General features: G+C 37.8%; 2 protein-coding genes and 2 pseudogenes across 11 annotated transcripts; 2 read left to right on the top strand and 2 right to left on the bottom strand.

Annotated features, from left to right (window-relative positions):
* Positions 1–182,751: 182,751 nt before the first annotated feature.
* On the bottom strand, positions 182,752–185,694 carry LOC138078573 (tigger transposable element-derived protein 1-like; annotated as a pseudogene).
* Positions 185,695–333,532: 147,838 nt separating this feature from the next.
* PPFIA2 (PTPRF interacting protein alpha 2) lies at positions 333,533–840,301 on the top strand. Of its 8 annotated transcripts, XM_068972181.1 has the most exons (31): positions 333,533–333,557; positions 337,679–337,929; positions 441,853–441,906; positions 636,566–636,667; positions 648,869–649,033; positions 653,603–653,677; positions 692,430–692,546; positions 715,442–715,663; positions 727,725–727,871; positions 728,967–729,101; positions 735,290–735,373; positions 735,633–735,764; positions 737,277–737,339; positions 740,298–740,389; positions 745,139–745,274; positions 746,888–747,108; positions 749,768–750,005; positions 753,767–753,796; positions 758,932–759,062; positions 761,267–761,421; positions 777,185–777,278; positions 803,911–803,992; positions 808,356–808,556; positions 817,994–818,056; positions 819,291–819,320; positions 821,309–821,502; positions 826,136–826,233; positions 833,362–833,537; positions 834,639–834,707; positions 836,626–836,785; positions 840,273–840,301. In XM_068972181.1, exons 2-31 carry the CDS (start codon positions 337,681–337,683, stop codon positions 840,299–840,301), a joined length of 3,744 nt encoding a protein of 1,247 aa, XP_068828282.1. In that variant the 5' UTR covers positions 333,533–333,557; positions 337,679–337,680. The 8 variants fall into 8 exon arrangements, with proteins under 8 accessions (XP_068828282.1, XP_068828278.1, XP_068828276.1 ...); XM_068972177.1 differs by lacking the exons at positions 333,533–333,557; positions 441,853–441,906 and adding an exon at positions 792,202–792,210 and having other exon boundaries at positions 337,681–337,929; XM_068972175.1 differs by lacking the exons at positions 333,533–333,557; positions 840,273–840,301 and adding an exon at positions 837,978–838,036 and having other exon boundaries at positions 337,681–337,929; positions 821,327–821,502.
* LOC138077961 (intraflagellar transport protein 22 homolog pseudogene) lies at positions 754,289–756,776 on the top strand (annotated as a pseudogene).
* Positions 840,024–1,008,297, bottom strand: ACSS3 (acyl-CoA synthetase short chain family member 3). 3 transcript variants are annotated; one of them, XM_068972185.1, is made up of 17 exons: positions 1,007,990–1,008,297; positions 979,984–980,128; positions 954,844–955,032; positions 951,779–951,913; positions 944,761–944,901; positions 935,541–935,621; positions 935,365–935,460; positions 909,211–909,362; positions 896,963–897,066; positions 879,124–879,219; positions 876,110–876,173; positions 864,637–864,718; positions 862,134–862,256; positions 846,036–846,135; positions 845,775–845,950; positions 844,503–844,609; positions 842,417–842,718 (listed from the first exon to the last, which is right to left on the bottom strand). In XM_068972185.1, the coding sequence occupies exons 1-16, from the start codon at positions 1,008,295–1,008,297 to the stop codon at positions 844,541–844,543; spliced, it is 2,061 nt and encodes a 686-aa protein (XP_068828286.1). In that variant the 3' UTR covers positions 842,417–842,718; positions 844,503–844,540. The 3 variants fall into 3 exon arrangements, with proteins under 3 accessions (XP_068828287.1, XP_068828286.1, XP_068828285.1); XM_068972186.1 differs by lacking the exons at positions 842,417–842,718; positions 844,503–844,609 and adding an exon at positions 840,024–840,096 and having other exon boundaries at positions 1,007,990–1,008,061; XM_068972184.1 differs by having other exon boundaries at positions 842,417–844,609.
* Positions 1,008,298–1,153,433: the final 145,136 nt, after the last annotated feature.

Below are 1,153,433 nucleotides of genomic sequence, written 5' to 3'. Positions count from 1 at the left end.
TGGTTCCTGAGGTTTCTGGAACACTTCTATTGACGCTTTCAGTTTATTGGATCTTATTTCATCCCTGGGCTTCCCTGGTGGCTCAGATGGAGAAGAATTCTCCTGCAATGCAGGAGACCAGAGTTCGATCCCTGGGTAGGGAAGATCCCCTGGAGGAGGGAATGGCTACCGACTCCAGTATTCTCCTCTGTAAAATCCCATGGACAGAGGTGGACTAGAATCCATGGAGTTGCAAAGACTCAGACACAACTGAGTGACTAAACATGCATTTCTTCCCTATAAGGTGAGGACAAAAATGCTTGTTGTCCTGTATTTGGTTTAACAAAATAATTTATACATTAGAATCAAACAGAATTTGGTTGCAATCATAATCTCTCTACTTATTCAGTATGTGTTCTTGGGCAAGTTATTTAACCTTTATTAATTTCAGTTTTTTCATCTGAAAATTGAGATTAGCTGAGAATATCATGATATACGATAGATGCCATAAACATGTTGGCAAGTGTAAGCAATCATTCAATTTAAGAACATCTTTTGATCACAAATGCTAGCAAATGTTTTGATGCCTGTTGTCATGTCTTCCTATAGGACTAAGTAATTTAAGGTAACAATTATTTCTAGTTCAAAGTAGGGATCACGATTTGATAAATTGTATGTTTTTATATATGGTGAATTTATATGTAAAATATTTTTAAAGTGTCAAAACATTTGGTAGTTAAATATCCCTTATTTGAAAGAAACACAATTTATTGGAATTAGGACTGTTGTGAACATCCTAGGACATAATATATCCATTCCCAAATAGAGGTGGTTATTTAGTATCAAAAATTGATTAAAGAATGCAGCTAGTATGTGATTATTAACTTTTGCTTGGTGTACTTATTATTCTTAATTGAACTTAAAAAAAAACCCTCCTATTTTTGAACTTCAAAAAATATCCCAAACTTTAACTTGACATTTCATATTATGTTCTTTTAAAAACAAAGAACTAAATGGTTTGTTTCTATCTTTGAAACATATAAACATAAAAGATGAAAATAACACACATGCAGACACAATCTTGTTTTTTATGATACAAAAATAAGATTATGTTATGTGCATTTTACTTCATCTTTTCTCAGGTCGTGTCTCATGTTTACATTGTGATAGTACATCTGAGCCAGCTGAAAATTATCAGGCAAGCTAATGCTTTCTTTGGGGGATTAGCTAACATCCTGTGACATGCATTTATCATAGTGATGCACATTTGGCAATGATTGGAGATATTTTCAATTGTTATGACCTACAGGAAGTGTGGGAAGTGCTATTGGCATCCTCTGGGTAGAGGCCAGTGATGCTGCTAAAAATACTACACTGGAAAAGATAGAGCCCCATAACAAAGATGAATCCAGTCCGCAATGTCAATAGTGTCAATTTTGAAAAACCCTGCTTAACTGTATAATTTCTCACCTCTTTCTTTTCTGTTTTTTTAATACTAAGTTGTAAAAAATCCATTTCCTGTCTTGGTTATAAGCCTTTTCAGACACAAAGTTTCAAATAAAGTCTCAAGTTTTCTTCTAAGATTTTTATTCTTTTTACATTTAAGTCTTTAATCAATCTGATTTTTGTTTGTTTGTTTCATGCTGTGATTTGGGGTTCCAAGGAAAAAGGCCAATTTGCCAGCACCACTGATTAAATAACCTCTCTTCTTTCTAACTGTATCAAGATACTATCGCTTGGTACTGGGTGATCTCTATTTTGTTTCACTGATATAGTCACATAGCCTCATACCAACAGCTCATAGTTTTAATTATATTGATTTTAACATCTGGTAAGCTGGGCAGGCTAACCTCCCCTTACTTTTACTATATCATAGTTTTTGTTTATTTTTTTAACAGTTGTGATGTTTAAGATGATTTTTTCCAATGTTGAAAAAATCTTTGAAAGGTATAGAGTCTTTATATCATTAACATAATTTATTTATAGTAATAAAAAGTATTTTAATAAGTTTATTTTATATAAAATAATAAATCAAATATATTGTTTTTTACTTCTATCATAGTTTTGCTAGTATATTTCTCTATTTTTATTGCTCTCTAGCATTTCATTGGCTAAATCTACTTAAATTTATTTATCTAATCCACTGTTGATGGATATTTGACTTGTTTCCAGTTTTTGGCTCTTACAAATAATATTGCTATAAATGTACTGACATATGTCTCTGGATGTATTTACCTGTGAATTTCTTCTGGGTTTATATATAGTAATAGAATATCACGGTCACAGGGCACGGCCCATGTTCAGCTTTAGTACATATCACCAAAGAGTTTTCCAACATGGTTGTTCCAATTTGTATTTCCACCAGCAGAGTCTGAAAACTCCTACTGCTTTGCAACTTTGCTAATACTTGATACTGTCAATGTTTTCAATTTTATACATATTGGCATTTGTACAGTTGTATTTCATTTAGGTTTTAATTGTCCTGATGTCTAATCTTCTCCATAATGATACATTTTTTTTTATAATTGATGAATCTATATGGACACATCTTTAACATCTAAAGTTTAGGGTTCATATTAGGATTTACTCTTAGTGCTGTATATTCTATGGATGCATTTGATTTTTTATGCTGACCTAAATGGTCTAACTTACACATTTTATTTTGTTGTGTTTGATGATGACACATAGAAATGCAACACTTTTAAAAATGACCTTCTGTCCAGCAAATTTGCTAAGCTTACTTATGGATTAAAATTTTTTTCTATATATTTTTTGGAATTTATAAAATACTTTCAAATTATCTGAAAATAATATTACATTTCTTTTCTGATTTTTCAGGTTTATTTTTTCAATCTTGTTATACCTTGCATTTGCTTTTCTTGTCTTAGTGTTCTGGCTACGCCTCTATCTAGTACAATAGAAACTGTGATATGCTTTATGTTTCCAAATGTTTTTTAAGCTGAACTTGAATATCCTGAAACTTTTGTGGGGAGGTGAGGATAGAGGGTATTAAGATAATGCATTCATACTCTAGCAATCTAAGTTATTTAAGGGTGAGTTTATTTTGTTTCTCTTTGGATGCAGGATCACTTTCCAGTCTCTGGGTCTAACGGCCAGAGTGCCTTAACTTCACTGACAGTTACAGTGAAAGACACAAGGGTTGCTATTTTCATGGGTTAGTGGTTCACTTGCAAGCAGTTTGGGGCTTTCCTGGTGTCTCAGACAGTAGAGTCCACCTGCAATCCAGGAGACCCGGGTTTGATCCCTGGATTGGGAAGATTCCTGCAGCTCACTCCAGTATTCTTTCCTGGAGAATCCCATGGACAGAGGAGACTGGTGGGCTGCAGTCCATGGGGTCACAAAGAGTCAGACATGACTGAGCAACTAACACTTTGCAAGTAGTTTGTGCACTGTGTGTTCCCTTTGTTTCTGAAAAGCTGTTACTCTTTAGTGACTGTAACAAAGAGAACTCAACTTGTCTATCTCACTTCTCAGTTCTTTGGGAAAAATTAGCTTATTTTCTAAGTAAGAAACATTGCCATGAATAAACATAAGCCAGGCTCTCTTTGGAACTAAGAGTTGGCTTTAAATTTCAGTTCATTTCTCTGCTGCTCTTATCTTGACTCTTGTCGGTGGTACAGCTCTGTTCTTTAGGATCCCGTCAGCACGCACGGCCTTGCTCACCTCCTCCAGGTACTGGAACCTGTTTGGTTTGAGAGAAACAGCGTTAGAGGGATTATATTTGGTTGACAAGGGCTGAGACAGCCATCTTCCTTATCTCTCATGTAGAAAAAATAGCAGCTGTTTCCAGCATTTTTGTTTATAAAAGGATAGTGAATATTCTCTATTAAGTTACCTATAAGTTTTATCCTATTTTTAGATATTCTGAAAGGAAAAAAAAATTTGCACATTTTAATAGGGGAGAAAAATCCCCCTATTTTCAAGGAATGTCCTTTTCAGTAAGTTAAGTGCTGCAATTATTTGAAAGAAAATATTACAAATAACTCATCTGAATGCTGAAATGTGAGCATTAAAGACTATTTATAGTGAAGGCCATGTCTAGTAAATTCTTTGAATTCTTTTGGAAGAAATGTTTGTAGAATTCTTATTAGGAATATGCTTTCTATGACACTTTAATAGTAGTTCTATTTTTGTCTGGAAAGAAATGAACTTAACAATACTAATTTTCTCATTTAATGGATTTTCTTCCCTTAAATAGGCCCAATTCTCTAATCGGGGGTGTGAAGTAGCTTGCTTTAGCCTGTGCAGGAAAGTGTGCTTACATTATATATAGGAAGTACATACAAGTAAAATATGATCTTAACCTCTCTTTGGGAACTGAAGAAGTCTGTTCCTAATTTATTTTCATGTGTCAATTTAGAGGCCAGTGTTGCAACATCAAGTCTTTTAAATTACACATGAACAATTTTCTGTGATGTGTCAATTGGTAGGAAAGAACATTTTTTTAAATGCATGAAAAAATATAAAGAATATGTTTTTATTGATTTAGGAAGTATTTCATTGTGTGCCCACTCTGTGTGTGCTCAAATCACTGGAAAAACTGGTGAGCAAGACAAATGAAATACCTGTCTAAAGTCTTATTCTACAAATGTAAGAATATAAAAATTTCTCACTTGAAAAAATCAAGCATTACTTGTAGTCTGATAGTAAAACAAGAAAAAGGAAAAATCTGAAGGCTTGCCCCTCATTAGATATTGTTTCATTATTGCCAAAGACATCTTTTAAAATAACAAATTTGATCCATTATTCCTCTCTTTAAAAATCTTTGATAGTTACCCAAGGAAAAAGACTTTTTAATGCTTTCACCATATACCTAACTGGCCAGGTTTTCTGACGTTTCCACAGACTATAACATGGGCACATGGAAGTACTAAACAATAAATGACAATGATTATTGAGTGTCATCTGCCATCAGTTCAGTTCAGTTCAGTTAAGTTCAGTCGCTCAGTCGTGTCTGACTCTTTGCGACCCCATGAATCGCAGCACGCCAGGCCTCCCAGTCCATCATCAACACCCGGAGTTCACTCAGACTCATCCGTGATGCCATCCAGCCATCTCATCCTCTGTCGTCCGTTCTCCTCCTGCCCCCAATCCCTCCCAGCATCAGAGTCTTTTCCAATGAGTCAACGCTTCACATGAGGTGGCCAAAGTACTGGAGTTTCAGCGTCAGCATCAGTCCTTCCAAAGAGCACCCAGGGCTGATCTCCTTTAGAATGGACTGGTTGGATCTCCTTGCAGTCCAAGGGACTCTCAAGAGTCTTCTCCAACACCACAGTTCAAAAGCATCAATTCTTTGGCGCTCAGCTTTCTTCACAGTCCAACTCTCACATTCATACATGACCCCAGGAAAAACCATAGCCTTGACTAGACGGACTTTAGTCGGTAAAGTAATGTCTCTGCTTTTGAATATGCTATCTAGGTTGGTCATAACTTTTCTGCCAAGGAGTAAGTGTCTTTTAATTTCATGGCTGCAGTCACCATCTGCAGTGATTTTGGAGCCCCCAAAAATAAAGTCTGACACTGTTTCCACTGTTTCCCCTTCTATTTCCCATGAAGTGATGGGACCAGATGCCATGATCTTCCTTTTCTGAATGATGAGCTTTAAGCCAAATTTTTCACTGTCCACTTTCACTTTCATCAAGAGGCTTTTAGATTCTCTGCACTTTCTGCCATAAGGGTGGTGTCATCTGCATATCTGAGGTTATTGATATTTCTCCCAGCAATCTTGATTCCAGCTTGTGTTTCTTCCAGTCCAGCGTTTCTCATGATGTACTCTGCATAGAAGTTAAATAAGGAGGATGACAATATACAGCCTTAAAGTACTCCTTTTCCTATTTGGAGCCAGTCTGTTGTTCCATGTACAGTTCTAACTGTTGCTTCCTGACCAGCATACAGATTTCTCAAGAGGCAAGTCAGGTGATCTGGTATTCCCTTCTCTTTCAGAATTTTCCACAGTTGATTGTGATCCACACAGTCAAAGGCTTTGGCATAGTCAATCAAACAGAAATAGATGTTTTTCTGGAACTCTCTTGCTTTTTCCATGATCCAGCGGATGTTGGAAATTTGGTCTCTGATTCCTCTGCCTTTTCTAAAACCAGCTTGAACATCAGGAAGTTCATGGTTCACATATTGCTGAAATTTGGCTTGGAGAATTTTGAGCATTACTTTACTAGCATGTGAGATGAGTGCAATTGTGTGGTAGTTTGAGCATTCTTTGGCATTGCCTTTCTTTGGGATTGGAATGAAAACTGACCTTTTCCAGTCCTGTGGCCACTGCTGAGTCTTCCAAATTAGCTGGCATATTGAGTGCAGCACTTTCACAGCATCATCTTTCAGGATTTGAAATAGCTCAACTGGAATGCCATCACCTCCACTAGCTTTGTTCGTAGTGATGCTTTCTAAGGCCCACTTGACTTTACATTCCAGAATGTCTGGCTCTAGGTGAGTGGTCACACCATCTTGATAATCTGGGTCATGAAGATCTTTCTTGTATAGTCCTTCTGTGTATTCTTGCCACCTCTTCTCAATATCTTCTGCTTCTGTTAGGTTCATATCATTTCTGTCCTTTATCGAGCCCATCTTTGCATGAAATGTTCCCTTGGTATCTCTAATTTTCTTGAAGAGATCTCTAGTCTTTCCCATTCTGTTGTTTTCCTCTATTTCTTTGCATTGATCACTGAAGAAGGGTTTCTTACCTCTTCTTGATATTCTTTGGAACTCTGCATTCAGATGCTTATCTCTTTCCTTTTCTCCTTTGCATTTTGCTTCTCTTCTTTTCACAGCTATTTGTAAGGCCTCCCTAGACAGCCATTTTGCTTTTTTGCATTTCTTTTCCATGGGGATGATCTTGCTCCCTGTCTCTTGTACAATGTCAGGAACCTCATTCCATAGTTCATCAGGCACTCTATCTATCAGATCTAGTCCTTTTAATCTATTTCTCACTTCCACTGTATAATTATAAGGGATTTGATTTAGGTCATACCTGAATGGTCTAGCAGTTTTCCCTACTTTCTTCAATTTAAGTCTGAATTTGGTAATAAGGTGTTCATGATCTGAGCCACAGTCAGCTCCTGGTCTTGTTTTTGCTGACTGTATAGAGCTTCTCCATCTTTGGCTGCAGAGAAGATAATCAATCTGATTTCAGTGTTTACCATCTGTTGATGTCCATGTGTAGAGTCTTCTCTTGTGTTGTTGGAAGAGGGTGTTGCTATGACCAGTGCATTTTCTTGGCAAAACTCTATTAGTCTTTGCCCTGCTTCATTCTGCATTCCAAGGCCAAATTTGCCTGTTACTCCAGGTGTTTCTTGACTTCCTACTTTTGCATTCCAGTCCCCTATAATGAAAAGGACATCTTTTTTGGGTGTTAGTTCTACAAGGTCTTGTAGATCTTCATAGAACCATTCAACGTCAGCTTCTTCAGCATTACTGGTTGGGGCATAGCCTTGGATTACTGTGATATTGAATGATTTGCCTTGGAGATGAAAAGAGATCATTCAATCGTTTTTGAGATTGCATCCAAGTACTGCATTTCAGACTCCTTTGTTGACCATGATGGCTACTCCATTTCTTCTGAGGGATTTCTGCCCACAGTAGTAGATATAATGGTCATCTGAGTTAAATTCACCCATTCCAGTCCATTTTAATTCGCTGATTCCTAGAATGTCGACGTTCACTCTTGCCATCTCTTGTTTGACCACTTCCAATTTGCCTTGATTCATGGACCTGACATTCCAGGTTCTTATGCAATATTGCTCTTGACAGCATCAGACCTTGCTTCTATCACCAGTCACATCCACAGCTGGGTATTGTTTTTGCTTTGGCTCCAGTCCTTCATTCTTTCTGGAGTTATTTCTCCACTGATCTCCAGTAGCATATTGGAGACCTAATGGGGAGTTCCTCTTTCAATATCCTATCATTTTGCCTTTTCATACTGTTCATGGGGTTCTCAAGGCAAGAATACTGAATTGATTTGCCATTCCCTTCTCCAGTGGACCACATTCTGTCAGACCTCTCCACCATGACCTGCCCGTCGTGGGTTGCCCTGCAGGCATGGCTTAGTTTCATTGAGTTAGACAAAGCTGTGGTCCTAGTGTGATTAGATTGACTAGTTTTCTGTGTGTATGGTTTCAGTGTGTCTGCCCTCTGATGCCCTCTTGCAACACCTACCATCTTACTTGGGGTTCTCTTACCTTGGGCGTGTGGTATCTCTTCATGGCTGCTCAGCAAAGTGCAGCCGCTGCTCCTTACCTTGGAGGAAGGGTATCTTTTCACTGCTGCCCTTCCTGACCTTCAACGTGGCATAGCTCCTATCTCTCTAGGCCCTCCTGCACCTGCACAGCCACCACTCCTTGGATCTTACCAGGAAGCAAAAGTGCTCTGGAGCAGAGGCCAGGGACTGGCATAAATTAGCTTCCCAAATATACCTGTGAAAAACAAAGACAGTATCTGCCTTCACGGAGCTTACAGTTTAAAAGGAAAGAGAATTAAAAGGGGATCGTATAGGGATGGTTTTATTTTCTAAGCCTGGGAATGGAAGCTATCACTTCTATCCATGTTCCTTCACCAGAACCTAGTCATACTGCCAGGGAGTCTGGAGATGTGACATAGCCCTTTACCCAGGAGGAGAATGAAATGAGTGAGCATTTGGCAATTTTTGCCACAGTTTTTGATAAACTTTGTGCATAAATGAATAAGTGAATGAATAGTGCTTTTAAATTTCATAGGAAAAAGAAGACAGATCTCAGAACATAATCTCTTCCCTCTTGTGAAGGTATTTTCTTAGTGTTTTGTTTGGTGTCATTCTGAGTGTTTAGTTTGTTGAGATACTTAAGTTAGATAAAGAATGAAGAATGTTTAAGATCAATTACTTATTGACAGGAGACACAAGTAATGTAGGCACTTTTATTTTGCTTCTTTTTTCCTGCCTACAATGTAGTCAATGCAAAATTAAAGTGTTGGGGTGGTTTTTATTCCTTTATACACAGATTTTGACTTGGGTTCAATTATTGTACAGAATTCCTTGCAACAAGAATAAAAACCTGAATTATAGTCATAAACTGAATGAGTAATGTGGCATATCACAGTCTATGTGAATATAATCATCATTTAAGTGCTCACAAATGATTAAAGTTAATCTTCCATTACAGCATTGCATGATTTCCTTATTCATTTTCTGAATATAATACAAGAATACCTTAATCTTTTTATATTTAAAAGTTCATGTTAAATTAATCCCTGTTAAATCAAAGAAATTATATTTTAAAATGCATTTTCTTTTATACATTTCTAACAAATGTCACGGAGAAGGCAATGGCACCTCACTCCAGTACTCTTGCCTGGAAAATCCCATGGATGGAGGAGCCTGGTAGGCTGCAGTCCATGGGGTCGCTAAGAGTTGGACACGACTGAGCGACTTCACTTTCATTTTTCACTTTCATGCATTGGAGAAGGACATGGCAACCCACTCCAGTATTCTTGCCTGGAGAATCCCAGGGATAGGGTAGCCTGGTGGGCTGCCGACTATGGGGTCACACAGAGTCGGAAACGACTGAAATGACTTAGTAGCAACAAATGTCATCGCCCATTATAAATATGAGTGTTAGTAGTTACTCATACTTGGTTAATTTTCTATTGTTAAAGTGAGAAATTTCCAGGATTCAAGTATATTATTTGGTAAAAATCAAACCATCTGAGAACTAGAAGATATAGAAAAGTCAACTAGTCAAACACTCTCATTTTACAGATTAGGAAATTTAAGTCTAGAAGACAAAGTAACTGAACCGAGGTCCTAGAACTTTTTAGCAACAAAGTGGAGTTTGATACCCAAGATCATAGTCCAAAGATTTCTATTCTCATGAATTTTAAACTTAGTATATGTAAAATCTTTCTATTAAGCATATATTAATAGTTTCTTTCCCAAATAGATATACATTTGTGTTTATTGTGAATATATACAATGAATAAAATCAATATTGATAGATAATTTTACAAATATTCCAGTGAGTTTTTATTATTTTACTACTAAGATCTCTTAGTGAAATATGTGTGCTGTTTAATGGTGGGAGAGGATTGCATATTAGGGCATAGTAAGGGTTAAGTAGGAATTATTTAGAAAATGAATATCCCCAGAAAAACTGTCATAGTACTGCAATCCAGTCACATACATACATGCAACACACACATACACACACTTTAAACTGTCGTCTTTTTGATCAGTGATGGTCATCGGTTACAATTATCACTATTGATATTTAAGTATCCATCATTCAGTCATTCATAGATTCACTCATTTAACAAATACATAGAGTGTATATGTGTGTCAGGCACCAGAGATGCTTAGTGGATATTTTAAAAGCCATACAGAAATATGGAGAAAGATATTAGAGTCCTGAACCCACTTATATACACATCATAACTTCTAAGGACTGCTTTATACATGTAGGATAAAATCGAAAGGAAGAGGTCCTTGGAGGGAATTGCAGCTTAACTTGAGTGATCTTAATCTCTGAAATTAGGCTAAGGCAATCTCAGTATGCCCGTGCCCCTAGGAGACTAGAAGCAGTATACCTTAATCCTCTCTGGAAGGAGATAATATAATTTTAGTATCCAAACTGTTTCTATCAACAATTTGTCAGTTGCAATGCCTGATACTAAAAACCTAAATAAGAGAAACCAACAAGAAAAAAATAAAGCAGTAAAAACACTTGAAACAGTCAGGCCCTATGATCTTAAGGAAATTGTATTGGGAAAGATGTTTTGTTGTCTATGAGAAGCCCCAGTAGGGAAATCACACACACGCACACACAAAATTCCTGGAATTCTGAAATAAGGTCATGCCATATGCATTAGATAATAACATGCCTCTTGAAAGGTCATTTCTGGAAATGCATTTAATCCCTGATAGAGTGTTTGACCATAAGACATCAAGTGACTATTCATCTAGAACTGTCCACTGTAAGACACATGAAATCAACCAATTCATAAATAAGATCAGGTAAGCCCAGTACTAATCTTAGAAGATGCATGTACTAAATCCAGACTGAACATGAGCAATTTGCATGAGCAGGTAGCTCAGACCCCCACATCATCTCCCATTCTTGTCTGCTCCCTTTCCTCAGTTGACACCTATTTAGGGTATCTCTTATATGCAGCTGACAGAGAAGAAAAACGCCTGAGCTGTGTTGGCCACAGTGCATGCGTGTCAAGATAAGGATACATGTAGACTTGCAGGCAGTGTCAAGTAGCCTGGCCTTTTCATTAGGGACCTGAAGGAGACAGATAAGAAGATCAGAAACAAAAAATGGATTGGGGTAGAGGCCACTCATGGATATATAGGAGTGAAAAAAGTATGAAATTTTTATATCATGTGTTATCTCCATAGGAGAGGGGCAGGGTGAGGGGAAGCGGGTAGAAGAGAGACTCAAGAGGAAGGGGATAAAGGTATACTTATGGCTGATTTATGTTGTTGTACAGTAGAAACCAACACAACACTGTAAAGCAATTATACCCCAATTAAAAGTTAAAATAAAATACTCTCTCTACATACATATATGCACCTTAAATGTGAATTTTTAAATTTTTTCTTAAGATTTTTAGGTCTCAGTTGATAACTGATAGATGTGAATTCATATTTAAGCATATTTCACCCATCAGAAAACATTATTTAAACTTCATAAAATTTGTGCAGCATATTTAATTAACCAAATAACATGTTCTTCAATTAATGTAATTTTTAAACCTCTAGAGGACTGACTATATAGTCGATGTTTTGAAAATGTTGATGTTTGACATGCTCTGTATATTATATTCTATTGATATACTATTATATTATTAGTCTTTCCTTAAATTATAAATGCTAAATACATTTTCAACATTATAAATTTTCTGACAATGGTGTGTGTGTATGGTTGAAGTATGTGTATTTGAAATAGAAAAATCCATCAAAGATTTTCAAATAATGAGTATGATATTTTTATACAATTAAAGAAAACTCAGTCTAAGGGTATGTTGATTAGATAAGAAAAACAAATGATAAGAAAGTTGTGCTCTGTTTAGCATTATGCAGAAGAAATCTGTTTACATGCTAAATATAGAAGGCATGATATTCACCATGATAATATCCTCATTGATTTAATATTCAACATGCATTTGTGCTGAAACGGAAGGTACTTACTAATAAAAGCACGAAGATGCCTTTAAGTAAACCACTGAAGGGGGTTGGTCATAAGTTAATAAAATAGATTTTAAAAGAGACATTTAAATTCTATCCTTAACTGTGGTGTTGGAAAAGACTCTTGAGAGTCCCTTGGACTGCAAGGAGATCCAACTAGTCCATCCTAAAGGAGATCAGCCCTGGGATTTCTTTGGAAGGACTGATGCTGAAGCTGAAACTCCAGTACTTTGGCCACCTCATGCAAAGAGTTGAATCGTTGGAAAAGACTCTGATGCTGGGAGGGATTGGGGGCAGGAGGAGAAGGGGACAGAGGATGAGATGGCTGGATGGCATCACCGACTCGATGGACGTGAGTCTGAGTGAACTCCGGGAGTTGAAAATGGTCAGGGAGGCCTGGCGTGTTGCGATTCATGGGGTCGCAAAGAGTTGGACACGACTGAGTGAATGAACTGAACTGAACTGAACTGAACCACTAGTTTATAACTTATAGGATTACTTGGCTGATTTGAAAAATATACCAAATATTTTTTCTCTATGTGTCAATTTCTACAATGAATTTCTTTCAGTGATTTTGAAAAATATGTTTTATGGTGAACAGGTTATTTACAACTATTTTTCTGCTTTCTTATTTTTTTTATTTTTTTTGTTCAGTTTTGCTATTGCTGTTTATCTTTAACTTATTTGTCTTGTGCAAATTCAAATTCTGGCCCTACTGGGTGTCAGCTGTATGACTGTGAACAATTGATTAATACATGACACTGATATAATAATGCATAACACAAAATTGTGATGGAAACTAAATGAAATTATGCATGTAACTAGCCTAAAATAGCACTTGGGGCATTTGGTAAGCACTAAATAAATGTTGACCATTGTTACTAGCATTATATATGTATATGCATGCTATGTCCCTTCAGTTGTGTCTGACTCTTTGGGACCCCATGGACTGTAGCCCGCCAGGCTCCTCTGTCCATGGGATTCTCCAGGCAAGAACGCTGGAGTGGGTTGCCATGTCCTCTTCCAATTGTATATGCATATATATATATATATATATTTCAGTCTGTTGAGCCTCCATAACAAAATAGTACAGATTGTGTGGTTTGAAGAAGAGAAATTTATTTCTCACAGTTCTAGAAGCTAAAGAAGTCCGATATCAAGGTGAAACTGATTTGGGGTTTAGTGAGAACATTTTTTTGGTTTACACATAGCTATCTCCTCACTGTGTCCTCATACGCTAGAGACAAAAAGAACTTTTTCTCTTCTTTTAATACTACTGTCCTGTCTGATGCAGGACCCAACATTGAAACTTCATTTAACCTTAATTACCTCTTAACTACTCTGCTTCCAGATTCAGTCATATTGGGGGTTAGGGCTACAACATGTGATTTGGGGGGAGATATATTTTAGGCTTTCCTGGTAGTTCAGACAGTAAAGAATCTACCTGCAATAAAGGAGACCTGGGTTTGATCCCTGGGTTGGGAAGATCTCCTGGAGAAGAGAATGGCACAGTTCAGTTCAGTTCAGTTAAGTCACTCAGTCGTGTCCAACTCTTTGCAATGCCATGAATCACAGCATGCCAGGCCTACCTGTCCATCACCAATTCCCGGAGTTCACTCAGACTCATGTCCATCAGGTCAGTGATGCCATCCAGCCATCTCATCCTCTGTTGTCCCCTTCTCCTCCGGCCCCCAATCCCTCCCAGCATCAGAGTCTTTTCCAATGAGTCAACTCTTCACATGAGGTGGCCAAAGTACTGGAGTTTCAGCTTTAGCATCATTCCTTCCAAAGAAATCCCAGGGCTGATCTCCTTTAGGATGGACTGGTTGGATCTCCTTGCAGTCCAAGGGACTCTCAAGAGTCTTCTCCAACACCACAGTTCAAAAGCATCAATTCTTTGATGCTCAGCTTTCTTCACAGTCCAACTCTCACATCCATACATGACCACAGGAAAAACCATAGCCTTGACTAGAGGGACTTTGGTGGGCAAAGTAATGTCTCTACTTTTGAATATGATATCTAGGTTGGTCATAACTTTTCTTCCAAGGAGTAAGTGTCTTTTAATTTCATGGCTGCAGTCACCATCGGCAGTGATTTTGGAGCCCCAAAAAATAAAGTCTGAAACTGTTTCCACTGTTTCCCCATCTATTCCCCATGAAGTGATGGGACCAGATGCCATGATCTTAATTTTCTGAATGTTGAGCTTTAAGCCAACTTTTTCACTCTTCTCTTTTACTTTCATCAAGAGGCTTTTTAGATCCTCTTCACTTTCTGCCATAAGAGTGGTGTCATATGCATCTGAGGTGATTGATATTTCTCCCTGCAATCTTGATTCCAACTTGTGCTTATTCCAGCCCAGCGCTTCTCATGATGTAATCTGCATATAAGTTAAATAAACAAGGTGACAATATACAGCCTTTACGTACTCCTTTCTCGAATTGAAACCAGTCTGTTGTTCCATGTCCAGTTCTAACTGTTGCTTCCTGACCTGCATATGGGTTTATCAAGAAGCTGGTCAGGTGATCTGGTATTCCCATCTCTTTCAGAATTTTCCACAGTTTATTGTGATCCACACAGTCAAAGGCTTTGGCATAGTCAATAAAGCAGAAATAGATGTTTTTCTGGAACTCTCCTGTTTTTTCCATGATCCAGCAGATGTTGACAATTTGATCTCTAGTTCTTCTGCCTTTTCTAAAACCAGCTTGAACATCTGGAAGTTCACAGTTCATGTACTACTGAAGCCTGGCTTGGAGAATTCTGAGCATTACTTTACTAGCATGTGAGATGAGTGCAATTGTGTGGTAGTTTGAGCCTTCTTTGGCATTGCCTTTCTTTGGAATTGGAATGAAAACTGACCTTTTCCAGTCCTGTGGCCACGGCTGAGTTTTCAAAATTTGCTGGCATATTGAGTGTAGCACTTTCACAGCATCACCTTCCAGGATTTGAAAGAGCTCAACCGGAATTCCATCACCTCCACTAGCTTTGTTCATAGTGATGCCTTCTAAGGCCCACTTGAGTTCACATTCCAGGATGTCTGGCTTTAGATGAGTGATCACACCATCATGATTATCTTGGTCATGAAGATCTTTTTTGTACAGTTCTTCTGTGTACTCTTTCCACCTCTTCTTAATATCTTCTGCTTCTGCTAGGTCCAGACCATTTCTGTCCTTTATCGAGCCCATCTTTGCATGAATTTTCCCTTGGTATCTCTAATTTTCTTGAAGAGATCTCTAGTCTTTTCCATTCTGTTCTTTCCCTCTATTTCTTTGCATTGATCGCTGAGGAAGGCTTTCTTTTCTCTTCTTGATATTCTTTGGAACTCTGCATTCAGATGCTTATATCTTTCCTTTTCTCCTTTGCTTTTCGCTTCTCTTCTTTTCACAGCTATTTGTAAGGCCTCCCGAGACAGCCATTTTGCTTTTTGCATTTCTTTTCCATGGGGATGGTCTTGAGCCCTGTCTCCTTACAATGTCAGGAACCTCATTCCATAGTTCATCAGGCACTCTATCTATCAGATCTAGTCCATTAAATCTATTTCTCACTTCCACTGTATAATCATAAGGGATTTGATTTAGGTCATATCTGAATGGTCTAGCAGTTTTCCCTACTTTCTTCAAATTAAGTCTGAATTTGGCAATAAGGAGTTCATGATCTGAGCCACAGTCAGCTCCTGGTCTTGTTTCTGTTGACTGTATAGAGCTTCTCCATCTTTGGCTGCCAAGAATATAATCAATCTGATTTTGGTGTTGACCATCTGGTGATGTCCATGTGTGGAGTCTTTTCTTGTGTTGTTGGAAGACGGTGTTTGCTATGACCAATGCATTTTCTTGGCAAAACTCTATTAGTCTTTGCCCTGCTTCATTCTGCATTCCAAGGCCAAATTTGCCTGTTACTCCAAGTGTTTCTTGACTTGCTAATTTTGCATTCTAGTCCCCTATAATGAAAAGGACATCTTTTTTGGGTGTTAGTTCCACAAGGTTTTGTAGATCTTCATAGAACCATTCAATGTCAGCTTCTTCAGTGTTACTGGTTGGGGCATAGACTTGGATTACCGTGATATTGAATGATTTGCCTTAGAAATGAACAGAGATCATTCTGTCATTTTTGAGATTGCATCCTAGTATTGCATTTTGGACTCTTTTGTTAACCATGATGGCTACTCCATTTCTTCTGAGGGATTCCTGCCTGCAGTAGTAGATATAATGGTCATCTGAGTTAAATTCACCCATTCCAGTCCATTTTAGTTCTCTGATTCCTAGAATGTCGACGTTCACTCTTGCCATCTCTTGTTTGACCACTTCCAATTTGCCTTGATTCATGGACCTGACATTCCAGGTTCCTATGCAATATTGCTCTTTACAGCATCGGACCTTGCTTCTATCATCAATCACATCCACAACTGGGTATTGTTTTTGCTTTGGCTCCAGCCCTTCATTCTTTCTGGAGTTATTTCTCCACTGATCTCCAGTAGCATATTGGGCACCTACTGACCTGGGGAGTTCCTCTTTCACTATCCTATCATTTTGCCTTTTCATACTGTTCATGGGGTTCTCAAGGCAAGGATACTGAAGTGCTTTGCCATTCCCTTCTCCAGTGGACCACATTCTGTCAGACCTCTCCACCATGACCTGCCCATGTTGGGTGGCCCCACAGGGTTGGCTTAGTTTCATTGAGTTAGACCAGGCTGTGGTCCCTGTGATCAGATTGACTAGTTTTCTGTGATTATGGTTTCAGTGTGTCTGCCCTCCAATGCCCTCTTGCAACACGTGCCGTCTTACTTGGGTTTCTTTTACCTTGGCCAGGGGTGGTGGCCAGGAGGAGCTACTCCACGCCTGAGGCCTGGGGTAGCAGCCAGGAGGAGCTACCCCATGTCCAAGGAACCTTGGCTGCGTGGGCGCAGGAGGGCTGAGAGCAGCCACTCCATGTTCAAGGTCAGTAGGGGCGAGGGTGAGGAGATACCCCTCATCCAAGGTAAGGAGTAGCGGCTGTGCTTTACTGGAGCAGCTGTGAAGATATACCCCACGTCCACGGTAAGAGAAATCCAAGTAGGACGGTAAGCGTTGCTTGAGAATGGCTATCCACTCCAATATTTTTTCCTGGAGAATTCCATGGACAGAGGAACCTGATGGACTATAGTTCATGAGGCTACAAACAGGCATAACTGAGTGAATAACACGCTCACAGTTCAGTCCATAGCAATATATTTATAAAATATCTATCAATATTTATTTTATTGAAGGAGTCACATGCATAAAACATGAATATATCTGTATAAAACATATAACTATGCCTTATAGAAATACATACATAATATACATTTGCACATAACATTGTCTATATTTGTGTTTAATGTATAAAATAATGGATTTCCTTGGTGGCTTAGGCAGTAAAGAATCTGACTGCAATGCAGGAGACCTGGGTTTACTCCCCAGGTCAGGAAAAAATAATACACTTAAGTTTTTCTTGTAGGAATATAATTCTTTCTCAATGAAAACGAGATTTTTGCATCCATTTACCTACAGTGATTGTAATTTTTAAAGAAAGCCACAAAAGATGCTATTGGAATGCATATAATGTTTATACAAGAATAGATGACTGACTCATTATTTAAAGATTTCCTCGTCTTATTTGTTTTCTTTAACCCCCACTTTTTCCACCAAGAGAGCAGATTACTATAAATAACAATACATTGGTGAATAACTGCTGTTTTGTATGTTGTTAATTTTTCCATTAAAAAACCACATGGTCATATATTCCAGTTTCAAATATAATCTCAAAGATAGATGGTCATTCTCTTCCAGGTGAATATCAAGGAAGAAGAAAATAAAAGAGATTATGATGGAGGATAAAATGTAACACATGAAATTACCCAGCAAGTGTTTCTGAGATCATATGAAACAGTCTTTTTGTTTTTCTTCAAAATGATTTCAAAACTGTCCTAACACCCTCTGTTTCACATATGATATAGGAATCCAAAGGGTGCCAGAGGACAGAGGAGCCTGGTGGTCTACAGTCCACCGGGGTTGCAAAGAGTCAGACACAACTGAGTGATTTCACTTTCACTAATGATGCTGTTAATCCCGCAGTGAATGAATCATAAAATCAATTTCTCTTCTGAAAAAAATTTTATAAATTTTTTACTCTTTGGGGCCTGGATTTTTTTCTCCATGTGGTTTTTTATGTTGAAAATCAGGACATTAACATAAAATATCTCTTCCCATTAGGAAAGTACAAAGTAAATTATGCCATACATCAGAGAAAAGAAATATAGGTGACAACAGTTGAAGGTCTAAGGTCTAAAGGGTTTTATTTTTATTTTTTAATTTTCATTGAAATACAGTTGATTCACAATGTGTTAGTTTCATATATATATATATATATATATATATATATATATAGAGAGAGAGAGAGAGAGAGAGAGAGAGAGAGAGAGTATAATTCCCCACACTATATAGTAGATCCTTGTTGATTATCTAGTTTATATATAGTATTTTGTATATTTAAACCATAAATTCCTAATTTATCCTTCTCCCCCACTTCCCCTTTGATAATCGTAAGTTTGTTTTCTGTGTCTGTGAGTCTATTTCTGCTTTGTAAATAAATTCATTTCTATCATTTTTTTTAGATTCCACATATATCATATGATATTCGTCTTCCTTCTGTTTGACTTACTTCATTTAGTTTGATAATCTCTAGGTCCATCCATATTGCTGCAAATGGCATTATTTCATTTTTTTATGCCTGAGTAATATTTCATTGTATATACTTAGTGTATCTTCTTTATTCATTCATCTATCAATGGACCCTTAATTAGGTTGCTTCCAAGACTTGATTATTATAACTAGTGTTGCTATGAATGTAGGGGTGCATGTATATTTTCAGACGATAATGTTCTCTGGATATAGGCCCAGGAGTGGATGGCTGGGTCATATGATAGTCCTGTTTTTAGCTTTTAAAAGAGCTTCCATCCTGTTCTCCAGAATGGCTGCACCAATTTGCATTCCCACAAACAGCTTTGGAGGGTACTTTTTTCTCCACACTCTCTCCAGCATTTTTCATTTGTAGACTTTTTGATGATGGCCAGTCTGACTGGCATGAGGTGATTTAGACAAAATGAAGGAGAAATATGTTTCAGATGAGGAAACAAGAGAAAACCACAGGGGAACTAAGTGATATGGAGATAGGTAGTTTACCAGAGAAAGAGTTGGGAGAAATGTGCCTGACACGAAATAAATCCATAGTGTTATAAATTATTTCTAGCTTATTGACCATATTTCTTTACTCAGTTCTCTTAAATCTGTTAACAGAGGTGTGTCTGTGATGCTGACCCTGGACATTCAGAGTATTCCATCTTTCTTATTGCACTAATGAGCTTGTTTGAATGTATGACCTAAAATGGACCAATCAGTGTCTCCTGTGGACTTTTTTTTTTTTTCTGGACTTTATTTGTCTTAAACCAAGACTCAAGCTTATGCATTGTACCACTAGTATCTATCTTCTAAAGAGAGAAGGGAGAGAGAGTCTGGCAGGAGGAGGAGAGAGAAAGAGAGGGAGAGATCTGACATTCTGAACATCTAAGTCTGTTTATGCCAGAAGGGAATTTAATTGACTCCTAGACCATTCAGTCAGTGAGCCATTATTTTCCTCTTGTAACCCCTCCTTTCTTTCCTCCCAGTCTCCTGACTTCCTTTTTCTTTTCTTTTTTCTTCTTCTTTTATTTATGCTAGTTTAAATTGGCTTTCTGTCACTTGTGATTTGACCAATACATACTGAAGAAATGAATATAATAATAATTTTAATATAGATTCATAAAAGATTGGAGTGGGGAGTAATGCAGGGTAGACACAGCATTGAGACCTGAGGTAACTGGTTTTTCTTATGTAATATTGAACCAGTCCTGTGAAATAGTAGCACATATTGTATATATTTAACCTTAATACAAATTACTTATAGGACAAAAATCACTCTAAACATTGCCTGCTTATACAACAACATTTATTTTGCTTCTTGAACTTGTTTCTTTTTATTATGAAGAAAATCATTATGTGTAAACATTTATTCAAGGAATTTTCTCTCATATAATACACATTGAAATTTAATGTCATTAATGGAATTTCAATAAATTACAGCTTCTTGTTTAGATGAGAATCTATCATTGAAGAAAAAGTCATTGATTTCCCTCTGGTAAGCATCAGTTTAATGTTTACAAGGGTAAAGAATACCAAATTTGGAATCTTGTAGGCTTGGACTTATGATTAAACTTGACATACTTATAGACTCACAACAGCCAAATAGAGTGAGGTGATTACCTGATAATAGTTTTCAAAGAAGGTACCTTGGCATTTACAAAGATTTGTAGAAAATCTACTGGAATGAGTGCTATGACAGTGAATGCAGAACATAACATTCAAAGAAACTGACAAAGCTCAGTTTTATTTGTGCTTTTACAAGAAAAAGGACTCAGAAGAAGAAGGCTTACAATGGATCAGATTTGAGTATCTTAAAATGTTGCTAGCAAATAATGGCATATAGGATCTTATTCAAGGCTTCTTCACTGCCACATTATTTAATGGAATATGTCTGTATTTGCATGGATATGGCATATATTCAACACATCCTTGTTAAGCCATCAAGAAAAATAATGGTTTTGTATTACAGGGAAGCAAGGAAATTTACATTTCAGGACTTAACATTTCAAGACTGTCAGAATCTCTGTACTAACTCATTGACTTTTCCCTATCTCTCTTGTTTTTATTTCATTATGAAGATAGTTTCAGAATTTTTTGTTGTTGCTGATTTTACTTAGGGGAAGAGAGATAATAAAAATGTTTAAAGCTCTAAGACTTTAAGTCTCATTAATTTTTCAAATCTGAGGTTAAGTTCTACCTACTTTCTAAATATTTGTCTGATTTACAGTCATTATTCTTTGTTCTGAGATCTTGTATTATCTTTACTAATTGTTCAGTACTCAATATTGAGGCCACTGGAGGTGGCAATAAAAATCATATCTCTATACTACTCAAATTCTGAGGCCATTAAACAAGACAAATGTGGCAAACAGGATAAGAAATATCACTTTCAATACTGATAAACTTGATATAGCTAAATGTGTAATATCTTATGGACAAACAGTGTTCAGTAGAATATTATAAATCTACTGCAGCAGAAATATCAGCCACTTAACCAAATCTCCATATGCTTTCAATATTCCCTGGCTCTCTGTGTAAAACTGAATAATGTGACGAGTTCTAGAGAATGGGCTATGATGTATATGGTATGTCACTTACAGGTTAAAGCATCTAAAATGTTCCATGCAAGGTTTTGTCTTCACGTTAACATTACCGGAAACTCATGTGCTCAAATGGTACAATGGTAAGATGCAAGCCAACTCGATCTCTGAGTCATGGATTGGAAGTGAGGAGCTCTGCAGAGCTCCTGACCCAAGCCAACTTTGTACATGAAGCCACTGAGATTTTCTTATCTCAGCACTGCCTATTTCACTAGAACTAGAACTCATTCCCGCCTAGTTACAACTTGTAGGATGGGGCAGCTGAGTGGAACACATTCTTTCTGTAGAGAAAAAGAAGAGCAAATGACTGGGTTGAACATGCCCACTTTGTTTTCATTAACTCATGGATCATCATGGAGGTGGAATGAGGGATGATATGCAACAATAGTGGAGCTCCTGCCAGATATAAATAAATATCAAGAGTGTAAAGAAGAACTCCCCTAACATCTAGCAGCTCTTTTTCTATTAGTGTTCTGGGTTTATCTAATGAGCCCGTGGATTACCAGCGCTGTGGCTCTTCTCTTCAGGGGAAGAAGTCACTGGCCTACCAGACAGTCCTGCCTTTACCTTCATGAGACCGCTTCTTTCGTATAAATCATTGTTCCTCGGATATTTTTCTCAGACCACTGATGGGCAGTACAATTTTGTTGCCACAAGGCTTTGAAATAGATGAAAAATTCAATTTTAAATTAACATTTGGGTAATACTTATAAAATACTGACAATTTATTTCCACGTCTATTTCTTTCCCCAGATTGTTCCAATGTCACCTATCAGGAGCTTATGATATCAAATGACAACATTAAGGTATTCAAATAATGAAGTCAACATGGAGATACCCCAAATTTCAACCTGAACCCCTTCATTTTATCACTCATCAGGGAGAAGTTGACATTCAAAGAAATTCAATTGCATGTAAAAACTAAAAATATTCACAATATAAAGGGATTGAAATTTACTATCAAATACTCATGCTCCTGTTTTTTAAATTTCAAAGAAATTAAAGGTGAGGATTTCTTCTTTCTCTTTTGCATCTCAGCTTGGAAGAATTTCCTGGGTTCAGGGTAATTTAGGACTTTGTCAAGAGCTGCACCCTGGGAGAACTCAGGAGTTAATTAATTAAATTCCAAGTCTCTATGTGGCTCACTTCTTTTAAATCCAAATACTTTTTAGAACACACATAAATATAGCTCTGCTCCCAGGCCTATTGAATTTCGAAAAGTAACCATTCCCCATTTAACAGAAGTTATTCCCAGAAAATGATATTGCCAAGAGCCATTAGGAAAGCTTCAGTTATTTGAGAGGAAGGGATTAGAATAGGGAAAGCGTCTCTCCCACAGTTTAGTCTCACTAAGATCCTTGTTGCTGCTGCTGCTGCTAAGTTGCTTCAGTTGTGTCCAATTCTGTGCGACCCCATAGACAGCAGCCCACCAGGCTCCCCCGTTCCTGGGATCCTCCAGGCAAGAATACTGGAGTGGGTTGCCATTTCCTTTTCCAATACATGAAAGTGAAAAGTGAAAGTGAAGTCACTTAGTCGTGTCTGACTCCTAGTGACCCCATGGACTGCAGCCCACCAGGCTCCTCTGTCCATGATCCTTGTTAACCTACACTAGAAACCTGGGATTCATGATCATGAGTCTAAGTACAAGAAGGGAAATTTTCACATTAGACTCTGAACTTTTGCATCATAACATATCATACCTAGTAACATAATGCTCATGGTTCCTGTTTATGCATGATGAGTGAGGTGTCAGGCACAGTGTCTGGCTTAGCCTGCTGCTATAGCAAACTATCCCATAAACTTAAAAGCAAAATCTTTTTAAAAAACATGTTAGCTGATAGTCACTTTAGAGCACCTGTGGGTCTGTTGCACATTTCTCTTTTATTCCAGAATTCAGGCTGAAGAATTTTTGCTTATTTGGGACATGCCATTCTCAGAACAGAGGGAAAAGAGTAGGCAAAATGGCAACAAATAGCAGTGGCTGTTAAAGCAGTTGTGTGGACGTAATGGATATCCCATTTGCTCACATGCTGTTGGACAAAGGATGTGACGTGGCCAAATGCCTCAAAGTGACATATGTGTACTCTTTCACTGGGGGCACTGCAAGTCTCATGGCAATGATGAGATTCATAATTCACCTACAGGAAGTAGGTTAAGTATTTGGGAACAATACGAGTGATTACTACCTCTTCTTTGCAAAATTTAAGAGTTGTAATGGAGGTCATCTAATTTAATTGCTGGGTCTTTCTCATCCATTACCTTCTCCTCATCCATTACACTAAATGTATTTTAAGTTCCATGTCTTTCTTGAGCCCCATACTTCAAGAGCCTTAGTATTTATTCAAATGTAGGTTTTGCCTAGTGTAATAACATCTAAAATCTCTTGTGAGAAGACATTAATTTTCACACGTTTTCAATCTCTCTTGTATGGATTTGTTTAGGCACCAAATAAACGATCCTCCTAGGAAGTTTTATTATAAATTATTTGACATGTAGTTTTGAATGGTGTATTTTTGGTGTTTCAAATATATCTTTTGGATACTAACTTCCAATTTAATAGCACTGTAGTCACAAAATGTACAATCAAGATAGTGATTTTTGAAATTTGTTGAGTTTTTATAGTTTAGTGTGTGATGGATTGTGTAAATAAACCATATATGTGTGAAAAGAAAGTGTGCTTCTAAATTGTAGGTGCAGAGCTCTGCATGTATTCATTTAATACAGACTGTTAGTTGTGCTTTTCAAACTTACTCTATTATTAACTTTTTTCTGCATGACTCATCAATCACTGAGAAAGGAGTATTGAAATATTTCATTATAATAGTTCATCAGATTTGTCCTTTATATTTGCCTTACATATGTTGAAGGTATTTTAACAAGGGCTTTCAGTTTTATAATCATATGTCTTCCTGTTCTATTGAATTAGATGCCACATAGCCTCCTGGCAAGAGTTCCTTTTCTGGCCTCCTTTGCAACCCGCTGTATTCATGTACCTAATTTGTAACTAATTATTGGGAGCAAAAGTGTAACAACTTATCACCTACACTGGAAAGAAAATGACTGCAGTCTCTGTTGGCTGAGACATGGACATGTTGGTGACCAAGCTTTATGCACAAAAAAACAAAAAATGGATTAACAACACTCCCAGTGGTGGTGGACCAAGGAAGGACTGGGTCTTTTAATGGCCTTGCTGTCATTGCTGCTCCCTTCCCTGCACTGACTGATCTCTTGCTCCTGGACTGTCTGTCACATGATAGAGCAGCTGTATTTGAAGTATCACTTGTTTCTGCAGTTTAGGCTGTACCCTACCCAAGTTAACTGGCTTGAAGTCAAATCGATCTGATAGGAAGAGCATCACCCCAGCTCTCTTTTCATTAATGTTTTCCTGGTATAATTTTTTCTAGCATCTTAGATGAAACTTTGCAGTCTATTATGTTTTAGCTGCATCTTATAAAGCATGTATAGGTAAAATGTTTTCTTTTCAAATATGAGAATCTCTGGCAAATTCAATATATTTAATTTTATTGTTATTGCTGATAATGTGGGGCTTGTTTTAACTTTGTTTTTTCTCTTTTGCACACATTTTTGTATCTACAGTGTTATTTAGAAGCTCTATTTTTTTCTAATTCTTTCTCCATTTAATTTTGTCAGTGATATTGTAACATAGTTTTCACAATAACGTTTTGATCCAGTTTTGAGTTTTGTGTAAATTAAACAGCACACTCCTAAACACCTAACAGGTTAAAGAAAAAAATCAAGATATCTTGAAACAAAGATGAAAACAGAACATACCAAAACTTATGCAACAAAAATAGTTCTAAATGGAAGTTTATTATAATAAAGTAACAAAAGATAAAAATCTCAAGTAAACTAATACTTCAAGAGATTAGAAAAAGAACAAACTAAGCCTATGGTCAGCAGAAAGAAAAAGTACCAAAGGTCAGAGCAGAAATAAATAAAATTGAGAATAGAAAAAAATAAACAAATGAAATCAAGTTACTTTTCAGAAAAGATAAACAAAATTGACAAACCCTCAGCTACAGTAAGAAAAAGGAGAAGACAACCATGAATCAGAAATGAAAAATGACACATTACAACTGATACTACAGAAATACAAAGAATCATAATAGTCTACTATGAACAATTATACACCAACAAAGTGAATAACTCAGAAGAAATTAATAAATTCCTAGATACATACAATCCACCAAGACTGAATCATAAAGTAAAAAATCTGAACAGACTGGTGAGTAAGGAGTTTGAATTAATAATCAAAAACTTACCCCAAAACAAAAGTCTAGGATCAGATGGCTTCATTGGTGAACTAGACTTTCAAAGAATTAATATGATTCTCAAACTCTTCCAAAATATTGAAGAAGAGGGACCATATCCAAACTCATTTTACAGGGCCAGCATTAGAACATTGTATATTTAAAACCTTCTCCCATATTAATGCTTATTTTCTTCACAAACTATATTTTCCAAAGATGGCCATAATATAGTCCATCCCACAGTCCCTCCTGCAATGTGATCTTGCCACTGCCTCAACAGGAAGCGAAATCAAATCTGGATGAACACTGTGACGGCTTTGACCAGTATTCCATGGTGGAGAGGACGCTGTTTCAATTCTGAGCAAGGCCCTTAAGTGGCTCAAAAGTCTTTCACTTAACTACTTCTTGGGATTAACATTATTAATAATTTTTAATTTAAGTGTGTCCCAGGCAATATCTAGGATACTTTATACTAAAGCAAACTTGTTTGTTTACCTGAAATTCAAATTTAAGTGGGCATCCTATATTTGTTTTTGCTGAAAACGTCAACCTTACTTGGAAGCCAACAGATATAACAGAAACGTGATTAATATGGAATTACCATCCTTAAGGTCAAACTGAGTGGCTAGAGCCTGGAAGATGAGACACCATTTGGAGAGAGAGAAAACCAAGGAGCAATAGCAGTAGACATATCAACAAAGAAGACATCTAGGAAGTAGCTCCTCCAGCCCCCAGTGATTTCAGCTGATCCCAATAGATCAGAGATGAACCCCCTAGCTAAGACTTTCTCAAATTTCTGACATGTAAAAGTTTTAAAAAGAGGAAGAGGGAGAGAGAGAGAGAGAGATCTTTTTTAAGCCCCAAACTTTTGGAATGGTTGGTTATACTTATTTTAAAAAAATCTGGGGGGGGAGGGCGGGAAACTCGCCTTTGTAGGCCTAAATTTGTTGCTAGTCCTGCTAAATCCTTCTGAATTTGGTCATCTTTGGTGATGTGCTTGTATCCGATTGCTTTTGATTGGTGAGAATCCTAAGCACTAGAATTAAAGATATTTCCCTGGAGGGAAAGGGAAATTTTGCTGGAACCAGAGCTCAGATTTAATGCAGGTGTCTCAATTACAGCTCCTTCATCTTACCAGAGACCTAAAGTTTAGTATTCTGATCTAAACAATTATATGGGCAACTCTATCTATTCAGGTTTCAGCTCATGGGTTGTTGCCTTTTATTTTGAATAGAGGGTGGTGACACAGAAATTTCTCTTAGTTCCTGTAAGTTTATGTTTTATGTGGAAGTGTTTTTTAGGAGACAGCCTCTCAGATATCTGGCATATTGCAGAATTTCCTTTGGCTGTTTCTTTAGGTTTTTCAAAGACAGATTCGTATTCTGAGGTCCAAAAGGAATTACATCACCTCCTTGGTGGTTGTGAGTGAGCCCCAATTCTATAGGAACATCAATGACCCTCTCTAAGACCCAGCGTGATAAGAAGTTTGGGAAGAATTTTATTTTTTAGGCCTTCCACTTAAAAAAGAACAAGATGGCTCAATTTGAGGCTTTAATTCATTGGCTTTTGAGGTCTTTAAATTTTGTCCCTTTATTTCTTCCTTGGAATATAAAAACAAGAGAAAAATTATCTCACATTTGGGAATCTTGCTTGTTATTATTACTAGCATATTCTAATTTGACATTTGATTCTATTTGTAGAATTTAGTTTATGTTGGACAATGCTAGTGAGTTTAATTTGAGATGGGAAACAGAAGTGAGGGTGTCCTTTTGCTTTTAAGTACAAAACAGCCTTGTAGTTAATTCCTAGTGGAACAGTCCTCCACTGTAATCAGTTGTACCCAAGAAAAAAATCATCAAGTTCAACTTATGATCGTCCTATGCCTTCAGTTTAGTCATTGTGCAGTTTTATACAGTTATATAACTTTACTTATCACATGCGTGATTGGACTGCTAAAATATTTTGCACCATAGATCATTTCTCTGATTAAATAGAAAAGAGTAGCTTCTTGGCTAAGTAGGTCGTTAGCTGAAATTTTCCAAGTAGATTCTTCAAGTTTGATTTGCAAGCTTGGCTATGGGACTTTTAGATAAGTCTTCTGAGTTAAATTTTTAAAAATTTCTGGAGCTAAGAATAAAGATTTTTCTTCCTTGTCATCAAAAGCAGTCTGTAAATGTCCCTATTTCATAATAGTTAGATTAGCCCTAAACTTTTCATTATGAAGGGATTAGTCATAATTCTAATTTTTGTCTCAACCAACTTAATCGGTATTCTAAATCATTTCAGAAACTGAGAAATGAAGTGTACACTGTCCACCAATGATTCCAGAAAGGTACTAAAAGAAGTTACTTTGCCGACTAAGGTCCGTCTAGTCAAGGCTATGGTTTTTCCTGTGGTCATGTATGGATGTGAGAGTTGGACTGTGAAGAACGCTGAGTGCCAAAGAATTGATGCATTGAACTGTGGTGTTGGAGAAGACTTTTGAGGGTCCCTTGGACTGCAAGGAGATCCAACCAGTCCATTCTGAAGGAGATCAGCCCTGGGATTTCTTTGGAAGGAATGATGCTGAAGCTGAAGCTCCAGTACTTTGGCCACCTCATGCGAAGAGTTGACTCATTGGCAAAGACTCTGATGCTGGGAGGGATTGGGGGCAGGAGGAGAAGGAGACGACCGAGGATGAGATGGCTGGATGGCATCACGGACTCGATGGACGTGGGTCTGGGTGAACTCCGGGAGATGGTGATGGACAGGGAGGCCCGGTGTGCTGCGATTCACGGGGTCGCCAAGAGTCAGACACGACTGAGCGACTGGAATGAACTGAACTGAACTGAACTGAAAGCAGTAAAAGTTTGGTAAAGAGAGAAGTAGGCCTGTGAAAGAGGAAGCAAACTGTCATGATGCTCCTGTGATCGCCATCAAAAGGACAGATAAACTCCCACTTGACCATAAACTGAATGTTTAAATTCAGTGGGTTAAGGGGATTAATAGCTAAATAAGGTTTGTAGGTGGATGCTTCTTCCCTACTCTGGATATTCCCTTCTATCTGGAGGGAGTTACTAAAGTGTAACCTTCCTGGCCTCTCTCCTACTTTCCCTTACTTCCTTCTTGCCACAGATGTAGGAAGAGTTATTTTATTGGAGAGCTCAGAAAGAGATAGCGTGCGTGTCTATTTTAATTTCCTTCTCTCTTTCAATCTTTCTTTATCTCTTTAATACAGGTGATTTTAGGATTCCTCAGAGATGCTCTTTAAAAAATTTCTGGGCCCCCTTTCCAGAGATTTGATTCAGTAGGTCTGAGGTTGTTCTGTGACTTTGCATTTTTGACATTTTCTCTGGTGATGCTGCTGCTACTGGTCCAGGAACAATGCTCTGAGAAACACTGTTGTAGTACAGTTTTGCCCAGAGAGAGCACACATTTTGCTCTGCTCCTCACCACCAACAGTTATGCAGAGTCAGCTTCTTCCCCCATGAGAGGGTTAGCACTAGGGTTACCTCTAACAAGGTTGGTGTCTGTCCACTTCTGGGTCAAAATAAGAATGCCTTCTTTGTCACAAATTGAAGTGCTCTCCCCAGTTTCGATCTTCTAGCTGCCTTAACATTTTGTCTATATTTTACCTTGATTAGGATTTGAATAGGAAAGAAGAGCGCTATTGCTCCCTCTCCTCAAAATCTGAAAATGAGTATATATGCTCTTGTAATTCAAAAAATTAAGATAATGGCATCCAGTCCCATCACTTCACGGCAAATAGATGAGGAAAAATTGGAAACCGTGGCAGACTGTATTTTCTTGGGTTCCAAAATCACTGCAGATGTTTGACTGAAGCCACAAAATTAAAAGACACTTGCTCCTTGGAAGAAAAGCTAGACAAACCTAGACAACAAATGAAAAAGCAGAGACGTAATTTTGCTGACAAAGGTCAGTATAGTCAAAGCTATGGTTTTCCAGCAGTCACGTATGGATGTGAGAGCTGGACAATTAAGAAGGCTGAGTGCCAGAGAATTAATGCTTTCAAACTGTGGTGCTGCAGAAGACTCTTAAAAGCCCTTGACAGCAAGGAGATCAAAACAGTAAATCCTAATGGAAAACAATCCTAAATATTCATTGGAAGGGCCGAGGCTAAAGTTAAATCTCCAATACTTTGGCCACCTGATATGAAGGGCCAGCTCATTGGAAAATACCTTGATCCTGGGAAAGATTGAGGGCAGGAAGAGAAGGAGGTGGCCAAAGATGAGACGGTCAGATAGTATCACCAACTCAATGGACATGAGTATGAGCAAACTCCAGGAGATAGTGAAGGACAGGGAAGCCTGGCATGCTGCAGTCCATTGGATTGTAAAGAGTTTGACACAACTTAGCGACTGAACAACAATAAACAACAACAATAAATGCTCTCATGTAGTTTACCTACATGGATTTTAGGAAATTTAGAGAGAAGGACAATAGTTCTCCATCTTTGTAAAGTCAGCATGCAATCCAGTAATGCTCTTTGTGCACTTGAACCCAATGTTGATTAAATAAAGAAAATCATATATATAAATATTATTGTCACATCCAAGACAATGAAATGTTTCACTGTTAACTAGAATTTTAGAAGCTATCTCAAACATATGAAATTCCTCTTCTGCCAAGTGGACTATTAGCAACCTGCTTTGAAGGGCTGATGCTGTTGAAATTATTAAAACTCGACTTTCAGAATAATGTCCGGTGGTCAGTAAGATCTTGATATATGCTCTCCTGGGAAGTTAATTTTTCAAGTTTGATTAATCATTCACTTTATTCCTTCAAGGTTTTCTGTCTCATGCTGGGTGGATTACAGTCCAGTGACTACTCTGAGCAGCTAGGCAGCTGGTGATAATTGCTGTTAATTTCCTAGTGTTTGGCAACCGATTGTTTCTTGACAACTGGAGGGAGATAAGGTAAGAAAGTGTCAGAAGGGAACTGCAAAAATAACACTTTTTTTGCCTGATTATAAAAAGTGATACATGCTTATGGCTGAAAGTTTAAAAATATGGAAAATATAAATAAAAAAGTAAAAATTTAAACACAACCTTTGTAGTTATAGAAAAGCATAATTTTTGCATAATTTTAGTGAGCTTCTCATCTCTCATTCGGAGAAGACAATGGCAACCCACTCCAGTACTCTTGCCTGAAAACTCCTATGGATGGAGGAGCCTGGTAGGCTGCAGTCCATGGGGTCGCAAAGAGTCGGACACAACTGAATGACTTCACTTTCATTTTTCACATTGATGCACTGGAGAAGGAAATGACAGTCCACTCCAGTGTTCTTGCCTGGAGAATCCCAGGGATGGTGGAGCCTGGTGGGCTCCCGTCTGTGGGGTCTCACAGAGTCGGACACGACTGAAGCGACTTAGCAGCAGCAGCAGCAGCATCTCTCATTATCTTTCCTTACACATCCTGATATTTACATACACACCACCACCATCACTTCTGCTAAAAATCTAGCATCATTCTCTTTTATCCAGCTCTCAATTCTATTTTTCTCTATTTAAAAATCAATCATCAGCATTTTCCATCTTTAATTTTCAGAAGGATTTTTTTCACGGCACTATAGTATTCTATTTTATGGTTGTGGAGTACATTGGTTTAAGAAAACTAGGAGCAAACTGTTAATCAAACTGGCAATTGATAGTGAAATTCATCGTAGAATCCAGTGGGACTGATTCTCAAAGCAGTCAGACAATGTCATTTCGCTTGTTAACTCTAGCCTACAGAGGGTCTATGCAGCCAGAGAAAAAGGTCTAGTGCTGTAGGACACATGCTCTGTTTTTACTGTAAATATTAATCACTCAAAAATTCATATATGAGAAAATGAACATTTCTGTGTTTTGTAATAACTAAATCTGAGTCTAGCCTAGATCTATCTTCCTGATAAATTCACTCATTGTCAGGACTTTGCTTTCTCCCAGGTGTGCCATGTTGCCATAGCCCAATGCAGGGTCAGGATATTTTCTACACGCAAGTATTGTTTATGCTCACTGGTCCAGCCTACAGGGTCTCCTCTGAATGCTTAAAAATTACCCTGAAAAATCACTATTAGCCAGGATTCTTCAGAGAAGCAGAACTAATAGGGTCCTTAGAGATAAATGTGAGGAGATCTTATTATAAGAATTGGCTCATCTGGTTACCAATGCTGAGAATTCCTACAATATGTCATCTGCAAGCTGGAGAACCAAAAATGCTAGTGAAATAATTCAATCCTAGCTAAGGCCCGAGAGCCAGGAACTTGGATATCTGAGGGCAGGAGAAGATGAATGTTCTAGCTCAGGAAGAGTAAATTTGCCCTTCCTTTGCCCTTTTTTCCATTAGGGTTCCCAATGAATTGAACAATGCTGTACACATTGGTGAGGGTGGGTCTTCCTTAACCAGTTTACTGAATCGAATGCTAATCTCTCCTGGAAACACTCTCACAGAAACACCTGGAAATGTTTTACCAGCTCTCTGGGCATCCCTTAGGCCTGTCAAGTTGGCACATAAAATTAACCATTATAGCACTCCTTGGTGAGTACTCACTGGGTACCTGTTTTTTAGGTGTAGAGTACAGGTATTTCTTCAGAGTCTTACCAACCTCTTCAAATTCTACCCTAAAGTACCTAGGGATGGAATGCACTTTCTGACCTCCAAATTTATTTTAGTGTGTGGAATATATCTCCTTTTATTTTCATGCTCTATGGAAATATATTTTTATTGAAATAGTTGTTAAATAAAATAAGAAAAAACACTATCTTCCAACTGTTTCTGTTTTGGTGAGCAAAAATCTCTAAGAAATCAAAGTATCAAGGACTTGGATCTTAGTGAAAAGGACATTATACAAAGTTTAATATATATATTTTGAATACAAAAATAGATGAATGAATGGTTGAATTGTTACCAAACTATGAATACCAAGGCTTTCTCTAAAGTGTTATAGTTCAAAAATCACATGTGTTATTTTACTTCACAATTCTGAAGTATAGAAATTATTATTCCCATTTTTAAGATAAATTGGTGCTCAAAATAGTTTTTATCTGCTCAGGGTCACATTTGTAAAAAAAAAAAGAATCAGGTCTGTGGAGTTTTCATTCTAGGATAATTGTTTATTTTGCCAAACATGATTCATACAATGGAGTAATGACTAGAGAAAGAAGAAATAGTACAAAAGTCAAAGCACATTGAGTATATAAAAATTCATAGCGAGCATTCAGAGAATGGAGACTGATGACTCAGGAATGAAGGAGAAAACTCTGTACTTTCTAACAAATACATATGAGACATTGCATCAAAGGGGTCACTCAAGAGAAAATATGCTTTGTGAAATAGGATGAGAAATATTTGGAAATCACAACAAAGCCACACAGATAAAGAGTTTAGAGAAGTGAAGTAAGCAGGAGCGTGGAAAAACAAGCTGCTCTACTGGAGCTGTAAAATCAATAAGCATCTTCTATTATAGGAAATGTAGATTTCTGGGAAAAACAATGTAACAGTGTAATAAATTCCTAGTGGCATTGATTCCAAGAATATAGTATAGTTCCTGGAAAGCACAAATGGATGAATTAACTCCCAACTGAGGGTTGTAGGCCAAACATGATCCACGGGGAGATGCGCTCATTGAGAATGGGATGTAACAGACAACCTACCCTTCTTAATCTAATCTTCTGAATGTCAGTTGTCCCTGCTAATGTATAAGGAGATGAATGATATTATCAGAGAAGGGCTATCCAAAATCTTAAAGCAACTGTGCAAAGTGATTTTGAACATAAAACTTTAAAGTCCTTCAAAGAACAGTGACGTTTTTAAGTGAATTCAGATATTACAAGTGGTACTGAAAAACGTCATTTGGAGTCTGAATCATAACGTCAGAATCCTTGGCAAAGAAATTAGCCCGCCTCACAGGAATCACCAGAGTTTGCTTTTTGCCTGAAGACTACATGACTTGTCCAAAAAATGCACTGAACTGAAAAGGGAGGAGAGATTCAAATTCTAAGATGAACAAAATTGAATACAAGTATTTTGTAGAAATTAGAAATACTGGCTATAAATAAACATAAAAAATTCTTTAGAAAAGGCTACTAAGAAATGTATGGTCTCAGATGTCTATTATATACCAATGTTTAGTATATGGTTAATAAAAAAACTAACCATGAGATTATTGCATAACATGGTAAGGTTTAACCTCAGTGATATCATGAAAATTGTTGGAATGGATTCACAAAGGAAATAAGTAATTGGAGATAGTAAAAAAAAAAAAAAATTACAAGTTAGGAGAGGAGAGCCAGTAGTAACCAACATCAGGAAGACATATGCTATCATGTGTTGGATTATAGAGTGAATCAGAGCTGTTACTGATAGATAGATGAGAGTACATTCTCCTCCTAACAGCAGTACATATATTTTTACATCCATTCATCATCATGGGGTTAGGAGCCTCTAATAGAAAACAGCATCAAATATATAAAAAGGAGAAAAATTAAAACCAAACAAGTCTTGACGTATTCAGTACTGAGCGTGTCAGCTATATACGCATTACCGGTGAACAGGAAGGCATTGGAAGGCAAACTGTAACAGAGCAGCAGGGGGGGTGGGGGGTAGGAGAGGAATGTCTGGCACCTGAGAAAGAATTCTTCTGAAGGAAAGAAAATTTCTGATCATCAAAGGAGAGCAATGGCTTTGACTATAATTGGAAACTGGAAGAAAAGTGAGTCTGTCATTTACTTCCTACCATTTTCCTCAACACAGGCAATTTTGACCAGATCTCCTTGTCAATGTTCTGGTGAAATTTACCAGCTGGAGATGAATAAAGATTTTTCCAGGAGTCATGGTATACTGATCTTTTTAGTGGATAATCTCTGTTTTTTTAGGCTGCTTATTATAAAGAAAGCTACAGTGGAATTACGAGACATGATTATACTGGAGAAGAGAATTTAGCTACATAATCTTTGTAGTTACATGATTCAGTTCAGTTCAGTCGCTCAGTTGTATCCGACTCTGCGACCCCACGAATCGCAGCACGATTAATAGGCTATAAAGCCTGAGAGAAGCCCATACTAGGTAGCTTCCTCGTAAAATCTGTAACAACCTTTGCTAGTGCTGGTCACTCTAACCTAAACCACACTTCAAAGGAGAAGTGATTTTAGGAAGATGGCTCTGATGGGGTGAGGGCAGCCCAGATTTTGATTTGGCGTTGATTATGGCTCCTTTCTTGGAACCTCTGTGAGGCAGGAGTAAAGCTCGGTGCTAGATAAAACTTATTCTTTGTGGGTCTGACTGAGAATTGTGCTCTGTGGAGGAGGGTGATGCTATTGATCTAAAGATGAACTGAGGCCCGGTAGCCAGGCAGGTGAGATTAATGAGCTAGCAAAATCTGTCTCTGTGATTTCATGTCCAAGTGGTTTCGAATTAGGGAGTATTTGTGAGAAGGTAAAAGGAGAGACGAGCTGAAGTAATATCACTATCATTTCAGCGCCAAAGACGTAAAGGCTGCTTCTCTATAATCCTTACATTTGAAGGTGACAGACTAAAAGATGGAGGGAAGGGATGACTCATTCCGGACACAGAATACAGAACGGGCGCCAAGGCAAACTGAGGGACTCTCTGGACATCTGCTGTAAGTTTCAGTTGGCTAAAATCAGTATCTGACAAGTTATTGACTTGCTTTGCTGGTGACTTCATCTCTCAGAAGGCAAAGAGAGCAAGAACAGAAATTGCTATTCCAGTTTTGACCATCTCTTCAAAAGAACTGGTGGAATAGAAGAGATGGAAAGTCTTGAGGAAAAGAAACAATATTATTTTGTAAGCTACTGTTCCGTGAAGGGAAGACTGGGCCTAACCTGACCTATAATATAGATATTGTGGAGGCTAACTCCATAAAAATCAGGAGATAATAGGCTTTCTTCCATGAGCTAGAGCTCTATAAAGGAAGACACCTGTGAGTGTATTGGTTTTCTATTGCTATCATAAAATTACTACATAACTGATGGCATAAAGCAATTATTACCTTACAGGTTTGTGGGTTAGAAGTCTGGGCACAGTGTGATTAAACTGGATTCTCTGCTCAAGGCATTGAGAGGCCAAACTTAGCATCCTGGTTTAGGCTAGAGTCTTATCTGGAGGCTCTAGGGAAGATTTCAAATCCAAGCTATTCAAGTTGTCAACCAAATTTCATAGCCTCGAGGTTGTAGGACTAAGGATTCTGTTTTCTTGCAAGCTGTTATCCAGCGGCTAATCTTTGTTTAGAGGTTGCCTGTGGTCCTTCTGCTTTTCATGTGGCTTCTTTCAGTAACAGCAGATTGAGTCCTCTGACTTCTGCTGAATCTTTCAGATTCCATCTGGAGAAAATCTCTGCTTCTAAGGGCTCATGTGATCACACTGAGTGCACATGGATCACCCAAGGTCATCACCCTTTCTTCAGGTCTATAACTTTAATTATGTCTTCAAAGTTATTTTTCATGTAAAAGTGGGGAGATTAATGCATGGCCATCTTTAGGGGCCAGCCATTCTGCACAATAAATGAAGAATTTCTTGATACTGTTTAAACACAGGATCAAAGTAAGGGATGGAAAGTGCAGATAAAATTTTCCTTAATGTCAACATTTTAAAGAATTATGGGTACCAAGTTTTTAGAAATTTAAATTTTAAGAAGTGTCAGGAAGACTAATACCCTGAATGAGCTGATGTATCTGAAAATGTTTTAAAAACCCCAAAAGAATGATTACATTTATATTTTCATTAAGATGATAGAGAATTTTAGGCTTGGAGCCAGCTGAAAGAAGGATACTAATGAATATCCAGGAGTTGAGGGAACTTTTCCTTTAAGATAAATTATCTTCACACTGGAAAAAGATTTACTCAGAAAATATAAGAACTAATTGTTTCAGCTGCTCAAATGAGCTGCACCTTGGTATACTCTAGCTGAGTTATGTGCTAGGGCAGTGAGAGGATGTAAGGAAAAAAAGCACCAAACACAATCTCTGATATTGAATGGGGGAGATTCAGGAAACGCAAAGCATGAAAGCATTGGCTTAGTCTTGTTCCATTTGGTGTTTTAGAAAATGACATACACAGGATACAGAAAGATTTGCTTACAATTATCTTGTTTTGGGGGGCTTCCCTTGTGGCTCAGATGTTAAAGCGTCTGCCTACAATGCGGGATACCAGGGTTCGAGCCCTGGGTCGGGAAGGTCCCCTGGAGAAGGAAATGGCAACCCACTCCACTACTCTTGCCTGGAAAAATCCCATGGATGGAGGAGCCAGGTAGGCTATAGTCCATGGGGTCGCAAACAGTCGGACAAGAATAAGTGACTTCACTTCACTTCATCTTGTTTTTTAATGAGGAAGATAAGGGTTAACACACATTAAACCTTCCCAGAATTCTGATTTGAATGTTTATTGCTGGAAGCTAACAATGAATACTCATTCAGATATTATGAATTGATGTTTACACAAATGGTGGCCAAATGATATTCTTAAAAGGATAAGGGAGGATTGACGGTGCCTGAAGACTGTGTGTGCATGTGAAACAGAAATAACAAGATGATACATAACAAGTTCTCATATCAATCACTCGTCTTTCCACATTAAGGAAATGAAAATTGTTAACGAGAAAAAATAAATTGCCTCTAGCCTGATCTGTCGTCTTTTTATTTCAGAATTTGGCAATTACAAAAAGATTGTGCCATGTTCCTCTTGTCCTGAACAATTTATACTTGGTAACCACTTTTTATTTCAAATTGTAAATTAAAATGATACATTCATTTTTAAACAACTGATTTTTGAATACCCGTTATAGGTCAGAGCTGGCTTCAGGCAGAGTTGTATTCTTTCTCAAATCTCTGCTTGCTTGTGGGAGCAATTTTATTTCTGAAATGTGTTACTAGAGACGATTTCCTCCAGTGCGGATCTGTTGAAGGTAAACTCCCTCAATTTTTGTGTGTCTGAAAATGCCTATATCTCAAAAGCATACTTAATTTAGCTAAGTATAAAACAATGTAATTGTATTACAAAATACAATTCTCTTATTTCAGATATTTAAAGGTATAATTCCTTATTCTTACAATATTTTTGATGCTATTCAGAGATCTATCATCTACTAATTCTAATTACTCTATTGATCATCTGTTTTGTCTCTTTGGCGCTTCTTCTTGTCTTCAGCATTCTACAGTTTCATTCTGATGTGTCAAACCATGGATTGGCTTTGTTTCATTTCCTTGGAATTGTTTTTATACTGCTCGATTGTTGATTTCTTATATCATTTATCAGTTTTATCTTGCCTGGGAAATCCCATGTACAGTGGAGCCTACTGGGCTACAGTCCATGGGATCGCAAGAGTTGGATCTGACTTAGTTACTAAATCACCATCAATTCTATATATTTGTTAGCCATTTTTGTTCCTTGAAAATTTGATTTTACTTCACTCTCTATATTTTTTTACATTGTATACCTTTACAATTTGTCTTTTAGAGTCTTTAATGTCTTTTTTTTAGAAAACATTTCTAATTCTGCCTGCCTGTTTCAGATAATTTCTTCAGTTCTAACTTCCATTTTGCTAATTATCTCTTTTTCTTTTCCTTCTGGTTTTATTGAGATATTATTGACATACAGTACTATATAAGTTTAAGGCACACAGCATCATGATTTGCTTTATATACATTATGAAGTGATTATCACAATAAGTTTAGTGACCATTCATTCTATCATATAGATAAAAAATTAAAGAAATGGAAGAAATGTTTTTTCCCCTGTGGTGAGAACTTTTAGGGTTCATTCTGTAAATAGCTATCATATATAACATAGAGCAATGTTAATTATATTTATCATGATGTACACTACATTCCTAGTACTTATTTATCTTATGAAAGTGAAACTGTTAATGTCACTCAATCGTGTCCAACTCTTGGTGACCTTGTGGACTGTAGCTACCAGGCTCCTCTGTCCATGGAATTCTCCAGGCAAGGATACTGGAGTGGGTTGTCATTTCCTTCTCTATAGGATCTTCCTGACCCAGGGACTGAACCCAGGTCTCCCACATTGCAGGCAGACTCTTTACAGGCTGAGCCCCCAGGGAAGCCCATTAGCTGGAAGTTTATTCATTTTGACTACTTGACCCAGTTCCCCTTCCTTCTCATCCCGTGTCTCTGGCAATGACTAATCTCTTTTTCTATGAGTTTGTTTTTGAATTATAATTGAGCTGAAACACTATGTTACCTCCTGTTATACAACAGAGTTATTTCTATATGACCATCTCTTATGCAATTGGTCTACTATTTGATGAAGCCATTGAAGCTCATTTTTATATCATGGACTATATTTTCAATTTCTGTAAGTTCTTTGGCTTCTTTTCCAAAGTTGTCTGGTTTTATTTTCTATAGATTTCTTTCTCATATTTTCAACTCTGTGCATGCTTCTCTGCTAAGTAACTTCAGTCATGTCCAACTCTTTGTGACCTCATGGTCTGTAGTCTGCCAGGCTCCTCTGTCCTTGGGATTCTCCATGCAAGAATACTGGAGTGGGTTGTCGTGCCCTCTTTCAGGGGATCTTCCTGACCCAGGGATTGAACCCATGTCTCTTAGGTATCCTGCATTGGCAGGTGGGTTCTTTACCACTAGTGCCACCTGGGAAGCCCTTTTATTAACTTTGTCTGTATAATTATTTAAAAGGTACATTTGATAGAGCTACCATATGACCCTGCAATCCCACTCCTGGGCATATATCTGGAGAAAAACATTACACAAAAGGATACATGTACCCCCAATGTTCATTGCAGCACTATCTAGAATAGCCAAGACATGGAAGCAGCCTAAATGCCCATCAGTAGAGAAATGGATAAACATGTGGCACATACACACAATGGAATATTGTGGGCTTCCCCGGTGGCTCGATTACTCAGCCACTAAAATGAATGGAATAGTGCCATTTGCAGCAACATGGATGGACCTAGAGATTGTCATACTGAGTGAAGTAAGGCATCAGAGAAGGAGAAATATTGAATGACATCCCTTATGTGTAGAATCTAAACAGAAATTATACAAACGAACTTACAAACAGAAAGAGACTCACAGACTTAATGAACGAACTTATGGTTATCTGTACACACTGTTATAGTTAAAATGAATGACTGACAAAGACTACTGTATAGCACATGGAACTCTGCTCAGTGTTACGCAGCAGCTTGGACGGGAGGGGAATTTGAGAGAAAATGGGTACATGTGTATGTATGGCTGGGTCCCTCTGCTGTTTACCTGAAACTCACAACATTGTTTGTTAATCAGCTATACCCCAATGCAAAGTTAAAAGTAAAAAAAGAAAGAAGTGTCCATTTGATGATTTTTTAACTAATAATTACATTATCTGAAATTTATGAGTAATTACCATATATGTTGTTTTCACTGACTCTCACTGACAATGTCTGTTTCTTCCTATATTATGGAAATTTACATATTATGCTTATTTTCATGACAGATTTATCCATAGGCACCCTGTGGGATATAAGATATATATATATATATATATATATATATATATATATATATATACATATACACATATACATATAGAATACACACACACACATATATATTCAAACCCTGAAATTATATAATGGCAGAACTTAGAGAATTTTTAGGGGGACTCATTTATTCTATATTGGACAATGTTTTATTTGTTAGGAATTTAGTGATCTTCTGGATATGAACGTAAGAATCCAAGCTAGCTTATGCAGGAAAGGGGTTTAGTGAGGACAGATGACTTACAGAAGATCATAGAGTCAGTTACTGGTAGAGAAATAATACCTAATTCACCTGTCTGGTTGTATGTCTCTCTCTTTCTCTCCTTATGAATTATTGGAAAAAAGGTATATTGGGTCAGTTCATAAGATCTGAAATCATGTTCATATCATAGAAAATGGATTCTAGAGGACCTGCTCTTCAGACAGCTAGGAAAAGAATAATTATAGTTTTGAGAGACTGGAAACTATTTTTGATGTTGTATAGGCTGACTATTAGCTCTCAGTTCTCCAATACTAGGCTTATTTAAGCCATTCATATTTGATCCTTGATGCTATCAGCATGTGAACACACGCACCCAGTGAACCCCACAATCGGAGAGCAGAAATATTATGAAAAACCTGTTATGATCCTTAGAAAAGAAGGAAGTTGCATGAGGTGCAATTACCCCCAAGGATTCCCTCATACATCACATAGAGCTTATGGGGAGGGCAGTAATTCTCTGGGTGCCATAGTGAGCAGCACACCAAGGAGTGTGCTTGTCATTGCCCTCTGATGCTGCAGACCAGAGGCAGCACAGTGGCCAGAACACAGACGTATGAGCTATGATACATGATTCCAAGGTAAGATCCAACCCAGGAACTCAAGCCAAAGGTTGGTCAGCAGCATACTCTTGGCAGCCCAGAGCCCTGATTTCACCACATGCCCCATGTCAAATAGCATCACACAGAGTCAGCTTGTCCGGGCCATTCTGGAAGCTCACTCTTACATAAATAATCATGTGAAAGAAATAATAATACACTGGCTTGCAGTGAGCAGTTCTCTCTCTAGGTTACCTTCTTGGAAATAAGGCCTAGCCCAGGGGGCCCTGAAGTGACCTCCTAGGCATGAGTCCTGGAGCTCTTTGGGGCCTCTGGTTGAACCCATGCATAAGACTGAAATTGGGAAAGTGCCTGGAGGGGAGGCACAAGGAATAGGGGCTGTAGGACACCTAGCCGGAGCCTGAGAGTTGCTGCCTGGATATCACTGCAGGCTTCAGGCAACGGAGGAAGACTGCCAATTTTGAGAAAGACCTTCCAACATCTCAGTTCAGCTCAGTCACTCAGTCGTGTCCGACTCTTTGCGACCCCATGAATCGCAGCACGCCAGGCTTCCCTGTCCATCACCAACTGCTGGAGTTCACCCAAACTCATGTCCATCGAGTTGGTGATGGCATCCAGCCATCTCATCCTCTGTCGTCCCCTTCTCCTCCTGCCCCCTATCCCTCCCAGCATCAGGGTTTTTTCATCTAGGGCTCCCTAAAGAGCAGAGCCTGGGGCAGGGGCTCCACTTGCCTGGATCTGAAGGAGGTACTGGTCTCCACTGTGAGCTCTAAGCAGCCAGGGGAGAAATGCTTTCTTAACTGTTTCCTCAATACCAAACATTTGTTAAATAATTTGAAGAACAAATGGATTGGAACTTAATTACCACACACATGAAAGATTAATTAACTGTGACAAAATTTTGACTTAGGGTTCTAGCCCTTTAAATGTAAAGTATATATCATAATACCTTTCTCATAAGCTTTTTTTTAAAAAAAAATTACTGTGATAATTCATGAAAGTACTTAGAAGAGTGATTGGCAGAAATATATAATTAATGCATATTAGTTGAACATATAAGTGAATAAATTAATCCATGAATGAAAAAGGATTTTTTTTAAAGTTTTTTCTGCTTCTGGAGCTCTAATTAGTCATTATATTCATACTTTCTGACTCTACCATGATTTTAAACGTTGTTTAGACATGGTAGGTCCTGGCCCTGATTTGACCTGGTTGGTGCTGGAGAATATATAGACTTCCACTCCCCTATTCTTTCTTTTATTTTTTCTTTTTCAAAGAAAAGAACTTCTGAGGTTTCTGGCACCAGTATCTAGCTTAGTGTCTACACACAGTGGAGGCTTAATAAATTTTGTAGAGCTTGGTTGCTTTCACTGAAATAAAACTGATTGGTTACATTACTGTTACTCAGGCCTTGAGGGAGCCAAGTCTGTATATAAGTTCCTAGGATTTTCTTATCTGCCCTATGTGTGTAGAGGCCTTGAAGATTCTGAGAAAAATCTGTGTTGAGGTTTAGAGACTTCCCACTAGAAGAGCTGGAAGTGAATTTAGAAAGGTTAATTTCCCTGTAATATTTCCATTTTTTTATCTTAAAAATAGCACACTCAATGTCTCAAAGATTACAGAAAACATAACTTAAATAATCTTGAGTTGGTACAAAATGCTAATTTTTCTTTTATTCTCCAGTTATGTACACTGTATAACGAGCAGAAAAATGTTGGATATTTAATTTATCTGTAGGACTCTAACTCATATTAAGAAAAGAGTAAGCTGAGAATTGTTCATCTCATACCTTTCCTTGGAATGTTTTTGAGGGCTAAGATTATTCTTTTGTACATACACAAAACCCTCACTCTCTGGTGCATTTTATCTTAAAATAACAACCACTGTCTGAGAAAAATGTATAATTCCTTTGTAGCTAAAAAGCTAGCAATATCTCTGCAGAGGTATGGCTTATTCTGGAGGAGAATAAAAGGAAATCTATGTGATTATATTTGAACTTAAGGTTAAAATAATCAAAATATGTATGCCTTTAAATTAAAAAATCTTGTTAATGATTTTGTATTTAAAACATCATTAGTTTTGAGATACCACAACTGGTATCTCAAAACATTTTTCACCTTACATCGGGCTGCATTAGGAGAGCAGCTGTTAGGATGATCTGATAGAAACTGAGGAAGCTGCTCTTTTCCTCTGTTGCCCCACATACCCATGAATTCCCAGATACCCATGAATATGGGGTCAACTTCAATAATGGTGCAACTGTCCTCCCCAGAGCATGTCATGATTTTCTTTATCACAGAGATTCAACCTGAATATTAGCACCATGCTAATTGATAATGTATAGTTGATATTAGAGAGTTTATTTACTTTCCTAAGGAAATATGGAAAATAAATAGATGATTTGCACCATGAAGAATGCATAGCTGGACAACAGCTATTGCTCCTTGATTGTGGATGACTATAGGCATAGCAATTGTCCATCTACTAATTTAAAATCACTGTTTGAATAGAGCTTAAAATAACTCCCTAAATATTTTCTTACTTAGAAATCTTAAAACAGAGGCAACAACCTGTATGCTTTTGATTGACACTACGATCATTACTTAGGTTTCATTTATCTGGGATGGAGAGCACTTTCTGGGAAATGGCATTTGTTTCTATTGAGTCTCCTCATCAGACCTGTGAAATATATCAGTATACCACACACAGAATCATCTGTAAAGGTGGAATATGTTCCAAAAGTGAGGAGGGGGGTGACATTTAGCCCGGTTTTCTTGTTGCAATTGAATTTTGGTAATGAAAAGCCACAACATTCAAAATATTTTCAAATGCCAATTGCTCCCCACAGTATGCTTTTTATTCTTTCTTGCAATTGTAACTGGTTATAACATCACTAATTTACTTTTAGTTCACTTATACTCATTTAAACTATTTTGGTATTGTGTGCAAGCAATATGAATTATTAATGAAGAATGCAAAGCAACGATCTTGCTTTTTAAATGCTATTGCTATTAAATGCAGTATGTGTGTGAACCTGTGGGATCTAACAGGAAAAGAAAACTACTATTGTTGATACCATTCTTCTGGAATAATTTCATCAATTCAGCCCAATTCATGTTACCCACATCTAGATATGGCTAACATTAAAGATATACTGTAGATAGTTACAAAAAAGTAATAACATCTAAGTGAATAGAAGAAATTAGTGTCTATTTAAAGCAGATTAGTAGATAAAAAGGAAGTTCTAAGCAGGTATATATTCCCTATATATCTGACAGATTTCCAGCTCTTATTTTTAGAAAAATATGTCGTTACTTTAGGCTATTCACCACTGAAATAAGCAAGATTACAGACAAAATACAGCTGTAGTAACCTAGTTTAGGCTTAGCACACATTAGAAACATAGGTTTAATGTTAATGTGGAAAAAAATTAGCATTAAGATTGCCCCATCCCCAAGCTCCTTCAAAATTCTTAGCAAGAGATATTCAAGAAACTTTAAAACAACAGCTTGGCAATTAACTACTTTTGCTATTAGTCATGCTACAAGCTTTCCCTCAGAGCCTTCAATCTGAGCTCTTGTCTGAAGTCTATCTCTCTTATGTGGGTCCCTCCCACAGTTTTGTACCAATTTCTTTCATAACATTAGATAGCATCCCTAACTCAATGGACATGAATTTGAGCAAACTCTGGGAGATGGTGAAGGACAGGGGAGCCTGTTGTGCTACAGGCTATGTCGTCAAAAAGAGTTGGGTACACTTAGTGACTGAACACACTAGATTTCATATTGAATTTAACACAGCTCTTTAATATATTTTCTGGTTATGTTGCATTTCCCACTTTGGGATACCTGTATTAATTTGCTGGGGTCACCATAACAAAGCACCACAGACTGGGTGGCCAAAACAACAGACAGTTGTTTTCTCAAAGATCTGGGGCTGCAATTTTCTTCTCTTATAATGATACGAGTCATATTGGATTAGAGATCAACCTAATGACTTCAAACCAGTCAATCCTAAAGGAAATAAGTCCTGAATATTCATTGGAAGGACTGATGCTAAAGCTGAAGCTCCAATACTTTGGCCATCTGATGTGAAGAGCCATAATTAAATGATATCTTTACTTTATAATAAAGAAAGCTGAAAGAAGAAAAACTGATGCTTTTTAACTGCAAGAGCCTCTTGATGAAAGTGAAAGAGGAGATTGAAAAAGTTGGTTTAAAGCTCAACATTCAGAAAACTAAGATCATGGCATCCAGTCCCATCACTTCATGGCAGATAGACGGAGAAACAGTGGAAACAGTGGCTGACTTTATTTATTTATTTATTTATTTTTGGCTCCAACATCACTGCAGATGATGATTGCAGTCATGAAATGAAAAGACGCTTTCTCCTTGAAAGGAAATTTATGACCAACCTAGACAGAGTATTAAAAAGCATAGACATTACTTTGCCAACAAAGGTCCATCTAGACAAGGCTACAGTTTTTCTAGTAGTCATGCATGGATGTGAGAGTTGAATTATAAAGAAAGCTGAGCACAGAAGAACTGATGCTTTTGAATTGTGGTGTTGGAGAAGACTCTTGAGAGTCCCTTGGACTGCATGGAGATCCAACCAGTCCATCACCCAGGAGATCAGTCCTGAGTGTTCATTGGAAGGACTGATGTTGAAGGTGAAACTCCAATACTTTGGCCACCTGATGCAAAGATCTGACTCATTGGAAAATACCCTGATGCTGGGAAAGATTGAAGGCAGAAGGAGAAGGGGACGAAAGAGAATGAGATGGTTGGATGGCATCGTTGACTCAATGGACATGGGTTTGGGTGGACTCTGGGAGTTGGTGATGGACAAGGAGGCCTGGCATGCTGAGATTCATGGGGTTGCAAAGAGTCAGACACGACTGAGCGACTGAACTGAACTGAACTGAACTGCGGTGTTGGAGAAGACTCTTGTGAGACCCTTGGACTGCAAGAAGATAAAATTAGTCATCCTAAAGGAAATTATCCCTGAACATTCATTGGAAGGACTGATGCTAAAGCTGAAACTCCAGTACTTCTCAATGATGCGAAGAATCGACTCATTGGAAAAGACTCTGATGCTGGGAAAGATTGAAGGCGGGAGGAGAAGGGGACAACTGAGGATGAGATGGTTGGATGGCATCACAGACGTAATGGACATGAGTTTGAGCAAGCTCTGAGAGTTGGTGATGGACAGGGAGTCTGGCGTGCTGCAGTCCATGAGGTGTTAAAGAGTTGGACACGACTGAGCGACTAAACTGGACTGAACTGAACATCCTCCTGCCCATCGTTGTTCAGCAGCTAGTTGCAATTTGGTGTTCTCATAGTAGGAGATAAACGTATTTTAATGAAGCAAACTTGAAACTCTATCAGTTCAGTTCAGTCGCTTAGTCATGCCAATCCTTTGCAACTGAACTGAGTTGAATCACTTCATTTTAACTCAGTTACCTCTTTAAAGACCTTATCTCCAAATGAAGTCACACTTTGAGGCACTGGGGGTTAGGATTTCAACACATAAACTTGGAGGTGGGTGTAATTCAGCCTATGACAATTCCCATCTTTTCTTCTCCTTTTTACAACAGCAACAGTGATTCTTGTTATGTTCATAGCTAACACTCATTGAGTAAGTCTTACATGCCAGATACTATTCTCAATGTTGCACTTCTAATGTGTCAAAATGACTGGAGCTCTGATCCCACCCTTCAAATTGCAACCCTGTGACATGAAACTTATTACCCTTTGCCAGAGTCTCTTTGGTTAACTGGTTGATACTTGACTTTGCAGAGGCAGGCTTGTCTGGTAGTTTTAAGTGTGGGCTCTTGGGCTGGGCAGCACAAATTTTAATTATAGCCCTGCCCTTTACTGGTTGATTGATCTTGGGAAAGTTACTGACCATTTCAGTTTTCTCATCTGTGTGAAGGAGTAGGTAATACTAGCTACAGAGTTGTTGTTGATTAAATGAAGTACTACAAGTAACGTATTTAGTTTTTCTGGTGTGTGGTAGGCACAGTGAAACAGATGAGTGCATCCTGCAACAATGCAATTTTGGATAAAAATGTGATTAGCAATCACCTCCCATCCTCTGCAGCAGCCTTAAGCCAGTCATTTCATGAACTCCAAATAGTGTAGCTTCACATCATAAACGTTATGTGTTTTGGATCTCTACTATAGAGGAGAAGGCAATGGCACCCCACTCCCTGGAAAACCCCATGGGTGGAGGAGCCTGGTAGGCTGCAGTCCATGGGGTCATGAAGAGTTGGACACGACTAAGTGACTTCACTTTCACTTTTCACTTTCCTGCATTGGAGAAGGAAATGGTAACCCACTCCAGTGTTCTTGCCTGGAGAATCCCAGGGATGGGGGAGCCTGGTGGGCTGCCGTCTATGGGGTCGCACGGAGTCGGACACGACTGAAGCGACTTAGCAGCAGCAGCAGCAGCATTCTACTATAGGGGCTTCCCTGGTGGCTCAAACAGTAAAGAATCTGCCTGCAATGCAAGACACACAAGTTTGATCTCTGGGTCAGGAAGATTCCCCTGGAGAATGGAGTCACTACCTACTCCAGTATTCTTAAGAGTCCCTTGGAAAGCAAGGAGATCAAACTAGTCAATTCTAAAGGAAATCAACACTGAATATTCACCGGAAGGACTGATGCTGAAACTGAAGCTCCAATTCTTAGGCCACCTGATGCAAAGAGCTGACTCATTGGAAAAGACTCCAAAGCTAGGAAAGATTGAGGGCGGGAGGAGAAGGCAGTGACAGAGGATGAGATGGTTGGATGGCATTATTGACTCAGTGGAGATGAGTTTGAGCAAACTCTGGCAGATAATGAAGGACAGGGAAGCCCGGTGTGCTGCCATCCATGGGGTTGCAAAGAGTTAGACACAGTTTTGAGCGACTGAACAACAACAGAATTCTACTATAACAACCATGTTAGACTTACCTCCTTTAGGTTCACGTGCCACTACATAATTAATTCACCTACTAATTTGTATATTTGTACCAAAGTCACTCTTAACTCTACACTGTACCTTCTTTGTCAAAACACTCATTTATGCTACCTACAATCATTCAGTTTGCTCTTGGCTGTATTTTTGAATACATGAATGAATAATGTTATGTGAATATAATTCATTTTTAATTCATTTAGAATAAAAACCTATGTCTAACCTCAAGGGAAGCTGCCATGATATATGGAACCCAAAACACCTATCTATCCTTCCTCTTGAGAAGACAGAGATCATCTATCCAAGAACTGGTAGAAGGGGTCGTTGTGAGGATGACCACATTTCCGGTTATTGTTCCTGTTCTTATTCTTCTCAATGTTACCGCATGGTGACATTTCAGTGTAGCAGACTTTGCTGAAAATATGAAATTTAATACTACTCAATGGAAACTGCTTATAATTTCTAAAACATCCCCTTTACCCATAATGAAGTTCTCCTCTGGTTACTTCGTTGCATTTTAATTCTCTCTCTCTCTCTCTTTCCTCTGCCCTCCCCTCTCTGCATCATTCCCCTCACCAATGCCCTGTCTCACTCTCTTCCTTCCTCATCTTCTTTTCTTTATCCTATTTCTCACCCTGATCTTCCTTCTTTCTTCTTTCTTTTCTGTTCTTTCTCCCTGAAATTCTCATCGGTTTATTATGAAGTTCTGTTTAGCTATGCCTTTTGTCTACTTCATTATTGAATAACCTAGATTCAGCTTCCTCCCTAATGAGGTTACATCCCTCTAGCAGATTTTGGAGCGAGGAGTTTTGCTTCACATCTGCTGCTGAATCAGTTCCATGCTGCAGCTGCTAATCTTACTGCCTCGTTCTCTTCCTCCAAGTGATGTTTCAGGTAGACATTATCCCCATACAAAGAAGCCCATCCCCCCACGTTTACAAGCATCTAGGGCATCTGTGTTGTGATAATAATGTTTTTTTTTTAATCTTAACTTAAAAAAATCTTGCTTTACTTTTGTATATGTCTTCACCCTTCGTGTATGTCACTACTTGACCCTGTGTGTGTGTGTGTGTGTGTGTGTGTGTGTGCATGTGTGCTAAGTCGCTTCAGTCATGTCCAACTCTTTGCCACCCCATGGACTGTAGCCTGTCAGGCTCCCCAGTCCATGAGACTCTCCAGGCAAGAATACTGAAGTGGGTTGCCTTTCCCTTCTCTAGGGGATCTTCCAGACCCAGAGATTGAACCCATGTCTCTTACATCTCCTGCCTTGGCAGGTGGGTTCTTTACCACTAGTGTCACTTGGGAAGCCCATTTGACCTTGATGTTACCTAATTCAGTGCTTGCTCCTCTGTGTACAGAATTAGGATATTTCTAATTCATATTCTACTTTATTTCCACACCATTGTAGCAGGTGGTATTTGATAGGCATTCATGTTTCTTGTTAGAGGAAACACAAATGACTTATTGTATGATTCTAGTCTCTTAATTTTATTTCCTAACCATTGGCTTTGGCAAATAGTATAAAAAATTAAGCAATTATGTAGCTAGAACTTTAACACAAAAAGAAAATGGGTTCTGTGCTAATAATTAATAAATGTTATATTTAATTTTATAGCTTTACTTATATTATAGAATTATATAACATACTTAACATCCCCTGATCATGGCATCTGGTCTCATCAATTCATGGGAAATAGATGAGGAAACAGTGTCAGAGTTTATTTTGGGGGGCTCCAAAATCACTGCAGATGGTGACAGCAGCCATGAAATTAAAAGACACTTACTCCTTGGAAGAAAAGTTATGACCAACCTAGATAGTATATTCAAAAGCAGAGACATTACTTTGCAGACTAAGGTCCATCTTGTCAAGGCTATGGTTTTTCCAGTGGTCATGTATAGATGTGAGAGTTGGACTGTGAAGAAAGCTCAGTGCTGAAGAATTGATGCTTTTGAACTGTGGTTTTGGAGAAGACTGTTGTGAGTACCTTGGACTGCAAGGAGATCCAACCAGTCCATTCTAAAGGAGATCAGTCCTGGGTGTTCTCTGGAAGGACTGATGTTGAAGCTGAAACTCCAGTACTTTGGCCACCTCATGTGAAGAGTTGACTCATTGGCAGACTCTGATGCTGGGAGGGATTGGGGGCAGGAGGAGAAGGGGACGACAGAGGATGAGATGGCTGGATGGCATCACTGACTCGATGGACATGAGTTTGAGTGAACTCCAGGAGATGGTGATGGACAGGGAGGACTGGCGTGCTGTGGTTCATGGGGTCGCAAAGTGTCAGACACGACTGAGCGACTGAACTGAACTGAACTGAAATGGCAAGGCCCTGGGAACTCAAACAACTTCAAAGTTGTAGACCTGTCAAATTCATATCCAAAAATCAACTGATCATTTCCTACCACAAGTTGTTTTCCATCCTTGGTTCCCACGGTACCATCATACATGTTCCCTTGACATGGCTCATCCTTGACTGTTCTATTTCCTTCATTTCTTAAATCTAGATCTTCTTCAATGTCTGCTTATTCTAACTGTTGACTATATCCTGAATATTTTATTGTCAGCCTATCCTCTTGATAGAGACTGAGAGTCCTTTGGACACCAAGGAGATCAAACTCGTCAATCTTAAAGGAAATCAACCCTGAATACTCATTGGAAGGACTGATGCTGAAGCTGAAGCTCCAGTATTTTGGTCATCTGATGCAAATAGATGGCTCATTGGAAAAGTCCCTGATATGAGAATGATTGAGGGCAGAAGGAGAAGAGGGTGTCAGAAAATGAGACGGCTGGAAGGCATCACTAATGCAAAGGACAAGAACTTGGGCAAACTTCAGGAGATGGTGAGGGACAGGGAGGCCTGGTGTGCTGCAGTCCATGGAGTTGCAAAGAATTAGACACGACTGGGCAACTGAACGGCAACAGCAATCCCTACAAATAACACTTTACAACAACCTGCTAACTGGCCTCCTTGTTTCTAGTCCTGATTTTGTTCACTCTGTTCTTCACACTGAGTGGTATTTTTAACATGAAAATGAGTGACTTCTTCCTTGGCTCAATTCAATGTCTCTTAGTTGCTTTTGTGATACAATCTAATGTTACATGCTAAATACAACAAACCGATGCATTCAATTTTCCTTTCACTATTTCCAAGAATCCTTGGTTTCTATTGGCTCCCTACGATTTTAGGGATATTGATTCCATCCACGGTCCAGTCATTGAGCAGGAGACCTGGTAAGACAAAACAGTCCATGCCAATACCTAGCTTCCATGTGATCTAAATTGACCCAACAAAAGTGAATCTCAGGATTTTTCTGTAAACAGTAGTCATTTTCCCCTCCTTCCCCCACCTTTTCTCAATGCTGAGTGTAAAGAGGAAGCAAAAGTAGATTTGGAGAGCTGCCGCAAGTCACTTTAGGACTATCACTGCAGGGATTAGCTTGCCAAGAATGAATCAGTGGTATCAGATTTAAGAAAAGGATAGATTAAAGTGAACCCTAGTTTAATTGATTGCCACTGAACTGAGGATTTAGAGGTGATTTTTCTGTTGCTCGATGCTGAAAGCATCTGAATTGATACCTGTTTCCTTTAATTTAAACTCTACAATAGAATTGTACAGAATTTCATTCAGGTCACTCCTTCTCTCCTTTCTGGGTCATTGTGCACACAGTTCGCCCATGTTGCAGAGTTTTCTCTCTTTTATGGCCTTTAAAACACTTGGATAATCTCCAAACATTTTCCCATCTGAGTTTTGGTTTCAGAAAGCCTTCTCCCAATTTCAGAGTTCATTCTGCTGTTTTCTTCTTCTCTCCCGCTGTATTTGTGATATTGGTTCCTATAATTGTATACTTGTCTCTGCCATCAGTAAAATTAAGTGCTTTCATGATAGGGATCAAACCTATATCATTTATTACTACATCTTTGGCACCTGGTTCAGTGCATGGCACAATCATCATTTATTTATGCACTCAGTAAATATTTATGAAGTACCTAATATAAACCTGGGACTCTTCTATGATCTGGGTTCAGAATTGTTTATATTACAGAAATAGTCCTCTTCTCATAGAGTTCATATTCTAGTGGGTGGATATACACAGTACACCAATAAAACAATAAATATACAACAGGTTGCTGCCACTGCTGTGTAGTTGCAAAGTTGTGTCTGACTCTTTGCAACCCCACGGACTGCAGCTTGCCAGGCTCCTCTGTCCATAGGATTTCCTGGGCAAGAATACTGTAGTGGATTGCCAGTTCCTTTTCCAGGGGAATTTCCTGACCCAAGGATCAAATTCACATCTCTTTGGAAGGCAGATTTCTGATCGCTGAGTCACCTGGGAAGCCATATAATAGGTTAGGTGGTGGTAATGGCTATGAAAATGAATAAATTGAGGGAAAGCAGAGTAAATGAATAAATAAATTTTAAGAAATTGGGCTTTTTGTTTGCTTGTTTGTTATGTTAATTTGAGAAACTTAATTACTCTGGGTATAGTTGACCTAAAATAGATTGCCAGATATTTCCCCAAAGATGGGTTTATTTGGGATCAGCAGAAAATTGCAATTTAGGGTACACAACCATGGCCAGCTGTGTGCAGTAACCCTATGGCAAGGGGAGGAGAACACTTCATAGAGGGGAAAGGAAGTTGGGATGGTTGTAAAAGAGCCCATGGCTTTTCATTGGCTGAGACCTTGCCAAGAAAGAAGAGTGTCATTTTTCCTTCCTGGTGGGCTTGGCTATTGTCAAAGGTTGTGAGAGCTCCCCCTTCTGGTCTCCTGACTCTAGTGATGTTTCTGATTAATTTTTTACAACTTAAGCTGTCCCTAATATTATTTTCTAAAGAAAATGCCTTACTTTTTAAAATAAATATTCAGTAGTTAGAAGAGCCTTATTTAATCATCATCTACCAACATTTCTCTTAAACCTCCATCCAGCTCTACATTTTTAATGCAATAAGATTATGAACCAATAGTCCTAAGAATCTGTTTCACCTTCTTAGCCTTTTATTCATTGTGTTTGAATAGCTCAGATTATCATTAAAGTATAGGTTACTATAACTTAAAATAATAAATTCTAAAGATTATTTATGAATATTTAAATTCCTCAATCATATCTTTGAACAAGTTGTCACTTTAAAATTACCTTTAAAATGATAGCTCAGTCACTTTCTCATTTTCTTTCCAGAATCATGAATTATAAATTATACTATAGAAATATCTATGAAACAGGCCTGAAAAAGAGGTAGTTCATAACATCTTTGAAGTGGTTTTAAATTACTGTAATTTCAGCTTTTGAGTCCTGATATAAAATTCATTGAAACTAGATATGTATGCTATGTAATAAAGGAAAGAGGTTTGTGGTACTATTTTTATAAATGCTGACCTTTTTAAAATATACAAAAAACTTCTACTTTTTCAAATTATGGGTATTTGGAAATATAAGTTTTTAAGTTGATAGCAATATTTGTGTCCTGTGTATGTGCTTTTTAACATTTACATATTGAGATTTATTGATTTATAGTTCTTTTAAGAAGGTCCACTTTCCTTTGCAATATTAACAAAAAATCTAACATATCACCATATTTCCTTTTGTTACTTTATATAAAAAGGCAGTAGAAAGGTATCTTTAATTAATAATTTATAATGCTTACTACCCATTCCAGTACTCTTGCCTAGAAAATCCCATGGACAGAGGAGCCTGGAAGGCTGCAGTCCATGGGATCACTGAGGGTCGGGATCACTGAGGGTCGGACACGACTGAGCAACTTCACTTTCAATTTTCACTTTCATGCACTGGAGAAGGAAATGGCAACCCACTCCAGTGTTCTTGCCTGGAGAATCCCAGGGACAGGGGAGCCTGGTGGGCTGCTGTCTATGGGGTCACACAGAGTCGGACACGACTGAAGTGACTTAGCATAGCATAGCATGTGAAAATTACTCTGTGCTCATTACTTTTAATTATTTGAGTTGGAATATAAATATAACATTATTAAAAATATCTAGAGTCTAAGTTATATCACTGAAGTAAAAATTATGTGGTTGTTTGGAAATCTTTCTGTACAATGGAGATGGATTCTGTAGCTCAGAGATTTAAAGAGCCGAGGGAGAAAGGATGTTTCTTCCAGAGGATAAATATGACAAAACTGGAGAACCTTCAAGAGTATCTAGACTTAAATGGATGAGACAGGATAAAAAGTTTGCTTAAATATTTACTTACTTGGTAACAGTGTGAGCGGCATAGTGCGAAAGTGACATTTTGTGCTATTTCACTCACTCAACTTTGCAACAGCGAGGCCTTCAGACATCTCTGCTGGTTTTGCATTATACTCAGGTTAGAATAAAACCTATGCCTCTAAAATTTCCTGCTTGCTCAGTAAACATTGTCTGGGCTACTGGGACAAGTAGGGCTCAGCTTACATGGTGGATCATGGAAGTTTGGTAGCCAGCCTCCTAGATGGTTCCTAATGAGTCCTGCCTTTTTGTATTCATACCTTTATGAATTGTACCAGGGTTGAGATGGCTGGATGGCATCACCAACTCGATGAACATGAGTTTGAGTGAACTCCGGGAGTTGGTGATGGACAGGGAGGCCTGGTGTGCTGCAACTCATGGGGTCGCAAAGAGTCAGACATGACTGAGCGACTGAACTGAACTGAACTGAACTGTCTCTGTGATCAATAGTAATTAGCAGAGGTGATGGTATGTCACACAGTTAGGTGTAAAAGACAGGAGCATCCATTCTAGGATCTTTCTCTCAATCTCTCTCTCAAATGCCACTTTGGGGAAAGTCATAATGCTGTGTAAGCAAGAGAGGCCTCTATGGAGAGCCCCACGTGGTAAAGAATTAAAACTTCCATCAGAAATTACATGAATGAATTTGGAAATGGATTTTCATCCCCTTAAGAGGACAGCAGCTTTGGTTTATTTGACTGGAATGCCCTAAGAGATTTCAAGCCAAAATCACACAGCCAAGCCCTGCTTGAAGTCCTGACCCTCTTAAATTATGCTGAGATAATACATGTTTGTCAAAGTAAGCTGATGATTTGGAGGGTATTTTGTTACATAGCAGACTTCCCTGGTGGCTCACATGGTCAAGAATCTGCCTGCAATGCAGGAGACTGGGATTTGATCCCTGAGCCAGGAAGATCCCCTGCAGAAGGGAATGGCTACCCACTCCAGTATTCTTGCCTGGAGAATTCCATAGACAGAGGACCCTGGTGGGCTACAGTCCATGGCACTGCAAAGAGCTGGACACGACTGAGTGACTAACAATTCCACTTTCGCTTTTGTTACACAGTAATAGATAACTAAACCACCTGTAAATTATTTTTGTCTTGTGGTTTTATTTTCCTACAAATATGATACTTGACCAAGATAATCACAATTATTTCCCTCAGTTTGATGAAACTTGAAAGTGCGTTCAGTCATGTCTGACTCTTTGTGATCCCATGGACTGTAGCCCACCAGGGATTCTCCAGGCAAGAACACTGGAGTGGGTAGCCAATCCCTTCTCCAGGGGATCTTCCCAATCCAGGGACTGAACCCAGGTCTTCAGCATTGCAGACAGTTCCTTTAACATCTAAGCCACCAGGGAAGCCCAACTAGGCCAGAGGTTCAGCATAATGAATTTTCAACAATTCAAATCTATTCTTAGGGTAAACTCAGGAAAACTTAGACACTTGCTATGTTTTCCATGAAATAGGAAATGCTTATTTTTTCAGCTTTCTTTTTCTTAAACCCATGGACATGTCTTTAAGGAAGGAAAAGAAGAAGAGAGAACTTGAAACAGAGATTGTGGAGGGGGGCTATCTTGAGGGCTTTCTATATTTCAAACCTCATGCTAGACAACCTATATAATCTTGACAACAATGTCAATTCCTTTTTACATAGAAAAGTTAGATAATGTCATGCAGCTAAAATATTTCACAACCAGAATTCAAGCATAGGTATGCTTGAGTCCAATGACAGATTTTTTTTTTTTTTTTTTTTTTACTCCTGGAGTTGGTGATGGACAGGGAGGCTGGTAGTGCTGCAATTCATGGGGTCACAAAGAATCAGACACGACTGAGAGACTGAGCTGAACTGAACTGAATGACTGATTTTAATTATACAAGGCTGTTAAGTGAAAACATTAAGGACTGAAGTCCACAGTAGATGAATGCCATTTTGTCCAGTTCATTTTAAATATTTGGGAAATCCACTATAAAAGGGGAAAAATATCTGTATTGACAGATTTAAGGATAAAATGAGAAAGCAAATGCAAATAAAGCTTTTACCACTGCAAAGCACAGGGCAATGTAAGACTTACCATTTTTGTAGGTTTTGTGGTGGATTATCTATTCATGAAAAAAAACTGCTGAGTAGAAGTAATTTTAACAGTTTCTATGAAAAAATGAGTTGCCTCCTTAGCACAGTAGGCAGCACGTCAGTCTCACAATCTGAAGGTCTTGAGTTCATAGTTCTTAATACATATAGCTTGATAATCTACATGTTTCTGCAAGGCAGCGTAGATTTTAATTTTTTACATACATGTACTCAATTTATACTTATTTCTTACATTTGGGAATCTATTTTTAAAATATTTCTATACATATAAAATTTGTGAGAGAAAAAATAATCTTCAAGTATAAAAATAATCTTCATTCTACACTGTTTGAAGTATATGAGTGTTGATGAAAGAGTTTTATATTGCGGAAAACCTATGTGTTAATGTCAGTTTTGGTTACTTTAGTTTGCCTTATTTTTGCCACTTGGTTTTGTATGTGTATATAATTTTCTGGCTGCTTAATTTTAGCTGAGACATTACCAATGTGCATTTCTGGGAATGATTTGTTTTGACTAATATCAAAATAGATTTGAAATTGTTCCTTTCAACTGAATTTTTGGTGGTATATTTGTTCTTTTACTGAAAAACAATGTCAATTCTGAAGCACCCACATTTACTGACAAAGATTACTAACTTATGGTTATAGCTAGTTAAATAAGGGAGCAACTGAATAATGCTGCATGTAAGCTATTGATTTATTATAGGGAAATGAAGAATCGAGTGAAAAAACCTGGAACTGAAAGTTTGGCTGGTTCTCAACAATTGCTTTGTAATTTTCATGAGCCACAAATTAGATCTCAGTATTCCTATACAGAAATGTTTGTTAAATTCTTTTTGAAAGTATTTTGAGCTCTGTGACACAAAAGACAAGTAATTTATTTTGTATCTACACATAATGTGTTAGGACTTGAGGTCACACAGCTGGCTGGTTAAGGCCTCTAACATGGGATGTGGGGCAGGGTACATACTTATAGCCAAAGAATGGGAAACTGTGATTAAAAAAAAAAAAACTACATAGCAGGAGGCTTGTGTTGGCTCCATATTTATTAGATCCTTAATAAACATATAAATTTAAAATAGGAAAAATTTTTAGACTTTTTTAATTACTTAAAAATAAAATAACTAAAAATTAATAAATGGATTAATGAAGCTGGAGAAGCAACTACAAACCAATTATTCAGGTTATGACAAGGCTTTTAAATATTATCCTAACAGACCTGGGGAATCACTGAAGAGTCTTAAAGAGGAAATGAACAGATCAGTTTTAGATTATAGAAAGATCATCTGATAGTAAATGGATTAAACTAGAGGCAATAAGACTGAATCTATAGCTGATCCAAGCAAGAGATGCTGGTTTGTTAGTAAGAATCACTAGAGTTAGGATGCAAATCTGAATGGTTGGCATGTTAGAAAGTAATATAAATAAAGTAATATGCTGATGTTTGGCTGTAAGTAGTAGCAAACCTATCTTGCAGTGGTAAATGTCTAGTTTATTATTTTAACAAACTCCTAACAATAGATGGTGGCTGAAGTTAGTTCAGAACTTGGTGATATGAGGACCAGAATCTTTGTAGTTCTTAGGAAAATCTCATGCTTGTTTTCTTTTGAATACCAATGTGATGTGGGATAATAGCTGAAGAGAAAAGGGTTCTGATAGGTCCATATATTCCTTTTTTGCCATGAAAGGAAACACTTTCCCAGAAATTCCTTCAGCAGACTTCTTTTTAAGTCTTCTTGACCAGAGCTAGATCCCAAAGTCATCCTACCTTGAGGGGAGGCTGGGAACTCAGGGGAAAATATGGTCATGATTTAGTATCATGATTCATAACTAGGGAACCACATTGCTTCCCTAAATAAAATCATGATGCTACCACAGAAGAAGGGAGAATGAACAGTGTCTTCCAAAGTTAGTAATTTTGATCCAAGTGGCACAGTGAAATAGGCTTCTGTGACTCTCTGTATTTAGGTGTAAATGGGCGGCTTCACTGTGATAGCCTTAATTAATGAATAAGCAACCTGAAAGGATATTAAAATTCAATTAAAAAATAAAGTTTCTCAAGCAATTTAATTTTCCTTATCTCTTATTTTCATTTATATCATCCACCCACACAAACTGTACCCACTAAAGCATCTCTCTCTTCAGCCATGATGCTATAAATCTTTTTGTTTCATGGTGATAAAATATACGATTTTCATGTCAATGAGAAGAAACGGAAATACAGGCTTCAGAATTAGAATGTCAAAGAATACCATACTACTGATCTGCATTTAAAATTTTTCATTATTCAGAATTTTATTATTTTAAACTTTTTTCATGAAGACAGTGGTTTTTCTTGCATTACTAGTGCCTCAATAGGAAGAAAATCATATGATTATGCAGCCTTGCACAATCTGCTTCAGTTCTTTGACAACAACTGCTGAAAGGACAATAACTCCGGGAGCCTTCATCAGCTTGAAGAGCTGTAGCATCTGGCATGTTAATCAAGGATTTTTGTAAAGTCAGTAAAAACAAAATATCTCCTATGTATTTTTAATTCATTTAAAAAAAACTGAATGTCATGGACCCTTAAATGTTATCAATTTAGTAATGAATTACAGTAATCAAGCTCTTTGTCTGTTGAAGTGCAAGTCTTATATGATTCCCTAAGATACAGTAAAAAGAGCTTGCTTCCTGATACTATGCAATAAATATTACTTAATTTATCTTTAAGGGGAAATTGAATGTCTTAAACAGGTTTGTTATAGAATAATATTTTTGAATAGGAACTAAAAAATATGTGTCTAAATATATATAATCAGAAAAAAGAAAAGCTAATCATCTTAGTCAATGAAATTAAATGCATGTCATGTTTTCTATTTTCAAATTTTATATTTAAATTATGATATACTTTTACTTTTATATACTACAAATAAAAACTAAGATACAAATAGATATGCCCTATTCCATAATATGCTAACATGTTAGATTATAGGCTGAATAAAAATATCCCACTCCTATGAAAAACAAAATAACTGACAATGTAATTTTTAGAGTCATTGAATTTTAGATTATAGAGATAGTTTGAGATCAATTGCTTAAATCCACTTATTTCAAAGATAAAGAAATACATAGCTCAGGTCATTGAGTTACCTGTTTAAGATCTCATGGTTTATTAGAGATAGTCAGTACCAGAATCACAGACTCCTAATATTGAGTGTTCTCTCATGATACCAAATGCAATTTCCTAATTATATGGATATAGTTATTTCTCAAAACAAGAAGTCCTTCAACTGTACTCTAATGTCATATTAGTCTATTATGCACCAAAGATCTCCCTAGGTAGTTACTCTTTGAACCTCAATTTGTAGAAGGGTGGAATCTGTGGGAGAGTGGGAGACAGTTGACTGGAAATCATCAAGTTTTGTCTCATTCAATCATTCATTCACATAATAGGTATATATGGACTATCTGTCAAGTGCCGCAGACTGAGGAGGTGGGACTATAATAATATATGAGACATGAATTTATTCTCATGGCATTTTCATTTACAGAAGATAAATAGGGATTAAGCAGGCAAAGAAATAAACAAGAATTGTATTTACCTGAATACATTTATTCGAAAAGCAGAGAAAAGGAACGATACACCCATTTGAATGCAGAGTTCCAAAGAATAGAAAGGAGAGATAAGAAAGCCTTCCTCAGGGATCAGTGCAAAGAAATAGAGGAAAATAATAGAATGGGAAAGACTAGAGACCTCTTCAAGAAAATTAGAGATACCAACGGACCATTTCATGCAAAGATGGACTCAATAAAAGACAGAAATGGTATGGACCTAACCAGAAGCAGAAGATATTAAGAAGAGGTGGCAAGAATACACAAAAGAACTATACAAAAAAGATCTTTACAACCAAGATAATCACGACGGTGTGATCATTCACCTAGAGCCAGACATCCTGGAATGTGAAGTCAAGTGGGCCTTAGAAGGATCACTACAAACAAAGCTAGTGGAGGTGATGGAATTCCAGTTGAGCTCTTTCAAATCCTGAAAGATGATGCTATGAAAGTGCTGCACTCAATATGCCCGCAAATTTGGAAAACTCAGCAGTGCCCACAGGACTGCAAAAGGTCAGCTTTTATTCCAATCCCTAAGAAAGGCAATGCCAAAAGAATGCTCAAACTACCACACAATTGCACTCATCTCACATGCTAGTAAAGTAATCCTCAAAATTCTCCAAGCCAGGCTTCAGCAATACATGAACTGTGAACTTCCAGATGTTCAAGCTGGTTTTAGAAAAGGCAGAGGGACAATAGATCAAATTGCCAACATCCGCTGCATCATCAAAAAAGCAAGAGAGTTCCAGAAAAACATCTGTTTCTGCTTTATTGACTATGCCAAAGCCTTTGACTGTGTGGATCACCATAAACTGTGGAAAATTCTGAAAGAGATGGGACTACCAGACCACCTGACCTGCCTCTTGAGAAATCTGTATGCAGGTCAGTTCAGTTCAGTTCAGTTCAGTCACTTGGTCGTGTCCGACTATTTGTGACCCCATGAATCGCAGCACACCAGGCCTCCCTGTCCATCAGCAACTCCCGGAGTTCACTCAAACTCATGTCCATGGAGTCAGTGATGCCATCCAGCCATCTCATCCTGTGTCGTCCCCTTCTCCTCCTGCCCCCAATCTCTCCCAGCATCAGAGTCTTTTCCAATGAGTCAACTCTTCGCATGAGGTGGCCAAAGTACTGGAGTTTCAGCTTTAGCATCATTCCTTCCAAAAAAATCCCAGGGCTGATCTCCTTTGGAATGGACTGGTTGGATCTCCTTGCAGTCCAAGGGACTCTCCAGAGTCCTCTCCAACACCACAGTTCAAAAGCATCAATTTTTCGGTGCTCAGCCTTCTTCACAGTCCAACTCTCACATCCATACATGACCACAGGAAAAAGCATAGCCTTGACTAGACGGACCTTATTTGGCAAAGTAATGTCTCTGCTTTTGAGTATGCAGGTCAGGAAGCAACAGTTAGAGCTGGACATGGAACACCCGATTGCTTCCAAATAGGAAAAGGAGTATGTCAAGGCTGTATATTGTCACCCTATTTATATAACTTATATGCAGAGTACATCATAAGAGATGCTGGGTTGAATGAAGCACAAGCTCGAATCAAGATTGCCGGGAGAAATATCAATAACCTCATATATGCAGATGACACCACCCTTATGGCTGAAAGTGAAGAACTAAATAGCCTCTTGATGAAAGAAAAGAGGAGAGTGAAAAAGTTGGCTTAAAGCTCAATATTCAGATACCTAAGATCATGGCACCCGCTTCCATCACTTCATGGCAAATAGTTGGGGAAACAGTGGAAACAATGGCTGACTTTATTTTTTGGGACTCCAAAATCACTGCAGATGGTGACTGTAGCCATGATATTAAAAGATGCTTGCTCCTTGGAAGGAAAGTTATGACCAACCTAGGCATCATATTAAAAACCAGAGACATTACTTAGTCAAAAAAGGTCCATCTAGTCAATGCTATGGTTTTTCCAGTAGTCATGAATGAATGTGAGAGTTAGACTTTAAAGAAAGCTGAGCACCAAAGAATTGATGCTTTTGAACTGTGGTTTTGGAGAAGACTCTTGAGTCCCTTGGACTGTAAGCAGATCCAACCAGTCCATCCTAAAGGAGATCAGTTCTGAGTGTTCACTGGAAGGACTGATGCTGAAGCTGAAACTCCAATACTTTGGCTACCTGATGCAAAGAGGTAACTCATTTGAAACGACCATGATGGTGGGAAAGAATGAAGGCAGGAGGAGAAGGGGACAGCAGAGGATGAGATGGCTGGATGGCATCACCGACAATGGACGTGAGTTTGGGTAAACTGTGGGAGGTGATGATGGACAGGGAGGTCTGGGGTTTTGCGGTTCATGGGGTCACAAAGAGTCTGACACGACTGAGCAACTGAACTGAACTGAATACATTCATTGAAGGTGTTTATTAACACCTTTAATTTCTCAGCTCTGAGAGATCCTACACATTCTTTGAAGTAGATGAAAAATATACTGTTCTTCAGTATTTTTCAAATTTATATAAATTTCTTTAGTAAGGAGATTATTTAGCCTTCTCCCAACATTGCATACTAGAAAACTGTGAATAAAACAAACCCGTGTTCTTATCTATACTGAAGTATACATCATATTTGTGACTTAAACTTTCATACGCCTATCTCCTCACCTTCAAAATAGACTTAGCACTATGCCTAGTGCTTACTAGGTACTCAGTAGATGCTATTTCATTTATTCCCACCAATCTTGGGATTTGCTCCACATTGAGAAGTATAGTTTCAGTGTCTGAGTTAGGCCTGAAGAACTCTTCTATCTAAGGGACCTCTAACAAGAATATAATTCTGTTAGAAGTATAGAGTGAGTAATTACTAAGAGTTAGTGGGTAGTAATATCTTGATATCATGTTCTCTAGCTGAAGACATAATCCTATCTTCACTAGGCCTTTCTACCATTTTACAGATGATAAGACCAACAAATCCCATGGACACTAGCCCTTTGCCTATGTCTTTGCCATTTGTCTGATGATTAGAAGTAGTGTTGTGTGGGACAAAATGTCAGTGTATTAGTAAGTCCACAGATGGTGATTCTGAGAGAAGTATGATAAGGAAGAAAAGGATATTCAAAAACATAATAAGTGCCTTGTCAGCAAGGCTTTTTTACTCCCTCCTTCATGATGGAAGAGATCCATTGTAGTCAATCTGTCACCTTCTAGCTAGCTGATTTTATTAGGGCATGATAGCATGCTGAGGTCCCAGAGTCAGTTATCATTTCTATGAAACTGGGTGACAGCGGTGGCATATAGATCAGTCTTCAGGAAGACACCCCCATGGTGCTATGCCCATGTGTGTTCTTGTTCATGTCACGATGGCTGCCCACCTTATGTGCCCACTCAGCAAGCTCCAGTTTGCTCAGAAGGAGGCTAACCTACCTTCAGAGTAGGGGAATATGTATGTCAGATTATTAATGGTTGGCTTCACTGTGGAAATGTTTTTCTTGAGTATTTCTTCTTTAATGTTCTTGGCCACAAGTCTTTAATCTTGTTTCTTACAAGTCTCTAATCATTAGCCATAGCCCAGTAACAATTGGTACCGCTCCTTCCCTCAGGCCATCTATCTTTGCTAGCAAAGTAGACAATGAGGTATATATCAGCCAATATTCCACCACCTGAAAAGATTCTCTTTAGTTTCTGACCTTCAGAGTCTTTCAAAATGTGGCTAAAGCAACCCCCTTTTGGATCTGTGCCTGGGCTTTAGCCATCTTCCACCTATTGGTCTGTGTCATGTGGTTTTAATTATATTTCAGTTCAGTTCAGTTCAGTCGCTCAGTTGTGTCCGACTCTATGTGACCCCATGAATAGCAGCATGCCAGGCCTCCCTGTCCATCACCAACTCCCGGAGTTCACTCAGACTCACGTTCATCGAGTCAGTGATGCCATCCAGCCATCTCATCCTCTGTCGTCCCCTTCTCCTCCTGCCCCCAATCCCTCCTAGCACCAAAGTTAGGGCAAATTTTAATAAACAATATATATTAATACTTCCTTTCATGATTTTTCATTAGAAACATTATTGCCAATACATGCATACTTCTATATGATTTTTTACATTGATTTAGGAAACCTGGATAGCTCTATTGTCTAACTCCTCAGTTACTCAGGACTTTTAATAAAACGGAGTATATATTTTTTCCTGGTTTTGAAAATTGTCCATAATAGAACTTCATTCAAACTGTTTAACCCTGCCTCAGTGATCAATCAAACTCTATTCCTAAGAGTCACCCACACAGCTATTTAAATTGATAACAGCAGTAAATTACTTTGAATGTATTCTAAGTTAGTTGCCAAGAACTTAGCAGAGTTGGTCAAAATATGCTCTCTTTCTTTGAGAAATTTGGAATGTAGTAACCTAGATAGTATATTCAAAAGCAGAGACATTACTTTGCCAACTAACGTCAGTCTAGTCAAGGCCATGGTTTTTCCTGTGGTCATGTATGGATGTGAGAGTTGGAGTGTGAAGAACGCTGAGCGCCAAAGAATTGATGTTTTTGAACTGTGGTGTGGAGAAGACTCTTGAGAGTCCCTTGGACTGCAAGGAGATCCAATCAGTCCATTCTGAAGGAGATCAGCCCTGGGATTTCTTCGGAAGGAATGATGCTAAAGCTGAAATTCCAGTACTTTGGCCACCTCATGCGAAGAGCTGACTCATTGGAAAAGACTCTGATGCTGGGAGGGACTGGGGGCAGGAGAAGAAGGGGACAACCGAGGATGAGATGGCTGGATGGCATCACGGACTCGATGGACGTGAGTCTGAGTGAACTCCGGGAGTTGGTGATGGACAGGGAGGCCTGGCGTGCTGCGATTCATGGGGTCACATAGAGTCGGACACTACTGAGCGACTGAACTGAACTGAACTGAAAGAAAAAAATTTAGCACAGGTAACAATGACACAAGTTAATTTGTAATAAAAGTTGCATAGTAAAGCTGTGACTGAATTATAAACGCAACCTGCCCCAATCCTGTCTCCATCCCTTCCTCAGTGTTTTGTTTTTGTTGTCCAGTCACCCAGTCGTGTCCCATTTTTTGCAAGCCCATGGACTGCAGTTCACCAGGCCTCCCTGTCCCTTACCATCTCCCGAAGTTTGCTCAAGTTCATGTGCATTGCGTCCGTGATGCCATCCAGCCATTTCATCCTCTGATCCCCTCTTCTCTTTCTGCCTTCAATCTTTCCTAGCATCAGAGACTTTTCCAGTGAGTCAGCTGTTCACATCAGATAACCAAAATACTGGAGTTTCAGCATCAGTCCTTCCAGTGAGTACTCAGGATTGATTTCCTTTAAGATTGACTGGTTTGATCTCCTTGCTATCTAAGAGACTTTCAGGAGTCTTCTCCAGCACCACAGCTCAAAGGCATCGATTCTTTGGTGCCCCACCTTCTTTACGGGTCAGCTCTCACAACCCTACATGGCCACTGGGAAGACCATAGCATTGACTATATGGAACTTCGTTGGCAGAGTAATGTCTCTACTTTTCAACACACTGTCTAGATTTGTCATAGTTCTTCTACTAAGAAACAAATGTCTTCTGATTTCATGGCTGCAGTCACCATCCACAGTGTTTTTTGATCTCAGTGTTCACCCATCTTCAAAGACCAGATCAAAATAATTTCTTACATGAGGTCTTATTTATTGACTATACTTCACAGTGATCTCATTAATTCCATTATATTTCATAATATTAACTATGTAACTAACACTACATGTCTACTTTGTGCTAGATAATGTAGTAAGTGCTTTAGATTTGGAAGATATATTTTTCAAATTTTTCATGGAAGGATATATTACTGTCATCCTCATTTTACTGATGAGAGAACAGAGACTCAAGGAATTTTTGTCCTCTGAAGTCATTCAGTTAATAATTGGTAGAATTAGATTTTGATCCTTTATTTTTTTGGCTTCTATGGTTCAGACTTTTTCCAACTTATTTCCTCTTCATTCAGATTAACACTAACTTATATGCCACATTTTTTAGCTTCCCATTGAGCCATGTGTATTATTTTATTTCCTCAATGCTCATTTGTTAACAAAATTCTGTTAACATGTTAGCTGTACTTATTTAATGTTATAAACAATTCATTTATATATTTAACAAATTTTGTGGTCTAATACTCCCTTAAAAAATCTTCTCTTTTACCTTGAAATTTTTTCAGTACATACTTTACTATTTTATCACTAGTTAATCCCCAAAAATAGTGAGTTTAGCGAATAGTTCATAAATGTTCTAGTTTAAAAGGTCATGAGAGCCACAGTTTGATTGGCTCTACATGATACTTAATTTTGTCTAAAATATTCATTTCATTCATTGTTCATTTACTCAGTGTCTATGCAGGCATGGTTATAAATAAGTGAGGGTGAGATGAGGGCAAACAGGCAGGAAACAGATTCTAGTTTGCAGTGTTCCTGGAGCATGTGACACCTAACCTGAGATTAGATGGCGAGATGAAACAGAGGAAGAGATTTTTAAACAATGGAAAAAGTATGTGTAGAAGTTCAGTGATTTAGGAAAGCATAAAGAATTACTAAAGTAGACTACATGTGTTGGTATGGAGTGGGACTTGGGCTTATGTGACACTAAATTGGGAGACACAAGACCTGAGTTGTGTGGAGGGAGATGGTTACACAGCTTCTGAGAAGTCTGGAATAAGTCGTGAAGTCTGAACTGCCAGGAGACTTCAAAGAGGTGTATGATACTCAGAATTGGGTGGTAGAAAGATTATTTTACTCTGGCTTCACTTTGGAGGATGCATTGAACTGCAGAAGGTGATAAGATCAAAAGAAAAGAGCCTAGTTAAATGGACAAATTAAAGACAGTTGAGGTGGAACCAGCAGGACTTTGTGATTGAATGCAGAGATTCAGAAGTACTGCAGACTAACAACAGTAGACCAGCCACATGCAACCTGAAGCTACAATTTTTTGAAGAAAATATTAAGGCATAATAAATGAAAAGATGATTATAAATTATAGGTGTTACTTCTTGATAAGTTTTATAGTGGGAATGAAATATTCTATAAACAGTATTTAAAAATAATTTCTAGACAATGTGTCAAATGCTAAAATGGCCTTCAGATGTGATCAACATGTAAAGGCTGTTTGGGATTTCTGAAGTGCCATGATTTGCTCTATTTCTGGTTTAATTCACAAACAATATTTACTTAGTCAAAGAGACTCAGGAAGACAGTGATTCTTCATTATATGCAGTGGCTTTGGCTAGTTCAAACCTAATTAACTGCTACAGTAACATTATTTCTGACAATGTATTTCATTGCTATTATATGAAATATGTATTTCATTGCTATTATATGTCCTTGCAGCTACGAGATACTAGTACTACACAGAAATCCCTTTTTTATCTGGTATTCATTTCCTCAATGCTATTAAACCTTGAATCTTTCTAAATTATTGCATTAACATTTTCTATTTTCCCTCAGATTATTCTGTTGTCCCTATAGGTGAAATGTGTAAGATGAAAATTAAACTAAGATTAAACATAATCAAACATGATTTCATCAAACCTCAGTACATATTCTCTAATGAATGGAAATCTTTTTTCTCATTATACACTAATGTCCTAAGAATGAAAGGAAATTACACAGAAAAATCGCCAATAAAGAAAAGGCAAAGTGAATACACTAATTGCAATGAGAGGACAAATGATTAATCTGTGAATATTTTTATGTTATTTAATTACAGTGCACTCTTGTGGTGCCAATATTACTCAGTTATTTAATTCAAGTTACTGTCTGTCACTTGAAGTAATGTTTATTCTGTGGTACAATAGAAGGCAAAAACCACTGGTATAGTAACACTAATTAGAATTTTTTCATCATATTGGTGGGTTAAAATTGTTTTAATGTTTTATTTATTTCTCCCTACCTTTGAAAATATTTGGATATCGCGTTTGAGAAAACTTTCATATACCTTACCTTTTTTTTTTTTTTGATTCTACCAATAATTCTGTTAGAAAATTGTTTTTAACCAAGAAAAATTGAGATTTGGTGATGTTAAATAATTTTTCTGACAATACAAGCTGATAAATATCAGAGATGTTCTGACTGCAAATCCTATTTTCTTTCTTATATCATTATGCTTAAAAAATGAATGATTGTAATGGCTCATTTTCTATTCCACTGACACTCGCTGAATGCTAATTAAGTGCGTTCAGTTAGTGCTGTGCCACTCCAGGTGCGGAGGCGAACAGATCTTGTCTCAAATATAGGTAACTTCAATACATCTGGGATATGCCTTTTCATTTACATTTTTGTTGCATTAGTATAATCTCCAGTAAAGAATTTATGAATGTAAGCTTAATAAAATGAGAAAATGCAAAGAAGTGCAAAAGAAATGCCATGCACTATGAAAAAATGTGAAGAATCAAATTACAATTCAGTTGGTTTTCATTAGATTCCAGTGGTAGGAAAGGAGGTGATAGTCTATATTAGTAACTCATCTTTGAATACAGTTTCCTCCCCACTGTGGTACTAAAGAAAAGAGTTAAATCCGATACGTGTAAGAACCCAAGTATGGCCCTCTTCCCTTTGTAAGATTTTGCACAGCTTTGTTCAGTCAAACCAACAATGCAGCACACCTCATTGCCCTATATCACAGGAACTAATGGAATATTCCAAATGCCACATTTAAAGTATCTTCTCTTCAAAGAGAACCTATCTTTCACAAAGGTTTGAGAGATGAACTCTAAGTAGCTTTTCACACACACATACACAAAACAAATACATATTTCTAACAGGCTTCCATGTAGTCTGGGGAGCAACTTATTTTTGAAATAGGAATAGGACTTACTGGTTTTGTCTTTCAAAAGTAGTCTTAAAAGAAAAAAAAAATGATGTCAGAACTATCTTTTACTTATTGGAGGTAAACATTAAATCTAAATTTATCACATTGAAAAACTTCCTCCATTATATAAACTTGAGTCTTGAGTGAGATAAGATAGTGTTTTCAATTACAAATAGTGATTTTATTAGGGATTTACTAGCAATGAAATGATTGCTGATAGAGAAAGCAATATTGTCAACAGCAAGTTAATAGACTATAAGTAGAAATCCTCATAGATAAATGATCAATACTCTGAAATTATATTACTCTAAATGCAATTATCTTGGGGAAGGTGAACATTTTAATATGCTTGCAATTTTTATTTGTAGTGTTTTTTTTTCCCCAGTTTACTTCTTTTCATAGCCAGAGAGAGAAAGAGAAAGGAAAAAACTGCTTATTTATTTCTGGAAACAGTTATTAGTGCTACTTGCTGCTGAGATTCCATTGGAACCAATTTAAAGCTTAAAGGATACTGAAAACTTTTCTTTCTGAGCATGAGATTAATGAAACTAAACAAGCCTCAAGAAACAACCATACAAATCGCAAATTTTTGAACTTATGTAAGGAGCTTCAATTTTACATCCTGAATAGATTCTTGGTAATTATTAAGGAATTTTTAAAGAATATAGCTTGAAAAGTACCAGTGAATTTACTCTGTTTTTAGAAATCTGTATGCAGGTCAGGAAGCAACAGTTAAAGCTGGACATGGAACAACAGACTGGTTCCAAATAGGAAAAGGAGTACGTCAAGGCTGTATACTGTTACCCTGCTTATTTAACTTCTATGCAGAGTATATCATGAGAAATGCTGGGCTGGATGAAGCACAAGCTGGAATCAAGATTGCTGGGAGAAATATCAATAACCTCAGATATGCAGATGACACTACCTTTAGGGCAGAAAGTGAAGAAGAACTAAAAAGCCTCTTGATGAAAGTGAAAGAGGAGAGTGAAAAAGTTGGCTTAAAGCTCAACATTCAGAAAATGAAGATCGTGGCATCCAGTCCCATTGCTTCATGGGAAATAGATAGGGAAACAGTGGCTGACTTTATCTGGGGGGGCTCTAAAATCACTGCAGATGGTGATTGCAGCCATGAAATTAAAAGACGTGTACTCCATGGAAGAAAAATTATGACCAACCTAGACAGCATATTAAAAAGCAGAGACATTACTTTGCCAGCAAATGTCCGTCTAGTCAAGGCTTTTTTTTTTTTTTTCTAGTAGTCATGTATGGATGTGAGAGTTGGACTATAAAGAAAGCTGAGAACTGAAGAATTGATGCTTTTGAACTGTGGTGTTGGAGAAGACTCTTGAGAGTCCCTTGGACTGCACAGAGATTCAACTAGTCCATCCTAAAGGAAATCAGCCCTGAATGTTCATTGGAAGGACTGATGTTGAAGCTGAAACTCCAATACTTTGGCCATCTAATGTGAAGAGCTGACTCATTTGAGAAGACCATGATGCTGGGAACAATTGAGAGCAAGAGGAGAAGGGGATAACAAAGAATGAGATGGTTGTATGGAATGGACATGAGTTTGAGTAAACTCCGGGAGTTGGTGATGGACAGGGAGGCCTGGCGTGCTGCGGTCCACGGGGTTGCAAAGAGTTGGACACGACCGAGAAATTGAACTGAACTTAAATAATTAGAAATGCCCTGTATTAGGCTGATGGAAGATTCGAAAGCATTAGCAAGTAGGGAAAAAGTGACCTTGTGGCAGGTGAGGGAACTGTCTGTGTCTGGCCACTAAGAGGCTATGTTTCTCTCTGTTACGACTGTGAGAAAGTGGTGACACTTTCACTGTTGTTTGCCAGATACTCAGTAAGTCAAACAGTGAGATGCTGAGGTTTGCAGCAGAGAAAGGGTTTTTCAAGAGGCAGCTAAGTGAGTGAATGAAGAACAAGTCTCAAATCGGCCTCTCCAAAAGAGAGGGGCTCAGGATATACATAAACTTAGGAAGCAGGGTGGTTTGAATTATAGGCAACATGGGGAAACATTATTGGAGATAAGAAAAAGATGAGGTCATCATCATCTATACAGACGTAAGTAAGCTACAGGCTTCTTCATGAAATGCACATTTATAACAATTCTTAGATCATTTGACTTATCCAGTTTTTCCTTTGAAACCCAACTCCTTCACTAAGTCGAATCCCTCCTCCATTTCCTCCTTCCTCAGATTTTTTAGTCTGTTCAACATATTCTGTTATCTGTACATGATGCTCAAAGCTATTCTATGCTAATTGTAGTCATTAATACACAGCACACAATGTTCCCTAGATATTGCAAAAGGATTATATTGTACTCTGGGAAAACTTTCTAGAATTGAATATATTTCCACCATTTTTGTTAATTGTCTTATTCATATGTAGATCGAAGTTCCAAATTTCATGTATTTTCTCTAGAGTTTACAACTTTTAATTTTAACTTAAGTTTTAAGTGTAACTTTTTATTCTAGCACATGAGCTTTTCTAGGGCTCTTAATTCAATTATTTCCATTAAAACCTTTTACTCCTTTTTGAAGACATCTTTTAACCTAATAATGTGGGGGAGATAATAGCCAAAATATATTTAAATGACTGAAATGCAAAACATGGTCCTGTTGGAAGAAAAGCTGAGATAGGATAAGTTAATTTTTAATCCTCTTTTCAGATTCAAAGCAATTTATTTTTTTGTTAACACATGAATACATATTCACTGTAAGGATTTTTTATTTAGATATAGAAAACTGATTCTACATGACAGCACTCCATGGAAGCACATATTCAGATAGAGAAATTTGAGCTGGAGAGAATGTGGCCAAATGGATTTCTGTTCCAGCTCCTCACTCTCTCTCTAGTAATAGGATAAGACATCCACATCCTGTACCAGGCAACTTTACAGTCCCTCCCACTCTGGGAAGACTCCCTTCTCCTCTCCCTTATCTGGGTTTAGTGAGTGACTTGCTTTGACCAGATATTAGCAGATATAATGCAAACAGAGGTATGGAAAACCTGTGTAATTGTGTCTCCTTTTCACCGTCATAGGAAGAACATGCCATGTCAGTACTCTGGTCCTGGGAGGAGGATAACAGACATATGGAGCAGAACTAGCTAAGCCAGGTTGACCACAGATCATTCACCTCTCACCTTTTCCAGTGAATGAGCCAGTTGACACCAGCAGAGGCACTCAGTGAAGCCTAGACTAGAGCAGACTCTAGCCAACTCACAACTTGTGAACAATAAGAACAACCACCAACAACTAGTGAACTAAAAAATGTTATTGTGTGCTGATGAGATTTATTTTTTAATGTGTAATTATTGTAGCCATAATGATATAGAGGAATATTTATATAAATAACTGAAACATAAGTTTCACATAACAACTCTTTTTGTATGCTAGCTTAACTTTATTAAATACTATGTACTCTGATTGTTCTATAACTATTTTTATTTTTCCCTCTTTTTTTTGTTTCTATTTCATCATTTAAAAGTGATGAGAGCTAATCAATGAATAAAGTAAAGTTTCAGGATATAAAATTAATACACATAAATCCCTTGTATTTCTATACACTAAAAATGAAAAAGCAGAAAGAAAAATTAAGGAAACAATCCCATTCACCACTGCAATGAAAAGAATAAAATACCTAGGAATAAATTTACCTAAAGAAACAAAAAAATTATATATAGAAAACTATAAAACACTGATGAAAGAAATCAAAGATGATGCAAACAGATGAAGAAATATACTATATTCATGGATCAGAAGAATCAATATAGGAAAAATGAGTATCTACCTAAAGCAATGTATAGATTCAATGCAATCCCTATCCAGCTACCAATGGTATTTTTCACAGAACTAGAACAAATAACTTCACAATTTGTATGAAAACACATAGCCAAAGCAATCTTGAGAAAGAAGAATGGAACTGGAGGAATCAACCTGCCTGACTTCAGACTATACTACAAAGCTACAGTCATCAAGACAGTATGATACTGGCACAAAGACAGAAATATAGATCAATGGAGCAACACAGAAAGCCCAGAGATGAATGCACGTACCCATGGACACCTTATCTTTGACAAAGAAAGCAAAAATATACAATGGGGAAAAGACAATCTCTTTAACAAGCGGTGCTGGAAAACTGGTCAACCACCTGTAAAAGAATGAAATCAGAACACTTTCTAACACCATACACAAAAATAAACTCAAATGGATTAAAAATCTAAATGTAAGACCAGACAGTACAAAAATCCTAGAGGAAAACATAGGCAGAACACTCTCTGACATAAATCATATCAAGATCCTCTATGACTCACCTCCCAGAGTAATGGAAATAAAAGCAAAAGTAAACAAATGTGACCTAATTAAACTTAAAAGCTTTTGCACAATGAAGGAAACTATAAGCAAGGTAAAAAGACAGCCATCAGAATGGGAGAAAATAATAGCAAAAGAAACAACTGACAAAGAATTAATCTCAAAAATATACAAGCAGTTCATGCAGCTCAATACCAGAAAAATTAATGATCCAATCAAAAAATGGGCCAAAGAACTAAACAAACATTTCTCCAAAGAAGACATATAGATGGCTAACAAATAAACAAAAGAGTCTCTTAATGAAAGTGAAAGAAGAGAGCGAAAAATTTGGCTTAAAACTCAACATTCAGAAAACTAACATCATGGCATCTGGCCTCATCACTTCATGGCAAATAGATGGGGGGACAATGGATACAGGGAGGGTTTATTGTTTTGGGCTCCAAAATCAGTGCATTTGGTGACTGCAGCCATGAAATTAAAAAACGCTTGCACCTTGGAAGAAAAGTTATGACCAAACTAGACAGCATATTAAAAAGCAGCAACATTACTTTGCCAACAAAGTCTGTCTAGTCAAAGCTATGGTTTTTCCAGTAGTCATGCATGGATGTGAGAGTTGAATCATAAAGAAAGCTGAGTGTCGAAAGGTTGATGCTTTTGAACTGTGGTGTTGGAGAAGATTCTTGAGAGTCGTTTGGACTGCAAGGAGATCCAACCAGTCAGTCCTAAAGGAAATCAGTACTGAATGTTCACTGGAAGCACAGATGCTGAAGCTGAAACTCCAATACTCTGGCCACCTCAGGCAAAGAACTGACTCATTGGAAAAGATCCTGATGCTGGGAAAGATTGAAAGCAGGAGGAGAAGGGGATGACAGAGGATGAGATGGTTGGATGGTATCACCGACTCGATGGACATGAGTTTGAGCAAGCTCCAGGAATTGGTGATGGACAGGGAAACCTGGCATTCTGCAGTCCATGGGGTTGCAAAGAGTAAAGCATGAGTGAGTAACTGAACTGAACTGAACAAACACATAAAAAGATGTTCAACATCACTCATTATCAGAGAATTGCAAATCAAAACCACAATGAGGTACCATGTCACGCCAGTCAAAATGGCTGCAATCAAAAAGTCTACAAACAATAAGTGCTGGAGAGGATGTGGAGAAAAGGGAACCTCTAACACTGTTGGTGGGGATGCAAACTAGTTCAGCCATTATGGAGAACAGTGTGGAGAGTCCTTAAAAAATTAGAAATATAACTGCCATATGACCCAGCAATTCCACTGCTGAGCATACACATTAGATTGAAAGAGACATGAGTACCCCATTGTTCATTGCAGCACAGTTTACAATAGCTAGGACAAGGAAGTAACTTAGATGTCCATCGGCAGATGAATGGATAAGAAAGTTGTGGTACATATATACAATAGAATATTACTCAGCTATTTAAAAGAACACATTTGAGTCAGTTCTAATGAGGTGGATGAAACTGGAGCCTATTATACAGATAAAGTAAGTCAGAAAGAAAAATACCAATGTAGTGTATTAACACATATATATGGAATTTAGAAAGATGGTAATGATGACAGTATATGCAAGACAGCAAAAGAGACACAGACATAAAGAACAGACTTTTAGACTCTGTGGGAGAAGGTGAGGGTGGGATCATTTGAGAGAATCGCATTGAAACATGTATACTACCATATGTGAAATAGATGACCAGTCCAAGTTTGATGCATGAAATAGGGCACTCAAAGCTGGTGCACTGGGACAACCCAGAGGGATGGAATGGCGAGGGAAGTGGGAGGTGGCAGGGGGGTTTGGGATGGGGGACACATGTATATCCGTGGCTAATTCATGTGGCAAAAACCACCACAATGTTGCAAAGTAATTAGCCTCCAGTTAAAATAAATAAATAATTCTTAAGTGATGGTTATAATCAGCTAGAAAATATTACATGACCACTACAGGGTCTCCATCCCAAATATCTTTTCATTGTGTCAGTTCTCTTGGACTTTCCATATGCCTAGTGACGTCTCAAGTTCTATCTTTAAATGTGACATACTCAATTTTGTGATGCTGTTACTGTTTTTTAGCTAACAGATAAGATCAAGCCCAAGGCTTGACTGATCCAATTCATAAAGATACAATGAGTCACTGTAGATTTAGACTATTTATTACTAACATAGGCAATGAAAAGAAGATTAGGCCAAAGGTGCCAGTTCCTAGTGATTCATGTTCCAAACACTAAGAAGGACAATAATGAAACAAAAGGAGCTGGAGATAGCAATAAGATCTGTGGGACCACCATTGCTGAGGAAGCAAAGACAGGCTATCTATGCGGGTTTATATTCTGACAGTATACTGAGGGGGATGGGGTAGAAAGCCTCAAACTTCATCAAAACCCAGAGACCATGACAAACTGTTTTATAAACTGTTTTGTAGACTGACTCCCAGGGGGACAATGATGAGTAGGAAATGGCCTCATAGCAGACCCTTAGAGTCATCACATCCTCTTGTATTCTAAGAGAATCATAAAGCATCCTGCCAAGACTCAGATCTAAGGTGTGATTCAAGTGAAAGTGAAGCCATTCAGTCATGCCCAACCTTTGCAACCCTATGGACAGTAGCCTGCACTGAGCTCCTCCATCCATGGGATTTTCTAGGCAAGAGTACTGGAGTGGGTTGCCATTTCCTTCTCCTGGGAATCTTCCTGACCCAGGGATCGAACCCAGGTCCCCTGCATTGTAGACAGATGCTTTACTGTCTGAGCCACCAGGGAAGTCATATGTGCAAGGTAACAAGGACATCATGGTAGAGTTATTCCTCTACAGTTAACACATTTGATTTTTGTTACAGCAAATGCTCAAAGTTCACAGATGTTACAGAAGTATGACATGCCTCCAGGACTCTATGTAAAAGCAGTAATGGCCTGTTTTTCTTGTTATCATAAATGGCTACACAATAAACATATTAGCACCTTTCTTTTAAATACACTTGGGAACTGATTTTTATGCCTGACCTAAAAATTGTTTTTTCCTCAGTGATTAGTATTATGCCGTCCAAGGTATTTGAAAGGGTACTTAAACCTCCACTGGAAGGAAGAGTAAATTTCTGTTTCAACTGTGAACTAAATATGGACTTAATTTACACAGTGCTGTGAGGCTTCTCATGCAACACAAATGATTTTCATTCAGATGCAATGTGTTCATCCAAAGATTTTAACATTTCATCATTTCATTTGATTTTATCATATTATTACTATGCTCCAGTAGTTTTTTGATGACATTTAGGATTTTCTATATATAGTTTTATGTTATCTGCAAACAATGACAGTTTTATAAATGAATCCTATAAAGTTATAGGACACAAAACTAATATACAGAAATTTGTTGCATTTCTATATATGAATGATGAAATATTAACAAAGAACTTAAGGAAACAGTACATTTACCTACCATTAAAAGTAACCAAATACCTAGAAATAAACCTATTTAGGGAGGCAACAGGGATCAAGACCATCCCCAAGAAAAAGAATGCAAAAAAAGCAAAATGGCTGTCTGAGAAGGCCTTACAAATAGATGTGGAAAGAAGAGAAGTGAAGAGCAAACGAAAAAAGGAATAATATACACATTTGAAAGCAGAGTTCCAAAGAATAGCAAGGAGAGACAAGAACGCCTTCCTCAGCGATCAGTGCAAAGCAATAGAGGAAAACAAGAGAATGGGAAAGACTAGAGATCTCTTCAAGAAAATTAGAGATACCAATGGACCATTTCATGCAAAGATGGGATCAATAAAGGACAGAAATGGTATGGACCTAACCAGAAGCAGAAGATGTTAAGAAAAGGTGGCAAGAATATACAGAAGAACTATACAAAAAAGATCTTCATGACCAAGATAATCATGATGGTGTGATCACTCACCTAGAGCCAGACATCCTGGAATGTGAAGCCAAGTGGGCCTTAGGAAGCATCACTACAAACAAAGCTGGTGGAGGTGATGGAATTCCAGTTGAACTATTTCAAATCCTAAAAGATAATGCTGTGAAAGTGCTGCACTCATAATCCCAGCAAATTTGGAAAAGTCAGCAGTGGCCACAGGACTGGAAAAGATCAGTTTTCACTGCAATGCCAAAGAATGCTCAAATTACTACACAATTGCACTCATCTCACACACTAGTAAAATAATGCTCAAAATTCTCCAAGACAGGCTTCAGTAAAATGTGACCTGTGAACTTCCAGATGTTCAAGCTGGTTTTAGAAAAGGCAGAGGAACCAGAGATCAAATAGCCAACATCTGCTGGATCATGGAAAAAGCAAGAGAGTTCCAGAAAAACATCTATTTCTGCTTGATTGACTATGCCAAAGCCTTTGACTGTGTGGATCACAATAAACTGTGGAAAATTCTGAAAGAGATGGGAATACCAGACCACCTGACGTGCCTCTTGAGAAACCTATATGCAGATCAGGAAGCAACAGTTAGAGCTGGACATAGAACAACAGACTGGTTCCAAATAGGAAAAGGAGTACATCAAGGCTAAATATTGTCACCCTGCTTATTTAATTTATATGCAGAGTACATCATGAGAAACACTGGGATGGATTAAGCACAAGCTGAAGTCAAGATTGCTGGGAGAAATATCAATAACCTCAGATATGCAGATGACACCACCCTTATGGCAGATAGTGAAGAAGAACTAAAAAGCCTCTTGATGAAAGTGAAAGAGGAGAGTGAAAAAGTTGGCTTAAAGCTCAACATTCACGAAACTAAGATCATGGCATCTGGCCCCATCACTTCATGGCAAATAGTTGAGGAAACAATATAAAAAGTGTCAGACTTTATTTTGGGGGGCTCCAAAATCACTGCAGATGGTGACTGCAGCCATGAAATTAAACGATATTTACTGCTTGGAAGGCAAATTATGACCAACCTAGATAGCATATTAAAGAGCAGAGACATTACTTTGTCAACAAAGTTCTGTCTAGTCAAGGATATGGTTTTTTCCAGTAGTCATGTATAGATGTGAAAGTTTGACTGTAAAGAAAGCTGAGCACCAAAGAGTTGATGCCTTTGAACTGTGGTGTTGGAGAAGACTCTTGAGCATCCCTTGGACTACAAGAAGATCCAACCAGTCCATCCTAAAAGAGATCAGTCCTGGGTGTTCATTGGAGGGACTGATATTGAAGCTGAAACTCCAATACTTTGGCCACCTGATATGAAGAGCTGACTCTTTTGAAAAGACCCTGATGCTGGGAAGGATTGAGGGCAGGAGGAGAAGGAGACAACAGAGGATGAGATGGCTGGATGGCATCACCGACTCGATGGACATGAGTTTGGGTAAACTCCGGGAGTTGATGATGGACAGGGAGGCCTGGCCTGCTGCACTTCATGGGGTCGCAAAGAGTTGGACACAACTGAGTGACTGAAGTGAGGGAGGCAAAACCTGAAAACTATGACACTGATAAAATAAGTTAAACATGATACAAAAAGATGAAAAAATATACATTGTTCTTGGATTAGAACAGTCCATATTGTTAAAAAAGACCATACCACCTAAGGTACTCTACAGGTTCAATGCAATTCTTATCAAATTACCAAAAGCATTTTTCACATGAGTAGAAGGGAAAAAAATTAAAAATTTGTATGGAAACACAAAAGGTCTCAAATAGTCAAAAGAATCTCAAGATAAACAGGTGAATGGAGATGGAGGAATCATGCTCCCTGAATTCAGACTGTACTACAAAGCTACACAATCAAAACACTATGATAGTGTCACGAAAACAGACATAGAATCATATCCCTTCTATCTAATGGGATAGAATGCCCAGAAATAAACCCACACACCTACAGTCAGGTAACATACCACAAAGGAGGCAAGAATATACAACGGAGAAAGGATATTCTCTTCAATAAGTTGTACTCAGAAAACTAGGCAGCTACATGTGAAAGAATGAAATTTAAGCATTCTCTAACATCATATATAAAAACAAACTCAAAATGAATTGAATACCTAAAAGTAGGACTTGATACTATAAAACTGCTAAAGGAAAACATAGGCAGAACACTCTCTGACATAAATCTCGGCAATGTCTTTCTTGATTAATCTCCCATAATAATAGAAATAAAAACAAAAAATAAACAAGGGAGGCCTAATTAAACTCAAAAGGTTTTATACAGCAAAAGAAACCATAAACAAACTGAAAAGTCCACAGAATGGGAGAAAATATTTGCAAATGCTGTGACCCGAAAGGGATTAGTCTGTGAAATTTACAAACAGTTCATGTGGCTTAATATAAAAACAAACAACCCAGTCAAAAAATGAGCAGAAGACTTAAGTAGACATTTCTCCAAAGAATGATCAAAAGATACTTGAAAAGATTCTCAACATCATTAATTATTAGAAAAATGTAAGTCAAAATCACAATGAGGTATCACCTCATACCAGTCAGAATAGCCATAATCAACTAATAAATAACAAATGCTGAGGAGGGTGAGGAGAAAAGGAAACCCTTCTAAACTGTTGAAGAGACTATAATTTGGTGCAACCACTGTGGAGAATAGTATGGAGGTTCCTTTAAAAATTAGATTTTCCATATGATGCAGCAATCATTCCAATCCCAAAGAAAGGCAATGTCAAAGAGCGCTCGAACTATTGCACAATTGCACTCCTCTCACATGCTAGCAATGTAATGCTCAAAATTCTCCAAACCAGGCTTCAACCATGAACTTTCAGATGTTTAAGCTGGATTTGGGAAAGGTAGAGGAGCCAGAGATCAAATTGCCAATAACCGTTGGATCATCAAAAAAGCAAGAGAGTTCCAGAAAAACATCTGTTTCTGGTTTATTGACTATGCCAAAGACTTTGACTGTGTGGATCATAACACACTGTGGAAAACTCTTAAAGAGATGGGAATACCAGACCACCTTATCTGCCTCCTGAGAAATCTGTATGCAGGTCAGGAAGCAAAAATTAGAATTGGACATGGAACAACAGACTGGTTCCAAATAGGGAAAGGATTACGTCAAGGCTGTATATTGTCACCCTGCTTATTTAACTTATATGCAGAGTACATCATGAGAAACTCTGGGCTGGAGGAAGCACAAGCTGGAATCAAGATTGCTGGGAGAAATATCAATAACCTCAGATATGCAAGTGACACCACCCTTATGCCAGAAGGCAAAGAAGACCTAAAGAGCCTCTTGAGGAAAGTGAAAGAGGAGCATGATAAATTTGGCTTAAAACTCAACATTCAGAGAGCTAAGATCATGGCATCCAGTCCCATCACTTCATGGCAAATAGATGGGGAAACAGTGGTTGACTTTATTTTTGGAGGCTCCAAAATCACTGCATTTGGTGACTGCAGCCATGAAATTAAAAGATGCTTGATCCTTGAAAGAAAAGTTATGCCCATCTTAGACAGCTTATTAAAAAGCAGAGACATTACTTTACCAACAAAGGTCCATCCAGTCAAAGCTATGGTTTTTCCAGTAGTCATGTATGGATGAGGGCTGAAGAACTGATGCTTTTGATCCGTGATGTTGAAGAAGACTCTTGAGTGACCCTTGGACTGCAAGGAGATACAACCAGTCCATCCTATAGGAAATCAGTCCTGAATATTCACTGGAAGGACTGAAGTTGAAACTGAAACTCCAATACTTTGGCCACCTTATGTGAAGAGCTGACTTATTTTAAAAGACCTTGATGCTGGGAAAGATTGAAGGCAGGAGGAGAAGGGGACGACAGAGAATGAGATGGTTGGATGGCATCACTGACTCGACTGACATGAGTTTGAGTCAACTTCAGCAGTTGATGATGGACAGGGAGGCCTGGTGTGCTGCAGTCCATGGAGTTAGAAATAGTCAGACACAACTGAGGGACTGAAATGAACTGAACTGCAGCAATCTCATTCTTGTGCATGTATCTGGAAAAGACAAAAACTCTAATTTGAAAAGATACATGCACCCTAGTGTTCATGGAAGCATTATTTATAATAGATAAGATATGGAAGCAACTTAAGTGTCCATCAACAGACAAATGGATAAAGATGTGGTGTCCATATATATATACAATGGGATGCTGCTGCACCTGCTGCCTCTAATCACTTCAGTCATGTTGGACTGTTTGCAACCTCATGGACTGTAGCCCACAGGCTCCTGTGTCCATGGGATTCTCCAGGCAAGAATACTGGAGTGGGTTGCCATGCCCTCCTCCAGGATAGAATGGACTACTAAGATTTTTTGTCTTAGACTGAAATAATGCCATTTGTAACAACATAGATGAAACTAGAGATTATCATACTAAGTGAAATAAGTCAGAGAAAGATAAATATCTTATGATATCACTTATATGTGGAATCTAAAAAATGATACAAATGAACTCATTTACAAAACAGAAATAGAGTCACAAACATAGAAAACAACTTTATGTTTACCAAAGGAAAGGGGGAGGGAGGAAGAATTAACTAGCAGTTTGGGATTAATAGATATACACTGCAAGGAGATCCAACCAGTCCATCCTAAAGGAAATCAGTCCTGAATATTCATTGGAAGGACTGATGCTGAAGCTGAAGTTCCAATACCTTGGCCACCTGATGAGAAGAACTGACTCATTGGAAAAGACCCTGATGCTGGGAAAGACTGAAGGCAGGAGGAGAAGAGGATGACAGAGGATGAAGTGGTTGGATGGCATCGCTGACTTAATGGACATGAGTTTGAGTAAACTCCAGTAGTTGGTGATGGACAGGGAGGCCTGTCATGCTGCAGTCCATGGGGTCACAAAGAGTCGGACATGACTGAGCAACTGAACTGAACTGAACTGAGATACACACTACTATATATAAACAGATAAGCAAGAAGGAGCTATTGTATAGTATAGGGAATTATATATATATTACTAGGCCTTCCCTGGTGGCTCAGACGGTAAAGAATCCACCTGCAATGTGGGAGACCTGGGTTTGATCCCTGGGTTGGGAAGATCCTCTGGAAAAGGGAATAGCTACCTACTCCAGTATTTTTGCCTAGAGAATTCCATGGACAGAGGAGCCTGGTGGGCTATACAGTCCATTGGGTCACAAAGAATCAGACACGACTGAGCGACTTTCACTTTCACTTTATATATTAGTATGCTGCTGCCGCTGCTGCTAAGTCGCTTCAGTGGTGTCTGACTCTGTGCGACCCCATAGACGGCAGCCCACCAGGCTCCCCTGTCCCTGGGATTCTCCAGGCAAGAACACTGGAGTGGGTTGCCATTTCCTTCTCCAATGCATGGAAGTGAAAAGTGAAAGTGAAGTTGCTCAGTCATGTCCAACTCTCAGCAACCCCATGGACTGCAGCCCACCAGGCTCCTCAGTCCATGGGATTTTCCAGGCAAGAGTACTGGAGTGGGGTGCCATTGCCTTCTCCGATTAGTATGCTAGATAAAGATATTCATTAAATAAAAAAAAAAGTTTGGAATTTGTTTTTCAAATATTATTGGCAGATGTAAGTTTTCTGTGATCAAATTTTCGGAGGATGCAAAATATTACATTAGGGCAGTAAAGATACTTTGCATGATGGACACATGTCATTATATATTTATCCACACTCAGAATAAACCTTAAAGCAAACTGTGAACTTTGAGTGACTATGATGTGTCCAGTGTGGGTTCATCAGTTGTAACTAGTGCAGTACCCTGGTGGGGGATGTTAATAATGGGAGATGCTACATCTGTGTGGAGGAAGGGGTATACAGGAAATCTTTGTACCCTTTTGATTTTGCTATAAATCTAAAACTGTTCTTAAAAACACAGTCTTTCAAAAAGAAGACAAAAATCTACTATAGTTCAACCATGATGTTGTACTTATTAAAATGTAGTCTATTTCGAAGTAAATTTGCTTTCCTTATAAATATAGAAAAATTTGAATTAGACCGTTAGTTTTCTATACAGTCAGAAAAATGTCATTTTTTCAGAATTGGTATGATTAGAAAATTACAGAAATAATTACATTCATTATTTCACGAACATACATGGCTTGATTGTTCTGAAGGAAGTAAAACAATTAATTTTGCACATGGTTTCCACAAATGTTTCGACTAATAAATTCTTCAAGATTGCAATTTATGTCCCTTAAGATATGTTTTATAGAACATAGGTAAAAGTAAAAACATCCCACAATATTAGAGCTAACTCTAATGATTTAAAATAGCTATTCTCAATGAAACTTTGCATGACAAGTTTAAAATTAGATAATAGTTGATGCAAAGTTGGTAAAAATAAAAGGTGGGGAAAAACGTTTTCCTTTAATATATATAGTCAACAGTTTCAACACTTTATAAAAAGAAGGTTGTTTCACAACTTTCCTAGAAACTGCATTGAAAAAAGTGCTATTTTTTGTTTTCTTTCTTCTCAGGATAAAATTGTACTCTTAATTTAGGGATCCCCCACGTTTCTGAACCACAGTCTTCCATTTTAACCTTGTGATATGTCACTTGCAATTTTACCAAACATTCTTTGACTCACTGATATCAGAGGTAAAAATGGTAATGGGATTCCAATATAGCTTTCTAGTTGGGATTCCTATATATATTTAAAGTAATCTAGAACTGAGAGTACTCCTTTTGGCAAGGTGCACTGAGGCAGTCTTGCTCTGGCAGGTCATCAGTGAGCCGGTTATTTTCCTGTCCTATCCCAGTAGGACATGCTGTTAATGTAAGAGTTAAAAGATCCCTTAACATTCATGCATAATTCAACTCCTGTCTTCTGATTTCCCTAGACTGTGCCTATTGTAGCAAAAGGAAAAAAAAAATCACTGAAACAGAAAAAAAAAAAAAAAAACATATGTAATGAGGCAAATAAACTGCTCTGTACGAGGAAAGGAAATATTTCAATATATTTTTTATTGCTATGCTGCTGCTGCTGCTAAGTCGCTTCAGTCGTGTCCAACTCTGTCCGAACCCATAGACGGCAGCCTCCAAGGCTCCCCCATCCCTGGGATTCTCCAGGCAAGAACATTGGAGTGGGTTGCCATTTCCTTCTCCAATGCATGAAAGTGAAAAGTGAAAGTGAAGTCGCTCAGTCGTGTCTGACTCTTCGCGACCCCATGGACTGCAGCCCACCAGGCTCCTTTGTCCATGGGATTCTCCAGGCAAGAGTACTGGAGTGGGGTGCCATCGCCTTTTCTGATTGATATGCTAGCACATACTAAAAAATACCCTGGCACAAAGGCTAATATAATGAAAATTAAGGCTCTTTCCATTACATGACTACAATACCACTATCCTCAGAAGAAATCACCATGAACAGACTTTTGTTTTTTTTCTGGAAGTAGGGAAATATGTGTTTGCAAATACATAAACATATATTTTTAAAAGTAAGATAAGGGTATACCTTGAGAAATCATTTTATTTATTTTATTTATTAATTTTTAATTTTTATTTTTACTTTATTTTACTTTACAATACTGTATTGGTTTTCCCTTACATTGACATGAATCCACCACGGGTGTACATGCATTCCCAAACTTGAACCCCCCTCCCACCTCCCTCCCCATAACATCTCTCTGGGTCATCACCGTGCACCAGCCCCAGGCATGCTGTATCCTGCGTCGGACATAGACTGGCGATTCGATTCTTACATGATAGTATATCTGTTACAATGCCATTCTCCCAAATCATCCCACCCTCTCCCTCTCCCTCTGAGTCCAAAAGTCCGTTATACACATCTGTGTCTCCTTTGCTGTCCTACATACAGGGTCGTCATTGCCATCTTTCTAAATTCCATATATATGTGTTAGTATACTGTATTGGTGTTTTTCTTTCTGGCTTACTTCACTCTGTATAATCGGCTCCAGTTTCATCCATCTCATCAGAACTGATTCAAATGAATTCTTTTTAATGGCTGAGTAATACAATCCCACTGCTGGGCATACACACCAAGGAAACCAGAATTGAAAGAGACATGTACCCCAACGTTCATCGCAGCACTGTTTATAATAGCCAGGACATGGAAACAACCTAGATGTCCATCAGCAGATGAATGGATAAGAAAGCTGTGGTACATATACACAATAGAGAAATCATTTTAAATTAATATGCCATACATAAGTATTTATATGAGTAGAACCATTGAACATATTTCCAATGGATATATTTAAAATATTTTACTGTCAGTAGCTGGTTCTCCCTAGATTCAATTTACTGAGAATAATTCAACATTATCTATAAATTATTTTAATAATCTACAAGATTCCTATAAGGAATATATTATACAAATAAGATATTATTAACTTGAGTAATAACAATAATGAATAAATTACTGTGAGTGCTTATAATAAATCATTGAGTGCTCACTATGTAGCAAACCCTCTTCTAAGTGATTTACACATGTTAGTTTATTTAATCATTATGACAAAAGCCTACAGTTTTTTCCATTTTATAGATGAGGAAACTACATGACAGAAAGATAAGTAACTTGTGAAAAATCACGGCATATAGATAGCAAAAGCTGAGTTTTAACCCAGATAGTCTGATTTATGTTCTTATGTACCCTGTTATATTAGTTATCAATATTTAATTAAAACTACTTTACTGTTCTTAATTGAAATATTCTAAACATCATAAAGCTTCTAAAGAAAATTTCTATTACATCATAATACTCCCTTTATTTTTCCTTCTTTGTCTTTCAAACACAAAAGAAATTACTGTATTTTTTCTGTCATACTATATACTTCATGAGTTACTCTCTACAGTTGATAATCCTGTTAGTCCTTACTCTTTCCAGTAGAATGCTCAGAAAAAAAAGTTTCTATGGGGCTGTCTTGGCAGCTACATAGAAAATGCTGGATTTATCTTGTATATCTAAGTTACAATACCAAGCTTTTGGCCTCATGCAGATCCATCTAAAAACTGACTTCCTGTCTGTTTCAGCATTGTGAGCCTCAGCTATGTGACATTTAGATAGCTATTGAGCTCTTCTTCCTGGCTTCTCTTCTACCTTCCCTGTCACTCCCATCAAAACCAAGAATCTTTTAGTGATATGTTACCTCTTCTGGGACCAAACCCTTCTTTAAAAGAGTAATTGTGATTTTACAAAAAGAAAAAGTCTTCAGCAGTGTTCTGGAAGTGTTGACCCACATTATCTTCCTCAATAGCAACATTTTGCTAACTGTGTCTGAATGCAGCTGTGCTTGACCAAAATACTTCTGTACACAGTTTCCAGTTGTCCTTACATAGCAGAAGCTAAACAATATTGCTGGAAAGAAAAATAACTAAGATTTTGAAAGTTTGTTGGAAGATCTCAGCTTCCTTTGGAAATTACATCCAGTTCCTATCATTGTAATTAGGTATTTATTTTAAGCCCTATATCTTGTTATCAAATCCTTGGATTATGTCTAATCAGGAGTTGAGTCACCTGAAAGAAAAAGGAAAGAAAAAGGAGGGTGCCACAGGAAGATGTTCTTAAAATTATTCTAAGAAGAATAAAGGTCTAGAAGCATGATTTAGTCCTTCTCACCTGACAGGGAAGATCCTATAGATGGTATTTTACATTCAATTTTATGCAAGGGGCAATTTTAATAACTTAATGATGAGCTAGATGGGAGGGACTGGAGAAAGAAATGGCAACCCACTCCACGGTTTTTGCCTGGAGAATCCCATGGACAGAGGGGCCTGGAGGGCTGCTGTCCATAGCGTTGCACAGAGTCGGACGCAACTGAAGCGACTAAGCATGCATGCATACATTGGAGAAGGAAATGGCAACCCACTCCAGTGTTCTTGCCGAGAGAATCCCGTGGACAGAGGAGCCTGGTGGGCTGCTGTCTATGGGGTCGCACAGGGTTGTACACGACTGAAGTGACTTAGCAGCAGCGGCAGATGGGAAGGACTGCTTGGTGTCAGTTTCCACGTTTTTCATAGGGTGCAAGTTGTGAAATAGTTTTATAGGTTTGTCAGGAACTAGAGATTTTAATTGCTTAGTTTAAGTGCTTATAAATATGTATGTATGTGTGTGTGTGTGTATATATATATATATATATATATATATGTGCCTATTTTTGAGAAAATGTGCTATTGAAACCATGTACAAGCCCCTGTGTCCTTGTCTTTTGATGTAAAATGTTAACTCAAGAGTTCATGATTGGGAAATATGAAGATTAAACAAAAAATAGCTGTTGGGTTAGAGAACTGATAACATTTAGACTATAATTCTGCTGTATAGCAGAATCACCGAGCTCCTAGTTTTCTGAAAGATATAGATGAGGCCCTGACACACATTCCTAAGTTGTTTTCACAGGAAGCAGACTCCCTGCAGATGAAAACTGCTGACCACAAGAATATAGACCTTAGACTGATTGACACCAGAAGGTTGATGATGCTTGAAACTTCACCTTGATGCTAACCAACCCAAGAACGGACCATGAGCTGATCATGCCCTGCTCCTTGAACACTATATAACGCCTCACCACCCACTCCAAGGTGGGTTACATGGTCCTCAGGGCATTAGCCCCCTGTGGCCCCTTTTCCCTGGCAAAACAATAAAAGCCAAACCTTTCTATTCACCCAAAACTCTGTCTCTGTGTTTCTATTTGGTACCAGTGAACAGAGGCCAAGTTTTGGCAACATTATTTGGCTGGATTATTTTCATTATAATTTTGTTGTGGTCATTAGGGCTATTCACAGATCTTTCATTTCTTTGCCTTTGTTACTTCGGGAAATTGTGACCAGACATAGTATGCATAACTACTACGTGTTAACATACCAGTGTGGAATGGAGACTGTCAACCTGGGTCTTTTGAGTGACCTCTGTGGACAGCCATTCTGCTGACCTACATTGGACATATAGCATGAGAGAGAAACATTTACTGTCTCAAACCATTATGACTTGTGTACTATCTGATACTGCAGCATAACTTAGTTATCCCTGGCTTATCCTAACATTCACCATTTCTGTCTTTCAAATATATCTCCATGTATGCTGAAAAATTTGCTGATAAAGGTCCATATAGTCAAAGCTATGGTTTTTCCAATAGTCATGCAAGGATGTGAGAGTTAGACCATTAAGAAAGCTGAACACTGAAGAATTGATACTTTTGAACTGTGATGTTGCAGAAGACTCTTGAGAGTCCCCTGGACTTCAAGGAGATCAAACCAGTCAGTCCTAAAGGAAATCAACCCTGAATATTCATTGGAAGGACTGATGCTGAAGCTGAAACTCTAATGCTTTGGCCACTTTATACAAATAACTGACTCATTGGAAAAGACTCTGATGCTGGGAAAGATTGAAGGCAGGAGGAGAAGGGGATGACAGAGGATGAGATGGTTGGATGGCATCACCGACTCCAGGGACATGAGTTTGAGCAAGCTCCGGAGGCGGGGGGAGGGGGTGGTGATGGACAGGAAAGCCTGGCATGCTGCAGTCCATGGGGTCACAAAGAGTTGTACATGACTGAGCGACTGAACTGAACTGATGCTGAATGATTTATAATTTGTTAAAATTTCTAACAAATATCTTGTTAGAACACACTGGTTTTGTTATTCCAATCATCATATGGTATTGTGTCATTAAATTACATTCCTCATAATTCTCATTCTTGTTTCAACATCTAAGAGAATTCATAATTGATTCTCCATGTTACCACTTGTTCAGATCATACTCATATATTCTCTGACTTTATTGTCTTAGCCATCATGCTTTCATATAACCTTGGCAGTTAATATTAAGGAGTGCCTCCACTGACCACATGTTTGATTCTTAAAATTAATAAACATCTTGTATAAATTGGTGCACCTGATGCATACTCATCCACTGCTTATAATAGAGGACTATATCAGTCTTCTGAGACGCTGCTCTGATCTCACATACTGGGAAAAGAAGTTTTCCCTCCCTTTGTTTATAACATGGGGAAGACTTTCTGTTTCATTTCAATTGGAAACACTGACTATAAATTCTTTTGGGGGTTGATTCACAAAGTCATGTAGTTTAACACCATTTAGCAATAAGGTTCAGAAATAATGCAATTAAATATATTAACTTTTAGTCCAACAATAAAGCTTTAGATTAAGATGGGTATTGAAGAACACATATTTTACACCAATCATCAGAACCAATACTGTTACATATGACATTCATTTCTCGAGAATTTTTTCTTCTTTTGCAGTAACTCTCTTGTGACTTAATTTGGAGCATTTAAAAATATTTGCGTAATCTCTCCACCAATTGACGCTCCCTGGATTTGACCTCTTGTCTGTCTATCTTGTTTTCTATCCTACCTCAGGCATGAGTTTCCATGGAAATACCTCTAAGGCCCTGTCCTTTCCACAATTACAACCATTCCAAATTTCAATTTCATGTATTCTACACCCTAACCACATCCTTCTATTTTTATTATTTACCTTGAATACCCAGACCTCAAGCCTCCTTCAATTTAACCAGTACCCTCACTGCATTCATATAACCTTTATTTCACTGTTCTTCACTCTCTACATATCTTTTTTTCCACTAAGGTTAAAATTGTGATCTCTGATTTTAATTCCTTGTGTATATTCTCTATTCCCTTTATTTTATGTTATTTTTGCTTTATTTTACTTCCTTAGGAAAACACAAGTTTTGTCTAATTAAACGATTCTCCTATACCAGGCTTCCACCTGTGCAACATAAGGCTGGGGAAAAAAAAAGCACAGCTATGCTAACTTGTCTCACTTTGTAGTCATGACTTTGAGTCACAGATGAATCCTTCATTCTGCCCAGCTCTCCTACTCTGCATTCCTATTCATTTCATATTTCCTCTCTTTTAGGTAACTATTTTCTCTCTTCCTTAAAATGTCAATACCTCTTCATCCTCACCTCAATTCCTAGTTCACAGAGAGAACTGTAGCAAGTATCAGGGAATTTTCACATGAAAACCACTACTAACCATTTACCAGAATTAGCACATTCATACTCCAGTCTTCCTGCTTGCTGCTGTTTGAGTATTCAACGTGTTTCTATTGAAAGACTACTCCTCTGTTTACACACTAGATGCCATCTTCTGTCACCTACACAATACCATGAAGAAGGGAATGGCAACCCACTCCAGTATTCTTGCCTGGAGAATCCCATGGATGGAGGAGCCTGGTGGGCTACAGTCCCACTAGATGCCATCTTCTGTCACCTACTCAATTCCATTGTTCTAGAAATCCTCTCCTCTGCAATATGATAATTTTTTACTTGCTGGTGGATTAATATACAAATATATTGTTATTTTTTCTGTCTGGACTTATTTCTTTCCCCATTAATTTCAGTGTTGTTTTTCCAAAGAAGATATACAAATAACCAATAGGTATATGCAAAGGTGCCTAACATTATTGATCATCAGGAAAATGTAAGTAAAACCCACAGTTGGAAATCACCTCACAAGCGTCATGATAATTATTATCAAAAAATAAAAATAAAAAACAGAGATACCAAATGTTGGTGAGGATGTGGAGCAAAGGAGCACTTGCACATTGTTGGTGGGAACAGAAATTGGTATAACCATTATGGAAAAAAAATTAAAATTGAACTGCTGTATGATCCAGCAATCCCACTGCTAGTAATGAAGTGAAACAAAGTCACTGTCCCCAAAAGACATGCACTCCCATGTTTACTGCAGTGTTATTCACAATAGCCAAGACATAGACATAATCTGAGTGTCTGTTTTCAGATGAACAGATAAAGAAAACATGACATATATATCCAATGGAATATTATTCAATTTTAAAAGAGAAGGAAATACTGCCATCTTTGACAACATGAATGAACCTTGAGGGGATTATACTAAGTGAAATAAGCCAGATACAGAAAGACAAATACTGTATGTTATCACCTATATGTGGGCTTTCCTCAAAGCTTAGTCAGTAAAGAATCTGCCTGCAATGGAGGAAACCCAGGTTTGATTCTTGGGTCAAGAAGATCTTCTGGAAAAGGCAATAGCAACCCACTCCAGTATTCTCGCCTGGAGAATCACATGGACAGAGGACTTTGGCAGGCTATAGTCCATGGGATTACAAGACTTGGACACAACTTAGTAACTAAACCGCCATCACCTATATGTGAAATGTAGGCTAAGAAAAGTCAAACTCATAGAAGCAGAGAATGGCAATGCTGGTTACCAGTGGCTGAGGAATGAGAACATGGGAATATGTTAGTCAAAGGGTAAAAATCACAGTTATAAGATAAATAAGTTCTGAGGAACTCACAGTACAGCATGGTGACTATACTTAATAATTCTGTATTATATGCTTGAGATTTGCTCAGAGTAGATCTTAAGTGTTCTCATCATACACAAAAGTATCCACGTGAAGTGATGGATGTGTTAATGAACTTGATTGTGGTAATCATTTCACCGTGTAGATGTGTATCAAAACATCAAGATGTACGCTTTAAGTATATACAATTTTACCTATCAATCACATCTCAATAAAGCTGGGAGAAAATTCACTATTTTAAATGAATTCTTTTTAGAGTAGAATATGATCTATCCCAGACTTAGCCACACATTTACATATTTTAGCTTCTAATTATTTTTCATGTTGTCCACAGTTTTCTTATGAAAAATCTATTTTTATACTTTGATTTCATAATTAAAAAGGAAATACTAATCCATTAAATAATTGGTATCCCTGATGTTGCAAGCTAACCCAATAGAAAATATACTCTCCAAAGAATTTGTCAAAATTCTATAAACATATATTATTCTAATTGTATTTTTCTGTCCTCACAAGTCCTTTATAGAAAAAAAAGGACATAATGCTATAAGTATTTCAGATTCATCTGTGTATTTGTTTAAGAATTCTGCTAAATACGCAAAGGAAGTTGAACTTAAAGAGTATTATAAATGGTACACATTATTCTATAGAGAGGAAATATCTCATTTAAGTCATATGCCTGCTTAGTCTATAAATAATTCACAGATATCTTTGGCTAGCTCAAAATAGAGTCCTGCTAACTCATAAACTAAAAGCGGAAGATGTAAGAAAATAACAAAATGGGCAATTATAGTTGCATAATTTTAATGGCAGATTATTGCAAAGTTTATTTGAATTTTTAACTGGTTTTCTATATGAATTATATTTGACATATTTTAGATGAGCTCTTTACAGTATTTCATTTACAAAAATAATACCACACTTATAATAATCCTTGCTTCTGGTTAACAGAGGTATATTTGTTTACTCAGAAAATGCTCTAAGATTCTAAGGTTTTATTAGGTTATAATTTATGATATTATAAATTTTTCCCTATATATTTAGGTAAAAGTTGCTACTTGTAAAATATTTTGAGCACCTTTATGATATTGTTTTAGAGTCAAGTTTTTGAGCAATAAAAGAACTAGCCTGATGAAATTGGATTGTGAATCACTCCCTTTCACTGGTTTCTACATTTTTATATGCATGAGGACAATGGTGCCTGGAGTCCCTCTCTATATATATAAACATCTACATACATATGTATATATATAGCAAATTTTTATGACTCATTCAACTAATTGAAAACACTATCAGACTTCTTCAACAGTCACATACAGTTTTACTTGTGATCTTGATTTTTTTTTTCTGAAGAAGCAGACAAGGTGAGAAGGTGAGGTCATGAGACTTAAAAATGGAGTTATAGTTATATTAAGTGAGCTTTCCCTTAGAAAATAATCACCATTGGGGACTATATGTAATGTTTAAAATATTTTAGAGCACCTTTTCAAAATTATTTTGGAGCTAAATTTATGGATAAAATAATTAGCTCAGTGTTAGGCTTCATATATAATGAAGTAATTGTAATATTGTTAGTCACTCAGTAGACTGTAGCTAGCCAGGCTCCTCTATCCATGGAATTCTCCAGGAAAGAATACTGGACTGGATAGCCATTCTCTTCTCCAGAGCATCTTTCCAACTGAGGAATCAAACCTGTGTCTCCCACACTGCAGGCAGATTCTTATACCTTCTGGGCCACCAGGGAAGCCCCAATAAATAATGGAAATATAGTTGAAATTATACCCATATTTTTAGAGTCAAAACAGCATTCTGAAATTTTAGTACAGTAACTATGGGCTGCATATAAGTATGAACAAAGAAAACTTGAAATCCTAAAAAAATTTTTAAAAAGTGTTTCATTTCATATATTGAATTTAAATTCTACTAGTATGTGTTAAACCTTGCCTTAAGGAAATAATGGGAAAAAATGATTATGGAACACAATCACACATGCAAGAGTTACCTGACAGTATAATATAAATGTAACCCAGATCAGAATCCATTCATCAGTTGTACTATTTCATCAGTTCTTTTCAACCTACCATTTGTTTAAGACATGAATTAGCTACAGGCGTGATCTATTGACTTCCATTGTCTAGAAAGAAAGTTAAATATTTCTATTGAGCCAATGCACCAATACTGAAGTTTTTTTGACAATGTTTTTCTGACAACTGCACAATATGCATCTGGCTTTGTTTAGAAAACCTATTAAAGTAAGATATCAGATCAGTTGTGGATCCTTTTTGTAGTAAAGTCAATACCATGACATTCTTCCATGACTTTTTTCTCTTTCTCTCTTTTTTTTTGTCTCCATAAGAGTAGTCTTAGAGAGTGTGCTAGATTTTCTCTTTTCTCTCCACCCCCAGATTCAGTAGATCTAGTAACAAGGGAGCAGGAAGGACCTAAATGATTAAAAAATCATGGGTGCAAGAGAATGAAAGATGAACTCCATAAACCCTGGAAACTTGCCACGTCTGTGTTGATCCCAGGGGCTCTTGTCTGCAGCATGTCAGGTTACTCTCTTTAAAGAAAAACACAAATTTCTATACTTTTTACAAATCACCCATGAAGAAAGAGATATAATATATGCTGAGATTATCTGGATGCTGGTGATAGTAGAGGCCATACTTCACTCACTGAGTAACCCATAAATGTTGGGTGGGATGGTTACTGGCGGGAGTGAGGGGATGTGGAGAGATAGTTAGGGAGTTTGGGACTGACCTGTACGCACTGCTATATTTTAAACGGATAGCCAACGAGGACCTACTGAATAGCACATGGAACTCTGCTCAATATTATGTACCAACCTAAATGGGAAAAAGAATCCGAAAAAGAATACATACATGTATATATGTGTAACTGAATCACTTTGCTGTACACCTGAGACTGTCACAGTTTTAATCAATTATACTCCAATATAAAATAAAAAAGGTAAAGAAGAGAATGCTGTGACAAATGTATGTCATTGTGCCCGCTATCCAGCCTCTTAAATGAGTCCTCTATTGGACTCAGAAAATCCAACAATAATTGAAGAGCTGTAGCAGACATCACCTCATTTCTAAAATTTTTGTATCTTGTATTTATATAACTATGTAAGTTAGCATAAAGTTTTTAAAAAGGCATAAGTAAACAATAAAAATGTTGGTGAGTGTAGAATACAAAGAATAAAACTAGAAATGCATTTGCTTTGTTTTTTATATAGTGAAATTGGCATGAATAAAACTAAATTCCAATTATTTACGTAGCTTATAGGATAAATAAATGAATTAACTAATTTTAAGTAAAAATTCTGGCATTCATTCACAAGTCTTTTCAATAGTACATTATAAAGGATTGAAAAATTCTTTGTGACTGAAATTTCAAATATCAACTATTTAAACTACATTTCTCATTATACTGAATTCTGTTTCTTGTAATTTTCACTGTGAGCTGGGAGGTAGTATGATATAATGGTTAAGAATTTGGTGGTGTTGGTCTAGTTGCTAAGTCGTATCTAACTCTTGAGACCCTGTACTGTAGCCCACCAGGCTCCTCTGTCCATACGATTCTCCAGGCAAAAATACTGGGGTGGGTTGCCATTTCCTTTTCCAGGGGATCTTTCGCACCCAGGGATTGAACCCGGGTCTCCTGCATTACAGGGAGATTCCTTACTGACTGAGCTATGATGGAATTCCATTTATTTTAGGCTTTATAAAATAAATGAACAAACCAAACCAAATAAAACCAAACAGGTAGATACAGAGAACAAATTAGTTGTCACCACAGGGGAAGGGTAGGGGAAGGATAAAATGGGTAAAGAGGGTTAGTTATATGATGATGAATGGAAGGAAACTAAACTTTTGGTTGTAAGTACCCTGTAATGTACACAGAAGTCAAATATCATGCTGCACACATGAAATTTATACAGTGTTATATACCAGCGTTCGGGGAAGGCAATGGCACCCCACTCCAGTACTCTTGCCTGGAAAATCCAATGGACAGAGGAGCCTGGTGGGCTGCAGTCCATGGGGTCGCTAAGAGTCGGACATGACTGAATGACTTCACTTTCACTTTTCACTTTCATGCATTGGAGAAGGAAATGGCAACCCACTCCAGTGTTCTTGCCTAGAGAATCCCAGGGATGGGGGAGCCTGGTGGGCTGCCATCTATGGGGTCGCACAGAGTCGGACACGACTGAAGCGACTTAGCAGCAGCAGTAGCATATACCAACGTTATTATCTCAATAAATAAAAATAAACGAACACATTAAAAAATAATATCCGTTAGTAGCACTTGAAAAAAGAATTTGGGCTTTTTATTTAAACTATCTATATCAAATGTTAAATGTGCCACTTTTAAATTTTGTGACTTTTAGTAAATTAAATTCTCTGACCTTCAATTACCCGCCATGTAAAGTGGGGAGAATAAGGGTACTTGATCAGAGGTTGATTGAGGTTTAAATGAGATAGAATATGTAAAATGCTGCTGACAGAGAAAGCTTTCAGTAAAGGTGAAGTATTCAGGAGCACATTCAATACACGTTGGCCTTTTCAACTTGTAAAATTTAAGTCCTTTCTAGCCTTAAAATGGAAATTAAAAGACGCTTACTCCTTGGAAGAAAAGTTATGACCAACCTATATAGTATATTCAAAAGCAGAGACATTACTTTGCCGACTAAGGTCCGTCTAGTCAAGGCTATGGTTTTTCCTGTGGTCATGTATGGATGTGAGAGTTGGACTGTGAAGAAAGCTGAGCACCGAAGAATTGATGCTTTTGAAGTGTGGTGTTGGAGAAGACTCTTGAGAATCCCTTGGACTGCAAGGAGATCCAGCCAGTCCATTCTGAAGGAGATCAACCCTGGGATTTCTTTGGAAGGAATGATGTTAAAGCTGAAGCTCCAGTACTTTGGCCACCTCATGTGAAGAGTTGACTCATTGGAAAAGACTCTGATGCTGGGAGGGATTGGGGGCAGGAGGAGAAGAAGACGACAGAGGATGAGATGGCTGGATGGCATCACCAACTCAATGGATGTGAGTCTGAGTAAACTCCGGCAGTTAGTGATGGACAGGGAGGCCTGGTGTGCTGCGATTCATGGGGTCACAGAGTTGGACTCGACTGAGCGACTGAACTGAACTGAACTAATGTCTATGTAAAACAAAGTAGATATTTAGTCAGTTATTCAGTGAACAGAGAAAAAATCCATTCTATAAACAAGGTTTATGAACAAATTGTAAGGATTAGTTTTAAATTAATGACCTATTGAATAAGTTCTCATTTTTTAACTGTAAGAGTCAATCTCATTAAATCTTCCTTTTAAAGTAGTTCTATATGTCACAGATATAGTTGTATTGTATGCTAAATTGTCTTAGTTTCCAATTACCTCATCCTTTTCTTCCAAATTATATTTTTCATGTCTCCTTTATATTAAGGATTTTATATTTAGAACAAAGCATGTATATAATTCAGTCGGTTCAGTTCAGTCGCTCAGTCATGTCTGACTCTTTGCAACACCATGGACTGCAGCACACCAGGCCTCCCTGTCCATCACCAACTCAAGGAGTTTATTCAAACTCATGTCATTGATCAGTGATGCCATCCAATCATCTTGTCATCTGTCGTCCCCTTCTTCTCCTGCCTTCAATCTTTCCCAGCATCAGGGTCTTTTCAAATGAGTCAGCTTGTCGCATCAGGTGGCCAAAGTATTGGAGTTTCAGCTTCAATATCAGTATCTCCAATGAATATTCAGAACTGAATTCCTTTAGGATGGACTGGCTGGATCTCCTTGCAGTCCAAGAGACTCTCAACAGTCTTCTCCAACACCACAGTCCAAGAGCATCAATTCTTCAGCGCTCAGCTTTCTTCACAGTCCAACTCTCACATCCATGCATGACTACTGGAAAAACCATAGCCTTGACTAGACAGACCTTTGCTGACAAAGTAATGTCTCTGCTTTTTAATATGTTATTTAGGTTGGTCATAACTTTCCTTCCAAGCAGTAAACGTCTTTTAATTTCATGGCTGCAGTCACCATCTGCAGTGATTTTGGAGCTCAAAAAAATAAAATCTGACTCTGTTTCCACTGTTTCCCCATCTATTTCCCATGAAGAGATGGGACCAGATGCCATGATCTTAGTTTTCTGAATGTTGAGTTTTAAGCCAGCTTTTTCACTCTCCTCTTTCACTTTCATCAAGAGGCTCTTTAGTTCTTCACTTTCTACCATAAGGGTGATGTCATCTGCACAACTGAGGTTATTGATATTTCTCCTGGCAATCTTGATTCCAGCTTGTGCTTCTTCTAGCCCAGCGCTTCTCATGATGTACTCTGCATATAAGTTAAACCAGCAGGGTGACAATATAAAGCCTTTCCCTATTTGGAACCAGTGTGTTGTTCCATGCCCAGCTCTAACTGTTTCTTCTTGACCTGCATACAGATTTCTCAAGAGGCAGGTCAGGTGGTCTGGTATTCCCATCTCTTTCAGAATTTTCCACAGTGTCTTGTGATCCACACAGTCAAAGGCTTTGGCATAGTCAATAAAGCAGAAGTAGATGATTTTTTGGGAACTCTCTAGCTTTTTTAATCATCCAACAGATATTGGCAATTTGATCTCTGGCTCCACTACCTTCTCTAAATTCAGTTTGAACATCTGGAAGTTCACAGTTCACGTACTGTTGAAGCCTGGCTTGGAGAATTTTGAGCATTCCTTTACCAGCATGTGAGATGAGTGCAATTGTGTGGTAGTTGGAGCATTCTTTGGCATTGCCTTTCTTTGGGATTGAAATGAAAATTGACCTTTTCCAGTCCTGTGGCCACTGCTGAGTTTTCCAAATTTGCTGGTATATTGACTGCAGCACTTTCACAGCATCATCTTTCAGGATTTGAAATAGCTTAACTGGAATTCCATCAGCTCCTCTAGGTTTGTTCGTAGTGATGTTTCCTAAGGCCCACTTGACTTCACATTCCAGGATGTCTGGCTCTAGGTGAGTGATCACACCATCGTGATTATCTGGGTAGTGAAGATCTTTTTTGTATAGTTCTTCTGAGTATTCTTGCCACCTCTTCTGCTTCTGTTAAGTCCATACAATTTCTGTCCTTTATTGAGCCCATCTTTGCATGAAATATTCCCTTGGTATCTCTAATTTTCTTGAAGAGATCTCTAGTCTTTCCCATTCTATTGTTTTCCTCTATTGCTTTGCACTGATCCCTGAGGAAGGCTTTCTTAGCTCTCCTTGCTATTCTTTGGAACTCTCAACTAATTTAGTTGGGAATAATGTTTTTATCTTGTGTTTGGTGAAGACACATTTTTTTTTCCTCTTCTAAAATATATTTATTCTCTCTCTCCTTAGTACTGTCAAAGTAAATATTTGCTAAAGGTGATAACATTAATGGAAAGATGAGTCCACTTTCTCTTCCAATAGAAGAGCAAAATAGACTTGAAGTTAACAACAGGAAAATATTATTGGCATTTGCAATTACAGAGGGTCTCACAGCAGAAAATAACTGGGCAATTGTTTTATCAATTTACTTCATTTCACTCCATGTCTTGAATTGATAGAGTAAGCTATCTTGCTGCTGCTAAGTCACTTCAGTCATGTCTGACTCTGTGTGACCCCAAAGACAGCAGCCCATCAGGCTCTGCCATCCCTGGGATTCTCCAGGCAAGAACACTGGAGTGGGTTGCCATTTCCTTCTCCAAAATAGGAAAGTGAAAAGTGAAAGTGAAGTCGCTCAGTCGTGCTCGACCCTCAGCAACCCCATGGACTGCAGCCTACCAGGCTCCTCCATACATGGTATTTTCCAGGCAAGAGTACTGGAGTGGGGTGCCATTGCCTTCTCCGTAAGCTATCTTACTTATAAACAAAACAATCTTTATTCAAAATATGCTGTGGAATTTTTCCATCAAAATTAATATCTCTAAAAATATGTGCATGATGAATGAAATTTTATACCTTTAGTGATGATCTTCACAATTCTCAACTATTTCTTAACGTGAAGTACAAAGTAGCTATAGTAAAGTAAACTTGCATCAGACTGTCCATTGTTTTCTTTAAACTGTTCACTGATTTCTCAGTTTTGGATTTAAGTGCCTGACCTGAAATTGCCTCATTGATTGTGATTCACCTCTGTGTGCTTCTTCTAGTAATTGGTTGTCAGAGAATGTGGCTTATACATTAAACGTTAATGGTTTGTATAGGATTGGGAGATATTCGTGATGACCCAAGAATAAAATGCCTGGTATATAACGAAATACTGATAAACCTTAAAGACAAATAAAATTGCAACTAGCAAATTCCATTAAACCTTTATAATTAAAAATGGCCTTATAGTCACAGACATTCATAATTCTAATATTGCTCAAATATCATCTAAAATATGGAAGAAATTAACATATATATTAATGATGAATGAGGAAATCACAAATATGCTGTTGGAAAATCAGCTTAACCTGAGATAAAGAAAAGACTTCTGCCCTCTTCTCTCTAATTCTCTGTTAATACTAAATTTAGACCATGTCTCACAGCATAAACACCTGAGGGAACTGTACTGACATACTAACTCTACTAACATTAACTGCTAACATAAATGGGTAAAGAGAGTAGAGTAACAGACAATAAATGTGTTTATGAATCCCACGCATGGCATCTACCTATTTTCACTGCTGCTATTAACAAACAGCCCAAACAGATCACACCTTGGTTGAGACTAGTTTTAACAGTTTGGTTTAGACTGTATCTTCATTTTTGTCTAACTTGTAGCATCTATTGCCTCTGCCTTCCATCTCCAATAACTCAAGTATGCTCTGCATGCCACTACACTGTTCTACTGGATAACCTAGCTGATATTATCATTTCCTGTTGAAAATGTCCTCAGTTTCCTTCTTGTGTTGTGCTTAGTTGCTCAGTTGTGTCTGACTTGTGATCCCATGGACTGTAGCCTGCCAGGCTCCTCTGTCCATGGAGATTCTCCAGGCAAGAACACTGGAGTGGGTTGCCATGCCCTCCTCCAGGGGATCTTCCCAACTCAGTGATTGAACCCAGGTCTCCCACATTGCGGGAGGATTCTTTACCATCTGAGCCACCAGGGAAGCCCAAGAATACTGGAGTCGGTAACCTATCACTTCTCCAGGGGATCTTCCCAACCCAGGAATCAAACCAGCATCTCCTGCATTGCAGGCAGATTCTTTACCAGCTGGGCTACCTGGGATTCCCCAGTTGTATTTCTTTTTTGATGCAAACTCTTCACTTTCCGGTACTATCTTCCACCTTTGGCTTCACTGCAGCAGCTCATGCTCCAGACATACGAACGTCTCACTGAGCCCTTCAAGTCCCTCAAGATTTTTCAATACTAACATCCACCTTCTAACATCCCTTACTCCCTAAAATTTATGTGGGATATAATCCGTTCCTTTAAAACCAACTGTTTTTCACCCAGGACCCTGAGTCTACCTAGATCAGTGTCACTTCTCACACTGCGTTGCAAATTTTAGTGTCTATGTAGGCTTCCAGGACAAAGAAAATTCTCATTCATGTTTAAGCAAGCCTAACAATATCTAGCACTCAAGGGACTTTCGATTAATGTGTATGTGTGTAGAAACAAATGAATGAGTAAGCTAGCCATGTGGTAAAATTAAAATTTGAATATGTGTACATCAAAGCGTGGCAAATGTGTCCTATAATTTTTTACATAGTGAAGATTGCTTCCAACAAATGTGAAAGCATAGATGGAAACAAAAATGAAGCAAGAGTTCTCAAAGGAAACGTTTCCTTTATTTCCGTATTAGATGAGGTTAGTCTGTACATGTTATCTACCATTGTTTCTTAGCCTTCACATAAGTGACTTTCATATCTGCAATTCTTTTATGATTTGCCACTTTTCTGTAGAATTTTCACCTGCTTTTCATTTAAGCAACAGAACTGTCCTTGAAATCTCAAAGTTTTTAAAATAGCTGAGTTATTTAGCTGTATGTTTTTGAGATAACAGACTTTTCTATGATATTCTGCACCTGGGTCTCAAATACACCTCAAAAGACACCCCCAAAAAAGCATAATAAACTTTCATTTGGTTCACGAATGTGTGTGTTTGTGTGTGTGTGTTTAATAGTGGGCTCAAAGGAGTGAATTGAAAATTCACTGCTGTATTCTAGAACACATATTATTACCTAGGAATTTATAAAAATCTTTATTTTTCTTTGCTGGACTTAAAATATTGCTACTGCCTATCTCTGTAATTATTCTGCTCTATTATAGGAACAACTTTTAATTGAACTTCCATTAAAATTGATTATAAGGACTGATAGAGGAACAAAGTCATTGTTTACTTTTTTAAATAAAGGCAATGGTGTATGTCTAAGATATGCCATAAAACTTTCTTTTTTATAATTTTTTGTATTTTTTCTGATATCTTTAAAACATTATCTACATTTTTATTAAATTACACTTCAACAATGAGAAACATTTACATTTCATATTGTTGAGTCACTTTAATGCTTCTTTGTCCTTCTCCAGTCCTCTGGTGTACTACAAAGTTCTGAAACTGTTCTCTGTGATTTCTGTGTTCACCAGAGAGCTAAAATGATGAATCAAAACTTTAGTGTCAGATCCAGTTAGAATAATATCTCTGCCAATAGTTCTATCTTGATTAAGATATTTAATGTTTTTAAGCTGTAGAGGAAATAAGAATACTATTAGAACCCATGTCATGAAGTTGGGAAGATTAAACAATAAAATGCATGTAAAACAGATTGCAAAGTGTATAACACATAATAAACATTCCTAAATGTTGGTTGCTGGAATAATAGTGAAGTCAGTGATGATGATGCTATTTTCCCAATGCCCATTTATTTACATGGCAACACCCTTGCAATCTAGCTTCTGCCTACATTGTTTTACACATATAACAATTGCTGCCTATAGTGATAACCATTCATCATATCAGTCAACAAGACATTCCAATATGCACCAGGCACTATTTAAGTGGATGGCTCAGCTGGTAAAGAATCTGCCCATAATGTGGGAGACCTGGGTTCAATCCCTGGGTTGGGAAGATCCCTAGGAGAAGAGAAAGGCTACCCACTCCAGCATTCTGCCCTGGAAAATTCCATAAACTGTATCAGACACAACTGAGTGACTAAATGTAAATGTAAAAAGTGAACAAAAATCCCAGTTTTTTGAAGCTCACATTTGGCCTGAAAGGCAATAAAGAATACGAAAATAAAAGTGCGCTGTGTTGTATTTTAGGTGTTAGTAAGTGGCATGGGAAAAACAAAGCAGGAATGGAGTAAAGATAAATAGAAACAACTAAGAAGTTTTAAATAGGGCAGTCACAGAACTCCTACTAAGAAGGTGATATTTAAAAAAAAACACAAAAAGCGGTGAGGGAACAATGTCAATTTCCTAGCAAAGTGCATTTCAGGTATACAGCAAAAGCTTGCTAAGTGTGATGATCAGTACAAAACCAGAGGGTTATAGAGGTCAGGATGTGGCTACAGATCAGTTCCACTGTGATAGAGGGGATTACCATTTTTTTTCTTTTCTTCACGGGAGTGGAGGTTTTGAGCTCTTGATCATCAAGTCTTTTCAGTTTAGGATTGCTGTATGTGCCTGCTTACAGAAGCAATGGGACAAGAGAGCACCAGAAGACATTCGGGTATATCATTTGATTTCTACACAGATCCTTCACTGTCCTTGTTGTGTGAAAGCATCTCTACTTCCTGTTGAATGGAGTCAGCATCCCGTGCAGGATGGTGAACATCTCTTATTGCCAGTTGCTCCTTTGATATTGGAAATCTAAAGCTCTGATAGCAGCCATATCTTAAAATTCAGTGGACCCTTGTGGCATCTCCTGACAAGAGTGTGCCTCCTTTGGTCACTGAAGCCTCCAGCACCGATGAACCCAGAGTGATGAGGCCAGGAAACACAAATCCTCCAGTGAGTCTTTGGAAGGGATGGTATGTAGGGGAACTCCTGCTTTCTAGAAGGACACATGTTTCTTTCCTATTTGAGAATATAACGCTGTAACATGGTCTCTGATTTAACAAATGCACTCTGTCCCGAGGGGATAACACATCGTCTTTTCAGAGTACTTTCTTCAGTTACACCTTTAGAAGACCATTGCAGCATTGTATGAGACTAGCTGGTTCTGGATGGCATGGTGCAAGACTTGATCAATAGATTCTATGATCATGAATTCTATGATTCTCAGAATCATCTCATATCTCCTTCACCGTGAAGAGGGTCCTCTGGTCAGTTGCTATGCTGTGTGGGATTCCATGTCTATAAACTGGACATTTCATAAGCCCCTCACAGTATGTCTGCCTGAGGATCTGCAGGGAGGAAAAGCAAACCCAACCCACAAAAATTTTTCATGCTACGAGGCAAAGGAACTGGCCTTTTCATGATGGAAGGGTGGTGATGTGGCCAAATTTTCTCCCTGACCTTACTGAGAGTTACAGTAATTGCTGCCTCTTGGTTTCTGGCAATTAAGTGCTAGTGTGTGCTTCCCAGATAGCTCCAGAAGTAAAGAACACACTTGCCAATGCAGGAGACATGAGAGACATGGGTTTGATCCCTGGGTGGGGAAGATCCCCTGGAGGAGGGCACAACAACCCACTCCAGTATTCTTGCCTGGATAATCCCATGGTCAGAGGAGCCCAGCAGGCTACAGTCCATAGGGTCACAAAGAGTCAGACACGACTGAAGCCAACTTAGCAAGCATGCACATGTGCATGTGTGCTCAAGTCATGTCTGACTTTTTGCAACCCTATAGACTATAGCCCCCCAGCTTCCTCTGTCCATAGGATTTCCCAGACAAGAATACTGGAGTGGGATTCTTTCTTACCCAGTGAATGAATGCATGTCTCCTGCATCACAGTCAGATTCTTTACCACTGACCCACCTGGGAAGCCCCATTAAGTACTACCTCTAGCATCTTTTATTTCCAGGTTCTCATCATTCCATGAACATTAACAACACCGGCTCTCTAATCTCCTCTCTTATCATCCTTCCTGGACTAGGGAGGATATCCATGAAGGGACTTCTTAGTGATGATACCCCTCTCACCAAACATCCCTGAAAGACTTGCTGAATGGTATGTTCTTTGGATCTTCTCATGGATTCTAATCTTCTGATGGATTTTTTGCCCTTACATAATATAGCCATTTCAGTATGCCCACTTCTTTTAGCTTCTTAATTCCTTCCTCAGTCATCTTCCAGGGTTCAGTTCAGTTCAGTTCAGTTCATTTACTCAGTCGTGTCTGACTCTTTGCAACCCCATGAACTGGAGCATGCCAGGCCTCCCTGTCCATCACCAACTGCCGGAGTTCACTCAGACTCACGTCCATCGAGTACGTGATGCCATCCAGCCATCTCATCCTCGGTCGTCCCCTTCTCCTCCTGCCCCCAATCCCTCCCAGCATCAGAGTCTTTTTCAATGAGTCAACTCTTCGCATGAGGTGGCCAAAGTACTGGAGTTTCAGCTTTAGCATCATTCCTTCCAAAGAAATCCCAGGGTTGATCTCCTTCAGAATGGACTGGTTGGATCTCCTTGCAGTCCAAGGGACTCTCAAGAGTCCTCTCCAACACCACAGTTCAAAAGCATCAATTCTTCGGTGCTCAGCCTTCTTCACAGTCCAACTCTTACATGCATACATGACTATTAGAAAAACCATAGCCTTAACTGGATGGACCTTAGTCGGCAAAGTAATGTCTCTGCCTTTGCGTCTTTTAATTTCATGGCTGCAGTCACCATCTGCAGTGATTTTGGAGCCCCCAAAAATAAAGTCTGACACTGTTTCCCCATCTGTAACTTAGGCATTTTTACTTCACTTAGACTCAACTATCATTCTTTCCTAGCATCTAAGAGCCAGTAAGGGAAGAACTTTGCTCCATCTGATGGCATTCTTAGTAGGGCATAAATCCACACCCTGAGAAAATGCCTTGCCTCCTCAGTCAATGAATTCTTCCTTATCCTGTCTTACATTCTGGCACTCTTGAAGAAGCCCTCTTCAGATGCAGTCCCAGGAGCATCCCCTGGCTCCTTCCGGTGAACGCCTGCTAAATCTTGCAATTCCTTATTACATATTGTTTCTATCCCCCCTTATCAGCCGGAGCGTATCCGCAGCTGGATTTTGTTGGGATTTAACATTCATTATCAGCTTGGTGTCCAGGAGAAGAGGTGGAAAAAATACTTGGTGCTTCATGAGAGGGAGAGGCTCTGGCAGCGTATTCCAGCAGAGTGACATGTTAGCTGTTACCAGTGAAGGGTGGATTACCTCTCTGCTAGACCGGAGAGTCTGAGTGGGCAAGGAGTCTCCATCTAGAGGTATCCAAGTCATAGTTTAACATGTCAGGTTTTCTCTACCAGGCCCTAAGCTTTGTAAAACAGACTTGCCTTGACTCAGCATTTAAGTATTTCTGGGGTTTTGTGCCTTCAATTCATCCAGGTGCTATGTCTGTTCATCTTGTTCAGGTAATAACCTCTATCGCAGAGGCTCTCTGTCCCACTTAGCCATTAACTGCATTTGAATAGCCCTCAGTCTCTCTGATAAGAATCTACTGTATAGCACAGAGAATTCTACTCAAAACTCTGTAATAACCTATGTAGGAATATAATCTAAAGAAGAGTGGATATATATATGTACATATGTATATATAACTGACTCACTTTTTTGTACAGCAGACACTAACACAACATTGTAAATTAGCTATATTCCAATAGAAATTAATTTAAAAGATAGCCTTCAGTCTCTCATTATCTTTCCATAAAGTATCAGTATAATTTAGCTGTATTCAGTTAAGTTCACTGCCTTTGTAGGTATCCTCCCACTCCCAAATTTTTCAACGGCCTACATTATTTCATCTGCCAGGTTAAAATCTCCATTGGGAGTGTTTTCTCACTTTTTTAAATCTTCAAGTCACTACAGGTGAAATTGTAGCAAGTACACTGCCCCTTTGTGCCAGTGACTATCCATGTCTCATTTATCAACCACAGTGACACTTTTTTCACCTTTTGGGCAGTGGGTGAGCCAATCCCAGATCCCCACCTTATTGCTCTCTTTCTCAAATCACCCTACTTCTGATATCACTTATAAAAGTCCAGGTTCATCAAGAAGCAGGTAGTGAGAAGCATTAAAAATAGGCAAGGGACTTAGTAGAGAAAATGCCGTTAAGACAGAAAATGAGAAGGAGCTGGAAAAAGCTGGTAGAAGCAAGTATGACCCAGAGTAAAGGAAGATTGAAGGAAAGCATGTTAGTCTGCCTAGGGAATTTTAGAAGCTTCAGCAAAGTCACTAGAGAGTCCTGGAACTATTTCAGGATGTGCTCATTGACCAGGGACAGCCAATAAGAAGTACGGCGTTGGTGAAGTTATAGGTTCAAAGTACAGCATTTGATACCTTTGGCCAGTTAAGCACCCTAGAATTGGAGGTTTGTAGGTGAAACCTCATGCCTGCCACATTAGATGAATAAAATACAACATATTAGTTCAGGAGGTGGAGAGGAGTGGATTATGAACTCAAAGCTATAGAGGTGAGGCAGATAATACAAATTAACAAAATAGGCAGCCTGGTTACTGGAAACACTTGTCAAGCTTGAAGATAACTTAGTCTTAGTGTTGGAAAAACAAAGTTCAGTGTTGTGAAGGAACGGTTGTTGCATGTAAAAACTGGAGTCCACCATTGTCAAATCATCTGATATTATTTTAAGAAGCCAGAAATGTAGATATTAATCTATCTATCTATATATATTTATATAGATATTAGTTCTACACACTGAAAACTAATTTTAAAAAATCCTATTAGCCTATCAGAATACATGACATCAATAAGCTGATGTTGGCTTAAAGACTTTAAAGTTTGTACTCCCCATTTAACTAATCCTAGTAGAGGATTCATTCCTCTCACCTTCTTCTCTATTTACAGACTGCAGGGAGCATGCTCTAGCTCATTCTGCATTCCCAAATGTGAGGTGGGATAACCCTAGCTTCGTCACCTACTCTTCCTTCTCCGTGCCTTAGTATTTGAATTCCTGGCAGTGCGGCACAAAAGAAACCAAGGGAAGCACATTCTGCTCACTGTGGCTTACTGCTGTCACGGTCACTACCAAGGATGCCTTCAACCCTTCCCTACAAGTTTCTGTTGATCCACTGCTTTGAGTTTTCTCTAGCCCCTGCCAGTATCCTTCCCAGACCTATGGTCACCATTGTATACTGCTCACCATTTCAACTCTAAAACTCGTTTGTCAGTTCTACACTATTACACTCTTTGCTTTAGACAAAATACTTTCCATGTGTACATACCCGTAGCTTGCCAGCTTTCTTCTTAATGCAGATGTACAAATGGAGATGATACAAATGACAATTTTTTTCCCCTTGCTTTAGATCCTCCTCATCAAATTTTTTCTAAAGCTAGAACGGGTTGAGAGATCATGTCTGCTACATTAAAATGTGTTTCCCCTCCCCCGCCCATGAGAAAATACATAGTTTTTATCTGAATCGTAAAGGAGTCCTTGACCCAGAAATAAATGTGAAAATTTGCTTTCTTAGGCGTTTTCTTTTTTCTGACTTAAACCCCCTCCCTCCCGCCCTTTTCTTTGGAAGGAAATGTAATTGGCCCCAAGCACTCTTGGGCACTTTTTTTTTGTGTGTTCTGTGTTTCAAAGCCTTGACTTCTTCATCCACCAATTACAGAAATTTAGAGAGGTAAATGTTCTCTCCTGCACACTCCTCCATATCTGAACCATTCCTCCTTTAGAATTAGTCCCACTCAATTAATACATGATTGCATTCTTCCACCTTTCTTTGCTTAAGTGTTCATACAAAGGAAAAGCATTTGAGAGATTGAGGTCTATTCGCAAGCATTATTTTCAACCCCTAGCAACCTCAATCTAAACTATTTACTTGCTAAACTGCTAAATGTTAAAATGCTAACAGCAGTTTAAACTGAGAAAGAGGAATTATTATCTTAGCTTGTGTAGATATAGAAGTCTCATTCATCAGTTTCCTTATAAAAACAATTCCACATACCTTAGATGTCCCATAAGAATGTTATTGAAGATGTTTTTCAGCGCATTAAAGAGGGTCCTCAGTCCACCTGAGAGGGTCTGTGGGATAAACTTCACTCTGATCTCAGAACCATGAAGAGTTATTATTGCTTTTCTTGAGAAATTAGTTGTTTTTATCTTAACATACTGAGAACATAGCTGAATAAATGCCATTCTTCTGGAAAGCTTGGAGCCCATCTGCAAACCCTTCAGAAAGGTTAATGGCGTTTATGTTCTGTTAAGCTCATGCTGGCTCCATTTTACTTCCCCATGCTTGTTTCTCTTTGCCTTGTTTCTTTTCTCTTTTAATTGTAGAATTTAATCTTACTTTGTTATATGGCATCATGTCTAAAATCACTGCATATCTTAAGTCTTTTCTGAACGAAAGCAACATACAAATACATTGAACATAAAGTCAACACTCCTCCAACTAACAAGTTCCTAATTATACTGAATGGCCACATCTGAGGCTTAAATACCATGTGAGATTTTATGAGAGCCTTTAGCCTGTCCGATTGCAAGACATATTACCACAGGTAGGATTAATTTTAGAGTTGTTTTCTGAGTACATGGCGACATTTATTGAAAACATATTGCAGAATGCATGCACTGAGTGAACTTCGGTTATGTTTACCAGCAGAAAACTTGTGAAGTGTGGCTGCAGAGGCTGACCTTCTTCAATCCCTGGTTCTCACCGGTGTCAGTTGTGTGAGATGTAACTTACTGAAGAACCAATCTGAACTTCTAACCCTGCTGCTGCTGCTGCTGCTGCTGCTGCTGCTGCTAAGTCGCTTCAGTTGTGTCTGACTCTGTGCGACCCCATAGACGGCAGCCCACCAGGCTCCCCCGTCCCTGGGATTCTCCAGGCAAGAACACTGGAGTGGGTTGCCATTTCCTTCTCCAATGCTTGAAAGTGAAGTTGCTCAGTCGTGTCCGACTCTTCGCGACCCCATGGACTGCAGCCTACCAGGCTCCTCTGTCCATGGGATTTTCCAGGCAAGAGTATTGGAGTGGGGTACTTCTAACCCTAGACATTTGTAAAGTAGAGAATAATTTGCTGCTCTTCCATCTAGATAGGGGTAAAGAGAAGAATATCACAAGCAGGCCAGGGTTTCACTAAATTTCTAATGCTTCAACTCTGTCTTAGATCATTAACTTCTTATAAGAAAACACAGACCTTAGTTGATTAGTTCAGTTCAGTCACTCAGTCATGTCCTACTCTTTAAGACCCCATGAATCGCAGCACGCCAGGCCTCCCCGTCCATCGCCAACTCCCAGAGTTCACTCAGACTCACGTCCATCGAGTACGTGATGCCATCCAGCCATCTCATCCTCGGTCGTCTCCTTCTCTTCCTGCCCCCAATCCCTCCCAGCATCAGGGTCTTTTCCAATGAGTCAACTCTTTGCATGAGGTGGCCAGAGTACTGGAGCTTCAGCTTTAGCATCATTCCTTCCAAAGAAATCCCAGGACTGATCTCCTTCAGAATGGACTGGTTGGATCTCCTTGCACTCCAAGGGATTCTCAAGAGTCTTCTCCAACACCACAGTTCAAAAGCATCAATTCTTCGGCGTTCAGCCTTCTTCACAGTCCAACTCTCACATCCATACATGACCACTGGAAAAACCATAGCCTTGACTAGACGGACCTTAGTCGGCAAAGTAATGTCTCTGCTTTTGAATATACTATCTAGATTGGTCATAACTTTTCTTCCAAGGAGTAAGGGTCTTTTAATTTCATGGCTGCAGTCACCATCTGCAGTGATTTTGGAGCCCCCAAAAATAAAGTCTGACACTGTTTCCACTGTTTTCCCATCTATTTCTCATGAAGTGATGGGACCAGATGCCATGATCTTCCTTTTCTGAATGTTGAGCTTTAAGCCAACTTTTTTACTCTCCTCTTTCACTTTCATTAAGAGGCTTTTTAGTTCCTCTTCACTTTCTGCCATAAGGGTGGTGTCATCTGCATATCTGAGGTTATTGATATTTCTCCCAGCAATCTTGATTCCAGCTTGTGTTTCTTCCAATCCAGCATTTCTCATGATGTACTCTCCATATAAATTAAATAAGCAGGGTGACAATATACAGCCTTGACGTACTCCTTTTCCTATTTGGAACCAGTCTGTTGTTCCATGTCCAGTTCTAACTGTTGCTTCCTGACCTGCATACAGATTTCTCAAGAGGCAGGTGAGGTGGTCTGCTATTCCCATCTCTTTCAGAATTTTCCACAGTTTATTGTGATCCACACAGTCAAAGGCTTTGGCATAGTCAATAAAGCAGAAATACATGTCTTTCTGGAACTCTCTTGCTTTTTCCATGATCCAGCGAATATTGGCAATTTGATCTAATCTTTATTTATTTATGTTTTGCTTGTAAAATAATGATTGTTGATTTCTCCAGTAATTTTTTCCCTGCAAATCTGTGCTGTTTTATTGCAATGTGGATAAAATTACTCCTGCTATTTCATGTGCTATAACAAAATTCCATTCATGTAGCTTACATCTAGTTAGACTCCTAACAGGTTAAATGGCCACATGAAAATTTTCTATTTCAAAATGGTGGACATCACATTTCCACTGCCTAGGACCCTTCTAAAGCTCCCCACTGAATTTGGAATGAACCTAAAATCTATTTCATGATATCTAATTCTCCCCTAATTTAAGGTCTTCCTAACTCCTGTGACCTCCCCCACCCACCATTCTCCCTTTCATTTCCTGGGCCCAATAATACAAACCTTTTATTCCTCTAATGACCAAAATGGGTTTCCTCTCAAGCTTTTGCACTCACTCCTCCCTCTTCATGGAAGTGTCCCTGAGAATCTTGAAATGGCTGGTTCTTCTTCTTTATAAATAAATCTAAAGAGAAGACTTTAATAAATAATAGTCTATAATAGACTAGTTCTTTTGTTTCCACCCAATCACTTCATCATATTATTCCTTTGTTTGCTTTACACAAATTACACTAGTTTGTTTTCTTTTTATTAGTTTACTTACTTCCTGCTTGTTTTCCTTTGGCTGACTGTAAGCTCCTTGAGGGTAAATTAGTTTGTCACATTGATTGTTTTTCTCCTTTCTATGACAAAATCTAGTTGGCTCTCAATTAACACTTTTCACTGTTATTTTACTGTTTATTTTACTGTTATTTTAAAAGTACAATGGCTTATACAAACCATTGTATGTATATTGTGCTGGATATTAACCTCAGCTGTACTTTCTGAGTTGGTGAATAGATATCCTAGGAATGTCTTCTCCCCCTGTTCACTAACAGCTGGACTGAGGAGGACTAGACATGCTGAAACTTTTTTCACTCAGTGACAGTTTTTTTTCTGAAAATATCTGGATCTGTGAAATGTCTTCATCAGTTTTAGAAGGCTCAAATACATGGCAGAAAGGGCAAACTGTAAGATTTACTTCTCAATTTGGCAAATCTCAATGGTTTCACTTGAATGCAGCTCAAGTATACTTTCTACTTGAGCCTCTTAATTGAAAATAATATATATTTTGCTTGTATGCATTATTTTTAAGTTAGTCTCAAAGCCCTGAAACCTAGAGTCACACAATGTGATTATATAAATCAGAAAAGCCTTAGAATAAAATTGCCTTCTAAATTCCATGTGACAGAGTCTTTATTCTTGCTTCACCATATATTTGATGGTAAGACTACTTCATGATGTAACCTCATATTTTGTTCAAAGTACATGAAAGACAGTTGTGGAAAGTCACGATGACAAAGTAATATTAATTAAGTTCATATCATGTGCCAGGACCTTCTTTTCTAAGTACATTGATGCATTATCTCATTTAATCCTTGAACAAACTTCTTAGTTCTATTTTACAAATGAGGTGATGAGGCAAAGAGTGAAGAAATAGTGTGGAATTAGACTTTCAATCAAGGTAATTTGTTCAATGGACTTTGTGTTTTTCAGAAGGAAAAAAGATGAGCATTTTCTTCCCTCTCCACAGAGGAATCTGTGGACCACCATCTACTTGCTATTTGCTGGGATCACAGTCGAGGCAGATGGTGAAGTCTTCGTTCTTCCCCAGGATCTTCCTTCACTTCTACCCAGAATTCTCTTGCCCATATTGTTGCTCATTCCTTCCTTATTTAAACATTTGTATTTTGTTTTCTTTTTCTTCCTTCCTTCCTTTCTTTCTTTCTTGAAAGACATTTACTCAGATTTGGATAAGGAGGTGGGGAAGGGAGTACCAGCCAGTCACCTGGGGATCAGTAATGCCATCAAGGCAGGAATGGACTGCCTCAGAATGTGTTGAGGTGGAAGCTTCCCATACCCTTCTGGGCAGTGTGTGGGGGCACAGGGCATGGCCTGTGACCTTCCACTCACAACTCAGATCACACAGAGTGGTAAGAGCTCACTATACCTTCTGGGCAAACTGTGGGCTGAGTGAAGGAGCTGCCTTTCAATCAGGCCGAGGCAGACTCCTCTGTCCTCCATTCTGGAGGCACTCAAAGGGCTCTGGCAGCTGGAGCATCGATTTCTGGACTCTTTTGACAGCTTTTTATAAAAACATTTTCATTGGAGTATAGTTGATTTATAAAGTTGTGTTAGTTTCAAGTGTACAACAAAGTGAATCTGTTATACACAGAAATATATCCACTCTTTTTAGATTCCTTTCCCATATAGGCCATGACAGAGTATTGAATAGGTTCCTGTGCAACACAGCAGATTCTTATTAGTTATCTGTTTTATATATAATAGTGTGTATATGTTAACCCCAATCTCCCAATCCCTCCTTTTCCCTCCTCAGCCCCTGGTAACTGAAGTTCATTTTCTATATACATAAGTCTATTTTTGTTTTGTAGATAAATTAATTTGTACCCTAATTTTTGATTTCATATATAAGCAATATCATATATTTGTCTTTCTTTGACTTACCTCACTCAGTATGACAATCTCTAGGTCCTATGTTGCTAAAAATGGTATTATTTAATTTTTTCTGCTTTCTCTGATTACAAAATTATTCTTCCATTCTGAACAATTTTTAAAGAGTAAAGATATATTTAAAAAATTATAAAAATTTCCTATAATCTCAAAATCACTAACAATTCTTTCTTTTTTTTCCAGTCTGTTACCGTGTCTCCCCTTTATAATTAGAAGCTTTGTGTCCACATATGCTTATGTGTTGTTTCAAGTCTTCCTAGAAGTAGATGATGCCAAGATGGGGCTAGACAGGCAAGAGATCTACTGGAAGAAATGCCTGTGCCAGGACAAATGGAAGAAGATGGGGAATCTTTAGATCATGATGCAGGCCTGATCCCAGGGAAGGACCATAGGAAGGAAAGAGGATGGAGTAGGAGGAGTTTTAATTTTAAGGCAGTTCTAAAAGTTTCAGTGCAATGGCAGATCAGAGACATAGCAACTGCAGCTGTTCATCGATTATGCTCTGCGTGGTTCATTGTCAAAGTCACCAAATGGCAACCCACCCAGTATTCTTGCCAGGAAAATTACATGGACAGAGGAGTTTGGTGGGCTATTTGCAACCCTCCATAGGGTTGCAAAGAGTCAGACACACTGAGTGAGCAACTAAGCAGGCACTCATGAGGTGATTAAGGGTGGGGTCCTAATCCAATAGGACGGCAATCCATTTAAGCAGATGGAAAAACCAGAACTCAGAAAAAGGCCATATGAGGACACAGTAAGAAGGTGTCAATTGCAAGCCCAGGAGAGAGATCTCACCAGCAATGAACCAAGCTGGTAGCTTCATCCTGGACTCTAGTCTCCAGAACTGTGAAAAAATAAATTTGTGTTTTTTAAGCCACCCAGTCTGTGGTGTTGTGTTATGGCAACCTTAGCAGACTAACACTGCTGCTCATAGGATGGAAATTCAGAGAGGTAGCATCTGGAAGTGTGAGTCCACTATGTTCTCTACAGCGGCTCTGAGAGAATGGGACAGTATCAAGTCTTCTACTCTGCATTTATTATCTTATTATTCATTAGACAGGCAACTCTAGAACAGCTGACATTGTTTTAATGTGAGTAAACTATAAAGGAGGTGGCAAGAAAACAAAGAATAACTACACAAAAAAGATCTTCATGACCCAGATAATCATGACAGTGTGATCACTCACCCAGAGCCAGACATCCTGGAATGCAAAGTCAAGTGGGCCTTAGGAAACATCACTATGAGCAAAGCTAGTGGAGGTGATGGAATTCCAGTTGAGCTATTTCAATCCTAAAAGAAGATGCTCTGAAACTTCTGCACTCAATATGCCAGTAAATTTGGAAAACTCAGCAGTGGCCACAGGACTGGAAAAGGTCAGTTTTCATTCCAATCCCTAAGAAAGGCAATGCCAAAGAAGGCTCAAACTACCACATAATTTCACTCATCTCACATGCTAGTAAAATAATGCTCAAAATTCCCCATGCCAGGCTTCAACAGTACATGAACCGTGAACTTCCAGATGTTCAAGCAGAGATCACACTGCCAATATCTGCTGGATCATCGAAAAGTCAAGAGAGTTCCAGAAAAACATATATTTCTGCTTTGTTACTATGCCAAAGCCTTTGACTGTGTGGACCACAACACACTGTGGAAAATTCTGAAAGGGATGGGAATAGCAGACCACCTCACCTGCCTCTTGAGAAACCTATATGCAGGTCAGGAAGCAACAGTTAGAACTGGACATGGAACAACAGACTGTTTTCAAATCAGGAAAGGAGTATGTCAAGGCTGTATATTGTCACCCTGCTTATTTAATGTATATGCAGAGTACATCATGAGAAAGGTTGGGCTGGAAGAAGCACAAGCCAGAATCAAGATTGCCGGGAGAAATGTCACTAACCTCAGATATGCAGATGACACCACCCTTATGGCAGAAAGGGAAGGAGAACTAAAGAGCCTCTTGATGAAAGTGAAAGGGGAGAGTGAAAATGTTGGCTTAAAACTCAAAATTCAGAAAACTAAGATCATGGCATCTGGCCCCATCACTTCATGGCAAGTAGATGGGGAAACAGTGGAAACAGTGACAGACTACTTTTGGGGGCTACAAAATCACTGCTGATGGTGACTGTAGCCAAGAAATTAAGACACTTGCTCATTGAAAAATAGGTATTGCCAAGCTAGACAGCATATTAAAAAGCCGAGACATTACTTTGCCAAGAAAGGTTTGTCTAGTCAAAGCTATGGTTCTTCCAGTAGTCATATATGGATGTGAGAGTTGGACTGTGAAGAAAGCTGAGAACCAAAGAATTGATGCTTTTGAACTGTGGTGATGGAGAAGACTCATGAGAGTCCCTTGGACTGCAAGGAGATCTAATCAGTCTATCGTAAAGGAAATCAGTCCTGAATATTTATTGGAAGGAATGATGCTGAAGCTGAAACTCCAATACTTGGCCACCTGATGCGAATAACTGACTCATTGGAAAAGACCCTGATGCTGGGAAAGATTGAAGGCAGGAGGAAAAGGGTATGACAGAGGATGAGATTGTTGGATAGCATCACCGACTCGATGGATATGAGTTTGAGTAAATTCCAGTTGGTGATGGGCAGAGAGGCCTGGCTTGCTGCAGTCTATGGGGTTGCAAACAGCTGCACACGACTGAGCAACTGAACTGAACTGAAGTGAAACTATAAATTTCCAATAACAATTATTTTCCATTCACATTCTCATTAATATTCTTGGATATTTAAATTAAAATTGCAAGAAAAGAAATAAAAAGGAAAAAATTAAAGCAAAACGATAAAAATAACTTAATGTTTAATATACTATCAGTTCAGTTCAGTCGCTTAGTCGTGTCCAACTCTTTGTGACCCCATGAATCTCAGCACGCCAGGCCTCCCTGTCTATCACCAAATCCCGGAGTTCACCCATACTCATGTCTATCGAGGCAGTGATGCCATCCAGCCTTCTCATCCTCTGTCGTCCCCTTCTCCTCCTGCCCCCAATCCCTCCCAGCATCAGGGTCTTTCCTAATAAGTCAACTCTTCGCATAAGGTGGCCAAAGTATTGGAGTTTCAGCATCAGCATCAGTCCTTCTAATGAACACCCAGGACTGATCTCCTTTAGGATGGACTGGTTGGATATCCTTGCAGTCCAAGGGACTCTCAAGAGTCTTCTCCAACATCACAGTTCAAAAGCATCAATTCTTTGGTGCTCAGCCTTCTTCACAGTTCAACTCTCACATCCATACTCTCACTGGAAAAACCATAGAATTGACTAGATGGACATTTTTTGACAAAGTAATGTCTCTGCTTTTTAATATGCTATCTAGGTTGGTCATAACTTTTCTTCCTAAGAGCAAGCGTCTTTTAATTCCATGGCTGCAGTCACCATCTGCAGTGATTTTGGAGCCCAAAAAATAAAGTCTAACACTGTTTCCACTGTTTCCCCATCTATTTGCCATGAAGTGATGGGACCGGATGCCATGATCTTCATTTTCTACTGTTGAGCTTTAAACCAACTTTTTCACCCTCCTCTTTCACTTTCATCAAGAGGCTTTTTAGCTCCTCTTCGCTTTCTGCCATAAGGGTGGTGTCACCTGCATATCGGAGGTTATTGATATTTCTCCCGGCGATCTTGATTCCAGCCTGTGCTTCTTCCAGCCCAGCATTTCTCATGATGTACTCTGCATAGTGCATTTATATCACAGAAAGAACATGTTAGAATTCTAAAAAGTCAGTTCTATAAATTGAAATATATACACAATGCCACCTTTTGTCTCTTTTCTTTGCCTCTATTTTAAACCTTTTTAAATGAATATCCTTCTCTGTGTTTATAGTATAGACTCCTTTATCCTACAGTTTGTGGACAATTATAGATCTGTCTACTGATAGATCCTATCAGTTTCGTTTGTTTTGAATTCTGTGATGACACAGAACTTGTGTCTCCAGAATTTGTGACTATAATCATGTGAAAATCCTGTTGAAATGAAAAATTATGTCTAATCTCCAATGAAATATTCTGCATATAAGTTAAATAAGCAGGGTGACAATATACAGCTTTGACGTACTCCTTTTCCTATTTGAAAGCAATCTGTTGTTCCATGTCCATCTCTAACTGTTGCTTCCTGACCTACATACAGATTTCTCAAGAGGCAGGTCAGGGGGTCTGGTATTCCCATCTCTTTTAGAATTTTCCACAGTTTATTGTGATCCACATAGTCAAAGGCTTTGGCATAGTCAATAAAGCAGAAATAGATGTTTTTCTGCAATTCTTGTTTTTTCCATGATCCAGTGGATGTTGGCAATTTGATCTCTGATCCCTCTGCCTTTTCTAAAACCAACTTGAACATCTGGAAGTTCACGGTTCACGTGTTGCTGATGCCTGGCTTGGAGAATTTGAGCATTACTTCACTAGCATGTGAGATGAGTGCAATTGTATGGTAGTTTGAGCCTTCTTTGGCATTGCCTTTCTTTGGGATTGGAATGAAAACTGACCTTTTCCAGTCCTGTGGCCACTGCTGAGTTTCCCAAATTTGCTATCATAATATACTATAACACATGATTAATATACTACCTGAGTCATTAGAGCTTCTAATAAATTGTGAAAAACAGAAATAATATGGTATTTCTGCAAGAAGATTTTTTGCCTTCAAAAAGACGTTTTGCTATGATTGCCTCAACTAGAAATTAGAAAGGTTTGAATATCTTTTCCTGTGATTCATTTATTAAAGATCATGTGTGAATAAACATAAATCTGATATATTTTAAAATCTTGAATACATAAGAAAACAATTTTCTACATATTTGGACATGACATCTCTGAGCCAGTGGATAAATTCTTAAATTTTATTTTGCACCTACTATGTGTTTAGTATATGGTGGGGATAAAACAATGAAAAAGATAGATGATATTCCCACCCTGAAGAAGGTTATAGACTCAAGGATCCTTACCAAAGGTTCACTGTGGGTGTCAAGGTTAAATATCTGTTACATGTTTTGATGTGTTTTTAAGCTTGTGTGTCTGCTCTAATTCCATTACCATCTGCATCTTCAAGAATAATAGCATAATGAGAGGAAAAACTGTCCAGAGTAGCTGTCATTTTATTCAGTTGAAACACACTGTGAAGATAAATCTTAATAATATGGTAAGCAAAAATGAGAATTGTCATACTGTTTATAACAAGTTGAAAATAAAGAAAAGTGAAAATGAAAGTCACTCAGTTGTGTCTGACTCTTTGGGGCCCCCAAGGACTATATAGTCCATGGAATTCTCCAGACCAGAATACTCAAGTGGGTATCACTTCTCCAGGGGGTCTTCCCAACCCAGGGGTTGAACCCATGCCTCTTGCATTGAGGGAGATTCTTTACCAACTGAGCAACAAAGAAAGCTGAAAAATACTGGAATGAGTTTCCTATCCCTTCTCGAGTGGATCTTCCCAACCCAGGAATCGACTGAGGTCTTCTGCATTGTAGGAAGATTCTTTACCAACTGAGCTATGAGGGAAGCCCAAAACATAACAACAAATAAAGGAAACAGTGTACATGAAACAAATCCATTTCAAACTGAATTAAAGGTCTACAGAAATGGAAACTTGATGAAAAAGTTAAAGTGTTTTATTTTATTATCCTCATAAGTTACATGCTATAGACTATTCCTATAATTTGTTCTAATGTGGAAAGATAGTTACAAGATAATAAATAACCTCCAGTGATGGTTCTATGAAGACCTACAAGACCTTCTAGAACTAACACCTAAAAAAGATGCCCTTTTCATTATAGGGGACTGGAATGCAAAAGTAGAAAGTCAAGAAATAACCGGAGTAAAAGGAAAATTTGACCTTGGAGAACAGAATGAAGCAGGACAAAGGCTAATAGAGTTTTGCCAAGAATGCACTGGTCATAACAAAGAGCCTCTTCCAACAATACAAGAGAAGACTCTACAGATAGATATCACCAGATGGTCAACACCAAAATCAGACTGATTATATACTTTGCAGCCAAAGATGAAGAAGCCCTATAGAGAGCAAAAACAAGACTGGAAGCTGACTGGGGCTCAGATCATGAACTCTTTATTGTCAAATTCAGACTTAAATTGAAGAAAGTAGGGAAAACCATTAGACCATTCAGGTATGACCTAAATCAAATCCTTTATGACTATACAGTAGAACTGAGAAATATATTCAAGGGATTAGATCTGATAGACACAGTGCCTGAAGAACTATGGACAGAGGTTCATGACAATGTACAGGGGCAATGATCAAGACCATCCCCAAGAAAAGGAAATGCAAAAAGGCAAAATGGCCTTACAAACAGCTATGAAAAGAAGAGAAGCAAAAGGCAAAGGAGAAAAGGAAAGATATATCCATTTGAATGCAGAGCTCCAAAAAATAGCAGGGAGACATAAGAAAGCCTTCCTTAGTGATCAGTGCAAAGAAATAGAGGAAAAGAATAGAATGGGAAAGACTAGAGATCTCTTCAAGAAAGTTAGAGATACAAAGGGAACATTTCATGCAAAGATGGGCTCAAAAAAGGAAAGAAATAGTAGGGACCTAACAGAAGCAGAAGATATTAAGAAGAGGTAGCAAGAATACACAGAACTGTACAAAAAAGATCTTCATGACCCAGATAATCACGATGGTGTGATCACTCACCTAGAGCCAGACATCCTGGAATGTGAAGTCAAGTAGGCCTTAGAAAGCATCACTATGAACAAAGCTAGTGGAGGTGATGGAATTCTAGTTGAGCTATTTCAAATCCTAAAAGATGATGCTGTGAAAGTGCTGCACTCAATATGTCTGCAAATTTGGAAAACTCAGCAGTGGCCACAGGACTGGAAAAGGTCAATTTTCATTTCAATTCCAAAGAAAGGCAATGCCAAGGAATGCTCAGACTATACACAATTACACTCTTCTCACATGCTAGCATGGAGAAGGCAATGGCATCCCACCCCAGTACTCTTGGCTGGAAAGTCCCATGGATGGAGGAACCTGGTTGCAGTCAATGGGGTTGCTGAGTCGGACATGACTGAAGTGACTTAGCAGCAGCGGTAGCACATGCTAGCAAAGTAATGCTCAAAATTCTCCAAGCCATCATCAAAAAAGCGAGAGAGTTCCAGAAAAACATCTATTTCTGCTTTATTGACTACGCCAAAGCCTTTGACTCTGTGGGTAACAATAAACTGTGGAAAATTCTTCAAGAGATGGGAATACCAGACCACCTGACCAGCCTCCTGAGAAATCTGCATGCAAGTCAAGAAGCAACAGGTAGAAGTGGACCTGGAACAACAGACTGATTCCAAATCAGGAAAGGAGTACAACAAGGCTGTATATTGTCACCCTACTTTTAAAACTGTATGCAGAGTACATCATGAGAAATGCTGGGCTTGATGAAGCACAAGCTGGAATCAAGATTTCTTGGAGAAATATCACTAACCTCAATATGCAGATGATACCACCCTTATGGCAGAAAGTGAGGAAAAACTAAAGAGCCTCTTGATGAAAGTGAAGAGGAGAGTGAAAACGTTGGCTTAAAACTCAACATTCAGAAAACTAAGATCATGGCATCAGGTTCCATCACTTCATGGCAAATAGATGGGGAAACAGTGGAAACAGTGACAGATTTTATTTTGGGGGACTACAAAATCACTGCTGATGGTGACTGTAGCTATGAAATTAAAAGACACTTGCTCATTGGAAGAAAAGTTATGACCAACCTAGACAGCATATATGAAAGCAGAGACATTACTTTGCCAACAAAGGTCCATCTAGTCAAGGCTATGGTTTTTCCAGTAGTCATGCATTGATGTTTGACTTTAAAGAAAGTTGAGCACTGAAGAATTGATGCCTTTGAACTGTGGTGTTGGAGAAGACTCTTGAGAGTCCCTTGGACTGCAAGGAGATCCAACAAGTGCATCCTAAAGGAAATCAGTCCTGAATGTTCATTGGAAGGACTGATGTTGAAGATGAAACTCCAGTACTTTGGCCACCTGATGCGAAGAAGTGACTCATTGGAAAAGACCCTGATTCTGGGAAAGATCGAGGGTAGGAGGAGAAGGGGGCAACAGAGGATGAGATGGTTGGATGGCATCACCGACTCCATGGACCTGAGTTTGAGTAAACTCCAGTAGTTGGTGATGGGCAGGGAGACCTGGCTTGCTGTAGTGCATGGGGTCACAAAGAGTTGTAATCAGTGAGCAACTGAAATGAACTGAAGTGAATATCCCCTAGGACTCAGACTTACAGAAAGTAGCTTAGCAGGGAAATTACTCAAAGACCTTTGCTTTCCAGGGTAAGCCTTGTTTTCGCTCTGTCCATATGACTTTTGTGAAAGGAATATTCTTATGTGAATGAAGCAGAAATGGTTCACTTGTATTAGCTAAGTGTCTGACAATCTCTAGTTAGGACCACAGGGGGCAGGCATATTGGGGTAAGTGGTTAATTTAGCTCCTCAGTGTTGGCTTCATCAGTTGCCAAGTTTACCTGATGATAGAGCTAATTCTATAAAAGCAAAGCAGTATTTTCATAGGAAAGTAATTCAAGGGCTTCTTTCTCTGGTTTCAAAGGATCAGGCTTACCGCTTGTCACAGCTTTATAGGAAAAGTGTATCTTGTCTTTCTGTTTAAGAAGTTAACAAGTATACTTCTGGCCTCTGTAGTGTTAGTAATGAAAATCTACATTTACTAAGTAATAAATTTCTGAACTTTTAGTAACTTTCTCACAATAAAATTACATTAATTATATAATAATTTCTAAATTGGAATATATGTTGTCAAGTCAGGTAATACTTTCTTGTTTTGGTATTTTTCCAGAAATAAGATCTGTAAAATGTAAAATTTATTTGCAGATCAGTTATTGATCCAGAACATCTGAATAATACTCTGTGTAGACGCTTCAAGAGTTTCTAAAAATATTTAGAAAAATTTTATGTCGTGACAGGCTAACAGGGCCAAACAGACCTGAAAAATTATTATTGTAAATTCACACAGTTGGGTTGAGATTTTGCTTTCAATTTCACATTCAATCTATTTAGTTTCTCTGAATACACACAGTCACACACATATATAATTGATTTATGAAAGAGAATATTGAAAATATTTATTTTGAAAATATTTTATTTATTGTACAAAAATGTCAGACATACTACTTAGACCTTACAGTGCTGTATTTTAGCTGTGTCTTTTGTACTTAAGAACTGTTTTACACAGTTGCTTAGCAACAGTCTGGTCATTTAGTTCAAAAGTGGTTTCTAAATCACAAAGCCTTCTGTCAAACAAATCAAATAATCTGATTTTCTTCATGTATAGGGAAAAAATGCAGAGGTCTTTTGTCAAGCATGAAGAGCTATAACATTAAATGCTGAAAAATATCATTCTGACTAGATTACTTGTTGTGATCTTTAAGTCTTTCTATCTAAGATATTAATAACAATAAAGTCAATTGTTCTTCACTCTATTCAGTTGCTGGTTAATGTAATATCCAATTTATATCTGAAAGGTTAAGTGTGTATAGAGAGACTAATCTTTTAAGAAAAAGCTGTTTGAAAATGCATTCCTTTATTTTCTGTTTTTGTATTGCCTGAAGAAGATTAAGTAGGGACTTATATAAAAACATAAATATATATTATATGCATAGCACTTATTCCTATTATGGAAACTTGTAACATCTTGCCTGGTAGAGTTTTGTGCATATTTTATCCTCCACACTAGTCTCTGTGTTTCTTAAAGTCAGAACAGTTTCTTATTCATCTTTGAGTCCTAAACCTAGTAGTATCTTGTGTATAACAAACACTACATAAATATGTGTCAAGTTGAGTATTTAATAACAGTAATAAGCATAATAGCAGCCATGACATTTTTGAGCAGTGACCTATGTGCCATGTATTATGTCAACTGTAGAAGTATGGTTATTTTTCCTGTTTATATTAAGGACAGAGGAGAAGGAAATCTTACACTACAGCAAATGTAAGTGTTGGAAAACACTGAAATCGATGACCAAGAATTTGCAGTCTTCCATATTGTGATAAACAAGATAAATTTAAGTGCTTATATTTTTAAGCACTTTTATATTGATGGGTTTAGACGCTGTCTTTCACAAACTTGGATCTCAAAACATATCAGGAAAAACTGGCTCTATCTTCATGCGGCAGGAATCCTGATGGTGCCTCTGCAGCGTCTACCATCTCTTCTGGTAACAATATACTGTTTTTCTCTTGGGGAACCTCCTCTCCTCTATTCTCAGTTCCTGTGGTTAGAGTGGGACAACCCAACCCATCCTCCAACTGCAGGTGTGGAAGCATGTCCCAGGCCTGGTCTGTGACAGAGGCCTTCCCTTGGCCATTCTGAGATATCGATTCAGCAATGAACGTATGATCTAAAAGAAGGAAACTACCGGCGGCACCCGGTGTTTTGTTGCAACTGGAGGAACTGCTTCTTTCATCGGGATTGCTGAGCTGGTTGGATGTCACCAAGAGCAACTGGTAGTCCCTATTTCTTTAGCACTGTCCCTTTGAGACTGGAGCTAATGAAGAAGCACAGCTGTGGCAGACATCACAGCATGATTTTTCCAGACAATACCTACCGAAAAGTGATAAAATCATTGGGGGAAAGTTTGAGGAGAAACAAGTTGTTTACATAGTCTCAAAACTGGCTCTTTGAAGTTATTTATCAATCACAAAGAGAGAAATATTAACTAATGGGAAAACCTGGCAGAGGAAACATTAATCAAGCGATCAAGGTGAACATCTTCAGAAATAAGATATATTGGCATTGTGTTCCTTCAATATGATGCACTTGGAGAAGAAAAAAGTCATTACTTCTATGATGTTATTGCCAAAATTGCATGACCTCAACCTAATCATTAGATAAGGAATACCGGAAAAACTCAGAGAAAAATTGAGACCTATCTATAAAATTGAGTGACCAGTATTCATCAAAAGTATCAAGGTAATGAAAACAGGGAAAGAATGGAATTTTTACAATAGGAAGAGACTGAAGTGACAAAACAACTAAATGCATGGTAGCTGTCTGGACTGGATCTTGGAAGAGAAAAAAAAAAAAAACTTTTGGGGAAATCCAACTCTTTGTGATCCCATGGACTGTAGCCCACCAGGTTCTTCTGTCCATGGAATTTTCCAAACAAGAATATTGAAATGGGCTAGAATTCCCTTCTCCAGGGAATCTTTCTGACCCAGGGATCGAATCTGGGTCTCCTGCATTGTAGGCAGATTCTTTCCTGTCTGAGCCACCAGAGAAGCCCCAAATAAAGCCCTAGTAAAATTCAAATATGGTCTATAGTTTACATAATAGTATTGTTTCAATGTTTATTTCCCAGTTAGACAATTGCATTATGGCTATGTAAATGGTTAATGTTAGGGAAAGCTAAATAAAGGATATATGTGAACTCTTTGTAACAGTCTTCTGAATTTTCTGTAAGTAAGTAAGATTTTCAAATTAAAATGGTTAAAAAAACGCAAAGAAATGGAATTAAGAGATAAAGAACAATAGAGTCCTGGCACTTTATGTACCTCTATCCAGCTATATTTGATTACACTAGGCTTTTCAGGTGCATAAAATAACTGAAAAATTCTTTAATCATTTTAGCTGGACTGCTCTCATTTCCAAGCAAAAGCCATATGCCAAATATATATCTCTTACCTTTACCAATGAGTTTACTGTGGCTTGTCTAGAAAATGCCTCATGACCAGTGAAATGTTTCACAGAAGGGAATTTTCCAGGTTGCTTCTATAGTCAAGGCAGTAGTTTGTTTTACATTTTCATACTTTTGCATGGAGGCATTGCCATACTGTGTTTCTCACTTTCATGTCTTTGTGGTAGAGTGTACTGAAGATGAGTTTCCATTCTTTCAGTGATTTTTGAGGCATCACTCTAAATGTATATTATCTTACATCATAGAATGCGTTTGTATCATGATCAATCGAGGTGCAGAAATGTATGTTTCTACATAGATTGACCTCTGATTAAGATTTATTTTGTCTCTGTTTTTTATGAAACCCCCTTATCTTTATGGCTTTACAAATATTTTTCATCTGATAACCTTTTTATAGCAGTTCCTTCCCTCTGAACTTTCTACTATATATTTACTGTTGGAGACCACAAACTTGTTTCAATAAAATCTGATGAGAGTGTCTCAGATGATCAGAATGGATGGGTTTTATGATATTCATTTAGGGCAAAGCAATTTTGTTGGTTTTGTTTTCTTTATATTTGTAACTTGGACTATAATTTATAATGGTGAATTTATTATGTATGTGACTTTGGGATATGACAGTGTGACTGAGTTGGAAACTATAGTTTGTTTTTATTAATATTTTTCAGCACTTGCTTCCTGAATAAGTCATCAGTACTCCTGTTTACCATAATGCATTTCTCAAAATGGTTTAAGGAAAATGAACATCACATGATGACAAGAACTAGAAGTCACTCCCTTGAGCAGATTCAATGTGTCTCCATGTGCCAAGGCCTGTGATTACCTCCTTCTGCTTACAGAGTCATTCATGATGTCCCTCCTGTGACAGGTCCTTTACCCTAACTGATGTGAATGTAGTCTTTTTTGTCTGAATATAAATTCCCTACAGCCATCCTACCTACTTACTCCCTATTATCTTGAATTTCTTCAAAATTTGTCTCTGCACACATATTGGGCTCATAATTAATCTGAACTGATTGCACTTCTCACTGCCCACATGCACCTGTTATTATCTATTCTTTTATTTTTCCTTCTTCAGTCCAGCAGCAGCTACACTGTACTGTCATTTCCTTGGCTTGGAATCAATACTCTTTTCCTGCCAAGTGCCATAGATCCTACAAAGTGCTTCTGTTGCAGTAGTAATTTTGTTACCTGATATAAATGAACAGCATAGCTTCAGAGCCTTTACTATAAATAGCATGGAGTCTCTCAAAGGTCTCCCACTGATGGTGAACCAGATTAATTTAACCTCTACTAAGAGTCTTAATTCATAAATTGACATTTTAGCAGTCATTTCTAAATTTTTTCCCATCAAAGTGTCAACTATTTTTTCTTATTGTTTGTAGGTACTGGCTCTTAATTGTTTATTGTTTGTTTACTTTACAGCACTTACGTGTAAATATATCTCCATTTAACGAGGAAAATAAGAAATAAACAGGAAGATTCGGAATTTCCCCCTGTTTCTTATTCTTGTGAACTATTTGTCACTTAAACCTCAGAAAAAAATGTAATTGTGAAGAGACTCTTCTGGGCTTTTTGTCAATTCCGATCAGCAGTTGTTAAGCAAATTTATTGATCACTGACTTTGCTCAGAGTCTAGTGTTCAGTAAGAGAAATGATGTAATGGAGAAAACTTTGGGCAGGGGGCCAGGAGAGGTAGGTTTAATACCAACTATGCCAATATATTTCTGTGTGCTATGTGCAAGTTCAATTCCATTTCTCAAAATAGTTAGGCTGGACTACATAAACCTAAATTGATCTTATTTCCAATATTTTATGAGTCTAGAATACTGTGTTCCTTGAGGAATTCACAATTTAGTTGAGACATACACTGAGAAGTGTAGCATTGCCTGCAATTTTTGTAAAAGTTCTGTAGCACAGGGACCACGTCTTGCTCTACAGTCCTTAGTCCAAGCACAAAACTCAAACAGAAGGTCCAGGTTTTTCCAACTGAGACACAAATGACAGATGACACTCACATTCATAATACCGACTCAAAGGAGTACACAGGATTGTGAACTATTCCATATCCAAATTGTAGCTTGCACCCTCCTCTGTCATGTCTAAACCCAATAATACTCTTGAATCTGTTCTTCATTTATTAAAATTTGTGAGCATAAATGATATACAACAAACTTTGCATACTTCAAGCATGCAATTTAATGTGTCATTATATGGATACACCTATAAAGTGAACACAATCAGTATAATAAACATATCTATCATATTCCAACAATTTCCCTGTGATTCCTTGTAATTCCCTTACTACTTCTCCATAGTATTTTTTCATCCTCAGACTGCAACTGATCTAGTTTCTATCACTAAAGATTAGTTTGAGTTTTCTAAAATTTTAAATAAATGAAATTATGGAATGAGGAGGTACTATTTTGCCAGAAGGTGAGGTCTGGCTTTTTGTACTGAATAATTATTTTGGTATCTATTCATCTTGTTATAAGTATAAATAGATCATCACTTTTTATTCTTGTATCATTCATATTTTATTATAAATGTACCTTAGTTTATTAATCTTTTTCACTGTTGATGAACTTTCACTTGTTTCAAGTATTTGATTAATACAAAATGAAGCTACTATGAACATCTGTGTATATGACTTGTATGGACATACATTTTCATTTATTTTTGGGTAAATATCGAGGAGCAGAATAATTGGATCATATGGTTGCTCTATGTTTACATTTTAAAAAAAATTTCTAATCATTTCAAAGTGACAGTTATACCATTTACATTCCTAGTAGCAGTGTATTGAGTGTTCCAGTTCCTCCACATCTTAATCAGCATTATAGTTAATCATTTCAATTTTAGCCATTTTAATAGGTGTGGTGGTATATCACTGTGGTAAATTTGCCTTTCTTTAATGAATAATGATGCTGAGAATTTTGTGTGTGTGTATGATAGAGATCTGTATACCCCTTGTAATATGTCTGCTAAAATTTTTGCTCATTTTTTACAAATTTGGGTTTTCTGATTTCTTATTATTGTCTTGAGAATTCTTTACCTATTATTGATGAAAATTATCAGATATATGACTTATACATATTTTCATTCAGTCTTTAGTTTGTATTTCCATTCTTTTTTATAGTTTCCTTTGAAGAGCAGAATTTTTAAACTTTGCACTCTAATTTATTTTTGAAATAATAAATGGCTTGTATATTCTTGAAAAGTAATTTTGGAATACAACCCCTGAAAATAGGAGATGGCAACACAATAAGTTACTCTATGTAGAAAGATTAGAAAAGAGCTAAAGACAAATATAAAAAGTCCAATATCCATCCATTATCTCATTCTTTAATTTTAGAGCTCCTAAGTTTTAGCAGAGCATATGGTTATCATGTACAGGATGTGTTCCCAGTTTTCTCCACAGTTGGTGTACCCGGGTGACTAAGTTCTGGCCAACAGGGCATAACTGGAAATAAAGAATGTCATTTATAGGCACATCCATAAAAGGGATTATATTTGTGGCCCCTTACCTTCTCCTTATTTCCTGATTGTGGCAGACAGGAAACAACATCTTTTGTGCCAAGGATGGAAGTCATGTATTTAGGACTACAGACTGCCTTCTAATCTCAGAGAGATGAGAGATCAATCTACTTTCTTTGTTTCTATATTTTTGGATTTCTTTGTTATAGTAGCTTAGTAATTAGTAATGTCAAGATTATTAAGGAAAAGAGGGTATCATAAATTTCTAAAGAAGTATAGAATTTTGTTTCATATACTTTAATTTTTCTAAAGCTTGATAATGTATGGACAGTTTTTAGATACTACCGTTGGACTATATTTTCCTAAATAGACTGTATATATTTTCACATTATAGGAAGGTTCAAAGGATTCATCTGCCAAATGATGTTTTTATATGTAATCTGAGTAAAATGGAATTCTTCAGAGATCATTTAAAAATCTAATGGATACTCTTCTGGAATGGTAAATAAAGTATCTAATCACAAGATTAGGAATTATTGCCTAATTACATATTCAGTGGTTACTTCTTTCCAAACAAATTTACTGATACACACATGTATGTGTGCATACATACATATACATATGATGATAACCATGCTTAAAACTGATAACTCAGTCTTTAAGAATAGTACAGATCTGTTGTTGTTTTTTTTTTAATTGTATTATTAGGTCTAAGATTTGTACATTTGCCAAGGTCTGAGCATCTTTTGGTTGAGGCTTGACTGAAGTTTTAAGCCTTAGATTAGAATGAGGGAGTTGTGGGAGTTTTGACCTTAATAGTGTTCAGAAGCCTATGTTGTTCTTGAGGTCACGTGTTTCCTGTTTTGCAGTTGACTTTTCATCATCCAGCCTGGGGAGCTTGCCTTGATCTTAGCCTTTTGTAAGGGTTGTCCACACGACTTTATGAATTTGCCAGGTTGCTACACTTTAGGAAGGCTTTATTCACAGGCTTGTGGCAATTTTTATTTAGGTGAGCACGTTCTATGCAGGCAAGGGGCTATTAAATCAGTAGGACTATAGCAGCAGCATTAGGAAATGCAGGAGGACAATACTGCCTTTAGCAATCTGGCACAGCAGAGGCAAGGATTCAGTTACAGACAAAAAGAGAGTAAATTAGGTTATGTGACTGTGTCAACACATTTCCACAATTTTAATAGTTTAAAACAATACAAACGTACTATTTCACTGTTTCCAGGGTCAGGAGTCCAGGCAAGTGCTGGCTGAATCTTTTGCTCAGGCCCTCAACTGTTCCAGTAAGGTATAAGCAGGGGATGCATTTCTTATCTGAGGCTTGAGGACCTCTTCCAAATCCACTGGCAGAATTCATGGCATATTCCAGTTTTTCTCTTAGACCAATCCAGGGGAATCTCTCTCTTATACCTCATTTTATTCTGTGTCTCTGCCTATCTATCTATGCACTTATCTGTTTACTCATCCAGCAGTCTGTCTAGTTATCTATGTATATATCCACATATTATTTATTATTGTGGTAAGAATATTTAACATAAGTTCTACTCTCTTGACAGATTTTTAGGTGCACAATACAGTATTATAAATGGAAGGCATAATGCTGTATAGCTGACATCTACAACTTATCCACCTTGAATAATTGAAACTTTACACCCGTTGACTGGCAAATCCCTATTTTCTCCTTCCCCCACACCCCCCAGCAAATACTATTCTACCTTTGTTTCTCTAAACTTGAGTTTTTTAGATACTCATGTAAGTGGCAGTGTTTATCCCTCTGTGACTGCCTTATTTCACTTAGCATAATGTCCTTTAGCTTCATCCATTTGTTGAATGGTGCCGGGAATGCTGAAAATTCACATGTGCAAGAATGAAATTGAACCCTTATTTGATACCACACACAATATCAGCTAAAATGTATTTAAAACTTAATCATAAAATCTAAAACTCTAAAATCTCTAGAGGAAAACAGGAGGAAAGCCTATGACAATGAGTTTTTGGATATAACACCAAAAGAAAATACAATAAAATAAAACATATACAAGTGGGACTACATCAAACTATAAAGCTTGAACAGCAAAGAAAACAATCAACAGGGTGAAAAGGCAACCTATAGAATGAGAGGAAAATATTCGCAAATCATATCCTTGATAAGGGGTTAATTTCAAAACGTATGAGGAACTCCTACAACTCAATAGTAAAAAAAAAAAAAAAAAAAGACTAAAAATTAGGTGAAGGCCTTGAATAGGTATCTCTCCAAGAAAGACATACGTATAACCAACAGGTATACAGAAAGATGCCCAACCTCACTAGTCTTCAGGGAAATGCAAACTAAAACCATGGTGTGAAAATATCTCAAACCAGTTAAACAGCTATTACATTAAAAAAAAAAAAAAACTGTTGGTAAGTTTATAAAGAAACTGGGGTTTTAAATGCTATTCATTAAAAAGAAAAATGGTGCAGAACTATGCGGAACTTCCTCAAAAAGTTAAAAAAGGCAGTACCATATGAGCCAGCAATCCCATTTCTGGATATACGTCCTAGAGTTGAAATCAGCATGTTGAAGAGATACGTGCACTTCTATGTCCACTGCAGCGTTATTCACAACAGCTATCTCCATAACGGCATTTATAGCGTAATGGCATTACCTGCTATCTCCAGTGGCAGGTAGCATTTAGACCACCTCAATGCCTGTCAACAGATGAATGGATAAAATGGATAAAGAAAATCTGGTATATGCATTAATAGAATATTATTTTAGCCTTTAAAATGAAAGGAAATCCTACCACTTCACTTTACTAAAGGACTTACTGATCAGATCAGACTCCCTAAGGATAATCTCCCCAATTTAAAGCCAGTTGATTAGGGAGTTTAATTACCTGCTACATCCCTTCACCTACACTAGTGCTTGAATAACTGAGAGAAAGTGTGCATCCTAAGGGCTGGAAATCACGGAGCCAGGCAGAGGCTTTATTACTCCTATCAATTCTGCCTACCTCAGGGAATCTTTCCTAAATAAGTCTTTAGATAATGAGGTGAGGAATAATTTTTCAGCTTCTTAATTTTTTTTTCTCAGCTGAATATACAAGGCCTAGGCTTTTATTCACAAAGAGAGTTGAGTTCCACATAGTGTTATAGAGTCCTGATAACATTTTAAATTAAGATTGTTTATGCCAAGTGTATCTTGCCTCAAAGTAAAGAGTAACGTCAACTAATCTGCTCTGGAATTGTTAATTACTGAATTCTGAATATAGCTTTAGCTATCTGAGCCTCCATGTGTTATTTCAATCACAATGGAGTGGTAGATATTATTAGTAAACAAATAAAAGGAAAAAAAATTCCAATCTAAAAAATCCATCTTTCAGGGCTGTAACAGTGGGAAAAAAACACACTGACTTTATTGCAAGCTTCAAGGATAAGACACCAGTAGCTCTCTTACTAACAAAATAACAAGACAGCCAGAAGCTTAGTAAAGAGAACCAGGGAAAGAGATGGCTAATAAAAGCCCTCCTGGAATCATAGACAACTCTAGGGTTTGGAAAGCATATATACTACTAGGCTGAGCCTGCCCAACAGTAATCAGAGCAAGACTTGAAAATATACCTCAAGGCTCACACAGATCAACAGTATCTGAAGTTTCACAGTAAAGGGGCTAAAACACAACCTCTGACTGAACACTGACAGAATAAGCTACTCTAACCAGGGGTGACTCCTCAGAAACCAAGTTTTTAAATAATATCACAGTCATCCTTGGAAATCTCAAAGACTATGTGTATGCCCAAGGCTGCATTCTCTTAGGAATGATCAGAGAAAGAAACTTCAAGCTATTATTCCTGGCTGAACATGGGAAGAAATATAAACATCCCTGAAATGTTAGTCTCCAAACCAGACAAGCACATTCAACAAAAAGTTAACTGGCTAAGAAGGCTTAAGTATGACCTCCGACCAGTAAGTGATTTATGCTGACCTAGAAGGGACCAGGCTTAAGAAAAAAAAAAAGGTGGGGTAACAATATGAGCAACATATAAGAGGCTACAGACTGCAGGGTAAACACACTTTATAGAATCATTTTTTTTCTCAAGTCATTAAATAAATAAACCATAATATATTATCAAAAATATCCAGTTTTCAACAAAATAATGGAACATGATAACAAACAAGAAAATGTGTGGCTTATAAACAAAGGAAAAAATGAGCAATAACATATGTCTTTGAAATTGTCCAGATAGTGGACTGAGCAGAAAAAAAAAATTCAAAGCAGACATTACAAATGCATTCAAAGAACTGAAAGAAACAAAGCTCAAAGAATTAAAATGATGTATCTCTTTTATATCTCATAAAATATTGAACATCAATAATGGAATAGAAATTATTAAAAGGAACCAAATTAAATTTCTATAGTTGAAAAATACAGTAAGTGAAATGAAAACCACTAGAATGGCTCAACAGCAGAGTTGAACTGGAAAAATTTAAAAATCCAATAACTTGAAGATGCATGCATTGAGATTATGTAATCTAAGACAGAGAAAAAGAAATTAAGGAAAAAAAGATAGCAGAGGCTCCCACATAAAACCTCTAGAACTGATAAACGATTCAGTAAGGTAGCAGGATATAAGATTAACATAGAGAAATCAGCTGCATTTTTTACACTAACAATGATATATCAAAAAAGGAATGTAAGCAAATAATCCCTTTTAAAGTTGCATCAAAAATATAATACTTAGGAATACACCCCATAAGGAAGTGAAAGACTCACACACTGAGAACTATGAAGCATTAATAAAAGAAACTAAAGATGATTCAAAGAAATGGAAAGATATCCTATGCAGTTGGATTGAAATAATTAATGTTGTTAAGATGGCCATACTACACAGTTTCTACTGACTTGATGCAAGCCCTATCAAATCGTCCATGACATTTTTCACAGAACTAGAACAAATATCTTAAAATTTATATAGAACCATATAAGATCAAGAATTGCCAAAGTAACCCTGAATAAAAAGAACAAAGCAGGATACATAACCCTCCCAGACTTCAGACAATACTACAAAGCTATAGTGATCAAAACAGCATGGTATTGGCACATAGACATATGGATCAATGGAACAGAATAGAGAGCCTATAAATACACCCGCACACCTATAGTAAATCAATCTTTGACAAAGGAGGTATGAATATTGTTGTTCAATCATCCAGTTGTGCCCAACTCTTTGTGACACCATGGACTGCAGCATATCAGGCCTCCCTGTCCTTTACCATTTCCTGAAGCTTGCCCAAGTTCATTTCCATTGCATCACTGATGCTATCCAGCCATCTCATCCTCTGACGCTCTCTTATCCTTCTACCCTCAGTCTTTGCATCAGGGACTTCTCAAATTAGTCAGCTGTTTGCATCAGATGTCCAAAATACTTGAGCTTCAGCTTCAGCATCAGTCCTTCCAACAGGTATTCAGGGTTGATTTCCCTTAAGATTGATTGCTTTGATCTCCTTGCTGTCCAAGGGCCTCTCAGGAGTCTTCTCCAGTACCACAGTTTGAAGGCATTAATTCTTTGGCACTCTGCCTTCTTTACAGTCCAGCTCTCACAACCGTATGTGACCACTGGGAAGACCATAGCCTTGACTATATGGGTCTTTGTCAGCAGAGTGATATTTCTGCTTTTCAATATACTGTCTAGGTTTGTTAGAGCTTTCCTGTCAAGAATCAACTATCTTCTGATTTCATGGCTACAGTCATCATCTGTAGTGATTTTAGAGTCAAAGAAGAGGAAATATATCTTTACTTCCACCTTTACCCTTCTGTTTCCCATGAAGTAATGGGACCAGATGCCATGATCTTAGCTTTTCTAATATTTAGTTTTAAGCCAGCTTTTTCACTCTCCTCCTTCACCCTTAGCAAGAGGTTCTTTAGTTCCTATTCACTTTCTGCCATTATAGTGGTATCATCTGCATCTCTGAAGTTGTTGACAGGCAGACCATCTTACTTATAAGTAAGGTGTCTCCTGAGAGACCGGTATGTGGGTCAAGAAGCAACAGTTAGAACCCTGTATGGAACAACTGTTTGGTTCAGTATTGAGAAAGGTGTATGGCAGGGCTGTCTATTGTCACACTGTTTACTTAGCCTATGTGCTGAGCACACCTTGAGAAATGCTGGGCTGGATGAGTTACAAGCTGGATTCAAGACTGGTGGGAGAAACACCAACAACTTCAGGCAAGAATATATAATGGGGCAAAGACAGTCTCTCCAGTAAGTGATATTGGGAAAGTTGGAGAGCCACAAATCAGTGAAGTTATAATGCACTCTCACATCATACACAAAAATAAACTCAAAATGGCTTGAAGATTAAATTTAAGATATGACACCATAAAAGTCCTAGAAGAAAACATATGAAAAACATTCTCTGACATAAATAGTACCAAAGTTTTCTTAGTTCAATCTCCCAAGGTAATAAAAATAAAAGCAAAAATAAACAAATGGAACCTAATCTAACTTATAAGCTTCTGCACAGCAAAGAAAGTCTTGAATAGGATGAAAAGACAATCTATGGACTGGGAGAAAACATTTGCAAACAATGTGACCTACAAGGATTTAATTGCCAAAATATACAAATAGCTTATACAAGTCAACAACAACAACAACAAAAGAAAAACCCAAACAACCCAATTGAAAAATAGGCAGAAGACCAAATAGACATTTCTCTAAGGAACACATACAGAGCCAATAGACACATGAAAAGTTGCTCATCATCATTAATTATTGAGAAGGGCAAATCAAAACTACAATGAGGTACCACTTCACACCAGTTAGAATGGCCATTATTAAAAAGTCTACAAATAGGGGGTTCCCTGGTGGCTCAGTGGTTAAAACAAAACAAAACAAAACCTTCCTTCCAGTGCAAGAAACATGGGTCTGATTCCTGGGCTGGAAAAATCCCACATGCCACAGAGCAACTAAACCTGTTCACTACAACTATTCAGCCTGTGCCCTAGAGACCAGGGGCCAAAACTACTGAGTTCATGTGCCACAAGGACCGAAGCCTGTGTGCCCTGGAGCCTGTGCTCAGCAGCAAGGTAAGCCCCCGCAGTGAGAAGTATGCTCACCACATTAAAAGAGTAGCCTCCTGCTCACCACAACTAGAGAGAAGCCCACGCAGCCATGAAAACCTGGCACAGCCAAAAATAAATAAATATATATATTATTTTTTAGAAGTCTACAAATAACAAATGCAGGAGAGGGTGTGGAGAAAAGGAAACCCTCCTACACGCTTGGTGGGAATGTAATTTGGTACAGCCATTATGGAAAACAGTATGTAGGCTCCTCAATAAACTAAAATTAGTGTTGCCATATCATCCAGCAATCCCACTCCTTGGCATATACCCAGATAAAACTATCATTCAAAAGGACACATGCTTCATATATTCACAGCAGCACTCTTTGCAACAGCCAAGACATGGAAACAGCTTAAATGTTCATCAAAAGATGAATGGATAAACAAAATGTGATTTATGTATATAAAAGGATATTACTCAGCCATACAAAAGAATAACATAATGGCATCTTGCAGCAACATAAATAGACCTAGAGATAATCATATTAAGTGAAGTAAATCAGGAAAAAGAAAACAAAGGCAAATATATGATATTACTTACATTTAGAATCTAAAATATGACACAAATGAACTCATCTATGAAATGGAAACAGACTCACAGATATAAAGAACAGACCTGTGGTTGCCCAGGGGGAGGAGTGAAGGAGAGTTTGATTGATAGTTTGGAACTGGGAGATGCAAACTGTTATATATAACAAGGATGAACAAGAAGATCCTACAGTATACACCAAGGATCTATATTCAGTGTCTTGTAATAAACCATAATGGAACAAAGTATGAAAGGGAATATATATATATATATATATACACACACTGGAGAAGGCAATGGCACTCCACTCCAGTACTCTTGCCTGGAAAATCCCATGGATGGAGGAGCCTGTTAGGCTACAGTCCATGGGGTCGCTGAGGGTTGGACACGGCTGAGGGACTTCACTTTCAGTTTTCACTTTCCTGCATTGGAGAAGGAAATGGCAACCCACGCCACTGTTCTTGCCTGGAGAAGAATCCCAGGTCTGGGGAGCCTGGTGGGCTCCATCTATGGGGTCACACAGAGTCAGACACGACTGAAGTGACTTAGCAGCATATATATACACAACATTGTAAATCAACTATACTTCAGTAATACTTTTTAAAAGGACATGAAAAGAAAAAAAAAAAAAAAGAAGAAGAAAAATTACCAGATCCTCAAGAGAAATGTGGAAGACCATTAAAAACACCAACGTACATGTATTTATTAGGACTACCACAAGGAGAGGAAAGCAAGAGAGACTAACAAGGAAATAAAGGCTAAAAACTCCCCAAAACTGATGAAAAATAAGCATGTACTACAGCCAAGAGCCTCACCAAACTATAGGGAAAATAAGTGCCAAAGGTGAAACACCCAGACCAATCACAGACAAAATGTTGAAAAACAAAGAGAAAATCTTGAAAGGAACAAGAGAAAAGGAATCATAACATCAAGCTGACTGCTCATAAGAAACAACAGAAGTCTGAAGGCAGTGGGATGACGTATTCAACACACTGAAAGCAAAAATTGTCACACATAGACTGTTATGTCTAGCAAAACTATTTTTCAAAACTGAGGGTGAGAAAAAGTCATTCCCAGATAAGGAAAAACAGAGAATCTATTGCAAGTAGATCTACCATAAAAGAAATATTAAAAGAAGTTCTGCAGACTGAAAACAAGTGAAAGATAGTAATTCAAAGCCACAAGAAAAAACAGAGTGCCATTAAAAGTAATTGTGTAGGTAGTTATTGAGAGAGTTAATTCCTAGGCAGGTTGATAAGAAGTCTGGGGGTCCCCAAGGAGAGAGGGGGCCAGAATTCTCAAGGAGGAGGAAAGGACAAACTTTTTTGTCTATATTCCTTAGTCTTAGTTAATTACACAACTCAGTTTAAGCTCTGTACTAGGGATTATACAACAACAATGTATCCTGCTTGAGGACAGTTTCTCCTTCCTGAAAACCTTCTGGCTAATCCTGTTATTTTAAAATGTAAATTATGGGTGTGGGTCTAGTAAGATCTTTACAACCTCCAGACATTCTTTTGACTCACTGTAATAACTAATTAAAAGGTATGTAACTCCATTGCTAACACTAGCAAGGGAGTATTTCTTTCTACCCACTTCTGATGTCTATGTCAGAAGATTTCTCTATCTCTTGTATACTTTAATAAAACTTTATTACACAAAACCTCTGAGTGATCAAGCCTCGTCTCTGGCCCGAGATTGAATTTTTGTCCTCTAGAGGCCAAGAATCCCGGCATCTTTCGTGATTCAGCGACAACCTTTCATTATAAAATAGGGTACAATTGCATAGGTTTTCTCCTTTATTTTCCTGATTGATTTTAAAAGCAACTGTGTAACACAACATATATATGAGTATATTATGAGTATATAACAGAGAAATGTAATATATTTGATAATAATTCTATGAAGAAGGGAGACAAGAACAAAGCTACGTTTAAGTAAACTGACACTAGATAGAATAAAAAAGGGAAACAGAAAGGGTAAATAAGAAAATCCCCATCAGTTCAGTTCAGTTCAGTTGCTCGGTCGTGTCTGACTCTTTGCGACTCCATGAACCGCAGCACATCAGGCCTCCCTGTCCAACACCAACTCCCGGGGTTTATCCAAATTCATGTCGCTTGAGTTGGTGATGCCATCCAACCATCTCATCCTCGGTTGTCCTATTCTCTTCATGCCCTCAAATCTTTCCCAGAATCAGAGTCTTCTCAAATGAGTCAGCTCTTCACATCAGGTGGCCAAAGTATTGGAGTTTCAGCTTTAGCATCAGTCCTTCCAATGAACACTCAGGGCTGATCTTCTTTAGGATGGACTGGATGGATCTCCTTGCAGTTCAAGGGACTCTCAAGAGTCTTCTCCAACACTGCTGTTCAAAAGCATCAACTCTTTGGTGCTCAGCTTTCTTTAGAGTCCAACTCTCACATCCATACATGACCACTGGAAAAACCATAGCCTTGACTAAACGGACCTTTGTTGGCAAAGTAACATCTCTGCTTTTTAATATGCTGTCTAGGTTGGCTATAACTTTGTTCCAAGGAGAAAGCATCTCTTAATTTCATGGATGAAATCACCATCTGCAGTGATTTTAAAAGCCAAAATATGAAGTCAGTCACTCTTTCCATTGTTTCCCTATCTATTTGCCATGAAGTGATGGGACTGGATGCCAAGATCTTCGTTTTCTGAATGTTGAGCTTCAAGCCAACTTTTTCACTCTCCACTTGCACTCTCATCAAGGGACTCTTTAGTTCCTCTTCACTTTCTGCCACAAAGGTGGTGTCATCTGCATATCTGAGGTTATTGATATTTCTCCCGGCAATCTTGATTCCAGCTTGTGCTTCATCCAGCCCAGTTTCTCATGATGGACTCTGTATATAAGTTAAATAAGCAGGGTGGCAATATACAGCCTTGATGTACTTCTTTTCCTATTTGGAACCAGTCTGTTGTTCCATGTCCAGTTCTGATTGTGGCTTCCTGACCTGCATACAGGTTTCTCAAAAGGTAGGTCAGGTGGTCTGGTAGTCCCATCTCTTTCAGAATTTTCCACAGTTTACTGTGATCCACACAGTCAAAGGCTTTGGCATAGTCAATAAAGCAGAAATAGATGTGTGTGTGTTTTTTTTTTTTTTTCCCTCTGGAACTCTTGCTTTTTCGATGATCCAGCAAATGCTGGCAATTGGATCTCTGGTTCCTCTGCCTTTTCTAAAACCAGCTTGAACATCTGGAAGTTCACAGTTCACGTATTGCTGAAGCCTGGCTTAGAGACTTTTGAGCATTACTTTACTAGCGTGTGAGATGAGTGCAATTGTGCGGTAGTTGGAGCATTCTTTGGCATTTCCTTTCTTAGATTTGGAATGAAAATTGACCTTTTCCAGTCCTGTGGCCACTGCTGAGTTTTCCAAATTTGCTGAGATATTGAGTGCAGGACTTTCAGAGTATCATATTTTAGGATTTGAAATAGCTCAACTGGAATTCCATCACCTCCACTAGCTTTGTTCATAGTGATGTTTCCTAAGGCCCACTTGGCTTCGCATTCCCTGATGTCTGGCTCTAGGTGAGTGGTCACACCATCGTGATAATCTGGGTCATGAAGATCTTTCTTGAATAGCCCTGTGTATTCTTGCCACCTCTTCTCAATATCTTCTGCTTTTGTTAGGTCCATACCATTTCTGTCCTTTATTGTGCCCATCATTGCATGAAATGTTCCCTTGGTATCTCTAATTTCCTTGAAGGGATCTCTAGTCTTTCCCATTCTATTATTTTCCTCTATTTCTTTTCATTGATCACTGAGGAAAGCTTTCTTATCTCTCCTTGCTATTGTTTGGAACTCTGCATTTAAATGGGTATATCTTTCTTTTTCTCCTTTGCTTTTTGCTTCTCTTCTTTTCACAGCTATTTGTAAAGCCTCATCAGATAGCCATTTTGCTTTTTTGCATTTCTTTCTCTTGGGTATGGCTTGATCCCTATCTCCTCTACATGGTCACAAACCTCCATCCATAGTTTAGCAGGCACTCTATCAGATCTAGTCCCTTAAATCTATTTCTCACTTCCACTGTATAATCATAAGGGCTTTGATTTAGGTCACCCCTGAATGGTCTAAGGGTTTTCCCTACTTTCTTCAATTTAAGTCTGAATTTGCAATAAGGAGTTCATGATCTGAGCCACAGTCAGCTCATAGTCTTCTTTTTGCTGACTGTATAGAGCTTCTCCATCTTTGGCTGCAAATAATATAATCAATCTGATTTCAGCATTGGCCACCTGGTGATGTCCATGTTTAGAGTCCTCTCCTGTGTTGTTGAAAGAGGATATTTGCTATAACCAGAGCGTTTTCTTGGCAAAACTCTATTAGCCTTTGCCCTGTTTCATTCTGTACTCCAAGGGCAAATTTGCCTGTTACTCCAGATGTTTCTTGACTTGCTAATTTTGCATTCCAGTCCCCTATAATGAAAAGGACATCTTTTTTGGGTGTTCATTCTTAAAGTCTTGTAGGTCTTCATAGAACCATTCAACTTCAGCTTCTTCAGCATTACTGATTGGGACATAGATTTGGATTACTGTGATACAGAATGGTTTGCCTTGGAAATGAACAGAGATCATTCTGTCGTTTTTGAGATTGCATCCAAGTACTGCATTTTGGACTCTTTTGTTGACTATGATGGCTACTCCATTTCTTCTAAGGGATTCCTGCCCACAGTAGTAGATATAATGGTCATCTGAGTTAAATTCACCCATTCCAGTCCATTTTAGTTAGCTGATTCCTATAATGTTGACATTCACTCTCGCCATCTCCTGTTTGACCACTTCTTATTTGCCTTGATTCATGGACCTGACATTCCAGGTTCCTATGCAATATTGCTCTTTACAGCATTGGACCTTGCTTCTATCACCAGAAACATCCACAACTGGGTATTATTTTTGCTTTGGCTCCATCCCTTCATTTTTTCTGGAGTTATTTCTCCACTGACCTTCAGTAGCATTTTGGGCATGTACCGACCTGGGAGTTCATCTTTCAGTATCCTACCATTTTGCCTTTTCATACTGTTCATAGGTTTCTCAAGGCAAGAACACTGAAGTGGTTTGCCACTCCCTTCTCCAGTGGGTCACATTCTGTCAGACCTCTCCACCCTGACCCGTCCATCTTGGGTGGCCCCAAATTGCATGTCTTAGTTTCACTGAGTTAGACAAGGCTGTGGACCATGTGATCAGATTGGCTAGTTTTCTGTGTTTGTGGTTTCAGTCTGTCTGCCCTCAGATGCCCTCTCTCAGTGCCTACTGTCTTACTTGGGAATTGCATTAAACCAGTATAAATGTGAAGTAGACTCTTATAAGTTAAGATGTGTATTATAAATCCTTGAGTAACTAATATCTAATTCAAATTTCTTAAAATATAGTTAAAATCTGTTTGTGGCTAAAATGTTACACTAAACAAAATCTGCTTAATATAAAGGAGGTCAATAGGGGAGAGACCAAGACGCAAGTTGGAAGACCCTCAGTACATGTCCTACCACGGACATGCCAAAATTACAACTATTTACAGAGCAATCATTGATGAGAAAGCCTGAATACTAGCAGAACATGTCCACAGTGAAAAATATAAAGAAGAAACCACAACAAGACAGACAGGTGAGGCAGAGATATAGCACAGTCAAGATCCACATTTCCTGGTAGATAACCCGCAAGCAGGAGGATAATCACAATTTCTAAGGTTCTCTCCAAAGGTTGAAGTGTTTAAGCTCCACATCAGGCTCCCTAGTCCAGGGGTTGTGCATTGGGAATATGAGCTCCCCCAATGTCTGGCTTCGAAAGCCAGTGGGATTTGTTTTTTGGAGAGCCAAAAGGATGTAGGAAAGGGAGACTCTGCTCTTACAGTGTACACACAAACCTCACATGCTCTGAGATCTATGGCAGAAGCAGTAATTCAAAGGAGCCTGGAGCAGACTCAGTTGCTGATTTTAGAAAGCCTCTTGGAGAGGGCAGGAGACAATTTGGACTCACGCTGGGGACACAGATGCTGGCAGTAGTCATTCTCAGAAGCTCATTGTACCATGAAGACACTGGTGCTAGCAGATGCCATTTTAGAGCTCTCCTTTTAGCTTCCTAGTGTCAGAACCCAGCGCCAACTCCAGCCTGTCTGCACAATTCTCAGGACTTTCCAGCTAGCCTCACAGCGACACAAATCCACCCACTGTCAGGCTGGCAGCTGCCACAGCTCCCCACCCCCACCCACCCTGGGACTTAGCACTGCCCACCATATGACCCAGAACCAAGAGACACAAACCAATGGGTCAATACTGTCTCTGGATCCTTCAGGACCATACATCCAATCAAGTTGGGACCTGATCCTATCTACCAGTGGGTTGGCTCTGGGAGGCCCTGAGCCCCACATCCAGCCACCGAGGAACCAGCTCCACTCACCAGTGGCTGGTAATCTATATGTTAGACAACAAACAGGACCAGGGACAAACAACACCAGTGTACCCAGAGAAGTTGGTCCCACCACAACAGAAGGGCCAACACAACCCACATAAAGAGTACCTCTAGAGCATAAAGCTCTGATGAACAGAGGGGAGTGTGCTGCTGGACCCCATAGGACATTTTCTACATCAGGACACTTCTTCAAGACTGAGAAAATAAATGACCTACCTGATACTTAGAAAGAAAAATAGAGAATCAGGCAAAATTATGCAACAAGGAAACATTTTCAAAAAGAAAGAACAAGATATTTCAGAAGAAGGGCCAAGCAAAATGAATAAACAATCTACCCAATAAAGAATTCAAGTTAATGATCTTCGAAAGTGAAAGTGAAAGTCACTCAATCATGTACAACTCTTTGTGACCCTATGGACTATACAGTCCATGGAATTCTCCAGGTCAGAATAATGGAATGGGTAGCCTTTCCCTTCTCCAGGGGATCTTGCCAACACAGGGATTGAACCCAGGTCTCCTGCATTGCAGGCAGATTCTTTACCAACTGAGATATCAGGGAAGCCCCCAGTGATCTTAAAGATGCTCAACTAACTCAAAAGAAGAATGGATAGTGACAAGTTTAACAAAATCCTGGAAAATATAAAGAGGAACCAAACAGAGATGAAGAAGGCAATAACTGAAATAAAAAATGCACTAAATGCAACAGCAGATTAAATGATACAGAGGAACAGGTCAACTCACCAGGAGACAGAGTAGTGGAAATCATCCAAGCGGAACAGAAGAACAAACAAAAACAGCATTAAAAAAAACTAGAAGAGTTTAACAGACTGCTGAGAAAACATCAAGTGTGTTACATTCATAGGACACAGGTCCCAGGAGAAGAGAGACAGAAAGGGGTGAAGAACATATTTGAAGACATAACAATCAAAACTTTCCTAATCTAGGAGAAAAAACAAGTATTTGAGTCCAGGAAGCACAGGGAGTCCAACGAGATTTTTAGAAAAGACATCCACATCAAGATTGTTGTTGTTCAGTTGCCCAGTCATGTCCGACTCTTTGTGACCCCATGGACTACAGCATGCCAGACCTTTCTGTCCCACACTGTCTCTCGAAGTTTGCCCACATTCATGTCCATTGCATTGGTGATGCCATCTAGCCATCTCATTCTCTGACTCACTCCTTTCCTTCTGCCCTCAATCTTTCTCAGCATCGGGGGCTTTTCTGAGTCAGCTGTTTGCATCAGATGACCAAAATACTGGAGTTTCGTTTCAGCTTCAGTCCTTCCAATGAGTATTCAGGGTTGATTTCCCTTAAGATTGACTAGTTTGATCCCCTTGCTGTCCAAGGGACTCTTCTCCTGTGGTGCAGGAGTCTTCTCCAGCACCACACTTGGAAGGCATCAATTCTTCAGTGCTCCACCTTCTCTACAGTCCAGCTCTCACAACCGTTTGTGACCACTGGGAAGACCATAGCTTTAACTATACAGACTTTTGTTGGCAGAGTAATGCCTCTGCTTTTCAACACACTAAGTTTGTCATAACTTTTCTGACAAGAAGCAATCGTCTTCAGATTTCATGGCTACAGTCACTGTCCACACTGATTTAAGAGCCCAAGAGGAGGAAATCTGTCACTACTTCCACATTTCCCCCTCTTTTGCCATGAAGTAATGGAGCCAGATGTCATGATCTTAGCTCTTTTTATATTTAGAATTAAGTCAGCTCTTTAACTCTGCTCCTTCACTCTCATCAAGAAGCTCTTTCATTCCTCTTCACTTTCTGCCATTAGAGTGCTATCATTCACATATCTGAGGTTGTTGGTGTATCTCTGGCCTATCTTGATTCCAGTTTGTAACTCATCCAGCCTGGCATTTCTCATGATATGTTCAGCATATAGATCAAACAAACAGAGTGACGGCAGACAGCTGTCATACTCCTTTCTCAATCTTGACCCTATCAGTTGTTCCATATAGGGTTCTAACTGTTGCTTTTTGACCTGCATACAGGTTTCTCAGGGGATATGTAAGATGGTCTGCTATTCCCATCTCTTTAAGAGCTTTCCACAGTTTATTATGATCCACACAGTCTGAGGCTTTGGTGTAGTCAACGAAACAAAGATGGATGTTTTTCTGGAATTTCCTAGCTTCCGCTATGATCCACCAAATGTCAGCAATTTGATCTCTGGTTCCTCTTCTTTTCTAAGCCCCGCTTGATTATCTCAAAGTTCCTGGTTCACATAATGCTGAAGCCTAGTATGCAAGATTTTAAGCATGACCTTACCACCATGGGAGATGAGTGCAACTGTCCAGTGGTTATCATATCCTTTAGTACTATCCTTCTTGGGAACTGGGATGAGGACTGACATTTTTTAGTCCTGTAGGCCACTGCTGGGTCTTCCATCTTTGCTGACATATTGAATCAAAACCTTGATGGCATTATCCTTTAGGGTTTTGAAATATTCTGCTGGAATTCCATCACATCTATCAGTTTTATTAACATCAGTGCTTCTTAAGGCCCACTTGACTTCGCTCTCCAGAATGGCTCATTCTGGTGGCTGACCACACCATCATAGTCATCCTGTTCATCTGGATCTTTTTCGTACCATTCTTCCATGTGTTCTTTCTGTCTCCTCTTGATCTCTTCAATGTCTACTAGATCTCTATCGTTTATGTCCTTTATTGTATCTATCTTTGGGAAAAACACTCCCTTGATATCTCCAGTGTTCCTAAAGAGATTGCTAGTCTTTCCCCTTCTGTTGCTTTCTTCTAGGTTTACGCACTATTCATTGAAGAAGGCCTTCCTGTTTCTCCATGCTGTTCTTTGGAATTCTGCATTTAGTTGGATAAATCTTTCTCTTTCTCCCTTACTTTTTGCTTCTCTTATTTCTTTATTGGAGAAGGAAATGGCAACCCACTCCAGTGTTCTTGCCTGGAGAATCCCAGGGATGGGGGAGCCTCATGGGCTGCCATCTATGGGGTCGCACAGAGTCGGACACGACTGAAGCAACTTAGCAGCAGCAAGGCCTCCTCAGATAATCACTTTGCCTTCTTGTTTTTTTTTTCCTTTGGGGTGATTTTGTTTGTGGCCTCTTGTACAATATCACAGACCTCCATCCATAGTTCTTCAAGCACACTATTTACAGGTTCTAATCCCTTGAATCTATTTGTTGCCTCCATTGTATATTCATGTGGGATTTGATTTAAGTCATAACTTGCTGGCCTTGTGGTTTTCCTTGCTTTCTTTAGTTTAAGCCTGATTTTTTCTATGAGAAGCTGATAATCTGAGCCACAGTCAGCTCCAAGATCTTGTATTTTTCTGACTGTATACAACTTCTTCATTTTTGGCTACAAAGAATGTAATCAATTTGATTTCTGTATTGGCTATTTGGTGATGTCCATATGTAAAATCATCTCTTGTGTTGCTGAAAAACAGTATTTGCTATGACTAATGCATTCTCTTGGAAGAATTCAGTTAGCCTTTGCCCTGCTTCATTTTGTACTCCTAGGCCAAACTTGCCTGTTACTCCAGATATCTCTTAACTTCCTACTTTTGCGTTCCAATTGTCAATGATGAACAGAACATCGTGTTTTTTTTTTTTTTTTTGGTGTTCTAGGAGGTCTCCTAAGTTTTGATAGAACTGATCAACTTCAGCTTCTTTGGCATTAGTGGTAGGGGCATAGATATGGATTATGTAATGTTGAATGAATGGTTTGCCTTGGAAATGAACCAAAATCATTCTGTCATTTTTGAGGATGCACCCAAGTACTGCATTTTGGACTCTTTTGCTGATTATGAAGGCTACTCCATTTATTCTTTGGGATTCTTGCCCACAGTAGTAGATATAATGGTCATTTGGATTAAATTAGTCCATTCCCATCCATTTTAGTTCACTGATTCCTAAGATGTTGATGTTTATTCTTACCATCTCCTGCCTGACCACATCCAATTTACCTTGATTCACGGACCTAACATTTCAGGTTGGTATGCAATACTGTTCTTTGCAGCATTGGATTTTACTTTCATCACCAGACATATCCACAACTTAGCGTCGTTTTCACTTTGGCCCAATTGTTTCCTTCTTTCTGGGGCTATTAGTAGTTCTCCCCCACTCTTCCCCAGTAACATACTGGATACCTTCAGACCTGGGGGATTCATATTTCAGGGTCATATCTTTTTGTCCTTTTATACAGTTCATGTGGTTCTCACAGCAAGTATATTGGGGTGGTTTGCCATTCCCTCCTCCAGTGGACCATGTTTTGTCAGAACTCTCCACTATGACCTGTCCGTCTTGGGTAGCCTTACACAGCAGGCTCATAGCTTCCTCAAGTGATGCAAGCCCCTTTACCATGATAAGGCAGTAATCCATGAAGGGGCCTCATCAAGATACTGTATAATTAAAATGGAAGAAATTAAAGGGAAAGAGAGAATCTTAAAAGCAGCAGGCAAAGCCGCTGGTTATATATAAGGAAACTCTCATAAGATTATCAGCTGACTTTGAGTGGAAACTCTACAGGCCAGAAGGAAGTGAAACAGTATGTTTAAAGTGATGAAAAGAAAAAAACCTACAACTAAGGATGGTTCAATATCTGCAAATTAATCAATGTGATACACCATATTCCAAATTGAAAAGTAAAAATCATATGATTATTTCAATAGGTGCAGAAAAGCTTTTAATAAAATTCAGCATCTATTTATGATAAAAAACCATTCAACAAAGCAGTGGGGATATAACTCAACATGCTGCTGCTGCTGCTGCTAAGTCGCTTCAGTCATGTCCGGCTCTATGCGACCCCATAGACGGCAGCACACCAGGCTCCCCTGTCCCTGAGATTCTCCAGGCAAGAACACTGGAGTAGGTTGCCATTTCCTTCTCCATAACTCAACATAAGAAAGGCCATGTATGACAAGCCCATAGCTAATATCATACTCAGTGGTAAAAAGCTGAAAGCATTTTCTTTCAGGAAGAAGACAAAGATCTAGAAGAAGACAAAGATGCCCAACCTCACCACTTTTATTCAACATCGTATTGGAAGTCCTAATCAAAGCAATCACGAAAAAATAAATAAAATAAAATTGGAAAGGAAGAAGTAAAACTGTCTCTATTTGTAGATAACATGATACTACATATAGAAAACCCTGAGGATGCCACAAAAAACTCTTAGAACTTACCAGTGAATTCAGTAAGTTGGCAGAATAAAAAATTAAGTGCAGCACTATTCATAATACCTATGATATGGAAGCAATGCAAATGCCCAGTGATAGATGAATGGGTAGATGGGTGTTTGTTTGTATTTTTGTGTGTGTGTGTGTGTGTGTGTGTGTGTGCCAAAAGAAATATTCAGAGAAGAACAAAGTTGGAGGGCTTAAACTTTCTGATTCCAACCCTACTGCAAACTATAGTAATCAAGACAGTTGTTATTCCAGCAGGACTGACATAATTATAAACATATTGTCAATTTATTTTTGAAAAGTAAGAAAAGAAAATTAAATGGTGAAAAAAATAGTCATCTTAACAAACGCTGTTGTGACAATTTGATGACTACATGCAAATGAATGTAGTGGGACCTTACCTCAAGTCATATACAAAAATTACAGTATAATACAACACAATATGATAAAATGAAAATAACTTAAAATTGATCATAGACTTAAATGTAAGGTCTACAAATATAAAGCTCCTGGAAGAAAACACAGAAGTAAATCTTAGCAACCATCAGTTAGGCAATGGTTTCTTTGGTACTACACAAAAAGCCCAAATGATGAAAGAAAGAAAAAAAAAAAGGACTACATTATTTCAAACTTTTGTGCTTCAAATGATACCATCAAGAAAATAAAATAAGCTTCACAAACTGGTAAAATACACCAACATGTCATATATTTGATAAAGGACTTTTATCTAGATATTTAAAAAGGACTTTCCAATAATAATAATAAAAAAAACAAATAATGAAATTTTTAAATGGGCAAACAATTTAAATAGACATTTTTTCCAAGGAAGGTATATTAGTGATCAACAAGCACATACAAAGATGTTCTACTTTATAAATGAAAATTGAAAACACTGTGACATACTACTTTACACCCACTAGAATGGCTATAATAAAAGAGACAGACAATAATAAGTTTGGCGAGGATGTGGAAAAACTGGAACTCATACCATCATTGGGAGTAGTATAGAGTGTAGCCATTTTGCAAAGCAGAACGGTGGCTTTTCAAAAGTTAAACACAGTATTACCAGATGACCTGAAATTCCATTCCTAGGTATACACTCAAATGAAATAAAAATATATGTCCACACAAAAACTTTTATATGAATGTTCATAACAGCAGTATATAGCGCAAGAGTGTAAACAACCCAAAAGTCCGTCAGCTGACAAATGGGTAAATGAAATGTGGTATATCCATATAGTAGAATGTTATTCAGCAGTAAAAGCTGAGGTACTGATATATGCTGTAACTTGATGACTATTGAAAATATTATGCTAAGTTAAAGTCAGTCACAAAAAACATATATTGGCTTATTTAATTCATATTAAGTAGCAAGAATAAGAAAATTTATAGAAATGGGATGTAAATTAGTGGTTGCTTAGTGCTAGAGTTTAATGGGGAGAATGGAGATTGATTGTTTATGGAAACAGGTTTTTTCCCAGGGAGACTGAAGATGTTCTCAACTAAGATTTTCACAATGGTTGCACAACTTAGTGAACATACTGAAAAATGTTGAATTGTATACTTTAAATGGATAACATATAAATATGTTAATTATATCTCAATAAAGCTGTTTGAAAACAAAAACAGCAAAAAGAGCTATGATATACAAGGCCTGAGACTTTGCAAAGCTGTGTAAGACAATGTGTTTAAGACTGCCTGACAGAAGCTGGTCCATTCTAAGCCTCTGGGGTTACAAGCCACAAGGGGGAAGAAAACACAGGTAAGTTTTAACCTTAGAAATATGCTGACAGTTGAAACACACTAGAGGACTAGTGAAAACATTTCTTACACCACAGATTTCAAAAGCATCTACCCTTATTAAGTGACCTAAAGTAGGAGGCTAAAATGCTTGCTTACATAATAGTGTGAAAACATGCAACACCAAAGAGAAATTGATTAGAAGGGACTGAATTAAACTTAAAGGCTAGACAAGGAAGGAGTAAGAAGCATATGGTGACTGGAACTGACAGCAAGTTTCTAGGCCTCATAAGAATGCAACAATAGCTCAAATGCTGCATGAAAAGACAGCATGAGTAGGAGGCTTTCCCAGCTCCAAATGAAAAACACTTAGTGAAAAACATTAATCCCTCAATGGGAGCTTTCTCCTGATTTTGGTTATTACAAGTGTGTTTAAATAGACACTGACAATGAGTAGTCTGACACCCAGCCATGGCTAAAATAATTGTTTCCCAATTTCTTCTCCTTCCTTCAAAATCAATTAAATTTCTGCTGTGGTCCATGGCAGTGATTTTTTTAAACTCTGACTGGACATTAAAATACCCTGGGTCTCAAGATGTCCTTCAATGGGTCAATAGATAAACAAACTGTGATATATCTTTGTGTTAGAATTTTATTCAACAATAAATAAATGAACTCTCAAATCATAAAAAGACATGGAAGAATCTCAAATGCTTAGTGGTAAGTGAACACACTATATGATTCCAACCAGGGTATTCATGTATGGAGACAGTGGAAGAATCAGTGGTTTCTAGAGGGTGGGTGGGGGGAAGAGATGACTAGGAGGAACCCAGGGGATTTTTAGGGCAGTGAAACCATTCTGTATAACGCTGTAATGGTGGATACACATAACATTTTTTTTAATAAAGCACACAAGAGACTTTGGCTGAGATAAGCTGAACTTTATTGGTGCTGTGGGATTTATACTTAGTAGACAAAAACTGAAACTGTAGCTGCAAGTGTTGAGATCTCTTCTTGCAGAGATTAAATGATTTATGAAAATGGGTAAAACTTTAAATTAATTAGGCTTTAAAGTCATCTGAAAAAATTATTTTAGTTTTAAATATAAAATTTCTTTGGACTGCTTTTTCACATTTTCCTATGAATTAATAGTGGAAGAGATTTATATTCAAATATGGCACACATCTTAGTTGTTATTTTATAACTAGTATACTTAAAGTCACTTAATCTTATTGCTGAAGCTGATGAGTTATGACATGAACTGACATAATGTGGGTTGGGAAATAGTAAAGGGTATTACTTTGGATTGAGAAACACTTGGAGTTAATTTGATTGATGTATTAGGATGGGTTTAGGATGGATTGTGCAGCTTTTTCTGGGATATATCTTACCAACCATAAGATCAAAGATAGTCTGAATAGGAGTTATTGGTATTTTGGTTGGATCCTCTTGGGTATGGTAGTGGGATAATCCTGAGGAAATTGCTGATGTGCTTACCTGAGAGGGAAAACCACACCTAGGTAGATCATAAGTCAGATGATCAAGTCCTACAGCTGAGAGAAAAAACATCCTGGGAGGTTGACAATGGCCACTTCTTTCTCTAGCAAGTCTTCCCTAGAAAGGAGGTTTCCAGGAGGGGCTGTATATTAGATTCACCTGGAGAACTTTAGATAGTATCAACGTCTTGCTAACACCCAGGCTCATTAAAGAAGACTATCTTTGATGAGAACTAGCATCACAGACACATAGACATGACATTATTTAGTGGACTTTGGAGAACTCATTGGATGCATATAGATTACCCATTCCTTTCTCTGAGTGCAGAGAAATGCATTACCTATGCCTCCTTCTTCGGGATCAGGACCTCATGAGTGAAACCTACAGTATTCCTTTTAGGTTTGTAACTGGATAAGTATATCTGACAAATTTAGGGTAAGTTATTAGATTGCCCTTAGATTTTATTACTAATTAAAGCTAACAATTTGGTCTCTGTTATGCTTCCAAAGTTGTCTCTCCATGGTTCTAAGCTAGGGACCTAATTGATGAGCTCCATGTTGTTCAACTGCTAAGTCCTGTCAGACTCTTTCCAACCCCATAGACTATAGCACGCCACACTCTGTCCTCCTCTGTCTCCTGAAGTGTGATCACATTCATGTCCATTGAGTCAGTGATGCTATCTAACCATTGCATGCTCTGCTGCCCACTTCTCCTTCTGCCTTCAATCTTTCCCCAAATCACAGTCTTTCCAGTGAGTCAACTCTTCACATCAGGTGGCCAAAGTATTGGAGCTTTAGTAACAATCTTTCCAATGAATATTCAGGGTTGATTTCTTTTGGATTAACTGGCTTGATCTCTTTGCTGTCCAAGGGACTCTCAAGAGTCTTCTCCAGCACAACAGTTCAAAAACACAAATTCTTCAGCACTCAGCCTTCTTTACATACCAACTGTCACATCTATACATGGCTACTGGAAAAACCATAGCTTTGATTGTATGGAACTTTGTTGGCAATTGATGTCTCTGCTTTTTAATACACTGTCTATGTTTGCCATGGCTTTCCTTCCAAGGACAGAGTGTCTTTTAATTTCATGGCTGTAGTCATCATCTGCAGTGATTTGGGAGCCCAAGAAAATAAAATCTGCCACTGTTTCCATTTTTTGTACATCTGGAATTTCTTGGTTCACATACTGCTGAAGCCTAGCTTGCAGGATTTTGAACATTACCCCACTAGCATGTGAAATGAGCACAGTTGTAGGATAGTCTGAATATTCTTTGGCATTGATCTTCTTTAGTCCTGTGGCGACTGCTGAGTTTCCCAAATTTGCTGGAATAATGAGTGCAGGACTTTCACTGCATCATCTTTTAGGATTTGAAATAGCTCAGCTGGAATTCCATTACCTCCACTAGCTTTGTTCATAGAGATGCTTCCTAAGGCCCACTTGACTTCATATTCCAGGCTGTCTGGCTCTGGGTGAGTGATCACACCATCGTGATTATCTTGGTCGTGAAGATCTTTTTATGTATAGATCTTCCGTATATTCTTGCCACCTCTTCTAAATCTCTTCTACTTCTGTTAGGTCCTGACTGTTTCTGTCCTTCATTGTGCCCATCCTTGCATGAAATATTCCCTTGATAGCTCCAATTTCCTTGATGAGATCTCTAGTCTTTCCCATTCTATTGTTTTCCTCTATTTGCATTTTTTATTTAAGAAGGCTTTCTAATCTCTCCTTGCTGTTCTCTGGAACTCTGATTCAGTTGTGTGTATCTTTCCCTTTCTCCCTTGCCTTTCACTTCTCTTTTTCCCTTGACTGTTTGTAAAATATCTTCAGACAAGGAAACAACTTATACAATTAGCTCTGTACCATCGTGATATGTCTGTGAAGCACTTAGGAACCAGAATACTCTCGAGGAATCAAGTTGTAAAGAATACAGATAGTTTCATGTGTATAAGGTTAATAAGTAGCCTCTGTTCTATTCTTTTGTCCTCTTTCTTACACTCAAATTCCCTCTTCTAATTATTTGCCTCAGACTGCGTACTGCACATTGCCTTCATTCTTTCCCTTCAGATAGGCAATCTTGTCAATGAGTCTCTTCACAGCTCATGGTGCCTCTAGGTTTCTGTGACACTGGTTCAAACACTAGTTGAACTGAACAATACCTTATAACTCCAAGAACCAATACCAACAAAGTAAGTCCCTGAGTCCGAAAACATAAACTTCTGAAAGAAACAATAAGGTTAGGTAATTTTGGAATTTATGTCCAGTTTTGTTCTCATTAGCAGTGCTTGCAGGGAAGTCACAGGTGCATAGGAGGGCCGTTTAACTCCTCATCAGAGCCTAGGTCTGGGGAGGCTTCTCAGATAAGTATTGGCTGGGAAGATATCCCATAGTTTACTTATAGAATCACTAATTTTTTTTTTCTATTTCCATATTTATTCCAAGTTTTTCTATGCAATTTCAAAAAGCCATGGAAACTTTTCACCCCATAATTGCAAAATTACAAACATTCTCATTGTAAAAATAAATGAGATAATTGTATGCATCATTTTGAGAATCTGAGGAAAAGCCCAGTTCATTGTAGTTTTAGGTGGTTCAGTTGTATATATTAAAATTCAGATGAAATAGGAGCAGTTGTTTAAACTTCAGATGTTGTTACTATTTTAAAAAACATAGAATGATTATTGCAGGTAATACTACCTTGGGAATGATAATAATTACAATCATTTCAACAATGATTCTTTTTTAGGTACTAGTTATTGTTCTATAATGCTTTTTTTTTCAGATTATTTAAAGTGTATATTAACTGCTGTCTTGGATATGTAATTTTGTTTTTAAAAATAGTTGCCACAGAGTCTTACCTCTCTAGTGAACTATGTACAAATTGAGTTTTGCTTTTCAAGAAGAGTGTTGAAAAGGCAGCTTGTTAAGGAAAGACTGTTTGATTTTGTTTCCTTCCCCATGGGTTTCAATTCTTTTTCATTTAGTTGCACTTTTATGAATGCTACCCACTCCAGTACTTGTGCCTGGAGATTTCCATGGCAGAGGAGCCTGGCAGACTACAGTCCACGGGGTCACATAGAGTTGGACATAACTGAGCGACTCACACTTGTACTCTGTGTTGTAGGACTTGAACATTTCCTAGGGAGATGAAAGTGCCTATTTTGGTTTCCTTTCTTATTAACCAGTCATCGATTCTAAGTAGTAGTTTTGATAGTTGAAAAAGCACTGGACAGAACCTCAGAAGACCTGCATTTGATTCTAACTCTCTAACTAATGAATGGTATTACTTTGGGCTGGCCACAGTATTTCTGAACCTCATCTGTTTTCTGAAACTCATCATAGTTTTCTCATCCGTGAAATATGTTAAAATACATTTTCTTTAGTTGCCCTTCTAGCTCTGACCTACTCTTCTAGGAATGACTCTGTGGCATCATTCTTGCTTTATGGTTATTACGATAAACAATCACACAACCAGATAATTATATTTAAAAATATCTATGAAACTGCATCAGAGGTTCACTGCCAATGAGAGAGGTTGTACCACAAGAACCTGACAGGATCCTAAAAACTGCTAGTAAATCTTGATTTATCCACATATGTGAGTTGATCTAAATGGTCTCTGGATTTGTCTGAAGAATAGAATGCTGCGACAGTAAAAGTGGGGAGTGACGTGTGTGCAGAAATAAAAGACATGTGCAGAGTAGGATCTTTTCTGAGAAATCTGAAAGTAAGTCTCCCAAACACAAATTTAGGAAAGCTTCATGGTTGGGGTCTACTTCCGGTTTTGTTCATTCATCCCATTATCTTTAACATGTGCTTTGGACCAGGGATAGATGGATGGTGGGGGCACACAAGACAGAGGTCCAGACTGAGAACTGGTATGACATCACTCCCATTGCCTTCCAGGGGTCAAAGCAAGCTACATGACCAAGCCCTGTGAGGAAAAAGGCTTCATCTCTTAATTGGGGAAGCTGCAAAGTATTGAAGCTATTTTTGAAATCTATACATCCTTAATTTTTGATAAGATTAACATATAATATACACCTGAGAGTTTTCATGAGCATTGAGTAAAATACAGTGCTTGCTTCAGTGCCTGACAAAGAGTAGCCACTCAACAGATGGACCTGTTTATCAGCAACATGCTGCTGCTGCTGCTGCTGCTAAATCACTTCAGTCGTGCCCGACTTTGTGCGACCCCATAGACGGCAGCCATCAGGCTCTTCTGTCCCTGGGATTCTCCAAGCAAGAATGCTGGAGTCATTCCTTCTCCTATCAGCTACATAGCTATTGTTTAAAAATATACGGAATCTAGAAAAATGGTCCTGAAGAACTTATTTACAGGGCAGCAATGGAGAAACAGACATACAGAATAGACTTATGGACATGGGGAGAGGGGAGGAGGGGGTGAGATGTATGGAGAGAGTAACATGGAAACTTACATTGCCATATGTAAAACAGATAGCCAACAGATATTAGCTGTATGGCTCAGGAAACTCAAACAGGGGCTCTGTATCAACCTAGAGGGGTGAGATGGGGAGGGAGATGGGAGGGAGGTTCAGAAGGGAGGGGATATATGTATACCTGTGGCTGATTCATGTTGAGGTTTGACAGAAAACAGCAAAATTCTGTAAAGCAATTATCCTTCAATTAAAAAAAACTTACCTGTGTTTGTTGTTCAGTTGCTCAGTCCTGTCTGACTCCTTGCGACCCCATGGACAGCAGCACACCAGATTTCCCTGTCTTTCATTATTTTGGGTTTGCTCAAACTCATGTCCATTGAGTCGGTGATGCCATCCAACCACCTCATCCTCTGTCGTCCCCTTCTCCTCCTGCCCTCAAGCTTTCCCAGCATCAGGGTCTTTTCCAGTGAGTCAGCTTTTTGCATCAGGTGACCAAAGTATTGAAGTTTCAGCTTCCAGCATCATTCTTTCCAATGAATATTCAGGGTTGATTTCCCTTTGGATTGATTGGTTTGACCTCCTTGCAGTCCAAGGTAATATCAAGAGTCTTCTCCAACAGCACAATTGAAAAGTATCAATTCTTCAGCACTCAGCCTTTCTTACAGTCCAATTCTCATATCCATACATGATTACTGGAAAAAATAGAATAACCAAATCTTGTTACTTCTACTCCTATTTTGCACTATTTCTTCTCTACGTTCTCAACAGTACCTATTGCTACCGACTGAATTGTGACCCCCATCTCACCACGTTTATTGAAATAGCTTATGAAATTATAAGCAGTTGGCTATCTATCTCTGTTGAGGAATTATGAACTCCATGAGGGCAGGGAGCCTTACTTTCTAATTTATAGTTGCACTTTTATTTCTTGAGGCACTACATTCTCACAGTAGGTGCTCAACAAATATTTGCTGAATATATGAACAGATTAAACTCTAGGTACAAAGAATGTTTTGAAAAAAAAAAATCAAAATCTTGTTACTCTGCTTTTGTGTATCCTTTCAATGGCTCCCCAAAGTGTTCAAAATTAAAGTTCCCTAGTTTAATCTTCATGGCTCCATGATCTCACCCCTGCCTCTGAAACTTCATCTATGACTCTTCCGGTACAAGTAACCTACTTGCTAGGAGTTCTCCGTATCATTTACTGAAAGATGTCTTCTTCCCCTGGAGTAGCCAGATATCCCTTCGTTACCTGGTCTGGTTCTGCCTGCCTTTAAGGCTTAGGTCAATAATTCCCTTCTCTAGGATATCCCCTCTGAAGTTCCATCATTAGTCAAACATCCCCCCTTTAATGGTATGCATAAGCCTGTCACAACGATTATCAATCTACAGATCCCATGCTACGTTTTCATCTCCATTAGACCAGCAGGCATCTAGCATATAGATGTTGCATAATTACTATGTGAATAGACAGAGGCAGGATAGCAGGTGTGGAGGCATTGAAGCTTTCAAATCCATAGCCAGGAGTTTGATGAAGTATCCCTTGTAAGCCTGGAGATGTATATTTCTTCTGTTATTAAAGTCTCATTAGAGTTTCCCCCACAAAATGGACTAAATTGCCTTCCTTTGTTCTTGAAATAACTTTGTTGTGACCTTGGTATTACTCTATCCTCAAAAGCCTATTGGCCTAACCACTTTTTTTTTTTTTGGACTAAAGCTTGATTTCATTTCTTTTTGACTGGTGCCTTATGTTTTATTCCTAAACAATTTCAAACGAGTCAAACTACTCCAAATAAAGCTATGTTTGTATGATGCCAAACAATTCATTTGGTAGTGACTAAATTATTTTGGCATTTTGAGCACAAAACCAGCCTCAGCTTCTTTAATAATAATAATGATACTTTGTTAGTATAAGTGCCTGCAGGAAAAAAGAGAAATCCAACATCGATTTGATAAGAGTAATGCTTAAGTGGATCCTGCTTCATTTGTTTTTCTGTAGAAAGAGAAAAGTGATAGTTGTACAAAGCACTGTGTGAATGCTGTGTGTGCCATTGGTGCATCCGTTAAAGTAGCCCTGGGCAACTTTTTACTTACTCTTCTTTGATTTACTGTATTTCTTAAAGTGGAATACAAATGCATTCTAAACAATTTTAGGTCACCAAGGGATTTCCCCTATTTCCCAGCTATAGGTCAATTTTTAAAATTCTTAACTAGAGGAAGAGCAACAAAAAGGCACACAATTTAGTAAAGAAAAATATAGCAGAATTATCACAAATAATGCACAATATATGAGTAACCACAGTTTCCCATTTCTTAAGAGTAAGCTGGAGATAATCCTTTCATAAATTTACTTGATAATTTCAGAAGATGAGGGGATTCTTTTTAGAAAAATTTTATCTCTTGCTTTTCTTTGTAATGTTACCTAAGATGGAGCATGTGCTTTCACTGTGTGTTAATTAATTCCTCTCCTTATTGCACTAAAATGCAACCTAGGATGAGCAGAGGTATCCTTGATGAAAATTGACATTCTTTTTATTCAGGAGAGAAAAATGAGGCCCAAGGAACCCATGTGACAAGGTCATACAACTGCAGACAAAGAATATCACCTGCCACTTCCATAAACAAGGCTGTCAAGGCCATAAAGCCATCACCCACTGCGACTGCCCTGAGGGTGCACCCTGAAGGGAAGGCAGTGGGGAGAAAAGCAGGATACTGGCCCAAGACCCATAAGGTAGTATCAGGAGAGGGATTTCCACGAGCTGGGCATCTTGAGTTCCCCCATAGATAGAAAATCACTAAAATCATTAACTTTGAGTGTTTTTGTGATTAACAGTAATCTTTTTATGTTTTACTACTTTTTCATTAAAAACTCCTATATATTCTGGCTTCTCTGCTATGTCTTTGGAACAGTCCATCACAGCTGTCAGAGATGCAGTATCCTGGGCTTAAGTTTTCAGTAAGTCCACAAAATAAAACATAATTCTCAACTTTTTGGTTGTATTTTTTTTTTTTCAGTTAACAAAGGTATCTAATTCAAGAACTAAACTAGATACTAAGACATCAGTTCAGTTGAGTTCAGTTCAATCGCTCAGTCATGTCCGACTCTTTGAGACCCCATGAATCGCAGCACACCAGGCCTCCCTGTCCTTCACCAACTCCCGGAGTTCACTCAGATTCACGTCCATTGAGTCCGTGATGCCATCCAGCCATCTCATCCTCTGTCGTCCCCTTCTCCTCTTGCTCCCAATCCCTCCCAGCATCAGAGTCTTTTCCAATGCGTCAACTCTGTGCATGAGGTGGCCAAGTACTGGAGTTTCAGCTTCAGCATCATTCCTTCCAAAGAAATCCCAATGCTGATCTCTTTCAGAATGGACTGATTGGATCTCCTTGCAGTCCAAGGGACTCTCAAGAGTCTTCTCCAACACCACAGTTCAAAAGCATCAATTCTTCGGTGCTCAGCCTTCTTCACAGTCCAACTCTCACATCTATACATGACCACAGGACAAACCATAGCCTTGACTAGACAGACCTTAATCGGCAAAGTAATGTCTCTGTTTTTGAATATACTATCTAGGTTGGTCATAACTTCTCTTCCAAGGAGTAAGCGTCTTTTAATCTCATGGCTGCAGTCACCATCTGCAGTGATTTTGGAGCCCCCCAAAATGAAGTCTGACACTGTTTCCACTGTTTCCCCATCTATTTGCCATGAAGTGATGGAACCAGATGCCATGATCTTCCTTTTCTGAATGTTGAGCTTTAAGCCAACTTTTTCACTCTCCACTTTCACTTTCTTCAAGAAGCTTTTTAGTTCCTCTTCACTTTCTGCCATCCGCATATCTGAGGTTATTGATATTTCTCCCGGCAATCTTGATTCCAGCTTGTGTTTCTTCCAGTCCAGCGTTTCTCATGATGTACTCTGCATATAAGTTAACTAAGCAGGATGACATCAGTCTCTTTCTATTCTTTCTACTACATCAATATATATTTTTATTCTTTATTTTTCTTTTGGTATCATCTTTCTGATTTCTTAGTAACTATAAATTGTTTTAAAGGTAGCTATACTGTGGTACATATACACAATGGAATATTACTCAGCCATTTAAAAGAACACATTTGAATCAGTTCTAATGAGCTGGATGAAACTGGAGCCTATTATACCGAATGAAGTAAGCCAGAAAGAAAAACACCAATACAGTATACAACATATATATATAGAATTTAGAAAGAAGGTAATGATAACCCTGTATGTGAGACAGCAAAAGAGTCACAAATGTATTGAAGAGTCTTTTGGACTCTGTGGGAGAGGGTGAGGGTGGGATGATATGGGAGAGTGGCATTGTAACATGTATATTATCATATGTGAAATGGATCACCAGTCCAGGTTGGATGCATGAGACAGGTGCTCAGGGCTGGTGCACTGGGATGACCCAGAGGGACAGTATGGGGAGGGGGTGGGAGGGGGGTTCAGATGGGGAACACATGTACACTCATGGCAGATTCAAGTCAATGTATGACAAAACCAATACAATATTGTAAAGTAAAATAAATAAATTAATTTTTTCTAAAAAAAGAAAAAAGAAAGGTAGCTATACATTTTTTTTTTATTTTTTAGTTTCCATCTTTATTTTTTTTTAATTTGTATTTTTACTTTATTTTATTTTACAATACTGTATTTGTTTTGCCATACATTAATATGAATCCACCACAGGTGTACATGAGTTTCCAATCCTGAACCCCCCTCCCACCTCCCATCCATTACCATCTCTCTGAGGAGTGAGCAATTTAGTTTAGTGAAATTATTTTTAAGAAGAATTTGTTTAAAAATACAAGACAATTACTATCTTGTCCTAATTTCAAAAAGCATTCTTTTTCATGATATTTTGCATAAACAAGAGAAATTACTATTTAATATATGTTACTATGAAGATTGTAAGTCTTATTGAGAGGGTATTTTGAGATATATACTATAGGCAAAATACATCTTGGAAGTAAAATATATTACCTATTTTTAAATTGTATTGAATTTTATTTTTACTTGATGCATTTTGTTCTGGATCTGCCTACGACATCTTACTTTGCACTCAGTATCTAAAATAAAATAAATCTATATATAGAAACTAAGTATATTTATGATCAGTCTATTTTGCAGTTCTGGCTAGATAACTATTAATGCAGACAAGATATAAATATGTCTGTACAGTATTATGTCTGTACAATAGCTGAGTTCCTTTCCCTTTAAATTAAATCCTTTGTATGCACATACAGGTGCTATAATGTATATGAATTCTGTACAGGTTACTATATTTGTAAATACATGAAAGAACTTGCAGTTTTATTTACAAAAGTATGGTTATTTGAACAAGAATACAAATGTTGTTGTATATTTCAAGATAAAAATGACATATACGTAAGTATTTATATAGGTATTTCTTTTAAGATTTTGTCCATTTAATGTCTCCTAATTTTCTTTTACTTTTAAATGTGTATCTAATTCTTTTGAGATGTCATTGTCAAACAACAATTTCTCATGATTCATTTATTTCAGAGCTCCTCCTAATTAGACTTTTGTAAGACTGAAGGCTCAGCAGGTAAAGAATCTGCCTGTAATGCAGGAGGCACTAGAGATGCGGGTTTGATTGCTGGGTCAAGAAGATCCCCTGGAGGAGGAAATGGCAACCCACTTCAGTATTCTTGCCTGGAAAATAACCATGCACAGAGGAGCCTGGCAGGCTACAGTCCAAAAATTCACAGAGTCCTACACCACTGAGTGGCTAAGCACACACACAACACTGTGAGGGGTAGGTATTATAATTTTTATTAGGGGAGAGATAAAAAGGTAGAAATAATTTTGTAAAATATGTGTTTTCTCAGCTAGTTTTTTTGTCAAAATAGATGGGATGAGTCCCAGTTTTCCTGAGTTTATATTTCACTACCGGTCATGCTTATGCCTTTTCTCTTTCTCTAGTGAAAATAGAGAACTGTGTTTAGGTTAACTTTGATAGCTACACAGTCAAAATAACGGTTTATTAATTAAGAGCAAAATGATAACTAGCATTTTGAGTGTGTTTCATCATGTCTGTGTATGCATGCATGTGTTGACTTAGGAAAAGTTCATGATAATAAGAAAGTGAGAATGGTTCTGGAACAGCATAAGACTATTTCCTGTGATTGCTATTTGTCTGACCTTGGAAGAAAAAGAAAGAAGTGACCAAGACAGGAACTCTGGGGCAAATGGCAGGAGGAAACAATGAGGAAGAAACCAGTCTAAAAAATATCCCTGAATCAGCCAAATAAGCATTTGTTTGTAAGTAAGAGAAACTCAGCTCAATATGGCTGACGCAAGAATTCTAATTACAAAACAACCCAGAGAGACCTAGTTTCCGGTCAGCTAAACCCAGGGTTTTGACATTTTTGATGCCATCAAAATTTTCTCTACCTCTCTTAGCTCTGTTCTTGGCCTGATACTTAGGAACAAGTTTCTGTAAAAGAGGAATAAATTTAGGCATTATCACTGGATCAGTGTTGATTGCATCCTTGAGAAAGGATGAAATCACACAGGAGAGGGTCCCAGAGAGAAAAGAGAAGAGGACCTTGAAGAGAATCCTGGAAATCACAGCAAAATTTCAGGATGAGGGAAAATAGTCCAGTAAAGAGCCTGAGGAAGATTCTCCTGAAAATAAAGAAAACTAGGAACACGGGGTCCATGGAAAAGATGAATGTGCCATACATTTTCTGACTAATTTACAGCAGTTTCTCTTTATCCAGAAGTAGTCTCTATACTCAGGTACGGCCGCCAGGATTATATGACTTGACTCCTGACCACAGCTGAATGCTTTAGTGGGTCCAGTTGAGCCAAGCCGGCTCTGTCAGGTGCTTTTTTCCAATAAATTTAAATTTAGAACTGAGAGACACAGATGCCACACACGGCAGGCTGGTTCAAAACAAACAAGTAAAATAAGTACAAATAAAGCCAGGAACAAGTCGGGAAGTAAAAGAGTTTAAAGGGTCTCAGCAGAGAAAGAAGCAACTGTTGGAGAATGTTGAGGAGCAAAAAGCATACAGACTGGGAAATGTTTTGTTTTGTTTTAAAGTTGTAATGTCTTAATGTATTTGCCTCACCATTCTCACATATGAACTTGATTCCTGAGCCACAATAAAAAAAAAATTGAACTCAAAAAGGAGATCAAACCAGTCAGTCTTAAAGGAAATCAACCCTGAATATTCACTGGAAGGACTGATACCGAAGCTGAAGCTCCAATACTTTGGCCACCAGATGCAAAGAAGCAAGTCACTGGGAAACACCTGATGCTGAGAAAGACTGAAAGGAGGAGAAGGGGCAGGTAGAGGATGAAATGGTTAGATGGCATCACTGACTCAATGGACACGAATTTGAGCAAACTCTGGGAGATAGCGAAGGACGGGGAAGCCAGGCATGCTACAGTCCATGGGGCTGCAAAGAGTCGGACATGACTTAATGACTAGACACCACCAACAACAAGGTAGAAAATTCCTCAACTCCTTGCTACCAACACTGGAACTATCAGCATCTTTGTTCCTTCCTTTGTTTTTCTTTGTACTGTGTCACAAAGGAAAAAGGTGTCTCTCAGGTAATTTACCCCACTCTAATGTAAGTAGATCCCCAAATTAAATAACGTAATATGTGGGGATCACTTTATAGCAAGATTAATGAAGTGGAGTCCAAGCCTGCACAACAACCATCCTGAATTCCAGGCATCTGTCCACTGGGTACAAGTCCAATTTGTTCTGGCTGCTGTTCAGTACCATTTAATACTGCTCCCCACTCTGGTTTAAATATATATGAAGATGATTCTAGGGCCTGAAGCTGGCTATGGCTTCCAGGAAAGCACGTGCAATCCCAATATTCCTAGTCATTTTGCCCCTGAGACAGGGAATGAAAAATACTGAAAGCATAAAAATCTGCAATGCTTGCAGTTTCCCTGCCTGACTCCAACCCCCTTTCGTATACTTCTCTTCGTCTCAGAAAACAAAAGTTCTGATCTGCTTTAGCTTGAGAAGGGGAGCTGGAGGGAGGACAGGAGCCTACTGCCAGGATCCACTGGGCTGCACGCTTCTCCTCTTTTCTCAAGCACTTTCTCCAAGGTTATTGTGTCCTCATTGCCAAGCATGGTGCTCAGCACATAGCTGGATTGCCACACAATTTTGCAGAATACATGGAAGGATGAATAAATGAGTGACCAGGTGGATGATTTGTGCAAGTTTGGCTGCAGCCAGGATCCAGAGTACAAGGAGAGGGACATATTTTAAGGAAGAGGACATTTTCTTTCCGTTAAGACCTTTCTATTCTGCAAGAAGGGGACAATATGGGATTCTGCCTCACACACTACAAAGAAAAAAGAAAATCAGATAATAGGTATTTGATGTTCTTTTAAATTCTCAGAATAGTTTTCTGTATGAATAAAGAATTATAATAATTGGGAATATCTTTCAATGTTTACTTCTAATTTTCATTTACAAGTGAATTAATTAAAGTAGTTTGATACAATTTTCTTATTTTGGAACAACCAGCATTATTAAAATAAGTTATCATGATTTTAACAGTTGCAAGATTTAAACTAAGCATGACTATTAAAGCAATGTATCTTGTATTTGAAAACACAGTGGCTTATTTACATTGCTACAATTAAAATGTGACTGTGTTTGAAAAAAACCTTTAGGTTTTTTTTATATATAAAAAATATGTATACATATCCTTTTAAAATACTAATGTTCACTTTCTGCACCTTCGTTCTTTAAAACAGGCAGAAACAAAATCATATTCCCTAATTCTCTTGGAATTGTAATCTAAGGCAGGCAGAAGCAACTATTTAGAATGGGCTTTATTTTTATTGTATGTCTAACAGTCCCTTGGACAGTAAGGAGATCAAATCAGTCAATCCTAAAAGAAATCAACCCTGAATATTCATTGGAAGGACTAATGCTGAAGCTGAAGCTCCAGTATTTTGGTCAGCTGATGTGAATTGCTGACATTGGAAAGACCCTGATGCTGGGAAAGATTGAAGGCAGGAGGAGAAGGGGACGACAGAGGATGAGATGGTTGGATGGCATCACTGACTCAATGGACATGAGTTTGAGCAAACTCAGGGAGATAGTGATGGACAGAGAAACCTGGCAGGCTGCAGTTAACGGGGTTGCAAAGAGTTGGACACGACTTAGAGACTGAAAAACAGGTTACATTGGTCCTGAACTTTTTCATATTGCGTGGTTTTATCTCATTATGAAACTATTCTTGGAACACTCTATCTGTTTGATAGACCCCTTCTGATGAATAAAAAAGTAAACTGCTCAGAAATCTATTTTCAAATTGCAAAAGGTTAGAGATTCTTTAGTATACAGGGGAGTAGATCAAAAGAAGTGTAATTTTGTTACTTTAATTGCACTTTGCCTCCCTGCATAGAGCAGAAACCAAAGTTAATGTGGTAATATAGTTTCTATGGGGCACCTATTAGGGACAGTTACCAGTGACAGTTAATTTTGTGTCAACTTGACTGAACTAAGCTATGTCCAGGTAGCTGGTAAAACAATAGGTCTGTGAGGGTGTTTCTGGAAGAGATTAGCATTCGAAACAACAGACTGAGTAAAGTGCTCCTCATCTCTATAAGGGAGAGAATCATCAATTCTCTGTCAGTTCAGTTCACTTCAATTCAGTCTCTCAGTCGTGTCCGACTATTTCTGATCCCATGAATCGCAGCACACCAGGCCTCCATGTCCATCACCAACTCCCGGAGTTCACCCAGACTCATGTCCATCGAGTCAGTGATGCCATCCAGCCATCTCATCTTCTGTCATCCCCTTCTCCTCCTGCCCCCAATCCCTCCCAGCATCAGAGTCTTTTCCAATGAGTCAACTCTTCGCATGAGGTGGCCAAAGTACTGGAGTTTCAGCTTCAGTATCATTCCCTCCAAAGAAATCCCAGGGCTGATCTTCAGAATGGACTGGTTGGATCTCTTTGCAGTCCAAGGGACTCTCAAGAGTCTTCTCCAACACCACAGTTCAAAAGCATCAATTCTTCGGTGCTCAGCCTTCTTCACAGTCCAACTCTCACATCCATACATGACCACTGGAAAAACCATAGCCTTGACTAGACGGACATTTGTTGGCAAAGTAATGTCTCTGCTTTTGAATATGCTGTCTAGGTTGGTTATAACTTTTCTTCTAAGGAGTAAGCATTTTTAAATTTCATGGCTGCAGTCACCATCTGCAGTGATTTTGGATCCCCAAAAAATAAAGTCTGACACTGTTTCCACTGTTTCCCCATCTATTTCCCATCAAGGGATGTGACTGGATGCCATGATATTCGTTTTCTGAGTGTTGAGCTTTAAGCCAACTTTTTCACTCTCCTCTTTCACTTTCATCAAGAGGCTTTTTAGTTCCTCTTCACTTTCTGCCATCAGGGTGGTGTCATCTGCATATCTGAAGTTATTGATATTTCTCCCAGCAATCTTGATTCCAGCTTGTGCTTCTTCCAGCCCAGCATTTCTCATGATGTACTCTCCATATAAATTAAATAAGCAGGGTGACAATATACAGCCTTGATGTATTCCTTTTCCTATTTGGAACCAGTCTGTTGTTCCATGTCCAGTTGTAACTGTTGCTTCCTGACCTGCATACAGATTTCTCAGGAAGCAGGTCGGTGGTCTGGTATTCCCATCTCTCTCAGAATTTTCCACAGTTTATTGTGATCCACACAGTCAAAGGCTTTGGCATAGTCAATAAAGCAGAAATAGATGTTTTTCTGGAACTCTCTTGCTTTTTCCATGATTCAGTGGATGTTGGCAATTTGATCTCTGGTTCCTCTGACTTTTCTAAAACCAGGTTGGACATCTGGGAGATCACAGTTCATGTATTGCTGAAGCCTGGCTTGGAGAATTTGAGCATTACTTCACTAGCTTGTGAGATGAGTGCAATTGTGTGGTAGTTTGAGTAGGTCTAAATAAAATGGAAAAGCAAGGTAGAGGAAAGATGAATTCTCTCTCCTCTCTTCTTGAGTTGCCCTCAGAGATTGGTGCTACCTGCACTCAAGCTATGGTCTCAGACTAAGAATGATACTATTTGCTTTGCTGGTTCCCAGTCCTTTACACTCAATTACACTACCAGCTCTCCTTGTTCTCCAGCTTATAGAGGCATATTGTGGGACTTTTTGGCCTCCATGGCAGTGTGAATTAGCCTTAAATAAATCTCTTATATATGTACAAGATATAATTATTATAATAAACAATTACTATATAGTCAATACATACATTTATATTAAGCCATATATATATACATATATATTAAGCCATATATATATCTCCTATTGGTTCTGTTTCTCTAAAGAATAATAATACATTTATTTTACAGAAAAAAGACTGAGATAAAATATCTTTATAATTTAAAAAATTAATAGATTTTTATTTTGAAATAGGGCTTTATGTTTCTCTAAATTCAGCCTCTGCTGCTGTGATTATAATTGGGGCTGTTTATCAATGTTTCTGGTTCTCCTTCCAAACATAGGGTAGGATTTGATCTCTTAGCCTTCTTGGCAACAGGCATGGACATGACTTCACTTGGGAACTGTAGTGTAAGCAGAAGCAGCATGTGTAACCTGAGATCAGAAGCCTTTGAGGACTGAGACCTTGTTGGTTGTGTTCTTCTCTTCCTTTTGTGGCAGGAGGTGGTCCCTCCATCAGCCTGCAACCCTAAAAGAGGATGTGCTGTCACTTCAGTCCTGTTCAACTCTTTATGACCCCATGGACTGCAGGCCACCAAGCTTCTCTGTCCATGGGATTCTCCAGGCAAGAATACTGGAGTGGGTTGCCATTTCCTCCTCCAGGGGATCCTCCCGACCTGGGCATTGAACCTGAGTCTCCTGTGTCTTTTTCACCAGCAGGAGGATTCTTTACCACTGAGTCATCTGGGAAGCCCTAAAGAGAGAATGAAGCAGAGCAGCCCACCCACGACGGACAAGCAGCATGAGTGAAATATAAACGTTTGCTTTAAATCACTCTGATTTGGAGATTCATTTAAAAAAACAAGAAACCCAAACTAGCTTATTTTTACTTATATAGGAATTTGTCACGAGTAGTAGGGGTCTTCCATGAAAACTTAAAAGCAATATATGATGTTGGCTCAGTAGCTGGTGGCTAAGAGGGCCAGCAAGTTATGTGGTAACAATTCACACTATTCTGTAGCAAAATATTTGGTGAGTCTGTTTCCAGTGGAAATTAGGAGGCAGATCATGTACACACAGAACTTAGCTTGAGGGGAAGAAGTCAGAAAACAGACTACCAATGTGTATGTTGGTTTTTGTTGATCACATTTGCCCAGGAATCACAGAAGGAAATGAGCTTAAAAAAGAATTTGCTAGCTCTGCAAGTAAGAAATAACAGGACTCTATATCCCAGAAACTCAAAGTCTTAAAAAGCTGGCAGAGACAGGTATTTTTGGAACCTAGACAATGGTGGTAACACTGAAAAACTCTTTAAGCAGCAAAGATACATGTGTGTGTACGTGTGTGAATGGGTGTGTGTGTGTGTGTACCTACAATCACATGTGATGCCATCTTACCACACTACATGTATCAGAATGGCTAAAATACAGGACACTGACAATATCAAATGCTGCAGAACATGTAGAGCAACAGAAACATTCATTCATTTCTAGTGGGAATGCAAGATGGCATAGCCTCTTTGGAAGACAGTTTGATAATTACTTAAATATAGTCTTACCATATGATTAATTAATTCTGCTCCTAAATATATACATACCAAAAGGAGATGAAACCTTATGTTCACACAAAAACCTGAACATGAACATTTATGGCAGTTTTCTCATAATCGCCAAAACTTGGAAACAACCAATATGTCCTTCAGCTATAAATCTTAAATTTATACAGGGATGTATGTCAATTCTTTCTTAATAAAAGTGGGAAAAAAGATGTCCATCAATAGATGAGTGGATGAGCAAACTGTGGTACATGCATGCAATGAGGTATTATTCAGTGATAAAAAGAAATGAACTATTAAGCCAGCAAAAGACATAAAGAGCCCTTAGATGTATTTTGCTAAGTGAAAGAAGCCAGTCTAAAAAGGCTACATACTGTGTGACTCCAACCACACAACATTCTAGAAAACTCAAAACTATGAAGACAGGAACAAAACCGTGATTGCCAGGGCTTCAGTGAGCCCTACTCCCTGAAAGTAGGTCAGATACGAAGATGTGGAACCAGCACAAACATTTCAGTGTTAACTGGAAATTTCTGTTGATATTTGAGTAGCCTTGAAGAAGGATGAGGTTCAGCAATCAGCTTATTTCTCATCCTCAGCAAGGCCAAAGAAAACCACTTGAAACGAGAGTGGGAATCTAAGTGTTTGGTACAGTTTGCATGCTTATGAGTTTATAATTCCATGTTAACTTTGGTAATATTCAGGTAAATATTTACCTTCTTATTATACTATCCTATTTGAGAACAAATAGTTACCTTTTAGAATGTATATTGTGTGTGTGTGTGTGTGTGAACTTAAGTATATTGGACTCAGAGCTGCACATCTGTAATATTAAGTCTGGGGAAATCGTACTTGTAAGAAATCTGAAGGAGAAGAGACTTGGATTGTCAGCATATAAGTAGACATTGCAATAGTACAGTGTAGTGGGAAGAACCTGGGCTTGGAGGTCAGGCTTTGCTGTTAGGGCCACTGAAGAATTTTTGTTAACCTCTATGAGCATGATTGGGCTTCCCAGGCACTAGAGGTAAAGAACTCGCCTGCAATGCCGGAAGTGTAAGAGATGCAGGCTTGACCCCTGGGTTGGGAAGATGCCCTGGAGGAGGGCATGGCAACCCACTCCAGTATTCTTGCCTGGAGAATCTCATGGACAGAGAAGTCTTGCAGGCTACAGTCTGTGGGGTTGCAAAAAGTTGGACATGACTGAGGCAACTTGATGTGAAGTCAAGTGGGCCTTAGGAAGCATCACTACGAACAAAGCTAATGGAGGTGATGGATTTCCAGTTGAGCTATTTCAAATCCTAAAAGATGATGCTGTGAAAGTGCTGCACTCAAATATGCCAGCAAATTTGAAAAACTCAGCAGTGGCCACAGGACTGGAAAAGGTCAGTTTTCATTCCATTCACAAAGAAAGGCAATGCCAAAGAATGCTCAAACTACCACATAATTGCACTCATCTCACACGCTAGTAAAGTAATGCTCAAAATTCTCTGAGCCAGGCTTCAACAGTATATAAGCCGTACACTTTCAGATGTTCAAGCTGGTTTTAGAAAAGGTAGAGGAACTGGAGATCAAATTGCCAACATCCATTGAATCATCGAAAAAGCAAAAGAGTTCCAGAAAAACATCTGTTTCTGCTTTATTGACTACCCCAAAGCCTTTGACTGTGTGGATCACAATAAACTGTGGAAAATTCTGAAAGAGACAGGAATACCAGACCGCCTGACCTGCCTCTTGAGAAACCTATATGCAGGTCAGGAAGCAACAGTTAGAACTGGACATGGAACAACAGATTGGTTACAAATTAGGAAAGGAGCATGTCAAGGCTGTATATTGTCACCTGGCTTATTTAACTTATATGCAGAGTACATCATGAGAGATGCTGGGCTGGATGAAGCACAAGCTGGAATCAAAATTGCTGGGAGAAATATCAATAATCTAAGATATGCAGATGACACCACCCTTATGGTGGATAGTGAAGAATAACTAAAGAGCCTCTTGATGAAAGTGAAAGAGGAGAGTGAAAATGTTGGGTTAAAACTCAACATTCAGAAAACTAAGATCATGGCATCTGGTCCCATCACTTCATAACAAATAGATGGGGAAACAGTGGAAATAGTGACAGACTTTATTTTAGGGGGCTCCAAAATCCCTGTAGATGGTGATTGCAATCATGAAATTAAAAGATGCTTTCTCCTTGGAAGAAAAGTTATGACCAACCTAGACAGCTTCTTAAAAAGTAGAGACATTACTTTGTCAAAAAAGGTCCATCTAGTCAAGGCTATGGTTTTTCCAGTAGTCATGTATGAATGTGAGAGTTGGACTATAAAGAAAGCTTAGTGCTGAAGAATTGATGCTTTTGAACTGTGATGTTGGAGAAGACTCTTGAGAGTCCCTTGGACTGCAAGGAGATTCAACCAGTTCATCCTAAAGGAAATCAGTCCTGAATGTTCATTGGAAGGACTGATGCTGAAACTCGAATACTCTGGCTCCCTGATGCAAAGAACTGACTCAATTAGAAAAGACCCTGATACTGGGAAAGATTGAAGGCAGGAAGAAAAGGGGATGACAGAGGATGAGATGGTTGGATGGCATCACTGACTCCATGGACCTGAGTTTGAGTAAACTGCTTAAGTTGGTGATGGACAAGGAGGACTGGCGTGCTGCAGTCCATGGAGTCGCAAAGAGTTGGACACGACTGAGCGACTGAACTGAACTGAGCTGAAGCAACTTAGCATGCACACACACCCCCAAGGGCAAGATTATATGTTAAGAAAGATAATTCAGAAGAAAAGGAGTGAAAGAGAGGAATACACTTGGAGCAAAATTACAGACTGTGAAAAATCAGTTAAAATGCAGTCCTAAGTGATAGATAAAACCTTTGATAAACATGCAAGAGTCCATTTCTTATGATGGAAGTCAGGTAGAGAATACAAGTATTAGTGCAGTAGACTGAAGGATATCATGGCGAGAGAATGAGAATGTTCTGACAGACTAGGATGTACCTCTTTACTTCCTACTCTGAAAAAGATCTGATTTTTGAGCTTTCTTATTTCATGAGAGAGAAATGGACAAAGAATAAGGATACCAACATTTATGGAATATTACTACATTCCACATACTCTAAGGAAATTCTACTCGCTGTCACATTTTAACCTCATAAAACTCCTGAAATAAAGGCATTAGTGTGACTATTCTGTTGACAAGAAACTGAGAGGCAGAGACATAAGCTCTTTGTCCAACATGACAAGTTGAAACGACAAAGTCAATATTTAGCACAAAAGTTTGTTTGACTTTAGACTTCCTCTTCTTTCCCTAACTCATCATTGCTTAAACAATTGAGAACCACATGCATGAAAACCTATTCAAATTCATTTTAATGAAAAATTGACACTAATATGTTTTTAAGTACTTATTTTATTATTTTTTTAATATTTATTTTAACTGGAGGATAATTACTTTACAATGTTGTGGTGGTTTTTGCCATACATCTTTTCTGGAGTGTAAATTTTATGATAATGGCTGGACATAATTATTGTAATCCTTCTTTATTTTCAGTTTTGAAGGACTTAAGACCACACTGGCACTCTTGTAAGTACTTAACAGGCAATTCCTAAGGGAGGGCACTTAGAAACTAGTATGTATTTTTTAGAGTTCAAAATATGTCTTAATTTGCTAATTCATCCATTTCAGTATATAATTTAATACCCAATAATTACTTATAATTTTTGAAATTGACAACACACCATATGTTCAATGTAAAAAATTCACTACTATTTTCACAAAGCTTTGAATTTCAGGTAAAATATCTTCATTTTGAAAATAGTGCAATGTCAGAAAATAACTGTACAAATGCTCCTGAATATAAGTAATTCTTTTCCATTTTTCTACACTAGGAAGATACACTGTGTATTCTGCCATTTTATTAGCATTTATGGTTATTTATAAATCAACAGCTTAACTTTAACAAACATTTTATAACATTAGCAGAAAAATATTTGATGCTATCCATAAATAGGAGATTCAATAATACTTGAGAAATATTTATAAATTAGAGAAAAGAAACCTCTATTCTGCTTTCTGTAGCTATTAATAATATTTTAAAAATCTCAGAAACATGTACGTCACCAAAAAAGATTCTGTTATATACAAAGTTAGTAGAATGCTAAATAATTTCATGGCAGTCAAAACAAAGACTGCACGAGAAGCAAACAAATAATATATGTAACTCCACTCCCCTCATCCTTTTCAATGATGGAGACAAGTCACCAAGAAAGAACAGGTCTTAGAAAATGTGAAAAAACATTAAGGCTGCTCAAAATGAAAATTTTCAGAAAAAGTATTAAAGGATATGTAGGGATGCATGAGACAAATCTGTTATGTTTAAAAACACAAATTATAACAATTAGAAATATTTAGACAAATTATTTTATGATGAACATTCTGGATGGTACATTATAGAAAGTCTGGATTATGCTAACTTTTTGTAAAGAGTATTGAGCTTCATTCTGGAAGGCGGTTAAGTAGAGCCTTTTGATCCCATAAAGTTTTATTCTTTAGGAAATTTATTTTAGTTTTATTTTTACTCCTAGGGTGTGTAGTCTTACTCTATGCATAGTTCCTACTGTTAAGATTTGGGCTTCTGAGAATTTTACCTGGGCGATGGCCTTGCAGGGAAGTTCCCTTCACTTTCTTCAAGCTGGAATATCATGGTATGACCATCACTCAATCATGAAACACTAGGTCCTGCCCTTTGCATTTGTAGCACAGCTATTGATCAAAGATTCATTAGGAACCCCCCACATAGATTTCTGGATCACGATCATTAGTGTTGAAATTGGTAGTGATTTCATCATCCCTAATTCCAATCTGTGATCTTTAGTTCAGGGAAGCCACAACTTATATTCTCTGTCTAGTTTTATAATTATTTACAGTAGAGGATAGGTCCAATACCAATTACTCCATTGTAGCTGGATATAGATAAATTGTTTCTTATTTGTTTTTTATTCTCCCAAGACCTCTTTTCTTTTCTGAAATGTATGTATTGAGTCAATTTTAAAGTCATAGGCATCCTTTGTATGTTGTAAACGTGTCAGCCGCTCAATCACCTCCCATTCTTTGCAACCCCATGGACTGTAGCCTGCCAAGCTCTTCTGTCCATGGAATTCTCCAGGCAAGAATACTGGAGTAGGTAGCCATTTCTTCCTCCAGGGGATCTTCTTGACCCAGGGATCGAGTGAATCAGTACTATGCTTTGTAACTTATGCTATTTGTTGTTAACTGAGCTTTCTAGCATAAAGCAACATAGTGCAGGTATTAAATCAAAGAAAGCAAGCAAATAAAACCCTATCATTGTGCAATTCATGGGAAACAGCCATATGACCACTTTCATTTTTCCCTTTTTAAAACTTTACACGTTCCTCAACTGAAAAGGCCTAGAGGCAATGAGTGGGCTTCCCTTGTGGCTCAACTGGAAAAGTATCCACCTTCAATGCAGGAGACACTAGTTCGATTCCTGGGTTGGGAAGATCCCCTGGAGAAGAGAAAAGCTAACCATTCCAATATTCTTGGGCTTCCCTGGTGGTTCAGATGCTGAGGAATCTACCCACAGTGCAGGAGACCTGGGTTCAATCTCTGGGTTGGAAAGATCCCCTGGAGGAGGGCATGGCAACCCACCCCAGTATTCTTGCCTGGAGAATTTCATGGACAGAGGAGCCTGATCGGCTGCAATCCATGGGGTCACAAAGAGCCCGACACAACTGAGTGACTAAGCACAGCACAGAGGCAAGGACCATGTACTAATATCGAGCTCTTCTAGCTCTCACATAAAATATTTTCACACTAAAAAGGAAGCCCTCATGAAAACATGATTGATTTCAAGTCTGTGTCATGCAGTGTACAAGAAGGGCCTGTGACATCCCCGTTGTTGCTAGAAATTAATTTATAATAGAAAACAAATGGGGAAATATCAAAGTTCACAGGAAGTATCACTGACCAAAGATGAGACAGCATAAATCTAAAAAAAGATAAATAAATAAATAAATTTTTTAAAACAGAGTGAGTACAAAGGTCATAATTTTATCACAGTATTTTTAAGAGAAAGTAACAAAATTCATGCCATACCACAGGAAATAGATAGCACAGAAATTATTCCAATTGGATTCAAAGTACAATACTTCTTCAAAAAGAATTAATTAATTATTTTACCTTTTCAACATAAACTGTAATTCAATGTAACAAAAAGACCCTAGTAGGTGAAGAAAACTATCCTTTATAAAAGAAGAATTCCAGTTAATAAATGTAGAAGAAATAATTAGAAAAAACACTATTTTGCTACTACTAACAAAAGAACTGATTTAGGCAATGGTCAATAACAGATGTTAAAAGTATTAAGTAAAGATGGAGAATTTTGCAATGAAGGAATCAGGCTGTAACCATCTGAAACTATATATCAATCAATATCATTGAATAGAGACAATTGGAGAATATGTGCCTCCAAAGTGATACAATATGATGTACAAAGCATCATAGCATCATCTATAAAACATTTTTGCAAGAAAGGAAAAAATTTACTTGAATGAAATCAAGTTTTTAAGGACTTATATAGAGTCTAACAGAATGCAGTGTGAAATGCTGTATTATTTGGGGAAATAATCACCCAAACAGACAGTGGGTCATCTATAAGATAACTAATCTAATTTCCTCAAAAAAGTAATGCCAAGAAAAATAGAGTGGAAGGAGGGGAGACTTATCTATATTAAAAGAACAAATAAATAAAATAAAAGGGAAAGACAGAAAGAGAATGAGTTAGGAAATACAATTCGAATAGATCATTTGGATTAGATTCTAATGTTCAAAACAGCAAATTTAAAAGATGTTTTTGAGACAATTACAGGCATTCTAGTTGATAAAAAATTTAATTTTGTTAGCTGTTCATAGTAATAATGACATGGATTTTTTTTGCTTTCGATGTATGCTAAAACAGAGTGAAATGATACGCTATCTGGGATTAGCTTTAAAACATTTCAGGCCTATCCCTTCTCTTACCACCCTTCTTTTCCTGAAAAAAGGACAAGGAAAGGAGATTGATACAGTAAAATATACAGGGTTTTTGAATGGGTGATGGAATCACAAGAGTTTATTTTACTGTACTATGGTGTATGTTTGGAATTTTATTAATGTAAATTTATAAAGATATAATGAAGATACCTGTGAAGTTATATTTTACTGCCTTTGAAAAGTTTAAAACAGGCCTTATTTTTTTATTTTAATTTTTACTTTATTTTACTTTACAATACTGTATTGGTTTTGCCATACATTGATATGAATCCGCCATGGGTGTACATGAGTTCCCAATCATGAACCCCCCTCCCACCTTCCATCCCATATCATCTCTCTGGATCATCCCTGTGCACCAGCCCCAAGCATCCTGTATCCTGTATCAAACATAGACTGGCAATTCGTTTCTTACATGATAGTATACATGTTTAAATGCCATTCTCCCAAATCATCCCACCCTCTCCCTTTCCCTCAGAGTCTTTTCTCAATTGTCTTAGACAGGATCTGAACTCAGTTCACATGTAGCATCAATATGATACATATTATATCCAGCAGGGAGCAGATGGCTCCCTTAAAGAAGTTAACTGACAAACTTTAACAGATGAATTATTCTTAGAGATGAGATCAAGGTGAAGGAAACCAAAGAATGGTGAAGTGTAAGGAGATCCAACCAGTCCATCCTAAAGGAAATCAGTCCTGAATATTCAGTGGAAGGACTGATGATGAAGCTGAAACTCCAGTACTTTGGCCACCTGATGCAAAGAACCAACTCATTTGAAAAGACCCTAATGCTGGGAAAGATTGAAGGCAGGAGGAGAAGGGGACAGCAGAGGATGAGATGGTTGGATGGCATCACCAACTCAATGGACATGGGTTTGAGTAAATTCCAGGAGCTGGCAATGGACAGGGAGGCCTAGCGTGCTTCAGTCCATGGGTTGCAAAGAGTCAGACACTACTGAGCGATAGAACTGAACTGAACTGAAAGGATTTATGGAAGCCAGTATTATTACAGGCCTGAAAAAAACAAGAACAGGGAATGGAACAGTGTCAACAGAATCTATGAGAGCTGAAGCCCTGGAAATGGGCCACAGGAAAGCAGCTAGCACTGTGGAAACAAGGTGTGTGCAGGAAAAGCATCATCTTTTAAGCCAGTGCTGGTGTTGTCCATCCCCACAGAAAGCAGAGGCAGCAGTCCACAGAAAGCAGGCTTCAGGGGCACAGAGCAAGGCAGAGGTGGGCAGAGAACGGATGGTGGATGAGGGAGGTGAGGAATGGGAAAAGCATTTTGTAAGTGTTCATTCCACTAAAAATCTGGCTTTTGTTTGCAATAATTTCAGGTAACTTGTGAAATTTTACAAGTTTTCAGAAGCTTCATAGTATGGGTAATACCTGTCAAATTTGTGCATTTGTAATCCATAAATTGTGCATTATTTCCATATCTTGGCTCTTCTGAGACAACATGGATGGACCTTAAGGGTGTTGTGCTAAGAGAAATAAGCCAGAAGGAGAAAGACAAATACTACACGGTATTGCTTATATGTGGAATCTAAATAAAAAGTCAAACTCACAGAAACATAATGCAGAAAAGTAGTTGCCAGGGACTGGGAGGTTGGATAAATAAGGAGAGATTGGTTCAAGCTTTGAGCTAAAAGATGAGCAAGGTCTGAGCTTCTACTGAATAACATTGTGACTACAATTGATAACATAGTACTTATAATCTAAATTGCTAAGAGAATAGAACTTAAAAGTTCTCATCAAAAAAGGTAAATGTATTAGATGATGCATCTGTTAATTAACTAGATGGGAGGAATTCTTTCACACGTATACATATATCTAATCATCACGATCTATAATTGTACATTTTTGTCAATCATATCTAAATAAATATGAAAAAATCATTCATTGCCTTAAGGTGAATTAGTAACATGTTACATTTTAATAATATTTGATCACTATATTTATATTTTAGAGTATACTAAAATGTCCTTTTTCCTAGTGTTATACTTTCTCCATCACTTGCCAAACTTCTTAATTATAATACATTTTAACCTTTGTTTAAATAATTATGGACACAAAAGAAACTGAAGCTAAAATTACTGTTAATCTTTAATTCAAATGATAATTTACAGAATTCTAAAATGAAGGTATCCCTGAAAAAATTGCATATAATAATTTTAAAAACTGTGACATGAATGTGACGAGAATTTAAATAAAAGACATGTGTTGGAAACTATATTGGCAAAAACTACATGGACCAAGACCGTGCTATTTCTTCTGATTTCAAAACTGTATTAAATTAGCAAGATAAGAATGACTTTGGTCAAGAGATTCTGAGTATCACAGTCCCATTCGATTTGGTGCATGGGATATATAACCAACTGAATAAAAGCTACATTACAAGTCAGCATTGAATCTTTGTCCATTTAACCCATATATTCGTATGCGCTCAGTCGTGTCCAACTCTTTGCAACCCCATGAACTGTAGCCTGCCAGGTTCCTCTGTCCATGGGATTTCCCAAGCATGAATACTGGAGTGGGTTGCCATGCCTTGTTCCAACATATTCACATACATTTTAGTAAAAGAGAAATTACACCAGATCAGTTAAACAGGCAATGAAGACTTTCTTCAACACAATCACAATGGAAAAGAGAGACTGTTGTAACAGGACAGAAATATTGAACTCGACTCCACTGAAAGGAAAAGTGGAAAGTTCTGAAGGACATAGGGGCGTGGGAGGGGAGACTCAGTCAATGTGAACGGGCCATCTGTGTTTACTAATTAACACTTAAGGAAGTTAGGTTACTACTCTCCCATAGACACGGGGAGACAGGAATGAAATCTTTTCTGATGATTACATTTCAAAAATAAAAATGAATCCCAGGTCCTTGAGAAAGACATTCCTGGCCTGTAGAAGATTTACAGAAACCTTTTCTGTCCTTTACAAAGGACAGAAAAATAATTTACAATTGCAAGTTTTCTAAATTAAATGTTCTACGTAGGGAGTTCAGGGGCATATACTCAGGAGGAAGCATTATTAGTGTTTGCACAAGCTGAGGGAAACATTCAGGTAAGTCTGTCTTGGTCAACTGTATCCATATTTTAAATACTGGATGGAGATGAGGGTGCCATAAAACAATGTATTTTGTATTCGATGTTTTTCAAGGCATTTAAGGATATATCACTATTCAAAGTTAATCTTATGTTTAACTTTGAAAGAATCTTGTTAGTTGGACATTTTGTTTTACTTCAAAGAGCAATACTTCCATAAAACTAAGGTTTCCATATAACAGGCAAAAGGATGTGAGGACTCTATTCTAGATGTAAAAAGCAGCCAAATTGTTGTCATAGATAATGAGGGGCCAGGAGCAGCCCAACTGTTGAAAAAGTAATAGGCCTGCCTGTTAACTAGAAAGGAACTCTGTACAGCAGGGCTCCTTTGTGGGAGGATTGGCATAACCATAAATTGTAAATCAAAGCATAAAAAATCATTGCATGACAAAAAAAATTATTTCAGGCAATTCAGTGAATAAAATCTATCAGATAGTTGTTTTCTTCTCTCTTTTCTGTTTGAGATGCAATTAGTATCTCAAAAGGCTCTCTTTTGGCTTAAAACTTTTTACCTTCTGCTTCTTGAGCTGTCTCTTTTTTTTAAGCTAGGTGAAAGTATATAAGGAAATATGTTGTTAGAATATTTAAGGGAGAATAATTCTATAAAATCTCTCAGAAAAGGGAAAAATAATTGGTATTTTTGAACAAAGAAAGGGCAAGTCTATGGTTATCATCTCTTAGAGATGACCAAAAATGCTGCAGTTAAAGGCATTTGGAATAAATATGCTTATATAAAACAAAAGAATGACTATTTAGGTATAGAAAATACATTTGCAAAAGGAAAAATCAAGAAAGGAAAAGTCAACAAAGGATTATGATGAAAAGTTGCAGAAGTGGGGAAAAGAAGCCATTTTCTGAAAATGCTGAAGTCCACTCTATATCTCAATGAGAAACTGAATATTGATATTAAAACAACCCTACATATTTAGCCTTTTATTATTTAGGGTTATGTAAGTACTCATGCTTAAGTTAGAACATAAAGTATAGCTCTTTTTAGTATAAGGTTACACATTAAAAAAAAAAATATATATATATATATAATGCTTGTTTTTTTTCTTTTCAAGCTCATTCTATCTGTTGCTAAATTTGAAGCTATCCAAAGCAAAGTGTACCACAACTCCCCCTATCAATTACATCTATGACTGTGGCTTTTTGTTTGTTTAATCACATGAAGGATGACTGGATGAGTCACAACTTGCATATCTGATCAAGGATTGTACTCTAAACTTCAAAGCTAATACCAACAGTCTGCCTGGCATCTTCTTCTGGGTGTCAGGATAGCACCTCAACATATCTGAAGTTGAATTAAAACCAAATGCAATCCTTTGCCATTGCTTTCTATCCTTTGAAAGGCAGCACCCTGCTCACTTCCCTTTCTCTCACTACCCTCTTTATCCAGTGCTTTTCCCATGACTTGTGATGATTACATTGTTTTAAATATCTGTTGAACCTTTATGCTTCTCTCCACTTGTACTGAAACTGAAAGTTGCTCAGTCATGTCCGACTCTTTGCGAACCCATGGAATTCTCCAGGCCGCAATACTGGAGTGGGTAGCCTTTCCCTTCTGCAGGGGATCTTCCCAACCCAGGGATCAAATCCAGCTCTCCCACACTGCAGGTGGATTCTTTAGCAGCTGAGCCAGCAGGGAAGTCCATCTGTACTGCCACCACCTTTATCCAAATTAGCATCGTTGACATCTACTTAACTGCAGCTGCCCAGACCTTCTCTCTCTTTCCTCCTTGTTCTTTCATCACCTTCTGCACCAAAGCATATTTATCACTTTTCACTACAGCTGGAGTAAGTTTTCTGTAATGTAGAGCTTATAGGGGACTGGAATGCAAAAGTAGGACGTCAGAAATACCTGGAGTAACAGGTAAATTTGGCCTTGGGATGCGGAATGAAGCAGGGCAAAGACTAATAGAGTTTTGCCAAGAAAATGCACTGGTCATAGCAAACACCCTCTTCCAACAACACAAGAGAAGACTCTACACATGGACATCACCAGATGGTCAACACCAAAATAAGATTGATTATATTCTTTGCAGCCAAAGATGGAGAAGCTCTATACAGTCAACAAAAACAAGACCAGGAGCTGACTGTGGCTCAGATCATGAACTCCTTATTACCAAATTCAGACTCAAATTGAAGAAAGTAGGGAAAACCACTAGACCGTTCAGGTATGACCTAAATCAAATCCCTATGATTATACAGTGGAAGTGAGAAATAGATTTAAGGGACTAGATCTGATAGATAGAGTGCCTGATGAACTATGGACTGAGGTTCATGACATTGTACAGGAGACAGGGATCAAGACCATCCCCATGGAGAAGAAATGCAAAAAAGCGAAATGGCTGTCTGGGGAGGCCTTGCAAATAGCTGTGAAAAGAAGGGAGGTGAAAAGCAAAGGAGAAAAGGAAAGATATAAGCATCTGAATGCAGAGTTCCAGAGAATAGCAAGAAGAGATAAGAAAGCCTTCTTCAGCTATCAATGGAAAGAAATAGAGGAAAACAGCAGAATGGGAAAGACTAGAGATCTCTTCAAGAAAATGAGAGATACCAGGGAACATTTCATGCAAAGATGGGCTCGACAAAGGACAGAAATGGTCTGGACCTAAGAGAAGCAGAAGATATTAAGAAGAGGTGGCAAGAATACACAGAAGAACTGTACAAAAAAGATCTTCACAAGCCAGATAATCATGATGGTGTGATCACTCATCTAGAGCCAAACATCCTGGAATGTGAAGTCAAGTGGGCCTTGGAAAGCATCGCTAAGAACAAAGCTAGTGGAGGTGATGGAATTCCAGTTGAGCTGTTTCAAATCCTGAAAGATGATGCTTTGAAGTGCTGCACTCAATATGCCAGCAACTTTGGAAAACTCAGCAGTGGCCACAGAACTGGGAAAGGTCAGTTTTCATTCCAATTCCAAAGAAAGGCAATGCCAAAGAACGCTCAAACTACCACACAACTGTACTCATCTCACATGTTAGTAAAATAATGCTCAAAATTCTCCAAGCAGGCTTCAGCAATATGTGAACCATGAACTTCCTGATGTTCAAGCTGGTTTTAGAAAAGGCAGAGGAACCAGAGATCAAATTGCCAACATCCGCTGGATCATGAAAAAGCAAGAGAGTTCCAGAAAAACATCTATTTCTGCTTGATTGACTATGCCAAAGCCTTTGACTGTGTGGATCACAGTAAACTGTGGAAAATTCTGAAAGAGATGGGAATACCAGACCACCTGACCTGCCTCTTGAGAAACTTATATGTAGGTCAGGAAGCAACAGTTAGAACTGGACATGGAACAACAGATTGCTTTCAAATAGGAAAAGGAATACATCAAGGCTGTATATTGTCACCCTGCTTGTTTAACTTCTATGCAGAGTACATCATGAGAAACACTGGGCTGAAAGAAGCACAAGCTGGAATCAAGATTGCTGGGAGAAATATCAATAACCTCAGATATGTAGATGACACCACCCTTATGGCAGAAAGTGAAGAGGAACTAAAAAGCCTCTTGATGAAAGTGAAAGTGGAGAGCGAAAAAGTTGACCTAAAGCTCAACATTCAGAAAACTAAGATCATGGCCTCTGGTCCCATCACTTCATGGGAAATAGATGGGGAAACAGTGGAAACAGTGTCAGACTTTATTTTTTGGGGCTCCAAAATCACTGCAGATGGTGACTGCAGCCATGAAATTAAAAGATGCTTATTCCTTGGAAGAAAAGTTATGACCAACCTAGATAACATATTCAAAAGCAGAGACATTACTTTGCCGACTAAGGTCCATCTAGTCAAGGCTATGGTTTTTCCTGGGGTCATGTACGGATGTGAGAGTTGGACTGTGAAGAAAGCTGAGCGCCGAAGAATTGATGCTTTTGAACTGTGGTGTTGGAGAAGACTCCTGAGAGTCCCTTGGTGTGCAAGGAGATCCAACCAGTCCATTCTGAAGGAGATCAACCCTGGGATTTCTTTGGAAGGAATGATGCTGAAGTTGAAACTCCAGTACTTTGGCCACCTCATGCCAAGAGTTGACTCATTGGAAAAGACTCTGATGCTGGGAGGGATTGGCGGCAGGAGGAGAAAGGGACAACCGAGGATGAGATGGCTGGATGGCATCACGGACTCGATGGACGCGAGTCTGAGTGAACTCCTGGAGTTGGTGATGGACAGGGAGGCCTGGGGTGCTGCAATTCATGGGGTCGCAAAGAGTCGGAGACGACTGAGCGACTGAATTGAACTCAATTGAGCTAACAACCACATCTACCTCTTCTTTCAAGTTTTCAGTGGTTTCCCTTTGCTTTTAAATAAAACGGAATTAATTTCTACGACTTTCAAGAGTCCTATCTTTCCAGCCTTTCTCTCCTTTGCTGTTTCTCAGCAACCACACTGGCTTTATGTTACTTTTTTTTTTTTTTTAACCATTTCACTAACAAACTACATACAGTCATACATACTGTAAACGTGGTTCCAGACTACTGCAATAAAGTGAATATTGCAATAAGATAGATTTTTTTTGCTTTCCCAATGCCTATAAAAGTCGGGTTTACACTACATTTTAGCATGCAATGACATCATATCTAAGCAAACAACATATATACCTTCATTAAAAAATTCTATTGCTAAAAAGTGATAAGCATCACCTGAACCTCTTTTGTTAGTGGGGGTCTCAGCTCGGTGTGGATGGTGCTGGCTGACCAGGGCAGTGGTTGCTGAGGATTGGGGTGGCGGTGGCAATCCCTTAAAATAAAACAACCATTAAGTTTGCTGTGAACATCTTTGCAGAAAAATATCTACTTCTGCTTTACTGATTACACCAAGCCTTTGACTATGGATCACAACAAACTGGAAAACTTTTGAAGAGATGGGGATACCAGACCACTTTACCTGCCTCCTGAGAAATCTGTATGAAGGCCAAGATGCAATACAGTTAGAACTGGACATGGAACAACGAACTGGTTCCAAATTGGGAAAGGAGTATATCAAGGCTATATACTGTCACCCTGTTTATTTAACTGATATGCAGAGGACATCATGTGAAATGCCAGACTGGATGAAGCACAAGCTGGAATCAAGATTGCCAGGAGAAATATCAATAACCTCAGATATGCAGATGACATCACCCTTATGGCAGAAAGTGAAAAAAAACTAAAAAGTCTCTTGATGAAGTGAAAGAGAAGACTGAAAAAGCTGTTGTAAATCTCAACATTTGAAAAACTAAGACCATGGCCTCTGGTCCCATCACTTCATGGCAAATAGCTGGGGAAACAGTGGAACCAGTGACAGACTTTATTTTCTTGGGCTCCCAAATCACTGCAGATGGTGACTGCAGCCATGAAATTAAAAGACACTGGTTCCTTGGAAGAAAAGCTATGACAAACCTGGTGGTGGGGGTGGTGATTTAGTCACTAAGTCATGTCCGACTCTTCCAACCCCATGGACTGTAGCTGCCAGGCTCCTCTGCCCATGGGATCTCCAGGCAAGAATCCTAGAGTGGGTTGCCATTTCCTTCTCCAAGGATGACCATACCTAGACAGCATATTAAAAAGCAGAGACATTATTTTGCCAACAAATGTCCAGTCTAGTCAAAGCTATGTTTTTTCCAGTAGGCATGTATGGATGTGCAAGTTGGACTATAAAGAAAGCTGAGTGCTGAAGAATTGATGCTTTTGAACTGTGCTGTTGAAGAAGACTCTTGAGAGTTCCTTGGACTGCAAGGAGATCAAACTGGTCAATCCTAAAGGAAATCAATCCTGAATATTCATTGGAAGGACTGATGCTGAAGCTGAAACTCCAATACTTTGGCCACCTGATGCAAAGAATTGACTCATTAGAAAAGACCCTGATGCTGGGAAAGATTGAAGTCAGGAGGAGAAGGGGATGACAGAGGATGGCATCACTGACTCAATGGACATGAGTCTGAGCAAGATCCATGGGTTGCAATAGACAGGGAAGCCTGGCATGCTGCAGTTCATGGGGTCGCAAAGAATCAGACATGACTGAGAGATTGAACTGGACTGAAAGTTTGCTGAATTAATTGACTCTTCCTTTCACGGATGATTTCACTGTAGCATCAATGCTCTTTGATAGCATTTCACCCACAGTAGAACTTCTTTCAAAACTGGAATAAATCCTCTCACATCTGCTACTGCTTTGAAAACTAAGTTTATGTAATATTTTAAATCTTCTCTTGTCATTTCAACAATATTCATAACGTCTTCACCGAGAGAAGTTTCCATCTCAAGAAACCACTTCCTTTGCTCATGTCTAAGAAGCAACTCCTCATCCATTCAATTTTTATTATGAACTATCACAGCAATTCAGTCTTATCTTCAGACTCCACTTTTAATTCTTGTTTTCTCACTATATCCACCACACTTGCAGTTACTTCCTCCATTGAAGTCTTGAACCCCTCAAAGTCATTCATCAGGCCTGGTATACACTTCTTCCAAACTTCTGTTAACATTGATATTTTGTTCTTTTCCCATGAATCACGAATGTTCTTAATGGCATCTAGAATGGTGTATCCTTTCCAGAGATTTTCAACTTTGCCCAAATCCATCACAGGAATCAATATCTACGGCAGCTATATAGCCTTAAGAAATGCATTTCTTAAATAATAAGGCTTGACAGTTGAAATTACTCCTTGATCCATGGGCTTCACGATGGATGCTGTATTTGCAGCACGAAAACATTAATGTCATTATCCGTCTCCATGAGAGCTATTGGGTAACCAGGTGCATTGTCAGCGAGCAGTCATATTTTGAAAGGAATACTTTTCTGAGCAGCAGATCCCAGCAGTGTGCTGAAAATAGCTGTCACTCAGGATTTGCTGTTCCATTTAGAGAGCACAGGCAAAGCAGATTTAGCAAAAAAGAGCCTTATGTGGGGATGGTAGATGAGCATTGGCTTCAATTTAAAGTTACCAGCTACATTAGCTCCTAACAAGAGAGTTAGTCAACCTGTCCTTTGGAGCTCTGAAACCAGGCATTGACTTCTCTTCTCTAGCTATGAAATTGCTAGAAGGCATCTTCTTTCAATATAAGACTATTTCATCTATATTGAAAATCTGTTTTTCAGTGTAGCCACTGTCATTAATTATCTTAGCTAGATCTTCTGGATAAAATGCTGCAGCTTCTACATCAGTTCTGTTTCACCTTGTACTTTGATATTAAGATGGCTTCTCTCCTTAAACCTCATGAGCACACCTCTGCTAGCTTCAGACTTTTCTTCTGCCAATTCCTTGCCTCTCTCAGCCTTCATAGAATTGAAGGGAATTCAAGACTTGCTATGGATTAGACTTCAGCTCAAAACAATCTTATGGCTGGTTTGATCTTCTATCCAGACCACAGAAACTGTCTCCATATCATCAAGAATGCAAGCTAGCTTTCTTATCATTTGTGTGTTCACTGAAGTAGCACTTTTAATTTCCTTCAGAAACTTTCCCTTTTCATTCACAACCTGGCTAACTGTTTAGTGCAATAGACCTAGCTTATGGCCTATCTCAGCTTTCAACATTAATGCCTTCCTCATTAAGCTTAATCATTTCTAACTTTTGATTTAAAGTGGAAGATATGCAATTTTTCCTTTCACTTAGAAACTTAAAAGCCATTGCAGGGTTACTAATTGTCTTAATTTCAAAATTGTTATCTCTCAGGGAACAGGGAGTCTGAGGAGAGGGAGAAAGATAAATGAACTGCTAGCTGGTAAATGGAGCAGTCAGAACACACACATTCATCAATTATGTTGGCCATCCTATATGGGTATTATTTATGGTGTACCCAAATAATTACAATAGTAACATCAAAAACCACTGCTCACAGATCACCATAACAAGTATACTATTAATGAAAAGTTCTGAAATATTGTGAAAATCACCAAAATGTGACACAGAGACATAAAGTGAGCCAATGCTGCTGAAAAAATGGTGCCAACAACTTGCTCAATTCAGGATTGCCATGAAACTTCAATTTGCAAAAAAATTGCAGTATCTATGAAGTACAGTAAAATGAGGCTTGCCTGTATCCTGTTCTCTCCTAGAGATATATGCTTGCTAGTCCTTCTGCTTGAAATGTTTTCTCCTTAAATGACCATGTAGATTCTTCTTTAAGGTCTTTGCTCAAATATCACTTCCTCAGTGAGACCTTCCTTGGCCACCTTATTTAAAATTAAAATTTTACCCCAACTTCTACACTTCCTATGTTCTCTCTATTCTTTCAATGTCCTAGTTTTTCTCCATAGCCATTATCTTGTATACTACATATTTTGCTTATTTTGTTTCCTTTATGCACTGTCCCAGTGGGATGTAATCTTCCTGCCTGAAGACACTTTCTCTGTGTCCTAGTAATAACAAAGAGCCTGAAAGAGTACCAAAAACATAGTGCTACATATTCTCCATTTGCTTTACCAGATCTGCTTCAAGTTCTTTTCTTAAATGCTCTGTGCTATGGGAGACTGGCCTCTGCAGATTGCCAATCTGGAATTCCTTGTCCTCTGGCTTTACCCGTGTGGAATTTTGCCAGTGGGAAATACTTTCAGAGACTCAGAGGAGACAGGAAAATTAGGATGGATATTTATTCTCTTTAAAGTACCCAAGTAGCTAGCAGCTGTACTCTCTACTTAAGACCACAGCTGTCCCATAACACCTTTCCAAAGGTAGCAGCATCCCCAGATTAGGCAACTACTAGCTGTCCTTGCCTCTCAGGGGACATGTCTCTGAATTCCTAGGTTTTCCTCCTGTTTCTCTGGTTTCTTCATCCTTGTCATTTGTCTTTCATCAAATCTCAGTTATTCACTAGAGTATGCCATCTATTTTCTGCAGGGATGCTGACTGATAAACTAAGCATCCAACAATAAGACCAAAAACCTGTTAATAAAGCTATTTCTAGGAAAATTAGATGTGTAAAGCATGCTATATGTTTAAGTACACTGTTAATGCTCAATAAATGGTACTAATTATTAAGCCAAATGTATTCTCAATATTGGCATCTTAATGAATTCTGTATAGCATATTGTACATAATATAACATTTTAGAATTTACTATAGCATGCAGTATAACATTTTACTAAATTCATCTGCCCTTTCCCAGATTAAAATATGCCATCAATAACTAGAACGTAATATAGCAACAACTTTATTAAGACATAGGTCTTAATGATTAATTTGCTGTCCTTTTATAAAATGCATTCTCTAAAACTGCTGGAGAGGCAAAAATATATTTACTTTGTTTTATGTCAACTGGATGACTCCTCTCTGTACAATAATATAGTTCATATACAGCTCAACTTATGATGCAAGAAGAAGAAGATAAATCATAGAACAATGATTCTAAAAATAGCCAGCAATTACATGTCAGCAATCTGAGTTTCAGACTGCTACAGCAAAGCAACTCATTTCTACTTAATTCAGACAGTAGCCACAAAATCCAAATGGCTTAATATAAAGCTATGGGGAATTCAGTGATTAAAGGTATGGTATATATATATGGTAAAATCTACATGATGGTATTTATGACTTTTACAAATTCTCCCTAGTGAAGAAATCAAAGTTGCAGACTTCTGTATGGAATTCCCCTTGAGTTCACACCTGAGCAAAATGTAATCTCTAAGACATTGCATGAAACCCCAGAAGATCTTTAATGAGCTTAGATAAGAATTATGCTGATGACTACAGGGAATCTTGCAAGCTCTTCACTGTCAAAAAGATAAAATCCATAAGAGGGAAGACAATGGTCTTTGGTAAAGATAAAAAAAATTCCATAGTTTTACTTCTATAGCTACATTATGTAATTTATTTCATGCTATAGTTATAATTTTTAAACTACATAATTAATAATTTTGGTCATTAATAATTTTAGTCATTTAGTCTAGACATTTACTTTTATCAGTAGCACAAAATACATGATTCCAAAAAATCTGATGTTGTTTAAGGCCAATGTGCCTTGAGACATTCCAAATAAACCCATGTGGAATCTATGTTTCTGTCATTCCTATTCACTATGATTACAAAAGGCAAAAAAACTCATATTCCCTTATTTTCCATAAATTCCTTTAATTCGAATTCTTCTGTGTTAACTACCTATGACATTTGTCTTCCAGATTTATAGTTAAGCAATTTGTCAGGCATCTCTTCACTCCTGGCACACAGAAACCAACCAGCTGTTTATAATTTTTATCCTTTCCAATTCTTTGGGCCCAGTGACAATATCTCACCTCAAAAAAAAATCATTCATACCTTGGAATATGATGATGAATAATAAACTTCTTTGGAAATTTCAATATTCACTATACACAAAAATTATTGAAAATTATATTCTATTCATCTAAACTCCAAATTGATTTGCACCTTCAACAAACAACGTATTTCTTTTTTTTTTTTTTTTCCACCCCGTCTGGAAATTTTTTTCTCTATATTCTTATATCTTGGAGCTAGCAATGTCATACTTTCTCACTGTCACTGACATTCAGCTCTGGAGTATACAATGTCCTTGACCAGTCTTCATCGGATGCCTCATTTCTGCTATTGCTAACTCTTTGAGAACGTGGGCAGACCCATAGCCACATTTCACAATTGTACGGTCTGCTTAGGATTCTCTGGGAGTTGGGCAGTGTGGAAAATAGGATTTCTCTGTTGATAGGCAAGATAAGCTTAAAATCCTACAAAAACATTTGGTAAGTACACATCCAATGTCATTATAGAATTAGTAAGGCTGACTACCACTACAAATGTGGGTACCCATGATATCACACCACAAAAAATTGCTTCTGGGAATGAAAGGCCATTCCAGTTCTCCAGTCTAATGATAAAAATGGCCACAAGTCCAATTGTTTCACAGATCATTAGGATAAGGAAACACCTTATATTTCTGGGAGCTTAATTCTGAACATTTCCCACTCCAGAGCAAAATAAAGACTACTATGCTAACTATTTAACTTTTATGCAGGATGAAAGTAAAAGTGAAAGTTGTTCAGTCATGTCTGACTCTTTGCGACCCCATGGACTATACAGTTCATGGAATTCTCCAGGCCAGAATACTGAAGTGGGTAGTGTTTCCCTTCTCCAGGGGACCTTCCCAACCCAGGGTACATCATGCTAAATGCCGAGCTGGATGAATCACAAGCTGGGATCAAGATTGACAGGAAAAATACCAACAACCTCAACTATGCAGATGACACCACTTTAACGGCAGAAAGTGAAGAGGAATCTCTTGATGTGGGTGAAAGAGGAGAGTAAAAAAGCTGGCTAGAAACTCTATATTCAAAAAACTAAGATCATGGCATAGGGTCCTATCATTTTATGGCAAACAGAAGGGGAAAAATTGGAGGCAGTAACAAATTTTATTTTGGGTGACTCCAAAATCACTTGGACAGTGGTTACGGTAGTCATGTATGAATGTGAAAGCTAGAGCATAAAGAAAGCTGAGTGATGAAGAAATGATGCTTTCAAATTGTGTGATGGAGAAGACTCCTGAGAATCCCTTGGACAGCAAGGAGATCAAACTAGTCAATCCTAAAGTAAATTAATCCTGAGTATTCATTGGAAGGACTGATGCTGAAGCTGAAACTCCAAAACTTTGTCCACCTAATGCAATGAGCTGACTCCCTGGAAAAGACCCTGATGCTGGGAAAGACTGAAGGCAGGAGGAGAAAGGTGTGACAGAGGGTGAGATGCTTGGATAGCATCACTGGCTTAAAGGACATGAGTTTGAACAAACCCTGGGAGATAGTGAAAGACAGGGAAGCCTGGCATACTGCAATCCATGGGGTTGCAAAGAGTCAGACACGACTTAGGGACTCAACAACAAAAACAATGCTAACTGTTGTGAGTGTTCATCTTAATTTGCCTAATCTACATGCATTTTAAAAGATCTAAAATGTCTAAGTTCAATGAAAGTCTACAGAAGATTCTTAAAGTTAATTTATTAATCAGAAGATATGATCTTTTCTCCTCATAGAATTCAGATTCCCTACTTTGGTGACTGGAAAAGGTCAGTTTTCATTCCAATACCAAAGAAAGGCAATGCCAAAGAATACTCAAACTACCACACAATTGCACTCATCTCACACGCTAGTAAAGTAATGCTCAAAATTCTCCAAGCCAGGCTTCAGCAATATGTGGACCGTGAACTTCCTGATGTTCAAGCTGATTTTAGAAAAGGCAGAATATCCAGAGATCAAATTCCCAACATCTGTTGGATCATCAAAAAAGCAAGACAGTTCCAGAAAGACATGTATTTCTGCTTTATTGACTATGCCAAAGCCTTTGACTGTGTGGATCACAATAAACTGTGGAAAATTCTGAAAGAGATGGGAATACCAGACCACCTGACCTGCCTCCTGAGAAATACGTATGCAGGTCAGGAACCAACAGTTAGAACTGGACATGGAACAACAGACTGGTTCCAAATAGAAAAAGGAGTACGTCAAGGCTGTATATTGTCACCCTGCTTATTTAACTTCTATGCAGAGTACATCATGAGAAACGCTGGGCTGGAAGAAGCACAAGCTGGAATCAAGATTGCCGGGAGAAATAGCAATAACCTCAGATATGCAAATGACATCACCCTTATGGCAGAAAGTGAAGAGGAACTAAAAAGCCTCTTGATGAAAGTGAAAGAGGAGAGTGAAAAAGTTGGCTTAAAGCTCAACATTCAGAAAATGAAGATCATGGCATCTGGTCCCATCACTTCATGGGAAATAGACGGGGAAACAGTGGAAACAGTGTCAGGCTTTATTTTTTGGGCTCCAAAATCACTGCAGATGGTGACTGCAGCCATGAAATTAAAAGACCCTCACTCCTTGGAAGAAAAGTTATGACCAACATGTTCAAAAGCAGAGGCATTACTTTGCCCACAAAGGTCTGTCTAGTCAAGGCTATGGTTTTTCCAGTGGTCATGTATGGATGTGAGAGTTGGACTGTGAAGAAAGCTGAGCACCAAAGAATTAATGCTTTTGAACTGTGGTGTTGGAGAAGACTCTTGAGAGTCCCTTGGACTGCAAAGACATCCAACCAGTCCATTCTGAAGGAGATCAGCTCTGGGATTTCTTTGGAAGGAATGATGCTGAAGCTGAAACTCCAGTACTTTGGCCACCTCATGGGAAGAGTTGACTCATTGGAAAAGACTCTGATGCTGGGAGGGATTGGGGGCAGGAGAAGCGGACGACCAAGGATGAGATGGCTGGATGGCATCACTGACTCAATGGACGTGGGTCTGAGAGAACTCCGGGAGTTGGTGATGGACAGGGAGTCCTGGCGTGCTGTGATTCATAGGGTCGCAAAGAGTCAGACACGACTGAGTGACTGAACTGAACTGAACTGAACTGAACTGAAATTTGGCGACTCCCATTTGACCAACTTGAAGCAAGTCAGAGAGGCAACAGCTGTGGCATGTCCCTTTGCTAAGGTGTAGTACCTCAATCTTATGCCTGTTTGTGAGATAAAGGGGAAAGCGGATGAACTGGAAAGAGCAATGAGAAATAGATAGATGATCTCTATGGTACTTTTGGCTTGAAGAGTCTGGGGCTTGAGATTATACTCTAAGTTACTCACTTAATTATGCTTCTGCCTAGATAGTGCCCTTTACATACACACTCAGCAATTACAATAAAATTAAATTTTGAGATAATTGCTGAATCAGGCATATTATAATATTTCTTTCCAAGGTTTCTTTTTTTTATGGAATTCATAGACTGTTACATTTTTCTCTTCATTGACTATTCACTACTCCAATTTTGCTTTTGTATAAAGATATTTATCAAAGAAATATGGAATGCAACTTAAAAATACATAATATTGCAAATCACAGTCTCCATTGCTAATCCACAGTAGTAATCATTTCTCATTCATTCAGCCGTCTCATGATATTTACCTATAAATTTCTTGGTAACATGTTAATATCATTACTTATTAATTTGTGTCTTTGTACAATAATATTGATTTACTTTTATTGCAGGTAAAGATTTTGTTTCCTTGTATTCTTGGTATTCCCTTTCTTTCACACAATAAAAAACTCATAATTTTTAGTTAAATCAGTATTCAGTGTTCAGAATACCATGACTATGTAAATGTTAAATTTTACTCACTGTTGAGTATATTGTGATTTATATTTTCTTTCTTGACTATATTTTCAAAAAGTTAGTGACTTTTTCTTTTTTCATAAATTTGTTATTGTTTTTGGATTCTCTGGTGAAAGTCTATAATCACAAAGATGATAAAATATGAAAAGATAATGTTGAAAAAGACACACTCATGGGAAATTCAAAACGCTAACTGCCGGGGTCCAGCCCTGGTGGATTCAGGGAATTCGAAGCGGGGACGGAATCGGTGAGGAAAAACTTATTTATTTAGAAATGCAAAGAGAGATTAGGAAAGAATAATGTAGTAGGAAAATTAGTGGAGAAAAGAGGTTTAATAACTTGGTTTACATGGAAAACCAATAAAGTTCCAAGACAAGGAACTTGCACTGTCTATGTAGGCCACCAGCGCCCACTTGAATAGTGGAGTGTGCCCTGCCTTGGGCTCCCTCTCACGTGGGTATTAGAAGCCAGGGCAAATAAGTATACATGGTGAGCCTCCATGCTCCAGATGGGAATTCAGCCCGAAAAGGGAGAAAAGAACAGCATGGGGGAGCCAAGCATCGGTGCCAGACCCACAACTTTATTTTCAAAAGCCGCTTATATACCCCAAGTTGTACATAAAGAAATAATGGAATATGCAGAGTTATGCAGGGGCAGCAGTCCTGACCCTCATTGAGACCAGGCTTTCTTTTTACATACCTTCCCGTTTACAAAAGTTCTCAGGTGGTTCACATTATCTTCTGGCCAAAGGACCTGTTAACATTTTTATGGCTCTTTTCCTAGATAAATGTCTATCAACCAGAAAACTCTTTTTCCCTTGAAGTGTTTTTTCTTTAATCTGCATCACCCTCAAAGTACTAAATAAAGTTACATTCCTGTAGAACAAAGGTGCAGGGGTTATAACAAAGAAAGTACTTAACTCAAAGATCTAATGTTGGTAATACCAGGGCTACTACCTGTTTTTTCTATATACCAAATATATCTACAAATAAAAAATATGAAAACTTGGCAGCAAGTATTGGCTCAACAAATGAAACCCTTAATCAGTCCTATTCTAATGATTTTGACTCCTCAGAAGCCCCTACATTCCTAGGATGTTTTAAGCTTCCTGTGCCTCTTGCGGTTGGGAGGATGCAAACAATCACATGCGCAGCTGTAAGAGTCCGGCAGGCAGGCTAGAAAGCCATCAGAGGGGTTTTTGGATTGAAGCACACGTATTATGCCCAGGAGATTTATTATCTAAAAGCTCTAACTTTTTCCAGAAAAAGGTGGTGGAGGGACAGCCCCCTATTAATGTCCGAAGACTAGGTGGAAAGCATAACACAGTAAAGCAGGCAGACTCTTGTTTTGGGGGGTAGATGCTCAGGAACAGGGGGTCTGCTGAGGCTCGATCTTGCCTTTGCGTATGCCGAGCCTCCTTTCTTATGACCTTTGCCACGGGCGGAGTTCCTCATGCTGGCTCCTGGCAGCTAACAGTCCATCATATGAGAGTTTTGTAGAGAAACAGAACCAATATGATGTGTGTATATATGTAAATATGTCTGTCTGTCTATCTATCTATCTATAGCGAGCGAATATGGAGCTGGCTTACACAGCTGGCTTACACAGAATGTGGAGACTGGCAGATGTCTAGTGTGGACCAGGAATGTCAAAAGCCAGGAGAGCTGGTGGTGCAGTTCTAGTCTGAAGGCCAAAAGATGAAGATTCAGGAAAGCCAATGGTACAAATAAACTCCAAAAGTAGCATGCTGGAGAATTTGCTCCTTCCTGGTCAGGGGAGGCCATTCTTTTTGTTTTAATTAGGCCTGTAACTAATTAGACAAGGCTCACTCACGCTATGGAGGGCAATCTGCTTACTTTCACTTTCCTGAATTAATTATCAATTTCAACCAAAACTACTCTCCAAGATGATACATAAAATTATAATCATTACATCCATGATTTTATAAAGTACAAGAAGTATATTTAAAATTGCATCCTAACATACCAAGTTTTCCCCTAATATGCATAGCTTAGGAAAATTTTGAGAAAAAAAATATAATCTCCTTCTTACGTGATTATTTATTTAAAATAATACTTGACTTTGTTGTATCCTCTGGGGATACAAAAGGTCAAATAAAGAGAGAATATGAGCTTTGAGTGACTAGAAATGAAGCAGATGGAAAGAAAGAAACTATAATTTAAAAAATACTTTTCCTGTACATGACACTTTAGAGGAAAATCAAAGTGCTTCGTATTTGGGAATATGGCACATGAAGGAAGAGTGCTAGCCTATGGCAGGGCAGGTGGAGGACTAGTTTCTGAAGGTATGTGAAACGTATTAACAAGTTTAGTTTTAGTCCCGTGGAGAGCATTAAGCACATTCAAAATTCTTGAACATCGAGGCAGCATAAGCAGACTACTTTCTTTAGAAGCAGCTCTCAGTTTTATGAAGAGAACAAGCTAGAAAGCAGGTAGGATTTAAGAGTCAGTCTTCTCAGGATTCGTATTATCTTTCCATCTGTCATAATCTGAATGATCTGGTACAAATTCTTTAAGCTCCATCTATCCTAGGTTCTCATTTGCAAAATGGAGCTAATAATATTTCATGAGCTGTTAAGATAAGCAAATGGAATACAGTAAGTAAAGAGTCTATTGAATACTTGACATTTAATAGGGGTTTTGTAATTTGCTAGTGCAAATTACCCTTCCCTTACTCACATATATTTATATTAAAGCTATAAAAAGATATGAAACAGAAACTATGTAGGTTTCTATATATTTGAGCCCATAGTTCAAGATGATTTATACGTGATTTAATTGTAGGGAAGTATAAAAAGTTTGAGAATAGTAACAGTTTGTCAATCAGCCTGTAACAGCTCTGAGTCCAGCAACATCAGAATATGAATGAATACCTTGTAATCAAGTGGAAGCAGACATCTTGCAGATGCACTGATCACCTAACTAACAAGACCATGGGTCTTAGAAGACCCATGGGTATAACATTCTAAGACTCATGGGTATAACATTAGGTAGGGTCATAATACACACAAGGGAGAAAATAGTTTTTATCATATAAAAATGTTTTTTTGGTTAGTGCCTGGTTCATTGGATACCACAAAACCACGGATGTGTTGTCAGTCTTTAAGAGATGTGTGTAATTTATATTTTCTACAACTGAGAATACAAAATATGAATATACTTATTTGAGCAACTCATATGGCTAGAAAGCTTCCTTCCAAGGGATTCATGTCATTAATTTTTTGCTTCATTCGGGCATCTGCTCAAGTGTCACTCTTCCAAAGGAACCTCTTTTACCATACCATCTAAAACAGCAGTTTTCCATACTAATTTGAAAAGGTATGTAGGCACCCCAATGTTCACGGAAGCACTATTTACAATAGCCAAGTCAAGGAAGCAATTTAAGTGTACGTAGACAGATGAATGGGTAAAGAAGATGTGGTACATATATACAATTTAGCTGTGAAAAATAATAAAATTTTGCCATATATAATAACATGGATGGACTTGGAGGTTACTATATAGAGAGGAATAAGTCAAATAGAGAAAGGCAAATACTATATTTTATCACTTATGTGTGGAATCTAAAATATAAAACAAACTAGTGAATAAAACAAAACAGAAACAAATAAATATAGAAAATACACTAGCGGTTACTAGTGGAGACTGGGAAGGAGAGAGAGGCAAGATCAGGGGAGGGGATTAAGAGGTATATATTTTATATCAACTATAAATGAAGTATAACTTTTAAAAATTGTAAGTCCCTGTCATATACCTGAAATTTATATCATAGTGTAACTCAATTATATTGAATTTTTAAAAATAAAATTTATAGAAAAAATAATTTAAAAAAGAAATGCTCAACTAGTGAGTGCACTAGTGGTGCTGATAAGATTTGGTCTTGTAGTCTTGTGTTAATCTTGGATTGTTCTCAAACTCTAAATTGCCACATTTGAAATCTTTCACATATCATAATAGGTGTTTATACATATAAGGACTTCCCTGGTGGCTGAGAGGTAAAAGCGTCTGCCTACAAAGTGGGAGACCCGGGGTTGATCCCTGGGTTGGGAAGATCCCCTGAGAAGGAAATGGCACCCCACTCCAGCGTTCTTGCCTGGAAAATCCCATGGACGGAGGAGCCTGGCAGGCTACAGTCCATGGGGTCGCAAAGAGTTGGACACGACTGAGCAACTTCACTTCACTTCTTCACTTTATACATATTGAGGTACTGTATATAATAGTAAGCAAGTCAGAAAATTTCTAAAAGTTTATGGATTAGTATATGGATACATTCTAAAAGTATATGGATTAAAAATAAGGGTTGTTGTTATTGTTGTTTAGTCACTACGTTGTGTCTGACTCTCCTGCAACCCCATGGATTGTAGCCCACCAGACTCCTCAGTCCATGGAAATTCCCAGGCAAGAATAATTGAGTGGATTGCTATTCGTGTCTCCAGGGGATCTTCCCGACCCAGGGATTGAACATGCATGTCCTGCATTGCAGGTGAATTCTTTAATGCTGAGCCCCCCAAATAAGGGTACATCTAGATATTTTACCTTCTCAAGAAATATATACAGTAGACCTCTGAACACAACTACACTCATCTCACACACTAGCAAAGTAATGCTCAAAATTCTCCAAGCTAGGCTTCAACAGTACATAAACAAGAACTTCCATATGTTCAAGCTGGACTTAGAAAAGGCAGAGGAACCAGAAGACAAATTGCCAGCATCCATTGGATCTCAGAAAAAGCAAGAGAGTTCCAGAAAAGCATCTACTTCTGCTTCATTGAATATGCTAAAGCCAATGATTGTGTGGATCACAACAAAATGTTGAAATTCTTGAAAAGATAGGAATACCAGACCACCTGACTTGCTTCCTGAGAAATCTGTATGCAGGTCGAGAAGTAAAAGGTAGAATGAGACATGGAACAACGGCCTGGTTCCAAATCTGAAAGAAGTATATCAAAGCTGCATATTGTCACCCTGTTTATTTAACTTATATGCATAGTACATCATGTGAAATGCCAGTTTGGAGGAAGCACAAGCTGGAATCAAGATTGCTGGGAGAAATACCAATAACCTCAGATATGCAGATGACACCACCCTTATAGCAGAAAGTGAAGAGGAATGAAAGAGTCTCTTTCTAAAAGTGAAAGAGGAGAGTGAAAAAGCTGATTTAAAACTCAACATTCAAAAAACTAAGACCATGACATCTGGTCCTATCACTTCATGGCAAATAGATGGGCAAGCAATGGAAACAGTGACAGACTTTATTTTCTTGAGCTCCAAAATCACTGCAGATGGTGACTTCAGTCATGAAATTAAAAGATGCTTGCTTCTTGGAAGAAAAGCTGTGATAAACGTAGACAGCATATTAAAAACCAGAGACATTACTTTGCCGACAAAGCTCCATATAGTCAAAACTATGGTTTTTCCAGTAGTCATGTATGGATGTGAGAGTTGGACTCTAAAGAAAGCTGAGTACCGAAGAACTGATGCTTTTGAACTGTGGTGTTGGAGAAGACTCTTGAGTCCCTTGGACTGCAAGGAGATCCAACCAGTCTATCCTAAAGGAGATCAGTCCTGGGTGTTCATTGGAAGGACTGATGCTGAAGCTGAAACTCCAATACTTTGGCCACCTGTTGTGAAGAGCTGACTCATTTGAAAAGACCCTGATACTGGGAGAGATTGAGGGCAGGATGAGAAGGGGACAACAGAGGATGAGATGGATGGATGGCATCAGTGACTTGATAGACATGAGTTTGAGCAAGCTCTGGGAGTTGGTGTTGGACAGGGAGGCCTCACGTGCTGCAGTCCATGGGGTCGCAAAGAGTAGGACACAACTGAACGACTGAACTGAGAGCTCTGAACAACATGGATTTGAACCGGAGGGGTCCACTTGTATGCAGATTATTTCAATACATATTTTTGGAAACAATTTTGGAGATTTGCAGCATTTTGAAAAAAATCATAGATGAACTGCATAGCCTAGAAATATTGAAGGAAAAGAAAAAAAGTAGATATGTCATGAATGCATAAAATATATGTATATACCAGTCAGTCTCCCTTAGATATAGGTATAAGGTGAGTGGTAATATAAACTTAATAATGTATTAGTGTTCCTACAGTTGTATAACTTTATTTTCAAAGGATTACATTACTATATAGTATAACTCCCTCTATCTCCTGCATTTCAGGCAAATTCTTTACCATCTGAGTCACCAGGGAAGTTCTGTGGAAACTAAAATATGACACAAATGAACTTATCTGTGAAACAGAAACAGACACACAGACACAGAGGACAGACCTGTGATTGCCAAGGGGGAGGGAGGTGAGGGCTGGAGAGAGTGGGAGGTCAGGCTTAGCAGATGAAAACTGTATACATATATACACACACATATATATGGATACACAACAAGGTTGTGCTGTATAGCACAGGGATCTGTATTCAATATCCTGTGATAAACTATAGTGAAAAGAATAGGAAGAAGAATGTGTGTGTGTGTGTGTATATAAAGCTGAATCACTTTGCAGAAACAAATACAGCATTGCAAATCAACTAATTACAAAAGGAAAAGAAATAATGTCACTGATGATTAAACTGGTAAGAACTTCTAAGAATATTACATAACACAATAAATTTCTTTTATTTCCAATTAAAATATAGCCATATGGGAAAAGTGAATATTGTATGTAATAATTTAAGCAGGGGCTGGGAGAATTCATAAGTTGATCATGCTAACTATGCCTCACTGATTTTTTTGAAAAATGTTTCTCACCTACTATTTAAAAATTTTTGAAACAAAAGCCCTTTTTTGTTGGATTTTTTTTTTCCATTTACAACAAACTTTGAACATTTCCAAAAGTTTCAAACTTCCTATTTCTGAATAGCTATGGATAATCTGGGGCTTCCCTCCTGGTGGCTCAGAGGCTAAAGCATCTGCCTGGAATGCGGGAGACCCGGGTTTGATCCCTGGGTTGGGAAGATCCCCTGGAGAAGGAAATGGCAACCCACTCCAGTACTCTTGCCTGGAAAATCCCATGGATGGAGGAGCCTGGTAGGTTACAGTCCATGGGGTCGCAAAGAGTTGGACACGACTGAACGACTTCACTCAGTCACTCACTCATGGATAATCTGATCTGGAGCTACAATGGGTCCTCAACTTGAATGCTTCACTTGGAACTTTTCTAAACTGAAAAAGGCACGTTGTACTAGGAGTTAGAGCCTCTAGTCCCAAAGGCACAATATTTTTATATAATTTATGTCACAGGGGTTGCAAATGGTAGGCTACCTTATCACATCCTTCTTGAAGTCGTTTTCTTTGGCTTATCTGGTATTTCAACGACAATTTAAAAACGTTTCATTTCTTAGCAACTTAAATTTGGGATTCTCGGCTCCATTCTTACTATCTTGCTGGACAGAAAATCTTTTGGAGTAAAGCAGCTGTAGCGCTACCAGGATGAGGGCTTCACATTTAAGTTTGCCACACAATATCTGCATTGCCTGTGTGTCTTACTTGTCAGACTACTTTACAGAATTTGAATTAATGACCACTTCTTTAAGCTATGTTCAAAGTCCTGCCTGACAGAAAGTGATTTCCCAAAGTGCCTGCTATGTCATCAAATTTCCATAAATAAAGACATTTTTTGGTTTATGAAACTACAAAATTTTCAGGAAGAGAGCAGATGTGTATCATGGAAAAGTTTAATAACTTCATCCTCAAGTTAACAAAGATTGGTGTGTTAATGCCCGAGTAGGGAGCAGAGTTCGGAGTGAGGGTGATATAAGAGAATTAGGAGAGTGTTCACAAGGGATGCACTTAGAAGCAATAGGTACCAAATGTCTATAAAAGTCTGAGTGGTCAGGCTGCAGAGAGTTAAAACAACAGTTCACAGAAAACAAGAGTTAATTTACTTTTGAAGTTAATGGGTAACAATGATGAACACAAATAGAAGCAGATTATACAGAGCTGCTTACATTGGCTTTTGAACTATTTTGAGTACATAGCAGATTTTTAAAAATACGTGCTTAAATATATGTCTTTTTTTAAAAGAATAAGCTGTGGTGGATTCCCAAATTGAATGCTTCAGTTGGAACTTTTCTGAACCCCAAAAGGCATGTTGGCTTAGGGGTTAGAGCCTCAGGCCCCAAAGGGGTTGTATTTTTGACACAACTTATGTATCACAGAGGTTGCAAACAGGATACTTTCTTGTCATACCCTGTTTGAAGTCACATTTTCTTTGGCTTACATGATATTTCAAAAGTGTTAAAGGATTTAAAAATATACAATAATATGTTTAATATTCTATGGTCCATTGATCTCAGAGGTGCTTTTTAATTCTCGTGTTTCCCTTGCTTTTCAATAGAAAATAAATTTGAAATCTGTTATTTTCTCTTTAAAATACAATAATTAGGGTTTTTTTTCATTGAGTAAACATGATTAAATGGTAATGAAACCATTCCTACAGCCATTAATAAAATGTGAATTAAATCTATTTTTAAAAATTCCCACGTAGTTCTTTCTATAAATCTAGTCAACTCTTTGAACTTTGTCTCAAGTAAGTTTGGAACTGAGATTTACCACAGTGAGCCATTATCAGAATCATTTGCTGCAGTAAAAGATGAGGAAAACTGACTCAGAGAATATAGGTCTAATTGAGGAAACAGAGTATATGCTGTCTTTACACATTCAAAAACATTTGTCAAAGCCTGATTACTTGATTATATATTACTTAAACTACTCCTTGCTGAGAAGATTAAATATATATATATAAGATAAATATATATATATATATATATATGTAATCATTGTTATACATATTGTTGTTCCCATCCATAAGGAGCTAACACCTTAACCAAGCAGATAGGCAGCTAACTAGAACAACCCGATAACTGTTGCAATATTCTTGAGGCAACTATAAAGGGAGCATAGTTCATTTCAGTTCATTCAATCTCTCAGCCGTGTCTGACTCTTTGCGACTCCATGGACTGCAGCACGCCAGGACTCCCTGTCCATCACCAGCTCCCAGAGTTTACTCAGACTCATGTCCATTGAATTGGTGATGCCATTCAACCATCTCATCCTCTGTCGTCCCCTTCTCCTCCTGCCTTCAATCTTTCCCAGCATTAGGGTCTTTTCTAAGGAGTCAGTTCTTGGCATCAGGTGGCCAAAGTATTGGAGTTTCAGCTTCCACGTCAGTCCTTCCAATGAATATTCAGGACTGATTTTCTTTAGGATGGACTGGTTGGATCTCCTTGCAGTCCAAGGGACTCTCAAGAGTCTCCTCCAACACCACAGTTCAAAAGCATGAATTCTTCAAAACTCAACTTTCTCTATAGTCCAACTCTCACATCCATACACAACTACTGGAAAAACCATAGCCTTGACTAGACAGAATTTTGTTGACAGGTAATGACTCTGCTTTTTAATAAGCTGTCTAGGTTGGTCATAACTTTTCTTCCAAAGAGCAAGCTTCTTTTAATTTCATTGCTACAGTTACCATTTGCAGTGATTTTGGAGCCCAGAAAAAATAAAGTCTGTCACTATTTCCATTGCTTGCCCATCTATTTGCCACGAAGTGATGGGACCAGATGCCATAATCTTAGGTTTCTGAATGTTGAACTTTAAACCAACTTTTTCACTCTCCTCTTTCACTTTCATCAAGGGGCTCTCTAGTTCTTCTTCACTTTCTGCCATAAGGATTGTGTCATCTGCATATCTGAGGTTATTGATATTTCTCCCAATAATCTTGATTCCAGCTTGTGCTTCATCAAGCCCAGCATCTCGCATGATGTACACTGCATATAAGTTAAATAGGCAAGGTGACAATATACAGCCTTGACATACTCCTTTCCCGATTTGGAACCAGTCTGTTGTTCCATGTCCTGTTCTAACTGTTGCTTCCTGACCTGCATACAGATTTCTCAGGAGGCAGGTAGGTGGTCTGGTATTCCCATCTCTTGAAGAATTTTCCACAGTTTGTTGTGATCCATACAGTCAAAGGCTTTGGCATAGTCAAAAAAGCAGAAATAGATGTTTTTCTGGAACTCTGTTGCTTTTTTGATGATCTGACAGATGTTGGATATCTGGTTATTCTGCCTTTTCTAAATCCAACTGGAATATGTGAAAGTTCATGATTCACATACTGTTGAAACCTGGCTTGGAGAATTTTGAGCATTACTTTGCTAGCATGTGAGATGAGTGCAATTGTGCAGTAGTTTGTCAACATGATTTGGCATTGCCTTTCTTTGGGATTAGAATGAAAACTGACCTTTTCCAGTCCTGTGGCCACTGCTGAATTTTCCAGATTTGTTGGCATTATGAGTGCAGCACTTTCACAGCATCATTTTAGGACTGAAATAACAACTGGAGTTCCATCACCTCTGGTAGTTTTGTTCAAAGTGATGCTTCCTGAGGCCCACTTGGCTTCACATTCCAGGATGTCTGGCTCTAGATGAGTGATCACACCATCATGATTATCTGGCTTGTGAAGATCTTTCTTGTATAGTCCTTCTGTGTATTCTTGCCACTTCTTAACATCTTCTGCTTCTGTTAGGTCTATACCATTTCTGTCCTTTATCGAGCCCATCTTTGCATGAAATGTTCCCTTGGTATCCCTAATTTTCTTGAAGAGATCTCTAGTCTTTCCCATTCTATTATTTTCCTCTATTTCTTTGTACTGATCACTGAGGAAGGCTTTCTTATTTCTTCTTGCTATTCTTTGGAACTCTGCATTCAGATGCTTATATCTTTCCTTTTCTCCTTTGCTTTTGCTTTTCTTCTTTTCATAGCTGTTTGTAAGGCCTCCTCAGACAGCCATTTTGCCTTTTTGCCTTTCTTTTTCTTGGGGATGGTCTTGATCCCTGCCTCCTGTATGATGTCACGAATCTCCATCCATAGTTCTTCAGGCACTTTGTCTATCAGATCTAGTCCCTTAAATCTATTTCTCACTTCCACTGTATAATCATAAGGGATTTGATTTAGATCATACCTGAATGGTCTAGGGGTTTTCCCTACTTTCTTCAATTTCAATCTGAATTTGGCAATAAGGAGTTCATAATCTGAGCCACAGTCTGCTCCCAGTCTTGTTTTTGCTGACTGTACAGAGCTTCTCCATCTTTGGCTGCAAAGAATATAATCAATCTGATTTCAGTGTTGACCATCTGGTGATCTCCTTGTGTAGCGTTTTCTCTTGTGTTGTTGGAAGAGCCTGTTTGCTGTGACCAAGTGCATTCTCTTGGCAAAACTCTATGAGCCTTTGCCCTGCTTCATTCCGTACTCCAGGGCCAGATTTGCCTGGTTACTCCAGGTATTTCTTGAATTCCTACTTCTGCATTCCAGTCTCCTATAATGAAAAGGACATCTTTTTTTGAGTGTTAGTTCTAGAAGTTCTTGTAAGTCTTCATAGAACCATTCAACTTCAGCCTCTTCAGCATTACCGGTTGGGGCATAGACTTGGATTATTGTGATATTGAATGGTTTGCCTTAGAAACTAACAGAGATCATTCTGTTGTTTTTGAGACTGCATCCAAGTGCTGCATTTTGGACTCTTTTGTTGACTATGATGGCTACTCCATTTCTTCTAAGGGATTCTTGCCCACAGTTGTGGATATAATGGTCATCTGAGTTAAATTCACCCATTCCAGTCCATTTTAGTTTGCTGATTCCTAAAATGTCAATGTTCACTCTTGTCCTCTCCTGTTTGACCACTTCCAATTTGCCTTGATTCATGGACCTAACATTCCATGTTCCTATGCAATATTGCTCTTTACAGCATCAAACTTTACTTTCATCACCAGTCACATCCACAGCTGGGTGTTGTTTTTGCTTTGGCTCCATCTGTTCATTCTTTCTGGAGTTATTTCTTGACTGATTTCAAGGTGCCCAGTAGCATATTGGGCACCTACTGACCTGGGGAGTTCATCTTTCAGTGTTCTATCTTTTTGGTTTTTCATACTGTTCGTCTGGTTCTCAAGGTAAGAATACTAAACTGCTTTGTCATTTCCTTCTCCAAGAGGGAGCACAGGGGATGGATAAATTAATATTGCTATGAGAATCAGAGAGTTTCCCCCTAAACATAATAACTGTGAATTGGAGTTAAAAGACTATGATATTATCAGATGTCACAGGGATACAGAAAAAGCACATTAAGTAGTTTCAGGGAGCCAATAAACAAACTCATGATTAAAAAATAACTTTGATGAGAGATAAGACTGTAAAAGGGTATTGAAACAAGATAGCACATTTCATACTGAAACCTTGTTGAAGGAAAATTGAGGACAATTGCAAAATAGTCCAAGAGTCTCCAAAGTTATATACGCCTTGTCAGTTTAATATACTGGAGTTTTTGTAAGAAAACAATGTGGATAGAGTCTGACACAGCAGCAATGATGTGAACCACAGGCTTATCTAGAAAAAAAATTTGGAAGAATCTTTAAGTGGGAAGCAACAGGGGCCTGAAATAGGGGTGGAAATTTAGAACAGACCTTTAGAATTACCTACATTTTGATATTCAAGGATAGGATTTTATAGTTAAAGGAAACTTGGTTATACAGAGACCAGCTTCCAATGTCTCTAATTCTTTCAAGACTTAACTATTTCTCACATCCCCATCTGCAACATTCCCGTTGACTTTAATCACTTGTGAAGAAGCCAGTAGACTCAGAAGAAGCCTGGGGGAAATTGTTGGTTGACAACAGAGTCTTCTGGAGAGAGAGCTAGGTTTCTGCCTTTGTATCCATTTCTTCATTCCTCACCCTTTGGTATCTATTGTTCATACATTTTATTTACACTTTTCAGGACAAATTTATAATGTTTATGTAAAATGTGAGTCTTAGTATATCTAGTATATACTAAGACAACCTCCTGTCAAAGGAAAGTCTTTTATTCATTCTAGCTTCTAAATTCAAAAATGGCGTGTGAAGGCAGACAGCTTGACTGAAAATTTTACCTCCAACATATTCCACCATATTCTATCTGGATGACCTTTGGCAATGAACTTAGCCCTTCTCTTTCTCAGTTTCAGTTCAGTTCAGTCACTCAGTTGTGTCCAACTCTTTGTGACCCCATGAACTGCAGCACACCAGGCCTCCCTGTCCATCACCAACTCCCAGAGTTCACTCAAACCCATGTCCATTGAGTCAGTGATGCCATCCAGCCATCTCATCCTCTGTCACCCCTGTCTCTTCCTGCCCTCAATCTTTCCCAGCATCAGGGTCTTTTCAAATGAGTCAGCTCTTTCTCAGTTTAGTCATCTGTAAAAATTTAAAACAAATTAATATTTACCTGTTATGGCTTGAATTGTGTCCATCAAATATTTAAATATTGATGTCACCACCCCTAGTATCTCAGAATAGCACCTTATTTGGAAATAGGATCATTGCACATATAATTGTCATTGAACATATAATTAAGTAATAATCATTTAATTATTATTTAAATGATGTCATTTGGGAGTAGAGTGGGTTCCCAATCCAATGTGACTAGTGTTCTTACCAAAGGGGAAATTTAGACACAGACGTGGACAAAGGAAGAATGATACGGTGAGATGGAGGCACAGATCTTCAAGCCAAGGAATGGTAGAGAGTGTCAATAAACCCCAGAAGCCAGGAGACAGACATGGGACAGATTCTCCCTATAGCCATCAGAGGAAACCAAACCTGGGATATTTTGACTCTGGACTTCTACCCTCTAGAACTGTGAGACAATGTATTTCTGTCGTTTAGACCACCCAGTTTGTGGTATTTTGTTAAGGCAGTCCTAACAAACTGATCAGAAAAGGTAATGGCACCCCACTCCAGTACTCTTGCCTGGAGAATCCCATGGATGGAGAAGCCTGGTGGGCTGCAGTCCATGGGGTTGCTACAAGTTGGACAGGACTGAGCAACTTCACTTTCACTTTTTACTTTCATGCATTGGAGAAGGAAATGGCAACCCACTCCAGTGTTCTTGCCTGGAGAATCCCAGGGACAGGGGAGCCTGGTGAGCTGCTGTCTATGGGTTCGGACAGAGTCGGACACGACTGAAGCGACTTAGCGGCAGTAGCAGCAGCAACAAACTGATATTACTACCTCATAGGACATTTGAGAAAATCAAATGTAAAGCTTATGGAAGGATTTTTCTGACTTAATTAGCTAACATTTTAAGCTATCTACTGAAATGAAAATAAAACTCTAGGTACAGTTTTTCTTTGTAATATACTCCCCAATTATGACAGCTACCCAGATCTAGTCTGTTTTCTATAAGCCAGGTAAACTAAAATTTAGCACTGAAATAACCAACTCATGATTAAAAAAAAAAAAAAAATTCAGCGTGAACCCTTCAGGAAGGCTGCTCCCTATCCAAAGAATGCTGTCATTTTATTTTTTAACCCTTTCAATTTGATACAAAAGCTTCAACTCATTTTTAGCTTTTCTATTTTCTTCATTTCTTTATCTTTTGGGTGTATGTTCAGATTTTCATAGCACAGAATTTAGACTATGTTAATGAACTCCATATTATTTTCCTGTTTATTATAAACTTAGCTGCTCCCTGAAATGCTTTTCTGGGCAAGTCATTACCTTGCTAGAAAATGTAGTGTTTTCAGAAATTGGTTTAAACTTGACATTCAAGACTCTTTATGATTAAACTAATATTTAGTTTCCCAAACTCATATTTCACAAGCAAAGTTGATTTCCATATTCTCAAGACAGAGAACATAGCAAAAAAGGAAAAAAGGCCATGTGTGTTTGCATTTCATCTTCTGCTAAACAAATATTGTGGTTCAGTTGTTTAATAAACTGTCTTCTTTGTTCCCATAATACTTCACTACTATTACTTTTATTTTTAATAAATATGTTAGATGTAGGAAAAAGCTTAAATGATAATATGATGAATACTTATATACTAATTACCCAGAATAAAATATGAAGCATTAAAAATATCTTCAGATGTTCATTTTGTGCTCCTCCATAACCTAACCTTCTTTCTTAAACCTCAGAGAAAGCCAGGTTCATAAATGTCTTTATATTTGTACAATGCTTCTATCTTTAAAAATACATAGTATCATTTTTACATTTGGTATTTTATATTTATGCTGTATGGATCCTTCTATAACTTATTTTTCTGCCATATTACACCTTTGGGACTCATTCTGTTGGTTCATGTAGCTCTAAATCATTTATTTGTCCTTTTGTATGGATTTTTATGTGTGTATCAGAAAGAATCCATTGTACTGTTGGTGGATATAGTTCATATCTGATTATATTTCATTCATTTATCCTTCATTAAAGAAATATTTATCGAGCATCAAAAATATGAGGAAAATGAATTTGCTGTCCTCATGAAGCTTATGTTCTAGTACAAATCCATCCTCTTATACAAACAAACATGAGTTTATCTAGAGCAAACTTCCACTGATGAAATTGCTGGGATATTGGTTATACATGTCTTTAACATCAGTAGAAAGTGTCCAATTTTTCTCCACAGTGATTGAACCAAAATATTAGAATGTTACTTGATCTGCATCCTCTTTAATACTTGACAGTGTCAAACATAAATTTTACCAACCTGAAATGGTTTCTCCTTATGGTTTTAATTTGTAAGTCCCTAATTACTATTGATACACAGTTTATAGGACACATGTTTTCTGTGGTTTTGTCTATTTTTTCTATTTTTCTATTTGATATTTAAAAACTGATCAGTAAAATTTATTTACATTTTTCGCATGCTAATCTTAATGCCTTTAAACACAGTTTTACAATTTTCTCTACAAATGTCTTAACATTATTTTCAATATATTAGTCATCCTATATATTAACTTTTGGAAATGACACTTATAAACTACATTTTCTAATTGTTTGTGTCTGTGATTAGATTTTGTTTAGAGATCTAAGTCAGGGATTAGCAAATTCTTTCTATAAAAGTTTGGTTTTAACCTTGCAAACCAAGGAGCAAAACCCAGCAATTATTCTCAACAAGCAGCTAGGAAGTTTTTTACATTTTAAATCATCTTTAGCTCACAGTTCTTAAAAAAAAAAAGAGGCAGCAAAATAGAATTTCTCTACAGGCTGTGTAGTTTGCCTATCGTTTGACTAAATTGTGCATGCGTGCCAAGTCATTTCAGCAGTGTCCGACTCTGTGACCCCACGAAGTGTGGCCCACCAGCCTCCTCTGTCCACGGGATTCTCCAGGCAGAAATACTGCAGTGGGTTGCCATTTCCTCCTCCAAGGGATATTCCCCCCGCTCAGGGATCAAACCTGTGTCTCTTAAGACATGCATTGGCAGCGGGTTCTTTACACTAAAGCCACCTGTGAAGCCCCAGTGTCAGTAAAGGGAAGCAATAATCACTGACCTCCAACGCCTGTGCAGTGCACTCTAAATTCTGTCGTTAAGCTTGTGCTGCAGTCCATGGGGTCACAAAGAGTCGGACACAACTGAGCGACTGACCTGAAGTGTGATAACTTGTAGATTTGTGTGAATGCTCTAGCTGGGCAATCATACTGTCTAGGATGTGGAGTACTTGTACTTATCCTGCTAGATATCACAAAATGACACCTTTTCTATGGTATTTGCTTAGGATTTCCAGAAAAATATTTAGTAAAAGTGTGTTATGTTGCACTTCTGTTTTTTAATTAATTGATTTTATTTTTTGGCTGCATTGGGTCTTGGTTGCTGCATGCAGGCTGCTCTCTAGTTGCCATGCACAGGCTTTTAATTGTGGTGACTTCTCTTGTTGCAGAGCACACGCTTTAGGGTGTGTGGGCTTCAGTAGTTGTGGCCCCCGGCTTAGTCGTCCCTCACCATGTGGACGTCCCTCACCTGGAGCAGGGACTGAACCCATGTCCCCTGAATTGGCAGGTGGATTCCCAACCACTGGACCACTAGGACCGTCCTATACTGTTGTTTTTTGTATAAAAGGGACCATCTTAATACTTCACCACTGGGTATGATTGTTTGTTATGGGCTTGCATTGAAACATTTGTCAGGTTAAGGGATTGTCTTCTATTCCTAGTTTCCTGAGGATTTATTATTATTATTATGACTATTCTTATTTTATTATAAAGGCATATTTCAGTTTAATTCAGTCCCTCAGTCGTGTCCGTCTCTTTGCAGCCCCATGAATTGCAGCATGCTAGGCCACCCAACACCCAGAGTTCAATCAAACTCATGTCAATCACCAACACCCGGAGTTCACTCAGACTCACGTCCATCGAGTCCGTGATGCCACCCAGCCATCTCAACCTCGGTCGTCCCCTTCTCCTCCTGCCTCCAATCCCTCCCAGCATCAGAGCCTTTTCCAATGAGTCAGCTCTTCGCATGAGGTGGCCAAAGTACTGGAGTTTCAGCTTTAGCATCAGTCCTTCCAAAGGACGCCCAGGACTGATCTCCTTTAGAATGGACTGGTTGGATCTCCTTGCAGTGCGTATTCAACCATGTTTAATTATTTTTCTTCATTTTAACATTAAAATTATTATATTTTCCTCATGACTAATGCAAAGCATATGGAGATATTTCTCATATTAACTTTTCAGTTACTTGTATTAAGGGTTTGTTGAATAAGATTTGCTGCTATTTTATTGAGATTTTTTCATCTATGATATATATGAGATTAATCTATAAATTTCTTTTCTCCTATTGCCCTTTTCTAATTTAGGGATCAATGATGTATCACCTTCATAAAGTGAATTCAAAAGTATACTCACTTTATGATGCTTTGAAAGAATTTACATGTAAATGAAATTATCTTGTTTCTTGAAAATAGGCTTCACCTGAAAAAATACTTGAGATCAGTAGGTTTAGGTACGTACGTGTGCAGTTTTTAAATGATTGATTCTATTTCTTTAATAGTCATAATATCAGTTGAGATTTTTATTTCTTAAAAGTAAGGTTTGATAAGATATGTTCTAGGAAAAATTGCCTGTATTACCTAAGTCTTCAAGTTCACTGACAAAGTAGATTTGTACTACTTTGAGTTTTAAGACATTTATTATGTAAAATTTCCAAACATTCATCTAATAGATTAATAAATTTCCCTATATCCATTTGCCAACATCACTTAAAGTATATAAATATTCTACTGTTTAATTTCATCTATTTTCCTGACATACACTTTTTTAGCATAAACATTTTAAAACAAATCCAATAAATCATATATTTGTCATAAATAATGTACTGTGTATTACTTTTAAAATTAATAATAATAAATATATTCTAATATCCATCTGCATTAAGCTTTCCTCTATATTTTTGGAATGCCTCCTTTGGGAGAAAGAACTAAGATTCTAAGCTTAGTCTGTTTTTTTTTTCCTGTAATTTCTCACTTAGAATTAATTAGTTTCAATGCTCATATGGCCCTGTTCGTCATTTTATCTTCATGGCTAAAAACTATTCTGTAATTACAAGATAATACTTCATACAGAAAAAAATAAGCAACTTGAAATTAAGAGAATCTGAATTTTAATTCCCACTTACTACCTACGTGCAATTTGCAAGTTATTTAGGTCTTCATATCCCTGTTTTCTTAATTGGTTCAACAGAGAAAAGTATTTTTATTTATCTCCTACTGAGAATTCAATGATTTAAATATATATTAATATACTTGTAAATTTTAAAATGCTATAAAGAATGTAATTTGCAAAAGCAATTATGAAATGCTCTGATTAAATCAGTGCAAATGTCTCTCAACTTCTGGACTCAGTGTGCTTGATCTTGATGGCATATAAGTAGCCCAATCTCTGTATATTAGTGATCAAGTTATAAGTTTGTTCTGTAGTATTTGATATGAGCAGAATTTTGAAGAGGACATGATTTAATAAAAGTCTTACTGCTATTGGTTTGGAATTGAATAACAGAGGTGATGATATTTTCCATTCCTCTTTTAAAGATTATGTTCTACCCAATGGCAAAAAGAAGAATATTCTACTGTCCTAATATTTATACTTTGAAAATTATGGCAGAGGTGCTAGGACTTTATGTATTCATACATTTTCCTGCTACCATTTGTAATCTCTTCCATTCATTCTCTTACTCATTTTCCTAACCCTTGTATTAAAATATTCCATTGGCTTCTAGGCTTAAGCCAATTTTTAGTTGCTGAGAAAAAAATGAGCAAGAAGTATAAATGGAAAAATGTGTTATGTCATCTTTTTTTACATGCTTGTCTAATTGTGGTACTGGATACATCTGGGTGATGATGGAGTTAATTTAACTTAGTAAAGAGGAAGAAAAATGAAGGCATCAAGGGTAAGTGGATATCCTAATTGAGCTTATATAAGGACATTTGAAATGCTGAAATATGAGAAACTTGTTTCTATTTCCTGCCTTCTTCCCAATCAGTTTGCATATATACAGAAATGTGTTTGCTCCCAAGGACTGTTTCAAACTCTTAGTGTATGCAAGTATGTTTATATACATGTACACCACCACCACCACCCCCACACACACACACAACCCTTTGGCATTTGCAATTTTGTCTTTGTAGCAAATGAAATGGTTTTAGTCCAAAAAAGATGTGATTAAGTTGTCTTTGAAATAAAGGACATGGATATATTGTCTCTCTACTCTTCTTCTCTGTTTAGGATATTTGAATCTTAAACATCTACTTTCCACAATTGCTTATAACATAAATTAATGTGACTATGGCAAGAGCCCATGTCAGACTGTTCATGCCAGCTAATGTTCAGTCATTAAAGAACTTTATCAGTCACCATGATGCCCAGAATTGAAAAGTAATTTTATCACACAATAGACTGGCCATGAATAAAAGGTTAGTGGCCATTTTGAGTGTTAGCCTTTTGTTTCTACAGAATATATAAAACTGTAAACTTGATCCAGCTAATAAAGACTCATACTTCTGCAGATACTATAAAGCTGTAACAGTTTTACTAGGACTATAACTCACTTACCATCAAAGTATCAAAAACCTCTGAGTTCTTATTTTTGACAGCACACTAGAGAATAGATATTGAATCAGCAACAATGACAACAAGAAAACCATGCAGGATATTGACAACCTGTTCAAGCCACCATAAGATGAAACCTAATTTTGCTAGAGCTTTATACTACAGCTATATGATTCAGCTGGTACTAATATATGCCAGTGTGACATACCAACTGGGTGTTCCAATTATTCAGGCACTTCTTTTGACAAACAAACTTCTAAAAACACTGAACTTTATCATTGTTTAAAGCTTAATAATAAAGTGTAATATGATCAGAAACAAGATACTAGTTAATTTAGGGGAGAGAAAGGAAGTTTTTTGAAACGTGTCTGGAGGCAGTGAAAAATTGGATGGGGAGAAGGACAGCACAAGATGGCTTATGCTCAAACGCTTCCATTTACTACTTTTGAAATCTCTAAAAAGAGTCCTATAATTTACAAGTGAGGGTAAATGTTGTCAAAGGGATTTTAGAACACAGGGAATATACAGTGCTGTCTCGGCTTAGGAGACAAAGTATGATGTTGAGTGATCAGAAGCTTTACTTCGATTTCTGTGAGGGTCATACTACAGCTTTGACACCATGAGAACTGAAACATTATTCATGTCCAAGAGAGCTTCACATACAGATGGAAATAGTAGAAGAACTTGAGAAAATGTCTTTGGAATCATATAAAATACACATTGGCTACCTTCAGAAACAATTGGAGATCGGGGAAAGAGTGGGATGAGTCTGTGGTGCTGAAGTCATTCTCTTAAAACTAGAAGGAGGAAAAATAGGGTAACAACATATAAGTTACATAGATGCCAAGGGATGGTACTTCATGATTTGATCTTAATAGCCACTGGTACAAAGGAGAATATGTTTTTATGTATCTCATAAGGTCAAGAAATTATATCATATTCAGGGCTTTCTGTGCAGACATTAACCATTTAAAAATAATTGATATGCAGATACTCTAATATCTGAAATTTAATATCTTTATGGTTGAACATCTAAACATATTTTTGTTCATTGTTTCATCTGACTTTGACTTTTAGCGACTTAAATTCTTTCACATTTGATGATCTTTAATAGACTTTTTAGCTTCATCTTAGCCATTGAGAATCAAGCATACCACAAATTGAGAAATCTTTTCTCTTAGACAATTTACTTCTACATTTACTAGTATCCACACTGAGATAATTTTAGCCTCCTGATGATCATAGTCAGTGTGGGAAATTACAGACTTTGTGTCTCAACTTCATTCCATGTAAGGATGAATATCTTCTCAGCAGTGTTATTGCTGGAAGATGTCCCCAGAACAATCATTTTTAGGGTCATATACTGTTCCAGCACCAGATCATATACATATGTAACTTTTACTATGAGGAGAGTAATTAAAGACATCCTTATCTCTTATGAAACCAGCTCTGCCTTTTGGGAAGTGTTCTATTTAGGACATAGTTGACTGTTGTAACTTTGGGCTCCAAAATCACTGCAGATGGTGACTGCAGCCATGAAATTAAAAGATGCTTACTCCTTGGAAGAAAAGTTATGACCAACCTAGACAGCATATTCAAAAGCAGAGACATTACTTTGCCAACTAAGGTCCATCTAGTCAAGGCTATGGTTTTTCCTGTGGTCATGTATGGATGTGAGAGTTGGACTGTGAAGAAAGCTGGGCACCAAAGAATTGATGCTTTTGAACTGTGGTGTTGGAGAAGCCTCTTGAGAGTCCCTTGGACTACAAGGAGATCCAACCAGTCCATTCTGAAGGAGATCAGCCCTGGGATTTCTTTGGAAGGACTGATGCTAAAGCTGAAACTCCAGTACTTTGGCCACCTCATGGGAAGAGTTGACTCATTGGAAAAGACTCTGATGCTGGGAGGGATTGAGGGCAGGAGGAGAAGGGGACAACAGAGGATGAGATGGCTGGATGGCATCACTGACTCGATGGACATGAGTCTGAGTGAACTCCAAGAGTTGGTGATGGACAGGGAGGACTGATGTGCTGCAATTCATAGGGTTGCAAAGAGTCAGATACGACTGAGCGACTGAACTGAACTGAACTGAACAATGGTTTATCAAGTGTACACTTAGTCACTTAAAAACATAATGTGTGAAGCAGAAGTAACATTAACTATATACAGGCCTTTGTCATCACTATCTCCTAGAGCTTTCATTGTTAGAATCTACAAAATAATCTGAAATACTAGTGTGCTATGCTTCCTTTTTTAACTGATAGTACTCTTTTCCCTTTTAAAAAACCTTGGAAGTCACCCATTAGAGAATTTTCAAACAGTGTAAAATATTTTATGTCTAGTTTTTGTTGTTGTTAATATTAAAGTTTATGATTTTCTCATTTTGAAAAAAAATGTATACTTGGGCAATTATATATTTTAAAAAGAGGAAAAATGACAACTGTGATTCCCTCATATAGAAAATTTGTTGTTGTTCAGTCAATAAGTCACGTCTGACTCTGCGACCCCATAGACTGTAGCATGCCAGGCTTCCCTATCTTTCACTATCTCCTAGAGTTTCTTCAGATTCACATCCATTGAGTCAATGATGCAATCCAAATATCTCATTTTCTGTTGCCCCCTTCACCTCTTGCCCTCAGTCTTTCCCAGCATTAGGGTCTCTTCCGATGAGTTGGCTCTTCACATCATGTGGCCAAAGTGTTGAAGCTTCAGCTTCAGCATCAATCCTTCCAGTGAATATTCAGGACTGATTTCCTTTAGGATTGATTGGCTTGATGTCCTTGCTGTCCAAGGGACTCTCAAGAATCTTGTCCAGCACCATAGATCAAAAGCATCAAATCTTCAGCACTCAGCCTTCTTTATGGTTCAACTCTCACATCCATATATGACTACTGGAAAAAATCATAGCTTTGACTGTATGGACCTTTGTCAGCCAAGCAATGTCTCTGCTTTTTAATATGCTGTCTAGGTTGATCATAGCTTTTCTTCCAAGGAGCAGGCATCTTTAAATTTTGTGGCTACAGTCACCATCTGCAATGATTTTGGAGCCCAAGAAAATAGTCTGTTACTGTTTCCATTGCTTCCCCATCTATTTCCCATGAAGTGATGGGACCAGATGCCATGATCTTAATTTTCTGAATGTTGATTTTTAAGCCAGCTTTTTTACTCTACTTTTTCACCCCCATCAAGAAGATTTTTAATTCCTCTTCACTTTCTGCCATTAGAGTGGAATATTTGCATATATGAGGTTGTTGATGTTTCTCCCGGCCATCTTGATTCCAGCTTGTACAGCCAGCCCAGCATTTTGCATGATGTACTCTGCATAGAAGTTATGTAAACAGGATGACAATATACAGCCTTGACACATTTCTTTCCCAATTTTGAACCAGTCATTGTTCCATGTCCAGTTTTAACTGTTGCGTCTTGATGGGCATACAGGTTTCTCAAGAGATAGGTAAGGCTCACTGGTATTCCCATCTCTTGAAGAATTTTCCAGTTTGTTGTGATTCACACAAAGGCTTTAATGTAGTCAATGAAGCAGAAGTAGATGATTTTCTGGAATACTCTTGCTTTTTTTATAATTCAATGGATATTGGCAAAGTACCATTATCACTTTGAATTATTCAGTTCCAGCATACATAGGCATTATTACTAATATTTTTTCATTTAATATGAATAACATATTTTCCTTTAGGACATATATTTCAAAATAAGTTCATGTGATCAACCTAGCAGTTCAAATAAACTTTAAAAGTTTAAACAGAAAATGACACAAAGTTTTAGCACCCTTACATAACCACTCTAATACTTTAATAAACACTTTCAAGATCTCTAAATAGAGACACACAAACACACACACCATTTCTATATATAGCATATTATATAATATTATGATATACATGCTGGTCTATAGTCTTTCTCTATGTTCTAAACTACACAGGAACAATATTTTTTAAAAAATTACAATGAGGAGACAACTCAAGAGGATAGTTTAGTTGAGACACAGTGAAAACTTTATATGTATTATATTTATTCTTATCTTTTCAAGAGATTTTTCAAATATGTGCCTTTATAAACTATGCCATCTGTAATTCGGTTGGTTTTCATTCATTCTTGCATGCACTTATACATTAGGCATTAATTCTATTATCAAGAGTCCATTATTTTGAGTGCTAGAACTAGATGCTGGGAAACAAATGTAGCTCTGCCCTTGAGACACACCAGCTCAGTGAAGAGGAAACAGAATTAAATATATATGTAAAACATATTCATGACCCAAATAGAAAACACTAGGGGTACTTAGAGGAATGGGCAATTCTTCCTAAAGGAGGAAAATGGTTTAAAAACTTTAAGGAAGGCTATTTGAGTTGAGTGCTGAGAATAAAAGATGCTTGTTTACATTATGGACTTGAAAGACTCAGAGTAAAGGAGAAGAAATATGAAATAGTATCTGGTATTCAAGTTACAGTCAGTTCAGTAGATTCAGTAAGTCAAATGCATAAGAGTATTAAACTATAGGTAGCAGTAGTAAAACTAAGCAAACCTAATTAACAAGAAAGTTAATCAGGTTGAAAAAGACATTTTTCCAAATTCAATTCATTTTCACTGATAGGTACTCCTTATATTATCAGTCATAGCAATATTATATGCTCTCCTGCTATGATGGTGAGATTAGATATTCATTTCAGTAAACACTTGAGTATGTTTTAATTAAAATGCCTTCTGAGAAAATGGAATGTCACAGTTTTAAATAGAATTTCAGGTTGCCATAGTAATGAATAAAACTGCCACTATTTATTCAAAATAACATAAAAACATCTTTAAAAATGGTAAGTCATTTTCAAAGCATCCTGATCATTAGTTACTGATATTAAATTGAATTGCATTAACAATTAATTGAATGTTTCATGTGTGAGAAACTGCAAAAAATGTATACAGAATAAGAGAAAATAGAGATACCTTTCAAAATCTTATTAAGATGTTAAGATGGAAACAAATGTTTAATACACCTTCTACAAAAGAGAAGACACTTTCTTGTTGCTGATCAGATCACTTGTTAAGTTCAAATCATCCAGTAAAATTATTTTTTGTTGTTGTTCCCATGAAAGTACGCAAGCCACGGAAACATAAGTGTTGTTAACTGAGGGGAACGGTGAGTAACATAAGAGAGTACTGTGTTCTAGAAATATGTAGCTCCTGTGGTAGAATTCTTGCAGGAATATTTTTTGCACACCTTCTGACACCAGAAACAAAAGGCCACTGCAAAACTGTTTAAATATTTAGTTTCTGCACAATATAATGAATGCAATTAAAATCTGTGTGTGTGCTCAGTCACTTCCATCATATCCGGCTCTTTGAAACCTCTTGTATATCCCCCCAGACTCCTCTGTCCACGGGATTTTCCTGGCAAGAAAACTGGAGCGGGTTGCCATGTCCTTCTCCAGTAGGTCTTCCTGACCCAGGGATTGAATCCGTGTCTCCTGAGTCACCTGCATTGCAGGCAGATTCTTTACCACTGAGCCACCAGGGAAGTCCAATACTTTCTAATATAGTTTGAAAATTAGTGTAGTAAAATTAATACATAATCATGTCTGTATTTATCCAATAATGACTGAGACTGGTATTTTTGTAAAAAAATTAAGTTAGGAGCTTGTGGTTAAGAATCCAAGTTTAAAAGTTAAGAAGAATGCCAGTCAATGGTTTCAAGGATATATTCAAGGCTTGAAAGCAATTTCCAGAAATTACAAGTGTGCCTGCTACTAGTGAACGCCATGCTGCTTTCTCTTCTTTTTAAGGAAGAAACATAGTTGCTGAATTGTTCTAGTTGATCTTTCTCTGGCCTTCATTTCCTTATCTTCAGAATGGTGAAAATAATGCCTAATGCAAATTGATCGATGATTTTAAGGATTTGAGCACAATGCCAATAAGCCTTGTTTCCCTTCTTTTGCCCACCATCTTCAAGTTTCATAAGATTTCATAAATCCTACTTTGCCATAGGAATTTACAGAACAGTGCTTTCTTTGAAGCTATAATTTTGAAACTAAGGAAGAGTTAAAAAATCATTCAGATTTTAAAAAATGAGCCGACCACACATGGCGAAGCAAAGTAATTGCTTTCATCGATAAAAAGATGCAAAAATATTGTGAGATCTTTTGTCTTATTAGTGCTGACATGATTCATTACTTTCATTTAAGAATCCCATCCATATTGTTTTGCTTTTATGTCTTTGCATTTTCTAGATTAGTAAAAGAAAAAAAAGTGTATTTTTGCTTTTATAATGTTTTATTTGTATGTTTAAAGAATTTGAAAACTTTAGCTGAAATCCTCCTTACATTTTCATGTGTTTCAAGATTAGTCATTTATCAGTGAGGTTTTCAGGCATTTTTTTATGGAGTAATGAAACAGACATAAGCATATCTTATCCATAAAAAAATGTATGATAATTTGGAAAAGGAACTTAATTTTTAAATATATTTTTTTTTGTTAACTATTTTCCTCATTTGTTTCAGCAATACTTCACAGATAACACATCTTTTCTTTAAGGTATGATCAAAAGAAAAAATTAATTTCTGTCAGAGGAAAAAACTGCTAGGCATTCATAAGAAACTAAATATTTTTAATATTTTAGAAAATATTATTATTTATAAAACAACATAAAATGATGTCTACTAGCTAAAAATTATCCAAGAAATAGATGGCAAGAAAAAATTATTTTGGGTATCATCAATTAGTTCACATTAGTTCTAGAATTTTAAGGAAAGAAAAATTCTTAATTTTTTTTTCTAGTGTTAAAGATAATTACCCTGATACTAAGGTGGTGAAATCAAAGCATAAAAATTAGAAAATTGTAAGTTTTCATCTCATATCCACTGCATATATTGGGTATGTTATTAACTTATGTAAAACCCAGTTTCCTTGACTATAAAATGAAGAAAATAGTTAACAACTGCAAGTAAAATATGAGATTGTATGTGTGACACCTTTAGCAAACACTTTGTGTTGTTGATGGTAAACAATCAATAAATGTTATCATTGCACTTGTATTTATTTTTCAGTGTATAGTGTTTCATTCAACCTAACCAACATAAATTTACTTCATATTTCTATTCCCTTTGCATGGTTGCACTGTTGATCAAGGTAAAGCTAGTGGTTAAGCTTCAGGAAAAATACAATTTTCAACTTCATTTCTGCATTTCCATCAAATTTTTATGACCATTAGAAAAACATTACAACATACATTCATACTTTTTTCCAAGGCATACTATAATATACCAAATAATCAGCATTTTGCGAGGTGAAAGTGAAAGTTACTCAGTCCTGTCTGACTCTTTACAACTGCATGGACTATAGAGCCCCTGGAATTTTGCAGGCCAGAATACTGGAGTGGGTAGCCATTCCCTTCTCCAGGGGGTCTTCCCAACCCAGGGATCGAACCCAGGTCTCCTGCATTGCAGGCGGATTCTTTACTAGCTGAGCCACTGTGGAAGCCCTTACAAGGTGAAGGAGGGAAAAAAAATGACTATAATTTCCTTGATTACTTTAGTATTTCAAATACTTGCACATTCTGAATGGATGTATGTTTAAGACACAGGAGTGTACCTTTAGGCCACAGAATGCCCTGAAAAGCACATTATAGGAATATTCCTAAATTCCATCTAATATTCAATTAAGTACAATAACTTTAACCAAGTAACAGGAATAATTATACACTAAATTTGTATAAACCCATTTCATGCATACACTTATAACTTTAACACATCAGAGGAAAGGCTGACAAATGTTTTAATCAATGTTTTATAAACTATTTGGGGAAAAACTTGGCAATAAGTTGGAGAAAACCAGTTTAGAAAGGGATTACGACACAGTGTTTATTGCATGCAATCCCTCACTGTACACAATAATCACAATGTTTTGTTGTTTCTATATATAGGGCTTTATATTTTAAAAAATTTATTAGTCTCAGAATGAGTTTCTGCTTTGTGTCATCAAATGTGTAGGTTTCTTTTCTCAAACCATGTTGTAAATTCCTAAAGGACAGAACTCCTTTCCATCTGACTTTGAATGCACATCAGTCAGTACCTGGTACTCACGGCTGGTTGACTGGATTAAACTGAACTGCGACTTCTAGAGTCTGATTTTAGGAGACTTAAATTCACATTCTAGCTCTTCTATAAGTAATCTGTGGGAAACTGAATTGGTTGCAAACACTGACTCTATGATTTCTCAGCTCTGAAACAGGGACCATAACATTCTCTGCCCTGCTGACCTCTAAGGTCTATTTAGTGCAATAATATGAATGAAAGCCTTTTGGTTTACCACAGAAGTATTGCTTCCTTTCTAATCAGTCAGGAGCTGTCCTTTACCAAGTGATACTAAATTATAGGGCCCAGACTTTACAAGGCCAACCCTGGTTGGCAAAATAAACAGTCTAATTTCTATTTCTTTTATCAAAAACAAAACAAGCTATGTCCACTAATATTAACCGATACACTTTTCTATGGAACCAATTATACAGTAAAATTAAGGAGGTTGCCAAGGACAGGAGTATGGCTATTAAAATGTTGAGACTAATTTATAGATCTGGATAATTTTATTAATTCTATTACTCATTTTTAATTTGCATTGTACATTGTCAACTCTGACTGTTTGCATTTGATTTGGTTATTTATAACTTGCCCTGAACTGGGTTTGGGTGGGTCTCAGTTGGGCAAAATTTTTTCAAACATAAAATCCTTCATAAACCAACTACAAACATCTATTAGTGTTTTTATTGTAATATTTCTGGTAATTATTTTATTGAATTGTTCTCACTATGATACCTAACATATATTCGACACTTTCATTAAACTCCATAATTATCTGTGTGAATGTACCGTTTCTTTATGGACACCAGTGACACAGAATACACAAGATAGTAACTGAAAAGAAAAGGAAGGTACTGTATGTGAAGGATTTTCATTTTGCTAAAGGAGTAATGACTTGACTTCATCCTATAATCAGGGTTTTAAGCAAAAGAGTGGTATTGTCAAATTGCCATGATTGCCCTAATAGTAATATCTCAAGGTCATGGCAACCCAATATATCAAGAGCTTCTGAAACTTCAGTATGGAGCACATTCAGATCTCATTGTTTAATAAAAAAAAATTAATTAACAAATAGCTAGCTACTTCAGTTTAGTGATTGCTGTTAAGGATATTTTACCCTCATGCGACATGATACTGGAAAGAAGGCTTATCAATATTAGTCTTTTCTCAACAGTACCTTCAGACTTCTCACACAAACATTCATCTGCTTCCATTCTTATCCCACTCTGTCATTATCATCATTTTTTCTTTGTTCTACTATATCAAAAGTACTAATTGGCATGCCCCTGACATCTTATCTTGATTTCATTTGTATGTTGTTCTCACTTCTGAGAAGTTTCAGGAACTTTACTATCCTGTATAACATATTATGCAATTTTTCTTACTCTTTTTTGTCAAAGTCAGAAATTCCGCAGGTTAATCCTAGAGATGTTCAATAAATGTTATTTATTCTTTTTAAGGCTGCTGGCAACTTTCAAAATAATCTAAAGTTGTTCAATCTTAAATAAGTTGATGAGGAAAACAAAAATTTCCATTTAAAATTGTGAGTGTGTGGTATGTAGGGGACCAAAGAATCTATAAAATATCAGATTTGGTTTCAGTTCAGTTCAGTCGCTCAGTCGTGTCCGACTCTGCGACCCCATGAATTGCAGCACACCAGGCCTCCCTGTCCATCACCAACTCCGGGAGTTTACCCAAATTCATGTCCATCGAGTCGGTGATGCCATCCAGCCATCTCATCCTCTGTCGTCCCCTTCTCCTCCTGCCCCCAGTCCCTCCCAGCATCAGGGTCTTTTCCAATAAGTCAACCCTTCCCATGAGGTGGCCAAAGTACTGGAGTTTCAGCTTCAACATCAGTCCCTCCGATGAACACCCAGGACGGATCTCCTTCAGAATGGACTGATTGGATCTCCTTGCAGTCCAAGGGACTCTCAAGAGTCTTCTCCAACACCACAGTTCAAAAGCATCAATTCTTTGGTGCCCAGCTTTCTTCACAGTCCAACTCTCACATCCATACATGACCACAGGAAAACCATAGCCTTGACTAGACGGACCTTTGTTGGCAAAGTAATGCCTCTGCTTTTGAATATGCTATCTAGGTTGGTCATAAATTTCCTTCCAAGGAGTAAGCATCTTTTAATTTCATGGCTGCAGTCACCATCTGCAGTGATTTTGGAGCCCCCAAAAATAAAGTCTGATACTGTTTCCACTGTTTCCCCATCTATTTCCCATGAAGTGATGAGACAAGATGCCATGATCTTCGTTTTCTGAATGTTGAGCTTTAAGCCAGCTTTGTCACTGATTTGTCAATCATCTGCTGAATTCATAGCATCCATATCTCATTAAATCCTTATTACTAGAAAGTGAAAGTGAAGTCACTCAGTCGTGTCTGACTCTTTGCCACCCCATGGACGGTAGCCTACCAGGCTCCACGGTCCATGGGATTTTCCAGGCAAGAATATTGGAGTCGGCTGCCATTTCCTTCTCCAGGGGATCTTCCCAACCCAGGGATCGTACCCGGGTCTCCTGCATCGCAGACAGGCGCTTTACCATCTGAGCCACTAAGGAAGCCATTTGCTTTAGAAAAGCTATAGTTATTGTGTCAGGGATTGGATGGGGTGAAGCAGGAAGCCCACAGGATGCATTTCAACAGTATCAATAAGAGAAGTGAGTGAGTATAGAGTGCAGGGAAGAGGTTTATAAATGAGTCACAAAACACAGCCAATGACATTAATAGAAGTGCTGCTGACTAAATGTGGAAGATAGTATAAATTTAGAATGGTTATCATCGAGTGAGACCTGGTGAATGATATGGCTATTTCTGTCGTTCTATGTAGGATCTCATATATCATTGCTGGGGTTATAAACTGGTACTTCTTTCTTCCTATTTTCTGTTATGCTAGTCCAGTGAAAGTGCTCTTGGGAAGGACACTGATGATTTGTATGTTGCTACATCCTTATGGTTAATTCTGTTCTCATTTTATGTGACTTCATAGCAGTGTAAACAATGTTGATCACTGTGTACTCCTTAATATACTTTTATTTCTGGCTTTCTGGACACCTCACTCTTGATTTCTTTCCTGTCTAACTGCTACTTTTTACCAGCCCTCCTCTTCTTTACCTTCTATTTTATTCTCTATATACAATCACATCCTTATAGTTTTGTCCAGGATATTCTAACTTTTTCCAAATTTATATTGCTTGCTAAGAATTTACTCTCTAAGTCCAAACTCCCCTTTCTCAAACAGAGAATAAAACTGTTTCTTTGATATCCAAGCGCTCATACAACTCAATAACAACAATGACCCAAAAAGCAACTCAGTCAAAAAATAGGCTGAAGACTTCAATAGACATTTCTTCAAAGAAGACATACACATGGCCAATAGGCACATTAAAAAAAAATGCTCATTGCTAATTGTTAGAGAAGTGCAAATCAAAATTACAAGGAGGCACCACCTCACATTGGTCATAATGACCATCATTTAAAAGTTTACAAATAACAAATTCCAGAGAAGGTGTGGAGAAAAGGGAACCCTCCTGTACTGGTGATGGAAACGTAGGTTGGTGCAGCCACTGTGGAAAACAGTATAAAATTTCCTCAAAAAACTTTAAATGCAGGTGCCACATGATTCAGCAATCCCACTCCTGGGCATGTATCTGGACAAAATTATAAAAGGACACATGCATCCCTATCTTCAAAACAGCCCAATTTGCAACAGTCAAAACATGGAAACAACCTGAATGTCCATTCATAGGTGAAAGGATAGGAAGATGAATATTACCTACCTACACAAAGGAATGAAATAGTGCCTTTTACAGCAACGTGGATGGACTTAAAGATTATCACATTCAGCTAAATAAGTCAAAAAGAGAAAGACAAATATTATATGATACCACTTAAATGTGAAGTCTAAAATAGACCCAAATGAACTATGAAACAGAAACAGACTCACAGATATAGAGAACAGACCTGTGAATGGCAAGGGGAAGGGGAGGTGGGGAAGGGTTGCATTGGGAGTTTGGAACCAGCAGATGCAAACTATTACATATAGAGAGGATAACAGCAAGATCCTATTATATAGCAGGTGGAACTGTATTCAAAATCCCATAATAAACCATAATGGAAAAGGATATGAAAAACTCTGTATATTTGACATCTTTACTTGGATGCCAAATGGATATTTTAAACTTGTATGAACATACCCAAAACTATGCTCCTTGGCTTTCTTCAACAAACGTTTTTTTTAGACATCATTTCAGGAGATGGCAACTCAAATTTCTGGTCACTCAGGATAGAAGTCCTGGGGTTATATTTGACTTCTATATATCATTAAACACCACATACATTTTCTTTTTTAGAAAACCTTTGTCTGCTTAACCTTCAAGTGCAGATATCCTCCACTTTCTGAAATTTTAAATTAGTCCATCTCACTTTTGTGAAAGATCTAAATACATTAGTACACACTGACTTTTCCATAAAATAAAAATACTCTTTGAATTTATTTTGGATAGTGAAAATGGGTATTCAATTCTTGCTCAAATGAATTTTCAATGGAATTAAATTCTTCCCTGTCCTTGCTCAACAGTCCTTTCAATACACTTAAACCTATTATACTTTAGCCTATAATGCTTATCGTCTTCTAGCATACTCTGTAATTTACTTGTCATATGAATCATTTGCATTCTACACCTACCTGTTAACTTGGATAAAGGAAATATCCTTTATTTTCATTCACTAATATATCATGGGTACAAAATGATGCTTCTCACAGTATTTTTTCAAAAAAATATTTTTTGAATAAATAAACCATTCCACAAATCACTTTGGCATTGTTTTACAATATAGAACAGTTACATACTGTCCAGTAGTTTCACTTCAAATTACATATATCCAAAAGAAATGTTGGCATACACTAGGTGATATATACAATCCAAAACATATTAGGGACTCCTGCAACTCAATAGTAAAAAAGAAAATAACTCAGTTTTAAAAATGGGCAAAGAACGTGAATAGTTGTTTCTCTAAAGCAGTCATCCAAATGACCAATATAAAAAGATGTTCAGCATCACTAATTATCAAGCATATGCAAATCAAACCACAATGAGTTATCACCTCACATCTTTTAAGAAGGTTATTATCAAAAAAAAAAAAACAAATATTACAAGTATTGGCTAGATTGTAGAGAAATGAAACTTTTGTACACTATTGGTGGGGCTGTTCAATACTACAGCCACTTTGGAAAACGAAATGGAGGCTCCTCAGAAAATTAAAAACAGAATGACCACACAACTCAGTAGGAGCACTTCTGGGTATATATCCAAAAGACTGGATTCAAGATCTCAAAGACGTATCTGCTCTCCCATGTTCACTGTAGCACTATTTACAGTAGCCAAGATATGGAAACAATTCAAATATCTATTAACAGATGACTGGATAAAGAAAATATGGTACATACATGAATGGAATATTATTCAGTCATAAAAAGAAGGAAATCAAGCAATCTGCAACAACATGGATTAACTTGGAGGACATTATGGTAAGTGAAATAAGTCAGTCACAGAAGGAAAAATATTGCATGTAAGGTATCTTAAAAAGTCAAGAAATAGTAATAGTAAGAAATAGTCAAGTATGGGAAAATATGCAATGCATCTTAGTAACCATATTGAGCAAAAAATGCAGGTTCAAACAGACTACATATGGTGATAATAAATATAAAGCTCGGAATACAGATTTGATTAGGAAAGGAATGAATAGTAAATATAAATTAGATTAATGTTATAGCTATTTCTGCTTTATTGACTATGCCAAAGCCTTTGACTGTGTGGATCACAATAAACTCTGGAAAATTCTGAAAGAGATGGAAATACCAGATCACCTGACCTGCCTCTTGAGAAACCTATATGCAGGTCAGGAAGCAGCAGTCAGAACCGGACATGGAACGACAGACTGGTTCCAAATAAGAAAAGGGATACGTCAAGGCTGTATATTGTCACCCTGCTTATTTAAGTTATATGCAGAGTACATCATGAGAAATGCTGGGCTGGAGGAAACACAAGTTGGAATCAAGATTGCCAGGAGAAATATCAATAACCTCAGATATACAGATGACACCACTCTTATGGCAGAAAGTGAAGAAGAACTAAAGAGCCTCTTGATGAAAGTGAAAGAGGAAAGTGAAAAAGTTGGCTTAAAACTCAACATTCAGAAAACTAAGATCATGGCATCTGGTCCCATGACTTCATGGGAAATAATAGATGGGGAAAGAGTAGAAACAGTGGCTTATTTTATTTTTCTGGGCTCCAAAATCACTGCAGACAGTGATTGCAACCATGAAATTAAAAGACGCTTACTCCTTGGAAGGAAAGTTATGACTTAGACAGCATATTAAAAAAACAGAGACATTATTTATCAACAAAGGTCTGTCTAGTCAAAGCTATGGTTTTTCCAGTGGTCAGGTATGGATATGAGAGTCGGAGTATAAAGAAAGCTGAGTGCTTAACAATTGATGCTTTTGAACTGTGGTGTTGGAGAAGACTTTTGAGAGTCCCTTGGACTGCAAGGAGATCCAACCAGTCCATCCTAAAGGAGATCAGTCCTGGGTGTTCATGGGAAGGACTGATGTTGAAGCTGAAACTCCAAATCTTTGGTCACCTGATGGGAAGAGCTGACTCATTTGAAAAGACCCTGATGCTAGGAAAGATCACAGGCAGGAGGAGAAGGGGATGACAGAGGATGAGATCATTGGATGGCATCACCGACTCAATGGACATGGGTTTGGGTGGACTCCGGGAGTTGGTGATGAACAAGGAGGCCTGGCGTGCTGCGGTTCATGGGGTTGCAGAGTCAGACACGACTGAGTGACTGAAATGAACTGAACTATAGCTTTTAATTGGTATTGCATTTATGGTGCTATTTGTTTTTATAAAGAAGGAAAACAACACAGAAAACCATATATTAACTAATGTTAAATGGTGTAACATGAGTTTCATGATATTTTATAATAAGCTATTTATCTAATTCTCTGTACTTAAGATCCAAACAGGAAAAAAAGAATAATATTATTTGGAATTTGGGGAGAAATTGTTTCTATTTCTCTTGGTTGTACTTCAACTGAACTTTCAATCTCTTTTCATTAGAAGGCCTCCAATTCTCCAGGGCAATTATTGCTTCCTTGTCCCGGATGTCTCAGATCTTCTTTTTTTTTTTTTTTTAATTTATTTTTATTTATTTATTTATTTTGTTGCACTGGGTCTTCATTGCTGCACGTGGGCTTTCTCTATCTGTGATGAGCAGAGGTTACTCTTTGTTGTGGTGCACGGGCTTCTCCTTGAGGGGGCTTCTCTTGTTGCGAAGTACAGGCTCTAGGCACTCGGGTTTCTGTAGGTGCAGCCTTTGGGGTCCATAGTTGTAGCTTGCAGGCTGAAGAGCACAGGGGCTCTGTAGTTTTGGTGCAGGGCTTAGTTGCTCCACTTGAGGCATGTGGAATCTTCCCAGACCAGGAAGCCAACCTGTGTCCCCTGCATTGGCAGGTAGATTCTTTCTTAACCACTGGACCACCAGGGAAGTCTGAATGTATCAGTTCTTATATAGGCATGCTCAGTAAGCTATTTGAATAAACCTCTATCTGTGACCCCATGAACTGTTGTCCACCAGTGTCCTCTGCCATGGGGATTCTCCAGGCAAGAATACTGGAGTGGGTTGCTATGCCCTCCTCCAGGGGATCTTCCCAACCCAGGGATCCAACCGAGGTCTCCCACATTGCAGGCATTTTCTTTACCATCTGAGCCTCCAGGGAAGCTCAAGAATACCAGAGTATTAGCTGGTAGCTTATCCGTTCTCCAGGGGATCTTCCTGACCCACGAAACAGACTGGGGTTTCCTGCATTGTAGGCGGATTCTTTACCAGCTGAGCTACCAAGGAAGTTCCCTGATTCAGAACATCAGAAGTTCAAAACATCTCCCTATTCATGTGGTTTCAAAAATAGAAATGTATTCCAGTACTTTGGCCACCTCATGTGAAGAGTTGACTCATTGGAAAAGACCCTGATGCTGGGAGGGATTGGGGGCAGGAGGAAAAGGGGATGACAGAGGATGAGATAGCTGGATGGCATCACAGACTCGATGGATGTGAGTCTGGGTGAACTCCAGGAGTTGGTGATGGACAGGGAGGCCTGGTGTGCTGCAGTTCAGGGGGTCACAAAGAGTTGGACATGACTGAGTGACTGAACTGAACTGAACTCAGTATGTGGATAAAATAATTTGGTTTGGCAATATATTCTCTTTAAAAGTGGTCAAAAGCAAAAGTAGCTTAATTTTAATGACACCAGATTATCTGTTTTTTTAACTAATTTATGAAAAAAAGTAGAAATGTGAGTAATTAACTACATGGATGAATTAAAATGAAAACAGCTACCAATACGATGAAATAATATTTAAAAATCAATTTCTTTGAAATACTGTCAAATTTAATTCAGGATGTTTTGGCCACTAAGAACTCTCATTTGGCTCTCCAAATGTGGATGATCATTTTATTGCTTTTAAAATATTTCTGTGTAATTTAAAATTCAGCAATATCTTAGGTTATGAATTTTATTTTATCAAATAGACAAAAAACAGTAAATATGATGATGATGGTGAAGATAATATACTATTTATCCATGATACTTTCTGAAAATAATAATTAAAAATATTTTCATGAGTGGATGCAATATAAATCAAATGAAAAATAAAATCTGGATCAAGTAATTAGCATAATTTAGGACAGAGCTAGAGTTTTAGCCATTATAATTAGTCATATTTTCCTTACTGGAACAGTCTTATGAAATATGTATCTAATATTTATAATAGTTCCAGGAGAATGATGGGAGTTTTGTATTTCCAAATATGCTTAGCAATACATGAATAATATGCTGCAAATTCTGTAGAAACAATTAAAATTATTTTGGAATCAAAGAGTAGAAGATAAATAGGAAGCCAAGTTTTTTGAGTAGGAAATATTTTCTTCTTTCTATAAGAAGTTATAAAGTTTATCACTTCTTGGTTCTTTACACTGCAAAAAGACTAGATAAAATTAACATGAAAAACTGTCGCTAGTGATAAAAGTATAAATGCCATCACTAAAGACTTAGTAAAAATTTTTAATGAAGAAATGGTTTGTGATTTTATTAAGTATGATCCTTTTATGTAAAAATTTCCATCTTGATTTTAAAACACTAGTTAAAGCCAGTTTATATTTTAAAATTTTAAAAAAATAATAATATTTCACATGAAGCCAATGCCCCAAAATAAATCAGGTTAACTTATTGTGTTTTCCTAGAGATGTTAGCCAAAATTAGCCTTGACCATTATTATAATATAACTAATTCAAGTGACAGTGATAAGCAAAGCAGCATTAAAATTATTTTCATGTTAAAGAAGTATTTTCTAATGATAAAATTAAGTACATTAGATTTCTTGTAATATGTGAGGAGTTCTTATTCTATCCATTCAAAACTATCTATATACTCACAGTGCATAATCTGTTTTATATTGATAAACAACCTGCTGATTATTTCCTTTGTATTAAACATAATTCCATTTTGCACCAGTAAGAAAGCTATAGCCCTCTTGAAAAGAGAGAATAAAACCAAATCAAAAGGGGTTAACTGATTTGCACAATCTGAGATGTTACCAGATGTTGCAGTTAATAATAAATGAAGTCATCACTTTTAACAATCTGGAAAATAAACTGAAATAATTATGTTTCAATTTTGATTTAACTGAAAAACAGTTAATGGGAGAGGAGCAAGCATTCTCCCAGTTGAAAAAAGCTGTATTTCACTGACAACCAGGTCAAGTGTGTATTTTTTACAATGGCCTAATTTATTGGTATGCATATCCACTGAAGTGAAGGAGACTTCAGTGGGCCTGAAAGCAGAGCCCTAAGAATAAAACTCACAAAGCTCTATATTGACAGTTGCTAGATACTATTTAATAGCACTCTTTTGAGATTAATACTTATTTTTTATCTTATTTTATATCAATAGCTAACATTATCACTTTAACTTGTTTTTCTGGTACATTAAATATCACATTTAATCACCAAAATATGCCTGACAGAGGTTGATGCTATTATGACGCCTATTTTAAATGTAAGGCAACTGAGGCTTATTCACTTGCCCAAGGTCCCACAGTAAATGACAGAACATGAATTTCTACAGTCTTTCTAATTCAGAGCCCAAGATTTTTCACCCCTGTGATGCTGACTTCCTATATGCTCATTGTTAAAGCATTATTTACAATGAGGAATTAATATGTACATCACTTATTTGGTTTATGGAATATTTTCAAGAGAAACATAACAACTGTTTATATGGGCATACAGCATCATACCCACAATCTAGTAGCATGAATATGTAAAAGGCCCAATATTCCAAAAGACAGAACTAAAAATATCTAAATAACTAAATATCTAAATAACTAAAAATATCTAGTAGATATGTTAATTTTTTTTTTTTTACCTGATCTTAAAAGCTCGTAGTTTTATACCTAACGATAGCAACTCAGGGTTAACAATGTACTATTGTGGTGCTGTACACACACAGTTCTAGTGGGCATTATTCATGTTGCATACTGTGTAACTGAGATGAAGCACTATTAAACAAATATCCAACCTCTGTATACGTACTTCCAACACATTTTAGACTTTTGATTCAAAGAGCTAGCACTACAATCCATACCTTTTCTATGTATCTCACTAAGCAGAAAATAACCAGGAATTAGTATTTACCCTCTCCTAATCAAGGAACTAAAATACAAATTAAGAAATAATATAATCTTACACGTGTGCTTTGTCATTAAGTGGTGTCCGACTCTTTGTGACCCCATGGACTGTAGCCCACCAGGCTCCTCTGTCCATGGGGATTCTCCAGGCAAGAATACTGGAATGCTTTGCTATGTCCTCCTCCAGGGGATCTTCCCAACCCAGGAATCAAATCCAGGTCTCCTGAACTGCAGGAAGATTCTTAACAGTCTGAGCCACCAGGGAAGCTTACCTAGTCAGGGCTTTAAATATGTTCAAAGACAGACCAAAAGCAATATGTCAACTGGAATAGGTTAGTTTTTTCTAGGGAAGTAGTAAGAGTTCTGGAGTCTGTTTTAATCTGATTTCTGGTTTTCCTTACTAGAATTTACTACTAAACTATTTTATACATAAGTTTCCTACCTCTAAAATAAGAGCTACAATAGCACCTTTCTCATAATTAACTTTGAGAATTTAATGAGGTAGCATATGTAAACCCCTAGGCATGGTGGTTATGACATAAACTAGTTCAATTAGTGCTCAATAAGTGTTAACTAGTTTTAAAACAAAGTTGCAAATATGGCAGAAATAATTGCTTGTTTTATAAATAATTCTTACAAATTAATGACAAAAGATAAAATAAATTATAAGTAGGCAAACAAAAAAGAGTAAATATAATTAGCACCTAAATGTTTATTTTTAAAAATTCAGCCTCAGTCATTATCAAACAAACGTAAAACGAAAAATCAATTCTTATGTACTCTTTAAATAAAATTAAGCTGCAATACTTTGGCTACCTGATGTGAAGAGCCTATATTGGAAAAATCCTGATGCTGGGAAAGATTGAAAGCAAAGGAGAAGGGGTCAGCGGAGGATGAAATTGTTAGATAGCATCACTGACACCATGGGCATGATTTGAGATAACGGAAGACAGCGTAGCCTGGTGTGGTGCCGTCCATGGGATCGCAGAGTCGGATACAGCTTAGTGACTGAATAACAACAACATTCAGGAGAATAGGATACAAAATAGTTTTATCCTTCGCTGACAGTGACAGTGTAATCATACAATTGTATTAGAAATATATTAGGCAATTATTTGAAAAAATCTTCATGTCTATAACCTTTGATCTAATAATATCTGTGCTATGGATCTTATCTAATGAAATAATCCTGATATTAAGAACAAATATATATGTTTGGGGCCCATACAGGAAAAAAGTTACTTGAGTTTAGGAGTTTAGAAAATATATTCTGGAGGAACTTATATCTCAGCCAAATCTTGATGGATGAGAAATGCGTAGAGTCAGAGAATACAGCATGAGAAGAGATATTACAGGAAAAAAAAAAAATGTCATGGAAGAGGCAGCTTGGTATTATTATAATGTAAACTACCAGGCAGCAGTAGTAAGAGATGAAGGCAGGGAGATAGATATTCAGATCATGGAAGAGCATGCATACAATACTTAGGGGAAATAAGCTCAATATTTCCTCTCTTGCTTCGGGTCATGGCCTCTTATCACCCAACAAAACAAATTAATTGACTTCCCTTCAAAATTGTATATATTAAGAAATGTACTTGATTATTTTGTACAGAATTTTAGACAGCTCTCTAAGAACCTGAAATCTATTAATTGACTCACTGAATCCTGTGACAAGTGAAAAGCAAAACAAAGCAGCAAAAACTAATCTCATTAATTAAGTAAAAATTATTGCAGAAAAAAAGAAGCTATAATTTCTTTACCAGAGGGTCTACCAGTAAATCTCACTTGTTCTAATTCTGAAATAAATTCCCAATCAATCCACTTTTTTCACTTCCAAAGCCTGCTCCCAGACCTAAACCACTGTTTGGCTACCTACAAGACTTCTTAGTTTGTATCATGGTCTCCATTCTGCCTTCCTATAATCTATTCTCTGCCTTGCAGCCAGAGTGATCTGTCTAAAAGGCATACCAATTCATGGTGCCATTGATTAAAACTCTAAAGGCATTTTCCTGCTCTCTGATTAAACCCACAGCCAGTACTAGGGTCCACAAGACTGGCACTCTGGCCAGGGTCGATGTCCCTAGATTCACCTGGTACTCTGCTTTCTGCTGTGCCTAAGCTCTAGCACTGGTTTCTTCATCGTCTCACCTGCCAACTTGTTTCCCAACTCAGGTCTGTGAATCTGCTCTTTCCTCTGTATTATAGACTTCTCCCAGCCTTCTCGTGATTAATTCCTCCCTACAATAAAAAAACTCAGCTCAAATGTTTATTCTTGAGAAAGGAATGCCTTAATAACCCAAACAAAAGTACCCTCCTGTCACTATATTAATAATGTATTTTATAGCAATTATTAGTACCTGGTATGCTGTGACTATTTATAATTATTAGTCTTTTTCTCTCTTTCCCCCTAAACACCTCTGAATAGAATTTGACTGTTTAGTTCCTACCATCCCTGTCTGCTTGGCGAACGGTAAGTAGTCCGTAAATATCAGTTAAATCAAATTCTCTAAATAACTGAGACTATGTATAACACAGTATTTCGACTAAGTCTCAAATATTAGCTTTCATGTGTGTCCTGAACAAATGTGGAAAGGAAAGGATAATATCTTTTAGTATTATTTCATGTTGACATTTCTGAGATGAACAATTAACCTCTGCAAATGGATTTAGGTTTACATACAGTGGTTTGTTTTTCAATCACCACTGTTAAAAAAATGACAAGCAATGTTGCTTAAAAGTTTGACATTTCTGTATATATAAAGGGAACATAAAACTCTCATATTTTTCCTCTCTCGCTCCTCTGCCAAGTTATTTTCCTGCTTATTTGGAGTATAAAACAGGCATTGCTGAAAACTGTTTCTCAATGCTGCTACTAAGTAGGTATGATGCAGTCAGTCCCAAGGATTTGGAATTAGTGAAATAAAAAAATTTAGAATTATAGATATTTAAATGCTGGAAAAACAATTACTAACATGTAGCAAAACTTCTACTTTTTAAAATTCATTATGAAATACAGGAGGGATGACTATATATGTTCATGTGTCTGGGCTTGTCCTAGTTTATGTCTGCTGCCTTATCTTTATTATTTATGTCTTAATTTTCAAAGTGTCTGAAAAAAGACAGCAAATTATATACTAACTATAACTACGGACAATATTTAACTTTGGCAGCATTATTTGTCAAATGGTAAGAAAGGATAGTGATAGTATCTACTTTTACAGGTTGCTGTAGGGATTAAAGAATTTGCTGTATGTAATGTGCTTAGAAGGGGACCCGGCCTGTGATGCACATGAATAAATGTAAGGCTTTATTATCTAGTTCTGAAGGAAAGGATGGATGAGCAAAAGCTGCTCAATTAGGCAAAATGACAGCATTTAGCGATCCAGAAGCACTGGCCTATCACAGATACCTTTTTCTATTTAGTTGTGTTCAAATTTTCACCTGATTTTTCTGTGTAAATGGGAAGCCAAATAATCACCCAGACCACCTGGAGTCCTTTGAAATGATGCTTACCATGTAGGTGGATTTTCCTGGCATTTGATTTCAGTAGGAATAGGTTATGCTGAAAAAAAGACTTTGAAAAAATATAACACTCAGACATTATTTAGTCAAGAATATAGTAATACAATTTTTTTTTCATGTCAGGAAGGAATTAGATTTTGAATCATGTGAGAACTACAGGACTGAGGTAATCTGTTTGATTAGAAGTATAGTGCTTTAGTTAATATAGGTGTTCTAGGCCTCTTGTTTTAGAATAGAGTTCACTCATTTATCTTAGGTAAATCACTGTCAGATTGAATAGACTCACAGTTGAAATGAAATTATATGTATTACATTCATGGTCAACACCAGAGGGCTGTACTATTTCATGTATTCATGAAATATATTTCATAATAAAATAGGATTTGGGGGTTCCTTTTTTTTAATCTTCAAGATATTAAGCAAAATTTGAGAAATAAAACACATGTTTTCTTTATGGGAAACACAAGTTTGTTGTTTAATTTATGCATGGAGAATTCAACCATAATAAATATGAAACAGTTTACTGTTTATTTCTCAGGAAATATCATCAGTAGTAGAAACATATTGGTCAGGAGATAATCACTCTTGAATATGTCTGTGTAAAAGTTCATTATTTATTTCAGGATGATAAGTTACCAAGGTATTTATAATTATATCTTCATTTATAAATCAATTATGGGAGGATTTTGGAGAAATTGCTGACTTATATTTGTCTTTTTATCATTGATATCCCATTCTAAACATTCATCTATAAGCAGATACTTCTGAGAAATCTATAGATGAAATCATCCTGATTATTGATAGAGAACAGTTCAACTCCCAAATTTTGACTCAGAACAAAGAATTATCAATGCTTATATTTTTAGTCCATACTTCTTCAGACTATTGTCTTCTAGGAGTATATCTGTGGGAAATTTTTTGATCTTTTTTAAGTTATAAAAAGTATCAAAGTGACAAATATGGTGCATTTAATTTGTTCATTACAGTGCAAAGGCAGATGCTTAATTTGAACTTAAAATCACTATCACTCGCTTGGATTCATAATCCTTCCTGTAGACTAAAACAAAAAAGCAACGATCATTTGACAATAAATTGGTTGTGAAATACTCTGAGACAGTGGAAAATATCTGGTTTGTGGGTGACAGGAATCCTATATGATTGTAAGGAGCTAGAGAATAATGGTTTGTCATAAAAGGGTACTACTGCAAAAACAAGAAACTGATGGCAGATACTCCAAAAGTGACAAAGAAAGTGACAGCCAAGGCAAAGAGAACTCTTAAGAAATAACATGTCTGATACAAGCTGTCAAGTAACAACTTCTATGTTAGGTAGGCACTTATACATCCAACAAAACTGATAGATTGTTGATTATGACACGAATTACTGAAGATGTGATTAGACTCCATTGACAGGGCAACCAGAAAAATTTAGTGTTACCACTTTGTCAAAGTAACCATTTGCTTATTTTAGATACTGACTGTCTTCTACAGACGTGAAGCTGGCAAAACAATTGCTGAACCCCCTCTCCAGTCATTTTTAGTGCATTATCTGAGACTGATCAGTAGAGTTGCTACATGCTAGCTTTGGAGCTGATTATCAGTCTGGATCACGCATTTGTTCCTTTCTAAAATAATGACAATAACCACATTATAAAGCATTGTGCAAAACCCTGGAGATTCCGCTTTGTCAGAATAGCTTGTTTTCTTTGACTAACACAATACTTTTTGGATCAAATGGCATACAGGCAACATGGACCTAAAAAATTGGATTTATTATTTAATTCTCTCAGTTTAGAGTTGATTGACATTTTTTTCAGCTATCTTATAGAAAGAACTGATTGATAAGGCAACTAAGCAAATTTCAGAAATATTTCACAGTAAAAGCACTATTTATAACATTTATCGTGCTTTTATTATGGATGAGGCTATATGTTAAATTGTTTCTCACAACAACCTTACGTCTTTTGTATTAGAGTAGGGTAATCTACTTTAGGGGCCTGCCAGGTGGCTCAGTGGTAAAGAATCTGCCTGCCAATACAGGAGATGCAGGAGACACCATTTCGGTCCCTGGGTTGGGAAGATCCCACTGAGTAGGAACACAGCAACTCACTCCACTATTCTTGCCTGGAGAACCCCATGGACAGAGGACCCTGGCAGGCTACAGTTCATGGGGACGCAAATCAAGCACACACACACAAAGTAGAGAAAATCTGCTTTAACAGATAGCTCATCCCAATGGCTTAGCTAAACAGTCAAAGGAGATTCTTATGGTAGGTGGAAAGCAGTACTCCACACACTGACCTGCCAATAGCCAGTGAAATCAGAGAGAAAGCATTCAGGAAAAAATACTCTCTTTTTAATAATCTTGTGTCAGAAGAGAAAAACATTACTTCTGTCCAGATTTCTTCAGGAAAAGCTACACTAATAACATGGCCACCGCTGGCTACAACAGTAACTGAGAAATGAAGTCTATAGTAGGGCAAATCTTGCCCAGCAAAACCTGATTGACATGGAACTGGAGAGAGTTGAATAACCAACCTGCTTGCCTAGCATGTGTTAATGTGATCCACATTTTACTGATGAGGAAACTGAGTTACAGAATTGTTAAGAAACTTGTTCAAGATTACATGGCTAATAAGTGATTTTGTTGAGAACGTATTGCCTTTTTGTTTCCTATATCTTTAATTCTCAATTACTATTTTAATTAATTTATAGTTAATAGCAAATTGCTTTTCAAATTTCTTTAGTTTTCTCATGCTTTCATTTTGCATTTCCCTAGCTAGCATTTATATTTAACAACAGAGACTCCGCTTCTTTCCATTTTTGTAACATTCTAATATCTTTGTGGTTCTGAGATCAACTCATAATTAATGTTCAATAAATTTTATCTGAAGATCTGACTACAGGTTAATGTTGAATCTAAGTTAGAAACATAGGGTATGATGTAGGAATTGACATAAGAAAGGAAGGGTAGTAATCACTGAGTTAAGTGTTTTGGCAAATTTTCAGAAATAAATTACAATGTACGAAGTTAAACTATTAGCACAATTTCTGATCTAACCAATGATATGATGCATATGACATAAAATACAACTGAACTTTTTCTTTAGGTATCATTTGAAAAGATCCTTTCTAAATAAGCTGTTCATGCTGTATGATAAATAAAGGAATGATTGCTATAGAATGCTTAAGCTTGTTTTTAAAATGCATCAAGGTCTGACTAAATGAATAATAACTATACACTTGTAATTTTTTTCAGAAACAACAGAAGCATTTTTCCAATAAAGGAACCAAATTTATTATGCAGGTAGTAATAAAAATATGCCACAGTAAGTACATTGTTAACTTACTAAATAGTCTCTAAAATATTTTATATTAATACAATGTTTCCCTTTCAATTTCTGTAGAATACTTTAAATCTAGACTTAAATGGGCAAATGTGTTGAATATGTTCTTTTGGAGGAGAGAGGTCAGATTAAAATATGATCATATTGTAATTGTAGAATTGATGGAAATATTTTAAAAAATTATATGAATCATTCTAAAACTTTATAGGTTGACTACAAGTTATAAAAGCAGAGATAAAGCTTGGAATTAAACGAATGCTAAATTTTACATAGGACATCTGGAAAAGTATTAAGTGGTCCATATTTTGACACATTGAAATGCCTGTTAACTGTGCTGGTTGAATGTAGAAGTTTCTTTATAGATAGCTTTCAAATCTTGAACATGCTATTTCCCCAAATTGAGCCACTTACATATGACCTTTGAAATTTTTACCATTTTGCAAACTCTATTAACTATTGTCTACTAAATACTATATTTAAATTGACTTTTTTTTCACTTAGACTTAAAGGAAAACTTTATATCATGCCTTTAAAGAAAAAAGCATTATTTTTTGCAAAAAAATGTAAATTAAAACTTTAATCAATAAAAATGAAATTTATTAAAAATTTAACAAATATTCAAATTTTTCTAGATAATTATTACTTTAAAAACATATATATCAAGTCTAAAGACAAGTCTTTACTGCTAAAGACAAGCAGTAAAGTGAGATTTTCCTTTTGAAATAGTATAAAGATTGAAGAGAATATTTGTCTTAGTATTTGATTTAATTTTTTAACATTGTGTTCACATAAATGAAATCATCTTTTACCACCAGTGGTGTGATCCACAATTGGGATGTATCAAGAAAATGTACTGGAAATTGTATTGGTATGGAAAGCATCAGTGTTTCTAAGGGAATTTGACTACATCTTGGGTTTTTGAGTTACGGCTACAGAGAATGAAAAAAATGGTTTACTTACTGACAGTAAAATAGGTCATGAATTTTTGCTACAGCCATTCTCTCAGCCTCAAGTATCTTCACTGCCGTTTCTGCTTGTTAAACACTTGTTCACCTTTTAAATCCCAAACTTAGTGCTACCTCTTCTAAGAATTCTTTCATGATCACAGTCAGTAAAACATTTCTTCTCAGTTTATGACTGTTGACCTGGAATCTCAACTGAGCTAATATACGTCCCAGAGTTTTCACTTTTTAGTTATTACCAATAGTACATTAAAATAAACTGACATGCAATTGGTTGACCCTACCTTGCCCATTTTTTGCCATCATATTTTCTAGCAGTGTCTGAAATATATGTGCAGTGCACAGAGCTTTCGCTTTAAAGTGCACACAAAATGGAGAAACAACTAGCATCAATTTACCTCTTTTCCACCGGCTTTTTCCAGGCACAAGAGAATAAGCACCTCTCTTCACGGGCAGTATGAAGAACAATACTTCCCAGGTGGTTCAGTGGCAAAAAATCCTTGTGCAGTGAAGGAGACATGGGTTCCACCCTTGGGTCAGGAATATCCCCAAGAGAAAGAATGCAACCCATGCCAGTATTCTTACTTGGGAAACCCTATGGACAGAGGATGCTGGCAGGCTATAGTCTATGGAGCCACAAAAAAGTCTGACATGACTTAGTGATTAAACAACAACACATGCAGATATTCTGGGCCTCTGCTGGGCACTGATGTGACCATCAGTTCCGTCATGGCACATTCACAGTCTGTCAGATGTGTGAAGCTTTATGAAAACAGCATTATCCATTGGAAATTATAGGTTAGCTATATGAAATATGAACAAGAAAGAGTCTCAGCCCTGTGGTTTAGAGAGCATAGAGATAATGAATATTCCTGCTTCTATAGTTTTGCCATTTATTATTGGATATAAATACATAGTATAAAATATGAATTTATTTCATGTTTGTTAACATTTTGAAATTTTGTTTGCTTACATTTAACATCTGCCATGGGCCTCGTGATGATATCAATGGCCCATGAAAATTAAAAGTCATAAAATCTGCTTAAGAGGCATCAGCATCTACTTCAAATATAAGTATTCATTTTAAGAAGATGGTGTTCCACAAGATGAGATTTCACTCTGAACCATGACTTTTTATTTAAAGCAAGTAAGTATTCTTCCAAATTAATTTCCTATTTTGCCCCAAATTTCTTTTACATGCAGAAGTGAAACACTAACCATTAATGAGTTGTTCATTAGCAGAACTTTGGAAAGAGGTCAAGGATGGATAATTGTCTCATACCCATGATTAATTTTTTGTCAGTGTTATCTGATGATTCAGAGAGAAAATCAACTGCTGAGTTAACCTACAGTTTTCATGAAATCAAAGTAAAATATTAGAAGTTCATTTTGTACAAAGTGAAATACCTGACATAGTTATTAATACTACTGTATTTCAGTTTAAAATTCAATGTTAAACATAAAATTAGTGGTTTTGTAGTGAAAACTTAAGTACAAATTGTGATGGAGCACAGTCATGGAAAACTTGTTTTCTTATCAAACTCAGAACCCTTCGAGGAGTAATGTGGTTTGATTACAGAACACCCCAATTTATGATTGCATAGAAATAAGCTGTGATATTCTATTAATCAAAATAAAATTCTCAACATTCACAAGTATTTTTTATACACTGTTTATACTACTTAAACTATTTTACAATGACAAGTGAAAGTGTTAGTTGCTCAGTCGTGTCCAACTCTTTGTGGCCCAATGTACTATAGCTCACCAGGCTCCTCTGTCCATGGAATTCTCCAGGCAAGAATATTGGAGTTGGTAGCCATTTCCTTCTCCAAGGGATCTTTGGGACCCAGGGATCAAATCCAGGTCTCCTGCATTGCAGACAGATTCTCTGACCTCTGAGCCAGAAGCTGATATTAAATACTGATACTTCAGCATGGCATTACATGCTTGCTTTCTTTGCTGCCCATCACCAACTGGATATTTAAAATGTTGAGCCTTTGATGAAACTGCCTTGTAGATTAAGTGCCTTAGAATAATAATGGCTTATTTTATGAATTTGTGTTTTAAATTGGTTGCATTTGGCCAAAATTATTTAGAAGCCTAAAACCAATAAATGATGCAATAACAATCTACAGCTTTTGGAGATTTTTAATAAGTTACAGTTACTGAATTTGACATCTGCAAACAGGAATGGATGTTTCCTATCAAAGCAAGGGAGGAAGTGAACAAATTAGACAATGGAAACATAAGGGGTAGGAGAAGGCAATGGCACCCCACTCCAGTGCTCTTGCCTGGACAATCCATGGACGGAGGAACCTGGTAGGCTGTGGTCCATGGGGTCGCAAGGAGTCGGATACGACTGAGCCACTTCACTTTCAATTTTCACTTTCCACTTTCATGCACTGGAGAAGGAAATGGCCACCCACTCCAGTGTTCTTGCCTGGAGAATCCTAGGGATGGACGAGCCTGGTGGGCTGCCGTCCATGGGGTTGCACAGAGTTGGACACGACTGAAGCGACTTAGCAGGAGCAGCAACATAAGGAGTATATGAGATGTAGTTTTGAAAAGGGCCATCATTATTATATATTGATTTGTCTTAGAGCTCTTTGAAGGAACTGGTGTACTTAACTGAATAAACTTATATTCTATGCCCAAACTGAATGAACTGGAGAAGCCTAATGATTGGGTAGCATCTAAATTTTGTGACATTTTTAAAGAAGTAAATAAAGAGTTTATGTCCAACTCTTTTGCAACCCCATGGGCTATAACCCGCCAGGCTCCTCTGTCCATAGGATTCTCCAGGCAAGAATGCTGCAGCGGGTTGCTGTTTCCTTCTGCAGGGGATCTTCCTGACTCAGGAGTTGAACCCAGGTCTCCTGTTTTGGTGGTGGTTTAGTCACTAAGTCGTGTCCAACTCTTGTGTCCGCTATAGCCTGCTAGGCTCCTCTGTCCATGGAATTCTCGAGGCAAGAATACTGGAGTGGGTTGCCATTTCCTTCCCCAGTGGACCTTCCCAACCCAGGGATCGAACGCAGGTCTCCTGCATTGCAGGCAAATTCTTTACCAACTGAGTTACAAGGCAGGTGGATTTGTTACCACTGAGCCACCAGGGAAGCCCGTTTCTTGTTTGCTGTAAACTGTAAGAAAAGATTTTTGTGAGTGGAGGCAATTGAAAATGTGTAGGTTGAAATGACTATCTATTTCGGTATATATTTTAAAATGTAGTGAGAGCCTCCATTCACTAGAATCTTCTCTGAGCTTCCTTTACCTCAGTGCCTATATGGAGATTATTTTCTCAAAGAAGATTATGGTCTCTAGAAGAGCTTCAGTTAAATATGTCAACCATAGCAAATGTACTAACCATAAATGCAATTTTGAAGATAATTCCAAAAGACAACTTTATGAAAAATTTTAAAAGAGACCCTTATTCTTCAGAAAAATAGCAGACATGACATCAGAATAAGACACATTTATGGATCACATTAAAGATTATGCACTCTCACCAAGAATAACTTTGCTTATGGAGTACACCAGTGATTTTAAAGAAACTATTATTTGAAGCATAGGTGTACAAGTTCACAAATATGTGTACATATCCAAAGAGTTTCACTAATTGAACCCAATAATGTAATCAAGAAACAAAACACATCAAAGACATGAGCACTATTTATGCCCTGCTCTACTTGTTATTAAGCTATTCATTTGTTTTGTCAGTTTTCAAATTTTACGTAAATGGAGTCACATACTATGTAGTCTTCATTTGGCTTCTTATCTAAAAATATTCATAATAACCTTTTCATATTCCCTAATAGTTATACTTGTGGGTATTTCATTATTATTGCTCTGTAGATTTCCATTATGTGAATACACTAAATTTACTTATACATTCTCATTTTGATGGACATCTTGGTAATTTTCATTTAGGCTAGTGGATAAAATTGTTTTATGAATATTTTAATGTATGTTTTTGAAAATATATTAATGGCTTAGTGTTGAGTATATAAGTAGAAGTCATAAGGTCATATGATTGTAGTTATGCTTTAATCATTTTACATATCCACCACAAATAATAAAAGAATTTTGCAAGTCAGTATATAAATACTGATTTAATTTTAGGTCTTCTTAGCCTCTCAAAACTGTCCCAGTTCAACAATAAAATAAATGACCACACTAATAACATTTTCTACTTTATCAGTCTGCAAACAAGAAATGATTATTTTGTCGGGTGTGCTTTTTGTTCCCCAAGTAAAAGGAAACAATTGTTTACAGTGAAAAAAATGTATCAGCAATTTAAAATTTTCTTTGAATGTAACTCAAGTTGAATACAGTTCAAAACGGAGCATTAAGAGAAAATAAAATGTTCCTTGCCATTACTAAAATTTTTTTTCAAATAGCTACTGAATCCAGTTTCATGTGAGTAATCAGAAGCACAAAAAATGATTTAAAAACTAAAATGATTCATTTTTAAAAATCTCTTTTATTTATAATATTGAAAAAGAAATAGTAACATAATTCAATATTTTGAATACTAAAATTTTCCTAAATTTGAAACTACAGATTAAAATATTACTGTGCAAGTATAATTTAACACAGGGCTATTGCTTTTGGATAGCATTCAAAAATGCTTTACATAGAAGTATTACAGAATGAAAGAGTCCTATTTGAGGTTTTTGGCTATCTATTCTTAAGAACCTTTGTAATTACTTTTTTTATATTTAAAAACTTTCTTTCCCATTAGTAAATAAATACATCTTTTGAGATAATATTATATAGCTAAATATATTATAAATATCCAAGTTTTAAGCTTCTTCCTATGAAGTGAAGTGCTTTGGGTTTATAAATTTTAAATGTGTGTTTTAAATTTTTATTTTCAACGGGTTCCAAAAATAGAAAATACAACATTCTCCAGTTACTTCATAGTTTTCCGTACTGACTGGCTTTAAAGGAAATGGTGAAATGTCAAAGGAGGATGAACTATCACATTGAAGGCATTAGGCTCCCATCCAACAACCTGCTATGGTTGCTATAGATTCTAGACTTTTTCCACAGAAACACATCTTTTGATATCGTGCCTACTGACTTGATGTTTTTCACTAAAATATTAGTAAAAGTGTAACTAAATCAAATGATACTATCTTTTAGTAGGAAGTGTGATCATTAATCCTGATTTAGACTGCTTTTATGTATTAAACTGGGCTTCCCTGGTGGCTTAGCAGTAAAGAACCTGCCTGCAAATGCAGGAGAGGTAAGGGACGTGGGTTCAATCCCTGATAGAGGGAGATTTCTGGGAGAAAGACATGGCAACCCACTTAAGGTTTCTTTGCCAGGCAAAACCCATGGAGAGAGGAGCCCTGTGGGCTACAGTTCATGGGTCACAAAAGATTCAGACATGACTGAGAGACTAAACACACAAAGTGTACAACTATTTGGTTTAAATTTCTACAAACCATAAAGCCCTAATGAATTCTTTTATTTATTTAATAAATATTAGTTGAGAACTTACTTTGTGTCCACCACTGACTAGGTATCTGGACTATAGTAATGAAGTTAGACGACAACTCTAATGAGAGGAAACAGATGGGAGGATATTTTAATATATGTTATGAGGAAATTAAAATGGTGCTGTGAGAGAAGACAGACTATGTACTTACTGTATGATGAGAGTAATATGTCTTACATAAGACATAACGTTTAAGATGAGAACTTCCAAGTGAAAGATGATTTCAATTTTCCAAGTTATTTCAATGAGAACAGATGTAACAAGATTATTCTATTCATATACTAAATAAATCATTGGTAAGAAGAAACAATATTTTAGTTATGAAAGTGTGCAATAAGCAAATTACATATCAATGTGCATTTCTGGCAGTCCTTTCAAAGTTTCATGAAGTAGTGCCCTTTTTTTCTCAGTAGATTTTTTTAGTAAATCACTGTGGAAATTGTAGAAAAGTTATGACCAACCTAGATAGTATATTCAAAAGCAGAGACATTACTTTGCTGACTAAGGTCCGTCTAGTCAAGGCTATGGTTTTTCCTGTGGTCATGTATGGATGTGAGAGTTGGACTATGAAGAAGCCTGAGCACCGAAGAATTGATGCTTTTGAACTGTGGTGTTGGAGAAGACTCTTGAGAGTCCCTTGGACTGCAAGGAGATCCAACCAGTCCATTCTGAAGGAGATCAACCCTGGGATTTCTTTGGAAGGAATGATGCTAAAGCTGAAACTCCAGTACTTTGGCCACCTCATGCGAAGAGTTGACTCATTGGAAAAGACTCTGATGCTGGGAGGGATTGGGGGCAGGAGGAGAAGGGGACGACAGAGGATGAGATGGCTGGATGGCATCACCGACTCGATGGACGTGAGTCTGAGTGAACTCCGGGAGTTGGTGATGGACAGGGAGGCCTAGCGTGCTGTGATTCCTGGGGTCGCAAGGAATCGGACACGACTGAGCGACTGAACTGTACTGAACATACTTTATTTTACTATTACTAAATCTCATTGTAGTAAAGAATCTGCTTGCCAATTCAGGAAACGCAGGTTTGATCTTTAGGTCAAGAAGATCCCCTGGAGTAGGAAATGGTAACCCATTCCAGTATTCTTGCCTAGAAAATTCCATGGACAGAGGAGTGAGTAGGACTCAGCTGAGCTATTGTGTAGGACACACATAAGCTATTACACTATTAAAGTGTCTAAGAAGTCCTGCAGTACAGAAACCTATTTAATATTATTTAACCCCAAACTTTCCTAGTATGCTGTTTGATATTTCACATATATATTTCATAAGCATTTATTAAAACCTTAGTGAATTTTTGATGCATGAAATGCATTTTGAGGCTTATTGGAAAATATGTCTATATCACTAAAACTAAAAAGATTTGAAAACTTTAGTCACAGGAGAATAGCTAAAGGTACACTTTAGACTATATCTGGAATGGAAAAAAAAAACAGATTGCTAAGTCTCTATTAAATTCTGAAGGACTTATGTCTTTGATATTTACTGATGGTTGACATGAATAAGTATTATTTAGTTCTATATTTAGCTGTCCTGAATACATCTATGAACACCTGCAAGGAAAGGACACCTGAGAAACAATTATTTAAACTATTTAAATTATTTAAATTATGTGTAGTAAATATTATATACTAAATAAATATATACATATATCAATATTTATTTACTTAGTGTTTCATTCAAATAAATTATTAGTTGAAATGGAATATCTTAGAATATTATGGAGCTATTAATTTATTTAAATATATATTGTTGTAAAACAGGTTTAAAAATTTTCCTTATTTGTTTAGCATCCATTTTTGAAGAGATTTCCATAGCCATAACACCCTTGCTATACTAAATGCATTTTAATTCCATAAGCCCAGCAGGATTAGGTATGAAATTTGCATAAAAAGGGAGGAGTTGGTCAGGATCATATCTCATTTTAAAGCACTTTATTTAGTATTTTTTGGAATATGGAAGGCATCTGGAATTTTACTCCAATTAGTTTGCTTCATTCAAGTGATTAGCTGAATATATGTTTCTGGAAAAAACTACTTAGCCTGTAGAACACTCACTTTGTTAGGCAGGTACCAAATGATGTAGGCCATGTTGAGGATTTTAATTCAATCCTTGGATCAAAAGAAAGACTGAAGACCTTTCAAGTACCACAATCATATTTCCATTTAAACATGATTTGGGGGGCATAGACTGAATTTAAAAAAAAAATAGTGAGCTAAATGTCAGTATAAAAGTTCAGTCTACTATTTTACTCACATTTTGATTTTAGATCTCCTTTGCCTGTTCTCCCAGTTTAAGCAAAAAATCCTGAATCTCCATTATGAAAGTTACACTCATCAAAACAAGATATAGAAGAACATCAAAGGAGAAAGAATCAAGAAATGGATTCTCAGTATAGGGGATGTGGAATTACTTATAGGCAGGGGCATAACCAAAAGGACCATGGAGTATGAATGCAATAGTGGTAGACAATGTTTCAAAATCCAGAGCCTTAAAAATCACTACTCAAATCAGGTTCACTTAATTTCTATTTCTTGGCAAGATCCTGAAAGAGAAAACAGTTTGTAGAGGTAAGGAGATAAGTAGGACAAATAGTAAGAAAAATTATTTTAAAATGATAATACTTAATCTTGAATGATATTTTGGATGTGTGAATTTTTATGTTGACTCACAAATCTGAAAATAAATCATATTCCAGTTGATTAATGATTTTTGCTAAACTCAGATCATATTTAGTTTTCAAGTAGAATTTATCACTTTTGAAGTAACTTGCAATTCAAAAATGTATTGCTTACTTTTCAACTCACCTCATGTATATTATGGCCAAATAAAAGTTATATCTTAAAAGAAGAGAATAATTATCTTTTAAATTATGTTTATAATTTTAATAATTTTCCTTAAATTGTTTTATTCTGCAAAGCCTTTTGCTTTGATTATATCATAGAAAAACTTTATTAAATCAAATATTTTGTGAGATAGAACATATAGCTTTACATGTCTAAGAAATTCAACATATTTTACTTGATAATTGACACTCATGGTTTTAAAAGGTTTTCTTGTGCAACTCAGAAAAATAAATATAAATGTAATCAGGTTAATAAACTATCTTTTATCTTTTATTTCCTTTTTGTACATCAATTCAAATTTTCAGTTCAGTTCAGTTCAATTCAATTCAGTTGCTCAGTTGTGTCCAACTCTTTGTGACGCCATGAACAGCAGCAGGCCAGGCCTCCCTGTCCATCACCAACTTCCGGAGTTCACCCAAACTCATGTGCATCGAGTTGGTGATGCCATCCAGCCATCTCATCCTCTGTCGTCCCCTTCTTCTCCTGCCCCCAATCCCTCCCAGCATCAGGGTCTTTTCCAATGAGTCACCTCTTCACATGAGGTTAACATCATGTATTATGTGAAATAATACACTTGTGGCTTGTGGCTTGTGGCTCAGATGGTAAAGAGTCCGCCTGCAATGCAGGAAACCCAGGTTTGATCCCAGGGTCAGGAAAATCCCCTGAAGGAGGGAATGGCAATCCACTCCAGTATTCTTACCTAGGGAATCCCAAGGACAGAAAAGCCTGGTGGGCTGCAGGCCATGGGGTCGCATAGAATTAGACATGACTGAGCGACTAACACACATTACTTGAAATATGTTCAATTCATTCACTTGTATCACATAAATAGGAGCCTATTAGTACTAAAAAGTTAAGTATGCAACAAAATAAGTTAATGTAAGCATTTTTAAAGAGATGTCAAAATATGAGAGTAGATGGGAGGCATCCTGAAAACTACAAATTACTAGAGGCAAGCTCTACACTACATTTCTATTTGAAAAGCAAACCCAGATTAACTATGGGTCTCATATTTTGAAGGAAAAAGGAAGTAACAGCTTAAGGATACTAATTATTATGGGATAAAATTGATAATCATTATGAAGAAAGAAATATATTTTAAAAATATAAAGAACACACTTCTGAATAACCAACAAATCACAGAAGAAATCAAAAAAGAAATCAAAATATGCATAGAAACTAATGAAAATGAAAACACAACAACCCAAAACCTGTGGGACACTATAAAAGCAGTGCTAAAAGGAAAGTTCATAGCAATACAGGCATACCTCAAGAAACAAGAAAAAAGTCAAATAAATAACCTAACTCTACAACTAAAGCAACTAGAAAAGGAAGAGTTGGAGAACCCCAGAGTTAGTAGAAGGAAAGAAATCTTAAAAATTAGGGCAGAAATAAATGCTAAAGAAACAAAAGAGACCATAGCAAAAATCAACAAAGCCAAAAGCTGGTTCTTTGAACGGATAAATAAAATTGACAAACCACTAGCCAGACTCATCAAGAAGCAAAGAGAGAAAAATCAGATCAATAAAATTAGAAATGAAAATGGAGAGATCACAACAGACAACACAGAAATACAAAGGATCATAAGAGACTACTATCAGCAGTCGTATGCCAATAAAATGGACAACGTGGAAGAAATGGACAAATTCTTAGAAAAGTACAATTTTCCAAAACTGAACCAGGAAGAAATAGAAAATCTTAACAGACCCATCACAAGCACGGAAATTGAAACTGTAATCAGAAATCTTCCAGCAAACAAAAGCCCAGGTCCAGACGGCTTCACAGCTGAATTCTACCAAAAATTTAGAGAAGAGCTAACACCTATCCTACTCAAACTCTTCCAGAAAATTGCAGAGGAAGGTAAACTTCCAAACTCATTCTATGAGGCCACCATCACCCTAATACCAAAACCTGACAAAGATGTCACAAAAAAAGAAAACTACAGGCCAATATCACTGATGAACATAGATGCAAAAATCCTCAACAAAATTCTAGCAATCAGAATCCAATAACACATTAAAAAGATCATACACTATGACAAAGTGGGCTTTGTCCCAGGGATGCAAGGATTCTTCAATATCCGCAAATCAATCAATGTAATTCACCACATTAACAAATTGAAAAATAAAAACCATATGATTATCTCAATAGATGCAGAGAAGGCCTTTGACAAAATTCAACATCCATTTATGATAAAAACTCTCCAGAAAGCAGGAATAGAAGGAACATACCTCAACATAATAAAAGCTATATATGACAAACCCACAGCAAACATTATCCTCAATGGTGAAAAATTGAAAGCATTTCCCCGTAAAGTCAGGAACAAGACAAGGGTGTCCACTTTCACCACTACTATTCAACATAGTTCTGGAAGTTCTGGCCACAGCAATCAGAGCAGAAAAAGAAATAAAAGGAATCCAAATTGGAAAAGAAGAAGTAAAACACTCACTGTTTGCAGATGACATGATCCTCTACATAGAAAACCCTGAAGACTCCACCAGAAAATTACTAGAGCTAATCAATGAATATAGTAAAGTTGCAGGGTATAAAATCAACACACAGAAATCCCTTGCATTCCTATACACTAATAATGAGAAAGTAGAAAAAGAAATTAAGGAAACAATTCCATTCACCATTGCAACGAAAAGAATAAAATACTTAGGAATATATCTACCCAAAGAAACTAAAGACCTATATATAGAAAACTATAAAACACTGGTGAAAGAAATCAAAGAGGACACTAATAGATGGAGAAATATACCATGTTCATGGATCGGAAGAATCAATATAGTGAAAATGAGTATACTACCCAAAGCAATTTACAAATTCAATGCAATCCCTATCAAGCTACCAGCCATATTTTTCACAGAACTAGAACAAATAATTTCAAGATTTGTATGGAAATACAAAAAACCTCGAAATGCCAAAGCAATCTTGAGAAAGAAGAATGGAACTGGAGGAATCAACCTGCCTGACTTCAGGCTCTACTACAAAGCCACAGTCATCAAAACAGTATGGTACTGGCACAAAGACAGACATATAGATCAATGGAACAAAATAGAAAGCCCAGAGATAAATCCACACACATATGGACACCTTATCTTTGACAAAGGAGGCAAGAATATACAATGGAGTAAAGACAATCTCTTTAACAAGTGGTGCTGGGAAAACTGGTCAACCACTTGTAAAAGAATGAAACTAGATCACTTTCTAACACCGCACACAAAAATAAACTCAAAATGGATTAAAGATTTAAATGTAAGACCAGAAACTATAAAACTCCTAGAAGAGAACATAGGCAGAACACTCTCAGACATAAATCACAGCAGGATCCTCTATGATCCACCTCCCAGAATTCTGGAAATAAAAGCAAAAATAAACAAATGGGATCTAATTAAAATTAAAAGCTTCTGCACAACAAAGCAAACTATAAGCAAGGTGAAAAGACAGCCTTCTGAATGGGAGAAAATAATAGCAAATGAAGCAACTGACAAACAACTAATCTCAAAAATATACAAGCAACTTATGCAGCTCAATTCCAGAAAAATAAATGACCCAATCAAAAAATGGGCCAAAGAACTGAATAGACATTTCTCCAAAGAAGACATACAGATGGCCAACAAACACATGAAAAGATGCTCAACATCACTCATTCTCAGAGAAATGCAAATCAAAACCACAATGTGGTACCACTTCACACAAGTCAGAATGGCTGCGATCCAAAAATCTGCAAGCAATAAATGCTGGAGAGGGTGTGGAGAAAAGGGAACCCTCCTACACTGTTGGTGGGAATGCAAACTAGTACAGCCACTATGGAGAACAGTGTGGAGATTCCTTAAAAAATTGCAAATAGAACTACCTTATGACCCAGCAATCCCACTGCTGGGCATACACACCGAGAAAACCAGAATTGAAAGAGACACATGTACCCCAATGTTCATCGCAGCACTGTTTATAATAGCCAGGACATGGAAACAACCTAGATGTCCATCAGCAGATGAATGGATAAGAAAGCTGTGGTACATATACACAATGGAGTATTACTCAGCCGTTAAAAAGAATTCATTTGAATCAGTTCTGATGAGATGGATGAAACTGGGGCCGATTATACAGAGTGAAGTAAGCCAGAAAGAAAAACACCAATACAGTATAGTAACACATATGTATGGAATTTAGAAAGATGGCAATGACGACCCTGTATGCAAGACAGGAAAAAAGACACACCTGTGTATAACGGACTTTTGGACTCAGAGGGAGAGGGAGAGGGTGGGATGATTTGGGAGAATGGCATTCTATCATGTATACTATCATGTAAGAGTTGAATCGCCAGTCTATGTCTGACGCAGGATACAGCATGCTTGGGGTTGGTGCATGGGGATGACCCACTGAGATGCTATGGGGAGGGAGGTGGGAGGGGGGTTCATGTTTGGGAACACATGTAAGAATTAAAGATTTTAAAATTTTAAAAAAAAATTAATATATATATATATATATACAAAAAGAAAAAAACAAGGAGATGCCAGGTGTAACCTAATGCCATGACTTGGATTCGAACCGAGGTTGCTGTGGCCACAACGCAGAGTACTGACCACTATACGATCACGGAGCACCACAACCCAAGCTTTGTCAGTTGTCCTTATTCTATGTCATTTGACATAAAATGATTCCAATCACCGTAAAAAATAAATAAATAAATAAATAAAAGTAATATCTATGTACCACATCTTCTTTATCCATTCCCCTGTTGATGGACATTTAGGTGTAGCAGGAACTAACACAACACTGTAGAGCAACTATACTCCAACAAACATTCAAAAACAAGAATATAAAGAAGATAGCAGGGAAGCTCATCTGAGTAGAGGGGAGCACCTATGTATATCTGCATCTATATCTACCTATGTAGATATATAATTCTAACTCTAATTTGGTGATAAAAAGCTGCAACGACTTTAAAATGACTTCTAAGTAGCTGTTAATCAGTCATACAAGTAATGGTTTACAGTTATTTTCCTTCTTTGCCACAGACAGGACAAGAGGTTTTATAATCTAGGAAAATTAAAATAAAGACTTTTCTTAAAACGTCCAAGTATAACAACATTCTGTATCAAAGAATATTTCCCTATAAAGTCAGAATATCTAGACTTGTATTGAAATAAACTTCTGTGAGATAACATTTTGAAAAGACTTTCAAAAACACAAGAACTTATGGTGACATAAGAGGATATAAAATTATTTTACTATAATATTACTTCATTGCTCTTTCATAAGCAAAAATTCTTCCATAGAAAAACTGGGAAAAGTGACATAAGAGGACACAAAATTATTTTACTATAATATTACTTTATTACTCTTTCATAAGCAAAAATTCTTCCATAGAAAAACTGGGAAAAGTAGCAGTGAGATGTATTTTTTATTACAGGAAATTATAAATTTTTTAGTATACCACTGAAAATTTCCAGAATATTTAGACTTATCAAAAGATATGAAAGAAGAAGAAATTCACTGTATATCTGACCTCATTTTGAAATAAAGGTCATTGAGTTAAAATTCCAAAGAATCATCTAGGAAATTTTTAGTTCAGCAGTTGAAGCTTTTAGAAAAATACTATGAGAGGGTTGTGATTTTTTTTAATGCAATTTGAAAAGATCCTTTATGCAGATTTAAGATTCAAAAACTTTTTTTAAATTTTTAAAGTTCCTCCATATATTCTTAGCAAAAGCAGAAAGGAAACAATTTGTTAGCTAGAAAAGTGTTTGATTTAGGAAGGTTTCACTCTTGTTTGCTGGATTATAGGCTTGATCATCCTTTAATGCAAACACTTAAAAGGGAAAACTTGAATGTAAAGGAAAGAAAAATGATAACCTGTGGTGTGAGTTGAGATTCCTGAGAAGGCAGGAAGGTGCAAGATAGAGCACAGATAGAAGAATTGGGTTGGGATGTGATGAGGGACACCTCTATTGAAATGGGAAGGATAAATAGGACAATGTGGACAGGTGGTTTACAAGATTGGTGGAAGAACCTTAAATGACTTTTCCTTTCTTTTCTTCTGTGAAATAGCAAGGGAGATCATTTGATGAAAGGGAAGGCCCAGAGGACAGGATGCAGAGAGTGGAGAAGTTTGCAGATAATCTATAGAGTAAGAAAGCAATTTAACCAGAGAAACTTTGTAGATCAGTTGTTGGGTGGGATTCAAGGTTACTGTTAGTTTTGTTATCACACATTTGCTTACTATAGAATTCCTTCCAGAAGTAAGTATAAAATTGTCCTCTTATGTCACCATAAGTTCTTGTGTTTTTGAAAGTCTTTTCAAAATGTTATCTCACAGAAGTTTATTTCAATACAAGTCTAGATATTCTGACTTTATAAGGAAACATTCTTTGATACAGAATGTTGTTATACTTGGACGTTTTAAGGAAAGTCTTTATTTTAATTTTCCTAGATTATAAAACCTCTTGTTCTGTCTGTGGCAAAGAAGGAAAATAACTGTAAACCATTACTTGTATGACTGATTATCAGCTACTTAGAAGTCAATTTAAAGTCATTGCAGCTTTTTATCACCAAATTAGAGTTAGAATTATATATCTACATAGGTAGATATAGATGCAGATATACATAGGTGCTCCCCTCTACTCAGATGAGCTTCCCTGCTATCTTCTTTATATTCTTGTGTTTTGAATGTTTGTTGGAGTATAGTTGCTCTTCAATGTTGTGTTAGGACCTGCTATGCCTAAATGTCCATCAACAGGGGAATGGATAAAGAAGATGTGGTACATAGATATTACTTTTAATTGTCAGATGTAGAACTATTAATACCTTATGTATGCATAAAACTTTAAGGTTTATGAAATATTTTCTCTTCTCTTGCCCAGGTTCCTGCAACCATTATGCTATAGATCTATGCCACAAATGCAATTCTTCTGAACCGAATTCCAGTGTTGTTTCCACTATACTATAGGAGGAATAGTAATATACTTTTAGCTAAGTTGATTTAATTATACTAGAAAAATTGACTTGTATATATTCCCCCATCTGCTGTTATTTGAACATGACTATTCATATACTTGCTTTTATCCTTTAATGTTTCATAAATATATTCTATAAACTCACTATAATTAGTCAGATGATGATTAACAGTGGATAAATGTTCTAAAAGAATTCATTAATCATTTCTTTCCTACTTGTCTTGGCAAAATAATATTTTATAATGTATATATAATTTTACCCTGATTTATTAGTTTTATAAATGTAGAATATTTTTTTATTCCAGTACTTTTTAGACGGGGCATACTTGGATTTATAAAAAGGAACATTAAATAACATTAAATAGCCAAGATTTTGAATATCTGCTTTTTAACTCTGTATATTTTAGGGAACAAGCACAAGCTTTGAAGACACACTTCACGGTTTAATGTCTATACTAGTTGAGATCCAAAAAGTAAACAGCATGACCAAAGAGAAAATTAAAAGCTTCTATTACCTCATGACCCACATGAAAATTCTTGTTGCTTTTTGGTAAATACTTGTTGCTGTTGTCCAGTTGCAACGTTGTGTTTGACTCTTTGTGACCCCATGGACTGCAGCATGCCAGGCTTCCCTGTTGCTCACCATCTCCCAGAGTTTATCCAAGTTCATGTCCATTGAATCAATGATGCCATCCAACCATCTCATCCTTTGTTGCCCTCTTCTGCTCCTGCCTTCAATCTTTCCCAGCATTAGGGTCTTTCCCAATGAGTTGGCTGTTTACATCACATATAACAGCAAAAAAAAAGGACAACTGAAATGTCCTTTTGAAAATCTTTTTACACTTGAAATATTAAGACAAGGCCATTTTAAATTTTGATCTATGTGAAGGATTTGAACAGATATTACTCCAAAGATGATAAGCACATTAAAAGATGCTCAATTTCATTAGTTATTAGGAAATACAAATAAAAACCAGAATGAAACACAATTTTATAATCACTAGACTTGCTGTGAAAAAAAAAAAAAGATAAAAAAGTGGTGGTAAGGTTAAGGTGAAATTTGAATCCTCATACATTCTTGGTCAGAAGACAGAATGGTGCAGCCACTTTGGGAAACAGTTTGTCAGTTACTCCAATTACACAGGAAGTTATACAGCAGCTTCACTCTTAGGTATACACCCCAGGTAAATGAAAATATATCCACATAAAACTTGAACATGAATGCTTATAGCAGGCATTCATAAAATACAGAAAATAGAACTCAAATGTCTATCACCTGATGCATGGATAAACAAAACATGTTTAGACATAAAAATGAAATACTATTTGGCAATAAAAAGGAATTAGGGCTTCCATAGTGGCTCAAAGAGTAAAGAATTCACCTGCAGTGTGGGACCTGGGTTCAATCCCTGGATTGGGAAGATCCCCTGAAGGAGGGCATGCAACCCATTCTAGTATTCTCGCCTGCAGAATCCCCATTGACAGAGGAGCCTGGCAGGCTACAGTCTATGTGGGAGCAAAATGTCACCCAAGGCTGAGTGGCAAAATACACACAAAAAGGAATCAAGTACTGATACATACTACAACATCATGAAACTTGAAAGCATTATTTCAAAGGAAAAAAGTGAGTCAGTGATTTTAGTATTGTATGATTCCACTAATATGAAATGTCCAGTATAGCCATAAATAGAGATAAAATGTAGATTAGTGGTTGCTTCCTATATGTAAAGAAAATTGCACAAGTTAAAGAAACAAGGAAGGCTTTATTCAAGGCTATTGTAATAGAGGAGAGAAACTGAATCTCTAAACAAAAGGTGTGAGGATTGTTAAGTAACTAAGTGTGTAGGAATGCCAAGGTCAGTTGCTTCTAGGAAATAAATACAGGACTCTATTGACCACTTTTGGTTCAAGTTCACAAATAGCCCTGTCTCCATCCAACCTTCTCCCTCTCTTCCACTCATTTTCAACCCAGTCTTACAGCTTTCCCATCCTTCCATAGTTCCCTCTATTTCTTTATACACAAATATTTCAAGGACTATGGCAAACAGAATATGAGTTGGCATCAATATCCAGAGACCCAAAGCATTGTCTTACTCTCCTTCTTTCTCTCTTGAGTAAATAGGAACCTATGGGAGCCAGGTAATAAGTGGAGTTTTGGTGAAAGTCTGCCTTGCAGTGAGTCCACTGGGTCTGCACACCCAGTCAGTACTCACTTTCTCAATTCCTAACCATGTAAGTGGAATTAGTGTACTTGGCTATAGGAGTGACTCCACATTGAGTCCCTGGTCTATGCATATGTGCGTGCTCAGTCGCTTCAGTCATCTGACTCTTTGCGACCCTACAGACTGTAGTCCACCAGGTTCCTCTGTCCATGGTATTTTCCCAGCAAGAATACTAGAGTGGGTGCTATGCTCTCCTCCAGGTGATCTTTCTGATCCAGGGATTGAACCTGTGTCTCCTGCATCTCCTGCATTGCAGGTGGATTCTTTACCACTGAACCACTGGGGAAGCACTACCCCCCCACTCCTGCCCCCGCCATGTCTACGGCATAAGAGCTAATGAAATCTGGAAAGTCAGATGGAATACTTTGAAGCTACCAAAATCACTGCAGATGGTGATTGCAGCCATGAAATTAAAAGACGCTTACTCCTTGGAAGAAAAGTTATGACCAACCTAGATAGTATATTTAAAAGCAGAGACTAAGGTCCTTCTAGTCAAGGTTATGGTTTTTCCAGTAGTCATGTATGGATGTGAGAGTTGGACTGTGAAGAAGGCTGAGCACTGAAGAATTGATGCTTTTGAACTGTGGTGTTGGAGAAGACTCTTGAGAGTCCCTTGGATGGCAAGGAGATCCAACCAGTCCATTCTGAAGGAGATCAGCCCTGGAATTTCTTTGGAAGGAATGATGCCAAAGCTGAAACTCCAGTACTTTGGCTAGCTCATGAGAAGAATTGACTCATTGGAAAAGACTCTGATTCCGGGAGGGATTGGAGACAGGAGGAAAAGGGGACGACTGAGGATGAGATGGCTGGATGGCATCACTGACTCGATGGACATGAGTCTGAGTGAACTCCGGGAGTTGGTGATGAACAGGGAGGCCTGGCGTGCTGCGATTCATGGGGTCTCAAAGAGTCAGACACGACTGAGCGACTGAACTGAATTGAACTGAATGTTGGAAAACTTGTTGACGTGAAGTCTTTCCTGAAGAGGTTGTTTAAACTGGCTGTTTTTCTCAACAAAAGTTGTATTTCCTCTCATCAGTTATTTAAATATGATCATGTGCTTACAAGTTCTTTTAACTCTTCCTCCTTTTTGTCTCCTTTGAAAAATAGGTGGCACCTACCCTCAGGTTACTACATTACCCTTCATGGTTTTCCAATATCCTTCTGCTTCTGTTGTAAATAATATTTTAAATAAAAGAATTGCAGTGGGTGGTAGCTACAGCCATGAAATTAAAGATGCTTCCTCCTTGGAAGAAAAGCTATGACAAACCTAGGCAATGTATTAAAAAGCAGAGGCATCACTTTGCTGACAAATGTCTATATAGTCAAAGCTATGGTTTTCCAGAAATCATGCATGAATGTGTATGAATGAAGGAAGGGTGAGTGCTGAAGAACTGATGCTTTCCAACTGTGGTATTGGAGAAGATTCTTGAGAGTCCCTTGGACAGCAAGGAGATCAAACCAGTCCATCCTTAAAGAAATCAACTCTGAAAATTCATTGGAAAGACTGCTGCTGAAGCTGATGCTCCAATACTTTGTCCACCTGAAAAGAACAGTTGACTCTGGAAAATACCCTGATGCTGGGAAAGATTGAGGGCAAGAGGAGAAAGGGGCAACAGAGGATGAGATGGTTGGATGGCATCACTGACTTAATGGACATAAACTCAAGCAGACTCAAGGAGATAGTGAAGGATAGGGAATCCTGGCATGCTGCAGTTCACAGGGTCACAAAGAGTCTGACATGACTTAGCAACTTAACAACAACAACATATAGTAATTCAATGTTTCTCAACGTTTCCTCATTATCTCTCTCCTACAGAATTTGTTTTAGACATTGCTTTTTCTAATTATGCCACCCCCACATCCTGCCCTTCTCCTTCCATCAAATACTATTTTGATATTCCAGATTTTTTTTTACACTCAAAACTCAACATCCCCCACTTAGGGATACCCCTGTTGAGAATGAATGAAAAAGTGATAAAATAATAAGCAGCCTAATGGGGTTTAAAAGTTTCATATTCATTTCATCAAGGACCTTTAGTTTGGGGAGGGAACAGGATATAGTAGGCTTACAGGATATGTGATATATGCCTTAAACCTCAGCTCATGTATACCCAGAATGCATAGATATGGGAACCAAGGGATGACAGTGAAGGTGGCCTCTCTCAATATTACATATAATAACATTTTGAGAATTTTTTTTCAAGGCACATTTAATTTAATATCAAGAGTTCAATACAAAAGGCCCAAATACAATGAAGGAACACATTCCCCCATTAACACCAATGACAATGCTCTTTCAACATGTGCCTGTTGAATGGAATGGGGATTTAATAAATTTCACTACTGAAAAAAATAACACAGTGAGTCTCATCACAGCCAATATCCTTATACAATCTAGTCATGAAATGAATATTTATAACACTTTAAACAGTTTAAAACCTGAAGTTTGACACCACACCTTCGTGTTTGTACAGTCCTCGGTAAGATTATCTACAGTATTAGCAACCATTCAAAGAACAAATCATTGAGTAAAACCACACTGATTTAAGGCTCAATCAAGTAATATAGAGCCCCAAATGAAATGGTTAAATAGATGAACTACTTGTACTGACATCTATTATTTGATTCACTCATGACTATTAAGTTGGTTCTTAGCAAATAAACCCTTTAAAGGCAAAATTCACCTCATTTGAGTGTGACTCAGAAATTCAACAACAATCACGAAGTCCACGGTCTTATTGGCAAAACTGATATACAGTGTCTCTAAGTCACTATGCTCAAGGTTAAAAGTGAAGCACATTCCATCTTTACATTTATTGGAATTTTACATGTTCAATTCATGGTTTTAAATCTCCAGGTTTTCATTCCTCCAAACTGTCTGAAGACACAGTGTGCCACAGACTTAAGACTTCTGTTTCTCCCTCTATTTTCTTCAAACAGAAACATTTCTCAAATGTCTACATGTTCTAGAAGGGGAATTTTTCGTAGGTGGCCACTTCTTCAGAATAGTCCGATGCCATCAGGCCTCTGAAGCAAGGGGAGGGGGAAGAAAAAAAAGCTGAAACACAAGGTTCATCTGGTAAGTTTTACATTAATCTTTACAAGCTGGATAGTATAAGAATGTGGTTTTTGGCTCAAAAATTCTGAGTCTTGGTGTGGAAACGAGTATGTGGCTGTCCCACCACAGCTTTCTTGCAGTGGGACTGTCAGGGAAGTCTTGACTGGGGAGTTTGATTTGTTTACCCATCAGGCGTAAACTTCCAGGCACTCAGTTCATTTGGGGCTTGTTCCAGTTTGTCTTTAGTCTGTTCCAGTTCACTTTTCATTTTTAGGAGTGACAAGTTGATCGCTGGCTCCACCGTTGATCTCAGTTGTGCAACGCTCGGCTGCTGGACTTGCTTGAGGTACTGGATCTGAGTGGTACACTCTTGCATTTCTTGCTCCTTGGTTGCTCGTAGCTTTACAAGAATGTTTTCCCTGCGTGCAGATTCTTGCTGCTGCTGCTTTAGCTTTTCTTCAGATTCCCTTAAGCCAGTTACATCATGAGAGTTGAGATCTGTGTACTTGCCCTTGAGAAACAAAAGAATGAATGGTGCCATATATCTTGTTTGTCTAATTATAGTCACTCTTCACTCTACTCTCCTTCCTGGAAAGTACATCTGTATTTTCGTCCTCTTCCAGTTGAGTTTTGCCAGTAAAGAATCCCAGGCAGATGATGAGAGGGAAGGAAAACAGACACACTGGCTATTTAGTGTACCAGTCCCTCCCCTGTGGAATTCTTCAAAGGTTTTCACACTGCTAACTCTTAAAACAATCTCTTTAATAAATCCTCCTCAATTTATCCTAAATGAATATATCATCTTTATCCTGCTGAGACCTTGACTTATACATTAACTCTGATATACTGATATTTCTGTTGATATGAGCCTAATTGCAAGATAATATACTTATATTAGTCATATTACCTATAACATGGTATTTAAAGCTAAACTGGAGGAGGCAAAGAAAGTAATCTTAATCTTGAAAGCTATACAATTAATTGCTAGTGTGCAAAAAACAGAACACAATCTGACATGATAAGTTGAATAATAACAGGATAAGACATCATTCTATTGAAAACCAAGTTTGTTTTCAGAAGACTGCATGGTAATTTACACACTATTCAACTGATGGACAATTATCTTAATTGAACTATTCTCTATATTTGCATTTTTTCCACTCATATGCAGGTACAAATCATCGTACACTTAATGTGTCTTAATGTACTTGACTTAGTATGTGATTATTTTTAAAAACTAACAATTCTATTTATAAATTTTATAACCCCAAATATAAAACTAGAGACCAATTCAAATATTTTAAAAATGTAATTAAGATCATTTTCTTAGGAAAAAGAAAGTGAAAGTCTCTCAATCATGTCTAACTCTTTGCGACCCCATGGATTGTAGCCCATGGAATCCTCCAGGTCAGAATACTGGAGTGGGTAGCCTAGCGCTTCTCCAGGGGATCTTCCTGGCCCAGGAATTGAACTGGTGTCTCCTGCATTGCAGGCGGATTCTTTACCAACTGAGCTATCAGGGAATTTTCTGATTAAATGTGTCATCTTCACTGTTTCTTCCCCCAGGGTATAGCACAGTGAATGACCCACTTTTCATGAATTTTAATAAACAATCAATATTTATTGAATGAACAAAATCTAGTTTAAAAAAAAAAAACTACAAAAGATAACACATAAAGAATCCAAAATTCTTATGTAAAATCTAAGCTAAATTCAAAATAATAGGAAAATTAATATAGTTTAAAATTGTTGACAATTTTCAAATTTTGTTTATATAACCTTTTAGAGATATAAAATGTTAAAAAGTAATCATTATTAATAACAAAAACATGAGATTATTCTAGTCAATTCTATCAATTAAAATGATGCATAATCCAGACATTTAAATTAACAATCACAATTTTCTAGAATGGGGAATGAACAACTTGGATTTTCCTCTTTGTAGTCTGATAAACTTTGTTGATTTCGTCCATTTTGGAAATCCACATCTTTCAAATTTGCATTGTGACCCATCAGATTAAAAGGCAGAAATATCTGTTCTATAATTCAGAGTGATCTCTGTATATAAAGATGTATGTCTACCCACTTCATATATGAGAATGTATATTTATTGAATCAGCTATTGAGTAATTTTTATTAACGTAAACTGCCTACGTAATTCTTGCTTATATGAACTGTGTCTATGTCACAACTTGATTGTCCATAAACCAGAAAGGCAAGTGTTTATAAGTCAATAAAGGGAAGTTTTTAAAATTATCAACTAAAGTAATCATCTAACAAATTATACTAAACTCCTCTCTAGTGATTTTAATGAAATTACTAAGAACCCTAAAGGAAAAAAATATCAAAACTCCAATCTATGTGTTCAGAAAATTTCATTCAAATAAGAGAGAGAAAGAATAATCATCCTTTCCTGTTTCCTCAAGGCAGCCTGAATTTCTACCTGTACTCGGCTTAATTAACAAGATGCTCCATTTATTTTCCAAGGTGGCATTGCCATGTCAATAAATCATATGGTCACCCTAGAGATAATGCATAACAAATAACTAAAATATAAAGTGGTTAAGTAATAACTATTAGGAAATAAGCACAAAACAAGTACCACTGCAATTCATATTTGGGTGAGTTCAATTCTCCCTGGAGACCAGGGAAGGCTTCAAAGCAGAGGTGGCAATTAAGTCAGATCTTAAAGAAAGAGGAAGATTTCAATAGAGATAAGATGTATGGAATGAAGCTTATTCAAAATATGTTTATACTGAATATGGGAAAATCACATTAAAGTTTGAATGTAGGTTAAATATGGATTTTTATAAATAACAAATCTGTTTCTCTTTATTACTGAATTTGCAGCCACTATTCAGTGGGAGAAATTTTAGATTTTCATTTTATTCAGTTTCAACCCTCTCCCATGAAGATAATTTAATCAAGAGACAGACACAATAAAACACAATGCTCAGTCTCTCACATTTTTTTACTTTTTCATTCAGAAGAATATTTACTGTGAATTATTTGCAATGTTTTAACATGGTTGATTTTTTGTTAGAATTTTAAAAGTAATACTATTGGTGTTGTTCAGTCAATTCTAATTAGTTAAGACTGCTATATTTTTCACTCCAACAATATTTCCATTGCACTTTCCTCATCTTGAGTGAAAAGAGAGTGGCTGCTCTCCTTTAGGGCTTCCGCTGAAATGCTGTTGTTATTGTTTGGTTGCTAAGTCATGTCAGCTCTTTGTGACCCCATGAACTACAGCATGCCAGGCTACTCTGTACTTCACCATCTTCCTGAGTTTGTTCGAACTCATGTCCATCGAGTCAGTGATGCCATCCAACCATATCATCCTCTGTTGCCCCCTTCTCTTGGCCTCAGTCTTTCCCAGCATCAGGGTCTTTTCCAATGAGTTGGATCTTTGCATCAGAGGGCCAAAGTATTGGAGCTTCAGCATCAGTCCTTCCAATGAATATTCAGGGTTTATTTTCTTTGGAATTGACTGATTTGATCTCCTTGCTGTCCAAGGGACTCTCACGATCTTCTCCAACACCACAGTTCAAAAGCATTAAATAAAAAAAAAAAAAACACTCAGCCTTCTTTATGGTCCAACTCTCACATTCGTATGTGACTAGTGGAAAAAACATAGCTTTCACTATGTTGACCTTGGTTGGCAAAGTGATGTCTCTGCTTTTTAATTTACTACCTAGATTTGTCATAGCTTTTCTTTCAAGGAACAATTTTTTTTTTTTTAATTTTGTGGCTACAGTCACCATTCACAGTGATTTTGGAACCCAGGAAAATAAAGTCTGTTACTGTTCCCATTGTTTCCCCTTCTATTTGCCATGAAGCAATGGGACCGGATGCCATGATCTTCATCTTTGGAATGTTGAGTTTTGAGTCAGCTTTTTCACTCTCCTCTTTCACCTTCATTAAGAGGCTCTTTAGTTTCTCTTCATTTTCTCTCTTTAATGTGGTATCATCTGCATATCTGAGGTTATTGATATTTCTCCTGGCAATCTTGATTCCAGCTTGTGAGTCATTCAGCCCAGCAATTCACATGATGTACTCTGCATATAAGTTAGATAAGCAGGATAACAATATGCAACCTTGACATACTCCTTGCTCAATTTTGAACCAGTTCATTGTTTCATGTCTGGTTCTAACTGTCATTTCTTGTTCTGCACACAGATTTCATAGAAGACAGGCAATTTCTAAGAAGACAGTCGGGTATTCCAATCTCTTTAAGAATTTTCCAGTTAGGTGTGGAAAGCCTTTCCACACAGTCTAAGTTTTATCATAGTCAATGAAGCAGAAGTAGACGTATCTTTGGAATTACCTTGCTTTAGGTTAAGGGTGATATGTTTTTGAAGATCATCCTTACTGTCATATAGAGTTCTGTTATGCTAGCTATATCAGTGCAGCAATGGTTTCCCAGAGTTACTCCTACTACTCTCTGCTGTGATAGCCCAACCTACTTTCATGACATGAGGATCTAGGGCAAGAGGATTTAATATCATATGAACATGTCTGATGGAAGCAGAGATCAGAAGCGTGTGTGTATGGATGGAAAAGCAAAAGTCTATAATGTATTAAATGTTCAGAGCCAGAAATTAACCTGTTAAAAAATTTCTTCCAATTATCAAATTATAAAATTGCCCAGGGGGTCTCTGTCTGTCTCTCTGTCTTTGTCCACCCTCTACTCTCTGTGTCTGCCTTTGTCTGTCTCTGTCTCTCTCTCAATATATATGAGATTCTATGTTGAGCAATTCTATGCTTGACATAGAATTGATAAGAGTCCAGTTTTGTAGGGCACAAACCTGCAGCAATACTACCAAGAGTTAGGTCTGAAATCAGAGACCAGTAATACTCAAAATCCATTTCCCTTCAGTTTGGTTAAAGCATGATAGTCCTTCCTTATAGACTTAGTCTCATCTCAGTACTTTCTATGACCTCCTATTGGGTGATTCACCTGCCTCAGTGACCTCAATACCATCCTCAAAATCTAGTGGTCAGCACTCTCACTACCTTCCAGGTCCCACCTCAACTCATGCAAGAATTTTGAAAAATCAGACCCTACCATTATTGCCTGACTATGTTATATGACCATCTAATCTAATATTGGGACCCAAGATTGATGTGGGAAAAAACACCTGGGAGATAGTTTTATACATTAATCCAAGAGGAAATGGATTAGGGCATGTTCTCTAATTCGTTATCTGACTCTACATTCCATGTCAAAGACTAGAAAGAAAACTCATAAGAAGGATTTTAGCAATTTTGTGTTCTTCTGTCTGCCTGCTCCCACAATTGCATGGGACAGAGAAGGACTGGCTTATTCCCATTCTCTATATCTTAACTCCTTTCTAGTAAGAACAAAGAACCTTCAAGCCTAGTTGTCACAGGAAGAAGAGGCATCTTCTATTTGCTATAGCTGTGTACTTTGTTGCATGTTCAGTTGTGTCTGACTCTGTGCGACCCCATGGACTGTGGCTTGCTAGGCTCCCCTGCCCATGGGATTATCCAGGCAAGAATACTGGAATGGGTTGCCATTTCCCACTCCAAGGGATCTTCCTGACCCAGGAATCGAAGCCACATGTCTTGCATCTCCTGCATTGGCAGGCGGATTCTTCAGCAACTACACCTGCTGCTGCTGCTGCTGCTGCTGCTAAGTCGCTTCAGTCGTCTCCAACTCTGTGCGACCCCATTAACGGCAGCCCATTAGGCTCCTCTGTCCCTGGGACTCTCCAGGCAAGAACACTGGAGCGGGTTGCCATTTCCTTCTCCAATGCATGAAAGTAAAAAGTGAAAGTGAAGTTGCTCAGTCGTGCCCGACTCTTAGCGACCCCATGGACTGCAGCCTACCAGGCTCCTCCATCCATGGGATTTTCCAGGCAAGAGTACTGGAGTGGGGTGCCATTGCCTTCTCCAACTACACCTGGGAAGCCCTCAAAATGTTAAGTGGGAGCTAAAACAGTCTGGTCTTTTTTTTTTTCCCCTCTTCATAGAACCCATTCTTCATGTTAAATGTCTTGCTAAAAACAGGAAGTTTCTACCTCTTCTTCCCAGGATCTATATACTTCCTGACTTAGTTCTGGAGGTGGGAGGTGGGAGGTGGAAAACTCAAACATGATTTAAGGGGGAAATTAAAATGCATGTGGGTCATCATTTGCAAAATATTAATCATGGTACACAAGCTTGTGTCTTTAAGCAGCTTTTCTTTTTCATTTATCTTGTTCATAACCCTCCTTTTCAGAATGGAAACAGAAAAATGATAAAATAAATCCTGAGACACTTTTTAAGAATATATAATATAAAACTGATAGTTTTAAATTTAAAGAAAATCTCTGCTCCAGCCATTGTTAGTACCCTTTGAAACTATGAATTTTATTTTCCTGGGATAAAAGAACTTTCATGAACAAAGTCCAAGAAACAATGCCTACATAACAGTTTTGAAACTTTTATGCATATGAATAAAAATAATATCAGTTATCTGTCATAACTTATAGCATAACTCTCAAATCACTTCTCTGATTTATTTTCTTTTAAATACATATTTAACAAAAATAAACTGTATATGTTAAAGTACCAAATGGTAACACAGAGTCCCAACTTATCCCACAGAAAATTCTGTTATTCTGATGTCTAAAAGTAATATAATAAAAACATCCCTTAGCTTTTGTCATATTTTCTGTGATAGGAAGAAAGGGAAGAATTCTGTCCTAAAAATCATTTTTTAAATTATTTTTTCTATCACTGCAACTATTTATATTAGATATTTGCTCTATTGGGATAATGAGGTTGTTAATTTTTATTTAAGATAAAAAATCTGGAGGTTACAGGGTCCAAGTCCAGCAGAGCTACTCAAGAATATCTTCAGGGAACCATGCTTCTATCTTTCTCTTCTGCCCCTAACACGTACCTATTCTTCCCTGACTTTAAGAAAGGTGCTGAGCTTCTGATCATCATTTGCAAGTTCTAGAGATAAGAAAGGTGATAATAGCGGGTCAAAAGCAAAAGCCTTATTTTCAAGAGATTCTGACATTTCATTCACGAGGTAAATCCTGGGGTATCCTTCTACATTTTACTGGTCAAAACTCTATATCCTGACCAACTCTGAAAGGAAGTTGTAAAGAGTCTGGAGTAATTCGTGCTTTGCTTCCTGCTGCTGCTGCTGCTGCTGCTGCTGCTAAGTCACTTCAGTCGTGTCTGACTCTGTGCAACCCCATAGACGGCAGCCCACCAGGCTCCACCGTCCCTGGGATTCTCCAGGCAAGAACACTGGAGTGGGTTGCCATTTCCTTCTCCAATATGTGAAAGTGAAAAGTGAAAGCGAAGTCGCTCAGTCGTGTCCGATTCTTTGCGACCCCATGGACCACAGCGTACCAGGCTCCTCCATCCATGGGATTCTCCAGGCAAGAGTACTGGAGGGGGTTGCCATTGCCTTCTCCATTTTGCTTCCTAGTCAATAGTAAAGGGATGAAGAAAGGTTTTCAGTGAGTTATGAGTGAGCCAATTGCCAGCAGCCCACATTGGAATAAGGCTGTCTTTTGGCATGAGTTCATTCTTAAAGGATCTTTGAAATTACAAATTACAGTTCTATGATAAAGATTTATTTATAGCAAATGTTTATGATTTGCAGTAAAGAGTATATTAACTAGTGACTGAATGTACCATTTTACATGCTATGTAGCATCTAGCATAATTAAAAACTAATTCTGATCTATCATGGCAAAGTTTCTGCATGACTGAGACAAAAATTCTTAGTCAAAAACATAGTAAGCTGACAATATTTTCAGTTATAATAAAAAGTTAAGGTGCTCAGTATTAATTTTTTTTCCCCAGGAGACAAAAGCAATTGATTTGCAACTGAAATGCTACCCGAGCCTCAGTGAAAAAATCTTTTGGTTAGCATATTCAAAGGAATACCAAAATTAAAAAAGGAAAAGGCAAAATTCTTGAATGAGGATGAACTTATTCACGAAAACGTCATATTTAGCTCCTTTATTTTCTATAGGTAAACGTTTTTATTACAGCTACAGTTGAAGGAATTATACTGGATTATGCACTGTAACTATGACAGGGTGAGAAGTTTGAGGATAAGAGTCAGATGGCATCTTAAATTTGTCTGAAATAACTGACTATACAGTGACAGACACCTAGTGATGAGAATACAGTAGCAAAGAAGAGCGATGTCAAGATCTTTGAGCCATACTTTGAACTCAGCCTACAGAACATGATATTACTAGGCATCCTGAGTTTAGGGGCCATTAGCTAGGGTAATCAAGAATCACAGTCTAGGGTGGTGGATCTCCATTGTGATAGAGGAACAGCACTTTAGCAGTGGCTACAATAAAAGGTCTAGATATCAGTGTGTTGAAAAACTAATGCTTTTCTAGTTGCCATACTGAACTTCAGAAGTGGATTTACTTCAGTGACAAGTGTGGCTCTTGGCTATTATGTGAATATTACATTTGGGGACTAGCAGAAAACCTAACAATATTCAAGAAATAGCCACAGGTTAAAATGTCTTAGAACTACTCCCCTCCTTTGCACAATAGAGAATTAAAGGCTAGCAAATCATGAATCTTGTGTCCTACAATCAACCTTAGGCAGGGTGCTGGCTTACTGCCTGAAGATGACCATAACTATGATAGAACACTGTTTTATCAGCCATTTATGAAATGTGTAGCTGCGGTCCCTAAAGGGACAGAGAGCTGAGAGAAGAAAAGGAAGACTGCAGAGGAAGGCTAGCCTACTTCAAAGACCTCTTTGCCAGGCACTGTATTCTACAAATGTAAAACTATAAGAAGAAAAACGTAAACATTGTGTGTGACTAAATCTACTTAGGTCAGATGACAGCGAAAAATGTCTTACCCTATGGACCTTATATTCTAAGAGAAATGAATGATATAGACAAAAATATAGTGAAATAGTGCAAGACTTATGGAAGCTTCCCAGGACAGACCCCTGCCCCACCTCATATCCTCAACCAGCATTTTGTCTGTAGGAAAACTTTAGCCAAAGAATAAATTTAGTCAGATAAGTGAGGAGATGAAGAATCAAAAGAAAAAGAGTCAAAACAGGTCAAAATAATAGTTTAGTCATTAAAGAAATTCAAGGACCTTAGTTCCTCTTCAAGGGCTATAGATAATATTCTGAGCCATATCCTTGGAGTTGTTTTGTAGAGACTGGAACCCCCACCATGTGGAAGAAATTAATCGCATAATGACTAGACTGTAGCCATGACACACACTGCCACAATTCTGAGAATTGGCCTCAAAGAAATGGGGCAAAAATCAATCCTTGGTGGTGAAGATTAACTGCCCTTAGAAAAATCAAGACAATGCTGATCAGACCACCACCTGGCTAATTTCAAGATAACTGTCAGAGCTGACTACACTGTTATGCATGTAGCTTCCCCTGTCTGCCAATATACATCCAAAACTCCCTTTTAAAAACACCTTCCCTTTGATTGACAGGGGACCTTGGCTTTCCCCCTAGGTTGCAGATTTCCTGAATAAAGCACCTTTTCCTTTCTACAGCATTTTTCTCTTGAGTTTTGGCTTCTGAGTGGCAAGCAGCTGGACCTGAGTTTTTAATAGTCTATATTAAACTACTTTATTGAGTATTCATAGAATGCCTTTGAGTGAATGATGGTTGAGCCAAGATCTGAAGGAAAGGAACTGAAGCATGTTTTTTATTAATTATATCAGATGGGTTTCTTTTTTTTTTTCCAGGTATCAACAGGATTTGGGAGCTCTTCTTCCTAAAATGTACATAAACCAAGGTTGCTGGAACTGACTGCTAACCATATAAAATAAATAGTAAGTGGGAGAAAATAATCCTCAGTTAAAAAAAAAAAAAACAGTTTGGACATCCAGCTTTGACATGTGGAGAGAGATAGTGACTATACTGTACTCTATGATACATAAACTGAGATTGGAATATAAAATATTTAATGTCTCTTTCTATTCTAAAATTTAAGTGATTCTTATTCTAAATTGTCAAGGACTAACTGCCGTTGTAGACTTGGATATAAGTGAAAATCTCGGCAAGTACATTTTTATAAGAGCTTCAATTTTCTATAATTCATATAATTTACAATTCATGCATTTATGGGCATACAATTTAATCATTTTCAGTAGATTTACAGGGTCATGCAACCAACACAACAATCAATTTTTATCCACCGCCTCCCAAAAGACCCTGAACCTATTAGCAGTCTTTCATCACTTTCCTCAAACCATTCTTTCTAGCCCTAGGCAATCAAGGTTCTATCTCTATGGATTTGCATACCCTTGAGTATCTACCATAAATGGCATCATTATACAATATGTGATCCTTTGTGACTGGCTTCTTTCACTTAGCATACTGCTTTCAAGGTTCATCCATGTAATAACATTTATCACTACCTCATCTCCTTCATTGTCATATAACAATATTCTACTGTATGGATATACCACATTTTATTTATCCATTCATCAGATGATTTACATTTTACTTGTTTTTACTCTTGCTTGCTATTAAGCATTTTTGTGTGGATTGTGTTTTAATTTCTCTTGGGCATATATCTAGGAGTGGAATCACTGGGTCATATGATACAATCAATCCCAATATCCTAATTCCTCTCATTCCCTCCCTTTCTTCCTTGGGATCTATGTATAAAACAGACAACTAAGGGGAACATACTGTGTAGCACAGGGAATTCTACTTAATGCACTGCGGGGATTTGAATACGAAGGAAGTCCAATGGGAGGGGGTCTACAAATATGTATGTCTGATTAACTTTGCTGTAAGTAGAAAGTAACACAACAGTGTCAAGTAACTATCAGTTCAGTTCCGTTCAGTCACTCAGTCATGTCATGAATCACAGCACCCCAGGCCTCCCTGTCCATCACCAACTCCCGGAGATCACTCAGACTCATGTCCATTGAGTCAGTGATGCCATCCAGCCATCTCATCCTCGGTCGTCCCCTTCTCCTCCTGCCCCCAGTCCCTCCCAGCATCAGAGTCTTTTCCAATGAGTCAACTCTTCGCATGAGGTGGCCAAAGTACTGGAGTTTCAGCTTTAGCATCATTCCTTCCAAACAACACCCTACAATAAAAATTAATTTAAAAATACAGGATACTGAAAAAAGAGTCATGTGAAGCACCTAGAGGTTTTGTAAATTTTAATACCCCATATTATCTATTGAAGAATTGCTTTAAATTCTCTACCTTACCATATCTGAGTGTCTCACCTTTTCTGTCTGTAGAGTTTTGTGTATATGTGGGTAATGTAAACAAAGCCACATGGCTGCCATTCTAGTTCTACATGGATCAAAAAGTATTAGCCATTTACATTTTGTTTGCTTACAGTTCAATCTTTTTCAGTAGATTTACAGTCATGTAACCATCACAACAATCAGTATTTATCCACCTCCCAAAAAAATTGTGAACCTATTAGGAGTGATAATATTATCCACTGACAGTGCTCCCAGTGAGGGGAGTTTCAGTTCAGTTCAGTCACTCAGTCGTGTCCAACTCTTTGCGACCCCATGAATCGCAGCACACCAGGCCTCCCTGTCCATCACAAACTCCCAGAGTTCACTCAAACTCATGTCCATTGAGTCAGTGATGCCATCCAGCCATCTCATCCTCGGTCGTCCCCTTCTCCTCCTGCCCCCAATCCCTCCCAGCATCAGTCTTTTCCAATGAGTCAACTCTTCACGTGAGGTGGCCAAAGTATTGGAGTTTAGGATGGAGGAAAAACAGGAAGTCTTCTATGCTATGGATACTGCTACTGCCCCTACATAATTAAGTGAAGTAAAAAAGTCCCAAATATTCATTGGAAGGACTGATGCTGAAGCTGAAACTCCAATACTTTGGCCAACTGGTGCAAAGAACTGACTCATTTGAAAAGACCCTGACGCTAGGAAAGATTGAAGGTGGGAGTAGAAGGGGACGACGGAGGATGAGATGGTTGGATGGCATCACCGACTTGATGTACATGAGTTTGAGTAAACTCCGGGAGCTGGTGATGGACAGGGAAGCATGGTGTGCAAAGAGTGGGGTCGCAAAGAGTTTGACACGACTGAGTGACTGAAGTGAACTGAAAAAGAGTAAAAGGGTTAGTTGCTCAATCGTTTGCAACTCTTTGAGACCCCATGGTGTCTGTGGCATTCTCCAGGCAAGAATACTGGAGTGGGTAGCCAATTCTTTCTCCAGGAGATCTTCCTGATCCAGAGATCAAATCTAGGTCTCCTGTATTACAGGCAGATTCTTTACTGTCTGAGCCACCAGGGAAGCCCAGATAGTTAAGATGCATATCTAAAAAAAACAATTTCAGTGAACCCAGATTCTTGCATCTTCCCACACACAATAAAGCACTAAAATCATTATCTTGAGTTTGTCTGCTCTTTGTGGTTAACAATAATCGTTTGATGTTGGACTACATTCTTTTCTTCAGCAAAAAAATTCATATACATTTTGGTTCCTCCTTTAGATCTTGGGAGTAGCCTTAGAGCTATCTGAGAGGCTGTTTTCTGGCTATACTTCTAAGTTAGGTCCCTGAATACAACTTAACTTGCAGCTATTAGGTTGCACATTTCCCTTTCAGTTCAGTCATTCAGTTGTGTCCGACTCATTGCGACCCCATGGGCTGCAGCACACCAGGCCTCCCTGTCCATCACCAACTCCTGGAGTTGACTCAGATTCATGTCCATTGAGTCGGTGATGCCGTCCCTTTCAGTTAGCAGTGGCTAAAACCTGAGTAATGTGATGTGACGTTACTGTGTCTTTCAGCCTGTCGTGCCACTTTTGTCACAACACTGTGTGTTCCAAACAGTGTTGCCTGGATCCCATAAACCACTGGGAAAAATCCCCTATTAGGTGGCCCCTTTAGTGTTGGAGAAGACTCTTGAGAGTCCCTTGAACTGCAAGGAGATCCAACCAGTCCATTCTAAAGGACAGCAGCCCTGGGATTTCTTTGGAAGGAATGATGCTAAAGCTGAAACTCCGGTACTTTGGCCACCGCATGCGAAGAGTTGACTCATTGGAAAAGACTCTGATGCTGGGAGGGACTAGGGGCAAGAGGAGAAGGGGACGACAGAGGATGAGATGGCGGGATCGCATCACCGACTCAATGGACATGAGTTTGAGTGATCTCCGGGAGTTGGTGATGGACAGGGAGGCCTGGTGTCCTGCGATTCATGGGATCACAGAGTCGGACATGACTGAGCGACTGAACTGAACTGAACTGAACTAAACTTACTCAACCCACCTACACAGTGCTTGGTGATAAAGAGGCTTTTGCAATTCTGAAAGCTTCCCTGGGGGCAACATCCTCAGGCCTGCCACTTGTGTGTAAATTTGTTTCTACTTTGGGGAAAGGAGCCTTGTTCGCCCTGGGCGTGTCCAACTCTTTGCAATCCCATGGACTATATAGCCTGCCAAGCTCCTCTGTCCATGGAATTCTCCAGGCAAGAATACTGGAGTGGGTGCCATTTCCTTTCCCAAGGAAGGAACTTCCAGCGCCAAGGAAGTTGCCATTTTCCTTCTCCAAGTTATCATGCCATCTGCCATGATAACTCTCACACAAATAGCTAATGGAGCTCAGCTCACATGGAATCCAGACTCCTAATTCAGTCAGGCATGGGGAGGGAAAAAAGCACCCTACACGAGCATACCAGAATCACGGCTGGAAAGAAACAAACAAAATATTCTGAATTTTATGGATTTTTTTTTTACAAAAATATTCACAGCAGTTCATATAATTTGATTTCATAAACACTATTTTGATAACTTTTCTTAAGTGTGACATTCCAGTGTCACATATGTGTAGAACACTCAGAATACATCATCATATTTACTCTAAAAAATATCCTGGAATAGATATTATTAACCCCATTTTGCATTTGAAGAAACAAAGATGAAGATAAGTTAGGTAACTCAGGAAGAGGCACAGATAAAGGAGAGAATTGGGATTTAAATCTATGCCTACCTAATCTCCCAACAGCAGAAGGATGTGCCAAAGTGCTTTGAATCATTTTCCAAACATTGAACATGTAGGTTGTTTCCAATATCTTGCTGTTAAAAGTAATGCCACAATGATACACATGTATATTCATCTTTGTCAGAATTTTTATTGCCTCTAGATAGACTAGTACAAAGTAACACATTAGGTCAAAGTGTATGTAGTATTTTTTAAGATTTTTTTTTAATATATGAAATGAGATTGTTTCTCAGAAAAGTTGTTCTGGGCCATACTCCCAGTAGGTGTAAGACTGTTCATTTTGTGCACTTTTACCCACACTGCGCCTCCCTGGTGGCTCAGAGGTTAAAGCATCTGCCTCTAATGCGGGAGACCTGGGTTTGATCCCTGGGTTGGGAAGATCCCCTGGAGAAGGAAATGGCAACCCACACCAGTATTCTTGCCTGGAGAATCCCATGGATGGAGGAGGCTGGTGGGCTACAGTCCACAGGGTCGCAAAGAGTCGGACACCACTGAGTGACTTAACTTTCACTAACTTAACTTTCACCCACACTACATTCTTTTCTCTTTGTGAATTTGACAGTAATAGAATATTAATTTAAGCAATTTAGAATATTAATTTAAGCAGTTCATAATGAGGATGAAAATTTTTGTATGCTTATTAGCCCTTCTGTGAATTGTCTCGGTTCAGTTCAGTTCACTTCAGTCACTCAGTCGTGTCCGACTCTTTGCGACCCCATGAATCGCAGCACGCCAGCCTCCCTGTCCATCACCACCTCCTGGAGTTCACTCAGACTCACATCCATCAGGTCAGTGATGCCATCCAGCCATCTCATCCTCGGTCATCCCCTTCTTCTCCTGCTCCCAAATCCCTCCCAGCATCAAAGTCTTTTCCAGTGAATTGTCTACTCATATCTTTTATACACACACACACATATATAAAAAAGCAATGCTTAATTTTTTTTATTGGTTTTTCCACACATTAACATAAATACGTGATGGGTGTACACGTGTTCCCAATCCTAAATCCCCATCCCACCCCTCACCCCCACATCATCCCATTGCTTTTGTGTGGCAAAACCAATAAAAAATTTTTTTTAAAGCAATGCTAAAGAATGTTCAAAAATTGCACAATTGCACTCATCTCACATGCTAGCAAAGAAATGCTCAAAATTCTCCAAACCAGGCTTCAACAGTATGTGAACTGTAGGCAGAGGAACCAGAGATCAAACTGCCAACACCCGATGGATCATCAAAAAAGCAAGAGAGTTCCAGAAAACCATCTACTTCTGCTTTATTGACTATGCCAAAGCCTTTGACTATGTGGATCACAACAAACTGTGGAAAATTCTGAAAGAAATGGGAATACCTATATCCTGAGAAATCTGTATGCAGGTCAGGAAGCAACAGTTAGAACAGGACATGGAACAACAAACTGGTTCCAAATCAGGAAAAGAGCACATCAAGGCTGTATATTGTCACCTTGTTTATTTAACTCATATGCAGAGTACATCATGAGAAACACTGTGCTGGATGAAGCACAAGCTGGAATCAAGATTTCCAGGAGAAATATCAATAACTCAGACTTTCCTTTGTTCTATTTTCATGGGTTTTTCTCTGCACTGTCTTTTAGCCACCATCATTCTGGACTCCATTTTCCTATTCCAGTTACATAACATATATATGTATATACATATATATCTATATGTATCTTCACTGTTGTTGTTTATTAACTAAGCCATGTCTGACTCTGTGACCCCATGGACTGTAAAGCATACCAGACTTCTCCATCCTCCACTATCTACCAGATTGCTCAAATTCTTCTTCACTGAGTCAGTGATGCTATCTAACCATCTTATCCTCTGCCACCCACTTCTCATTTTGCCCTCAATCTTTCCCAACATCAGGGTTTTTTTCCCAGTCAGCTCTTCATATCAGGTGGCCAAAAGTATTAGAGCTTCAGCAACAATCCTTCAAATGAATATTAAGGGTTGATTTCCTTTAGGATTCACTGGTTTGATCTCTTTGCTGTCCAAGGGACTGTCAAGAGCCTCCTCTAGCACCACAATTTAAAATTTCCTATGCTATACAGTAAATCTTTGTTGCTTATCTAGTTTATGTATGGTAGCTTGTATCTGCTTAAATTCTCATGCTTAAATTTTATGATTGTCTTCTTGTCTTAAAAGGTAATTATATTTAATAATATTTTCACATTAATTTTTTCCTTTATGATTTATTTCATGATTTTTTGCTTGGGAAACTTTATTATCTCTCTCCCCTAGATCACACACACACACATGTTCCTATATAGTTTCATCTTGTTCCTTTGTAGTTGTGACGTAGGAGATAGATGGGCTTCAGCTTAGATATTTATAACTGGCCTCTAGTTTACATTTCATGGGGCATGAAGAAGAGGGTTTCAGGCTGGATACTTACATCTGTTAGCATTTTCTGCGACAAGAGATAGTTGTGCTCTAGTTAAGACATTTACAATCAGCCTCCTGTCTGCCTTTCAAAATGGATGCAGAAACAGGGTAAATAGCAAGTGTTTGTCACTTGTAAACACTATGAAGTAATAGTCACGGTGATAGTCAAGGTAATAGTCATGCCAAAGACAAAGAGGGGTAAAATCCTGTTTGACTAAAGGGTTAAAAGATCTCTCCTCCCCCCACTTTCAGGACATGGGAGGCACTACACATGTGCAGAAAGGCTCCTGGTTGGTCAAAAGTCAAGGGATAACACCAGATCATAAAGAGTCTTGTTCCTCCCAAAAACCTTCACTTCCAGATCCATCTTGGCTAAGGGGTACATGCACACTCAGGAGATTCCCAGGGTAGGTCAGGTGTGGAAAAAGAAATTAGGTAGTTTGCCTGAAGGAAGATAAAGACCTGAAAGAACTGACCAAAATGATCTAATCACTCTTATTTTGTTCTTCTTCATGAGGCGAGGATGCCCACACCTTTTCTCTCCAGCTGTGCATCTCTAGAGCTATCCCACGTTGACGGTCAGGAATGGTGGCAGTAAGGAGATACCCCTCATCCAAGGTAAGGAGCAGTGGCTGTGCTTTGCTGGAGCAGCCCTGAAGAGATAGCCCCATGTCCAAATTAAGAGAAACCCAAGTAAGATAGTAGGTGTTGCAAGAGGGCATCAGAGGGCAGACACACTGAAACCATACTCACAGAAAACTAGTCAATCTAATCACACTCAGACCACAGCCTTGTCTAACTCAACGAAACCTAGCCATGCCTGCGGGGCAACCCAAGATGGGTGGGTCATGGTGGAGAGGTCTGACAGAACATGGTCCACTGGAGAAGGGAATGGCAAGCCACTTCAGTATTCTTGCCTTGCCATAAACAGTATGAAAAGGCAATATGATAGGATACCAAAAGAGGAACTCCCCAGGTCATTAGGTGCCCAATATGCTACTGGAGATCAGAGGAGAAATAAATACAGAAAGAAAGAAGGGATAGAGCCAAAGCAAAAACAATACCCAGTTGTGGATGTGACTGGTGATAGAAGCAAGATCCAATGATGTAAAGAGCAATATTGCATAGGAAACTGGACTGTCAGGTCCATGTACCAAGGCAAATTGGAAGTGGTCAAACAAGAGATGGCAAGGGTGAACGTTGACATTCTAGGAATCAGTGAACTAAAATGGACTGGAATGGGTGAATTTAACTCAGATGACCATTATATCTACTACTGTGGGCAGGAATCCCTCAGAGGAAATGGAGTAGCCATCATGGTCAACAAAAGAGTCTGAAATGCAGTACTTGGATGCAATCTCAAAAACGACAGAATGATCTCTGTTCATCTCCAAGGCAAACCATTCAATATTACAGTTATCCAAGTCTATGCCGTAACCAGTAATGCTGAAGAAGCTGAAGTTGAACGGTTTTATGAAGACCTACAAGACCTTTTAGAACTAACACCCAAAAAAGATGTCCTTTTCATTATAGGTGACTGGAATGCAAAAGTAGGAAGTCAAGAAACACCTGGAGTAACAGGCAAATTTGGCCTTGGAATGTGGAATGAAGCAGGGCAAAGACTAATAGAGTTTTGCCAAGAAAATGCACTGGTCATAGCAAACACCCGGTTCCAACAACACAAGAGAAGACTCTACACATGGACATCACCAGATGGTCAATACCAAAATCAGACTGATTATATTCTATGCAGCTAAAGATGGAGAAGCTCTATACAGTCAACAGAGACAAGACCAGGAGCTGACTGTGGCTCAGGTCATGAACTCCTTATTGCCAAATTCAGACTTAAATTGAAGAAAGTAGAGAAACCCGCTAGACCATTCAGGTATGACCTAAATCAAATCCCTTATGATTATACAGTGGAAGTGAGAAATAGATTTAAGGGCCTAGATCTGATAGATAGAGTTCCTGATGAACTATGGAATGAAGTTCATGACATTGTGCAGGAGACAGGGATCTAGACCATACTCATGGAAAAGAAATGCAAAAAAAGCAAAATGGCTGTCTGGGGAGGCCTTAAAAATAGCTGTGAAGAGAAGAGAGGTGAAAAGCAAAGGAGAAAAGGAAAGATATAAGCATCTGAATGCAGAGTTCCAAAGAATAGCAAGAAGAGATAAGAAAGCCTTCTTCAGTGATCAATGCAAAGAAATAGAGGAAAACAACAGATTGGGAAAGACTAGAGATCTCTTCAAGAAAATGAGAGATATCAAGGGAATTTTTCATGAAAAGATAGGCACAATAAAGGACAGAAATGGTATGGACCTAACAGAAGCAGAAGATATTACGAAGAGGTGGCAAGAATACAAAGAACTGTACAAAAAAGATCTTCACGACCCAGATAGTCATGATGATGTGATCACTAATCTAGAGCCAGACGTCTTGGAATGTGAAGTCAAGTGGGCCTTAGAAAGCATCACTATGAACAAAGCTAGTGAAGGTGATGGAATTCCAATTGAGCTGTTTCAAATCCTGAAAGATGATGCTGTGAAAGTGCTCCACTCAATATGCCAGCAAATTTGGAAAACTCAGCAGTGGCCACAGGACTGGAAAAGGTCAGTTTTCATTCCAATTCCAAAGAAAGGCAATGCCAAACAATGTTCAAACTACCACACAATTGCACTCATCTCACATGCTAGTAAAGTAATGCTCAAAATTCTCCAAGCCAGGCTTCAGCAATACATGAACTGTGAACTCCCTGATGTTCAAGCTGCTTTTAGAACAGGCAGAGGAACCAGAGATCAAATTGCCAACATCTGCTGGATCAAGGTAAAAGCAAGAGAGTTCCAGAAAAAACATCTATTTCTGCTTGATTGACTATGCCAAAGCCTTTGACTGTGTGGATCACAATCAACTGTGGAAAATTCTGAAAGAGATGGAATACCAGACCACCTAACCTGCCTCTTGAGAAATCTGTATGCAGGTCAGGGAGCAACAGTTCGAACTGGACATGGAACAACAGACTGGTTCCAAACAGGAAAAGGAGTCCATCAAGGCTGTATATTGTCACCCTGCTTATGTAACTTCTATGCAGAGTACATCATGAGAAATGCTGGCCTGGAAGAAGCACAAGCTGGAATCAAGATTGCCGGGAGAAATCTCAATAACCTCAGATATGCAGATGACACCACCCTTATGGCAGAAAGTGAAGAGGAGCTAAAAAACCTCATTGATGAAATTGAAAGAGGAGAGTGAGAAAGTTGGCCTAAAGCTCAACATTCAGAAAACGAAGATCATGGCATTGGGTCCCATCACTTCATGGGAAATAGATGGAGAAACAGTGGAAACAGTGTCAGACTTTATTTTCTTGGGCTCCAAAATCACTGCAGATGGTGACTGCAGCCATGAAATTAAAAGATGCTTACTCCTTGGAAGAAAAGTTATGACCAACCTAGATAGCATATTCAAAAGCAGAGACATAACTTTGCCGACTAGGTCCATCTAGTCAAGGCTATGGTTTTTCCTGTGGTCATGTATGGATGTGAGAGTCGGATTGTGAAGAAGTCTGAGCACTGAAGAATTGATGCTTTTGAACTGTGGTGTTAGAGAAAACTCTTGAGAGTCCCTTGGACTGCAAGGAGATCCAATCAGTCCATTCTGAAGGAGATCAACCCTGGGACTTCTTTGGAAGGAATGATGCTAAAGCTGAAACTCCAGTACTTTGGCTAGCTCATGAGAAAGTTGACTCATTGGAAAAGACTCTGATTCTGGGAGGGATTGAGGGCAGGAGGAGAAGGGGACGACCGAGGATGAGATGGCTGAATGGCATCACGGACTTGATGGACGTGAGTCTGAGTGAACTCCGGGAGATGGTGATGGACAGGGAGGCCTGGCGTGCTGTGATTCATGGGGTCACAAAGAGTTGGACACGACTGAGTGACTGAACTGTGCATCTCTGTCTTGCTTCTGTCTTAACTAAACGAACCATTTCTCTATGTGTACTTGTTGTTGTGGGACGCCTCTAATAACTGAACTCTGTACTTACATTTGCAGTTTCTGCCTCTGTGATAAATGTACTTCTCACTGGCAGCTAAGATCCAGGGAAAAAACAGCTTCTAGCCTGTAGCCCTTGCTGGTCTGGTGGCTGGGATTCCTGATTCTCATCTAGGCTACCCAGGTTCAGTTCTTGGGTAGAGAATTCAGATCTGGTTTCACAGTAGAAGCTGTAAAGTCCACTCACTGTTGCCTTGCCAAGAACAGTTGTATGTTTCACACATAATTCTTCAAACCGCTTGGCATTATTATATGCTATGAGGTTAGAATACAAGTTTTTTCTCACATTTTTGTAGCTATGTCATGTATTGGTTTCTTCTCATTAGTTCTTATTAAAGCTTTTAATCAAGCCTATATTACAGACATTATCCTCTACTTCTCTTTTATATTTTTGTACTATCTTTCTAAATTTTTGTATCATTTTAATTTTCCTTTATTATCTGCAAGGATGCTTATAATTCAATAAAGCTAAATAACCAACTAAAATCATAGAGTTGATCATTGATGTGGCCAAACCTGGATCTGAATGCAATTTTTCAAGCTATAATGCCATGTGGCTATCATCATGCCTGTCTGTCTCCATTTTATTTTCCTTCCTTTACTTTCCTTCTTATTTCAGATAGTGTGCATTGTTCATATATTTTAGTGATAGTAAGTGCAATCTAACATTTTCTCACATTTATTGAGGTACTACACTTTTAGAGTCAACTGTCTTCTACATTTTTAAGACAATGTCCCCAGAATGCCTTGCAATAGTCTTTTAATTACCCTAAGGCAATTTCCTTCCCTCAACACTTCCTATAGTTTCCTTTTTCATGAATAATGAAGCTATATCTTAGTAGTTTGCTGTTCAGCACAGACAAGATCTGCATTTTCCCCTTGGGCTCTTCAGGTCCACCTGGATGCTGCTAGAACACTCCTCTCAGATATTCAGCTTGAGGACAGTTCAATGTAGGCATTTCCCATATTTGGCAGCCTTTAGCCAGTGTGGGCCTATAAGATTAAGGAATGGGCTTGTTCTTCTCATTTTGCCTGTTCTTTGAACTCTGAATGATGGCATTCCCCCCCGTGGACATTTTGAGATAAATGATATTTGCTTTGCTAGCCCCAGCATGGCTGCCCCAACATACAATGCCATTCATGTCCCAGGACTGAATCCCTGTCCGGAAAATTTCTCAGTTGGCCAAGCTGCATCATGGATAATTAGTCTCCAGGGCAAATGCTTAGAGACAGGTCTAGTAATGACCTAACACTGAATAAAACAGATTCAGCATTGGTGCAGATCGTGTTGCTCCAAGGGCACCACCATTCATGTGATTGGACCTGAATTTCAAATTCATGACTTCCCTGTGTGGTGGTGTTTGTTCCATCCACCAAAATATAGAGCAGCTCTGAGTATTTGTAGAGTCTGGTATATCTGCTGTGTAGCAGAGGAAATGCTTCCCAGAATATGGCAAATCAGAATCAGTACTCTCCCTTCTAGAGGCATCGTGGGTAATTTAATGGGTAATTTGAAGAGAAATTAGAGGAGGCAGATGAGTCAATCATTGAGAAGTGTTAGTCACCAACGTAAGAGAAAAGACATATTTGTATAAGAGTTCTAGTATTACACAAACTACAAAGAGCTACAAACTTGTGACGCATCCGTTCAATCCATTTCCCTGAGAACTGTTGCTATAGTTCATGATTTCAGGCAAGCTAATGCAAAAGTTCTGCCTATTTCTTGCCCAGGCTTTGTACTTTTTCCTATCTATTTCTCTTCATGGAACCCAGCACTATAATGTCTTTGTGAGACATAATCAGTGGTTGTAGGTTGACTTGTTAGAGTCAAGTTTCCCTCTCTTACCATTTTGCTCTATAGTTTCCAATCACTCCTAATTAGTTACTATGCTTTTCTTCATGTTACACTGGCCCTAAAAAACATCTGAATCATTTTCCATTCCTTCTACTTCACTTATCTTTCAAGAGGCACACATGATGAAGTCCTGTTCCTATTCTCTTGGATCAACAATTTGTGATTTAAGAGTATCTTCTATTTTGTTTCCTCCTCCTCACTCAGTTATTGTTTTGAAACAATTTTCAAAATATAAGGCAAATTGTTAGCAGTGTTTTCAGTAGCTTGCCCATAGTCATATAACTGATATATTAGTGGTAGAGCTCAAAGTGGATGTAAGGATGTGAATCTTGTGAATCTGCAGTTTAAAATTCTTTCCAATATAGTCATTACCTCATTGGAGGTTATCATTCATATTAAAGATAATGATTACAAATTAATATGAAATATATTTTGATAAACTATGACATAATGTGAATCCTTCATAAAGCTAATAAAATAACTGCCTTGATTATATTACATTTTATAACAGCTGATTAAAGGGAGTAAATGAGACAATAAATATAAATGGCTAGCACAGGGTCTGGCACATAGTAAGCATTCAGTCAGTCTTTGCTATTATTATCTATTAAGTGGCTAACAGATGCCAAGTAAGCATTCACTCTATAGCTAAGGACGCCTTTAAAGCAAATTACTTAATTGTTCTGGATTTACTTTGGGGCTTTGATATTTTCCTTAGGTTTAGTATATTTACCCACTATCATTTCCAGTATAACTGAAATAACTATATATTACCAAATGCTTTAGAATTTATGTGTCAGAATGGTCTTTTTTTTTTTTTTTTTTAATTTAAGTTCCTTTAGTTATATGCTGCAATGAACCAGCCAGGAAAGGAACTGTATTTGATGGAAAGAAATACACTCTCACAAGTCCAGTTATACTATTTGTCATAGCTTCTGTTTGAAAAAAAAATGTTTAAAATGCTCTTATGCTCTACTATTTCTTATATACTTTGTATATCAAATGAAGCTCTGTGATTGAAAATAAGCAATTGCTGTGTAATAATATGGCTTCAGTTAGTACCAGACACACATTAAGGCCATAGTTGGGTAAGGGTAATTTCTAAATCTTCTAATGTTTAAAATGAAAGTATATAATAACTCATTTCCCAAAGACATTTTTTACAGAGGATGTCTAACAATTTTTGTGTATGAAACACTATCAGGCTGTATTTCCATTACGTAACCTAGGGTGGAAAGGACAATTATAGCAATGTTCTTAATACTTTCTTTTCACAAAAAGTCTTATTTATGGTTATGATTGGGATTCCAAGACTCAGATCTTTCTGTTTTTCACAGCCTTCAAAGACAAAACCTTTCATACACCATTTCCTGCCTACTGGCTAGCAGCAGTGCTAATCCTTTCCATTGTCCACAGCTGGCTTTCTGTCCCTTCTGGTGGGTGTCACGCTGACTTCTACTCACTCTCGAGTCTGTGTGAATGACTCAGACACAAGAAATGGAACATATGGGTACTGCTAGCCATCAGGCAGGGCATTCTGTCTATTCGTTTTCCTTTTCTGCCCTAATATAAAACAAGCCCACGTCAGAAGAGGAACCGTGTCTGAATATGAAATGAGACAAATTAGAGCAACATAACATGTGGGGTGTGACATACTCCTTGAGGAGAGGCAGAGCCCGTTTTCTTTGAGAAGAAAGGCTTAACCTGCAAGGAACGCATGTCCTTCTGTGCTATTTAGTTGTATTCATTGAGTAATACAGATGAAGAAGCTTGATTACATTCAGAATCAGGGACATTTCCTTCAGGGATTGGAGTTTGCTTGTGGTAAATTTACAGTATCCCTCATCTCCATTTTTTTCCTCCATCCTGTGTCCCACTATAAAGAAAATCTCAGTTATCTGTAGGTCAACCCCACCAAGGTGTTGATGCGAGAGTAATTTAAGGGAAAGATTTTCAGACTACATGTATGTGTGTGCACCAAGAGGTAAAAGAGAGAATTTGAAGCTCCAGAATAAACATAGTTAGGAGGGAAGTTAATTTTATGTTAAAGAACCTGCCTCTCTACTCAACTAAATAGAGGTATAGTCTAGTTGTGCTATCTAATATAGTGGCCACTAGATATACGTGGCCCTTATTTAAATTTTAAAAGGCATTAGATTAAAAATTGACTCTTCAGTTTTATTAGGTGCATTTCAAGTGCTCTGTAACTCCATGAGGACAATGGCTAATGTACTGGACAGCACCTAACAAAGCAGAAATTTCCAATGGGCAACAGTGGCAGTCACAGCACAGGCGTGTGACTCCTACTAGATTCTGACTAGGGTGTTCATTGTCACCTATATGACTCCACAGTGCAAAGTGGCCATCTCACCTTCAGGCCTCATGTCAACACTGCAGGCAGGGAAAAGGGAAAGAGGAAGAGCCAAAAAGCTGATTACAGCTGATTCTATCCTCATTTTTTTTCCAGAAAAATAATAGCCTTTCCAGAACCTCTTTATAACACATGAAACTGAAACAGGTCACACCACCTCCCCTGACTGGGAGAAGGTCTAGGGTGGTGAATGTTTCTACTGAAATATTGCTATTACAAACAACATCAGAGTTGTGATGTAAGACAGAAGGAAAGGATCAAGTGAGTAGGCAACATCCGAGTCCAAAACTCACGGATACCTCTTTTATGGCATCAATTTTACAAAATTTTAAATATTTGCTTTAAATTTTTGGTAAGCAAGTTTTAAACAAATTTAGAAAACTAAAGTACACATTAAAAGAAACATAAATATGATGTACTGAACAGTAGAAAGTAAAAATATCATGGTTTGTTAGAGCTCGATAATAAAAAGAAATGTCTTTGGCTTGACCACTTCAGTATATACCTCTACAAACTTTGGGATCCTTGTTCCTCTTCTGCTGTTAGGGAGATTTTAGTTAATTAAATATAGCATAATTATATTTAGTTAATTATATACACATACATACTAAATATACATACATATACATACTAAATGTATATATATATACATTTAGTTAATAATATATACGTATACACACACACACACACACACATATATATATACACAGATACTTCCTTTTGATTTTCATAGGGGAGTGTAAAAAGCTGGTAAGTCTTCAGGGTGTAAGGAAACAATGAACTCTCCACCATGATGAGAGTTGAAAGTATCTTGATTGTTTGGGGTTGTGTGGGGACCAAAGCTTTCTGGAGTCCTCCAGATAAGCCTCAACAACAATTTAGTACACTCATGATATTAATCATCTCCCTTAAGAGGCCCTTTAAAATTTATATACCATCTTCTTAAAATTAGAAATTAGACTTTAGATTTCGATAAACCATCAATCTAATTCTTCTACCATCAAATGATTACTCTCAGGGTGTGACTATGCATTTATTAGCACATTTGTTTTGAAAGTCCTATAATATATCTTTTCAAACAACATTTGTGCGTAGAGAGAGGTGGGTGGAGAATGAAACCTTTTCTAAGCAATATTAGGAATGACTTTCCTTTATTTATTCCAATCATGGTAACTATTTTAAAAACTACAATTTCTTTCATGCATGCATGCTAAGTTGCTTTAGTAGTGTTTAGTAGTCACAACGTTGTGTCCGACTTTCTACAGCCTGTGGCCTGCCAGGCTCCTCTGTCCGTGGAATTCTCCAGGCAAGAATACTGGAGTGGGTTGCCATTTTCTCCTCCAGGAGATCTTCCCAATACAGGGATCAAACCCATGTCTCTTATGTTTCCTGCACCAGCAGGTGGATTCTTTGCCACTAGCACCACTTGGGAAGCCCAATTTCTTTCATGACCATTATATTTAGATCTAGCAGGATCTGAGCCCAGTTGACTTCCTTGATCTTGAGCTTATGACTCTCAATGTCTTTTCTTAAGCCTCTACTTTGAATAAGCTTAATAACTCATACTTCCTTAACAATGCTATTTGTTCTCTCTCAGAATTATGATAATGTTGTTCCCTTCACCAGCATGGACACAGGCTTAGTACCACATGGGTGTGCCCAACAAAGGTAAGTCTTAGTAGGGAAGAGCTATGATTTTGTAGAATAAGTGACCAACAGGGGATCAATTGTCCATGATTTTCCTGACTGCCCCCCCCCCACATATTCTAATATTTACAGTTAAAAATTGGGTTTTGATACATCATCATTTCTTGATGACTTCATCATGAAAGTTTCATATTAGTCAAGTTATTAAAAAAAGAAATGACCCTTCATACTGTCTCTGTGGGTATATTGTTTAGGTCATGATTTAAAACATTTCACATTTGATATTCCACAAGATGCAGCATTTTATTCTGTCGCTTGGACAAACCTCTACAAATTACTCTGCTCCAGATACTTATAGGTAAAGAAAGCAACGATATAAGTAATCTATAAGTAATCTCTCCCTTACAAATACAATTTCACATGGATCCTAGGATATATACAACACAGGGAATAGCAAGAAGTGAATAAATTTAAGCGTTTATGTCTCAAGTACACAGAAACTGAAGCAGTAGACATTTTACATTTGCTTTTATTGGAATGACAAGATTGGAAAAAATTCAAAAGGTCACTGATTTCATTTTTTTTTTTTAACTTTTACAACCAAACTACATGGTACATACATCAGTTCAGTTCAGTTGCTCAGTCATGTCCAACTTTTTGTGACCCCATGAATCACAGCACGCCAGGCCTCCCTGTCTATCATCAACTCCCAGAGTTCACTCAAACTCATGTGCATCGAGTTGGTGATGCCATCCAGCCATCTCATCCTCTGTCATCCCCTTCTCCTCCTGTCCCCAATCCCTCCCAGCATCAGGGTCTTTTCCAATGAGTCAACTCTTCGCATGAGCTAGCCCAAGTACTGGAGTTTCAGTTTCAGCGTCAGTCCTTCCAATGAACACCCAGGACTGATCGCCTTTAGGATGGACTGGTTGGATCTCCTTGCAGTCCAAGGGACTCTGAAGAGTCTTCTCCAACACCACAGTTCCAAAGCATCAATTCTTTGGCACTCAGCTTGCTTCACAGTCCAACTCTCACATCCATATATGACCACTGGAAAAACCATAGCCTTAACTAGACGGACTGTTGTTGGCAAAGTAATATCTCTGCTTTTGAAGTGAATAAAATGGTACATACATAAAAATACACAAATCAACTGTATTGCCTAAGCAGTAAAATAAACACACCTAGGTAACCACCATATATACCAGCACACAATAGTGACCCTGCACTTTGAAAAGATTCTTCCACATTACCCTCCGATATTCACTCCACAGATCACCACTATTGTGACTTGAGTCACCAAAAACTATTACTGTTGCTTTTTGGCATTTTGCTATTTCTGTCCTTTATTAAGCCCATCTTTGCATGAAATATTCTCTTGGTATCTCTAATTTTCTTGAAGAGATCTTTAGTCTTTAAGAAGAGGAGGCAAGAATACACAGAAGAACTATACAAAAAAGATCTTCATGACCCAGATAATCACGATGGTGTGATCACTCACCAAGAGCCTGATATCCTGCGATGTGAAGTCAAGTGAGCCTTAGGAAGCAACACTATGAACAAAGCTAGTGGAGGTGATGGAATTCCAGTTGAGCTATTTCAAGTCCTGAAAGATGATGCTGTGAAAGTGCTCCACTCAATATGCCAGCAAATTTGGAAAACTCAGCAGTAGCCACAGGACTGGAAAAGGTCAGTTTTTGTTCCAATCTCAAAGAAAGGCAATGCCAAAGAATGCTCAAACTACCACACAAATGCACTTATCTCACACACTAGTAAAGCAATGCTCAAAATTCTCCAAGCCAGGCTTCAGCAATATGTGAACCATGGACTTCCAGATGTTCAGGCTGGATTTAGAAAAGGCAGAGGAACCAGAGATCAAATTGCCAACATCTGCTGGATCATCAAAAAAGCAAGAGAATTCCAGAAAAACATCTATTTCTGCTTAATTGACTATGCCAAACCCTTTGACTGTGTGGATCACAATAAACTCTGGGAAATTCTGAAAGAGATGGGAATACTAGGCCACCTGACCTGCCTCTTGAGAAACCTATATACAGGTCAGGAAGCAAGAGTTAGAACTGGACATGGAACAACAGACTGGTTCCAAATAGGAAAAGGAGTATGTCAAGGCTGTATATCGTCACCCTCCTTTTTAACTTATATGCAGAGTACATCATGAGAAACACTGGTCTGGAAGAAGCATAAGCTGGAATCAAGATTGCTGGGGGAAATATCAATAAACGCAGATATGCAGATGATACCACCCTTATGCAGAAAGCGAAGAACTATAGAGCCTCTTAATGAAAGTGAAAGAGGAGAGTGAAAAGGTTGGCTTAAAGCTCAGCATTCAGAAAACTAAGATCATGGCATCTGGTCCCATCGCTTAATGGGAAATAGATGGGGAAACAGTGGAAACAGTGGCTGACTTTATTTTGGGGGGCTCCAAAATCACTGTAGATGGTGACTGCAGCCATGAAATTAAACGACGCTTACTCCTTGGAAGGAAAGTTATGACCAACCTAGACAGCATATTAAAAAGCAGTGATTTTTTTTAATTGCTCTGTAATAATCCACTTTAAGAATGTAACACTATTTGCTTATTCTATCGCTGATGGTTATTTGTTGTTGTTGTTGTTGTTGTTGTTTTTTCCAGCTGCGTGTTATTATGAAGAGTGCTGTTGTGAATATACAGCAGTGTATTCATATTACGTAGTTCTCTTTATAATTCTACTGTGTATCTACTGTCTATTATATCTACCTGGGAATGGAATTGAAGAGACAATTAGAGTCTGTTTTTTTTTAGAAACCAGAAACCAGTTTTCCAAGGAGATTGTACCAATTTATGCCCCAGTAGCAGTATATGTCTCCTTAGATGTACTTGAAGTAGCGTCGGACACGACTGAGCGACTTCACTTTCACTTTTCACTTTCATGCATTGGAGAAGGAAATGGCAACCCACTCCAGTGCTCTTGTCTGGAGAATCCCAGGGACAGGGGAGCCTGTTGGGCTGCCTTCTCTGGGGTCTCACAGAGTTGGACACGACTGAAGCGACTTAGCAGCAGCAGCAGTATATGAGAGTTCAAATTTTTCCTTATCCTCAAGGACACAGCATTGACAGCTATACCTACTATTTTTTAAGGCCATCTTTTGGGTGTAGGGTCATATCTCATTATTGGTTTTCATTTTACTTTTCCCTGATGATTAAGGATGTGAAACACCCCTTTATACACTTAAAGACAATTTGGATTTCCCCTTTTGTGAAGAGCCTGATCAAATCATTTGTCTATCAATTTTTTGTTTTGTTTTAATTTTGAAAGGGTCATCTATTTCTTTATTGCTGGATTTATAAAATTTGAAATATTCTGAATGAAAGTTCTCTTTAGTTACAAGTATTACAAACATCATCTCTAGGAAGCTTGGCTTTACATAGTGCCTTTTGATAAATAAGTTTTTAAAAAAATGTACTGCAACTGGAGAGATATTGCTACCATGCATCAGAACTTAATAATAGTTTCTATAGGACTGTTCCTGTCTCACTCATCAGTATTTCCTCCTCCTCCTTCCTTTTCTTATAGCCTATTTAACCAATTTGTGCCCATAAGTTCCTGTAAATCTGTGCTGTAAATTCCTTCTATTCTCCTGTTCCAATCCCTAAATATATTTTATTTTCAGATATCTATTTTATTTGTGAATAAAAACACATTCATGGCAGGAAAATATTAAAATATTTCAAGACCCCAAAGCTTTATAAAGAATATGTGTTGTTTGCTGAGCTGGGTGATAAGAATGAGGAAATTGCAAGACTTGAGAAGCTGCGGGGTAACTACATTCTGTTGAAGAAGAGCTGTGAAATAAGGAAACCCTGAGGGCAGATTCCAGAGGTTGAAAAGCGCTAGTCCTGAGGCTGGAGAGGCCTGTGTGGAAAGAGAGAGCTCCAGTTCTAGCGGGACAAGAAATAGAAGGTGCTTAGAAAGATTTTTCTGAAGTTCTGCTATGTGGTTGTGATAAATTACCATTTTCAGTAAAATGTACTGCAATTATTGCTTTCTAGAATTGTATCTACTTTGGGGAAGGGTATGCAAAATGTTCTTACTCAGGATGAGAAAAACAAATGAGATGACGACCATGGGGACCACATTGCACTTGCAGTTCTCTCTTAATATCTGCGCAGTTAAATATGCTATTAATATTTTTCAGTTGCATTTTCAGTAAACAATAAAAAAATGATTTATAGCTCTACAGCAATGTATTTATTACAAAAATAAAATTATGTCATATTTCCAGTCTGCTATACTTCTCTAAAATGTAGACATGGGAGAATTATGCTAGATTATATTTGATTCGGGCTTACCTTTGATAATTAGTCTTTTCGCTACATCATATTCATATTGTTATTAAATCAGACTTAAATAGACGGTCACTTGCTATTTTGTATCAATATTTACAAAGTAGGATTTGTCTTATTTGACCTACTTGTTTGACCTACTTATTTGACCTTGTTTTTTCCTCTCAATTTACGTAATTTAACTTAAGAGACAGTGTGTTTTACTGTGTCCAGCAAAGAATACTGATAGGACTAAATAGTAATAGTAATAATTGCCTATCTTTTATATTGACATTTCTTTTTGAAAAAAGTCAATGCTGAACCTTCAAAAGGTACTATCAACACTTTTATGTTAAAAACTGTATTATGATGTATCACTAATCTTCCCTTGATTCTCTAATGTTTTCTTTTCTATAGGTCTAGAAACTAATAAAATTTACTGAACTACTGTCCATCATAGATAACTCCTGCCCTCCTTTGCACAAAAGAAAGAGTTTCACCTAAAATACTATCAAAAGAATTTCAAGATGTTTACCAGTTTCTATGCATGTAAATTCCGTGTAATGTACAATCACAGAGGAACATACACTGAAGAATCGAAGCTACCCCATTTTGTTAACAGAAAAACTCCATTTTGTAAGATTCTGGGGAAAGAGCCTTTGGAAATTCCCTGACCTCACCCCACCACCCACGAGCCAATCGGACCCCAGACCAAAATCTCCTGATTTAACGCTCAGAAACTTTTGGTCTACCTAGACAATAGGGACCAATCAAGAACCAACACACAGCCCTTTGAAAGAAAGTGACCAATCAGACGTTCCCCTACCTAGAAATCCTTTTTCTTCCATGTATACTCCCTATATAAGCAATGTAATCTAAAACCTGGGGCTCCTCCCTGCAGCTGCTGTGTCGGTATCGGTGGGAGCCCCAGCTCGAGCTTGGTAATAAAAACTCTCTTGCTTTTGCATCGGATATCAGCTCCCTGGTGGTCATTGGGAGATTTCGAGACTTGGGCATAATATTTGGGGGCTCGTCCGGGATCTTCCACCGGCTCCACGGGAAGACCGATCCGGAGAGTCATCTGCCACTGGTAAGCTTTTTTCTGTCTTTCTTTTCGTTTCTGACAGGGCCTATTTTCTGAGACCGGTATATGACTCAGGTGGACCTGCTGACGGGTCACCAGTGGGGGTTGTTGGGAGACATCCCTGACCCTCTCGGAAGGGACGGAGGGCCCCTGTTCTCTGTAGATGATAGCGGGTCGCTCCTGCTAAATGGCCAGTGGCTGTCGTCTTTCAGTTTTGCCTCTGGACTCCTGGAGGTGTATTTCTCCTGTCTCTCTGTCTGTCTGTGTGGCTGTTCATATTGTCTGTGTTAATTTACCAACATCTGACTGATCCAGGGATGATGGGGCAACACCATTCTAACCCCACACCTCTATCCTTGGTTACTGATAATTTTGAGGAGGTCAAGATGCACACTCATGACCTCAGTGTAGAAATTAAAAGGAATAAATTAATCACTTTTTGCAGCACAGAATGGCCGACCTTCCATGTAGGCTGGCCCTCAGAAGGCATCTTTGACTTGGGAACTGTACACCGAGTCTGAGATATCATCTTCCGACCACGGATCGGACACCCTAACCAAGTTCCCTTTGTCAGCACATGTGTCTCCTCGGACAATTCATTTCCTAGTGTTAGACAAGAGCCCAGTTTCAGGCCCTGGAAGGGGTCCCTCTTCCTGCAACAAATGGCGACTCTGGCGGGGACTCTTATTCGCCGAGACTGACATCCTGACCACTGGGGGTACTCAGGGACCAGCTTGCCTGCCAATGGACCAGACCCAGCGGCCACAACTGGGACCCTTTTGTCCCTGGTCTCCTCCTGACGCGGACAACTGGCCAGAGTGCCCCGACTGGTAAGGAACAAGAGACTTTATTGATCTCTCTCCCCTTCCCTCTCTTTCCTCTCCTTAACCTTTCCTATCCTTCCCTGTTTCTCTAGTCCTGGTCCTGGACGCAGGAATCTGGTCAAAGAGCCCTCAGCCTGAGCTGAGGATTAGAGACTGATCACCTCCTCTTGGCAGAGAACTCGAATTCTGGTTCTGATTTCTGGTAGGGCCGAGTTCCAGTCCTCCCTTCTCTGAAGGCCCAGGGAAAAGTCCTGTAACACCTGAATATCTGTAGGTGGCAGGAGACGTCTGTAAGGCCACCCCTTTTGCCTCCCTCTCCTGTCTCCTCCCCCTTCTTTTTCAACCTGGCTTCCTTTCCTCCCTTGAAATCTTTGATGTTAGTACTTAGATCTGAAGTTCTGTGTCTCTATAGGAGGTTTTCTGAGAGACTGTATTCTTGTATTTAAGGGCTTCCTTGGTGGAGCCGAGGTTAAAGCATCTGCCTGTAATATGGGAGACCTGGGTTCGATCCCTGGGTCGAGAAGATCCCCTGGAGAAGGAAATGGCAACCCACTCCAGTATTCTTGCCTAGAGAATCCCATGGATGGAAAGGGTTGGTGGGCTACAGTCCACAGGTCGCAAACAGTCGGATACGACTGAGCGACTTCACTTTCATTTTCACTTTGATGAGGACTGCCAGGTTTATATGTGTGTGTTTTAACTTTGTGTTCTGTGTTGTGATTTTTGATGGCCATTCTGCTTTGTCTGGCCACCAAGTGGTTTAGACCTGCCACCATTTTGTTAGAACTTGATTTTCTTTCCCTGTGCCTTGAGACCGGGGCTCTCAGGAACACTTATCTAGACCATCTCTAACTCCTGACACTGAGGAAAAAAAAAAAAAAAGACTTGAAGCTAGATCTTGCACTGTGTCTGTCTAAATGTGTCTTGGTATGTCTGTGTCTCTGGGTAATATTTCTGAGGTTAATTTGTATATGAGCTCTATTTATTTGGCTTAAAAAAAGGTAAGTGCTTACAAATCAAGTAATTCTAAATTAAACAATAAATTCCAGCTTCATGTGTACTGGGAAATATTCAATGTTAAATACCTGATATTAATGTTTATTTGTTGACCTATCTAATATAGACATGTCTTAGAGTAATTAACGTTGAGTAGAATATTTTCATTGTACCTACGTTTAATATAAGTTAAATATTATATCTGTTACAAGTTTGTCAACAAGGAAATTACTTCAAGTGAAAAAAAAACTTAGCAAGGGTATGATAAAATACTAAAAAGAGTTATGCATGATCAGGACTTTCTAAAATTGGATTACAATTAGTTAGATAAATGAATTTTGTTAAGAATGGCACAGCCATTAAAAAAAAAAAAAAACTGGTTAGAGTCAACTAGGTCCAAGATGGCGGAGCTGACTTTCACTAGACCTTGAACCTCGGTATTTACGCTCATTGTGACATATCAACAAGCTAAATGATACACGCATTAACACTGACTAAATCTGACCAAATGTCCTAAACCCTTTTAACTGATCTTTTTGATAAAACTTCCTAAATAGAACTCTTTTGAAGTTCTTTTGATCTCTAGCTAACTTTGGGATGCTTCAGAGGGCCCCTGGAACATCCCAAAGAGAGATATTAAACTGTGTTTATTTGGTTGGTTAAATTACATGGAAAAGATTATCAAATGAATAATAAATCCACTCATGTTATAATGTATGGTAAAATTACTAATACAGATATCCTAGAAATTATATGGAGTTTTTAACATTCTGATATGTCCTGATATTTTAATGGAAAACCTGATGATTTCACAAAAGTTAACAAAAGGACTGAATGAACCAGTGAATATGCTTATAACTTCTATGGTTTCTATCTGAAAAATTATGGGTTTGAATCTTATGTTTTCAGGGAGTAGGGAAAATCTTCCTCTCAAACTAATTATGACAATACTTCGGTAAAATTAAACATTATAAACAAAACAATTATATTTTCTATCTGACTCCTCCAAAAATTGGAAGTTCTTAGGTTTCCAGTAAGTTTATCAAATGAGTTAGGAAGGTTATCTCATGGGTACAAAAATCTCAAGAAATTTTTGAGACCTTAAAAAGGGAAGAATTCACCTAGATTTGTTAGGCAAAATCTGTGATAAGCCTTTGGTGTGAGTTTCCCAGCCCTGTTTTATTTTAAAAGTTCAGTCTGAGACTCTATAAATGTTTCAGCAAAATAAAAAGCCTATAATCAATTATGGTTATAAAAAATCATCAGACCAAAATTAGTGAGAACAGACCTATTTTGCAAACAAACTAGCCTTAATTTGGTTATATTTAATAAAAATAAGGGTAACTTTAAGGAGAAAAAGATATTTCAAAATGTTAAATCCCAGTTTGTTAATGGAGGTCTGCATCTAGTAAGACTCATCTCTTAGGTAGTTCTTTGCTGTTATGTGATATTAATGTAAAATTTAATTGAATTTTTGAAGAACACCCTAAGTTTGTTTCTGAAGCTTATCTTAGTAATCTGTCTTTGGATGAAGATCAGATGCCTCATGACCTGCAACCAGGACTGGAAAAAGACATAATTTAAGGGACTGTCTCCAACCTAGATGGAAGGACTTTTTTATCAGGAAAACTACACCACACCAGGATGAGAAGACAACGACATCAGAGGTAGACAGCTTCCCCGAGATGCTGAACCTGATTCGTATGATCATTTATGTTTTCTTGACTTCTTAGACCTTTGCATATAAGTCAAATGCTTTTCTATCATAGGCCTGATCCTATGCTAGTTTTAAAAATCAATCCAATTGTTGGGTTTGTGGCCAGTTACCTGTGTCTAGTTCTGGGTTACCTTGGTAAATTTCTCTACTATCAGACTCTAACTGGTTGGCCCTGAGAAAATTTACTTTAAAAATTATAGTCATATTCAGGTCACTGTGCAGATGACCTGAGATATACTGGGCTACATCTAATGGAAGTTCTTAACATAAGTCTTACTTGTGACTTTACTAATACTGCTGGCTATGTTATTTGTATTTCACCTGTTTTACAAAACTGCTGTTTCTTACACTGTCAAATATGTGTGTGAGGCCTCTAATAGAATAATATATAGTCCCATATGAGATCGATGAGGGTAACAGTGTAACTCTAGATATGGCAAGAAGCAACAAGAGGGAATATTTTTCTGGACCAAGAAGCTAGTAAGACAGCTGATCCAGAGAATTTTGGATACTGTTTTACGTTCTAGTCCAGTAACAGCACATTGAGTGGCCTGTCAACAGAATCTTTGCCAAACCTGATAATGGACATTCTCAGCACCATGGGATAAAATGATCATGAAATGCCCCCCTCATAATCATGGTCAAGTTTATGAGCAAAAAGGGGCTCTGCCAACTGAAGACTGACACTCGCCATCTGCATCTACAAAGATTAAATCCTGGCCGCTGCAAAACTGCTGATTTTCAACGCCCCTGAAAGGAGTTCAGGGTGAAAATCAGGAACAAGGCACTCTGTGCTCTGGGAAAAACTGGCAAAACAGGCCTTCAGATAGTTAGATCTTTTCAGGAGAAGATTTTATGAGTCCCAATTCTTGCATCTTCTCGTACCTAGAGAAACACTGACGTCATTAATGGTGAAATCTGCTTTGGCTATTAAGGAAAAGTTTACAATTAAAAGTCAAAATAGAGTAGCTATGGTTCAGATATCCTGGAAAATAACTAGATGATGCTATGGGTGTACTTTCAGATTACAGCTTGTATTGCTGAACACTTGAGTTTTCTGAGTCGTGTCAGGCTTGGATGCCACCATTTTCAAAACAATGTCTGCTGGAAGCTAGTAATCTACTTTTTATAAAACTAGGCAAAAGTCTCCCTGAAGTGCCAGGTCCAGACCGGGTTTCAGACCTTTCTTCTAAAAAGAAATGAGATTTATTTTGTCTACTAAATTCCAGTTATCACTCTTCCAACTACTTCTAATTGGGTCTGTTACACCAAAATGGCAGACCAAGGGATTAGGATTTTAATCATACAAGACTCAGATCTAGAACTTGGGACTCAGAAATACTTCTAATTAAGTGGCTATACTCCAAGCTGGGGCACTCCTATGCCTCATTTTGACAGGAAATTATGGTCCCATGACTTCATGGGAAATAGATGGGGAAACAATGGAAACAGTGTCAGACTTTATTTTGGGGGGCTCCAAAATCACTGCAGATGGTGACTGCAGCCATGAAATTAAAAGACACTTACACCTTGGAAGAAAAGTTATGACCAACCTAGATAGTATATCAAAAGCAGAGACATCACTTTGCCGACTAAGGTCCATCTAGTCAAGGCTATGGTTTTTCCTGCGGTCATGTATGGATGTGAGAGTTGGACTGTGAAGAAGGCTGAGCGCTGAAGAATTGATGCTTTTGAACTGTAGTGTTGGAGAAGACTCTTGAGAGTCCCTTGGAATGCAAGGAGATCCAACCAGTCCATTCTGAAGGAGATCAACCCTGGGATTTCTTTGGAATTAATGATGCTGAAGCTGAAACTCCAGTACTTTGGCCACCTCATGAGAAGAGTTGACTCATTGGAAAAGCCTCTGATGCTGGGAGGGATTGGGGGCAGGAGGAGAAGGGGACGACCGAGGATGAGATGGCTGGATGGCATCACGGACTCGATGGACGTGATTCTGAGTGAACTCCGGGAGATGGTGATGAACAGGGAGGCCTGGTGTGCTGCGATTCATAGGGTCACAAAGAGTCAGACACGACTGAGCAACTGAACTGAACTGAACTGAACTATCGCAGTCATAGTTGCCTAGTTCCCTAAAATTAAAACTGAGCGGGACTCTGTGGGGCTCTGGAGTATAGACCTGTTCTGTGTTCTCCATTTCTTATCTGTAGGATATAGACTTTGTTCAGCCTTCTTGCTGCTGCTGCTAAGCCGCTTCAGTCGTGTCTGACTCTGTGCGACCCCAGAGACAGCAGCCCACCAGATTCCCCCGCCCCTGGGATTCTCCAGGCAAGAACACTGGAGTAGGTTGCCATCTCCTTCTCCAATGCATGAAAGTGAAAAGTGAAAGTGAAGTCGCTCAGTCGTGTCCGACCCTCAGCGACCCCATGGACTGCAGCCTTCCAGACTCCTCTGCCCACGGGATTTTCAAGGCAAGAGTACTGGAGACCTTCCCTAAATTCCAAAGAGTGGATTCAAACAGTTGCTAATCAGGGAAGGGAGGGGATACAAAAACAGAAACAATCAAAGGTTGGTACAGCCTCCAGACAGAGTCCTGGTTCCTACTCAAAGAAATATGCATAACAATGTCTTTGAGCCCCCACCAGGTGGAAGATGGTAACTTCAGACTGAACACAAGATTCCTGGAGCACAGCTCTGTTGCCTCACCACCAACCAGTCAGAAAGGATCACAAACCCTGCAACCCTCACCCCAAATGTTGCCTTCTGTTTCCAGGGACCAGAGATGACCATCCTGTTAGGTCTCTTGTTTGGCCCTTGTCTATTTCATCTCTGAGAGGGGCCAACTTAATTGCTGCAACTACAAGGGTAGAAGCTGGTTTCAGATGTGGAAAACCCCAACTTAGATCAGGTAGAGAGAGACTTCTGCTCTTCTAGGAAGGCCTATGCCCATGCACAGCAGGAAGACGTTATAGAAGAAAGAGACCTCTGCCCCAATTCCCAAAAAGTATCTTGAGTATGAAGTCTCTCAGGGGGGCCTATGTGCTGCGTTAGGGGAAGAACATTGTTTTTATGTGAATCACTCGGGGGTAGTCAGGGAGTCCCTGGCCAAGATAAGAGAAGGGCTGAGTCAGAGAAAAAGAGAAAGAGAAATGTCTCAAAATTGGTTTGAATCCTGGTTCAACTCACCCCCCTGGTTCACAACTCTCATATCTTCCTTGGTAGGGCCTCTGATTATCTTGTTACTGCTACTCATCCTCGGGCCATGCTTACTAAACAAATTGGTGGCCTTCATTAAAAGCCGCATCAACTCGGTGCAGCTCATGGTGTGCAGATCCCAATATACGGCCTTGCCAATGGTCCCCTTAGCAGGAGACAATATAGAGCTGACCCCAGACCCATGATTGGGTCTGTCCTGGATCCTAGAGAAGGAAAGAATGAAGAATTTAAGCTACCCCATTTTGTTAACAGAAAAACTCCATTTTGTAAGATTCTGGGAAAAGAGCTTTTGGAAATCCAAGAGCCTTTGGAAATTGCCTGACCTCACCCCACCACCCACGAGCCAATCAGACCCCAGACCAAAATCTCCTGACTTAACGCTCAGGAACTTGTGGTCTACCTAGACAATAGGGACCAATCAAGAACCAACACACAGCCCTTTGAAAGAAAGTGACCAATTAGACGTTCCCCTACCTAGAAATCCTTTTTCTTCCATGTATACTCCCTATATAAGCAATGTAATCCAAAACCCGGGGCTCCTCCCTATAGCTGCTGTGTCGGTATCGGTGGGAGCCCCAGCTCGAGCTTGGTAATAAAAACTCTCTTGCTTTTGCATTGGATATCGGCTCCCTGGTGGTCATTGGGAGATTTCGTGACTTGGGCATAACAACACATATTGCTAAATTTATTGTTGCGGAAAACTGAGCTAATGGGAAGGATGTCAACGCTCTGCCAGGTGAAAAAGCAGAGGATGATTTTCATTGAGAACCTGGGTGTCAAAGCAAGAGTCTTGATGGAACACATTGTTTAGGTTTTCAGTGGAGATTTTCAAAGTCATGAACTTTAAATGCTGTTAATTTCAACATTTTAAAAAATGACCAATAATTCATTTTAAGTTATATCTTCTATCAAAAAATGTTAATGTTTGGTCTTTGTCTTGCTGTCAAGAGCTGATTAGATAGTACAGAAACTGAGTACTAAAAAAATTCTTTTTTTAAATTAAGGAATTCATCTACAACTTTCCAGAATGAAAACGATTTCTACTGTTTTGACACTGGGATTAAGAGATTTTTTTTTTTTTTTTCTAATGGAGTGCACATGAAATCAGGGAAAAAATTCAATAGACACAAATGGAATTTGCTGAAGTGCCTCCTCCTGTTTAGAGTATGGACATATGTCTCAGGAAATTACTGTTGCTGTATATACTGCCTTCTACATGTCTATAGACCATGATTACCAAAAATTCCCAGCAACCAGTGGCTGGGACAAGTTACTTTGCATGAGTTTCAACACTCAAGGAAGGTGGCCTAAAGATTCTTCTATTTTTTTCATTTGTCTAGAAAGAATGTTAATGAACAGGTGCCAATTCTCATCATATTTTTTTTCTCTTCAATTTGCCTTACAAACTGGTGTTTAAATAAGGCAGACATTACTATTTCTGTATAGTGTACTGAATCAGGGGAACTGTGTCATACAAGATCAATGTAGAGTGTCCCCAGTCCTGCTGAATGTTTGCCCTGACATCTGTTTCATGATTCTTCACTTTGCTTCTTTTATCTGACTCCAATAAGCAAACAGCAGAGAAGGCAATGGCACTCCACTCCAGTACTCTTGCCTGGAAAATCCCATGGATGGAGGAGCCTCATAGGCTGCGTTCCACGGGGTCGCTTAGAGTTGGACACGACTGAGCGACTTCACTTTCATTCATTGGAGAAGGCAATGGCAACCCACTCCAGTGTTCTTGCCTGGAGAATCCCAGGGACGGGGGAGCCTGGTGAGCTGCTGTCTCTGGGGTCGCACAGAGTCGGACATGACTGAAGCGACTTAGCAGCAGCAGCAATAAGCAAACAGAAAGGTATCGGCAGTCTCAGTGGTTTTTCTTTCATCCAGTATGTATTACCCGGTTGATAATTTTGTTCTCTTGAGGCCAAATATCATTAAAAACAAAAACAAATTACTAAATGCATTATGTTGTGGAATGAAGACGGAGGGTTTTGAAGCCAAGAGTCTTCAGTTTAAAAGTGGCTTTATCATTTACTTGGGAGTATGGACTTAGTCAAGTCACATATCTTCTGTGACTTAGTTTCCCTAATATAAAATGGTAATAACAACACCTAGCAGGAGGTGCTGTATAATTAGATATCTGAGATATACAATGTTCTTAGAATTCTACAGGCATGATTTAAATGATGCTAGAAGTTAAAAGTAAAATTTAATTTCTCTGTCCTTAAGCAGCTTAGAATATAACTGGAAATATGCCATGCATACACATGATCAGTTTTAAAATACAGTACATAATTTTCCCAAATGATCGATAGGGATGGTGACTAGGGAATTTTAGAAGCCCAAGAAAAAGATTCAATGACATTCTTAATCTAGTGACCTTTTCTGAGCCAAAAACACCACAGTGAAATTCTTGTCTTACGCAGGTTCTCTTGACAACAGTTGCCCCAAGACAGCAGCTAGGGCAATGGAAAGTCAGAAAGCTACTGCAAAAATCTAACAAGGTGTTAAAGGCCAGAATTGTACAGAAAGATAATTCTGTTTACGTTAAAATTAACATTTAAGTACTGAGGGGGGCAAGCAGCACAAATGTTGCACAGAGATAAGTGTAATTTTCTTCCACAGAGAGATGGGTCACATCATTGATTTAAAATGAATTAAATTGCATTGCGCTACTTATTAATCCATAGAAAACCAACTGGGGCTATGAATAAGTATCTTTCCAAAAATTTTCCCTAGCAACTTCACACCCTGGTGCTAGTGTTGAATTTAATAAAATGGGGCCAAAGAAACTGTGGCAACTGAAGCATGAAGCTTAGCTGCAGAGCTGAGGGAGGCCATGCAGGGCTCTATCCAGACCATTTCCCCGGGATATGTAATATCCACAGAATGTACCTCATCTTTCAGTTCAGTTCAGTTCAGTCGCTCAGTCGTGTCCGACTCTTTGCGACCCCATGAATCGCAACACGCCAGGCCTCCCTGTCCATCACCATCTCCCGGAGTTCACTCAGACTCACGTCCATCGAGTCAGTGATGCCATCCAGCCATCTCATCCTCAGTCGTCCCCTTCTCCTCCTGCCCCCAATCCCTCCCAGCATCACAGTCTTTTCCAATGAGTCAACTCTTCTCATGAGGTGGCCAAAGTACTGGAGTTTCAGCTTTGCTCTCCTCCAAATTCTTAGTCCTCCCTTTACTCTTGGGCTTCCACATACAAATGTTGAAAAGATAGACTAATTTCAGTGCCTGGTAGAGTAATACAATAACTATATTATTCTCCATTCGCTTCGTACTTTGCAGTTGTCAAAGTGCAGTCACATACATTTTCAGGAGCTGCTATCATCTCTTTCCTAAGTTCCTAAGGATATTTTTCAAAAATATTTTATTTTTTCAAAGGCTATATAAAAGTCACATATTATTGGAGGCTTTTTCTGAGAATTAAATTTAAAAGGCCATTTAAGATGTCCGTATTTTCAAATCACTTTAGTGATATTAGATGAAGTTAAGTCAGAATTAGAAGTTAAGTCAGAATACTTATGTTTCTTGGTAGGAAAGACAACAGACGTGTGAAGGATCTGGATTTTGTTTAAGAAATCAAAATGAAGTGTTTGAAATGGGGCCTTGAAGATTCTGGGCAATAGAGAAAACAGTAACATTTCCTCCTATATCTCAATTCAGCTTCTTTAGTGCATCAGTGTTACATTAATATGGTTTCATAAGTCTTTACAGAAAGAGATTGGAGTTCCTAGGACTGTAAACTCCAACACTGAGAAGAATAAGTATTCTCTGAATATTAAAAGTGATTCAAACGCAGCATCCTCAAGGACAAATGCCAAAGTTGGCAAGCGTGTCTTGTTTATCACCAACTCTAATAAAGTTGAGCTATGTAAGTCGCAATGTAGCTACCAGCATTTCTAACAAGAAATTGAGTATTTTTAAGAAGTATTGCCTTGAGTGGATGAGTGGAGATTCAGCTCTTCAACTATAGGATATCACTGTTAAAGCGTAAGAAGCCAAGAACAAGTGAAATAGAGTCTTTTACCCTCTCTTGCTCTCTCTCTCTCTCTCTCTGTATAAGGGGAGAAAAAAGAAAAAAACATTTAGTACAGATGAATCATTGAGGTTAAAAAAATTGGAAATGACTTTAATAAGTGCTGTAAAGCATTGTGAATTTCAAAGCAAATATTCCAAGATTTTTATTAATACTACATTTCCTAAGAGTTTAAACGTCCTATTTGGGGAAGGTATAGAAATAATTAAGATTTAATTATGTTATTTCTATCTTTTCAGTCAGTGAAGTTCAGTCACTCAATCAGGTCTGACCCTTTCTGAACCAATGGACCACAGCACGCTAGGCCTCCCTGTCCATCACCAAGTCCCGGAGTGTACTCAAAGTCATAACCATTGAGTCGGTGATGCCATCCAACCATCTCATCCTCTGTTGTCCCCTTCTCCTCCCGCCTTCAATATTTCCCAGCATCAGGGTCATTTCCAATGAGTCAGCTCTTCGCATCAGATGGCCAAAGTTTGGAGTTTCAGCTTCAACATCAGTCCTTCCAATGAATATTCACGACTGATTTTCTTTAGGATGGACTGGTTGGATCTCCTTGTAGTCCAAGGGACTCTCAAGAGTCTTCTCCAACACCACAGTTCAAAAGCATCAATTTTTCGGCACACAGCTTTCTTTATAGTCCAACATTCATATCCATACTACTGGAAAAACCATAGCCTTCACTAGACAAATGGTTTGTTGGCAAAGTAATGTCTCTGCTTTTTTTTAAAAATATAAAGTTATTTATTTTAATTGGAGGTTAATTACTTTACAGCTGTCTAGGTCGGTCACAGCTTTTCTTCCAAGGAGCAAGTGTCTTTTAATTTCATGGCTGCAGTCACCACCTGTGACTGCAGTGATTTTGGAGCCCCCAAAATAAAGCTTCTCACTGTTTCCACCATTTCCCTGTCTATTTGCCATGAAGTGATGGGACCAGATGCCATGATCTTCGTTTTCTGAATGTTGAGTTTTAAGCCAACTTTTTCACTCTCCTCTTTCACTTTCATCAAGAGGCTCTTTAGTTTTTCTTCAGTTTCTGCCATAAGGGTGGTGTCATCTGCATATCTGAGGTTATTGATATTTCTCCCAGCAATCTTGATTCCAGCTTGTGATTCTTCCAGCCCAGCATTTCTCATGATGTTCTCTAGATATAAGTTAAATAAGCAGGGTGACAATATACTGCTTTGACATACTCCTTTCCCAATTTGGAACCATGGAACTGTTGTTCCATGTCCAGTTCTAACTATTGTTTCCTGACCTGCATACAGGTTTCTCAAGAGGCGGGTCAGGTGGTCTGGTATTCCCAAATCTTGAAGAATTTTCCACGGTTTGTTGTCATCCACACAGTCAAAGGCTTTGGAATAGTCAATAAAGCAGAAACTGATGCTTTTCTGGAACTCTCTTGCTTTTTTGATGATCCAACAGGTATTGACAATTTTATCTCTGGTTCCTCTGGCTTTTCGTAAACACCTTCAATCTGGAAGTTCACAGTTCACATGCTGTTGAAGCCTGGCTTGGATAATTTTGAGCATTGCTTTACTAGTGTGTGAGATGAGGGCAACTGTGTGGAAGTTTGAACATTGTTTGGCATTGCCTTTCTTTGGGATTGGAATGAAAACTGACCTTTTCCAGTCCTGTGGCTATTGCTGAATTTTCCAAATTTGCTGGCATATTGACTAACATCCAAAAAAGATGTCATTTTCATTGTAGCAGGTTGGAAGGCAAAAGTAGCAAGTGAAGAAATACCTGGAATAATTGGCAAATTTGGCCTTGAAGTACAGAATGAAGCAGGGCAAAGGCTAATTGAGTTTTGCCAAGAGAACACCCTGGTCATATCAAACACCCTCTTCCAACAACACAAGAGAAGATTCTACACATGGACATCACCAGATGGTCAATACCAAAATCAGATTGATTATATTCTTTGCAGCCAAAGGTGGAGAAGCTCTATATAGTCAGCAAAAACAAGACCAGGAGCTGACTGTGGCTCAGATCACGAGCTCCTTATTCCCAATTTCAGACTTAAATTGAAGAAAGTAGGGAAAATCTCTAGACCATTCAGGTATGACCTAAATCAAATCCCTTAATATTATACATGGGAAGTGAGAAATAGATTCAAGGGATTAGATCTGATAGACAGGGTGCCTGATGAACTATGGGCAGAGGTTTGTGACATTGTACAGGAGACCACCATCACAACAGGAGACAGGGATCAAGACCATCCCCAAGAAAAAGAAATGCAAAAAAGCCAAATGGGTGTCTGAGAAGGCCTAACAAATAGGTGAGAAAAGAAGAGAAGTGAAAAGCATAGGAGAAAAGGAAAGATACACCTATGTGAATGTAGAGTTCCAAAAAAAATAGCAAGAAGATATAAGAAAGCCTTCCTTGGTGATCAGTGCAAAGAAATAGAGGAAAACAATAGAATGGGAATGACTAGAGATCAATTCAAGAAAATGAGAGATACTAAGGGAACATTTCATGCAAAGATGGACTCAATAAGGGACATAAATGGTAGGGACCTAACAGAAGCAGAAGATATTAAGAAGAGGTGTCAAGAATACACAGAAGAACTATACAAAAAAATCTTCATAACCCAGATAATCATGATGGTATGATCACTCACCTAGAGCCAAACATCCTGGAATGTGAAGTCACGTGGGCCTTAGGAAGCATCACTATGAACAAAGCTAGTGGAGGTGATGGAATTCCAGTTGAGCTATTTCAAATCCTAAAAGATCATGGTGTGAAAGTGCTGTACTCTCTTATCTTTTGGTCTGTTCAAATATGTTGTGAATATAAATTTAATCTACAGCCTATATAAGACCTTGTCCAGGGATATATTAATATGACAACACCGTAATAATAATGTTTAAGTATCATTAACATGAGAAGTCTGTGCATTGCCCATGTTTTTCACCTGCTATGTGAGATGATAGCAGAAGCTGGACGTTTCACAAGAGCAGTTTACCAAATACAACTTGCCATACTTAATGCAAGAGTTAATAGTTAGATGTTACCAAAAGATGAAAAGTCTTGGGCAAATATAGAACTGGATTTGAGGCAATTTGTTGCTTGGTCACAAGTCATGGAATATGACACCATAACAGCAAGCATAATTCAAGTCTCTCCAGAGCAAACCAAGCAATCTCATCATTCTCATAATATAAAGATTGCAAATGCCCATTTGGTTTAGCAATATGACGCTCAAAGTTAATCTTAGGTAGAGAATACCACTGTGGGTTATAGAATGAGTGGAAGTTAATAAAATGGAGAGATTATAGATGAATGTGTCAGGAGATTGGTTGTAAATAGGAAGAGACCTAGAGTAGTAATTGGGAGAGGAGATGGGTCCTTGAAGGGAATTTAAAAGATAGATGATATTTGAGCAGGTTTATTTGTTTCAAATAATAGGGAGTCAAAAGAAAGTAAGAGGTTGATAATGAAAGAGAGAAAGAAGATCAATAGAACAAAACAGAGAGAGCGCTCCAAAACACAGGAATATATTTTTCAACCTATTTAAATGAATTTTCAACATTCTATAAAAAGTTCGTTTGTATTTGTGTGAAACAAACCTAAAGTGAATTAGAACCAACAGAAATAACAGAAAAAATTACTCTTATTACTCTTATTAAGAAGGGATAAAATAATAAGTTATGAAGACAAGCCTTCAGCAGTTTGAAATGAATTTTCTTATAAAATACATTAAATAAATGAGAAAATATTAAGAAGATTGATCATGGCAGTAATGGGTTTTAAGTTTTATGAAATGCTGTGATAATTAGGATGGAATTTTCAAGTGGAAAATGAGTGATCATCCTTAGAGATGCAAAATATCCCTGGAACTTATAACAAGGATATCATTAAAGTACTCAAGTAAATATAATTCTGGCTCAAAATGATGAGCTTTCATTTATCATCCTAATAAATTTTAGGATCCTAATAAATCTCAATAAAATTTGCCTCTAAATGTTTTTCTAGAAACGAAAATTCTGTTTTATATTTTTTACAGTTTCTGGATGAGAACCTCTAAAACTCTTCTAGAACTGAAAAAAAAAAATACTTTTAAAGAGGTGAAAACCAGTGAAACTGCTGTCCAAATGAGATATAATTGAAGAATTCATTTGTTTAAAACTTTGAGTCAATTTAGTCATTATTTCAACTTCTCACATAACAGTGTAACTCAATAAAGGTTGAGTTTATTGCCTACATTTGGCTGTGACATTCCATCCTTTTATTATTTATGCCAGTACTAGAAAGAAATCAGTATCTGTTTATCTGCTATCACTGATAAAAAGAAGGTTTCTTCATTATTAAGGTGCATGTTAGGGTGACTCTAGCGAAAAATCTAAAAATGAGAAACCCTATATCATATTATAAGAATGGGACTTTCTCATTGAGTAACAATACAAACATCAGTCTACCTTTTTGATATTTCACTGCTGCAAGTGAAACTGAATGAATTTTCTTTTCTACAAAGATACAGCCATCCTATCCTCCTAGGCATTTTAACAATACTGTTACTATCAATGATATAGTGCATTACTAATGTTACTATTTATTTTACCCAATGTGTTCAAATTTCTAATGAAATAGTTTTCACTTGATGTCAGAGTGAGAGAACATAATTTAAATGATTTTTACTTACAGTGGTGAAAAAGTTACAATGTGGGTAAGAAACTAATTCTTATGCAGTGAAAGATTGCACATAAGAGATGCCACATCTGCAGACACTTTGAGAATAGACAGATTTCAAAATTAAATATGTCTTTTAATTGAAATAAAACATGTTTTAATGTGTGACTTCAGTTTGATTATTAAGATTATTCCAAGAAAAGGCAGAGCAACATAAATTAAAGAAACATACACTTTGACTAGTTTTATTCTTTTTATTTTAGTGATTATCCCTATGTGAAAACCCTTCATAAACTGTAACTCTGTATACAAATATTTTCTTATTAGTATATTTGCATTCTGGCAGTTATTAATAGATTAATTTTATCAAAACTTGTGATATCAGCAAAGTAAACATTTAGGACGGATTTTACGAAACTGTGAAATTATATTTTCATTTGCCATAAAGTTTGATAATTACATATCCATGCATCCTGACTCCAAACTCTTTTGAAGTAGCATATTCTATGTATTCATTATTTAATTAATCATTATTAATTAACTAATTTGATGTTTTTATTATTTTTGTGGTGGACTAGGTACTATAAAACCAGAGGGGTCACTGGTTTCTAAGATGGTAAAGAATTTCCCTGCAGTGTGGGAGACCCAGGTTTGATACCTGGGTTGGGAAGATCCCCTGGAGAAGGGAATGATAGCTCACTCCAGTATTCTTACCTGGAAAATTCCATGGACAGAGGAGCCCGGTGGGCTACAGTCCATGGATGTACAAAGAGTTAGACACAACTAAACAACTAACGGATGCCATAAAAGTATATATTAACTGTAGCTCATCATTTCTTAAGCTACATGAATTTAATTAGGTTTTGAAAAACCCTAATTACAAAATAATTCTTCAGTGGCTTCACAGAATTGAATAAAAATTTTCCCATATTACTGAAATAGCTTTCCTTAAAGCATCTTTTTGTTCTTCACTGTGAGCTTAATCATATAATGTAAAAGTATAGGGAAAAAATAACTTGAAAAGAATACAGAATGGCATGTAAAGTGGAATAATTCTTCAACACTATACCACATTAGGGGAAATTTCTATTTCGAATGAATTTGGAAGTGAGAAATGCAGGGAAATTAATTTGTGTAGAGGAGGGCATTTATCCTAAAGTGGGGATGAGGGATGAAGGGTGCTTGTGAGTAAGAAGTAATTGGAAATGGTGATGGTAGCCAAAGGCCAGAGCTTGTCAAGGGGAATCCCTAGCCCATAGCAATGCTTCATGCCAGGCAAGAGTCATTTTCCAGGTCCTAGCAGTCATCTAGCTTCCTGGAGCATATGAACAGAAGCTGGAGTCAGGCAGCAGAGCCACTTTCAGGAGGTGGAAATCAGGAGCACTAGGGCAGGGTATTGCCGAGAGCTATATGGATGGAGGTTCAGGGGAGAACTCCAACCCTGTGAGGGGACTGGAGCCGTCCGTGGAATTACAGTAGATCTTCAGACCTGTGGTTGCCAAAGGGGAGAAGGGTAGACGAGGAAAGGGCTGGGAGTATGGAATCGGCAGCTGCGAACTATGTACACTATTATGTATAGGATGGATGAGCAACAAGGTCCTACTGTATAGCACAGGGAACTATATTCAATATCCTGTGATAAACCATAATGGAAAAGGATATTTTTTAAAAAAGAATGTTTATATGTATATAACTCAGTCACTCTGCTGTACACCAGAGACTGGCATAACATTGCAAATCAATGATACTTCAATAAAAGATAAAATAAAATATTGCTGAGTCTCTAGGGTGTGCAGTCACTCACTCCTGTCTGACTCTTTGTGACCCCATGGACTGTAGCCTGCCAGGCTCCTCTGTCCATGGGATTCTCCAGGCAAGAATACTAGAGTGGGTGGCCATGCCCTCCTCCAAGGGATCTTCCCAACCCAGGGATCGAACACACATCTCTTACATCTCTTGCATTGGCAGGTGAGTTCTTTACTACTAACTCCACCTGGGAAGCTGAGTATGGGAGGCAGTAAATCATAATAGTTGAGCTTAGAGATTCTGGAGTCTGACTTGAGTTCCAGCTATACAATTGACAAAGAGGGGCTACAGGAAAATGGCTTAACTTCTTTCAGTCTTAATTCCACATCTCTAAATAAAGCAGGTGTTGTCTGCTCCACTGGGTTATCATGAGAATTAAATGAGAGGATGAATATAACATACCAGTCAAAAAGACCTGGGTTTTTAGTAATGAAAGGCAACCTGCAGTGATTGCTCACCATGTACCACATATTCTAGAAACTCTGTATCAACTGTTTAGTCTTCAACAGCTTTATGAATGGAGACCACTACATATGTTGATATGTATATATTTATATCTTATACAGTGCTCAGATTGTAGACAATATTATATAGACTATTAATATATAATATAGATTATTTATATTATTGCCACTGTCATCTTAATTTCCTAAACTTAAAGATGAGCGAACTGAGAGTTTAAATACTGAAGGTTAGTTTATCCAGCAAGAAATTTACCTTTAATGTGAATTTAGAAAGTGTGGCTTTAGAACACAATCTTTATTTCATGTGCACTTACTAAGTAAATAATACCTATGATTGTTACTGTTAAAGTATTTGATTTCTGTATAAGTGAATATGTGTATGGTCAGAAACTATGTCAAAGAAGACTATTCATCAAGCCATTATTTTAAAAATACAATTGTCTGAGTTCAAAGTAAATTAGGTAGGTATCTCTGTGTATATCTGTATACTCTTTACCTTTATACATGTGGATGTTAGTATCTATCTATAAATGTGTACATATATACATTAAAATGTGACAATTTCTTTACACATGTACAACAAAAATTAGCATGTGCATTTGGTTATTTTGCTTGCAGTTCCTAATGTAAAGAACATATATATATATTGTCTTGGGCCAATGAATAATAGTCAAAAGTTTAAAACTCGTTTCATTGAATAAAATAATTAAATATGTTATGTGTTAACAATATATAATTATAACAGAGAAAATAAAGTTGTTTTCTATGGATATGAAGAAGACTATTTCTAGCTACATGAGAGGCATGTTTGGTTTTGTGCTAGTACTAAACTTATGTGATGATAATTTTTATCTGCAGAATGCTATTTTACACATTAAATGAAAGAGTATACTTTGTTCATTTCTGTTTTATTTAGAAGCCTCTGATATTGTTTAATATAATTAGTTGATCTTTTAAAACCCTATCTCTTATTGTATCTCCCTCATGAATAGAAGTTGCTTTAAAAATACTGGAATATGTCTCACATGATAGACATAACACAAATTAAAAGAATCTCTGACGAATGCAGAATTTCTAATGTAACCATGGTTTCATCATTGAACATTCCTATTGTTAATTCTCTGTTTTAATGGAGAAAGGCAAAACTGCAGGACTTTTTGATACCAGGATAATCTGAATATAAAATGACAGAATAAAATACGAAAGGAAGGTAGCTGAGCTTTATGTGAGTATGGATTTAAGTATATATATCTTAATTTCCAAAAGGTCATATGGACTCCTATGCCAAAGCAGTGCCTCTAATTTGAACTACAATCTGTTGTGAAAAATGAAATTCATGATGAAACATTAAGGCAAACTGTCAGTACTAATGCTTAAATGTTGTGATTATAGTTTCTATTTAAGGGTAGAGACCATTTTGCTTGAATTACTTGCTGGCAAATTTATTGTTCAAATAATACGGTCCCTAAAATGTGGTATAACATGGATGGCAACAATCAATAGACTTGTGATTTATGTATCTGTTGCAGGTATTTTCATTGTTAGTTTATTTTAATAAAAAAAATAAAGAGGGGAAAACCTGTGGGAAAAATACTGAAGATGCAAATTACAGATTATGCTTTTAATTCACTCAGTGGCAGGGAAATTTTAGGCATACACCAGCTTCACATGTTAATTGGAAGAGAGTAAATCTAAAAATATGTAAAATAAAAAACACAAGCTTTTTTGATAAATAATATTGAACAATACTATGTGATGATGAAGTTAAATTACACATCATTTATATTGATGGACAGATTTGTGACATGCTGATTAAATTAATAGCTATAATGTGAAGTTTAAATTTAAAAGCTCCCAGAGCAAAACCTTCAAAGATAGTAGATTAACTTCCCTTTGAAATATCAGTCAAACATTGATGGACACAGAAAAGGGTACTTCTTTTTCGATAATGTTGCCCTTACCCTCATCAAATTGCTTTCAAATAAACAAAACCCTCCAACTTTATCCTTTAGAATGCTGTATCAGAGTTCCTAGTTAGGTTTTGGCAAGATTTTAAAAATTCATTAAACTGAGGTATAATAATGATGATCTAATGACTGACTCAGTTAAATAATATCCTGAAAAGTATCTCAGTGTGGCATTTTTAAATGCCCATGACATGTTGAGCTACTACAGACTTTACATATATATTTCTTAAATTGTTTAGTATTGGAAAACATTTCTTAACTAATCAGAGATGCAGACTACAGGAGTAAATGTATTTGAGTTCTAGCTTTAATCCTAAAGCACTGCACAAAATGAAAAGAGTAATTTAATACTTATGGCCTGACTACCTTAAACAGAAGGTTTTATTATTATTTGTGTCAGTATTACTAACTAATGACTAGTGGATTTTTTTTTTTTAGTTCACAATAAGATAATGAAATGGTGTCATGTGTCGTGGTAGGAAAGAATTGGTCTTACTATGAAAATCATATTTTTCTCAAGTTCCTTACATGTGAATAAATTATTTGCACATGAAGGAGTTAGAAATTTACAAATGTAGCCCTCCCATACTATATCTACTACTTAACATTTTTTCTGATCATACTTGAAATCTTTGAAGACATGCAGTATAATTAGCTTTATTATCTTCCACAAATATAAAATGTATATTTGTGTGTATATACATATATGTGTGTTGTTGGACTTCACACGCACGCAAGCATGTTTAATCACTAAGCTGTGTCCCACTTGTTGCAACCCCATGGACTATAGCCCACCACTCTCCTCTGTCCATGGGATTTCCCAGGCAAGAATACTAGAGTGGGTTGCCATTTCCTTCACCAGGGGATCTTTCACACCCAGGCATCGAACCCATGTCTCCTGCACTGCAGGAGAATTCTTTACTGCTTAGCCACCAGGGAAGCCCATATGTGTGTGTGCATACATATAAAATCTAAACGCATGTTTTTAATGTATGATACAAAGGTAAGCAAATGATTGGTTTTCTTCTGTGTGTTCTGTGCATTTTTAAGTTAAAGTTTTTTAAAGTACCTTTACTCATTTTCAAAGATCTAAATGATCTTTGAAGATCTTAAAAGATCTAAAGTGTAGTGTCAGCCCTCTGTTTAAAGGTGTCATATAATGACTACATTTAAATGCATTTTCCTTTTACAATAATTAAATTGTAAAGTGCATGGCCAGATTAGCTCCTGATGTGAAAAGTTTGCACTACAGTGATATCACTTAGGAATTGATTTATCTTAGAAAACTGACAGTGTAATGGATATAACATCATTAACCTTGAAACCAAGATCTATAATTAGCCGAAGTTGAAAGGAAAAAAGGTCACCATCTGAAGGTTATCCTCAATATCTTGATCTAATTTCTAAAGGACAAATTACTTCATCTAACACCCACTGTCTAACTGATCACAAAACAATTATTGTAAATTAGTCTAAACTAAATCACCTTGTCCATCTGTAGATTTCCTTTATCCCATAATAGGTAAATGACAAAGGGAGGGAATATTGGATTACTCTTGTTGATGTCCACCTGGTGCCTGCCCCATAAACATATGCAGCCTATTAAGCCCTTTGGTGTTTTATTAATCTTGGCCAGATTGGCCAGTGTGGGAGCTCCTTTCTAAAAGATGTTCTTCCTTCATCAAGTATAGATTTCTCTAAGGTTTTTCAAGAAAATGACATCATTGCAACCCTGGAGTCTTGAATAGTTTTCCCACTTGAATAAGTTTAAGCATATCTTGAAATGCAGCCTTCAATTTACATGGTAAATACATCATTCCAGTAAAAGACAAGAAAATAAATAAGTACAACTATTATTGCAGAAAATCTTCATGTAATGTATAAAATGGGTTTATAATGTAATATAAAGGAAGATATAAACTTAAATGGGCTGCCCAGGTGGTGCTAAAGAACCCGCCTGTCAATGCCAGAGACATAAGAGCCACAGGTTCGACCCCTGGGTCAGGAAGATGCCCTGGAGGAGGGCATGGAGACCTGCTCTAGTATTCTTGCCTGGAGAATCCCATGGACAGAAGAGCCTGGAGGGCTACAGTCTGCGGAGTCGCACAGGGTCAGACACGACTGAAGTGACTGACCATGAATGCGTGCAAACTTAAATACCTAAACTAAGTGTGCATGTAGGAAATAACTATGAGTAATATGAAGAGACTGGGTAAAATACTTCACAGAGATAGTTATTGATAAATGAAAGATATTCTTTTGTTGCAGGCTCATTTTACAATGTCATGATAAGTACTTATTTTATTAGTCATATCTTCAGCTATTTATCAAAGTTTAAATAGGTATAATGCCTTATGTATAGTTTTCATTTCTATTGAAATTATATTCATATGGAATATCATAATTTATTCATTAAAATTAGAGTTTTTGACATAAGGATAAAGTAATGTCTTTTCTAAAATGAACCAAACATAAACAACACATTTAAATTCTTTTAATAGAATGTTTATAGCAATAAACATAGCAGGATATAATGATATTCTTAAATACTGATAGGAATACTGAGTCTTTTCTTACAGTTAATTGAGAAGTTAAATTAAATTACATTTTCCCATATTAGAAAAACAAACTCCCAGTTTTAATGCCAATATAATTTTAATATTCAGTTTTTGATAATACAAACTGAAATATTCAAATCATCTTAGAGTCTTAAGAGATTTTCCTATAATTGTCTCCTGTTTGAAACAGTAGCTTCTGTGAAGTAATTACTTTTAATAGCTCATATTTTATTTAAACTTTTGAAAATGTTTCCTTCTAAGAAAATGCCAAATCCCAAGATTTGGAGATGAAAATATTTTCTAGTAAATGCTATCCTTGATGGTATCAGACATTAACCTGAGACTGTTATCATGCTCCATCAAATAAGTGACATTTTGGTGAAGAAGAAGGAGTAAACAAATAAATAAAACTGAGTTTTAAGAAATACAACAAAGTCTGACTGAGAGTAAAGCAGTTTTGAAGTTATTCAAATAAACTATCTTTGCATACTTCAATTTACAATTCTAAAATCTAATTATTTTTTCTTTTCATAAGTAAGTTCAGTTCATCAGCCACTTTATGCATTAGTAGAGTGATATTTAAGCACATACAGCTTTATACCTTTTTAAAGAAAAAATAATACCTTATAATACTTTGATTAGATATTGCTTGCTTTTTAAAAATTGAAGTATTAGTTTCAGGTATATAGCAATATGATTTAGTCACATATGTTATATGCATATATTTTTTCAGATTCTTTTCCATTATAGTTTATTACAAGATATTCAATATAGCTTCCTGTGCTATACACTAGGTCCTTGTTCCTCTATTTTATATACAGTAGTATGTATCTGCTAATTCCAAACTCCTAATTTATTCCTTCTCCACCCTTTCCCCTTTGGATACCATCAGTGTTTTCTATGTCTGTTGATCTATTTCTGTTTTGTAAGTAAGTTCCTTTGTATCAGTTTTTAGAACTCACTTATAAGAGATATCGTATGCTATTTGTCTTCCTCTAACTTATTTCATTTAGTACAACAATCTCTAGGTTCGTCTATGATGTGCATATAGCATTATCTCATTCTTTTGAATGGCTGAGTAGTATTCCACTGGGATTCCCTGGTAGCTCAGCTGGTAAAGAATCCACCTGCAATGCAGGAGACCCTGATTTGATTCCCTGGTCATGAAGATCCCCTAGAGAAGGGATAGGCCACCCACTCCAGTATTCTTGGGCTTCCCTCGTGGCTCAGATGGTAAAGAATCTGCCTGCAATATGGGAGACCTGGGCTTGATCCCAGGGTTGGGAAGCTCCCCTGGAGAAAGGAACAGCTACCCACTCCAGTATTCTTGCATGGATAATCCCCAGGCAAAAGAGAGGAGCCTGGTGGGCTACAGTCCATGGGGTCACAAAGAGATGGACCCAACTGAGCAACTAAATACAGTGCAGCATAGTATTCCACCAAATATACAGTAACTCCTCTACATATGAAAGAGTTCCATTCCAAGAGCACGTAAGTCCAATTTGTTCCTAAGCCCAACAAAGTTAGCTTAGGTACCCAACTAACACAATCAACTCTATGGTACTCTACCGCAACAGGTTTAGAATACTTTTCACAGAAATAATACATAAAAACAAACCAAAGATCAAATACTTTAAATCATACAATACAGTACCTTGAAAAGTACTGAAGTACAGTACAACAGAGGCTGGCATCGGGTCAGTAGGCAAGAAGAGCTACTGACTGGAGGAGGGAGAGGAGATGGGAGATGGTAGACGGAAGGATTATCAGCAAGAGGAGATGGAGCTGTTGTTCAGTCACTCAGTCATGTCTGACTCTTTGCAGCCCCATGGACTGCAGCATGCCAGGCTTCCCCATCCTGCATTATCTCCTGGAGTTTGTGCAAACTCATGTCCACTGAATCTGTGATGCCATCAAATCATCTCACCCTCTGTCACCCCATTCTTCTCCTGTCCTCAAACTTTCCCAGCGTCAAGATCTTTTCCAAAGAGTTGGCTCTTCATATCAGGTGGCCAAAGTATTGGAGCTTCATCCTCAGCCTCAGTCCTAAAATGAATATTCAGGATTGATTTCCTTTAGGATTGACTGGTTTCAAGAGTGGTATCATCTTGCATATCTGAGGTTGTTGATATTTCTTGATTCCAGATTGTGAGTCATCGAGCCCAGCATTTTGCATGATCCACTCTGCATATAAGTTAAATAAGCAAGGTGACAATACACAGCCTTGAGGTACTTCTTCTCCAATTTTAAACCAGTCAGTTGTTCCAAGTCCGGTTGTAACTATTCCTTTTCGACCTGCATATAGGTTTCTCAAAAGGCAGGTAATATGGTCTGTTATTCCCATCACTTTAAGGATTTTCCACAGTTTGTTGTAATCCACACAGTCAAAGGCTTTAGCATAGTCCATGAAAGCAAAAATAGATGTTTTTTCTGACATTCTCTTGCTTTCTCTATGATCCAATAAATGTTGGCAATGTGATCTCTGGTGCCTTTGCCTTTGCTAAATCCAGCTTGTACCTCTGAAAGTTCCCAGTTCACACACTGTGAAGCCTACATTTTGGAGGAGATGGAGGGCAATCTGCAGTTTTAACTCACTGACTCACAATGAATGATGGCACAGGTTCTGCCTCCTTGCTGGAACCAGATGCACGCTTGCATCTTGAAAGTTTGCGACTTGAATGTCTGTATGTAGGGGACTTAGTCTATATACCACATTTTCTTCATCCATTCATCTGTTGATAGATATTTAGTTTGCTTCCATGTCTTGGCTACGTATAGAGTGCTGCTGTGAACATTGGGGCACATGTATCTTTTCAAGTTAGATTTTTCATCCTTTCTGGATCTATGTCCAGGAGTGGCATTACTGGATCACATGGTACTCCTATTTTCAGTCTTTTAAAGAACCTTCATACTGCTCAAGTACTTACATTCTGATAAAATGGAAATGACAACAACTATATTAAAAAGCATTCATTAATAAACTAAATGGTAGGTTGGTGGCAAACATGCTAACCTAAATTCTACATAATTTAGCTAGGTATTTTTTAGATGAAATCTCAGAAGTGAGAGGGTAAAGCAAGGTATATTTATCTATCAAGACCATCCCTGACTTCTATCTGTTTACCCAAATTTGCTCTACTGTGTGTGACCTCTACTTTTTATCTCAGCTGCAAATACTAGGCTTTGCTTGATTTCTCAGGTCTGGAATTACTGGTGCTAGGAATAGTTGGCATTTATTTAGCTCTGTATATAAATGATCTCCTTTATCCTATGATGCAGATACTCTTTTATCCCAATTTTACACATAATATAATGGGAAATACAGAAAATCTAAAAATTTGCCTAAGGCAAGCTGGCCTATGAGAAGACATGAAAGCAGGCATTCTGTTTAGATGATGCTTTTAGTACTATATTTTATTTCCTTACTTAGGCAGATGCTCTCCCTTGCTCTTTCAACCTCTGAAGGACTGAAATTCTGCTTCTGTCTATTTTGGAGTAAAGCCCACATGCTGCCAGGCATTCTACTTGCCCATGCTTGATGCTGGATTGTGACCTATTATGGACGGACATGATGACTCAGATGCTCTGCTTCCTGAAATATTTGTGTATAGTTTATCACTGCACCTCAGCGGTATATCTCTCTGTCTGACTTTAGTCCCAAGACTCTCTTTATATCCTGACTTCCTCCTACACTTGCTGAACTCCTGCAAGATTATTAAAAACAACTCAGTTACATGGTGCTGCTGCTGCTAAGTCGCTTCAGTCGTGCCCAACTCTGTGCAACTCCACAGGCGGCAGCTATTGTGGAGTGAATATTGAGTCGCGATGGTAAAAACAGAAAGATAAATTGAGAAATATTTTGTAGTTAAAGCCCAACAAATCTAAGTATCACATTAATACTGGATCGAAATTTAGAAATAAATGGAGATTCCAAAATTAGGAATCTTACTTATTGGGAGGATGGGGGTGTCATACTCAGAAAATGGACACCATGAGGAGTTAGGAATAAATAAAGGAAAGAAAGAAATTTGGTTTTGGCTACGTTCAGTTTGAGGAAAAGGAGAAATTCATGCAGAGTATCTTGACACGACCATGTTCACAAGTTTATCAATCACTCTGCAAGATATCATGATTTTTTCTTTTACTTTTTAAATATTTCATAGATCAAGTAGGAGCTTCATAAGTTGCACTAAAATCTACACAATATTCAGAAATTTCGTTGTAAATTTAATTGTAATTATTAGACAAAGGCATAGATGATATCTACCCTTGTCATTTTGCTACACTCAATTGATAATGAATTTTTAAAAATACATCAGATATTCTCATTAAGGCAGAATCTATTCATCTCAGAAAGTTTCAGTGTCAAATTTAAGAATACTGTTAATAATTTTTATTTGTCACTTTAATAACTTTAAAGTGAAATAAAAAATCAGTCTAAAAGTTCCTGACTAATGATCTTAGGTCTTAACTGCAAATAATTTTTAGATGTCATAGTAAGGATCTTAGATGTTATAGCAAATATCTTAATATAGAATTCTATATTATAAAGAAAGAGAGGTTTGAAGGAAGGTATTTTAAGATTTATTCCTGGTACTTAATGCATTAATATTTATAGAGCAAAAAATTTTTGTTTTCTTTGACTTTTTCTCATTCTCTCTTTGAGTTATTTAATTCAAACACTGAAATCCAATTCAACAGAAGTTAATTAAAGGAGAATTATATTCTTTGCTATATCTTTAAAACTGAATGCCCTCAGATTCTGAAGGAGTCTAAACAACACTAGTATAATTTTGTGCTTTTTAAAATTTTCAAATATTATTCCAAATTTGTCAGTTTTACTATAACCTGGGAGTATCATAATAGTCCTAAAATAACATATGAAAATAAACAAACACAATGAAGAAATAACAGTTTTGAAAAGAAGTTCATTTAGCATTTAAGCTTTTCTTTAACTTCATAGGAATATAGAAGTAAAATGCTTTTTTTTAATGTAGTTGACTTACAATATTATAATAGTTACACTTGATTAACATAGTAGTTCAATATATATTCTACTCCATGTGAAGTTATAAAATATTGACTATATTCCTTGTGCTTCACATTACATTCTTGTTATTTATTTTATTCACAGTAGTTTACATCTCTTAATCCCCTACCCCTAACTTGCCCCTCACTACTTTGTTCCTCCAAAGCTAACCATTTTTTGTTCTCTGTATCTGAGTCTGTTTCTGTTTTGTTATATTCTATTTATTTTTATTTTCACATTCCACATATAAGTGAAAACATATATTATTTGTCTTTCTTTGTCTGACTTATTTCACTAATCATAATACTCTCCAGGCCCATCCATGTTGCTGCAAATGGCAAAACTTCATTCCTTTTTATGACTGAGTAGTGTTTCATTGTGTGTGTGTGTGTGTGTGTGTGTGTGTGTGTGTGCATATATCTTGCTTCTTCCTTATCCATTCATCTTTGAGGGATACTCTCAGTGTCAACTGAGGAACACTTCAGTTGCTTCTGTATCTTGGTTATTATAAATAATGCTGCAATAAGCGCTGGGATTCATATATCTTTTTGAATTAGTGTTTTGGTTTTCTTCAGATGTAAACCCAAGAGAAGAGTTGCTGGACACTCTGGTAGCTCTATTTTTAATTCTTTGAGGAAGTTCCATGATGCTTTTTGTTATGGCTGCAACAATTTACATTCCCATCAACAGTGCACTTTTCTCCATATTCTTTCCAACACTTATTTGTTGCATTTTTGATGATAGCCATTCAAACAGATGCGAAGGGATATCTTGTGGCTTTGATTTTCATTTCCCTGGTGATTAATGATGTTGAACATCATTCCATGTGCCTACTGGCCATCTGTCTTTTTTAGAAAAATGCCTATTCAGGCCTTCTGCATTTTAAAAGTAAGATACTTGTTACATGTTTCTAGGGTCAAAACAAATTTCTCTCTCTCTCTACACACACACACAGACTGTGGGTCTATGGTTTGAAAAGTACCATATAATAATTGATATTTATAGCTATAAACTGATATTTATAATGATATTTATAACTGAGTCCCATACTACTGATGAATCATCTGATGAAAAGATATGTAATAAATATTTTGGGATGAATGAATATTAGAACGTAAACTCCATGAGTACAAGTTTGTTTTGTCTTGTTTTGCTTATTCATTGCTACATTCTCAGCATCTACAACAATGTCTGGAATATCATAGATGCTTAATAAAGCATACACAGGATGAAAGAAATGAAATTTATAAATAAAAGGTAATAACAGGGAAAATCATCTGAGCACAAAAATGTATTTCAGGCTGCTTGGATTAACACTGCCCCCCAGTCCCTATCTTCTTAATTCTCAACCAAGTATCAAGTAACACCTTGGATTTCTAACTTAATTTCTTGTTCTTCCTCTCCTGTATTTATTTTCATATAAAATTAACATAATGTCAAAAGATCTTTATACCAAATGACTTTTGGTTTTTTCATCACTAAAGCTTTAGGGTCACCTATTTGAATAAGTTAATAGTCTCATGTCTGATAATTTAGATGTCTCACTCTTCTGTACACAGGTCATTCTCTCAATCAGATGATCTTTCTCATTATTTAACCCTTTCTCTGCTTCTCTCATACCCCAAATAAATTCTGTATATTTATTCAAGTTATGTGCTCATACTTTCCCTTAGAGTTTCCTACTGTAACTCATAAGGAACAGTTAAAACCAAATTCATATTTACTTGAGACATTACTAGTTTGATCTGCATAAATTTTTATTGGCTTATAATTTTGCTTTTTCATGCTTAAGTCCCTTGTGATTTTGTCTTATTTCTCCCTTGTCCTGGGGAGAAGGACTGAGGCACCCCAGTTTTCTCTTTGCATTGCTCATATTAAATAATATAATGTCATCATTCAATATATACTTGTTCTGTGAAAAATTTCTTGATGTAGTCCTTCTTTTTCATTACTTATATAGAATGGGAAAGGGGAAAACACCTGAAAATGGCAACAATATCCAAATAATGGTGATGTGAACACATTAGAAAAGGTATAGTTTTGAAGAGTATATTGATGTACTAGTTGGGCTGAAAGAATAGCAACTATTTCAGATGTATGACAGAGGGAAAAAAAGCATAGGAAATTGTGATGATTTTTCACATTTCTATTAGGTTTTGACATGGCCACTTCTGCTCATATTCCATGAACAGAAACAAGTAACATGACAAGGTCCGTGTCAGTATGGAAGGGATACACACTCCATCCACAAAGGGCAGTAAAATGAGCATTACAACAAGTAGTGATTTATAATCTTCTTCAGGGAATATTGTGAGTAATTGTGAACAGTAATAAAATATACCGTGATGTTTTACAGTAAAGTAATAAGATTTGTTTTCCTGTCCCAAACAAACAAACAAACAAACACAGTCTCCATAATATATTGTCATCATATATAAACTCGTCTCTGCAAGTTATAAAGATTATACAAATAGTGTATAAAACTAATGGGTATTTATTTAAATAATATACTATATACAACTCTGATTGGGTTTCTCAAGTGGTGCTAGTGATAAAGAACCCACCTGCCAATGCAGGAAACACAAGAGATGCGGGTTCCATTCTGGGTTGGAAAGAGTCCCTGGTGGAGGGCCTGGCAAGCCACTCCAGTATTCTTGCTTGGAGAAACCCATGGACAGTGGAGCCTGATGGGCTATGGTCCATAAGGTCACAAAGAGTCTCAGACATGACTGAAGTGACTTAGCATGCACAGACACAAATATAGCTCTGATTATAATATTTTAATATTAATATTAATGCTAATATTAAAATGAGAGTTGGACTATAAAGAAAGCTGAGCACCGAAGAACTGATGCTTTTGAACTGTGATGCTGGAGAAGAGACTCTTTTGAGAGTCCCTTGGACTGCAAGGAGATCCAACCAGTCCATCCTAGAGGAAATAAGTCCTGAATATTCATTGGAAGGACTGATGCTGAAGCTGAAATGCCAACACTTTGGTCACCTGATGCAAAGAACTGACTCACTGGAAAAGACCCTGATGCTTGGAAACATTGAAGGCGGGAGGAGAAGGGGATGACAGAGGATGAGATGATTGGATGGCGTGACCAACTCAATGGACATGAGTTTGAGCAAGCTCATAGAGTTGGTGATGGACAGGGAAGCCTCACTTACCATAGTACGTGGGCTTGCAAAGAGTCAGATATGACTGAACTGAAGTGAATTAATATTTTGACCTCTGATTGCCTCAAGAATTTCATATTATAAATATTCACCTCAAATAAATGCACTTATGTATTTACCCTGGTGGCTCAGAGGGTAAAGAATCTGCTGAATTGCAGGAGACCTGGGTTTGATCCCTAAGTTGGGAAGATTCCCTGGAGAAGGGAATGGCTACCCACTTCAGTATTCTTGCCTGGAGAATTCCATGGACAGAGGAGTCTGGTAGGCTGTCGTCCCTGGGGTCACAAAGAGTCAGACATGACTGAGCAACTTTCACTTTCATTCATATACATGCAAATTTTGGATACAATTTTGAGATTCTGGAATTTTCTAATGCCCAATTAATCACCACCTAGAGCTCTATTGACTCCAAAGAAAAGAACTTTTATAATATCTTTTCAGCTTCCTTCCATCTCTTTCATACCATTAGTAGCTACACTTCTTGGATAGCCACTATTTCAAGCTGTAATCTTCTTAAGCCATTGTTATTTTTTTCTGCAATTCCACTTCAGTAAAACTCCCCTTGTTAAATATTCTAGTAATGACTGTTGCTAAATCTACAGAACACTTTCCAGTTTTTAACCTTACTTGATTTCTCAGTCATATCTGACATTGGTCACTACTCAGCCTTTCCTTCAAATGTTTGTTCTCTTTCCCTGGTATCCATGATGTGTGTGTGTGTGTGTGTGTGTGTGTGTGTATACGCGTGCGCACATGCGCGCGCTTATATTCAGGCATGTTCAACCCTTTGCGACCCCAGGGACTGCGGCCAGGCTCCTTTGTTCATAGTATTCTCTAGGCAAGAATACTGATCCCTCCCTGGTGGCTCAGAGGATAAAGCGTCTGCCTGCAGTACGGGAGACCCGGGTTCAATCCCTACGTCGGGAAGATCCCCTAGAGAAGGAAATGGCAACCCACTCCAGTACTCTTGCCTGGAAAATTCCATGGACAGAGGAGCCTGGTAGGATATAGTCCATGGGGTTGCGAAGAGTCGGACACGGAGTGGGTTGCTATTCCCTTCTCCAGGGGGTGTTTATGACCCAAGGATTTAACCTGGGTCTCCTGAATTGCAGGCAGATTTTTTACCACTGAGCCACAAGGGAAGCACCATCTGTGACATATACTCACCTGATTTCCTCCCTTGTCTCTGCCTAACTTGTTAGGATTATTTCTTAAATATTTGTTTATTGAGGTTCTATGACTCAACCCTCATCTTATCTAATTCTATACACTCTTCATTGTCAATATTGTTTACTTTCTTTATTTCAAATGTCACCAATGATTCTCAAACATTTATCATTGGCCCAGGTTTCTCATTTGAGAGATTATCATTTTCAGCTCTTTTTTAGTATCTCTAATTGGACGGCCCACAGTCAGATAACAAAATTCAACATGATCAAAAGTGGATATACTCTGTTTTCACTGAAAATACTCCTGCCACTTTCATACCCCCTTGAAGGATGGTTCAAACTTCATATCTTAACCATAGCTTGTTTTGTTCCCAATTTTTACCCTTTTCTTTCCAAAATGTGCTCTAACTTTTCTTGATTTCAAACTTTACTAGACTTTGTATTCCCCTCAATACATTTTAAGCTCTTTAATAAGATTTACATGTTCTTTCACACGTGGTCCCTGCTTAGATTTCCATTCACTTCTGTCAGTCTAAGCCTGTCTTATCTCTATACAGCAGCCAAATTGGCACTTTCCCCTGTTTCCTGTGCAATCTATAGATTATCTGCCTCTGCTTACTTGCCCTTGCTGTTACATTTTCACACTATTCATTCACAGATTTATTTAGAAAACACTTCTCATCCTGGTCTTCCACAAGTAGGTTAGATGGTCACTTGCTATGCTCCTATATCACTTCCATTATATCTAGTCATATTGTGTGACTCCTGACTCCCTACACAGCCAGTTCCAAGATGATGCATGGGAAATTATGAAGGAAAAAATTATGAAGGAAACCTTTATTTACAAATGTATAATATTATAACATAAGTTTCAGTACCAAAGACCCATTTTACAACTTCAGAACTCTAAAATTCATTGGGAAAGTAAATGCAAATAAAACACTGATGTATGCAGCAACAGTTATTTACTAACCACGGTGAAATGATTACTAAAATAAATTTAGCTACACAATATGCCAGTCTGCATAATTTCAAGACTACTCAAAGGGATGTAAATGACACTTTAACACCAGCTTGCCGGAGTCCACTTTGTGGTTTCCCTATGTAAATCTAAGTTGGACCCAGTTACAGCTTGGCACTGTTTGATGATAGTTGTCTTCCACAATATATGTATCTGTGAAATGATTTTGCATTCTGTGACTGAAGGAGATTTCAGAGCGCATCCAGGATGGTGGCCCTTGGTTAGTATCAGGGATTTTTGTTGTTGCTGTTATTGTTTTTAGTTTGTTTGTTGTTGTTGTTGTGAACCTAATCCAGAGAGTTAACACTGGAAAAATATAAAGATCCCCAAATTTCCCTTCCCACTTCCCAAGACAAAGTGTCATATGAGACTTCACCCTGAGGGAATGGTAGCCTCCAAGTACATTACTGGCAAATGATATCAGAGGTCATGGAATAGAAAAGCTCACAAAACAAAAATACTCAAAATCATTCATTTTATCAAGCCTATTAAAAACACACCAAAGCAAGGAAAAAGAGATAAGATACGTTAACCCACATAGGATAAGATGTAGCGGGAAAGGACCACACTATTTGAATGCTGGGTTGCTGCTGCTGCTGCTGCTGCTGCTGCTGCGTTGCTGCTGCTGCTGCTGCGTTGCTTCAGTCGTGTCCAACTCTGTGCGACCCCATAGACAGCAGCCCACCAGGCTCCCCCATCCCTGGCATTCTCCAGGCAAGAACACTGGAGTGGGTTGCCATTTCCTTCTCCAATGCAGGAAAGTGAAAAGTGAAAGTGAAGTTGCTCAGTCGTGTCCGACTCTGTGTGACCCCATGGTCTGCAGCCCACCAGGCTCCTCCATCCATGGGATTTTCTAGGCAAGAGTACTGCAGTGGGGTGCCACTGCCTTCTCCGGAATGCTGGGTTATCTATGTTCAAATGTCCTCTTCCTTTTTCTGCTGTATCAACTGCACTGACTGACGGTGTGGTTATAAAGCCCAAAGATAAAGTCTGAGCTGGTGGCAAAATGCCAAAAGATGCTCTGGGTAAATGACACACACTTGTTGTACTAGAGAGATGCAGGGACGAATACACCTGGCCAATAGCTCTAGCTCTCCAATTAGCCCGATGAGTAGCTATGGATTTTATATGGTTACTTGAGCAGAAGACATATAGGGTCACAACTGAAGTCACCAGTGGTTGGCCAAATAAAGACTTCATGAAAGATAATTCTCATGTGTATCTTGTGTATTTATATCTTTCTACAGCCTACATTTGTATTCATTTTGTGAATCTTTAAACTACATCAAAAATGAGGATTATCCATTATCAGTTATTTTCATCATTTAAGCTTGCACGTGTCCTGAAGTAGTGAGCATTAAGGTAAAGCTCATTTTCACATTGGTGATTATTATTTTCCAATGATTTCTCATCCAAAGAATAGCAGTGATCACTGATCTCAACTTCATGCAGTTTATTTGTGCTGCCAATTGATTCAAAGAAATAACTGGATTAGTATCAGTGATACCAGTGATCAAAGTAGGTAGGTAATCATGAATAAGTCTGAGTCAAGTTCTGGAAGATTTATATTTAATAGGAGGTGTCAAAAAGTAGATATCAAAATTGAACCACTGCCTGCTTAGTTTCTTTAGGTACTTGAGCTAGAAAACCCAGGAATTAGTGTTACTATATGCATCCGTAAGAATGGAGTTATATCAGAACTCTCAGCATAAAATTCCATGATTCTACAATTCTAAAGCAAGGCTCTCTGAATTGGAATAAAAGCAAAAATTAAAATCTTTCCTCTCTAGATAATAAAACAACTACTGAATGTATTTAGAATGTTTATTTTAATATTTTCCCTCACAGTAGTCTAAAGAGTAACGTAAGATAATTTTTCCCATGAAATGTTATTTTTTCCTTTGTTATTTCATAAGGCATCATTATTCTAATTTATTGTTTTCAGTGCCCTTATATTGCTCTTCAATTTGATGTTACATAGTACTGAATGATGCAAAATAAAGTTATCTGAAACCTGTCTTCTCATCATATTTTGACTTCAAAAAATAACAGTTTTTGCTCTGCTACAACACTAAGATTCCTTAGTTATAAATGTAAATCCCTGCGACTGTCAAATTGCTATATATTGTAATAATCTCATATAAATGCATAGGTAAAGGCTGATTAATGTAGCCTCGCAAAAAATTTATCTTGTGAGAACTGATACTCATACATTTGTGTGGAAGCACACGAGTCAGCAACTATGTGTTTAAATAACTTTCATATTCTTCAGTTTGCTCTTTTAGACAGGTTAAAAGAAAAATGTGTAGGATAAACACAAGATACATGAAACCTCTATAGTAAACAATGCTAATTGTGAGAGAATTGGGTACGGACTGTTATGACATTTGATTCCAATTAATTGCATTTTTTAATGTACACATACCAGAAAGTTTAAACATAACAGATTGTTTACAAACTTTTTATTTCCACTGTCACTTTCACAAACAGTATGTGAGAGAAACTGGCTAAGTTTTTACCAAAAGCCTCTTTATTCTTTTTCCAGCCTTAAGGATAGACTGTCTTCCCAGGCTCTCTTGTAATTGAATGCAGCCATGTGAGTTATTCTTACCAGTGGCAGATGAAAAAAGTACGTGTCACTTCTGGACCAAGGGTTTTAGAAACGGTGTGCTTATTTCTCCCATTTTTTTGACCATGTAGGTTCAAAACCCAAAGGAACGGTAGATATCAGACGAGGACCCTAAATTATTGTATGGACGAGAGTAGCCCACTGACCAATTCTTACCTTGGAATATTGAAAGAGTAAAAAATAAAGTTCACTTGAGTTTGTCACCCATTATTTATTTGGGATTGTTTTATTTCTTGCTCTAAATTATACACCATAATAATATTATGTGGTCTTATTGTTTAATGGAAATAAAATAAATTCATGTTCCCACAAAACTATAAGTAGGTAAAGTGTATTGTGGAAGTTATTTATATTATCAATCTAAGCCATGTTAAATTTTAAATTCAACAGTAAGCATAATAAGAAAATGCAATTTAATTGTTTCAGTAATGTTAGCATTAATATATATAACAATATGAATAATATTCATCATAGTTAATAAAGTGTTGTGAATATATTTTCATAAATGATAAACTCTATAGCTGAAATGATGTGACATTGAAATTAAAATGTCTATTACAACTGTAAATATTTGCTTTACTTTGCATCAAAATTATATTTGCATTTAAAAGACAAATTACTGCAACTTCCTCGATCTTTGCTACTGTCATAGCCATACTTAATCACTCATTTTCTTTGGTGCCTGATCTTAGCACACTTTATCTTGACATACAAAACCATCATTGGTCTAAACAGAACAAGTGCTCATTATTATTATTATGCTATCATGTTACTAATATACCATGTGATATTTGGATCATTCAAAGAAACGGAAGGGCTGGCCACCACAGTAGAAATGAGAGCAGCTGTATGACATGCTCCCCTTGAAAGAACATATAGACAAAAAAATGGTATTTGAAATAAAATATGCAGAATGAGAATTAATAAGTGTGGTTAGTGACACTGTATGCCTCTATGAATTACTTTTTTCCATCGAAGGTAGGCACTAAAATTAATGAAAGAGGTGGGTTCCACTACTTCTGCCTAAATGTAATTAACTTCTTAGAAGATAAGCATATTTTATCTTAACCATTGTTCCTTGGCTTTTAAACAGTAGGAGTAGATGATAACCTGAGCATAATAATTAGTTTTATATTTGCGTGGGAGACTTTTTGCCTTAAATATGAAATATCAGTTGTTTTCTTGCTCTGTAATCATACTGTTCCCAAATTTCTTCAGATTTATTTATTTAGTGTTCTCAAAGTGGGATTCCTGACTGAGCAGTATTCTATTACCTGGGAACTGATTAGAAATGCAAATTCTCTGGCCATACCACAGATTTGTGGTTGTTGTTCAGTTGCTCAGTTGTGTCAGGTTCTTTGCAATGCAATGGACTACAGCAAGCCAGGATTCCATCTTTCCTCATCTCCTAGAGTTTGCTCAAACTCGTGTCCATGGAGTCACTGATACTATCCAGCTCTCGCATCCTCTGTCGTCCCCTTCTCCTCCTGCTCTCAATTTTTCCCAGCATCAGGGTCTTTTCCAGTGAGTTGGGTTTTCGTATCAAGTGGCCGAAGTTTTGGAGCTTCAGCTTTAGTATCAGTGCTTCCAATGAATATTCAGGGTTGATTTCCTTTAGGATTGACTGGTTTGATATGCCTGCTGTCCAAGGGACTCCAACACCACAGTTCAAAAGCATTAATTCTTTGATGCTCGGCCTTCTTTATGGTCCGACTCTTATATCTATACATGACTACTGGAAAAACCATAGCTTTGACTATAGGAACCTTTATTGGCAAAGTGATACCTCTGCTTTAAAATATGCTGTCTGGGTTTGTCAGAGCTTTTCTTCTAAGGATTAAGCAGCTTTTAATTTCATGAGTGAAGTCACCATCCCCAGTGATTTCAGATCCCAAGAAAATAAAGTCTGTCACTGTTTCCACTGTTTCCCCATCTATTTGCCATGAAGTAATGGGACTGGATGCCATGATCTTCATTTTTGAGTGTTGAATTTTAAACCAGCTTTTTCACTCTCCTCTTTCATCTTCATCAAAATGCTTTTTAGTTCCTCTTCACTATCTGCCATTAGGGTGGTATGATCTGCATTTCTAAGGTCATTGATATTTCTCCAAGCAATCTTGATTCCAGCTTGTGATTCATCTACTCTGGTATTTTCCATGATGTACCCTGCATACAAGTTAAGTAAGTACAGGTGACAATATACAGCCTTGACATATTCATTTCCCAATTTGGAAAAAGTCAGTTGTTCCATGTCGAGTTCTAACTGTTGCTTCTTGACCTGAATACAGATTTCTCAGGAGGCAGGTAAGGTGGTCTGGTATTCCCTTCTCTTGAAGAACTTTCCACAGTTTGTTGTGATCCACACAGTCAAAGGCTTTAGTGTAGTCAATGAGGCAGAAGTAGATGTTTTTCTGGAACTCTTGCTTTTTCTATGATCCAACAAATGTTGGCACTTTGATTTCTCATTCCTTTGTCTTTTCTAAATCTAGCATGTACATCTGGAAGTTCTTAGTTCACATACTGTTGAAGTCTAGCTTAAAAGATTTTGAGCATTAGCTTCCTAGCATGAGAAATGAGCTCAATTTTACAGTAGTTAAAATGTTCTTTGGCATTGCCCTTCTTTGGGACTAGATTGAAAACTAACCTTTTCCAGTCTTGTGGCTATTGCTGAATTTTCCAAGGTTGCTGGCATAATGAATGCAGCACTTTAACAGCATCATCTTTTAGGACCTGAAATAACAGCGGGAATTCCATCACCTCCACTAGCTTTGTTTGTAGTAATGCTTCCTAAGGCCCACTTGACTTCACACTCCAGGATGTCTGGCTCTAGGTGAATGATAACACCATCGCGGTTATCTGGGTCATTAAAACTTTTTTGGATAGTTCTTCTGTGTATTTTTTCTACTTTTTTAAAGTCTTTTTTGCTTCTGTTAAGTCCTTACTGTTTCTGTCTTTTATTATGCCCATCTTTGCATGAAATATTTCCTTGGTATTATTTTCTTGATGAGATCTCTAGTCTTTCCCATTCTATTGTTTTCTTCTGTTTCTTTGCTTTGTTCACTTAAGAAGGCTTTCTTATCTTGCCTTGCAATTCTCTGTAACTCTGCATTTTGTTGGCTATATCTTTCCCTTTCTTCTTTGCCTTTCATTTCTTTTCTCAGCTATTTTTAAGGCCTCCTCAGACAACCACTTTGCCTTCTTGCATTTTTTCCCCACTTGGGGATGGTTTTTGTTACTGCCTCCTATACAGTGGTATGAACCTCTGTCCATAGTTCTTCAGGCACTCTGTCTATCAGACCTAATCTCTTGAATCTATTTATCACTTCCACTGTACAATCATAAGGGATTTGATTTAGGTCATACCTGAATGGCCAAGTGGTTTTCCCTAGTTTCTTTATGTCTGGATTTCACAATACCCTCCCATAGTCAGTTCCAGGTCTTGTTTTTGCTGACTCTATGGAGCTTCTCCATTTTTGGCTACAAAGAATATAATCAATCTGATTTTGGTATAAACCGTCTGATGATGTCCATATGTAGAGCTCTCTCTTGAGTTGTTGAAAGAGGGTGTTTGCTATGACCAGTGCATTCTCTTGGCAAAACTCTGTTAGCCTTTGCCCTGCTTCATTTTGTACTTCAAGACCAACCTTGCCTGTTAATACAAGTATCTCTTCACTTTCTACTTTTGCACTCCAATTCTCTATGATAAAAAGGACATCTTTTTTGGTGTTAGTTCTAGAAGGTCTTATAAGTCTTCATAGAACCAGTCAAATTCAGTTTCATTTGCCTATTTATCCATAGACTTGGATTACTGTGATGCTGAATGGCTTGCCTTGAAAATGAACTGAGATTATTTTGTCGTTTTTGAGACTTCACCCAAGTACTGCATTTCAGACTCTTTTGTTGACTATGGGGGCTACTGCATTTCTTCTAAGGGATTCTTCCCCAGAGTAGTAGATACAATGGTCATCTGAATTAAATTTGCCCATTCCTGTCCATTTTGGTTCATTGATTCCTAAAGTGTTGATGCTTACTCTTGCCATCTCTTGTTGGACCACTTCCAGTGCACCTTGGTTCATCAACCTAATATAACAGGTTCTTATGCAATATTGTTCTTTACAGCATCAGACTTTCCTTACACCACCAGACACATCCACAACTGGGCCTATTTCCACTTTGGCTTAGCCTCTTTCTGGAACTACTTCTGTGTTCTTCCCCAGTAGCATTTTGGGCACATCTGAACCTTTAGGGATGGGGCCCCCAAATCAGTTCTGTGACCATTCCTCTAGAGATTCTCTTGCATGCTAAACTTGAGAGCCACTAGATTAGAACTAGTGTAGGGTTGACTCTATCACCTAAATGTTATTTATGCTCTTTGCAGTGGTTTTAAGGGTGAGAACGTGAGAACATACAGTTTCTAAGCTGAGAATGACCATAAAGACAATTTATTCTCTGTAAAATAGTCTTTACATTTCCTGCCATCCATTATCAAATTGTTCTCTTTTGTACTATCAATTCTGAGTTGGCCTTCAACTCTGTTGCGTCAACTATATGTGGGCATTATATTTAGAATTAATATTTGTACTTCTTATATGAATAGGAATCAGACAAATCAAGACTTTTCTTGGAAATACTATTAATAACAACTTTGTGGCTATACTTGGCAAATGTTGATTACCAAGGAAACTGGAAGGAAGGAAGGAAGAAATTCTTGTACAAAGAGACATGTCAACTGTCTCTAAAAATAAGAATGTTTCTGAGGTATAAAGAACATTTTATATCTTCCAGGGGAATTCCAGAGAATGAAAATTATGAGTACTGATATATGATCAGTATGAAAGATCTGTTATTAAATTAGATCTATTTGAAAATGGGCTGGAGTGCTTTGTGACTTAATGAGTTTTCCTGTGGTTAAGAATATTTCAGTCAAGATCAAATGGTAAGTTGATTGGGTGATCTAGATCCTTGCTACCCAAAGTGTAGTTTCATCTGGGAGTTGTTACAGGTCCAGGATCTCAGGGTCCACCCCAGTCCAAGTGAGTCAGAATTTACAATAGAACAAGATCTATGGGTGATCTATGGGGCTTCCCAGGTGGCTTAGTGGTAAAGAATCTGCATACCAATGCAGGAGAAATGGGTTCAATCCCTGGGCTGGAGAAGATCACCTAGAGGAGGAAATGAAAACCATTATACTTGCTTGGGAAATCCCATGCACAGAGGAGCATGGCATGGGGTCCCAAAAGAGCTTGACATGACTTGGTGGCCTAAACAACAGCAATAAGTATGCTATGCTTGGGAAACAGTGCTCTAGTTGACATCTAATGAATCTTTACATTACTCATACTTAATTCTAATAGGATTATGTTGTGATGTAGAATTTGAGTAACAGTCTAGAAGACAAGGGGGTAAGTATGTGAGCTTGAGCTCACCTTCTACTGTGAGGTCATCAACTTAATTAAATGTTACCCCTAACCTAAAATGGTATGTTTCTTGAATACTGTACTTAATGTAAGTGAGCAGTTATTTGAATAGTATTGTGAAACATATCCTTTGAATTTATTGCACTACATCATAAGAGTATTTGTACTAACTTCCATATTATACACAATGTTGAACCCTTCTCCCAATTCCCTCCTGCATGTCCTCTTCTTTATACTAAAACTAGGATATCTTAATTTCCCTTACTGAAACCTTTCCTTTTTGTTTAGAGCAGGTACCAGTTTTGTCTTCTGCTTCCTCTCCATTCCTGACGGGTCTGTATGAATGGACAGAAGAGGCAGAAAGAAAGGAAAATATGTTAAGGGGTGTTCAGGTATGAGAGAACTGGAAAATATCCAGGGAGCAGACCGCTCAAAGCTAAAATTTACTCTGGCAGGGAGTACTTAACACACAATTCTCATTTCCAAAGCTATGAATGGAAAAGAGCTGGAGAGGTAATGAGAAGTGACAGATGCCGCCACACCCTAGACTGACTCAGGTCTCTACAACCGCGACTACCATGCCCTTGGTCTTGAGATGAAGGAAGCCGGTTAAAGAAATGACAAGCACGGAAGGCCAGAGAGCCAGAAGATGCTCAAGCCTGTTCTGTCCCTAGCAGTACGGGCCAACACACGTCTTCCTGTAGAGACCATTGTGCATGAAGCCGGGGCAAGGAGGAACGCACCCGCCTTGTCACACCTGCCCAGCCCCAGTCCTTGCCTTTGCCGGGGGCACTGGGACCAGCGCAAGCCTCAGCAGCTTTGGGGGAGTCGTGTGTATCCGCGAACGCGTGTACGTGAGGAGGAGAGCAAAGACGTGATTACTTCAGAATTTATTTCAGGGCCGGTGGAAACCACTGCACCAGCTTCCAGGGGAAGCCCTTGTTTCAGAGGAAGAGGAGGTGGCGGCTGCCAAGGAGGAGGAAGGGGGTGGAGGTGGGGGAGACAGACGGAGGAGGAGGAGCGGCAGCAGCAACCGCACAGGCAAGTAAGAAGATGCTATAGCATCCGCACTGGCGCCCAGCAGGTTGGTTCTCCCGGCCAACCGATGCCAGCAAAGAGGCTGGGAGGCGAAGCTGGGTGTGGGGTTTCTGACTGCTTGCCCTTCTGGAGAAGCAGCAGCTCTTTTAAGTGAAACGAGACACCCTTAGCTTGGAAATAGGCAGGGGGCCAAGCGGGGATCTGCCCTGCTTCTCGCATCCCTGCGGACTCGCTTCTCTTTAGCTTTTCAACTCCTGGAGGTAGCCATAAACTCCAGAGGGGCTCCGGGTCGGGGGCTGGTTGGAGAAATTCCCTTCCAGATTCTCCTCACACCTCTTCCCAAAGCTCACGTTTTGGGTGACACCATCCAGGTGGCCCGGTCGCGGAGTAGCGCCGCTTGGTTAAGTTTCTGCAAGTCAAACCCAGTCCTCTCTTGCCGACTCCCCGCCCCGGGTCTCCAGCTGCACGCGAGGAGCTGTGGCTGCTCTGGCAAACGGGTCGCTGCTGCTTTAAGAGCCGCCTCCCCCTCTCCTCCTTTTGACAATGGTCTGAACCGAGCTCTGCTTCCCAAAGCAAAATTTGTAATATGCCATTTTTCCGATGGACGCTTCTCCTTTTGGCTGCTGACGGAGCCGCGGGAAGATGCCGAGCAGCTGCCACGCCAGCCTGCCGGGGCACGTTCCGGGAGAACGCCGGGGCACCCGAGTGTCTAAGCTGCTTTTCTCCTCCCGTTGCTAGGGAAATGGTCCAGGAGTGCCGGCTGTGAGCCTCCCCTCTCGTCAAGCCTGAGACTGCGGTTGTCATTGCTCAGTTGAAGAAGCGGGACCCGAAATTACAGACATTAGGTACAGAGACTGTGTTTGAGTTACCTGGTTTCCCATCTGCTTTATTTTTTTCCCCTTCCCCCTCCCCAGCCCTGGCCCCACCCCGCCCCCAGGGAAGATGAGATGCAAATTCCCTCCTTGTCAATTACTGTTCCTTACCTTCTGCTTTCCACCCCCACCCTCTCCCTTCTATTTCCTCTACCTTGGCTGTCTCTTGTTGGGCAGGATGGACAATTTTGGTGTGGAAATTATGAAGTCAACTTCTTCAGGGTGGTGGGGGGGTGTGGCTGAGAGAGAACTGTCCAGCCAGCCTTATGGGGGTGTGCTGGCTGTTTGGCCAGCTGTAAACGCACTAGGGTAAAGACAGTGAAAAATCCTGGCTTTAAAAATATAATAATATTTCCCGAGGACTGGGGACTTCAAAGAGTTAAATAGGAGGAGGAATATTCATGTAGTGTAATCAGACAATGGCTAAGATTTCTTTCAGCGAGTTATTCCTTGTGGATTAACTGAGGTGGATATAGATAGGTTCTAAAGACTAAATCTTTGCAGAAGAAACTGACTACAGAGAATAATTAGATTTTTGTCTCCAGTAGGATCTAAATCCTAATTATCTGTTTGAATAAAATGAGTCATTGACAGAAAAAAAAAAAACAAAACTGCTTTTGTAGCACTGTCATATCTGGATACATACTGTTTGAATAGCATATATTGCTAAGAAACACTCTGGATCTTGAAAGCCCTTGGGTAATGACTCCAGTGGACATTCAAAAGTTTTATTTTGAAATCAGAGATTTAGAAGACAGTCAAGGTTATGTGCTAAGAATAAGGGAGTTGGTTTTCCTGGTATAAAATTCTTCAAGCTAAATTTTAGCACTGAGATAATTAAAACAGCTATTTTTCTTTTTTAACAAAAAAATAAACAATGTCTCTAACTAGCCCTTGAAACCTTCAGTAATTAAATGACCAGAGCATCAACATCTAGAAGAGTGTAACATAATTCATGTATCAGTTGATTTTGGGAAGAGAGTGATGAAAAGGCAAATATCAAAGCAAATTGTTAGTATGCTCTCTCTAGTTTATTAGGAATTATGTCATACAATGAAGTTTTCAATATTGAAAATGATTCTAAAAGTTAAAAGTGGCAATATGGGGATGAAATAGAAGATAAGTTGAATGACTGTAGCCTTCTGTACTATGCAAGTTGCACTGAATACAGATTTTTAATAGCTTTTAACACCTAAGATGTACACTTAATAAGTTATACTATATTTCAAAAAATATACAACTATTTTGTAATTTATATTAGACGTAATATAAGTTTTATGGCAAGAAACTAAGCTAGCTCATGAAAGTTGCCTTGTTTTTTGTAGACAAATGTTTTCCTTCTAATTTTGATGAGAAGACTTTAGATTTACTCATGTGGGTTGACTGTGAGGGAAAAAAAGCATCTACCATGTGTTCATCTTATTTTCTAAGTAACTTTTGAATTGGATTTGAAAAGTCTAGAGCACCTACTGGAATTAAACCTTTAGGCATAGAAGCGGAATAAATCATAAAGGTAAAATGTTCTTTTTGCAAAGGTTAATTATGGCCATTTTATAATAGGAATAAATACTTGAATCTGCAATAGTTCTTTATAATTTTACTATGTGTTTTCAGTCAGGTATCCTATTGGAACTATGGGCTTGTTTTTTTTTAAATGCCTACATTATTCCTACTTTACAGAAAAGAAAACTGAAGTTTGGAAACATGAAGTGAACTGCTCTGGCTCACATGCCTTGGGAATTGAAGTGAATCAAGTTCTTTTGAATGTAAATTTAGTGGACTTTCTAAATCCCTTAGCTGCTTCTCATCATAGCATCTTCCAACTGTGTCAAAGACCAACTTTTATACTGATCAAAGAGCCTAAAGTTTCTGAATGTCTAATGTCTCCTGATGATGATGGTTATCAGAACTAGAGTAGCGTATTCAGAAGAAAGCTGTAGCTGAGGTAATTGCTGCAGTTAAGTTTTTCCTCATAATTTAAAGTTATTATGAGTGACTTAGAGTAGAGATTGGCTCAGAGCTTTCTTTCAGGAAGGACACATTTAGAACACAACTTTGAAAATGTCTAACCAATCTTAAACTGAAACCCTGTAAGTGTTTTGGCACTGATTGTCAGTGCTACCATTTCATTGCCCAGTATTTTGTTTTAACCTTAAATGTCAGAAAGAAACACATTGGCTCTTGATAATGATTTCTCAGAATGACACAGCTGTTCAGTGTTGTGGATTTTATGCATCACATGTGAACCAATTGCTTTAAATATTCAAATATATTAGGGCTTTTTTTTTGTTTTCCAGTTTCTTTTTAATTAAAGAAATTTATAACAGAAAAGAGTCTCATTTTTCCCACCTTTGTGCTATTGTTTGAATGAAATTCAGGTTGAGAAAAATAAAAAATAATTTTTTTGCAACCATTAAGTGGTCAACAGTGTTAGCAAATGCATGAGTGTGATTGCGTGTGTACATGTGTGTTTTTAAATATTCATACATCCTATTTGAATCACTTATTTTAGTTTAGCATAAAAAAGAAATTGAACAAGTCAAGTTCTTGCCTTCAGGGTGCCCAGTGTTTTGAATGATGAGCAGTAATTCAAAGCATTACTTAGAATTGTTATAAAATTTACCCCTGCCTTAATTCTTCTGTGTAGGCTGTCAGTCACAGAATACTTCCTTTTATCTTTTTAAAAGTTTCTCCTAGTTTTCAGTGGGACTTGACCAAATAATTCACAGATAATTGAATTTCTCTATTCAATAATTCAATTTATATGAAGAATTACATAAAAAGTAATTAACTATTGAACTGTTAAATCTTGACATTTTATTTGAAAATATCACCAGAAATATTTTCCCCAAGGACAGGATTATGTAGGCAGAAAAATAAATTGACCTTGTATTATAAAACCAAAGAATGCTGCAGGATCAACAGCCAAACCAGACTTTCTCCACATCAGACTTTTGCAAAACCAAGCCCTCTAATTAATAGCTTCTGGCTTCAGTACAACTGAAACTGAGATGGATTTGATGTTTTCTTAAACATAAGAAAGAAAAGGAAAGAGTAAATGAGATAATTTCTGATTTTTTAAATGCTACACGACAGGTCAATGTTACATCTTAATGTCTGTGTTTTCTATTTTAAATAAATTAATTTTAAAATATTCTGAAGAGTTCATTTATTTTATGACTAGCTGCTTCTGATTAGCAGTTAGGATGTAAAATTTCTACATTAGCTAATGTAATTTATGGCATCTGTTTTGTGGAATATTTGAATGAGTGTTAGTTTGTATTGTTTGGATGGAAAGCAGACAAAACAATTTGAAGGAAACAAAAGAATAAGTATAATTAGTAGTATAATAATCTAAACAAATTTATGCATTTCAGTCTATATCCTAAAGCGTGTGTCTAATTCAGTCAGCATCACTTATCTACTCTGTGTAGAATCTTGTAGGAATTCAGGAAGAGAGCTTGTAATAATAAAATGGAAGTTGTAAAGCCAAGAAGCTTTAAAATAGTTGTATGAAAAAAATTTGATAAAATTAAAAAGTGAAAGCTGATTTTTACATAAATTAATACTCAATTATTTTCAGATCTTCTAAATGAAAGAATGAACATTAATTCATTCATTTATGTAAGTAAGACAAACATCATTAGCTTCCTACCTGTTAAATGTCAGCCACTATGCTTGCTTTTAACAATGTAATGACAAATAAGGGTAAGATGGAGGTATTAGCTATAAGTGATTTATAAATTTGAATAGGAAGAAAGGTGATCAATTAATAAGTGTTTCGACATCTTACTATAAATTGAATGAGGTGGGGTAAATCATAAAAAAAACAAACTTTGAGAAGTAGATGAAATCAAGCTGTGTTTTTGGAGGTAGGAGATATGTAGATTGTTATGCAAAGAGAAAGCATGTTAGTTTGGAGACGTCAGTGAATCATATTTCACTGAGGTCAGATTTTTAGTATGGTAGGATTTGGAGCAGTGAGGAGAGGAGAAAGGCTGATGAGCTGCAAAAAGTTGGGTGAGCTGAGGGTCAAGTGGGTTTATTGGAAACCAGTTTTTACTAAGATTTCTCTCCCCTTTAATTTCTTTAAGCAATGATGTGTGAAGTGATGCCCACGATTAATGAGGACACCCCAATGAGCCAAAGGGGTTCCCAAAGCAGTGGCTCGGACTCAGATTCCCATTTTGAGCAGCTGATGGTGAATATGCTGGATGAAAGGGATCGTCTTCTAGACACCCTTCGGGAAACCCAAGAAAGCCTCTCACTTGCCCAGCAAAGACTGCAGGATGTCATCTATGACAGAGATTCGCTCCAGAGACAGCTCAATTCAGCCCTGCCACAGGTATGCCTCCTGGGAGCTTCTGTCCTTCCTACTGCAGCTGAAAATGTGATAAGATATGATAAGCTTTGCTTTATTTCCATTCTGATAATTATTTTTCCCCTTAGTAGAGATGATATGCAAATTTTGGTGAGAAAATGTAAGAATAGATAATTAGTTCACATGCAACTTTGCCTCAAAATAGTGGCACTTTGATGGTGGGAGATTTGAAGCATGAATCTCTATCTGCTGTTTCTCTTGAAAATTTTATCTGTTTTTTGGTGGAGGTAGAAGATTACCTGTTGATCAGCTTTTAATTCCCAGACTGTGAGAATAGATAGTTTTCTCTTTCTTGCTTTTTAAACACTATTATGATATTTGGGCTTCCCTAGTATCTCAGCTGGTAAAAAAAAAAAAAAATCCACCTGCAATTCAGGAGACCCTGGTTCGATTCCTGGGTTGGGAAGATCCCCAGAGAAGGGATAGGCTACCCACTCCAGTATTCCTGGGCTTCCCTGGTGGCTCTGATCATGGGAGATCTGGGTTTCATCCCTGGTTGGGAAGATTCCCCTGGAGGAGGGCATGGCAACCCACTCTAGTATTCTTTCCTGGAGAATCCCCATGGACAGAGGAGCCTGGTGGCTACAGTCCATGGGGTCACAAAGAGTTGGACACAACTGAGTGACTTAGCACTGATGACATTTGGAAAGATGTATTTTATATTTTCAGTTTTGTGGTCTGTCTTTGGAAATGATAGTGCTTGGAAGTGTGTTGTCCAATAGTTTTTGTTTTTCTTTAGAAAAGGTTAATACTGCTTAAAAGTATTGAATTTATTGATGTAGTACCCTCCCTTTGAAAAAACATTTCAACCAGTTTCTTTAAAAAAGAATATTTTGGAGATAGGAGAATAGGCAAAAGTTCAGTTTTATTCTCACAAACTTAAAATTGTTAGATTTTAACAATTTTATTTATAAGTAAATATTTAGAAAATAATTATTTTATGTAATAGCATGTTATGTGCATTATGTATTATAATAATATTCCTATTATATGTAGTAATATAAAATAACATCTTTACTATATTATTGTCATATACTTATTTTTATAGGAAAAACAGATTTTTAAAGGATTTTCAGCTAATTTATATACAAATTTAATAATTAGTTCTCATATTTAAGAATAGCATATTTTAGGTATGAGAAGCATCATAGAATATGAATTAAGTTTTTAATAATCACCTCTTAATAAATCATGTTTTTGTTTTAAAAACAAGTTTGATTTGCCCTTTACTTAAAACACAGTACAGCAAATGCGGAAGAGTTGATCTTTCTCCATAAAATTATGTCTTGTAGGTAATATCTTTTCATAAATACTGAAAATTACATAATCAATGTTGATAAAATTCTAAACCAGCCATACAATAAACGTGTAGTACGACGTTGAGATATTTATGACTTTCAGAATAAAAAGGATCACCTAGATTGCTCTGTCACATTCCCTTTAGGTAATTCCATAATTCCTGTCCCAATTCTTTTCAGTTTCAGTCTGTTTTGTGTTGAAATGCAATAACATTTCCAATAACTCTAACCTGTTGACATACACTAACTTGTTTACACAGAAAGTATTGTATTGGTTCATTTCAAAGGACAACTGTCATACCTTCACCAAGAATTATATTTTTCAAACTAGACATTTCAGTGTTTACAACTGTTCTTCATACAGTCATTTCTAGAATGATTATCATCATGCTTACTCACCTCTAAAATTATCTGAGTTGGTTAATGCTGTTGTTAAAATATGGTCTTATAACCAATCACACTATTCATTACCTTCTGTGATGAGCATAGAATAGGGCAATCATTTCTCTTTCTGTGTTTCATTAAGAATCCTAGAGTTGTATTATATTATTATTTGGGGGGCAAGTTCAACATACTTTTATTATGTATTAGAACGGTAAAAAACTGAAGTTTATAATTGAGTTGCAAAAATGCCATGTGTTTTTCCCACACTCTTCTTAGAAGTTTACTCTGGTCGTAAGTATAGGACTATACAGGTACCCTTCCTAAGGTTATCTTTTTATATTTTTTTAAGCTTGATGCTGTCAATTTGTGATCTTAACACTATTAAGATGATTCTAAGAATAATTTGGGTCTTACTTTTTTTTTCTCTTTCATGGTGACATGATAGAGACATGTGTGAATCTTTTATAAAGATGTTGTAAAAATAAAATATTAATACCAGAACAAGGTATTTGGGAGGGAAAGGAGAAAACTGAAAATTTTTCGTATATAACTATATTGTGTAGATAAACCTCTTTTGAATGGTATAGGAATGAAAATATTTTAATTATAGCATTCAGTCATGTTGAAAATCTGTATTATATCATCAAAAATTGAAAGTGAAAGTAGCTCAGTTGTGTCTGACTTTTTGCTACCCCATGGACTATACAGTCCATGGGATTCTCCAGGCCAGAATACTGGAGTGAGTGGCCATTCCCTTCTCCAGAGGATCTTCCCAATGCAGGGATCGAACCCAGGTCTCCCACATTGCAGGTTGATTCTTTACTGTCTGAGCCACACCTAAATTTAAATTTTTTGACTTTTAATTATACTGGTACACAATCTCTTATCCAAAGCCATTGTGTTTGAAAGTTCAGAATTTTCCTAATTTATATTATGCATGTATTGTACAACTTAAACTATGATCTCCTCTAGCCAGATTCTAGGAAACACTATATAATTATACACTGCATATTTCTGAAGAAATATGAGAAATTCCTACTGTATGAAAAATATTAAGTCTATAAATGGCCTCATACTTACAAATAAATGTCAGTTTTCAGAGTGTTTGAGGTTTGGAATTATAGATTAGGGATTAGGAGCCTGTACATTTAATGGGTATAGTTCTACTCTCTTTTATAAACACTTTGACACAGTTTTCAATATTTATTTGTATTTTACTATTAGAAATATTTAGTACCCTTAGCAATCCACAGGTCATTAAAGATAGTGATCGTCCTGTCATTTGTTAAAGCAAATATTTAATAACCTAATCTACAACTTCAAGGATTTAAGTTTTCTGCAAGTAACAGAGGAATTTAAAATTCTTCAATTGGCATCCTTGAACCTTTGAAAATATTTTGTAAGCAATGTACCTGAACTGTTTGGTGGCACTACATTCGACATTCACTTGGGAGAAGAAAAGACTCCCACAAATGTGAGTTTTTCAGTTTAGTTCAGTCACTCAGTCGTGTCTGACTCTGCGACCCCATGGACTGCAGCATGCCAGGCCTCCCTGTCCACCACCAACTCCCAGAGTTTACTCAAACTCCTGTCCATTGAGTCGGCGATGCCATCCAACCCTCTCATCTTCTGTCATCCCCTTCCCCTCCTGCCCTCAATATTTCCCAGCATCAGGGTCTTTTCAAATGAGTCAGCTCTTCGCATCAGGTGGCCAAAGTATTGGAGTTTCAGCTTCAACATCAGTCCTTCCAATGAACACCCAGGGCTGACTCCTTTAGGGTGGACTAGTTGGATCTCCTTGCAGGCCAAAGGACTCTCAAGAGTCTTCTCCAATACCACAATTCAAAAGAATCCATCTTTGGCACTCAGCTTTCTTTACAGTCCAACTCTCACATCCATATATGACTACTGGAAGAACCATAGCTTTGACTAGACGGACCTTTGTTGGCAAAGTAATGTCTCGGCTTTTTAATATGCTGTCTAGGATGGTCATAACTTTTCTTCCCATCTTTTAATTTCATGGTTGCAGTCACCATCTGCAGTGATTTTGGAGCCCCAAAAAATAAAAGTATGACACTGTTTCCACATCTATTTGCCACAAAGTGATGAGACCAGATATCATAATCTTAGTTTTCTGAATGTTGAGTTTTAAGCAAACTTTTTCACTCTCCTCTTTCACTTTCATTAAGAGGCTCTTCTTCTTCACTCTCTGCCATAAGGGTGGTGTCATCTGCATATCTGAGGTTATTGACATTTCTCCCAGCAATCTCAATTCCAGTTTGTGCTTCATCCAGTCAAGCATTTCTCATGATGTATTCTGTATATAAGTTAAATAATTAGGGTGACAATAAACAGCCTTGACGTACCTCTTTCCCAATCTGGAACCAGTCTGTTGTTCCATGTCCAGTTCTAACTGCTGCTTCCTGACCTGCATACAGATTTCTCAGGAGGCAGGTCAGGTGGTCTGGTCTTCCCATCTCTTTAAGAATTTTCCACAGTTTATAATGATATCACACAATCAAAGGCTTTGCCATAGTCAACAAAGCAGAAATAGATGTTTTTCTGGAACTCTCCCACTTTTTTGATGATCCGACGGATGTTGGCAATTTGATCTCTGGTTACCTCTGCCTTTTCTAACTCCAGCTTGAACATCTGGAAGTTCATGGTTCACGTACTATTGAAGCATGGCTTGGAGAATTTTGAGCATTACTTTACTAGTGTGTGCTGCTGCTGCTAAGTCGCTTCAGTTGTGTCTAACTCTATGCGACCCCATAGACAGCAGTCCACCAGGCTCTGCTGTCCCTGGGATTCTCCAGGCAAGAACACTGGAGTGGGTTGTCATTTCCTTCTCCAATGCCTGAGAGTGAAAAAGGAAAGTGAAGTCGCTCAGTCGTGTCCGACTCTTTGAGACCTCATGGACTATAGCCTACCAGACTCCTCCATCCATTGGATTTTCCAGGCAAGAGTATTGGAGTGGGTTGCCATTGCCTTCTCCATGCTAGTGTGTGAGATGAGTGCAATTGTGTGGTTGTTTGAGCATTCTTTGGCATTGCCTTTCTTTGGAATTGGAATGAAAGCTGACATTTTCCAGTCCTGTGGCCACTGCTGAGTTTTCCAAATTTGCTGACATATTGAGTGCAGCACTTTCACAGCTTCATCTTTTAGGATTTGAAATAGCTCAACTGGAATTCCATCACTTCCACTAGCTTTGTTCGCAGTGATGCTTCCTAAGGCCCACTTGACTTCACATGCCAGGAGGTCTGGCTCTAGGTGAGTGATCACACCACCATGATTATCTGGGTTGTGAATTTCTTTTTTGTATAGTTCTTCTGTGTATTCTTGCCAGCTCTTCCCAATCTCTTCAGCTTTTGTTAGACCCGTACCATTTCTGTCCTTTATCCAGCCCATCTTTGCATGAAATGTTCCCTTGATATTGTGAGTTTTTAGGCAGAAATAAAGTATGTAAAATAAAAACTACAATAACTTAAAAGTGAAATTCGTTTTAGGAAATGCGGATAGAATTCAAAGCTGAGTCAAATTTTATGACATATTATGTTTTCAGTCACCAATGCAATATTTTTTAGTTGATGATTTCGTGCTTTGCACTAGTCATTTTCTCTCCTATCATTTTTTAGGAACAAATGTAGCAGTGATTTTTACACTCCTCACCATGAAAATATTTGTAGTCATATTGTTTACTTTTTCATTCTGTGATTAAAGATAACCGTGTTTAATGACAATTGATCATTCTACATCATTCCACGTTAGGTCTGATGTTTCTAAGCAATATGCTGATGTCTAATGCACAGATCCATTTTAATGAGCCACAGAATCTGAGATTCAAGATGTCCAAACTCAGTTATCATCTGCCTCTCACTCAACCAAAGCTTCTCTAACTCTTCACCCAGACACTTGATAGTCCTCATAGCTGATTGCCCAAGAATAGCCCAAGAATACAGGAGTTGGTAGCCTATCCCTTCTCCAGTGGATCTTCCTGACCCAGGAATCAAACCAGGGTCTCCTGCATTGCAGGTGGATTCTTTACCAACTGAGGTATCAGGGAAGCCCTTTTGCAGCATCTTATTTAGCATATATTGAGGGTCTTCTGTGTATTACTGAATGATTACATATGTTTATAAAGGGGATAGAAAAAAAAAGAACATAGTTTTTTTTTCCCCTGAAAACTTAGCAAATAGGTATAACATTAATAGATTGAAATTAATATAGTACCAGAAGATTACAGAGGTACTAAAAGTATTTGTACCACAACACTGATATGTAATAAACTACATAAAGTTTCATGCGGAAGATGATATTAGAGGTATTTTTAAGAGAAGGTTAGAAGGGACTAGAGGATATCTTGTATCAGACAGTTCAGGTATGCAGGGATGATCCTGCTGAAGGATATGTGGGGACTGAAATTCAGCCTGTGCTCTGCTCCAGGCTAGGCGAGGTGTTCCTAATTCCCATAAAGGAACCAGCTGAGCTAGCAGCATCCCTGATTAAAAAGAGAAGAGTAAATAGGGATTAAATAAGGAGAGTAACTGAGAGGTTTGTTGTTGAAGGGCTGTAGGGTAGGAATGACTCTTTCGTATAGTGACAGAGGAGGATTCTAGCCTGTTCCTATGTGTGGTGAAAGGTAAGGACGGACATTTGTATACAGAGTAATCAGTAGAAGCTTGAGTGAACTAGTGACATGATAAGGCAATAATGAAGGGATATTGTTCTGCCATTTTGATTCAGGATAGGTTATATAATACTGTGTATCAGTTATCTATGGCTAAAATAATGCTGTGTAACAAACAACATAAAACCTAATTATCATGCAATATAACGGGTTTAAGGAATTCAGCTGACCTTTCCTGGGCTTCCCAGGTGGCGCTAATGGTAAAGAATCTGCCTGCCAATGCAGAAGATGTAAGAGACGCGGGTTTGACTTATAGGTTGGGAAGATCCCCTGGAGGAGGATGGCACCCTACTTCAATATTTTGGCCAGGAGCATCCCATCTACAGAGAAGCCTGGTGGGCTACAGTCCGTGGAGTTGCAAAGAGTTGGACAAGACTGAGTGCCTGAGCCTGACCTTGACTTGGAAGGTTAATCTTGGCTGGACTTACTAGGCCACTTGTTGTCTGAAAGTTGACTCGTTAACTGTATGTTAACTGGCTATTGTTTGATCTAGGATGGCCTTAGCTGGACCAACTTGGGCCCCTCAAATCTAAGTTTGTATCTGATCTTTCAATAAGATAGTCTTTGCATGTTTTCATGGTGATGGCAAAAGAGTAAGGGCAAAGCAAAAAAAAGCAAATACTTTTTAAGCTTCTGCTTGGGTCTCTTTTTTCTTTTTTCTTTTGTAATACTCCTTGGCCAAGCCAAGAGACAGAGTGGAAAGCAAGATTACATGGCAAAATTACAAGGATGGATGAAACACAGTTACCATCAGTGTAACTAATGTACCACAAATAGATGTTAAAAGTCATTAGGGTCATTATTATGTTCAATTCAGTTCAGTTCAGTCACTCATTCATGTCCAACTCTTTGCGACCCCATGAATCACAGCACGCCAAGCCTCCCTGTCCATCACCAACTCCCAGAGTTCACGCAGATTCACGTCCACCGAGTCAGTGATGCCATCCAGCCATCTTATCCTCGGTCGTCCCCTTCTCCTCCTGCCCCCAATCCCTCCCAGCATCAAAGTCTCTCCCAATGAGTCAACTATTCACATGAGGTGGCCAAAGTACTGGAATTTCAGCTTCAGCATCATTCCTTCCAAAGAAATCCCAGGGTTGATCTCCTTCAGAATGGACTGGTTGGATCTCCTTGCAGTCCAAGGGACTTTAAAAAGAGTTTTCTCGAACACCACAGTTCAAAAGCATCAATTCTTCAGTGATCAGCCTTCTTCATAGTCCAACTCTCACATCCACATATGACTACTGGAAAAACCATAGCCTTGACTAGACAGACCTTAGTCGGCAAAGTAATATCTCTGCTTTTGAATATGCTATCTAGGTGGCTCATAACTTTTCTTCCAAGGAGTAAGCGTCTTTTAATTTCATGGCTAAAGTCACCATCTGCAGTGATTTTGGAGCCCCAAAAAATAAAGTCTGACACTGTTTCCACTGTTTCCCCATCTATTCCCCATGAAGTGATGGGACCGGATGCGATGATCTTCATTTTCTGAATGTTGAGCTTTAAGTCAACTTTTTCACTCTCCTCTTTCACTTTCATCAAGAGGCTTTTTAGTTCCTCTTCACTTTCTGCCATAAGGGTGGTGTCATCTGCATATCTGAGTTTATTGATGTTTCTCCCAGCAATCTTGATTCCAGCTTGTGCTTCTTCCAGCCCAGCATTTCTCATGATGTACTCTGCATATAAATTAAATAAGCAGGGTGACAATTTACAGCCTTGATGTACTCCTTTTGCTATTTGGAACCAGTCTGTTGTTCCATGTCCAGTTCTAACTGTTGCTTCCTGACCTGCATATAGGTTTTTCAAGAGGCAGGTCAGGTGGTCTGGTATTCCCATCTCTCTCAGAATTTTCCACAGTTTATTGTGATCCACACAGTCAAAGGCTTTGGCATAGTCAATAAAGCAGAAGTAGATGTTTTTCTGGAACTCTCTTGCTTTTTTGATGATCCAGCGGATGTTGGCAATTTGATCTCTGGTTCCTCTGCCTTTTCTAAAACCAGCTTGAACTTCTGCAATTTCACAGTTCATGTATTGCTGAAGCCTGGCTTGGAGGATTTTGAGCATTACTTTACTAGCATGTGAGATGAGTGCAATTGTGCGGTAGTTTGAGCATTCTTTGGCATTACCTTTTTTTGAGATTGGAATGCAAACTGACCTTTTCCAGTCCTGTGGCCACTGCTGAGTTTTCCAAATTTGCTGGCATATTGAGTGCAGCACTTTCACAGCATCATCTTTCAGGATTTGAAACAGTTCAACTGGAATTCCATTACCTCCACTAGCTTTGTTCGTAGTGATGCTTTCTAAGGCCCACTTGACTTCACATTCCAGGGTGTCTGGCTCTAGGTGAGTGATCACACCGTCGTGATTATCTTGGTCGTGAAGATCTTTTTTGTAGAGTTCTTCTGTGTATTCTTGCCACCTCTTCTTAATATCTTCTGTTTCTGTTAGGTCCATACCATTTCTGTCCTTTATCGAGCCCATCTTTGCATGAAATGTTCCCTTGGTATCTCGCATTTTCTTAAAGAGATCTCTAGTCTTTCCCATTCTGTTCTCTTCCTCTATTTCTTTGCATTGATTGCTGAGGAAGGCTTTCTTATCTCTTCTTGGTATTCTTTGGAACTCTGCATTCAGATGCTTATATCTTTCCTTTTCTCCTTTGCTTTTCATTTCTCTTCCTTTCACAGCTATTTGTAAGGCCTCCTCAGACAGTCATTTTGTTTTTTTGCATTTCCTTTCCATGAGGATGGTCTTGATCCCTGTCTCCTGTACGATGTCATGGACCGCCATCCATAGTTCATCAGGCACTCTATCTATCAGATCTAGGCCCTTAAATCTATTTCTCACTTCCACTGTATAATCATAAGGGATTTGATTTAGGTGATACCTGAATGGTCTAGTGGTTTTCCCTACTTTCTTCTATAAGTCTGAATTTGGCAATAAGGAGTTCATGATCTGAGCCACAGTCAGCTCCTGGTCTTGTTTTTGTTGACTGTATACAGCTTCTCCATCTTTGGCTGCATAGAATATAATCAGTCTGATTTCAGTGTTGACCGTCTGGTGATGTCCATGTGTAGAGTCTTCTCTTATGTTGTTGGAAGAGGGTGTTTGCTATGACCAGTGCATTTTCTTGACAAAACTCTATTAGTCTTTGCCCTGCTTCATTCTGCATTCCAAGGCCAAATTTGCCTGTTACTCCAGGTGTTTCTTGACTTCCTACTTTTGCATTCCAGTCCCCTATAATGAAAAGGACATCTTTTTTGGGTGTTAGTTCTACAGGTTTTTGTAGGTCTTCATAGAACCGTTCAACTTCAGCTTCTTCAGCATTACTGGTTGGGGCATAGACTTGGATTACCATCATACTGAATGGTTTGCCTTGGAAACGAACAGAGATCATTCTGTCGTTTTTGAGATTGCATTCAACTACTGCATTTCAGACTCTTTTGTTGATCATGATGGCTACTCCATTTCTTCTGAGGGATTCCTGCCTGCAGTAGTAGATATAATGGTCATCTGAGTTAAATTCACCCATTCCAGTCCGTTTTAGTTCACTGATTCCTAGAATGTCAATGTTCACTCTTGCCATCTCTTGTTTGACCACTTCCAATTTACCTTGATTCATGGACCTGACATTCCAGGTTCCTATGCAATATTGCTCTTTACAGCATCGGACCTTGCTTCTATCACAAGTCACATCCACAGTTGGATATTGTTTTTGCTTTGGCTCTATCCCTTCATTCTTTCTGGAGCTATTTCTCCACTGATCTCCAGTAGCATATTGGGTACCTACTGACCTGGGTAATTCCTCTTTCAGTATCCTATCATTTTGCCTTTTCATACTGTTCATGTGGTTCTCAAGGCAAGAATACTGAAGTGGTTTGCCATTCCCTTCTCCAGTGGACCACATTCTGTCAGATCTCTCCACCATGTCCACCCTTCTTGGGTGGCCCCACAGGGCATGGCTTAGTTTCATTGAGTTAGACAAAGCCGTAGTTCTAGTGTGATTAGATTGACTAGTTTTCTGTGAGTATGGTTTCAGTGTGTCTGCCCTCTTGCAACACCTACCGTCTTACTTGGGTTTCTCTTACCTTGGACGTGGGGTATCTCTTCACGGCTGCTTCAGTAAAGCGTAGCCACTGCTCCTTACCTTTGACGAGGGGTATCTCCTCAGCACCGCCACTCCCAGCCTTGAACATGGACTAGCTCCTCTAGGCCCTCTGGCACCCACGCAGCCACCATTCCTTGGATGTGGGGGAGGAACTTATTATGTTAGAAGAACTTATTGTGATAATGTCATCATTCTGATGATGTATGGGAATTTGAAATAGGACTGTGAACCTTGAAACTAAGAAAGACATGTCAATGTAGAGAATATTGAGGAGAGAGAATGGACGTAGCCAGAAAATGAACTAAATGGCTGTGACTTTGGACTTAAGTTAGAAGATCTGAATTTAAATTGGAATTCTTCCACTTATTAGCTGAGCTGTCAAGGGTAAGTGACTGACTTCTCTATTTTTTTAATTGGAAGGAGAGGATGATATCTACCATATGAGTGGTTAAAAGGAGGTGTGTGGATGTGCTTCAGAAACCTTAAACACTATTAAATGTCATCTGGTGTTTTTCATAAATTGCGATGTGCCAGTATCTACTCTGATGAGGAATTAAGTTAAAAGAGGCTACTTGTGAAGAAGAGGGAAATATTTATACTTTAACATTTTAAAAAACAAAATATTTAAGTGAAACTTACAGGAAGTGACAGAAGTCACTCATTCCAGTGATGCTGTACCTAGGTATATTTTTGGCTTCTTACTTACTTACTTCTTACTAGCTTAATAACCTTGGTCAAAGTAATTAGTTCAAATAATGATAGAACCTGCCTCATAAGGTCATTATGAGACATAAATGAACTGGAACATGTCAAATGATCAGTTCTGTACCTCACAGATAGTACATGCTCAATAAATGTTAAATGCAGCTATTGGTGTTATTATTACCATAGATATTACCATCATTATCCTCAGCCAATCTTAATGGCACAATTTTCCTGGGTAATAATGAACACCAGAACAAATTGAACGCACTAAAAATCTTACTCTCCACAATCATTATCAAATTTTGTAAGTTTTCGATTGATCGTATTTTAAAAAATCTTAAGTGCATTTTCTTAAATTGTTTTCCCAATGTCTTCACTTCTTTGATGGCCAGTCTCACATCTCTTGATTAAGTCAAACAACAGCCTTCCTGTTGTGCTAAGAAGATCACATCTGGATTGAGAGCTCCCTCCTTTTCAGTGAGACCTAATGCCACCACACCACATGCAGAAGGGTTTTATCCCTCACTCCTGTCAAAAATAAAGATGCTATATCTTTTGCTATCTCTGATGATGGTTATTCTATCTTAAATGTATTTTTCTTTCTTCCAGTTATTTTTCCCCCAGACAAATGAAATGGTATTTACCCTCAGCCTTTATTTCCTGTTATTTATAGCCTTTTATTTGTCTTTATTTATAACTTTTTTCGTGTGACTGTGCTGTGAGGCATGCAGGATCTTAGTTCCCTGACCAGGGACTGAACCCATGCCCACTGCAGTTGAAAGGTGGAGTTCTAACCATCAGACTGCCAGGGAAGTCCCTCTCTTTTCTTTTTTTAACTCTTAATAATCAGGCTTCTATCATCACCATTCTCCTAAAAACACACTCCTGTATGCCACCGATGTGTGCATTTGCAAAATGTGCCACAGTTTGCAAATCTAGTGATCCTCTTTCATTCTTCATGTTCATGGCCTCTTTGTGCCAAAATATGCTGTAAATTATCCCATCCTGAAATTCTTATGTCCTTAATTCTTCATAACCATTCCCCTCATAGGCTACAAGGTGTGTTGTTCTTTAGCACTCACTCTTTCCCTGCATATTCTCATATACTTATTTATATCCATACTCATCTTTATTTACCTATGTTCTCCAACCTTAAGCACTACCCTTCTTATTTAATACTTCCCTTCAAATCCTTGATCCCCTCCTTTTTATCTCCTCCTTTGACTTTTTTTTTTGTCTCCTGTATCTTCAATTTCTCTCTCTGCTTCTCAACTGGCTTTTTGGTCACATATTCAAATCTATTCCATAAAAGTACAGTGATGGTAAGTACAGTAACAACAAAAGGGGTCCTTAACACCATTTCTCCATTTAGCTACCAATCTCTTTTTTCCTTTATTCCCCAACTTGTCGATTTTCACTGTCTCAGTGTCTTCATCTTCTATTCACTTTCTGAGCGTCGGCAGTTGGGCTTTTCTTCTAAAACCTTACTAAAAATGATGTTACCAGTTACCAACTGATGAATGTAGGAGGTTTGTTTTATTAAAATTCACTGCAAAATGTGACACTGTGCTTAACTCCCTTCTCAAAAAATACCTCCCAAAATAAATGAACAACAACAAAAAGGCATTTCACTCTTAACTTTCATGATACCACATTGTCTTCATTCCTAAATCTTTCAAACTTTTCTCTCCTAATACTTTTTTCTGTGAGCAATTCCTCACTTAGCCACTTTTAAAATACTAAATAATAAATAGACAGTAATATCTAACATTTCTGAACACTCCACCTATGCCAGGTAATGTTTCATTTAAGCATCCAGATATTAAAATGGGAGGCTGTCTTTCTGTTTGAGGGGAGACTAAATAAGTGAGGTGCAAGACTTTATTCGCAGGAGGTGCTAAGATATAATCCAACTAGTTAATCCAATATTAGCTTAAACTCCATTTTAAGACTCTACAAAAGTTGGTAAAGCTAGAAGAGAGGCAGAACTGTTTTGCATGGCAGTTGGTCTGCTGTGCATAATCTACCACACCATGTATGAAGCATGGGGTGATTTCTATTGAACTTAGTCAAGTGAGAAGGGCTTCATGAGCAATGTTCAGAGAGCTTGATGTGCTTCCTCCACAAGTTGAAGAATATAGAGGCTGAGGTCTAAAAGCCACTGGTGTGGCCGGAAATGCCCCCTTCTCTATAGCAGGTTGAAGAGTCACCTGTCAGATAAACTGCAATTCCTCCAATATCAACACAAAGGTTAGTTTTTTGAAGAGCAAGAAATTCCTTTGAAAGGGGATGATACTTAGGGTAATTTCTGTGTAAACTCACAAAGTAGAATGTTAAAACCCCGAGTTTCTAAATGGTAAGCAATGAGTGACAAATTGGGATATTGACTTCAGAGAAGATACTGAGAGCAAGTCACTGAAAACCAAAGAAGAATCTACAGAGGGGTTTTTTGAGGAAGCCACAAATGCACCTTGGAAGAAAGACCATTGATTATCTATTTGCCACTCAGAAAGCCCCAGTCATGGAGGACATGTAGGTCAGCCCACACCACTGTGATCTTTCTCCCCAGTTTATGGCCCTGATTCTTAGAAGGGTCAGAAACTACTGCTAGGAGTAGGGGATGTCAGAGTAAAGAGAGACCATGCCCTCATCCTCCAATGCAGACCTGCTTTAAGGCTTGAAACAAGCCTCAACTATGTGCGGTGGGTGAGGGGGAAGGAGGGCAGGAGCAGGGGCTGGGAAGGACAGAGCACATCTTTAGGTTGGGATAGGAGCTCAGAACTAGTATGTTATTGAACTAGCACTATGGAATTGTGAGACTGCACAATTTCAGTCTCACAATTGAGACTATGTGAGTCTCAACTGAACTAGCGCTATGGAATTGTGAGACGGTATAATTTCAGAACAAAAGAAAAGATAGTTTGTTTTCTAAGCATGAGCAAAAAGACTTAAGACATTTGGCTGAAATTTCATTTGGGGCTAATTTCTTTACCTGAGGGAATAAGAAGTGATATAATAATATTAATTTCTGAATCAATCCTTAAAACATTCCAATGAGGGTGTTATCATTCCCATTTTACAGATGATAAAACTGAAGCATAGACAGGTTAAGTAACCTGTTCAACCAGGGTTCTATTCATGGCTTACTTTTGTTTTACTCTAAGTCATCTTTATTTCATTATATTCATTATATTCATGCTGCTGCTGCTGCTAAGTCGCTTCAGTCGTGTCCGAGTCTGTGCGACACCATAGAAACCTTTAGGTTTGGCCCTTTAGCCCACCTAGAAACCTTTAGGGCTTCCCTTGTAGCTCAGTCAGTAAATAATCTGCCTGCAAGGCAGGAGACCTGGGTTTGATTCCTGGGTTGGGCAAATACTGGAGAAGGAAATGGCAACCCACTCTAGTATTCTTGCCTGGAGAATCCCATGGACAGAAACCTTTAAGAGACATGGGCCACAGAAAGCACTCATCAGAAATACTCCTAAGTTCTAACAAGGAAGTAAGTAAATAAGTTAAGTCGCTCAGTCATGCCCGACTCTCTGCGACCTCATGGACAATAGCCTACCAGGCTCCTCTGTCCATTCATTTTCCAGGCAAGAGAACTGGAGTGGGCTACCATTAAAGAAACATGAAATGATTAGAGCTGGTATAACTATACTGAATATAAGTATTCAAGGACCCCAAATCTTCATATTTATGTTACCATAAATTTGCCTTTTTATGTACTCAGCAAACTTTATAGCCCATTAGGTCCATCTAATGAGTAGGACAGTATAGGCTTTATGGAAAAGGATTTAATTAGGAATTACAATACCTGGATTCTAGTTTCTATTTTCCCAAACCCTGTGACAATAGAAAACCACTGAACTTCTGAGGCTTCTGTTTATTTACATATAAAAGAAGGAATTCTAGTACCATTTAATATGTTGTATACATTTGCCAATTTCAAATGATTATAAAGGGTATGCACCTCAGCTTTACTAGTTTATTCACAGCTACTTAATATACAATTATGGTTTATTCAACAATATTTTAGGGCCTACTCTGAGTCATGTTCTGTGTTTACAGTATAGTGTGGCTGATTTGTACTTTTTTTTTTTTTAAGACTTTACCCAATTATGGTTTCTAGGAATCTGTTATAGTAATAAGAATCTAATGTCTATAAACCAGTGAATATTATATTTATTTGTAAATTCTTTGAAACTATCATTTCTAGTTATTTTATTGCCTTTTATTCTCAACTGTGATGAACTGTCCACGTTTCTATAATAGGCTAGTTTCCTCTTTTGTGTTCTAAATCTCCTCCCCTCTTGCTATTCTAGGACAAAACATTTCCCTCTTTTTTTCTACATCAACAATAATGTGTCCATCTCTAATGAATTATAATCAACAGCATTAAATATTCCTATATTTTTCCCGTTTAAAAAATATATTAACAACCCTTCCCTACCAAGCTGTCACCGCATTTATCTTCCCCATTGCAGGAATAGTTAATTTTTTTTCCTATACTTGTTATAATTTGTCTCTCCTTATTTCTCTTTTTTTTTTTTTTTAAAAAAAAAACTTTAATTCTTACATTCTTATTTCTCTTGAATCTATACCACTCAGGTGTTTACCTCAACAACTTCATCTAAACTACTCTTGCAAATATTATCTATAACTTCCATATTGCTATATAAAGTGATAACTTTTCAGTTTCCATTTTTTTAAATCATTAGACACTTTTCTTGTACTTTCTTCATTTGGCTCTAGGTCAGCCCACTTGCCTGGTCTTCCTTCTACCCTCATTGGTTATTCCCCAGTCTTTGTTGTTAGTTGCTTCTCATCCCCCTGACTCATTAATACTTGATTACTCCCTGGGTTCAATACCTGTACCTTTTCTCTTTCTATCTCTATTGACACCATTGATTATTTCTTCCATCTCCTGGTTTTAAATAACATCTAAATATTGCTAACACTGGAATTTACATTTCTAATCCAGACGTTTCTTCTGACATTCAGATTCATATTGTCAAAATGTAGAAATTTAAAATGTCCAAAACTGAGTTTGTCATCTTCAATTAGTCTTACGCATCTCAATTAATAACAATAGTAATCTTGTGTGTGTGTGTGTGTGTGTGTGTGTGTGTGTGTGTGTGCTTAGTCACTCAGTTGTGTCCGATTCTTTGCAACCCTATGGACTATAGCCCACTAGGCTCCTCTGTTCTTTGAGATTTTCCAGGCAAGAATACTGGAGTGGGTTGTCATTTCCCTCCAAGGGATCTTCCTGACCCAGGGATCGAACCCGGGTCTCCTGCATTGCAGACAAGTTCCTTACCACTAAGCCACCTGGGAAGCCCAATCTTATGTGGGCTTAGGCCAAAATATTGGTGTCTTTCTTCTTTCACATTTGTATTCAGTTTAGCAGTTAAACATTTCAGTTTTAGCTTCAAAGTATATGTAGAACTGAACCACTATAATCACCTCTACAGCTGCATCTTAATCCAAGTATTCTAGGGTTTTCCTAACTGGTCTTCTTGCTGTATCCCTGTACTGTATCAGTTTATTGTAAAAAGAACAGCAAGAGAGATCCTGACTGTGATAAAAGGTAGGTCAGATTTTGTTTCACATCTGTTCAAGTCTCTGAAATGCTTTTGCATCTCAATGAAAAAGCCCAGGTCTTTAAACTGGTTCAAAGGTCTAACATCTGCCCCCTGCTCTTTATCTGTCTGATATCATCTCCTGCTATTATCTAACTCACTCAACTTTACTCCTACCATCCTGATGTTCTTTCTTTTCAATATGTCAGCCATTCAACTGCCTTAGGGACTTTGCCAGGACTCTTCCCAAAGCCTGGGAAAGTTGCCTCTCCATAAACACATGCTCTCTCAGCTCATTCTGGACTTTACTCAGGTATCACATTCTCAGTGAGACCCTGCCTGATCATTATAAAATTATAATCTCTCTTTCTGCTAAGTTGTGTCTGACTCTTTATGATCCTATGGACCACAGCTTGCCAGGCTCCCCTATCCATGGAATTCTCCAGGCCAGAATCCTGGAGCGGGTTGGAATGCTCTCCTGGAGGGCATTTCCCAACCAAGGGATGGAAGCTGTGGGTTTCCTACGTCTCCTGCCTTGGCAGTAAGTTCTTTCCCACCACCGCCACCTGGGACTAGCCCCTGCTTAATACTCCCAGTCCTTCTCTACTTTTACTCCGTAGCACTTATAAGCATCCATCATAGTGCATATTTTATTTCTCTGTCTTGTTTATTATCTCATTCTCCCTCACTATATTCTAGTCTCTGAAGCCAGGAGATTCTTTTTTAATGGTTCACAGCTGTGTTTTCTGCCTACAGCAGTATCTGGCATTTAGTTGTTCAAAAATACTAAATAATAAAATGAACACAAAAACCAATTCTTTGCTTTTTGAACACATTTTCTATATCCTGTGCTTATTTGGCAAGTCATATAGTCATAAACATGTTAGACAGCATATATTAAGGATCTTCATAAAACAGAACAAATATAATTTATAAAGCCTTATGGCTAGAGTGTTTATAACACTAAAGTCATTGTATATATGAGGCTGGTGTTAATACAGTACCTCAAACCCCCTTACACAATGAAATGAGTTTTATATCAAGAGGTGGTGGCATTTTGAATATTTTACAAATCAGAGCATGGAAGATCAGAATGTAAATAACTTTCTTTGAAGATATGAATAAATTCTTTGGACTTCAAATTTGTTTTTGCATTTTAATGCTCTTTTACTAAGGAGTTTAGCTCCTAAATCAAGTCAGCTTTCATAAAAGAAATAGTAAAAATAGCTTTCTGATGTTATAAAATTACTACCACTGTTTGGTATCTATATCTGACTTTTATTATGAGAAAACAATAATAAAAGTAGAATTTTGGGGTTAGTTTTTCTTTTTTTGAAGCAGTTTATTGTTCCACTCATTCTCATTCTCTCGAAAAAGAAAATATTAAGAGAAAAAGGCCATTAATATTCTCAAGATGAATTTCTAACCTGAATTTTCCAATAAATCTTATAGTCTACTTTGGTATACTTGATGTTAGTATCCATATGATTCATTTGTTTTTTGTTAATCTTTGAAGAGAAAATCTATATTCAATAACAAAAATATTGAAATTCACACTATTTACTTGTCCTGGATATTTCTTTTCAGAGCCTTATGCTCAAAGCTAGGTAGCAACAACAAAAATGCTGTAGTTTGGGAAAAGAGAGTTTAGATTATAGTGAAATGCTTCTAAAACATAACTATCACTCCCTCGGTAATTATATCATACATCTTTGTATTGATTTCTAAAATTTAATTTACAAAGCAGTAGCTCTGTTAGCTTATTCTGTATGGTCCAGAGTAAGACCTTACTATTTCTTGTCCGACAATTTAACAGTCATAAAAATTATCCAATTTAATCATATGAGGATTAGCAGGTCAAAGATACATAGGACTCAAATTTTAAATTACTCATTGTATTCTAATCCAAGTTTTATTTGTGATCCTAGTGATTTTTTTTTAACATAAAAGTCTACTAATTTTCCCCAAACATGAGAGAATTTATTAAATGAGATTCTGATCAGTTCAGTTGCTCAGTCATGCCCGACTCTTTGCGACCCCATGAACCGCAGCATGCCAGGCCTCCCTATCTGTTGATTCATTGGAAAAGACCCTGATGCTGGGAGGGATTGGCAGCAGGAGGAGAAGGGGACGACAGAGGATGAGATGGCTGGATGACATCACTGACTCCATGGACGTGAGTTGAGTAAACTCCGGGAGCTGGTGATGGACAGGGAGGCCTGGCATTCTGCGATTCATGGGGTCGCACAGTCTGACAGTACTGAGCAACTGAATGGAACTGAAGACCTTAGAAAACAGTTCAGTTCAGTTGCTCAGTCATGTCCAACTCTTTGTGACCCCATGAATTGCAGCATGTCAGGCCTCACTGTCCATCACCAACTCCTGGAGTTCACTATTTAAAAACAGGGTGACAATATACAGCCTTGACGCACCTCTTTTCCTATTTGGAACCAGTCTATTGTTCCATGTCCAGTTCTAACTGTTGCTTCCTGCCCTGCATACAGATTTCTCAAGAGGCAGGTCAGGTGGTCTGGTATTCCCATTTCTTTCAGAATTTTCTACAGGTTATTGTGATCCACACAGTCAAAGGCTTTGGCATAGTCAATAAAGCAGAAATACATGTCTTTCTGGAACTCTCTTGCTCTTTCCATGATCCAGCGGATGTTGGCAATTTGATCTCTGGTTCCTCTGCCTTTTCTAAAACCAGCTTGAACATCAGGGAGTTCATGGTTCGTGTATTGCTGAAGCCTGGCCTGGAGAATTTTGAGCATTACTTTACTAGCATGTGAGATGAGTGGTATTGTGCAGTAGTTTGAGCATTCTTTGGCATTGCCTTTCTTTGGGATTGGAATGAAAACTGACCTTATCCAGTCCTTGTGGCCACTGCTGAGTTTTCCAAATTTGCTGGCATATTGAGTGCTGCACTTTCACAGCATCATCTTTCAGGATTTGAAATAGCTCCACTGGAATTCCATCACCTCCACTAGCTTTGTTAATAGTGATGCTTTCTAAGGCCCATTTGACTTCACATTCTAGGATGTCTGGCTCTAGATGAGTGATCACACCATCATGATTATCCGGGTCATGAAGATCTTTTTTGTACAGTTCTTATGTGTATTCTTGCCACCTCTTTTTTTTTTTTAATTTTTAGTTTTACTTTATTTTACTTTACAGTACTGTATTGGTTTTGCCATACATTAACATGAATCCATCACGGGTGTACATGCGTTCCCAAACATGAACCCCCCTCCCACCTCCCTCCCCATAACATCTCTCTGGGTCATCCCCGTGCACCAGCCCCAAGCATCCTGTATTCTGCATCGGACATAGACTGGCGATTCATTTCTTACATGATAGTATACATGATTCAGTGCCATTCTCCCAAATCATCCCACCCTCTCCCTCTCCCTCAGAGTCCAAAAGTCTGTTCTATACATCTGTGTCTCTTTTGCTGTCTCACATACAGGGTTATCATTATCATCTTTCTAAATTCCATATGTATGTGTTAGTATACTGCATTGGTGTTTTTCTTTCTGGCTTACTTCACTCTGTAAAATCGGCTCCAGTTTCATCCATCTCATCAGAACTGATTCAAATGTATTCTTTTCAATGGCTGAGTAATACTCCATTGTGTATATGTACCACAGCTTTCTTATCCATTCATCTGCTGATGGACATCTAGGTTGTTTCCATGTTCTGGCTATTATAAACAGTGCTGCGATGAACATTGGGGTACACGTGTCTCTTTCAATTCTGGTTTCCTCAGTGTGTATGCCCAGAAGTGGGATTGCTGGGTCATAAGGCAGTTCTATTTGCAATTTTTTAAGGAATCTCCACACTGTTCTCCATAGTGGCTGTACTAGTTTGCATTCCCGCCAACACTGTAGGAGGGTTCCCTTTTCTCCACACCCTCTCCAGCATTTATTGCTTGCAGACTTTTGGATCACAGACATTCTGACTGGTGTGAAGTGGTACCTCATTGTGGTTTTGATTTGCACTTCTCTAATAATGAGTGATGTTGAGCATCTTTTCATGTGTTTGTTAGCCATCCATATGTCTTCTTTGGAGAAATGTCTGTTTAGTTCTTTGGCCCATTTTTTGATTGGGTCGTTTATTTTTCTAGAATTGAGCTGCATAAGTTGCTTGTATATTTTGGGGATTAGTTGTTTGTCAGTTGCTTCATTTGCTATTATTTTCTCCCATTCAGAAGGCTGTCTTTTCACCTTGCTTATATTTTCCTTTGTTGTACAGAAGATTTTAATTTTAATTAGATCCCATTTGTTTATTTTTGCTTTTATTTCCAGAATTCTGGGGGGTGGATCATAGAGGATCCTACTGTGATTTATGTTGGAGAGTGTTTTGCCTATGTTCTCCTCTAGGAGTTTTATAGCTTCTGGTCTTACATATAGATCTTTAATCCATTTTGAGTTTATTTTTGTGTGTGGTGTTAGAAAGTGATCTAGTTTCATTCTTTTACAAGTGGTTGACCAGTTTTCCCAGCACCACTTGTTAAAGAGATTGTCTTTACTCCATTGTATATTCTTGCCTCCTTTGTCAAAGATAAGGTGTCCATATGTGTGTGGATTTATCTCTGGGCTTTCTATTTTGTTCCATTGATCTATATTTCTGTCTTTGTGCCAGTACCATACTGTCTTGATGACTGTTGCCACCTCTTCTTAATATCTACTGCTTCTGTTAGGTCCATACCATTTCTGTCTTTTATCGAGCCCATCTTTGCATGAAATGTTCCCTGGTATCTCTCATTTTCTTGAAGAGATCTCTAGTCTTTCCCATTCTGTTCTCTTCCTCTATTTTTTTGCACTGATCGCTGAAGAAGGCCTTCTTATCTCTTCTTGCTATTCTTTGGAACTCTGCATTCAGATGCTTATATCTTTCCTTTTCTCCTTTGCTTTTCGCCTCTCTTCTTTTCACAGCTATTTGTAAGGCCTCCTCAGACAGCCATTTTGCTTTTTTGCATTTCTTTTCCATGGGGATGGTCTTGATCCCTGTCTCCTGTACAATGTCACAAAGCTCATTCCATAGTTCATCAGGCACTCTATCTATCAGATCTAGGCCCTTAAATCTATTTCTCACTTCCATTGTATAATCATAAGAGATTTGATTTAGGTCATACCTGAATGGTCTAGTGGTTTTCCCTACTTTATTCAATTTAAGTCTGAATTTGGCAATAAGGAGTTCATGATCTGAGCCACAGTCAGCTCCTGGTCTTGTTTTTGCTGACTGTATACAGCTTCTCCATCTTTGGCTGCATAGAATATAATCAATCTGATTTCAGTGTTGACCATCTGGTGATGTCCATGTGTAGAGTCTTCTCTTGTGTTGTTGGAAGAGGGTGTTTGCTATGACCAGTGCATTTTCTTGACAAAACTCTATTAGTCTTTGCCCTGCTTCATTCTGTATTCCAAGGCCCAATTTACCTGTTACTCCAGGTGTTTCTTGACTTCCTACTTTTGCATTCCAGTCCCCTATAATGAAAAGGACATCTTTTTTGGGTGTTAGTTCTAAAAGGTCTTGTAAGTCTTCATAGAACCGTTCAACTTCAGCTTCTTCAGCATTACTTGCTGGGGCATAGACTTGGATAACTGTGATATTGAATGGTTTGCCTTGGAAATGAACAGAGATCATTCTGTCGTTTTTGAGATTGCATCCAAGTACTGCATTTTGGACTCTTTAGCTGACCATGATGGCTACTCCATTTCTTCTGAGGTATTTCTGCCCATGGTAGTAGATATAATGGTCATCTGAGTTAAATTCACCTATTCCAGTCCTTTTTAGTTCGCTGATTCCTAGAAGGTCGATGTTCCCTCTTGCCATCTCTTGTTTGACCACTTCCAATTTGCCTTGATTCATGGACCTGACAGTCCAGGTTCCTATGCAATACTGCCCTTTACAGCATCGGACTTTGTTTCTATCACCAGTCACATCCACAACTGGGTTTTGTTTTTGCTTTGGCTCTATCCCTTCTTTCTTTCTGGAGTTATTTCTCCACTGATACCCAGTAGCATATTGGGCACCTACTGACCTGTGGAGTTCCTCATTCAGTATCCTATCATTTTGCTTTTTCATACTGTTCATGGGGTTCTAAGGTAAGAATACTGAAGTGGTTTGCCATTCCCTTCTCCTGTGAGCAAGATATTAATTAACCTATTAAGTGAAGCCAACAACACTACGAAGCCATGTTACCAAAAGGAGCAAAGAAAACACCAGAAAGGAAAAGCCTAAAAGAGGATGTGTGCCAACTACTCCCTGCATTTACTATTATCAGTTCAGTTCCACTGCTCAGTCGTCTCCAACTCTTTGTGACCCCATGAACTGCAGCATGCCAGGCCTCTCTGTCCATCACTTACTCCTGAAATTAGTGATTACCCAAACTCATGTCCATTGAGTCGGTGACACCATCCAACCATCTCATCCTCTAACATCCACTTCTCCCTCTGTCGTCAATCTTTCCCAGCATCAGGGTCTTTTCAATGAGTCAGCTGTTTGCATCAGGTGGCCAAAGTATTGGAGTTTCAGCTTCAACATCAGTCCCTTCAGTGAACACCCAGGACTGATTTCCCTTAGGATGTACTGGCTGGATCTCCTTGTAGTCCAAGGGACTCTCCAGAGTCTTCTCCAACACCACAGTTCAAAAGCATCAATTCTTCTGGGCTCAGCTTTCTTTATAGTCCAACTCTCACATCCATACATGACTACTGGAAAAACCATAGCCTTGACTAAAGACCTTGGCTGCAAAGACCTTTGTTGACAAAGTAATGTCTCTGCTTTTGAATATGCTGTCTAGGTTGGTGATACCTTTCTTTCCAAGAAGTAAGGGTCTTTTAATTTCATGGCTGCAGTCACCATCTGTAGTGATTTGGGGGCCGCCCTCCCCACCCCCCACCCCCGCCAAAATCAGCCACTGTTTCCACTGTTCCCCCATCTATTTGCCATCAAGTGACGGGACCAGATGCCATGATCTAAATTTTCTGAATGTTGAGCTTTAAGCCAACTATTTTACTCTCCACTTTCACTTTCATCAAGAGGTGTTTTTCTTCACTTTCTGCCATAAGAGTGGTATCATCTGCATATCTGAGGTTATTGATATTTCTCCCAGCAACCTTGATCCAGCCTGTGCTTCTGCAAGCCCAGTGTTTCTCATGATGTACTCTGCATATAAGTTAAAATGCAGGGTGAAAATATACAGCCTTGACGTACTCCTTTTCCTATTTGGAACCAGTCTGTTGTTCCATGTCCAGTTCTAACTGTTCCTTTCTGACCTGCATATAGTTTTCTCAAGAGGCAGGTCAGGTAGTCTGGTATTCCAATCTCTTTCAGAATTTTCCACAGTTCATTGTGATCCACACAGTCAAAGGCTTTGGCATAGTCAATCAAGCAGAAATAGATGTTTTTTCTGGAACTCTCTTGCTTTTTCGATGATCCAGCGGATGTTGGAAATTTGATCTCTGGTTCCTCTGCCTTTTCTAAGTCCAGCTTGAACATCTGGAAGTTCGCAGTTCACATATTGCTGAAGCCTGGCTTCGAGAATTTTGAGCATTACTTTACTAGCGTGTGAGATGAGTGCAATTGTGTGGTAGTTTGAACTTTCTTTGGCATTGCCTTTCTCAGGCACTGGAATGAAAACTGACTTTTTCCAGTCCTGTGGCCACTGCTGAGTTTTCCAAATTTTCTGGTATATTCAGTGGAGCACTTTCACAGCATCATCTTTTAGGATCTGAAATAGCTGAACTGGAATTCTATCACTTCCACTATCTTTGTATTGATGCTTCCTAAGGCCCACTTGACTTCACATTGCAGGATGTCTAGCTCCAGGTGAGTGATCACACTATCATGATTATCTGGGTCATGAAGATCTTTTTTGTACAGTTCTTCTGTGTGTTCTTTCCACCTCTTAATATCTTCTGCTTCTGTTAGGTCCATACCATTTCTGTCCTTTATTGAGCCCATTGTTGCATGAAATATTCCCTTGGCATCTATAATTTTCTTGAAGAGATTGCTAATCTTTCCCATTCTATTATTTTCCTCTATTTCTTTGCATTGATCACTGAGGAAGGCTTTCTAATCTTTCCTTGCTTTTCTTTGGAACTCTGCATTCAAATGGGTTTATGTTTCCTTTTCTCCTTTGCTTTTCACTTCTCTTCTTTTTACAGCTATTTTTAAGGCCTCCTCAGACAGCCATTTTGCTTTTTGCATTTTTTTTTCCTTGGGGATGGTCTTGATCCCTGTCTCCTGTACAATGTCACAAACCTCCATCCATAGTTCATCAGGCACTCTATCTATCAGATCTAGTTCCTTAAATCTATTTCCCACTTCCACTGTATAATCATAAGGGATTTGATTTTAGTCATACCTGAATTGTCTAGTGGTTTTCCCTACTTTCTTCAATTTAAGTCTGAATTTGGCAATAAGGAGTTCATGATCTGAGCCACAGTCAGCTCCTGAGCCACAGTCAGCTCCTTAGCCACAGTCAGCTCCCAGTCTTGTTTTTGCTGACTGTATAGAGCTTCTCCATCTTTGGCTGCATAGAATATAATCAATCTGATTTTGGTGTTGACCATCTGGTGATGTCCATGTGTAGAGTCTTCCCTTGTGTTGTTGGAAGAGGGTGTTTGCTATGACCAGTGCGTTCTCTTGGGAGAACTCTATTAGCCTTTGCCCTGCTTCATTCCATATTCCAAGGCCAAATTTACCTGTTACTCCAGGTGTCTCTTGAGATTCTGAATAATAGCTAATTTCTTTCTTGGTCCATGAATTAGGATAGATTTCTCCCAAAATTAAATTTTAAAATGTGCTTGCTTCCCGTACTGAGGCCCCTTATCCTGGAACTTGGAATGGGTACTGTGGGAGCAAAGTAAATCTCCTCTCTCTTGGCTCCTATACCCTCCTCCCTCTGCTTTCAAGAGGTGCTAAGCAGATTTCAGGTTGCTTTCAAAAGCAGGTATAAGAACTGACAGTTTATATTCCTAGAGTATTTGGCAGAAGACTTCTGCTTTGAAGTGTTCCTTTGCCTGTAAGCCCATGTTAATTTTGATGTTAGAGGAAACTGCTCAAGAATGGGTGTGATTAGAATTTTACACTACAGTGTTCTACAGTAAGGTAATTTTTCTGGATTATTTTTACCTATGGTTCTTTCTTTTTATGCCCACTTTTAGGGTAAGCTGCTTTTAGACCTACATTTGGCTCAATTTTTTTTCTATTTTTATTAGAGTTTAGAAAATTCACTCATGTTTTGATTACTTATATGTTTAATTGGATATGTTAAAAATACTGGTTATTAATTTGAAAGTTTTCATTATGGGGTTCTTATAATTCCAAATAAATAAAAGATGATGCTATGAAAGTGCTACACTCAATATGAGAGCAAATTTGGAAAACTCAGCAGTGGCCACAGGACTGAAAAGGTCAGTTTTCATTCCAATCCCAAAGAAAGGCAATGCCAAAGAATGTCCAAAATTGCACTCATCTCACAGGCTAGCAAAGTAATGCTCAAAATTTTCCAAGCTGGGCTTCAATAGTACATGAACTGAGAACTTCCAGATGTTCAAGCTGGGTTTCAAAGAGACAGAGGAACCAGATATCAAATTGCCAACATCCACTGGATCATAGAAAAAGCAAGAGAGTTCCAGACAAACACCTGCTTCATTGACTATATCAAAGCCTTTGAATGTGTGGGTCACAACAAACTGTGGAGAATTCTGAAAGAGATGGGAATACCAGATTACCTGACCTGCTTCCTGAGAAATCTGTATGCAGGTCAAGAAGCCACAATTAGAACATGGAACAACAGACTGGTTCCAAATTGGGAAAGGAGTATGTCAAGGCTGTGCATTGTCACCCTGCTTATTTAACTTATATGTAGAGTACATCATGAGAAATGCCAGGTGAATGAAGCACAAGCTGGAATCTAGATTGCTGGGAGAAATATCATAACCTCAGATATTAGATGACACTACCCTTATGGTAGAAAACAAAGATGATATAAAGAGCCTCTTGATGAAAGTGAAAGAGGAGAGTGAAAAAGCTGGGTTTAAATCTCAACACTGAAAAAACTAAGATCATGACATCTGGTCCCATCACTTCATGGCATATAGATGGGGAAGCAGTGGAAATAGTGAGAGATTTTATTTTCTTGGGTTCCAAAATCACTGTGGATGGTGACTGCAGCCATGAAATTACAAGATGCTTGCTCCTTGGATGAAAAGCTATGACCAACCTAGACAGCATATTAAGAAGCAGAGACATTATTTTGCTGACAAAGGTCCATATAGTCAAAGCTATGCTTTTCCAGTAGTCATGTATGGATGTTAGAGTTGGACCATAAAGAACACTGAGTACTGAAGAATTAATGCTTTTTACCTGTTAGTGTTGGAGAAGACTCTTGAGAATCCCTTGGACTGCTAGGAGATCAAACCAGTCAATCCTAAAGGAAATCAATTTGGAGTACTCATATGAAGGACTGGTCCTAAGGGGAAGTTCCAATACTTTGGCCACCTGATGAGAAAGGCTGACTCATTAGAAAAGACCCTGATGCTGGGAAAGATTGAAGGTGGGAGGAGAAGGGGACGACAGAGGATGAGACGGTTGGATGGCATCATCGACTCCATAGACATGAGTTTGAGCAAGCTCCAGAGTTGGTGATGGACAGGAAGGCCTGGCATGCTGCAGTCCATGAAGTGACAGAGTCAGACAAGACTGAGGGACTGAACTGAACTGAACAGCAATGCTATTGTTTTTCTTGTATATAGGAAACGTTATTTAACAATTCTATTAAAAATGCCTTTTAAACATTTTATTGCCTGATATATTCTGTCATCAGAATAGGGTCTTATGAACTATACAATATATTCTGTACAAATATTCCATCTCAGTTTATACTGCCAGAGGCAGAAACATTTTACCTACTAATATCTTTTTCTTAGAAAATATTTGATCTCTAAAATCCTATTCTTCAGAACATTGTTAAGGAAATTTAATTTTTCTTCTAAAAGTTCAACTTCACTTTACAATTCCAAGTTTAAAGTTCTATGTTGGTATAAATCCAAATTTTAATGCCCCCCACTATGATTATAGAGTTCCCATTTCTCTTCACGATTCTATAATTTTTTGCATACATTTTGAGGTTTTTATTAGTTGTATTCAGCTGTGTCATTGTTCTCTTCATGGTCAATTTCATCTTATATCATCATGAAGTTTCTTAGACAGGCATTTTCTCATAAATTCTGTTGTCTCTGAGTTTAATAGTATTGTAGCAGATTTCTTTTTGGTTAGCTTTTGCACTGCACATCTTTTTCTATCCTTTTACTTTCAACGTGTCTGCATTACCCATGTATCACACACAGCAGCATTTAATTTCTGGATTTTCTGTCAATTTTCCTTTTAAAATTATTTGGTCTTGTTATATTTACTGTGTTTACCTGGACATTTGTATTTAATCTATTGTCTTACTACAGGCTTTTCATTTTCTCTGTATGTTTTGCATTTCTGTTACTAACATTTCATATCTCCTTTTGAATTGATTAACAAGGCTTTTTTAATCATGCAGTTTTCACCTTGTATTACTCTGGCAGTTTTACACTCTTTTGCTATTCTTCTAACAGTTAATGTATATATTGCAACATCTATTTCAGTGTACCAAAATGTAATGTTAATGTGTACTTTTCCTGCTTTCTATTTCCGTGTGTATGATATGAAGATATTATTTTGTAGTTGTCTGTAGGCAATTTTTATTCCTTTTTTTTATACATTTGCCGTTTGTGTTACTAATCACTGTTTCTGAATCTTAGATCTTCCATTTGAAGTCATTTTTATTCTACTTGATGAGCAGTCCTTCCGTATTTCCTGTAGTGTTGATCTAAAGATAACTCATTTCTAAGCTTAGGACTTTCTGAAAATGCATCTATTTCACCTTTATTCTTGAAGGAAGAATGTTTTCATTGGATATAGAATTTTAGATTAGCAGTATTTTTTTTGATGACTCAACATATCATTTCATTCTGAACTTCATTGTTGCTATTGAGAAGGTAGTCACCAATTTAACTGTGGCCCCCTTAAGGAAAAATGGGCTTCCCTGGTAGCTCAACTGGTAAAGAATCCACTTGCCATACAGGAGACCCCAGTTTGATTCCTGAGTTGGGAAGATCCCTAGAGAACGGATAAGCTACTCATTCCAGTTTTCTTGGGCTTCCTGGTGGCTCAGATGGTAAAGAATCTGCCTGCAATGTGGGAGACCTGGGTTCAGTCCTTGTGTTGGGAAGATCCCCTGGAGACGGGAACTGCTACCCACTCCAGTATTCTGATTTGAATTCTATGGACAGAGGAGCCTAGCAGTCTACAGTCCAGGGATCACAAATAGTTGGACAAGACTGAGTGACTTTCACTAAAGATAAATAGTACTTTTTATTTTTCTTTTTGGCTGCTTTAAGGAATTTATTTTTTATTTATTTATTAAATTTTATTTTTTTACTTTACAATACTGTATTGGTTTTGCCATACATACTAACACATATATATGGAATTTAGAAAGATGGTAATGATAACCCTGTATGTGAGATAGCAAAAGAGACACAGATGTAAAGAACAGACTTTTGGAATCTGTGGGAGAGGGAGAGGGTGGGATGATTTGGGAGAATGGCATTGAAACATGTATACTATCATGTAAGAAATTTCTTAAATGAGTTTTAAAATGATGATCCTTACAATGAAATGTATTTTTTTTTCCTGTTTTGTGTTCATAGGGATTATTGACATTGTAACTTAGTGCCTTTTATTATTTGGGGAAAAGTTTTTTTTTTACTTTCCTTTCATTCTTGAGTTCTACTTCCCATATGCTTATTCTTCTCATTTTGTATTCTATCTCTCATATAGCCTGTCTGTATTATCTACGTCTTTGTCTATGATTTGTCAAAAGTCTTATTTGTACCTAACTTTTGATTCACTAATTTTCTCTGCTGTGTCTAATCTGTTGTTGAGTTCATTTATTTGGTTCTTTATTGTGTTTTCTTTCCTTTTAATTCTACAATTTCCATTTGTTTTGCTTTTTAAAATTTCAGTTTCGTATGAAAATTTACCATCTTGTCTTTTATCACTTTGAGTGCTGGAAGCACAGCTATTTTGTCTTCAATGTCTGTACCTCCTATGCCCATTTCTGTTATTTTCTATTTTTTATTATTGCTCATTCTTACTGTTTTGTCATTTCATGTGCATGGTTATTTTTGACTGTGGCAGTCATTTATTTTAAAATTGTTAGTGAAAGTCATTTTAGTTCTAGGATTATATTATCTTCCTCTATAGGAAATATCAATTTATTTTGCCAAGGTGCCTAGGAAACACAACAATCCTTAATTACCTCCATTCAAATAATTTCTAGGAAGATCCTTCTAGATTACAGCCCTTCAGAGTCTCAAATCCAAATAAGGAGGACTCACCAGGGCCTTTCTACCTAGTCAGGAATATCTGTCGCTCTAGCCTCATGAAGCTGCAAAATGTGCTCATCCAATCCCTCTAAAATTAGGGGGAAAAGAACTAAAAGACTGAAACCTAACCTTCTCCTGATCCCATACCCTCTATCCTTTACTATCTTTTGTGTCATATTAGATTATAGGTGAACTTTTTTTTTTAATGTGGAACATTGGTAGTTTTCCTTACCAACAAAGCTGATTTTACTTGCAGTCTGCCATTATTGGAAGCAGAAGTCTATGAGCTTTAATGAGCTCAAGATGTAATTAATTGAAAAGACAGCTTAAGACAATTTTCTTAAAATAAACATAACTGCTTCTGTGAAAAAAAAGTAAGCAATTATCTTTCTTAATTCATTTTCGGATGTATTTCTAGTCTTGTTACATATTCTTGCTGGATTCTGGTTGTCAGTAACTATTCCAACAGTGTTGAAAAAATAATCTCTTCTGCTCCAGCATTTTCTCTTGCAAATACATACTCCTCACAGCTGTAAACTTATCTACTTAAAATTCAAATATGACTATACTACTCCCTTTCTTAAAATACTTTCATGTGCAGAAGAAGACAATGAGAAACCTCCAAAACTATCAGACCCCATAAACTAGTTCAGCAAGGTTACAGAATAAAAGATGAAGATACAACCATTGATTATGTTCCTACCTAGTAGCAAAAAGTAACAAAAAGAAAACAATTCTACCCACAATAACAACAAAATAAAATAATTGAGAATAAATTTAGCAAAATACATAGCTTGTATGTACTGAAAGTGAATACTGAAGAAACACATTAAAAATTACAAAATATTGCTAATAAAAATTAAAGAAGATTTAAACAGAGACATTCCATGTCTGTATTTCAAAGACTCAGAATTAAGATAACACATATGCACACACTGATCTACATACTGAGCACATGTGTATGCTCAGTTGCTTCACTCATGTCCAACTCTGCAGCCCTATGGACAATAGCCCTCCAGGCTCCTCGGTCCATGTGATTCTCCAGGCAAGAATACTGGAGTGGGTTGCCTGCCAACCCATGTCTCCTGCATTGCAGGTGGATTCTTTACTGCTGAGCCACCAGGGAAGCTCCACATTGAGCACAATTCCTGTCAAAATGTCTGCAAACATTTTGCAGGAAAGTGATTCTAAAATTTATACGGAAAGGCAAAAAACCTCAAATAGCCAAACAATCCTGAAACATAATGACAAAGTGAAGGACTTACTAATTTCACAACTTATTCTAAAAGTGCTATAATCAAGCTAGCTTAAGAATAAAAATGTCCTTAAGATATAATAAGCACAGACATAAGGATACAACATGGAAGATAAGAGAATACAAAACAAATTCTTCAATTTACGGTCAATTGATTTTTAACAAATAATGAGACAGTTTAATGTGGAGAATACAGTCTTTTCAACAAATGATGCTGGGATAATGGATATTCACATAAAAGCATTATTTTAGACCTTTATCTCATACCATACACTAAAATTAACTCAGATGGCCCCAAAATGTAAACGTTGGCGCAAAACAGTGCACATTTTAGGAGAAAATCTTTGAGGCCTTGGATTAGGTGAAGATACATAGTACTAAAAACAATTCACAAAATACTGATATATTGGACTTCAGCAAAATTTTAAAATGCATACTTTAAAAGGACCATAAAGAAAAATGAAAAGACAGAGACAACTAGGAGAAAATATCCCCAAAATGTTTATCTGATAAAGGACTTGTATTCAGAATATAATAAAAACTCTCACAATTCAATAATGAGATATTTAAATGATTCCCAAATAGAAAGTGATATCAAAAACGTAGTCACTCATATTGCTCCCTCAACAACAACAGTTTGGCATCAATTCATGCATTAAAATGCCTTTGTGGAAGCTGTGGGATTCAGCATTATATGCCAAGGACCTGAAAGGGGTCTCACCCGTTGTATATTGCGTGATAGACATATAGACCCTGCCTTCAACTGCAGATCATGCAGTGGTCCGTGAACCATCTCCAGCCCCTCTTGGCTGTGGATTCGCTGATAGCTCAACAGGCGAAGAATCTGCCTGCAATGTAGGAGACACAGGAGACACTGTTTTGATCCCTGGGTTAGGAAGATCCCCTGGAGGAGGAAATGACAACCCACTCCAGTATTCTTTCTTGCCTGAAGAATCTCATGGACAGAAGAACCTACAGGCTATAAGTCCAAAGGATCACAGAGAGTCAGACATGACTGAGCGACTAAGCACAAGTGCCTCTTGACTGGTATGTAAGGCATTAGAGAACACTGTCTTAGACAATCACCAATAATCAAGAGAGGCTTTGTAGAAATCCAAAACTCCAGTAGACAGGTTGCAGCACCAACAAAGTTGGTACTTTCACTATGGAAAAGAGTATGGAGGTTCCTCAAAAAAGTAAAAATACACCTATCATATAATCCAGCAATTGACTCATGTTTATCATGAGATAGAAGGAAATCCAGTCATTTGTAAAAACACAGATAGACTTTGAGGGCATTATGCTAAATGAAATGAGTCACATAGAGACAGAAAAATACTAAATGATCTTTCTTACTTATATGAGGAATCTAAAAAGTTGCAATCACAGGAAATAGATGATCACACATTGTATTAATAGAATGATGATTGCCAGAGATTGAGGGCAGTATGTGAAGAGACAATAGGACGATGTTGGTCACAGGGTACAAACTTCAAGTTATAAGATGAATCATTTCTCAGGATCTAATGTACAGCATGGTGACTATAGTAAATAACATTGTATTACATTACTGAAAATTGCTCTCAGCACAAGGAAGAAATAGTAATTATTTGAGGTGATGGAGGTGTTAACTAATCCTGTGTGGTAATCATTTTATGATGTATAAGTGTATCAAATCATCATGTTGTACACTTTAAACTGACACAATGTTATATGCTAATTATATCTCAATAAATCTGGAAAAAAATTAAGATAGTGGAACATTAAAAAAGTGGGCAATTTGAATAGATGTTTCACTAATAATGATAAGCAGATATCAATGAACATATGTAAATATACTCAGTACCTTTAGTCATTAGGAATTCCAAATTTAAACCAAAATGAGATTACAGTTCACATCCAGAGAATCCTATAATCAAAAACAGAGCCAATACTAAGTGCTGATGATATTGTAGAAAACCTAAAACTTCCATAAATTGCTGATTGGCATCTAATATAATACAGCCACTATCAAAACATTTTGGCAGTTTCCTAAAAAAAAAAACATAAATTCAATTTAGAAATCTACCAAGAGAAATGAATTCATATGTCCACATATAACCTGTTTACATATGTTTGTAAAGGCATTATTCATAACAGCCAAAAATGGAAGTGGCATAAATATCCCTCAACTGGCAAATGTATGGACAAAACATTGTATATCCATGTAATGAAATGCTACTCAGAAATACCAATAGCGAACTACTGATACTACAGTATCAATGAAACTAAACAGCATCATGATAAGGGAAAGAAGCCAATCACAAAAGATTACAAACCATATGATTCCATGTATATGAAAATATAGAAAAGACAAAGCTATAGAGATGGAGAGTACACTAATAGCTTCCTAAAGAGAGAGGTTGGAAGAGGGTGATTGCTATGACCAGTGCATTCTCTTGGCAAAACTCTGTTAGCCTTACAGACTTTCATTCTGTACTCCGAAGTCAGGTGGGCCTTAGGAAGAATCACTATGAACAAAGCTAGTGGAAGTGATGGAATTCCAGTTGAGCTATTTCAAATCCTAAAAGATGATGCTGTGAAACTGCTGGGTTCAATATGACAGCAAATTTGGAAAACTCATCAGTGGCCATAGGACTGGAAAAGGTCAGTTTTCATTCCAATGCCTAAGAAAGGCAATGCTGAAGAATGCTCAACCTACCACACAGTTGCACTCATCTCACACTCTATTAAAGTAGTGCTCAAGATCATGCAAGCCAGGCTTCAACAGTAGGTGAACTATGAACTTTCAGATGTTCAAGCTGGATTTAGAAAAGACAGAGGAACGGAGAACAAATTGCCAACATCCACTGGATCTTAGAAAAAGCAAGAGTTCCAGAAAAACATCTACTTCTGCTTTATTGACTATGCCAAAACCTTTGATTGTGTGGATCACAACAAACTGTGGAAATTTCTTCAAGAGATGGGAAAAACACACCACCTGACCTGTCTCCTGAGAAATCTCTATGCAAGTCAAGAAGCAACAGTTATAGAACTTGACTAAGAACAACAGACCGGTTCCAAATCAGGAAAGGAGTACGTCAAGGCTGTATATTGTCACCCTGCTTATTTAACTTTTATGCAGAGCACATCATGAGAAACACTGGGCTGGAAGAAGCACAAGCTAGAATCAAGATTGCTGGGAGAAATATCAATAACCTAAGATACGCAGATGACACCACCCTTATGGGAGAAAGTGAGGAAGAACTAAAAAGCCTCTTGATGAAAGTGAAAGAGGAGAGTGAAAAAGTTGGCTTAAAGCTCAACATTTAGAAAACTAAGATCATGGCATCTGATTCCATCACATCATGGGAAATAGATGGGGAAACAGTGGAAACAGTGGCAGATTTTATTTTGGGGGCTCCAAAAACACTACAGATGGTGACTGTATCCATGAAATTAAAAGATGCTTGCTCCTTGGAAGAAAAGTTATGACCAACCTAGACAGCTTATTAAAAAGCAGAGATATTACTTTGACAACAAAGGTCCATCTAGTCAAAGCTATGATTTTTCCAGTAGTAATGTATGGATGTGAGAGTTGGACTATAAAGAAAGCTGAGCACTGAAGAATTGATGCTTTTGAACTATGGCATTGGAGAAGACTCTTGAGAATTCATTGGGCTGCAAGGAGATCAAACCAGTCCATCCTAAGGGAAATCAGTCCTAAATATTAATTGGAAGGACTGATGTTGAAGCTGAAACTCCAATACTTTGGCCACCTGATGTGAACAGCTGACTCATTTGAAATGACCCTGATGCTGGGAAAGATTGAAGGTGGGAGGAGAAGGGGACAACAGAGGATGAGATGGTTGGATGGCATCACCAACTCAATGGACATAAGTTTGAGTAAACTCTGGGAGTTGGTGATGGACAGAAAGGCCTGGCGTGCTGCAGGCCATGAGGTCACAAAGAGTTGGACATGACTGAGTGACTGAATTGAACAGAGGTAAGAAAATGAAGTGACTCCTAGTGAGCACTAGAGGTCTTCTTAGGATAATGGGAATATTCTAAAACTGTATTATGTTGACTTCTGGTCGCATCACTTCATGGGAAATAGATGGGGAAACAGTGGAAACAGTGCCAGACTTTATTTTTTTTTGGCTCCAAAATCACTGCAGATGGTGATTGCAGCCATGAAATTAAAAGACACTTACTCCTTGGAAGGAAAGTTATGACCAACCTAGATAGCATATTCAAAAGCAGAGACATGACTTTGCCAAAAAAGGTCTATCTAGTCAAGGTTATGGTTTTTCCAGTAGTCATGTATGGATGTGAGAGTTGGATTGTGAAGAAAGCTGAGTGCCAAAGAATTGATGCTTTTGAACTGAGGTGTTGGAGAGGACTCTTGAGAATCCCTTGGACTGCAAGGAGATCCCACCAGTCCATTCTAAAGGAGATCAGTCCTGGGTGTTCTTTGGAAGGAATGATGCTAAAGCTGAAGCTCCAGTACTTTGGCCACCTCATGCTCATTGGAAAAGACTCTGATGCTGGGAGGGGTTTGGGGCAGGAAGAGAAGGGGACGACAGAGGATGAGATGGCTGGATAGCATCACCAACTCGATGGATGTGTTTGAGTGAACTCAGAGTTGGTGATGGACAGGGAGGGCTGGCGTGCTGCAATTCATGGGGTCGCAAAGAATCAGACACGACTGAGCGACTGAACTGACTGAACTGACTGGTGACTATATAACTCTATCCATTAAAATCATGGCAGCGTATACTTAAATCAGATTAATTTTGTCATATTTAAATTATTCCTCAATGAAAGTTGCTAGAAATATCTTTGTATGGCTCTCGGTCCTTAGAAACTTCATTGAAAATAAGAATCACAATGCTTGTTGCCAATGTCATTTTCATCTCTGGATATTTCGATTTCACATTTTTAATAATCACCTTAGATAACTTATTTAATTTGATTTAAAACACTAATCTGGTAAAATAAATTATTAATCTTACTATATCTCAAAATCTGATCTCAAATCTGCCTCTCTTCCTCCTCATATTCTATTGACTGCCTCATAACTTAAAATGCAAGTGTAAATTTCTTATAAATGCTGTCTTGTTCCATGTCATTTCACGTATTTTCTTCTCCAATTGCAGTGTAATCTCTTGAGAATATAGAGATTTTATGTTATATCTCCATATCTCCCCAAATTCCTAACACAGTGCTAAGCGTTGCTTTATCTAGGGCTAACAATTGTCAGATATTTGAAGAGGTTCACCTGGGTTAGAGAGAAAATCAAACTGTGAACCCCACAAGCACAGTGAGAGCACCTGTCATTTTCTCAACATGGTTCTCAGATTTGAGTGCTATCAGTTCAGCTCAGTCACTCAGTCGTGTCCAACTCTTTGCTACGCATGGACTGCAGCATTCCAGGCCTCCCTGTCCATCACCAACTCCCGGAGCTTGCTCGAACTCATGTTCATCAAGTCAGTGATGCCATCCAAACCTGAGTGCTATATGTACCTTAAATCAAAAACAGTGGTAACATGAGACCATGGTTTTATCTAGGAGAAGTATTGATCGTTTTTAAGCTGGGAGACACTGTATTCCTACCCTTAATGATATTACATATTTTCAGAAGATACAGATTCCTAATCAAACCACATAATAAAAGGTACATGTTACAGAAAGGCATGTGACTAGTAGTAATGGAGCACGGAGGGTAGATGTTTAGTTTATACTGGGGAGTTATGGGTACTTTCCTTTACAGAAATGAAAAAGGTAAATGAAAAGTGTCTCTCCCTTCAAGGAAGGTTTAGTTTATTTAAGGTGACTGATGATCAAACCTATATTTATGATGATGTATGATAGATGTTTGACAATGATGGAAGTATGCAGATAATGAACAAGGGCAAAAACCTGAGTAGTGGAATAGTGGGAGGGAAGCATGTTGATCATGTGTTATGTTGACTCCTTGAAATGTTTTATTTTGTTTTCAAAGAGTTCAATGTAAAATAAAAATTTTTTAAATAAAAAAATAACATGACAGGAAGAAATATAAAAGAAACATCTGGATTAAAACAATCTCATAAAAAGAAGAGTTCTCAAAGTAATCACTTTATTTCTATTTTATATGTAGTAAGATAAAATCTCAGGAAAGTATGTTTTCTCTCTCACACTACAGGTAAATATTGGAAGCAGGGTTTAATTCAGGTTTCCCTCATTGTTTTATCATTTTATTTATTCATTACAAAGTTTTATTTATTATGTTAAGGACACAGTATAAGATGTTAATTTTTTTAAGTGCACAATAGAGGACTGTTAACTATAGGGACAATGTTGTAGAGCAAATCTCTAGAACTTATTCATTTTGCACAACTGAAACTTTCTACAATTGTATCTTTAAAATGCAATCTCTCTGAAAGCACTTTAGATTTAGAGTCAAAGATAGCAGAGTCTGTAATGCAGGAGACCTAAATTCAATCCCTGGGTTGGGAAGATACCTGGAGGAGGGCATAGCAACTGACTCCAGTATTTTTTGCCTGGAGAATCCCCATGGACAGAGGAATCTGGTGGGCTACAGTCCATGGGGTCACAAACAGTGGGACATGACTGAGTGACTAAGCACAGCAAATAGTCAAGAGCAATATTAAACACTTGGTACTTACTAGTAGTTTTCTGGAAAAATTATTTAACTGGAAACTTTAAGTAAAAAAATTCTTAAGAACACAGACATACTTTAGAGCCATAATTTTATTTGTATCATCATCATCATAAATTTAATATATTCTATATAATCCTAGTATATAGAGATCTCAAAGGGATTGCTATCTTAATTTATAACATCTCTTCAGTAAGAGATTTGTCAAAAATATAAGATCAGCTATAACTATGAGAAATTTTTTCAGATGCTCTGAGCTGATTATCAACAGTTTGTTGTTGTATCAACAAACATGTGTTTCAACAAAACATGTATCAACACATACATGTTTTGCTGATTTTTCCATTTTGAGTCACATACTAACCTTGTTCAATTTTGGTCTGTTCTTGGAAATTGCTCTCTTCTATATTGCTTTTTTATGCTTTGCTGAAAATGTTCACATATCTACACTCACAATTATTTAAAGTTCAATTTAAATAGATCTTTATCATCTCTCAAACTAGTTTAAAGGGCTTTCCTGGTGGGTCAGTGGTAAAGAATCTTCCTGCCAATGCAGAGAATCAAACCAGGGTTTGATCCCTGGGTTGGGAAGATGACCTGGAGAAGGAAATGGCAAACCACTCCAGTGTTATTGCCTGGAAAATCCAACAGACAGAGGAGTCTGGCAGGCTACAGTCCATGGTGTCACAGTCAGGCAAGACCTAGCAATGAAGCAAACATAAGCATGAGCACACAGTTGAGACGCTTTTCTCAAAGTCAGAATCTGCTTTTCTCATTGAACTATTATGAGCAATTTTTCTTGTCTTCAAAATTTCTTTCCTTTTTCTTTGATGCTTCCCTTTTTTCTTGCTTTGGCTGTTGAACTGGGTTTCTTTGGTGTATTCTCCTCAATACATGACAAATACAAATTATTTGTAATCAAACTAGTGGATCCCGTTTTTCCTGAAAAAATCACCTATATTTCTTTATTTAGCAAATTAGAGTAATTGTATCATTTTTGTACCACTTATAAAGTGGAAGAATTGAATATTTCTGTATTATTGCTCTTCTCCTGTACTGAACTTCTCCATCTATGTTAACATAAATTCATATTATTAGAAACTTTTATATAATACTTCAATGTATATTGTCTAATGGATCGCAGCCTTATTGTGGTGAAGGGGCTTCCATAACTCAATGAATCTATGAGCCATCCCATGCAGGGCCACCCAAAATGCACAGGTCATAGTGCGAAGTTCTGATAAATCTTGATCCACTGGAGAAGGAAATAACAACCTAATCCAGTATCCTTCCCTGGAGAACCCCATGGAGAATATGAAAAGGCACAAAGATAGGATGCCTGAATATGAGCCACCCAGATTGGAAGGTGTTCAGTATGCTACTGGGGAAGAGTAGAGGGCAATTACTAGTAGCTCCTGTAAGAATGAAGCAGGTGGGCAGAAATGATGCTCAGCTTCAGATTTTTCTGGTGACAAAAGTAAAATCCAATTCTATAAACAATATTGCATAGGAACTGGGAATGTTAGGTCCATGAATCAAGGTAAACTGGATGTAGTCAAGCAGGAGATGGCAAGATTGAACATCAACATTTTAGGAATCAGTGACCTAAAGTGGACAGAAATGAGCAAATTTAATTCAAGTGACCATTATATCAACTACTGTGGGCAAGAATTCCGTAGAGGAAATGAAATAACCCTCACAGTCAACAAGAGTCCAAAATGTAGTACTTGAGTGCAACCTCAAAAAAGACAAAATGGTCTCAGTTTGTTTCAAAGGCAAACCATTCAGTGTTACAGTAATCCAAGTCTCTGCCCCAACCACAAATGCCAAAGAAGCTGAAGTTGCCCCATTCTATGAATACCAATGACACGTTCTAGAATTAATACCTCAAACAAATGTCCTTTTCATAACAGGGGATTGGAATGTAAAAGCTGGAAGTGAAGAGATACCCAGAATAACAGGCAAGTTTGGCACTGGAGTACAAAATGAAGCAGAGAAAAGTCTGACAGAGTTTTGTCAAGAAAACATGCAATGAATGCCTTTTCCAACAATCCAAGAGACTCCACACATGGACATCACTGGATAGTCAATACCAAAATTAGACTGACTACATTCTTTGTAGTCAAAGATGGAGAAGTACTATACAATCAGTAAAAACAAGACCTGGAGCGGACTATGTGTCTTAGATCATGAGCCCCCTGTTGTGAAATTCAGACTTAAATTGAAGAAAGTATGGAAAACCAATAGGCCATTCAGGTATGACCTAAATAAAATCCCTTATGATTATATAGTGCAGGTGATGAATAGATTCAAGGGACTGGATCCAGTAGACAGAGTGCCTGAAGAGCTATGCATGGAGGTTTGTAAAAGTGTACAGGAAGCAGTGACTAAAACCATTCCAAAGAAAAAGAAACACAAGAAGGCAAAGTGGTTGTCTGAGGAGGTGTTAGAAATAGCTAAGGAAAGAAGAGTAGTGAAAGGCAAAGGAGAAAGGGAAAGATATACCCAACTGAATGAAGAGTTACAGAGAATAGCAAGGAGAGATAAGAAGGCCTTCTTAAATGGACAATGCAAAGAAATAGAAGAAAACAATAGAATGGGAATGACTCTTCAAGAGATCTCTGCAAGGAAACTGGAGATTCATCAAGGGAATATTTCATGCAAGGGTGGGCACGATAAAGTACAGAAATGGTAAAAACCTAACAGAAGCAGAAGAGATTAAGAAGAGGTGGCAAGAATACACAGGAGAACTATACAAAAAAGGTCTTAATGATGTGGATAACCACGATGCTGGAGTCACACATCTAGAGCCAGACATCCTGGAGTGTCAAGTAAAGCATGCCTTAGGAAGCATTATTATGAACAAAGCTAGTGCAGGCAGTGGAAGTGATGGGACTTCAGCTGAGCTATTTTAAATCCCAAAAGATGGTGTTGTGAACGTGCTGCACTGAACAAATCAACAAAGTTGGAAAACTCAGCAATGGCCACAGGACAGGAAAAGGTCTGTTTTCATTCCAACTCCAAAGAAAATCAATGCCAAAGAATGTTCCAACTATCATAAAATTTTGCTCATTTCACATGCTAGCAAATTTATGTTCAAAATCCTCAAAGGTAGGCTACAGTAGCATGTGAACCAAGATCTTCCAGATGTTCAAGCTGTGTTTCAAAGAGACAGAGGAACCAGTATTCATGGGAAATTGCCAACCCTCATGGGACCATGGAGAAAGCAGGAGAGTTTCAGAAAAACATCTTTTTCTGCTTCACTGACTATGCTAAAATCTTTGACTGTGTGGATCAGAAAAAACTGTGGAAACATCTTAAAGAGATGGGAGTACCAGACCACTTTACTTGTCTTCTGAAAAACCTGTATGCAGATCAAGAAGCAAGAGTTAGAATCAGGCATGGAACAATGGACTGATTAAAAATTGAGTAAGGAGTACATCAAGACTGTATATTGTCACCCTGCTTATTTAACTTATATGCAGAGTACATCATGCGAAATGCCAAGCTGGGTAAAGCACAAGCTGGAATCAAGATTCCCGGGAGCAACAACAATAACATCAGATATGCAGACAGGAAAGGAAAGTGAAGTTGATCAGGTGTGTCCGACTCTTTGTGATCCCATGGACTGTAGCCTACCAGGTTCCTCCACCCAAGGGATTTTCCAGGCAAGAATACTGCAGTGGGTTGCCATTTCCATCTCCAGGAGATCTTCCCTACCTAGGGATTGAACCTGGGTCTCCCACATTGTAGACAGATGCTTTAAGGTCTGAGCCACCAGGGAAGTCTCCAGATATGCAGATGATAACGCTTATGGAAGAAAGTGAAGAGGAACTAACCAGCCTCTTAATGAGGATGAAAGAAGAGAATGAAAAAGCTGGCTTGAAACTCAAAGATCAAAAAACTAAGATCATGGCATCTGGTCCTATTCTGTTCAGTTCAGTTACTCAATCATGTTGGACTCTATGCAACCCCGTGGACTAAAGCAAGGCAGGCTTCCCTGGCCATCACCAACTCCCAGAGTTTACTGAAACTCGTGTCCACTGAGTTGGTGATGCCATCCAACCATCTCATCTTCTCTCATCCCCTTCTCCTCCTGCCTTCAATCCTTCCCAGCATCAGGGTCTTTTCCAATGAATCAGCTCTTCACAGCAGGTGTCCAAAGTATTGGAGTTTCAGTTTCAGTCTTTCCAATGAATATTCAGGACTGATTTTCCCTTCGGAGAGACTGTTTGGATCTCCTTGCTGTCCAATGGACGCTCAAGAGTCTTCTCCAACAACACAGTTCAAAAGCGTCAATTCTTCGGCGCGCAGCTATGTTTATACTCCAACTCGCACATCTATGCATGACTACTAGAAAAACCATAGCTTTGACTAGATGGACCTTTATTGGCAAAGTAATGTCTCTGCTTTTTAATATACTATCTAGGTTTGTCATAACTTTTCTTCCAAGGACCAAACATCTTTTAATTTCATGGCTGCAGTCACCATCTGCAATGATTTTGGAACCCAAGAAAATAAAGTCTGCCACTGTTTTCACTGTTCTCCCATCTATTTCCCATGAAGTGATGGGACCAGATGCCATGATCTTAGTTTTCTGAAGATTGAGCTTTAAACTAACTGTTTTAACTCTCACTTTCATCAAGAGGCTCTTTAGTTCCTCTTCACTTTCTGAAATAAGGGTGGTGTCATCTGCATATCTGAGGTTATTGATATTTCTCACAGCAATCTTGATTCCAGCTTGTGCTTCATCCAACCCAGTTTCTCATGATGTACTCTGCATGTAAGTTAAATAGCAGGGTGACAGTATACAGCCTTGACGTATTCCTTTTCCTATTTGGAACCAGTCTGTTGTTCCAGGTCTAGCTCTTACTGTTGTTTCCTGACCTGCATACAGGTTTCTCAAGAGGCAGATCAGGTGGTCTCGTATGCCCATCTCTTTCAGAATTTTCCAGTTTATTGTGATCCACACAGTCAAAAGCTTTGTCATAGTCAATAAAGCAGAAATAGATGTTTTTCTGGAACTCTTGCTTTTTCAATGATCCAGTGGATGTTGGCAGTTTGATTTCTGGTTCCTCTGCCTTTTCTAAAACCAGCTTGAACATCTGGAAGTTCACTCTTCACGAATTGCTGAAGCCCGGCTTGGAGAATTTTGAGCATTATTTTACTAGCATGTGAAATGAGTACAATTGTGTGGTAGTTTGGGCATTCTTTGGCATTGCCTTTCTTTGAGATTGGAATGCAAACTGACCTTTTCCAGTCCTGTGGCCACTGCTGACTTTTCCAAATTTGCTGTCATATTGAGTGTAGCACTTTCACAGCATCATCTTTTAGGATTTGAAACAGCTCAACTGGAATTCCAACCTCCACTAGCTTTGTTCATAGTGATGCTTCCTAAGGCCCACTTGACTTCACATTCCAGGATGTCTGGCTCTAGGTGAGTGATCACACCATTGTGACTATCTGGGTCGTGACTATCTGCTATCCTTTGGAACTCTGTATTCAGATGATTGTATCTTTCCTTTTCTCCTTTGCCTTTCACTTCTCTACTTTTCACAGGCCTCCTCAGACAACCATTTTGCCTTTTTGCATTTCATTTTCTTGAGGATTGCCTTGATTCCTGTCTCCTGTACAATGTCACAAATGTCCATTCACAGATCTTCAGGAGCTCTGCCTCTCAGATCTAATTCCTTGAATCTATTTGTCACTTCCACTGCTTAATCGTAACAGACTTGATTTAGGTCATACCTGAATGGTCTAGTAGTGTTCCCCACTTTCTCAGATTTCAGTCTGAATTTGCCAATAAGGAGTTCATGATCTGAGCCACAGCCAGCTCCCGGTCTTGTGTTTTCTGACTGTATAGAGCTTCTCCACCTTTGGTTGCAAATAATATAATGAATCTGAATTTGGTATTGACCATATAGTGATGTCCACGTGTAGAGTCGTCTCTTGTGTTGTTGGAAGACGGTGTTTGCTATGACCAGTGCGTACTCTTGGCAAAACTGTTAGACTTTGCCGTGCTTCATTCTGTACTCCAAGGCCAAATTTGCCTGTTACTCCAGGTATCTCTTAACTTCCTACTTTTGCATTCCAATCCCCTATAATGAAAAGTACATCTTTTTTGGGGTGTTAGTTCTAGAAGGTTTTGTAGGTCTTCATAGAACCGTTCAACTTCAGCTTCTTCAGCATTACTGGTTGGGGCATAGACTTGGATTACTGTGATATTAAATGGTTTGCCTTGGAAATGAACAGAGATCATTCTGTCATTTTTGAGATTGCACCCAGTACTGCATTTCAGACTCTTGTTGACTATGGACATTTCTTCTAAGGGATTCTTGCCCACAGTAGTAAATATAATGGTCATCTGAGTTAAATTCACCAATTCCAGTCCATTTTATTTCGCTGATTCCTAAAATGTCAACATTCACTCTTGTCATCTCCTGTTTGACCACTACCAAGTTGCCCTGATTCATGGACCTAACATTCCAGGTTCCTATGCAATATTGCTCTTTACGGCATTGGACCTTGTTTCTATCACCAGTCACATCCACAACTGGGTGTTGTTTTTGCTTTGGTTCTGTCTCTTCATTCTTTTGGAGTTATTTCTCCACTGATCCTCAGTAGCATATTGGGCACCTACCAACCTGCAGAGTTCATCTTTCAGTATCCTATCTTTTTGCCTTTTCATACTGTTCATGGGATTCTCAAAACAAGAATACTGAAGTGGTTTGCCATTCCCTTCTTCAGTGGACCACATTTTGTCAGAACTCTCTACCATGACCCATCCATCTTGGGTAGCCCTAAATGACATGGCTCATAGTTTCATTGAGTTAGACAAGGCTGTTGGAAGAGGCTGTTTGCTATGACCAGGGTGTACTCTTGGCAAAACTGTTAGACTTTGCCGTGCTTCATTCTGTACTCCAAGGCCAAATTTGCCTGTTACTCCAGGTATCTCTTGACTTCCTACTTTTGCATTCCAATCCCCTGTGATCAGATTGGTTAGTTTTCTGTGATTGTGGTTTTCATTCTGTCTGCCCTCTGATGGAGAAGGATAAGAGGCTTATGGAAGCTTCCTAATGGGAGACACTGACCGAGGGGGAAACTGGGTCTTGTTCTTATGGGCAGGGCCATGCTCTGTAAATCTTAATTCAATTTTCTGTTGATGGGCGGGGCTGTGTTTCCTCCCTGTTATTTGACCTGAGGCCAAACTGTGGTGGAGGTAGTGAAGATAATGGTGACCTCCTTCAAACAGCCCCATACATGCACTGCTACATTCAGTGACCCCCAACCCTGCAGCACTTCGTGGTAAGTAGAAGGGGGAAAAAGAGGAAGCAGTGACAGATTTTCTTTTCTTGGGCTCCAAAATCACTCTAGATGGTGACTGCAGCCATGAAATTAAAAGATGCTTGCTCCCTGGAAGGAAAAATCTAGACAAGATATTAAAAAGCAGGGAATCACTTTGCTGAAAAGGTCTGTATTATCAAAGTTATGGATTTTCTGGTACTCATTTATCTATTTGAGAGTTCTACCATAAAAAAGGCTTAGCACCAAAGAATTGATGCCTTTCAGTTGTGGTGCTGGAGAAGACTCTTGAGAGTCCCTTGGAGATCAAAGTAGTCAATCCTAAAGGAAACCAACCCTGAATATTCATTGGTTGCTGATGCTAAATATCCAATATTCTGGCCACCTGATGGGAAGAACTGAGTTACTGGAAAAGACCCTGACGCTGTGAAAGACTGAAGGCACAAGCAGAAGGGGTCGGCAGAGGATGAGGTGGTTAGATAGCATCACTTACTCAATGGACATGAATCTGAGCAGACTCTGAGAGATGGTGGAGCACAGAGGCATCTAGTGTGCTATAGCCCAAAGGGTTTCAAAGTGTTGGATACAATTTAGGGACTGAAAAACAGCACATATTGTGTATAATTGTATTCAAGGCTGCAATTAAGTGTTTAGCAGCTAATTAAATGCCACTTATGTTTAATATGTTTGAATATTTGTATCATTCCTGAATACATCATTTATATATTTTTATAATTTTACCTTTGATTTCATTTCTTGGCCAGATGGAATGTAATCTTAAATAAATTTTCTATGAAAGATATTTGAGTGGTGGTGTATTTTCTCAGTCCTTACATATTCAACAGTTTCTTTTGACTTTTCATATCATAAAATTCCATATATATTCATCATATCATGTTATGACATAGGTTTTAATAATTGATTTTCATCTTTGATCATGTTTTCTTTAATCTTTTATAACTGCCCTTCATGCACCCTTGGACAACCAACTCTTCAGAGGGGTGACTAGCATCAGAAACAGAAATGATAGATATTGTTTAAGAACTTATGTTCCAGAGACAGTTCTAAAGACTTTGCATATATAACATTCAATAGGAACCTCTACCCTATGGACCAAAAGTACTATTATTATTCCTCTTTTACAGGTGAGGAAATTGGCATGGAGGTTTCATTCACCTTCTTCAGGTTAGAGTTTCATTTGTAACAAAGTCTAATTTCTGAACTCTCACACTGACCATCACTCTACATTGGTATAGTCATATATGATATACAAATTTTGGTAACTATTTCAAACTTACCCTCAAAGGAAAGTTTAAGGATTTTCCTGTTAAGATATTAGCAAAAAAAGGCCTTTAGCAAACCTGAGACATGAGGTCTGCAGACTCTAGACCGTGATATACAAAAAAAGCATTCCCTATGAAATTTGAAGTTTAGATTCCTAGTTACATCAATCTCGTCAAACTCTCTGTGCTGCAGATTTTTCACTTTTTAATAGTTACTAAGGTTCACATCCAAGCCAAGAAAAATCAGCAAAGAGGACTGAACCTCCAAATTCAAGTATTTCACTTTGTCATAGTTCTTAGTTCTCCCAGACAGACCAGAGATAGTTTTGTTTTAACTGCTGAATTCAAAGAAAAATAGAAAGGGGAATGGAAGAGAAGACAGCAGCCAGCACCAGTCCACCAGATTAGCATCCAAAGCAAGACTTCTGAAGACAAAAACTGAATTTAGCTGAGCTTTGTAGCAGTGGTGGCAGTGATGTTAGTCAATGGAAATGGTGGTTGTTTCAGTCAGAGTTAGCAGATCCAGGAAGTCTGGAGCTACAGAGATTGTTGACTCTTTTTTGCTACCATTAAAGAATACCATTTGTATGTATAACAATTTCACTGTGCTTTGTAAAAAATTTGCTTTAGTTAATGGTATCTTTTTTTTACCTTAATTATTTATAATCCCAGGGAAAGCAACAACTGTTTTACACTAGAAATTTCTCAGAGCAAAGCCTGTATCTAATTAAACTTTGGGTATGTCCAGCATTTTACATTATCTAGCATATCGTATTAATAATTTTCATGCAAATTTTTGGTGAAGCAGCATAGGCAAAGGGCAGTTTCTCCAAGTGTCAGAGAAAATGAATTGAACAGAATTAGAGATTTCAAGTACAAAGATATGTTTCAAGAAACTTTACTATAATAGGAAGATACAAACAGGTGGTAGTTGATAGGTAAAGTGGAATCAAAAGAAATAAATATTTTCTTTTCTTACAGATAGAATAACAGGATTTTTTTATACTGTTGGTACTGATGGAAATAACGTCCAAAAATTTGTGATGTATGAAGATGGGGGGCCTTCCTGGAGTTCCATCTTTCAGAAAGTTGTGGGAATGGGAGAATATATAGCATTTTACATAGATGAATACATGTGTTTTTTTGTGTTTTTTTTTTTTTTTCTGTGATAGTAAATGAAAAGGTAAAGTATGTCAGTAGAGATGCTAGAGAGCCTGTGAAAGTTCTCTGCTGGTGGCTTCAGTATTCTTAGTCCAGTAGAGAGCAACGCAATCAATTGAGACTGAATATGGGTGATAAGTTGAGGATAGAAGAATAGATGTGAAATACATTTCTAAGAGAATGAAAGAAAAATGAATTTGAACGTAGAGTATGGTTGCTAAAAAAGCATTTAAAGGTGCTCTTCAAGTGTATTATAGTACCTATTGTTATTTCGCTGTTGTTCTCTTGGTTTATGCATTCTCCTCCTTCCCTTTTTCCTGATTAGAGTACTCAGAAGTTCATCTTTTGTGTGTTGTTGTTGTTGTTGTTGTTTCTCTTCACCTTACTGACTTTTATCTGGCTTGTGCATTGTACTTAGTCGCTCAGTAATATCCCTGTCTTTGGACCGCATGGACTGAAGCTTGCCCGGCTCCTCAGTATGGGATTTCCCAGGCAAGAAGAATTGGAGTGGGTTTTGATTTTCTCCTCCATTTTTGGTTTATTAGCTCTATAATATTCATGTTTCCCTAGTCATCAATTTGTTTTTTATCACTTTCAAGTACTTTATTTTCTCACCTATAGCTTTATTATCTTGTTCTTTTTCTAACTTTATATGTTGGATGTTTAATTCAATTATTTTCAGTTTTTCTCATCATTATTTTGAGAACTAAGGATATTTTTCCCCGAGAATTGGATGGTGTCTCATCAATAGATTCTGATATGTAGTGTCCAAAATATTAGTATGCTGCAGTTTTTAAACATTAAATAATAGAGTAAGTAGTTTTGAACTTTTCAGATAAAATAGTTTTGGCTACTTTATCTACTTTTATTACTATTTTTATTTTTTATATATTCTGATCAGAAAATGTGGTCTCCACTAGTGCTAACTTTAAAATTATTGGGTGTTTAATATTCTTATATGGTAAAACTTGTGACCTTTCTAAAGCAGTTTGGGTGAAAAAAAACTTTATGCTATTGTTTTCAAGGTAAAATTAATGTATATATTATGTAGACCTATCTTTTTATGCAATTCTTCTAAACTGTTATTTAATTTTGATAGTTGACCTCATATGAATTTTAAAAAGGCTGAACTAATTATATAAGAAAATTAATAATATTTTGACATTTTTAATAACTACCGAGCTTTCAAGTTATCAGCCATGTATATCAGCCAACTGTCATTTTGAAACATAATAAGTACAACAATTGACAATCACTATTAATGATGTCAAACACAATCTTTTAAAAGAAGATACTGTATAAATCTTTAGTATTATTTTTAAGATTATTCAAATTTAGAGATAAACAGTTGTGGCCAAACCAAAATATAATTGGAAATACTCTCATACGAAGTAAGTTTTCTTTCTTTCTAATATTTGCAGATAACCCCATTATTTGAAATAAGCAAAGCAATAATAATATAAATTCCCTAAAATGTGCTTTGATCTTAGATATTTTAGTTGACAATTTAGATAAAATTAACATAAAATATCATTTATAATTCATCTCATTGAGAAATATCTTTAATTTTATCCTCTAATTTGTGCTTTCAGATATAAAGCACCTTAAGTGGCAGGAATTATACCATTGTATTATGAAAAAATTTCCCAATGAGCTGCTTTATAGACAGAAATTCTAGAGAGTGTTTATATTTCATAATTTGCATTATAATAGATTTTTTTTGCAAAACAATGCACTTAACTGGCAGCTCTTTAATGTGTACAGAGAACTGTATTCTATTAAGCTATGACATGATATTTTTTATGAAGAAGAGTAATTATTTTCTTGGACACCTGGAGACTGTGTTAGCATTGAAATACCAACAACACAATAGGTGATTGTATTGATAGATAAGACTGGGCCTCATTGATTCTTCTAAGCACATCAATATGGACAGCTTTCAACAGAGTGACAGTCTTTGGTCACTGTTTTCATGAAACTAAAAAGCAAAATTATTAACATTTTATTAACATCACTTTAACTTTATATATTGAAAAGCAGAGACATTACTTTGTCAACAAAGGTCCATCTAGTCAAGGCTATGGTTTTTCCGTGGTCATGTATGGATGTGAGAGCTGGACTATAAAAGAAAGCTGAGTACCAAAGAATTGATGCTTTTGAACTGTGGTGTTGGAAAAGACTCTTGAGAGTTCCTTGGACTGCAAGGAGATCCAACCAGTCCATCCTAAAGGACTTCAGTCCTGGGTGTTCATTGGAAGGACTGATGCTGAAGCTGAAACTCCAATACTTTGGCCACCTGATGTGAAGAGCTGATTCATTTGAAAAGACCCTGATGCTGGGAAAGATTGAGGGCAGGGAGAAGGGGACGACAGAGGATGAGATGGTTGGATGGCATCACTGACTTGATGGACATAAGTCTGAGTGAACTCCGGGAGTTGGTGATGGACAGGGTAGCCTGGCGTGCTGCAGTTTGGGGTCGCAGAGAGTCGGACACGACTGAGCAACTGAATTGAACTGAACTGAACTGTAGGTGTGCCATATATTATTTCAATTAATCATCACCATAAACTGAGGCAGCTTGCACAATCTTGCCTGTGTATTTTCTGTGGACTGACAATGCATGTCCTTGTGTTTTCAACTGTAGGCAGAAAGGGTACAGTGAATTAGTATTTCAAAGTGTTAATTATAGGTTTCAAAGAGGTTGTGTGGAGTTAGTGGTACAGTGAAATATGAGGCAGGCAAGGAAAGGCACAGCATATTTCTAACCTTTTGTGTTCCTGAACCTGTTTGCCTATATGCTTTAACCTGTACACATGTGCAACTAAATTTTTAATTGAGGCTAGGCACAGATGATAGAAGGTTATGTCCTCAGGCTAGATTCTGTTGTTTGGTGTTACATAATGCCAATAGACATGTGATTCATGTGTTTTGAAGACTGGACAAGTTGAAGAGGTATTAGTATCCTTTATGTTTGACACGAAGCACTCTGTGAACTATCAGAAGAGAAATTTGGAAATAAATCATGTCATGGCAAATCAGCAACAGTTTTGATAAGCATCAAGTAGGCAAGGTTTTTAGAAGAGAGATCTTCCTTATGTGAGTTGGAATGAAGCAATCTAGAAAATCTGTGTCAAGACCAACATTTTGAATAATAAAAAATTCCTCCATAGAACCAGAGCTTGCTGAGATGGTATCCTGATTTGTCTTTGGGAAGACAAGGAGAAGAAAATATAGTAACTATTTCTTAAGAGATTTTGCTATGGGAAGCTGAAGTTTCATAAAAAGTGAGATGAGTGCTCTTTCTCTCATGTGGTTTTGTGATGTTAGACAATCCTTTGTTGATAAATAAGGACTTAAAAGAAATGTTTTTTAAAGAAAACTACAAAAGCATTGTTACTTTTTATGTTAAAATATTCCAGAAAGTTTAGTCTCAGATCTAGCCAGTTTAGATTTGGGAATAAGATATATGTACACTGTGAGAATTCTCATATGACTTGATGGACAGTGAATCATGTTTAGAGAAAAGTCTATATTAGAAATGGGTTGATGTATATGACATCAAGTTCTTATTGTTCATTATTGTATAGTGAATTCTAATTCAATTCAAATGCAAGGTTCAAGATACTGCTTGATTTTTGGTTAAGATCAAAGTTTGCTGGGAAGTAGGAGCTGGGGAAGAGAGTGAGGGTGCGTCACATCACTGAACTCTGTCTGGGATATGCCTGCTCTATACATTCGGAGAAGGCAATGGCACCCCACTCCAGTACTCTTGCCTGGAAAACCCCATGGACAGAGGAGCCTGGTGGGCTGCAGTCCATGGGGTCGCAAAGAGTCAGACACGACTGAAGCAACTTAGCAGCAGCATACATTTCATTATGTCTATGAAGTTCTGCAGAAAAACATTGTTTTAGAGACAAATGTTGTAAGAAAGAGCTTTCTTTGAAAAATGGGTATTTCCCCTTCTGGGCAATAGGAACAATTATAAAGCACAGATCTAAACTAGTGACCTATATCTAACACTACAGATATATTCTGTTTTACTACACATTGTTTTAAATAGTAAAAATAACTAATATCTATTAAATTCTTATATCAGATACTCTATTATCTCACTGAAATCCTTAAGAAACCTCTATGAAGCTGATATTATCGTTCTTCCATATGAGGTGTAGAGAGAATGATTGTCCTGCCCACGGAAGAACAATAAGTAAATGATGAAGTCAAGGCATGGGCTCCAGCAGTCTGATCCCAGAACTAATTCTTTACTTTAAACTGCTAATTATAGGTTAATTTCCAAGATTCAAATTTGGGAGATTTCACATAAAGTCTGAAATTAAAAGTCTCTAAAAAATTGGGCAATCTGGTGACTAGAGTCTGCATTTCTTCATGGAACCAGTAAATGGGAGAGGAGTGCCAAGTGGCCCTTTAGACCCGTCTTGGCAGCACTCTCACAACTGCTTACACTCCCAGGGGTTGAGATTCTAAATAGTAAAAATGATCATGTTCTCCTCTTTGTTTTGGTCACCAGGATATTCAGAATGATGTTTGTGACTAGTAATTTTCCCCCCTCTGGTATTGAATTTTAATCTTCATAGTTCACTAAATTTTTGTGGGCATTTATTTTCAGACATGTCAAAGCTTCATAGGATGTTTTGACTACTGTGCTGAATCTATTCTGTAATTGTATAACAGCCTTGGGATTTAAACAGACATAAATTTTGTCATAAATAATTTAAATAGATTGGCATTGAAGAGTATTAGAGCTTCTATAGTTCCACCATGCTATCCTTAAGTATATGAAGTTTATGTAACTAAAAAATTATATGGATGGAAGCTCAACATTCAGAAAATGAAGATCATGGCATCCAGTCCCATCACTCCATGGGAAATAGATGGAGAAACAGTGGAAACAGTGTCAGACTTTATTTTTGGCGGCTCCAAAATCACTGAAGATGGTGGCTGCAGCCATGAAATTAAAAGATGCTTACTCTTTGGAAGAAAAGTTATGACCAACCTAGATAGCATATTCGAAAGCAGAGACATTACTTTGCCGACTAAGGTCCGTCTAGTCAAGGCTATGGTTTTTCCAGTGGTCATGTATGGATGTGAGAGTTGGACTGTGAAAAAGTCTGAGTGCCGAAGAATTGATGCTTCTGAACTGTGGTGTTGGAGAAGACTCTTGAGAGTCCCTTGGACTACAAGGAGATCCAAGTAGTCCATTCTGAAGGAGATCAACCCTGGGATTTCTTTGGAAGGAATGATGCTGAAGCTGAAACTCCAGTACTTTGGCCACCTCATGCAAAGAGTTGACTCATTGGAAAAGACTGTGATGCTGGGAGGGATTGGGGGCAGGAGGAGAGGGGGGCGACAGAGGTTGAGATGGCTGGATGGCATCACTGACTTGATGGACGTGAGTCTGCGTGAACTCCGGGAGTTGGTGATGGACAGGGAGGCCTGGCGTGCTGTGATTCATGGGGTTGCAAAGAGTCGGACACGACTGAGCAACTGAACTAGCTGACTGGTCGTACCAGTGATACAGTTGCTTTTAGAAAAGACTTGTAGTAAAATAATATTTTTCTAATGGTAAAATGGTGCAAAATATGCTTTGTGAGACCCCCAATTCCTCTGAAATTGTGTCTCAACAAGTTACCTAATCATTCAGGGCACTCTTAGCGATCAAATTGTCACTAAATGTGTATATGTTTGTGTGTACTTATTAACAGGAATGAAGTCAACAAGTGTTAAGAGAATAAAAATTCTGCAAGAGTCACTCTACTAGATATAGAAAACCTAGTAACCAAAAGCTGTGTCCAATTTCAGCTTAAAGATGCATTAAAGAATACAAAAGAGCTTAGAACACATGGAAAACATGTCCCCCCCTGCTGAGGGGACAGCAAAATGATCAGTGGAATTTTCTAGGAAAATCTCTGGGATCAATGTGAAAGAATATCCAAACTTGGCCTCATCTACACCTGTATCCCTATTTCAGTTTTTTCTTTATTGCTGAGCTAATGTAATTTCTAATAGTTGAGCAATAAATCTGTCTATTTGTTTTTCTTGATAGAGTGTCAACATTTATACATTAATCAACTTCCTGTTTTTCTTTCCAACTTAAGGTCTATGGCACATTTTATGTGGCAATTTTATTTCCATACAGAAACATTTTTTTTTCCTTAACATATAATATTTTATCATTTTTGTGAGCTTTCACTGGCCAGAGATTTTTGCTTATAATTAACAAAAGTTGATTCTGGCTAACTAGAGCCAAAAGAGAATTTATTGAAAGTATGCAAGGCAGGGTAGGGTCTCAGAAAGGAAACCCAATAGTTCTCAGAAAGAATAGGAACCAAGGAAAATACAGGGATGTGAGCAGGAACAAAAGAACAGTTAATGGGGTATTTACATATGAGTTCTATCACCTTCAATTCTTTTCATGCCAAAAGAATTTGGCAAATTCTGTTCAAAATTCACATGCCCAAGTGAAAGAACTGAAGCAGGCCAAGTTGAATCACAAGCTCACATCATGGCTACAAGGGATCAATAGTTTAATTCAAGGTCCAAGAGTCTGTATTGGAGGGGGTAGTGTTCCAAGGAGAAGGCAATGGCACCCCACTCCAGTACTCTTGCCCAGAAAATCCCATGGATGGAGGAGCCTGGTAGGCTGCAGTCCATGGGGTCGCTAAGAGTCGGGCACAACTGAGTGACTTCACTTTCACTTTTCACTTTCATGCACTGGAGAAGGAAATGGCAACCCACTCCACTATTGTTGCCTGGAGAATCCCAGGGACGGAGGAGCCTAGTGGACTGCTGTCTATGGGGTCGCACAGAGTCGGATATGACTGAAGCGACATAGCAGCAGCAGCAGCAGCAGCAGCAGCAGCAGTGTTCCAAAGAATTTGAAGTCTCATTAATAGACAAGGGGAATTAATACTGTGCTAGAAAATCCATAGATAACATTTCTGTTGTAGTCTTAAATTTATCCCTTTTAGTTCCATTTATACGTATATAGCTCTTAGCCAAAGAATTTATTGTGTATATGCATTTGACACGCAGACCCAAATGTATTTAGTGCCAGTAATTTCAACTCATTTTTCTTCCAAAAAACATTTTAAAATCAGTTAGAGCTTTTTCCAGAACCATTTCTCTTCCTAATTAAAGAATCCTGTTGAGAGCAACTGTCTTCACAGAAGAGAGTAACAATTAGGGATTTTATTCTACTTGAAATTTAAGTTGTGGGCATATGTAGGCTATGCTTTCTTACCAATTATATCACAGATTGGTTCACAGGAATCATATTTAACTTCTTAAAAAGAGAATGCCAGACTATGTTTAAATTGCATTAAGTTTTCTTGAGGTTTACTAACTTTAAATACATTAGAATGGTTGCAATTTGTTAATAAAACAAAAATAACTGTAAGGAAAGGAAATAATGCTCTTTCACACTTAAATACTCTTTATATTTAAAACAGGGTATTTAAATAAATTAAGCTAAGTATGCCATGATGTTATTTATCAGAAACACCCTATTTAAGTCAGTGGACACACACACTATTTTGAAATGACTTTGTCCCACCAAGATATTAAAATATATACAGTTGCAGGAGAGTAATGAATTTTTTATTCAATGACCCTTTTAAAATATATGGTTGAATGTTGATTTAATATTGATTTAATTAAACTAAGATAGACACAGGTGTTCAGGTAACAATTTTAACTCCTCCAAATGCATCAGTGTGCCAAGTTTCTCTCTGATATCATTGGTATCTCAACATGTTTATAAAAAAAGAAGCAGAAGACGTGTGACACAGAGATTAAAATTAGGCTTCTTTTCCAAGGACATCTCATAAGGCATAATCACCACTTTGAGAAGTTTTTAATGGCAAATAATCAGGACACACTATTAGGATCAGAAATTTTTCTTAGGGGAGAATTAACATCAGAGTAAGATGTGGGCTAAAGTAAATAGTAAATGTCTAGAAACTTAAGACACTGTATATCAAGAAAACAAAGTATGGTTTTGCACTGGAGCATATAAAGGTGTTTTGATTTATTAAAGGCACTGGATATAGTAACTCTTTATTAAGAAAAAACAACATCAGAAAGCTGAAGCCACTAAGACATATTTCTATGAAGGCTAATACTAATGAAATGGAATATTTCTCTCAAAGTAATAGAAGCGACAGGATATCATTAGTGTTATTGGGTATTCATATGCAGTGTTATTTTCAAATTACTTTATAACTAGTTACTGATTATCCTTCAAGGATAGTCTGCTGTTCTCCATTCATCAACTTGAACATAAAAGAATACTTTGGACTTGGTGGAACTGGCAATTTATGGAGCTATAATCATCCTGGCGGTAGCTGACCATTGCATGTAAGGAAAATATGGCCTGCTTGCTTGAAACCATTATCACTATTTTTCTTTCCCAAAGTGATGGAATTACAGCTAGAATAAATGCCAAGCTAATGTCAGACTGTGAGCATACATTCTCTGTATATCAGCCAGCTAGCTGTCATCAACAGTTTTGCCACTGATAGGATGACATTACATTTAAGACTTAAACAAAGGGAACCTATATATAGAAACTGTTCCAACATTTATAGCAGAATTTCCTTCAAATATATTAGACAGGAAGTTGCTTTTCATACGCTTCAGAATTCTACTTTTGCCTTTTAGCTTCAGTGAGATTTTTCCACTGTAGAAATTCTCTAAAATTTAGGAGTCAGACCAGATGGCTTTGAGAGCCCTTCTGTTTCTAAGCATGATGCAGGTATCTTATAGAGCTTGGTGCATTTGTTTCCTTAGTGTAGGAGATTAGTATCCTACCGTGAGCTTCAAGGCCCCGTACAATCTGCCGCCACCCCTTTCCTCTCTAGCCGCAGTGCCTATCTCTCTACCCATTCTTAACTACTTCAGCCACATCCACCTTCTCACTCTTCCTAGAACATTCCAAGATTAGTTCTATTTTCAATTAATGTCTGTCTTCTTTCAGATAGCTACATGTCCATGATTTCTAATGTCCTCATATTTCTTCTCAAATTTCACATTATTGTACAGGCCTTCCTTGACCACCCTAGCTGAAAGCAATCATTTCACCAACTTCAGTATCTGTCTTCCTCCACCCACACAACCATGTATGACCTGACATATTAAATGTTTATGTGTGTAGTGTTCCTCTCTCCCTTTTAGTGGATGGGAATAGTTCCCTGGCCGGATCCCTCTACTGACCTCTCCCTGACGTGCCTATCTCCTTATCTTAGGAGAATTGCCCCCAGGTTAAATAGGAGCTGTCCATCCAATGAGTGAGCATCCATGCTCACTCGAAGACAGGAATAATGAAGTCCAGTTCCCTTCTCTCAAGGTGCAGCCAACTGTGTGCATTCCTACTTCAAATCTTTTCCATGGGATTAATCTGAAACCAGTATCTAGCTAAAACTGTAATTGCTTAGTTTTGGGGAGAAAGCAAAGCCAGGCCTCCCTGTCCATCACCAACTCCCGGAGTTCACCCAGACTCACGGCCATCGAGTCAGTGATGCCATCCAGCCATCTGATCCTCGGTCATCCCCTTCTACTGCCCCCAATCCCTCCCAGCATCACAGTCTTTTCCAATGAGTCAACTCTTCTCATGAGGTGGCCAAAGTACTGGAGTTTCAGCTTTAGCATCATTCCTTCCAAAGAAATCCCAGGGCTGATCTCCTTCAGTATGGACTGGTTGGATCTCCTTGCAGTCCAAGGGACTCTCAAGAGTCTTCTCCAACACCACAGTTCAAAAGCATCAATTCTTTGGTGCTCAGCTTTCTTCACAGTCCAACTCTCACATCCATGCATGACCACTGGAAAAACCATAGCCTTGACTAGACTGACCTTTGTTGGCAAAGTAATGTCTCTGCTTTTCAATATGCTATCTAGGTTGGTCATAACTTTTCTTCCAAGGAGTAAGCGTCTTTTAATTTCATGGCTGCAGTCAGCATCTTCAGTGATTTTGAAGCCCCCCAAAATAAAGTCTGACCCTGTTTCCACTGTTTCCCCATCTATTTCCCATGAAGTGATGGGACCGGATGCCATGATCTTCGTTTTCTGAATGTTGAGCTTTAAGCCAACTTTTTCACTCTCTTCTTTCACTTTCATCAAGAGGCTTTTTAGTTCCTCTTCACTTTCTGCAATAAGGGTGGTGTCATCTGCATATCTGAGGTGATTTATATTTCTCCCAGCAATCTTGATTCCAGCTTGTGCTTCTTCCAGCCCAGGATTTCTCATGATGTACTCTGCATAAAAATTAAATAAGCAGGGTGACAATATACAGCCTTGACGTACTCCTTTTCCTATTTGGAACCAGTCTGCTGTTCCATGTCCAGTTCTAACTGTTGCGTCCTAACCTGCATATAGGTTTTTCAAGAGGCAGGTCAGGTGGTCTGGTATTCCCATCTCTTTCAGAATTTTCCACACTGTGTTGTGATCCACACAGTCAAAGGCTTTGGCATAGTCAATAAAGCAGAAATAGATGTTTTTCTGGAACTCTCTTGCTTTTTCGATGATCCAGCGGATGTTGGCAATTTGATCTCTGGTTCCTCTGCCTTTTCTAAAACAAGCTTGAACATCAGGAAGTTCACGATTCACATATTGCTGAAGCCTGGTTTGGAGAATTTAGAGCATTACTTTACTAGCGTGTGAGATGAATGCAGTTGTGCATTCTTTGGCATTGCCTTTCTTTGGGATAAGTGCTTAAGTGATTTTGAATAACTGTTTTGGATGCAGGCCCTCATTATTTTATGTAGAGCAACACCCTAGGTGGTTAGAACATTCATTCTGCATTGGGTGAAGACATTTAAGACAATGAAGACAATTAAATAACAAACAAACAAACAAAACGTCCACCTACCACCTTGTGTCTTAAAATTCAATTAGAAGCAGTTTATTAACATAAATCTTTACTAATATTTTCAACTAACATTGCATTTTCTGAAGTTCTATGATAATTTTAGTCAAACTTAAGCCTGTGAGTCAAATACAGTTCTGTTTTATCCACAAAATAAAAAAAATGCTTTCTACATTTTTAAATAATTCAGAAGGAGAATACTATTTTGTGACACATGGATACTGCATGACATTCAATTTTCAGTGCCTGTAGTTGCATCAAAACACAACCAGAGCCATTTATTTATGTATGGTCTATTGCTACTTTCATGATACAAAGGCGGAGTTTTTAGCAATTGTAGCAGAGGTTATATGGCCCACAAAGCCTAAAATTTTACTATCTGGCTCACTGTAGAAAACATTTGCAGATTATTTTCTTCTTCAGACCTAGACTCTCATGATGTCTCACTATCTGTTGGAGTCTTTTAAGCATTATTTCGAACTGTGAAATGTCTTTAGTTCAGTAAGACCTATGACATACTTTGTCATATCATCATTTTCTGACTTCTTTAAGCTGAACTGTTCTTTCCTTGAAGAAGCTTCATTCCATTCCTTGTTAGCAGCTGCTACTTGTTCAGCTAGTATTCCTTCCTAGCTATCCAAAGCATTCACAACTAAATATATTTACTGTCTTACCCAGGAAAACATCCCCAGCACAAGTCTTGCTAGCAGAAACAAGAAAAAAATAGAACACGAACGGAAGACAGAAGATTTCCATTTGTGGCGGTTTTCTTCTAAGAAGTCTTTATTCTTGTTATGCGTGTGTCCCACAATACTTCATTCCAAAATAAAACTAATTCTGTCTCCATCTCCTCTAACTTGCATTTCTTAGATCGCCTGCATTTTTCTTCCTACACAGTATATAGAGAAGAAAAAGTGCACATTCGTGTGCGTGTGTTGGCTTCCTAAGACGTAGTTCATTGTCTAGTTGAAGAACTGTGAGGTGAGAAGTAGAATCTCAAACAATAACCATGGATTACATTTTATGTTAAAAATAAATGTCTTGGCAACTTCAGGAACTGCTTTATGCTTCAACTATCTCAGTAGTTAGATCCTGATTCTAATGAGTTGAAAAGGATGAGCTAATTTTCTCTAAGCTAATTAGCTCTCTGTTCTTCCTTGGTCACATAACTTGAATTCAGTGAAATGTTTTGCTGGTCCATTTCTTTAATGAGATAGAAAATGTCGATTGAAGGAAAAAAGCACAATGTAAGATCAGTGAGTTTCAGTGTTATAGTGGGACCTTACTGAAAACTGTAACCGAGGAGACACTCTCTCAGATAGACAGGAGGAGCTGTTCTGAACAGGTGGGGGAGGAGCCAGCATATATATATGATATTTTGGGGGGTGGGGGGGATCTGGGAAGCACATGCAGTCAAGCATAAAGCGATTACTGTTAATCGAAAGAACAGATATCTCGAGTTAATGATTTTAGTGTTTTTCCATGTATGAGAAGATGCAAGAATCTGGGGTCACTGAAATTCACCCCTAGATATGCATCTTATCTATGGGTCCCTTTATCCAAAAACACAGAATGCATCCTATTTTTTTTCATTCTAAAGTCCCCTCAGGGAGTACTGGCACTGGGTGACCGAAGTGGGTTGTGACTTAACCCTGTATAGAGGGGAATGATCAGTGACACTCTTTGTTCTTTTTATTTATGAGGATAAGGCGACAGAGTGGATGAAATTGGTAAAGTTTCATTAGATATCTTGTAATCATATTCTAGAAGAAATCTTATTTTATATAAGAAATTTAGATTATATTTAAGATTAATTTAATATTTATGAAGTGTTATTCTAGATGACATGATGATAAATACAAAATGAAAGGTAAAAGTGAACAATTAGTCTTTATTATTAAGTCTATGACAAGCAATACTAAACCAAATATTTTTAGAACTATATCAGTGTTAAATGTTATTATTTTATTTACTCAATAATGCTTTATTAAAGAAATTTACTTTGGTTTTATCTAAAGTTTTTAACTGAACTATGAGTTGAAATTTAAAATTTACAATAATATAAAAATATAAAATAAAATAAATAAAACTTATGGTTCCATGCAAATTTTAGGATATATTTTCTATTTCTGTGAATAATATTGGAATTTTGATAGAGACTTCATTGCATCTGCAGGTCGATTTAGGTAACATGGACATTTTATCAATACTATTCTGATCCATGGACAAAGTCTATCTTTCCATTTCTTTCTGTTCTTTTCAGTTTATTTCACTAATGTCCTACAGTTTTTAGTGTAGAGATCTTTCCCTACCCTGGTTAAATGTATTCCTATGTATTTTATTGCTGTCAATGCTATTATAAGCAGGATTGTTTATTTTCAGATAGTTCACTATTAGTATTAGGAATGCAATTGATTAGTATATGTTGACTTCATATCCTTAGACTTTTGTTGTTCATTTGCTCAGTCGTGTCCAATTCTTTGCGACCCCATGGACTGCAGCACACCAGCCTTCCTTGTCCTTCACTGTCTCCCATAGTTTGCTCAAACTCATGTGAGTTGATGATGCTATCCTTAGACTTACCGAATTCATTTATTAGTTCTAATAGGTTTCTGATGGTCTTTAGTGTTTTATTATATCTCTATTCATATAACATGAATAAGTTCTGGGGATCTAATAGACAAAATAGTGACTATAGTTACTAAAACTGTATTATATTTTAAAATTTCTACAACAACAATAAAAAGTAACTATGTGGGGAGATGAATGTATTAACTAATCTAACCTTATTGAGGTAATCATTTTACAATATATATGATTATCAAATCATCACCTTGTATACTTTTAACTTATACAATGTCATGTGTCAATTATATCTCAGTAAGGCTGGAAAAATTAGCTATGTATAAGATTAATCCTAAATACTGAGATATAATTATGTTGATAATAGACATATATAACTTTGTATTCATTTTGGGTTTACAACATAGTGATTTGATATTCACATATTACATTGTGAAATGATCACCACAATAAATCTAGTTAATATCCATCACCATAGTTACAAATTTTTTTCTTTTGATGAACTTTTAAAATCTACTCTCTTAGCAACTTTCAAATATACAATACAATATTATAAATTATAGTCACCATGCTGTGTATTATATCCCCATGACTTGTTTATAATTGTAAATTATTACCCTTTATTTTTAAATGGTAAAATATACAAGGTAAAATGAGATTCAGGATGTATAAGTTATCAGCTTCTCTTAAATGCATGTGAATCATATTCTTTTGCCAGTAGTTGTTCATTTGATTTATATAATTTAGATGTCTTTGCCTAAGTTTTGTACATCCAGCTTGCAAAGCACTATTTAAATTACAAATGAGTCTTCATTATTCACCCTAGCAGTGAAGTTTATGTTCATAAAATCTGAGAGCAAATGCTGCATTCCTCTCATTAATGTTATAGCCTTAATGTTATGGGGGGGGGGAAACAAACAAACAGAAAAAAAGCACATAACATTTGATTATTATCTAATCTGCCTATCCCCAGTAGCTTTTTTTCACCTGAACATTCAACATAAAATCATCTGATAAAAATGTCCCCTTAATTATTATCCCCTATTTTGAAAATTTAAAATGTTTCTTATATAAAACTTAGAACACAGCATGAATTTAAGAACATGTACCAGATTCTGCTATTAATATGTAGCTATGAATGCAGCAAATTCTCTTAATATAAGTAAAAGAGAGAAATAGGTGAATAAAGATTAAAAATTCTGTCGTATCAATGTATAGAAAGTGTTCTTAGAACTATAACTCTATGTAAAAATTGTGTTATTTCTATGGACTGTTATGTATATTAGGAAATTTTCTGTACCAGGGTTCTAATGCCATTTTGCAAGATCAGGGCCAAGTCCTGGAGTGGATTGCCATTTCTCCACAACTTTACCTCCTACTGCCTGCCAGATTAATAATAAGAAAAATGACTCAGGGAAATTTCTAAACAGACTTTCCTTTTCATTAATATCAGTTGACCATTTAAAGATTTTTATAACAAATTCTCCATCTTTACCTCTTGGAAGTGTTGACATGTGCTCTTGGTCCAATACTATGCCAAGAATTAACATATGTATCCCTGTTTATTGCCTTTATTTTCATAAAATAATAGCAACTTCATATTCTTCTTAGTTCACTGGAAATGCCAAAGGCTTTTCCTTTATTCAAGTTCATTATCTCCATGAACTCTACCATGAATCTTTTATGAAAGTGTAGTTGCAAAACACGATACACATATTGTCATAGAATATCATCTGAAGGATATTCAGATCCTATTCATTCAGTTTATATTCTAATTCTTCTTCTTTATTCAAGCAACGTAATTTCTCTATCATATTCCTAGCCTCTAAATGTCAGCTGACATCAAAGTTGGCCTTTTGTCTTTTCCTTTTACATGGATTCTGAGGGTAAGCTCATTCAGTCTCTTGGCATTGAATACAGTTCATAATGTTACACCTCCCAGATTGCATCTCTAGCTGGTAGCACTTCTTCAAGAAGAATTTACAACTGCAACTGGTTATTCAATAGCTCTATTTTGACACTGAATAGGGATCTCAAAATTAACATGTCCATAACTTGAGTATCTAACTTCCACCCCAAACCCCGACCCTAAATTGCTCACCCATTTGCCCTCAACATCTTTGATTAAACGCTAACCAGCATTTAATATTTCTAGCTCCACTTTAAATCTTTAAATACATACAAATATGTGCATGCCTGCATATATGCATGTACACACACACACATTTCCCATTTCATATTCCCCTCTATCTCTTTGACCATACTATGTGCATGCTGAGTTGCTTCAAACGAGTCCAACTCTATGCAACCCTATGGACTGAGGCCTACCAGGCTCCTCTGTCCATGGGATTCTCCAGGCAAGAGTACTGGAGTGAGTTGTGAGGTCCTCCTCCAGGGGATCTTCCTGACCCAGGGATCGAATTGGAGTCTCTTTATGTCTCCTGCATTGGCAGGAAGGCTCTTTACCACTAGCGCCACCTGGGGAGCCCCTTTGATCATACCACTCTCTATCTTTTTCCCTCCAATCAGATTGGATATTCTTCAGAACTCTTCCTGAAGAGGTCTTCTCTCAGAAATCTACCTGGATCATGCCTTTATTTCATTTAGGTCTTTAATCAAATATCATCTTATTGTTAAGGCCTACCCTTACCATCTCATATAAAATGACTTCTCCCATCTTTGATTTTGTTCATCCACATATTGCTCACAAATTATTTATCACTTAGCACTGTTACCTAGAATATAAGCTTCACAGGAACAAGGATTTTATTTTATTCTTTTCTATTTTGCCAGTGGCTAGAACAGATACATAGTGTTTATTGAATAAATTTTGATGAATAGAACCAAGCTGACCTAGGAGTTAGCATACATAGCAGAAAACTTCATGGCAATGACATGAAAAATATGCCTTAGACTAAATACATTGGCAAGCCCATGATACAACATTAATGCATTAGGATATCCAGAGCTTCTTGGGAGTAACTGCAATTAGGTTGCTGTAGAACTGGAGAAGCTGGTCTTGCTCAATCAGTGAAATGTCTATCACTTTCATTATAACCCCATCATAACTTCAGATTATGGAAACTGGAGAAAAGTGTAAGTTGTATGAAGCAGTAGAGAGTGTACTCTTTGGAGGTGCTGTAGAAGCAGTCTGCCTGCCTTAGTGTCTTAGCTCTGGTACTCCTAGCTGTGTAACCTTTGGTAAGCATTTTACTTTTCTGGTGGGTCAGTTATCTTGCATGTCAAATAGAAATAAAAATAGTACTAACCTTATAAATTTGCTATGATGATTAAATGAATTAATAAACTTTAAACTGTTAGTATACAGTCAGTCCTCACAACAACTTTGTTATTATTATTTATGGTATTTTCTAGCAAATCTGTACTGAAATATTAAAGGGGACCATAGAAATACTAATCATGGCCATGAATCACACAGGTGAAAATTTGTCTTATGATTAATTTCTATTATGCCTAAAAAGAGCAAGAAAATTAAAAATGTTAATCATGAAAATGAAAAATGCAGTATTTTAAGCTTCCAAAGCTGGGCTCCAGCCTTTGTCTTGAATAATGAGTTTATGATAAAAGCAAACTTTACTTATACAGTGGGACTCTAGCCACATCATCACTTCTCTTGGAGATGTCGTTGAAAATAACACAACACTTAAGGAAGTCTTAGGCACTGACAGGATGGTAGCTTCATTATCCAAGTTAGACAGTCAGCATAATTAGAAGTATAGCTCAGTCATTTCTGTGTGTGGCTGGTGTCAAAAAAAAGAACAATCATGTTCTCTGAAAATCCCTTTATGTTATTGTTACAGCCAGAGTGAAGGGGCTGAGTCACTCACTAAGCCACCTGTTAAATCATGATGTTTCAAACTGTATCTACCTTCAGAATATATTTAAGAGTAGGCTGTTCCTTAGTCATAACTGAAAACATTAGGTGGTACAAAAGTGCAACCTTCACAACCGGTACTTATTACTAAACTCTTACTGTAAGTCTCTAAGTCTGTTTTGAAGTCTGCTGCTGCTAAGTCACTTCAGTCGTGTCCGACTCTGTGCGACCCCATAGACAGCAGCCCACCAGGCTCCCCCGTCCCTGGGATTCTCCAGGCAAGAACACTGGAGTGGGTTGCCATGTCCTTCTCCAATGCATGAAAGTGAAAAGTGAAAGTGAAGATGCTCAGTCGTGTCTGACTTCTAGCGACCCCATGGACTGCAGCCTACCAGGTTCCTCTGTCCATGGGATTTTCCAGGCAAGAGTACTGGAGTGGGCTGCCATTGCCTTCTCTGGTTTTGAAGTGTAGGCAGCCCCTTTTAAGGCATATCCTTATAAACCAAAATTAAAGTCAGTTGGGAAAGACACATTTGCAATTAAGAGATTTTAGCATTTTTGTCCTATAGAGAAACAGTATTATTTGTGAGGTTCTCTTTGAGAGCAATAGAAAATATTTACCATTTTGTATCAGACTATCAGAATGATAAATTGATATAAGCCTAATACTTCAAACTTGCAAAGTAATTTCTCTGATACTTATAGATTTTTTGAATAAAGATGGAAGTGAGAAAATATATAGTGTATATATGTGTGAGACATATTACAATATATACACATTTTATATATGTGTGTGATTTTCATCATCTTGGGATAAAGTGGCACTTTTTAAAACTTGAGTGTAAAAATAAAAAAACTTGAAGGAAACAGATTTTACTATAAAAACAGCTGGAAAAAACTATATGTAACTGAGAGTTACTTGACTATAATATTAAAGAGTCTTAATATATGAATGGGCTTCTTTGGTAGCTCAGCTGGTAAAGAATCTGCCTGCAATGCAGGAGACCCTGGTTTGGTTCCTGGGTCTGGAAGATCCCCTAGAGAATGGATAGGCCACCCACTCCAGCATTCTTGGGCTTCCCTGGTGTCTCACAGTAAAGAATCCTCCTGAAATGTGGGAGAACTGGGTTTGATCTGTAGGTTAGGATGGTGGAGTACAGTCCATGGAGTTGCTAAACACACATAAAAAAGATAAAATACATATTGAAAATTGGAAAAATTTATATGTAATTGACAGTTATTTGACTATATGTTAAATAATCTTAATATGTAAATAGATCTTAGAAACTATTGAAAAAGATAAACTTTCCAATGTTCCAAAGGCCATGAACAATTTATTCAAAGAGAAATGATATATCCTCCTCTTTTGAACTGACAAGTATTGATAACTTCCATATTGGCAAGACTATGGAGAAATAGTCATTTATATACAATGTTGATATAAGTAAAAATGGGTAAAATATTTTTAAATACCCATTGATATTTTAAAATACCCAAAATATTTTTGTAGAAAAGTATGGTAATATGAGTCAAAATTTTAAATTTTTTTTTTTTTTTTTTTTTACTTAGTTTATCTTAAGAGAACTTATCTGGATAAAATAATCAGTCAAGTGTTCAAATATCTACCTACAACACTGTGATTCAAAATATTGTTTATAACAGTGAAAAAATGATAGGAACCTAAATATCCAAAATAGAAGATGTGATAACAAACTCTAGTCTATTGAAATGGTGGAATATCCTGTAATCATTAAAACACATTCTGCAGAGATATGCTTATGAACTCTGAAAAGCTAATAGACTTTTAATAGAAAAAATATGCTACCAAATATCAGGAGCAATATGACAATAAATACATATTATATATTTATAAATATATATGTGTGTAGCCTGTATATATGTATATCATCATTTTATTAATCAGTTTGTTAGCAGAGGTGGACAACCCAAGTAGTGTTTCTGCTTTCATGGAGGGTATGTTCTGCAAAGGAAAGGCTAACAACAAACGTTGCATACAAATTAACAAAATAAATTCTAATTTGATGACTATTCTGAGGCAAAGAAAGGAATAATTCCTGCATTAGGGAATATGATGGCACTTTAATAAGGGAACTCTGGAAAGAGGCCTTCGAGGTAGTAATGTTTGAATGGAGATTTAAATGAAAAGAAAGAGCTAATTATGAGAGACCTGAGGAACACTGCCTTCTTGGGAGAAGGAACAGCAAGGAAGAGGATTCTCAGATGGGAATAAGCTTGCAGGGAGGGCTGCAGCAGAAAAAAGGCCTCTATGATGGGGGTCCCTGCACCCCAAGAGGTGTGTGAGAGAAAGTCTGAGATTCTGGCAGTATAATGGCCCTGCTGGGTCCCGAGTATTTAAAATAAAAAGTATACTTTAATCTTAGTGCAGTCTATGAATTTTTTATAGTTACAAAAACAATGAAACAATTTTATTTTTAAAATTACGTTGCCTTGGCAAGTAAAAATTCACAGAGAATCTTCAGCATTGCCCTCTTAAGACAACACTGTTTTGTGTTCCCCAACAGTTTAACAGGGGATCAGGTTCACTGAATCGCAGCTAATTGTAAAGCTTTCAAAATTAGCAGAAATCTTCCATTAAGGGCCCAGTGATTATGTGTACTGGTTTTTCTGGCCTGATTTGTTACTAGGTAAAAGATGCCATTACAGTGTAATCTCATGCATTTTAAAAGCTGTGTTATTCCTGATCATTTGAAGAAGCTGACTGAGTCTCTTATATTAGCAGAGATTTCCCTAAACACAGTAAATACTAACAATCCATTTTATTTTAAGGCACTTCACAGAAATTAGTGGATCTATGTAATTAGTTAAAAGTTACTGAATATCACTATTGCTTCATGCTAACTCTGCTAAATAAATATTAGTTGTAATTTTTGTATAAGTAATAATTTTGTCAAACCCAGAAAACTTTTTTAGTTTAGGTTTATGACAAATAATTTCTAGGTGTATTTTCTAGGGCCCCCAAATCTCTAGTTTTAACCAATAAATATTGACCATTTTAAGCCATTTTCAATTTGATTCCAAACTATGTTATCCGCTTTACTTTTATATTTCTCAAAATTAAAAAAAAAAAAAACTAGTCACACTAAAAATAATTGCTCTACATTTCTACCTTATTTTTATTTTAATTTTACCTTTCACATATATGAAGTGCTTTTAAAAATAAACAGAGTCAAAGGAAGGGTATCATACATGGATCAGAAAAGTATTTTTGTATGTTAATTTTCTATGATTGTGGAAATAACAAAAGTAACACAATAAATAGCCTCATTTAAAAACTAAAGGGGTCATGAAATTCTCTGCTTTCCAAGTTTAATTAAAATTACAAAATACAGCTTCTCTAGGTGAAACCACTTTTTAAAAAATGCTCAGTGCTTTCCCACGTGTGTAAGAGAATACTTCTGTGTCATACAATACTGAACATTTATGACTTTCATTCTAATCACATAGATTTTAGAAAGGATTTTTTGTGCTCAGTGTTGAATAATCCCTAATCTTCTAAATTGGTGTTGTCCATTCCTAGAAAATACTATTAATTTTGTTTTATAAACCTTTTTCAGAACAGTACTCTTTAATAGAAATAGCTGCACATGTAGTTTAAAATTTTCTAGAAGTCATTTAAAACAGGCAAAATAAATACAGGCATACCTCATTTTATTGCACTTTGCTTTTTGTGCTTTGCAGATGTTGTGGATCTTTAAAAAAAAAAAAATACAAATTGAAGGTTTGTGGAAACCCTATCTTGAGCAGGGCTTCCCTGGTGGATCAGGAGGTAAAGAATCTGCCTGCACTACAGGAGACCCGGGTTCAATCCCTGATTGAGAAGATCCCCTGGAGGAGGAAATGTCAGCCAACTCCAGTATTCTTGCCTGGAGAATTTAATGGACAGAGGAACTTGGCGGGCTACAGCCTAAAGAGTCAGACATGGCTGAGTAACTAACACTATCTCAAGCAAGCCTGTGGGTGCCATTTTCTATAGCCTCTGCTCACTCTGTGACTCTGTCACATTTTGATATTTCAGACTTTTTCATTATTATTATATTGTGATGATCCGTGAACAGTGATCTTTGATATTAATATAGCAAGAAGACTATGACTCCCTGAAGGCTCAGATGATGGTTAGCATTTTTTAACAACACAGTATTTTTAAATTAGGGTATGTATATTGTTTGTTTATTTGTTTTTTAGACATAATGCTATTGCACACTTAAAAGACTACAGTTCAGTGTAAACATAACTTTTATATGCATTGGGAAACCAAAATATTTGTGTGACTCACTTTATTGTGATATTTGCTTTATTGCTGTGGTCTGAAACAAAACTAGCAATATCTCTGAGGCATGCCTATAGGTGAAATCATATTAATAATGTTTTATTTAAACCAATATATCCAAAATATTCTCATTTCAGTATGTGGTAATAGCCACATTTCTAGTGGTCTATGGCTGGCCACCTGTGGCTTGCAGCTGCTAATCGGGCAGTGAAGCTTTAGAAGATGCACTGATCTACGATTTAAAAGTGTTCCTATATTTTCTCCAAAAGGTAAACTATTTTTCATTTAACGAAGATAGTTAACAAGGCAGCAAGAAATTAAACGACTGATTAGGCACTTTTACATTGTGGAAAAACAACCAGCTATCACAGTATTTGGTTTGAGTTTTTGCATTTTTCCTTTAACTAGGATGTTTTAGCCTGGGTAGGCAGAGTCTTGTATGCTCCAAGAACCTATTGTATTAATTCACCAAGACTTCTTTGCATTCCATTTTCCACAGATACCTCATTTCCTCTCCGGCCTATGATTTTAAACAAGCCATTCCTTCTACCTGGAATAAGCGAAGTGAAAGTTGCTCAGTTGTATCTGACTCTTTGCGACCCTGGACTGTAGCCTGCCAGGCTCCTCTGTCCATGGAATTCTCCAGGCCAGAATACTGGAATTCTCTCAGTTCTCTAGCCATTCTCTCCTCCAGGGGATCTTCCCAACCCAGGGATCAAACCCAGGTCTCCCACATTGCAGGAGGATTCTTTGCCGTCTGAATCACTGACTTTGAATGAGTCATTCCTTCTACCTGGAATAAGCTTCTATCATTTTTCCAGCAGTCAAAACACCAGGGCTTCGCTGGTGGCTCAGATGCTAAACAATCTGCCTGCAATGTGGGAGACCTGGGTTTGATCCCTGGGTTGGGAAGATCCCCTGGAGGATGGCATGGCAATCCACTCCAGTATTCTTGCCTGGAGAATCCCCATGGATGGAGGAGCCTGGTGGGCTACAGTCCACGGGGTTGCAAAGAGTTGGACATGACTGAGAGACTAAGATACACACACATTTTTCATGCAGTCAAAACTCTTATATTCAAGGCTTGGTTCAAATGACATACCCTCAAACAAGGCTATTGGTGCCATTTACTCTGAGTAAATTCACTGTAGACTCCCACAAGCAAATTAGTTGACTCTTCACTTGTGGCACTTGCATAGGATCTGTGTGTGTACTTCTTTCCACGCCACCCGTTGATTTGGTATTTAAATAATTATTTTACTTCCCTCTCCCTCCAACTGCACTATGGAGACACTGTGAGTAGATAGTATACGTTATTCATCTTTGCCAGTCTGACATCAGTCAGAGTATAATACAAGATAGGTTACTATTGGTTATATATTATATTTTGCCACCCTGAAGTATTATGTTATTTGACTTCTTTAGATAACTACAATTCTGAATTTTTTTCTGCAGGTATTAAAAATTCCCAAGGCACGTTAACTTTGCATGTGTACACACATATGTGATGTGATTCTGTAACTTCAGTGGGACCTCTCATAGGTGGTCACTTTTTGAAGGGCCCTGACTGTTCATCAAAAAGACCATTCATTATCACTGTTTCCTTAAATATCCTACAGCTATTTTTCACAGTAGGAAATCATTTTCTATAACTTTTCCATGTTGTGTATTTAAATATTAGCTCCTCTAGATTGGAACCCTTTTTAAGAGCAATGATTATCTTTATTTTTATTCAACTCTCCCTGTAACACCAAAAAACAAGCATAAGGTAGATACTGGTTTCAATAAAAACATATTGGTGAACTCAAAATATTTCTCCATAACAATTATGTATAATATTTAAACATTACTAAATTGGCATATAGTTAAGTATGTTTATATTGTCTAATTTAGAATAAACCCTACTTAGTTATTCAAGTGGATGTGGTATGCCTATGTTATACTTGAATTCATTCATTTAGCATATTGAGTGCTATAAAGTCTAGCAAATATGCTGGAGACTGAGGGTGCATTAATGAATACAAGGAACAAGATCCTGCCCTTTTATATTTTACAGTGTGATGGGAAATACAGATAGCAAATAAGTAACAAATGTATACAGATAATGTTCTCAATTCAATGAGGAACACGTGATTGAGAAAGAATACCAAGGGGAATCCACATAGATGAAGTGGGTAGGACCTCCGTGAGTAAGGGACATTTAAACTGGATTGGGGCAGGAGGAGAAGGGGAGGACAGACGATGAGATGCTGGATGGCAACACCGACTCGATAGACATGAGTTTGGGTAAATTCCGGGAGCTGGTGACGGACAGGGAGGCCTGGCGTGCTGTGATTCATGGGGTCGCAAAGGTTGGACATGACTGAGCGGCTGAACTGAACTGAACTGAACCTGGATCTGAAGGACCAACACAGAATTGCTATATGACGATCAGGAGAGAGAGCATTCCCAGGAGAGCCAACAGCATGAGTAAGACAGAGCATGGTGCCTGCTGGGATTTCAGAGATGGCCACTGCAGCTAAGACTCAGTGGCTTGAAATGAAGGTAGAAGGATGGGCAGTGCACAGGATTAAGCTGAGATCTGTAGGCAACAATAGGTTTTTACTTAAAAGATTTTGTGTAATGTGGGTGTCATTAATATTTAACAGAAGAATCTGCAGAAGCAAGTGGAGGAGGGCAAGAGAGCAAACAGAATAAGAATAAGGGGCACACTCTAGGAGTTCCCAGGCTAGAAGATGACGACTTGGGCAGAGTCATAGCAGAGGTGATAAAGAGAGGAGAAGACAGCATATTTGGATTGATTTGGAGAAGACTTAAGGGATAGTATGGGAGGATTAGAGGCAGGTAAAGAATCGAGACTGACTAACATGCTTCTGATTTGCAACTTGTGGGTGTGTTAAAACCTTTTTTTTTTTTTCTAATGGGCAAGACTAAGAGAGAAACAATTAGGAGGCTGTAAGGCAAACAAACTTGAAACTTAAGTTTGAGTTATCTGTTTGATACCCAATAAAATGCAGGATAAATACATTATTATAAAAATCTGGGACTCAGGGGAAATCTAGGAGGACAAAAGTACAATTCATTGAATTCATGGAATTCATTGACACAGGTAGATAGTCTTTAAAACTCATGGAACTGGATGAAAACCTCTGGAGAAAAAGGTTAGAGAGGGAAGGAGGGGTTCTCCAGACTGAACCCTGTAGAACATCTGTGTATGAGCTCAGGCTGCCATAATAAATACTATAGACTGGGTGACTTAACATCATTTATTTCTGGAAGTTGGCAAGTCCAAGATCAAGCTGCCAGCAGATTTGGTTTTTGGTGAGTGCCTTCTCTCTGGCTTGCAGACATCTGCCTTTTCTTTGTGTTCTCAAATGGAGGAGAGAGTGAGAGCTTTGGTGTTTCTCCTCTATTTATAAGGGCACTAATCCCATCATGAGACCCTCACTCTCCTGACCTCATCTAAAGCTAATCATATCCCCTAAGCTCTCTCTCCTAATACCATCACTCTGGGAATTAGGCTTCAACATGTAAATTTTGGGGAGATGAAAACATTTAGTTGATAACAACTGGCATTTAGAGTTTTGTTTGAGGAGGCAGCACTGTAGAAGCAGGCATAAAGCCCAGACAGTATAGTGTCATTAGAGTCTTCCCCCCAAAAAAATCTTTCTGTGGTTTTGTAGTGCACTTTGGATAAAACATCAAAAGGCTTATTGAGATGTATAAATCCCAGTGTTTTGAAAAAGGATGTGAACAACTCCAGGAAATGCTGCTGAAATGTAGCAAAATGGACTTAAATAATTTGGTGATATCAATAAGACTGGCTTCCCTGGAGTGGAGGTATTTGAAGCCAGACTGGCCTGAACTGGCTGATACTTACAGAGGAGGGAGCTAGTGGAGACAAACTGGCTGTCAGAGGCAAGAGAGCAACATAGTAACTGGGAAAGAACATGGACAGAGAAAAGATACATATAGACAGGGACTGCTCTTGCATATTTCCATATGGAAGTGGGATGTATGCAGAGCAACATCAGCTTGCAAAATCTAGGCTCAAGTGTGTCCCTAGATAAGAGTAGCTGCAGTGCCCTTTGTGGTGGGCGTGGGACTCAGAAAAGAGAAGCTACAGTCGGGTGTTTGCCACCCGCGCTGTTTTTCTTGTTTCTATCCAGCAGCCAGCTGCTAGGATCAAGTGATAGGAAATTCCTGCTGACATCCCATGTTTTCTCTCACTTTCTCTAGTTACCAGTCTGCTGTTTCTTTATTATTCCTTACTTATCCAACTCTGATAAGTCTCAGCTTTCAGCCACTTTCTATTTTATTCTTTTTACCGTCCCAGAATATATACAGCTTACTCTTACGAGGTTAATTGAAATCAGAAAAAGTTCAGTTCAGGGTTTGCCAGAACAGTTTTGTGATGTAACGATGCATAAGTAATAAGCCTCTATTTAGATAGTTTTAATGGATAACCTCATTGATATTTTTACAACACACTTGAAGGAGAAAATGGTAGATTAGGCAGTGATTGATATTTATTTATTGAGCACTATGTTTCATATTGCTCATATGTTTCATATGCTGGTATAAGTGCTTTATGCGAGAAGGCAATGGCACCCCACTCCAGTACTTTTGGCTGGAAAATCCCACGGACAGAGGAGCCTGGAAGGCTGCAGTCCATGGGGTCGCTGAGGGTCGGACACGACTTCACTTTCACTTTCACTTTTCACTTTCATGCATTGGAGAAGGAAATGGCAACCCACTCCAGTGTTCTCGCCTGGAGAATCCCAGGGACGAGGGAGCCTGGTGGGCTGCCATCTATGGGGTCGCACAGAGTCGGACACGACTGAAGAGACTTAGAAGTAGTAGTAGTATTTAAATTTCACAATAACTTGGTCAGCTATTATTTTCATCCTCATTGTATAGATAAATAAAGAGGTTAAGTGAATTAAGATCATGCATTTGCAAGTCTTGGAGCCAGGAGTTCATTCAAGTAGTCTGACACAAAGCCTAAGCTTTACCCCTTAAATTCTACCTACATGAGGAACCATTACATGGTATGGATGGTTCAGTTCAGTTCAGTCGCTCAGTCGTGTCCAACTCTCTGCAACCGGAGGTCCAAGCAAAGTTCAGAATCATGTGGTTCCTCAGAGATAGTGCTCTCTGAAAGGATCAGTTTGATCCAAGTGCCAAATGGAGAGAACCATGTCTCTGTCTAAAACTTATAAGCAGTAGTTATAGCAGCAGCTACAGCAGCTGCTCTTAATGAGTTATCCTCTGAATGGTGCCTAAATGTCAGGCGCTGTCCCAACCACTTTACTTGTGGCATTTTCATTTCATCTTCCCAACAATGCTGTGCAGAGGGCTCATGCTGATCTTCATCTCACAGACAAGGGAAATGGGATTCACCGTGGCTGAGGAATCCCTAAGTGTAGGAGGACTCAATATTACTCTGCAGTTTAAGTTGTCAATCTCAAAATCTTGAATACTTTTACTTGTTCAAAATTCTTACTGAGTATAGCCATTTCTCTATAGTCCATTTCTATTTTCTAAACCTTTTAATCTCAATTTGGGAGCTATTTGTAGGTGACATTTTGTTGATTTTTAATGAAAGCAAAATACAGAAAGTCCATACTTTGAGCATTCTCAGTGAAGCTTATTTCCATTCAAAATGTTTCCTTGTACTAAAATTTAATAGTCAACTATTTGGACTTTATGTTTGTTTGTTTGTTTCTTCCCTGCTGCCTTTACTGGTAATTGTCCTGTGAAATATTTCTGTAGTAATTTTTAGCCATCACTTTACTTTTTATATCATTCTCAACACTGTATACATTTGAAATGTAAATTCAAACATAATGCATAATGCCAGAAGTGGAACTAGTAATCTTTTGTATAGTGATATAAAACTGTTTTGAAACACATGTTCTAGAACCATATGTTTTGGAATGTGAATAAAACAAAACAAAACTCTGGACAGAGAAATTTTCAGGTTCCATGTTTTAGTCCTATAAAGAATAAGAATCTTTATTCCTTATAAGAATAGGCTCATCGTTTTTTTCACAAGCTATGACAAGTTTTATATTTGGCAGAAGAAAACAGCTTTAAAAGGCCTGAGAATAGGAATTATAACTTTTTTAAAAAATTTGAAAGCTATAGACATAGTAAAACTTTGCCTTTTATGAACAACTGTAATGTTTCAAAACATTTTTATTTACACATCAAGTACAATGATCTTTGTTATCACTCTTAGAGTTACATAGGTTTATCTTTGCTTTTCAAAACCTGTTTTGGTCTGCAGAGGGTAGCCTCAAAGAGCCAGATAATGTTATAAACAAGCAAGCCCAGAAATAGCTAGATGGCAAAGATAGAACATTCTACTTTTCTTTCTTTCTTTCTTTCTTTTTTTTTTTTTTTTTGTCATTTTGGCCCTTACTCAGGGACATCACTCAGGGAACAACCCTGTGGATGCAAGAGGTGTTCCCAAAGAGAATTAAAAAAATACTACCCTCCCAAATCCAGTGCCAATCCTAAAGACAACCAGAAAGGATTCAGACAATTTCCAACAGTTGGTAGGAACTTTTTAGCTGGAGAGTGCAACCCACATTTCTGTCCAGCCATGTTTTGGGTCTCCCCCCGCCCCACCCCCGGCGCCAACCTGACTGTTAGGAATCCAATAAGACAATCAAGAAGGCAATAGCTTTCCTGGGAAAGAATCAACAACCAATCGACCTCCAAAAGCAAATTCACAAGTCAGTTCAAAGATCTTACTAGGGCTTCCTGCCTGCCACTATGGATTTGGGAAGGAAAGGACCACCTGAAATTTTACTTTCCTCCCTCCACCAGGCACCGCTGATAGAAATCTAGTAGAGCTGACTTTGATAAGCATTCTTACCCTTGGCTGTCTTCTGCCAGTTCCCCCCAGGATTCTGCAGGCGCTGGAGCGAGTGGGATATCCCACTTGGTCTTATCCTGGCCGCCAGGAGCTCATGAGGAGGCGGGAAAATAGTTTTGAGTCTACTCTTGTTACTGAGTGTCCCCCACCCACTTTTTTTTTTTTTAATGAAGCACCTCGTAAATGGAACAGTTTATCCAGGTTAAAAGTCCTCACTTTGGCTGCTGTAACTCAGGATTATCCTGGAAAAGGTTAACCTGCCTTTTCGGCCTCCACACACAATAGGATTCATCTGATGCTTCACGCCGGGCCCAGTACAGCTTCAGGTGGACCCACACTAACCCGGAACCAGTCCTGTCTCTAACTTGTCCGAGGTCCAGCCCCAAACCCGGTTGTATCTGAGTCAGACCACAGTCAGACCCCTAGATTGGTCCTGTTTCTATGTTGGACCCAGTCCGACCTCAGAAGATTTCCTCACGGAGTCTGAAGCCCGGGAGACCTTGAGAGGAAAGGACCCAGCACCTCTGGGGGAAGCATGCGTGCTCAGCATTTCGCAGGTTCCGCGGCTGCTTGCTAGTGGCTCCTGGGGCCCTGGGCATCTGCTTGGGTTCTCACTCTAAGAGCTTTCAAAAGATAAACGGAGGAGTGTTAAAAATTTAAAAGTTTAAAGGAGCAAAAGTAGATTCAGTCGAGCAGCATCCACTGTAACAAATAGAAAGGGGCTCCAAGTTGAAAATGCAAAAAGGAGCAGGAACAAGGAAAATAGGCCCAAAAGCGTGTTGATTATAGCAGTTACTTTCTTTTTAGCGATGGCAGGGGTCTGTCAGTCAGATTAGCTAACTAGCTGTGATCTGGCGACTGATTCCTGACTGGTGTTTCTGATGCTGTTTCTGGGAGAGCCAGCGCTGTTTGGTGATGTGCTTAGCATAAACCACTCCATTTTGGGCTTCTTGTTTTGAGGAGCTGTGGCTGCGCGGGCATAGGAGGGCCTAAAGGAGCTATCCCACGTTGAAGGTCAGGAAGGGTGGCGGTAAGGAGATAACCCTCATCCAAGATAAGGAGCAGCAGCTGTGCTTTGCTGGAGCAGCCGTGAAGAGATACCCCACGCCCAAGGTAAGAGAAACCCAAGTAACATGGTAGGTGTTGCAAAAGGGCATCAGAGGGCAGACACACTGAAACCGTACTCACAGAAAACTAGTCAATCTAATCACACTAGGTCCACAGCTTTGTCTAACTCAATGAAACCAAGCCATGCCCACGGGGCAACTCAAGACAGGTGGGTAATGGTGGAGAGGTCTGACAGAATGTGGTCCACTGGAGAAGGGAATGGCAAACCACTTCAGTATTCTTGCCTTGAGAACCCCATAAATAGTATGAAAAGGCAAAATAATAGGATACTGAAAGAGGAACTCCCCAGGTCATTAGGTGCCCAATATGCTACTGGAGATCGGTGGAGAAGTAACTCCAGAAAGAATGAAGGGATGAAGCCAAAGCAAAAACAATACCCAGCTGTGGATGTCACTGGTGATAGAAGCAAGATCCAATGCTGTAAAGAGCAATATTGCATAGGAACCTGGACTGTCAGGTCCATGAATCAAGGCAAATTGGAAGTGGTCAAAAGAGATGGCAAGGGTGAACGTCGACATTCTAGGAATCAGCAAACTAAAATGGACAGGAATAGGTGAATTTAACTCAGATGACCAGGCAGGAATCCCTCAGAAGAAATGGAGTAGCCATCATGGTCAACAAAATAGTCCAAAATGCAGTACTTGTATGCAATCTCAAAAATGACAGAATGATCTCTGTTCATCTCCAAGGCAAACCATTCAATATCAAGTTATCTAAGTCTATGCCCCAATCAGTAACGCTGAAGAAGCTGAAGTTGAATGGTTTTATGAAGACCTACAAGACCTTTTAGAACTAATATCCAAAAAAGATGTCCTTTTCATTACAGGGGACTGGAATGCAAGAGTAGGAAGTCAAGAAACACCTGGAGTAACAGGCAAATTTGGCCTTGGAATACGGAATGAAGCAGGGCAAATAGAGTTTTGCCAATAAAACACACTGGTCATAGCAAACACCCTCTTCCAACAACACAAGAGAAGACTCTACACATGGACATCACCAGATGGTCAACACCGAAATCAGATTGATTATATTCTTTGCAGCCAAAGATGGAGAATCTCTATACAGTCAACAAAAACAAGACCAGGAGATGACTGTGGCTCAGATCATGAGCTCCTTATGCCAAATTCAGACTTAAATTGAAGAAAGTAGGGAAAACCACTAGACCATTCAGGTATGACCTAAATCAAATCCCTTATGATTATACAGTGGAAATGAGAAATAGATTTAAGGGCCTAGATCTGATAGATAGAGTGCCTGATGAACTATGGAATGAGGTTCGTGACATTGTACAGGAACAGGGATCAAGACCATCCCCATGGAAAAGAAATGCAAAAAAGTAAAATGGCTGTCTGAGGAGGCCTTACAAATAGCTGTGAAAAGAAGAGAGGTGAAAAGCAAAGGAGAAAAGGAAAGATATAAGCATCTGAATGCAGAGTTCCAAAGAATAGCAAGAAGAGATAAGAAAGCCTTCTTCAGCAGTCAATGCAAAGAAATAGAGGAAAAGAACAGAGTGGAAAAGACTAGAGATCTCTTCAAGAAAATTAGAGATACCAAGGGAACATTTCATGCAAAGATGGGCTCGATAAAAGACAGAAATGGTATGGACCTAACAGAAGCAGAAGATATTGAGAAGAGGTGGCAAGAATACTCAGAAGAACTGTACAAAAAAGATCTTCATGACCTAGATAATCATGATGATGTGATCACTAATCTAGAGCCAGACATCCTGGAATGTGAAGTCAAGTGGGCCTTGGAAAGCATCGCTACGAACAAAGCTAGTGGAGGTGATGGAATTCCAGTTGAGCTCTTTCAAATCCTGAAAGATGATGCTGTGAAAGTGCTGTACTCAATATGCCTGCAAATTTGGAAAACTCAGCAGTGGCCACAGGACTAGAAAAGGTCAGTTTTCATTCCAATCCCAAAGAAAGGCAATGCCAAAGAATGCTCCAACTACCACACAATTGCACTCATCTCACATGCTAGTAAAGTAATGCTCAAAATTCTCCAAGCCAGGCTTTAGCAATATGTGAACCATGAACTTCCTGATGTTCAAGCTGGTTTTAGAAAAGGCAGAGGAACCAGAGATCAAATTGCCAATATCCTCTGGATCAGGGAAAAAGCAAGAGAGTTGCAGAAAAACATCTATTTCTGTTTGATTGACTATGCCAAAGCCTTTGACTGTGTGGATCACAATAAACTGTGGAAAATTCTGAAAGAGATGGGAATACCAGACCACCTGACCTGCCTCTTGAGAAATCTGTATGCAGGTCAGGAAGCAATAGTTAAAACTTGACATGGAACAACAGACCGGTTCCAAATAGGAAGAGAAGTACGTCAAGGCTATATATTGTCACCCTGCTTATTTAACTTCTATGCAGAGTACATCATGAGAAACGCTGGGCTAGAAGAAGCACAGGCTGGAATCAAGATTGCTGGGAGAAATATCACTAACCTCAGATATGCTGATGACACCACCCTTATGGCAGAAGGTGAAGAGGAACTAAAAAGCCTCTTGATGAAAGTGAAAGTGGAGAGTGAAAAAGTTGGCTTAAAGCTCAACATGCAGAAAACGAAGATCATGGCATCGGGTCCCATCACTTCATGGGAAATAGATGGGGAAACAGTGGAAACAGTGTCAGACTTTATTTTTTAGGGCTCCAAAATCACTGCAGATGGTGATTGCAACCATGAAATTAAAAGATACTCCTTGGAAGAAAAGTTATGAGCAACCTAGATAGGATATTCAAAAGCAGAGACATCACTTTGCCGACTAAAGTCCATCTAGTCAAGGCTATGGTTTTTCCAGTGGTCATGTATGGATGTGAGAGTTGAACTGTGAAGAAGGCTGAGCACCGAAGAATTGATGCTTCTGAACTGTGGTGTTGGAGAAGACTCTTGAGAGTCCCTTGGACTGCAAGGAGATCCAACCACTCCATTCTGAAGGAAATCAGCCCTGGGATTTCCTTGGAAGGAATGATGCTAAAGCTGAAACTCCAGTACTTTGGCCACCTCATGTGAAGAGTTGACTCATTGGAAAAGACTGTGATGCTGGGAGGGATTGGGGACAGGAGGAGAAGAGAACAGAGGATGAGATGGCTGGATGGCATCACTGACTCAATGGATGTGTGTCTGAGTGAACTCCGGGAGTTGGTGATGGACAGGGAGGCCTGGTGTGCTGTAATTCATGGGGTAGCAAAGAGTCGGACACGACTGAGCGACTGAACTGACTGAACTAACTGACTGTTTTAAATGAAGAATAGTCTTTTCTAATACAGTACAAAAGAGAAGAAGAAAGCTTGAAAAAGAAGCAGAAAAAGGTATCTTTCTGGCTTATACAGCTAAGAAAAGACCAGGTACCTTAATATATCCCCCACGCCTCCACTACTTTCCAAGTGTTGTGCATTACCAAATGTTACAGGACTGATTTCACAGCAAAGGGGTGCCTACATGCCTAAGAACATTATTAGTTCCCTCTGTTCTTCTTTGATGTCTCCTTATCCACAGCCAATCTTCAGCCTGTAAGCGTACTCAGATCTTGCTCATCCTAAAAAACAAACTTCCTATACTAGAAATGTATATTTTCATCCCCAGAACCTCTGGATCAAAAACTTTTGGGTGAGAGTGTCAGATATGTCTTTTTATCAGGTTACTCTCTATGCACTGAAATTTGACACTGACTTACAAGATAAAGAGGGCTTCCCTGGTGGCTCAGACAGTAAAGAGTCTTCCTGTGGTGCATGAGACCAGGGTTCGATCCCTGAGTCAGCACGATCCCCTGGAGAAGGAAATGGAGACCCACTCCAGTATTCTTGCCTGGAAAATCCCATGGGTGGAGGAGTTTGGCAGGCTACAGTCCATGGGGTCCCAAAGAGTTGGACACAACTGAGTGGCTTCACTTTCCCTTTCCCTTTACAAGATAAAAGCAGCAAGACTGTAATTAAATATGATAGAGCTGATTAAATCCAGGAGTTCTTCAAACTTTGCTGTAGGTAATGAATGGTGATATTGATTGAGGTATGAAGGACATTTGAAAGGATGAAGACTTCAATTTGGATACAGTGTATTTGAGATTTCTTGATGACATTAAGCACCAGGACAGGTAACGATTTATAAACCATCAGTATATATTACTACCATCGGTTATGACTCTATGAATGAATGAGATCATCCCAGGGAGTCAGCACAAGAAAGACCGGTCAAGGATAGAATTCTGTGGGATACCAGTTTCAGGGGCACTCAGGTGAAGAAGTAATCATGGGGTTAAGAGTAGAAATCCAATATTTTATGGAAGAAAAGTTTCATGGATTAAAATTTTAAGGAGCAAAGATTCACCCATGTTATAGTAGTACTGACATCCAGTAAGACTTTTATCCAGCAGCATATTGAGATCATTGTGCCTTTGACAAGATAAGATTCTGTACAATTGTGGAGACAGAAACAGGTCTGGGACTGAATGATTAGTAAAGATTTAGAGAGATAAAAATTTATTCTACATCCAGAGGATGAACTGGAAAGAGAGAGAGGGAGATACCTGGGGACGATTCATATGTTCAGAGACAATAATTAATATTATTCCAATATATAAGATGGAGAATCATCATGGTGATGAAATCCACTGAAAGCAAACTTTTGTATTTATAGAACTATCCAGAATCCAATCATTTGCTTTCCTTTCATTATGTCTGTACTTAATTAACCTCTTATAATCTGTAAGAGTTATGCCTAACTCTTAATAATCAAGGAAGAAACTCACTTTAGTTTTAGAGTATGTTTCATAATTTTTAATTTCTATATTCTCAACAAAAGCTTATATTGCTAATATGAATAAAGTAATTTTACCACTACACAATTCTTTACAGCAAATATTCACAATAAACATTGAAAAAAATTAAATCAAGAAGAAAATATCTCTGCAAAAAGTTGTATTTACTCAATTATAACATCATAAAAATTTTTCAATAATTTTATGTATTGAGTTGACCAAAAGATTCATTTGTGTTTTTCCATAACATCATACAGCAAAACCCAAATGAATTTTTTGGCCAACACAATATTATTAAATTTATTCTTTAAAAAGCTTGCAATATATAGCAGAGTAGGGTCTGTACAACCTTATCATATTTTTAAACTGCTCAAATCAAATTCAGATCAGTAGTCAATTGATCTGGTTTTATCTTTGAGGATAAATCTTCCCATTAAAAAAGGTTTATACACTATGTACCACCTTTAGTAACTTTATAATTTCTTGAATCCTATAATGTTTTATTTCTGAGGTTTTGATTTTACATATCCTTTGATGGTAGAATATCTGATCTAAAGGCTTTTCTGAGTTAGAAAAAAAAATAACTCTGCTTTCCACAGTTTGGAGAAGGAAATGGCAACCCACTCCAGTATTCTTGCCTGGAAAATCCCATGGAGAGTGGAACCTGGTAGGCTTCAGTCTATGGGGTCGCAAAGAGTTGGACATGACTGAGCGACTTCAGTTTCTTTCCACAGTTACTAAAAGCTAGCAAATATCTTAGCTCTGACAATGTTTGTTATAAAATCTCCTGTGCTCCAATGTATTTTATTACATGGAACATGAAACAGATAATTTGCATTCAGGTTACTCAAAACCACTGCTTTAAAGAAGAAAAGGAATCAATCTGTTTCCATAACGGTGTTTGTGTGTCTGTTTGTGTGTAAGTGTGTGCATATATATGAAAAGGATAAGGTAGGTTAAATTAAGCCACACTTTCTGAGCATCACTCCTCCACAGGCGCAGGAAATGGTCAAAAGTTACACAAATTAAAGGATTTGCCTCAAATTAGATAAAAAGTATGTTTTATCCTCAGGGGCCTATATCTTCACGCTCCTTCTTCTGACTCTTTACCCACAGCAGTTCTACATAAACAAATCTGTTTTCTCAGAAACAAATATTTTCAACTCTTGCTCTACAAAATCAGAAAGTCTCTGAGTAAGACATGTCATCAGTATTTTTGTCATCTAATGGTTCTCTTCTGGAATAGTAATATACATGATGAAATTTATATATATTTTATGTGACTTATTTTAGAATGTTCCTTAGTAAACTTATCTGAATAGAGCTATTCTTATCACACTGGTTATAGTTGCTTGTACTGAAGACTTTGAAACACTATATATAGATTTGTTTCAAAAATTAATGTCAGTTATTTCCTTGATTGATCTTTCTAGCCTGACTTGAATTGAAATGGTATATTCATCCAGTCACTTAGTCATATTTATTGAGGGCCTGTCTTATGTACACATTGATCCGATTCTGGAAATTGAGCAGTGAACAAAACAAAGTCTTTGCCTTGAGGAAACATGCTGAAGAGTGAAGGAGAGAGACAACTTGAGAGCATTTGTAACATTTTAGAAGTTTTATTGATCGATTTTAATTTTACTAAAGAAAACCCATCTTCTCCTGCAGTTTCTAGGTCAATGTTATTGCTAGAAAGTATCAAGTCCCCTCTTCTGAATAATGTAAATCTAAATCCAATAGTGTGATATAATTATGTATAGATTTTTCAGCTGAAGTAGCCTATACAACTCTTCATAATTACAAATATATTTAATTTCTCTGATTTTCTTTACCTTTTCTTCCCCAGACTCATTGGGTATATCTCCCTAAGTCTGAGCTGAGAGTTGTTTTAAGGGAATAAAATTGTAACTCAGCTCAGTTCAGTTCAGTCGCTCAATCATGTCTGACTTTTTGCGACCCCTTGAATCATAGCACGCCAGGCCTCCCTGTCCATCACCAACTCCCAGAGTTCACTCAGACTCGCGTAAATAATAATATTTTGAAAGTTGGTTTTAAATAGTTTATTACATACTATAGCATTTAGTGAATGAACACAGCCTTAAGGTCTTAAAAATTGTTTACTGATAAATTATCTCATTTGGAATATATACTTTCAAGTAAGACCTCCAAATTGAGAGGGAGGAGGAAAGGTATCTTCCTTTTTATGTTTAATTCATAATACAATTAGAAACATGTTCTTTAAATACAATTTAGAAATCAGAGGAAAATCTACATTTCATACGGACGCCTGACACTTCTCCCATTAGGTAATGTCTATGATTTATTTCAATAATAAAAATGATTCTATATTCATAATAAACCGAGATTTGAGATTAAAATCATTTACTTTCACATGCAAAAATGTCTTTGATTCTTAAGCGAAAAAATGAAGGTCAAAAGTCAGAACTCTATATCCTTTTAAGTGTATGAGGTTTAAGGATGAAAGACTGTCTTTTCATCTAGTGGAGAAAAACAGCAGGGGATCAAATAGGTCAGGACTAATCGGATCCCATTTTAATGGGTTAACTTTTTTATTGTGTATTTTCAAAAAACTGTCCAAAAATATCTTTAATTCCTTTCCTGAGAGAAGAATTCATGATATGGCTTTAAAATTTTCTTGATCAATAATGAATTCCAAAGAAAAGAAAATACAGTAACATGTATTGTAGATAAAAAGTTTTGCTGAAGCCATTACCTATCAAGAAGACTTTAAGAGACCATACTTAATTATAAGTCCAAATTAAATCTGCAAAAATATCGTGAGATCTGCTCACCTTGGTTTGTGTTTGTGCTTCTTTAGATAAACCTGGTTTCTTTATAGTTTTGTAAGTCAAATATAAAAGGTTTAAATGTAAAAACATGCATTTTGTGTCTTTTTCCTTAAACTTGACTCAGTCACAATGTATCCTGATGAAATTATGATGCCACATTCTTTATGACTGGATTATGAGAATGGGGAACCTATAGGCTATATACCTGGTAGAAGAATGGAAAAACAGCTTTTTCTCTCCCCCTACCAGTATGTGGAGGCTTCCCTGGTAGCTCAGCTGGTAAAGAACCCTTCCTGGATTGGGAAGATCTCCTGGATAAGAGATAGGCTACCCAGTCCAGTATTCATGGGCTTCCCTGGTGGCTCAGATGATAAAGAATCTGCCTGCAATGGGGGAGACCTGTATTTGATCCCTGGATTGGGAAGATCCCCTGGAGGAGGGCATGGAAACCCCCTCCAGTATTCCTGCCTGGAGAATCCCTATGGACAGAGGAGCCTGGCAGGCTACAGTCTATGGGTTCGCAGAGTCCTGCGCAACTGAGCAACTAAGCACAGCACAGCATATGTGATTCAAAAAACCACATCAATGACCACTGTTGTTTCTACTATGGCTACTTATGCTATTACCAGCTAAACCTTATTTGTGCTTGCTATGTGCAATCATTTACTCCCCTTATCAATCATGTGAGACAGTTACTCTTATTAGGTAAATTTCATATATGAGACACTAAAGCACAGAAATGTGAAGTAGCTAATCAAGATTATATATCTAATCAGTGTCAAAGTCAAGATTTGAACCTAGGTATCCTGGCTTCCCTGGTGGCTCAGAGGTTAAAGCATGTGCCTCCAGTGCGGGAGACCCAGGTTTGATCCCTGGGTCGGGAAGATTCCCTGGAGAAGGAAATGGCAACCCACTTCAGTATTCTTGCCTGGAGAATCCCATGGATGGAGGAGCCTGGTAGGCTACAGTCCAGGGGGTCGCAAATAGTCGGACACGACTGAGCGACTTCACTCACTCACTCACTCATCCTGGCTCTAAAGCTCATGTTTCTAAGTAAGCTATACAGACACATGTATTAATAAAACACTAGGCGACCCACTCCAGTACTCTTGCCTGGAAAATCCCATGGACGGAGGGGCCTGGTGGGCTGCAGTCCATGGGGTCGCACAGAGTCGGATATGACTGAGTGACTTGACTTTCACTTTTCACTTTCATGCATTGGAGAAGGAAATGGCAACCCACTCCAGTGTTCTTGTCTGGAGAATCCCAGAGACAGAGGAGCCTGGTAGGAGGCCGTCTATGGGGTCGCACAGAGTCGGACACGACTGAAGCGACTTAGCAGCAGCAGCAGCAACATTAACTACATGACAAAACCATAATATATTGAAATTAAATTATCACCTTTGTTGAATTTCCGCTTGCAAAATTCTGGATGAATTTTGTCATTTTGGGGGATCCTGCTTGTTCAGACAATTCCGTTACAACACTGGGAATTAGGAATGAGGTCAGAGAGCTGCCTAAGGAAATTAGAGTTGAGGAATATAAAATGTAAAACCATTTAAAAGAAGCAGAAATCAGTCGACGTGTAGAGGTGGTCATTGGAGCAGAATATATTTTTCTAAGGGAAACATATTTTTTTTGACTAGCATGTGTATGTTCAGAGTGAAGCTAGACCATTTGTAAAAGCTCCTATGGAGGAAGGGGGAATTCTATACATGGTGTTTTAAGATTGTCATATACTTCCTTGTGCCTTCTTGAATGGATGCTTTTTAATTACCTTATTTTTTACTCAAGCACTAGATAGATGTTCATATTTTTAATTCATGATCAGATACTGAATGATGAATATTTTTAATCTATGTTATAAAATATCTCTGGTTAAAAATAACATATGAGTCATCAGCCGTGATGGTATATTCAGCATTTAAAAATCATGGTGCTTTTTAAATATTCTTTTGTGTCAGTTGGACTGAGTCATTCATACATAAATGAAAAGAAATTGCTTTTTTTAAATAGAAATCCATGTCATAGCTGATAGTTACAAGTGGCTTTGAGGTATCAAAATTCAACCTAGTAGTAATCACAGAAAAATTGTTTTTCTTAGAAATTTAAGAATTCTTAAATATTCAGAAATGCCTAAGACATCAGAAATGTGTATGGAAGAAGATGTATTGTGAGTTTTGCATACTTTTATGATTCATACTGAGAGTTGTTAATAACAATGTAAGCAATTGGTTGATCACTTAGGGTTTATACCCCAACATTCCTTTTAGAATGTTTCTAGAAAGACTGTTTTTAGATAGAGTTGTATAAATGCATAAAAACCATAACAAGAAAAATGTTATTTCTTTTATTGACTCATTGGTATAAAAATTTTAATTCTGTGAAATACTTCTATGTTATATTGAGCCCTTATGTGGCAGAAAGTATTAGAAATGTATATTGAGTTTAGTTGCTGTATTATTTATCCATTACTATTTAGCTGCTATCCATCCCTGCATAAACAATTGCACAGTTTTATAAAACTCAAAACCAGCTGACTTAAAACAACATTTGTTATCTTATGGCCTCTGTGGGTAAGGACTTGGGGTGGTTTAGCAGGTTCCCCAGACTCAAGGTCTCTCTTAAGTCTGCAATCAAAGCATCCGCCAGGGCTGCAGCCATCTCAGCCTCACACAGGGAAGCAGTGCCTTCTGAGTTCACTTACATGAGCTCACAAGCTTTATGTCCTGGCTGCTTGTTGACATGAGACATTAGTTTCTTGCCACGTGGACGTCCCCATAATGCTACTTGTAAGGGGCAGCGTTCCCTAAGGGTTGAGAGAGAAAGACAGAGACACAGAGAGAGATCACAATTTTTGCAGCCTATTCTTAGAATCTTACATCTCGTCACTTTTACTATGTTTTCAACAGATCCAACTTATATTCACGGGGAGACTAGTACACAAAGCTATGGAATTTAGGAGATGAGATCATTGAGATTCATTTTAGAGTCTCTCTACCCCAATTTCCAAAGATATATTAAACAATATTGCAAAATAAGTGAGATATATCCTTTCTCCCCTTTCCCTTTTTGATAATTTTCTCCTTTATGGAATTCTTTCCCTGAGTGTTACCTCTGGTCTGAAATGATGCACCTCCTTTACATGACTGATGAAAATTTGCTTTGATCTATTATCCATCGGTAGATACGTGAAGTAATGTTTCATATGCAAGACATTTGGCAAATGCATTATGGACAGTGAAAAAGGATCAACTTCTTCCCACTGAGTTTGCACTTGAGATGTTTGAGATTGGATAGAATCTGTGAAAATGATTCACTTAGTGACTAATTCCAATACTGTGTCGTCTTTCAATGCCCTAAAATAGAAAAATAATTTATAATAGGAGAATATAAGTTGCTGGGGCCTGAAGGGGATTACTTTTTGGCAGAGGCCTCAAGAAAGCTTTGCTACAACCATAGAGTCAGCTGTTAACTCCAAGCCTCCTTCCATGACTTTGAGGTTTTTTGAATCAATATATTTTTGAGAATCCATGCAACACAGAGAGGTGGATAAATCTCTGCTAAGAGAGTTAGAATTTATATGGAAAGAAAACACATAGAATGATAATATAGGGCATATATACATAAATAAATATAATAGAAATTCAGTGGATGCAATTTTTAAAAATTATATTTGGCATTTTTATTTTAGGGAACAAAAACAACCTAACAAATTCCTGGCTGGGCTGGTCAAGAAAGTGTTGTTTGTTCTGAATCTGTAGTGTCCTCATACATCCTGTGATTCAGGCCAAGCCTATTCTGGCTTGCATTTTTAATATCCCCTTTGGTAGGTTGAATAATGGTCCCCCAAGATGTTCACATCTTAATTCCCAGAACTTGAAAATATGTTACCTAACATGGTAAATGGGACTTTGTAGATTATGTCTAAGGATCTTGAGATGGGGTGATTGTTCTAAGTTACTTGGGTGGTTCAGTGTTATCTTAAGAGTCCTTCTCAGAGGGAGGTCAGAGGATTAGAGTCAGAAAAAAAGGGGATGTGAAGGTGCAACTGGAAATCAAACTGATATTCTTTGAAGCTGGAGAAAGGGACTATGAATCAAGGAATGTAAGTGTCCTTTAGAAGCTGGAAAAAACAAGAAAGTAGGTTCTCTACTGAAGTCTCCAGAAGGAACACAGCCCTTCCACCACCTTGATGTTCAGGTTTCTGGTCTCCAAAACTGTAAGAAAATAAACTTGTTTGGTTTTAAGTCACCAAATTTGTAGTAATCTGTTAAAGCAGCAATAGAAAATTAATAAACATCTTCCCTCTGGGCATTCTTTTTATCCACCTCCAGGCTAGTTTGCTCTATCAGGATGCACTTTTCCTATGCAGCCAACAGCTATCTTAGGAATGAGTGTGTGCGTGCACATGTGTGCATGTGTGTGTATGCATGCTTAGAGGTTAGGGAGTGAGAAAGAAAGACAGGCTTTGGTGCCCATGTCTGAAGATGTCAAACATCCTGAAAAACAAAGATGCCATACTGTGCACACAAAAAGACAACAAATTTTGGTGAAGATATAGAGAAATTGGAACCCTTGTACACTGTTGGTGGTAATGCAAAATAGTGTAGCCACTATGAAAAACAGTAAAGATTTCTCAAAAAATTAAAAATGAGGTACCATGTGATCCAGAAATCTTATTTCTGGATCTTTATGCACAAGTATTTAAATCATAATCCCAAAAATATTTTTCACTGTGACATTATTCAGAGCAGCTGAGATGTGCAAAAGATCCACATGAATGAATGGATAAAGAAAATGTGATGTTTACACACAGAGACTTACACGTATACACGCACATGGAATATTATACAGAATTACAAGTAAATCCTGCTAAATGCAAGAACATGAATAAACCTTGAGGATATGCTCAGTAAAATAAGCCAGTCCTAGAAGAACAAACTCTGCATAATCCCACGTATATGAAATACCTAAAATAGTTCAAGTCATAGAAGGAGAGATTAGTGGTTTCCAGGGGCTATGGAGATGAAGAAATGAGGAGTTGCCAAACAACAAGTATAAAATGTCCATTATACAAAATGGGTAAGTTCTAGAGATCTGTGCAACATTGTGCCCACAGTTACTAGCGCTGCATTGCGCACTTGAGTTAAGAGGATAGAACCCATTTTAAATGTGCTTAAGGTAAGTAAAGAAAAAAATATATATATATATATTTATATATATATATATTTTTTTCCTTTCAATAATGCTAATAATGCCCCCATTAAGAGAAGATGCTTTTCAATTCTGGCAGAATTTGTCTTTTCAGTATTTTAGCAAGACCTGGTGCAGCTCCTTGCTTGAGGATGTGGGGATGCCTGTTATCGTAGCACTGTTCTTGGCCTTTGGGCCAACCTAAAATGGACGGAGGTTCATAACATTGTACAGGAGACAAATATCAAGACCATCCGCATGGAAAAGAAATGCAAAAAAGCAAAATGGCTGTCTGAGGAGGCCTTACAAATAGCTGTGAAAAGAAGAGAAGCAAAAAGCAAAGGAGAAAACAAAAGATATTCCCATTTGAATGCAGAATTCTAAAAAATAGTAAGGAGAGATAAGAAAGCCTTCCTCAGCGATGAATGAAAAGAAATAGAGGAAGAGAACAGAATGGGAATGACTAGAGATCTCTTCAAGGAAATTAGAGATACCAAGGGAACATTTCATGCAAAGATGGGCTCGATAAAGGACAGAAATGGTATGGACCTAACAGAAGCAGAAGATATTGAAAAGAGGTGGCAAGAATACACGGAAGAACTGTACAAAAAAGATCTTCATGACTCATATAATCACGATGGTGTGATCACTCACCTAGAGCCAGACATCCTGGAGTGTGAAGTCAAGTGGGTCTTAGAAAGCATCACTATGAGCAAAGCTAGTGGAGGTTATGGAATTCCAGTTGAGCTGTTTCAAATCCTGAAAGATGATGCTGTGAAAGTGCTGTACTCAATATGGAGATTGAGTGCAACTCAGCAAATTTGGAAAACTCAGCAGTGGCCACAGGACTGGAAAAGGTCAGTCTTCATTCAAATCCCGAAGAAAGGCAATGCCAAAGAGTGCTCAAACTACCATACAATTGCACTCATCTCACATGCTAGTAAAGTAATGCTCAAAATCCTCCAAGCCAGGCTTCAGCAATATGTGAACTGTGAACTTCCAGATGTTCAAGCTGGTTTTAGAAAAGGCAGAGGAACCCGAAATCAAATTGCTAACATCTGCTGGATCATCGAAAAAGCAAGAGAGTTCCAGAAAAACATCGATTTCTGCTATATTGACTATGCCAAAGCCTTTGACTGTGTGGATCACAATAAACTGTGGAAAATTCTGAAAGAGATGGGAATACCAGGCCTGCCTCTTGAGAAACCTATATGCAGGTCAGGAAGGAACAATTAGAACTGGACATGGAACAACAGACTGGTTCCAAATAGGAAAAGGAGTAATGTCAAGGCTGTATATTGTCACCCTGCTTATTTAACTTCTATGCAGAGTACATCATGAGAAATGCTGGGCTGGAGGAAGCACAAGCTGGAATCAAGATTGCTGGGAGAAATATCACTAACATCAGATATGCAGATGATACCACCCTTATGGCAGGAAGTGAAGAAGAACTAAAAAGCCACTTTGATGAAAGTGAAAGTGGAGAGTGAAAAAGTTGGCTTAAAGCTCAACATTCAGAAAACGAAGATCATGGCATCAGGTCCCATCACTTCATGGGAAATAGATAAGGAAACAGTGGAAACAGTGTCAGACGTCATTTTTTTGGGCTCCAATATCACTGAAGATGTTGATTGCAGCCATTAAATTAAAAATACTTACTCCTTGGAAAGAAAGTTATGACCAACCTAGATAACTTATTAAAAAACAGAGATATTACTTTGTCATCAAAGGTCCATCTAGTCAAGGCTATAGGTTTTCCACTGGTCATGTATGGAAGTGAGAGTTGGACTGTGAAGAAAGCTAAGCGCCGAAGAATTGATGCTTTTGGACTGTGGTGTTTGAGAAGACTCTTGAGAGTCCCTTGGACTGCAAGGAGATCCAACCAGTCCATCCTAAAGGAGACTAGTCCTGGGTGTTCATTGGAAGGACTGATGGTGAGGCTGAAACTCCAATACTTTGGCCACCTCATGAGAAGAGTTGACTCACTGAAAAAGACCCTGATGCTGGGAGGGATTGGGGGCAGGAGGAGAAGGGGAGGACAGAGGATGAGATGGCTGGATGGCATTACCAACTCGATGCCCATGAGTGTGGGTGAACTCCGGGAGTTGGTGATGGACAGTGAGGCCTGGCATGCTGTGATTCATGGGGTCGCAGAGTCGGACACGACTGAGCGACTAAACTGAACTGAACTGAAAATTGAGATCGATTCCAGTTCTACTGTTGGTTCTATATAGCTATTGCACAGTGTGTTCAGGATTCACATTCCAGTTTTGGGGATGCTGGAGGCAAAGGAATAAAGACTAATCTACCGTTAAAAAGTAACTGCAGGCAGTTCTTACTTTGCATGTCGCTGTGTTAACTGAAACCAATGCACGTTGAAAACAAGAGCTGTACTCCCGCTTTACACAGCAGCTGAATCGCCACAGACCGAGCCTTGGAAAACCAGGGTGTGGTTCTTATATTTACCAGGTTTGATTAGCACTGAATCGAGCAAAGTGTCGGCTGTCTGCATTTTCTGTCTGGATGGCTTCATTTAAGAGAAATAGTCAAATTTCTTTGCCACTGAGCTAACCTCAAGAGACTTAGAATTCTTTCACTTTGGAGTTCTTGGCTGTGTGGCTTACTTGAATTGCTCTCATTTACATCTAAGAGGAATGATAAATAAGGAAAAGTAAGTTCCAGAGATATTACAGAAAGGGGAGAAAAAAGATTCCAATTTTATGTGATTTATTGTGTCTTACAAATCAAAGCATATTTATTATAAACTTTGAAACTTGGTTTTGATTTGGGGGGGGGTTGGGGGAACTTGTTTGATTGAATAGAAGAAAAGAAGACCATCTATAGAACGTATACTGACTATAAAATTTTGTCATTGCCTCTGAATCTCCAGGTTGAAAGACTCTTACACTATGCTATAATATCAATTCATTTAGTAGCATAATATCAGTGCATTCATGCTGATTTCAGTCAGTCTTATTCCTTTATTTCCTTTTATTTAATCATATTTTTTAAATGTGATATTGATATTGTGAACATTGATTAGTATCAGAATCTTGTTAGCATCAATTGAAATAGAGCTGCCCATAAGAAAAACAGAAAAATGATATATCCTCTTGCTATTTCTAATTACCATTATAGTCATCATTCTTTATTTCAAAAGCAGAAGAAACAGGAAATGAATGTAAAATTTACCTCTTGTGATTTAGAACTTAAGTTTTTCTCTTAAAAATAGCATTATGAAGATAACTCGTCTACATACCCATTAGATTCAAATTAGACTTCTTTCTGAAAATTTTGCCTGTATTATTTTAGGTAATGCTACTTATTATTGCTTTATCTATTTTTCATCTCTCTGATTCATTCATGATTATTATTTCCAAAATTAAGGTATTATCTATACATACTTAATATTTAGCTGAAAATCCTGTGTCAGACTTTTCTGGAAGCATGAACTTAATGAATTTGAAAATGTTTCATCTGCATTCTCACCAGTTTCTCATGATTACCTTAAAAACTCTATGTGTTAATTGGCCTAATACATAAAATTCAGAGAAATATTGTTAGATATTTGTTAGAAATATCTGATGTAAATCAAAAGGATGCATGTTTTTGAGATACTAAGTCAGATAATAGTTGGATAAGAGTTATATTTTACTCTTTGATCTAAAAAAGTCACCTCAGGATAATATTCAGGTTTTTTTTTAACCCAGTAAAAGTTTTAAGCAGTTATTTACTGAGTCAAAAATAAAACCTGATTTGTAAAAAGGATAGGTAGAGTATTGTATTTTTTTCTAGTTATTTACTTGTGTTTGTATCAGATAGGAAAACATGAAACATCATATAATTGGAGGTTTAATTGTAAGTTATGATCACAGAAATTGAGTCTCAACCAATGAAGGATAATAAGATAAATTTTCACAAATTTTGTGTACCTAGGATCATAACATTGATATCCTCTTTTAAATGTTGGATTCTTTCTCTCACTTGCTATAGTGCATTTCAAACAGACTTAAAGCTGTCCACTATCGTATATAAATATGTGATGATATCATATAACACAACACTGAAAGAGGAATAAATTGTGTATACATTCATGAATTTTATTTAAAAAAATCATTCTTACTCTGCTGCAAAAAGATTGCTCAAACTAGAATAAAAATTATGCATTTAAAAAAAAGATACTGGTGAAAAATTTATAAGAACCGAAGCCATAGAAATGCATAAAATTATAGGGATAGTTGAGGAGGTAGAACATGACACTTAGGGTTTCTTGCCTTTCAGGGAAAATATAGTCTAGAAATTTAATGGGGGTTCATACCTAGAATTAATCTGTATCCAGATATCATCTACATGCCTGCTAATGCTTATGTTTCAATGTATATCAATAAGTAATGTGCCCATAGCCCATCTTTATTTTATACATGTATAATCTAATATATACCTGTGCATGCATAATAAAGCTTCTTTTAATTGATAATTTACTATATAGCTTATCAATATAACTTTCTATGAACTATTATAATAACCCAAGGTCCTTCTAGGATAAAGTTGTAAGACACAAGTTGACTTATATGAGACATGTAAAGCAATTTGCCCATGGTAACATAGCTAGTAAGTAGTAAAGCTAGACTTGAACCTGTTCTCTTGATCACTAAGATATTTCTACTTGCATGTCTATTACATTTTGTAGGCATGTTAGAAATAAAGGGCTGCTGGCTACTCAGCCAGGTTCTCTTGGGATGGTCCTCTGTTGTGTTAACAAAGTTATCTGATCATCAGTTTTGTCATCTAGAAGTTTAAGTTTTGCAGTGAACTCAAAGATAACCAGATTCTCAATGGCTGGTATACACTAACAAAACCAATAGATATATATGCAAAATGAAAATGAACTAATATAGGATAACGCACATTTCAGTAGTGGTCCTAAATACTACTGTCAACCATTCAGCTTGCCCTCTCCTTATAGGAGCTCATGGGAGGCTAAATTCAACATAGATTTATTCCTTTAACAGTTATCGGTCATGCTTCATAATAACTATTGAAGATACACAGATGGAAAGGGCCTCACTGAGCTAATTTATCCCTCGGATGGCAAAGACAGATGAGGAGAACGACAGTTATACAATGATTTGGTAGAGTTGTGATGCTGTGGAAGTAGCAGCAGAACCATTACCCCAGCTCTCGGGACTCAGGAAAGTCTCCTGAGAAGAGGTGGTGCCTGGGTGGAGTTTCAAAGGGTAAGATTTATCCAGAGGAGGGAAGGATGGCTTTCTAGGCAGAAGGATCTGTGGTACAGAAGCACAGAAGTAAGAAAACACTTGTCACAAAAGGAAGTACAGGATTCATTATGATAGGAGTATATGGTTTCTTTTGAGGAGGTGGTAAAAAGTGAAATAAGAAAAGTAGTCTAGAACCATATAATGAAAAAACATGCATAAAGATACTTGATATGTTTCTAGGAAGAATAATATCTTATTATTAAAGATAGAGTATGCTGCTGCTGCTGCTGCTGCTGTTGCTTCAGTCGTGTCTGACCCTGTGCAACCCCATAGACGGCAGCCCACCAGGCTCCCCCGTCCCTGGGCTTCTCCAGGCAAGAACACTGGAGTGGGTTGCCATTTCCTTCTCCAATGCCTGAGAGTGAAAAGTGAAAGTGAAGTCACTCAGTTGTGTCTGACTCTTCGCCACCCCACGGACTGTAGCCTACCAGGCTCCTCCGTTCATGGGATTTTCCAGGCAAGCATACTGGAGTGGGGTGCCATTGTCTTCTCCAAGGATAGAGTGTAGGAGTTAACATATACATGTTTGCATTTGAAACACATCATTCGGAAGTAGTGATTCTTAAACTTTACCCTGCATCAAAAGTCACTGGAGGGCTAAACAAGCATTAAACACAGAGTTTCTGATTCAGCAGGACTAGAACAGAGCCCAAGAAAATGCATTTCTAAAGTTTCCAGGTGATACTGATGCTCCTAGTTTCCAGGTCACATTGCAAGAAGCACTTCTCTGGAGAAAAGACCATATTAATATAAGGATTAGAGAAAGAACTCCAGAAAGACACTATGTTAGAGAAAGCTAGGAATAGGGGGAAAGTTAGATGAGGCTTTGAACTAAGGTAGGGAATGGAGTGGAAATGAAAGGAGGCAGTAGGATGAACTAAGCGGAATCCCAGAAGGAAAAAAGACTGGCATTGTTATTTGAATACCAGAGTGAGGGAACACTCTATTGATCTCCAGAAATCGTGACCGACTGTTTTTTGGGAAAGGCCAACAGAGATAAATGCTGAGGGAAGAGACTGGATGGAGGCAGTTGGCCGGAGTAATGACAGAGGAGGAGAGGAGAGGATGTCTGATTGGGTTCGACTGAATGTGAGACAACAAGGGCCCATCAATGTGTAAACACTGGCAAAACCAGAGCTGAGTCTGAGTCAAGATTTAGCACAAGTTTCCCTTTATCACCTCAGCCATATGCAAGGGAACAGACAGGGAAAAAAGTCACACACACACACACACACACACACACACACACATACACAAATGATAGTGGAAAGTGCTTCCAAGAGGGCCCTCCATAGAAAAAGCAGAACCTTAAATCTCGTCAGCACTTTCTTCAGAAAACCCTATTCCATGCAACACTGACACACTTAGGTTTTTAATTTATGTAGAGTTCCTGTCCTGGTTTAAATTATTTGAGGAGGATCCTTTGAATTTAGAAATACAGAGCAAAAATCTTTGGAATTTTACTGTTTTGTTAAATCCAGTGTTGTTAACGCTCGTATCTGTAGGTCAAACAAGGATGTTTTTGTCCCATCAGAAAATATCCACCTCACTTCAGGAGAATTCTTCTTGCTTATTCATTCCTTATACAAATATTAAATAAATATGTTTTATCCTAAGTCTCCGCGTGGTGTGCCAAGATGGCCTTCATAGTTTTTCTATACCTCCAGTTAGTCAAGAGAGCCTTATTGTCAAAAATCCTTGCCTCTGAAGTTAGCCTGTCTAGATTTGAACACTTATTAGTTATGTAACCATTGTCAAATCATTTGAAGTCTTGAAGATTATTTCATCACCTGAAAAATGATGAAAATATTAACAGTTAAATGAGCTGGGATGCTTTAAATGAGACAGTAGAGCTCTCAGCATGGCATCTGGTACAATAGGTGCCTAATAAATGTTGTTTATTATGTTACCCAACCAAGATCGTAGGGCAGACTTACCTGGTATGCATTCAAAAATAAATACAATTCCAGCAACATGAAATACTCAGACTTACTGTCTCTCTATGAAATTTACCCCTATCACCCCTGTGTTGTGAATTTAGCACCTTATTTCTCTGAATCCTTCCTCATGTTGTTCTTCAGATTGATATACTGAAAGATCCTTGAAGTCAGAGAGGATGCTGTAGTCTCTGGATTCCATCCATCAGATTCAGTGTGGTACCTTGTGCTTATTTTGTGTGCGATATGTTGTGGACTGACTTGTCGTTGTCCTTCTGATGGCCAGCTAGACTCTGGACCCTTTGAGAGCTGTGACTTTGACTTATTCAACATCATGCTGTCTGTGTCCAGCCCGGTACCTCAGTCATAACAGGTGTTCAGTCATTCTCATTTTAAGGAATTAATTCTGTGGCTCAGGGAAAATTCATATTTGGGTCAGACTATGTTCAAAGTAAAAATGTAGCTATTTTCCTCTATTAAAAATCTTAAAGAAGTACTAAATAGAATTCTCTCTGACCTTCTTAAGAAAGACGATTTATGAAATTGGTTGTATGTTTCTTGCTTCTTCTCTGCCTCCCAGGAAATTTACCCTGTAAAGTTGCCAAGGAAAGACTAACAGCTTAAGTCTGGTAAAAAGGAAAGATGCCTCATTAATAAACTCAGATTCATTATTTGGATGCTTGCCTCAAGGAGCTGGTGTTCTGTGATGAAAGATTGTTTCCATTAAGCCTTATGTAAAAAACTGAATGATTTTTTTAAGGAAATTTTGTTTTCTGACTTTTGCTCATACCCAGTACCTATGTACCTACACTCTGAAATGTTACATAAAAATGAGCATTTTTGATTTTTACTTTAATATATTCGAACTGTTTTTAACATTCAGTGCATATGTTATATAAAGTTTTCAACCATTGATTTATTTATTGTACAATGATTAGGGTATCAGGTCTTTAATTTGAAGTATTGGCAGTATTTCATCAGAAGATGAATTTAATGTTTCAGTTCAGTTGAGTCGCATAGTCGTGTCCGACTCTTATTTTCTATTAAATCATTTTGTATGTTTTCCTTCTTTGAACTAGAAACCATGGGTATAGAGAAATGTATTGCCTCAAGATAAGATAATATAGAGTTGAGTGTCTTTTTTGAAGGAGGATATCTCTTTAGTGATGTATAATGGAAAAAAAAAATGTATACTGTGCTTGAAGTTATAACACCCAGGATTTCAAAGGTTCTTTGGAACATTTACCAGATGTGTGCTCTTGCACAAGTCATTCATTAATTTGTTCATTCAGGCATACTAAAAATACTTGGTATGCAGACACTATTGCCTTGAGCCATGCTTTCAAAGTGATACATTTATACAATGAGAAATACTTCAATTACATCCTCTGAGACTTGCCTTTTTTAAGTATAAATTATATTACCTGATTTATTCATTCAGTCATTCATCTACAAAGTACTTCTTGAGCTCCCACTGTATGTCAATCTGCTCTAGAGGCTGGTGAGTGGTGATCCTCCCTTGCTGAACTCCAGGCAACTCTGCTCTTTCACCAAATTCCTTTGGGCTTGGAGTGGTTACGACTTCCTTCCAGTCTCCATGCTACACCATTGCACTGGATCCATTAAACTATCCATATCTCTGTAAAATACCCTCGGATTAAGCATCTTGCTTTTGAGTTTGCCTGTTGCTTTTCAGTGGCACCTTCACTGATTCAGACAGTCGATTGTATTTGGCTTGTTTTTCAAACAGCAGTGGAGCCAGTGTGGCTGGGTGGCATGAGAGATAGGGATGATGGCAAAAGGCAAGATCAGTGGGACAGCCAAAGCCAGACCATCAGAGGGCCGTCATGCCATGGTAGTAAGTTTGAAATTTATTCCAAGACTAATGGGAAACCATGGAGGGGTTTGGATCATGGGAATAATCTGACCTAACCTTCATTTTAAATGGATAGTTCTGACTGCGTGTGGAGAATATATGGGGAAAGAAGGACCCACGAATGGACAACAGTTAGGAAAATAATTCGTTAGCCCAAGGGAGGATATTGTTGACATGGTCCAAGGGATTAGGATGGCAGCAACATAGATGGTGGGGCTTCCTCGGTGGCTCAGTGATTCCTTAGACTCTGCCTGCAGTGCAGAAGATGCAGGTTCAATACCTTGTCTGGAGAGATTCCCCCAGAGAAGGAAATGGCAACCCATTCCAGCACTCTTGCCTGGAGAATTCCATGGAGAGAGGAGCCTGGCAGGCTACAGTCCATGGGGTTGCAAAGAGTCAGACATGACTTAGAGATTTAACAACAACAGCAATGAAGGTAATAAGAAATAGTCTACTCCTAGCCATATTTTAAACAGGGCAGGATTTGCTGATGGATTTGGACCTGAGAAATTTGGTGAACGGTGATGTTAAGATGGACAGTACTGGGACAGAAACCTACTTTGAGGGAGGCATTGAGGTGAAAACCAAGTTTGATTTTTCAGTGTTAAGTGTTAGAGGACTGTAATATACCCAAGTGGAAATTGGAGTAGGCAGTGTAAATCTATGAGAATAAAAGCCATGGTACTAAATAAACTAAGGGGAAAAAAAAGTATTTCAAGAAGGATGGAGTGGTTAACTGTGTCAAATGTGGCTTAGAGATCAAGAAAAATGATGGAACACTGACCACTGATTCAGCCAATTAGATGTCATCAGTACCCTTGCCTGGAAAATCCCATGGACAGAGGAGCCTGGTAGGCTGCAGTCCATGGGGTCGCAAAGAGTCGGACACGACTGAGTGACTTCACTTTCACTTTTCACTTTCATGCACTGGAGAAGGAAATGGCACCCCGCTCCAGTGTTCTTGCCTGGGGAATCCCAGGGATGGGGGAGCCTGGTGGGCTGCCATCTGTGGGGTCGCACGAGTCGGACACGACTGAAGCGACTTAGCAGCAGCAGCAGCAGCAGCAGTAACCTTGATAAGAGGGGCAGTAATGATGTAGTGGGGACAGAAGTCTGCACTGGGAGAAAATGGAACATGAGGGACATTTGGGGGGGGGTTCCATAAAAGAAATGAGAAAAATGCTAAATTTTGATATTTTGAATATATGAATTGTGTAAACTTCTCTACAAACATAAGATACCTCATCATATGTTTGAAGACCTTGAAACAAATTTTATATATAATCATTCAATAAATATGGTTTATGTTACTATTTTATATTGATTTCACTGTACTAATACATTTTTCATAGATTGTTTTGTGCATAAAAATGTACTCTATGTTGAAATATGGTCACTTTCTTCTAAAGAATTTCTAAAATAATTACAAGTGAAAATATGCATAAATCAAATTTTAACATACTCATAGCTGGTAACAATATTGTATTGCTTTAAGTATTTTCACATTTTATTAAGTAACTAGAAGAATAATACTTGAATACTTGATATTAACTTTAAATGTAGCTATTAGGTTCTAAGATGTTCTGAATCTGATGACATGTGCAATGTTAGATTCAGCTGACTGTTTAAAACTTTATTTTCTTCATTTTAGCATATTTAATACCAGATTACCTTATCATCTTCTCCTTAACCATAATTGGCTGATCCTACTCTTCAGGGATAAAAATAAGGATCCATCAGTTGCCCTGAGGAAAATCTCAAGTCCCAAAGTACTCCTTTTTCCCATCTCCACACAGAAGAAGCAGGATTTTCAACATCTGAACTTAATGATTTGCATGGAAAACTAAATTATGTGTCAAAGGGAAAAAAAAATATATCAATTTTTTGATCATGGGAAGGGGATGCAGATAGGCAAGCAAGAGCATCAGTGTAGCACAAAGTGGAATTTATTTTAAAGCTGCCCTCAAAGGGCTGCCCTCAAATCTCACTGTGCTCAGAGTGATGCTGATTGCTGATTGCTGATGCTGATTGCTCTATCCCACTTGCAGTTCAGCCTTCCCAAGATTTCTGATTCATGGATCAGCCTTGAATTACCAACCTTCTGTCTCAGGAGCAGGGTTTTCCCATATAAAAGAGACTGACTCTACATAGCATGTGTCAAATACTGGCTAATAACCTCACTCAGGCATTTGACACCTTGGAGAAGGAAGTGAAACTTTCATCACCTGGATTTCCTTTTAAATTGATTACATAATTCATGCAGTTCATTAATCCTAGTTTATTTGATTCTGTGTTGATGATAACCGGAGAAGGCGATGGCACCCCACTCCGGTACTCTTGCCTGGAAAATCCCGTGGATGGAGGAGCCTGGTGGGCTGCAGTCCATGGGTTCACTAAGAGTCGGACACGACTGAAGTGACTTAGCAGTAGCAGCAGCAGATAACAGTCCATATAAAAGAGGCTACGAAATGCTGACGTTAAGCAGCAAGCCATCCCCGAGCAGCACATGGCAGGTGCCAGGTTAGCTTTCCACATTTGTAGAGAAGTGACTGAGGAGACAATGAGTGCAAAGAGACCGAACAAGTGCATCACATATACAGCATGAAGAGAGGCACCATTGTGTCAGCTTTCCACATCCCTACAAAGGCCAGGACAAGGGTGAGAGGTGTTTTATAAAACTGTTTATAATGTATACAAAGCATTTAAAGAGTATCTGCATGTAGTAACTGTTCAGTAAGTAGTAATTATTTTATTAGCTATTAAATCTAAATTCCATAACCCCCCAAAATATCAAAGTTTGATTTGAATGTTTTAATCAGATAGCATTATTGCAATAGCAAATTTTAAAACTATCTATAAAATTGATCTTTTTACTTTCTAGTGTCTCCCTTTTTGCTATGCATTTATGAAGACATGTAAAAACAAAATAGACACATTTATTAAAGATTTAATTTATATTTGGTAGCTGAAATATTCAACAACTATATAAAAGACTGACTCACTTTCAACTATTTTCAGAGTTTCTCAAGGGACTTGCTTATTTCACCTATTAATTTTACGAAAATGCATTCACACATACTTCTCTTGCGTTCACAACTGAAATTTTTTTTTGCATCAAGTGATGGGTAAGCTGTGTTTAACTTGGGTTTCTGTGCAAGTAGGACACTGTCTCAACTTACACTCAAAGTAGAATATAAGCTCAAAAATTGTTTTTTAATTAGAAGAGTAAAATAATACATCTGTATTCTCTTTAGAGCCATGAATTCATAATTTGCTTTCATTCAGCATGTTAAAAATCTTGACTAACAATGCCTTTTCCATTCATCTTCAGAATTCTCTTGTTGATTAATTTTTTCAAGACTGTGAGAATCAGAAGCATTCTTAATAATATCCAGGTGTTTGACTGATTCTCTGATCATAGATATTTAAATTTCTTTGCCTTCTGTCTTTACTCAGTTGCCTTTCTTTCATTTCCGATTTCTAGCTGCAACTACACTTCCCCAGATTCCTCAAACCTATGCATTCAACTAGATGCAAACAGATAAAGAAGTGACCAGGGTCTCAAGAAAGAAACATTTTAGCAAAAAGTGTGATTTGTTTATGTAACTCTAAACTTCTTTCTGCTACCTCTGAGAAGACTGTTTTCTTTTTTTATTTGGGAGGAGAGGGGGGCTGATTTAAAAATTAAAAGCTGCAAACATTAACATCCGGAGAGATTTTACTTAAAAATCTACAATTCTAGCTTCTTTTGAAAAGATCACGATTAGTAACCCTGGAACCAAAGCCATACAACTGATAACAAAGAGGTGCAGTCGTCCCTAAAACAGGGCACTTGCTTTCCAGTCTGTCGCAGCATCACCGATTTCTGCATTTGTGGAATCTTTGCCAACTGTAATTTTGACTCAGGCGTGATCTGCTGTGTCTACCAATTTAAGATTAGAAATCAATCCTTGTGAAAGAATAGCTAATCTATCCAGATCTGTTTAAATTTTCATCCTCTATATGTAGTAACTGGAGAAGGAAATGGCCACCCACTCCAGTATTCTTGCCTGGAAAAATCACGTGGACAGAGGAGCCTGGTGAGCTGTAGGCCTTGGGGTGGCCAAGAGTCAGCCACGACTTAGCAACTGAACAGGTATAGTAATTGAGTGAACTGTAGATAACTAGATTTTTTTTGTAGTTTGAGCATTTTTCCATAGGTTCAATATTCTTGCAAATAATGTGTTAAATTGCGATTTCATTCAATTCTCTTTATTCAGTTCCACCCTCACTTCAGCTTCTTAGAGAATGAAACATCTGCTTTCTAACCTAGGGCCATTTTCTTGGCATATTTCAAGAATAATTAATGTTTGTATTTTTTTTTAATTTACAGATTGTACAGAAAATATCTAGATCTTTAGATAACAACAATTGGCATAGCTTTACCATAAGCAAAATTATCTCAAGACAAAACAAAAATGTAGTTGAATGCCCTCATTTTGTAGCTAAAAAATATATTACACTGTGGGACTGGGAAATTCTCCATGCTGTTCAGTAGCATTTTACAATCAACACCTCTCCCCTTTTCAGGATATCGAATCCCTAACAGGAGGGCTGACTGGTTCTAAGGGGGCTGATCCACCGGTAAGTTAGATTCTTCATTAAATTTAACTATTGACAAATTGAATTATGTACATACCAGATAATCAGGATTACTTGTATATAAGTAGTTATACAGGTAACTTTTTGGAATAAGTTCTTTACAAAGTTTATAGCTATTGCAATAACTAATATAAAAATGTGAACTTGCTTCAAGGTGTCATTTGGTCTTTTAAAAAGTTTTAATAATTCATAAAATTCATCCCTATATTGACTCTAAAAATAAGAATGAAAGCTTCATCAGAATGTATAAACACCTTACATCCTACTAATGCGCTACAACAAAAGTTAAAACATTTTGGAACTTGAGAGTGTATTGTTTCAAATAAGTGTATAATTTTGGCTGCAATATACTTTCTTGTTACTGAGGGGAAAAAAATTTTTTTTCAGGCCATTTTTTTCACAGTGTTGATTCTTGATATCAGTTTCTTTCCTACTTTATGTAGGAAACACATGAAAATTTTAGAAGATTATTTTTAGACAATAACAAGAGATTGATAGTCTGGTATTGGAACACTGTAGTCTTTTCTGTGATGTCTGATCTCAGAAAACATTCAGTAAAGTAACATTCCTGTGATTTCACGCTTCAGGCACAAACATAAGTTCATGGCACTATCTCAAGTGATAAAATTCAGTGTATTTCAACAGATAGCCAATGTATAAATTTTTTTTTTTATCACTGCTTCCTTTTCTCTTAGCTCTGTGAGGTTTAATGTGAAACAGAATACTGTTATCAATTTTTAGCTATACTTCATCTAGGCATCTACCTGAAGTCCATAATTAAATTTAGAAATCACTGAAGTATTAAAGAAAACTAATTGTAGCTTTTTCTCTCCTGCCTTACTGTCATGTATCTCATGATGCTGTCTAATCTGTATCAAATTCCTCCTAAAGTAGGCTACACAACATATTTAGTCCATTCCTGTCCTTTTAGGTTCATTGTCTGAATTTATGCAGAAAGAACAATGTATTTTCTTCAGATAGCTGCTTATATTTAGTCCCTGAACCTATTATACTGAAGCATAAGAAAAGATGAAATGCAAGTCAGCCCAGCAAGTATATTTTGACAGGAGTTTTGGCCAGTCCTATATGCAAGTAGTATAGGTCACTGCTCATGTGATGTAATTTCACCCTGCTGTTTTGCATTGTGTTTGTGCATAGCATGCCCCTTTTATTAGAAGAATAAGTCCATTCCCTTTAAAATACCTCCCCTCACTGTTCACTGATTCCTGAAAGAATTCTGCAATTAGAGATAAGTTGGTTTTAAGAGGATTTGTCTCTTGCTCAAAGATAAACAAAATACCTCTCTTCTTCATGTGGCCATAAAACTCTTACCTGCTATTTTCATGTTAAAATAAGTTAATCATATCCTTTCAAGAAGGCAGATTTCAAAACATGGAAGATTGAGTCAGCATTAAAGCCTTATTATTAAAAGAAGCCACTGTAGGCAAAAGGTCTCAGAAAGGAAAGTTGATGTCCTGAAGGCGAACTTGACCAACTTCATTTCCAAGAGCTAAAGTGAAGTGAATATGTATCCGTGTTTTACACTACACGTTTGTCTTTTCTTTGGACATAATTTATACTATCATAAGGACAGAGGTTCTCTCTTGGCATCTCCTACCATGAAGATGTGTTTATTTTATAACATTTTGTAGAGTAGAAATTCATCACACAAATGTCAGAGTATTTAAGCGCTTAGACAATCTAACAGTGTACATATATTTACTGTTTCCCATTGTTAAAGAGATATCCAAAGCATATTACCAAGAGCTATGTAATAAAATCACTTTTTAATATTCTATATAGCTTATAAAAGTAGTCCAGGTATGAAGGTGAAATGGTAATAATGTCTACAGTTGCTTCGGTCATTTAAGACTTTGAATTAAGATACTATTTTTGCACCCAGATTAGAAAACTGAAAGTCAGATTAAATCATACATAACCTAAGTGCATTTGAAGTTTCATATTACTTTTTTCTTTCTTTAAAAAGGGTCTTTATAATACATTATCTAAATATTATTATTCATTATCCATTTCTAAAGTTATGTATTTTTAATAAATGTTTACAGTGTATTACTAAAGCCATTCTGTGTTGAAATTTTCATTGGTAAGAAATTCAAGGTCTTATAACTTTTGTTCATTGAACAGAGTAATATAAAATGTTGAATGAATGGTCTCTCACAGGAATGCATAGCTGTGGAGTAATAGCTTTACCAATGTAATAGAAATACCAGATACATCTTTAAGTATGAGCGTATTTAAAGCTTGAAAAATTTTCTGTGAATAGATATAAATGTTATTTCTGAAGCATTAAAAAAGAGAATGTTACATTTTTTCAGATAGCAAGCATATATAAAAATTTTTGTCAAATTTGCAAATGTGTTTATACATTTGCATATCTGGTAAGAATAAATTTGTGTAAATCTAGGAATTTAGTTTGCATTGATATTTTTAACTCTAAATGTTAAGGAGGTATTTTGAAAATTCCAGTAGCCTCAGTCATAATTCTAATAATGAAAGGGAGACTGGCTCATTCATTATTTTCAGGGGACAAGTCAAGATGTTTTATAATGGTTTTCTTCTGAAAAGAATCTCAGAAAGTATGGTTTTAAATTCATAAACTAGACAACCATTGTTGCTTCATATAGAACTTACAGATTTTTCTAAATCACATAATTCTTAGACAAAATGTCTTCTATCATTGAGAAAAAACATTGCCTATCATGTTAACTTAAAATTACCTGAAAAATTGTGTCAACAATATTTTATATTCTGCATATATTTTTCATTCACAAAAATTAGACCACAGATTAACCTCTAGTGTTAGCACATTGCATATATTCACATATAGACATAAGTAAACTTTTTAACAGTATAAAATCTGCCTGCAACATGGGAGAGCCAGGTTTGATCCCTGGGTCGGGAAGATCTCATGAAGAAGGGAATGACTACCCAGTCCTGGATTCTTGGGGCTTCCGTTATAGCTCAGATGGTAAAGAATCTGCCTGCAATGTAGGAGACCCAAGTTCAATCCCTCGGTCAGGAAGATCCCCTGGAGAAGGGAATGGCAACCCACTCCAGTATTCTTGCCTGGAGATTTCCATGGATAGAGGAGCCTGGCAGGCTACAGTCCATGGGGTTACAAAGAGTCAGACGTGCTGCTGCTGCTGCTGCTAAGTTGCTTCAGTTGTGTCCGACTCTGTGCGACGCCATGGACAGCAGCTCACCAGGCTCCTCTGTCCACGGGATTCTCCAGGCAAGAAAACTGGAGTGGGTTGCCATTTCCTCCTCCCAGTCAGACCGCTATAAAATAAAGGGAAGAAAAATAGATCACTAAAATGTCATTATTAAATTAGTGCTTTTTAAATACACCATTTCACCATAGTGTTTTCAATTTTAAATACTAGCATTATTAAAAGTGAAAACCTTGTGAAATGTTAGATGTCAGGGATGTCTCACATTATCAAGTTGTCAGGCCGTCAAGCCAGCCGATAGGAAGGCCAGGGTAAGGTCTAAACAACTCGGTTTCTGGTGGCCGGGGGGATTTTGATGCTGAAAAGCAGGTACAAAGCATAAACAGTTCAACTGCTACACCAGCTGAACCTTGTATCTGGAGAGCTGTGGCTATGCAGGACCATGCGGAATCAGCAGCGTGACAGATGTCTGTCTTGTTTTGAGCCCACGAGCCAGCGATGCAGAGGTTTTGGCCAACCGTTGGCCCGAAAGCCAGATTTGCCCCACACTGCTCACTATGTCTATGTCTGCAGGGGGGATTTAGTAGCTAAGCTTTGGCCACAAAAGTTAAGTTCAGTGATACAGAGCTAAGCAGACTAATGTACACAGTGAGTGGAGTTTCTTTTTGTCATTTGGTTTAAGAAATGTTCTTACTATTTATATGCTGATATAAACCAGCTATTCCGTTTCTCTTTGTTTCTGATTATTTTTAAGAGTTAATATGGACAAAATCTAATAAGAAATAATGTGAGAGAAACCCTAGATAGACTATATGAAACAAATTTCTGAGCACACTGGTCAAATGTCAAAGTGTCCTGATAGTTCAGAGTGCTGTGATCAGTGTTTGAATTAAGTCCACATCATTGCCTCACCCAGGACTTTCAACAAGAGTACTACTGGGGCTATCCAGCTTATCCCTCAGTTTCTTTCTTTGTTACCTTGCCATAATAAGATCTATAAATTTGCTTCCTACACAACTTAGTGTTTAATTTTTCTAAGCTTCCTTTATTCAAAGGCTACTGCTTCTTTATTTCTAGAGTATGGTGAATAAGTGACCATCCATCTAATCTGTATCCTTCGCTTGATATGCACACTGTCCTGAACATTCTCCAGCTGTATTAATTTGTTTCCCACTGTGGAACCAGAATTGTACATTCCATATTTTTGTACTTTCTGTCCTCTTTTTAATGATCTTCCTGATGGTTCTAAGCAATTTGAGTAAATATGCCACAGAACTTAAAACCAATTCATTTTGCTGAGGGTGCTGTTTAGATCAGGTTATATATTTTTCAAATTGTAAATAGCATTAAGATTTTAAAGTCTCCAAACTGACTTTAATTTGATTATTCAAAAAATACCAATGTTCTAATCACTTGCTTCAAAAGATAAGGCAATGCAAAATGTGAGTTCGAATTGTGATCTAATTTAATTTCTTTTACCTTGAGCATTCTATTGCTTTATTACTTACTTTCACTGTCCTATTTGTTTAGTCAGAATTCAGTGTATATTTGAGTGTATGCTGTGTGCTAGATGTTTACTTAGATTTTGGAAATACTGTGGGAAGCAATTCACAGTTTCTTTTTTCAGCATCTTATAGTTAAAGAGACAAGTTGGTAAAATAATTACAATGTAATGTAAGTACAGGTTGAAATGAAAGTAAGTAAGACGATCATGTAATCCAAGTTGTGAGTAAGAGGTGGCTGGAGGATCAAAGAAGGCAAATAAAAGAAAACAAAGTCTAGTTGTAGAATGAGTTGAAGCTTGCCAACTGAAAAAAGTCGAGAGTGGGATTTTAAATAAGGAAATATTATATGTGTAAGTGAAAAATTAGAGAATAAAGTGGCTAGCGTATGAAATAAGCTGGAGGATGGTAGGTGGTGATAAAATAGAAGGTAAAAGATAACACAGGGCAAGAGGAAGCAATTCCATGGAAAACGCTGAGCTCTGTACTAAAGAACATGAGGACCCGTTAAAGTCTTTAAATAGGAGAGCCACTTAATCAGCTCTGTCCTTTAGAAACATTTTTCTGGCTCTACTGAAGAGAGATTTAGAGAAAAGCTGAAGCAAGAAAACCATTTAAAGAGGCTCTTACAGTCATCCCAAGGACCGATGATAAAAATCATCATGGTGACTTTTTTTTGGTCTTGTCCTAGTACATTATAAAACTAATTGAGGCAATATCTCAGGGGAAAGTCAACATTTTATTTTGTTAAAACATTAAATTTTTAGTTTGAGCCTATCAATTGACAGTGAGAATGGAGGGGAATAAACTGATTCATGAGCTATTAAGGACTTGATGAACACACAGGAACAGGTGGTTGTTTGGAGGGAGGAGAATAAAACTTACTGAAAAGTTCAGGCTGATTTTGAACTTTCTAATTTGGCAATTTAGTGAATAAAGGTACCATACGTAGAGACAAGAATCCTACCAGGTGGAGCATTTCTGGAAAGGGGATACTGAGTTCAGTTTTTGATACATCAAATTGAGGTGTCAGAGTTGGGAATAGATGAATGATTTTGGAATTTAAAGGTCAGATATTATTTATAGTCATTGATTTGAACATGTAGAATAGTTAGAATAGTTGAATAGAATAGAATGTGAGATAGTTGACATATTTGGAGCTGATGAAATCTCTCCAAAAAATGTATTCTTTTTTTTTTTGAGTTAATAACCAAAATTCAACTTTTTTAAAATATATTTTTAATTGGAGGAAAATTGCTTTACAATGATGTGTTAGTTTCTAGCATACAGCAATTCAAATCAGTCATAATAATATATTTGTCCCCTGCATCTTGAGCCTCCCTCCCCTCCCCCACCCCACCCCTCTAGGTCATCACAGAGTGTCAGGCTGGGCTCCCTGTGTTATAGCCCCTTGTCAGGAGTTGTCTGTTTTCCACATGGTGGTGTATATATGTCAATGCTTCTTTCTCAAGTCCAACCCTCTCCTTCCCTCACTGTGTCCACAAGTACGTTCTCTACATCTGTATCATCATTCCTTCCTTGCAGATCGGTTCATTAGTACTTCAAAATGTATTCTTAATGAGAAGATAAGAGAATTCAGAAAAAGCCCCGAGTAAGAAAAGTATTTAAAGGTCAGAGGAAAGGTAAAGGTAAGAGGAAGAGTATGCTTCAAAAAAAAAAAAAAAAAACAAAGCAAGGATGATTATAAGGAAAGAATACCAGAAAAAATGAGCAGTTATACATGCCAAGGTCACAAGAGGATGGTGAAAAGGATTTTTAGCAGATTCATGATGTTGAGAGTTCAAGAACACAGTACCCCCATTGAAATTTAGCAATAAGAGGACAAAGGGTGGTCTGCTATGTGGTTGCTAAATCTTCTCCAACTCTTCTTCTCTTCTTGTCCAACCCCATAGACTGTAGCCACCAGGCCCCCCTGTCCAAAGGATTTCCCAAGCAAGAATACTAAAGTGGGTTGCCATATCCTTTTCTAGGGGATCTTTGTGACCCAGGAATCAAATCTCTTAATCCTGCATTGGCAGGAGGATTCTTTACTCCTGAGACACCAGGGGAGCCCAAAAGGTGTTCTAGGTGAGAGTAAGTGTAGTGGAGTAATTCAAGTAGAATCTAATTCATTTCCAAGGCAGACCATTCAATATCACGGTAATCCAAGTCTATGCCCCGACCAGTAATGCTGAAGAAGCTGAGGTTGAATGGTTCTATGAAGACTTAAAAGACCTTTTAGAACTAACACCCAAAAAAGATGTCCTTTTCATTATAGGAGACTGGAATGCAAAAGTAGGAAGTCAAGAAACACCTGGAGGAACAGGCAAATTTGGCTTTGGAATACGGAATGAAGCAGGGCAAAGACTAATAGAGTTTTGCCAAGAAAATGTACTGGTCAGAGCAAACACCCTCTTCCAACAACACAAGAGAATACTTTACATAAGGACATTACCAGATGGTCAACACCGAAATCAGATTGATTATATTCTTTGCAGCCAAAGATGGAGAAGCTCTACATAGTCAGCAAAAACAAGACCAGGAGCTGACTGTGGCTCAGATCATGAACTCTTTATTGCCAAATTCAGAATTAAATTGAAGAAAGTACGGAAAACCACTGGACCATTCAGGTATGACCTAAATCAAATCCCTTATGATTATACAGTGGAAGTGAGTAATAGATTTAAGGGACTAGATCTGATAGAGTGCCTGATGAACTATGGATGGAAGTTCACGACATTGTACAGGAGACAGAGATCAAGACCATCCCCAAGAAAAAGAAATGCAAAAAGGTAATATGAGTGTCTGAGGAGGCCTTACAAATACCTGTGAAAAGAAGAGAAGCAAAAAGCAAACGAGAAAAGGAAAGATAAAGCATCTCAATGCAGAGTTCCAAAGAATAACAAGGAGAAATAAGAAAGCCTTCCTCAGTGATCAGTGCAAAGAAATAGAGGAAAACAAGAGAATGGGAAAGACTAGAGATCTCTTCAAGAAAATTAGAGATACTGAAGGAACATTTCATGCAAAAATGGGCTCAATAAAGGGCAGAAATGGTATGGACCTAACAGAAGCAGAAGATATTAAGAAGAGGTGGCAAGAATACACAGAAGAACTCTACAAAAAAATCTTCATGACCCAGATAATCACAATGGTGTGATCACTCACCTAGAGCTAGACCTCCTGGAATGTGAAGTCAAGTGGGCCTTAGAAAGCATCACTATGAACGAAGCTAGTGGAGGTAATGGAATTCCAGTTGAGCTATTTCAAATCCTAAAAGATGATGCTATGAAAGTGCTGTACTCAATATTTCAGCACATTTGGGAAAGTCAGCAGTGGCCACAGGACTGGAAAAGGTCCGTTTTCATTCCAATCACAAAGAAAGGCAATGCCAAAGAATGCTCAAATGACTGCACAGTTGCCCTCATCTCACACGCTAGTGAAGTCATGCTCAAAATTCTCCCAGCCAGGCTTCAACAGTATGTGAACCATGAACTTTCAGATGTTCAAGCTGGATTTAGAAAAGGCAGAGGAACCCAAGATCAAATTGCCAACATCTGCTGGATCATTGAAAAAGCAAGAGAGTTCCAGGAAAACATCTATTTCTGCTTTATCAACTATGCCAAAGCCTTTGACTGTGTGGATCACAATAAACTGGAAAATTCTGAAAGAGATGGGAATACCAGCCACCTGACCTGCCTCTTAAGAAGCTTGTATGCAAGTCAGGAAGCAACATTTAGAACTGGACATGGCCAGGTGTGATACATGACGCAGGATGCTTGGGGCTGGTGCACTGTGATGACCCTGAGGGATGATTTGGGGAGGGAAATGGGAGGGGGCATTAGGATGGGAACACATGTACACCTGTGGCAGATTCATGTCAATGTATGGCAAAACCAATACAATATTGTAAAGTAAAAAAAAAAAGTACTGGACATGGAACAACAGACTGGTTCCAAATAGGAAAAGGAGTATGTCAAGGCTGTATATTGTCACCCTGCTTATTTAAGTTCTATGCAGAGTACATCATGAGAAACGCTGGGCTGGAAGAAGCACAAGGTGGAATCAAGATAGCCGGGAGAAATATTGATAACCTCAGATATGCAGATGACACCACCCTTATGGAGGAAAGTGAAGAACTAAAGATCCTCTTGATGAAAGTGAAAGAGGAGAGTGAAAAAAGTTAGCTTAAAGCTCAACATTCAGGAAATCAAGATCATGGCATACAGTCCCATCACTTCATGAGAAGTAGATGGGGAACCAGTGGCTGACCTTATTTTGGGGGCTCCAAAATCACTGCAGATGGTAACTGCAGCCATGAAATTAAAAGATGCTTACTCCTTAGAAGGAAAGTTATGACCAAACTAGACAGCATATTCAAAAGCAGAGATATTACTTTGTTAACAAAAGTCCATCTAGTCAAGACTGTGGTTTTTCCAGCAGTCATGTGTGAATGTGAGAGTTGGACTATAAAGAAAGCTCAGTACCAAATTATCGATGGTTTTGAACTGTGGTCCTGGACAAGACTCTTGAGAGTCCCTTGGACTGCAAGGGGATCCAACCAGTCCATCCTAAAGGAGATCAGTCCTGGGTGTTCTTTGGAAGGACTGTTGTTGAAACTTAAACTCCAATACTTTGGCCTTCTGATGCAAATTTCTGACTCATTTGAAAAGACCCTGATGCTGGGAAAGATTGAGGACAGGAGGAGAAGGGGACGACCAAGGATGAGATGGCTGGATGGCATCACTGATTCATGCACATGAGTTTGAGTGAACTCTGGGAGTTGGTGATGGACAGGGAGGCCTGGCGTGCTGCGGTTCATGAGGTCGAAAAGAGTTGGACACAACTGAGCAAGTGAACTGAACTGAACAATAGGAAGATAAGAATTAGATTCTGCTGTTAAGGAAATAATTGCAAAGAGTTTAATTATGAAGGAAGTGAAAGAAATAATAGCCAACATTAGAGGTGAGCTTGAGAAATTGTTTTAAACAGAGAAAATTTGAGTGTGTTGATACCTATGGAAAGCTCCTAGAAAGCTAAAAGAATTTACTGAGGCAAGAGAAATTAATAGGTCACTGGATGAAGCAGAATAAGATGGACTTCAGGGCATGTTATATAGAAAGAGCATTATCAGTTCAAATGTGAAATAAGGGATAAAAAAATTATGGAAACTGATGCAAACATTTTTGGGGGGAGGGGGCACTCTTATAAAGCTGAGATAGTTTCCATTGAATGGCTTCTATTTTCCCCACAAAATAAAAAAGAGCTAATTAGCTGACAGTGGTGGGGAGATGATGAGTTAAGATAGCTCAAGAACATATAGAAGATATATTTAGCCTTTATGGATTGCAAAGGAACTGTGCAAACCATAGATGGATTAGTGCAAAGTGTTAGGGTCTACTTGTTGTAGGTAGTGAATCTGTACTGGTTATAAATGTGTAAATAAAGCTGTGTTTGCTTTTGCTTCAACAGTGCTCTGTAGCTCAAGTATGGGACAGGGGAATGCCTGCAGTCATTTTGATTTCAGGTTGTTGTTCTGACAGGCAATTACTGTGGAAGACCAATGAAGCAAGGTAATTGAAAACATTAGCAAGAATATCATAAAGTCTAAGCTGAGTAAGAATTGCAGTGAATATAGGAAAGGATCTCAATAAGTTGAAAAACCAGTACAGTGAGGGTAAGATGTTACAAGAGAGTAGGATGCTTGATTTAAGCAGTATAAGACCAAACATTCCCAGGTGCTGGTAAGACCCAGGTTGTGGTCATGGAAACAAATGAAGTATAGAGGGCATGAAGTTCATTGGAACTGATGACATCAAGGAACTGAGAAGCCAGTTTGATGGATTATTTATGTGGCCCCTGCAATCTTTTTTACCCATGTTTACTCCCTTGATAATCTTAACCTATTTTACAGTTTAAGTGCCATCTAGATACTGATAATTGAGTAATTTACATCTCTAGACTGATCACTTCCCTGAACTTCAGACTTGTATAATCCAATTAAATATTCGACATACCTATTTTTACATCCAATAGAAACTTAAAGCATAATGGATTAAAAACTGAGCTGCTAGTCTTCTCTGCCAGTTTCCACAAATCTGCATTTTACCCCTAAAAATTAATGTCTATTAATTAGAGTCATCCTGTAGGTTTGTCTTCATAATTTATTCATAATTTAACCAATTTTCACCACCCCTATGAAATTATTGCCCTGGTCTGAATGACCATACTTTCTCATATATCCTTTCTCAACGAACCAAGCAGGATGAATTTCTTAGAATATGTCAACTAGTGTCACATTAGGGCTTAAATCGTTGTTGGCTTCCCATCAAAATAAAATCCCCAAAGCCCATGGAGTGGTTTCTAAGACCCTTCATGACTTCTTTCCTTACGATGTCTCTAGGAACTGAAGTCGTAGCTTCCTTTCCATAGTTTATTCCACTTTGATGGCACTAACAATTTTCTAGCCCTTTACAAGGGCATGCTGTTGCCATTATTCCTTCTGCTTACCGTGATGTTTCCACAGATACCTGCTGGGCCTACTCCCTCACTTTCTGATTCTTTTCTCTGCTTTTATGTGCTTATTGTTTGTTTTCTTACTGGGAGAAATATCAATAACCTCAGATATGCAGATAACACCACCCTTATGGCAGAAAGTGAAGAGGAACTAAAAAGCCTCTTGATGAAAGTGAAAGAGGAGAGTAAAAAAATTGGCTTAAAACTCAACATTCAGAAAACAAAGATCATGGCATCTGGTCCCATCACTTCATGGGAAATAGATGGGGAAACAGTGGAAACAGTGTCAGACTTTATTTTTGGGGGCTCCATAATCACTGCAGATGCTGACTGCAGCCATGAAATTAAAAGACGCTTACTCCTTGGAAGAAAAGTTATGATCAACCTAGATAGCATATTCAAAAGCAGAGACGTTACTATGCCAACAAAGGTCCGTCTAGCCAAGGCTATGGTTTTTCCGTGGTCATGTATGGATGTGAGAGCTGAACTGTGAAGAAAGCTGAGCGCCGAAGAATTGATGCTTTTGAACTGTGGTGTTGGAGAAGACTCTGGAGAGTCCCTTGGACTTCAAGGAGATCCAACCAGTCCATCTAAAGGAGATCAGTCCTGGGTGTTCATTGGAGGGACTGATGTTGAAGCTGAAACCCCAGTACTTTGGCCACCTCGTGCGAAGAGTTGACTCATTGGAAAAGACCCTGATGCTGGGATGGATTGGGGGCAGGAGGAGAAGGGGACTAGGACTCACGGGTAACTTCCAATATTGACCACTGGGAAACAATAGCAATGCCAAAGCATAAGGATACATTTGGATACTGAATATCTTATTTGTCTCATTTAATATCACTAAATATAATCCCTTTGAAAGCAGAAATTTCTGTCTGGTTTGTAACTATACACTCCAATGAAGAAATGAATGAAGAAGAATCTAGTAGGTCTTCAGACAGAATTAATGTGAACCAGTTATTGAAAATTTTCAATAAATAAAAGAGTAAAAGAAAAGAAATGGAACTTTCATTGTTGGTTTAAAGTTATACTTAGGGCCTTGGAACATAGTATCCTTGGTGGTAAGTATCTCCACATTGTATGGAGTGGTGCTAGACATACTCACCACACATGCCTGCTCAGTCACTAAGTCATGTCCGACTCCTCGTGACCCCATAGACTGTAGCCCATCAGGCTCCTCTGTCCATAGGATTTCCCAGGCAAGAATGCTGGAGTGTAGGTTGCCATTACTTTCCCCAGATTTTCCTGACCCAAGGATGTAACCCAGGTCTTCTTCTTTGTAGGCAGTTTCTTTACCACTGAGCCACCAGGAAGACCATATTCACCATAGACTTGTTAATTAATAATTGCAGTAATGTCAGTACTATTACTGTGAATCACCAACTTTAGCCTCTCTAAGTGGTGACCAGACGGGACTTATTAGCAGAATTTCACCTGGTAAGAACTGGTGCAGAGTTTTAACTCTCATGATAAAGAGAAGAGTGTGCTTCTCCTAAGCCAAATAAGAATGGACCCAGAGCAATGACTCGTGGAAGAAAGCAGTGCTATCTCTGTTAGGATATTTATTCAGCAGCTACATCAGCAGGCAATTCCATGGGATAAGGCAAGGGGAAAAAAAATTAATGTGTATCCCTTAGAGTTCGGAGATACACAAAACAACTGAATCAGATGTTTGCTTCCTCTCTGCAAATATGGATAAGGGATAGGAAAGAAAGGAATCAATAACTTTATTTTAATTATTTAATTTATTAATATTTTAGCTAGTCAAAATAGGTACTTAAGCTCTTAGTGTCATAAATATGTAGCAACAATAATGAAAGTTCATATGCAGGGATTTTATCATGAGAGAAATGTAGTGCTTAGTGTAAATGATACCAGAAGATTTACATGTTAGGTATTTTCCTGTTTATTAATGCTTTATTGATTAGACCAATTTAAATATATGTATTTCAACACTAATGAATTAGAGGGTACCTTTGAACATGGTTTCCTGTATTCAAAAATTTGAATCATCTTAAATATGAAAAGGATCAAAAAAGATATGAATTATAGACTAACATCCAAAGGTTGCATTAGAATAACACTGAATGTGGAGGCATTTTTTTGAGATCTCTCAGAACAGTGCTTCAGTGGTGTTTTAATAGGATAAGAGACATTTTAGAAATGGTTTTTCTATTACAGGTGAAGTTATATGAGAAGCTGAGAGTAATAAAACAACTTGTTAGAAATAAGGGTCATGTAACTTGCTATTACTTTCTAATCGATCTATAAAAATAAAGATATAGTACTTGAAATTTAGGGAAAAGGGGGCAATATGATATATTAAGCAAAAGCAATATGTTAATGAAAAAGGACATAGTAAAATAAATTAGGAAATTGCATTATTGCAAAGATATATTATCTTTGTTAATAATAAAACATTAAACTATATATTAATATATACTCAGTTTTCTGATCATATAAAGCTTAATATGAATCATTTTCATTTACTTATCTTCATTCCTTAAAAGCTACATAATAATTCTGTCAAAAATAGTAATATAATTTCAATTATAGATATTGTACATATATTATGTTATTTTCCTAGTTGCTTTTCTCTTTCTCTTTATTTTTATTATACATGGATTTATTTATATATGTGTATATTTATATATGCATGTGTATATATACATACATATCAATATATATATTTATATATGCATGTGTATATATACATACATATCAATATATATATTTATATATATACATTTTAATATATATTTCACCCTACAAAAAATGGGATCTTTTTTTTAGTTTCTTGACTAAACAAAGGGCTGGTTTCTAATTAGACTGTTCTTATCCAACATAATAAAATGGAACTATTTTTATTCTTGATCAAAGATGCTTATAATTTAGGATGTTTATCTGAAAAGACAGATGGATGAATACAGCTTTATACATGTAACTGCTCATTAAAATGTGAAAAATATAAAATAAAAATAAAGTTTTATTTAGGAAACATATTTGTAATGCCTATTATGTGTGTAATACTATTCTGGGCACTTGAGAAGAAATGAAAGATACCAATTAAGCTCTATAGATTTTTGTACTTTAACTGGTTAGCAGTTGTTTCTTTTTAAAACATGATTGATAAGTATAAAAATGGTACATAGATAAATAATTGCTTTTCTTTTAAATGGAAAGAACCATGGTAAGTGTGTTTGGGGGGATTTTATTTTTATTTTTTGTAAGACTTATTTTGAGAGGTAAATGTTGAACCAAATCTTGAAGATCTAATTTGCATTTAATTAAAACCTTTATTTTGGATGGAAGGAATTAAGAGTCTGTCTTTCTCTTGTATCCAAAAATAGTTCAATTCTAAAGACTTCAGCAACTCATAAAACTTACTACTGCAACTTATATGCAGTATATCAGTTTAAATGTAATTACTGAAGCTTAGAATATAAGATTTAAGGGGTCTGGGGTATATTTAAAGTATATATGTTTTTATTTTTTAGGAAACCTCAGACACTGTCCATGTGCCTGTGCAGCTTAATGGCTAAACACCTGTTCAGCCTCAACGAGACTAGGCTTTGGGCCAAGGGTTGTTTGGCTATTCTCTAATAGAAGAGTCATGAATGCAAACAGTGAAAGTGAAAGTCACTAGGTCGCGTCTTTGTGACCTCATGGACTGTAGTCCATGGAATTCTCTAGGCCAGAATACTGGAGTGGGTAGCCTTTCCCTTCTCCAGGGGATCTTCCCAAGCCAGGAATCAAATTGGGGTTTCCTGCATTACAGGTGGATTCTTTACCAACTGAGCTATCAGGGAAGCCCATGACTGCACACAGGTGGCTTTCTTAAAAGGAGGTATTGTGGGCCATTCCGGATAACCTGAGACAATAGGATTTGCACAGATTTAGGGCTGCTGCTGCTGCTTTCCCAGGGATCCCAGTGAGGTGATACTCCACCTCCTCTGGCAAATGAGAAATGAGCTCGTTTTCTGAGGATTTGCCCTTTTCTACCATTCAGTGCATTTCAGTTCAGTCACTCAGTCATGTCCGACTTTGCAACCCCATGAATCGCAGCACCCCAGGCCTCCCTGTCCATCACCAACTCCCAGAGTTCACTCAGACTCACATCCATTGAGTCGGTGATGCGATCCACCCATCTCATCCTCTGTGGTCCCCTTCTCCTCCTGCCCCCAATCCCTCCCAGCATCAGGGTCTTTTCCAATAAGTCAACCCTTTGCATGAGGTGGCCAAATTATTGGAGTTTCAGCTTCAAAATCAGTCCTTCCAATGAATACCCAGGACTGATCTCCTTTAGAATGGACTGGTGGGATCTCCTTGTAGTCCAAGGGACTCTCAAGAGTCTTCTCCAATACCACAGTTCAAAAGCATCAATTCTTTGGTGCTCAGCTTTCTTCACAGTCCAACTCTCACATCCATACATGACCATGGGAAAACCAAGATGGACTTTTGTTGGCAAAGTAATGTCTCTGCTTTTGAATATACTATCTAGGTTGGTCATAACTTTCTTTCCAAGGAGTAAGCATCTTTTAATTTCATGGCTTCAGTTACCATCTGCAGTGATTTTGGAGCCCCCCAAAATAAAATCTGACACTGTTTCCACTGTTTCCCCATCTATTTCCCATGAAATGATAGGACCAGATGCCATAATCTTAGTTTTCTGAATGTTGAGCTTTAAGCCAACGTTCTCACTCTCCTCTTTCACTTTCATCAAGAGGCTCTTTAGTTCCTCTTCAGTGTCTGCCATAAGGGTGGTGTCATCTGCATATCTGAAATTATTGATATTTCTCCTGGCAATCTTGATTCCAGCTGTGCTTCTTCCAGCCCAGCGTTTCTCATGATGTATTCTGCGTATAAGTTAAATAAGCAGGTTGACAATATTTCCACCATTAGTATTCATCAAAACTTAGCAGGGTTAGAAACTGAAAACTCTGTGGCTCCCCTTTTTCCTCATTGGGCTTCCAGAGGAGGTAGCATAAGGCTTCCTTGTCCTCTGGTCCTGTCTAGGAACTTGTGCCTCTACGTGAAAGAATACTCATCTGGAAGGAAAGCAACTTACTCTAGCTACTTCCCAGTAAAGACTGTCTTTTTCAAATGAACACACAGGGAAACATGAATAAGCAAAATGTAAATGCTGAAATTGCATGCATATGCTTATTTTTCACTTAACAGTTGTAACCACCAAAGGCACTTTAAAAAGGAATCTGATTTTATGTTTATAATAAAGTTAATATTATACAGAATTCTTACTTTTCAAATAAAATATGTGTTGTGTTAAGAATATCACATAGTAGGAATCTGCCTCAGAGATGTTATGATAGGCTATCAAATTGTTTTTGTAAAGATATTTGAAGGTATTGATATATAATTATAAAGTTATAAGTATTATGGGGGGCGGGGGAATAGACTTCCCTGATAGCTCAGCTGGTAAAGAATCTGCCTGCAATGCAGGAGACCCCAGTTCGATTCCTGGGTCAGGAAGGTCTGCTAGAGAAGGGATAGGTTACCCACTCCACTATTTCTGGGCTTCCCTTGTGGCTCACCTGGTAAAGAATCTGCCCACAATTTGGGAGACCTGGGTTCCATCCCTGGGTTGGGAAGATCCCCTGAGGAAGGGAAAGGCTACCCGCTCCAGTATTCTGGCCTGAAGAATTTCATGGACTTTACAGTCCTTGGGTTCACAAAGAGTCGGACACAACTGAGCAACTTTCACTTTCACTTCATAGGAAAAATAGAAGAGTTATAATATTAAAAATTTAATATTTGGTCAAAAACATTCATCAAGCTTCCCTGAAATTTGCAAAATTATCTTTTGGCTACATAATACATTCTCCAGATATTCTTTTGTTTTACTCATAGGAACATTTTATATTCTTATAGGAGTATGGTGGAAACTTTTGTGGTAATGCTAATTTTTCTCCTATTTATCCTTTTCTTCATCGTAGATTAAAATGAGTAATCCACAACTGACTATTTTTTCTTCTATGAACAACATTTTTTGCAAAAAAAAAGAATTAAAAATTTGAGTATTCATATCTAGAAACACTAAGTTTCTTTAAATTCATATGACCATTCTCTAAAAGGCTAGATAATTCATTAAACTTTGACATTACAAACAAGATCATTATTCTAACTTTTAAGTAAATGTATGTAAGTAATAACATTAAATATAAGTGAAAAATAGTCAATGTGAAATAAAGATTGTCAGAAAAAAAATTTTCAACTATATGTAGTTTGTAAAAGAATTCTAAAATATGGAAATGAAAGTTGAAACCAAAATAATAGAAAAGGCATACCGTAAAAACTAGATAACAAAATAAAGCAGGTATAACTACATTAATACCAGAAAATGTAGTCTTTTATAAAGAAATACTAACTATAAAAAGAGAAACTTAGCTATAAAAAAAATGGAATACCAGATAGATAGAAATTTTAAATGTTTATGTACATGGTAACAAACACATAAAATATATGGAAAAAAAAGTTAGCAGAAATAAAAGGAGAATAAAAATGTCCTCTGTCATGGTGGAACATTTCAATAATTCTTTCAATACCTGCTGAACAAGAAGATAAAAACTGTAAAGATAATGACAATTTGAGCAATGTGATAAACTCTTCCTCAGTAATGTAAAAAGAATCTTGCATTTTATTTCTCCAAACTGAACAAATCTGCTGCTGCTGCTAAGTCACTTCTGAATGAAGTCTGACACTGTTTCCACTGTTTCCCCATCTATTTGCTCATAAAAGCTATCAAAAGCAATGTGAATTAGATTTGTGGATTTACAAAAATGTCATTAGCAATTTGTTTCAGAATTCTTTATCCCATCTTAAATAGTAAAAAGTAGCATAAGGACTGAAAACACAGAAGTGGCAGAGACTAGTCTGACTGTATTACTGAGGAAAATTCTCGAGATGATAGACTGCTGCTGCTGCTAAGTCGCTTCAGTTGTGTCCGACTCTGTGCGACCCCATAGATGGCAGCCCACCAGGCTCCGCCGACCGTGGGATTCTCCAGGCAAGAACACTGGAGTAGGTGGCCATTGCCTTCTCCAATGCATGAAAATGAAAAGTGAAAGTGAAGTCGCTCAGTCATGTCTGAATCCTAGCGACCCCATGGACTGCAGCCTACCAGACTCCTCCATCCATGGGATTTTTCAGGCAAGAGTACTGGAGTGGGGTGCCATTGCCTTCTCTGAAAAAATATGGGTCTTACAGAAAGTTCAAAAGATTTTGAAGACATGAAATCATACAAAGTATGTTATTTTATAATATCAGAATTCAACTAGAATTAACATAAAAATGAAATTAAAAGTGATAAATAGAAAGTACATAAGTTTTTGGAAAGTATGCTGTATATTTCTAATTAACTCATGATCAGAAAATTCAAAGTAAAAATAAGAAAAACAATGTTGAATTCGGTGATATTGGACTACTACATACTGAAAAATCTTAGTATGAAGTTAGTGCCACTTAAAGACATATTTATATCATTAATATAAATTAGAAAAGATTAAGGCCCCAAATCAATGATCCAAGTATTATCTCAAGAAACTAGAAATAAAACAGCAAATAAAACCTAAGGTATAGAGAAAGAAGGCAAAAATGAAGCTAGCAACAAAAATTAATAAAGTAGAAATATTTAATATAGAGTATAAGCAAAACAAAACATTTTTTTTAAAGAATTAACTGATTATTGCCTGGTGGGTTGGTAAAATTTAAAAGAATGTAAGTTTGAACCCAGTTTATGTGGGTGCATTTAAAACTGTAGATGAAATGAGAAAATTCCTAAGCAAGCACATCTTAACAATGTTAACCCAAGAAATAAAAAAAATACAAATACTTTGTATGAAAGTAATGGAATCTTCAATTAAAAAAAAGACTCACAAAGAGAAATCCAGGACAAGATGGCTTCACCTGCAAATTATGTAATCACTTAAGAAAGGAATTATACTATTAAAGTTCTAAAAGAAGAGCAATTCTCAAGTTTTATGAGGTATATTAGTTTCCTATTGCTATATAATGAATTAATACAATCTAATAGAATTAAAGGGGCTTCCCTGGTGGCTCAGTGGTAAAGAATCCACCTGGCAATGCAGGATGTGTGGGTTTGATCCCTGTTGTCAGGAAGATCCCCTGGAGAAGAAATGGCAGCCCACTCCAGAGTTCTGGCCTGTAGAATTCTGTGGACAGAGGAGCCTGGCAGGCTACAGTCCATGGGTTAGCAAAAGAGTTGGACACAACTTAGCAACTAAACACACACAATAGGCTCAAAAAAACACACATCTTATCTCAGTCTGTGGGTCAGGAGTCTGAGAATAGCTTAGGTGACTCCTCTGTTGAAGGTTTTAACTGATTGCAATCAAGCTGTGGGTTAAGTGATATTATTACATGTACATGTATGTATATGTGCATATACATATATAGACATGCATATATATCCATATTTTACTTAATTAGAAGCAAATCGCAGGCCCCGTAATGCTCAATGGTGACCCCCCATATTCATCCCTTTTGTCAACCCCCTGCAGTTGCTCAAAAAGAGGGTTTTATGGAAGGAATGAAGATGGAGGCCAGCTTTAGATCTGTCTGTGATATAAGGCCAAAAAAGCTTGAAGCAAAACATGATATATTAACTTAAAACATTGGCTAATTAAATGAAGCCGTGCATAAGGTATGATATCATGGTATATCAGGGAGACAGAAATTTTAAATATTTATGTACACATTTATGTACACATGTTACTGTATGTCTTCTCTTATATTTATACATTTAGTGTGTGTGTGTATATATATGTATGTCCATATATATGTATGTATTTTATATGCTATATTTAAATATAGTATTGAAATTATAGATGTTTGGCTGGTGTTGTGAAGGAAACACCAGAATGGAAGACAAGTCAAGGACGTTTTCTCTGAGGAAGTGACTTCAATAAAGAAGAGTAGTTGATGAGTATTTGGGCAGATGTAATAACCCGAGGAGTGTAGTGGGTTAAATAATGTCCCCTTCTAATTCATGTCTACACAACATCTTGGAATGTGACCTTATTTGGAAGTATAGTCTTTATAGATATAGCTTAGAATTTTGAGATGAAAACATCCTGGATATAAAGTGGGCTCTAAATCCAGTCGTTAGTTTCCATATGAGAAGAGGAGAGCACATAGAAAGACACAGAGGAAAATGCCTTATAAAAATGGAGACAGGGTTTGGAATTCAGCACCTATAAATCAAAGACTGATAAGGATTGCTAATCACCAGCAACTAGGAGAGAGTCATGGAATAGATTCTCCTTCAGAATTTCCAGAAAGAACCAAAGCTGCCCAATAATTTGATTTCAGCCTTCCGGCACCCAGAACTATACATTTCTGTCATTTGAAGCTACCAAGCTTTTGGTAATTTATTATAGCACCCTTGGGAAACTAAGACAGGGATTAACGGTGACAAAAGCTTAGTAAGTTAACAACAAAGTACATTTTCTTGGAGTTATTGCATTTGATTGGGATAAGAGGCAATAGCATGGTCTCGTTGGGTCTTACAAGAGTTTATTTCAAGTGCTCTATGAAGTTGCTGTTGGTCAGTCATTCAGTCATATCCTACTCTTTGTGACCCAGTGGACTGCAGCATGCCAGGCTTCCCTGTCCTTTATCTTCTCCTGGAAGCTGGTCAAACTCAGGTCCATTGAGTCGGTGATGCCATCCAACCACCTGATCCTCTGTCATCCCCTTCTCCTCTTACCTTCAGTCTTTCCCAGCGTCAGGCTTCTTTTCCAATGAATTAGCACTTCACATCGGGTGACCAAAGTATTGGAGCTTCAACTTCAGCATCAGTCCTTCCAATGAATATTCAGGACTGGTTTCCTTTAGGATGGACTGGTTTGATCACCTTGCAGCCCAAGGGACTCTCAAGAGTCTTCTCCAACACCACAGTTCAAAAGCATTAGTTCTTTGGCACTCATTTTTCTTTATGGTCCAACTCTCAGAGAGAAAATTACTTAAAACTTATATGCCAAAATAATATGCTGGATGTTCTTAAAAACTGAGTAGAATAGGATAAGAATTAAAGCGAGAAGAACCTGGTAAGGGGATAGGATACCATGGAAGTCCAGGTTAGAGATGGGGGGAGTTTGGTGCAGACTCATGGCAACAGAGAAATAAAGCAGGCTGAGATAGATTTTGAAGTTAGAACTGATGACTTACTGATGGATTGTAAGTACATGTTGAGTAAAAATTTAAAATGCCTTCCTAGGATTTGAGCTGAGTTAATGGATAAATGTTCATGAAATTTACCAAAACAGAGAACACAAGGGAGATAAAAATTGGGGAGGAGTGAGAAAGAAGGATGTTTTTTAGCTTGACACAGGTGAGTTTTTTTTGGTACGGATTGAGATTTAAATTTCAGGGACTCCAGTATGTAAATAATACTGAAAGGCATGTGAATAGCTAAGGTCATTTAGGGAGAAAGTGTAGAAAGAGAGAAGTCCAAGCCAAAACTGAAGAAAATAAGAGGAAAATATGCAAATTTGTGTGCGTGTGTTAGTTGCTCAGTCATGTCCAACTCTTTGGGACCCAATGGACTGTAACTCACCAGGCTCTTCTCTCCGTGGAACTCTCCAGGCAAGAATACTGGAGTGGGTAGCCATTCCCTTCTCCAGGGGATCTTCCTGACCCAGGGATGGAATCCAGGCCTCCTGCACTGCAAGCCAGTTCTTTACCCTCTAAGTTACCATGAAAACCCCAAAATATGCAATACAGGACCTTAAATAAGCTTCCTGCTGGAAAATTGATGAATGTTTGTGAATGTTATAGAAATAGAGGTAAGTAGGGAACTAAGTTCTATCCCCTGCTATAGTGACTATAACAGATTTATTTGTGTATAAACAAGGGATTCATAAGTCAAATGATTCAACGTTTAGGACTGTCAGAAGGCAATGGCAACCCACTCCAGTACTCATGGCCTGGAAAATCCCATGGACGGAGGAGCCTGGTGGGCTGCAGTCCATGGGGTTGCTAAGAGTCAGACAGGACTGAGCGACTTCACTTTCACTTTTCACTTTCACGCACTGGAGAAGGAAATGGCAACCCACTCCAGTGTTCTTGCTTGGAGAATCCCAGGGATGGCGGAGCCTGGTAGGCTGCCATCTATGGGGTCACACAGAGTCGGACACAACTGAAGCGACTTAGCAGCAGCAGCAGCCTATCATCTCGAGAATTTTCCTTAGTAATACAGTCAGAGTAGTCTCTGCCACTTCTGTGTTTTTAGTCCTTATGCTACTTTTTACTATTTAAGATGGGATAAGGAATTCGGAAACAAATTGCTAATGACATTTTTGTAAATCCACAAATTTAATTCACATTGCTTTTGATAGCTTCTATGAGCAATAAATTTCAGTAGTATCCTATTTTTAATTTCATAGCCAGTTCAAATAGTAAACTTTAAAATGTTTATTTATAAAATCCAAAGGAGAAAAAGGTGGGTTCAAACCTATACCCAATCCAAACTTTGGATCATCTATATGATAGAACTGGTCTTTTACAGTCAGTTTTTATGTTTATATACCGTAGAACTAGAATTGACCTCACAGACTGTTTGACTGTATACCTTTACTTTACAGTTAAGGGTGTCAGGATTCAGAAAGACAGCCTTTCCATGGTGGTCATGTCTTGTTCGTGGCGGAAGTGGAACTAGGATCACTGGTTCTCTTTTGTCTGGTCAAAACTAACTGGAAACTCCTCTTTGAAATTAATCTCAAGAGGATGCTTTCTTTAAAATGCAATATTATATTTTAGGTTTATTGAGGGAAACTAAATAGTTTCTCTTTTTGAGAGAGAATATTTATTAAATACCGTGATTATAGAAGATAGAAATAAAGTCTTAAGAAATGACCCTCGGGTTTAATCCCAAATTTTATCACTTTAATGAGTGTTTGGATTTTAGACCAGCTACTTATTCTCACACAGTATCGGTTTTCTCATCTGTAAAATTAAACCCACATTTCACTGTTATGTGAGGATTTTTCATATTCCTTTAATAACTAATTAAGATTCTGAGCCTCTTGTAGCCTTCAATAGCACTAGCAATGTAACACAATTTTGAATAATCACCTCGGGAGCTGGCCTTGAGAGGAAGAATCAAGTAGAAGTTACTGAATAATCTCTGGCTTGTACTGATGAGTGATGTGAACAAACAATATGAAATTTTGAATATTATTTTGAGCCTCAGAAAGGTGAAATGTAACAATATTCTGAGAGGCTTGAGGGAACTAAGGGCGCTGAAGAAATAGCAAATCAATCTTCTTAGCTCATATTCAAGATGGATGGATAAAAATAATCACTGTCATTATTCAATTTCTTCTTTATTTCTTTCCTTCTTTCTCACTTTTTTTATTTTTTTCTCCCCATCTCTTTGCTTTCCTCCCTCCTTCCCCGATAGCTGAAGTCTAGTTAATAAAATGTGCTTAATGTATGACTTCTTTGTACTTAATAATGGAGATTTTCTAGACAGTTTCCATGTTGTACTCTAGCTTCCTGCTATTTCCAGAGAAGAACTTCTGTTGCATACAAACTTATATTCTTACTATGTTTTCCTGCCATGTTTTTGCTTATGAATAGAATGCATTTTGCCATTCAGATCTTAACTCTTAAAACCTCTAAATTTTTAATAACTGAATTGCTACCACAACTTAATTGCTCATTTGATCATTTACAATATGCTGTGAAGCCTGTATTATGTCTTTGAGCACTATGCAAATACAGAAAAACTGCATCCCATTGGAATTTTTAAATAAAGAGCACCACCTTGTGGGAATATATGCTTATATGTACTGGAAGACAGGAATATTAATAATAATTCATTTAAAAAACAGTGCTTATAATTTGTACTATACTAAGTTATTAGCATAGAAATAAGAAGACAGGAATATTAATAATAGTTCATTTAAAAAACAGTGCTTATAATTTGTACTATACTAAGTTATTAGCATAGAAATAAAACCTCATGCTTTTTCCTAAGGAAAATTTTAAAATGGAAAGATGAAATTAGAAAAATTTTATTTTAACCATATAAAATAATTTTATTGTACATCAACTTTTTTCATTTAGTGAAGCAATGAAAATCATCTGTAAAATTATAATACTAATGATTCCTTTTATGTAAACATTATTTTAGAACTAATATTTAGCATAAGAAAATAAATTATAAAAAAACTGTTAAGACCTGATCAAAAAAAAAAGCCTTACTTTAAAAATAAGGAAACCAGAATTGAGGGAGTGAATTTATTGTGTTCACCAAGTTACATATAACCAATGGAGGGCTAAATATAGCCATGAAAACATCAGTCCTGTCTGCCTGACTCATTTTTGATCAATTGTCAGATATTAGAATATACTAATAGTTCATTGACCTTTACTGGGGACTAGGTAGGCTGCCGTCTATGGGGTTGCACAGAGTCGGACACGACTTTAGCGACTTAGCAGCAGCAACAGATTATTTAACAAAAATAAACTTTGTTATCTTAATAATAAAGCAATGTTCACATATACTACTGTGTAGTTGAAGATAATACTTTTCTAGCATCTTTCTATATTCTGGTGCATTATCCCAGTTTTTCCAAGAACAAGTAGTTTAATATTTAATGGAATTTAACTTTTAAAAGTTTAACTATTTTTATGTATTATATTGATGCTGATTCTTTTAAAGTTTCCATGTGTGACATTATTTCATCTCAATTTACTTTGAAATGTTGAACTAAAGTTTACACCTACTCCTCTGGTAATGGAGAGCCCATAGCTGAAAAGTATTTCCTACTCATGAATATAAAAAGACCATAGGTTTCATCATCTTGCAAACTCAAACATTGTACTCATGCTTTGGGATTCCAAATTACCTTACAACTTTTTATAAGTTGTATTACTCTTCTGTTGAAACTATAGAAGAATAAAATCCATTCTGGTTTTTGTTTGTTAATGGTTTATTGTTTAGTGGTTTAGTCACTAAGTCGTGTCCGACTCTTGCAATCCTATGGACTGTAGCCTGCCAGGTTCCACTGTTCATGGGATTCTCCAGACAAGAATGCTGGAGTGGGTTGCCATTTCCTTCTCCAGGCGATCTTCCTTACCCAGGAATCAAACCCGGATCTCCTGCATTGCAGGCAGATTCTCTACCGACTGAGCTATGAGGAAAGCCCCTAAACATAGAATTTTCTTAAGCCAGGTTTTCCTCACCACTATTCTAACATATTTGACTTGGGCGACTTTTCTGGTGAGTCTAAGCAATGCGACTTTCATCCTTCTAGTTTGTTAGAATCTTTATATGTCTTGCTTCTGTTCTTTGTTCCCTATTTCTATAACTTTGAGTGATAAACATAAATTGTAAAGGCACCTCTCTGTCTTTATATACACCAATGGCAAACTATTAACGGTTCAGTTAAAAAAACTTGAGTCTTATTCTGGGGACCAACATTCAGGTGACTTGTAGTCCAATTATTCATGCCTTATCTTTTCTCCAAAAGCCTCAATTCGGATAGTCATACCCACCAGGATTATTGCACTATAGCAATATTTGTCTTTCTTTTCTTACAACAAATTGTAATTCAAATAAACATTTTTCTTGCATCAATAATTCATTATGTTAATTAAAGTATGATTCTGAAGAAGTAGTCACAGATTTATTGGCTTTTGCATGATTTCAGACATCATTATATAGGGTAATTCATGGTAGCTTTAGGACAGGAGTCTGTGAAGGTGTTTTTTACTAGCTGAGTGGTCTTTGATGTTTTTCTTTTAGTTTTTAGATAGGGCAGGTGTGTTCAGTAGCCAGCAGTGGCAGAGGTTTGAAGATGGAAAGCAGAGCTTGAGAAGTCTCTTGAAACTTTGATTCAGAACTCATACAACCTCATTTCTGGACCATTCTATGGTCCTGAGTAAATCAAATGCCAGCCCAGATTCAAGGTGTAGATAACTGTACTCTGGCTTCCCAGGTGGCTCAGTGGGTGAAAAATCTACCTGCCAATGCAGGAGCTGTGCGTTTGGTCCCAGGGTTGGCAGGATCCCCTGGAGAAGAAAATGGCAACCCACTCCAGTGTTCTTGCCTGGCAATCCCGTGGAGAAAGGAACATGGTAGGCTACAGTCCATGGGGTGCAAAAGAGTTGGAGACAACTTAGCAACTAAAACAACAGCAGCAAACTGTACTTCACTTGTTAGTGGGTGTCTCTGCAAAAAATTGTGACCACTTTTGTAACCTACTACAACCAGGTTTGAAGCAGGGGCAATGGAACCGGTACTCTTTCTGTATTCCTGAACCAGATTCCAGTGTGTGCGTGGGAAGAGGGATTGGGGGCAGCCTGATAATTTAGCTCAGACCTGACTCTGTCTATCCAGAGATAGATCAGACTCCATACGTTGAGGGTTCGTTCTCTTAAGATTCCCCCAACCTCCACCCCATATGCACACACTCAGATACCAGCCAGTTAGAGGCTACAAATTGGAGGTTCCAATGGCCCGCTCCTTGATTTTGGTAAATTTGCCAGTGTGGCTCAGCAAACTTGTTTACTCACTGGATTACCATTTCTTATAACCAGTCTAGACAGTATATTAAAAAGCAGAGACATTATTTTGCCAAAAAAGGTCTGTCTAGTCAAAGCTATGGTTGTTCCAGTATTCACGTGTGGATGTGAGAGTTGGACCTTAAAGAAAGCTGAGGACCGAAGAATTGATGCTTTTGAACCATGATATTGGAGAAGACTCTTGGGAGTCCCTTGGACTGCAGCTCCTTGCAAACCAGTCAATCCTCAAGGAAATCAGTCCAGAATATTCATTGGAAGGACTGATACTGAAGCTGAAACTCCAATACTTTGGCAATCTGGTGCGAAGAACTGACTCATTAGAAAGGACCCTGATGCTGAGAAAGACTGAAGGAGGAGAAGGGGACGACAGAGGATGAGATGGTTGGATGCCATCACCAATTCGATGGACATGAATTTGAGCAAGCTCCGGGAGTTGATGGACAGGGAGGCCTGGCTACATGGTGTCACAAAGAGTTGGACACGACTGAGTGACTGAACTGAACCATTTCTTATAAAAGGCTTTAACTCAAGAACAGCCACACAGAAGAGATGCATATGGCAAAACATAAAGAAAAGGTGTGGAGTTTTACAGGGGCACCACTTTCCCTGAATCTCCACTTGTTCACCAATCTGAAAACTCTTGAAACTGTGTCTTTTTGGATTTTCATGGAGGCTTTATTACACAGTCATGATTGATTAGCTTTTTGGCCATTGGTGACTGAACTCAATGTCCAGCCCATCACCCTTCTCAGAGGTCAGTGAGTGGGACTGAAAATTCAAATCCTCTAATTGCTTGGTTGGCTCCACTTTCTTAGGAGCTAACCAAAAGCCAACTGTATCACTCTCCACACTTAGGAAATTACACTTTCGAAGATGTGAGCCAAGAGCCACACCAAGACCAAATGTATGTGAGTAATATATTTTGGTCATCTGAATGACTATGTGTGTGTCTGTGTATGTATGTATGTATATGTGTGTATATATATATATATATTTCACAATATTATGATATACCCTGTGAGATAATAATCAATGGTACCTGATATCAGGGAAAATATTGAAGAAGTGAGAAAAGTCAGGTTAAATCGTTTGACCTAAGTGACTTTGTTAATGAGAAGCAAAATAATGTATGTGTTTAAAGATTTACAGTAAGATAGCCCTGGATTAAAAGTCTGTTCATTTTAGCACTGACTTCCCTTTGCTGAAAACTGACCTTAGACATGTCATTTATTTTCTGTAAGTTCAAATTTGTTTATTTGCAAAAAACTGGAAATAATAATAGCTACCTTATCAGGTAATTGGTTGGATTAAAAGAAATCATGCAAGTGCATGACTGGATGCTTAATATAGTAAGTGCTCAGAACATACCATTAGTAATAATTTCCTTAGTATTATGAATAGTGTTCTGATTACAACAGAAACACATGTCAGAAAGAAAACTCTCTTGAAAGTAATCTGTGTTGGACAAGATTTGATTGGATTGTCAATGGAAATAATTGCTGGGGCACTGAAAGTTTAAAACTGGGATTTTAGATGGAAATCACAGATAAAAGTGTCCATGTGGAGATGACAGTAAAATCCTTGGCAGTGAGGTAAATTTAAAGCAAATATCTGTACAAGAAAAAGAGCAGGCAGTCAAAACTAAATATTTAGGATTTTAGAAGCTAGATGATGATTAATTTGGCAAGCTTGATCAAATTCATAGAATAAGATGGTATTGTGTTGTTTGCTTTTCTGGCACTATGTTTTTGCTCATCACGTTTCTAGTTATTGGAATTGTCAACTGCTCAAATCCTTTCCCTCTGTAGTGACATCTCATACATCCCCAACTTTCCATGCTTAATGATCTCTGCCTGAAGTGTAGTGTAGGTGAGTAACAATAGCTCAAGAAATATTTTAATTAATTTTAAAAGAGAAGATGCAAGGTTCATAATATAAAGTTCCAAAAATGTTATGATTGTCCTTCATATTGCATAAACATTCAGTCTAAACATATCTAACCATATGTTTTGATTATGTTTTACATAATCATGTTCACATTTGAGGGACATCAATCATAAATAGCTAAGCTTCCCCTAAACTCAAAACTCAAATATATATTTAAAAAAAAATAGTGATTCCCATAATTGAGTATAAAATTAACAGTACCTGATACAAATGATAGTAACTAATTGCAGCTGATATAGAAAACCATGGAATCATCTGGTTCTTTCAAAAACAACCTTACATTAATTTTATTAATGAATACAATGAATTGATTAATTCATTTTGAATGAAATAGACAGTGTCTAGTTTGTCTAGTTTGTTAACAATTTTGGACTCCTATATAATTATTATAATCTTAGTGTGAGCTCTTTTTTTAATTGAAGTCTAGTTGATTTATAATCTTGTGCTAATTCAGGTTTACATCAAAGTGATTCAGTTATTTTTAACTGAATCATATATGCATTACATGTATATATTATTTTCTGATTCTTTTCTATTATATGTATATATTATTTTTATAATTTTTCATATTCTTTTCCATTACAGGTTATTACAAATGTGAACTCTTTAGTGAAATATGACAGTTTTGGTTCTATTTGTAGACATTTACTGAGCTTATATTCTGTGAAGGATGTTCTTGTTTATCAATTAAGAAAACATTTATAACCTTTGTGTGAAATGCGTGTACTTTAACTTTCTTAGTTTAAATCCAAAAATATCTTTCAGCATTGGTAAAACCTATTGTGGCTGAATAATGTATTATATTTTATTGCTGACTTTAGGAAGATTTAATTATTCAACTGAGTAGACATTCTCTGTAAGTGAGGTTAAAAGGAAAGTATGTGTTTGAGTCATGTTGACTGTGGGAGGGTGTTGTAGGTGGTTGTGTTTTATTTTTCTAGGCTGTAGGTGGTGTGTTGATATATTGGGAGATATTTCAAGACTTGGGAGTGAATGTTCTATTGTAGTTTCTGTTTTCTTTTGTCAGAGAGCTGCTGAATGTTGTTTTTGTTGCAAGTGGTATTTGGAAATGTGATCCAGAAGAACATGTTTTAAGAGGAAAAGAGGGGGAAAATTGATACCAGTCAAACGTCCTCCCACGCTACTCATCTGGCAGTTGTGACTGCTTCTGTGGTCTTGTTCCCTTGGAGATGGATAGTGATGAACAAGATTGTTGGCTTTCCTATTTGACATAAGAAGGGCTTTGACAGTCCCCTTGCTAACAATCACTTCCTTCAAAGGACAGAAGGGAAAAGCCATAGGAAACTAGAGAAAAAATGTGGGAAGGAGACTCAAAATATATTGGAGTGAGAAAGAAAATTTAAGGCAATAAAGAAAAAAATTGAAATTGCAGTTTTCATCTTACCATGCCATATTTGGAGCTCTAAGAAATCTTTGAATAGAGATTCCACACATTCATAAATGGTGATCATCCTAGATAGATCATATGTGGATGAAATCAATTAGACAAATGTTGCTCAAAGGTCCCTCCTCAGATCTCTGCTTATCATCTCTCCATAAATCATCTAAACCTGTGACTGCAAATATAGCTTTAAAAATGATGTATCATTATAAAGATAAATTTATCTCAGCATATGCTAGTTTTTACTTAATATTTATTACTTAGGCCTCTCTGGTAGCTCAGACAGTAAAGAATCTGCCTGCAGTGCAGGAGACTGGGCTTCTATTAATGAATCAGGAAGATCCCCCAGAGAAGGGAATGGCTACTCACTCCAATATTCTTGCCTGAGAATTGCATAGACAAAGGATGTTTTCCTGAGTTCTAGATCTGCTTTATAGCCTTCAGGTCACAAACACCTCAAGTACAAGTCTGGTACTGCCCTTTTTTTTTTCCTCCTAGATTTTATATTTCAGTAAATGGTTTTACCGCCAAGTTGGGTGGTTTCAGTGAAGCACGTGAATATTCTTGAATCTTTTTTTTCCTGAACTACTCTTTCATCACAACTTGCATCAATGTATTCTCCAAGCTTCATCAATTAAGTCTTTAAATCTCAAACCCAAACATCCCTTCCGCTGTTACAAACCTAGTCTCAATCATTGCTGTCTCATAACTGGACCTTACAAACCTAGTCTCAATCATTGCTGTCTCATAACTGGACCTCTGCAAGAGCCTCTGCATTAGGCTCCCTACACACAGCTTCATTCCCTGGAATTTTCTCAAACTTCTATACTAAGTTGCCATTTGAAATGTAAATCTGATCACAGCACAGTTGCAATGGAATATTGGAAGCAGTGAGTTGGAGCACAGGAGATGGTAGTCGAATAGATTCCTCAAGCTGGGCTTTAGGAGATCAGGCAGTCGCTGGCGATGAAAGATCATGTATTGCAGTATGAGTATGGGTGTCTGACAAACTAATGGAGGCGAAGAGACTGAGAAACTAAACTAAAACAGGAGGCTTTTGAATGAATTTCCTTTCACTTTTTAAGCTATTAAAGATGGCAGTAGGAATAGATGGAGAACCTGGACTTCTACCTGGAAGTAATGAGGCAGCAACCTTTTCACCACTGGAGAGTAGACCATGGAGGTTTGCTAAATATAAACTTTTTAAATAAGGTTCGGAATTCATACCATGATACCCAAAATGTCCAAGTTTCAATAGGGAATTATGAGCATAGAAAGAACCAAGTAGAGTTCAAACTAGATGAAAATTACATTCAACAGACATCAATCTTGAGATGCCACAATTGTTAGAATTACTTGTAAAGTTTTTTAAAGGAGCCATCATTAAAATGCTTCAGTGAGCAACTATAAACATGTTTGAAACAAGAAGTAAAGTGTCTCAAAGAAATGATGAAGTTTCAGCAAAGTAATAGAGAATATATTGTCGTTTAGTCGCTAAGTCGTGTCCGACTCTCCTGCAGCACCTTGGACTATAGCCTGCCATGCTCCTCTGTCCATGGGATTTCCCGTGTAGAAATACTGGAGTGGGTTGCTGTTTCCTTCTGCAGGGTTTCTGCCCCCACCCAGGGTCTAACCCACATCTCCTGCTTGACAGATTCTTTACCACTGAGCCACCTGAGAAACCCTAATAAAGAATATGCTGCTGCTGCTGCTGCTGCTAAGTTGCTTCAGTTGTGTCTGACTCTGTGCCACCCATAGACAGCAGCTCACCAGGCTCCTCCATCCCTGGGATTCTCCAGGCAAGAACACTGGAGTGGGTTGCCATTTCCTTCTCCAGTGCATGAAAGTGAAGAGTGAAAGTGAAGTTGCTCAGTCACGTCTGACTCAGCGACCCTGAGGACTGTAGCCTACCTGGCTCCTCCGTCCATGGGATTTTCCAGGCAAGAGTACTGGAGTGGGTTGCTACTTTCTTCTCCAACAGAGAATATAAATGGAACCAAATGAAAATTTTAGAAATGAGTAGTACAATAACAAAAATAAAAACTCACGTGGCTGGATTCAACAGCAGAATGGAAAAGACAGAGGAAAGCATCACTGAATCTGGAGATTAAAAAAGAAATAGATATTACCTAATCTGAAAAGAAAAGTGTAAATTAACTGAAAAGCAACATAAATAGTCTCATACACATATGCAACTGAAACAAAATCTCTATCATTCATGTCAATGCGATCCAAAAAAGAAAGGAAGAAGAGGGTGGGCTGGAAAAGTCTTCTAAGAAATAATAGCTGACATTTTCCCATTTTCCCTTTCTACCTAAATTTCTGAAAACAAGACAAAGAAGATATCTTGAAAGCAACCAGAGAAAAATTACATGTTATCAGTAGGGGAAAGCCAATTCAAATCACAGTGAAATTTCATCAAAAACCTTAGCTGTCTAAGAATGTAGTGTAGTATGTTTTTAAATGCTGAAAATAAAAGATTTGTCAACAGAAAATCTTATATCCAATAAAAATGCCCTTTAAAAACATGGGATAATCAAGAAATTCTCAGATGAGAGCAAAGTAAGAAAACCTGGCATCAACAGGCTTCCTCTAAGAAACAATGTCTGAAGAAAATTCTCTAAACAGAAAGGAAATAATAAAAGAAGGAAACTTGGAACATAAGGAAAAAAAATTAAAAAAAAATTAAACCATGGAATGAGCATAAATATAGACTTTCCTCTTCCTCTTGAGTATTCAAAATTATGTTTAATGTTTGGAATAAAAATTATTACTCTGATGTGGTTCTCAAAACTAATTATGATGACAGGTAATATCTATGAAAATTGTATCATATTGTGCACCATGTTCCTTAAAGGAAAAATATTTCACTTTTCTCCACAAGAGGGCAATGCAAGAGCCTTGGTGGGGAAGGAACTTGTTTTAACTGTGAAGAATTAATGTGTAAGACAAGAAAATGACTCAATTTCAGAAAGTTGTTAACAGCCATTCCTACTTTGAGGAACAGCAAAGTTACAGTTGAATTCGACCACTTCATCAAGTCACCTAAGAAGCAGAAATATCCCCTTTGCTATGAGGAATACAAAATGAAAGCTTAAATGTTTTCCATAAAATAAGCTTACAGAAATCCATTCTGGCTATGAAAATTAAGGGTGTTAGTTGCAGCAAGAACATTCAAAGAAAGAATGGAGACTTCTTGCCTTATCCATAATTTTAACCCTTAGCTATAGAGTTCATATTTCAAGCCACAGAAAGATGCCAACCTTCAAACTAACAATTTATATACAGCAGTTCATGAGATCCAAATCTATTAAAAAGATTACAGACATTTCTAGAAGTGAAAGAAGCTCCAGCTTCTACTTGCATTCATTCTTGGTGTGGAAGGGCACAAAAACTGCTTTACTGGGAAAAAAAGTGGTAATATTTTATGTATATTCCAAGTCATTCCAAAGTGAATACCAGCTTACCACAGTGAGTGCCTGTAAGTAGACTTCCAAACTTTGCCAAAGAGTCCAGCACAGCTTTGAGTACTTGATTCTCTCATTTTGGAGCTTCCCTTGTGGCTTAGCTGTCAAAACATCTGCCTGCAATGCGGGAGAGCTGGGTTCAATCCCTGGGTTGGGAAGATCCCCTGGAGAAGGGAAAGGCAACCTACTCCAGTATTCTGGCCTGGAGAATTCCTGGTCTCTTGGAGAATTCCATGGACTGTATAGTCCATGGGGTCTCAGAGTCGGACATGACTGAGCGACTTTTGCTTTCTCTCATTTTTGGCATGAATTTTCCTGAGATCCTAATAAAAGTAGAAACAGTCTCTCTATAACCACCCCCCAACCCCCACAAAGACTCACGCACAAAATAAAAGTAAAATTACCTTAGATATCATCATAATAAGGGATTATGGTTCATTTTATACTCTCCTATCTTGTTTAATGGACTTCCCTGGTGGCTCAGATGGTAAAGCGTCTGCCTACAATGCGGGAGACCCTGGTTCAATCCCTGGGTCGGGAAGATCCCCTGGAGAAGGAAATGGCAACCCACTCCGGTATTCTTGCCTGGAAAATCCCATGGAGAGAGGAGCCTGGGGGACTGCAGTCCATGGGGTCGTAAAGAGTCAGACACTACTGAATGACTTTCTTTCACTTTTTTATCATCTTGTTTAATAGTTTTCATTTAGTCTTATTATCTTCTTATATTTAATTATACAGTTTTTATTTGTATAAATGTGTGATCTTAAGTTTATTTAGACTTCTTTCCTTTGATCATAAAATTCCTCCTGCCTGGAATATTTTATTGCTGTATCTACCATGTTGCACTTAGTCGCTCAGTGCTCAGTTATGTCCGACTTTTTGTCACCCGGTGGACTGTAACCCACCAGGCTCCTCCTCCATGGGGATTCTCCAGGCAAGAATACTGGAATGGGTTGTCATGCCCTCCTCCAGCGTATCTTCCCAACCCAGGGACTGAACCCAGGTCTCCCACATTGCAGGTGGATTCTTTACTGTCTGAATCACCAGGGAAGCCTATTCTCTATTTGCCAGCTCTGTTTTAGCTTTCAAGGACAAATTTAAAAGTCACCTCCTCTGGGAAATCTTTGCAAGTATTTTCTTGCCGTCCTATAAGAAAAAGAAAAAAATGAAGAAGAAGAAAAAAAGCCATCCTAACCTAACCATGACTACAACCATGTCTTAGCTGAGTTCCTAGGTGAGCATGCATCACATTGTATTAGGATTGTTTTCCTATCTGCTTATTTCACTGAAGAAAAATGTGCTCACCAGATTGTGGAGCATGCAGTATATTATGTAAAGGAACATATATAAAGGTATTTCTAAGAGAAAAATGCAATGCATTATAAAACACCTATTACTTGTTTATTTTAATGGTTTACTACAGTAGAAACATATGGACTAAATAAACATAGTATATGTCCCTAATAATGGACACAACTGCTATCACTCAATATAGATTTGGCTCATCCCTGACTTAACATTACTGTATTTATAACTAACACGTACTGAGTAGTTATCCTCTGCTAGATAATGCACCATATCACTAAGGCGTTATGTCACTCAGCCATGTTTCTAACTTCTGAGGTAAGTCCTGCGATTACTACCATTCTACATGTGAAGAGGGTTGTTGGGCCATTGGAACTAGGTGAGAGCCAAAACTGGGTATCAGGTCTGTCAGGAATGAAGTCTCTGCTGTAGAACACAGTTCTATACTTCCTAAATGTTTAGAAGCCACTGTAATGCAGTATTGGAATGGCAGTGTTCAGTTCAGTTCAGTCCAGTCGCTCAGTTGTGTTTGACTCTTTGTGACCCCCTGAACTGCAGCACGCCAGGCCTCACTTTCCATCACCAACTCCTGGAGTCCACCCAGACCCACGTCCATTGAGTTGGTGATGCCATCCAACCATCTCATCCTCCATGACAGTGTTATGGAAACATAAATACTGAATAGTAGGCATTGTGGTAATTATGTTGTAACCTGACTGAGATGATTATCTTCCAAATTAAAATTCTGCAATTCATGAGTTAGATGTTACATACTTATCACCAGAAAATATTAAAAAAGAATGAAAGACCGTTTTGAGTTTTGCCTTTTAAAAAAAAATTTTATTTTTACTTTATTTTGCTTTGTAATACTGTATTGGTTTTGCCATACATTGACATGAATCAGCCACGGGTGTACATGAGTTCCCAATCCTGAACCCCCCTCCCACCCCCCACCCCATATCATCTCTCTGGATCATCCCCGTGCACCAGCCCCAAGCATCCCATATCCTGTATCGAACATAGACTGGCGATTCGTTTCTTACCTGATAGTATACATGTTTCAATGCCATTCTCCCAAGTCATCCCACCTTCTCCCTGTCCCACAGAGTCTAAAAGTCCGTTCTATGCATCTGTGTCTCTTTTGCTGCCTCGCATAGAAAGATGGTAATGAGTTTTGCCTTTTGTGTTTGTATTTTTATACGACAGTTTTGTAATTTCATACAGCATTATCATTATCATTTTGTTTTCCCTTCATTTTAACACACTATCAGACCTTTGGGTTAGGTGAGATAGAGGATTATTCCACACGCACCGCATCTTCTTCATCCAACCCATTCAACTATTGGTGGACACCTCGGTTGCTTCCATATCAGTTGAACTGTATGAGCTGTTTATATATTTTGGATGTTAACCCCTAATGTGTCATAATATTTGCAAAGTTTTCTCCCATTCAGTAGGTTGTCTTTTTGTATTGTCCATGGTTTCCTTTTCTGTGCAAAACCTTTTATTTAATTAGGACCCATTTGTTTATTTTGACTGTTTCTTTTGTCTTAGGAGATAGATACAAAAAATTATTGCTATGATTTACATCAAAGAGTGTTCTACCTATGTTCTCTTCCAGGAATTTTACACATGTTAGAGATTAATTAGATATTTTTAAGTCTTTACATCTAAAATTTTTTTTTAATAATGCATAAGTTTTGTGTTCCTGTCTGGTTAAATCATATTATCAAAGCTCATTCAATGAAATATAAATTTTATTGGTATAATCAATGCATTGTAAAATCAACATATATATTATACATAGATACATGTTCTCAGATCTTGTTATATAAATATTTGCAAAGCTTAGGTGATCTAATCTATGTCCATTTTTTATTCCAGAGTTAGCACAGAGCTTATTTTAACTTTCTTCTTGGCATATATCCCTTCTGGAAGAGGCAGAAAGGTCAACTAATTTCATTTACCCTCGGGGGCCTGCTCAGCCTCCCTCTGCCTGTGGTCCTTTTCCTTCATTCTTTTGGCTCTGGGCCACACCTTGCTAACTAACCAGCGGTGAAAACAACAGGAGACTGTAAACGCTGTGTGTCACTGAATTCCTTTGTCTGAAAAGAACCATCTCTGAAGCCTGCAACCGTGAACCGGTGGCAGCAACCTCAAAAAAAAAAAAAGAGAACTCAGTAGATGTTTTGACTTGCCTTCTAGAAATCAGGTGGAGAGAGGAAAAACGAGAACAGAGCTGTTGATTGCTAGTTAGTTCTTGTGAATGGGATATATTAATAGACAGGTGTAAAATAGGTGTTAGTCAAGATCACCTGGCTCAAATTTCTTACTTTACCAATGAGGAAACCGAGGCCTAGAAAGCTTAAATAGTAGCCCAGGATCAATACATTTCCACAGCTTATGTGCCTGGTGTACCTGATTGTATATTGTTATTATTTTTACGGTGTCTTTGAGAATAAGCATGCTTTAGTAAATATGTTAGAGAACCAAGAAGAAATTCTAAGACCAATACCAGTACTTAATACTAATCTTAGATATTACTATTCTACTCTAAATTTTCCTTTTCCTGAAAATTATATCAAATATAGCACTAAAGCCTTATTTTATGATATTAAATCATTATATTAGTTTTATGGATCAATGCATGTTCATGGTTCGAAACAAACAACCAGAGCAAACCTTTTACTGATTATATTTCTTGAAAAATTTTATTGCTGCCAATATTGAATTTTTAGAAATCAAGATTTTGCTTATAATTTAAATAGAATATGCATGGTTATTTATCATTAACTATAAAATGAATTTTCAGATGCTAATAAAACCTCAAGGCTTTTAGATAGAACAAAACAAAATATATATAGCATTTTCATTTTGTTGTTAGTAACAGCACATATATGGCCACAAGAGGGCGATCGAAGAAAATAATTGAAATTCCAAGGATTATTTCAGCTGCATATAATGTGAGGATGTAAGTTATCTTTGATCATGAATTTAACATTATTGTCAATTCTGACAATATAAAGCTCCATAGTATTTAACTTGGAAATGAAGACAAATTAAGCTCAATCTTTTCCTTTAGGTGGTGATATTCACAGTTATGCAATTGATACCTCATCTCACATATGAAACGAGAATAAGAGTCCATCCTTCTGGTAAGGATGTTGTGGAAAAACAGTTGTAATGAACAGCCAGTACTCTCCCAGGAGACTGGCAGTCTTTCAGTGATCAAAATCACTGTCATGGATTTTTAAAGACTGTCATGGATATTGATGACCCTTGCCTGATCGCTGCTGATGTATGTAGTTACCTGCTTCCGAGCACACCATCTAAGATCAAGACAAAAAAAAAAAAAAAAGATCCTTTATGAATTAAGATCTATGTTGAGAGTTAAAAGGAGATTGATTAGTAATATAGTCTGTATCCCCATGACTCAAGGTAACGTAGCATAAATAATTACTTTTTCTAGGGCAAAGAAGAAAAAGTCTTTAGAGGATAAAGAAAGATTTAATATACTGAGTACTTCAGAAATCTCTGTCCATGCTAACCTCAAATCCCCCAAATAATGCACATCATTCAAAATGCATGTTTGCTTTGTTCCCAGGGAAATAATGCAATCGTTTCCCAATTGAATTTCTGGAAGCAGGTGTCCTTCATGATAGCATCACCTTAATTCCTGCCAAGAACATAATGTTCAGAACACAATTCCTGTTGTATTAATTTTATTATTGTTTGTAGTACTCTGCCCATTCTACCAGACGTACTGCAGGGTGACTCAAATAGCTCGAGAGAATTTCTATTTATATCCAACATTGTGTCTATTTGATCACATGCCTTAGTTTTGAAGATTATATGATTTTTTAATTTAGTGAGGAGGTAACAGTATACTAGATTAAATAGTTTATGGATTTATATTTTTGATGGTCCCTCACACCATATAATATAGACTTAGATTTGAGATTTTGTAAGTTGAAATAGGCTGTATTAGTAGAAAAACATCCCTTTGATGTGCAATGGAGAAAGCTTGAAAATAGCTTCTTTTTCAGTTTACAGAGAAGAATTCTTTCAACTTTAGAGTCCTTTTTGACTGAGAATAAGTCCTCTCCACTGGCTTTAATGTTCCTAAAATAGTTAGGATATATAAATTACATTTATAAACTTTCTATAAATGCTATCTGCATGAGTTGATAATCTAATTTAGAAAAGGAGTAACAAAAACTAACTTTAAATATTCTGCCATGGGAACTAGACATTTCTGTCAATTAAGGCTCTATTTATTTAAATGAACATAGTTTTGAGCCAAGTTTCTCTGAGGTGCAGGACAACTGTTTGTAAGACAGTTGTGAGCGTGGAGTGACGGTACCAGTTCAGAGAGTGATTTTAGTGAAATCTGAGAGTGATTGCTGTTGAGAATTGATCTCTCCTCTTTCTATGGCTTATGAACCATATTTCTCTCTATCACGAACAGCTAAGTTATAGCACACAAAATAATTATGGGACGTAAAAACAAAAGAGAGAAAAAGTCAGGAAATGGCAATAGTACTTAGAAAATGCAGGAGAATAATAGAAATAGGAGAAATGAGTTTACTACCTATCATGATAATTATTTCCAAATAAGATGTTCAAATACGATCTTCTCAATAACTCTGTCAGATATGTGTTATTGTAGCCAGTTTACAGCCTTAGAAACCATGACTTTCAAAGTCAAGAATCAAAACAAAGCAAGTCACGAATCTCACCCAGGGACACAAAACAGCCACTGTACAAAGAAGCAGAGCCAAGATTCATGCCGTCTGGGTGATCCTGGTCCAAGCTGCGTGATCTTTTTTTTTATTTTTTCATCTTGGGAAAATTTCTAATGACAGTCATTAGATTACCTGAACACTAGAGATCAGCAAGTTTTCTGGCCTGATAGAAAAGGTTGAGAAAGAACGGAAAAGGAGGAAAGCCAGAGGAAGAGCAAAGGAGAGGAAAAGTCTGCCAGAACTGGAGATGGAGAATCTGGGGCTCTGTATCTGAGAGGCCCCAGGGCCTAACGGATAGAAGCCCCTCCTCCACACCGACGCTCTTACTCACCTGTGTTCCGTCCATCCTGACCCCTGCTCTATGCTCCTGCCATCATCCCTTCTGGTCTGTGCCTATGCCTCTCCCAAACGAGATAAGCCTTCTTCTCAGATATTACAGCTATGTCAGTCAACTTTGGCTGAATTTTGAAAGCTCTCTGGGCCTTTGGCTCAGGCTCTTTGTTACGTTTTTAAAGCTGAGAGATTTTTGTTAAGTCTGATCAAGGACCCAAAGAAGATCATGCCGTGACATTACCATGTCAATGGTACCAGCTGCGGATTTTAACACACAGCCTTTAGCTCTTTCCTTTCACACTGAGCTTTCCTGCCTTGCTGGTGAGCCCTCCAAAGGGAGTTCACATTTCAGTCATGAATCTGGGTGCATGCATAATTTTTCTTGTTAAATTTCTTGTTTCAGGAGGTAAACATAGGCTTTGAATCCTCAGCCACATCTCTAACAACTACTTAGGGCATGTCCATGCCAATTGGATATATTACAGGGAACCTTGACATATCATTTACAGAGATTGATAACCTTAGACCCCAACCGCTACCCTAAAGTGTGTAAGCACATGATAGTAACATGTTCCATTCTGTCATGAATTTTCGTTTAAATGAACGTAGTTTTGAGCCAAGTTTCTCTAGGGTGCAGGTCAACTGTTTGTAAGACAGTGGTTAGCGTGGAGTGACAGTACCAGTTCAGAGAGTGATTAGTTTATGTGAGCAGCCTCATACCATCATTAACCTCTATGCTTTAACAAACTGAGTTGATGTCATTCTACATGAAATTTGCTGCTATTCACATTTAACTGACTAATTAATTGTTACTTTGAAGTGTTTTGCTAATAATGCAATTCATTGCAAGATAGCCTAACCTCCTTGACTTTTGCAAGTTGATATCATATTTAACATATGGAAAGATTTAAAAATGTATACAACCTGTAACTTGGAAGTAATTACTTCTATCAAAATTTTGTGAAAGGCCAAAACCAGTAAAGTGTATGTCATCTTAATTCTTGTTGTCTATGGTAGATTTTGAGGGGTAAACCTTTAAGATATCTCATCATTATCCTTGTCATGATTAGATATTATGTATAAAAGTGTGGCATGAGGTAAGTGCCAAGCAATGTACGAATTATAGGATTGGCCTCGTTCTGAACCTAAGGAATTAATAATTAAAAATTGGGGTATACAGAGAGTAGTAACAGCCACATATCTATTGTGTATTTTTTGGATTTGCAAGTTGACATATAATTATCAACTACTCTAAGAAGAATGTATTTTGACCTTTAGTGCTTGTAGAAATGCAGATACATTTTTCAGCCTATCTGTCTTGCATTGAACCTGTTCCTTCCCATGTACCGTTTCACATGGAATCTTTTCCTTTGGCAAAAGGAAGACGTTGATCACAATAACCAATTAGTACAAAATAATATGACATGTGATTATATAAAGGATTATTGGTATAATGTTCTGATCAAGGAAATAGGGAATATTGTTTTTAGTTGTGTGTCTGTTCTTTTTCTTTTTATGTAGTTATTTAAGTAGTGTTCAAAATTTAGCTGACTTGTTTACAGGAGATAAAAGAGTACTAAGTAAAATTTACCTTTTTTAACCCCAATATCACAGTCTTTCTTTCATCACATCTTAGGTGGAAAATGATGTGGATAACACTTCTCTATTCAAAATAGACTCCAAACTCAAAACATGATATCTTTAGCTAACACATAATAATTTCCATTTTCACAAACAAATTTCTTGGCATCCTGATTCATCTAACTTGAATTCTACTTGTTTAAGATTTCTTGTATAAGCTTTCTAAACTTACATGTATCACAATAACACAGGCTAGTTATTCTGATATCTTGTATTGTTAATGTAAGTTGACATCTTCAGGGCTTCCCTGGTGATTCAGATGGTAAAGAACCTCTCTGCAAGGCCAGTTTCAAGCCCTGGGTCAGGAAGATCCCCTAGAGAAGGGAAGACTACCCACTCCAGTATTCTTGCCCAGAGAATGCCATGGACAGAGGCGCCTGGTAGACTCAAGTCAATGACATCTTTGGCAGATCATTTCACTGCTCATATTAGTAAACTAGTGATACGTCTTTCAGCTTTAGAAGAAATAATGTCCCAATTCGATGTGGTAGATGAACGAAGTTAATGTTGTATCATTTCGGCTATTAAAGTTGCCAAAGTTCCTCATCACTTAAGTGAGGGTTTATAAATACTAGATTGTATTTCTCATAACTCTTTTTCTATCTTATCTGCTCTTTTAAAATAGTCCATGCCTTTTGAGTGTCTCTATTTTCCCTATTTTGAATACCTCCTAACAGTCTCACATCTCTAAATAAGTTGGAATATTCCTCTTGAGGGACTCTGCAAGATTGCATTCTTATTCTCACTTCCACTTGGTGCTGGCAGGAAGGCTAATTTCTCATTTGATTAAAATAGATTAATATTGGATGCGATTGTAGGTTCATTATCGAGTGTGCTCCATCACAACTTCTATCTTTCCCAAGATGGTTGTGGAAGAACATTTTCACTGTCTTGTTTTCCTTTTGCTTTTAAAAACTTTTAAATGCATTTTTTTTAACCCCTTAGAGTTACCTTAGCGTCAATGTATGAAACTCACTGAATATGTATATTCTTATTCGCCTCAGGTTTAGTTTTATTCTGGACTATATATTTTATCTCTTCCTTTAAATTATAGTTTTATTTAACACTATTGCTAGATGATTCTGGTTATCTCCAAGATGTTTTCTTTAGTTTGGAAGTTTTACAACTGAGATGTCACAATTCTGGAGGCAGGGAAATTCAAAACATTGACAACCTGGGCTCAATCTGTCTATCTGGTCCTGTTTTTCCAGACCTTTCCTGAGAGCTTCAAATGCCAATTTTTTTTCATGTCTAACCTACTTTATATTTAAGTCTCTGCGCGTGTTCCTAAGTCATGTTTACCAGGGCTCTAGGACTATGTCAAGATGCCCAAGAACAGTCCAGTAGGAGCTCTGAACAATCATGTCTCTGATTCTGCTACCTCTGCTTCAAACAAAGAAATCTCGCTTTTATATGTCTATGTCATGGGTTTCCACATTTAATTTTATTTAACATACATTTTTCTGTTTAGGAAACAGTCTAAATTACTAGTTACTGGACTAGATCAACATTTTATTCAAAGAATTTATAATGTACCCCATAGCACTGACATCTGGCCCTCCAGATTATTTTGGTGTTGGTGTTTAGCTCTATGGGCTCCCCAGGTGGTGCAAGTGATAAAGAACCTATCTCGCAATGCAGGAAATATAAGAGATGCAGGTTTGATCCCTGGGGTTGGAAGATCTCCTGGAGGAGGACAGGGCAACCCACTCCAGTATTCTTGCCTGGGGAATCCCTTGGACAGACGAACCTGCTGGGCTACGGTTCATAGGGTCACAAGGAGTTGAACACAACTGAAGCTACTTAGCACTCACACTCTGTATATCAGATTGCAAGCACATGTTGTTTACTGGTGCATTTCCATCCTGCCTGCCATTAAAGTCAGAATAGGATAATAATCGTGATAATTTGTCACTCCATTGGTCACTGCTGTGGATTTGGCTGACCTGGTTGGTTGGAAAGAGGCAACCTCCTTTTTCAGTCCACCTAGCTATTTGTCCAAATTATCAGCCTGGACAAAAAGGCTGTCTGCTCTACACAGGAGGCTCTTTCTTCAGGAGCAGACTGCTCCACCCATGGAACCCCAGTCCCAGCACTCTGCTGACACCCCCTTTTAGCCCCCTTTAGCTACTTTTTCAGCCCTCCCTCATTTCACTGGATTCTGTGATGGTGGGGTGGAAGATTCTGTGTTGAACTCTCCTCTTCTCACCTTAAATTTACTCCTATACACTGAAGCCTTCCAAATGTATAGTCCTTGCCAGAAGTCTCCACTGAAATCCAAGTTCATACGTCTAACTGCCTGTTTGACATCTCCCAGTGAATGTCTCATAGATATCTAAAACACAGCTTGTTGAACACTGCACTCTGGATCATCCTTCCAAACCTGATCCAACCATAGTCTTCCCATCTCCATTTATGGTAATTCTATCCTTCTATGTAGGTAAAATTCTTGGATTTTTTTTTCCCTCCTATTTTCTTCATATCCAAACCTACCTGCAGAATATTTTAGAGGTAAGTCTCACCAGCTTCCCTCTACCACCGTGGTCTGAGCCACCATCAGTGTTCACCTGAACAGCCTCCTAGCCTGTTTTCCTGGTTCCACTCTGATTACCCTTCTCCATGCTTTTGTTCTCAACCCATCATTTTTGAATGGGGACTTAACTCCAAAGAAGTAGTGTGATGATGTTCACAATCTTTGTCTTTTGATTTTTATAATTATATATATATATATAAATTAAAGATGCCACTTAAAAAATAATTATATCCATCTTCTGAATGTGTGTATATTCTGTGCTTAGTACAAAGTTTAGAATGTTATGAGCACTCAACAACTATTGAATTAATGAAGAGGGATCTCATTTAAATAAGTTTGGCAGGCCCTTGTTTTCTATAAAAAGTGCCATGGGCATAAAAAAAGCAGAATTTTAAAATATAAATTGTTTTCCCAATTATCAAGGAATAATATATTATTGAATACATTTCAGTATTCTTGGCTCTACCTTTTACATTTAATAACCATGAGCTGAAGCTAATTACTTGCATTTATTTATTTAATAGATATCTATTATAATTGTGGCAAATACTGTCCTAGGCACTAGAAATAAAACAGTTAATAAATATATATATATTCATTGTAAAATGAATAAATATATAATGTAGTGAAGAAAATAAAGCTAATTAGGGGAGTAGAGAGCTGCAGTGTGGGAATGAGAGCATACATTTTACCCTCTTTAGATAACGATTTTCAGAAATGTTGACATTTAGGGAGACCCTTAAACAATTAATATAAGGAACTATGTCGATATTGGGTGGGCTGGCAGGGGGAGAGCCAGGCAAAAGAATTAGCAGTTACAAGTGCTGCGGGAGAACATGCTTATATGGATTTGAAGTCACAACTAATCCTTCTTCCCTGGCTCTCCTCCCTGTCCCCCTACCCTGCTCCACCTCTTTCTATTGAACTATCCCCTTTTGAAATACAATATAATTTACTTACATTGCTGATTTCCATGCTTCTTCCCACTGGAGTGAAAGCTCTACAGAGATGGGTATTTGTTTATTGTATTCACTGATGTTCCCCAGATGCCTAGAATGGCATCTGACTCATAGCTTCTGATCAGTAGATCTTCACTGTGTCAGTTGATATTATATTCTGGGGCAGAGAAGGAGACTGTGTGGCCTCTGGATAGCGTGAAAGGGCATGGTGGAGTGCAGAGGACAGGCAGGGCCAGGATCAAATATTGCATGGCTTTGTGGGCTTGGAAAGGACATTGGATTTCCTCTGAAGGGTGATAGAAATGTACTAAGGAGATGGGAGTAAGAGAACAGCGTGGTCTGATTCGCATATTTACAGATATTATAAACTTCTGTATGAAGAAAGCAATTTGTATTTTCTAGGAGCTAGTTGAGTGGACAGGTGCACCTACGTGTTAATTGCTCACCCATTGCAGGCCTTGATAAGGGCTACAGCTGAAGTACCAACTAGTGGTGTGAAAATAAAGATTCTGGACTGGTGAGACATCATAGGAAATGGGCACGGGAGTTGGCCCCTGTATTTCAGTGAAAAGAGAATTCTGGGTAACAGGCGATTAAGAAAGGCGTGAGTACAATACAATCTATTGGTTAAAAAAAGAAATTTAGAATGTAGATTTGATTCTGATTGAGAGAGGTGATGTCACTTAGAGCTTTATCTACGTAATCTTACTTGACTTTTACACCACCACCGATTGTTCAAACCTATTTTAGTCCTCACTTTGGAGAAAAAGAAAACTGTGGCTCAGAGAGGCTAACTCAAAGTTTTATTGGTCAAGAAAGTAGAAGCATGGGGATTTGAAACTGGGTCTGTTTGACACTGGTCTTCCGAGGTGGCGCTAGTGGTAAAAACCCGCCTACCAATGCAGGAGATATAAGAGATGCGGGTTTCATCCCTGGGTCGGGGAGATCCCCTGGAGGAGGGAATGGCAACCCACTCCAGTATTCTTGTCTACAGAGTCCCCGTGGACAGAGCAGCCTGGCGGGCTACAGTCCATAGGGTCTGAAAGAGTCAGAGATGTCTGAAGCCACTTAGCTTGCTCTCACTCTGTTTGACCGAGAGCCCTTGTACTGAGTCAATCATTTAATGATGATATCATAATTCCAAGAAATATCCAATTCCTTGAATTTAATCAGTTCAGTCAAATTAACATTTTTTTGTATGACTGGAGTTGCCAGTGTATATAATGCTGCCCAAGACACTAAAATTATGTTGCTGATTATGTGCCCTTTTGATAATTAAAGCAAAACATTTATAATAAAAATTTCTGCCTCTGTTATGAAGTGTTAATATTTATGTTCCCTTCATTTATTTATGTGTGGTGGATGTCAAGTATAAGGCAGATAAATTGAATGAATTAATAAATGCCCACAATTTATCATAGAATAATAAACTCTTAATTCTGTGTTTATACAGCTTCCTAATCAACAAGCTACCAAATTGTGACTTGATCACAGTCCTTCAGTTATCTGTCCACATTTCCAGCTAAGAATTTGGATTCTGGAATAATAATTCAGTCAGTATGTTCAAAATAAAGTTTTACTGAGGTCATTCCCTGTCTTAGTGGTGGTCAACCATTCATTCTGTATTTAGTTATTGGACTGAAGAATATACTAATAACACAAAACTGGTCACATGACCTGGATTTAAAAAAGAAGATCAACATAAAAACATGGGATTTAATAGAGAACAAGATAAAAGATAATCTTCTCAGAGAAGAAGAAATATTAGTCAGCAAATTTTGAGGATAAGGGTATACTAGATGAGTGTTTCTCATAATGACACATAATGCTCACATAATGACGCAAAGAGAAAATCATGGTATTTCTCTGTCACGCTAATGCAGGCAGGGAAGGATGCTCAAGCCTAGAACTGAGCAACCTCAGGAGCCTGGGAAGTCGAGACTTTGAGGAGTCACCCTGAAGCTGAGAGACTGGTGTTGCAGCGTACTTGTAACCTATTGGTAGCACACTAGTTGAGATGCTCTGTCCTCGTTAGCTCAGAATGATTCATGGTACGACCAAGAAGAACAGGACATTTTTATCTCTCTTATGTTCAGCTTGATTGCAAAATAAAAGAATTGCACTATGTCAATGATCCCTTAATGTTGACTGCACTTTGAAAACACCAGGGGAGCTTTAGAAAAATACTAATTTGGCATCCTTAAACTAATTCAACCAAGAGGGCTAGAAGTAAGGCCTAAATATTAGTATTTTTAAAAGCACCCTAGAGAATTCTAATATTGGAAGATTCTACTGTTCCTGATGATTGCTAGGGCCTTTTGTGTCTCTAATCATCTGAAACTTTAAATAATGTTTGGAGATAGTCTATAGCAAGCTAAGTTTGGAGGCCAGTGAATAATTGGATGCTTTAAAGGGACAATCAAGGAAAATCCATGAAAGAGATATGGATAAAAGATACCATAAAACAATGATGCTTAGAAAGATCCCCTTGTAGACTTGAAATTGTCAGGAACCTTCTCTTTCTCCTTGTGACAAAATCGAGTGGAAGGATCAGTCTCAGACTTTGAGATGAGGTGAGACACAAAGATAAGCGTGGGTGTAAATGTAGGTAAGAGTACAAAGAAAGGGATTTCAGGATAAAGCTACTGTAAGTTTGTGACGAGTGAGTGAGCAAGCAGTGGAGAAAGGCCTTAAGCAGACTAGAGGAAAGTCTGTGGAAGTGCTGTGAAAGGAGACAAGTGGGAGATAAGGAAGGGCAAGCAGCATGGGGACCACTGCTGAGCTGGAGGATGGCAGCTTGAAAATGCATCAGTTGTGTGATGTATTCCAACAGCGCATATCCACTCAGGCTGTAGCAGACAGAATGGACAATGGGATTAAAAAATACTTACAAATGAATCAAATAAAAATGTATTAGGAAAATAGGATGAGACTAGCAAGAGAATGGAAGACGTGATAGATCATGGATTCCTGGTTAGGTATGGAGAGAATGGAAATAAAAGTTTACTTATAAATTACGAGAAAACTGGGTCAGATGTTTCCCATTTTTAAGATGTCCAGGAAAAAATACAGTGATTCATAACAAACTGTGGAATGTTGTTAAAGAGTTGGGAATACCAGATCACCTTACCTGCCTCCTTAGAAACCTGTATGCAGGTCAAGAAGCAACAGTTAGAACCAGACATGGAACAACAGACTGGTTCAAAATGGGGAAAGGAGTACGCCAAGGCTGTATGTCACCCTGCTTATTTAACCTATATGCAGAGTGCATCATGTGAATTATCTGGGCTGGATGAAACACAAGCTGGAATCAAGATTGCTGGGAGAAATATCAATAACTTCAGATATGCTGATGATACCACTTTAATGGCAAAAGAGGAGCTAAAGAGCCTCATGATGAAGGTGAAAGAGGAGAGTGAAAAAGCTGGCTTAAAACTCAACATTCCAAAACCAAAGATCATGACATCTGGTTCCATCACTTCTTGAAAAATAGATGGGGAAACAATGGAAACAGTGACAGATTCCATTTTCTTGTTCTCTGAAATCACTGAAGATGGCGACTCCAGCCATGAAATTAAAAGTTGCCTGCTCCTTGGAAGAAAAGCTGACAAACCTAGACAGTGGATTAATAATGTAGAGACTTTACTTTTCCAACAAAAGTCCATATAGTCAAAGCTATGGCTTTTCCAATAATCATCTAGGGATTTAAGAGTTGGACCATAAAGAAGGCTGAGAGCCAAAGAATTGATGCTTTTGAACTGTGGTGTTGGAGCAGTCCATCCTAAAGAAAATGAACCCTGAATATTCGTTGAAAGGACTGGTGCTGAAGCTGAAGCTCCACTGCTCTGGCCACCTGATGTGAAGAGCCATCTCATTGGAAAAGACCCTGAAGCTGGGAAAGATTGAGGGAAAGAGGAGAAAGTGGCAACAGAGGACAAGATGGTTGGATGGCTTTGCTGTCAATGGACATGACTTTGAGCAAACTCAGGGAGATAGTGAAGGACAGGGAAGCCTGGCGTGCTGCAGTACATGAGGGTCACAAAGAGTTGGACACGACTTGGTGACTGAACACCAAGTTAGAATATGAGAATGAAAGAATGAGGAATCTTTGTTCTGGGAAATCCCTTCTAGTTTATGAGGCATTGTGCATCCCTGTGTACATGTGTGCTCCACCGCGAATTTGTGTCTGACTCTTTTTGACCCAGAGAGTCACAAAGCCTGGACTCCAGCCAGGCTCCTCTGTCCATGGGACTCTCCAGGCAAGAATACTAGTATGAGTTGTCATTTCCTTCTCCAGCGGATCTTCCCAACCCAGGGATTAACCCACACCGCCTGCATTGCACACAGATTCTTTCCTGCTGAGCCACCAGGGAAGCCCCCTGTGCAGCAGGGACACCATTATAATAATGAAATGAAAATGAAAATTGCTCAGTCGTGTCTGACTCTTTGCAACCCCATGGACTATACCGTCCATGGAATTCTCTAGGCCAGAATACTGGAGTAGATAGCACTGGAGTAGATAGCCTTTCCCTTCTCACTTCTGGCCTAACTTGTACTCTTTGAAGCAGAACTGATTTCCTGGGTAAGCCAGTCTGAGAGAATTAACAGGAATCATATCTTGTTTTATTGTTGCCTCCCTTCATTAGTCTCTCGAACTGCCTGCCTCCAGTGAGCCTCCATTCTAAACTGCCTTTTGCCCAGCTGAAAACTTTGTAGCTTCTCTCAGCCCGCTCATCTATTGCCAAAGCCTTTAATTTAAAGAAGTAAAGTCAACTAATTTGCTCACATATCTAATCTGTGTTCTTTACTATGGATGTATTTTAATATTCTCTCTCTCCTACATGATTAATTTATACCATTCTGTCACATCTCCAACATTCAAAGCACCCTTTCCCAACCTACTCTAGCTGATGACCTTTCTTCTTAAGTCCCCGGAGACTTGCACCACCTCCTACCACCACAATTACCAGGATAGGGATTCAGCACTCTGCCTTCCATGCCTGATCAAAGACGGGGTCCTCTTCCTCTCCAAAGCTAGTCTCTTTTCTAATAGAGTCTATCTCCTCTCATCTGCTGCAGAAATTTGCCTCTTTTCATTCTATCATCAGTTTTTCATCATCTGCCTAGAGCCTTTCCCTCAGCAAAACGTGCTCATCTTTCTCTCCTTTCTCTGTTTTTGCCAGCCAATGTGCCATTTCTTTAATTCCCTTTGAAGCAATGTTTTAAATTGCTGTACAGTTTCCAATTTCTCTCCTCCCATTTTATCTTAAGTTTACTTTAATCAGCTTTTCTTCCAACTGTCCACTGAAGCCAACCTCTGCTTTCTTATTAAGAAATCCAAGAGCCAATCTTCGTCTTATTTGGTCTCAGCATCTGATACAGATGATCACTGTCACTGCTTGGATTCATGTTGATCAGCGGTCTCTCAGACACATCATTTTGGTCTTCCCTCTGCGTTGCTGATTCATTCTGCTCATACTCCTTTGCGGGTCTCCCAAAATGCTTATAGATAGAATGCACTAGGGCTTTGGCTTTGACCTCTTTTCTTTTCTATTTGCATTCATTCCGATCTTTTGGTTTTAGTCTGTATGCTTATTTGGTACCCAGATTTGCGTATTCAACTGCCTTTGTAAATCCCTATTTAGATAAGTAGTAGAAACCTCAAACTCACCATGTGCAAAACTAAACAACTGAATTGTTCCCAAACCTGCTTCTCTGGCAGTCTTCTTCATCTCAGTTGGTAGCTATTTCATTCTTCCATGGATAAGACCAAAAAAAAAAAAAAAAAAAAAGCCACAGTGAAAGTGTTCGTTTCTCAGTTGTCCAGCTCTTTACAACCACATGGACTGTAGCCTGCCAGGCTTCTCTGTCCATGGAATTCTCCAGGCAAGAATACTGAAATGGGGAGCCATTCCTTTCTCCAAGTGTCTTCCCAACCAAGGAATCGAACTCGTGTCTCGCGTGTGGCAGGCAGATTCTTTACCATCTGAACCATCAGGGAAGGCCCTTCCATGGATCAGACCAAGCACTTGAAAAATTGCTCAGGTCAAAAGACTTGAAATTGTGGATTCTTTTCTTTTACAACCCACAACTGATCCATTAGGAAAATCTGAGCACTTTAATAACATTAGAATAAATAGTTCATCAGATAGCCCATCACTTAGAGATTCTTAGATGTATGAAATCAATCATTCAATCAATCAGGGTTTGTTTTTTTTTCCTTTTTTAATATTTCTGTACTGAATTAAAATCAGTGGTGGATAAGCAATGCCAACGTATAATTTTCAGTTATAGTGTGGTTTTGCCATCAGATAGAAGGCAATGGCACCGCACTCCAGTACTCTTGCCTGGAAAATCCCCTGGATGGAGGAATCTGGTGGGCTGCAGTCCATTGGGTCGCTAAGAGTCGGACACAACTGAGCAACTTCACTTTCACTTTTCACTTTCATGCATTGGAGAAGGAAATGGCAACCCACTTCAGTGCTCTTGCCTGGACAATCCCAGGGACAGGGGAGCCTGGTGGGCTGCCATCTCTGGGGTCTCACAGAGTCGGGCATGACTGAAGTGACTTAGAGGCATCAGCCATCAGATAAACCTGAAAGTAAGTGAATTTCTCACTTACCTGCTGTGTGACCTTAGACAAGTTATAATTTTTCTTATATATTCCTTATATATAACTGAGAAATACCTCCTTTAACAGGTTTTGAACAAGGCAACACTAGGACTGACATATAATATCATTCAATAAATGGTAACTATTGAGCCATTGTTCTCGCTCTTAAAAGAAAATAAAATAGGACAGTGATTGGCTTTAGCTTTCAAGGAAAATTCTTGGAAAAAGTAAAAGTAAGAATAAAATAATGTACTTGCTACCATGGCAACTGTGGCAGTAGAGAATTTAAAGAGTTTGAAATAAGATATTCTAAAGTTTGGGTAGCCTACACCACAGCTTTGCATAATAATGCCCTGGTTCCTGTAATCTTGCAGTCTTTCTAATTTAACATGGGATTATGAATGGCATGTGCATCCATATAAGTTAATGTTTTTTTAATCATCTTATTATCCCAAGCTAACCATGGTAATGCTATCCTGAAGGTCTTTACATAGAATTGGTTACCACTGTGATTTCTCTAATCCTATCAGTTAAATCTGTTTCTTCTGGGATGATATAATCAAGATGTTTAGTGTAAAGTGAACTGCATAAAAAAGCATTAGAATATCTGTCTTGTTTGCTTGGAGTATATGTTTATTTTCTTTATTATGACATTTCTTTTAAAGCTCTGTGAGTGTGCGCATGGAGATGAATTTATCTATGTGTACATTTGGGTGAGTGCGTTCATATAAGTGAGGTGTCTCAAGATATATTTTTAAATGTATTTCCTAAACCACTTATACAGCATTATTTAATAAAAACAATGTAAGTTGATAGAATATCTATATTTGTTCATTTTTATTTCTGTTCATTCATTCAGCAAAGACTTGCCAATTATGTACCAAACAGTGCACTCAGCCCAAAGTTGGAACATGAAACATACCACATACTAGCTGTAAGAATCTGAGAATGAGGAAACAGGTTTTTTAATTGTCCAGACTAGTCAACAAGTCAAAATGAGATAGTATTAAAATGTAATCTTTGAAAAAAGAGAAGCAAAGCAGTCAAGGGAGAATGTTTCAGTCATTACCCAAGTATTTATTGCATACCTATTCTGCGGCGTGGGCTTCCCAGGTGGCTCAGTAGTGGTAAGGAATCCACCTGCCAATGCAGGAGACCTGGGTTTGATCTCTGGGTTGGGAAGGTCCCCTGGAGAAGGAAATGACAACCCACTCCAGTATTCTTGCCAGGGAAATCCTATGAACAGAGGAGCCTGGCGGGCTATAGTTCGTGGGGTCACAGAGTCGGACACGACTTGGTGACTAAACAACTCTATGGCCTTCATGCCGCTGGCTCTTGTTAGGGACAGACTAGAAGATAAGTTCCATACAGGTCACAACTTTTTCACACTAAGGAAGATTCTTTTACCTTAAACTTTAACAAGGCATTATACTTCCTGATTAAAAAAGACTAAAATTCAGATCCTTTATGAGCAGCTGAGAATTCTCTGAATCTTGATGCAATAACTTCACTGCATAGTATCTGAGAACATACATGGAAACTGGGCAGTGAAGAAGAGAACACAAATTTGTCCAGAGTGAAAGTATTTGTTTGGTCATGAATGGATAAGAATTTTACCAATTTTTAAGGAAAAGTGAAATTCAGTGCAAAAACTGTACTATATAGTAGAGCATGTGGGGCATATCCAATTTCAGGTTCAACATATAATACTATATATGGAGTTACCATGCCATAGAATGGACCCACAGCTTCTCAGCTAACTCTTTTTATGTGTATAAAGTCAGAGCTCTGAAATCTTTTCAAGTATTATTATAAAACCTTGAGCTATGTGAGCATCTGATATCCAGAGTGGTAGATTAGGAAATAACATCCTGTTATAAAACTTTAATGTGATTTTTATGAAATCAAATTGATGATATATATTTCAGAACATAAACAACATAATATAATGAAATTGCTGACTTGTAAAATTTACAGTTCTAACAAGCTAATATTTTTCTCTGTTAAAAGACACTACAAAATTGAATCCTGAATTTCAGACAATTAATATTTGTAATTTAAGAATTAAGGTATTCATAGGCTCTCATCATAATACAGGTAAACATTTGTGGAAAATGTGGTTCAGGTAAAGAGAAACCAAAGTGAAAAAGAATAAAAAATATAAAAAGATACTATTTTAAAATTTTCTAATTTGAATTTTGAAGACATATACTTGCATATATGTATGTCTATATGCATATATGCACGTCTGTGCATAAACATGTGTATATGTATATAATTCACATATATGCATATACATGCATATATATACAGACATATATAAAACTTTTTGAGATAATGTAAGAAAATGTAACATACTTTTATCAAGATATGAATTAAAGCCAAATTTAATAAATTAGTTTTGTTATAAATGAAGGTTGTAAAATTTTATTTCAATATGCCCATTTTTTTTTCTTGGTCTACATGGTCACAAATCTCGAAGTATACCAGGGATTGTCTTGATTTATTTGGGACAACCTCAATGAAAGAATGATTAATTAGCTAAAAAACAGTCTTGAACTAGGCAAAATGTCTCTGAGACATTAAAAACTTTTTTTTTAATTGAAATACTTTAATCAAGTTCTCATTGCTAGACTTGATGACACCTGTTGGATTGATCGTCTCATTGACATGCTACTAAATGAGTATTTCCCCTCAGTTCACCTTTCATTTCTGTCATAACTACAATGGGTATCTGGCACATCATCTCTCTTCAATAAAGATTTGTCGAATCAATGAATGAGTGAATGAATGAACAACGTGCTGTGAGTGTCAGAAAATAGAAAACTCAGAAGCAGGATGCGAAGTAACCTTAGAGTTTTGGCTGTATGTATAGGGTCATCTTTGCTGCATCCCGAAAAGCTCATGATATAAAGACAATACAGATATGGATAATGATGCATAATTATGAATGTATATTTAGATAAATAAATAGATGTTTGATAGATAGATGGCAATATATACTTAACTCTCTTCCATATGCCATCCATATGGATTCACTAGGATGTATGTCCCATCTGGGCTGTAAAAATCACTCCATCTGGCAGGACTTCTAACTGAATGCTTGGCTACAAAATTCTTTGTTACCTTAAAATGCTATGATGAAAACTGTATTGATATCTCTCCTCTCTCCTTTCCTCCTCCACCTCCTCCTCATCTTACCCCTCTTCCTTCTTCTGCTCTCTCTCTCCTATTCTTCATCCAGTATGACATTTCCCTCTGAACATTTATTGGAAACTAACAGCAAATGTACAGCCCTTTTCATTGTACTCCTTTAACTCTGCAAATTCTTACTCTAGCAAATGTTTGAGCATGTTATCCAATGCCTATAAGTGAATGAAAGACAAGTTATATTGAATTGCTTGTCTTGAAGCAGGATATGTTATTTGTTGAAAAAAAATGTGTTGAGAGATATAAAAATGTTTGTGCTTAATCTTCCTGACAGGATATGAAATGGTAGCTTTAAACTATTCTTGAAATTTTTATAAAACCAAACTGATAACCTATATTTCAGAAGACTTAAGGGTAATTATTCCCAGAGGCAGAAGGGTGTATTATATGATTTCTGGGAATCATCTCTGTAAGTCTATTAAAAACAAGTGTCTGGCTTGAAGACTTTTATTTTACTCATTAAAAAAAAGTGTAATTTATTTATCCTTTTTTATTTTCAGGTTTTTTTTTTCTGTAAAAATTCAAGCGCTTGAGATTGCTGGCATTAAGCTGTCTAGAGTTAATATCGTTAATTTACTTCTCTTTGTGAAAGATAGATCTCGAGAGATTTAAGGGAGTGATCTGTGTATAGTAATTGAAACAGACATATTTACCCATCCTGTGGTTAATATTGCCTGGAAACTGATGATTGCTACCATCAGTGTATTAAATTTTATATTACAGAACAATAATGTACTTTTTAAACTTTTAAGTTAATACTTAAAATAGCCTTATTTTAATTCAAAAAACAGTCAAGCTAAGTATGAAATTTCTTGACAAGCCACAATCATCCTGGAAAGCTATTTGGAAAACTAATTAACTATAAGTAAGAGAATATGGCTCTACATTTCTTATATTTTTAAGAGACAAGTATGTTCTAATTTCACTGGATTTCATAGGAAAAGGATGTTGACTAAGTCTCTTTACTAATTTCACTTGAACAAATGTTTCTATATGAAAAAAAACCAAAAAACAAAAAACACCTAGCTGGGTTACTTCTTATGCCCTGCAATATTTTCAGGCATACTTTCCCAATCACTCTACTTCTATGCCATCTCATGCCTTTTCACACATGCATGCTTCTCTTTATCTCTTTTGAGACATTTTTCCACTCAGAACTCTTGGGGAGCATGAGTTACATGACCCCATGCTTAAGAGTAAGTATCATCCCAACATTTAAAAGGGAAGAACCAAAAAAAAAATATATATATATATATATATATATATATATATATATATATATATATACACATCACTGATTACCACAACTAGTATGTGTGTATGTGTGTGTGTGTGGTTGTGTGGTAGTCAGTGATGTGTGTGTATGTGTGTGTGTGTGTGTGTATATATATATATATATTTTTTTTTTTTTTTTTTTTTTACTAGTATGTGTGTATCGGAGAAGGCAGTGGCACCCCACTCCAGCACTCTTGCCTGGAAAATCCCATGGATGGAGGAGCCTGGTAGGCTGCAGCCCATGGGGTCGCTAAGAGTCGGACACGACCGAGCGACTTCACTCTCACTTTTCACTTTCATGCATTGGAGAAGGAAATGGCAACCCACTCCAGTGTTGTTGCCTGGAGAATCCCAGGGACGGGGGAGCCTGGTGGGCTGCCGTCTACGGGGTCGCACAGAGTTGGACATGACTAAAGCGACTTAGCAGTATGTGTGTATAGTTATTTGAGCATCAGTGGAACAAATCCCAAGTGGGCTAAGAAATCAGAAGGGGAAAAGCAGTTAATTTGAGAAATGAAATAATATGGCTACTTAACATAGAAATGTAAGAGGAAAACATGACTTTTCAAGTAAACTTGCAGTAGTAATTAGAGTTATAGTTAAGACTAAAAGTAATCTTAGCAAATAATATTTACACCCAGAAAAAAAAAACATTAAAAAAAAATCATTTGTGCTAAAAAAAAAAAAGATCGGAACATATCAAAGGGAAACAGGATCTAATCTGAAGAGTTTCCCAGTGACCAATGCTAGGACAATTTACGCATCAAATAGATTGTATTATAATCCAAAGTATGAAATAAATATACCTGAGTTCATGCCTACATACATAAATGAATGAAAAAATAATCGAAGGAGAGATGCAAGGCTTCTGTACAGAAGAATTTCGTAAAATATACGTACATACTCTCCCCTCAGGGAGGTAAAGCTTAATTTTACCTCTCCATATTTCTTCTTTGAGAGTGCGCAACTTCCAAAGAATAGAGTGAACAACTTCCAAAGAATAGGGTATGGAAACAGAAAGACAGTAATTTTATAGTTGAAAAACCTGACAAATACTCCTTTAACCAAATGACTGAAGTTAACATTGCTAGTAAAATGTGGATTTCATTCATGCCTAATATGATGTGATGAGGTCACTTCACTAATATTAATATGATGTGATAAGACGGACCCTTCACCCCTCTAGTATTCTCCAAAACCCATAAATCTAGTCTAATCTTGAGGAAAACATCAGGCCAAGCATTGGGAGATACCCTACATGATACTTGACCAGAAATTCTTTATAGTCTTCAAGATCATGAAAAATATGGAAAAGCTTAGAAGCTCTCACAGACCAGAGGAAACTATAGAAAAAAACCAAAGAAACCAAATAACTGTGGTACCCGCCATTGGAACCTAGATCAGAAAAGGGACACTAATGGAAAGACCAGTGAAATCCAAGCAAAGTCTAAAGTTTCATTACTAGTAATGTACTGTATTGGTTTCTTAGTTTTAAAAAATATACCATAGTAATGTAAGATGTTGACAGAGAAATTGGGTGAGGGATACATGAAAACTCTTTGTCTTACCTTTGCAAGTTTTCTACAAATCTAAATTATCCCCCAATTAAGCATTAATTTAACACATTATCTTCTGCTTTGTTTAGTAGCTTGATAAGTAGACAGTTACCTACTTATATAACTTGCCAGAATATAGGAATTCCAGGAATTAATCATTTCTTTCCACTTTCTACTCTTTGATATTATGAGTTTGAATCATAACTAGAAATTCAAAAGTAAAAAGGAACAGTAATTTAAGTTTTAAGAGCTCATCACCAACATATTACTTTTATAGTCTTCAAGTTCAGCACGGTTAGTTCCTGGTTGCTGGTTGTGAATAACTATGTCATCTTAGATACATTCCCAAAGACACCTTTTTTGGTTCCTTTTAATCTCTGTCCTCCTGAAGTCTCCACCTTTGAACCATGTGTAAATGGAGCATTTATTTTTACCTCTGAAAAGTGTAAAGTCATCTGAATATGATCCTTTAGACAGACTGAACAATTTGTGTAAAAAGACATAGAAATATGGACATGCATCACAACACAGTCTAAATATTTATATAATTAATATTTTGAGAGTTTGGGTCAAAATTTTCATGTATCTAAAGTGTGTTTTATTAATTATTTTCTACATGTATGAGATAAAGTTGTAATTATTTAGAATAAATGTATGGTACTTTGTAAAGCATTTATTGTGAAATCATTCTTTGAATTAAGGTGAGGGAAATAAGAAAGCAATAATACATTCATATTCATGATGTTATTTAAAAGCAGAAAATTAAAAATACTTGATACATTTTGTTTGATAATATGCCTAAATTATATAGTGTTACTGAATTTTATGCCTTGCCCCAGAAAGTCTTAGCCAGCTACAATATGATTTGATCTATACAATTTATACAATTTAAAAAGAACTTTTTTTTTTTTTTAAGGCTTTAAAATTTACAATCATGTTGAAAATACTGGTGTAACAAAGAGGTTTAGAAATAATCATGATGAAACTATGTTCTGTTACTAGATATATCTTTAAATGGTGTAGGAAACAGACTTCAGGTTAGTCAGGAGAGGTCCTCAGAATTACACCGTGCATGTTTCCCTGAATTGAAACTGTATGTTATTGGTTAACCAGGATATTTAGCATAATCACTCTGCTAGACTGTGGTGGAGGGAGGTGATTATCACTGAGAACAGATGGGCAGGTCCACAGCACTGCCAGATTCTGCACAAGCTCCATTTATTGTGGTTCTTGCTTTTTTCCTTCGGTGTTTTAATTTTTTTTAAAAAAAACACTGTATGTTCTAAAGAACTAGCTGCACAAAAGGTCAGTAGCTGATGACCTTTCAGCTTAGATTTCAAACGTAGAAGAAAGATTCAAAATGCTATCACTGTGTATCTAAAAAGGATGGGGCAGGTTTCATTTTACACTCTAGCCTCCCTCAATGCATGCACGGATTTATCTGTACGCTAAGCTCTCTGCTCTGCATCTGTAGCTCCTTGTGGATTATATTGTCTCTCTGATCAGAAATGATCTTCTCGGATATGAACACCGTTTCTGGCTCCCCTAAAGTGCATCCTCCTAATGGGACCCGGTTTTATACTTTTCAAGTAAGTGCGCTTTAAATGGCTTCACTACCTAGGGAGTTAATCCATAGTCCAACTTTTAATAAAGAGAAAAATAAGGGAAGGAAAACTGCAAAGTGTGAAAGTATTAAAGAGGATGTAAGATGTAGAAAATGTGCATGTCCTTTTAATCCAGGTTTTTTGATATGGAAATGAGATAGCATTACGATTCTCTGTGAATTAAAGCCAAATAATAGTGAACTAATTTTCACAAGGATTTTAAAATCTGCTATATTATCATATTTACAGGGTTTATGAGATAGTCTCCTGAAATTGTTCTTTATGGATATAATATGGTGAAAATTATTAAGTTCCTTCCCTGTTGTATTACAGAGAAGATAGAATTAAAAGACATTTTTTGGAACTTTGCAAACTATGTTCTGTAGGCTTAGAAAAATTTTGTATTTCTTATACATAGCTTAACATGACTCTTGTTATTTACTTTTATGAGTGCAATATACAATTAATCAATAATACAGTAGCTTAAGTGTCATGTTTAGTATGCTTTTTCTATTTGAGGTAAAGTAGAAACTCATTAAGATGGAAGATTTTCTGTGTTATCAAAAAAGTCAAAATGATTTACAATATAAATGTAAATGTGTGTTACAAAGCCATTACCGACTTTCAGTTGCCTTTGAATAAATCAGTCATCAGTCTAGAAAATGGTTAAGTCTAAAGTAAATCAGAATCTACCTCATTTTCATCCTCAAATTGCATTTTTCAGTGCTAAGGTTTACTTTGTAGTTCAATCATATCATCATTAGATTAAAAGGGGGAATGAAACTCTTCTCTGTATATTTTATACTATGGGAATATGAACAGCCTAACATGTAATTATTTTATCTATAGAGTTATAATAATAAATGCAAAGACCTAGAGAATTAATATAGTAGAGGTAATATGTCTTCTAAAAAGAAGCTCTGAATAAATGCACATATGATTTATTAAAATCTCTTGCCTTTGCACACTATAGCAGCAGATATAATTACTTTCTCTCTCTCTCCTCCTTCTTATACTTCTATTTTTAATCCTGTTGCCTCTCCTGCTTTACACTGATGTCTACTGATAGTGCAAGTCTGTGCTGTTATAGAATATTTTTGCTTCCCAGTGGCGATCAGCTTATTGTGGCAGTGATTCAAAATGCAGTTGCCCTGGGGCTCTTGTGCAGAATTATTACTTTTTTCTCCGTACACTGAGATATAAACACTCCTTACAATATCCTGTAGCTGCCTCTAAGGGGCAGTTTTTGACATTGGGTATTCTGCTTCAGTCTCTTAAAGTTTAAGGGTCAGTAAATTCCATATGCTCAGTCATGACAGGCGTTTTACAATTCTTTCAGCAGGTCTTGCTGACATATTTCCTGGCAGGTGACTTTCTTTGAAAACACACTGGAATGATTTTTAACCACTCTTTTTTTTTTTTTTTCTGAGGTTATAACAATTCATGTAAAAAGCACTAAGATTTCAGATAAAATAGAAATGTTGACAAGTATGAGATCTATTTTGCTACATTTTTAAAATCACAAAAAGCTATTTGATCCTGACATTTGTGGTAACAGACATTGTGTGTTTAACTTTTTGTTGCTATTGTTTGTTTTTGCTTTTGGTGGAAGAGAAGGATGGTTTTTAAAGCATGAAAACCAGCTTATAAAAGTTAACTCTTTGCTTTTATCGTCAAGGGACTGAATTATGCATGATTATCTTTCTTATTTATATATACATTAGCCTATTTTAAAGTGATGTACTTTTGATTGTAGTACTGTCATGAGAAATGAGATGCTGTAAAATAACAGACCATTTGTCAAAAGTGTATCTTGTGGAAATGACTAGTTAAATTTTTGAAAGTGGTTCTCATTATGGATTGGCATAAATGCATTTCTGAAATGATTCTCCATCAAGGAATTGAGATTTTAATGCTTACCTTCTTAAAATTATTCTAGCACAAGAGTTAACATATGCAAAAACATTTAAGATAGCTTAGCATGAATAATATTGAGTTTCAGTTCCATCTTCTCATCAAATGTTTAAACTATCCTGTCATTTTTTGCTGAAACTGTGTAATATCAAATGTCAAAAGTAAGATTTAGGACATATTTGACCTGAACTGTTTAAAGGTAAAAAGACGACAAATAAGAAGCTGAAGAATATTCTAATTACAAGCCTATATTTTTCATTGCATTTTAATTTAGTCAGATACATTTATACTTCTATTCACATGTGCAAATACTATCTTGTATAAACTAACACTTAATTTAAATTAATTTCCTTATAAGTGAGATCTCACTTCTATATACTATGAAAATACTTGAATCTACATTTTTCATTCAGAGGTCCCTGCACCCTGAATGATGCCAACACCCAATTTGCACTATATATTTAGTGAGTAACTTGCCTCCAGAAATTCAAGTTCTAGAGTATAGTTGTCTAGAATGATTTTTGATTGACAAAAATTAAAAATAATTATAATATTTGAATGGATTAAAACTGTTAGTTTATGGTACTCAAATATGTATAAATGGGAAACCTACTTTAAAACAAAATTAAATTATATATATGAATGCAATAAATTCTTTTTAATTTTATGTCCATAAAAGATGATGTCCTAACATCATTTCATATTTAGCTCTATTTCTGCAGGTAAAACTATTTACAATATTTTACTAAATCTCTAGATAAGCTAACCATGATGTAATATGTAAATTCTCCCAGAAGTATTGATGACCACCAAGCTACCCCGTCATTTCCTAGAAATTAAGTATCTTCATCTAGAGGTTTTCACACTGTCTGCAGAATCCTAAGATTTGAGGGGTGCTTGTCAGTAGTTGCTAGAGACAGTAGGGAAGAGGAATACATTCTTTTGAGCTTATTAATGCTTCCTTATTCCACATTTAGCTGTTTTATTCATTGGAACTCTATGCAAGCTTTCAGACACAGCAAGTAACAAATGGCATACTCCTTTCAAAAACAAAGCAAAAGTGGTGTGCAAACCACTTCCTCAAACAAAGGAGCTAATTTCTGATGGGACCAGTTTTGATCTGTTGAACCCACAGAGCAATTATTTCTGCTTAGGATATATTTCTTTGCCAATTAATCCTAGCATTAATAGCACTTTACTGCCAAGAATGTGTGAAAGTATTTGACTCTGTTGCCCACTGGCACCCACTAAAAACAAGAGAAAGAAACTTTGCCACAAAGCATGAAAACATATTAATGTGCCATTTCCATGTTTAGAATAGTTTGTGTCCCCTGTCCTTAAAGAGTTTGTTATAAAGACGCTCTTCCTGATCTGGAGCTCATGCAACATACTGCTTTCTTGACTTGCTTTCCCAGAAAATTGTCTGTATGCTTCTGTTCTTTCCCTCTTCACTGAACCTGTGTATTGAAAAGTTGTTTTTATTTAGACTCATTTTAAATGCTACCTCCCCATGAAGCCTTCACTCATTCGCCTGATTTATTCATGATGTATTAAGTACATTTTCTTGATCATTTGCCTGTTTATATCACTACAGGAGTACTTAATATGCATTGTTTTAATCACTGAGAACATTTTATTAATCTCCATCTCTAGCAAATGGATATAGTTATTATCCCTGTATAATAAATGGGGCTTATTGGAAAGTAAATGATTAAAATTTGAAAATTCAACACAAAAACTATAATTTTTTGTTTAAACTATATAAGCATTTGTTGAGACATATATATTATTAGAGAAGTAGCTAAAGATATTTAAAGGTAAATGTATTTAAAACTAAGCCTTTGAGTACCACCATTGGGTTCTTCAAAATAAGTAACAGTTACATTATGGTTCTCAGAAAAGTTTTTATTTCATTGTTTTTGTAATAGATTTCTTTTACGGCTATACAAAACATTTTTGAGACTTTTTTCTTTATACCTATGTATAATTCCTTAGTAATTGAGGCTTTTTATACTTTATCAAAAGAACTTTAAAATTGTTTAATGTATAATTTTTCATTTAGCAGATACTATTACTTGAAATATGTAGAAGATTAATAGGCAAATTGGAAATCTCAATTGCATGAAGAATTTCACTCAAAAGATATTACTGATAATTAGCATGGGGCACCATATCTTTTTGATCATATGAGGTTGAGGTAATTCTGGCTTTTCAGGGAAAAAAACAGATTTTTTCATATTCTATCATTTTTTTTATACCTGGGAATCCACTGTTACTCATAATATTTGAAGCACATTATATTAACTTCTTACTGTTGATATTTTTTAAAAATGCACTGAATGTATCTGTCAGTATGCTTGGAACATATTATGTATTTAATTAAAAAATGAAAGCAAAGTAGCCCAGTAGAAATAAGACAGACCCTTTGGCTCTAGGGTTATAGAGTAACATAGGCAGACTTCCCCAGCTCATTGAGAGAACCGAGCTTTTTTTCTGTCACCCAATTATATGCAGTCATGACTATGATTATAAATGGTAGAGACAATGCAAGAAGTCTTTCAAGCAAGTAGACTGACAAATTTAAACGTACTTCTTGGTGTGTGGGAAAGGCAGTCTTTAATATAACTAAAACATAAGCTGGAGGCAGGAAATGGCTAAAAGTCAATGTCCAAACTCAAGAACAGAAAAATAGGTTTGAATGTCAAGTCCAGATCCTCAAAAACTTGAATTTAGGATTCAAGGATTTTCAATGAGAAATGATAGACTTCAAATTACCGTTTAGTTGGAATACTGGATTATGCCTTGGCTGGTTGATGGGACAGCAAAAACTATTCAGTGGCTTTCCAAAGTTAAAAAAAAAAAAAAAACTAGAGGAATTATGATTTCCCTGCTTTAAAGATAGAAAAAACTGATGCTTAAAAATGTACTTAAAGTAGTTGTTAATAATATAAAATATATGTCTGAATCCAGAGTTATTGAACCCAGAATTCCATAGTCTTTTCCCTATGTTCTTCTGCTGAAATTGTTGATGATTAAATGCATCAGCAAAATTATTCCAAGGTATGTAATTTCTAATCCTCTGTTGATCTATTAATTCAAAAACTTATAGAAATTTAGCTCTACTTCTTCAAAACATTGTATTGCAGACTCACTGAGATTTTAAACTTGAGATTCTTGTTTAGTTACATCTCCTCATTTAACCCTTATTGACAATTTTCTTCTAGTTAGAAATATGTTTTTATAGTAATCAAATTGTGCTGAAAGGTAAAAAGCGAAACCAAGGTGGTGGGGGGGAGAGGGGCGGGTAGTATTCGCTTAATACGCACCTTTGTTTACATAAGAATGCTCTTTACATTAGTGAGACCAACCATAGGAAACAATGAATAGCTCCTGGGCTCCCCATAGGAGATCATATCTATTCCATCTGTAGAGATTTCTGCTTAATAGATGTTGGCTAGGCTATCTGTTCTGTGAGGACAGCCCCTTATGTCCTCTTTTTTTTTTCTTTCATTGTTAAATCACTAACACCAAGAGATTGTGCAGCACAAAACTGTAATTAGTAAATAGGTGTTGAATTGAATTACAAACTGAAAAGAATGTATCCTCATCTAGAATGACTTCCCCATAGGAATATATAAATGGTGGTAAAATTCCCAGCCTGAGATCCACAAATGTATTTCACTTATATACTTAGCTACAATAACTTAAATTTTCAAGTATTGCCTGAAGGGGGAGGAAATTGGCAGTAGGGACATTAATTAGGGTGCTCTTAAGTTATGACCAACCTAGATAGCATATTGAAAAGCAGAGACATTACTTTGTCTAGTCAAGGCTATGGTTTTTCCAGTGGTCATGTATGGATGTGAGAGTTGGACTGTGAAGAAGGCTGAAAGCCGAAGAATTGATGCTTTTGAACTGTGGTGTTGGAGAAGACTCTTGAGAATCCCTTGGACTGCAAGGAGATCCAACCAGTCCATTCTGAAGGAGATCAGCCCTGGGATTTCTTTGGAAGGAATGATGGTAAAGCTGAAACTCCAGTATTTTGGCCACCTGATGCGAAGAGTTGACTCATTGGAAAACTCTGATTCTGGGAGGGATTGGGGGCAGGAGAAGGGGACGACAGAGGACAAGATGGCTGGATGGCATCACCGACTTGATGGACATGAGTTTGGGTGATCTCCGGCAGTTGGTGATAGACAGGGAGGCCTGGTGTGCTGCAATTCTTGGGGTCGCAAAGAGTCGGACACGACTGAGCGACTGAACTGATGCCAAGGTACCATGTTTCCTATCCCTGACTTACAGGAGGATGGAATTGCCCAAATCAAGGTGAACAGTGGGTCATGAAAGGTACAGAATTAGCTGGGAGCACATTTTCCACCCCCTGACTTCTTTGTTTGGTAGACATCTCTTTAGGTTCATTTTCTCTGTTTCTATTTGTGTGTATGTAGTCTACTGAGGAAGAAGACAATGGCAACCCACTCCAGTATTCTTGCCTGGAAAATCCCATGGACGGCGGAGCCTGGTAGGCTGCAGTCCATGGGGTCGCGAAGAGTTGGACATGATTGAGCGACTTCACTTTCACTAAGATAAAGTATTTAATTCATGGAGCATAGTGCCTGCTAGTTAGTAAGAGGTCAATAAGCTGCAGTCACACAGCAGCAGGAGCCAAAGGTGGGGTCTGCAAAATACACTAGAGCTGGCAAGGGTATGAACCAAGAGATGTTAAGGAAGAGGGAAAAGTCATTAAGAAATAGATTTTAAAAATCCATTAACATACTGCATATAGGAGACAAGACAGTAAAAGGCAAGATTACCTCCGAAGTTTCTACTGAGGGAGAGAGAAATATAGAGGAAGAGCAGCTTTGAAAAACAATGCATTGAGTTTGGTTGTGGGCAGATTGAGTAGACAGTTGGAAATATGGGTTTGGCTCTCAGGACAGAGGTCTGGCTGAAGAGTTGACGTAAATGTGGGAGTCATCTGTTTACAGGGTAGGGGAAACTGGAAGTGGATGAAAAGATCTTGGCAGAGAATGAGGAGAATGGGGTAGAAGGGTGGGGCTGGGCATGAAATCCTTGAACCTACTGACTTCCCAGAATTACTGTCATTTGGAGTGTGCGTGCTTGGTTTATTTTGCAAATACAGTTTGAAAGCTTTTTCCTAATTACCTCTCCTTGAATATCACCTCTGAATCTAATTTAGATGTTCCTGCCTCTTTGTGTGTGTCTTTGCTTTATTTTGTAAATACATTTTGGAAACTAACACTTCCTTTTAGCCCCCTCCAGCATCTGCTCCCCAACCCCACCATTGAATATTATCCCCTGAACTCCAGAAAAGCATAAAATTTATTTTACTTAACTACTCGTATTTGTTTATTGACACCTAGCCTGATGCTTGTCGTATAGATGGTATGTGTTTTCTGAATGAATGAATTTCTGTGTAAATTGAAGAGTACCTAAAATTAATTCTCGTATATTTGTAAAATCATTTGGCACACCTTGTTCTACATCCCCATTATGCTAGACTTTAGTGATAATGAGCAAAATACCAGATTTCTTTGCTCAAAACTCTTAAAGAGTTGCCTTGTGGAAAATTATCCAAAAATAATAGCACATTGTTTGTTTCTCTGAAAAAACTTTGATGTTAAGGGTTTGTATGTTTTTGTTGTTCAGTCACTAAGTCGTGACCAACTCTGCAACCCCATGAACTGTAGCACGCCAGGCTTCTCTGACCTTCAGTGGTTCCCAGAGTTTACTCAAACTCATGTCCATTGAGTTGGAGATGCCATCCAACCACTCATCCTCTGTTGCCCACTTCTCCTCTTGCCTTCAATCTTACCCAGCTTCAGGGTCTTTTCCAATGAATCAGCTCTTCACATCAGGTGGCCAAAGTATTGGAGCTTCAGCTTTAGCACCAGTCCTACCAATAACATCCAGGGTTCATGTCCTTTAGGGTTGACTGGTTTGATTTCCTTGAAGTCCAAGGAACTCTCAAGAGTCTTCTCGAGCACCACAGTTCAAAAGCATCAATTCTTCAGCACTCAGACTTCTTTACGGTCCAACTCTCACTGGTGTCACAAAGAGTCAGACACACTCAGACACTGAGTGACTTTCACTTTCAAGAATATCCATACATGACTACTGGAAAAACCATAGCTTTGACTATATGGATCTTTGTCAGCACAGTGATGTCTCTGCTTTTTAATAGACTGTCTAGGTTTGTCATAGCCTTTCTTCCAAGGAGCAAGCATCTTTTCACTTAGTGGTTGAAGTCAGCATCTGCAGTGATTTTGGAGCCCAAGAAAATGAAATCTATTACTGTTTCCACTTTTCCCCCATCTATTAGCCAGATGTGATAGGACTGGATGCCATGATCTTCATTTTCTGAATGTTAAGTTTTAAGTCAGCTTTTTTACTCTCTGCTTTCACCTTCCTCAAGAGACTCTTTAGTTCCTCTTCACTTTCTGCCATTATAGTGATATCACCTACATATCTGAGGTTGTTTATATAGATATTACTATTATAATTCATGTAATTTCACGTACTTATTCAGTACAACCTTATGATGATGGTGATCTTGAAAAAAAAATTTTTTCTAAGAGACATTCATAAATAGTCTCATTCCTGAGCTAGCATGGTATTCTGAAAAGAGCAATGATTATTGTTTTACTATTTTCTAAACATTCAACTTTTGTTCTTTTTTAAAGCAAAAACTATTTTGCAAAACAAGAAAGAAACTATGCATTTCCTTTGACCATGTACATATGTATTGACAGAGGATAGAGACAACTAGAGAAATCAAGAAGGGTGAGGGTAAAGGAAAAACTACAACATTGGTCTTGGAAGAAAGAATGCTTCATGTTCTAAGAAATAAGGTGAACAAAGTGAAAATGGATCAAGAGAGAAGAAAATGGCTGAGCCTGAGATAATAGACATCAAGTAGAACTGAGAATTGAGCCAGGATTGGAAGCATAGTTTCAGATCAGTCTTAATAAATGAGTTTCTTGTTAATCTCCCTAAATGGAATTGGCAAATGTGGGGGAAAAAATCAAGTAATCAAAGTGCTAATGAGATTAAGGTTGAACTGTCTGAGTGTGGGTCAGTCTTCAGTCTTAATGAACATAGGAAGTAATTGATTGAAATTTCATTTTTTAGGGAAAAAAACAAACTCACTGAAAAATTACACTTTACTCAATGTTTCTATAATATACTGTTCAGCTCAGTTCAGTTCAGTTCAGTCGCTCAGTCGTGTCCAACTCTTTGCAACCCCATGAATCACAGCACACCAGGCCTCCCTGTCCATCACCAACTCCTGGAGTTCACCCAAACTCATGTCCATCGAGTTGGTGATGCCATCCAGCCATCTCATCCTCTGTCATCCCCTTCTCCTCCTGCCCCTAATTCCTCCCAGCATCAGAGTCTTTTCCAATGAGTCAACTCTTTGCATCAGGTAGCCAAAGTATTGGAGCTTTAGCTTCAACATCAGTCCTTCCAGTGAACACCCAGGACTGTTCTCCTTTAGGATGGACTGGTGGGATTTCCTTGCAGTCCATGGGAATCTCAAGAGTCTTCTCCAACACCACAGTTCAAACACATCAATTTTTTGGCTCTCAGCTTTCTTCACAGTCCAACTCTCACATCCATACATGACCACTGGAAAAACCATAGCCTTGACTAATGGACCATTGTTGGCAAAGTAATATCTCTGCTTTTTAATATGCTATCTAGGTTGGTCATAACTTTTCTTCCAAGGAGTAAGCGTCTTTTAATTTCATAGCTGCAATCACCATCTGCAGTGATTTTGGAGCATACTATTAGAAACATAAATTCTGATAAATTATATATTTTTTAACACTGATTCCCAGATCACTCTATCATGCCTCTCACTTAGTAAGCTCTCCAAAAATATAAGTAGAATGAATAGATATTCTTTAATAACATAAATTTAAAGTCTCTGATGCTGGGAGTGATTGGGGCAGGAGGAGAAGGGGACGATGGAGGATGAGATGGCTGGATGGCATCAACAACACTATGGACATGAGTTTGAGTGAACTCCGGGAGTTGGTGATGGACAGGGAGGCCTGGCGTGCTGCGATCCATGGGGTCATAAAGAGTCGGACACGACTGAGCCACGGAACTGAACTGAACTGAAAGGATTTTTTACCTCATGAGATATTACAACTGAAATAAAGTTAGTATCAGTTCAGTTCCGTTGCTCAGTCGTGACCGACCCTTTGTGACCCCATGAATCTCAGCACACCAGGCCTCCCTGGCCATCACCAACTCCCGGAGTTCACTCAGACTCACGTCCATTGAGTCAGTGATGCCATCCAGCCATATAATCCTCTGTCGTCCACTTCTCCTCCTGCTCCCAATCCCTCCCAGCATCAGAGTCTTTTCCAATGAGTCAACTCTTCGCATGATGTGGCCAAAGTACTGGAGTTTCAGCTTTAGCATCATTCCTTCCAAAGAAATCCCAGGGCTGATCTCCTTCAGAATGGACTGGTTGGATCTCCTTGCAGTCCAACGGACTCTCAAGAGTCTTCTCCAACACCACAGTTCAAAAGCATCAATTTCTTTGGCTCTCAGCCTTCTTCACAGTCCAACTCTCACATCCATACATGACCACTGGAAAAACCATAGCTTGACTAGACAGACCTTAGTCGGCAAAGTAATGTCTCTGCTTTTCAATATGCTATCTAGGTTGGTCATAACTTTTCTTCCAAGGAGTAAGCGTCTTTTAATTTCATGGCTGCAGTCACCATCTGCAGTGATTTTGGAGCCCAAAAAAATAAAGTCAGCCACTGTTTCTACTGTTTCCCTATCTATTTCCATGAAGTGATGGGACCAGATGCCATGATCTTCGTTTTCTGAATGTTGAGCTTTAAGCCAACTTTTTCACTCTCCTCTTTCACTTTCATCAAGAGGCTTTTTAGTTCCTCTTCACTTTCTGCCATAAGGGTGGTGTCATCTGCATATCTGAGGTGATTGATATTTCTCCCTGCAATCTTGATTCCAGCTTGTGTTTCTTCCAGTCCAACTTTTCTCATGATGTACTCTGCATAGAAGTTAAATAAGCAGGGTGACAATATACAGCCTTGATGTACTTCTTTTCCTATTTGGAACCAGTCTGTTGTTCCATGTCCAGTTCTAACTGTTGCTTCCTGACCTGCATACCGATTTCTCAAGAGGCAGGTCAGGTGGTCTGGTATTCCCATCTCTTTCAGAATTTTCCACAGTTTATTGTGATCCACACAGTCAAAGCCTTTGGCATAGTCAATAAAGCAGAAATAGATATTTAGTTAGCACTGTTAGGTAATTCTCAAATTTATTTAAATATTTTGCATGTATGTGATATTAAAGATTAAATGGAGCAAATAAAACATTGTAAGTAATAAGGGTATAATAGTAACTTATTATAAGCTAAAGAAAATGTAGGAGAATTTGTGCCTCTGTGGGGAAAGGTCAACATTACAATCATATACATGGAATGCCACAAACTATATTATCCAGAAAATTACTCTTACTTTTCACACTACATTAATGTAATTTCATTATATGTAGCCTGTTAGGGTACAACATTTTAAATTAAATACAGAGATAACTCTTTAATACAGAATGCTGCCAACATAATTTATTATTAAAAAATAGATCTTTGAAGAAAAGGTGGAAAAAATTGTGGATGTTATGTAGTCAGGGAAAGAAATGTGGAAAAAAGACATCATCTCTGCCACAAAGATTCCCGGTGGCTCAGACGGTAAAGAGTCTGCCTGCAATGTGGGAGACCTGAGTTCAATCCCTGGTCAAGAAGATCCCCTGGAGAAGGAACTGGTCCCCACTCTAGCATTCTTGCTTGGGAAATCCCATGAATGAGGGAGCCAGGTGAGCTAAGTCCATAGGGTCACAAAGAGTTGGACACCACTGAGCAACTTCACTTTCACTTTCATTGCCACTCAAAAGAAATGTTCTTTTGGTTTGAATACAATGAAGTTGTACGGCATATGTGGTAAGAAAACTTCAGGAATACGTTAGTCTGAATAAAAACAGAAAAGGTTTCAATTGAATATAGAAAATGAGTCTGTTTGAGTCATAAAACACAGAAGTGGGTAGTTGTCAGTGACATCTCAATGGAACATTTGTATTGGGGATTTTCAAGATGAGGCAGAGTACAAAAAGCAGGGTGCAAGTGAGACTTTTGGCATCTCATATCTGCAACTTGAAATGTATACATATACAAAAATTATTAAACTTCACTGAGATTCAATTTCTTCACTTTTAAGTAAAGAGAATAATAAGTACATTTTTCAGGGTTGATATGAGAAAATGTACTTGAAAGCATTTTGTACATTTAAAAACACAGTTCAGTTAAGGCTCTTTTATAAGCAACAGAAACTGACTGTGGTATGTTATTCAGAAGAGAAATATTTGAATGATATGGGAAGCACTTTTATTGACTCATCCAGTCAACTAAGTGCTTGGTTCTATTCTATGCATTGGATAAATTAGTGAGCACGTGAAAAATCACCTTATATTTAGTGGGGGGGGGAATGGATTATAAATAGGGTAATGTGTAGCAGTGAGTAAGTGAAACATGAAGCTTATATTCTAGTTGGATGAAGCAGATAGTAAAATAAATAGGATAATGTATAGTATGTTGCTGCTGCTGCTAAGTCACTTCAGTCGTGTCCAACTCTGTGTGACCCCACAGACGGCAGCCCACCGGGCTCCCCCGTCCCTGGGATTCTCCAGGCAAAAACACTGGAGTGGGTTGCCATTTCCTTCTCCAGTGCATGAAATTGAAAAGTGAAAGTGAAGTCTCTCAGTCGTGTCCGACTCCTAGCAACCCCATGGACTGCAGCCGACCAGGCTCCTCCATCCATGGGATTTTCCAGGCAAGAGTACTGGAGTGGGGTGCCATTGCCTTCTCTGAAGCTTTCTGTTGACACTATGTCAATTAAACTTGACATCGTCACTATAAAATATGGATTATTCAAGAGAAGACAGGTGATAACCCCATTATGTTGCCTAAGTGTGTGTGTATGCGCGTGTGCATATGAGCACATGTGTATGTTATTTTGATGTTGGGTTTTTTGTGTTTTTTTTGGGGGGGAGAGAAGATATAATTAACAAAATAATTTTTGTAAAAATTTTGGAAAAAACTTTAAACATTCCAAAATTTTACATAAATATATTCTTTCTTGTTTAATGTCTACTAAATGATGTCAGGATCAATGCACTTCATGTGAACTGCATATAACACTTTCATGTTCCATTTCAATCTGTTTGATATTCTATACCACCATGCTGTACATCAGCTTCAATTTTCTTTGAATATGTAATATTTTCCTAAAGTTATCAGGTTTGAGTAGTAGTGGTAGTGGTTTAGTTGCTAAGTCGTGTCTGACTTTTGCAACCCCGTGGGCTGTAGCCCACCAGGCTCTCCTGTCCATGGGATTCTCCAGGCAGGAACACTGGAGTGGGTTGCCATTTCCTTCTCCAGGGGATCTTCCCAACCCAGGAATCAACCTGGGTCTCCTGCACTGCAGGCAGATTCTTTGCTGACTGTTGGAAATGGCAACCCACTCCAGTTCCAGGGCTACAGTATAGCAGTTTGAAGTCAGATAGACCGAAGTATTAATCATTCTCTGCCACCTACTAAACAGGTGAGATAGTCTAACTTCAGTTGTTTCATCTGTAAATGAAGTTGGAATATTGTCCTCAAAGGGTTGACATTAAGGTCAGGTGAATTGTTTACCATCGGGCTCAACATGTACAAAGGCAACACAGTAGTACTTAGAGCATAGTTTTTAGTATTATTCTTATTAAAGTATCAAATAGTTGAATGAAATACTTTGTTTTCCAAGGCTATAATACTTCATACTGTCAATGCAAATTCTCTCTGGGAATGGAAATTGGGCTTTCAGATTTTATGTTATTGACTACAGCTTATTTTATTCTTCTTCTGTTGTGGATCATAATGAAAATACTGAGAGCTGTTATATGGGCTGTCAAACTTTAGAATACATAAGTATCCAGAAATTCAAACTACCATATTACCACCCCCAGAGATGATTCAGAAAATCTGGTAAGGGCCAAGGAATCTTCATTTTTAAACAGAATTCCAGCTGATGTCAGTGCAGAAATGTCACACATTGAGAAACAGTGGACGGGAGGAGACAGAGTTCTTTCAGCGCTATAAATGGTACTTTCTATTTGAAAGACAACTGCTGGGTAGAAGGTTGAATATCCACAAGGCCTTCTTCTAGTTATAAATAATTATTCTGTTTTAGAAAGGCATGATTTTGATTTGTTGTGATAAAGTCATTTAGTTATTTCTTCTTGGACCAACTTATAACTTTAATTGAGGTACTAATTGTGAAGATTCCAAACCATTTTATTGCATTAAAGCAAGCTAATTATATCAAGGACGGGCCTTCAGTAATGATGACCTTTACCTTACTTCTCCTTTAGGGCATAGGTTTGTCAAGGAATTTTCCAAATTCAGACTTAATATATTGATGTGTCAAGAATGATGCTCATCTGTTAGTAGTTAATGATTTATCTGTAACCCAGAAGCTGTGTAAAATGAAATAAAACCTTTAAATTATCTACCATAGTAAATGTGATCACTTCTATTAAAAAATGTTTAAATCAAATTAGAACTTGATTAAGTAATAAATGTTCATTAGAAAGGTAGTGCTATATGATTGCTATTCATTGATTAACTAATTTTTGAATACCAAGAACAGAGCCCTTGTGTGCTTCATAATTATCTTTATGCCTTCAGCTGAATTTCAGTAATAAGGCCTATGAAGTATCACTTTGCTTTCATAAAATATCTGCCCTTATGTCAAGATATATTTGCAAGTTCAAAGTTACAAGTTCATAGGAAAACTATGTTAAAACTGTTATGAAGAAAGTACTATTTAGTCTTTGGTTTCAGTTCAGCTCAGTTGCTCAGTCATGCCTGACTCTTTGTGACCCCATGAATCCCAGCACGCCAGGCCTCCCTGTCCAACACCAACTCCTGGAGTCCACCCAAACCCGTGTCCATTGAGTCAGTGATGCCATCCAACCATCTCATCCTCTGTTGTCCACTTCTCCTCCTGCCCTCAATCTTTCCCAGCATCAGAGTCTTTTCCAATGAGTCAGCTCTTTGCATCAGGTGGCCAAAGTATTGGAGTTTCAGCTGCAACATCACTCCTTCCAATGAATACCCAGGACTGATCTGCTTTAGGATGGACTGGTTGGATCCTTGCAGTCCAAGGGACTCTCAAGAGTCTTCTCCAACACCACAGTTCAAAATCATCAATTCTTTGGCACTCAGCTTTCTTCACAGTCCAACTCTCACATCCATACATGACCACAGGAAAAACCATAGCCTTGACTAGACAGACCTTTGTTGGCAAAGTAATGCCTGTGCTTTTGAATATGCTATTTAGGTTGGTCATAACTTTTCTTCCAAGGAGTAAGTGTCTTTTAATTTCATGGCTGCAATCACCATCTGCAGTGATTTTGCAGCCCAGAAAAATAAAGTCAGCCACTATTTCCACTGTTTCCCCATCTATTTGCCATGAATTGATGGGACCGGATGCCATGATCTTAGTTTTCTGAATGTTGAGCTTTAAGCCAACTTTTTCACTCTCCTCTTTCACTTTCGAGGCTCTTCAGCCATGAGTGGTGTCATCTGCATATCTGAGGTTATTGATATTTCTTCCTGCAATCTTGATTCCAGCTTGTGCTTCTTCCAGCCCAGTGTTTCTCATGATGTACTCTGCATATAAGTTAAATAAGTAGGGTGACAATATACAGCCTTAACGTACTCCTTTTGGTATTTGGAACCAGTCTGTTGTTCCATGTCCAGTTCTAACTGTTGCTTCCTGACCTGCATACCGATTTCTCAAGAGGCAGGTCAGGTGGTATTCCCATCTCTTTCAGAATTTCCCACAGTTTATTGTGATCCACACAGTCAAAGCCTTTGGCATAGTCAATAAAGCAGAAATAGATGTTTTTCTGGAACTCTCTTGCTTTTTTGATGATCCAGTGGATGTTGGCAATTTGATCTCTGGTTCTTAAAGTTTATTAATAGCTGTCTCAAGATTATATTGAATTTAGCTTCAATGCTGCTGCTAAGTCACTTCAGTTGTGTCCGACTCTCTGCGACCCTATAAACAGCAGCCCACCAGGCTCCCTCGTCCCTGGGATTCTCCAGGCAAGAACCCTGGAGTGGGTTGCCATTTCCTTCTCCAATGCATGAAAGTGAAAAGTGAAAGTAAAGTCGCTTAGTCATGTCTGACTCTTAGCAACCCCATGGACTGCAGCCTACCAGGCCCCTCCGTCCATGGGATTTTCCAGGCAAGAGTACTGGAGTGGCTTGCCCTTGCCTTCTCTGTAGCTTCAATGAGAAGATAGCAATCTTATTCTAATATTATAAAATAAGTATCATCATCAAGTATATTTTAAAAACAAATGCCTTAAAAATACCTGAATTATTTGTGGTGGTTAATGTCTCTGTCTCATGCCCTTTACGCTGTATTTAAGAGGTGCAGCAGTCATCATGCAGACATTTTTTCATCCAGCAGAATCATTCTAGAATGGACAGTATATTCTGAGACTTCATGGCATGGATGAAGGAGTATAATATTAGAAATCAGATCAACATATATCCTGCCGCTAACTTCTGTGTGTCTTTGGGCAAGTTATTCAACTACTCAATTTTAGTGCTCTCACTATAAAATGAACACAGTAAAAGCTATCTCTCAGGGATTTTATGCAGATTAAAAATGGGTAAACCACCAAGCATGAAGTTCAGTTCAGTTCAGTCGCTCAGTCGTGTCCAGCTCTTTGTGAACCCATGGACTACAGCACGCCAGGCCTCCCTGTCCATCACCAACTCCAAAAGCTTTCTCAAACTCATATCCATTGAGTTGGTGATGCCATCCGGCCATCTCATCCTCCGTCGTCCACTTCTCCTGCCCTCAGTCTTTCCCAGTCTTTTCCAATGAGTCAACTCTTCGCATCAGGTGGCCAAAGTATTGGATTTTCAGCTTCAACATCAGTCCTTCCAATGAACACCCAGAACTGATCTCCTTTAGGATGGACTGGTTGGATCTCCTTGTAGTCCAAGGGACTCTCAAGAGTCTTCTCTAACACCACAGTTCAAAAGCATCAAGTCACCTGGTGGAGAAAAAGGAGAGTCCTTATGACCCAGCAATCCCACTGCTGGGCATACACACCGAGGAAACCAGAGTTGAAAGAGACACATGTACCCCAGTGTTCATCACAGCACTGTTTATAATAGCCAGGACATGGAAACAACCTAGATGTCCATCAGCAGATGAATGGATAAGAAAGCCGTGGTACATATACACAATGGAGTATTACTCAGCCGTTAAAAAGAATTCATTTGAATCAGTTCTGATGAGATGGATGAAACTGGAGCCGATTATACAGAGTGAAGTAAGCCAGAAAGAAAAACACCAATACAGTATTCTAACACATATATATGGAATTTAGAAAGATGGCAATGACGACCCTGTATGCAAGACAGGAAAAAAGACACAGCTGTGTATAATGGACTTTTGGACTCAGAGGGAGAGGGAGAGGGTGGGATGATTTTGGAGAATGGCATTCTATCATGTATACTATCATGTAAGAATTGAATCGCCAGTCCATGTCTGACGCAGGATACAGCTTGCTTGGGGTTGGTGCATGGGGATGACCCACTGAGATGTTATGGGGAGGGAGGGGTAGGGGTTCATGTTTGGGAACACATGTAAGAATTAAAGATTTTAAAATTAAAAAAAAATAAAAAAATTAAAAAAAAAAAAGCATCAAGTCTTCTGCACTTAGTTTCTTTATAGTCCAACTCTTACAACCATACATAACTACTGGGAAAACCATAGCTTTGACTATATGGACTATATGGACCTTTTTTGGCAAAATAATGTCTCTGCTTTTTAATATGCTGTCTAGGTTGGTCATAGCTTTTCTTCCAAGGAGCAAGCGTTTTTTAATCACCTGGCTGCAGCCAACATCTGCAGTGATTTTGGATTCCAACAAAATAAAGTCTCTTACTATTTCCATTGTTTCCCCATCTATTTCCCATGAAGTGATGGGACCAGATGCCATGATCTTTGTTTTTTGAATGTTGAGTTTAAAACCAGCTTTTTCATTCTCCTCTTTCACTTTCATCAAGAGGCTCTTTAGTTCCTCTTCACTTTCTGTCATAAGGTTGGTATCATCTGCATATCTGAGGTTATTGATATTACTCCCAGAACTCTTAATTCCAGCTTGTGCTTCATCCAGTCAAGGCATTTCTCATCATGTACTCAGCATATAAGTTAAATAAGCAGGGTGAGAGTATGCAGCCTTAATGTACTCCTTTCCCAATTTGGAACCAGTCTGCTGTTCCATGTCATGTCTAAGTGTTGCTTCTTGACCTGCATACAGATTTCTCAGGAGGCAGGTAAGGTGGTCTGGTATTCCCATCTCTCAAAGAATTTTTCACAGTTTGTTGTGATTACACAGTGAAGGGCTTTGGCATAGTCAATAAAGCAGAGGTCGATGTTTTGATCCCTGATTTGGTTTCTGACTGTGAGGGTAACCACCAGTGATTCTCACCTCCTAAAATGCATGCCTTTTGTGTACACCTCTCCTTCATTAAATTAAAACTGCCCTTACGTGAATAAAATGTGGTGTAAGTAGAAGTATATGCCTTCTGGAATGAGATTATAAAGTCATTGCAGCTTCTACCTGTTCTCTTGGAATTGTTCACAAGCCAACTGCCATGCTGTGAAGGTGTTCCAGAAGCCCTGTAGAGATACCCACAGAACTGAGGCCCCTAGCCAAGAGCCAGCACTAACTTGCCAGCTATGCAATTGAAATACTTTGGCAGTGGACGCTCTGGTAGTTCAGTCAAGCCTTTAAATGGCTGCGGCCCAAATCAGTCTCTGACTGCAACCTTCTGAGATGCCCTACAGTAGAACTTCCCAATTGAGCCATCCCCAAATTCCTGACTCACAAAATAAGGAGATAATAAATAATCACTATTGTTTTAAGACACTAAATTTTAGGATTCGATTTAGTACTAGATGATTAACACAACCGCTGAGGCAACCTTATCATCTCTAAGTTCATAGTAAGCCATTCTGTCTATATATGTCTCATCACCTCTCACAGAGCTTTCTTACCCAAACCAACTTGCTCTTTCTCTGCTTAATTTATCTTTGCTTTTCACTTACCTCCCTGTTTTACTTCATAAATATTTCAGTCTTACAGCATCAATATCTTTCACATGAGAACTATTTCATTGGCCTTCCTATCAGAAAGTCCTTTCTAAGATGTTTACAAAATACGTGTATACACTGCTTATCAGCAAGTACCTTAATTTCTCTTTGTTGTACTCTTCTGGCAGCTCGTCTGGTGTAATCTCATTTTATGGAAGTTAAATAAATATATATGTGCTCTCTGGTACTTACCAATGACTTTTCTTAGTGAAAAAAGTCACGCAGTTGAAGATCATGTTTGCTTGCTAAGATTATGCATAGGACAGAAGCTTTTCAGACAGTGGATAACCAGTCCAAAGGGGAAATTTGGAAGAAAAAAGATTCTTTTTACAGTGGAATATTTTGATTAATTTATAGTTTTTTTTTTTTTCCTAAACGGAGGCATGTTTATTTTTGTAATCTGGATAGTTAGTTATTTTATGAAAGATAAGATATACTAATGTTTATCTTCCTTGAATAAAATAGCATTTTGCATGGAAAAAAAATTGAATCTCTATTAAGTAAATATACAGATTAAAATAGCCTGGTTAGTAATGCATTTTATTTTCCTAGCAACATTTGGAATAGCATGAATTCTTATATTTTAGGTTTGATAGTGTTTATGTGAAATTTTACTATCAGCAGCTGTACTTTAAAACAATACCTGTCGACTCTGGGTTTGTCAACAAACAAATGATTAGCCTAAAAGTATTTGAAATTGTTTTCGATAAATTTCTAATCCTCTCTCCTCAAAAAAATATATTGGCGGGGATATTTTTGGAGAATGTATATATCAGAAGAAAACATATGCACTTAAACTGACTTATTTTAGCATATGTTTTGGGATAAATATTTCCTAAAATATGAAATTTTATTATATAAACATTTTCAAAATCTTTGCTGTAGCTCAACAAAAAGTATTTCAAGCAGATCCCCTTATAGAATGTTTATGTATTTGTGTATATGTATATATATGTGTGTGTGTGTGTGTGTATATATATATATGTACTCATTCTGATGACATTTATGTGATCTTGACTAGATTTATTTCCTTATGTATCTGTAATAATGTTAGAAGCTTATATAAACTCATAAGAATAAACCTAATGTAATTAGTAAAAAAGCAAAAAGCACTAATGATGTGCCAGGCTCCAAACAGTAAAATAGAGAACCTGGAACTTGTCTAGGGGTTAGCAAAGGCTGTTATTTTAGATAAAGTTAGGATTCAGCTGAATTGTATATCTCTAAATTCTCAAAATAGCATTGCCTACAAGAGAGAAGTTCTTTCTTCTCCTACTTAAAAGGATGCTGAATACAAGTAGTCTATGTCCAGCTGCGTTGGAGGCTGATGTAGTCATGTGGATGGTGCGTCAGCCGGGACTTCTCTTCACTTTCCCCTTCCTCCTACCATTTGTTTAACATTTATGCATTCGGCAAACCTCATTTTCCAAGTCATTTTTCCAGGCAAGTTATGGTAAATACTGCTACTTACCTCCAAATATGTGTTATTTTTATCTTCTCCATTTAAGTAGCTCACATTCTTAATTAGTGATATCTTATATGGCTATATCATCCTTCCTCAAAGATAGGTATGACTATGTGACTAAGTTCTTACCCACTAATGTAACAGGGCTAGTTGTGCAATACTTCTAGGAAGCTCTTTTAAAGAGTTGAAAGGCACCATTCCCAACTTTACTCCTTATTGATAGTTGAAATGCAGAGCTGACTATTGGAACTCACACAGCCATATCTGATGCGGAGGTAAAAGCCCATGCTCAAACTGAGAGAAAAAAAAAAGAGAAGGAATATGGGCCTCTGTCTTATTGGAACTTCCACAATTAGCCTTGGACCGCATACATCTATCAGTCTTTTATATGAGACAGCAGTGAACTTCTTGCTTGCTTCTGTCACTTTTTTGTAATTTTTATGTCAACTGGACCTTATCCTAACTAGTAAGACAGCTATTGCTAACTCATTAGATAATGTCAAGTTCCTCCGTTTTACAACTTTATAAGTGCCACACTCTTTTCTTTAATGCTAATTATCTCAATGCATAATTATACACATACGTATATTAGGTTTTTTAAATTGAAAACTCCAGAGAACAGAGCTGGTGTGTGTTTTTGCTCACTTTTATTAACTGAAGCCTATCTTGATACTGACCACAAAGTCAATATTTCATAAATATCTATTCTATAAGGAAGGTATGATCTGAGATTGACAAGCTTAAGTGGAAATTTAAATTTCTCATAGATTCTCATGTTTGTACTGGTTGCCTGTCCAGCAGTAGTGGTGGATTTATAACTATCTGCTTTGTCATAAGACCTAGTTAATGAGAAAAGTAGTGTGAAATATCCTTTGTTTGGTGTCCTCATCACTTTGATGAAGTTCTCAGTTTTCCAGTTTTCTTAATTACATTTATCTGTACTTTCAGTACTCTCACCTGGAAAATCCCATGGATGGAAGAGCCTGGTAGGCTGCAGTCCATGGGGTTGCTAGGAGTCAGACATGACTGAGCGACTTCCCTTTCACTTTTCACTTTCATGCTTTGGAGAAGGAAATGGCAACCCACTCCAGTGTTCTTGCCTGGAGAATCCCAGGGATGGGGGAGCCTGGTGGGCTGCCGTCTATGGGGTCACACAGAGTCGGACACGACTGAAGCGACTTAGCAGCAGCAGCAGTACTTTCATGAACTATTTCCATTTGGAGATGGGAATATTGAAAAGTAATTATTTATAAAGTGGAAGTTCACAAATCTAGTGTAAGAGAGAAATTTAACAATCTTGAGGAGATTTTAAAATCAGTGATCTCACAAACATTGCATACTTAAATCTAGAGGATATTCTTCAACCTCCTACATATTTTGAAGATAATTTAAATATATATATATATATGTGTGTGTGTGTATATATATATACACACACACATACTGTTCATGGGGTTCTCAAGGGAATATTAAAGTGGTTTGCCATTCCCTTCTCCAGTGGGCCACATTCTATCAGATATGCAGATGACACTACCCTTATGGCAGAAAGTGAAGAGGAACTAAAAAGCCTCTTGATGAAAGTGAAACAGGAGAGTGAAAAAGTTGGCTTAAAGCTCAACATTCAGAAAACGAAGATCATGGCATCCGGTCCCATCACTTCATGGGAAATAGATGGGGAAACAGTGGAAACAGTGTCAGACTTTATTTTTGGGGGGCTCCAAAATCACTGCAGATGGTGATTGCAGCCATGACATTAAAAGACGCTTACTCTTTGGAAGAAAAGTTATGACCAACCTAGATAGCATATTCAAAAGCAGAGACATTACTTTGATGACTAAGGTCCGTCTAGTCAGGGCTATGGTTTTTCCAGTGGTCATGTATGGATGTGAGAGTTGGACTGTGAAGAAGGCTGAGCGCCGAAGAATTTGATGCTTTTAAACTGTAGTGTTAGAAAAGACTCCTGAGAGTCCGTTGGACTGCAAGGAGATCCAACCAGTCCATTCTGAAGGAGATCAGCCCTGGGATTTCTTTGGAAGAAATGATGCTAAAGCTGAAACTCCAGTACTTTGGCCACCTCATGCAAAGAGTTGACTCATTGGAAAAGACTCTGATGCTGGGAGGGATTGGGGGCAGGAGGAGAAGGGGACGACCGAGGATGAGATGGCTGGATGGCATCACGGACTCGATGGACACGAGTCTGAGTGAACTCCGGGAGCTGGTGATGGACAGGGAGGCCTGGCGTGCTGCGATTCATGGGGTCGCAAAGAGTCAGACACGACTGAGGACTGAACTTAACTTAACTGATATATACACATTGCTTCAAGAGAATTCTGTCAGTTTTCAGAACCAAGACCCCACAGTTTAGTTTTAGTTTGTTTAGCATTCAAATTAGTTTCGATACAGTTCCATGAAAACAGGAGAAAATATCAAAAGAAACTGGGTTTCCTGTCATCTAACCTGAGGAACACAAAGCCTTACCCAAGCAGTTTAAGCTTTGCAAATGTAAGAGCAGTGTGATGCACAAAAGAATAAATGAAATTAGGAGTTTGTTTCTGTAATTGGACATGAATGTAAGTATTCTGAGGGGAATAGAGGTTTCCCCCCCCCCAAAAAAAAGTCTATGGAGGTATCATGGTAACTACAGGTAGAAATGAATCTGTATTTTGTTCATGGGGACTGGAAATTTAAAGGCTATTCTAAGGCTCATATTACTAAAGAGGTAATTGGTAGGTTGATAAATGCAAATTATTATCATTGCATTCAATAGAAGGATGTAAACATTTATATCTGGGAAGCTGAACACAGTGGCATTAAAATAAGAATCATCCTCCTCTAATTCTTACCATTTTCTATTTAGTGGGATTTCTCTAAGATTTTTTAATACAAGGAAGCTTAAAATTCTGATGGTCCTTCTGAAACATCAAAAAAAAGTCAATAATAATTCATGAAGTTTTAGTCTTAGATATATTTTAATTTGTTAAAAAAGATAATAAATTGCTATTAAATAGAATCTTTTATTATCTAGAATTTTCCAGTAATTCCCTGATTTAAAACAAAAGTATATTAATAAGCAATACATCAACAGATGGTAAGGCATGACATGCAACCTTCTGGCTGCACAGAAGTAGATGATAAAAGAGGAAATGTGAAAGTTATTTTTCCTGAGTGTCTACAGAAAATGAATATGCTGCCCATGATAACTATTTTTGTATTGCAGTATTAGAAGATGTAACATTAAATGTGCAATTGAATACCATCTGTCTAATTGCAAGCCAAAATCATGATCACAGATCAGGCAAATTAAGTAAAGCTCTAATGATAGGGTGAAAGTCAGAGGTACAATTCTTGCTGAGAATGCTTCCAGCCTAGAACAGTATACAGATTGGATTTATTTTTTCTTTCAGTTAAGATATTAGAGTACTTTTAAGTTAGGAAGAAATATTGATCATTCTAGGATCTTGGGTCAACTAAAACTTCTTTAACAGCAGTACATTTTAAAAATAATTTAATACATTTAAGGACTATAATGAATTGCTATTCCACAGGAGCATTGTAATTAACAGTTCTGAACCTTCTAGCATCCGTGATTGAAACCATGCTGTTCTTTCTCTGTCTTCCATAAGGGGCTTATAAATTCTTGGGAAAGTGAAGAAAGTGTTTGTGATTGTCAGACCAAACCCAGGATCAAAATCACCAGGTTAAGGCTCTGATGTTAGAGACAGAATGGAATGTGGAGATTCAAGTTTACCAGAAAGAGCCTAGAAGTAGAGACAGCTTGTGAAATCTAAGTATTAACTGTGTTATTTCCCCTTTGAGGATATAATCTCGCTAAAGCCAAGTATGGGTAAAAAATCAGAAGAATCGGAGTCTGTAAACATCTTTTAAATGGACACACATAGATTGTTGTCATCATTCCAGAATGATGACATAAGGTCTAAGTATAGAACACTATTATATTGTTATTAGAAAGAAATTGGCCATTTCCTCACAACTACAGAGAATGTGATAGCAGTTGTGTATCCATCCCTTAGGGAGTCAATTGGTAAGGAAAAGACAAACCAAGATAATGCTACTGCTTTAACTGGTACCCCTTCATTTCATAAGGTCTGTGACTGTCACCATGTATTATAACTGGGAACTTACAGACCAGGCATGGGCTTCCCAGATGGCACTAGTGGTAAAGAACCTGCCTGCAAAGGCGGGAGACGCGAGATACGGGTTTGATCCCTGAGTCAGGAAGATCCCCTGGAGAAGGCAATGGCAACCCACTCCAATATTCTTGCCTGGAGAACTCCATGGACAGAGGGGCCTGGCGGCCTACATGACATCACAGAGAGTCGGATATGACTGAAAGCAACTTAGCAGTACCCCTAGAACACTAGAACATCTGTGTTATTTCTTCTCATCAATATGCAACCCGATCTGATAATCTAAAGATACTCGTATTTGACATTTGGAGTATGATATTTAATTAGACTTTTCATTAATTTAATTAATACATTAGTCAATCAGGCTTATTGATGGCTTCTTATGATGTCAACCAGGTTATATTAGTTTCTATTATATATTTTATAAGTGTTTTTGAATTTAGGTTATGAATTCTTGTTAATTTTCCCTAAGTATTTTCTTTACATATAATGTGTTAATAACTCACCCTTATTATTAAGCAACTAAAAGGCTTTTCTAGAAAAAGAAAATGCTTTATTAAGCACTGAATTTTTTATGTGATTTTAATTAAGATTATAAGAAAATTCTTATTATGTTTTATAAATTAACAACAGTAAAACTGACTTTTTGTGTACAGTTCTGTGAATTTTAACATGTATATAGATTCATGTAACCACCACTGCAGTTCAGGTACAGAACTGTTCCATCTCCTGGAAAATACCCCTCTTGCTATCACTAAGTCATCCTACCCTCCCTCTGTCTCTGTCCCCTGGCAATTTGATCTATTCTCTATCATTATAGTTTTACTTTTATCCTTCAGGAATATCATATAAATGGAGTCATTCATAATTTAACCTTGTGAGAATACCTGCTTTCATTCAACCTAATACCTATAGAGATTCATCCGAGTAGTTGTATGTATTAATAATATGCAATCTTTTTAAAGCTTCTTATACACAGTTCTGGTGGTAATTTTTGTTCCAAATGCCTGTATCTTTTTCCTAGTAAATATGCCATGGACCAAATTATAATTGTAATATCTCTTACTAGAAGCGGCAAGCTTTAAGCTACCAGGCCAAAAAATTTTTGTTTTATCTCAATTCAGAATAATGTTGTGGGAAAAGGCAAGATTTTACTTTAAAAAATTTGCCAGAGGCTTTATCATAAAAGCATTTTAAAATTGGATGTTTAAAAATAGTCTTTTTTAGCAATCCATTCAACCATTTTTATCCACAAATATCAAAGTAGAGACATATACTTTGAGTGTGTTTAATGGGAAGAGTTAGATTTTAACGAAGTTTATACTAAAAATGAATTAATTTTTATTTTCTCAATATCTGAAAAATAGCAATTTGGAGTAATGGCCCAAAAAATTTTCTTAAAAAGTTAACATGTAAAGCATTGCTTCCCAACCAGAGAAAATTTTGCTCCCCCAGGGAACATATGACAATTTTTATAGACATTTTGAGGGATTTTTTGGGGGGGTGAAGGGTAAAAGGACAATATCCAAGCATGTAGTGGACACAAGCTGAAATATTTTTATTTTTATTTTTTATTATATTTTTTGTTTGCTGGAAATATTTTTAAACATTCTATAATGCACAGAACTGTTGCTCACAACAAAGCTATCTAAAATGTCACTAGTGCCAAGATAGAGAAATCTCAAATAGGGTGTTGTATTCTGCAAAGGTTAGCAATTAATTTTCATTAACATTTTAAAATTGAATATAAATATTATATTATGTATTGTCATTATGCCCATTTTAGGCCATTCAAGTTTTGGCACTTATATTTCAACTTTTTGTTATGAAAAATTGCAAAATACAGTGAAATTGAAAGAATAGTATAATGAAGATTTGAATTACCATATCTTGATTCGATATTGTTTCTTTGTGCAATATTTGGTCATATTATGTCTATTTTTCCTTTTTCTGAACAATCTCAAAGTAAGTTGTATACATTCATTGCAATTCAGCATGAGCTCCTAAGAGTAAATATTCTCTTCCATAACCACCATCATATCACGTATAAGAATATTAACACTATCACCGGATACACAGTTCATATTCACATTTTTCCAGCTGTTCCAGAAATATCCTTTATGACTTTTTCTTTTGAAGAAGAATCAAGTATGACACATTGTATTTTTGTCTTTTAGTCTCTTTGATTCTAGAATAGTTACCCAGCTTCTTTAGCATTCACGGATCCATGGTCCTTGAGTGTCATGATTTTCTTTGACAGTTATGAAACAGTGACTTTATATTTCCTCTTCTATTTATTAGCTGGGAAACCACTGTAAAGAAGGGCTTTCTCTTATGAACTGTGGATGAATTACAGCTCCACCTAATAACAAAGTTCGTCTGAATTACCAATAGACTAAAGAACTGATGCTATAGAAATTTGTTTATGAACGAAAATTTTTCTTTCAATTTCACTGTATTTTGAAATTTTTTATATGTACATGGATAGAGATTTTATGGTTGAAATTTCTCACATGTAAAATAGCACAGGAATCATTTTAGACATAGTACAGGCAATATAGCTGGAGTTAAACCTGTGCTGGGTCACTCAATCCTATATAACTCTTTGCAGCCCCATGAACTGTGGCCTACCAGGCTTCTCTGTCCATGGGCATTCTCCAGACAAGGATACTGGAGAGGGTTGCCATGCCCTCCTTCAAGGGATCTTCCCAACCCAGGGATCAAACCCAGATATCCCACATTGCAGGTTGACAACTCAGTTGCCTCACAAAATTTGGATATATGATTTTAAAATATCTTTTCCATTCAGTAAGTTGCCTCTTCATTTTGATTATGGTTTTCTAGATATGCAAAAGCTTTTAAGTCTGATGTAGTCCCCTTTGTTTGTTTTTTCATCTGTTTTCATTTGGAATCAGATCCACAAAACATCACTAAATCCAATGTCAATGTGAGCACTATCTACATTTTATTCTAAGAAATTTATGGCTTAGGTCTTATATTCAGGTCTTCAATTAATTTTGAGTTAATCTTTGTGTATTGTGTAACATAGTGGTCTAGTTCCGTTCTTTTGCATGTGGTTGTCCAGTTTTCCCAACGCCATTTATTGAAGAGACTGTCTTTTCTCCATTGTATGTTCTTTGGTCCTTTGTCATAAATTGTTGTTCATATATGTATGCATTTATTTGGGGACCTTCAGTTCTGTTCTGTTGACCTGTGTGTCTGTTTTTGTGCCAGTACCATATTGTTTTGACTACTGTAGCTCTGTAATTGTTGTTGTTGTTCAGTTGCTCAGTGGTGTCTGACCCTTTGAGACCCCATGGATTGCAGCAAGCTAGGCTTCCCTGTCCTTTGACATCTCCCAGAGCTTGCTTAAACTCATGTCCATTGAGTCAGTGATGTCAGCCAACCATCTCATACTCTATCATCCCCTTCTCCTCCTGCCTTCAATCTTTCTCAGCATCAGGGCCTTTTCTAATGAATCGGTTTTGTGCATCAAGTGGCCAAAGTATTGGAGCTTCTCCTTCAGCATCAGTCCTTCTAATGAATATTCAGGACTGATTTTCTTTAGGATGGACTGGGTTTGAACTTCTTGCAGTCCAAGGGACTCTCTCCAACACCACAGTTCAAAACCATTAATTCTTTGGAGTTCAGCCTTTTTTATAGTCCAATTCTCACATCCATACATGGCTGCTGGAAAAAACCATAGCTTTGACTGTGTGGACCTTTGTCAGCAAAGAAATGTTTCTGCTTTTTAATGTGCTGTCTAGGTTTGTCATAGCTTTTCTTCCAAGGAGTAAATGTCTTTTACTTTCATGACTTCCGTCACCATCAGCAGTGATTTTGGAGCCCAAGAAAATTAAAGTCTGTCACTGTTTCCATTATTTCCCACCTATTTGACATGAAGTGATAGGATTGGATGCCATAATTGCCATTTTTTAAATGTTGAGTTTTAAGTCAACTTCTTCACTCTCCTCTTTTAAGACGTTCTTTAGTTCCTCTTCACTTTCTGCCATAAAGGTGGCATCATTTGTATATCTGAGGTTATTGATATTTCTCCCAGCAATCTTAATTCCAGCTTGTGCTTCATCCAGACCGGTGTTTTGCATGATGTACTTTGGATATTAGTTAAATAAGCAGGGTGACAATATACAGCCTTGATATACTGCTTTCCCAATTTGGAACCAGTCCATTGTTCCATGTCTGGTTCTAACTGTTGCTTGTTGACCTGCATACAAGTTTCTCAGGAGGCAGGTAAGTCTGATATTCCCATTTCTTTAATAATTTTCCAGAGTTTGTTGTGATCCACACAGTCAAAGGCTTTAGCATAGTCAATGAAGCAGAAGTAGATGTTCTTCTGAAATTGTCTTGCTTTTTCTATGATCCAGTGGATGTTGGCATTTTGATCTCTGGTTCCTCTACCTTTTCTAAATCCAGCTTGAACATTTTTGGTTCATGTACTGTTAAAGCCTAGCTTGGAGAATTTTGTGCATAACTTTCCTAACATGTGAGATGAATGCAATTGTGCAGTATTTCGAACATTCTTTGGCATTGTCTTTCTTTGGGATTGGAGTGAAAACTAACGTTTTCCAGTCCAGTGGCCATTGCTGGGTTTTCCATATTTGCTGGCATATTGAATACAGCACTTTCACAGCATCATCTTTTAGGATTTAAAATAGCTCAACTGGAATTCCATCACCTCAACTAGCTTTGTTCATAGTGATCCTTCCTAAGGCCCACTTAACTTCACACTCCAAGATGTCTGGCTCTAGGTGAGTGATCACACCATTATGGTTATCTGGGTCATAAAGATTTTTCTTTTTATAGTTCCTCTGTGTATTTTAGCCACCTCTGCTTAATATCTTCTGCTTCTGTTTGCTTCATACCACTTCTGCCCTTTATTGTGCCCATCTTTACATAAATGTTCTCTTGGTATCTCTAATTTTCTTGAATAGGTCTTTAGTGTTTTCCATTCTATTGTTTTCCTCTATTTCTTTGCAGTTTTCTCTTAGCAAGGCTTTCTTCTCTCTCCTTGCTATTCTTTGGAACTCTACATTCAGATGGATGTATCTTTTTTTTTTTTCCTCCCTTGTCTTTCACTTTTCTTTTCTCAGCTACTTGTAAGGGCTCTTCACACAGCCATGTTGCCTTTTTGCAGTTCTTTTTCTTGGGAGTGGTTTGGATGAATGCCTCCTTTGCAGTGTCATGAGCCTCCGTCTCTTGTTCTTCAGACACTGTCTATCAGATCTAATCCCTTGAATCTATTTGTCACTTATGAAGCTAATCAAAGAGTGTGATACCTCTAGCTATGTCCTTCTTTCACAGAATTGTTTTGGCAATTCAGATCTCTTGTGGTCTCAAATTAAAATTTTAGAAATTTGTTCTGTGAAGTATGCTATTGGAATTTTTATTGCATTGAATCTGTAGATTGCTTGGGTTTTAGCAATATTGTACATGTGTGCTCAGACCCTCATTGTGTTGGACTCTTTGAAACACTATGGACTGTGGCCTGCCAGGCTCCTTTGTCCAGGGTATTCTCCCAGCAAGAAGGCTGGAGTAGGTTGCCATTTCCTCCTCTAGGGAATCTCCCCAACCCTGAGATGGAACTCGCATCTCTTATGTCTCCTGGATTGGCTGATGGACTCTTTACCACTAGTGCCACCTGGGAAGCCTTTTAGTAATATTAATTCTCCTAATTAATGAACAAGGAATCTATTTCCTTTATTTTTGTCTTCCTTAAATTCTTTTATCAATGTCTTATAGTTTTTAGTGTACAAGACTTTCAGATCCTTCATTAATTTTATTAGTAGATGTTTCATTATTTTTTGAGGCAATTGTAAATGGGATTATTTTCTTAATCTGTCTTTCTGATAGTTTGTCATTAAAATATATAAATGCAATAGAGTTTTAAAAATATGTATTTATTTGGTTGCATTGGGTCTTAGCAAAGTAATGCTGAAAATTCTCCAAGCCAGGTTTCAACAGTACATGAACCGTGAATTTCCAGATTTTCAAGCTGGATTTAGAAAAGGCAGAGGAACCAGAGATCAAATTGCCAACATCTGTTGTATCATCAAAAAAAGCAAGAGAGTTCCAGAAAAACATCTGCTTCTGCTTTATTGGCTACAGCAAAACCTTTGACTGTGTGGATCACAACAAACTGTAGAAAATTCTTCAAGAGATGGGAATACCAGACCACCTGACCTGCCTCCTGAGAAATCTGTATGAAGGTCAAGAAGCAACGGTTAGAACTCGACATGGAACAACAGACTGGTTCCAAATTGGGAAAGAAGTACATCAAGGCTGTATACTGTCACCCTGCTTATTTAGCTTATGTGCAGAGTACATCATGTAAAATGCCAGGCTGGATGAAGCACAAGCTGGAATCAAGATTGCCAGCAGAAATATTAATAAACCTCAGATATGCAGATGACACCACCCTTATGATAGAAAGTGAAGAAGAACTAAAGAGCTTCTTGATGAAAGTGAAAGTGGAGAGTGAAAAAATTGGCTTCAAACTCAACATTCAGAAAACTAAGATTATGGCATCTGGTCCCATCACTTCATGGCAAATCATTGGGGAAATAATGGCAATAGTGAGAGACTCTATTTTCTTGGGCTTTAAAATCACTGCAGATGGTGACTGCAGGCAAGAAATTAAAAGATGCTTGCTCCTTGGAAGAAAAGTTATAACCAACCTAGATAGCATATTAAAAAGCAGAGACATTACTTTGCCAACAAAGGTCTCTCTAGTCAAGGCTGTGGTTTATCCAGTAGTCATGTATGGATGTGAGAATTAGACTATATAGAAAGCTGAGTGCAGAAGAATTGATGCTTTTGAACTGTGGTGTTGGAGAAGACCCTTAAGAGTCCCTTGGACTGCAAGGAGATCCAACCAGTCCATCCTAAAGGAAATCAGTCCTGAATATTCTTTGGAAGGACTGATGCTGAAGCTGAAACTCCAATACTTTGGCCACCTGATGCAAAGAACTGACTTATTAGAAAAGACCCTGATGCTGGGAAAGATTGAAGGTGGAAAGAGAAGGGGATGACAGAGAATTAAATGGTTGGATGGCATCACTGACTCAGTGGACATGAGTTGAGTGAACTCAAGGAGTTGGTGATGGACAGGGAGGCCTGGCATGCTGCAGTCCATGGGGTTGCAAAGAGTCAGACACGACTTAGAGACTGAACTGAACTGTACTTAAACTTGCAGTTAGATTGCAGGTAGGCTTGACTTCAAACACCTATACAAACTATTATCAGTTCTGTAACCTTGAGTAATTGACTTACCACACCTGACCTATTAAAAAAAATCAATAAAAGAAATAATGACAGTGCTCATATAGTGTTTGCATATTAAGTAAAATAGAATATAGAGTTTTTGTGCAATTCTCATTTTTATTAAGGGCTAGTGAAAGCTACTGATTGGTGTTATTTCATTGCTCGTTAATTCTATAATGAAAGTGTTCTGAACTTTTTTAATATTGTAATTTTATGTTTATTATTTGATATTAAATTAAACGTGTAGGGTACAGTGTTCCATGTACAATGCAATCCTATTGTTATAATTTTTTTGAGTGAATGTATTTAAAAAATTCTGCAAGTATGCCCCGAAAGATATTGTAACCAGTTTTCTTTCTTTCCAAACCACTAAGGTTTTAAGTGATTTTACATGTCACAAAATACTAAAGAATTTTTGGGTAAGATTTGCAAAATTTTTAGACAATTTTTATTTTGTTTTTGCTTATTTATACTTTTAATTTGTTTTAGAGTAGATGTAGTTTACTTTTTTGCTAGGAGAGATAAAATTTGCCTACAATGCTAATCTTAAAACATCTTTGTAATTTTTCACTTGTACAACATAGTTAACAAATAAGGTCCAAAGTTCTTTCAAATCTAGGAAAGCCTTCTAGGTATTTATCATATAGTTTGCTTATTAAAGATAAAAGAACATAACAACTCTATAGTCACCAGTGCATACTTTTAGTGTATATAATATTATTGTGAGCTTGTATATTGTTTCGCTCTGACCTGAATAAACCTGAAGAACTGAAGCAAAGAAAGATGACATCATTTATGCAAATTGTGATACCATGTAAGTAAATTTCCAGTAGTATTAATGAAAAAGCATGATTCAAGATAAATACATATTGGTGACTGAAGTAAATACTTCAAATATTGCTTTGTTTTAAACAATTCTATTTGAATATCCTTATTAAGAAAAGTATAAAAATATCTAATTCAGTTTTACTTTAAACAGTGGTTCTATATTTCTGGCTACACATATTTTATTATTTTAAATAATTTAAAATCTATATCCTTATTTAATAGAAATAATGTTTTGAAATAAGTTATTTTCCCATCAAGCCATAGTTTTGTTGGTACCTTCTGACCTCTGACACTGAGTAATGATGTAGAGAATGAGATAAAGCCTGACCCTGTCTAACAAGAGGGAAAATGAAAGAAAGGATAGACAAGAATTGAGCAGCCCACATATGGAAGGTAAAAGAGTGGCATAGAAGGCAGAGGGATGTTTTGACCTTAATGGACTTATTAGTTACTCTGAGATGAGATTCCCTCAACTAGGGACAGTTTAAACTATCAGATGGGATTAAGTTCACTTCTTATCTATCACCCAATGTGTGTAGCTTCTTGAGGAAAATTAGATGAGTTACATAATAAACAGACAACTCACTCTACCTTCAGACATGGTGCTGGTTATATTTAAGGCAAAGTTACTGTAGCACAATTCTGACACCAACTAGCTAGCATTAGTGCAGACCTCATAGTTGAGGGCATAAACCTCCACAAGACTCTCATACTGCAGACACCCTCGACGAGCTCTGGGGTTCCCAATCCTCCCACACATCAGACCAACTGTCTCTAAATTTGAGGGTCCCCTCTACCTTCTCAGTTTCAATAATTCACTAGAACACATCAAAGAACTCAGGAAGCTACTATACTTGTATTTAACTTAAGTTTCACTGCAAAGGATACAAATTGGGACTAGCCAAAAGTAGAGACACTAGAATGAGACCTGGGAGGTTCCCAGCTGTAAATCTGTGTTCTGAGGATAATCATCCTTTCAACACAATGTGTATCACCAATCAGGAAGTTCTTAAGGCTTCAGACGTCCAGAATTTTTATTGGGGTTTTATAATACAGGTATGATTAATTGAATCATTGGCAGAGTGATTGAACTTGATCTACAGTCTTGTCTGCTCATTGGAGGTCAGGCTAACAGCACCTGGTTCAAAGCCCCAACCTTCTAATCAATCACATGATTGATCTTTCTGGATTGCTCTGACCCTGAAACTACCAGAAGGCCTCTCTTGAGTCACCTCATTAGCATAAACTCAGGGGTGCTCCCTGGGACCCACCATGAATAATAAAGAGACTCATCACTGGGCACATTCCAAAATTTTAGAAGCTTCCTCTTAGGAGAGTTGGACAAAAGACCAGACAAATTTGTTATTATGTAATAGTTATATATTTTAGAAATTTTATTAGAATTTTAACAAAATTCAGCATCTTTCTGAAACAAATCATTAAAACATTTTTTTGTACTACATACATGTGTATAGTTGAGTAATGGTATGCATATACATAGTATGAAAGAAAAGTGAAGTCGCTCAGTTGTGTCTGACTCTTTGCAACCCCATGGACTGTAGCCCTGTCCTCCGTCCATGGGCTTTTCCAGGCAAGAGTGCTGGAGTGGATTGCCATTTCCTGCTCCAGGGGATCTTCCCGACCCAGGAATCGAACCCGGGTCTCTCGCATTGCAGGCAGACACTCTACCATCTGAGCCACCAGGGAAGTATACATATACATAATATACATATATACATAGTATACATATACATAATACATGCATGGTATACATAGTATAATATATCTATCAGAGTATGTACACACACATATATATATGAGCAAAGTGTATATTAAGCGAGATGGCACCATTTGCACATGTATCAGGTAAATTCAACTATGCATGTACTGCAACAGCAGAAAGGGAGACAAATAAAGATGTAAATGTTCCAGAAGATGCTATGCAATGAGCATATCCCCCAAGTGACTGTCATATGGGAAACCTAAACAAGTTCAATAGTACCTCCTGTGCTTCTTATAGTGTGAGCACCTTCTGAGGCTGAATGCAATCCCTCTTTTAAAAGATACTTCTCATCCATCAAAAAGTACACATTGTACTTTTCATTCCACAAAACCCCATAGCAGGGCAGCTCACGCATGCGGTGCTCTTCCCCAGTGGGAGTCATATGTTCTAAGTTGGGAGGAGAACTGCCTGGAGTGCACTTAGTGGATTGTAGGATGTTGATCTCCAGTGTGATGCTTCCCTGAGGTACTGTCTACAGTGGTTTTGAATAAATCAGTTTTTGCCTTATGCTGCTGCTGCTGCTAAGTCACTTCAGTTTTGCCTTATGAGCTGACTTTAAATCCTCTCTCCACAGAGAAGATGTGATTTCCCTGAAACATATATATATGACAGGATTGAGGACACCATATGCAAGTCAGCCTCAGGCAACTAATTTTAAAAAAAAGAGGGAATAGTTTCAGATTTGTCCTAAAATAAACTGACCAGATGACAGGTAAAATAAATGTTTGTTGCATTGCCTGTGTAAGTTTCTGAGACACAGCTCATAATCTTTTATATGAAAGACATTTTTAGGAATCTAATTTTCTCATTCTTGTTTCTTAGGGCAACCCAGTTTCAGTTATGTTAAGTCAGATCAATTTGATCATTCCTGGAAGTTTAACACTGTGTTTAGGAGTTGGTCTATCATTTTATAATTGTGGGGGAAGGGCTTCAAAAACACAAGTGATACTCTTTAAAATATTTTACTTTCAGATCATTTCAGTTCAGTCGCTCAGTCGTGCCCGAATCTTTGTGACCCCAAAAATCACAGCACGCCTGGCCTCCATGTCCATCAACAACTCCCGGAGTTCACTCAGACTCACGTCCAGAGTAGGTGATGCCATCCAGCCATCTCATCCTCTGTCATCCCCTTTTCCTCCTGCCCCTAATCCCTCCCAGCATCAGAGTCTTTTCCAATGAGTCAACTCTTCGCATGAGGTCGCCAGAGTATTGGACTTTCAGCTTCAGCATCATTCCTTCCAAAGATATCCCAGGGCTGATCTCCTTCAGAATGGACTGGTTGGATTTCCTTGCAGTCCAAGGGACTCTCAAGAGTCTTCTCCAACACCACAGTTCAGAAGCATCAATTCTTCAGTGCTCAGCTTTCTTCACAGTCCAACTATCACATCCATACTTGACCACAGGAAAATCCATAGCCTTAACTAGACGGACCTTTGTTAGCAAAGTAATGTCTCTGCTTTTCAACATGCTATCTAGGTTGGTCATAATTTTCCTTCCAAGGAGTAAGTGGTCTTTTAATTTCATGGCTGCAATCACCATCTGCAGTGATTTTGGAGTCCTCCAAAATAAAGTCTGACACTGTTTCCACTGTTTCCCCATCTGTTTCCCACGAAGTGATGGGACCAGATGCCATGATCTTCATTTTCTGAATGTTGAGTTTTAAGCTGACCTTTTCACTCTCCTCTTTTACTTTCATCAAGAGGTTTTTTAGTTCCTCTTCACTTTCTGCCATAAGGGTGGTGTCATCTGCATATCTGAGGTTATTGATATTTCTCCTGGAAATCTTGATTCCAGCTTGTGCTTCTTCCAGCCCAGCGTTTCTCGTGATGTGCTCTGCATATAAGTTAAATAAGCAGGGTGACAATATACAGCCTTGACATACTCCTTTTCCTATTTGGAACCAGTCTGTTGTTCCATGTCCACGTCTAACTTTTGCTTCCGACCTGCATATAGGTTTCTCAAGAGGCAGGTCAGGTGGTCTGGTATTCCCATCTCTTGAAGAATGTTCCACAGTTTATTGTGATCCACACAGTCAAAGGCTTTGGCATAATCAATAAAGCAGAAATAGATGTTTTTCTGGAACTCTCTTGCTTTTTCATTGATCCAGCGGACGTGTGAGATGATTGCAATTGTGTGGTAGTTTAAGCATTCTTTGGCATTGCCTTTCTTTGGGATAGGAATGAAAACTGACCTTTTTCAGTTCTGTGGCCACTGCTGAGTTTTTCAAATTTGCTGGCATATTGAGTGCAGCACTTTCACAGCACATCTTTACTTTATTGTAAATACTTTCAAAGAGAGATGTGTGCATTTCATGATGTAGAGTTACTATTGTGCTCAATTTTCCTGTTTTAGAAAGATCATTTAGAAAAGAGCATCCTGAGTTCTAATTCAATTATGTCCCTAAAATCTGTGTAATGTGGAGCAAGTACCTTCCAGAGATCAGTTCTTTCTTTATAAAATAATGGTGGTGGTTTCCTCACTAAGCTGTGACTAACTCTTATGTGACTCCATGGACTGTAGCCCACTAGGCTCCTCTGTCCATGGGATTTCCCAGGCAAGATTACTGAAGTGGGTTGTCATTTCTCTTTCCTAGGATATTCTCTGACCCGGATCAAACCTGCAACACATTGCACGTGGATTAATGCTGAGTCACCAAGGAAATCCTATAAAATAATAGACTGGGGCTAAATGGTCTCTAAGATCCCTTCAGCTTTAAAAGACTATATGTTTGTGGGTTTTTTTTTTTCAGTTCACATATACCACCTCTGAAGTGCCATTTGAATAATGATTACTTTCATAAGTTTTAAATGAAGATGAACCTTTTCTGTTTACAATGTTAATCAAACTAATATCATTCAAAATAATCATTTTTCATACTTGTCTATTTTGCAAAATGAATGAGTAATTTTTATGTCATTGACACAAAACTCTTTAGAAGCCATTATTTCTATTTAAAGGATGAGCTTTATATTGAGTAACTTTTGTTGATTTTATATAGTAGAATTGAAGCAGTGATTTATATTAAAAATTTAAAAAATGATTCCTCTTCCCTGATACAGTATTATAATGTAAATATTTCTACTACAGTATTTATCACATTTTATGACAATTATTTGTGTGCTTTTTTTTTTTTCCCCTCAAAGTTACAAGGACCACACCTTACTGCAGTTCATACTTTGGCATCTACAATAATGTCTGCCGAATGATAATGGTTTAATATCTGTTAAGTAGAAAAAATTAATGAATAGTGACTGAAGAATGTGTTATTATAGAAGGCAAGAGTGGACAGTTTAAAGAAAGGAGCAATCAATTGTATCAACAACAGATTATTAGAAGTAGACTAAAAGGATCATCGGATTGAGTTCGTTAGAAATGCAGCCAGATTGCAATGAACAAATCAAACCACGTGGAAGCAGTGAGGTTAGACTACTTAAGAAGCAAAAATCTAAGGCAGTAGAGGTTGTAAATATATTAAAGGCATTTTTAATGATATATAATATTTGAAAGTCATCATGCAGAAGGATCCAGCTGAGACCCTGGGAGAAGAAGGTACCCAAGGTATGACACCTCAGAGGAGGTAGAGGATAAAAAGATGTAAGTAACTCATAAGCAAATTGGTATGTGTGGAAAGGAATAGATGACCGGGTTCTTTGTTAAACTTTAAAATTAAAATGAGTACGTGTATAGAAAAGAGGATAAGATAAAGATATTCACACCTAAAAAAGACTAAAAACGGAAACCTTCACTTCTCTGTGTAGACAATATTCATTGTCCACTGTGATGAACAGTGACTTCTAAGAATTTCTCTCCTTGGCTGATACCCTGAATTATTAGCATATTGGAAGTCTCCAGAGTCAGTGGCTATTGTTCACTCAACACTAACTCTCTTATGAAATGGTTATAAAGGATGAAGTGAAGTGTTCCTTGCTCAGTCATGTCCGACTCTTTGCAGACACGGGGTCACAGACTGTAGCCCAGCAGGCTCCTCTGTCCATGGAATTCTCCAGGCAAGAATGCTGGAGTGGGCAGCCATTTCTTTCTCCAGGGAATCTTCCCTGACCCAGGGATCAAACCCAGGTCTCCTGCATTGCAGGCAGATTCTTTACCATCTGAGCCCACCAGGGAAGCCCCTAAAAGGGCTATTCACTTTGAAATATTCCTCAATGGATTATTTTCAGCTATCACTTTTAGTTCTAACTACAGAAGAGTTTTAAATTTTTTCTCTAATAGTATTGTTTCTACAATTATCTGTAGAATAAAATTATCCATGGACAGTAAAAAGAGTGCACTAACATTCTTGAATTATTTTCATTTTATATGCTGACAATCATCTCTTACTTAAGTTATAATTTTATGATCAGAAAATATCTGAAATTAACCACTGGTTTATATATCTGTGTGGTATATTAAACTTTTCAGTTAATCTTCACACTATAAGACTCTCTGGATTTTAAGGGCCTCTTCTTGTAAAGCTTTTCAAAACATTTATCTGAACTTTTAACTATGTATTTTAGAGTAACACTGAGAGCAGAGTTTTAAATGGGATAATTGTTGATTTTAAAATGCATTCATGCTTTTCATATCTTGATTGTAGATATATAACAGCTAGTTTATTATAGAAGATGTTAAACTGTACTCACAATTCCTGAATTATTATCACTAGTTATATAACAGCTTTTTTTAAAATAAAAGATGCTGAGCTATACTCACAATTCCTCAATTATTATTGCAATTATTTTTATCAAAGTTATTGCTTTTTAACTTATAAACATGCCATTGGAAGAAGAGTAGATATTTTAAAAAATTGTTTTTTTTAAACTTTAATGTATGACCGTATTTATTATTTTTAGTTATTTTAAAGTACCCACCTGGAACTTTTCCAGACCGATGACATCATGCTATTCAACACAATAAGTGCCTATTCCAAACTCTGTGGGTTGCTTCTCTATATCAGCAAGCCCCTGGTTCCCTCTTACATCTGTAAGATGAACTCTACATCTGTTTTGTCTTACTTCTCCCATGAATCATCCTTGATTTTCTCCCCACACTGTATTCTCTTTTCCTTGAACTCCATGTATTATCTCCTAATAACTATCTCAAAAATTAATGCAAATATGAAATTAAATGTTATCTGTACAATGACAAAGAACCTAAAATATATCAATCATTGTACAGATGTCATCTAATTTCATGTTTGTGTTAACTTTTGAGTTATTCAATGAAGAATAACTATCAGTATATACAAACTCTACCTTTGATGAAGTAAATAAGTATCTAAAGACAGACACTTTGACTTTAACCAAACCATGCAGCAAAAATAGGTGCTGTTTCATATATATATGTATGTATGTATATATATGTGTGTGTATATATACACACAGCCTAGGACACACACACACACATATATATATATACACACAGCCTAGAAAACAAAAGTTAATGGCTTGCATCTGATACTAGTTCCATCAGAACTCTGTTGTAATTAGCACAAAGTGGTTTTTGAAACTGTGTCAGTAAATTCTCCAGAGAATGCAAAAATTAATCACCAATAGAAGCCAAACCTTTTATCTACATAGGTTTAGGAACCCCTGAAGTGCCTGCAGCAATGTCTCTACACACTGATTTTCCCCTGACTCACACTTTATAAAGCCATGTCTTTCCTATACACAGTCTCATCCCTGAGGTAAGCCTCATATGAAAGTTTTAATAAATTATGAGTTTAGTTGTATATTTGTAAAATGTGAATAGAAATCAGCAATTAGCTTTTCAGTTTTAGAATCAAAACTCATTTTTTATAATTTGTGCAGGATGTCTTTGGCATAAAAGATGGTTTGTGAATGTATATTCTTCATGATCAGAAATCTCAATTAATTAAATATATCGGCTGTTTTTAGACAGAAATATTGTGTTAAATTTTATAAACTTTAATCTCTATAGTCACCACGAAATCATTTTTGTAATGATAGAATTGAGGCACCAGTACTAGAGATGAAAGTTAACTTAGGTCTCTGCGATTCCAAATAAGGCTGTCTTCTCCCATCCTATCCTTTCTGTTGCTTACGAATATAAGGTTGTATGATGTTTAAAAGTAGTAAAGGCAAATTGTTGACATTTTTAAGTCAAGCTAAAATATTTGGAGCTATACATTTAAGATCTGAAAAAGTCTTCTGTGAGAGAGAGCCCAGTTTTCTGCCTGACAAAAATAAGTCAGCTCAGTTTTTATTTAAGGCATAAATAAGTGTTCGGATAACTCTAGTTCTTTTCAAAATACATAAGATTCTCTGCTCATATTTTATAAGAACAATCAAATTGTGAGGTCATGGCAATACTTGTAACTAATATATGAGTACACATTGCTTTTCACGTATAATTATTAATGCAATGCTAAAGAATTCTCTCTCCTCTCTCTGTCTCTCACACATGCACAGTTATGTTTCTTTAAAAAAAGGGAGAGATGCCGGTACTTTTCCAGTCTCTGGTACCTGTACTTCTCATGATTACAAGTATAGCCCGATAAGTGAAAGTGACAGTCACTTCAGTCGTGTCTGACTCTTTGCAGCCCATGGACTGTAGCCTGCCAAGCTCTTCTGTCCGTGGAGTTTTCCAGGCAAGAATACTGGAGTGGGTAGCCATTCCCTTCTCCAGAGGATCTTCCTGAGCCAGGGATTGAGCCTAGTGAAGTGAAGTTGCTCAGTCATGTCCTACTCTTAGCGACCCCATGGACTGCAGCCTACCAGGTTCCTCCGTCCATGGGATTTTCCAGGCAAGAGTACTGGAGTGGGGTGCCATTGCCTTCTCCAGAGCACCACTGAAGACCATGTTAATTGCCCTTCCTGTGACAGTTTCCAGAAGTCATCAGTGGATGTTAATGGTAGAAAACTGATAGTGATATTCAGAGATATGTTTAACAACACAGGGATTGAGCCTGGGTCTCCTGTATTGCAGGCAGATTCTTTACGGTCCAAACCAAAGTGTCATTTAAAAAGACAAAAACAAGAAAGAAGGTGTACAACTCTTCTGCCTCTGTTGGTGTGAAGCATATAAGGTGTTATACTTTGGTTGAAGGAAGCTACACTGGCCCACAAATTAGCATTTGAACTTTTTATTCAGGCTAAATGAGTCTACTGAGATACACTGTTAATTAATTTGAGCAGATGCATGTCAACATCACTCTGGAGAAATAAATGAGCCAAAAGACTACAAAAGAACTTAGCATTATGGAAAAAGTATTAGATAAGAGAAAAATGTAAAATCATTTAATAAATATTTTTACTTTGCAATTTTAAAGAGAACATCCTATTTAAATAAGAAAATCTTTTCTTTTGATGTTCTTGTGAACTCTTTGATGTAGTAACACATGAATTTATTCTTAAGTCTAGAATTACTGAGCCCCAAACAAAGAGTCTTTTAATGGCATCTTGGGTATGATTTTCCATATATTTATAAAATTTCTTTAGCTTGAAATCATATGTTTGGCTATGCAACAGGAAAACCATAGTTTAACTTTGGGATAAATACTATTTTCCTTTCAAATGAGTAAAACTGTGGAATCCCATACCACTCAACTCTGTGAAATTCCAATCTTGGATCATCTTTTCTCGGCCTTTAATTGTCCTACTACCTAAAATATGTGCACACTCACATGTACATGCACACACACACACATATATATACACACACTGCTGTCATCTCACCCACCTTCCATTTTTTAAAAAAGAAAAATAAGGCTCTTTAACACTTATTTTTGAAATAGAGCAATGAGTTTTGTACCAGTTAGACTATCATAAAGCAATTCTTGATTCCTTTAGTGAAATGGAAATGACCTTTTCTTCTTGTGTTTTAAAAGTTTTTCAACTGTTTCATGAAATGTAGCATTTTTTAAAGATTCACAATTTCTTAATTTTCAGGAGTGTTAATTCTGAGATAAGTTTTAAAAAAGAGATTAAGTTAGCCAAATAGCCCTTTGTTGAAATTCAAGAACTTATAAAGCAAGTTTTATGCTTTTTTTAATGCAAAAAAGGACAAAATTTCAGCTTTTTTAATACATAGCTTCTCATCTAGAAATGGCACTAAATCCATTGTGAGAGATAGACTGGAAGATGGAATGTGAGATAGAATGGAAAACATGCGTGAGATAGATGTGAGATCGAATGGAAACATGCGTATGGTTCATAACAGGCAGTGCAGTGCATGCTTCCCCAGGCAACTCCAGCCAGAGTTTAAACTGACAAGTGTGTGCGTGACGCTAGCCTACCAGGCTTCTCTGTCCATGGGATTCTCCAGGCAAGAATACTGCAGTACGTTGCCATGCCCTCTTCCAGGGGATCTTCCTGACCTAGGGATCAGACTTGCATCTCTCACATCTCCTGCATTGACAGGTGGGTTCTTTCCCACCAGTGCCATATGGGAACCCCAACTGGCAAGTAGTAAGCCATATTTCCCTAGTGGCTCAAACAGTAAAGAATCTACCTGCAATGCAGGAGACCTGGGTTTTATCTCTGGGTCAGGGAAGATCCCCTGGAGAAGGAAATGGCAACACACTCCATATTCTTGCCTGGGAAATCCCATGGACAGAGGAGCCTGGAGGGATACAGTCCATGGGGTCACAATCAGTCAGACACAACTGAGGGACGAACACATGTATTTCACTAGCTATGCTCTCATTTGCCATTGCAGGACTTTAAATATTTAGCACAGGGCCAACCACATCTTTAAGTATTTTAAAGGTCTCCTGAGACATCACAGGAGTTCTCAATAAATTCTTTGAGCTACTGTTGCCTTCATTGGCTGTCCTGGCTTCTATAATGTGCATTGCTCTATGGCTCTGTGATCAAACTCAGATGGTCTTGTCTCCACTATCACCAATATTCCAGGACTATGCCATGTTCTATGCAGAAACATGGAAATGCTTTCTCTGGGTGGTCCAGAGAGAGCATTACCGTGTATTTTACTTGCCTAGTTTTCCTGACTTTTTTCAGTGAGCTTATCTCATGTTATAAATGATAAGAAAATATACTCACATTTGGATAAAGAAATATAGATCATATTAACTATGTATCAGCCCTCCATTGGTTCTAAATACCGGTTGAAATCCAAACTCCAGAAATTGAGAATTATAGAGAACATTTGAAAAACCATGAACTTAATTTTCCATATATTTCAATTTAGTTGTGTGAATAATCGGGCATGATATAATAGTATTTCTTATTTATTATCGAGTGAATCATCTATATCTTCTTTGAGAAATGAGCCAACATCTGGGATCTCAAGAATCTATTGATAAACACAGTAGAATATTATCTTTTAGGGTGATTGTGTTTAAAAGGATATCTTTAAATAACAATCAGTTCAGTTTAGTCACTCAGTCATATCCGACTCTTTGCAACCCCATGGACTGCAGCACACCAGACTTCCCTGTCCATAACCAACTCCCAGAGCTTGCTCTAACTCATGTCAATTGAGTTTGTGATGCCATCCAACCATCTCATCCTCTGGTATCTCCTTCTCCTCCCACCTTCAATCTTTCCCAGCATCAGGGTCTTTACCAATGAGTCAGTTCTTCACATCAGGTGGCCAGAGTATTGAAACTTCAGCATCAGTCCTTCCAATGAATATGTAGGGTTGATTTCCTTTAGGATTGGCTGGTTTGATCTCCTTGCAGTCCAAGGGATTCAAGAGTCTTCTCCAACACCACAGTTCAAAAGCATCAATTCTTCGGCACTCAGCTTTCTTTATGGTCCAACTCACATCCTTAGGTGACTACTGGAAAAACCATAGATTTGATTGTGTGGACCTTTGTTGGCAAAGTAAGGTTTCTGCTTTTTAATATGCTGTCTAGGTTGATCATAGCTTTTCTTCCAAGGAGCAAGCATCTTTTAATTTCACAGCTGCAGTCACCATCCACAGTGATTTTGGAGACCAACAAAATAAAATCTGTCACTGTTTGCATTGCTTCCCCAGCTATTTGTCATGAAGTGATGGGACTGTATGCCATGCTCTTTGTTTTTTGAATGTTGAGTTTTAAGCCAGCTTTTTCACTCTCCTCTTTCACCTTCATCAAGAGGCTCTTTAGTTCCCTTTCACTTTCTGCCATAAGGGTGATGTCATCTGCGTTTCTGACATTATTGATATTTCTCCCAGCAATCTTGATTCCACCTTGTACTTCATCCAGCCCGGCATTTCACATGATGTACTCTTCATATAAGTTGAATAAGTAGAGTGACAGTGTACAGCCTTCATGTACTCCTTTCCCAATTTGGAACCAGTCCATTGTTCCATGTCCAGTTCTAACTGTTGCTTCTTGACCTGCATACAGTTTTCTCAGGAGACAGATAAAGTGGTCTGGTATTCCCATCTCTTTAAGAACTTTCCAGTTTGTGGTGATCCACACAATCAAAAGCTTTGGCATAGTCAGTAAAGCAAAAGTAGATGTTTTTCTTGAACTCTCTTGCTTTTCTGATGATCCAATGGATGTTTGCAATTTGATCTCTGGTTCCTCTGCCTTTTCTAAATCCATCTTGAGCATCTGGAATTTCACTGTTCATGTACTGTTGAAGCCTGGCTTGGAGAATTTTGAGTATTACATTGCTAGCTTGTGAGATAAGTGCAACTTTGTGGGTGTTTGAGCATTCATTGGCATTTCCTTTCTTTGGGATTGGAATAAAAACTGACCTTTTCCAGTCCTGTGGCCACTGCTGAGTTTTCCAAATTTGCTACCATATTGAGTGTAGCACTTTCATAGCATCATCTTTTAAGATTTGAAATAGCTCAACTGGAATTCCATCTCCTGAACCCCATGAACAGTATGAAAAGAATAACAATATAATGACTCAAAAATATTTTAAACATTATTATTATTCCTCCTATACTGGCAGATTTCAGCCAGACCACTTGGTTCCAGGGGAAACCCTATAGTTGTGCCATCCTATGACTTTTATCTAAGAAATTCTTTAGTTTAATAAAATATATACGTTTCTTGTCAGTGAGAGTGAGTTAGCTTTTACAACTATTTTTTTCCAATTATAGCTTTTTCTCTGCATTCTGCAATATATATCTTTGAAAATGTATATCTTATTCTATACTAATTTCAAGATGCATTATAGATTCACATTAAAATATTGCTTATTTGCATTCTGTATTGGATAGTGTCAATAAAATATGCAATATAATTTTATTATAATACCAATATTTGCAAATCTAGATAAATTTGGTATATCCCAGTAAAAATCATTTATTGTTACTCAAAATAAATGAAATGTGTGGTACTATACTTCTGCATGCTAACACTGTAACAAAATTGCATTATTCAATATAAACATATTAATCTAACAAATTATTTGAGAGTTATGTTAACAGCTATCATAAAATTTGACCCAGTACAATTCCATATTTCTACCTTTCAGATTTTAGAAAGTCAAGGCAGAAAATTTCTTTGCCACTTTTTACTTAATAAGATAGAAAAGCACAATGAACATTATATTTTGTTTGTATTAGTTATGCAAAATTCTTAAAAAATACACAAATCATTTGAACATATTTTTAAACAGTGTCACTAACATGTTTCTTATCTGATGAAGTAAAAGAAAACATCATATTTTATGCCCACCCACATTATATGAAGCAAACAAATGCAATTAGAAAAGGATTGTTATGTAATTGTAAAATTATGATCCAGGGCCACTGACTCCCAGTACATGCTTATAGCTGGAAACCCACCATACCTGAAGGAGTTTGTGGATCCCTTTTTCTATGATAATTCATTTGGCTCTTGAGAAATGTAATATGTTAGTCACATATGAGTGTGTGAGGCTTTGTACATTTATTAATTATTCATATAGACATTCATACATATTAGACCATGGCCTTTCTAGAACTCCTTTCCTGAGCTTCTGATGATATTTGAATCATAATTAATGGCCAGAAATTTTATAAGTGCATTTTACCGTAAGTATTAATTTTCTCAAACCATTAATACTTTTAAGTAAATTACCCATTTAGTGAACTGAATACTGTTTAATTTGAGAAGGCTCAGTTATGATCTGAAGTTATTTAACTGAGTAATAGCCTAGACTCTCTGTATTTTCAGGAATTAGCTCTAATAATAGAGAAAAGAAATTATTGTAGCCATTCACCTATTCAAACCTAACTTTAATGATAGCTGGTAGAAATTGCTGAAATAATGCTGCTTCCCAGAATAATTGATAGCCTTTGTGATGAGAACTTTGAATAAGAAAGCATAATTCTAATATATAACTTTTAAAAGTTGATAAGTTTTAAAGATCCTTCTCTGCTCAGGTAAGCAGAAAAAAAAAATGCAAAAATTCTAACCAAAGGGATTTTATATATCTGTAGCAGAAAATATTTTAAGTATTCCTTTAAGGTTTTGGTATTTAGGTGTTTTGAGAGTCTCTCCTGTGCAAGAAGCTGTCTTGATCTAGGAATATCCTGATGAATGAAGGTAGTAGGCCTGATCTCTTCATTCATGCAGCTTTCTTTCAGTCCTGCTGGCAGACAGTAATCAGTCTAAATACAATAATATATATCTCTCTGGGTCATCCCCGTGCACCAGCCCCAAGCATGCTGTATCCTGCCTTGGACATAGACTGGTGATTCGATTCTTACCTGATAGTATACATGTTTCAATGCAATTCTCCCAAATCATCCCACCCTCTCCCTCTCCCTCTGAGTCCAAAAGTCCGCTCTACACATCTGTGTCTCTTTTGCTGTCTTGCCAGTCTAAGTCCGAGGCAGGATACAGCATGCTTGGGGCTGGTGTACGGGGATGACCCAGAGAGATGTTATGGGGAGGGAGGTGGGAGGCGAGTTCATGTTTGGGAACACATGTACACCCGTGGTGGATTCATGTCAATGTATGGCAAAACCAATACAGTATTGTAAAGTAAAATAAAAATAAAATTTTTTTAAAAAATTAAAAAAAAAAAAAAAATATATATATATATATATATATATATAACTGTAGATCACAGAATAAAGTTCAGTTCTATAAACATATGCCAGAATGTCCTTCCTGTCATTTGTAGAGGGAACACGATAAGGTTCTATAGGTGAACATAATGATATGCCTTTTGACTCAAAAGTTAGTGGAGGGGGTAGATAAACTGAATCAAAACAGCCTGCTGCTGCTGCTACTAAGTCATATCAGTCATGTCCGACTCTGTGCTACCCCATAGACAGCAGCCCACCAGGCTCCCGTCCCTGGAATTCTCCAGGCAAGAATACTGGAGTGGGTTGCCATTTCCTTCTCCAGTGCATGAAAGTGAAAAGTGAAAATGAAGTCGCTCAGTCGTGTCCAACTCTTTGCGACACCATGGACTGCAGCCTTCCAGGCTCCTCCATCCATGGGATTTCCCAGGCAAGAATACTGGAGTGGGTTGCCATTGCCTTCTCCCAAAACAGCCTAACATTCATGAAAAGCTTGCTCAAATTTCCCCATTTCCATTTCACTGCCTACCTAATCTCACCTTAAGCAAAAAGCTTTCACTCATAGAATGACCTGTTACACCCTATCAACATATTTTACATTTAGTTGGTTAAAACAGTACAGAATTTGGCATCTTTTACAAAGTATGAAAATTGTAAAAACAAATATATCCTATTTCTTTATTTTGAAAATATTCTATAATCACAAAACCAAAGTGAATGAGCTTCAACAAGAAGCCTGTTTAAAATGTTAGAATGTCAATAAACCCACTTTGTTATTCATAGTAAGATATATTATTCATCTGATAGCTGTAGATTTTTGTTTATTCCTTTGGTTAATTTAGGTAAAATAACCATGTCACATTTATAAATGAATAATTGTTGGACTATGGTGGTGGTTTAGTCACAAAGTCATGTCCAACTCTTGTTGCCCCATGGACTGTAGCCCACCAGGCTCCACTGTCCATGGGATTTTCCAAGCAAGAAACCTGGAGTGGGTTATTTCCTTCTCCAGGTGATCTTCCCCACCCAGAGATTGAACCTGGGTCTCCTACACTGCAGGCAGATTCTTTACTGACTGCTCTCTATTGGACAATCTTCACCTCAAAGTATATTGGCCTAATCAGTAAGTTTTCATTATGATGAATAAGTCGTGATAACTAGAAAGTATACCACTATAATGTATGTTATTTAAAGTATTTGGAAACCATTGGAAAGTGAACTAGGTACATCCAACCTAGTGATTCCTCATGACATGGCTAGTCATAGACGAGTGGTTTAAGGATCATTGAGGGTGCTTCTGAATATGAGTTTATTAGTTCCATGCCAACAACTTGTTATTCAGTTTATTTAATTTAGGGTTAAACCCTGGAAGTCTCTCTTTCTAAAGACTATCTGAAGTATCCCGACAGGCAGCAATGTATAGGAGCCACTGAATTTGACTGTGTTCTGTTACAATAGTTATCAGTGTCATATTTAAACACCCAGGAGTGTAACTGGAGTATACACATCCATGCACCTTACGTTTTGTGTTCTTCAGACATGGGTTGAGATTCTGGATATACTGTTGTTTCTCATTTGCGATTAAAGTTCTGTTTTTTATTTGAAAACTATCTGAACTCTATCAAGTTGCTGATTTGCTGATTTGTGCTCAAATATTATTTTTGCCCTTTAATGGAATTAATTATAATGATTTGTGTTTTGCTAAAGTATCAGCAAAAGATTAAATAACAGAAACCCATGGCTAAAGACTATTTTCTCTTTTCATTAATTCTGTAACTGTTTGAAAATTATGCCTATTAAGATTTATATTATCAATTCAAAGAATCTCAGATTGGTGAGGCATAATCCCTTTGGGGCTTCCCAGGTGATAAAGATCCCTCCTGCCAGTGTGGGAGACTTGAGAGGCTGGTTGGATTCCTGAGTCAAGAAGATCCCCTGGAGAAGGGCATGGCAACTGACTCCAGCATTCTTGCCTGGGAAATCCTCATGGACAGAGGAGCCTGGCAGGCTACAGTCCATGGGGTTGGCCAAGAGTCTGACACAATGGAAGTGACTTAGCACACGTGCAATGCCTTTTGGGAAAGATAGGAAAAGAATTAGTGTCAATGTCCTTTAGTTATAGTTATCATACTTAAAGAGATTTCCTTCTCAAATTTCTTCCTATCTCAGAGTCTTCATCTCTTTAGCCAGTAAATATCAATTTCCACTAGAGTTCACTTCTTAGTCTACTAGTCTTTTCACTTAAATTTTCTTTCTTCACAATTTACTCACATATTTACCTTCACTCCTTCTTATGTTCTGATGGCATAGCAAAGGGATCTTGAGTTTATTTTTAACTTTTATTTCTACTAAAGAATTATCCTGTGTGCATATTCAGTTCAGTTCAGTCGCTCAGTCGTGTCCGACTCTTTGCGACCCCATGAATCGCAGCACGCCAGGCCTCCCTGTCCATCACCATCTCCCAGAGTTCACTCAGACTTACATCCATCGAGTCTGTGATGCCATCCAGCCATCTCATCCTCTGTCGTCCCCTTCTCCTCCTGCCCCCAATCCCTCCCAGCATCAGAGTCTTTTCCAATGAGTCAGCTCCTCGCATGAGCTGGCCAAACTACTGGAGCTTCAGCTTTAGCATCATTCCTTCCAAAGAAATCCCAGGGTTGATCTGTTCAACTTAAATGGCAAATACAAAACTCCATTAAACATTACTCTTACACTGCTCTGTGGAGAGACATCAACCAGAATCCTCATAGTCCACCAAACCCAGATTCTGAATAGGAAGTTTGTTTATGTCCAAATCCTCTAAGTGCTAGTTATTTCCACTTTCTGCCTTACCGAGATCATCTAAATATATCACTTTAACTTATTCAGTTCAGTTCAGTCGCTCAGTTGTGTCCGACTCTTTGCGACCCCATGAATCGCAGCACGCCAGGCCTCCCTGGCCATCACCAACTCCCAGAGTTCACTCAAACTCACATCCATCGAGTCAGTGATGCCATCCAGCCATCTCATCCTCCATCATCCCCTTCTCCTCCTGCCCTCAATCCCTCCCAGCATCAGAGTCTTTTCCAATGAGTCAACTCTTCGCATGAGGTGGCCAAAGTACTGGAGTTTCAGCTTTAGCATCAGTCCTTCCAAAGAAATCCCAGGGCTGATCTCCTTCAGAATGGACTGGTTGGATCTCCTTGCAGTCCTAGGGACTCTCAAGAGTCTTCTCCAACACCACAATTCAAAAGCATCAATTCTTTGGCACTCAGCTTTCTTCACAGTCCAACTCTCACATCCATACATGACCACTGGAAAAACCATAGCCTTGACTAGACAGACCTTAGTCAGCAAAGTAATGTCTCTGCTTTTGAATATGCTATCTAGGTTGGTCATAACTTTTCACCCAAGGAGTAAGCATCTTTTAATTTCATGGCTGCAGTCACCATCTGCAGTGCTTTTGGAGCCCAGAAAAATAAAGTCTGATACTGTTTCCACTGTTTCCCCATCTATTTCCCATGAAGTGATGGGACTGGATGCCATGATCTTCGTTTTCTAAATGTTGAGCTTTAAACCAACTTTTTCACTCTCCACTTTCACTTTCATCAAGAAGCTTTTAAATTCCTCTTCACTTTCTGCCATAATGGTGGTGTCATCTGCATGTCTGAGGTTATTGATATTTCTCCCAGCAATCTTGATTCCAGCTTGTGTTTCTTCCAGTCCAACGTTTCTCATGATGTACTCTGCATATAAGTTAAATAAGCAGGGTGACAACATACAGCCTTGACGTACTCCTTTTCCTATTTGGAACCAGTCTGTTGTTCCATATCCAGTTCTAACTGTTGCTTCCTAACCTGCATACAGATTTCTCAAGAAGCAGGTCAGGTGGTCTGGTATTTCCATCTCTTGAAGAATGTTCCACAGTTTATTGTGATCCACACAGTCAAAGGCTTTGGCATGGTCAATAAAGCAGAAATAAATGTTTTTCTGGAACTCTCTTCCTTTTTCCATGATCCAGCGGATGCTGGCAATTTGATCTCTGGTTCCTCTGCCTTTTCTAAAACCAGCATGAACATCAAGAAGTTCACGGTTTACGTACTGCTGAAGCCTGGCTTGGAGAATTTTGAGCATTCCTTTACAGCATGTGAGATGAGGGCAATTGTGCGGTAGTTTGAGCATTCTTTGGCATTGCCTTTCTTTGGGATTAGAAAGAAAATTGACCTTTTCCAGTCCTGTGGCCACTGCTGAGTTTTCCAAGTTTGCTGGCATATTGAGTGCAGCACTTTCACAGCATCATCTTTCAGGATTTGAAATAGCTCTACTGGAATTCCATCACCTCCACTAGTTTTGTTTGTAGTGATGCTTCCTAAGGCCCACTTGACTTCACATTCCAGGATATCTGGCTCTAGATGAGTGATCACACCATAGTGATTATCTGGGTCGTGAAGATCTTTTTTGTACAGTTTTTCTATATATTCTTGCCACCTCTTCTTAATATCTTCTGCTTCTGTTAGGGCCATACCATTTCTGCCTTCTGGCTAATTGCATCATATCATTTTGTATATATGCTGTCAAAGATATTCCATTACTATTTTTCCAGATAAATTACTTTCATGATTTTACAGTTGCTTTTCCCTAGATCTGGAATACCTTAACTTTCCAAATGCCTAGCACATTCTTATCTATCTCTGAAGACTTAGCTGAAATCAGATGTTTTCTGTACATGAATCCTCCCCTTTGGCCATGAGCTTGATAATCTCTGGATTTTCCCAGCTTCTTAAAAACCTGGTACAACCCTCTTACAGCATTTAATTAATTACATATAACCTTTCTCACTTTCCCCTCTTCCTGGCTAAACTGTGAATCTTTTTTTAAACTTTATTTATTTTTGGCTGCACTGGGTCTTTGTTGCTGCCCACAGTCTTCCTCTAGTTGCAGCAAGAGGGGGCTACTCTGCAGCTGTGGTCCATGAACTTCTGTTTCTGCAGAGCGCTGACTCTAGGTGTGTGGGCTTCAGTTATTGTAGCCTCAAGGCATGTGGGGATTTTTCCTCCTGAACTAGGGATCAAACTGGTGTCCCCTCCATTGTAAGGCTTTTTCTTGACCACTGGACCACCAGGAAAACCTCTAGACTGTGAATTGTGAAAGAGCAAAATTTATATCTCCTGTGTCTAGTGCTAATTGTATAATTGGTCCATTTATTTGGGATTAAAAAGTTTAAATGTTTTTATACTAAATTATCTGTTTTACCAAGAAGGTCACAAACTCGTCTCAGAAAGAAAGCTACTGTCTTTGCTTCAGAATGTATCTTAATGACTCATTTTCTTAAATTAAGATAAAATGATCTGAAGCTGATTTGGGATAGGCAGAGACAAGTTAATTGCTTTGCATAATAAGTTAATTGGGATCTGTGGATATGGAGAGAAAGTCATAGACCTCCCAACAGAAAACCGGTCAGCTTGGCAGCAACAAATTCATAGTGATGTGGGAAGAAGTGGCTAAAATAGCATTTCAGAATAAGACTGCCTCATACTCGGATTACTACCATTTATTCTGTTGTTATTATCCATAACTACTATTTATCCTATTACTATTATTTATTGAACATGCAAATGAGTCATATAAATAATGCTTTGAGACCCTTTGAGGGAAAGGGCCATATTCAAGAATTCGGTGAGACAAGAATATTGAAGTGCAGAGGCTGTTATGAGAATCAACATGCCCATATTTTTAAAAACATCAAGGAATGCATTACACTTTCCACTGGACATCATATGGAAGTAACCATCAATATTTCTTAAATCTCAAAATGTAAAAGGCCTCAGTTGACATCTAGGTCATATTTTGTAGAAGCTAAAATCTCTCTGTTTCTCTAGTATCTACATATATCATCAGATATCTTAAAAGTTGATTTTTTTCTTAGAATACATTAATATTTTACTTGTCACTTCAAATATTATCTCCATTTATGAATGGTAGTGACTGGCATCTTTCCAACAAAGCTTACTCAACATCCTTAAAGGACAGAAGGCTCTCGGAATATAGTGGCAAAGCTAGAACTATATATAAATGAAAGGAATAATAAATATATGTGACAGTGCTCTTTCCAAAGAGGCATGTGTTTCTAAAGGATGTAATCGTGTTGGGACAGATGGGAGAGCATGATTCACTACTTGTGTGGAGGCAAGCTATGGCTCAAAGACATTGAATTTTGCTATTTATTTCTCTTGTGAGAAACTAAGCTTCCTTATATTTTTTGCTAATTAAAAGCTTACCAACTAAGTCTTTGGAATGGCAGAAATATCTTTTTTGCAAATGTAATGTTATGATTGTATGAAAAGCACCTGCAGTCTCTCTGTGTATAAATCATAGTACCTATTGTAATATTAGTTTAATGACCGACCTCATAATTCCTAACTAAGGCTATAGGAGTCATGAATTAATATTGTTATTATTTAAAGGAAAGCAAATATTCTAATTCTCTCTCACTTTTTAAAAAGTAATAATAGTCCTTAGCTGGTAAAACACAACAGAGTTCCACTTCATTTCCTTATTATATTTTCCTAGATACTTTTATTGTTCCTAGATACTTTTAATTAAAAATCACTTATTATTCCTGTTTTCCTTAATAAAAAATTAGTCACATGGAATTTACATCATTTGTCAAAGAATTTTAAATTTGTTCCAGCACAAATTATAGTGAAATATAGCTCAAATATGCTATTCTCTTCATTCTTTCTCTAATTTTGTTGCCTCTTTCATTAAATACATCACATCCATTTATTAGTCAGCAAGTTAACAGTTACCATAAGGTGAAGAGTGTGTAACTTTGTTTTGGACTGATACTCAGAAGGAGACTTTTGATACCTGGATTTGAAATCATTCAAAATATATTATTGATCAATACTTTTTTTTTGGTAATAAAATGAAATGCCAGTGAAACTTATACAATATAACTTAGGTTTGTAGTTAAAGTGAGCATAGTTCCATAAATTGAGCACAGTTTCCACAGAAGATAAATGCAGATTGTCATGGACAAATAATTTTACTGCCAACACCAAAATCTAGATACTGGAAAATATTATTTTCTTTTCCCTTCCAGCACACCCACCCCCAGCATCTGCCACACTTATCACTGCCAGGCTTAGGGCATGACTAGAAACTGAGGAATCACAGCCTGCTGTCTCCATACTGCAGGGAAAAAAAAGTCCAGAAGCTCCTGGACCAGTGGTGTTCAGATTTCCTAGACCCTACAGCCCTGACTTGTAATAAATCCAGTGCTTTCCATTGTGATGCTCTTTTTTACCTCCTTAAGTGGAATTCTTACAAAATATAATTCATCTAAATTTTAAAAAAGTCAATATAACACTCTAACTGAAATATAAAAGAAATACTGTGGTGGTTTATTCGCTAAGTCATGTCTGACTCTTGCGATCCCATGGACTGTAGCCCACCAGGTTCCCCTGTCCATGCGATTTTCCAGGCAAGAATATTGGAGTGGGTTGCCACTTCTTTCTCTAGAAATGTAAAAGAAAGTTAATGCAGTAATATATAGCACATATTTTAATATGTAAATGTTTGGGCATGTCCAGATATAATGAATATTTAAGGTGCATTTACTTATATATAGAATCTCTGTGCATATGACTGATGAGATATGTTATACTGGTGACTTATATTTGTTATATTGGTGTTATATTGGTGAGTCATTAGTAGTTAGGCTTTCCAAAATGTTTTCATATAAAATAGGGTCTGGTCAGTATTCCCTTTGCTATCAGGGTATCATTACTTCTAGGCCCTTTCACCTGAAAGAGTAATTAAATATATGCATGCTAATCTATCTATCTATTCATGTCTATCTATCCACAAAGAAATGTATCTAAATATCTGTCTAGATAAATTAGATAGATAGATAATATAGATATAGAGATCTATATTCATTTCTGGAGACTGCTATAATAAATTGTCATAAACTGAATAGCAAAAAAAAAAAAGAAAAAACCAGAACAGAAATATATTCTCTCACAGTCTGGAAGCTAGAAGCCCAAAACTGAGGCAGAGCCATGCTCTATTCCAGGACTCTAGAGGAGAATTCATTCCTTGCCTCTTCCGGTTTTTGTGGGTCCAGGTATTCCTTGACTTTTGACCACATCACTCCAGTCTTTGCTTCTGTCATGTCATTGCCTCCTTGTCTTTTGTCTCAAAACTTCCTCTGCTTTCTCTTGCAAAGATACATGTGACTGCATTTAGGGTCCCCAGGATACACTAGAATAAGCTAGGGGCTTGCCAGGTGGCTCGGTGGTAAAGAATCCACCTACTATTGCAGGAGACGTGGCAGGAGCCTCGAGTTGGATTCCTGGGTCATGAAGATCCCCTTGAGAAGGAAATGGCTGCCCACTCTGGTATTCTTGCCTGGAAAATCCCATGAATGAGGAGCCTGGCGGGCTATGTCCATGGATTGTAAGAGTCGGACACAACTTAGTGACTAAACAACCACAACTAGATTCTTAATGACATCTTTTGCCAACTAAGATAATATCAATAGGTTCCAAGGATTTGGACAGATGTATCCTTTCAGGGTTCATTAAGTACCCCACTCAGGGCTTCCCCTGTGGCTCAGCAGTAAAGAATCTGCCTGCCAATGCAGAGACATGGCAGGAGCCTCGGGTTCAATCCCTGGGTCTCCTGGAGAAGGAAATGGCAGCCCACTCCAGTATTCTTGCCTAGAGAATCCCATGGACAGAGGAGCCTTGTGGGCTGCAGTCCTTGGGTCGCAAAGGGTCAGATAACTACTGAAGTGACTTAGGACACACACAAGTATTCCACTGCAATGTTCCCCTTTATCTCTATTAAACTAAGCATGAATTCACACTAATGTCTCTAACCCTACTTCAGTTTCATATTGATCATTCTAGTCTTCTTCCCTTGCTTCTCTATAACCTATCAATCAATCCAAGAGAGAAAACTAGCTGCCCCCGTTGGCCAAACATTACTTCATTGTTCACTTCCGTTATGTGTCTACAGTGATTTCAAAACTGTTAAGTTAGAGCCTGGAGCAGGTCAATTCCAGAGCAAGTCAACTCAAGAAAAAGTGCTTTTTTTTGTCAGAAGCCTGATCATAGTTATCCTAAATACTCAAGAAAATATCAGCCTTCTGTTTACTGATCACTTTAAAGACATAATCAATCTGATTAATATTTTTTAAAAAAATGAGCTATTTCCTTGAGCAATAACATTTTTTTTCACAAGTCTGTTTCATTTTCCACAAAAGAAAATAAAGCCTTTTTTCAAATTGTCATTGATACTGTAAACATCACGTGGAGAACCACCAAAACAAATTTACTGTGTTGTATATTTTTTCTTGAAGATTATGGTTTTCCTTTGGCCCTTGATTTCCCACCACAGAAGACAACTTTTTTCATGGAAACTTGTTACAGAAACATTAATTTATACATAAAATTATCTTGCATTCGTATGGACAGCTGTTGAGGTGAGGCTTATGGTCAGGTTTGTCAGAACTGACTGTGCCATCGAAAGTTTCCTACAGCTGAGCTCATTTGAATTGCACTCACTAAAAAGAGAAAACACTTGCCCATGAGCTGTTTGCAATGCGAGACGGAAAAGCAGTGGGAAATGACTTGATTTCCTTATGAAAGAATAAACTGTTTTGTTCCTGTAGTAGAAGACTGTTTCGCAATGAAAACAAATGGATGACAGCTACATGTATCCATAGTGATAAAATTCAAAAATGTTAAACAAAAAAACTAAGTTATTTATGCAGACTTTGGACACAATACTACATGGTGCTTATAAATACATGTATATTTGTATAATATGCAAGAATCATTGTGGGAATAATATGCTCCATCTTCAGTATAGTGGATATCCCTGGAAAAAGCAATAAAGGAGGTTGAGCTGAGGGGGTACAGGCTTTAATTGTATGTCTGACATGTACTCTTTTTTCCTAAGGAGAGATCTACAGTTAATATGGAAATATGAAGCATTTCTAAAGTCTTGGGATGTAAGGGTTATCTGCTATATCATTTCTGTGCTTTTCTGTCTGTTAGTTTCATTGAAATGGAACAAAATGTCTTAGAATTCTAAAGTGTAATATTTTTAAAATATGGATATTTATTTGAGTGTAAATTTTCGTTTTGAACACTGCCTGGTTTTGTCAATAATAGCACAAATAAATACATAGACATATGCTTTATACCCTTAAAAATATTTTTAAAGCCATAAAGAGCTATATTTATTTAATATTAAATGATTGATAAATTCCCCATGTCAAAGTTTCCTTTTTAAATGAGAGATAATTTCTTCCATCTATTTGAATAGCAACTTAACCTTTACTGAGTTCCTAGCTTGAAAAATGTTTTGTCACATGAGAGATTTGTCTCAGCCTTCATGGCAGGTTTGCAGGAAAAGCTTTCTAGTTGTGTACATGTTTGTTGTTGAACGTGAGGAGATTCTGAGACGACAGATCACTTTCCACAGATTAGTCGTTGAGTTAGAATCCAACACAGTTCTTTTCATTCTCACTTGCTCTTACAATAAATCATCCTACCTTCCTTAAACATTAGAGAGAACTTCAAAAGGCCTGTCAGGTATTTATTCCCTGATTTGTGTGCTTATTCTCTTGCTATTTGCCATTTTATTTGGTTTGTGTGCTTTGGTAAGGCAGGAGTGGTAGCTGATGAGAAGTGTAAAATCTGTGTAAAATCGGCCATTTACCCAAACCTCTACTGGTTCATTTATCCCCTCTCTGGCCCTCTGCCCTCCCTCCCACTATGGAAATTCATTTGGGTAAATGAGGTCCTGTTTTGGAATGTCGCTTATCCCTGGTTAAATAAAGCTTTAGTTAACTTTAGTTGCTTTAATCAGATTTAATCAGATTAAATAGAAAGACATTGAAATTAATACAACTTCGGGAAGATAAAACTAGCTCCAAGCAATTGTGCCTAATAGAAATGGAAAATGAGAGTATAAGGAATATGAAAGTAAGTAAAAGCATTAATACATGCAGTATGTCAGACCTTGGAAAACATTAGTGAAACAAAGAGTTTACTCACTAAGAAGATGGGATTCTTAAAATACTTGTGATCTGCACTTTAGTAGAGGTATGTTGACAATAAAATAAATTATCTACCAAGGGCATCTACATTTACCAGGAGGTATAGGAGGCCACCTCAGGGATCTGGGTTAGGTGAGTAAATTATCCAGAAAATGTTGGTTGAAAGCAGGAGAGGGAATCTGACTACAAGGCTCTGCATGGTCAAAGAGACAGACTGAGAAAAGCTGATATATTCTTAGATGTCCTTTGTTCTAGTTGGGGCCACTCTGTGCTGTTCTCTCTCTCCCCCCCTCTCCTCCTTTACTTCTTTATCTTTTTTCTTGCAAGTTAGAGAGTAAAGGATTTAGAGATAGTGGCTAGATGGCCAGTGGGAAGGATTTGTGAAAAAATGATAAAAGTCAGTCAAATGTCTAGATGCTGAATGTCATCTACAACTTAGTTGTCCCAGCAGAGATTTTTTTAAACCTTATATCACATCAAATAATTATTCTCTGTTGCTGATTTCTCTATGACTGTTTCAGATTAAACTTTGTATTTTCCTCTATAAAGTACATATGTACATATTTAAGTGCTTTACTGGAAGATCCTTATTTTAAATTCTTTCTCCTTCTACTTTCCATCTAGGGTTTAGGGTCTGTGTTTTACAAATACTGCATGATTGATAAATTAGTATTTACTGATATTAAAAAAAATAAAATTGTCAGGCATTGGTAGGGAACCATACGTGACTTTTAATAATATTTATTTTTAATTTTCTCTAATGAAGTCACTCAGGGGAATATAAGAAGTCTTTAGCTGATATCTCAAAGTAATTTTTAATATGGTACTTGAGTAGTTTGGAATATACAATTAAACTCTATCTGTAAAGTACAATAAGAATCTGAGATTTAAAATTATAGTTTATGTATAATATTAAATATCTGACTATGGTAGATTAAAATTTAGAAGTTATGCTAACTCAGTGAGGATTGCTGGATAGATAATTCAGAATGAATGATACATTTATCTTGTTTCATGTTCCTCTTCAGCTAATCTGATGTGGAAATAAGTAATAGCTGTTAGCTTTGTCATGATAATTGATGAATTTTAAGTGCTTTGACATTTGAGTCTTATAGTGTATTCTACACATGCTAAGATGCCTACTATTATAAAATACTTATATTTTCACTGAAGAGTTCGCTTTAATGATGTATGAAAATGAACTTGAGGAACAGATCTGAAAATCTGACTTTGCTTGTCTTTTATGACTCGCCTAATTTAGTGATGTGACTAAACAGCAGTTTGCTAACGCTTTTTTTCCTAGTTGTTACCTTACATTATTTGTATTGAGCTACAACAAAGAACACATGAGAGTTTTTCAAGTTATGAGTCTTATAATAGAACTTCAGATCAGTTCAGTTCAGTCGCTCAGTAATGTCTGACTCTATGCGACCCCATGAATCGCAGCACGCCAGGCCTCCCTGTCCATTGCCAACTCCAGGAGTTTACCCAAACTCATGTCCATCGAGTTGGTGATGCCATCCAGCCATTTCATCGTCTGCCGTCCCCTTCAGGGTCTTTTCCAATGAGTCAACTCTTCACATGAGGTGGTCAAAGTATTGGCATTTCAGCTTCAGCATCAGTCCTTCCAATGAACACCCAGGACTGATCTCCTTTAGGATGGACTGGTTGGATCTCCTTGCAGTCCTAGGGACTCTCAAGAGTCTTCTCCAACACCACAGTTCAAAAGCATCAATTCTTCAGTGCTCAGCTTTCTTCACAGTCCAACTCTCACATCCATACATGACCACTGGAAAAACCATAGCCTTGACTAGACAGACATTTGTTGGCAAAGTAATGTCTCTGCTTTTCAATATGCTATCTAGGTTGGTCATAACTTTCCTTCCAAGGAGTAAGTGGTCTTTTAATTTCATGGCTGCAGTCACCATCTGCAGTGATTTTGGAGCCCTCCAAAATGAAGTCTGACACTGTTTCTGCTGTTTCCCTATCTATTTCCCATGAAGTGATGGGACCAGATGCCATGATGTTAGTTTTTTGAATGTTGAACTTTAAGCCAACTTTTTAACTCTCCTCTTTCACTTTCATCAAGAGGCTTTTTAGCTTCTCTTCACTTTCTGCCATAAGGGTGGTGTCATCTGCATATCTGAGGTTATTGATATTTCTCCCCTCAATCTTGATTCCAGCTTGTGTTTCTTCCAGCCCAGCATTTCTCATGATGTACTCTGCATATAAGTTAAATAATCAGGGTGATACTCCTTTTCCTATTTGGAACCAGTCTGTTATTCCATGTCAAATAATGTGTGTGTATGTATATGTAGCCATTGGTGTCCATTGTCCTGGACACCAGTTTTGAGTACATATGTTGTATTTCAGACTGGACTGTGCCATATCTGCTGAGGATGTTCTCATGTTTATTCGTCTAAACAGCCTCTCCAGTCATTAATTATGGTGTTATGTTGCGGGGACCATAGCACCTGGTAACACTGGGGTTTCTCTGAGGGCGTTGTGGCTTGCCAAGACTACACACGAAAAAGCAGGGAATTTCTCCAAGATGATCAGTTTCTCTAATCAACCTGAGTTGATTCAATATACCTAAATCTATTTGTATGTCAGTTACTTTATCTGCTCTTTGTTCTGACATCATGGTCTATCATATAAACTTTGTTTCTTGATAGATATAAATTCTCCTTTTATTGCTTCAAGAGAAAACTTTTAATCTTTTGAAAGTCTGCTTAGCTATGATTTTTGTAGTTTCAGTTTGAAGTTCAAAGTTCAGCAATGAACTTTTAGTCCTAGAGGTTCCCTTATGGTCTTCCCTAAAATAATTCTTAAAGAATGAAAAGCAACAAGAAAGTAATTTAATTTCCAAGACAGAAAAATGCATTGAAAATGTTTTAAAACTTTGGGCCTTCTTAGTTGCACTCTTATTTGGTGAAATATCCAGCTAGGAAGTGATGATTGAAAGATAAATATGATGTTTTTCAAGGTAATTGAGAACCAGAATAAGACATTAGGATAGAACAATGATTTGAAGCAAGGAAATGTGAGTTTAGCTACCACTGTAATTGAAGAGGGTCTTTGTCATAATGTTGATAAGTTGTAGTTTATATTTCATACATTTGTCATTATAGTACTATTCTAAGTCAAAATTTTCACACCCAATTTCATTCCCACTCAAAATTTTTACAAATTTTAAAATTAAGAAGTAGTGAAAGTAGTAAAAATTTTAAAGTAGTGAAAATCACTGTGGAAAGTCTATAACTGAGTATAATCTATAAGCCCTTATTGCTATGGATTTTGAGGTCTGCTCAGTTGTATTTTTTGTTTGTTTTTAAATAAACTGTACCTAAAGAATAGGATAAAAAGGGACACGCACCATTTAAAGAATATATGTATATATCTGATAGATCCTAGATTTATATATGAAATTTGGAGGAGATTAGTACCTTTATAGAATACCCTTTTACATCAAATGTCGCATTATGTATAACAGTACCAAATTGAATACATATAAACATTTTGAACATTTTGACCAGTGACCCTTCCATCCAGTTACCCACTGCATTTCATTCATTCCTTTCTTCAGCAAAGGCATTGGTGACATTGAATATGAAACTAAACCCTACTTTGCTCAGAAAGCTAAGTGCCCCTTCACAGCATTTCATACCAATGTTATGATACAAAGTCGAAATGTCAGCTACATTTTGGCCAAAACCAGATACATGAGACATACACTATTAATAGAAAATTCTTAAGTGATATTTGATAAATGGAGACAACTTAATTGAGATAAAAGGGCTTTTGCTTCTCTTAGTGAGAAGCTACTTCTATTAATATGTTGAAAGAGAGGAAGGTTCAGATAACAAACTTTAAAACTTTCTAAGGCATACTGCTAAAGATAGGAGGTTTGAGGATGAGGAAAAAAAGGAAGTAATAGGCATAGTTCATGCTTTGATAATTTCATCATAATATTAAGAAACTGCTAATAGTTGATACCTTAAATTCTAAAAATAAAATAGTGTATCCAAAAACAGATATATTTTATTAACTAGATATTCAAAAAGGAAATCCTAACTGCATAGCATCTTGTGTGTGTGATTATTGATTTCTTGCCTTTTTCATCCAGTGTTCTTTTAGTTGCAAGCAACAAATGCATGTGAACTAGATCAAATAACAGAGAATATTAATTATAAAGTGTTAAAGGACCTCACAAAATCCAAGGATAGGAGTGAAAGGATTAGCTGACTCAGAACCAGCAGAATGAGCCAGTTCAGGCTGGGAGCTGAGCTGCATGAACAGTCTCTCTGGGATTGCATGAATATTATCTCACTTTCTTTTTTATCTCTGCTCTATCCTCCTTTCTCTAAAAGTTGGCCTAGTCATCAGTTGCACAAGTCTGAAAATATCCATCCCAGAACCTAAGGATACAAACTCTTCCAGCTATAAAGTCTACAGCTCACTAGTAACAATCTCTCAATCTCTAATGTGATTGGATTAACTCATCTGTTAAAGCCAGACCACCCAAGTCATATAGTCTGTCCAGCCAATGTCCTAGCTGCATTTATTTCAGAAGACTCTTTTTATCCAATTAACTTGACCAAAGGTTGTGGCTGGGGAGACATTAAAGATAATGCTGACTATTTCAAAAACTGAGCAACACGGTTCCCAGGAAATGTTTCTATTATGTTTATTTTTTAAATTAACATTCATAAATCTGTTATTCCCAGAAGTGATATTGTAAACCTGGGAGTTGATCTCTGAGTTTCTTTCTAATTTTCAATTTTTGTTGTTCTCATTATTTCTTGCCAAATTAGTTATTATCATAGCCCTTACAACACCTCCTTGCCTCCAGTCTTGGTCCATTTCAGTCTTACTCTTCCTGTGTCATTCTCTTTAAAAAAAAAAAAAAACCAAAACCAAAAAAAAGCCCTTCCAAACTCCCCAGCACCCTTTGGAAGAAATCTTCCCTTTCATATCCTAAAAGATATGTGGGAATGAAGACCTTCTTCCTTCCTGTCTCGTATCTTCCCATATCCTTATATTCCAGTATGTCAATCATCTGATCACTTGCTGGTTGCCAAGTATTATCTTCTTCATCATTTCTATGGTCTTTGTTTTTCTGCAGTTTGACTGATCGAGTTATAACCTATGTAACTCATTATTCAGAATTCCATCCAAACATTGATTCATTGTGAAAGTCTCTGATTCTTTGATGTTGCATTTTTTCCCCCTTCTCTGTGATGTCATGGTATACTCTGCTTACTCTCTCATCATATTTTTTCTCTCGTTTTATTATCTTCTGTCTTTGTGAGAGTTGAACTATAAAGAATGCTGAGCACTGAAGAATTGATGCTTTGGAACTGTGGCATTGGAGAAGACTCTTGAGAGTCTCTTGGACTGCAGAGACATCCAACCAGTCCATCCTAAAGGAAATCAGTCCCGGTATTCATTGGAAGGACTGATGCTGAAGCTGAAACTCCAATACTTTGGCCACCTGATGCAAAGAACTAACTCATTGGAAAAGGCCCTGATGCTGGGAAAGATTGAAGACAGGAAGAGAAGGGGATGACAGAGGATGAGATGGTTGGATTGAGTTTGAGTAGGTTCTGGGAGTTGGTGATGACAGGGAAGTCTGGCGTGCTGCAGTCCATGGGGGTCACAAAGAGTTGGACTTAACTGAGCAACTGAACTGAACTGAGAGCCTTGTTGAATCCCAGGCACATAGTAACTAATTACTCAACAGGCATTTTTTAATGAATAAATGCTATAATATTATTTATGCCAGTGTGATTTGCTGGCATGGTTTCCATTTCCTAGATATTAGAAAAATGAAAATTTTCTCTTGAGAAAGGTGAATGATAGAGTACAATAATAATATTTTATTTTATATTTTTATTTCCAAAGAATTATAACTAAATGATCTCTAGTAAGTTTTTAACACTAAAACATTGGCATAATAGAAAAATACTACCTTTTTAGGATTTAGTACTAACATCAGTGTTTTGTTTTTTTTGTTTAATCACAATTATGGCTATGGTAAATCAAAGTTCCCTTGGTATCTCTAATTTTCTTGAAGAGATCCCTAGTCTTTCCCATTCTGTTGTTTTCCTCTATTTTTTTGCATTGATCACTGAGGAAGGCTTTCTTGTCTCTCCTTGCTTTTCTTTGGAACTCTGCATTCAAATGGGTATATCTTTCCTTTTCTCCTTTGCCTTTTGCTTCTCTTCTTTTCACAACTATTTGATAAGACCTCCTCAGACAATCATTTTGCCTTTTTACATTTCTTTTTCTTGGGGATGGTCTTGATCCCTGCCTCCTGTCCAATGTCATGAACCTCTGTCCATAGTTCTTCAGGCACTCTGCCTATCAGATCTGAACCCCTCAATCTATTTCTCATTTCCACTGTATAATCATAAGGGATTTGATTTAGATCATACCTGAATGGTCTAGTGGTTTTCCCAACTTTCTTCAATTTAAGTCTGAATTTGGCAGTAAGGGGTTCATGATCTGAGCCACAGTCAGCTCGTGGTCTTGTTTTTTTCTAAATGTATAGAACTTCTCCATCTTTGGCTGCAAAGAATATAATCAATCTGATTTCAGTATTGACCATCTGGTGATGTTCATATGTAGAGTCTTTTCTTGTGTTGTTGGAAGAGAGTGTTTGCTATGACCAGTGCATTCTCTTGGCAAAATCTATTAGCCTTTGCCCTGCTTCATTCCTGTACTCCAAGGCCAAATTTTCATTTTACTCCAGGTATTTCTTGACTTCCTACTTTTGCATTCCAGTCCCCTATAATGCAAAGGACATCTTTTGGGGGTGTTAGTTCTAGGGGGTCTTGTAGGTTTTCATAGAACCATTCAGCTTCCTCAGTGTTACTGGTTGGGGCATAGACTTGGATTACCATAATATTGAATGGTTTGTCTTGGAAACGAACAGAGATCATTACGTCATTTTTGAGACTGCATCCAAGTACTGCGTTTTGAAATCTTTTGTTGACTATGAGGGCTACTCCATTTCTTCTAACTTATTTAACTTATATATAACTTATTTAAGCTTATTTAACTTATATGCAGAGTACATGATTGGAAACGTTGGGCTGGATGAAGCACAAGTTGGAATCAAGATTGCTGGGAGAAATATCGATAACCTCAGTTATGCAGATGACACCACCCTTATGGCAGAAGGTGAAGGAGAACTATAAAGCCTCTTGATTGTGAAAGAGGAGAGTGAAAAAGTTGGCTTAAAACTCAACATTCAGGAAAAATAAGATCATGGCATCTGGTCCCGTCACTTATGGAAAATCGATGGGGAAACAGTGAAAACAGTGATAGACTTTATTTGGGGGGGCTCCAAAATTACTGAGGATGGTGACTGCAGCCATGAAATTAAAGGACACTTTCTCCTTGGAAGAAAAGTTATGACCAACCTAGACAGCATATTAAAAAGCAGAGACAGTACTTTGTCAACAAAGGTACATCTAGTCAAGCCATGGTTTTTCCAGTGGTTATGTATGGATGTGAGAGTTGGACTGTAAAGAAAGCTGAGTGCTGAAGAAATGATGCTTTTGAGCTATGGTGCTGGAAAAGACTCTTGAGAGTCCCTTGGACTGCAAGGAGATCCAACCAGTCTATCCTAACAGAAATCAGTCCTGAATATTCATTGGAAGGACTGATGCTGAGTCTGAAACTCCGATGCTTTGGCCACCTGATGCCAAGAACTGACTCATTTGAAGAGACTCTGATGCTGGGAGGGATTGGGAGCAGGAGGAAAAGGGGATGACAGAGGATGAGATGGTTGGATGGCATCACTGACTCAATGGACATGAGTTTGAGTGAACTCCGGGAGTTGGTGATGGACAGGGAGGCCTGGCATCCTGCAGTCCATGGGGTCACAAAGGGTCAGACACGACTGAGTGACTGAACTACACCGAACCGAAATCAAAATTACATTTGACAATTACACTCTAGGCTTATGAAAAAACTGATGCAAATGAATTTGAAGTGTATTAAAACAAAGAACCAAATAAACAGTTATGTCTCATGTATATTTCCGCTGCCCTGACTTCCATACATAACGTATATATCCAGCTGCATACCTCACATCTCTGGATTTAGACTGAGATGTCTAAATATATACCTCAGTTCAGTTCAGTTACTCAGTCATGTCCGACTCTTTGCAACCCCATGAATCGCAGCATGCCAGGCCTCACTGTCCATCACCAATTCCCAGAGTTCATTCAGACTCACGTCCATTGAGTCAATGATGCCATCCAGCCATCTCATCCTCTGTCGTCCCCTTCTCCTCCTGCCCCCAATTCCTCCCAGCATCAGAGTCTTTTCCAGTGAGTTAACTCTTCGCATGAGTTGGCCAAAGTACTGGAGTTTCAGCTTCAGCATCATTCCCTCCAAAGAATTCCCAAGGCTGATCTCCTTCAGGATGGACTGGTTGGATCTCCTTGCAGTCCTAGGGACTCTCAAGAGTTTTCTCCAACACCACAGTTCAAAAGCATCAATTCTTTGGCACTCAGCTTTCTTCACAGTCCAACTCTCACACGCATATATGACCACTGGAAAAACCATAGCTTGACTAGACGGACCTTGGTCGGCAAAATAATGTCTCTGCTTTTGAATATGCTATCTAGGTTGGTCATAACTTTTCACCCAAGGAGTAAGCGTCTTTTAATTTCATGGCTGCAGTCACCATCTGCAGTGCTTTTGGAGCCCAAGAAATAAAGTCTGACACTGTTTCTACTGTTTCCCCATCTATTTCCCATGAAGTGATGGGACCAGATGCCATGATCTTCGTTTTCTGAATACTGAGCTTTAAGCCAACTTTTTCACTCTCCTCTTTCACTTTCATCAAGAGGCTTTTTAGCTCCTCTTCACTTTCTGCCATAAGGGTGGTGTCATCTGCATATCTGAGGTTATTGATATTTCTCCCAGCAATCTTGATTCCAGCTTGTGTTTCTTCCAGTCCAGCATTTCTCATGATGTACTCTGCATAGAAGTTAAATAAGCAGGGTGACAATATACAGCCTTGACGTACTCCTTTTCCTATTTGGAACCAGTCTGTTGTTCCAGTTCCAGTTCTAACTGTTGCTTCTTGACCTGCATATAGGTTTCTCAAGAGGCAGGTCAGTGGGTCTGGTAGTCCCATCTCTTTTAGAATTTTCCAAAGTTTTTTGTGATCCTCACAGTCAAAGGCTTTGGCATAGTCAATCAGGCAGAAATAGATGTTTTTCTGGAATTCTCTTGCTTTTTCCATGATCCAGCGAATGTTGGCAATCTGATCTCTGGTTCCTCTGCCTGTTCTAAAACCAGCTTGAACATCTGGAATTTCACAGTTCATGTATTGCTGAAGCCTGACTTGGAGAATTTAGAGCATTGCTTTACTAGCGTGTAAGATGAGTGCAATTGTGTGGTAGTTTGAGCATTCTTTGGCATTGCCTTTCTTTGGGATTCGAATAAAAACTGACCTTTTTCAGTCCTGTGGCCACTGCTGAGTTTCCCAAATGTGGTGGCATATTGAGTACAGCACTTTCACAGCATCATCTTTCAGAATTTGAAATAGCTCAAATGGAATTCCATCACCTCCACTAGCTTTGTTCATAGTGATGCTTTCTAAGGCCCACTTGACTTCACATTCCAGGATGTCTGGCCCTAGATGAGTGATCACACCATCGTGATTATCTGGGTCATGAAGATCTTTTTCGTACAGTTCTTCTGTGTATTCTTGCCACCTCTTCTTAATATCTTCTGCTTCTGTTAGGTCCATACCATTTCTGTCCTTTATCAAGCCCATCTTTGCATGTAATGTTCCCTTGGTATCTCTAATTTTCTTGAGGAGATCTCTAGTCTTTCCCATTCTGTTCTTGTCCTCTATTTCTTTGCATTGATTGCTGAAGAAGGCTTTCTTATCTCTTCTTGCTATTCTCTGGAACTCTGCATTCAGATGCTTATATCTTTCCTTTTCTCCTTTGCTTTTCACTTCTCTTCTTTTCACAGCTATTTGTAAGGCCTCCTCAGACAGCCATTTTCCTTTTTTGCATTTCTTTTCCATGGGGATAGTCTTGATCCCTGCCTCCTGTACAATGTCATGAACCTCCGTCCATAGTTCATCAGGCACTCTATCTATCAGATCTAGGCCCTTAAATCTATTTCTCAATTCCACTGTATAATCATAAGGGATTTGGTTTAGGTCATACCTGAATGTTCTAGTGGTTTTCCCTACTTTCTTCAATTTGAGTCTGAATTTGGCAATAAGGAGTTCATGATCTGAGCCACAGTCAGCTCCTGGTCTTGTTTTTGTTGACTCTATAGAGTTTCTCCATTTTTGGCTGCAAAGAATATAATCAATCTGATTTCAGTGTTGACCATCTGGTGATGTCCATGTATAGAGTCTTCTCTTGTGTTGTTGGAAAAGGGTGTTTGCTATGACCAGTGCATTTTCTTGGCAAAACTCTTTTAGTCTTTGCCCTGCTTCATTCCGTATTCCAAGGCCAAATTTTCCTGTTACTTCTGGTGTTTCTTGATTTCCTACTTTTGCATTCCAGTCCCCTATAATGAAAAGGGCATCTTTTTTGGGCCTCAGACATCCTCAAAGGAGGATTTTCCACCCTCAAGCCTGTGTACTTCTAGCCATCTCCATTTCAGTAAATAACATTGTCTCTTTCAGATCCTCCCAAAACTCTAGGATTCAGTTTTTCCTTTTTAGGATTCATTCTTGATCTTACCCTTTTGCTTGTGTATACCTCATCACCCAATTCTCAGCGAAAATCAGCTCATTCTGTCAACGTTGATGTCATACATCCAAATACTCTAATTCTCTTCCAGCATAAGACAATGTCACCTCTTCAGCGAAATAGAATAGCCTTTCAGCAGGCCTTCCATGCTTCCATTTTGTCTCTCCACCATAGCAACCAAGGTGGTCTCTTAAAATATGTATTAAGTCTCCTGTCTTCCATACTTAAACCCTCCAAGGTTTTCCAGTGTACCTGGTAAAAAGAATTCTTCACATCCTGACTCTGGCCTACATAGTCCTCCCCTCCTATGCTCACGCATGGTAGGAGTGCTCTGCCCCCAGATTTCTGACTCCCTCTTAAATGATACCTCCTTACCACTGGGTTCCCTGGTCAAGAGTTCAATTCGTGTTTCTCTCATCATACTATGATCCACTTTCTTTTAATATACATTACTATGTAAAATAATATGCATTGATTATTGAGTTTTTTTGTTTCATTCCCACCCTTCAAAAATATCTAGAGAGACATGTAGAAAATATTTATTAGATGATTATTTTAATTTTAAGAATTAGTATTCATTGGTTTAAAGTTATATCTCTCATTTATAAACCTTAAATTTTAATTGGCAATCATATTTTTCTGCTCGTAATTCTAGCAAATTTTAACATTCACCTTTGCAGAGCTTTGTTAAATTTATATGTTGTCATTTACAAACTTAGTACCTTTTTATATTTTGGTTTGCATTTGTACAGTGAATACCTTAATTTCCCTTTAATGGTTTAAATTGCTTGAAAGATAACATTATAAATTGCTTAAATTACACTTTAATAAGTATAATATATGCAAGTCTAAATTTCCTGAAATATTTTAATATTGCAAACTTAGTAAATATTTTACTTAAAATAACAATTCTAACTGACATCGAATTGGAAATAACCTTGGTCACCATTGTAACTAGAACAATCTTGTTACATAGATAATTTTTCTCGGTTTCTCTTTCTATCTCCCTCTTCCTCTCTCATCTCCATCTATACACCTATAACTGGAATAAATATACAGATTCCATTCTTCCTAGAGGTTAGTCCTTCTTGGTGGACTATTGGATTGGGGTTTAAGACTCTCATTGGACCTCCCATTTTTTTTCTATCCTTCCCCCCACTTTTTTTTTGTTTTTTAATGCCTTACTCATTATTTTAGAATTGTAAAATAAAACACTAAGAATATTATATTGAAAATAAGAAAATATAATTTTGAAGAAATTAAGATGTTAGCTCATCACCTGATCCTGGAAAGGAAAATAAGATATTAGCATTAGGCTCAGAAGTCTTCTTTGACTGTCTGGAGAAATCTATAACAACCTCATTTTTATATTTTGTTCCTTAAATCTTTATTCATTTATTTTTTATTATAAATTTATTTATTTTAATTGGAGGCTAATTACAATATTGTATTGGTGTTGCCATACATCAACATGAATCCACCACGGGTATACATGTGTTATTATACAGAAATGTTTTCTTTGTTAGTGATGTTCTTTAAAATGAAAATAATTCTCATTTTGGTGGTCAGTTTTTGTTTTTGTTTTTTTATTTCTCTGGCACATTGACTCTATTAGTCTGTGCCTTTGTTGTTTTCAGATGAGTTGTTCTTTGTGCTAGAAGAAAATAGTTTCCCGAATGAGTTATAAATGAAAATGATTTCTTGCATGTCTTCTTTTAAAACTGGAACTCTTGATGCAATGCTTAAATTTTAGAAATAATGCAAAATTGGAATATGATCCATTTTACTGATGTTGAAAAATACCACTATTGTTTCTTTTCATAGCTATTGTTATAAAGTATGTTTTTTACATTCATTTGTTTCTGTATAATTTCAGAGTGCACAATGACTGATTTATGTGTAAAATATAATTTCATGCTACTGATTCTGTTGTGTGGGTAAGTTCCACAGTCCCATGAATCTGAGAAAAATAAAACTTGGCTTTAGTGCATTTCCTCTGCTGCTGATTATGATTATATAATTATGCTGATGTTGCTCTGGAAGTACTTTTAATCATGCTTTTGGTAGCTGCGTTGCTGTATAACATTTCTGGTTACTTATTTGCAAATTTGTGAACTTAAATTGTATTTTGTGGGCATAGACAGTTATAAGTCACTGCTGCTTAGGGCTGAACACATAAGTACCCAGTAATTTGAAAGGAATGTAGATTCCCTCTCATTGTCAGGAACTCATTTTTATTTCACCCCACAGAAGTTATATTTGCCTGCTTCCACTTATAAAAAAAGCTCTGTTTAAAATAAGCTCTGGCTCTAGAATATATGAAGTATGTATCAGAATTATTTTCAGTAGAAAGCTGATGTTTTATCTAGTTCTGCTCTTTCATTTTACCTAGTCTTTTGTAGAATCTGAGTTCCTGTTACCTATACCATTTTTTGACTTCTTAATCCTTTTCGATCAGCCTGTGTGTTTTAGACTGTACCTTGACATCCTCTGTCTATCGATAGCGGCTTTCCTAATTCTTGCTTACTTGATCAATGGTTCTCTCTCATTTATTCAACAAAAATTATTGTGTGTCTACAAATGGCCAGGCATTGTTCTAGGACCTGTGATACTGAAATGAAGAAACAATAGAAGCCTCCTTTGTGGAACCTACATTCTAGTGAGAGTGACTGGTGATGACGACAAATATATAAATAAAATATAGAGAGTCTCAGTTGATCATTAAGCACTAAAGAGAATGGTGAAGCAGGAGTGCTGGAGGTTTAGGTAAGGCTAAGCTAAGAATGTTACATTTGGACATGAACTCAAATGAGGTGAGGAAGGTACTGTGCAGATATTTGAGAGTGAGTGTGTGTGTGGTGTCACTGTGTACCTTGTCAAAAATAAGTTTTGGTCACGAGGATTTAAGAGGGAATAGCCCAAGTGTAGGTAAATACCATGAGTAGAGACACTTTTCTAAAAGAATTTTATTCTAAAGGAAAGTAGAAAAATGGTAGGAGTAGGTAGAAGGAGACAGAAGGATAAATAAAGCGTCTTTTAGGATGGAAATTATCCAGCGAAAAGAGGAAAGTAATGATGCATTAGATGCCTAATTCTGGGTAATTAGTCTGTTTTCATGTAGTAGTGACACCTATTAAGTTTAAATATTGATTATCCCAGTTCCTATATTATGGTTAAAAAATAGGTCAAGACTCAAACACTTTGACCGTATAATCTGCATGCATTTTCTTACAAAACTAGCAGAATTTCCCATCAGTTTTGCTATTAAATCAATGCCTTGGTTTTAATCAAAGGCTAATCTAAATTCTCGTGGAAATTCTTTAGTTTAACTGTTAAGTCATACTCCCTTCTAGAAGCATAAGTATAATTTTATTATTGGAATTCAAAAATATGAATAACTATTTCATTTAAAACAGATATAAATCATATGTAGCCTAAACTTATGCAGAACCACTTGAGTATGAGGAGCTAGAGGTAAACACTGTTAAGAAATTGAGCACATTAAATATTTTAAAGTATCTGACATTGATTATTTCTAGTTATATAGCAACATGAATATAAGAAATGCATATTTTCTGTTTACATTATCATATGAGGACTGTATTAACATGTCAAAATTATCAGTTCGTTTATTTGATATTCCATAAACAACTAGTCAAATGATTAAATGTTTATATCAAGTCATAAGAATACCATTTAAGAAACTGTGAATATGTTAAAGGAATGAAATCTCATCTAAGACTAGTTTTAAACCATGAAGAGATTTACCAGTAACTCATCCAAAAATATGGAGAAGGAAATGGCAACCCACTTCAGTGTTCTTGCCTGGAGAATCCCAGGGATGGGGGAGCCTGGTGGGCTGCCGGCTCCGGGGTCGCACAGAGCCGGACACGACTGAAGCGACTTGGCAGCATCCAAAGATAAGGTAGGATTCATCACTAAGTGGTACAGTGCTTCAACTATGTCATCAGGAACACAGTTTCATGTTTCTCTGCTCAGCCTTCCAGAAATGTCATCACCATCCCCAAACAGGCAAATCTCAGAGCCAAAAGTTATCTTCCATTAGCAAGCAGGACCACATGAATATTTATTCACATCTAGTAGAAGACAAAACACTGTCTGTTTCCAGGATTCCAAGTAAGAGATTCACTAAGGGTACATCCCTAGGATAGTGTCCAAGAACAGAGAAAAGAAAATTCTCAAGTTATCTCAAGTCAAAAACATACTCTGAAATTAAGAGATTAATTAGCTTTTCCCAGGCTACCTGGGATGCATGTAGGAGGGAGAAATAACTGTTCTAAAATCTAGATATTTAGAAAGAAGAAAAGGACACAGCAATGTCCGCTACTGAGACCTAGATTTTATTAGAATGTATTGATTTTTAAATTTTAATCTCTTTTACTAATGACTAGATTTATTAGACATTTAAGTATGTTATTTAATTCAGCAAGAAAATATTTACTGATTTATTCAGGTTTATAGATGAAATGTGCTTCTCACCTTCAAGGAATTTAGAGTCTCACCATGAAGAAAGGCATAAATGTGCCATACTTACAGTATGTTAAGTCTTCCTTGGTGTTGAATAATACATTACAAACATAGCAGCTTAAAACTGGATATAGAGAGAACATCACTGGGGCTGTGGTTTAACAGCTATTGATGGGTCAATATGGGTTTAGCAAAACAAGAAATGTAGGTGGGAAAATTCAGACTAATTTGCTGAAGTTAGTAGAAATTTTTCATTTTTCAAAATCCTTCACATTATAGAGTTAAGTTCTAGTTTCTTAGATAACACAGAGTGCAGATCCATCTTCAGACAGTACAAGGAAAGGCCAGGAAAGAATCCCTTGTAAATAGAGCTTAATAACAGTTGCAAGAGGAATCCTGGTGAGAAAAAAAATGTAGAATTCAAGAACTGCAATAATTCAAATGTCCAAATGACAAGAATGCATAAAGCAGTTCACAAAAGTGTCCGTGAATATGGGTGACAGAAGAGATGAAAGGTAAAGAACAATTAACTTATGTTGAAATAAATTTAAAAAAAAATCTGGAAGCTAGGTTTTGGAATGGGTTGACCACATAAAGACTACAACTTCTCACATTGATGAAAATATAGAAGGTAGTCAATTCTAAGATGTGATTCCTATGCAAGTCTCAATGAATAAAGAACTGTTTTATAAATAGAAAATGCCAGCAACATGTGCCTGTTGTATGTGAAGCATAGGATACTGAGAGACTGCTTAGCTATTTAGCAAAACTGGTTTCCTTTCCTTCCAGGCACTTGGTTATAGTATATGTCCCTTCTCCCCTTGTTCTTAAGAGCAGCCAACTGACAGATTTATGGTCAATGAATTAGTGGCCACAAAAGCAGACACTAGTTTCTGGCCTATAAAATCCCATGTAATCTTCTGACAGGTGGGTGTTGATTCCCCAAGTAAACTAGAAGCAACATGTTAAAAGCTGCAGAACCTCCATCACTCTGGGTCCTTGAGAGAGGACGTGGAGCAAAGTTCCCAGCCCACTAATTAGAAAATACTTCTATTGAGATGTAAGACTTTCTCTGCTCCAGAAATTGATGATGGACAGGGAAGCCTGGTATGCTGCCATCCATGGGGTCACAGAGTCGGACATGACTGAGTGACTGAACTGACTGACTGTTATAGAAGTTACCATCCCCTTAACTGATATGGAATACTATCCCCACAGATAAGGGGACAGGAGAGTGATGCCTTCTAAAGAAAGCTTGATTTCAGTAAGGGCAGGCAATTGGAAAAGTATTTCGTAAGGAAAGCAAAAAAAGAGAGTTATTATTGCAGAAAAGGGCTCCCAAGGAAAAATTTGGATGGGGGGAAATAAAGTGGGGTGAAATAAAGAGCTGATGTAGCTTTTACAGTAATATGTAGTGAACTAGCAGGAGCTTGGAGACAGAAAGCTTGTGTAATTTCTGAGTCAGAAATACTTCTGTGTGTACTGAGACAGATGTAGAATGATTGACTCAAGTTTTTATATCTAAAGTTTTCTGTATAAGAATTGTTAAAACATTTTTTTAGAGAGCTAATGTTCAGATGGCTTCTCAGGTGGCTCAGTGGTAAAGACGTGGGTTCAGTCCCTGGGTCGGGAAGCTTCCCTGAAGGAGGCAATAGCAACTCACTGGGCTATTCTTGCCTGGAGAATCCCATGGGCAGAGGAACCTGGCAGCTACAGTCCGCAGGATCGCAAAGAGTCAGACACAAATGAGCGACTTAACAGACATGCAATCTTCAGATAGGAATGATAGTCAATTTTAATGTATCACACCTTCTGAGCATAAAGACACGTAGAGTTACATCAAATTTTGCCTATATTGTGTTTTACGTATAGAATCCACAGTAGAGAGTCAATGCATATTTCTTGGATGAAGTTAAATGTATACCTATGAGAATACATGTCCATTTCAGAGGGAGGTGTAGGCAGTGGAAAAATCAAAGGAAAAATGTAACCTGCAATAGATTATTTTGAATCAGTGAAATAGCTAGCTTTAAATATCTTGAATAATGGATGCTTGGAGCCCAGTTCACATTTCTTATATATTCAAATCTACAGATTTAATATTTTCAAAAAGTCATGATGGGTCAAATATCTGTAAGAAGCTATATTTTTGGTGTTTTCCTTAATGCATGACAATTATTCCCTTAGAGAAATGTATTCTCTGATTATGTTTGGTTGGAATAAGAACTACTGCAAAAATCAATTCTTGCTGTTTTCTTTACATATTAATAACAACCTATAGTATAAATTTTATGTTATAAAATCAAACAGTCCTGGATATAATTTATCTTCTTCATAAGATAAAAAATTGATAAATATATAAAATGTGAAAGTTTTAACAACATCTATTAACATTACATTTTTTTTCATTTGGATGCCTCGTCACTACTTAAAATACTTCTGTTAAGAAAATAGCCATATTGAGTGCTTACTGATACATACATTGCTCTTGCAGAAGCTTGCAAAATATTGTTTTTTTCCCAAGAATTAATGATTAGTAAAGATTAAAATAAACCTCCATTTACTCAATTAGATGATTAATATCTCAAATTACCACTCACCAGAGTTACTGCATTAAGCAGTATTTATATAAGGACTGTTATCTAGGGTATGCAGAAGTCTCAAAACTCACTTTGATCTTTGGTTAATGATCATTAGGCCACATTTTCCTTCATGTGACTCCTTAAATTTGTAAGGGTCAACAATACATTGTTTTCTATTAACTAATCATTTAGTTATACTCTAGTAATCCATCTATGAATATTTAGCAACGTCCTTATTTAAAATATATATATACTATAGTTTTTGGATTTATGTCATTCTCTAACATTAAACACAAAGTAGGGCAGCATATAATAAAAAGAAGTTTCTGCTATTATCTTTCATGACACTTAGGTAATTTGACACTAACTCATCTGGGCTCCCTCCTGGAAAGCACTGTGTGCCGTGCTCGGGTGCCTTAGTCCTGCCTGACTCTCTGTGGCCCCGTGAACTGTAGCCTGCCAGGTTTTTCTGTTCATGGAATTTTCCAGGCAAGAATACTGGAGTGGGTTTCCATGTCCTCCTCCAGGGGATCATCCTGACCCAGGGATTGAACTTGCAGCTCCAGCATCTGTCTCCTACCCTGCAGGGGACTCTTACCACTCAGCCGCTGCTACAGCGGGAAGACCCAAAAGCGCTATACTGGCTTCTCATTGTGTGTACAATAGAATGCAGATTCCCGCTCTGGGCCACCAGACACTGCATGGTGTGAATGCTGACCACTTACTACCCCCGTCCTTTCATACACTTACTGTCATCCCTTCTGTCCCAAGACACTAACTCTTAGAATATGCTATGCTTTTCCCACCAGAAAAACAGGAAAGCATCCTGACCCCCTTTCTCACAGCTATTCTCTTAATTGACTGCTTCTTATCTTTCAGATCTCAGATGCTTTTTTTCTGTCTTGCTATGTGTTATCCTGCCAAACTTGTCAAAGTACCTGGCACATAGCAGGTAACCAAAAAATATTCGTGGAAGGAAGGAAAGAAAAAATCAGAAAGGAAAAGGGGAAGAAAGCAGCAGTTGCCTTTTGTATTGTGAGAGGTTACAAAATACACAAAATCAGATAATTCTATTCTTTAAATAACCCATCATAAATGTTATATGATAATCTCTAAATAGCATTTTGTTGTGATATGCTTCTACAGCTTAAGATAGTGTAGGTTTTAGAAACACGTTAATTACAAAAGGACTTGAAACATGTTTTTTTTTAATAGACTACTTCATGCAATTTGACATACTATAGATCTCTGGAAGGTTCCCCAGAGTCATGAAAGCAACACTACGGTCAGCAGTCAAAGTTAGGTGCATGTAAGTGTACAAATATAGGCTCTCCTTTTGCATGCTTATGTGATGTGAGCCTCTATAATTAGGTAATCAGTTTAAGTAGTTTCCTCTAATTTAATTTTCTTCTTCATTTCCTATTAACAGATTGTCATGGTTGACTTACCTGATGTAATTAATAGCTTGGAACTACATTATGACTGCTGAAAGGCATCATTAAAATGAATCTTTAAATATTTTCAAGCTATTTAATTTCCTTTCTTAAAGACAAATTGAAGAGAGTAGGATCAATTTGAAAAGAATAAGAGTTTCAGTACAACATTAATATAACTATAGTTATTTCAACTGACCAATCTGAGAATTCATTCATTTAGTTATCACACATATTTTTAATCTTTACAGATTATATTGTTACTTTGTGTGCTTAGTCACTCAGTTGTGTCCAACTCTTTGTGACCCCATGGACTGTAGCCCACCAGGCTCCTCAGTCCATAGGAATTCTCCTGGCAAGAATACTGGAGTGGGATGCTACGCCCTCCTCCCAGGGATCTTCCCAACCCAGGGATTGAACCCAGGTCTCCTGCATTACAGGCAGATTCTTTACCATCTGAGCCACCAGGGAAGCCCATGAATACTGGAATGGGTAGCCTATCCCTTTTCCAGAGGACCTTCCCAAGCCAGGAATCGAACCAGGGTCTTCCGTATTACAGGCGTGTTCTTTACCAGCTGAGCTACCAGGCAAGCCCATTGTTACTTTAGTTGAAGTAATTATCATTAAAAAGGTGGGAAATTTTATAAGGGAAAATAAAAGAGGAAAAAATTTTAATTTTATATTTTGAAAATTTTAATTTTATATGAAATTTTAAATTTCATAAAATATAAATAAAAATCAAGATAACTTTGTATTTCTTCAGTATTATTGACTTTACAAAGTGGTCTTTTCCAGTTACCTTTAAAGGATATACCAAATAGAATTATAAGGGCTTACTTCATCTTAGAACTGTAATTCTTTGTGACTTATTTATTCAAAAAAGTATTTGAGCACCTACAATCTGACAGCCACTATCTAGTTAAATTAAAAAATTATTATAAGATAACTAAGTCATTTATTTACCCAGAAAATATTATTTGAGTTCTTATTACATTCCAGACACTACTGTACAATCTGAAGCAGCAGCAGTGAATAAAACAGCCTTTGGCCTCATGGCAATTGTAGTCAAGTGAAAAAAGAAGCAGATAGATAGATAGATGGCTACACAGGTGTTAGGGAAAATTATACATCAGGAAAAGTGATTTAGAAAGTGCTGGAGAAGACAAGGAGATGCTTGGAAAGGTGTAGATGTCTGCACAATTTTAATTATGAATTACAGTATCTCAGATGGATGTCTAGGGACGTAAGCACTTGAGATAGAATGAAGAGATGATATGCAGTGGATTCAGGTCCTTCTAACTTTGGAGAATTACCAAGTCTTGGGTATTTAAGGGAATAGTTAGAAATCCAGAAGACGGTATATAGAAATGAGGTATTTAGAATTTAGATTATGATATAAGGGTATAGCTATTGATGTTGGCAGTGGGCTTCCCTGATAGCTCAGTTGGTAAAGAATATGCCTGCCTTGTGGGAGACCTAGTTCCAATCCCTGGGTTGGGAAGATCCCCTGGAGAAGGGAAAGGCTTCCCACTCTAGTATTCTGGCTTGGAGAATTCCAAGGACAGTACACGGGGTCACAAAGAGCTGGACATGACTGAGTGACTTTCACTCACTTATTGATGTTAGCAAGACAAAGCATGACCTTGAAAGTGGGTGGTAGTGTTGTTTAGTTGCTAAGTCCTGTCCGACTCTGCGACCCCACGAACTGCAGCACATCAGGCTTCCATGTCCTTCACTATCTCCCTGAGTTTGTTCAAACTCATGTCCATTGAGTCAGTGATGCCGTTCAACCATCTCATCCTCTGTTGCCCCCTTCTCCTCTTGCCCTAAGTCTTTCCTAGCATTAGGGTTTTTTTTCCCAATGATTCAGTTCTTCGCATCATCAATACTTCAAAGTATCATTCAATACTTCGCATCAAAGTATTGAAGCTTCAGTTTCATCACCAGACCTTACAATGAATATTCAGGGTTGATTTCCTTTATGACTGACTGGTTTGATCTCCTTGCAGTCCAAGGGACTTCTCCAGCACCACAGTTTGAAAGCATCAGTTCTTTGGTGCTCAGCCTTCTTTATGGTCCAACACTCACATCCATGCATGATTACTGGAAAAAACATAGCTTTGACTACATGGACCTTCATTGGCAAAGTAATATCTCTGCTTTTTAATATACTGTCTAGGTTTGTCATAGATTTTCTTTCAGGGAGCAAATGTCTTTCAATTTCATGGCTGTAGTCACTGTCTACAATGATTTGGAGATCAAGAAAATGAAATCTGTCACTATTTCTATTTTTTCCTCATCTATTTGACATGAAGTGATGGGACCTGATGCCATGATCTTAGTTTTCTGAATGTTGAGCTTTAAGCCAACTTTTTCACTCTCCTCTTTCACCTTCATTAGGAGGCTCTTTAGTTCCTCTTCACTTTCTGCCATTAAAGTTGTTCTTCTACATATCTGAGTTTATTGATATTTCGCCTGGCAATTTTGATTCCAGCTTGTGTTTCATGCAGCCCAGCATTTTGCATGATGCACTCTGCATATAAGTTAAATAAGCAGGGTGACAATATACAGCCTAGACGTATTACTCTCCCAATTTGGAACCAGTCATTTGTTCTGTGTCCAGCTCTAAATGTTGCTTCTTGTCCTGCATACAAGTTTCTTAGGAGGCAGGTAAGGTGGTCTGGTGTTCCCATCTCTTTAAGTATATTCCACAATTTGTTGTGATCTATATAGTCAAAGGCCTTGGTGTAGTCAATGAAGCAGAAGTCGATGTTTTTTTGGAATTCCGTTACTTTTTCTATGATCAAAACTGGGTGACTAAGGTACAATTGAGGATAAAATCATTAAAAAACAGGTCAAGATTATTTTGTATGCATCAAAAATTCTGATTTGGAAAAAAAAATGATTTTGAGCCAGATGCTAAAATAGTTAATGCATGAAAGAAAGTAATTAAATCACAACTTTACTACAGAAAGAAGTGTGGCTGGCAGTGTAGCCTAAGAGTTGAATTTCAAACCTGGAGGCTTTTAGGAAGGAAACACTCTTGAAGCAGCAATGAAGAGTAAGAACTGCTATACCAGAAATTTCACTGTGCACCTCAGTCGCCTCCATATCAAACTGGCATTGCTAGTTCATCTGGTGGCATGGTAGGTTGGTGCTTAGCACCATCCTGCTTCTAATGGGTCTTGATGACTAGCAGAAGGCAGACAGCTACAACCTACATTTTCAAGATTCTCTTGCGATCAGAGCTCCTAACGTGATTTGATTCAGGTTCTGTCAATGTCATCTCTCTCTCTGTGGCTTCTGTCCCATCCGCTGAAATGCACAGCAGAGAGGAGTGTAGGACTTCTGTGGCGGAGTTAGCCAAGGTCTCAGCATCCTTTCGGCACTTCGTGGATGCTGAGAGGCAGGGCGTGTGGCGCAGATCTCGCTGGTGCCAGCTCTAGCAGGTAGGCTGGGCTTCTGAGCTGCTGCCGCTGCTGTTTTCCTGATCACTGTGTGTTGTCTGAAAGCTGGAGACTTCCTGACTGGAAAAGACAGCAGGTCCCCTGGATCCATGTTCTTTGGGTTTGCTTTAGGTTAGTTACTAAATGTTTAATCTAAAGTTTGTTTATTGAGCCCTCTCAGTGATTCACTTAAAATATGGTCTTTCTAATAGAAGCCTCTTTAATAGCACAATAATCCAGCAGTTAGAAAAATTACACAGAATTTCAACAGTAGTCATACAGAGAGGAGTTAAGGAAAATGTTACACGAATGACTTTGTTCAGCTTCTCTTTTGATCTTGAAGGCTTCCCTTTGGCTTGGTAGTATGTAAGTGTAATTATTTTGACATGTTTCCCTCTGAGTTTTATAGAATTTCATGTGTGGCATTATAAATATGTTGAATTATCTAGTTACCTGTGTACTAAGTGACACAAGACACATGATCTACATATTCAGGTGTGTCTTTTTCTTACTTCACCTTCTAAAATGGGTAACACAAGAATGGACACGTTTATATGAAACAAAATTGCTGCTTTACTTTGCTGGATTTTCTTTTACAAGGTATTACAAACTGGGTGGCCTAGACAATAGAAATTTATTGTCTAACAGTTTTTGATGCTCAAAGTCTGAAATCAAGCTATTGGCAGAGTTAATTTCTTCTGAGAGTTATATGGGAGAATCTGATCCATGCTTCTTATCGCCTCAGGGATTCCATGGCTTTAGATAATGTTTTCCCTGTGTCTTCATGTTGTCATTCCCCTGTAAGTGTCTGTCTACCCAGATTCCCCCTCCACTTAGAAGGACACAAGCATAGGGGATTAGGATCCAACCAAACGACCTTATCTTAGTGTGATCATCTGCAAAGGTCTTATTTCCAGATCAGGCCACATCTATAGGTACTAGGTATTAGTACTTTAGCATCTTTGGGGGGAACACAATTCATCCCATAACAAAAACCTAGTAAAAATGTAAATGTCTGGCAAATGAAAAGGAAATGCATAGTAGAGGTGATAAAGAGACAAGATTGTATGTTATATCTAATTCACTAATCTGTATAAGAACTCTGTCAGAAAATCTCATCCTTATTTTATTAATGACTAGACTGTCAGGATATTATTTCTTAATTTGATCAATGTACCAAGATTATATAGGATGTTGACATTCTGGGTATTTGCACTATTTAGCCAAATTTAAACAAGAAAAAAAAAAAACTATTTGAACTCTAAAGTTCTAAAATTAGTCTATTTGAAACAAATCCAGTTCACTTTTCTGCTCTTCTACACTGTTCTCCCCAAATTTAAATCTACACAAGAATTATAAATCTACTGTAGAAAGCATATTTCCTTTATTTTCACAGTATTCATAGAAAAAATAATGTTGTTAGAACTATTTCAAGCATGAGTGTAAGTTTAGTCACTCCATCATGTCCGACTCTTTGTGATCCCATGGATTGTAGACTACCAGGCTCCTCCATCCATGGGATTTTCCAGGCAAGAGTACTGGAGTGGGGTGCCATTGCCTTCTCCAGAGGATCTTCCCAGCCCAGGGATTGAACCCGGGGCTCACACACTGTAGGCAGACACTTTACTGTCTGAGCCACCAGGGAAGTCCATGCAGGGAAGTTTCAAGCATGAGGAACAGAAAATTTGATATGCTGAGAATTTAAGGTCCTTCCAGATATGTGATGCTGCTGTGTGGAAACTCTGGTAGGAGTTTTGGTAAGAGGCGATGGTTGTAGGGAGGGAGAGATGAATAAGACCCCGTGAATGTATCTGGTGTGAAGTTTATAAGTCTTGATGAGTTTTTAGATGTGTAACAATGAGAAAGAAAAGGTTTTGAATGACTCCCAAGTTCCTGATTTGAAAAAAGTTCAGTCACAAACTTCTCTGGTGGCTCAGATGGTAAAGCGTCTGCCTGCAATGCGGGAGACCCAAGTTTGATCCATGGGTCAGGGAGATCCCCTGGAGAAAGAAATGACAACCCACTCCAGTACTCTTGCCTGGAAAATTCCATGGATGGAGGAGCTTGATGGGCTACAGTCCAGGGGGTCACAAAGAGTTAGACATGACTGAATGACTTCACTTTCTGTCTTTTCTCTCTCAGTCATAAAAGCATTCGTGTATATATAAAACTGTATTCAAAAAGAGAAGATACAGAGAAAGTAAGTTTTGAAGACATTGAGTTTGAGGGGACTGAAAAATTCAGGCAATGTGCACTAAGTTCAGATATGAGAATCTGAGCCAATGGAAGAAGCTGGGGATAGTCTTTGGAGGCCTGGACTGAACATCAGAGTAAATGTTGAAAAGCAGCCAATTCCATATATGAGTCAGAAATCAGAAAAATAGATGATGAAGCTGACATAATTGTGGCAGAGTGTTGAGAATGTTTTGCCATTTCCTTTTTTATTAAGTAAGCAAAGTATATTGATCAACATAAATAATATCCCTTTGGATTTGTGTATGATTTATAGTCATTAAAGCGTATTTATGCACGTTAGTTGATACTCCAGATTTCTAAGAAACAATAGGTTTTGTCCTCCATGTAAGTTTCCTTTTGATTTACCCTTTGCCGATGATCCAGCACATCAAGGGGGTAGGAAAGAGGCAAGTAGCCTTGTTGTAGATTACATTACGGTTGAGTTAGCATTATGTTATTTTTCAAGTGTCAGATACTGCTCATTACACATAAAGTATAACTTTAATTGTCAGTCCACGTTTATAGTGATTTAAAAATACTTAAAAGCAAATGAGTGTTATAAAATTCATGGAAATGTCAGTATTAGGAACATATTATACTTTTTCTATCATTAAATCCCTTTTAGTTTCCATGTATATCATCTCACAGATTAAAGCTAATAGCAGGAAAGAACACTGAAGGAATGCCAAAAAAATAAGTAAGAAGGAAAACACAGAATCCACAAGTGATTCTTCTTTATAATAAAAGCATTGGTGACAGCTTAAATACTAGAATGACATAGAATAACAAATGAGTTAATTTATTTCCACAATCTGTTATCAAGGAAAGGAAAAGGATTGCAGAAAGGAAAAAACTAAACCATGCAGCATAGTTTAGTATGTTTACTATAAGCAATAGAAATCAAATTTATTTATTGTATAAAAGTGATTATTTTGAATTTCCAACTTTGTCAATAATGTATTGTTTATTTGCTTCAGAGTACTATAATACCTCCTTAAAGATGTTTTTCACCCTAATTTCCTGGCCTCAATAACGCGTTTATTGATATGTGAATAAGATATGACAAAGTGCCTGCGTGCATCCTGTCACTTCAGTCGTGTCCAACTTTTTGCAACCCCATGGACTGCAGCCCACCAGGCTCTTCTGTCCATGAGGATTCTCCAGGCAAGAAGACTGCAGTGGGTTGCCATTTCCAGGGGATCTTCCAAACCTAGGGATTGAACCCAGAGTTCTCTTAACTCTCCTGCATTGGCAGGTGAGTTCTTTACCACTAGCGCCACCTGAGAAGCCCTATGAGAGAGTGCGTGTCTCCATAAAGATCCTAACTTTGTGTGGGTGAAAATGCTCATCTAAAAAGATACTTCTAAAAGGATTAAAATAAAGTATCCTCAATTACAATTAATTCATTTTCTCAGATGATTGCAAAAGATAAGTTACAGGCCTTTATTATTTAGCAATTCAGTATGTGAATTACTGTAATAGGATGTAAAAGTCAAGGCCTTCATTTTGCTTGTAAATTAGTCTGCCCCCAGGGTAAAAAGAAATGATATATGCTGAATGATAGCATCAATAGGATTGTACATGTGGGTAGGGCTTAAAGAAAAGAAGAAATTTTCTGAGCACATCAGCTTATTAGACTGACTCTGTGTATTTAATTTGTGTCGAAGGGTTCAGGGGAGGAATCTGGGCTGGGACAGAAAAGGGCAAATTCAGTTCAGTTCAGTCGCTCATTCGTGTCCGACTCTTTGCAGCCCCATGAACTGCAGCACACCAGGCCTCCCTGTCCATCACCAACTCCTGGAGTTCACTCAGACTCATGTCCATCGAGTCGGTGATGCCATCCAGCCATCTCATCCTCTGTCGTCCCCTTCTCCTCCTGCCCCCAATCCCTCCCAGCATCAGAGTCTTTTCCAATGAGTCAACTCTTCACATGAGGTGGCCAAAGTACTGGAATTTCAGCTTTAGCATCATTCTTTCCAAAGAAAACCCAGGGCTGATCTCCTTCAGAAGGGAGTGGTTGGATCTCCTTGCAGTCCTAGGAACTCTCAAGAGTCTTCTCCAACACCACAGTTCAAAAACATCAATTCTTCTGTGCTCAGCTTTCTTCACAGTCCAACTCTCACATCCATACATGACCACTGGAGAAACCATAGCCTTGACTAGACGGACCTTTGTTGACAAAGTAATGTCTCTGCTTTTCAATATGCTATCTAGGTTGGTCATAACTTTTCTTCAAAGGAGTAGGCGTCTTTTAATTTCATGTCTGCAATCACCATCTGCAGTGATTTTGGAGCCCCCAAAAATAAAGTCTGACACTGTTTCCACTGTTTCCCCATCTATTTTCCATGAAGTGATGGGACCAGATGCCATGATCTTCGTTTTCTGAATGTTGAGCTTTAAGCCAACTTTTTCACTCTCCTCTTTCACTTTCATCAAAAGGCTTTTTAGCTCCTCTTCACTTTCTGCCATAAGGGTGGTGTCATCTGCATATCTGAGGTTATAGATATTTCTCCCAGCAATCTTGATTCCAGGTTGTGTTTCTTCCAGCCCAGCATTTCTCATGATGTACTCTGCAAAGTGACATTGTACAGGAGACAGGGATCAAGACCATCCCCATGGAAAAGAAATGCAAAAAAAAAAAAAGAGCAAGACCGATTAACAAATATAGTTTTTACTTAGATCCTTCTAAGAATTCTATTGAAACAGAACTTAAAACGATTTTCAGTGTATCCTCACAATTCCAGCTCAGTCTGCTCATGTAGTACTGGTTCAGGATGTCTTCAAGAAATAATCATATAAATAAATGAGAAGATGAAACACAATTTCTTGCATATCACACTTATTTTGTTTTATTGTTTCATTTGTTTATTTTTATAGAGCAGTGTGGTTTAATTGTGGCCCAGAAGGGAAAATCATATGTAAGATGGGCTGGTAATTTATTGCTATTTAAATGTCACAAATGAGAAGTAAATCTGGATTTGTCTGATCAATTGCTATTAGAAAACTAATCTCAAGATCAATCTACCTATCTATGCTCGGTTAGTCTACATTTACTATGTGTTATTGATCTATTTCAAATGATATAGCTTTTTAAAAATACATAAATAATTTTTTAAAAAGTGAGTATTAATTTCTTAGTTTGATAAATATATCAGCATGATGGAAGCTGTTGATATTGACAACATTAGGATGAAGAGTATATGGGAACTATCAATTTAGAGATCTTTGAAAAGAATATAAACTGTCTTTGTTCAAAGATTATATAATAGTCTCTGGATAAAATCAAAAAGAATCCTGACAAAAACTTCTGGGCCTAATAAACAAGGTGATAGGCTAACACACTAAGTCAATTGCTTTCCTGTATACCAACAGTGAACAAGTGAAATTTGAGATTAAAAATACAACTTTCACATTGGCTCCCAGCAAATGAAATGCTTAGGTATTAATGAAAGAAAATTTATACAAGATCAATGTAATAAAAAAATACAAAACGGATGAATGAAATCAAATAACTAAATCAATGGAGAAATGTTTCATGTTGATGGAAAGAGGTCTCCTATAAATCTGAAAGTATTTTGTAATAAACAGTTAAGAAAGTAAACATTGTTTTTAAAAAACTAAAGTTGTAAAGGAAAACTCAGTAAAAACTAAAACACACAATCTGCTTCCTTTAATGATTGTATAGTATTCCACTGTGTGGATATATACTACTGCATGTAATCATATGTGAATAATGGCTGTTGAGTGGTTTCCAGTTTTTTGCTGACAGAAAAAGTAGTGGAGTAAGCTTCTATTTACATATGGCAACCCACTCCAGTATTCTTGTCTGGAGAATCCCATGGACGGAGGAGCTTGGTGGGCTATAGTCCACGGGTTGCGAAGAGTCGGAGACGACTGAGCAACTTCACTTTCACTAAATACTTTTAATTGTATATGCACGCATGCTCAGTCGCTTCAGTCATGTCTGACTCTCTAAGACCATGGACAATAGCCTGCCAGTCCCCTCTGTCCATTTTTCAGGCAAGAACAATGGATTGGGTTGTCATGCCCTCTTTAGAATCATATGGTAGGATAAATTTTTAGAAGCAGAATTAAAGAGTACCTGCATTTTCAACTTTGATAAATATTACTAAGTTGTTTTCCAAAGAGATGTGTGGACTTATGCTTCACTAGTTAAATGTGCCTACTCTGCCTAAATCACCTTATAAATGATATTTGTGACTTTTGTGATCTTATATGTGACAACTATACTATGAGGAAACACTAGCTTCCTTTTATAAATGAGGAAAACATATATATAGTCATATGGATATTTATTTTTTCTGTTTAGTGACCTGTTGTATTACTTAATAAAGCCTCTTTTTCTGCCTTTTACCCAATTTTACAAGACAAGTTTGGTTTAGTTTTTTAAAAATGCAAGGTATTCATGTTTTTAAATTTATCTCTAAATTTTGATTGTTTTGAGTTAATCTTACCAAGCCCTTGTTTTTCATTGATAGCCACTGACACTGTTTGCCAATAAATCTATGATGGGTTTTATGTATCTATTTAAATATTAACACTCTTCACACATCCCAATAAAAAAAAAATGAACGAGAGTATTAACTTTTTGGTTTCCTTATTTTATATTTTTCCAGGTCTCCTCTTTGAAGACATTAGGGAGTAAGTTACATGTACTCTTAAATATTTTTTTTAGTTTTATTAGAAAGTATTAAGGCCTTCTTATTAGCTGTTAGACTATATTAGGAAAGAAGTCTTAATGGTATTTGAAATATGATAAATGACTTTATCACACACAAGGTTATACATATACTTATGATGGAGAAAAGGCAGATGATCAAAGCCTGTAACAATAAAGTACTATGTTAGGGAAAGAGGCATGCCAATGAGATGCTCATGAACATAAAGTATTTCATTTCTAATTTTCAAAGTACCTTGGAAAACTAGATCCATGTTGAGAGTGCTGTTAGTGTCTCTTTGGTAAACCTGCCTTGAAGAATTAAAATTTCTCCAAAAATTTGAGCCTTTTTTGGTTGTGAAACTGAATACTGTAACTTTAAAACTAATTTAGTATAGTAGCACATCAATGAAATGATTTCATAATCTGAAGCTAAGCTTTGTTTTGGGCACTAGAAAAGAGAGTATAACACAGTACTTGACTTTGAATGTGTGCCAGTTTAGGGGGAGGACAGTCAAGGAAAGCTGCAGTGATATTGGAGGCACGTATGGGCTTCCCAGGTGTTGCTAGTGGTAAAGAACCCACCTGCCAGTGCAGGAAATTAAAGAGACACTGGTTTGATCCCTGGGTTGGGAAGATCCCCTGGAGAACGGCATGACAAGCCACTCCAGTATTCTTGCTTGGACAGTCCCATGGACAGAGGAGCCTAGCGGTCTATGGTCCACAGGGTCACAAAGAGTCGGACAGGACTGAAGTGACTTAGCATGCAAACATGCAAATATGGAAGAAAGACCACAAGTCCAGCTGAAAGAAAAGGTGGCAGTTTTAAATTTTAAAGAAAGATTGGAAATCAGGTCAAGGGAAAAGTGTGTTCTAAGCTGGGGTACAGCATGGCAAAGTCCACAGAGGAGAGAAGTCAGGGACTATAAGTAATGTGGTTTGGCCGAGGGCACCTACTTATGGCAGATGAGATAGGACAGGTCGGGGGGTGCCAGGCTGTCCAGGGTGGCTTGTGTCAGCATGAGGAGTTGAGACTTTGTCACGCAAACATTGGGGAGATATTATGGGGTATTAAAGAAAGGATGATAAGGCAACATCTACTAAGTACTGAATATACTGTTAGCGAACATGCTGACATTGATGGACACTACAGAAACTAGAACTGAAAGCAGGCAGAACTGAAAGTGGGCAGAAAACACTGCATCTCAGTAGGCCCTAAGGGCTCCAATTTATAGTCAGCACTTTGTATCCCCAGGTTCTGCTTCCCAGGATTCAACTTAGGGCAGGTCAAAAATACTAAAACAAAAAACAGAAAAAACAATCAGGAAAGTTCTGTAAAGTAAAACTTGAATTTGCCACAGGCTGTAAATGATTTACACTGTTCAGTTCAGTTCATTCGCTCAGTCGTGTCCAACTCTTTGCGACCCCATGAATTGCAGCATGTTTACATAATATTTATTTGTTATTAGGTATTATAAATCATCTAGAAATACTTTAAGGACATGGGAGGATGTGCCTAGGTTATATTCAAATACTATGCCATTTTATATGAGGGACTTGAGTATCCTCAGATTTTGATATCTGTGGGGTGCTGGAATGGATTCCCCTCAGATACCAAGAGACAACTGTACTACAGTAACTGCAGCACTTATTTCTTTCATGCTCTATCTTTATGTGTAAAATGCTTTCTGTGCCTTGTGTCATCTAAACTGCACAAAAATTCTATAGATTGTAACTAGGCTATTATCTTTTCTTTTTCATGAGCAAATAAAAACACTTTACTACTTGACTTTGCAAAAGAGTGAGACAGGATTTAGCAGCTAAACAACAGAACTTAATTTTGCAATGCTGAAAGAGAATGCAAGAATATCCGCTTGTGTAGATGTGCTTGGTCTTTTGAGATAAACAATCAGTTCAGGAGTTGGAAATGGTAAGATCTTTAAAGGACTTCTTACCAGATGAAGTGAAGTGAAAGTTGCTCAGTCATATCTGACTCTTTGTGACCCCATGAACTGTACAGTCCATGGAATTTTTCAGGCCAGAATATTGGAGTGGGTGGCCTTTCCCTTCTCCAGGGGATCTTCTCAACCCAGGGATTGAACCCAGGTCTCCCTGGGCTCCCACACTGCAGGCAGATTCTGTACCAGCTGAGCCACAAGGGAAGCCCAAGAGTCCTGGAGTGGGCAGCCTATCCCTTCTGCAGTGGATCTTCCCAACTCAGGAACTGAACCCAACCTGGGTCTCCTGAATTGCAGGCCGATCCTTGCCAACTGAGCTATGAGGGAAGCCCCCTTGCCAGATATCCAACTGTAAACATTCATTCGTCTGTTAATTTTAATTTTTTGCATTGAGCATTCAGTTCAGTCACTCAGTTGTGTCTGACTCTTTGCAAGCCCATGAACCTCAGCATGCCAGGCCTCCCTGTTCATCACCAACTGCCAGAGTTTACCCAAACCCATGTCCATTGAGTCGGTGATGCCATCCAACCATCTTATCCTCTGTCATCCCCTTCTCCTCCTGCCCTCAATCTTTCCCAGCATCAGGGTCTTTTCCAATGAGTCAGATCTTCACATGAGGTGGCCAAAGGATTGGAACTTCAGCTTCAACATCTGTCCTTCCAATGAACACCCAAGACCTCCTTTAGGATGGACTGGTTGGATCTCCTTGCAGTCCAAGGGACTCTCAAGAGTCTTCTCCAACACCACAGTTCAAAAGCATCAATTATTTGGCACTCAGCTTTCTTTATAGTCCAACTCTCACATCCATATATGACTAATGAAAAAACCATAGCCTTGACTAGACAGATCTTTGTTGGCAAAATAATGTCTCTGCTTTTTAATATGCTGTCTAGGTTGGTCATAACTTTCCTTCCAAGGAGTAAGCACCTTTTAATTTCATAGTTGCAGTCACCTTCTGCAGTGATTTTGGAGCCCCCCAAAATAAAGTCAGCCACTGTTTCCCCATCTATTTGCCATGAAGTGATGGGACCTGATGCCATGATCTTAGTTTTCTGAATGTTGAGCTTTAAGGTAACTTTTTCACTCTCCTTTTTCACTTTCATCAAGAGGCTCTTTAGTTCTTCTTCACTTTCTGCCATAAGGATTGTGTCATCTGCATATCTAAGGTTATTGATATTTCTCCCAGCAATCTTGATTCCGGCTTGTACATCTTCCAGCCCAGCATTTCTCATGATGCACTCTGCCTTGAGCATTAATTATGTAAATTACATGCCTGAGACATGAAAGTGAACAGCACAATTTTCCCCCCAAAGACTCTCCAGTATAGAAGGGAGCTTTATGCAGCTTTCAGTGTATTTTTATGTATTTGAAATAAAATTTTATATATACATATACATATTATTGTCCAGTGATTTATAAAACAGTACTATTTAGGAATATTTTTCTAAACCATTTGAATGATTATAAGTTGTATTTTAGTCAATTTTAATTACTGATATCTTTATATATAAATTTTGATTTGCATTTCTGATTATTCTTATGGTGATTCCCTTTAGGATATATTATTTGTTTAAAAAATTAACTTTGCAGAAGTTTATACCAGTTAACCAGAGAAGGCAATGGCCCCCCACTCCAGTACTCTTGCCTGGAAAATCCCATGGGCGGAGGAGCCTTGAAGGCTTCAGTCCATGAGGTCACACAGAGTCAGACACAAATGAGCAACTTCACTTTCACTTTTCACTTTCATGCATTGGAGAAGGAAATGGCAACGTACTCCAGTGTTCTTGCCTGGAGAATCCCAGGGATAGGGGAGCCTGGTAGGAGGCCATCTATTGGGTCGCACAGAATCGGACACGACTGAACAGACTTAGCAGCAGCAGCAGCATACCAGTTAACACCTCCCACAAAGTGTTCAGAAGCAATGATGAGACAGTTTTTTGTAAAATGGTTTTTCAAATGTAAATATTTTCTCTTGACATATTGTTGGGAAATATTCAAAGGTGGGTTAGAATTGGTCACATGACTGAACTAGAATTTTACGGAAACTTCTTTGTATGCCAGAGAGTTTTCCGCTTTCATTGTTTTATTTGAATTTTTTTCAGAATTTTCTATTGCTGTTACTTTCAGAAAATCTGCCATACATTCTGCAATGAAAATCTTATAGTATGTGGCTTTTCCTTTTACTAGTAAATTATTATTGTGAATTTAACCACTATACATCCATCCCACTTCCTTCTGAAGACTATGGAAGAAATAAAGATGGAAAACAAAGGAAAAACAGAAGAGATCTAATTAGAGTACTTTAAAAAGTACATAAACTTCACTAGCTGAAGCTCAGTTAGTTTTGCATGGGTGGATATATGTTCAGACTTGGCTCTTTTTATTTTTCCTTGTCATGCATATTTCGTTTGCAATAGCAATTTCTCTGAAGACTCTTCTTTTATGATAACTGTACAAAATTAGTGTACCATGACATTGATTTGGATAAAAAGAAAAGCTGAAGTAGTTTTGAATGAAAACTCTGGGTCATAGCCTGGGTATAAATCCCTGCCTTGCCATACGTATTTGTAACTTTCTATACCTCTTTTGTTTTCACTAAAATTGGTATAAAATTGGTATAATGAAACTTATCTGATAGCATTGTTTTCAGAATTAAACACATTAACATTTGTAAAGAGCTTTGAATACTACCTTGTATCTAACAGGTGGTAAATCATGTTACATATAGGATTCTGTATTTTTCTTTTAAAATTCTGTTTAGTAGTCAATGATTTTATTATGGCTATACTGATAAAGTTACATAAGGATCAAATTCAAACTTAAAAACAAATGTGAATTTATATGTAAAAATTGGAAAAACTAACATATAGACATTTGAGGTTCAAATTGCCTGAGAATGATATATTTCTGAGGAAAGCTATTATGCATATAATATGTACATATGCACACAAATGCATCTCTTATGTGTCTATGTGTTATTATGGAAATATATATGGAAATATATATAAAATAGCTGTGTGAAAAATATTCAGCTTTGGGGGGTTTAGGTGAGATTTGGAATATGTATTAAGATAATTTGCAATCTGGCAAGTGAAGAAACCAAATTATAAGGCATAGGCAATCAGATAGTTAGAATAGTTAGGTTGCTCTCTATTTGTGGAATATGCACCTTTCTTTTTTCCTCTTCTAGTCTTCCTTAACATCTAATAGATAGAATATAATGGTTCTGAACTTTTTAAAATGTTCACATTACTTCTGATGAAGAAACACAAAGTTGAGTTCTCACAGAAAGGATCTTGAGTTCTTTGTTGTCAGGGAAAAAGGGAGGATATTTTCTTTAAAGGTGGTGTCTGGCTTTCTCTTTTGTTCAAGCTCCGTTTTCAGAACCTGACCTGTCCTGGATTGAAAGGAGCCACATTTGATAGGGGAATGAGCAGAGGTGACCTAGAGCTTTGAATTTAGGGCAGAGAGAAACCAAAGACTGAATTTCACACAAGAAGGCATTATACAATTTCATGTTTAAAGAGAAAATGGATCCATGTATACGTATGGCTGAGTCCTTTTGCTGTGCACCTGAAATCTTCACAATATTGTTAATTGTCTTTACCCCAATACAAAATTAAAAGTTCAATATTATGTTTAAATTGTTTAAAAAGTCAAGAACTAAACTTGAAGTGAAGGGTCCTTATATGGGGTTAGGAAGAGTAAGCAGGTTCAGACAACAAGGCCTGGAAGTGTTCCCTGAAGCAAGAGGACACGGTTCAGAGATATATCAAGAGTCCTAAGATCCCTAGGACAGAGAGGACTTTATATAAATCACTGTAAATAAAAGCTGGTTCACCTTGGCATTATATTTTGGATTTGGCCTTGATGTATGACCTCAGACCAAAGGTGGGAGAAGAGGATGATGGAACAGGTGTACTAGTAATATAACTTGAAGGTCTTCTCTCATCAGCAGGAGGGTTAATGTTAAAAATCCTTTTTTCCCTTACTATTTTCCAATTTCTGTGTAATATCTGAAGTCTGAGAACCACTGTGGAAGGGCACCACCCAGATTTCCACCATCTACACATCCATACTTCACTGGGAATTAACAGACACATAGCTCTGCTTTCGTTCAGACCACAGTGAGGTGGTCTTATTTCTGTTCTTTAAAATGCCTTATTTTGTGTGTAATCATGATTGAGGAAGACTGCTCTAGAGGAGAGCCACATGTGTCTGGTTCCCTGTTTTTGTAAATAAACGTTTATTGGAACACAGCCACACCCATTCATTTACATCATATCCATGCTGCTTTTGTGTTGCAATAGTAGAGTTGAGTGGTGGGAAAGAGAGCGTATGGTCTGCAAATCTGAAAATATTTTCTATCTCGTCCTTTACTATCCAACTGATAGTCTGGATCAATGAAAATAATAGGCCGACTGTAGACTTTTCTGATTATATAATATCTAAACATTATGTCACATTTATCACAAAAGACATTAGTAAACATTAGTTTTGAGATAAAGATGAACAGAACACTATAGGAATAAACCTAATATCTATTTATCAACAAATAGTATCTTTAGCATATAACAGTATTGTATTTTGTTTGGAGTAAAGAATGAGCCACAATCCATGTTGTCAATGTCAATCAACTAATATCTAAATAGAGAAAATGTACATAAAAATATAATGCTATGTGGTAACATTAAGGTCAAGTTATAAGCTAAGTGGGATCCGAATGTAAGTTAGTTCTGGTGGTGAAATGGGAAAAGTTCTATACAGAGTAGGCATTTGGCCTGAGCTGTTAAAAAAAAACAACAACAGCAAAACAAAACACCTTGGGATTTGCTAGGAAGACAAGAAAGAAAAATGATTCTAGGAGAAGGCCACCCAGGAGCAAAGTATATAAAAGTTATAAAAATATATGGGATCTTCTCAGTTCTTTGGGGCTGCTATAACAAAAAAAAAAGGAGTTTTTATTTCTTTTTAATGAGTTTTATACCAAATATTACTTAGAAGTCTGACCCAGTTTTCTATACATTGTAGATTCATATTAAAATAACTTTTTTTGTATGTTTATTTATGAGGTTTGGCATGACTACTTGGCCTTTGAGGTCAATTTTTTAAATGTAAGATACATAGGAAAAAATGAACAATCTTCTCAACTTACCAGAGACCAAGGAAAATAAATTTCTATACAAAGATTGCGATTTCAGCTCATATTTTACCAAAAGGCTATCAAAAATGTATTGACAAAGTGCTGTTTGCATCTTTTTGTTTTTTTTCAGTTAGTAAAGGTTATTCTTTTTACAAAACAACAAAGGAGTGAATAATTCTGTATATCTAGAGTTGCACCAAAAAATTTGATCAGAGTCAAGTTATGGAAAACTTTGTATGTCATGCCAAACCTCTTAATCTTTGAACTTTATCATGTGAACAATTGGGAATTTGTTGGACTTCTTTTTTTTTTTTTTTTTTTAACAGTGTGATGAGCAGATCTGAGTTTCAGGGATATCTTTTGGAGATCTGAAGGGTTATCTGGAATGCAAAGATTCTAGAAACAAAACTAATTAGAAGGCTGTCACCATAACCTTTGCCAGAACCAATCTGGACCAGGGCTGTGGCAGTGAGGAGAGAATCAGAGAAAAGTCTGCCCTAAGAGAAGTGAAGTGGTTATGGGAGATGGAGGCGTTCAGTCCGAGAATAAAAGTCACACACAGGGTTTCAAAATGATTGAAGTGTTCTTGTTTGTTCTTAAAGTAAGTGTTCTCTGTCTGTCTGTCTGTCTCTCTCTTTATCTTCCTGTCTCTGTCTCTACTCTTTTGAAGTTTCTAAAGGCAGGTAGCTTCTGATGGAGGCTGGGCTTTTTCCTAGAGGACTTACCAAGTAAAGGAAAAGTATAAGTGTTATTAGATAAGAGACAGTGGCCTACGTTTACTAATCTTAGATCTTATTTAGATTAATGATGAAAAATAACTGTAGATTAGCTTGAGTTCCGATTATCTAAGGCTGAAACTAAGGAAGACTGAAAGATTTGCTTATAATAAGAAAAGGTAATTTTATCTATTTTTTCTTAAAATTATAAATCAGGTCAAAGCATGGATTCCACAAAAATACGGTATTCCACTGGGAAACAAAGAAGTGCCTGCCAAATGCACATCCCTTTTTCTGAGAGAAAAATGTTCCTTATTATGTAACTTCCTCTCTGTGCCAGTGCTCAGATCTCTCTCTCTTCAAAGCCGCACTAATGTCTCTAGCTCTGGGCACCCTTGACTTTCACTTTCTCCTTCTTTGATCTACCTTAACAGCAGATTGGCAATAGGAGCATTAGAAGCACTAAATATACTGAAGAGACCATCTTCATCTTGGAAATAATACTGCCTTTAGCATATTATTTTAAAATTTTCATTAAAAAATAAAAATACTAATTTTTAAGTATAAAGATTCAGTACAGTAAGACTACATACCAACTTCTAAGAACTGGCTCATATTATTTAGTAAAAATAATCCCTGCCACAAACATTTGCAAAAGTTGATAATGACATGTCCATTTATTTATTCAGTCACTTGATAAATATGTTTCAAGCATCTGTTAGGTGCCAGGTATTTCTCTAGGCTCCCTAAGATAACAGTGGTCAAAATACAGAAATGTGCCTTTATCATGGAGTTTACAGTGTTCAGGGGGACTAGACAATAAACACAACAATCTAAGCAAATATATAGTATGTTGGATAGTGATAAATATCCTTATTGAAAATAAAGCAGAGGTATTACAAATTTAAGTAAGGTGACACAATGCCTTGATGACATGAGGGAGAAACCCTCTGGTTAAGGCAAGGGGAATAGCAAGTGGAAATTTTTGTGGTGAAAGCATTCCTGGAATGTTTGAGCAAAAAAGGACAATTCTGCTATAAAAGTATAGGTTAGGGGAAAAGTAATCAGTGATACAATCAGAGGAGAGGTGTGCGGATCACGTAGGACACTGCAGGCAATAGCAGTGACTTTGTCTTTCTTCTACTGTGAGTGAAGAAAGAGGCCCCCCAAAGATTGTGAGCAGTGGGTGGAGGTGCTGAGCTCACTTTGGTGTGAACAGAATCTCCCAGCTAGTGTTGAAAATAGACTGAAGTAGGGCAACTACTATTATTGGCAATGGTTTTGACCTCTTCCCTGATGCAGCTTTATCTGAATTAATCTGATTATGAGTAGCAGAAATCAGGAGTACAAGAGTTAAGTCCATGGACAAACGGAAACGGCAGTTGAGAAATCAGGCTCAGATTAACAGATAAAATTCAGAAAAGCCCACAGTTCAAAGATATGGGTCGTATAGCAGGTCAGGATTTGAACATTATTAGCACAAATGAATGAGTGACCATGGGACACCCTAAATGCTACTTTCAGTAAATAGCGTCTTTAATGCTATTTAATGTAACATGATATCCAAGCAAGACAAATATGTGAATTATGTTGTTAGATTTTTAAAACAAATAATTTACTGTGTTTTTTGAACACAGAAAGTGAGCAGCTTCTACTGTGTATCAGTGGCAGCAGGTTTTTATCATGACAAGATGTTGGATGCTTTTTGCCAAAAGTAGTGTTGTACGAGGAGTATGTTCTTTGATCTGGCAGCTCTCCAACCTGAAGTGGCTAAAATTTGGGGTAAAATGATAAATGAACTCAAAATGAAAAATGAACTAAAAAAATGAACTCAAAATGAAAGCTTATGGAAATTATCAAAGTGGTGGAATGCTCATTGTGTTCCAAGGATCTTACAAGAAGAGGCTGGGCAGGGCTGGATGTTGCAAGCATGCATAGGATAGAGTGTGTTTACTGCAGTGGTTCAGAAGTCAGGTTTTCAGCCCAAGAGACTAGAACTTCAGCACACCTACTGGGTAGTTTTATGACACTGAGTAAATAATTTCATCTTTCTAAACCTCAGTTTCCTCAAGTGTAAATGCAGCTTTGTCTTATAGGGCTGATGGAAGATTACATAATTATATACAGTACTTAAAGAGTCCAGCACATCACAGCGACTCAGTTAATGGTGCTAATTGCTCTATTGCTGCTTTTTGTCTGAGTTTAAGAGTTTACAAGTTATGATAGCAAACTCTGCATTTCACAATGTTATGTGTTATAAAATAGATTGGGTAGTATATAGAGATAGATGGCTCAATGTAACTGCAAGTAAGTTATCTGAAGGTGTCTGGCAGAATCAAGAAAGATGTCAGGAGGGAGCCAATAAGCCGAATTTTGAAGAATGCATTTGAGTTTCCAGGTGGAGGTCATCATTCATTCATTGTCAGTCATTTATTTAACATGCACTTATCATGTCATATGCTATATCCTAAAACTGTACTGGAACTGAAAATGCAAACCTTTATAAGAAATCATCTTTGCCCACCCTTTTCCACTATGATGAGAAAAAGAACTTGTAAAATATCGACTGTTAAACTATGTGAATGTGTGTTTCCTAAATCTGCCTGTAAGTTATATGCCCTGAGAGTGCAGTGGCAACAAGGTAATGTTTGAATCTGTTTGCAATAATGAGGAAAAGAAAATGAAAAGAAAATCCTGCAATATGCATTCTTGATGCTTTACATACTCTCTTAACCCTTAAAACAAACCTATGAATCAAGTATGTGTTCCTCATGTCACAGATGAAATAAGGTTTGGGGATGTTAACTATCTTGTCCAGGTTACTAGCAAAGGGAAGAATTAGGATTTGAAGGCAAGCATAGCTAACGTCAAAGAGGGAAGGAAAGTGCATATTGCTATGTACCCAGAAGAAAAGAAGACCTGGGACATTTGTCAGCATCCCTAATGACATCCACAGATGGCTTCGTTGAGGGGCTGATCAGAGTTGCACTGGCTGAAGGAAGTCAGATCAGGAGGATCATGTCCTTAGATGTAAGGTTTCCTGGGGTTGGTGGTTTAGTCGCTAAGTTGTGTCCATCTCTTGTGACTCATGGACTACAGCCCTCCAGGCTCCTCTGTCCATGGGATTTCCCAGGCAAGAATGCTGGATTGGGTTGCTGTCTCATTTATTTTCCAGGGGACTTTCCTGGCCCAGTGATCAGCCTGCATCTCCTTCACTGATTGCAGGCAGGTTCTTTATGCTGAACCACCCACTAGTGAAGCCCAGTAAGTGAAGTTTCCTGGAAGGGCTGAAAATCGCAGTGCATAATATTGCAAGGGAGTGTTCTGGAGAGATTGTAACGTAGGCACTTAGACGTAAGAATAGTCAGAGACCCAGGCGTGGAATCTCTTAAGAAATTAAGTTTTCCAGCAGTGCTGGACTTCCTATGATGCCGGGAGAAATAGGGAGCCCTAAGACCTTGAGTAGTAAAGAATCTGTCTGCTATGCAGGAGATCCCTGGATAGGGAAGATCCCCTGGAGAAGGAAATGGCAAACCACTCCAGTATTCTTGCCTGGAGAATTCCTTGCACAGAAGAGCCTGGCAGGCTACAGTCCTTGGGGTCGCAAAGAGTTGGACACGACTGAGCGACTAACACTTTCACTTTAGCACTTTACGGCCTTGAGCATGAAGAAATTTGTTCTTTAAATTTAAGATCTTTACAGATAAATAAAGCCAAGAGTTAAGGTCAGAATCTTTTTCTTTAGTTTCTTATTTTGCTACGTTCCTACAAGGAATTGTTAGAGTTGTATATGACAGAGGGAGCCATCAGAAACAGGGAAAAAACATTTTTGTTTGTACTTTTTTGTATTAGAGTAGGACTAGCCATGTGAAAGGAGGGGCACTGAGCTCTTGGGAGGTGAACGAAATCCTTCTCAGACCTCTAACAGGGTCCAATCCATAGACAATCAAATAGTGTTGAATAAGAACTTTGTGGAACCCTTTGTGCTATGGATATTATTGTTTACATCCGTCTCTTCCTTTTAAAAGGGATCAGAGTCATAGAAATAGCCTTTACCAGTTATCTCAGGGTGATTATCTGGGTACTCACCCTCTGGAGGAATGGTATCAGGATTGGATTTGATTGGTGATAGCATGAAAATGTATGTCTTTTAACCTTGAACTCAGAGAGTGTATGTGATCTATATCTCTGGGTAGAAAGGGAGGGACCTTTGTCTTTACCCCTTACTACCTGACTGTCTTTGAAGAATTTTTTTAATCCTGCTGAACTCTTCTCTCCTCATCTGTAAAACAGGGAAAATAATATTCACCTCATAGGTTCTCAGATTTAAATGGAATCTGATGGAAAGTGCTGAGCATGGTACATCCATCATAACTCATCTTCCCTTCCTCCCCTTTCGTTGTTCTTCAGCAATATAATTATTATTAGCTGAGCCACTATCCCCAAGGTGAGAATTAACTTAGGGAAGAGTGTGGACTCCTCTGGGGCACAGCGTTTGACTGTGCCTCTCTGCTCTGATGTAGATTAAAAGAGACGATTGAGAAAATGAAAGAGAGAATAAAAGTTAATAGCCATTTTTTGGAAGTTATCAGCAATTTTCTTAGCTTGAACAACAGCAACAACAAATAACAGCCAGGGACTCCCTTTATTCTTGTAATTGTTGGCAATAGAAGACGGAGAGCAGCTGTGTAATGGTGCACCCTTCAAAGAGGCATTGCAGAGTCGTGGTGCCAACTCAGGATGTGTGTCCTGGCAGTGAGAACGTCCCATGCATTCACTGCAGGGGCAGCAGGGCCTGCAAAGATGAATGTGGTAGAGGTACCGGAGTCCTTTCAGCACCCTACCTGCTGAATTCTAGTGTTGGCTTATGGGAACAGGCCAAAAATGCCAGCAGGGAAAGAGGATCGTAATAACTTTTTCCCCCCATTGGTTCATGCATTATGCTATTCTTTCCCAAGGGGAAACATGCATTTCTAAATCTCTATAACTGCATGCCCTGAGGATGCAATAAGAGGGGCATAAAAATTCATCATCTCCATGTAATCATGAGGAAATATCAGATAAAGCCAAATCGAAGGTCATTCTACAAAATATGTGGCCAGTCCTTTTCAGAAATGTCAAGATCAGGGAAGACACAGAAAGACTAAGAAATTGTCACAGATTAGAGGAGGCTAAGAAGACCTGATGACTAAATACAGCATGGTGTCTCGGGATTGGATCTGGGACAGACTAAGATTATTAGTGGAGAAACGTGGGAAACCTGAAGAGTTTAGCTGATAATTTTGTACCAGCATTAATTTCTTAGCTTTGGTAAATATTCCAAGCTTATATAAGATGTTAACAGTAGGTGAACTTGGGTACAGAATATATGGGAATTCTCTGTACTATATTTGTAACTCTTCTATAAATTTAGAATTAGTTCACACTACATTTGTGGTGTTGGAGAAAACTCTTGAGAGTCCCTTGGACTGCAAGGAGATCCAACCAGTCCATTCTGAAGGAGATCAGCCCTGGGATTTCTTTGGAAGGAATGATGCTAAAGCTGAAAGTCCAGTACTTTGGCCACCTCATGAGAAGAGTTGACTCATTGGAAAAGACTCTGATGCTGGGAGGGATTGGGGGCAGGAGGAGAAGGGGGCGACAGAGGATGAGATGGCTGGATGGCATCACTGATTTGATGGACATGAGTCTGAATGAACTCCAGGAGATGGTGATGGACAGGGAGGCCTGGGGTGCTGCGATTCATGGGGTCACAGAGTCGGACATGACTGAGTGACTGAACTGAACTGAACTGAACATTTGAAGAAAAAAAAAGTCCTCTATGGCATACTCCACAGTATGCACTTGCCAGCCAAGCCAACTTTATGTAAATTTGTGAGAGAAACACCTATTAGAGCTTTTTGTTTATATTACAAGTATTTGGAATACTGTGTCCCCTTCCTCTAAATCAATATTATTGAAGAGCCTGGGAAAAGCAAAATTATAAAAAAAAAAGAAATTGAGCATGGCCCATGAAATGTGAAAGAAACACTTTAAATCTAGAACTTAAGCTTGTGCTTAAGAGGATCAAAAAGGACCCTAACTGTGAGTTATGGGGCCTTATTTAGACACAAAATCATTATGACTGCTATGAGGGCAGAGAGGAGGCCTTTTATAATTCATCCCTATTACGTTTTCTTATGTAACCCATATGCCAGAAACACAGGGAAACCTGTGTTCTAGTAAAAAGATTAATTTACAAATAATCTCGGTAAGAAAAGATCTCAAGTCACCAGTCTCATCTTAGGAAGTCAAAGACATCTCATTTTTTTAATCCTTAATTTTCAATATTGTTGAACCAAGTATAATCATGAAATGACCTAAAAATGTGGCCTCAGCACAATGGTTTCTGTTTTCATTACTAGTAATCACAAAGAACAATCTGTAAGAGGATTATTTCTGTAGTCACAACTGTCATTGGTGAATAAAGCATTTGGTTGTCTCTAGGGAAGTGGGGCTGCTGCCAAACAGCTCATATGCATGAGAAACTAAGCGTGGGTTAGAACATATATTTTGACCTTTATGATTTTGGAGTATTCATTATGGCAAACTTTCACCACTGATTGTTGCATTTTAGAAAACAATCTGTACCCTCACTCTCCAGGGAGACAGTGGGCCAGTAGGACTAAAGCCATTTTAATATTAAGTCAGCTCTATTTGCTCTGAGGCATGCTATAGTCAAGAAGAGCAAGTTGTGGTACCTTGCATAATATACCAGCTTCTCAAGTTTATTTTTATGCCTCAAATCTATCTCCTTTTGTATTATACTAAACCATCCACCTAGTCTTACTCATATAAACATAACATCATCAACATCCTATGACACACATATATTAATACTTGGCATATCCCTTCTGTTTCATTGCTAGGTGTTGAATTATCCCATACTATATAGCAGGTTGGGTACTGTTAATAGAAACACTGAGCTCTGACCATGTGTACCAAAGCTGACAAAACATATAGAGTCAAAATTTTATTCTTATCAAGTTTTCCCTTCACCTGCATTTATGATATTTTGCACATTTGCTTCACTTGTTTCTTTCTCTGACTTTTTATCTGAAACATTATAAATTAAGTGGCAAATTACATTGTGCCTCAACCCAACCCTAAAAAGCTTAGCACCAGTTCAGTTCAGTTCAGTTCCTCAGTTGTGTCCAACTCTTTGCAACCCCATGAACCACAGCACGTCAGGCCTCCCTGTCCATCACCAACTCCCAAAGTTTACCCAGACTAGTGTCCATCGAATCGGTGATGCCATCCAGCCATCTCATCCTCTGTCCATCCCCTTCTCCTCCTGACCCCAATCCATCCCAGCATCAGGGTCTTTTCCAATGAATCAACTTTTTGCATGAGGTGGCCAAAGTACTGCAGTTTCAGCTTCAGCATCAGTCCTTCCAATGAACACCCAGGACTGATATCCTTTAGGATGGACTGGTTGGATCTCCTTGCAGTCCAAGGGACTCTCAAGAGTCTTCTCCAACACCACAGTTTAAAAGCATCACTTCTTTGGCACTCAGCTTTCTTCACAGTCCAACTTTCACATCCATGCATGACCATTGGAAAAACCATAGCCTTGACTAGACAGACCTTTGTTGGCAAAGTAATGTCTCTGCTTTTGAATATGCTATCTAGGTTGGTCATAACTTTCCTTCCAAGGATAAGCCTCTTTTAGTTTCATGGCTGCAATCACCATCCCCTCTTGCCTGCTGCTGCTGGTGCTGCTAAGTTGCTTCAGTCATGTCCGGCTCTGTGCAACCCCATAGACGGCAGCCCACCAGGCTCCCCTATCCCTGGGATTCTCCAGGCAACAACCCTGGAGTGGGCTGCCATTTCCTTCTCCAATGCATGAAAGTGAAAGGTGAAAGTGACTTTGCTTAGTCATGTCCGACTCTTCTCGACCCCATGGACTGTAGCCTACCAGGCGCCTCCATCCATGGGATTTTCCAGGCAAGAGTACTGGAGTGGGTTGCCATTTCCTTCTCCAATCCCCTCTTGCCTACTCAGAGACAATTTCTGTACTCTTCCTCTCTCTCTCTCTCCTTTGCTTTTCCATCAGTGTTCAAAACTCTATTACTTTCCAGTATTAATAATAATATTTGTACAAGTTCTCTTGACTCCACTTGTGGCTTTAATTTCTCCCCACTCTCTCTCATTTCCTGTGCAGCAAAGTGACTCAGAAAATTGTGAATGTTCATTGTCTCCAATGTCTTCTAATTCTCTCAGTCTCTTGCCACCAGCTCTCCAGTGAAACTGATAATATTAAGAACATTAGTGATATCATTGCTGCCAAATCCAGTGATTAGAATTTCTAGTCTTCAGGGGTATTTGGCAGACTTGATTACTCTCACCTTGCAACATCTTCCAGCCTTCTAGTAATAACATTTCTATGTTTTTCTCTTCTGCTGCCTCTTAGACTCTATTAGTTTCTTTTATCGACTCCTTCCTCATCTCCCCCATCCAAACACTGAGACGTGCCCCACACTCAGTCTGTGAACCTTTTCACATTTTATTCATTTTATCTCATCCCTGTGATAATCTTGGCTAAATTACAGAGTTAAGTACCATTTTATATGTAATGATTCTCACATTGGTGTCACCAACGTGTATTCCTCTGCTAAACTTCAGACTTCAAAAAAATCCATCTTAGTTTTCTAAATGACATCTGCATTTAAGACATCAAAAACTTACTTCCTAACTCCCTGACCTTGCTCCAAACCTGCACTTCTCATAATTTTGCAGATCTCTATTCTGTTTTTCAGATGCTTTGGCCCAAATTCTCCAAATCATCACCCATCATCCTTATACTTTCCTCTTTATCTCACATCCAAATATAATTTTACCACATATCCTATTAGCTTTCTCTTTAAAGTATATTCATATTATACACTGGTTCCTGAAACTGGCTGCTTCAGTCTAGTCCAAGTCACCATTACCTTTCTCTGGATTTTTGCAAGAGCCCTTTCACTGGTCTCCCTACTTCTTTTCTTGCTGCTCTTAAATTGCTCTCTCTCTCTCAAGCAGCTACTCAAAGGGTTCCATTAACACAGAAATCCCATCATGTCACTTCCAAATGCTTCCCTAAAGCCAAGTCCTCACAGTGGCCTACAAAATTCTACATGCTTGAGGCCCAAGTTACCTCTGGGACATGGTCGCTTTCTCTTCCTTGCTCCCTTTGCTCAGAATATGCATGCATGCTAAGTTGCTTCAGTTGTGTCCAACTCTTGGCAACCCTATGGACTGTGGCCTGCCAGGCTCCTCTGTACCTGGGACCAGGCGACACTACTGGAGTGGGTTGTCATGCCCTCCTCCAAGGGATCTCCCAAACCAGGGATCGAACCCACATCTCCTCCGCCTCCTGCTTTGCAGGTGCATTCTTTACCGCTGAGCCAGGTGTATTGCTCAGAATACTCCATATTTTATATTTGCCCTTCCATCATACCAGAAGCCCTTCACCCACCCCTTAGATATTCATGTCTAGCTCCCTCATCATCTCTGGCCTTTCCTCAAATGTCACACTCTGCCTGAGTGCTTTCTGCGCTTCTTATCTATGTTGCAACCCCATCCCTCCCTGTTTTGTTATACTCCTTAGCACTCACCAGGGCTTCCCTGGTGACTCAGAGGGTAAAGAATCTGCCTGCAATGTGGGAGACCTGGGTTCAATCACTGGGTGGCAAAGATCCCCTGGAGAAGGGCATGGCAACCCACTGCACTATTCTGGCTTGGAGAATTCCGTGACCTGTATAGTCCATGGGGTCGCAAAGAGTCAGAGACGACTGAGTGACTTTCACTTAGCACTCACCACCATCTACCGTTCTCTGTATTTGTCTACTTGTCTTCTTTACTCTCTGTCTTCTTAGCCCCCACCACCATCTCTTCAAGAATGAAGCTCCCTAAGGGCAACGATTTTTGTCTGTTTTGACTGAATATGGTGTCCTGCTCTATTTCCATTTTCTGACAGAGTGCTGGATCCTCAACTAGGAAGCCTGTCAGTGTGTTTGGGTGAATGTGATGAATTTTTTTTTACAATAAATAATAATTGAGAGGACTTTTTTTTTTGCAACTTTATCAAATACAAACAGCATAATGATTCTTTCATACAACAATTTATGACTATTTTAAATTGTCTTAATATTTAGGAACACAAAAATCTTTCTGCTTAGATCTGAGTAGGTATGAAGAAAAAGGGAGTGATCGTTAAATTCTGGAACAGTTGGAGAAGTGTTCATTGAAGTGTTAGTAAAATAAAGAACGAAGATTTAGAAATGTAAATGAGTGAATAAGGCAATAGAAATGATGTGAAACTGAACTGAACAGGCAAGAATGTATGTTAACAAGATCTTTTATTCCCTGAGGCAGAGCATTCCTTTTAGAGGACTAATAAAAGTTGTAGTTTGAGGTTTTCCTGGTGGCTCAGTGGTAAAGAATCTGCCTGCCAATGCAGGAGACTCGGGTTCAATCCCTGGGTTGGGAAGATTCTCTAGAGAAGGAAATGGCAACTCACTCCAGTATTCTTGCCTGGGAAATCTCATGGGAAGGGAAGCCTGGAGAAGGATACAGTTCATGGGATTGCAAAAGAGTTGGACATAACTTAGCAACTAAACAACAAGTTATGCTTTAGGGCTGTAGATAGAGGCTTTACATGGTGACTTTGAACAAAGGGCTAAGGACTTTTACTTTTATCCTCTGGGCATGGGATATTTATCAAATATTTATTATATTTTAGTAGGAGAGTGGAGGAATGAGATGGTTATACAAGTGTTGGGATCAGTGTATTCTAACCGTAAGATGAATTAAACATAAGAAAGATTGAAGGCAGAAAATCCAGATTGGCAATTATTTTAGTAGAGTGGGAATAAAGGGGAAAAAAAGCTAAATTCAAAGAAAATATCAGAAGGTAATTTTCCAAAAGCATGACAGAATAGAGAGAAACTGTTATGGAGAGGTTGCAGAAACCTAGCTTACAGTGGGTGAAAAAGAAGCCCTCTCTCAGAAGATGGCACTGAAGACAGAAGACCATTCCAGGCTTAAAGAAAAGCAAATGGGAAGCCCATCTCTAGGCAAGAGTCTGGTGTAACAGAGGAATGGGTAAAAGTAGCGTTATGCTCAAGTGAGAAATGGCAGCAGATGAGGCCAGAAATTGTCAGAGGCCTTGAAAAGCTGAAGTCAAATAATCACTTACAGTTGACAAGTTAGGCTGTCGTTTCCTTGCACTGAAAGCTTCTTAGCAGAGGACTTACATGTCAAAGAAAGAATGAATTGAGGGTGAACATGAGTGAAGTCAGTGGAACATGTTTTAAGCAAATGCCTAAGTTTCAAAAGAAGAAAGCAGGAAACATCTAGTGAGACTGAAGGAAAATGCATATAGGAAAAGTAAGGGAGAGTTCTGTGATAAAGAATCCGAGGATTTGGAAGTCTAAGAAGTCTGAAGAAATTTTTGTTGGTTTTTCCCTTGCATAGAGCTATGTAACAAAAATTACTTTTATCTGATATGAATATGACACACAGAATTCCTATAGTATCTAAATATACAAATTTAATGTAACCTCCAGTTGTATTTAGTTCTCTTATTTTTGCATTTTCTTAAATATAAGCATCCAATTTAGAAGAAATAGTATGTTGCTTATTTAGAAACATTACTGGTTGCAAAATGGTGATAGAACAATGGAAAAGAAAGATGTTGATACCCAGATACACTTTTCTCTCTTTGACAGTTATGAGCTTCCATTGAGGCAGGTGTTTATGTTTATGCCGAGTTTCTAATATTTTCATTTGCAATTTTCAGTGGGTTGCCTTTCTATGATAGAAATATCCTACAAAGCTATATACCCAGGGTAAAATTAGCAACATAGACAAAAAAATCAGAATTTTCTGAAATGTGACCTTACAGCTCCTAAAATTCCCTGGGTAGACCCAACTATAAATCAGCAGATGTCATAAGTTTGAGATTTGTATTTCCAAACTAATTAATCAGTTTAATTACCATATGAATTTATTAGTCATCTACCATATGCTCAACACTGCTAATGTTTGTTTATCATAATACCAAAATGAATGTTAAGTCTTATAACAGGAAAGATCTTGTACTGGGGAAACTGGACATATATACAAAAGAAAGACTGCAATAACAGGAACAAGTGATATAGATAGATCGGTAGATGAAAGAGAAATATAAGGACTACTTATTTCTAACTAGGAGGAGATTTGAGTAGGCCTCTCTATAGTGGTAGAGTACAAAATGAACCTTGAAAGATGAGTACTGTATCAATAGGAACTTATGCATAAATAAACCCATGTACTTATTTATGATTGATTAACCTTCCACAAAGCAGGAAATAGTATATATTTTTGAGGAAAGACAGCCTCTTCAGTAAGTGGTGCTAGGAAGTTCCCTGGTGGTCCAGTGGTTCAGACTCAGCACCTTTGTTGCCTTGAGCCTGGGTTCAGTCCCTCACTGGGGAACTAATATCCCACAAACCCAATGGTGCAGCCAAAAAAAAAAAAAAGTGGTGCTAGGAAAACTGAACATCTAAATATAAAACAATGATGTTAGAAGGTTTCCTCACACTGTAAACTAAAACAAACTCAATATGGATTAAAGACCTAAGCGTAACATCTCAAATCATGAAACTCCTAGAGGAGGACATAGGCAGAACACTCTGACATAAAATGGACTAGCTTATGTGAAAGGTTTTGTGCAGCAGAGGAAACTACAAACGAAACAAAAAGATAACCTACTAATGGGAGAGAAGGTTTGCAACTGATATGATCAGTCAGGGGTTAATAGTCAAAATTTATAAGTTGCTCAAACAACTCAATATTTAAAAAATAAGGAACTCAATTAAAAATGGACAGAAGACTAAAGAGACATTTTTCCAGAGAAGATGTGCAAATTGCCATCAGATGCATGGAAATAAAAACCTCAGCATCTCTCATCATCAGAGCAATGCAAAACCCACAATGAGATACCACATATCAAAATGGTTATGAAAACGTTTAAAAGTAACAAAAGTTAGTGAGGATATGGAGAAAAGGGAACTATTGTACATTGCTGGTGGGATTGTAAATTAGTGCAGTTACTATGTATGGAAAGGATTATGGAGGGGCCTCCAAAAGCTAAAAATTGAACTAGCATATGATTCAGATGCTAAAGAAACTGCCTGCAATGCAGCAGACCCGGACTCGAACCCTGGGTCAGGAAGATCCCCTAGAGAAGGGAATGACTACCCATTCCAGCGTTCCTGCCTGGAGAATTCCATGGACAGAGGAGCCTGGAGGGCTACAGTCCATGCGGTTGCAAAGAGTCAGGCATGACTGAGCGACTAACACTTTTCACTTTCATATATATATATATATATATACACACACACACACACACATATACATATACACACAATGGACTATTATTCAGCCAAAAGGAAGAAGGAAATCTTGCCATTTGTAACAACATAGATGGAACTTGAAACTGTTTTTCACTGTGCTAAGTGAAACAAATCAGCCAGAGAAAGACAAATAGTGTATGATCTCAATTATAGAGGGACTCTGACAAAAAAAGAAAGGCGCTTATAGATACAGAGAACAGATCGGTGGTTGCCGCAGTTAGGGTGAGGGATAGGCGAACTGGAGGCAGGTGATGAAAAGGTACAAACTTACATTTATAAAAGAAATGCATGGGGGTGTCATGTACAGCATGGTAACAGTAGTTTGCAATCCTCTGTTGCGTATATTTGAGAGTTGCTGAGACATTAAACCAGACTAGACTTCTTGTGGTGATTATTTCACAATATATACAAATATTGAATCATGTTGTATACCTGAAATTAATATAATGTTATATGTGAATTATGCCTTAATTTAAAAAGCCTGAAATATCATAATGGCAGGTGATGCAAATTATCAGTAGTGCTGGTGGGAGGAAACAGATGACAAAGTAGTGCCTTTTACTAATTCGCTCATGAAAATTGGAGTGGATTCTGATTCAATATGGCCATACCCTCTGTATGTGACAAATGTTTCACATTTGTCCCATCCTATTCTCCAAATGCAAATATTTAAAAAACCTGGAATAATAAAATAACAGGAAAAGACAGTGAAAGAGAAACTTGAAAGAGAAACTGTCAGCTCTGCAATTTATTTTGTGTAGTATTGTTACATAAAAGAACTTTTCTTTGGATTAGTGCTAGAATTCTCAGCAATAATTAATGTATTTACAAAGCATTCAACAATGTTAATGTATTTTAAATCACTAATTTAAATATGAAAATAAATAAAAATATAAATGGAAATGCTAATGGTAGTCAAAATATCAGATTATGAGGCTCATTATCCTCACACACATTCTAACTTGTTTGTTAGTATGATATATTTTTTACCTTTTATATCTGTGGCCATTTATATTATTTTTTTTTGTCCAGTTCTGTTCAGATACTTTATTTTTTTTTTAATTTTAAAATCTTTAATTCTTACATGTGTTCCCAAACATGAAACCCCCTCCCACCTCCCTCCCCATAACATCTCTGTGGGTGATCCCCATGCACCAGCCCCAAGCATGCTGTATCCTGCGTCAGACATAGACTGGCGATTCAATTCTTACATGATAGTATACATGATAGAATGCCATTCTCCCAAATCATCCCACCCTCTCCCTCTCTCTCTGAGTCCAAAAGTCCATTATACACCGCTGTGTCTTTTTTCCTGTCTTGCATACAGGGTCGTCATTGCCATCTTTCTAAATTCCATATATATGTGTTAGTATACTGTATTGCTGTTTTTCTTTCTGGCTTACTTCACTCTGTATAATCGGCTCCAGTTTCATCCATCTCATCAGAACTGATTCAAATGAATTCTTTTTAATGGCTGAGTAATACTCCATTGTGTACATGTACCACAGCTTTCTTATCCATTCATCTGCTGATGGACATCTAGGTTGTTTCCATGTCCTGGCTATTATAAACAGTGCTGCGATGAACATTGGGGTACGTGTGTCTCTTTCAATTCTGGTTTCCTTGGTGTGTATGCCCAGCAGTGGGATTGCTGGGTCATAAGGTAGTTCTATTTGCAATTTTTTAAGGAATCTCCACACTGTTCTCCATAGTGGCTGTACTAGTTTGCATTCCCACCAACAGTGTAGGAGGGTTCCCTTTTCTCCACACCCTCTCCAGCATTTATTGCTTGCAGATTTTTGGATCGCAGCCATTCTGACTGGTGTGAAGTGGTACCTCATTGTGGTTTTGATTGTTCAGATACTTTAAACATCAAGTTGACCATCAAACATCATATTTTTATGATATTCGGCCCAAATGCCACTGTTTTTTTTCTCTCTATAACAGAATTAACTGAAATTGACTATCATAGAATTCTGAGGAGGGACTTGAGAGCATAGATGTGAAATATCGTCCATGCAAGCTGGTGATTAATGTGACAATACCAATCCCTATTGATAGGTGGGGCTTAGGAATATAAAGTTTACTCCTATAATCAGCTGTGACATGAGCTTTTCTCCTAAAAGATAAAGGCTCTGAGTTTGTTCTAATAATCATAAAAACAATTAATAACAATAATAGTGTTAATCAGCAAGTACTTATACTTCTAAGCACTTTATATGAATAAAGTAGTAATTTCTCACAGCAACCCAATGAGATGTGAGATTAGTTCTGAGATTCAACTCTATTTTACAGATGATACAGTATGAAATACAAAAGGTAAATTTCCAAGCAGCTGCTAAAGGGATGGGGCTGGGATTCTAAGAAAAATGATTGCCTCCAGAGTTGGAGATTTTAATCAGTTTCCTAATTTACCTTCCCAGAAGTCACCTTTCTCTCTCATGTAAATAAACTAATGACAGACTCAATGACAGACTTAACCATAAGGCCCTATCCCAAGTAAATAGCTGTCTGCTTTGTTTTTCCCAGTAGATAATCAGAATCAATGTGGTTGAAACAACATCTTATTCAAAAAATGCCTAGCAGAGAGTCAGGCATAAAGCAATGTGGACTACTTTTTTTTAATGTGTGCCTTATACCTACCTCAAGAGTATTTGATTCTTACCCTGGTGGCATTTTCAGCCATTTATTTGGTTTTAATAGGGCAGTAAAATGAAACTAAAATTATTAGAAGATAATGGAGGTTTTAATAAGGAAATGACCTTTGCCCAGGCAATCCAACATTTAATTTTTTCAGTCTCTTTTAAGAATATATGACTGCAGATGAAGGAGTACGGTGTTTTAAAAGTGATCCCTACCCCGAAGGCCCTTCAAAGGCCCCATGGCTACAGTCCATGGGGTTGCAGAGTGTGACATGACTGAGTGCCTAACACTACTTTCACTATATCCTGTAGAACTGAAAATAGTAGATTTCAAAAACTGGGGTAACTGTCTTCTATGAAAACCATTTTCCATTTTGATTTTTTTCAAATAATTGAAGGTAGCTCCCATCCCCTCCTCTCAGTCCTGAGGTTTTGTTTTTCTTCTTCAGAACAAATATCTTAACAGAAAGCTCTTTCACTGCAAAATATGAATATTTTAATTGACTGAATTATTTTAAATACAGATCATATTTTATGTTATATAAGCCTAGATTCCTTGTGTTTTCTGTTATGAATTCATTAATTTTTTATGTCACATTTGATCATATGTCTCACAAACTAGGTAACCAGCAGAGAAAAAAAAAATCCCAATGATAATTCCCTGATGGCTTGAATTATGTTTAATGTTAATTCAGTATGGGAAATAAGCATCTGTGAATATTTTATCATGTTCAACTTCCACTTTCTGCTAATGTAGCCAATAGGAAAGCCTTAAGGACCTTTATAGTACAAAAGCCTGGATAAAAAATAACAGATAGGCTGTTGAAAAACTAATGCAGTGTTTTCTGAAGACTTGAGCATCCTGATGACCTTTGCTGATCCCAGGAGCTAAAAACTCAGGGCTTATTGTCAGTGGGGTACGCTGGGAGCAGGGCCTTGAATCTAGGAAGAAAAAAAATTAAAACCCCTGTATAAGTCCAGAACCACAGAAGGACTATACCCTCAAAGTAAGGATAGCCTAGAAGAAGACTATCACCAGCAAAAAGATGTTCAGACTGTCACTATGAACCTGAGCTAAGGCCTAGGAGAAAACAGTGATTACCACCATGCTCTCTTTGAACTCAGAATTTTAAATTACTAGCCCCTGCTTCACAGTACCTACCAGAAGGAAAAATATATTCTCTCTGAAAGTTCTTTCAGCCAGAACTGACAGAATTCACACACATTAAAATAACCAAACATGAGCTTGCAAGCACTATTTTAAATCCCGAGAACTAAGTTGCCCTATGCAAAAATCAGAAAAAATGTCTCTATTCTCAAGAATATCAAATATTAGCATTATAAAGAATGCAATATATGTTCAAAATGTTTAAAGAATAGCATTTTTAAAAGAATGAACCTGGTATGGCATGTTTTAAAATTCATACCTCAGTAGCTTTATCAGAATAATATTTTAGTTGTGTTTTTTTTCTGGAGCTAATTCATCCACATTAAAGTTTTCATTACTAAATGTGAACAGTTTAACACTGTCTTTAACAAGTATAATCTCTTTGACAGACCCAGAGTGAGGAATTGGCACTATAACAGACAGAAGAAAGCCTTAGATCTGGCCCTCACAGAATTTACCACCTAGATGCAGAGTTATTTATTATATTAGATTAAAATGAAAACTTCTAGTCTGCCTTCTTACTGGGATCTGAAGAGTTACTACCCTTGAATAACAAAAATTCAAGGAGGAGTGGCATGACTAATGTAAATGAGATACGCCACCTAAAGAAAATCTCATTAAACTTAAAAGAACATTTTATTTTAATGTCATGTGTATCATTGTACTCTAAACAATTTATATTTAACATCTCTGATGATTCTTTAACCAATGTGGGTCCTTCTTTTGCCTGTACCATTGACTTCACCACTTAAATAATTCTAAGAGAAATTTTTTGAAAATTAGCAAACTCATGGCCGAATAAGACTAAATTTTCTTTAATACATTAAAAGCAGATAAATAGAACAGCTAATGTGATTTTTGCTTACTTCAGTTCAGTTCAGTTCAGTTCAGTCTCTCAGTCGTGTCCAACTCTTTGCGACCCCATGAATCGCAGCACGCCAGGCCTCCGTGTCCATCACCAACTCCCGGAATTCACTCAGACTCACGTCCATCGAGTCAGTGATGCCATCCAGCCATCTCATCCTCTGTCGTCCCCTGCTCCTCTTGCCCCCAATCTCTCCCAACATCAGAGTCTTTTCCAATGAGTCAACTCTTCTCATGAGGTGGCCAAAGTACTGGAGTTTCAGCTTTAGCATCAGTCCTTCCAAAGAACACCCAGGACTGATCTTTAGAATGGACTGGTTGGATCTCCTTGCAGTCCAAGGGACCCTCAAGAGTCTTCTCCAACACCACAGTCAAAAGCATCAATTCTTCGGTGCTCAGCTTTCTTCACAGTCCAACTCTCACATCCATACGTGACCACAGGAAAAATCATAGCCTTGACTAGACGGACCTTTGTTGACAAAGTCATGTCTCTGCTTTTGAATATGCTATCTAGGTTGGTCATAACTTTTCTTCCAAGGAGTAAGTGTCTTTTAATTTCATGGCTGCAGTCACCATCTGCAGTGATTTTGGAGCCCAGAAAAATAAAGTCTGACACTGTTTCCACTGTTTCCCCATCTATTTCCCGTGAAGTGATGGGACCAGATGCCATGATCTTCGTTTTCTGAATGTTGAGCTTTAAGCCAACTTTTTCACTCTCCTCTTTCACTTTCATCAAGAGGCTCTTTAGTTCCTCTTCACTTTCTGACATAAGGGTGGTGTCATCTGCATATCTGAGGTTATTGATATTTCTCTCAGCAATCTTGATTCCAGCTTGTGCTTCTTCCAGCCCAGCATTTCTCATGATGTACTCTGCATATAAGTTAAATGAGCAGGGTGACAGTATACAGCCTTACGTACTCCTTTTCTTATTTGGAACCAGTCTGTTGTTCCATGTCCAGTTCTAACTGTTGCTTCCTGACCTGCATATATGAAGTATAAATACAAGATTTTTTTTTAAATACATGGTAAAACCAAAAGCAGTAATATATTTCAGAGTAATTAATGCTATTACAGTGAGTCTGGGTGCTAGTATGTATTCACAAGTGTGGGGTTGTTAAATGAAAATGTAAAAACTCTGCATGAAGAAAGTGTGGAAAATGTTTTCTTCCCTGAAAAAAAATAATTTCCTTTTACTTTTCGCTGTATAAATATCTTACTCATAAAATATAATCTCCTTTTGAGGAATATTAAACAAACTATTTCCACACTGAAAGCTAATATTAAACAAATTAAGCAAACTAATATTAAACCATTTCCACCTTGAAAAATAAAACTGGGAAAAAGGAACATCTGAATATTTACTTTGACTCATAGCTATTTTCCATTCTCCCAAGAAACATTAGCTTAAGTAAATTAAAAACAAGGAGTGCTATGGACTTTCAGTCAAATAAAGAGACCAGCATTGCTTTATCTGCATAATGTGGACAAAAGTCAATCATTTTAATTCAACTTATGTGTGTAGACAAAAGATAGTTTAAGATATGGTTCCGCAGTTGAAAAAATTTTCTATAGAAGTTAACGGTTTTGACTATTTGCAATACTTTATTTTTTTTTTGAGACGACATGAAAAAAAAAGTACAATTTTTGGGTCCACTTCTCAAAAATGAAAAGTAAAATCAAAGTCATTGAGTTGTGTCCAACTATTTGCAACCCCATGGACTGCAGCCTGCCAGGCTTGTTCTGTCCATAGAATTCTCCAAGCAAGAAAACAGGATGGCAAATAGGGTTCATGATACTTAAAGTTTAGTATCAAGGAATATTACAAGACTGCTTCAGTAAATAAGTGATTATTTCATGTTGTCTCAGGCAAGGGAAGATAAATCACACATGTGATTTATTTCATGAAGTTGTAGAAAAGCCTTCAGTTCAGTTCAGTTCAGTTCAGTTCAGTCGCTCAGTTGTGTCCAACTCTTTGCGACCCCATGAATTGCAGCACACCAGGCCTCCCTGTCCATCGTCAACTCCTGGAGTTCACTCAGACTCATGTTCATCGAGTCAGTGATACCATCCAGCTATCTCATCCTCGGTCGTCCCCTTCTCCTCCTGCCCCCAAACCCTCCTAGTATCAGGGTCTTTTCCAGTGAGCCAACTCTTCGCATGAGGTGGCCAAAGTACTGGAGTTTCAGCTTCGGCATCATTCCCTCCAAAGAAATCCCAGGGCTGATCTCCTTCAGAATGGACTGGTTGGATCTCCTTGCAGTCCAAAGGACTCTCAAGAGTCTTCTCCAACACCACAGTTCAAAAGCGTCAATTCTTCGGTGCTCAGCCTTCTTCACAGTCCAACTCTCACATCCATACATGACCACAGGAAGAACCATAGCCTTGACTAGACGGACCTTAGTCGGCAAAGTAATGTCTCTGCTTTTGAATATGCTATCTAGGTTGGTCATAACTTTTCTTCCAAGGAGTAAGCGTCTTTTAATTTCATGGATGCAGCCTTATAAGATAGTAAAAAAAATCTATGTATTATATACGGCATTATACATTATACTCTATATGTAATTTTATGCATATGTATGTTTGTGCAGCAATTCAGTATTGATAAGATTTGTTTTATAAATAAATATCTATAGGGTAGAGGGAACTCAAAAGTTTTTCCTAGCTTTGGCTAAGTCTTTGTAGATTTCTTATGAGCAATTGAAGAGGTTAAGAATATGTGTGAGATAGTTGAAGAGGTTAAGAATATATGTGAGATATTCTCCATATATTTTCTTCTTGAAAAATTTATCTTGAAGAGTGCTTCCTGAGAAAGTAGCCTCCTGAATTTCTTCCTGCATCTACTGACTAGAAAGGTACTCAGATGTTAGGGGATATTTCCTCCAAGGAGAAGTGGAAGTGGCATATTTCTTATGTAAAGTGTTGTTCTAACATCTTTTGTTACTGGAGAAAGGATATCAAGACGGTCCAAAAAACAGGAATGGAAAAACTTCTAATGTTTACAATCAATGAATGTTATTGAAATTATTAATTGTTACTTTGATATTGTTTAATAACACGGTATTGTTACCTTGATACGTTTAATAAGACCCAGAATCCTTCCTTTAGCTTGGCAAGTCCAGAATTTCATTGTTTTACTATCTCTGAGTAGTTGTTGAACTCATAAGAAGGAAGATAAAATTAATAATGTCATTCTCCTGCTTAAGTCTCTCCCATAGCTGCCATTGCCCTTTACCAAAGGTCGAAATATTTAGCATATCATACACTACACTGAAGGGCTTCCCAGGTGGCTCAGTGGTAAACAATCCTCCTGCCAGTTCAGGAGATGCAGGAGACACAAGTTTGAACCCTGGGATGGGAAGATCCCCTGGAGTAGGAAATGGCAACCTCCAGTATTCTTGCCTGGAAAAGTCCAAAGACAGAGGAGCCTGTGGGCCACAGTCCATGGACTCGCAAACAGTCAGACACAACTGAGCACACACATACACACTCCACTGAATCCATACTGAACTGTCTTTTTCAAACAGTTTTATTGAAACATCATTCACATGCCATCTAATTTACCCACTTAAAGTGCAGTCCATTGGCTTTCAGTAGAATCATGGAACTGTGCATCCATCACCACAATCAATTTTAGAACAGTTTATTACCCCCAAATATCACCTCTTCCAAATTTCCCTTCTCCCCTAGTATTAGCAAGCACCAATTTCCCATTTCTATATATTTGTCTATTCTGGACATTTGATATGAATCGAATGATAAAATATACCATCCTTTGTGACTGGCTTCATTAGCTTAGCACAAGATTTTTAAGGTTTATGAATGATATGTAAGTATTAGGACTTTTGTTTCTTTTATTTCTGCATAATTTCCATTTTGTGTCTATACTACCCTTTTCATCAGTTCTTCAATTGTTGAACATTTAGTTTGTTTCCATTTTTAGCTGTAATGAATAATAATTCTACTGTGAACATTCATGTTCAAGTTTCTGCGAGGATGTATGTTTGCCATTTTCTTGGGTATATTCCTGGTAGTGGAATTGTTGGATCATATGATATCTCTTTTACCATTTGAGATATGACCAGACTGGTTTTCAAAGCAGCTGTGCCATTTTACACTTCCATCGGCAGTGTATGAAGTTTCTCTACATCTTTGCTAACACTTATTATCTATCTTTGTGATTATATCCATTCTAGTACATGTGAAGTGGTATCTCATTATGGTTTTGATTTGCATTTCTCTGATGGTTAATGATGGTGAACATCTTTTCTTTTGCTTATTGGCCATTTGCACATCTTTGGAGAACGGTCTATTCAGATTCTTTGCTCATTTTTAAATTGGGCTATTTGTGTTTTTATTCTTGAATTGTAACGGTTATTCATACATTCTAGAAACAAGTACTTATAATAAAGAACATGATTTTCAAAAATGTTCTTTCATTGTATGGGTTGCCTTTTCTGGGTGATTTCATTTGAAGTGCAAAATTTATTAGTTTTGATAGTGTATTAGTCAGCTTGGACTGCTATAACCAAATGCCATAGATGTGGTGGCTTAAACATTTATTTCCGCACAGTTCTGAGGACTGGAAATCTGAGTTCATGATACCAGCATGGCCACGTCCTCTTCCTGGCTTACATATGGCTGTTCTCTGGCTTTTCCTCAAATGGCAGAGAGACAAATCTCGATTTACTGCCTCTTTGTTTTCTTACAAAGGCCAATAATCCCACTGCCATGACCTCATCTAAATTGAATCATCTCCCAAAGGCCCCATCTCCAAATACCATCACATCAGGGGTCAGGGCTTAAACATGTGAATTGGGTGAACACATTTCAGGCCATAGCAGATGGTGTACAATTTATCTATTTTTTCATATGTTGCTTGAGCTTTCAGTGTCATCTCAAAGAAGCCATCGCCTAATCCAAGATTCTAATTTACCCTTGTGGCTTTTTCTAGAAGTATTATAATTTTAATGTTTTAAGGGATTTTTTGGCAGGGGGTGTTATTTGTGCTGCTCATTTGATCTGGAAAAATTTTTACTCAACAGATACTTTACCTGGCTAACTCTTACTTATTTTTCACATGTTGTATTACATGCTCCCTCCATACCCATACTCACTCCAGGGGTTAGTTGAAACATGCCTGTGCATGCTGAATACTCTGTTTATACCTCCATCATAGTATTTCTCATATTATGTTGTAATCACTTCACTTACCTTGGTTTATTATGTCTTTTTCACCATTGTTCACATTGCAACATCTGAAAAAAATTGCAAAATCGCCTACATATTGGGCAGTCAATTATATTTTGTGGAGTTAATAAAGGAATTTTCAAAATATCAGTTTATTCATTTACAGTGAGAAAGAATTGTCAAATAACCTGGTATCCAAACTGGGATGACAGATCTCTTCACTATAGGAAACTACACAGAAAATTCGATTATTCTAAGAATATTTCTTGGTATCCATAGACTCAGAACATGTTCAGTTCAGTTCAGTCACTCAGTTGTGTCCAGTTCTTTGCAACCGCATGAACTGCAGCATGCCAGGCATCCCTTTCCATCATTAACTCCCAGAGTTTACTCAAATTCATGTCCATAGAGTCAGTGATGCCCTCCAACTATCTCATATTCTGCCGTCCCCTTCTCCTCCTGCCCTCAATCTTTCTCAACATCAGGGTCTTTTCAAAGGAGTCTGTTCTTTGCATCAGGTGGCCAAAGTATTGGAGTTTCAGCTTCAGCATCAGTCCTTCCAATGAATATTCAGGACTGATTTCCTTTAGGATGGACTGGTTGGTTCTCATTGCAGTCCAAGGGACTCTCAAGAGTCTTCTCCAACACCACAGTTCAAAAGCATCAATTCTTTGGCACTCAGCTTTCTTTATAGTCCAACTCTCACATCCATACATGAATACTTGAAAAACCATAGCTTTGATTAGATGGACCTTTGTTGGCAAAGTAATGTCTCTGCTTTTTAATGTGCTGTCTAGGTTGGTCATAAGTTTGCTTCCAAGGAGCAAGTGTCTTTTAAGTTCATGGCTGCAGTCACCATCTGCAGTGATTTTGGAGCCCCCCAAAATAAAGTATCTCACTGTTTTCATTGTTTTCCCATCTATTTGCCATGAAGTGATGGGACTGGATGCGATGATCTTGGTTTTCTGAATGTCGAACTTTAAGCCAACTTTTTCACTCTCCACTTTCACTTTCATCAAGAGGCTTTTTAGTTCTTCTTCACTTTCTGCCATAAGGGTGCTGTCATCTGCATACCTGAGGTTATTTTTATTTCTCCCGACAATCTCGATTCCACTTTGTGCTTCATCCAGCTCAGCGTTTCTCATGATGTACTCTGCATATGCATGTTACTGAAATTTTAATGGTACTAATTTCTGTAGTGTGTCCTGACAGTTCTAGACTTCTGGAACTCCACTTCTCTCTCCGCTTTCCCTGATAACTCTAATCCTTGAGCTTTGATTCCCTTTCACAGACAGAGTACCTAGAAGAGCCCTGCCAGCTCTTCCTGGCCTATAGCCTGTGTTTCTTTGCTATTTGGTGCCATCATCTCCCTCTTTTCAGTGACAATTTCTGCTTTAGTTATTTATCAATACAACATAATAGAACACAAAGTGTTTTTCTCTGGGCCTTGATCCTTTTCTAAATACTGCATACAGTAGAATTCTCCAACACAGAACAGCACATTTTAATATATTTTATAACTCCTATAACACCTCCTGCAGCATTTGAATTTGTGTGTGTACGTGCTCAATCTTTCGCTTGTGTCCTTCTTATGACCCTGTGGACCGCGGCCTGCCAGGCTTCTCTGTCCATGGAATTTTCCAGGCAAGAATATTGGAGTAGGTTGCCATTCCTACTCCAAGGGATCTTCCCGACCCAGGGATCAAACCCACCCTCTTGCATCTCCTGCAGTGGCAGGCAGATTCTTTACCACTATGCAAACAATATCATAGAGCAAATCTTTTAGGCTATATAATTATAACTCTTGTTGATATCTAGAGAGACATGATTTAGTTTTGTTTTATTTAGAGTTAGAGCTTTGTTGGGCTATGTTGGGAGATTTAAATATTCAGCTTGAATGCTATTTTATGTGCCTGGGGGTGCTCGCCACAGCAGGTGTTTCCTAACCAGATGCTAAAGCCTTTTAAATTAATACGCAGCATCTTGTCAAACATGCCTCCTGCTTTACACTGTCAGAGCTGTTGAAAATTGGCTTTTCCTGCCAACAGGGTTTTTGGCTGGCAGTGACTAAGCCTGACATGCTTTAGCTACAGTGCTTGCTGGGCCAGGTGATTTTACTAATATATCCAGAATGCTGAGTTTTAATAAGTGTCCAAATTTTTCAAGTACCAAATAAGCAGATATATTTTGGACATTGGTGGAGATAAAATATTATTTCCCCCTTTCCATAAAGATGAGTCTAAATCAAGGACAAGATCATTAACTGGGTTATAGAACTAGAAGCCTTGGTTCCTCTGTGAGGATTGCTCTCTGGTGATCTCTCTCTCTCTACTTCCATACATCTGATACAATAAGATCAGGCCCAAGGGCTTTTTCTGTTCAACTAAAAGTACACTGGGAGCGGGAGGAGGTTAAAGGGAAAGGATGTGTGAAACGGGTAACTTTAATCTTGATTCTAGGCCTTTGAGTTTGTCTTTCTCATTCTGATTTGTAATACTAGGCAGAGGGCAGGATGGAGGAGTCAGAGAAGCTGCTCAAGCTTAGAGACCAAGCCCAAGGAGGTGAGCTCTTCATTAAACGTCGTTCATCCTCATCTCTTGGGTCAGGAAATCTATAAAAGGTTTTACATTATAACCCTGGATTCTGGCCAGACTTATAGGCAGCCACACTCCTCTGAAATAGGATCTTATCAAAGCCAACAGAAGGATTCATTGAAAGCTCCTTAAATATGTTTTACTCTGTCATTTCACATCTGACATCAGACATTATCTTGAGAATTGTGTAAGCACCAGGGTAACGGTAATAGATACAATCAAACAAAATGTGGAGAGAATAATCGCAGATAAGGTCAGAGACATGTTTTCTAAGAAACTTTAAAGAACAATTTTGTGATGTTCAGTGATTTTTCTCGTAGTTTCTATCTTTACAGCTGTTAATATTATGGCTTAGTTTAATAAGAGGATATACTGTGTTGTTCAGTGTGTTGCATAATAGTAACCTGATTAATTGATCAGCAATAGTTTACTAAGTGCAAAGGAACAGAGGGGTAAAATAAGCACTTTCTCCTAAAAAAATGTGCTGAGTTTACTGTGTCACATTATTTTTGATATTTTTTTTATCATTCTAGTTCTCTAATGATAGCATGGACCCCTCTCTTCTTTATAGTTACTCTTGAGAACAATCTTTCTCTCCCTGATTTATTATTAAGAGTGATGTCAGGATCTTCCTCAAAAAGAGGGGATAGATAATTAACAATGAGATTCATGCAATTTCAGTTACCATAAAGGGGAAAAAAACACATATTTTCTTTAATTTCCTGAAGCACCTAATGAAATGTCTCATCCTAACATGGAAAATTTTGTCTTGGAAGAAAAATATTAACTGTCAAATAACTACATTTAGCTCAAAAACTACTAGTATATATCACTTATGAATATCTATTATAACAAGGACCTATGCTATTCACATTTCTACTAATGTCTCATTTTTTTTATTCTTAAGACTTTATTTTTTAGAACAGTATTAAATTCATAACAAAATTGAGAGGAAAGTACATAGACTTGCCATATACTCCTGTCCCCTCACGGATAGCCTCCCTGTTATCCATATAGCCACCACCACGTGATACTTTGACGCATTATCATTTAGAAGTCTATAGTTTACATTATAGTTTACTTTTGATATTGTACATTCTGGGGTTTCGAAAATGTATAAAGACACGTGTTAGTCCTCACAGTATTGTAACAGAGCATTTTCACTGCCTAAAAAATCCTCTGTGCTTTGTCTGTTCATCACAGCCCACTCCAATTCAAACCCTGGTAACCACTGGTGAGAAAAGTGACTGTCTCCACAGTTTTAACTTTTTCAGAATGTCACATAGTTGAACTAATACAATATGTAGTCTTTTTAGATGGCTTCTTTCACTTAGTAAAGTGCATTTCAGGTTTCTCTATGTCCTTTTATAGGTTGGTAGTTCATTTCTCTTTAGTACTGAATAATATTCAATTGTATAGATGTACCATTTCTCTTTTAAAAAGTTTATTTATCTTTGTACCTATTGAAGGACATCTTTGTTTGTTTCCAATATATACATTGCTTCCTCTCGAGAATTCAACAACAAAGCTGAATCATGTCAAATGATGCTGTTAAAGAGCACCCAATACCTGGGGCAGCTCTATGCACATACTGACAAGTTAAAGTCTGCAAAACCAGCAGGGGTAATATATAAGATAGGCACATTTCAGTGGGGGTGAGTAAGTGAGGCATGATAGGAACATGACTTGATGCTCAGAGAGCCTGAAGCAGCCTGGCAGCACTGTATCTGAGTCAACAAACATCCACTTTTGGATAATGACAATTACCTTGATTAGAAGATTTTTTAAAACAAAATCACCCAGTACCCATGTCCACATCTACCATGAAGTCTCATTTGTAAGCATGTTTGATGTTAAACACACCTGCATCTCTCAGGTCATTATTAACAGATTCTTCTTACATTAACATAATCTTCTGTTATGTAGTTTTAGCAAAAAGACAAAACAGTGTCTTATTGAAACAGGCATACATAAAACTCAAAGGGATACAAAATAGTATTTGCATAAAGCTTGACTCTAATTTTCCTTTTAAATTGAGCAGGCTTAGTCAACAGTTTCTGTGAAGACTCTAGAAGTCCAGTTGTGCCTGTCAAATTGTATTAGTTATGCAGGCAACTCTACCTTCGAGCTGTCTAGCCCCGGGCTGCCTGTGAGATGCGGCTGTTCCACACAGTAATTTTGGATGACAGCTTTCCCTGGGCTTGTGCAAGTCTAGGAGGCAATTATAAGACCAGAGGTCATTAACACCACATTTGATTACATAACATAATAAAAGAGGAAACAATATATGTAGAGAAGAAGAGATAAGGATTCCTAGGAAATAAATGTGGTTTTTTTTTGTTTGTTTCCAAACTAAATTTATAAAGACTCTTATGAACTTACAGAAACTAATATTCTGAGATTTGTACAGATATAAAATTTAGGGACTATATCAATTATTTTAGCTGATTTGTTTTCACCTCTCTAGTGTAATACTTCCGTTATTAATTCCAGGATGTATGGTGTGGAGAAGATGTATATCTTTATACCTGTAAACTTATGACAAGTTATATCGAGATAAATGTAGGGTTAAAATCTGGAGCTCTCCGCCAAGTATTACAAATAGAATTGCTTGAAGAATTTTCAATTTTCAAAAGAGGAAAAACCAAAATATACTAAGTTGGGGGCACAGCCTAAGGAAGTCATTATAAAAACATGTTGAAGTAGTTAATTTGTCTAATTTAAATGCTAGATGGTCAAGTCAGCATGCTTTCATGCCATATGCTTTCCTCAGAGCTATTTTTGAATTGCACAAATGTTAGATGCTTGGAGAATAAATTTTAAAAATGCTTTCTGTGGTTAGGGAGGGTGTTGGTGGTATGTAGGAAAGCTGCATTTTAGCTCATCCTTTATGCTTTCTCTTCTCTGACTTATTTGCACTCATGATTTTTCAGCCAGTGCTTACTCATATATGGTTGCAGAAATAAGGCCATTGTCAGTTCATTAAGTGGCCCACAGGTTTAATTGAAAGATAAAGAGTGTTAAAATTGTAATTATGATGAACGGATTGTCATAGATTACTCTGGAGACTGCTGTCTGGTGTCAATGACATGAAATTAAAAGGCCGAATTCCCCTCCTGTCACAAAGCTTCTCCTGACCTGCTTTTAGAAGGTGAGGACTCATCTTTTAAGTCAAGACCTTTTGGACAGTTAGTGAGAAAATATATCATTTTTTCTGCAAATAAATCTCCTCAAGTAAGCACAGCATCCTGAAGTGAGGCAAGGAAGTCAGGAGTCTCTTTCCATCCTTCCATCTTTAATATTAGCTATGAAAAAACGCATTTGCAGATGAACATGCATACTGTTCCATATCTGTGTGAGGCTGGCAGCTGTGGTAACTGACAAGGTGGCAAGAGCCATAGGGAGAAGAGAAGAGGAAGGATGGCCTGAGGAGGCTCTGAATCCATACACTTTTCACCTGACCAGATTCTATAGAATGCAATTAGGCACAGGAACTGAGTCAATCTGTACTTGGCTGAAGTATCTTTTCCTTTGAAAATAAACATGGAGGGACCAAAACAGGAGAAGTTTCTTTGCACTAAACTGAGAACATCCCACTAACCTAAGGGATATTTATTGAAGCATTAGCAGCTCAGGCATAATATCCCGATGACCCTCCTTAGCTCACTTGCCAGCATGCACCAGCAAAACCACTGTTAAGATACAAAGGCAGGTGTCTCTCTCTGGGGAGCTGACAAGCTTGAGGGATGTTGATACCAGCACGGATAGTGTTGTGTATCAGCATGAGCCTTGCTAGAGTTATTAAGTCTCTTTCATTCAGGTGTTCTCATCCAGAAAGAATAAAGCTGTCATGATGAATAAATGATATAACAAATGAAAAGATCCTAACACTATCTCTAACCTATAATAAGTGCTCAAGAAACAATAGCTTAAAAAAAGGATGAGGTGGGCAGGAGAGAAAAGAGGTAATACCAAGAAGTTAGTGTTCAGTTCAGTTCAGTTCACTCAGTCGTGTCTGACTCTTGGCAACCCCATGACTCGCAGCACGCCAGGCCTCCCTGTCCATCACCATCTCCCGGAGTTCACTCAGACTCACGTCCATCGAGTCAGTGATGCCATCCAGCCAGCTCATCCTCTGTCATCCCCTTTTGCTCCAGCCCACAATCCCTCCCAACATCAGAGTCTTTTCCAATGAGTCAACTCTTTGCACGAGGTGGCCAAAGTACTGGAGTTTCAGCTTTAGCATCAGTCCTTCCAAAGAACACCCAGGCTTGATTTCCTTTAGAATGGACTGGTTGGATGTCCGTGCAGTCCAAGGGACTCTCAAGAGTCTTCTCCAACACCACAGTTCAAAAGCATCAATTCTTCGGTGCTCAGCCTTCTTCACAGTCCAACTCTCACATCCATACATGACTACTGGAAAAACCATGGCCTTGACTAGACAGACGTTTGTCGGCAAAGTAATGTCTCTGCTTTTGAATATGCTATCTAGGTTGGTCATAACTTTCTTTCCAAGGAGTAAGTGTCTTTTAATTTCATGGCTGCAGTCAGCATCTGCAGATATTTTGCAGCCCAGAAAAATAAAGTCTGACACTGTTTCCACTGTTTCCCCATCTATTTGCCATGAAGTGATGGGACCAGATGCCTTGATCTTGGTTTTCTGAATGTTGAGCTTTAAGCCAACTTTTTCACTCTCCTCTTTCACTTTCATCAAGAGGATCTTTAGTTTCTCCTCACTTTCTGCCATAAGGGTGGTGTCATCTGCATATCTGAGGTTATTGATATTTCTCCCAGCAATCTTGATTCCAGCTTGTGCTTCTTCCAGCCCAGCATTTCTCGTGATGTACTCTGCATATAAGTTAAATGAGCAGGGTGACAATATACAGCCTTGACATACTCCCTTTCCTATTTGGAACCAGTCTGTTGTTCCATATCCAGTTCTAACTGTTGCTTCCTGACCTGCATATAGGTTTCTCAAGAGGCAGGTCAGGTGGTCTGGTATTCTCATCTCTTTCAGAATTTTCCACAGTGTGTTGTGATCCACACAGTCAAAGGCTTTGGCATAGTCAATAAAGCAGAAATAGATGTTTTTCTGGAACTTTCTTGCTTTTTTGGTGATCCAGCAGATGTTGGCAATTTGATCTCTGGTTCCTCTGCCTTTTCTAAAACCAGCTTGAACATCTGGAACTTCACGGTTCACATATTGCTGAAGCCTGGCTAGGAGAATTTTGAGCATTAAAAATTGATAATAGAGAAACTAAATTTCATGCAATTTCTGAAACTTGTAACTTAGAATTAGGAGGGTGCAAAAATTAAATATCTTGTGTTGATTTCTAACAAGCGATACCTTCTTCTGTTGTACAACTGAAACTAACCCAGCATTGAAAATCAATTATAATCTGATAAGAAAAAAAAGAAAGTAGCAAAAATGCAAAAAAAGAAATTATATCTTCAATTCTTTTTAAGAAATGTGTTTTATTTTGCTCTGTTTTTAAAGGAACTAATGCTCTATATAATGAGTTGAATTGATATTAAGAGGGAATTGACATAACTAGAAATGATTTGCTCTGAATAAAATATTTTGAGTGCTAAGTGCATGAGAGTGTATAAACATTTGAGAGTAGGGACTTTAACTTGCTTCTTTCACTGTCATCTCCCTAGCATAGAGGGAGTGGTCATGTGAATGTGTGTGTGTGTGTGTGTGTGTGTGTGTGTGTGTGTGTGTGTGGTGTGTGGTATGCATGAATACATGCTAAAAAAGAAACATGACTCTCCCTTCTGTCTGGGGGGATTTCTATGGCAATCTGTGTCCTGACCGCTCTTAAAATTCCAAGAAAAAAGTGCAGACTGGGGAAAGTCATTTTGGTTCTTGGGAAAAGTAAGAATTTTCGCAGGCTATGTTTGGGGAACAAAATGACTAGTTTGAAAAGTTGTTGAATATGGTTTGTGATTGGCAACTGACCTACTAATTCTGTCTCAGTGATTCAAAGCAATCTTCTTTGACTTTAGATGGGGAGGCAGAAATGAAGTTTTCATCTAAAATTTATCCTTCACTGCCTTTAGCTTCTGACAGTGCTCTGTGTCATACATTATGTTCCGTAACTTACCTCTTTTCATGGAAGATTGTATTTTTGAAACCTTCACATGTTATTATATAAAGAGCTAGCCAACTTGTTCTGCCTTTTACACATGTACATTTACTATATTTGATTCATCCATTTTCCTATAGATAGAATCTAGATTGTTTCCATTTCTTGGCCACAAAACCAGCTTTCGTCATAATCTCTTATGTGCTGATGTCTATAGTACATTTTCAAGAGCAAAATATATGCCATAAGTCATTTCTCAAATCTGTTTGGCCTTTTCTTTTGGCTGGGAAACTTGTGGAAATACTGTTCTATGGAATATAGTTTAAGAAACTCTAGATTAGAGAAGTAACATATGGGTTAAATATGCATTTTTATTTTAAGAATGAATAAGACTGAAATAGCATGTCCAGTGAACAAAAGATAAATAGGAATGTGTGATTTGGCAGGAACAATAGTATTCCTTCATATACATGCAATAAAATATAGCAGACAGTAAAACCGTTGCTATGTAGAATATAGAACAGCAGAATAGTATAATTTCAGATATTGGAGAGAACAACAGAAATGAATCAAAAAGAATATTGGGCATGTTCAGTTCAGTTCAGTCGCTCAGCCATGTCCGATTGTCTACAGCACACCAGGCCTCCCTGTCCATCACCAACTCCCAGAGTTCACTCAAACTCATGTCCATTGAGTCGGTAATGCCATCCAACCATCTCGTCCTCTGTCATCTCCTTCTCCTCCTGCCTTCCATCTTTCCCAGCATCAAGGTCTTTTCAAATGAATCAGTTCTTCGCATAAGGTAGCGTGTTATAAATGATCAAGTTCTAACAATCTCAGAAAAAAAGAAAAGACTCTTAATTTTTTATACTTTTTAAAAAGTGTTTTTGGTATTAAAGCCAGAATTTAGGAAATGAACTATTCACTTATCATTACAAGGATTTACTGAATATCTGCAATTTGTCCAAAATTCTGCTGAGTTCTAAAGCTATAAAAATAAACAAGGTAGCAACATTGTTTTAAAGAATCATGCTGTTAATTTGGAGGAGATGAACAAATAATTCAATCATTATGAAAAATACAGTAACTGTACTGCTAGATCTTGAACAAGCTATGATAGATCATTAACAAGTCAAGCAGCTACTTTACAGATATGTCAGTTAGTCAGAGAGGATAGAGAAAAGTATTCCTGGTAAAGAAAATAGTTTGTGAAAGAAGTAGAAAATAAGAGAGATGAGAAAATCTATAGGTAGAGATAGAAACAGGAAGGAAAATCTTTGGTAGAGGCAGAAGATAGACCTGCTAAGAGGAAGGTACTAGAGAGCAAGAGTTACAGGTTAGTCAACAATGCCTCTAAGCACATAAACCAGTATTACCTCCTGTGTGGCACTTTGGTGATGGGTTTTGAGTGCTTATCAGTGATGAAAGCTTCTGATATGCCTGAAATGTGAATTCCGACAGATCCATGAGGTCAAGTGCAACAACTATGCCTAAGTTATTTCCATATTTTCAGCACCTGACACAGGGTCTGGTATGTGTAGTTCAGTTCATTCGCTCAGTCATGTCCGACTCTTTGCGACTGCATGGACTGCAGCATGGGACAGGCTTCCCTGTCCATCACCAACTCCCGGAGCTTGCTCAACTGGTGTCCATTGAGTCAGTAATGCCATCCAGTCACTCATCCTCTGTCCTCTCCTTCTTCTCCTGCCTTCAATCTTTCCCAGCATCAGGGTCTTTTCTAATGAGTAAGCTCTTCGCATCAGGTGGCCAAAGTGTTAGAGTTTCAGCTTCAGCATCAGTCCTTCCAGTGAATATTCAGGACTGATTTCCTTTAGGATGTACTGGTTGGATCTCCTTGCAGTCCAAGGAACTCTCGAGTCTTCTCCAATGCCACAGTTCAAAAGCACCAATTCTTCAGCATTCAGCTTTCTTTAAGGTCCAAATCTCACTCATGTCTACATGCACAATAAATGTTATATGTGTGGATGGAGAGTTAGAGGGATGATATGCTTATATCAATCATTATATTGAAAAATTTGATGATTTTCCATTTTCAGTGGGAAAGAAGCAGTGTTGCAGAAATTAGAATTTTGTAATCAAGGTGAATTATTTTTAGCTGTGTGATCTTGAACAAATTATTCATCCATGCTAAGCTTCAATATTCTCATCTGAAAAATAGGAAAGAGATGAAGTAATTCATATAAAATACTAAGTTCAGCATGAAGTGGCTCTTGCTCAAAATGGTAGTTTCTATTTTTCAATGAAAAAGAAAGCTAATTAATTGAGAAAGGGTCATGTTTTGGATGGTTTGGATTTTAAAAGTTAAAAATATATTTAAATTTGATGTGCTTAGAAGTAGGAAGCTCTGAAAAGTTTTGTGAGATTGAGGAAAGTATAACTTTTCAAAGGCTGCTGCTGCTGCTGCTGCTGCTAAGTCGCTTCAGTCGTGTCCGGCTCTGTGCCACCCCATAGACGGCAATCCACGAGGCTCCCCCATCCCTGGGATTCTCCAGGCAAGAACACTGGAGTGGGTTGCCATTCCTTCTCCAGTGCATAAAAGTGAAAAGTGAAAGTGAAGACACTCAGTCGTATCCGACTCTTAGTGACCCCATGGACTGTAGCCTAACAGGCTCCTCTGTCAATGGGATTTTCCAGGCAAGAGTACTGGAGTGAGTTGCCATTGCCTTCTCCATTTCAAAGACTAAAGAAGGGCAAATTAGAAGGGGAAAGAATGTGGTCAGGAGAGGAAAAAAAACAGTCTATTGTAGTCATCCAGTGTGAAACAGCTTGTCTGAATTCAGAACCCAGCTATACCTTGACTAAGTGTCCAACTTTGCAAATTGTATTCACTTAGCTAGGCCTCAAGTGGTTTTCTTTTTTAAAGATTTTATATTCATAGAGTGGTTTAGGGTCGTAGCACAATTCAAAAGAAGGCGCAGAGGTTTCCCATGTACCCTCTACCCCTACATATGTGTGATTTCCACCATTAATTACATCACACATCAGAGTGGTACATCTGCTACAGCTGATCAACCTACATTGACACAACTTTATTACTGCTGGTCCCTAGTTTGGGTGTTGTATGTTTAGAGGTTTGGACAAATGTTTAATTACATGTATAGGTCATCAAGGGAGAAGGCAATGGCAACCCACTCCAGTACTCTTGCCTGGCAAATCCCATGGACGGAGGAGCCTGGTGGGCTGCAGTCCATGGGGTCACTAAGAGTCAGACACGACTGAGCGACTTCTCTTTCACTTTTCACTTTCATGCATTGGAGAAGGAAATGGCAACCCACTCCAGTGTTCTTGCCTGCAGAATCCCAGGGATGGGGGAGCCTGGTGGGCTGCCGTCTATGGGGTCGCACAGAGTTGGACACGACTGAAGCGACTTCGCAGCAGCAGCAGCAGCGTAGGTCATCAAACACCGCACAAAGCTGTTTCATTTCCCTAAAAATCCTCTGTCTGCTGTCTATTCATCCCTTCCACACCTGCAACCCCTGTGGCAACCATTCATCTTCTTACTATTCCCATAATTTTGTTTTTTAAGAATGTTATACAGTTGGAATCATACATATAGTAGCCTTTTTCAGATTGACTTCTTTCATTTACTAGTATACATTGAAGGTCTCTCCATGTTTTTTCCTAGTTTGATAGCTCATTTCTTTTTAGCTCTAGATAATACTCACTTGTCTAAGGGTGCTGCTGTTTATTTATCCCTTCACCCACTGAAAGGCATCTTGATTGCTTCCAAGTCTTAGCAACTATGCATGGAGCTGCTATAAACGGTGTATGCAGGTTTTTGTGTGGACATAGTTTCCAACTTCTTTGGAGTGAGATTTCTTTGGAATGAGATACCATGGAGTGAGATTTGCCGAACTGTATGGTAAGCATTTAGCTTTGTTTAGCGAGATTTTAGTATCACCTTACAGAGTTTCATTAGGATTAATGAGATAATCAATATAAATTGCTTGGCAGAGTACCTGGCATATGGTAAGGGCTCACTCAATGTTAATTACCTCTGTTATTATTATTAATGTTATCTAGGAAAAGTTGCCACTCCAATACTCTTGCCTGGGAAATCCCATGGACAGAGAAGCCTGGTGGGCTTCCGTCTATGGGGTCGCACAGAGTCAGACATGACTGATGCAACTTAGCAGCAGCAGCAGGAAAAGTTGATTTTAAAAAGTCAGTTCATGTGACAGTATGGATAGAGAAGTTGGTACAGAATAGAGAAATGTCAGAGAAAAAGTGTGAAAACATTTGATGATTAACTCCATACAAGACAGTTATGAAGACATCTCTTCAGTCCTAGATTTTCAGGATGTTCTTGTCTCACACTCGTAACCCTGCGTGGAAGAAATATGCCACTTCCTAGATCCCCACACTCCCTGTGGACTAATTAAGAAGGATCATGTCAGGTAATTATAAGCGATGGTTATGTAATACTCCAGATAAAGAAGAGGTTTGCTGAATGTACTCCACCTCTGAACCATACATCCATGCCAGGTCAAAATGGTATAGTGGAAAAGCACTGGAAGTCCAGTCTGGAGAGCTGTATTCACAATATAACTCACTATGGGTCATGAGCTTTGTGAACTTGAACTTTTATCTTGGTAATTCAGTTTCCTCAGCCATGAAATGGAAATGAGACTCCCCCACTAGTTATGGAGAGAGTAAAATAGGATAATGAATGAGAAAATAGTGCCTGGAATTTGAGAGAAAGTTAATAAATATAAGACTGATCTTAATACATGGAGTCACTAAATAGCTTATTCAGAGCCAGTGCCACGACAGTAAATTAAAAATGCAAAGGCGTCTGTCACCAGTAACATCTTGACTAATATCTGTCACTGGTTATGAACACATGATTGTTTCTGTGAATTTATAGTTTCACATTTTGTTTTATTCACTAGGCATAAAAGCAGATTTATTCTAGAGAGTTTTGATGATAAAATACATAGCAGAAAGCCAAAAAAACAAAACTCACTTATAATTTTACCATCTGGAGATAAGAAATGTTAAAATTATAAATTATTTTCTTCTGACCTTTTTTCTTTCTGAAAATAGTAAGTTAAACCTCTAGAAAGACAATCCAGATATATGTTTCACTTAAAAAATGGTAGGATATTAAATTTACAGATTTGATTAATATTTTGTCTTACGATATTCATAAGTATGCATGTGTTCATGCTAAGTCCCTCCAGTCATGTCCGACTCTTTGCAACCCTCTGGACTGTAGCCCTCCAGGGTTCTCTGTCCATGGGATTCTCCAGGCAAGAATACTTGAGTGGGTTGCCTTGCCCTTCTCAAGGGAATCTTCCTGACCCAGGGATGGAACTCATGTCTCTTCTCTCTCCTGTATTGGCTGGCGAGTTCTTTACCACTAGCGCCATCTGGGAAGCCCTATTCATGAATATAGGATTAACTTTAAAAAGCAGTACAGGATCTTTGTTACTCTCTTCTTTTCTCCGTCAAAACTATGCAGTTTATATGAAGAAAATTTTGTTTTCTATGCAAGTGCTTTTGTTTTCTACTTGTTGCTAATTTCCATTCTCTGCTTGAATACTATATTCAGATAATATCAACATTTAAGCAGGCAGCAATCAGAGGAGAAAACATTTATCTGTAATGCCAGCCAAATGAAACAATGAACTCTTTCATCTTGATTCTAAACTCTAAGTGTCTGCTCCGAGGTTTTTGAAGTATCCACTTGGTTTGAAGCCACTCAGAGAATCAGCAAAATAAGTGGTTGAAGCAGGCAAAAATATAAACCCTAAGCCTTTCCCAGCTTTGCATAATCATCATATTCATTTACTTTTTACTAAATTTGCCTTTGTGAAGGTTAGGTTAACCAAACCTGTCTCTCCATTTTTGTTTTTTTCTTTTTGATATTCTGACAGTGCTTTCCCAGTCTAGTGCCAAATTTTCCCAAATACCTAACACATTTGACAGCCATCAGTTTTATTAAAGAACCACTGTGAAGAATTTAATAATAATATGGATATGTTAAAATTACTTAAAAATATGTATTTGTAAGTTGGAGTAACAGAATAGTTCAATAGGTGTTTTTGCCTTTTTAAACATTCTTTCTTGTGTCTAAACACACCACCTAATGGTAGAAATACCCACATTATTTAATCTCTGATCCCATTTTGGGGAAGGAAGCTGTTGACAATTACTCAAAAGTGTCATTTGTAATGGAGAAAGGATTACTCCAGAATATGTTATTGTTGTTTAGTTGCTAAGATGTGTCCAACTCTTTTGTGACCCATGGACTGTACCCCACCAGACTCCTCTGTCTAGGGATTCCCCAGGCAAGAATACTGTCTTGGGTTGCCATTTCCCTCTCCCGGGCATGTTCCTGATCCAGGGATTGAACCCCCATCTCCTGTTTCTCAGCCTTTACCACTGAGTCAGTCACCTGGGAAGTCCTCCAGAATATATTACCTGTGTCCTTTTATTGAAAATAAGTACTAATTGAGCACCCACTATGTCTTAGACACTAGGACTTTGGCAGTGAAGTCAGTTGAAGTCCCAGTTCACATGGCACTTACTTCTCAGAATGAAAACCTGAGAAATACATAAATTAATAGGAGAATCTTAGATAAGGTTATCAAGTCTTAGATGCATTTATGATTTTGTATTATTTTGTAGGATACAGGTGTATTCTCTTTCTTCATCCTATTTAATAAGTAAACTTCTTAATCTCTAAATAGTATGTTTAAGAATTGTAGCTTGGTGTTGATGGTGGCTGTTTTTTCCTTATGATGTAGCACACTCAGTCTAAACTTTGTGATATGGAGTGAGAATGTAAGATCTTCAGAGTTGTTCACAAAATTAGCAAGTTTAAATTATTCTATATTATCAATATGTTATACTAATGTTAAATTCAATATGCTATATCTGATTCATTCTGAAATATATTTTATACTCTCATCTGAACAGTGTATTATAATAATATGTGTATGTTAAGTATCATGGACTAGCATTTGTTCAGTGTTGGGATGAGGTTGATTTAATGACAGCAATGTATGTACACATAACAGCAATGTATAGTCAAATAGGCCATTTTTTTCTATTCTTTACACACAAAAGTTTATATTTTGATTTTTTTTTTCCTTCCTGCTGGAATACATTTTTTAGAAATCTGGTATATGTCTTCAATTTTTTTTTAATTCCCTTTTCAGGAATTTGCTGCTCTGACAAAAGAATTAAATGCTTGCAGGGAACAACTTTTAGAAAAGGAAGAAGAAATTTCTGAACTTAAAGCTGAAAGAAACAACACAAGAGTAAGTATAAAACTGCTTCTACTTGGAAGTAATTCCATAGTTCAGTGTCTTATCTCTAATATTCATAAAAATAGAAGCCTTTAAAAACTTCAGGAAGACTTCAAGCAGACACCAACTCATTGTCTGTCACTTAGGGTAAAAGAGAATATATTACAAAACTCAGAACAGGAAGACCAGAACCCTAAATTATAGCCTTGCCTGCTAAATCATGGTGTTGCCTTAAAAAATGTTAGTGTTTCTTCTGACCTTTGTTTTTTTGACTTTAAAAGGAAGAGTGGCATTTCAATAGTGAGTTCCAGGCTGTTTTGCAATGGAGTAGGTGGGTCATGCTTCAGAGACCGGGAGTGGGTAAGATGGCAGGGTCATAGGCATGAAAGGGGAGCATGATTTTGCCTCGGGGTACTATGAGGGAATGGCCTGACATTCATCCTCACCTCACCCCAGAAAAACAATAATTTTTTTAAAAGATGTTAAAAATGTAAAATCACTGAAAGAGGACTCTCCTAATTAAAAGAGGCATACCTTTTCTATTTTAGAAGCTCATGAAGGAGACTTCCAGTTATGATATTTTTATTTCATGAACCTGATGGAAATGACAGTATTCTGCTCTTGATAACCCATGTATTTGTTTAATCACACGACTTGCTATCATCAGAGGTACCTTATTTTCTAGTTCAGAAGAAAAATTTACTAAATTTTGGACTGTGTAAACTGTCATATTACTCATCAATGAGAGAAGTTTTTCTAGTAAAGTAATGTAAAGTAAAACCACTTTGGTGTGACTGTAGTTCAATTTCAATATGAAGTAAGTGAAAATATTTGAAGTGTTAAGAGCTCTGGCAGATTAATACTGAGAGAGTAAGGTATGTTAATTGTGTATTCATTGTATGCTCAGTCTTAGATAGTAATAAAAAAATGACAACTCAATATTGTAAGACAAAACATGAATAAAGCTGGAAAACATTTTTTCTACCTTTCTAAAAGCAATGATGTGGAGGATTTTTGCTGTTGATTACATCAAGGGAAATAGATTTATGAAGCATTCCTTGTGCAAACCATTGCTTTACATATAACAACTTAGTTACATAATCACCTCCCCCACCACCTCAAAAATATCCAGGTCTAAAAATCAAAAAATCTTTTCTCTTCCCCAACAATACCCTATTCAGTTCAGTTCAGTCGCTCACTCATGTCCGACTCTTTGCGACCCCATGAATCACAGCACGCCAGGCCTCCCTGTCCTCACCAACTCTCAGAGTTCACTCAAACTCATGTCCATTGAGTCAGTGATGCCATCCAGCCGTCTCATCCTCTGCTGTCCCCTTCTCCTCCTGCCCTCAATCCCTCCCAGCATCAGAGTCTTTTCCAATGAGTCAACTCTTTGCATGAGGTGGCCAAAGTACTGGAATTTCGATGTCCTATTAAATGTTGCTAAATATAAGACTTTTAAATGGATAAAATATCTATTTCTGCTTTACTGACTATGCCAAAGCCTTTGACTGTGTGGATCACAATAAACTGTGAAAAATTCTGAGAGAGATGAGAATACCAGACCACCTGCCTCTTGAGAAATCTGTATGCAGGTCAGGAAGCAACAGTTAGAACTGGACATGGAACAACAGACTGGTTCCAAATAGGAAAAGGAGTACGTCAAGGCTGTACACTGTCACCCTGCTTATTTAACTTATATGCAGAGTACATCATGAGAAACACTGGACTGGAAGAAACACAAGCTGGAATCAAGATTGCCGGGAGAAATATCAATAACCTCAGATATGCAGATGACACCACCCTTATGGCAGAAAGTGAGGAGAAACTAAAGATCCTCTTGATGAAAGTGAAAGAGGAGAGTGAAAAAGTTGGCTTAAAGCTCAACATTTAGAAAACAAAGATCATGGCATCCAGTCCCATCACTTCATGGGAAATAGATGGGGAAACAGTGGAAACAGTGTCAGACTTTATTTTGGGGGGACTGCAGATGGTGACTGCAGCCATGAAATTAAAAGACGCTTATTTTTTGGAAGAAAAGTTATGACCAAACTAGATAACATATTCAAAAGCAGAAACATTACTTTGCTGACTAAGGTCCATCTAGTCAAGGCTATGGTTTTTCCAGTAGTCATGTATGGATGTGAGAGTTGGACTGTGAAGAAAGCTGAGCACTGAAGAATTGATGCTTTTGAACTGTGGTGTTGGAGAAGACTCTTGAGAGTCCCTTGGACTGCAAGGAAATCCAACCAGTCCATTCTGAAGGAGGTCAGCCCTGGGATTTCATTGGAAGGAATGATGCTAAAGCTGAAGCTCCAGTACTTTGGCCACCTCATGTGAAGAGTTGACTCATTGGAAAAGACTCTGATGCTGGGAGGGATTAGGGGCAGGAGGAGAAGGGGACGACAGAGGATGAGATGGCTGGATGGCATCACTGACTCAATGGACGTGATCTGAGTGAACTCTGGGAGTTGGTGATGGACAGGGAGGCCTAGCGTGCTGCAATTCATGAGAGTCAGACACGACTGAGAGACTGAACTGAACTGAACTGAACTGAACATATTAATTAAAGGTGAAATGTCTTTCTCGGTGTTTTACGTCTTTCACTCACATTATCCTTACAGCAACCCTATTGTCCCCATTTAACGGATAAGAAAACTAACACAATAACTTACCCCAACACACAACCTGTAAGTGACACACCCAGAGAGTTCACTCTGTGGCTTAATCAATGGCTGTATATTTTTAAAAGCATATTCCTGTTACTCACAAGTAATGTGTGACCTAAGGGATTATCTCTAGGTAGGAGCAGACTTTTCAATTTCTTGTAATTCAGTCCCAATCTGTTTAGTAATCTATTTTCTATCAGTTGTGTAGAAAGTAATGTGCTTGGTATTTATTCTGATGTCACAGGTAAAAGCTGTGGCCATTTATCATTTTGTCACTACAGATAAACCTGATCCTTGCCCCCAAAATAAAAGTGGTACAAGGAAAAAAATCAAAGTAATGACTAGAGTTGCTCTTAAACCCAACTGCCTCAAGTAATTACATTGAGAAAATCCAAATAAAGTCATGTTAATGTTTTTCATGATTGTACAAAAATAAAAACTTCAAAAATTGTAGTGCGCATTTACAGAAACATTAAAAAATCTTTATTGCTTAATATGTCTACACTAAAAAGAATGTAGAAAAAAATGATGAAACAAAATTTGTTGTTCCTAAAACTTCTCTAACCATACCCATGCAAGTTGTATTTGTAGAAAACATCATTCCTGATACTATTTCAACATATTGAAATCAACTGCAGAAAATTACCATATTTTTGCAGAATTATTTGAATTAATGAAAGGGTGAGGGGAAAATATAAATATTTATATTGTTATTATTTCTTAATATAAGAGTAGAAAAGTTTTGTTGTTTCACTTTTGCTGTTTGTTGTTTCAACTGCTCTGGTACCTGAAGAGCTCAGAGATGACTTATTAACAATGTTTTAGAACACAGTTACTGCGTGACTTGGAAAGAGAAGTTAGGGTTTCAAGAACTAGTCTCAATGTTAGTCATGAATAATGACACTATAATTTCATTTCACAGGTCATAAACTAAAAAAAAGACAATTATCCTTAGTTTAAATTAAAGTCTGAGTTTGAAACATTCCTTACTATGCCCTTACTTTTGTTTTGAGCCAAAAGAATTATATTAAATGAATGTTCAAATACAATCAGACACTAAAGAAAAGCTTTCCATTTTTTTTTAATTTTTATTTTTACTTTATTTTACTGTACAATACTGTATTGGTTTTGCCATACATTGACATGAACAGTCTTGATAAGCCTGTCTGTACAAGTTAAAATCCCTCTAAAGTTATTTCTTTGAGGAGTAGAAAGTACAATCCAATTGAGAAAAGGAAGACCCTAGTAGTTAAAAGCAGGTAAAATATGTGTGTTTGGGCTCATGTATATTTTGTATGAAGTGCTACAATGGGACATGACAAATACCAGCGTGAGTAAGGTGCAACGTGTGTTCTCCCTACAGCTATTCAATGTGGGACTCAAACGTGCGTAAAACGCATTGTCGTTTAGTCACTAGGTCATGTGCAACCCTTTTGTGACCCTATAGATCATAGCCCACCGGACTCCTCTGTTCATGGGATTTCTCAGGCAAGAATGCTGGAGTGGGTTGCCATTTCCTTCTCTAAGGAACTCTTTTCTTAATGTGAAAAGAAAACAAGATCCTGTAGGGTATCTAAGCCATGTTTGAGAGTAAAGGATACTAAGTGGACTGATTAAGAAAGCAATCCATTTGAATGTTTTCATTTTCTGATGTTGCTATTGTGTTATTTGACCGTATTACAGAGGCCAAATTAGTTTACAGGGCAGAATACATTTCTACTTGAATACTGTATGTGATTGAAGACACTTGCACACAAGGTGATGTTGTAGAAAGACTTACAGCTTTAGAAATTTAGCTTGAAAATTCTCAGTGAGGCAATATGTGTCTATGGATATAGGATTTGATATGTTTATGTATATACATATCTAGGCTCTGGGCATTTAAAGTGAATTCCAACATAAATTAATAGCCACTCACATAGTCCCTCCAGTCCTTTGAGTGTATACCAAAGGGTGCCTTCTGCAAGATTCATTAAACATTAACGTTTTGTTTCTAGCAAAGGTGTACAAATCAGTAGACTGTTAGTGGCATCTTAGGTAAGTTCCTTTTTATTTGTAATAAGTTTTCATTTGAAGCTTAAAAGCCATAGATACCTTCTAGATTAGAACATTTTTTGGCCAGATTCTCCAAGATAGATAATTTACATGCATTATTACTTCAGTTCAACAAGTATTAAGCGTCTATTATAAAGGATATTTTTCTAGGCATCAAAGATTGTTCAGAATAGTTAAACTGTCAAACCCCTAAAGAGTCTGGTTTATATCACTAAAAACATAACTGTTTTTGTTATTACACAGACGAGAGTTCCCAATTGCACAAAACAGTACAGTTTGCTATTAATTAAAGCCTATGAGAAATGTCTAAACTGAGCTTACGTGCACAATTTCTAGGACCACATTTCTTAGCTTTGTGTTTTTCTTCCATCTGAAGTCCCAGAGACACGCAGCCTCTGCTAATACCTGTGCCAGCAAAATGGATGCCCCTTGCCCAGTTCGTGTCCTCACCTGACTCCCCTCAGAATCTCTCCTGTGCAGGGGGCCGGCTCTTAAGTCACATGTCTGCCACCTGGTGGCGAATATGCCTGAGAAGTGCTTCTTGGATTGTCCATTGGAATGATAGCATTCAGAATGTGGGGCCCTATCAAACATGGAAGATATATTCAGAAGATTGGGGGCAACCTGAGATGTCAGTCTGCATTACCACCCAGATTTTATCATACTTGTTTTCGTATTAAAATTCCAAAAAGCAGCAACACTGATATGTATCTACCCAACAATACAAATAGACTTCTTAGACAAAAATAAAATCTCCTATTCACAAAAAAGATTCATAATATCTTGTTACTGTATTCAGCCACATGCATATGGTTCCTCAGTGCACAGTTATGCTCTCATTAAATATCAATATTATCCTAATATTTTGTAACCTATGGACTACTTAGGTATTCATCAGAATCAACATCAATTCAGTTCAGCTCAGTCGCTCAGTTATGTCTAACTCTTTGCAACTCCATGGACTGCAGCACTCCAGGCCTCCCTGTCCATCACCAACTCCCAGAGCTTACTCAAACTCAGTCCACTGAGTTGGTGATGCCATCCTACCATCTCATCCTCTGTCATCCGCTTCTCCTCTTGCCTCAATCTTTCCCAGGGTCTTTTCAAACGAGTCAGTTCTTCACATCAGGTGGCCAAAGTATTAGAGTTTCAGCTTCAAAATCAGTCCTTTCAATGAATATTCAGGGCTGATTTCCTTTAGGATGGACTGGTTGGATCTCCTTGCAGTCCAAGGGACTCTCAAGAGTCTTCTCCAACACCACAGTTCAAAAGCATCAATTCTTCAGCGCTCAGTTTTCTTTATAGTCCCACTCTTAAATCCATACATGACTACTGGAAAAACCATAGCTTTGACTAGACAGACCTTTGTTGGCAAAGTAATGTCTCTGCTATTTAATATGCTGTCTAGGTTGGTCATAACTTTTCTTCCAAAGAGTAAGCGTCTTTTAATTTCATGGCTGCAATCACCATCTGCAGTGATTTTGGAGCCCCCCAAAATAAAGTCTACCACTATTTCCACTGTTTCTCCATCTATTTGCCATGAAGTGATGGGACCAGATTTCAAGATCTTAGTTTTCTGAATGTTGAGTTTTAAGCCAACTTTTTCACTCTTCTCTTTCACTTTCATCAACAGGCCCTTTAGTTCTTCTTTGCTTTCTGCCATAAGGGTGGTGTCATCTGCATATCTGAGGTTATTGATGTTTCTCCCAGCAATCTTGATTCCAGCTTGTGCTTCATCTAGCCCAGTGTTTCTCATGATGTACTCTGCATAGAAGTTAAATAAGCAGGGTGACAATATACAGCCTTGATGTACTCCTTTTCCTATTTGGAACCAGTCTGTTGTTCCATGTCCAGTCTAATTGTTGCTTCCTGACCTGCATACAGATTTCTCAAGAGGTGGGTCAAGTAGTCTGGTATTCCAATCTTTTTCAGAATTTTTCTCAGTTTATTGTGATCCACACAGTCAAAGGCTTTGGCATAGTCAATAAAGCAGAAACATGTTTTTCTGGAACTCTCTTGCTTTTCTGATGAATGTAAAATAGAATAAAAAGTAAAAACATAACAGGAAAATGTGAAAATAATTTAATATATGCTGTGTATATGATACAATAAATAGAAAGATCTTGTTTTCTCCAACTGGTCACAAAGTCCTATTAGCAAATATAAATTCCAATTCTAAACCTTGATTTCTAGACCTATGTATATAGACCCATACATATCCTGAGAAAAACCGAACCTTGCTTTCATCACTAATTCCGAGTGTATACTTACTACAGAAGGAGAACATCCCCACCTAGCAATGTGTTGTCTCTCAGCTTAAATCAACATAGATTCTTCCTTGGATGACTTAATCATTCTTTAGGATTAGCAGCTTCTGAATGAAGGGATAGCATGGTAAAACCAGGGCTGAGAGCATCAGTCAATTACATTAGCCCTTTCACTGTATGTTTTTTTTTTTTAGGAGGTGGTGTTAAAATAGTGTTGTGTATGATAATAGGATTGTCAGCAAAAATCAAATAAGATGGCATTACTGGTAGCATAGCCATTAGAGAAGGCAAATCTATATTCAGAAAAAAGTGTTTATTACAGTAACAAAAAAACAGCTGCTTTTTCGATGGGAGGATTTGACTTAACCTGCTTGCTTCAAGACGAATGGTTGGTTTCCAAGTATATTGTATTCAGAGGTTCAAGGCTGATGGCTACAGCAAATAACTTGGCTATTGGTCTGGAGTAGTAGCCTATCAACCCTAATGATGAGAAGCCCATTTTGTCAGGCCAATGAATAAGTCCTATCCCGGAAACCAAGGTCACTATTTTATGCCCACTGAGCAAATGCTGTGGTGGTAGAACAAATAGGCCAATATCCACAGGATGAATCATTATGTCTACCAGATTATTGAAAAGCTTTACACCAGTGAGCACCAAAAATGTAGTTTTGGCTTAGAGCTACTAACCAAAGAAATGTTTGCATTCTCTTTTCCTTAGGGAAGATTTTCTGATTATCTATTGCTTCAAAACAGACCACCCCAAAATGTAATCACACAGCAATGTTTTACTACACTCACAGCTCTATGGGTCAGAGATTCAGAAAGGGCACGGGTATGACAGCCCTTTTCTGCTCCATAAGTTTTGGGCTCTCAGCTGAGAAGAGCTGAGGTCTGGTGGGCTTCCCAGGTGGTTCAGTGGTAAAGAATCTGCCGGCTGATGCAAGAGATGCAGGAGACGCAGTTTCAGTCCCTGAGTCTGAAAGATGCCCTGGAGAAGGAAATGACAACCCACTCCAGTATTCCTATCTAGGAAACCCCATGGATAGAGAAGCCTGGCAGACTATAGCCCATGGGATTGTAAAGAGTTGGATACAATTGAGCACACACGCAGTGACTGGTAAATGATTTATTTTTTTATCTGAAAAAGCAAAAAATACCTATATATAGTGTTAGTCATTTTCCACGGTGAAAATACTCCCTCTGTTGCTGATTTCAAACTACCAACATGCTGTCACTGAATGCAGAGTTGGGAAAAAATGCACAGTAGTGAACCATTATATAGTATTTATATTATTCAAATACAATTGAACTAAACGACCCCATGGACATTGGTAATAGTAAAATGTAGTAAGATAATTAGGAAGTGATATATTTTGAATGGTTACTATTTTTAAAAGATATTTAATTATTTGTTGTTGTTCAGTTTCTAAGTCATGCCTGATTCTTGGCGACCCCATGAACTGCAGCACGCCAGGCCTTCCTGTCCTTCACTATCTCCTCGAGTTTGCTCAGACTCATGTCCATTGAGTCATAAGCTTACATAATTTAAGCTTTAACTAACTGTGTTTAACCACAAGCTCACAAGATTTCTGAAAATTATCCTTTACCATAAGATGGTATGGGCCAACTTTAGCCTATGGTCTTCAAGTGGTGACTCAAATATCTGGAGATTGAAAGGTCTACTTGCGAAATGACTTCTTTGCTTTTGTGTCTGGCACCTAGGCTGGAGTGACTGAAAGACAGACAGGTTTAACTGGGACTTTTCATGTGAGAACCTCCATAGGAGCTCTATGGCACAGTGGTCTCAGAGTAGTGAGTTTTTATGCAGTGGCTCCAGGGCCTAAGAGCAAATGTTCCAATGAGCTAGCTGGAAACTGCATTGCCTCTTAGGACCTAGACTCAAAAGTCACAAACTGTAATTTTCACTGTACAGCACAGGTTGGTCAGAACAGTCACAGGCCTCCACAGATTCAAGAGGAGGGAACATAGGCTTTGTTTTGCAAGGTAACTGCTCTAAGTGAAGTCATGCATGGTCATCCAGACAAATGAGACGTAACTTAGTAAAGCATGGCAGCTCATTGGAGTTTGGGGGCTAAGGAAATTTTCTAAATTTCCTTTTTCTAATTCTTGGGGATGCCTTTTTATTTTCAGAGTAGTTCCAAGGTTTCCGAATAAGATATCTGGTAAGGCTCTGAATTCATCATACATTGTAATTCAGTGACCTCTCCTAGATCAGGCTCTTTCTCTTTTTTTCTGTTTTGTCTTGGGACCTCAATAAGAGGCTCTTCTGAGCAGCCACAGCAACTTCTGGGTTCTCTGAGCATTGAACTAAATCTTAAAACCTTATGCTAGTCATTTTATTTCTTTTAACTCTTCAATGCAGTTCAAAGCAGCCAGCTCGCCTCATTGTCCTTATATTCTTCCTGCCCTTCAAATTGTCCCTATGACTCAGTCCATCAAAGCCTTACTTTTAGAGACACCTCATTTCAGGAAAACTCAGGTGGTCATTTAACTATCCATGAATCATAGAAGATAATGTTCCTTCTTTTGATGTTAATCTAATTATTGATTTGTCAAATCTATCTGGGTCAATATCCCAGATTCCCATTTGTCTGAGGAGTTTTTACTTATAGACATAGCTCTTACAAACTACTGTTTTAATCAGGGTTCATTTATTCATTCAACAAAAATTTGTGCACATCTATTATGTGCCAATCTTCTAGGCACTAAGAGATATGGCAATGGACAAAATAGGGAAAATATTAATAAATAAAAATACTTCCTTTCCTCATGGACCTTACATTGTTTTTTGAGAGACAGACTTAAACAAGGTGAATGTGTGAAATAAATGGTGAGTTAGATATAGACAAATGCCGAGAAGGGAAAACTAATATCAAATAAAGTTGGAGAAATAGGCAGAGCTCTATAACTTAAGTGAAACAGCTTGGATTTAAGCAGTGCACACATCTATAGATGTGTCTATAGAATCTATATAATACAGGGGAAAAGAATACCATGATTATACTAAGAGGTTGGTAAATAAAAGCTCTTTGAAAATAATGGTTATATCATCTTTATACTGAAGAACTTTAAATATTATTTTGATGCTTAAATATGATTCCTACTGACTGATCTATATACATTTAGGATCTCAGATATTTGTGTTTTTTGTGTTAATAATAGGCAAAGTTTTCTGACACACTGAACCATAATTAATGACGGTGAATACAGAAAAATTAACTTATTAAGAACTGAGAAACATGACACTAATATGTGACACAAATTAATAGTCGTATTGCGGAAAAACTAACATTTTCACTATAGTGTGACCTTTAGGAAAACTCTTGAAAGATAACAGTTTTTCTTTACATCGTTCCAACTCAGTATCTTATATCTGCTTTTTCCTTTATTGTTTCAGTAATCCTGCTTGTTTTGCCTAGGCACCATTTGTTAGCCTATGCTTTCACTAGCCTTCTGAAAATCTTTTCTCCTTACTAGTCATATGTTGTTCAGTTCAATTCAGTTACTCAGTCGTGTCTGACTCTGTGACCCCATGGACTGCAGCACGCCAGGCCTCCCTGTCCATCACTAACCCCCAGAGTTCACCCAAACTCATGTCCATTGTGTCAGTGGTGCCATCCACATCTCATCCTCTGTCATCCCCTTCTCCTCCTGCCTTCAGTTTTTCCCATCATCAGGGTCTTTCCCAATGAGTCTGTTCTTCCCATCAGGTGGCCAAAGTATTAGAGTTTCAGCTTCAGCATCAGTCTTTCCAATGAATATTCAGGACTGATCTCCTTTAGGATGGACCGATTGGACCTCCTTGCAGTCCAAGGGACTCTCAAGTCTTCTCCAACACCACAGTTCTTCACTAGCAAAATTTTAATAAATAACTGATAACAGTTTTTTCTTTTTTTCATATATCTTTGCTTTTAGTTGCAGAACTGCCTTATAAAATAAAGGTGAAACTCCAATTCATAAAACATTTAAAAGCAAAATTTATCTGGGAAAAGTCAGAGCATAAAGTCTGTGACAGAATGAAACATTGTTCACAGGACTTGCCCCTAATCTCTATCGTGGCACCAGAGACTACTCTGGGTGAATGTACATTCCAGAGTAGATAGTTTAATAATTATGTCCTTTAATCTCTTTTCCCAAAATGACTATTGCTGATCTCAATTACTATATTCCAGTTGGCTGCATATATTTTTCTATTATGTAATCCAAGAATTTAATTGTGAATAAAATCATTAGTGTTACCACATTAATTACTATGCTATGCTAAGTTGCTTCAGTCGTGTCCAACTCTGTGTGACCCTAGAGACGGCAGCCCACTAGGCTCCTCTGTCCCTGGGATTCTCCAGGCAAGAATACTGGAGTGGGTTGCCACTTCCTTTTCCAATGCATGAAAGTGAAAAGTGAAAGTAAAGTCCCTCAGTCGTGCCTGACTCTTAGCGACCCCATGGACTGCAGCCTACCAGGCTCCTCCGTCCATGGGATTTTCCAGGCAAGAGTACTGGAGGGGGGTGCCATTGCCTTCTCCAATTAATTACTATAGCAACATGTGATTGTCATTATAATCAAGTTTAAAGCAACATGAAGTTTATGCTCATTCCCTTCAACTTAAAAAATTTTAATTATCAGATATAAGTGAAATTAATTTTGACTTTGAATTCTATTTTCTAACAAAGTCATCATTGTATAACATTTTTCAATAGTTACCCTATTTATTGGATCTTCCCCTGTGACTCAACTGGTAAAGAATCCAGCTTCAAAGCAGGAGATCTGGGTTCAGTCCCTGGATTGGGAAGATCCCCTGGAGAAGGGAAAGGCTACCCATTCCAATATTCTGGCCTGGAGAATTCCATGGACTGTATAATTCCATTGGACACAACTAAGCGACTTTCACTTTCACATATGATATTTTCTAGTTCTCCTCAACTTAAACTGAAATTATTAAATCTTATAAAAGAATGCATGTAATTCCCATTATATTTTAAATTTAATAAATTGTTATGTGATAGAAATGCAATTTACTTTTAGTATATTTCTGAACCCTGATTTCTGAACTCAGGTTTGTGTTTCTTTGATGCTACCTGGAGTATCATGTGATGTTATCATTAGATAATATATAAATCTGCAGTCTGCTAAAATAGAAATCACCTCTGTGCATTAGTGACCTGTATTCATAAGGCAATTACATTTTCTGTTAAACCCAATAGCTATTACTGGAGCATTTGGAGTGCCTTGTGTCACGACATGAAAGGTCACTAAGAATGACGGTGGTGAAGCGTCAAGCCCAGTCACCCTCGGGAGTGTCCAGCGAAGTTGAGGTTCTCAAGGCGCTGAAATCTTTATTTGAGCACCACAAGGCCTTGGATGAAAAGGTATAGTACTGTGAAAGGACTGTTACAATTTGATATGTCAATTATAACTTCAATAAAACTGAGATTAAAAATCAAACGACTGGAAAAAAGGTATAGTATTGCCAAAAGATTTCAAGCTTAACTATGATTTTGTCATCATCATCAAGCTCCTTGTCCTCATCCACGACTCAGCTGACTGCTGTGGTCAGTCAGTTCAGAGGAATATATTTGAGTTATGGGAAAAAATCACTCAAAAAATGCAACTGGACTATTTCATGTATGTTATTAATATTCATAACCACATTCTTTTTTTAATACCACTGAATCTATGGCTTATTAAGACTCCTGTTATGACGCTATAGTCCTAGTCTAGATGGCCATTTGAAATTTAATATTGTCATTTAGCCTTTCTTTCTTTGTCCCTTTCTCTCTCTTATTCTCTCCCCACCCATAGTCTCTCTCCTCCCTGCCTCTCTGAAGTGTGTTGCCATATAGAAGACTACTAGCTGACAGTGAAACATCTGAAGATGTAAATTGGATGTACTTTAACCTTTAGAGATTTATATTAGAAGTTTGCGGTTTTATTTGGGGGATTTCTAATAGCTTAGTACTGAACACACATTTTTAAGAGTCTCCACCTGAGGCAGCATAAGGTATTAGTAGCAAAATCTACTTTCGGTCTTTTTTAAAGTAACTGTAAGTTCTCTTAACTGTTACTCAAATAATTTCTATGGACATTAATAAGCCAATATGATGATAATATTCTTTGGCGGTTAGTAAGGCTTATGACATGATTTCAATTTTGTAAAATTTCAAAGATGAAATTTTTAAAATTAATAAGGCTTTAGGATTTTCTAGAGTGGGAATTGGGGCACTTCATTGTAAAGTATCTGACGAGTTCTGAGCACTAAAATCCAAACTAGGGATTATTACTCAGCTATATATAGATTTTGAGCATACAGATATATTTGCTCTATTTAATATTTATATCCATACATATTTTTATCATCAGTCTTTCAGATGTTCTTAGACCAGGGGATTTTGTGCATATATAAGGATAACTACAATTCTGTCTTCAAGATTATTAATAAGAAACTGTATCTTATTTTTAATTTTAGTATGAGAGGCAACTAGTTTATGAATAATTTTGAATAAAACACAAATGGATATTATATAAAAATCCCTATCTATAATATCAACTAATATCAAATAGTAATTTAATATATTTAATGTTTACTTTCTTATTAGATTTCTTTTCTTATTATAAAACTGCATTAATAAGAATTAGCAAGACTGTATGTTTATAGAATAGCTATTATGTGTTAGACTCCTTGGCATATATTTGGCACACTTTCTTTACAAGTAAGGAGTTCATAGCGCTGGAGTTCACATGTCAATAACAGGCTATGTGAAACAAAGGTATATACAATGTGATATGGAGTCACAGGAAAAGTTGCAACTAACTGCTTGAAGAAGTAATAAGAACGTCAAGAATGTCTTCACAGAGGGGGTGACATTTGATCTGGGTATTAAAATGTGTAAGGGTTGTTAGGCAGAGAAGTAAAGATACTCTAAGCAATATGCTCAATATGTGAACTAACCAAGAGCTTTGAAAAGAGCATGGCCTATTCAGAGAAAATCTAACAGTTTCAAGTGACTTGAATGAGGGTCTAGAGAGTGAATAAATTTGGCTGTTCCCCAGATGTCCCACATCACTTAAGTGAGGGATGCCCTTATGAAAAAAATGAATAGAAGGCAATAAACAAAACAACACTTCGTACAAATATGTGTATATTTAAGAAGAAAATGGTTGTTGTACAACTTAGAATCTAAAAATAATTTAGTACGTATTAAAGATCAGTGAGCTTAGCATAAGCTATTTCATACTGTGACCATAGGAACTGTAATATGGTTTAGTAACCCACCAGAAGTACCCTGGATGTTGCTAAATTCAAGGGCAACTGAACTGATTATCAACTAAGTAATAACAAATAGCCTAAAGGAAAAGTATTATGAGCTTGAACTTTAGAGTTAGACTGAACTAGACAAGTGTCTTAAGTTCTCTAAGCTGTTTTCTCTTCTTTTGAATGAAGAGAATAATAATACCTACCCTACCTAGTAGAGTTGTCTGACACATAAAGCTCCTAGCCAGTACTTAGTAAATGACAAATGCTCAGTAAATGTTAATGAATGTTATTATTAATGATAAATTTCAGCACTTGACAAAAATTGCAAACTACATAAAGATATTAGTATCACTGTTAATTCACATGCTTATTTAAATTAGCATTTCATTTAATTATTGAGGGGTTGACATGTGCCTAAGCATCTTCATAAAAAATTTTCTTAACTATGAATAGCTCACAATTTCTTGTGGAGATCAGGAGAAGTGAGGAGAGACTCATATAAACAAGTACTTACAATATTCTATTTTAAGTGCTATGGTTATTAACATAAAACATATATGAAAGATCAGAAGAAGATGTAATTAAAAACTTTGCCACAGAAGGTTTAGAACACAAGAAGAGCTAAATAAAATACAAAGACTGAGCATAGCTCTGGACAATTGCAATGACTGGCAGTCTTCATTGTTAATGTCCTCATTTATATATTCACTGAGCTATAGGGTAGAATACACACCAATTAGCTAAGACCAGCAGTGATTTTGACATAGTTCTCCAGTATGTTTACCAATTTTGTTGGCTAGAGGAAATGAAAAATGTATGTCTTTTAAATATAGTACTCTAACCTCTTCATTTCAGTCTAAATGTGATCTGATTAGTGTTGCATATTTTGAGATTAATTTACATTTCGACTATTTCATATTGCTCTTCTCATCAACCAAGATTCTTAGATTTTTATCCAAATACCCATATTTTATATCTAGTATTTTAGGAAATGGTGCATAAAACTTTACAATCATCCCTGTTAAATGTCAAGAACATCTACTAAGATTTCTGTTGAAATCTGCATTCAGTGTATCAACCGTCCTCCTCATTTTCATGCCTCTGGAATATTTGCTTTGTTTGCATCTTCCCAAGCACTCACAGAAAAAAGTATTTCCCAAGTCAAATCAGCAAAGATTTCCTTCTAACTGTTCAGTTATTAATCAATATGTTTCATGCCTTTTTATGAACAGTTGGATGTTTGTCTAACAGCATTGGTACCTGGCAGCCAGTCTGGCGTACTTAAATATCATGAAGGATCTTGTGTAATTACATTTGATATCAAATATTCATTTATGCATGTATTATTAATGTTCAGATTTTAAACATAAATATAAATGAAATATAATGAAAATATCAATGAAATTAATATCAAACTCCACTCAGGCATTAGTTCTTTCTTATTTATGGTGTATTTCAAGAGTTAAGTACAACCAGTCACCTGAATAATTTCAGTTTTCATAATGCTGTATTAAAATAACTGAGATTTTTTTAAAAATTCTAATTAGAGTCTAGATTCATAAGCTATCACTTGTTTTTTCATGTCTGCTAACTAGAAAATGTACTTCAATTTTAAAATTATTTTGTATATAGGTTTCTAGAGACTCTGTGTATTTAACTTATATCCCCAGTTAAATCTTACTTTAAAAAATAAAAAATATTAATTAAACTATACCACTAATAAATTAATAAAATTGAATTTTATTATGTAATTTATTTATATAATTACATATTAAAATGCTTATGGTTATATTCCCATGGAAAATCAATGTTAATCATAAATAATCTAAAACTCACCATGAACTATGTTTTAAATTAAATCCATAAATTTTGTTGATTTTTTTTTTAAGGAAAATTAAACTGCTGTAGTCATTTATTTTAGTTTAGCCAAACTTCTTTCTCTGAGCTTTTCTACTTTTGATGCATTTAATATGAAGCATATCTGTAAATCTGAACATAAGATAACTAAAACAATTTTAGAAGTTCTAAGAAAACAAGATCAAAGAAACTCTTCTCTGAGTTTCATTTATATATGAAACATTTGGAAATCATTACTTTCAAACTGAATGTGCATTCTTTGGTTCTGTAAAATATAATGGTTTAACCTTTGGTATCTGAAAAGTAGTTAGGAATTCCAGAGTAATTACATACTTTCCAATCCCTCAATAACAATGTAGACCTCTAACTAATACAAAATTAATTTTGCAAGCAATGGGCAACAGTTTTCAGGTTCTAAGAATCCTTTGCTTTTAGACAAATTAGTTTGTACTAAACATCAATGGAAAAAACTTATTTTTTAAAGCAGTAAAATTTTTTGCCTGTATCTTATGCTTAATCAGTGACTGTTTTTCAGATGAATTCATAATAAACTTTTGAACTTTGCCTCCACTTACTATGTATCAGAATTCAGTACAAGAGGAGTTGATCTTAACTGAAACACTAGAAGGACTTGCTTACAAGAGAAATCCCTTGACACAGTCATATTGTAAAGTGACAACATAGCCATAGTATTCCTGAGCACCTAAGGATATAAATAGTTTAAAAGCTTGCCAAATGTGACTGTCTCTGGTAATATTAATGGATTCAGCACAGTTCAATATGTCTGGGATGTACATTACTGCACATATTTTGGTTTTTCTTCTAGGTAAGGGAGCGACTGAGGGTTTCTTTAGAAAGAGTCTCTGCACTGGAAGAAGAACTAGCTGCTGCTAATCAGGAGGTAACATACCAAACTTTCTCCTCTTTCGAGGTGCAATATCGATAACATTATATCCCTTGTGTTTCACGTCACGTTTATTAAAACTGTCACAAAAAATAGATTACATTCTCTATATGCCACTGAACAAGGCCTGCTCAAACTAGTTGCCAGAGTTATGTTTTCTGATTTCTGGTGATTCAGATCTGTCACTAAGAGATGAAAGGAAAATTATCAAGAGCTAGTGATATGAGAGCTACTGAGATGGGGATTTAGAAAGACTTCAGTCAGAATGCCAGTCCTTTTAAGAAGTAAAACACAGCTCCAAAACTGGAACACACGTCAAATATCTGTTAAATTAGGAAACTGTTACAAATGAAGCATCGTGCCCATGTTTAGTGGCATCGCTGAATCCACTCTTTTGCTCTCATTCATGACGTTAAGAAAGTATTTTATAATCATCCATGAGATTTACAGGGTTGTTTTCCCTTTAGAATATTTTATTTCCTTGGTTGTCTGTCTACCAATGAACTTGAGTCATTGGATAAGATATAAATGAGTGATAGGTAGATAGATGGATCTCACATTAAATGTATACAGGCCACTAAAATAGCCCCATCTCTCTCTGTCTGTCTCCTTTTCTCTGATAATTATTTATAATTATCTATCAGGCTACCTTTTTTCAGAAGTCTGTTCCAGGAATGTAAATACAGGTATTATTATTACTAAACAATTTAGCAAAATCTTCCTACTTTTAAATACTTAAGCAAGTGGGAGGTCAGTGTCCCTAATTATAGGTTTACCACGAGATTCTTAACAAAATAATACATTTACATTTCACATAAAAACAAGTATATATTTACAACCATGCTAAAAATCTTGTCTGGTACAAACTCCCTTGTTGTTTTTTTTTTTAATTAGCTAGGCTAATGAAATGAGCTTCTATAGGCTTTTGTTTGTTCTAGGATTAACAATTTAAACTTCAGAAACAATGCGTTTCCCATTCTCCCAGATGATTTTGGAGTTAGCACCCTTTAACACTTTTCTTTATGTAATCTATTCTTTGGAGACTTCATCCATGTCTCCTTCATCCAAGACTTCCACCATGACTCCTGTGAAAAAGAAACCCAATCTATAACTCAGCATTCATGCTCTTTTCTGAGCTCCACTAAAGGTTTTAAAAACTGGTTTGGCATCTTCAAGGGCTCTGCTAATGTTTGTATAGATTGTTCTCTGCCACAGGTGTCCAGCAAGCATTAATTAAGGATTAGACCATTTAGGATTGAATAATGAAGACCTGCGCTAAAGGGCCTGTAAACATTTATAGGCACCCACTTTTCTAGTTAACAAAAAGTTACCATGTGTGCTGACAGGCCTCCCTAGGTTTCCCTAGTGCCCCCTAGATTCTCTGTGGCACATTAATGAAGTGAAATAAGCAGTCTTATTAAACAGAATATGAGATAACTATATGTTCTGTTGTGAAAGCTCCAAAGCATTCTATTATGGAAAAAGGAAGAAGTTGCACAGAATGCTCCCAATTTTGCACAACTACAAATAATAGCAATGCAATTTAAAAAAAACTAATTAATTAAGAAAATAATGCATTATTATAGGACTAGAAAAAAACCTAGCCAAACTGTTACCATTAGTTGTCTTTGGTGTTTGCAAACATGTACTATATATTTCTATAGTCTTTTTTTTTAATAACTTTTCATTATACTTATAAATAAATGAAATAATAAACATTATAGAGTCAGATGCCATTTTCCATATTAGATTATTCTATTGGTATGTTAATAATAGCAATAGCTAATATTTATTGAGTGCTTTAACTCTCTAGGCTTTAGGCTACATAGACATATATCAAGAGAATAATACTGGAAGTTCAGTTCAGTTCAGTTCATTCACTTGGTCGTGTCTGACTCTTTGTGACTCCATAGACAGTGGCATGGCAGGCTTACTAGTGTTATTTTACAAGTGAACCCAGAGAGATTATTTCTCCTAATGTACCACTATTCTCTCTTACTTAAAAGTGTGATTGTCTTTGAATTTATCTTAGCTCTATGCATTCATGGGGCTTTGATGCATCCATTCAGCCTTATCCACACTCGATCCTGCATTCATTTGTTCTCATTTTTCCATATACATCAAACCCACCATAATTCAGATCTTCCTTATTCTCAACTGGGATATTACAGTAGGGTTTCTGCTGTATAATTCTTCAAGGTTAAATCTACTAAGCAAAGCTCCATTCGTACTGATTATTATCATATTTTCTGACATATAATGTAATCTATGCCATATTAATATACTACTAACATAATGATATAACTTACATATTCAATTCAGTTCATTTCAGTTGCTCAGTCGTGTCCGACTCTTTGTGACCCCATGGACTGCAGCATGCCAGGCCTCCCTGTCCATCACCAGCTCCTGGAGTTTATTCAAACTCAAGTCCATTGAGTCAGTGATACCACCCAACCATCTCATCCTCTGTCATCCCCTTCTCCTCCCACCCTCAATCTTTCCCAGCATCAGGGTCTCTTCAAATGAGTCAGTTCTTCACATCAGGTGGCCAAAGTATTGGAGTTTCACCTTCAACATCAGTCCTTCCAATGAATATTCAGGACTGATTTCCTTTAGGATGGACTAGTGGGATCTCCTTGCAGTCCAAGGGACTCTCAAGGATCTTCTTCAACACTGCAATTCAAAAGCATCAGTTTTTTGGCACTCAACATTCTTTATAGTCCAACTCTCACAGCCATATATGACTACTAGAAAAAACCATAGCTTTGACTGGATGGACTTTGTTGGCAAAGTAATATCTCTGCTTTTTAATATACTGTCTAGGTTGGTGATAACTTTTCTTCCAAGGAGTAAGTGTCTTTTAATTTTATGGCTGCAATCACCATCTGCAGTGATTTTGGAGCCCAAAAAAATAAAGTCTGACACTGTTTCCACTGTTTCCCCATATTTGCCATGAAGTGATGGGACCAGATGCCATGATCTTAGTTTTCTGAATCTGGAGCTTTAAGCCAACTTTTTCACTCTCCTCTTTCACTTTTATCAAGAGACTCTTTAGCTCTTCGTCTTTCTGCCATAAGGGTGATGTCATCTCCATATCTGAGGTTATTGATATTTCTCCTGGCAATCTTGATTCCAGCTTGTGCTTCTTCCAGCCCAGCTTTTCTCGTGATGTACTCTGCATATAAATTAAATAAGCAGGGTGATAATATACAGCCTTGACATACCCCTTTTCCTATTTGGAACCAGTCTGTTGTTCCATGTCCAGTTCTAACTGTTGCTTCCTGATCTGCATACAGATTTCTCAAGAGGCAGGTCAGGTGGTCTGGTATTGCCATCTCTTGAAGAATTTTCCACAGTTTGTGGTGATCCACACAGTCAAAGGCTTTGGCAAAGTCAATGAAGCAGAAATATATGTTTTTTCTGGAACTCTCTTGCTTTTTCAAAAATTTACATATTTATGAAGGTTAATAATCATGAATAATGATCACTACTACTAGGGCTAATACATCTTATTAGCCCTATTTCCCTGAGTCATTCTAACATCTTGTTAAATTATAGTATTCATTGTTTTTGACAGCAGCCAGCATTTTTCCTGACTCTAAATCTTACTTACGTTAATGTCTCTCTTGGAATGTGTCCACAACCCCAATTCACCCATTGAAATCGTACTTCCCCATTTAAATTCAAGTTCAAACATCACCTTTCTGATGAAATCTTTTATGATTTCTATCCAATAATCAATGCTTCTTAGTTTAACTTGCTTAATCTTTTTGCTTCAGCATTTGTTTTGACTGTTAAACAAGTATTAGAGTTTATTATATACCTGTCTAAGTCTAGGTTGTTAGTTCCCTGAGAAAGTGAACTATGTCTTGTTATTGGTGCTTTCTTCACTTAGTACAGTGATATCAACTTTGTGATCAATATATATTTGTCAGCTTGCATTGTATAGAGTTCCTTCTATTTGGTGTTTTCACATTGTTCCTTGGGTATTTCCTTAATTATGTAGTTGGAACAACTTTCATCATGCTCAATAAACAGCACTATATTGATCATGTGTATAAAATAAGGATGCTTGTCCTTTCAAAATATAATTATTGAGCAACTACTATGTACAGAAAATTCTGTGAGTCTCTGATGGTAGAAATAGAAAAAATAAAATGATAAATAAGCATTATGTAAATGTTTATATGGACTTGCCTGGTGGCTCAGTGGTAAAGAATCAGCCTGCCAGTGCAGGAGACTCAGGTTTAATGTCTGGATTGGGAAGATCTCCTGGAGAAGGAAATGGCAACCCACTCCAGGATTCTTGCCTGAGAAATTCCATGGACAGAGGAGCTTGGCAGGCTACAGTCCATGGGGTCTCAAAGAGTTGGACATGACTTAGTGACTAAGCAACGGCAACAAAATGTTTATATAATTTGTCCTCCAGTGATGAAGACAAACATATAAGCATATTAGTAAAATGTAACGTAGTACAAAACTAAATAAATATAAAATAGACACTCAAACAAAGTACAGAAAAGCAGAGAGATGAAGGGTATTTGTTTTGAACCAAATTATCAGAGAAAATGTCACCCATGAAGGAAAACTATGATTTGGCTTCAAAACTGTGGGGAAACATTTTAAGCTGAGCAAACAGTATGATTAAGGAAACCTGAAATTGCCTGTTTCAGAAATAATGGATGATATTGTATTGGTAAGAATCTAGGTATGAAAAAGTGTGGAAGAGGAGGAAAGAGAGGATAATAGGACTCAGATTCTAGAAAACCCTGAATGTCATGCTCAGAATGTGGAATTTACTCTTTATGAAATTAAAAAACACTGAGGTATAGTTTTGTATTTGTTTTGTAGTGTTTTATTTTTGGTTTTGGTTTTTGTGTTGGTAAAGTGAAATCCACTGAAAATGTGTTCTTTTTCTCTTTTATAAACTGTGGGGTTAGGATGGAGCAGAGCTGAAAAGTTGACAATCTGTTATGGCTAGCTGACATAATGAAATGTGATTTTTTCAAATCTGTTATGGAAAATTACACGGTGAAAGCTAACTATAATGAGGAATTACTATTTAAGAGGTCCAGAATCTCAGTTCGTGAAAATAAGAAAATTTTTGAAGTTGAATGGTGGTAATGATTATATAACAATGTAAATCTACTTATTGTCACTTAGCTGTACACTTAAAATGTTTTAAATGGCAGATTTTATATACTATTTATCACAATAAAAACTAATTATAATACAATAATACTAAAGTGAAAATGAAACCACAAACTTTAGCAGTAATTACCTGTATGTACATGAATGAGGAAAAGCAGATGGTATTTACAAAAAACTTCCTAGAGATATCCTGCCATTTACAACAACATGGATAATCATGAACTTTGAGGGCATCATGCTAAGTTAAATAAGTTAGACAAAGAAAGACAACTACTATGAGATCTCATTTATATACAGATTCTAAAAATGTCAAACACACAGAAAGACTAGATTGGTGTTGCTAAAGGCTAGAGTTTGGGGAAAATGGGGAGATGTTTGTCAAAGAATATAAACTTTCTGGTATGCGATGATTAAGATTAGGAGATCTGATATACAGAATGGTGACTATAGTTCACAACACTCTTATCAGTTCAGTTCAGTCACTCAGTCATGTCCAACTCTTTATGACCCATGGACTGCAGCACTCCAGGCTTCCCTGTCCATCACCACTCCTGGAGCTTGCTCAAACTCATGTAGTATACCTGAAATTTACTAAGAGTAGGTCATAAATGTTCTCAGCACACACATGCACACACACACACATGCACGCGCGCGCACACACACACACACACACACACACACACATGTGAAGTATTAGATATGTTAGTTAGGGCTTCCCTGATAGCTTAGTTGATAAAGAATCTGCCTGCAATACAGGAGACCCTGGTTCAATTCCTGAATCCAGAAGATCCACAGAAGGGATAGGCTACCCACTCCAGTATTCTTGGGATTCCCTTGTGGCTCAGCTGGTAAAGAATCTGCCTGCAATGCGGGAGACCTGGATTCAGTCCCTGGGCTGGGAAGATCTCCTGAAGAAGGGAAAGGCTACCCACTCCAGTTAGTTAATCTTATGGTGGTAATCTTTCATAATATACACATATATCAAATATTCACATTGTATGCCTTAAACTTATAAATGTTTTTCATCAGTTATATATCCATAAAGCTGGAAAAAAAATTTTAAATATTCCTAGGGAAAAATATTTACCTAGAATTTTGAGGGTGACTACAAAGAGCTTGTCAGATGAAGCTGGAGGAAGAAAAAAGAAGCAGGCAGTATTAGAGATGGGGATGAGGCTGCAGAGAAAGGCAGACCTGAGTCTGGGATGCCTAGAACCTGGCTTCATCCTGTAGACAACGGTGAATCAGCAACAAGTTTTTTTTAAGGGAAGAAATATAATCAGATTTTTAATGTTGCAGACTAGCATATAAGAGTTACAGCTAAAAAATATATATCTGAGTCAATATACTAAGTTTATAGTTCAGATAAAAATCACTACTGCTTCTTGAAAGAAAGAGGACTCCTGTTGCAAAATACCCAACTTAAACAGAGAACTTGAACAATCTGGCATTTCTTAAGTTCTTTTACTAATGGGAAATACTAATAAATGAAATAATCAAAACAACATTGTAAATAAATACATATACATAATGAAAATTTGCTGTTATTTTATGCCTCTTTGAATAGCCCTATAAGGGCAGACTGTATTGTTAACATTGAATACATCTTCCAGGCCATTGTCCTAAAAAAGTGAGTCCAGATTCTTTAGGCAGAGAAAATGCAACCAAGTCTTTATTTCTTGAAGAGTACTTTTGTTATTTCTTAAAACTGGAAAACTACAAAAAAAACAAAAGTACAATAAAGAGAAGTGCAGAGGAATAAATAGATTACATTCTAACAATGTGTTCTCTTTTAGCAGAAGCCCGTGTGCTTTTTTAATTATTTAATTAAGCCAGACAAAATGGATTATTCAGAAGCTACAGTAAAAGTTCAATTGACAGACTAATTTCACTGAGTACACAGCTGTACTTATTTTAAAAGCTTTTCTACATGATTGTATTATATCTAAAAAGAACTAGCACATTTAGTTGTAGACTGTATTTTTATCTTGCTTTTATTCTAAGTTTTCATTTTATTCCAGCCTCTGAATCTATCAACTTTCAATAAGAATTATCTTAAGGAAATTAGCATTTCATGTTACTTCATCTACAACCAACCTTATTCCTAAAGTCTTATTTCCTAAGGAAAAATTAAAGAACTTTAGGGGCAAACCAGGTATCATTCACATTCAGAATACTGGATCAAGATGATGAGAGGGGCTAAAGACAACAAATTCACATTTGAGGAGTTTATGGAACCGTGGAATATGGCCATTGTTTTAAGTACATTGCACTTTTAATCATCACTACAGTCTTTTGAGTTAAGAACCAGTGCTGTATTGAATCCATGGATGTGGAAAAGGTCAATAGGTACTGACAAAGGTGAAACCTACACCAAAAAGTAGTCAAAAGTCCTTGAAGCAAAAAAAAAAAAACAATAGAAAGAGGGAGAGGGAGACAAGAGTTTTAAGTTGAGATTGGATGTGTCAGCAGCATCAAATGTTTCAAAGAAAACTGTGAGATCATGTCTAATATGAGGTTATTAGATCTGCAATTAGAAAGTCTCTGAAAATGTTTGCAAAGACATTATAGTAAACTAGAATGGAAGGAATCTATAATGGCATTATAATGGAATCGCTGTGATGAAAAGAATTTGAGTAAATTAGAAGTCTAAAAATGGGAGACAGTGAGGAATACTCATCTGAGAAATTTGGCAATGAAGGAGAGAGGAGGGTGAAAGCTAAATAAGCAGGCAATATTCAGGGACAACCTGTTGAGGAAGCTTATAGCCACTACAAAAAAAAGGAGAAAGAAGGGATTATTGATGGACAACAGGGAAGAGGATAAGAGTGATTTGGAGATCAATGGAAAGTACTAGAACTCCTTCTTTTGAGAACTGTGGGAAGGAAAATGGAATGTGTAGTAGAGATGTGAATGAAGATTTTGATCTGGAGAGGAAAGAAGACATAGGAATTTTATCAGAGGGTCATCCCAAGGAAATGGATTATCTGCTAAGGGAAATGGAAAAAGAGTTACTTTTGTGAGTTTAAAAAGGTTGAGAGTACCATAATGTAGAATATGGCAAAGAGTCAATAAGACTGCTGCTGCTGCTGCTGCTACTGCTGCTAAGTCGCTTCTGTCGTGTCCGACTCTGTGCAACCCCATAAACAGCAGCCCACCAGGCTCCCCCGTCCCTGGGATTCTCCAGGCAAGAACACTGGAGTGGGTTGCCATTTCCTTCTCCAATGCATGAAAGTAAAAAGTGAAAGTGAAGTCACTCAGTCGTGTCTGACTCTTAGCGACCCCATGGACTGCAGCCTACCAGGCTCCTCTGTCCATGGGATTTGCTAGGCAAGAGCACTGGTTTACCATTGCCTTCTCCATCAATAAGACTAAGCAAGGACAATTTGGGGTGGGATGATAGACTCAGAGGAAGCTCTCATTAAGTTATCCTGGCAAATTAAATAAAACCAGTTTCCATAGCAATTATGAACTGAAACAACATGGATTCATCATGGTATTTCCTTATCTAAATTTATGAAGTTCTGTTCTGTTATTCATCATAATTTGAAAGAAAGAGATACAAATATGAAACTAAAGTTGTCTCAGGTGACTTTGCTTCAGAGGTAAAATATTGCCCTAAAACTTGATAGGAGTAAAATTCAGGAAGCTTCTGAAATTCATGAGCAACTCAATATTTAAATAATTAGAAAGAAATTTGTTAAAGATAAACCAGAAGAACCAGGGGGAAAGTGGAAAAGTGGTTGAGCAGTGCTTATTAGAACCATTTGCCTTGTGGGAGCTGATAGCAATACTTATTGAAATTTGTAGGATCACTTATTTGCAGAATTAATGAAATGACCAAGTAATTTTTCTCTTTAAATTAAACCTGCCATTTCTGTTAGTGGAAATCTCCAGATATAGAAAAGGACACCACTGAAATAGTTCTTGAGTTAAATTATTTCATAATCCTAAAATTGGTAATTATTTATTTTGACAGACATTTTGCCAATTACTCAATATTTTGGTTCATTTCATTCTGTCTCTTTGCCAGTTCTATGAGATAAAAGCAGATTTAATATTTTATGTCTCTCACTGCCTTTATCAAAATGATTAATCTTAAAACAGCTTTCTGATTTCCTACATATTTATGTACACAACATATCCTAATTCAACTAATTGGTTTCTTTTCATCATTAGTAAATGAAACTTTTCATTATCAGTAAGTTCCTTGATCAACTTGAATTCTCATTCCAATAAAAGTCTAATGTAAGTTTCATGTTTTATTAGCATTTGAGTCATCATGGTTCAGCTTTTTTTTTTCTAGATGTTTATTTTGATTTTATTTATTTATTTATTTTCTTTTTTTAAAATATAATTTTATTTATTTTAATTGGAGGTTAATTACTTTACAATTTTGTATTGGTTTTGCCATACATCAACATGAATCTGCCACAGGTATACACATGTTCCCCATCCTGAACCCCCTCCTTTCTCCCTCCCCATACCATCCCTCTGGGTCATCCAGCCCCAAGCATCCAGTATCATGCATCGAACCTGGACTGGCGATTCATTTCATATGTGATATTATACATGTTTCAATGCCATTCTCCCCAAATTGAAGGATAATTGCATTACAGTATTGTGTTTGTTTCTACCATCAACATGAATCAGCCATAGGTTTACCCATGTTCCCTCCCACTTGAACCTTCCTCCCACCTCCCTCCCCATCCCACCCCTCTAGGTTGTTAGGAGCCCTGGTTTGAGTTCCCCAGTCATACAGCAAATTCCCATTGACTGTCTATTTTACATATTTTCCATGTTACTCTCTCCATACATCCCACCCTCTCCTTGCCCACCCCCCGCCACCCATGTCCAAAAGTCTGTTCTCCACGTCTGTGTCTCCATTGCTTCTCTGCAAATAGGTTCATCAGCAAAACTTTTTAAATGACAACAGTGTTTGCAGAAGATAATGCCATCCTTGCAGCTGCAAACTTAGATCCCTTTAAGGTAATGAAAAATCCTCTGACATTGTCTTTTTAGATTGCATGCAAACTGTTATATGAGTTTCCATAAAGCCACTCACTGGGAACCTACTCTTCCTGTTGGAGCTGTATCATTTGGAGTTAGAAAATTGTGTAATTGTTAATTGATTTTATTTAATGGTAGCATTTAATCATAGTGAAGGATGTCCTTTTTTGCTTGATATTGATCAACTCGAAGTTTCAGCATTGTCAAACCTATAGTTGTTTACAAAGGCTTACAATTCCCTATGACACCTCTGGATGTTCCTTTGTGATGATACTGCATTATGAACATAAGTGTAGAGACTGTGAATTACCCAAATTATTATCATCAATAGAAAATGTCTTCTTTGTTGTTGATAATTATACTGTTCCAGTACAAAGAATATTTCCCAAATAGAAAGGAATCAAGACCTCTTACAACAATGTATGTTAAATCTCAGCAGTGAAAAGAGAGCTAAAGAAACTGCTATTTGCTACTTCCGTTATTTTTACTATTTTCAAGACCAGTGTGAAGCAATTGTTTAAAATATAGTTTAAAATTGTCTCCTGTTGTTTATGAGACGTTTGAAGTCTGTCTTCAAGTCTGTTAAAAGTCTCTGTTTTGGTTAGAATCTTTTCTTTGATGAAAATAGAAAGTTTGTTTTTCTTCTGATAGCAGATTTGGTTGTTTTATCTTTGCATATGGAGATCATGAATTATTTTTTTCTGTTAACAAAATCATGCTTCATATTAATATTAATATCTTGGTCATAAACATCATAATTGATGGATATTACTTTACCCATGTGTTTATTAGCATATTCTTATTAACTCTAAAGCTAAAAAGTTGAGCAAGATTACTTATCCTTTTTAAGTGTAGTACTGAATTTAGTGAGAGACAAGGTATAAAGTAAAAATTTAAAAAGAATATTAAATTCAAGTCAAAAGATTTCAGTTTCAGTTGACTCCTGTGTCTATCACTTATGGATTCTATAACCCATGGTAATTTATTTAACCTCTGCACCTCAGCTTTTTCATCTGTGAAATGAAATATTAATAAATTTGGGGCTAGTCTATCTTTCAAGGGAGTCATGATATTTAGATAAAATAGTATACAAGGAAACACTTTGTAAACTTGAAGTACTTAAGTTGTATTACTTTCATTAGGTTTAAAAAGTGAATATCAGCTAATTAGTTAAATAGATGAAAACTCTCTACTGTTGACAGTGCAAACTTGATGATATAATAGCAGTGCTTTATTTAAACTCGGAACAAAATCCCCTTTTATTAAAGAAACAAAAAATATATTCATTCATAAGATGATTCTGTAGCACTACATGAATGTTATATATGACCTTTCAATTCACTCATTTATGCAGTTTGTAAAAATAATAGCACCTGCAAATCTGAGGGAGATTATTGTGTGCCTGGCATTATGCTAGGCACTGTACCTACCCCTCATTAGACACACACACACACAGACATATTTTTCAGTTAATCATTACAACCTATGAGAAAGTGTAGTTATTACTTGCATTTTGAAACTGAAACTTCAAGGAAATAAGTGAATTGTTTAGCATGTTGTCACTACTCAGCAGGGATCCAAAGCTAGGATGTCAGAAGACTTCAGATTTTAGTGTTAAACAGTAGCCACAAGACTACCTGGCCTTTCTCTTAATAACAAAATTTCTTTAAATATGAAAACTGTTTCTAAATCAACAGTTTACTTATTAGTAGTTATTTAAATTCATCATGACATCTTTATATTTGTTGTGTTTCTATGGATTACTTCAAGGATTGTGGCTTCATTATATGACAGAAAGATGCAACAGGCACTAATTAATGACATGCATTAAATCAATTGGGCTTTCCTGAGTGGCGCAGTGGTAAAGAATCTGCCTACTATGGCAGGAGATGCAAGAGACGTGGGTTTGATCAATGGGTCCAGAAGATTGCCAGAAGTAGGAATTGGCAACCCATTCCAGTATTCTTGCCTGGAAAATATCAACCACAGAGGAGCTCAGAGGACTGTAGTCCATGGGATCACAAAGAGTCAGACACAATGTTTAATGTTCAGCAACTGAACACACATACACAAACAAATCAATTAGTTAAATTAACGTGCATTTGAACTGCCTTATATTGTGTTGAAATTAAACATTTCGCTGTATAAAAAAAAAGCACATTAAAACATCTAGATCCTATTTGTAATTATTTGGATAAATTTAATTACTAGATTTTTGGCCCTTGAATCTAAATGTTTTCCCTTGGTGTAAACTACATTATAACTCTGCCTGGAATCCTGAAGGAAACAGCATGAGAGCATCATGGTTGTCCAGCCACTCAGTTGTGTCCGATTCTTTGTGACCCCTTGGACTGCAGCTGTCTAGGTGAATTCTGGGAGTTGGCAATGGACAGGGAGGCCTGGTGTGCTGTGCTTCATGGGGTCACAAAGAGTCAGACACGACTGAGCAACTGAACTGAACTGAACTGGACTGAAGCAGGCCAGGCTTCCCTGTCCTTGACCATTTCCCAGCGCTTGCTCAAACTCATGTCCGTTGAGTCAGTAATGCCATCCAACCATCTCGTCCTCTGTCTTCCCCTTCTTCTCTTGCCTTCAATCTTTCCCACCATCAGGGTCTTTTTCCAGTAAGTTGGCTCTTTATATCAGGTGGCCAAAGTATTGGAGCTTCAGCCTCAGCCTCAGTCCCTCTAATGAATATTCAGGACTTATTTCCTTTAGGATGGATTGGTTTGATCTCCTTGCAGTCCAAGAGACTCTCAAGAGTCTTCCCCAACACCACAGTTCAAAACCATCAATTCTTCAGCACTCAGCCTTCTTTACGGTCCATCTCTCACATCCATACATGACTACTGGAAAAACCGTGTCTTTGACTAGATGGACTTTTGTTGGCAAAGTAGTATCTCTGCTTTTTACTGCACTGTCTGGGTTGGTCATAGCTTTTCTTCCAAGGAGCAAGTGTCTTCTAATTTCATGGCTGCAATCAGCATTGGCAGTGATTTTGGAGCCCAAGAAAATAAAGTCTGTCATTGTTTCCATTGTTTCCCCATCTATTTGCCATGAAGTGATGGGACCAGATGTCATGATCTTCATTTTTTTGAATGTTGAGTTTTAAGCCAGGTTTTTCACTTTCCTCTTTCACCTTCATCTAGAGGCTTCTTTATTCCTCTTAGCTTTCTGCCATAATGGTGGTGTTGTCTGCATATCTGAGGTTATTGTTACTTCTCCCAGAAATCTTGACTCCAGCTTATGCTTCATCTAGCCTAGCATTTCTCATGATGTTTTGTGCATATAAGTTAAATAGATTGACAGTATACACCTTGACGTATTCATTTCCCAGTTTGGAACCAGTCCATTGTTCCATGTCCAGTTCTAACTGTTGCTTCTTAATTTCTCAGGAGGCAGGTAAGGTGGTCTGATACTCCATCTCTTTAAGAATTTTCCACAATTTGTTGTGATCCACAAAGTCAAAGACTTTAGCATAGTCAATCAAGCAGATGTTTTTCTGGAACTCTCTTGCTTTTTTGATGATCCAACAGATGTTGGCACTTTGATCTTTGGTTCCTCTGCCTTTTCTAAATCCAGCTTGAACATCTGGAAGTCCTTGGTTCTTGTACTATTGAAGCCTAGCTTGGAGAATTTTGAGCATTACTTTGAATTTGAATTTGAGAACGTTGTATTGGTCCCTAAATTTTCAGTGTAGAAAATTTGAGACCTTACTTTTGCTAAACAAAATCAGAAGATTTCTGTTGCACTTCTCTATTCCCATTTCACTTTGGCAGGGAAGGACAATGGACCTCAAATGTTGAGAAATTTGGAAGTTCCAAATAGGTGAGCTATGGTGATACTAAAAGGAAATATATGGACAGAAAGTTTGCATGGATTTCTTTAATCTGCTTTGTGTGTGTGTGTGTCAATGTGTGTGTAATTATTAATTTGACTGCTCATAATTTTACTTTTTAAAACCTTGGTAGCAGAAAACATTACAAAAAGTGTAATCAACTTATATTTGCCGTATACTATTTGTTTGTCATAGCCTTTGCTGGTGGTGGTTTAGTCACTAAGTTGTAGCCGACTCTTAGCCTTTAGGGGTGCTAAAACAAACTACTATAGACTGGGTGGCTTAGACAACTGTTTATTTCTCACAGTTCTCCATACTACCTAACCAGACATCAAGGCCTGGTTAATTTGGTGTCTGATAAGAATTTGCTTCCTGGTTCACTGATGGTGCCTACTCTGGTGGAATGAATGAGAAAAACCTCTAGAGTCTCCTTCGTAAGGGGACTAAATCTCACTAATGTGCACTCCATCTTCATGGCTTAATCATCTCCCAGAGGCTTCATCTCCTATAACCATCACATTGGGAGTTTGGATTCAAGATATGGACTTGGAAGTGCGGGGTTCATAAGTCTTCAATCTGTTAACACCATTACCAGCATCTAGCCAAACTTCAAAGTCCAGGGACACAGTCATTCATAAGACTGGCCTCACTTTTGACACCAACTCCAAGTTTATGGGGTTCACTAGGAAGACTCACAGAACTCACTGGATGCTATTACATTTACCATTATGGCTTATTACAGGGAAATGATACAGCTCAAAATTAACCAAGGAAAGAAATCTATAGGGCAGAGTCTGGGAGGGTTTCAAATGCTAAATTTCCATTGTGCCCAGGATACATTACCCTCCTAGAACTGATGTGAGATAATTCTCCCAAGCTGGGAAGTTCACTCAAGCTTTGACTCTCCAGAGTTTTTATTGAGTTTTATTTTACTTATTACATAAACATAACTGATAGTTTGATTGTCCATGTGGTTGATCTCAGCCTTCAGGTAAAGACACAAGCTCTTCTAAATCATATGGTTGGTCTTTCTGACATTATCAGTACTGAAATAAGACTATTAATTGTGACCAACCCCATCCTATGATCTTCTGTAGTTGAAAACATTGTAATTAAACATTCAAGTTTAATGCAGACTACCTCCAAAAGCTATAGGCAGAGGCCTGATCTCTCTTCAGGCAGAGCCAAATTCTTCACTACACAGCTAGAGATCATCTTAACTGTCTCTAGTAACTGAAGATTTTTAATGAATGATTAGTGTTGATAATATCTCCTTATTTAATAACATACTCATAAAGCCAATATGTTATTTTCTACTCAGAAAATACTGAGATTGGGAGATAAGGAGGGAGAAAAAAACCTGTAAGTAAAATCAGAATATGTGTTAAGAAAGTTTTATAAAGCCAATTAACAAGAAACTGGGAGAGACAGAGAGAGAGAGAAAGAGAGGGAGGGAGAAAAGCCTGAAAAGGAGTGGGAGAAAGAAAATATAATTTTCTTAAGATAAAATTGCAATACAGTTATAGTGTCAGAAGTATTTTAGGGGAGCCTACTATTTGGGGGCAGTGGACTGGGTCAAGCACTTGAGTGCTGCATTTTAACGCACTTCCAGGAAATTTCAGTTACCCTCCTCACCTTTATGGAACTCCACATTATGAGATAATTGCTGCTATTAACAGTGAGAATTTATTGAGATCCTGCTAATGCCTCATCACTTTATAAGTCAGAATGTGGTGTCACAATTTTAAAGTAACTCACCTGAAATACACAGTGAGTAAATGTTTGAGCAACTGTTCTTTCTTTGAGTCTATTCATTTCTTCACATCCTTACCTTTTAAAACTTTTTGCAAGGTAGTGATTAATTCCCACTTACTCCCAAAGGAATAGCTATTTTCTATCCAAGGAATTGGATGGGTTTGCACCCTTGCTGATATCTCTGTTGTATCAAGAACAAAGTGACTAGGTGAGGGAAATAAGTTAATATTTCAATATTAGAAAAAGAGAAACCTACTGATATCTTTTAAAAAATATTCTTTCTAAAACAGAGAAGCCTCTCATACAAAGGAAGAATAGAAAGGTTGTCCACCCTAGGGCACTGGTTCTCAATCAACTGAACACCAGCTTCACCTGTAGAGCTTTTGAAAAATACAAGCACATCCAGAAATTCTGATTCATGGTTAGCATGAAGCCTGACTATCTGCACTTAAAAATTATATAGTTTAATTCTTATTTGAGAACTAGAGTAGGGATAGAGTAGAGAAACACTATAGGAGACAGACACAGGTTTGACTCAGTCTGCCAATTAAAAAACTGTGTGGCTTTTACAAATATTATCACTTTATAGAAAAGGAGAAAGTCACAGAGAAGGTAAATAAGGTCATACTGTGAGAAATTGGTAGAACCAGAATTCTGCTTTATATTTCATGATCTTAATAAGTGCTCTGCAGAATCTACTGGACAGCTATCAAGTACTGTTTTGGGTCTTGAAGACATACCAGTGACTAAGTAACTAACTGCCTGCTCTCAAAGAGCTTATGTTGCTGCTGCTGCTGCTAAGTCGCTTCAGTCGTGTCCGACTCTGTGCAACCCCATAGATGGCAGCCCATGAGGCTCCCCCGTCCCTGAGATTCTCCAGGCAAGAACACTGGAGTGGGTTGCCATTTCCTTCTCCAATGCATGAAAGTGAAAAGTGAAAGTGAAGTCGCTCAGTCGTGTCCGACTCTTCACGAACCCATGGACTGCACCCTACCAGGCTCCTCCGTCCATGGGATTTTCCAGGCAAGAGTACTGGAGTGGGGTGCCATTGCCTTCTCCAGAGCTTATGCTAGAAATTTATAAATCTAAAATTAAGTTTAGGTAAAGAAAGATTCTATAAAGCAAATTACACAGAGCTATGAATAGAAAGCATTGCAAATATAATCCACACTTATTTTTAGTTTTTTTAATACATTCTCTCAGTTCTTACATTTGTAATGTTAACCAATGTCATCTAAAATATTCCTTTTTAGACACAAGTTTAGCAAAGGGTATGTGGGGAAAAAACTCTACTTCATCAAATAATTCCTTTTCAGGGATCATTTATTCTGTGTTTCTACTGATTTAAATGAAATTAGAAATAATGTGTGAAAGTGAATAGAAAGCATAAGTCTAAAAATCAGGAAGTGGAGTTATAATTCTGATCTTCCCTAAGTCCACTTGAATAGTTGTTAAAGAAAGAGATGGACATGAACCGCTACACCAAGGATTGGCAGACTTCTCTTTAAGGACCAGCTCATAAATATTTTAGGTTCTGTTGGCTGGAAGCTCTTTATCACAACTTCTTTATCATTACAGAGAAAAAGCAATCAGACAATTATGTAAATAAATATGCTTGGCCCTGTTCCAATAAAAATGTATTTATGGACAGTAGAAATTGAATTTCTTTTAATTTTTATGTATCACAAAGTATTATCCTTCTTTTGATATTTTGTAGCCATTAAAATATGTGAAAACCATTTTTAGCTTGAGAGCCTGACAAAAATAGGCAGCCTGAAGGCTGTAGTTGGCCACCCCCACAATACATGATCGCTTAGGTCATTTCCTGAGACTTACTGTCACAGCCTTCAGTGATCTTTCACTGAGCTGCTGCCTCTGCCCGCCATACAGTAATAGACAGGAAAGAAATCCTCTGCACCTGAAGATTTCATATGCATTGGTCCTCAAACAAAAGGGGTGTATAACAGTCACCCCTGTTAGAATATTAAAATATTAATTTTGTTAATTTTATATTAATATTAAAATAATAAAACCCACTGAAAGAATATTTTAAAATGCAGATTCATTAAAATGGGATCTGCAGTTTATTTATTTGTTTTACAGTGAGTTATTTATTTTTTATTAATTCATTTTTATTGCAGGATAGTTGCTTCACAACGTTGTGTTAGCTTCTACTAGATAGCAAAATGAATCAACCATACATATACATATATCCCCTTCATTTTGGATTTCCCTCCCATTTAGGATACAACAGTGCATTAAGTAGAGTTCAGGTATCATATACTAAGGTGTATATGTGGAATGTAGAAAAATGGTTAAAGAGGCATGACCATTGCCAGGGTCCAGCCCCCGCAGGATCCAGGGGAACCCGAAGGAGAAACGGTGTTGGTGAATGATTTAGAGAGAGATAAAGAAAGAATGTTGTAGATAAGAAAATAGAAGAGAAAAAGAGGCTATATTCCTTGGTTTACACAGAAAGCCAATAAAGCCCCAAGATAAGGAGCTTGCTCTGTTCATGGAGGCCGCAGGTGCCCTCCCAGTCTCCCGAGGGAGTGAAGACGCAGAACACCTTCCCGTTCAGGTCTTAGAAACCCAGGCAGATAAATGAATGAAGAGAGCCTCTATGCTCCAAGGGATCAGCCTGAAAAAGAGAGTAAGAGAGAGAAAGAAAGAAAGAAAGAAAGACACGGGGTGACCAAGCTTCAGTGAGCGAGGTCCGTTACTTTATTTTCAAAAGGGACTTTTATACCTTGACTTGTACATAGAGGGAAATGAAGGATGCAAGGTCATGCAGAATCAGCCCAAACACTCCAGCAGTTTCGCCCTTATCGAAGCCAGGATTTTTTCTGCATACCTTTCCCACAAATGATGTTGTGTACATTATCTTCTGGCCTTGGAGGCCTGTGGACATTTTATGACCCTCTTTTGATAAAGGCTGCTCAACCAGAAAACTTATTTTCCCTCAAAGTGTTTTTTCTTTATATTTCTAATCTATGTCAGCCTCAGAAAATATTAAACAGAGTTAAATTTCTCACGGAGCAAAGGTGCAGTGAGTTACAAGAAAGAACCAATTAGCTCAAAGGTCTGATGTGGTTAATTTCAAGGCTACACTTGTTTTTCTTGCATTCCAACTATGTTAACTAATGCACTCCCAGGTGCACAGTGGATAAGAGATATAGGAACTTAGCAACAAGCTTTGGCCCAATAATGAAATCTTACACCAGTACTACTCTAATAGCTTTTAACTCTTTGAAAGGCTCTATGTTTTAGGCTTCCCATGCCTCTCACAGCTGGGAGGCTGTGAACAATCATATGCATAGCTGCAAGAGTCTGGATAAACCTGCCAAGCAAGCTAGAATGCTAACAGAGGGGGTTTGATTTGAAATATTCCTCTCATGTCCAGGAGACTTATTAGCTACAGCCCTAAGTTGATTTTCTCCAGAGAAAGGTGGTTGGGGATAGCCCCCTGTTAATGTCAGGAGAATTGTTGAAAAGCAAAAAATAGTAACACAGACAGATTCTGGTTTTGGGGTAGATGCTCAAGTTGGTCTAGGGAGCCCCTAGAGTCCTGAAGCCTTGCTTATCAGGTCTCTTCCTCATGACCTTGTCATGGGTTGGATGGCCCGTGCTGTCTCCCGGGAGACAATGATGTTGAACTGCTAAGAATCTTGATCTAAATATAACGTAAATATAGGACATAAAACCTATAAACTGCAGATCGCAACACAGTGAGATATATATCACAATAAAGACAAAAATATGAAATGTTCTATAAAAAGTAAGTAGTAAAGAGCAGTTAGAAGTTAGTATTGGCAAGTGGAGAGAAAGTAGCAATGTTGTGCAAAACTGTCCTTCTATATAGATTATTCAGCTGAGTGCTGTGCTTATATTCTGCCCTGGCCAATGACAAGAAAGGCCTGAGCACACTCTAAACAGGAGCTGTAATCTCCACCTGGGTGAATTTACTTTCCCCCTGAATAGTTCTGTTCTTTGCTAGCTCTTGACTGTAGGCAATTTCCTTATAACCTGTTTCCCTCAATTGCATGCGTGCTAAGTCGTTTCAGTCATGTCCAACTCTTTGTGACCATATAGACAGTAGCCCACCAGGCTCCTCTGTCCATAGGATTCTCCAGGCAAGAACACTGGAGAGTGTCACCATGCCCACCTGCATCTCTTCTATCTCCTGCGTTAGCAGGAGGATTGTTTACCACTAGCACTACCTGGGAAGCCCAGTACCTCAATTCCGATAGAATATTCCTCATCAGGTTGCCAAGAGGTTTAAATGAGTTAACACATTTTTGACTGAAAATAAATGCAGAATGTGAGAGTTGTGAGTTAAGTTTTATTTGGGGCAAAATGAAGTCTATAGCTTGGGAGACAGCATTTCAGGTGGCTCTGAGAAACAGCTCCAAAGAGTCAAGGGGCAAGTCAGAAAATAGGTGATTTTTGTTGAAGGGGGAGTGGAGAAGACAATGGCACCCCACTCCAGTACTCTTGCCTGGGAAATCCCATGGAGGGAGGAGCCTGGTAGGCTACAGTCCATGGGGCCACAAAGAGTAGAACACGACTGAGCAACTTCACTTTCACTCATTGGAGAAGGAAATGGCAACCCACTCTAGTGTTCTTGCCTGGAGAATCCCAGGGACAGAGGAGCCTGGTGGGCTGCTGTCGTGGGCTGCCATCTATGGGGTCGCACAAAGTCGGACATGACTGACTCGACTTAGCAGCAGCAGCAGCAGCAGTGAAGGGGGAGTCCATGTAATCCAGCACTTATTTTTTACAGAAGGTTATTGCTAGTCATGAAGGATTTTAGTGCTTTTCTAGATATGAGGAAATGTGAGAACTGAGCTCATAAAATCTTCTCCTGAAAATATCTAGCCATCTGAAGACCAGCTCTGCCAGTTTTTTTCAGAGTTCCTCACTCCTGATCCCCAACCTGAACTCTTTTTGGGAGATGTTGAAGTCAATGCCTTCTGGAGCTCATACCTTGCAGATTGCAAGTGCCAATGGCAAGTGCCAATTTGTGGGTGACACACAGAGTGCTTAAAACTGTGCTGGGCACATAGTATTTTTCAGTAAACATTACTGTTATTGATGTTGACATTGATCTTTTCAGCCATGATATTGTTGGACCTCTGTTTAATGATTGAATTGAGATCTCTAGAGGTGGAGTGTATGTCCAAATTAGGACTGACCAGCTGGCAGTTATTGAGTATGGGACGTGATTTATCGTTTACTCTCTGTAAATATCACTTTCTTCATCCATTAACAAAAGGTATAAAGACTACATAAGTTCTGGACACTTCCCATTTTGACATTTTATAATATGTACACAATTTAAAGTCATATAAATACAATATTAAAATGCACGCAAATGAATATAACACAAGATTATTCCAGTTAGAACCCAATTAAATTGATTGCTTTAAAAGCGATTGTTGAGAATAGTGGGTTTAGTATACTTTTTTTGTGATTTCCAAGAAGGAACTAAATGGATGAATCCTTTTTATTACCCTGGCTTACTTTTTTATTTATTTTATTTTATTTTAAATTTATTTATTTTAATTGAAGGCTAATTACTTTACAATATTGTATTGGTTTTGCCATACATCAGCATGAATCCACCCCGGGTGTACACATGTTCCCCATCCTGAACACCCCTCCCACCTCCCTCCCCGTACCATCCCTCCAGGTCATCCCAGTGCACCAGCCCCAAGCATCCTGTATCCTACATCGAACCTGGACTGGTGATTCATTTCTTATATGATATTATACATGTTTCAATGCCATTCTCCCAAATCATCCCACCCTCTCCCTCTCACACAGAGTCCAAAAGACTGTTCTATATACATATCTGTGTCTCTTGCGCTGTCTCGCATACAGGGTTATTGTTACCATCTTTCTAAATTCCATATATATGCGTTAGTATACTGTATTGCTGTTTTTCTTTCTGGCTTACTTCACTCTGTATAATCAGCTCCAGTTTCATCCACCTCATTAGAACTGATTCAAATGTATTCATTTTAACGGCTGAGTAATACTCCATTGTGTATATGTACCACAGCTTTCTTATCCATTCCTCTGCTGATGGACATCTAGGTTGCTTCCATGTCCTCGCTATTATAAACAGTGCTGCAATGAACACTGGGTACACGTGTCTCTTTCAATTCTGGTTTCCTTGGTGTGTATGCCCAGCAGTGGTATTGCTGAGTCATAAGGCTCTTCTATTTCCAGTTTTTTAAGGAATCTCCACACTGTTCTCCATAGTGGCTGTACTAATTTGCATTCCCACCAACAGTGTAAGAGGGTTCCCTTTTCTCCACACCCTCTCCAGCATTTATCGCTTGTAGACTTTTGGATCGCAGCCATTCTGACTGGCGTGAAATGGTACCTCATTGTGGTTTTGATGTGCATTTCTCTGATAATGAGTGATGTTGAGCATCTTTTCATGTGTTTGTTAGCCGTCTGTATGTCTTCTTTGGAGAAATGTCTGTTTAGTTCTTTGGCCTATTTTTTGATTGGGTCATTTATTTTTCTGGAATTGAGCTGCAGGAGTTGCTTGTATATTTTTGAGATTAGTTGTTTGTCAGTTGCTTCATTTGCTATTATTTTCTCCCATTCTGAAGGCTGTCTTTTCACCTTGCTTATAGTTTCCTTTTTTGTGCAGAAGCCTTTAATTGCTTTTTTATATGCAAGAAATACTAATGGACATGGTTTCTGCCTTCTATAGTTTTTCAAGTACTTTCAAGCACCTTGAAATATTTTTCTTTGCCTTAAGACTGCTTCCCTTAGCATAACAGAGTTAAAAGGAATTGTTGCAAGACATAGCCTATAATTTTGTCACTTCTGCCCTGATTGGAGGGGAAAAATATCTACTGTGTTCTTACAGTGTTAGCCCTGTGTGGCTGAAAAAAGTGAAAAGGTCATTTCTCATGGTACTGAAAGGATAGTATAGTCCATCTCCAAAGAGATTTACTTCATTTTTTTCACATGCTTGTTGGCCATTTTGATTTTTTAAGCATTATTGAGGTATAGCTGATATATAAAAAGCACACTTTAAAGTATGCATTTTGATAAGTTTGAACATTTGCATACACTCATGATAGCATCATCACAATCAAGGTACTCAACTTATATATCAACCTCCAAAAATTCCCCTCGGTTCTTTTTTTTGGTTTTGTTTTGGTTTTATTTTTGCTTTTGTCATAAGAACACTTAGATGAGATCTATCCTCCATTAAAAACTTTTGAAGGAAACAATTAAGCTGATATAGACCAGCTTTATTTAACACCCCATGAAATAGTCTCTTTTCAGAGAACTGCAAAATGAGACGGAAGGCAAGAAGGTTTTATAAGATAAAGAGTAAAGAACAAGTAATAGAAAACATCTAATTGGCTGCGGCAGCGTTTGTCACCTCGATAGGAGTGAAAATGCCCAGGGTTGGCTTGGCATTTAGCATTGGCTGACCAGACACGCTGCTTTTCTGGTCGAGCAAAGTTACCCAGGGTCTGGTGTGCTGATATGGCTTCATGTTGGACCTAGGAAGTTATTTCAACACCTAACATATTTTAAAGTGCATAATATCATAGCGTTGACTGTAGTCCCTACGTAGTACAGTGGATCTCTAGAAATCATTCATCTTACATATCTGAAACTGCATACCTATCAAGCAGCAACTTCCCATTCTCCTCTACCCCCAAACCCCAGGAGCTCGCAATATTTTCTCTGATCTCTGAAGCAGAATCCAAGCCTGGTTAGTACTCAGATCGCAGGGATGAATTTTAATGCAGCCTTTTCAAATATTTGTTGATGGAAATACAGCATGTTTGGATTACTAAAACATAATGTTCATTCTAAAACATCCCAAATTTCTTAACAGCGGATGGGCTGCACTTGAATAAACAGATGACAGAGATGTGATTAATATTATGTAGACTTACCTTGATTAATTTAACAATCAGTATTTGCTTGATGAATTTTAATATTGCTTAATATACATGAAATAACTAAAGAAGCTTTTATTCATGTCAGCGTAATTAATAAAAATATTGAGGGTTTTGAAGACAGAGACTCTTAAGTCTCAGAGTGTACTTGCTACTGCATAAACACATCATGTAGGGAGGCACTGGACATTCAGTTTCCTGTTACCATCTTCTTCTCAGCATAACTTGGTCTCCTTATTTTGCCCTCTTTTTTATTTCTTTGGAGGAGGAAGGATAATTACTTCAGTCATTCCTCTGCTTTTGGCTGGAGCCCACACCAAATTAGCATATTTTGATACTTCTGAGATTACAGAATAATGATCCTTAGGGGAAGTGATTGTGGAGAGTATGAAGAAGGAAGCCTTGTTCTCTGTCAAGAGGTATTGATACTTTATCGTAATCAACACCTTTTAGTAAGTCCTATTTGTTTTTCATTGTGACACAAGAGTTGAAAGATAAACTGAGGCAAATTAAAAATTTGTAAGAGTTTCTTTGAAAACAAATCAACTCAAATCAAGCAATGTCAAACCAGGAATGCATGATCAGGAGTGCTCCGCCACAGGAGCCAAGGGAGAGCCTCAGATACAGTGCAGAAACAAAGAGACATTACAGTATTCAATTGATGGTAGCTTAAAAAAGAAAGCCTGGGTGGCTGTCCGTGGTTGGTTATCCTAAGCATTTCAATTTCGCAACCTTGAGGCATTAGAGGCTTACATTTTGGTTTACTTCTACAGGTTACCCTGGCATTAAAGCCACCTCAACTTACTGGTCTCCTTTTCTAATTAAACAGACACCCATTTATTTTTAAATAGAATTCTGCTGTTCTCTTTGGGCAGGGAAAGCTGTAAGCAATGGCATCTCCCTAGGTGATAGAGATTGTAATATATTTTTTTCCATGACATTCAAAACCTTCAACTAAGTGGCTGCCAGCATTCCCAGCACTCAACACCAAATTTTGGCTCTTACATGTGGTGTTGCACTTCTCAGTGTCTTTTGTGTACTTCAGTGAATATTTTCCACCTGTCCTCATTTGTTTATTTGCATATTTATATTTTCAACGGAGGCCTGCTTGCTTTCAGTGAAAAATATTTTTTTCCAATGTGTGTTTTCCTATTTACTGATACTTTTAGAAAACCCTTTTAGGACTTAATTTTTGCTTTTGTTCTCTGGACTAATTTTTGTACTTTGTCACACTAGCAGTTTCCTCAGTCATTTTTATTCCTATTCTTTTATTTTTCCCATTCTTAGCTGCTAATCTACTATAATAGCTGTACAGTGCCTTAACAATATCCACTAATTCTGTCCAGTTTAAGTGGTTTGTATTTTCTGAAGCCATTTATATGCTTCTAATGAAAATGCTGGCATTTGATTTTATTGTCATTTTAAATATCAGACAACAATTTGAATAACGGAAATAAATAAAAATAAAGGATAACCAAGTATCCAAAAATGTAATGACTCAAATACCGATTAAATGAACAGAATAGAGATTCATTTGATAGGGAGTTGAATTTATATTAGAATTATATATCAATCACTATATTAAATATATAGCTATTTTGAGTGCGATAGTTAATGTTGGAGATAGAGATTATAATCAACCACCGTAAAAGCAAGTCTATCTAAGCAAACATCTAAAGTTTTATTGCTATTGCTACTGTTGTCTTAAACTTAAAACTAAAAATAGCAGTTTTCCAGGCCTGTTATTTTAAGAATCAGTCTTAAAAATTTTAATTTATTTTTGAAAGAATTTTTTCATCATGAAGAACTAAATAAGCTTAGATTCCATGGTCAGAGTATCCTTATTTTTAGAGATAAGCCAATTCAGTTCAGATATAAAATTTGGAAGCAGTCAAAATTCATGTACTGTTCATATACTATATTTTTCATCAAAAGATCACCAGAAACTTAAGGTGATGTGCATATAAATTAATGGAGAAGGGAAAGGCTACCCAGTGCAGTATTCTGGCCTAGAGAACTCCATGGACTGTATAGTCCATGGGGTAAAGAAGAGTCAGACACGACTGAGCGAAATTAAAGTTCCTAGTCAATTCATCTAATTGGAATTGGGGAGGTTCGTCTGTCAAAATGGAGGAATTTTTTCTTTAAAAAAGATGTATAGTGTGTTCTCATTCATTCAATAAACATTTCTTGACTGAACAGAGATAGAGCTGTGGTAAAAATTATAAGCAACCACCAACTTAAACTATACTTCCGCCTTCCAAGCTATTCAGTCATTCATTAGAAAAAATGGATTCGCTCACTAAATTATTAATTAAGTAACTATTTTTTGAACTTGACAAGACATGAATCCTCACATTGTGAACCTCTGATTCTCATCTCAAGACAATTTGATCATTCAATGGACCAGTTCTGTTATTCAGGTTTCTAGTCTATCCATTTTCACTGACAATCATTGAAAATGAATATTACACATGAACTGATGGAACTGCATGGAACTACATGAAGTTACTTTACACTGGTTTTGATATGCTTGAATGATGCTTTTAAATCTCATGTCCAAAAGCCAAAGTTGGAAAGTGAAATTGCTATTGACCTAGCGGAGAAGGCAATGGCAATCCACTCCAGTACTCTTGCCTGGGAAATCCCATGGACGGAGGAGCCTGGTAGGCTACAGTCCATGGGGTCGTGAAGAGTCGGACACGACTGAGTGAGCTCACTTTCACTTTTAACTTTCATGCACTGGAGAAGGAAATGGCAACCCACTCCAGTATTCTTGCCTGGAGAATTCTGGGGACAGGGACCTGGTGGGCTGCAGTCTATGGGGTCACACAGAGTCAGACACGACTGATGTGATTTAGCAGCAGCAGCAGCAGCATCCTTAGTTCTATTTTGAATAAGTGTCTCAATCTTTTTGGTTTCCCAATTAATATATAACAACACAAATGCAAACTGTTGTGTCTGGAGAGTTGCTTAAATGTAAATTGTGAATCCCTACCGCTCTGCTAGTTTCTTGTCTTTGTTTTTTGTTGTTGCAACATCAGTGTAATCTAAGCAGAGAATTCAGCTAAATTAGAATAAGTTATTTGTGCAGAAGCCAAATTATGTGTTGGTGTAGTGAGACTTCTCTAAGTCTCACTCTCGGAATTGTTAATTGAGTTTGGAGTAAAAATAGATGAAAAGAATCTTGCTAATTAGATGTGGGCACTGTCTGGAAGTTGTTGTTGAATAGGTAAAGGCAAATATGAATTTAAAAGCATCAGAATGAAAAATCCCTAGAGAATTAGCATGAGGATGGTAGACAGGATTTATTTTAAAAAGTTTGGAAAGGTTTCAACATAAAATGACATACCTGTGCCACAGAAGAGTTATACATAAAAATGATAAACAATGTAAACAGCATGATTTTTATTCAAAAAAAATAATTGAAGACATATTTTGTGTCTAAATTGTTTGCCAAATCAGGACAGGTAAATTCCCCTGCCATCAGACCACAGAACTGTAGTCCTGACCTAGATAAATATTTGGATTGTGTATACAGTGAATGATTTCATTAATTTTCAAAAGGCATTATAACATAATACTTAAAAACCATCCCTTTTAAAGGTATACCTGGATTGAAAACCTGTTTCTATCATATCCTTTTCTACAGACTTTAAATATATTACTTATTCCCCTTATGTTAGTTTCCTAATTTGTAAAATAAAAATAATACCAAATATATAAGGTTACTGGGAAGATTAAATGAAATAATGTAAGAGTATATGAATTGCTTTGCATATGAAAAGTGAAAATGAAGTTGCTCAGTCGTGTCCAACTCTTTGCAACCCCATGGACTATAACCTACCAGGCTCTGCCATCCGTGGGATTTTCCAGGCAAGAGTACTGAGTGGGTTGCCATTTCCTTCTCCAGGGGATCTTCCCGACCCAGGGATCAAACCTAGGTCTCCCTCACCGCAGGCAGATGATTTACCTTCTGAGTCACCAGAGACATGTGGCATATGATTAATTTTCAGCATTCAGGAACTGTTATTATTGTTAGAAGTTCTTAATTAGAAATTTAATTTCTAAACTCCTATTTCTTACTGTCTTCCTTCCTCATTCAACTTTAGGGAAACATCTTGTGCATTAACATTTTCGGAAATTTGATGAAAACGGGGGAAAGTGACAGTTAATTTACATTGCTTTTCTGTGTCCAATGTAAGAATTTTTTGGTGCAAATAAATTCACAGATACACTTGGAATTCCGCTTTGCATCTAATGTAAATCTCTTCTAAATCAAAGCATTTAAGCACAGTGTGTGCTTCAGTGTACCTGAATCACATTACCTAGGTTACAGTACAACTGTAAATGTTTTTTAATGTTTTAAGACACAATGACTTCCCTGTTACTTTGTATTTATATAATATTTCTTATAGAGGTTCCTTAAGCTGCCCTTCCATGATCCTCTTCCGATCCTCCTGGCAGTTGCCTGTGCTATCTACCTTGTCTCCCTCCTCACACTGAAACTTGTGAATACTCTACAAGACTATGGCAATATTTCTTGTTCTTTTTTTTCTTTCTTTACCCCAGTGAGCTCTTCCACACCCAGGGTGCCTTTTTTAACCTTGAATCGTGTAACATGAACATTAGGAAAGACTTCAAGTTCATATGGTCTTTAATGTGGATAACTAATTTTCTTCTCCATATGTACATTCTGGAGTATTTTTCCAACTCCCCATAGGTCTTTTCCATTCATACAGTCTGCTGTCATTCAACACTCCATAAATATTTCTAGAGTGCTCTCTACTTGTCAACAAGTTTACTAAGAACTGGGAATAAACAATCAGATACAGTTTCTGGTTTCAAGAAACTCAGTGTCAAAATGGGCAATCAGAAAAAAACAACCAGTCAGTCATGCTGAAGAGTGATAATTTGTATAATATGAGTTACTGGAGAATGCTAAGGAATTATGTAACTTAAATCACTGCGGTGCCACCCATCCCAAAGTTAGTGACATAATAGTTCAGTCAGCTGAGTTCAGTCGTGTCTGACTCTTTGTGACCCCATGGACTGCAGCATGCCAGGCCTCCCTATCCATCAACCAACTCCCAGAGTTTACCCAAACTCATGTCCATAGTGTTGGTGATGCTATCCAACCATCTCATCCTCTGTCATCCCCTTCTCCTCCCACCTTCAATCTTTCCCAGCATCGGGGTCTTTTCAAATGAGTCAGCACTTCACAGCAGGTAGCCAAAGTATTGGAGTTTCAGCTTCAACATCAGTCCTTCTAATGAATATTCAGGACTGATTTCCTTTAGGATGGACTGGTTGGATCTCCTAGCAATTGAAAGGACTCTCAAGAGTCTTCTCCAACACCACAGTTCAAAACAATCAATTCTTTGGTGCTCAGCTTTCTTTATAGTCCAACTCTCACATCCATACATGACTACTGGAAAAACCATAGGCTTGACTAGATGGGCCTTTGTTGGCAAAGTAATATCTCTGCTTTCTAATATGCTGTCTAGGTTGGTCATAACTTTTCTTCCAAGAAGCAAGTGTCTTTTAATTTCATGGCTGCAGTCACCACCTGCAGTGATTTTGGAGCCCAAAACAATAAAGTCTGTCACTGTTTCCATTGTTTTCCCATCTGTTTGCCATGAGGTGATGGAAGCAAATGCCATGATTTAGTTTTCTGAATGTTGAGCTTTAAGCCAACTTTTTCACTCTCCTCTTTCACTTTCATCAAGAGCCTCTTTAGTTCCTCTTCCCTTTCTGCTATAAGGGTGGTGTCATCTGCCTTAAACCTAGGACTCATAAGATACTCTCCCTTTGAACTGAGGTTCCTTGAATATCTGAGGTTATTGATGTTTCTCTCGGCAATCTTGATTCCATCTTGTGCTTCTTCCAGCCTGGCATTTTGCATGAGGTACTCTGCATATAAGTTAAATAAGAAGGGTGACAATGTACAGCCTTGATGTACTCCTATCCTGATTTGGAACCAGTCTGTTGTTCCACATGCAATTCTAACTGTTGCTTCCTGACCTGCATACAGATTTCTCAGGAGGCAGGTCAGGTGGTCTGGTATTCCCATCTTTTGAAGAATTTTCCACAGTTTGTTGTGATCCACACAGTCAAAGGCTTTGGCATAGTCAATAAAGCAGAAGTAAATATTTTTCTGGAACTCTCTTGCTTTTGCAATGATCCGACGGATGTTGGCAATTTGATCTCTGGTTCATCTGCCTTTTCTAACTCCAGCTTGAACATCTGGAGGTTCATGGTTCACGTACTGTTGAAGCCTAGCATGGAGAATTTGAGCATTACTTTGCTAGCAGGTGAGATGAGTGCAGTTGTTCAGTAGTTTGAGCATTCTTTGCCTTTCTTTGGGATTGGAATGAAAACTGACCTTTTCCAGTCCTATGGCCACATCTGAGTTTTCCAAATTTGCTGGCATATTGAATGCAGTATTTTCACAGCATCACCTTTCAGGATTTGAAATTGCTCGACTGCAATTCCATCACCTCCCATACCTTTGTTCATAGAGATGCTTCCTAAGGCCCACTGGACTTCACATTCCAGGATGTCTGGCTCTAGGTGAGTGATCACACCATTGTGATTATCTGGGTCATAAAGATTTGTTTTGTATAGTTCTTTTATGTATTCTTGCCACCTCTTAATTCTGATTCTTTTAGGTCTATACCATTTCTGTCCTTTATTGTGCACATCTTTGAAAAGTTCCCTTGGTGTCTCTAATTTTCCTGAAGAGATCTCTAGTCTTTCCCATTCTATTGTTTTCCTCTATTTCTTTGCACTGATCACTGAGGAAGCCTTTCTTATCTCTCCTTGCTATTGTTTGGAACTCTACATTCAAATTGGTATATCTTTCATCTTCTCCTTTGCCTTTCACTTCTCTTCTTTTCATAAGTATTTGTAAGCCCTCCTCAGAGAGCCATTTTGTCTTTTTGCATTTCTTTTTCTTGGGGATGGTCTTGATCCCTGCCTCCTGTACAATGTCACAAACTTCCATCCTTAGTTCCTCAAGCACTCTGTCTATCAGATCTAATCCCTTGAATCTATTTGTCACTTCCATTGTATAATCATAAGGGATTTGATTTAGGTCATGCCTTAATGACCTAGGGGTTTTCCCTATTTTCTTCAATTTAAGTCTGAATTTAGCAGTAAAGAGTTCATGATCTGAGCCACAGTCAGCTCCCAGTCTTGTTTTTGCTGACTGTATAGAGCTTCTCCATCTTTGGCTGCAAAGAATATAATCAATCTGATTTCAGTGTTGACCATCTGGTGATGTCCATGTGTAGAGTCTTCTCTTGTGTTGTTGGAAGAGGATGTTTCCTGTGACCAATGCGTTCTCTTGGCAAAACTCTATTAGCCTTTGCCCTGCTTCGTTCTGTACTCCAAGGCTAAATTTTCCTTTTACTCCAGGTATTTCTTGACTTTCTACTTTTGCATTCCAGTCCCCTATAATGAAAAGGGCATCTTTTTGGGGTGTTAGTTCTAGAAGGTCTTGTAGATCTTCACAGAACCATTCAACTTCAGCTTCTTCAGTGTTACTGGTCGGGGCATAGACTTGGATTACCATGATATTGAATGGTTTGCCTTGGAAACGAACAGAGATCATTCTGTCATTTTTGAGACTGCATCCAAGTACTGCATTTTAGACTCTCTTGTGGACTATAATAGCTAAGTCATAAAAGATGATGAGAGGCAGTTAAGGAGGAAAAGTATGTAAGAAAAACTCTCTTCTTTCTCCTATGATTCTCCTTTACTCTCACACTACTGTCATACTCACCAATACTTCTGACACCAACACTTCCCCTACCAAGCAATTCACTGCAGCACCAGCAGGATGTCCTAGGGTTTAACTCAGTTCTGACACTGCCAACAGTTCTGACACTGGAGGTAGCATCAGATCCTACAGGTTAAGGGCTCAGTGCCACTAGACCACTCCCAGCCTCCTTCAGACGCCAGTTGCAGGTCCAGTTTGTCATTTGTGCTTCTGGCTGATTGGGTACAAATCAGAAACTCCCACTAACCCCTACTTGGGTTCAATTAATTTGTTGGAGCAGTTCATGGAACTGAGGAAAACATTTACCTACATTTATTGCCACCTGATACAAAGAACCAGCTCATTGGAAAAGACCTAGACGCTGGGAGAGATTGAAGGTGAAAGAAGAAATGGGCAGCAGAGAATGAGATGGTTAGATAGCATCATTGATTCAGTGGCCATGAATTTGAGCAAACTCTGGGAGCTAGTCAAGGATGGGAGAGCCTGGAGTGCTGCAGTCCATGGGGTTACAAAGAGTCAGACACGACTTAGCAACTGAACAACAACAACGTAATAGTAAAGAATACCGATTAACAACCAGATGAAAGAATACACAATGAATAAGGTCTGGGAGGGTCCTGAGTTCAAGAGCTTCTGTCCCTATGGGGTTGGGATGCATCACTTCCCAGTATGTGGATATGTGCACCAACCTGGTAGTTCCCCAATCCCTGTACTTTTGGGAATTTTATGAAAGCTTCATTACATAGGTATGATCAATCATTTATTGAATGAGTAATTAATCACTGATTCATTTCCCTGTTCCCTGTCTGGAGAATGGTGGGTGGAGCTAAAAATTCCAAGCTTGTAATAATCTGGTGATGAGCCCCCATCCAGGAGCCCACCCAGAATCCTCCATGAGAAGAAAAGATGCTCTGAATGAGTATTGTTATCACTGAGGAATTTACAAGAGTTTTAAGATCTCTATGTGTGAGCATTCCAAATGAATATAAACGCATACAGCCAAGGTGGCATTCTGAGCGTGTGTGACGGCAAGTCCTTCATCAGCTAGAACATGAAGTATGAATAAGAAGATAAAGGTGATCCTCATTATTACAATATGAATATTTACATAATAAACACTTAATGTTCATCATATTTGACTGAGAACTTTTACAAACACACTAAAACACACTAAAATAGGTATTATTATCCCTCAGTTTATAGCAGAGGAACAGGACCTTGAGTTTAAGAAACTTGTACAAAGTCAGACAACCTTTTCCCCCGATTAAAAGTAATTTAAAAATGAAAAAAAAAAAAGAGTCAGAAACCAGTAAAAACTAGAAGGGCCAGGATGCCTCCTAGGCCTTTTAAGAATATGTAAGAATGCCATGCTTCTGGAAATCACCTCCCAAATAAACTACTTGTGTGCAATTATTTGTCTTAGGGTCTGCTTTCAAGAAATCTTGAACTTGGAAAGAAAAGATACTATAGATGAAAAGATGATGTAAAGAAGCAAATTTATATAATACGTTAAGCCCAGATTTTGGCACATTTTAAGAGTGCATTAGATTGTTGGTGTTGGTGGCTGTTGTCTTACTGTTCCTTTCTGTTTCTTTCCTTTGCTAGAATGTAAGCTTCTTGAGAGAAGGACTTTTCTCCCAGTGGGTTCTCATGCCTAGAAGTATGATCAATGAACATTTGTTCAATGAATGAATTGATATAGTTCCAACACTTGAGAAATCCTAAAATGTGAGAATATAGAGATATGAAATACATGCTATTATTTTCTTCCAAATCAACTTTCTCTTAAGAATCACATGTTTCTGTGCACTTCCTGACACCTGGAGTTTCCAAGACATCAATTTTCAGTGATCTTTTGAAGGTATCAGTTTTCAAGATGTCGACTTTCAGCTATCTTTTGAAGAAGACATCTTACATCATATGAAGAACTCACTAAAACACTTTTATGAATCTCAGGCTGTTGTTTTCAATAATGATTTTCATTTTCTGAACCCTCTACCTGAACAGTTTTCTCCCAGATATCCACATTGCTTCCTCTCTCTCATTCAGATTTATATTCAGAAAACACCTGATTCCTAATTAAGCTGTGCCTCATTGCATCCCTCCCTTGCTTTAATTTTCCCTTTACAATGATCACCATTTAAAAATGTATTCCACTTATTTTTGTTTACAGTTTCTCTCAGCCAACAAGAATGAATTAGTGTTTCTGCCTTTTCCCCCTAATAATTTCCCTAATACCTGGTACATCATCAGTGAAATATCAAAGAATGTTTGTGAAGTGAATGAATGTCTCCAGGCCATCAAGGAAAACTGTTTTTCAAAGAAAGAGGATAGAAGAGAATCTGTCATAAAGCATGCTAGGATACTTGAAATAGTTGATAGAAATAAAGGAATGGGGACTGAGGAATTTTCCTGACTGAAAGGCAGGCCACCAAGAGCAGTCGTAGTCCACTGTGTGAGATCAGAGCTTATCAGAGATTGATAAGGGCCAAAAGCAACCTGACAGAGGCAAAGGTTAAAAGAAAAAAATAATAATAACTTGGAAGGTTGCCTTGGAAATATAATGGGTTTGGGAGCGCCTAGAAGCAGAGTCAGGCTGTCAGAAGCTTAATAAGCTATCAAGAAACACAAAGAAGGGTCTAGGCAAACTAATAAGCTGAACAGCAAGAATCACACAGATACCTGAGTTTTAGCTGAAATACTTTAGCTTTCTTAGTCACCTGTCATTCTTTTATCTTCTTCCAGATATGTTTACAAAGAGCTCATGCTGTCCTGACTACTGAAAAGTTGTCTTCTACTGTCTCTCTCATAAATTCTTAGTCATTTTTCCAAATCCCCATTTAGATATTGAATGTGCTGTGTTGCCTTCCATGTTCCCTGTTATATTTGCAAGGACACTTTTCGTTGCAAGTGACGGAAAATCAATACAAAGTTTAAACACAAAGACAAAATTTGGGGCTCATTTTATGGAGATGTCAGGGATAGAATTGATTTAAGCATGGCTAAAACCAGCAGTAGAAGTCATTCATCGGGGCTCCATCATTTCTACCTGCTTCTCTATGAGGAGGAACTGATGGCAAACAGTACTCTGATCATATCCCATTAGCCTACCTTCCATACTAGAAAGAGGCTCTTACCCTATAGTTCTGCCAGAAGTTTCTCTCAAGGGAGGTGCTGACTTAGACCACGTGCTCACCCATCTGCCATGGGCTCTGGCTGCTGGAATGACAGTGTCTCTAGGATTCGAGTGTGTGCTAAGTTGCTTCAGTCATGTCCAACTCTTTGCGACCCTATGAACTGTAGCCCACCAGACACCTCTGTCCACAGTATTCTCCAGGCAAGAATACTGGAGTGGGTTGCCAGGCCCTTCTTCAGGGGATCTCCTCAACCCAGGCATCAAACCAGCATCTCTTACGTCTCCTGCATCAATAGGCATGTTCTTTACCTCTAGCACCGCCTGGGAAGTCCAGGATGAGAACTGAGAAGGAAAATTCCCCAGTGAAAATGTAAGATGTCTTCACCAAGAGAAATATGAATGAATTCTGGGCATTTAAAAACAAATGTCAACAAACACTTGACAAATCATGGTTTATCAGTTAAAATGATTGTGGAAAGACTCAACCAGAGTGTCATGGGCCTTCAGTGGATTGATATGCATAAAAGTGCGCTCAGAGTTCTGCCTACAGGTGCCTCTCTCCAGGGAGGGGTCCATAACTTCAGTAAAGTACAGGGAAGCCCAGGGTGGGCAGAAAACAGTACTTGGAAAAGAAATGCTTCCTCCCCACCCTCACCCACTGTTAACTTCCCCCGACTTATCAGAGCCCAAAGGCAAAGCCATGCAAGACAATGAGTAAAAAACCTAAAGATAAGGACTTTTATTTGATTCCTTAGTTCTCACTAAGTTCTCTTCGTCTCAATTTAATCACTTGCTAAATGTGGATCATAGGACCTAATCTGCAGATGAAAATAGTTTAACATGGTGGGTTCCCAGTACATTCTGGCAGTTACAGAGCAACTGAGTAAGCCACAGATTCCCCAGAAATGATTCCTCTTACCCACCACACCACCCTATTTTAGCAGTTTAGCAATGAGGGATTCAGTCCTACTTCGGTATTCCAGACAAGTCACTTGAGCCCTCCCTTCAAGAGCATCCACTGTCAGTACAGCCCAGAGAATCAGTCGCTTTTCATTCCACTTGCTATTTGTTAACTACTTCCCAAGCCACCTTCTGCATTCATTTGTGAAGCCAGCCAAGAGAGTTTCCTAAAGAGGTCTGTGCTACCTTCAGCTACAGATTTCTAGATGACCTTCTCTGCCCCCTCGAACACGCACAGAAGAGCGAGCCCAACTCCCAAAGTAGTATTCACAAGAGAGAACCTCTCACTTTCCCCAGTGTGAAAGGAAGAATCAAGCTTATTAACACCTACAATTAAATCAGAGGCTGGAGCTTTGCTTTCAGAACTACTTAGGATAATTTGTTGCTGGGCAAAAATAGAACAGAATATAACCATATTAAAATAATAAAGAATATAGAGGATTTTGCATCAGTTCTCCAGTTTCAAAAATCTAATTTGTGAGACTGATTTTTTTTTAGAAAAAGCAGAGTTTGCACATTAGTGGCTGAAAAGTTTGTCTTTCTTGGAATTATCATGGGTATATGTTATGAAAAACTGGAAGTTTGCAATTTTTAACATAGTGGCACAAGCATATTGGCATGTTTTCTACATGAATTTGACATTCTGACTTTTTTAGTTAAGGTCATTAAATAATCCTTTCACTCAATCATTTCAGTAAATCTTTACAGATGACCACTTTATTTTAGGCACTAGGGTATATTTGATATTTATCTGAATTATTATACAAATGGAAGTTATTCTGTAAAGTGGGAAATTTTTTTAAAAGGTCTCCACTTCTAAGTAACTTAAATAATGGAAGAAAATGCAAAGAATTTTTAAATTTATTGTTGCCTTTGCCTTAACATTATTTGTTAAGTCATGAATGTTATCTGGGATTCCCTGGTAGCTCAGAGGATAAATAATCTGCCTGTAATGCAGGAGACTCTAATTCGATTCCTGAGTCAGGAAGATCCTCTGGAGAAGGGAATGGCTGCCCACTCTAGCATTCTTTCTCGGAGAATTCCATGGACAGAGGAACCTGGTGGTCTACAGTCCATGGAGTTGCAAAGAGTCGGACATGACTGAGCGACTAACACTGGTGCTGGATGTTGTCTTAGTGAGATCTCAATATACAATTCTTTAATTTTTAAAAATTCATATTATGTGCTGATAGTAGTATGTTATTATTGCCTTCTGCAAGAGACAGGATGTTAGGAATCTAATATAAAAATGATATATTCAGAGACTCACTCTTGTTTTTCCTTTGATGTAATTCATTTCTATGCCAACATGAGAGGAATGTCCCTGAAGATTCTCAAGCACTCTAAATCTTTATCTGTAGTTATTTCTGAATAAGTTAGATCTATGTTCTTTGGTTTTCCATATCCATTCAATTTTAATTCAACATTTATATTGAATCCTTGCACATACTAATGTGATGTGCTGCTTCATTTGAAAATGTTGTTTTCAATAAGATATTCCTTTGAAAATTATTTTCCCGTGAGATGTCATCAGGACTTCTGCTAGCTAAATAAGCAAGGAAAGTGACTAAGTAAATAAAGGAATAAAATATTAGATTTTAATGAGTAAGGTGCACACTGAAATAAACACAGATATATTGTAAAACATATAATGGTTAGGTGCACTTTCTCTGAGGAGCATGTTTTCAGCTGAGTTTTGAAATATGATTATGTCCAGTGCAATCTGAGCTGGGGAAGAATGCTTCAGATGGGAAGATGAGCAAGTTCCTCAGTTCTGAGTGAGAACGAGTCCAGTCTGTTTGAAGGACTGAAAGGAAGCCATTGTAGTCAAAAGGATCCTGAAGGTCAAGAAGTTTAAAATTATGCTAAATAGGGAAAAACAGAGAGGTTGTTTGGAAAGCTAAAGAGAGACACAATATAGCTTAAATTTAGAAGATGAATCTGGCTGCTTTGTGGAGGATAGATTGTAGGTGGGCAAGAATGGTATTTTAGGGAACCAATTATTTGGTGATCGCAGTACTACAAGAGAGATGAACTTTTTCAGAGTTGTTCTTCATTGTGTTGATAAGCCCTTAAGAAATGTGTGTTGAACTGCTGGAGGTCATATGCAAAATCACTTTTTCTCAAGAATACACCACTGGCATACAAGCAGCGGTGGCAGACAGTAGGACAAATAACCAGTCTCTTGATGTCTTTTGTTTATTTGGTAATTATTTGTCTATGTGACATGTTCATCTTGTAATTTCAACACATAAGTTTAATATGATTCCATATTTTTTGTGTGCTGAATACTATGGACATTAATTTCCCCTAGAACCAATACTGACTCAATATCTGAGTTGATATTACAATAAAACTTGCTAAGAAATGAATAATTTGTGGTATCGATATAATGTAAACTACTTTTGAAATAATGTGTATAAATAGTAAATATATTCTAAAACACCATTTTAAAATGCTAGAATATGATCTTCCACTCTGTACATTATTAAGATCTCTTAAACTACAACTATCTGAGAATCTGTTTCTTAGTTCAAAGTATCATGTGTATCAAACTGAGCTAAGGTTTTACAAGAATTAATTGCCTTCTGAGAATTCTCTTTGTAAATTAACTATATTTGGACTAGAACCACTAAGATAATGGCTGTTAAAATAATGACAGTGAGACCAATTTAACTCTAAGTGCTTATGGTAGTGGTAAAAAATCAAGTCCAGCTTATTTATTTGCTTGTTTTAAAACTGCAGATGTACTATCTCTTAGGGAAGATGAATGTGCTCATAATTGGTCTTCAGTATTCAGTCTTTATTTTTTTTTTATACTTTAAGGATTCAGACTAATACAAATGTTATTGCATCTCATAAACTAAGAAGTAATTTCAGAATTAAAAACTCATGGATCCTACCACTTTAGAAACATTTCAAACTTGATAGATACATTTTCCAACTAGAAAATATTTTAAGTAAATTTTACATTCCATAAATATTATAAATATTTTTCAAAATGCTAATCTAAATTTTAGAAATATTTATGAAATAATGAGTAAAATTTAATGGTTATTTTATGATTATTTGTTTGTATTCGCTAGTTCTTAACCACATTCAAGTAAACGCAATTTTTTTATACTTCATGTTGGTATTTTAGATTTTAAAGGCACAATGTTTTTATTTTGCAGATTGTTGCCTTGCGTGAGCAAAATGTTCATATACAAAGAAAAATGGTATCAAGTGAGGGATCCACAGAATCTGAACATCTTGAAGGGATGGAACCTGGCCAGAAAGTCCATGAAAAGGTATCATACATATGACATGCTCTTACATGGAAATGTGTACTTGTTGTACCCTTTGGCAGGAATATGAAATATCTGTGTAATTCTTGTAATAAACACTATGTTTTGACTTGGTCAAAAGTGCCTTATGATTTCCCTTATCATTAATTGCTCATAATCTGATTTTCTCAAAAATATTATGTGTGTGGATTTATGCACATACATATGTGCATATATATATTTATGCACATATATATAATTCAAATATACTAGTTATTAACTTGATTCTCTTAAGAAGAATTTAATTATATATCTGACTGAACAGATCTATAATTGAATAAATATGTCTGTGTATATATATATATATATATTAGTAATATATATCCAGGACTGTTTAAAGTAAAATAAGTTTGATTTATAAGTGGTTCTATGCATAATTGGTATCTTATCTGTGGCCTATCACTGCAAAAAATGTTGATAATATTTCTTATTTGACTTTTCATTTTCCATGTGTTTGATCTGGAGTTACACTAGCAGTACCTCTATTAGTGAGAAATTACATGAAAGGATATCTGAAGTCATCCAACTTTTGCCATTTTTTTAGAAGGAATTGCTTTTCCTTGTGGGTGGGGCATAGACCAAGGTCAAGGAAACCAGCAGTCTCTTCTGGTGCCTTTCTGCACTTTTTTGTGCTGAACCACTTGTTCCCAGCACAAGAGAAAAAAGGTCAGTTGCTGGTAAATCTGGAATCACATGAATATTAAATACAGGTATTTGTACATCCTGCGCATGAGGCTTGGACCATCTCCTGGGTGTTTGCAAGTTATGGCTTTGGATGGCTGAGCTCCTTAATCATCAAGAGCTCATGAAGCATGTATCTAAACTGGTATCATTGTGAATACCAAGAGGTTTTAAAACATAGAGATTAAGAAGCAAGTGACTGGACCACAATACAAATAGTACTAGACCTTTGTTGTTTAGTCACTAAGTCGTGTCCAACTCATTGAGACTTCACAGACTGTAGCCCGCCAGGCTCCTGTCCATGGCATTTTCCAGGCAAGAATACTGGAGTGAGTTGCCATATCCTTTTCCAAGGGATCTTCCCAACCCAGGGATCAAGCTTGCATATCTGCATCTCCTGCAGGTAGATTCTTTCTTACCATAAAATAAATTGCACATTTCCTCATTTGTCCAATTGAAACAAATGAAGGGGCTTCTTATGTTTCCTCCTTTAAGTGTTAAAGGAAAAGAAGTCAAGTAAATAAAACTAATTTCCCAGGAACGCCATCAATTCTGGTGGCCGAGAAGCAAACAACTCTGCATTAAAGGGCTTAGTATTTTAGCCTTTATCCATGTAATTTATAGAAATCTTAAGGTAGGTATTAAAAATAAGATACAGTCTGACAGCCAGATTTCATGAGCTATATTTCAAATTTGAATAAAACTTATTTTTCTTTTCTTTAGATAACTTAACTGACATTAACTCAGTAAATAAACCACCAAGCTCTCAAGAATAAGGCATCTACATGAAATATTCAGTTTAGGAAACTAGCATGTCATTTTTCTATTGCTGTTTCAGTTTAATTATGTCATCAGTGATACAGTGATATGCCTTTTCTCAGGGAATTACATAAGCACACTGTTTTGAATGTAAAAATGAACTTTATGGTCATTTAGTCTTTTTCTTAGAAATCTTCAAAATATCACAATGCCACATTATGCTAATCCAAACTATAAAGAAATATGCTTTCAAAGGCATAAAAAGTTTAAGACCGTTATCTGTTTGCTAACAAACCATTTGGTGCTTAAACTATTTCTCTAGTACTTCTGAGGAGTGAGGAGTACTCATACATGTATTTTGTTTTCATATTTGTTTCTTTGAAATATAACCCCTAAATATTCAGGCATTATAGAGTGTAAGACAATTGATGTCAGATTAATTACCTAATTACAGAATTAGGATGAGAACCTACAAATAAATGATGTTTGTCTCTGTTGGACTCAAAAGATAGTGGTGTATATGTAGAGGATTATGAGTATTTTAAAAGTCAAAGAACTTATTTTTAACTGTCTTTGCCTTCCAGTTCTGGGTGAAGGCATTTCAGCCAGTGCAGAAGAGAAACTCTGTGCCATTGCTAACTCACTCTTTTTAAATGGATGTAAATAGATTAAAGATTTTTAAGTATTGTAATTAACAGTATTCTGTTTTTCAATTTCCCTGAATTGTAGGAAGAGTGATTTCCAAGAGCTCAGAGTCATGATATACTAGGGTATTTCAAAATATCATGTACCTATCCTGAAATATAATCCTAAAATATATGTCATATGTATTTTTTAATTTTTAAAATAAGTAAACTGTGCTTTAATTCATATTAGTCTTGAGATTATTCAAGAAAGTACTTTAAATTTTAATTTATATCGCATTTCTCTGCCTGACATTTCTTTTATTTTCAACTTTATTGAGATAATTGACATATAAGATTAAGCAAGTTTCAGGTATGCAATATGGCGGTTTGGTATACAGATTATATAAGCTTAACGTATACAGTGTGATGATGTTGTATAATTATGTAAAATGATTACCATGATAAGATTAGTTAATGCATTCATCACCGTGCCTCTATGTGTGTGTGTGTAGAAGCTTTAAGATTTACTCTCTTAGTAATTCTCAAGTATAGTTACAGTATTATCTATAGTCACCAATTTATATATTAGATCCCCAGAACTTATTCATCTTCCGGCTGCCTACATTTTTTGATAAAAGATGACATAATATCCTAAGTATTATTTTTTCATCCTTATATAAATACTTAAATTATATGCATGAACATTATAAATCTTTTCAAAAGTATCCCTTCTAACAGGATTACTTAAAGTGTGTTAACACCATTGAATAACAAGTGTTATAAGGTTGTAATTTAATTCCTTACACTTAATTTTTCTATAAGGAGTATTTAGAAAGCATATTAAAACAAAGGAAAAGAGAATATTATTTGGGGGAGTGTCTATGTAATGAAGGTCATCAGTGTAGGATGACTGTAGTATTAGTGTATAAATTGCAAAGCGATTGTTGGGGAGGAAAACACAAAACTGTTACTAGATACTGTGAAACTGTCAGAAAGTGACGGCGAAATCCTAGTCACAAGGATTGCCCTTTGTTTAGGGCAGTAAAGTTATTTAAATTACATGGTCAGAGTGGGTTATTAGCCAAGAGGAGACATTTTACGTCAGTGGCTTAAACACTCTGTTGACAAAATAGTTGATAAAAATAGGCTTACAAAGCACACTCTGAAACAGGCCTATTACTCATAGAAAAGTTGTGTAATTATTACCAACATTTAAAAAATAAAAATGAAAAAAAATAAGTTTAACTGAAACAAGTCTGTTTCTTTATGCCACATATTTAATCAGTTGTTCTAGAAGAACATAAATATCCAAAAATTAATAATAATTTTTCAAAACACTAAATTTTGCCTCGTTAAACATTCAGACTACGACCCATAAGTTTTTTCCTGTTGCTTTCTACAGGGGAATTAACTTGTGGAAAAAATTTAGTAAACACACTGCTCTGGTAAAAGAGGTAATAATGCTCCTGATTTATAACTCTACTTGCAATGATTTTTTTCAGCTGAAAATGTTTGCTAAGTAGAATGTTAGACAGTGATTGAGATTCAGAAGATGTCACTAAATTTTGCAGGAGTGAAAGTAATCTGCCCAAATTAATATTGCAAAACGTGATTAATAAAGTGATGTCAAAAATGATCATAGATTTTAAAGGAGAGATGCATCAGTTGTGATAGGAGGTGTCACTGAGGCAGTGTGGAATAAAATAGTAGTTTGGTTGAAGTCAGTAGACCTGGATTCAAATCCCATCTGTGCCATTTAAATAGTAGCTGGGTGTCCGTATGCTGCAACCTCCCTGAGCATCAGTTACAGGTAGCTAGTCATGCCTTGCTTGTAACTTCGTTGTAAAGCATACAATCAATAGATAAGCACTACGGTCATTATATTTATTAATACCGTATTCTCATGGCCATTCATTTTTCAGTAAACTTTTAGTGCTGAACTTACTGAAGTGCTCAGAAATAGGTTCTGTTCAGAAAGGAGCCTAGTTGTCAGGAGAGGGAGAAGCAGGGGACACGGCACACAGGGGCAGGGTGTGTGCCAGACCACTGATGATCAGTCTTGTTGGCTGCGGTAAGCAGTCCAGTTTTATTTTCAGAGCAATGGGAAGGATTTTAAACGTGGAAGCATCTTGATTAGATATTTTTTAACAAATCATTTGTACTACATCTTTATATCCATTTATCATTTTTTCTCATATCAGACTTCTGAACCAGTTACAGATTTTTTTCCCCTTTTCTTAATTTTATAGCCAATGAAATTGAGGTCTGCTTAGATTAAGTGACTTATTTGTCCAGAGTAGGACCAGAACTTTGGTCTTCTCATCTTCTTTGTGATCTCATGTTCTTTCATGCCAGGATGCTTTCTCTAGGTGTTATTATTGGTTTCTGAAAAGTCATTCTAATCCAATATTATTTTTTCTGAACTTTTAGTCTTTCATAATTATACATATGTACTTGTTTTCTAGAATTATTTTATTCTATTTGAGTATGATTTTTTTTAATTCTTCAATTTTTTTTTCCCCCAAAATCTCCCAGTTATATTCTTTTTTCAGTCTGAACAGGTGCTTCAAGACAGTGGCATTTACAAATTTTGACTGCTCTGAGTATGGTTTTTAAACCTAGGCAAGAGGGGTCCACAGTTGAGCAGGGTCTTTCTCTGGCCCCTCGTGCCCCTCTCTGAGGATGGGCACAGGGAGAAGGTGCACAGGTGTGAGTCACAGCAGCACCACTTCTCGACAACCTGCCAAGTTCCTAGCAGCCCAGACTTTGAGATCAAGCAGACCTTACCCTCCAGAGCCTTTGTGAGTTTCTCCCTAGGAACAACATCTGTCTCTACCCACACTCCACTGCTCTCATCCCTGGACCTCAGAAGAGGCTAAGGGACATGTGTTTTTAGAAGCACTGTTTATGCAGATAAAGCAGACCAGGATTCTGGAAGGAGCTGAGGCTGGGAAGAGACAGAGAGCAGGCTGCAGTCTAGGGCCATATCTGGGTAACTAAGCTCTGCTGTGGAACTTTATTAGAATTATTCATTAGAATTAGCCTAAAAGTCAGTGTGAAAGGTACTTCAAGGAAGATAGTAGGATGATTTTTTTATTTGACTGTCAAATAAATAATTGTTACATATTTGGATTTATGGCATGTAAGCCTCTTTGTTCTTTTGCCTTGGAATCCACAAACACTAAGGACCCACCTGTTTGCTACCCACTGTAAAAAATGTAATTCAGTTGCAACATTTTACTATGCACTTTTATGTTCATATGTACGTACGTGTGTGTGTATATATATATATATATATATATATATATTTGTGTGTGTGTGTGTGTGTGTGTGAAACTGAAGTCTCACAAACCAGTAGTCACACTTGACACAATACATTTTGATATTGTTCATTAGTGACTAAGAGATTACATGGTTCTTCTCAGAGCTCAGGGTGAAGTGTGTGGCCGATCTTTCAAGTGATCACACAATGCATCCTTGACACGCCATAGGACATCCTTTCCCAGCTGGCTGACCTCTTCTCCCCTCTCGAGCTTCTCTGCTGTCACCCCACTTTGCGCTTATGTACTCTTAGTGAACCGAGCTGGTGCTTCCCTTTCCAACAGTGCTGCTCTCTTTATTCATTCCTCTTAGAATTTGACATTAATTTGTGACTGTTCTTTAATAAAATGCAACAAAATAATTGGGTAACAGTCAATGTAAATGTGCAAGCTGAGTCAAAACAAAATCAGAAACAGATTTTTGTTTGCATTTTTTTTCAGTTCTTTAATTCCTGCCAGGTAGGCAGAAGAGCTTTGGCCAAAAACATGTAAAACAAAATGAAGGCTCGGTGGCAAGAATCATACTCAGATCAAAAAATCTAGCAATTAAGTATCTAATGGTTGCATTCTGTGCATAAAGGACACTGAAGTTTTATAAAAGATGAAATATGGAATGTGCCTTTCCCAAAATTAAGGGTTTTGTGGATTTTTAGTGATGCAAGACTGTTTTAGTCTGAACCACCAATAACAAAAATGGGCACTTAGAAAACGTTAATATAGCTTTGTGAGCAATGTGCTCCTCAGTGATGGCAAAAGGGCTTTATTTCCTCATACCATTGCACTGTATTATGAAATACTGTAATATGCAGATTCTACACAGTCTCACACAAATCTATTAGCTATACATTTAAATGTTTGGCTTGTGAATATACTACATATCTATTTTAAAAATACTATAAAAGACCATTAACACAAATACCATTCTTTTAAGGATCACTACTATGTTACACCTGAAATCCCTCATCCATAGGGATATCTCTAGTAATTAATTGTATTTTGCGAATTTTTATATGCTTTCCTGATCCCATGTCAACTACTTTCAGTAACTATTCATCAAAAATTCAGTTCTTTCTTAATTGTGGCTTATTTTATTAATTGTTAAGCTCCAGTTTCTTCTCTGTTTCAAAGGTAATTATCCTTGAAATTTTTTTTTACCTCTTAATCAGGCTTCCCAGGTGGCTCAGTGATAAAGAATTCAGCTGCCAATGCAGAAGACTCCAGACCTGGATTTGATCCCTGAATAAGAAGGATTCCCTGGAGGAGGAAATGGCAACCCACTCCAGTATTCTTGCTGGGAAATCCCATGGACAGAGGAGCCTGGTGGGCTACAGTCCATGGGGTCAAAAACAGTCAGACATGACTGAGCCAGAAAAGGTGCAGCCCTAACTCCCATCGATGGAGGAGCCTGGTAGGCCACAGTCCATGGGGTCGCCAAGAGTCGGACATGACTGAGTGACTTCACTTTCACTTTTCACTTTCATGTATTGGAGGAGGAAATGGCAACCCACTCCAGTGTTCTTGCCTGGAGAATCCCAAGGACAGCGGAGCCTGGTGGGCTGCTGTCTATGGGGTCACACAGAGTCGGACACGACAGAAGCGACTTAGCAGCAGCAGCAGCAAGAAGAATTCCCAGAGGAGGAAATGGCAACCCACTCCAGTATTCTTGCTGGGAAGTCCCATGGACAGAGGAGCCTGGTGGGCTACAGTCCATGGGGTCACAAAGAATCAGACGTGACTGAGCCAGAAAAGGTGCATCCCTAACAGAAGAGTTTCTTCTGTGTGTTGATCCCATATGCAGTGATGTAATTCCTCATAATAACATTATAATAAAGTGTACAGTTCCCTTTTATCCGTCAATTGAATTTTTAAGCATTGGAGTCAAACAAAAGGATGGGATTTATGAATTTGCCATTTTGGGATTGGTGCACCCCCCAGGAAATAGAGGGTCCAAGTATAGCCTTACATATATTAGGCTGGAGTGGCCTAGAAGTCTATGACTGGCTAGAAAAGGGCCCAGAAGAGGCAAGGTTAGGCTGTTTCATGGTTCATCCATGTGCACAGGAAGTTACCCTGTATCAACTTTATAGGAGCTGAGTTGGAGAGAAAGATTATAACCAAAAGACATCTTTTATAAACTATGGCAAAAATAAGAAGCAAAAATCTTCTAATGTTGTGAGTGAAAGTTGCTCAGTTGTGTCCAACTCTTTGCGACTCTATGGACTGCATAAGTAAGTAAGTGTTAGCCGCTCAGCAGTGCCCGACTCTTTGCGATCCCATGGACTGCAGCCCACCAGGCTCCTGTGTCCATGAGATTTTCCAGGCAAGGATACTGGAGTGGGTTGCCACTTCCTTCTGCAGGGGATCTTCCCATCCCAGGGATCGAACCTGGGTCTCCTGCCCTACAAGGAGATTCTTTACCAACTGAGCTACAAGGGAAGCATAGTACATGGAATTCTTCAGGCTAGAATACTAGAGTGGGTAGCCTTTCCCTTCTCCAGGGGATCTTCCCAACCCAAGGCCTGAATCCAGGTCTCCCGCATTGCAGGTGGATTCTGTACCAGCTGAGCCACAAGGGAAGCCCAAGAATACTGGAGTGGGTAGCCTATCCCTTCTCCAGTGGATCTTCCCAACCCAGGAATTGAACCAGGGTCTTCTGCATTGCCTGTGGATTCTTTACCAACTGAGCTATGAGGGAAGCTCTCTAATGTTGTATGAGAACTTAATAAGTTCAAAACAAATCCTTTGAATCCAGTGACTGGGTTTTTATATTTCACTATACTTTTATTAGATGGGAAGTGAAATTGACTCCTCTATCTTTAATAACAGATTTAGTATCATTTGTATCGTTAGCCCAGATCCAGGGGAAGCAGGATAAACACATCTTTGCTGAAGCAGGATAATTTCAGACTTTAAAAGGCTGACTGATTCACAAGTTTTACAGAAAGTTTGTTCATCTACCTCTGTCCTATTGGTATGATTTGAGTGTCTATTTTGCGCCAAGGACTCAGCTTTCATATAGGGATATAAAGAAGAACAAGTACTTTTCCTTCCCTCGGCATTGTTTTGTCTGATCTTTAAGCCAATTCAGGAGAATTTTTAAGTCTGTCATTCAGATGTTCTGCAATTGACCTAATTTTAGTTTTCATTTTGGTAGGGTTTATCCATCTTAATATTTCTCATAAAACAGTAGTTCTCCAGAAATTTAATGGGTGTTTTATAGAACCCATTTCCCCCCAAAAAGAGATTTCTTGGGGATGAGAATATTAAGATATATTATGCTATACAATTTTGAACTGTTATCTTTACTGTAGTATTTATTCAAATTCTCCAGTACTACATGTTAATACTATTCAGTGTTTCCTAAATTTGTGTGACCAAAAATCTTATTAATCCACAGGAGAATTGCACATGCCAAGATGAATATTCTGGAAAATATTCCCTAATGGTGGCTCTGGACTTATAAAGATAGGCAGACTATTCTTCAAAGTTGTCCATAAACCTCATTAACAAAAGGGCTACATGTCAATGAGAACAAGATAAATAAATTCTGTAAATCCCTTTACAGTTTCCAAAAGTGCTTTTATATAGTTGTTTTATTTGATCTCTGTCATAACCCTGTGAGATTTATACAGCAAGGATTATTTATTGGCTCTAAAGTCACATAGCTTGTGAGAAGGAGGAGCCAAGATAAATAGTGTAACAAGTATATAAATATTAAAAGTGAACACGGGTGAAAAAGGTATCACAGAAAACTACATGATTTCATGAATTTTGAAATATACGACTATTTCTGAAGTCTGAAATCTGGCCGGGTATCTAGAAGCATGAAAGAGCTTTTTAGACAGAAGCATAAGCCTTTAAGAACTTTAAAAAAAAAGACCTCGGGCAAAGAAAACTTTGTTACACCAATGTCAATGTTTCCCAGTCATCTGGCCCGGTGTGCGTACTCATGTTCAGTTGTGTCCAGCTCTTCGCGACCCTTTGGCCTGCCATGTGACAGGCTCCCCTGTCCATGGGATTTTTTAGGCAAGAGTACTGGAGTGGGTTGCTATTTCCTCCTCCAAGGGCCACATCTCTTGCGTCTCCTCCATTGCACGTGGATTCTTTATGGTTGAGCCATCAGCAAAGTCCCTTTAGTCACATGTCCTTCTCCAGCAATTCTTACTGTGCTTTCCTTTGTCTTCATTTTTTTTTTCTTCATATATCCCATTGCTGTAACACACTAAGTTCTTCAATTTAAAAGAAATTCTCTTTTTTGGTCCTACTTATACAATGAGCTATTGCTTCATTTTTTACTCCCCTGTGTAGCAAAGTTCTTCAAAGTAGTGGTCTACTCACAATTGCTTTCTTTATAAACCCACCCCAGGAAGGTCTTTGCTCCATCACTGCACAGGAACATCTCCTGTTACCATCATCAATGATATTATATTGCTAAATAAAGTGACCAATGCTCAGCCCTTTTTGAGTTAACGTCATAGTTGTTTGGGGCTTCCTAGATAGCTGAGTGGTAAAGAATACACCTGTTGATGTGGGAGACATAGGAGATGAGGGTTTGATCCTTGGATAGATCACCTGGAGGAGGAAATGTCAACCGACTCCTGGGTTCTTACCTGGACTATCCCATGGACAGAGCACCCTGGTGGGCTACAGTCCATGGAGTCACAAAGAGTCGGACGTGACTGAGCGACTGAGCGTACATGTGTGCATGCAGAGCTGTTTAATTTGCTCTTTCCTGCTAGATTCATTTTTATTTTTCATTTGCAGTATAGGAAAGTATACTCTCTGTTTTTCTGTTACCCCACCAGTTATTCTGTCTCAGTCTCCTTTCCTGGATCATATTCTTGATTTTTTTTAAAGCATCTAGATATTCATGTTCATGAGAGTATTTTATCCTGAGAGTTACATTAAATTTACTTTAAACTCCTATTCCCATAAAATGGAAACTCCTAAATGCTTTCCAAGACTTCTTCAGATTCCAGAAAGATTACATTCTCATGGTCAGACCTTGCTCTAATATTTATTTATTGAAGAATAGTTGATGCAAATATTATATTAATATTACTTTCAGATGTACAGCACAGTAGTTCAGTGTTTTTTAATAGATTATTTAGAGTTACTTCCTATTTTCCTCTTGAATTCTTAATGTTGGGATAATCCAGGGTTTAGTCCTCCATCTTTTCTTTCAGTGATTTCAATCAACAGTATATTATAAATGCTATCTGTGTATGAATGACTTATAAATCTTTACTTCTAGTTCAGACCCTACAACCAATCATATATATTCACCTGCCTATTGAACATCTATCTCCACTAATATATCTAAAAGACATTGAACCTTAAAATGTAAAAAACTTATCTTTTGAAATTCCCCTCCAAAATTCCCTGCATCTCAGATGATGCAAATCTCAGATTTCAAGTTGCTCAATCTAAGGAATTTGGAATTACTCTCAGGTCTTCTCTGTGTCTCATGAAAGCGAAAGTGAAAGTCACTCTGTATTATCCAGCTCTTTGTGACCCCATGGACTATACAGTCCATGGAATTCTCCAGGCCAGAATACTGCAGTGGGTAGCCGTTCGCTTCTCCAGGGGATCTTCTCAACCCAGGGATCAAACCCAGGTCTCCCACACTGCAGGCAGATTCTTTACCAGCTGAGCCACCTATGTCTCATACTGCACATCAAACTGTAAAGAAATTCTGTTTGTTCTACTTTCAAAATATGTCTAAAATCTGCCACTTCTCACCACCTCCAGTTAGCACTCTGCTCTAAACCACTATCATCTCTCACCTGGATTATTGTAGTCAGACACCTTCCAAGGCTCTCTTCTTCTCTCATGGGCTCTTACTATTTTTTAACATAGCATGAATCAGTGACTTTTAAAACCTAAATCTGAATATGTCAATCATATGCTCGAAACTCTGCAAATGTTTCCTATTTACCACAAGACTCTACGTGATTTATGGGAATTCCCAGGTGGTGTGGTAGCAACAGGAGCTGCAGGAGACGTGGGTTCAATCCCTGGTTTGGGACGATCCCTGGGGTAGGAAATGGCAACCCACTCCAGTATTCTTGCCCGGAGAATTCCATGGACAGAGGAGCCTGGTGGGCTACACTCCATGGGATTGCAAAGAGTAGAAACAGACTGAGCAACTAAGCATGCCCACTACATGACATGACTTCCCTTATCTTCTGACTTCATCTCTTCCCTCACCCCAGCTACACTGGCCTCCTGTTGACTTCTTTATGGCAGTTGATATCTGCCATACCACATTGTGAATCAGCCATAAGTATACATATGTCTTCTCTCCTGATCCCCCCTCCCATCCCCTCACCACATCCTACCCTCTAGGTTGTCACAGAGCATCAGGCTGAGCTTCCTCTGTTACACAGCAATTTCCCACTGGCTATCTATTTTCAATTCAGTTCAGTTCCATCACTCAGTCATGTCCGACTCTTTACAACCCCATGAATCACAGCACGCCAGGCCTCCCTGTCCATCACCAACTCCCAGAGTTTACCCAAATTCATGTCCATCGAGTTGCTGATGCCATCCAGCCCTCTCATCCTTGTCATCCCCTTCTCCTCCTGCCTTCAATCTTTCCCAGCAGCAGGGTCTTTTTAAATGAGTCAGTTCTTCGCATCAGGTGGTCAAAGTATTGGACTTTCAGCTTCAGCATCAATCCTTCCAGTGGACATTAACATATGATAATGTATGTTTCAGCACTACTCTCTCAATTCGTCCCATCCTCTCCTTCCTCCACTGTGTCCACAGATCTGTTCTCTACCTCTGCGTCTCTATTCCTGCCCTACAAATAGGTTCATCAGTACCATTTTCCTGTTGGCTTATGACTTGATCTCCCCTCTGTCTAGAATGCCCTTCTCCCAGATATCTGTGTAATTTCCCTCTCTTGCACCAAGCCTTTTTTCAAGTGCCATTAATGTATTCTAATATAGAGTATAATTCATTTATTTATAATACCTATAATTTATAGTCTGCCACTCTAGCTAAGAATAAACACCATGAGGTTTAAAGTTTCTGTTTTATTTCTGATCAGGCTTAAGTACCTAGAACAGCTCCTGGCACATGGTGAGCTCTGAAAGTGAAAGTGTGAAAGTGTTAGTCCCTCAGTTGTGTCCAATTCTTTGCAACCCCATGGACTGTAGCTCACAAGATTCCTCTGTCCATGGACTTCTCCAGGCAAGAACGCTGGAGTGGGTAGCCATTCCCTTCTCCAGGGAGTCTTCGTGACCTAGGGATGGAACCTGGCTCTCTTGCATTGCAGGTAGAAACTTTACCATCTGAGCCACTAGGGAAGTCCAGTAAGAATATGTTAAATAATTAAATGCCACACTATTTTAACTAGTATTACCTAAATCCTGACATTAGAGCTTAATTATAACAACAGTTTTTGAAGTCCCATTTGAAAACCTTATCATAATTCCATTGGAATTGCTTAAGTAAATAAATGAATTGTGGGAGAATAGTCACCTCTATGATACATTGTCTTGCATTTGTAATATGGTTGGAATACTCATTTATTTGTGTATTATTTTATGTTCTTCAATACAGTTGTTTCACTTTTCACATAGTGGTCTTAAAGTTTGTTGGGTTTCTGTCTAGGTACTTACAGTTTGGGAAATAGATGGGGAAACAGTGGAAACAGTGTCAGACTTTATTTTGGGGGGCTCCAAAATCACTGCAGATGGTGATTGCAGCCATGAAATTAAAAGACACTTACTCCTTGGAAGGAAAGTTATAACCAACCTAGATAGCATATTGAAAAGCAGAGACATTACTTTGCCAACAAAGGTCCGTCTAGTCAAGGCTGTGGATTTTCCAGTGGTCATGTATGGATGTGAGAGTTGGACTGTGAAGAAAGCTGAGCACTGAAAAATTGATGCTTTTGAACTGTGGTGTTGGAAAGACTCTTGAGAGTCCCTTGGACTGCAAGGAGATCCAACCAGTCCATCCTAAAGGAGATCAGTCCTGGGTGTTCATTGGAAGGACTGATGTTGAAGCTGAAACTTCAATATTTTGGCCACCTCATGCAAAGAGTTGACTCATTGAAAAAGACTCTGATGCTGGGAGGGACTGGGGGCAGGAGGAGAAGGGGACAACAGAGGATGAGATGGCTGGATGGCATCATTGACTCAATGGACATGGGTTTGGGTTAACTCCGGGAGTTGGTGATGGACATGGAGGCCTGGCGTGCTGCGGTTCATGGGGTCACAAAGAGTCAGACACAACTGAGTGACTGAACTGAACTGAACTTACAGTTTTGTTGCTATTTTGATTGCTGGTTCCTTTTAACTTTTTCTAATAAATTAATAAAGGCATATAATCCACTCTAGTACTATTGCCTGGAAAATCCCATGGACAGATGAGCCTGATAAGTTACAGTCCATGGGGTCTCAAAGAGTCGGACAGGACTGAGTGACTTCACTTTCACTTTCACTTTCAAAGGTACAGTTGATTTCTAAACAGTAGTATGGCATCCAGCAAACTTGCTAACCTGTTAAGTAGTTCTAAGGGCTGTGCTCTTTAACTTTTAAGTAGTTAATTAAATAAGGGGTTTTATTCTCTTCCTTCCCAATTTTCATTTTACTTCTTATATACTGGTTCAATACAGTGTGAATAGCATGGATGAGAGTGTCATGCTTAATTTTATAGTCTTCAAAGTTTCACTTTTGAAAATCAGTGGCCCCTCAAAATCAAATACCATCCATGTATTAGTGCAGTAACCCACTGACATACAAGCTAAATGAAACCATTCCATACTAATTACTGCTCTGCTTTTGAAGTTTTGCCAGCAGTGGTGTCGTTCCCTAACAGAGTGGTTCTTCAGAGAACTTTCGCTTTCTGCAAGTTATGCTGGATTGAGGCTTGGTTTCACACTTAAGTTCCCAAATGCATCGAGATGACTGAGCCAGGAAGGTTATACTCTTGCTTCTCTCATGACAGGGTCTCCTTGTTAACCCTTGGAGACTTTTCTGATCCAGTCAATTGACTAAGTCTGTAAGAGCATTTGGAATAACATTAAACTTCACAATTAAACGGTGAGTAATTGAAACTCTGGTTTGCCTTCACCCTTTGGAGGTTTCATTGTAATTATGCAAATGGCCCTCCTCTCATCAAGCCATAGTGGAAGAAATAATTTATCAGGCTCCACTAAATATTATTCCTCTAGCACAGGGTGTATACTTTTTATATTTACATATCTAAATGGACTGCTAAGTAATTCTCGTAGCTGGAAAGATCCTCGTAACTGTTACTTCTTTGTTCTATAGCTGAACAAAGAAACACAAGAAAACTTTTAATTGAAAACAAAAATATAAAACATCAGACTAATAAATCATTATGTACTCTTCCTCTCCTTATATCTTCTAATTATATAGATTATTTAAGAATTTTAGAGGAATGTTTTTCAATATTAATATTTTAATATTTGTATTTTATATTGTCATATGGGAAACAGCTACTTTTCACATTTATGAATGTTATTAATCTTGATCATAGGAACATTGACTAGAAATTTCTTGATATTTTATTTAGACTTAAGACTATAAAAAAGAAATGTATTTCTATTAAGCCACATACATCAGAGAGTGAATGATTTGTATTCTAATTTAAACACAATGAGAGCATTGGAACTTCAGAATAACTGAGGTTCCTCTGATGAAACGATCCTTCTTTTAAATTTTGTGGAAATTTAAATGGCTTAGAATTTCTGTAAAAATAATAAATCCATTTTATACTTATTAATAAACACTATTGATCACATTAAACTAAGAACTGACAAAGGTCTATTGCTGGGTATTTGAATTGAGTAAAATTATCAGGAATTTAATATATCATAATGAGTTTGCAGATCTCAGTTTTTAAGAATAAAATTATTAATGGAGAACTAACTATTAATATAAAAAATCATCTGGTCTAGAAACCTTCCAAGCAGAGCAATATTTAGCCAAATCTATTATAGAGTATGTTTCTTATCATCTTTCATGAATAAGAGATAGAGTCAAGTTATTCCATCTGAAATAGTACATTAAGAATAATTAGTTGATATTAGGATAAAAATACTAATTTCTTGGGTCTATAATCAGATCTTTTATTAAAATTCATTTCATCAGTCCTTTTATTATTTTATTACTTTGAAGCTTTCCTCTTTGTGCCAGAGAGCTTTTTAGGTTTAATAAATAAATTGGATATAGTTTAGTAAAGTACCTACATAATAGAGGTCTGTGGTTCTTAACCTTAACTAAACATTGCAATTACTTGGGAAGATTGAAAAAAAATTATATGTCTGGACCCCACCACTGGATGGAATATAGAGTGATTTCCATTCTATATTTTTATTCATTTCTTCCAAGGATTCTAATGTGTGGTCATAGTTGAGAATAACGGATATTTAGTACAAATATTAGTGCTTTGTTCTAGGCTCAAGGTGTGTAGAGATTGTTCAGTTCAGTTCAGTTCAGTTCAGTTCAGTTCAGTCGTTCAGTCATGTCCTACTCTTTGCGATCCCATGAATCACAGCACGCCAGGCCTCCCTGTCCATCACCAACTCCCAGAGTTCACTCAGACTCATATCCATCAAGTCCATGATGCCATCCAGCCATCTCATCCTCGGTCGTCCTCTTCTCCTCCTGCCCCCAATCCCTCCCAGCATCACAGTCTTTTCCAATGAGTCAACACTTCGCATGTGGTGGCCAAAGTACTGGAGTTTCAGCTTTAGCATCATTCTTTCCAAAGAAATCCCAGGGCTGATCTCCTTCAGAATGGACTGGTTGGATCTCCTTGCAGTCCAAGGGACTCTCAAGAATCTTCTCCAACACCACAGTTCAAAAGCATCAATTCTTAGGCGCCCAGCTTTCTTCACAGTCCAACTCTCCGGACTGTAAACAGATGATTTATATATAATAAAATAGGTTTAAAGAGTCACTGTGGAGTTGGACATAACAGCTGTGAAATCTGTACTAGAGAATTTCAAATCAAAGACAAAATGTTATTTGTTGAACAATATTTGAAATCTGAGGTCAAGTCTGATTTTTGAGAGCTAAAAAGCAATATGTGTGCTGGAGATTAAAAAAACAAACAAACAAACAAAAAACAGTCTAGGCAGGCTAAGATGCCCCAAAGCAATAACCTTGAAGCATTAAGAATCCACATTGCTTAAATGCTATCTGATCCTTATAAATTTTATTTTGTTGTTCAGTCAATTTTGGCTGACTCTTTGCTATCCCATGGATTGCAAACTGCCAGGCTTCCCTGTCCTTCACTATCTCCTAGAGTTTGCTCAAACTCATGTCTGTTGAGTTGATGATGCCATCCAGCTACCTCATCATCTGTCACCCACTTCTCCTCCTGCCCTCAACCTTTCCCAGCATCAGGTGACTTTTCCAATTAGTTGGCTCTTGTGAAGAAGGCTGAGTGCCAAAGAATTGATGCTTTTGAACTGTGGTATTGGAGAAGACTCTTGAGAGTCCCTTGGATTGCAAGGAGATACAACCAGTCCATTCTGAAGATCAGCCCTGGGATTTCCTTGGCAGGAATGATGCTAAAGCTGAAACTCCAGTACTTTGGCCACCTCATACGAAGAGTTGACTCATTGGAAAAGACTCTGATGCTGGGACAGATTAGGGGCAGGAGCAGAAGGGGACGACAGAGGATGAGACGGCTGGATGGCATCATTGACTTGATGGCCGTGAGTCTGAGTGAACTCCGGGAGTTGGTGATGGACAGGGAGGCCTGGCGTGCTGTGATTCATGGGGTCCCAAAGAGTCGGACACGACTGAGCGACTGAACTGAACTGAACTTACATCAGGTTGCCAAGGTATTGAAGCTTCAGCATCAGTTTCAGCATCAGTCCTTCCAATGAATATTCAGGGCTGATTTCCTTTAGGATTGACTGATCCCCTTGCAGTCTAAGGGACTCAAGAGTCTTCTCCAGCACCACAGTTCAAAAGCATCAATTCTTTGGTTCTCAGCTTTCTTTATGGTCCAGCTCTCACATCCATATATGACTACTGAAAAAATCATAACTTTGAATATACGGACCTTTGTCGGCAAAGTGGTATCTTTGCTTTTTAATACACTGTCTAGGTGCATCATAGCTTTTCTTCCAAGAATCAAGTGTGTTTTAATTTCCTGGTTGCAGTCACTATCCACAGTGATTTTGGAGCCCAAGAAAATAAAGTCCACCACTGTTTCCATTTTCACCCCTCTGTTTGCCATAAAGTGATGGGACTGGATGCTATGATCTTCATTTTTTAAATGTTGAGTTTTAAGCCACCTTTTTCCCTCTCCTCTTTCACCTTCATCAAGAGGCTCTTTATTTCTCTGCTTTCTGTCATTAGGGTAGTGTCATTTATTAATTGGTTGCTTTATTTGATTTATTCTTTTTTCTCACATTATGTTGTATTTAGGCAGGACTCTTCATATTCCTGTTTCACAGCACATCCAACCTAGTGTCTGGCATATGGTAGAAGCAAAGCAAAACAAATAGAGTCTTGGTGATTGAATGAATGAGTAAATGAAACAACAAGTAGATTTAATGAATGGTTAAGTGACATAATAAATGAACAAAAGAGAATGAACAAAAACAGAGAAAAAGACAGAAAACCAACAAAAGAAATGAGAGTGACAGGAGTAGACGCCTAGGAATCAGAAACTTGAATGCTTTCATTCAAGTCTGAATCTTACGACGTTTCAGTAATTTGACCCTAAGTGAAATATTTACACTCTGTGCTTCAATTTCCTTTTCTGTATCCAATAGTTTGTTATGGACCTAGAGTTTGTCATATAGAGAAAAGTCAGTCAGAAAGAGAAAAGCAAGCATTGTACATTAACATTATGTAGAATCTAGAAAAATGGTACAGATGTACATATTTTCAGGGCATGAATAGAGATGTTGATATAGAGAATGGATGTAGGAGAATAGGTAAGTCAGATCGCTAGTGGGGACCTCCAGCTTAGCGCTGGGAGCTCAGGACTGTGTTCGGTGCTGACCCGGATGGCTGGGATGGGAGGGGAGAGGAGGGTGGAATAGAAGGCCAGGAGGGAGGGGGATATATGTATACCTGGAAGCTATAATTTTCATCATTCTAGTGAAAATGCAGTCTTAGTTTGGATTTGGAGGCAAATCCAAATTTGAAAATTTAAAGTAAAATGAGTACAATGATCTCTTGAAATAAAAGGAAATATTTGCAAGGGTATCAGATCAAGAGAGTAATGATTTAGAACAAAAGCTATATATTCTTTTTTCAAGACATAAATCACAGGTTTAAAATGACTTTTCTACTCTGAAATTATGAAAGCATATATTAAACTCAGCACAGAATATATTTAAGATGACTTGAGTAAATGAAATATATATATTTTAAACATATAATGCTTTACTATTCTTGCCTGGAGAATTCCATGGACAGAGGAGCCTGGCAAAAATTACAGTCCGTGGGTTCACAAAGTCGGACATGACTGAGTAACTTTCGCTTTCATGTACTTCAGAAGATAAAAATGAGAGTTCAAAAAATTTCCATGGATAGTCCAGAATTCCAAAGTAGCATACACATCCGTTACTTAATGGAACTTAAAGGAATTGAGGAGGTTAACATTATAAAAGTGTTTTATTTTCGTTGTCTGATTACTGTTTATATTTACTTAAATTTCTCTCACCTTGAGCCCATTAAAACTATGCAATTTTTAGATAAGATTTTAATGGACTTCAGGTGCACAAAATTGGAATACTCATTTTTCTAATTAGAAAATTAAGATCAATCAGTTGCACTGAACAAATATTTGCAGAATTTATATACATATGTGTGTGGTTGTGTACGTGTGTGTGTGCTCTGTTATGTATGTTCCATATAGCTATACACAGACACACAGCTGTATTCTTGGTACTTGTCAATACCATCCAACATGTTTTATTTATCCTTTAGATTATATGTCCTAATTAAAAATTATAAAGTATAGATGAAATGAACTGTGAATTCAAAGTTTTGCATTTTAATTCAAGTCAGCTTTGTGTAATTACCTAAGTCTCAGTTTCTCCAAAGTTCTTAAGGACTTTAATCTTGAATATAATATTTCAATAACATAAAATATTTTTCAAAGAAAAAAATTAATTTTCTAATTTTCATAGTTTCTAAAACTTTCCTTTTTTCTAGTTGACTAGAGAAAATCCTCAATGTGAAGAGGTAGAAATTCTGTTAAAGCTCAAGGTTTCCTCCTTACTTATAGGTTGTATATAGAGTTCAAAAAATTTTGCTGTTATTATGGAAATCCAGTAATATCATACCTTGGTGATCCCAGATTTGGACATAAGTGACTGGCAATTGGCTCTAGCCTTTTTTCCTAAATCAGTTCTCAGTTGCTGTCTAATGAATGTAAATTGGCTTTTCCCAGTTCCATGTTTAGATAATTAGGTCATATTTCAGACCAGTTCAGTTCAGTTGCTCAGTCGTGTCCAACTCTTTGCGACCCCATGGACTGCAGCATGCAGGGCTTCCCTGTCCATCACCAACTCCCAGAGCTTACTCAGACTCATGTCCGTTGAGTCAGTGATGCCATCCAACCATCTCATCCTCTGTCGTCCCCTTCTCCCGCCTTCAATCTTTCCCAGCATCAGAGTCAGATCTTCGTATCATGTTGCCAAAGTATTAGAGTTTCAGCTTCAGCATCAGTCCTTCCAATGAATATTCAGGACTGATTTCCTTTAGGATTGACTGACTGGATCTCCTTGCAGTCAGGGGATTCTCCAGAGTCTTCTCCAACACCACAGTTCAAAAGCATCAGTTCTTTAACACTCAGGTTTCTTTATGGTCCAGCTCTCACATCTGTACATGACTACTGGAAAAACCATAGCTTTGACTAGGCGGACCTTTGTTGACAAAGTAATATCTCTGCTTTTTAATATGCTGCACTGAGTGCCCCCAACTCTGCAGCAGACCACCGCTGACCCACGCCTCTACTGAAGACTCCTGGACACTCACAGCAGTGACCCCAAAAGAGACTGATCCAGACTTGCCCATGAATGTCATATACAAAGGTCACAATCAATGTTTTTCAGTTTTCTGTTCTTAAAAACTGTCTAGAATGTTGGATTTTTATTAGCTTCACAATATTACTGGTCTATGTGGTCAATAATTCACCTGCCAATACAGGAGACACGAGAGATGCAAGTTGAAGAAGATCAACCTGGGTCAAGAAGATCCCCTGGAGTAGGAAATGGCATCCGTCTCCAGTATTCTTGCCTGGAAAAAACTCTCATGGACAGAGGAGCCTGGCAGGCTACAGTCCATACTATCGCAAACAGAGCTGGAGACAACTGAATGACTGAGCACAAACACAATACTGGTCTGCATTGTATGCGGTAATGCATACCCCAGCAAGGACGTTTAACTCTGGAAAGGCAGTTCCCTTCCACCAACAGCAATTCCTAGGCAAGTTCTCAGCTCTGATCCCTCAGTGAGTGTCAGTCCCAGCAGCTAAGCGAATCAAGACTGAAGGAGCATCTGGTCAACTGATCTGTGGTTCTTCTTCAAAATCCCTACCTAATTGTAACATCTCTTCCCCATTTTGCTAGGTAATTAGAAGTTTGACACGTGCAATGCAGACATTCAGTAATATTTTTGAAGTACTAACTGCAGATCCAGCTGGTATCTTAAGATGCTGTCTAAGATTGTCTTTCTCTGCCCTTTTAATTTTGATGTGTCCAGCTGTTCCCCCACGTTAGGTAACTGGACTTATCAACATGTCTTGCCATTTGTTTGCTTTCCCATTCTCTCTGTTTTATCTTTCTCACTTATCTTTTGTGATGCAGTCAATAGTCCTCCTTTTCTCCTATGGGTGCACATGCTAAATCACTTCAGTTGTATCTGACTCTTTGCCACCCTTTGGACGGTAGGCCACCAGGCTCCTCTGTCCATGGGATTCTCCAGGCAAGAATTCTGGAGTGGATTGCCATGCCTTCCTTCAGGGAATCTTCTCAACCCTGGGATTGAACCTGAGTCTCTTTTGTCTCGTGCATCGGCAGGCACATTCTTTACCACTAGCACCACCTTTTGTCTGATGTGACATTATGCAATCCAAAGTGTCATGAGTTATGCAAAATTGCAAAATAAAAAACACAGAGCTCATGGGGGAAAGCAGTTTGCAGCACAGCTTAATGACCTTGAAAATAAATAGAATACTAATAAAAATGGTAGCATAGGTTTACCCATGTTAAATGGTTAAGAATTGCATAACTGCTATGATAAATTTAACTCTCTACCTTGAAAAAGATGTGAAGTTTGCTTGTTAAAGTGGGTGTTAAAGTGGGTGTAACTGTGAGCTGTTGTGAAATGGTGGAGGGAGGGGTAAGTAAAATCGGACAGGTGTAACAGATATGGATGAGTTAACCCATACTGCTCCATGAAGTGTGAGGTTGCTGTTTGATGCTTGAGAAATGAGCATGTGTGGCATTTTGATTAATACATTCCTGCACTGATTGATTCAGCAAGGTCTGTTTCTCTGTGTTCGGCCAGTGATTCTCAAGAATGAGATTGTTCATAAGAAAGCACAAATTACATTATGTTCAAATTGTTCCTTAATGTATTTGTCATGCAAGAACAAATTCACATTTCTCAAACAGGCATTCTAGCAGAATTGATAATACTTTCTTTGCTTTCTCTCCATTCTTTCTTATTTCTGCTTGATTGTGATCTTTTTCTTTTAGCACTTATTTCTCCCCAGTTCCTGCACTGTCTTCACCACAAAACTCCAGTGCAGCTTGGCTGTAGGGCATCGTTCTGAAGACATGGATCAGCCTTGTTTCCAGGCAGCCCCTTCAAAAAGAGGAAAAATCAGTCTCAAATTATTTAAACTCTTTCAGCCTCTTTCCTGTGGATTGTGCACACTCATGACTTTTATGTTGATAGCAATATAGAAAGCAAGACTTTTCTATGCCATGCCTTGGTTCCAACGAGGTCAGATTCACAATAGGAATAATCTTATTTAAAAGAAAAATGTTGTGTAAGCTCTTTTACTGAGTGTCATTGAAAATTAATTGCAAATTCATAAAGGATCTAGAATAAAAATAGAAAATATTACATAGTTTCTTACTAATGATAGGCTGTGTTACATAAATACACTATTTTATAATAAATTTCATATGTAATTGATTGAAAATAGCTGCCACTTACTGAATGTTTAGGGTTTACCTGTGTTTTGTGCTAAACTATGTATAACGTGTATATAGTAGCTTCCAGTTCAAATGTGCCTTTTAACCTATTTGAAAATTACTGGTCTACTTTTATATTTTAATGTCAATTAAGAGTTTTCTCAGAAGCTTAGTTTTCCTCCAAAGTTAGTTCTATTAGAGTTCTTACTGTTCAGTATGAAATCTTTATCAGCCTTAGATCTTTAAGTTCATGGATTTCAAATTAAAAGAGGTAGATAATTCTAAGTGTCATTTCTTTCTCTTTTCCCACAGCGATTGTCCAATGGTTCTATAGACTCAACTGATGAAACAAGTCAAATAGTCGAACTACAAGAATTGCTTGAAAAACAAAACTATGAAATGGCCCAAATGAAAGAACGTTTAGCAGCCCTTTCTTCCCGAGTGGGAGAGGTGGAACAGGAAGCTGAGACAGCAAGAAAGGATCTCATTAAAACAGAAGAAATGAACACTAAGTATCAAAGGGACATTAGGGAGGTAAGTGATTCATAAGACTTTCAGTCTCTGCTTCTTAAATGCTGCCTCTGAGATATTTTTCCATAATTTCCACTAATGGCATATACGCGTATATTTTCTCAAAAGATCATAAATTGGAATACATTATGTTAGTTATGAAACTTATTCACTAAGGCAAAAATAGTTTATTTCATCACTCCTCTAAATATGTACAGAAAGAAAATGTTGGTACCAAGTCTCAGAAGTAATAAAAACCATAGTTTTTAATGAATTTTTAAAAGTTTAAGCTGTTAATTTTAAATAACCCTAGATTTGGGTATGAATAATGAATTGCTATACTCTTAGCAGATGGGAATACCCACAGACATTACTTTAAAAACTTCTCTCTTATTTTGGTTTTGTATCTATGAATGTGAATGTACATGTGTGACAGTGGGAACCTTGCTTTTTCTATATATTCAGTTCTTCCTAAACGTAACATCACTTCATCTATTTGAAAAAGAGTGCTTTATGGCAAAAGTTACAAGGAGATGTCTTATTTGTGACATTGCCGGATCATCTTACCAACTAAAGTGCAAAGTTTAGAACCTTCACTTTATCACTCTATTTAATTAAAAAGAAAAATTATCTACATTTAAGAAATTTTTATGATTTTCACATTTTCCATTTTACATGTTCTTTTAAATCATATTTTTAATTTTTTTTATCTTTTGTGTTTTATTTATTAGCTATTATGGGAGTTGATTCTGTGTATCCAATTGTTTTCTTCCCATTCTCCTCTGAGCCCCTTTTATCTGTCATACTTTTGCTTCCACAGTCCCATCAAAACAGTTCTTATTTAGTTTAACTTCCATGTTGCTAAATCCAGGAGCCACTTCTCAGTCCTTTGAAGCACTTGATCTAATTCCTAATGTACTTTTTCATCCTGCTAATAGCATACTACACTCTTCCTGATTTTCCTGCATCTTTGCTTGCTACCCCTGTCTCAGACTCCTTTACTGGCTCTGCTTCTCATCCCCAACTGTGGAATGCCTTCCTTCCTCAATCAGCCTTAGCTCCCCTGGTAAATTCATGCTGTTTAATAGCTCCAAAAACTAGCCATGGCCTTACGATTCCCAGTTTATATCTGCAGCTTATCTGTCTCTTCTGATTTCCAGATGCCTGAATCTAGATCTCTAATGCGTGTCTCAAAATTAACATCCTCAAGACTGGTTTATTGATAATCCCTCTAAAATGTCAGACTTACTTGCAGCCTTCCTTATCTCAGCTGATGGCAATACTACTATTGGTGTTCAGGCCAAAAACCTTGGAACTGTCCTTGGTACCTCTCTTTCACTCACACTGTATTTGATTCATCCACAAATCTTACTACTTCCAACTTCAAAATGTGTTTGTCACATGACCTCTTGCCACAGTCTTTGTGGCTCTTTCTTATTCCACACAGCAATCATCTCTCACTGGAGCATCATAATAGTCTGTACTCAGCACCGCAGCCTGAGTAACCTGTTACTGTGTAAGTCAGCGTAAGTCACTTTCTCCTTGAAGCTCTTCAATGACTACCTATTCTACTTATAGTAAAAGCAAGGTCCTTCTACAATCATACTATCTCCACTACCACCTTCTGACCTCCTAGAACTCTACCCTTTCACTTTAATCCATGCAATTCAGTTACTGTGGCCTCTTAAACAAACCAGATCTATTCGGTTGCATTTTCTTTTCCTTCTGCTTTTTACTCAAATGTCTTCTCAGTGGAGTGTTCTCTAAACCTAGTGTTTATAAATATGCACTCTCCTTCTTTCATTTTTTAAAAATCTCACAGAATTGCTGCCATCTGACAACAGCATATACTTCACTGATTTACTTGTTTGTCATATGCCTCCCTCTCCAGTGTACATAAATATTCATAAGAGCTGGGATTTTGTGTTTTGTCTAGTTTTGTTCATTGCTCTATTTTAATCACATATACAACTATTGAGTATATAATAGGCACTCAAAAGCTCTTTGTTGAAAGAATGGATATTTATGAGTGTTTGGTGTAAACATCAAAAGGCATAGATGAAATCAGAATATGTCTGCAAACAATGCCTACTATCTCAGAGTAAGATAGATGATCCATGAAGTGAGAGACCAATCTGCCACTGCTTAGATAATGATTTTCTACTCTCTATGCCTTTATATTGGAGAAGGAAATAGCAACCCACTCCAGTATTCTTGCCTGGAGAATCCCATGGACAGAGGCAGGCTATGGTCCATGGGGTCATATAGAGTAAGACATGACTGAAGCTATTTGGCATGCATGCCCACCTTTATATGAATTAATGGTTCACACACGCATCTCTCATCTTCACTCCTTCTACCACTCAAACTCAGAGAAGTTATAAAGTAGGTGAAGTGTAACCTCTCCTCTATATTACTGTCATGGAATGCTAAGATTTTTGAACAGTGAACCACCAGGGCCATTTCTTGAACTTTTAATCATTTTCTATTTCTTCATCTCTTAGTCCCACAGAATTAGCAGTGTTTTGTTTTGTTTTCACTTAACACTCACCTGTTCTATTTACACTTGTTTGGACTGTGACCCACCAGGCTCCTCTGACCATGGGATTCTCCAGGCAAGAATACTGGAGTGGGTTGTCATTTCCTTCTCCAGGGGATCTTCCTGACCCAGGGATCAAACCCAGGTCTCCCGTATTAGAGGCAGAAACTTTAACCTCTGAGCCACCAGGGAAGCCCCTACACTTGTTTAATCCAGTGTCAACCTAGACAGCATATAATCAACCTAGACAGCATATTAAAAAGCAGAGACATTACTTTGTCAACAGAGGTCCATCTAGTCAAGGCTACGGTTTTTCCAGTGGTCATGCATGGATGTGAGAGCTGGACTATAAAGATAGCTGAGCACCGAAGAATTGATGCTTTTGAACTGTGGTGTTGGAGAAGACTCTTGAGAGTCCCTTGGACTGCAAGGAGATCCAACCAGTCCATCCTAAAGGAGATCAGTCCTGGGTGTTCATTGGAAGGACTGATGTTGAAGCTGAAACTCCAGTATTTGGCCACCTGATGCGAAGAGCTGACTCATTTGAAAAGACCCTGATGTTGGGAAATATTGAAGGCAGGAGGAGAAGGGGACGACAGAGGATGAGAGGTTTAGATGGCATCACCGACTCAATGAGTTTGGGTAAACTCTGGGAGTTGGTGATGGACAGGGAGGCCTGGCGTGCTGCAGTCAAGAGTCAGACACGACTGAGCGACTGAACTGAACTGAATACAGTGTCACTTGCAGATAGAGCCCAGTATCCCCAGCTACCTGTTTCTTATGATCTATGTAAAAATAAAACTTTGATTCTAAATAGTCTTTGGATATAGATAACAAAAAGTTGAGTCAGATTTAAAATATCAGTCACATATCTGATGCCGGATATTTTTGTTCAGATTAGGAATTCCTTTCAATAGCTAAGGTGTGTTCTGCTTCCATAAGGAATTCTTTTAAAATATAACTATTCTTATCAGCTCTATAATTTCTATGTAGTTATAATTTAGAAAGGTTTCATGAGAAAAGAATATTTCTCATCATTCACATTTGAGGGAGAGTGGTGCAAACACAAATGCTTCCAGAGCCCAGGCAAACAATATAACTGTATGAAGAGGAGCTGCATATAGTAGGAAGTGATAGGGTTAATGATATCTAGTCAAGGAACCTATATTCTACCTGTCTTTGGATGCATCATGTGTGTGTGTGTGTGTGTGTGTGTGTGTATTAAGGACACTGTGAAGGCCAAATAAAGTATTTCCCATAAGTTCCAGGTCACAGGCCCTGGGGCTCTGGTTTGCTGCTCGAAATCACTTGAGAAGCAACCTTGGAGTCTATTCCAAATACAGTATGTTTAATTTCTTTAATTTTTCCTGTCCTATAGGGAAGATACTTCTAATCGTGCCCTTTTACTCAGGTTATGTAAATAACTTGTCCAAGGCCTACCCACTGTTCTCCCAACACACCACTTCCCTACTTCCCAGCACCATAAAGAATGCAAGACTATTCCAGCTTCAGAATCTGTGCTTCTTCCACTAGGAGTAGTTTTGAAATCAGCAAGATGCAATCATTTATTCAGAGGTAGCAGCCATCAAAAAGAATGCAGCTCACTGTAACTGCTTCCTATATTATCAAGCTTTTTACCTTTTCTATATTCAAGAAAATATGAAAATCATGTACTTTCAAAAGGTATCATATAAACATTAAAAATTTCAGACTTTGCTTTGTATCCTTGTCTACTAGCTTGCAAGCTACAAAGACTACTAGCTTGCAACATTTTTAAGTAGAAAACAAAACAAGGTGATTCTCCTTGCTAACTCTATAGTGCTGCCAACACAGTGTCATTTATATATGATATATGCAATAAATATTTGTCTAATTAAGAAAAAAGTAGAGAATAGGAAAAATTGACCATAAAATTTAATACTGCCATGTGGTTGCTGTGCATATGCATAGTCAAATATATCTGAAAAGGATCATGTGCTTATCTTTCATTAATGGTTTCAGACTATATTTTAGCAAATATTCTGTGTCAAGAATAAATCTATTCAAAATTTATTTTTGTTTGAAGTTTCATCTTAAGTGCTCCTTAAATTGACTGTGGCCTGTTAGAGTAGGGGCTTGGTTGAAGCTTTGCACAGGACTCACACTGGAAAATATAGTCAGTCTCATGATGAATTACCTCTCCACTCTTTAAAAAAGGCTACTGTTTAATGAGTAATAGTAATATCTCATTAAACATATTGATAAGTAAAGAGTTAAAATTTTCTGTGAAGTATTTCAGTTATATTTTGTTATATGAATAAGACAGCTCATCACTGTAACTTCTTAAGAGCTCTTTGAATGTTCACTAAGGGATTGTATGAATGAGTACATATAATTTAATCTTTTCTGTTATCTGAAACATGGAGTTATATTTTTTCACTTTAGTAACTCTGTTATTATAGAATTACATTTATTTGATATAAAAAATATAGTTTATAACCTTCAAATCAAGAGAAAATTAATTATGCAGTTTTTCTCTCTTTTTTAGGCTAAGTTTTCAGGAACCAGGAAAAGCTTTCTTGTTTGGAATTTCTCAGTAATACGCAGGGAAGAGATATTTCTCCAACTTGTAAATTCAAAACTTATTTCTGGCAGCACAGCCTGCAGTTATAAATTGAATCTCCTTCAATGAATCATTGAATTAAAAGTGAAATACCAAAGTCCCATCCAATGACTGTTACATGTAGCATATGTCATAGTCAAATCAGCTATTAATAATTGTAGGTATAATATTAATAAAAATATGCATAAATAACAATAAAAAGCTATTATTTATTGAGTGGGTATTGTACATGATAAAAAAGAAGCTAGCATTTACTGAGTGTGTATTATATATAGGACATCAAAAACACTTACAATATTATATCATGACAGTGTTACATAGTAGGTATTAATATCCCAACCAAAGACCAAATTTTAAGAAAAAAAAAGATGACACATAGAAAAATAAAGCAATGCTTACCTAGAACAGAGCTGCTGCTGCTGGCTAAGTCGCTTCAGTCGTGTCAGACTCTGTGCAACCCCATAGATGGCAGCCCACCAGGCTCCTCTGTCCCTGGGATTCTGCAGGCAAGAACACTGGAGTGGGTTGCCATTTCCTTCTCTAGTGCATGCATGCATGCTAAGTTGCGTCAGTCGTGTCTGACTCTGCGAGGCCCTACAGACAGCAGCCCACCAGGCTCCTCCATCCACAGGATTCTCTAGGCAAGAATACTGGAGTGGGTTGCCATTTCCTTCTCCAAGAACAGAGCTAATAAGTATCAAAAACTAGGATTAAAAGCAAGTATGTGCTACTTCATAGTCACATTCTGAAGAAGCACGTGTATGCCTTTAACTGAATTTTGTAAGACACTTATATATGTAAACTAGGTTTAGACTTTTTTCTTGAGCTACAAAATTGACATAACATCCCAGAGTTCTGAATGAAAATGAAATTAACACTACGATATATAACAATACAGTTAACAATTGTAGGCACTCTGAAGGAATACTCTGAAAACCCTACCATCGTTGGACTAAAAAATATAGAAAATAGAGTTTAAATTTTAAGGAAAATTTTCTAAATAGTAGCTTCTGTTTGGATGCCTATGATCTAGGGAAGTGTATACTGTTGAAAAACATAGTTTGGATAATTTTTGCCAAATTAATGGATTAATTGAGTTTCACACTTTTGAACATTAGTATAAACATAAATAACCAGGTAGGTGTTAATTTGGTCTTGAAGTTCAGCAGGATTAAGGTAGTCAAAGAAGTCAACAATGCCTAATTTCAATCCTTTTAGCCATTACTTTTGGTATTTCTCTCTTATTTAAAATTAACCTACATGTCTAAGAAAATTATCAGCTGTGGTTTTAAAGACTGAAATGCTCTGAGACTTTCTGAGCCAAAAAAATGTTACCTTTATATTAATTGTTGTTTGACATTTCGTAAATTTCTTAAAGGCTTCTGTGAGAGGTATTTAAAGTACTTTGAGACCTGGTTCATGCCCTTCAGAGGTTTGCCTTTAAAAAAGAAGCATTACTAGTAGTTGTACTAGTTATGAAACAAAGGAGATCTAACAGAAACCTTTAAGTGCTTTTTGATTTGAAAACAAAACAAAAAATCATTTTGCCGTATTCTACAGGAAGGAAGACGTGCTGTTGCACTTCTGCTTTGGATGTGGTTGTGATCGCTTACCTTTTGTTCCTTCATTCTGGGTGTGTACATTCTCTAGGAGTGTGTACATTCTCTAGGGGCCTGAGACTATTGCAGCTTCATAGCTTCTACAGGCAGGCAAGTTTTCAGAGGAGTGCCGCTGTCTTCTACAACTGCTTCTAGTCTTATATAACCGCCTGTGTAAGTGATATTTATTGAAGACAGTACTAAAGAACTATATTTTATATTTGAGGCATGTAATTTCTAAACTAGAGCAGGTCAAAATCCTGTTAACTTAAAACAGGTATAGAGAACAGTTTTGATATGATCATAAAACCAGTTCTTACCACTTAGAAGTTCTTTACCTTTACTTTAAAAAGAACCAACTTTCTGAAAGGAAACTTTCACTGACTTGTTTTTTTCAGTGAGCTTAAAAAGCCCTATTAGTATGTCAGTTATAACTTCCTTTATACCAGTTTAGTGTGATAAAGTGTAATTTTCCAATATGAAATGCTGGCTTAAATAAATTTGACTTTGGATACAAAGGGTATATTTTAACATAGGTAGTTTTAGCAAACAATTGTGTTGCCTTTTGATAAGCTTAAAAATTATTTGGACTAGTAGGTGATAGGATTGAGGATTTTGCTATTACTAAAAGAATTCCCCCAAAACAGACATTTTAATGAAAATAAAATTTTAAAAACATGTTTTTATGTATCATGAAAGCATGCTTGTAGAAAAAGAGCCATATCAATGAATTTATTTCTCTAAAAATATGTTTGTTACTTAGAAATAGCAACTGATGTTGAAGTTTTATTCACATTATTACATTTGTGGTAATTTGTTAAAATAAAATGCCAACAGTTTGGTATATGTTTTTTGTGAGGTCTAGAAGAGTCTTGCCTGGAAAATCCCATGGATGGAGAGGGCTGCAGTCCATGGGGTCCCTAAGAGTTGGACAGGACTGGGCGACTTCACTTTCACTTCTCACTTTCACACATTGGAGAAGAAAATGGCAACCCACTCCAGTGTTCTTGCCTGGAGAATCCCAGGGTCGGGGGAGCCTGGTGGGCTGCTGTCTATGGGGTCACACATTCAGACACGACTGAAGGGACTTAGCAGCAGCAGCAGCAGCAACAGCAGAAGAGTTGTATACTTTAAAGCAATTCCTTTCAACAACTTTAATTATAAAACTACAACTGTTAATAAAATAAAACCTTTCTGTATATAAATTGATATGATTTAAGAAATGTGTATGAGCTTCCCTCATAGCTCAGTTGGTAAAGAATCTGCCTGTAATGCAGGAGACCCTGGTTTGATTCCTGGGTTGGGAAGATCCGCCCGAGAAGAGATAGACTACCCACTCCAGTATTCTTGGTCTTCCCTTGTGGCTCAGCTGGTACAGAATCCACCTGCAATGCAGAAGACCTGGGTTTGAACCCTGAGTTGGGAAGATCCCTTGGGGAAGGGAAAGGCTATCCATTCCAGTATTCTGGTCTGGAGAATTCTATGAACTCTGTAGTCCATGGGGTCACAATGAGTCGGACACGACTGACCAACTTTCACTTTCACTATGTCTTGCTATCGTACAATATGAGGATTTTATCTGTTTTGTTATTTCATTTCCTTTCTCTTCCATCCATCCTTCCACTATACTCATCTCAAAATCACATTCAGTGTTATTATTGTGTGAATATGTGTGTGTGCTCAGTCATGTCTGACTCTTTATTATGTTCATCATTGTGACTATGTAAATAGTTTCCACAAATGCTCCAAGTAGTGGTTTTCAATAATAATATTTTCTTTGAACAGCTTTCTGTTTCTCTAGGATTTTATTAATTACCTGATAAATTAATTTGCTTACTAATTTTTAGAGCTATGATGAATCTTCCCACCCTCTCCAACAGTTTGGTTTCATAGTTTCAATTCAGTTATGGACAGTGGTCAAGCAAATGATTTATCTTTTTTATTTTTATTTTCTTTGAATCATCTCTTTTTCCTCTGCCCTCCACCTTTAATGTATACCAAAAATTTTATAAGCCTGTTTCATTATTTCAGCTATTGTTTTGAGATTTATCAGCTTGAAAATTCAAGAGAAAAAAGTGATCAAGACCTCTACAGTAGAAAAAGCATAAAGCCAGAATACATATAATGAGTAAACTTTGAGGGAAGGCAGAATACATGTTTTAAAATGAAAGGTAGAAGTTAAGGATGTGTGGATATGGTTAAATTTCCAGATGCTGGTGAGGGAAGTTCAGGATGATGAAAGGCTGTCCATTTAAGGGCTTCTATTTATTTTGAAGGGCTTCCCTGGTGGTTCATAGGTTAAAGCGTCTGCTTGCAATGCAGGAGACCTGGGTTCGATCCCTGGGTCGGGAAGATGCCCTGGAGAAGGAAATGGCAACCCACTCTAGCACTCGTGCCTGGAGAATCCCGTGGATGGAGGAGCCTGGTTGGCTACAGTCCACGGGGTTGCAAAGAGTCTGTGGGTGTGGCAGGATTGATTCTGCCTGTAGGAGAGTAACAGAGACTGGTTAGGAACAAGTGATTAAAGAGACCTTGATAGTAATATATGGAAACTACCGCCATCTCCTCAGTTTTAGGCTTTTTATACAAAAATGGAGAAGAAAATGGCAACCCACTCCAGCTTTCTTGCCTAGAGAATTCCATGGACAGAGGAGCCTGACAGGTTACAGTCTATAGGGTCGCAAGTGTCAGACACAACTTATAGACTAAACCACCAACATGTAAAAGCATTTTCTGAATTATCAGAAAACCACACCAAGCCCAAGGTGTTCACTTCTGTAGCTGATTTTCCCCAATATCTCAAATATCAAGTTATCTGCCTATTAATAAATTCTCATCTAGGCTCTTTGGATGATAAAATTATGTCTATTTCTCAATTATATGGTTTAAAATTATTGCTTAATGTAATATTGAATATTATATTTATGAATAGTATTTAGAATTATTGCTCCTTTTGCACCAATAGTTGACTTTTCCCCTAGAGATCTGTGTTCACTGAAGTCTCTAAATTCTTTTTTAATTGAAATATATCATATTCCAATGAAACAAGGGAAATGGTTAAGTTCCAAACTAAATTTGTCAATTCATTTGTGAGTGTGACTCATATACTTTTTATTTCATTTTTGCCTTCTCTTTTAACCACTGAGTTATTCTTATTTATACATGAAGATAAGGATACTGATGATATTTATTTATTTATTTTTAATTTATTAATTATTTTTTTTAACTTTTCAATATTGTATTGGTTTTACCATACATTGACATGAATCAGCCATGGGTGTACATGTGTTCCCCATCCTGAACCCCCCTCCCACCTCCCTCTCCATCCCATCCCTCTGGGTCATCCCAGTGCACCAGCCCCGAGCACCCAGTATCATGCATCAAAACTGGACTGGTGATTCATTTCACATGTGATAATTTACATGTTTCAATGCCATTCTCCCATATCATCACACCCTCACCCTCTGCCACAGAGTCCAAAAGACTGTCTATACATCTGTGTCTCTTTTGCTGTCTCGCCTACAGGGTTATCGTTACCATCTTTCTAAATTCCATATATATGCATTAGTATACTGTATTGCGGTTTTTCTTTCTGGCTTACTTCACTCTGTATAATAAGCTCCAGTTTCATCCACTTCATTTGAACTGATTCAAATGTATTCTTTTTAATGGCTGAGTAATATTCCATTGTGTATATGTACCACAGCTTTCTTATCCATTCCTCTGCTGATGGACATCTAGGTTGCTTCCATGTCCTGGCTATCATAAAAAGTGCTGCTATGAACATTGGGGTACATGTGTCTCTCTCAATTCTGGTTTCCTCAGTGTGTATGCCCAGCAGTGGGATTCCTGGGTCATATGGCTGTTCTATTTCCAGTTTTTTAAGGAATCTCCGCACTGTTCTCCATAGTGGCTGTACTAGTTTGCATTCCCACCAACAGTATAAGAGGGTTCCCTTTTTTCCACACCCTCTCCAGCATTTATTGCTTGTAGACTTTTGGATAGCAGCCATTCTGACTGACGTGAAATGGTACCTCATTGTGGTTTTGATGTGCATTTCTCCGATAATGAGTGATGTTGAGCATTTTTCATGTTTATTAGCCATCTGTATGTCTTCTTTGGAGAAATGTCTGTTTAGTTCTTTGGCCCACTTTTTGATTGGGTCATTTATTTTTCTGGAATTGAGCTGCATATGTTGCTTGTATATTTTTGAGATTAATTCTTTGTCCATTGCTTCATTTGCTAGTATTTCTCCCATTCTGAAGGATGTCTTTTCACCTTGCTTATATTTTCCTTTGTTGCACAGAAGCTTAGGTCCCATTTGTTTATTTTTGCTTTTATTTCGAATATTTTTGGAGGTGGGTCATAGAGGATCCTGCTGTGGTTTATGTTGGAGAGTGTTTTGCCTATGTTCTCCTCTAGGGGTTTTATAGTTTCTGGTCTTACATTTAGATCTTTAATCCATTTTGAGTTTATTTCTGTGTATGGTGTTAGAAAGTGTTCTAGTTTCATTCTTTTACAAGTGGTTGACCAGTTTTCCCAGCACCACTTATTAAAGAGATTGTCTTTTCTCTGTTGTATATTCTTGCCTCCTTTGTCAAAGATAAGGTGTCCAGAGGTGTGTGGATTTATCTGTGGGCTTTCTATTTTGTTCCATTGATCTATATTTCTGTCTTTGTGCCAGTACCATACTGTCTTGATGACTGTGGCTTTGTAGTAGAGCCTGAAGTCAGGCAGGTTGATTCCTCCAGTTCCATTCTTCTTTCTCAAGATTGCTTTTGCTATTCGAGGTTTTTTGTATTCCATACAAAGTGTGAAATTATTTGTTCTAGTTCTCTGAAAAATACCACTGGTTAGCTTGATAGGGATTGCATTGAATCTGTAGATTGCTTTGGGTACTACAGTCATTTTCACTATATTGATTCTTCTGATGATGATATATATTATCTTCATTTGAAAATTCCTATGCAATTTGGAACTATAGGTGCCAATTTTATGATTTGTAACTCTATCCATATTTGTACTTATCTCTACTGTATAACAAGCTAATTTTTTTGCCACTTCTTTTCTAAGAATACCAGTTGCGCAGTAGGGAGATTTAAGATATATTTTGTTGCGTTCTCAAAGAGACAATGATTTTTGCTAACCCAAGATGTAAGAATTCTGATAGATAAGCTGAGAAAACACATATGAAATCCTGCGTCCCTTTTATGAAAAGAAAAGAATGAAATTTACCTCAGGAAAGCAATAGTTTTTTAAAATATATCTTACTATTTTATTTAAATGATAATAAGACAATACACAAACTGAGAATCTGATTTGATTTTTAAGTTATTTTCATTTTAGGCTATGGCACAGAAGGAAGACATGGAAGAAAGAATCACGACCCTTGAGAAGCGTTACCTCAGTGCTCAGAGAGAATCTACCTCCATACATGACATGAATGACAAACTAGAAAATGAGCTAGCAAATAAAGAAGCCATCCTACGGCAGGTTCAGTATCTCCACCTTGGTTTCCTTCTGGTCTGTATGTGTTCTCACCATTCTCACAAAACATGGAGTGCATAAACTATGGTATTCCTTAGCAATAAATTACTCTGCAATTTAGAATCAAGCTAACTAAATAGATGTGATTTTCAGTATATAAGCTAGAAATTTGTCTTAAAAATAATAAAAATAATGATTAATATTTATTTTGGATCTGGACATGAACCAGAAACTGTGCTAACATATATATATATATATGTACACACACACACACACACACACATATATATATATATAGATAGATAGATAGATAACCTCACTTAAATCCAACCACCACCTGTAAGTACAATTATTATAGCGTAAAGGATAATAATTATTATACAATTATTTCACTGAGAGTAAAGCAAGTATATTTATTATACTGAGGAAACTCAGGTTCAGAGAACATGACTGCTTTCCCAGGGTCACATGTACAGTAATTGCAGAGTCAATAATGGAAGCCTAGGTCTATCAGCTATGGAGAAGGAATGGGCAAACTATAGCCCACATGCCAAAACTATGGCTCTGTTTTACAAGTATAGTTTTATCGAAACATAACCGTACCCATTCATTTAATCATCATTTCTGACTGCTTTTGTGCTACAAGAGTAGAATTGAATAGTTGGATCAGAGACTTTGTGATACACAGAGCCTAAAGTATTTACTATCTGGTCCTTAGCAGAAAAAGTTGGCCAACTTCATCTCTAGAGCCTGAACTCTCAATCATTATGATCCATTCCCTCTCCTACTCTAGCTAATGTTAAGATTTTCAGTCAATTGCTATTATAGTGCATTTGAGGTTAAAGTACTAAGTTGTATCTCACTTGTCCAAGTTAATTCTCACTATTAACTTCATTTCTTTTTGCTGTTGTTGGTAAAAGGTTTTCATTTTTTATGTGCTAAATTTATTAAGGAATATTGATAAGCAATATATGAAAACTTGTGGTAGTAGTAGCTGATTTTAACTCTAGGATAAAGGCTGAAGCCCACAGCCCCTAGTGACTGGTGTTTGCTCTCCTAACTGTGACAGTTTAAGTGTCTCTTTTTTCACCCCTGGTTCAGATGGAAGAGAAGAATAGACAGTTACAAGAGCGTCTTGAGCTGGCTGAGCAAAAGTTGCAGCAAACTATGAGAAAAGCTGAGACCTTACCTGAAGTAGAGGCTGAACTGGCTCAGAGAATTGCAGCCCTGACAAAGGTACTACAATTAAACAACTGGTCAACCTAGATATATTAATACTTATAGAAATGACTAGTAATTAAGATGGAACCTATAAAGATTTTCTTTAGGCTTTATGGAGTTTATTTTATATTGGTCTGTTGTTTAGATGACTTTTTGTATTACATATATCTTATTTATGTTGAAATGAATGATTGATAAATGAATGTGATTATTTCTTTGCCTATTTAAACATTAGCAAAAATAAAGTTTCAAGTTCTTATAGCTAATTTTCCATGGTAATATTTGTACATAAGGATAATCACCAAATATAAAAACATAATGATATTTTTAACATGGATATACATGAGACATAATAATTTAGTAAGCTTAATATAAATTGTACAGTTTTTAAAATACAGGAAGTATCATAAGCAGTTGATTTCTTTCTGATTACAGTATGAAAAAACTTGTTAGAGGTTGAAAATTAGATTTGTAGAACTGTAAAATCTAAAGGTATTAAATACAGAAAATGATTTTGATAGTTGAAATTTCTTCTGAACCAATAAAATCAATAATATTCTGAAGAATGTTCAGAATTAGCTGCCCCATTACGGACATTAAATTCTGCAAATATTTGCTTATTTTAGAACTTAGCAACCATTATAATATTGTAAAGTGAAAGTGAAAGTTGCTCTGTCATGTCTGACTCTTTGCAACCCCATGGAATAGTCCATGGAATTCTCCAGGCCAGAATACTGAAGTGGGTAGCCTTTCCCTTTTCCTAGGGATCTTCCCAACCCAGGGATTGAACCCAGGTCTCCTGCATTGCAGGTGGATTCTTTATCAGCTGAGCCAGCAGGAAAGCCCAAATGACTATTCTTAACTTTCACAGTTAAATGGGAATGGCAATTGCTTCAAAGTGTATATGCATGTCACTAGAATAAAAGTCCAGATTTTGTCACTAAAAGCATGTTTGAATTTTAATATCAATTCAAAAATGTACACGTTTTAGATGTTTAAACATTGTTGGTGAAAAGTGAAAGTGTTAGTCACTCAGTCATGTCTTGCCTCTTTGCGACCCCATGGACTGTAGCCTGCCAAGCTCGTAGGTCATGGAAGCTTTTTTTCATGCCATTGTAGTAAATGGCTCAGATAGATATATGAACTGCAAATGATAAACTCTGGTATTAGTGATCATCCAAAACAACTGATGCAGCAAAGTAAAAGTAGGCACACATTGTTGCTTTCAGAAAAAGCAAGTGATTAGAAAGAAACAGTAAACTGATGCCTGTTCATTAAAATAGGGTAGTTAATCAGATAGTGAAAGGACAAACAGTTGACAAAGTAGAAAGTATTGGAATAGTTGGGTGTCTGTAGAGTTACTTGGAGAAGGCAATGGCACCCCACTCCAGTACTCTCGCCTGGAAAATCCCATGGGCGGAGGAGCCTGGTGGGCTGCAGTCCATGGGGTCGCTAAGAGTTGGACAGGACTGAGCGACTTCACTTTCACTTTTCACTTTCATGCATTGGAGAAGGAAATGGCAACCCACTCCAGTGTTCTTGCCTGGAGAATCTCAGGGACGGGGGAGCCTGATGGGCTGCCCTCTATGGGGTCGCATAGAGTCGGACACGACTGAAGCGGCTTAGCAGCAGCAGCAGCAGCAGAGTTACTGGACTAACTAGCTGAACAGAACTTTTGTCTGATTAGGGTGATACAATGTGGATCTATAGTCACAGATCAAAGTACCGTAAACCATTATGGCAGTTTCAGAAATGTATGCTTTCTAAAATAAATATAAACTTATTTAATTTGAGAAATATTTTTGAAATTATATAAAAAGTACAAAAAGATTAGTCATATTCTATTTTTTGGAAGCATATTTTAAATTACTGCAATATGGATTAAGATATGTGTATTAGGTTTTTCATCTGAGGAATATAAAGGATTTTTATAGTTATCTTGTTGAATTGAAATATTTTAATTTTGGACTCAGAGGGAGAGGGAGAGGATGGGATGATTTTGGAGAATGGCATTCTATCATGTATACTAACATGTAAGAATTGAATCGCCAGTCTATGTCTGACGCAGGATACAGCATGCTTGGGGCTGGTGCATGGGGATGACCCACAGAGATGTTATGGGAAGGGAGGTGGGAGGAGGGTTCTTGTTTGGGAACACATGTAAGAATTAAAGATTTTAAAATTAAAAAAAAAATAAGTAAAATAAATAAAAATAAAAAGTATTAAATTATAAAAAAAAAGAAATATTTTAGAAGGAGTTAGGCAAATGGTTAAATAATAAAAGTAACTTTTGTGATATTTTAGTATAAAATAGCCATCAATATTGTCTGAGTAAAATACAAGAAAGTCTAGAATCTCTCTCCCCAAAACACAACTTAAAATTCAGCAAATTTGCCCCAAAATAACCTCTAATTGATTGAGAATAAAGCATAATTTAAAACATAATACTTGTTAAATGAGGCTTTAATTAAATATCCCTAATAATCCTTAATTTAGAATTTAAAAATAAAGTATGTATCTCATCTGTCTTGCCCTCCATTTAATTGTATTGGAATCATATTTGATACCTATATTCATTTATGCACCCAAAGTATTTCCTCAGTTTACTCCTACCTAATAATACTTTACTAAAATTCTACTTCATCTAGACCTTTTGATTTCCTCCCTTTTGAGTAGTTTTCTCTCTCTTAAAATGTGTGAAGCTGCTAGAATTCACTCTGCTTGTGCTTTTTGCTATTTTCTCTACTGACTGGCTGTATATCAACACATTATTTCAGATATATAGTTTTTAGATGGCCATATTTAATTCATTATTCACGCTCCTCTGGTCCTGCGATTTTATTTTCAATGTACTCCCTCTGCTTGTAACCCTTTTATAACATTTGAAGATCAGTCTTCCAGTCTTTCATTTGCTCTCCCAAGTTTGATGGCTAAAATAATTTTTAAGCATTTTCTTATCTTCTGTTCTCAAGACCTAAAGGGACTGTCTCTAAAACCAGCTTTAGTTTTCATTGTTTCCATACCCGTTTGTTTTCAATACCTTACTATTATTGATCTCCGTACTCTTTTTCTACTTCATAATATTTTTGACTTCTCACTAATTTATGATGTATGCTTAATTTAAATCTAGACTCCCAATCCTATGTTTTGAATGATTTTATTAACAATCTTTCATATATTTTATTTGGTATATATGTATTTTTTCTTTTATTATCTGCTATGTATTTTTTCTTCTCTTTGGCCCTCCTCTTTTTAATTTTAATTCCTTCTCCATTTCCAAATATATTCACATTCTTCTCAAAAGTGTTTCTTCCTGTAATTTTTTCTAAAACTTTAGCTCATTTGAAAATTGTCTTGTCACATTAAAGAGTGAAACCAAGATAAGCCCTATATCCCATCAAGGAGTCATAAAATTGCACTGTTTTTGCATGACTCCAGTATTTACATCATTTCCTTAAATTGCAGTCTTCCTCAGGTTAACATGAACATAAATCAGTAGTGCTTGCACATTTATCCAATGCTTGTTTAGAGATGTCTGAATTTACCGTTTGGTTGATAAGACAATCTTTTCTTCTGCTGGTAGTGTATATGTATATATGTGTGTGCGTATGTGTAAAAATAGGTAACGAAAGCTCATTTAAGGCTTTCAGAAAGTCAAAAGTTTTCAATGCTGGTGGCTAGGGATAAAATGAAAAATTTGGCTTCAGTGAGTGAATACACAACTAATAAACATTTTAGGCTCCCAATGTTTTGATTTATGATGTTTACTTCTTTAATTAAAATGCATATTCCCTCAGCAAGGACATAATTCATCTTGAATTTCATAAGGTATTTCATCCATTTTTAGTACCAGTAAAAAGTATCAACAAAACATAGTGACTTAAACATGACAAAATTCTTGTTTAATCTCTGAAGTGAAGTTTCACAATGTTTGCTGTGTTTTTAGTAGTTAAGATGTAAACAGCTAGCAGATTTAAGGACCTTTGAAAGATATACTAACTCTACTTGTATATTGGAATGAACAGTTTTGCAAATAGAAATGTTCATACTTTGACTACCTTGAATCAATCACGACTAATTGTCATAACATTACTTGTTAAAATTTAATTTTGAGAGATTACAGATCTGTTTAAGAATTTAAAGTATATCATTTCAGTAATATTTTGACCAATATACAGTATTAATAATTGAATTATAAATTTTAAATAATATTATAAAATTGTTTTGTAGCATTTGAAGACTATGGTAGCATTCTGTGTTGCTTCTGGTTGGAGATTTGGGGAGAGAAATTGTTTATTTCTTCTTTCTTCATTACTTTGCCAATTTATGAAATAAGAATATCAGAAGGAAAATCTTACAAAATGTAAATGTTGAGTTATAATTCACATAAACCCATCAGTTAAATGTTATATGTTCATTTTATAGATTAAGTTGGAATTTGTTGCATAAAATAGTACATATGCATATGAACCAATACATGAATAGGTTACTATTTTTTTTCAGGTACTGCATGACATATTTATATATAGTCTCATATTTGCATAAAGTAAGTTTCTCTGATTTAGAATAAACTTATAAAATGTAATAGAATATGCTCTGGAGTTAAATGTTGTTTATGCTGACATAAGGTACTTTGGCTGTTGTGATTATTTAACTTGTCATTATGATTAAAATGTTGATGCAAGTTTACATGTAATCTGCGCATAACATACTAATACAATTCAGCTATCAGCAATGTCATGTGTTGAACACTCTGCATCTGTGGTTACCTGACATTCACCTCCAAGACACGTAACTAACCTTGTGACTGGACAAACATTCGCTCACAAAGGCATGGTGCCACCTTTTCACTTTAGGGGACTCTTTAGTTTCCATAGCAACATATCAATGCAGAATCCATTTTGGAGTGGCCCCTTGTGTCACTCTAAGTATTCTTGTCCTCACCACACTACTGTCGCTTTGGTAATTTGAGGACTTTTATCATTTCATTTAAAATGTCAAATTAAGGCTATGTCTAAGAGTAGATGCTAAGGTTTTACCCCTACAACCATAGGGTATATTCAGAGACCAGAAGTCATTTTGTAAGTTTGCCACAGTTGCTGAGGAAACTCAGTCCTGCTCGAATTGGAGAATACTCCAATTATTAATTAACCCCATAATAATTAACCCCATAGCTTAGCTTCTCTGTTTTCTACAGAGTTGGGTTTATGATAAATACTTTTCCAAATTTATTTCACCTGAGATCATTGCCTTGGCCTACCCCTCAACATTGAGGTACACTGTTTCCATTATTTTTAAGTAATATAACAAACCAAAACACAAAACTTTGACAGTGTATCAGAAACATATTCTAGTGTTTGGTTTCCCATAATTCCAACTATTACATGACTCTCTCAGAGTTGCTTTATTTCGTTCTGTAGTAATCTTCCATCGCCAGCCATCACTAACCTTTCATATCTTAGGTTGGTAGCTTTTTATTTGAGCATATCATTGTTTTTCACTTACAACCATCAACTGCATCATGTTCACCAAATATCAGTGTAGTTCTTTCCACATAAAATTCTATTAAAGTACTAAATTTGCTGTCACACTTTTCTTTTAAGCATTCTGTGCTATGTTCTGTTCAGTGTCAGTGTCTTTAGTTCTGATTTTTCAATTTTGTCCCTCTCCTTTTCCTTGACTTGTTAGTCTGATCCAACCTCTTCTACCTCATCTGATGATTATCAATATGTTATGGAAGCTAAACTACAAGAAATGATCTCCATACGTAGGAAGGTAGTCCTACTGGACTTTACTTTCTATTGCTAAATAGAATTCATCTAATTTTTTCTTTTCATTTCTAAAAATTTTGTTACTTTTTATTTATTGATAATCGACCATCTGTGCAGTTGAGTGCTTCAGGAGCTTAAGATTGGACAATGGCAGGTTTGTGTTCAAACCATGCACAGTCTGCATGTTACATTTGGCTGATCTCATTGCTCATAAATAACTCCAATGTTTTGCTGATGCTTGGATGTGACAGGCCTTTGTAGCTGACACATTTCAAGCAATGCTGTTCAGCTGCCTGTTGAAAGAAAGTTTATTTTTTGAAAACTACATTTGCAGTTGGTAGTAGCTTGCTTTACATTTTATTTCAGTTTATTTAGAGGAGAAGTCTTAACCACATCTTACGTGTCAGATGCATTCTTCATATTTCTTAACAGGCTGAAGAAAGACATGGAAACATTGAAGAACGGATGAGGCATCTCGAAGGTCAACTCGAAGAGAAAAATCAAGAACTTCAAAGAGTATGTATTTTAAAAGCCATCCCTCTCAAGCCTCAGTTTATGGATTTATACTCTACATATAAGAAATGAATGCCTTTCTTGATTGTTGGTTATATTTAAAATCATATGGATATGCCCTGTGCATTAAAAAAGAGCTTCTGCCAATTTAATCAAAACAGACATAAAATTAAATCCAATATTTAAACTAGAAAAAATATAAAAACAAACCCAAATAATTTTTAAATGATTCTTATGTTGAATTTATTTATTTGGATATAAGGCTAGGCAAAGAGAGAAAATGAATGAGGAGCACAACAAAAGATTATCTGATACTGTGGACAGACTTCTGACAGAATCCAATGAACGCTTACAGCTACATTTAAAGGAACGGATGGCTGCTCTAGAAGAGAAGGTAAAATGACCAACAGTAGAATCGCATGATTATTAGCTGTATTCTTATGATCATGCTTGTTTTCTGCTCTGCTGCAATCATAGTATTGGTCAGAGGATCCAGTTACTTTCTTTAATTTGAAAGGAGCCTGATACATCTTAAAAGTGAACAAATGGCTTCTATAAAAATATGTGAAATCAATTTTTAAGTGAATAAAAAAGTTACATGTTATATAATATGTGTAGCATGATCATATAGACAAATGTATTGAAATGTGATATGCTTTTGCAATGAAAGTATTTCATTTATTTCTCACCTGGTTTGCAAAAAAGATTAAGACAAAAAATAGTGTTTTAGATATGAACCATTCAAATGTTTCAAGTATCTGAATCTGCTACTAATCTAAAAGCCAAAATGTGAGTGAGTTTATATCACCAATAAAACCAGTGTCAATCTCACCACAGAATTTAGAAATGCAATGCTTGCAGCCATATTATTTCCAAAAACAGGCTTTTGTACAATCTGCATTTTCATTCACAATTTATATGTCTCATTAATAATTGGCAACTACCAGATCAACAAAAGTTATGTCAGCTGGTTGCCAGTTCCATGATGTAAAAAAGGTAGGGATTAAAACCCAGGTGGATAAATCATTTTGGAAATTTAGATTGAATGCCAATCACTACTTAAACTAGACATTTCCCCCTGCTCCATACATAAACCAAAACAGGAAAAATGTTTCAAGAAAAGTTAAAGAAATTTGATGAGTTTACCTATCAGGTCATAAGGCATACCTTCTTCCTATTCAGTTCCAAGTGCATACCAGTTACCAAACTCTTACTTTAATTTTACTCTATAAATGTAAAAAGAATGTATTATTGTAAATCATGCTTTATAATACTACAAGAAAAATATAAAGATTTTTAAAATAATAATACTCTTATGGCAAGGATTTTTTTAAAATCTGTCATGCAAGTTATTTATACATCATGTCATGTAACATTAATTTTTAAATAGCTAAATTTTATTTTTATTTAATAATTTAATCATTATTAGAAATTGTTCATTCTGTATATGAAATGAAGGTTCAGAAATTGAATCTCTAAAATATATGATCTTAAATTTTTCTTTCTTCAGGTAATAAAAATGAGTTCATCTGAATTCTTCTCTGTGACAGCTTTGGCTAATATTTTGCTTTTTATTCACTTTTTCTCATATAAAGAGTAAACTGATTATTTCAAATTTTAAAAATACTAAGAAGAGGTTGACAAAAATAGTTTAAAATTTAATAGTTATTTGTCAATCCAACTGTTACAAAATGATACTTCCCATTTGTATTATGTATTTCTAAAAATGTTCAAGTGTCTTGTTTAAAGATTCCATTCAAAGTTAGTTTCCATGGAAACCAAAAAAGTAAATGGTGCCAAGGAAGGAATCAAAGAAAATTCTTGAGTCATATAAAATTAATCTACACGTTGTGATTTTCTCTTTAGTTTATCAATTATTTATCTGTTCTTCTTTCCTTTTCTGTAGAATGTTTTAATTCAAGAATCAGAAACTTTCAGAAAGAATCTGGAAGAATCTTTACATGATAAGGTATTATGGAACCTTATATTTTGTCCACTTTTCTATTTCACAGTGGTGAATGTTTTTTTGTAAAATAAATTTGATAATAATTTTAGGATATCTTTTAAAATAGTTTAAATTTTATGTAATACATACAGAAAAGTATACATATAGAAAGAGAGCCTGATAAATTTTTACAAGCCAACACACTAAAAATCAGCATCCTGGAAGCCACCCGTTGTTAGCCTATAATCACTACTTTTATCGTAAAAGAGAATCACTATCTTGACTGCTAACAGAAAAACAAAAATTATTTTTACTTTTTTGAACTTTATATAAAAATGGATGCACTGATTTGTGTCTCGTTTGAGATTATTTTAGCTGAAATGTATTAAATAACTATTGTTCATAATAATTGTGATAAGTTACATCTTTGCGAACACAATCTTAGTTGTAAAGTATCTGAAAAAGTCTCAGAAGAAAAAGCACAAAGCAATGAATTGTAGAGTAACCGATGCCAAGTGCCAAATGAGGGAAATAGACAATAAGAACTTCAGGTAAGAGAGATCACCATACACTGATGCTCTAAAGAAGGTTTCAGAAAACTTTAGGGAAAGATAGGACTGTGGTGCAAATCTTCCATACACAGTACCTGTGCCTGATTGCAGGTGCTTAGAGTGGGGAGAGGATGAGTAGTTAGGTTTGAGATCTTAAATAATAATGGGCTTTTAAACAGTTTTACTGAAATCAGTTATTCTTATTGTAGAATACATGATAGACCAGACAGATTAGGACCAGATTATGAAATGTTAAAAGGTGTAATTGATAATGTATTTTCCTCCTTCCTTAGCATGTAAAATCCTTGTTAGCGATTTTGTCTTATTTTGTTCAGCATAGGTAAATGAAATAATACCAAATCACTGTCTTAATAAGTGACTTATTAAATGCATGCTCAACAAAAGATGAAAGGGATGGAAATAGAGACGGATGAGAGGGAGGGAAAGAGGGAGTAATAGAGGGAAGGAAGAAACAGATGGAAGAAAGGGATGAGGGAGAGAGGGAGAAAAAGAGATGCGGAAGGAAGGGACGGAAGATCTGACAACATATGACATTTGGAAGGTATTGGAAAAGGTGAGAGGATAAAGAGAAGGAACAATTGTACATCTAACCATATTGAATGCTACATATTATGATATTAATTTAAAAATAGCTGTTTTGTCCCACAGTCAGGATGTACATACTCTTATCCCCTGAATGACAGATGTATTAGAACAATTCAATTATGGTGCCTAGAAAATAGCATCTAATTCTTTCTGGAGTAGTTCAGAATGTCTACATGAAAGACGACATTTCGTCAAGCTCTTGAAGGCACATATGATCTTAACCAACAGAGAAGGGTAGGGAAAAGGACATACCTATGCAATAGCGTGGAGAAAAAACAAAGATGGTTGATTTGCTGAATCACCAGAAGTTTGCTGTGACTAGTATGTGTTTAAAGGATTAGAGTGTTACCAGATTGTGAAGTTTGGACTCGATCCTATTATGGAATGTTATATCATTCAAAGCTCTGTGTGCTCTGGCAAGATCCTCAGAGCCCACTCCCCAACCACCTACCTGAACCTTATAACTCCAGCAGTCTCCCCAGGCAATCAGCAATACAAATCATTCCATGCTTTACATCCCTGTTCATGTCAGTATCTGGAGGAAGCAAATCCCAGGTCATACGTCAATTCTGAATGCCATTCCATACAGCTGAACACATTTCCTAATCTAACCACATCTCCTATAACTTCTCAAATTTCCACTCAATTATCTATGACTCAAAGTCCATTATGGAGAAGGCGATGGCACCCCACTCCAGTACTCTTTTGCTTGGAAAATCCCATGGACAGAGGAGCCTGGTGGGCTGCAGTCCATGGGGTTGCTGAGAGTCGGACACGACTGAGCGACTTCCCTTGTGATTTTCACTTTCCTGCATTGGAGAAGAAAGTGGCAACCCACTCCAGTGTTCTTGCCTGGAGAATCCCACGGACAGAAGAGCCAGGTGGGCTGCCATCTGTGGGGTTGCACAGAGTCGGACACAACTGATGTGACTTGGCAGCAGCAGCAAAGTCAATCATGAGTAAAATCCTTCTTATACTCAACTTATTTTCTTCATGATCTTGATCTCTAAAGTTCCTAGGACCATCCTTGGATATCTTCTGTATGTTCAGTCCTTGATGAGTTCATGGATTTTAAATACCATTTGTAAATTGAGTACTTACAAATTTAGATCACCCACCGAGTCCTCTTTCCTGAAGGAGTTCATTTATTCATGAGCCCACTCACTATCTCTATTTGGACTCATGGTCATCTCAATCTTAACAAGTAATGCCCTCAATTCCTAAAATACCACTACCAACTAACCTAATCAACACCCAGCAGTCATGTCAGCAGATCACAACTTCTTCCCCCTAATTATTCAGGTTTAAAATCTTGGAGCTATTCTTGACCTCTTTCTTTATCCACACCCCTTAGCCAGTTCAATAGCAAATTTTCTCAGTTCTATCTTCAAAATGCATCCAATATCCTTGCCGTTCTCTTCTGACACCATGGTCATCCAAGCCATAACCCTCTTGCCTGTTTTTGGAAGAGTAGTAATAATTTATTTCTTACCTGCCTTTCAGTCCCATTCATCAGTTCACCTCAGAGCCATCAAAATCATCAGGTCACTTCTCTACTCAAAAATCCCCATATATTTAGAAAGATTTAGGATTAGTGAGTACTAGGGAATGTGGGTAAAACTGTATTAATTTCTGCTGTCACATTTTCATCTCAAGGGGAAAGTCAGGCATTTTTTGCTGTCATATCTAACCATACTTAGTAAAAATATATTGATTATTTTTCCATTTGAGAAAGTTATTAAGCTTAGTAGTTGGTTTATCATAACTGAATGTTGGTATTATTGGTATATGCCTATCATCTTAGTAACACCTCTTTGATTTTTAGGAAAGGTTAGCAGAAGAAATTGAAAAGCTGAGATCTGAACTTGACCAGTTGAAAATGAGAACTGGCTCTTTAATTGAACCCACAATATCAAGGTAACATTAAATTAAAAGCTTATCTATAGGTCACCAAAAATCAATGTGAATTTTCTTATGGGTTTTGTATCTCCTCAAACAAAATAACTAAGTGCCGTCTGTTGGGCAGCAGGCATTGCCCTATTTTGATTCCTTACTGATTTATAGTTTCTATGCTCCAAAATAATTCTCTAATTTAGTAATTCTTTCCTCAAACATGCAACAAAATATAAATCTTTACCTTTTGTATTTTTCATTTAATATATATATATATATATAGAAATATATGTCTTCTTCTATATTATAAACCATACATTAAGAAGTGGAGCTACAGATACAGAGATTACATGTTTTTCTAGGAAGAGGCATCGGTCATTTTCTCTACATGCAGAAATGTTTTTAGTGTTTCCTGTTACTGAAGAAGCATCCTTGGTTATGATTACTTAGATTTACTCTGATCTGTTTTGTCAAGGCAAAAGAGGGAAAGAGAAATACATTTAAAAATTTTCAAGTAAATTTATTTGTACTCAGCTGCTTTGAGTCAATACCTCATCTTTAAAAAAATAAAGCAAAGAGATGTTTATTTACTATGTAGATAGATACATATCTAAGTTGATAACAAGCATTTATTTGTTAAACACAGTATCAGCTATTTGAAACTTTTGACCACCACAGACTTCTATTATGAAAGTGCATTTTTTTTTTTGGTCTTAAGCTTATCCTAAGAATGTTAGCTCCACAAGCGTTGGAGTTTTTTGCCTGTTTTGAGTACTATAATTTCAGCACCCCAAAAAAATATATATATTAGACTCTCAATAGATATTGTTGAAGAAATGCATATCTAGTAAAGCATTTTTCAAGCATTCAAGTGAAAAATCCAAATTTAAAAAAATCCTAAAAGTACTTATATTCTCTTCAATGTGAGTATTAATAAAAACAAAATTCAGAATTTTGAATTCAATTTAATATAAGAAACACAGTTCTACAGGTGTAAATACACCCAAGGAACTTTTAGATATGTAGATCTTTGATTTTGAAAATAATATTTATTTTTCTAATGTTTTCTTATGATTTGTGTATCTGCACTTGTTATTGATTCAGTGATATACATGGTGATGATGATGATGGTAAAGATGAAAGAAAATGCCAACAGAGTAAATACACAGAACTAGCATTATTCAATCAACAGATGTATATTTTATTAGAACCAAATGGCCATTTCATTGTCTTTTTTACCTTCAGTCTCAGAAATACAGAGTTGTAAAAGTGCTATCTAAAAGTTTATCACTGTAGTGAGTCATCATGGCAGCCTAACAATGTGACATTTATTGACAATGAAGAATCATCAGGGAAGCCTCGGAACTACATGCTGCTGCTGTTGCTGCTAAGTCGCATCAGTCGTGTCCGACTCTGTGCGACCCCATAGATGGCAGCCCACCAGGCTCCCCTGTCCCTGAGATTCTCCAGGCAAGAACACTGGAGTGGGTTGCCATTTCCTTCTCCAATGCATGAAAGTGAAAAGTGAAAGTGAAGTCTCTCAGTCGTGTCCAACTCTTAGCGACCCCATGGACTGCAGCCTACCAGGCTCCTCCATCCCTTGCCTGGGATTTTCCAGGCAAGAGTACTGGAGTGGGGTGCCATTGCCTTCTCCTGGGAACTGCATGGGGAACAACTATTCTTTGGTACAACAGGTTGTAGTGGAAACACTAGACTAAAAATAACTAAGTTGACGTTCCTAGGTCTTAGGCATATAGTAACAAAATAACTGTTTGACTTCGGAAAACTCTTTTTTCCTTAATAAATTTAAATTAATTTCATATAAAATAACAGTTTATGACAAGTTTACTTTGCAGATGAGACAAGTGAGAAAAGGGTGTTTTGTAAACAGTAAATCAACTCACAAATATAAAGTATTATAGGAATTATTAGAACAGCTAATTTATAATAAGTTAAGAGACAACTGAAACTTTATTAAACAAATTATTTCTTGAACAATCATATTCTGAGTGCACACAATTGAAAAAGAAATAAAGAAACCAAAGTACATGAGAACTTCATCTACTAGGTTTTGATTTTACAGGTGGGGAAGTAGGAAGAGACGAGCTAGAGTGAGTGAGACAGTGACTAATATCCTCTACTAATATATTGTTTTGAAAATAATGTTCAGTTTTCTAATGTTTTATTATGATTTATATATCTGAACTGAAGTTACTAATTCAGTGATATATATGGTGACGATGATGATAAGAAAGAAAAATGAGTTCCAAAGTGACTGGAAAAGGCCTCATTTGGCTCATCTCTGGAGAAAGGTTAGGATCTGGATAATTGCAGAGGACAATGAAGGACATTCCAGGAAGCAGAAGAGTGAGCAACAGGTTTTCTCCAAGAAAATTCATACCTACTTGTCTGCGCAAGTTCCTGTATGAGATTGTATTCAAGAGTCCCAGGAGATCCTGGAGGGGAAACCACATGGTTCCTTGTTTAAGGGAACCAGGGGCTGTGTTGTAACTTACATCTGCAAATGCCTTTCAAAATATTGTACACCAAAAAGAATTTTTAAATTGAAATATGTGGAAATACTGCCTCTGACAGATCAGCATTGAATAAAAGGAGAGAGGTGAGGAGCAACTGCTTCAAATAAGGTGTAAGCAATTTCCTACAATTAGTGTTGCTTCCGGTCTTTTGTTCCTTCAAGATAACTTAAGTGCTTTCTCCTTGTGAGATGTTGTGACATTGGAGACATAGTGGTGATGGCAGTGAAGAATACATGTTCCAGATGGAAAATGCACAAATACGAATTTGAGGATTACAGGGCTTCCCTGTTGGCTCAGACAAATAGCCTGCCTGCAATGCAGGAGACCTGGTCAGGAAGATCCCCTGGAGAAGGGAATGGCTACCCACTCCAGTATTCTTACCTGGAAAATTTCACGAATAGAGGAACCTGGCAGGCTACAGTCCATGGACTCTCTGTGAGCTGGACACAACTGAGCAACTAACACATTCACATTCACACAAGGAATTCACATTCATACAGGGAATCCCAGGAGCTAGAGTAGTATATGACGTTGAGACTTTTAAGCCTCAGCTTAAATGGAAACTTAAGAAATAGTAATCACATAAGTGTGTGAAGAGACAGAAAGAACAGCATGTTCAAACGCTTGAAGCAAAAGAAAGTATGAGTTTGAGAGTAAATGGAAATGAAACTGGGAAGTAGAAGCCCAGGTAGAGGGCCTTGTAAGAACAATGAAGGGTTTTGAGGAGGACATCAATGGGACCAGATCTGTGTTTGTTTAATGTTTTTATTGACTGGAATTGAGAGATAATAAGAAAACAATACTCCTAGCATGATGAGTTATAATTTTAGAAACTCTAGTGCCCAAAGAGACATTACCCTAAGCAGTCACAGACTAATAAACGTCCTTAGACAGGGAATACGCTGACCTGGACAGTTTGGACTATATTATTAGTATAATCAATTGTATTCATTTCTTGTCTTACCAGATATTCATGAAGTTCTTATTATATTCTAGAAATATCTCCTTGAACACACAATGGTGACTAAAATCTGATCTTTGTCTTGATAAAACTTATATCCTCTGCTATAAATAAAGACTGACAGTTGTGCCATTTAATGGCTATGGCCTGATTGACTAGTTTTTAATATATAACTGATTCATAATAAAGCCATTTTGCATGATTAAGCCTCAAGTTTGCTGCTATAAAAACAATAGCTGTCATCTATGTGGAGGATGATTCCTTACTTCATCTGTTTTAACATCCAACTGGGCTAAACAAGAACCTGCATCAATTAAGTCAGTGTCTTCTACTTCTTCAAAAACCCAGGACTCACCGAACCTTTTATAGTCTTGCCAAGTATTTGGAGATGTTTGTTTTTGTCCGCGAAGAGAACTGAGGGTAAGAGCATAGTAGATCAACAGAAGCACTAACTTCAAGAGAAAATAGCTTTAAGAATATTTCCTACTGATGATGGATCATTTTCTATGACAGCATGTTGCATTTGTTATTATCATCATTACTGTAGCTGTAAACAATTTTATATAAATCCATATATAAATAATATACTTGGAGAAACCTTTAGTGCACTTCAATTACAATGTACTTTATTTTCATGTTTATTGAAACTAGTCTGATGATATTTTCCAATTAGAATTTTCAAAGTGTTTTATCTCTAAGCAGATTTCAGAATTGAATGTGCTTATTAAAAGATTCTTCCTTAACATTTTTGGAACAATATCTTATCCTAACCTGAAAAACTGTTCTGGTGGACTATCCTATTTTATTTAAAAAAAAAAATTATTAACCTTAGGTCAATCTGATTTTAAGTATTTTGTTAATTTCCTATATTGAAAAATAAAAGTGGAAAATAGATAATGCTGTGACTCAAACAGTTTACTCATTTTTCTCTTAGGTTAATGAAGAATATTTAAAACAAACACAGTGATAAATAAAATGTATTGGATTATCCACTAAATAGCTCAAAATAAAACAGAGTTGTCAGAATGTAAGCCAATGGATTTTGGTTGTCAATCTTAACATGTTTCAATCGACTAAGGAGTTTGAAAATGATAATGAATGACCAGAAAGGCTTTTTTAATATTCTAAAATGAACCTGAGACTGGAATTTATGACGTAAGCCTCTGAAGAGACCTCTCGGATTTATAACATATTTCCTTCCCCCTTGAGGGTTTGAGTTTTGTTGCCAGTTAAGTGGTGGATGGTGACTTGCTGATAAGTTTTCCTCATTTCCAGAACTCACCTAGACACCTCAGCCGAGCTGCGGTATTCTGTTGGGTCCCTAGTGGACAGCCAGTCTGATTACAGAGCCGCTAAAGTCATAAGAAGACCAAGGAGAGGCCGCATGGGTGCGAGGAGAGACGAGACCAAGGTTAAACTTTTGATTTCAAGTCTTTGATGGTTTAAGTAAATGCACTCTTCCATTTTGGATAGTATTTTTATACTGAAAGCATTCATTTTTATTAGTTTCAGGTGTGATATAGGAAAGATTTTTTTTTTTTTTTTAACTATAGCTAACATAAAACCCCTGTGCATGTGCTAAGTTACTTTAGTCATGTCTGACTCTTTATGACCCTATGGACGACAGCCCACCAGGCTGTTCTGTTCGTGGGACTCCCCAGGCAAGAATCCCCTTCTCCAGGGGGATCTTCTCGACCCAGGGATCGAACTCGCATCTCTCATATCTCCTGCTTTGACAGGCAGGTTCTTTACCACTAGCGCCACCTGGGAAGTCCAACATAAAACACCTGCTGCTGCTGCTGCTGAGTCTCTTCAGTCGTGTCCGACTCTGTGTGATCCCATAGATGGCAGCCCACCAGGCTCCCCAGTCCCTGGGATTCTCCAGGCAGGAACACTGGAGTGGGCTGCCATTTCCTTCTGCAGTGCATGAAAGTGAAAAGTGAAAGGGAAGTCGCTCAGTCGTGTCCGACTCTTTGCGACCCCACGGACTGCAGCCTACCAGGCTCCTCTGTCCATGGGATTTTCCAGGCAGGAGTACTGGAGTGGGGTGCCATTGCCTTCTCCGCATAAAGCACCTACTAGGTACCAAAAGTTGAACTAAGCATGTGTCAAGTATTTATTCATGTAACCTTGTAAATTGAGTACTATTTTATACTAATTTCATGTATGAAAAAAACTGAAGCTCAGGAATTTTATGTGTCCTGATACGAGTCTAAACTTGTGTCTGTGTTTGAGTGATTTCAAATTATGCCATGTGGCCAAAAATGGGCTTTGGGGAAATATCACTTTTGTAGTCCCCCCCCAAATCATTTTACATCCTCACAAAAATGAAAACCTACTTGTAAATAGCAGGAAGTCTAGGACTGCTCTCTTTCTTTCAGCCCTCTCCTGCCTTCACGTCATAGCCTGAAAAGCACTGATCTCTTGGTCAGTTACTCATATGGAGGACTTATTGTATTAATTTTAAAAACATAGTCATGTAAATTGATGTGCCTTGGACTTAAAAAAATCCATGAGGCATTTAAACAACCAGAGCAGTGGAGATTAAATTAAATCTTTGCAATGTTTTTATTAATACTTTGTTAGAATACAGGAGAAAGAATTCCTGTATAATTTATTGTGTGGTAATATTTCTACCCTCAGTCTAATTATTAATAGTATAAGAAATGGAAATGCTTAAGTACTAGTGAATAGAGATTGTTACATTTACAAAAAGTGAAAACATGGGAAACATAGATGCTTTAAAATAAGTACTACCTTGAACTGAGGTTGAACTAGAAATCATGCAGAAGTTTTACATTTTTATTCCTATTAAAATATTGATATTTATGCTGAAATTAGTACCTTCCATGACTTAAGTATCAAGGAACTATTTTATTGACATGATAAATAAAATGTTTTTAATCAATTCTGCTTTTGCCAAGGTAGCTATAAAAGCATGTGTGTTTTTGGTTTTTATTTTCAAAATAGTGCTTTGAAAATGAGCAAGATGAAACATACTGTAATTTTTCCTTTACCTTCCAGGTGAAATCTCTTGGAGATCATGAGTGGAATAGAACTCAACAAATTGGAGTGCTAAGCAGCCACCCTTTTGAAAGTGACACAGAGATGTCTGACATTGATGATGACGATAGAGAAACAATTTTCAGCTCAATGGATCTTCTCTCTCCAAGTGGCCATTCTGATGCCCAGACACTGGCCATGATGCTTCAGGAACAACTGGATGCGATCAACAAGGAAATCAGGTGATTCAATGATTTCTGATGGTCTCAAGGAATTGGAAGACCTTGATTCTAAAATTGTGATCATCAGTGAAATCAGAAGCACTGGCATCCAGATACTCAGACCTACCAAATTATAATGTGCAGTTTCACAGTTTCCCAGGATAAAGTTAGGACAGCTTTTATAAGAAACATATGTGAAAAATGCAGATTACTGATATTCAGTTCAGTTCAGTTCAGTCGCCCAGTCATGTCTGACTCTTTGCGACCCCATGAATTGCAACATGCCAGGCCTCCCTGTCCATCACCAACTCCCGGAGTTCAGTCAAACTCACGTCCATCGAGTCAGTGATGCCATCCAGCCATCTCATCCTCGGTTGTCTCCTTCTCCTCCTGCCCCCAATCCCTCTCAGCATCAGAGTGTTTTCCAATGAGTCAACTCTTCGCATGAGGTGGCCAAAGTACTGGAGTTTCAGCTTTAGCATCATTCCTTCCAAAGAACAACCAGGACTGATTTCCTTTAGAATGGACTGGTTGGATCTCCTTGCAGTCAGTGATACTAGAGCAATATAAATGAATGAGGTAAAGGTGAAATCTTCGATGAATTTTCCAAATGAATTGAATATCTGAGTAGCACTGGATCTTTAGCTTGATTAAACTTCAACCTATCTCTTACTCAACTGCTGCTGCTGCTGCTGCTAAGTCACTTCAGTCGTGTCCGACTCTGTGCGACCCCATAGACGGCAGCCCACGAGGCTAGTTCCTCTAATTTGATTTTCCTTTACAATTAATAGAATGCCTAGAGTTTAAATGGCAACCCACTCCAGTGTTCTTGCCTGGAGAATCCCAGGGATGGCGGAGCCTCGTGGGCTGCTGTCTATGGAGTTGCACAGACTGAAGTGACTTCGCAGTAGCAGAGTTTAAAACTGTATTTTTTAAATTAGCAAAACCGTATCACCTCTCATCAGGTTTTTCTGGAGTCATGTATGGCCAATCATTTTAAAGTATAAAATTTCTTTTTTTTTGAAGAGGAGGCAATTTTTCCATTGGAATGTGTTTAAACATTGTTAGTGTTGTACTATGTTACTTTATTAAAACTTGCTTTGGGATTCTGATCTTTGGGTGAAGTTGAAAGGCACCATGAAAATAAACTTCAGAGTAACAGAATTCATATTCTTTCTGTATGTGAGATATTATAATTAGGAGTAATTATATTGCCAGTAGAAATATCAATAACCTCAGATATGCAGATGACACCACCCTTATGGCAGAAAGGGAAGAGGAACTAAAAAGCCTCTTGATGAAAGTGAAAGAGGAGAGTGAAAAAGTTGGCTTAAAGCTCAACATTCAGAAAACCAAGATCATGGCATCCGGCCCCATCACTTCATGGCAAATAGATGGGGAAACAGTGTCAGACTTAATTTTGGGGGGCTCCAAAATCACTGCAGATGGTGATTGCACCCATGAAATTGAAAGACGCTTACTCCTTGAAAGAAAAGTTATGACCAACCTAGATAGCATATTCAAAAGCAGAGACATTACTTTGCCGACTAAGGTCTGTGTAGTCAAGGCTATGGTTTTTCCTGTGGTCATGTATGGATGTGAGAGTTGGACTGTGAAGAAGGCTGAGCACCAAAGAATTGATGCTTTTGAATTGTGGTGTTGGAGAAAATTCCCTTGTATAGATTCAGCTTAAATAGGATCTTTGCCACAACCCCACTAAAATTCTTTATTCTTTGTGTCTTTGTAATAAATAATTTATGTATATTCTTGAAGTTTCTCCCTGACTAAAGAAAAAGAGTAATAGTGATTTGTCTTCTCAAAAGCATTTACAGCAACAGTTTTTCTTAGAACATTTAACTATCTAGCGTATATACATTATTTAAATTGCTTAGTGCTTATGTAAAACCAAGTTGGCTAAGTCAGGGTTTTATTTGGTCAGATTATAATTATGAATGACCATTTTTTGAGGACTCTATCAATCATGCTTTTTCATTGGATAGGAGGTAGGAGTCAAATATCCTTGTTGAGACTTGAGTTCTTAAAAGTCTCACATATTAGTTCCTAAGTACAAATGTAAGATTAAGATTAGAGGCAGTCATTAACTAGACACTCAAAGTTTTAAAAGAGTTTTAACAGGTAGCAGTATAGAAAACGGAGAAGGCCATGGCACCCCACTCCAGTCCTCTTGCCTGGAAGATCCCATGGGCAGAGGAGCCTGGTGGGCTGCAGTCCATGGGGTCGCTAAGAGTCGGACATGACTGAGCGACTTCACTTTCACTTTTCACTTTCATGCATTGGAGAAGGAAATGGCAACCCACTCCAGTGTTCTTGCCTGGAGAATCCCAGGGATGGGGAGCCTGGTGGGCTGCCATCTATGGTGTCACACAGAGTTGGACACTGCTAAAGCAACTTTGCAGCAGCAGCAGCAGTTTAGAAAGGGTATCAAACTCTAAACCCAAGGGATTATATGTCATTTGGAAAGAAAGATTTTCTAGTTCTCTGCCAAGAAGTCTCTGGAATTTATTGTAAGTTATATTGTCTAGGGAAAAAATTAAAATGTTAGATGTGATATAAAAATATTCACAGTTATTTATTATTCATTTATTCATTTGATGAATTCCAAATATTAATAACTTTATAACAACATGTAATGTATCAAAATTACACTGTTATCTTTCAGACTAATTCAAGAAGAGAAGGAATCCACAGAGTTACGTGCTGAAGAAATTGAGAACAGAGTGGCTAGTGTGAGTCTGGAAGGCCTGAATTTAGCAAGGGTCCACCCAGGTACCTCCATCACTGCCTCGGTCACAGCTTCTTCACTGGCCAGCTCGTCTCCCCCTAGTGGACACTCAACACCAAAGCTCACACCTCGAAGTCCTGCCAGGGAAATGGATCGGATGGGAGTCATGACACTGGTATGATGCGTCCAGAGAACCTTTGCTTCCATTAGCATTACTGATGCATTAGCTAAAATTTATTGGATATTTCTTCTCATCTAAAAGCTTTCTGTGTGTTTTATCATTTTCCTTTTTTTCTTAATAAGCCTATATGATAAGTACAAATATTAATCCAACTATGAAATGAGGAAATGAAGCCTAATAAAAACCTATGTGATAAGTACAAATATTAACCCAAATATAAAATAAAGAAATGAAGCCTACACAGCTATAATTTCCCAAGGTCACATAATTTGTAAATGGAAGGAAGAGCAGAAATCTAAATATCGCATTAGAAATCTGAATAATTTAAACCATTAAGTTCGTTTTTACTGATGATATCTTGATGAAGTACATTGAGACTGGGTGTTTCTTTTTTTTAACACAGTAAGTTTCAAAATTATTTATTATAATTGCTTCAATATACCAACATAAAATGTTATAATTTTATAATAGAAAATTATAATTCTAAAAGAAGAGCTTAAATTCTAAAACAATAGCAGCAATTTCCTGAGCTTTATAATTCCATATCAATAGTTTCACCCTTCTTTATCCTTTAATTTTTTATTTCATGTATCTTCATTTGAGATTAAAAGTCAGAAATCTAAATTTTGAAATACTTTTAACATATGAAAGAAAAGTTAAAATACCCTTTGCCAAAAATAATGTAGGTAGAGTGACTGCTGACTGTCATGATGTTTAGTCACTTTATTCTCATGATAACATTTGAAAGTCTAAGGGCATTATCTTGACCATAAGTAATTGAAATGTTGAGAGTATGGACAAATGTCCTTGTTCAACACAGCTAGTAAAGAGAAGCTGAATTTTTCTTCAAATTTGCCAAGTCAAAAGCATATACTATTTTATCTTTGTTGTTTTCAGTGGTTAGGAGGGAAATATATTTCAATATATTTTCTGTGATTACCTGGGAAATATGTTGAAAGGACAATGATAATGAAGATTGTAATATTCTGAACTCTTTATGAGGGGAAAATCTATGTTTTGTCATGAATATTAGAACTATATTAAAACAATAAAATTTAAATTAAAAATAAAACTTTGGAGATGGAGATTAATTAGAACACAAATAGATCAAATAATAGATGATATACTGCAAAAATCTAGTACAAGTATAACAAATGGAGGAGAGATTAATAATAGGACAGAAGAATATGAATATTAAGTATATATAGTATTTCTGGTCAGAAGGCTGTGAAACCTCTATAAAAAGTGTCACAATGCCTGCATCTGTATACATGTGTATAATATATGAACAAAGAAGTTTAACTCAATTTCTAAATGATTGTTAAATAAATCTTTTTAAAAGTTATGTTGCAATAATGTATATTGTGGCAAAAAATGGCATTAGAATTAATATATATAAATGTGCACATGTGTGCATATATGTATGTGTATGTGTGTATGTGTGTATATATATATATATAATATTCTCACTCCAAGGGGAAGACTACCCTGTAAGTAAATGATTTTTAGATTTTATCTTCATAAAATTTCTACTATGTATATCAGTTTAGGTATCTTTTTATTTAATTTTGCAACTGAAAATTGGAACAAAAGGCTATTTATGAGGCAGTATTTCCTATATCCAAAGTCTTTACAATTATGAAACTTCCAGGCAATAAAATCTATATAAAAGAGGAGTGATGAAAAAAAAATTAAAACGGAAATACCTCCTTCAACCATTGAGTATCCTATTCCTTCCTTATTTCCAGATGGAAAATCCAAATAAAGACCAACTAATCAAAGTGGGTCCCAGCTAGATACAGCACAACATTTTAACCAATGTACTAAGATAAACTAACCCAATATACTGAGCTCCAGTTTGATCTATGACCAAATCATGATCTCCCTGTTTTAGAAGTCTAGGAACTGAACTTCCTTGGTGGTGCAGTGGTTAAGACTCCACATGTCCACTGAAGGGAACAGTTTTGATCCTTAGTCAGGGAACCGAAATCCCACAGGCTGTGGGGTATGCCCTCCCCTCTAAAATCCAGGAACCATCCATCTGATTAGAGTAATTAAAAATGATATTGTATTTGGCTTAGTTTCTGCACGTGTAATTTATGCTATGTATATTGATGATCTACTTGTCATCAAAGCTGTAGTAAGAATATTGGCCCACAAGGGTATAATTTACTTAGCATTCAAGCCAAGAGAACTGTGGTTATTTCTGTATTGCTATTATTTTTAACACTTTTTCAACCTATTATTTTGACCTTTTAAGTATTTTCATTATATATTAGCATTATAACCCTTGACAGTGTTGTTATTTTTATAATAACAAAATAATATATTTGTATCCATTTACACATAATGTTTGGTTGTATATGAATAGGATGCCACTGCTCTCATGCATTTTCTTGAGCAGTTATAAATAAAACATGGTAAGTGAACATTATTATACTATAATTAGAGTACTTAAAAGCTATTAGAGAATTTCCTGAGGATAAAAAGGAAAAAAGTAAACAAAAATTAAACATTTAAAATGTTTAATATCTGACTCAATAAAACAAGAAATAAAATCCAGGAGGTCCTTATCACCTAGTAGAACTTTGTCATCAAATTCATTATTGTTATGGTGAAAGACAGGTTTTCCTTTACCTGTAGAAAATATTGAAGAAAAAAATAATTTTGTTGGATGTAATTCATGTTTGAATATAAATTTGAAATCAAAGCAAAATTTGAAATTTTAGGGACAGACAGGCAGAGATTTAAAAACCATTGTACTCACTCATATTGTTTATATTTACAAATTTAGCATACATAGATATTTGTCCTGGTAATAAAACCTATTGATATCTACCTTTACCTCACCACAAATCCAGAGGCATAAATAACATTAGTAACATCTAGTTATTTAGAACATTGAATGAGGTAAATCAACCCATTTTTCAGTAGCAACAGAAATGTAAAGTAATAATAATGAAATAATTTAACAATAATTTAATGAAATAATAATTTATTTAAATTACTTAAATTTAATTTAAAGTAATAAATAATGAAATAGTTTAACAAGTGTTTTCCTTACATAAGAAAAATGAACAAATATTAAGTGAATATGTTTTATCTGAGTTCATAAAGAAATAACTTTTTTTATTTTGTTTAATTCTTTAAGAGAGCACTATGAAGAAAACAGAAGCCCCAGATACATGCTGTACTTACTGAAGCCAGAGTTTTAGGTATTTGGGAAATAGCATCTGAGAAAGCAGAAGCTTTCAATATTTCAGATGTCAGCAACTTTGAGTTCACATAGGAATAGCATAACTGCCCAAAGGAGGTCCAAGGCCCTGCACAGGCAAGATAAAAGGGAATGTTTACAGCTGCTGTGTGTACATCGGCTCTCCCTTTACACATAATCTTCTTCACTCACATCTATGTTTCCTTGGGAGGATATAGTCCCATGTTTACTTCTGGCTAGTCACTTCATATATGTTTCATATTCCCTAAAGTCTATGTGTCTCACAGCTCATGTTTCAGGCATGTACACATGATCCCTTCATGAAGACCTGCCCCTATGCCATCTAGGAAGTTTCCTCTTGAAAATAGCTCCCTGGAGGAATGCTTTTATAGTGATTAAAAGACATTTATTTTGAAAAGAATGGAATGAAAGTTTAAAAAAAGAAAGTTAAATTATAGCTACTATTTAAATTCGTGACATGGTCAAATGATAATCATTAACTGGTTCTGTTTTGTGTTGTTTTTATTACTGCCAATCATAGCCAAGTGATCTAAGGAAACATCGGAGAAAGGTACTGTCTATTTCTTTGATATGATTACTAATTGAATGTTGTTTTTTCTATGAAAGACTTAAAATTGTCTTTCTGATAATTGAAGCATTTTATTAACATAAAAATATTAAAAGTGTTTAAGTGCCTTTGAATTGCTTAAATGCAATAATAAGAACAAATGTCTAAAGATAAAATTATTTATACTTTCTAGGATAATGTTTAGACTGGGGGAATAAATTTTCCTGATTTCCACAGAATTTTTAGACCTCTTTTGGAATAATTAGGTACTGTTGATACTAGAACAGTGATGCTTGTTTTAAAATGTAGGTTTTAATATTGTTGGTCAGTCACTAAGTCATGTCTGATTCTTTGTGACCTCATGAACTGCAGTACACCAGGCTTCACTGTCCTTCACTATCTCCCAGAGTTTACTTAGTTACATAAGACAAGCAAATCAAGAAACAATTACCAATAAAAGATAGCTTCTTACTCATACTTCCCAAGAGCCCGAGCATGCCATGCTATGCCTGGCCAAGGGGAAGCACCAGGTCAGAACTCAGAAAGTGTGAGGAGAAATCATGGGCAGGAATGTTTATTGTGAAGGTAAGGTACGCAGGCTTAGGATTGACTAATTTGAGTCATTTCAGTGAGTCATAGAGTCTAGGGTCTTTCTAGTTGTCTGACACCTGGCCCGTGATGATTAAGGCAGAGGAATAGTGCCTCCTAGAGGGTAAGGGCTTCCCTCAAAACTCAGTTGGTAAAGAATCTGCCTGCAGTTCAGGAGACCCGGGTTCCATTCCTGGGTCAGGAAGATCCCCTGGAGAAGGGAATGGCAACCCACTCCAGTATTCTTGCCTGAGAAATCCCATGGACAGAGGAGCCTGGCAGGCCACAGTCCAGGGGTTTGCAAGAGTCAGACACAATTTAGTGACTGAACCACAATCAGAGTGCAAGAGCCAGACAGAAAAGATGATTTGGGATACTGATCTAGAGTGTTCGGTCTGCATATGGAAGGCACACTCCAGGAACATAGCTTGCTATCTCTAGGAATTAGCTAGCCCAGGGTGGGGGCATGGCTCCAGATACCACTTTCCTGTTTAGAATGATGTTGAGAGAATAAATCTTGGGTATAGGAAACAAGCTTCCATTGTGGCTCAGCTGGTAAAGAATCTGCCCACAATGCAGGAGAGCTGGGTTTGATCCCTGGGTTAGAAACAAAATGGAATAAAGTTCAGATTCACAAAATAACATTGTGTTAGATAATTGAGAGTGGCAGAGCTCAGATTCAGGAAATCAGATGGGACAAATTTTAAAGATTCAACCTACTATCCAATGCATAAATAAGTCTATTTTTTAGCATCTTCAAAATGTGATAGTAAGCCTATGTGCAAATACTTCTGCAACTAGGGAACTTTTTTTTTTTAATTAAGGGAATCCATATTATGCTTCAGTTCAGTTCAGTTCAGTTCAGTCGCTCAGTCGTGTCCGACTGTTTGCAACCCCATGAATCGTAGCACGCCAGGCCTCCCTGTCCATCACCAACTCCCAGAGTTCACTCAGACACACGTTCATCGAGTCAGTGATGCCATCCAGCCATCTCATCCTCTGTCATCCCCTTCCTCTCCTGCCCCCAATCCCTCCCAGCATCAGAGTCTTTTCCAATGAGTCAACTCTTCGCATGAGGTGGCCAAAGTACTGGAGTTTCAGCTTTAGCATCATTCCTTCCAAAGAAATCCCAGGGTTGATCTCCTTCAGAATGGACTGGTTGGATCTCCCTGCAGTCCAAGGGACTCTCAAGAGTCTTCTCCAACACCACAGTTCAAATGCATCAATTCTTTGGTGCTCAGCCTTCTTCACAGTCCAACTCTCACATCCGTACATGACCACAGGAAAAACCATAGCCTTGACTAGACAGACATGACCTAAACTGAATTTTATTTTTATTGTCCATCATCTATCTTCTTTTAGTATCTTCTCTTTGACACTATCAGTTAGTTCTCAATTGCCAAGTTTATCATGCATAATGTTATTACCATTTTTCTTTGACTTCCTTCACCACTTAAAAGGATTATACTGGAAATACAGGAAGAAATCTGAATATATGATATGTGAAATAATTTCAGTGTGTATAAGAGGGGAAAAATCTAAAGGAAGATCTTTTGCAGAAATAAAGCCTCAGGGAATTTAGGGAATACAGAGAGATGATTGATAAGAAAGGGAGGTTATAGTGCGTTGACTTCCACTCCATGCAGACTGCGGTGTGGACTCAAGTGGCGCCTGCGTGGGCCCAGGACTGAGTTGCTGAAGGCCAAGGTCCTCCTTGGGGGGCCCTGCAAGAGTGGAAAAACCATTTTGGCCAACTTTCTGACAGAAGCTTCTGACATCGCTGAATACAACCAAACCCAGGGAGTGAGGATCCTGGAATTCGAGAACCCACGTGTTACCAGCAAACAACAAAGGCATGGGGTGTGAATTTGAGTTCTGGGATTGTGGCGGTGATCCAGAGTTCAAGTCTTACTGGCCAGACCCGATGAAGGGCTCTAATGGGGTGGTGATCATCTTCAATGCCAGCATTCGAAGTCACCTGAAGGAAACTGAGATGTGGTATTCCTGTTTCGTTCAGCAGCAGTTCGTACAGAATACTCTGTGTCTGTTAATTGCACACCACAAACCAGGCTCCGGAAGTGACAAAGAAAACCCAGCTATGGCACCACCCTTGAACAGGCTGAAGCTGGTGCACTCAAATCTTGAGGATGACCCGGAAGAGATCAGGATGGAATTCATCAAGCATTTAAGAAGCATAATCAACACACTGTCGGAGAGCAGAGACCCGGAGAGAATGTCCACATCCCAAATGAAGTTAATGTCAGTGAATAGCCTGAAGTCCGTCTACCTAAGAAGGTTCTCATCATCCTTTGGCTGTAGAAGGTGTTTTCCTGATTTGCCCCAAAGACCAGTCAGCCGGGGAGTTGACTCCCTTCCATCTATTCCCTATCCTTAGTTCAGCTGAGAAAATCCTACTGTTAAATTCTGATTCCTTTGCCCCAGATCTCTCCAAAGAGCTGAAAAACCGAGGTGATTTCTTTTTCTTTTTTTTTTTTTTTTGCCTTTTTTTCATATGTCATGTCATTCAAGTTGTGGAATTGTAAAAAAAAAAAAAAGAAAGAAAGAAAGAAAGGTAGGTTATAGAAAGAAAACCACAAACTCTAACATTTATTGTATATCAGGGTAAGGAGTTATATGCATGATTTAATTTGCACTTCAAAAGATATTAAACTGAGTATATTCACTTCTATTTTATTGATAAGGAAATTTAATCTTAGAGTAGATAAGTAATTAGTACATGTCACTCAATAAATAAGAGAAGTCAAGATTCAAATCCATCTCTGATTCTGAAGTCTTTCTCCTCCACTTTACTCATACAGCATGAGATTTAAGTATTATTCAGCAAAAGGGTTTGTGTATAATGTTTTTAAGAGCTGATATTTTGAAAGTTGGCCTATTTTGACCTGCCATCTGGAGAGAAGACGGTATTTCAGAGAAAAAGTCTGGAAACAGAAATAATCAGGCTTCCCAGAAACAATTGTGGAAAACAATCTTGGTAAAATAATGGAACTGTGAAAACATAAATATGTATTAGGGAGAGTTTAGAAATACGCTTTACAAGTTTAGATGAGATGTGAGTTTAGAAAGGGTTTTCCATAGTATCAACATTATGCTGAAAACAGTCCTTGAAAAAGATTCTTCTAATAGCGCTATATTCATTGAAATGGAGAAAAGAGATCTTATTAAGATCTCTTATCCAGTTAAGGGCTTCTCAGGTGGCTCAGTGGTAAAGAATCTGCCTGCAATGCAGGAGAAGGAGATGGATGAGTGTTTGATCCCAGGTCAGGAAGAGCCCCTGGAACAACAGATGGCAACCCACTCCAGTATTTTTGCCTGGAGAATACCATGAGCAGAGGAGCCTGGTGGGCTACAGCCCATAGTGTTGCAAAGAGTCCGACACGACTGAAGCGACTGAGAAGACATGCACTATGCTGGTAAAAGTAACCTAGGTTTGAATGACCAAGAGCCCAGACAGACACTTTTATTGTTTCTCCAATACATGAAGTATCACATATAAACGCACTTATGTATAATAGCTTAATGTAAAGAAACTAGCGGGACATTTATAGACAAAAGATGAGAATATAGTTTTAAACTTTTTGTTTTAGCCCTATTGAGACATTTCTTCATCAGAAGTTCTAGAACCATACATCTTTTAGCTACAGTTTCCACAATCTTTCTCTCTCTCTCCATATATATATATGGTTTAATGCACAATGGTACTATGAAAAATGCAGCATTGTTTTTAAAAATCTTTATCTTACAATTCAGTTGGTTGTTGAAAAGTCTTATTTTAATACAGATCTGTATATCCATCTCTGGCAAAACTTATGGTATGGTGAATTGTTCTGGACTTGGAACTAAATTCTTTAAAGAAATCCCTTTCATCCCATCTGCTTATGGTGATCTGTATGCCTTTTTCAATTTTCCCATGAGAAGTAGTGAAATTAAACAGTTGGAAAAAATTCCATTCTTACCTTTTATTATTCTCACTTTAAAAAGAAAGTTTTTTTCTTATAAACTGCAGCTCTTTTTAAAAAATATCTGGGAACACATTTAATTAGCCTGATTTAAAACACCCTATCTGATAGCATTTTATTTTGTCAAATTCTCACTTCAAAACTCTCCCACTTAAAAGATGTCCATGGTATGATAACCTGACTATGCATATTTTTAGTGAATTAGTTCAAATATGTGTTCAATAACTTTGTAACGTGTTTACATTCTGATATATTTAATGGACTCCAAAATAGCTTTTCCATAGTCCCTGGATATTGATGGATGGTGTTTATTTACACTTAACTAATATTTTTATATAGTAAGTCCATTTATGTGTGTGTATGTCTGAGTGTCTTAACTTTTAAATAGTTATGAAATTCCTACTCTTTAATAATGTGAATTTTTATGTGTAAGACTTATATGCCCTAAATTTCTTGTTTTGCTTTTATGTTAGAATTACTCAAATAGCCTTGCTTTAATGAGTCTCTATTTTCATCAATTTCAGTTAAAATTTAGAAAAAGTGAGTCTGGTGTATCTTTTTTGCTTCCAGATTGCAGTGGTAGAAGAAGATGGTCGGGAGGATAAAGCAACCATTAAATGTGAAACTTCTCCTCCCCCTACCCCTAGAGCCATCAGGATGACTCACACCCTCCCTTCTTCCTACCATAATGATGCCCGAAGGTATGACCTTCCCAGCACACTGCCATTGTATGTCCTCCTCTCCCAAATATTCTTCCTTTTAGTGTTATCAGACTGCTTAAAATTTATATAAAATTTTTTATTTGAGCTGTAATTCTCCAGCTCCCTCTTCACAATATCACTTCAGCTTTTTAGCTGAATTTTCATTCTGAGATCAAATTTTCATTTTTGGAATTAACTGTATATTTTTAATCTTGTTACTTGTCAATATTTCAAGAATAGCCTTTCTCTATTAAAAGGGAGTCAAAGTATAGGAAGTACTGGTCAGGACTAGTTACCAAAAACTAAAGAGATTCCAAGGCAAGACTATAAGCTTGCCTTCTAGTGTAAAGGTAATTAAGATCTTAAAATCCATGATTGTACCCGAGCTACTTTTAACAGACAGGTATGTAAATTACCCTATGGGTGCTGCTACTGCCAGCTATAAAGCTCCTCCTTAGAAAAGGAAAAAAAAAAAACCTGAAATATTAAAAGAAGAGATAAGTTTACATGGGAAAATACCCTATATGTCATAACAACTCTTCATACTGTCCTTTCCATCTGCCTAAAAATTGAAGCAGATTTCTATAATAACTAATACCATAAATAAATAAGTAAATATAAGCATACAATTTACATCTTAAATGTATGTTCTTTCACTGTCATCATTTATAGCATCTCTGAACATTTAATTGATATAACTGAATATAATAATTTAATGATTTAAGTTAGAATCTATCTTCTAAATAATGTGTTTTACAATAAACATTTTTGAAAAGAGTTTTTTTGTGATATCAAACATTTTTTCTTTGTTTTATTTTTATTTATTTAAACAAAGAAAAAATGTTTGATATCACAAAAAAACTCTTTTCAAAAATGTTTAACCCTGGAGAAGGAAATGGCAACCCACTCCAGTACTCTTGCCTGGAGAATCCCATGGAGGGAGGAGCCTCGTAGGCTACAGTCCATGGGGTCGCAAAGAGTAGGACACGACTAAGCGACTACACTTTCACTTTCCAATGTGAAAAGTTACTCCAGGTTCAAAATTTATACTTAGTGTGTTGGGTGTGTTAGTCACTCAGTCGTGTCTGACTCTGCAATCCCATGGACAGTAGCCTGCCAGGATCCTTTGTCCATGGAATTCTCCAGGAAAGAATACTGGAATGAGTGACTATTCCCTTCTCCAGTAGATCTTCCTGACCCCAGGGATTGAACTGGGGTCTCCTGCATTGCAGGCAGATTACTTACTGTCTTACTGAACCCATATTAATTAAGATGAATAAGTACAGTTAAATAATTCATCATGATACTGTCAAATTAACAGCTATAAAAATGAAAACAGTATCATCAAACCTATCCTATTAAAACTGTTATATACATTGACCAGGAATAGAACCTAGATCAGCTTACTTGGAAATCATTTCAGCTTATCATGGACCTACAAGACCTGAGAACTGTAAGGAAAATATACAGTGATCACTAGGGTATATGATTTGTTTCTTCAAAATCTCACCCAGATGATTTAAAATTCAACAAATTAAGCACAAAAACTGAGAAAGATACCAAGAGGAAAATCCAGTTAAACCATGGGCTAGAATATGAGCATAAACTTTATTAGTTACATTTAAATTTCTTATCATAGGTCATTATGTTAAAGATCTAAAAAAATAAATTGCAAGAAAGAAATATGTAAAGCATCAAGGACTAACTTATAGAAGGTCACTTCACATGAACTTAATAAACCAATTTGTGTTCACTGATTGGCTTGATATTGTATGAAAAATACTAGGAAAAATATTTTCTAGAGAACATTTGGAGGCTTAGTGTCCTAAGGCTGAGGAAATCATACTTTAATGTGCTTAAGCAGAAACATGGGAAGCAAGGGAGAAAGTAATATTCAAGGGTACCTGTTCCTCCTTTTGTGCCTTTATCAAGGAATTAGGTCTTCTGTACCTTGTGGAAGATCCCCTGGATCTATGGAGGGCATGGCAACCCACTCCAGTATTCTTGCCTGGAGAATCCCATGGACAGAAGAGCCTGGCGGGCTACAGTCCGTGGGCCCGCCAAGAGTCAGACATGACTGAAGTGACTTAGCACGCACGCACCTTGTGGATGCTGCAGAATTGTCTTGTGACAAGGTACACTGTCTTGTGTACCTGGTGAGTGTTACACCAAAGCAAGCAGTTTTCCCTCTTTTCTCTTTGCAGCAGTTTATCTGCCTCTCTTGAGCCCGAAAGCCTTGGGCTTGGCAGTGCCAACAGCAGCCAAGACTCTCTTCACAAAGCCCCCAAGAAGAAAGGAATCAAGTCTTCAATAGGACGTTTGTTTGGTAAAAAAGAAAAAGCTCGTCTTGGACAACTCCGTAAGTATGCATGTTTGACTTTCCACTGCCACTCATTTTCCTTACTTCTTAATACCCATCTATCTTTCATCTTATTTCCCCTACCTGATAAACTTTCTATTTTAATCATCTTTGTAACCGATTTAGCTGAATAATGCTTGGTAAAAGTTTCAAAGGAAGAGATTATAAAACTTCCAATCCTTGTGATTCCTCTCTTAATAATAATACCTAGAGTATAGGTAATTTTAACATTGTGATAGACACAAGGACTCTCAAGACAGGGGTTATTGGTGCTGTCCTTGTTTATTGATGAGTAAGAAATGTATTAATAATTTGCTAAACTGAAATATTCGTCCAAGGCCATGTTTCAAAACCAGCTTGAAACCATTGAGCACACTGCATAGATGTATATAAAAACTAGCTGTGTGAATTTTAAAAGTTTTTCTGTTGAAAAAATTAAGAAACCTACAAAAAAAATCCAAAATAGCTCTTTTTAGGTCAAAATAAAGCATTTAAAGGACCTAGATGTAAAGGGTAAGGTTTCTTTGTTTTAAAGTATCACAACTTTTTATTAACAAACTCTATAGAATATAGATGAAGAGACAGAGGAAAGAGCAATAGGGGTTACATTAGAATTATTGTCACTGATCAATTAATAAAATATAGATCAATACATCTGAAGTGACCCTATCAATTAATAAAATATAGATCAATACATCTGAAGTGACCCTAGGTAAATATATAAATATATAGATAGGTTGATGAATAGATAGATGGATGGATAGATAGGTAGATAAATAGATATAGTCTGAAACCAAAAGAATATGTGAATTGTATTTTCTAAATGATGATATATGCTTTGGCTTTTTTTTTCCTTTGATGTCATTTTACATATTGAGTTTTTCTCCTGAAATCCTTTTTATCATCTTTCTTATTTATGCTTACCTTTACTTTTCCCTTGCTCTTCTCATTCTGTTGAGTTCAGAACTAGAGTTAAATTACAGAGAAAAAGATTTAGAAAAAAATTTAGCTCCTGCTTCTGGTGGTAAGTGATGAACAGAATGCGGCACTCCCTTAATACTCATTTGGAGTTCTCAAATAAAGGAATGATAACTCACAAATAATGTCCCATCCCCCAGAATTAGTTTGCTTCCCTGGCACTACAAGAATTTCTGAGTATGGTGTTCATTTTTGCAGATTTACAACTGTAGTATTATTCAAAAATACCTTTCCCAAGTTTCACAGTGTGAAACCCATAAAAAACATCAGAAGCCATAGGAAACCTATCACCGTAACACATGGGCTTTGTAACTGACTATTACTCAACAGAAGAAAAAAATGTTCCTTGGGCTTCTCTTTCTCAGGAAAGGACCCTTTTAGGCTAAAAGAAGGTGGTTATTTGGGCAATATAAAATGTGCACACCAAGACATTATTTTAAAATCTGTTTCACTTGACAACTGTTTATTGTCGGAATCAAGATATCCAGGATATAATTTAAAGCCTGCAAAACTATAAACGCTTCTAGAAACTTAGACTTTTTATTTGTTTTCTGTGACTGTGTGTCTCTATGTTAGAACAGATGAGATCAGAAGAGAATTAATCACAATTATGTTCTCATCAATGCCATCCAAATCAGAAAATGGCAACAGTTTTTCAAGATCACATTGTAGACCTGAGAAGATTCCTGAGTTCTGAGCGATTTTGTTTTGCTATGTGGAACAGTAGGGTATAAACAAAGCTAGGGACAGTAGCAGAGGAAGAACTCCAATGCTGATGAGGAAGACAGAGACCAAAATCGGTACTTTAGGAGCTATAGAAAAGCTGCATTGAGGGTGGAGCACAGTTCCTGTAGAAACCAGAAATAAAGGTTTTTATTGGGTATAATACTTGAGAGAATAAGAAAACACAGGCACAGGTAAGCTTCAGTAAGTCATGTTTTGATTTGTTTCGTTTTCCTGAAGAAATGGTGCCTGGTGCCACTAGTGCTTTGGTTGAGGAATATAGACTCATGTTCACTTCTGTCCTGAAAATTGGGCATCCACGTTGTGAGGGGAAGACCGTGGAAGCCTAACCAAGTCCAGGGGTTGCCACTGAGTGCTGCTGATGCACACGTTAGGAGGAATTAGGGAAACATCTCTAATGATCATGATTTTAATAACTTGATCTAGAAAATTCAGACATGGGAGCACTGTGCCAATATACTTTCTTTTATCAATGAAAAAAGAAATAGGAGATAGAAGATGATGCCATGGAAAGTAACATGGTAGAGGGCTGATGGGGTCAAAGAACTAAATTTGAGGTTTGGGACCGTGTCCCAGGTCTTAGAACTCTTGAAGAGTTTAGCTCATAAAGGCAAAGAAACGTGAGTTAACTTGACAATAGCTACGCTGCTGCTGCTGCTGCTGCTAAGTCACTCCAGTCGTGTCCAGCTCTGTGCAACCCCAGAGATGGCAGCCCACCAGGCTCCCCCGTCCCTGGGATTCTCCAGGCAAGAACACTGGAGTGGGTTGCCATTTCTTTCTCCAGTGCATGAAAGTGAAAAGTGAAAGGGAAGTCGCTCAGTCGTGTCAGACTCCTAGTGACCCCATGGACTGCAGCCTACCCGGCTCCTCCATCCATGGGATTTTCCAAGCAAGAGTACTGGAGTGGGGTGCCATCGCCACCCCTAAAAAAAGATGAAAAAAAAATGTTTAATAATCTCATTGATAGACATGGAAAAAGCAGGCCAAGAAATATCTCTGCTTACTTCCTAGAGTATAGCATAGATTCAGGATGTAATAAGATGCATTTTTTAGATTTGCTTTTATTAGAGGTATAGTTGATTTATAATGTTGTGTTAGTTTCTGCTCTACAGTAAAGAGAATCAGTTAAATGTATACACGTATCCACTCAATTTTAGATTCTTCTTCCATATAGATCAATACAGAGCACTGAGTAGAGTTTCCTGGGCTATATAGCAGGTCGTAAAAGACTTAACAGCCCAGTGACCACAGTTTCGCACCCCCACTCCCCCCGATTTATGCATCCAGATGCAATGCATCTCTGTTGTTTCCATAAATGTTTAAACATGCTCATATCTAACCTTCATTTTAAAAGTCATTACTTGATCCTGCCATCTTCCCTAAATATTGACTTCTTTTTCCCTACCCGTATCATCCAAGCTTAAGTGAGTTTTTTCTTCCTCATCTGTCAGTCACATTGCAACCTACCATATGCTGACTTCCACACATGAAATTCTAGACACAAGTCCAGTCTTAACCGACCTGGACGACTGGTTAAGACATCAAAGCTAGATACTATCAAAGAAATTTGAGAATTGTAACAAACGCACAGTTATATTTATGATGATGTAAACTTAAGCAGTATATCTAAAATAAGTGACCTCTTCCCAAAAACAAATTCTAAAAGATTTTTTACATAAGTTGTATCTATGTGAATGAAAGATATAGTTGAATGTCATAGATAAGTAAGAACAGTATCCAAAAAGGCACTAACCAAAATAAAGTGATAATTGAAAAAACTGCCCAGATCAAAAGGGGAATTATAAAATTCTTATTTTTTATTATTTTTGTTTAGTTATTTTAAAGTTTAAAGAAAATGAATAAAACAAAGATTTAATGTATTTGAACAAAGTATGCAAATAAGTGCAACTATTCCAAAACACTTTTGCCTCTATTTTCTTACTTGAAAAGCAAAACTTCAACCAGAAAAGAGGCATTAAAAATAGGACATGGAAGCCCAAGAGAATTGATATTTTGATAGATGGGGACAGGTAGAATGTTGATCATCCAAAGTCATTTATTTACTCCTATTTTGAATGAATAGCATATGATGAGCCAATGTGAGGTACAGAGTACTGGGCTTTCGGAAAATGGTGAAAGCATGGCCCTGACATCAAAGAACTCTGAATTTAGCAAGGTGGATGGTATGTAAGTATAGACAATCTTTCATTTAAAAAACAAACACTTCATACTGAAACTTACTGTTTCTAGCCCAAAAGAGCTTTACCTGCTACATTGTCTGAACTCAAGACAATCAGGAACAGAGGTTCTAAATCTCAAGATCCCTGATTATGCATCAGTAATCGGGATGTTGACTGGCTTGACTTTTAATTTTATCCAAAGGCATCAAACTGTTTCGAAGCAAAGCAAGTTAAATTGTGTTCAAAACAGCCATGTCAGATGGAGCCGGTTTGTTTCTCTGACAAAGTTACTCAGTAATAGAACAGGAAAGGCACTTGGGTGAGCTGTGATTCATGGCAGCCTTGTACACAGGATGTCAAATGGAGCCTGAGTGATGGAAAAACCAGGTGGAATTTGCAACCAGGTGAATACTCCTCCTTTAATAGTGATGCTGAGTAGAGTGATGACACCCTGAATCCAGGTTTCTCATGGCTTGGTGAGGAGTCACTGTTTTGGATCAACACATCCGCCAGTCACTTGAACATGAATATTTCAATAGCACAGTGATCTGACTCATGGATTGGTGATACAGAAAGAAATCACAAATGAAAGAAAAATAAGTGTTCTTCCTTTTACGATTACCTCAAAAACCTGAGACATGGAAGATCCAAAATATCCTATTTTTAAAAGTGTTAACTCAGGAGCATTTTTTGCAAGAAAAACTTGGATATTCATGTAATTTTAAAGTTAATAAGTCAATGAATTTAGTACACATTAATAGACATACAGTATTGAGATAAAAGAAGACATTTTCATCCTGTTCTGCTATTGTAAAACATGAGCCGGGGAATAGAATGCATCTCTGATAACTACACTTTCAGAGGCAGATCATAACTTTGAAGGAAGTTTGGAGGGAAATATTAAGCTGATAAGGAAAACTGAAATTATGTGAGGGGTAACTAAGTAGAAGAGCACGTCTATTCCCTTTGCTGACCTGTCTGCATGGCTGATTATGAATATTTGAAAAGCTTGTTATATGCAGAATCTTTGGCCTTTTCATTGTTTAGTAAGGCTACAAAACTCTAGCCAAAGTGTTAAAAGACTAACTTCATCTCAAGAAGAAAGAGAACACTGGGGAGTCACAGTTCTATACAAACAAACTGGCTTGTGAAATAATGAGTTATTAGTCACTGGATATCATCAAGCAGAAGCTAGGTAAATAGTAGGAAGAACTGTTGTAGAAAGGGATCCAAGAATTGGAAGGGCAGTGGGACAGGATGATCTTTAAGACCAATTTCAAACCTAGTAGTCCTGAATCTATGAAGCTCTAATATTTAAGTCTTAGACCCAGCAACTCTTCTTTCTATAAAATATGTAACATGAGTTTTGTACTATGAAAATGCATTTCATTTCAAATTACAGACTTTTAGAGTTAGAAGATTGGAGAAGGCAATGGCACCCCACTCCAGTACCCCTGCCTGGAAAATCCCATGGACAGAGGAGCCTGGAAGGCTGCAGTCTATGGGGTCGCTAGGAGTCAGACATGACTGAGCGACTTCACTTTCACTTTTCACCTTCATGCATTGGAGAAGGAAATGGCAACCCACTCCAGTGTTCTTCTCGCCAGGAGAATCCCAGGGACTGGGGAGCCTGGTGGGCTGCCGTCTGTGGGATCACACAGAGTCGGACACGACTGAAGTGACTTAGCAGCAGCAGAGTTAGAAGATATCTAAAGGCCATGTCTAAAGACCTGCCTCTTGAGAAATCTGTACGCAGGTCAGGAAGCAATAGTTAGAACTGGACATGGAACAACAAACTGGTTACAAATAGGAAAAGGAGTACATCAAGGCTGTATATTGTTGCCGGGGTCCAGCCTCGGTGGATCCAGGGAATTCGAAGGTGGGGACGGCATTGGCGTCTTTGGAAAAATACATATTTAATTACAGACATAGAGAGAGATTAGAAACGGATAGTGTAGTAGGAGATAGTGTAGTGGAGAAAAGGAGCCTGAATCCAGATGGGGATTCAGCCAGAGAAACAGGAGCAAGAAAGAAGCGACATGGGGGACTCAGTCTTTCCAGAAACTGATCCGATTTCTTTATTTTTGGGTTTGCTTATATACCTTTTGTTACATGTAGGGATGAATACAGAGTCACACAAGGGTCAGCAGTCCTGACCTTTATCAAAATCAGGTGCTTCACATAAAAAGGTCTTAGGGATTTTATGATCCTTTGTTTCTGATAACCAAAAACTTATTTTTTCCAAGGGTGTTTTTTCTTAAACCAGGCACCACCCTCCAAATAAAGTTACATTCCTATAGGGTGAGGGTGTAGTGAGTTACAATCAAGAAAGGAATTTATTTAACCCAAGGTTAACATGATTAATCTTAAAGGTTAATACTTATTTCTCCTATATGCTTAAAGGTTAATACTTATTTCTCCTATATGTTAGTTATATTCATTATAAGGGCAGGGAATATGGAGATTTAGCAGCAAATATCAGCCCAACAAATGAGAATCCTTTCACCAATGCTCCCCTTAAGATCTATTTAGTCTTAAGATAGTGATAAAGTTACATTTTTACATAGCAAGGACACAGTGATTTATAACAAAGTACAGTGATCTATTACAAAAGAGAAAATTCATTAACTCAAAAAGTTTAGTATTGCTAACCTTAAAAACTACTGTATTTCCTTTTCTATATTCCAAATACATTGATTAATATATTCCCAGGTGCCTAAGGATATGGAGGCCTGGTGGCAATCATTGACTCAACAGGAAGAAAAAGCCCTATGCTAATTAAGACTCTCAAAATACTCCAAAACTCTCTGTGCTCTTTATGGTTAAGAGGTAGTAAACAATCATGTGCATAGTGGCAGGAGTATGGATAATCCTGTCACACAAGCTAGTCTGTCAGCAGAGAGGTTTGACCTAAGACATCCTTGTCCCACCCAGAGCAGGGAATTAGCAGCAATTATTGACACAACAAATGAAAAACCCTTCACCAATATAATTCCTAACCAACCCACTATACTAATAATTTCTAACTCCCCAAAAGAATTTGCCTTTAGTAAGTCTAAAACATCTTGTGCCTCTCAGATCGGGAGGCTGTAAACAATCACATGTGGCCGGACGAACCTATACAGGCAGGCTAGATAACCTTCAGAGCAGTCTGTAAGCTGAAACACTCTTGTCACGCCCAAGAATTTTTATTGCCTTGGAGCTGCACGTTTACTCCTTCTCCAAGAAAAACGGTTATGGAGGAGAACATAAAACAGACTCTGGTTTTGGGGTAGATGCTCGGGAACAGGGGGTTTCCTGAGGCTTGATCACACCTTTGCGAATGCCAAGCCTCTTTCCTCATTACCTTTGCCATGGGCGGAGTTCCTCACGTTGGCCCCCAGCATATTGTCACCCTGCTTATTTAACTTATATGCAGAGTACATCATGAGAAATGCTGGACTGGAAGAAACACAAGCTGGAATCAAGATTGCCGGGAGAAATATTAATAACCTCAGATATGCAGATGACACCACCCTTATTGCAGAAAGTGAAGAGGAACTCAAAAGCCTCTTGATGAAAGTGAAAGAGGAGAGTGAAAAAGTTGGCTTAAAGCTCAACATTCAGAAAACGAAGATCATGGCATCCGGTCCCATCACTTCATGGGAAATAGGTGGGGAAACAGTGCAAACAGTGTCAGACTTTATCTTTTTGGGCTCCAAAATCACTGCAGATGGTGACTGCAGCCATGAAATTAAAAGATGCTTACTCCTTGGAAGAAAAGTTATGACCACCTTAGATAGCATATTCAAAAGCAGAGACATTACTTTGCCGACTAGGTCCATCTAGTCAAGGCTATGATTTTTCCAGTAGTCATGTATGGATGTGAGAGTTGGACTGTGAAGAAAGCTGAGCGCCAAAGAATTGATGCTTTTGAGCTGTGGTATTGGAGAAGACTCTTGAGAGTCCCTTGGACTTCAAGGAGATCCAACCAGTCCATTCTGAAGGAGATCAGCCCTGGGATTTCTTTGGAAGGAATGATGCTGAAGCTGAAACTCCAGTACTTTGGCCACCTCATGTGAAGAGTTGACTCATTGGAAAAGACTCTCATGCTGGGAGGGATTGGGGGCAGGAGGAGAAGGGGACGACCGAGGATGAGATGGCTGGATGGCATCACCGACTCGATGGACGTGTGTCTGAGTGAACTCCGGGAGTTGGTGATGGACAGGGAGGCCTGGCATGCTGCGATTCATGGGGTCGCAAAGAGTCGGACACAACTGAGCAACTGAACTGAACTGAAAGGCCATGTAATGACCCACGCTCTATACTATACAGAAACAGATGATTTCAACAATCATCCAGGCAAAGCAGCCACTGCTAGGAGGGTTGGCAGTGGTTCCCAGCTCTCACTTCCTGGGCGAGTGCTCCAGACAATATACTCTTGGGACTGTTTCCATCAAAAAGAACTTCAGTGAGCTCGTAGTCTCATGAAACATGTTTGGAAACTTAATGAAATTAAACTTTTTTCTTCAAAAAGTTTATAACTTCTTGAGGGTATTACACATAAATGCATAAAAAGTAAAGAACAATTCAAGGCAATAGTAAAAACATCACAGAATATATTATAAACTTTCTTATAGAACATGTAGACATAAGGTCAGTAAAGTGTTTAAATTATTAATTTTTTCCCTCCCTGGATATGTTTGACTCTACTTGGAACAAAGTGCAGTTTTCCTTTAGAATTGAAAAAGTATAAAACTTGAGTTTCAAATAAGACTTCTCTCTCCAAAAAGTACTGAAGCCACATGAAAGGATAAACTCCATGGGAGATGTGATGGAAAGGAACCTGGGTCTTTATATGGTTAGTTAGGAAGTGGATGCCAGGCTGGGGTGTGAAGTGTGAAACCAAATTATCAAGCCAAAGAAGTGATAAGGATTGGGGATCAAGTTGCCTAGCTGTGGAGAGAGTGGAAATGCATAGATTAGGAGGCAGCAACCTGAAGGAGGCACAGCAGGCAAAGGAAATGACCTGGGTCCCAGCATCAAGTATCGGAGCACAAGGGAGAGTGAGGAGTCAGGGCAATCGCACACCACGCTGTGCTTCAGAGGCAGTTAACCAGTGAGGAAGATGGCAACAGAGTGTGAACAGGTAGTGATGCTAAATGCATTTATTACCTCTGGTAGGTCATCTCTTCCACTTGATCTTAACACATTTACTACCTGGGAAACACCCAGGTTGAAGACCCACCCAGGTCTTCAGAGTCCTAATAATAATGACTGTAAACAAAAATGAACAGAGCACACGTGATTATCCTAGCAGGTGGGAAAATGGTAAAAGCAGAAAAATATGTATAAATCATGCAGGCAGTATCCCTAATTAAAGATACATAAAATGTGTATATTATTGAGTAAAAAAAAAAAAGAAAACTACTCTTGCAAGTTTCCCTTAAATGCATATGAGAAGCAATACATTTCAAAGACACATTTTTGCTTGCTAAATTGCAATTCCCTTCATGGTCGTCTGTCAGATTGTATATCATAATGATCTGATCTCTATTATTTATTATAATCAGCATAAGAAAATAATGGGCAGAAGCAACAACAACATCAGAGCAACACTGTTTAGCAAGCATGTTTCTACACACAAATTAGGGTTGCTGTGCTAGCCTTTACCTCCAGATTCAGATTGTTCCTAGATGTTACGGAAGTAGCAAATACAATATAAATTCTCAAAGCATCAGTTAGAGATGAGTCATGCTCTACATAATGAAAAGGTCTTCTTATGAAAAAAGCGGTGTTTAGGTTCAGTTATGAATGCATTTATTACATGCCATTTAGGAGCCAGGCACGGTGCCTAGGTGCCTCCTCCAGAACTAATAGACTGAGTCAGGAAACAAGTCATCATTTATAAATTCAAGTGTGTTTAAAATCAAAATGAGTATTACGGATTCATTCTGAAGAGAGGTCAAGTAGATGAAAGATGGAGCTGCTGATCAGCTGCAGATTATAGTCTTAATCTCTCTGGGATTAGATTTTCTTTTTAATACGATAGCAAGGAACTCTGCTGGACAGATGGAGCTATAGAGCCCTTGCCATGTGGGTCTTGGCCTGACTTTCCTACAGATTCTTACCTCAAGTGCCAACAGGAAATTAATTATACTCAATAGAGTCTAAGGCCCAGGCAACATAGAGATGTTTGCCTTCACAATCCCAATGAACAGGTATCTCTATCTAGTACCCCCAGAGAAGAAAATGTCAATCCTCTCCAGTATTCTTGTCTGGAATACCTCATGGACAGAGGAGCCTGGTGGGCTACAGTTCATGGGGTTGCAAAGAGTCAGACACAGTTTAGCGACTGAACAGTATCAAAACCATCCATAGATCTAGGCCTATGCACGTCCTTTCCTAAATTTCTCAGCCTGGATCTTAGGAAATCTTATACTTTGTAGCACCTCTCCTGAAATTTCTCTAAGACCTTCCTCTGGTGCCTGGGAGAGCTTGGGACTGGCAATGCCATCCCGGCAGCACACCCTTTCCCCAGACCTGTACCTGTGTAGGTCGAGTCTCTGCTGCTGCTGAGTCACTTCAGCTGTGTCCGACTCTGTAAAACCCTACGAACTGCAGCCCACCAGGCTCCTCTGTCCATGGGATTCTCTAGGCAAGGGTACTAGAGTGGGTTGCCATGCCCTCCTCCAGGGGATCTTGCCAACCCAGGGAATGAACCCAAGTCTCCTGCATTCCAGGCAGATTCTTTACCACTGAGCCACCAGGGAAGCCCCAGGTCAAGTCTCTGCTGCTGCTGCTGCTAAGTCGCTTCAGTCGTGTCTGACTCTGTGCGATCCCATAGACGGTAGCCCACTAGGCTCCTCTGTCCCTGAGATTCTCCAGGCAAGAACACTGGAGTGGGTTGCCATTTCCATCTCCAATGTATGAAAGTGAAAAGGGAAAGTGAAGTTGCTCAGTCGTGTCCTACTCTTCGCGACCCCATGGACTGCAGCCTACCAGGCTCCTCCGTCCATGGGATTTTCCAGGCAAGAGTACTGGAGTGGGGTGCCATTGTCTTCTCCGGGTCAAGTCTCTAGAAGCATTCAAATTTTGTGTTACCTTTCAGATGGAACAAGACAGGAAGGCAGTGCTGTCTGGGCACGATGCCTAATTCAAGAAGACCATGTGCACCTGGGTCCCTGTTTCTCCCTAATTCTCTGTACTGTATCTTGTGTTCTCTGGATTCCTGGGGGAGCCTAGAGACTTTACCTGTAGGGTTGCTCTGGGCCAGAACAACCTGACCTTGTTGCCTGACCTTGGTTCCAGAAGGATGGCCTAATAATTGAATCACTTCTGCTGTCAGAATGGTATCATATGAGATTGGGTAACAATAGATTGCTGTTCCACTAATTTTGGGTTACTCAAAATATTTGTATAGAAAGGGGTCTGGAAGAAATATTTGACTAGGCCCCTCACACCCTAAAAGCGATTCTATCTCAAACACTTCAAAGTCCTTGAAAACCTCACAAAAGAGTCTGCGGCGTGCCTGATGGCCCGGAGAACTTCATAGAGGGTATGGATTGCGCCTTGGGCTTTTCCATGTGCCAGCTCTAGGGGGCCACTGACAAGGTGATAAGCAATATATTACCCGAGTATCCACTGTATCATGGGACTCAAGCCTTCTATGCCTAAACACCTTATGCCATGAGATGGGGTGTAGTTAATGATGCTCTCGCCGTATCACTAGGCGCTTCCCAGGTGGCACTGGGCTTCCCTGGTGGCTCAGCTGGTAAAGAATCTGCCTGCAATGCAGGAGACCTGGGTTTAGTCCCTAGGTTGGGAAGATCCTCTGGAGAAGGGAAAGGTTGCCCACTCCAGTGTTCTGCCCTGGAGATTTCCATAGACTGTACAGAGGGGTCACAGAGTCGGAACAACTGATCGACCGTCAATCCCTGGTGACGCTAGTGGTGGAGGACCCACCTGCCATGTAGGAGACGTAAGAGGTGTGAATTTGATCCCTGGGCCAGGAAGATCCCCCTGGAGGAGGGTATGGCAACCCACTCCAGTATTCTTTCCTGGAGAAACTCATGGGCAGAGGATCCTGGCCGACTACAGTCCATAGCATTACAGAGAGTCAGACACAACTGAAGTGACTTAGTATGTACACACTCCATATTACTAAGAGGTCTCCTGCAGAATGAGTGTTTCTCACTGGGCACACTCTTGCAATTTCAAAATGGGTAAACTAAAACATTTTCTACTTACTGAAGGGTGTTTAGAATTCTTGACTCCTATTTAATATATATCTGTTCACTTTGCAATCATTGTGACGTATAAAAATTTGCTCCCTTTCCCCCACCAACATAGGCAAATATTTACACTCCCTCTGAAAATTAGTATTGTCTCCTCTATAGTACCAACACAATGGAGATATAATGCAAGCCAAAAAAATGAGTCACATAGGTAATTTTCAATTTTCTAGTACCCATATTGAGGGTTAGTAAAAAGAGACAGGTGAGATTAAGTTTAACAATGTTTTTATTTAAACCAATATAGAAAAATTATCATTTCAACATGTTCAGTTCAGTTCAGTCATTCAGTCGTGTCTGACTATTTGCAATCCTATGAACCAAGCATGCCAGGACTCCCTGTCCATCACCAACTGCCGGAGTCTACCCAAACCCATGTCCATTGAGTCGGTGATGCCATCCAACCATCTCATGCTCTGTTGTCCCCTTCTCCTCCTGCCTTCGATCTTTCCCAGCACCAGGGTCTTTCAAATGAGTCAGCCCTTCACATCAGGTGGCCAAAGTATTGAAGTTTCAGCTTCAACATCAGTCCTTCCAATGAACACCCAGGACTGATCTCCTTTAAGATGGACTGGTTGAATCTCCTTGCAGTCCAAGGGACTCTCAAGAGTCTTCTCCAACACCACAGTTCAAAAGCATCTATTCTTCGGTGCTCAGCTGTCTTTATAATCCAACTCTCACATCCATACATGACTACTGGAAAAACCATACCCTTGACTAGACATCAGTATAAAATTATTAAGTAGGTATATATTTTCTTTTTTTTGCACTGTGTTTTCAAAATCTTGTGTGTGATTTATACTCATATTTCAGGTATTCAATAGCTGTATGTGATAAATGAATAAAACACGGATCTAGATGAATAGATATTCCTAAAGTCCATGCAGCCATGGGAGCCCACTGATGCCCAGGAAAAATTGAAAGAGACTCTCACCAGATTTATATAATCACTCATAGAGTAAACAAGTTCATTAGAAAACCTAAGGTTACCCTACGGTTAGCTGGTCAGATGGTTGGAGAGATGAACCTGAGATTTATGCGGCTCCTGGATCAGTGCTATGGAAGAATGTTTTTTCTCATCTATAAATGTTTTATTTGGACTTAAAAGTGCACATAATTAGACTTTTGTTCCTGCTTAAGGGTACAGCCCATGCCACTTGAAACTAATTTCGCCTGCTGTGACTTATGTGTCATTTTCTATTGGCATTTTCAAACACGACGTAGCAACGATTCTTTATCAGATTTCTTTAAAGGGTATCAGAGTATCTCCAAGCCCCTCATGCCTTTTACTTTCAGAACTGTATTTGTGGAAAGAAAAGTCTACTATTTCTTTCTGGATCTAGTTTGGACTCACAGAATTCCTCTAGAGCTCTCTTTGTTTCTCTTCCAGAGCACTAAACTTTTTAAAATGTTCTTTTCTCTAATTAAAATGTAAAAAATTAAAATCATAATTTATGTGTTCTTTCCTCAGAAGAATAAAAAGCCTGATTTATCCAGCCAAGTAGTGGTTGAGAATATCTCATTGTTTATGAAATAGGTCTACTCATCAACCTCTGTATCCCCATCTGGACTGATGAAGAATTTTGTGACTTATAAGTGAATCACTATTCATTTCCATTTCTATTTCCAGAGAGCAATTTTACTGTTAATTGCATATGGTAAATAGTAACTTATGGGCGTACAGTAGGGCAAGGACACCAATGAGAAAAATAAAATGAAAATATTCACTCATTCTGTATAGTGGCAATTTCCATATTTAAAAATATTCCCTAAGAGTACTTTAGTCAACTAGTAGATGACTTCCCTAATGATGAAAATAATGAATGAAAAGAAAGAAATGAAACAATAATGAGTAAATGGAAGTTCCTTTATGAGATTGTATTCAAGAGTCCCAGGAGATCCTGGAGGGGAAACTACATGGTTCCTCGTTTAAGGGAACCAGGGACTGTGTTGTTACTTACATCTGCAAATGCCTCTCAAAATATTGTACACCAAAAAGAATTTTTAAATTGAAATATATGGAAATACTGCCTCTGACAGATCAGCGTTGAATAAAAGGAGAGAGGTGAAGAGCAACTGCTTCTAATAAGGTGTAAGCAATGCTTTCCTACAATTAGTGTTGCTTCACGTCTTTTGTTCTTTCAAGATAACTTAACTGCTTTCTCCTTGTGAGATGAAAATAATGAAAATCATTCACAATATAAAGTTCTTTAAGTGTTAATTGCTTATGTGCATAATTGAATAAAGTAAATTTCATTCCTCAAACTCTGAATCCCTGAGTAAGATCTAGATAGCAATCAATACGTTTTCAGTTGAAGATGACTTTCTTGTAATTATTCAGTTCAGTAACAGAATAACTGGGCTATGAGATTAACTTATTTATGACAGTGTTCCCGAACTAATAGTATTGAGTAATTAATTTATTTTCTAAAATAAATTATGAAAAACAATTACAACAAAATTATCTTTAATAGTACATATCTACTGATATATTGGTGAATGTTTTTGTGTAGTGTTTGTAAGAGTATTAGCTTAAATCTCTCTACCTAATCTTTAGCTTAAATGGGATTTAAATCTCTTTTAATTAAAAGCATATGTATACCTTAACCTACTTAAAAATAATGAGCATTTTTCATTGACCTTGACTTAATGTTTTCCACACAGTAAATAGCAGAGAGAAAACAGAGCCTAGGTTTAAGTTTTCATTTTTCACTTACAACTGATAATTTATGACCAGTGATATGTTAGGAGATGCTAAATAATTGCTCTGTAAAATTGTTCAACGCCCAGCACACTTACATTCTCCTCTTATTCCAAGGTTATGTAAATATATCAAATATATCCCAAAGCCAAATGAAACTGATATTACATCAAATAGTTTATAAACTGCTTGGTAAAAACAATTCTTACCAGGGTTTTTTGAAGAAAGATTTAGAATTTTTTTCAGGTTAAAATTACAACTTATAGATTAAATTACAGATTACAGATTAATATTACAAAACAACGCAAAGCCTTACAGAACATAGTAAGCTCTGAAAGTCAGGTTTGTACTGAAGGATATAGGAGTCAGCCAGGTGAGCAGAGGAGTGTTCTAGAGCAAAAGACAAAAAAATTTAACTCAGCAATTATCTCTCCATTCTCTCAATTGGGAAGAGAAGACATACACTTGTGTATCTGTGCATTGGGCTATCATTTATTCCATCATACATGAAAAATTTCAAATATTTCTAACAGTGAGAAAAACCTCACACACAACACAGTTTTTTTCATTTTTCCTAAGAAAAGTAGAAAAACAAACCTCAAAGCTTGCAGACTATATACTTAAGTGTTTTTCAGTGTATAGGCCACATGTATTAGTTGCTACTAGGTGTGATTGAATGGCCTACATTTTTTCCCCCATTCTCTCGGTGTGTGTTTATGTGTATACCCATGCCATTGAATGCATATTGAGTTGGAAATACAAAGACCAGCCAAAAAAGAAAAAAAAAAAATGTGATACTAAACAGTTGCTCAAATAAACTTTAAAAAATGTAATTTCAGAACTGACTCAATGTATTCAACCTAATGTGAATGGTTACTTCTTCACAGGAGGCTTTATGGAGACTGAAGCTGCAGCTCAGGAGTCCCTGGGGTTAGGCAAACTGGGAACTCAAGCTGAGAAGGATAGAAGGCTGAAGAAAAAGTAGGTTTGGAGATTTTTTTTTTTTCCCTTCTCTTTCTAACTTTTACTTACTTTGTATCATTGTTTGTGGGGAATTAAAAACAGAGTAATTGGAAAGAAAACAATAGACCGAGGCCAGTGTTATCCTGGTATTCCCTGGAACTATTTGGTGCTCCAGTGTTAGGGTTATAAACATCTAACTATTAAAAGATTTTGGCCCCTAGTATAAATAAACAGTTGTTTTTAAAGAGATCAAAGCTTTTATTTCAAAACTCAAATATATTTAAAATATTTAAATGTAGCCTTATAAATAATGTAATATTCCATTTGAAGTTGAATTCAGTACTGAACTGGTATGATAAAATGGAGATTATACCATCCAACTCTCATGACAATTAAAGAACCTCCTCCTAAAATGGAGTATTTAAAAGGAGACCGTTTCTCTGACTGATTGAATGTAAACTTATTTTAGAATCACAGCAGATTGTTTTGCATCTGTCAGGAAACTGATAGTATATTTTTTCATTCACATATAATATGGAACATTTAAATGAACTTGCAAAATTGGCAATTTTGGAGTCTCAGCAGCTGTTAGACACAAGTGGGTCTATATATAACGTATTTTTTAAATGCATAGTAACATTTTCAGTGAAGACATAGCACCTTTAGACCATGTTCTTTAAAATCCAAAGAATTTCTCTTTATTCCAGGATCTATTGGTTGGTTATTCCTCTTCTTCCCTCTCAAATATTTATTATGTTAGGCTTGTAGTTTTCATATTTACCTTCTTTCCTATGAAAGTATGTTCATTGCTCTAGTCATCATTATTATTGACATGCAAGTGGCTATACTATGCTAATTAATTTATCTCATATTTTCCCTTCTCACTTGCTTTGCAGATGTGTGCTAATAATGAAAAAAAATATGTATTTAAAAGTTGTAGAAGAATCTACTAGTATAACCGTTGCATTAACTTTCTACTTACTAAAATTAATTATATATCCAAATTTAGTAGAAATGCTATACAGAAAAAAGAAGTGACCTTGGGAGCATTCTTTCTTGAATACAATTAAATGCTCAATCACATTCTACACTAATAAATATTACCTTTTTAATTACTGGTCACTCAAAGTATATATATAAAGATTAAATTTGTTTGAAGTCTAAAGGATTTTCAATGTATTTATTTGAAATTGCTTTAAGTCTAAAGTTGTAATAATAATCAAACCCTAGCCTGGCTAATGCACTTAGTTTATTTCCCTTAAAAGTTAATTCTCATTTTTCCCACAATGAAATATTTAAAAATAATGGCAATCTGGCCAGTTTTCATCTTACATATAAGGCAGTATGGAGGCAATGCCTCACATAATTCATTTGTTGTTTATGAGACCAAGTTAAATGTCAATTTTAACAGCTACTGAAGTTAAAAATTCCCATTATACCATGACTTAACAAAATCATAAATTTAGAATTAAGGTTTAGGAATTGTTAACTTTATACACTGTTAGATTGATTTGATATTAATCTTATAGAATTATTCCTTAAACCCTAAGTATTCTCACAGTAAGAAAATGATTTTAAGTTCTGGACTTGGTTTAAAGATCTTTCTGTGCTTGATTTCATTACTTTATTTTGAAATACATTTTGGCAAAATATAATTTTAAAATGTAGAACATGGAGTCCTTGTCTTGAACATCAAGAAAAATATTAAGAATAAACCATAATACAACAAAGGCTAACATTCCTTAGCACAACTATTTCCTATAGAATAATATTATTTGAGTTAAAATGGATACAACAAGGCAAAGTGTTGTTGCTAATTAGTGAAAAGACCGAAGCATCTCTCTTATTATTGACCATCTCATAGCAAAAGACCAATAAGTATAGATATTCAACCTATATTTGTAAGACATATAAGGAAGTGCTAACACTCATCCATGCCTTCTGTGGCACCATGCCTGGGCTTCTGGGTTACCAAAAAGTCACGTGTCCTCATGGAATGGGTTTTACAAGATAAGCAAGTTAAATTATTTGTAAATGATATAGTTTCAAACTTTACTTCTATCAAATTTCTTATTACATGATTAAACATTGGTCATGTTCTCAAATTTTCTGAAGCATTTAAAATTTTTATTTAAACAATTCTCATGTTCTTTGTTTAAAAGACACTATATCCTCTTTATTTTTTAAGACACTATATCCTCTTTAAATGTGCTTCAACGAATCATACTCTTTTCTGTGTTCAAATTCCATATATCTACTTTCAAGATGAAAAAGAATTCAAGTACATTTTTAAAAAATGCACACACACAAATGGAGAAAACAATTTCAAATCTGTAAACACTATAGTCTGCACATACATGGTTGCAATGACTATGGCTTCCCAGCAGTTGCTCTTCTACATTCCATCCAATGACCAAGCCAAATGATGTGTCCAGGACACAGTACTTACACTTGTGATCACTGTCCCAAAGTTCATATCAGAGATTCATTTCATTAGTCTCCCTGTGGAAATAGCACAGCTGGAAAATCTCATTTTTAACTCTACTAAGATATCAGGTATCTCTGATTGACAATCTGTGAATTTAGATTTAATTGGTTGAAATCTTTAAATAAATTACTTATGACACATTTTGAAAAAACCATATGGGAGAGAAATCAGAGAGCAGCATTCAAGATATTCCGAATGTTTGCAAAGTTCAGAAATTTACAACGTTGGCAGTCCCAGAAAAAGGTCTAATTTGAGGTACACTTACCATTCAGCAACTAAAGACAGATAGATGAAAACATCTTACTAGGTCCGTGTTCCTACTTTGTTCTGCTTTTGCTTTGCTTCCTGGTGCAGACATTTGTTTTTCTTCTAATTCTAGCTACTGTCCTATGATGAGAAATAGGAAATCAAGAATACCGTATCTGCTAAAGCATCCACTGTTTTAAAAATTCTTAGGTTGAGTATGATCTTCCTGAGTTGTATATTATCACACAGGTGCTATTCTTCCCTCAGAACAGCATCTAACCTGAAGGTCTAAAGTCACCCTATTGTCCTGCCTAGTTCATTTTTATTACATCTTATCTTTGTTATACTTTCCTTAAAAGCTTCAATTCCATAAATTTCTTCAGCAGGTTTATATGGAATACAGTTAATACCTAATGATAATTATGTCCAACTGAAACTCATCTTGAAATTCTTTGAGCTGTTGTTGTTTAGTAGCTAAGATGTGTCTGACTCTTTGCAACCCCATGGACTGCAGCACGCCAGGCTTCCCTATCTTCACTATCTCCAAGAGTTTGCTCAAACTCATGTCTGTTGAATCCATGATGCCATCCAACCATCTCATCCTCTGTTGCCCGCTTATCTTCCTGCCCTCAATCTTTCCCAGCATCAGGGTCTTTTCCTATGAGTCAGCTCTTCACATCAGGGGCCAAAGTATTGAAACTTCAGCTTCGGCATCAGTCCTTCCAATTAATACTCAAGGTACTTCACATTAATTTTTCTAGTCTTCCTCTTTAAAATTGAGCCAGTGTTTCTGGAGCCTTGTGGTATAGTTCTCCAAATTTTAAAGAGTTGAATCATTTATTATTTTCAATATGTCTCCATATTAAAATTGTGATTCTCCAGAGTTCTCTTAATGTGTCTCTATTATCTTTTCCATCATCTTTGTTTGATTTCATTGGATGGCAAGCATCTTTTCTAATTTAATATCAATTGAATATCTTTGCTATTTCTAAGACTAGACCTGAGAACTTCACTTCTTCCCTTTTATACCTTCCATCCTGATCTTCAAGAACCAATTTCCCTATCTTAACTCTCCAGCAAATATTTTAGACTAAACCCTGAACCTTCTTTTTCAGGATGGCCAGTTAGTCAACCACACAACTCTATAAAATAACTGCACCTTATTAAAGAAGCTACTGCAAGATCCAAAATGTACATGGCCTAGCTCACCAAAAACCTCAGTTTATAAATATTCTTTGACTCCCTAACTCCCCGAACTTCTCATAGAATCTGGATGTTGGTATTAATATTTTAGTACCCAGTGAATAGAAACTCTGTTCTTTGCCAAAGTTTAGAATTTATTTGCTGGTGGACAGAGGAGTCAGACAATAAGAGATCAAAATGTCAGCTTTGTTACTGATGCAGCTGTTAGAACACAGCTTCAGTTCAGTTCAGTTCAGTTCAGTTCAGTCGCTCAGTCGTGTCCGACTCTGCGAACACAGCTTAGGCATATGGAAATAAAAGGAGGTTCCTAAAACTGAACCACCAAGTTAAAGTCACTTGACACAGAAAGAAACACTTGTCACAGTTTCCAGGATGTACAAGTGTAAGGTATATGTAGTGTCGTGAAGCCATCCGTGGTGTCCAACTCTTTGTGACCCCTTGGACCTCCATCCATGGTATTTTCTTCTTAAAAATAGCATTTGCATCATTATGATTCCATAAATATGTTACTCTAGAATCAATAACTATGAACTCACCAAAAAATAAATGAAATTTTGTCCTTAGTATCTTTGCCTAAAAAAGAGCTTTAGAAGTATCCATTATTATGTATTAATACCTCTTCAGATTTCTTACCCATTTTTTTCTGCCTGGAATATATTTAGCTGCTAATTTCCCATATCACCATCTCCATAAATGTGTTGGTAAGGCTTATGACAAACTTTTTATATCCTTAGAGATCTGTAAATATATTTTATACCTAAATTAATGGAAAATTGTAAAAGTATTAGTTTAAAATAATTTCCCCTCAAAGCTTTAAACATACTACTCTTTGGGCTTCTACTTATGTCTAATGTCAGTTGGTTGTCATTGTTTCCTGGTATAACATTCCTTTCTCTTTCCCTGAAAGCTTGATTTCTCACTTAATCCTGAGATTCAGAAATTTCATAATACATTTATATTCAAATAATTTCTATGTTTCATTTTTCTACTTTATACTTTCAGTCTAAAGACTTGTTAGATTAGACTGTCTTCCATATATTGACTTAAAAGATTTTTATTTCTAGGCTTAACTTCGATTCTCAGAAGCTTATTTTTACAGAGACTGATGAGATTAAAGAGCAGTTGTCTGTTTCAGTAGTAATACACTTGTCTAACACTCATGACAGTTCTTGATAGTCAGTAAGCACATTAAAATCTACAGTTACCCAGTGAATAGCTCCAGAAATAGAAATCCTAAATTTTTGTATGTTTTTTAACTGCTAATATTTTCTTCTTGCATTTTTAACATGCTGTAATTTTTTATTAAAACATATATACATGTTGAAATCTGTATTTTGACTAAATTGGAAGATACTATATAAATACTAATATACTAATTTATCATTTTTAATATTTAGTTATAGTATAGGTAATATATTATTATATGTTAGATTTGTTATGCTTTCCTGAATGGATACCACTATGAAGTAAATATGGATTCTGTATTTGAAATCAATTTTTCAACATCATTAAAATGAAATTAACATTCCAACCTAGCAATCAGCAGCATCCTCCAGAGAAGCAGTTTTATCCTTGGAGCATAAGAGTCACAGTTAATCACTACCAATGAATCTTTATGTTAGAACATCAAAGACATAAAAGTGAAGCTCTATATATTTAGTTAATTTATTTCTATTGCAATCCTAAGGGTCTCCTTCAGTGCATAAACATTAATGTGTTTTGAGACTTGGCATTTTTAATCTTTAGCATTTGGAAGTTTCAGAGCTTGCATATCTCTAAGCAAAATAAATGTCACTGAAAATATTCATAGCTAAAGGTATCACAGAATCTCCACAACATTCTTTCATTCAATAAATATTCATTAAGTACCTGGGTGCCAAGTTAAACTTATAAAAGAGTTGTATTCCAGAGGCTAATCTGTAAGACAGGTGTTATAAGCTTTGAATACATTTTTCCATCTAAGTAAGGTCATATACATGGAAGGTAAATGTCTTTGCTTCCCTCCACAAAAATATGTTTTGAAGAATGTTATAGAAACTAAATTTGGCTGAATAAAGCCAAAAAAAAAAAAAAAAGGAATTCACTTGTAGGATATTAGAAAGTCTCAGAAATTGCAGAAACAGCAGAGCCAGGACCACTCTAAAGCTTCAGCCATGACAGGTTATGAAATGTTTCTCTAGAGTGTAGTCAGTGCCTTATCTTTTCCATTTCACGTTTTTAAGCTCCTGGGTGAAAGAATCCAGTTGGCCTAATATGGAAGAGATATTTGTACTTGAATCAATTAGTTATTGCCAAGTGTTCCTTTAGTACTGCTGCTGCTGCTGCTGCTGCTGCTGCTGCTGCTGCTGCTAAGTCGCTTCAGTCGTGTCCGACTCTGTGCGACCCCATAGACGGCAGCCCACCAGGCTCCCCCGTCCATGGGATTCTCCAGGCAAGAACGCTGGAGTGGGGTGCCATTTCCTCCAATGCACGAAAGTGAAAGTGAAAGTGAAGTCGCTCAGTCGTGTCCTACTCGTAGTGACCCCATGGACTACAGCCCACCAGGCTCCTCCATCCATGGGATTTTCCAGGCAAGAGTACTGGAGTGGGGTGCCATTGCCTTTTCCATCCTTTAGTACAGACATGGTTAAAGGGAACACTCTTGGGTAATCAACTGAAAAAGATCTAATAAAGTAGAATATTTCAGAATCTAAACCCAGTGTTCTCAGTATTTATCTGGGAAAATATATCTGAGTTTCCAGCTTTGAACTCCAGAAATTTGCCCTCTCTGCCTGCACTGAGTTAGAGCTATCATTGCCTTACCATCTGATCATGCATGTCCTGCCAAGCTCCTGCCGCAAACAATTCTAAGACTTCCCTGACCCTAAAAAATAATAACAGACAAAGGCTAAAGGCCAAAATCTATTGAAATTTGTTAGGAAAAAAAATGAATCTAAGGAAAACCAATGTGCCCTCTTGGAGGAAGGAAAAAAACATTTAAGAAATAGGGATATTGTTATGAACCTATGGTGCAATGTTAATAGATTAAAAGTATCAATAGAATCAGAATCCCTGTATAGCCTCTGTATTTTCTGCCCATGAAAAATGAAAAGAATACACCTGTGGCAGATTCATGTTGATGTATGGCAAAACCAATACAATATTGTAAAGTAAAAAATAAATAAATAAATAACAAAAAATAACAACAACAACAAAAGAATAATAGTAATAAGTGAATTCTCAAGACAGTTACATGTACCAGAAAAATGACCTCCCTCTATAAAAAGATCCATATTGTTTGTCTTGACTGAAGTAAATCCTGGATTAATGAAACATGCAAATGATAACTTTTCAGTCATTTACTTAGTGCCTATTTTTTTTCCAGGAACTGTGTGAGAAGCGACTGATATTTGAATTATACAGTCCTATTCTTCAAAGAGCTTGTAGAGAGACAGTCATGAAAACAAATTATTGCACTTTAGTGTTTCAGTGTCCATGATCCTTTCTCTAAGTCTCTGGCCTTTGAGGAGAATGAGAAGAGTGTCATATGCCTAAAACCACTTAACGTTCTTATTTAAAGGATGGTCTCCAAGTTAAGGTTGTATATTGACACCCTGCTTAGACTGGTTAGCTTTTCAAACTAAACATAAAACATCCAATAGGTTATTTTTGAACAGTAAGAAAGGGATTTTCAATCACCAAGAATAAATGGAATTCCTTAAGAATAAACTGTGTCCTTAAACCTTTCAGACATTTTCTATACATGTAGATGAGAAAAAGGCTGTAGAAATACATATTGAGTTCAGCAAAGTGTTTTGATTACTTTCTAAACGAACATAAGATTGGAATGAGACTAAAAACTTGAAAATATAACTGGTGAAATCATTGTAATCACAGGGGCTGGACAAGTGAATTCATGATGACTAAGTGAAATGGAAGTTGGTGGACTCAGCACTTTAATATTTGACTTAAATATGAATATGATATTTGTGAAGGCATGAAGCTAGAAGACGTAGTTAAGTTTAGATAAAGAATTTTGTTTAAAGGAAACCTTTGAAGAGAGATGCAAATCTAAGAAGATGAAGTTTAACAGGGTCATTTATATGTTAATAAATCTGCATCCAACTTCATATATGCTGAATGCTTATGTTTAGGGGGATATGTAATATTTAACTGCAACTCCTGAGAAAAATGTTTCTACAAAAAAAGACAAATTGCCAATGCCTGATAAAGATATTAATGATTTTCAGTTGATAAGGCCAAAATTCTATGTACTGACCAGAACATAGCTGGATATTGCGTAAATTTCTGGGAAATATGCTTGAAGCAGATATATTCAAACAAGCATATATTCAGAAGAACATGATCAGCATAGCAAGATGACACTGAACACCTTCAAGGAATGTTGCAAACAAATATGTGCGGTACGGATAACAAAGATCCAGATGCTCCGAAGGAAAAAAAGAGTAATCAAATAAATGTGTTCTTGTGGCTGCTTGAGAAGATCTTGGGCCCAAAGTGAAAGGCTGTTAACAGATAAATGTGAGCTGCGTCTAAGTGAGGACTGCTAACAGTCACAGATCTGAGAAGTAAGAACTGACCCCCTAGAAAGAGAGCTATTTCTTGTGATTAAGTCCAACATAGACCTGCCAAGTGTATGAATGTGGCTAGATTATTACATGAGGGATTCAGATTTCAGTTGAGAAATTGAATTACATGCTCTTCAAATTGCCCCTGCCCTGGATTCTGTGTTTCTCTACAAAATTCAAAGAGCTGGACTCAGAGAACCTCTGCTTTTTTAAACAAGTGCAGTGCCTGGCACAGTGTAGATACTCAAGACACGCATTCTGAATAACTGAACCATAAATAGAATCTGGGTGGAAAAAGAAGAACAAAAACCTAAGAATACGGAACAGGAACTAGGGCAGTGACTTCCACAAACTAACCGAATCGGAAACCAGGGCTTCATCTCTGCCCTCATCCTGCCTTGTCCTTGCTCTTCCCTCTGTGCGCCTCCACACAAGGTGATCTAGATAATAGCTCTTTAAAATCTCTCAAGCTTGCTGATTTTCTTTTCTTGTTCAGGCCATCATCCTAAAACAGTGTCTTCTAGTCTTGCCTTCTTCGAATTCATTCTGCACACTTCAGCTAAAGAAATCTATCTAAATCATTATTTCTAAACTTGCCTAAAATCCGTCAATCATTTCCTAGCATCCCTAGGATAAATCTCAAGTGCCTTCACAGCTTCCCTAAATCCCCACATTATCTGGTTCCTATCTACCCCTTTGTCTCTACTTCCCATCTCGCATGTTCTGGTCTTAATACATGTTATGTCTTTTTGTGACTACTCTGTCTCCTTGGGTGTGTCTCTCCTGTTCTGTGTTCCCCCTCATCCTTTTTGTGGTAATGATAACAATGATCTTCTTTCTATGTAATAAGTATTTAATAACCACATTGAGTAGTTGCAATACGCTAGGCACTGTTCTATGCATTTACACGTATTTTTGTCTTCTAGTTTTCACAAAGCCTTTGAGGTAGAAATGCTGTTGCTACCACACATGAAGAAACACAGCTTTCCAAGCACTGTGGTATACAGAGGTGCAGACCTCCGGAGCCCTATTTTCTCTGAATTGTTTAGAATCTCAGGATAAGGCTGCAATTTAAAGACTGTGTAGTCCAAACTTTCAGCTGGATCTAAAGTACCCTATCTAATTTTAAATAGTCTCCATGGGGAGTCAAGAGAGAATCTCTCTCTCTATACTCTGAAAAGAGAAGCATAGTTTTTTCCATAGGGAATAATTAGTTTCTTATCTGAACCCCATCCCATCCTTCCAAATGAGCAACAAATGTATTCAAATCAAACACTTATTTAATAATGAGAAATGGAGGTAATTTCAAAGTAGTGCAGTTACTTTATAAAGTTGATTTTTTTCTGATGTAATTAGCCACACATACTATCACCAAAGTTTGATTTAAGCATAGTAATGATTACTAATAAGTTATATGAGAAATGTAAATGTCTGCTTGGATCAATCTAACATTATTTGTCCCAATAAAACTTTCAAAGTCAGTGTCTAACAGTAAGGAAGATGAAGTTCTTTTATTAAAAGAAAAAACTGATTAAGATACATTCAAATATAATGTTGACTGACATCTTATTCTAAAAGATGTTCTCTATATTTGTTTCCATAATATAGACACTTATATTAGCTCTGTATGGTATTTTTATAAGGTCTTTGAAGATGTGCTTTTCCCCATAGTTATTTAAAGTTAGCCTTTCAGAACCAAGCTTCTCTACCTTGAACCCCCATTTTTAAGGTCAGTGATTATCTATATCCTATTGACAGGGTTTTATAAAAAAAATAGATAACAAGAGACTTTTCATTCAAAAATATATATGTATCCATGTATATATATTATATATATATATATATAACTGATGCTGGGAAGGACTGAAGGTAAAAGGAGAAGGGGCTGGCAGAGGATGAGATGGTTGGATGGCATCACTGACTCAATGGACATGAATTTGAGCAAACTCCGGGGGATAGTGAAGGACATGGAAGCCTGGCATGCTGCAGTCGATGGGGTCACACAGAGTTGAACATGACTTAGCGACTGAATACACACAGACATATATATCTAGGCAGCATATTTAAAAAGCAGAGACATTACTTTACCAACAAAGGTCCGTCTAGTCGAGGCTATGGTTTTTTTCTGTAGTCGTGTATGGGTGTGAGAGTTGGACTATAAAGAAAGCTGAGTGCTGAAGAATTGATGCTTTTGAACTGTGGTGCTGGAGAAGACTCGAGAGTCCCTTGGACTGCAAGGAGATCAAACTAATCAATCCTAAAGAAAATCAGTCCTAAATATTCATTGGAAGGACTGATGCTGAAGCTGAAGCTCTAATACTTTGGCCACCTGATGCAAATAATTGACTCCTTGGAAAAGACCCTGATGCTGGGAAAGATTGAAGGCAGGAGGAGAAGGGGACAACAGAGGGTGAGATTGTTGGATGGCATCACTGACAAGATGGACATGAGTTTGAGTAAGTTCCAGCAGTTGGTGATGGGCAGGGAAGCCTGGCATGCTGCAGTCCATGGGGTCGCAAAGAGTCGGACACGACTGAATGACTGAACTGACTGATACATATATATATATATATAATGTATATCTACAGCATAAAATTAAATATACTTATTTTAGATTCTACATACTTAAATTTTTTAATTGGGGCTTGACTGGGATATAATCATGGACAAAAGAATAACAAAATTCTTGAAAAAATAAAGATTTTTCAACCTCTTTTAAAGAGTCTTATATACTTCATCTATTTGGATTCAATATTGACTTCAAAGAAAAATTATTTCTAAAGCCGTATAATAAACCATACTTAACACTTCTGAATCACTTTCTTTAATTTATAAGGATCACTAGAAATGTGCTTGGCTATTTATTTTTATCTGTATCCCATTATTGTATATAAAGCAGTTTCTGCCATCACCCCTGGGTGCTCTTATATCCACATAAATCAGCTGTTTGCAACTTAACCTTTAGGTTCATGGCATTCTTCTGAGTCCGACACATCCCATGTTGTATTCTGAATCTTGTCGTCGCCCCCAGATCACCCCTACTCCAAAGTTACCAATTCATGCATATCATTCCTTCCTGTCTCCTCCTTTCAGCTTGTTTTATCAGCTGCTTCTACTATCATCTTTTTAAACACTTCCGTCACTCTGTAGTGCATCAACTGCATTCAGCCCTCTTCTATCTCCCTATTTCGCTTGGATTCTATGACCGTAATTTCACCATGCTCAAAAATTTCAAACCCATCATTTTTTTTTTTCATTTGGTTATGTCCATATCATAACTAGAGCCACCAATGAATTTTCTTTCTCCATGGCTACGTTTGGGTTACCTGAGTGCTACAAGAGAAAATTAATGCAAGGGAATTTGAATCAGCTTCATGTGGAATTCAACATTGCCAAGTAATCCCAATATTTTTCCGTTGCCAGTCTTCCTTCTACTCTCTGCAGCTTGTGTCAGAGACCTCCACTGTCCTCAAACCTGTATCTTCTGCAGGTGTGTTCACATTTTCCTCTAGAGGGAGAGATAAAGAGACCACCTCAGTCCTCTGAATTATTTGCTGCTGAATTCACACTAACTCTTGCCCCCATCCTGCTTTAACACAGAAAACTAGGTTAATTTCTTCTCATTTAAGACCATCCCTGCTTATTTTGTCTGTCTGGTTGTGCCACTTTCCCACTTGTACTTCAAATTCTCTTCAAATTCTCCTCTCTTCTGGATTGTGGTCATCAGCATTTAAACATTCTCAAGTTTCACCTATTAAAAGAAATCATTTCTTCATTCTACTTTTTCACTTCAGTCACTACCTATCCACTCCTCAATCTGAATTGTTAACAATTGTTAACAATCTCAACTGTTAACAATTGATTTTTTAAATTTCTGAGTCATCAACTTGAACTTTAAGAAGCAAAAGGCAACTACATTCCACATATGAAGTTCATTTAATAAATATTTCTAATGTGAAATTTTACGTTCAAAGTTAGCTAGTTTATAAATAGAAGGCCCATTCATTCAGTGGAAGATCTAGAAGATTAAAGTGAGGCAATTAAACATTTAAGAATCCTGTTTTTAAATAAAAGATATATGTTAGTTGATAATATCTTCTTGTTTGTGTCTGGATGTATGCTGATGTTCCCAAGGAAAATATTGTGCCAATAACCAACTTGTTCTTATTGGTTACAGGGTAACTTAAAACCTATTTTTTCTAGGTCAGTGAAAAATTGTTATTTGTCTATTATATACTACAGTGGTCTTTAAATGAAGAAGATTAATTTTTGACAGAATCTCTTTTGGTATTCTTATAATTTTGATAATCTGGAGTAGAAAGAAAAAAAAGTTATATGTTCTTATAAATAATTGCATGTAGAAAAGAATATCAATTTTTATAAGAAGAAAACTGTCTTTATCTAGACCAAAAGCACTGCAAATATATATTATCTCTGATATGAATTTATAGTATATTATCACAAACTCTCTTAAGAGTCATTTATAATTACAGCTTTTTGTCCTGTGCAGAACATGTCTTTTTGAAAGTTGTGAGCTGAAATACATAATTCTAAAGTGAAATAGTCAAGATTGCTCTTAAATTGATTGGCTGTGGAGGAGAAGAAAATTAGTAAAAACTATGAGAAGTCAGATAACTTACACACACTGATAAATATTTTAGAACTTTAAGCAATACTTTTTGAGTCATATTTTGTATTTCCTGTTTATTTTCACAATTTCTCTTATGTTTTATATTTAGGGTATTTCTATAGGTATAGATTTCCTATTTTAAAAATGATAAATATGTGGAAAATATTAATATTGCACTGTGTGCAGATTTATTCAACTTTATTGGAGAGCAGTGCCTAGGTAGCTTGTAGTCTGAGGAAGATTATTTTGTCCATGGTAATAACTGGCCCCAAATACTTCATGAAAAATACTTTTCATGGAGAGCTCAGAAATTGCTTTTTTCTCAGAATTCATCAGAGTTCACAGGTATGTTGACAGGAAAATCATTCTAACCACCTAGAATGCATTTCTTTGGATCTTAATTTTCTTTCTGTTGCATATATGATGCAAGAAAGATGCCTTAAATTTCTTAGGACATTGTGATGCCAATTTGTATGGACCACTATATTTTTATGTGAAAAATTTAAAAACTTGTCACAGCTGTTCTGAAGCTAAGGTCAAAGAGCATGCATTTCTCCAAAATGCACATTTAGTGAAAGAATACACAGTTTCTCTGAATGAATGCGTGTGGAGGAGGCACGTGCAGGGTGTTCATTGCACTTCCAGCTTTTCTTTATAATGATTGTGTAATTTAAAAAGGTAGCTCTCTAACTTGCCTCATTTCTTAGATAGGAATCTCTGCTTCATATTTTGTTACATTGACTATATTTTATGTAGTGAGATTTTATTTTTCTAAGAATTGGTCTAGTATGCTATTATAAAAAATTTAAAATAATATTCTCATGGCTTTTTCTTGGGTTATTTAAATTCCATATTTTCCCAGTGCCTCTACTTTCCCCAGGGAACAAGTGGGCTACTTCAAATCCCACAATGAAATCAACGTTTTTGTGATGACATCTGGTAACATTGGTGAACTAATCTAGTTCATTTTCCCCCTCAGAGAAATGTTTACCAACATCTGTCTAAATAAATAAATGTGTCTGCTAAAGACACCCAGCTGCCAGCTCAAACAGAGGAGGAGGAATTACTGTGGCAAGGGGAGAAGTGTAATAGAATTTTCTAGAACTTTTTCATGACCAGATCACTGGCACATGATTATTACTATTGTTATACCACGTGTGTAATGTCATAATAAAATGATGGATCTAGGATGTGAAAATCTCTTCTTGCCGCAAATTAAGTTCGGGAGATTGAACATCAGAACCTTACCAGTAATTCTGATCAAACTATGTATGTGAACTAGAATCCAGATAGACCCACCCTCAAACCAGTGCTTTCTTCAAGTCACTGCCTTTCCAGAAGTCTGCTGTATTTTCCTTAAGCTCTAAGCTTATAAATCTGTTTGAGATCCCAAGCACCACTTAATAGGTTACTGCTTCTATTTGTAAAATAACGTGAGTGGTCCGAGGTGAAGAATATTCTTTAACAAGCTGCCTGACTTCCTCCCGGGGTTTACTATAGGCTGGGAAAATGTGGTCATGCATGTTTCAGAGTGGCTCATTTTCAAGAGACAGACTACTGGTCAACTATTAGAACTGCCTTCAGCCTGATTATGCTTTTGGATGCAGTGAGTATGTGTGTCATGGTGAAATTAAAAAAAAAAAAAACAAAAACAAAAACAGAACACCATGTCTTTCTCATATCTGAGCTTCAGCACACCTGAAATGATGCTCTTGTTTTATTCCATGGCTTTCTTTGGATTGAAATGTATCCATTAACATTTGTGTGCTTTTCTTTTTCATCTGTCCTCCTTCATCTCATGAAAAGCACATCAGGGTAAGTTGAATCACAATGGCTGCTGAACATGTTTATTTTCAGCACCATCCTCCTTTTCTTTTATCTTTGGTATTTCTCCTTTCAGTTGTAACACAAGCTGCACTGCCTCTGACCTAAAATGAAAATTGTGAAGTGTATTCATTTTCTTACCACAAAAGGAATCATTGGTTCAGAGAAATGTTCACATTTAAATGAATCATGGTGGCCTTTCAGGCACTTCAATTTCTTCGGTTCTACTAGACACATATCAAAAGACAATCCAGATGACATTTTCCCTACTTCTTAAGTCACTCTCTAGGGGTTAGTGTGACATTCAGTGAAGCTTAAGTAATAGCTGCAGGTCACTTGGGTATTTTTGACTGTGCTGCATGGCTGACTCTGCCTGTGTGTTTCAAAGTGCTTTGTGGCTCTCCACTAGCGATTCAAGCGATTCAAGAGATAAATTTATTTGTCAGTTACTAGAACTGCCCTTCGATGAAGAGGGTTAAATGTTGAATCTCCTCCAGTAGAACTTATACGCTTAGATTCCAAAGTAATCCTTGTTTTTTTCTGAACCCTTTGGTCTTGTGTGTTCTTTCCCATTTCCTATACTATGAGTTAATTCTTAAAGCTTTGAAAGGTGTATTACTGAGGTTACTGTTCCAAATTTCAAATCCTGCTTTTTGAAATAAATTTAGAATATGTTATTTATTTCTAAAACCTAGTAGGCTTCAGTTTATGCATAATATAAAGTATTACATTTCTATAAATGCCCACATGGGCATGATGAGCTATAAAACACTTTAAATGGAGAGAGGTATTGGTTTTTACTCTTTAATCAAAACATTTTGAGGAAGCAAATAAAATGGCTCCAATGAGATACAATTTTTTAGGAAGCTATGGAAATTGTCACTAATTGGCAATATGAATATTTTATATACCAAATCAAGGTCATGTGCTTTGTTTATTAGTTTGGTTTACATTTGTTATATTTTGCCTACTCTAAGATATAATTACTACTACTAATTATTTAATAATGCAGTGTTTTCTTAAGTTAGGATAATTTATGATATTAAAGAAAGGTCTAGGAAGTGTTCTTGAAAATGCAAGGCAAGCTGTGATTGGAGTACTATTCAACTACATTGGCCAAATGCAAGTTGTAAGACCTTACTTTTAAAAAATATTCAATACTCTGACACTGGATTTTAAAGAATTATTTACATGTCATCATGTAATAGTGGCCTTCTGTTTTCTAACGATTTTAAGTTTCATGAGGAAAATAATGCCAAGAAATAAAACTTTATTCTCCCTTTTCTTTTTGAATGAAATATTGAAAAATAATAAACATCAATATCTGTGGACTTTAAGAAACTGATATAATTACCTTAATTCTAAAATTTAATTTCTTGCCTTGCGCATGCTCCTAGAATTTAAACATTTTAAGACCTCAAAATCATTTCCTTGGTCCAATTACTAAAAGGAAGCTTGGGAAGTTAAATGTCAGGGGAAGACAGTATGAACATTGTATAGACGTGGGAAGATTTGAGGTAGAAAGAATATTGAATTAGGAACACAAGACAAGACTTTAAGCTCCATGTGTTTTCTGCATACCTTTGAGTGAATGACATATTATCTGTACTTTCTGCCAACTTCCTAATACTCACAAGAGTATGAGAAATAAATAATCTCAGAAGCTTAGAACTATAAACCTCAAATCTAATTTAAAGAGGACTCAAAATTAGATGAAGCACCAAAGCAATCTAGTCTAAATGACCTCCAAATAAACCTGAAAACTTACCAATGTCTCTCCAATAAGTTCCTATTTAACAATCAGGAAGGGGCTGGGGAGAACAGACCACAGTGTGTTGCAAAAGTGAAATTGTTTACTGGAAAGAAATACAAGCCCCTCTAGCTTTCAATAACAGCATGAGTAATTGCATTGCTCCGTCACATTTGTGCGTGCTTGTGTGTGTTTATACCTTGTTAATGGTTTTGCAAGTAATTAAATTCAAAATAAAATGAGGAGTGAAATTATGTAAATCCCAGCTCAAATTCACAAATATATTTCTTTCCTGAGGCTGTGCCCTCCATTTCCAGTAGCTTGCAGGAAAAAAAAAAAAAAAAAAGAAGGTTTCAACATGAAAGAACTTAGGATTTATGTATTCAAATAATTTCAGTTCCAAGCAATGTAGCATATATCTGAGGATCTAAATAAAGCACTACTTAAATGTGCAATGGACTTTCCTATGTATTACATGGGAAAATGTGCCAGAATAGGATATACCTACACGTACACTTGCGCTTACCCACATACAGAATCACAGCATGCTGCGCTTTCAAAATCAAGTCCACCTTGTTAATGTTGGATTTGAAACTCTTAATTTTATGTAGCTAAATGTGTGTATTTAGGTAATCAATGTCTGAAGCAGTTGATTGGGATTTGTAATATATTTCTGTTTAGAAAAATTATGTTAATTAATATATATATATTCAACTTACATATGTTTAAAAAAATTGACATGATGCTATATTTCCTTCATATTCACTGCCCAGAATTTGAAAGTTTTTTGTACTTTTGATTCTCACAGAATTGGTCAATAGATATAGATTTTTGAATAATGGCATTATAACCCATTGTCTGGTTGAAATTCAAAGAGATCACGTTTTATTCACCCTCTTCACTGTTGAAATTTATAGGAATAGGATACATTTTATAATTAATAATAGTGCAAAGTTATGTAAGTTTGCTTTTAGAACTATGTATAGATTTATTCTCTGTACTATACTGTTAAGAAGTAGGTTCAACTGTCAAATTATTTTGACTTACATTTCATTCTTGGTTCTTATCAAGTTATTTATTTCTCCTGGTTATACCAATAAGTAAGTACTTGCTGTGTGCCACAGTAAATAAATAAACTCTAAAGATAAATTTTTCAATCAGAGAATTACTTCGCATTACAATAATGTAAAATTAAACTGAAACAAATTACAAGTTCAGCTTTTCCATCCTGATTATATAAATGGGGCTAACTTCCTTCCTCTGGCCAAGATTCAGAACCTGTTTTTAATAGGAAACAGCAAGAAAAAGAAGGTTCCTTTTTTGTCTTATAGTGTTGGGGACTGAAGTGTGTGCTGGTGAAGGTGGTAAACACTATCTATATTACCAGAAGTCAAATTAATGTGAATGAACAATGAGCAGAGAAATAAAGGTGGAGTATCATTGCCTTTCATTTTAGCAAAGACGTGGTTACTCCCACCCTCCTTTCATGACTGTGAAAAGTTCAGAGAGGTTAGTCAGCTAAAAGATAATGTGGGGGGTAAGAGGCTGACTCTAACCAGGTTGTTGGTGCTCAAATTCTGGCTCTGGCTCACTGACTGTGTTCCAAGTGGTCTCATCGTCAGTGTCCTCTTCTGCAAATGTGTATCAGCGTGTATCTTATTGGATGGCTGTGCAGAGTCAATGACTTATACATATAAAGCACGCAAGGATAGTGCTTCACACTGTCACTTACTATCACAGAGTAAGTGGTAAATGCATGTCAGCAATTATTATCCAATATCCAAAGCCTAATTCATCTGCATACAGAAACTTTAATTTTTCAAACCATGATATTTTATCTCAGAATATGAAGTGGTTTATATAAACAAGAAAGTACAATAGATTCAATTACTCAATGTAGTCAATTGGAATACATTTTAATTACATTTAAATACAATATTAAATCATAAATGAGAAACATAGCAAGTGCAATAACTAGAATGTATACAAGTTATAATATTTGTGTAGAAGAGAAAATGAATTCTGCCTGGGAAAGGTCTTAGAATCTTAACAGGAAGGATAAAGTTTAAACTGAGTCAGAAAGATAAGTGTGAGTTTGCCACAATTATGATGCAAAGAAGGATGTCCCAGGCAGAAGATAAAGGCATATACAAAGTCATGGAGGATAAAAAAATGGAATGAAGTATTTAGGACATAGCAAGCACTGCAGTATTGATTGAGCAAAAGAAGCTGGGGGAAATCCAAGGGCCATTTCACCAAGGGTCTTTTTAGTTGTGCCAAGATGACCTTTATTTTCAGTTCTGTGTGTGCACTCAGGCATGCCCAACTCTTGGTGACCCCATGGGCTGTAGCCCACCAGACTCCTCTGTCCACGGGATTCTCCAGGCAAGAATACTGGCATGGGTTGTCATTTCCTCCTCCAGGGGATCTTCCTGATGCACGGATCGAACCTGCATCTCTTACATCTCCTGCATCGGCAGGCGGATTCTTTACCACTGTGCCACCCGGGAAGCTTATTTTCAGTTGCCTGCTTTAAAAACTTCCCTCCCCCTTTGAAGTTTTTAAGCAGGCAACCCTTACAAAAATATTTGTGTTTAGAAAGGTCTTTCTGGAAGTTGGAACAAGGATGAGATGTGGGGAATACCACCTGAGAGGCAGACTGGGAGTTCACTACCATGATCTACAAATGAGTTTGAACAAAAGCTTTGGTAGTAGCCAATCAATTTACAAAATATCGTATTTAATTTTGGAGAGGACATTTTAATCTCTTTCTGCAGCCAATCTGTGTAACTGATAAGCAAAATTCTTACTTCTTATTAAGATGTAATAAGTAATTAGATCGTAACAAAAACATAGAATACTTAAAAGTCAACCTTCGATCAAGGATCCTGGATGGCTGTCAAAGCTGAGAATTTCATGGATTACGAGACAGCAATCTCTCAAAAGATATTCTTGGCTAGATCAAGCAAAGACGCATGGTATAGTAGAAGAGTAAACTCTTACTTCTGAATGTTAGTCTTGGGAGGGAGATGAAACTCATGCATTTGGTGCCATTAATGGGCTTCCTAAGTGGCACAGTGGTTAAAAAAAAAAATCAGCCTGTCAATGAAGGAGACACAAGAAACACAGTTCAGTCCCTGCGTCAGGAAGATCCCTTGGAGGAGGAAACGGCAACCCCTTCCAGTATTCTTGCCTGGAAAGTTCCATGGACAGAGTGGCCTGCCAGGGTAGAGTCCATGGGGTCACAAAGAGCTGGACATGACTGAACTCACATTCAGGCAAGAAGGAAAGTCTTTACAAGTGACGCTCACACTATGAATTTCCAGAGTTTGAAGGATAAAAGAGTCATTGTGGGATTTGGGATGATCAAAAATAAGAGGATGTTTTATGATTTAGGTGTCCCAGAGCTTCTCTGATAGCTCAGATGGTAGAGAATCTGCCTCTGAGGCATGAGACCTGAGTTCAATCCCTGGGTTGGGAAGATCCCCTGGAGAAGGGAATGGCAACCCACTCCAATATTCTTGCCTGGAGAATCCCATGGACAGAGGAGCCTGGCGAGCTGCAATCACAAAGAGTCAGACATGACTGAAGCAACTTAGCGAGCACTCAAGATTTTGATCATCAAAGACGAGAAGCAAGTTACTATTGCTGGAAAATGGTACTTGCAGAGTCGGACACGACTGATGTGACTTAGCAGCAGCAGCAGCAGCAGCAAAGATGGAATTATTCATGTTCAAATTATTCGGCAAAGTAAGTTTCCAGGTCTAATTAGAAGTCAGGGAAGATTATTAGAAAGGAAGATCAAGACTGAAACAGCTTTAATCTTTGTAATCCAAGCTGATGATTGTGTTGTAGGCATTTGAGGAGCTATTGAAGGATTTTCAGAGGACACTTCAATAATAAATAGCTCACATTTATTGGCTGTTTCTTTTGTACAAGTTATAGTTGTCATCACATTAAATATATTTTCTTGTTTAACTCTCATACCAACCCTCTGAGATAGGTACTGTTATCAACTCCATCTTACACATGAGGAAACTGAGCGACAAAAAGGTAGAGTGATCTGTCTGTGGATGCACAGCCAAGAAGGAGGGCCCCAGGAACCCAGCCCAAGCATTCCCACTCAGAGTTCATTGGATCTGCTCTTACAGATTTATTTTTCATGGCAATGTACTGCAAGGGTAAGAAGCCTGGAGAGTAAGGCAATTACAAGACTGAGAAAAAAGAATAGTGGCAGTGAAAACAGAAAGTGAAAGAAGACAAAATAGGAAGTAAGAGTGGAAATAGACAGGCCTTAAATGGAAGGTGACTGAAACGGCCAGCCTGAGTGACAGAGGAAACGGTACCAAGTGATATTTAGATAGTCATATCGCAAATTGGCAGTTCCAAAGTAGCCTCCTAGGCTAAGTGGTCCGAGAATAAAGTCTCTTTTCACTGACAGCAGTGAACCATCCACATTGGGAAAAATAAGCAGAAGGAGACCTCACTGCCCCCAGGGTTGTGAATTTTTTAATGATGAATTTCATTTCTCGGCATGTAACACCTTAGTGAATTTGTTGATTTACAAGTTGTTCTCCCAAACTCTAAGAGCATGAGATCAGGGACTGTGGATGCCCTGGGACTAGGGTTGGCAGTCAGTCAGTAGATTCTTATAGACCTACTATGCGTTGAGTTTTTGACCTCAAAACAAGAAAATAAAACTAACAAAATTTCTGACTCAGCAAAATGTTAAAGATATTCTAGGGAAAATTGCTTGGTACTGAGGGGCCTAAAAAAATAAGTACTAAATATTGCCTCCAGGTCCAGAGTAGGATGGTTTCAGAGAGAAAGCATTTTTGTTGTGTCTTGAAAAACAAGACACAGTGGGAAGACAAGACAGGAAAGCATATGGCTGTCATTTAGTATGAAAGACACAAAGCAAAGAAATGCAAACATACTCTACCTATGAGGTCACAACTGAAATAGCTGAAGATATATAACCTATAAAGGAGAACCAGACATTACTGTTTGGATGGAATCATTCAAGCAAAGCCATACTTGCTTAAATTAGGCTGGATTAGGATTTAGGAACTACAAGCCCAGAAAATGCCCTTGATAGATTTACATTTTTTTAGACATTTCCAGCCCTCTATCTAGATGTCCTTGGTGGTAGATATCACTAGGGTGCCCACGCTTTGCTCCTGTCTTCGGATTAGGTGCAGCAAGTGCAGGCTGCCCTCTGCACGTTTCCCTGTGAACTTGCCAATTATTCTCACACCTGAGTGTTCCCCACATGCTGGGCCTTCTCGACATGCCACATTCCATTGACAGTAACTCACTGACACCCTTCTCAAGAGAGTCGGAGGCCTTTGGGGAAATCTAAAGGCATTCTTTATTGCAGACAAGAATGTGTTTGCTGAAAAGACTCCGCGACTCAGAAGTTTTTCTGGTTCAAAACTGACCTTCCTTTTCAGTGAGTCCTTTGTTTCCACACAGGAAATGACAGTCTTGTACCTGAAACTTCCCGTAGAAGGAAGTGCTACTGACTGTCCTCTAAAATCTGTTCCAAAATTTAAAACAAGTATGGGTGCCCATATTCCCTGGTGGCTCAGATGGTAAAGCATCTGCCTACAATGCAGGAAACCCAAATTCAATCCCTGGGTGGGGAAGATCCCCTGGAGAAGGAAATAGCAACCCACTCCAGTACCCTTGCCTGGAGAATCCCACGGATGGAGGAGCCTGGTGGGCTACAGTCCATGGGGTCACAAAGAGTCAGGCACAACTGAGCCACTTCACTTCACATCATGGGTGCCCATGTTTATAGTGATGGATAAATGTAAGTGATTTGAGGGGAAAGGATGGTGAGATATTAGATTATCTGAAAGAGAGACAGGAAGAAGGAAGGGAGAAAGAAGGAAACAAAGGAACAGAGAGAGAGAGATGGAAGGGAGGGAGCAAGGGAGGAAGGAAGGAGGACAAAAGCAGAGAACACTGGTGTATCCAAAATGCCTGTTTATCCCAAATCACTTTTTTTTTTTAATTTAGTATTTCCTAATAGTGCAGGTCACTATTTCTCTGAAAGTATCTTCAAAATATCTGATGACCACAAGCACGCCTTCATGCAATTAATGCTATACTCACCCTTAATAATCTCTCAGGAGATCAGCATATATTAAACTCAGTGATTTCCAAGAATTTCAGCAGTAACCATATTGCTTCATTTTCCTAACCACGCCTCTCTCCTAAGCCAGTGTGTCCAGATATATGTCACTTAAATAATTTCCATATGATGCAGATTTTTTTTTCATAGAGAAAAATTAAATGAAATATTGCTTTGAGAATTTCAGTGCATTGCTTTACATAATTAATACCGCCCTTGGGATAAGGAAAAGCAGATCTGGATTAACATCATGCAACACACAGTCCTAAGTAAAAGCCAGGCCTCCACTCCAGTCTGGCCTGTGTCTCACAGTTCTAGGTGTATCAGTTCAGAGGCCTCTATTGGGATTTAGCCCTGCCAGCTAAGGGCCAAAGGGCAGAATCTCCCGGACCCTTATCTCCTTATCTTTGTGTTAGGTAGTTAGAATGGGAATAAGGAATCCAGAACGGCAGTGGCTAAAAGACAAAGTAGGGAAAAACCCTCGAAAATAGAACAAAGGAAGGTCCGAGCACTGGAGTGAGAACCTCAGGTGAAACAAACAGCCCTCTGGCTAGCCCAGTTTACATAGGGCAGGCTCAGGGGGAAGAGAAAAAAAACATTTAAAAAGAGCCAAAATTGGGCCTCTCGCCTGTCTTCTCTTCGACTTTCCTCTCGGGTCAGCCTGCCCTCATGCCACGAGGGTGTAGGTTCCTTTGCTTGAGGAATAAAACTCTGAGCTGTAATCAAGCTGTGACGCTGGTCTGCTGTTTCAAATCTTTGCAGTGAGACAGAACCAAGGAAATTACATGCTCCTCATGACATTTGCATACTCTTACTAAAGCTATTGTGCTATGAGTGTTTGTGATTTAAACATAACAAAGCACAAAGAAAAATTTTCCATGGGATATAATGTCCAATGATTTCTCAGACAACTGTATGATAAATTTCTGTTCAAAAGGAGAATAGGATTATTTGAGCTCATTGGATTGCCTCTTAATCAGATTCCTATCAGGGGTCACAAACCACATCGAACTCTTAGAATCATCTGGAATGGGTGCTGTTCTCATAAAATAACTGGAAAAAATATGCTAAAAATATATTATGAGATGTAATTTATTGAAACAAGAAGCAACTAAATGTAAACAATAGTGGCTGACATGTTCAACATTCACTGCTGTTTACAGAACACCTCTTTGGTGCCTGCCTTTGTTCTGGATGCTTCAGCTGCACCTCTGAGCTGAGTATGTACTTGAAGCATTGGTCCCCCTTGAGCTTATTTTCTTTCATGAGATGACAGGTCGAGACATAAATGATACGTTCTGTTAGGAGATACGTGATGTGGGAAAAAAATAAGGCAAGAAATGGGGATAAGGAATGTCTGCTTGGTATTATGGGAAAGAGGGTAAGAGGTATTCAGAGAGAAAGTGACATTTCAGTAAAGATTTTAAAGTGTACAAAGAGTAAGGCATGTGAAGACAGAGGAGACGAGCATTCAAAATGAGGCAGCAGCAGATGCAAAGTCCTGAGGCAGAAAAAGGTCTGGGCTGTGTCCAGGGAACAACAAGGAAACCAGCGTTGCTTGCTGAGATGGGAGTTGAGTCAGAGAAGAGAGGGTAGAGTGGATCCTAACAGCTGCTTTAGCTTTGATTCTCAGTGAGGCAAATAGTAATTGGAAAGTTATGAGCAGAGAAGTTACATTATCTGACTTAACTTTTAACAGGATCACTCCAGTTCCTGTGGTGCGCTTTTTAAATTAGGGAACTCTTTAGAAGTTTCACAATAGAAATGTTCTACTTTTCAAAAATGGTTTATGTACAATTTATGTAATTTCCGTGTGAAAATGTTATGTGCTTTCTAGGTGATGAGTACATATGACTTGCCTTTTTTTTTTTTTGCTAAATGTAGCAAAAACCAGTTGTAAATGTGTATTTGTTTCTTCCCCTTTAATGCCTCTCACCTGTCACATAAGGGAAGTGTTTTCCTCCGTAATGGATATAGTGTTGCAATCCTTGATAATGCTCCTGGGCTCTGTGGAAACCTACTCTGAATTTTCTTGCATGTGTCCTGTGTTCAGTCCTGCCTCTGCCCCTCCACCCTTACTGCTCGTCATGCTTGGAATGTCATCCCTAACTCCTTTCCACCAGCCCTTCAAAGTCAGCTCAGTTTCTCTAAAGTCTCCACTGCTCATTTCCATTGCTACCAATATTAACCCCTTCCCCAAAACATCACACTCAGAATGTGCTTCATCGAGGTTAACATCTATTGGTGAATTGCACTATGTTTTTAAACAGTTTCATGTATTTGCTTTTTCTGTTTAACCAGGGATCTCCTGTAAAACTGAGTGCTTGTCTGTGTGAGTCTCATGTCTCAGCTCACAATAGGTGCTCGATAATTACCTGATGGTTTGTCGTTTAACCCTTCAACTCAGATCTATTCAATGTATCTATCACAGTGAGACTAGGCTATTCAAAAAGCCTAGCTCTCAATGCAGGAATGTCACTGGAAAGTCTGAGGGGATGGGTGAGAGGAGAGCAAACCACTGCTCTAGTTTGACTTTGGAGTCAGGGCGCCAGTGTCGCTGTTCACCTTCCGAGGTGCTGAATAGCTTACGCACATTTTCTTTACTACCCTATGAAGTGAAAAAGCAGTTGATTTACGTGTCTCTTCAGCTACTATTAACTTTAATCTTTGTTTTGCCTCCTTATTTCTTTGCTGCATTTTGTAGTAGCATCTATCACAGACATGGAAAGCTTTTGTGTTAGAAGACATCTTTATTATATAGTCTAACATGTTATACTCCACCTCAATAAGCAATTAATCAGTTGATAGCAGGAAATAATCAAATGCTTCATTTCGGAGTTCCTAAGCATGAAAGACACACATTAAAAATAAGACAGTATGTATAAAATGAGTGTGTAAGATCAATGTATCTAAGGAATAGAGAATATATTTTCCAATATAGTCCTGGCCAGGTATATATCAATTTGAGTTTCAAAGAAACACAAACTTGTTATTTCAATCATGAATGAGCTGAAAGTGGTTTTGTAAATGGATGTCAAGGGTCAGTAGTAGGGATAGTGATTAAAGATGCATTTGTCTAGGCTCTTCACATATTTTTGTTATCAGAAACAACCATTTGTTGTCATTGAGATGCTTTGCTTTTATTAAAACCGATAGTGATTGTAAATGAAAATAAGTATACTATTGAATTTTATACCTTACGTTGTCTTTAGAGGTGGAAGTCAATGTACCTCGGCGTTCCCTTCAAATGAGAAGCAGTGTTGTAGTCTATACAAAAAACTAACTCCTAAGATAGCCACCTGGACCCAGAAAGCTTACTAAATTTAAGTGTATCATTTGAATGGGGCTAAAATTACTGACTTGATCTTCTGCCTCTATAAACAGGCATTTTTTTCTACTATTGAAATAATAAAGAGAAGCAGACAAGACAGATGGAAGAAACTTCATTTAGATCCTGTAATGCATGCAGGAATATGTATATGTGGGCCACTTTCTTGTTTAAGGGATAAAGACATTTGCTGATAATATAATTCAGTTTCTTAGTCCATTAACATTTAATGTTTGAATTTCAGAGAATCCGTGTTTAGGAAAATTATTTTTAGATATCAATGTTTCTTTTCTAATAAAATCAATGGATGATTTGCATGTATTATTCAAAGGAAGAAAGAATTCTGTTATTCTGTATTAACTCATAAAAAGATTATAAAGGAATATTGGGCTTTTAAAAAATATTGTCATTAAAAGTAATCACAGCCATGTTTTCCCATATTACCTGACTAATAATCCTTGCTGTATACTTCAGGCACGAACTTCTAGAAGAAGCTCGGAGAAAGGGATTACCATTTGCCCAGTGGGATGGGCCCACGGTAGTCGCATGGCTAGAGGTAAGAGAATTAAATCAGAAGACCCTCATCCAATCTAATGTTTAGAGACAAGTAAAGCTAGGTTACTAACATCTTCATTTTTCCGGTAGTCTGGAATAGCTTATAAAGAGAATGTTTGCTTTATCTAGGGACCCACAGTCATAGCTGTGATTTTACTCTGATGCTTTCTTGTGACTGTGGCAGAAGCAGCAGGCAGTGAGATGAAAGAAAGTTTTAGTAAATTCGGTACTCTTTATATCTAGAGTAAATCAAGAAACAATTCTTGAGTGACACTCCTGGGACAGTAAAGAGTCTGCCTGCAACGTAGGAGACCCAGATTTGATCCCTGGGTCAGAAAGGTCCCCTGGAGAAGAGAATGGCAACCCACTCCAGTACTCTTGCCTGGAGAATCCCACGGACAGAGGAGCCTGGGGGGCCACAGCCCATGGGGTCACAAAGAGTCAGACACAACTGAGCGACTGACACTTCCACTGTGTTGTTGCTAGGAAGCATCTGTCCAGTACATTAGTCCAGAGCCCTTCCTCATCAGCAGGTTAACAGAAAAGAGCCATCTCCGTATTTTTAACACTTCCGTGTGATCCAAGACACTTGCAGCCATTCCTTTGCTTGTAGTATAATTCCTGAACATGAAGGAGCCCTCTAGATTTAGACATTTGGAATTTTTCAGGAGAATACACAAACCCTTGTTCCCTTCTGTGTCTAGACTGAATGTTTTTAATGAAATTAGAACTACATTTAGCATATCCTGCACAACACAAGGGCCTGAATAAATGAAGCAATACCTGATCAGCAGAAGCAGACGAGGATGGTGAAGGAAATGCATATTTGACCACAAAGGGCCCTTTCATACCACTTATCAATACTTTTACTGCCCCTTCCATTCAGTTCTCTAATGTGGGCTGTTGGCAACTGCTAGGATATGCTGACGTCAAGATGAAGGGGAGTATAGTCAGTCCACCATATCCATGGGTTCCCCGTCCATGGATTCAACCAAACACGTTCAACCTGAAACAAATCCGTGGATGATAAGCCCTGGATAGTCAGGCCCTACAGGGACTCTAGCATCTGCAGATTTTGGTCGGCGACGTCCTGGAGCCAACAGCCCAAGAACACCAAGAGACTGACTGTATGAACTTTTGTTGCTTGGCAGAGGCAACTAGAAACCGTTGTTTTAAAAGGTTCAGGATTCTAAAATCATCCACCTTCATTATTATATCAAATCCAGAGCTAACGAATTAATCAATGAGGGACAACAAAACAGTTAAGTTTAAAAAATTATCTTACACAGATAAACATAAAAACATGCTTTGCATTTTTTCTTGGACTGAGTGAAAGAAGCCTGTGTCTTGCTTTATTCTTTCATATCAGTCAGGAAATTTTTTAGCTTCTTAGAGATCAGAGCTGTTCTTCCAAATACGTCTTTAAAATCGCTATATTTAAAAAATCAATTTATAAGACAAAATGTTTAAGAAAGCCCACTGCAAAACTGAGAGCAACTCATTGTGCAGTTTCTCTCCAGTGAAACGAGCTACAGTTTCACAGAGTTAGCTGCTATTTTGGCAAGTGATGAACAGATCCTTTATTGAAAAGAAAAAAAAAAAAGATTTACTGACATTAAGGGCCTATGAAATGACAGGCAGACGTTTCTGCTAATCAAAACTATCCTGAGCACACAGAAATTGCTCCTAGTGTACTCCCTAAAGTGACTGAAAGTATAAAATGGAATAAACATGAATGAGGTGGGTGATCCAATGAATGAGAGCTCTTAACTTGCACCTCCTTTAGTACCTCCTTGATTGCACAGTCCACTGAGTGATGGGTACAAATAAGTCTGATGCTTCACACACCATTTATAGACACCAAGAACTTTGCGAAAGTCTAATCAGGGATGGGGGCTTTCCAGGTAGCACTACTGGTAAAGAACCTGTCTGCCAGTGCAGGAGATGTTAAGAGTCGTGGGTTCCATCTCTGGGTCTGGAAGATCCCCTAGAGAAGGGGATGGCAGCCCACTCCAGTATTCTTGCCTGGAGAATATCATGGACAGAGGAGCCCAGCAGGCTATAGTCCATAGGGTTGCACAGAGTCGGACATGACTGAAGCGACTTAGTGCACAGCGCAATCAGGAATGACCTCGGTAACCAGGTATTGGCAACCATGTATTGGTAATGTTAACCAGTATGGAAGTCCAAATATCTTAGTATAAAGGAGGTGAAAAGAAGTGAAAATCATTCAGGTCCAGTGAAGGTATATTTAGATATTTAGTTATTTTGAACTTCAGTTTACAAACTATGAATTCAAATCCCGTCTTTTCTCGTATATAATCGTATCCATCAAGGCAAGGTCAATTCCTTAGCATGTAGGAGATGCTATCGTCAGTCATCCACTGCACCTGTCTCCTTTCGCTTATCTCAATCACAGCTCAGGCCATGTTGGATGAACGATTTGCCTTTTTAATGCCTCTACAGAAGCAAGCAACCCCTTAACATAGAATTTAAAAAAAAAAATTTAAGATCAGTATTCGTTATTTATTATCATGTAGCAAATTGTCCCAACACGTAGCATTTCTTTTCCTAATGACTTCTGTGGGTCAGGAATCTGGACATGGTTTCCCTACGGCCACTATCCAGAGTCTCTCACCAGACTGCAGGCAGAGTGTCAGCCCAGGGCCCCAGTCGTGTCAAGACTTGACTTGGGGGAAAGTCCAATTCTGAGCTGACTCCGTTCCTTGCTAGCTGTTGGCCGGAGACATCTGTTCCTTTCCATGTGAGCATCTCACAGGACTGCTCGCAGCTCGACAGCTGCCTTCCCCCAGAGCAAGAGCTCAGAGAATAGAGGCAGAGAGGGCCAGCTGGAATGAAGCCCGTCTGTTTGTAACCTAACCTGGAAAATCATGTCCCATCAGTTTTGCATGTGTGCTGAGTAACTTCAGTCGTGTCTGACTCTGTGTGATCCTATGGACTGTAGCCCGCCAGGCTCCTCTGTCCATGGGATTCTCCAGGCAAGAATACTGGAGTGGGGTGCCATGTCCTCCTTTAAGAGATCTTCCCAGGGATTGAACCTGATCTCTGGCACCCCTTGCATTGGCAGCTGGGTTCTTCACCACCAGCGCCAGTCACTTTTATCACAGTCTTTTCATTACAGTAAGTCTTCAGGTCCCAGCCCCAACTTGGAGGAAGAGGGTGATACAAGTGCAGGAATATCAGGAAGTGAGATTATTTGGAACCATCTTAGAAGCTGCCTAAAGCAAAACCTTAGAAATAATAAAGCCAAATCCCTTCCATTTTACAAAGGAGGGAAATAGGGCTGAGGCACAGAGGACTTGTGCAACTCACCAATGACAGGGAAGGCCCGAGCCTTCTGATTCTTCGTCTAGAGCTCTTGACGCTATGTATTGCTGCTTTACGGTTGTTCTTCTCTTGCTCCTTCACTTGCTCTCCCTCTCCTTTTGCTCAGTCTGTTCGCACCAACCAATAAAATACCCCTCCCGCCAAATAGTGCTTTAGCTTTTTAAAAATGTAAACTCACCGGCATGTGCCCCGCTTCTTCTTCATAGCTAACGACGAGGGAGCGGGGAGAGGAATGGCAAGAATATTCCTTATTAAGCATGTGTAATTCTGCTGCTACAACTCAGTGCATCCACCCTGGGCTTCAGATGTGTGCTGGGCATTACGCTGTGTTCATTGTACTACCAATTCAACTGTCTTTCCAGAGCCTCACAGCAAAGTTGAAAAATCAGAATCCATAATTTCTAGAGCATTATTTGTTTTGTAACTCTCTTTAATTAATGTTTTACAGGTGCTTATACTGTTAGCCTCTTCCATTAGCCCATCATGTCATTCTCTAAAAAGTATTTTCCTAGTTAGCATCTAACTGAGCACATACAAATTAGCACATAGCACAGGTAGGCAGGTTGGAAATGTTGCTTAGCCACATTAAAGCCTTTGATCAAAAGCACTCAGAATTCCAAAGGAGAATTATAAATTGAAGTCATTTATTAAACAAATGTGTTAATTGAGCCTTTACCAAATGCAGCTTGTAGCCATTCTTATCCTTAAACTCTAGAGGAGATATGGTGAGGTGCAGCTATTATATTTATCCCTCATAAATTCGTTGTTAAATTGCAGACCCTGAAAGCTACCTTTCCAATCTTTATTTCCATTACTGACTAACTGGTCCTTTGAATAAATTACTTAATGTCTTTGTGCCTCTCTCTCTTCTGGGGGAAATAAGAATAGCATCTCTTTCATGGGGTTGTGGTAATCAATGAGTTCATACAGGTAAGGTAATTAGAATACAATCTAGCACACAGCACTAACAGTTAACTATGACTATAATCTGGGTACGTTTTTCCCCAATCCAACAGCTCTGGTTGGGAATGCCTGCTTGGTACGTGGCAGCCTGCAGAGCCAACGTGAAGAGCGGGGCCATTATGTCTGCTTTATCGGACACTGAGATCCAGAGAGAGATTGGAATCAGCAACCCTCTGCATCGCTTGAAGCTCCGATTAGCAATCCAGGAGATGGTTTCCCTAACCAGTCCTTCAGCTCCTCCGACATCCAGAACTGTGAGTCCCTCTGTGCTCCTCCCCTCTCCCAGGGCTGGGCGGACAGCAGCCTCCCCAGGCCCACAGAGCAGAACTGTGGCAGCAAGCATGTCAATGTCAGCATGCATTATTCTCAGGCGATCTAGCTTGCTCTTCATTAACCTTGCTGCTACTTTTAATAGGTTTTCATTTGAAGAGCTGTGATTCCTATCAGACTTGAAGGCTGCAACCAAAATAGACTTTTGAGCTATCCTCTAACGTTTAGATTTTTCTCCCAAGCAAGACCAAGAGTTTATTCTTTCATGAGATTTTTCCTTTTTAATGTAATCCAGCATCTCAGAGATGAACTCTAGGCAGCAGTACTTTTAGAAGATGTAATGCTAAACTCACTACCTCTTAAGCAGTTTTCATAAATGAAAGTACCTTGATATTCAGTGTTTTATAAATACCATGTGAATTACCTGCCCTCAAAACCTGTTTGCTTTTTATTTATAAATCCCTATTTCTCTCATAATTTTGTCCCTGTCTTAATATTAGAAAAGAACAGAATATTTAAAAAAGGAATGCCAGATGACAAATTCAAATACTGAGAGAAACTCGCAAATAACATCCATTCTTTCCTTAGTCCTTCTCCAAATTATATTATTCTCTGATAAAGTATGTGATTTCTGATGTTAATTGGATTTTTCTGGTCCCATGTCTTATAAAAAAAAAAGGAAAAATGAGGTAAGTTCAAATAGTGGGCAAAAGATAGAAAAGCAAAATTATTTCAGTTTTCAGGCACACAGCTAACTTGAGTATAACTTTTTTTTATATGGTCTTAAACATCACCGTAAATTGGAGAATTTGCTTCATTTTTTAATATATATATTTTTATATTCCTTCCCAGTGTACTAGATTCCAGTGCTACAAAATTTAAGTGTTTATCTTTCTTATATAATTCCATTTTAACTTTTTCCTAAGATATATCAAGGAGAAAATATATATTTTAACAAATTCATATATATGACTTATTGAAAGTGAAAGAGGGGAGTGAAAAAGTTAACTAAAAACTCAACATTCAGAAAACTAATATGGCATCTGGTCCCATCACTTCATGGCAAATAGATGGAGAAACAGTGGAAACAGTGACAGACTTTATTTTGGGGGGCTCCAAAATCACTGCAGATGGTGACTGCAGCCATGAACTTGAAAGATGCTTACTCCTTGGAAGAAAAGTTATGACCAACCTAGACAGCATATTAAAAAGCAGACATTACTTTGCCAACAAAGGTCCGTCTAGTCAAGGCTATGGTTTTTCCAGTAGTCATGTATGGATGTGAGAGTTGGACTATAAAGAAAGCTGAGCATCAAAGAATTGATGCTTTTGAACTGTGGTGTTGGAGAAGACTCTTGCAAGTCCCTTGGACTGCAAGGAGATCCAACCAGGCTATCCTAAAGGAAGTCAGTCCTAAATATTCATTGGAAGGATTGATACTGAAGCTAATACTCCAATACTTTGGCCACCTGATGTGAAGAACTGACTCATCTGAAAAGACTCTCATGCTGGGAAAGATTGAAGGCAGGAGGAGAAGGGGACGACAGAGGATGAGATGGTTGGACGGCATCACCAACTCAATGGTCATGAGTCTGAGTAAACTCCGGGAGTTGGTGATGGACAGGGAGGCCTGGCGTGCTGCAGTCCATGGGGTCGCACAGAGTCAGACACGACTGAGCGACTGAACTGAACTGATAGCATATTAAAATGTATATAAATTTATATACTATAGCTGAAATATTCCTGAAGCTAAAAAAGTAATTCAGAATATATTTAAAATAAAAGCTGAGAAGGCCATTAAAATAGTTATTATAAACAGAATTCAGATCTGATGTTGAGTTTCCTGAGTAACTTCCAACTGAGAGAGAAATATCATGACTGGTTTATGTTAACATTTTCCTCCCAAGAGCAAATTTCAACAAAAATATTTAAAATTTCTAATCTTGCAAGAGCAACAGAGGTCCCAACTTAAAGATGAAAGTTCAGTTCAGTTGCTCAGTTGTGTCCGACTCTTTGCGACCCCATGAATTGCAGCACGCCAGGCCTCCCTGTCCATCACCATCTCCCGTAGAATATAATTTATTTATGTTTAGCATCCTATTTCTTAAAGGAAAATTGAATAATTAAGCACTATTTTTCTAAAAATGTCTAAGCAAACTGAAGGAGCTTAAATCACAAGCTGTTAAAGGTGAGAGCATACTCAGTTGTTCAAAGATCAGTCAAATGTGAAGAGAGCTTGTGAGACCCTTCTTCATCTATTCTCAGTTCACCTCAAAGGCTTTATTTCCTCAGATCAGGATCCCAGGAACACAGAACAAATTTGCGTTTCCTAAACTTTTATGATTTGGGTTGGTCATTCGCTTTTTCAGTTCTCTCTGCCTGGAACACCCTTTCCACTCCAGGGTCACTGTCCTCCAGTGATGACCCCTGAATGTCCTTCCTCTAAAAAGTTTTCACCAAACTCCAAAGTCTGGGTTTGCTTCCCTTCTTGACTCATCGCTCTGTATACTTATAGGAAACTACTACATAACTTTCTCCCCTTGATTCATCCCACACTAGAGCAAGTGTATTATCGGGTTTTCCATAGTCCCTGGGCCTTAACTCAGTGCCTGGCAAATTGTAAATAGTCAATAACTATGCACCTTAAAATGATGATTCTATAAGTCATACTACCCACTGCTACACAGGATATGAAGTATGTAGGCCCTGATTACAGAGAGGGCAACCATGCTAAGAAAGGGACACATAGAAGCAGAGTGCTCTGGCATTCCAGTGAGGGAAAAGGCACTTCCGATTACGGCTCAAAGGGAAATTAACCTTTGAAAGACAGGTAATATATTGCTCATTATTAAAATCATTAATATTTTCACTATTAACTTTTTGATAGAGACCTTTCATTCTACTTTCTTTCTCATTTTATAAAAACATTTTCACATAATACATTATTTTGTAATTTTAAAACTCAGTAATATGACATATTTCCCCATTTTATTAATATTAAATATGTAATTGTAGAATCATTGTTAATTGCTGCATACCTCCTTTATTTAACCAACCCCCTAACATTGGACATTTTGCTTGTTTAACAATTTTCATTGTATTTACAATAATATAGTGAGTATGAATGTAGCTATAACATTACATTAACTATGGGTATTTCCATAGTAATATTTGTATATAGGGCATTTATATTTTTATTACTTTTGAATCTTAACTGCCAGATTGTATTGTGTAGTCTTTTCTCCCCCTTTGTCAAAATTAATGACTACATTGATTAAGTTTACATTTTAAAAGTTACTAGTAAAGTTAAAATGTTTTCATATACTTATTTATTTTAGCATTTAAATGAATTTCCTATTCATAGCTTTTTTCATTTCTCTGTCAGATTATAGGAATATTCTTTTTTTTTCTGCTAATGTGTAAAAGCTCTTTAGTCACAGAAGACATATGCCCTTAGCTAAATACTGATACAAGTTACACAAGAGAGAAGTTGTCTCTATTTGCTTTAAAAATAATCTACTGAGTGCTTTTTGTAAATACGTCTTTATCTACATGAAAGTATTTACTTATTTTTAATATATTTCAAATATGATTTGCTTTGCAAAAAAATTACATGTGAATTTTTAGTAATTAATCCACTACATAAAGTGAAGATGAAAACATTTTAAAGTCATCACCTAAAATTATATACTAGGATTCACTCTTTGAAATTTTAAAAGGAGTTGACTTTTTTTTTTTTAAAGAAATGTTATCATGTCTTCTGGAACACTGCCAACAGTTCTGATCATATAAGAGATTCCGTGTGTTCAGGTTTGGGTTCCTGAGAAAGGTACCTTATTCATTCACTCAAGTTCTTAAGAGAAAAAAACAAGATACTTAGATTTAAAAAAAAAAAACAAAAACTGAACAGAACTCTGCCTCCTTTTCTGTTTAGATGAAATGGACTAATAGAAAAATCTAATGTTTTCATTCATTATTATTATTTACATTTATTATTTCTCTGGGCCAGCCCTAATCTTCCAGCTTTATTTTTCCTAAGCTATTACTATAGTTACTATAGAAGGCCTCCTATGTAATAGAATAGAGATGGAGATATCAGATAATTGAAATATTTGGTTTAAGAGGCATATCATAAAGAATACATAAATTCTTTAAATATTTCATCTTAAGTAAAAATATGTAAATATTCAGGCACTTGCAAATTTAGATGAAACCCTAGGACTTTTCTTTTAGTATAATTCCAGTGCCTGGAGTTTCAAATTATGTTTATTTGATAGCTTCATCCTTTAAACATTTTCAACATTTTTAGTTTGAGTTTCTTTTTAAAGTGATAACTAAGATACTCGAAAAGCTATGAGTGTAGAATCCTGGAAATTTACAAATTCTTTCCTAGACTTTGCTGAAGTTGTATTTCTCATTGATATTCTCATTGTATTTCTCATTGAAGTTGTATTTTTAATTGTGTTTTAATATTTGCCCTTATCTAGTCTTTCCAAATAATTCAGCTTAGTGTTCAGACATGAGCCAAGTTTATTTAATTTTTGGCTCTATATAATATTTACTTATATTGCCTGATTTTTAAAAAAATGCTGTGAGAGTAAAAAGGTTTGGGAACAAAAACAAATGATCTTTGTAAACATATAATTTAGCAATTTTGAACAGACATGGAAGGCCATAAGATAAGTTTCAACACAATGTAAACTAAAATTTACTTGGGTAGAGATTGTTTAATGAGAATTCTAGGAAAAGTGTAGTAACAGCCAACATCAATGGAGAACTAAGGTCAGGCCCTGGTCTAAGTGTTCTACATGCAGTAACTGATTTGAGTCTGAGGACGATATGAAATGGGTACTTTCATGAAACCTATTTCACAAATGGGAGCAATTGACGAACAGAGAGGTGAAGCGACCTGTCCTAAGGTCACACCCCAGGTGGTTTTGCCCCATAGTCTGTGCTCCTAACAAGTGTACTTCCCTGCTTCCTGCATCTACCAGTTTTCCTTCTTTTCCACAACATTCTTTCAGTCTACTTTGGTTCCCCTCTACATAATTATTAACTTCCTAAGCCTACTTTGGTTCCCCTCTACATAATTATTAACTTCCTAAGCCTCAACCTTTAAGTAAATAAGGTGAAATACAGTTGTGTTAAACTAGTCTTATTATAATGAGAAATATTTTTCCTTTTATGGTAGAGAAACATCAAGTCAGATTAGGGAGAAGTGTGGATATAGGCCATTTTAAATGTGGAAAGTAGATTTCAAATTAATTTACTTTGAGATTCAGTTATAAAGTAAAAAAATGCTTCAAAATGATGTAAGTCATTACAGAAGTGACAGCTAGATAAGGTTCAGGGTAGTTCTGAGGTCTGGCTGCTTGATTTACTTTGTATTTCTGACAGCAAGAGAATTATTTTCCTCCAAAATTAGTTTTCATAAGTTATCCCTTAAACTCATTTTAATATTTATTTTTATATCATAAATCTCTCCTGAATGATTTAATTAGGTAAGTGCTTTAATTCTTAACCTCCTTTAGGAATTTTCCTTCTAGATTTCAATTGATAATACTAGCTGCATATTCTACTGCATCTGGGCTAAGGTCAGGCTAGCAAGGTACCACCAATGAAACAGAATGACGGTCTCACTATCAGTGCCAACCTTGCACGTGCACGATCCTGAGAGTGAGTGCTTCCTTAAATGGAGCCTCCTTGACTCCTCACCTACCTCATCCTAGTCCCACCCCTGGATCAGAATATATTGCATCATAATTTAAAATTATTAGTATCTTTTATAGTATGAGTGAAGAAAGCCAAGTGCCAAAGAATTGATGCTTTTGAACTGCAGTTGTTGGAGAAGACTCTTAGACTACAAGGAGATCCAACCAGTCCATTCTGAAGGAGGTCAGTCCTGGGTGTTATTTGGAAGGACTGATGCTAAAGCTGAAACTACAATACTTTGGCCACCTCATGCGAAGAGCTGACTCATTGGAAAAGACTCTGATGCTGGGAGGGATTGGGGGCAGGAGGAGAAGGGGATGACAGAGGATGAGATGGCTGGATGGCATCACCAACTTGACAGACATGAGTTTGGGTGAACTCTGGGAGTTGGTGATGGACAGGGAGGCCTGGCGTGCTGTGATTCATGGGGTCACAAAGAGGTGGACACGACTGAGCAACTGAACTAAACTGATGTAGTTTTACCCTACTTAACAGATGTAGAATCTAGAGAAGCTTAGGAAATGTCCTAGTTACTGAGAAGTGGCACTGCTAGAACTCAAACCTCTTGATTCTAATTTAGTAAATTTCTAGATAACTAAAATTTTAGAAATCATTTTCTAGGCTCAAATGGTATTTGCCATACACACGCAAAAAATCATTTACTGGTTTGCATTCTCCAGTTCATTTATCGGGGGTTGCAGCATGGACTACCAACGCAGTGAGTAAATGATTTTCAGTGGCTCTCAGAAAGCCACAGCCAAATGATATGATGCTTGTCCTTTATGCTTTTCCAGGCCACTTTTTGCAGTCTTTATCCCTGGACTCAAGGCACCAGTGTCCTTTGCTTCTCGAAGCATCCCAACTCTAGCTATTCTCTAAGATGTGCTCTTTGCTGAAATGCTCATGCTCTAAAGCACCCTTTTTATGACTTACCCAGACGAAAGTTCCATTCTTGAAACTGGTGATAAAAAGAAACAAATCTAAATAATTGACTTACTACCCGTTCAGTTCAGTTCAAATCAGCCGCTCAGTCGTGTCCGACTCCTTGCGACCCCATGAATCACAGCACGCCAGGCCTCCCTGTCCATCACCAACTCCCGGAGTTCACTCAGACTCACGTCCATCGAGTCAGTGATGCCATCCAGCCATCTCATCCTCTGTCGTCCCCTTCTCCTCCTGCCCCCAATCCCTCCCAGCATCAAAGTCTTTTCCAATGAGTCAACTCTTTGCATGAGGTGGCCAAAGTACTGGAGCTTCAGCTTTAGCATTATTCCTTCCAAAGAAATCCCAGGGCTGATCCCCTTCAGAATGGATTGGTTGGATCTCCTTGCAGTCCAAGGGACTCTCAAGAGTCTTCTCCAACACCACAGTTCAAAAGCATCAATTCTTCGGCTACTACCTGTAGGCTTGCTTATAAAATAAACTTGAAAACCTCAACTAATGCCTAAGTGGTTGGGTCGTATAGGAGTCATTTTTTGAGCTACTTTTCAAGATTCTAGAGCAGGCAGTGCTCCTCACAAGTAAAACTGCAGAGCACAAGTGAACAGCCAACTTACAACTTCGGGAAGTTTGCCAACCATACTTTAGAAAATTGTCCTGGATATATACTCATTTTGCTTGCAAGGATACAGATGAAGTCATAGCTCCTTGTCCTACTCACTCCAGAATATGGTGATAGACTGGCAGATACAGACTTTAAATAACCTGTGAAAGAGATTATGTGAAGTGAAGTGAAAGTCACTCAGTCATGTCCAACTCTGTGACCCCATGGACTGTACAGTCCATGGAATTCTCCAGGCCAGAATCTGGAGTGGGTAGCCATTCCCTTCTCCAGAGGATCTTCCCAACCAAGGGGTTGAACCCAGGTCTCCCTCACTGCAGGTGGATTCTTTACTAGCTGAGCCACAAGGAAAGAGAGTGTACATGTCTGCATTTCAGTATGAAATAATACTGGTCAAGTTTCTTACAGAAGGAGGGCAATCTTCATTTCTTGGATTCACAATCAAGTTGGAATCTATATACATCATTGTAAAACAATCTGGCTTAAGTGAATTTCCTCTCAAGTAACCATCATTGTAGCTCGTGATGAAGAGACAGTATAGCCATTCAGGCAAAGCAGTGTTATCAGTGAGTATAAAGGGAATGTGACAGATGAGTGTAAAAACTCTTTTTAGCACAGTACACTCCTCAAAAAGGCAGTGAAAGCAGTTTCTGCCAAGTGACTTAATAATCATATATTCATATGCAACTTTCTGTTTATAATGAGTACCATTTTTAGAAGCTGGGGATAGAGGTAGGGGCTTTTAATGACATGGATGGCTGCTGTATTCCAAGTATATTTTACAGTTGTGCAGTTTTAGCTTTTAAGAAAAAAATTCATTTATACTCAGAATTCCAAAATGGTAGGAAAATGAGAATTCTATTAGCCTTTGAGATCCTTATGCCTATATGATTTACTTATAATAATGAATATTTACTGTTTCATTGCTCAACCATAAGTAATTCTCTTATACATGAGATTTACCATATTTTGAATTATACTCATCAATTTAGTTTATAAGCAGTTATTTTTAAAATTATATTAAATTGCATCATCTATAATAGAAGCTAAGTTAACATGGCACTGTATCGGTAGAAAAGGTCAGAGAAAATTATGGTAATAACTTATATTGTGGTGTCAATTTTGCTACCTCAAATTCTTTAAAACGAGACCCCTTCCAAAATAAGTAACAAGTAATACATAGGATATAAATGTCACTGTAACTATAGAATTGATGTATTTGGACAATGTTGAAATGTTCATAATGATATCCCAGTTAAATGGTGGAATTTGATGGGAAGTGGTTCCCAGTGATCTGTATGTTACTAAATGGACTTTGGTTTAGAAATTGTATGTAAGTCGATGTATAAAAGAAATATTATGGGTTGTTTTTATTAAAAGGAAAATGAGACTTCATAATAGAATAGTGCCTGCTAGAGGGAAACTTCCCTTTTACAATATTTTCTTCTCTATAACAGTGTAGGATACTGCTGAAAAACCAGGTAACCCAAGTTTTGTGACTTCTGTGAATATGTACTGAAAAAAAAAAAAAACTTTTATTACATCCAAAATAGCATTTCTTTTTTTTTTTAAGAATATAGGAAAACAACATATTTACTGAACTGTGAAAGGAAGAGGTCATTTGGGAAAAACTGGTATCGATTTCCAGACAGGTTATGATAGTACTTTCAGCTTTGTATTGACAATCAATTTTCTCTTTCCAAGGACACTGAAGAATCAAAACTCTGTGAAGGAAATATTGGTAATAACATGACAAAACACATGTGTCTTTGTTTACTGAAGAAAAAATATTCTTCTACAAATCAAATTTATTCAGTTTTCCATGATTACAAAAAGATGGATCCAATAGCCACATACCTTTGAAATGCAAATTTTGATTAAGCCTTTTTCCTGATTAATAATTACAGAAGTATCATTTTAAATCTATCCCATCTGAGCTTCACAGCATGCCTCTTTCTATTTAATCTTTTGAAGTAGAAGCAAAAGGGAGCTGTGAGAAGCCAGCAATGCTGTCTCTTGCACATGCTGTAGAAGCAAGAGCACGGTGGTGTTACTGTGGTTCCGTTAACTGACAGTGCCGCTGCCTTTCTTTTTTATCACTGCTTCCGCCCACGGATCCCTCTGCTTCCCTCTGGGCCTCCTCACTAGCCTTCAGGCAACGTTTGGGTGACCCATGAAGAAATGGAGACTCTTGCAGCTCCAGCAAAAACGGTTAGTCTTTACAGCTTTGTTGAACATGCAAAAACCTTATTTTGCTGCTATTTGGATGGAAAAGCTATTTTGTTTATACCGTAGGATCAGAGTAATGGGTATGTTTACACAGTGACATGCAATGATTATGGTCTAATTTCACTGCACTTAGACATTTTTAAATAAAGCCATACTAGATTGTCATAATGTGGTTAATATAAGAGTTGGTGACACGCAAACAAGTAATCAAGAATTTAATAATATTTATCTATTTCACAACATTGGAAATGTGTTATAGCAAATATCACTTAAAACTCAGCAGATTCCCAGGTAATGCATGTTACCAAACCCAACTAAATTTGTAACAGAATGTATAGATTGAATATCCTTTTTAAATGAAATCATTCAGCTTCTTGTACTTTCCCAATCTCAGATACAGAGCTTCACCCCCATCACCCCCAGGAAAAGTGTTCATTTTTAAAAATTATTAGAAGTACATGCTTAAAGAAATTCATGGTGACTCATAATTGTCAGCTTTTAAAAATACAATATTATGTATAGTCATTTCTCATTTGAAGTGGCAAAGTTGGGCATGCCATGCATTTTATTATGAGCAACTTATTTTTAATTTAATGTCCTTTTCATTGTATTCATTTGAAATTGATTATTTAGCTTATGATGAATAAAAACGCCAATGTTGTTTACTATTACATTTTTACTTTAGCTTGTTATACTTGATCTTTTCTTATTGAGTTTTGTTTGTTGCTGCTTGTTGTTGAGACCCATTTCATTACCACAAAGTTTAGTTGGAAGGATGCAGTTCCTTTGTCCACTCCATTAATTTACTTTGCACAGGATTTCTCCATCATATGTATATATACACATTTGTGCATTGTATATTTGTATGTATATAATAAAAAAAATTTATTATAACTTATTATGAAAAATCTCACAGTTTTAAGAATCAAAAAGGTTTGGAATGACCAGATCAAATGTACATGAAAATTCCATATGTCGCATGTGTGTATTTAATTAGCCTAAATTAGAAATTACATAGGTACCCTCGTAGTCACCCTTGAACTCCTCAGTTGATTGCTGTGGATCTCAATAAGGATTGTGTATTTATTTGCCTGTGTCCTAGTTAACAGTTTAATAGCAAAACAATTTTACTTCTACTGGAAAAAAATTTACTGTATCAATTTGAGATTAATTTATATTTATCTGCTTTATTAATCATTTCCTGCTGCTAACACAGAAAGAATCTGAGGAAGGAAGCTGGGCCCAGGTAGGAAATTCATATGCTTTAAAACAGTATCATTTAGTAGGCTATGAATATATAAAGTAAGAAAACTGTATGTCATAATATATTATAAATCTTCACTTAGTTTAAGATTAATCGTGTATTCAACTTTATTATGTTTAATACTATATAGGTCTTTTTAAATCACCATATTTTACAATCAAGATGATTGTCATTTTACACCTGGCCTCTTTTGAAAGGAAAATTTCCTTTCTCCTTTAAAAGAACTACAACTTAAACTTCTTGGAAATCGCCCTCTGAATATATTTAATCAGGAATCATTTATGTTGGATGTAAGGGGAAGAGGAGAGATTTCCAAAAATTGTTTGGAATCCCCTATTCTTTACGTGGCACTAGTAGTAAAGAGTCCAGCTGCCAATGCAGGAGATGCGAGAGACATGGGTTCAATCCCTGGGTCAGGAAGATCCCTTCGAGGAGGAAATGGCAACCCACCCCAGTGTTCTTGAGAAACCCCACGGAAGAGGAGCCTGCAAGGCCATGGTCCATGGGGTCACACACAGTAGGACACGACTGAATGACTGAGCACACACAAGCTTTATAGTATAATGGGAAGTGTGTGAGAAACGGAGTTGGAGGCACATGGGTTAGCTTTGCAACTGCACATCAGAAGTCACTCCCCTTTACTGAGATGGCGTTATGAGCTAAACATCTGTAATGTGAACAGGCATATATGTTTGTAGAGAAGTTATTCCTTTCTCAACATTTCTGCACTATACTACTAAACTAAAAGAATTAATGTGTTATAGGTAATGTGATTCAAACTTTGTATGAAAAATTTCGGTAGTTACTACTAGGACCTTGCTGCTGTTGCTGTTTAGTTGCTCAGTCATGTCCAGCTTTTTGTAGCCTCATGGACTGCAGCTGGCCAGGCTCCTCTGTTCACAGGATTTCCCAGGCAAGAATATTGGAACGGGTTGCCATTTCCTTCTCCAGGGCATCTGCCTGACCCAGGGATTGAACCCGCGCCTCCTGTGTCTCTTGCGCTGCAGGCCCATTCCTTACCACTGAGCCACCAGGGAAGTCCAGATACTACTAGTACCTACATTTAGTAAATTAGGGTTGCACTTGGTCTTTATTTCGGTAAGCATTCCATTTTTTAAGAACACACACAATAAGAGGAACACCTCAATTTTAATGAGAAACACATGTTCTAACTGTGACTTTGATAAGCATCTGAATGGAAAATATTGTCAAATTAATAGACAGTAATAATACATTTTAAAAATTGTTTTAGTGGTGATGGTTGACTTGGGTTTTACTTTTGACTTTTACAAACAGTGTTTGGTAAGATCAGTTTATATGTTATATTAAAGAATTAGATTATATTTTACCTTTTTGGTCTGATTCTTTAAATACAAAGTCTATATTGACTGATACCTATAAAAGATTGCATCAATTTTTATAGAGTATTGGTTGCATGCTTCACTAGGTAACAGCAGAGGCCACATAAAGCTTCAGCATTCTGCCCTCTAGCCCTGTGGATCCTTTCTCTCTTCATTTACTGAGGTTTCTGCTTTCACATCAAGATTTGCCATTACACCACAGCAATATAATAGTAGCATTGAAGAGAAGGAAATGGTGGCATACTGGCTGACAGATAAAGATAAAATAAGTTGAATTAAATCTATCTATACAAAGTAAGGATCTTTCAGCTCAGCATTTGTTTATATCATTCATTTTAACTTTTGAATTTAAAATGTATTTTGTATAAAATGGAATTCCTTTTGAGAAAACAAAGTGAGCATAATCATTCACTGTAAGCAAGGACCCTGTAGGCAAGGACCCAGACTTCCACTTTATACAAAAGAAATCCGATTTAGAGGCTAAATATTATTTCTGCTTCATTTCAATATATAAAAGAATTAAATATCAATGAAAATGATAGCCCATATCCTCCAATTACCATCTCATTTTATTGGTTAAGAAACTTGACTGCTATAAAACAATTCTAGTGTCCGGTTTTCCTACAGACCCTGGCATATGGAGATATGAACCATGAGTGGATTGGAAACGAATGGCTTCCCAGCCTGGGGCTACCTCAGTACAGAAGTTATTTTATGGAATGCTTGGTAGATGCAAGAATGCTAGATCACCTAACAAAAAAAGATCTCCGCGTCCATTTAAAAATGGTGGACAGTTTTCATCGGTAGGTTTCAGTTTTTTTCTGAAATAATTTAAGTGAAAAAGTAATTAATGTATATATTACTAGAACATAGAGAGATATTTAAGAAAGATGGAGTATGTACTCTGAAACATCTGTGTACATCTACTTGGCAAAAATATATTCATGCAATAAATTGCAGGGACTGTCTAATGTAGAGCTGGGTGCATATTAGATGCCCAAAATTTACAGAATTAGACAGTACTAAATTCTCATAGAGTGTAGATCTGCCCCCCCCCCAAATATTTAGGAAATTTCATGTTTGCAATTTGAATCTATGTGTTCATTGTAGAAAAATATTTATTAAGAATAAATTCATCAATTTCAACTATAGATATATGTAGTTATAAATAACAGGGCTATTCTAGAAAAAATTTTGAGAAGGAATTCTCCTCTGAAAAACATTTTTGTTTTTATATAAATCTTTCAGTGCTTTTGCTTATTTATGCATTAATTTTCAGGGAAAAAACACTGAATAGGACATGAGAAGTGGTAAGAACACAGAGAAGTAAATTGCTGTGATTAAAAAAATGAAGATTCTTTTTTCAAGTTGTTTATTATGCAGGGGGTAGAAAAACACTTCTTATAATACCATGTCATAAATTTTATGTTATAGCCTGATCTCTTTGTAAGTCATCTGCAAAAGTGTCAGTTGTATTATGATCATTTTATATATAGTTAATTACAGTAAATTAATAAATATAAATCTAGACAATTTGGCAAACTATTTGCTCACATCCTGTCCAACATTTAATTAATGACTGAAATTAAAATGGTATAAAAATCATTTATGTTAATGACATACAGATAGGATAAAGAGATAATAATTGAGATTCTTCAGTCAAATTTATCAAAATCTTTTGAATTTTAACAGTTGTTGACACACTATTGGATTAAATCTAGTAGAGATGAATATAATACCATTTTTAAAAACCATTAAAATGCTGGATTGGGAATTCATTATTTAGAAGCAGTCCAAGTGAAAAATATGATATGTTATTTATAGTTGACACAAAAGTCTCAGTTCTGGTTAATGGCTTGCCAGGGCATATCTGTACTGTGTTTATTGGCGGACACAATAAAAGTTCTACTACGTGGTGAGATGACGATAAGAAACTGTATTCATTTATGGATATTAAACTGTGATAGAGTGGTAGAACTCTAGGGGAAAGGAAAGATTAAATTTAGCTTGGATAGGGAAGAATTCAGATAAATTTACTTATGTTTTAACATATGTGATAGAAGATTTGCTCTCTTAAACATACACTTTCCTATTTCAAATAGGTGTAGATTATAGAGTGAGTGATTTGTGTCCAATAGAAAAAAAAACTTTGTATCACTATTGCCCTCTAGCACACATTGTGATGTAGTGAGTTCTCTGTCGTTGAATGCTTCAATTCAGTTCAGTTCAGTTGCTCAGTCGTGTCCGACTCTTTGCAACCCCATGAATCACGCCAGGCCTTCCTGTCCATCACCAACTCCCAGAGTTCACTCAGACTCACATCCATTGAGTCCGTGATGCCATCCAGCCATCTCATCCTCTATCGTCCCCTTCGCCTCCTGCTCCCAATCCCTCCCAGCATCAAAGTCTTTTCCAATGAGTCAACTCTTCGCATGAGGTGGCCAAAGTACCGAAGCTTCAGCTTTAGCATCATTCCTTCCAAAGAAATCCCAGGGCTGATCTCCTTCAGAATGTACTAGTTGGATCTCCTTGCAGTCCAAGGGACTCTCAAGAGTCTTCTCCAACACCACAGTTCAAAAGCATCAATTCTTCGGTGCTCAGCTTTTTCACAGTCCAACTCTCACATCCATACATGACCACAGGGAAAACCATAGCCTTGACTAGACGGACATTTGTTGGCAAAGTAATGTCTCTGCTTTTGAATATGCTATCTAGGTTGGTCATAACTTTCCTTCCAAGGAGCAAGCGTCTTTCAATATCATGGCTGAAGTCACCATCTGCAGTGATTTTGAAGCCCCCCAAAATAAAGTCTGACACTGTTTCCACTGTTTCCCCATCTATTTCCAATGAAGTGATGGGACCGGATGCCATGATCTTCGTCTTCTGAATGTTGAGCTTTAAGCCAACTTTTTCACTCTCCTCTTTCACTTTCATCAAGAGGCTTTTTAGTTCCTCTTCCCTTTCTGCCATAAGGGTGGTGTCATCTGCATATCTGAGGTTATTGATATTTCTCCCAGCAATCTTGATTCCAGCTTCTGCTTCTTCCAGCCCAGTGTTTCTCATGATGTACTGTGCATATAAGTTAAATAAGCAGGGTGACAATATACAGCCTTGACGTACTCCTTTTCCTATTTGGAACCAGTCTGTTGTTCCATGTCCAGTTCTAACTGTTGCTTCCTGACCTGCATATAGGTTTCTCAAGAGGCAGTTTTGTGTAGTTGTGATAGATTTTTGAATACTAGAATTTCTGCTGACACACTTTTGCCTGTTTTGTATTCTTCAGATCAATTTTAATTATTATTATAATAGAAATGGTTAATCCAGTAATCAGTTTTTTTTTTAAATCAACATTGTTAATTGCCCATAGCCCAATAAAAAATGTTTGGGGTGTTAAAAAATATTTCAAAGAAATCAAAATTACTCAAATGTCAGAGTTCTTGTTTGTTCTGAGCTCTGACTTAAAGCAGGTAGTACTTGACTGCTTATGACAACCTACTGTCTTTATAGCTCAGTTTGCCACCTGTCAGACATTATTATAACAATATATATATCCCCTTTATAGCACAATTTTACATGACATATAAAAGTTTGGCAGAAATTAGGCAAAGAGCCACTGGTTTAACCTCAAGGTGGCTAATGTCTATGATGGTTTTCACATCAGTATTATCTGGTATCCACTGAATTAGTTTAATTGGGCTAACATAACCAAATACCACAGATGGGTGGCTTAAACAACAGAAATTTACTTTCTTAAAGTTCTGGAATCTAGAAAACAAAGTGTCAGCATTGTTGGTTTCTTCACCTTGACTTGCAGATAGCTTCTTTCTCTGGGTGCACACATGGTCTTCCCTGGGCATGAATACATCCCAGTTTTCTCTGTGTTCCAAATTTTCTCTTCTGTAAGGACACTGGTCTTACTGGATTAAGGCCTACCCTGATGTCCTTATTTTATCTTAATTACCTCTCTTAAGACCCGATCTACAATTACAGTCACATTCTGAAGTAGGGTGGTTTAGGGCTTCAACAAAAGAATTTGGGGGAATACAATTCATCCAATAGTAGCAATTAATGTAGTTTTTTTTTTCATTTTCCTCTGATTCTGAACTATTTGAATTCAGCATTGCTTTCTGAAAAAATGCAGGGCTTAGAAGTGCATCCAGCACGTAAGAGTAGCCTGGCCAGTGTGTTGTGTCTAAGTGAAGTGAGGTGAAAGTCACTAAGTCATGTCCAACTGTTTGTGACCCCATGGACTACAGCCCACCAGGCTCCTGTCCATGGGATTTCCCAGGCAAGAATTCTAGAGTGGGTTGCCATTTCCTTCTCCAGTGTATGTCTTTGTCTATACTTCTAAACATTTAAGAAATCACTAATAATCAGTGTTCTTCATCCTGAGGCCTAGAGATTCTTTCTACCTATTATATTCTTTCATAACCTTTATATATAGTATCACTAAGTCTTCTTTCTTCTCTTCAAACATCCCTGGGTTTTGGATTTTCTTTTCATGCTTTTCATTGTCTTTATCGTGACCATTATTTTGACAGCATTGATTCCTCAACTCGTTTCCCTGTTACCTAGAATTACCTAATTTTCCCAGCTCCTGTTTTGCTATCAGACTCATTCTTTTTTAAATCAAAACCTTTCATGTTTTTCTCCTTTGAAAATTGTCCAGTAATTTTCTGTCACCTTGATGTGTCCCACATTATTCTGAATGCACACTTTTCTTAATGTAACTCCATTCTCCATGTGAAATCACATTCCTCCTTATTTCCTGACATGGATTCTCAACTCTGGACAGTGGGTCTCACTATCACCACATATTTAATATTTCATCAGCAATCCTATGTTCATGGGGCCCCGTAATCTTTCTCTGCTTGATCTTTAAGGATCGGTTTTTTGTGCATCCACAATATCTTTTCCATAGGGAGTTTCATTGTTTGTTGACTTTCTCCTTTCACATACTTCTCTATCACTTAGAGCTGGTGGCTATTTATTTTATTTGCTTCTATATGTTAATACTTTACTTACTCATATTTGCATATATTCTTCTCATCATGAAAAAGAGGGTAACCATTTCCTATAAATTCCTTCTTGACTCCATAATAGTGATTCTCTTTCAGTTATTTTCAAATGAGTAAGATGTTCATTTGTCTTCAAACAATTCTAAAATAGCTTAACAGAAAACAAAAATGTAGATGAACAACAAAATCCAAGATTATTTTAAGACTATGCTTAATTTATTTCAAAAATACTTTCTCTACTCTTTAGAAACACTGAGTGCTTAAAATAACTATAATTTTATTTCCCTATAATCCTACATAATTTAATTACAGATATAACATTAACGTATTGTTGAAGAAGTAAGACATAGTGTTGACTATGCTTAATCATCTACTGAGTAATCTCACTCCGTTTTCTCTTTTTTTAAAAAAATAACAGAACAAGTTTACAATATGGAATTATGTGCTTAAAAAGGTTGAATTATGACAGAAAAGAACTAGAAAGAAGACGAGAAGCAAGCCAACATGAAATAAAAGGTACTATGTCTTTCTTTCATACCAAATCATAAGTCTTTCTTTGGGGGGGATTATTCGTTTTCATTTTTATGAACATAAAATGTTGTATGCATTACAACTGTCATTAAATAACATAAATATTCGACTAGAAGTATCATCATCATTTATTTTTCATAACTTTTCTGATTAAAACTCAGAAAGGGATATCATCACTATATAAGATAGATATCCCATTGGGGGCATATTTTTGATTTTCTGAATTGAGGTCTATTCCTCTGAACCTATTAATTATACATTCTGTTTATCCTACAGATGCCTCCACATAGCTATTTTTGTCAAACTTTTAATAGAACCTTCTCATTATGATTCAGAGAAACACGGTATATAATTTATTTATAGCAGTTCATCTTTGACTTGTATCATTTGATTTTATTTCAGTGCCCAGAGATTTTACTTCTGTCAGACATATAAATTATATAGGAATTTTTATATAGAAGTTACAGAGGGATTTTTCCCCTATGAGACTAGTTCACTAATAATTTTAACTAGAAATGATTTTAGGAAGATTACTGGCTGCTGCAACTAATATTTGTATGAAAATATTTGATTTGAATTATAAGAAAAGACTGTAACAGACTTATTAGAAAAGTACTGTATTTAGTAATTGACCTTTAAACATTGAGATATACCTTAGTATACAGAGGAAAGAACTGTTTAAAAAGAACAACATGTTAGGTCTTACACTTGTTAGAGACTACTTTATTTTTATTATTGTTGTTGTTAAAGGAAATTTTAATGACTTGATGTAAGATATAAGTTATCTATAGGACTTTGGGGCAGGGGGGAATCATGTCCTTTTATGTCCATTTTTAATGGAAAAAAGGCTCAAAATATTAAAAAAAAATTAGTATAAGCAAAATGAACTCCGTATAAGTTATTATTTGTTTGCTATTTCCTGGGAGTTTATATTTAGAAGCATTTCATTGAATTCAGTAAGTGTCTGTAATTAATTGTTAAAAGTTAGGCATGAGTTTGTTGTTATTTTCACTGCCTTTAGGGCTTAGATATGAAAACAGTATGTATTACATGTTATCTATCTTCCCCATATTAAAGTTTAGTACTGTTTTATTTTTTAAGATGTTAGATTTATGTAGTTTTCATTTATGATAAGCATTGTCAGAAATTACTTTTACCTTTGGCAGTTCTTGGACAGTACATTAGTTATAGTAGAATGGGTCTGAATGCCTGTGAAGGTGATTGATTAAAAATATTTTTCGATAAATGGTTCATTGGAGACTAGACAGACACAATGGATTTCTTGTAACACTTCATTTGACTCATTGCTCAGGAGCAAGAAAGTGTTTTTCCATTATCAAAATTGAGTTGTTTGATTTCACTTTGTTTTGGGGACCAAGGAAATTGCAAGCTATCTTTAGACCACTGCTGTTCAGTTGAATTGAAATTTGGGGATTAATTGGCCAAGAAAGACCCCAAAAGGAAGTCTGTGCTCAAAAGATGCTTTCGCACACAAATAGACTTTACCATGGGACATGCCTTTCTGGTTTTCTTTTTGAAGTACTTTTTTCAAATTAGATTTTATTATGCTTGGTTTCACCATGGAATGCTTCAGATATAGATGTTTTTGGCATTACATCAAATATTATATTAGTACTTGGCAATTGTAAGCATAACTCTGAGAAAAACTGCCATGATTCACCATGATTATACACAGGCAACTCCATGTGTGATGTAGCTGTGAGATCATAAAAATAGCCCATTTCCTATGACTGATCTGATGACATTTACAGGAATAACTCTTGACTGTGACTAGGGGTCTCTGTTATTTTCTGAAGTATTAATTAACCTTGACCTTAATAAACAGCTTTCTGAAGTGAAGAGACCATGTGCATATCAGGGATCTACAAGCATTTAATTTGTTGCTAGGAAACCATCAACACTGATCTCTAGCCATTTATTGTTTAGGTCAAGAGGATCCTTACAAAGTTTTAAAGTCAGAGCGTAAGTTTTGCTTCAAAACAGATTTATAGAATGGGATCTAATTTACAAAATGAAAAAAAAAGAAACTATGATGTTCTGAAGAAGAGAATTTGGGATTAGTATCTTATTTACCTTCAGCCTGTAAATAAATGGATTATTTTATATTTATTATTTCATAAACAGCTACAGTTATGTTAATAGAATTTTTAATAGACATATTTATAGAAATATGGTAACTATATATGTCATAGACTAACAAAACATAAACCCAGCTCTAGAAAAGAATGCTTTCTATTTACAAATTTGTTTAGCATAAAGAGAACTCGACATTTTTGTTGAACTGTTGTGCCATTACTAAAAATAATTACAGAACTGTTACTGCCAACCATACATACCTACCCAACTTTTGAAGTACAGTGTGGTATAATCAGTAGATAGGACTACAGTAACTGATTAAATGTAACCAAAATATAATACCACCAACTTACATCCTGTTTTCTGAGGTCTAACACCTCAATGGAAAAAGTTAACAAACACAGAGGAACACATATACTTTAGGACTGACCCAGGGAGACCCAGTGAATATACATAATATAAAATGTCCTTAGATAGTAAAGATTATTACTGAAGTCCTTTGCTTTGCTGAAGACATGGGGAAAGAAAGAGCTAGAATTCTGAGACAATAAACATCCTTTTTCCTGAAGAAATTCATTCTGCCTGGGCTGGAGCAAGATATAGTAAAGTGATTCTGAAAAGTGGGCATTTTGAGTCTTTCCTCACATGTTTCTCATTAAACCAAATCCAAGAGACTCTTAGGGGCTTTGTTTTGAAGACTGCTTGAACACTGTTCAAGCCACAATAGGAGTTAAGTAGAGGTATGTGAAGTAGATATGCCTTCCAGATTCATACGCAAATACTTTACCATCACCGTGGATTGGCAGAGACAAACTAATCTGAGGAATTTCTACTTCTGACTATAAATGGAATACATTCAATCAGATCAACCTTCAACCAAGAACAAGTAGAAAAACTAGGTCAATCAAGAAATAGCTGTTTGAAGGCAGCAGGAAGCAACTAAGACACCCAAGCCTTAAGAGGCCATGATCTTGAGAAACAGAGAAATGTGCTGAGAGGTAAACCTGTAGCACTGGGTGTTTTAAGTTGTGAGAGTGGGTATTTATTTAGCAATATCTGCTAACATTAAGTGCATGTATATAACATGACATCAGTTCTATCATTTGCTACTCAGTAGCTATATATATATTCACAATATACACCAAAATACATAAATAAGAGTGTTCAAGGTAGCACTATTCTTAACCCACAGGAGAATCCACATTTCCATCAACAGTAGAGTGGGTCCATCATGGCAGAATCATACAATGGGATATTAAATAGCAATGAAAATAACTATAGCATGGGTGAAAGACACAGACACAAAAATACATGTTGCATGGTTTAGTTTATAAAAGCTAAGAAATCAGACAAATCTAATCTGTGGTGAGAACAGTCAGAATATTGGTTACCGTTGGAGTGAGGATAGTGACTGAGAAAGCACATGAAGGCCTGGTGCTGAGGTATCACTCTACTGCTTTAATAGTATACAAGAAACCCTAAATTTGGTTATTAATTAATGTATTATACAAATTAGTATAATGTTTTTGAAATTAATGTATAAATACCCCCCCCACACACACATTAAGAAGAAAATAATATTAAGATTTTCGCAGATAATTCGGGATATAAGCAGTTGAAGAATATTTCTCAAAGTATTCTTTATAGTTTTCGTGGATAAGGTATAAATTTCACTAAGAAAGAAAAAAATAAAAGTAAGTAAGGAAAACTTATTTTTACTGTAATAGTAAACTATGGGCTTCATTTCCCTTTCTACAGGATTGAGAAAAACTTTTTTTTTTCCTCATTTCCCCTAAGTTCGTAAAATATCTTTCTTTTCAATGAAACATTCTGGTACTTCTATTTGGATGTATTTCTGTCACCTATAATGAAAGAAAATGAGGAAAAAGTGATAAAACTTTTGATATGTTTTGATACTTTGATATGTTTTGGTCCAAATAAAGATGTACCTAATATTTTTCTCTAAAGGTTTTAGTTTTAGAAAATAAAATTCAAAGTATTTTGTACCTCAGTAAAATACTGTTTTTCAACCTAAAAGGAAAAAAAAAATTATGACTTGAGAGTCATTGATTTTTGGATTAATATGTAATTGAGAAATAGTGGGTTGACAAAATAGTAGGGGAAGTATTAAACTATTCAATGTCTGTTCTATCTTATTCTGACATTGCTTCCGATGAAAAAAAAGTTTCTTCTGGTATATAAGTAATAATTAGGGAGTAGTTTGAAAACCACTCTGATGAAGAACCATATTAAACTTTCATCTTGCTCTCTTGACAGAAGAGCTGTATATTGACACAAATAAGAAATGTCCTCAGTTCAGTAAATTCAGTCATTCAGTCATGTCCGATTCTTTGCGATCCGCTGGACTGCAGCACGCCAGGCTTCCCTGTCCATCACCAACTCCTGGAGCGTACTCAAACTCTTGTCCATCAAGTCAGTGATGCTATCCAACCATCTCATCCTCTGTCATCCCCTTCTCCTCCTGCCTTCAATTTTCCCAGCATCAAGGTCTTTTCTAGTGAGTCAGTTTTCACATCAGGTGGCCAAAGTATTGGCATTTCAGCTTTAGCATCAGTCCTTCCAGTGAATATTCAGGACTGATTTCCTTTAGGATAGACTGGATCTCCTTGCCGTCCAAGGGACTCTCAAGAGTCTTCTCCAACACCACAGTTCAAAAGCATCAATTTTTGGTGCTCAGCTTTCTTTATAGTCCAACTCACATCCATACATGACTATTTGAAAAACCATAGCTTTGATTTTGTTGACCTTTATTGGCGAAGTACTGTCTCTGCTTTTGAATATGCTGTCTAGCTTGGTCACAGTTTTTCTTCCAAGGAGCAAGCATCTTTTAATTTCATGGCTGCAATCACCATCTGCAGTGATTCTGGAGCCCCCCAAAATGAAGTCTGACACTGTTTCCACTGTTTCCCTATCTATTTGCCATGAAGTGATGGGACCAGATACCTTGATCTGTTTTCTGAATGTTGAGTTTTAATCCAATGTTTTCACTCTCCTCTTTCACTTTCATCAAGAGGCTCTTTAGTTCTTCTTCACTTTCTGCCATAAGGGTGGTATCATCTGCATATCTGAGGTTATTGATATTTCTCCTGGTAATATTGATCCCAGCTTGCGCTTCATCCAGCCTGGCATTTCTCATGATGTACTCTGCATAAAAGTTAAATAAGTAGAGTGACAATATGCAGCCTTGATGTACTTCTTTCCCCATTTGGAACTAGTCTGTTGTTCCATGTCCAGTTCTAACTGTTGCTTCCTGACCTGCATACAGATTTCTCAAGAAGACTCTCTTGAAGAACTGTCCACAGTTTGTTGTGATCCACACAGTCAAAGTCTTTGGCATAGTCAATAAAGCAGAAGATGTTTTTCTGGAATTCTCTTGCTTTTTAGATGATCCAGTGGATGTTGGCAATTTGATTTCTGGTTCCTCTGCCTTCTCTAAATCCAGCTTGAACATCTGGAATTTCACAGTTCACATGCTGTTGAAGTCTGACTTGGAGAATTTTGAGCATTACTTTGCTAGGGTGTGAGATGAGTGCAATTGTGCAGTAGTTTGAATTCTTTGGCATTGCCTTTCTTTGGGATTGGAATGAAAATTGACCTTTTCCAGACTTGAGGTCAATGCTGAGTTTTCCAAATTTGCTGGCATATTGAGTGCAGCACTTTCACAGACTCGTCTTTTAGGATTTGAAATAGCTCAACTGGAATTCTATCACCTCCACTAGCTATGTTCATAGTGATGTTTCCTAAGGCCCACTTGACTTTGCAATCCAGGATGTCTGGCTCTAGGTGAGTGATCACACCATTATGGTTAGCTGGGTCATGAAGATCTTTTTTGTATAGTTCTGTGTATTCTTGCCACCTCTTCTTAATAATGAGTGTAGCAGTGTGTGTATGGGACTTTTGGAAGGAGGTCACCATTATCTTCACTACCTACACCATAGTTTGGCCTCAGGTCAAACAACAGGGAGGAAACACAGCCCCGCCCATCAATAGAAAATTGGATTAAAGATTTACTGAGCATGGCCATGCCCATCAGAACAAGAGCCAGTTTCCCCCTCAGTCTCTCCCATCAGGAAGCTTCCATAAGCCTCTTATTCTTCTCCATCACAGAGCAGACATACTGAAAACCACAGTCACGGAAAACTAACCAATCTGATCACATGGACCACAGCCTCGTCTAACTCAATGAAACTATGAGCCAGGCTGTGTTGGGCCACCTAAGACGGATGGGTCATGATGGAGAGTTCTGACAGAATGTGGTCCACTGGAGAAGGGAATGGCAAACCACTTCAGTATTCTTGCCTTGAGAACCCCATGAACAGTATGAAAAGACGAAACGATAGGATACTGAAAGATGAACTCTCCAGGTCAGTAGGTCCCCAGTATGCTACTGGATATCAGTGAAGAAATAACTCCAGAAAGAATGAAGAGACAGAGCCCAAGCAAAAACAACACCCAGTTGTGAATGTAACTGCTGATGGAAGTTAAAGTCTGATGCTGTGAAGAGCAGTATTGCCTAGGAACCTGGAATGTTATGTTCATGAATCAAGGCAAATTGTAAGTGCTCAAACAGGAGACGGCAAGAGTGAACATCGACATTTTAGGAATCAGTTAACTAAAATGGACTGGAATGGGCGAATTTAACTCAGATGATCAAGAAATGTCCCCATCTGGTGGTAAAAGCACTGAACTTCAGACAAGACCCCTAGAGAATGAAAACAAGAAATGCTTTGAGACATTATGTTCCATGTGATGGAAATTCTCTCATTTCAGTGATAATAAGCACTCTTAAAATGACAAAATTTTTCTAGGCTAAAAGTATAGTTATTCGAACAGTAAATACATGTAACACAAGGGTGCCCAGGTGCCTTAGGAAGTAGATAAAGAAGTCAGCATAAATGATGATCTGGCCAGATACCCTTGGCTCATTTTAGTTAGCAGTTTTTTTATTTATTATGCAAAATACCGAAGCCTAAAATATTGCACCTCTTTTCCTAGATGTGTTGGTGTGGAGCAATGATCGTGTTATTCGCTGGATACAAGCAATTGGACTTCGAGAATATGCAAATAATATTCTTGAAAGTGGTGTGCACGGCTCACTTATAGCCCTGGATGAGAACTTTGACTACAGCAGCTTAGCTTTATTACTACAGATTCCAACACAGAACACCCAGGCAAGCCCCTCTGTGCAGTAGTTGTGCTGTGTCCTAGCTTATATAAGTGAGAGTGAATGGCACTCTATCATATCCAACTCTTTGCGACCCCATGGACTATACAGTCCATGGAATTCTCCAGGCCAGAATAATGGAGTGGGTAGCCGTTCCCTTCTCCAGGGAATCTTCCCAATCTAGGGATCGAACCTAAGTCTCCCGCACTGCAGGCGGATTCTTTACCAGCTGAGCCACCACGGAAGCTGTATATAAGGACAAAGTAAACTTTTAGGAAAAAAAACAAAAGTTGGCTGTGTATTCATGATTCTTAATGGGCGTTAGCTCAACCTTTGAAGTATGTCACTGGGGCTTTAATTTTAAGCTACTGGATTTCTAGCCGAAACAAAATCATAAAATGAAGCAGCACAGGATTTAGAAGTTACGTGGTCCACCCTCCCACCTGAATGCCAGATTCCCCCAAGCAGTGTCCCTGACAGATGGCCTTTAGGCTCTGCCTCTCTGTGGGCCAGTCATTTCTATTCAGATGTCTGAATTAGATAGACAGCGGCTTTGCTTTTTGCCATTGATTCCCAAGTCTGGGTAATTATTTGAATCACGGGAGCTCCTTAAAAATTTAAAAGAAGATCTTGCAATCTACATCACAGGCCTAAGAAATCAGATATCAAGAGAGAGGACACAGAAATCCTAATTATCTAGTTTCCCCGAGTGATGATCCTTGGTCAGATTTGAGAACTATATTTGAGAACTGCATAGATTTGATAAAAGTACGGCAGTCTAACTTTACTTTCCAATTCATTTTTACATATTTCAAAGTTTACATCAAGGACTCTATTAGAAAAAGTAATAAGTGAGGTCAAACCCCTTTACCTCAGATGTTTATGTGAGGCTATATGTCTGCTGTCTGCAGACTAAAGAAAATTGTCCTTCCTTGTGTTTATAGTTAAAATTTACAGTGGCTTATATATGGAGGACAAAAAAAAAAAAAAAAAGACCCTTATAAATAAAACAAGGTATTAGGACATTTTCGGAGGTAAATAGAATCGCTATGATTTTTTCAAATAAAATGTAACTTCAGTGATGGTAACTGTAATTGGATGTCAACAGGCAAGGCAGATTCTCGAAAGGGAATACAATAACCTCCTGGCTCTGGGAACCGAACGGCGGCTGGATGAAGTAAGTCCTTGTCTGTCGCTCAAAAGGGGCCTTAGTGCAAGCAAAATGGCTTTCAAGGACTACTGCTCAACTTAACCAGATGCTTGTATAGACGCAGTCTAGAATTTCCTCCACTTACATATTTGTTATTCATTTGATTTGGAAAAGAACTTTATGAATTCATGAGTATTATCATATCAGCAGTTAGAGACAGTAAGAAATAATTCAGAATCAGCCATTTTACATGAGTTGTAACAGCAAAATACCGTTGAGCAACATTTTTTAAATTTTAAGTAGTGGTAACACTAGTCGTGATAAACTCAGCTTTTTAGTAAGGAATGTGCTTATTTCTAAATACCAGTTTATCTTCACAGGAAATTTTAGGATATTTAAAGAAACAGAAAACTTGCTTTCAATAAATGGGAAGCTTTATTTTAGATATCGTTATTGTGTTTTCCTTAAAACGTATGTGTAACATTTTAACAGTCATAGGAATTGAAAGCTATATTGAGTATCAGAATCTCTACGCATCATATATGCATGCTTAAACGATTTGAAAATAGTAAACAGGTAAGTAGCCTCCTGAGATGAAGGAATACAAGGGCCTTTATCACACTCTGTTCACTGATGAACTGTGGATTGTAACAGTCCTTTTGAGGTTTTCAGGGATCTTTCTGGAAGAAATGGGGAGGAAAAGCTGAGTATGAGGTGGAAAATACAGAGATGCAGAATTATGTGTTGCAAAATGCAGGTGTTTCTAGGCTGTAAGAGAAGCTGATTACAATAGTTTTGTGAGTGAACCCAGCAGTTCTTAAAATGGCACAGTAATACCACATTCAGATGGGCAGGGAACATGACCTTGGTTTTATAAAACTCAAGCTGTCCTTTGTGGAGGAGGTTAGGGGTAGATAAGTTCTATGGTGTGAACCTCAGCTAGCTTCCTAAAATTCTTACTCCTGTCAAGTTAGGATAATAGTTACTATTTTTAAAAACCAGCTGATATTTAACTGACCTTAATTTTATAATTTGTTGGATAATCTTTTCAATCCTTATTCTTTTAAAAAAATTATTTAAGTATAGCTAATCTACAATCTTGTGGTTTCTGGTGTATAATGAAGTGATTCAGTTCTATATCTATTCTTTTCATATTATTTTCCATTATGGTTTATTATAGGATATTGTATATAGTTTCCTGTGCTATACAGTAGGGCCTTGCTGTTGATATATTTTGTACAAAATAGTTTGTATCTGCTTTAAATCTTTATTCTTAATTGTTGAAACAAAAAGATAGTCTACATAAACCCATACACTTTTAAATATAATTATCCTTACTTAAAAGTTAGAAAAGGAATTTTAATAAAAAACTGTTAAATATCTGTCATAGTGTTAGATTCTAAAACACAGACTGACCTGAAGCAGAGGTCTAGGCCGAGGTACACGCCTATGTGGGTTCTAGTGTTGCTTCTTGAAAATAATGGACAAGCTGAAAAGCCCAAATGGAACATGACTATCTGCCTTTCAAATATGCTGCCCCTTCTTCTTATTAAGAGCAGCACGTGACTTTATCATCGAAACCCTCGTCTCTTGTTTTAGTGTTTTGCTTGTTGCTGTGCTTGATTTTGGTTTTCTTCTTTGAATGTGAACAAAAATATCTAAATAACTTAGCTAGAGACAGAACAGACTTGTTTCTGAGAGAGACTGATTATTCATATCCCACTGAAATAATCTCATGGGCTTCTGTAGATGCCACTGAGAGCATATCCTCAATGGAGATTAGAGAGCATATCTTTCACTATCCTCTCATGGAAACCTTGTTCTATGATGTTGTTGCTTATCGTTCTCATTAACTTTCTGTTACATGTTTCTAAGCACATGGTTTAAAGCACCTGGACTAGTGTACTTGTTTTCATTACATCAAATTATAACTCTGTACTGGCAGAGTGAGGACAAGAATTTCAGGCGTGGGTCAACCTGGAGAAGGCAGTTTCCTCCCCGTGAAGTACATGGAATCAGCATGATGCCCGGGTCCTCAGAAACACTGCCGGCTGGATTCAGGTTAACTACGACGTCTGGGCAGTCGAGGAAAATGGCAACGGATGGTACAGTGGTTTTGCATTTGTGCTTATAAAGTAAAACGCTTGCTTAGCAAGTGCTATCATTCTCTGATCTCGCACAGCTTTCTGAAATTGACTCTTTCCTTAAGTTGCTTTGCTTTGCTTGAAGTTTGCTTTGCTTTCATCAGACTATTCTCCTTTGTGAATTGCTAATGCATGAACTCACAGCACTTTATTCACATTTAAAAAATAATTTAAAATTAAATCCTAAAAAGGACAATTTTGGCTAATGTCCACATCTAGGAAGAAAAACATCTGCATGATTTGTGTTTCTTTACTCTTCTATTCACCAAGTAAATAATTTGCTTAGAGTTTGGATTTGGACTTACTATCCTTAATAAATGGAAATGAAATCCACTGTTGCCCTACATGCTTGAATATTGCAAAGTTTTATATTTCATCTTAAAAACTTGGACTCATCAGATATTTTCATCTCTGACCAAGGCAGAAGGCCTTAAATAAACAAGCACAACCATGAGAAGAGAATTAAACAAACACAAAACCGACAGTAATTTCCCAATTAGTATTTCCTTCTGTGGACATTAGACTTGTGTTATATATTTCACAAAGGGAAACAGCCATTCTGGAGGAGAGAGACAGCCCTGAAATTGTAGTCACAAAGTTTTGTCTGTTTGGTAGGCACTGAACGAAAAAGTCCCACTCTCTTTTACTGAGAGAACCACCTATAAACCACTATTTCTTTTTAAGACGGGAGCTATCATGGCCCTTAAAATTAGTTCTAGCGTAAGCTGTTGACTTTGGTCTACATTTCTTCTAACGTGTTACTATTACAGATACAGTATCAAAATTCATGAGGAAGTTAAGATGATCAAAATGAGTGTAGAAGCTTTTCACTGTCGGAGGGGAAGAAAATCCATCGTACTGAATTCTCCAAGAGCAATCTTTGCTTTAAAAACAGGAGCACCCAAGGGAACTGTTCCTATTAACAGACTTCATCTTAGGAGGAATACACAACTTGAAAGCTCAGTTGAATCACACTGGAATACATTTTCATTAGCAGCTTGGTCTTAAGAAAAGGAATATGAGTGGCTTCTGTCTGAGAGAAAGATCTATTAATATGTCCAGATCCCTTTATGCAGGGAAAGTAAACCTTTCTCATCTGAAATTTTGTACTCCATCACCTGAGTCCCTCTAAAGCCCTTTTCTCCGTTTGCAGTTGCTTCATCAAGACTGCAGAGGTTAGACAACTCCACTGTTCGCACATACTCATGTTGACAAGCCACTCAAAGGAGGCAGCACTGACTTGCTGTGAGTAGTTTTCGTTGGCTGACAAAAAACAAACCGCCAAAAAAGAAAAATGGAACCTACATAGACTAGTGAATATACACGATACTCTCTGGTATGGCCTAGCAGCACAGAAGTGAAAATAATAACCCCTTTGAATTTCTAGAGAGTATAAAGCCCTCTTCATAATGTAACTCTTAATCTAGGATTTTCTATCACTGTCTGTCTGCTATGGTTTAAGGTCTGTCTCTTGGAGGCCTGTCACTATCTTATTTCACATCAATGCATTGCTACCACCCTGGCTTCTACTTTTAAGGAGCATTTTATGTTGATGCACATAGCATTTGATTGATGAGAGTCTGGCATTTATACAATAAGACACTATTAAGTGAATACTTTATATAGGGGAAGCTGAAATAGACAAACAGTTATTCTTGTAGGTGTCCAGAGTCAAAACAGTATCAGAAACAGGCAAATGACTTGGAGGTGATTTCATATTAAAAAGAACAAAACTATAACTGAGAAAAATTGAACGTCTGGTATGTTTTTTTCATCAATATGATTTATATCTGTTGAAATACATAGGAATTTTAAGTATCTCAGATGTACAGCATAGGGACAAAGTGAAATAACTTTATAGCAATGGTGGACAGAATAGAAAACCATGCTGTATAATCACTAAGATATTTGTACTTGGAGAAATACTAGTTGATGGAACCTACTTCCAAAATTTTATTAAAGAACAGTCTTTAGCAAAAAGTTTTCCTAGAATGTAAATGTCAAGGACATTTTTTTTAACCTACAACTCTACTAAAATAGTCTACCATGGACAATGGATCGATATTTTGGAAAAATGTTTTTTAGGGCAATATTTAGAAACAAATGCGTGCATAGAGATGGGGAGAGGAACAGCTCATCTTGTGCTGTTTATTCATTGCCTTGAACTAAAAGCTCCACGCGGTTTACTGATGGTCTCTGGGGCCTAATATAGGAGCTGGTACGCTGCCTTATTTGGGTCACTATTTGAAGCTGCTGATGATAAAACAAAAGCTTTCAGATAAAGAGATTTAATTTCAGAATGTAAAACCCTAACATTAAAAATTTAATGACAGTATCCAATTAATAATTTGGCTAAATGAGAGGTTTTCCAAAATACCACTTTTAATAGTTTCTACACATAATATAACAATTTACCAGGAGCTGAATACATCACTAATTCACAAATGATTATTTAATATACTGAGTACTGCCTGCTTCTTAGCTCTTAACTGATGGGTAGAGCTACTCTTTAACTATTTGCAGTCTGTATTTTGTGCATGGCATTCTAGTTCATATTTCCTAGCTTTCACCATTAAATGGGATAAACATATTTATTTCCAGTAAATTACTCTGGGTCAACCAATTTCTATTTTGAGGAACTATTAGCATTTTTGTCATTAACATAATTCAGAACATATTGGGTTGGCCAAAAAGTTCATTCTGCTTTTTCCATAAGATCTTATGTATACATGTGTATGTCTGCGTGCACTCAGTCACGTCCAACTCTTTGTGGTTCCATAGACTGTAACCTTCCAGGCTCCTCTGTCCATGGAATTTTCCAGGCAAGGACACTGGAGCAGGCTGTCATTTTCCCCTACTCCAGGGGAACTGTAGTGACCCAGGGATAAGAAGCCCCTGTAAAACCTTGTGGATGGAAAAACCTGAATGAATTTTTGGCCAATCCAATGTTAATATTTTTCTTGTGTGGGGATAGTAATTGTGATCTTTTCCTTATTATGACTGGAAAGAATCTGTGATGAGACATCACTGACCCAGATTCTTTATGTTCCTGATTATCACTATGTTTTTGTCACTATTACACAACGGTATCTTTTAAAGAGCATATAGAAGTTAGAAAACAGATCTATTCCATGGAATAGGTCAGCTCAGTGTATTAATGAGCAAGCCGTACATTTTTCAAAAAGGACTGCTGACATTTTCTCTGAATACCTTTGCTTGTATTACTGGCATACTTTCCGTGAAGTTGAGCAAATCTTATTTTTGAAGCTTGCCTGCACAAAATTAGAGAGGAGCAAATATTAATTACATAGTCCCAAGATAATCCCCTACTCATTATCTCCTAGGACAAATGTGGGCAAGATGCATGGAAGTGCACCAGGAATAGGAGAGGGAGAGTTTCCAGTCTGGGGTCTTTCCGTAAACTAATGTTGTCCATTACACATTTTAGATGTCGTCTTTTCAGTCTACTCTACCTAAAGTGCACTACCATCTAAGAAGACAAGCCGTGGAAACCTTTGTGAAGACCGAATTCTAAGGAAATAACCACAAGTAATGGTTCACTAACTGAAATGTGATTTTGGGGGGAGTCAGATATTAAGTTTGATTAGTTTACTACAATTGTAAGAAAATGCTTAAGTCATTTGAATAACAGGTATCATCCACATCATAAATTCTGTACAACAGATGCTTTTATGAAATGGAGCCACTTGTTTTCCCATGTTTTATTGTAATATACTAGGCCTTTATGTATTACTGTGTATGTATTTCTTTTTAAATGTGTAAGTCTTATGTAAATGGATATAAATATGGTTTTTTAAAAAATAAAATATATGGTTCATGGAGTCTTGAGTGCAAACATTTGACAATTCCAAGTACTGTTTGTATTCTACCATTCCACCATTTTTACAGTTTTTGAATTGTAACAGTCAAATCGGTATGTTTCCTGGAAGCGTGCTTCATGCTTCCACATAGTTCTCCTTCAAGTCTGTCAATCCTTAAAGCTGAAAACCTGCCTCTGATCATGTAAAAAAGAATGATTTAACCTGGAACTGGAGCCAAAAATAGACCTTTAAAGGCAATCAGGGATGTCCTATATCTTTAGAAATAGCACTGTGATGGCTCGATCTCCTTTTCAATACAAAACAAAGCCAAACTGTTTACAAGAGTCAAAGCAATTATTTAAAAAAAAAAAATTTATAAAGAAAAAATATTATCTTCTCTTGTTACCTGTGGACCAAGGAACAAAAAACTTCTTTACTAAGAACCCCACGTTCATCCAAATACCCTGCACGGCCAGCCAGCAGCAGCACTGTTCAGTGACTATCAACCACTGCAGAGTCTGAGGTCATCTCCACTGGAAAAACACAGAAATCCCCAGAAACCCTTCCTTTCTGTCAATGTAACAGGGCATTAGCCAGACGCATGTCTAATGTTATAAGCTTTTAGCCCAGAAGGCCTTGTTGGGACTTCCCTGAAGTCAGTCTTATCAGAGGAAATAACTGAAAGACAGAATGATTAACATATATAGTGTATAAAAGTATAGAAGAGTAATCTCTTCCCTGTGGCTTTATTTGGTGATGTTAACTGTTGTTTATTCTTTGTTTATATGGGAGATTTCAAAGTAAAATCTGTTTAATAATCTCATTTATCTAACTGCTGATTTTCTGCTGCTTGATCTTATTAACAGCAAGACCTGTCATTAGTAATTCTTTTTTTTTTTTGTATTTAATTTGCTATGTTTGCACGTACATTACATTTGTTTGGATGTCGATTTTTGTTTAACAGACTCAGTCAAAAGGTAATGGTAACAGAAAACCTCTCCATTATCAATAAAAAAAAAAATACTTCCAGTTCTCTGTTTAAGCTTTATTTTCTAGTCACATATAAAGATTTTACTCAAACTATAATGAAAATCATTCTTTTTAGTGATCCTCAATCTAATATTTATCTGCAAAAGTGAGGCTGCCACAAGAGGGTGCACTAAGCTTGCTTATGAAAGTGATTTTAAATTTTCTAAAAATGCTGCTTGATTGGAAAACACCGGGTAAGAGCTTTTTCAGTTCATCTGAATATGGGGATCTTGATTTACAGAAATGAAGTTTAACACAGAAATTATGGTGTCATAATAGCTAGACTTGTATCTATTGTTATGCCTGACTTAATTGTGTTTTTCCCCTTTAGAGATCACCTAGCAAGACATATTAATCATTTAGAATAGACTCTAACATACAGAGATATAAGAGATCCATTCAGTTCAGTTCATTTCAGTCGCTCAGTCATGTCCGACTACTTGTGACCCCATGAATCGAGATCCAGTTACTTACCTCAAAACCCATAAAATATTCTTCAGTGTATAGGTCATTTTTGTCAGATTCTAAAGCCCAATTAACTGATTAAACTTAGAACCTTGGTTTTCTTGCTTTTAACCACCATCATCATGAATTTTTATATTTTTAATAATTGGAACTTTTACAAGTATAATTTCCTATAAATAAAACTGCTTCTTAAATGTAAAACAGTTCTCATTTATATATACTTAGTACATTTTAAAAAGCAAACGAGCTTCATTCATTGGCAAACACTTTTCTATAGATTTTAAAATATTTACATTTTAATTTTTCTAATACTTTACAGTAAAAAAATTCTATGAAATGACAAAAGATCATACAGAATTTATTTCAGCAAATTACATTTTTAGTAACATTATTACTGTTATTTTTAAAGACACATTTAATTCAAAGTATTTTAAATACTATCGCGTGAAAGTACCTTATAGTCAGTATTAGGATAGAAAATTCCTTCTTTTCCTTCAAAATTTAAGCAATCTGATAACTTGACTGTATCTTTCTTGCCCCACATTCAGTCTTGTGAGAATAACAGTACTTTCTCTGACCCTGCAAAGGAGATCAATTTCCTCAACCAGCTACAAGAAAACATTACTTGCCCCATCTTGTCACTGTTTCCCAGTCCCACTCAGCAGGAAAATAACTCAAGCCTGCTTGCTGAAGTGTCTTCTCCAGGAAAAATGTGCAAGAGGATCAAAGACGATCTTTACACAATTCTTGGATCTGCCTGAGCTTATGCCTCACAAATGAACTGCTAAAGAATGTGCCATTTCAAATTAACTGAATTTTATATGAAAAACACGGCAATACATCTTAATGCTAAGACATTAAAATTGTATTATTTGTTAAGATTACAGTTGTGATAATAGATAAAATGTACCAAAGAGAAGAGACAGTTTAAGGAACTTAACAGCTTCAAATTATAAATTGAATATATATCTAATCAGTTTAACTCAGGCTTCTAAAATAAAGGGAACAATTAGATGAACTGTTTTCAGGTGTAACAATCAAAAAGTCAATTTTAGCAAATAACAATTTACTTTGAGAAGCCATTTGTTTTATAGTCTACGATCCCAAGAATCCTAACATTTTCAGGATGTCTTCATACAATGTTAGCAATTTTTATGGAACAAACAAGTAAATAAGCTCATCTATTATCTCTCATATATATTTCTTCATGTGTTACCGGACTTTGATGTTAGGACAATTGCTCCTAAAATAAAGTTACTGATAGACTGAAAGATTGAGGAATACTTTGAGAACCATCAAAGACTCAATAGGTATGGCATTTTTTTTTTTTTTAGTTTGAATGTATTCTTTAATAACTGATACCATGTAGAACCCTAAGTAAACCAAATGTCTAATTATCTGTATATACTCTGGTTAACTGGCACAAAGACTCATTTCTAGTTATTTGTTAATGCTCAATAATTTTACACAAGTTTAAATAGAAAGACGTGCTTTGGATTTCAGTGAGTTATTTTAAAATTAGAGATTTCCCATAAAATCTGGAATTTTGGTTTCTCTTAAAACTCCTCCTGATCTTTAGCATATATAAAATGTAAAAGATTTTACATTTCTTCCTTAAGAGCTTTCCTTGACAGTTTACCCATTTCTATATCATTTCCTTTTTTCCAAAAGAAGTTGAGATCATTACAAAGTATATAGTCAACTCTGAACCTGAAACAGTAAGAGGGGCTGCAAAGAGGCCTCATCTGCATGACAGAGTTTGGATTAACTCTGTGCTCTCTACCTGGCCTGTGACTGCCCTTGACTCAGTGACACAGAACTGGAGGGAGCTGGACCTTTGTACCCAGTGTTCCGTCAGGATGTGTGAGGAGACAATTTCTCCTGCCTAGAAAATCATGTCTCAATGATGATCTGAAACTTCCCATTTCACCCATTCCATTTAAAATAACCAAGTCTGTGGGCATCTCAAGAATATTCAAAGACATTCAGAACTTCTGTAAGAAAATAATAACTGTTTTCTGACTTTAACTTGAGTTTTAGGTCTTGGATCAAAGCTGCAGAGTCCTAATTTCAGGAAGTGGCTTGATATTAGTGTCATTTTTTTGGTGGGGGTAGGGGTTACAATTTATAAAAATCACACATTAGATATATTTTTCTTCAATGGAAGTTCTGGAATATCTATCTAATAATGAGCATGATACAGGCAACTGGTAACAGTACTAATTGGGCTAATCAAACAGAAGGCACGGGTCTTATTAGTCTTCGAGTACATTTTTTTAGACTAAGCCCTACAATTTACATTTCAGTTTGCATATTATTTCTATTTTGATATTTATTTCTAGGAAGTAATTCTAAAAACTTACTCCAGTTAGAAAAGGGACTCAAAAAACAAGAAAAAAAGTCATGATGCCTGCTTCAGCATGACTTCTATGTGTTCAAAAATTCCAGGATCTTCAATTGTAGGAGATACCTGGAAAGAAGATTAGAGTCCGATGAAGGTGCTTTCATGAACCCCTTCCACTCTCTATACAATTAAGCAGTTCAATGCAGTTTTGTATTCCCTACTATCATATACATATGGAAAGGTTCAAAAATAGCAAACTTGAACTTAATGTTTTAAAATGGCTTCCCTGGTGGCTTAGACAGTAAAGAATCTGCCTGCAAAGCAGGAAACCTGGGTTCAATCCCTGGGTCAGGAAGATCCCCTGAAGAAGGGAATGGTAACCCACTCAAGTATTCCTGCCTGGAGAATCCCATGGACAGAGGAGCCTGGCGGGCTACAGTCCATGCGGTGGTAAACAGTCTGCATGACTGAGCGATTAACATTTTAACAGTAAAATAAACGGTTCAGTTGGCAAAGCGATCAGTCCAAATGCACTGCACTTCCTCGCTCAGTCATGTCTGTTGTCAGTCCTAAATGGTACTTTTTTTTATCGGTCTTTCAATGAGCCTCCATAGAAAGATTTTTTTGTTGTTGTTGCTTTGCCCATACAACCACTCTTTATTGCTGTATCACTTTTTACAAGATTTTTATGATTAAAATTATGTATAATATGCATATATAATGTGCACACAAATTAAAAGAATGCATATGCTTGAATCAGCTTAAATACCCTAAAATAATTTTCACTCAAAGCAGGTAAGATAATGAGCATATATATCAAATTAGAACTGTTAAAATATCTATAGCCAGTCTCAAGTGTTTGCTTTCTCACTAACAGTCACTATTGACTGCGATGAAGCAAAATTTATCCTTAATTTAATAAGACTGAGTTTCTACAATTTGTTTGAAATTAACTGACATATTCATAATATTTTATTAAATAAGAAAAATATTTTAAATATTTTTATTTAAAAAATTAAAAATTTAAAAAATTTTTAAATTAAAAAAACTAAATATTTCATGTACTGGTTCTTATAATCAAAGAATATGACCTTTGTTTCCTCCAAAACCCTCATTCCTACAGAGAGAATGGCTATGCAATCTCCTCCTTAACATTAAAAAAAGAGAAGTACTATTACGTATTTTTTAGGAATATAATTCATGATTGAGAACTATTTCAAGAGTTTTGTTGACACCAAAGAAATGGGGGAAAACATATCAGAACCAAGCACTAAACAACCTTGATAATTACCTTATATGGCTTGCCATTGACAAGGGCAGACAGAGCTGAGCGGGGAATTTTGCCAGACCTGGTTTTGGGTAACTGTTTGACAAACACCGCTTTCCGAAAAGCAGCCACGGGGCCAATGCTCTGTCTAACGTGTTTCACAATTTCTTCTAAAACTTGTTCCTCTGTTGTATCTATATCTAGGGAGAAAGTTCAGATGGTAAGCTCTGAATTAACCTTAATCATTCAGGGCCCAAACAGTCAAGGAGGACAAAGACAGCTTACCTTTTTTCAACACGCAGAGGGCTAATGGGATATGACCTTTCAAAGAATCTTCCTTCCCAACAACAGCACAATCGGCCACAATGCCAAGGGAAAGGATAGACTGTAATTTTAAAAGCATTCATTTAGATATCTATACACATATATACGCAGTATATATAATTTCAACTAGGAAAAAAGTACAAGACAGAGAACTTAAAAACCCAGAGCTGCCTCTGTGAAAATGACTATCAATTCACTATTCGTATCTTTATGATTGAGGTGAATGGTTAAGATCCCCAGGTAGTCACTCACTAAAGACTGGCAGTAATTAAGACAAATTGCTTAGCTTACCTGGAAAGTAAGGGAATGATTTATCTCAGTTGTTTATTCATGAAGTCAAGGAAACTATGCAATGCACACCACTTGGGAACAAACTGCAATGGGCCTTGGAAAAATAGATGGCCTCATGGTGATTTGACGGCTGGCTACCAGAAGAACCCCAAATCCTGCATAAACAGTGATTTTATTTCTCTTCTTGAGTGCCCACCTATCCAGAGAGGATTTTCCAAGAAGTGGAGAAAGAAGTTGGACAGAAAGTAAAGCCCTGACATCAGATAATCACCATTGTTGAGCACCCATTTTCATATTGTTCACCCTAAGCTCTAGAAAATGGGCTTCCTTGGTGGCTCAGACTGTAAAGAATCTGTCTTCAATGAGGAAGACCTGGCTTAGATCCCTGGGTTGCAAAGATCCCCTGGAGGAGGGCATGGCAACCCACTCCAGTATTCTTGCCTGAAGAATCCCCATGGACGGAGGAACCTGGCAGGCTATAGTCCAGAGGGTTGCAAAGAGTCAGGCTCAACTGAGAGACAAAACACAGCACAGCACAAGCTCTGTGCCTTAAAGAGCAAAGCAATTTCTATCTAGAATCATGAGAACCCAAAGAATAATCACATGAAGTACAGAAGCTTAGGATTAAAAAAAAAAAAATTCTTCTGTGATGGGACTTTTAAAAATGAATGTTCAAAAAATTCTTTTCCATGAGATTAATATACATTTCTTATGACTTCTCCCCTGTGGGAAGTAGCTGATGCCCATCGAAGGCTGAGCTTTCAAGGAAGGTTTTCCCACACTCACTACATTTATAGGGCTTCTCTCCTAGATGAGATATTTGTGTGATATAGATTTCAGTGACCCCAAATCCCTTAATGGCTGGAGAAAACAGTAAGCAAAGGTGTAACCAAGGGCTAGTGTGGCAGTCCCCATTTTTTTCTTCAGCAAACATTTACGAATACCTCCTAACCTCCCACCTCCTATGCAGTAGGCTCGGTGGTGAACAAAAATAGGCTGGGTACTGTCTTAATGGTACTTGCAGTTTAGAAAGGAAGGCTTCCCAGGTGGGGCTAGTGGTAAAGAAACCCCCATGCCAATGCAGAAGAAGGAGGAGAACTGGGCTCAATCCCTGGGTCAGGAAGGTCCCCTGGTGAAGGGAATGGCAACCCACTCCAGTATTCTTGTGCAGATGCCATGGACAGAGGAGCCTGGGGGCTACAGCCCATGGAATCACAGAGAGCTGGACAAGACCAAGCAACTGAGCAGGCAGAGAAGTGATTAGACCAAGAGGAAGACGGGGCCAAAGCCCAAGGGAAGGGCTGGGCATGTACCGTTCAAATAAAAAGGAGACCAGTGTGGCTGGAAGTTCAGTTCAGTTCAGCTGCTCAGTCGTGTCCGATTCTTTGCAACCCCATGGACTGCAGCACACCAGGCCTCCCTGTCCATCACCAACTCCAAGAATTTACTCAGACTAATGTCCACTGAGTCGGTGATGCCATTCAACCATCTCATCCTCTGCTGTCCCCTTCTCCTGCTCTCAATCTTTCCCAGCATCAGGGTCTTTTCAAATGAGTCAGTTCTTTGCATCAAGTGGCCAAAGTAATGGAGTTTCAGCTTCAGCATCAGTCCTTCCAATGAATATTCAGGACTGATTTCCTTTAGAATGGACTGGTTGGATCTCCTTGCAGTCCAAGGACTCTCAAGGGTCTTCTCCAACACCACAGTTCAAAAGCGTCAGTTCTTTGACACTCAGCTTTCTATAGAGTCCAACTCTCACATCCATACATGACTACCGGAAAAACCAAGGCTTTGACTAGACCTTTGCTGGCAAAGTACTGTCTCTGCTTTTTAATATGCTGTCTAGGTTGGCCATAGCTTTCCTTCCAAGGAGCAAACATCTTTCAAGTTCTTGGCTGCAGTCACCATGTGCAGTGATTTTGGAGCCCCCAAAATAAAGTCTGTCACTGTTTCCATTTTTTCCCTATTTGCCATAAAGTGAATGGGACCTGATGCCATGATCTTAGTTTTCTGTATGTTGAGCTTTAAGCCAACTTTTTCACTCTCCTCTTTCACTTTCATCAACAGGTTTTTAGTTCTTCTTCATTTCTGCCGTAAAGGTGGTGTCATCTGCATATCTGAGGTTATTTTTCCCAGCAATCTTGATTCCAGCTTGTGCTTCATCCAGCACAGCGTTTCTCATGATGTACTGTGCATATAAGTTAGATAAGCAGGGTGACGATATACAGCCTTAACATACTCCTTTCCCTTTTTGGAACCAGTCTGTTGTTCCATGTCCAGTTCTAACTGTTGCTTCCTGACTTTCATACAGATTTCTCAAGAGGCAGGTTAGGTAATTTGGTATTCCCATCTTTTTAAGAATTTTCCAGTTTGTTGTGATCCACACAGTCAAAGGCTTTGGCATAGTCAATAAAGCAGAAGTAGATGTTTTTTTTTCTGGAATTCTCTTGCTTTTTCAATGATCCAACGGATATTGACAATTTGATCTCTGGAAAGCCTAGCACAAAAGTGAGAATGGTGCAAGAGGAAATGAAGGTACAGAGGCAGAAAAAGGGCCGTGCCTGTGAAGGATTTTCTTATTTTAGTAGCATTGTCTATGTTCATTCACCTCTGACTCTTTGCAACTCCTGGGATGGTAGCCCTCCAGACTCCTCTGTCCTTGGGATTGCCCAGGCAAGAATACTTAGTGGGTTGCCATGCCCTCTTCCAGGGGATCTTCTGGACCTAGGGATCAAACCCCTGTCTCCCGAGTCTCCTGCACTGCAGGCAGATTCTTTCCTCAGCCGCTGGGGTTTCCCTTTAGTAGCACTGGAAGGTGGTAAAGCACTTTCAGGAGGTAAGGAGGCTGTGCAAGATCAGAATGGGTTTTTTAAGACTTTTTTTTTTCAGAATAGTATTAGATTCATAGCAAAACTGAGCAGAAAGTCCTGAGTTCCCATGTATCTCCTGCCCCATTTACACACAGCCTCCACATCATCAAAATCCCTCACCAGAGCAGTGCACTCATTACAGTCGGGGGGGCCACCATGAAACCACTATCACCCTACTCCAGAGCTGACATCAGACTTGGTGTACACTTGATGGGCTTTATGCCACATAGCCATGGTTACAGTCTTCTACTGAGTACATTCACTGCCCTAAAACCGCCCCTGTGTTCCACCTCTTCATCCCTCACTTCTCAATAACTCCTGACAACCACCGATCTTTTTTACTATCTCCAAAGTTCTTATCCAGAACATTAATATATCTGGAACTGTACAATATGTAGCCTTTACTGATTGGGTTCTTTCCCTTCAGTGTGGATTCTGAGAAATACAGACTTACTTTGGTTTCATTGTGAAGAATAAACAAAGGGCTGTTGAATGTGGGTGCAATAGTTTACCCAGGGAAAACCCTCAAGAGGCTATAAGAGTAGACTGAGGTCATAGGAGGGGGTATAAAAAGATCCAGAGTTTTTTTAGAGGTAAAATGGACAAAATTTGATGATAAATGGGATATGAAGCAAGAAGTCAAAGGGGTTAAAAACGATTCTGTGGTTTTGGCCTGACTAGCTGGTGTCATTTTCTAAGCCAGAAAATGCTAGTGGCGGGCCAAGCTTGGGAGGAAAAATCATGTATTAAGTCTTGGAAATATTCCACTTGAAGTACTTTTAAAGATATCCAAGTTGAGGCAGTTGGATCTGAAGAGAGTCTTTACCTTAAAATGCGTATTTGAATGACATTAATGATCATGAAAGCTATGGACAGGGATGACATTATTTGGGGACAAAGCAGGGAGAAAAAAGGGCAAAAGCCTTAAAGAATTTTGATATCTAATGACTGTATGAAGAAGGAAAAGCTGAAAAACTCCACGAAAAAGTTACATTCAGAGAGGGACGAGAAGAACCAACAAAATTTGACGTGCCACTAAAAATCCCTAACTTTCCACAGAAGAAAAGTTAAAAATTGGTCCAAGCCGAAAATGAGCTTTCTCTTCTCCAGACTCCTAGAAGCCTCAATGAACTACTAGAATGTTCGGTACAAACCCAGTGGACTGCCACACACTACCCCTAATTAAGCATGCAAATCAGCATTTTCCATATCCTATCATCAGCATCAGGCGTGAGATGCTCAGGTGTGAGGCTTGCCGTCCATATAGTTTTTGACTCCTACAGTGCTCTGGATAGTATGAGTTAAGTAAATGATTTTTATACTATTGTTTTCTTAATTTCATTGCTGAGCTAACTGTGTCCACACCCTCTCCTTCAGTTGGTACAGACTCAAAAACTTCCCCAAAACACACTATGCAGATGATAAAATACCACCTTCTCTCACTGCTTGAGCATGAACTCTCAAAAGGCTTCCTACAGCTTTCCCATTTGGTAAGGTCTTATTTACTTTTCAGTCCATATGTTAAGAGCAGAGTCACATTTTACTGAGAGAGTTTTGTTCGGGCAGTTGGTATTGACAGTCACCAATCATGGAATACAATGCCCTCTCGATAGCAGGGAGGACACAGACTTGCTAGATTCAATCCTTTTTCCAATTTAACACTCCCTTCATGGATAGAGAAAAATAATTTAACCTAGCTAGCCAGAGTTTTAATTGTCAGAAACTCATTTACTGAAGTGTTCACTGGGCTTCTATACCTGAGTTTTTTAAGTTTTAGTTTAAATCACTGTTTAAAAAAGCATACATCCAGATATTTTGTCACCTAACCAGTATGACTGTGATTTTAACTGAATTGAACAACAAAAACTTCTAATGTGCTATTATTTCACCTGGTTATTTTAATTTCCATCCTCAGTTTCAGTGTTTTTAGAATAGGATGGGAAAATGCTAACTGGTTTTTCTATAAGGGCAGAGAGTATTTTAAAATCAGAAGTAATATATAACACAATTGTAGTATCAAAGCATCCCATTTTTTGCAGACTGAAGACAAATTCTTAAAAATCTGTGAAAAACATGTTGTTTTCCAGAATTCCACGTCATCTGTAAATAAAGTTCATTATAGTGGATAAAATATTATATTAATCTATCAGTGCTAAAAAGATGCCATACAAGCAGGAGGCAGCTTTCTATGTTGGCTCCACAAACAGTATTTGCATGCCAAATAATGATTTCAACAACTGACTTGTTAAAAAGAAAAGCATCAAAATATGTCTTGGCAACATTTAAGAGACAGAAGCCAACCAAATGTCCTACATGGGGAGAAATCAAAAGCCACATTCATATATTCCCTCCATATAAAATCCATGAAGCATCTGTAGTGAACTGACACTCAAGTACCCAAAATGTGATACAACTTAAAAGGTGATTGTTTCGCCCAAAGCGAGCACATAAACGCTAAGGTAACAAACTGTCTTTGTTTTGGGGGTACTGCCATTTTTGCGTAAATTTTAATGAATTTTAGGGTTTTGTTGGCTAAATTACACAGGTTTCTCAATTATGCTTTAAATGTTTTAATTTTAGAACAATTAGTTTAAATCAAGCACCCTGGTAAGATGCAAGGAGCCACCCCGCAGTGGAAGATTGTCTCTGCAGTAGAAAGAGGAGGAACATTGTTTTCTTTGTGCTGATACTAGAGTGATCTAGAAAACCATCAGCTTCGACATCTTCATCAATATTCATATGAGTGCCTAGAAAAATACTCAGCAATTTCACAACTATTTAAATCAATATTCGTTTAATATTGGGTAGAAATGAAATTGCATGGCATCTTGTTGAATGCATCCTTTATAGAAATTTATCTAATCTTGAAGAAATCATTCCTAAAATAGCGAACAAAATAGCTAACTTGGAAAAACAAACAGTGACAGTTTGGTCACAACAAAGGGCAAATTTTATATGAATGCTCCCCTAGGCTTTGAAAGTGAGTGTTAGTTGCTGGGTTGTGTCCAACTCTGTGATTCCATGGACTATAGCCCACCAGGCTCCTCTGCCCATGGGATTCTCCAGGCAAGAATACTGGAGTTGGTAGCTATTCCCTTCTCCAGGGGATCCTCTGGACCCAAGGATCAAACCTGGGTCTCCTGAATGGCAGGCAGATTCTTTACTGTCTGAGCCACTAGGGAAGTCCTAGGCTTTAAAAACAGTATTTTAATGCCAGATTTCCAAGTTCCCAAGGATACTCCTAGGATTCTTTAACAAACTAAAACAAGTTACAAGCAAAATAATGAAATCAGGGAGCCCAATTTGCTCCCTGCAGATGTCTTTGCATGAAAAGATCTGTTCTCAAAAGTAAAAGAGAGGTAAGCAGAAGGACCACACTGACTCCTAGTAATCTGGGCTCACAAGCCCTGAACTAGGAGATTTAGGGCACAACTTTTTTAATAATACCTTGAACTTCCACCAAAAGTCCGTAGTGTCCAGCTAGATGCTAGGCTTTCAAGACTGTTCAAAACTGATTTGGTTATTACCTAATATTTACAGAAGGCATGTGTTGAGATCTGCAAGAATAATGTCCTCTTAAATTTCTAAAAGCCATCCTAGAACTCTGTTTTCTTATGGTGGGGTTTCCCTGGTGGTTCAGTGGTAAAGAATTCGCCTGTAATACAGGAGATGCAGGTCCCTATGTCAGGACGATCCCCTGGAGGAAATGGCACCCACTCCAGTATTCCTGTCTAGGAAATCCCATGGACCAAGAAGCCTGGCAGGCTTACAGTGCATGGAGTCACAGGAGAGTAGGACACGACTTAGCGACTAAACAACAATGTGGAGAAGAGAAAAACACATGCCAATAGTTCCCTGATATATTTCTGATGTAGTCATTTTAGTAGAATTTCTCTTTGATTTAGTCTTATATAAGGTAATAAACTGTCAAATGTTACCATGGGAAATTAATAAAGCTCAGATATTTGGTGGCTCAGATGGTAAAGTGTCTGCCTGCAGTGTGGGAGACCGGGGTTTGATCCCTGGGTTGGGAAGATTCCCTGGAGAAGGAAACGGCAACCCACTCCAGTACTCTTGCCTGGAAAATTCCATGGACTGAGGAGCCTGGTGGGCTATAGTCCATGGGGTCGCAAAGAGTCGGACATGACTGAGCAACTTCACTTTTCACTTTCACTTTCAGATATTTTCACTGTATATAAAAACAACAGTATTTTTATTTCCACAAATAATACTCCCAGCGGATTAAGACACTCAAGTCCTATCTCAAAAAATCAGAGTAGAATCCAGTAGTCATTGCTGAGAATCCTGAAAAAGCATTTAAGGATAAAATTTGGGGCACTGTAGTAAAAGCTGGTAATGTCATCAATATAAACATCTCATACACGTATTATCAATTTGTTAAGCAATTTTTCTAGGTGCTAGGAAAAAGCCAGTAAAAATATTGGCTCACAACCCTCTAACAGATTCTAATATGGAGAAGACAAACTTGATATGAGTTAAGATATTATTAATAATTTCCTTATTAGACATAAATATGCAGTAAAGAGAATCATTTCATTCATATGAAGGGAGACATTCACTTCAAGAAGCCTTAACCCTGAGAGGTGTCTTGCTGTGTGCTATAAGAACTCTTAAGACCCACTGGCAAAATTCTTCTTAGATACCATGGATCCTGTCCTTTCATTTTTCAGTTTTGCCGTTTTTAACTGCCTATCTTCTGCTTGCCTCACTCTGCTGTTACATACAGTGAGAAGCATGTCAGCAGAAACATATTAAAGTACAATCCATATTTGAATAAGTTGGCATTTTCCTTCTAAAGATAAAAGAGAGAACCAAGAATTTTGACTGATAAGAGTTAGGCATATGTAAGCTCTGTATTTTGATCAGCTGAGTCTGGCAGAAATGCAGGTGAATACTGGAGGTAATCTATGAGTAAGAAATTAAAAGTTCATGCACCTGGAACCACCTTTTGTCAACACGCCAAAATACATGAAGCGTAAATTTCAATTTCAGGTTATCACAAAATTCACAGTTGGTTAAAAACAAGACAATATTATAATAGCAGGTTAAAGTCACATGTTCCAAAATATTTTATAAAATTCTTTCCTTTTACTCAAGTAATATCACACTGACTGTCACTAAGTGAAAAGAAGGCCTTCATGACAAATAGGGTTAAGTCAGTAAGTCTGAGCTGAAGTATAACCTTTAGAGAAAGTGACCGTCTTTTAGGTAGAGGAGAACTAAGCTATGTTTCTGCATACTCTGATCATACTGCATTATCAGTCATACTATTTTAAGCATTTTCTTTTACCTATATGGCAGTGTTCCCCATTTCATTCAAAACCTATTATGGGTTTGGCTCCAAAAAAACCAGAGTAGATACATTCCACCCTATCACTTCCACTACTTGCAATGGAGCACTCTGGGCCATAATTTGTACAAGAAGACTCCATCAGAACTTGAGAGGCAACCCGGTGGTTGAGTCCCCTGTTTTCTGTTTGCTCAGAAGCTTCTGGGTTTTGTTGTGGCTATGGTTTCTTGGTTTTGCCTCCTATATATTCTGCCTTGGGTTCTATAGCAGGCCAAAATATGGACAGAAAAAGCCCTAGTGATGCTTGCAGTGTCTACCCAGAGGTCCAGGAAAAGAAGCAAAGGAGCTGGGGAACAGAATCATTTGGTTTCATCCTCTCTGCTCCAACCCCGATGGACACCAACCAAGAAGCGGTGCCTCTCTTCCTTCGTATAGAGATGTAGTGGCCTTGTTGACTCGCCACACCTTTCACCAGGTGGACGCAGCCACAAAGCTGGGTCCTTTCCCTTCTCCACCATCACTATGCAGCAGATCCTGGATGTGGAGCCCCGCCCACCCCCCCTATCCCAAATCAATAGAGCCTGGGAAGATTCCGGGCGACTTGCCCTCCCCACTAGTGAACATCCAGTCCCTGAGAATGGATCCCTACTGATTCCCTCTGTCCTATGGAAGGCAAGCGCTAGCAAAGAGACGAGTTCCTTCTTCCCCTCAGGGACACCGTGCAGATAGACTGTGCAGGACTGAACACTGGGAGGGCTGCCAGGAGGCTGAAACCCTGACTTTATACTGAGGAGAACAGTAAGGGAGAGCCCTGAGAACCAAAAGAAGACCGCAGAGAGAAAGGAGCTAAAAAAGGGATATTTTAAATCCGAGTATGATGTCCTGAGACTACCCCCAAAATTGTGAATGCATGAATCCCACCGGAATCAGCACCAGAAAAATTCTGAGCACTTGAGTTTCAGATTGGCCTCTGGGAGAAAGACACAGTGAGATGGACCAGAATAGCACTGTACAGGCTTTGAAAACAAAACTGAGATTGGAACCACAATCCTCAGAAAGTGCGTAAGGACATGTGGTCTGATCTTAACTGGGCTGACCATCTGCTAAAAGAAACAATCACAAGAATATAAATCCAGATGACTTTAAAAGGATCCAGAATACCATAATGTAAAATTATAATCATAATGTAAAAGAATTCAGAAAACCTAAACACCTCGGGAAAGGAGTATTTCAAGGCGGTATATTGTCACCCTGCTTGTTTAAGTTCTATGCAGAGTACATCATGAGAAATGCTGGGCTGGAAGAAGCACAAGCTGGAATCAAGATTGCCGGGAGAAATATCGATAGCCTCAGATATGCAGATGACACCACCCTTATGGCAGAAAGTGAAGAAGAACAAAAGAGCCTCTTGATGAAAGTGAAAGAGGAGAGTGAAAAAGTTGGCTTAAAGCTCAACCTTCAGAAAACGAAGATCATGGCATCCAGTCCCATCACTTTATGGCAAATAGATGGGAAAACAGTGACAGAGTTTATTTTACTGGGCTCCAAAATCACTGCACATGGTGACTGCAGCCATGAACTTAAAAGACACTTGCTCCTTGGAAAAAAAGCTATGACAAACCTAAACAGCATATTAAAAAGCAGAGACACTACTTTGCAAAAAAAGGTCCATCTAGTCAAGGCTATGGTTTTTCCAGTAGTCATGTATGGATGTGAGAGTTGGACTCTATAGAAAGCTGAGCACCAAAGAATTGATGCTTTTGAACTGTGGTGTTGGAGAAGACTCTTGAGAGTCCCTTGGATTGTAAGGAGATCCAACCAGTCCATCCTAAAGGAAATCGGTCCTGAATATTCATTGGAAGGACTGATGCTGAAGCTGAAACTTCATTACTTTGGCCACCTGATGCAAAGAACTGACTCATTTGAAAAGACCTTGATGCTGGGAAAGACTGAAGGTGGGAGGAGATGGGGCCAACAGAGGATGAGATGGTTGGATGGCATCACCAACTCAACAGACCTGAGTTTAAGTAAACTCCGGGAGTTGATGATGGACAGGGTGGCCTGACATATTCTGCAGTCCATGGGGTTCCAAAGACTCAGACACGACTGAGCAACTCAACTGAACTGAAATACCTCTTTAAAAAAGATTCTCAACAAATGCCAAACCCAAGATGACCCAAGTATTAGAAATACCAGATAAAAATTTTAATGTAGCTATTATATCTGTAGGGCAATGTTCCCCAACCATTTTGGCACCAGTGACTGGTGTCATGGAAGACAATTTTTCAATGGAACAGGGGCAGGGGGGAGGGGGGATGGTTTCAGGATGATTCAAGCACATTGCATTTATTGTGCACTTTATTTCTATTATTATTATATCAACTCCACCTCAGATCATCAGGCATTAGATCCTGGAGGCTGGGGACCCCTCCAGTGCAGGGAAATAAAACTTTTCTAGATTTCTCATTGCTCCTGGCCTTCTGAGACTCTTCAAATATCTTGAGAATTTGATCAATAGCTGTTGGTTAGTTAATTGCTCTGATATGACAGGATAATAAAATTTTCTAATTTCCCTGGGCTACAAAATGCTTACAGCCTAGACGAGATTCCTGGGGCTTCCCAGGCGGCACCAGTGGTAAAGAACCTATCTGCCAATGCAGGAGACTTAAGGGATGCCGGTTTATCCCTGGGTCAGGATCCCCTGGAAGAGGAAATGCCAACTCTCTCCAATATTTTTTGACAGGAGAATCCCACAGACAGAAGAGCCTCGTGGGAAACAGTCCATAGGGTCGCAAGGAGTCAGACAAGACTGGAGCAAGTTAGCGTGCAAGCACAGACTAGGTCCCTAGGTTAAACTCATAAGGTGCTGAGACTGGCTCACTATTTTCATGTCAAAAAAGACGGTTTCAAAAGTTGGAAACATTTCTAGGTTATAAAAGTTGAGACACACAGGGCTATCTGCCTCCTAGAGAGATGTTATGTGCCTCCTAGAGAGATGTTATGTACATATCAAAGAGCTGGAGTTTAGATTCAGGCCATTATGTTACCAAGGAGACCTCTCTAGGAAGAGTGAAACAGTTGCCTCCTGCCTCTTTATAAGCAGAGAAAAGTTATTTTCCTTGTCTCTCATCTATGGTGTGTTTATGTAGGGAAATTTCCCATTGGCTCTTGTTGGGTCACCTAGGGATAAGACCTAGAGTAAGACAGCACTTAGCATTAAGAAATCTGTTTTTGACCCAGAACATCACATTTACACATTAAGGGTAAAATCAACAAAGATAAATATTAAAAACCCCACAGCAGCATGGCCCAAAAGTGTGGGCCAGCACCCTTGGAATGAATGGAGAGGTTCTCAGCAAAGAAGTGGAAGTTACAAAAAAACAACCAAATGACTTAAAAGAAGGGAGAGGAATTTCCCTGGTGGCACAGTGGATAAGAATCTGCCTGGGATGCAGGGTACATGGGCTCGATCCCTGGTCTGGGGATGATTCCACGTGCTGCAAAGCAACCAATGCCGTGTGCCACAACTGCTGGGTCCGTGTGCTACGACTCTTAAGTCCCCATGCGTAGAGCCTGCGCTCTGCAACAGGAGAAGCCGCCACAATGAGAAGCCCACGCACCCCAACAAGGATGGCCCCTGCTTGCCATGATTAGAGAATGCCCGCATGCCGCAATGACGACTCAGTGCAGCCAAAGATAAATAAATAACTTAAAAAAAAAAAAAGGGAGGAAAATATAACATGAAGGAAATAAACAGAGGAAAGGAAAAAAGGAAGCTAATAATAAACCTGGAGACAGAAATATATCAATACTTGATTTAAACATAAATGGTCTTAAAAACATCAGTTAAGAGATATAAATTGTAAAATCGGATTAAAATAAAAACTAGGCCCAGTGAAGTTGCTCAGTTGTGTCCGACTCTTTGCGACCCCGTGGCCTGTAGCCCACCAGGCTCCTCTGTCCATAGGGTTCTCCAGGCAAGAATACTGGAGTGACTTGCCATGCCTTCCTCCAGGGGATCTTCCCAACCTAGGGATTGAACCTAGGTCTCCTTCATTGCAGGCAGATTCTTTACCAGCTGAGCTACCAGGGAAGCCCAAGAAAATTTGGAAAACAATTTTTTTTAAAAACTTCTATTTATAGTAGCTAAAAAAACTAAATACTAAGGTATAAATTAAGAAAATATTCTACATACTTAAACATAAAATGTTAATGAAACATCAAAAAAAGTAAATAAATGGAGAGATGTATGAAATTCATGGATTAGACAATTCACTATAGTCCAGATATCAATGTTTCTCAAATCAGTCTACAGATTTAACATAATTGCAATTAAAAATCCATGCAGGGTTAATTTTAACTATAGAAAAGCTCACTCTAAAATATAAATGGAAAAGTAAAGGAACAGAATATCCACAACGATTTTGAATAAGTGGAGAAATTTTGAAAACTGTGGACACTATTCAATTGTTAGACATTATACAATGCAGTAGTATCAAGAGAGAAAAGTATTGGTGACAAGAAAAACACAGAGATTAAAAAAATTGAAGATACTCTGGAAAAAGATCCACTCAAATATTTTTAGCTAATTTTCTACAAAGGTGCAAAGGCAATTCAATAGAGAAAGTCCAGTCAACAAATGACACGTGGAATAATTAACATCCATATTAAAAAAAATCCTCAACCTGTACCTTGCACCATATACAAAAAAAAAAATGCTCAAAATATAAATGTATACTGAGGTAAAATGTAAAAAAATAAAACTAAGGGTAAATGACAAAATTACATAATGTTTAGGTGAAAACAAAGAAGAAAATATGACCTTGGTTTAGGAAAGAGTTCTTAGATAAATACCATGATCCATAAAAGAAAAAAAAATGGTGAATTAGACTTTTGCTCTATTAAGACGGTTTAATCCTGGGTTGGGACGATACACTGGAGAAAGGATAGGCTGCCCACTCCCGTATTCTTGAGATTCTCTTGTGGCTCAGCTGGTAAAGAATCCACCTGCAATGTGGGAAACCTGAGTTCGATCCCTGGGTTGGGAAGACCCCTTGGAGAAGGGAAAGGCTACCCACTCCAGTATTCTGGCCTGGAGAATTTCATGGACTATACAGTCCATGGGGTTGCAAAGAGTCGGACACAAATGAGCGACTTTCACTTCACTTCATAAGCAGTAAAGAATACACCTGCCCATGCAGGAGACGAAGGAGATGCAGGTTCTTTTGATCCTTGGGTCAGGAACATCCCCAGGAGTAGGAAATAGCAACCCACTTCAGTACTCTCGCCTAGAAAATTCCATGGACAGAGAAACCAGACAGGCTCCACTCCATGGGATTGCAAAAGAGTCCGACATGACTGAGCGAGCAAGCGCTACTAAGAGCACTTTTAAGAGAATAAAGAGACCAGTCACAGACTAGAAAATATAGGGCTTGTATCCAGAATATGTATATATATATATATATATATATATATACATACACATAAATGTATCTTCTTTGGTGAAATATGTTAAAATCTTTTGCCTATTTTTTAAAAATTGGGTTTTTTCCTCATTGCTCAGTTTTGAGAGTTTATATATATATAGGAGCCCGACAGGCTACAGTCCATGGGGTTGCAAGAGTCGGATACAACTTAGTGACTAGGTCATCATCATCATCATAGATGTGTGTGTGTGTGTGTGTGTGTGTGTGTGTGTGTGAGTGTATATATATATATATAATCCCCAGGAGTCTATATATTTTTTAGAAATAGGCAGAAGATTTTAACAGATATTTCACCTGATATATGAATGGCAAATAAACACAGGAAAAGGTTTCTAGCATCACTAGTCATTGTTGCTGTTGTGTAGTCACTAAGTCGTGTCTCACTCCTTTGTGATCCCATGGACCAGGCTCCTCTGTCCATGGGATTTCCCAGGCAAGAATACTGGAGCGGGTTGCCATTTTTTTCTCCAAGGATCTTCCCAACCCAGGGATCAAAATCCACGTCTCCTGTGCTGGCAGGCGGATTCTTTACCACTGAGCTTCCAGGCAAGGCCCATTAGCCATTACAGACAAGCAAATTTAAAGCACAGTGATATACCTTTACATATCTATTAGAACCATTAACATTGGGAATAATGACAATTCCAAGTACTAATAAAGATGAGACGAAACAGGAGCACTCAGACTCTACGCATGGGAATAGAAAATGGCACAGCCACTCTAGAAAACCATCTGGCAATTTCTTATAAGCTTAAACATACGCTTACCAGTGTAACCCAGCAAACTCACTATTAGTATTTAACCTAGAGAAATGAAAACTAATTTTTGCACAAAAACTTGAATGTATACAACAGCATTATTTACAACTGTCTCAGACTAGAAGCATTTAGTGAAAGCGAAGTCGCTCAGTCGTGTCCGACTCTTAGCAACCTCATGGACTGCCGCCTACCAGGCTCCTCTATCCATGGGATTTTCCAGGCAAGAGTACTGGAGTGGGTTGCCATTGCCTTCTCTGAGAAGCATTAAAAAAAAAACACACAAAAAAAACCCCTTTAATAGTAAAGGAAACACAAATGGGTTAGTACATCCACACAATGAAATACTGCACAGAAACATAAAAGGACTAATTATCAATACACACAACAACTTGAATGGATCTCAAATAAAATAACCCAGTCTCCAAAGGTTACATATTGCATTATTCCATTTATACAACATTCTAGAGGAGGCAAAAACAACAATAGGAACAGAAAAAAATTAGTAGTTCCCAGGGGTTAGGCATGGGAAGGGTCAGAATAAAGAAGGGAACTCTTTGGCAGTGCTGAAATTTTTCTTTATCCTGTTTGTTTGTGATGGTTACAAGAATCTATACAAATATTACACAATAAGGGCTTCCCAGGTAGCTCAGCAGTAAAGAATCCACTTTCAATGCAGGAAAGACACAGGAGTCATGAGTCCAATCCCTGGGTCAGGAAGATCCCCTGGAGAAAAGAACAGCAACCCACTCCAGTATTCTTGCCTGGAGAATCCCATGGACAGAGGAGCTTGGTGGGCTACAGTCCATGGGGTTGCAAAGAGTCACACACGACTGAGTAACTTAGCACAAGCATTACACAATAAAAAGGAGTATTTTACTCTGTTTTAAGGTAAATTTAAAAAAAGAGAGAGAACATTTTAAAACACTCTTCTGGAGACTTGGTATAATTTACATTGGAAGAAAATTCTCAGGATTTAAGAGTACAATAAAATGTTTAAATATCACACCAAGTAAAGACTATATACAAACCTGGTTATCAAATAAGAGCAAATCAAGATGCTAGAAGCAATCAAGTAGCAAAGATGGAGGTGCAAATGTATACAGACTCTCCCATAAATTAGAAATATATGTAAGCACTTAAAATTCCTATTATGCAGGCAGAAATCAGGGGAATATGGAGAACAGGAAAATCCACAGGAGAGAAAGGAAGGTGAGGGAAATACCTGAGTGACCACAAGGAAGGGCCTGATCATTTTTCAGGTCGAATGACAACCTCAGTATTGACTTTAACTTAGTTCTATCCCTAAATACTATCTAGAATAAGAGACCAATATTCATCAATACCTCCTCAATGGCACCTGCAGAAATCCTGTGACCTGCAACGTTTATCACGTCATCAACTCGAGACATAACATAAACGTAGCCTTCTTCATCCATGTACCCAGCATCCATGGTGTCATAGTATCCCTGAAAATAAAGAATAAATAATGTCTGATTAGCATCTAGTATTAGGTAATGTAATTATTTTTAATCTTGGTAAAATATAAAATAGGATAAAAATAGGTTTGCATTTGGCTTTCTCACAACTAGCCTATTGAACTCCATTAGTTCTGATTTTGAAAGCTTACTATTAATAGAATCTCTTTGCCCCCTTGACACCCAGGAATAAATTAAAGTGTTCTTATATATGTTGAAGCTAAGCATTTGGACTGAGAGTTTCAAAGTTTACGAACCCAATTTCCTCTTTTAATGGAGAAGTAATAGCTCAATATTTCCAGTATGCTAGGGTATTGCAAAAGTAGTTCTTTGATAGATTTCTTGTGTTAATTTGTAAAGGTCTTAAAGCTCTCTATTTATTTATATATATATATAGTATAATAATTATTATTACAAAAATAGACCACTAATTTGTTAACATACATTTGGATTGGACTCGAGCTTCAATGAAATGATAGTTAAATAGTAAGTATAAAACTTAATTTTTTGTCAACTCAGAGTAACAGTACAGTTTCACTGGTCCAGATGTCACAAGAGAATGAAAAATCAAGAATAAGAATTAGAAGGAAAGAAATATTCCTTCCCCTAATGCTTCAGAACTGCGTTAATACCTGTATGATGAGCTTGGGCTTCCAGATAAATCCAGGCAAGTCACTATTTGTGTTTCTTAATCTTCCTAAGACTCAGTATGCTCATCTATTAAACAGGGTAATGGGCCATGCCTTATAAGGTTAGGAGAAGCATAAATGAGATGGAGCATATAAAGAGGGCAGACTGAGGCACATCATAAATCCTCAATAATTGGCAACTCTTACAGCAATTACTGTAAGAAAGGCAATCTAGAATACAGTTAAGAACATGGGCCCTGGAGCCAGAAATTATGGGTCCAAAAGTCTGCTCTGTTACTCTAAACAGTGCGCAAGTTATTCAAACCTTCTGAGCTGTTCAGTTGACAGGGCTGAGGTAACAAGACAGAGTATAGATTCACTATACCTAGTTTAATCATAAACTGCGGTTCATGGGGCTTTGAAGGAGCTTTCAGTTTTGTTAAAGGTGCTCATGTTGAAAACCACACTTGCATATCATATGTCACTGTCAGGCTGTAATTAATCACATCAGTTCTCTGATGATTTGACTGGGGCCCACTGGGCAGATAGATGGGGCTTATTGGCGTCAATTCTAGACAAATCTTCTTGGCCACAGTCCCTTGGGGCATGTTTAATCTTGGCTACTGAGGTCATTTAACCCTGAGATGTCTTTCTCAAGGAAGCTATTTTAATTCTTGTCATTTGTCTAGTTGATTAGGTTAGGTTTCCTTCACTCACAAATAAAAAGGATAGAATGCTAAGTACTTAGACTCACCTTTGTTTTTTAATGCAATTCTAATCATTCATTCTTTTTTTACCCAGTGCATAATGAGGACCAGGTATTTCTCTAAGGGAAAGAAATAGAGGTGAAAAGACAGCAGCAAGATGAGAGTGGGACCCTTTTGTGTACTATCAATTATGTACTATTATAAACATAAACCACAGAGTAACAGGAAAAGGATAAGACAGAATGTAAAAAGATACTTTTTGTTATCCAAAGCACTAAAGTTGGATGTTGAGTATACTGTTTTTATCCTGTATTTGTGTTTTAAAATAAAGAACTCAGAGGGCACTCAGGAATGAATGCCAATAATAGGCAAAGGGATTAAAAAAATACAATTTCTGGCAAGCAGAACAAATGCTCCTCAAATTTTGCTCATACAGAGGAGGTGTGCATGAGTGCTAAGTTGCTTCAGTCATGTTCGACTCTTTGCAACCCTAGGGACTGTAGCCCGCCAGGCTCCTCTGTCCTGAGCTTCTCCAGGGAAGAATCCTGGAGTGGGTTGTCATTCGTCCTCCAAGGGATCTTGCCAACCCACAGATGGAACCCATGTCTACTGTGTCTCCTGTGCTGGCAGGTGGGCTCTTTACCACTAATGAGGTTCTAATGACAACTGTCCAGTTCCAATCAGGTGTTCCCAGTCTGTGAGGAGGAATCCAACGCAAGAAATCATATAGAAAGTCTCCAAAAGTTTTAGTTTAGCAAAACCTTTCCTAAAATGAAAGGCTGTTAACTTTCAGAAAGAAATAAGAGAAACTAAGATATTTCTATGTCCAGAAACTGATAAAAAATATTAAAATGACTTATTTAGACATTTGAGCTTTGGGCATTCTTTCCCTCTGAGGGCTGGAAACTGGTCCAGATAACCTTTTAGGGTAGCTTTGTGATCCATGATTCTAAGAGTAAGCTGATCAATGTAATAGGCAAGAACTACAGAGAAGTATGTAAGGTGAGTTTAAAAAAAGAATAATAAAATTCTTACAGGAAATTTTTCAAAGTATAAATGCTTGAATGCCTCTTGATTCTTCCAGAGTCCTGAAAACGCTCCAGGTGGTAATGGCAACCTTATATAAAAACAGAGCATGAGAATTAGGATGAAAGTGGTAATAAAGACAGATTGATTAGAAGTAATCATTTTCCACCATGATGAGTAAGAACAATTCAAGTCCCACATTGAATTGAAACCCCTAAACCTGATAGATAGATCATGTCTAATTGTGAGTGAAGCAGCTGACCAAGACATAGCAAATTCATGGAGGGGTAACTGCAGTTTCTGAGAAGGGCACCAAAGGCACACATCTTGGCATTCAGATAGTGATTAGCATCAATCACTGTTTTGGTAAGAAGCATAACATCTGCAGAAAGGAACCAGAAATGCATCATTATATTACTTTTTAAGGGAAATTTCCTTCCACCATAGGCAAATAAATCAATTTATTTTTGATGTATCAAGGTACCAACTGCCCCCTTTGCCAGTCTCGTTGTGTAGGGAGATGATCCAATGAAAAATCCCATGAATAGTCTTATCTTCACAAACAATGTGCCTCCCCACTCTTCCCTCTCCTAGTCTTCCTTTTCATGACAATTCAGACCTATGTTATTTCTCACCCCTATGAACTCATGAAGACATGTGAGCATATAAAATAGAAGATAGCATATATCTGTTCTTTGTAATCAATTTCCTCTTCTATTTCCTTCTTTCTTTCCATAGTATTAAACAGGGATTATATATAAGAATCTGCCTGCAATGTGGGAGACCTGGGTTCGATCCCTGGGTTGAGAAGATCCCCTGCAGGAAGGCATGGCAACCCACTCCAGTATTCTTGCCTGGAGAATCCCATGGACAGAGAAGCCAGTCCATGGGGTCGCAGAGAGCCAGGCACGATTGAGCAATTAAGCACACACATATGGCAAAGGCTCACCTCTATCTGTGCGTGCATGTGCTCAGTCATGTCCCATTCTTTGTGACCCCGTGGGCTCAGCAGCCCACCAGGCTCCTCTGTCCACGGAGTTTTCCAGGCAAGAATACTGGAGTGGGCTGCCATTTCCCACTCCACAGGATCTTCCAGATCCAAGGATCAAAACTGAGTCTCTTGTGCCTCGTGCATTGGCAGGCAGATTTTTTTACTACTGTACCACCTGCGAAGCCCATATCTATCTATCTTTACATAAATAAATAAGTAAATTCTCATATCACTTCCCTGTAGGAAGCATCACCTATCAAAAATAACCACTCAGTGTATTTTCTGGACACAGAAACTTGTGAGATGCTTTACAGTTTATAACTTTAGATACTATAAAATTTAAAGATTTTCAAAACCCTACCCTCTGGTGCTCACACAAGACACCAAGGGAAGCAGTGATTTCATAGTGCTGACATGGGAAAATGGAAGGTGAGGCAGACACGGTGACTGCCAACATGAGGCAACATTACCCACTTCCAACCCCAGTATTCGACTTCTGAGACACTGAATTGTACTCTCACATTCTGTCAGGAGAAAACGCTGTCCCCAGTGGGATCAGCCACCCAGCTAGGATCATCCTTTCCCACCACGTCTAGCCTGCCCAAGCTCTTCCCTTGCTAAGTCTCCTTTCTGTACTATTTTAAGATGGAGGAAAACTGTGACCTCAGTGTTTCTGGACCTCGTATCATTTCATAAAACACACGGGAAAGCATTTTATAACCAGAAAAATTAAAAACTACAGAGATACTGCTGTATTGTTACTACGGTTACTATTACTGCTCATCGCTAACTTGCAGGAAGCCGGCAAGCTGAAGCATACAATCCCGTCAGGTCCTTTAACTGACTTTTCTATGTTAGGCTGTATTGGAGACAGCAGAGCTGGGTGGGGTCTGAGGTACATTTGAATGTACACGTTGGGTAGAGGAGGAGCAGTTTCTACTTAGTTCCACCTGATACAGGGATACACAGAACTGCTGATCCAAATTCTTAAACACATAATATTGCGCATACAAAGAACAATGCGTACATGCTGGAGGGCGACCAGAAGGAGAGAAGCAAATCGGGGTTTAATGGAGAGACAGGCAGATTTAAGATGTGAAATACTTAAGCAGAAGTAGCCAATGGAGAGAGGGTGGAGATTTGAGAGTTAGAGAAGAAAACACCAGAAGAATTCTTTGATCATTTAATTAACTTATTCATTCATGCACACATTAACTCCTGCATTTATTTTCTGCATTCAATCAAGTATTTGTGGAGTGTTTGGCATTCCTCAGTCACTATGTCAGACATGAATGGTAAATATATATAAACCATTTTCCAAGATGAACAGAGATTCTGGCATATTGTGTATTACAGGAAATTTAGTGTTTTTTTAGAACATGTAGGGAGAAGGACTGTAAAGAATGATGTCTTTTCCATTAAATTAATGATATAACATCAACAATCTTGAGTGTTTATATTCAAGATATTTGTCAGGCAAGTTTTACAGATGGTTAAACCCTATACTATCAGGAACTCTTGGAAGGGAACTTTTTTTATCACCAGCCAAGGTCCCATCATTTCATGGGAAATAGATGGGGAAACAGTGGAAACAGTGTCAGACTTTATCTTTTGGGGGCTCCAAAATCACAGCAGATGGTGATTGCAGCCATGAAATTAAAAGATACTTACTCCTTGGAAGGAAAGTTATGACCAACCTAGATAGCATATTCAAAAGCAGAGACATCACTTTGCCAACAAAAGTCCATCTAGTCAAGGCTATGGTTTTTCCAGCGGTCATGTATGGATGCGAAAGTTGGACTGTTAAGAAAGTTGAGCACCGAAGAATTGATACTTTTGAACTGTGGTGCTGGAGAAGACTCTTGAGAGTCCCATGGACTGCAAGGAGATCCAATCAGTTCGTTCTAAAGGAGATCAGCCCTGGGATTTCTTTGGAAGGAATGATGCTAACGCTGAAACTCCAGTACTTTGGCCACCTCATGAGAAGAGTTGACTCATTGGAAAAGACTCTGATGTTGGGAGGGATTGGGGGCAGGAGGAAAAGGGGACGACAGAGGATGAGATGGCTGGATGGCATCACGGACTCGATGGACATGAGTTTGAGTGAACTTTGGGAGTTGGTGATGGACAGGGAGGCCTGGAGTGCTGCGATTCATGGGGTCGCAAAGAGTCGGACACGACTGAGCGACTGAACTGAACTGAACTGAACTGAAGGTATGAATCTGTGGCCAATGGCATATGTGTCTGGTCCTGAGTCATTTTTGAGATGCCCCTAGGAAACTTCTTTATTATCCCCAAAGCTAACTGAGGAACAGGCAGGAAAGCAAGATATGAAGTTGCAGTTGATAATTAGTAGGATAAAGTAAGAGAATGCTACCAATTCTTCACTAATAAAGTCTGGTGAATTGAAAAGTTCAAATGTTAATTGACTATTGAAAAGAGACTCTAAAGAAGGAACCTTGGAAGGTAACACTTAACGGTCCTAATGCAAAGCAGGAAAGAAGAGGGAGTTCCAGAACTGGAAGTATCAGTGATTTTGTACATGAATATGTATAAAATATGTGAGAAGCAATAGTCTCCAGAAAAAAAGTTAGGTGTATATGAGCTAGACCGGAATTGTTTTCTGCAGTATTCAAAAGTAACACTTTTCTTGTTGCTAACCTAATGTTTATTCTATATTAAATGCAGGTTTTACTTAGAAAAAGAATACTTTCTTTTTTTCTGTAGTTACAATAACATAAAAATTCATTGGAAAGGTAGACGGAAGGAAATTTTCTGAAAATACTAAGAAACATGCTGCTTAATGCCTTGTTGTTTACAAGTTCAGTCACTAAATCCTGACTCTTTGTGACCCCACAGACTGCAGTACCCCAGCTTCTCTGTCCTTCAGTATCTCTCAGAGTTTGCTCAAACTCATGTCCATTCAACCATTTCACCCTCTGTCGCCCCCTTCGCTTTCTGCCCTCAATCTTTCCCAGCATCAGAGTCTTTTCCAATGAGTCGGCTCTTCACATCAGGTGGCCAAGTACTAGAGCTTCAGCTTCAGTGTAAGTCTATTCAATAAATATTTAGGGTTGATTTCCTTTAAGATGTGCTTCCCTTGTGACTCAGCTGGTAAAGAATCCACCTGCAATGTGGAGACCTGGGTTCGATCCCTGGCTTGGGAAGATCCTCCGGAGAAGGGAAAAGCTACCCATTTCAGTATTCTGGCCTGGAGAATTTCATTGACTGTATAGTCCATGGGCTCGCAAACAGTAAGACTTGACTGAGCAACATTCACTTTCCTAGAGGATTGACTGGTTTGATCTACTTGCTATCCAAGGGACTCTCAAGAGTCTTCCCCAGCACCATAATTCAAAAGCATCAATTATTTGGTGTTCAGCCTCCTTTATGGTCCAACTCTCACATCTGCACGTGACTACTGGAAAAACCACAGCTGGGACTATATACACCCTTGTCAGCAAAGTGATTACCCTGTTTCTTAATACACTGCCTAAGTTTGTCATAGTTTTTCTTCCAAGGAGGAAGATTCTTTTCTTTTCTTGGCTGCAATCACCATCCTCAGTGATTTTGGAGCCCAGGAAATAAAATCTGTCACTGTTTCCACTTTTCCTGTTTTATTTGCCATGAAGTGATGGGACTGAATGCCATGATCTTTGTTTTTTGAATGTTGAGTTTAAAGTCAGCTTTTTCACTCTCTTCTTTAACCCTCATCAAGAGGCTCTTAGTTCCTTAGAGTGGTGTCATTGGTGTCATCTGCATATCTGAAGTTGTTGCTGTTTCTCTTGGAAATCTTGATTCCAGGTTGTGATTCATCCAGGCCAGTATTTCACATGATGTACTCTACATATAAGTTAAACAAGCAGGGTGACAATATACAACCTTGATGTACTCCTTTCCCAATTTGGAATAAGTCTGTTTTTCCATGTCCAGTTCTAACTGTGGCTTCTTGACCCACATACATAGCAGGCACAAAAGGTGGTCTGGAATTCCCGCCTCTTCAAGATTTTTCATAGTTCGTTATGATCCACAGTCAAACGCTTTAGTCAACAAGGCAAAAGTAGATGTTTTTCTGGAGTTCCCTTGTTTTTTCTATGACCCAACAGATGTTGGCACTTTGATCTCTGGTTCCTCTGCCTTTTCTAAATCCAGTTGTTATGTCTGGAAGCTCTCAGTTCACGTACTGTTGACATAGCTTGAAGGATTTTGAGCATTACCTTGCTAGTATATGAAATGAGCACAAGTGTATGGTAGTTTGAGCATTCTTTGGCATTGCCCTTCTTTGGGATTGGAATGAAAACTGACCGTTTTTAGTCCTGTGGCCACTGCTGAGTCTTCCAAATCTACTGACATATTTACGGTAGCACTTTAACAGCATCATCTTTTAGGATTTGAAATAGCTCAGCTGGATTCCATCATCTCTACTTTGTTCATAGTAATGCTTCCTAAGGCCCACTTGACTTTACACTCCAGGATGTCTGATTCTAGGTGAGTGATTACACCATCATGTTTATCCGGGTCATTAAGACCTTTTTTGTACAGTTCTTTGCATTCTTGCCACCTCTTCTTAATATCTTCTGTTTCTGTTAGGTCCTTGCCGCTTCTGTCCTTGATTGTGCCTATCTTTGCATGAAATGTTCCCATGCGATCACTAATTTTCTCAAAGAGCTCTCTAGTCTTTCCCAGTCTATTGCTTTCCTCTATTTTTTGCATTTTTCACTTAAGAAGGCTTTCTTTTCTCTTCCTGGTTTTCTCTGGAACTCTGCATTCAGTTGGGTGTATCTTTCCCCTTCTCCTTTGCCTTTTTTGTCTCTTTTCTCGGCTATTTGTAAGGCCTCTTCGTACAACCACTTTGCCTTCTTGAATTTCTGTTTCTGTGGGATGGTTTTGGTCACAGTCTCCTGCACAATGTTATGAATCTCCATCCATAATTTTTCAGGCACTCAGATCTAAGGCGTTCATTATCATCCTTCAAATATAAGGTCAAATGCTACCACCCTGTGATATCTTCCCTAAGTCTTCCCAGAGTGAAAAGGAGAATTTTGTTATAATCCATCCAATTGTGAATGTGGAGTTCCTCTTAAAGAATATTTTTTCCAAGTGTTAGTCACTCAGCTGCGTTTGACTTTTTTGCAACTCCGTGGGCTGCAAACCTGGAAACCAGCCAGGTTCCTCTGTCCATGGAATTCTCCAGGAAAGAATACTGGAATGGGTTGCCATTCCCTTCTCCGGGGGATCTTTCTGACCCAGGGATCAAACCTGGGACCCCTGCATTGCAGACAGATTCTTTACCATCTGAGCCACCAGGGAAGCCCATTCTTCCCACGGAAATCCTTAAACAGCTAATGAAGGAAGAGAAGATCCATCACTGTAGAAGGTAAACATCCCTGACCAATCTGAAAAATAAAACTCCTAGGTGCCTCCAATCCCACATAAAGGATAGTCTATATTCAATACTCCATCAGGAATGCCCATTTGTATCAGAAATAAATTGAAGACAGAACTCCTGTTCCCTAGAGAATTCTAGAGTCAGATCCCAACTTTGCACTCTCAGAATTTCCTGTGAGGTCTTTAGGCTCTACTGGAGATTTTTCTAGGAAGCTATTTTTCGTCTCCCCAGAAGTGACTTAGTAGGCCACAGTTTCTTTCTCTCTGGGTAGACAAACAACTGGGTAAGAAATGTGAGTTCTAGCTGCATAACTACTAATGATGTTTAGATTTTAATGATGTTTTAGATTTTAAAAAAACGAGATAATATATGTTCCACTGCTGAACTCACAGTGTTGTTTTAAGGCTAATAAAAAGATCATACTAAAATCTGCATAGGAGATGTAGGAAGGAATGGGATAACAACCCCATGCCAGCCCTGGTTTAGTCAAAGGATACCCTGGTGAACGAAAGCTTTCCTGATCTCCTGAGACAGCAGCCCAGTGAGTGACCAAGTCATTCTTGCCAAACTGTAAAGATGTGAACAAACATCATTAAAGACCAAGTGTTCAATATCTGGAGGCTGAGAAACCAGCAGGCACCAGAGTAAAGCCCCCCAGACGAGGCCATCTAACTCCCTGGCACCCCATTACTGCCTGCAGGGCGCAGGCCAGCGGACACAGCAAGAGGCAGACAAGCTGCGCTTCCGACAGCAACAACCGTGTCTGGCCAAAGAAAAAGGTGTGTCCACGAGTCAGGAAGAGTCAGAGACCCATGGCTTTAGTAACAGCGAGCGCTGTGGCACTGAGGAAAGCAACTGCAGTTCAACTTTGCTTTCATGCCCTGCGCAGTGTTGCCTGGGAATTACTGACTCAGTTTTATTTCTGTACTTTGGAGCCTGGATGCAATTACAGAAGAACCTTCTAAAATTCATGAACATTCTGTATTCATAGCAATTCAGATATCATAACTTACCCACAAAATGAACTGCCTGGAGTAAGTTTCAAAATCAAAAGAATTTTCTACCTCCATGCAGGCATGTCATTTTCTCTTCTTATAGAAAGATAAATTCTTTGAAAGCAAGAAATCTACCAGAACTGTAAAAGTCATGTTTATTACATCATAGGATCTACAGTAGTTTAGGAATCTCTAAAATGTCTACCTTCTCGTTAGGGATCCTCAAGAGAAAAGCAGGGATTTTTAGAAAGCCTTAACAAAGGAAGTTAAAAGAGCAAAAGTGGATCAAGAAGGTTTTTTTTCAAAATTATCACATATTATTATTTCTGATTTAGGGATGAGTCATCATAACATGATAAAATGAATCATACAATGGTGCTAAGCTATGCTTAGCACCTTGTAAAACTTGGACATATGATTATAGCTTCAGATTTTAAAGAAACTGCAGGAGAAAGATAATTTCAAATATCATTTACACTAGTCATAACAGATTTTATAGTGCAACAAGAAGCTACAGCTGTATTTACAAAAAGCAAACAAATTTGGGATTAAAACAGTGAGACATAATATATATGTTTGTACTGAATTACTTTAATGTAGTTTGAGCTCCATACATTTCAAACATTCCATGTAGATTTTTCTATTTTTCTAATCACTTCAAGTATAACTAGTGAACATGAACAGCATTACAGAATACTGTTCTTTTAAAGAATATTCCTCTTAATTATTACATAAGTACTAACAAAAAGTGTAAGTAGGAATAATAGAGAAGAATGACACCTAACTCTGACTGGCAGTCACTCCCCACAATGGCTTTTAAAGCCAGATCAGTTTTAAGTCCCTCATGAACTGAGTCACTCTTATTATTGGTGGCCTTACTTTATATCCATGCAAAGATAATAAAATATAGCAATACACCATACAAACTAGAACATCTTCTGAAAAAGAAAAGGTTATATTTTTGCTTTTGAAATCATATAGCAAGTAGACATACCTATAGTTTACCACTGATTATTATTTCTTAACAATCACTGAACAGATTCAGGAATGATGGGAAGAAAATACAACCTACATGTTTGCAAATAAAATGAAACATTTATGAAGACTATATTGACAATGAAATTGTTATGATGTTGAATGTTATAAATTTTTAATTTCTCAATACAGTTGAGAAATGCAATGTATTGAGTCAATACATTTCTTAAAGATTAGAAGCTCAGATATTTTGTGAATCCTAAATATCATATACAAAATCCTTAACCAAAAACCTTTTGAAAGTGAAAGCATCCTGTCTTTGCAGGCCCATGGACTGTAGCCCACCAGGCTCCTCTGTCCATGGAATTCTCCAGGCCATTCCCTTCCCCAGGGGATCTTCCCGACCCAGGGACTGAACCCAGGTGTCCTGTATTGCAGGCAGATTCTTTACCATCTGAGCCACCAGGGAAGCCCACAGCCACCAAGCAGTTCTGGGGACCCAGGTAGCTACTGGTCCCTTCTTTAGAATATGGTCTACCTGGAAAATTATTCTCTTCTCAAACTACACAGTTTTTTTAAGCCATGGTAATGTTTGTAAGTCAAGAAGGTGTGCTTTTCCCTTAATTCAATTAAACATATATCTATTAATGTGCTCTTAAAAAGCATTCATTGGACATTTTCCATTCTGGATGAATGATACGTCCCCTCAAGGCACACAGAATAGCTCTAGATGAATACACACAAGTCTTGATAGACATTAAATATGAAATACCCTAGCATACTGCAAGCAACCATTGGGATGCGTGAATAATTTTCAGGTCAATGAGTCAGAATGGAATGGCTACTGCAGATGAGAGTTTCAAAATGAAATCCTTACTATCACAGGTAAAAATGAGTTCCTGAAATAAGGTTTCAAGAGTCTGAGATTTGAAAAAAAAAAAAAAGAGAGATCTTGGTGGTAACTGTTTTGGGGGTGTTTTTTTTTCATTATTTCTATCTTACTTTTTGAAAATAATTATATATATATATATTGAATATAATTATATATATATATATATATATAATATTTACAAACACCTAGTTTTACTATTAGGAGAAGGCAATGGCAACCCACTCCAGTACTCTTGCTTGGAAAATCCGATGGACGGAGGAGACTGGTAGGCTGCAGTCCATGGGGTCGCACAGAGTCGGACACGACTGAAGTGACTCAGCAAGCAGCAGTTTCACTATTAACCTAAGGGAGGAATCCAAGTCCACTGCATGTCGTAATATTCTGTATCATCAAATAATTTATAGTGAAATCTCAGAATCCCGAATCTAAATAAAATTCCCTGTTTATGAACAGAGAGGGGGAATAAAATCATTCTGAGTTGGAGACAATCTAAAGCACAGAATATTTTAAGACAATAGTTGTGTCATTTTCAAGTACTTGAAGTAACACTAATGGGTATGAGAAAAAAAATTATAGTTTATTTGCTTTATTATTTTGGAATGGTTGTGGGGTGAAGCCACCAGTAATTAAAATGACAGGATGCATGAGGGATTAAAACTACACTGGCAACAAATGCTACCTCTGGGATCTTGCAAGCACTGCTTTATGAAACAGATGACTCACTTGGAGTTAGGGGTGATATAAACATGTAAGCTGCTGGAGTGCTTTTCAAAATTCTCACAAACCATGTACTTCCCTAAATGAGCTAGACATTCACCCACAATTTTGTTCAGACTTATTATTTAGCAAGCCCTCCCCTTGTCCCCAACACTTTTCCCCTTTCAATTTCAATCAATTGAAAGATTTTAATCAATTCTATGTTAATATGTACTCCTATTCAGAAAAATATGAATATAAATGGCATATTCAGAACTGATTTTCCATTTGCAACACGTCTTAAAATTTAAATTAAAATAGTGATAAAGTGTTTTCGTGTTTACTGTTTACAATAGGAATCTGAGAAGAACTGTATCATAAGGTGCATCTCCTCTATAGATTTTTGTGAGGTTACAGCATCTCTCCCTGAGAAAAAAACACATGCTTTTAAAAATTACTATTTATCATTTAGTCTTTAAAGGACTTAAAATGTTTATTAACCTGAGGAAAAATTTTATACCAATCTGAGAATGCCAAGTAATAAGAGTTCTTTTAAATAAACAGAAAATAAAACTTAAAAAAAAACACATGCAATGTTCTTTAGTTATAACAGCTCATTCTGGAAAATTCTATTACTTAACATATGTCAGTAAAGATGACAACATCATGCTAATCAGAGGCACTAAAGCTACCTGTATCAGTCATCAAAATGTCACATATTGTGTGTCTCCAACTTAACTTCCATTTCAGCTGCTCCAAGCTTAATAATTTCAAAGTATTAATTCAACCAAAGTAAGTTTGAATATTTTTATGATAAATTCTAACATTTTATCTGTCAAATGAACAATGATGAAAACTGTTAGCAAGGAACTGTGGTACCTAAAGAGTCAGGAATTACATGTCACGCTACTATTTGACCCATGCTACTAATTACACATTTAGAAATTTATTCAGTACCATTGTAATGATCAGAAAAGACAACACAAAAAGGTTATTCAATACAGCATTATTTATAATCATAATATTCAAAAAAGACTAAGAGGCCTAGAAAGGGGATAAACATTTTTAACAGGTAGATAAAATTTAAAATGCTGTGAGACAGGGTTAAGTAAAAACAGGAGTACGTAAGAATAAACTAATTTCAACAATCTAAAATGCTTGTCAAAAAAAGTCATATATATACATATATATATATATAACAAAATTAACACTTGTTACTGAAGTGCTACAGTATAAAAACTTTATATACTTCTTTATATTTTTGGTATTCATATTAATTTTATCATATGTGCATTACTTATATAATCAGACACATTTTTTAAAAGATGCAAGATTTATCTTTTTAAAAATCATATCTAAATTGGTTCTACTTTATGGGGCCTCCATGTTTAAATTATAAGACCAGGCAATGAGTATTGTCAAACAATACACAACCTTCTTCTGCAACCTCTTCACTAGTAATACCATTGCAACCACTCTATTTTTTCTTAATCTTCTATATCAATTCTTGCTCTTTTAAATAATAGATGGCAAATTTTGCTTACTTTACCACGATGTTTCCTAAACACCGAGCCTTCAATTTTTGCATGTTGTCATCCAAAATCATAACTGCAAAGTAAAATATAAACAAAGAAAAACAAATAACCTTAAAGCTTGAAAGTTTTCATATTTAATCTACCAACTCTAGCTTAAAAAAGGCATCCTTTAACTCCTGTGAGATCATGAACATATATAAATATGCTAAAATGTCTCAGAAATTTTAAAGTGTACATGTCTTTGATTTTTAATTAGATAATTCATTTTCTTCAGAGTCTTCCTTAAATAAGGACACTATTTTGAACATGCTGGTAATATTAAACTCTATGTTTATACCCATTCAAACATAACCTTTCATTCTGTCAAAAATATTAAAAATATGTACAGCTTTTCAAAATTAAAGGATACAAAGTTTTAAAATACAAACAAAACATATTTTAAACAATAAAAATAAAGAATTTAAAAGCCTGGCAAACTCTTTTTTTCTGATTTAAGGCTTATAAGCTTTAAAGTTCAATTTAACCTTCCCAAATATTATCCCAATGTGTTCTGTGCTACACTGTTAAAACCCTGAAGGATTTTAGGAAACCAAAGCTTGTACCCATAGCAGTAACCTAGTACAAACTAGAAATAAGGACATATCATTATGTTTTAAGCTTTAATAGATCCTTTTTGTGGCTTCATCCATCCAAGTTATTCTACTCAAAAAAGTGATCAGAAAAGAAGAACATTACTTCTAGAAAAAGTTAGTCACTCCCATCTCTGTGTTCCCAGAGCACTATTCTATTCTGACAGTTATTAGCGGTGCCAGTATCTGTCTCTCCCTAGATGTGAGCTCATTAAAGGTGAGGCCACGATGCATGATAATTCATCTTTGTTTCCCCAAATCTCAGCACAGTGGCCAATTTACTATGTGCCCCGGAACATATTCTCATTCTATTACCCCTCCAATTTCTCTATCTAAAAACTGGAAATAATTTCCTTCTCATAGTGTTGTACAATAATCACTTGAAAAGAAAACTCAGCGACAATCTTGCATAGCATACTAAATAAATGAGAGATTGAGTATTACATTACCTTGCATATTTTTTACACAAAATGGTGTTCTTTCCTTTCCCAAAAGGATATGGCTTTTTTCATTATAATATTAAATGTTACATTATACTTTTGAATCTCTGAATAACCACAAAACATAAAAATCATGAGTCATAAAGTCTTTATTTCCTTGGTTATACTTTAGTTCCAGTGCTTAAGCTGTGCTGTCTGTAAGCTAATGACTTTCAGACAATGAGAAATGTCTGTACTGAAATTCCATGAGGCATCAAAGCTTTAACTCTTTCTTATAACTGGATATAAAAATGGTACTGAAACACTGAAAGGGAAATGGAGTCAACATCTCCCACGGTCATCAGCCCCTAAAAATGGCCCAACACAAAAGCATTTTTTCTGATAAAAGGAGTAGAGATGATAGACCTGTTCAAAGGGAGGATTTCACTGAAGTTGGGTTCACCCTCCCATGCCTGGAGAAGTCACTGACTTCACAAAGTATCTATTCTTACCCTTAAAAAAAAAAAATACTTGTGTCTTTTTATAAATATATCTGCTAGGCTAAAGCAAATAATCCTTAACCAGTCATTGTCCTAGAAAGAAAATATAATATTTTTATATTAGAGAAGTAAAAGACAAATCTCTAAACTTTGTATTTCTCATGCAAATACAAACTGTATGGAGGAATTATTCTCTTTCCAGATGCTGGGTTTAAGCTAAATGTGTGACCTTATGCAAATCACATAACTTCTGTATCTCATTTTTCTTGTCTGTAAAATGAATGTGTACATCTAAGACAAGTCAGTCCCTCTGGCTTCCCTGAAATACTAATAACCCTACTAGCTAAGACTTCGTTCAGTTTTCCTACCAGCAGGCACTGGGTTAGTGCTTCACTGTGTTCCATCACAAAAAACAACCCTACGAAGCATACAGAATTCTTGTTCCCATTTAGAAATAAAAACTGAATGTTTGACTTGTACAATAAAGCATAACTTACACAAGTTGCTTTATATAACATATACAACTAAGAGGTGAAATCCAGAGGAAATTATTGAACTATTATAATCACTACTGATGACTTAAAAAAACTTAGATGGAAAAGATAGCGTATCTCATTGTCACATTCTGCCAACAAGGATGAAACTGTTTTTTCTTTTTAGAATCTTTACTCTTCATATTCATCTTCTAGCCAACAAGTTTCAAAAACTTTATTATCACCCCTACAATAAAAGATAATATATATAATGGGAACAACTGCAGCTTTTAATACAGAAACAAACAAACAAAATAAAACACAATGGTCTGCACTGTCCTGGGGACCTAACCAGCTGAATTACTTTTGTAAAGTTATTTAGTCTCTCTGGGCACCAGCTAACTCATCGCTAAAATGGGAATGATATCACAAAATTAAATAAATTCATCATTAATTGAAACAATGTATGCAAAGTACTCAGCACCTAGCATATATTCCGTAAGTATTAATCTCTCACATAGGTCCTTGCATGCATGCTAAATCGCTTCAGTCGGGTCTGACTCTTTGCGACCCGCTGGACTGTAGCCCACCAGGCTCCTCTGTTCAAGGGAGTCTCTAGGCAAGAATACTGGAGTGGGTCGCCATGCCCTCCTCCAGGGGATCTTCCCAACCAGGGATTGGACTCGTGTCTTATGTCTCCTGCACTGGCAGGGGGCTCTTCACTGCTAGCGCCACCTGGGAAGCCCATAGCTCCTTAACTTGCCTTATATTTTCACAGTTATTTACAACATGCCCTTAGAAGTCTACAATAACACTTCTGATAAAACTGGCTAATAACAAAAGTTATCACAAAAGGTTAGACGTTTTTAATACAAGGCATTCACTCAATCAAATACTTATTAAGCACCTACTACGTTTCAATCAATATGATTCACACTAAATACAGAAAAATACCAAATTTATTAACATTACATATTTCAAGTAATCAAGGTAATTTCTCACCATTGTATCCTGGAACACTTTTTCCTGCTTGCCCTGGAGGAGGTGTTTTAGAATTACCTAATCCAATGCAAGATGCTGTAATTGGGGATCCAGTCTCTGGAGAAACAAGTAATATTTAAGGTTTAATATTTCAACTTGAGATCATAATGTTTCTTCGGTGATTGCACTGCCCCTCTCCCTCCACAGAATTTCGCTGCATGAGGAATAAATAGGGCAAGCCTATTTTTAAAAATGAAACAAATCCAGTAATTTATATCATATCAACATTTTTAAAACTTAAGGATACAAATTTAGAATCATATACATAGCAGTGCTCCTTTTAAAGAAAGGCCGCTTTAGTGTTCTCAGTTGTGAATCGGCAAGCACGAAGAATGGAGAATTATGTGGCTGTGACAGTTTTACAAAACAGTAAAACCTGAAAAATCTCTAGTAAAGATGCTTTCTTTTAATTCACCTAAAGTTATTTTATCAGGGTAAGTAACAGCAAAAGGAAAAATATTTCTGTAATTTATAACTTAGTCTGTGGAATAGGTAACACCAAGATTTTTTAAAATATATATGAGCAGTATCATATTCTAATTTTTTAAGAACTACTTTTGCCTAGAAACCTTGCTTCGAAAACTAAATTCATCAATATTTTATCAAATTCCTCTTAATCTGCTGCTCCTGTACTTCTAAAGGCCCAAAACCTAGGGAGGAAGATATTTATGTTATGCTGATTATTTCCTTAAGACCAGTGACTTACAATTAGCCTGCATTGATTATCGAAAACTTTTAAATTTGTCTTCTCTGTCTGAAGTTATAACGGAATAATAGCAGCTATTATTTATACATGATAATCATAAGTTCTGAAACTTTTATAATTTTTTTATAAAGCAATGCATTTGTTATTATTGGCAAATGCAAGTTTGAAGTTACCGGAATATTCTGAATATGAGATTTGTCTCTGTGAGGGGCAAGTGGGTATTGATACTAAAAAGTTTCAGAACTATTTTACATACATAAATGTATACCTACATACATTCAAGGGATTAACTGTCAAAATAATGAGATACAAAGTAATCCAAAATATTAATAACATCTATCTTCCTAAGGACCCAGAATGTGTTTCTTTCACCATGATTTATCACATATTTGTGTCACTTTAGGATACATTTATTACTGTTCTTTACCTTCTACAGTAGTTCAGTTTAGTATTCACATTTTGATGGCAGCTCAGCTGGCATCAGTCACAGAGGAAGAACTCTCAAACATTAAAACCCAGTTCCTGAGTCACAGTCCAGTGCTTAAGACGCTAAGCCAGATGGTCACTGCTGAGCAGAAGCAGGGAGTAACCAGAGCAGACACTGCTGATGTTTAACAAAGAATTCTCAAATATTTTCACATGATGACAAAAAATCAGGAGGTATTTTATGACATGGCATTCTATCAGCTATGAGCATTCTCCCCACAGCACAATTAAAGCAAGGGAGGAAATCCCCAGGTTTGGAAATTTAGCAGCATTTTCCCTTTGCCTTTTGGAAAATATCTGAGTACTCATCTCATCTCAGCTACCCTTGAAGAGCAGTGAGACAAGAGCCGTGGGGATGACAGGAAGCAGCCCTGCAGAACGAGGTGCTTAAAGGAAGGTGCTCAGAACAAAGTGACAGGAAGAACAGAAGCTACTAAGACACACTAGGAAAGAAGACGTCCCCCCCGAGACGCTGCTGCTCCCCCTCCCACCCTGGAGAGAAGCAGCTGCTGAAGTCAGTCTGCTATTTCTGAAGCATATCTTGTCAAGTCGAGTTGATGAGTAGGGCCACTCCAGTCATCTGAAGTTCAAATTCTCCACACTTCTCAACACCATGAGGCCTCTCAGCAACTTCTCAGTGGATGGCTCCGGAACCTACAAACGTACCTTCCAGTGGCTCTAATGCCTATCGATGCCTCTAGAATCTGCTGCCTACAAGAAAAGCAAACTACCACAACCAAACTCTTAACTGCACCCTGCTTCATCTCATCTCTGTGTGGATTTTTATAAAGGATGCGGGCTCTCTGTTCTTTGATAACATTGGGAGTAGCGAGGATGGGAAGGAGAGGTGAGAAGAAAACCTACTCTGAAACAAAGACACAAGAAACTGGAGCACTGTCAGAAGCTGACACTACGGGGCTTTCCAGGTGGCTCAGTGGTAAAGAGTCTGCCTGCCAAGCAGGAGATGCGGGTTTGATCTCTGAGTAGGGAAGATTCCTTGCAGAAGGAAATGGCAACGCACTCCAGTATTCTTGCCTGGGAAATCCCGTGGACAGAGGAGCCTGGGGGCAACAGTCCATGGGGTCACAAAGAGTTGTACAGGACTTAGCAACTAAACAACAAAGCTGACATTATACATCCTTCCCAAGATTCTTAACCATCTTTTCATAGTGATTACATATTCATAATCTTCCACCTTCAACTGTCTTGTTTATGAGAATAAAACAACTATGAAAAGTAGAAACTTACAATACCATATGTAAAATAGATAGCCAATGGGCATGTGCTGTATGACTCAGGGAACTCAAACAGGGGCTTTATAACAATCTAGACGGATGGGATGTGGAGACAAGTGGAAGGGAGGTTCAAGAGGGAGGGGACACATTTTTCCCTTGGCTGATTCATGTTGAGGTTTGAAGAAAACAAAATTCTGTAAAGCAATTATCCTTCCATTAAAAAATAGGTAAGTTTTTAAAAAGTATATTCTTTTCTTCTGTATGATCATTTTGACTGACTTTTAAGGGCAATGGAAAGGATTATGCATTCAGCTACTTCAAGTAGATAATATGTTTATACATTGAAAATTAGTAATTTCAGTACCTTGTTGACTTTATTTTGTGCAGGGGCCATGCTCATCTTCTCTAGATTTTCTGATATTAGTGTATGTGCTACCAGAGAGTGCACTCATTGACTTTATTTGGATATTCATTTTGGGGATTAAAAAGAACTGTGTGTAGTGACATACAAAGGGCACAGACAAAATGACAGATCCTAGGAATCAAAGTCTAATAAGGAGCCACAGTCAGGACAAAAATGGAACGCAAAAGGCTCAACAAAGACTGGTTGTTAGAGACTTTGCTTTCTCTCTTTATACTTCTGAGCGTCCTGAGACCCAAGAACTGATTCATCACCACTGGAGGCACACAGGTGCGTGCTCACACATTCCTGCACACCCACTGATTGTATAACCACCCTGGCTGCCCAGTGGGTCCATATACAGAATAGGCTTCCAGCTGGGGAAAGCCCCCAGGAATGCTGCAGTCCTTAAACCCCAAAGGACTCCCAAAGCCCCATTTCAAAGATGTGCTAAACACATCTGCTTCATATTGCACAGGCTGTAATTAACTGGCTCACAATAATCTAAGCTGATGGAAATCCAGATGTAACATGTGGACTGGGAAATAGCTACAAGAAAGAAACCACAACATTCTCTTTGAAGAAAACAACTGGACACTTCATTTGGAGAACGCTTTCCAAAGATATCCAACCTTAGAAAGGTACAATGCTCAGCAACTCACCACCACAATTTCTTTAGATAACAGACAACCAGGAAGAAGATGGGTGGAAATCGAAAGTTGTGAAGAATAAGTCATCTGGGTGTGTTTATATCCATACTGCCTTAGAAGCTAATACAGACACTTCACTATTATTTCAATATTTTTACTGCCTCACTCCACCTTATTGCATCAGTAAGCTATTACCCCCATGAAGTTTCCTTAAAACCCCTAACTCTAAAGTAGGAAAAGGAAAGAGAACAAGTAAACAAAATTTTCTCAAATATGAACTATGCTGTGTGCCATGTATAAGCGCTTTTTGCTTGTATTATTGCATTGAATCCAACTATAAGCTGATAGAAAAGGAAATATCATTTTAACAGATTAAAAGAATTGAAACCTAACATAGAAAATTTAAACCATTACCCTAGTCCGCATGGTTCTTTCAGAGGAAGAGTGGAATGGAACAGACAGGGTACTACTTGGAAGGCTCTCACGCAGAACACAGACGATGAGAAGAAAAGAGAGCTCGTCCAGACTACATGACAGCAGAGGAAGAAAAACCTTTCTGACCCGGAGTGAGTCCAGTCTCTCATATCTGCAAACTGAAGTAACGGGGTACATATCACTTACCAGCAAATATTTATTGAGCAGCTATTATGAGCTAGGTGCTCTCATTAGAACTGGGGATAGAGCAATAAACAAGAGTGACCAAAATCTCTATATTTATGGAGCTCATAGTTTATTTGGGGAAACAAACAATAATAACAGATAAAAGTACAATATACAGCATGTTAAAAAGAGATAGTTACTAAGAAAATAAAGACAGTATAGACAGGATATGAGATGAGATGAGATGGGAAGAGACTGCAATTTTAAACTGGGTAGCCAGAAAATAAACTCCCAGAGAAGTGACCTTTGAGTGACGACCTGAAAGAAGAGAGGACACGTGCCTTGGATCTAGGGACAAAGAGTCCAGGAAGAAGGAACTGTAAGTGCAAAGGTCCCGCAAGTAGATGTGTTCCTAGAGTACTTGAGGAATAGTGAGGCAGTCAACGTGATTGAAGCAGAACCAACGAGGAAAGTATTAACAGGAAATAAGGTAAGAGAGACAGTGAAGAGGCAGTAAAACTGCTTCAGAGTTCTCATCAGTTCAGTTCAGTCGCTCAGTCGTGTTGGACTCTGCGTGACCCCATGGACTGCAGCATGCCAGGCTTCCCTGTTCATCACCAACTCCCAGAGCTTACTCAAACTCATGTCCATTGAGTCGGTGATGCCATCCAACCATCTCATCCTCTGTCATCCCCTTCTGCTCCTGCCTTCAATCTTTCCCAGCATCAGGGTCTTTTCAAAAGAGTCAGTTCTTCACATCAGGTAGCCAAAGCACTGGAGTTTCACCTTCAACATCAGTCCTTCCAATGAATATTCACAGTTGATTTCCTTTAGGAATGACTGGTTGGATCTCGTTGCAGTCCAAGGGACTCTCAAGAGTCCTCTCCAACACCACACTTCAAACAGCTGAGAAAAGAAGAGAAGCTAAAGGCAAAGGAGAAAAGGAAAGGTATACCCATTTGAATGCAGAGTTCCAAAGACTAGCAAGGAGAGATAAGAAAGCCTTCCTTAGTGATCAGTGCAAAGAAATAGAGGAAAACAATAGAATGAGAAAGATTAGAGATCTCTTCAAGAAAATTAGAGATATCAAGGGAATATCTGTGGTGTAAGATGGCAGAGTAGAAGGACATGCACTCATCTCCTATGAGAACTCCAGAACTACAACTTGCTGCTGAACAACTGTCGACTGGAAAATGTTGGATCCCACCAAAAAGAGATACTCCACATCCAAGGGTGAAATCACATTTAGAATCAAATCCCTTACGTGCCAGATGCTCAGAGGGTTCAAACAAACCTTGTGCACACCAGGACCCAGGGACCCCAGAGACTGAGCCAGAACTGTGTCTGGTTGTCTCCTGAGGAGGTACGGGTCAGCAGTGGACTGCTGTGGGGCAGGGGCTCTGGGTGCAGCAGGCCTGGGTATGGCATAAGCCCTCTTGGAGGAGGTTGCCATTAACCCCACCATAGAGCCACCAGAACTTACACAGGACTGGGGAATCAGACTCTTGGAGGGCACAAACAGAACCTTGTGTGCACCAGGACCCAGGAGAAAGGAGCAGTGACCCCACAAGAGACTGACTCAGACTTTCCCTGAGTGTCCAGGAGTCCCCAATAGAGGCATGGGTCACTGGTGGCCTGCTGCAGGGCTGGGGGCACTGAGTGCAGCAGCGTGAGCATGGCCCTGCCCATCAGAACAAGACCCAGCTTCCCCCTCAGTCAGTCTCTCCCATCAGGAAGCTTCCTTAAGCCTTTTATCCTTCTCCATCAGAGGGTAGACAGAATAAAAGCCACAATCACAGAAAACTAACATAAGACCTTAAATTTTTAGTCTGAGTAACGTTGCCATCTCAGATATGCAGATGATATCATCCTTAGGGCAAAAAGTGAAGAGGAAGTATAGAGCCTCTTGATGAAGGTGAAAGAAGAGAGTGAAAACTCTGGCTTAAAAACTCAACATTCAAGAAACTAAGAAAATGGCTTCTGGTCCCATCACTTTATAGCAAATAGATGAGAAAGTAATGGAAACAGTGACAAACTTGATTTTCTTGGCTCCAAAATCTCTGCAGATGGTGGCTGCAGCCATGAAATTAAAAGACATTTGCTCCTTGGAAGAAAAGCCATGACCAACCTAGAGAGCATATGAAAAAGCAGAGACATTACTTTTTAACAAATGTCCATATAGCCAAAGCTATGGTTTTTCCAATCATGTATGGATGTGAGAGTTGGGCCATAAAGAAAGCTGGGCTCTGAAGAAATGATGCTTTTGAACTGTGGTGTTGGAGAAGACTCTTGAGAGTCCCTTGGACTGCAAGGAGATCCAACCAGTGTATTCTAAACGAAATCAGTCCTGAATATTCATTGGAAGGACTGATACTGAAGCTGAAGCTCCAATACTTTGGTCACCTGATTGAAGAACTGACTCATTAGAAAAGACCCTGATGCTGGGAAAGATTGAAGGCAAGAGGAGATGGGGATGACAAAAGATGAGATGGTTAGATGGCATCACCTACTCAGTGGATGTATGTTTGAGTAAGCTCTGGGAGTTGGTGATGGACCGGGAAGCCTGACAAGCTCCAGTCAACGGGGTCACAAAGAATCAGACATGACTATGTGACTGAACTGAACTGAACTGAATGTTGCAAGCTAATGAAGATTTTCAAACAAAGAAGTTAATGGATCACAGCAATGCAAGCTGGGAAAGACTGAAGGCAAAAGGAGAAGGGGATGGCAGAGGATGAAATGGTTAGATAGCATCACCGAATCAAGGGATATGAATTTAAGCAAACTCTGGGAGATAGTAGAGGACAGAGGAGCCTGGCAGGCTACAGTCCATGTGTTGCAAAGAGTCAGACATGATTTAGCCACTGAACAACAACAACAATGCAAATCGAATTTACTTAAATATTTGAGCATCATATGGGTTTTATGATCAGGTTTATTCTATCTGGGGTTTTGAGAGAGATATATGAGACAAAATGGTCAGATGGGAGCTGTTTTAGGATGGTTGGTTAATGATAGAGATTCCTGTGGCTGCCTGAACATCAAGAAGCAATTCAAAAAACTGACAAAAACACTAGAGCCCGGTTAGGGGGTAGACAGGAGGCAGATTGCCCGACAAGACAAAGACAGTCATTCTTGTTATGTAAGAGTTGTGCGTGTGTGCATGCTCAGTCATGTCCAACTCTGCGACCTCAGGGACTGCAGCCCACCAGGCTCCCTGGCCACGGGATTCTCCAGGCAAGAATACTGCAGCGGGTTGCCATTTCCTCCTCCAGGGGATCTTCCTGACTGGAGATCGCACCCACATTTCCTGTATCTCCTTCACTGGCAGGCAAATTCTTTACCACTGTCACCAACACATGCGTGCTTCAGTCATGTCTGATTCTTTGTGACCCCATGGACTGTAGCCCACCAGGCTCCTCTGTCCACGCAGCATTTCTGAGAGGCAATATGGCAATTCTTATAAAAAAGCCTTTAAAATGGCAATTCTTATACAAACTCTTAAAAACTGATCCTAGCCTTTAATGCGGCTGTTCCACTTTATGGAATATACACAAGGAAATATTTGAAAGAGCTCACAAACATTAAGCACCAAGGATGTTTATCACATGTAAATGTTTATATTAGAGTTTAAAAGATTATCCAAAAAATAGGAATTATTCCATATTAAGGAGTCATGCAAAATCATTCAAATACTATTGGAAAATATCTAGTGATAGGAAATAATTCTCACCAAACACTGTTTAGATAAAAGTTGTAAAACAATGCATACTATGATTTAAGTTTTTGATAAATATTATACATTAGGGAAAAACATATTTTGGCTAGGTACACATTCAAGTATTAACAGAATCTCTGAATACCACTTATGAATGATGAGCAAAGGGGAAATTACACTGAAGAGTCCTGAGGCTACATCTACAACTCTGAAATCTCTCCATGGTGGTGGATTAAAGGTGGATGCAATTTACTTTGGGCTTTTGACGGCTTTGAGTAACAGAGAAGAGTGAAAGTGATGCTTTGTCAGTTTCTAAGCACAGACCTTAAGAAATTCAGAATATTGTCTCAAGAGTGAAGTGCCATGTAAGACGGTCCACTACTCCAATGCCTCCAAGCTAAAAATGCCACTTGCAAGCTTTCCAGACAACAGTCCTAACTGAGTCCAGCCTTCCAGCCTATCCCAGGCATGAGTGGGAAGCCATCTTGGACCCTCTGGACCAGCTCATTCATCACACAATTTTCTCTTGGTTGTCTCAATCAATCATACAAAATCCCTAATTGAGCTCAACTCATATCTTTGATCCATAAAATCATGAATTAGGGTGGCCGTTTTAAGCCACTAGGTTTTAAGTATTTTTTATACAATAGATACTTGGAACACTTGCCATTATAACTGTGACAAAATCTTTCAGAAAATAATTGTGCATGTAATTATATGAAAACACTCTCCTAGCCTGCAGCTGAAATCAGATGCTTCTTGGATGCTTTGAGAATCATTTGTATCGGTAGGACCAAAGTGTAATCCCTGACATTCTGTGCTTGGGAAATGTTTTCTGACTAGTAAATACATATTTGCATAATTTAGGCTCAGGCTCCCAATATCAAGATCAGGGTTCTTAAAAAAATAAGCAGCAAACCACACAATACAATCCCAAAATGGATAAGGGAGCAAGACAAAGAGAAGATTCAGGTAAGCGAGGAAGGGAAAAAAAAAAAAAAAGCTGTATATTACTGTTATGATTCTGCTGCAATCTTTTTCTCATTCTTAGAATGATATTCAAAGGTCAGCCCTTCAATAAATATTTATTAAATATATCAGAGTTACTTAACACATTTCTTTTGAGGAAAAAGGAGTGTTAAAGGTGGAAAGACATGCCTAACAGAAATAGAAGGATGTGCAAAGTTGAGAAGTTAGACCAACCACCAAGGGACTGACTTCAAGCTATTTAGCAGAGCAAACTTTGTGGGGGTTGGGGGTGGGGGGTCGAGTGTGAGAAGAAGAGGTGAAGTAAGAGAGATAATAAGGACCAAAATGAGAGAGGGGGCAAAGGAGGACCACTAAGTGCCTTCTGTGCCATGTTAAGGAGTTTGGCTATTATTCTGGGAACACTGGGGGACTCAGGGATTTGTTCAGAACTGCATTTTAGAAAAAGCTCTTCAATTGCAAAGTGGAGCCCTAAAATGAGAATCCCAACCCAGAGCAAGAAATCAATCAGATGGTGGTGGTCTGAGGCAGCGGTAGTAGACGGCGAGACCAACTTGGACTTACACTCAGCATTAAAAGGCCTTGATGACGGTCTGGATACAGAGACAAGAAAAGAGGGAGAAATCCAGGACAAGCTACAGGGTTTTGGCTTACCGATGAAAGACAACATAGAAAGAAGAGCAGATATGAGTGAGGGCTAAGAAGAAGAACGTTATGCAGGTTTAGATCTATAAATAAGAGCTCCTGCTATATCTGGAAGTCTGCCACTGTGCTCCCACTGAGGCTCTAGAAACACTACATTTAAGCAATATGGATTTTAGAAGTTGGTGGCCCATGCAGAGAGTTAAAGTCCTGGAAATAAATCAATTCAGTGGCCCAGGGCCCTTGAGTCATATTAATCACAGCATCATGATGGGCACAGAAGCAATTTGTAAAGAAACCATTCTCTACACCTCTAAATCTATACTGTGAGCTATAAATAACTTGAATGGTGGTAGCAGAAAGAAAGCAGAAACAGTGAGATGTACCACAGTGAAAGAAAATCAATTTAATCTTTTGTGTTCATGAGATAGGACGATCACAGTTTAAGATACTTAATTCAAAGCAGTCTAACTTTTGGTACTGGGAGTAAACCATTAATTCAAGCTGTGAGACACTGGTCTTATCCTACTCTCTTACCAGCAAGCTGCCTCTCACCTTAGAGACTTTCATAAATAACCTGCAGCTGAATTAGATAAGAAATGGCTGAATTAATGAAGGCATAAGATAAAACATACGAAGAAAGGGCTCTAATCAACACAGAACAATGAGACTCTGGTCCTAATCTTAACTAGTTGACTCTAAGAAATTAAATTCTCTATGATTAATATTTTCTTTTATGAATTAAGCTCTTATGTTCTAAGTTTTCTTGGGTCTGAACTACCTACAGCCCAGAATGCTAAAAGATGGCCTTTATATTCATGAAAGGTTATTATTCATAGAAATGAAAAGAAGAGAAAAACGTTCATTGAGTGTTAGTATAAGCCAGGAACTTGCTGCATTGTTCATACATATTTCACTTCATTTCAGGATTTCCACAAACCTTTGAGCAAACAGACGCGCGCTAGAGATTAAGGACTTGCCAGTGGCTACACAGTAAGTGGCTAAACCAGGATTGCAACAGTCTTATTGGGATTCGGTGTCACTTTTTACTACCCATGTTGCTTGTTCAAGAGAATAGTCACTTTTTGTTTTCTAATTAGAACTGACAACAAAAGAGGAACTGGGAACTACTACTTCACAGTGCAGAGAATTACATGCAAGAGGGGAAAATCAAATTTCCAGACAGGGTTTAGAAACTCCTTTCCTTATAAAGATCTACAAAATCATTACATATTTTCACTCTTCTAGAATGGATTAAATGTGGTTCTTGCCAAGGGTAGGACAATTAAAATAGATGATATTTCTAAGACCAAATCAATTTTACATTCTTAATTTCTCAATGTTTAGTCACTAAGGGACTTTCCTGGCAGTCTAGTGGTTGAGACTTCAAATAAAGAGAGTATGGGTTTAATTCCCTGTCAGGGAGTTAATATTCCACATGCCTCATGGCCAAAATTAAAAACAAAACAAACAAACAAACAAAAAAACACACAGAAGCAATATTGTAACAAATACTCCAAAGACTTTAAAAATTATCCAAAAAGATTATCACTGATATAATAATGGGCATAAATAGAGATTCTAAAAAGCAAGTATACATATCTGAACAGCTTCATGTACAGTAATCATACCTGAAAAAATAACAACATGGATGGAGTTCTTCCCACATTATAATGCTATTGAGATGAAAATGTCTGATTCAGTGGCTGCTATTTGACTTGGGATATTCATTTTCAGGTGGATTAACAATGTGTAAACAGTTACTCATTTCAAAAAGAGAAAGCCTCATCATGCCTGTCTAACATTTGACAAAAGATTATTCCTTCCACAAACCAAATTCATGTAGCTTACCTTTAAGCTCATCTTCTCAAATTATCAGTAAAAATTATCTACTTTAGACTAATGAAGTCTTGCTCTAAATGAGAAAAAATCCGGTTGCCAGGCAACAAAGACGACATCAAGACGAATTTTTCCCCTCTCACCAGATGAACACTATCACAGCATCACTAGCTGAATGTTGCCAAGATGACTCTGTGTCTATATGACGGTTCTTCCCAATCACAACTTCTCATGCCAAACTATCTACAATTTCTTTCCCATGAATGAATAAAAAAAGAGATGAATTTATTTTCGATGGTTATGTTGAGAAAAACAAAACTGCATCAGACAGTACTGATTCATTCATATTACTAAAGACTCTTCGCACTCTGCATCATAGGGTATACTCTGGACAAACCAGTTCATGGGGCAGTGGCCTTGTCTGTTCAGTCGGAACCAGCTCTCTGAATTCCATAATGTGTATTTCAAAAGTCTAGTGCAATCCATTGTCTTTAAAAATGTAGGCCTATACTTTAACCAAACCCTACAACCACAGCCCAAATTTGATGGGCTCAGAAAATATTAAGGAAAACCCAGAAAGCAGGGGATGACCGTTTACAAGTATTAAAAACTAGGAAGGCAGCATTTGGTTGTATATAGAAATTTTTTACTTCAAGATCTGCAACAAAAGGAATGTTTGCCAGTGACTATAGGCACCCAAACCACAGAAAACAGATTTTTTAATAATTAAAGATAGTGTCATCAAGATCAAATTACCAGGAAGATACTTTTCCTTGCTGTACTGTTAGCCATACAGAGCTTTTTATCTCTTAGCCCTAGGAAGCCATTTTGCAGGAAAATATACCGGATTTTGCATGGGGCCAAGCTAGGTATATTAAGATGGAAGAAACTCACACATCCAGCACATAGTTGTAACATGGCTTTTTCAAAGGCACGATAACCAGACTCATAAAATTCCCAGTGTAGACTTCCAGGGACGAAGAAAATCCCCTATCACAGACTAAACTCAGGACTACACACTGACAGATCGAAATTCCCTCTGCAACAAGTACATCAATTCGGATGCCTGAAGGTGGAATGTGTGAAAACACAAACGTAACAAAGGAAGAGCATAATTCAGAAAAAAGAAAAAAGCACGACAAACTCTGACATTCTGCCTGTCAAGCACCAAGTCACAATGCGTCTACCAAGGAGGAAGGAGACAGCACTACATCTGAGTCTGTATCATAAAGAGCTCTCTCTTTAGGATAACTGTTGTTGAACTGCAATGAACCACTCCATTTTGTGGTTTTGATTCTTGCAAATAAAAAGGATTGCAGCCTATAAAAACTCCTGGGCTAATGGATACTCTCCAGATACACCTAACGATAACAACTGAATCTGGTCAACATAACCAATCTTCGTGGCCCTCAGGAAGTATATCCTCCTGAATACTACATAAATAAGGATTACTGGATCAGGCAGCCTTGACACATTTTAATAATATGGTATTAGGATGTATGTGCCTTTAGGATCAATGATTTTGATTTAAGAGCCAGCTTGATTAAAGTTTGCTGGAGCCTGTGGGTCTACTTAAATAAAATATAGAATTATCAGATTCCTCCTCAAAGGAGGAGGATTTAGGCTATATAAAGAATATATTTACTTCAGAAGTAGTAACTGCAATTAAAACTGCAGCAGTTCAAACAGGGAGAGAAACACTGTGATTACTTTAAAATATAAGAACTCAGCAAAGATGGCTCAAGGCAGCTAAAGTAAGATCAATAACTTCAATCGCCACCAACGTCTCAATCCATTAGGAGACTACCATTTTCTCACTGAAATCCCTCCTAAAGGCTTTAAAAATTCTAGGAAGAAGTTTACTCCTCCATTAAAGTGATGGAAAGAAAACAAACAACAAAATCACCCAGTGCTACTCAAGCTGGTGGTCATTACCTCATTTCAATTACTTCATCACTACCCGGCCATCACTTAAAACACTTCCAAGGGAAGCTTTGTATCTTCTGATGGAAACCACAGACATTTGTTCTGCTAGCCCTTCACCACGCTGCCTCTGATAAAAGCGACTGTGGAACTCAAGCATTCTACCTTTACAGTCAATACCTTTAACTGACTGATAACAAATGAAAGAACACAGTATTTCTACTTAAAATTAAATAACATAACACAGCAGGATGCCCAACTTTTTTGTTACAGTCATTTCCAAGTCAGCGCCACGCGTGCTCCGGCACCTCAGTGGTGTCTGATTCTTTGCCATGACCGAAGTGGCTGACCACGCGTGGCCAGGCCTGGAAGTGACTGTGCCACACCTTACAGTAAATAGGGAGGAAGGAGAGAAAGAAGGAAAGAAAGAGGGGCGAGAAGGGGAGGCAGGAAGGAAACAAGGGGAAAAGGAAGGAGGAAACTTCAAAAAGGAGTAAGGTCTACCATGTTTTGGGTTTTAGTAGCTAGCTGCTTACAGAGCAGTAATTCCTCACTTGTTTTACACTAGGTGATTCACTCATAAGGAAAACATTTCCTTCATAGTCATCTTAAGTCAGGAAAAAAAAATTCTTGCTGGAGACACAGTGCACTGCATTGAGAGATCTTTCTTTGTGCTGTTTGATTACTAGAAAAGCTCATCTTAGGACAAAAAATGATCTGCAACAGTACAGTGTTTTATTAGTGATTGTACAACTGAGGATAATGAAGTTCTGGCTGTTTATATTTTTGTGCACACATTATCATATCTTAAGGGAACAATCATCAATTCTCTTAATTTCCCCTCTCAGATTATGACTATGACACCTCTGTTTCGCAAAATCCATGTAAAAAAAAAAAAGAAAGAAAAATTCAGTCAATAATCCAGATTCAATCATTTTATGGATAAATTACTGTGAGATAAAGCACCTGGATAAACGACAATTCATCTATTACCCAGAATTATGAATCATGTAGATACAACTCTCGTATATAAACTAGCAAGACCAATTTCCTTCATGAAAGCATTTCATGTTTACATTATTACAATCCAAAACAAGGGATTAATGCTTCAGTGGTGTTGAACAGTGACAATTCTTTATTAAATGCCCCTACAAGGAGTTGATCTGTTCCTGGATTTTTTTTACAGATTAGTTTGCAGTTTAGAATCTTAGGTGTTATTTAAATCAGACATCAGAGAGTGTTGACATTAACAGATCAAAAGAGTCACTAGAAATCTGTTGTTGCTAATAAAAATTTCACTTGAGTAACAAAAAAATTGCTGCTGCTGCTGAGATGCTGAGTCATGTGCAACGCTTTCTGACTCCACAGACTGCAGCCCACCAGGCTCCTCTGTCCAGGGACTTTTCCAGGCAACAATCCTGGAGTGGGTTGCCACTTGCTACTCTACGGGACCTTCCCATCCCAGTGATCGAACCTGCATCCCTTACATCTCCTGCACTGGCAGGCAGGTTCTTTACCACCAGCGCCACCTGGGAAGCCCAACAAAAACAGTGCTGTAATATAAACGGACTGACTGCAGAATGCCTTCTCAGAACCCAAGTCACAGGAACCAATCAATTTTCACTCACACGTTTTAGTTACTTAACATATCCCTTTACTAATTCCAAATTATACGTCACGGTTTCTTAACAGCTCATTTGTATACATATATTAATGTAATCAGAGAGCAAATTCATAAATTATGCATTGTATCTGAGGCTCATAAAAGTGTATGATTATATAAAATAATATCAATTTCTAAGTCAATAATAAGTAAGAACAACCTTGCAGAAAATTTGAAATTTTAAATAAAGAATAATATTCCTTTGGTGAAAGATTAACCCTCCTCGAAATGTTATCAGGTTTTTACTGACATACCTCTTGGAGAGGCACACACCATTTATTTGATATGCAAAATATTAGGAAACTCATAAATGAACTAGAAATATCAAATGTTCTCTTCCTTCTGAGTTAATAATAACCCATAAAGTGTTTACCTTTTCCCCTAGTAATCTGATATCTTAAGAAAGGTGAACAGTTGCAAACATTAAACTTCATTTATCAATTATTTACCACAACATATATCATTGAAAATAGTGAACTAATTTCTTTTATGTCAAAGAATAAAGATTCTAACTAAATTTTCTGTTAGTTGCAGACACCTGCACCACCTAGGATGAATTTTTTTTAATAATGATCAAAACCACTAAAATAGCTAGTTATCTGAAAGCAAACGTGAAAGTGTAGGTTGCTCAGTCATGTCTGACTCTTTGCAACCCCATAGACTGTAGCTTGCCAGGCTCCTCTGTCCATGGAATTCTCCAGGCAAGAATATTGGAGTGGGCTGTCATTCCCTTCTTCAGAGGACCTTTCCGACCAAGGGATTGAACCTGGATCTTCTGCATTGCAGGCAGATTCTTTTTTTTTTTTTCAAAATCAAAATATGTAAGCCTTCATTCTAGGACCACTTCCAACTTGGTCTTTTTTTTAAAAAAATTATTTATTTTAATTGGAGGCTAATGCAGGCAGATTCTTTACCTACCATCTAAGCCACCAGGGAAGCGCAGTTAGATACTTACCCACCTACATACCTATCCCTATGTATGTATTTGTGTACTCAATTGGATACCTATCAAATGCTGTAAAAATAAATGTGGCAGATGGAAAGAATCACTTATTGTTAGTAGAAATTCACTATGTTTTCCACAGTAATGAGCAGCCATTAAAAGCTAATTAAGGTGACAGCACACTGACATACTGTGGTGATTAATTCCCTCTGAACGATACATTAAAGAAAAAATGCAAACTCACATGGAACTCAGTACTCACCAGAGACCTCTTATGCTTGTTTCTCAGGCTTCAGTGAGCTTTGCTGTAAGCCTGGATTCACTAACTACATACATCTGCCCAGGCCATTATGTGAAAATATCAATAAGAGAAAGTAAAGGAATCATAATTTTATTTATTAACGCACTGGTTTCCTTCAACAGTCCTCAGCATAGTCACCTTTAATGGAGCGGGGGTGGGGGACAGAACTCTTCTGCAAGTATTTGTGTAAGGTCACTTGTATATTGGAAACAAATTGTACGTTGACCAGGAAAGGAAAACCATCATGGAAAGCAGTCTTAACGGTAATCAAATATTTTCCTCTTTATGCCCATGAAAATAACTGTTGGAATTTTCCTGGTGAATAGCCAATGCATCAAGACTATAGACACTCTCCCATACAGAGCAGTAATTCCTCACCTGTTTTCTATATGTATTCTACACAGAGCATTGCTTTCTCCACATTCAATCTTATCTTTTTTATTTCCCCAATAGTTACAAATCTGAATTTAGGTAAGAAGTTTCTTCCTTAGCAAATCAAATTAGACAGAACAGAACGTTTCTTTCTGATTTTCATCTTATTTAAAGAATGTGTATTCTTCTCTGATCATTCATTTTATATTTCAAATTACAAAGAATATAGAAAACACAATTCTTCCAAAAGAGCAACATCCAAGAAGATAATACAAAAAGTTTAAGTTATCAGAATCAAAGAGTTCCAAAATATTAAACACCAAACTTCAGATTTAGTCTCTCAATCTTCCAGACGGAGTCATTTTAAAATGAGACCTAATTTTTACTAAGAAATTTTATTATTTTAATTCAAATTTGATGCCCTGCCTAAAATGTTCAGAAGATGCAAATTCTGAAAACACTCATATACAACTGTTGATCTAATTAGTTGAACTAAGTAGGATAGGACTGAAATATATCCATATGAAGGCTACAGGGCTCTCATAACTCATAGCTACTTTCAGTGAGCCAAATGGCAAAGCCAGCAAAATCACTACCTTCAGTGACAGGGAAAAGAAATTCCAGATGAACTACTTACTTGCACATATGTACACAATCATCCTTCAAAAGAAGTTACCAAAGTTTTATTCTATCCACTTAATATGACAAGTTGTTTCCCAAGGATCACTCAGTGGGAGGGAAATAGAGAATAAATAAGTAAATAAATAAATTACACATATAATGATAAGTGTGTTGGAGAAAAATAATTTGTTTGTCGAGTGCTAAGCAGAAGGGATTTAATCCTAAGAAAGGAGCAGAGAAGCACAGGAAATTCTAGAAAAGAAACAGAGCTTTAAAAAAGTATTCTTGGAGCAGTTATAGGAAAGCTCGGTTACAGGAAAGCAGAGAGAACAGAGACAAGTGCTGACGATAATTTCAGTAAGGGTAGATGACAGTGTGGCTGCTGCAGCTCGAAGGCAATCGGAGCGCTGAAGGTGGGGTGAATTCAAAGAAAACCTGAGATTTAGTGACTCACCAGATATATGAAACCAAGATGAGAACGCAAACGAGGTCTCAGGGCTTTATATCCAAGGTCAAGAGAATGATAGTATCAGTGTAATTTAAGAAGATTTTTTTAACAAAAGGATAATCAAATAATTGCTTACTTCTACTGAAGCCAGAACTGCCTGATTGCTGAGTTTGTGCCTGATGGTCACAATTCAGAATTCCCTCCCATCCCTGCAGTGTTTCTCAGCGTTTCTGCAATATTTATGGACATGTGTGGAAAATTCTCACCAGTTTGCCACCAGTGGTCTAGCACGGGGACTCTGAAGACCTTTTTGGACCATTCCAGCGTCTCCACATCACATCGTTCTCCAGCCACAAACAGTGTCTTGAACCTGAGTATTAGAGGGAGAGGGAATTGAAATCATTCCTGGAAAATAAACTGAAATAATTTCCGTGTTTGCCTTCTTTTAAACACTGTAGAATCTAATCACATTAATTCTCAAAGGAAACCGCTGTAGAATGGTTGTGGAAAGCAGGCATCGTTTGTTTGGACCCAGCATGCTATGCAGCACTAATCCACTTCAGTCGTGTCTGCCTCTTTGCGACTCTATGGACAGCAGCCCGCCAGGTTCCTCTGCCCATGGGATTCTCCAGGTAAGAATACTGGAGTCAGTTGCCATGCACTCCTTCCAGGGGATCTTTACGACCCAGGGCTTGAACCCATGTCTCCTAAGACTCCTGCATTGGCCCCAGTATAACTAAATACATATCACAGCACTGGAGAGAAACACTTGAAAAACAGAATTCACAGTTACAGCTTTTCAGTTTTGAGAAAAGCAACTGAGTTGATCTTTGTAATATATCTGTCACATTCATCTAATTACCAAAAAATGAAAAATCTTTTCCTCCTTGACATTACCTCTGCTAATTTTAGCTCCAAATTTGATTGCGGTATTCTATTTAAGTCTTTGCACAAAAATATACTCTAGAGTATCAGCTAAGGCAACAAATGTTCTCATAGATATGACGCACTTGCTCCTCCTCATGACCTTCAATAAACATTACTCTGACTACAACATATATTTCTATTTCAAGGACATATAGGAAAGACAAGTGAAAGGTAGGTGATTTAAAAAGAAATGGCATTGTGGCCTTCCAGGATAAAAAGGCGCTTATCAAAAGGAATAAATGATTACTAAGAGATGAACAATCCTTTGCAGGGAATACTATGCCACAGTGTATAAAGGATGAAACAGAGAAAAACAGAACTGCCTTGACACCATTGGTGGTTCATTGAGAGAAAAACTATTTTTTTCTTCCATTCTCAATGCCCCAGTGGCCTGTCAAAACAAAGAAGGTGTGTATGAAAAGCTAATTCACTATCATTAAAATAAAAACATAAATAAATACAAATCAAATGTAAAAACCTGCCTACCCATCCTGTACAACATAGTATAGCCACAGAAGATTTCTCATTCTCTTATTTCATAAAAATCTCATGAAGATTCAAATATTCCCACACTATGCTCCACAACTATGGAGCCTCTGTGCTGCCTCTGCCACAAACATATATTGCATTCTATAATTACTTGTTTCTTGCTTATTTCTCACAGCTCCTTAGGATCATCCATCTTTATGACATCAATACCAATCAAAATATCTGAGATTTTCAGATACTTAAACTTTACGCAAACTACATATATATTTGCAATTCAAGCAAATATATTACCTAAAATTACCTAAAATTTACTTGTAACTTGCTTGAAATTAAAATATGGATTATCAATTATGACCTCATCAGACAGAAATGTTATAGCAGGAAGAAATAAACAGTTAACACATTAAGCTATTAAAGTAGGCTAAAATATAACAAAAACTAAAGTTTTAAAGTTTAAAACAAGGTTGATATATCTATAATTTTAGAAAGTATATAAAAACAAGACAAAATAAGGATATAAATGCCATACTGCTGATAATCTTATGACTGAAAAACATGAACATATTTTAATTGTATCGTATTCAAACTATCAAAACTATTTTTTCAAACTTCTGTGGTTAGGTATATTATATGTTTCTAGGGTAAATGAGGAGCAAGTGAAGCCACCTGGAGAGCCAGTCCTGGGCCTTGTCACAAAGGAGCTTATAGAACTTTCTAAAGAATTTGGATTTCATCCTGAAGGTGGTGAGAGGTGTGATCACTCACCTAGAGCCAGACATCCTGGAATGTGAAGTCAAGCGGGCCTTAGAAAGCATCACTACGAACAAAGCTAATGGAGGTGATGGAATTACAGTTGAGCTATTTCAAATCCTGAAAGATGATGCTGTGAAAGTGCTGCACTCAATATGCCAGCACAGTTGGAAAACTCAGCAGTGGCCACAGGACTGGAAATGGTCAGTTTTCATTCTAATTCCAAAGAAAGGCAATGCCAAAGAATGCTCAAACTACTGCACAATTGCACTCATCTCACATGCTAGTAAAGTAATGCTCAAAATTCTCCAAGCCAGGCTTCAGCAATACATGACTGTGAACTCCCTGACGTTCAAGCTGGTTTTAGAAAAGGCAGAGGAACCAGAGACCAAATTGCCAACATCTGCTGGGTCATAGAAAAAGGAAGAGAATTCCAGAAAAACATCTATTTCTGCTTTATTGACTATGCCAAAGCCTTTGACTATGTGGATCACAATGAACTGAAGAAAATTCTGAAAGAGATGGAAATAACCTGACCTGCCTCTTGAGAAACCTATATGTAGGTCAGGAACCAACAGTTAGAACTGGACATGGAACAACAGACTGGTTCCAAATAGGTAAAGGAGTACGTTAAGACTGTATATTGTCACCCTGCTTATTTAACTTCTATGCAGAGTACATCATGAGAAACATGGGACTGGAAGAAGCACTGGAATCAAGATTGCTGGGAGAAATATCAGTAACCTCAGATATGCAGATGACACCACCCTTATGGTAGAAAGTGAAGAGGAACTAAAAAGCCTGTTGATGAAAGTAAAAGAGGTGAGTGATAAAGTTGGCTTAAAACTCAACATTCAGAAAACGAAGATCATGGCATCTGGTCCCATCACTTCATGGGAAATAGATGGGGAAACAGTGTCAGACTTTATTTTTGGGGGGGGTTCCCAAATCACTGCAGATGGTGATTGCAGCCATGAAAGTAAAAGATGCTTACTCCTTGGAAGGAAAGTTATGACCAACTTAGACAGCATATTCAAAAGCAGAGACACTACTTTGCCAAAAAAGGTGAAAGGTTGTTGTTGAATCACGACGCCAGGATTCTTGGCTCCCGGAGAAGCATTCAATCCGGGGCCAAAGACAAGGCTTGATCACTCAGAGCTTTTGTGTAATAAAGTTTTATTAAAGTATAAAGGAGATAGAGAAAGCTTCTGACATAGGCATCAGAAGGGGGCAGAAAGAGTACCCCCCTGCTAGTCTTCAGCTGCATGTTACACAGTCACTAGCAGTCTGTTAATGAAAGAAAGGAATATTTTAAAACTCAGAATGGCACCAGGCTCCTCACCCATAAGATGCATTTTGGGATAATCTTGGCACCAAATGGTTCATCCTGGGCCATAAAATGATTAAGTTGAATCTTGAAGAGGGGCAGATCACCAAACAAACAGTTTCATTTACATAGATTAGAGGAGCAATAGCTGAGCATAAACATACTGGTTTGTCAAGTAGGTTCTGAGCCAAGAGGCAGAACCAACTTGAAGACAGAGTTTGGGGTAAATTACATTAGTAATTAGTCATTAGTTTGGGGTAAAGTACATTAGCGTAGCTTAAGATAAACATTTCCATAAGAAAAAGGCATTGGTAATCTCTAGGTTTGAGAATAGTTAACTTCAGGTGAAACCAGGTGTCATTATGGCAACAGAGTATTTTAAGAGAAACCTCCTTTTAAATTTGTATAGAGAAGGAAAAAATATCGCAAGTTTGTTTCCTCCTGCCGCTTAAGAGAGATAAAAATGTCTGACATTTGTAGGCTATTTCCTCTGTTTGGAGACCCTTGGCCTTCCTGCCTATTACCCTCTTAAAGGTCTGTCTAGTCAAGGCTATGCTTTTTCCAGTGGTCATGTATAGATGTGAGAGTTAGACTGTGAAGAAAGCTCAGCACCGAAGAATTGATGCTTTTGAACTGTGGTGTTGGAGATGACTCTTGAGAGTCCCTTGGACTGTAAGGAGATCCAACCAGTCCATTCTAAAGGAGATCAGTCCTGGGTGTTCATTGGAAGGAATGATGCTAAAGCTGAAACTCCAATACTTTGGCCACCTCATGCGAAAAGGTGACTCATTGGAAAAGACTCTGATGCTGGGAGGGATTTGGGGCAGGAGGAGAAGGGGACAACAGAGGATGAGATGGCTGGATGGCATCACCGACTCCATGGACATAAGTTTGAGTGAATGCCGGGAGTTAGGGATGGACAGGGAGGCCTGGCATGCTGCAATTTAGGGGTCGCAAAGAGTTGGACACGACTGAGCGACTGAACTGAACTGAACTGAAAGATTTTCAGCAGGAGAGTGGCACAGTGAGATTTTTGGTTTAGGAAGACAGCACCGGCAGGAGTGGGGAGGATGGAAAGAAGGTCAGGGCAGGAGCCCAGGGCCCCGGGTTCAGGAGGCTATTACCATCACAGAGAAGTGGTGAGACCTGAACCCAGGCAGCCCCGGGGGTGGGGGGGTGTGGGGGTGGGGGAGTGGGGGGGTGGGGGGGATGGAGGTGGGCGGATTATCTGAGAAGTTTGAGCAAGAGGACTTATCACCACTGACAGCTCCCATTTCCTTGAAAAGCCTTTTAGAAATATTTGCATGTCATTGGAAGAAAAACCAATACATAAACAAATGCCAAACCCAAACTTTAAAATACCTGATCCTAAATCAAAGTAAAATTCAAGAAAACAAGATTAGAAGGAAAACACAGGTATCCATGATGAATCGTAGAAGCAAAAAAGACTGAATGAAAAGGTCTACTATTCACTGTTTGGGGCTGCCTCAAACCCTGGTAGCTTAGACAGTAAAGCATCTGCCTACAATGCGGGAGACCAGGGTTCGATCCCTGGGTCGGGAAGAGCCCCTGAAGAAGGAAATGGCAATCCACTCCAGTATTCTTGCCTGGAAAAGCCCATGGACTGAGGAGCCTGGTAGGCTACAGTCCATGGGGTCTCAAAGCGTCGGACACGACTGAGTGACTTCACTTTCCTTTCCTTTCAAACCATACTTATAAACAGACACCTTTAATGACTGATCATGGATACTTGCTTCACAATTTAGATTAACTTTACAGAATCATTTTGCTGTTGTATGTTACAGGAAATTTGAAGAACAGAAAGAGCACATACAGGTATATGTCCATACTAGGATTTCTGCTGTATTTTTGCCATTTATGACTATAGGAGGTTTCAAGCATGGTTTTCTTACTAACCAACAGTGGAGTTAGTTTTTGTATTTCACTGAAAGTGTAGTCATATTCTAGAGCATAGTGTACTTTTCTACCTTCTTTCTTTGTAATAACATGTGTAACAGAATTTATTAGTCTTAAATTTTTCTTTAAGAGCACAAGTAAATATCCAACTGTCTGATGTCTGAAAAAAAGAATAATATGCATTTAGATAATTTGTATTAAAATTTATAAAATGAGTATGTTTGGCTGAGTCTAATACTATAGGCAAAGAACAACAAAAAGGAAGTACTTTATGGACATCAGAGACCACATTTCCATCATCTATCAAGCCATAGATTTCTTCAAAAAGCTCTACAAATCCAGATAATCATGTGTTTAGTTGATATATGAAACTTAAGAACTAGAATTTCAACGGTATTTAGTAATGAGTCATTTAAAAATGTTATCACACAATACAAAATAATCTTTTGCTAATCAAGGGGCAACTAATACCTTGATATTACCATCATTTTTTTAACTTTTAATTAATTTTTTGGCTTTTTTCCCCTAGCCAAGTAAACTTCAACTAACTTAATTAATTGATTATAATAATAAAAAAATCATGCATAGCATTGATTCCTTATTTCATTATAAATTTCAGGCTTATGTATCTTTAAACTTATTATTTAATATTATGGTTTTATATTATAATTCTATTGTCTTTTTATCTTTTAAGTATACATTAGTATCATCATGATGGCAATCTTCATAATGGTACTAATAAGCAAAATGGAAAGGTATGATATTCAACAAACAATAGTAAAAGTGGTGTTTGCCTTCTCTGCAAGTCAGAAAAAATCCCCTCCATTTTCATTAAAATCACCTTAGTATTTACCAGAAGCAGAGGTAAAATTTGGGGCTCACTGGTAATTTAGGGACTTCCATGGTGGTTCAGAGGGTAAAGAGTCTGCTTGCAATGCAGGAGACCTGGGTTCAATCCCTGGGTTGGAAGAATCCCCTGGAGAAGGGAATGGCAAGCTATTCCAGTATTTCTTGCCTAACATCAAATAGCAAAGATGATCTCTTCTCCCTTAATACACTAGAAACTATCTATCTATATTTGTATTAAAATTTCTAAAACTGCCCCAAAGTTACTATTTTTATCAATTACCAACTTCAAATTATATGAGTATAAACACACTATAAATAAAGATAAAATTCAAGAATAAGACATGACTGACAGAACAATTTAAAATCTTTTAATAAATATTTAATCCAGTATTATTTAACTCCTAATTTCTCATAATAAACAAAACCATACTACATAATTTTATATTTTTAAAACCAAATAATTATTTAGTATAAATCTATAATGGAAAGACAAATTATAATTTAAAGGTAAACTCAAGCCTAAGGGCAAGAGTTGTATTCTTATTTTTTAAAGGAGATTTAGTTCTTTAGGTTTGCAAAAAAGGAATGCTAACATTTTGGACATGAGTTTGAGTGAACTCCGCAAGTTGGTGATGGACAGGGAGGCCTGGCATGCTGTGATTCATGGGGTCACAAACACGACTGAGCAACTGACCTGAACTGAACATTTTCCAACCGTGAAATTTCTCATTAATGACCTTGCCACTATTTTATTAATTTCACAAACAGATGAATGCCCCATTTTAAAAATTCAAAAATATATTTTTATTTAAAAATTTATAAAAGTGAAAATCAGCCATGTTCACAGTTATTTGGACTCTCTGGAGAGAAAATTTACTCATATTCATTATATCCATCCTGTCTCTGCACTGTACAATATGGTAGCTACTAACTATCTCTGGCTATTTAAAATGTAGTTAAAATTGAAAAAAATTAAAAATATCAATTTCTTCACAGTAGTAACCCTTTGTCAAGAGTTCAGTAGCGACAGGTTGCTAGTAGTTACTACGCTGTAGATATCAATTTTCCTGGATAGGGCTGCCCTAGATTGGTATAGAGTAATTCAGTATACAAGAGATACTCTGATGATGCCAACACATGGGAAGATGAGCCTACTTCCAAATGTGTAACACTAAAAGCATAAACAAATGACAATATACAGTACCCAGAGTAGAAAAAATGGAGAGAGATGAATGGGAATGAGACCCATACATCTTTCCTGATTTCTATATAAAACCAAGCACATTCAACACTCAAAAATTAACCAATAAGGGAAACAGTAAAATGGTATTGTTGTTAAATTAATTTTATTCCAAAATACATAGGAGGCTGTATAGTAATGGATAAAAAGCCAAAGCGAAATTATGGTGAAGAATTTTTGGTATTAAGTATAAGCAGAAGGAAACTAAAATGAATATTTTCTTTCAAGGTCCATAAACTACCAAACAAGGGAAAACGGCTCTTCACTTGTGCCAACATAGGTTAAATAAAATATATCATTTCAGTAATGCTTCATCAACTTCTAGTTCACACAACAGAACATCATTATTTTTTACATCAATGTCCCAGTGGTTATCTCCATCTTTTTCCTTCATTCTGTTTTCTCCCCACTAGAAAATTCAAATAAGCTTTTGAAAAAACTCTCCACCATTTTATTACTGTTATTTTGGCTTCTGTTCAAACAGAACTGATTCTTCCCTCCACGTCTCTTAACTGTCCTTGCAGATTTTTTATTTTGTCTCTCTGTTTTGCCTCCTGAGTAATTTCCTCAGTAATATCCTATAATTTTAACAGTCTTTCATTGTGTCCATTTATTTATTTAGTTAGTTTATACTATCCACTATAGTTTTCTATTGTTTCATATCCAAGTTTAATCATTTTACATAAAAGTTATTAGTTTATGACTGATTATCCTTAAAATACTTATTTTCAAGTTTGATTTGACTATATTACAAAAATAAGGTCAACTGGAATGAATCCATGTTGTGTTGATTTCAATAGCATTAGAGTTCTTCATGTATTTAGAATTTTATTTCCCACAATCTTTTCAAAATAGAAGTTCTGTGTTGTCATTTGTCTCTCTCTCTCTCCTATGCTCACCTTCTCTGTTCAATAGGTTTGTGACATCTAATGCCATAATGATGGTTCAGAATTATTAATCCACAGTGATACTTGGGATATCACAGATCCTATTCCAGGATAACAGATGGGCAGTTTGGTTAGTCTCTGATTGCTGGGCTGTCCTTTGTCTCATTCAGACCCCTGGACCAATGTCTGTTATAAGTCACAGTCCCAGAAAACAATTGGCAGTCATTATTATCAGCCACCTTTTCTGAGTGGTGTGTTAACACCCCAGCCCATCCTCAATCACTGAGCAAACTCTGACTGCATACGGAGTACAAGGCAACACTGAGTCCTTGTTACTCTGCCAACACCTGCCTGTAGCAGGCCTCTGGCTTCAGCCACCCTTGCCATTTTGCCACTGTAATCCATTTCTAGTCCACAGAAAAGTTTGTTTTTCAGCTCAGCGCTGATGCTCTGCTTCTTCTTTTTCATATTAACTCTCATTGCTATGTAATTGGAACAGAAAGGCTACATCAAAGTATGAGGTACTGCACTATCTTGAATGGAAATCCCAGCACAGATTATTTTTCTAACTTTACTAAAATTGAACTAGAAGATCATGGGGGGAAAAAAATCACTGTGATGTATGAAAAAGAGCAGTAAATTAGAAAGCAGATGATAATAATAGCTAAGACAGTCTATGTTAAAAACAGTTCCAAGTGCTCTGCATGAATTATGCACCTTCTGTTTTCATTATATTCTTGCACTAGTTCACACACACACACAAAAAGACCAGAGAGACTACATAACTTTCTGAAGGTCACATAGTCAATAAACAGTAGATCTGAACCCAGGAGTCTAACTCCATAGTCAGAATCCAAATTACCATACAGTACTGCCTAGCCCAGCTTTTGCCTTATAGTAGCTTTGTCATCCTGGGAATGTTATTTTACCTCTTTGTGGCAAAGTTTTCTCTACCGTGAAATGAAATGATTTCACTAGACAATGTCTTACCTATTTTTCCAAACTCTAGTTGTCTGATAATATAACTTATAGTTCTGGTTAGTTACCTATTTCAGAGTACCCTCTTAAATTTAGGGGAACATCTTTAAATTTATTGTAAACAACCTTTTATGAGCTACGTAACATTTATTTTTATTTACTTATTTTATTATTACTATCATTTTTTTTTTACTTTACAATATTGTATTGGTTTTGCCACACATCAACATGAATCCGCCACAGGTGTACACGTGTTCCCAATTCCGAACCCCCCTCCCCCCTCCCCCTCAACACCATCCCTCCAGGTCATCCCAGTACACCAGCCCCAAGCATCCTGCACCCTGCATCGAACCTAGACTGGCAACTTTTGATGAGCTATGTAACATTTAAAAAGAAAATACCATCACAAAACGTTCTGTAAAAGGAGAGAGAAGCAACCTGCAAATAAATCATGAGGCTGCGATTATAATATCTAAGAAATGTCCACTCAGTAAGTCAGCATGAAATTGTCTTGAACATAAATATAAACTTGAAGGTATAGTTGTATGAGAAGACTTGGGTTCTGGCTTTCATTCTGCCTCGAATCCAAACTTAGCATTTTTTGAACCTTGGTTGCCTACAGTAAGACAGCTGGATTTTGGAGGTCTCTTCTAACATTCTCTTAGTCCACAAGTCAGTATCTATCCAAGTAGGTCAGTGAAGGTACTATTCGTATGGACTATAAATATATAAAAAGGAAAAGCTGCATTTATCCCATGAATGACAAAAATCCCTAGGTCAAGTTAGTCTCCTAACTTACTTTTCACAGGAAGTGTTACATTCATGGTATTTAGTTAGGAGTGTAGGCTCGAGTTAAATCACCTGAAACTCCAACACTTTGGCCACCTCATGTGAAGAGTTGACTCATTGGAAAAGACTCTGATGCTGGGAGGGATTGGGGGCAGGAGGAGAAGGGGACAACCGAGGATGAGATGGCTGGATGGCATCACTGACTCGATGGACGTAAGTTTGGGTGAACTCTGGGAGTTGGTGATGGACAAGGAGGCCTGGCGTGCTGTGATTCATGGGGTCAAAAAGAGTTGGAAACTACTGAGTGACTGAACTGAACTGAACTGAAGAAGTCACTTAACTTCTGGCCCTAACCTCCCTTACCTGTAAGATGAGAATAATCACAATTCCTACTTATTGTGATGACCAGTGAGACAACAAACTATGACTGCTTATGCCTAGCACACAGTAGGTGATCATCAAGTGTTTGCCTTTCTTAATAGTAGTCATTTGAATAATTGAGGCTGTTTTAGAGTCTGCGTTCATAAATAGATACTTAAACCATAGGTTCACATCATCATGAATAACTTAAATGCCTAAAGACAAAGGGGCATGACCAGGGGAGTTCATTGCAATTTCTCCTACATTAAAATCTCATGGACTAAAATCTCATGCTCTGTGTCTATACCTATTAGTTTGAAAGAGCTGGTATTTTAGTATTGAAATTCATTCAATACCAAATGAATACCTATTAAATCTGATATTTAATAGATGCTCATTTATTGGTGATTTAATAGGTATTCATTTGGTTTTATTTGACACTTTATACTTCAGGCAAATTAGAAATAGTTTCTTGCCTTTACAGTAAAGGATATCATCTGACCCATGGAACAAATGGGAAAAGATGATGTAGCAAACAACAGACTTTAGCTTGATCGTCACACACCTCCACGCCCTGTAATCAGAATGCATTTGTCAGAAAAGGGACACTACAAGAACCAGGTCACTATTTCTCCAAAAGCCCTGGAACTGTGTTAAGACATGGATACTATACACAGCCTCAGATGTTTTTACCAAAACCTAAGTTTCTCTTCTTTTACTGAAATGGAGTAAACTATATTACAATGTAGTAAATAAAGTGAATAGAAATACAATAAAAGATTATTTTATGAACACATTGTATGCTCATTTATGAACATTTACTGTAAATCCAGATCCCTTTTTTTTTCCCCAAAAAGAAACAAATGAACCAAATCACTGACCCTGCCCAAACTGAAATCTTCTTGCTTATATCTGCAATTGCTGTACAGTTTCTGTTTTAACCCTTTCTTTGGGCCCTAGCAGCATAAAATTCATAACATCTGGCATTTAATTTAAAAATTTCAAATTGACTTAATTTAAAACCAATTTTAACTTGAAGAAACTACAAAATCCTTTTAGTTTATGATAGCAGTGACCTATTTCAGAAAGGTTCAATGAGAACTGATGCTGGAAACTGCCTTGAAAATGCAAATTGCTATAATTATCTCTGAATGTACATATCATTAAGCTAAAATGAATGGCAATAAACCAGCACAAAAGTATCTATTCTGAGCACATTATTACAAAACAACAGGAAAATAATTTCCTTCACTCTTTCAACATAGGTAATTTGGACTATAATTTGCACATTTTATCTTTATAAGTAAAATTAAGTATTTTCCCTCTATTTAGACTATTTTCAAAAGGTAGATATTATATATATACATATACATTTATATATATGTACATTTGCATGCTAAGTTGCTTCAGTCTGTCCGACCTTTTGTTACCCTATGGACTGTAGCCCGCCAGGCTCCTCTGTGCATGGGATTCTCCAGGCAAGAGTACTGGAGTGGGATGCCAAGACCTCCTCCAGGGGATCTTCCTGACCCCGGGATCCAACCTGTGTCTCTTATGTTTCCTGCGTCTCTTATGCTTCCTCTGGGTTCTTTACTACCAGAGAGAGTGGGGCTTCCCAGGTGGTGCCAGTGGTAAAGAACTAGATTACAAACACACATACATATACATACATGTATAAATCATATACATATGATGTATGTATACATACATATACATTACTTCCTTCTGCTTTAAGGAAAATATAAGCAGAGTAGCTTTAAAAGGAGAACTATTCTGAGAAAATCTGAACAGAAATAAACAGGACATGGTATTAAAAAATTTTCACAGTATAGCTAAATTTCCAATTCTTTCAAAAATACATTTAGAACAGCCATTCTTAACATTCAGGACCTCTGACTTTTTCCATAATGGTACTACCGTGCTAGAAAAAATATACAGTGTTCAGTTATTCACTGTGATTGCAGTTTTTAATGTAATTTGCCCTGTGCATCCCAAGTTCACCTTGTCAGAGAGTACTGCTTCCCCAAGGCTGCCCCAGGGTCCTGTTGACGGATCGCTCTAATTGCAGTCGGCGCTGTAAACAAAGCAGCCACTCCATGCTCCGCGAGCACACGGAAATAGGCTCCAGCATCTGGTGTTCCCACAGGCTTCCCCTACAATGAGATTCATTCAAAATGTCACCAGATAAAATGTCTCCTATTTCATCGACTGTTCAATACTTACACATTTAACATAGCAATATTAATAAAATAGGGATCTAACGTATCTTAGTTTTAATATGTTCTATCATAAATAAACAAAATGCCCAGGCATCAGACAAGCGATTTGCTCCAATACTATATATCCAAAAGCTTTTTAAACTGCAACTTTTCCTTTCTTAGTTTTGAAACATAAAGGACTAGAAATACATATATATATAATTCAAAGGAATAAAACAGTCTTCTATTTTCCAAGCAATTAAATATATTGTTTTGTCTGGCAGACTAAATGAGAAATGTGGTTACTATGAATTTCTAACATTACGCATTTTCATGATCTCCATTAAAAATGACAATAGCAAGTCTCAAAATATATGAGAAGACAGAAAAACCCGGAATCACAGTGATTTCTCAGCAATGACCTTTTCAATTAAATGTCTCACTTCAAGAAAACCAGTTTCTAAGAATTATAAAAAAATCTAATAAGATATCTCAAAATGTAGGTTTTCCACAGCCTCAAAATGACATTATGCATGTTCAACAGATAATCCACTCACAAAAACCTAACAATCTTTATGGATTATGCAATTCAAAAGGATACAAAACATTTTTAACTGAAAATGAGCATGGCATAAATAAATCAGTAATTCTGTAAAAAATCAAAGGATCCCATAAAATCTATGTTGGCCCAACTATATTCCCTCATTCCTCAATCCATTCTCATCACTGGTACTTCTCTCTTTGTTTCTGAAGTCAGGTCCTGGAATGTTTACATGTATATAATGCATATTTCACAGTCAAATCCTTTTCGAAGTGGTTGAGATAAATAGGTTTCCTATTTTGGACCATTTCTTGAAAACTGAAGAGCATATGAGCATCCTATGGACCTTATATCCTGGAAAACACACTTGGGAAACACTGAACTATGGTAAGCAAAGAAAAGAAGACAAAAAGAAAGAAGGAGGTGGGGAAGAAGGCAGGAAGGAAAGAATTTGCTAGAAGCCAACTTAGAGGTCTCCTCAAACAATAAAGGAGTAGATATGATATGATAGCCATTTAATAATTTTGATTCACTATCCACTTCTAATTGGATCTCTCCTAGGGTACTATTTAGTTTTTACATATTTTTTAAAGTTACTCTCAATATTCTTTAATATAGTTATATTTTCCTTTTTTTAATTACCTCTTTATTATATTCTGTTACTTCTCCTTTTGCTCCTTAAATACCAAAGATACTACTTGCAATTAGAAATTCATTTTTATTATCACAACTACCCTGGAAACCTGCTTTTAATTTATTTCACTACCATCCTACACAGGTCAACACACTGACATAGTAGAAAAAGCTGCCAAATACATTTTGGCAACTCATGTATATAATTTAACTTATGCCTATTGAAGGCATGGGCATATCAGCACCAACTTTATTATTTCTCACCAAGGGCGGTAAAGATTTGACTTTTGTTTCTTCAGTCAGTCTTAGGCACTGATCACCGGGGGAGGTAGACTGTAACCTTGGAAACTTCACCTCACCCCCATATAAATGATTTTTCAACTGACCTTACACAATTGACTTGCCCTGTCAACGCTGCCATTTTCTTGTCTGCTAAATAAGAATAAATCGCTTTTCCAATAAGTCTTTGATAAGCTAAAAGCACTGAGATAATATTTTAAAGTGGTTTGACCTCTACTGAAGAAGGTTATTTTATAGGCAATTTGAGCTGAATTCCACTACTGTGCCAGGGTCACGAGACGATGATAATATACTCACTGAAGAGACACTAGTCATAAGGAAAATGCTACGCCACAGTGACTGCCTACACACAGGACACGATTCGCTGTGTTTCACAGCACCTTCAAATTAATTATATCTAAGGATAATGAAAAAATAGTTTCTTAGAAATAACAGTTAAAAACTGTCCCATATTGTTATAGATAACAAATTCTGACCCTGCATCAAACAAAATTCCATCAATATTATATTTATTAAGCAGAAAAAATGATGATAACATGTCATTACAATTAGGATATGAATGGAAGTGGTGAGTAAAAGCTCACACTTTTTTGTAAGTTAGTTGAACTACTAAAGGTTCAGTTATCTTGCATTAGATTGTCTATTCCTCGGAAGAACATGAGACAATAAGTGATATTTTTTTATTATGGAATTCAAATTCGTTCTGCCGCTCAGTCATGTCCAACTCTTTGCAACCCCATGGACTGCAACATGCCAGGCTTCCCTCTTTATCACTCACTCCCGGAGCTTTCTCAAACTCATGTCCACTGGGTTGGTAATGCCATCCAACCATCTCATCCTCTCTCATTCCCTTCTCCTCCTGCCCTCAATCTTGCCTAGCAGAAGGGTCTTTACAAATGAGTCAGTTCTTTGCATCAGGTGGCCAAAGTATTGGAGTTTCAGCTTCAACATCAGTCCTTCCAATGAATATTCAGGACTGATTTCCTTTAGGATGGACTGGATGGATCTCCTTGCAGTCCAAGGGACTCTCAAGAGTCTTCTAAAACACCACAGTTCAAAAGCATCAATTCTTCAGCAATCCGCTTTCTTTACAGTCCAACTCTCACATCCAAAACTACTGGAAAAACCATAGCTTTGACTAGATGGACCTTTGTTGGCAAAGTAATGTCTCTGCTTTTTAGTATGCTGTTGGTCAGCATACTAAAGGTTATAGGTTGGTCATAGATTTTCTTCCAAGGAGCAAGCATCTTTTAACTTCATAGCTGCAGTTAACATCTGCAGTGATTTTGGAGCCCCTCCCCTAAAAAAGTCTCTTATTGTTTCCATTGTTTCCCCACCTATATGCCATGAAGAGATGGGACTGAATGCCCTGATCTTAGTTTTCTGAATGTTGAATTTTAAGCCAGCTTCTTCACTCTCCTCTTTCACTTTTATCAAGAGGCTCTTTAGTTCTTCACTTTCTGCCGTAAGGGTGGTGTCATCTGCATACCTGAGGTTATTTCTGTTTCTCCCAGGAATCTTGATTCCAGCTTGTGCTTCATCCAGCCAGCATTTTGCATGATGTACTCTGCATATAAGCTAAACAAGCAGGGTGACAATACACATCCTTGACGTACTCCTTCCCAGATTTGAAACCAGTCTGTTTTTCCATGTATAGTTCTAACTGTTGCTTCTTGATCTGCATACAGATTTCTCAGGAGGCAGGCAAGGTGGTCTAGTATTCCCATCTCTTTAAGAATTTTGTATAGTTTGTTGTGATCCACACAGTCAAAGGCTTTGGCGTAGTCAATAAAGTAGATGTTTTTCTGGAACTCTCTTGCTTTTTTGATGATCCAGGGGATGTTGCCAATTTGATCTTTGGTTCCTCTGCCTTTTCTAAAACCAGCTTGAACATTTGGAAGTTCACAGTTCACATACTATTAAAGCCTGATTTGGAAAATTTTGAGCATTACTTTGCTACCATGTGAGATGAGTGCAATTGTGCAGTAGTTTGAGCATTCTTTGGCATTGCCTTTCTTTGGGATTGGAATGGAATGAAAACTAACCTTTTCCAGTCCTGTGGCCACTGCTGAGTGTTCCAACTGTGCTGGCATATTGAGTGCAGCACTTTCACAGCATCATCTTTCAGGATTTGAAATAACTCAACTGGAATTCTACCACCTTCATTAGCTTTGTTTGTAGTGATGCTTCCTAAGGGCTGCTTGACTTCACACTCCAGGATGCCAGGGTCTAGATGAGTGATCACACCATTGTGTTAATCTGGGTCATGAAGCTCTTTTTTGTATAGTTCTTCTGTGTATTCTTGCCACCTCTCCTTAGTATCTTCTGCTTCTGTTAGGTCCTTACCATTTCTGTCCTTTACTGTGCCCATCTTTGCATGAAATGTTCTCTTGCTGTCTCTCATTTTCTTGAAGAGATCTAGAGATCTCTTTCCCATTCTATTGTTTTCCTCTATTTCTTTGCATTGATCATTGAGGAAGGCTTTCTTCTCTCTCCTTGCTCTTCTTTGGAACTCTGCATTCAAATGGGTATACTTTTCCTTTTCTCCTTTGCCTTTCAGTATCAGTATCACTTCAGTTACTCAGTCGTGTCTGACTCTGCAACCCCATGGACGGCAGCATGCCAGGCTTCCCTGTCCATCACCAACTCCCAGAGTTTACTCAAACTCATGTCCATTGAGTCCGTGATGCTATCTAACCCTCTCATCCTCTGTTGGCCTCTTCTCCTCCCACCTTCAATCTTTCCCAGCAATAGGGTCTTTTCAAATGTGTCAAACTCTCCACATCAGGTGGCCAATAATTGGAGTCTCAGCTTCAAAATCAGTCCTTCCAATGAATACCCAGGACTGATTTCCTTTAGGATGGACTGGTTGGATCTCCTTGTATTCCAAGGGACTCTCAAGAGTCTTCTCCAAAACCACAATTCAAAACCATCAGTTCTTTGGCACTCAGGTTTCTTTTAGTCCAACTCTCACATCCATACATGACTGGAAAAACCATAGCCTTGACTAGACGGACCTTGTTGGCAAAGTAATGTCTCTGCTTTTTAATCTGCTGTCTAGGTTGGTCATAACTTTTCTTCCAAGGAGTTAAGCATCTTTTTATTTCATGGCTGCAGTCACCTTTGCCTTTAGCTTCTCTTTTTTTGTCAGCTATTTGTAAGGTTATCCTCCTCAGATAATCATTTTGCCTTTTTGCATTTCTTTCTCTTGGGGATGGTCTTGATCCCTGCCTCCTGTACAATGTCACAAACCTCCGTCCATAGTTCTTCAGACACTCTGTCTATCAGATCTAATCCCTTAAATCTATTTGTCACTTTCATTATATAATCGTAAGGGATTTGATTTAGGTCATACCTGAATGGTCTAGTGGTTTTCCCTACTTTCTTCAATTTAAGCCTGAATTTTGCAATAAGGGGTTCATGATCATGAATTCTTTATTTCAGAATTACTTTAATATTTATGAATTTATTTACTTTCTTAAAGCTTCTATTCAGTCTCAAATCTTGATATAAATGTTATATCAAAGAAATTATTGTTTCCCAAAACAGCCTGCTGATTTACATAAACATTAGGTTCTGAATGATATAACAGCTCAGCTAATACAACACAGCACAAAATAAGACCTGTCATCAGAAACCACTGTTGCATACAATCATAATACATTAGACCATGCTAACATATTCATTAATTTAATAAATATTTATTGGTCATCTACAATGAGCTAGATACTCTTCAAAATCCTAGGAATAAGTTTTTGAACAAGCCAGGAAAGGTCCTGCTCTAAAGGAACTTATACTCTAGTAATTATGAGGGGTTAGGGAGGACACGGTGCCTCAGACAGTAAGGAATCCACCTGCCATGCAGGACATATGGGTTTAATCCCTAGGTTGGGAAGATCCCCTGGAGAAGAGAACGGCTACCCACTTCAGTAGCCAGAGGAGCCTGGACAGGTCGGCAGGCTTCAGTCCATGAGGTTGCAAAGAGTCAGACATGACTGAATGACTAACATCTTCACTTTCATGCAGTAATACTATTAAAAATTACATAGTAGGTGCTGTAAGCTATTTTGTGTCTAATAATGGAAACGACCATCATAATAAACATAGGACCCGTATGTCTTCAGCACTAGTAGCTTCAGAAAACTGAAGCAAAGCTAGTGAGCCTCCTGAACCACAAACTCTAAATGAAAATGACTTAATAAGAATCAAATGGCTTATCGATTTGATGGAATACTCTCCGCTCCTCCCCTCCTGCACATATAGGCGCATGTGCACATACAGACAGGCATGCACACATAAGTAATACAACTCCTTTACAATGCTTTTAAAAATTAACCATTAATACACTAAGCACGCTGAGTTGCTTGGAGACACTGACTCCAGAACTTATGTATTCAATAAGGGGGAATAGTCCCAAACCCATTCAACTTTAAAATAAGAAGAGTCTAAGATTATAGGAATTTTCAACAAACACACACATCCAAAGCAGTAATACAGCTAAAAGGTAACAATAACTGAAAATCTCTTTAAAATGCAGTCAGTGTCATTACCATTTGCTTTGATTTCCTTCCTCTAAAGTCTACAGTGTTTTGGTTGCTACCCAGAAAACAAAGGCAGGAAGCAATCACTAAATGGCAAAGCAGAGATTATGAGCTTTCAGCTGTTACAAATCATGAATTTTTAACATCGGAGATTTATAAAATATCAACTGCTTATATTTACATTGTGGTTAGCAGTGGTACAAAGCATGGAGAATGTGACAGTTTTCTTAGACACCAAATATCAAAAAATTAACCTTCACTTACAAACCATCTAGGTCTCACTGCTTCAAGGTGTTAATATTAATGCACCACAAGTGTAAGTTCAGAGTCAGAAAATAGGTAATATCTAGACTTCTCACACAGTTTCTAGTAGCTTAATTTTTCAACACAGAAGAGTATGGAATACAACAACTTAAAACAAAGGTATACTTAAATATAAAATTTTTCAGCAAAAAAAATTAATTGACTTAAGGCTTCGGGGTCAAGAGTATGTATAATTTCTTAGACTCTGACATAACATTTTTGAGTCAACTACAATTTTTGCCTCTTTTTGTGGCAGGATTTGAAATACATTTGGTCTCTTTTTGAACACTACTTCTGAGAATGTCATCAAAGGCATGCTTTTACTGCAGTTCTAAAGTGAAGACAGAAAAATCCCTTATGGACTACTCCTGAGTTTCATTTCAGGAGACAGGTGTAGCAGTGTCAGCTTATTTATTTGGGGAGAATGATGAAATTGGCAATAGCGTTTGTTGAGTTCCTATGACATGCCTGGTGCCTTTATCAAGGGATACGAGTTTGGGCATGCAACATCTAAACTAGAGACTTGTCAAAACATAAGCAATTCTCTAGGGTATATTATTTAGTGAAAAAGCCAAACATAGAATAGTGTGCATACCATTTGCACAAGGCTGTTTGTAGACAAAAAGAAAAGACACAGGTTATACATGAATGAACTACTGTAAACAAGAGATTGACTGCTTCCAAGTAAGAGAAATTAGATAGCTGAGCACAGAGAACAGGGAGATATACGCTCTTTACCCTTTTGTGAGCTCTGAAATATGTGCCAAGTGACTATATGCTTTGTTATTGTTTAGTCACCAAGTCATGTCCGACTCTACGACACCATGGACTGTAGCCCGCCAGGCTCCTCTGTCCATGGGATTTCCCAGCAAGAATACTAGAGTAGACTGCCGTTTTCTTCTCCAGGGGATCATCCCGACCCAGGGATCAAACTTGTATCTCCTGCTTGGCAGACAAGTTCTTTACCACTAAGCCACCAGAGAAGCCCACACGAGTGCATAACCTCTTTTAAAGACGAGCTTTTTCTTCCCTACAGTTCTTCTCTTGATAGCTCATATTATCTTGTTCTGATTTTGAAAATATATTACCACTGCTTTAAAGCCAGATGGGATGGTTGCCCTATGCTTTAAGATGCTCAGCCCTAAGATTTTGTGTTCCTATAGCAGACTCCCTTTAAAGGAGTAACTAGTGAAGTCACTCGGTCATGTCCAACTCTTTGCGACCCCATGGACTGCAGCCTACCACACTCCTCCATCCATGAGATTTTCCAAGCAGGAGTACTGGAGTGGGTTGCTATTTCCTTCTCCAGAGGATCTTCCTGACCCAGGGAGTAAATATACCTATAAAGACAATTTAATAACTAAAAAGTTATATCAACTGACTCTGTTTGCTAGAGATTTCTCACCAGTCCATGGGCCTCACCTGTGAGAATATGCTTTTATCTTGCTTTCCTTCATTGTATCCATGCTGCTGCTGCTGCTTAGTCACTCCAGTCATGTCCGACTCTGCGCGACCCTAAGGACTGCAGCTTGCCAGGCTCCTCTGTCCACGGGATTCTCTAAGAGCGTTAGAGTGGACTGCCATGCCCTCCTTCAGGGTATCTCCCCGACCAAGGGACTAAACCCAGGTCTCCTGCACTGCAATAAGATTCTTTACTGCTGAGCCATCAGAGAAGCCCCCATTGTATCCATACCACCATCTAAATCGATTCTAAACCAGTGATTGCCACACCTAAACATACATTAGAACTTCCCAGAATTCCTTTGAAAGGTACCAATGCCTGCTCCCCACTCCTTGAGAGTCTGATCTAATTAGCCTCGATAGGCGGTTGGACACTGTTATGTTTTATGTGTCCCCAAAGTAATTATTAATAGAATCCACAGCCAGGATTGAGAAACCTACGCCTAGTCCTTAGATACCAAGCACTGCCTAAGGCTTCTCTGGTGACCCAGTGGTAGAGAATTCACCTGCCAATACAAGAGCTGCAAGAGATGCAGGTTTGATCCCTGGGTCAGGAAGATCCCCTGGAGGAGGACATGGAAACCCACTCCAGTATTTTTGCCTGGAAAACCCCATGAACAGAGGAGCCTGGCAGGGTACAGTCCATGGGGTCGCAAAAGAGTCAGACATGACTGAAACAACTGAACACATTACCTAAGGCTAGGCTATTTTTTCAATATCTACCTGCCTGGTTATCCCAGTAGATGAGCCTAGAATTTAACACTAACTTTTGCTGCATTTTTCCATATGTTATCAGTAAATCAGCCAATCTAAGTATTGATAAAAAGCATATATTGATAGAAGTAAAATCTGGTAATAGGAGGCCATTTACTGAGAAAACAATTGAAGAGAAATGCCTTATTCCCCCAATTACTTATGCCTTGATCCCTAAATCAGATTCCAGACTGGAAATATCTATATCTATACCTATCTATCTATCTAGCTATATATCTCATGATTTGTAGACTTAGCACCCTGTGTAAAACTGCCTTATCCACAAAGATGGAATGATTAACCCCTGCTCAGCAGAGGTTAATGTGTTGTCCAGAGACCTTTGAAAATTAAGTTTTAGTTTGGGGTTTTACTTTGGTTTTATTACTGCTTAAAAGTAATATACCTTTATCTTTAAATGAAGGGTTTCTGATCTGAATTTCAGAGGGGTTCATAAATATTCTGATTTTTTTAATGTGTATATGCTCTTTTTCCTGGGGAAGGAAGTCAATTGCTTTTGTCAGTTTCTGAAATCCTTCGTAACCAAAAGATTTCTACATATATCCCTAGGTTTCTAGGTAAAATCTCTTTAAGATTTTGTTTCACTCTGAGAAACAGCTTGATGAAGCTAGAGGGCAGATGATCATAACTCAGTTCATTTCCCCCCCCCCCCCACAGGGTGGATAACCCTACCTATTGCTACTGTCTTAATCCACTTTTAACAAAGGGCTGCAAATAGTCTCAAAATCCAACCTTGGGGCCCTGTCTGAGGTCCCCAACGAAACTGTCTTCTTTATCCCCCTATTATTTTGATCACAAGAATTTGCCATTTTTGTAAATCAAAGGCAGTCAAACATCAGCAGTTTCATGTGGTTCCAATTAATGCTTTCCATAAATGTGCTATTTTGACAATCCCTCTTCACTATCTCCTGTGGCAGATACCACAGAGTTATAATTCCTCAGGTGTGAGTCCTTGCCTTTCTTCGGTTAAGAAGGATAGGCTCTAGCTTCCAGCCTGAAAAGGTAAGACTTCTCCAAGACTACATTCAAGCTGCATATGTTGATCTCTAACCTCATCTAGACCTATCCCTTTTGTACAAACTTTCAGCTATAAAGTGAATAGCACCTGAGGATCTAATACATAATATAGTGACTAACAGTTGACAATACTGTGTCACTGAAAGTTGTTGAGAGAGTAGAATTTAAACATTCTCAACAGGAAAAGAATGATTAATATGTGAGACATTTTAGTTAAGCAAATGGGAGAAATCCTTTCATAATGTACACGCAGGCATGCATGCTCAGTCGTTCTGTCATGTCTGACTGTCTGCGACCCCATGGACTGTAACCTGTGCATGGGATTCTCCAGGGAAGAATACCGGAGTGGGTTACCATTCCCTCCTCCAGGGAATCTTTCTGATCCAGGGATCAAACCTGCGTCTCTTGCATCTCCTGCATTGACAGGTGGAATCTTTACCACTGAGCCGCCTGGCAAGCCCTTTATGATGTACAGCCTAAATTTTATTCACCAATTATACCTCAATAGAGCTTTAAACAATCAAAAATAGGTCTGTCCCTGTAGGTTTGTTTTCTTCCCCTGCCTTTTCCCAACTCTGAGAGTTGACCATACTGACACTTTTGATGATCTTACCCTCAGTGGGATAAACCATTTCTTTCACCTAGGTAATAAACATATTAAAAAGATGCTTACTTTCTAAAGTTATTAATGCCAAGTAAATGAAGCAGAGCACAGTAATTGGTAATTCCACAGACCCAGTGCTGAGCTAATTAGGGACTCTGACATATGTACCATTCTCAGCAATCAGAGAACATTTATCACTAGGAGAGCTGGTAGTTCAAGGCTAGATAAAAGCAGGACTGCTTTCCCCTCTGAATTCCTCCATGCTGATGAGCAATCACTCTGCTATATCCTGTAATGAAGGAACAAATTCAGGCTCTTTACTCATAGCAAGGAGTGAGAATTCACTGTTAGAGAAATTAAACGGCCTCTTGCATTATTACACCAACAGATTTCCACCCAGAAAATAAAGTGTGACTATTCCATATGTATACTGCAATTCAACCTGAGGCTGTACAAAGTCTAACTCTTCCACACCATTCCATAATTTACCAAATACAAACTTCAGCATGCTCATGTTTCTCCATGTTAAAAATCAAATGAACACACAAACTGTCCTAGGAAACTGCCCTCATACACCCAAATTGCCAAAGCTCTCTTCAGTTTTGTCCTACCCGCCCTCTCTCCAAAGCACTTGGCTTGCCGATCCCTCATCTTCTGGAAAACCTCCCCTCCACTGGTTTTTAGCACACTGCCTTCTGATTCCTCCGTCGCTTTTCACTTTCTCACTCTCAATTTATATTGCTTTCCTTTCTCAGATTTCACCTCTCTGCATAACCTGATCACTTTAGGTACCTGAATTATTAACTCTTTCACATTTCTAATTCTGAAAGTTCTTCTGAGTTTCAAACCTCACTTCCCAACGTCACACAAATGTCTGAGTAGCTCCTTTAAACTCAACATTACCAAAACTAAAAGTGCCGTTCTCGCCTCCACAATAGCTGTCGCCCCTACTGTAGTATTTCAGTTGACAACTGCCACTATAGCAGCTGTCCTAGCTGAAGACATCTAAACTATTTTCCATTGCCTTTTTTACCTTTGTCCTACAAGATCCACCTGACACTCTAACATCCTGCCTTCTCCTTTATGTTCAGATCACTGATACTCCGGTTCTGGCATACAGTAGGGCAAACTAGTCTGCACTATTCAAGTTTCCCAACTGTTCATCTCAAACTTATGAACCCAAGGATACAGACTTTGGAGCCAGAAAACCTTGCTTCAAATCCCAGCTCCATCACTCTTATGCTATTGGCAAAGTTATTTAATGTCTCCGAAACTAAGTTTCTACAACTGTAAATAGGTAGGCAAAATATTTATCCCATGAGTTTGGAGACAGAATTAATTAAAACCATATAAACTGCTTAGAGGAGTTCCTATCACTCAACACTCATCCATAGGAGCTGCTGTTATTACTTGTACTGTATCATCCACAAACCTTTATTGTCTACTCTAGTCCTAAACTTCTCTTAAGGGACTAATAGATCTTTGAGCCAGGATATAATCCATCTACAAGGTATGTGACCTAAGGCGACTCATTGAATTTCTTTGATCTTCATTTAGTTCGGTCATCAGAAAATTGCACCGAACCAGGTGCAAGCGTCTAATGTAGAGTATTAATGGTTCAATGTAGCTTCTGGAAATTTTTTCACATTTTCTACACACTGTTAACACGTTTCTTAGGTGGTGTCTTCAATTTGTTTGCTTCCTGTCCTTTACACTACTCTTAATTCTTTGACTATATTGTCAGTGCTTTCATTGCAAGGAGGGCATCTGATACTTTCTCTGTTTCTCTATCAATCCTAGCAAGATGCTACGCTCACAACAGGTACCCAATAAATATTGTTGTTGCAGCTACGACAATAGTTGCACTTGCTTGTTCTAACATAAAACACAGGCACACACAGAGAAAAATAGTCAAAAAGAGGAATCTTTCAACAACTAGTCTTGCAAGAAACCTAAAAGATGCTAGCATCAGGTTTACAATCTGTTCCAATTGAGATACTGAAATTATATAGCCTGAATCAAAGTAATAACTGAGTCATCATTTTTCTTATTTCATACAAACACAAAAAATACATTGCTGTTATGCTAGATTTAAAAGAAAGAAAGAAATTTCCATTATATGAGGAAAAAAGAGAGAAAGTCTTTGGTGTATGCCTATGGAGTATATTAGCAATATTATGGCAATTAGTGGTTAAAAAAAAAAAGTAACAGACTTCATACTTGAAAAAAGCAAATCTCTGTCCTTGAAAAGGGGAAAATCAATAAAGAAAACAGGTTAACATAGATGGAAGTACACATTTCTTGCAAAAAGATTATAACTCTATACATGCAAGTAACAATTACACTGTTAAAATGAAGCCTGGGAGGCACTGAGAATTCAGAACATCTACACGTGGAAAATACATCATAGGATGTCTTCACAGAGATTACAAATGCAAAGCCGAACAGAGTAGGTGACAGACATTGAGGAAACACTGGGGATGACCTAACAAGAGTGTTCAACCCTAAAATAACTTGAGAGTAGTTCAAAGACGTATCCTCAATATTCTGCAACGTGAGACTTTCATATTGCAAAATGTTTTAACGTTTTTATCCATGTGTATATGGTGATGATAATGTCACTATTTTATATAAATTGATATTGTACATGCTATATTTTGTATATATTTTCTAGATACATATCCATACCATAATATTTCTTTGAAGCTTTCACACTGATTTCACATACAATATTTTACTAAATTTTTACACAAATAAAGGAGAGTGCAGAGTTCATTTTTACACTAACCATTCTGTAAAGAAAGAAAAAAATAGGGCTATCTAAACTCTTCCTTTCTCCCATGAAATCAGGAAAAGAACATTCAGAAAGAGATTATCAAGCTGAATACTCTGAAGTTTTCAAAGATATACAGGCAGTTTAAAAGGTTGTAATGATAAAGCCCATCAAAAAGTAGAAGTGAAGGGTTATATGTTTGAATAATAACGAACGATGAAAAGGTTCTGTACTATTTGCAGATGAAAGACTTCCAGGCCACTCTCGTTTCAATCACGAGTTCTACTCTGAAAGGACAGATTCTTGAGGGGAGAGACCACGGGGTTATTTTCTACATCTGCTGCCCATTCTTCAAAGATGGTAGGAGCAGGATCAACACATCCCCATGTGCTGATTCCCTTGACTGGTGCTCAGAAGAGAATTAATGGGCTCCAAAGGGAGCAGACGCTAATGTGCTGATGACCACTTCAGAGCTGGGAGGACAAACACACTTTGAAAGAAGAAATGTAGAATATGTGAAAATTTGAGCATTGCAATGGCTGGACTGCATGGGAATGAATGCCTGGTGTTTATATTGTAGAATTTTATTCTGGGAAAGAATGTTCATAGCTTCGAATAACAGTAGCTTATAATATCTAGCATTTATGGCACAATTGTATTCTGGCAACTCTCCTAAGATATTTCAATAGATTAACCAATTTAATGTCATGTAAGAAAGATATTATTAATAGTAATTTTTAAGGTACTATTAATAGTAATATTTATAGATGAGAAATAAAGGTCTGAATTATTCAGAATTAGTTTGCATATTTTAATTGGGCAGTCCAATGTGGCTTTCAGAATTGCATATATTAAATATATACAGGTCAGTGAACAAAAATAAATCTTTGTTTCTTAAAAAAGATACAATGGATTACTTAATTTGTTCATGAAGTTCTCTACTAAAGAGAAAATTAGAATTACTTTCTCCTTTCTCAGGGAAAAAAAGTCTTTTCTTACAAATCAAGCTCCCCCCCCCCCCCGATATCTTCATTCAGGCATTTATTAACAAATATTTACTGAGAACTGAAAATCTGTCCAGAACAAAGCAAGAAGCTGAGACTTGATGGTGGGCAAACACTAACATGATTCCTTCCCTCAGAGAGTATAGAGCAGAGAGAGGTAGATAAATCAGAGGAGCATAAAAATTAAAGTGAAATGGCAACGGTGACATACACCAAGAAGGAAAAACCCCAGGTGCTTAAGAAAGACTATGTAGATTTGCCCTAGTCAGAGAGGTCAAGGAAGGCTTCTCTCAGGAAGTGACACTTGGCTGTGCTGTGAAGGATAAGAGGAATATATTTCAGGCAACGAGTCAGAAAATTCCTGTAGCAGATAGGAGCATAAGAATAACATCAGAAAAATAGAAGCATGTTTTCCTCGAGAGAAGAAAGTAAGTAAGATAGATGGAAGTCAAAACTTTCAAACATTGAAGAGTCAGATATGAAGAGGACTGAAAATGTCCACTGGCATATGAAAAATATAACTACTGGTTGTTGTTGTTCAGTCGCTAAGTCCTGTCCAACTCCTTGCGACCCATGAACTGCAGCATGCCAGACTTCCCTGTCCGTCCCTATCTCCCTGAGTTTCCTCAGACTCAGATACATTGCATCAGTGATCCATCCAACCATCTCATCCTGTCGCCCCCTTCTCCTCCTGCCCTTAATCTTTCCCAGCATCAGTGTCTTTTCCAAACATCTGGCTCTTCTCATCAGGTGGTCAACTGGAGCTTCAACTTCAGCATCAGTCCTTCCAATGAATATTCAGGACTGATTTCCTTTAGAATTGACTGGTTTGATCTCCTTGCAGTCCATGAAACTCTCAAGAGTCTTCTCCAGCATCATAGTTTGAAAGCACCAATTCCTCAGTGCTCAGCCTTCTTTATGGTCCAACTCTCACATCAGTACATGACTACTGGAAAAATCATTGCTTTAACTATACAGAGCTTTGTGGGCAAAGTGATAGCCCTGATTTTCAATACACTGTCTAGGTATGTCATAGCTTTTCTTCCAAGGAGAAAGTGTCTATTAATTTCATGGCTGCAGTCACCATACACAGTGATTTTGACCAGGAAAATAAAAGCTGTCACTGTTTCCACTTTTCCCCAATTTATTTGCCATAAAGTGATGGTGCCAGACACTACCATCTTGTTTTTTGCATATTGAGTTTTAAGCCAGCTTTTCCCCCTCTCCTCTTTCACCTTTACCAAGAGGCTCTTTAGTTCCTCTTTGCTTTCTGCCATTAAAATGGTATCATCTGCATATCTGAGGTTGATATTTCTCCCGGCAATCTTGATTCCAGCTTGTGAGTCATCCAGCCCAGCATTTCATATAATATGCTCTGCATATAAGTTAAATAAGCAGGGTGACAATACACAGCCTTGATGTACTCCTTTCTCAATTTGGAACCAGTCCATCATTCCATGTCCAGTTCTAACTGATGCTTTTTGTCTTCCATTCAGGTTTCTCAGGAGACAGGTAAGGCGGTCTGGTATTCTCATCTCTTTAAGAATTTTACAGTTTGTTGTGATCCACAGAGTCAAAAGCTTTAGCACAGTCAGTGAAGCAGAAGTAGATGTCTTTCTGAAACTCCCTTGCTTTTTCTATGATCTAGAAGATGTTGGCAATTTTATCTCTGGTTCCTCTGCCTTTTCTAAATCTAGCTGATACATCTGAAGTTCTCAGTTCATGGACTGCTGAAGCCTGGCTTGGAGAATTTTGAGCATTACCTTGTTAGCATGTGAAATGAGTGTAACTATATGGTAATCTGAACATTCTTTGGTACTGCCTTTCTTTGGGATTGGAACAAAAACTGGCTTTTCCAGTCACTAAGGAAATTATCAAAAACTGTTATTATGAAATGAAGATGACAGAGGTCAGTTTGAGAGGATTGCAGAGTTAACTTCTAGGTTAGAAAGTGGAGCTATTGGGTATAGGCAAGAGCCTTCAAAGATGAAGAAAGTTGTAACTGCATGGGGGTAGGGAATCAACAATTCATGGTGGCTTTTTGCTGCTGTTTGTTTTACTGAAAGAAACAGGAATGTGTTGAAAATTTGGCAATTATCAGGAAGCTAAAATCAAAGCAGACAACCAGGAAAATGTAGGCCTAAATGGCCTGTATGGCAGGAGTCCCCAACTTCCAGGATCTAATGCCTGATGATCTGAGGTGAAGCTGATGTAATAATAATAATAAAAATAATAAAAATAAAGTGCACCATAAGTACAATGTGCTTGAATCACTTGAAACCATCCTCCAACTTCAGTCCGTGGAAAAATTGTCTTCCACGAAATTGGTCCCTCGTGTCAAAAAGGTTGGGGACTGCTGCTTTGTGGCAAAAAAGAAAATCTTATTTAAATATCCATTGTAAGTTTTATGGTGAAACAGATTGCTTCAAGTGGGTAACTCTTCTGTACTTGGAGGTTTCACTGAATATCCAACTTAATTATAACCATTTTTAATTTTTTTTCAGCTAATATAATTATTTATTCATAATATCATAAACCATTCATACTCAATAAAAGAGAAATGTTTCATGAGCTGATTTTTGTACTCTAGATGATTTGGCACGGAGTAAGCTGCAAATCTCCTAATACTTCAGAACATCAATTTTTGTTAAATTAAAATGCATCACTAGGGAAAAATATCATCACAGATACCAATTCACTGTCTACCTCATACTATGGTTTCGATAAGCTATAATTTAGAATAAAATCTTTGATCAACTAAATTTATGAGTTTATTTCTATTCAGAAAAGACAATCCTATGAAGATATGAATGATCTACTAAATTATTCTGTTCACTATAAAAAGAATGTATTTATATTATATAATGGAAGATTTTTGCTTCCTAAATTAAAAATAATAATAACACTAAAAACAATGCTAATTTAGCAATCCAACTGAAATTGGGGCACAAGTGGGACAATTATTTTTTGGAAGTTAATAAATACTTTTTCATTTGCTGGCCTAGTGACAAGTCAGGACTCTTATACTTTAGTTTTGCTTTAATTAATCAAGCAAGTTTTCACTCTGCATTCTGCATGCTCCAGTTGTCAATTAATCCTGCTAGAAATTCATTTACACAATGAATTTTCTGTGTCTCTTGAAAGGCACTGTGCTGGACACTGCGGGTATAGAAATGACAAACATCCCCTGTCCTCAAACAGTTTACAGGATCACAGGCCTGTATTCATAAGACCAAAGGAATCTAAATGGTATAATGGAATTACGAAGAACTTCAATCAGCCAGAGGAAAGCACGAAAATATCAGAGAGAAGATGCAATCCAAGTTGATCCCTTAAGAAAAAGAACCACCCTGCTACATGATCAGAACAAAAGTGGAATTTCAGTAGAAGAGACAACTTAATCACTGGCAGTTTGATCCCTGGGTTGGGAAGATCCCCTAGAGAAGGGAAAGACTACCCACTCCAGTGTTCCGGCCTGGAGAATTTCATGGACTGTATAGTCCACGGGATGGCAAAGAGTCGGACATAACTGAGCGACTTTTGCTTTCACTTTTTTCTGTTCATATAAGTGCTAATAATGACTGGATTGCTAAGTAGGAAGCTGAATTAGAGGTCAGAACAAGAGACAGATTTTAAAGGTGGGCAAAGAGCAGATGACTACAGATCATTCATATCATGCAAATAAGTTTGAATTTTGTTCTTTGACAGTTCTTTGAAGTTGTTTTTAAACTTTTAATTAAGTTTTTTATATGAGATAATTGTAGATTCACAGGGAACTGTAAGAAATAATACAGAAATATGTCATGTACCCTTAACAGCTTTCCCAATCAGTAACATCTTGCAAAACTATAGCTTAATATCACAATTAGGACACGATATAATCAAGATAAAAAACAGTTCCATCTCTACAAGGAGATGTTGCCCTTTTGTAGCCAAAGGTGTTGTATGTAGAAAAACAGCTGATGTTTGTATGTTTATCTTGTATCCTGAGACCTGGCTAAACTTACTTATTAATTATAGGTTTTTAAATATGTTTTATAATTTCCTAGACAATCATGCCATTTGCAAATAGAGACAATTTTATGTCTTCCTTTCTGATATGTTTCTCTTTTTTGTTTCTGTATATCGGCTTATCAAATTAACTGGGACTTTCAGAAGTTTATTGAATACAGAGATGAGAGTGGACATCCTTGCTTTGTTCTCAAACATAAGAAATACTTAGTTTTTCATTATTAACTGCTGGCCATTAGCTGTCCCTTTTAGAGAGGCTTATGGCTCCTCCAGCGGCTCAGCAGTAAAGAACCTGCCTACAATGCAGGAGACGCGGGTTCGATCCCTGATCAGGAAGATTCCCTGGAGTAGGAAATTGCACCCCACACCAGTATTCTCACTTGGGAAATCCCATGGACAGAGGAGCTTGGCAGCATCCACACTCCATAGTGTTGAGGAAGAGTCAGACACGATTTAATGACTAAATTCATGTTTGGGAACACATGTAAGAATTAAAGATTTTAAAATTTAAAAAAAAGACATAGGAAAAAAAAAAAGAAAGTGGTAACAAATTTTCCAAATTTTTCTTTCCCTTGAGAATGTCTTTATTTCTCCTTTATCTTCAAAATATATTTGCATACATACAGAATCCTGGATTGACAGTTCCTTTCTTCTCACACCTGAAAAACATTCTGTCACTTTCCTCTGACCTCCCTAGTTTCTAAAAAATCCTAGCATTCAAAGGGTTTTACCTGTACAGAAATACTGTTTTTTTTTTTTTTTGGCCTTCAATGTTCAGAAGTTTGATTAAGATTTTTTTGAGTATGTGGATTTCTTTATAGTAACGTTGTTTGAGGGTTTACTAGGTTTCCTGAACCAACAGATCTGTATCGTTGGCCAAATCAAAGAAGATGAGAAGTTTTCAGAAGTTCTCCGTTATTTTTTTCAGGCCCGCTCTCTTTCTCCTTGCCTTTCATGACTGAAATCACAAATGCTATATTTTTTGTTATCATTCCACATATCCCTGAAGCTCTGTTAGCTGTTTCTTTTCAGTCTGTTTTCTTCCTGTTGTTTTGATTGGGTAATTTCTATTGCTACTTATTCCAGTTCATTAATTGTTTCCTCTGTCCCCTCCATTCTGGTATTGAGCCCATCCATTGAGTTTTTATCTTTGCTAATACATTTTTCAACCCTAAAATTTCCCTATGATTATTCTTTATAGCATCTATATCTTTGTTGGAACTTTTTTTAAGGTATTTTTATTAACTTTTTTTAACATAGATTTATTTATTTTAATTGGAGGCTAATTACTTTATAATATTGCATTGGTTTTGCCATACTTCGACAAGAATCCGCCACGGGTATACTCATGTTCCCCATCCTGAACCGCCCTCCCACTTCCCCCCCCCCATACCGTCCCTCTGGGTCATCCCAGTGCACCAGCCCTGAGCACCCTGTCTCATTCATCGAACCTGGACTGGCAATCCATTTCACATATGATATTATACATGTTTCAATGCCATTCTCCCGTATCATCCCACCCTGTCCCTCTCCCACAGAGTCCAAAAGACTGTTCTGTACATCTGTGTCTCTTTGGCTGTCTCGCATATAGGGTTAGCATCACCATCTTTCTAAATTCCATATATATGCATTAGTATACAGTATTGGTGTTTTTCTTTCTGGCTTACTTCACTTTGTATAATAGGCTCCAGTTTCATCCACCTCATTAGAATGGATTCAAATGTATTCTTTTAATGGCTGAGTAATACGCCATTGTGTATATGTACCACATATACATATACATATACATATACATATATGTACCACATATACACAATGCGGTATCCATTCGTCTGTTGATGGATATCTAGGTTGCTTCCATGTCCTGGCTATTGTAAACAGTGCTGCGATGAACATTGGGGTACACGTGTCTCTTTCAGTTCTGGTTTACTCAGTGTATATGCCCAGCAGTGGGATTGCTGGCTTGTATGGCAGTTCTATTTCCAGTTTAAAATTTTTAAGGAATCTCCACACTGTTCTCCATAGTGGCTGTACTAGTTTGCATTCCCACCAACAGTTTAAGAGGGTTCCCTTTTCTCCACACCCTCTCCATCTTTGCTGGAACTTTTATTTCTTAACTGTAACTATTTTTTGACCTTAAAAAAATAGAATGTTTAAAGAATGTTCATCATCACTTGTTGAAGCATTTTTACCACAGTTGCTTTAAAATCTTTGTCAGAGAATTCTAACATCTCTGTCATCTCAGTTCTGGCACCTATCAACTGTCTTTTCTCATTCAGCTTGAGATCTTCTTAGTACTTGGTATGAGGTCATCAAATCCTGGACAGTTTCTTGGTATTACATTATGAGACAGACTCATATTTAAATCTTGTTTCAGGTGGCTTATTTAGATTTCACTCCAGCAAAGAAGGAAAACATAGGGGTAAAAATCCAGGTTCCTCATTTGACCTCCATTGATACCCAACTGGGTACCCTGGTGGCTCAAATGGTAGAGAATCTGTCTGCAATGCAGGAAATCTGGGTTTGATTCCTAGGTGGGAAAGATCCCCTGGAGAAGAGAATAGCTTTGGAGAATGCTCCTCATTACTCTGGGTTGGTTCCCATTCTAATTGTAGGCTTCTAAAAGCACCTCCCTGCCTGGACAAAGTAAGAGCTCCCTGTTACTGCTCCCAACAAGGCCTCCACTGATAGTACAGGGAAGAGACAGGTGGTCTTGTTATCGAAAATCCCCGAAATCCTGACTCTCTACTAGGCTTCCACTGACTCTATCCCAGTGGAGAATGCAAGGGGTATCTCATTACTGGTAGGTTAGGGGGATAAGCCCAGGCTCCTTATTTGGTCTCTACTGTTACTGCTTGCTCAACAGGTCCTCATTATAACCTAACAGGAAGGAAAATCTTGGCTTCCTATTCAAACTCCTCTGACACCACCCTGTGGGAAGAGGGTTAGAATTAAGCTCCTCCTTAAAGCCTAACAATAGTGGAAGTCTAAACTTCCCACTCAGCTTTTGCTGTTGGCAGTGGGGTTGAGACCTTGGATCTGTCTGTGTCATCTGTCTGGAGTGGAGCCATCTAAAACTTTCATGTCTTAGACTGCTCCTTCCTAAACCTTTGGCTTGAGAGGTCAGGCTTGCTGTTTTTTGTTATTGCTGTTTTCCTTTTCAGAGGGTTTAGTTTTGTTGCGATTTGCTTTGTCTGCAGTTGTTGGCACTTATAGGTTGTCAGCTTCTTTAGACACAAATCTAAGACATATGAGGGGAAAATAAAGCCAAGGTCTCATCACTATGTTGTTTCTCAAATCGCAAGGTCCCTAAAGTCAGTTTTCTTTCTTATCTCCATCTTTTAGTCTTACATTTGTTTTAGACATAATGCCTAAAATGTTCAGTTCTACTTAGCGGGAGGAATAGAGAAAAGTATGCCATCTCTAACTTCCTGGAGGCAGAACTCAACCCTTTGAAAAAATTTAAGCAACGAAGTTCTGCATTCATCTTTGCATTTTAGATGGACAGTGAGGAGAGCTCAGGAATTAAGAGTTTGGGTAGAGATGGCCTGGAAAGACATCTGAAGCCAGAAGTATTTATTAGAACATGGTCTAGACTGGCTGTCTGAAATATACAACTGGAAAGCACAGGCACAAGTGAGATCAGAGGCCAAACACAGAATGCACACCAGTCAACAACATACTCACTAAATTGTCACAGCCTCGACTCTGTGGCAGGAGGCATGGAAACAAGAGGACACTTTGGACAGGTGCTAAAATATGGGAATACCAGACCACCTTACCTGCCTCCTGAGCAATCAGTTTGCAGGTCAAGAAGCAACAGTTAGAACTGTTCATGGAACAACAGACTGCTTCAAAATTGGGAAAGGAGTACATCATGTGAAATGCCTGGCTAGATGAATCACAAGCTGGAATCAAGACTGCCAGTAGAAACATCAATAACCTCAGATATGCAGATGACACCATCCTAATGGCAGAAAGCAAAGAGGAAATCTTGATGAAAGTGAAAGAGGAGAGTGAAAAAGGTGGCTTAAAACTCAACATTTAAAAAATAAAGATCATCGCATCCAGCACCATTATGTCATGGCAAATAGATGAGGAAAAAATGGAAACAGTAACAGACTTTATTTTCCTGGGCTCCAAAATCTAGCCAGACTTCTTATAGGTAGCTGGACTCCTGTCAAATAGCATCTTATAGAAGCCAACACACGGATTCATTCAAAGTTCCTCAAACATATTTTACCTTGTCATTTCACATCTGACAGCAAGGAGATCAAACCAGTCAATCCTAAAGGAAATAAACTGAATATTCATTGGAAGGACTGAGACTGAAGCTCCAATACTTTGGCTACCTGATGCGAAGAGCCAACTCATTGGAAAAGACACTGATGCTAGGAAAGATAGAGGGCAGAGGGAGAAGAAGGTGACAGAAGATGAGATGGTTTAATGACATCATGGATTCAATGGACACGAGTTTAAGCAAACTCCGGGAGACAGTGAAGGACAGGGAAGCCTGGCGTGCTGCAGTCCATGGGGTCGCAAAGAGTCAGACATGACTAAGCAAATGAACAACAACAACAAAAAAATGTAAATCAACAAAATGTAGTGAGCAATAGAATATGATATGTAAGGAGAATGAAGTTAGAATCACTTCTTGATTCTTAGTTTAGCCGACTGAGTAAAAGCAGGTAACATTAACAACACTGCAAAGTATACAGAAAGAAATGTCTTTGGCGGAAATGTCTTTGGAGATTGTGAGTTCATTTCACAGCACCTTGACCATAAGGGATGCCTGGGCCATCTGAAAATCCCTAATAATAAGCGAGTGCTTAGCAGGAAGGTTAGATATAGATAGGAGGAGTTAGGAGCCTGGGTTTAATTAGTAATACTCAAATCCAATTGCATGGAGATTATCCAGGAAATATAAGCAGAATGAGAAAAGGGGGCTAAGAACAAGACTCTAGCACCACCCAATGTTGAGGATCAAAGTAAAGAAACCAAGAGAGGAAATGGAAGACAGGATGTCAGACAGGCAGAATGAGAACAGAGACGTAGCATCCAATTAGTTCCACAAGCACTTACTACATGTCTAGTGTGTACTGCCTACTGCGCCGAGACTGGCTTGTGAGGCCCTCACCCTTTACCAGATATAATTTCACAATAGTGTGGTCAGCTAACTAACAGACATATGTTCCAGGGGCAATGGAACCACAGAATGGGGAACTGAGCAGTCAAAGACTTTGAGGAAATTTTCCAAGCGATGATTACAACTAATCAGAGTCCACAAGACAGCTGGAATCAACCAGACAAGGAAAGACAGAGGGAAAGTCATGTAAGGCAAAAGGAACAGCCTAAACAACAGCAAAAGGATATAGGGGACTCAAGGGGACAGAGAGAATTACCATCACCAAACACAGTCACCAGGCTTGATGTCATTGGGAGAAAAAGTAAAATCAAACTGAAGAAAATCCTTGACTTTGTCCCTTACTGAGCCACCACTGACCTCTGATACAGTAGCTTTATGAAACAATGTGGAGAAAAACTGGACTTCACTGGGTTGGAGAATAATTGGAAGAATATAAAGTTCAGACAATATGGGAAGGGTATTCTTTCCAAGGACTCAGTGGAGAAGAATATAAAGATGGGATAGCTAGAAATGTGCAGAAGTCTAAAAGGCTTTGTTTTATGATAAGGGAGAATTGAGGATGTTTATAAGTTGTAGGAAAGAAATCGGAGTGCACAGATAAGATTTAAAAGGTTAAAAAAAGAAAATCACCCTTTTGTACAACAAATACTGATAGAGCATCTACACTGTCCTTGAGCTCATCATTTCAAGATACAGACAAACAACAGAGCCCTTTTAATGGTGTTACAATTATGTTTTAAATAAGCTTCAAAAATAAAAAAGGCCAATGGTAAACGCACAAAAATTACATGTGCTAGAGTCCTAAAGGCAAACTAATACTTATAAATACTTCTCAATATAATGGCATCTTCGGCTTTGTCCCTTTATGTTAGCAATTCCACAATTCATTATAAGTATTTAGTGTTAAGGCTTATTTTGTTTACTTCCGAGGGAATTATTATTTTAATAAAAACACTTATTCTATTGCAAGGACTTCAGTATAGGACACAATTGTCAAGATTATTTTATGTTTTAATTATCACAAATACCACAGGGCATATTAAGTCTACAAAGGACAGAGGCATAGTATAAAAGGTGAGGGGTAGTACAAGATGGCGTAATATTTGTGTCAAAGTTTGCCTTAATATCTCTGAGCATTTCAATACAGAAAACCAGCCAGCTGAAAATGTGGGAATAATCATGCTTTTAAATATTGGCTGGGACTAAGAGATTGCCACAAAGATTAAGAACAGTCTCTGATTTTTTCAGAATCATTACTTGCAGAATGTTAAGATTTTAAAGAACTTTGACATAACCTAATAATATTATCCACACTCACATATAAAATTCTCTTCTTCAGATTCCTGTCTTGATGTTGAAAGACTTTAAGTGAAAGAGAGCCTTCTATTTCAGAAGCTGCCTATTCTACTAATGAACAGTTAAATTTTCTCTGATTACGTCCAAAAGTTAGGTCTCTGGAATTCCACATTACTACATTACTATGTGGCAACTCTTTAAATGTCAAAAGATTCTTAACAAATATGCACTAAATATATTACTATTATCAGACTAAACCATTCACAATTCCTTTTTATCACTTTCTTGTATGATATTTTCACTCCATTCCCTTTTATCCAAATGCTTTCTAATAAGTTAATTATTTTTTTTCTCCTCCTCATTAAACTGAACAAAAATCTCCAAATGTGAGAAGGGAAAATAAGATTATACTAGTGCATATGGTGACTATTTTTTAAAGTCATCCTATCAACCACTGATGTTTGAACTACAGACAATTATACTCACAGGGACTTAACCACATAAATTGTAACCAACTCAAATTTCCCTGACTTCATTTTTGCAATTATATTTTTAATATAATTATAAAAGGATTTCCATATTCTCCCATCTTGTGTGTTTTATCCCGAAAGTCCAAGATCATTTTGTGCACTGATTTAGTGAATGATGCTAAAGCTGAGGCTCCAGTACTTTGGCCACCTCATGCGAAGAGTTGACTCATTGGAAAAGACTTTGATGCTGGGAGGGATTGGGGGCAGGAGGAGAAGGGGATGACCGAGGATGAGATGGCTGGATGGCATCACGGACTCGATGGACGTGAGTCTGAGTGAACTCCGGGAGATGGTGATGAACAGGGAGGCCTGGCATGCTGCGATTCATGGGGTCGCAAAGAGTCGTACACAACTGAGCGACTGAACTGAAACTGAACTTAGCAAACTACCATTTTACTGTTCCTCTCAACTTCTGATATCCTACAAATCTGATGGACATGTGTTTTAAGTATTTATACAAGGCATTTACTAAAATTAAACAGAATAGGCATAAGAGCAGAATTTTCTAGTATACACACAAAAATATTATTCCTGGTTAACATTAATCCATGCAACTGAATCTTAAAGCTATGAAGATTCATTCTGATCAGTCTAGAAGCCTCTTCCCTTATACATATAACAATCATCAGAAACCACCAAAAATATCTGCTAAAATCAAGAAACCATACAGTTGAAATCCATTAATTCTCTAAAAACACAAAAAGGTGAATCTCTGTTTTGTGATGACTGTTTTCTAAGGTTCTAAATCAGGATCAGTCCAATGATATTTTCTAGAAAGGGATAGACATAAAGGTTTTTAGTGTATATTTTTCAGAATATAATTTTATGGCCTTGTTCAACACAATTTAAATAGCTGTGTATTTTTTCTATGTATTTCTCTGTCTTATGAAATCATATTTTTGAACTGGAAGAAGACATAAAAATGTTCCCTGTCTCCATTCAATTTTTTTTTGTTCCTACTTAGACTACTTCTCAGAAACTTTCAGTGAAATTAACACTATGTGTATGTGGTATGAATTTTATTACCTCATATAAAACCGTAGTATTTCCATGTAGAAGAGGTCCATAACAGATATAGGAATGTCCGACAACCCAGCCTAAGTCAGAAGCTGCCCACCACACCTAAACAATAAGAAGAAAATAAAATGCATATATCTTAATCAGATAAATGTCATATAATATGAATTTAAAACCATGATTACCTCTCCAGGTTTAAGTCCATATATGGAAGACATCGACCAGTTAAGCATTACAGCGTATCCTCCAGTAGGCCTCACCACACCCTAAAGGAAAGAAGAGATGGAGTTAAAATCAATAGACTATGTGTTAAAAGATGCTCTTTCTTCATACTATCCACTTAAGAAAAGCTCCTGTTTAAAGTATTTCATATTCTAAAGCTATAAATAACTTTGGCTTTCGTGTATGAATAATTGTATCTGAATCACCATTTCTTTGACACCTCCAATAACAAACACAGAATTATTTGCTCATACCAGTCCATTTGTAGAATTCATTCTCAGAGACCATTCTGGACTTTCTAAAGAAAATATGATTTCACAGAATCACATGCAATAAAAAGAAAAATGTCCAGGGGTAACATCAATTATCAACACTGCATTTTAATACATATTTCCAGAACAAAAATGAAAACTTTCAAAATTAACTCCACAGAAAGGTCAAAGATAACTGTGTGCCTAAGATACAGACGACCATAAGGATATTTATTCCTTAATAATATTAAATAATAATACAACGCCTAGAGGAAACAGTCCTATTCTAACTGGAGTCTTATTAAAATGCTAACCTGAAGGACCATGCTATCACAGTATTAGAGCTGAGCAGTTCTTTAGATCTAACTCCTGATGAGTTAAATCTAAGGCTGACAGATTTGATTGTTACAGTATAGCACTCTAGCTTTCATGAATCAGTTTGTGAGCAGATATTCTTGAGAGTGAATGTATTCAATGTTAATACAAGATTGATATTTGAAAACTAAGTGCAAGAGTCATCACAGATAAGAACTGACAGCAAATTTATTAACTAATTTCATTTATTGCTTCATTATAAACATTAATCATGATTGGCTCACCACGACTTAACGATGTAAATATGCAGAGCAAGAAAGTGAATGCTTGCTAAGAAATATGTTATAGTTCGCTCACAAGTATTTTCAAACATCTCTTAGTAGAGCAGCTATAATCACTCTGTGAAGAAAATAATTATTTTACCTGAAAGGGCACACATGGCTCTAATTAATGAGCGTGCTACTGGTTGAACTATTTTGGCACAGCTCTGTAACTATAACACACATACATGAATCAGGAGAATGAAGAAGAAGTTGACTTTCTGTCTGTTACTAAAATTGCTGCTTTCCTCAGGTACCACTGATAAAACATAGGTATCAAGCTGTGGAATACATTTTATCTACCAGCAGCAACACCTGGTCTCTTGGCAAATGTCACAGGGAGCTTTGCTGACATTTGACAGGTATGCTTTCTAGCTTGTATGACATGGGTAGCATGCAGCTGGCTCTTTTGATCATCTTGGGAGAATTAGAAATTCTAAGCTACTGCCAATAATTTTCACACATGCATTTTCCCATGTAAACTGAGCAGGTCTTCAACCGGTATATACTGTACATGTCTTCCATATACTTTGCTAATTTCTTGTCTTATTGAGATCTTTTCCTACAGTTCAAAATCTTGATGAATTTGACATGAATCAACTTGCAAACACACTTTTCTAAAAAGTTTTATTTATTTGGTAAAGGATAAAATAGGAGGTTTTTCATAGACAATATGCTATCAATATTCTGTGAAATTTCATGTCAGGCATGATTTCACTTAAGATGTTTTAGAATTTCTCTTCACCTGTCTGTTGCCCCTGCATTTAGAGGTTATTTTTAATTAATAATTCTAAATATCATTACAAAAGGGTATTTTTTTATATTAAATGATAGAGAGTAAGAGTAATCAACTGGAAGTGATAGAAAGGAATAAAAGGCTAAGGAGAACATAAATGAGTAGTAATTCATTTGTAAACCTTGGAAGATAATTTAAAGGACTGGTTGCCAAATTTCTGCTTACCTCTCAAGTGAACCCTTCTTTAAAGGTTATTTACCAGTGTTGCTTTGTCTATATAATGGTGGCTACTTAAATGTATTTGACCCAAAAAAAGACTTAAAAATGAAAATTTTCATGAAAAAACTTAAAATTATACAGTCAATAATTTAACATCTTACTAGCAAATTTCCTCAATTCTAGCAATTACTGGTTCTTATTTTTCCCCACACAAAAGACAGAAATGTCAAAAAATTAGAGGTTGTTATCAGAGATTCTCATTAAAAACAATGAAAAAAGAGCTAACAGAGACAGAAAAGCCATGTCTGTTTATCACTGATCTTTAATATCCACTTACTTTTAATTTTTTAATAATGAGTATAAAATTTTCATCTGGCATCATTTCTCTATTCATTGATCTAGATTCTCAATATGAAATCTGGTCTTGCCCCTAACATATTCAGATGACAGCTTTCAATTTTCTGATTATTTAGTACAGTGTAAGAAAAAAGTGCATAATATCATACTCACCATGTAGATCTTTCATAAGTTAAAGAGTAAAAACACTGAAAGATTAGTTTTAAAAACATCGTTTCTTTCTTATAATATTAACATGTGGTTAAAATTAATATGATAAAGCATTTTTGTTTCTAATCATATTTTCCAGGTAATGATAATTAAAATGCAACAGATAAACTCTGTTCAACCTCTGAAAATACATAAACTGTGCTCAAAAAAAAAAAACAACACACAAATCATTATATTCCAGTATGCAAAATTAACCAGAAACAAAAACTGGCATTCTGAAGTCTATTTGACTATGAGGTAAAAATACTGTTGACCATCAGTGTTTACCCCTACAACACAAGCATGCTGCTTTTCACTCTTGTGAATCTGTTACTTTATGCACTTATATTCCACCTTCCTTAAAAGTAAAGACATTAGATGACCTAATGTATTTTCAGAAAAGCCCTATAGCCTCCCAATACACTGCTTTGGTTTTTGTAGGATCGGCAAAATACTTAAATTCTTCTGGAAAACTCAAAGACATTCAGCTGGGAATAAAACTCTGTGCCCCAAATAAAGACACAAAATGAATTCTATCTCAGTACAAAAGTAGACAATGTGAAGGTGTTCTTTAAACAATACAAAACACTTTCAATGTATACAGATATTCAAAAAAATTCAATCCACACAAGGGAAACTAAAGGCTAATTATTTATCCCCCAGGAATGAGACAACAGTTAATCACAGATGGTTCTTTATGGTTTCCAGTTTAATGAGCTTCCTTGGAACAGAGAAAGCCACAAAATATCATAAATGGGTCAATTACTGTAAAACAGAAAACTTATTTATATCAAGTGTGTACTGTTTGGGTGCTACAATTTAAGAAGAATGCAGTTGGAATAACATCAGTTGTAGTACAAAAAGGAAGGAAGATTGAGATATGTGGTAAGATTAAGAGTTTAGGAGTCTTATCCGAAAAATTTATAATAGATCTATAAAAATTTAAATGGCAAATCTCAAAATATTCAGGTAGGAGAGATCTACATAGAGTAACCAACAAAACATACTTCCTAAGTTAAGCCCCACTAGTAACTTGGGCTATGAGTTTAGTCACTCAGTTGTGTCTGGCTCTTTACGACCCTGTGGACTGTAGCTCGCCAGGCTCCTCCGTCCATGAGATTTTCCAGGCAGGGATACTGGAGTGGGTTCCCATGCCCTCCTCTAGAGGATATTCCCAACCCAGGGATCGAACCCACATCTCCTGTGTCTCCTGCATTGCGAGCAGATTCTTTATCGGCTGAGCCATCAGGGAAGTAATAAAGACTTGTACAAGACAAACACACAAATATACATACGTATACTATATATCCATTCACACATACCTATGTATATACATATGTGTAATGTCTATATACACACACACAGAGGCATATGCTTTGTATGTATGCATGCTTATATACACATTTCAATTCAGTCTGGCAAATTAAGTAGAAACAGAATAAGAAGAAAGGGGAAACAAAAATATTACCTGAAAAAAAGAAACCCACCACCATGGGACCATTGGAGTCAATGAGTTGAAAAGTATGAGGTATGGCTCTGCTTACTTAAAAAAATCCAACAACCAACAATATTCTTGCTCTTATGGTAGTTTTACAGATGATATCCCCTCTTCCTAAAATGAGCCCTTACCCCTTTTCTGCACCTGGTTATCTCCTACTTCATCACAGGAGTACCTAGCAACATTGTGAAAGTGCCGCCTCTTCTGGAAGCCATCCAAACCCACTGCTTGTTTTAGAAGCCTCGCCCTCCTTTTTCACGGCCCAAGTCCTGCAAACTTTGCTGAGCCTTTGGGCACTAACAACATCCACCCACTGCTCATTCTCTTCCTCCACTCTCAGTGCCGTAAGAACGCCTTTGTATCTTCAGCACAGAATAGACAATTAATACATATGTCAACTGATTTAAAAAGCGAACAATGAATAAGCAATATATGAAAACTATAATTAAAAAAATGTTATCTTTGTTCAAGAGAAATCCTTGAAATTTACAGAACTTAATGTCATATTAGTAGAAATGGAATGACTCCATTTGGTATATTTCTTCAAACATAAAATCTCTTGTGCAGGCTTTCTGATGACTCTGAAGCCACCTCTATGGGTGATAGAGTCAGCAGCAGTATAATTTTTTATGGATCTGAGCAACTGTGAGATCAGGGCAAAGGTGTAGCGAGCTCAGCCTTTAGCTGCAAAAATTGTGAAAGTGAAAGTCGCTCAGTCGTGTCCGACTCTTTGCAACCCATGGACTGTAGTCCATGGAATTCTCCGGGTCAGAATACTGGAGTGGGTAGTCTTACCCTTCTCCAGCGGATCTTCCCAACCCAGGGATCAAACCCAGGTCTCCTGCATTGTAGGCAGATTCTTGACAAGCTGAGCCACAAGGGAAGCCGCAAAAATTGTACTACAGATTAAAAAATTTTTTCCACAGATTTTTTTTTATTTAACTTTCTCTTATTTTTCTCTATGGTCTAGAATATAAATAAGTCACCTAACACGTAGGAATAAAAGTTGATGTAAGTTATAGAAAACTCACAACAGAACAAAGGCCTTATCTCCCACCTTCCTTACGTCTTCCTTTCTAATTCTTTCCCCTGTGCTCCGTGGCACTTTTTATTTTTTTGGTTATCACCATAGCTCATGACAGCAAGCTGAAAGAAGATAAATATCACCATCACTAAATCTCCCATTCCCAGAATGATACCCAATCCAGATGAGGTATCCTTCTATTGTGTAGTTGCTTGAAGTAACTTGAATATAGTCAACCAAACCAAACAGAATAAACACGCATAACAATACAGAAATGTATGCAAAGCAGCTCAGTTGTCGAATATGCTAGAATACGTGCAGCAGCTAGCAGATCAACCTGTCATACAGCAATCTGACAAATCCAGAGTTGGCAGATGCAGACATGCAAATATGCCCTAAATATATCTGCAAATTCTAGCCAAAGAACAGACTGAATTGTGTGTGTCTTATATGCACCTATGGGAAACGAGCAGTTTTAAGTAGAATATTTTTATGGGTTCACAACACTAATTTTCTTCATGAAGATCAAGAAAACAAACTAGATTATGACATGAAATTTATATTTAAATGTTTCATAAATTCATGTATGCTCATCTTTCCTGTATTTCTATTCCTGGAATCTCAATATTAAAAATTCAGATCCTATTAATCCTGATTATACCTACCAAAAATGAAATGAGAATCTTATGAATAAAGGGGTATCAGGATACTCAGTATGTTGTAATAATCTATAATGGAAAATAATATTTTAAAAGAATATATATTTTTATATATATATGGGATTGTTGGTTCACATAGTTGTTATTAAATTATGAATTGATTTTAACATATATATCTCATATATGACTGAATCACTTTGCTGTACACCTGAAATTAACACAATATTATAAATCAACTATATTTCAATTTTAAAAATAAGAGGAATCTGGAGCTAACTGGGAAAGTATACTATTAAATATTTTGGATCTGCTATGGCCCAGTTCTAAGGTTAGTGCCATAGTAGATTCAAAGGTGTATGAAATATATTCTACACTGTTAGAGAACATGTAATGTTACGACGATAAGTAAATGAAAAGTAATATATTTCAAAAGTAAAATAAAATAAGTGGCAAAAGTATATGTTGGCAACATATACTTTCAATGCAATTGAAATTCTAAAGTCCACTGAAGGGATAAGAGAAATATTTCTGAAAGGCCTTGAAATTGACTACTTTATCTTTCCATTCTGCATGTCCCGCTCTGTAAAAACTACTCAGTCACATGAATTAAATACTAGTCCTCTACAGCTGATGATATTCCAGGGTCTATCTCCAAATCCAGATGTACTCTTGGACCCAGACCTTCATTTCCAGCTACTGGCTGGGCATTTCCATGTTCATGTCCCAAAGAGACATCATACTCAGTATACACAAAACCTCCCAGTTTTCCCAGCCCCAAACCATTCTCCTTTGTTTCTAGTTTAGTAAATAAACAAAACCACTTTCTCATGTTCTCAGGTTCAAAGTCCTGTACTCTTCGCCCGTACTCAATTTCCTTGATTGCTCCCTAATAAATGGTCCAAAGCTAAGCACAGCTTGAAATCCAATCTCCTTGCTTCCATTGTGTAATGGCGCAAGGGTTACCTTCCTTCATATTTTTGTCTCAAAGAAACATCAGTGCTCTTCATTCCTTACAGGTAGTATATAACCTAAACTTCTTGGGTAAATTTTAAACAATTATCCCCTGCCTATAAATCTGGCCATTTCTCTACTTTTTTTCGCACCAACTGCAGTAGCCATCCTGGAACCTTACACGCTCCTGTCTTTACTTATATTGACCCAATCAACCTGGAATGCCCGCCTCCCCATGAGGTCACCTGATGAAAATGTCTACTCATCCTTCAAATGTCATACCACCGAGTGCTTTCCCTGACATCTCCCTGATAAAACAACACTCTCACTCTCCACACCCTTATTCTGTTTCATTTCTCCTCATAACACATCACCTATCACATAGCTCTTTGTTCAGTGCCTGTATCCAGCACAGAACTCTAAAAAGATGGTCATATATGTATTTGGGTGCTCAGTAATATTTGTTGAACTAATGGAATTTAATCCTTCAGATGCCATTCAAACTCATCTTTTCTTCAAGAGACTGAAGTGGGGTTTTTCCCTCTTAGGGAAAGATCACAGTCTATCTTACATTATCTGTGTTATTATATATTGCAACCCCACTATGCTGAAAGCACTGTGGTTTACTAATTTTTTATCTCTTTTAGCACCTAATGGACATCCATGAACTAAATTCAGTGTGAATAGAAATCTTCAAACAATTAAAGCTTTCTCCAATCTGCAGAAATAGATTTATCTTCAGGATGGTACTACTAATATAATCAAAAAATGAGGATGATAGAAACATCAAACAATCATCAGTTTGGGCATCTAAGAATTCCACAAAGTACTTCTTGATGCAAAGAAAACATGGGATATCTAGGTTTCTTCTTTATTTGGAATCATCACTTTTCAGATTGAATGCCCTATATATTACTTTTATTTTATTTCCACTACACTAGCTGAGTCAGTTTTAAACTGATGGCAAACTCTTCTTCTGCCCTCTCATATAGATCCCCGTCCAGGCAACAGTGAATTTCAGTGATTAAAAGTCTCAAGGTAGCACCAAAAGTTTTCATAAGATTCCTTCAGGTTTTTAAGGAGCTAAAGTGATTTTTATTTTTTTGGTTAGGCTCTACTATGTTTTCAGGGTCAGTGGTTTCCTCTCATGTTGATACTTTTATATTAGATTATAACTTGCTTAGTCCCTTCTATTTCACAGCCAAATGTTCATTTGGATTCTTTGTGGCTGGTACATAATGCTCGACTGCAAAAAGTGGAAGGGACAGACCGCATCCAGTAATCATTTGGACTGCTTAAACAGACCAATCTGCAATATAAGAAAATTTATTTTTCAGATGACCAGAGTTCTCAAAAAAGCACAGGGCTTTGATTCTACAACGACACAAATATTTTTATGTATATGCATTAATTTATTTATTCACACAACAAAAGTGTGGGTACCAACTGCATATGGAACATGACGGTACACCAAAATGTAACAAAACATTGTGTCTGTAGTCAGAGAGAATATACCCTTCTACCAAATGTTTTATTTTTCACAAGCAAGTAACTTTCATATAAAATGTTTTAAGTCCTGATCTTCCTTTATTTAAATCTAAACTAACAGAATCACAATTTTGAGAATATTAACAGGTTATGGTTCAGAATTCTGATGCTATAGAGTTCCAATATTAATAGAGGCCAATGTCATATAGGATTTGAGTGACTGTTAAAAGTCCCTTTGCCCACTAACATTCTGTGATTTAATGAATATTGAACTCCCTAATAAAGACGAAAGATGATTGCACAAATCTTTATGAAGTTATATAAAGAAACAGTGTTATTTGGAGATACCAGGCCAAAGTGGTAATGGTATCTGACACATTCAAGAATATTGACATTGTTAACTTTGCTTTGTGAAAACACCTTTCAGGGTAAAAAGACTTAAAAATCCTTGACTATCTTCAGTGCTGCAAATCAAATAGCTCAACACTCTGGATAAATTACTGTTGTTCAAACTGTCTAGGCCAGTTCTCCAAGTTGCATTTATAATGATAAATTGAATTCCTCTAAATAAAAAATCAATTTCATACTGTATGAAAGTTATACCTCAGTTTAAAAAATATTTCACTTAGAATATATTTTATAAAATTTTATTAAGCCAACTGATATTCAATCAAATATATATTAATTTTAATACCTTACTAAAGCAATTGAATATTGCTGATATTGTGAAGATTTTTAATGAAATAAGGACAACGCATTTGGCATTAAATATAATGAGTAGTTCTATATATTTAGACACAGTATTTAAGATATAAAATACTTAAGCCTAAACCTCAAGATAAAGTCTGCAAACATTTTCAATCAGTAATCAAATATTCTTGGTGCAAAAAAATCTGTCACTATAACTATCCCTAAGAGAGTGCCTATTTTGGCCACCTGATGGGAAGAGCTGACCCACTGGAAAAGATCTTGATGCTGGGAAAGACTGAGGGCAGGATGAGGACAGGGCGACAGAGGATGAGATGGTTGGATGGCATCATCAACTCAATGGACATGAGTTTGAGCAAGCTCCGGGAGATAGTGAAGGACAGAGAAACCTGGTGTGCTGCAGTCCATGGGGTCACAAAGGGTCAGACACGACTGAGTGACTGAAGAACGCAACAAGAGAGGGCATACCTTTGGCAACCCCGTCGTTCCAGATGTGTAGAGGATATACAGCGGATGTTCAGAAAGAACGGGAACGCAGTCATGAGACTGTGCTTTTGCGAGCTCCTCATCCCAATCAAGGTAACAACCTGGAGCCAAGGGAACCATATCCTACAAAACAAAACCACGGAAATATGCACTGAACAAAGGAGATTACATCAGGAAAACGCTGGAGAGTAACGAAATCTAAATTAGTCTGAGTGTCTGCCTGAAATCTAGGCCTATACAGCTAAATGGCAGACCTATAACTCAATATCTTAGGGTCATGAGTTTGGATAAATGTTCATAAGAAATTCAACAGTTTGATGTTGACCTCAACTGAACTTATTGCAGAAAATGTTTTATTTAAACCCAGAGATATATTTAAGAAATTAAATGTGATGCAGGCAGGATTTCATCATCAGTAAGAGCTTAATTAACAGAGGTTCATGTTTATACAACTGTACGTACACTATCAACTTTAAAAACTAACTTCTATTGATCATAATCTATTTCTTTCTACTTTGGAACTACTGTCTTCACAATGAAATCTCAACTAACCTACTAAAGTTTCTCTTTACACAAGGGCCATTTAAGGGTAATATTGTGGCCATTTTTCCAAACAGGAGAATATTAAATCACTTTGAGGGGAGGAGGGGTAATCTACTTTCACTTTTTTAAGAACAAAAATCAGTTCTGAAATTAATGAGAGTATGTGACATGTATACAAAGCTACCCAAGATTTTCTCCACCAATGATACTAATATGGTAGAAATGCGTGTTTTCTTCTGTGTTCCTAGAACCAAGCTCTGTGTTGTAAACTTATGATAATAGAGCCATGAATTGGACAGACACGTCTTAAGTTAGACAGGTGTCTTTGAAAGGTGCCAATGAAACAAGCCAGTGAAGAAGAAAAAAGTGGCTTATGGAAAAATTACTGTAGCGGAGAGTTATAGCTATTTAATTAGAGTTATGATCCAGTATATGTCTAGTTATTTTCTGAAATGTTGACTAATCTCAAGATAACGAAACAGGAAATTTACAGTTGCTGAACCTGTTAGTAAAGGCACAAGGCAAGACTACACAGTCCTCACTGAAAATAAGTTCACCACCTAGAGAGCATATGTAACATTATACTTCATCCATGTAATCCCTCAACTAAATTCAGAGACACTGACAGATTTTTAAAAGCCAGGTCATTTCCGCTTCTCTGGTGCCTTAATTTATTGATTGGGGTTGTAAAAAAAATGGTCATATATTTAAATGGATACAATTACAAACTGATACTTCAATATATTAATAGTATCACAAATATAATGCCTATATGAATAAGCACATTGATAGACAATAATCTGAATTGACCTTCAAGAAGGGGAAGTTTTAGGCCCAACTGATTTTTCCAGCCCCACCGTGGATGTGTCCTGGAGGCACCATTTAGATAAATAAATATGATTAACTGTGATCAAACTGTATATTTCCATTTCCATTTGTTTTTATGCATCAGATAAACACAACTCAATTCAAATTATCAAGCCTAGGGCATCACAGTTACAGACCTATAAAAAATCATCACACTGTGTAATAAAAAAAAGTCAATTGAGTAATCACAAAAATAACTGCAGTTCAAACAAAATGAGGATTTGAATGAAGGGTTATTCTTCAGGCTAAGAAATGCAGGCATGTTTAAAGAAGATCTAATGAAAGGAAGACAGGGGAAAAAAATCAACATTAGCCTTTTCATACATGCATTTACTTCTATAGACATATCCCTCCTAGCTGTTATCACTCTTAAAAGGCAGTCCTGGGGGAGCACAAGAGGTAACTGATGTGACCTGCCAATTGAGCCATCACAGCCTCCCTGAGGCTTAGGAGTGGCAGCCAGGTTTTTATCTCCTCTGGCAAAAAAGCAATCCTAGTTATGAGATGCATCACCGAGCCTCATAATTTGTATCTTTTCTAAACTCAAAGGAAAGCCAATCCACTGGGCTTAATTACTGCCTCAACAGAAGGTCAGAATAAGGACAAGAGATATCCAACTGAAATAAAAGAAAGTCAAAACAGAGGAAAGGTCTCAGGAAAAATAAGCAGAGGGAGAAAGGGAACTAGTTACGGGAGGGGGGAAAGTGACAGTGGATCTCTACCTATTAAGAGGCAAGAGAAGGCTATCATCTTTTTTAATCAAATGTACATGGATTTAATATTAATATTTTATTTAAAAGGCAGAAACAGACCGGATGAAAAACTTAAGATGCCAAAATCTTATCTATGAGAGTTTTTTTTTAAAAATATAAACACATTACTGTTAAAAAGAAAGACATGGGAAAAAGTTACATCATGCAACAGGAAGTACAAGATTAAATAGTTATATATCAAAGTAGATTTTGACAAAATATCAAATGATAAAGAAAATGAGCAACTAGAACTCTCATAATTTTCTCCTGGAATAGTAAAATGATTATGTCCACTATGTAAAATTGTGTCAAAGTTCTTAGTAAAGTCAAATATACATCTACTGCCGGGAGCCAGCACGGGAGATCCCACCCATGAACAAGGTCATGCGGAGAGACCTGACGGGCAAGGTGAGTCGGGTCTCAAGGGGTCCTCTGCCTGAGCATCTACCCCGAAACCAAAATCTGTCTGTTTACTGTCTGCTATACTATAATATTCTGACATTACAGGGGGCTATCCCCGACCACCTTTCTCTGGAAAAAGTTAACTTAGAGCTCCAACTGGTCTCCTGCGTATGAAAGGAATGTTTCAGCTCAAATCCCTCTGATGGCTCCCTAACTTGCCTGACAGGTTCCCCCGGACTTTTACAACTTGTGATTATTTACAGCCCCCCAGCCGTGAGAGGCATGAAGCTTAAAACATCTTAAAGATATAGAGACTTTTAGAGCTAAGAATCAGTTTGGTGAAGGGTTTCATTGTTGAGTTAATGTTTACCACCAGGCCTCCATATCCTTTATCTTTTAGGCACCTGGGAGGATATTAATCAATGTAAACAGGATGCAGAAATAGGAATATAGTAGTTTTGATGTTAGCAATACTAGACTTTTGAGTTAACAAATTTTCTCTTTGTTATAAATCACTGTACTCCTCTTCCTTTGTTATAAATTGTTGTGTCCTTGCTATGTAAGAATGTAACTTTATTTAGTGCTTTCTGAGAGTGGCACCAGACTTTGGGAAGAACAACACTATTACCCTTATCAGAAAAGGGCTGTAAAATGTTAATTGGCCTTCTAGTCAGATGATGTAAATCACCTAAGACTTGTGTATACAGCTAGGTATGCAGAGAGAAAGCCTGGTCTCGATAAGAGTCAGGGCTGTTGACACTGCCTAGTTTTGTATTATCCATTGATCTCTATGTACAACCAAAAGTATAAAAAGCTTTCCTGAACAATAAAGGATGGGCTGGTTTCTCCGACCAGCTTCTCAAACTGGTTTCTTGGAAATCCGGCTCCCCCCGTGTCGACTCTCTCTTTCTTTCTCTCTTTCTCCCCCTCCCTCCCTCTCCTTTTCAGGCTGAATTCCCATCTGGAGTGTGGAAGCTCACCACGTCTACTTACTTGCCCTGGCTTCTAAGACCCACGCGAGAGGGAGCCCAAGGCGGGGCACCCTCCACTATTCAAGTGGGCGCCGGTGGCCTACATAGATGGTGCAAACCTCTTGTCTCAAGGTTTTATTAACTTTCCGTGTAAACCAACTTATTCAGCCTCTTTTCTCCACCAATTTTCCTACTATACTTCCCTAATCTCTCTTTATGTTTCTAATTAAGTAGTCCTTTCCCAGACGCTGACTCCGTCCCTGCTTCAGATTCCCTGGACCCACCGGGGCTGGGCCCCGGCAATCTACTATATGAAGCAGCAATACTAGCTCTAGATATTTACTTAAGAGAGACGGAAACACATGATCCACACACACCCCTGATTAAGAACGCTCATAGCAGCTCTGGTCATAATAGCTCCAGAGTGGAAATAACCCAAATTTCCATAAATAGAAGGATAGAAAAACAATGTTTTCTATGTTCATGCTATGAAATACTACTCAAAAGTGAAAACAGTGGACTATTGACACATGACACACAAGAGGTGCATCTTAAGAACATTATATTGAACAGAAGAAGGGAGACATAAAAGTCTATGCATAGCATGATTCCATCTATTTGAAGCTTGGGAATGAAGCAACAACAACAAAAAGTCTATGACGGTACAAATCAGAAAGCATGTGCCTCTAGGAATGGGGACTAGTTGACTGGAAAAAGGAACAAATATGGAAAAATTCTCTATCTTGATTTGGATGGAGTTATACAGGTGCATGCGATATTGAAAATGCATCAAAATGTACTCTTATGCGCTATCTTAATGTATTAAATTATATCTCAGAAATTAAAATAATAATAATAACCTGAGTGCCTACAATATGCATAATATTGTACGACGATGTGAATGTTAAACAGAGATGTATGCAAATATTAATAATTAAAAAGGTAAAAGATGGTATTTGCTTGAGAAAAATCTGATTGGAAACATATCCATATCCACAGCATTTATAAAGCAAAAGAAACCAGCATATATCTCATTGGTTAAAAGTCATTAAACTGAGTTTAAATCTTGGCTCTACCACTTATTGGCTGTGATTTTGTGGTGTGACCTGTCCATGACTCAGTTTTTTCATCTGTAAAATTGGGCCAATAATAACATCTACTTTTACTGGCTTATGGTGGCTCAGAGGATAAAGCATCTGCCTGCCATGCGGGAGACTTGGGTTCAATCCCAAGATCCCCTGGAGAAGGAAATGGCAACCCATCCCAGTATTCTTGCCTGGAGAATCCCATGGACAGTGGAGCCTGGTGGGCTGCAGTCCACGGGGTCGCAAAGAGTTGGACATGACTGAGCAAGTTCACTTCACTTACTGGTTTACAAGAATATAAGAATTGAATAAAGAATATCTGAAAGTACTTTGGGCCTCTCCTTAAGTTCTCTGTAAATTCTGCATGAATTCATACACGTGTGAATAGCATACACACATTGAACACTTGTGTTATTGTGTTCCTACCCCTCTCCTAACCTTTTCTTACTCAAAGCCTTCTGTATTACTGACTTACACTCCCTGACTCAACAGCAACAAGCCTTTCTTAAAAACATGCTGGAAGTCATCTGAAAGAAATTTAAAATTCTCCTTCAAGACATTGAAAATATTAAAATCACTGAGTGCAGCCTTTCCTGAGGAAGCACAGACTACTCAAACTACACTGGAATGTAATGTGGGACTTCTAGGTGGTAATCAAAGTGAGAGAGCTCTAATGCTCTCTGTTCTTATTTCTTGTCATTTAAGCTTTTTCCACCAACAACCTCTCAAGAGTTCTACAAATTATGCACGATTCTTTGCACACTTGCAATTTTCCTTCTGTAAAAAATTTTAATCTGCTAGAAATGCAAGTCAGTCTACTATAAATAGCTGGAGACCTAACTTGGGATGTAGAAATAAGCTGATTATTTGGGCAAATTTACTAAGAAAAAGCATTGTAAAATACAGTCATTTATGTATTATACTGCTTTTTCTTCTTCCTTCATGGATCACAGATAATTTATCTGTCTAGAATATTCATATTTTGTTTTCCTGAACATAGTTTTTATTTCCAGACCGATTACTTTCTCTAACGTTTTTAAAAGACATTTTAAAAAGAAATTAATCACATCTCACCACAGGACTAGGTAGCTGAGAAATTAAGCATACTGTCAGAATGCACGCATGCAGATCATGGCCCTGATGCTAGTGGGACAAGTTACTTTATCTCTCTTTTTCCTGGACTCCTCTTCTTTAAAACAGGAATAATGCCAAGCTCATAAAGTTATCAGGAAGTTTTTAAAAAATTATCCATGAATGGAGTGTCTTAAAAATTATACGGTAAGCTGTCAGTAAATGTTTCTAGTACAGCTGAACCTTGAACAATACAGGTTTGAAGAGCAAGGGTCCACTCACATGTCGATTTTTTTCAGTAAATATGTTGGAAAAATTTTTGAAGATTTATAGCAATTTGAAAAACTCTCAGATGAACCATACTACTTAGAATTATCAAAAAAGTTAAGAAAAAGTTATGTCATGAATACATATGTGGAGATACTGGTTTGTCTTTATATAGGCATAAAGTAAGTGATATTTAATATAAAATTAGTTTTCCTACTGTTTCCTAACTTACAATTACATTACTGTACAGTATACCTCTTTCTCTGGTACTTAGAGAAACTGGGTATCAGCCTATCAACACAGGGAAGTGATTTTTTTTTTAATTTAACAATGTTTCCAAAATTTTAGTATGAATATGACTATAAGGTCATGCCATACGCCATAAAAACTGTATATTTCATTCATTAGTGTACAGGCCAGGCTATCGTGAAGCAATTGTATTGTTGGTTCTTTGCTAAGAATGCATAAATCATTACATCTGTAACTAAATATGAATTTCTTTTTCACATTATCTTTTCATTTTTGATGTCTAGTGTTGTAATATATAGTACATCTGCGGTGTTTTGTATACTGATAGACAATTCATCTTATAAACAGACATAAACTTACAATATGGATAAATATGATTCAGATAAATACAGTTCTTTTCTCTAGCCTACTTTCAACAACAGGCTATTAGTTAAATTCATGGGAGAGTCAAAAGTTATAAGCAGATTTTCAACTGTCCGGGGGCTCACATCCTTAAACCCTGCTTTGGGTCAACTGTACTATTATTAAAGTTATAGTATAAATTAATAAAGGATACCACAATAGAAGATTCATTGGATCCAATTCATCAATGTTACAGATATTTCTATGTTTGAATCTTTTTGTTTTTAGTTTTTTTATAAAGACAGAAAACATCATTGTTTTTTGCCCCAAATAGTGACCTTCTTAAAAGATACTTAAGAGTTTACAAATCAAGTGCTCCTGTCAAATAGTCAACAAGAATCATCCTTAGCACACCACCATAAGCAAGAACGAAATTCAATATTCAGATTACCGTATTTGGACGATGATAGATGAGAACTTTATCTGGCTTGTGTTGTCCTATTCTCAGCGCTTCTTCTACAAGCGGTATGTATTCAACCTTCCTTCCGGGTTCAATGCCAAAAGATGCTGTAATAACCAGCTTGGGCTACAGTGGAAAACAAACAAATGACAAAGCTGAGCCATCCTAGTTAAGGCAACCACAGTATTTCAGGTACAGGCTGGCAATTTAACACTTCTAAAGAAATGTTTGATTCTGTTCTCTCTTAAATAAATGGCCTGAAAACCAAGAAACTATTTAACTACTTTTAAACGTTATAGCCCTAACCACTTCCACATAAATCTCACTTACCTGTTCAGAATTCCATTCAATGATGCTTTTGGCCAACAAACAGGAGCTGTTAAAAAAATACTTTCCAAAAAATTCATTAAGCCAGGTAGATGTAAATTTGCCATGAACCAGTGAAATGGAAGCTTAGAGTCCCCTCACTTGCATACGCCCACATAACAGCTGGTCGTTACTGAAGTTGTAGCATTTCTTAGAGGGGAGAGATCCAGCCTGACTGCTATCAATAAGCATTTCCAAGATTTTTCATGTAAGTGTCTCTGCTTACACACCTGAAGTGACCTCAGAAGGAAGAGACTGGAATCTCTAATACTTTTTATGATTCTTTCTCATTTCAAATGCATACTCATTTTCACGAAATTTTATTATAAATTTGTCATGTTTCTTAAAAGGGCCCTCAAACAATTTAAGTTTCAAGTCCCACAGAGTCTGAGTCTGCTCTTGTCAGTAAGACACACTTGGCATTCTCTTTGCCCGACAATTGGCTAGTCATTCTTCAAGATATGCGCAGGTGTAGCCGTAAGATTCAAGGTGAGTCTTCCCTCCTTGGTAGATTCTGAGCAGGCCTCAGATATCCATGTAGAGTCAAGGTGCTCCTTCGTCCCCACCTCTGCACAGGGAGCTCTCCACGGACAAATCTGGGCCCCAGTACCTTCCTGTCTCCTATGCCTGGTACAACGTTTGTCATGACATAAGCTCTCAACAAAATACTTGTGGCATGGAACCAAAATTCTCAGTAATTTACAAAACAAACATGCCTTTGTTCTTTTAAGTACACTGCTTCTTCACAGAGAAATCCAAAGCAAAGGAGACAGATAAATTATTCAGGAGACAGAAAAATCAATCCCAGAAGGTGCATCCATTCCTGAATTTTGATTTCTGGTTACAATATGTTTCCTCTAGGGAAGGTGTATATTGTGCCAAATATATGCATATATAGCACTTTCTAGTTTTCAATATCATTCAGTATTCGCGGAACTGAGGCCCAGTGCCAGTGGCATAGTGAGCCCCAGCTTATAAGTGGAATCAGAAAGAGGGCCAGTTCTGATTGCTTTCAAAACGTTCCTCTTTCCACTATTTCAAGCTGCCTTTTAAAAGCAAAAAAAAAAAAAAAAAAAAGGAAAGAAATGAAAAAGTAAATCAGGTATCCTTTTATTATATTTTTAAAGCTCAGACGTGTGTGTGTGTGTGTGTCTGTGTGTGTGTTGTTATGAATGAAAAATGCCAGTGATGCAGCATAAGTTTTATAAATTCTTATTACGTGTGTGTGTGTGTGTATATATGTTTTTTCCCCATGTCATATAAAAGCTTTTTCTAAAAAACAATGTATCTCATGTGTTAGTTGCTCAGCTGTGTCTGACTCTTTTGATCCCATGATCTGTAACCTACCTGCCAGGCTCCTCTGTCCACATTGATCTATTTGCTGTCCTTCAAAAGGATTGTACCCTTTCCTGACTCTAGTGCTAGCCTCTAATTCTTTTTCTCACCTTTTGGATCCGACTACATCATTCTTTTCAGCTAGCTGAATCATAACCAAGATATTATGTAACTCAAATCTCACCTCTTTCAGGAAGCCTTCTTCAGCCACACCAACTAAGAGAAATCATTCCTGTCTCTAAATTAGGGGTCTGAAAACTATGATTCAGAGCCCAGTCCTGTCCAAATTACATTCTGTAAAGTGTTGTTGGGACACTGCATGCCCTTCATTTCTGAGGTGCTTAGTGCTACAACAACACAGCTCCATAGTTTCAACAGAAGCTCACATGTGATCCACAATGCCTAAAATACTTACTAACCCATAACTTACAGAAAAAAGTTTGCTAATCCCTGCTCCAAATTCATAGAATAATTACAGCACATCTTTTTTTAATGGGTACTATATGCCAGACAACATGTAAAGTGTTTTAAATTCAATATCTCAATGATATTTCACAACAACCTTTCAAGTTTGTGATGTCAGTACCCCATCTAAATGTATAACTTCACCCGTCCCTAACACTCCCTCTTAACCACTATGCTATATTCGTGGAAATATATAGGTTATAAAACTAGTCATGTGCCCATCCATGTGATAAGTATCATTTATTAACCAGTTCCAAGGAGAGTACCAGACACTGAGTGGAAGCTTAATAAATAATGCTGAATGGGCATATTAGTTATTCTTTTTCTTAAATGTATTATATATCCAAATGTAAATGGCAAGTTAACTTGAAAGACTTGCACCTTATATGTCATACTCTTCACAGTATTTAGAATGATATCTTTCACATAGGATGGACTCAAAAATAAAATTTTGGTTAATAGTGTATGCCAAGTAAAAAGCCAACTTTATCTCATTTGATAAGAGGATCTAGTAAACACTTGGAGAAGGCAATGGCACCCCACTCCAGTACTCTTGCTTGGAAAATCCCATGGGCAGAGGAGCCTGGTAGGCTGCAGTCCATGGGGTTGCTAAGAGTCGGAAACGACTGAGCGACTTCACTTTCACTTTTCACTTTCCTGCATTGGAGAAGGAAATGGCAACCCATTCCAGTGTTCTTGCCTGGAGAATCCCAGGGACGGGGGAGCCTGGTGGGCTGCCGTCTATGGGGTCGCACAGCGTCAGACACGACTAAAGCGAATTAGCAGCAGCAGCAGCAGTAAATACTATCGCTCTTGCATGGTTCACTTGCAGATGAACACAGCTGTACTATATGTGGTTATTGCTTGATTTCTCCAAACAAAGCACTTACCTTTGCATGATCAATGCGAGTGCTTAGTTCTTTGGATGCAAATCCCCCAAATATGAGACTGTGGATGGCTCCTATCCTGGCACACGCCAGCATGGCGTACATCGCCTGTGGGATCATGGGCATGTAGATAACCACGGTGTCACCCTTCTTGACACCATGCTTGACCAAAACACCAGCCAGCTTAGAGACCTGTAACAACATCATCAGATCAGCAAAGTGTTCTCTGTATTAATTCCCTGAACTTGTAAGTTATAGGAGCAACCCTAGAAGACACTCACCCCATTGGTAGTGGATTATAGAAGCCTGAGTAGTACATATTGATGATGATGATGAGTGTTTAGATGGTGACAATAACAACAGACATTTGGACTATTGTAATAGACTATAGGGCTTTCCTGATAGCTCAGCTGGTAAAGAATCCGCCTGTCATGCAGGAGACCCCGGTTCGATTCCTGGGTCAGGAAGATCCACTGGAGAAGGAATAGGCTACCCACTCTAGTATCTTTGGGCTTCCCTTGTGGCTCAGCTGGTAAAGAATCTGCCTGCAATGCAGGAGACCTGGGTTCGATCCCTGGGTTGGGATGATCCCCTGGAGAACGCAAAAGCTACCCACTCCAGTATTCTGGCCTAGAGAATTCCACGGACTGTGTAGTCCATGGGGTCACAGAGTCGGACACGACTGAGCAAATTTCACTTCTCTTCACTTGACTGTTGCTGCTGCTGCTAAGTTGCTTCAGTCATGTCCGACTCTGTGCAACCCCATAGATGGCAGCCCACCAGGCTCCCCTGTCCCTGGGATTCTCCACTTGACTACAAGCCGATTTACTATTATTATGCCATGTGAATTTCATGGCTTAAATTTGCTTAATTATTCATTCAACAGTATTTTTACTGAACAACTATCATATGGCATTGCGTTTAAGGTTGGGAAAACAAAACCTAAAAAACAAAGACGCAGGCATTTCCCTGTGGAGCTTGTATGTTAAAGGGTGATCTGTCAAGTGAACAGATAAATAAATGAGTCTCAAATTCAGATATATGTTGGGTTAATTGTTGAAGGAAACAAGCATGGATTAACAGGGAAAACATCATCAAGCATTTATAAGGTAAATAAGACAGATTCTATTATTATTATTATGCCTATTTTAATGAAAAGGTAACTGACCCTCAGAAATAATAAACAGCTAACCTTAGGTGTAACCAGGATCCATTACAGGCCTTTTGACCTCATGTTCTTGGTTCTTTCTGTTGCCCTAAAACCAAGTTGTTGTTGTTGTTGTTGTTGTTTTGCAGTTTTTAATACTAGTTAGCTATACAAAGTGACTGCCCTCTATGTTAAGAGCATACATTCAAACTTTTTTTACTTCTAACATGCATTTAGGCACCAAACAAACAAATATTTCTTTCATCTTAACATGTATTTCTAGTAATAAAGACAAGAACGGGTTTTTCCTGGTGGCTCAGCTGGTAGAGAGCCCATGTGCCAATGCAGGAGACACAAAGAGACACAGGTTCGATTTCTGGGTAGGGAAGATCTCCTGGAGAAGAAAATGGCAACCCACTCCGGTATTCTCGCTTGGAAAATTCCATGGACAGAGGTGGCTGGCAGGCCAAAGTCCATGAGGTCGCAAAGAGTTGGACAGGATGGAGCACACACACAAGCCCAAGTCCAAAGACAAACTAGATCATAAGCCGACACATGATACAGTTTGTTGCAAGAAAGCTTTCCATTGCAGCAGACTGTAGGAAGTACGCACAGATTTAAGTGAACAAGAACTTCAACATTCTCTCACCTAAAAAAAATATAGAGTTTCCATACATCACACACATTGTTTTCTGACACAGCAGTAAACAAACAAGACAAAGATCTCTACCCCCCAGAGCACTTATGTTTGTTTTAACAGAGGACATGAAATAGACATGATAATCATATATTACGTTAAAAGGTACTGAGTGCTATTTGATGGGGGGAGTAGAGCAAACCAGAGGGGATTGGGACACAGGGGATATAATTCTCAACGGGACAGTCGGGACAGACATAAGAAAGCAACACTTGAGCAACGACATGTAGGAGGTCAAGAATAAGTGGCTGTCTGTGAGTATACTATTTCAGGCAGACAGGACACCAGCACGGTGGTGTAAAAGGGATCACATGTGATGTGATTGTGGAGCAGAAAGCAAATGAGAAAGCTGTCACATATCAGGTCAGAGAACTTAAGGGGTGGTAGGGATCCGTTGGGCAAATGGAAGGACTATGCTTGCCTTTAAATGTGACGTTTAAAAGAGGGAACAGAGGCAGCCTGGGAGAAGGAGCTAGGCCATACCGCTATTAGTGGTTCCTTTCATTCCACTCTGCCTCTCCTACTGTGTGAACAAGTTCAAAGGATTCAGAATCCTGATCATTCTTCCTTTTTCTCTCTATTCACTTCCTCTGTGCAGATGGCAAAAGATGTGGTCAAGGTTAAGGGCTCTGGGGAAATACAGAAAGTAACAAACAACTATCTCAGTGTTTCGTCCTGCCCTGTATTGCAAACTCTAATTTTGTGCTATTTTTTAAGAACCCCAAGTTGCCCAGTAGGAAGTTATAAGAAAAATAAATCAAAGTAACATCAACCATGAACTTAAACTCCTAATGGAGTTCAAGAACCAAGATAACACTGAAAAGTTATATCCAAACATCTCACTGTAAATCCTGCAGAAAGTGGCCACACTCTGGGATTGCATTACTGGGTGTTCCCTTTAAGGTGCAGCACTGGGAAAGACCAGTGGGAAGAGTTTGTCCTATTCACCGCTATAGCCTTGGCATCTTAAATAGTGTTGAATAAAAAGGATTTTCAACCAAAACCCAATCCAGCAGTGAGTCAGTAACTTTAAAATCCAGTCTCACTTCACAACATTGCTGGAAGATGTCTAAAATTTTTCTGTCCTCTTAAAGAAACTAAAGTCAATAAATTCAGCTCTTTAAAAAAAAAAAGAAAGACACGATCTCACAATGGCTAAATGTAGCCCCAAGATGTATTTAAGGTGAGGTCATGTCACACCTAAAAAAGACAAAGAGCCAACATATTAAAATCAGAAGATTTCATACGCAAATTCAGATTTCCAGGTTCTCTTAAAAACTGGAAGGTCTAGTCACAGTGCCTCTGTGTTCTTGAATGACAACAATCAACTGAACACAAAGATCAGCTGCTGGGTTTGCCATGAACTTGCCATTCCCTAGCGCTGTTCATAACAGAGCTTGCATTGTTCTTTCCTTCTCAGTTTAAAATATATTCCCCGGCATCCTGTTTATTTTGTCATGTGCTTACACCACAGCTCCATAATTAAAGAGATGTGAGTTTTGTTGTTGCTTAGTCACTAAGGCGTTTTGTGACCCCCAGGGAACTGTAGTCTGCCAAGCTCCTCCGTCCACGGGATTTCCCAGGCAAGAATACTGGAGTGGTTGTCAGTTCCTTCTCCAGGGGATCTTCCCCAGCCTAGGAATTGAACCCACGCATCCTGCAGTGGCAGGCGGATTCTTTACCACTGGGTCACCAGGGAAGCCCACAGAGATGTGATAACTGATGGATAACTGATTTTTCTCCCATTTCTCCCATATATACTACAGGCATCCGAGTTGTAACCACGGCCCTGGAAGACTACCTTCAGTCAAATTAAGCTGCACTACGTTTGTGTCACCACTAGATGGTGCACATTTGGCCTTGTTAACCTCCCTCCAGGCAGCTTCTCCTTAATGTTTAGATGCTATACTAACCACACTTGAGTTGCTAGGAAGACACACATTTTATATGATCAATAAAGAAAATACCTTTTTTAGTACTTTGGGGGACTAAATGTTACTCCAGCAAAATTTTCCACCGTTACTTGTAAATTATAAAATAAATATAATTAATTTTTATAAATTTGAAAATGAATGGGGAAATAGGTTTCAAGACTTCTAATAAATACACTCATGAAAAATAAAATATTAGCTCATAAAAAATGGGATTAATATGAAAGCATTTGAGAATGTTTCATTAAAAAATATTCCCACAACACAAATATAAACATTAGTCAAAACTGATCAAAGATTATCTTCCATAGAGCAAATCAGTACTTGCTTCGCAAACCGCCAGTGTGTCCATCTAAGGAAAATAATTGTTTGTAACACAAAGAGAGCATTGTTGCCCTAATTATAGCAAGAAGATAGCAATCAGAGGCAACCTTAGGGCCATGCCAAAGAAAATTATATGAAAGAGAAGAAAAGAGAAAGCATATTTCTAAACAGCAATGATGTTACTCTGCAAACCCTGCTTGAATCATATCAGAAACTGTAAGTAGCTTAAAAATCAATTATAGGGCTTCCCTGGTGGCTCAGTGGTAAAGAATCTGCCTACCAATACAGGAGACATGGGTTTGACCCTGATCTGGGAAGATCCAACATGCTGCAGAGCAACTAAGCCCGTGCACCGCAACTAAGCCCGTGCACCGCAACTGCCAATTCTGCGCTTGAGAGCCCGGGGGCCACGACTGCCGATTCTGCGCTCGAGAGCCCGGGGGACGCAACTGCTGCAGCCCCTGTGCCCCGAGCCTGTGTTCTGCAAGGGAAGCCTGTGGACCACAACTCAGGAGAAGTCCCAGCTAGAGAAAAGCCCACACACCAACAAAGACCACGCACAACCAAATGAATAAACAAAATCACTATTAAAAAAGGAGCTCTTTACCAAAAAAATAGTAATTATAATATCTGAGGAAACAGTTTACTCAAGTTGGATATGACTATATTTAATTTCCCATAGAAAGAGTTAAGTACCTAAAGTACCTGTATTTTAAACATATAATTAATCACATATTTTGTACACACACATCATACAGACAAGTTTTTGATTTTTCTTTACTTGTGCATACATAGAGAGCCACCAAGAAGGTAAAAATTTATCTCTAATGAATTGGTTCTTCCTTTGGCCATGCAGGAACCACGCATCCAGGTAAATAAGTATCTGTGAAAAGAATAAATTGTATCAAAACTGCTTAAGATGTGAAATAATACTAACACTACTTGCAAAGAACCTTTCAGGAATGCAAATATTTTCATCTAACATAAGAAGTTTCTACAAAAGCAACTTTTAAGACAGTGACTCCTTATTAGACATGACATTGAGATAATTCTCTTTTAAATATGATGCTATATTAAGTCCATTCAATTGTGAGCTATGCCTTTCAATAAAGTAGAGGTGATGTGATGTTAATTAAAAGAAGAGAAATCAACCTTTCTGCAAAAGATAAAACTATACCATTTATATTCAAGAGTAAAATGTATTATTACTATCTAAAACAAAGAATATGTATTCATATTTTTAAATGGAATTCTATTGAGTTTTAGAAAAGAATATAAAGTAGTATCTTATATGAACTAGAAAATATATACTAACACATTTCTTCTCAAATAGTTTTCCCCATATGAAGGAATAAATATCATTCCTGAGAGTAATCACTTTTCTCATTCCCAACTTTCTTCACAAGTGGGTTTCAATCAATATTTGGTTATTTTAAGGCTGTGTATTTGCAAGCAGAATGAAATGCAGAATTGTTTAATCTATTTAGTTCAGGCTCAAAATAACCACAATTTCAATAATCTGTGTGCTTTCAAGACCAATGTGATTTTCAGACTGTATTTCACAGAAAATTAGTTCAGTCCTACCCTTTTCTACGCATGTTGCTCAGAGACTTGATAAGGAATATGTTCTCTGTCTCTTTAATGTTGATATGCTGTGATTTACAGGTAGACCATCAAAATTTATCACATCTTAAAAAGGACATCTTGTTCATTTTTAAATAGTACTTCTATTTCAGTCAGGCCATTGTTGACAGAGCAAATGATCCTCCATCAAGGAGAAGTCCAAGGTCTAAAAGAATAGAAAATGTAATTGACGCCTATCACTTACTCATGTGGTGACTACTGTATGTATAATTAAAAGGAAAGAAACTATATAGAAAAGAATAATTAAGGATTGCTTCCACTTTTTACCATTTTAACATCTTTTCACTCAGGGCATTAATGGTTGAATAATAATGACTTCCTCCTGCTTTCACTCACTTGATAGTTTCTGCCAAAATTCCTAATCCTCAGGAAATTTGCTATTTTGATTAGGCATTTGTCTGAGAAAGTAAAGCAGTTCAGAATAGACAGAGCAAGAATTCAGGGTGAAGAATGTTGTGAGATGACTTGGAAAGATATAGAGATTCAGTACCATGTATCTTTTAGAACCTTGCTAAGTTTTGTTAAGTTAGATTTATATTCAGGTTAAGATCTCTGTAGAAGTAGGCACTTTCCTTATCCTTACAATGCAATTATTTTTGCAAGATCAAGGGCTGTGACAGTGGTGATAAAAATAAATGATATGATTTGAGAAATACTTTGTGTAGACCATATAGGGAATGATGGTTGAAGGATGCAAGAAGTAATGGTAGGAAAGGAAGAACGGGTTCAGGTTTGGGTTCCAATAACTGGTTGGCAAATGATTTTACCCACAAAATTATTTGCCAGGCTTGAATCAAAGTTCCCTGTTCAGCCTGAGGCATGGAAATGGGACAGTCAAAGATTTAAAACAGGCTTTGGAGGGCAGAAGACAAAACTTATCAAAGAAATGCTAAAGGAAAAAAGATATAGCACTGAAATCCCAATGGATACTGGGGATGATGAATTTGTAGTAAACCCATATTTGCAGTTAGGACATTTTTCTTCAACAGTTTTCAAGCGAGGTGGGCTTCCCAGGTGGCGCCAGTGGTAAAGAACCTGCCTGCCAGTGCAGGAGACATAAGAGATGTGAGTTCAATCTCTGGGTCAGGAAAATTCTCTGCAGAAGGGAATGGCTACCCAATTCAGTATTCTTGCCTGGAGAATCCCATGGACAGAGGAGCCTGGAGGGCTACAATCCGTGGGTTTGCACAGAGTCAGACACAACTGAAGTGACTTAGCACACATAGCATGCATTCAACACATTAAGATACCAGAAATGGAGATGGCAAAGAACTAGGTTGATCAAGGTCTGCAGTTCCATCATGGAGGTGAGATGGAGCGACAACAGGTAAGACAGGTGAGGATATTAGCAAGAGGGCTGTGTTGTTAAAGAGTCTAAGCAGGGTAGCTGAGAGAGAAAAACAGAAGAACCCTTAGGTGGTGACTACACACAGAACCATTTAAAACTATGATATTAAAACGTTGAGCCATTTGTCTGCTATCTTCTCAGTCAGCCGGCTTTTTAAATAAAGTCATATTCTTTGTCTAACAACAAGAAAAAAATGATATTGTGTCTAAATACGCAGACTGTGTGTAAATGTGGTTTTGTTGCATTATCTACCAGAGGTTAAAACAGACACTATGCAAGTTATAAACCCCAGTTTACATGTGATCTTGACCCTTTCCCCACCTTCCATCTACCAAAAAGCCAAACTCCAGGGTCCCCTCCAGGATCCATTTCCAGCTGATCCTCACAACATCCTCCTTTCGTCCCTGGGACATCATACCATGCCCCCTTTCCCTCCACTGTTTACCCTCTCAGTTTATCCCACCTTAGGCAAACCTCCTTCTTACAGACCACCTCCACTTGTCTTCTTCACAATAACATCCACCTCTGTAACTCTTTAAACTGCCAGAAAAAGTTCTCTAAACTAACTCATTGGTCTCTATCTCTACACTCTTCTCTAATTGCACGTGTTTTTTCTCTAGCACCAATATTTCCAATAAATTCTCATTCATTTTATTTTCCTCCCTTAATCCCTGAATTACAAGTATTGCAAGCATATTGACAGTATTATTTGTCACTGCTAATGCACGAAATTATGTCCAGCTAAATTGTGTGTTAGTTTGGGAGCCAGCCTGGAACCCAAGCACCACTCAGAAAAGCACCATTCAGAGACACATGAGAAATATTATACAGATTCCAATTAAAGACTTCTCAAATGGATTTTTAAACCAAAGCTCAAGTCAAAGTTGATTACTTTCTGTATGCTTTCTAGAGCATTTCTAAGGGAAATATTCCAAGTCCTAAAGCAAGTTTCATTACACTTTTTACAATATAACCTACCTGGACTACAATGAAACAGAATTCGACTATTAGAGAAGTCACTTTTCATAATTTTGCACTCTCATATCTTTACAAAGATATTCTAGAAAAACTACAGTATAATGTAGTTAATGTACACATTTTTACAAATGTATTATATTTTTAAAAGGTGCAGAATCTACTATGCTCTATTAATAAAGAACATTCAATTAAATATAAATTCATGTAAGTCATCTGGATATGGCTATATTCTTCAATGAACATAAAGACATGATAAAAAATCACTGCCTTACATATTTGTGTATATAGTACTAAACAAGCAAAATGTAAAACAAAGTTAATATTTAAAAAGAAATTACAGTGTGACTGCTATAAACACCATGTTAAAAGACCAATGGAAAATATTTTTTAAGTAGCATTAAGTGAATTAAAACTATATTCCTTTTTCTCAGTCTAATAAATTGTTTACTGTTGTGTTTCTCAACCTGGGGTCTATGGAGACATTCTCATGGTCATCCATGAATTCTCTATGAGAATTTTTAAACCTGGTATTTTGATTTTGATGACAATTTTTAAAAAATTAATAATGTAAAGCATATTCTGGATTTATAAGCACTCATGCAATTTCACTGTATTTATTTGTAATTTTTTATAATTCATGCATATTAAGTAAAAGCCAGGTGATGTAATGATTTTTTATAATAAAAAATTAAAAATAAAAGGCTTTATGAAAGTTAAGCACTACTATGCGACTTCACTTTCTTCCTTTCTATAGTTCCTTTTGGAGAAGGAAATGGCAGCCCACTCCAGTGTTCTTGCCTGGAGAGTCCCATGGACGGGGAGCCTGGTGGGCTGCAGTCTGTGGGGTTGCAAAGAGTCAGACATGACTAAGCAACTCACACACACACACACACACACACACACACACACACACACACGTGAAAGAAGAATTGAGGCATCACAGAGAACAGGTTGCCAAAACTCAAAGGACCCAGGGCCGCAGCACTCAAACCATAAGCACCTTGCAGTTAGACGTTCAGTTCTACCTCAACATTACTCACTCTATGAAATTAGTTTTGTCAATCTGAGCTTGGTTGACTTTGTAGATTTGTTTCTATCCTGGCTTATAAATCATAGATGGCTTTATGTATCTATTGAGCTATAAAGAAAAGACATTAAAACCTAGTTTTAATTGCACATTAAAAAAATAATTTGTCAATACAAAAAGTATGTAAGAATGCTTTTCCTTTATGAAGTATTCGTATGTCTCCATTTTTAAGAGGAAAAAAATTGCTTCATTGATCTTTTTCCTCATACAGAAAGACAAATATAAAAGCAGCAAAAGATGGCAAGAGATGTCAACAGGAACCTTGCATCATTTAGAGCAATCTACACTGATTATTTAATCAAAGCTTTAATTAAACAAACACCCTCAGCATTTTTATAGACAGTACATAAACATGACAACTACTCCGGGTACACCAATCATACTTCCCAGAATTTGCCTGTGTTCCTGTTAACCTTTATGATTTCATTGGCCAATACAATCTTGAAGTCAATGAATATATACAAATGGCTCACAGAGAAGTTGCTAAATATCCCAGGAGTTGTACAAGGACACAAGATCATTGCAATAGTTGGGTCTGTTCCCAATAGCATTAATATCACTCACCAAAAAGAGGCACACATATCCTTAAAAAATGAAAAATTCACAAATATAATATACACACTAGTAGCTAATAAGGGCTTCCCAGTGGCTCAGTGTTAAAGAATCTGCCTGCCAATGCAGGAGACACAGAGGCACAGGTTTAATCCCTGAATCAGGAAGATCCCCTGAAGAAGGAAATGGCAACCCACTCCAGTATTCTTACCTGGAAAATTCCATGGACAGAGGAGCTAAGTGGGCTACAATTCAGGGGGTCACAAAGAGTCAGACGCAACTGAGCATGCATGCATGCACAGTAGCTAATAAACAAAGCAATGTAGATCATCACAAACACCAAGAATACATCATAAATACCCATAAATAGATAAAATTTCCCATAAAAACTGTATACGATAAAGTTAACATAACTTAGCTTTATAATGAAAAGGAAATTATCTTCAATCAAGTATAGCATGAAAAAATGAACAATCAATTTCCCTACAATCTCCAGTCTTCACAATAACTCTACTGAATGCAACATGCATCGATTTATTAACATTTATTTTGCTTAACTAGTACAAATGTCAAAAACATGAGTATAAAACTGTCAAATGAATTAAACTAAAGTTAACAGCATCATTTCCCATGTGTAGATCTGTATTGATTTCAAAAAGCCTTACAAATTATTTCATTTCATACACTTGAAATATGATCCTATCCTCATATCTTTATTTGCATCACTTAAGCCAATCAATGTCTTCCATTATATTAATTAGCTTTATCCTCAACTTGCTTTGAAAATTCTGTCAAAAAATTTTGTAGCTTCAAACATTTATTATTAAAGCTGAGAAACTGAAAGCTGATGACACGCTCAGCTGTCCTGAAAGTGAGAGTGAAGTCACTCAGTCATGTCCGACTCTTTGTGACACCATGGACTGTAGCCTACTTGGCTCCTCTGTCCATGGTATTTTCCAGGCAATAGTACTGGAGTGGATTGCTGTTTCCTTCTCCAGAGGATCTTCCCAACCCAGGGATCGAACCCAGGTCTCCCGCATTGTAGACAGACGCTTTACTGTCTGAGCCACCAGGAGAGTTCCAGCTGTCCTAAAGTCTGACAATACAACAGGTGCAGGAGCTAGTCACAGAAGAATAACTGTTACCAATTCCTCGCACTTCCACCTGGAGGAGCACACTTTTTCTCCTTCTACTCAGCACCTTCTTGACTTTAGTAACTGTCTCTCTCTCTCTTATTCTTCAACCATCTTTCTATTTGGGATCCCATTTAATTCATCTTGTTGGCCTCACTTAGGTCAGCAAACACAGTCATTCTTGCCTTCACAGTGCCCACCATCATTATTAACCATGCCAGGTCCAACTCTTGCATAAATCTGCTGCAGACCAGGGGCACCTGTAGGGAGGCCATCTGTGTAGGGGGCACAGATTTCTCTCCATCTGTATCCCCATTCGTGAGCTGAAAACAGGTTCATCAGAACCATTTTTCTAGATTTCATATATATGCATTAATATACAGTATTTTTCTCTGTTGGAGAGGAGGTGGAGAAAAGAGAACCCTCTTGCACTGTTGCTGGGATGTAAATCGATACAGCCACTATGGAGAACAGGATGAAGTCTGTCTGTCTCTGTGAAGTCACTCAGTCGTGTCTGACTCTTTGCGACCCCATGGACTGTAGCCTACCAGGCTCCTCCCTCCATGGGATTCTCTAGGCAAGAGTACTGGAGTGGGTTGCCATTTCCTTCTCCAGGGGATCTTCCCGACCCAGGGATCGAACCCGGGTCTCCCACATTCCAGGCAGATGCTTTAACCTCTGAGCCACCAGATTACAACCCCTTAAGTCTACCCAGTACTAGTCACAATGGAGACTTTGGGGATGCCCAGCTCCAGCCTGGGGATCCCAGGAGGTCGACCTGCCTCAACCTACCTAGGGATCCAGTCCTCAAAAGGTTGTTATGCCTCAACCTGCTCAGGGATCTGCCAGTCCAGGGGTCCCAGGAGGTCAACATGCGTCGATCTCCAGGAGGCTGTCAGGCCTCAGTTTGCCTGGGGATCTGCACCCTGACCCGGGGATGCCTGGCTCTCATGTTGCAACAGTAGTGGGTAGGATAAGCTTCAAAAAGACTCACCCCTAAGGAGGTCCACCCATGGAAATTGAAGGAGGCCTATTAGTTTTTTCTTTTCCTCCCTGTCATCACTGTCTTTCAGAGGGGAAATAACCAATCTACTTCCTGACAAATGCTCTTGAGATGCATCCTTAATAACTGGAAGCTGTTTGATCCTCTGTCTCTAAGGGTGGTGGTGGTGGTTTAGTCGCTAAGTTGTGTCCGACTCTTGTGACCCCATGGATGGTAGCCCATCAGGCTCCTCTGTCCACGGGATTTTTCCAGGCAAGAATACTGTGAAGTGGGTTGCCATTTCCTTCTCCAGGGGATCTTCCTGACCCAGGAATAGAACCCGGGTCTCCTGCATTGCAGGCAGATTCTAAGGAGATTCTCTCTCTAAAGAGAAGTTCCTTAAAATTCTTTTGTGCCACTGCATGGCCACGGTATCCTCTGGGGGACAAGGAGCACTGGCCTGAGGATGGCAGCTTAAACTCAAAACCATCCTGCAGCTGGACTTATTCTGTAAGAGACAAGGGAAGTGCACAGAGAGCCCCCGCGTCCAAATTTTCTTCCAACTAAGAGGCGTGAAGGAACCTGTCTCAACTCATGGGATTGTTGTATGCCCTAAAAGTGAGCGTACTAGGCAAATGGTGTTAGGCACAGACAACCAAGAGAAGGAACTTGCGGCCCCCAAGTTACCGGGTGCTCCTTTCTTGTATCCAAATGTGCCCCCATATCTGGGAGCACCCCCTCCACAAAAGCCAACTCGAGTATGTCCCTTAGTCGAAACTGGAGCAGAAATCGGACCAACCCAGGTCTGTAAGCCCTTCTCCCTCTTAGAACTAAGACAGATCAAACAAGACCTGGGCAGCTATACAGATGACCCAGGCAAATATAGAGATACATTCCAACACATTACCTTGGCCTTTGACTTGATGTGGAAGGACATCATGGTCATATTTAGTCAAATTTTATCTAACACTAAGCATGCTAGGATCTTAAAGGAAGCCCGAAGGTCTGCTATGGGACTTCACATGCCAAGCGATAAATGCCCAGTAGGGGAAACTGTGGTCCCCTCCTCAGATGCTAATTAGAATTATAATGGCCCTGTGCACGTCTGGGAAAGTGCTCATTTCTGATCTGTGTAAAGGCAGGACTGAAAGCAGCCCAGCAGAAAGTAATCAGCTCTGCCCGGGTCTCAGCAATGACTCAGGAGCCCAGTGCAAACCTCATTGCCTTTGTGGAGAGGCTGAAAGGGGCCTCCAAACGCTTACCAATCTGGACTTGGACTCTTACGAGGGACAGGCCATTTTAAAGGACAAGTTCCTGCCCCAGTGTGCATCAGACATCAGGATTAAGCTACAGCAGCTACAGCAGCAGGACCCTGCTGCCCCTTTAAGTGAGATGGTCCAATACCTTCATAGCAGAGAACAGGAGAGGGAGGTCAAGGCCCAGCAATGGGAGAAAAGGAAAGAGATAAGGCATGCCCAGACACTGGCCGCCCTCCAGAGAAGCCCTATGGCAAACCCTGAGGCCTTGAAGGACAAGGCATGAGGCAGAGGCCTAATCTGTAGACAGGCAGGACAATGGGCCAAAGAGTATCCAAACTGAAACAAGTCTCCTAAAACGGTTTGCTACAAATGCCATCAGTTGGGACACTGGGAGGCATTGTGCCCTCACGACCCAAGAGCCTCAGGGTCAAGCGCCAAGACTTCCCTCGCAATGGTTCAACAAGACCTTGGCTGAAGCAGCCGCTCCAGCGAGCCTGCCTGGCACAGAGAACCATCACGGGGCTGGAGCCAAGGCTGCAACTGCCTGTGGCACGTAGGTCCGAGAATTTCTTGGTTGACACAGGGGCTACCTGCTCTGTCCTGACCTCCTACTCTGGAGCCTTCTCCTCCCAAACCTGTACTATTTTGGGTGCTACAGGAAAAAGTTACAAAAATATTCACCTGAGCACTTCTTTGTTGCTGGGGTGGACAAATATTTTCCCACCAGTTTCTGGTGGTCCCTGAGTGTCCTATACTCCCTTATTCAGAAGAGATCTTTCCCTGCCTTCGAAATCTTGCAGATACTGCAGTTCTGATAGAAGATGCTTTAAATCTCTCTCGGGGGCAAACTGACTATTTTTACCAGCCAGCAAGTGAAACAACTCCTGAATGGGAGAAGCCATTTATGGATGTTTGATCAAAGGACCCTCAGATATGCAGTCGTCTCCAATTTTGAGACCATAGAGGCTAACCCTTTGCCACCAGGTACTTCAGCCCAATTAGCTGAGCTCATAGCCCTGACTCAAGCTTTAGAGCTGGGAAAAGGAAAAAAATGTTGCTATTTACACTGCCTCCAAGTATTGAAGGCTCCTTAAAAATCTAAAAATAAAACTACCATATGACCCAGCAATCCCACTACTGGGCATACACCCTGAGAAAATCAAAATTCAAAAAGACACATGTATCCCAATGTTCACTGTAGCACTATTTACAACAGCCAAGACAGGTGGCACATATTTCTTTCTTTTATGATCCAACAAATGCTTCACTTTCACAGCAAAGCCTTCTCTCAACTACTGGAGCCAGATTAGTCTCTTCTTCCTCTGTGCTACAAATGTTTTTGTTACATTTCACACAGTTGCTTTTGTGTTCTTCTCACCAGGCAAGCTAAGAGTTCCTTGAGAGTAGGAAACATTCATTCTTCTGAGCCCACTGCCTCATACAATAAGCGTTCAATATATAATTGAATATACATTCACAGGAGACATCTTCCTTCTCCATCTCCCGTGTGCCACCTATGGGACTTTGTTTTCAGCTATTATTTGTCTCCCTGAAGAATTATTTACTGTTCAAACAAAATGTCGATTATAACATTGTCAGGTTACAATTATCTATATATTAAAATCTGGTATCTGTTGTGCACGTGCTAAGTCACTCTGCTGCTACTAAGCGCTTCAGTCGTGTCCGACTCTGTGCGACCCCACAGACAGCAGCCCATGAGGCTCCCCCGTCCCTGGGATTCTCCAGGCAAGAACACTGGAGTGGGTTGCCATTTCCTTCTCCAGTGCATGAAAGTAAAAAGTCAAAGTGAAGTCGCTCAGTTAGCGACCCCATGGACTGCAGCCCATCAGGTTCCTCCATCCGTGGGATTTTCCAGGCAAGAGTACTGGAGTGGGGTGCCATTGCCTTCTCCGCTAAGTCACTCTCAGTTCAGTTCAACCCTATGGACCGCAGCCCACCAGGCTCCTCTGTCCACGATATTCTCCACGCAAGAACACTGGAGTGGGTTGCCATGTCCTCCTCCAGGGGATCTTGCCAACTCAGGGATCAAATCCCTGTCTCCTGCACTGGCAGGCAGGTTCTTTACCACTACTGCCACCTGGGAAGCCTTTTGCCTGATATCACTTCCTCCAAATGTTGCCATGGTTTCTTCCAGCCTTTATCTGAGTCTATGTCACTGGGTTATCTCTTTAGTGATAAGCAGTTTTCTCAGACAAATCTATATAAAAGAGAGGCCAGGTCACTTGTATTATCTTTTTATCATAATCCATCTCCTCAAAGAATGCAATTTTCCTATAGGCAAAGACTGTACCATTCACTACTGTAATGCATGGTGTCCACAGAAGTGCCAAATACGTATTAGGTATTCTAAAAGTATGTTTTGAACAAATAAATAAACTTGGCTCCATCATCATTCCAGTCCAAGAAATAAATGGAAAGCAGATCATCCACTGATCTTACTGAGTTAACTTTCAAAAAGGTCAGAGTTTAACTGACTTGTAGACAAGACAAATCATCTAACAAGAACCTACCAATGAATGATAAAAATAAATTCATTAAGCAAATGCAGGAATAAAAACTACTAGAGACCAGACTTCTACATTTCCAAAATGACCAAATTAGGTAAATGTTTTAAGCAGAGCTTTTAGATGCAGATAGAAACTTTTAGTCAAGCAAAGCATTAAAATAAAGAAGACTTTTGCCCTATTAAAAAATTTAAAGTTCCCAATATAAAAAAAAAAATTACAATGTGGAAGACACAAGTGATATTTTTGGAAATGATTATTTCTCTTAGACAATAGTTAAATTTTTCCTTACTATTTAATGAAAGTTATTGAATATTCTATTCATGAATTCATTCAGTATGTAATATGAGCTTATGCTATGAGGCCTATATTAAACATTGAATCAATTCAGTTCAGTGGCTCAGTCATGTCCGACTCTTTGCGACCCCATGGACTGTGGCACTCCAAGCTTCTCTGTCCATCACCAACTTCTGGAGCTTGTTCAGACTCATGTCCATCGAGTCGGTGATGCCATCCAAGCATCTCATCGTCTGTCATCCCCTTCTCCTTCGTCCTTCAATCTTTCAAGCATCAGGGTCTTTTCCAGTAAGTCAATTCTTTGCATCAAGTGGCCAGAGTATTGGAGTTTCAGCTTCATCATCAGTCCTTCCAATGGTATATATATTGGAATATATATATTTATATATATATATATATAGTATAAATGATAAAGCATTTTATAGATAAAATAAATTGATAAATAAAATATAACCCTTATGCTCAAGAAGCTTTTACTACGGTCAGGAGGTACGTTAATAAATAAGTAGGTATACCAACAGTGTAGGTACTTGGCTAAGTAAAATAAAAAGCAAAAAGAAACCAGTGCTTAGAGAAAGGTACAAGTAAAGTGGTCTGGACTTCGAAGCATGGTGAGGATTTCTGGCATAGGGGGAATGGAAAAAAATTGAGTTTATACTGCAGACAGAAAATTGATTTCAGAAAATTAGAGAAATATAATTTCTTTAAAAACCTGGCTGAGACAATTCAAAAGGGTTGCCCATCTTGTTGCTATTCTGGGTTGATGTAAAAATTATTTTTAGGCATTTCTAGTGTTGAATGCATGGCCCTAACAATGGGGAAAAAAGAAGTCAGGAAATACCAAAATGCTGTTTTCTCATTTTACTTATTCCCTTCTATATTATCTGTTAGATTGATCTAATACTTATTTTCTTTCTGTACAGTACTCTCAGAATCTAACAAGTTTCATTAAGCTGAAAAGTTACTCAAATAAAGTTCCAGTTATAATTTAGATAAAAACTTAAATCAGTAGTACATATATAAACATCTTCAATTTCAAATGAAATATAAGTGTTTCTGCTAAACCACATTATACAACTTTGCACTGCACAAATTAGCTCACAAAAATAACAAGGTTTCTGGGAAAATTAGATGAAGTCAGACCACTCAAAAATCAATGTAAGTAGAGCCTTTTGACATCCATGAAAGTACTAACACAGCATCATCTTCAGTAGACCATTTACAGCCTTAACACTGGGGCTCCTGCTTCCTGCTTCTACTGTAAGGAATTTGCTTCCAAACTTTCTTCAAAAAAAAAAAAAAGGTTAGTCAAGATTAGTAAAGAATAGACTTTCACATTAATTATTTTTAAAACAGGGGACAATGTCCTCATCTTTAGATTTCTAAAACTATTTCATCATCATTTTCACTAAAGGATCTTCATCTTTTATTCTTAAGGTTTTCAGATATTGATAAGCTATTCTCTTCAACTGTGAGAAAATCTCTCACCAAAACTTCTTGATGTGGTAATGATCCAAAAGAAAAGCAAGTGCACAAAAGACCTGCCTGGGCTCTTCAGAAAAGTGGAACAATAAACGGCCCAGAAGCACAGGACCAGGGGTTAACTGCACTAGCCACTAGGGATGACGAAATTAAATCCAGACTTCTCCAGGGGTCCGGTGTTAAGAATCCGCCTTGCAATGCAGGGGACGTGGGTTCAAACCCCGGTCGGGAACTAAGATCCCACAGGCCGTGGAGCAACTAGGCCCGTGCACCACCACTGCTGAGCCCACGTGCTGCAACTACTGAGTCTGGGCAGCATAACAAAAGATCCTGCATGATGCAATGAAGTTCACGCAGACCACAACTAAGACCCAACACAGCCAAATAAACCACAAATATTTAAAATTTATTTATTGCCAGAAGGCAATATCACTGCACAGCTACTTGAAAGGCCCAAACTGAAAAGACTTGGCATGGTCAACATCAAGTTTTGGCAACTAGCATTCTCCTACCACCACCACTCGGAATGTTGTCGGTACAACCACTGAAAATTGTTTGACCTTATCTATGCAAGCCAAGCATGAACCTGCCCTGTAATCTGCCATTTTCCTCCTAAGCTTGTCCCCCAAATTAATGCACACCTATTGTCACCAAATTTTGCACACAAATATATTCATATCAGCATTATTTGTAACAGCCTCAAACTAGTCATTACTCAACTGACCCAAGTACAGTCTCTTCAATGAAATGAAAAAGTCTCATAAACAAAAAGTTGAAAAAAAAAAAGTATATTGATTTATTCTGTTTCCACAAAATTCAAGAAAGCAAGGCAACCTCATCATAGATGGTGTTTAGACGTCTGGATAACAATCATGTGAGTGTTGAGAGAGAAATTACTAAAAGGAAGCATAATAAGTGCTTCTGGGAGCTGGGAATACTCTGTTTCCTGATCTGGTGACATGAGTGTGTTCTGTTTGTGAAAATCTAACAAGTTTATAATTATGACCCGTACACTATTCTAAATGTATATCACATTTCAATAGAAGTTTAAAAACCTGCACGCTAGAAAAATACATGAACCACTGTAAATTCGATCTCATAATAGCCTCATTCACAATTTACCAACCATGGAAAACATAATCTGTCTTACAGAGATATAACTTTCAGTGATGCAGACTATAAGACAACTGAAGTATTTATTACTTATTTAGGAAGTTTAAGAAAAGAAAACTAAGTATACACACTGCTGTATATCTTCTCCTCAATAAGGCAAACTCTGGCGGGGCTGGACTTCTGCGTGTTCTGGTTTCTGTGATTTAGGGGTTTGCTTATGGAAATACTGATGATGTGGCAAGCAAAGAAATATGAGATAATCTTACCCTGACATGTTTCTGAGAAGAAGAAATTCTCATTTTGAAGAAAGCTTCCTAAAGGGGGTAGAGGTTGGAAGGAGGCCTTCTCATGGGATATAGCCCTTGATTTCACAGTAATTTTCTCTTCTAAATTATCAGCCTTTATAACTACAGCTCCTGCCGTAATTATATTTCAAAAGCTACCTTTAGTAAAGATAATAGACACTTTCAGTTTGAATTAAATCAGGAAAATGTAGTACACACTGGGCTTTATTTTCCCTGCATACATATATTTATGAAAATTTCTCAAATGCCCTTTAGGGGGTCATATTTTTGTTTAGTGAATACACACATAATAATTTACAACTGAATATAAAAAAAAAACACAAACTTAACACATATAGGAGTAAATTTAAAATGTAAATAGATGCAAAGAAGATAAACTAAAACTAAGAATTTCTAAAAATAATAACTACTACATATAATATACACATACATATGCAACACAAACTCACACACACTTTTATTTCACTGAGCTTCGATATAACTAGTAATTTGAAAAAAAACTGAGAGGAGAAACGGTGGGCTAGAGGAAGCACAAGCTGGAATCAAGACTGCCGGGAGAAATATCAATAACCTCAGATATGCAGATGACACCACCCTTATGGCAGAAAGTGAAGAGGAACTCAAAAGCCTCTTGATGAAAGTGAAAGAGGAGAGTGAAAAAGTTGGCTTAAAGCTCAACATTCAAAAAACTAACATCATGGCATCTGGTCCCATCACTTCATGGGAAATAGATGGGGAAACAGTGGAAACAGTATTAGACTTCATTTTGGGGGGCTCCAAAATCACTGCAGATGGTGACTGCAGCCATGAAATTAAAAGACACTTACTCCTTGGAAGGAAACTTATGACCAACCTAGATAGCATATTGAAAAGCAAAGACATTACTTTGCCAACAAAGGTCCATCTAGTCAAGGCTATGGTTTTTCCAGTGGTCATGTGTGGATGTGAGAGTTGGACTGTGAAGAAAGCCGAGTGCTGAAGAATTGATGCTTTTGAACTGTGGTGTTGGAGAAGGCTCTTGAGAGTCCCTTGGACTGCAAGGAGATCCAACAAGTCCATCCTAAAGGAGACCAGTCCTGGGTGTTCATTGGAAGGAATGATGCTAAAGCTGAAACTCCAATACTTTGGCCACCTCATGCGAAGAGCTGACTCATTGGAAAAGACTCTGATGCTGGGAGGGATTGAGGGCAGGAGGAGAAAGGGACGACCCAGGATGAGATGGCTGGATGGCATCACCGACTTGATGGACAAGAGTTTGGGTGAACTCCAGGAGTTGGTGATGGATAGGGAGGCCTGGCATGCTGCAATTCATGGGGTAGCAAAGGGTCAGACACAACTGAGCGACTGAACTGAACAATTCAAAGATAAAAAATCCCCTCAATATAGGAAGGTACAGTCACTTAGAAATTCCAAATGATAGCTCATTCATTAATTTTTTTGCACGTTCATGCTAAGTCACTTCAGTCATGTCCTGAAGTGACTTTTCTTCTGATCCTATAGACTGGAGCCTGCCAGGCTCCTCTGTCCATGGGATTCTCTAGGTAAGAGTACTAGAGTGGGTTGCCATGCCCTCCTCCAGAAGGCCTTCCTGACTCCGAGATCAAACCTGCATCTTTTATGTCTGCTGCATTGCAGGAAGGTTCTTTATCACTAGTGCCCACCTGGGAAGCCCATTCATTCATTCATTCATTGCTTCACCAGTCAACAAATGTTTACTATGTGCCAGGCACTATTCTGTGAGCAAAACAAAAATGCCTTCCTCCATGGAACTGACCTCCTATTTTATTTATAAAATAAAATATCAAGAATGGTACTCAGTAATAAGTAGGTAAATTTTAAAAGGAAAAAAGGAAAGCAGAAAAAGGGCTCATGAAGTGGGGTGCATGGGAACCTCTGTAATTAACATGGCCAAGGAAGATCTCACTGAGGGAGTAATATTCAGGTTCCATGAATCATAAGATATCTGGAAGAAACACTATCTCAAGCAGAAGACAGGCAGATAGAAAGGCTCGAAGCTGGGCATGCAGCAAGCCTGGGGAGTTGACTGCAGGAGGTGGGATGGGGGCAGCGGGTGCTTGCTGGGGTGTGTAATGCAAGGGGGTGCTGGGCAGGAAGTCCCAGGACTCATCTAAGACACTGACTTTTGCAAAAGCTTTCCTAAACCCTATTTGCCTCTGGCTGAGCTAGATGCCATACCACAAAATACTGCACTACCCTATATAACCGGTCTTATGTTTCCATGATTTTTTTTAGCTCTTTAAATATAGAGAATAAGTTCATTTACCTCTATTCCTTGTTCCAAGGAAGGTGTGGCATGCTAAGTATGTGGTGAATGAACAAGGGATCTTACACCATCTCTTACAAATATCTTAAACAAGTGTTTGCATTATCAGCTCCCCACACGTGAGAAAGTTTGAGAAAAGCTCTACTTCTGAATCATTCTGTAAAATCTTCAGATCATTCATGTCACTGAAACACTTTACCCTAAAATGTTCTGGTTCACTAATTAAGCAGTACGAACTTTAGTTTCACCTAGACAGAAACTCCCAAAAAATAAGGCTGCAGAGATGAAAACCAGTAAAGTACAAAGGCTCTTCTTTTTGTTTGTTCTCAATGGCCTTATCCATTAAATCTCTCTTTCCCCGTCTTCTCTACTTAATAAAGTAAAAGCCACAGGGAACCAGGAGCAGGTAATCAAAATACAGCACAATGCCCCCCTCTTTGCTAACAGTCCTTCCTTTAGTACTTTAGAGAAGAAAACTCTGGGGAATCAGAAGCTGTCAGCAGATGAGAGAAACAGGCCTTTTAAGTACTTTGATGTCAGGCCAATCTGAAACCAATGAACCAGGACAAACCTCAAAAGGGTCTAAGAGTCCAGACTCCATACGAGAAAACCAAGATGAGTTAGCAGAATGGCCTCTAAGCAAACTGTGTGTGTGCACTTATCAGATACACTTACTAATTAAAAACAAAACAACAGGAAATGAGGAACAACGCATTTAACACTGCCTAGTGTATGTTTCCAAAGTGTCTTCCCCGACTCTGATGTTTGGTCATGTATCAAATTCAACATACCAATATAGATCATATATGTTAAATACATAAGTAAGTTTCCTCATCAGGAAAGCAGTTAAGATTAACCAGGATCTTAATATTGTTGTTACTGTTTAGTCACTAAGTCGTGTCTGACTCTTTTTGGAGCCCAACAGGCTCCTCTGTACATGGGATTCTCCAGGCAAGAAGACTGGAGTGGGTTGACATTACCTTCCCCAGGGGATCTTCCTGACCCAGGGATTGAACCCATGTCTCATGCCTTACAGGTGAATTCTTTACCACTGAGCCACCTAAGAAGCACATCTTAATATCAACCTGTCTTAATTATTCAGAGAAGGCAATGGCACCCCACTCCAGTACTCTTGTCTGGAAAATCCCATGGACGGAGGAACCTGGTAGGCTGCAGTCCATGGGGTCGCGAAGAGTCGGACATGACTGAGCGACTCCCCTTTCACTTTTCACTTTCATGCGTTGGAGAAGGAAATGTCTTAATTATTAATGAGACCATGACCATATACCCAAATCATAGGATTAAGGTTTTGAACACAGGCTATAAACCATTATCTAAAAGCTGAAAATGCAAACCTAAAATAAAACACAGAATGTAACAGGCTATCAGATTTATGTTATCTTTTAAAATAAAATACAGCCTCAGATGAAAAACAAAATCATTTGATAACAGACTGCCTTTCTGCCTCAGACCAGTGTGAGCTCTGTCTCTAGATACTTCATTCTGAAAATACACAGTTCCCACATACAGACTCATGAAAAGTATCCAACACTGTATTTGCAGCATTATTTTCTTTTTTTCTGGAGTCAGCTGCCCAGTATTTGAACTTTCTTGTTAGACTGGAATTTCCCTAGTACAAGTCCCAGAAAGAGGCAAGGCTCTACTCCTACTATGAAATGAAAAGACAAAACAGTTCCTCCCAGCTGCCCGGGACTGGTGGCCTGTAGCCTAGTTAGCCAACTAGTGTGCTTACTCTGGCAGTCTAGAAATCAAGTCAGCAGCTCTACTTCTTAGGCAATTTCTGGCTTCTCCTTAACTCTTCACTGCTACCCCTTCTCCCTTGGGGTCTTCACTTTTCATAAATTCCTCTTATGTTTCAGTGAGCTGAAGGTAGAATTTGTTGCTATAGCCAGGCTGCAAAGCCTCTTGTTTCCTCCCTTTATTGCTTGCAACAACTCGGGCTTGGGGCAGTAATAGTTTTCTCTCAGTTGCCTTGTTTGAAATCCCTTAGAAGGCTAAACAGAAACAATGCTGGTGCAAAAGGATACTATTTCAGAGAGCCAGGGGGAGTTGACCAAATACTCTAAAATTTGCACTGAAATTCTACATGAGTTTTTTTTTTTTTTTAAGCAAAATAAAAGAATATGATTCAAAAACCCTCCATATAAAAGTAAAGGCATTTACATGGGAGATTTCAGCAATACTTGCAGACATTTTTGGCCATCACGAGGTGGGAAAGGGGTGCAAGTAATGAATGAGAGCAGAAATGCCGCTAAAAACCCTACAGTGTACATGACAGCTCCCAACAGAATTACCTGGCCTAAAATGTCAACGGTATCAAGGCTGAGAAACTTTGCCCTCCAATCTACCTCCCTTCAAATCACAAATAAATAAATGCCCTCCCCCAGAGCAAGAATAAGTCTCCTTCAGTCCACAATACCCAAATACTTTTATAATTACTTATGACATCTCATTTCTACCCTAATATTGGAAGAAAAGAACCTCATAACTTATCTGCCAATATCATGATTCACCTGAGAACTACCCAGATGGAGGGAAAAAAAACACTAAAAAAGAGCAAATAAGGGAAACGAATGAGCATGTACAAAGACCTTTAAAGGGCCAGGAGTGCCTGAGGGAGTGTAAGGATATCTAGGGTGAAAAAGAGTTGTGTTCATGGTCAAGAGCATTGGGGAATGAAGCTTGCAGGGATGCTGTGATCAGATTCCAGTGTCTTCTACACCACAGGAATACAGATTCTGCTCTCTAAATAACAGTCGTTTTTAAAGAAGAGGTTTGTAAGTGGGAGTGGAGTAATAAGCCGTTTGTTAGGAAGAAGATCTTAGTGTCATCTTAGGCGACAATGTGTGAGTCAGAAGGCGAGGGGGCCGCTCCAGCAGCACAAGAGATGGAGAGAGTGTCCAGGTGATGCCAGCATGGATGGGGAATGAAGGCCAGAGGGGGTAAAAGCACACTGTTACAGGTTTGTTAACCTCTTCCTTTAAAATAAGGCCCCATTTCCAGCTTATTTTTGTGTATGATGTCAGGGAGTGTTCTATTTTCATTCTTTTACATATAGTTTTCCAATTTTCCCAGCACCACTTATTGAAGAGGCTGTCTTTTCTCCTTTGTATATTCTTGCCCGCTTTGTCATAGATTAAGTGACCACGTGTGCGTGGGTTTATCTCTGGGATTTCTGTCCAATTCCATGGATCTAGACAGTGTCATACACAGTGAGGGAAGTCAGAAAGAGAAAAAAATATCGTATGTTAAGGCATATATGTGGAATCTAGAAAAGTGGTATAGAGGATCTCATTTGCAAAGCAGAAACAGAGACACACAGGTAGAGAACAAACATATGGCTATCAAGGGGGAAAGGGGTGGGATGAGAAGAACCGGGAGTTTGGGACTGATACATATAGCCTTTTGATGTTTGCTGTCGTTGAGTGGCCAAGTCATGTCCAACCAACTCTTTTGCAACTCCATGGACGGCAGCTGGCCAGGCTCCTCTGTCCATGGGATTTCCCAGGCAAGAATACTGGAGTGGGTTGCCATTTCCTTCTCCTCACCTAGGGATCAAACTTCATGTCTACGGCATTGGCAGGTGGATTCTTTACCACTGAGCCACCTGGGAAATGCTACATGATTGATACTATACATAAAATAGACAACTGATGGGAACATACAGTGTAGCGCAGAGAACCTATTTAATGCATCCTGGTGAGCTAAATGGGAGGGAAATCCAAAAGGGAGGGGATATTTGTATATATGTGGCTGATTCATTTTGTTATGCAGTAGAAGCTAACACAACATTGTAAAGCAACTATAATGCAATAAAAATGTTTAAAAATAATGAGTATCTTTTAGTACTGTAAAATATAAAGAATAAAAACAATTTAAATGAGTAAATACACATCTATTGACAGTGTGCACTAAAAGTACAATAACATGTCAATGAATTAAGAGAATTAAGGCTATGTAGTGAGAATATATGCTATTTAAATTCATTTCTGTGTGATTTCCAAAGAACATGTATAAAAAGTTAATAATATTACCTGTTCCAGGACTTCTTTATAGGTAATAGTGGCTTTAGTGTTCGTAACAGGACTGTCATAAATGATAGCAATCTTATCTCCTTCACCATTTTCAATATGACGATCGATGGCATTGTAACAGATGTTAAGCATCCCTTCCACAAACCTGAAAAATAATTGGAAAGTAAAAGTGAACGACTCTTTTCAAAACATATACGTTGCTTAACTAGGTTTCCGTAGTTCTAGTTTGGCGAGCTGCCCTTAAAACAAGTATACCAAGTAATGATGGCTGTAAACTATTTAAGATGGTACAGAAGTGACATTTTGATTTTAATAAATATATATTTATTTTCATGTGCACTAGAAGAAAATATACCTCACACTTCAAGGGGGGGCTTCCCTTGTGGCTCAGATGGTTAAGAATCTGCCTGCATTGGGGGAGACCTGGGTTCAGTCCCTGGGTTGGAAAGATGCCCTGGAGAAGGAATGGCTACCCACTCCAGTATCCTGGCCTAGAGAATCCCATGTACTATACAGTCCATGGGGTCACAAAGGGTCGGACACAACTGAGTGACTTTCACTTCACTCACTTCAAGGTGACAATTTTGTGGATTTTATTGCTTAGGATGAAACTAGAGTAAACAGCACCAAAATAATCTACTTTACATGGATGAAATGAATTGTATCCAACTGCAGCATAGATGCTCTAAGCTGAGAGGGCAAAGAGTAGATGCATGACTGAAGTCTGGTATCTGCTATAAAAAGACAGACTTACTGGAAAGAAATCAATTCTTCTTTGAAATATTCATATTCCTTGAAAGATATATATTTGTTTCAATTAAATGTAATACGTCCAATTTCACAAAGTATAGGTAAGTTCTTTTCAGAATTTTCAGACGCTTCATAATTTGAATAAGCAATCAACATGCACACATGGTTAATAAACTTTTTAAACTTCTCAATTCACTACCTTATCTCTTAATTGCTGAGTGCATCCCTTTGAAAATACAGATATAATGTAGATAGATGGAGATAACTTTTAAGAAAATATAACTCATTTCCCTGAGAATTGAATTTTCCACTTTTTTAGGAAGAGAATGTTAGATAAAAAATATAAGTACAGTACTGGTTCATTTGTTCCAACATCAGACTAGCAAATGTTATAAAAATGCAAAATAATAGGAAAATATTGAAGCAACAAGAAAAAGTCCCCTTATAAAACTGAGTGGCACCATCAGGCACTCATTCAAATAGCCCTGTGAGAAAGGAAGCAGGTAATACACCTATAGGTGCAGTGGCAGCAATAAGAAATATCAGATGCAGAAGGCAGTAGGCGGAGGGATCACTTAATCAGCATCAAATGGCACTGCACACATCATTGATGGTGAAAACGATGACCTTACATCATTGAGTAATTAACGCAATGATTCTGAACTGCCAAGCGCAATAGATTCCACGTTTGTTCAAAAACAGTCTCTTCTCCTTGCCTCTTCTGTTGAAAATATTTGTCTCTTCCTCTCGCCTCCATTTTCACCAGTGGAGAATACTTCCCCTGACTTTGGGGCCATCCATGTGACTTGCTCTGGCTAATCAGCAGACAAGAGGCGTGCACTTACTTGAAAGCACTTGGCACAGCAGATATAATCAGGCTGGCTCTCCCGCACCTCTACCCTATCCTGGAGAAGAGCCTCCAAGCATTCCTGCCGCCTCCTCTTCAGCCTGGAGCCCGGAATGAATATTTGCAGGTAGAAGCAGAGCCCGAAAGTAGCAAGGAGCCCAACTCAGCCAGACAGATGTCTGAGAGCAACATTCCCAGTTATGCCCATCCCATTACAACCTACAGATTAACTGACGAATAAGCATCTTCTGACTCAGATTTTTGTGGAGATATGAAGCATAATTATGGCCATAATTAACTAACACATCAAGAAAAAAAGTAAAAAATGTTTACTCAGGCTTAAGTTCCAGTTCCTCATTAGGCCTCTGCTTACACTGACGAGAGTAAGAGGGACCTTCTTACCACTGAGCTAGGGTCAAAGTGCAGACTCCCACTAGGCTTCCATTACATCATCCTGCCATCCAGGGGGTATGGAACCTCACTAAGACTCCCTGGACTCCACTGACACTGCCAGGGCCAAGAGCCTCCTTCCCTCTTTATCTCGGCTGTGATGAAAGTTCCAATTCCTGATAAAACCTTCTCTGATACCGCTAGGGGAGTTGGCAATGTTTAGGGCACCCTTGATACAGCCTTGCAAAGTAGAAATCTAGATTCTTCACCATCTTTTCACGGGTGAGGACGGGGTGGCGATCCCCGTTTGCCATACTGTTTGACTGGATTAGGGTGGTGACTGTCCAAAGATGTCCTGTCTTGGCAGGCTGCCCTTCCCTATCCCCTTTTTATTTTGGGCGTAGCGGGAGGGATCCAAAGAGAAAATTTGCTGGAACGTTTTTTCTACATCCATTGGCATTTCTGAATTGCCACCTTCTCCAGCGTTCAGTCTAGGACATATAAGCAAAAAAGAAAACCTGGGGAATTCAAGTGTCATGCCATTTCTCCGGTCCCAAATCTGAGCTGATCTGGTTTCTTCTCTTTTCCTTTCAGAGTCTTCTTATGTGTGTTTTATATGTAATGTCCTATGTTTTCAGCTATATTTAACGAAATGAATAGGAAAAAGTACATTTTGTCCACCTTGTCATGAAAGTCTCTAAGTAATATTTATTAATAGCTTACTCTAGACCAATATTTCATGTGCATAAAGTCATCTAATCAAAAAACAACCTTAGGGACCCTTGTGCACTGTTAGTCGGAATGTAAATTGGTTCAGCCACTATGAAAAACAGTATGGAGGCACCTCAAAAAATTAAAAACAGAACTACCATAAAATCTAGCAATTCCATTTCTGGGTGTTTACCAGAAGAAAATAAAAGCATTAATTCAAAACGATATATACACCCTATGTTCACTTTAGCATTATTTACAATAGCAAAGATATAGATGGCACCCAAAATTCACCTATACCGAAAGAACTTTGTGTTTGTTTTTTTTTCCAATTATTTGCAGATTTTGGGTGACTTAAAATTTAAATTATTTGCACACTAGCATTTTCTTTTTTAAGGATGCCCTTAGATAAATTTAAAGAATTTTAAGGTTCCCTTTGGGACAGACAGGAAAGAAATTCAAATAGAAGGAAAGGCCTGCAAGCAATAATAAGCAAGAACTGTTGAATGGAGTGACATGTTGGCGTGGCTCCAGAGGTGGTTACAGGTAATGAATATAGTGCTATAAACTGGCTAAACTTAAGGGCTGGATTACTGTGGATAACGGGACCAAGTGACCTGCAAAAGGCCTCACAGCTCAAAGATCTGATTACTCTACTATTATAAGATTTCATTTCATTTCAAATCAAATCATTTCAGTAAAGATTAATTGGATGCCTTCCATGTCCTGTCTCTTCACTACCCCTTCTAAAAATTTATGAGAAGATTTTAAATGGTTTGTCAGCCCAGATTACTAAAATCAGTAATGCTCACTGTAGAAAACCCAGAAAATATACTTTGGAGTATGTTCTTTTATTTTTTCTACATGTAAATATTTTGCCTCTGTTTAAGAACACATTATAAGTTTTTTCCAATGACCTGAAAAATTCTCAAAACATGTTTAATCAAGGTATTATATTCCATTCAATTGCTGTTCAATAATAGCTTCTCCAGCACTATTTAAGCACAAAGTTCCCTTGCATTGTGGCAAATTGCTTTTCACAATACTGTCATTATTTTAAATGATCCCAGGATGACGTTTCTTTTACAGAAATATTGGTCACATTGCTTTTTATTATATATGCCAACAAGATTCCTACAATCACACACACACACACATACTTTCACACACCAAATGACCAAACTGCTTTCTGGACATGTTGAATCAACTTATATTACCATCAGCATTACCTGAAAGTTCATTTATCACACTACTCTAAACACAGATTGTTCTCAATCTTCTTCAATTTTAGAAGTAAAAAATCATTTTAGTTTTGCTTTATGTGACTACTAGTATTAAACACAAATGTCTTGCCAATTTTTAAATGCTCTTTATATAGGATACTGAATTTAAGTCTAACACTTATAAATTATTTTCTCAATTTATTCACAAATTTTAATTTATGGGGTTTCCTAACAGAAAGATATTTTAAATTCATATGTCATCAAATAAATTCACAATTTTCCATCACAATTTCCCCTCTAAGATAATTCATATTACTCTCTTCTGATTTAATTTTTTTATACTGATGTCTTAAAGGTATTATTAACATATTTATATACATATATAATCTGTGTGTAAAATCTGTTATATATTTTAATGTTTATATTATGATATAAAGGCCTCCCAGGTGGCACTACTGGTAAAGAACCTGCCTACCAACGCAAGAGACATAATAGACTTGGGTTTGATCCCTGGGCCAGGAAGACTCCCTGGAGGAGGGCAAGGCAACCAACTCCAGTAGTCTTGCCTGGAGAATCCCGTGGACAGAGAGACTGGCAGGCTCCAGTCCATGGAGTCACAAAGAGTCAGACACGACTTAAATGATTTGGCACGCACTATATGTGTTTGTATATGTGTATATATATATATATATTTTTTTTTTGATGTGGCAGTACAGTTAAATTTGTTTATTCATCAGCAATTTGCCAAGCATCGTTTTTTTTTGACTAACCCTGTTCTTATTCATTCATGATGCTCCAGTCTTCCCAAATGTATTAGTATTTCATGTATCACACAGAAACATACATATATTTGTGTGTATGTACATATATATATGGACATCAGAATCTGTATCAGGGATATACAGCCCCTAGACATAACCTCTGGAATGTTCTGCCAATACAGTCTTTGAATAGCTTTCTGCTTAAACTCAGTCAGATTTAATTCTGCTGCAAAAAGGAAAAAACTTCATATTCTTTATCCTACCCAACCCCTGCCCTGAATTCCTTCTGCAGAAAATTGGAAGCAATCTGAAATTGCCATATCTACCTGAATAAGAGAGAAAATATAAAACTGAAATAAAATTGAAATCAATATGGAACCCCTAGAAATGGTGCTACCACTAGATCAGAAAAGCGGAAAAATTTTTAATTTATAAACAGATAGGATCAATGACTGCTAAATCCAGAAATCACGAGAAACATGGCAGACCCACAGAATCTGTGACATTTTATATACTGCTAAGTTAAAATAAAAGAATAAAAAAGGAGGAGCAGAAAAATGTATACAGCCCTACCACAGAATACACTCATAAGGAACCTCTAAATACTAAGCAGGAAATACAAACACTTAACAGAAAACCTCTCTTTTAATAAAGCTCTGAAATAACTCCCAGATCAGAGGGAGGTAGGAGTAAAGAATGGGTCATTGGTGTTTAGATGGAAAATTATTAATAATCAAACACACTCACACATAAGCATCAAGCAAAAGTTTACCTTCCTAGAGTCTTTCTGAAGCAAGTATAATCTCTGCATGCATAACTGTCCTAAAGATTTAAGACCTGTAAAATAGGAACAACGCTCTACTTAACTTCCAAGAGGCCCAGAAACTCTGCATACCATTGCCACCTGGAAATTCCCTCTTCTCCCTGAAAAATTATCGAAAGGACTGTAGCAATCAAAACCTGCATCCACTCATGAGTGAACATGGCTCCTTACTTGGATTTTGAAATGTTCTCCACTCAGCTACCTGCTGAACCTCACACTCAGATGAGCATGTTTGGGTGTAGGTGCGTGTGTGTGTGTGCATGTGTGTGTGTGTACATTATGTGTTTATATGTGCATAAAATAGAAGACAGGATAGTCGAGGTGTGGGGAGGGTGGGGAGAGCATATTCCCAACATAAATAACAATAACTATGTGTTAGTTGCTCAGTCGAGTCCAACTCTTTGGGACCCGATGGAGTGTAACCCGCCAGGCTCTTCTCTCCATGGAATCCTCCAGGCAAGAATACTGGAGTGGGTAACCATTCCCTTCTCCAGGGGATCTTCCCAACCCAGGGATCAAACCCAGGTCTCTTGCACTGCAAGCAGATTCTTTACCATCTGAGTTACCCAGGAAGCCCTAACTAACAAGGGGAAAGGTACATTTGCAACTTCAGTAATATTCAAAGTGTTCCTACTGAGTCAATAAGGAAAAAAAATTAAATCTAACAGGCAAAGAATTTCAGCACACTATCCACAGAGGAAAAATATGATAATACCTAAAAAGCATAAAAATGGTACTCAGTCCTATAAACATCAGAAAAATGAACATTAAAACAATAATGAGAAGTCATTTTTCTACACTGAAAGTGAAAGTAAAGTCTCTCAGTCGTGTCTGACTCTTTGTGACCCCATGGACTGTAGGCCACCAGGCTCCTCCATCCTTGGAATTTTCCAGGTGAGAGTACTGGAGTGGGGTGCCATTTCCTTCTCTAGGGGATCTTCCTGACCCAGGGATCTAACCTGGGTCTCCGGCATTGTGGGCAGATGCTTTACTGTCTGAGCCAACTGGTATAAAAAATATAGTATACACACTGTTGGTGATAGTAAAGAGAACTGGCATTCTCACATAAAGTAGGTGACCAAGTAAATTAGTTCAACAAGTTAGGAATATGCATACACACACACACACACACACACACACACACACACACATACAAAATGTACTTTTAACATAGCCATAGCAAGTTGCTTGCATGTTCATCTCTGTGTTGCATAAAAGCACAAGCAGTCTAGAAAAATGGACAGGAAAATATAACCAGTGGTAAACTCTGCATAAAAGAAAGCTGAGGGACAGAACGGAGAAGGGATAGTCTATATTTTTATATGATAAATACTTCCTGTGTTGTTTAATTTTCATGAGCATGTATTTATATGTTGAATAGATGATTTAAATATATTTAAATAACTTTAAATGCTTTGTCTAGATGGCTTTTCTCCTGATCTGACTGAATCAACTCTGTAATCAGCATAGCTAACATTAGTGAAAAATTTTATAATAAAAACATCTTTCTAAAATATTCTTCTGGTAAAAACATGAAGCATTTCTTACATATATGATAACATCTAAACTCAGTTTTAAGAAACCAAAATTTGGGCCATAAAAACTTTGTTCTTTTTATTTTTTTTTCACCAGAATTAACCTCAAGGAGCTGAAGAGTCAACAATACATAGCTAGATAGAGCCTTCAAATCACATAGAGAGATCTGCCATAAATTTGTGATCATCATTCCTGCCGTCCACTATGATTTTGGCTGTCCTCATTCTAAGCACTTGTAGGACTGCACTTTCATATCCACGTGAAACGAAGTATAACTGTGTGGCTTGCTGTGGCCCATGAAATGGCAACAGAGGTAATATACGGAGTCTTCAAGAGCAAATGCACGCTGACAACTTCTCCTCCTCCCTGCCACAAGGATACTCCAAATGGCAATTGCACCATCAGCCTATATCCCTGAGTTAGGATGGATGACATGGAGTGAATCTCCTGGGTAACCCAAAATAAACCTGTAATATGAGTGAGATACACCTGGGCTATTTTAAAATACAGAGATTTGAGGGCTGTTTATTCCTGCAGGATGACTTAATCTATCCTGATACAAGTCTTAAGATCTATACACTTTCACAAATTCAAACTAGCTTTAAAAATTGTCCTATTTTATAATTTAAGAGCCAAAGGAATGAATTCTAGGACAAACGAAATGGGAGGAAATCTCAGCTAGTGTAATTCTGTAGCAGTAATGTTAGATTCCTTGAAAAGAAGTCAGAGAAATATTATCAGTGTCTGAGCTCACAAAGGCAGGACTAAGGGGGGCTCTGGAAAGAAGAAACACCTTGAAATTCCTTCTAGATTTCCTAAAGATAATTTACTACTTTTCTTTGCCTCTTTCTCATCAACCCCTGCTTGCTTATATCTGGAATAAAGTCTTAGACTTAGCTCTTCGAAAAAAATCCGCCTTGAGTTGTAGCTTCTGTTTCTTCACTTCCGCTTACCCTGAGTCTTCCCTGTCTTTTCTAATAGCTGATTCTAGCCAATGGTGTATTTGACTTTAGCTTTTTCATCATATGAGTTAGACTGGAGTGTGAACTTGGCCCACACAGTGGGCAAGGTTGCTGAATGTGGATGGATGTCTGAAATTTTCTTCCGAAGCAGGGAGCCTAACAAGTTCCATGGTCTTGAGCTCTTGAAGCCAGAAAGAGCTAGTGGCAAACATGTACATGATTCTTCCGTTCCCATCAGTTCTCATCACCGCCACCCTTCCCTCTGTTGAAGGCTAACTTTTCCTTTTTAAGGATGTACTTATTACATTGATCTTCAAACATTACAAAAGGAAAAAGAAACTCTGACACTCAAAAAAATAAAGATTCTTGTTTCAGAAGGGGAAATTGATAGAAATTTATTCTGTGAATCTGATTATCCAGCAATGAAAAGTTAAATCAGTAAAGTCTAAAGTGTTCCTCTCGATTCTACCACTGCCTTCCATGCCAAGACTAAAATTTAATAAAGCAATGCTTTTAACAGGGTGGCCTATGAAACACTTTCACAAACTGCAATATTTCAGTTTCCATGAAATAACTATTGAAAGCTTCCTCCAGCAAAACCATATTTAGTGGTGACAACGTTGTAACCCTCTCTATATACTCAGCTACTGATTTCTCTACTCTGTAAATTTTCATTACTAAATAACTGGAAAGTCTAACTTATAATTTACCTTCTGATGTGAGCTGTCTTCCTTGGGTCAAATTATAATTTCCTTCTTTGAAGATCTATTTGGGTCTTCATTTCATCATAGTTTCAGGGGAAAAAAAGAAACTCCAAGCTCTTTTTCAAAAATTAAATAAACCATAAATAAATTAAATAAATGATGGTGAATACATTTAGCTATCTGTATACTAAAATACTAAATCTATAAACTAAAATAATAATAAACATATAATCTTTGTAATAATTCATTATTTTATAAGAAGACGATAGCAGATTACAGTCTCCACTATTAACTGTCAATAATACTTTTAAAACATTTTTCTATTCAACAAATTTAACAATAAATAATTTGTTGTTGAGTAGCTGAGACTGTGAAGGAAGGGGAAAAAAGGTAACTGGGTACATGTTCTCTACTCTGAAAGGCAGACTAATTTGCAATAACTATATTAAGAAGCAAAATGTGGCAAATTTTCTGACAGAAGTACAAACTAAGTATGATGAAAGCACAGCAAAAAGAGATTAATTCCAACCACAGATATGTGTAAGGAGTGGTGGATGTTAACATGAATGTAGTAAGCCTGGGCTTTAAAGTCAAAAGACCAGAGTTCAAATCTCAGACATGTCGTTTACAAGTTGCATGAATGCAGACATATTAATGTATCTAAGTCTTTCTTCAATCACCTATGAAACTAGAAAAATAAAATGAAAACCAACTATGTAGCCCTTACTGTATATGAACATAATACTATGAGCATTTAATACAAAGTATTTAATTCTCCCAAACATTTTATGTGTATACTAATATCCTCACTTTACAGATGAGGAAACTGAGGTACACAGAGCTTATGCGGCCTATGTCAGGTCCATAGGGAGTCCGACAAGCTGGAACTGGATGTCAGCATGTCATACCCTGGGTCACAAACACTATTCTATGTGGATGAGTTAATATGAGAGAAATCTAAATCCACCATGAGCACAATTTTATACACATTTCATTGCCCCCTTTCAATAACCCTATGAGGTGATTACCATCACTACATACATTGACAAATGATGATCTGACTTTGGTGAATTATGGAAGAACAGTTCTGTGCAAATGGGTACAATGAACTGCAGCAGGACACAGGAGAGAGGACTGATGAGATTTTTTGCAGTAATCAAGTATTATGATGATAAAGATGGAAAGGAAGGAGAGATCTGAGAAATATAGAAGAATGAAAAGAAAATGTTTTAGGAAGTGAAACCAGGGCTCGACAAGGGTCAGCAAATTCTGGCCACGTGCCAGATCTGGCCCACCACTTGTTTGTATAAATAAAGCTTTACTGAAACACAGTCACACTTACTGTTTATATATTTTCTGTAGCTGCTTTTATTTGACAACAGAGGAATTAAGTGGTTGCAATGAAGCCTATCTAGTGTGAAAAGCCAAATATTTACCGTTTTTCCCTTAAAGAAAAGCTCTGCCAATCTTTACTCCAGAGAAGGCCTGTCCAACAGAAATTTCTGTGATGATGGAACTGTACTATATCTCCACTGCTCAACAGAATAGCCACTAGCCACACACTTGTGCTGGCTAAATTTAAACTAATTAAAACACAAATTTAAAATGTAGTTCCGCAGTCACACTTACCACCTTTCAAATACTCAATAGCCATATTAGCTATGTAAATTAAATTTTATTTAATTCAAACTAAGCTAAACAAATTTCAATAACCACATGTGGCTATAGGCTACCATCCTGGACAACAGAGCCATGGGGAATTTCAGAGGTAGAGATGGTCCCCAGAGTCAAATACTAAAGAGAGATCAAACAAGCTAAGGACTTGAAGTCAATACGTAGAGTTAAGCAACAAATTGACACTGATGAATATTTGGAAGAGGAATTTGGGTCGAGTGATGAGGCCTGAGGTCACCTTTCAGTGGACGCAGGAGTGTAAGGCAAAAGAGGACTTGGAAAACAGACAACAAGGCAAGACTCAATGATGTGAAAAGAAGTTTCTCTTTATTTATGCCGATCTTTCAGCTGGATTGTATTCAAAGAGAAGGGCAAAACGTGAAGGTAGCTGAGGGGAGGAGGAAAGAACACTACCGGAAATACTGTTTATTTTTTAATGGCATTGGCAAGTGGGAAAGTGAAAAACAGGGCAAAGTTCAGGTTCTGTTTTACAAGTGCATCAATGCTGCTGAAGGAAGAGATGTGTGTTTGTGGTGGGAGCATAACAAGAGCTAAGGCAAGAAAGACCAGTGGAAGACTTACCTTAAAAGCCTTGAATACCTTGTCAAGGAAGGGGAGGCCTTTTAAAGGGAATGCCCTGTTCAGAATAGGATTTCAGGTCACACTGGGAGGCAAGCAAGGAAAGATAATCAGTTCGGATCTATTGACTAGCCTAGAAAATCAAAGGAAGTAAAAAAAAAAAAAAAAAAGGTGGGGGAAGTATTGAAACAAATCAAAGGAGCTTCAAGTAGGAAGAAGGGTGGATCAAAGAAAACTGAGGTTTTATCATCTCTGGGTATCAGGTTTATGTTCTCTTTAAGGGAGACCTGAAATAAAAAAGAAAAATAAATACTTTTTGAAGTAAGAGAAAGAATAGCATTTTGTTAATTACCAATAATGGGCCAGGTTCTGAGTTTGGTCATTTAAACTGAGTTTGGTAAAGCATTTAATCCATATGCTATCCCTTGAGAAAGACAATATTATATCTGTCTTACAGATGAGAAATGAGGCTTAAAGAAGTCAAAAAGCTTCCCAGAATTATCAAACTAACACATTGCACTAGAACCCTGTACTTTTCAACGCCAGCGAAAATGTGATGAATTTCCAATTTTCCATGTCTGTGTGCTAATTTGAGTAATTCTTGTACTCTCACTAGACACCATTTCCTATGGGCACAGGCCACGTGCTAGCTCATTAATGTGAAGTCACTCAGTCACGTCCAACTCTTTGTGACCCCATAGACTGTAGCCTACCAGGCTTCTCAGTCCATGGGATTTTTCAGACAAGAGTACTGGAGTGGGTTGCCATTTCCTTCTCCAGGGGATCTTACCGAGCCAGGGATAGAACCCAGGTCTCCCACATTGCAGGCAGACGCTTTACCCTCTGAGCCAGATTAATGGCATATTACAAATGCTCAAGTATTATTTTTAAATTAATGCTGCAAGTGTAAATGAATGTATATTGAAATAGCACTCTTCTGACACATTAGCACAAATAAGAATAAGGGTCTCATGAGGTAACTGCTCAGCAAAAACAATGACTAGCCCAAAAGACTACTATTGGACACAGAGAAGGCTTTAAGCATTTTTAAGAGGGCATCATATTGCTTTTCTCACACTGTGACATCTCATCTAAGTTACAGGTACTTGGCCTTGAACAGTATCAACTCACTGTTCCAGGAAACCCTCCAAATTGGGTAATTGCTTACTTGGGGCAGCATAATAACCTCATGCTCATTTAACCACTAGGGATATTATGTTTGTAAAAGAAACTGGAAAGCACATCTCTCTATAGGACAATATTTTAACAGAGAAACCTAACATAAAGTGAAAGGTGCTCTTTAGCCCTATTGATAATTTCAACACTAGTAAATACACTCAGAACCTGGCCCCAGCCTACCAGCTTTCACCACAAACTGTCCCATCTCAGCATGAAAGGACATGAAATAATGATCTGCACCCCTGCCAGATCATCTCGGATTAAAACAGAGAGAACTGCCAATAGTGAGAAATGCAACCAACAGGAAAAAAGAGTAAAAAGAAAGGCTTTCAAGAAATCAATACCTGTTATCTGAACTGGATCCACTGTCAATAGACAGAAAAGGCATGAATGAGTGATCCTAAAGAGCCCTAGGTTGTGAGTCATGCCTGGCAGCTAAATTCAAAGCAGAAGATGAGGACACAATTTTATCTTGCTTGTTTTATTTTTATTCTAGAGGAACTGCAGGAAAAATGAAGAATTGAAGCAAAAGGGAGTAGGATTCAACTCAATTCAAAAAAGGAAAAGCTAAAATCATAATTAAGTTAAAGGTCAAATGTAAAAGTTAAGATCAAGACATTAAAATTTCAAAGCATAAATTTATTAAAATCTAAACATAATCCTCAATAAATATATATTTAAAAGTACATTCTAAAGGAAAGTTAACTTTATCAGTCAGCCCTTTTTAAGAGAACTACTTAGGGCACTCAGGAGCAGTGGTCCTCAGTCAACCAACTCAGAAACAGATCACGATGAGCTCATAAGGAACAGACCTGCAAATCAGAGCAGGTTCCTGGAAAACCAGACCTACAGACCAGGATGTGTATGGAGACCTTAAGCAGGTAACCCTGAAATCTCCGAACCATTCAGAGAATCAGAGCGGGCCGAAGAGGGTACACACTCTCCAATGCCAACCTGTATCTGATGGAAGAAAGAGAAGATGCCTTTTAGCATTTAATCCTGATGAGAATGATGATGACTTGATAAAGAACGTGATGACGTGATAAAAAAGGAAAGGAGAGAGAGAGAGAGAGCAACCCCAGCACCACGCAAGGGAAGAAAAAGCCAATTTGATGACACGGTGTTATTTTGCTCTGGTTTTCACGCATTGGAGAAGGAACTGGCAACCTACTCCACCATTCTTGCCTGGAGAATCCCAGGAACAGGGGAGCCTGGTGGGCTGCCGTCTATGGGGTCGCACAGAGTCAGACACGACTGAAGCGACTTAGCAGCAGCAGGGAGAAATGGGAAGAAGAGAGGGGGAAAACAGAGGATTGAAACTAATGTGCTCTACACCTGAGGACTTCAGGGCTGTATTTTTTTCTACGTTCACATTACGTCTTCATCGTAGCTATCCATTTCTTTCTCGTTAAGGCTATAACTCGGGCAGAATGACACTGCAATGTTCTGAGGAAACTGTCCTCTACAGCTGAGGCTCCCAGAAGGCAGACACCACATTTATTAACTCATTCTACACACTTAGCTCATGTCCGCAGAGAAACGGTCTATACAAGCTCTTATTAAAGAGCAAGAATACAATCAATCATTTCAGAATGTCTAAAAAGAACTTTTCTTCCCATTGAGACCTCTAAATTATTCTGAGATTGTTTCTGTAAAGACTATATAATTGGGGGAGATACACAGGGAGCATCAATTTTGTTTTATTTCTTAAAATAAAATGATCTGAAACAAATGTGACACATTGTTAAGATCTTAAAACACCCAATGTTCAGTCCACTAAATTATTATCTTTATTTACTCTCTAAATATCTCATAAGGAAAAAGGCTGTGGAGCTTACTCACAATATTTATTAATATTTTTGGAGAAAAATTTTGACAATATATATCAGAAAGCGTATAATTCCTCTTTGACTCAGAAATCTAAGAATTCATCTGCAAGAAGGAAGGAAAGAAACAGAGACAGATAGACAGTCAGACACAGAGACACAGAGATCTTTAGAATGCTGTCTCCAAAGAAGAAAGTATTCTTGCAAGTAAAGAGAAACCACCTCAAAATCAACAGGAAGGGATTGTGAAAAAAATAATTTTACATTCACCCAGTATGTTTAAATATTCTGCATACATTAAAACCACGGAATAGAGGAATAGAGGTATGAAAAAAAAAACACAACTTACTCCAACTGGGAAAATAAGCTATCAAATAATATGAATAGTATAACTCTATAATTCTATTTTTCTATAAGAAAAACAGTAGAGATCTAGAGAGTTAAACAAACTGACAAACAGAAATAGATACTAGATTTTTTAAAAGCACAACACATACAAAAAAAAAAAAAACCTGGTGAATCTGAGTAAGTTGGTTGGTCAAGTTAATTGTATTGAACCAATACCAATTTTGTTTTGATAATTTACTATAGTCATGTAAGGTGTTACCATTGGAGGAAGCTAAGTGATGGGTATAAATGACCTCCTCGTACTATTTTTGCAACTTCTTATGAGTCTATAATTATTACAAAATAGAAACTTAAAAAGAAAATGAAACACTGAAGGGAAATATACCAACTATACCAAGATATATATGAGATTAGATATTGAACTATAATCGATATTCCATCTATTCTGGCTTTCCTGAGTTTACACAATTAAAATTTACAATAACACTGCATCTTTCTGAGGGGAAAAAAAGCATAAGCTTAAATTTCAGTCAGAATTACTTTTGAATAAGAAATGTCAATGAAAAGTAATTCAAAATCTATGTCTCAAACCAAGGCTTTTGGATGATAAAATCTCTGCTCTTTTAATTAAACCTCACTGTGGATCACAATAAACTGTGGAAAATTCTGAAAGAGATGGGAATACCAGACCACCTGACCTGCCTCTTGAGAAATCTGTATGCAGGTCAGGAAGCAACAGTTAGAACTGGACATGGAACAACAGACTGGTTCCAAATAGGAAAAGGAGTATGTTAAGGCTGTATATTGTCACCCTGCTTATTTAACTTATATGCAGAGTACATCATGAGAAACACTGGACTGGAAGAAGCACAAGCTGGAATCAAGATTGCTGGGAGAAATATCAATAACCTCAGATATGCAGATGGCACCACCCTTATGGCAGAAAGTGAAGAGGAACTCAAAAGCCTCTTGATGAAAGTGAAAGAGGAGAGGGAAAAAGTTGGCTTAAAGCTCAACATTCAGAAAACGAAGATCATATCATCTGGTCCCATCACTTCATGGGAAATAGATGGGGAAACGGTGGAAACAGTGGCAGACTTTATTTTTTGGGGCTCCAAAATCACTGCAGATGGTGACTGAAGCCATGAAATTAAAAGATGCTTACTCTTTGGAAGAAAAGTTATGACCAACCTAGATAGCTTATTCAAAAGCAGAGACATTACTTTGCCGACTAAGGTCCGTCTAGTCAAGGCTATGGTTTTTCCTGTGGTCATGTATGGATGTGAGAGTTGGACTGTAGAGAAGGCTGAGCGCCGAAGAATTGATGCTTTTGAACTGTGGTGTTGGAGAAGACTCTTGAGAGTCCCTTGGACTGCAAGGAGATCCAACCAGTCCATTCTGAAGGAGATCAGCCCTGGGATTTCTTTGGAAGGAATGATGCTGAAGCTGAAACTCCAGTACTTTGGCCACCTCATGCGAAGAGTTGACTCATTGGAAAAGACTTTGATGCTGGGAGGGATTGGGTGTAGGAAGAGAAGGGGACGACCGAGAATGAGATGGCTGGATGGCATTACTGACTCGATGGAAGTGAGTCTGAGTGAACTCCGGGAGTTGGTGATGGACAGGGAGGCCTGGCGTGCTGCGATTCATGGGGTCGCAAAGAGTCAGACACGACTGAGCGACTGAACTGAACTGAACTGAAATCTCTTCCAATTTTCCACCTTCACTCTTGCCAAAACAACCTTAACACACAGCTGGAAACTAAAGCCAACTTAACCAACCAGATACAATTGAGTGTAAATTAAAACATTAAGAAAAGTAGACAAAATTTTTATTGTTTTCCCCTAGTCTTATCCTCAAAATAATCTAACAACAAGGTCACAAACTGTCTTTGCTCCATCCTTGCCAATTCCATCACTGTCTACATATAATATCATAGATTAAACATTTTCCATTCACATTTCGTTAATTTGAAACTTGAATGCAGTGCAGCCTGCTCAATTATCCAAGAGTTCATTATCTAGCTGATGCTAACCAAGCCTATTATTTCTCTTTATTCTTTTTGTGTTACTTGTCTTTTCCTGACTTTCCTGGGTGTTAGTACTTCTAGCAGAAAATAAGAAGCTATACAAAGGGATAAAATTAAAATTGGTTGATTATTTTATGTATCAAAGGATTTATTAGTTGGAAAATGGCCACGATTCACCATAATGTGAGCCTGTATATTTTAGTTACTCACACCTCAATGGTCAAAGGTAATTCAGAGTAGACTTGATTGCAAAATAAAGCAAATTTTATTACCCGTATTTTCAGAAAATAACTCAATAGTCCATATGACTCATAATTATTCTCCTTTTATTAAATAGGAAAATGAAAGCTATCTTATTACAAGCAAAAACACTTTTTTCCTTTGATGTATGAAATCACTCCTCAACTTTTTACTCTACTTAGACTCTTATTCAGCACCTGAAACAGTGCCTGGCCTAGATGAGCTTTCAGTAAACATTTAATGAGCGAACAATAGAAAGAAAGGAAGAATAAATGAAGAACAAATAGATTAAGAATGAATAAGTTCTAGAACCAAAAGAACTCCACTTTTATAACAGGTCAGCAAACATGTCACCAAAAAACTATGGTAAGGAATATTACTGGTGCTATTCTTACTGTAGTAATATATGTGTTCTGTAACGCTTTAACACACTCATAAACACACTCACATATGTGCATTCACACACACTCAAGTACTCAAGTATTTAAGATGCCTCTCACCCATTTCACCTGCACCCAACTCCATCTCCTCTGACAACCACCAATCTGTTCTCAGCATCTGTGAGCCTGGTTTTTGTTTTGTTTTGTTGTTTGTTATGGTTTTTAGAATTTACATATAAGTAAGATCAGGGCTTCCCTGGTGGCTTAGTGGTCAATAATCTACCTGCAATGCAGGAGACATGGGTTTGATCCCTGGGTCAGGAAGATCCCCTGGAGGAGGAAATGGCTACCCAGTTCAAATATTCTTGCCTGGGAAATCCCATGGACAGAAGAGCCTGATGGGCTATAGTTCATGGGGTCTCAAAGAGTCAGACATGATTTCGTGACTCAACAACATAAGTAAGATTACACGGTATTTGTCTTTTATTACTTTTAAATAGTGAGTTTTCTTTATCTGCTAATATGTTTACTAAATAAGGTGACTAAACCATGACAATCTGGTAAAATGACATTGATACAACTCTTAAACCTGAAGCAGTTTGACAGACATATACAAGGTCAGGTGCATTCCACGGTGGAGACAGCCAAGATGACAGAGACCTGACCCCTGCCCTCTGTCACCTAGCTGTGATCTTTTAAGCTACTGGTAAAGGAAAAGTATCAGTGGAGGATGAGCTTACCTAGTGGATGTATAGTGACTAAATGCAAATGGGAATTGAGCATTCTTTGCCAAACTAGCTTAAAGGGAAATAAGATTCAAGGTGATAGGCCTTTTAGGAAAGAACCATTTACCAAGAAGACAGGTACAAGCTGACTCTGGGAAAATAGTGAAGATTTAAATTCCACTAAAATGAGAGAAGAAAATAGAAGACACATAGAAACACAGGTGACAGATGAGAGAAAGGAAGTTACATCTCTGATTAAAAAAACTTTTTAATTCAAACATTGCTCTCATTCCTTTGTACGGTCCAGGTACAGTCATGTGACAAGCAGGCAAAAGAAGTTTTAGAGAGTGTAGTCACAGTTCATTACAGAAATGGGGCTCTTACAGTGTGACCCAATGGGTGTGAAAAATTAAGTCTACCACTATATTACAAGTCATTTAGTCGCTCTGTCCTTCAGTTTACACAGTCATAAAAATGCATTATATGTATCTCATAGGGTGTCAGACGGATTCAAAGTATACAGATAGTATTAGCATAGAGTCTGACTCAGCGCAAGTGCGCCATAGTGACTTCTGCTGTATTGCCACGATTGTTATTACTGTTATTATCATTATTGAAATGCATTCCTCAGTCTTAAAGAAAAGAATGAGTAACTCAGTCATGTGCTAGAGGACAATCGTGTGTGTTTTCTTCTCGATCTATTACAGACTCTTCAGATATGGCTGTGGCTCATCCCTTAGACACTCAAAGGAAGATTTAACATTTTTAGATCATCTGTTCCCTAACGTTTGGCAACACCTATGGAATAACACAGGTTAGTGAGAGAGCCCACAGTTCATGGTCCTTGTACTGGATTTCAAAAATAAGATATTCATGTTAGAAACAAGAGAGATGGATGCAATGTGATTCCTTGGGAAAAAAACTCATCTCTGCACTTAACATGTGTTATGTATCAAGGTCTGTCCACCTGCATTAGGATCAAGATGGAAAGCAATGGAAGCAAAACAGCAAAGAATATTATACTTGAATGCATTTTTTTAAAAAGTAATCAAAACAAACAACTTCCATAATTACAAACATATAACAAGTCCTATTATTTTTTCCTGAGAAGTAGGAAGAAAGGAAATTTTTCAAGTACTCATAATTAGATGAATTAATTAGGCTATTTATCACATGTTCTCATAAAAATAATACTAAAGCACACTACAAACAATGAATAATAATGTATGTGGTCATTAGATTTTCCTTAAGATAGAAAACCAAATTAGCATTCTTAAGAGAAGGGATTAATATTGCTTTCTACTGTCCAGGAAACATTTCTAAAGTAGGTAACAATTAATATAAAGTCCCTCTCCCACCACTTTTAGGACGATTGTATACATTTTAAATATTTCACATAAAACGTACAGTTTATTTCTTCAAAGAACATCAGTCTATCATTCTAAATAAAATAGAGATATTTTCCAAATGTTTCTGAGATATAAAGCCAGATTTTTAAAGTTACTTTTAGTGGTTTCAGTGGAGAAGGGGTAAGAAAAAAAAAATAAGCTAAAATTAACTAAGACAATTATCATAGAAGCAATATAATGTAGTGTATGTTTAGAGCACAGACACTAAATTCAGCCTGTACTGTGCTGTGCTACCTTCTGTGTTTAGTCATATCCAACTCTTTGAGACCCATGGACTACGGCCCACCAGGCTCCTCTGTCCATGGGATTTCCCAGGCAAGAATACTGGAGTGGGTTGCCATTTTCTTTTCCAAGGGATCTGCCCCAACCCAGGGACTGAATCTGAAATCTCCTTCATTGGCAGGCAGATTCTCTACCACTGAGCCACCTAGGCAGCCCAAATTCAGACGGCCTGGGTTCAAATCCTACATCTGCTACTTATTAGTTTTATATGTTTAGGCAAGTTTTCTTAAACTCTCTGGATGTTCATTTCCATACACACTAAACAAGAGTAAAAGGTCCCCTACCTCACAGGATTGTTAGAAACATTAACAAAATTCAAGTACTTAGTATTCTATCTGGCTCATAGTACAGATACCATAAGCCTAGCTATTTTCACTATATGCTGGATACTTTCATTCAAAAAGTTCTATGTTATTAATATATACATTAATGATTTCACAATCAATAAAATAGGCTGGATTACACACAGTAACAATAGCGAATACTCAGTAACTTGAAACAATGTTTATTCCTCACTCATGCACCCTTAATGAGGCTTCGGTTGGACTTCGCAAAGAACCATCACCTACGTATTTGTTCCCCAGGCTATACATGCTTTCACAGCTCTGACTGACAGGCAGGACTAAGGATTGAAGCACTAGCCACTAATTGTTTCACAGGAAGTGACACTCCTTTCTCTGGCTGCCTTAGCCAAAGCTAATCCCATAACCACCCTTGGGAGGGGAAGCTGGACCCTCCTGTGGGCTCAAAAGTAGAGAGCAGACACTGCTGAACAGCAATACTCACCACGGTCCACACTTTGGTACAGTAAACTGCTCAAGGAATGGGGACCTAAATTTTAACCCAGAAATCAAAATTTTTTTTCTCCACTAATAACAGTCCTCAACACCTTTTCCCCTACCCACATTTTTACCCAAGTGGAAAATGATAGCATATTGTACAAATTTGCATCGGTAACAGTGGCAAACTTCATTCAGCCTTGATTAAGCAGGGAGAGTTGGGAGCAAGGAAATGTCAGGGCAATTGTGGATTAGAAAAGCACTTAATTCACAACTGAGAATCAGTGAAACTAAAAATTTTAAAAAGTGGAGAGAAAGCAAAGAGATTAGTGCAAAAGTAGACTTTTCTAAGTTCCAGTGCTTTCGCTTACAGTTATTTTAGCAAACAGTCAATAATAATGATTTTACGTCCCTTTGGCTACTAAATTTTTTTTTATCATTTTATTGTGCTACTTTTTTTGCACAGATATCTGTATTGATCATGTCTACAGAGCATTCTTCCTTTTCCCCTAATCTTCCCAAATTTCTGTTACTTAACTAATGTCACTTGGGAGAGACATCTCAAAAATTATACTTGGGAAATGCTATTCTAACATCAAAACCTGGAGAAGGTATTCCTCTTGCCTAGAGTTCTCTCTTAAGTCATGACCTACAGACTTTAGATGCTTTTATCCCACTTAGAGCAACCAATATTTTAAATCAGTAAAATTCACTACTTACCTAAAAGTTATAAATCGAACTCTGTCCTCTAACACAGTTGCCTGATCTGTTTTCAGCTATTCTAAGACTTTCAGCTGGACGATTTCAAACTGGAAATTCTTAAACTTTGATTTTCCTAGATAAGAATAATACTCCTCCTTTCTATGCATTGTCCCTTACCTCATTTGGCCATAATGCCAGCAAAAGTACATATAATTCATACCTTTTATAAGTTCTCTAACCACATGGTTTACATAAAGAATATAAGTTTTTCAGATGTGTTTCCTAAAACTGTAAAGAGGTTATTACATTCACATACATTATCACAAATATTCATTAGCCTCCCACATGTTTCTCTCACAAATTTTACACAATAGAAAGAAATGATTCCACCTTCACAGAGTCACTGCTTAAGTGGAAATTCTTTAAAAAAAAAAAAAAGGGAGAAGAACAAGGAATGATGCGGGGAAGAAGGGGAGGGAAAGAGGAAAATGAAAAAAAGGAGGAGTTGGAGGGGGAAAAGGAGAACAAGAAGAGAAAAATAACTTCAACTACTGGATTTTTTCCTCAACTAACAGTATATGGCATGAACAAAGGAAAAAGTAAGCCACCTTCCAGGAGGTACTAAGAGTGTGGACTTTACCCCACACTTGGTAGAAGATTGGTCACAGCTGATTGAATTTCCATTGTGCATTGATTGTGCCATTTGTCAGGCAATCCATCCTTGCTTATGTAATCACAGCATTCCAGTAGTTCACCCTGTTCTGTCCTGAACTTTCAGCAGCATGACAGACTGAGAAAATTAGATACAGCGCAGCACCAAGCTGTTGACCTTCAGAATATAAAATAAAGCCCATCTTTTTAAATTGGTCTTTCTTGATGAGTCTATCTGAAGGAGAATATAGCTAACAGGCCATTTTTCATGCTCACCATGTACCTTCATAAAATATTTTTTTATTCCTAAAAAATGATAATTTAAAATTTAAGTGTATCTGTACTGTGCACAATATTATGAATAAATTCATTTCATTTAGAGTTTGTCAGAAGGGATACATTTTTTTCATCCCAAGATAAAACTCTCACCTTTCAACTAGAAGTAAATACACTGATAAATATGAAGGAAATTTTATTAGAGAAAAGAAAGAGAGGGAGGGAGGCTGAATTTCCAAGACAGCTTAATGTGGCTAATTGTTTGCCAAAGAATCAAAATTCAGTAGAGGAATAAATGACTTTCTGAGTATATAAAATCCACATTATATTTTCCTTATTGGTTTTCCTTTGAAAGAATGTCAGACTCAGAAAAGTTGCAAGTGAAAGATAAAGAACTTTTTTCCCTCTGAACCACTTACTGACAGGTCTGAAACCCCAGAATAATTTAACAAATCAACAAATATTAGTTCTTTCATCTTTTTTTTTTAACTGTCTCTTTATCTCCCATCAAATGCTTAGATATCTAGCTCATGTAAATCTGTTAAGTAGCTTTTTATTCCATCTTTAAGACTTTTCCATTTTGTTTTTTCCATGAACTTCTGGCATCTAAAGAAAACAACAGATAAGAAACCACACAAAGTTCAACTTGTAAAAACAAGGAGTCCTGTTAATGAGGAACAGGTTTCAAAATAAGCAAAATTCCCTTCATTCCTATTTCACAGATTTCTTCACTTCTTCCTTTAAACAAGAGATGCTCTTAAAGGGGGAGGTGGGGAAAGGAAAGATAACAAGGAAACTTCTTTTCAGGTAACCCAGACACGTCCACGTGCTGTCATCTCGCCTCCCCTTCCTGTCATTGTCCAATGTGTTCCTGGACTGTTTTTGCCTACCACCAGTTCCCTCTGTATTTCGGGATCCTGGTTTTGGCCTTCACTTCTCCACTGACATCACATTATTAAAAATCACTGAAGATTTCTGCGTCACAACTGTTATGTTTCAGTCCTCAATAGTCTCAAAACTTCTCTAGAGCCCTTGACCACTATTGACCTTCCCTATTTTTATCTCTTCTCTCCCTCTTACTCCATGGCACCAAAATATTCTGCTCTTCCTTATCCTACTTCTCTGAATAAGCCTCATCCACTCTCACAGGTTTTCCCCCCTCTTCTATTTATCTTCCCAGTTCAGTTTTTAGTATTTTATTCATGCTCTCTCTCTCTCTCTCGCCCCACTCAACATTCACCAAACTTTAGCTCTCATGTATTTACAAATGTCAGTCAAACCTATAATCCTATAAGCTCTTGCCAAGTCTTCAAATTATTATCTTTAATTCACAATCAATTCCTCCACCTGGGTATATGAGTCAAACTCTCAGGTTTATCATAACTTCTTGCTTCCCTACACCCCACCTGGTGATCATTATGTCTAATTTCACCTGGGACAGCAGCTACTCAGTTCCAGCCAAGCGGTGCCAAGCGAAATGCTGACCAAGCGCTGACAGTTAATCTGCTTTTTTCCAAAAGAAGCCCCCCAAGACTGAATCATTAAAGGAAATTTAAATTTTAGATGAAATCCTCCAATGTTTAAATACTGACAAATACTTCAAAAACAGACAAACAAAACCCAGCACCTAGGTCACACAAAACCTATCTGCAGACTTACAGACAGGTTGTGACGTACAGCCTAAAAAGTGAATGCAAATATCTTAGCTTGCTCTTCCAAGCCTTCCAAAACCATCCTGAAACTACCTTCTGGAGTACCTATAACTCTAAAATAACCACTACAAGCCAACTGATCCATTCTGACCTGACCAAGCATATTTGGTGCTTTCTCTCCTCTATGCCTCTGTCATGTTTGGTTTGCACACAGAAGTTTTTCTTTTGCACACAAAACGTGTTTTTCTCCCTCTCTAAATCCTACTTGAAGATTGAGTCCATATGATACCATTTCTCTAAAAACTTTCTGGTCCACACCAGCTTCTGGGAATCTCTCTTCCATATTCAAAACCATCAGTAACTAGGACTGTGTGTCAGGTACAGTCCTAGACATTTTATGCTCCCACCCACCTCTATAATGCTAAGAAATTGATACTATCGTTACTCTTATTTTTACCAATACGGATATTGAAGCGTATCCAAAGTAAGTGGCAGAGCTGGGGTTGAACCCAGACATTTCTTGTTCCAGTGCAGAAAGAAGAGTAGGAAGTTCAAGTTTTGATCATCCACTATGGGACCTGTTTGTGCCAGGAAAAAAATTTTAAATCCTTAACATGACTCACCAGACCATTCACAATATGGCTTTCTCCTTCTGTTTCTTAATTATTACCTGCCAAGTCAGCCTTCTTTCAGTTCCTAGAAATTATTGAGCTACTTCATACCGCATGACCTTTTCATGCGCTGTTCTCTTTGTCTGGAATGTTCCCTCCTCCTTCTGAGTCTAATCCCTACACATTGTAATCTCAGTTTAACCATCATTTCTTCAAGACTCCTACCACAATCCTTCCAGAAAAGATTATGGTAAATCCCCTTATTATTTCATAGCATTTACTACAACTCTACAGAAATAGTTTTGTAATAATTTACTGTATGTCTCCCATCTCTTTCATCATTTTCTTTGTACTATACACACAGTGAGTGAATAATTGATATCTTTAACACTTATAAGCCATTTTAAGACTTGGAGACTTAAACAACCTTTATAGCTAGTCAGAAACTGAGATCTTGCATGTTAAAAAAAAAAGTACCTACACCATTTCCATTGCAGATATGTTAACCAAGCAGAAATCACGTTCTAATCATCTGTATTTAGACTTTCCCTTTTTGGCTCATGGTCACTGTTAATACACATTAAATTCTAAATCAAACAGTATGTGAGAGTCTGATCATTGAATGTTGTTTAAATATAAATAAACTAAAATAGGACTGCAATATTTCCAGAAAAAAAGGATAATTAGTGACCCAGACCGAAAAAAATTAACCACAATGCATAATGCAAAAGTGAATTGCCTAATTCTTCAGAGAGGGGTAGCTGGATTTCTCTTTCAGGAAAGGCAGTAGGATGTCTAATTCATCAGGAGAAAACAACCAAAACATCCATTCTGTGGTCCCAGGACTAGAGAAATTACTCGGGGTTCTAATTGCTTCACCGTATATTCAGTTCTCCACTGAAGTCTCTCTAATAAAGACTTTATTCTCCCCAAAGCTAGGCACCAACAATGTGAATGAACCAACAAACTATGAGGAAAGGTAACTCTTCACACGTTCCTAGAGCACCTACATGAATTGGTTTTTCAAAGATCTCAGAGATTACGGTCCCAGAAATCTATTTTACAGGACTATTCACTACAATGAAAGGTCCCTAATGTATCACCCTCAAAGCCTTCTATTCCATGCTCATACTACTGCATGTGTAAACTGCTACTGAGTAGTTTATGCCACTGTGAAAGCTAATATGCATTACTATTTATGTGCTGGGGCTTTTGGTAGGCCTGTAGCTTCAGAGGGGAGTTTGCTTCCATGAAAAATAAACAGACAAGCGTACAATGAGGAAGAATCCGTCCGACTTCTGGGAAACCATGGGGCTTCAGCGATCTTGACTACACACCTATGTCAGCTCCACCTCGAAGAGAACAGCTAGCTGTAGCAACCCTTCCCATTGGTGGTCAACATCGCCCTTCCCCAGATCCCAGCTTCAAAAAGTAAGCAAAGCACCTTCATATTAAACTGTGCCTGTATCCACTTGCCACCTCCCAAGACACGCAGAATCAAAAATCATCAAGTCTATGTATCCTGTTACCTATCACTTTTTAAATTCATATGTCTGTTCTGCCCTAGAATGCAGCGATATAAAGCGGCGAGGGGGCAGGGGGGCGGGTGGACATTTGCCCTGACCTTGAGTTTACCTTTGCAGAAAAATGTTAACCAACAAAGAATATCTAGAAACAGGATTCAGATTGAAACCATTTTTTGAATGGAGTTTCAGACTGGATGGATGGTCCCCTACGTCAACCTGCCTCTCCAACTCTGCTCTGCCCACCAAACTCCTCAGCAAGATTGAATCACACTGCTAAAACAAATACAGACTCAAAGACTTATCTGTTATTCACTTTGATCTGTTGGGCTGCTATAAAACAGGTACAGCCACGTGATTCCAAGAGTACAAACATGAAGAATTTGGATACAATATTATCAAATACCGTGACCTACAGTGTACTGAATTTTTGAAAATACATACAAAGACCCTTTGGCCAAAAACCTCTTTAAAGGTAGACATTTAAACCTCTTTAGACATTTTATGCCTACAATTTTTAAAAATTCAGGCAAGCAACTAGAAATTAAGAAGAGAAAAAAACATAGAGGGAAAATCTCCAGATCTTAAAGGTCGATTTGATGGACATTTTGAGCTCCACATGGTCTGTACTCCCTTGAGTCCTCCCCAACTTCAATTAATCCTCTAGAAACCTGTTCTTTGCACTGCCCCTGCCACTACCTTAGGTCTGGCCCTCACTGGTTTTTACTTGGAGTATCCCAGTGATTTCTTGAGTTTTCTGCACAGTTTTATGGGATGGTGGTCACATAAATAATTCCAGTTCCATACTTTTTGACAGATATATGGACACAGAACTTTGAGAACACATTCTTAGGTGAGACAATAATCTCTGTGTTTTGATCTTCCCAGATCTAGACATTTCCTGCTCTTAAATAACTGTGGAATGAGTGCAAAGATACCTATTCTTACTCCAACATTTATAGGGTCTATTTCTTTTAAGACTTGGTCTTAATCCTTTACTAAATTAATCTTACTAGTTACACATTTATATATGACAAAACTGAAGAACAGAGAGATTAAGCAACTTGCCTGTGAACACACAGCCAGTAACTATAAGAGCCAGAACTCAAACACAAAATTCTGGCCCCAGAGACCAGGCTATTAACCATCACGACACCTCCCCGCCCCCTCGCCACATGTATACCAAGTGCTTGATTCGCTGAGGGGTACATGAGAGAGGATCAATCAAACACTACTGGAAAACCTGAACTGGATGGGGAAATGTGCTAGACTCTAAAGGTAAAACCACGTAAACAGCTCCGAACAATCAAGAGGGGGCAGAGCGTGGTGGTGACAGAGAAGTCTCTGGTTGAGAGGCCATTCTCCCTTCCAGACTCCTACTCCCAACAAGAAGATACTCATCAAATACAAACCTGGCATGTCATTCTCCCATTTCACTGCTGGGGACTTGGAAATGGCGATGGGAAACCCCACTGCAGTGTTTTGCAGACTTTTTTAGAGAAAACATCTCTCCCTCAGGGCTGGCTGAGGAAAGCAACCACACTCTTAAGGGCTAGGCACAGGGCCCAAAGAGCAGCCGCAACTCTTGAGTCCTCCGGTGTGATTCACCCTCAAGAATCTGACAAGTTTGGCATTTATTCGACAAGTGTATCTTTTGTTTGTTGTAAGACAAAAACAATGTTTATAACTACTTACAATCGTAACTCTAAACGACAAAAAAAAAAAAAAAACACCTTTATTCCTACCACGATTTCTAGCTCCTTCTAAGTAGGTGTACTCCCTATTCTCTCTGGAAAACACTGCAGCTTCATACACAGGATAGGCCTGTGGACGGGATCCCAACTACTTGGCTGTGATGCATAAATCCTTCCCCAAACCATCCCCTGACTCACCAGTCCCCTTTCCCACCAACACAATTATTCGCAGCCTCATCAACAGTCAAATTTCAACCTGTGTTCCACCTCCTGGACTTTAAGAACTGGGGCCTTGTCAACTCTGAGAGGACATATCCATTTTTCCAATCTGTACTTAGGTGTGATCTGACTGAAGTCTTTCACCAACTCTCTTCGTCCCCACAGTGTGAGGATACTTAGAAACCCTTAGTTCAACACTCTGCTTGCACCTGTTTCCGTGGTTACTTCCCTTTCTAGACTGTGGGTCTCTGGGGGGCTGGCTCTTGCTCAACTAAGCAGAGCCTGGCCATACAGGTAAATTTCTGGTCTACAGGAACCAGGGTTCTCACCCTAGGTAACCGAATCCCTCAAGACAAGGCAAGAGAGCTTGACTTATGAAGTTAAAATTAAACACGGATTTAAAAGGTGTGATCACACCTCCAGTCTCAACCTCTTTTCCCAAAAGAACTCCAGGTTCCGATGCAGAGGACGTCGAGCCTGGACACCCAAAAGAGATGGGGGTGGGCGCAAAAGTCACTCACCAACTGGTGGAAGGCGAATGTCTGTTCTCCAGCGTCTTGGTCCAGGGCTTGTACCAGCTGATCTGCTCCGCGGCTTTGCCCCAGAACCTCTCGGGGTCGGTCACCGAGGCCGCGAAGTGGGTCTTGTACTCGCCGCCGCCCGAGGACAGCGCCCGGCAGCCCCGGCCCCCGAGAGCGGCCCGCGGGCCGGGGGCCACGTACGCCCGGCGGGCCAGGCCGGCTCCGCGCGCGGGAGAGGACGCGGGCAGGGACCCGCCGAGGCCCCCCGCGCCGGTGACTTTGCGACACTGCAGCCAAGACGGCTTCATTGCTGCCGGCGGGGTCGCCCCTTCCTCCCCACCTCCTTGCAGGCTCCGCCGCGCACCACCCGTGGGGCGCTCGCGACTTCCTGGGGCCCCAAGGAGAGCAGGCGGGAGGCGGGAGAAAACCCCGAGGTGTGCCCAGGGCCCTGGGACTTTGGAAGGCACCACCAGAGTCGCCGGGAAAAACCGACCTGGAGCGGCGGGGGGAAGCTGGAGAGGGGGCGCGGAGGCGGGGAGCGGTGGGGGGTCCCCGCGTCGCGGAGAGAAACCCGGAGCGTCCGCAGCCCCGCGGCCCCGCCGGGAGGGGCGCCCCCGCCCCGACGCAGCAGAGCCCCTAAGGCGCGGACCGCCGGCCCAGCCCCGCGTTTTCCAGCAAACAAGTCGTGTGCAGCTGCTCGGGGTCGGTCTCCGAGAACCCGCGGGAGGAGCCGCCTCACCCCGGGCGGCAGGAGCCGTCGGCCGAGCCGAGCTCTGCCGCCCTCGGGCCCCTGAAGTCTCAGGGTGTTTTTATTTACTTCTTTTGAAAACAAAGCTCCATCCCCGGCCACTTAGAAAACAAGTGGCTCCGGGGCGAGGGCGGCTCCAGGATTTCCTGACAGCTGAGAGAGGAGGAGTAGAGGGAGGTTGCCCAACCGAATTGGGAAGAGCCTCGTGGGGGTGACTGACAGGCCGCAGGGAAGGTGCCCCCCCACCACCACCACCACCTTGGGATGGGACCTTCGGATCGGACTCCCCACGCGAGCTCGGCAGAAAGCAGGACGACCTGTTGCTTTCTCTCTCTTCCCGTTTGCCTCTTTGGAGTTGCTTTGGCCCGGTTGTTGTTGTTGTTGTTGTTGTTTTTGATAACTCAGAAAAACAAAAACAAAACAAAAATTTAAGTCAAAAGGAAGAGCAAAGTCAAGATGAAATGAATCAAGAAAGAGGAAGCTGAGGAAACTTTAAAAAGAAAGGCAGGCGGTGTAAGTTACTGTCTGGTGGGCTTAACGTTCTTGAAACTCCTCACTATTCGGTTTGGTTTGGGGTTTGGGTTTTCTTGGTTTTGGGTTTTTTTTCACCCATTAGTGAAATTCAGAGTCTGTCTCGTTTGCCTTGTATTGTGCCACGTGCTGTTTGGTGTGACAGCATTTGCACTTTTAACTGTAAACATGTGTATGCCCAAATCCGAGGTAGCAAATAAAGAATGCCCCGACCCTAGGAAGATTGTAAACTTGAGAAGCTGTAAACAGATTTTTTGTGTGTGCAGGAAAAGAATAATATGAAAAGGAAGGTTAAACAGAACAAGGATAAATATAATAAAACAAAGAACATATCTTTAATCACCTCAGCTCTTTCCTTTCATCTAAAAAACAAGACACTAGACTTTCCCTTAACACCTGCAGCCAACTCTTCCTTAGGCCTCACGGCCAGTGATTTCCAAAAGCAAAAGCACTTCAGTGCAGTCAGGAAGCCAGATAACCTCCTGGCCTCCTTCTCTGCTCTGCCCAGCTGAGTGATGCCACTGTCTGGTCTGCAGGATGCTCTGACCCCAGATCATCCTCTGTGGTGTTAATGTCCATCTTAGTCATCTGAGTAACAAATGTGTTAGCCCCTGTGTTGTGTGAGTTGAGACTGACTTGGGGGGTGTAAAGGAAGCAGGCAGCTCTCTGCTGGCTCCTACTGTGTGCCAACATTGTGCTGGCACTTTCAGATACGTTAGCTCCTGCATTTCCCAACCAGTACTAAGAAGCAGAGGCTGTAATCCCCATGTTGACCACCTTTAGGCAGTGTGATGGAGACCTTGGCACTCCTGTAATTCAGGGTGCACTGACCTTACCCCAGCATACAACACAAACACATTTTCTCTCTGTGCCCCAACTTGGAAAAGGTGGGGAATCTGACTCCAAAGTCCATGATTTTCACACCAGGCTAATGATTCAAAAGAAGAAAGATTTTAGACTTCCGGCAAAATATAACAAGGTGGCTACCCACATCCATTCCTCTTCTTCATCTTCCTTTTATTTCTAAAAAAAGAAAGGACAGTGGTGATGGTTGTGGTGGTGACTGTGATGGTGGTGGTAAAAAATCTATAAGAATGAAGAAAATGCGAGAGGACAACAAGCCAAATGAGACAATGGAAAGAAAGTAAATTCATGGTGTATGACAAGGGGGCAGGAGGGTGGCAGGGGGAAGCTGAAAGGAGAAAATGGATTTCCTTATCAGAAACCTGAAATGTTTCAGCTTTAGGAGGCCCTGGGATCCTCTGAAAGTTCAGGATGAAGTTTAAGGACTTAAAAACAAAAGGGCTGATTAAAAGATTGTGTAAGACAAGTTAGACCCCCACACTGCTGGATTAAACTGGGTTTCTTTTTTTTTGGTTTTTGTTTTTTTTCTGGACCCTGCATTGTGCTGTCTTGGTTTAAGTATTTTTTAAAATAGATTATGATTACCAGTTTCATTTCAAGAAAAGGGAAGAGCCTAAGTGAAGGTCAGTCCACAGGAGGAGTAGTGCAGATGAGAACTGGAGTGAGCAGTAAAACTAGAAACTTGAGCCAGGCGCCCCCACCCCTGGGATTCTCCAGGCAAGAACACTGGAGTGGGTTGCCATTTCCTTCTCCAATGCATGAAAGTGAAAAGTGAAAGTGAAGTCCCTCAGTCGTGTCCTACTCAGTGACTTCATGGACTACAGCCTACCAGGCTCCTCCATCCATGGGATTTTCCAGGCAAGAGTACTGGAATGGGGTGCCATTGCCTTCTCCGAGGAAGCTAGAAAGTAGTGTGCAGGTCTGCCTGAGGTTAGACCATTTCACCTTTAACACCAAACATTATTTGAGGCTGATAATCTTTATCTCACAGGATTGTTACAAGATTTAAATATGTATAAACTGCATAGCACCTAGGCATTAGCAAACCAACACCCAGTCCAAAAAATCAATCCCTCAAATCTCCAACTTCACTAACACCCTTAAAATTTTAGTCAGAAATTTTTGCAAGAAAGTATTTTAATTGAAGCATACATGTACATACTACTTCAAAAAAAGCAAAATTATATTTTTAACTAATTTGGGGGCAACGTGGTTGCAGTCTTTTTAGTTTTCACGCCCTCTAAAATTCTAGCTTTTTGTAATAAGTATAATATTTATTTCATTGTATGGCAATAAATGGTATGTTTAATATGCTATTCAAGATGACATATTAAACACCTTGAGCAAAGATTAGTAGATCAAGATTATCTGAAGCTTTCATATGATGAAGAGGCATGCAAGGAAAGTGCATAGAGAATCAAAAAAGTGTGAAAGACTGCTCGAGAAAAAATGAGAGAAAGGAAGGAAATTGGAGTTGGAATACTACTACAGGTATGGATCTGAGAGTTGGACTGTGAAGAAGGCTGAGCGCCGAAGAATTGATGCTTTTGAACTGTGGTGTTGAAGAAGACTCTTGAGAGTCCCTTGGAATGCAAGGAGATCCAACCAGTCCATTCTGAAGGAGATCAGCCCTGGGATTTCTTTGGAAGGAATGATGCTAAAGCTGAAACTCCAATACTTTGGCCACCTCATGCGAAGAGTTGACTCATTGGAAAAGACTCTGATGCTGGGAGGGACTGGGGGCAGGAGGAGAAGGGGACGACCGAGGATGAGATGGCTGGATGGCATCACTGACTCGATGGACGTGAGTCTGAGTGAACTCCGGGAGTTGGTGATGGACAGGGAGGCCTGGCGTGCTGCGATTCATGGGGTCACAAAGAGTCGGACACGACTGAGCAACTGAACTGAACTGAACTGAAGAAAAAGATGCTGAAAGTTAGGAAGGGAGAGTAGAATTAGAATTAAAAGACGAAAAAGATACAGGAATCCTACAACTTTTTCCTAGGATTATAACTTCAGCCTCTGATCAGTCATTAATACAGACTAAACTTTTTTGCAGAGTTCTTATTCAGTCACTAAGTCTTGTCCGACTCTTTGGAACCCCATGGACTGTAGCATACCAGGCTTCCCTGCCCTCCAGTATCTCTTGGTGTTTGTTCAAGCCCATGTCCATTGAGTCAGTGATTCTATCTAACCATCTCATTTTCTGCCTCCCCTGTTTCCTTTTGCCTTCACTCTTTCCCAGCGTCAGGGTCTTTTCCAATGAGTCAGGTCTGCACATTAGGGGGACAAAGTATTGGAGCTTCAGCATCAGCCCCTCCAATGAATATTCAGGTTGATTTCCTTTAGGATTGTCTGGTTGAATCTTGCTGTCCAAGGGACTCTCGAGTCCTCCTGCACCTCAGTTCGAAAGCATCAATTCTTCTGTGCTCAGCCTTCCTTATGGTTCAACTCTCATATTCATACATGACTATTGGAAAAATCATAGTCTTGGCTATCCAGGCCTTTGTTAACAGAGAGAGTAAAAGGAATGAAAAAATACATAGTTTAAAAATAAGTGTAGACTACTGTGATCATGTTTTCTGCTGGCTACAGAATTTTCACATAATTTTGTTTAGAGTTAAATGTCTACCTTTGTGTATTGGAACTACTAAGATTTTTACTACCGACAAAAGTAAGAATGTTCTCATAGATCAAATTTCCTGGATATTATGAAAACTTGGCATGGAAGCATTTGCATAAATTATTTCTGCAGCAGGTACAGACTGTGCTGAATTTTGAGCCTGCAGAAACACTGCAGATTAATTCTGATTTAGTAAAGAAATTCTGGAAAATATGCTAGTTGTCATAGCTCAGTAAAGATTTTTAAAACTTCTGAAGTGAAATAGCTAATAGTAATGTAATTATAGACTCTTGTTTTGAAACTTTCTTCTTTCTTGCTCACACAGTAACTTCAGTAAAGTCAAGGAGGAAAAGGCAGATGAAAGAATTGTTTTAAAACAAATAATATTTCGGTGGATGGGAAGAGCTCTACAATTTCATCCTAGCAACCAAATGGAAGGTATGGGATTCATCGACCAGCTTAATTTTTATTTTTTAAAGACAGTCCTTATAAGTTGCGTGAGTGCTAAGTTGCTTCATTCGTGTCCAACTCTTTGCGACCCCATGGACTATAGCTTACCAGACTTCTCTGTCCATGGGGATTCTTCCTTCAGGCAAGAAAACCCAAGTGGGTTGCCTTGTCCTCCTCCAAGGGATCTTTCCGACCCAAACCACCATTTCTTACATTTCCTGCGTCGGCAAGCAGGTTCTTTACCACTAGCGCCACATTATCCATTTTAAATAACCAAAAAGGGTCTACTGTATAGCACATGGAACTCTGTTCAATGTTATGTGGGGCAGCCTGGATGAGAGGGGAGTTTGGGGGAGAATGGATACATGTATATGTATGTCTGAGTCCCTTCACTGGTCACCTGAAACTATCACAATATTGTTTGTTAATCGGCTAACCCTAACACAAAATTAAAGATTTTTTAAAGTAAAAAATAAAACATCTTAAAATGTATTTTTAGTTAGTAAAAGTTAATAAAAATATAGTTGCTTTTATTTGAAGAAAACTGAAAAGGAACAACCTAGGCAAATACTTCTAATCATTTTTCTCAAGTTCTTGGGGGTTTTGTTTGTGTTTGTTTTTCTCTGTATAACAATTTATAGTTGAGGGGGGAAAAAATCTCATCAATGGAGCTGTGACTAAAAATGGTTAATATTTTAATCAGATCCCCCAAATCCTTGAAAGATCATTTTAATTCTTCAGAGGTAATTCCTTAGAAAGTATTGTTTCTATTTTATAGTCTTAAAACCACTGCTTGTTACTCAGTTTTTGTATTAATAATAAAACTTTATATAAGAAATGATCTCATTATCAGGGAACAAATGATGAAAAGGAAAAGAAATATCCTTTATAATAAAAATTGTTGTAAAATGTAGTTGATTGCCTAAGATTACTTCAGATTCCCAGTTTGTGTGTGCATGTGTGTGTGTGTGTATTTGGAAGCTACAAAGTTAAACCAGAAAATGAAACAAGTCCAAAACAAGAGTTGCTCTTACATAACAAGGAAGTGGGTAATCACTTTGAGGTTTTAAAGACAACACAAGTATTTCAGATGAAGTACTGTTTTAAAATGGAAGAAAATATGAAAACAAGGAAATTACTTTTAGTAGATCATAAAAATGGATATCTCATTTATATACATGAGACAGTTTTAAAGTATTTGGACATTTTTCCCAGCCATCATTCTGAGTGAGAAGAGTTTAGCTGATTCTTGTGATACTTGTATGCGTTATCTGTTGATTCAAATCCCTACCTTTTAAAAACGTAAATGACTGAATATTGAGAGTTCCAGGGTGTGTTCAGAATCTCCAATGAAGATATTTTGTGTATAGCAAGGATTTCAGTGGACTTCTCTTGTTACTTGGTTACACTTGCTTTTTTGCTTAATCCAGGTACTCCTATAACTTGGTGTGAATATAAAATTTGTTTCTTTATATCTGTACACTTATGTGGATATTATGCAGGGTTTATTTCTTTATAACATTATACTGCTTCTTCCCACTGAAAGCTTTATTAGCCTAGTATAAACCAACTCATAAGCTTTGAAAGAGCAAGACAACTGTTGTTGCTATTTTTACTTTTCATCACTTTTTGGTAGCATTGTTTTATATCTATGAACTAAAAGTAAGATCGCTAGGTTCTGCCAGACTATTCCAGCTACCAGAATTATTTTCCTTTGATCTCTGCTGTGACAACACCAAGAGGCAGTACAAAGGTTTAAGCTTTTTAATAGGTGATTGCACCTGCAAAGCTAGCTATCAGTGTGTGTGTTTTGTGTGTGAAATGACTGATTTCTCCTTTGTTCTCCTTTGACATCTCTAAAGGCCATTCCTTAATCATTCCTTCAGCAAGCGAATCTAGTAACTTGCTAGCCTTTCTGCAGGCTCCACCACCTCCTATCACTCAATTGATTCACAAGTGTTTACTGAATCCTCTCCCTACTAACGCTCAGCAGAGTTCTAGGAGCACCAAGAATTATTTATAAATGACTAAGAGGTACTAATAGATCGTTTCTGTTCCTGAGTAGCTCATAGTATAGTCAGGAAAATAACACAGCAAGTGTTATATACTGTTAGGTTCTTCAGAGGTAGATGAAAAAGCAGTAGTGGAGGAAGGACCCTAAAATGGAACGGAAAACCCTATGACTAAGGCACAAGTAATCATCCTAAAACATGAAACAATTTCATCATTCCCTTGCCTAGAATTGTCAGTGGCTTCCCACCACCTATAGTGAGGAGTCTGAAGCTGTTAGCCTTGATCTGTCGTTTTCACTTGGGATCTATTCTGCTCCCCTTAGAGTCATTTGGAAATGAGTAGTATATTATTATCTATTGCTGTTTAATAAATTATTCCCTAACTGAGCAGCTTAAAACAACAGACGTTTATTCTCTCTTGTGAGCGTCTGTGGATCAGGAATCAGGATGAGTTAGTTAGCTGGGTGGTTCTGGCTCGAATGAAGTGGTAGCCAGGTGGTCTCTTGGTCAGAACTAAGATCATCTCAGTGGGCAGGAGGATCAGCTTCATGCTCACTAGCATGGCTGCTGCTAGGAAGCTTCAGTTCATGGGGCTGTTCAGAAGACATGACAACTGACCTCCCCCCGACCAAGATGAGTGACTGAGTGATGGATTGATTGAGTGGTGTGCTATGTGTGAGTGGGAGAGAGAGAGAGAGCAAGACAGACCCCACAATCTTTTATATAACCCAGTCCCATCAGTTCACTTCAGTTCAATTGCCCAATCATGTCTGACTCTTTGCAACCCCATGGACTGCAGCACACCAGGCTTCCCTGTCCATCACCAACTCCTGGAGCTTACTCAAACTCATGTCCATTGAGTCAGTGATGCCATCCAACCGTCTCGTTCTCTGTCGTCCCCTTCTCCTCCCACCTTCAATCTTTCCCAGCATCAGGGTCTTTCTTCACATCAGATGGCCAAAATATTGGAGTTTCAGCTTCAGCATCATCCTTCTAATAAATATTCTGGACTGATTTCCTTTAGGATGGACTGTTTGGATCCAAGGACTTGCAAGAGTCTTCTGTGACACCACAGTTCAAAGGCATGAATTCTTCAGCATTCAACTTTCTTTATGGTCCAACTCTCATATCCATACATGACTACTGGAAAAACCATAGCTTTGACAACATGGATCTTTGTTGACAAAGTAATGTCTCTGCTTTTTAATATGCTGCCTAGGTTGGTTATAACTTTGCTTCCAAGGAGCAAGCATCTTTTAAGTTCACGGCTGCAGTCAACATCTGCAGTGATTTTAGAGCCCCCAAAAATAAAATCTCTCACTGTTTCCACTGTTTCCCCATCTATCTGCCATAAGTGATGGGACCGGATGCCATGATCATAGTTTTCTGAATGCTGAGTTTTAAGCCAGCTTTTTCACTCTCTTCTTTCACTTTCATCAAGAGGCTCTTTAGTTCTTCCTTGCTTTCTGCCACAAGGGTGGTGGCATCAGCATATCTCAGGTTATTGATATTTCTCCCAGAAATCATGATTGCAGCTTCTGCTTCATCCAGCCCAGCATTTCTCATGATGTACTCGGTATATATTCCACAAGCTGGTAGCTCAGACAGTAAAGAATATGCCTGCAATACAGGAGACGTGGGTTGGATTGCTGATTTGGGAAGATCCCCTGGAGAAGGGAATGTCAACCCACTCCAGTATTCTTGCCTGGAGAATTCCATGGAGAATTCCTGGCAGGCTACAGTCCATAGTGTCTGAGGTCAGGGAGCAGGGGCCAAGAAGAGCAACTCCATGTCCAAGGAGTGGTGGCTGCACGGGCGCAGGAGGGCCAAGAGGAGCTACTCCATGTTCAAGGTCAGGAGGGGCGACCGTGAGGAGATACCCCTCATCCAAGGTAAGGAGCAGCGGGTGTGCTTTTGCTGGAGCAGCCGGGAAGAGATACCCCACTTCCAAGGTAAGGGAAATCCAAGTAAGATGGTAGGTGTTGCGAGAGGGCATCAGAGGGCAGACACACTGAAACCATAATCATGGAAAAGTAGCCAATCTAATCACACTAGGACCACAGCTTTGTCTAAATCAATGAAACTAAGCCATGCCATGTGGGGCCACCCAAGACGGGCTGGTCATGGTGGAGAGGTCTGACAGAATGTGGTCCACTGGAGAAGGGAATGGCAAACCACCTCAGTATTCTTGCCTTGAGAACCCCATTAACAGTATGAAAAGGCAAAAAGATAGGACACTGAAAGAGGAACTCCCCAGGTCGGTAGGTGCCCAATATGCTACTGGAGATCAGAGGAAAAATAACTCCAGAAGAATGAAGGGATGGAGCCAAAGCAAAAACAATACCCAGTTTTGAATGTGACTGGTGACAGATGCAAGGTCCAATGCTGTAAAGAGCAATATTGCATAGGAACCTGGAATGTCAGGTCCATGAATCAAGATAAATTGGAAGTGGTCAAACAAGAGATGGCAAGAGTGAACATCGACATTCTAGGAATTAGTGAACTAAAATGCACTGGAATGGGTGAATTTAACTCAGATGACCATTATATCTACTACTGTGGGCAGGAATCCCTTAGAGGAAATGGAATAACCATCATGGTCAACAGAAGAGTCCAAAATGCAGTACTTGGATGCAATCTCAAAATCGACAGAATGATCTCTGTTCATCTCCAAGGCAAACCGTTCAATATCACGGTAATCCAAGCCTATGCCCCAACCAGTAAGGCTGAAGAAGCTGAAGTTGAATGGTTCTATGAAAACCTATAAGACCTTTTAGAACTAACACATAAAAAAGAGGTCCTTTTCATTATAGGGGACTGGAATGCAAAAGTAGGAAGTCAAGAAACACCTGGGGTAACAGGCAAATTTGGCCTCTTCCAACAACACAAGAGAAGACTCTATACATGGACATCACCAGATGGTTAACACCAAAATCAGATTGATTATATTCTTTTCGGTCAAAGATGGAGAAGCTCTATACAATCAGCAAAACCAAGACCAAGAGCTGACTGTGGCTCAGATCATGAACTCCATACTGCAAAATTCAGACTTAAATTGAAGAAAGTAGGGAAAACCACTTGACCATTCAGGTATGACCTAAATCAAATTCCTTTAAGTGGAAGTGAGAAATAGATCTAAGGGACTAGATCTCATAGACAGAGTGCCTGATGAACTATGGACAGAGGTTGGTGACACTGTATGGGAGACAGGGATCAAGACCATCCCCATGGAAAAAAATGCAAAAAAGCAAATTGGCTGTCTGGGGAGGCCTTACAAATAGCTGTGAAAAGAAGAGAAGTGAAAAGCAAGGGAGAAAAGGAAAGATATAAGCATCTGAATGCAGAGTTCCAAAGAATAGCAAGGAGAGATAAGAAAGCCTTCCTCAGCAATCAATGCAAAGAAATAGAGGAAAACAATAGAATGGGAAAGACTAGAGATCTCTTCAAGAAAATGAGAGATACCAAGGGAATATTTCATGCAAAGATGGGCTCGATAAAGGACAGAAATGATCTGGACCTAACAGAAGTAGAAGATATTAAGAAGAGGTGGCAAGGATACACAGAAGAACTGTACAAAAAAGATCTTCATGACCAAGATAATCATGATGGTATGATCACTCACCTAGAGCCAGACATCCTGGAATGTGAAATCAAGTGGGCCTTAGAAAGGATCACTACTAACAAAGTTAGTGGAGGTGGTAGAATTCCAGTTGAGCCATTTCAAATCCTGAAAGATGATGCTGTGAAAGTACTGCACTCAATGTGCCAGCATATTTGGGAAACTCAGCAGTGGCCACAGGACTGGAAAAGATCAGTTTTCATTCCAATTCCAAAGAAAGACAATGCCAAAGAATGCTCAAACTACTGCACAATTGCAAAAAGACCCTGATGCTGGGAGGGACTGGGGGTAGGAGGAGAAGGGGACGACAGAGGATGAGACGGTTGGATGGCATCACCGACTCGATGCACATGAGTTTGGGTGGACTCTGGGAGTTGGTGATGGACAGGGAGGCCTGGTGTGCTGTGATTCATGGGGTCGCAAAGAGTCAGACACAACTGAGTGACTGAACTGAACTCTGTATATAAGTTTAATAAGCAGGATATCAATATACAACCTTGACGTACTCCTTTATCAATTTGGAACCAGTCTGCTGTTCCACATCCAGTTCTAACTGTTGCTTCTTGACCTGCATACAGATCTCTCAGGAGGCAGGTAAGGTGGTCTGGTATTCCAGAACTTTTTAAGAACTTTCCACAGTTGCGGTGATCCAGATAGTCAAAGGCTTTGGCATAGTCAATAAAGCAGAAATAGATGTTTTTCTGGAACTCTGTTGCTTTTTCAATGATCCAACATATGTTGGCAATTTGATGTCTGGTTCCTCTGGCTTTTCTAAATCCAGCATGAACATCTGGAATTTCACAGTTCACATACTGCTGAAGCCTGGCTTGGAGAATTTTGAGCATTACTTTGCTAGCGTGTGAGATGAGTGCAATTGTGCGGTAGTTTGAGCATTCTTTGGCATTGCCTTTCTTTGGAATTGTAATGAAAACACCTTTCACAGTCCTGTGGCCACTGCTGAGTTTTCCAAATGTGCTGGCATATTGAGTGCAGCACTTTCACAGCATCATCTTTTGGGATTTGAAATAGCTCAACTGGAATTCCATCACCTCCACTAACTTTGTTCCTAGTGATACTTCCTAAAGTCCAGTTGACTTCCCATTCAGGGTGTCTGGCTCTAGGTGAGTGATCACACCATTGTGGTTATCTTGGTCATGAAAATCTTTTTTGTATAGTTCTTCTGTATGTCTTGCCAGCTTTTCTTAATCTCTTCTGCTTCTATTAGGTCTGTACCATTTCTGTCTTTTGTTGTGCCCATCTTTGCATGGAATGTTCCCTTGGTATCTGATTTTCTTGAAGAGATCTCTAGTCTTTTCCATTCTATTGTTTTCCTCTATTTCTTTGCACTGATGACTGAGGAAGGCTTTTTTATCACTCCTTGCTATTCTTTGGAACTCTGCATTCAAATGGGTATATCTTTCCTTTTCTCCTTTGCTTTTCACTTCTCTCCTTTCCCAGATATTTGTAAGGCTTCTTCTGACAACCATTTTACCTTTTTATGTTTCTTTGTCTTGGGGATGGTCTTGACAACTGCCTCCTGTACAATGTCACAAACCTCTGTCCATAGTTCTTCAGGCACTCTGTCTATCAGATCTAACCCCTTGAGTCTGTTTGTCACTGCCAGTGTATAATTATAAGGGATTTGATTTATGTCATACCTGAATGGTCTAATATTTTTCCCTACTTTCTTCAATTTAAGTCTGAATTTTGCAATAAGGAGTCCATGACCTGAGCTATGACCTGAGTCAGCTCCCAGTCTTGTTTTTGCTGACTGTATAGAGCTTCTCCATCTTTGGCTGCAAAAAATATAATCAAACTAATTTTGGTATTGACCATCTAGTAATGTCCATGTCTAGAGTCTTCTCTTGTGTTGTTGGAAGAGGGCGTTTGCTATGATCAGTGCATTCTCTTGGCAAAACTCTGTTAGCCTTTGACCTCCTTCATTCTGTACTTGAAGGCCAGATTTGCCTATTACTCCAGGTATCTCTTGACTTACTACTTTTGCATTCCAGTCCCCTATAATGAAAAGCACATCTCTTTTGGGCATTATTTCTAGAAGGTCTTACAGGTCTTCAGAGTATCATTCAACTTCAGGTTCTTCAGCATTTTTGCTCGGGACATAGCCTTAGATTACTGTGATATTGAATGGTTTGCCTTGGAAACAAACAGATCATTATGTCATTTTTGAGATTGCATCCAAGTACTGCATTTCAGACTCTTTTGTTGACTATGAGGGCTACTCCATTTCTTCTAAGTAATTGTTGCCCGCAGTAGTAGATACAATGGTCATCTGAGTTAGATTCACCCATTCCAGTCCATTTTAACTCGCTGATTCCTAAAATGTCGATATTCACTCTTGTTGTCTCCTGTTTGACCACTTCCAATTTATCTTGATTCATGGACCTAACATTCCAGGTTCCTATGCAATATTGTTCTTTATAGCCTTGGACTTTACTTCCATCGCCAGTCACATCAACAACTGAGTGTTGTTTTGCTTTGGGTCCTATCCCTTCATTCTTCTGGAGTTATTTCTCCCCTGTTCTCCAGTAGCATATTGGGCCCCACCCACCTGGCAAGTTCATCTCTCAGTGTACTGTCTTTTAGCCTTTTCATACTGTTCATGGGGTTCTCAAGGCAAGAATACTGAAGTGGTTTGCCATTTCCTTCTCCAGTGGACCACGTTTTGTCAGAACTCTCCACCATGACCTGTCCATCTTGGGTGGCCATACACAACATGCCTCATAGTTTCATTGAGTTGGACATGGCTGTGGTCTATGTGATCAGTTTGATTAGTTTTCTGTAATTGTGGTTTTCAGTCTGTCTTCCCTCTGATGGATAAGGATAAGAGGCTATGGAAGCTTCCTAATGGTAGAGACAGGGGGAAACTGAGTCTTGTTCTGATGTGCAGGGCCATGGTCAGTAAATCTTTAATCCAATTTTCTATTGAAGGGCAGGGCAGTGTTCCCTCCCTGTTGTTTGACCTGAGGCCAAATTATTGTGGAGGTAATGAAGATAATGGTGACCTCTTTCATAAGGAGGTCAGCATGCACTGCCAACCTCAGTGCCACCAACCCACACCTCTCTGGGAAACTCCTGGACATTCATGGGCAAGTCTGAATCAGTCTCTTGTGGGGTCACTGCTCCTTTCTCCTGGGTCCTGGTGAGCACAAGGCTTTGTTTGTGCCCTCCAAGAGTCTGTTTCCCCAGTCCTGTGTAAGTTCTGGCAGCTCTATGGTGGGGTTAATGGTGACCTCCTCCAAGAGGGCTTATGCCATACCCAGGTCTGCTGCACCCAGAGCCCCTGCTGTTGCAGCAAGCCACTGCTGACCCGGACCTCCACAGGAGACACTCAAAGGCTGGCCTGGCTCAGTCTCTGTGGGGTTTCCTGGTGTGCACAAGGTTTTGTTTGAGCCTTCCAAGTGTCTATGGTGGGTATGGGGTTTGATTATAAACGTGATTTCACCCCTCCTACCATCTTTCTGGGGCTTCTCCTTTGCCCTTTTATGTTGGGTATCTTTTTGGTGGGATCCAACATTCCCCTGTCAATGGTTGTTCAGCGGCAAGTTGTAATTTTGGAGTTCTCTCAGGAGAAGATGAGTGCACGTCCTTCTACTCCACCGTCTTGTACTTGTACTCCCAGTCCCATCTCAGAAGGGCAAATTTATCACTTCTTCTTTATGGTGTAGGTCACACAGACAAACTTTGGTACAGTGTGGAAGGAGACTATACAAGGGTGTGAGTAGGAAGACTTTGAATGGTTGGGGACCGTCTTGGAGGCTGGCTGACAAAAGTAAGAGCACTTTTGGCTTTTCATAATGACTGGAGTTTACTTATTGACATTGGCAAAGACCAGGGATATTAAAATCTTGTACAGGAAAGAATTATGACCCCCTAGCAAGCTGCCAACAGTGTTGCCAAATAGCTCTTCTACACTTGTGTACACATCTTTTCCTACATATTCACACCTGGGTCTATTTGTACCTAGCTTCTTACAGTTCCCTATAAAATCCTAGTCCTTCAGCTTCCACAAATCTTCCTTCAGCTGCAGTACCTTCTCCACCTTGGCAACCCTTCCAACTCCCTCTTTAGTTTAATATATGCAAATCTCTTCATCTCATGAATGTGTCCTCTGGTGGCATTAAGCAAATGAGCCCTTGCTGTTCTCTGTCCTATCCATATATTTGTTATATCATCTATTACACTGCTGTAATTATTACCTTCTCCTTCAGAAGGGTGTGAGCCCCTGCAGTAATGTGTGTTACAAGTTTACTCTCAGTGTCCCCAGGCCTTACACAGTTACCACACATGGAAAACATTTAATACAACCAGCTAATTAAATGAATGACCAACTTAGTGGCATGTTGTCTGTGTTTGTGTATGTGAGCGTACAAGGATGGTGCCACTTAAGAGAGAACTGCAGAATGCAAAAGCTTGGGAACAGCCAATCTGCTCTGTTTCAATCCAGACTCTGCTTTGTTCCATTTGTTTCCTGTTAAAGTACAAATTTGCCTTCATATCCCATAATCTATTTTTTAAATAAATGTTTTCTATCTTTGCCAAAAGGATAGCTGAAAATTATATTTTCATAGACATGTCCATGAATTTTAGGAGGCACTACCTGATTAATATACTTATTTTTCAGAAAATGTTCATGCTAAAGAATTTAAGATCCTCTCTAAATCAAGAAAGAATAATTCTGCTTCAGTGCATTTAATGATGTTTAAATGTTAATCTCAAAGAGTTAATACAAATTCCAAATGTGCTACAGCCAACTGAATTTATTAAAATGAATCTGCAGTAATAGATCAAAAGGTTACTATCCGAAAAGAGATATTACAAGCACCAAACGGGCCAGGTTATGGGCAAGAGCAATCTGAAGCTATGAAACTTAAAGTTTTCTATTCTGAAAGAGCTAATGTAATATCCAAATGCATTTACCTGAGGATTAGTTTATTAACTAAAGTATCTATGTTATTTAGGAATAATTTAACATCCTACTAGGGCTTGGAGTTTTGCTCCTGGTGCTGGATTCCAGAATTGTCCCTTTTCATGGATTTCTCTTTATGAAAGATTCAGCCTGCCAGTCATGAATGTACCGTGACAAACTTCTGCCAAATTTTCCAGACGTTGGTGACTTCCTGGCCCTTCACCTGCTTCAAAATGCCTCTGATATTCAGTTTCGAAATATGACTGGTTCAACATGTTGGGGGAGTTTGTAATTTCCTCAGTTCTGTCTTGTCACAATAAAAACTTGAAGTGACAAACGGACCAGTGTTACAGCCCCATATTACAGCTCAGTTTTATTTAGAAAGTAAAGGAAAATACATCCTAGAGGTGTGATGGCGGGCCGACCCAAAAGACTTGAAGAGAGGAGAAGCCCCCAATCCTTCTAGGCTTCTTCCTTATATACTTTTGTCTCCTCTCCTCTGGGCCTGCCCTATGTAAATTGGGCTAGCCAGGAGGGCTGTTTGTTTTCCCTGAGGTCCTCACTCTAGTCCTTGGACCTTTCTTTGTTCTATTTTTGTGGGCTTTTCTCTTCTTTGTCTTTTAGCCACCACCATCCTGGACTCCTTTTTCCTATTCTAACTACCTAACATAACCCCTTAAGAGATGGGAGGGCAAATTCTTCGGGAATAGGGATGCCAAGGTCTCTCTGGGCACTTCCTGCTGAACTGGGACAGCAAGGGGCACTGGGCCTCCCCCTCTTACTAGTCTCAAGGCTCAGAGTCCTTAGAGTAGTGTCCATATAAGGGTGAGTGATATTTTCTGTGGTCAGGTGTAGTTTTATATATCTTTGAACGGGCACTGCATATTGTAGCTTATTGACCTGGGCAGAGACAAAATAGGTTGCTGCTGCTGCTAAGTCACTTCAGTCGTGTCCGACTCTTTGCAACCCCATGGACTGCAGCCTACCCGGCTCCTCCACCCATGGGATTTTCTAGGCAAGAGTACTGGAGTGGGGTGCCATTGCCTTCTCAGACAAAACAGGTTAGACAACTGATAATACATGGAGCAATCATAAGCAACATCAATATCATGATACAGGGACTATTGGGGCATTAGCCAACTCCAAATTTCCCGTTGCCAGAAGGATCCCCCAAAGAGAGATCGTAGCCACCCCAAGAACTCTCCAGCTCATTCTTTGAGGTACTATAGTATCTAGAATGTTTATCTTGAGGCCTGAAATGCCAACACTTTGGCCACCTGATGTGAAGAACTGACTCATTTGAAAAGACCCTGATGCTGGGAAAGATTGAAGGCAGGAGAAGGGGATGACAGAGGATGAGACAGTTGGATGCCATCACTGATTCGATGGACCTAAGTTTGCGTAAGCTCCAGGAGTTGGCAATGGACAGGAAGGCCTGGCATGCTGCAGTCCATGGGGTGGTAAAGAGTCAGACATGACTAAGTGACTGAACTGAACTGAATTGTAGACTTTCTTTAACTTAGCTGGAGGTATTTACCCAGAAACAATATGTCTCATTCAAGATGGCTCAAGTCCCTCCTTGTTCAGGGATCAGGAGATCTATCTCCTCTCTATTTTAAGTACAACCCCTGCCAAGCTGCATTGGTTCTTTAGCTCTATCATGAGAAATCTTATCCCCAGAAACCAGATTTTGGGGGTGTTCGTTGGAATTGCACTCATTTGTAGTCCTGAATATGTATCTGAGATCTCCCAGGGGCTCACAGGTGGATTAAGTGTGCTCTTCTGTTTTCTTCCACAGTTTGACTCATAAGTAGTGAATCCAGGAGTTGTGTCCTGGTACCTTGACTGCTGTGGGGATAGAAAGTATTACAGGGTAGGGGCCCATCCATGTGGGCTGGAGTTGAGCCTTTGGGGATCCATCTTTCCAGATTTTAATTAGGATTTGAATCCATGGAGCATAGAGTGATGGCTCTTTATAATCTTTTGGGTCCTGGTTGACATCCCACAAGTGTATATCCTGTTGGAATTGCCTAGTAGTCATGGTATTAAGACTGGAGGGTCTGAGCCTCTGGATCTAGGAAGAAGTCATTGACATAAACAAAAGGTCTCCCATATAGCATCTCATAAGGACTAAGACCAACCTGTTTCTTAGGGGCAGTGCGGGTACGGAGGAGAGCTATTGGTAAAGCCTCCTTCCATCCCAGGGAGGTCTCCTGGGTTATCTTTTTTATCTCTGATTTTAAGAATTGGTTGGCTCTTTCTACTTTTCCTGAAGACTGAGGCCTCCAGGCACAATGGAGATAGTAAGTAATGCCCAGTGCTTTAGAGACCCCTTGGGTGACCTTAGAAATAAATGATGTCCCATTGTCACTTTGTAATGACCTGGGCAGACCAAATCTCGGAATGATTTCATGGAGCAGCTTTACCGCCTCTTCAGCCTTCTCAGTCTGGGTGGGAAAGCCTTCAATCCATCCTGTGAATGTGTCTATCATGACTAACAGGTATTTATACCCTTGAGAAACTGGCATCTGGGTGAAGTCCATCGCCAGTCCTCTCCTGGATAGGTCCCACACTGTTGTATGGGTTGGGCCAGCTGGGGTCTTCGAGCTTCTTGGGCATTGTTTAAACTGGCAAGTGGGACAAGAGGAGACCACTTGCCTTATAGTCATTTGGAGGTCTGTTCCTCTGAAGGACCTTTCTAGTAATCTTTGGAGGGCCTTTTCCCCTAAATAAGTGATGGCATGTAAGGAGTTAACCAACTTCCACTGGAGGTTTCCAGACAGAAAAAGGCATCCCTCCTTTTGGAACCACCCCATATGATCTTGAAAGCCCTCACTCTTAGCTTTAAGAGTTGCACCTTCAGTATATGAGGGAGTTTCTGGCAAATTAGTCTGTGAAACTAAGGTAGCAACACCTATTAGGTCATGGTTCTGTAATGTTGCTCTCTTAGCTGCCTGGTCAGCTTCTTGGTTCCCTTGTGCCAAGCTTCTGATGTTCTTTGCAGTGGGAGACTGAGACCTCATTGGGCAGATGGACTGCCTCCAAGAGCCTAAAGATTCAATCACCATATTTGATTGGGGACCCTGGTCAAGTGGCCTCTTTCTTTCCAAATAGCAGCAAGTGTAGGTAGCACCAGAACGGATACTTGGAGTCAGTGTAAATGGCTACTTTTTTTCCTTCTCCCAGCTCTAAAGCTTGAGTCAGGGCTATGAGCTCAGCTAATTGGGCTGAAGTACCTGGTGGCAAAGGGTTAGCCTCTATGGTCTCAAAATTGGAAACTACTGCATATCTGAGGGTCCTTTGATCAAACATCCATAAATGGCTTCTCCCATTCAGGAGTTGTTTCACTTGCTGGCTGGTAAAAAATAGTTAGTTTGCCCCCGAGAGAGTTTTAAAGCATCTTCTATCAGAACTGCAGTATCTGCAAGATTTCGAAGGCAGGGAAAGATCTCTTCTGAATAAGGGAGTATAGGACACTCAGGGACCACCAGAAACTGGTGGGAAAGTATTTGTCCACCCCAGCAACAAAGAAGTGCTCAGGTGAATATTTTTGTAACTTTTTCCTGTAGCACCCAAAATAGTACAGGTTTGGGAGGAGAAGGCTCCAGAGTAGGAGGTCAGGACAGAGTAGGTAGCCCCTGTGTCAACCAAGAAATTCTCAGACCTACGTGCCACAGGCAGTTGCAGCCTTGGCTCCAGCCCCGTGATGGTTCTCTGTGCCAGGCAGGCTCGCTGGAGCGGCTGCTCCAGCCAAGGTCTTGTTGAACCATTGCGAGGGAAATCTTGGGGCTTGACCTTGAGGCTCTTGGGTTGTGAGGGCACAATGCCTCCCAGTGTCCCAACTGATAGCATTTGTAGCAAGCCGTTTTAGGAGACTTGTTTCAGTTTGGATACTCTTTGGCCCATTGTCCTGCCTGTCTACAGATTAGGCATCTGCCTCATGCCTTGTCCTTCAAGGCCTCGGGGTTTGCCATAGGGTTTCCCTGGAGGGCGGCCAATGTCTGGGCATGCCTTATCTCTTTCCTTTTCTCCCATTGCTGGGCCTTGACCTCCCTCTCCTGTTCTCTGTTAGAAAGGTATTGGACCATCTCACTTAAAGAGGCAGCAGGGTCCTGCTGCTGTAGCTGCTGTAGCTTAATCCTGATGTCTGATGCACACTGGGACAGGAATTTGTCCTTTAAAATGACCTGTTCCTCATAAGAGTCCAAGTCCAGATTGGTAAACGTTTGGAGGGCCCTGGCAGTGGGGTTCTCACTGGGCTCCTGAGTTATTGCTGAGACCCGGGCAGAGCTGATTACTTTCTGCTGGGCTGCTTTCAGTCCTGCCTTTACACAGATCAGAAATGATCACTTTCCCAGATGTGCCCAGGGCCATTATAATTCTAATTAGCATCTGAGGAGGGGACCACAGTTTCCCCTACTGGGCATTTATCGCTTGGCATGTGAAGTCCCATAGCAGACCTTCGGGCTTCCTTTAAGATCCTAGCATGCTCAGTGTCAGATAAAATTTGACTCAATATGACCATGATGTCCTTCCACATCAAGTCAAAGGTCAAGGTAATGTGTTGGAATGTATCTCTATATTTGCCTGGGTCATCTGTATAGCTGCCCAGGTCTTGTTTGATCTGTCTTAGTTCTAAGAGGGAGAAGGGCTTACAGACCCGGGTTGGTCCGATTTCTGCTCCAGTTTCGACTAAGGGACATACTCGAGTTGGCTTTTGTGGAGGGGGTGCTCCCAGATATGGGGGCACATTTGGATACAAGAAAGGAGCACCCGGTAACTTGGGGGCCGCAAGTTCCTTCTCTTGGTTGTCTGTGCCTAACACCATTTGCCTAGTACGCTCACTTTTAGGGCATACAACAATCCCATGAGTTGAGACAGGTTCCTTCACGCCTCTTAGTTGGAAGAAAATTTGGACGCAGGGGCTCTCTGTGCACTTCCCTTGTCTCTTACAGAATAAGTCCAGCTGCAGGATGGTTTTGAGTTTAAGCTGCCATCCTCAGGCCAGTGCTCCTTGTCCCCCAGAGGATACCGTGGCCATGCAGTGGCACAAAAGAATTTTAAGGAACTTCTCTTTAGAGATAGAATCTCCTTAGAATCTGCCTGCAATGCAGGAGACCCGGGTTCTATTCCTGGGTCAGGAAGATCCCCTGGAGAAGGAAATGGCAACCCACTTCACAGTATTCTTGCCTGGAAAAATCCTGTGGACAGTGGAGCCTGATGGGCTACCATCCATAGGGTCATGAGTCAGACACAACTTAGTGACTAAACCACCACCACGAACCACCCTTAGAGACAGAGGATCAAACAGCTTCCAGTTATTAAGGATGCATCTCAAGAGCATCTGTCAGGAAGTAGATTGGTTATTTCCCCTCTGAAAGACAGTGGTGACAGGGAGGAAAAGAAAAAGCTAATAAGCCTCCTTCAATTTCCAAGGGTGGACCTCCCTAGGGGTGAGTCTTTCTGAAGCTTCTCCTACCCAGTAGTGTTGCAACATGAGAGCCAGGCATCCCCGGGTCAGGGTGCAGATCTAGGCAAACTGAGGCCTGACAGCCTCCTGGAGATCAAATCCCCGGGCAGGTCGACGCATGTTTACCTCCTGGGACCCCTGGACTGGCAGATCCCTGAGCAAGTTGAGGCATGACAACCTTTTGAGGACTGGATCCCTAGGTAGGTTGAGGCAGGTCGACCTCCTGGGATCCCCAGGCTGGAGCTGGGCATCCCCAAAGTCTCCAATGTGACTAGTACTGGGTAGGATTAAGGGGTTGTAATCCTAACTTATTGCTGGCTTGTCTACCACGGATAGGAATAGATACCATGATGTAAAGCAACCCAAGCCTGTCCCTGAGACTGGGAACCTGGAGAAATAGCCATAAGCCTTATCCTCTTATTGTTCTGAGGGAATGTAAGTCACCAATTTCCTCCCCTAATCCTCCATAAGAGCATGTTAGGGTGTCTCCAATGGTAAACATTGTCATAGACCCACTTTAGGTAATCACAGTAGTAATGACAAAGGAGTGGGCTGTCTGGTCCTGTTAAGGGCATTAAGAGTATTTTAATAATAATAAGCGGGGTGGAGGGGTGTTGCCTACAAGTGCGCAGGGTCCTAGTTGTAGGAGTTAGTAAGTGGCTTAAGAACAAATTGATAAGAGGCAAGGACCAGATGTTCCATAAAAATGGAGTGGAAATTTGATCCAGGGGTATGTTTGTAACTTTTAGGAGAAGGGTGGTAAGTGGGCCCAAATGGCCTGCAGGGTTAACTCCCAAGGTGGCAAACATTATCCCTGGAAGCCCAATTGCCCTTGAAGGGATGCCAACAGATGGACTTCAAGCAGGCGTGCCCATCACCCATCCTAGCGTGTCCACTAGAGAGATGCTGTTGTTGCACATGTTGTAGGAGACATGGAAGATGAAGGCCTGAATATCCAGAGGGATTGGATATCATACAGTATTTCCCTCCCAATGACCAGCTATTTTCTGTTTGTTCCTCCAGAAGATTGTAGAGACAACATTGTGGGCCCAGACAAGGCTCAGGAAAAGAGCATGAAACAGGAGGGAAGGGGGCAGGGCACAACTTTTGAAAGAATGACATAGCTCAAGGGTATAACATAAATGGATTAAAATCAAATGGGTCCAAAATGACAAGTCAAATTCAACTAAACATTGATCCTCAATCTGCAAGCTAAATGACACACCCAGAGGTGACAGGACAGTTCCAAGGAGGGAGTGGTTCCCTAATTGTTGGAATGATCCTCCCTCTCATTAGCATATGAGACCACCCAGCTGGGAAATCACATCACATTCCAAAACTGAAGCACTCTCCCCCTGCAGTGGCCCACACCCCTGTGGGGTGTGTTTCTCTCTGAATCCAAACAAATCCACCTCTTACCTATGCTCTGTCTCTCACTGAATTTTTGCAACAAGACATCAGAGCCTGAACTTGATTAGGTCCTGAGGCCAGGCACTGTGTGTTTTGGTTGGGCTCAAGTCCTGGGAGAGAGGAGCTGAAGGATGGGAGGTAAAAAGCAGTGGGAAAAACATGCCAAGGAATCTCCTTCATAACCTGCCAGAAAATCTGCTATATACCTGACCTGTGCTCACAGTTTTCATTGACTTGATCCTTGGCTTAAAGAAAAGTAAGGACAGAAGGGCCCCTACCCTCTTGGGCAACAGCTACTGGGGCCCAGCAGATAGTGGAGCCTTTGGTACACACTGACATGTAGCCCCTGCCAGAGTCCCTCAGTTGCACCCACTGCTGCTCATCTGTTCATGGGGTGGAGGAGCGGTTGAGGAAACAAGAGAAACGAGGTTGTAAAGGAATTAAGATTTCGTTAGCCATATGTCCTTCCAGCCATCGGAGCAAGGACCTCCTACCTTAACCTGAGGTCTTCTGGAATCTGAGACTGAGCTTTTTGCCAAGTTTGTTTTTGCTGTCTAGTTTCCAGCACGCTGGGCTTCTTGACACTACCCCACGCTGGGTTTTCTCTGCATTCTGCTTTCACCGCAGGAGCTTTCACTGTGTTGGGGTTCCTCTGTGCTTGGCCTCTGCCCCGTGGGGGCCAAGCTGATGTTGTTTCAGCCAGGTTAAATCCGAGTCATGGCACCATAGATGTCAGAGGAGTTTGTAATTTCCTCGGTTCTGCCTCATCACAGCAAAAATTTCAAGTGACGGATGGACAAGTGTTACAGCCCCATATTACAGTTCAGTTTTATTTAGAAAGTAAAGGAAAATACATCCAAGAGGCGTGATGGCAGGTAGACCCCAAAGACCCAAACAGAAGAGAAGCCCCCAATCCTTCTAGGCTTCCTCCTTTTGTACAATTGTCTCCTCCCCTCTGGGCCTGCCCTATGTAAATTGCACTAGCCAGGAGGGCTGTTTGTTTTCCCTGAGGTCCTCACTCTGGTCCTCGGACCTTCCTTTGTTCTATTTTTGTGGGCTTTTCCCTTTGTCTTTTAGCCACCACCATTTTGGATTCCTTTTTCCTATTCTAACTCCCTAACTCATTTATTCAGGTAATCTTGAGAGGGTAACAGACAGGAAAGCCAGGGGTCTCCAAACGGAGGAAATACACTGCAAGTGTCAGACATTTTTTCTCTCTCTCTTAAGTGGCAGGAGGAAACAAACCAGTGTTAGATTTTTCCCCTTCTCTATAAAAATTTAAAAAGAGGTTTTGCTTAAAATTCTGTGTTGCCAGGATGACACCTGACTCCACCTGCACTTAACTTTTCTCAAACCTTGAGCTAACCAATGCGTTTTTCTTATGGAAATGTTTTTCTTAAGCCATGTTAATGAACTATGTATTTACCCTAGACTCTTTTTTTCTTCAAGTTGTTTCCACTGAAGACTCAGAACTGATAAGGGCTCAACAAACCAGTATGTTTTACTCGTACATTGTTCTCCTAATCTATGTTAATGAAACTATATATTTACTTGGAAACTTGCCTCTCTTCAAGATTCATGCCAATTGTTTTATTGCCCGGGATGACTCACCTGGTGCCAATGTTATCTCAAAATGCATGTTGTGAGTGAGGGGCCTGGTGCCACTCTGAGTTTTGAGGCATCTCCTTGCCTTAATTAACAGCTTCCTAGTAGCTCTATAACATCTAGGTAAAGACTAACAGGGTGGCACTCTTTCTGTCTCTTTCTGATGTCTATGTCAGAAGCTTTCTCTATCTCTTTTATACTTAAATAAAACTCTATGACACAAAAGCTCTGAGCAATCAAGCCTCATCACTGGCTGTGGATTGAATTCTTCTCCTCCAGAGGCCAAGAATCCCAGGGTCTTTCATGGTTCAGCAATAACCTTTCAGTCCTTTTAGCAGAGAGCTATTGAATAGAAATTTATGTCAGGAGTATATGGAAAATGGACACTTTTTCTTAGATCTCATAGTGTTTACATTCTAGTGATCAGATATAGAAGATAATAACCTAGCATATACTTAACACAATACATAAATATTATTTGAGATAAACATGTGGGCTGTGATTTTTAAAAATCCACTGGATCATCAAAAAAGCAAGAGAGTTCCAGAAAAACATCTATTTGGGCTTTATTGACTATGCCAAAGCCTTTGACTGTGTGGATCACAATCAACTCTGGAAAATTCTGAAAGAGATGGGAATACCAGACCACCTGACCTGCCTCTTGAGGAACCTATATGCAGGTCAGGAAGCAACAGTTAGAACTGGACATGGAACAACAGACTGGTTCCAAATAGGAAAAGGAGTACGTCAAGGCTGTATATTGTCACCCTGCTTATTCAACTTATATGCAGAGTACAACATGAGAAACGCTGGGCTGGAAGAAGCACAAGCTGGAATCAAGATTTCCAGGAGAAATATCAATAAGCTCAGATATGCAGATGACACCACCCTTATGGCAGAAAGTGAAGAGGAACTCAAAAGCCTCTTAATGAAAGTGAAAGAGGAGAGTGAAACAGTTGGCTTAAAGCTCAACATTCCGAAAACGAAGATCATGGCATCTGGTCCCATCACTTCATGGGAAATAGATGGGGAAACAGTGGAAACAATGGCTGACTTTAGTTTTGGGGGCTCCAAAATCACTGCCGATGGTGATTGCAGCCATGAAATTAAAAGACGCTTACTCCTTGGAAGAAAAGTTATGACCAAGCTAGACAGCATACTAAAAAGCAGAGACATTACTTTGTGAACTAAGGTCCATCTAGTCAAGGCTATGGTTTTTCCAGTAGTCATGTATGGATATGAGAGTTGGACCATAAAGAAAGCTGAGTGCCAAAGAACTGATGTTTTTGAACTGTGGTGTTGGAGAAGACTCTTGAGAGTCTCTTGGACTGCAAGGAGATCCAACCAGTCCATCCTAAAAGAGATCAGTCCTGGGTGTTCATTGAAAGGACTAATGTTGAAGCTGAAATTTTAATATTTTGGCCACCTGATGTAAAGAGCTGACTAATTTGAAAAGACCCTGATGCTGGGAAAGATTGAGGGCAGGAGGAGAATGGGACAACAGAGGATGAGATGGTTGGATGGCATCACTGACTCAATGGACATGAGTTTGGGTAAACTCCAGGAGTTGGTGATGGATAGGGCGTCCAGGCGTGCTGTGGTTCATGGGGTCACAAAGAGTCAGACACAACTAAGCGACTGAACTGAACTGAAAGGGCAAGTGAGTGAATTCCCTTAGAAGGTGGTATTTAAATGAAGACCTGATCTATAAGGAGGAATTGCCACTATGAGTATCTGGGAGAAGATAGAAGAAAAGGAAGAACCCCTGCAAGGTCTCCATGGATGGAACAAGCCTGATGAATATGGGAGTTTGAAAGTTAACAGATGATGTTGGATCATGTTAAAAGATGGAGAGCTGCTGTTTAGAGACAGGATGAGTTAGACCATAAAGGACCTTATATAATACAGAAAGGAATTTAGATTTTTACTCTAAATGTGGTTGAGAGCTGCTGGATGAATTTTTAAAATAGAAGTGTCTCTGATTTATGCTATAAAGTTTTGGGATTTGGAGCCTCCTATTCTGGTCTGGAGAAGGAAATGGCAACCCATTCCAGTATTCTTGCCTGAAGAATCCCATGGACGGAGGAGCTTGGTGGGCTACAGTCCATGGGTTGCAAAGAGTCGGACAAGACTAAGCGACTTCACTTTCACTTTCACTTTCACTATTCTGGTCCTTAGGGCTTCCCAGGTGGCTCAGTGGTGAAGAATCCACTTGCCAATGCAGGAGACATGGGTTCAACTCCTGGGTCATGAAGATCCTGGGAAGGCAACCACTCCAGTATTCTTGCCTGGAAAATCCCACGGACCGAGAAGGCTTTCAGGCTACAGTCCACGGGGTCGCGAAGAGCTGGGCATGATTGAGCACACACACACATTCTGGTCTGTACGTCTATGACAACAGGCCTTCAAAGAGGTGGCTTGGGGTTTGCTAGTGGGACACTGTCTCCTTTTATCTATGATGTTTGTATTTCATAAAATTTTAATACTGCATCCTACCCTGATTCAAGTTTAGGAAGCTCTTTCTCCTAGACTCTGTATTCCAGTTTTACCTGTTGTATAGACAGGCACTTAATTCTTCAATCATTCTCAGCCTTTGCTGATTGTCTTGTCTTGTCCATATTAGAGAGCTATGAAGAAATTTTATTCTCCTCACTTGCAAAAACAAATTTAAAACCTAAACAAACAAACCCCAAAAGCTTCAACATCTCAAACTCCATTCTAGACTTCCTAAGACTCAAGAAAAGTTGAGTGCATTAGCAACCTCCTCCCAAAGTATACAATATTAACGGTGCTAAATAATGCCAAATACCCCCTACACCTTATTCATTCATTGTCATAACTGACAATCATTTTCCAAATTGGAGTACACTTAATGGCTATTCTCGGAGAAGGCAATGACACCCCACTCCAGTACTCTTGCCTGGAAAGTCCCATGGACAGAGAAGCCTGGTGGGCGGCAGTCCATGGGGTCGTGAAGAGTCAGACACGACTAAGCGACTTCGCTTTCACTTTTCACTTTCATGCATTGGAGAAGGAAATGGCAACCCACTCCAGTGTTCTTGCCAGGAGAATCCCAGGGACGGGGAAGCCTGGTGGGCTGCCATCCTTGGGGTTGCACAGAGTCGGACACGACTGAAGCGACTCAGCAGTAGCAGCAGTAATGGCTATTCTAGACCCAGGACATCCAGCCTGCTTAACAAAAGTCTTAGCCTACTAACCTAGACAAAAGATCAGTGATTTTAAAAGTATTCCTCACCTCTTTCCTCAGAAACATTTTCCTCAACATTATCATTTCAGTTCAGTTTAGTCACTCAGTCGTGTCCCACTCTTTGAGACCCCATGAACTGCAGCACGCCTGCCCTCCCTATCCATCACCATCTCCCAGAGTCCAGCCAAACCGTGTCCATTGAGTCAGTGATGCCATCCAACCATCTCATCCTCTGTCATCCCCTTCTCCTCCTGCCCTCAATCTTTCCCAGCATCAGGGTCTTATATAATTAGTCAGGTCTTCCCATCAGGTGGCTAAAGTACTGGAGTTTCAGCTTCAACATCAGTTCTTCCAATGAACACCCAGGACTGGTCTCTTTTAGGATGGACTGTTTGGATCTCCTTGCAGTCCAAGGGACTCTCACGAGTCTTCTCCAGCACCACAGTTCAAAAGCATCAGTTCTTCGGTGCTCAGCTTTCTTCACAGTCCAACTCTCACATCCAAACATGATCACTGGAAAAACCATAGCCTTGAGTAGATGGACCTTTGTTGACAAAGTAATGTCTCTGCTTTTTAGTATGCTGTCTAGCTTGGTCATAACTTTCCTTCCAAGGAGTAAGCGTCTTTTAATTTCATGGCTGCAATCACCATCTGCAGTGATTTTGGAGCCCAGAAAAATAAAGTCAGAAGAGATACCCCACATCCAAGGTAAGAGAAACCCAAGTTAGATGGTAGGCACTGAGAGAGGGCATCAGAGGGCAGATAGACTGAAACCGCAATCACAGACAACATCATCAAGACCATGCTTTTTGCATGTATGTTCTCTGTGATTTGAAAACAAACAGGAGTCACTTTGTGTAAACAAGTACAGAAGAGGCAGAAACTCAGTTAAGTAGATGCCTCCTTTATAATTTATAATTTAAGAGATCAGATGCACTCAGAACTGAACTAAACCTTTATTTTGTCTTTGAACAATACTGTTTTGAATGACACTTAGACCACAATAAATATTTGAATTAAAAGTTTAACTCAAAAAACACAGTTTTCTTAAAACACACACATTTATTCTTTTCAGAATTAGGTGAGCGATAATAGAAAAGTGACTAACTTTTGCTCTGTATCGTTTGTTACTTACTTCATGGGCAGCGCCCATTGAGCCAAACAATGCTCCGTGTAGTAGCACTCTATAAGACTCTATAGAAGCAAAACAAATTTGAGCCTTCACACTGTAAGTGCGTTTGTGGTAATTAGAAAGACCAAACTATTATAGTCAAGTTGTAATTAACATATGTAACAAAATTTTTTAATTGCTATGAATATCAAAATACCTATGTAGAGCAGCTTAAAGATGGTTACTGTAAAAACTAAATTAAATCTATCCTAGGTATTTTAGCTATGTTGTATATGACTGGATGGTAACCAAATATTTTCGTGATTGTTATGATAACCCCAAAGTTGACTTGTTTCTCCACAAATATTATTAGAAAGCAACATTTAAGTGACTTGTTGCAGAACACTTTTAAATCAATTCAAAATAAATAATCCTGTGAATATTTAACTGAACTTGCTGCGGTTTTACTTTTGGCAATTTGATCAGGATTTTTGTGCCAGATATAGATCTAAGAGATATAGGATTTGCAGGCAATATTGCTCTGTTTCACAAAAATATGCTTAACCAGTTCAGGTTAGAAAGATAACAATCAGAAAAGCTTGCCAAGGAAAGAACGCAACCCACTTCAGATTTCTCTTTGGAAATGGAACATAGATTAAAAAACATTTAAAAATAATAATACCATTGATATGCGGTCAAAACAGATTTATTAAGGGCAAAAGAGCATAACTCTTTTAACTCTAAACTTAGTTGTAACCTGTCCTTTTATTTAAAAAAAAGAACCAAGAAGCCTAATAGGTAGCACTAGTGGTAAAGAATCTGCCTGCCAGTTCAGGAGACACATGTGATGCGGGTTTGATCCCTTGGTCGGGAAGATCCCCTGGAGAACGGAATGGCTACCCACTCCAGTATTCTTGCCTTAAAAATTCCATGAATAGAGGAGCCTGGCAGGCTATAGTCCATGGTGTCACAAAGAGTTGGACACAACTAAGTGACTGAAGCACAAAGCACACATAACAGGAAGAACAAGGGGAAAATTGTTATAATAGAGAAGATAGAAGTTCAGTTTCTCGAGTAAGACAGTCCTTGCTTTCAGCCCTTACTCTATTGCTTAATAGCTGTATGATCTGGAACAAGTCTCTTATTCTAATAAGAATCCACCTGCAATGCAGGAGACCTGGGTGTGATCCCTGGGTTGAGAAGATCCCCTGGAGAATGGAATGGCTACCCATTCCAGTATTCTGGCCTGGAGAGAGTCGGACATGACTGAGCGACTTTCACTTTCTTATTCTAAGACTCAGTTTCCTCATGTGTAAAATGGGAACAATACTGGGGAGCTTAAGTAAGAATGTAGATAAAGCAGTTGGTAAAATGCTTAATTCATAATTGGCACTAAACAGATGGTTCTTTCTATTCATTCATTCAACATATACATTTTTTAGTTATCAGCTATATGTCAGGCATTCTGCTGGCTACTTGGAATATCACAGGAGCAAGATTCTTGTCATGAATTTATAGTTTAATAAGAATAAATTAAAATAATCAATTACAAGAAAAGGGCTGTAGGAGTATGGAAGCACTTGATAATTCTTGAAAAAAAGTTGGGGAAGGAGGTAAGCCAGAGAAGTCTGCTTGAACGAGATGATTTTTAAGCTAGAAATGCAGGGACAGACGGGTTGAGCAGGAAAGAAGGTGCCAGAGTGTTCCAGACAGAGGAAAAAGCTTACGAAAATGGCTGTAATTTTTTCAGAGATTCAGATAGGCATATGCTTTTCTCATCTTCACCTCTGACCATTTTCATGTGTTGTAATCTCGGTCTGGAACACACTTGAGCCTCGCTGTACTCTCCCTCTGTGTACTCGCTGTAACACAGAGGTTGTTACTAACGGTCAAGTGAAGATGTGCCCAGGACTTACAAGATCGTATTAGGTCAGTGCAAATGTAATTGTAGTTTTGGACCATGAGTTTTAAATCATTAGAACTAGGCTCAAATACATCTTTATTAATCAAAATAGGAGCTGTAAAAACCAACACATTTTTGCCAACAACAAATAAGTCTGTTTATTCCTGTAGCATAAAAGTCCATGCCTCAGGATTCACAATCTCTTGGAAAGTGCTTTCTGAATCCTGCTGATTGTGGAAGCCTTTTCCCTGCCAAAAGTTGTTAAAATGCTTGAAGAAGCGGTAGTCGGTTGGCAAGAGGTCATGTGAATATGGTGAATGAGTGAATATGGGTTGCTAGGAATTTCCTAGCCCAATTCCTTCAACTTTTGGTTGTGCAACTTATTGTAGGGTGTTGTTGTGGAGAAGAATTTGGCCCTTTCTGTTGACCAGTACCGGCTGCAGTCATTGCAGTTTTCTATGCAGCTCATTGATTTGCTGAGCATACTTCTCAGATATAATTATTTTGCCGGGATTCAGAAAGCTTTAGTGGATCAGACCAGCAGCAGGCCACCAAACAATGATCATGACCTTTTTTTGGTGTAAGTTTGGGCTTTCCTGGTGGCTCACATGATAAAGAATCTGCCTCCAATGCAGGGGACCTGGTTAGATCCCTGGGTTGGGAAGATTCCCCTGGAGGAGTAAATGGTAACCCCTCCAGTATTCTTGCCTGGAAAATCCCATGGACAGAAGATCCTGGTGGGCAACCGTCTATGGGGTCACAAAGAGTCATACACAACTGAGTGACTAACTTTGGCTTTGGGAAGTGCCTTGGAGCTTCTTCTCAGTCCAACCACTGACCCTGGTCATCACTGGTTGTCATATAAAATCCACTTTTCATGATACATCACAACCCAATAAAGAAACGGTTCATTGTTGTTGTGTAGAGTAAGAGAAGACAACATTTCAAAACAATGATTTGTTTTATTTGTGGTCAGCTCACGAGGCACCCACTTAGCCAGCTTTTTCATGCTACTATGCTCTTCATCTCCAAGGCTCTCATCTCCTTTGCAAAACTTGAACCACTACTGCACTGTATGCTTATTAGCAGTTCCTGGGCCAAATGCATTGCTGATGTTGCCAGTTGTCTCCACTGGTTTATGACCCATTTTGAACTCAAATAAGAAAATCACTCAAATATGCTTTTTGTCTAACATCATTTCCCTAGTGTGAAATAAATATAAACAGCAAGAAATGTTATTTGAAAAAAAACATAAAGCAAGAAATATACATTAAAATGACAACCACGTTCACTTAAGCATGTATTCCAGTATCAACTGGCAAAGTTCAACAATGCGAAAACTTCAATTACTTTTGCAGCAACCTAATATTAGTGCCTTTTAAGCCACTTAAAATTATATGGAATTATCTATAAAATCACAGGAAGTTGAAATTTTGTTAAATACATGTGCACGTACCTGTGTGTGTGTGACAGTGTTGTTTCCTGGAGGGTTATACTCCCCATTATACTTTATTAGTTACCTTGAAGAAAGGAGAAATGGATCTTCCTGGGCTGCTGAGAAAAGAGACTGATAGATGGAATGGACCTTTGCCCATAGTGTTTACAAAGAGTTTACCACTCATCTTATTTAAGTTTTACAAAACCTTGTTAAAATGATAGGTTTATCCCTATTTTATAGGCGAGGAATTTAAATCTCAGAGAAATAGTTGTTGTTCAGCTCCTAAGTCATGTCCAACACTTTGCGACCCCATGGACTGCAGCACACCAGGCTTTTCTGTCTTTCCCTATCTCCCAGAGTTTGCTCAAATTCATGTCCATTGAGTGGATGATGCTATCTAACCATCTCATCCTTTGCCTCCTCTTTCTCCTTTTGCCTTCAGTCTTTCTCAGCACCAGGGTCTTATCCAATGAGCTAGCTCTTCAGGTGGTCAAAGTATTGGAGCTTCAGCTTCAGCATCAGTCCATCCAATGAATATTCAGGGTTGATTTCTTTTAGGATTGACTGGCTTGACCTCCTTGAAGTCCAAGGGATTCTCAAGAGTCTTCTCCAGAAACACAATTCGAAAGCATCAATTCTCACATCTATACATAATTACTGGGGAAACCATAGCTTTGACTATACGGACATTTGCTGGTAAAGTGATGTCTCTGCTTTTTAATATGCTGTCTAGGTTTGTCATAGCTTTCCTTCCAAGGAGCAAGTGTCTTTTAATTTCATTGATGAAGTCACTATCTGAAGTGATTTGGGAGCCCAAGAAAATAAAATCTGTCACTGCTTCCGCCTTTCCTACTTCTATTTGCCAGGAAATTATGAGACTGGATTCCATGATCTTAGTTTTTTGAATGTTGATATTCAAGCCAGCTTTTTCACCTTCATCAGAAGGCTCTTTACCTCCTATTCAATTTCTGCCATTAGAGTGGTATCTAAAAAATCAATACTTTGCTAAAGACTAAACTCATAGTATTAGAAGAGCTTGTCAGTCAGTCAGTTCAGTCGCTCTGTCATGTCCAACTCTTTGCAACCCCATGGACTGCAGCACACCAGGCCTCCCTGTCCATCACCAACTCCCAGAGTTTGCTCAAACTCATGTACTTCAAGTCGGTGATGCCATCCAACCATCTCGTCCTCTGTCATCCCTTTCTCCTCCTGCCTTCAATCTTTCCCAGCATCAGGGTCTTTTCGAATGAGTCAGTTCTTCTCATCAGGTGACCAAAGTATTGGAGTTTCAACTTTAGCATCAGTTCTTCCAATGAATATTCAGGACTGATTTCCTTTAGGATTGACTGGTTGGATCTCCTTGAAGTCCAAGGGACTCTCAAGAGTCTTCTCTGACACCACAGTTCAAAAGCACCAATTCTTTGGCACTCAGCTTTCTTTATAATCCAACTCTCACATCCATACATGACTACTGGAAAAACCAGAGCTTTTACTAGACAGGCCTTTGTTGGCAAAGTAATATTTCTGCTTTTTAATATGCTGTCTATGTTGGTCATAACTTTTCTTCCAAGGAGTAAGTGTCTTTTAATTTCATGGCTGCAGTCACCATCTGTAGTGATTTTGGAGCCCAAGAAAATAAAGTCTGTCACTGTTTTCATTGTTTCCCCATCTATTTGCCATGAAGAGCTTGGACTAGAATCAAATCAGAAATGAAAAGGTTTTGAGTTAGAGAGTAAAATATAAATACAAAAATATTGTTAAGTGTTGTAGAACTTCAATTACTAAGTAGACTCACATGTATTGATATTTATAGTGAGATAAATATGGTCATCTTTGATGTGAATATAAACTTTGGTTTTCCACAGTTTTATGGACATGATAAAATTATTTCATTTTTTAAAGTTTGAAAATATGTAGGTAAAAGTATTTTAGTCCACCTAGTATTTGGATCTTGAGTAAATGCTTTACCCAAACAAACAGTGGGTCACGGACCGCATGATCCAAAGCATACAGTGAGTCATGTGGTCACGAGTTATTTCACTGTGGGAAAGCTGAAAGTTGGAAATTCAGCCCCGGATATCTTGCGTCTCCCCTTCATGGATCACAGCTTGGTCATGGTAAAGGGGTTTGCATAAATCAGTGAAGCTATGAGCTAACCCGTGCAGGGCCATGTTTAGGCAGAGGACCCAGAGATCAAATTGGCAACACTTTTTGGATCATAGAGAAAGCAAGGGAATTCCAGAAAAAAAAAAAATCTACTTCTGCTTCATTGACCGTGCTAAAGCCTTTGACCATGCGGATGACAACAAGCTGTGGAAAATGCTTTAAAGAGATGGGGATACCAGACCACCTAACCTGTCTCTTGAGAAATCTGCATGCAGGTCATGAAACAACAGTTAGAACTGAACATGGGAACAACAGATTGGTTCAAAATTGGGATAGGAATAGGGCAAGGTGGTCTGTATATTGTCACCCTGCTTATTTAACTTTTATGCAGATTACATTATGAAAAATACGAGGCTGGATGAATTACCATCTGGAATCAAGACAGCTGGGTGAAATATCAACAACCTCAGACATGCAAATGATACCACTCTAATGGCAGAGTGAAGAGGAAGTAAAGAGCCCCTTGATGTGGGTGAAAGAGGAGAGTGAAAAAGATAGCTTAAAATTTACCGCTCAAAAAACTAAGCTCATGGCATCCAGTCCCATCACCATGGCAAATAGTGAAAGTTGCTCATTCGTGTCCATTTCTTTGTGACCCCATGGACTCTACATTCCATGGAATTCTCCAGACCAGAATACTGGAGTGGGTACCCATTCCCTTCTCTGGGGGATCTTCCAAACCCAGGGGTCAAATCCAGGTCTCCCACATTGCAGGTTGATTCTTTACCAACTGAGCTGCAAGGAAAGCCAAATAGAGGAAAAGTGGAAGCAGTTACAGATTTTATTTTGGGGGGCTCCAAAATCACTTTGGACAGTGACTGTAGCCATGAAATTAAAAGACGCTTGCTCCTTGGAAGGAAAGCTATGACAAACCTAGACAGCATATTAAAAAGCAGAGACATCACTTTGTTGACAATGGTCTGTAAAGTCAAAGCTATGGTTTTCCCAGTAGTCATGTGTGGATGTGAAAGCTGGCCCATAAAAAATGCTGAGTGCCAAAGAATTGATGCTTCAAAATGTGGTGCTGGAGAAGACTCTTGAGAATCACTTGGACTTCAAGGAGCTCAAACCAGTCAATCCTAAAGGAAATCAACCCTAAATATTCATTGTATGGACCGATGTTGAAGCTGAAGCTCCAATACTTTGGCCACCTGACCCAAAGACTCTGATGATGGGAAAGTTTGAGGGAAGGAGGAGAAGGTGGTGACAGAGGATAAGATGGTTGGATATCATCACCATCTCAATGGACATGAGTTTGAGTGAACTCCTGGAGATACTGAAGGACAGGGAAGCCTGGCGTGCTGCAGTCCATGGGGTCACAAATGGTCGGACATGACTTAGCAACTGAACAACCACAACAAATCTACATCTGCTGATAAACAAATAGCACCATTTTAACCAACAAAGTTTGCCCAGTTTTTCTCAGAGTAAACATATTTTTAGGAGTGGGGATTTTAAAAAAATCTATATCTCTAATATTTTTAATGCACATTAATTAAAATGAATGTAAATAGCACCTCCAAGCTTGATTGACTAGAATATTGAGAGTATTAAAGTTAAACTTAAAGTTCTTGATACAAATATTTTGCAAATACAAAGCAATGGGCCAGGCTTTAACATCTGGTAAATAGTAGTACAATAGACGATGAAGAATATCTATACTCCAAACACGTTTAACTTAGCAAGGTTTGGGTATTCTTCCTTTCTTGTTAGATCCTGTCATCGTAAGATTTATGTCTTAAATATAGTACGTCATATTCATGTCAAATATAGTATGTCAAATTTATGTCATAAATATAGTAATTTATTTGCAAGAAGATCTCTTATGAGATTTTACTTTTATGATTGTCATTTTTATTATTAACCTTGAGCTTTGACGCTTGTTTACTTGAGTATTATGGAAAATTGTACTTCATCTTTGTGGATTCTTTTTAGGAAATTAGATTTTTAAATCATTCATATTCAACCAGCTGGCAATTACTTAATTGATTTTGTTGTAACAGATGCAATTTCTTTACAATAGAATTAAGTCAATATGTATACAAGGCTGTTTAGAATCTAACAGAGTTGGAAATGAATGGATTAATATCAATTATGATTAAATAAAAAGTTTCTGAATGTAAAAGAAACATCTGTAAACAAACAAAAATCAACAAGAATCTTTGAATTTAAACCAAATCCTGAATTTCTATAGAGGATTAGCAGAGCCCATCCAGTTGTGACTAATATCAATGTTCTCATCTTTTTTTTGAATGATGTATACTCTCCAAGGTCTTTCCATGTGGTGCCAGCAGTAAAGAGCCCGTCTGCCAGTTCAGGAGATGTAATAGATGGGGTTCGATCCCTGAGTCAGGAAGATCCCCTGGAGAAGGACACGGCAACCTATGCCAGTATTCTTGCCTGGAGAATCCCACGGACAGAGGAACCTGGTGGGCTACAGTCCTCGGGTTGCAGAGTTGGGCACGACTGAGGCGACTTAGCATGTACACAGGCATACTATCTGAGCTGGGTCCCAAACCCTTGGATGAGATACTTCCGATATTTTTTCTATGTCTGCTATCTGCCTGCAAAAGTTATGTGGAAGACTCCAAGACCTTAGAAAATGCTAAAGCTGCCTGACAAGAATCTATGTCCTAGAAGTCTACCACTTCCTAGGTTAGATGGAACGTGAGTGAGAAATAAACCTCTATTGTGTTAGGACATTGAGAGTCTGTTTTGGTAGGTAGTCTAACCTGAATAATACAGAGGATGTAAGGAAAACCCCAAAGATTCAGTGTGTCTCATGGTTTGCTCTTAACATCCTCAACCTTGCTGCATATTGAAGTATCATTAATTATGTACCAGTTGGTCCAAATAAGAGTAGCTTTCACCTGGATATTGCTAGGAAATCTATTTATCACTTGTTTCCAGCATTTCTGCAATAAGAAATGTAAGTCTAAATTATAATTATACAGTGCTTACCATAGAGCCAAAATATTCCTTTTGTCCCACAAAACATTGAAATGACTTTGTTAATGATTACTGATGTTTTCCTCTCCCACAAGCTCCATATTTTCCGCTAAGACAATTTCCTATCAGCAGAAAAAGCACAACTTGGAACTCTGAGAAGTCTGATTTAATGAAAAGCTGTATTGAGAGTTAAAACTCATTCCAATTAGAGTTAACCCTCAACTTATTTGCACTTATAAAATGAATATAATTTCTATTAGAAAACCACAATTTTATGCTAGCTATCAGACTGATTAATTTTTAGCAATATAAAGTTTCTTATTCTTTAAATGCACACAAAAAATTTGGTCCTGAAGGCTAACAAAAATAGTATAGATATTTCTGAAGCAGTGTGCACTACTTTGACTTAATTATACACAGAATCCAATAATAAGTCTCTGTTGTTCTGAAATAGCATTTTTGACTTATTGATTTTATGGGTACATGAAGTATTTCAAAATGAAGTATTTCAAAGATGGAGAAGCTCTATACAGTCAGCAAAAATAAGACTGGGAGCTGACTGTGGCTCAGATCATGAACTCCATACTGCAAAATTCAGACTTAAATTGAAGAAAGTAGGGAAAACCACTAGACCATTCAGGTATGACCTAAATCAAATCCCTTATGATTCCTAAAGTGGAAGTGAGAAATAGATTTAAGGGACTAGATCTGATAGAGTGCCTGATGAACTATGGATGGAGGTTCGTGACACTGTACAGGAGACAGGGATCAAGATCATCCCCATGGAAAAGAAATGCAAAAAGCAAAATGGCTGTCTGGGGAGGTCTTACAAATAGCTGTGAAAAGAAGAGAAGTGAAAAACAAAGGAGAAAAGGAAAGATATAAGCATCTGAATGCAGAGTTCCAAAGAATAGCAAGGAGAGATAAGAAAGAGTCCTCAGCGATCAATGCAAAGAAATAGAGGAAAACAACAGAATGGGAAAGACTAGAGATCTCTTCAAGAAAATTGGAGATACCAAGGGAACATTTCATGCAAAGATGGGCTCGATAAACGACAGAAATAATCTGGACCTAACAGAAGCAGAAGATATTAAGAAGAGGTGGCAAGAATACAGAGAAGAACTGTACAAAAAAGATCTTCATGACCAAGATAATCACAATGGTGTGATCACTCACCTAAGCCAGACATCCTGGAATGTGAAGTCAAGTCAGCCTTAGAAAGACTCACTATGAACAAACTAGTGGAGGTGATGGAATTCCAGTTGAGCTATTTCAAATCCTGAAAGATGATGCTGTGAAAGTGCTGCACTCAATATGCCGGCACATTTGGAAAACTCAGCAGTGGCCACAGGACTGGAAAAGGTCAGTTTTCATTCCAATCTCAAAGAAAGGCAATGCAAAAGAATACTCAAACTACCATGCAATTGCACTCATCTCACACACTAGAAAAGTAATACTCAAAATTCTCTAAGCCAGGCTTCAGCAATACATGAACTGTGAAACTCCAGATGTTCAACCTCGTTTTGGAAAAGGCAGAGGAACCAGAGATCAAATTGCCAGCATCCGCTGGATCTGGAAAAAGCAAGAGAGTTCCAGAAAAACATATATTTCTGCTTTATTGACTATGCCAAAGCCTTTGACTGTGTGGATCACAATAAACTGTGGAAAATTCTGAAAGAGATGGGAATAACCTGACCTGCCTGTTGAGAAACCTATATGCAGGTCAGGAAGCAACAGTTAGAACTGGATATGGAACAACAGACTAGTTACAAATAGGAAAAGGAGTACGTCAAGGCTGTATATTGTCACCCTGCTTATTTAACTTCTATGCAGAGTACCTCATGAGAAATGCTGGGCTGGAAGAAGCACAAGCTGGAATCAAGAATGGCAGGAGAAATATCAATAACCTCAGATATGCAGATGACACCACCCTTATGGCAGAAGGTGAAGAGGAACTCAAAAGCCTCTTGATGAAAGTGAAAGAGGAGAGTGAAAAGTTGGCTTAAAGCTCAACATTCAGAAAACCAAGATCATGTCATCTGGTCCCATCACTTCATGGGAAATAGATGGGGAAACAGGGGAAACAGTGTCAGACTTCATTTTGGGGGGCTCCAAAATCATTGCAGATGGTGATTGCAGCCATGAAATTAAAATATGTTTACTCCTTGGAAGGAAAGTTATGACCAACATAGATAACATATTGAAAAGCAGAGACATTACTTTGCCAACAAAGGTCCATCTACTCAAGGCTATAGTTTTTCCAGTGGTCATGTATGGATGTGAGAGTTGGACTTTGAAGAATGCTGAGTGCCGAAGAATTGATGCTTTCGAACTGTGGTGTTGGAGAAGACTCTTGAGAGTCCCTTGGACTGCAAGGAGATCCAACCAATCCATTCTAAAGGAGATCAGTCCTGGGTGTTCTTTGGAAAGACTGATGCTAAAGCTGAAACTCCAATACTTTGGACGCCCCACGCGAAGAGTTGACTCATTGGAAAAGACTCTGATGCTGGGAGGGATTGGGGGCAGGAGGAGAAGGGGACAACAGAGGATGAGATGGCTGGATGGCATCACTGACTCGATGGACGTGAGTTGAATGAACTCCAGGAGTTGGTGATGGACAGGGAGGCCTGGCGGGCTGCAATTCATGGGGTTGCAAAGATCGGACACGACTGAGTGACTGAACTGAACTGAATTGAAATATTTCTCTTAATTCAACCTAAGAGGATATAAGCCTTTTATATTGTCATTTTACAGATGAGAAAACTGAGATTCAGAGAAGGAAGGAAACTTCCCCAAGGATCCACAGGTGGTAATTGGGGGGAGCTGCAATTTGAGATTGACTCTGATGGTCTGAGCTCTTAATGACAGTCCATTAACCAGCATTTCTCAGAAGCGAAGCCCTGCAGATTGTTGAGAATGTTTCTGTGGATCCAAAAGAGTCTATGGATCCTAGATTGAGAAATACTATAATTAAATATTAAACACACATTTAAAATTTCTACTCAGCACGTATGTCTCATTAGGTAATATCTTGGTCTAATAAAACCAGAAACACAAATTTACATGGAAAGTACAATAAAATTGCATGATGACAAAATAGTCTATCAGATAAAAAAAATAATCAGATGATCTAAAATGTGTGTATACATACATGCAAATCTATCTATATTTTTCAGTTATTGAAGACTCTAGACTTCGTTGGGTACAAATAGAGAGCTTTAGTTTTCTTAAATCACTGGCTCAACAATACTCTCTGGAGCAGTTTTTAAACCTCGGTATGCAAACCACTATAATGCCAAGACTTTAAAAGGAATAATGGAGCAATAATCTGTTCTTTCCTGAGACAGATATAGCTGAGAGTGACTGTAGAAAAGACTTCGAGGCAGTTTCCTCCCTTCCACTTTCCTCTCCCTATCTCTTCTAACCTGCTTCACAGAAGAAAGGCACACCTATCAAAAATCTCTCTGGATATCCAAGAAAGTGACTTCAAAATATTGGTGTAAAAAACAAATCAATATCAATGGATCAGTTCAGTTCAGTTCAGTTCAGTCTCTCAGTCGTGTCCGACTCTTTGCGACCCCATGAATCGCAGCCCGCCAGGCCTCCCTGTCCATCACCAACTCCCGGAGTTCACTCAGACTCACGTCCATCGCGTCAGTGATGCCATCCAGCCATCTCATCCTCTGTCGTCCCCTTCTCCTCCTGCCCCCAATCCTTCCCAGCATCAAAGTCTTTTCCAATGAGTCAACTCTTCTCATGAGGTGGTCAAAGTACTGGAGCTTCAGCTTTAGCATCATTCCCTCCAAAGAAATCCCAAGGCTGATCTTTAGAATGGACTGGTTGGATCTCCTTGCATTTCAAGGGACTCTCAAGAGTCTTCTCCAACACCACAGTTCAAAAGCATCAATTCTTCAGTGCTCAGCCTTCTTTACAGTCCAACTCTCACATCCATACATGACCACTGGAAAAACCATAGCCTTGACTAGATGGACCTTAGTCAGCAAAGTAATGTCTGCCTTTCAATATGCTGTCTAGGTTGGTCATAATTTTTCTTCCAAGGAGTAAGCGTTTTTTAATTTCATGCCTGCAGTCACAATCTGCAGTGATTTTGGAGCCCCCAAAATGAAGTCTGACACTGTTTCCCCTGTTTCCCCATCTATTTCCCATGAAGTGATGGGGCCAGATGCCATGATCTTGGTTTTCTGAATGTTGAGCTTTCAACCAATTTTTCACTCTTCTCTTTCACTTTCATCAAGAGGCTTTTGAGTTCCTCTTCACTTTCTGCCATAAGGGTGGTGTCATCTGCATATCTGAGGTTATTGATATTTCTCCCGACAATCTTGATTCCAGCTTGTGCTTCTTCCAGCCCAGCGTTTCTCATGATGTACTCTGCATAGAAGTTAAATAAGCAGGGTGACAATATACAGCCTTGATGTACTCCTTTTCCTATTTGGAACCAGTCTGTTGTTCCATATCCAGTTCTAACTGTTGCTTCCTGACCTGCATATAGATTTCTCAAGAGGCAGGTTAGGTGGTCTGTTATTCCCATCTCTTTCAGAATTTTCCACAGTTTATTGTGATCCACACAGTCAAAAGCTTTGGCATAGTCAATAAAGCAGAAATATATGTTTTTCTGGAACTCTCTTGCTTTTTCCATGATCCAGCGGATGCTGGCAATTTGATCTCTGGTTCCTCTGGCTTTTCTAAAACCAGCTTGAACATCAGGAAGCTCACGATTCACGTATTGCTGAAGCCTGGCTTAGAGAATTTTGAGCATTACTTTACTAGCATGTGAGATGAGTGCAATTGTGCGGTTGTTTGAGCATTCTTTGGCATTGCATTGCCTTTCTTTGGGATTAGAATGAAAACTGATCTTTTCCAGTCCTGTGGCCACTGCTGAGTTTTCCAAATTTGCTGGAGTATTGAGTGTAACACTTTCACAGCATCATCTTTCAGGATTTGAAATAGCTCAACTGGAATATCAATGGGTAGCCAAGGAAATACAGACTACCTCAGGATGTATGTCTCTTTCGGTCTTGCAGATATTTCTGTTAACACATTACTACTGACAGGGGAAATTTTGCAGAAACTAATGCCTATGACATTAATACGTCTCAGCTCAATCATGTGTTACAAGTGAAAAACTGGTGTTTAAAATGCATTGGTATTGATAATTGTTGTTTAAAGATTTCATTTCTTCCAACTTTCATATTGTCAAAGAAAGCATCAATTTTTGAGGTAGTTCCAGAAGAGCCAAGCAAATAACATAGTTAAGAAACATTAAAAAATGAAAATAATTTTTTTTTCATGTATTTAAATATAAGCAGCTCTTTTCAGCTATTTTTAAGACTCATCCTTGGGAAACATCATTAGCTAAAAACAGAAAAAAATTTTTGAAGAGTTGGAGCACTCTAGCTTAATGAAGTGGATCATAATTGGAATATTTTTAACATAACTGGAATATTTTTTGAGATTACCAAAATTTTCAAGATATGCTGAATAAAACTCATGGGCAAATCTTTATGCTTTCTTTCAGATTAGGTATGTATTATTGAAATATTTAACATAATTAGAATATTTTTTGAGATTCTCAAAATTTTCAAGATACACTGGATAAAACTCATGGGCAAAATCTTTATACTTTCTTTCAGATTTGATATGCATTATTCAAAGAAGTTAATCAAGTACTTAACCTACTTTATCAAGTCAAGTCATATTGTGAGATATTTAATTATTTAATTCTCTTCTTATTTCATCTTATGAAATGACTATATTTTCTACCTTCTATTAATAAAAAGTAAAAGTAAATGCTAGCCAGACTTGTTAGTTTTGGCTGTAGAGAAGTTTCTCTGTTTAGATACAGGACAAGTTTGTTTGATCATGATAGCTAGTAAAATTAAGAGAGTTCCTTCTGGTTTTACACATTCTTTATTTATTCAAATGACCAAGCATCAGAGTTTGATACATGTATACAAAGATTTAACAAGGAAATATTTCTAGGTAAATAAATTACTTCTGATCTGAGCTATGTAATACATTGCATTATTAAAAATAAGTAATAAGAAATAGTATATTGCTTTATAAATTTATTTTATGAATTATAAAATTGTATGAATTAATCTTGTCTTAAGAGGATGCTATGTTACATGTTCTACACTATATTTCTCAGTGGTTTTGAAATACTTTTCAAAATAAGTATTGAAAATAAAGTTAGGCCTTCCATGAGAGTGGCTTTTTATTTTGACAATGAGAACTGACTTTACTAATTAATTTACTTGGTAATCAAATTTAGCTAAATCTGCAGCTCCAAAGTTTTTTAAAGTCTATTTAAAGCACAAGGCAAGATAAAAACCTTTTATCAAAAAATATTATATTGGTAAGTATGAATTGAAATTGAGAATACTTTTATTTTCCAAATATTTGAGTACACTGAGGAGCAACTTTTAATTCAGTTGATAAGAGAACAAACCAGAGTAAGATGACCTGAATTCACATTCTGAAATTATCGCTTTTTATCCAAGAAATCTTAGGCAAATGACTTAGCCAGTCCGTACTTCAGTTTTTGTCTTTAAAGTGGAATATCAACAGGACCTATCCATAAGGCTGTGATGAGGAGTGAAAGGTTAAGATATAGGTTAAACTGTATGAAATTTCTGTTTGCAATCACTTTTGACCTATAATTACAGCAATTTCATATGATTCCTGATATAGTTAGGAATATAATTAGTATTCCTAATATATTTCCCGGAAATGGAGAAAGTAAATTATTTTGACCATGAGGTAATAAATCCTTTTGGTTAGCATTTTTCAAATGTTTAGATTTTGACAAAATTGAAGGAGGACTTAATTGAGCTATGAGAAAATAGGTTATTAACAACAATTTTTGATAATAATGTTATTTTTACTTATAAAAATAATTCAAATAATAGACATTTATATTAAAAAATACTGTCACTCCTACCAAAATGTTTATAAAAGCTATTTTTGATCCAGACAACTATAAAAATTTGAAATGGAAATAGAATTGATGTGAACTTACTGCATTCTAATGCTAAGAAATATAAAAAAATATTCTAGCACTAAGAAATATGACATAGTCATCTCTGAATACATTAACTAATATTTTGAAATGGTTTAATCTCACTGAGACTCATTTTTAATGTTATTATAAATTTTAATAAAATTTTACTTTCAGTTATTGTGTTTTGATGAATTACAGATCGCATTGAACCAACTGGTTCCAGAAGAAATACATGTTAAGTATACAATTATAGGAAATTTTAAGCATATCACATTCACTTTATAGCCATAATCTAGTTCTCTTATCTCTGAGCAGATATGCATAAATCAACAAGTATGCTGCATAACAAAACAACTCACCTGGGTAGTAAGATACCAATGTTGCTGAAGATACCAGTGTTGACTTCTCATTTCTGGTGGTGGCACTTCTTGAGACTTCTCTCATGGATTTGGTAAACACGATTTCTTCACTCTTAAGGCAAGGAAGTGAAAATCCATAGTTTCTTCTTTAGGTCAATAAATCACAACTTAAATACATTTCAGCTCTCCCTGTTTGCTGGGGTTGTCCTTCAAACAGTCCAGGGTTGGGATAGAGACTAGGAATGATGAGCAGTGTGAACCTGCCATCAGAGAGCTTGTAGCCTCTGTTATTTTTAACATTCTTTAAAATGTAGAAAATTGACACTGCTTTTTTCTCAGCCTTCATTTTTTTGCTGTTGAATTTAGGACTTAATAAGAACATTGCTACTCAGCACACATACACAGAACGCAGCACAAAATTTTTTTAATTGTACAGTGAAATGATTGTTAAAAAGCACAGAATACATCCTCAGATCCAGGTGGGCTGAAGATCCCAACTTCAGGTTCTATAAGCAGTATGCTTTCCAACTTTTAGACAGATGCCATCTAAATCCAAGACAGTCATGAACTAGAGATTATATCATTCTCCACAGAATAAGTCTATACTACTGTTCATAAAATGAATTTCACTGGAGATGCATTAAAAATATCAAAATAGATATGGGCATTTCTAAGTAATCTGCCATTTTTTTGAGAAATTTCAAGAAAAATCATGAGGAAAATTAAGATTGTCAAAATCAACATTGTAGGTTAAAATTCAGAACAATTTTTAGTACTTCAGTATCAATTGATTCTTTAAAAACTTTATTAAAGAATAAATATACCAAAACTACAAGAGAATGAATAAAAATATAGAAATATAATTGTTCTAATTAAATTATATTTTTGTAGGGACTCTAACAATCTAGATGAAAAGAGTATTGCTTCAGTACACAAATATTTTCTAAAAATAATTATCTAACAACATTGCTTTTTTGGACTTCTTTTTGGTCACTGTTTTCTAATTTATCACTGACTTAATCAAGTTAACATCACTAGGGTCTGGGAATATGTCTCCACACGAGACGAGGGATCTTCCCAACACAGGGATTGAACCCCGGTCTCCCGCACTGCAGGCAGACGCTTTACCCTCTGAGCCACCAGGGAAACCACCAGATACATTGAAGTCCTCTGTAACATAGATATTACAGAGTCAAGGTAATATTTTCAGCCCTGCAGATATCAGTATGAGTAAAAACACAGAGAATAGTTTGGGAATATATAAAGAAACCCAGAGAGTTCCCAAAGGATGCTCACTAATCTCAGGTTTCAACTTATGTACCACATTATCCTCTCAGGGTACCATTGCATACAACTGATTCTGGCCCCACACATGGAAAGACAGCAAACTGTAAAGTTGATGTGTGAGTTTTCTTTATAGCTAAATCAATAACTAAATATAAAAATCATTTAAGGCAAAGCATAGCTCAGTTGGTAAAGAATCCACCTGCAATGCGGGAGATCCAGGTTCAATTCCTGAGTTGGGAAGATCCGCTGGAAAAGGGTTAGGCTACCCATTCCAGTATTCTTGGGCTTCCCTTGTGCCTCAGCTGGTAAAGAATCCGCCTGCAATGTGAGAGACCTCAGTTTCATCCCCGGGTTGGGAAGATCCCCTGGAGAAGGGAAAGGCTACCCACTCCAGTATCCTGGCGTGGAGAATTCCATGGACTGACTATACTGTCCATGGGGTCCCAAAGAGTCGAACACGACTGAGAGACTTTCACTTTCACTTTTCATATACTTGTGAATGTAATAGTATTGCCCAAGAGCACTATGTATTATTTCCACATGTCATTTCTCATTGATAATAACATCTGATTTATTCAGTGATCAATCTTTGGTAAATTCAACATCTGACAAATCTGAAAACTTGACAGTGAATGGATAAAGTTCTGATCGACTGAAATACCTAGTATTGAAAGATTCATGTGTCTTGTCTACTGGCTAGACCATTGAGTCAACCTTAGATATAATGAATGTTCACTTTCAACACTTGGGTATCTTACTTCTCTGTCCACATTACATTAGTAAGAGCTTCATCTGAGAATTTGTGTGTTAATTCCATAAATATTTTTTAAAACTACTCATGTGCTCAGCACTTCACTGACAAACTAAATTGTTCTTTAATAACTAAATAATAGTGAGAAATGAACTAGCAACCATACTAAAGCCAAGCATAAAACTGATGATTGTAAAAATGACTCTAATTGTTAAAAGAAGACCTAAATTATGCTAGATATTTTCTGCTTAAAAAAACAGGTGAGTGTGTTTATTTTAGTAAAAAATAATACTGTATTTTCAGATTAGTAGAATCATAACTTGAAATACATATTATTTTAAAAGGTTATTCTTTATACTTAAACAGTTTGTTATCTGAAGTTCGTTTATTGAAGCAAAGTAATTCATAACAGCAGCAGCTGTATGACATTAGTAACAGGCAGTGTCTCACTGCTTCTTTGGGAACTTTTAGAATGTATTCTTATAAAAATAGTCACCCCTCAAGGCTGGTACAGAAAGTTAATAAGCTTGAGATTAATGATGATTGCCTTATGTGTCAGAAAATGGACTCTGTGAGACAAAGCACAGCTAGGTTCCCCGGAGAAACCACAGTGGTTATTTTCAATTGGCTATTTCTATTAGATACGGGAATAGCACTGTGAAGCTTTGAAAATTTAATAGTCTCTGTCCTTCCTAGAGGACTAAATCAGCAGATTGAAATGAAATGTTATGCTGGATTTCAAAATAGAATATTGTGAATTATGAACACAAAATAATATTAGTGGTCATTTAGAAGAACAATCAAACATGGCACATGTTAAACCAACCATGTAGACTGGCATGGGTTCATACATTCAGGGGCTTCATAAAACGTTTAAATCAAAATGGAAAATATATCCTTCACGTCTGCAGCATCGTGTGTTTTTCAGTCTGAGCTATACATGCATTAACCCATTTTGTGACCATATAAAATTCACAGGTTCCCGAAATAAACAGCAAACAGTTACCTCCAATCAAGTTATTAACAACCCAGTGAAACTGAATTTGGCTAAAAACCAAAATTGGCAATCTGATCTTCTATAGATGTCCTTTCTTCCTTGTACAATATATCCATTGTTTCAACCTAACGACATGTACCAATACTAATCATTAACGAAAACAACTCTGCGTGACCATCCATACATTTTGATATGTAAAGCTGACAACGGTTTCTTCGCAAATGTTTCATATTTTACTTGCCACCTACTGATTTCAAGACTTTTCCCAGAAATGGCAGCTTTGAATTAATAATCCCACATTGTTATTATTATGTTCCTATAAAAACATTCTAACTGTTCTTAGCACGCCATTATATATAATTATAGTTATAAGTTCAAATGAAATAAAATAAAAATTCTACTGGATGTTTGATTCATCCGTTGGTAAAGCAGTTGAATAAAATGAAAACCTGCCATCTGTTCTATGGATTAAAAATCCGCACGTTTGTAACATGGCCTTTTATAGCTTTTTGATAGCTATGATTTCCAGAGGAAATGTATTAATATAATTTTTATTATACTTCACAAGTTATTTTGGATTCTCAGCAATTTTATGAATTTATGTTTCTTGATTGAATGAATTTTTATTTCCATTCCTTATTTTATATTATCAATCATATAGGTATTTTAAATAATGAAAATAACTTTTAGCTTATTTTGCTTAATGCTAAAAAAGAATTAAAGAAAAATGTGTTTTTCTGGGCCCTATCACTGAAATCTCAAAAGAATGAGTTTTTAGACCTATTACAATTGGGGAAAATAGAGCTTTTTTTCAGTAATGATATTGTAGAAAATCACCAGATGGGATCTTCTAGTCAGAAGATTTCTGTTCTCTTGGTAGACAAAACATTTAAAAGAACAGCAGAAAAATTATGCTATAGCAAAAAGGAGCTGTTTCCATGTACTAACTACTTATTTTTGTTTTGTACTTTCCTCTCTTGTTACTCTCTTGCTTCCGTTTTTACTGATTTCAAAAAATATTTATTGCCTATGTAAACTGTAAGTTTTACAGACAAGGAGAGGTCTAAAATCAGTCACTAAAATTCTCTTCTTGAAATCTCTCTCCAAGGACATTTAAGTCCAGGGTGAATGTCAAGTATCTTTCTAAAGCTCATAATATAATGGTAGTTCTAATTTAAAGCTGAGCTTTGCTACAAGAGACAGAGCCCAGAAGACAAAATTAAATGTGCAGTGTCTAAACTGAGCTCACAGATCATTCTTCTTTCCCTCTGAGAATCTCAAGCTGTGGTTTACAGACAGTTTTCTTGCAGGAAGTGCTGTGAAATAGCAAATGGAATTTAACTTATCTGTTACCTTGGGGCTGTGTTTACTTTCCTAAATGGAGAAGCAGCAGGATGTAAAGAAAGAATCCTGGAAAAGTATTCCATCTAGAACTGTTTCCCAGCCACTCTTCTAAAGAAAAACATTATTATGGTCAAATATATTGTAGAAATAACTGATTAAACACAGATAAACATTTTTGTTTATCTGCTTGTTTGAGATGGCTCAGGTTCAGTTCAGTCGCTCAGTCGTGTCCAACCCCATGGCTCAGGACTTCTATCCTAATGTGTCTGGTGAATTTCTCAAAAGGAAATATGGATTGAAGTAGTATAAACAGTTCTTTCACCCCAGTATATGTATTTTGTTGATTTCTTGTCAAGATTTTTATTTGAATGAACATACTTTGGGAAAAGTTGAGCAGGAGGAAGGTAATCTTAATCATCAGTTTTAAGGGATCAATTATAAAAGTTTTCTACAATATCATTTATGATGTACTTTTTTGTTTGCAGTGTGATGTTAATGAGTGAGCACACTGGAAATAATTTTCTATTCCAACTTCTATTGCTATCTTCTTTCGCTATCTAAAAGTAGAATGTTTTTGTGAAAACTTTGGTTAGCAGAAATAGAGTAAAGTAAAAAAGCAATTACCCTAGGGCACATCTTGTTAACAGCATACAAAAATAAATAGAGATAAAGCACAGATGCCCACAGACAGTTCAAAGCTATGGCGGCCTGACACGGAGATGCTGAGCGCAGTCCCAGGAAAGGAGTTTCAAGGTGCCCTTTTGCTGCTGGTGGGTAAGCCCTGCCTCTATAGCTGGATCCCTGGAAAACAAACACTGAGTACTTATGTCGGTTTTTGCCTTTTTTCCTAAAAAGGAAAACCCTCTTCAGATTTGTTTCAGTTAGCAAAAACAGGTGTTAATGAGGGTCTTTTGTAAAAGCAAAGTGGTATAAAGCAAACTTGAAAAGAGGCAGATATCTGTATGCTGTATGCCATTTAGGTATTTTGTACGGTATCGTGTAGTTTTCTCAAAGAGAAACTTCCCTACATTTGAGAATACCTGAGTAATTGAACTTCTTACTTTTATGTGAGATGTGTTGATGTAAAGTGTGACACGGTGCACTTGCTCAAATAGATTTTCTAAAAATTTACCTGCTAAAATCATACAGAACGTTAAGTATGAAGATATTAAGGGGGCTATCTTAACAAACTTACCTCCATCATTGTAAGGAAATTCCAGCTCAGGGAGGTAAAATAATATGTTGAAGTTCGAGTATTTTTTAAAGCAAAACGGCATGAATGAGACTAGTTTATGTCTTTCACACATCCAGAGAGCCCAGAGGTTTCCAGCCTAGGCTCCTGTCTTGTTACTATGCTAAAAAGGACTCCCATTTCCAAGGCCACCTCAAGGTTCCTGATAACTGTTAGAGTCTCAGCATTTAGGTGCTTATTTTAACCGGCAAGAAGAGAAGGATAAAAAGATCCTCTTTAAAAGCATTTTCTAGAAGTTGTGCACCCCTGTTCTCCTTATAGTCATTTGCTAATACTTAGACATACGATCATACCTAAAGGTATGGAAGCTCCGTGCCCAGCTAAAAATTGAGAATTAAGTAAGAATAGTAATCAGGAGATAATTAGAAGCCTCTGTACTCAGGTAGCTGGTGAAGGCAGAACTTGAGATTTAATTCAGCTCATTAGAAGGCCTGTCTTTTATTTCTTTCTTTCTCACATTTCCACTTGCTATGTGAATATACTCAAGGTTCTTTTTTGTTACATGCTTCAAATTGTAATTCACATCTCCCCTACTTCACGAAGTTTTTCCTAACAACCACATCTCTAAATGAGGCTATAGCTGTCTAATTTTGATGTTCAGTCTGTACCACAAAGTCTGAGCTGCACTGTATTGTAGATGGTTCTGTGTCTGTGAGGCCTTTCTACAACAGCATTGCAAATTTCAAGAAGCAAGGCAGTATAACTTTATTAGAGGGTTGTGGCTGGCCCTAGGTTTTGATTTGCTGGATCGACCCAATGGTCTTTGAGTCCACATCCTAATTTACTGGGCGTAATCTTGTCTTACCCCTTGGCTTCTGTGGCATCACTGCCCAACTCTCCAACTAATGTGGTAATTTTGGAACACTGTGTCCCCCAAATCCACAGGAAAAGAGATCTTTAACTCTGATCCCCCTCAGTGTTCATTTATAGGATATTTTATTTAGTACCATCAAAGTTTGTAGACTGTTGCCCTGTAGACCGGATCCAGCTTGGGGACATATTTTGTTTGACTCATGTAAGGTCATAAAAAGAATTATTTAATTGCCAGCATATAAAAATCAGAGATATCAAATTTTAAAGAAAATTGAATTTCTATCTGCTCTTAAAAAATAGAAAGGTCTGGCATCACAGGTCAGCGTTCCCAAATGCTGAGCAGCTGTCATCCCTTGTGGAAGAGACAATGCTTTGTGCTCACTAAATCTCATTTCTTTCCCTGTGCACACAACTAAATTACATTTCCCAATAAATTAGGTATGGCTGTTTGATTGAGTTCAATCTATCAAGTGTAGATTTGTAACTTCAAGGAATGGCTATCGAAAAAATTACCCGTAAGACGCTCAGTGCTCACCTTCTCACCCAGTATATCAGAATGATGTGCTTTTACTTTGATAGCTCCTAATATCAAAAACAGATACATGAGCTTTTATGTTTTTTATGTGAACTCCCTCAAAATAGGTCCAATAACTATACAGTATAGCCATGTTTAAATTTCATGCTGATTTTTACAGAATTCCATCATCAAGATATAAAATATGCTTAAGTGGCTTTCCTACAATAATTCCTTTACCCAAAAGCATCAAGTATTTCCACACTTCTATCCTTCTCTGTATGACCTAATTTGAAATGAAAATGTGAAAGATACAGTTGAAGTTACCTCACTTCTCCAATTTTATTCATATCTTTCTCTTTCCAGAAATAACTTTTAGCCTAAATTTGAAATTTATCATTCCTATGCATTAAAAATTATTATTATGTAAGCAAGTATCAAGTTGCATATTATTGATTGCATATTATTATTGAGTTATATATTGTTGTTATTCAATCACTCAGTCCTGTCCAACTCCTTGCAACCCCATGGACTGCAGCACACCAGGCTTCCCTGTCCTTCACTATCTCTCTGAGTTTCCTCAAACTCATGTCCATTGAGTCAGTGATGCCATCTAACCATCTCATCCTCTGTAGCCCCTTCTCCTCCCACCCTCAGTCTTTCCCAGGATCAAAGTCTTTTCAAATGAGTCTGCTCTTCACATCAGATGGCCCAAGTATTGGAGCTTCAGCTTCAGCATCAGTCCTTCTAATGGATATTCAGGATTGATTTCCTTTAGGATTGACTGGTTTTATCTCCTTGCTGTCCAAGGGATTCTCAAGAGTCTTTTCTAGCACCACAGTTTGAAAGCATCAATTCTTTGGGGCTCAGCCTTCTTTGTGGTCCAACTCTCACATCCATATGTGACTACTAGAAATACCATAGCTTTGACCATATGGGCCTTTGTTGACAAAGTGATGTCTTTGCTTTTTAATTCACTGTCTAGGTTTGTCACAGCTTTACTTCCAAAGAATAAGCGTCTTTTAATTTCATGGCTGCACTCACTGTCCTCAGTGATCTTGGAGCCCAAGAAAATAAAGTCTCTCACTGTTTGCATTTTTTCCCCATCTATTTGCCATGAAGTGATGGGACCTGATGCCATGATTTTAGCATTTTGAATGTTGAGTTTTAAGCCAGCTTTTTCACTCTCCTCTTTCACCTTCATCAACAGGCTCTTTAGTTCCTCTTCGCTTTCTGCCATAAGGTTGGTGTCATCTGCATACCTGAAGTTTTTGATATTTCTCCCTGCAATCTTGAGTCTGGCTTAGCTTGGACTATTAATTTTACTGCTGCTATTACTTAAGATGCAACGAGTGTTGCTTTAGCTCTTGATCTAGGCAAGGAGAGAGGACACAATAAGAGCAGAATCAGGAGTGGACAGTGAGAAATAAAAGAAGGATGGGCTGGCGAGTGGCATCAAAGGATTGGGCAGTAAGAAGGAAGGACTGAAATGCAGATTGGAAAATGAGAAGGGGGGCACAGGAGTAATAAGCCTTACCTACATCCAGTAATGTTACCTATATACTACATTAACAAGTGTCAGTACGTTATATAAGGTTTGCCTACTGTAAAAACATATACATGCACCACACAGAATGCAATTTTCTTTTTTTTATTCAATTTTATGTGTTGTCTTAGAAAAAGAAAATGAATTTCTGTGAAACAGTTTACTTATTTTTCCCTTTAAGCCTTTAAACATTTAATTAATTTGTGAAACAGCTAATTCATTCACATAGATTCCAAAGTCAGTTAGCATAAAAACTATAGAGTTGAAAGTCTCCCTCCCACTTCTGTACTTACAGCCACTCAGTTTCCACCCACCTCAGTCCCCCAAAATAGGTACCCATGGTTACTAGTTTTTTCTGTATCTTTCCAGAACAGTTTTATAGGCATAAATAAATGTTAGCATGTGATATATTATTTTGTACATTGCTCTTTCATTTAATAACTTATTATCTTTTCATATCAGTGCATAAAGACCCTTCATATCCTTTTTTGGTGTAGCGGCATGTTTTATTTTTGAATGAACCTCCACTTATTTAACTATTATTCTATTAATGTACATTTAGATGGATTCTATTTTTTAGCAATTATAAATAATTCATCAACATGTAACATACATATATAATTTTGCCTCTATGACTTATGGATGGGTGCTAAGTCACTTCAGTCATGTCCAACTCTGTGCGACGCTATGGACTGTAGCCTACCAGGCTCCTCTGTTCATGGGGTTCTCCAGGCAAAAATACTGGAGTGGGTTGCCATGCCCTCCTCGCACGTGTCATATCAGCTATTTATTATAATTTAATAAATTAGCATTTTTAAATTGATAAGCATTGATTATCTCACATTTTTTGTGGACCCAGAATGCAGGCAGAGTTTATCTAGAGTCTTCTGCCTCAGTAAGTCTCACAAGACTGTACAAATTTGGATTTGCCAGTTCGGTGTCTTCATCTGAAGGGGAGGATCTGCTTTCCAGCTCATTCACATGGTTGTTGTCAAGATTCACTTCCCTAAAGACTTTTAGACTGAGGGCCTCAGTTCCTCATGGATTACTGGTTAGAGGCTTTCCTTACTTCTTTGCCAGATGGGCCTCTTTATAGGAAAGCCAATAACACAGCAGCTTGCTTCTTCTAGAACAAGGGCTCTATGACAGAGAGAATGTAATGTAAATAAGGAGCTACACAGAATAAGAAACCCATTAATAAATGCACAAACACAGGTGTGTTTGTGTATGGATGAAGAGGCTGCCAGTGGAGGGGAAGTAGAAGCAAGCAGTGGAGCCACAGACAGGGCATGAGAAGGGAAAACCCTGCAAGACAGTCACAGCCAGAACTGACACTGGGGGGGAGTTTGGGCATGCTCCAAATGTAGGTAAGTGCAAGAGCTTGTAGTAAGGAAGTCTGAAGGAGTGGGGACATTCTAAGAAGGCCTGAAATTGACCTGCTAAGGCTAACTTCCAGGGCAGGGCCCCCAGGGAGTAACTTCTGGAAGTGGAACCCAAATTTAGTATGACACAGATAACAGAGAGGAAGGAAAAGGGGTGTTCAGGTAATAGCTGGGGAGAGGAGAGGCAGGTATGTCAGGAAGCAAGTTGCTACAGGAAATGACAGAAGAGTGAGCTCTGTGAGGTTGGAGAACCAATCCAATCAAATCAAAGCTTGCTTTAAAAATTCAGCAAAATTAATTTCACAGAAAAAAAATGAGTAAGAGAAAAATAGCGTGTGAATCTCATAAGAAGAATAGAAAAGAAATGGAAGAACATCTCCACAATTCAAAGACCCCAGAAAAGACATACGATAAATATTAAAACCATGCTGAGTGCGCTAGAGGATATCAAGGAAAAGACATAATAAACGAACTAATAAAGATGCAACATGGAATCAGAATTAGAAACTCTCAGCAATGATATGACAGAACTAAAACAACTCAATTTGACTTTTTAAATGCTCTTATAAACATTTTGTACCTTTAACGTGGAACACACGTGCTAGAGTTTCACTGAGGTGTGTGCCTAGATGTGAGATTGCTCTATCAAGGTATGTGAACATCTTCAAATTTGTTTCCAGTGTTCCCAAATTACTATTTAAAATGGTTGTGCTAGTTTACATTCAATCAGCATCTTAGAGAATCAAGTTTTGTATTTATTACCCACCTCTTTTGTCAGCCTGTTATGGTTTTTCCAACCTATTGGGTGTGAAATGGTATCAAAATATTATTTAAAGTTTCATCTCTGTGATTACCAATGAGCATTTTTAATGTAATTTTATCAAGCTTTCTCTGAATCATCTGCTCACATCCTTTATTTTTCTTCTGTGTTGGTTCTATTTTTCTTATTGATTCATAATAATTCTTTTATTTATTCTGAAAACAGTATATTCTGTTATATAGATTTTAAGTATTTTTTTAAGCTAAACATCTATCCTGTCCAGGTTCGATGCATGATACAGGGTGCTAGGGGCTGGTGCACTAGGATGCCCCAGAGGGATGGGATGGGGAGGGAGGTGGGAGGTGGGGTTCAGGATGGGGAACACATGTACCCCTGTGGCAGATTCATGCCAATGTATGGCAAAACCAATACAATATTGTAAAGAAAAAAAAGAAAGAAAGAAAGAAAAAAACTAAAAAATTTTGTTAGAAAATTAAAAAAAGATACATCATTTTAGTTTACAATATCTCTTCTCAAAATAAACCTTGTAATTTTAATATAGTGCATATTTCAGCAAGTTTTCATACATGGTTTGTGGTATAATGTTTTTGTGCTTTTTTTTCTCTCCTACCTCAGTAACCAAAATAAATGCCCTATAAATTCTTGAACATTTTTATTAAGTTTTTCTTTTACATTAGAATCTTTAACCCATGTGGAATAGATGTTAGGTATAATGTAAGGTATGGTTCTAATAATTTATGTTTTCATATCAATAACCACATTGAAACCAATTTTCACTAATACAAACCATGCTGCAGCTGGTACCGCTGTGCTTCCTTTTGGGAGCACCTAGAAATGGAGACAGAGAAAGCAATGGCACCCCACTCCAGTACTCTTGCCTGGAAAATCCCATGGACGGAGAAGCCTGGTGGGCTGCAGTCCATGGGGTCGCGAAGAGTCGGACACGACTGAGCAACTTCACTTTCACTTTTCTCTTTCATACATTGGAGAAGGAAATGGCAACCCACTCCAGTGTTCTTGCCTGGAGAATCCCAGGGATGGGGGAGCCTGATGGGCTGCAGTCCATGGGGTCTCACAGAGTCGGACACGACTGAAGCGACGCAGCAGCAGCAGCAGCAGCAGCAGCAGCACAGAAGTGGAGGGCTGGGATGAAAAGAATGCACATTTTTTTCATTCAGTAGCTGCTATGAAGAAATTATTCTCCCAATGGAGTTTTTGAATTAACACTATCACTGACGAAGTATGAATTCTGCTTCCCTATGAGTGTTATCAGACATTAATTTGAACCAATCTGATGAATACTAATTGTTTTATCAGTAGTCATTTTACAGAGATTTTTTCTTTCAATTTGTTTCCTTATTACTTCAAACTCAAAGTGGGCTGTCTGTTTTCTGAAGTTGTATGATTCGTGAATCCTAGTCTACTTCTTTCAGAGTGATAAGCAAATATCCCAAAGAAGGTATTAAGCATTCCTCTCCTGCACTGTTACCTTGTATGTAAGACACTATTTTACAGAAGATCAAAGAAAAGGAATTTGATTATTTATTTGAATTTTCTCATGCCCATGCTTTAACTATTCATACTACTATTACTAACATATCTGCATGGGCACTGGACAATTTAAAAAAAATATTTAATTGGAGGATGATTGCTTTACAATGTTGTGTAGGTTTCTGCCATACAACATTGTGGATCAGTCATAAGTATACATATATCCCTTCACTCTTGAGCCTGCCTCCCACCACCCACCCCAACCCACCCCTCTAGGTTGTCACAGAGCACTGGGATGAGCTCCCTGTGATATACATCAGCTTCCCAATATTTGTTTCACAAATGGTAACATATATGTTTCAATGCTGCTGCTGCTGCTGCTGCTGCAAGTCGCTTTAGTCGTGTCTGACTCTGTGCGACCCCATGGACAGCAGCCCACCAGGTTCCCCCGTCCCTGGGATTCTCCAGGCAAGAACACTGGAGTGGGTTGCCATCTCCTTCTCCAAAGCATGAAAGTGAAAAGTGAAAGTGAAGTTGCTCAGTCGTGTCCGACTCTTCGCGACTCCATGGACTGCAGCACACCAGGCTTCTCCATCCCTGGGATTTTCCGCTCTCTCAATATGTCCCACCCTCTCCTTCTCCTGCTGTGTCCACAGCACTTGACAATTTTAAAGAGTTCTAACATTCATTTGGACAAGAATTTAAAACTCAGATCAGAGTTTCTCATAACTAAATCTTAAGAAAAGTGATAAAATGTTCTTTTTTTGTGTCAGTGAGTCACTTCCAGTTTTTAGCTATTATTTTATATTTTATCAAAAATGTTTGCATATTTATATCAACTTTCTATTTACCCCTTAGATTATTCATGCCTGAGTGGTGTGCCAGCTGTAGAAATGGAAGTTTAATGAGTTTCATGGGAATACCTCATTCCAAGAACAAAAACTAGAAAAGGAATAAAACACAAGGGCTTGCATACTAATACGGCCCCTTGTTAGAACCAGCCTCAGAACACAAAATGATAGATAGTCCCTACATAACATATATTTCCTTTAGCGAGGCCTTTACTTCCAATCTGGCTTTCTTCATGTAAATTAATCTCCTACACACACCGCACTAATTCCAAGTATATAAATGATGACAAATACCCAAGACAGAGGTTACTGTATTTCTCTGCACCTGCTTAGGTTTTATTTTATAGACTACTGCTTTGTTCTGCTGCTTTTTTCCTTCTTCTTTTTTTTTTTTTAAAGAACCACTATTGTTTATAATAGAAATGGTTGCCATAAAAACAAACATTTAACTTATTAGCATTCTGCACAGACATTCTTTTCCATTGGAAGAGAGCCTTAATTTACTTTGGTGAAGATAATGCATTATAAAGCACCTTTTTTACATATTTAATATATGCTATGTAGTACTAGTCTATTGGGATAGCAAGCAAACTTAATTTAAAAGAGTAAAATTAAAGTTGATCTATGAAATGCATAAAAATGGAGAACTAAGGTAATTACTCATGCTTTTCAGATTAAAAATTTTGATATGTATATAAATAAAAAAAAGACTTTAGATCTTTTAGACACATTATTTTATGTATAGTTTCCTTTTTGTGTGTGTACATGTGCATACACAGCAAAATACATGGAATTGTAATCTTGATATTCTAATGCTCATGATAAATTTGATCTTAAATTTTACAATAAATAAAAGATTTTCGAAGAACCCTGCATTTCTTAAACCCAGTATAGTTTTGGAAGCAATATTATCCAGTGGTGTTTGGAAGGAATCCATTAATTTGTCTTAAACATAGGGAGAAATATTGTTTGATTTAGTTTTGGTCACTTTGAACACTTTAAGTGGGTATCTTTAAGATGGGTAACTCTAAATTTTCCAGTTTCCTTAGATTTCAAAGAGAATAATTTTCATTAAAGGAGAAAACTGCTGATTCCTCCACACATAAAAAAAAAATACTCTGATGTGGTGCTTAGGTGACAATGGGGAAGAAGATAGACAAGAGAGACAAATAGAAATGAACATTAATGACTAATTTATGCTGAGCAGTTTATACATATTTATGTTGTTATTGTGTAATATCTCTTGTAATCCACTCATTTCATTAAAAAGACCTGAGACAAGGTAGCAATTCCTCTGTTTGCATGGCTGGTATTAGAGTTGGGATCAGAATCAAGATTTGAACTATTCAGTCTGTATGAGTACAAAGTTTGTGTCCTAGCCTATCTAAAACACCATGCAACAAGGAGAAGTAAATAGGAAATTTTGACTAAGGGTGATAATACGTGCAAATGTGTTCATTAGGAGAATAGTGTGCTCCTAATGCTATTCTCTGCTGTAGAGAAGGAATGAATATATGCCAACACCATTTACCTAAGGAACACAGGTGGCTCAGACAGTAAAACGTCTGCTTGCAATGCGGGAGATCTGGGTTTGATCCCTGGGCTGCGAAGACCCCCTGGAGAAGGAAATGGCAACCCACTCCAGTACTCTTACCTGGAAAATTCCATGGATGAAGAAACCTCGTAAGCTACAGTCCACGGCATCTCAAAAGAGTCCAACATGACTGATTGACTTCACTTTCACATAGTGATATATTAGGTTGGCACAAAAGTAATTGTGGTACTTTTAACCTACTAGAATTTACAAAAATCTTTTATGATTTAGATCCCATTTACTGAAAGCTCATTTTCTGCCAGTTATAGTCTTTTTATCACATTTCATCTGTTCAACATGCCAGTGAAGAAAAAGTATGAAAAGTATTATTAACCACTCTTTATAGAAAATACTGAAGTTCAAAGACTAATCAACATCATAGAGCCTTTCAGGGATTTATCAGAATTTAATCTAAGGTCTCCAAACTCCTCTAAACTCATGTTCTTTCCACTATTTCAAATCAATTGCTCAGTACATCAAATAGAGAGGATTTGCAAGTCCCCAAAAATGATTCCAAGTTAGAGAAATGGAAGAAGTGTTATGACTGTTCATACTTTGAAAATTCCTTTTTTCATACAGAGTGGTCCAACTATTTGGATTCCAAAGCATCCAAATCATTGTGTCTATCCTTTAGTTCACATCGCTCCAAATAAAACAAAACCAAAAAACTCAAAACCCCAAACAAAAACCTACCTCACCATCAACATTTTTTCAATTAGGTGAAGAAATAATAAAAAATACTTATTTAAATGCTACAATGTTTCCCAACATCATTTAGGAAGACCATCTATTGTAATGGTTGAACACTATAACTCTAGAGTTCTGACTTCCAGAATCCAAATTCTACTTTTAGAACTTACATTCTTAGGCAATGACATAGCAAATTTAATTTTCCCCATGTGTGTAATGGAGATAATAATACATCTCTGAATCATTTTGGATTCTTGATTATAAGTTTCAAAAAACTAACCCCCCACCCCCAATTTGAATAGCCAAAATGTATTAGCTCATGTAAATTGAGAATTCAGAAGTTTCAAGAATGCTTTGCTCACAGCTCTGGCTCCATTTTTACGAGGTTGTGCCAGTGCTGGCTGGCTGTGGACTAGGCAAATGTCTAGCCTTTGAGATTCTCTTGTTTCACCCTGTTCCCTCCAGAGTAAGAGAGACCTACTCTCCCCACAAATGTCAAACACAAGCCCTTCAGACTTCATCTGGATTTAATCATCCAGAGTCTCATGTCTACCCTTTAAAATCATTTCTATCAGAGGAAAAATGGCAAAGAGTGCTCTTACAGGTTCAGAGCAATGTGTTGATCTGGGGCTGCATTAAGTCTTAAACAGACCACATAGCAGCTTCACAGTGACGGAAGAGAAATGATGGCTGGGGATGCCAAAATCAGTGTCCCATGTGGCCTGCTTTATTAGGGTAGTTGTAGACTGAAAGAAATCATGTATGTAATGCACCGAGCAGAGCTTCCGATACACAGTAAAAGACGTGTAAATGTTAGATAATATCCTTCTACTGTTTTAATTTTATTTTTATTTGATTTGACAATTTTACTAGTAGGCAAATGAAAATATTGAAGGAAAGATTAGATACAGTATCTTAAAAATAATTGTTCTAGGCTATAATTCTATATAACCAAATTAGACTGCTGTAACTTTATGTGTTGAATTTGGGCTTAGAAGAGAACCAAATCATATATCTTGATCTCAGCAATTCTTTTCTCTCATCCTCCTTCATGTTTTTCCATTAAAAATATTTATAAATTAATCTTTCAGCAACAGTTACTTTGCCAATAAAAACCACAGTAGTTTCATTAACTAGTCCGTTGGTTCTCAAACTGCATGTATTCATGATACACTTTCAAATGCATCAATTTTGGCTGAATACTTAAAGGGATTAAAAGAAAATGGGGGATTTTTTAAAGCACACTTAAGAAAATTGAGGGGAAGAAAACCCTCATTTCACAGTTATACGGCTATCCACTTCAGAGCTGAGCCGCCATGTAGTTTTATTTTCTACTGTGACTATCACACTCTCATGAACTTGCAGGGCAAATTTGTCACATGTTCTGATGAAAATGTCATTTTTTTTCCTCTTCACTTTCCCTTTCCTTCTTATGTTTGTAAGAGATTCACCGAATTCAGTTTTCCATAACAATGATAATAGCTAAAATTTATTGAGTGCCCATTATTTCTCACAGACTGTTTAAATTTTTTAATATGCATAAGTTCCTTTAAGCCTAAAAATGGTGACCTTTCTTGTGAAAGGTTGTTATGGTCCTTTATGCTGTGGGAAATAGATGGGGAGACAGTGGAAACAGTGTCAGACTTTATTTTAGGGGGCTCCAAAATCACTGCAGATGGTGACTGCAGACATGAAATTAAAAAATGCTTACTCCTTGGAAGGAAAGTTATGACCAACCTAGATAGCATATTGAAAAGCAGACATTACTTTGCCAAAAAAGGTCCGTCTAGTCGAGGCTCTGGTTTTTCCAGTGGTCATGTATGGATGAGAGAGTTGGACTGTGAAGAAAGCTGAGCGCCAAAAAATTGATGCTTTTGAACTGTGGTGCTGGAGAAGACTCTTGAGAGTCCCTGGGACTGCAAGGAGATCCAACCAGTCCATTCTGAAGGAAATCAGCCCTGGGATTTCTTTGGAGGAAATGATGCTAAAGCTGAAGCTCCAGTACTTTGGCCACCTCATGCGAAGAGTTGACTCATTGGAAAAGACTCTGATGCTGGGAGGGATTGGGGGCAAGAGGAGAAGGGGACGACAGAGGATGAGATGGCTGGATGGCACCACCGACTCGATGGACGTGAGTCTGAGTGAACTCCGGGAGTTGGTGATGGACAGGGAGGCCTGGCGTGCTGCGATTCATGGGGTCACAAAGAGTCGGACATGCCTGAGCAACTGAACTGAACTGGACATATTATTATTTGTGAACCCTTGAATGTGTCTATCTTTCAATACAATGTATGCTTTACGAAGTTATCTTTATAGTTTGAATAAATTACTATGAGAAAGAATGCTTTCATAGCCATCCTCTAGTACAAACACACACAGACACGCATGCACACACCTATTCTATGTAGTAAGTCTCAAGCTCTTTCTTTATTTTTATTGGGGTTGTTTCTTTACAATGTTATGTTAGTTTCTGTTGTACAACAAATAACTGAATAAGCTGTATGAATGCATGTACCCCTTCCCTATTGGACCTCCTTTACACCTCTGCATCCCACTCATCTATGCCATCACCGAGCTCCCTGTGATACACACCAGGTTCCCACTAGCTGTCTCTTTTACACATGGTACTGTATATATGTCAGTCCTAGTCTCCCAGTTCACCCCACTTGTGCCCAAACATCTGTTCTCTATGTCTGCATCTCTATTCCTGCCCTGAAAATAGATTTGTCTGTACCATTTTTCTAGATTCCATTTACATGTTTTAATATGTGTTATTTGTGTTTCTCTTTCTGACTTACTTCATTCCAAGTTTCGAGCTCTTTAACTAGCTTCGATCTCCATACCCAGGCGCTCTGCAGTTCCTGAAGTTACAACTTTGGATTCACGTACACATGAAGAATTGGTGCTTTTGAACTGTGGTGTTGGAGAAGACTGTTGAGAATCCCTTGGCAGCAAGGAGGTCAAAACAGTTCATCCTAAAGGAAATCAGTCCTGAATATTCATTGGAAGGACTGATGCTGAAGTTGAAGCTCCAAAACTTTGGCCACCTGTTGCAATGAACTAACTTATTGGAAAAGACCCTGATGCTGGGAAAGATTGAAGGCATCACCAACTCGATGGACATGAGTTTCAGCAGGCTTTGGGAACTGGTGATGGACAGTGAAGCCTGGCATGCTGCAGTCCTTGGGTTGCAGAGATTAACCCTGAGTGACTGAACTGACTAACAGACACACGAAGACTGCCTACCTGTCTCTGAGTCATGGCTTCAAGTTCCTGGAAGAGAGAATCTAATTGACCTAGCTAGGGTCAAATGTCCATACATGAGTCACTCAGCTATATCCAGGGGGAGGAATCTTATAGTTTAAAAGAAGAAGAAGGAGAAGAAAGGGGACAGAAAGGAGCAGCATGAGGAGAAAATACATTATAGATTCATCAGTTTTTGCTGTTAGTAAGCAATTTTATATCAGTGCTTAGTGGAACTGTAGGAAATTGGGACATACAAGAAAACAGCAGAGCCTGAACAAAGGAAAAGGAAAGATACTTTATAAGGTAGCGTCCTTCATTTTATATCTAAGGGTCTGAGCAAGTGCTTTAGTGACGAGCGTGGAAAATGTATGAATTATTTCAAGTAATTTAATTGTGTTTAACTGCACAGCACACTTGTTTTCCTCTGTAGTGTGAGTTGAATCATTCTCATTCAATTTCTCATAATTTGAGTCAAAGAAACTATCCTAATATTGTCATAAATTTATATTGGGATAGAAACTTCCATCAGAAATTATAGTCAATATTTTATACTACTGCAGATCACACAATCAGCAAAATTTGTAGAACACTGCAGTAGTGATACATTGCTGTCTGCAAGTATTCTGCCATTATACTTATTATTTTTTAGTTATTTCTACAAGAAAAGAATTGAAGAGAAAGGCTATAAAGGCAAACAAAACACAGAAGTGCAATAATCAGTTCCCTGGACATGATGTCTTTAGAAGTTTCTTCACGTCACTTCATAGAAAGTAATATATGCTATAACCGAGTTCTGTTCAGAAGCTTTCTATGAACCCCTCTCTTCTTGTCTTGTTTGTGCTTTCTCACCACTGTACTGAAGAATACCATAGTTTTCTTTGTTAACATAAAGAACCACAGATTTTCTTTCAAAAAGCTTACTAGTTAGTATCTGTAATGTTCCCTGAGAATATTAACGTGAGCAGTAAAAGAAAGAATAAAACCCTGCATTAGACATAGAAAAGAGACTTATGAACACAGCTGGGGAAGGAGAGAGTGGGGCAAATTGGGAAAGTAGCATTGAAATATACAGTCTACCAAATGTAAAATTAGATATCCAGTGGGAATTTACTGGATGAAGCAGGGAGCTCAAACCCGGTGCTCTGTGACAACCTGGAGGGTGGCATGGGGTGGCAGGGGGGAGGAAGTTTCAAGAGGGAGGGGACATACATGTATCTATGGCTGATTCATGCTGATAAATGGCAGAAACCTACACAACATTATAAAGCAATTATCCTCCAATTAAAAATAAACAAATTTTAATAAGACCCTAAAAGAGCCTGCATTAGCAATTTAAACTGAATCTCAAATCAAGAATCTGAAATTTATCTCATATCCAAGTTCCTTTAAAGCAGGCAACATTTGGTATTATTAATCTTCTAATTTTACTAATTCCAATTTCTGTGCAGTGATACCTCACTATATTTTAAATTTGCATTTTGCTGATGACTAATGATGCTGAACATGATTTCATGCTTTTAATCGCTTGAATCTCCTCTCTTTATAAGCCTTTACCTTTTCCCCATTTATAAAATCGTTATCTGTGGTTTTCTTATTGATTGATTTTCTTAATCTTATTGATTGATTTCTATTGAATAAGAGGTATACATATTCTGAAGACAAGTTTTCTGATGGATATATGGGACACAGTTATCTTGTTCCAGCCAGTGGGTTATCTCTCCACTCTCAAAACTGTGTCCTTTGTGAAACAGGTATTCTTAATTTCATCAAAACCAACTTATCATTTTTTTCTTCCTTCATCATTTGGTTTTTGTGAACTGTTTCAGGGGTCTTTGAGTACCTCAAGCACTTGAAGACTGCCTATATTTTGTCCTGAAAGGTTTATTATGATCATTTTATATCTATGATCCATCTCAAATTAAATTTTTATGGGTCAAGTTTTATCCATGTTATTTACGAATATTCAACTGACCCAGCACCATTTATTGAAAAGACTACTTTTGTACAACAAACTTCAGTGACGTTCTCATCACCAAACATGAACATCGAGTCGTTGTGCCTGAGTCCTCAGTCGTATGCAACTCTTTGTGACCCCGTGAATTGCAACCCACCAGGCTCCTCTCTCCATGGGATTTTCCAGGCAAAGATACTGGACTGGGTTGCCGTTTTCTTCTCCAGAGGGTCTTCCTGACCCAGGGATGGAACCCATGTCTCTTGAGTCTCCTACGTTGGCAGGTGTATCCTTTACCACTGAGCCACCTGGGATTTCAATGAGCACACACATGAGAATCTACCTGAGAACTCTCTGTTGTGTTTTTTTAATTTGTATATCTATCCTTGCACCAATATTTCTGCAGATTTATGTATTGATGTGTAAGAATATAAGTAATCCAGCTTTATTCTTTTTCAAGATTTACTTGACTCATTTTTTTTTTTTGCATTTTCTTAATAAAGTTTTAGAATTAGCTTGTTAATTTTAATTTTTAAAAAAGCTGTTAGGATTATTATTGGAATTTTGTTAAATTTATAGATTAATTTGGGTGTGATTTAGAAATTTTAGTTTGAGTTTCTATTGCTGCATAACAAATTACCACAAATTTTGGGAATTAAAATGACACTCACTAATGATCTCATTTTCCATAGTTCAAAGTCTAGGCATGATGTATATTGGTGCTCTACCCAGGGCCAGGGCTCACAAGGCTGCAGCCAAATTCCTGGCAGAGCCTGGGATCTGATCTTAAACTCAGGGTCCTCTTTTACGTATTCATTTCTTCTTCCTTCATTTTCCCTTTTTGCTGCACAGAGCACTTTGACTGATGTTGTAACAACTGAGGTAGCATCACAGTTTGCTCCGGATGTAAAGCAAATTGGAGGATAGGGGAAGGAATGGGGAGTGGGAAAAGGCAAATGAAGAGATGACTAAATAATCCAGGAAGAGAGGAGCGCAAAAGAGGAAAGGGATTTACAGCAGGAGGAAATACATGAGCCCTGGAGAAAGCCACCCAGCAAGAGTGCCCTGAATTAAACACTTTCAACAGGCAAGAGCTGATTCAGGTTTTCCAAATCTGCATTGGTAAGTCAGACATGGAGGGTGGAGTAGTTAAATAACCAGCATAAAGTAAAGAAGCCAGATGCCCTCTAAGATGGGGGTGGGAGGGCAGAAAGCTATTAACTTGAGGGATGGAGAAGTCGGATGGAGGGAAAAACAGGTTCCTGCTGCCCTCCCTTACCTCCTAATCTTGTTCTTGGATGAGTTTAGAAGTAAGCAGGTAGGCAAAGTATTACAATGAGGTTTTGATCAACAGTTTCATCAACATAAGCTTTCCCTTTTAGGTTAGTCCTGTCCCAAGGTCAGGTACCCCTAATTCAGTTGGCTCTTCAACCTCACAGTTTGTGAATGTGTGAAAGTGGGCCCAAACATATGTCAATACTCTGGATCAACTCAAATATTAATTTCACCTGGGTCTCAGAGACTTGGACTGTGGTTTTATTGTTGATTTCTTGGATGTTCCTGAAGCCCTAAGGCTGAAGGTGGACCAAGTTGAAGTGGTAGATGCTCATGGTGAGGCTCATGTAGGTGTCAGCTATCTGGAAGCCCCAGTAGTGACCACAGAAGCAGAAAAGGTCAGTCCTCATCCCGATTCCCAAGAAGTGGGGCTAAAGAATATTCAAAGCATTGGACAGTTGTACTCATCTCCCATGCTAGTAAGGTGATGCTTAAAACCTTGCATGCTAGGCTTCAGCATTACATGAACCAGGAACTTCCAGACATTCCAGCTGGATTTAGAAAAGGCAGAGGAACCAGAGGTCAAATTGCCAACATTTGCTGGATCACAGAGAAGGCAAGGGAATTTCAGAAAAACATCTACCTCTGTTTAACCAACTATGCTAAAGCCTTTGTCTGTGTGGATCATAACAAACTCTGGAAAGCTCTTAAAAAGAAGGGATGACCAGACCATCTTATCTGTATCCTAAGAAACCTGTATGTGGGTCAAGAAACAACATTTAGAACCCTGTGTGGAAGAGCTGATTGGTTCAGGAGCAGGACAGGGCTGTCTCCTGTCACCCTGTTTGTTTAACCTGTGTGTGGAGCACATCATGAGAAATGCCAGGCTGGATGAGTTACAAGCTGGAAGATACGTGGGAGAAGCATCAACAGCCTCAGATATACGGATGATACCACTCTAATGGCAGAAAGCAAAGAGGAAATTAAGAGCCTCTTGATGAGGCTGGAGGAAGGGAGTGAAAGAGCCAGCTTAAAACTAAATACTAAAAAAACCAAGATCATGGCATCCAGCCCCATTTCTTCAGGACAAATAGAAGGGGAAAAGGTGGAAGAAGTGACAGATTTCCTCTTCTGGCTCTCTAAAATCACTGTGGGTAGTGACTGCAGCACGCCAGGCTTCCCTGTCCATCATCAACTCCCAGAGTTTATTCAAACTCATGTCCATTGAGTCGGTGATGCCATCCAACCATCTCATCTTCTGCTGTCCCCTTCTCCTCCTGCCCTCAATCTTTCCCAGCATCAGGATCTTTTCAAGTGAGTCAGTTATTTGCATCTGGTGGCCAAAGTATTGGAATTTCAGCTTCAGCATCAGTCCTTCCAATGAATATTCAGGACTGATTTCCTTTAGGATGGTCTGGTTGGATCTCCTTGCAGTCCAAGGGACCCTCAAGAGTCTTCTCCAACACCACAGTTCAAAAGCATCAATTCTTTGGCACTCAGCTTTCTTTATAGTCCAGCTCTCACATCCATACACCTTCTATAGATTAGAAGCAAGTTAAACGTCCCACCCATTGTTTCAAGAGGAGGAAGTAACGCAGTAGTGTAAATCATTGGGGCTCTTTAAAAAAATTCTACATAGTACAAAGTAGTGAGTTCCAATGCAGGAATGTGCCATTCTTTCTGTTCATTTTTGTTTTTTTTAATGTGTCTCAACCATATTTTGTAGTTTTAGCACATCTATTGGAAGACTTATTTCTAGGAGTTAGATTTCTGGTGTTATAAATGGCATTTTATTGTTATTTTCCTTTTTTATTAAACTTTTTATTTTGTATTCAAGTATAACCAATTGACAAATATTGTGATAGTTTCAGTATTATTTTCTACTTTTTGTCTTCAACATGTAGAAATAAAATTTACATTTGTATATTATTGTTAGTTTTGAATCTTGCTAAATTTATACAGTAATTTCTCCTAGTTTATCTGGAACTATTACTAGATTTTATAAACATACACAGTCATGCCATCTGTTTCCCTTTATCCTCTCCACCTTTATCCTTTTTCAATGCTTTTTGACCTGGACAGAAGCTACAATTCAGAGTTTAATAGAAATGGTAATAATGACATTCTTGCCTTTTCCAACCTGAGGAAAAAATGTTAAATATTTCATCATTAAATGTAATCATAGCTGTGGATTTTTTAAACAAATATCCTTTGTGACGTATAGGAAGCTTTCCTCCATTGCAATTCGTAGAATTTTTTTTATCATCATTGATGTTGAATATTGTCAAGCAGCTTTTCTGTACTTATTGATTTATTGATATAGTTAAATTATTTTTATTCTTCATTCTCTTAATGTGGTTATTCTTCATTCTCTTAATGTGGTTAGTTATATTAACTCCTCTAATGTTAATGCAAACATGCTTTCCTGAAACAAACACACGATTCATCATGATAACACATCATATATTTTATATATTACTTTATCTGACTCGCTAAAGTTTATTTAAGGATTTTGCCTACATGTCATGAGAGAGTCTGGCCTGTAATATTTCTTCGTTACATTGTCCTTGTCATATTTTAGTATCAAATTTATTCTGACCTCATAAAATACATTGGAAAGTAGTCCCTCTCTTTATATGCCAAGGAAAGTTTTGCTTTGATTAATGCTATGTATTTTTTGTATATTTAGAAAGACTCACAAGTAATGACTGGTATTTATATTTTTGTGAATGTTAACTTATAGATCCACTGTCTTCCATAGATATAGAACTGTTCAGAAACTGTTTTTTATTAAATTTTTGGTAAATTATCTTTGTTAAGGAACTTTTCCTGTCATTTACCCTGTTGTCCTTCTGTGTTAGTCTCAGTCCAGACTTCTAGAATCTCCACCCCTACTCAACTACCAATAGAGAGTAAGTTAATTATTGGCATAAACTCTTTTGAAGCTGTTAAGTAAGCTTACTATTTATGGTTGATATATTTGAAAATTTTCCATTTCTGTCTCAAGTAAATTTTGTTTATATTTCAGTTCAGTTCAGTCGCTCATTCGTGTCCGACTCTTTGAGACCCCATGAATCGCAGCACACCAGGCCTCCCTGTCCATCACCAACTCCCGGAGTTCACTCAGACTCAGGTCCATTGAGTCGGTGATGCCATCCAGCCATCTCATCCTCTGTCATCCTCTTCTCCTCCTGTCCTCAATCCCTCCCAGCATCACAGTCTTTGCCAATGAGTCAGCTCTTCGCATGAGGTGGCCAAAGTACTGAAGTTTCAGCTTTAGCATCAGTCCTTCCAAAGAACACCCAGGACTGATCTTTAGAATGGATTGGTTGGATCTCCTCGCAGTCCAAGGGACTCTCAAGAGTCTTTTCCAACACCACAGTTCAAAAGCATCTATTCTTCAGCACTCAGCTTTCTTCACAGTCCAACTCTCACATCCATACACGACCACTGGAAAAACCATAGCCTTGACTAGATGGACCTTTGTTGGCAAAGTAATGTCTCTGCTTTTCAATATGCTATCTAGGTTGGTCATAACTTTCCTTCCAAGGAGTAAGCGTTTTTTTAATTTCATGGCTGCAGTCACCATCTGCAGTGATTTGGGAGCCCCCCAAAATAAAGTCTGACACTATTTCCACTGTTTCCCCATCTATTTCCCATGAAGTGATGGGACCAGATGCCATGATCTTAGTTTTCTGAATCTTGAGCTTTAAGCCAACTTTTTCACTCTCACTTTCATCAAGAGGCTTTTTAGTTCTTCTTCAGTTTCTGCCATAAGGGTGGTGTCATCTGCATATCTGAGGTTATTGATATTTCTCCCGGCAATCTTGATTCCAGCTTGTGCTTCTTCCAGCCCAGTGTTTCTCATGATGTACTCTGCATAAAAGTTAAATGAGCAGGGTGACAATATACAGCCTTGACATACTCCTTTTCCTATTTGGAACCAGTCTGTTGTTCCATGTTTATATTTAGTGTCTTTTAAATCCTTTTTTTAAAAGAGATTTTTGTTTCTATAAATTTTGCTAAGTGAAATCTCAGTAGCTAAAGTCAGAGAGCTACTAAGAAGTCTGAAATGACTTCAGGGTGTTCTTTGCATGCTACTCCAGCCACTGCAGTTGGTCATGAATTAGTCATCTAAATATCCTCTCAAGAAGTCACCAAATGTGGATATACCTTATAATAAAAATGAATTTTTTCATGTCTTTATCATGTCAAAATATCCTAATATAAAGTGAAAAATCTGAATAACCATTTGAATATTGATAGCTTCCACCTAAAATACATGATGTTTTGACTAGTTCATTCATTATATGGATATATATTTTTCAGTATTCTAGAGACACCTTTGTACATGGGTACTAGAATATTAGGAAATATACCTAAATTTGGGGAAATCTGGAATTGGTTATATATGTTGTTGTTGCTGAGTCTTGTCTGACTCTTTTGTGACCCCAGGCTCCTCTCTCCATGGGCTAGATTACTGGAGTAAGTTGCTGTTTCCTGTTCCAGGAGATCTTCCTCATCCAGAGATTGAACTCACGTCTTTGCATCTCTTACATTTCAGTCAGATTCTTTACCATGGAGTCACCTTAGCAAACACACTTGAATTTGGGGAAATCTGGAATTTGTTACCGTGTGTGTGTGTGTGTGTGTGTGTGTGTGTGTTAGCTGCTCAGTCCAACTATTTGCAGCCCCATGGACTGCAGTCCTCCAGGCTCCTCTGTCCATGGAATTCTCCAGGCAAGAATCTTGGAGTAGGTTGCCATTTCCTTCTCCAGAGAATTACTATCCAGGGCTCGAATCCGGGTCTTCCACATTACAGGCAGATTTTTTACTGCCTGAGCCACCAGGGAAGCCACTTGTTACCATATAGTTAATGCTTATGTAAATACTATTTTAATATTTTTTCAAGATTGGGAATAATTCATGAATCTGTGAAATGACTGTATTAGACTAAACATTTGGGAATTTTCAGTTTTAATTCTTTGTTATCTCTTTTAGTTTTTACTTATTACCAACACTTATAATTGTACCAAAATTTTACTTGTTTGAAACTAATCTTAGAATACTATATCATCCTCTTGTCTAATCAACTAGAGAAATACTTATTTTTACAAAGTATAAAGAAACAAGGTTTCAATTTATACTGTTCTCTATAAAGTGAAAAACAAAAATCAGGCAAATAAAAATTGCCTGATTTTGTTCATTGGTTGATTGGTATTTTCACTCTTTTGCTTGTTTTAGGTACCCTTGGAAGGATATAGCAAGCTATTGGAGGGGTTAGTGAGGGATCAGATGGAGGGTACGCTACTCATACAAAGACATGTGTGAGTTAAATATTCTGAGCTGTGTAATAGGCATCATCAGTGTTTCTTTCACACACCAGGTACATATGCTGTATTTGCTCTGAAGTCCGACAGAAGGCTGTCCCTTCTATACACTCCAGTGCTTTATCCCCTCTTTCTGCCTAAGTAGGTTCCGGCTGATACTCAGCTGACATGCCAACTACTCTTTCCTCTTGCTGCCAAACATTCCTTTGATGGCCTCTGTCTAGACCTCAGTCCCTCATTACCCATATCTTTAATGCTTAAATGGTTTACGCCGTTTATTTTCTTATGCCAAGGTAAACCTGAGTTGGTGCCTAAAACTCAAGGAAATAGATCTATAACTGTTTAATACAGAGGTGCAAATGTATGACCAGCTTTCTCAGTCAGTATCTATTTGGTGGTCTGATGAACGAGAACATTGCTTATATAGTATTCAGATTCCATCACTTAAGTACTCATCCCCTTTTGGTCCTCATTAAAATCCATGTATATTTCACAGGGTAGGCTCATACCTTACACTGCTGGACAGTTGCCTTATAGAGAGGAGTCATTTGAAAACTAGTGTCAGTGGGCAAAAGAACCTTATTGCCAAGGTTAGAAAATACATTGATAACGGAGGCAGAAAGCTGTCTTCCTATAGCTTTGTCATATATTTACCTATGTTGATTTTGTCAAAACACATTTATTTTGCAAGCGGGATCAACTGAAAAAGACACTTTGATAAAGGTTGCAGATTATATTTTTAATCCTTTCATATGGGTTATTTTAAATGAAGAGAAGAGTTATTTCTCCTGTCTGCTATATTTGAAAGATTTCCAGTTAAACAAATACATCTTCTTTGTGCATAAAAGATTTTTTTCTAAACACAGTAGGTATATACAGACTGAGATTAAACCATGGGGAAGAAAAAGATAAGACACACAGCTTATCTTCTGGCAAACCCTTTGTATTTTCCATTAAGCCCTTGTTTCAGAATCTTTGCAATCCAGTATCAGCATCATGAAATTTTAGAGCTGATAAAGACAATCTAATTTATACCCCCTCATTTCCCAAGTGATGAACAATCTCCTAAATCTCAGTTCAGAGGTGATTCCACAACATCAAAATGCCATTGTCTCCCTTACATATTTATTTTTATCTATAGTTGTTTCAGCAGAGAAGGCAATGGCACCCCACTCCAGTACTCTTGCCTGGAAAATCCCATGGACAGAGGAGCCTGGTGGGCTGCAATCCATGGGGTCGTGAAGACTCGAACACGACTGAGCGATTTCACTTTCACTTTTCACTTTCATGCATTGGAGAAGGAAATGGCAACCCACTCCAGTGTTCTTGCCTGGAGAATCCCAGGGATGGGGGAGCCTGGTGGGCTGCCGTCTATGGGGTCGCACTGAGTTGGACACGACTGAAGCGACTTAGCAGCAGCAGCATAGTTGTTTCAGGGATGGAACTAATATCTGTAAGATAATAATGTTCAGATTAGTTAGCATATTGGGGTAATTTTTGAGTAAGTGCTTTAGACAAAGCAGTGTTGACTAGCTATTAGTATCAGAGGTCATATGTTTTAGTGTATATTTTGTTCAAAGACTAAGTAACTATTTACTTATTTTCATGTCATGTGAAGATGCTAAAATGATGTTATCAGTATTAAATGCATATAAATTAATATAAAATGTAGTCAAAATTCTCCCTTGGCTAAGTGGACTTATACATAACACATGTATCATTTGGAATTTCCATTTTAAAAAGCATAAATCCAAGTATTCAAGTGAGAAGTATTAATAAACTGTCTTTAATTACAGTTCAAATTACTTGCACTTTAAAGCATGAAAGTTTACTAAAAATCCTTAAATTCACTCAGTGTTTTTAATTTTATGCAGTGCTTTGAGTGTAGCTCTGTATCCCTCTATTCATTAAATGAATATTTTGAACAAAGAACTGACTCCTTGAAATGCATGTTGTTGCATTTTACTAAGTGAATGACTAAGTAGGTCAAGAAAATAAACTGAAATTCTTCTGACTTAACACAGAATATTTTAGTGCACTATATTTTAGAAGTTATATTAAGTAAGAATAACTGGGAGGAAATATTATCATAAAGTACATAGACATAGACGTGTAAAATTGTCAGATTTATAGGGTACTTTCTGGCAGTCTAGCAGTTAGGACTTCACACTTCCTTCACACTGTTGAAGGGCCTGGGTTCAACATCTGGTTGGGGAACCAAAATCCCGCCAGCTGTGTGGAGCTTCCAAAACATAAAAGTAATAATATTAGATTTATAAAATTTCTAGATCTATAAAATTTAATTGTAAGAACATTTATAAGTTAGATAGACTTTGTCTTGAGCAATTTTCCCCTCCCCTTCCAACTTCAGAAAATGGAAAACGATGGCAAAATAAAGTAAATGAAATTAAAGAAATATTTTTTAAAAACATCTGACCACTGTTCTTCCAGGTTAGCTGTATTTTGGTCACTACTTCCAATGCTCATCTAAAAGTGTGGGACCACATTTCAAGAATCACTGAATCACTTGATTTTTATCTACTTTTCCTTCAAATCTATGCCAATTGCCTCTTATTCTAAAGTTTTATTTGTCATTCTGAAAAGTGAAATCCTTGAAAGTTTTCCCCTCTTCTGAATAACATATTACTTTGATACATGAATGTATTTATTATCTGCTATTGTTTTGAATCATATAAAATTGCCATTTGACTAGTCAAACCATTAAAATATTGGTAGTTTTATATAATTCAAATTAATATATGCCAAGCAGTTCATGTACGCTTTCAAATGTGTGATTTATTTCATTCTGTCACATCCTCATTGTATACAACATTTTACTTTATTATATGTAATTAAATATATATCAATTTCCCATCTAACTTATAAACTCCCAAAGAATAGTTACATTTTTGTTTTTAATGAAGAAGAGCAAAAATAAATTTGTTGAATGAGCAAGTAGAAAAGAAGCAAATGCTATTATTGCATTAACAAATGTACTTTTAATATTTTCTTAGCCTGAGTTCTGACTTCTTATATAGCTTCTTATTGGTTAAGGAAAAAAGAGAAGCAATATAAAATGTCTTCAATAAGTGATATGTATCTTTTAATACAGAAACATAGGTATCCATTCATTCAACAATATGTTGTCTGCACCTATAATATTTTGGACATCATAATCTAGGCATGAGAGGAAAATAATATCAAATATTTATTGAGTTCTAAGATCCCCTGGAGAAGGAAATGGCACCCCACTCCAGTACTCTTGCCTGGAAAATCCCATGGACAGAGGAGCCTGGTGGGCTGCAGTCCATGGGGTCACAAAGAGTCGGACACGATTGAGCGACTTCACTTCACTTGTATGCCAGGTTCCATTCTACTGGTTTATGTATTTTAAGCTCACATGGAAACTATGAAATACTACTGACAATTATCAAATGGTGAGAATGAGGCACAGAAAAGTAACTTTTCAAGGGTATTTAGCTCGTAAATAGTAGAGATGGGCTTCAAACAGTGCAGTCTAGTTCCAAAGTCTGCTCCCTTAACCGCTGTCTAGTAGTGCTTCTCAAGACAAATCTGAACACAACACCCAGTACATTCGGAGGTAAAAAGTCATTTCTATTGTTCTCATCATGGTATCCTGAGCACCTATATGAATACCTCTTACATCTAATGTACAGAATAGCTGTTGTTGAGTAAATGAATAAATGTTCAAGAATTCCACTACAGAACTGATATGATGAGATAAAATCTGTTATAGACACATGAAAAAAGTATTGTTGAGGGTCTCAGGATGCAGGACCTAACTTTGTCTAGTAGAATTATGACTTTTTTTTTTGAGTAATTTGTGAGTAGTATTGAAAAGATATTAGCCACAAGCCTATTCTTGGTGTAGAACACAGCATTTGCAAAAGTTTGAGTCTTGAACAGAGTTAGGCTCTACTGCTGGGTGTTAGAAGACAGAGGAGACTGGAAAACTGGAAAGTTGCTCTGAGATGGGACTATAAAGAGTGATGTATCTCAATCTGGGGAGATTGCATTTACCCAAAGGGCAAGGGCAAGGCAACCGACTTGTTGTCTTTCTTCTTTTCTCTCTTTCTATTTGAATACCTTTTAAAAGTGATTGTCAAGTAATCCACTAATGTTATTGTTATTGCTCTCAATTATATCTTACTTCAGAGAAGGCAATGGCACCCCACTCCAGTACTCTTGCCTGGAGAATGCCATGGACGGAGGAGCCTGGTAGGCTGCAGTCCGTGGGGTCGCGAAGAGTCGGACACAACTGAGCGACTTCACTTTCACTTTTCACTTTCACCCTCTGGAGAAGGCAATGGCACCCCACTCCAGTGTTCTTGCCTGGAGAATCCCAGGGATAGGGGAGCCTGGTGGGCTGCCGTCTATGGGGTCGCACAGAGTCAGACAGGACTGAAGCGACTTAGCAGCAGCAGCATATCTTACTTAGATTTACTGAAATATCAGTCATTAAAATGACAAGTTTCAGATTTTAAAACAAAGTAGAGATGTATTAAACCAAGCCTCCACAAAGTCAAGGTGAATGAACAATAATTTAACTGTTAGAACAAAAGTAAACGCTTTCAGAGGAAGATGACAGAATTCAGTTTTTACATCTTTCCCCCACAATGTCTAACATGTAATAAAAAGTACTCAACCTCAAAGAATCAGGGAAAAGTGATTCGTTGTCAAGAAAAAAGAATTTTAAGTATTCAATAGGAAAAAACTCTAAGATGGCTGATGTATTGAAAATAGCAGATAAGGGCTTTACATATGTTCAGTGGGCTTAATAGCAGATTGGAGACAACAGAGAAAGATGTCAATGAAATTGAACATAGGTCAACTGAAATTGTCCGATATGAAGATAGAAGAAAAAATTTTAAAATAAATAAATGAAGAGTATCACTAAATTGTGATAAATACTATGCGGTCTGACATACATGCAAATGAAGTTCTAGAAATATAAGAGGGAGAATAGGGCAGATTAATTGGAGAAATTTTTCACAGGCATGGAAACCAACAAGAAGTTCAGCTAACTCCACACAGGATAAATACAAAGAAAATACACTGAGAGACATCACAATCAAACTACAAATGAGTATCGAAAACAAAGAAAGTGTCTTAAGTAGCAAGAGGAGGGAAAAGATACATTACAATCAGAGGAATAGCTATATGAACTAAGTGGACTTGTTTCTCATGAGGAAAAAAAAAACAAAGAAAATGCAATAGCATCTTTAATGAGAAATCAGAATTCTATGTGCTTTAAGAAATCAGAATTTGATGTTATGAAAATTATTCTTTTAACAGTAGGAATAAAAAACACTGTTTTTCAGATAAGCCAAAACCAAATTCATTTCAGATATCTACACTACTGGAAAGGCTGAAGACTTCATAAAATGTGACTGGGCAGACGGTTTTTCTTCTTTTACGTATTCTTCCTATTGCATGTTGCAATACCTTACACAGGTGTAATAAATAATCTTTTCAGAATCCGTGTTTGTAGTTAATTAAAAAATAAAAAGTAGTTTTGGATTAGTTATCTGCACTATAGATCCTATCATTCTCGAACTTCCACAATTTTGTTTTCCTAGTTGAGTTCTGTTTTTCCTGGCATTTTTAGGTTTTGATTTACTTATATTATTCAAAAAACTACTAAAGTTAGGTCAATATTTAAATAGAAAATGAGATTTGTGATAGCCAAACAAATTCTGAACAACCAACAATTTTCCTTGAAAGATTCATGACTTCATTTAATCATTCTTTATGCCTGAAGCATCCAAGTAATTGCCTTTTGTATAGACTTACACTTTATCATGATATATTTAAATATCTGTACCTTTATTTTCTGAGAAAAAAATATGATTTTAAAAGTATTAGTGTGCATTTTTCTGGAATATGCTTTAAACTATGGTCTAAAATGAAATAATGAAATAATTATAATATAATATAATATTATATTAAATATTATATTATAATATAATATAATAATAATGAAATATGAAATAATTATGAAAAGTGTTTTGCTGCATGTGTGTGTGTATGTGTTTGGCCTGGACAAAATGTATTATACCCCTAAACCTTCTATCATGTATTTTTATTGTCTTAATTTCCAGAACTGGAATACAAACTCCTCATGAACAGAACATAATTTGGAATCCTTTGCTACAGCGTTTTCTCCCTAGTAGCTGCTCAGCTATTTATGAATGAAAGAATGAATGTATATGATAGGTGATAGAATCTCTAGTTGCGGGTAAAATCCTCTAAATCCTAGTTATTCCAAAGTTTGATATTAAAGTAGTTGTATCATTTGCCACACAATCCGATTATTTGTATATTTTTGACCTCATAGCCAATATCACGCTGCTGCTGCTGCTAAGTCGCTTCGGTCGTGTCCGACTCTGTGCGACCCCATAGACGGCAGCCCACCAGGCTCCCCCATCCCTGGGATTCTCCAGGCAAGAACACTGGACTGGGTTGCCATTTCCTTCTCCAATACATGAAAGTGAAGTTGCTCAGTTGTGTCTGACTCTTAGCGACCCCAAGGACTGCAGCCCACCAGGCTCCTCCACCCATGGGATTTTCCAGGCAAGAGTACTGGAGTGGGGTGCCATTGCCTTCTCCAAGCCAATAGCATAGAGTTATCTATATTTCCTTTCTGTGTTTGTACTCTACTCTCCCTTTTATGCCCTGCATTCCACTGAAACTCTGTTTATCTTGGTCACAGTACTTGCTATCCTAATGCAATCGCTTGCTTTCTATCTTCATAATATTTGAACTTTTAGAACCAAAACCCAACCCGTTACTGACACATTTTTCTCTACATTTCTATAATGCCATATTTGCCTAATTTTCCTCCTGGTTCATCAACTTCTAGATGTGTAATTCTATTATATAGTTTTGGTAATTTATTGAGATGGTGATTTTTTTCTATAATACATTGATGATATAATATCAATATCTTTCCCAATACTAATATATCCTTGAATTCCTATGGATACCTCTATGTGGTTGTAGAGGCTTATTAGCTTGTTGTGATTTTTTTAACTGAAGCATGTGCTCAGTCGATCAGTCATGCCTGACTCTTTGCAACTCCACAGACTGTAGCCTGCCAGGCTCCTCTGTCCATGGAATTATCCAGGTGAAAATACTGGAGTGAGTTGCCATTTTCTAATCCAGGGGAATTTACTGACCCAGGATTGAATCCCAGTCTCCTGCGTCTCCCTTGGTGGGCGGATTCTTTACCACTGAGCCACCTCAGAATGTTGAGTTAGTTTCTGGTGTATAGCAAAGTGATTCATTTTCTTTTTCCATTATAGTTTATTACAGAATATTAAATATCATTCCCAGTGCTCTGCATTAGGGCCTTGTCATTCCTCTGTTCTCTATATGATGGCTTGCATCTGTTAGTTCCAAACTCCCAATTCGGTTCTCCCCCCTTCTCGTCCCCCTTGGCAACTCTCTGTGAGTCTGTATCTGTTTTTGTTGTGATTTTTTAATGAATCCCAAAGGTACTTTTTTTATTCTACATATTCATAAGCAGGTTTGACTACAGTGAGTGAGGGAGAGAGAATTTTACAATATTCTGAGCTCAGGAGGATGTTCACTTCGAAAACGACGAAAAAACGTTCTATATTTCTAATCTGTGGTAGTTTGTATAGAATCAGTTGCATCTACAGTTCCGCCATTAAGGAAAGAATTCTTTAATAAATTTAATGATGTATTTTTAAATTTCTCCATGGTTATTATTCAATTTTTTTTTTTTACTCTGGAGTGAGTATTGGTAATTTTTCAGAAAATTGCCAATTTCAATAATATTTTCAAATTTATTAGTGGGTCTATGAAAGGTCTCGAATTTCATATCTCTGATTTTATCTCCTATTTTATGTTTAAAATTAATTTTTTCTTTTATCACATTTGTTATAGTGTTTATGCTCTATGTGTTACACATTCTTTCTATCCCTACTCTCCGCAAACATGCAAAAACAAAGTACAACAGAAATCACAAATTTTTGATTTACTTATGAATTGTTTCTCTTCTAATATTTTAAAATTTTTCATTTTCTACTTTGATCCCATTTATTTTCATTCTCATATTTCTATAAACTATTTTCTTCTCTTCTATATTCTTTATCTGAATAATTTATTAATGTTTTCTTTTTTGAAACATGATGCCCTCTTTGAAGCATGTTATTTTACTTCTGAGTATACATTTGGCTGTATCCCCTAAGTTCTCATTTTTCTTTTTATCTAAGAAGTTTTTTTAATGCAGATTTTATTTTCTATTTGAACAAATAGTTGCTTTGGGAATTTTTAAATTAAAATTTTAAATTCTTACCCTTTGAAGGGCTCTCTCCTGAGAGAGATTATTTCCCATCAATGTTTAATACTTGACAATCAGAACTTCCTTTTCTCCCCTGACATCCTGCACCCAGCAGTTTCTCCTTCAGATTCCACAGGTCTCATGTGCTTTCTTTATATGTACATGTGGTTTCCACAATCTCCATGCTTCCTAGTTTTGTAGAAAATATTGTTTTCAACTTCCTCCTTTTCTCCTCTGCAGTCTCCTTGATGGCTCTGTATGGTTTCTAGAAGAGCAATGAGAAGATAAACAACTAAGCCATTGCTGCTATTTTTTGGAGACTGAATTGTAAAATATTTATAGCAACTTAATAAATCTGATACAGCAAAAAGAATCTTTTCTCTCCACCAAAGTCTTGCTCATTGATTATATGAATATACTTTTTATAGTGTCTCATTACTACTAAAGTTAATGTTAAATTAAACTTTTTCATCAACTAATCCAACCTTAATTAATGTTTAGCATCCTGTATCTATTCAGAGAACGTATGATTAACATTTTAAAAACTAAATTGATTTCATACCTAGGGAATTATACCAACAGTGGTAGCTAGATTATAAAGCATTTTGTCTGAATCTTTTTAATACTTAGAAAACTAAGTAAATGGCTAGAATAATCTATTTTTTATCATGGACTCAGTTATTTATATGACTTAGTGAAGTATTACTGTTTGACTTCTGAGTTTGATTTGATTAATTTGTATGTATGATATGATCAAATCACCATGTATTTTAGACTCTTTTAGCTTTTAAATATAAAATGAAAGTCCATCTAGATTTCTAAATGGAGGAAAGGTATTAATATTTATTAATGTAAGTTTAAAAATATGTTTCATTAAAAGAATATTATTGAGATCCTGATTTTCAAGTTTTAAGTTACAGGCTATAAATAGTGATCTATACACAAGATCCACTCTTACTGAAGGACACGTGAGCCTGCTACATATAGGCTTATTATTCATCACAATAGCATACTCTCTCTTCCAGCTAACAAAATTGTCTTTGAAAATTCTAGTGGTAGTTATATATTAGTGAGCACTAACCTGTCTCATAATACTAAATCACATGCACATTTCAAACTATCATATATGATTACCTTTAAAAGTTGCTACCTTCTGCTTGGCTCATTTCCAACACTGTATTTTGGTTTCCATTTTTTGAAATGTATTTATTTGTTTATTTTTGGTTGCACTCGATCTTTGTTGCTGCACGCAGGCTTTCTCTACTTGTGATGACTGGGGGCTCTCCTTGGTTACAATACACGGACTTCTCATTACAGCCTCTCTTGTTGTGGAGCCCAGACTCCAGGCAGGAGAGTTCCAGTAGTTGCAGCACATAGGCTCAGTAGCTGTGGCTCCCGGGACAAGAGTGCATAGATTTCAGTAATTGTGACACAAGGGCTTTAGTTGCCCCAGGCACATGGAATCTTAACAGCTCAGGGATGTTAATCTTAAGTGTCCCCTGCATTGGCAGGCGGATTTCTATCCACTCTACCAGCAGGGAAGACCTTGGTTATAGTTTTGAACACAGCATACTGTGTTTTGTTTTACACTTATTTTGCAATTTTAATTCATACCTTTTATGGTTACTTGCCTGGGGCTTCCCAGGTGGTACTACTGGTAGAGAATCTGCCTGCCAATGCCGGAGACTCAAGAGAGGAAGGTTCAATCCCTGGGTTGGGAAGATCCCTGGAGTGGGAAATGGCAACCCACTCCAATATTCTTGCCTGGAAAATCCCATGGACAGAGGAACCTGGTGGTCTATAATCCACAAGGTCATAAAAGAGTCAGACTTGACTGAGCATACATGCATAGACATCCATGGTTAATGTGATTAATAGTTTGCAGAGGCTCTATGGACTCTGCTAAGAGTAAACTGGATGTATCAGTAAAAGAAGTCTCTGTCAAAAGTATTATAGTAGCATTGTGGTAATTACATTAATAATTTCTAGATTAATGCATTTTCATGTAGTTCACACCAACCTCACAAACCCATTTTCTTACTAATAACGTAACTGTGATATCTACGAAGTTCAATCCTTCTCTTCTTTCATGCCATAACTCAAGTGTTATCTTGTTGGCAACATCTTTCTTAGCCATCCTATTTAAAAATATACCTCCAATGTCCTGTATCCTCTAACCTGAAATATTTTGCTCCATAGCATTTAAAATTTTTTTTCTATTTCTTTCCTTATGTTTTGGCTTCACTGGGTCTTCCTTGCTGTGAAGACTTTCTCTAGTTGTGATGAGGAGGGGCTGCTCTTGATTGCAGTGTGTGGACTTTTCACCGCGGTGACTTCTCTTGTCGCAGATTTCAGGCTCTAGGGCACGCAGGCTTCAGTCGCTGTGGCACACGGACTCAGCGGTTGTGGCTCCCGGGCTCGGGGCACAGGCTCAGCAGCTGTGGCGCACAGGCTTCCTTGCTCCACGGCACATGGGGTCTTCCCAGACGAGGGATCGGACCCCCATGCCTCTTGCACTGGCAGGTGGATTCTTTACAATTGAACCAGCAGGGAAGCCCGCTCCATAGCATTTATCATCTTCTGATAATGTCTGTTTTACTTATTTACTTGTCCATTGTGTGCCTTTCCTCTTTAAAATTTACGTTTTCTGATGTCTGGAATAATATGTGCCCTGTCCATGTTCCAGTCTCTGCTGCCAGAATAGTTTCTGGAATGCAGTAAGTGCTCAATAAATATTTGTTGAATAAGCCAAAAAAGAAAAAAAAAAAACAGAATAATATGGACCTTATAGAAAAAGATACATAGAAACTGTCAGGGGTGTTATAAAGAAAGTAACATTTGGCATAATCTTGAGACAGAAAATATGAATGGAGTCTCAGCAATCTGGATTCATGTTTACAATACAGATGTTAAATTAGTAGTGAAATGATGATCTGAGCATGGGTTATGAAGGGGTGAGCATGTAGTAGGGGCCAGAAAACTCAGTCAGTTATGTTCATGCTAGGTTTCTTCTCCATTTCCCTTCAGATGCTGGGTCCCATTCAGTCATCCTCACTATGACCTGCCTCTTACGGTAAAGAATACTCTGCTTGAAAGATACAAGATGGCTCCAATCCAGCTGATTTTTTTCCTGTCTTTGGCATGGATGGTACTCTGGGGAATAAAAACCCTTGATATTGTTAGTTTCTCTACTATTTAAGGTGCTTCTCAGTGTTTCACGAAGCAAACTGTTCTACAACTGAGAAGGCAGGCACATCAATACCAAAGCAGCTAAAATCATAGCTCATTTTGCCACTAGTACCTGAAGCAGAATGAAGAAAGCAGCAATATGCCAGGTGGAGAACAGTCACTTAGCTGGCTGATTACATCAAATTACTCCCAACGTAATCAGCCGGGACACATTTACCAAATTGGCATTTTAAACTATTATAAGGAAGTTGAATTAACTACCTCGGTATGTGGTTTTAACATTATGTATTTGGTATGTACTCATAGCAGGCACTTAATAAAAAATAGAATAAAATCATAACTGATTTCTTGGTAATGCTAGACTTATATTTACATTATGACTCTGCAGTATTGTCCTAATCATAAACTCTGTTAGGTATCAATGAATGTTTTTGATTACCCGAAAATCTGTACTGAGACAAAACAGGCTACAACTTCCAACACTTAGCACCTGAATTTCCTTGTGTCATTTTCCATTTAGAGTCAATCAAAACAGGATTACAACTCATGTTCTTCACTGCTATATGTCTGCCAGCCCCTGAATCACACTTCAGCTGTGCTATGTCCTGCATACAGTTCCCTTGATTAAGAGGCTTTGTTAGTTGGTTGTGATGAGGTTGTGATGTGGGATCCCTTGATTCCACAGAGCTCACTGTCCTGTCAATTTTATATTTCATTACACGGAGAAAACGAAACATGGGAAAGATTGGGGCATAATATACATCATTTTTCTAACCTTTGAAACTGATGACATGACAAATGGCAATAAAAATGCATTTTAAATCCTAGTACAGTGACATTGAAATTAATATAAATGGTAAGTTCTGTGACTGTCTTCCTCTTGCACTAAAAATAATTATTGAATACCATTGCCTTTATATCATAACAAAAGATTTTTAATGCTTTTTAAAAGCTGTTTCCAAAACTAAATCATTTTTTTCTTAGCAACTTTAAAATTGTTAAAACATAAAAATTACAAAGATAAAGAATTTATGAAGGCTTTTTTATCACTTCAAAACAATTCAGTCAGAGAGCCTCTAAAGTTTTACTCCTGGCACAGAAAAAAAAAAAAATCCTACCAAACTATGAACATTGGCAACCTTATGAAAGATTATGATTTTTAAGAATTTGACTTATTAAAGCCAGAAATATAGCTTTTTAAATTTAAAGTATTTAACAACATGATATGCTGCTGTTCAGTCACTCAGTCATGTCCGACTCTTTGCAACCCCATGGACTGTAGCCCACCAGGCTCCTATGTCCATGGGCTTTCCCAGGCAAAAATATTGGAGTGGGTTGGCATTTTCTACTCCAGGGGATCTTCCTGACCCAGGAATAGAACCCAAGTCTGCTGGAAAAACAATAGTTTTGACTATATGGATATTTGTCAGTGAAGTGATGTCTCTTTTTTTTAATATATGATCTAGGTTTGTCATAGCTTTCCTTCCAAGGAGCAAATATTTTTTAATTTCATGGCTACAGTCACCATCTGCAGTGATCTGGGAACCCAAGAAAATAATATATGTCACCACTTCCACTTTCTCCCCTTCTATTTACCATGAAGTGGTGGGACTGGATGCCATGATCTTATATTTTTGAATGTTGAGTTTTAAGCCAGCTTTTTCACTCTCCGCTTTCACCCTCATCAAGAAGCTCTTTAGTTCCTCTTCACTCTCTGCCATTAGAGTGTTATCATCTGCATATCTGAGGTTGTTGATATTTCTCCCTGCAATCTTGATTCCACCTTGTAAGTCATCCCCCTGAGCATTCCGCATGATGTACTCTGCATATAAGTTAAATAAGCAGGGTAACAACACACAGCCTTGTAGTACTCCTTCCCTACTTTTGAACCAGTATGTTGTCCCATGTCTGTTTCTAACAGTTGCTTCTTGACCTGCATACAGGCTTCTCAGGAGACAGGTAAAGTGGTCTAGTATTCCCATTTCTTTAAGAATTTTGCACAGTTTGTTATGCCACACAGTCAAAGGCTTTAGTGTAATCAATGAAACATAAGTACATGTTTTTCTAGAATTTCCTTGCTTATTCCATGATCCATCGAAAGTTGGCAATTTGATCTCTGGTTCTTCTGCCTTTTCTAAATCTAGCTTATACATCTGGAAGTTCTTGATTCGAGTATAGCTGAAGCTTAGCTTGAAGGATTTGGAACATAACCTTGCTAGCATGTGAAATGAGCAAAACTGTACAGTAGTTTGAACATTCTTTGGCATTGCCTTCCTTGAGAACTGGAATGAAAATTGACATTTTCTGGTCTTGTGGCCACTGCTGAGCTTTCCAAATTTGCTGGCATATTGAGTGCAGCACTTTCGCAGCATCATCTTTTAGGATTTTACTTAGTTCAGCCAGAATTCCATCACCCCCACTAGCTTTGTTTGTAGTAATGCTTCCTAAGGCCCACTTGACTTGACACTCCAGGATGTCTGGCTCTAGGTGAGTGATCACACCATCGTGGTTATCCAGGTCATTAAGACCCTTTTTGTATAGTTCTTCTGTGTATTCTTGCCACCTCTTCTTAATCTTTTCTGCTTCTGTTAGATCCTTATTCTTTCTGTTTTTTATCGTGCTCATCCTTGCGTGAAATATTCCCTTGGTATCTCCAATATTCTTGAAGAGATCTCTGGTCTTTCTCATTCTATTATTTTCCTCTATTTCATTGCATTTTTTATTTAAGAAGGCCTTCTTATCTCTCCTTACTATTCTCTGGAACTCTGCATTTGCTTGAGGCTCCCTTTCTCCTTTGCCTTTTGCTTCTCTTCTCTCCTCAGCAATTTATAAAGCCTCTTCAAATAACCACTTTACCTACTTACATTTCTTTTTCTTGCAGATGGCTTTGGTCACCGACTCCTGTAAATATTACAACGCCCTGTCCATAGTTCTTCAGGCACTGTGTCTATCATACATTTGTCTCACTCTGTCTGACTTACATCACCCAGTATGATGATCTAGGTTCATCCATGTTGCTGCAAATGACATTATTTCATTCTTTTTTTTTTTTTTTTTTTTTACTGAGTAATATTGCACTGTGTATATGTAACACATCTTCTTTATCCATTCATCTGTTGACAGACATTTAGGTTGCTTCCCTGTCCTGGCTATTATAAATAGTGTTTGGTGAACATTAGGGTGCAGAACTCACGTTTCTGGCTTAAAATTTATGGCACTGGTTCAGAAAGAGTAAAGATGCAGTAAGTATGGTTATATAAGTGAGATTATTAGGATTTGAAAATGTACCCTCATTATCCAATCCTATTAACCAGATTTAAAAAATCCTTTTCATTTGCTTAACAACTAATCTCCTTGCATGAGAGTGTCCTGTAGACAGTTAAATCAATTTCCTCACATCCAATGGCCCAATCATACTCATGATCTCCAGGCTTCCAAATGGAGCCATATATCAGCATGTTTCATACAGACGCAGAGAGCTTCAGAACTTTGATATTTATGTGTGTGAATGTGTGAAAACAGAGGATGCTCCACAAAAGAGGGAGCAATGTACTTTGAAGCTGCACCCTTCTCAGAGAGTCCTGATTCATTCAGTGTGTTACCTCCTTCTGCTCATATGGGTCTGCTCATTTGGTTCCCTACGATGACTTGTGACTGGTCACCCAACTGAACTGAGCCACGTTAATGCCCAGTATCCCAGACTGCCCCTACAGAGAGTGAGAATGGGGGTTTACTGCAGTCAGATGGTTGCTTGACTTCTGGCCAAAGTCTGCCTCTTGGTTGGCCCAACTGAAGACAAGTCCGTGGTGATTTTACTTCACAGTTCCTGACACTGTTCTGTCAGTTTGATTTCTGCTGAAGTTAATTGGAGTGCATTTCTATAGCTTACAACAGAGGGCACTCACTGGCTGATGCAGATCTGTGGAGCTTGTTGATGTCTTTCATCGACTGGAAAAGGTACTGGTATTAATGTGAATACACCTACTTGTATTTTTTAAAACTTTTTTTTACTGCCTTTCATTCTGCTTCAATACAGTCATCATTTTAAAAACGATTGTTTATTTGGCTGTACCAGGTCTTGGTCGCGGCAGGCAGGGTCTTCGATCTTCACTGTGGCATGTGGGATGTTTAGTTACATCATGTGAACTCCTAATCGCAGCATGCAGAATCTAGTTCCCTGACCAGAGATCGAACCTTGGACCCCCTGCATTGGGCGCTCAGAGCCTTAGCCACTGAGCCATCAGGGAAGTCTCCTCTACTTTTAATTTCAGCTTTGAAACTAAATAACTGTGTGACTTTGAGCACTTACTTTCTTCCCTTGTAAAATGAGAAGATTTGACCATCATTTGGCTTGCTTCCAAGCCTAAAATTCTTGATTCTTTACACCATGACTGAATCTACATGAAGCATCTCCAAACTACTTTTATTTTTAACCCAGTGGTTTGACAGCTCCCAGATACTAATGTGTCAATAAATTAGAATTATTGATAAATCCTGCTCTAAATCTGGGTGTTTTTTTTTCCTTTCACTTTCCTTCTCAGTGATATAGCCACCAAAGTTCTAAAACATAAACCTACGTTCACTAGTTTATCCCCTGAAAAAGTGTTTTTTTTTTCGTTTATTTTAAACCATATGATTTTTGCCTTTGATTGTTAATTTACAACAGTTACAACTAAATCAATTTCTTTAGTCTACTGCTGCTGCTGCTGCTGCTGCTGCTAAGTTGCTTCAGTCGTGTCCGACTCTGTGCGACCCCATAGACGGCAGCCCACCAGGCTCCCCCGTCCCAGGGATTCTCCAGGCAACAGTACTGGAGTGGGGTGCCATTGCCTCCTCCGTCTTTAGTCTACAGTAGAACATAATCTCCCGGCCAAAGAGGAGACAAATACGAAGAGAATAATTTTACAAATAGAACAATTGTGGCAAGTGCCACGAAGTTTAATAGGGAGCTGTGAGATCTCGTAATGAGACACCTGGCAGATAAGTGCCTCTGCGAGAAGCAGTGTGTGTTTCAGGGGAATGCTAAGATGAAATCTGGATCACTCTAAGGCTGGCAGCTGGCAGGTACAGGGCTTCTCCCGCTGATATGTTAAAGTGAAGTGAAGTCTCTCAGTCGTGCCCGACTCTTTGCAACTCCATGGACTGTAGCCTACCAGCCTCCTCAATCCACGGAATTCTCCAGGAAAGAATACTGGAGTGAGTTGCCATTTCCTTCTCCAGGGGATCTTCCCGACCCAGGGATGGAACCTGGGTCTCCCACATTGCAGGCAGACACTTTACCGTCTGAGCCACCAGGGAAGCCCCGCTGATGTTAAATGCAGATCAAACTGAGGCACAGGGTAGTGTGTGGTGTGCCAGTTTGCTGACATCAAAATGCTATATTAATCCTCACTTCCTCTTGGAGTTCTGGAACCTGAAACCTCAAAGAGCTAAGATCCAGGTTTCTTCCCCTCACCAGCCCCAAATAGGTGTTCATTTCACTTGAGGAGAGGAATGGGAAGGCAAATGCATGCCTTCTGCTTGCTTCAAACATCAAGATATCTGCAAAACTTGGCCTTATATCTCCGCAGCCTCCCCTGGTTAGTTCCACTTCCTTTAAGCTAAGCGAATAAAAGTTCACACCTACATAAAATAAATCCAAAATTCTCCTCAAGAAGCAGTGTCCTATAAAAATCCACTATCCACAAAGCAGAAAGTAGATTTTCTTTTAGGCCTCCTGTCCTCGTTTTCTTTGCCACTTTCATTTAATTTAGGCCCTGGGCATGAGTTTATTTTCGCAAACGTATTTATAAAGAGAAGAAGAAAAAAGAGAGAAGTTTACACTTTAATTTCTCCAATGCCTTCAAGATACTGGGGCTTTCTCTAAGGCACATAAATGTATGGATTTCCTTCCTGGTGACAGTTTTCCAAACATGATAGCCTGATTAAATGCCAGGCTCTGGAGAGAGTAGGCTGGGTTATTATTGATAGTCTTCTACGTGGAAAAAGCACTCAATTACCTAAGCCTCAACTTTTCCAGTCTGTGAAATGAGAGCAGTAATAAGGTTGAAAAACACACATTTTTGAAATGCTTGGCATGGTACGTGGCCAATATCTGCTCAATAAACATTAGTTATTAGCATAGCCATCATTATTATTTTTAACAAATAGCCAATACCAGAATAATGGTGGGAGTCAAGAGAAGGGGGTTACAGAAAGACAGGCAAAGGAGCATAATTATGTTACAAGAGACAGCCTCTGAAAACATTCTAACTTAATATGCTCACCTACATTATACATTGTAACGACTTTTATTGACTATACCTCTTTGGATGAACTTTTATTTATTGCTTGTATCAAAAAGCAGCACATTACAATGTTTAAAAGTAAGGTCTCGGTAAGATTTTCTGTTAGGTCCTTGCCTTTTTGTCCTTTGTTGTGCCCATCTTTGCATGAAATTTTCCCTCGGTAGGCCTTCCTAGATAGCTCAGTTGGTAAAGAATCTGCCTGCAATGCAAGAGACCCTGGTTTGATTCCTGAGTCGGGAAGATCCCTTGGAAAAGGGATAGGCTACCCACTCCCGTATTCTTGGGCTTCCCTTGTGGCTCAGCTAGCTCACTGTAGAGTTAGCTACCATCGGAAGTTTATTTTGACTTCCCTGGTGGCTCAGACGGTAAAGCGTCTGCCTACAATGCAGGAGACCTGGGTTCGATCCCTGGGTTAGGAAGATCTCCTGGAGAAGAAGCAACCCACTCCAATATTCTTGCCTGGAAAATCCCATGGACAAAGAAGTCTGGCAGGCTGCAGTCCATGGGGTCACAAAGAGTCAGATTCAACTGAGCCACTTCCCTTCCCTTCCCTTGGTATCTCCAATTTTCTTAGAGATCTCTAGTCTTTCTCATTCTATTGTTTTCCTACATTTCTTTGCATTGTTCAGTTAAGAAAGCTTCTTTATCTTAAGAAAGCTTTCTTATCTCTCCTTGCTACTCTCTGGAACTCTGCATTCAGTTGGCGATCTCTTTCCTTTTCTCTAGTGTCTTTCATTTCTCTTCTTTTCTCAGCTATTTGTAAGGCCTCCTCAGAGAACCACTTTGTCTTCTTGCATTTCTTTTTCTTTGGGATGGTTTTTGTCACCATCTCCTGCACAATGTTACAAACTTCCATCCATAGTTCCTCAGGCACTCTGTCTACCAGATATGGTTCCTTGAATCTATTAGTCACCTCATTTGTATAAACATAAGGGATTTGATTTAGGTCACACCTTAATGGCCTAGTGGTTTTCCTTACTTTCTTCAATTTGAGCCTGAATTTTGCAGTAAGAAACTGATTTCTGAGCCATAGTGAGCTCCAAGTCTTGTTTTTGCTGACTGTATAGAAATTCTCCATCTTTGGCTACAAAGAATATAATCAGTCTGATTTTGGTACTGACCAGCTGATGATGTCCATAAGTAGAGTCATCTCTTGCACTGTTGGCAGAGGTTGTTTGCTATGACCAGTGCGTTCTCTTGACAAAACTGTTAGCCTTTGCCCTACTTCATTTTTTACTCCAAGGCTAAATGTGCCTGTTATTCCAGATATCTCTTCACTTACTACTTTTGCAAGAATGCACAGAAGAATTGTACAAAAAAGGTCTTAATGACCCAGATAACCACAATGGTGTGGTCATTTACCTAGAGCCAGACTTCCTGGAGTGTGAAGTCAAATGGGCATTAGGAAGTATTACTATGAACAAAGATAGTGGAGGTGATGGAATTCCAGTTGAGCTATTTCAAATCCTAAAAGATGATGTTGTTAAAGTGCTGCACTTATTATACTAGCAAATTTGGAAACCTCAGCAGTGGCCACAGGACTGGAAAAGGTCGGTTTTCATTCCAGTCCTAAAGAAAGACAATGGCAAAGAATGTTCAAATTACCACACAGTTGCACTCATTTCACATGCTAGCAATACTATGCTCAAAATCCTCCAAGCTAGGCTTTATCATTACATGAACTGAGAACTTCCAGATGTCTGAGCTGGATTTGGAAAAGTCAGAGAAACCAGAGATCAAATTGCCAACCTCTGCTGGATCATTGAAAAAAGAAGGTAATTTAAAAAAAATCTACTTCTGCTTTATTGACTATGCTAAAGCCTTTGGCTGTGCGGATCACAACAAACTGCGGAATATTCTTAAAGAGGTGGAAACCCCAGACCACCTTACCTGCCTCCTGAGAAACCTATATGCAGGTCAAGAAGCAACAGTTAGAACTGGACATGAAACAAGGGGCTGGTTCAAAATTGGGAAAGGAGTACATCAAGGCTGTATATTGTCTCTCTGCTTATTTAACTTGAAATAATACAAAATGCTGGGCTAGATGATTCACAAGCTGGAATAAAGAATGGCAGGAGAAATATCAACAACATCAAATATGCAGATGACACCATTTTAATGGTAGAAAGTGACGACCAACTAAAGAGCCTCTTGATGAAGGTGAAAGAGAAGAATGAAAAAGCTGGCTTAAAACTCAGCATTCAAAAAAATGAAGGTCATGGCATCTAACCCCATCACTTCATGGCAAATAGTTGGGGAAAAAGTGGAAACAGTGTCAGATTTCATTTTCTTGGACTCCAAAATCAATGTGGACAGTGACTGCAGCCACAAAATTAAAAGACACTTGCTCATTGGAAGAAGAGCTATGACAAACCTAGACAGTGTATTAAAAAGCAGAGACATCACTTTGCCAACAAAGGTGCATATAGTTAAAGCTATGGTTTTTCCAGTAATCATCTATAGATGTGACAGTTGAACCATAAAGAAGGCTGAGTGCCAAAGAATTGATGCTTTTGAACAATGGTGCTAGAGAATACTCTTGAGAGTCCTTTGGATTGCAAGGAGATCGAACCAGTCTATCCTAAAGGCAGTCCTAAATGTTCATTGGAAGGACTGATGCTGAAGCTGAGGCTCCAATACTTTGGCCACCTGATAGGAAGAATGATTCATTGGAAAAGACCTGGATGCTGGGAAAGATTGAAGACAGGAGGAGAAGGGGACAACATCACTGACTTAATGGACATGAGTTTGAGCAAAGTCAGGGAGACAGTGATGGACGTGTGGTGTGCTGCAGTTCTTGGGGTCGCAGAGTCAGACATGACTTAACAATCACAGCAACAAGATTTTCTAAAAAATATTTTTAAATCATCGCATCACTCTTTTGCCTTGCTCCAACTTTTCTAGCCTTCTTTCAGCTGCTTGCAGTCACTGTGCTCTCGCTCACCAAATGATTTCTGTGGCCAGCAACCTTCTCTTTCCGCTTTTGCTAGTAAATGCCCATTCATCCTCAGGTTTCCACTCAGCTTTACTTCTTTTAGGAAGCCTTCCTCAGTCACTCTAACTACCTCAAACCCCTTCTTATGAGTTCTCATAGTGCTAGAGACTTTTCCTTTGAGAAATGTTAAAGGTTGAATTGTGACTGCTCAAATTCATATGCTGAAGCCCTAATCCCAGTACCCCAAAGTGTGACTTTATTTGAAGACCAGGTCATTATAGAAGTAAAGTTAAAATGAGGTCACTAGGGGGATTACCCAAATCCCTTCCTTTTTGGGGGGTTTCCCAAGTGGCGTTAGTGGTAAAGAACCCACATGCCAGTGCAGGAGATGTTAAGAGACATGGGTTCGATCCCTGGGTCAGGAGATCCCCTGGAGGAGGACACAGCAACCCACTCCAGTATTCTTGCCTGGAGAAAACTATGGACAGAGGAGCCTGGCTACAGTCCATAGCATCACAGAGTAGCAACTTAGCATGCACAGGGGGCTTCCCAGGTGGCGCTAGTGGTAAAGATCCCACCTGCCATTGCAGGAGACATAAGAGGCTCAGGTTTGATCCCTGGGTCAGGAAGATCCTCTGGAGAAGGACATGGCAACCAACTCCATTATTCTTGCCTGGAGAATCCCATGGACAGAGGAGCCTGGCAGGCCACAGCCCATGAGGTCGCAAAGAGTCAGACATGACTGAAGCAACTTAGCACACATGCACAAGGTCACTAGGCTGCTCCCAAATCCAACAGGATGGGAGTCTTTTAAAAAGGGGAATTTGGACACTGAAACTGTCAAGAGAGGGAAGATGATGTGAAGAGACACAAGGAGAAGATGTCGAGGAGAGCAACTTGGAACAGATCTTTTTGTCAGAGCCCTCGGAAGGAGCCAAACCTCTTGACACCTTGATTTGAGATTTTTAGCCTTCGATCCTCCAGAACTGTGAAGCAATAAATATCTGTTTTAAAACCAACATACAAATAATAATAAATGTAAAAAAATGTCATGACTCATGTCTCTGGAGTCACAATCAGTTCAGTTCAGTTCAGTCGCTCAGTCGTGTCCAACTCTTTGCAACCGCATGAATTGCAGCACCCCAGGCCTCCCTGTCCATCACCAACTCCCGGAGTTCACTCAGACTCGCGTCCATTGAATCAGTATACCTGGATACAAATGTAGTCTGTACCATTTTCAAATTCTACAATGTCAGGCAAATTACCTATCTGAGCCTCTGTTACTACATCTTTATAATAGGAGTAAAAATAGTGCCTGCCTCATAGGATTATTGTGATGGTTGTAAAGCTTTCAGAAAACAGCCCAACACAAAGTAAGCATTCAATAAGTATTAACTCAATATAATTATAAAATATCATAGATTTTTTATATTCTTCCCCAAGAATCAATAATGTTCTCTCATTTCTTACCCTGAAAAGCCTATTTAAGGATTTTGTTTAGTGTGGTAAGAATTGATCTATAAAATCTTCATTTCAAAATAGAGGCTAAAATGAGCAGTATTGCCAAATCTCAAAATTTTTAAATTGATTCAAGCAATTACATGGTATCAGTCAGAATTCAGTCATAAAAATGAAGAAACCAGTCTGGTATTGCAAGCAGGAAGACATTTAATACAGTGAACTAGTGGCTTAAAAATACGTCGGAAGGGCTGGAGAATTAGCGACCATAGAAAGCATTCGTTATTAGTCACTATTGCGTCCCCAGCCATAAGGGCGTTAGGAACTTCCAGGATCCCAGGCAACTTCCAGCGGTGGTCTCAGGTCAGCGCTACACCAGGCAACTTCCAGGAGGATGCAGTGGAGCTGCAGAGCATCTCTTGTTGAAGCCCAGGAGGTCTCCTGATTGGATGAAGAGCAATGGTTTCTGTTTCCCTTGGCATTTCAAACTCTGTGGCCTCTGCCTGGTGGACTCTAAACCAGAAACCTCCTGACAAGAGATTCTGGGAAATGTATTTCCTAGGCTTCCAGTCACTGTGGCCTAAGGCCAGCAAGGAAAAGAAATTAGAGTGCAGGCTGGTTGGGTCCCCTAAAATAATACCAAACACAGTCACTCCTTGAGCTATTCAGCATTCACATAGAACCTTCTACCTATATTCAAATTTTAAAATAACATTATTAACTCTAACATATTATAATTATTTCTTTGTCAAATATATATATGCTAGCTCTCTCCCTGTAAAGGTATGGTCCCACATTCTATCAGTTACTTTATCCAAATCAGATGATATACTTATCCTTCTAGTTTGGTCACAATTCTTTTGGTATAAATAGCCCAAACTTTAAAAAATAAGTGATAAAATCAATCACCCACCAAAATACTTGAAATACATAGGTTAATATACATAAATATATTCATAGCAAATTAAGCAAGAAAGTATACCATACCTGGGCACTACGGTGATTTCTGCACCTGGATGTGAGTCAACAGTTGATATTAGTTACTTCCTTTATCTGGTAGCTGTTCTTTGTCCCCTTCTCCCTTAGCTGCTCTTCTGGCTTTTTATCTGGTGGAGTGCCAGGTAAAGAATTATGCGGTCCCCACCTTCATTTGGCAGCTGTCATCCTCCATTCGTTCCTTCCACCCTAAATGGAAGCAATAAGAGTTTCCCAGAGAATCCCTTCTATATCACAGGCCACTCCACTGTGTAGCAAAGACCTATTTTTCCTTAATTTTCAGGACCCTTCATCTAAGACTATTCAGTAAACCTCTCCTTTGCCTGTTGGTTCATTGGCAATCTCAACTTCTAGTTTTATAGAAATGCTGTTTTGTTCCAGGGTAGGAGTATGCCTGCCTTAGGTATCAGGGAGCCCGAAGTTATTAGGACAGGAATTGAAACAATAGTACTGATTTGAATCATTCCCACTTATTCCGTTAGTTGCACACCTACATGTTCTCATTGTACTTTTAGATTATTGGGTATCGGTAAGGTCAGTAAATCCTAGGGTTTCATTTTATTGCATCACACTGGGCAGTAAATGAGTTTCTTGGTCAGAAAAAATGTTTGAGATTCCATGACAATGAATAAGACATTCAGGGGCCCAAAACTTTGGGAAAGGATGACAGAACTAAGGAATATTCATATTCAGTGACAGACTATTTTGGGGGGCTCCAAAATCACTGCAGATGGTGACTGCAACCATAAAATTAAAAGACACTTGCTTCTTGAAAGAAAAGCTATGACCAACCTAGACAGCATATTAAAAAGCAGAGACATTACTTTGCCAACAAAGGTCCATCTAGTCAAAGCTGTGGTTTTTCCAGTAGTCATGTATGGACTGAAGAAAGCTGAGCACCAAAGAATTGATGCTTTTGAACTGTGGTGTTGGAGAAGACTCTTGAGAGTCCCTTGGACTGCAAGGAGATCCAACCAGTCCATCCTAAAGGAGATCAGTCCTGAATATTCATTGGAAGGACTGATGCTGAAGCTGAAACTCCAATACTTTGGCCACATGATACAAAGAACTGACTCACAGGAAAAGACCCTGATGCTGGGAAAGATTGAAGGCATGAGGAGAAGGGGATGACAGAGGATGAGATGGTTGGATGGCATCACTAATGGACATGAGTTTGAGTAAGCTCCAGGAGTTGGCAATGGACAGGGATGCCTGGCATGCTGCAGTCCATGGGGTTGCAAAGAGTCAGACATGACTGAGCAATTGACCTGAACTAAACTGAAGTGTCTGTTCCACAGATCTCAAATTGCTTAATAAAATATAAAGATATAAAATTAGCCTTAATAAGATATAAAAATTCAACCTGTCAGTTTGTCACCAGGTGAGTGGCTGTTGCTAGGAAATGGTGCCACACTAGGGACTCAGCGTTCATCTCAAGTCTTGGCAGACTGCATATTTGGCCTTAGTGTTCACTCACCAGATCACCCTTAGAGAAAGCACGCCCATGTGGCTTAACTTTTGTACTTCTATCTGAATGGCCTTGGACACTGTTCTTTAATCATTGAGCAAACACTGGGGTGGCTGTTGAGAGAGACTGATTAACATCTATAGGTCATGTCATCATATCTGCTTGATTATTGAGAGTCTTGGCACTCTCATCATGCCCTTTGATGAGACAGGGTATATATGGGATACAAATTTCTTCTCATTCAATAATTACCTAAAAGGTTCTCTTCTGTTGATTCCCATTTTCTTCCTCCTCTGACTTCCTTATTACCTATGCTCCAATTATGTTCCTTCCATATTCATTATTACTCAGTAAATTCATGAAGACCATCTATTAATTGGTATATACAGACTTATGATGGTTTGACTTATGATTTTTCAACTTCATGATGGTGCAAAAGTGATACACATCCAGTAAAAGCTCTGCTTCAGATTTTGAATTTTGATCTTTTCCCAGGCTAGTGATTGCAACCTGATACTCTCCAGCGATGCTCGTCGGTCAAATAAGGATGAGCAATGGACACCTTTATAGCCATTCTGTGTCCATACAACCATTTTGTCTTTCACTTTCACCGCAGTACTCAGCACATTATCTGAGATATCCAACACTCTATTATAAAATATACTTTGTGTTAGATGATTTTTTTTCCAGCTGTAGGCTTGTATAAGGGTTCTGAGCATATTTAAGATAGGCTAGGTTAAATTATGATGTTTGATAGGTAAGGTATACTAAAAACATCTTCAACTTACAGTATTTTCAATTTACAGTGGGTTTATCAGGATGTAACCCCATTACAAGTCAAGGAAGATGTGTTTCCAAGTATCTTGTTATTTCCATTACCAGCCAAGTGAAACTAAATGTACTATAGCTCAAGCTGCTGCCCACTAGGCAGGTCTCGCTGTGTCTTCTAGGACCCCAGCTGAGGGGAGTTTTTATGGTATATTGTGTCATTCCAACTGGCTGAGTTCTGTTTTCTTGTGTAAACCATCCTTCAGAGGTGTTTTGTTTTGTTTTGTTTTTTCATATAACTGGCTGTAAGAACCTTCCCATGAGGTCACAAAGCATGTGAAGGGAGTTATGGCAATGCAGGTTGCCTATGAAATTTAAAGGGGCCTTTTTCTCAGTGATAAGGGGGTGAGGTGCAAGATGAAGCAATGTGTCTTTTACTCTGGAAGGACTGTGTCACCATAACATGGGCCAATAACACTTTAGAAACTTCACCAAGATAGCAAGCCCTGGAATAATCCTGGAAATTATTACTCAGCTTCTGGCACATTGTAATGCCAAGGTATCTGAGATATTTGTTCGTATATCAACCAACTAGATGTTCAAAGGATGTTATCAGTTAGTAAACCCCAAACGCTATGGGTTGAAGAGATGATTAAGATTTTTATAGAGAATTCCTGTGGTGAGGTAGAAAATTAAAATAATCCTGGTAGGTGAAAAAAAAAAACCTGCTACTAGAAATATTTTTGATGAGTTTAACTTCAAAGACAAACTGCAAGGTTTTAATTTATGTGAATTACTGCTTTAGAAAGATTCAAAATTGGATGAAAAAATATTTTCATATCTAATAAGCAGATTTATAAAATAAAGCCAGTGAATAAAAGTGATATCTAAGAATAGGATAGCTAGAAGTATTATGTAAAAAGAAAAAGTAAGCATGTCAAATGGCAAGAGCTAACAAATAGGATCATAGGATAGAAGTTAGAAATTAAAATCGAATTTTAGAGAGATAATGAATATGAGTTTGGAGAAGACTTTTGAGAGTCTCTTGGAATGCAAGGCGATCAAACCGGTCAATCCTAAAGGAAATCAACCCTGAATATTCATTGGAAGGACTGATGCTGAAGCTGAAGCTCCAATCCTTTGGCCACCTGTTGCGAAGAGCTGACTCATTAGAAAAGACCCTGATGCTGGGAAAGATTGAAGGCAGGAGGAGAAGGGGACGACAGAGGATGAGATGGTTGGATGGCATCACTGACTCGAAGGACATGAGTTTGAACAAGCTCTGGGAGTTGGTGATGGACAGGGAAGCCTGGTGTGGTGCAGTCCATGGGGTTGCAGAATTGGACATGACTGAGTGACTGAATTGAACTGAACTGAACTGAATGAACATGAGGTAAAAGTGTGGATAAGGCCGGGGGAAAAAAGCAATGATTATAAATAATGCTGAGATAATCTACTTATGAATTATTCTGTCTACCATAATTATATTTTTAAAATTAGTATCTATGAAAGGGAAAATATCCCTGGTGCTAAAAGCAAATATGACTGGTATAGAAAAAAATAACATTTTGCTACAATGCTGATGCAGCAAAATCATAGGTTTTATTTGAAATTTAAATGTGCCCAGTGTTCATCTTTATGTAGATATTTAAACCTGAAATACGCTGATGCATTAGTTCATTTTCTTAGTTGCCATTGTTCTAAAAAATTTACATATTGCTCTTGAATAATTCAATGTCATTCTCTCCTAGTAAAGTTAGTCACCTTCATGCTACTGTTAGAAATCAGAAAGATATTGCTAGTTTTTAAAAATAGATTTCTTTAGTTCAGCTTTAACATAATAAATACAAACACATATTTTTCCCCAGTTTCTTCCATTTTAATGTTATTTTGTTTATTTCAAAATTCACATTTTATACCTTTATTTTATGGTAATAAGCAAATAACAGACTTATTAAAAATCAGAATATATTTCTAGATTATTTAATTTCACTAAGTCTAAAAGTTTCAGAATTTCACATTCTTAATAGTGCAGTGCTGGAAGAAGTTGAGAGAGAAGCATCATTAAAAGTTTGCATTAGGCATCCATATTGTAGAGTTGATACCATGTTAAGTATAATATAAAGCATAAGTGCTCATTTTCATCTGGTAGCATGTAATCTAATTTATAAGCCACTCCATATCCCCCCTCATTTTATATAAAATGAGTAAATAAAATTTTAGAATCTCATTTCATGGTTTTATAGTTTGTTTTGTGGTTTATAGCTTACAACTCTGTGTTTGTCAGAGTAGAAGGTTAAATGACTAGCATTCTGTTCTTTGTTTTTATTTTCAGATTTCAGCTTTGCCATTTTAAAAATTACAATTATATTGAAATATAATTCACACACCATAAAATTCAGTTACTTAAAGTGCATAATTCAGTAGTTTTGGCCTATTCACCACTATCTAATTTTAGAACATTTGATTATTCCCAAAAGAAACCTGGTAGCAATCATTACTCATTTCTCCTTTACCCCAGTCCCTAGAAACCACTATCTCCTTTTTGTCTCCGTGGATTTTTCCATTCAACATATTTCATGTAAATGAAATCATGTACTTGTTGTTGTTGTTCTGTCACTCATTCGTGTCTGACTCTCTGCAACCCCATGGACTGCACCACACCAGACCTCCCTGTCCATCACCAGCTCCCACAGTTAACCCCAAACTCATGTCCATTGAGTCGGTGATGCCATCCAACCATCTCATCCTCTGTCGTCACCTTCTCCTCCTGCCCTCAATCTTTCCCAGCATCAGGGTCTTTACTAATGAGTCAGCTCTTTGCATCAGGTGGCCAAAGGATTGGAGCTTCAGCTTCAGCATCAGTCCTTCCAGTGAATATTCAGGGTCGATTTCCTTTAGGATGGACTGGTTTGAAATCATGTATGTGAACTTTTAATCTCGTTTCACTCACTTTCAGTGATATTTTCAAGATTTATCCATGCTCTAGCATGTATCAGTACTTTATTCTTTTTAGGATGGCTAGGACTATAGGATTATACCACATTTTGTTTATCCATTAACCAGTTGATTGACATTTAGGTTGTTTCTACAGTTTGACTACCATGAATAGTGCTGCTATAAGTATTTATATGCAAGTTTTCCTGTGGACTTGTGTTTTCAATTGTGTTGAGTATTTATATATGTAGGTAGGACTGGACATGCTACATCATATTGTAACTCTATGTTTAACATACTGAGAAAATGTGAAGCAGTTTTTCAAAGTGGTTGTAGCATTTCACAGTCCCCTCAAAAGTATATGAGGGTTCCTGTTCCTCCACACTCTAACCAATACTTGGTATTATCTGTTTTGTTTAAGCCCTCCTGGTGTGTGGGCAATGGCAGCCCACTCCAGAACTCTTGGCTGGACAATCCCACGGATGGAGGCGCCTGGAAGGCTGCAGTCCATGGGCTCGCTGAGCGACTTCACTTTCACTTTTCACTTTCACGCATTGGAGAAGGAAATGGCAACCCACTCCAGTGTTCTTGCCTGGAGAATCCCAGGGACGGGGGAGCCTGGTGGGTTGCCCTCTACGGGGTCGCACAGAGTTGGACACGACTGAAGTGACTTAGCAGCAGTGTGTGTAAAGTGGTGTTAGTGTTAGTGTTAGTTGCTCAGTCGTGCCCGACTCTTTGCGACCCCATGGACTGTAGCTCTCTGTCCATGAGATTTTCCAGGCAAGGATACTGGAGTGGGTTGCCATTTCCTTCTCCAGAGGATCTTCCCAACCCAGGAATTGAACCCCGGTCTCCTGCACTGCAAGCAGATTCTTTACCAACTGAGCTACAAGGGAAGACTTCACTGTAATTTTAAGGTGCATTTCGCCAATGAGTGGGCATTTCCCTGGTGGCTCAGATGGTAAAGAATCTGTCTACAGTGCAGGAGACTTGGGTTTAACCCCTGAGTCAGGAAGATCCCCTGGAGAAAGGAATGGCTACCGACTTTAGTATTCTTGCCTGGAGAATTCGACGCGCAGAAGTGCCTGGTGGGCTACAGCCACGGGGATCACAAAGGTTTGGACACGACTGAGTGACTAACACGTACACACCGAGAATGAATGACGGTGCTGTGCTTCTTCATGTGTATGTTTTTTCTCATTGGTTTATCTGTATTAAAAAGTTTTGCCCTTTTAAGAATTAGATCATTTGTCTTTTTGTGGTTGAGTTGTAAGAGTCTTTTGTATACTCTTGATACAATTCCCTTATCAGATATATGATTTGCAAATTTTATTCCCTCCTGCAAATAGTTTTTCCTACTCTTTGGGTAGTCTTTTTACTTTATTGATGCTGTTTTTTGAAAGCTAAGCATTTTTGTTTTGATGAAAAGGAACTTATCTATTTTTTTTTCTTCTGCTGCTTTTGCGACTGGTGTCATATTTAAGAAACCATTGCCTGATCCAAAACTGAAGATTTACTCTTCTGTTTTCTTCTAAGAGGTTTATAGTTTTAGCTATTACATTTAGGTTTCTGATCCACTTTGAGTTTGTTTTTGTACATTATGTGATGTAGGGGTTCAATTTCATTCTTTTGCATGTATATATCCAGTTTTCCTAGTGTTTTTCTATTGAAAGACTATCCTAATTGTTAATGCCTACAATCAGTCTTTCTATTTGCTTGTTATTCATCTATGAAATATATATATTTAAAATAACAGTATAAATAAATAATACTGAAATTATGTGTATCAGTAAAAGTAAATTTCAGTTTTTTTAAAAAGGCTAGGCTAAAAACTTTGTGAATGCCTTTATCTCACTTAGCGTGTACCTACTTGGATTAGTAGAAATGTCATTTTCCCTCATCTGTGTTAGTTGGAAACTTAGGACCATTTCTGAATCATTCTATTTGCTGTCTGTTTCCCTTGCCAACAAGATTGTGGCCTAGATTTACCGAGAAAGGCTCTCATGTGAGAAACAAAAAGCATTGCTCCTGGTCAACGGTGGGACATATTTGAGCTTCAGTGGATGTGAAATTTTGCAATATCCTCTAAGAATTTTTCTGCAAATTATCTGCCTTGGAGCTTCAGGCAACTGTAAACCTACATGGTAGATCCCTACAATTTCCTTAAATGGCCTGAGTCTCAGAAAGCTAGCAGTGAATCTACAAGCTATGGTAGCTTTTTCTTATCCTTACTCTTCCAACATAGACAGTGGTTTTCCAAGCTTCCAGTTCTTTATATTAAATCTCTTCCTCTTAGATTATTTAAAGTAATTTTCATGTTTATTTTTCAAGTATAACTGATATATTTATGTTGGAAGATATGCTACATACATATTTTTAAGTACCATGAATCAAAATTATACTCACACATTTAAGATTTTTGTTAAGCCTTAACTATCATTAGATTCTTTCTCTTGCTGCCACCTCCCTTGCCTTGATACTGCTGTAGCTTCCTCTGGAATATCTACAAAAGAGCAAAAATTATCCACACATATGTCTTGCTGAGATCAGTGTCTTAGTCCCTGTGGGATAATGGGTTTTGCTTTCTATCCCCTGAAAAGCCATAGCCCATAGAATGTTCTTTCTATTTTCATCACATATTTCCTCATGGATGATATATAGAACCTTCTGTGACTTCTTATGGAGGACTGAGTATATATTTATGCCTTTATTAAGGAAGTTTATGCCTTCCTTCTATATTATTCCAATCCATCCTCCATTACCATGGGATGCTTTTTTTCATAAGCAGCTAATATAGTCACCTCTTGCTCTTAAATTTTCAGAGGTTCCTTACCACCTACACTCTTTAGTATGGCTTAAATTTCATTCTATACTATACTATACATACCACATTTGGTTATTTGACCCCCAGAACCTACTCTCTGACTTCTTTTTCCTTCCTCCAAACTATATCTTATTCTACCATGTTTTCCCTCTGTCTTGCAACGCTTACATGACTGGCAAGCTCCTAAGCATTCTTCATGTCTTGCCTCCAAAGAGCACCTTCTCTCTGAAGGTTCTTATGATTTGATTTCTTCAGGGAAACTTGGACAGAACTTTTCCTCTGCTCCCATAGCTTCTTGCATAAGTGTGTAAGTAAAGTATGCCTTGGTCATAAGTTCACTGTGGAAATTAATTATCCATGTAAAAGACTCAACAGAATGCCTAGCACACAGTAAACACTAGTCAAAATATTTGTTATTATTTTTGTGTTTTTATTACTAAGCATTATCCAAAAATATAAAATTAGCATGTTGAAATTTTTAGTTCTTATTATAGCTTTCCATTTTTAAATTTTTCTACCTTTTATATTATAAATTCTTTTTACATAGTATTTGTGTTTCTGACCAGAGAAAATCCTGGGAATATCCTAGGCAGGGCTTGATGGCTAATAGTTACCTCTGCCAAAGACTGTCCAGTTGGTTGACAAATTTGACAACTTGAAATTGAAAATTTTTGAAAAAGTTCTTAGGCCCCTGTTTTTGTAATGTTTATTTATTTGGCAGTGTCGGGTCTTAGTTGTGACGTGTGGGACCTCGACTGCATCACTCGGGGTCTTTTATTGTGGTGCACAGGCTTAGTTGTCCTGCGACATGTGGGATCTTAGTTCCCAGACCCAGTATCGAACCCTTGTTTGCTGCATTTGCAAGGTGGCCCCCAGGGAAGTCCCTAAGAGTTTGTTATGATGATGAACATGTCGCTTTGTATTTAAATAGCATGATGGACTGGGAAGAGCTGAAATGACCCAGCTGAGCATCTCTGGTCATGGCAGAGGAGAAACACAGTTGCAGAAACACGGGCTATCTGAAAGGTGGTGGTGCCAGGCCTGCTTTCAGGAACAGCTTAATGGAGCCACACAAGCTCCTTGCCTGCTCTGTTGGCTGCCATGACAACATGCTGATAAAGGTATCATCATTTGACTAAAGCATAGAACTTGACAGAGACATGGATTCAGGTCTATAACCAGGGTAACATCCTTAGGAATCACTAATGCACTTAAAAAAATATTTATAACCATAATTCTTAGCAATATATTTGTACCACATCAGACATTGGGTGAAAGATAAAAGGAAAAAGGAGGGGGAAAGAGAGAGAGGAAGAGGGAGAAATGGAAAGAGAAAGAAGGAAGAAAGGAAGGAAGGAAAGGAAGGAGAAAATAAAGAAAAAGAAAGGAAAGTCAAGGTAAAGAAAGGAAGAGATGGTTGGAGGTGACATTTCTCCCTTTTACTGAATTCATCATGCCCATCTTCACTTTCCTGTTGCCTATACCTCTGGATTGTTCGCTAAAGAGTGTTTTTTTTCCCTCCACATCTTTATATATTATGCTACCCTGCAACAGCCAGTTTCTATTGTAACTATTCTTTTATACTCAGAGCTGTTATGGCACACATAACTAGAACTTTCATGGTTAGGCAAGAAGAAAATAATTTCAGTTCAGTTCAGTCACTCAGTCATGTCTGACTCTTTGTGACCCCATGAATTGCAGGAAGCCAGGCCTCCCTGTCCATCACCAACTCCCAGAGTTCACCCAAACTCATGTCCATTGAGTCAGTGATGCCATCTAGCCATCTCATCCTCTGTCGTCCCCTTCTCCTTCTGCCCACAGTCCCTCCCAGCATCAGAGTCTTTTCCAATGAGTCAGCTCTTCGCATGAGGTGGCCAAAGTTCTAGAGTTTCAGCTTGAGCATCATTCCTTCCAAAGGAATCCCAGGGCTGATCTCCTTCAGAATGGACTCGTTGGACCTCCTTGCTGTCCAAGGGACTCTCAAGAGTCTTTTCCAACACCACAGTTCAAAAGCATCAATTCTTTGTTGCTCAGCTTTCTTCACAGTCCATACATGACTACTAGAAAAACTATAGCCTTGACTAGATGGACCTTTGTTGGCAAAGTAATGTCTCTGCTCTTCAATATGCTGTCTAGGTTGGTCATGACTTTCCTTCCAAAGAGTAAGCATCTTTTAATTTCATGGCTTCATTCACCATCTGCAGTGATTTTGGAGCCACCAAAAATAAAGTCTGACACTGTTTCCCCATCTATTTCCCATGAAGTTATGGGACCAGATGCCCTGATCTTTGTTTTCTGGAGGTTGAGCTTTAAGCCAACTTTTCGCTCTCCTCTTTCACTTTCATCAAGAGGCTTTTTAGCTCCTCTCCACTTTCTGCCAAAAGGGTGGTGTGATCTGCATATCTGAGGTTATTGATATTTCTCCCAGTAATCTTGAATTCAGCTTGTGCTTCTTCCAGCCCAGCATTTCTCATGATGTACTCTGCATATAAGTTAAATAAGCAGGGTGACAATATACAGCCCTGACGTACTCCTTTTCCTATTTGGAACCAGTCTGTTGTTCCATATCCAGTTCTAACTGTTGCTCCCTGACCTGCATGCAGATTTCTCAAGAGGTAGGTCAGGTGGTCTAGTATTCCCATCTCTTTCAGAATTTTCCAGAGTTTATTGTGATCCACACAGTCAAAGGCTTTTGGCATAGTCAATAAAGCAGAAATAGATGTTTTTCTGGAACTCTCTTGTTTTTCCGATAATCCAGTGGATGTTGGCAATTTGGTCTCTGGTTCCTCTGCCTTTTCTAAAACCAGCTTGAACATCAGGGAGTTCACGGTTCACGTATTGCTGAAGCCTGGATGGGAGAATTTTGAGCATTACTTTATTAGCATGTGAGATGAGTGCAATTGTGTGGTAGTTTGAGCATTCTTTGGCATTGCCTTTCTTTGGAATTGGAATGAAAACTGACCTTTTCCAGTCCTGTGGCCACTGCTGAGTTTTCCAAATGTGCTGGCATATTGAGTGCAGCACTTTCACAGCATCATCTTTCAGGATTTGAAGCAGCTCCACTGGAATTCCATCACCTCCACTAGCTTTGTTCGTAGGGATGCTTTCTAAGGCCCACTTGACTTCACATTCCAGGATGTCTGGCTCTGGATGAGTGATCACACCATCGTGATTATCTGGGTCATGAAGATCCTTTTTGTACAGTTCTTCCGTGTATTCTTGCCACCTCTTCTTAATATTTTCTGCTTCTGTTAGGTCCATACCATTTCTGTCCTTTATCAAGCCCATCTTTGCATAAAATTGTCCCTTGGTATCTCTAATTTTCTTGAAGAGATCCCTAGTCTTTCCCATTCTGTTGTTTTCCTCTATTTCTTTGCATTGATCGCTGAAGAAGGCTTTCTTATCTCTCCTTGCTATTCTTTGGAACTCTGCATTCAGATGCTTATATCTTTCCTTTTCTCCTTGCTTTTCACCTCTCTTCTTTTCACAGCTATTTGTAAGGCCTCCCCAGACAGCCATTTTGCTTTTTTGTGTTTCTTTTCCATGGGATGGTCTTGATCCCTGTCTCCTGCACAATGTCACGAACCTCTGTCCATAGTCCATCAGGCACTCTATCTATCAGATCTAGGCCCTTACATCCGTTTCTCATTTCCACTGTATAATCATAAGGGATTTGATTTAGGTCATACCTGAATGGTCTAGTGGTTTTTTCCACTTTCTTCAATTTTGGTCTGAATTTGTCACTAAGGAGTTCATGATCTGAGCCACAGTCAGCTCCTGGTCTTGTTTTTGCTGACTCTATAGAGCTTCTCCATGTTTGGCTGGAAAGAATATAATCAATCTGATTTTGGTGTTGACCATCTGGTGATGTCCATGTGTGGAGTCTTCTATTGTGTTTTTGGAAGAGGGTGTTTACTATGACCAGTGTGTTCTCTTGGCAAAACTCTATTAGTCTTTGCCCTGTTTCATTCCACATTCCAAGGCCAAATTTGCCTGTTACTCCAGGTGTTTCTTGACTTTCTACTTTTGCATTCCAGTCCCCTATATTGAAAAGGACATCTTTCTTCGGTGTTAGTTCTAAAAGGTCTTGTAGGTCTTCATAGAACCGTTCAGCTTCAGCCTCTTCAGCCTTACTGGTTGGGGCATAGACTTGGATTACTATGATATTGAATGGTTTGCCTTAGAAATGAACAGAGATCATTCTGTCATTTTTGAGATTGCATCCAAGTACTGCATATCGGACTCTCTTGTTGACCATGATGGCTACTCCATTTCTTCTAAGGGATTCCTTCCCACAGTAGTAGATATAATGGTCATCTGAGTTAAATTCACCCTTTCCAGTCCATTTAGTTCACTGATTCCTAGAATGTCGACATTCACTCTTGCCATCTCCTGTTTGACTACTTCCAATTTGCCTTGATTCATGGACCTAACATTCCGGGTTCCTATGCAATATTGCTCTTTACAGCATTGGATCTTACTTCTATCACCAGTCACATCCACAACTGGGTATTGTTTTTTCTTTGGCTCCATCCCTTCATTCTTTCTAGAGTTATTTCTCCGCTGATCTCCAGTAGCATATTGGGCACCTAATGACCTGGGGAGTTCCTCTTTTGGTATCCTATCATTTTGACTTTTCATACTGTTCATGGGGTTCTCAAGGCAAGAATACTGAAGTGGCTTGCCATTCCCTTCTCCAGTGGACCACATTCTGTCAGACCTCTCCACCATGACCCGCCCATCTTGGATGGCCCCACAGGGCATGGCTTAGTTTCATTGAGTTAGACAAGGCTGTGGTCTGTGTGATTAGATTGACTAGTTTTCTTTGATTATGGTTTGTGTAACTGCCCTCTGATGCCTCTTGCAGTACCTACTGTCTTACTTGGGTTTCTGTTACCTTGGACATGGAAGTATCTCTTGACAGCTGCTCCAGCAAAGCGCAGCTGCTGCTCCTTACCTTGGATGAAGGGTATCTCCTCACTGCTGCCCCTCCTGACCTTGAACGTGGAGTAGCTCCTCTTGGGCCTCCTGAGCTGGAGAAGTAAACAGGTCCTCTTAAAATCAGGAATGCCCATGTGACTTGCTTAGGTCCATTACATGTGAGCAGCAGTAATGAGTGTCTGTTTTCTTCTTTTGGATAGAAGCATTTCCAAATGGAGAGGAAATGTTCATTGCCTCTTCCTTGCCAGGGTGAATAGGAAGCATCATGTTAAGAGAGCAATTTATAAACTAGCATATCCTTGTGTCACCGTGATATGCACAGGTTTCTGGCTAACCCAAGTTTATCATGTAACATAAATAAAGAGTAAGCATTATTAAAACTTCCTAGACATATATATCTTTCATAAAGTTGATCACTTGGGCTACACAAGTCATTAGCTACACTGAGTTTCAGCCTGACCTCACAGTATTATTGGTCCATCTCTCAATGTCTTGACAGAAATTCTTTATCAACCTTGTTGATACTTGTGAGTGAAAAGGAAGATTGCATGCCCCATTAAAGTAATAATACAGAAAAATCTCTGGCTTACAATGGACAGCTACCACAAGTAAAATAGCCACTATTTCTCTCTATTGATATTCTAACTTTTACTCTGATAAAAGACAAATCCTTATGACTAGAAGAATTCTTTCCTATCCAGCACCCTTCTTACAAATAAATTCTACCTTCTCAAAATAATTACCATCAAACATTTTTTTTGATTCCTTGCATTCCTAATAATATTTAGTTCCAGCCTATCTCCTATGATCTGATATAGCCCAGTGTTCCTTTGGTTTCTGTTTCATAGTACTTAAAAGTAGCCATAGTTACTCACAGATTTTAAGAAATGTAGAAGGCTAGGTCATTCTGGTTTCCTTTTTCTCACTGCAGGAAAATGAAGGGTATAATAGGAGCAGAACTGTTTCCTTGTTTCCCAGGGATGTGTCTATAGTTCTGCTGGGGGAGTTTGTAATTTCCTCAGTTCTGTCTCGCTGGAGCAAAAATTTAAAGCAACAGACAGACCAGTGTTATAGCTCGGTTTTATTGGCAAACAAAGGAAAATACATCCTCAAGGCATGAGGGCAGGCCAACCCAAAAGACAGGAAGAGAAGAGAAGCCCCTGGCTCAATTTTGACTCCTCTTTTTATATGGTTTTTCTCCTCCCATGAGCCCACCCTGTGTACATTGGGCTAGCCAGGAGGGCTGTTTGTTTTACCTGAGGTCCTCACTCAGGTCCTCGGACCTTCCTGTGTTCTATTTTTGTGGGCTTTTCCCTTCTTGGTCTTTTAGCCACCACCATTTTGGATTCCTTTTTTCTATTCTAATTACCTAACCATTCTAAACTAAATTAAACACATCAGTCTGACAACAATAATTACTTTCCTATGGAGGAAACCCTTAAAACCCTTTGAATTCTTCACTCATTTATTTATTGGAATAAATATTTACTCTATAATGATAGTAGTTCAGGTAGTTTTCTAAGTACTGGTGGCCCTGCCCTCATGGAGATAACAGATAAACAATATACAAGAAACCAGAGGAACTAGAAAATGTCAGATAGTGATATGGATTACAAATAAAATGGAACAGTTATTGGACTAGGCAGTGCCTGGGGGTGGTCACTTTAGATTGGGTGATCAGCAAAGACTCTTTGCTTTATTTGTGGGCTCATCCAGGTGAGTACACACCTGGAAGCAAAACAAAAATAATAGTAGATAGAAAACTACCCTCCAAGATATTAGTGACTTGGGGAAGAGCTAAGACCAGATTGACTCCAGAGAATCTGTGTTACTAAGCACGCCAGACCCACTTCCAACAGTCAGGCCTGAACCAAATCCAGCCACAAATTTCCACCAGAACAAGATCAGGGTTTATGAAAGTGGTGAATCATATTGCCTTCTGACCCTGCATTTGGCTCTGAGTGATGCCCCAGGCCTGGAGACATGTAAAGCCAATTCACTTTAGATCTGAAAATATCATCAGTATTATATTCACTAAAGACCCTCACTTTCATCACAAAGCTTTTATTGACAGATATGAAAAGGCAAATTATTGTAATCAAAACCAAATTTTAAAAAAAGTTAATGATAAAAGTTCAAGTGCCTTGGGGATACCAAATATATTTTGTTCTGTGTTGACAGTAAATGAAATAGTCCTTTAGAAAAGCTAATAGCATGTGGATTACGTGGTCAACAAAGACTTAATGCACAGTGGATTTGAGTCTTTCATTAACATCTAGGAGGGCAGTTATTGAGCCTCAGTGCATGGAAAGCTAAAAAATCTCCCTCTGAATTTCTCACTCATGCTCATACAGGAGATGACTTTCCAAAAGCTGGACAATCATTTAGCTGACACCTACAGACTGAAGGAAGGAAGGAAAAGATAACAACTTTTTATTTAGTGTTTCTGGTGGCTACTCATCCCAGGTGCCCTTCCATTTCCAACTGGAATATTTTACCAGGGTATCAACCTTGACCCTTCTACAGACTCCTCAGTTGTGTTCAGGTCATTCTGCAGCGTTTACTGGGACATAAACAGGGAGGCTCCATTGCTGTGGTTATAGTTTATCAGTTCAGGAGAGCAGTGTGCATATTCCCATAAGACAAGTAAATACAAACTCATAAAAGATTAAAAGTGCATATTTACAGAATCAATATAGAGACTGTATTTAAGAGATGGAGAATTCTGTGCTGTAACCATATTCAAATTATACATGCATAATATCTCTGATAAAAGAAATAGAAAACAAAGGACAAGAAAGAAAGTAAACAAAGGATTCTATTGTCTTGCTTCTGATTTTTTTTAAAAAAGCATTTTATAAGGTAAGATCAGCAATGAAAAGATAATGTCAATACTGGGAGGAGATGAAGGGAAGAACCAGATGCTGGAACGCAGGTTGAGAGCTTTGCGGCATACACCCTTAGGCTAGGACATGAATTAATCCATCCCCCAAGAGTTGCCTCACAAGAGCAGACTGTCTATTAACGCAAGGTTGAGAGACTGTCTTATTTATTGTCTGGGTTTTTGTTGTCTCTTTTTGTAACTATAGCATAATGGACTTTTTTTTATCCTATGTTTTCATTTCAACCAAGGTTATAAAAGTGATCTGAATTGTATATTAGCCATTTTACAGCCTCATGAAATCTCTCAATATGACACTTTTGAAAGTGAATGATTGTGTGAGGTATGTTTAGAATAGTAAAGTCATACTGGGAAATGTGGATTGCATTTTTGACATTTATCTGTAAATTAATTACTCAACTATTCATGCATAAGGAAAAATTGTTGAATTATCTTCTTATGTTAATTATTGACCAAGATCTTGTTAATACTGAGATATACATCATTGTGGCATTATTTTCTTATGTGCAGTGTGTCTCCAGAAATAAAATAAAAACCTCTAGGGATATTGAAATGCCACTACATTTTACAATTATCAGATAAAGTCTAAGTGACAAATACTGCTTTTAAAAATGCCTGGGAAGCTATAATTTCTAAAAATAAATTGTAAACTAAGCATGATTTTATTTTGCAGGGCTTTGAAGCTATGAATCAATTTATGCTTGCCTCTATTAATTTAACCTATTGTTCCCTCACTTTCCTGTTTCCAAGGAAGTGATAATAATAACCGCTCTGTATCTCCTAGGTGCTACTATAAAGATAACTGGAATAATATATGTGAGCATGCTTTGGGGCACTTGAATGAGCATACTTTTGGGACAATTTGAAACAATATATAAATTAGAATGTGGCTAATGTTAATTTGTCTAGTCAAGGCTATGGTTTTTCCAGTGGTCATGTATGGATGCGAGAGTTGGACTGTGAAGAAAGCTGAGTGCTGAAGAACTGATGCTTTTGAACTATGGTGTTGGAGAAGACTCTTGAGAGTCCCTAGGACTGCAAGCAGATCCAACCAGTCCATCCTAAAGGAGATCAGTCCTGAATATTCATTGGAAGGACTGATGTTGAAGCTGAAACTCCAATACTTTGGCCACATGGTGCAAAGAACTGACTTACTGGAAAAGACCCTGATGCTGGGAAAGATTGAAGGCGCAAAGAGAAGGGGATGACAGAGGCCGAGATGGTTGGATGGCATCACTAATGGATATGAGTTTGAGTAAACTCAGGGAGTTGGTGATGGACAGGGAGGCCTGGTATGCTGCAGTTCATGAGGTTGCAAAGAGTCAGACACGACTGAGCGACTGAACTGAACTGAACATTAATTTTTGTTGAGGACCTATAGAATGAGCATTTAATAAGATTTTTATACTTTAAAGAAAATTTCATAAATATATTCAACATATTTCAGTAAAAGAATCAGTGACCTAACACATCCCCTGATTCAAGTGATTCAGAATAAATGCTGTTGATTTCCTCCTGACTTTGTTATTTCTGATCCTTCTAGGAAGTCCTCACAGGCCAACATTCACTAGCGCATTTTATGGTCTGTTGAGCCTAGATTCACAAACACACCTATACCCTCCTACCCTGTGTTACAACTACAAACAGTTAAGTCAGTGGCTATCTAGAGTTAACAAATTATATTCTTCACATTAATTTTTAAAAGTCATGGTGTTATTGTCAATCTTCATTGTGTTGTTTTAAATCCACCATTTTATTCCTAAATAGAGAGAAATAATGATGTAAGTTATCAGAAACAACAGATAATCCATTGATCCTTTTCACAGAATAAGCAGTTGTGTACAATGGGGACCATTATGGGGGCTGTAAAAATGTGGCTGTTACTAGGATGAATTTCTTCTTTCTATGTGTTTAGTATATTATTGAAGGGGAGTCTCATCTGTGCTCTTCAACCCCCTTGCCAGTGGCTATTCATGGTTTCAAGGTCATCAACAGTCAGAAAATGAATGCAGATTAATACAGGGAATTGAATTTAATTCTCATTACTCTGGAGAAATGGCACTGGGAATGGACGCTATGCCTGCTTGTCTGATAGATTCTTCTTCTGTGTTCCCCAGGCAGCCTGCCTACAGAAATATTTTCACCTGGACAAATAAATAAGTCAGACAATGGCATATATCCTTTAAAAGATCAAAAAAGTGGATTGTGAAGTTTAACCCCCAGAAACTAGAGTAGTTGTGGGATAGAATTATTGTAATAAAAAATATTTGAATGAATGAATAAAAAAATTCATTGACCATTTTAGATCTCCATTTGGAAAAAATGTAACTCTTTCATTCTGTCATTAGATAAAAGTAGAAAAAGAGGCTTGGAAAGGAACTTTGGAGAAAGTGATGGAATTCAAACAGTCCTTTAAAACATTGCTTTCTTGGGGAAGGGAAACACCTCATTAGGCTATTCAGTTACACATAAATAAAGCAAGCACTGTGCCTCCTATTTTTTGTTCTTGAGGGAAACTGGTACAATTATTTGGACCTTTTAAATCAAAGCTCTATGTGATTTTTCCTTTGTCCAAAATGTCTTTCTGTCTTTTGTTTGAATATGTCTACAGCAAGATGCCCTGCAATGCCAAAGTATTTGCTTTGTAGACATTGTGTATTCTTCTTTGGAAAGTTACTTATGAAATAAAAAGATGAGTCAGGGTCACATAAGATGATGATAGTTTCTGTGGAGTGTTAATTTTGCAAGTGTTACCTCCATTACACTATTCGAACATGAACCTTTATAGACTAATTCCAAGTATACTGAGTTATAACTTTGTAAACAATTCCAGACAAAATTTTCCAAATTGAAGTTTTTAAAGCAAATAAACATATTTAAGAACTATAATATTCAGCCAAGATCTAATTTGGCGTTACTGTCAATAGAATACAAATTATATGAAAACCTTGATTATAACAATGTAATAAGTAATTTTGCTGAGGGCTAAGATATTAAATTATATGAAATAAATATATAATTTGCAATTTGCTTTGCTTTATTATTCATCCAAATATCTTCCTCTTTTCTACGGACTAACCAAGTATGCATCATAATATTTAAACTTGTTCATTTTTGGTATTTTGCTGACCTTCGGTAATAAAAATTACCAGAGCCTAATGGATATTTTTCAATGTGTTTATTATAAAGTAAGTAAGTGTTATTTGCTCAGTTACGTCCAACTCTTTGTGACCCCAAGGATTTTAGCCTGCTAGCTCCTCTGTCCATGGAATTCTTTAGGCAAGAATCCTGGAGTGTGTTGTCATTCCTTTCCTCAGGGGATCTTCCCAAACCAAGGTTTGAATCCAGGTCTCTTGCACTGCAGACAGATCTTTACTGGCTGAGCCACCAGGGACGCCCTATTATGAAGTGACACTTGTCAATGGAGGAAAGAAGAATATATTTCATTTAATAGACTGTAGTCATAATTTATGTTTCAAACATTTAGTCTTACTGTATATGGACCTACACTTGTAATATTTTCCAAGTCCCACAAATATTAGGTATAAATCTGAGGATGATTTGCTCTGAATGAAGTAGTCATTTTTATTTTTACTAATCTTGTGAAGAAGCTAATCAAAGTATCAAAGTCTAATTTTCTAAAAGTTAAAAATGTAACTCACAGAAACAAAAAGACACTGAAGCCATACTCACAGAAACTAGTCAATCTAATCACACTAGGACCACAGCCTTGTCTAATTCAGTGAAACCAAGACATGCCTGTGGGGCAGCCCAAGACAGGTGGGTCATGGTGGAGAGGTCTGACAGAATGTGGTCCACTGGAGAAGGGAATGGCAAGCCACTTCAGTATTCTTGCCTTGAGAACCCCATGAACAGTACGAAAAGGCAAAATGATAGGATACCAAAAGAGGAACTCCCCAGGTCACTAGGTGCCCAATATGCTACTGGAGATCAGTGGAGAAATAACTCCAGAAAGAATGAAGAGATGGAGTCAAAGAAAAAACAATACCCAGTTCTGGATGTGACTGGTGATAGAAGCAAGGCCTGTTGCTATAAAGAGCAATATTGCATAGGAACCTGGAATGTCAGGTCCATGAATCAAGGCAAATTGGAAGTGGTCAAACAAGAGATGGCAAGGGTGAACATCAACATTCTAGGAATCAGCAAACTAAAATGGACTGGAAAGGGTGAATTTAACTCAGATGACCATTATATCTACTACTGTGGGAAGGAATCCCTCAGAAGAAATGGAGTAGCCATCATGGTCAACAAAAGAGTCCAAAATGCAGTACTTGGATGCAATCTCAAAAATGACAGAATGATCTCTGTTCATCTCCAAGGCAAACCATTCAATATCACAGTAATCCAAGTCTATGCCCCAACCAGTAACGCTGAAGAAACGGAAGTTGAATGGCTTTATGAAGACCTACAAGACCTTTTAGAACACCCCAAAAAAGATGTCCTTTTCATTATAGGGGACTGGAATGCAAAAGTAGGAAGTCAAGAAACACCTGGGGTAACAGGCAAATTTGGCCTTGGAACGCGGAATGAAGCAAGGCAAAGACTAATAGAGTTTTGCCAAGAAAATGCACTGGTCATAGCAAACACCCTCTTCCAACAACACAAGCGAAGACTCTACACATGGACATCACCAGATGGTCAACACCGAAATCAGATTGATTATATTCTTGGCAGCCAAACATGGAGAAGCTCTATACAGTCAACCAAAACAAGACCAGGAGCTGACTGTGGCTCAGATCATGAACTCCTTATTCAGACTGAAAATTCAAACTCCAAATTCAGACTGAAATTGAAGAAAGTAGGGAAAACTGCTAGACCATTCAGGTATGACCTAAATCAAATCCCTTATGATTATACAGTGGAAGTGAGAAATAGATTTAAGGGCCTAGATCTGATAGATAGATTGCCTGATGAACTATGGAATGAGGTTCGTGACATTGTGCAGGAGACAGGGATCAAGACCATCCCCATGGAAAAGAAATGCAAAAAAGCAAAATGGCTGTCTGGGGAGGCCTTACAAATAGCTGTGAAAAGAAGACAAGTGAAAAGCAAAGGAGAAAAGGAAAGATATAAGCATCTGAATGCAGAGTTCCAAAGAATAGCAAGGAGAGATAAGAAAGCCTTCTTCAGCGATCAATGCAAAGAAATAGAGGAAAACAACAGAATGGGAAAGACTAGAGATCTATTCAAGAAAATTAGAGATACCAAGGGACAATTTTATGCAAAGATGGGCTCGACAAAGGACAGAAATGGCATGGACCTAACAGAAGCAGAAGATACTAAGAAGTGGCAAGAATACACAGAAGAACTGTACAAAAAAGATCTTCATGACCCAGATAATCATGATGGTGTGATCACTAATCTAGAGCGAGACATCTTGGAATGTGAAGCCAAGTGGGCCTTAGACAGCATCACTACAAACAAAGCTAGTGGAGGTGATGGAATTCCAGTTGAGCTGTTTCAAATCCTGAAAGATGATGCTGTGAAAGTGCTGCACTCAATATGCCAGCACATTTGGAAAACTCAGCAGTGGCTACAGGACTGGAAAAGGTCAGTTTTCATTCCAATTCCAAAGAAAGGCAATGCAAAAGAATGCTCAAACTACCACAGAATTGCACTCATCTCACATGCTAGTAAAGTAATGCTCAAAATTCTCCCATCCAGGCTTCAGCAATATGTGAACCGTGAACCCCCTGATGTTCAAGCTGGTTTTAGAAAAGGCAGAGGAACCAGAGATCAGATTGCCAACATCTGCTGGATCATGGAAAAAGCAAGAGAGTTCCAGAAAAACATCTATTTCTGCTTTATTGACTATGCCAAAAGCCTTTGACTGTGTGGATCACAATAAACTCTGGAAAATTCTGAAAGAGATGGGAATACCAGACCACCTAATCTGCCTCTTGAGAAATCTGTATGAAGGTTAGGAAGCAACAGTTAGAACTGGACATGGAACAACAGACTGGTTCCAAATAGGAAAAGGAGTACATCAAGGCTGTATATTGTCACCCTGCTTATTTAACTTCTATGCAGAGTACATCATGAGAAACGCTGGGCTGGAAGAAACACAAGCTGGAATCAAGATTGCCGGGAGAAATATCAATAACCTCAGATACACAAATGACACAACCCTTATGGCAGAAAGTGAAGAGGAACGAAAAATCCTCTTGATAAAAGTGAAAGAGGAGAGTGAAAAAGTTGGCTTAAAGCTCAGTATTCAGAAAATGAAGATCAGGGCATCTGGTCCCATCACTTCATGGGAAATAGATGGGGAAACAGTGGAAACAGTGTCAGACTTTATTTTTGGTGGCTCCAAAATCACTGCAGATGGTGATTGCAGCCATGAAATTAAAAGACGCTTACTCCTTGGAAGAAAAGTTATGACCAACCTAGATAGTATATTCAAAAGCAGAGACATTACTTTGCCGACTAAGGTCCGTCTAGTCAAGGCTATGGTTTTTCCTGTGGTCATGTATGGATGTGAGAGTTGGACTGTGAAGAAGGCTGAGCGCCGAAGAATTGATGCTTTTGACCTGTGATATTGGAGAAGACTCATGACAGTCTTTGGACTGCGAGGAGATCCAACCAGTCCATTCTGAAGAAGATCAGCCCTGGGATTTCTTTGGAAGGAATGATGCTAAAGCTGAAACTCCAGTACTTTGGCCACCTCATGCGAAGAGTTGACTCATTTGAAAAGACTCTGATGCTGGGAGGGATTGAGGGCAGGAGGAGAAGGGGACGACCCAGGGTGAGATGGCTGGATGGCATCACTGACTCCTCGGTCATGACTCTGAGTGAACTCTGGGAGATGGTGATGGACAGGGAGGCCTGGCATGCTGCGATTCATGGGGTCGCAAAGAGTCAGACACGACTGAGCTACTGAACTGAATGAAAACTCAAATCAAAACACTAGTGAGGGATTAAGCTAAATGTTAAACTGACTCAATGCAATACAAGCAAGGACAAACTTTATACTACAGTCAGAGAAAAAAAACTGCTGAAATGACATTGCTGAATGAAATGCAAAACTGTTTAATAGCTTCCATGACCATAAAAGGTAACCTTTTAGGTTTTCTTTTCAATTAGACAGAAATCATTTATATCTCAAATGAACAAAAATCATTAACAATTTAACAGTCTTCTAAGGGTTACCAAGGGCTTCCCTGGTGGCTCAGACAGTAAAGCATCTCCCTTCAGTGCAGGAGACCCAGATTCAATCCCTGGGTCAGGAAGATCCCCTGGAGATGGCAATGGCAACCCACTCCAGTACTCTTGCCTGGAGAATCCCATGTACGCAAGAGCCTGGTGGGCTATAGTCCATGGGGTCGCAAAGAGTCAGACACGGCTAAGCGACTTCACTTTCACTTTCACTTCAAAGTTTAACTTCTAACTGCATAGAGTGTGGAACTTTATCAATAGTAAATCGTTAATAAGACAAATCTGAGTCCTCTTAGAGAATTAGATAAGCCTTGCGCAGACCTGTTAAATATTGCATCATAAGTTTTGGATACTTGTTCTTTGTAAGGGAAAAGAAACAAAAGCTGGGAATTCAGTCTTGAGAGGGACTTCTCTAACTGGAGCTTGGGCAGTGGGCCAGGACTCTGTGAATGGAAATAGACTCAAAAACATGCCACATGGTATGAGGAAGCTGGCCCCAGCCATTTAGAGACAGGTCTGAGACAATACCAGGAGGGGACCTGGGACTGGGATGGGCCTGGACAGGCACACTCCAAGAGCAGCCTTGTTATAGTGTAATTATCATTCATTTTGTGTATCCAAATCCTTTATCTCCAGCCTTCAATAAAATTCAGCCAAGTGGTCTTATAGCCTCATATTTAGCTGTGTTGTGGGAACTACACAGGGTCTCGTTTCTGTTTGTGTGAGGTATCCATGCTTACTCCTTGGAAGAAAAGTTATGACCAACCTAGACAGCATATTGAAAAGCAGAGACATTACTTTGCCAACAAAGGTCCATCTAGTCAAGGTTATGGTTTTTCCAGTGGTCATATATGGATGTGGGAGTTGGACTGTGAAGAAGGCTGAGAGCCAAAGAATTGATGCTTTTGAACTGTGGTGTTGGAGAAGACTCTTGAGAGTCCCTTGGACTGCAAGGAGATCCAACCAGTCCATCCTAAAGGAGATCAGTCCTGGGATTTCTTTGGAGGGAATGATGCTGAAGCTGAAACTCCAGTACTTTGGCCACCTCATGCGAAGAGTTGACTCACTGGAAAAGACTCTGATGCTGGGAGGGATTGGGGGCAGGAGGAGAAGGGGACGACAGAGGATGAGATGGCTGGATGGCATCACTGACTAAATGGATGTGAGTCTGAGTGAACTCCGGGAGTTGGTGATGGACAGGGAAGCCTGGCGTGCTGAGTTTCATGGGGTCGCAAAGAGTCAGACATGACTGAGCAACTGAACTGAACTGGTCCATGTAAGGCATGAAGTAAAAGGGGGAGGGAAGTGGTTTTCTTCATGCTGATGCCAGAATAGTGATAGCAGTAGTGGCTAAAGGGGATGACTAGCAAGAGAAATTACTCACCGTTGGAATTATTGGTCACGTGAAAAAGAGGTGCTGTGTTGATCAGTGGCTAACACCAGCGAATATCAGTCATCTGAAATACTTGGGCAGACGTGTATCTGAGATACTTGTGCAGGTATGTATCAGAAATACTTGGATGGGGGTCCTGGAAAAAATTAGCTTCTTACTTTGGGCAAATGAAACAGGGTCCAGAACACCTGGCTTGTTGAATTGTAGTACCATGATTATGGGTATGAACACTAGAGTTATATTTCCTGGTTCAAATCTTAATTCCGCCTCTTAATAGTTGTATGATACTATCTAGCTTCTTTATGCCTCAGTTTCCTCATCAGTGAAATTAGTAAAAAGCATATCTACTACACAGGGCTGTTATGAGATCTAAATTAATATTTGTCTATCTGAAAACAGTTAAAATGGTACCCATCATATTGTATGCATTTTGGTAATCTCTTGGCATAAGTTCCATTTTTGCCTTCCTTCATTCACTTTTAAATTGTAGAAGTAGGAGCCTGCAAACTGCATTTCCCTTTTTAGTTGGGTACAGAATGTTGGAAAGCAAGAGGAAGAGAGAAGCTGTCTTTCTTTGCTTCTGGAGATCCCTTCAGCTGTAGTGGCAGTAGGGCGACACAGGCTCTGCAGTGGGAATATGGCTCCCAGATTCCCACTCAGCTGCAATAACAATGGGGACATAGCCTCTGTCAGAGTAATGGCTGGTACCAGGAATGGTACCAGCTCTGTGTCAATGGATAGAGCACTGAACTCTTTATTGCATGACCAGCTTTTCCAATAATTTTGTAACTAATTCTGTGCATTAAATCCCTTTACACTCAAAATATCTAGAGTGGTTTTTGTGTTTCTGACTAATGGACATAGTCACTACTGTGTCCATTATTACATTATATATATTATATTATTTCCATTATTAATGTCAATTATACTATTGATGTTAGTATTAATATCCTCTGAAGTATTATCTATGAACCAAAATTCTAAAAATATAACCTTCTTACCCAATTTTTCCAATCTATCACTCTAGTCATTTTTTCTACAGATTTCATCCTTGAGACAGAAGCATATAGAGTGAGTGATCAATTGTTATATGAACTGGTTTATCGTTTAAATATACCACTATAGGTGTATATCTCTCACTGGTCAATGACCTCATAGGTAGGGAGATTTATTTCTTAGACACCAGTCTAAGAAAGATCATATTATTTTGGAGAATGGACTATGAACAATTAAAAAAATGTATAATCAATGACAGGAGAGTTCTTATGTCCTATATAAGGCATACTGTGTGATTAACCTTTAATATCTTATCTTTCTCCAGGTCTTTATTGATTACCCATGACTTATAACAGTTTGAAGGAGAAAACATATACCATTAAGTAACTTTGTTTCACAGCTGAAGCTAATGTAGTAAGGGAAAATGCCTTGGTAAGAGAAACTATGATCAATGGATTTAACATCCAGAATTATAAATTTATAGAAGAATTTGTGAACATGAGAGCTTATCTGGGAATAATAATAATAACTGGGGAATAATTTGGAAAATATTCTGTAAAAGACAGTACTGATATAAAGGGAAAGTACCTCAATGATTAACTTGAAATGTTCAAAGAGATCAATCTGGCTCACATTTTTCCTTTATTTTAATGCTTCCTTTTTTTTAAGAGTTGAGTTCTGTTTTAAAACAGCCATACTTATCTTTTCCTGTGGTCTTTCTCTGTTAGTCTCTGGAGAAGACTATTGTTGAACTGTCATCTCTTTACTCTGGTTTTTGCTGGCAAGCAAGAGACTCCTCATTACACAGTTACACAATATAGCTGGTCATGAACCATGTCAGTTGGAAAATGTCTTTACTTTAAATGAAGTTTTCCCAACAGTTTATTTCAGCAAACAGCTTGCTTGGCTATGTTGACCTCTTTATTAATAACCTGGAGTTTGTAACTATACAACATGTGATGAAAAGTAAATAAGATTGATATCCAGGTATGAAGTGTAAGCCAGCATCATTATTATACCACTTGAGACATTTGATTAGTCTATGCGTGAGACTTTCTGCAAGCTGGAAAAACAAAATGCAAGGAACTTCTGGGATATAATTCGAAGAATAATTGATTAGAAGACAGTATGTATGCTGTTCCAAGTCGCTTCAGTCGTGTCTGACTCTTTGCGACCCCGTGGACTATAGCCTGCCAGCTTCCTCTGTCCATAGGATTCTCCAGGCCAGAAAACTGGAGTGGGTTGCCATGTCCTCCTCCAGGGGATCTTCCTGACCCAGGGACTGGGCCAGTATCTCTTACATCCCCTGCACTGGCAGGCACTGGGGAAACCCAGAAGACAGTATGGCAAAAGAAAAATAACGCTGTCTTTGTAATCAGACCATTTGAGCTCAGTCCCTGACTCTTTCACTCTAAGAATGAATTCATATCTTGTTTATCTGCTTCTCTTTTTCCCTCTATCCCCCTCCTTCTCACACACACATACCACACAGGCCACACCTACAGCTTATATCTTAAGTTAGGTGACTATGATCCACAGGCCAAATTCAGCCTGTCACCTGTTTTTGTAAATATAGCTTTATTAGAAAATAGTCACATCCATTTGTTTACATACGACCTAAGGCTGTTTTTTTTTTTTCTCATTAAAGTCAGTTTTCACAACAAAGTCATTGTGAGAGATGATAGGTTGCAAAGGCTAAAATATTTACTGTCTGGTCCTTTACAGAACCTATTTGCTTATCTCTGGCTTAAATAATAGTAGAAGCTCAAGAAATTTTAGTCTCATTTCTTTAGCTAGAAAAATAATACAACAGAACATCTAGTGCCCAGATCTTGGTTTCTAATAAAAGGATCCAGAGCTCCTTGGAGAAATGTCTGATTCTATGGGCTGAGGCAGGAAATACATAGCATGAGCCTGGAGCATCTTGTAGTGCCAGAAATTAAAGAAATGCAAAAAATAAAAAATAAACAGACAAAAGCAGGAGTGTGTCAACAGGACACAGGAGACATGAGACAATTCCCAAAGCTAACAATTTGAGTAAACAAATAAATAAATAGATTTTATCCAATTAGAGCTCAAAGTCTAAAATAAATCTCCATGAATCCATACTGATATCAATAAGTGATTCAATAAATAAATAATGGGGGTGAAAGAAAAATCTACAGTATGGAAAACTTCCAAATATTTTATGTAGATACTCTGCTCTTGAGAAGCGAAACATAACTGTCCACTTCTCAAAGTGGGCTGTGCGTGGTGACTTCCTTCAAAGAGTCACAGTAGAGAACAGGGAAAGAACAAAGAGTAACATTACAGTACAGAAGCTTGAAGAACACTCTTTCAGCCAGATGATCAAGGTCAGCGTCATGAATAATAAGACAGATTGATGTGAATGTACTCTTGACATGCTATAATGAGACTGATACTTTGCCTCTCTGGTCTTTCTCCACAAAATATATAACCCAGGTCTAATCATAAGAAAAACATCAGACAAATCCCCATAGAGGGATATTTTGCAAAATATCTGACTAATATGCCTCAAAACTGTCAAGGTAATCAAAAATAAGGAAAATCTGAGAAAGTGTCACAGCCCAGAGTAAGCTAAGAAGATATAACTACTAAATGCATTATGTTTTTCTGGATGGAATTCTGGAACAGAAAAAAGAATATTGATGAGTTTGAATTGTTGTGTTGGAGAAGACTCTTGAGAGTCCCTTGGACTGCAAGGAGGTCCAACCAGTCCATCCTAAAGGAGATCAGTCCTGGGTGTTCATTGTGTTAGGGGAACCACACTGATTGAGCCCACCCACCCTGGCCAGGCACCACAGTTAACCATCTGCATGAGTTGTTTTATGACAAGAGATCCTGATAAGGAATATGAAACTAATAAGCCACCACCAACCGGAAGAGTTCAGGAAAGGTCTAAAGGAGACACCACATGTCCGTCCACTTCCCAGAATCCCTCTTGCTATCATCCATCTCGGCTGAGCAATGTGGGTGCCACCAGGAAAGACTCTGAATTAGAATGATTGGCCAAAGACCACCCGGAAACTAATCCCATCACCATAAAACCCAAGACTGCGAGCCACGTGGCAGAGCAGTTCTCCTGGGTTCTCTTACCCTACTGCTCTCCACCCAGGTGCCCTTTCCCAATAAAGTCTCTTGCTTTGTCAGCACATGTGTCTCCTCGGACAATTCATTTCCAAGTGTTAGACAAGAGCCCAGTTTCGGGCCCTGGAAGGGGTCCGCCTTCCTGCAACAATTGGAAGGACTGATGCTGAAGCTGAAACTCCAGTACTTTGGCCACCTCATGCGAAGAGTTGACTCATTGGAAAAGACTCTGATGCTGGGAGGGATTGGGGGCAGGAGGAGAAGGGGACGACAGAGGATGAGATGGCCGAATGGCATTACCAACTCGATGGACATGAGTTTGGGTAAACTCTGGGAGTTGGTGATGGACAGGGAGGCCTGGCATGCTGCAGTTCATAGGGTCACAAAGAGTCGGACACAATTGAGCAACTGAACTGAACTGAACTGAAAGAAATCTTTAGCTATAGACTTTAGTTAATGATAATGTTTTGATTTTATTCCCACATTAATTGTAACAAGTGTTTAATACTAATATAAGCTATCAACAATAGTGGAAACTAGGTTTGGGGTATACATGAACTCTGCTCTATTTTGTAATTTTTCTGTAAATCTAAAACTATTGTAAACTAAAATGTTTTAATATTTGGCAGAATGCTTGAAAAGTTATTATATTTTGATGACCATAAATTATACATTTTGATACAGAGATTATTTCAGCATATAAATCCAACAAAGCAGAATAAAATGAAGACAGAATTCCAAATATGTTTATTCTTTCACAGTCATATACCATACTAACATGTTTTACATGAAAAATGTGTGCCTTTTTAATATGTAACGAATGGTCTTCAATCCTAAAACTCCTAGAGAAATAAGAAATTCTTTTTCAAGTAGAAAAGATAAAAATAACAGGAAATAGCAGTCATATGTTGAAATAAAATAAAGTCAATGAAAGTTTCTATATAATAGCAGTATAAAAAGGAGAGGACACAGCTAAAGGGTAAAACCTACCAGGGACACATTTAATCCAAGTATTGTATTTTGGAAACTACCCAAAAGCACTAAGAGAGTTAGCGTAACATCTGGGAAATCAGAGTGAGTTCTACAATAGAATCGCAGTTCATTTGTATATTTGGGGGGGGGGGCGTGGAGTGGCGGGTGGAATCAGCATAATAAGAAAGAAAACAAGTTTTTCCACATTTAAAGGAAAAAAATAGTCTACATCACGAACATATTTCCCAAATAAATATCTCCCAGGTAGAAAATATGCAGCTTCAATGTGCTGCTTGAAATGCAAGGGCAATTCTAAATCAAGAATACATCTAAAATTGACACACAATTCATTGAAGAGATTGCTAAATTTGAATACTTTAAAAAACTTAAGCAAAGAAATCCAAAGCTGTCATCTGAAGCATTTTAAATGTGACAACATGCTTAGTTATAAAATGATGGTTCAAAGCCAAATTAAGTGATACTGGCAACCTTACTGAAAGAGTAACGGATACTTCACAAGGGCTATGTCACATCAAGTTGGAATAAGGTATCATGGATATCCTGGGCTCCTGATGCTAGAAGCAAAGTGATAGACCCTGAGTTAACCCTCAGGAAATATCTTTTTCAATCTTATTGTTCAGTCGATCAGCCGTATCTGAGTTGATCAGCCGCACCAATTCTTTGCGACCCCGTAGACTGCAGCACACCAGGCTTTCCTGTCCTTCTCCATCTCCCGGAGTTTGCTCAAACTCATGTCCATTGAGTCGGTGAAGCCATCCAACCATCTCATCCTCTGTTGTCCCCTTCTCCTCCTACCTTCAATCTTTCCCAGCATCAGGGTCTTTTCTAATGAGCTGGCTCTTTGCATCAAGTGGCCAAAGTACTGGAGCTTCAGCTTCAACATCAGTGCTCCCAGTGAATAATCAGGACTGATCTCCTTTAGGAGGGACTGGTTGGATCTCCTTGCAGTCCAAGGACTCTCAAGAGCCTGCTCCAGCACTACAGTTCAAAAGCATCAATTCGTTGGCACTCAGCCTTCTTTAAGGTCCAACTCTCTTTTCAGTCTACCTGAAGACAAGCAATATAATCATTTAGAAGACCTATGATAGTCTTTTCAAAAGACATATTATTAGGAATGTAGTTAACCACAATGAGTGATTTCAAGGGTTTCCTCTGACATAACAGGAAAAAAAAAATTAGACCCACCCTGCCATTGTGTAGAAAATAGATCTTTTAAATGGATAGTCCTCAAACAAATCAAGCAACTTAACTGTATCTACTTTGTGATGCTAGATCAGAGAATATCTGTTAAATAGAAAATATTTATTAGTTTATTGGTATTCTTTGCTAATAGTTAAGCATAGAAAATCTATGCAATGTGCTATTATGAACTTAATTATCAAAGTAATTTTCAAAATCTGATTTTACTGATTAACTCCAAATTGAATATATAAATTCTACATATGCTTGTTTTGTTCACATGTGGCTTGATGTCCACAGTTTGAACATTTTTTTAAACAACTAATATTTCTTTCAATGAAGAGTAAAGCATTAAAGGTGAAACAGATAGATTGATTCCTTTGATTGCTTGATAGTTATGTTGTTTAACTTCTTGGCTTAAAGGAATTAATTTTGCTTATTCCATTATAGCCTTAAAATAGATCACTTATTAACATTCATTTATTTAGCAAATGTTTATTGATGGCAAAATTTGCATTAGCTATTGTGCTAAAACTCAGAGGATGCAACTGTAAACAAAATCAGAAAGAGTTTGGACCATGGATAAACTTTGAAGGTCATGGTAAAAATGTTTGTTTTTAAGAGGACAGGGAGAGTGTTTAAGAGTTTTACCCAAAGTTACATAACTATTTTTGTATCTAAAAAATGTCATGCAGTCTATGTGTGGATAAACAGTGAGACGAGGCTGGGCTTGATGCAGGTAGATTGCTCAAAGGGTTATTATAGCACTTAGAAGTCAGTATTTTAGAAGAGGAGGCATGATGTTTCTACTGGAACTGCTAAAAATGGATAGATTTGAGAGCCATTTAGGAAATAATATACGCTGGACTTGCTGATGGGTTGAATATGGCAGCGGGAGATAAAAGAGACTTCTGGTTAGTACAGCCTCATGGGTATCGAAGACAGCCTATAAAAGAAGATTTTTAAAATGTGGGGAAATGTGATGTGTAAGTAATGATTCAATTTTAGGATGTTCATTTTCAGATACCACTGAAACATACAAGAAGGGATGGCCCAAGGAGCACTTCCAGAATGACAGAGTGAAGATCTCCAAAAATCTGCTCCCTATAAAAAACAATGAGAATATTAGCAATTGTTCTCAAAGTCAACTTTTTAAAGACTCCTGAAATTAACTAAAGTCTTGCAACCATTACAGAAGCTATTATGCAATAAAAACGACTAGATCTCAGTAAGAAGAATAAGCACTGTGGCATTTGATACCTTGTCTGACTTCCATGACCCCCTTTACAGCTCTGTTGTAGAACTGAAAACTTGCAGACTCATAACTAGACAGCTGGAACAACCAGAAGTCTAGCAGCCACTGAAGGGACAGATTTACCTAAATCTGGATTTTGATAGAAAATTTAGGAAAATCTGGCTTGGATTTTCCTAAAATCTCATCTCCAGAGAAATGTTATTTGACCTTTCCAGCAGCTCCTAGGCAAAATTTCATTCTTAGAACTTGCCTTTATTTGATTTAACCCAGAACTCTCTCTGTGTGACTCTTATCTCCAGGATATTTGTAGAAAATATTTAATAGTAATTGTTTGATATTATAGCTAGCTGAGGCAGTGATACCATCTGGAGCTAACAAGAGGTTGACCAGAAATCTCAAAAAAGAAAAGGGGAATGAGATATTCATTGAGGGATTTGAAAGAGTCCAAAAATTCCTGAAAATCTAGGCACTGTTCATATGCAGGACTGTGCATATCCCCAGGAATGACCTTGGAATGCCCTAATATTGCACCTTTGGCTGATACTGATGCTCTGCCTAGCTACGAGGTAAAGACTAAGCCGTCCCTGGTAGCTCAGTGCTAAAGAGTCTGCCTGCCTGTGCAGGAGACATGGTTCAGTCCCTGGTCTGTGAAGATCCCACACGCTGCAGAGCAACTAAGCCTGTGCTCCACAAGTACTGAGCCTGTGCTCCAGAACCCAGGAGCCACAACTACTGAGCCCATGCACCACAACTGCTGAAAGCCAGGTGCTCTAGAGCCTGGGCTCAGCAGCAAGAGAAACCACCGCAGTGAGAAGCCATAGGTGGCAATGAAGATCAGCCCCCGTCTGCTGCAGCTAGAAAAAGCCCACAAGCAGCAATATGTATATAAATAATTTATATATTAAAATATATTATATTTTATTAAAAAATATAAGAATAGTGCTTGTCAGTAAAAAGGAATTAAGTACTTGTGGTATAACATGGATGAACCTTGAAACATCATGTTAAGTGAATAAAACCAAACATAAAAATGCATATATTGTGTGATTCCATTTATATTATGTGTCCAGGTTAGTATATCTAGAGAGGTAAAAGTTTAGCGGTTGCTAGGGGCTAGAAAGGTGGGAATGGGGAGTGCTGATGAACATACTCTAAAGTTATAGAGTGAAAGTGAAAGTGCTCGTCACCCAGTCGTGTCCGACTCTTTGTGACCCCCTGGACTGTAGCCCACCAGGCTCCTCTGTCCATAGAATTCTCCAGGCAAGAATACTAGAGCGGGTTGCCATTCTCTTCTCCTGGGAATCTTCCTGACCTAGGGATCGAACCCAAGTCTCTCACATTGCAGGCAGATTCTTTACCATCTCAGCCACTAGGGAAGCCCAGAGTTATATAGCAGTGATGGCTGTACAACTTTATGAATGTGCATAACTGAATACTTTAAATGGGTAAATTTTAAGGCATATGAATTATATCTCAATAAAACTATTATAAAAAATTCACATTGAGGAAATAAAAAAATATACAAAAAAAAAGGATGAAATGATAAACTTGAATGTTTGGCATTTATAGGACAGATAATTTGACTGCAACTTAAAAAGTTTTCTGTTAACTATTTTTGATATGTTGATACATAAAATTTCATAATTGTCTTAGTTCATTCAGACTAGTAATAGAATATCAGAGACTGGGTGACATATATAGAAATGCATTTCTCACAGTCCTGGAGTCTGGGAAGTCCAAGATCAAGGTGCTAGCAGATTCTATCTGTGGTGAGGGCCCTCTTCCTTGTTCTCAGATTGCCGTGTTCTCTCTGTGTCCTCACATGGTAGAGGGAAAGAGGGAGCTTTCTAGGATTTCCTTTATAATGGTGCGGATCTCATTCACGAGAGCTCCATCCTCGTGACCTAATCCACTTCCCAAAGGCCCCACATCCAAATGCCATCATATTGGGGGTTAAGATTTAAACACATGAATTGAATTCATTCAGTGCATTCATAGCAATAATGAAGTTACAGAGTACAATGTTTAAAAGAACATGACAGTAAAGATTTCAAATAAAATTGATCTAAATGCAAGAAAAAAATAAGGTAGGAGAGATATGAATAAGGGATTCTGTGAGGAAATAGTTTCAGGGAACATCTTGGAGATATTACATCTATGTCCCTGCTTTATACTGATTTAAAGCTATCACATTAGAGAACATAAACATGACAAAAGTTACTTTGAACCCAGGCAAGAAATATTAAGATAGAAGGAGCCAGCTAAGCAAATTAAAGCATCTGGTCCTTTGCTAAACTTTTCAAAGCAATCTGGGTAACAGAACAAAGCATAAAGACAGAGTAAAAATGAAAGGATGTCATTCACAGTAGTTAAAATAGCTGAATGGAAAATGCAAATAATTTTTAAGGCATTGGTTCTGCACTTTGAGAACACTTGAAGGTTTTGCAACAGAAGCTAGAAGATGGATACCATTTAAATGAGTAAAGAGATCAAAATGTAAAGGAAACAAGATTTTCCTCCATGTATGTGGTGCATTCACACCGCTAGGCAATTCTTAGGACCAATTATAGACATCTTTGGTGGTGGTGGTGGTGGTTTAGTCGCTAAGTAATATCCACCTCTTGCGACTCCATGGACTGCAGCCCAGGCTCCTCTGTCCATGGGATTTCCCAGGCAAGAATATTGGAGTGACAGTCCTTTCCTCTCCAGAGGATCTTCCCAACCCAGGGATCAAATTCAGGTCTCCTGCATTGCAGGTGGATTCTTTGCCAACCAGGGAAGCCCAGGTACATCTGTAACAAAAGCTAAGAAAAACATTTTTAAGAGTGTTAGTTTTCCACAAGTAATACACTGTAGCATCAGATAAATCAATCTCCTCACTGATTTACATTGTCTTATATAATTACAGGGTCTCTATCTGCTTTGTCCACATTTAGAGTCTTATTCAAAAAAGTGTTCATATCAATTCAGATCCTCTTGGCCAGGCAACCTGCTGGCATTTAAACAATTGCCAACCTTGAATATTAATATCAGAACTATCAACATGAAACAGACTGGGATGGCAATAGATAAATTAGTTTTTGAATAGTGGTGAAAAGTTGAGATGGTCCATACCCAGTCTTTAAATGTCATTTTTGGAGGAGGGGCAGGTAATGCAGAATGAGAAAAGGTGAGCTTTGAAATTAGGCTCATGATAAAGGCTGGTTATCTTCCTTAGCTTCTCTGGGTATTGATTTTATTATCTGTAAATAAAGAATAATAATATCTTCTGCCTAGAGATTCAGCAAAGATTAAATGAAAAATAGTTAATATTTGTGTCTCCCTGCCACATAATGGGCCCTCAGTCACTATCACTATCATTATATCTGTTATTTTGGAACCTTACTTTATAACTAAAAAACATCAGTTAAAAACGCAACACTTTGTGATGTTATAAGATGTCCAGATATTTATAAAAAATCATGATCAGCTTTGGCCAACAGTGTCATATCCTAAAAACTTGGCTCCTACCTGCATGAGAAAAAGTGAGGAAAAAATAATATGTCTACTCAAATATGCCAGAGGTACAGTGTTCATGAAACAGTGTTTTCCTCATTTCCCCCTTCAAAAAAAAAAAAAAAAAAAAAGGAAATAGTCACCCCAAATGAGATCATATAACAACTGGTAGAATGAGAAAAATGTCAAACTCTTTTGGACCTTCTCTTCTTCATAGATGAAAAGTAGAACAGAGAAAAAAATGTTTATTTTTCAAATGACTACACTTGCCACTCAAATACAAATAGTGCCTATATCAGAATACTCACAAGTATTTCATAATTATGCAGGATGTATTCCAGTCTTGCTAGCCTACCAAAGAAAGTTACCTACAGCTTTGCTTTGATGACATATATTATGGCGAATTTTCACTAATATAATTTTCATTCTTTCTTCCCAGCTCAAAGGTGCTATGAGATCAGTGTACCTTCTTCACCTATCAGTATCCTAAGTGTACCGTATCATCCCTGGTGTGCTGCCATACTGACTTAATACTGGTGAATGAATGAAATATTCAGACTAGGTATGCAAGGAACACATCTGCTACCATGTTCCAGGAGGAAAAGATGCAGGTTGTCCTTATACACATGCAGAGGCAGGCACTCCTCAGGCAAAAGCTCAATAGAGGTGATAGGACAAAGAGGTAGAAGTCTGGGCTTCCCAGGTGGTGCTAGTGGTAAAGAATCTGCCTGCAAGTGCAGAAGACTCAAGAGATGAGGGCTCAATCCCCAGATTGGGAAGATCTCCTGAAGGAGGACATGGCAACCCACTTCAATATTGTTGCCTGGAGAATCTTCTGGACAGAGTAGCCTGGAAGGTCACAGCCATAGCATTGCAAAGAGTCTGACATGACCAAAGCTTAAGAAACTACAGTTACAGAGGGGGTGTGTGTGTGTGTGTGTGTGTGTGTGTGTGTGTTAGGTAGGGAGGTGCAGAGTAGATAATGGAACCAGAAACTTTAAAGGCAGAACACCTAGAGAAAACATTTTTTGGAATTCTAGCGGGGGCTACATATGTGATTGAAACTTGGCCAGGTGTAACGGTAGAGGAGGCTCTTTGGTCAAGTAGCCAAAAAATATATACATGCAGGAGTGAACTGGTGCATTTTAGTGCAGGAGATTATATTAATAGGACTACAACTTTTGAGTGGCATTTAGAACCTAATCCTAATTTAATTTGCATTTAATGCCTAAGCACATGAGATTGATTCCTGTTCAGTGAGGCTTCAATAGGTACTGACAGTCTGGAAAGACAGATGTAAGCTGTCAAGGTCATCGCCCTATCTTTTTCAAAAATGGTATGCATGTCCAACTGCTCACATGCAAAATTTTGGTGAAAAGCCAGTGAGCGTTGCCTACTGTGTCCCAGTGACACTTTATCTTGTTACCTCCTCCTAAGACACATTTATTTACATTCATTAAGTTTACAGAGGCTGATTTATTAAAACAGAATGGAGTAAATCCTTCAGGCAAACAAAAACATTTTATAATTCTCATCCATCATTTGTTCTCTATTAGGAATTTTATAGTTGTCATAAAGTCAGAAAGAATAGCAAACACGCTTACTGCATGCCAGACTATTTCAAACAGTTTATACAGATTATCTCACTTGACCTTCATAATAATCTATTAGGTTCATAACAACCTATTAGGTAATCCAGTTTTGCAGATGTGGAAACAGAGCAAGACATACTGTCATTTAGCCAAGTCACACAGGTTCTAATCACTGGACCTAGGATTCACACAGCAGGCTGGTATCAAAGCAGAGACTCTTAATCTTGAAGCCATCCTCTCACAGAGCACTGAGTCATTCACTCCTGAGGGTTTCAACTTTGTTTTGACTTAAGTTTAGCACAGTACTCCTAAAATTTTAATGCATTTAAGAACTACTGTATCAGGGTGAAAGTGAGTGTTTGTTAGTCTCTGAGTCTGACCCCATGGACTGTAACCTGCCAGGCTCCTCTGTCCATGGAATTATATAGGCAAGAATACTGGAGTGGGTAGCCATTTCTTTCTCAAAGGATCCTCCTGACCCAGCAATCAGGCCCAGGTCTTCTGCATTGCAGGCAGATTCTTTACTGTTCTGAGCCACCAGGGAAGCCCACTATATAAGGATATAGACCCCAAATCAAGTTTTATAGATGCTAGAAAGTATTTTTCAAGGGCATTTTTTGCCTTAGTAGCTGACTTTAGAACTTAACCCTAGCAAGAAGCAATCTCACTGCAATTTGCAAGATCACTGCCAGCCTGTAAAGAAAATGAAACATAAGTGGAAGTCAGTACTCCCTAATAGGGTGCTGGGATATGCCAATTACAGATAATTTATCTATTCATTGGGGCTCAGAAGTTTTTAGGTAACACTAGGCTACTTGCCTGGAAAATCCCACGGATGGAGGAGCCTGGTAGGCTGCAGTCCATGGGGTCGCTAAGAGTCAGACACAACTGAGCGACTTCACTTTCTTTTCACTTTCATGCATTGGAGAAGGAAATGGCAACCCACTCCAGTGTTCTTGCCTGGAGAATCCCAGGGACGGGGGAGCCTGGTGGGCTGCCGTCTATGGGGTTGCACAGAGTCGGACACAATTGAAGCGACTTAGCAGCAGCACCAGCAGCAGCAGCAGTCTACTTGCTGTATTGCAGTTAGTTTATATTTAAGATATAAAATAAATACTTAGGAATATTTTTTATTAGCAGTGTTGCCTTTTCAGACAAGTTTTGTCTGCAACTCTTCATTTGTTTGTTCATTCATCTGTCCCTTTCCTCTTTTCCTTCCTTCATATATTTATTATTCATTCACTATTATATGTTAGGTGTGCGGACAAATTAAAACAAAAGAAAATGAAACTCAAACATGTTCTTTTCCATGTTCAACTTATGTCCTTTAAAAGAATAAGCAGCTTTCATATTTTTCAGTATTGGCTTAACTCTTAGAAACATGCCCAGTGTTCATTAATGGAACTGGATCTTTTGCCTAAAACCACAGAAAAATTTTAAATGCATAGGATTATGCTTTCATATTAATATTTTAGAACTCTAATGGGTAAAAACCACAGAAAATTTTTAAATGCATAGAATTATGCTTTCATATTAATATTTTAGAACTCTAATGAAAATTCTGGTATAAGATAAGGATTATAAGACTCTTATTTGAATTTGGTAAATGTGTTTGTCATCACAATATTTTCTTTTAATTCTAGGTAGTAGAAATAATGTGTTTAGCCCTAAAAATGTCCATCTGTTATCAAGCTGGGGAAATAAGTTTCAGTTGTCTATATTCTGTTTTTATATTTCTACATTTAAAATTTTCTTAATAAAAATTCCTGGATTTTTGCTTCTAAACTGTTCCAATGATACAAATAAAATCAGACAAGTTCGATGCCCAAATGCTACCATGTACAAATGAAAACTTCTAGGACATGAGTAACATTAGAATATTTTTAAATAAACTTTGTAGGAGATGGAGATCTAGACCAATAAGATGAAGAAGTTCAACCTACATCTCATGCTGGAGAAAACACAATTACAGTTCTTCAATGCCGTAAAGTAATGCTCATCTGAGAAGATCTCATCTAATGGAGGTGTTGCCAAGTTTTAGAAAGACATCCTAACATATTTAATTTGTTTAAATTTTACAATGAGCTTATATGTTGTATATCCAGGAAAACGAATGTATGACTCATGGATTCTATGAAGTTAAAAGAAAAATGAAAGTCACCAATAAGCCAGTGACACAAATACAACCCTTTTTACGATAGAATACATTCAGGTTTGTAAACATTAAAAGACAATTTTCGATGATTTTTAAAAAATCAAAATAGACTTTTAAACTGTGTGATAAGCAAGATAATGATAAATTTATACATATGTGCATTTAATGCTCAAAGCTAACAAACTTGGTTTGTCTGATTGTTTCACTAAATTACGCAATAAAGTTTGTAACTTGATGGAAAGTTGTTTTCCAGAGCTCTCTTTGAAAGGTGAAGGCACAAAAGAAAGTTTTGTTTATTCCTCTTTAAGAGGATTTTTTGCATTTAATAAGCATGACAACTTAACAGTCCATAAAATGTTTTATATTTCTTTCTGATATCTTCAGTTCCCTCAGTATTTGTATAAATGCTTTCCAAATTTAGCAATGGAATACCTCAAAAAGTTTTCGAAAGACAATATTCATATTGGTAAAATAACCTGGGTGAAAATAAAAGCAAACACAGAAGTAGAAAATTTGAAGAGTGAGAATAATAAAATAATATTCAAGAAGACGAGAGGCAAAATACAGGCGTTCTTTAATCTACACAAATGTTAACTTTCTACATTAACAAAGTAGTGAAAGAACACTGATAACAATTTAAAGTCTCAAATGTGAAGAGAATTGCTACCTGGAGTTGGTGATAATTAGGCAGGAGTATCCTTGACACATTACTGTACGATAACCCAGATCTAAATCACACTGTGAGGGTGAGAGGTCAGAGAATACGAAGGCCGAGATCCTGAAGCTGCACATTTGGAGTCAGAGGTTCTTTCCTTACATAGAAGAAACTAATAGTCATTGTGAAGGTGGATCCCAAAGGACTAGAAAACTACTAAAAAAGAAAAATGACCTGTCGGATTATAATTAAAATACCTGCAGGCCTAGCAGTGATGGCGTACCATAGTCCCTAGCTTGCCAGAGAGACGTGTAGTAAAATGCCTCTTTCCTCCCAAAATCTATTTTTCAATCAGATTCCTTGGTAATACTTTCCGAGGAACTATATTTCCAACACTGTATTGAAAATGAATAGATGACTGGCATTTTCTTTATTTTTAAAACACCTTGAAAGTCAACTTTATGGACTGTATTTCTTCAATAACCTGAAGGAGTCAAGGGAGGAAAAAATTCAGGCATGGGAAATAAATAATAATGAGTGAAGAAAATACAAGTATAGAGATGAAGGAAAATTGAAGGGCAGAAATATAAATGCTGCAATTTTATCTCCACTTTTTCTCCTGAATGATGGTGAATGCAACAATTAACCTGGCTCTAACCTCCACCCACACCTCCCATTGACTCAGTGGGAGCTCTTCACAGAGCTACAATTATGAGCTGCACATAACACAAAATTGTTAACTTGCTCATTTACCATCTCCCCTATTCCCTAAATATTTTATCTCATCTCCTACTGTAAAAGTTCCACTGACATCAAATACAGATACTTTAAGTCTTAAGAGTTATAACATTTATATATACCTCATATGAAAATAGAAGATTAAAAATCTCACATCTATGCTTAAAAAATGTCTTACACACATATGAATCTTAGTTTTCTATGACAACTAATCTGGATAAAAATGCCAGTCACTATTTGGAGAAGGCAATGGCACCCACTCCAGTACTCTTGCCTGGAAAATCCCATGGACGGAGGAGCCCGGTAGGCTGCAATCCAAGGGGTCGCAGAGTCGGACACGACTGAGCAACTTCACTTTCACTTTTAAAGACCGAGTATAAATGCCATCTCTTTCATGATGCCAACCATGTTCCATGAAATCCTTTGTTCATGTTTTACTGTTCTGGCATTTATCAAGCCTTAACATTTCTCCGGAGAGACAGAGCTGAAGCAAAAACAACACCCGGTTGTGGATGTGACTGGTGATAGAAGCAAGGTCTGATGCTGTAAAGAGCAATATTGCATAGGAACCTAGAATGTTAGGTCCATGAATCAAGGCAAATTGGAAGTTGTCAAACAGGAGATGGCAAGAGTGAATGTCGACACTTTAGGAATCGGCAAACTAAGATGGACTGGAATGGATGAATTTAACTCAGATGACCATTATATCTACTACTGTGGGCAGGAATCCCTGAGAAGAAATGGAGTAGCCATGATAGTCAACAAAAGAGTCTGAAATGCAGTACTTGGACGCAATCTCATGAATGACAGAATGATCTCTGTTCGTCTCCAAGGCAAACCATTCAATACCATGGTAATCAAAGTCTATGCCCCGACCAGTAATGCTGAAGAAGCTGAATGGTTCTATGAAGACCTATAAGACCTTCTAGAACTAACACCCCAAAAAGATATCCTTTTCATTATAAGGGATTGGAATGTAGAAGTAGGAAGTCAAGAAACACCTGGAGTAACAGGAAAATTCGGCCTTGGAGTACAGAGTGAAGCAGGGTAAAGGCTAATAATAGAGTTTCGCCAAGAGAACACACTGGTCATAACAAACACCCTATTCCAACAACACAAGAGAAGACTCTACACATGGACATCACCATGGTCAATACTGAAATCAGACTGATTATATTCTTTGCAGCCAAAGATGGAGAAGCTCTATACAGTCAGCAAAAACAAGACTGGGACCTGACTGTGGCTCAGATCATGAACTCCTTATTGCCAAATTCAGACTGAAATTGAAGAAAGTAGGGAAAAACCACTAGACCATTCAGGTATGACCTAAATCAAATCCCTTACGATTATAACTTCGAAGTGAAAAATAGATTCAAAGGATTAGATCTGATAGACAGAGTGCCCGAAGAACTATGGACAGAGGTTCATGACACTGTACAGGAGACAGGGATCAAGACCATCCCCATGGAAAAGAAATGCAAACGAGGAAACTGGCTGTCTGAGGAGAGCTTACAAATAGCTGAGAAAAGAAGAGAAGCAAAGAGCAAATGTGAAAATTCAAATACCCAATTGAATACAGAGTTCCAAAGAATAGCAAGGAGAGATAAGAAAGCCTTCCTCAGCGATCAATGCAAAAAAATAGAGGAAAACAACAGAATGGGAAAGACTAGAGATCTCTTCAAGAAAATGAGAGATACCAAGGGAACATTTCATGCAAAGATGGGCTCGATAAACAACAGAAATGGCACAGACCTAACAGAAGCAGAAGATACTGAGAAGAGGTGGCAAGAATATACAGAAGGACTATACAAAAAACATCTTCATGACCCTGATAACCACGATGGTGTAATCACTCACTTAGAGCCAGACATCCTGGAATGTGAAGTCAAGTGGGCCTTAGAAAGCATCACTACGAACAAAGCTAGTAGAGGTGATGGAATTCCAGGTGAGCTATTTCTAATCCTAAAAGATGATGCTGTGAAAGTGCTGCACTCAATATGCCAGCACATTTGGAAAACTCAGCAGTGGCCACAGGATGGGAAAAGGTCAGTTTTTCATTCCAATCCCAAAGAAAGGCAGTGCCAAAGAATGCTCAAACTACTGCACAATTGCACTCATCTCACATGCTAGTAAAGTAATGCTCAAAACTCTCCAAGCCAGGCTTCAACAGTTTGTGAACTGTGAACTTCCAGATGTTCAAGCTGGTTTTAGAAAAGGCAGAGGAACCAAAGATCAAATTGCCAACATCTGTTGGATCATTGAAAAGGCAGGAGAGTTCTTGAAAAACATCTATTTCTGCTTTATTGAGTATGCCAAAGCCTTTGATTGTGTGGATCACAAAAAACTGTGGGAAATTCTTCAAGAGATGGGAATACCAGACCACCTGATGTGCCTCCTGAGAAATGTGTATGTAGGTCAAGAAGTAACAGTTCGAATGTGACATGGGACTACAGACTGATTCCAAATCGGGAAAGGAGTATGTCAGTTCATTTCAGTCTCTCAGTCATGTCCGACTCTTTGTGACCCCATGGACTGCAGCACTCCAGGCCTCCTTGTCCATCACCAACTCCTGGAGTTTACTCAAACTCATGTCCATTGAGTCAGTGATGCCATCCAACCATGTCATCCTCTGTTGTCCCCTTCTCCTCCTGCCTTCAATCTTTCCCAGCATCAGGGTCTTTTCAAATGAGCCAGATCTTCACATCAGGTGGCCACAGTATTGGAGTTTCAGCTTCAGCATCAGTCCTTCCAATGAATATATAGGCCAAGTTTTTCACTCTCCTCTCAAGGCTTCATATTGTCACCCTGTTTATTTGACTTATATGCAGAGTACATCATGCGGAATGCCAGTCTGGATGAAGCACAAGTAGGAATCAAGATTGCCGGGAAAATATCAATAAACTCAGATAAGCAGATGACACCACCCTTATGGCAGAAAGCAAAGATGAACTAAAGAGCCTCTTGATGAAAGTGAAAGAGGAGAGTGAAAAAGTTGGTTTAAAGCTCAACATTCAGAACACTAAGCCATGAAATTAAAAGACACTTGTTCCTTGGAAGGAATGCTGTGATCAACCCAGACAGCATGTTAAAAAGCAGAGACATTACTTTGCCAACAAAGGTCCATCTAGTCAAAGCTATGATTTTTCCAGTAGTCAGGTATGGATGTGAGAGTTGGACTGTGAAGAAAGCTGAGCACTGAAGAATTGAAGCTTCTGAATTGTGGCGTTGGAGAAGACTCTTGAGAGTCCCTTGGACTGCAAGGAGATCCAACCAGTCCATCCTAAAGGAAATCAGTCCTGAATATTCATTGGAAAGACTAATGCTGAAGGTGAAACTCCAATATTTTGGCCACCTCATGTGAAGAACTGACTCACTGGAAAAGACCCTGATGCTCTGAAGGATTGAAGGCAGGAGGAGTAGGGGACAACAGAGGATGAAATGGTTGGATGGCATCACTGACTCTCAATGAACATGAATTTTAGTAAGCTCCAGGAGTTGGTGATGGACAGGGAGGCCTGGTGTGCTGCAGTCCATGGGGTCTGGAAAGAGTCTTACACGACTGTGTGGCTGAACTGAACTGATGCAAGTCAATGCTTTGAGCAAGAAGTAAAATTTAAAAATCTCTGAAAGAGGAAATTTCTCAGGGATGGTATTTCAGTAAGTGGATCTATCTTGCATAACTGTGGACTCGGGGAATGGCACAATAAGACTATAGGCAACAGAAAGATTCACCTGCACGAGCAAGGGGATGAGAGTTAATCGAGGACCAGGAAAGGAGGGAAGACAGAGAAGCAGAAAATTAGGCATTTAGTTTATAAAAGCATAATTTGACCTACTGAGAAGTTTAGGAAATTGATCTTTATGCTTCAGTTTGAGCCCCAGAAAGATCATATTAAACCAATTAAATTTGTAATCATTTTTGCTTAGAGCATTGGAGGATAAAAACAAGAGTTTATAACTCTCTCCTGAACATGCTGTCCATGCTTATGTTGCATTTTGCTCTCAAGCTTGCTAATTCCTGGCAGTATGGCCCTCAGCACACCTACAGTAAATTCTGTTACTGCCTCAATCACTGTACAGTGTCACAGTCTGGGAAGAACTTGAAGATGCCCTTTTCATCTGTTCCTACTATTTCTAACTAATTCCATAGTACCAGAATGAGAGAAATGAATAAGTTGGGCAGGATTAAGAAAATAACGAAAATCAGGAATTCAGTTGAAAAGAAAAAGCCATCAAAACCATATTTTAAACAAAGCCAAAGTCCGAAACAACTAAGCCTTAACCATCATTCGTGTCCTTTTAAGGGTCAAGGCAATAGAGTTCTCCCCTCCCCATGGTAAGATTCTCTAGCAACAAAGACACTCAGTTATAATAATCATGTCCCTCCTTTTCTTTAGTTCTCAGAGAATCCTGTAGAAGATTCCGGTCCACTTGTTTAACAATCTTTTGATTCAAAATTGCACAGTGTAGCTTTCTCCTCAAAGGTGTGACATTTTATTATCTGCATACAGGAGAGAAAATACCTCCAAGTTTCCTCTAAAAGTGATTGTAAACTGCCTCCAGGAAGCACTCAAAGAATCTGTACTTTCCTTTGATTCTGTATGCCTTTAACCCATAGAGATTTATACTACCACTTATTCTTGCTGATGTATCATTGTGTAATTAAATCTTTGATTTTCCATTGATGCTTCTATTTTCTTTCCAAATATTTTGTAATTCCTCAAAAATAACCTGAATGTCTCCTATTTCTTCTAACTCCTTCCCAGGTCCAGCATCCTAGTCAATACTCCATCAAATACTGGATAGATATGTTATTTTAAAAAATTTTCTATCAAGTGCAATGTGACTTATTTTCTGATCATTCTGTTGTTGCCTGTTCCCTGCTGCATATTTCTTCACAATTTTTTGTTTTATTTTCTTTGTGGACTTTATGGTATGCTGGTAAATATTTAACAACCAGCCTTCCAGCAGAAAGAAAGCAAGCTAAACCTTCCTACCTTGGCCAGCTTAAAGATACCAATGTGATGTCACAAAAGATGATACTGGGGCAAGAGGCACAATAACTGGGCCTCACATAACAGTGTAAACAGGCATGCCACTATTTGTGGTTCTTACCATTGCCTAAGATTGTCTCATTTATCGTTTGCTACTAAGCTGCTAAGTCGCTTCAGTCGTGTCCGAGTCTGTGTGACCCCATGGACTGCAGCCCGCCAGGCTCCTCCGTCCCTGGGATTCTCCAGGCAAGAACACTGGAGTGGGTTGCCATTTCCTTCTCCAATGAATGAAAGTGAAAAGGGAAAGTGAAGTCGCTCAGTCGTGCCCTACTCTCAGCGACCCCATGGACTGCAGCCCGCCAGGCTCCTCAGTCCATGGGATTTTCCAGGCAAGAGTACTGGAGTGGGGTGCCATTTGCGTTTTATCTGTTTCCTTCATAAAAACTAAGCTCCATAAGGAAAGGCATTCCCTGTGTTTACCATTGAACATAGAACAGTGTCTGGTATATAGCAGGTCCATCATAAATATTTGCTGGATAAAAGCATAAATATAGACTCAAAATTGAATATATTAAATTTTTTAAATGTAATGATAATAAAAATATTTTTAAAAAACCATTAAAATTTGTGGGTTCTAAAAGTTCAGAAATATCTCCTAAGTAGATGTAAGAAAGAGATGAGTCCAGTATCACCTTTGAAAGTCATTTTATCTTGCCTCTCTGTGCCTATTAGGCTTTCCCAAAGGTGGAAATATGAGGATGGAATGCATAAAGAAAATTAAGAAAATGATAAGCTTTGAATTTAAATTTATTATAAAATATCAATCATAACTTCTAACTGTGAAAATAGAAAAATGTTCATTTCAAAATGAAACAAAAACATCATTTTATATTTTATGAGTTAAACAGGCATAAATAAAACATTTTATTACCAGGAAGCCTTTGCACTTATTATATGTGCTACTGCCTATGGCAGAATTAGAGCAAACATTATTATATTCATTATTTGCATAACAGATAATGTAAAATAATGCAAATAAGATCCTCAAGTGAAGATTAATTACTCAGATTTAATATTTCTTTCAGAGTTTTAAAAAATTTCTTTTGAAGGAAATGAAAAATAATTAAAATTGACATTTTATATTTTTATTGCATCTTCAGTTTTCTAACATCCAACACTGAATTAGTAACTCATTCTGATGTTAGTAATTTTTAATCTAGATGCTACAACACAATTTTTTCCTTCTTAGCCTAGATGGTCTTTGTACATTTCATTGTATGATGGCCACAAAGCAATTCATGAAAGGTTCATTACATTTCTGTTAATTATATTATCTGCCACAACCTGACTCTCCATGGGCCTCTCTAGGCTCGTTTCTTATGCTCCAAATTGAACTGCCTGTTCTTCCCAAACACACACCACTTCCGCTTTTCCATCCCCGGCTTTTCTCTCCTATTTCTCAGAATGCCCCTTTCCCTTACCTCTGTCTTTTGTAATCCTGACATTATTCTAGATTCAATTCAATCTTTATTCATTCTTTGCACAACACACAGTCACTAATTAATCTCTTTCTTATTTGTTTCTTAGTTTGTTGATTGTCTTTCTCCTCTTATAGAATATAAGCCATGTGAGAACAGGGCCTTTTCGTGTTCACTACAATACAGCAGTGCCTAGAACAGCATCTGTGACATAGTAAGTAGAGTATTTATTGAATGAACAAACAGATAATAGTTATCAAACAAGTCTAACATTCAGATATTTTGCCATGAACATATTTGCCACTCAGTTTTAAAAGTCTAAGGAAAAATGAATATAATAAGATTTTCACTATTATTAAAAAAACACACACACAAACATTTATATTCCAAAGTATAGGTTGGCACTTCATCTTAATCTAGCACTATTTTGACTAAGCTGTGAGAATTAAAGAAGATAACGTGATATCTTGAATCAGTCAAAAATAATTTCTAACACCCAAGGTTGAAAGAATTCCAGTTTGAAAGTGCTATTTTCCTCATATGAAACTGTGCTTATTATACTACATTTATAGTCTAACTAAACACATTTTCTTAGTATGCTAATGCTTTATGCAGACCTTCTCTTGATTTTGTCATATAATTCACAAAGATTCAAATAAGTGAAACAGACCTTAATGTAACTTTGAATGAATTTTTTAACAAGAACAGATTTTATATTCAAAGTAGATAGTCATTTTAGGCAATGGCACCCCACCCCTGTACTCTTCCTGGAAAATCCCATGGACAGAGGAGCCTGGTGGGCTGCAATTTATGGGGTCGCCAAGAGTCAGACACGACTGAGCGACTTCACTTTCACTTTTCACTTTCATGCATTGGAGAAGGAAATGGCAACCCACTCCAGTGTTCTTGCCTGGAGAATCCCAGGGACTGGGGAGCCTGATGGGCTGCCATCTATGGGGTCGCACAGAGTCGGACATGACTGAAGCGACTTAGCAGCAGCAGTCGTTTTAATATTAACGTGTATTTATATAAAATGGGGCCAGTTCTTTCCTCATTTGATCTAAATTTCCTCCATGCATTTCTCTCTTTATCTCAAGCATAACATGAAAAGATAAAGGATACACACACACACACACACACACACACTCTGAAATAAAAGGCTGAAATCACTAAATCTTGAATAGCACAAGATGAAGTGTATTTTTCAGTAGAACAAATGGGGGCTCTTGAATACAGGTGCTACTATTTTTAAGCAAGTTGCTTAGCCTTTCCGAGTCTCAGTTTATTTATCTATAAAATGGGATAATAATACCTAATCCTCTAGGCTGAAAAGATAAGGAAAGAGAAATCCACCTAGCCCCAAGCCTGGCACACAGAAAGTGTTCAGTAAGTATTTCTGAATTAATGAATTTCATTGCAAATAAAGATGCCACAGAAGTATATTGCTACATATAATTTAATGAAAAAGTGCATTGACTGTGTAACCAAATAGCTAAGATAAAAGCATAATCACAGGTATCTTTGATAATTTCCTAATTAACACACAATCAGCAAAGCATATTCAGTATACTTGAATAGATCAAGTATACTGACCTTGATGAAACAGGAGTGATCCAGACAGTTATTCAAGCCACCTAAGTATGGCTTCCCTGGTGGCTCAGATGGTAAAGAATCTCCCTGCAATGCAGGAGATCTGTATTTGATCCCTGGGTTGGGAAAATCCCCTGGAGGAGGGCATGGCAATCCACTCCAGCAGTCCTGCCTAGAGAATCCCCATGGACACAGGAGCCTGACCAGCTACAGTCCATGGGGTTGCAAAGAGTCAGACATGACTGAGCGACTAAGAACATCACAGCACACAGCACAGCACAAGAATGGTCATTATCTACCAAAGCAATAAAGGAGATTAAGGACATTTTTTTAATGTTTCTACATATCTCAAATCAGTTCAGTTCAGTTCAGTTGCTCAGTCATGTCCAACTCTTTGCAACCCCACGGACTGCAGCACACCAGGCTTACCTGTCCATCACCAACTCCTGAAGCTTACTCACACTCATGTCCATTGAGTCAGTGATGCCATCAAAACATTTCATCCTCTGTCGTCGTCCCCTTCTCCTCCTGCCTTCAATCTTTCCCAGCATCAGGGTCTTTCCAGTGAGTCAGTTCTTCACATCAGGTGGCCAAAGTATTGGAGTTTCAACTTCAGCATTAGTCCTTCCAATGACTATTCAGGACTGATTTTCTTTAGGATACACTGGTTGGATCTCCTTGCAGTCAAAGGGACTCTCAAGAGTCTCCTCCAACCCCACAGTTCAAAAGCATCAATTCTTCGGTGCTCAGCTTTCTTTATAATCCAGCTCTCACATCCATACATGACTACTGGAAAAACCACAGCTTTGACTAGACGGACCTTTGTTGGCAAAGTAATGTCTCTGCTTTTTCACATGCTGTCTAGGTTGGTCATAGCTTTTCTTCCACGACTGAGTGACTTTCACTTTACATTTATACATATGTCAAATAGAAATTCACAAATATTATTGGAGAGACAGTAGCTACTCATCCTTCATAACAGATAAATTATTTACCATTCATTTTCTACACCTGTGCAGACATAAGCTAAAAGCATTGAATTGGCCACTACTAGAAACAATAATTAAAATGTCCAACTCTTTGCAAAGATATATGGTGATTTGTTCTTCCTCTTACTTTCTCTTTCAATCCTTAAAAGAACTCTCCAGAGTCAACACAGAGGGAGAATGGTAAGTTTTCAATTAGGGAGCTCAAAGCCTAAGTCCAGAAACTTGCTATTAAATATCTGGTGCTGAGAATACATCAGGAAACCAAAAGACAAAAAGCCAACTTTCTTGGACTTCACAGTCTGGGATTTGCGTTGAAATGGCTTTTAGAATTATGAATCAAGCCACTCAAATACATATTCATGATACCATATGTTTTTAAGAACTACTCAACTGGCCAAAGGATCTGTATATTCTTTTTACCCTAAATGATTGGATGAGGTTTGATATTTTGTGCAAAGCCCTGGCACATACTCTGTTGCTATTGTCCGTGATTCAACTTCTTTCTATTGTTTGATTTAGGGGATGTGAATAATGGTAATCAGCCAGAATTGTTGCTTCTTCTCTCTCTCCCAGTATATCCTTTCCATGGTGCTTAGAGTATTTACTGCTCTCATTTTTGCCCAGAGCTTACTCATATTCTCACAGCGTGCGCATTATTTGTCTCCCTACTTGTACTGAGCACTGTCTAGAAAAAGGGCCATGGCTTATTCATCTTTGTTTGGCTAGCACCTAGCAGAGTGCTTGCCATACAGTTCAGGTGGAATGTGTGTCTGTTGTATGCATATATTTGTATATATTTTACTGTTTTCAAAGCACATACATGTGCATGATTTCATTAGACCCTCACAAAACTCAGTAAGCTTGCAGGCAAGAATTAATCTCCTCATTTTACAGAATCTCAATAAGCTTGAAGATTAAAAGTGTCCTTGTTTGACAGATGAAGAAACTGGGGATCAGTGAGAGATTATGTGGTTTCTGGAGAGCATATAACTAAGACTTGAATTTCAAGATCAGGGTTCTTCCTAGACACCAAATGAAAATATAAGTATGCTATTATAAGCAAGAACTATTATTTTAGGTATGTCTTTAAGGTCTGTTAGGGTTTGACCAATCAT

Source organism: Capricornis sumatraensis, chromosome 4 (assembly GCF_032405125.1).
Source record: "Capricornis sumatraensis isolate serow.1 chromosome 4, serow.2, whole genome shotgun sequence".
Lineage (NCBI taxonomy): Eukaryota > Metazoa > Chordata > Mammalia > Artiodactyla > Bovidae > Capricornis > Capricornis sumatraensis.
The sequence above is the reverse complement of the archived record's forward strand: the minus strand, read 5'-3'. Positions and strand labels throughout refer to the sequence as shown.

Bases quoted from the DNA above. Each gene is read 5' to 3' on its own strand.
- PPFIA2 (XM_068972174.1), top strand. From the start codon at position 337,681: ATGATGTGTGAAGTGATGCCCACGATTAATGAGGACACCCCAATGAGC. The intron at 737,340-740,297 runs GTATTATGGAAC...TTTGATTTTTAG, and splicing joins AAGAATCTTTACATGATAAG to GAAAGGTTAGCAGAAGAAAT. The intron at 747,109-749,767 runs GTGATTCAATGA...GTTATCTTTCAG, and splicing joins GCGATCAACAAGGAAATCAG to ACTAATTCAAGAAGAGAAGG.
- ACSS3 (XM_068972184.1), bottom strand. From the start codon at position 1,008,297: ATGAAGCCGTCTTGGCTGCAGTGTCGCAAAGTCACCGGCGCGGGGGGC. The intron at 951,914-954,843 runs GTAAGTGCTTTG...TTTCCACTGTAG, and splicing joins CTCGCATTGATCATGCAAAG to CCCAAGCTGGTTATTACAGC. The intron at 862,257-864,636 runs GTAAGAATTTTA...CTTTATTTTCAG, and splicing joins TATACTTTGAAAAATTTCCT to GGATACTATGACACCATGGA.